The sequence below is a fragment of the Penicillium verhagenii genome (genome assembly GCF_028828195.1).
Source record: "Penicillium verhagenii strain IBT 33310 chromosome Unknown utg000003l_segment0_segment0, whole genome shotgun sequence".
Lineage (NCBI taxonomy): Eukaryota > Fungi > Ascomycota > Eurotiomycetes > Eurotiales > Aspergillaceae > Penicillium > Penicillium verhagenii.
The window spans coordinates 2904817-3990085 of NW_026643167.1; the positions used below are offsets into that span (position 1 = coordinate 2904817).

General features: G+C 47.9%; 374 protein-coding genes across 374 annotated transcripts; 189 read left to right on the forward strand and 185 right to left on the reverse strand.

Annotated features, from left to right (window-relative positions):
• Positions 1-1630: 1630 nt before the first annotated feature.
• N7466_002472 (uncharacterized protein) lies at positions 1631-3320 on the reverse strand (the record flags this gene model as incomplete). The annotated part of the gene is made up of 3 exons (XM_057161870.1): positions 1631-2788; positions 2875-3188; positions 3245-3320. The coding sequence occupies 3 exons, from the start codon at positions 3318-3320 to the stop codon at positions 1631-1633; spliced, it is 1548 nt and encodes a 515-aa protein (XP_057025155.1).
• Positions 3321-4412: 1092 nt separating this feature from the next.
• Positions 4413-7355, forward strand: N7466_002473 (MCM DNA helicase complex subunit MCM6; the record flags this gene model as incomplete). The annotated part of the gene is made up of 2 exons (XM_057161871.1): positions 4413-7166; positions 7227-7355. The coding sequence occupies 2 exons, from the start codon at positions 4413-4415 to the stop codon at positions 7353-7355; spliced, it is 2883 nt and encodes a 960-aa protein (XP_057025156.1).
• A 1627-nt stretch (positions 7356-8982) lies between these two features.
• N7466_002474 (NAD(P)-dependent alcohol dehydrogenase) lies at positions 8983-10277 on the reverse strand (the record flags this gene model as incomplete). Its single annotated transcript, XM_057161872.1, has 3 exons — positions 8983-9045; positions 9126-9506; positions 9636-10277. The coding sequence occupies 3 exons, from the start codon at positions 10275-10277 to the stop codon at positions 8983-8985; spliced, it is 1086 nt and encodes a 361-aa protein (XP_057025157.1).
• A 2506-nt stretch (positions 10278-12783) lies between these two features.
• On the reverse strand, positions 12784-18220 carry N7466_002475 (uncharacterized protein; the record flags this gene model as incomplete). Its single annotated transcript, XM_057161873.1, has 3 exons — positions 12784-17516; positions 17587-17910; positions 18064-18220. The coding sequence occupies 3 exons, from the start codon at positions 18218-18220 to the stop codon at positions 12784-12786; spliced, it is 5214 nt and encodes a 1737-aa protein (XP_057025158.1).
• Positions 18221-20856: 2636 nt separating this feature from the next.
• Positions 20857-22000, reverse strand: N7466_002476 (CRAL/TRIO domain protein; the record flags this gene model as incomplete). The annotated part of the gene is made up of 2 exons (XM_057161874.1): positions 20857-21173; positions 21229-22000. 2 exons carry the CDS (start codon positions 21998-22000, stop codon positions 20857-20859), a joined length of 1089 nt encoding a protein of 362 aa, XP_057025159.1.
• Positions 22001-22261: 261 nt separating this feature from the next.
• Positions 22262-24420, forward strand: N7466_002477 (DNA-directed DNA polymerase alpha subunit POL12; the record flags this gene model as incomplete). The annotated part of the gene is made up of 4 exons (XM_057161875.1): positions 22262-22584; positions 22655-22831; positions 22889-24179; positions 24247-24420. The coding sequence occupies 4 exons, from the start codon at positions 22262-22264 to the stop codon at positions 24418-24420; spliced, it is 1965 nt and encodes a 654-aa protein (XP_057025160.1).
• A 327-nt stretch (positions 24421-24747) lies between these two features.
• On the reverse strand, positions 24748-25363 carry N7466_002478 (uncharacterized protein; the record flags this gene model as incomplete). Its single annotated transcript, XM_057161876.1, has 2 exons — positions 24748-25296; positions 25361-25363. The coding sequence occupies 2 exons, from the start codon at positions 25361-25363 to the stop codon at positions 24748-24750; spliced, it is 552 nt and encodes a 183-aa protein (XP_057025161.1).
• A 1097-nt stretch (positions 25364-26460) lies between these two features.
• Positions 26461-28457, forward strand: N7466_002479 (uncharacterized protein; the record flags this gene model as incomplete). Its single annotated transcript, XM_057161877.1, has 4 exons — positions 26461-26902; positions 27248-27615; positions 27666-28200; positions 28273-28457. The coding sequence occupies 4 exons, from the start codon at positions 26461-26463 to the stop codon at positions 28455-28457; spliced, it is 1530 nt and encodes a 509-aa protein (XP_057025162.1).
• Positions 28458-29504: 1047 nt separating this feature from the next.
• Positions 29505-31249, reverse strand: N7466_002480 (translation initiation factor eIF2B subunit delta; the record flags this gene model as incomplete). Its single annotated transcript, XM_057161878.1, has 2 exons — positions 29505-30509; positions 30599-31249. 2 exons carry the CDS (start codon positions 31247-31249, stop codon positions 29505-29507), a joined length of 1656 nt encoding a protein of 551 aa, XP_057025163.1.
• Positions 31250-31846: 597 nt separating this feature from the next.
• On the reverse strand, positions 31847-33879 carry N7466_002481 (kinesin-3 family protein uncB; the record flags this gene model as incomplete). The annotated part of the gene is made up of 2 exons (XM_057161879.1): positions 31847-33534; positions 33597-33879. 2 exons carry the CDS (start codon positions 33877-33879, stop codon positions 31847-31849), a joined length of 1971 nt encoding a protein of 656 aa, XP_057025164.1.
• Positions 33880-34493: 614 nt separating this feature from the next.
• N7466_002482 (uncharacterized protein) lies at positions 34494-34766 on the reverse strand (the record flags this gene model as incomplete). Its single annotated transcript, XM_057161880.1, has 1 exon — positions 34494-34766. One exon carries the CDS (start codon positions 34764-34766, stop codon positions 34494-34496), a length of 273 nt encoding a protein of 90 aa, XP_057025165.1.
• Positions 34767-36241: 1475 nt separating this feature from the next.
• Positions 36242-36964, reverse strand: N7466_002483 (uncharacterized protein; the record flags this gene model as incomplete). Its single annotated transcript, XM_057161881.1, has 1 exon — positions 36242-36964. The coding sequence occupies one exon, from the start codon at positions 36962-36964 to the stop codon at positions 36242-36244; it is 723 nt and encodes a 240-aa protein (XP_057025166.1).
• A 360-nt stretch (positions 36965-37324) lies between these two features.
• On the reverse strand, positions 37325-39626 carry N7466_002484 (uncharacterized protein; the record flags this gene model as incomplete). Its single annotated transcript, XM_057161882.1, has 3 exons — positions 37325-39046; positions 39115-39253; positions 39334-39626. The coding sequence occupies 3 exons, from the start codon at positions 39624-39626 to the stop codon at positions 37325-37327; spliced, it is 2154 nt and encodes a 717-aa protein (XP_057025167.1).
• A 2325-nt stretch (positions 39627-41951) lies between these two features.
• Positions 41952-43193, reverse strand: N7466_002485 (uncharacterized protein; the record flags this gene model as incomplete). The annotated part of the gene is made up of 1 exon (XM_057161883.1): positions 41952-43193. One exon carries the CDS (start codon positions 43191-43193, stop codon positions 41952-41954), a length of 1242 nt encoding a protein of 413 aa, XP_057025168.1.
• A 5706-nt stretch (positions 43194-48899) lies between these two features.
• Positions 48900-49979, reverse strand: N7466_002486 (uncharacterized protein; the record flags this gene model as incomplete). The annotated part of the gene is made up of 1 exon (XM_057161884.1): positions 48900-49979. The coding sequence occupies one exon, from the start codon at positions 49977-49979 to the stop codon at positions 48900-48902; it is 1080 nt and encodes a 359-aa protein (XP_057025169.1).
• Positions 49980-50630: 651 nt separating this feature from the next.
• Positions 50631-53078, reverse strand: N7466_002487 (Zn(II)2Cys6 transcription factor; the record flags this gene model as incomplete). Its single annotated transcript, XM_057161885.1, has 1 exon — positions 50631-53078. The coding sequence occupies one exon, from the start codon at positions 53076-53078 to the stop codon at positions 50631-50633; it is 2448 nt and encodes an 815-aa protein (XP_057025170.1).
• Positions 53079-54147: 1069 nt separating this feature from the next.
• On the forward strand, positions 54148-55638 carry N7466_002488 (alpha-mannosyltransferase; the record flags this gene model as incomplete). Its single annotated transcript, XM_057161886.1, has 1 exon — positions 54148-55638. The coding sequence occupies one exon, from the start codon at positions 54148-54150 to the stop codon at positions 55636-55638; it is 1491 nt and encodes a 496-aa protein (XP_057025171.1).
• A 560-nt stretch (positions 55639-56198) lies between these two features.
• Positions 56199-56622, reverse strand: N7466_002489 (uncharacterized protein; the record flags this gene model as incomplete). The annotated part of the gene is made up of 2 exons (XM_057161887.1): positions 56199-56300; positions 56365-56622. 2 exons carry the CDS (start codon positions 56620-56622, stop codon positions 56199-56201), a joined length of 360 nt encoding a protein of 119 aa, XP_057025172.1.
• A 977-nt stretch (positions 56623-57599) lies between these two features.
• N7466_002490 (uncharacterized protein) lies at positions 57600-58340 on the forward strand (the record flags this gene model as incomplete). Its single annotated transcript, XM_057161888.1, has 1 exon — positions 57600-58340. The coding sequence occupies one exon, from the start codon at positions 57600-57602 to the stop codon at positions 58338-58340; it is 741 nt and encodes a 246-aa protein (XP_057025173.1).
• Positions 58341-58632: 292 nt separating this feature from the next.
• On the forward strand, positions 58633-59608 carry N7466_002491 (protein-transporting protein BCP1; the record flags this gene model as incomplete). Its single annotated transcript, XM_057161889.1, has 3 exons — positions 58633-58704; positions 58763-58999; positions 59063-59608. 3 exons carry the CDS (start codon positions 58633-58635, stop codon positions 59606-59608), a joined length of 855 nt encoding a protein of 284 aa, XP_057025174.1.
• Positions 59609-59790: 182 nt separating this feature from the next.
• On the reverse strand, positions 59791-60881 carry N7466_002492 (chorismate mutase ARO7; the record flags this gene model as incomplete). Its single annotated transcript, XM_057161890.1, has 3 exons — positions 59791-59868; positions 59936-60587; positions 60811-60881. The coding sequence occupies 3 exons, from the start codon at positions 60879-60881 to the stop codon at positions 59791-59793; spliced, it is 801 nt and encodes a 266-aa protein (XP_057025175.1).
• A 625-nt stretch (positions 60882-61506) lies between these two features.
• On the forward strand, positions 61507-63610 carry mdv1 (uncharacterized protein; the record flags this gene model as incomplete). The annotated part of the gene is made up of 3 exons (XM_057161891.1): positions 61507-61590; positions 61664-63277; positions 63335-63610. 3 exons carry the CDS (start codon positions 61507-61509, stop codon positions 63608-63610), a joined length of 1974 nt encoding a protein of 657 aa, XP_057025176.1.
• Positions 63611-64962: 1352 nt separating this feature from the next.
• On the forward strand, positions 64963-67077 carry N7466_002494 (uncharacterized protein; the record flags this gene model as incomplete). Its single annotated transcript, XM_057161892.1, has 1 exon — positions 64963-67077. The coding sequence occupies one exon, from the start codon at positions 64963-64965 to the stop codon at positions 67075-67077; it is 2115 nt and encodes a 704-aa protein (XP_057025177.1).
• Positions 67078-67542: 465 nt separating this feature from the next.
• N7466_002495 (uncharacterized protein) lies at positions 67543-68781 on the forward strand (the record flags this gene model as incomplete). The annotated part of the gene is made up of 3 exons (XM_057161893.1): positions 67543-67835; positions 67906-68562; positions 68646-68781. The coding sequence occupies 3 exons, from the start codon at positions 67543-67545 to the stop codon at positions 68779-68781; spliced, it is 1086 nt and encodes a 361-aa protein (XP_057025178.1).
• Positions 68782-69272: 491 nt separating this feature from the next.
• On the forward strand, positions 69273-70897 carry snf4 (AMP-activated serine/threonine-protein kinase regulatory subunit SNF4; the record flags this gene model as incomplete). The annotated part of the gene is made up of 6 exons (XM_057161894.1): positions 69273-69416; positions 69659-69786; positions 69877-70031; positions 70112-70468; positions 70555-70664; positions 70715-70897. The coding sequence occupies 6 exons, from the start codon at positions 69273-69275 to the stop codon at positions 70895-70897; spliced, it is 1077 nt and encodes a 358-aa protein (XP_057025179.1).
• Positions 70898-71389: 492 nt separating this feature from the next.
• N7466_002497 (uncharacterized protein) lies at positions 71390-73468 on the forward strand (the record flags this gene model as incomplete). Its single annotated transcript, XM_057161895.1, has 3 exons — positions 71390-72398; positions 72457-72759; positions 72846-73468. 3 exons carry the CDS (start codon positions 71390-71392, stop codon positions 73466-73468), a joined length of 1935 nt encoding a protein of 644 aa, XP_057025180.1.
• An 840-nt stretch (positions 73469-74308) lies between these two features.
• On the forward strand, positions 74309-75334 carry atfB (bZIP transcription factor atfB; the record flags this gene model as incomplete). Its single annotated transcript, XM_057161896.1, has 1 exon — positions 74309-75334. The coding sequence occupies one exon, from the start codon at positions 74309-74311 to the stop codon at positions 75332-75334; it is 1026 nt and encodes a 341-aa protein (XP_057025181.1).
• Positions 75335-76961: 1627 nt separating this feature from the next.
• ptcG (type 2C protein phosphatase PTC1) lies at positions 76962-78703 on the reverse strand (the record flags this gene model as incomplete). The annotated part of the gene is made up of 2 exons (XM_057161897.1): positions 76962-77348; positions 77420-78703. 2 exons carry the CDS (start codon positions 78701-78703, stop codon positions 76962-76964), a joined length of 1671 nt encoding a protein of 556 aa, XP_057025182.1.
• Positions 78704-80134: 1431 nt separating this feature from the next.
• N7466_002500 (uncharacterized protein) lies at positions 80135-82000 on the reverse strand (the record flags this gene model as incomplete). The annotated part of the gene is made up of 3 exons (XM_057161898.1): positions 80135-81820; positions 81909-81925; positions 81991-82000. 3 exons carry the CDS (start codon positions 81998-82000, stop codon positions 80135-80137), a joined length of 1713 nt encoding a protein of 570 aa, XP_057025183.1.
• A 378-nt stretch (positions 82001-82378) lies between these two features.
• Positions 82379-84680, forward strand: N7466_002501 (DEAD/DEAH box helicase; the record flags this gene model as incomplete). The annotated part of the gene is made up of 3 exons (XM_057161899.1): positions 82379-83332; positions 83387-83802; positions 83855-84680. 3 exons carry the CDS (start codon positions 82379-82381, stop codon positions 84678-84680), a joined length of 2196 nt encoding a protein of 731 aa, XP_057025184.1.
• Positions 84681-85338: 658 nt separating this feature from the next.
• N7466_002502 (mRNA decapping enhancer EDC3) lies at positions 85339-87510 on the forward strand (the record flags this gene model as incomplete). The annotated part of the gene is made up of 3 exons (XM_057161900.1): positions 85339-85453; positions 85514-87202; positions 87263-87510. 3 exons carry the CDS (start codon positions 85339-85341, stop codon positions 87508-87510), a joined length of 2052 nt encoding a protein of 683 aa, XP_057025185.1.
• Positions 87511-87968: 458 nt separating this feature from the next.
• Positions 87969-88914, reverse strand: N7466_002503 (ESCRT-III subunit protein DID4; the record flags this gene model as incomplete). Its single annotated transcript, XM_057161901.1, has 5 exons — positions 87969-88097; positions 88161-88421; positions 88501-88573; positions 88638-88852; positions 88909-88914. The coding sequence occupies 5 exons, from the start codon at positions 88912-88914 to the stop codon at positions 87969-87971; spliced, it is 684 nt and encodes a 227-aa protein (XP_057025186.1).
• Positions 88915-89194: 280 nt separating this feature from the next.
• On the forward strand, positions 89195-92118 carry N7466_002504 (mitofusin; the record flags this gene model as incomplete). The annotated part of the gene is made up of 3 exons (XM_057161902.1): positions 89195-89507; positions 89579-89627; positions 89694-92118. The coding sequence occupies 3 exons, from the start codon at positions 89195-89197 to the stop codon at positions 92116-92118; spliced, it is 2787 nt and encodes a 928-aa protein (XP_057025187.1).
• A 702-nt stretch (positions 92119-92820) lies between these two features.
• Positions 92821-95733, reverse strand: N7466_002505 (uncharacterized protein; the record flags this gene model as incomplete). The annotated part of the gene is made up of 5 exons (XM_057161903.1): positions 92821-94037; positions 94087-94363; positions 94426-95374; positions 95435-95460; positions 95518-95733. The coding sequence occupies 5 exons, from the start codon at positions 95731-95733 to the stop codon at positions 92821-92823; spliced, it is 2685 nt and encodes an 894-aa protein (XP_057025188.1).
• Positions 95734-96157: 424 nt separating this feature from the next.
• Positions 96158-99532, forward strand: N7466_002506 (putative mRNA splicing factor RNA helicase (Cdc28); the record flags this gene model as incomplete). The annotated part of the gene is made up of 1 exon (XM_057161904.1): positions 96158-99532. The coding sequence occupies one exon, from the start codon at positions 96158-96160 to the stop codon at positions 99530-99532; it is 3375 nt and encodes a 1124-aa protein (XP_057025189.1).
• A 329-nt stretch (positions 99533-99861) lies between these two features.
• N7466_002507 (cytochrome b5-like heme/steroid binding domain-containing protein) lies at positions 99862-100377 on the forward strand (the record flags this gene model as incomplete). Its single annotated transcript, XM_057161905.1, has 1 exon — positions 99862-100377. One exon carries the CDS (start codon positions 99862-99864, stop codon positions 100375-100377), a length of 516 nt encoding a protein of 171 aa, XP_057025190.1.
• A 1008-nt stretch (positions 100378-101385) lies between these two features.
• On the reverse strand, positions 101386-105438 carry N7466_002508 (putative nuclear migration protein; the record flags this gene model as incomplete). The annotated part of the gene is made up of 2 exons (XM_057161906.1): positions 101386-102287; positions 102348-105438. The coding sequence occupies 2 exons, from the start codon at positions 105436-105438 to the stop codon at positions 101386-101388; spliced, it is 3993 nt and encodes a 1330-aa protein (XP_057025191.1).
• Positions 105439-108498: 3060 nt separating this feature from the next.
• Positions 108499-109293, forward strand: N7466_002509 (haloacid dehalogenase, type II; the record flags this gene model as incomplete). The annotated part of the gene is made up of 1 exon (XM_057161907.1): positions 108499-109293. The coding sequence occupies one exon, from the start codon at positions 108499-108501 to the stop codon at positions 109291-109293; it is 795 nt and encodes a 264-aa protein (XP_057025192.1).
• A 327-nt stretch (positions 109294-109620) lies between these two features.
• Positions 109621-110736, forward strand: N7466_002510 (uncharacterized protein; the record flags this gene model as incomplete). Its single annotated transcript, XM_057161908.1, has 3 exons — positions 109621-109632; positions 109689-110567; positions 110635-110736. 3 exons carry the CDS (start codon positions 109621-109623, stop codon positions 110734-110736), a joined length of 993 nt encoding a protein of 330 aa, XP_057025193.1.
• A 183-nt stretch (positions 110737-110919) lies between these two features.
• Positions 110920-112885, reverse strand: N7466_002511 (siderophore iron transporter mirB; the record flags this gene model as incomplete). The annotated part of the gene is made up of 4 exons (XM_057161909.1): positions 110920-111851; positions 111916-112255; positions 112318-112635; positions 112745-112885. The coding sequence occupies 4 exons, from the start codon at positions 112883-112885 to the stop codon at positions 110920-110922; spliced, it is 1731 nt and encodes a 576-aa protein (XP_057025194.1).
• Positions 112886-114376: 1491 nt separating this feature from the next.
• N7466_002512 (enoyl-CoA hydratase/isomerase family protein) lies at positions 114377-115249 on the reverse strand (the record flags this gene model as incomplete). The annotated part of the gene is made up of 1 exon (XM_057161910.1): positions 114377-115249. One exon carries the CDS (start codon positions 115247-115249, stop codon positions 114377-114379), a length of 873 nt encoding a protein of 290 aa, XP_057025195.1.
• A 1016-nt stretch (positions 115250-116265) lies between these two features.
• Positions 116266-117540, reverse strand: N7466_002513 (GNAT family N-acetyltransferase; the record flags this gene model as incomplete). The annotated part of the gene is made up of 1 exon (XM_057161911.1): positions 116266-117540. One exon carries the CDS (start codon positions 117538-117540, stop codon positions 116266-116268), a length of 1275 nt encoding a protein of 424 aa, XP_057025196.1.
• Positions 117541-119324: 1784 nt separating this feature from the next.
• Positions 119325-120551, forward strand: N7466_002514 (uncharacterized protein; the record flags this gene model as incomplete). The annotated part of the gene is made up of 1 exon (XM_057161912.1): positions 119325-120551. One exon carries the CDS (start codon positions 119325-119327, stop codon positions 120549-120551), a length of 1227 nt encoding a protein of 408 aa, XP_057025197.1.
• A 504-nt stretch (positions 120552-121055) lies between these two features.
• N7466_002515 (uncharacterized protein) lies at positions 121056-121876 on the reverse strand (the record flags this gene model as incomplete). Its single annotated transcript, XM_057161913.1, has 2 exons — positions 121056-121571; positions 121703-121876. The coding sequence occupies 2 exons, from the start codon at positions 121874-121876 to the stop codon at positions 121056-121058; spliced, it is 690 nt and encodes a 229-aa protein (XP_057025198.1).
• Positions 121877-122621: 745 nt separating this feature from the next.
• N7466_002516 (uncharacterized protein) lies at positions 122622-122980 on the reverse strand (the record flags this gene model as incomplete). The annotated part of the gene is given in 2 exon segments (XM_057161914.1): positions 122622-122688; positions 122703-122980. 2 exon segments carry the CDS (start codon positions 122978-122980, stop codon positions 122622-122624), a joined length of 345 nt encoding a protein of 114 aa, XP_057025199.1.
• Positions 122981-127775: 4795 nt separating this feature from the next.
• Positions 127776-128582, forward strand: rasB (Ras small monomeric GTPase RasB; the record flags this gene model as incomplete). The annotated part of the gene is made up of 2 exons (XM_057161915.1): positions 127776-127853; positions 127941-128582. The coding sequence occupies 2 exons, from the start codon at positions 127776-127778 to the stop codon at positions 128580-128582; spliced, it is 720 nt and encodes a 239-aa protein (XP_057025200.1).
• A 1264-nt stretch (positions 128583-129846) lies between these two features.
• On the forward strand, positions 129847-132081 carry N7466_002518 (putative acyl-CoA synthetase; the record flags this gene model as incomplete). The annotated part of the gene is made up of 2 exons (XM_057161916.1): positions 129847-130225; positions 130319-132081. 2 exons carry the CDS (start codon positions 129847-129849, stop codon positions 132079-132081), a joined length of 2142 nt encoding a protein of 713 aa, XP_057025201.1.
• A 585-nt stretch (positions 132082-132666) lies between these two features.
• Positions 132667-133460, reverse strand: N7466_002519 (putative GPI anchored protein; the record flags this gene model as incomplete). Its single annotated transcript, XM_057161917.1, has 3 exons — positions 132667-132940; positions 133077-133159; positions 133314-133460. 3 exons carry the CDS (start codon positions 133458-133460, stop codon positions 132667-132669), a joined length of 504 nt encoding a protein of 167 aa, XP_057025202.1.
• A 2735-nt stretch (positions 133461-136195) lies between these two features.
• Positions 136196-138019, forward strand: N7466_002520 (serine hydroxymethyltransferase; the record flags this gene model as incomplete). The annotated part of the gene is made up of 5 exons (XM_057161918.1): positions 136196-136339; positions 136404-136460; positions 136522-136615; positions 136673-136810; positions 136875-138019. 5 exons carry the CDS (start codon positions 136196-136198, stop codon positions 138017-138019), a joined length of 1578 nt encoding a protein of 525 aa, XP_057025203.1.
• Positions 138020-138356: 337 nt separating this feature from the next.
• Positions 138357-139652, forward strand: N7466_002521 (MOSC domain protein; the record flags this gene model as incomplete). The annotated part of the gene is made up of 2 exons (XM_057161919.1): positions 138357-138371; positions 138423-139652. The coding sequence occupies 2 exons, from the start codon at positions 138357-138359 to the stop codon at positions 139650-139652; spliced, it is 1245 nt and encodes a 414-aa protein (XP_057025204.1).
• Positions 139653-140544: 892 nt separating this feature from the next.
• N7466_002522 (putative Patatin-like serine hydrolase) lies at positions 140545-142548 on the forward strand (the record flags this gene model as incomplete). The annotated part of the gene is made up of 3 exons (XM_057161920.1): positions 140545-140611; positions 140686-141262; positions 141321-142548. 3 exons carry the CDS (start codon positions 140545-140547, stop codon positions 142546-142548), a joined length of 1872 nt encoding a protein of 623 aa, XP_057025205.1.
• Positions 142549-143839: 1291 nt separating this feature from the next.
• N7466_002523 (DUF803 domain membrane protein) lies at positions 143840-146289 on the forward strand (the record flags this gene model as incomplete). The annotated part of the gene is made up of 2 exons (XM_057161921.1): positions 143840-144595; positions 144661-146289. The coding sequence occupies 2 exons, from the start codon at positions 143840-143842 to the stop codon at positions 146287-146289; spliced, it is 2385 nt and encodes a 794-aa protein (XP_057025206.1).
• A 523-nt stretch (positions 146290-146812) lies between these two features.
• Positions 146813-147943, reverse strand: N7466_002524 (uncharacterized protein; the record flags this gene model as incomplete). The annotated part of the gene is made up of 2 exons (XM_057161922.1): positions 146813-146924; positions 147081-147943. 2 exons carry the CDS (start codon positions 147941-147943, stop codon positions 146813-146815), a joined length of 975 nt encoding a protein of 324 aa, XP_057025207.1.
• A 6015-nt stretch (positions 147944-153958) lies between these two features.
• N7466_002525 (KilA-N domain-containing protein) lies at positions 153959-157782 on the forward strand (the record flags this gene model as incomplete). Its single annotated transcript, XM_057161923.1, has 5 exons — positions 153959-153993; positions 155191-155879; positions 155993-156184; positions 156256-156388; positions 156459-157782. The coding sequence occupies 5 exons, from the start codon at positions 153959-153961 to the stop codon at positions 157780-157782; spliced, it is 2373 nt and encodes a 790-aa protein (XP_057025208.1).
• Positions 157783-159257: 1475 nt separating this feature from the next.
• On the reverse strand, positions 159258-164115 carry N7466_002526 (putative ATP dependent RNA helicase; the record flags this gene model as incomplete). Its single annotated transcript, XM_057161924.1, has 8 exons — positions 159258-159470; positions 159562-159892; positions 159985-160198; positions 160275-160659; positions 160721-160862; positions 160921-161691; positions 161758-163303; positions 163356-164115. 8 exons carry the CDS (start codon positions 164113-164115, stop codon positions 159258-159260), a joined length of 4362 nt encoding a protein of 1453 aa, XP_057025209.1.
• A 308-nt stretch (positions 164116-164423) lies between these two features.
• N7466_002527 (putative translational activator) lies at positions 164424-174888 on the forward strand (the record flags this gene model as incomplete). Its single annotated transcript, XM_057161925.1, has 10 exons — positions 164424-164544; positions 164610-166681; positions 166742-167621; positions 167676-171500; positions 171559-171750; positions 171813-172714; positions 173449-173546; positions 173713-173982; positions 174093-174243; positions 174387-174888. The coding sequence occupies 10 exons, from the start codon at positions 164424-164426 to the stop codon at positions 174528-174530; spliced, it is 8655 nt and encodes a 2884-aa protein (XP_057025210.1). The 3' UTR covers positions 174531-174888.
• An 828-nt stretch (positions 174889-175716) lies between these two features.
• Positions 175717-176256, reverse strand: N7466_002528 (acyl-CoA N-acyltransferase; the record flags this gene model as incomplete). The annotated part of the gene is made up of 1 exon (XM_057161926.1): positions 175717-176256. The coding sequence occupies one exon, from the start codon at positions 176254-176256 to the stop codon at positions 175717-175719; it is 540 nt and encodes a 179-aa protein (XP_057025211.1).
• A 660-nt stretch (positions 176257-176916) lies between these two features.
• On the reverse strand, positions 176917-177369 carry N7466_002529 (uncharacterized protein; the record flags this gene model as incomplete). The annotated part of the gene is made up of 1 exon (XM_057161927.1): positions 176917-177369. The coding sequence occupies one exon, from the start codon at positions 177367-177369 to the stop codon at positions 176917-176919; it is 453 nt and encodes a 150-aa protein (XP_057025212.1).
• A 637-nt stretch (positions 177370-178006) lies between these two features.
• On the forward strand, positions 178007-182592 carry N7466_002530 (uncharacterized protein; the record flags this gene model as incomplete). Its single annotated transcript, XM_057161928.1, has 3 exons — positions 178007-178037; positions 178091-178811; positions 178860-182592. 3 exons carry the CDS (start codon positions 178007-178009, stop codon positions 182590-182592), a joined length of 4485 nt encoding a protein of 1494 aa, XP_057025213.1.
• A 206-nt stretch (positions 182593-182798) lies between these two features.
• N7466_002531 (uncharacterized protein) lies at positions 182799-183683 on the reverse strand (the record flags this gene model as incomplete). Its single annotated transcript, XM_057161929.1, has 1 exon — positions 182799-183683. One exon carries the CDS (start codon positions 183681-183683, stop codon positions 182799-182801), a length of 885 nt encoding a protein of 294 aa, XP_057025214.1.
• Positions 183684-183957: 274 nt separating this feature from the next.
• Positions 183958-186174, reverse strand: N7466_002532 (uncharacterized protein; the record flags this gene model as incomplete). Its single annotated transcript, XM_057161930.1, has 1 exon — positions 183958-186174. The coding sequence occupies one exon, from the start codon at positions 186172-186174 to the stop codon at positions 183958-183960; it is 2217 nt and encodes a 738-aa protein (XP_057025215.1).
• A 556-nt stretch (positions 186175-186730) lies between these two features.
• N7466_002533 (glycoside hydrolase family 15 protein) lies at positions 186731-188272 on the reverse strand (the record flags this gene model as incomplete). Its single annotated transcript, XM_057161931.1, has 2 exons — positions 186731-187992; positions 188050-188272. The coding sequence occupies 2 exons, from the start codon at positions 188270-188272 to the stop codon at positions 186731-186733; spliced, it is 1485 nt and encodes a 494-aa protein (XP_057025216.1).
• A 780-nt stretch (positions 188273-189052) lies between these two features.
• N7466_002534 (fungal specific transcription factor domain-containing protein) lies at positions 189053-190039 on the reverse strand (the record flags this gene model as incomplete). The annotated part of the gene is made up of 1 exon (XM_057161932.1): positions 189053-190039. The coding sequence occupies one exon, from the start codon at positions 190037-190039 to the stop codon at positions 189053-189055; it is 987 nt and encodes a 328-aa protein (XP_057025217.1).
• A 2890-nt stretch (positions 190040-192929) lies between these two features.
• N7466_002535 (aldo/keto reductase family protein) lies at positions 192930-194012 on the reverse strand (the record flags this gene model as incomplete). Its single annotated transcript, XM_057161933.1, has 2 exons — positions 192930-193879; positions 193940-194012. 2 exons carry the CDS (start codon positions 194010-194012, stop codon positions 192930-192932), a joined length of 1023 nt encoding a protein of 340 aa, XP_057025218.1.
• Positions 194013-194526: 514 nt separating this feature from the next.
• Positions 194527-195644, forward strand: N7466_002536 (SDR family oxidoreductase; the record flags this gene model as incomplete). Its single annotated transcript, XM_057161934.1, has 3 exons — positions 194527-194545; positions 194601-194635; positions 194700-195644. 3 exons carry the CDS (start codon positions 194527-194529, stop codon positions 195642-195644), a joined length of 999 nt encoding a protein of 332 aa, XP_057025219.1.
• A 1410-nt stretch (positions 195645-197054) lies between these two features.
• On the reverse strand, positions 197055-202949 carry N7466_002537 (putative pectin methylesterase; the record flags this gene model as incomplete). The annotated part of the gene is made up of 5 exons (XM_057161935.1): positions 197055-198877; positions 198935-199031; positions 199090-200066; positions 200125-202707; positions 202775-202949. 5 exons carry the CDS (start codon positions 202947-202949, stop codon positions 197055-197057), a joined length of 5655 nt encoding a protein of 1884 aa, XP_057025220.1.
• A 1904-nt stretch (positions 202950-204853) lies between these two features.
• Positions 204854-206498, reverse strand: N7466_002538 (uncharacterized protein; the record flags this gene model as incomplete). The annotated part of the gene is made up of 3 exons (XM_057161936.1): positions 204854-205879; positions 205943-206251; positions 206319-206498. 3 exons carry the CDS (start codon positions 206496-206498, stop codon positions 204854-204856), a joined length of 1515 nt encoding a protein of 504 aa, XP_057025221.1.
• Positions 206499-206942: 444 nt separating this feature from the next.
• On the forward strand, positions 206943-208034 carry N7466_002539 (adenosine deaminase family protein; the record flags this gene model as incomplete). The annotated part of the gene is made up of 1 exon (XM_057161937.1): positions 206943-208034. One exon carries the CDS (start codon positions 206943-206945, stop codon positions 208032-208034), a length of 1092 nt encoding a protein of 363 aa, XP_057025222.1.
• A 590-nt stretch (positions 208035-208624) lies between these two features.
• N7466_002540 (uncharacterized protein) lies at positions 208625-209772 on the forward strand (the record flags this gene model as incomplete). The annotated part of the gene is made up of 4 exons (XM_057161938.1): positions 208625-208707; positions 208778-209237; positions 209304-209498; positions 209575-209772. 4 exons carry the CDS (start codon positions 208625-208627, stop codon positions 209770-209772), a joined length of 936 nt encoding a protein of 311 aa, XP_057025223.1.
• An 864-nt stretch (positions 209773-210636) lies between these two features.
• Positions 210637-212130, reverse strand: N7466_002541 (mannitol dehydrogenase family protein; the record flags this gene model as incomplete). Its single annotated transcript, XM_057161939.1, has 1 exon — positions 210637-212130. One exon carries the CDS (start codon positions 212128-212130, stop codon positions 210637-210639), a length of 1494 nt encoding a protein of 497 aa, XP_057025224.1.
• Positions 212131-214522: 2392 nt separating this feature from the next.
• N7466_002542 (D-mandelate dehydrogenase-like dehydrogenase) lies at positions 214523-215636 on the forward strand (the record flags this gene model as incomplete). Its single annotated transcript, XM_057161940.1, has 2 exons — positions 214523-214671; positions 214724-215636. The coding sequence occupies 2 exons, from the start codon at positions 214523-214525 to the stop codon at positions 215634-215636; spliced, it is 1062 nt and encodes a 353-aa protein (XP_057025225.1).
• Positions 215637-218146: 2510 nt separating this feature from the next.
• On the forward strand, positions 218147-219642 carry N7466_002543 (putative transcription factor TFIIE complex alpha subunit; the record flags this gene model as incomplete). The annotated part of the gene is made up of 3 exons (XM_057161941.1): positions 218147-218241; positions 218306-218401; positions 218469-219642. The coding sequence occupies 3 exons, from the start codon at positions 218147-218149 to the stop codon at positions 219640-219642; spliced, it is 1365 nt and encodes a 454-aa protein (XP_057025226.1).
• Positions 219643-220270: 628 nt separating this feature from the next.
• On the reverse strand, positions 220271-227924 carry N7466_002544 (uncharacterized protein; the record flags this gene model as incomplete). The annotated part of the gene is made up of 2 exons (XM_057161942.1): positions 220271-227018; positions 227392-227924. 2 exons carry the CDS (start codon positions 227922-227924, stop codon positions 220271-220273), a joined length of 7281 nt encoding a protein of 2426 aa, XP_057025227.1.
• A 938-nt stretch (positions 227925-228862) lies between these two features.
• Positions 228863-231122, reverse strand: pex8 (putative peroxisomal membrane protein Pex17; the record flags this gene model as incomplete). The annotated part of the gene is made up of 4 exons (XM_057161943.1): positions 228863-229423; positions 229481-229926; positions 229986-230983; positions 231049-231122. 4 exons carry the CDS (start codon positions 231120-231122, stop codon positions 228863-228865), a joined length of 2079 nt encoding a protein of 692 aa, XP_057025228.1.
• Positions 231123-231446: 324 nt separating this feature from the next.
• On the forward strand, positions 231447-231909 carry N7466_002546 (uncharacterized protein; the record flags this gene model as incomplete). Its single annotated transcript, XM_057161944.1, has 2 exons — positions 231447-231736; positions 231789-231909. 2 exons carry the CDS (start codon positions 231447-231449, stop codon positions 231907-231909), a joined length of 411 nt encoding a protein of 136 aa, XP_057025229.1.
• Positions 231910-232115: 206 nt separating this feature from the next.
• On the reverse strand, positions 232116-234139 carry N7466_002547 (WD40 repeat domain-containing protein; the record flags this gene model as incomplete). The annotated part of the gene is made up of 4 exons (XM_057161945.1): positions 232116-233507; positions 233566-233766; positions 233856-233971; positions 234052-234139. The coding sequence occupies 4 exons, from the start codon at positions 234137-234139 to the stop codon at positions 232116-232118; spliced, it is 1797 nt and encodes a 598-aa protein (XP_057025230.1).
• Positions 234140-234690: 551 nt separating this feature from the next.
• On the forward strand, positions 234691-236353 carry N7466_002548 (putative diacylglycerol O-acyltransferase (DgaT); the record flags this gene model as incomplete). Its single annotated transcript, XM_057161946.1, has 4 exons — positions 234691-234925; positions 234983-235023; positions 235099-236095; positions 236148-236353. The coding sequence occupies 4 exons, from the start codon at positions 234691-234693 to the stop codon at positions 236351-236353; spliced, it is 1479 nt and encodes a 492-aa protein (XP_057025231.1).
• Positions 236354-237077: 724 nt separating this feature from the next.
• N7466_002549 (MAPEG family protein) lies at positions 237078-237658 on the forward strand (the record flags this gene model as incomplete). The annotated part of the gene is made up of 3 exons (XM_057161947.1): positions 237078-237109; positions 237167-237302; positions 237377-237658. 3 exons carry the CDS (start codon positions 237078-237080, stop codon positions 237656-237658), a joined length of 450 nt encoding a protein of 149 aa, XP_057025232.1.
• A 365-nt stretch (positions 237659-238023) lies between these two features.
• Positions 238024-238933, forward strand: pyrG (orotidine-5'-phosphate decarboxylase pyrG; the record flags this gene model as incomplete). Its single annotated transcript, XM_057161948.1, has 2 exons — positions 238024-238180; positions 238254-238933. The coding sequence occupies 2 exons, from the start codon at positions 238024-238026 to the stop codon at positions 238931-238933; spliced, it is 837 nt and encodes a 278-aa protein (XP_057025233.1).
• A 937-nt stretch (positions 238934-239870) lies between these two features.
• N7466_002551 (allantoate permease family MFS transporter) lies at positions 239871-241827 on the forward strand (the record flags this gene model as incomplete). The annotated part of the gene is made up of 5 exons (XM_057161949.1): positions 239871-240303; positions 240371-240576; positions 240649-241068; positions 241130-241478; positions 241595-241827. The coding sequence occupies 5 exons, from the start codon at positions 239871-239873 to the stop codon at positions 241825-241827; spliced, it is 1641 nt and encodes a 546-aa protein (XP_057025234.1).
• Positions 241828-243382: 1555 nt separating this feature from the next.
• N7466_002552 (uncharacterized protein) lies at positions 243383-244516 on the forward strand (the record flags this gene model as incomplete). The annotated part of the gene is made up of 1 exon (XM_057161950.1): positions 243383-244516. One exon carries the CDS (start codon positions 243383-243385, stop codon positions 244514-244516), a length of 1134 nt encoding a protein of 377 aa, XP_057025235.1.
• A 2934-nt stretch (positions 244517-247450) lies between these two features.
• N7466_002553 (GMC family oxidoreductase) lies at positions 247451-249566 on the forward strand (the record flags this gene model as incomplete). The annotated part of the gene is made up of 5 exons (XM_057161951.1): positions 247451-247815; positions 247884-247913; positions 247986-248865; positions 248964-249465; positions 249520-249566. The coding sequence occupies 5 exons, from the start codon at positions 247451-247453 to the stop codon at positions 249564-249566; spliced, it is 1824 nt and encodes a 607-aa protein (XP_057025236.1).
• Positions 249567-249956: 390 nt separating this feature from the next.
• Positions 249957-251316, forward strand: N7466_002554 (uncharacterized protein; the record flags this gene model as incomplete). Its single annotated transcript, XM_057161952.1, has 2 exons — positions 249957-250134; positions 250193-251316. The coding sequence occupies 2 exons, from the start codon at positions 249957-249959 to the stop codon at positions 251314-251316; spliced, it is 1302 nt and encodes a 433-aa protein (XP_057025237.1).
• Positions 251317-251550: 234 nt separating this feature from the next.
• On the reverse strand, positions 251551-252267 carry N7466_002555 (snoRNA-binding rRNA-processing protein IMP3; the record flags this gene model as incomplete). The annotated part of the gene is made up of 3 exons (XM_057161953.1): positions 251551-251724; positions 251801-252161; positions 252236-252267. The coding sequence occupies 3 exons, from the start codon at positions 252265-252267 to the stop codon at positions 251551-251553; spliced, it is 567 nt and encodes a 188-aa protein (XP_057025238.1).
• A 392-nt stretch (positions 252268-252659) lies between these two features.
• Positions 252660-260846, reverse strand: N7466_002556 (type I polyketide synthase; the record flags this gene model as incomplete). Its single annotated transcript, XM_057161954.1, has 6 exons — positions 252660-253508; positions 253565-257446; positions 257502-258652; positions 258707-260054; positions 260115-260528; positions 260625-260846. The coding sequence occupies 6 exons, from the start codon at positions 260844-260846 to the stop codon at positions 252660-252662; spliced, it is 7866 nt and encodes a 2621-aa protein (XP_057025239.1).
• A 3672-nt stretch (positions 260847-264518) lies between these two features.
• Positions 264519-264761, reverse strand: N7466_002557 (uncharacterized protein; the record flags this gene model as incomplete). The annotated part of the gene is made up of 1 exon (XM_057161955.1): positions 264519-264761. The coding sequence occupies one exon, from the start codon at positions 264759-264761 to the stop codon at positions 264519-264521; it is 243 nt and encodes an 80-aa protein (XP_057025240.1).
• Positions 264762-265907: 1146 nt separating this feature from the next.
• On the reverse strand, positions 265908-268715 carry N7466_002558 (putative transmembrane glycoprotein; the record flags this gene model as incomplete). The annotated part of the gene is made up of 1 exon (XM_057161956.1): positions 265908-268715. One exon carries the CDS (start codon positions 268713-268715, stop codon positions 265908-265910), a length of 2808 nt encoding a protein of 935 aa, XP_057025241.1.
• A 544-nt stretch (positions 268716-269259) lies between these two features.
• Positions 269260-269754, reverse strand: N7466_002559 (GNAT family N-acetyltransferase; the record flags this gene model as incomplete). Its single annotated transcript, XM_057161957.1, has 1 exon — positions 269260-269754. One exon carries the CDS (start codon positions 269752-269754, stop codon positions 269260-269262), a length of 495 nt encoding a protein of 164 aa, XP_057025242.1.
• A 739-nt stretch (positions 269755-270493) lies between these two features.
• On the forward strand, positions 270494-270857 carry N7466_002560 (mitotic-spindle organizing protein 1; the record flags this gene model as incomplete). The annotated part of the gene is made up of 3 exons (XM_057161958.1): positions 270494-270571; positions 270635-270712; positions 270804-270857. The coding sequence occupies 3 exons, from the start codon at positions 270494-270496 to the stop codon at positions 270855-270857; spliced, it is 210 nt and encodes a 69-aa protein (XP_057025243.1).
• A 392-nt stretch (positions 270858-271249) lies between these two features.
• N7466_002561 (uncharacterized protein) lies at positions 271250-272699 on the reverse strand (the record flags this gene model as incomplete). The annotated part of the gene is made up of 5 exons (XM_057161959.1): positions 271250-271614; positions 271677-271946; positions 272011-272256; positions 272307-272622; positions 272679-272699. 5 exons carry the CDS (start codon positions 272697-272699, stop codon positions 271250-271252), a joined length of 1218 nt encoding a protein of 405 aa, XP_057025244.1.
• A 368-nt stretch (positions 272700-273067) lies between these two features.
• On the forward strand, positions 273068-275199 carry N7466_002562 (putative ATP dependent RNA helicase; the record flags this gene model as incomplete). The annotated part of the gene is made up of 3 exons (XM_057161960.1): positions 273068-273292; positions 273348-275006; positions 275068-275199. 3 exons carry the CDS (start codon positions 273068-273070, stop codon positions 275197-275199), a joined length of 2016 nt encoding a protein of 671 aa, XP_057025245.1.
• Positions 275200-275531: 332 nt separating this feature from the next.
• On the forward strand, positions 275532-276431 carry N7466_002563 (PITH domain-containing protein; the record flags this gene model as incomplete). The annotated part of the gene is made up of 3 exons (XM_057161961.1): positions 275532-275670; positions 275735-275846; positions 276011-276431. The coding sequence occupies 3 exons, from the start codon at positions 275532-275534 to the stop codon at positions 276429-276431; spliced, it is 672 nt and encodes a 223-aa protein (XP_057025246.1).
• Positions 276432-276652: 221 nt separating this feature from the next.
• On the reverse strand, positions 276653-277479 carry N7466_002564 (ESCRT-III subunit protein VPS20; the record flags this gene model as incomplete). Its single annotated transcript, XM_057161962.1, has 3 exons — positions 276653-276868; positions 276930-277347; positions 277436-277479. 3 exons carry the CDS (start codon positions 277477-277479, stop codon positions 276653-276655), a joined length of 678 nt encoding a protein of 225 aa, XP_057025247.1.
• Positions 277480-277646: 167 nt separating this feature from the next.
• N7466_002565 (putative AAA family ATPase/60S ribosome export protein Rix7) lies at positions 277647-279940 on the forward strand (the record flags this gene model as incomplete). Its single annotated transcript, XM_057161963.1, has 3 exons — positions 277647-277700; positions 277761-278003; positions 278069-279940. 3 exons carry the CDS (start codon positions 277647-277649, stop codon positions 279938-279940), a joined length of 2169 nt encoding a protein of 722 aa, XP_057025248.1.
• Positions 279941-280620: 680 nt separating this feature from the next.
• On the forward strand, positions 280621-281766 carry N7466_002566 (NAD(P)/FAD-dependent oxidoreductase; the record flags this gene model as incomplete). The annotated part of the gene is made up of 1 exon (XM_057161964.1): positions 280621-281766. The coding sequence occupies one exon, from the start codon at positions 280621-280623 to the stop codon at positions 281764-281766; it is 1146 nt and encodes a 381-aa protein (XP_057025249.1).
• A 1183-nt stretch (positions 281767-282949) lies between these two features.
• On the reverse strand, positions 282950-283559 carry N7466_002567 (uncharacterized protein; the record flags this gene model as incomplete). Its single annotated transcript, XM_057161965.1, has 2 exons — positions 282950-283419; positions 283511-283559. 2 exons carry the CDS (start codon positions 283557-283559, stop codon positions 282950-282952), a joined length of 519 nt encoding a protein of 172 aa, XP_057025250.1.
• Positions 283560-284308: 749 nt separating this feature from the next.
• erb1 (ribosome biogenesis protein ERB1) lies at positions 284309-286630 on the reverse strand (the record flags this gene model as incomplete). Its single annotated transcript, XM_057161966.1, has 1 exon — positions 284309-286630. The coding sequence occupies one exon, from the start codon at positions 286628-286630 to the stop codon at positions 284309-284311; it is 2322 nt and encodes a 773-aa protein (XP_057025251.1).
• A 200-nt stretch (positions 286631-286830) lies between these two features.
• N7466_002569 (Zn(II)2Cys6 transcription factor rglT) lies at positions 286831-288197 on the forward strand (the record flags this gene model as incomplete). The annotated part of the gene is made up of 2 exons (XM_057161967.1): positions 286831-286915; positions 286981-288197. 2 exons carry the CDS (start codon positions 286831-286833, stop codon positions 288195-288197), a joined length of 1302 nt encoding a protein of 433 aa, XP_057025252.1.
• Positions 288198-288747: 550 nt separating this feature from the next.
• On the reverse strand, positions 288748-290213 carry N7466_002570 (Paf1-complex subunit LEO1; the record flags this gene model as incomplete). Its single annotated transcript, XM_057161968.1, has 3 exons — positions 288748-289728; positions 289784-289961; positions 290020-290213. 3 exons carry the CDS (start codon positions 290211-290213, stop codon positions 288748-288750), a joined length of 1353 nt encoding a protein of 450 aa, XP_057025253.1.
• Positions 290214-290538: 325 nt separating this feature from the next.
• Positions 290539-291937, forward strand: N7466_002571 (Mob1/phocein family protein; the record flags this gene model as incomplete). The annotated part of the gene is made up of 4 exons (XM_057161969.1): positions 290539-290561; positions 290880-291148; positions 291216-291330; positions 291400-291937. 4 exons carry the CDS (start codon positions 290539-290541, stop codon positions 291935-291937), a joined length of 945 nt encoding a protein of 314 aa, XP_057025254.1.
• A 575-nt stretch (positions 291938-292512) lies between these two features.
• On the reverse strand, positions 292513-292944 carry N7466_002572 (uncharacterized protein; the record flags this gene model as incomplete). The annotated part of the gene is made up of 1 exon (XM_057161970.1): positions 292513-292944. One exon carries the CDS (start codon positions 292942-292944, stop codon positions 292513-292515), a length of 432 nt encoding a protein of 143 aa, XP_057025255.1.
• A 1018-nt stretch (positions 292945-293962) lies between these two features.
• On the forward strand, positions 293963-294995 carry N7466_002573 (uncharacterized protein; the record flags this gene model as incomplete). The annotated part of the gene is made up of 2 exons (XM_057161971.1): positions 293963-294528; positions 294605-294995. The coding sequence occupies 2 exons, from the start codon at positions 293963-293965 to the stop codon at positions 294993-294995; spliced, it is 957 nt and encodes a 318-aa protein (XP_057025256.1).
• A 973-nt stretch (positions 294996-295968) lies between these two features.
• On the forward strand, positions 295969-298297 carry N7466_002574 (uncharacterized protein; the record flags this gene model as incomplete). The annotated part of the gene is made up of 3 exons (XM_057161972.1): positions 295969-295999; positions 296093-298096; positions 298167-298297. 3 exons carry the CDS (start codon positions 295969-295971, stop codon positions 298295-298297), a joined length of 2166 nt encoding a protein of 721 aa, XP_057025257.1.
• Positions 298298-299258: 961 nt separating this feature from the next.
• On the forward strand, positions 299259-300885 carry N7466_002575 (putative amino acid permease; the record flags this gene model as incomplete). The annotated part of the gene is made up of 2 exons (XM_057161973.1): positions 299259-300774; positions 300845-300885. The coding sequence occupies 2 exons, from the start codon at positions 299259-299261 to the stop codon at positions 300883-300885; spliced, it is 1557 nt and encodes a 518-aa protein (XP_057025258.1).
• Positions 300886-301302: 417 nt separating this feature from the next.
• Positions 301303-303304, reverse strand: N7466_002576 (triacylglycerol lipase family protein; the record flags this gene model as incomplete). The annotated part of the gene is made up of 4 exons (XM_057161974.1): positions 301303-302034; positions 302100-302901; positions 302976-303106; positions 303221-303304. The coding sequence occupies 4 exons, from the start codon at positions 303302-303304 to the stop codon at positions 301303-301305; spliced, it is 1749 nt and encodes a 582-aa protein (XP_057025259.1).
• A 490-nt stretch (positions 303305-303794) lies between these two features.
• Positions 303795-304841, reverse strand: N7466_002577 (60S ribosomal protein uL6; the record flags this gene model as incomplete). Its single annotated transcript, XM_057161975.1, has 4 exons — positions 303795-303845; positions 303905-304082; positions 304183-304486; positions 304796-304841. 4 exons carry the CDS (start codon positions 304839-304841, stop codon positions 303795-303797), a joined length of 579 nt encoding a protein of 192 aa, XP_057025260.1.
• Positions 304842-305728: 887 nt separating this feature from the next.
• Positions 305729-306735, reverse strand: N7466_002578 (glutaredoxin; the record flags this gene model as incomplete). The annotated part of the gene is made up of 3 exons (XM_057161976.1): positions 305729-306045; positions 306155-306545; positions 306661-306735. The coding sequence occupies 3 exons, from the start codon at positions 306733-306735 to the stop codon at positions 305729-305731; spliced, it is 783 nt and encodes a 260-aa protein (XP_057025261.1).
• An 815-nt stretch (positions 306736-307550) lies between these two features.
• N7466_002579 (alpha/beta fold hydrolase) lies at positions 307551-310321 on the reverse strand (the record flags this gene model as incomplete). Its single annotated transcript, XM_057161977.1, has 2 exons — positions 307551-308467; positions 308521-310321. 2 exons carry the CDS (start codon positions 310319-310321, stop codon positions 307551-307553), a joined length of 2718 nt encoding a protein of 905 aa, XP_057025262.1.
• A 1505-nt stretch (positions 310322-311826) lies between these two features.
• N7466_002580 (uncharacterized protein) lies at positions 311827-311982 on the forward strand (the record flags this gene model as incomplete). Its single annotated transcript, XM_057161978.1, has 1 exon — positions 311827-311982. One exon carries the CDS (start codon positions 311827-311829, stop codon positions 311980-311982), a length of 156 nt encoding a protein of 51 aa, XP_057025263.1.
• Positions 311983-312155: 173 nt separating this feature from the next.
• N7466_002581 (uncharacterized protein) lies at positions 312156-315767 on the forward strand (the record flags this gene model as incomplete). The annotated part of the gene is made up of 3 exons (XM_057161979.1): positions 312156-313782; positions 313833-313946; positions 314008-315767. 3 exons carry the CDS (start codon positions 312156-312158, stop codon positions 315765-315767), a joined length of 3501 nt encoding a protein of 1166 aa, XP_057025264.1.
• Positions 315768-315938: 171 nt separating this feature from the next.
• N7466_002582 (sterol desaturase family protein) lies at positions 315939-316985 on the reverse strand (the record flags this gene model as incomplete). The annotated part of the gene is made up of 1 exon (XM_057161980.1): positions 315939-316985. One exon carries the CDS (start codon positions 316983-316985, stop codon positions 315939-315941), a length of 1047 nt encoding a protein of 348 aa, XP_057025265.1.
• A 1696-nt stretch (positions 316986-318681) lies between these two features.
• N7466_002583 (mitochondrial 54S ribosomal protein bL17m) lies at positions 318682-319408 on the reverse strand (the record flags this gene model as incomplete). Its single annotated transcript, XM_057161981.1, has 2 exons — positions 318682-319113; positions 319193-319408. The coding sequence occupies 2 exons, from the start codon at positions 319406-319408 to the stop codon at positions 318682-318684; spliced, it is 648 nt and encodes a 215-aa protein (XP_057025266.1).
• A 368-nt stretch (positions 319409-319776) lies between these two features.
• On the forward strand, positions 319777-320217 carry N7466_002584 (MICOS complex subunit Mic12 family protein; the record flags this gene model as incomplete). Its single annotated transcript, XM_057161982.1, has 2 exons — positions 319777-319797; positions 319864-320217. The coding sequence occupies 2 exons, from the start codon at positions 319777-319779 to the stop codon at positions 320215-320217; spliced, it is 375 nt and encodes a 124-aa protein (XP_057025267.1).
• Positions 320218-320492: 275 nt separating this feature from the next.
• Positions 320493-321269, reverse strand: N7466_002585 (DUF5315 domain-containing protein; the record flags this gene model as incomplete). Its single annotated transcript, XM_057161983.1, has 1 exon — positions 320493-321269. The coding sequence occupies one exon, from the start codon at positions 321267-321269 to the stop codon at positions 320493-320495; it is 777 nt and encodes a 258-aa protein (XP_057025268.1).
• A 547-nt stretch (positions 321270-321816) lies between these two features.
• On the forward strand, positions 321817-322444 carry rps23 (40S ribosomal protein uS12). Its single transcript, XM_057161984.1, has 2 exons — positions 321817-322103; positions 322240-322444. Exons 1-2 carry the CDS (start codon positions 321845-321847, stop codon positions 322416-322418), a joined length of 438 nt encoding a protein of 145 aa, XP_057025269.1. The 5' UTR covers positions 321817-321844; the 3' UTR covers positions 322419-322444.
• Positions 322445-323939: 1495 nt separating this feature from the next.
• On the reverse strand, positions 323940-325523 carry N7466_002587 (translation initiation factor eIF2B subunit beta; the record flags this gene model as incomplete). The annotated part of the gene is made up of 4 exons (XM_057161985.1): positions 323940-324012; positions 324094-324937; positions 325010-325305; positions 325372-325523. 4 exons carry the CDS (start codon positions 325521-325523, stop codon positions 323940-323942), a joined length of 1365 nt encoding a protein of 454 aa, XP_057025270.1.
• Positions 325524-326120: 597 nt separating this feature from the next.
• nemA (Nem1-Spo7 phosphatase catalytic subunit NEM1) lies at positions 326121-327713 on the forward strand (the record flags this gene model as incomplete). The annotated part of the gene is made up of 2 exons (XM_057161986.1): positions 326121-327510; positions 327571-327713. The coding sequence occupies 2 exons, from the start codon at positions 326121-326123 to the stop codon at positions 327711-327713; spliced, it is 1533 nt and encodes a 510-aa protein (XP_057025271.1).
• A 712-nt stretch (positions 327714-328425) lies between these two features.
• N7466_002589 (N-terminal protein methyltransferase) lies at positions 328426-329175 on the reverse strand (the record flags this gene model as incomplete). Its single annotated transcript, XM_057161987.1, has 1 exon — positions 328426-329175. One exon carries the CDS (start codon positions 329173-329175, stop codon positions 328426-328428), a length of 750 nt encoding a protein of 249 aa, XP_057025272.1.
• Positions 329176-329964: 789 nt separating this feature from the next.
• Positions 329965-330592, forward strand: N7466_002590 (uncharacterized protein; the record flags this gene model as incomplete). Its single annotated transcript, XM_057161988.1, has 3 exons — positions 329965-330000; positions 330059-330355; positions 330419-330592. The coding sequence occupies 3 exons, from the start codon at positions 329965-329967 to the stop codon at positions 330590-330592; spliced, it is 507 nt and encodes a 168-aa protein (XP_057025273.1).
• Positions 330593-330932: 340 nt separating this feature from the next.
• On the reverse strand, positions 330933-332252 carry N7466_002591 (ankyrin repeat domain-containing protein; the record flags this gene model as incomplete). Its single annotated transcript, XM_057161989.1, has 1 exon — positions 330933-332252. One exon carries the CDS (start codon positions 332250-332252, stop codon positions 330933-330935), a length of 1320 nt encoding a protein of 439 aa, XP_057025274.1.
• Positions 332253-333646: 1394 nt separating this feature from the next.
• N7466_002592 (Hydantoinaseoxoprolinase N-terminal) lies at positions 333647-337513 on the reverse strand (the record flags this gene model as incomplete). Its single annotated transcript, XM_057161990.1, has 2 exons — positions 333647-337425; positions 337483-337513. The coding sequence occupies 2 exons, from the start codon at positions 337511-337513 to the stop codon at positions 333647-333649; spliced, it is 3810 nt and encodes a 1269-aa protein (XP_057025275.1).
• A 466-nt stretch (positions 337514-337979) lies between these two features.
• N7466_002593 (alpha/beta fold hydrolase) lies at positions 337980-338999 on the reverse strand (the record flags this gene model as incomplete). Its single annotated transcript, XM_057161991.1, has 4 exons — positions 337980-338218; positions 338273-338488; positions 338552-338833; positions 338897-338999. The coding sequence occupies 4 exons, from the start codon at positions 338997-338999 to the stop codon at positions 337980-337982; spliced, it is 840 nt and encodes a 279-aa protein (XP_057025276.1).
• Positions 339000-339407: 408 nt separating this feature from the next.
• Positions 339408-340928, forward strand: N7466_002594 (Major facilitator superfamily domain general substrate transporter; the record flags this gene model as incomplete). The annotated part of the gene is made up of 1 exon (XM_057161992.1): positions 339408-340928. The coding sequence occupies one exon, from the start codon at positions 339408-339410 to the stop codon at positions 340926-340928; it is 1521 nt and encodes a 506-aa protein (XP_057025277.1).
• Positions 340929-341194: 266 nt separating this feature from the next.
• Positions 341195-342287, forward strand: N7466_002595 (class I SAM-dependent methyltransferase; the record flags this gene model as incomplete). The annotated part of the gene is made up of 3 exons (XM_057161993.1): positions 341195-341587; positions 341667-341766; positions 341830-342287. The coding sequence occupies 3 exons, from the start codon at positions 341195-341197 to the stop codon at positions 342285-342287; spliced, it is 951 nt and encodes a 316-aa protein (XP_057025278.1).
• A 116-nt stretch (positions 342288-342403) lies between these two features.
• N7466_002596 (proline iminopeptidase) lies at positions 342404-343489 on the reverse strand (the record flags this gene model as incomplete). The annotated part of the gene is made up of 3 exons (XM_057161994.1): positions 342404-342466; positions 342518-343317; positions 343369-343489. The coding sequence occupies 3 exons, from the start codon at positions 343487-343489 to the stop codon at positions 342404-342406; spliced, it is 984 nt and encodes a 327-aa protein (XP_057025279.1).
• Positions 343490-343785: 296 nt separating this feature from the next.
• On the reverse strand, positions 343786-345000 carry N7466_002597 (uncharacterized protein; the record flags this gene model as incomplete). Its single annotated transcript, XM_057161995.1, has 1 exon — positions 343786-345000. The coding sequence occupies one exon, from the start codon at positions 344998-345000 to the stop codon at positions 343786-343788; it is 1215 nt and encodes a 404-aa protein (XP_057025280.1).
• A 1717-nt stretch (positions 345001-346717) lies between these two features.
• On the forward strand, positions 346718-348802 carry N7466_002598 (uncharacterized protein; the record flags this gene model as incomplete). Its single annotated transcript, XM_057161996.1, has 1 exon — positions 346718-348802. The coding sequence occupies one exon, from the start codon at positions 346718-346720 to the stop codon at positions 348800-348802; it is 2085 nt and encodes a 694-aa protein (XP_057025281.1).
• An 809-nt stretch (positions 348803-349611) lies between these two features.
• Positions 349612-351075, forward strand: N7466_002599 (uncharacterized protein; the record flags this gene model as incomplete). Its single annotated transcript, XM_057161997.1, has 2 exons — positions 349612-350183; positions 350328-351075. The coding sequence occupies 2 exons, from the start codon at positions 349612-349614 to the stop codon at positions 351073-351075; spliced, it is 1320 nt and encodes a 439-aa protein (XP_057025282.1).
• A 153-nt stretch (positions 351076-351228) lies between these two features.
• Positions 351229-352697, reverse strand: N7466_002600 (alanine--glyoxylate transaminase; the record flags this gene model as incomplete). Its single annotated transcript, XM_057161998.1, has 2 exons — positions 351229-352300; positions 352393-352697. Coding segments are annotated over 2 exons (1377 nt in total), but the record flags the coding sequence as incomplete, so codon positions are not given.
• Positions 352698-354937: 2240 nt separating this feature from the next.
• On the forward strand, positions 354938-355735 carry N7466_002601 (vacuolar protein sorting-associated protein 29; the record flags this gene model as incomplete). Its single annotated transcript, XM_057161999.1, has 4 exons — positions 354938-354994; positions 355060-355074; positions 355128-355541; positions 355607-355735. The coding sequence occupies 4 exons, from the start codon at positions 354938-354940 to the stop codon at positions 355733-355735; spliced, it is 615 nt and encodes a 204-aa protein (XP_057025284.1).
• Positions 355736-356517: 782 nt separating this feature from the next.
• On the forward strand, positions 356518-357322 carry N7466_002602 (polyadenylate-binding protein; the record flags this gene model as incomplete). The annotated part of the gene is made up of 4 exons (XM_057162000.1): positions 356518-356592; positions 356689-356945; positions 357027-357114; positions 357185-357322. 4 exons carry the CDS (start codon positions 356518-356520, stop codon positions 357320-357322), a joined length of 558 nt encoding a protein of 185 aa, XP_057025285.1.
• Positions 357323-358331: 1009 nt separating this feature from the next.
• On the forward strand, positions 358332-361457 carry N7466_002603 (NEDD4 family E3 ubiquitin-protein ligase; the record flags this gene model as incomplete). Its single annotated transcript, XM_057162001.1, has 10 exons — positions 358332-358351; positions 358471-358493; positions 358584-358622; positions 358689-358794; positions 358866-358999; positions 359065-360301; positions 360358-360651; positions 360706-360843; positions 360908-361303; positions 361358-361457. The coding sequence occupies 10 exons, from the start codon at positions 358332-358334 to the stop codon at positions 361455-361457; spliced, it is 2487 nt and encodes an 828-aa protein (XP_057025286.1).
• A 1354-nt stretch (positions 361458-362811) lies between these two features.
• N7466_002604 (uncharacterized protein) lies at positions 362812-364744 on the reverse strand (the record flags this gene model as incomplete). Its single annotated transcript, XM_057162002.1, has 3 exons — positions 362812-363024; positions 363071-363108; positions 363172-364744. Coding segments are annotated over 3 exons (1824 nt in total), but the record flags the coding sequence as incomplete, so codon positions are not given.
• A 1483-nt stretch (positions 364745-366227) lies between these two features.
• On the reverse strand, positions 366228-370185 carry N7466_002605 (hybrid sensor histidine kinase/response regulator; the record flags this gene model as incomplete). Its single annotated transcript, XM_057162003.1, has 7 exons — positions 366228-366439; positions 366511-366625; positions 366689-366971; positions 367031-368074; positions 368130-368843; positions 368895-370037; positions 370109-370185. 7 exons carry the CDS (start codon positions 370183-370185, stop codon positions 366228-366230), a joined length of 3588 nt encoding a protein of 1195 aa, XP_057025288.1.
• A 1044-nt stretch (positions 370186-371229) lies between these two features.
• N7466_002606 (fungal specific transcription factor domain-containing protein) lies at positions 371230-373192 on the forward strand (the record flags this gene model as incomplete). Its single annotated transcript, XM_057162004.1, has 2 exons — positions 371230-372617; positions 372682-373192. 2 exons carry the CDS (start codon positions 371230-371232, stop codon positions 373190-373192), a joined length of 1899 nt encoding a protein of 632 aa, XP_057025289.1.
• Positions 373193-373491: 299 nt separating this feature from the next.
• Positions 373492-374823, reverse strand: N7466_002607 (TauD/TfdA dioxygenase family protein; the record flags this gene model as incomplete). The annotated part of the gene is made up of 5 exons (XM_057162005.1): positions 373492-373667; positions 373726-373857; positions 373931-373979; positions 374066-374583; positions 374652-374823. The coding sequence occupies 5 exons, from the start codon at positions 374821-374823 to the stop codon at positions 373492-373494; spliced, it is 1047 nt and encodes a 348-aa protein (XP_057025290.1).
• Positions 374824-375547: 724 nt separating this feature from the next.
• On the forward strand, positions 375548-379321 carry N7466_002608 (MFS general substrate transporter; the record flags this gene model as incomplete). The annotated part of the gene is made up of 9 exons (XM_057162006.1): positions 375548-375808; positions 375857-375982; positions 376046-376258; positions 376330-376827; positions 376914-377006; positions 377066-377219; positions 377769-378364; positions 378425-378499; positions 378551-379321. 9 exons carry the CDS (start codon positions 375548-375550, stop codon positions 379319-379321), a joined length of 2787 nt encoding a protein of 928 aa, XP_057025291.1.
• A 233-nt stretch (positions 379322-379554) lies between these two features.
• Positions 379555-380535, reverse strand: N7466_002609 (uncharacterized protein; the record flags this gene model as incomplete). Its single annotated transcript, XM_057162007.1, has 1 exon — positions 379555-380535. One exon carries the CDS (start codon positions 380533-380535, stop codon positions 379555-379557), a length of 981 nt encoding a protein of 326 aa, XP_057025292.1.
• Positions 380536-380960: 425 nt separating this feature from the next.
• N7466_002610 (uncharacterized protein) lies at positions 380961-381423 on the reverse strand (the record flags this gene model as incomplete). The annotated part of the gene is made up of 2 exons (XM_057162008.1): positions 380961-381277; positions 381336-381423. 2 exons carry the CDS (start codon positions 381421-381423, stop codon positions 380961-380963), a joined length of 405 nt encoding a protein of 134 aa, XP_057025293.1.
• A 290-nt stretch (positions 381424-381713) lies between these two features.
• On the reverse strand, positions 381714-382637 carry N7466_002611 (uncharacterized protein; the record flags this gene model as incomplete). The annotated part of the gene is made up of 1 exon (XM_057162009.1): positions 381714-382637. The coding sequence occupies one exon, from the start codon at positions 382635-382637 to the stop codon at positions 381714-381716; it is 924 nt and encodes a 307-aa protein (XP_057025294.1).
• Positions 382638-385311: 2674 nt separating this feature from the next.
• On the forward strand, positions 385312-386400 carry N7466_002612 (uncharacterized protein; the record flags this gene model as incomplete). Its single annotated transcript, XM_057162010.1, has 1 exon — positions 385312-386400. The coding sequence occupies one exon, from the start codon at positions 385312-385314 to the stop codon at positions 386398-386400; it is 1089 nt and encodes a 362-aa protein (XP_057025295.1).
• A 1297-nt stretch (positions 386401-387697) lies between these two features.
• N7466_002613 (dynein light chain Tctex-type family protein) lies at positions 387698-388431 on the forward strand (the record flags this gene model as incomplete). The annotated part of the gene is made up of 4 exons (XM_057162011.1): positions 387698-387727; positions 387853-387891; positions 388006-388080; positions 388147-388431. 4 exons carry the CDS (start codon positions 387698-387700, stop codon positions 388429-388431), a joined length of 429 nt encoding a protein of 142 aa, XP_057025296.1.
• A 549-nt stretch (positions 388432-388980) lies between these two features.
• Positions 388981-390579, reverse strand: N7466_002614 (WD40 repeat domain-containing protein; the record flags this gene model as incomplete). The annotated part of the gene is made up of 4 exons (XM_057162012.1): positions 388981-389640; positions 389700-390195; positions 390306-390327; positions 390399-390579. 4 exons carry the CDS (start codon positions 390577-390579, stop codon positions 388981-388983), a joined length of 1359 nt encoding a protein of 452 aa, XP_057025297.1.
• A 783-nt stretch (positions 390580-391362) lies between these two features.
• N7466_002615 (uncharacterized protein) lies at positions 391363-392676 on the forward strand (the record flags this gene model as incomplete). Its single annotated transcript, XM_057162013.1, has 1 exon — positions 391363-392676. One exon carries the CDS (start codon positions 391363-391365, stop codon positions 392674-392676), a length of 1314 nt encoding a protein of 437 aa, XP_057025298.1.
• A 635-nt stretch (positions 392677-393311) lies between these two features.
• On the reverse strand, positions 393312-394571 carry N7466_002616 (M20 family metallopeptidase; the record flags this gene model as incomplete). Its single annotated transcript, XM_057162014.1, has 1 exon — positions 393312-394571. The coding sequence occupies one exon, from the start codon at positions 394569-394571 to the stop codon at positions 393312-393314; it is 1260 nt and encodes a 419-aa protein (XP_057025299.1).
• Positions 394572-395633: 1062 nt separating this feature from the next.
• Positions 395634-397257, forward strand: N7466_002617 (cytochrome P450; the record flags this gene model as incomplete). Its single annotated transcript, XM_057162015.1, has 2 exons — positions 395634-395939; positions 396028-397257. The coding sequence occupies 2 exons, from the start codon at positions 395634-395636 to the stop codon at positions 397255-397257; spliced, it is 1536 nt and encodes a 511-aa protein (XP_057025300.1).
• A 1302-nt stretch (positions 397258-398559) lies between these two features.
• On the forward strand, positions 398560-399243 carry N7466_002618 (bZIP transcription factor; the record flags this gene model as incomplete). Its single annotated transcript, XM_057162016.1, has 1 exon — positions 398560-399243. One exon carries the CDS (start codon positions 398560-398562, stop codon positions 399241-399243), a length of 684 nt encoding a protein of 227 aa, XP_057025301.1.
• Positions 399244-401662: 2419 nt separating this feature from the next.
• Positions 401663-403198, reverse strand: N7466_002619 (PI-PLC domain-containing protein; the record flags this gene model as incomplete). Its single annotated transcript, XM_057162017.1, has 3 exons — positions 401663-401886; positions 401949-402548; positions 402631-403198. The coding sequence occupies 3 exons, from the start codon at positions 403196-403198 to the stop codon at positions 401663-401665; spliced, it is 1392 nt and encodes a 463-aa protein (XP_057025302.1).
• Positions 403199-404173: 975 nt separating this feature from the next.
• Positions 404174-405436, forward strand: N7466_002620 (SUR7/PalI family protein; the record flags this gene model as incomplete). Its single annotated transcript, XM_057162018.1, has 2 exons — positions 404174-404618; positions 404787-405436. The coding sequence occupies 2 exons, from the start codon at positions 404174-404176 to the stop codon at positions 405434-405436; spliced, it is 1095 nt and encodes a 364-aa protein (XP_057025303.1).
• A 743-nt stretch (positions 405437-406179) lies between these two features.
• Positions 406180-406876, forward strand: N7466_002621 (LURP-one-related/scramblase family protein; the record flags this gene model as incomplete). Its single annotated transcript, XM_057162019.1, has 2 exons — positions 406180-406510; positions 406599-406876. 2 exons carry the CDS (start codon positions 406180-406182, stop codon positions 406874-406876), a joined length of 609 nt encoding a protein of 202 aa, XP_057025304.1.
• Positions 406877-409544: 2668 nt separating this feature from the next.
• On the forward strand, positions 409545-410442 carry N7466_002622 (peptide alpha-N-acetyltransferase complex A subunit ARD1; the record flags this gene model as incomplete). The annotated part of the gene is made up of 2 exons (XM_057162020.1): positions 409545-409908; positions 410060-410442. 2 exons carry the CDS (start codon positions 409545-409547, stop codon positions 410440-410442), a joined length of 747 nt encoding a protein of 248 aa, XP_057025305.1.
• A 358-nt stretch (positions 410443-410800) lies between these two features.
• N7466_002623 (uncharacterized protein) lies at positions 410801-413245 on the reverse strand (the record flags this gene model as incomplete). The annotated part of the gene is made up of 1 exon (XM_057162021.1): positions 410801-413245. One exon carries the CDS (start codon positions 413243-413245, stop codon positions 410801-410803), a length of 2445 nt encoding a protein of 814 aa, XP_057025306.1.
• Positions 413246-413973: 728 nt separating this feature from the next.
• On the reverse strand, positions 413974-416739 carry N7466_002624 (COPI-interacting protein CEX1; the record flags this gene model as incomplete). The annotated part of the gene is made up of 8 exons (XM_057162022.1): positions 413974-414924; positions 414971-415174; positions 415223-415517; positions 415573-415946; positions 416000-416146; positions 416216-416326; positions 416403-416540; positions 416617-416739. The coding sequence occupies 8 exons, from the start codon at positions 416737-416739 to the stop codon at positions 413974-413976; spliced, it is 2343 nt and encodes a 780-aa protein (XP_057025307.1).
• Positions 416740-418161: 1422 nt separating this feature from the next.
• On the reverse strand, positions 418162-418683 carry N7466_002625 (uncharacterized protein; the record flags this gene model as incomplete). The annotated part of the gene is made up of 1 exon (XM_057162023.1): positions 418162-418683. The coding sequence occupies one exon, from the start codon at positions 418681-418683 to the stop codon at positions 418162-418164; it is 522 nt and encodes a 173-aa protein (XP_057025308.1).
• Positions 418684-419269: 586 nt separating this feature from the next.
• N7466_002626 (MFS transporter) lies at positions 419270-421077 on the reverse strand (the record flags this gene model as incomplete). The annotated part of the gene is made up of 2 exons (XM_057162024.1): positions 419270-419612; positions 419690-421077. The coding sequence occupies 2 exons, from the start codon at positions 421075-421077 to the stop codon at positions 419270-419272; spliced, it is 1731 nt and encodes a 576-aa protein (XP_057025309.1).
• A 1859-nt stretch (positions 421078-422936) lies between these two features.
• Positions 422937-426617, reverse strand: N7466_002627 (putative PAB1 binding protein (Pbp1); the record flags this gene model as incomplete). Its single annotated transcript, XM_057162025.1, has 5 exons — positions 422937-423142; positions 423200-425548; positions 425604-425874; positions 425942-426125; positions 426463-426617. The coding sequence occupies 5 exons, from the start codon at positions 426615-426617 to the stop codon at positions 422937-422939; spliced, it is 3165 nt and encodes a 1054-aa protein (XP_057025310.1).
• Positions 426618-428376: 1759 nt separating this feature from the next.
• Positions 428377-431463, forward strand: N7466_002628 (formin-mediated actin nucleation enhancer; the record flags this gene model as incomplete). Its single annotated transcript, XM_057162026.1, has 2 exons — positions 428377-428439; positions 428515-431463. 2 exons carry the CDS (start codon positions 428377-428379, stop codon positions 431461-431463), a joined length of 3012 nt encoding a protein of 1003 aa, XP_057025311.1.
• A 944-nt stretch (positions 431464-432407) lies between these two features.
• Positions 432408-435412, forward strand: N7466_002629 (uncharacterized protein; the record flags this gene model as incomplete). Its single annotated transcript, XM_057162027.1, has 6 exons — positions 432408-433038; positions 433170-433758; positions 434096-434179; positions 434431-434460; positions 434529-434615; positions 434701-435412. The coding sequence occupies 6 exons, from the start codon at positions 432408-432410 to the stop codon at positions 435410-435412; spliced, it is 2133 nt and encodes a 710-aa protein (XP_057025312.1).
• Positions 435413-435872: 460 nt separating this feature from the next.
• On the reverse strand, positions 435873-436524 carry N7466_002630 (uncharacterized protein; the record flags this gene model as incomplete). The annotated part of the gene is made up of 2 exons (XM_057162028.1): positions 435873-436268; positions 436426-436524. 2 exons carry the CDS (start codon positions 436522-436524, stop codon positions 435873-435875), a joined length of 495 nt encoding a protein of 164 aa, XP_057025313.1.
• Positions 436525-436989: 465 nt separating this feature from the next.
• Positions 436990-439512, reverse strand: N7466_002631 (beta-glucosidase; the record flags this gene model as incomplete). Its single annotated transcript, XM_057162029.1, has 2 exons — positions 436990-439271; positions 439335-439512. 2 exons carry the CDS (start codon positions 439510-439512, stop codon positions 436990-436992), a joined length of 2460 nt encoding a protein of 819 aa, XP_057025314.1.
• Positions 439513-441186: 1674 nt separating this feature from the next.
• On the reverse strand, positions 441187-441635 carry N7466_002632 (uncharacterized protein; the record flags this gene model as incomplete). The annotated part of the gene is made up of 3 exons (XM_057162030.1): positions 441187-441200; positions 441258-441434; positions 441488-441635. 3 exons carry the CDS (start codon positions 441633-441635, stop codon positions 441187-441189), a joined length of 339 nt encoding a protein of 112 aa, XP_057025315.1.
• A 1304-nt stretch (positions 441636-442939) lies between these two features.
• Positions 442940-444448, reverse strand: N7466_002633 (uncharacterized protein; the record flags this gene model as incomplete). Its single annotated transcript, XM_057162031.1, has 4 exons — positions 442940-443919; positions 443985-444151; positions 444215-444320; positions 444391-444448. The coding sequence occupies 4 exons, from the start codon at positions 444446-444448 to the stop codon at positions 442940-442942; spliced, it is 1311 nt and encodes a 436-aa protein (XP_057025316.1).
• A 1809-nt stretch (positions 444449-446257) lies between these two features.
• Positions 446258-448209, forward strand: N7466_002634 (fungal specific transcription factor domain-containing protein; the record flags this gene model as incomplete). Its single annotated transcript, XM_057162032.1, has 2 exons — positions 446258-446791; positions 446926-448209. 2 exons carry the CDS (start codon positions 446258-446260, stop codon positions 448207-448209), a joined length of 1818 nt encoding a protein of 605 aa, XP_057025317.1.
• Positions 448210-449025: 816 nt separating this feature from the next.
• Positions 449026-450561, reverse strand: N7466_002635 (basic helix-loop-helix domain-containing protein; the record flags this gene model as incomplete). Its single annotated transcript, XM_057162033.1, has 1 exon — positions 449026-450561. One exon carries the CDS (start codon positions 450559-450561, stop codon positions 449026-449028), a length of 1536 nt encoding a protein of 511 aa, XP_057025318.1.
• Positions 450562-456157: 5596 nt separating this feature from the next.
• On the forward strand, positions 456158-457833 carry N7466_002636 (putative Golgi traffic protein SFT2; the record flags this gene model as incomplete). Its single annotated transcript, XM_057162034.1, has 5 exons — positions 456158-456389; positions 456653-456773; positions 456813-456937; positions 457112-457221; positions 457681-457833. 5 exons carry the CDS (start codon positions 456158-456160, stop codon positions 457831-457833), a joined length of 741 nt encoding a protein of 246 aa, XP_057025319.1.
• Positions 457834-458292: 459 nt separating this feature from the next.
• On the reverse strand, positions 458293-458610 carry N7466_002637 (uncharacterized protein; the record flags this gene model as incomplete). The annotated part of the gene is made up of 1 exon (XM_057162035.1): positions 458293-458610. The coding sequence occupies one exon, from the start codon at positions 458608-458610 to the stop codon at positions 458293-458295; it is 318 nt and encodes a 105-aa protein (XP_057025320.1).
• A 390-nt stretch (positions 458611-459000) lies between these two features.
• N7466_002638 (flavin-containing monooxygenase) lies at positions 459001-460458 on the reverse strand (the record flags this gene model as incomplete). Its single annotated transcript, XM_057162036.1, has 1 exon — positions 459001-460458. The coding sequence occupies one exon, from the start codon at positions 460456-460458 to the stop codon at positions 459001-459003; it is 1458 nt and encodes a 485-aa protein (XP_057025321.1).
• A 1887-nt stretch (positions 460459-462345) lies between these two features.
• Positions 462346-463446, forward strand: N7466_002639 (zinc-binding alcohol dehydrogenase family protein; the record flags this gene model as incomplete). The annotated part of the gene is made up of 1 exon (XM_057162037.1): positions 462346-463446. One exon carries the CDS (start codon positions 462346-462348, stop codon positions 463444-463446), a length of 1101 nt encoding a protein of 366 aa, XP_057025322.1.
• Positions 463447-463684: 238 nt separating this feature from the next.
• N7466_002640 (tRNA ligase) lies at positions 463685-466183 on the reverse strand (the record flags this gene model as incomplete). The annotated part of the gene is made up of 1 exon (XM_057162038.1): positions 463685-466183. One exon carries the CDS (start codon positions 466181-466183, stop codon positions 463685-463687), a length of 2499 nt encoding a protein of 832 aa, XP_057025323.1.
• A 455-nt stretch (positions 466184-466638) lies between these two features.
• On the forward strand, positions 466639-467298 carry N7466_002641 (ankyrin repeat protein; the record flags this gene model as incomplete). Its single annotated transcript, XM_057162039.1, has 1 exon — positions 466639-467298. The coding sequence occupies one exon, from the start codon at positions 466639-466641 to the stop codon at positions 467296-467298; it is 660 nt and encodes a 219-aa protein (XP_057025324.1).
• Positions 467299-467919: 621 nt separating this feature from the next.
• Positions 467920-468763, forward strand: N7466_002642 (vacuolar protein sorting family 37 protein; the record flags this gene model as incomplete). Its single annotated transcript, XM_057162040.1, has 2 exons — positions 467920-468227; positions 468277-468763. 2 exons carry the CDS (start codon positions 467920-467922, stop codon positions 468761-468763), a joined length of 795 nt encoding a protein of 264 aa, XP_057025325.1.
• Positions 468764-468973: 210 nt separating this feature from the next.
• Positions 468974-470024, reverse strand: N7466_002643 (putative plasma membrane ammonium transporter (Ato3); the record flags this gene model as incomplete). Its single annotated transcript, XM_057162041.1, has 4 exons — positions 468974-469138; positions 469209-469384; positions 469455-469675; positions 469753-470024. 4 exons carry the CDS (start codon positions 470022-470024, stop codon positions 468974-468976), a joined length of 834 nt encoding a protein of 277 aa, XP_057025326.1.
• A 1731-nt stretch (positions 470025-471755) lies between these two features.
• On the forward strand, positions 471756-473792 carry N7466_002644 (flavin monoamine oxidase family protein; the record flags this gene model as incomplete). The annotated part of the gene is made up of 1 exon (XM_057162042.1): positions 471756-473792. One exon carries the CDS (start codon positions 471756-471758, stop codon positions 473790-473792), a length of 2037 nt encoding a protein of 678 aa, XP_057025327.1.
• A 323-nt stretch (positions 473793-474115) lies between these two features.
• On the reverse strand, positions 474116-475018 carry N7466_002645 (uncharacterized protein; the record flags this gene model as incomplete). Its single annotated transcript, XM_057162043.1, has 2 exons — positions 474116-474735; positions 474805-475018. 2 exons carry the CDS (start codon positions 475016-475018, stop codon positions 474116-474118), a joined length of 834 nt encoding a protein of 277 aa, XP_057025328.1.
• Positions 475019-475590: 572 nt separating this feature from the next.
• N7466_002646 (aldo/keto reductase) lies at positions 475591-476760 on the reverse strand (the record flags this gene model as incomplete). The annotated part of the gene is made up of 4 exons (XM_057162044.1): positions 475591-475793; positions 475852-476171; positions 476360-476512; positions 476570-476760. The coding sequence occupies 4 exons, from the start codon at positions 476758-476760 to the stop codon at positions 475591-475593; spliced, it is 867 nt and encodes a 288-aa protein (XP_057025329.1).
• Positions 476761-477695: 935 nt separating this feature from the next.
• Positions 477696-478441, reverse strand: N7466_002647 (flavin-containing amine oxidase; the record flags this gene model as incomplete). The annotated part of the gene is made up of 2 exons (XM_057162045.1): positions 477696-478028; positions 478085-478441. The coding sequence occupies 2 exons, from the start codon at positions 478439-478441 to the stop codon at positions 477696-477698; spliced, it is 690 nt and encodes a 229-aa protein (XP_057025330.1).
• A 2168-nt stretch (positions 478442-480609) lies between these two features.
• N7466_002648 (GFA family protein) lies at positions 480610-481345 on the reverse strand (the record flags this gene model as incomplete). The annotated part of the gene is made up of 3 exons (XM_057162046.1): positions 480610-480916; positions 481053-481232; positions 481338-481345. 3 exons carry the CDS (start codon positions 481343-481345, stop codon positions 480610-480612), a joined length of 495 nt encoding a protein of 164 aa, XP_057025331.1.
• A 495-nt stretch (positions 481346-481840) lies between these two features.
• Positions 481841-482495, forward strand: N7466_002649 (coiled-coil-helix-coiled-coil-helix domain-containing protein; the record flags this gene model as incomplete). Its single annotated transcript, XM_057162047.1, has 4 exons — positions 481841-481890; positions 482016-482050; positions 482131-482245; positions 482369-482495. 4 exons carry the CDS (start codon positions 481841-481843, stop codon positions 482493-482495), a joined length of 327 nt encoding a protein of 108 aa, XP_057025332.1.
• Positions 482496-483035: 540 nt separating this feature from the next.
• N7466_002650 (nitrogen permease regulator 3 family protein) lies at positions 483036-485582 on the forward strand (the record flags this gene model as incomplete). The annotated part of the gene is made up of 2 exons (XM_057162048.1): positions 483036-484149; positions 484210-485582. The coding sequence occupies 2 exons, from the start codon at positions 483036-483038 to the stop codon at positions 485580-485582; spliced, it is 2487 nt and encodes an 828-aa protein (XP_057025333.1).
• Positions 485583-489609: 4027 nt separating this feature from the next.
• N7466_002651 (La domain family) lies at positions 489610-492694 on the forward strand (the record flags this gene model as incomplete). Its single annotated transcript, XM_057162049.1, has 2 exons — positions 489610-492035; positions 492106-492694. 2 exons carry the CDS (start codon positions 489610-489612, stop codon positions 492692-492694), a joined length of 3015 nt encoding a protein of 1004 aa, XP_057025334.1.
• A 1323-nt stretch (positions 492695-494017) lies between these two features.
• N7466_002652 (uncharacterized protein) lies at positions 494018-495562 on the forward strand (the record flags this gene model as incomplete). Its single annotated transcript, XM_057162050.1, has 1 exon — positions 494018-495562. One exon carries the CDS (start codon positions 494018-494020, stop codon positions 495560-495562), a length of 1545 nt encoding a protein of 514 aa, XP_057025335.1.
• A 446-nt stretch (positions 495563-496008) lies between these two features.
• On the forward strand, positions 496009-500109 carry N7466_002653 (ankyrin repeat domain-containing protein; the record flags this gene model as incomplete). Its single annotated transcript, XM_057162051.1, has 1 exon — positions 496009-500109. The coding sequence occupies one exon, from the start codon at positions 496009-496011 to the stop codon at positions 500107-500109; it is 4101 nt and encodes a 1366-aa protein (XP_057025336.1).
• A 725-nt stretch (positions 500110-500834) lies between these two features.
• On the forward strand, positions 500835-502225 carry N7466_002654 (SPFH domain-containing protein; the record flags this gene model as incomplete). The annotated part of the gene is made up of 2 exons (XM_057162052.1): positions 500835-501331; positions 501406-502225. 2 exons carry the CDS (start codon positions 500835-500837, stop codon positions 502223-502225), a joined length of 1317 nt encoding a protein of 438 aa, XP_057025337.1.
• An 860-nt stretch (positions 502226-503085) lies between these two features.
• On the forward strand, positions 503086-506661 carry hir1 (putative histone transcription regulator Hir1; the record flags this gene model as incomplete). The annotated part of the gene is made up of 5 exons (XM_057162053.1): positions 503086-503122; positions 503263-503337; positions 503454-503675; positions 503747-506497; positions 506567-506661. 5 exons carry the CDS (start codon positions 503086-503088, stop codon positions 506659-506661), a joined length of 3180 nt encoding a protein of 1059 aa, XP_057025338.1.
• Positions 506662-507354: 693 nt separating this feature from the next.
• On the forward strand, positions 507355-509020 carry N7466_002656 (YchF/Obg family ATPase; the record flags this gene model as incomplete). Its single annotated transcript, XM_057162054.1, has 3 exons — positions 507355-507429; positions 507662-508219; positions 508469-509020. 3 exons carry the CDS (start codon positions 507355-507357, stop codon positions 509018-509020), a joined length of 1185 nt encoding a protein of 394 aa, XP_057025339.1.
• A 276-nt stretch (positions 509021-509296) lies between these two features.
• Positions 509297-510228, forward strand: N7466_002657 (translation machinery-associated protein 20; the record flags this gene model as incomplete). Its single annotated transcript, XM_057162055.1, has 3 exons — positions 509297-509310; positions 509605-509745; positions 509838-510228. 3 exons carry the CDS (start codon positions 509297-509299, stop codon positions 510226-510228), a joined length of 546 nt encoding a protein of 181 aa, XP_057025340.1.
• Positions 510229-510791: 563 nt separating this feature from the next.
• N7466_002658 (RIC1 family protein) lies at positions 510792-514246 on the reverse strand (the record flags this gene model as incomplete). The annotated part of the gene is made up of 5 exons (XM_057162056.1): positions 510792-511580; positions 511633-512108; positions 512164-512431; positions 512483-513880; positions 513935-514246. The coding sequence occupies 5 exons, from the start codon at positions 514244-514246 to the stop codon at positions 510792-510794; spliced, it is 3243 nt and encodes a 1080-aa protein (XP_057025341.1).
• Positions 514247-514537: 291 nt separating this feature from the next.
• On the forward strand, positions 514538-515712 carry N7466_002659 (uncharacterized protein; the record flags this gene model as incomplete). The annotated part of the gene is made up of 3 exons (XM_057162057.1): positions 514538-514540; positions 514610-515598; positions 515661-515712. 3 exons carry the CDS (start codon positions 514538-514540, stop codon positions 515710-515712), a joined length of 1044 nt encoding a protein of 347 aa, XP_057025342.1.
• A 1229-nt stretch (positions 515713-516941) lies between these two features.
• On the reverse strand, positions 516942-518510 carry tim44 (protein translocase subunit TIM44; the record flags this gene model as incomplete). Its single annotated transcript, XM_057162058.1, has 2 exons — positions 516942-517617; positions 517675-518510. The coding sequence occupies 2 exons, from the start codon at positions 518508-518510 to the stop codon at positions 516942-516944; spliced, it is 1512 nt and encodes a 503-aa protein (XP_057025343.1).
• A 402-nt stretch (positions 518511-518912) lies between these two features.
• On the forward strand, positions 518913-519617 carry N7466_002661 (mitochondrial 37S ribosomal protein uS11m; the record flags this gene model as incomplete). The annotated part of the gene is made up of 1 exon (XM_057162059.1): positions 518913-519617. One exon carries the CDS (start codon positions 518913-518915, stop codon positions 519615-519617), a length of 705 nt encoding a protein of 234 aa, XP_057025344.1.
• Positions 519618-520289: 672 nt separating this feature from the next.
• N7466_002662 (putative VPS9 domain protein) lies at positions 520290-524357 on the forward strand (the record flags this gene model as incomplete). Its single annotated transcript, XM_057162060.1, has 3 exons — positions 520290-520367; positions 520439-520688; positions 520750-524357. 3 exons carry the CDS (start codon positions 520290-520292, stop codon positions 524355-524357), a joined length of 3936 nt encoding a protein of 1311 aa, XP_057025345.1.
• Positions 524358-524962: 605 nt separating this feature from the next.
• On the reverse strand, positions 524963-526087 carry N7466_002663 (uncharacterized protein; the record flags this gene model as incomplete). Its single annotated transcript, XM_057162061.1, has 1 exon — positions 524963-526087. The coding sequence occupies one exon, from the start codon at positions 526085-526087 to the stop codon at positions 524963-524965; it is 1125 nt and encodes a 374-aa protein (XP_057025346.1).
• A 760-nt stretch (positions 526088-526847) lies between these two features.
• N7466_002664 (uncharacterized protein) lies at positions 526848-527519 on the forward strand (the record flags this gene model as incomplete). Its single annotated transcript, XM_057162062.1, has 1 exon — positions 526848-527519. The coding sequence occupies one exon, from the start codon at positions 526848-526850 to the stop codon at positions 527517-527519; it is 672 nt and encodes a 223-aa protein (XP_057025347.1).
• A 117-nt stretch (positions 527520-527636) lies between these two features.
• Positions 527637-529150, reverse strand: N7466_002665 (uncharacterized protein; the record flags this gene model as incomplete). The annotated part of the gene is made up of 7 exons (XM_057162063.1): positions 527637-527949; positions 528026-528056; positions 528130-528197; positions 528267-528409; positions 528475-528699; positions 528774-528878; positions 528971-529150. 7 exons carry the CDS (start codon positions 529148-529150, stop codon positions 527637-527639), a joined length of 1065 nt encoding a protein of 354 aa, XP_057025348.1.
• A 1521-nt stretch (positions 529151-530671) lies between these two features.
• On the forward strand, positions 530672-532544 carry N7466_002666 (putative amino acid permease; the record flags this gene model as incomplete). The annotated part of the gene is made up of 5 exons (XM_057162064.1): positions 530672-530809; positions 530903-530973; positions 531026-531603; positions 531667-532016; positions 532086-532544. The coding sequence occupies 5 exons, from the start codon at positions 530672-530674 to the stop codon at positions 532542-532544; spliced, it is 1596 nt and encodes a 531-aa protein (XP_057025349.1).
• A 631-nt stretch (positions 532545-533175) lies between these two features.
• Positions 533176-533497, forward strand: N7466_002667 (uncharacterized protein; the record flags this gene model as incomplete). Its single annotated transcript, XM_057162065.1, has 2 exons — positions 533176-533280; positions 533354-533497. The coding sequence occupies 2 exons, from the start codon at positions 533176-533178 to the stop codon at positions 533495-533497; spliced, it is 249 nt and encodes an 82-aa protein (XP_057025350.1).
• Positions 533498-533796: 299 nt separating this feature from the next.
• N7466_002668 (alpha-N-arabinofuranosidase) lies at positions 533797-535715 on the reverse strand (the record flags this gene model as incomplete). The annotated part of the gene is made up of 6 exons (XM_057162066.1): positions 533797-534695; positions 534796-534895; positions 534948-535036; positions 535092-535219; positions 535279-535473; positions 535603-535715. The coding sequence occupies 6 exons, from the start codon at positions 535713-535715 to the stop codon at positions 533797-533799; spliced, it is 1524 nt and encodes a 507-aa protein (XP_057025351.1).
• Positions 535716-536688: 973 nt separating this feature from the next.
• Positions 536689-538580, forward strand: N7466_002669 (sugar porter family MFS transporter; the record flags this gene model as incomplete). Its single annotated transcript, XM_057162067.1, has 7 exons — positions 536689-536715; positions 536789-536834; positions 536903-536978; positions 537047-537238; positions 537304-537547; positions 537600-537856; positions 537923-538580. 7 exons carry the CDS (start codon positions 536689-536691, stop codon positions 538578-538580), a joined length of 1500 nt encoding a protein of 499 aa, XP_057025352.1.
• A 191-nt stretch (positions 538581-538771) lies between these two features.
• On the reverse strand, positions 538772-539622 carry N7466_002670 (PSME3-interacting protein; the record flags this gene model as incomplete). The annotated part of the gene is made up of 2 exons (XM_057162068.1): positions 538772-539331; positions 539457-539622. The coding sequence occupies 2 exons, from the start codon at positions 539620-539622 to the stop codon at positions 538772-538774; spliced, it is 726 nt and encodes a 241-aa protein (XP_057025353.1).
• Positions 539623-540378: 756 nt separating this feature from the next.
• On the forward strand, positions 540379-541419 carry gcy1 (putative glycerol dehydrogenase Gcy1; the record flags this gene model as incomplete). Its single annotated transcript, XM_057162069.1, has 3 exons — positions 540379-540398; positions 540466-540843; positions 540924-541419. 3 exons carry the CDS (start codon positions 540379-540381, stop codon positions 541417-541419), a joined length of 894 nt encoding a protein of 297 aa, XP_057025354.1.
• Positions 541420-548496: 7077 nt separating this feature from the next.
• N7466_002672 (Retrotransposon polyprotein) lies at positions 548497-548931 on the forward strand (the record flags this gene model as incomplete). Its single annotated transcript, XM_057162070.1, has 2 exons — positions 548497-548562; positions 548803-548931. The coding sequence occupies 2 exons, from the start codon at positions 548497-548499 to the stop codon at positions 548929-548931; spliced, it is 195 nt and encodes a 64-aa protein (XP_057025355.1).
• Positions 548932-574495: 25564 nt separating this feature from the next.
• Positions 574496-575337, reverse strand: N7466_002673 (glutathione S-transferase family protein; the record flags this gene model as incomplete). The annotated part of the gene is made up of 3 exons (XM_057162071.1): positions 574496-574620; positions 574660-575018; positions 575063-575337. The coding sequence occupies 3 exons, from the start codon at positions 575335-575337 to the stop codon at positions 574496-574498; spliced, it is 759 nt and encodes a 252-aa protein (XP_057025356.1).
• A 645-nt stretch (positions 575338-575982) lies between these two features.
• N7466_002674 (putative toxin biosynthesis protein) lies at positions 575983-577390 on the reverse strand (the record flags this gene model as incomplete). The annotated part of the gene is made up of 3 exons (XM_057162072.1): positions 575983-576802; positions 576865-576973; positions 577051-577390. The coding sequence occupies 3 exons, from the start codon at positions 577388-577390 to the stop codon at positions 575983-575985; spliced, it is 1269 nt and encodes a 422-aa protein (XP_057025357.1).
• Positions 577391-577956: 566 nt separating this feature from the next.
• Positions 577957-579368, forward strand: N7466_002675 (uncharacterized protein; the record flags this gene model as incomplete). Its single annotated transcript, XM_057162073.1, has 2 exons — positions 577957-578009; positions 578066-579368. 2 exons carry the CDS (start codon positions 577957-577959, stop codon positions 579366-579368), a joined length of 1356 nt encoding a protein of 451 aa, XP_057025358.1.
• A 497-nt stretch (positions 579369-579865) lies between these two features.
• N7466_002676 (uncharacterized protein) lies at positions 579866-580534 on the forward strand (the record flags this gene model as incomplete). The annotated part of the gene is made up of 1 exon (XM_057162074.1): positions 579866-580534. One exon carries the CDS (start codon positions 579866-579868, stop codon positions 580532-580534), a length of 669 nt encoding a protein of 222 aa, XP_057025359.1.
• Positions 580535-582937: 2403 nt separating this feature from the next.
• Positions 582938-583437, forward strand: N7466_002677 (uncharacterized protein; the record flags this gene model as incomplete). The annotated part of the gene is made up of 2 exons (XM_057162075.1): positions 582938-583076; positions 583208-583437. The coding sequence occupies 2 exons, from the start codon at positions 582938-582940 to the stop codon at positions 583435-583437; spliced, it is 369 nt and encodes a 122-aa protein (XP_057025360.1).
• Positions 583438-584309: 872 nt separating this feature from the next.
• On the forward strand, positions 584310-585975 carry N7466_002678 (T6SS phospholipase effector Tle1-like catalytic domain-containing protein; the record flags this gene model as incomplete). Its single annotated transcript, XM_057162076.1, has 5 exons — positions 584310-584532; positions 584588-584919; positions 584997-585090; positions 585160-585347; positions 585418-585975. The coding sequence occupies 5 exons, from the start codon at positions 584310-584312 to the stop codon at positions 585973-585975; spliced, it is 1395 nt and encodes a 464-aa protein (XP_057025361.1).
• A 265-nt stretch (positions 585976-586240) lies between these two features.
• On the reverse strand, positions 586241-586771 carry N7466_002679 (uncharacterized protein; the record flags this gene model as incomplete). Its single annotated transcript, XM_057162077.1, has 2 exons — positions 586241-586561; positions 586619-586771. The coding sequence occupies 2 exons, from the start codon at positions 586769-586771 to the stop codon at positions 586241-586243; spliced, it is 474 nt and encodes a 157-aa protein (XP_057025362.1).
• Positions 586772-589097: 2326 nt separating this feature from the next.
• Positions 589098-590879, reverse strand: N7466_002680 (glycoside hydrolase family 3 protein; the record flags this gene model as incomplete). The annotated part of the gene is made up of 1 exon (XM_057162078.1): positions 589098-590879. The coding sequence occupies one exon, from the start codon at positions 590877-590879 to the stop codon at positions 589098-589100; it is 1782 nt and encodes a 593-aa protein (XP_057025363.1).
• Positions 590880-592355: 1476 nt separating this feature from the next.
• N7466_002681 (uncharacterized protein) lies at positions 592356-594171 on the forward strand (the record flags this gene model as incomplete). The annotated part of the gene is made up of 5 exons (XM_057162079.1): positions 592356-592576; positions 592643-593009; positions 593071-593142; positions 593218-593756; positions 593811-594171. 5 exons carry the CDS (start codon positions 592356-592358, stop codon positions 594169-594171), a joined length of 1560 nt encoding a protein of 519 aa, XP_057025364.1.
• Positions 594172-595154: 983 nt separating this feature from the next.
• N7466_002682 (uncharacterized protein) lies at positions 595155-597446 on the forward strand (the record flags this gene model as incomplete). The annotated part of the gene is made up of 4 exons (XM_057162080.1): positions 595155-595949; positions 596003-596273; positions 596366-596509; positions 596569-597446. 4 exons carry the CDS (start codon positions 595155-595157, stop codon positions 597444-597446), a joined length of 2088 nt encoding a protein of 695 aa, XP_057025365.1.
• Positions 597447-598371: 925 nt separating this feature from the next.
• Positions 598372-601494, reverse strand: N7466_002683 (Transcription factor; the record flags this gene model as incomplete). Its single annotated transcript, XM_057162081.1, has 4 exons — positions 598372-599133; positions 599384-600550; positions 600634-601377; positions 601465-601494. The coding sequence occupies 4 exons, from the start codon at positions 601492-601494 to the stop codon at positions 598372-598374; spliced, it is 2703 nt and encodes a 900-aa protein (XP_057025366.1).
• A 701-nt stretch (positions 601495-602195) lies between these two features.
• Positions 602196-603259, reverse strand: N7466_002684 (uncharacterized protein; the record flags this gene model as incomplete). Its single annotated transcript, XM_057162082.1, has 2 exons — positions 602196-602307; positions 602379-603259. The coding sequence occupies 2 exons, from the start codon at positions 603257-603259 to the stop codon at positions 602196-602198; spliced, it is 993 nt and encodes a 330-aa protein (XP_057025367.1).
• Positions 603260-607418: 4159 nt separating this feature from the next.
• N7466_002685 (C2H2-type zinc finger protein) lies at positions 607419-609389 on the reverse strand (the record flags this gene model as incomplete). Its single annotated transcript, XM_057162083.1, has 5 exons — positions 607419-607522; positions 607583-607645; positions 607700-607804; positions 607859-607999; positions 608066-609389. 5 exons carry the CDS (start codon positions 609387-609389, stop codon positions 607419-607421), a joined length of 1737 nt encoding a protein of 578 aa, XP_057025368.1.
• A 1308-nt stretch (positions 609390-610697) lies between these two features.
• N7466_002686 (uncharacterized protein) lies at positions 610698-611161 on the forward strand (the record flags this gene model as incomplete). The annotated part of the gene is made up of 2 exons (XM_057162084.1): positions 610698-610925; positions 611000-611161. The coding sequence occupies 2 exons, from the start codon at positions 610698-610700 to the stop codon at positions 611159-611161; spliced, it is 390 nt and encodes a 129-aa protein (XP_057025369.1).
• Positions 611162-611634: 473 nt separating this feature from the next.
• Positions 611635-615330, reverse strand: N7466_002687 (uncharacterized protein; the record flags this gene model as incomplete). Its single annotated transcript, XM_057162085.1, has 3 exons — positions 611635-611909; positions 611970-615120; positions 615187-615330. 3 exons carry the CDS (start codon positions 615328-615330, stop codon positions 611635-611637), a joined length of 3570 nt encoding a protein of 1189 aa, XP_057025370.1.
• A 425-nt stretch (positions 615331-615755) lies between these two features.
• N7466_002688 (uncharacterized protein) lies at positions 615756-616798 on the forward strand (the record flags this gene model as incomplete). Its single annotated transcript, XM_057162086.1, has 3 exons — positions 615756-616286; positions 616346-616648; positions 616703-616798. 3 exons carry the CDS (start codon positions 615756-615758, stop codon positions 616796-616798), a joined length of 930 nt encoding a protein of 309 aa, XP_057025371.1.
• A 2004-nt stretch (positions 616799-618802) lies between these two features.
• Positions 618803-624373, forward strand: N7466_002689 (uncharacterized protein; the record flags this gene model as incomplete). Its single annotated transcript, XM_057162087.1, has 5 exons — positions 618803-619385; positions 619460-619629; positions 619688-622796; positions 622855-622979; positions 623039-624373. The coding sequence occupies 5 exons, from the start codon at positions 618803-618805 to the stop codon at positions 624371-624373; spliced, it is 5322 nt and encodes a 1773-aa protein (XP_057025372.1).
• Positions 624374-624846: 473 nt separating this feature from the next.
• Positions 624847-625816, reverse strand: N7466_002690 (isoflavone reductase family protein; the record flags this gene model as incomplete). The annotated part of the gene is made up of 2 exons (XM_057162088.1): positions 624847-625701; positions 625796-625816. The coding sequence occupies 2 exons, from the start codon at positions 625814-625816 to the stop codon at positions 624847-624849; spliced, it is 876 nt and encodes a 291-aa protein (XP_057025373.1).
• Positions 625817-626052: 236 nt separating this feature from the next.
• Positions 626053-627799, reverse strand: N7466_002691 (putative mitochondrial carrier protein; the record flags this gene model as incomplete). The annotated part of the gene is made up of 3 exons (XM_057162089.1): positions 626053-626984; positions 627145-627334; positions 627770-627799. The coding sequence occupies 3 exons, from the start codon at positions 627797-627799 to the stop codon at positions 626053-626055; spliced, it is 1152 nt and encodes a 383-aa protein (XP_057025374.1).
• Positions 627800-628263: 464 nt separating this feature from the next.
• On the reverse strand, positions 628264-629570 carry N7466_002692 (putative eukaryotic translation initiation factor 3 subunit EifCh; the record flags this gene model as incomplete). The annotated part of the gene is made up of 3 exons (XM_057162090.1): positions 628264-629394; positions 629470-629509; positions 629563-629570. 3 exons carry the CDS (start codon positions 629568-629570, stop codon positions 628264-628266), a joined length of 1179 nt encoding a protein of 392 aa, XP_057025375.1.
• Positions 629571-630070: 500 nt separating this feature from the next.
• Positions 630071-631203, forward strand: N7466_002693 (arylformamidase; the record flags this gene model as incomplete). Its single annotated transcript, XM_057162091.1, has 2 exons — positions 630071-630186; positions 630291-631203. The coding sequence occupies 2 exons, from the start codon at positions 630071-630073 to the stop codon at positions 631201-631203; spliced, it is 1029 nt and encodes a 342-aa protein (XP_057025376.1).
• A 240-nt stretch (positions 631204-631443) lies between these two features.
• On the reverse strand, positions 631444-632575 carry N7466_002694 (casein kinase II subunit beta family protein; the record flags this gene model as incomplete). Its single annotated transcript, XM_057162092.1, has 3 exons — positions 631444-631935; positions 631999-632244; positions 632516-632575. The coding sequence occupies 3 exons, from the start codon at positions 632573-632575 to the stop codon at positions 631444-631446; spliced, it is 798 nt and encodes a 265-aa protein (XP_057025377.1).
• Positions 632576-633125: 550 nt separating this feature from the next.
• Positions 633126-634986, reverse strand: N7466_002695 (MDR family MFS transporter; the record flags this gene model as incomplete). The annotated part of the gene is made up of 5 exons (XM_057162093.1): positions 633126-633764; positions 633814-634336; positions 634400-634600; positions 634658-634743; positions 634801-634986. The coding sequence occupies 5 exons, from the start codon at positions 634984-634986 to the stop codon at positions 633126-633128; spliced, it is 1635 nt and encodes a 544-aa protein (XP_057025378.1).
• Positions 634987-637909: 2923 nt separating this feature from the next.
• Positions 637910-639598, forward strand: N7466_002696 (uncharacterized protein; the record flags this gene model as incomplete). Its single annotated transcript, XM_057162094.1, has 1 exon — positions 637910-639598. One exon carries the CDS (start codon positions 637910-637912, stop codon positions 639596-639598), a length of 1689 nt encoding a protein of 562 aa, XP_057025379.1.
• Positions 639599-639912: 314 nt separating this feature from the next.
• On the reverse strand, positions 639913-641172 carry N7466_002697 (glycoside hydrolase family 7 protein; the record flags this gene model as incomplete). The annotated part of the gene is made up of 1 exon (XM_057162095.1): positions 639913-641172. The coding sequence occupies one exon, from the start codon at positions 641170-641172 to the stop codon at positions 639913-639915; it is 1260 nt and encodes a 419-aa protein (XP_057025380.1).
• A 1100-nt stretch (positions 641173-642272) lies between these two features.
• N7466_002698 (uncharacterized protein) lies at positions 642273-643884 on the reverse strand (the record flags this gene model as incomplete). The annotated part of the gene is made up of 5 exons (XM_057162096.1): positions 642273-642329; positions 642380-642466; positions 642520-642948; positions 642998-643776; positions 643842-643884. The coding sequence occupies 5 exons, from the start codon at positions 643882-643884 to the stop codon at positions 642273-642275; spliced, it is 1395 nt and encodes a 464-aa protein (XP_057025381.1).
• A 706-nt stretch (positions 643885-644590) lies between these two features.
• Positions 644591-645238, reverse strand: N7466_002699 (GNAT family N-acetyltransferase; the record flags this gene model as incomplete). Its single annotated transcript, XM_057162097.1, has 1 exon — positions 644591-645238. The coding sequence occupies one exon, from the start codon at positions 645236-645238 to the stop codon at positions 644591-644593; it is 648 nt and encodes a 215-aa protein (XP_057025382.1).
• A 570-nt stretch (positions 645239-645808) lies between these two features.
• On the reverse strand, positions 645809-647478 carry N7466_002700 (uncharacterized protein; the record flags this gene model as incomplete). Its single annotated transcript, XM_057162098.1, has 3 exons — positions 645809-646664; positions 646774-646997; positions 647056-647478. The coding sequence occupies 3 exons, from the start codon at positions 647476-647478 to the stop codon at positions 645809-645811; spliced, it is 1503 nt and encodes a 500-aa protein (XP_057025383.1).
• A 282-nt stretch (positions 647479-647760) lies between these two features.
• Positions 647761-649644, reverse strand: N7466_002701 (Zn(II)2Cys6 transcription factor; the record flags this gene model as incomplete). The annotated part of the gene is made up of 1 exon (XM_057162099.1): positions 647761-649644. One exon carries the CDS (start codon positions 649642-649644, stop codon positions 647761-647763), a length of 1884 nt encoding a protein of 627 aa, XP_057025384.1.
• A 598-nt stretch (positions 649645-650242) lies between these two features.
• Positions 650243-651662, forward strand: N7466_002702 (M20 family metallopeptidase; the record flags this gene model as incomplete). Its single annotated transcript, XM_057162100.1, has 4 exons — positions 650243-650335; positions 650389-651197; positions 651256-651395; positions 651448-651662. The coding sequence occupies 4 exons, from the start codon at positions 650243-650245 to the stop codon at positions 651660-651662; spliced, it is 1257 nt and encodes a 418-aa protein (XP_057025385.1).
• Positions 651663-652208: 546 nt separating this feature from the next.
• Positions 652209-654182, forward strand: N7466_002703 (allantoate permease family MFS transporter; the record flags this gene model as incomplete). The annotated part of the gene is made up of 9 exons (XM_057162101.1): positions 652209-652342; positions 652411-652569; positions 652632-652691; positions 652749-653007; positions 653064-653327; positions 653400-653500; positions 653553-653618; positions 653678-653912; positions 653970-654182. The coding sequence occupies 9 exons, from the start codon at positions 652209-652211 to the stop codon at positions 654180-654182; spliced, it is 1491 nt and encodes a 496-aa protein (XP_057025386.1).
• A 120-nt stretch (positions 654183-654302) lies between these two features.
• Positions 654303-655652, reverse strand: N7466_002704 (Tm-1-like ATP-binding domain-containing protein; the record flags this gene model as incomplete). The annotated part of the gene is made up of 1 exon (XM_057162102.1): positions 654303-655652. One exon carries the CDS (start codon positions 655650-655652, stop codon positions 654303-654305), a length of 1350 nt encoding a protein of 449 aa, XP_057025387.1.
• A 756-nt stretch (positions 655653-656408) lies between these two features.
• N7466_002705 (uncharacterized protein) lies at positions 656409-656591 on the forward strand (the record flags this gene model as incomplete). The annotated part of the gene is made up of 1 exon (XM_057162103.1): positions 656409-656591. The coding sequence occupies one exon, from the start codon at positions 656409-656411 to the stop codon at positions 656589-656591; it is 183 nt and encodes a 60-aa protein (XP_057025388.1).
• Positions 656592-657111: 520 nt separating this feature from the next.
• On the forward strand, positions 657112-658458 carry N7466_002706 (uncharacterized protein; the record flags this gene model as incomplete). Its single annotated transcript, XM_057162104.1, has 1 exon — positions 657112-658458. One exon carries the CDS (start codon positions 657112-657114, stop codon positions 658456-658458), a length of 1347 nt encoding a protein of 448 aa, XP_057025389.1.
• Positions 658459-659025: 567 nt separating this feature from the next.
• Positions 659026-660523, reverse strand: N7466_002707 (adenosylhomocysteinase; the record flags this gene model as incomplete). The annotated part of the gene is made up of 3 exons (XM_057162105.1): positions 659026-660200; positions 660272-660404; positions 660485-660523. The coding sequence occupies 3 exons, from the start codon at positions 660521-660523 to the stop codon at positions 659026-659028; spliced, it is 1347 nt and encodes a 448-aa protein (XP_057025390.1).
• Positions 660524-661406: 883 nt separating this feature from the next.
• N7466_002708 (uncharacterized protein) lies at positions 661407-663422 on the reverse strand (the record flags this gene model as incomplete). The annotated part of the gene is made up of 2 exons (XM_057162106.1): positions 661407-662992; positions 663098-663422. The coding sequence occupies 2 exons, from the start codon at positions 663420-663422 to the stop codon at positions 661407-661409; spliced, it is 1911 nt and encodes a 636-aa protein (XP_057025391.1).
• A 1677-nt stretch (positions 663423-665099) lies between these two features.
• N7466_002709 (C2H2-type zinc finger protein) lies at positions 665100-665912 on the reverse strand (the record flags this gene model as incomplete). Its single annotated transcript, XM_057162107.1, has 1 exon — positions 665100-665912. One exon carries the CDS (start codon positions 665910-665912, stop codon positions 665100-665102), a length of 813 nt encoding a protein of 270 aa, XP_057025392.1.
• A 5330-nt stretch (positions 665913-671242) lies between these two features.
• On the reverse strand, positions 671243-671647 carry N7466_002710 (uncharacterized protein; the record flags this gene model as incomplete). Its single annotated transcript, XM_057162108.1, has 3 exons — positions 671243-671344; positions 671387-671434; positions 671558-671647. The coding sequence occupies 3 exons, from the start codon at positions 671645-671647 to the stop codon at positions 671243-671245; spliced, it is 240 nt and encodes a 79-aa protein (XP_057025393.1).
• Positions 671648-675888: 4241 nt separating this feature from the next.
• Positions 675889-676919, forward strand: N7466_002711 (TIM-barrel enzyme family protein; the record flags this gene model as incomplete). Its single annotated transcript, XM_057162109.1, has 3 exons — positions 675889-675976; positions 676053-676198; positions 676311-676919. The coding sequence occupies 3 exons, from the start codon at positions 675889-675891 to the stop codon at positions 676917-676919; spliced, it is 843 nt and encodes a 280-aa protein (XP_057025394.1).
• A 268-nt stretch (positions 676920-677187) lies between these two features.
• N7466_002712 (SDR family NAD(P)-dependent oxidoreductase) lies at positions 677188-678155 on the forward strand (the record flags this gene model as incomplete). The annotated part of the gene is made up of 2 exons (XM_057162110.1): positions 677188-677248; positions 677320-678155. The coding sequence occupies 2 exons, from the start codon at positions 677188-677190 to the stop codon at positions 678153-678155; spliced, it is 897 nt and encodes a 298-aa protein (XP_057025395.1).
• A 727-nt stretch (positions 678156-678882) lies between these two features.
• On the forward strand, positions 678883-680666 carry N7466_002713 (glycosyl hydrolase family 79 C-terminal domain-containing protein; the record flags this gene model as incomplete). The annotated part of the gene is made up of 5 exons (XM_057162111.1): positions 678883-679145; positions 679214-679708; positions 679768-679820; positions 679876-680072; positions 680148-680666. The coding sequence occupies 5 exons, from the start codon at positions 678883-678885 to the stop codon at positions 680664-680666; spliced, it is 1527 nt and encodes a 508-aa protein (XP_057025396.1).
• A 972-nt stretch (positions 680667-681638) lies between these two features.
• On the forward strand, positions 681639-684238 carry N7466_002714 (uncharacterized protein; the record flags this gene model as incomplete). The annotated part of the gene is made up of 2 exons (XM_057162112.1): positions 681639-682464; positions 682530-684238. 2 exons carry the CDS (start codon positions 681639-681641, stop codon positions 684236-684238), a joined length of 2535 nt encoding a protein of 844 aa, XP_057025397.1.
• Positions 684239-684560: 322 nt separating this feature from the next.
• Positions 684561-686760, reverse strand: N7466_002715 (glycoside hydrolase family 154 protein; the record flags this gene model as incomplete). Its single annotated transcript, XM_057162113.1, has 3 exons — positions 684561-685765; positions 685887-686185; positions 686279-686760. The coding sequence occupies 3 exons, from the start codon at positions 686758-686760 to the stop codon at positions 684561-684563; spliced, it is 1986 nt and encodes a 661-aa protein (XP_057025398.1).
• A 1580-nt stretch (positions 686761-688340) lies between these two features.
• N7466_002716 (uncharacterized protein) lies at positions 688341-690482 on the reverse strand (the record flags this gene model as incomplete). Its single annotated transcript, XM_057162114.1, has 1 exon — positions 688341-690482. The coding sequence occupies one exon, from the start codon at positions 690480-690482 to the stop codon at positions 688341-688343; it is 2142 nt and encodes a 713-aa protein (XP_057025399.1).
• Positions 690483-692271: 1789 nt separating this feature from the next.
• clf1 (putative cell cycle control protein (Cwf4)) lies at positions 692272-694360 on the reverse strand (the record flags this gene model as incomplete). The annotated part of the gene is made up of 2 exons (XM_057162115.1): positions 692272-692502; positions 692576-694360. The coding sequence occupies 2 exons, from the start codon at positions 694358-694360 to the stop codon at positions 692272-692274; spliced, it is 2016 nt and encodes a 671-aa protein (XP_057025400.1).
• Positions 694361-694796: 436 nt separating this feature from the next.
• Positions 694797-696353, forward strand: N7466_002718 (U4/U6-U5 snRNP complex subunit PRP31; the record flags this gene model as incomplete). The annotated part of the gene is made up of 1 exon (XM_057162116.1): positions 694797-696353. One exon carries the CDS (start codon positions 694797-694799, stop codon positions 696351-696353), a length of 1557 nt encoding a protein of 518 aa, XP_057025401.1.
• Positions 696354-697839: 1486 nt separating this feature from the next.
• On the forward strand, positions 697840-698680 carry N7466_002719 (uncharacterized protein; the record flags this gene model as incomplete). Its single annotated transcript, XM_057162117.1, has 2 exons — positions 697840-698440; positions 698505-698680. The coding sequence occupies 2 exons, from the start codon at positions 697840-697842 to the stop codon at positions 698678-698680; spliced, it is 777 nt and encodes a 258-aa protein (XP_057025402.1).
• An 875-nt stretch (positions 698681-699555) lies between these two features.
• Positions 699556-700711, forward strand: N7466_002720 (uncharacterized protein; the record flags this gene model as incomplete). The annotated part of the gene is made up of 4 exons (XM_057162118.1): positions 699556-700183; positions 700246-700460; positions 700513-700605; positions 700673-700711. The coding sequence occupies 4 exons, from the start codon at positions 699556-699558 to the stop codon at positions 700709-700711; spliced, it is 975 nt and encodes a 324-aa protein (XP_057025403.1).
• Positions 700712-701533: 822 nt separating this feature from the next.
• Positions 701534-702164, forward strand: N7466_002721 (uncharacterized protein; the record flags this gene model as incomplete). Its single annotated transcript, XM_057162119.1, has 2 exons — positions 701534-701674; positions 701733-702164. The coding sequence occupies 2 exons, from the start codon at positions 701534-701536 to the stop codon at positions 702162-702164; spliced, it is 573 nt and encodes a 190-aa protein (XP_057025404.1).
• Positions 702165-702607: 443 nt separating this feature from the next.
• On the reverse strand, positions 702608-703630 carry N7466_002722 (uncharacterized protein; the record flags this gene model as incomplete). Its single annotated transcript, XM_057162120.1, has 1 exon — positions 702608-703630. One exon carries the CDS (start codon positions 703628-703630, stop codon positions 702608-702610), a length of 1023 nt encoding a protein of 340 aa, XP_057025405.1.
• An 867-nt stretch (positions 703631-704497) lies between these two features.
• On the reverse strand, positions 704498-705574 carry N7466_002723 (uncharacterized protein; the record flags this gene model as incomplete). The annotated part of the gene is made up of 1 exon (XM_057162121.1): positions 704498-705574. The coding sequence occupies one exon, from the start codon at positions 705572-705574 to the stop codon at positions 704498-704500; it is 1077 nt and encodes a 358-aa protein (XP_057025406.1).
• A 926-nt stretch (positions 705575-706500) lies between these two features.
• On the forward strand, positions 706501-713828 carry N7466_002724 (uncharacterized protein; the record flags this gene model as incomplete). The annotated part of the gene is made up of 7 exons (XM_057162122.1): positions 706501-707971; positions 708030-708740; positions 708861-709463; positions 709521-709857; positions 709918-711608; positions 711663-712433; positions 712504-713828. 7 exons carry the CDS (start codon positions 706501-706503, stop codon positions 713826-713828), a joined length of 6909 nt encoding a protein of 2302 aa, XP_057025407.1.
• Positions 713829-716103: 2275 nt separating this feature from the next.
• N7466_002725 (uncharacterized protein) lies at positions 716104-716413 on the forward strand (the record flags this gene model as incomplete). Its single annotated transcript, XM_057162123.1, has 2 exons — positions 716104-716183; positions 716260-716413. The coding sequence occupies 2 exons, from the start codon at positions 716104-716106 to the stop codon at positions 716411-716413; spliced, it is 234 nt and encodes a 77-aa protein (XP_057025408.1).
• Positions 716414-717429: 1016 nt separating this feature from the next.
• On the reverse strand, positions 717430-718907 carry N7466_002726 (WD40 repeat domain-containing protein; the record flags this gene model as incomplete). The annotated part of the gene is made up of 3 exons (XM_057162124.1): positions 717430-718593; positions 718637-718799; positions 718867-718907. 3 exons carry the CDS (start codon positions 718905-718907, stop codon positions 717430-717432), a joined length of 1368 nt encoding a protein of 455 aa, XP_057025409.1.
• Positions 718908-719677: 770 nt separating this feature from the next.
• N7466_002727 (uncharacterized protein) lies at positions 719678-719922 on the reverse strand (the record flags this gene model as incomplete). The annotated part of the gene is made up of 2 exons (XM_057162125.1): positions 719678-719817; positions 719838-719922. The coding sequence occupies 2 exons, from the start codon at positions 719920-719922 to the stop codon at positions 719678-719680; spliced, it is 225 nt and encodes a 74-aa protein (XP_057025410.1).
• A 14-nt stretch (positions 719923-719936) lies between these two features.
• Positions 719937-722132, reverse strand: N7466_002728 (ATP-binding cassette domain-containing protein; the record flags this gene model as incomplete). The annotated part of the gene is made up of 6 exons (XM_057162126.1): positions 719937-721032; positions 721086-721182; positions 721240-721401; positions 721462-721864; positions 722014-722038; positions 722113-722132. The coding sequence occupies 6 exons, from the start codon at positions 722130-722132 to the stop codon at positions 719937-719939; spliced, it is 1803 nt and encodes a 600-aa protein (XP_057025411.1).
• Positions 722133-723238: 1106 nt separating this feature from the next.
• N7466_002729 (chromatin-remodeling ATPase CHD1) lies at positions 723239-727756 on the forward strand (the record flags this gene model as incomplete). Its single annotated transcript, XM_057162127.1, has 2 exons — positions 723239-727578; positions 727639-727756. The coding sequence occupies 2 exons, from the start codon at positions 723239-723241 to the stop codon at positions 727754-727756; spliced, it is 4458 nt and encodes a 1485-aa protein (XP_057025412.1).
• Positions 727757-728876: 1120 nt separating this feature from the next.
• On the reverse strand, positions 728877-730264 carry N7466_002730 (C2H2-type zinc finger protein; the record flags this gene model as incomplete). Its single annotated transcript, XM_057162128.1, has 2 exons — positions 728877-729568; positions 729715-730264. 2 exons carry the CDS (start codon positions 730262-730264, stop codon positions 728877-728879), a joined length of 1242 nt encoding a protein of 413 aa, XP_057025413.1.
• Positions 730265-730803: 539 nt separating this feature from the next.
• N7466_002731 (aldo/keto reductase family protein) lies at positions 730804-731900 on the reverse strand (the record flags this gene model as incomplete). Its single annotated transcript, XM_057162129.1, has 3 exons — positions 730804-731284; positions 731347-731779; positions 731849-731900. The coding sequence occupies 3 exons, from the start codon at positions 731898-731900 to the stop codon at positions 730804-730806; spliced, it is 966 nt and encodes a 321-aa protein (XP_057025414.1).
• Positions 731901-732822: 922 nt separating this feature from the next.
• Positions 732823-735327, reverse strand: N7466_002732 (snoRNA-splicing protein PRP40; the record flags this gene model as incomplete). The annotated part of the gene is made up of 4 exons (XM_057162130.1): positions 732823-733776; positions 733829-734912; positions 734962-735116; positions 735187-735327. 4 exons carry the CDS (start codon positions 735325-735327, stop codon positions 732823-732825), a joined length of 2334 nt encoding a protein of 777 aa, XP_057025415.1.
• Positions 735328-735521: 194 nt separating this feature from the next.
• On the forward strand, positions 735522-737421 carry N7466_002733 (TRAPP trafficking subunit Trs65 domain-containing protein; the record flags this gene model as incomplete). The annotated part of the gene is made up of 4 exons (XM_057162131.1): positions 735522-735696; positions 735757-736032; positions 736084-737194; positions 737256-737421. The coding sequence occupies 4 exons, from the start codon at positions 735522-735524 to the stop codon at positions 737419-737421; spliced, it is 1728 nt and encodes a 575-aa protein (XP_057025416.1).
• Positions 737422-737852: 431 nt separating this feature from the next.
• Positions 737853-739025, forward strand: N7466_002734 (Mpv17/PMP22 family protein; the record flags this gene model as incomplete). The annotated part of the gene is made up of 6 exons (XM_057162132.1): positions 737853-737918; positions 738053-738143; positions 738221-738246; positions 738323-738665; positions 738728-738894; positions 738954-739025. 6 exons carry the CDS (start codon positions 737853-737855, stop codon positions 739023-739025), a joined length of 765 nt encoding a protein of 254 aa, XP_057025417.1.
• Positions 739026-739895: 870 nt separating this feature from the next.
• On the forward strand, positions 739896-741297 carry pgkA (phosphoglycerate kinase pgkA; the record flags this gene model as incomplete). The annotated part of the gene is made up of 3 exons (XM_057162133.1): positions 739896-739961; positions 740051-740471; positions 740525-741297. The coding sequence occupies 3 exons, from the start codon at positions 739896-739898 to the stop codon at positions 741295-741297; spliced, it is 1260 nt and encodes a 419-aa protein (XP_057025418.1).
• A 1316-nt stretch (positions 741298-742613) lies between these two features.
• N7466_002736 (proteasome regulatory particle lid subunit SEM1) lies at positions 742614-743130 on the reverse strand (the record flags this gene model as incomplete). Its single annotated transcript, XM_057162134.1, has 3 exons — positions 742614-742647; positions 742826-742937; positions 743019-743130. The coding sequence occupies 3 exons, from the start codon at positions 743128-743130 to the stop codon at positions 742614-742616; spliced, it is 258 nt and encodes an 85-aa protein (XP_057025419.1).
• Positions 743131-743809: 679 nt separating this feature from the next.
• N7466_002737 (TTC39/IML2 family protein) lies at positions 743810-746832 on the forward strand (the record flags this gene model as incomplete). The annotated part of the gene is made up of 6 exons (XM_057162135.1): positions 743810-743891; positions 744086-744162; positions 744267-744333; positions 744394-745439; positions 745504-746345; positions 746583-746832. The coding sequence occupies 6 exons, from the start codon at positions 743810-743812 to the stop codon at positions 746830-746832; spliced, it is 2364 nt and encodes a 787-aa protein (XP_057025420.1).
• A 512-nt stretch (positions 746833-747344) lies between these two features.
• N7466_002738 (MFS transporter) lies at positions 747345-749057 on the forward strand (the record flags this gene model as incomplete). Its single annotated transcript, XM_057162136.1, has 2 exons — positions 747345-748151; positions 748212-749057. The coding sequence occupies 2 exons, from the start codon at positions 747345-747347 to the stop codon at positions 749055-749057; spliced, it is 1653 nt and encodes a 550-aa protein (XP_057025421.1).
• An 857-nt stretch (positions 749058-749914) lies between these two features.
• Positions 749915-768516, reverse strand: nrps1 (uncharacterized protein; the record flags this gene model as incomplete). Its single annotated transcript, XM_057162137.1, has 8 exons — positions 749915-752623; positions 752678-754293; positions 754345-755005; positions 755057-755439; positions 755502-767103; positions 767167-767469; positions 767541-767957; positions 768022-768516. 8 exons carry the CDS (start codon positions 768514-768516, stop codon positions 749915-749917), a joined length of 18186 nt encoding a protein of 6061 aa, XP_057025422.1.
• Positions 768517-773740: 5224 nt separating this feature from the next.
• Positions 773741-778708, forward strand: abcB (uncharacterized protein; the record flags this gene model as incomplete). The annotated part of the gene is made up of 5 exons (XM_057162138.1): positions 773741-773968; positions 774111-777607; positions 777665-777745; positions 777813-778187; positions 778474-778708. The coding sequence occupies 5 exons, from the start codon at positions 773741-773743 to the stop codon at positions 778706-778708; spliced, it is 4416 nt and encodes a 1471-aa protein (XP_057025423.1).
• A 2027-nt stretch (positions 778709-780735) lies between these two features.
• Positions 780736-784846, reverse strand: N7466_002741 (nucleoporin Nup120/160; the record flags this gene model as incomplete). Its single annotated transcript, XM_057162139.1, has 3 exons — positions 780736-781931; positions 781983-784127; positions 784207-784846. 3 exons carry the CDS (start codon positions 784844-784846, stop codon positions 780736-780738), a joined length of 3981 nt encoding a protein of 1326 aa, XP_057025424.1.
• A 441-nt stretch (positions 784847-785287) lies between these two features.
• Positions 785288-788386, reverse strand: N7466_002742 (recombinase RAD51; the record flags this gene model as incomplete). The annotated part of the gene is made up of 7 exons (XM_057162140.1): positions 785288-786099; positions 786187-786247; positions 786352-786420; positions 786494-786573; positions 787292-787453; positions 787515-788196; positions 788342-788386. 7 exons carry the CDS (start codon positions 788384-788386, stop codon positions 785288-785290), a joined length of 1911 nt encoding a protein of 636 aa, XP_057025425.1.
• Positions 788387-790984: 2598 nt separating this feature from the next.
• On the forward strand, positions 790985-792813 carry N7466_002743 (uncharacterized protein; the record flags this gene model as incomplete). Its single annotated transcript, XM_057162141.1, has 4 exons — positions 790985-791439; positions 791495-792105; positions 792162-792408; positions 792462-792813. 4 exons carry the CDS (start codon positions 790985-790987, stop codon positions 792811-792813), a joined length of 1665 nt encoding a protein of 554 aa, XP_057025426.1.
• A 776-nt stretch (positions 792814-793589) lies between these two features.
• On the reverse strand, positions 793590-794768 carry N7466_002744 (uncharacterized protein; the record flags this gene model as incomplete). The annotated part of the gene is made up of 1 exon (XM_057162142.1): positions 793590-794768. The coding sequence occupies one exon, from the start codon at positions 794766-794768 to the stop codon at positions 793590-793592; it is 1179 nt and encodes a 392-aa protein (XP_057025427.1).
• Positions 794769-797383: 2615 nt separating this feature from the next.
• N7466_002745 (uncharacterized protein) lies at positions 797384-799052 on the forward strand (the record flags this gene model as incomplete). Its single annotated transcript, XM_057162143.1, has 4 exons — positions 797384-797558; positions 797723-798036; positions 798090-798377; positions 798438-799052. 4 exons carry the CDS (start codon positions 797384-797386, stop codon positions 799050-799052), a joined length of 1392 nt encoding a protein of 463 aa, XP_057025428.1.
• A 327-nt stretch (positions 799053-799379) lies between these two features.
• On the reverse strand, positions 799380-800373 carry N7466_002746 (bZIP transcription factor; the record flags this gene model as incomplete). Its single annotated transcript, XM_057162144.1, has 3 exons — positions 799380-799876; positions 799937-800215; positions 800274-800373. The coding sequence occupies 3 exons, from the start codon at positions 800371-800373 to the stop codon at positions 799380-799382; spliced, it is 876 nt and encodes a 291-aa protein (XP_057025429.1).
• A 478-nt stretch (positions 800374-800851) lies between these two features.
• Positions 800852-801838, forward strand: N7466_002747 (uncharacterized protein; the record flags this gene model as incomplete). The annotated part of the gene is made up of 1 exon (XM_057162145.1): positions 800852-801838. One exon carries the CDS (start codon positions 800852-800854, stop codon positions 801836-801838), a length of 987 nt encoding a protein of 328 aa, XP_057025430.1.
• Positions 801839-802156: 318 nt separating this feature from the next.
• Positions 802157-802936, forward strand: N7466_002748 (VOC family protein; the record flags this gene model as incomplete). The annotated part of the gene is made up of 1 exon (XM_057162146.1): positions 802157-802936. One exon carries the CDS (start codon positions 802157-802159, stop codon positions 802934-802936), a length of 780 nt encoding a protein of 259 aa, XP_057025431.1.
• Positions 802937-803333: 397 nt separating this feature from the next.
• On the reverse strand, positions 803334-803948 carry N7466_002749 (regulator of G-protein signaling domain-containing protein; the record flags this gene model as incomplete). Its single annotated transcript, XM_057162147.1, has 1 exon — positions 803334-803948. One exon carries the CDS (start codon positions 803946-803948, stop codon positions 803334-803336), a length of 615 nt encoding a protein of 204 aa, XP_057025432.1.
• Positions 803949-809201: 5253 nt separating this feature from the next.
• Positions 809202-811571, forward strand: N7466_002750 (uncharacterized protein; the record flags this gene model as incomplete). Its single annotated transcript, XM_057162148.1, is given in 4 exon segments — positions 809202-809554; positions 809608-809772; positions 809787-810425; positions 810494-811571. The coding sequence occupies 4 exon segments, from the start codon at positions 809202-809204 to the stop codon at positions 811569-811571; spliced, it is 2235 nt and encodes a 744-aa protein (XP_057025433.1).
• Positions 811572-813083: 1512 nt separating this feature from the next.
• Positions 813084-814259, reverse strand: N7466_002751 (L-allo-threonine aldolase; the record flags this gene model as incomplete). Its single annotated transcript, XM_057162149.1, has 1 exon — positions 813084-814259. One exon carries the CDS (start codon positions 814257-814259, stop codon positions 813084-813086), a length of 1176 nt encoding a protein of 391 aa, XP_057025434.1.
• A 1160-nt stretch (positions 814260-815419) lies between these two features.
• Positions 815420-817001, forward strand: N7466_002752 (purine-cytosine permease family protein; the record flags this gene model as incomplete). Its single annotated transcript, XM_057162150.1, has 2 exons — positions 815420-815812; positions 815877-817001. 2 exons carry the CDS (start codon positions 815420-815422, stop codon positions 816999-817001), a joined length of 1518 nt encoding a protein of 505 aa, XP_057025435.1.
• A 714-nt stretch (positions 817002-817715) lies between these two features.
• N7466_002753 (uncharacterized protein) lies at positions 817716-819080 on the forward strand (the record flags this gene model as incomplete). The annotated part of the gene is made up of 1 exon (XM_057162151.1): positions 817716-819080. The coding sequence occupies one exon, from the start codon at positions 817716-817718 to the stop codon at positions 819078-819080; it is 1365 nt and encodes a 454-aa protein (XP_057025436.1).
• A 1051-nt stretch (positions 819081-820131) lies between these two features.
• Positions 820132-823179, forward strand: N7466_002754 (Tetrapeptide transporter OPT1/isp4; the record flags this gene model as incomplete). Its single annotated transcript, XM_057162152.1, has 13 exons — positions 820132-820336; positions 820400-820456; positions 820535-820611; positions 820675-820833; positions 820886-821016; positions 821077-821359; positions 821419-821594; positions 821646-822252; positions 822302-822374; positions 822427-822608; positions 822664-822781; positions 822837-822923; positions 822986-823179. 13 exons carry the CDS (start codon positions 820132-820134, stop codon positions 823177-823179), a joined length of 2349 nt encoding a protein of 782 aa, XP_057025437.1.
• A 119-nt stretch (positions 823180-823298) lies between these two features.
• N7466_002755 (uncharacterized protein) lies at positions 823299-824910 on the reverse strand (the record flags this gene model as incomplete). The annotated part of the gene is made up of 5 exons (XM_057162153.1): positions 823299-823795; positions 823872-823894; positions 823959-824022; positions 824090-824380; positions 824439-824910. 5 exons carry the CDS (start codon positions 824908-824910, stop codon positions 823299-823301), a joined length of 1347 nt encoding a protein of 448 aa, XP_057025438.1.
• A 1629-nt stretch (positions 824911-826539) lies between these two features.
• Positions 826540-828201, reverse strand: N7466_002756 (cytochrome P450; the record flags this gene model as incomplete). Its single annotated transcript, XM_057162154.1, has 3 exons — positions 826540-826981; positions 827042-827854; positions 827909-828201. 3 exons carry the CDS (start codon positions 828199-828201, stop codon positions 826540-826542), a joined length of 1548 nt encoding a protein of 515 aa, XP_057025439.1.
• Positions 828202-829715: 1514 nt separating this feature from the next.
• N7466_002757 (uncharacterized protein) lies at positions 829716-830946 on the forward strand (the record flags this gene model as incomplete). Its single annotated transcript, XM_057162155.1, has 3 exons — positions 829716-829932; positions 830017-830473; positions 830541-830946. The coding sequence occupies 3 exons, from the start codon at positions 829716-829718 to the stop codon at positions 830944-830946; spliced, it is 1080 nt and encodes a 359-aa protein (XP_057025440.1).
• Positions 830947-835491: 4545 nt separating this feature from the next.
• N7466_002758 (uncharacterized protein) lies at positions 835492-836843 on the forward strand (the record flags this gene model as incomplete). The annotated part of the gene is made up of 4 exons (XM_057162156.1): positions 835492-835539; positions 835615-836074; positions 836135-836221; positions 836302-836843. The coding sequence occupies 4 exons, from the start codon at positions 835492-835494 to the stop codon at positions 836841-836843; spliced, it is 1137 nt and encodes a 378-aa protein (XP_057025441.1).
• Positions 836844-837342: 499 nt separating this feature from the next.
• N7466_002759 (carboxylesterase/lipase family protein) lies at positions 837343-839073 on the reverse strand (the record flags this gene model as incomplete). The annotated part of the gene is made up of 1 exon (XM_057162157.1): positions 837343-839073. The coding sequence occupies one exon, from the start codon at positions 839071-839073 to the stop codon at positions 837343-837345; it is 1731 nt and encodes a 576-aa protein (XP_057025442.1).
• Positions 839074-841880: 2807 nt separating this feature from the next.
• Positions 841881-842537, reverse strand: N7466_002760 (uncharacterized protein; the record flags this gene model as incomplete). Its single annotated transcript, XM_057162158.1, has 1 exon — positions 841881-842537. One exon carries the CDS (start codon positions 842535-842537, stop codon positions 841881-841883), a length of 657 nt encoding a protein of 218 aa, XP_057025443.1.
• A 510-nt stretch (positions 842538-843047) lies between these two features.
• N7466_002761 (uncharacterized protein) lies at positions 843048-844597 on the reverse strand (the record flags this gene model as incomplete). The annotated part of the gene is made up of 3 exons (XM_057162159.1): positions 843048-843225; positions 843285-844032; positions 844102-844597. 3 exons carry the CDS (start codon positions 844595-844597, stop codon positions 843048-843050), a joined length of 1422 nt encoding a protein of 473 aa, XP_057025444.1.
• Positions 844598-846582: 1985 nt separating this feature from the next.
• N7466_002762 (glycoside hydrolase family 95 protein) lies at positions 846583-848919 on the forward strand (the record flags this gene model as incomplete). Its single annotated transcript, XM_057162160.1, has 1 exon — positions 846583-848919. One exon carries the CDS (start codon positions 846583-846585, stop codon positions 848917-848919), a length of 2337 nt encoding a protein of 778 aa, XP_057025445.1.
• Positions 848920-849095: 176 nt separating this feature from the next.
• On the reverse strand, positions 849096-850526 carry N7466_002763 (NAD(P)/FAD-dependent oxidoreductase; the record flags this gene model as incomplete). The annotated part of the gene is made up of 3 exons (XM_057162161.1): positions 849096-849360; positions 849423-849666; positions 849719-850526. 3 exons carry the CDS (start codon positions 850524-850526, stop codon positions 849096-849098), a joined length of 1317 nt encoding a protein of 438 aa, XP_057025446.1.
• Positions 850527-851147: 621 nt separating this feature from the next.
• Positions 851148-853842, reverse strand: N7466_002764 (fungal specific transcription factor domain-containing protein; the record flags this gene model as incomplete). The annotated part of the gene is made up of 5 exons (XM_057162162.1): positions 851148-851291; positions 851350-852467; positions 852523-852925; positions 853027-853415; positions 853572-853842. 5 exons carry the CDS (start codon positions 853840-853842, stop codon positions 851148-851150), a joined length of 2325 nt encoding a protein of 774 aa, XP_057025447.1.
• A 326-nt stretch (positions 853843-854168) lies between these two features.
• On the reverse strand, positions 854169-855293 carry N7466_002765 (uncharacterized protein; the record flags this gene model as incomplete). Its single annotated transcript, XM_057162163.1, has 1 exon — positions 854169-855293. One exon carries the CDS (start codon positions 855291-855293, stop codon positions 854169-854171), a length of 1125 nt encoding a protein of 374 aa, XP_057025448.1.
• Positions 855294-856138: 845 nt separating this feature from the next.
• N7466_002766 (sugar porter family MFS transporter) lies at positions 856139-858364 on the forward strand (the record flags this gene model as incomplete). The annotated part of the gene is made up of 12 exons (XM_057162164.1): positions 856139-856153; positions 856200-856253; positions 856302-856317; positions 856368-856645; positions 856709-856743; positions 856799-857192; positions 857248-857279; positions 857348-857565; positions 857623-857834; positions 857905-857951; positions 858012-858081; positions 858137-858364. The coding sequence occupies 12 exons, from the start codon at positions 856139-856141 to the stop codon at positions 858362-858364; spliced, it is 1599 nt and encodes a 532-aa protein (XP_057025449.1).
• Positions 858365-860387: 2023 nt separating this feature from the next.
• N7466_002767 (uncharacterized protein) lies at positions 860388-861593 on the forward strand (the record flags this gene model as incomplete). Its single annotated transcript, XM_057162165.1, has 1 exon — positions 860388-861593. The coding sequence occupies one exon, from the start codon at positions 860388-860390 to the stop codon at positions 861591-861593; it is 1206 nt and encodes a 401-aa protein (XP_057025450.1).
• A 285-nt stretch (positions 861594-861878) lies between these two features.
• Positions 861879-865896, reverse strand: N7466_002768 (uncharacterized protein; the record flags this gene model as incomplete). The annotated part of the gene is made up of 3 exons (XM_057162166.1): positions 861879-862670; positions 862731-864862; positions 864921-865896. 3 exons carry the CDS (start codon positions 865894-865896, stop codon positions 861879-861881), a joined length of 3900 nt encoding a protein of 1299 aa, XP_057025451.1.
• Positions 865897-866518: 622 nt separating this feature from the next.
• N7466_002769 (ankyrin repeat-containing domain protein) lies at positions 866519-867509 on the forward strand (the record flags this gene model as incomplete). The annotated part of the gene is made up of 2 exons (XM_057162167.1): positions 866519-866600; positions 866671-867509. 2 exons carry the CDS (start codon positions 866519-866521, stop codon positions 867507-867509), a joined length of 921 nt encoding a protein of 306 aa, XP_057025452.1.
• Positions 867510-867672: 163 nt separating this feature from the next.
• N7466_002770 (uncharacterized protein) lies at positions 867673-868634 on the reverse strand (the record flags this gene model as incomplete). Its single annotated transcript, XM_057162168.1, has 3 exons — positions 867673-867844; positions 867905-868021; positions 868222-868634. The coding sequence occupies 3 exons, from the start codon at positions 868632-868634 to the stop codon at positions 867673-867675; spliced, it is 702 nt and encodes a 233-aa protein (XP_057025453.1).
• Positions 868635-869174: 540 nt separating this feature from the next.
• On the reverse strand, positions 869175-871281 carry N7466_002771 (allantoate permease; the record flags this gene model as incomplete). Its single annotated transcript, XM_057162169.1, has 10 exons — positions 869175-869359; positions 869414-869498; positions 869555-869671; positions 869725-869811; positions 869868-869983; positions 870047-870172; positions 870228-870628; positions 870700-870794; positions 870863-871057; positions 871126-871281. 10 exons carry the CDS (start codon positions 871279-871281, stop codon positions 869175-869177), a joined length of 1563 nt encoding a protein of 520 aa, XP_057025454.1.
• A 1892-nt stretch (positions 871282-873173) lies between these two features.
• On the reverse strand, positions 873174-874755 carry N7466_002772 (sugar porter family MFS transporter; the record flags this gene model as incomplete). Its single annotated transcript, XM_057162170.1, has 2 exons — positions 873174-874501; positions 874554-874755. The coding sequence occupies 2 exons, from the start codon at positions 874753-874755 to the stop codon at positions 873174-873176; spliced, it is 1530 nt and encodes a 509-aa protein (XP_057025455.1).
• Positions 874756-875602: 847 nt separating this feature from the next.
• N7466_002773 (uncharacterized protein) lies at positions 875603-876918 on the forward strand (the record flags this gene model as incomplete). The annotated part of the gene is made up of 2 exons (XM_057162171.1): positions 875603-875767; positions 875830-876918. The coding sequence occupies 2 exons, from the start codon at positions 875603-875605 to the stop codon at positions 876916-876918; spliced, it is 1254 nt and encodes a 417-aa protein (XP_057025456.1).
• A 90-nt stretch (positions 876919-877008) lies between these two features.
• Positions 877009-878113, reverse strand: N7466_002774 (uncharacterized protein; the record flags this gene model as incomplete). Its single annotated transcript, XM_057162172.1, has 3 exons — positions 877009-877664; positions 877829-877930; positions 877999-878113. The coding sequence occupies 3 exons, from the start codon at positions 878111-878113 to the stop codon at positions 877009-877011; spliced, it is 873 nt and encodes a 290-aa protein (XP_057025457.1).
• Positions 878114-878671: 558 nt separating this feature from the next.
• N7466_002775 (SGNH/GDSL hydrolase family protein) lies at positions 878672-879472 on the forward strand (the record flags this gene model as incomplete). The annotated part of the gene is made up of 1 exon (XM_057162173.1): positions 878672-879472. One exon carries the CDS (start codon positions 878672-878674, stop codon positions 879470-879472), a length of 801 nt encoding a protein of 266 aa, XP_057025458.1.
• An 858-nt stretch (positions 879473-880330) lies between these two features.
• Positions 880331-881314, forward strand: N7466_002776 (Frag1/DRAM/Sfk1 family protein; the record flags this gene model as incomplete). The annotated part of the gene is made up of 5 exons (XM_057162174.1): positions 880331-880385; positions 880443-880524; positions 880601-880843; positions 880911-881116; positions 881178-881314. The coding sequence occupies 5 exons, from the start codon at positions 880331-880333 to the stop codon at positions 881312-881314; spliced, it is 723 nt and encodes a 240-aa protein (XP_057025459.1).
• Positions 881315-882369: 1055 nt separating this feature from the next.
• Positions 882370-883288, forward strand: N7466_002777 (uncharacterized protein; the record flags this gene model as incomplete). Its single annotated transcript, XM_057162175.1, has 4 exons — positions 882370-882544; positions 882641-882669; positions 882731-882868; positions 882923-883288. 4 exons carry the CDS (start codon positions 882370-882372, stop codon positions 883286-883288), a joined length of 708 nt encoding a protein of 235 aa, XP_057025460.1.
• Positions 883289-883880: 592 nt separating this feature from the next.
• Positions 883881-886024, forward strand: N7466_002778 (uncharacterized protein; the record flags this gene model as incomplete). Its single annotated transcript, XM_057162176.1, has 2 exons — positions 883881-884244; positions 884319-886024. The coding sequence occupies 2 exons, from the start codon at positions 883881-883883 to the stop codon at positions 886022-886024; spliced, it is 2070 nt and encodes a 689-aa protein (XP_057025461.1).
• A 945-nt stretch (positions 886025-886969) lies between these two features.
• Positions 886970-889616, forward strand: N7466_002779 (uncharacterized protein; the record flags this gene model as incomplete). Its single annotated transcript, XM_057162177.1, has 2 exons — positions 886970-887644; positions 887721-889616. The coding sequence occupies 2 exons, from the start codon at positions 886970-886972 to the stop codon at positions 889614-889616; spliced, it is 2571 nt and encodes an 856-aa protein (XP_057025462.1).
• Positions 889617-890586: 970 nt separating this feature from the next.
• On the forward strand, positions 890587-891104 carry N7466_002780 (uncharacterized protein; the record flags this gene model as incomplete). The annotated part of the gene is made up of 2 exons (XM_057162178.1): positions 890587-890801; positions 890972-891104. The coding sequence occupies 2 exons, from the start codon at positions 890587-890589 to the stop codon at positions 891102-891104; spliced, it is 348 nt and encodes a 115-aa protein (XP_057025463.1).
• A 2452-nt stretch (positions 891105-893556) lies between these two features.
• Positions 893557-893935, forward strand: N7466_002781 (paraoxonase; the record flags this gene model as incomplete). Its single annotated transcript, XM_057162179.1, is given in 2 exon segments — positions 893557-893878; positions 893898-893935. The coding sequence occupies 2 exon segments, from the start codon at positions 893557-893559 to the stop codon at positions 893933-893935; spliced, it is 360 nt and encodes a 119-aa protein (XP_057025464.1).
• A 1051-nt stretch (positions 893936-894986) lies between these two features.
• N7466_002782 (uncharacterized protein) lies at positions 894987-897454 on the reverse strand (the record flags this gene model as incomplete). Its single annotated transcript, XM_057162180.1, has 6 exons — positions 894987-895090; positions 895184-895763; positions 895816-896180; positions 896233-896344; positions 896409-896908; positions 896965-897454. The coding sequence occupies 6 exons, from the start codon at positions 897452-897454 to the stop codon at positions 894987-894989; spliced, it is 2151 nt and encodes a 716-aa protein (XP_057025465.1).
• Positions 897455-898284: 830 nt separating this feature from the next.
• Positions 898285-900609, reverse strand: N7466_002783 (DNA-directed DNA polymerase IV; the record flags this gene model as incomplete). The annotated part of the gene is made up of 4 exons (XM_057162181.1): positions 898285-899454; positions 899508-899891; positions 899946-900118; positions 900171-900609. The coding sequence occupies 4 exons, from the start codon at positions 900607-900609 to the stop codon at positions 898285-898287; spliced, it is 2166 nt and encodes a 721-aa protein (XP_057025466.1).
• A 721-nt stretch (positions 900610-901330) lies between these two features.
• N7466_002784 (mitochondrial ATPase complex subunit ATP10) lies at positions 901331-902524 on the forward strand (the record flags this gene model as incomplete). The annotated part of the gene is made up of 2 exons (XM_057162182.1): positions 901331-901764; positions 901876-902524. 2 exons carry the CDS (start codon positions 901331-901333, stop codon positions 902522-902524), a joined length of 1083 nt encoding a protein of 360 aa, XP_057025467.1.
• Positions 902525-902850: 326 nt separating this feature from the next.
• On the reverse strand, positions 902851-903688 carry N7466_002785 (putative vesicle transport v-SNARE protein Gos1; the record flags this gene model as incomplete). The annotated part of the gene is made up of 3 exons (XM_057162183.1): positions 902851-903354; positions 903427-903570; positions 903626-903688. The coding sequence occupies 3 exons, from the start codon at positions 903686-903688 to the stop codon at positions 902851-902853; spliced, it is 711 nt and encodes a 236-aa protein (XP_057025468.1).
• A 324-nt stretch (positions 903689-904012) lies between these two features.
• On the forward strand, positions 904013-904736 carry N7466_002786 (60S ribosomal protein uL29; the record flags this gene model as incomplete). Its single annotated transcript, XM_057162184.1, has 3 exons — positions 904013-904015; positions 904077-904216; positions 904502-904736. 3 exons carry the CDS (start codon positions 904013-904015, stop codon positions 904734-904736), a joined length of 378 nt encoding a protein of 125 aa, XP_057025469.1.
• An 823-nt stretch (positions 904737-905559) lies between these two features.
• On the reverse strand, positions 905560-908892 carry N7466_002787 (mediator of RNA polymerase II transcription subunit 16; the record flags this gene model as incomplete). The annotated part of the gene is made up of 10 exons (XM_057162185.1): positions 905560-906293; positions 906360-906491; positions 906545-906811; positions 906869-906979; positions 907036-907155; positions 907206-907425; positions 907486-907949; positions 908004-908250; positions 908310-908655; positions 908747-908892. The coding sequence occupies 10 exons, from the start codon at positions 908890-908892 to the stop codon at positions 905560-905562; spliced, it is 2787 nt and encodes a 928-aa protein (XP_057025470.1).
• Positions 908893-910197: 1305 nt separating this feature from the next.
• Positions 910198-911871, forward strand: N7466_002788 (putative SIR2 family histone deacetylase (Hst4); the record flags this gene model as incomplete). The annotated part of the gene is made up of 2 exons (XM_057162186.1): positions 910198-910516; positions 910577-911871. 2 exons carry the CDS (start codon positions 910198-910200, stop codon positions 911869-911871), a joined length of 1614 nt encoding a protein of 537 aa, XP_057025471.1.
• Positions 911872-912681: 810 nt separating this feature from the next.
• cbfA (uncharacterized protein) lies at positions 912682-913807 on the reverse strand (the record flags this gene model as incomplete). Its single annotated transcript, XM_057162187.1, has 3 exons — positions 912682-913225; positions 913358-913491; positions 913655-913807. The coding sequence occupies 3 exons, from the start codon at positions 913805-913807 to the stop codon at positions 912682-912684; spliced, it is 831 nt and encodes a 276-aa protein (XP_057025472.1).
• A 583-nt stretch (positions 913808-914390) lies between these two features.
• On the reverse strand, positions 914391-916141 carry N7466_002790 (GNL3/Grn1 family GTP-binding protein; the record flags this gene model as incomplete). Its single annotated transcript, XM_057162188.1, has 3 exons — positions 914391-915890; positions 915964-916058; positions 916123-916141. The coding sequence occupies 3 exons, from the start codon at positions 916139-916141 to the stop codon at positions 914391-914393; spliced, it is 1614 nt and encodes a 537-aa protein (XP_057025473.1).
• Positions 916142-916552: 411 nt separating this feature from the next.
• On the forward strand, positions 916553-917499 carry N7466_002791 (HAD family hydrolase; the record flags this gene model as incomplete). Its single annotated transcript, XM_057162189.1, has 4 exons — positions 916553-916652; positions 916718-916739; positions 916828-916937; positions 917018-917499. 4 exons carry the CDS (start codon positions 916553-916555, stop codon positions 917497-917499), a joined length of 714 nt encoding a protein of 237 aa, XP_057025474.1.
• Positions 917500-925022: 7523 nt separating this feature from the next.
• N7466_002792 (homeobox domain-containing protein) lies at positions 925023-927160 on the forward strand (the record flags this gene model as incomplete). Its single annotated transcript, XM_057162190.1, has 2 exons — positions 925023-925352; positions 925421-927160. The coding sequence occupies 2 exons, from the start codon at positions 925023-925025 to the stop codon at positions 927158-927160; spliced, it is 2070 nt and encodes a 689-aa protein (XP_057025475.1).
• A 1013-nt stretch (positions 927161-928173) lies between these two features.
• Positions 928174-929440, forward strand: N7466_002793 (phosphoglycerate mutase family protein; the record flags this gene model as incomplete). The annotated part of the gene is made up of 3 exons (XM_057162191.1): positions 928174-928302; positions 928375-928593; positions 928712-929440. 3 exons carry the CDS (start codon positions 928174-928176, stop codon positions 929438-929440), a joined length of 1077 nt encoding a protein of 358 aa, XP_057025476.1.
• A 484-nt stretch (positions 929441-929924) lies between these two features.
• Positions 929925-930527, forward strand: N7466_002794 (uncharacterized protein; the record flags this gene model as incomplete). Its single annotated transcript, XM_057162192.1, has 3 exons — positions 929925-929961; positions 930013-930083; positions 930393-930527. 3 exons carry the CDS (start codon positions 929925-929927, stop codon positions 930525-930527), a joined length of 243 nt encoding a protein of 80 aa, XP_057025477.1.
• A 2357-nt stretch (positions 930528-932884) lies between these two features.
• N7466_002795 (putative nuclear localization protein) lies at positions 932885-935476 on the reverse strand (the record flags this gene model as incomplete). Its single annotated transcript, XM_057162193.1, has 3 exons — positions 932885-934833; positions 935059-935169; positions 935377-935476. The coding sequence occupies 3 exons, from the start codon at positions 935474-935476 to the stop codon at positions 932885-932887; spliced, it is 2160 nt and encodes a 719-aa protein (XP_057025478.1).
• Positions 935477-943608: 8132 nt separating this feature from the next.
• Positions 943609-944127, forward strand: N7466_002796 (uncharacterized protein; the record flags this gene model as incomplete). Its single annotated transcript, XM_057162194.1, has 1 exon — positions 943609-944127. The coding sequence occupies one exon, from the start codon at positions 943609-943611 to the stop codon at positions 944125-944127; it is 519 nt and encodes a 172-aa protein (XP_057025479.1).
• Positions 944128-946448: 2321 nt separating this feature from the next.
• On the forward strand, positions 946449-948096 carry N7466_002797 (MFS transporter; the record flags this gene model as incomplete). Its single annotated transcript, XM_057162195.1, has 3 exons — positions 946449-946568; positions 946630-947016; positions 947095-948096. 3 exons carry the CDS (start codon positions 946449-946451, stop codon positions 948094-948096), a joined length of 1509 nt encoding a protein of 502 aa, XP_057025480.1.
• Positions 948097-949601: 1505 nt separating this feature from the next.
• On the reverse strand, positions 949602-950736 carry N7466_002798 (aldo/keto reductase; the record flags this gene model as incomplete). The annotated part of the gene is made up of 2 exons (XM_057162196.1): positions 949602-950269; positions 950328-950736. The coding sequence occupies 2 exons, from the start codon at positions 950734-950736 to the stop codon at positions 949602-949604; spliced, it is 1077 nt and encodes a 358-aa protein (XP_057025481.1).
• A 1670-nt stretch (positions 950737-952406) lies between these two features.
• On the forward strand, positions 952407-956547 carry N7466_002799 (uncharacterized protein; the record flags this gene model as incomplete). Its single annotated transcript, XM_057162197.1, has 4 exons — positions 952407-952515; positions 952585-952812; positions 952904-954330; positions 954385-956547. The coding sequence occupies 4 exons, from the start codon at positions 952407-952409 to the stop codon at positions 956545-956547; spliced, it is 3927 nt and encodes a 1308-aa protein (XP_057025482.1).
• Positions 956548-957751: 1204 nt separating this feature from the next.
• Positions 957752-960552, reverse strand: N7466_002800 (uncharacterized protein; the record flags this gene model as incomplete). The annotated part of the gene is made up of 3 exons (XM_057162198.1): positions 957752-957839; positions 957943-959477; positions 959566-960552. 3 exons carry the CDS (start codon positions 960550-960552, stop codon positions 957752-957754), a joined length of 2610 nt encoding a protein of 869 aa, XP_057025483.1.
• A 3872-nt stretch (positions 960553-964424) lies between these two features.
• N7466_002801 (Zn(II)2Cys6 transcription factor) lies at positions 964425-966067 on the reverse strand (the record flags this gene model as incomplete). Its single annotated transcript, XM_057162199.1, has 3 exons — positions 964425-964456; positions 964512-965798; positions 965872-966067. 3 exons carry the CDS (start codon positions 966065-966067, stop codon positions 964425-964427), a joined length of 1515 nt encoding a protein of 504 aa, XP_057025484.1.
• Positions 966068-966571: 504 nt separating this feature from the next.
• On the reverse strand, positions 966572-968125 carry N7466_002802 (H(+)-transporting V1 sector ATPase subunit H; the record flags this gene model as incomplete). Its single annotated transcript, XM_057162200.1, has 3 exons — positions 966572-967181; positions 967248-967761; positions 967831-968125. The coding sequence occupies 3 exons, from the start codon at positions 968123-968125 to the stop codon at positions 966572-966574; spliced, it is 1419 nt and encodes a 472-aa protein (XP_057025485.1).
• A 554-nt stretch (positions 968126-968679) lies between these two features.
• On the forward strand, positions 968680-971367 carry N7466_002803 (M protein repeat protein; the record flags this gene model as incomplete). Its single annotated transcript, XM_057162201.1, has 3 exons — positions 968680-968878; positions 968933-970380; positions 970429-971367. 3 exons carry the CDS (start codon positions 968680-968682, stop codon positions 971365-971367), a joined length of 2586 nt encoding a protein of 861 aa, XP_057025486.1.
• A 4256-nt stretch (positions 971368-975623) lies between these two features.
• On the forward strand, positions 975624-976247 carry N7466_002804 (Apq12 family protein; the record flags this gene model as incomplete). Its single annotated transcript, XM_057162202.1, has 2 exons — positions 975624-975639; positions 975766-976247. The coding sequence occupies 2 exons, from the start codon at positions 975624-975626 to the stop codon at positions 976245-976247; spliced, it is 498 nt and encodes a 165-aa protein (XP_057025487.1).
• A 550-nt stretch (positions 976248-976797) lies between these two features.
• N7466_002805 (putative signal sequence-binding GTPase GPN3) lies at positions 976798-977667 on the reverse strand (the record flags this gene model as incomplete). The annotated part of the gene is made up of 1 exon (XM_057162203.1): positions 976798-977667. One exon carries the CDS (start codon positions 977665-977667, stop codon positions 976798-976800), a length of 870 nt encoding a protein of 289 aa, XP_057025488.1.
• Positions 977668-978128: 461 nt separating this feature from the next.
• On the forward strand, positions 978129-979468 carry N7466_002806 (S-adenosylmethionine synthetase; the record flags this gene model as incomplete). Its single annotated transcript, XM_057162204.1, has 3 exons — positions 978129-978208; positions 978301-978386; positions 978468-979468. The coding sequence occupies 3 exons, from the start codon at positions 978129-978131 to the stop codon at positions 979466-979468; spliced, it is 1167 nt and encodes a 388-aa protein (XP_057025489.1).
• Positions 979469-980257: 789 nt separating this feature from the next.
• N7466_002807 (uncharacterized protein) lies at positions 980258-983357 on the forward strand (the record flags this gene model as incomplete). Its single annotated transcript, XM_057162205.1, has 3 exons — positions 980258-980410; positions 980492-981241; positions 981294-983357. The coding sequence occupies 3 exons, from the start codon at positions 980258-980260 to the stop codon at positions 983355-983357; spliced, it is 2967 nt and encodes a 988-aa protein (XP_057025490.1).
• Positions 983358-984227: 870 nt separating this feature from the next.
• N7466_002808 (uncharacterized protein) lies at positions 984228-985973 on the forward strand (the record flags this gene model as incomplete). Its single annotated transcript, XM_057162206.1, has 2 exons — positions 984228-984418; positions 984479-985973. 2 exons carry the CDS (start codon positions 984228-984230, stop codon positions 985971-985973), a joined length of 1686 nt encoding a protein of 561 aa, XP_057025491.1.
• A 1206-nt stretch (positions 985974-987179) lies between these two features.
• On the forward strand, positions 987180-988558 carry N7466_002809 (uncharacterized protein; the record flags this gene model as incomplete). The annotated part of the gene is made up of 3 exons (XM_057162207.1): positions 987180-987741; positions 987796-987861; positions 987912-988558. The coding sequence occupies 3 exons, from the start codon at positions 987180-987182 to the stop codon at positions 988556-988558; spliced, it is 1275 nt and encodes a 424-aa protein (XP_057025492.1).
• A 417-nt stretch (positions 988559-988975) lies between these two features.
• On the reverse strand, positions 988976-990105 carry N7466_002810 (major facilitator superfamily domain-containing protein; the record flags this gene model as incomplete). Its single annotated transcript, XM_057162208.1, has 2 exons — positions 988976-989839; positions 989902-990105. The coding sequence occupies 2 exons, from the start codon at positions 990103-990105 to the stop codon at positions 988976-988978; spliced, it is 1068 nt and encodes a 355-aa protein (XP_057025493.1).
• An 83-nt stretch (positions 990106-990188) lies between these two features.
• On the reverse strand, positions 990189-990914 carry N7466_002811 (major facilitator superfamily domain-containing protein; the record flags this gene model as incomplete). The annotated part of the gene is made up of 2 exons (XM_057162209.1): positions 990322-990914; positions 990189-990299 (listed from the first exon to the last, which is right to left on the reverse strand). Exons 1-2 carry the CDS (start codon positions 990874-990876, stop codon positions 990189-990191), a joined length of 666 nt encoding a protein of 221 aa, XP_057025494.1. The 5' UTR covers positions 990877-990914.
• A 1206-nt stretch (positions 990915-992120) lies between these two features.
• Positions 992121-993827, forward strand: N7466_002812 (uncharacterized protein; the record flags this gene model as incomplete). Its single annotated transcript, XM_057162210.1, has 1 exon — positions 992121-993827. The coding sequence occupies one exon, from the start codon at positions 992121-992123 to the stop codon at positions 993825-993827; it is 1707 nt and encodes a 568-aa protein (XP_057025495.1).
• A 3412-nt stretch (positions 993828-997239) lies between these two features.
• Positions 997240-997932, reverse strand: N7466_002813 (class I SAM-dependent methyltransferase; the record flags this gene model as incomplete). Its single annotated transcript, XM_057162211.1, has 1 exon — positions 997240-997932. One exon carries the CDS (start codon positions 997930-997932, stop codon positions 997240-997242), a length of 693 nt encoding a protein of 230 aa, XP_057025496.1.
• An 851-nt stretch (positions 997933-998783) lies between these two features.
• N7466_002814 (uncharacterized protein) lies at positions 998784-999166 on the forward strand (the record flags this gene model as incomplete). Its single annotated transcript, XM_057162212.1, is given in 2 exon segments — positions 998784-999134; positions 999146-999166. 2 exon segments carry the CDS (start codon positions 998784-998786, stop codon positions 999164-999166), a joined length of 372 nt encoding a protein of 123 aa, XP_057025497.1.
• Positions 999167-1001265: 2099 nt separating this feature from the next.
• Positions 1001266-1002456, reverse strand: N7466_002815 (uncharacterized protein; the record flags this gene model as incomplete). Its single annotated transcript, XM_057162213.1, has 3 exons — positions 1001266-1001929; positions 1002004-1002143; positions 1002208-1002456. 3 exons carry the CDS (start codon positions 1002454-1002456, stop codon positions 1001266-1001268), a joined length of 1053 nt encoding a protein of 350 aa, XP_057025498.1.
• Positions 1002457-1002568: 112 nt separating this feature from the next.
• N7466_002816 (cytochrome P450) lies at positions 1002569-1003231 on the reverse strand (the record flags this gene model as incomplete). Its single annotated transcript, XM_057162214.1, has 1 exon — positions 1002569-1003231. The coding sequence occupies one exon, from the start codon at positions 1003229-1003231 to the stop codon at positions 1002569-1002571; it is 663 nt and encodes a 220-aa protein (XP_057025499.1).
• A 1650-nt stretch (positions 1003232-1004881) lies between these two features.
• N7466_002817 (uncharacterized protein) lies at positions 1004882-1007192 on the forward strand (the record flags this gene model as incomplete). The annotated part of the gene is made up of 2 exons (XM_057162215.1): positions 1004882-1005982; positions 1006038-1007192. 2 exons carry the CDS (start codon positions 1004882-1004884, stop codon positions 1007190-1007192), a joined length of 2256 nt encoding a protein of 751 aa, XP_057025500.1.
• A 492-nt stretch (positions 1007193-1007684) lies between these two features.
• N7466_002818 (alpha/beta hydrolase) lies at positions 1007685-1009433 on the forward strand (the record flags this gene model as incomplete). The annotated part of the gene is made up of 1 exon (XM_057162216.1): positions 1007685-1009433. The coding sequence occupies one exon, from the start codon at positions 1007685-1007687 to the stop codon at positions 1009431-1009433; it is 1749 nt and encodes a 582-aa protein (XP_057025501.1).
• A 141-nt stretch (positions 1009434-1009574) lies between these two features.
• N7466_002819 (uncharacterized protein) lies at positions 1009575-1010130 on the reverse strand (the record flags this gene model as incomplete). Its single annotated transcript, XM_057162217.1, has 2 exons — positions 1009575-1010069; positions 1010128-1010130. The coding sequence occupies 2 exons, from the start codon at positions 1010128-1010130 to the stop codon at positions 1009575-1009577; spliced, it is 498 nt and encodes a 165-aa protein (XP_057025502.1).
• Positions 1010131-1010575: 445 nt separating this feature from the next.
• Positions 1010576-1014128, reverse strand: N7466_002820 (uncharacterized protein; the record flags this gene model as incomplete). Its single annotated transcript, XM_057162218.1, has 10 exons — positions 1010576-1011039; positions 1011117-1011755; positions 1011826-1012144; positions 1012214-1012293; positions 1012370-1012508; positions 1013150-1013479; positions 1013541-1013663; positions 1013748-1013876; positions 1013993-1014018; positions 1014071-1014128. 10 exons carry the CDS (start codon positions 1014126-1014128, stop codon positions 1010576-1010578), a joined length of 2307 nt encoding a protein of 768 aa, XP_057025503.1.
• Positions 1014129-1014517: 389 nt separating this feature from the next.
• Positions 1014518-1015882, forward strand: N7466_002821 (WD40 repeat domain-containing protein; the record flags this gene model as incomplete). Its single annotated transcript, XM_057162219.1, has 1 exon — positions 1014518-1015882. The coding sequence occupies one exon, from the start codon at positions 1014518-1014520 to the stop codon at positions 1015880-1015882; it is 1365 nt and encodes a 454-aa protein (XP_057025504.1).
• A 751-nt stretch (positions 1015883-1016633) lies between these two features.
• Positions 1016634-1019084, reverse strand: N7466_002822 (origin recognition complex subunit 1; the record flags this gene model as incomplete). The annotated part of the gene is made up of 2 exons (XM_057162220.1): positions 1016634-1018232; positions 1018293-1019084. The coding sequence occupies 2 exons, from the start codon at positions 1019082-1019084 to the stop codon at positions 1016634-1016636; spliced, it is 2391 nt and encodes a 796-aa protein (XP_057025505.1).
• Positions 1019085-1019797: 713 nt separating this feature from the next.
• N7466_002823 (uncharacterized protein) lies at positions 1019798-1022542 on the forward strand (the record flags this gene model as incomplete). Its single annotated transcript, XM_057162221.1, has 9 exons — positions 1019798-1019823; positions 1019876-1019898; positions 1019996-1020298; positions 1020349-1020391; positions 1020450-1020579; positions 1020631-1020855; positions 1020932-1021533; positions 1021610-1021888; positions 1021951-1022542. The coding sequence occupies 9 exons, from the start codon at positions 1019798-1019800 to the stop codon at positions 1022540-1022542; spliced, it is 2223 nt and encodes a 740-aa protein (XP_057025506.1).
• A 306-nt stretch (positions 1022543-1022848) lies between these two features.
• N7466_002824 (prefoldin subunit 5) lies at positions 1022849-1023658 on the reverse strand (the record flags this gene model as incomplete). The annotated part of the gene is made up of 3 exons (XM_057162222.1): positions 1022849-1022901; positions 1022968-1023441; positions 1023607-1023658. The coding sequence occupies 3 exons, from the start codon at positions 1023656-1023658 to the stop codon at positions 1022849-1022851; spliced, it is 579 nt and encodes a 192-aa protein (XP_057025507.1).
• A 312-nt stretch (positions 1023659-1023970) lies between these two features.
• N7466_002825 (putative proline--tRNA ligase AIM10) lies at positions 1023971-1026180 on the reverse strand (the record flags this gene model as incomplete). The annotated part of the gene is made up of 7 exons (XM_057162223.1): positions 1023971-1025346; positions 1025398-1025530; positions 1025585-1025664; positions 1025721-1025811; positions 1025867-1025910; positions 1025965-1026043; positions 1026100-1026180. The coding sequence occupies 7 exons, from the start codon at positions 1026178-1026180 to the stop codon at positions 1023971-1023973; spliced, it is 1884 nt and encodes a 627-aa protein (XP_057025508.1).
• Positions 1026181-1026399: 219 nt separating this feature from the next.
• N7466_002826 (RNA-binding ribosome biosynthesis protein MAK21) lies at positions 1026400-1029915 on the forward strand (the record flags this gene model as incomplete). Its single annotated transcript, XM_057162224.1, has 3 exons — positions 1026400-1027134; positions 1027201-1028336; positions 1028397-1029915. 3 exons carry the CDS (start codon positions 1026400-1026402, stop codon positions 1029913-1029915), a joined length of 3390 nt encoding a protein of 1129 aa, XP_057025509.1.
• A 2289-nt stretch (positions 1029916-1032204) lies between these two features.
• N7466_002827 (putative neutral amino acid permease) lies at positions 1032205-1033947 on the forward strand (the record flags this gene model as incomplete). The annotated part of the gene is made up of 4 exons (XM_057162225.1): positions 1032205-1032447; positions 1032538-1032680; positions 1032759-1033812; positions 1033867-1033947. The coding sequence occupies 4 exons, from the start codon at positions 1032205-1032207 to the stop codon at positions 1033945-1033947; spliced, it is 1521 nt and encodes a 506-aa protein (XP_057025510.1).
• Positions 1033948-1034663: 716 nt separating this feature from the next.
• Positions 1034664-1036170, forward strand: N7466_002828 (glycine decarboxylase subunit T; the record flags this gene model as incomplete). Its single annotated transcript, XM_057162226.1, has 2 exons — positions 1034664-1035043; positions 1035108-1036170. The coding sequence occupies 2 exons, from the start codon at positions 1034664-1034666 to the stop codon at positions 1036168-1036170; spliced, it is 1443 nt and encodes a 480-aa protein (XP_057025511.1).
• A 545-nt stretch (positions 1036171-1036715) lies between these two features.
• N7466_002829 (uncharacterized protein) lies at positions 1036716-1038026 on the forward strand (the record flags this gene model as incomplete). The annotated part of the gene is made up of 1 exon (XM_057162227.1): positions 1036716-1038026. One exon carries the CDS (start codon positions 1036716-1036718, stop codon positions 1038024-1038026), a length of 1311 nt encoding a protein of 436 aa, XP_057025512.1.
• A 240-nt stretch (positions 1038027-1038266) lies between these two features.
• On the reverse strand, positions 1038267-1040990 carry N7466_002830 (uncharacterized protein; the record flags this gene model as incomplete). The annotated part of the gene is made up of 1 exon (XM_057162228.1): positions 1038267-1040990. The coding sequence occupies one exon, from the start codon at positions 1040988-1040990 to the stop codon at positions 1038267-1038269; it is 2724 nt and encodes a 907-aa protein (XP_057025513.1).
• A 1902-nt stretch (positions 1040991-1042892) lies between these two features.
• On the forward strand, positions 1042893-1044233 carry N7466_002831 (uncharacterized protein; the record flags this gene model as incomplete). Its single annotated transcript, XM_057162229.1, has 1 exon — positions 1042893-1044233. The coding sequence occupies one exon, from the start codon at positions 1042893-1042895 to the stop codon at positions 1044231-1044233; it is 1341 nt and encodes a 446-aa protein (XP_057025514.1).
• Positions 1044234-1044455: 222 nt separating this feature from the next.
• On the reverse strand, positions 1044456-1047247 carry N7466_002832 (glycoside hydrolase family 92 protein; the record flags this gene model as incomplete). The annotated part of the gene is made up of 6 exons (XM_057162230.1): positions 1044456-1045152; positions 1045200-1045749; positions 1045806-1045945; positions 1045994-1046316; positions 1046382-1047019; positions 1047109-1047247. The coding sequence occupies 6 exons, from the start codon at positions 1047245-1047247 to the stop codon at positions 1044456-1044458; spliced, it is 2487 nt and encodes an 828-aa protein (XP_057025515.1).
• Positions 1047248-1048811: 1564 nt separating this feature from the next.
• On the forward strand, positions 1048812-1049952 carry N7466_002833 (PaaI family thioesterase; the record flags this gene model as incomplete). The annotated part of the gene is made up of 3 exons (XM_057162231.1): positions 1048812-1048956; positions 1049032-1049765; positions 1049929-1049952. The coding sequence occupies 3 exons, from the start codon at positions 1048812-1048814 to the stop codon at positions 1049950-1049952; spliced, it is 903 nt and encodes a 300-aa protein (XP_057025516.1).
• Positions 1049953-1050368: 416 nt separating this feature from the next.
• N7466_002834 (adenylyl-sulfate kinase) lies at positions 1050369-1051125 on the forward strand (the record flags this gene model as incomplete). The annotated part of the gene is made up of 2 exons (XM_057162232.1): positions 1050369-1050376; positions 1050498-1051125. The coding sequence occupies 2 exons, from the start codon at positions 1050369-1050371 to the stop codon at positions 1051123-1051125; spliced, it is 636 nt and encodes a 211-aa protein (XP_057025517.1).
• Positions 1051126-1051505: 380 nt separating this feature from the next.
• N7466_002835 (H(+)-transporting V1 sector ATPase subunit C) lies at positions 1051506-1053001 on the reverse strand (the record flags this gene model as incomplete). Its single annotated transcript, XM_057162233.1, has 5 exons — positions 1051506-1051694; positions 1051778-1052270; positions 1052344-1052435; positions 1052517-1052611; positions 1052701-1053001. 5 exons carry the CDS (start codon positions 1052999-1053001, stop codon positions 1051506-1051508), a joined length of 1170 nt encoding a protein of 389 aa, XP_057025518.1.
• Positions 1053002-1053915: 914 nt separating this feature from the next.
• Positions 1053916-1057394, reverse strand: N7466_002836 (uncharacterized protein; the record flags this gene model as incomplete). The annotated part of the gene is made up of 5 exons (XM_057162234.1): positions 1053916-1054415; positions 1054479-1056557; positions 1056621-1057133; positions 1057202-1057232; positions 1057305-1057394. 5 exons carry the CDS (start codon positions 1057392-1057394, stop codon positions 1053916-1053918), a joined length of 3213 nt encoding a protein of 1070 aa, XP_057025519.1.
• Positions 1057395-1060435: 3041 nt separating this feature from the next.
• Positions 1060436-1063223, reverse strand: N7466_002837 (putative quinate pathway repressor protein QutR; the record flags this gene model as incomplete). The annotated part of the gene is made up of 2 exons (XM_057162235.1): positions 1060436-1060690; positions 1060755-1063223. 2 exons carry the CDS (start codon positions 1063221-1063223, stop codon positions 1060436-1060438), a joined length of 2724 nt encoding a protein of 907 aa, XP_057025520.1.
• A 987-nt stretch (positions 1063224-1064210) lies between these two features.
• N7466_002838 (putative C6 transcription factor QutA) lies at positions 1064211-1067075 on the forward strand (the record flags this gene model as incomplete). Its single annotated transcript, XM_057162236.1, has 2 exons — positions 1064211-1066813; positions 1066880-1067075. 2 exons carry the CDS (start codon positions 1064211-1064213, stop codon positions 1067073-1067075), a joined length of 2799 nt encoding a protein of 932 aa, XP_057025521.1.
• Positions 1067076-1067655: 580 nt separating this feature from the next.
• N7466_002839 (type II 3-dehydroquinate dehydratase) lies at positions 1067656-1068123 on the reverse strand (the record flags this gene model as incomplete). Its single annotated transcript, XM_057162237.1, has 1 exon — positions 1067656-1068123. One exon carries the CDS (start codon positions 1068121-1068123, stop codon positions 1067656-1067658), a length of 468 nt encoding a protein of 155 aa, XP_057025522.1.
• An 879-nt stretch (positions 1068124-1069002) lies between these two features.
• On the reverse strand, positions 1069003-1070267 carry N7466_002840 (putative NAD binding Rossmann fold oxidoreductase; the record flags this gene model as incomplete). The annotated part of the gene is made up of 4 exons (XM_057162238.1): positions 1069003-1069512; positions 1069568-1069629; positions 1069702-1069803; positions 1069868-1070267. 4 exons carry the CDS (start codon positions 1070265-1070267, stop codon positions 1069003-1069005), a joined length of 1074 nt encoding a protein of 357 aa, XP_057025523.1.
• A 639-nt stretch (positions 1070268-1070906) lies between these two features.
• N7466_002841 (flavin-containing monooxygenase) lies at positions 1070907-1072932 on the forward strand (the record flags this gene model as incomplete). The annotated part of the gene is made up of 3 exons (XM_057162239.1): positions 1070907-1071186; positions 1071247-1071655; positions 1071711-1072932. The coding sequence occupies 3 exons, from the start codon at positions 1070907-1070909 to the stop codon at positions 1072930-1072932; spliced, it is 1911 nt and encodes a 636-aa protein (XP_057025524.1).
• Positions 1072933-1073865: 933 nt separating this feature from the next.
• Positions 1073866-1075166, reverse strand: N7466_002842 (putative glycerol dehydrogenase (GCY1); the record flags this gene model as incomplete). Its single annotated transcript, XM_057162240.1, has 5 exons — positions 1073866-1074143; positions 1074218-1074504; positions 1074573-1074626; positions 1074962-1075046; positions 1075106-1075166. 5 exons carry the CDS (start codon positions 1075164-1075166, stop codon positions 1073866-1073868), a joined length of 765 nt encoding a protein of 254 aa, XP_057025525.1.
• Positions 1075167-1076301: 1135 nt separating this feature from the next.
• On the forward strand, positions 1076302-1076688 carry N7466_002843 (uncharacterized protein; the record flags this gene model as incomplete). The annotated part of the gene is made up of 1 exon (XM_057162241.1): positions 1076302-1076688. The coding sequence occupies one exon, from the start codon at positions 1076302-1076304 to the stop codon at positions 1076686-1076688; it is 387 nt and encodes a 128-aa protein (XP_057025526.1).
• Positions 1076689-1079897: 3209 nt separating this feature from the next.
• On the forward strand, positions 1079898-1081094 carry N7466_002844 (uncharacterized protein; the record flags this gene model as incomplete). Its single annotated transcript, XM_057162242.1, has 1 exon — positions 1079898-1081094. One exon carries the CDS (start codon positions 1079898-1079900, stop codon positions 1081092-1081094), a length of 1197 nt encoding a protein of 398 aa, XP_057025527.1.
• A 2403-nt stretch (positions 1081095-1083497) lies between these two features.
• N7466_002845 (uncharacterized protein) lies at positions 1083498-1084083 on the forward strand (the record flags this gene model as incomplete). Its single annotated transcript, XM_057162243.1, has 3 exons — positions 1083498-1083594; positions 1083734-1083795; positions 1083973-1084083. 3 exons carry the CDS (start codon positions 1083498-1083500, stop codon positions 1084081-1084083), a joined length of 270 nt encoding a protein of 89 aa, XP_057025528.1.
• Between the last annotated feature and the right edge of the window lie 1186 nt (positions 1084084-1085269).

A 1085269-nucleotide genomic window follows, 5' to 3' on the forward strand; every position in this document is an offset into this window, starting at 1 on the left:
ATCCAGACTTGGCCTGGTGCTGGAACCCCGATTGCAATCCCTGAGCCATCGGCCTTGGACACCGCATGGAGAATCGATGACACGATGAGGACATGTCGCACAGCTCGTACTACATATCGGTTTAGACATGCACCTACCCTTTTCACCTATCTATAGCTCTCTATTTAGCTTTTTAATGCGTTGTTTATCGGAGAAGCCCGAGTGGCCTGCGCCACGTTCTCCCAGCCACAGCAAAAACCAGCACTAACATTTGAACGTGAAATCATCAGAATCCACCCAGAGAGACAACAGGCCACTTTTTTTTCGAGCCCCGCAAGGGATGCATATCACACTTACAAACTCAGATATTTGACCCGAATCTGACTGTAAAAAGACTCCGGCTCTCTTCTATGGCTTTCAACCCTCGTATGTCCACGGTTATTTGACCTCAAGAATCCAGGGGGCGCGAAGCTCACAGGTGACTATCATCCAGTAGTTTGCTCTAGTTGGTATTAATCTCTTTCAGCCCAAGTTTCAATCTTTAGATGCGCTTTCATGTGCCATTAGGCAAACTCACATGGAAAAAAAGAAAGAAAAAAAAAAGGAAAAAAAAAAAAAAAACAACAATCAACAATCAACAAAGATCGCCGACCAGGGCCCATGGATTCGATGATGAGCCGGGTCAAATATGGTTGGAGCATCGGAGAGGCGCTAAGCATCACTAGTGGGATGCACTATTGACCACGCAGAGACTTCATGATTCATATCCTTGTCACCCAATTCAGCCCTAACGAAAGGTAATTCAGTCCTTGGGAGTATATTGGGAAAAAAAATTCACTTGCAACATTTCAGAGTGGACCCCCTTTCATACCATCTGTAAATGTGAACTCAAGATCAAACAAACCCCAGACATCAAGTCCCCCTGTGGAAAAAAGGGGGTTCGAGTGTAAGGCGGAATGATGCGATGATATCGTCATGATAACCATGGATTCGATAGGGGATCGTCGATCCCTGGGATTTCGAGGGGTTTTTAGACGTAGCTTTTTCCTTTTTTTTCCCTGTACCTCTCAGGTACATTTGCCATGTTTTCTCACGTAGATTAGGTTAGGAAGGTACTTTCGGAGAACTTTGCTTTCGGGGGTCCGCTCTTGTTCGACTCCACTTGTATTTGTGTTGTCCACCGCATTTCTGCGCTAGCAAAGTACTTTGTACATAGAGTCGTGGATCGCTTTTTTGCTCGCTTTTTTTGCTCGCTTTTCTTTGGTTCTCGCTTCCAGTTTTTCCAATTCGGTTTTTTCTGATATCCAATCCCAATACTCCGTACATCAGATACCACATACCGCTCATTTTTGCTGGTTAGCTCCACACCCGCGCACGGCCATGGTTCGGCTTTCAGCTCTATGACGATTACACTTGTCCTGGTTGTCGGGTCCCGCCAAGCCCACGTTCGACCCATGTTTAAGTGGCCTATAGCTATAGCAAAATCTTGCAATCGGTTTTAGACTACATGGGGCCACGCAAGCAAAAACCCAAAATCCTTGTACGGTATGTGATCGATCTCTGATCGATCTTGTGCGGAGCGATTGCATTGAACTTGTTTTAATTTTTTTGGTCTTTTCTCTTTTTTTTTGGCTTTGACTTGCTTTCTCTTTCATTGTACATGGCTACTTGTATTTAACTGGACGTCCCCTTGGAACATGTCCACGCCGCGGATCGGAGGGCGTAGTGTCAAAAAGCTCATCAAGATCTCGTTAAAATGAAACTGAAGATCCGGTCGGAGCTGTCGATGGGATCTTACCATCTCACCCACTGACCATGCACGCTCAGGGTTTCGTAGGTCGGGCTCGCAACCTTGTTCGAGCAATAGCCACAGTAGAGTTTCGCAGGCCGGGTGTCGGTCCAATTGATGTTGTGCGACTAGGGCATTGAGATAGATCAAAAACCTCACAGTCTTATCGGCCGAGTCTTTGAATTCCCACAGAGCGGCAGTGATATAGATAAGAGCAGCCGTCCGACTGACTTCCTGAGTTTGAGGGTCACGGACCACGTACATGCGCGACGCGTGTGGCACTTGTGAGGGCCGTGGTCCACTCGAAAGTAAGGAGAAGAGTGGACACTCCATTTGAAATACGTCGCGTCTATGCGGTGCATGTGTAAGAAACTCTGGGGTGCTGTGTTGTCGCATAATATCTTCGGCGGCGCGTAGAAACGCCACTGACCATGGCGGGGCCCTCGAAGCAACCTCTGTAAGTGCCGGTGGTGGCACAATGAGCCGAACATAATGGACGAATGCTTCCACCGGAAGATTAATGCCAGCGCGCGGACGCATGATTCGTACGGCATGATCCAGGTAGCCTTGAGCTACTGGGTTATGTCCGAATCGATCCTCCCCGAGAGCCATGCCCGCTAGGGCCATAGCTAGGTAATCTTCGTTGACCGGTAATGCCCCCGTAGTCGCATCCTGAATATTCTTTAACGCCTGGGAAACATATCGCTGAACTTCCTTGCTGTCCGGGGTTTCATGAATCTGACCCTTCCACCGGGCACAGTAAGTCAGGATGACCGCCTGGAAAGCAACTGGGTGCCCCATGGCGGTTCTAAACATCTGGTCTTTTATGTAGGTGTTCTGACCCGACCAGTATTGTAACTTGCTCGTCCAATACTCGGCAAGTTCCGCATCTTCGGGGCTCTGTGTAAATGGGACACTTGAGAGTGGATCCCTTCGAGATATATCGATCGTCCTCGGCGCGATGAGTTCCAAAGGTGCTGATTGCGCGTATGGCTTGACTGGCGAAAATCGGATGGGAAGCTGGATATTGTGAGCTGGATGAGCACTTATAATTGCCCTAGGGCAACGGGAAATCTTCCCCCGCAGACCAAGTAGGTGGTTCATACCGAAGAGTCCTGCTCGATCGATGCTCCTGCGTGGGCCGATGTGACATCCTGCTTATTATCTGTACTATACGCCGGGTCCTCCCTGGCCTGCCAGGAGTTCAATTCTTGGATCTGCTCCGGGGGTATCGTGCCGTGAGACATCTTGCGTTGCTTTCGTTTCTCTTGGACGTGGTGTCGCATAACGTGGGCGCGTTTTTCCTTTGAGGACGAGCTCGAGTCGACAAAGTAGAACATCTGATTCTTCGCCGGGTTTTCCGAGTTGGCCGGCCGTCGGCGTCTTCTTGCTTTGGCTCCATTGGCATCGTTCGCAGGCCCTATATAATGATGAGTTTTCATGGTGTTGGACAACTTTGCGCCAGGGCTAGCCTACCCGGAACATCCGGCGCAATGACCGGTGAGGCCTCTGAATTGGCCTCTGAATCGACCTGGCGGTCACTGCTTGACATTTCGTGATGGTTGAGAGTTGAGTTAAGTTAAGCGCAGCCACTACAGCATGCCGAACCCACGGATCACCAAAGTTCCTCCAGCCTTAGAACCTGAGATTTAGGAATCATCGCAGGCTCTGAATCAAGAAATGGATCGTTCAAGGGTGCAGTAGTGCACACCCGGCAGGGTTGAAGTGGCGGATAACGCTAGACTAGGCAGGCGATTATATTGACGGCAATGCAAGGCGATGCGGATGATGCAGAGATAGTGCTTCCGACGGAAGATTCGGCGGGGGGCAAACACGCTTCCTTTCGGCCGTGTGAAGGCAATGCCAATCGAAAAACAAGAAAGAAAGGGGGGGGAAGAAGGGGGGGGAGGGGTGTTCAATACGAGATAGATGAAAAGTTTAAGAAAGGAGAGAGTCGCAAGTTTAGTAACATTATAATAATCAGCACCTAATCAAGTCTCGAAAGTCCCGAGTTAACTCCCCGAAGACCCAGCGGAGGGGGGAATGCTATCTGGGTTTAACCTAACGGAGGCTCAGCAACGCCTGTTCCAAGTGGATCCTTCCATTTTGGCAACCGAAAGAAGAAGTTGATCCTTGTTTTTCAAAGGGGTGGAAGGTTGAAGAAGCGATCTGGTTGGCTGGCAATCTCAACCTTCCGAAGTGACCGGGCTTCGTTCGGCTTAGGGTGGAACTTTGAGAAGTTTGCTCCTATTACTGGTTTGGGGAAGGTGCCACTGCCACGTGGCCACGGTCACATGATCCACGGCCCGTGACGTGATTGGAAACCTTGAAGCCTTAAAGTTAGGAGCCTTGCAGCCTTGCAGCCTTTAAATCCTGATGACCTAAGAAAGAAAACCACTTAACGCGTAGAAAAGGAAGGGACGCGACGTGGACGCGTTCCCGAAAAACGAGTTGGCCCCTGTCAATGTGCTTGTGTTTCTATTGATGAGATCTTTCTCTCCCTCTTCCTCTTGTATCCCACTTCCTCCCCCCACCCCCCTCCTCCTCTCTCCCCTCTCTTCTGTTTTATATCCCGGCATTTTTGAGAGCTTAATTTTTTTTTTAATTCTGGCCTCAATTGTAGGCCCTTTACGCTCTCTCAATCATGTCTACCCTATTTGAAGCCGTTCTTCAATCCGAGCAAGGGCCCGGGTCGAGCGCCCGTGAACATTATCGATCCGATAACCTTCCCAGCTCTCGCCGCTCAGAAAGCAATGGTCCCCATAGTGATATGAACAATTTCCCAGATGATCAAGTTGTCGGAGCAGGCACCTCAACAGCCAGCCGGCTACGGAATCCCTACACCGCAGGCCCCCCGCCCGTGATTGATGAGGCTGGAGAGAAGGTTCAGCAAGCATTCCAAAAACTGCTCGAGACATTCATGGAGGAGCCTTCATCATCTGCTCCACCATCATCGGGCGGGATTCTGAGCGACAAGTACTATGTCGCCCAAATCAAGGGCATGAAAAAATTCGAACTCTCCACCCTGTACGTGGATTTCAACCACCTGAGTGCTTGGGAGAACCCCATTCTGGCCACCGCCATTTCCGAGCAATACTACCGTTTCCTCCCTTATCTTACCAAGGCGCTTCACAATCTGGTCGCCAAATATGAACCGGAATACTTTGTGTCGCATCGCATGGCCTCGACCGCCTCCACCAACGCCAGTGTCTCGGTGGCCTCCGCCTACGCCGGTGTCACAGAAAACCGCGAATTGGATAGCCAAATTCGTGGAAAGACTCGCCATCAACAAACCGACAAGTTGTTCGCCTTGGCTTTTTACAACTTGCCATTGATCTCCCGACTCCGACAACTTCGTACCAAACAGATCGGAGCTTTGCTGTCGGTCTCCGGAACCGTCACCAGAACCTCTGAGATCAGACCCGAGCTGTCACTCGGTACCTTCATCTGTGAGGCTTGCAAGACTGTTGTGCCCAACGTGGAGCAAATCTTCAAATACACCGAGCCCCCAGAGTGTCCAAACTCAGTCTGTGGTAACCGTAATGGTTGGCGCTTAGACATCGGCAAGAGTACCTTTGTCGATTGGCAGAAAGTTAAGCTTCAAGAGTCGTCCCACGAAATCCCGACCGGAAGTATGCCTCGCACGATGGATGTCATCCTCAGAGGTGAGATGGTTGACCGCTCCAAGGCCGGTGAGCGATGCATCTTCACTGGTACCTTGATTGTTGTCCCCGACGTGAGCCAACTTGGATTGCCCGGTGTGCGTCCTGAGGCGGTTCGTGATAATGCCTCTTTCCGCGGCAGCGAGGTGGGAGGCGGTGGTGTCTCTGGTTTGAAAGCTCTCGGTGTCCGCGATCTGACTTACCGACTGGCTTTCCTTGCAACCATGGTCACCCCTGATACTTCCACCCCTGGTCAGAAGCCCGAACAGCAACTCAATGGCCAATCAAACAACATTCTAGCCTCTTTGAACCAAAACACCGACCCCGACATGAACGAAGACAAGGCTCAAGAGGCCTTCCTCCAAAGTCTTACTCCGATGGAGGTTCAGGACTTGAAGACCCTGGTCCACTCAGAGTATATTTATTCACGATTGGTTGACTCGATTGCCCCCATGATTTGGGGCCATCGTCAGATTAAGAAGGGTCTATTGCTGCAACTAATTGGTGGTGTCAGCAAGAAGACCTCCGCCGAGAGCCTTCAGCTGCGTGGTGACATCAACGTTTGTATTGTCGGTGACCCATCCACCAGTAAGAGTCAGTTCTTGAAATACATTTGCTCCCTGCATCCCCGTGCGGTCTACACCAGTGGTAAAGCCTCTTCGGCTGCTGGTTTGACAGCTTCGGTTGTGAAGGATGCTGAGACTGGCGAGTTCACCATTGAAGCCGGTGCGCTGATGCTGGCCAACGGAGGTGGTATCTGTGCCATTGATGAATTTGACAAAATGGACATTGCCGACCAGGTTGCCATTCACGAAGCCATGGAACAGCAGACCATTTCTATTGCCAAGGCCGGTATTCACACCACTTTGAATGCCCGTGCCTCCATTCTCGCCGCCGCCAACCCTATTGGCGGTCGTTACGACCCGAAGCAAACCTTGCGCCAGAACTTAAACTTCAGCGCACCCATCATGAGTCGATTCGATGTGTTCTTCGTCGTCCGCGATGAGCCCAAGGAGCATGTGGACCGCAACCTAGCCGAGCATATCGTCAACGTGCACATGAATCGTGACGAGGCAGTTGAGCCCGAGCTGAGCACTGAGCAGCTGCAGCGCTACATCCAGTTCGCGCGTACTTTCCGCCCCGTTTTCACCGACGAGGCCAAGAGTCTCCTCGTCGAGAAGTACAAGGAGCTCCGCGCCAACGACGCACAGGGTGGTATGGGTCGCTCATCCTACCGCATTACTGTCCGTCAGCTCGAGTCCCTGATTCGTCTTTCCGAGGCCGTTGCAAAGGCCAACTGTGTGGAAGAGGTTATTCCCAAGTTCGTTATTGAGGCCTACGATCTCCTTCGCCAGAGTATCGTTACTGTCGAGAAAGACGACGTGGAGATGGATGACGATGCACCTGCTGCTGCCGCCGCTGATGATGACGAGGATCAAGAGATGGCAGACCGTGATCGCGATGGTGACAGCCCCATGCGTGGAGAGGAGGAAGAGGCCCCCGCCCAGCCTAAGCCGGAGCGCACGAAGACCAAGATCACATACGACAAGTACGCGAAGATCCTGAACCTCATTGTGCGCCGAGTCCGTGAGGATGAGGTCAACCAAGGAGAAGGTGTTGAGCAAGAGGACCTGATTCTATGGTACCTGGAGCAAATCGAAGGCGAGATGGATACTCAGGAGGATTATGTTCGTGAACGAGAGCTGGTCACCAAGGTGATGAAGCGTATGGTCAAGGTATGTTGTCTCTTTGTTCCTACACTTTTAAAGCTAATCACTAATCACCACTTAATTTAGGAACGCGTTCTGCTCCGCATCGCATCTGACTTGATGGAAGGAGAGGGCAGAGACGTGCACCCCAGTCAAGCCGACTCGGAGAAGATCCTCTATGTGCTGCATCCTAACTGCGCCTTCGAGGAGATGTGAAGTGCTGCGTCAGCGCCACATGTCTAAGCAAACCTATTCTTGTTGTTTATTTCCTGGGATCGGTCATTTTTTAGCATTTTCAGGTTGGATTACAAAGGAGCTAAGGGGTCATGAGTGATGATATCCGTTTTGTTTTGTTTGTCTTTTTTTGGCGGCTTTATAGTGATTGATAGAGCAAAAATCTTTAATTCAGAGCCAGATATCTTGAATTGAAGCAACTTTAAAACAAAACCAGTGCGCATCGTACTAGGTAGCAAGTACTCCAGGGCTATACGCCAAAAGCTCCCTTTGAACATTGAGCATCCGACCAAACCTTGAAACTATCTATCTATGTAATATATAGCCATCCTTTTGGTCCCAAAGCCTTATGTCTCCCATTGGGCATCTCCCATTGGGCACATATGTCGCAGAATGAGAATGAGCCACACGGCTATTACTTTCGTTCTTGACCCTCTCAACCCACTGTGGAGTCATCGCATCATGGTACTTCTCCCACAACAGAGGCAAAAAACACACGTCCTGCACACAGTATTTCATGATTTCATCCGCAAGCGGACGCTTATTGAAGACCTCATACGACCCACCATGTTCTGGTGCAAACAGCTTAAGCCCAGCATTCTTGTTAGACTTCCAATCTCTTCTTTCCCGGTCGCTCATCGGCCCATCGTGCTCTATGCACCTCGCTAGTCCATTTACCAATCTTCTTTGGCAACCCTTGCGAGCCGCGAGCTCCATCAGTTGCAGATCCTGGACACCGCCCAGTCTAACTTGATAGTGCGCGAACAGGGCGTCCGAGTCGTTGCGCACATCGTGGAAGACTTTTGGGATGGAATGCGATTCAAGAACGGACTGCAGGGTTAGTTTTGAACCTGGTGGTCCTGGGGTGGAGAACGCTCTTTCCTTTAGCGTGTGGATGTCCACTACGTATGTTCGGCCGAGTGGAAGGATGAATATTTGAATTAGGGATATCGTGCCGTGTCGGCAGAGGTTTATACCTTCCAGGTCCAGATATAAAGATGGAGGATCAACGGGCAGGTTTTTCAGGGCTTGTAATAGCTCCTCTATGCCGGTGGGAGTGTCAACGAATACGACCGTGGGGGTTTCTTCAATTTTCAACTGTTTGGAAAAGGAAGATATAAGTTCTGCCGGTTCTATCTGCGTGTTGGCAGATACGCCAAGTGGTGGTTGAGGCGGCGCTTGAGCGTCGCCCGTTATTTCCACCACGCTGGCTGCTACAGTTTTATCGCTTTTGTTGATCGAAGCTTTGTGTATGTATTAAATTCTGTCTGCTGCATTTTTTGAGGCATTTTGTACTTACTAGACATGTTGCGATGAAAGGCACTTCGGATGTGGATTTGGCAAGTTGATTGAGCTTAATTATTTGGATGATATGGCTACAATTTACTAGTATCATGTGAGCTGTACACGTCAGTTTGATCCGTACTAGTAGAAATTCGTAATCAACTTCCAAGGTTATTAACGTTAGCGAAACTTAAGCCATGATTGGATGAATTTACTGTCCCAAAAAGGTAAAAAATCTTGAAAACTTGTCCCGGTGTAATTATGTACAGTGTACTAGGATCGGGTAGTGACCTTGCAAGTAAATAGTGGAAATACTTAGAAAATCCTACTTATTAATCTTGACAATTACCTTGCCTTTTGCTCGCTGGGAATGAAGCCTTTCGTATGCCTGGATAATTTCTTAGTACTCGCATAAAATGAATTCACCTTTGTGGTGAGCTCCCGACTAATAATAAAAATTTTGCATACCTTCATTGCATCTGCCATCTCCCACGTCGAGTCAATAACAGGCGTCAAAACTCCATCTTGGACCAACTTCTTCAGCCGAATCATGACCTCCACCCCAGGCGTCCCACTGATCATCGTATAGGACCGAGGCGTACCGCCCAACCAAGCCGGCCAAAGCAAATTCAAAAACATCGCCCAGGCAAAGCTCAGCAAACTCCCAGTAGCCGACTGAACCTGCATAGCACCGATATTAACAAACCGGCCTCCCTCGCGCAGGTAGCGAGGAGAACTGGTATAAAGCTCTTGAATACCTATCGTGTCTATGATAGCATCGAAACGAGTCTCGGAATGCTCGCTGGATAGGTATTCATGCAGCGGATCATGTCGCCGGTAGTCAATAACCTAGAAGAGAAGAAGTACATATACTCGTCAGCAACAAAGACGTGGAAAAGGTAACCCACACCTTCTTGGCCTAATATGCACATATCCCGGAAAACCATGTACTGTATTCAGCCACGACATAGTACATACCTCATCAGCCCCTAGCGATTTAACCAAGTCAACGTTCGCCTCTGAACAACTCGAAACAACAACCCCGTTCTCCCCAACTCTCTCCCTCGCAACCTGGACAATCATTGATCCCGTGCCCCCACTCCCCCCATTAACGAAGACCTTCTGCCCCTTCTTAAGCATGGCAGCATCAACAACCTGCACAGCCGTGACTCCATTCCCGCCCAGCGCCGCCGCATGTTCCAGGTCCATGCCGGCGGGCACAACGCTCAGCCGCTCCGCCGGACAAGGGCAATACTCAGCCAACGTACCGAGACCACGCCTTAACATGACGGGGATGGACGTGACTCCGAAAACGGGAGTACCGAGCTGGAGCTCTGGTCGAGACGCAAGCACCTTACTTCCCAGCGCGGCGATTGTGCCGGAGAATTCCAGCTCGGGGATGGCGGTGCCGTCTTTGTAGATCCATGTTGGGAGCATGGGGATCATTGCGCTGGCGCTGGGGGTGAGGCCGCTGTAGGCTACTTTGATTAGGACTTCATTTGGGGGGAGCGTTGAGGGGTTTGGTGTGGGGAAGTTGTCTGTGTGGTGTAGGACGGTGGATATGGGGCCCCGGGTTTGGTAGGACCAGGCTCGCATTTTTGGGAGGATTTCGGAGGTCATTTTTATGGATTGGCGCAAAGGCTTCAAATGTTGTGAACCGTGATCTTATGTTTTTAGGTGTTGTCCGTGGTTCAAATGTTAAGCGGGGGTGATGCTTTTAAGCTGAGAACAGACCAGGTTTGGTTGGAACAAATTTCCTGGAAATAGAAAGAAAGGAGAAGATTGAAAAGGCGCCTGTTAACTCAAAGTCCAGTATGCTGTCACCATGTGGCGTTAACTTCCGGAGACTCGGAGTGTTTTCCATCTATCCCGTCGGCCGAAGTTCGTCCGCGTTCGAAGGATCGGGAATTCGGGATTATTGGGGGATAAGCACCAAGGCGGGAAATTTGTAAAGTGTGCACATGTGGAGAAAGAGTCAAGACTAAGCGCTTGAGTGAGGCTCATGATTACCACAATTGCCCATCTGATAAGAGTTTGTTAGGCAGCGCGCATGGATTTTTTTTTCAAATCCACCATAGTTAAGCCAAACGCTTTTTATATACTTTTTTAATAAAAACCCATTTGAAAATCATCCCATACATTACTTTAATATGAAGATCTGAATTTATATGTTTTTTATTTCAACGTCATTTTGATATACATTCTGACTTGGAGTTGAGGCTGAACCTTGGGCCTGGTGGATCAGATGCCTAGTACTATACCCCTGCTGTGACTTTCAAGGTCACACACGACACCTTCTCTCCTATTCTCCAGCATAAAAAGTATTGAAAAAAAATAAAAATCTGACAGTATCGTCTCTAGACTACTAGAATATATGGTAATCGGTTAAAGAGAGAAAAATGAATATTGGTGGGATAAACTGACGAGGTATTTAGTTCTGAAGCTGTGGATGTATAGACCTCTAGGAAATGTTCCGCAGCTATAACCGAACTGTCTTTTTGAATTCGTTTCCCCACCACCATCACTGATTCAAACTAGCTAATACTTGAGGAAACTAATCATTGAGCCAATCAGAGCTTGTATGAATTTTCTGAAGCGAAATTGATAAAAGGTGGGGGATTTATTGAAAGGAGAAGATTTCGACTATCAACTGGAATATGAGGCAATGCACAAAAAAAAGCGATATCCAGTTTCAGTTATCCCATTTTGCGCCATTTTGCATAAATTACTCCACCACCACCCCCAAAACAATTCCGAAAAGCTCAAATTCTCACAGGATTCTCTCAAGACAGGCAGAATATATTCAGTGCAGTTTTATCAAGATCAAGTAATTATTGGTGGGAAAAGTGACTATAAAGGTCTCAAGTTGCCTTTCAAGGGATCCATAACTTTGAATGTTACAACTTACGACCCACGACCAAGCAGAGATTGTGGCAATTACAGACCAGTGGGAAGCCAAGTGGTCATTGAAGATTCTCTGGAATCCCTTGCACAATTCTGGAAGTGAAGCCATACCTGCTACGATCACAGACCAGTGGGAAGCCAAGTGGCCATTGAAAGTTCCCTGGAATTCCTTCCGCAATTCTAGAAGTGAAGCCATACCTGCTACAATCCTCAATTTTGATCCTTTATGAGGCAAATTGGGGTGGAAAAGTGAACATGGACTTGGGAGTGCCAGATGGCTCAAAGGCCGCAGTTGCGGTATGTATATTCAACATCACTCACAAGGGGAATATTGAAGTATTGGAAATGCTAATTTTTCAGATACATTCCAATTTGCATTCAAATGAAATATCCTTGCGGAACCATCGGATAAAGCTACGTTTGAGATCGATGTCGATACACCGGTGCCAGGTCCGTGATCTTATTTGCTCATTCGGACAAGGCCAGATCACCTGATTACCAACATTCGCCTGGAAGAGCAGCAAAACACTTATATCATAACGTCTGCCAACCAATGATTTCCAATATTTCGGTATTCCATGATCAAGGTTCTATGTACTTGCTTTGATCAATTGATGTGTCAACTCATGGTGGATTATGGCTGTAGCAATATAGGACAACATTGATAGATGAAAACGAATCAATCTCATAGACTTCAATACTAGAAACTAGAAACAAATTGCAAAGCCACCGACCCCTCTCCCATAAAAGTTTGCACCAGTCAGTCTAGATATATCCGACAGAAGCAAGAAAAAAAATGTACAATGGAGAATTCTACCTTGACAAGGGGAATTCTACCTCATAAAATAGTTGTTGTCGAACCAGGCTGTGAAAACAACAAGAAGAAGATGATGGAAATAAAGGCGCACATGTGCACAAGAAGGGTGAGTAGCTATAGCACAAAGAAAGGCAGAAGAGGTATCGATGAATCGACGAAGAAAAGAAGGCTGCGTGTCATAATACAGGGATTTGTTGGTGGTAATAAGTGCAGAGACATAGATCAAAGGGGGGTATGAAACAGAAAAGTAAAACGTGAAAAAAGGGAGAAGGGTAGCACATCAAACGATCAACAGATGGGGACAAAGAGGGGGTGGGCATAAACAGATACACGCTTTTTGAAGGGCGAGTCTTTTTTTCGGGGTTGGGTGGAAGTGAGAGAGACCAAGAGAGGAGAGAATATCACTTAGAAGCAGTTGAGAGTGCTCTTCTTCTTTTTCTTGTTGAGGGCATTCATGCGCTCTTCAAGCTGGGCACGGGCGGCTTCGGCTTCCTTGCGAGCGCTGCGCTCTTCCTCGACAGCTTGTAAGGAGAGGCGAGCAGAGTTGCGCTCCTTGCGGAGGGTGGAGAGCTCGTCGTCTAGACCCCAGGCCTTCTTCTTCCAGGCCTCACAGTCAGTCTTGACCTTGCTGCTCTGGGCCTCAAGGTCACCGAGTGCCTCTTCAAGAGTGGCTGTCAATTGCTTCTCGGCGTATAGATGCTTCTCGATGGTACGGATACGAGCTTCCTGCTCTTCGACAAGCTGGGCGTTCACCAGCTCCTTGCTAGCATGGCGAGAGCTGGGAGGGGATGCACTGCCATTTGACCCAGCCGCAATGGTAGGGAGAGGTGGAAGTGGAATGGCGGGCGGAGGCGAGGGCAGAGAGGCTGCGGATGAGCTCTTGCGGAGGTTGGAAGTCATAGAGCTGCTGCGGTCATGTTGGTAACTATCCTGACCGCCGTTCTTGATTTGTAGCTCAAGCTGCTCGATCCGGACTTGGTAAGTTTCAATCTCCTTCTCGAGCACGACAACGCGAGCCTTCGTCTCCTCGAGAGCGCTGTCACGCTCAGCTTGGATAACAGACAGACGGTTGTGGTGCTGGTCAAAGCTACTCGTAATCTGCTCCTCGAGCTCCTCGACCAGGCGGACACTCTTCTGCTTCTCAACGGAAATCTCCTCGATCAGAGCATCCTTCTTCTTAACCTGCTCCTCCTTTTGAAGAAGAGTATCCTCCAGTGTAGCAACCAAGAGAGCCAGCTCATTGACCTTGGCGTCCTGGGTGGTGCTCTTCTTAATAAGCTCATCATGCTCAGCGCTGTTAGAGCTGCTGGCATCGAGTTGCTTGCGAAGGTCCTCGTTGGTATCCATCAGCTCAACATACTTCTCAGAGAAGTGCTGCTTCTGCGCGAGGACATCTTGGATCTGATCAGTCAATGTCTCAGCGGTGACATCTGAGCTAAGCAGACCCGAAACAGCCTTGAGAAGGCTCAATAACTCATCGCGAGACTCTGCAATGTCCTTCTGCAAAGCTGCCATCGACTGGTCATACTTGACATCCCTCTCGGAGAGCTGAGACTCGTGCTCGGCTTGAGCGGCAGCCTTGGCCCGGTCCTCGAGCTCGGCCAGCTCCCGCTTGTGGGTGTCTTGCATCGATTGCAAGTCAGTCTGCTGTGAGTCGATGGCAGACCGGTGAGAAGCGATGAGCTGCTCGAGCTCAGCAATCTTGGAGACATCGGGTGCCCCGGTGGAAAGGACCTCGTCGGTCTGTTGTGCGAGCAACTGCTCCTGAGCAGTGGCGTGTGACTTCTCCAGACCAGAGATCGTCTCAAGCTGAGCGGCAATAGTAGCCTTGTGCTCATCAATGACCTTGGTCAACCCATTCACATGCTCCTCTTGCTTGACACGCTCGCTCTCAAGTTCCTTGGCATTGGCTTCCTTGTCAGAGTTACCGTCGCCAGAAGAAGCAGCAGCAGCACGCATGGACTCAATAGCAGCCAAGGCAGTCTCGAGTTCTGCAAGGGTGGAGGTGAGTTGGTTCTCCGATGACTGCAGCGACTCATGGGCATTTTGGTGCTTGCTCTTCCACTCGGTGAGCTCGTCTTGCAAGACATCGATTCTCTTATCCTGCTCATCAGCTCCCGCATCCATAGCCTTCGTAGCCATCTCTTGGCTCTTGAGAAGTGCGTTGAGAGTTTCGATCTCAGCCATCAAGCCCTTCTCACGGGCCTCGTGGGCATCACGAAGCTCGTTGATCTGGATCTCTTGGCTGACAATCTGGTCACGGAGCTGGTTCACAAGAGCCATGTCGACGGAAGAGGCACCCGACAAGCTGGATCGCTCACGGGTGAGACCGGAAATGATGGTGGCCTTCATCTCCATCTCTCTCTTCACACCCTGGTTCTCGGCCTCCAGTGACTGGAGACGTTCCATGCGAGTGGCCAACTCGTGCATGGTAGCATCCAAGTGGGTCTCGAAGCTTTGGAAAGTATCAGGCTTGTCGGCGAACTCCTCGTTGGCAAGGATCCTGAGGGCCGTGAGAGAACGGTGGGCACGATCAACCCCGGAAAGAAGATTCTGGCTGGTCATGCGGCGGATCATCTTGAAACCGGGTGTCGTAGGAGAGCTGTTCTTGGTGCGCTGAGCCTCGGCTTCAGCCTTCAGCCTCTCGACAATTCCGAGAATTTCCTCGTGCTCAGCCTGGAGCTCGGTATACTTCTGAGCCATGAGATCAGCACCAACCTTGTGCTCGGCAATCATGTTGCGCATCAGCTCGACCTCCTCGTTCTCCTGCTGGACGGTAGTAGCAGCAGGCGTGATAGGAGTAACAGGGGCAGAATCAGTCTCCAGCTTGGAGAGCTCAGGAGATTCGAGCAATGTGGCCGATCCACCGACCGAGGATAATTCCGAGGAGAGCGATTGCGAGAATAAATGTTGTGCTCCAGGCTTCGAGACCTGGATGTCTCCGTTGCCTAAAAAAGACACCGGCCGGGAGGCCTCGTTCTGAGCAACAGGGGCGGGGTGGCGAGCTTCATCAGCCTTGTCTTGACGAAGCGCAATAAGATCCTTTAAGACCTCTTCGTACTTGGCCTCGAGCATATCGTATTCACTCAAGGCTGTCTCATGGTGGAGACGGAGGTCAAAGAGCTCCTGGGTAACAGTTTCAAGCTTGTCTGCAACAAACTTAGATTGCGCAGGGCTGTGGAGGGGCTCTTCGCGGAGGGCTTCAGTCCGACGGGCCTCGAGCTTGCTGGTCATGTTCTCGAGGACCTCCAGGTCATCGCTAGAGGATTTAGAGTCAAGTTCAGGAGTAGTTTCCCTCTCCTCCTCCTCCGGGATAGGCTCAACAAGGTCTTCATCGGATTCGGGAATAGCGGTTTCCGCGGCTTCATTCAAGACATCCAACGAGGGAGTATGTCTGTGGGAAAACTTCGCAGCGGGGGTGTAGGATTGATCAACACCATCAGGGCCATCTAATCCCTCGGGAAGGTTATGACGGTTATCCAGGTCATGGAGTAAGTTATCCAACGTACCGAGACCGCGCTGGCGATGAATGACGTGCTCCAATCGAATCACCTCCCGTTGCATCAACTCCATATCTTGGTCAGACTCGGCAAGGCGGTCCTCTAGCGTAGAGATGTATTCCTCGCAGCTTCCCTCATTTTCACGAGCGCGACTAAGCTCTTTGCGCAACTCGGCCACGATTGCGGCATGCTTCTCTTCGCCAGTGGAAGCACCATCAAGCTTGGATTCCAGCTCGTGCAAGTATGTCTCGTTGCTAGTCTCTCGGTCCAAAAGCTTCTGTACGCGTGACTGGAGCTGTGAGTTAACTGTCTCGACATAAGTACACTTGGTCTCCCGCTCCAAGAGAGCGCTCTCGGAACAAGACAAGGAGGAGCGAGTATCAGAAAGCGATGCCTCCAAGCTCTGAATGGTCTTCTCGTACTCGAGGACAACCTGTTCGACTGATGCGGCGAATGATCGCGAACGCTGCATACGCTCAATCGAGTCTTTGCCAAGGTCAACACTCGCATCGTCGACCTCGGTGGCTTCCGAATCACTTGTTAATGTCGAGATCAGCTTGGTGTGGCGCTGGCTTAAGGCATTGTAGCTCTCCTGAACGTCAAGAAGCTGATTCTGGAGTTGGATCTCTAGCTCGTTCTTTCGTTCGTTGCGTTCCGTACTGATATTTTCGCGACGATCTGATGCCTCGGCATTGCGAATCTGCTGGCGGAGGAAGGCAACCTCAGCCTTGAGACGTTCTATCACAACTTGCTTGTCGGAATCGTCTGCAATATGCTGGATCCGGGGTTTACTTTGAATGGCGCGAGCACGCTGGGCATATTGAACGGTGTTAAGAGTCTCGCTCAAGTGGAACTCGGCCGGGGTCACACAGGCAATCATGTAGGTGATAGCATTACCACCCAGCGAGTCTTGCAACAGACGAGTCAGTTTGGAGTCACGATATGAAACGTGGGATCCAGACTGGCGAGAGGAGAGCTGGGAAATGACCTTGCCGAGAGCAGCGAGACCAGCATTAATGGAAATACCTTCCTTAGCGCGTTCGCCGGAGGCTCCGGTGTTCTTCAGCCGTTCACTACCGGCCAAATCGACAAAGTGAAGCTTGCTGTCTACCGTGATGGACTCGCCGCTAGACATGGAATCCACCGGCATAGACATGCGCTTTTCTTTAGGCGAGCTAGGCTGGCCAGCATTCTTGCGCTGCACCAGGTTCAAGCTGAAGACTGCGTGCGATCGAGATGACTTTGCGTTGATAGCGGTGGAATCGGTCTGACGGATAGCGGAACCGAAGTTCAAAGCGCCAATTAGGTCATCGAAGGAGTTGATGTTCACTTGGTGCAGGCCTGTCAGAAGAATGCGTCCTTTGGCGTCCTCACGGATCGTGACATTGCTGCGATCGACGGTGGCTGTTGATTCTGGCAGGAGCAGATCCCGGAGATGTTCATTGTAGATTTCGACATAGGTAGCCTTCAGCTGCCAGGTTTTCTCCAGGTTCAACTTTCCGAAGCTCGCTGCAGAGCTCATTGAGTATCGCTGTGGGGTTCGAAGTCCAGTGCCGGTTGAACTGGAGCCGTTCCGGGTGTGTTTAGCTGGGCCATCCAATGTATCAAACAAAAGCTGTGCAGCGCGGGGAATAACACCTAGAGGGAAAAAATAACTGCGATTAGCGATTATTCTGGTTCTCACTCTTCTGGCTTCCTTTGTACTCACCCATGGAGTCCTCATGACCTGCCTCGCCAGGGCCTGATGTGCCCATAGTATATGATTTTCCTGCACCGGATTGACCGTACGCCAGGATAGAAACATTGTATCCCTGGAGGAAGGAGTTGACGCTATCGCTCAGGTACTCCCAGACTCCATCCTGGTTGACGGTCTCTGGGAAGACGCGATCGAAAACAAAAAGCTTACGACCTTGTGGCACGTCCACGGCCAAGTTGGTGGAAGCTGTAACGTGAACCATGGAGCGCTGGAATCGCTGGGGAATCAACTCGTATCCAGGGTCGGTTGGTTTCAATGGAGGTCGCACACGGACGGCTATTAGGAATTAGTTCACACCCGGGGGGAAGAGAAAGAAATAGACCATTTATCACGATTTGCTCCGGGGAGGGAAATTATAGTCATGCATTGTCGTGTGTACGAACTATGCGCGACAACCAGACCAGATCCATTTCAAAGGGGCCCACGTACCAACATTGACGGCGGTCTTGCCATCCTCATCTGAGGCTCGACTTCCACCTTGTCTGCTGCTCATACTCATGCGACTATTGCTGCGTGGCGTGCGCATCACCGCGCTGATGGGTCGCGGGGCAGGGCCCGTTGGCGACGCTGGCGGTGAGACCGTCATCTCTCCCCTGGAATAAACCACACCAGGTGGAAGCGTGAAGGGAAGGTATAGGGGGAAATTCAGTGATCAAAGTATTGTATTAAAAAGTAGCAGTCATGAGGCGTAACAAATGTCGGGAATGTCTAGAATGCGGAGGAAGATGTCAGTCGGTAGCCCCTTAATCGGAAAAAAATGTAAAAAATACAAAGGGTACCAAAACTTGGATGGTATGGGGAAACACGAAACATGGAACGCGGACAACTAAGAAAAGAAACACGTACCTGGAGAGATTGTAACTACTCCCCCGACTTTGGAATTCAGAAAAGAAAAAGAATCCCTCTCAGGGTAAAGGGGAGAATAAAGCAACGAAAAAAAGCGTTAACGTCTGGAGTCGAGACCGTGCACGACTAAGACTGGACGTGGTTTAGCTTCGATTAAGATGAAGGAGGATTTGGTGTTGGTTTTTAAGTGGAGTCGCCGGTACAAACCCAAGCGAGGGGGGAATAGGAATAGGGAAGAGAGAGTGGGTTCAGGGGGGATTAAAGAAACATAGATGATAGAACTCGAATTGTGATGTACTATTACAACTATTACAACTAATCAGATGCCATCGCGTACTTGGCTATCCGCATTGTACCGTGGTTCTACTTTGCTCACACATTCCGGAATGTTTGCTTTCAATGCCACGTTTTTTTTAAAGCTGTCAATGACTTTCAATGACTTTCAACTTCTTCTCTCCCTTTTGTAGTTTAGACTTAAAAAACCGTTCGTTTCAGATGTTGCTTTAGGTTATCAACGGTGTGGCTGGGGAACTCCTCACTGTAAGATTATCCTAATGGTTCCTCTGGTTTGCTTTACTTTATCCTTATTTTTTCGAACATTTGAAGGTTTCTATAAAGCATGATCTTGCATCAATATTTAAATCTTCCGTGCAGAGGGTATTTCTGGCCTTGTGAGATCCATGCAAACCACAGGGTGAATATGTCGATCCCTGCTATAAAAGGGGGAAAGGACGGGCCACCAAATCTGCTTATTTCTCCTATCCCGGATGTCCGCCCTAAACCCCGGAGAAGATGGATTTGGGAATTTGGGAATTTGGGAAATTCCAGAATTATATTCCCTAAAAACATGTAATCATGACCCTCATGGAGTTCTGCCATTCAAGGGACATTGAAAGATACAATTATTATACATCCGTCCTTCCTTCCACCAGTCTAAAATAACAAGACCCTTACTCTTATCACGCCGTTCTTCACATCAAGAACGTGCTCCCTATATTTGGGATATGCAGGGGATAAATCTCGCATCCCATCTGCATCGACTCATGCCAAGGCTTTTTCAGATATAAAGGCGTCCATCGGCTCGTAGTTCGCGCAAAAAGATCGACGTCTCTCATGTCACACGCGCTCCTATTACCCATGATACGAAAACGAGATATTAAAATATTTCCATCTTGTGAACACGGGAAGAACTTTTAAAGCTAACTTGGAATAAAATTATCATCGGCTATTTTAGTGCCGATGGGCCTCCAGCTAGAATCAAGTCTCGTGCTTGTCCGGATATGAAGGATTGAATCGATCATCGTTCATGCCGGATCCACTTCCAGCTCTGCCATGAACAACACATCAGCCTTTGAAAGACTTCTCCGTGCATGCCCACCGGGGTCTTTCGGTGATTTTCAAGGCCTCGAAGCGGTGTAGATTAGGTACTATAGACTCTGTAGTACAGTGTAGAGTTCAGATTGATCATCCTGGAGCTTACATGGTTACTAGGTTATACAGGCGTACATGCAATGCAATCATTATCCTAACTTCACCGTCCTCGTGTTTTCTATCCTCGGCCATCATGCACATCCTTGGACCGTGAACGTACCAGACCACACCCTCCAGTTCCTGATTCCACAACTGGGCCCTGCTCCACTCCCCTGGATCTGGCGCCGTTGGGCTGGTCCCATACTGTTCCCCCATCAGCTCGGACTCAAGCCGGTTCTGTGTCGAGACCGTGCTTTTACCAGCCCCAATGGTCAAAGGTCCACTGTGTGTTTCATGTCTGCTATTTATGCTCCACATCCACCACTTGGTGTTCGGAAGCTCCAATGAGCAGTTCGGCTTTCAGGTGCCGAACGTTGGCTAGCTGTGCCTATCGAGGCAAGAGCTACCTGCTTTGTTTACCAAGACCCACTTTGACGTGGTATGCTGGGATTATGTTCCTTCCAAAATAGCGGTGGTTATGACATGGGTAGGCTGCATGTGTGTATGGCGGAAAGGACGGTTTTCCTGTCGCCTTATATCAACACGTCAAGCCTCGGCTGCCTCGCTTATTGAAGACAGTAGCTAGTAAGTAGTACCAACATTTGAAGAAAAATTTAAATAGAGGCCTCAGAAAAACCACAAACTAACACATGTGCAAGAATTCGCTATTAATTAAATTGTATCTCTATCTGTATCTGCAGTCTAATGAAGCCAGCTATCAACAAGTGAGACGATATATACTCTCACAAATACAAAGCAGATGCCATGAATCCGACATGAAATGCAAAAGGGGGAATGATGCCAGGCCGAAGAAAGAACATAGAAAGCAGTGGCCATCAAATCAAATCGATAAAAAAGACAAGATGGAGAACATAGGCGGAATTGACTTTTTTTTTGGATCCGCTTCTAGTTCTCCGTGCTGGTAGCCTGCGACGCGCTGGGAATGTTCTCGCCCTTGAGATAGTTCTCAAACTCGCCAACGACCTTGCCACCTTGGATCCAGCGCTCACGCTTGGCCTCACGGTGCTGCTCGGACAGCTTGCTCAGAGCGGGCCAGTAGATGGAGTGGTCATACTCAAACTCCACATCACCACCAACGGACTTCAAGAGCTGCTGGGCAGGCACATGCTTACGCAGGTCCTCGTTGTACTTGATCTTCTCACGGGTTTGCGGGTCGATGAAAGGTGTGATAAGCTTGAAGAAAGGCCAAACGTAGAACGGAGCTGTTGATTTATTAGTCAAAGTATAGAATAATCATGCGATGCACTAGTTACTCACAGTTGATGATCAAAGCACGTCCCAATCGTTCCGGGTAGTGGTTCTGCAAAATGTAAAGGGTCTCCCTCGCCTGGCCAATAGAAGCATTTTGTCCGGACTTGGATTCACCAAAGTTGATCACAAGCGCCAGTGTCTCCTGGTCGGGGCACATGATGTCGATGACTCGCTCAAGCATGTAGACCAGGTGGTGGATTTGACGCTCGCTCTTCTCGGTGTTTTGCTTCGAAGGACGGAGGTAGAGACACGGGCGACCGTTGTTATCATATCCCATGATGACCTGCTTGCCAGTCTCGTTTTCGATGGAGATGTAGTCGGGGGTCAATTTCTCCATGCCATACTCCCGGCGCCAGATCAAAGTGAGCTTGAGACGGTTCTCGGCCTCTGTCACATTCCATTTGGTCGCACGGAGGTATCGAAGGAGACACTCGCGGGTCAACCACATGCGCTCATCATCGGTGATAGGAGCTGTTGGTGCATTCTTCTCGGCTGTGTTTGGCACGGTGGTCCACTCGGAGACGGTCTTCAGGACGGAGTCATATTTGGCTTGTTGATCCGCAGTCAATTCGGCGGGCTTTGCGGGCTTGGAGATCTCGAGGGGGTGGGCGAATGGCTTCTTGATCAGACCGTCCGCCGCGGAATTGGGGAAATCCTCTACTGTCTTGGGGGTCTCGATCTGGTTCTCGGCGACAGGAGCTTCAATATCCGGCTTCACAGCGCCATTGACGGCTTCGGGAACAGGCACTGCCACATCGGTGGACTCGTTGGCTGACATTATGAAAAATAAGTTGAAATGAAGATATTGAATCCAGGTAAGGGGAACGGAATTGCAGCCGGGGGGAATAGCTATCAACAATCCCGAGATCGTCCCCACTATTAGATTCCCGATTCGGTTTAATTTCACCCAATCCTCACCTGATTATGTCAGCCACACGTTCACGCGTTCTCGCGTCGCTGAGTTGAAACTCTCGATTATTGAGATACAGTGACCGGCTTGGAAGGCTGAACACAACCCTCGATACAACATCCGCCCACCATGGACACTGCGACTGAGCTGAATCAGCTTTTTGCTGGAACTTTTCCCAACGGCCTTCCCAAAGATGTTCTCGCCGAACTCCAGTCCATCATGAGGATATACTCCATCGCCGCGGAGGAGGTTTTCTACAAATGGGAATCCTACAGCATGAAGATGGGAGATGAGGTGACACTGAATATTACTTCCGTCCGCGCATTGAAGCAGGACATCCAGGAAGCTTTGGAACGTGAGAGTCGAGGCAAATCAGACCACCGACGACACGAGAAGAGGTCCGCTGTCACAGCAACCCCGCGTGCGTCGGCGGGTGGTGATATGTTTGGCATGTATGTAAACAGCCACTCCAAGGTTTCTCAAACAAGCGCAAACGACTGACACTGTATTGCTACTTCATAGGCTAGGTGACTTAACCCCAAATGCGTCAAATGCTCGACCGGTAAACGGCTCGGCCGCGAAGCGCAAGGTCGAGTTCTCGTCCCCTGCAACACCCAAGATGGGAAGATTGGACAATATAGGCACACCTAATGGCATAAATACTCCTACTGCCTCAAAGCTTGGCAATGTGATTGTGCCGTAAGTTTATGCCCATACATCAATCTTGGTGATTGGCACCACTGACATACTTGACAGCACCGTTTCATTTGCCGACAGATCCAACGCCGGTCAAATCGTGGAGACACTTAATGAACACCTGTCTCTGCCAGAGACTCCAATGGCTCCGTACTCCGAAGCACGCATCCGGCCCACTGCCAATACAGACCTCAAGAAGTTCGGATACAAGCCAATGGGGATGAAACTGTCGGAATCCTCTGAGATTCTTGATGACCGCATCGACGAATTCACGACTATTTTCCAAAATCACTACGACTCGGAGGAACTCGTTTTTGGAAGCGCGGCTTCCCAGAGCACAAGTGAGATCATTGCCGTCGGCCGTATCGCCTCTGATGCTATGGAGGGCAAACTCAATGTAGCTTCTCTGGTCCTTGAGACCTCGCGCAGAACTGGCGCAGGAAGGAGAGTTCCTTTGAAGGTCGATTCGGTCCCAGGCTTAAGTTTCTTCCCCGGTCAGATCGTTGCTCTCAGAGGCATTAACCCATCGGGCGATTACTTCACAGTCAAGGAGATTCTTCCTATTCCTCTTTTGCCCCCTGCAGCCTCCCCTGCAGTGACACTCGATAATATCAACCAGCGCCTAGAGGGCTCAGGTAACTTGCCACTTAATATTATGGTAGCAGCGGGTCCGTATACGGCAGACGATAACTTGGATTATGAGCCTCTCCACGAATTGTGCAGAAAGGCTGCAGAGAGCTACGCCGACAGTCTCGTGCTGCTTGGTCCATTTTTAGACAAGGAACATCCGCTACTCGCAAGTGGAGATTTCGATCTTCCCGATATCAAGGGCCTGAACCCAGATACAGCGACCCTGAACACGGTCTTCAGACACCTTATCTCAGCCCCTTTGGCCCGACTGGTAGCAGCTGTCCCCAGTATCACAGTTATCTGCGTACCATCTGTTCGTGACGCATTGAGTCGCCATGTCTCGTGGCCACAAGAGCAGCTGCTTAAGAAAGAGCTTGGCTTGCCAAAACAAGTCCGCATGGTCTCTAACCCTGTGACCCTGTCCTTCAACGAGACTGTTGTTGGTATGTGCTCACACGATGTGCTTTCGGAACTGCGCCAAGAGGAAGTGTCAAAAGGCGACCTTAGTGAGAAACTGCTCACTCGGTTACCGAAGTACCTGGTTGAACAGCGACACTTCTTCCCTCTATTCCCTTCTGTTGCACGAGCAAACCTTCCTAAGACTGCGCGTGGTCTAGGTACGGGTGCAATGCTAGATGTACCTTACATGAAGCTGGGTGAATGGTGGAACGTTCGACCAGACATCCTTATCGTCCCCAGCATGCTCCCGCCCTTTGCCAAGGTATGCTATCCCATGTTACCCTAACCTTACCATTTTTACCATTTCTAACCCCCTCTTTCATTTACAGGTTGTCGATAGTGTGCTTATGATCAACCCGGGCACATTGTCTAAGCGCCGTGGTCCAGGCACATATGCCCAGATGGCCGTGCATCCTCGAACAATCCCAGAAGAGGAGCGCGAACAAAAGCAACTCGACCACAAGTTATACGAACGTGCTCGAGTGGACATTACCCGGGTCTAGTGGGGGCACCATGTTGTACAATCATCTCGCATTATCTTATGCTCGGCGTTGAAAGGCGTAATTATCCCGAACAGTCCAAAAGCCTTCTCCAGGACATTTGAATTTAATCATGCTAGTCCAAAGGGACAATACCAATGCAATGAATCAACGAAACCAGCTTGACACAGTCCGCAATTCAGTAAACACTCACTTCCTTCGTATGCAATAAAACCCAATAAACCCACCATAACTCCAGATAAACCCCAATCCACGCTCCAATCAAATGATCCACCAGCGATGCGATCTATACGCCCCCAATGCAAACAAAACACTTCCAATCCCCACCCATCATCGCAAACAAATAACCCTCCGTCCACCCATTCTCCGCCCAGAATCCCTAACCCTAATAGCCGCCGACGCCGCCGACGCCGCACCCCCACCCGTCCCCCTCAGCGTAGCCCCAGGCCCAGAACCCCCCGCAGCCCCCGTACCCCCAGCTCCCCCAACAATAGCAGTCAAAGCCTGCCCGCCATGCCCCTGCCCATTCACCAGCGCCTCAAGCCCAAGGTCCCGCCACACAGGGTCCCGTCTCCGGTCCATTGCGCGCGTGATTCCAAACGCGGCGTGCTGGTCCGGCACGACGTCGTCTTCGTCTTCGGGGTTCGGTGGCTGGTACTGCGGCTGGACGTAGATGTCTTCAATTGGCAGGAACGAGGGGATCGTGGAAGCGGATGAGAAGCCGTATGTTGAGGCTGCGTTGTTGGCTTGGGCTGCGTTGGGGTTGTATTGTTGGTTTGCGGATGCGGCTGTTGAGGTGTGGGGGCGGGTGAATTCTTCAAAAAAATCCGCTAGGCGGGGGTGGTGCATGTGTAGATATGTTGAGGAGGAGTCTTTGCTCTGGGGTTCGTTAGTGATAGAGCTCGGGCGCCAGAGATACTATTGGTAGTCGATGGGTTGGTACCATTTTGGCGAGCTCGGTCTTGGAACCTTGTGGCTCAATTGAGGCGGTGAGGTTTAATTTTCTGAATTTTGAATGGAGCTCCCAAGCTCGTAATTTTAAGGTTGTTATTTGTAGTAGTTGGATGTTGATTGATCCAAGATGACGATGTCAATATTTAGATGTGACGGATTTAACTCACCGCCTTGCAATGCTTGGCGTTTTATCTTGTCAACAATGCATGTGGATACCGAATGGTTGTTCCTAAGCTTAACTATTATGCAAATATGTATGCAGGATATGAAAGTTCATTTCACATAATCTTTACATGAAGGCTAGATCCCTAGGTGGTTTAGCCGATTTTCCCGCTCAGGCCAATTCCTGCATCGTGCTGCGTGCATGCACTACCAGTCTACCACTATGGATTAAGAAGCTCCCGAGGCCTATTTTTACACACGGATAAGGATATGTTTGTATCTCCCAAGGTCGCTTGTTGGAATGCATGTCCATTGAGTCCTCGAACGCAATATTTGAAAATCTCTTTGGATTTCGAATACTCCAAGCCCAAAGTTGATGTCCAAATGTTTAGAAGTGGCCTGCTTCCCTATTTCTATCAGTGAACCGGATGTTTGAACAGACAACAGGCAACATTGGTCAATCCACGTAAATTCCAAGGTGTCAGGTTGTACAGACTTATTCACATGAGACCCTTCGTCAATTGACAGTTGGTCCACAATGGTAGCTTTGGCCCCGGCGGGCGTACTCCGGGCCGTGTCCGCAGTGGGGAAACGAGGGCCATCAACCATTCACAATGTATCAAATGCAAAGACTAGTTGACGAGTCTATGCATGATGAAGTTTACCTGAGGGGTAAATGGCATTGTATTCGAAAATCCTTCTGATAGGGCCATGAGTGAGCCCAGTCGCCAATCATTTTAGCCTTCTTATGGCTTGGGTTACTTCCCAAGTGCCTAGTCTCATGCAGCATGATTCATGAAACTGTTCTTATGCATTACCGAGCGGGGAAGATGAAAGGACGGGAGGCAGTCTGCACAGTAGACCCACACGCCTTATTTGTTATTCAAATGCCCACTTCGCAGAAGGGAAGCTTTTGCAAAATCAGCCATGGCTTCATTACTTTCGGTGAAGGCGTTTGCCCAAGCTTTGACTGCCGACATTCAAAGCCTCGGACTATCAGCTGTGATTTTTGGAGTTTTATCTCATGTTTTTATCTTCCGAACTTTACCTGTAGAAGAATATCTGAAAAGTTTGATTCTTCTATACGCTGCTACGGCTGTCGCGATCGGGGCCACCTATCTTTCTATCTCAGATGTATCATTTTTACAAGCACTTGTCCGCGTGGCTATAATCACATCTTCCTTCAATACAGGCCTTGCAGCTAGTATTGGTGTTTATCGGTACTTTTTCCACCGACTGCACCGTTTCCCGGGTCCTAAGCTATCCAAGCTCTCCCGTTTCCATGATGCTTATTTGGCGGCGCGGAACGTCCAATATAATGTGGAAGTTGAGCGGATGCACGAGAAGTACGGCGACTTTATCAGAACCGGTACGTTCAAGGCCAATTTCAAAAGTTAATGAGAATATTGAGAGTCATCACTGTAACTAATGATTAAATCTAGGACCCCGAGAGATATGCATCGTTCGCAAATCGGCTGTATCGCTCCTCTACTCTGCACAGACTACGTGTGGAAAATTAACTTGGTATGCTCAAGTACATACAGAGTCGAAGCACTGTTCCGTTCAGCAGACACGCGATGCGGATGACCACCGGAGACGCCGAAAGGCCTGGGATCGTGGTTTCAGCATTAAGGGTGAGAGAAAACCTTGGAAAGAGTCCCACCCGATTCATCTAAATATGCACCAAGCAAATATACTGATCAGCTAAACTCAGCTCTGGCATCCTATGAGCCCAGGATCAGACTCAAGGCAGATCAGCTAGTCTCTCACATGGAAAAGAATCTCGGCCAAGGTATCGATATCACTACCTGGGCAATGTTCTTCAGTTTTGACATCATGGGAGATGTTGGATTCGGAAAGGAATTCAACAATCTAAGTACTGGAGTTGAGCACCCAGGCATCAAAGCTGTCCATGACCATATGGCCATTTTAGGGATTGGAATGCACGTCCCATGGGTCCTGTTTCTTGCTACCCGTATCCCAGGAGCGTCAGCCTCATTAGCTGCTTTCTTCCAATGGTGCGAAGACGAGGTCGTACAAAAGCAAAAGGTCTACTACACCCCTCCTATCATTTTCTACTTCGTTAAATTCCCTTTGGACATGGCTTACTGATTTCCTGGTCCCTGTTCTAGACCTGGGATGCAAAAGAATACCCCAACGATGTGGTCTCATGGCTACTCAAAGCCTACGTTGAGAAAGACATCTCGGCACCACCCACTGCAACTGCACTCCACGAGGACTCGCGCGCTGTCTTAGTTGCCGGCAGCGATACCACGGCCAGCATGCTAGCCTCGACAATTTACTTCCTAGCGAAATACCCTGCCGTCCAAGCCAAACTGCAGCAGAAGCTGGACGAGGCCATTCCCGGCGGGTCTGCCGAGTGGTCTTACGAGCAGACTAAGAGCGTTGCTTACCTGGAGGATGTCATTACCGAGACACTTAGATTGCGGCCATCAGTTATGGTGGGCGCAAGCCGTGTTACGCCTACAGAAGGACTCCAAGTCGATGAGGTCCATATACCAGGAGATGTGAATGTTTTTGTGCCGATCCAGTTGCTCCAGACGGATGAACGGTACTACGAGCAGGCTAAGGCGTTCATTCCGGAGCGATGGCACGAGAAGAAAGAGATGGTTTGTGAGGACGCGCCATTTTTCCCCTTTATAATGGGTATGTTGATTGCCTGCAGTATAGTAGCTTTGTGATAAGAATTGCAGATGGTTGGAACTGACCTTCTGCTAGGACCGTACATATGCCCTGGAAAAAATTTGGCACTGATGAGCCTTCGTATTGCGGTTTCAAAGCTGGTACAGCGATATGATATCAAGTTTGCGCCAGGCGAGACGGGTATTGGATATGAGACAGAGACATTGGATACGTTTACGGCTGCACTGCCGCCGTTGCAAATACAGTTCCAGCGGCGTTGAGCTCGAGTTGAAATGATTCACATGATGGATTCGAATTTTGTTAGATATATGGACCGAATTGCCAAATTCACACCTCTGCTGTATAATGTTCCTTATACAGTTATACTGTAGCGAGTGAAAACCTAGAGATTTGAATTTTGCAGAACCGTGGAACGCAGAAGGTATGGGGATCCGAATAGCCTTAAATGAATACTGTTGCTAGTCCTAAAGAGGATACTAACGAAATTCAAAAATCCAGGGTCAAAAGGAACAATTCAGGTGTTCTTTCATCAACCGGCATCCGTGTGGTCGAGTTGGCAAAGCCCTCCCACATGTGCTTATTACCCCCCAAGAGGTTAGCCGTCTGGACCTTGGGGGAAGGTGTCGGTTACACAGGGAAACATCCCCCAGAGCAGATCTCCCCCCAGCGGCGTGCACCCGCCAGAGGGTGGGGTCCCTCTGGGCTTGATGTTTGCCATTTTTATATAATTAACCATGCTGAATTTGAATTTCCGCTTTATTTGAGCTCAATCCGACAATCCATCGTTGAGTAAAATAAGAAAATGGTGGAGTATTGATTTCTCGACTGATGCAAATGAGGCTATTCAGAAGGTACGTCAGAAGTGCGTAAGGAAACCAATCTAACCTGGGTTCGAATCCAGCTTTTGTCATGTCTTTTTTTCTTTTCTGTTTTCTCTGATATCTGTAGGGAAGAATGAATTTGTTGCATTTGATACTTCTGTTTAATTAATATATATATGGGTCTGTTTTATATAACGAACATACACATGCCTACTTCAAACAAAGGGCAGTATTAAATACATACTTGGATGCTAACGAGAAAAACAATCAAACAGCTGGGCCGTACGATATACATGTATAGACATCTAAAGAAAACATTTGAACATTCTCAAGTGCTTGACGCTTGCTAGATGTTTAGTGATGACATCTACCTAAGTAGATGATAAACTAGCCTACGATAGAAGACACAAGAGAAATAAATCCAAAGCCGTTTCCGATTTTTAAGTTATGCTTCTAAGAAATAAGGGGAAATAACGTAATCATATCTCACATATTCGTGCTCATACGGTGCACAATGGGGACAGCACTCGGGGGCAAGCTGCCCATCTCAGTGACGACCATGTCCACATACTCCGCGGGGGTAACATCATACATCAGGTTCAAAAGTTGCAAGTGAGAAGTATCCTTCCAACTAGCAAGGGGCGAAGGAGACGGAACTCGGTCAGAGCCAGCGGGGTCAGTTGGCGCATTAGAGGCAGGTTTTCCACCCTTGCCCTTCTTGGGGTCAACAGGGGGAACAGTGAATGCTGCAGGATCTGGGAGACCAGTAACCTGCTGTGCGGGGTTGGCAGAGACCAGCTCAGCGGCATCGGCGATTTCATTGACGACAATACTGTCGAGAGCAACACGGTCGGTGAACTTGACTGTCTCGCAGCATACAATGACGGGCACTTCGACACCACCGGCTCGTTCCTTGGCGGACATGGCTACCAAAGCGGTTCCGACACGGGAGTAAAGGCGACCGTTGCTGGTCATGGCGTGGGCGCCTAGGAAAACCTTTGTAGCATCCTTAATAGCATGGCTGATGCCATGTACGAGTGAGTATTGAACTTCCAAACCGGCATTGGCGAGTGCGCGGGCGAGGTTCTTGCCCTCGAACAGGGGGCGTGAATCGATGATCGAAACCCGAAATTGTTTTCCTTGCTTGTGTGCCGCCAGTAGAGTCTGCTTGACAAGGGAACTGCCTGCAAATGTCACAATCACATCGCCGTTTTGGATCTTCTGGGCTGCACTGGCAGCAATAACCTGATCGGCGACTGTGATCTTTTCGCGGATAAAGCTGTCAATAAAGTCGCACAATGTTGCCTTGGCAGCCGACTCGGGTGTGGAGGGATCGATGTCGGCAATGGCAAGTTTGAGCGCACGAATAGCATTACCCTGACTGATTGAGAGCGCTCGGCATGTGGAGAGGTAGGTGATTTGGTGGGAGAGGTGGGTTGTCATGTGGCGGGGGAGCGAGGTACCGATAGGTGTGGTGTACGACTCGACGACCTTGAAAAATCGCAAGTCAGTAAAATGTTCTCTTGGCTTTCGTTCCAGGATCCTCATCATTAATATCGGGGTTATCGGAAGAAACTCACTCGCTTGAAAGCAAGCATGGTAGCCACGCATCGCGCACTGCTTCCGCATACCACATAATCCCTCAACTGCAGGCCCAATGCTAGCACTGCGGGATGCACCTCCTTACCAGCACCGGCAATGGTAGTCCTTCGCTGCTGACCGTAGAGATGGCCAAAGACAGCAACACTTTTATCATCCTTCTTTTTCTTCTGCTCCACAGCAGCGCCAGCGCCAACCAGAGAACCACGTCGCGGGGGGAGTGCCTTCGCGCCCTTTTGTGCCGCACCTCCACCAGCAGCATCTTTCCTTGGGGTAGCGGGAGGACGAGGCTGGCCAGGTCCAGGAGCTGAACCGCCCGCGGCACCAGCTCCGCCGTCTCGTTCAAGTTTTTCCTTAACGCGCCGGGCAGCTTTCTCTGCCTTGGCCTTCTTTTTCAACTCCGCGGGACTCAAGGGCTTATCACCACCAGCTGCAGCCTCAGTCTCAGTACCAGCTGCATCTTTGCCCTTTGTAGGTTGTTTGTCTGATTGTGCGGGGTCCTTGTCCTTTGCGCTCTTTGCTTCGCGGATCGGGAGGGTCTGCTGTGAAGTGCTTCCGGTCGCAGGTTGGGCAGAGGGGGAAGGCGCATTAGCCGGTGAGGAAGTCGGCACCGAGTCAACGGGGTCTGACATTTTGAATGACTCAATCTCGAGTTCTGGGGGGCGTCTAGTGGAACCTTGAACCGCTTGGTGGGGAGAGAGGGTTGAGTCACGGAAAAAATGATGCCATAAGCAGCTCAAGGCCTGCCGCAGCCCTAGTCTCCGCGCGCTCATTATAGAAACCACTCGTTACTACTAGTGTCGTGAATTGTAATAGCAAATGGAAGGAATAGCAAACGACAGAGAAAATGAAATAGGAATTCAAATATTGAATGGGATAAAAGAACTATTGAATAGTAAAGCAGCTCACGGTAAATATAATCTTATAGTATAACGCACCCTACGCTGGTACACTGTACATAAATGGGAGTAGGTTGCTACCCTACAAAACATGGAAGGCACGTTTGAAACATGCCTCGTGTCAGGTCTCGTCATTCATCTCAGGGGGTCTCTCGCTAGAATAAAATAGAAACAGAAAAATAATAATAAGAACAAAGAAATCAAGGGAAGCAAGGCCATATGCCTGAAAACATAAAACTGGTCTGCCCAAAGCGTGGCTCCAGTAAGAACAAAGAACACTGTACCGCCAAACCATTAAACTGTATGCGCCAATTAAAATCCACTCAAAATCTAGCGATTATTTGGTGCAATAGAACTCAAGGCACGCCGTTTGGGCGTATTAGTAGGCTTTGACTGTTCATGGCGTTGCCAACGCTCATGATCTGATGCCAGCTTGCGTTTAAACATGCTGAGATCACCAAGGAGATCTTCCATACGCGACTGCATCTGGTGTGCTTCCCCATCCTCATCTTCCCAGGTTATTGTATCATCGTCATCCTCCTCATCTTCCCAGACGTCAGGTTCAGAATCAGAAGGAATAACAGGGGATCCTTCACGCGACACAGGCTCTTCGTGGGGCGGCTGGTTCTCTTCCGCTAATGAAATTAGACTAGTTCGTCGCTGAGCCAGAGTGATGGGCGGGATCGGGTTCTTGAGGCTCTCAAGGGCCAGCTTCAGGTGCATGCGCAAGGCCTCGTTCTCGGTTTGGAGCTGGCGGATCTTGCAGTCACTGACCATCTTGGTCTCTTCCATTAGGCGTTGCATCTTCTCCACTTTTTGTTGGTACTCGTCAAGTTTCTCATCCTGCATTTGGCTGGCACGCTGGTGCTCTGTAGCCTGGCTCACACTCAGCTGCAAGTTCCGAATTGTTTCGGCCATCTCGGCGATTTGCGCATCACGTTCTGCTGCAGAGACGTGGTCTTGGTTCACCCGAGCGCGAGTGCGAATGTGCTTAGCTTGGTCGGCATATCGTAATGTGGAAAGTGTTTCTTCATAGTCGGCTGGCGCAATACACGCAATCATGGCTGTTTTTGAGTTTCCACCCAGACTGTCCTTTAATAGCCAGGTAAGAATGGAATCACGATAAGGAACAAGCTCCTTGCCCTTTCTTCCGCGGGGTTTCTTCGTCTCCGCTAGAGCGGCGATAACACGACCGAGTGTTGTGAGCGATTTATTAATATTAGAGCCTTCGCGGAGTCTTGCACCTGTTGCTTCAGTCGCTTTCGCACGCTCGGACCCGGCAAGATCGACCAGTCGAATGCGCGCAGTGCGCTCAGTTGTCTCGTCCGTTGAAAGGTCATGGTGAATCTGTTTGAGTGTAATGGTGAAAACAGCATGCGATCGAGAAGAAGTATCGTTCATTTTGGTGCTCGCCGTAGTACGGGACATGTCGCCTTTGCGCATAAACTTCATTAATTCGGTGTAATTTCTTGCCGTAACTTCTGTCAAGTCTTTAACGTATGGGCCTTCGGATGGTGATTCTCGAATGCGGAGGTAATGCGGAGGGTCTGTTCGGGGGACCAATAGATCTCGTACGTGCTCATTGTAGACCTCGAAATATGATACTCGGACATTGTAGCTGATATCGGGTGAAGGCGAGTCTTCGATGCGCTGGAACAAATCTTCGCAGGTACGGGGAATCAATCCTGGTTGCTCGGGTGTCCCCATCATCGTGTAACTTTTGCCGGATCCAGTCTGCCCATATGCAAAGATACACGTATGGTATCCCTCAAAATTGTGATCCAGAAACTCCTCTCCCAGACAGTTGTATACATCCTCTTGTTGAGCAAAATGTTCGTCTTCTTCGTCATGCGACCAGAACGAATTATCGAATGTGAAAGACTTGTCTTCGAGAATTTTGCCTCGCGCTTGTGATTTCGGCTTTCCGAGATCGTCTGCACTGGGTTTCGGTGCTGCTAAACGAGTCATTTGCGTGTGAGGGTCCATAGAAATTAGGCATTCTGCCTGGCGTTGAATCTCTGTAACCATTGATTAGAACACCCCCTTCCTTAAGTTTCCTGCCCCATGCCTGCACACGTACCTCTTGGGAGGAACTTGCGCACGCGCACTACGACGCGCACATTTCCTCCTCCAGGCGTCGGACTGGACATGGCATCCTGACGACCCGCCAGAGATACACCTTCTCGGGCGCGAAGGGAGGGACTGGATGCGGTGGATCGTAGAGTGGCGGCGGAGGCGGAGGTGGATATCACACTTGGCGACGTGATGCCGGTGAGGGCGGAGGAATCGGATGAAGTGGCGGATGAGATCGAACCAGGCCCGGCCAAGCCAATGTGGTGGTAAAAACGTGGATCCAGCGCCATTTCCCTGCTATAATCCCTCAACAACTGTACACAATCGCTGACGGCTTCGCGTCGTCGTTGAACAAAGTAATGGTACATGCAATGAATTTGTGGAAATAAAAAAGGAAAGAAAAGGGGTAGAGATCGGATACAAGAGTAAAATGAAGGTGGAAAAAGAGCGAAAGTAAAAGAGAGAGGGGGTTGGTACTGTTGCGCGTTGCTTCCTTGAGAAGTTCAATAGATCATGTCCTCGGGGGTTTGCGGGGAAGTTGGTTTCGGGTTGTAAACAAAATGTCGGAGATCAGAAAACGTGCATGCTGCGGAATGCAACCAACGAAAGGATTGGATTGGAAGAATTGGCAATTGAAAAAAGAAGACAATAACGAAAGTATTCAAAAGGCAGAGGGAGTTGGATTAGACAAAACCTAAGAGCTTTGGCCAGATACAAGACGGTGAACAGAGTAGAGATGGTTGCCATAGCAATGGCCACGTAACTACAAGTACTAGTAGAGATCAATCTAAACCACTTTCCACCTGAGATCGTCATCAAATCATCAACCACTAGTTATAAATTCAATTTTTTTTCAAGACAATTATATTAACACTGCACAATCTGGACCTGAACCACCCCACCTCTAATCAAAGTCCTTGGTCATAGCTTCATAAAAATCAACGTCATCTTTGCCCTGCTTTCCGGTCGGCGTGTCAGGAACAGGATTGCCAGCCGCGTTCATGTGTTCCGCTAAAAGCTGGGTTGGTCCCAGATCCTCCTGCTTCTGTTGACTGGCTTTCGACTTGGCCTGTAGACGAGAGGCCGAGTCTTGATTTTGTGTGGCGCTAGCCAAATTGCGCTTCTGCTCCATACCAGAGTTTCCGCCGAAGCGAGCGTTGTCTTGTTTCGAGGACATTATGTAGGTTTGAGGAAGCCTCTGTCGAATGATGGTAATCAGTATATGATCTTTGTCATACTGTCCAAGCCCGTCAACACGACCAACACCCTCATTCCTCCAACGATCTCCGGCTTGAACAGGACCAGCGACGCCAAAGGACGATGATGCTTACCAGTATCTTATATTTGATTTGAATCGGTTATTGTTATTGAAATGATGTTAATCATGTCTGATGCAGAGAGCCAGAAAAAAACACGAGATCACTCGATATTTATTAAATCTGGTATGGTGGCGGCATGATATTATTATGACGACGACATTTACCACCACCGTGTTCGCTTCTCCACAATCGCCATTCGTGTTCTTTCCTGATCTTTTTTTTTATTGTGCCACTGATTCTTTTTCTTTCTCGAAGGTAGTTGAGGTTAGCTTAGCCAGTGACTGTGGAGATGGCAATGTGGCTCTCTTGGCGGGTTCCATGGATCCTGGACCTTGACACATCATGGGATCAATTGTTGCCACAAACCTCTTCTCGTATGTAGCCTGTTATTCGGTGATAATCACGCAACTTGAAAGTGACACAAGCCGCTTGAAGGCGAAAGAACATTGGTAATTGTTTGGTTTGGTTGAGGGAGCTTCCGTCCAATTGTGCCTCCGAACTACTACCATCATGACAACAGTGAGCCCGTAATCTGGTAGAATCTGGGGGAAGCTCATAGCACTCGACATTTTCCCAAGGTAGGAGCCCAGATGCCCTGGTGCCACCTCCGGTGGTTCCATTCAGGGCACTTACCCTATTGAACCTAGGTAGGTGAATAAATACGAACGCATTTGAAATGAGCGAAAAATGTATGTGGCGGCCATCAGGGAGGACAAACGGTTTTTATGTTCAAGGAAAGAAATGTAGCTTCGAGTGCTTCTGTATCTTAATTTCCCTCTGGTAAAACCATTCCAAGGTTCTCACATGCTCGTAAATGAGTACATACTACATAAATGCAATGCTCGGGGTAGATTTCGCAGGATGATCTAAACAAAAGAACAAGGCCGCCTCTTGAGAGCGCCTTTTCGTCTAAATTCTCGCCTCTAATTATAAGTAATTCCAATTGATCGCTGATCTTTTCTGAGTGATCTCCGCAGAAGCAAACTTTTATCAATCCTTGATAGACGACAGATGAAAAACAATGATTGAACGGGGCGGACCGACATTGGAATGTGGCGTCCCCCGAGCGCCAACCTCAAGTGAACTAGGTGCAAATATTTGTAGTACATACGGGTGCATAGTACCTAATCACCGGCAAGTGCTAGATTTATCAAGCACAAAGCCAGTAATTGTGTATCCCTTGATATATCTATATGGAAGACGTCCCGAAGTTATTTCTATTGTTCAAAGATCCGGACCAAAGACGCAAGCAACATTGCAGGCTCCAGATGTCCATACCATATACATGGATGACCCCAAACCTCAACTTCGACAAGACAGAGAAGTAGAAACCTCAATTATCCTTCCAAGTCTCATTAATCTCATTCGCAATCCTCTCAATACGGCCCCACTGCAATGCACTCCACTCCCCCGGATTCTCAACAGCCTCCACAAACTGCTTAAACGCCAAAACCGTCTGCGCCGCCCACCGCTCCTTACTCACCTTCCCAACACCAACCGCCAGCGGCGTCATAAGCAGCCTCTCAATCCTCGCCGACCCAGTACCGTGACGCCTCTCACTAACTTTCCGATTATGTCCCTCAACCTGACATAGCAAACTCCACGTACACTCGAACACAACCTCGCGGTCCCAATTCACATCGTCCGGTTCCCGCATAGTCGGGCAAAGAGCTACCCAGGAACAGCCGCGCGGGTTCTGTTTGAGTGGTGCGGGGAATTCGACAAGAGTGCAGGAGCCTGGTGGGGCGAAGCCTCGGTATTTGTCGTAGAGGACTAGCTGGGCTGCGCGGGTTAGGGCGTGGTAGTCGTGGTGGGGGCTGAAGGTCATTGAGATTGCGTGGTCGAAGGCGCCGTCTAGGCGGCCGTAGGAATTTGCGGGGGAGACGATTAGGTCGAAGGTTGTTGAGGCCGGGATGCTGTTTAGGCGCTCGTTTACGGTTTTGATTTTTATCTTGTCCACATGGTTTGGCCAGATGTTGGTCATGGCGGAATTGAAGGCGGCAATGAAGTCGGAGTCCATACATAGAAGGAGGATTTCGGGGATGTTGGATGTCATTTTGGCGTTTTGTAGACAAATTGGCGAGTTGAGGGAGTTGAGTTTGGGGGTAGAGCTTAATTTTATAGTCGAGTTGCGCGTGAGAAAAGCGGGCATGAGGCCGAGTCCTGACGAATCAACCTTGGAATTCCAAATTTATCCATGTGCGGCTCTGATCTACCCGACTCAGCCACCTGCTGGCAGCCTTGCGAGTTCAGAAAACCAGACTGGAGGTTTATTCTGTATATAGTAGCTAAGTACTAGTATACATACTATGCATCAAAATAAATGTACATCCTTAGATGAAGTAAATCTAAACGATAGCAAACAAATATCTGAAAAAGACTTCGCTAAATGGGCTGTGAGTTTTGAATCGCTTCACTATGGCTCCTCGATGCCTAGATCTTTCTCCTTTTTCAAGGTCGCCGCTTCGGCAATCTCATCGGTATGGCCTCTTTCTCTAGCACGGGCTTGCTCTTGAGTCGACACATATCGCACCAGACTCTCACAGAGTCGGTCTAAAACCCACTCTGGTTCAGTTTGGTGCGCCAACATGGGACTGTTCTCGCCGATCCAGTCCCAGTTTAAAACACCATACTCATCTTCATCGAGAATGACCGCATCTTCTCTATCCAATTTCTGGCTTGATGATCCCTCTGCTGAAGAAGGTCTAGTCCGAGGGTTGGTAAACTGGATGAGACGAGTGTGCTCCACCCACTCTTCGTAGGTATACCGTTTACGCTTTCCTTGCCGCACTTCTTGGGTAGTATGGCGAATGGCAAATGCAAGTTGTTGGGCAAGCTCATAAGGCGACGGGGTATCACGTGCAAGTTCTTCAAGAGTCCGCGTAGGGTGATTCGTGCTGGTCCGAGGGGTTCGAGATGGGGTCAGGGACGAGGTTCGTTTGTTCGAGGTCTCGGGCTGCCCATTCTCTGGATCGGTCGTGTCTTCTAGAGGATCTGCACCAACTTGGAAACCACGTTCCAGACGCTTTTTCTCCCGGCGTTTCTCTAGGAATCTCCGGATAGGCGGGAAACGAGCGAAGAAAGACTGGTATGATCCACTCTCGGGCATGATGGAATATTCAGCAAACTTCACTGTGCCATGTTTGTAGCCAGCAACAACCGTGTCACTCATCTGGGAGATGAGCATGGTCATGGTCGGAATGGCTATGAGGGACCACACCACAAAGAAGGGTCGACCAGCATTTGACTTGGGGGTGAAATCACCATATCCAATGGTGATCAGCGAACAAAAGCAAAAGTACAGCGCCTCAAAATAAGTCCAGCCTTCCAGCGACCAGAACACAGCAGCTCCGCAACTCCAGACGATCCCATAAGCAATGATGCTGATAAACAAATCGTTCCAACGACGAAAGCGCATTGTTTCGTGTTGAATCCCGCGCATAGCGTCGAATCGGTCCTTTTCCTCTCTCATGATCAGGAGTTTGGGCCGTCGCTCTGCGGAAAGTGCGTGAATGGTGTTTCGGATCGGTTGATGTTTCTTATACCGGTAATTGACACTGGTCTTTTGGGAATCGAGTGCCGGAGGAAGTGTCTTCTCGGGGTTTGTGGAGCTGAGCTTGTCAAAAGTGATAGAGCGATCGAAAGTGTGCTGCCGCTTATTTTCAATGTGCTTTCGAACAACATTGTCATAGTGGACCTCCCGAGCGAATTGATGGATACTCCCAACAACGAGACCAAGCATAATGATTCCGATCACAGCATACGGCCAAACAAGGCCCCTTCCGAGGTCTGTTTGAGCTACTACGTCACCAAAGCCTAAAGTCAAGACTGTGATATCGCAGAAATACAGGGCATCTGCAAATGAGATCTCGAGTACTTTCTGGAAGAAAGCTGCACCAATAAGCAACCAAGCCACAAACACAGTCATTTGCAAAATGAGAGTACGCTGGTCGTCAGTGAGCGAGAAATGCTGTGGGTATCTTCCAAGGAAATAGCCAAGCATGTTAATCATGAGAAGAACACTCAAAATGAAATAGAGGATTGCAGCGATTACAGCACTCCAGTAGGCTTCAGAGTAAGTATCGTTTGGAGGGATGGGAGGATCGTATATTGAAAGAGCCGAGGTCAGTCCAGCCAGCTGTGGTAGTGGTAGTGGTAGAGTTAGCTTAACATATCAAAAGACGGCAGAGGTGTGTCGCATCATACAAGCCCAGTAGCCAAGAACCACAAAATAATTGTCACTGGCAAAGCAACAATGTATCGCACAGTTTGGGTAAAATTCAGGAGCAAAAAAGCATTGCCAACAATACCACATGCAAGCGAAACTGCGTTCAACCCCGTAACCCTAGTATAAAGTATGTCGTTAGTAACAACAATCTGCCAGTAGGCCCTACTAACTGCCTTCAGACCAAATCCAGTACATACCAATGAGGGTCAGAATAAAACGTCTGGGGATCATTTCCAGCGTCCCCTTCTACTGTAGAGAGAATGATGCTCCTCCACGGCATGACAAGCGCAACAATCGACATCAGGTTAGCTAGCGGTCCAGCCGCAGCGGCCACTAACGGGATAGCCGTGGATGCGATCCACCACGACTGAGGCTCGTCATCCTCCGGCGGTCTCATATGAAATTGACTCGTAAAGCGATCCCATAGCGACAATTGGTCATTGTTCTGATCGGCCGTGGGGGTCTCGTGTGGAGGGGGGCCATTCTGCATCGTTCATCGAGGCCTGCATACGCGGGGGTCGAACAGAACGAGAAAGGTACTGATTTTCCGATCTGCCCTCGGAGCGCTCCGATGGGGATAAGAGATGAAACACCCGGGGGATCCGGGGCTTATTATCTGACTTTGAGCTTGGCGGAGTTGGTTGTAAGTGCCGGGTGCCAAGGCCTTATCGCGTTATATCCGATGCCTCTTCCTGCGCGGATTTGGGGTCAACTTGAAGCTGCAGTGATGAGATGATGCAGACTTGATGATGAAAGAGGGTTGGGCAGGCTTTGGGGAATCAATGGGCACGGATGAATGGTATTGTTCTGTTAGTGATGTCAACCGACATGACAGCAAAACCTTCACCTTTGATCTGCAGTCCCGTGACCTGTCCCCCACATTCATCCATGGATTGCGGATATAATTTGTTTGGTCCAACGAAAGGGAAGTATAGAAGGAAAAACAAAGTACAATTAAAGCTGGCAATGATATTAGAGTCTTGTTACGGAGTAAAGAAGATAGTGGAGTGAAGTTGCCCAAAGCCAAGCCTGCTAACCACTGGGCCCAAAGTTTAATGTACACGGCCCGGTGAGTGTGTGAGACATTTCACTTTGTCAGCTTCAACCTGAATTTCTTTTCAAATCCTCCAATCATCTTTTGTGTCTTGTGTCTTTTTCTTCAGCCATCACTACATACTAGTAGACCTTTCAGATCACAGTGGGTTCTATGCCTTCACAAAGAAATCATTCGTCCAAACAAATCCCTCGCTCGACTCCAGGCTCCCGCCATTTGTCCCTATCAAGCCACGCCCCTCTATGGCCAGACTGCCAGTGGGCCGTGGCTTTCCCAAAATCGTATCCAAAGATCCAGTCCTTAACGGCGTACGGAGTATACCAGAACAATAAAAATCAACCCCCAAAGCTACACAGGACTTAGAATTAGCCTCAATACGCATCACACAACCGAACCAACCACCCAACCACCCTCCAGAACGTGTTACACCGAATGATCAAACCCCCACCACAGAGATAAACCCATCACCCAATAAGAGAAAGCAACCCGAAGGATTTAAAAGTAAGAAAATCAGCACGGAGTAAGCGCTCAACCATGTGCTCAAAAAACCTTATCTCATGCAATGCACGACTCATCCTGCCGTTCCTATAATAAACCTGTACGGACCCCCGCACTCGGGACATTGGGAAAAACGCTGCTCCGTCATAGGCTCGCCACGCAATCTGTTGTGAAAAGGGCCCCCCCTCGACCCCGCGCCACTTGGGGGCCGAGGGACCAGTGGCGGGAGTTATCACCTGCAGGATGTATGCAGGCGCTGGCCCGCACTGTTGGGTGTTGGTGGGGTGACATCAGCTATCGTCATTGGGACTAGGTACCTGCTTCCCGGGCGCACAGGGCGAAGTATATTCCATTCTAGAAGAGGAGATGCAGGTGCAGGTGCGGGAGTTAGTACTTCCAAGTAGTGTGCATACCTAGCTGCCCAGGTGTGGTATGGAATGGGTGTAGGTCTAAGCGCGGGTGAATCGTTGCCTTTTTGGGGTGTTGGTTGGTTAGAAGCGGGGATTCCAGGTTTGGTCTTGGTTTCCCAGTGTAGTTAGTTGATGCAGGTTCTCGTGGAAATAACGGGTATGTGGATCAGGAGATGGAGAATTACAGGTTAGCTACTCAGTAAACTACAGTGGAAGGTTTGGGGCGAATGATCGATGTTGAGGGTTCGTGGTTCTGGTTCTATATACAACCCGATTTTTTCCTCCTCGACTCAACATCAACAAATCAATAAGACATCAACAAAGGGAATGACCAAGGAAAATAAAAAATAAAAGACTAAACAAGATTCGCAGATAAAAATCGCGAGATGGTATCATCAAAGCAGAATGACACAGGCATCGACAAACAGAACACCGCATGACGCAACAATGAATAGCATCAACGCGGACGCCAAATCAGGAATCAAAGAATTGGAAAGACGCCACCCCAAGAAACAACAGAAACAACAGAAACAACAGACAGAACAAGAGGCGCCGAAACATAACAGGATTCTTTTGGTGGTTCGCCCCAGCAAGGGGCGGGAAGAGCAGACAATGCAGATAACAAAACAGCAGAAATTCGAAGTAAAAAGCCGAATCCAAATTTAACGCACTGCACATGCAATTAAACAACACTGTCAAATGCTCCGGGTGTATAACAAAGGAAATAAGCGAGAAAACAAGGGAAACAGGATATAACTTCTTCTCTGTCGGATTTGCTCCTCTTTCGGTGTATCGAGGTATCGGAGGTATAAGATAATAATAAGAAATGAGAGAAACGAATGAAAAAGACCGTCTAGATAGCAGACGGTCGGCGTAGAATTTCTTCGCAGTTGGCGTCGAATCGCATGTTCCACAGCCGGATGCTGTTCATCAATTTCTCGGTGTTTTCGAGTTCGCGGTCGCGGCCGAAGATTGATTCGACGAATTCACAGCCTGCATTGCGCCCCATAGAGACGGGAGCACCTTTGCCACCACTTTCCCTTTTAGCGGCCTTCCACATGAAAAGCTCACAGCCTTTGAGCAACTTCTTGAATCGGCTCCAGAGTCGGTCGCCACTTTCGAGGAAGTCCTCGACGACTTCCTGCGACTCGATACATTTGATGCGCGGAAGACATTCGTCCGCTCGCTTAACCTTGCCCGCAAGTTTGATCAGCAGCAGCCACAGGTCACCTGCCACGTCGGCCATGGGAGTTGATGCGCCGTGATGGAAGACCGTCCAATCGTAGATCCATTTACCGAGTGAGCTGGCATCGAAGACACTACCGAGGAGAATAATAGGTGCCTCGGTAGGGTCCCAGTTTTTGATCGAGTACCCAGGTGGAATTCCGGCGCGCTCAGCGTCTTCCTCGGTGGCGGTGGGTGGCGGTTTAGTGGCGGGGGCTGGCTTGGGCTTGCTAGGTGTGCGAGTTGATGTGGACTGACGACGGGCACGGGATGAACGACGAGCTGCCTCGACATCGTCGTAGTTAGGAACCTGGTTGAAGTAAAAATGAGAATCAGCGGCTGGGTTTGGTTTGCGATGAGCAGTTGACGCGTTGCGACGATGGTGGCCAGTGCCAGGGCCATCTTGTTTGTGGGTCGTTGCTGCCGGGGGACGGCCAGGGCGTGGTTTCGGCCCGTAAAAGGCGTAGCGAACATCGAATGCATCGTCAACCACATCTACAAAGATGGGTCGTTGCTGCGATTGCGAGTTGGGTCCGAGGCCATCCCCCGCAGGATGACCGGCCGTATGGTTGCGACGGTGTTTGGGCGGGCCCGCGTTAGAAGCACTTACATGATCGTGCTTGCGCGGCAGCGGCGGAATGCCCTGGTCTTGCGTCGTCTCATAGTAGGATTGCGGTGGGTAGCCATAGTACGACGGTTCTTTGGTGGCCGTGTAGCTGGCCTTGCGGGTATGCCGTCGCGAAGTGCCCCGTGGTGATGTGTAGGCGTTGGCATATTGTGAGGCGTATTGAGCGTAGTATGGCGAGGTGGGTGGCGACTGAGAGTAGTCGTAGGTAGACCACCCTTGTGGTGGACTGGAATAATGATACATTATCGATAGAGCATGAGCAACCGGTACTCAAGTTCAGATGCAAAGCGCTGGTGGAAGTAATAGATCCTTTCTTTCTTTCTTTTTTTTTTCTCCCGGCTTGAACGAGGATATAAATCAAGCAAGGGTGGCGAAGTAGCAAATGCACCCACACAACCGTAGTTCAAGAGAGAAGTAGGAAGAAAAAAAAACAATGCAGTCAACGCACAACCTGAAAAAAAGACCCGAATATATTATACAACAGGGTATCGTATGCACCAGAGTAGAGAAGACGCCGATAAAGAGAAGTGCAAATAGAAAAAAGGGTTTGAGTTTAGGACCGTCACCGTGGTACGGTTTCCGATCGGAGAGAGGAGGGTGGACAGTAGATGTGCTGAGCGTGCATTTGAACGTTATTCAAGTTGAGCCGAGAAGGGGGCTGGAAGAGACCCGTTGTTGACTGGATCTCGCGCTTGAATTTTTTGGATTGAGAACCAAAAGGTCAAGACTTCCGAGGAGAGTCTGTATATAGGAGAGTGGAAAAAAAGTGCGAGATCCACGAGATTAGAGCCGAAGCAGGCGAGAAGAGTGGAGATGGGAAAAATTCAACCCAATATGAAAGGGAAAAAGGAAGAAGAAATGGAGCCTTTAATTGTCAGCGCGACGATTACTGGGGGCGGCCAATCAGGCTCCACCTGGTAGGGGCCGCCGTGGGTTTTGGCGTTCTTGGATGTGGAAATAAGTCTCAAATAACCCCCATTTGGGACCAAAAGGACGATAAATACCGTTTTTCTCTTTCCAGTTTACGCGTATTGTCATTCCACAACTGACAACTGTTCACTGGCCATTTTACGGGCTTATACTTCTAGGGCTATTTTATCACTTGAATCGCATTCTGACTTGAGAAATACGTTTATACGCCAGAGAGGTTCAGGTAGCAAAAATAAAAGTCGCCTTCACCAGTCATCCTATGACTCTTAATTTATCATTAATTTATAATCCATATTTGTTTGACTCATTATGAGGCAACAAGGGAGTGAATCAAGTCTTGATCTAATATTGCTCCTTTAATTCAGTCCGGAATTCATCATTACTCTTACCCTACCCCTCAGACTAGTCCAGATGGAGACACTCGCTTTCGACGCTACTATGCAACTACACTCATGATTCGGGCAGCGGCCAACTGCATCCTGTGCGTTTTGATTTTTTGGTTGGTTTCGGAGAGAGAGAGAGAGAGAGAGAGAGTACTAGAGAAACAAGGCTAAACAGACTAAGTAATACGACTGGCTGATGGGTTGTTTGATTTCCATTTTATCTTATTTGCTGTTCTTACATGGAATTTCATGACTCGGCAAAATGGTGTAAGATGGTGTGTGAAAGCGCATGTACAGTACATGACTACATGAGAGGGGAAGGGAGGGGAAAAAGAGCCACCAACTCAGAATCCCGAGTCTCTGAATGGCTCTATGAAGCGGATAGTGAATCATAGATATTTAGCGATCGTTAGTTTGCATCGCGTGTCAAACCTCTGTTGGATGGCACAGGCCGCCATGTGCCAGACTTCCAGAATCGGGCCAACTTTGATTTCTTGTACAGTTCTGTCTGCATGAACCCATTAGCTGCGTATCAGAAATCGATGCCAGAGCGACCCGAATGGATGACCCCCCCTAAGATTTTGATCTGGACCTGCCCAAACGACATACTTTTACTACCAGGTATGGATACAACCAGAAATCCTCCGAAAGCTTTGGATCCATGGTTGGCTACGCGGCTCTATCGCATCTCCCGGGTTATTCTACGGCTGATCCCGTTTCGTTCCAATGGTTCTGGTGACTCCACTGACTCCATATCGTTCTTTGAAACCATCCGAAACCCACTATGTTGCCATGGCAAAATCCATATACTTCCCAACTTGCTCCCTACGGAAGAGCTATCTCAACATCCGGGATTTTTATTTTATTTTTTGAAAAAGAAAGCGCCATCAGGGTCTACTTTGACACACAGAAACCTTCACCGTTGGGCAACATCACGGACCACACGCCCTTTACCGCCGGTCGCTGGGCAGCAACCACTGTCCCTTTGGGCCAAAATGGATCAAAGACAGTGGAAAAAAATTGTTTTATTAATTAAAAAATTGTTTTCAAAGAGGAGCCTTGCAGACCGCAACTTGCATATCCACTTGGCTGTGGAAGTACTCCGTAGAGAAGAGAGAGAGAAAAGTCTATCAACAGGGCTCACAAAGAATCCGCAAGGTTTGCAAAAATAGATCGAAGAAGCTCCAAGGTTGAAATGTTGGGCTGTGTAAGAACCAAACCGAGGAACGAGACCTGAAACTCTTTCAAAACCAAATATTCTTTGAATCTCGGGAGTTGAAAAAAATGCATCAAAGAGATATAGATATCTCGGCAGTGAGTATCAAACAATAATATTCAATATTATAAGTATAAGGTCAGATACAAAGTGCGTATCTCGAGCCAAACCCTAAGCAATCTCGCCTCCATCGAGATTGGTTCCCACACGCATCCACTTTGCTCGAACTATGACGTCCAATCCTGTCAACACAGCTGCTCTTCAACGAGACTCAATAAGTTACAGGTTCGCATTCAGGGAAATAACAGTTTTGAAAAACGATAATTCAAATAAAAAAAACCCAATATTTTATGACCACTTTACCATACCCAACCCACCTATGGGTACTTTTTTTTATGTTCACGCACCAAAGGGATGGAATAAACAAACCTTGGAAAAACACGTTCAATCCTTACAGGCCTCACCAAGGAATTCCAGGTGCATCCTTGACCAGTCAAGGGTTACCATAATTCTTGTTTTGCTTTTTTGCTTTTATTTTTTAATCTCGATTCTAGATGAGTCAACCACCCTTCGAGAAATGTGCCACCCCTTTACTGGAGAGAAAATCTTGCGCCACCAGTAGGCAGCGCCGATCCTGCAAAGTTGCACATGGCGGACGTACTTTTGTTCATTCAGGTTATGTTGGTCTTGCTAGCCCCGTTAGCCCTGTTAGCCTGGGTAGGCTTCTCCGTATTCCATCGCCTAATGCACATGTTAATTCTAGCCAAAAGAAACAATGTAAAATAAATTAAAAAATAAAAATACAAAAGACGCCTCAAAATCCTCTACCCAATATCATCAATGCAATATAATGTATCTGCATATGTATCGTTCTGCACCTGCCTAATAAAGATACAAGAGAGGCTCTTCAAACCATTTGCACGCACCAGCTGACGAGATCCATGGATCTTATTTGCCTTTCAACCCCTCCAACCAGATATCAACATTCCCAGCTGAGGCGGCCAGTCCAGCTTGACTGTTGTGTAATGTAAAAGGGGGGGAGAGGATCATTCGTAGTGCAGAGATGGGGGGAGGGCAGTTCAACCCGAATCCCATATCCGTATACTCCGTACTCCGTTTCGAACTTCATCCCAGCTGCGTATGTTTCTAGAACAGGGTTTTTTTTTTTAGGTCGGAGAAAGCTAAAGCCCCCCTAGTGGGCGCGGCCCGGTTAGAGTCCCAGAGACTAGAGGGTTTTTTACGCTTTTACGAGTGGGGCGTTGGGGGCGCGTCAACGGCCCAGATAAGCCGGGATGCAGTATATCAGCGGGCTTCTGCTACTGTACGGAGTACATGTTACAGGCACATAGCCTTGCACGCACGGGCGCTCTCGTGCAGAAGTGAGAACTTCTATTTATTGATGGAGGGTTGCCTTTGTGTGACGAGGTTGGGGCCAGTAAGCTCACTTTCTTTGCGAATGCTTACTTTAAATGTTCTATTGTCCATGGGATATTCAAAGATTGTTGTAGATGGTACCTGTTTTATCTTTCCTTTTCTTCGCCTTTCGCTCTTATTCTTTTTGCTTATTTTCCTTTTCGTTGGGGTTCCGCCGTGTCAGAAGGTCAGGGGGGATGCGTGTACATAGTAGAGACCAGGTTTATGTTGGAAAAAGCACGGGCATATCTGTATTTTTGAGACATTATTAATTTCGCTTCCAAGGTTCTTTATTGGTATCATCTGAAATATTGGATAACGAATGAAAACAAACAGGATAAAATTAAAAAGCGAAAAGCGAAAAGCGAAATCCCCGTCGATCCAATAATCTGCCTTGTGTGCTAGATCTGATGAATCATGTACCCCCTTGCACGATCTGAGTTGAGATCAAAACAAGTCCACCTTCAACTGGTACCAGCTGCACGGAATGCCTCACATGTTCTTGATCTCTTACTCTTTTTCCTTTTCTTTTTTTCTCAACAAGGTCCGCAGATATCGGTATTTTTCATTCTTGCAATCAAGGGGTTTCACATGGAATATTTCAATTTGTGTGCGCGCACTGATCACATAGAGTTCAAAGAATGCCCTTACCCTGAGCCCTATGGTCAATGCTTTTTACGCGGAAACTCCAATCAGGGGGAACTCAGTTCCCGTGTCTGGCGGTGTCCAGCGTTCAGCCAGGGGTTTGGATCCTTGAACTGGCATTATTGAGTGCTGTGGCTGTTCCTGGTCGATCTCAGTGGTGCATTGTGAATATCTTCTCCACAGGGGCCAATGACGGGATGGTTCCCGTGGCGGACTGGAAGGTTGGTATTAATATGCACGTTGGAGGTAAATTGGTTCCACTTCTTTAATGGCAGTGTATGTAGGTCTAGGCCTTTATCTACTACTCCGTACATCAACAATATACGTACTCGGTAGAACCTCGTTGATAACCCAGATTTTATGGCACTCAAAGTTCTCAACTGGGCCCAGGGGAGTGTGTGACCATGCGCATCATTGGCAGTCACGATTTAAATTGTCAGTCTAGCGGTCTGGCCATCCTTTAACTTGGTTCAAGCTTTGCTTTAACTCCCCAGTGTGGACATTAGGATGTTTCTGTGCTGCTGCCCTTGGCACTCACTTCCACACTTGTTTGGCAAATCCGCTAAGCCACGCGACCAACAATGCCTCGGCAGAGCTTGGGCCTCTTGAATTCTGACTGTTGGCTGATTATGATCCCGAGGTCGAGCGCCGAGCGTGAGATATATACCTCTGTCGTATGTGGAGGTATCTTTGGAATAGCCTCATTCAAACATTGGAATGCATCAGCCAAGATATTGATCAATACGATGTCCGCGATTCTCTTGCTTTAACCCACCCATATGACCCAATTGAGCTCCAATCGATTGATGAAGCGGGAATTTGAAATCAGCTTGGTTAATTACTAAAAATGCTTAGGGAGGGCTATACCACTCGACCATGCGGGTGCCGGTTGTTGAAAGGACACTTGAATTATTCCTTTTGACCCTCGGTACTGATGATTTATTACGCGCTATTTAGTCATCCCGATGTCTTTTGGGGTTTCTCATTAATCAATCTTCCTCCTGATTGATAATGGCAAACAACATTGAATTTGCTGACTAGTACTATGTAGGTATATAAAGCCAATCTTACATCCACATACATCATTCAGCTCATGTGTTGTACAGTCATTTATCTTACCCTTATAATTTTATAGCGGTGCCTACGACAGCACCCACTGCGCCTGAACTCGATAACTGATCCATGTCAACTTTCAAATGATATAGTCAACCATACTATATTTGCTCATTTCTTTCAAAGTTGGGGGCGTAGGTATGATGTTTACAACATTTGAATATAACTAGCACCAGTCCCCGATATCCTGAACTTTCTATATGTACACTCTCAAATGAATGTATAGCAACCACATGTAGCTATCACTCCTCACCCCGTCTGAGCTCTTCGAAACTCTTCCGCCCAAGGGAAATTCTCAGACCTAGATCCATCCGACCGAACCTGGACCGTCGAAGGTGCAAAAACCCCGTTAAGCATCCACGGATCACCATTCGCAGGAAGAGGCAATTTCCTCAACCTCATAGGACAAAACGAATAAGTAGCAACTTCAAGCCTCTCAGTAGCACGATAGAGACTCATGGCATCGGTAATAAAAGAACGGCACTGCATGTACCAAGGTTCCTGCATCAAAAAGTCCTCCCATTGAATATATGGCCACGGATTCTGCATAGCAGCACTAATAACCTGATAAACTTTGATCCCCACAGGAAACCCATATCTAGCACAGAAAGCCCCAGATACCCGATCAGACAGATGTCTCTTCCAATGCCATACCAGCGAGAATTCGGTCGCCAGGAAGCGTTGATCAGGCCGGATACGCGAGAGGACGTACTCGAGCATGACTCTGTGGCCTTCCAGAGTCGGCATGTGAGGGTGTAAATCCACGCCCTCGAGCTCTGGTCTTGACGAAATGAAGCGCAGCATCCGCTCGACGGCCGGGGTCCTTTTCGCCGGGAGATCTAGTCTGTTTAGGGCGCCCATGTATAATCTTGTTAAGTTGCCGCCGTGTGTGTTGCGGAAACGGATCACAGTATCGGCTAGCATCTCGTAGAAAATGTTTAAACGCGTATCTGCGTGGCCTTGTTGAACTTCAATGAAGGGCTCGTTTCCGATTACTATGATGTCGACTTTGTCCATTACCACGGGGAGTACGCGGTTCAGACGCTCGAGCTCGGTGGCGATTGCGGCACTGTTCACGTTTGGGAAATCGAGGTTGGTGTAGTTCCACTTGAAGCTTAGAATGGTTTGGTATCCGGCATCTATGGCTTTGAAGAGAGCTTGCAAGTTGGGATCCTGAGCAGCATTCAGTGTGTCTATCTGGTGCATGTCGATGAAGCCGCGGATCCAATGGGCGTTGACGCGGTCTAGCTCGCCATGATTGATCCATGTGAGCTTTTCATTGAAGTTTGCGCCCAGAGCGCCCAGGGCCGCTCCTATGGGTTGGGTCATTTTGGAATTTTTTGAAGATTCACTTCTTTCTTAGAAGCAAGCTGTACGTTCGGTGGGTAGACTTCATCGTGGAGACTTGCCGTGGACACGTAAGCTACCGCCTTCAACTTGCCGGAATGAGAACATTGGATGTTGATCTTAAGTACGAGAATGACTTTGCCCAGTTCAAATGTTGTTGAAGACGGCCAGCTTAATAGTGTTTCTGTTGATAATGCTGCACTACGTGTCAGGGCGTCCGTGAAACCCTTGGGAAACCTTTCCAGGGAATGACAATTCCAAGGTCCGACCAAGACCTCGGGTTTCGTTCCTCAAATGACGTCAAGAGATTTGTACATAAGATATAGGTATTCGCGTAGAAAAATTGAAGCTCTATATTCAAAGTTGGAAGGTGATGTGAATAGAGGCTGTATGTACATAGTAAATACCTCATTCCAACCGGTATGTCGCCGCAATGCGGATTAAAAAGGCAAGCCTTGGAAAACCAAGGCATATAGTATCAAAGAATGGTATCACAATCGTAAAATGTCCAAAGCTCCATAAGACGCTCATAAATAAACACCTGTCCAGTCCCAATAAAAGGCAAGCTAAGATTAGAGCAACAAGGATTGCCATGATTATATGCTGAAGTGAGCACTGATTAGCTGGAGAGAATTATGCTACCATATATTCCCCATCGCCCCGCTTGGCCTGCATGACACGGGACCAGCGGAATGTCTGAGATGTGAGAGAACCCGAGCTTCCATCCAGTGGAGGCGGAGGACCAAATCCAGAAGGATAAATTGGGTATGAGGAATCTTCAGAATGCTCTGACCAGATTTTCTCCAGTAACTCCAAACAGGAAAGATTATTCACAAATCCGGAATCTTTCGAGATATCCTTGCAACGATCGCGGATTGCTGCACGGTGATCCTCTTGAACACATTCTGAGCCGACAATAAATAGTGGCCAGAGAAGATAGACATCGGATTGCACGGCACGAAGACAATGCATGGCAAGGTGTACAAGGTGCTGAATGCGCGGGTGTTGCGATGGCAAGCTTGGCTCTGCCAGGCGCTCGCAATAGAGGAGGGCGGCATGACGGAAACATTCAGATATTTGGTAGACATCCTGGAGGTTCTCAGTGGCAACATGATATGTGACTGAGGGAGAAGGATCCGGGATGAAGTTTGGAGAATTCCAAGTTGGCATTGAAGTTGTGGCGGTCGGAGGCGGAGAGGGCATTGAAGTTGTGGCAGGGGGATCGAATCGCCAGGATTCGAGACGTTGACGCAGTGAAAACCATTCCGTCCAAAAGGCCGGGGAAGATGGCTTTCTCGCCTGGTCGCTACTTTGAGGCGGAGTGGGCATAGAGAATCCGTACTCAGGGCCAGTAGAAAACCCTGGCCCGGTGGCTCCTGTGACAGAATCCCAGCCCGGGTACAACATAGCCGGAGGCAGTGAGGTGGTGGGGACAGATACATCAGCTGGTCTAGTTGATTCGGTAGGCTGTTGATCCTGGCTGAGGATATTCAAACGCCCTAACTGGGAAATGAGCTTGAATAGACGGCCATCACAGCCAGTTAAATTCTCAAGGCCCCATTCCCCGTCAGATATGGAGCTGATATCTAAGCATCTTCCACGAAGCTGTACATCACGATCGTTCGTGGTAGCAGTCAATGTATCAAACCAGGAGAACATGCGAATGAACCATTTGAGGTCGTCAGTCAAGACACGAGAGTGGCGCATTCGAATTGCGAGGAGTCTCGTGACACCGGCAAACTGAGACCTAAACTCGGCCACACCTGTGTCGCATCCATGAAACAAGCATAGAACCAACAGAGTTGCTAGCACCGAGTCTGATAATCTACGGTGAGGGTCCGCCAAATCGGCGTTCAGAGCCTTGACTGCCATCGCTCGATGATGGTTTTCTTCGCGAGCGTAGCCCTCGGGGACTGAGATACCATATCGATCCTGGAATGCCTCGTCGGTCAGAGCACGATGAGCCATCGATGACATGCGCGCTGGTAGTGTTCTTTCTGTGGAAAGATGGTTTCGATCCCGCCGCTGGCGCAAGTTACTGGTTGACAACGTAGCAATAGCCTCTTGTAAAGATTCACTTTCTTGTGCCAATCGCAGAACATGTGTCTTGAATGGATTTGTTGGGCTGTCAAAGGCCACGATCATTGGTGAGATGACCTCGGTGAAATAGCTGATGAGATAACGGAGACGAGGGGTGCGGCCTATGGATCGCGCCAGGAGTAATTGAGAGTATGAAGGTGAGTGACCAGCATCCCACCGTATTGAGTGCTCGGGATTTGTCCTTTCATACTCCTCATCGACATCCGAGTTTGGAGTTGTGACATGTGGGACTATCCAGTTGCTGGTAGCAGGCCATATTGGAGTGGCGAAAGTAGCCTCTGGGCTAAACCCAGGATACGGCATTGACGCCTCTGAGCCCACACTTACTACGCTTGCCATACTTGGACTCAATCGATTAGAAGGCACCAGCCGACTGGGCAATGGGAGTCCTGATATTTGAGGCGGAACAGCGGGTGCATTGGACCATGTATGTGGGTCTGGCATGTCCATTGTCCAAGCCATACCCACGGGATCCGACATATTCGACAATGCGGATGGGCGTCGGAGGTCGAAGTCCTCTGTTTTTAATATTCCGGTGTCCATATGCTCGAAACTCATATTAACCGGAAGAGCTGATGTTGAAACCGGAGCTGGCGGGTTTGAGCTTTCAGATTTGATACGGTTTTGCGGAGGGGATATCTGCCCGGGCTGTTTTGTCTGTGTCGGCTTCCGTGTGGTCTCTGGTGCTGATTCCATCACCGGAAGCTTCTGGCCCCGGAGCTTGCCTCGACTTGCCACTCCCAATCCCCATGTCAACGTTGTCTTGTATCCGGAACATTCGCGGCCTAATTCGAGGCACTGGGAGCAATAAGGGCGGCGTCGATCACACCGCGCTCCTCTTTTTGAGCACGCGAAGCAATCATCGGGGGCACCGCTTACAACGGTTCGCTTGCGACGTTTCCGCACCGGGGCGTTCGGATCAGTTTTGCGGGCTTTTCCTTTGGTAGGCTCCCTCGATTGGGTCGCTGCGCTCTCAGACATAATGGGCGAGTAGTGCAGGAAGCACCCTCAGGGGTTCCATGGGGTATTTGCCAAGGGTCTGGCGTTGTCGGCCGTGCGAAACTTTCTCCAAGATGTGTTCGATGGGAGTTTGGAGAAGTTCAACGGGGTTCCGTAAAGTGGGTCCTTTTGCCAACCCGGTCACGCTGTATATAGAGAAAGTATGACGAATATGAGGATTGAAAGGTTGCGGAAGCTATTAAGGACCTAAAGTGACTTTGAGAAAAAGAGGGAAAGGGAGAATAAATAGGGACGATCCAAATCCGGGAGAAATGGAGAAGAGAGTTGGGTGGTGGGTAAAGAGGATCTGCCTCGGTGGAGGATGATCCGCGCTCTAGGCAAATCAGCCAAATTTCGAGGAAAACCCCGTTCGGGCTCTCGCTTGCCAATTTATCCCTCAAACTAACTCCACCTATTGATCTACTTAGAACACTAGAACACAATCGAAGACGCCTTTGAAAGTCTCTTACAATCCTAAGCCCGTTTGGGATTTAAGTCGTGGTGGGTTTATTTCCCCGTTTATTAAGTTTAGTACCCCAATACATCTGTATGGAGTACAATGAGATGGAACTAGTGATATCGTAGAATTATTTATTGATTTAACGGTGACACCATAGAAACGGTTTTACTCCAACCTTTTGATGTGAGTAACTTCTGTTCTATGTATATTTTAACAATGCCATTGTTTGGAAGGAAGCGATATCCTGATGATCTTTATCTGCATTTGCCAAGCATCGCGGTTGGCCCGCCGCTTTTCATTTCTCCCAAATCACTCCCTTTCCTTGTATAAGATCGGAAATCAAAACCTCTCCAATCGCTCGCTTTCCCCCGCTCTTATCTCGAGGCCCAGGCAACTGCAGGTCCCTTGTGATTGCCTGATACTTCCGTTGGGAATCGTCGATCGGCGCGCCCGTGCGCCGCTCGCCCCGAACCCCCTGTGACGAAGGTGTGGCCACCGCGACACGCGCCTGACAATCAATTCAATTCAATATTTCGCAAAAAAAAACAGGCAACCCTTAAGCCCCGGCTCCGCCCGCCAATATCATCCAATATGGGCATGTTCAGGCCAGGTCGGGCAAGGTCCCTGCTCCTTGCCATGATGGCCATGATTTTGGTATGCACGGTCTACCTCTACTGGTCCCCGATCACCGCGTCATCCACCGTCTCCGTTGTTCCGAGCACGGCGTTCGAAGTACCTCTATCAGAACGACAGAAGGATTTCTGGAAAGCCTTCCACCCCTTATTGGAGCGTCATAATCCCAATTGCCCATCTCCGCAGAAATTGGATGATGCGGGGGCCGGCCATTTCGACCCCACGAAAGAAAGCCTGCGGCAGGACATTACAACTTTGGCGGAGCAGGACCAAAAGGCAATGGAGGCGGCCCATGCTGGCTTCGTTGAAGATATAAAGGCGGCCGGAAAGGCCTTGGAACCTGTTCATACCACTGGAAAGCGAGGTTTAGTCTCGACGGCGGGCTCAACGTATCTACCTGTGTTTGTCTCATCATTACGGATGCTCCGTCGGACTGGATCCACATTACCAGTGGAAGTATACATGAAGGATGCAGGTGAATACGAAAAGCGCATATGTAATGACGTGCTGCCTGCTCTGAATGCACGGTGTTTGGTCCTGGGTGATGTAGTAGGAAAGGATATCATTGAGCATTATCAGCTCAAGATCTTTGCAGTACTCTTTTCTTCCTTCGAAGAAATTGTCTGGATGGATGCGGACTGCTTTCCTCTGGGAAAACCTGAAGATTTACTGGACTCGGAGCCATTTATCTCGTCTGGATTGGTAACCTGGCCAGATTTCTGGAAGTCCTCCGCATCGCCTCTGTACTACAAGATCTCCCGCCAAGAGGCACCGCCCATCACAGCCCGTCAATCTTCGGAGACGGGTGTGTTCTTGGTGTCGAAGAAGACTCACTTCCTGCCCCTTCTCCTTGCGGCCTACTATAATTATTATGGCCCGTCCCACTACTTCAGGCTGTTGTCTCAGGGCGGACCGGGTGAAGGTGATAAAGAGACATTTCTCCAAGCGGCTACGGCAATGGGGGCACCATTCTATGCCGTGAGTGAGCGAGTACAGGCCATTGGTCACCAACTTGGTGAAAAGCTAGCAGGCTCAGCCATGGCCCAATCAGACCCTCGAGAAGACTATGCACTCACCTCGCAAGACAAATGGCGAACCAAGGATCCCAATGTTGCACCACCGCCACATGTGTTCTTTATCCATGCAAATTATCCCAAGTTCAACCCAGGCGACAATGTCTTTGGCACAGGCTGGGAAACAACTCCCACCTTGAAGGAGGATGGCTCAGATGGCCGTGCCTGGACAGCTCCTCTCGACACAATCCAGCGATTTGGGTATGATATTGAGAAGACTTATTGGGAAGAGATCAAGTTTGTTACATGTCGTTATGAAAATCTCTTTAAATCGTGGGAACATAAAGCCGGTCTTTGTCAGAAGGTGGAAGACTACTGGACTCACGTCTTCGCTGAGCCACATGATGACGACCCAAAGTTCAGCCTAGATGGTTGATCTATCTCCCGCTTTGTTCAGTTTGCTTCAGCACTCACTTCGGGCAGCTTAATAGGCCCATGCATGAACCGAAGGCCCGGCGCCTCGACATCACTTTGGTACCTGCAACCCAAGGTCATCTTTCATGAATGGATGAAAGAGATATCCCACCACGACATTGCCAGTCTTCACATTCCCGTGGATCTTCCCGGCAGTTAAAACTCCTCCAAGGAGCGACTTCCAAAATTGGGCTCCATAGACTTGTCATGCTTGTTATTGAGCGTTACGATCCATGTACTATAATAGACATTTCCCTTGAATTTTGGGTCTATTGCCCAGTGCAGGTGCACATAATATCTAATATATCCCAATCAAACAACACATGTCTCCACTGATATACATTTACAGTAGGCACAGATCAGATTGGTAACTTGGATATTTTATTTCCGTTCAGTGCTCTCAACAGAACACAGAATTTAAGAATTCGTCATATCATATAAAATACATCCCAGCCCCATGATAACCAAAAGAAAAAACATTCACATCGGGGGTGTGGGTATCATAACATCATGGCAAACTTTTTATTTCTTGATGCCCTTTTCGCGAAGGCGCTGCTCATCCTCAGCCTGGAGCTCAGCATCGATCTGAGCGCCCTTTGAGGGCTTGTTTCCGTGGAGCTTGGCCTATAGAATAAAAGTATTAGAATCGAATTGGCTTTCAGAAATTTTCTTATTATGAATGACTCACAGGCTTAGTAGGGTCCTGCTTGCTCAACTCAGCCTCCTCGTTGAACTCATTGTTGTGGTGATGCGATGGATCGGCCTTGCCACTTTGGGCGGCAAGCTTGTTGCCAATGGAGCGTTGGTCCTTGGAATCCAAGTTCTTGTGGCTACCGTGCTGACCCTCCTTGTAGCGCTCGGCTTCGCGGATCTCAGACTGAGGAGCATTGCGCTGGTCACCAGCCTCATAGATGGCACGGTTACCGACACTAGATTGACCAGACATGTTGGGAAATTGGGTATTTCGGTGGGAAGATATAAGAGTTTGGTGGAATGGTATAGTAGAGGAGAAGAGGATGATTGAGATGATAATGCTTTTGAGAATGATAGAGAAAAGATGTTGGTTGAACGAAATTGTTCTGTCTTATACTTGGCTGATCCTGCCACCAGGTATGGGCAGTGATGTCATGTTGGAGTCACTGAGATCATACTTGTGGGTCGAGGTCCAGACTGCTTGGAAAAGATTCTTCAAGCTGGATGCTTGATCGCGTGCGTCTGAGACCCTTTCTTGATAAGCATTTACATCAGAATATGCTGCAATCAAGGAAGCTTTGGGGGATGTGACATCGTTGATGAACCCTGTGCACAAAGGAAAGCTCCACTTGTATACTCCACTATTACGTTCCCATCAAGTTGACGATTTTCTTTAAGCTTGTTAACAAATTGTCAATTTTTTTATGAGAGAAAAATAACGAATATTCATGCAGATTCTAAACTTTTCTTTGCATACATCTCAAACCTTAGTAGTACCATTCAGGTATTAGGGTACCGCAACTTACTACTCTATTGTTAGTTTCATTGGTTCTGGCTTGTCACCATATTCGACCCGAAGCTGCAACCTGAGCTTTAAATTCCCAATGTCATTTTGAGATCATCTATTTCTTACCAAAGATGAGATTACTGGTCATTGTCAAAGGCGATATTGAAGAGAATTAACTAAGTGGTTGAAAATGATCATTCCTTCTCATACCCACTGGCAAGCATACTAAGCATGCCTCTGAATGGGACTTCGGCGCCACGACCCACTCCGGCAATCGGAGTTAATCACAGCTAGTTAATCATGTACCCCGACACCACCGATTAATGATGCGACCGCATCTATCTACCTTGTTCAGGGCATTAGAGCACAGTCGGATACCCCTCCAAAGCTCAAGTCGATTTCACAGCCAAATTTATTACCGAAACATTCACTCCGCCGCCGCAATGGCCCCTGCACCAACTGCACCACCAGCACCGGAAGTGCAACCCCGCTTCCAACAGCTCTTCACCGAGCTAGAATCCCGCTTCAAAGCAACTAGCCTTGGCAATGACAAGTGGTACATTCTTGCGACGTCCACCCTAGCTGCATGCCCTGATCCCGAGCGTGCCGACCAGCTCTACCTGCACCTCATCTCTCAGCCAGAGTATGCTACGTCGCCAGCTCGACAGGCCTTAGTGCGCCGCCTGCGCGAAGCTCTCATCAAGTCCGTCCCTATTGTCGGTGTCTGCAAGCCCATTGAGGCAATCTTGTCCATCAGCAAAATTGAGCGCGACGAGGACAAGGATTACACCTTCACTCGCGAGAACTGGCAATGTGATGAGGCGAACCATCAAAGGGGCGCGGACTGGATGCAGAAGCTATATTCTCGCAACACAGGCGGGACTTTGAATTTGTTTGCCGCGCATCAGGACTTTAAGTGGTTATCTGAGGAGATTACCTATGGGTTGTACCTCTCGGATCGCCAGATTCTGGACGATGTGGATACACAGCTGGTTGTGTTGCCTGGGATTATGAGCCAGAACTTGCCCCTTGAGACACATTGGCATATTCGGGGCACGAGACGGCTGGGTTTGCCCAAGGAGGAGGTTCAAGTCATTTGGGACTGTGTTCAGCTTGTGGCTAAGTTCTTTGACGTCAAACTGCATAAGGTGCCTACTGTCGAGTCAGTGGAGTATGATGTTTAGATATAGCCTGATTTTCAGTACCCGGATCAATACTTTTTAGATGTCAATGACTTGAATTTAGAAGTTTACTAAATCAAAGTTTTTCTATGCTACTAGCTTATTGGATATTGAAGTACCAGTAACTACGGAGTATCCGAGCGCAACTACACGTAGCTGTTCAATGACATAGTACTAGTGAATCCCCCGATAAGCGATAAGAGGGAAAAAAGTTCGAAAGCGGCCGCGGGGTGGAACAATTTGCCCAAAACACCTCCAATACTCCATTGATTAACACCACACCGATATAATCAAGATGGGAAAACGCAAGCAGGATCTTGGTGATGTCGCCATGGGCGGCACTAAGGACGACGAGTCATCCGACGATGTGAGATCACTCCACGTATAACCTCATTCCGCGCAGCTCACAAGCTAACCCCGTGCAGGACACTGACATGATCAATGTCGACTTTGAATGGTTTGACCCGCAACCTGCGATCGATTTCCACGGCCTCAAGAACCTGATCCGCCAATTATTCGACAATGATGCTCAGATCTTCGATTTGTCTGCCCTTGCCGATTTGATCCTGTCGCAACCGACGCTCGGATCCACTGTGAAGACTGACGGCAATGAGTCCGACCCGTACGCTTTCTTGTCTGTTTTGAACCTGCAGGAGCACAAGGTAAATTCATCCCATATTCTGGAATTGTGGCGCTCCTGCAGAAACTAACTACTCTCACTGTAGGACAAACCGGTCGTACAGGAATTGATCAAATATATTACTTCCAAAGCCGCCGGTAACCCCTCTCTGTCTGCCCTCCACGAGCTCGTCTCCCAGGACCCCATCGCGCCCATTGGCCTGATTCTGACCGAGCGAGTCATCAACATGCCGTCTCAAGTCATCCCGCCCATGTATAACATGCTCTTGGAGGAGATTGCTTGGGCAATTCAGGACAAGGAGCCTTATAACTTCTCGCACTACCTCATTATTTCCAAGGGCTACGAGGAGATTGAATCGAAGCTGGATCTTGAAGAGTCCCGGCCACAGAAGAAGACCAAGAAGGGTGGTGCTGCTGCCCAGCGGTTCTTCTTCCACCCCGAGGACGAGGTTCTGCAACGCCATGCTTTGTGCTCTGGCTCATACGAGTTCACTCACAAGCAGGATGACGGCCACTCGGACTCCAAGCGTGCATTCCAGGAGCTTGGTATTATCACCAGCGGAAGCATGATGTTGATTGAGGGAGCCAAGTTCGAGTCTACTGTTAAGGCTGTGCAGGAGTACCTGCAGTAATCGATGTGAAGATAAAACTTTATGTCATTTCATTTCATGTCCCATTTATGAGAAAAATATACTTTCCCGTGTCTTTAAATTTATGCCTTGCTTCTCCTCTTTGCTTTCCCCGGCGGCGGTATGATTTTATAGACTTTACAACCACAACAAAAAGTTCATAGCGTCATGACGAAAACCATCGTCTACTCCCATTGAGTTCCCTTAAGGCGTTGCATGAGGTACTCAACTTCAACAACCTTGGTGAGTGGGATGACACACTCCTGTCAACAAGTTAGTGCTGTACACTTTGAACTGTAGTAACAATGAAGCAATCTCTCCAAGTCTTACCTTGTACATAGCAACCACGGCATCAATATTGATCTTCTGACCCTTCTCCTCAGGGAAAGCGGGATCGGTTCCGTAGGTCTTCGCCTTAAGTCCCAGCCGCTCAAGCACTTTCTGCTCAACCTTGGCATCAGTGATTGCAACGTCAATACCCTCGCGATCTTCCGCCTTGATCAAGCGCACAAAGGTCTCTGGATCCTTCTGGAACTTCGACTCTGCAACGAACATTCCAAAATGGATTCGTCGCGACAGCGCCTGCAAACACGCAACATCACAGGTTGCAGCAGATCCATAATTCTCCTGTGCCTCGCCTCGGTCTTCACGACCGAGATGCGGGCAAACTGCCGGCAAAATCTCGTTGATGTACCGGGCCTTGATTGTATCGTTGACGTTCACGTCATTCTTGTGCAGAATGTGCGGGTACTGCAAGGGCGCGAGAACAGGCTTCTCGAGCACATCGGGGAAGAAGGGGTACTCGTCGGGCGATTCATAGCGGCGCACGCGCGATTGGAGGCGCTCCTGCTCGCGGAGGAGGTAGTCCGATAGGCTCAGATCGCAGTTGGGAATCTTGACGCCACCGGGGGTATATATCGTCTTGTTGAGGGGGAATTGGACTCGTTCGATCAAATGAAAGGTGATTGTGTCCTCCAAACGGCTGTCGATCTGGTATGTCAGTGAACCACTCTGACTTGTCGATTGAAGGCAACTCTGCAAGAAAGAAATGATGCCGATCGAAGCTTGTTCAGGTAGTCATTTGACTGGTTTTTGAATCTTGGAGCACTTGGCGATCAAGCTAGATTTATAGCGGGGTGCGCGGGGAAAAAAACCGTTGAGGATTTTTTTGTAGAAAAAGAAGTCAGAAAAGAGTAAGAACTCACATGAGCTGGAAGCGGATGTTAGCAAGGTCCAATGCCTTGGAGGCATCGGAAAGATTAATGGCAGTGTCCATAGTTGTAGTGGTGGTGAGCTTGAAGAAAGAGAGAAATCTATGGGGTTCAGCGAAATCGGAGATGGTTACAAGCTCCGGAGCGTATTTGAGACCTCGGGACCAGGCTCCCCATTTATATAGGACAGAATGGGACAATTCAAGTCTTGATTAGAGTTTTCAACATGTAAATACCGATCAGACAGCTCTATTTATTTGATATGAAAAGAGCACGGAAAATTTTGACAATCCCCCACTATTCAGTGTTGGGGCTGACTAGGTACACATTCGGTACTTGGTCAGTACCGAGCTCAGCTGTATGGGACCTCCGTAGGAACCGACAGACCCGAGTGTACCAAAGTACTTTCGAAGTACCAATACAAAGGGCCTTCCAGGAGCACCTTGCAGCAGTCTCACTAGTCTGGATCGGCTTGCAGGAACTAATTACCTGACCCATTCATCACACCAGAATTGGATATAATCAGGACCTGGTTTTGCCAAGGTAAAAGTACCATACGGCCCTGTACGAAATACCCGGGGAACGCGGTAAATCATCGCGTGGACACATGACGATTATCTCTCCAACCTTCTCCGAATCTCTCATCAACAACGCATGGGTTAAGGTTAAGCCCTTAAGACGCCTCCTAACATGGAGAATAACCGCCGCGACGATTCACCGTCCGGTCTATCAGATATTGTCGAGGGCGATGGCTTGCTCGGCACCGGCTTGACGGTAAGTTTTTTTTTTGAAGCCTTGCACCCCTCTTCCATGCTGCGGGCTAGGCTTATTTGAATTTGGATGATAGACCCGTCACATTGAAGCCTTCGGGCGAAAGGTCACAACAACCGCGGGACACTTGATGGGACCGGGCGACCAGAACCCAAATGCTCATTATCAAAATGCCATGACCGACATCCACCGAGAACTGCGCCGGCCAGCGTCGCAACGCAAGGTCTTTTCTCTAACCCAGACCACACCAACTGATCTCGTGCGCTCGAGGCTATCCACCACTGAGATCAAGTCGCGTGCCATCTCCTCCCTCCCAGATGAACTCCTCGCCAACATCCCCGATGATACCAGCTCCTACTCCCTATTCCAGGGCTTCCAGGCTTCCGTCCCTGAAGAAGACCACACACAAAAACGCCACCGCAGGCGGAGTTCGAAGAAGGCTTTGAAGGATAGCGAGAAGGGCGGCGCCCTGACCGCTGGTCCGGTTGGGCTGAAGGAACAACGGAAAACGCTGAGTCGCCGACTGGATCAAATGGGTATCCGAAAGAACATGTGCAGCGCCGAGATTCACGAAATAGACAACAAGGTTGCCAATTTACACAAGATGCGCCAGATTGTGCTCGACCGATTAGCTGGCTTGGAAATGGACGAGGCAGCGTTGGAACATGAATTGACGGAGCTCGATATTAAGCTAGAAGACTTCCCAGAAGAGACACCCGAAACGTCCGCCACCGGCGAAACACCCCAGACCTCCGATGCCAATGACGACTCTGCTGTGTCTTCCAGTGACCCGGCCATGGATGCCTCTTTCATGTCGGAGTCCATATATGAGAAACTTCCCACCTCGTCACCTAAGAGCTTGCGCCATCGATCTATAAGAAAACGCTCAATGCCAATTCTCCACGAACACTTTGCTCCGGGGTCTTTAATCAAGGAGATCCAAGCACACACCGATATGGTTACCGCGATTGATTTCGACTATCCATTCGGTACGATGGTTAGCGCTGCTTTGGACGATACTGTACGTGTTTGGGACATGAACGTTGGCCGATGCTCAGGATTTTTAGAGGGACATCACGCCTCTGTTCGAGCCTTACAGGTGGAGGATAATATTGTGGCGACTGGATCTATGGATGCATCTGTTCGACTGTGGGATCTGAGCCGTGCTCGCCCTGCTACTCGTGACAATGGTCGTTTGAATAAACATGAGCGGGATGCCGAGGAATTATTCGAGCATCCTTCGCCGGTTCCACCATCATCGAACTTGGAAGACTGCCACGTCTTTACACTGGATGCCCATGTTGATGAAGTTACTGCGCTCCACTTTAAGGGTAACACGCTTATTTCTGGCTCCTCCGATAAGACATTGCGTCAATGGGATCTTGTCAAAGGCCGATGTGTTCAGACTTTGGATATATTGTGGGCAGCTACTCAAGCTTCCACCACTACCTCAACGGATGGAAGTTGGCGACCATCTGGTCGCCTTCCAGATGCGTCTGCCGATTTCGTTGGAGCTATACAGTGCTTCGATGCTGCTCTGGCCTGTGGAACAGCTGATGGCATGGTCCGTCTCTGGGATCTGCGTAGTGGTCAGGTTCATCGAAGCCTCGTGGGCCACACTGGCCCCGTGACTTGTCTACAGTTTGATGATATGCACCTGGTGACGGGTAGTCTGGATCGAAGTATTCGGGTAAGCATCTATGTATATTTCCTTTTTGCACAGGGAACTCAAACTAATGTCGACCAGATCTGGGATTTAAGAATGGGCTCGATCTCTGACGCATACGCTTACGAGAAGCCGATTACCAGCATGATGTTTGATTCCAAGCGCATTGTGGCTGCTACCGGTGAGACTGTGGTGAAAGTATACGACAAGGCCGATGGTAACCATTGGGATTGCGGCCCTGGTGTTGGTATCGACGAAGATGGGCCATCCCCATCTACGATCGAGCGTGTGCGACTTAAGGATGGATATCTCGTCGAAGGTCGCAAAGACGGCACAATGGCAGCATGGACATGTTAGAGTGTTCTTGGGATATCCTTCAATTCCTCTGCCCTTCTCCATCACATCCGCATCCTTGCTTGGGGCTCTCCATTCCCCCCTCACCTACTACCTTCCACGCCTTTTGTATAGTATTCCAACCCCCTGCCTAGAGAGCTGGATGGCGCAGATTGGCGCATTTGAAAGAAACACGATATTGGCTGCTGTGTACTTAGTATGTACCATCGTACCATCTGAACATCAATCCGATTTACTTTGTTGGATTTCTGAGACCCAGTCAACCCTCGTCTCTTTTATTTTGAAAATAATATAGATAAGAATTTAAATTGAGTAGAAAGTAAAACGCGGTCTTTGAAAACATCTCTCAGTTGTTAAAAATAGTCATTGGAGATCAAACATGGGAGTGTTGAAACCACGCGACAAAGACCCAGGACAAAGGCTGAAGACATGGATGGCACACTTTTCGAGTCGAGGCTGATTTCCCTCACGGATTCCCCCCTTTAGACTTCCTTTACTTATTGCCTCGCCTCCTTTACAAGAATCTCAGTTTCCCCGAATTTCCCCCATATTTTATCCAACTGCGACTGAAACTAGCTGATTCTGACCCTTATCGCGGATCATCAATAGTATTGCTGATCTCATTCTCGAGGATCCACATTTGCAACCCGCAAGTCACGTTCCGTCGCGCGTCTGCGCGTCTTGACTATTATCAAAGTCTGGGGTCGCAATCTACGAAGCCTAGCCTTCGCGATTATCTGTTATTCAACCGAACTCTGCTAGCTTATTGATTCCGAGTAAGTACCTGAATAATTTTTTCGATGGGGCGATTGCCGAACCTGGACACTGAGCTTCCACCGACAGGGGAGCGCGACATCCCCAGGACCCCAGCTACCTTGCCCAAACCTCCCCTCTTTGGTTCTTTGATTTGCCTTTGTTTGAATCTGGATGGATCTGGAGCTAACTTTGTCAGGCTTGTTGTTTTCTTTGATCTGATATCTCCTGCCAGGAGACTTTGGCTGGTCTCTCGGCACAGTCTGTTTCAGACCGGATACATCCATTCAGCTAAAGTGTAAGTGTTTACGGCTTATTGGCTATTGATGCCAGAGTGATTTGGATCCCAACAAGCACACTTTATTGTTCTCATGCCTCCCGGGGCTCCGTCCTTGATTCCTGGATCGTCTTAAAGGCATTGTCCCCACTTCTTTGTAATTAATTACACTTGGGTTATGTCGTGTTTAGGAGTAACTTTCCTCCTCAATATCACTTGAACATCCCAGCTAAATTAGCTGAAGCCCACTGCGCCGAAAAGCAGATCTCAAGACTTGCTTTTTCATGCCTGGTTATTTTGCTGGAACACGCTAACAATTGCACAGATGCCTCCAAGAAAGCTTCCCAAAGGGTACGTCGAAGTTGAGGAGAGTCCATTCCCATCATTAGTCCCACACAACCCGTATTTGCCGCCCATCCCGATCAAAGCCTCATTTGGCTATGGCTCGCAATTCGGGACAGTCATGCCTCGGCGCTTACCTCCACCGCCGTTTCAAAAGATCACCAACCTCAGACAAGTTGCCGAATCCGTTAACCATGCCCTGGAAAACAGTCAATTGAGAGCTGCCGCTGAAAGGACCGCACAAAATAAATCCCAGAAGATGCCACAAGAAAAGGCAAAGCCAACACCGAAAAAGCGACAGCCTGCTGAGCCTGCTCGTCGAAGAACGAAACGAGAGCCGACTCCAGATGAAACTCAGCTGCACCGGACGTTGCGCGACGCGACTTTGTCACCTACCAAAGAGTACAATAACCAATCTGACTCAACACCTTCACCTCCGGTACAACGGACTGTCTCCACCGACTCAAGTCCTGGTGCTGAGCCTCCTCTTCCGCGCCGTTTATCAGTCATGTCTAGCTCTCCCCTTTACCCATCACCTCTTCAACGCGGTGGACACGATACACATGAAACAAACAGTCCAGGTCGATGGAGTCGCCAAAGCTCAGTGGATAACGCGTCCATGGTATCCTGGAATTTAGAGCGTGATATTCATGAAGATAACCTCCAAAGGACAAGACCAAGCACGCACGGCCGCAACATCACAGCCCCGCCTCGACGCCCTTCCGGGCTATCTAGTATTCTTCCCAGTATGATCGAAGAAGAGGAAGAGGAAAGTCAAGAAATGGATGGAGATATTGCTGAGTCAGTCTCAGACCATCCAAATGAGCGTGATTCCAACTTTGGTGCTGAGCCGATGGGTGAACAACCATCTCCTATAGTTGGTTGGACCACCTCGGTGCGAACGATCATTCCTCAAATTTTTCGCTCTGAATCAAGTCCCGAGCCTCGTGGGTCAGCACCCCCCGAGACTCTACCTCGTGAATGGCACTCTCCAGTCCGACCTGCAATCCGTGGCGTAGGAACCCATCCCGAGGGGTTGAAGAGAACGAACTGGGGCCGCATAGCGGCCTTGCTACTATTGCCCTTGGTTCTCGCTCTAATCTTCCAAATGGGTCTTTGGGAGAAACTTCAAATTCCAGACTTCTCTGCCCCCAACCTATTACCCCCCAATACGACCGATTCTGCCGCCATGTACAAGCTCAAACATCAGGTCTCTCAAATGAACGAGCAGGTGTCCTCCCTATCTCGTGACCTTGTGGCTGTTCGATCACAGCATGCTCAAGACTCAAACCCTACCGAGTATGCAGGCCAACCAAACGGATTTGAAAACCCAATTCACAAAATCAATTTCTTCTCCCCGGCACTGGGCGCTATCGTTGACCCGCATCAAACTACGCCTACAACAAGTCGGTCATACCCGTTCTATCAGCGTCTTGCACTCACCATGTTTGGGCTACGATCGACTATGAGCTCTTCGTTGCCCCCTGTCGCCGCTCTTCTTCCTTGGGAGGAAGTAGGAGATTGCTGGTGCACCGCTCCACGCAACGGGGTGTCCCAAATATCAGTGCTCCTGGGTCGTGACATCGTGCCAGAGGAGGTTGTTGTCGAGCATGTGCCTTCTGGATCCACGTTGGACCCAGGGGCGGCGCCTCGAGAAATCGAGGTATGGGCTCGATACCGTATCAATCCTCTACCTTCCCAAGGCTCTTCATCATTCCTATCTCGATTGGCGCCTTGGAAATCTTCGACTCCTCCCCGGCCAGTTGAGCCCATCTCATCGAGAAAAGAAGGTCTCGGAGGATACACCATCCCCGGCGAGGATTCTCTTCACGAAGTCCTCATGAACTCGTTGGGCGCGACAAATCTTTATGATAAGGAGAGCGCTTACTCGGACGACCCACTTCTTGGTCCAAACTTCTACCGCGTTGGGAAGATGGTATATGATATCAACAAATGGAATCATGTCCAGCGCTTCCATCTTAACACCATTATTGACGTCCCGACGATTCGGGTAGACAAGGTGGCATTCCGGGTGAAATCGAACTGGGGCTCGAATAACACGTGCATCTATCGGTTCAAATTACACGGCCACGTCTGATTTACTATATCATAGCGCCGTCTTCTATGGCTGCTATTTATGATTCTCTGGGTTTTATTTACATTATTCTTTATCTCTCATGGAGACTAGCGAGGTGGATACGAATTTGTTGGCCTGCATGTTCTGCAGCGTGATGATACCATGCATTTAGCGTACGACGGCGTTGGGGCTCATTCGCCAATAGTTTTAATAGCGAAATTGAGTTTCCCTCTGAATCTTTTAGGCCGAAAATTGACTATTTAGTTCCTGCACTTGCACCCAAGGCAGACTGCGCAGAACCTATAAGAACGCTTTGACCTTTATGAAACTTGGAGCGCCTGATGCGCTGTTCGGGGATTTGTGCAATAGGCGCTCACTCCATCCTTAAAGCGCGTAACCGACTAGAGTAAAATAACTCCCTTCCAATTATTTCGCATTCATTCATTTCTGCATCTTCCAAACATTTTCTCCCACAGTTCATACACAATGTGCTGGACTTACTATTACTGTCATCAACGTTGGTCCGATGGACCTCCTGCCGATACACCCAAAACTGAAGAAGAAGCCCTCGCCCGCATTGATGAACTTTACAATGCTGGCGTGCCATGGTTCAGCAAAGACACCCTTCGCTCAGTTCTAGAGCAGATCCAACGCAAACCGACTCACGGGGACCAGATCTTTGTCAAGGCTATAGATGGCGCAGTGGTTGAGTATGATATGAAGATCGGCGATGTCAAGCTCATGCGCGAAGACGACGGCCTCGACACCGAATGGGTACTGTAAGCTCTAACTAAATAAAGCATTCGTCTCCCTTACTCTCCTACGTCCAGCTGGCTAACTTCCTTCAAGCCAGGAACCTGCCATCTCATACAATTGCCGAGCAAGTATGCGGCACCATATTTTCTGGCGCGGCTTCGACGAAGAGGTTCCCAATCTCAGTAGCATACAGATTACACATTCGTGCTTTGTGCGAAGAAAAGATAACCATGAGAAAATTGAGCCGGTCAAGCGGTTACCGTTGGAGGTGGTCGCCCCAGAGTTTGAAAAGTACCGGCAAGCCTGGAACGAGACAGAGATGTGCAAGAAGCTCATTGGCTTCTTGGATTCCTCTGCCACACACCTGGAAATCAGCAAAGTTGTGGCCGTGTCTCTGGGGTGTCTTTCATATCTACGGAATCAGGACAGGCCGGGCCGTTCAGCATATCAACATGCCATGGTCCTCACGTTACGTGACTGGCTAAAGAAAAGAAACGGTGTGGATAAAGTCCCCTGCTACATGCAAGATCCGGAGTACACGGATGTAGATCGGGATATTTTTGGGAAGCATGGTGTTGAGGTGATTGAGGATCCAGTGGCATGGTTGGAGATGGACGATTTCTCGATTGTGGTTTCTATTGCATCGAATGTACCGAGCAAAGAGATTATCACGGATATTGCGAGCCCGGCTATTGTGATTTGGAATAAGGTGGGGGACAATGACTACGATAAGAAAGGCGAAGGGTCTTTGTAAGTGATTTGGCTTGATATATAAACCCCAGGGCTTGGAAGTCCAGCATCCAAATGTGTTTACTTACTGACTTGGGGCATAGAACGGATCCGTGTTCTTCTCGGGTACGGGCGTTGATGGAAGGGTATGATTGTTTTGACTGGGGAGCTAGTGATGAAGAATTCGGAGATGTCATGATGTATGTTCGGCGACCCAAAACCATGTGCAGGGCGAAGTAGATGTTCCAACCAATGGTCAACGAATACATGCGGATTTATGTGGTTAGCCTGGGTAATGGAAATTCGGTTTGAATTTCAGGGATCACTACATAGGTAGACGGGACAATTTGAACTGATAATCTCGACTTTACTAGTATATACTAGGACTACAACTCTTCAAATGTTGTACTTGTTAGTACTCAAGTGCCACCAGTTGACTAGTACTAGTAGTAGGTATTGATTTGGCTGTTCTGCCTGAGGCATCCAGGCATGGGCCCTCTGTGGCAGATTAAAACAAGCGGGGGGAAAACATCTGGAGGTTAAAAATGTTGAGGCTATAAATTTCATCCTTTTAAACTATCGTATATATACTCTGTAATGTGGCCTTGCAAGTATTTTTTATTTTCCTTTCCTTGTATTCTGGGGAATCTGTAGATACAATAAACCCCAGATGTTTCCCCACTAAGTTCCCTTCCATTCTTTTTTTCCCATCTCGCACCCCACTTTGGGCCATGACGAAGGCGGAAGACACTCGGCCTCAACTCACCGGGCCCTTCAACTCCCTCGGTCACGCGCCTTTCGTGCAGCCATCCTCGTACCTTCGCCCTCCAATGGCCTCTGAGAGACCAATCGATCGGGAAGAGCGTCAAGGCCTGGTGAGTTTCGTTAAGGATTGACTTCCCGCGCTTCATTGCTATTTCCTCTTGTTCCTCCCCCCCCGCACTCGGATCAGCCCACTTCAGATATCCTCATGACAGCTGGGCTTCCAAGGTTTCTTTTAAAGATCTTACGGGAACACGAAAAGGGAGGGGCCAGCGAGACCGGAATTGCAAAACCCTCCTAGCTCGTGACGGGTGACCCGCAACATCCAGATCTTGACTAACGCAGCGTCAAACAGCGTGCCATTCGCAATTTCCTGAAGGTCCGCACCAGCTACGATGTCCTCCCGTTGAGTTTCCGACTCATCATTTTCGACACCTCCCTTTCTGTCAAGGAGAGCTTGAATATTCTCATCCAAAATGGCATGTTTTAACCCTCTCCAGGTTTTGACCCCAAAAGTGAGGAAACCAAGGCGCGGAGAACACCCCCGGCTGACTGCAAGAGTAAATCGGGAAGTACAGGCATCGTCTCAGCCCCGTTGTGGGACTCGAAGGCTTCGAAATTCGCAGGTCTTCTGACCACTTCCGACTACATCAATGTCATTCAGTACTATTTCCAAAACCCCGCCGCCCTCGACCAGATCGACCAATTCCGGCTAGATAGCTTGCGAGGTATGTCCAGTCCCCACCCTCTTGAGTCCTCTATATATTTTCTCTTATATATCCACATACTAAACACAGCTCTATAATAGAAGTCGAAAAGGCATTGGGTGTCGCGCCACCCGAGACAATTTCCATTGATCCCGAGCGTCCCCTTTACGAAGCATGCCGCCGAATGCTCGAGTCGCGCGCCCGTCGTATCCCCCTCGTTACCAATGATAGCCAGACAGACCGATCGCATGTCCTCAGCGTCATTACTCAGTACCGTATCTTGAAGTTCGTGGCCGTCAATGTTCCCGACACTCAAATGTTGCGCCGTCCACTAGGAGAGCTTAAAGTGGGCACATATAACAATATTGCGACAGCGTCGATGGACACGCCTGTCATTGATGTGATTCATATTCTGGTCGAGCGCAGTATTTCCAGTATGCCGATCTTGAATTCTGATGGTATGTTGATGTCTTTCCACGGGTTTCAAAAACAAAACAAAACAAAAAACCATACGTAAAGAAGAATTGCTAATGATCCGCCACAGGCGTTGTCTACAATGTGTTCGAGTCGGTAGATGTGATTGCTCTTATTCGGGGTGGTGTTTACGACGATTTAAGTCTTACCGTGGGAGAGGTGCTGAAGAAACGATCGCCGGTATGTAGTCGATCCGCGTTTGATGCGCAGTCAACTAATTTCATGTTCAGGAATTCCCGGGTATCTACACCTGCTCACTCAACGATGGGCTCGACACTATTTTCGATACTATCCGCAAATCTCGGGTCCATCGTTTAGTTGTGGTAGATGAGCATTTCAAGCTTAAGGGTGTTCTCACCCTCAGTGATATTCTTCAGTACATCCTGCTCGAGGGCGAGACTGACGAAGTATGATTGAGATCGGCTGGAAACCCCCTACCGCTCTTATACATAGGCCCTTCTCTTGCATGGTACCGGCGTTTTATTTTTTGTTCTTCGTGTCACCGAGGACACAGCGTTGGGGCTTGAGCCCAGGTTTCTTTTCTTTTCGGTTTGACTTTTGGGATTCTCATGAATGTACAAAGGTAATACCAAGGTCTACACTGTGCACTTAGGTTCGTTATTCGATACGGAAGTCTAGCTTCGGCGCTGGATTGGACAGAAATAGATTTCCTTCTGGATGTTCGAAGTTCAATGTTCGATGATCTAATCAAAAGGCTGCAATTAGTATGTACTACATATTCTTCATACATTTGGTTATTGTTGTATTTGACTATCAAATTGGGAAGGCACGACTGTATGATAAGTTCACGCCTGACTTTCGTGTGAAACCTGTTTGTTTTTCTTCTCGTGTTCTACAACTTGACTTGATTCGTGACCTTTTATACTTGCATGTGAATGACAAAGATGCCTTTCTTTCGGCCTTTTTTTCAAACAAAGCATCGGGCTGCATCCACTCCTCCTGCCACTCGTCATACTTGGCATGGGCTACGTCGCTCAAAGTCCGCTACTCTTCCCTCGCCAGAACCAACCGTCACCAGCGGAGGGACACGAGCACAGTTGGGAGAAGATGGCACCAACGATGCGGCTGGCTACGAAACAGATGAACAGCTAGGGGATTCCATTCATCCGCCGCTGGAGAGGCAGACACTCAGCATAATAGCACGCCATAATGACGATAGCACGGATCGTTCGCGATCTGGCAGACTGAAGCACATTATGAACTGGCTGCACCTGACCAGATCCCCAGAAAGCTCGTCCTCCGAGTCGGCTCGGCATACGACACCAGAAGATACTGCCGGTGACCCCACGACAACTGGTCCAGCCAAGAAAGACATCCCTCCGGTACATGCAACTACCGTTGAAGTTGAGCTTGAGATCACGGAGCCTGCCCAAGCACAGCGAGTTATTAGCTCTCAGACGGTACTTTCTCAAGACTCGATTCAATCCACTACCACCGTCAACCGGCGCCCATCCCAGCACATTCCCGTGCCTATCAGCAAACCGCAAGAAGACGAGTATTGGACAGGCTTTTTGGACGACAACAAAGGCAAAAGCCATGTTCCCGAACCCTCGGATCCCTTCTCTGACGGGAAGAACGTCGAATCCCGGCATCAGGCTGAGGGATCGGCCCGGCAGAGTGTAGATCGCAGCAAGAGACAATCCATGGCGTCTGTCCATTCACCCGTCGAAGGCGAAAGACAGCCCTCTTCAAAACGCGACAGCATTCAACCTGCTCCTCTTCCCAATGCCAGCAGAATTAGCTCTGTTAGCAGTTATGCGAGTCGAGGCAGCAGTAGACTGGGCCGTGTTGACCAATCCAAGGCGGCGGTGGAATTCGATAGGCTTGCTGCTCAGCTGCAATTGCCCATTACCATCCAGGGCGATGAAGGTGATACTGCTGTTACTACTGAAAGTAAGCTGTCCTTATTTTTACCCGCATGCGTTTTGTATCTGACCGTGCTTTCTCCTAGCGGACCAGAGACCTACCGAGGAAACTCAACGTCGGATTCGATTCGGTCGTATGCGCCAGACTAAATCCAATCTGACCTTGGCAGAAGCACCTCAATTGACTTCCAAGAAGCTGCGACGGACCAAAACCTTTGCAGGTCTTGGTCGTCGACCGAGTCCGATGAGCTCTTTACGAGGCAAGACTGTTGAATTTATCGCGCGGGTTGGAGGACACAGCTATCTGATTCTGCCATTGGACTTGGCACCTGCACCCTTACAGCTTCCGGCATGCATTGTGGCGATGGTGATATACTTGCAGCGATCTGGTTTGTGATCCTTCCTACGTCATGGTATGCCCAACTAACCCGGGTGCCTGCAGCTCCCCATTCAACCGAACTTTTCGTCGAACCAGGCGACATGAAAGCCGCGACAAGCCTGTACAATCACTTTGCGAATCAAGTATTATTTGCCGAACGAGATGCTCACAAGATCGCGATGACAACGCGGGTAGTCACAATCCCACACACCCAGAGTGACCCCAATACGATCGTGCTCAGCGTTGGGTGGGTATTCAAAGAGATCCTGGCGGGGCTACCCACTGGCATTCTGGGATCTGTTCGCCTTTTTCAAGTCCTGTATTCCATCTACCTAGCTAGCCGTGCGCATCCAGAGTGTATGCGACTGATCACCTTGGCGATCATGGCATTGACGGGCGAGATGCAATGTGCGCTGATCTGCGCCGTGTTTGGGCTATTCACCAGCCTGCTGCCGAAGACGGATCATGTGGAGGAAGAACCAAGTGATCCTCATCCCGGGACTTGGGTCCGGCCGGTGGCAAGACAGAACCGAGTCGATGGACTGGCGCGGGTGTTTGGACCGATGCTAATCGGCAAGGCGGATCGTGATCGTGCAGCGCATGGCTTGGTGGAACAAGAAGTTCAGGAGCAACGGGTTGTGGGGCTGTTACTGGATCATTGGCGCAATATTAGTCGCCAACTGCGGGAGTTTACAAAGGAATCACGGAAGCGAGAGTAGGAGAGATGGTCAAGGGGAAAGGGGAAAATGGGGGAAAATGGGGGAAACTATGGTTATTGTTATGTTTTTGTGAGAGCTGTATATGCTCTAGAGTTCTAGACTCCCAAGCTCATAAGCTTCATAAGCTAGTAAAATTCCACGACCAACATTGAATGTATACTTAGCTGTTAGATACTCAATCAACTCCACTTGGAACCACAAACCCAAAATCCCTTGGATTATGATTGGTTGGCTTGTAATCCCGCTGCTTTTCTCTTTTGTTTACTTGAGAATGGCTTCAAATCACAGCATTTGTTTCTTATTTTTTTATTGATCTATATCGTTTATTTGTGTTTTGTGTTTTGTGTTTTGTTATTGAATTCCCCATTCTTAAGGAAAGACCAGCAAAGACACAAGCTTGTTAACCGGCAAGGACCATGGGCGTTTGTCTACAATTTCCGTACCACTCAACCCAACTTAACTTTCTCCATCCTTGGCTTTGTCACACATCACAGAAATCTGGTAGCTTTGCTCACCATACCCTTATTCGCCCGGATCTGCTGGACCGTAGGAATTCATGTCCGTGGCAACCGAACCAGCCCATACACTTCTTCAGGCACCGGCCTGAATCTAATCCGTGGTTCTTCCTCTTTCCTACCTTTGACTGATCACCTCAGCATTCGACCCAACTTGACGTTCGAGACTTGGGAAGCTACTGCTTTTGGAAAACCTGAATCTTTCCTGATACACAAGAACAAACCATCTCACACCTCCCCACCCCACTTTCTCTTGTTCTGTTCTTTTACTTTCCCCTCCTGGGTGTTACAGTCAGCTTGAACCCGCCAATTTGAATCTCTTGATATGTCGACGGGAAACGTGAACCCACTGCCGACTGGGTTACCAATTTCAGACCCTCTTAACCCCCTCGGCGCGTCACCGTTCACTGCGACCAACGCATTCGCGGGTGAGTTCTTAGGCCTTCCCATGCCCGACGAGGAACATCTGTGGGGTATCAGTCCCATGTCCCCAACCATGGCCAACAGCGGCTGGGACCCCAAAGCCGATGCCATAGCCTTTGCCAATTCCGCACTGGAGCGGGATCTCAAAAACTCCCAAGTCCGCAATGGTCAACCTACCCCGCCACCATACGAGGACCAGTACACCCGCGAATCCTCCAGACTAGATGTGAGCAGCGCAAGCAAGCGCCGCCGTGCACGGGAGTACCAAACCGCCACGGATAGTCTGAGCCCGGACCTGGATCCGGACGAGGCATTGCCGTATCAAGAGCGTGCGAAGCGGGCCAAGTTCCTGGAGCGAAACCGGCTGGCTGCGAGTAAGTGTCGACAGAAGAAAAAGGAGCACACGCAAGTGCTGGAGGTTCGATACAAGGACGAATCCGAGAAGAGGGAGCGATTGGTTGGCGAGATTGCGCGGTTGCGCTCGGAGATTTTGTGCTTGAAGAATGAGGTCTTGAAGCATGCGCAGTGTGGCGATGAGCCTATCAAGTTGCATCTTGCGCATATGGTGAAGAAGATTACGGATATTGATGGTCCGGCTCCGGCTGCTTCGGTCGTCACGGTGGCTGCGAGTTCGCATTTGGATATGATGGATAATATGACTTCGCCTATTGCTCCTACCCCGACACCGACGTCTGGTCGGTCTCCGACTCAATCTCAGTCTCAGACTCAGACTCAGCCACCGGTGTCGTCTGTCTCGTCGGCATTGTCGTTTGGATTCGATGATCCGCTACAGCTGGAACCGGCGGCTGCGGCTGCAGCTGAAGCATTCGAGCAACAGCTTCGGAGGGACTCCGAGACTTCTTTGGTGACTGAATCGTCATATGGGTTTCCCGCTGACGATAATTTTGACGAATTGATCAACGTTTGATGAACATGACTGGTTTACCCCCTTCTCTTTTCTTATGTTATGACGGAAGGCGCAATGGGCAATTGCTCAACTGCCCGAGCGATGGGGCTCTGTTAGCAACGGCGTTATACGGGTTTCAAAAGAATTTGGGATCTTTTCTGTCTTTTTTTGGTATTCTTTTTCACTTTTTACCCCTCATTTGGATGTCTTATTTGATGACAATCCGGTCTTGACTGGAAAAAAGACCGGAGGGCGTCTGGCGTTGGTTTTAGCATGGATCGGCACTGGCACATCCATGCGCTTGGGCTTGAATCGCCACTTTGATTTTCATTCACCTCTCACTTTCCTAGCTGTTATTGGCTGTCACGGTCTCTTCCATGTTCTTACACTTTTTTATTTTTATTTTGCTTTCCATACTGCTACTCAGGACTATTGGGAAAGGCCGGACTTGGCTTTGCTGGATCGGATGCTTTTTTCCCCTCTCGTCTGTTTACCTCGAGTGTTGAAATATAATGTGCTGCGCAATATAGCCTGTTGCCATGCTCATTCGTCACATGAATTCGATCAATTGAGGACTTCCCCGCCTTCCAAGGTTTCAAGTACTGTAGTACGTGAAAGGCTGGAAAAATTATACTGTTTTAGATGTGTATTTCCACAGATTGAACCTGTTAGTGCGTACACAGGGTGACACTTGTGGCCCGGCATGTGCAGCAGATGCTAATATGGATGCGCTTGAGCTCAGCTTCCGTAGAAAATTTAGAAGCCTAATGTTGCCCAGGTGGGAGTGGGATTCTGCGGGTGGGTGCCTACTAGTAGGTACATATTGATGTGTCCATGCACATGTGCACTGGGGTCTTACTACCAGGGGATCTATTTGGTTCTCGTCAACATTACTACTAGTAGTAATAGATGAATGCCTGGACATTGTCTAATTGATCGATCGATAGGGTCCACGGGTTTCTCTACGTAGCCTGGAGAGCCAAGGTCGTTGTGGCGGGGTGTAGAACAATGTCTGGACTCTGGAGTGCATAGAACTTTGGAAATAGATTTACTACTACTACTACTACTACTACTACTATACTACTACTACTACCAGTATAGATGGATCTTGGCTTTAGAAAGCTGTTCGACTAATTGAATCGGCACGGTACAATATGCATTTGAATACTCTTACTGATATTGAAAAGAACCTTGGAAGGCGTACATACCGTACTGTTGCAAAACCTTGAAGAAATAATAGCGCCAAAAACAATGGTCTTAGAATCTTAATTTCATGAGTCCGGGTTTGGTTGAAACTGAAGAGTTCCAAATACATACATAGCAAAGGGGGTAAATGACATCAGGATGATTGTGACGACCAGGCCCGAACTCCCAGTTGGCGGCAAAATATCCGGTGGGTTGAAACTCATAACTGACGCCCACATGTAATGTAAATCAGACAGGGAAAGAAGAAGAAAGAAGAAGAAAACGTGGTAGATAATATGTCAAGAACTCCAGGTTCCGTCCCGGCCGGCCAACTTTGCATCTTGTAGAAGCATTGAAGGGAATTCACGGAGGCAAGAAGATAAAATAAATGTGCACGATCTAATCGTTTGAAGAACCAAAGTCCATGGTATCGCCAGTGGGCATCTCAATCAAACTCGGATGTCTACTGAAATGATGAAGGCAAGCTACCAGGGGCCGTCTCTGACCCAGGGGTTTGATCTTGTCCTGACTTCTGGGGAATAGCTTGACCGGCTTGCTCTGCAAGCTCATGACTCGCCAAGTTTTTCTGCGCGTCCTCCACAATCTTATCGGCTTCGCTCATACCACGTGAAACATGGGTGGCTGGATCGCCATCCACGCCAATGGGCTCCGACTTATTGTTCACAATATCCTTAACTCGGTTGCTATCGAGGCGAATCACCATGCAAGACAGATTGTCAGTACTGAAGCGAGCAAGTGCGTGATCCACCAAGATCTTCGAAGCACGCTGTGCGTCCTGTATGTTTCGGATCAGATCAACTGCTTCCTGGTCGCTGCAGACATCCCATAACTAGTAAAAAAAAAAAAGTGTTAGTTGACATGAATATTTATTTCAAAAGGGGGAGGTTCCAAAAAGCTTACCCCATCACAGGCGAGGATGATAAACTCATCCGCATCGGGTTGAATGACAGTCTCAGTGGTGTAAGGATGTCCAGTCACCAATTCTTTAAGATAAATATCACCCAAAGCTCTGGTAACTGCTAGCACACCATTCACGCGGTTGTTAAGAATCAAGCCACCAGCGTTGGTTATACGTCTGCCTTCGTTCTCATCGCTTCCTTTATGATCGTATGACAAGCGCAGCGCTTTTCCATTGCGGCACAATACAATTCGGGCGTCGCCCACGTTGGCTGTGTACAGAACGCGCTGCCGAACGGCATTCTCATGTAACTTAGGGAGAGCACCAGATCCTCCCATATGTGTGTCCTGGGTTGGAGTCTCAGCAGCCTCGGAGTTATCGTTCTTATTGGCCGCTGCAACGGCCGGCGCAAGAGCCGCAGAACCGGTGGCCGAATGTGAGCTTGGCACACGATCCTCCCAGCGGAGCACGGCGGCCACAGCAGTGCATCCACTGTTCTTCACCGGTAGCTTTTCCAGTTGCTGATCAACACTTGTAAAAGTTTGATCGAGGAGTTCGGGCACGGGTACGTTGGGGCTCTTCCGCATGATCTCCTCAAGGATCAAATGCAGCTTCTTTCCACACCACTCCGCCGCAAAAGTACCAGCATGCCCGTCAAAGATAGCAAAGTAGCCATTATCGGTTTCTACCACGCTTGACAGCTCTCCAGACTGAGAGTCATTTGACGGGGAGCTGCGATTTAGGTCGAGTAATGCATTTGGTGCCGGGGTTCCCAGGAAATTGTACAAGTATGCATGTGTATCTTCCATAGTCCGACGGCATTTTCTATTGCGGTCTTCAGTGACACCGACTCGGAAGGACGATTTTGCGGTAGGTCCTGATTCACCGGCAGAGTTATTGAACGACCCTTGTGGGACACTCAGGGCCGGGTCCATCTTTCCAAGCCTTTGCAGTGGGCTGTCAGAGCTCTGTGGGCTGCTGCTGATTCCTGAATACTCCCTCGCGTTGGAGCTACCTCCGTTGAGACTCAAGGAATTCCGCGCGTTGCTGAAGAAGCTGGCAGCCTTGTTGACAGTGCTACTGCGACGCTTCTTATCCTTATCGGCGGCGGGGGCCTGGTCTTCACTCTGTCGGCGAGTAAAGAATCCGGATCCAGGCGGAGAGAACCTCTTATCACGAGGGCTGGCGTTTTCGGGCTGGAGGCTCGCGCTTGTGTCGATATCAGATCGTGGAATCGGCGTTGGATCTGTCTTGTCTTTAGGTGGGCTCGAGGCGCCACTGAACATTCTGTTCAGCAACCCACCCTGAGAAGAAAAGCTGCGTCGCTTATTTCCTGCCAGCTTGGATATATCCTTGGTTGAAACAAGGATTGCAGAAAACCGTCGGGGTCAAAGATGGTTTGGGGGGGAGGGGGGTGGATAACGGGGGGTTTGGTGACGTGACGTAGTGTGTCCACTTGAGTAGCAACGAACGAGCTGGATGTCCAGAAGCATGTTAGTTTGAATCTTGACAGCCTCAATAATACATAAATCGAATTCCAAAGACTCAAGGCAGCAATGGAGAGGAAGGCAGCAATGGATTGGGTGTTTCATGGGGTTGATCATGATCAATGGGGGCCGCCAGAGAAGGCAGAAGGCGAGGTGCTCTCGTCATTTCTATGGGGGCGATAGGGTGAATAGCGCAAGGGGCTCATTGCATAAACAAGTGTATAGGATAAAAAGAGGTTGCCGTGATAACGAAACTGGTCGAACACAACGCGCTTTTGTCCATCATTTAGGAATTCCAATTGCGTTCGATCGATCTCTCGGATTGCGGTGGCCCAACCCCACTCGACGGAACGTCCGGGGGTGACAATGTAAAGGAAAAAAGAGAGGTCCAGGGCCACTTACTGTATTATGAGCGATGAGGCTGAAGGTTTGAGTAACAAAGAAAAGCGATGTAAAGGATGAGATGGGGAGAAGAATGAGTGAAGAAAGTAAGTTCTGGTTGATGCGATCCGCATCGGATCCGCATTGAGATGGTCCCCTAACTCCGCCCCAGAAGAAGCAAAATCCCATACAATACAATCTCGTCATCGGTGAGAAATATCACTTTGCTTTTGCTTCTCTTTTCTCTTTGTTCTTGCAACATGATTCATCTAATCCCACTTGAACATTTGACTCCAGCTTTACTCGATATACTCTAACCAAAGCTACTACTTGTCAATAATGCCCGCAACACCTGTTCTCCCCGGTGGATCTCTTGGCTTCCATCATCATCATCGTTCACTGTGATATAACCCCCAACTTAATGTTGATCTTTCTCATTGTTGAAAGAGAGGAATAAATTAGTATGACTATCTTTTGGAGTACTTATTATAGTGAGCTCTACACCTATCCATCACCTGCCCGGGTGGGCATGTCCCAATTGCCGATAAATAACATTTATTTGAACCCCTGGGATACAACGGGGAGAAGGTAACCCAGACATTGATTGTATATACCAGGAGTAATAGAGTAAAGTAGATGAAGGAAGCCAGCAAGAGTTCCGCAGCAACAGAACCAGATGCATTTTTTTCTTTTTATGTAAAAAAAATTAAAAATTGGACTAACAGAAACGCCATGCTGCGACTCGATTGAGGGCGTGCAGTGCACTACTACTATACATATACAAGGTCGGATTTTCCACGGAATTCCCTGTGCGCTAAATAGAAAAGAGGACAAGACATAGATCGATTCTCACCACGAACTAAAATCGCCAAATCCACCCGTACCTTTCATCTTCTTCCGCGCAGGTTCCGGGACAGGCTCTTCGTCGACATATTCCACAATCTCGTCCTCTTCTCCACGGTCGGCCAGGGCAGCCTGGAGGTACTTCCCTACCCCGATAGGAGCGTCTTCGTTTGATTGTGCGCCAGGGCCACGCACGCGCTTTCCTGTCCAAGTCGTATGTTCATCCTCAACGCGACGAGTACCCTCGTCCTCTTCTTGGGCAGCACCGGAGCCACCTTTGGCTTCATCGGCACGCTTTTGATTCAGGAAATCCTCGAATGGATCCACAAAAACAGTGACTTCCTTGATCCGGATTTCGGGCGTGGGGCGGTTGGTGTTTGCTTCCACTGGGTGGATTTCGAGAGCGTTAAGCGTAGTAGACGATGGTGTGGGATCATCAATGAGCCGGCCAAAGACAGTATGTTTGCGATCGAGGTGAGGTAGAGCTCGATATGCGAAAAAGAATTGACTGCTGTTGGTGTTCTTCCCCTTGTTGGCCATGCTCAGCGTGCCTCGCCCGTCGTGCTTCAAGGGCCCATCAAACTCGTCAGAGAAGTATTTGCCCCAGACGCTCTCGCCACCTCGGCCTGTGCCAGTAGGGTCACCTCCTTGCAGCATAAAACCCTTAATATTGCGATGGAAAGTGACATCCTTATAATAACCTTTCTTGGCGAGCTGGATGAAGTTCCACACAGCCTTCGGGGCGTGTTCGGGGTATAGCTCCAAATTCAGATGACCCGCAGTAGTCACAATACGGGCATAACCCTTGGCCTTTACCCTTCCCCGTTTCAGCATGTACTCCTCCTCAGATAGAAGTGCCAGCTCCGCTGATGTGTGAGGTGTCAGTCCAGTGCTGGTAAAAGAGGCTGCAGCTTTTCCGGTGGTAAATCGCGCGGCATTGTAGGGCGTAGCCTTTCCAGTTTGAGAGACACCGGGCTTGGCGGCTGAAGCCACAGTGCCAGTCTTGGAAATCGCTTTGGAAGCAGCAGAGTTGGCCTGCTGTTGTGCTCGGTCCGCGCGCGCTTTTGCGACAGCTTCCTTGGCTTTCAGAATCTTTGCCGAGCTTCCCAGAGCACTGGTGTTGACACTGGCCGACGCCTGTTGCTCCTCCAGAAACTCTGTTTGACCTTCCTTCAGATACGTGAACGAACTGAGGTCGCGAGACTCGATGTTTTGTGGGTCCTGTAAAGTAATGATATCCTTGCGACTGAACTCTTCGTCGGTAACGAGGTCGCGCCATAGCTTCCCCTTAATATTGAGGCGTTCTACAGTATCCCAAGAGAACACGTTTCCTGTATTCCGCAGCGCAACGATGTGGGTATTGTCCGTCAAGACCTTGTATGTCACCGGATCGACATACTCGCCTTCTTCGTTCTTCGCAATCGTAAGCTTGATTAGATCAGAGCTCTTCAAAGGCGACGCATCCACTGGATTGGTCCCATGTTTTTTGATCCACGGAATAATGTTGGTCAGGTCAAAGATGATTCCTGTATGCGTGCAGACTGGGTGGGCAAAGGGCTGGAGTGACAGGGAACAGAAATTGAACGGGAGGCGCTTGAATGCTGCATGAGGACCACCACGTCTAGCCTTGCCAACTCCAGCGCCCGCGCTGGCCGAGAAGGCATCCTCTGACGCCCATTCAGAGTGTGTGATCTATGATCATAACAGAATTAGCAGTCATTCGAGAATGCGATGGCGGGGATTTTTTTTTTGGAAATCAAGATTTCGCATGAGGGCGTACGTAGAGCTTATCCGTTCCTAAAAACGGGTGATATTAGAAATTGTCCGTATGTTCTTCTCTCCTGGAATATACTCAAGCTTACCTTTTCCCATGATGTGCGAAATTCAACGTTGTCTTGCGTTGATTGCCAGTCAAAAGATCGCGAGAATGACGCAGGATGTAAAGCTAACTATTTTGGGACTAGTGACCCGATTGTCATTAAGATTGACACCTTAGAATCATGGTGTTGGCGTATCTGTCGCGTCTCTTCCCCTCCCCACGCGTTGCCAAAAAAAGATAATGAATTGACACACGCAACTTCTCCGCGTCCATTACACCCCCCTCTTCCCTCGGGGCTCCTGTTAATGCATGCTGTCAGAATAAGAGTCCGGCCAACAGAAATAATTCGAACTTCTTCCACCAAATTAAATTGGCCTTTGAAGGCCTTCGCGTATTCATCAGCATCACGACCCGTGGCGGACGAAAGCGCCATGTTCAAGAAAGCTGTCAATGATCACCCGGGAGAGGCGACCTCCAAACCTCTTCAATCCAATCTGCTCCACATGAACGCATCTCTATCATCAAGAAACCCCCCTGCTCCTCTCCAATCAGCCGGTGTTAAACGAAAAATCGAGATGAACCATGGCGGAGGCTCGACGCTCGGCTCCCTCCACAGCACGGTGTATTTCGATGAAAATGACTTTGACGATGACTTGGATCTCGACGACCTTGACGAACCACTCCCCTTCACTGCGCCGACAAAAACCTTTGCGAAGCCAGATCCGGTCACTTATCCCAACATCGAATCAACTACCACAGACGGCAAACCACTCATTGATATTACCTACCCCGATCTGCCACCTGCATCTCAAGAAAACGCCCCACCCTCGAGCAGTTTCCAAATTCCATGGTCATCCTCACCCCCGTCTCATTTCCAAGCACCTCCCAAACCGCGCACTTTACCGTGGTTACAGCCGGGCAGGAATGAGCCAGGCACAGATACCAAGAATAGTCTCATCACTCCCAAACGTACGAAACCTTCGAAGCCTACAGATATTTGGAACAAGAGTGCCAGTGCTATCAAGGAAGAGCAAAAGGAGTTGAGACGAGAATACAAGAAAACTTCCAAAGATGCCACGCAAGAGATGGCATTTCCGACTTTGAAACCTGGGAGTATATGCCTAAGTGAGGAACAAAAGGGCGTTCTAGAGGCTGTCGTCGAGCGTGGGAAGAGCATTTTCTTTACCGGTTCGGCAGGTACTGGAAAATCGGTTCTTATGAGAGAGATCATCAAGCAGTTACGTCTCAAATATAAAAGGGAACCAGATCGCGTTGCCGTGACAGCATCAACTGGACTCGCTGCCTGCAACATCGAAGGTGTCACACTTCACAGTTTTGCTGGTATTGGGTTAGGCAAAGAGGCAGTTCCAGAATTGGTCAAAAAGGTAAGTCCCTGACTTTTCTGCCAACATGGGGATATTGATGTTGACAATTCGAAGATCAAGAAAAACCAGAAAGCACGGAATCGCTGGCTGCGCACAAAGGTTCTTGTCGTTGATGAAGTATCAATGGTTGATGGTGACCTGTTCGATAAACTCGAGGAAATCGCTCGGCGCATCAGAAACAATGGTCGTCCGTTTGGAGGGATCCAATTGGTTGTCACCGGTGATTTCTTCCAACTGCCCCCCGTCCCAGAGAGAGGCCAGGATGCAAAGTTTTCCTTCGCAGCGGCAACCTGGAACACTACCATCCAGCACACTATTCTACTGACTCATGTCTTCCGTCAACGTGACCCCGAGTTTGCGGCGATGTTGAACGAGTTGCGACTGGGAAACATCAGCCCTGCGACAGAGTCAGCTTTCCGAAAACTCGCACGGCCTCTCGGATTCCATGATGAGCTTGATGCGACTGAACTGTATGTCCCATTCCCCTAGGATAATCCCGTGCTTGTACTCACATTTTAATAGATTTCCCACTCGACAGGAGGTCGATAATGCCAATTCCGCCCGCATGGCAAGGTTGTCTGGTGACATGCAAACATTTAACGCTGTTGATTCCGGAACTATCCAAAACGAGGCACAACGCGAAAAGATGCTGTCAAATTGCATGGCTCCGATAACGATCAGACTCAAAAAGGGTGCCCAAGTCATGCTGATCAAGAACTTGGAAGATAACTTGGTCAATGGATCTATTGGCCGAGTAGTAGCCTTCATGGATGAGGCAAACTTCGACTACTACAAAACCAATGAAGACGAGTTTCACCCCGATAAAGACCCCAACCTCGACGATGAAGATGATGGTGCCGCTCGTGCACGGAAAAAACTCAAGCCTTTGACCAACAAGGACGGCCCAGCTGTGATTACACGAAAATGGCCCCTGGTTTGTTTCACTCTACCCGATGGCACAGAAAGGCATCTTTTGTGCCAGCCGGAGGCATGGAAAATTGAGCTTCCTAACGGTGAAGTGCAAGCTCAACGTCTCCAAGTACCCTTGATCTTGGCATGGGCCCTTTCCATCCACAAGGCTCAGGGTCAAACATTGCAACGAGTCAAGGTCGATTTGGGACGGGTCTTTGAAAAGGGACAGGCATATGTGGCTTTAAGTCGAGCAACTTCGCAAGAAGGCTTACAGGTCACTCGTTTTGAGCCTAGGAAGGTAATGGTGCACCCGAAGGTGACCGAATTCTACAAAGAACTTGTGTCAATTTCTTCGGTGGTGACGGGTCCAAAGTCCAGGAAGAAGGTCAAAGCTTCAACCCCAGACGATGAGGAGGGCTGGCTTGATGATTTATAACTTCACTCCACAGGCTATGCTTCTTAGGAAATCTTTATGTACATGTATTGAACTACTACTAGTATCTACTAGTACCAGAGTGATATCCACAGTTCATTGTACGAATCATTTGATTAGCCACCTACCTACCTGGTTTTTTCAACCGCCACTTTTGTACTTTTATCTACAGAATTTCTTTCAAGACCAATTGATACCCAGGTGGCTTGCAAACTCTGAAAAAAGGCGATTCCATTGCTAATGCCGAAACGCTGAAATTGATCGTGAATGACATTCACTGATACGTACTATAGTAGTATCGTACTGCGTGCATGTAGATAGAGTTTAGATATAATTTAAATTTACCAGCTGTTCGAATATTAGTTATGCACCATATAATGCATTGCATGCACTAGGATGTACATTATCAGTCTTCATCCATGCTATCGTTCAAATGGATAGCCTCGATTTTAGAATGGATCTAGAGCTGCATCCCCCCACAATCCTTATCGATAATCAATCGCACGTGATCTCCGATTGTCCTTGAAGCTGCCTGAGCTTTCTTCTCCTACCGAAACCCCTCGCTCCCCTCACCAGACGATAAGACTGGACTCCCCGCCAGACTTGATGATTCAATTGTAACTGCATCCCTCAGTATTCCGTCAGCAGCAGTTCAGAGATCATGGCTTCTGAGTTCATCGGCTATTCGGTTATCGTGAGCTTGAGAGCACCACCCGGCGGGAAGCTTCAGGGCCAGGTTGCTGATGTCGTTGGGCAAACTTTGCTTCTCCAAAATGGTGCGAGGCTGATTGATCATGATCTTGCGTGAGTAGTTTGGCTGACAGTTTTTCTTGCAGTAACTCTTTTATGGAATGATCAACGTCTCCCCAGCTATTCTGTGGATGCCTCTGGAATTACCGACCTCTCTTTGCAAGAAACCAAAGCACCTCTTACACGCCCCCAAAATGTGTCGCAAGAAATTCCCAGGGCTCAATCTGCTCGATCTCAACCCCCCGCAGTTCAATCTGAAACCCCTGCACAGCAAAACTTCGTCGACCCAGCTATTTTAAGCTACTCCAAACCCCCTAACAAACCCGCCAACCCTCCTACCCAGTCTCACCTAGTCCGCCATGGTACTAGCCAGGTACCTGCGCCAGTCGCGGCATCTCTCTCTGAGCCATTCAGTAACCTCGAGTTGAATGTCAAGACTGGTACTGGGAATGGCGCACTGCGAGGACCCTCTCAAGAGACGGAATATCAAGCTTCGCAGAACCTTACTCCTACCAAGCAAACCTCAAAGCGCAACAGACCTGGCAATGAAGGCTTTATGGGCAAGCGTGGTGGTGCCGCAAGCACCAATCCAAAGAGCAAAGGCTGGCGTCAAACTGCGTTTGTGGAGCCTGCGGGTCCGGCTGCCCAAGCATCACCCGAACATATCATGCGGCAACCTGCGAAGCTTCGCAAGAAGAAGGCGCGCCGCCCGTACGCCGAGGATAATAGTGGCTGGGCTACTGAAGATGCGACCGATATTCAGGAGCTGGGCGACTTTGATTTTGAAAGCAACCTTTCAAAATTCGATAAAACGCGGGTGTTTGAGGAGATTCGAAATGATGATACTACTGCAGATGAGGCCCGTCTAGTGAGCTTCAATCGATTGCCAAAGCCCGGCACCAACGACGGCAAGAATCTTCACTGGTCAGAGAATGTCCTTGATAGCCCACCAAACAGTGATACTGGCGATGATGCCGCGGGCATTAGCGATGCCAGACATAGCAGCGAAAATATCTCCGGGCGTGACCGATCCCGCGCAACTGGACGGATCCAACCAACTCGCAAGAGTAGTGCTATAATGGGCCAGCCTTTGATGCCGCAGATCAACGTTTTGGCTCGCAGCCAGTTGAATACTTCTCGCACCTCTAGCCCGCACCCGGGTCGGTCATCTGTATCCCCCTTAGTCAGCTCCAATACATCAGTACCAACCCTCAGATTGACCACCACCAATCGCAGCTGCCCAACTGTGAGCCCTCTCCAAACACTTGAAGTTGAGCAGATTGCGGTAGCTGAGTTTGGACTGAGTGAGGATATTATCACGGAGAATGCCGGCCGCGGAATCGCAGAAGCAGCGGTTGCTCTCTTATCTAGCGATGCTGCTGCGCCGACGATACTGATTGTCACCGGGAATCATCGCACTGGGGCCAGGGCTATCTCTGCTGCACGTCACCTGCGCAACCGTGGTCATCGTGTCACTGTTTGCCTTCTAGGCCTTGACTATGAGAGTGAGTTGCTGGAAAATTGCCGCAAGCAACTGGATATCTTCAGAAAGATCGGAGGCCGTGTGTCAAAGTGGGAGGATCTGTCAACTCGCCTCTCAACTTCTGATCTGAGCCCCGACTTGGTTATTGATGCCTTGTTCGGCATGCACCTTGCCTTTGATGACCTCCGAACCGATGATCAGGGTGTCGCTTTTGAGATAATCTCCTGGGTCAACCGAAGCAACCTAGAGGTGCTTTCGGTGGACATTCCGTCTGGCATGTCGGCCTCAAATGGTAAGTTTCCATCCTTATCAATCCATACCTTCCTCCTACTCAACTAACAAATGCATACAGGTGATATTACTATGGTTGATGGTGGTCAGCTCTGTGTTAATGGCTCGTCGGTTGTGTGTCTTGGAGCACCAAAGACCGGTGTTCTCAATGCTCTACTTTCTGGCGATGGACACTCGTGGAACCTCAGTGTTGCTGACATCGGCATTCCTCAGATCGTCTGGCGAAAGTACGGCACCCGTCGTCGACATGGTATCGACTTTGGCAACCGCTGGGTTGTAACACTGCGATATCAGCCCGCCATTGCCTAATTGAATGCCCGGCGGGCTTTATTCATTATGAACAAAATCATTCCAGGCGTTTGCATTACGAAACAAAACTAAGAACGGCAGGATCTGTATATTATCATTAGCGAGAGCATACCAGCTTAATTTTCTGAATACGAATATTGAAAATCAATCTGAGAAAACGAAATTTGAGAGGATCCAGCAACATTACTGGTGATTTTCACGCTGGCTAGATGGTATCCAGCATCTGCGCCGAGGTGAATCGCCAAGATTTAAGAATACCAATGTACCTTAGCATGCAGTACTAGTAAGTAAATGGTAATAATGGTCAAGAAAATTTCATGATACGCTGAGAATGCCTAGGCAATTATAAGAGACAACGCACAGGCCGAAGCCAAGCTCATGCGTCGGTGTAAACCCCGTAACAAAGGGCTCATGGTACGAAAAGCAAGATATCAAGAGATGCGGAGAAAGGATCGTCATCATCGTCGAAGGCTGTCTAGCCTTGCTTGAAGGTCGTCGTCGTCGGTGTGGCCTCCACCACCAATAGCTTGCGCAACGCGGGTTTCCCCTACTGATTCCTTTTGTATGCCGGATGGAGTTTCGCCAAGCTGTTTATTAGGGTTGTCAGTACATTGAAGCTCATCTGGTCGTCTGCGAGAAGGAACACATACCGATTGTCCCAGGTCAACACCAATTTCGTCCAGAACCTCCTTAACAATATCCTCGCCCTCATCTTCTTCACCTTCCATGCCAGTTGCCTCGTCGATCGCATCGTCCATCATCTCTTGTCGCTCATCCATAACCTCGTTCTCTCTCTCAAACTCCATCGCAATACGCTGCAGTGCTGGGAGGTTCATCTGTCGGTTCATGCTACCGAGAAGCATCGTAGCTCCCTTCATTGATTGCATCATTTGCTCATTGCTCCGAACGGTCTATCGAGGGTACGTGCGTAAGTATTATGGGGAGACACATCACATGGAGGGGGGCGGGGTTATGTAGATCTGGCCGTACCTGAATGCGCAAAGAGATTGCCTGTAATTGTGTGCGCATCTGATAAAATTTCTGGATGTACCTGTTGTTTTCTCTGTAATCAGTATTCTGCAAGACCAATGGTTTTCCAAGAAGAAGGGATTCGCAAAACCGCGCACCGTCGTGTCCGGACCAGATCCTTGGCTTGGATCTTGCATGCGTTGATTTGACCATTCTTGGCACTTTTCTTGATATCTTGCACCAGTTTCTTCTCTTGGTTCTCGAGCTTAGTTCGCTCACGATCCAGCTCGCGCTGTGTTCGGTCCAAGGCACGCTGGTGTTTGCGCAGACGCTCTGCGGGCGTCATGCGCTTACCAAAGGCCCATTCGACAATCTAGTAGACACTAGGTGAGTAGATTGTGAGAGAGGAAGAAAGCCAAGATCACATACATTCATGATGAGATCTGGGTAAGGGATTCCAGAGGTGGTGTTTGGAAGGCAAGAAGACCGAGGTGTGTATTCAGGTCCTCTAGGCACTACTTAATCGGTGACATCAATCATGTAAGATACCGTTCGCCGATAGAGTCGTAAGTTACAGGGTCACATGCACGCCCTAAACCCTTTTAGGCATAAACGTCACCTTAACCTTGGAATTTGATTATTCATTGTTAATTTTCTTGCTTCTTAAAACAAACAAATACCCTCGGATGGCTTTTCAACACACCCCTTTTTCGTCATGAGTCAAGATTACTACCCAGGCGCAGGCTCCTCCAGGTCCGCCTCGTCTCGTTTTGCTGGCGAGGATGAGGAACGAAGTCCTTTTTCTCCTCAAGCCCCGCCGGCCTATATGACCGTGGGCAATGGTTCAACTTCGGAAAGTGCAACGGCTTTGATGTCCTCTCTGGCCCATGATTCGGGATATGGAGGCAGCATCGCAGGTGAGAGTGCTGCAGAGGGTGACTCGAGCGCGGCTTGGCGTGCAGGCTTGATGGAAGACCGACCAACTCCGGTGCATACCCCCACGCGTCCTGGCGAGTATAACCCGGCTGGTGAGTGACATGCAACGAAGTGATCCTTTTTTCTTGAAGATTTAGTTGGCTGAGTAGTTTTTGTCGAACAGCCGAGCATGAAAAGCAGGTCGTCGCAAACCATGTCCACCAGCTTCTCTAGTATGTCGACCATTTCTAGTATATCTACTCTACAAATGGACAGCACACTTATAATATTCGTCACAGCAACTCCAACCGGACCAAGCTTGCTCGCTCAATCTCTCGGACAATCGAAACATTGAAGCAACTCCAGGATATGAACCGCCAGTGGCCCGCCCACTATCCTTCCGTTCAAAATGCCCAAAGCGCTCCCTCGTCCCCTACCACGCGTCCGGAACTCCACCATACCCAGTCAGACTTTAGAACAGATGATTTGAGGCCGACAACCCCCCCTCGGCCCGAGCTGAAACGCGCCACGACTACGATGAACGGAGAGGACATCGGTGAATCTAGTGCCGCTGCCGAACGCCGGGCGCCGCCAGAGCCTCGGTTGATGACTCCGCAGATTGCTCAGGAGTTCTCAATTTTGAAGCTTGATCTGAAGCTTGGGGCTTTGTCGCAGGCAGAGCTGGTGCATTCGTTGGAAAAGGCTTCAATCGCTTCGTTGTTGGATGGGAGGATCAGCCAGAGCGTCAAACACCTTCTTTCTTTGCGAGATCGCATTGAGGATACCTCGAGCAAGGTTTTGATCACAGGAGATCTTAATGCCGGCAAATCAACATTTTGCAACGCTTTACTCCGACGGAAGGTTTTACCCGAGGACCAACAACCTTGTACCAGCATCTTCTGCGAGGTACTCGATGCTCGTGAGAATGCCGGAATGGAGGAAGTACACGCAGTGCACAAAGACGTCCATTACAATCGTAATGACGAGAGCACTTATGATGTTTACGCCATGAGTGAGCTTGAGAATATTGTAGTCGACAACACCAAGTACATGCAGTGCAAGGTCTATGTCAAGGACGTCCGTTCTATTGATGAGTCTTTGCTCAATAACGGTGTCGTCGATATTGCCTTGATTGATGCCCCAGGCTTGAACTCCGACTCTTTGAAGACTACAGCTGTTTTTGCGCGCCAGGAGGAAATCGATGTGGTTGTTTTTGTTGTGTCTGCAGCCAATCATTTCACCCTTTCGGCCAAGGAGTTCATCCTCAATGCCGCTCACGAAAAGGCCTACATTTTCATGGTGGTGAACGGCTTCGATCAAATTCGCGATAAGAAGCGCTGCGAACGCATGATACTTGACCAAGTGGGCAAACTTAGCCCACGCACATTCAAGGAGTCTGATGAGCTCGTACACTTTGTTTCAAGCAATGCCATTCCCGTTGCTCCAGCTGGGGCTATCTCACAATCTGGCTCTGGTGGGGGTTCGGATCCCCATGATGATGACGATGATGACGATAGTAGCAAGGATAAGGGCAAAGGCAAGCAAAAGGAGAAGGAAAAGATCCAGGATTTCGAAAATCTAGAAGGGGCATTGCGACGCTTCGTTCTCGAGAAAAGATCCCGCTCTAAGCTTGCCCCTGCTCGAACTTATCTCTTGAATCTTCTCGCCGACCTCAACGCGCTTGCTACAGTCAATCGTGACGTTGCCCAGTCTGAGCTTACACGAGTCACAGAGGAGCTAGCCGAGATTGAACCCGCCTATGAGAATGGCAAGAAAAAGAAGGGTGAATTGATAGAAGGTGTGGATAGAGCCATCGACGAATCATGCGATGATACATACAACCATACTCGTGCCACCCTGACCGACACCATTGCACGGGTCTCTGAGCAAGACCTAGGCGTTGAGTATCCCGGTCTCTTCTCGGCCTTCCAATATGCCGAGGATCTGAAGCTGGCGATGCTGGATCAGATCTCTGCAGCTCTTGCAGGTTGTGAAGACTATGCCAGAGACAAGACCGTCCAGGGAGTTGGCTTCATTCAAAACATTGGCCTACTGCATGTTGGCGAGGACAAGTTCAGTCCACTCAACTTCCGTGCGGACTTGATGTTCCGCCGGGGTCGTCGTCACGCCTTTGGCCGGCAGGTCGATGCAGAAGTCGAATTTTTGGACTTCTTCGATGTTGCTGGTCTATGGGAGCGCCAAGAGAAGATGGCAGGAACCGGTGTCGCAATGACTGCACTTACTGTGGTAGGCGGCAGAGTCTTTGGTGGCTTCAGCTGGGTGGATAGTGCACTCAGCGCGGTGAAAATGCTCGGACCGAATAACGTGCGCCGAATGTTCATCCCCGGTGTTCTTGCTGCTGTCGCCTTGACTGCGGCCTACATGTTGTCCTCAATCCCGTCAACATTACCCCCCCGTATCTCCCGAAAGATTGCAGCGGCTCTTACAGAAATGGACTATGTTCATTCAAATGCTAACCGCATTTCTACTGAGGTGCGGCGCATTCTTCGTCTACCCGCCAAGAATCTGCAAACCAGCTTGGCTCAGGACATTGAGGATCTCGCCCGGCGCAAGCAAGAAGTAAGCAAAGTCAAGCAGGAGAGCGAGGTTGCCACCAAGTACTTTTCAAACTTGTTCCGCGATAGCAGTGAGAACCGCCGCTCCGTCGAGGGTCTTGATCTCGATGGCCCGCTTCCTGGTGCCATGGGTGCCTTGGACCAATGAACAAAGCCAAAAATGTACCAACAGTCCACATTCTCTCATCTTCCTTCTCGTTGATTACTTTGAAGGATGTATAATTTCTTGATGTCGTTTCTTTTCCTCTCGTCCACGAATATCCCTTTTCTTTATGTGCTCCTTTCTCCTTCTCCCTCTCTATTTGTGATTCTTCAGTTGTGTTCCAAAAGATACACTGAAGCACTACAGCTCTTTACTGCCTTTTTATTACATGGCGTGTTGGTGTGCATCGGAAGTCATTACAAGTTTAGCCCAAGATTCCCATCTGAATTGACATACAAAATTTTTCATAAAAACGGCTTCTATGATCACCTACTAGGTACATAGGCGATCCAGATGTTTCTTTGGGCTGTATGAAGTACTAATAATGTCCAACTGGACGCTTCAGCTGATTGAACTTTGGTTCGATGCTCATGGATCTGTCATGGCAGAAATCAAGAAGTGCATGTGGCAAGCATATCGAAGATCTGACAGCAATTCCAAGGTTTGATTGAACAGATAGCTTAAATGAAAACGCCATGCATTGATATAGTAGTAGTACCCAAAATGCGCCATGCAATACAATGCTATGATTCATAGATAAAATGTGTTTTAGAGCTCCATACCCATGAAAATCGCGCAATACGCTCCGAACTTCCCAAACACCAAATGAGAGATGTGAAAAAAAAAAAGGTAAATCCATTTGCATAATCATTCACCATCACCTCTCAGATGTTTTCTTGTCCTCCGCCTAGAGGCCCATCCAACATCCTCCAATTCTTTGAGCTCCCCTAATAACACGCCTGGGTCAGCCTGGGTAGGCTTCCGAGGTATCTTGCCTGCATCACGCAGGAATTCAGCTCTCATAGCTGCTGCGTCGGCATCTTCATAGTCTAGTTGTGTCATCTGAGGCTCGGTGTTTTCTTCGTCTTCCTCGTTCCCGTTGGCAGGGAGCTGCTTATCAGCCAGGAAATCGAATTTTCCACCGGCACCGCTGAACATTGATGATAGACTTTCATCTTTATTGACGTGACTAGTCGTGCGGGACAGCGAGTTGGCCCGGGTCGGATCTGCGCTCTCAAGTGGTGCGCCGATACCGTCGTCATTGAGAGTGTCAATTGAGCTAGCTCTGGATGGTGCAGCAGCGGTTTCGACTTTAGAGGAGGAGTGTGACGGGGCACGACCTAATAGAGGTTTGCGCTTTCGTCGGAGGGGAAAGTTGCCATCTTCAATGTTGGTTGGGCTTTCATTCGACTGGCGGGATTTAGCAGCTTGGGCTTTCTGAAGGAGGCCCTTGAGCGCGGTGTCCAGCGCGGAGGGTGCAGTGGGTTCTGTGTGGTTTGGATTGGGTTGGTCGGAGGTAGAGCCACTAGTTGTTGGCCTGTCGTCTGTTCTGCTCGGGGATGGAGGCTGAGATTCCGGTATGGACGGCTTGGGCACATCATCCTCGCCTTCATTCGAGAATCCATCGTCGATGACAGACGACATCCGCCTTTGATAGCTTTTGGCGTGTTTCGGATCTTCACTTCTCGGTTCACTTGGTGACTTTGCTGGAGCTTTAGCTCGTCTGTCGCGGACTGTATCCACTTTCTGATGCATATCTTCGCTCTCAAAAGCAGCACCTGGTTTTTCTACGCCGCCTTGAGGTTGGGATATTTGTTTTTGGACCATATATGGCTCAAATGGCTTCTTTTGGCCAGTCTGAATGGAGGCCCACAGCCAACTAGCTGAAACGGCTGGGACACCCCATTCTCTGGTATGGCGCAACTTGTTTTGGCTTGCAGTTTGAGGGTCGAAGCAAACCAGGACAGAGGCTTGTGGCGTGAGAACTTCGTCATAGGAGGCACCCATCAGGTTAGCCAGCTTGGACACGTGAAGAAGATCAATGCCGCCAAATCCAGTAGAGCATATTCGCATTCCTGAAAATTCTGGTATTTAGTTAGTAACGCTCAGAGATAAGTTTTCATAAATCCTCACCTGGAATTGGGAAATCAGGGAAAGGTCTGCAAACAGCGTGGGATTCTGGCGGAACCAGGACTCTTGCATGCAGACATTTCTCTAACCACATGTCTGTTACGACCTCGCATTCAAACGCCAGATCGTCTGTTGATGGAGCCGCCGACCTGAGGGTTTGGTATGGCACCATGATGTATAAGCCACGGCCTGTTTTCGGGATGCTCGGTCGAGAAAATTCTCTCAGAGATGTCACACATTGAGCACCATTGAACCCAAGGTGGCGATGTAATACTCCCATCTAGAGAGAGAAATATATGTATAAGTCACTAACCGGATCAAGGAACGAGTGACAGTGCTTACCTGCTTAGATGAGAACCCTTCTAGATAGAAATATGATCCCCCGAGAAAGCCTTCTGGGGCTTTGGGTGGTTCTTCACGTGCCATGGCTTGACTGAAGACTGACTCACTCGCGAAGGATTTAGCAGCTTGAAGAATAGGTTTTGAAGGTGGTGAGTCGCGTTCTTCATCCTCTTTGTTGGGCGAATCGGTCGTATCGGGATTCGTGAAACCAGCACCAATGATATCACCCCAGATGTTCTCATTTTGGCCAATGAGCTTGGTACTTGCAGTCCTGCGTAGCTTTTTCCGCGGCCTAGCATCCCCCGAACCATTGCTAGAATCACCTCTGTCTTTTCTAGACTCGCTCTGTGATATGGGTAAGGGTCGATACCATGCTCCAACACCTTGTTCTTCCAGTGGGATCAGTGGGTGGTATTTTTCTTCGTCCAGGATCATCCCGCGCTCAATACAGTCGTTAAACCATTTCTCGCTGACAGCTCGTATACCCCATTGTGTCGCAAACTTGTACTTCTCGCCGTCTGCAGTGCGCGAAATAAGATGGGTGACGCTCTTGGTCAAGTCTTTCCGAAACTCGGCCCCATTTTCCACAGAACGGTCGTTCATCTGTGTGCGAAAGCCCATATCCGAGAATCCAGTAATGCATATTGTGAGCCCGACAAAGGTGGGTATCTTGTGCTGTACCTCCAGGGCGCGAATGTCGATATCTTCTCCCAGCATCCACAATTGGCGCATCGCTTCAATCCATTCTGGTCGAACCACAACGACGTCATTCCGTTCGCGCGCGACGAATCGGTATTTTGCGGAGTCTGCAGATCCGACGAGAAGGTGGGTTACTTCGGAGGTGAGGTCGGGTCGTTCAACTGCTCCCATTTCTTTCGCGGCATTTAATAGTTGGGTCTGGGTTCCACGCGCGTCAGTCTCGTTTCTTAAGTCTGGTGTAATTATTGTGCTGAAGAATCAATGCATAACGTACTCTATACTCCAATGTGACCGCAGTGAAGCAAATTACCGCGCCTGCGAGCGGATGCTCCTTGTCTATAGGTTGGCTAGTTAGCAATCCGCGTGTGGACTTCGCTGCAGACTTCGACTTACCCGATTGTCCTGCGCCTGCCATCCTTCATGACTGACAAACACCTCCCACTGCTTAACAACACTCTTCTGGTCCCATTGAAGGTGAAGATAGCAATTGGAGAGAACAAGTTCTTGTCCGATCCCGCGTCGCGAATCGCGATAATTGATGATCACGTGGGCACGCGCCCCTTGGGCCTTGGTCAGCGATCTACAATACTTTAATGCTCTTACTTTCATCTTATAGGCCTTAATATGAGTGCTGAGCTTTATTCTATATCATGACTATACCTTGACATGTCTCGGCATTTAGATCGCTAGTTAGTAAGTAGTAAACTAATAATTAACATCTCTTAATTGAAGGTGAAGACTGGAGGGCAAAGATGTATACATCCAAATATCGTGCGGTTATTGCCACCGCGGGCGGTCTTGGCACTCAGTCCCCGAAGCTCCGCAACTTTCGTCTGCAATTGCAGCTTCATATTGAACCACACCTTTTCCCAAGTTTAATTCCAAGGGATTTTCCTCTCTGCTATCAACAACTTCCACGGTCCTGCGCACGATGCGCTGTGTCATTTGAAACTTCACCGACAACTACTCTCCCCGAGAACTAACCAGGAAGACTCCCATCTATTGAACGTTGATCGTCTCATTCGCGTACACCATGGATAACAAAACCTTCGTATCGGATTCTCTGATCCGCTTGACAGGCGCATCCGACCCTATATCCGTGGACTTCGTGCTTGCCGAAGCCAGCTCCTCCAAGTCTGCATCCTCCCTCCAAGACAAACTGCTTTCCTTCCTTGATGGCAGTCCAGATGAGATTGGCGCATTCTGTAGCCAGCTTTTTTCGCGCGCGGGGAAAGCACCACCTCCCAATGCCTCGTCTAGCCAAAGCACAGCAAGCAAGGCATCTACGAAAAAAAAATACAGCATGGTGGATATGGGCGAAGAGCTTGATCAGGAGCCGGGCTTAGGCCCTGTCAATGTCGAGGCCGAGCGCGACCGACGAAGGCGCCGGGATAAGGAGCGAGAAAGTGATAGAGACCGAGGCAGGACTAAGAAAGATGCCGAGTCAAATAGTCGTTGGGAGACAGACGACAACCGAAAACGAGACCGCAGCCGCGACGCCGAGAGTCGCGACCGTCCACGATCAAAGAAGGTGCGGAAGAAGGATTCAGACTTCGACAATCGGTGGGGCGACGAGGAGATGCCAGAGGATGAAATATACTCCGACACAGCCCAAGACGAATTTGCAGAGTCGGCCTCAAAACGCACGAGGCTTGAAGATGGATCAGCTTCCCCACGCTCCCCATCGCCAGCCGACGATATTGATCCACAAACCAAACAGGAGATTGATCGCCAACGTGATCTCCGCGAGAGAGATGAATTCGCGAAGCGATTGGCCAAGAAGGACGATAAGAAATCCAAAAAGATTGTAGAGGACATGACCCGGGATGGAGAAGCTGCACGTCGTCGCGCTCTGGCTGATGACGCCGATGCCAGGGCGGCAGTGATGCCCGATTTGCGACTTCGTTCCCGCCAAGAATATTTAAAGAAACGTGAAACAGAGCGACTGGCATTGTTGCGACGTCAGGTTGCCGAAGAGGCTATTGAATTGCGCGAAAACCCTAGTCTGACTCGTCGCGAGAAGGAAGAGTTTGCGCGCAACAGAGAGGTTCTACGCATTGCTGAGGAGCGGCTACGTATCGATGACCACCGCGATGGCTACATGATGCCAGATGACTACATCACGGAAAAGGGAAAGATTGATCGCAAAAAGAAAGAAGATGCACTCTATAAGCGATACGTGGAGCGCGACGAATCAGGCCAGGAGAAATTCGTGACAGAGCACGAAGAATGGGAGCTAGAGCAATCAGCCAAGGCCAAGGCGCAAATCAACAAGGCAGAGTTCGTTGATGAAGGAGACTATGAGTATGTCTTTGATGATTCACAACAGATCAACTTCGTCATGGATTCCAAGCTCGAGGGCACAGAAAAGCTTTTGACCCAGGAACAACGACGATTCAAGGAGGAAATGGATGCAGCGGAGAAGAAGGCTTTATCGATGGAGGAGACGCGGAAGAGTTTGCCTATTTATCAGTTCCGTGACCAGATCATTCAAGCAGTTGCTGAGCACCAAGTCTTGATTATTGTCGGTGAAACTGGTTCCGGAAAGACGACACAAATCCCACAATATCTTCACGAGGCCGGCTACACCAAAGATGGCCTGAAGATCGGTTGCACACAGCCACGTCGAGTGGCCGCCATGAGTGTTGCAGCCCGTGTAGCAGAGGAAATGGGGTCAAAGATTGGAAATGAGGTTGGCTATGCCATTCGCTTTGAAGATAACACCAGCGACAAGACCATTCTCAAGTACATGACCGATGGAATGCTTTTGCGAGAACTGTTGACAGAGCCCGACCTGAGTCAGTATTCAGCACTGATGATTGATGAAGCTCACGAGCGGACGGTGCCAACGGATATTGCCTGTGGTCTTCTCAAGGACATTGCTAAAGCGCGACCTGACCTAAAGCTCCTCATCTCGTCTGCGACAATGGATGCACAGAAATTCCAAAAGTACTTTGATGATGCTCCTATTTTCAACATTCCTGGCCGGCGATACCCCGTTGATGTGCACTACACCTCGCAGCCCGAGGCTAACTACCTGGCAGCCGCCATCACCACAGTATTCCAAATCCACGTCACACAAGGTCAAGGTGATATCTTGGTATTCTTGACCGGTCAAGAGGAAATTGAGGCTGCCGAGCAGAGTCTCCAGGAAACAGCTCGAAAATTGGGCAGTAAAATCCCAGAAATGATTATTTGTCCTATCTACGCCAATCTGCCGTCCGAACTGCAGAGTAAGATTTTCGAACCCACGCCGCCGAAGGCGCGTAAGGTGGTCTTGGCAACAAACATTGCTGAGACTAGTTTGACCATTGATGGCATTGTCTACGTGATTGACCCTGGTTTTGTCAAGGAAAATGTGTTCAATCCGCGTACCGGTATGGAGAGTCTGGTGGTGACCCCTTGCTCTCGGGCCTCGGCGAACCAGCGGGCTGGTCGTGCTGGGCGAGTCGGTCCTGGTAAATGCTTCCGACTTTATACCAAATGGGCATACTATAATGAGTTGGAAGAGAACACCACACCAGAGATCCAGCGGACCAACCTCAACGGAGTGATTTTGATGCTGAAATCCTTGGGTATTGACCAGCTTCTTGACTTTGACTTTATGGACCCTCCGCCCGCAGAGACTATTATCCGAGCTTTGGAGCAGTTATACGCGCTTGGAGCTCTTAACGACCGCGGAGACCTGACAAAGGTTGGCCGACAGATGGCCGAGTTCCCGACGGACCCGATGCTGGCAAAGGCGATCCTCGCATCAGGGCAATATGGTTGCGTGGAGGAAGTGCTCTCGATTGTGTCGATGCTGAGCGAGGCCAGTGCTCTGTTCTTCCGTCCCAAGGACAAGAAAATCCATGCCGATAGTGCACGCAACCGTTTCACTATCAAGGATGGTGGCGATCACCTGACCCTGCTCAATATTTGGAATCAATGGGTAGACTCTGACTTTAGTGTTGTATGGGCCAAGGAGAACTTCCTCCAGCAGCGCAGTCTGACCCGGGCACGCGACGTTCGTGATCAGCTCGCCAAGCTCTGTGACCGTGTGGAAGTGACTGTCAGCTCCTGTGGTGCTACGAACATTATACCCATCCAAAAGGCCATTACATCCGGCTTCTTCCCCAATGCAGCCCGTCTGCAGCGTGGAGGTGACAGTTACCGCACGATCAAGAACGGACAGTCCGTGTATTTACATCCGTCCAGCACGCTGTTTGAGGTCAACCCACGATGGGTGATTTACTTTGAGCTGGTCCTCACCAGCAAAGAGTACATGCGCAGTAATATGCCCCTGCAAGCGGAGTGGTTGGTAGAAGTTGCACCACATTACTACAAAAAGAAGGATCTAGAGTCACTAGGATTGGATCGCAAAGTGCCCAAGGGGACAGGGGCCACTGGAGAGAAGAGTCGGACATGATCATTTTTTCGTTCTCCCTGTCATTCTACATCAGGCAAAATATTCAAGAAATATTTAAACATTGTGCAAAGCAAAAACGAAAAACAAGAAAAGAATTTACATAGAATTTCCACAACATAGACTAGTAGTCATATGATTAATTCAGTGATGTTCACACATGATTTCCCCTACCAATGAGATTGTTGATAATCGTGATTTCCCGACCGCGGCAAAATCCATTTACCTCGGCCCCGCTTTACTCCAGACTTTCCCCCATTTAATAACGTCACCTGTCTTTCTCCCTTCAACCCCAAACTTGAACACTACCCACTATACACATCTCTCCCATCATGTCTGAATCATTCACCCCGGCCGATGTTGCCGCTCACAACAACGCCGACAAGGGCTTGTACATCATTGTCGATAACAGTGTGTACGACGTAACCAAATTTGTCGACGAACACCCTGGAGGCGCAAAGATCTTGAAGCGTGTCGCTGGAAAGGATGCATCCAAGCAATTTTGGAAGGTAAACATACTCATCTGGAACATCTTCATGTTCTACGCGCCATCAAACCAATACAGTGAGGGCGAGTCAAGGCTAATTCCATTCTCCTTCATAGTACCACAACGAGTCCGTATTGAAGAAGTACTCGCCCAAGCTGAAGATTGGAGAAGTCAAGGAGGCCGCCAAGTTGTAATTCGAATCTACTTCGCCACTACCACCGTGAACAAACATTACGCCTTGAAAGGAAATCTCCGTCTTTTCCTTCTGTATCCGTGTGATCGGGACATCTCCGAAGATCAGCCAACAACGCGGAGAACGCCGATCGTTGGGGCCCTTCCTCCCGCGCTCTACATACATTGAATGGATTATTTGCTTGCGCTAGCGCTATATCGAGGAGTTTATACCCGCACTTTATTGATGATATTATCATATTAGATTAACATTTATACATGCACAAATGAGTTCAATGTTAAAAACAGACTTCTCAACAATTTTCGTATCTGAATTACAACGGAGGAGCTTGACCGGTTTCTTCTCATGCCTATAAAAACCGCCATTCTGCTCCACTTCCTCCATGAGAAAGACCCACCTGGGCAATGCTGTAGTTTCTCAGCACTTGAGGATATCTGATATCCCATCGTAGATCTTTCCACTCATTTTCCGATATCCAGTTAGCGCGGTGGACGATATTCATGGTTACAGATGCAGCAAAAACCAATACAGCATCAAAGACATAAGACACCCATTCATATTCGGCCAGCGGGCCACTGGAGACTGGTCGACAGACTCTGCAAATCGAAAGATCGACCTGACAAAAACAAGTAGACCACATGCAGTGACAGACATCGCGAAGACCTGCCTTTCAAATGTTTCCAGGGTAAAAAGTTCTAGGACTTGGACCCATTTTTGACAACAGGCTTCCAATGTTCAAACATTGAATGTTATGTATCCACCTGGCGCTGGTTAAAAACAAAATGTTTGAAGGGTTCCAAGGTCAATCATGTATGAGAAGAGTCTTTGCACGTATACTTTAACATTTGAATATTCGATTTGAACGCCCCATTTTCCCACCGCTGCTTCAAACTTGGTGTCTTTTCGTACATCTGGTATCGACATGATCCAACCAACACAATATTTCAGATAAAACAAACAATAAAGATATATAATGAAAAGGATGTAAAGGATGCAAAGGATCAAGGTCAGAACAAAGAATGATCATATATACAGTTATACATGTGAAAAATGAAAGAGGATATATCGAGAAGAATGGAGAATGGGTAATCCGGACCAACGCTCAAAGAATGAAGAAAGTATGAAGAATGAATGGAAAAAGTGAAGGGGGATAGAAATAAAAGAATTAAGGAGGGATTAAAACCCACGGAAAGGGTCATCGGGTCGATAAGAGAGTTCACTGTCGTTAACAGAGGGCGCGTCGTAGTCATAGCGACCTTGACTCCACTGACTGGAGGGTTTGCGTACGTGCTGTGCACGAGGCGGCTGCACACCACGCGGGCGATTAATCTGCTCCGCATGGTGGTCAATGAAAGCCTCCATACGCACAGTGCCCATATCAAACATATTGCTCGCAGTTGTATGAGTGGTACGACCACTAGCCTCAGACGTACGACGACTCGTGATACTGTGGCCACTTCCAATGCCGGGAGGGAGACCCGGTGGCGGGACAGGCGAGAAGTAAGGCTCTGCGGAACCGACCGTGGTGCCGCTGTGGGACGAGGGCATGGTACCCTGGCTGGAAAAGCTGCGGATAGCGTGGAGGGCAGGAGGGCGGGGAGCAGTGTTACTGCGCTTGCGATTATGGTGATTATGATTAGAGAAGCGTGGGACATGCGGTGCATCGGCAGCCATAGAATTAAGGCTTTCGAGGTCCCCGGTAGGTATTTCTGGCACCGGCTCTGCGGTGCCCGGGAAGGAGCGTTTGCCCTTGGGCATGGGACGCGGGCGACCCTTGGCCACTCGGATCGAGTCGCGGATGGGGTTGCGACGCAAGGTGGCTTGGGAAGGGATGGAGGATCCCGGTTCCTCTTGTGGTGCCGGGGGGAGTGATGCTAGATCTTGTAGGCCCATTGAAGAGTGGCTGAGGAATGATAGGGCGGTTAGCCAGACGTAGTGGCGTTCGACGGTAAGTGCGGTGAATTTGAGAGCACGCTGTGGCGTGAGGACTAGAATCGAGCGGTTGAATGTACTGGTATTTTCAGTGCCCTTGGGCAATGGGTTGTCATCCTTAACATCCAATACGGATTGGATAGTGACTAGAATATAGGGTGTCAGCGAATGATAAAAAAAAAGCAAGAATAGGGAATCCCGCTTACACTTTCGACCAGTCTTGCCCAGCAAGGCAGGCCCGCTTGTCGGTTGTTTGCTGCTCCACATGATGGAGCCCTCGTAGGGTGCAAGCCAGACCCATCGCTTATGACGCACTCCACCATTGGTAATGTTGGCTGATACCTCATCGGGGTTTCGGCCCTCCCAGGTATCTTTAGATTCTCCCATGCCGAACGATTTGCGGCGGCGAACGTACTTGAACATCCACTCGCCCACCATGGTCTGAGCAATTGCGTCAACAACACTTGTCGGCTGCACGCCCCCGGTTGAGTCCCGTCGTTCCTGCTCCCAGTTCATAGAAGGCACCGCGGGGCGATGAGAGGCCCGTTTCGCAGGGTCCCGACGCTGACGAGGAGCTGTGATATCATCAACTGGGAGAGGCGGTGGTGGGCGGTAGGGAGGACTATCAAGTGTGTAGGGAGACTCAGAGCGAGTCGGAGACGAAAGAGTTTCCGGGCGCTCCGCCAAGCTGCTCTGGGATGTAGCGGCCGCTGAGCGTACTCTGCGCAATGTGGGCTGACGTGCAATTGTTGTGCGCGCACCACGGTCAGAGAATTGCCGACCTGAGGAGCGAGTCGGGCTTGGGGGTCCATCACTGCCCGTCAAAGGAACGTTACGTGAGCTGAGACGGATTGGAACCGGGAATGGAGGCGCAATGCTTGACCCTGCACTACCGCTTTCCAGACTGGGCTCGCTGGGGCTGCGGGGGCGGGATTTTTGATATGCTGCTGCGCCGCTAGATATCATGGCGATTTTGCGCATGCCACTGGCAGGTTGTCGGCCACTGGAGGTTGTCGTGCCAGACCGGTGAGTTGCGCGAGAGGGAGAGGAGGCACGCCCAACATCGACGGAAGGTCGGGATTCGGGGTCAGATAGGTGTTCATCGATTTCGGGTAGATGCATTTCATCCAAGCTCGTTCTTGATTTCGCACTGACCAACTTGCCGCGCCGGATGGTGTAAGAAGCAAACGGCCGGTTAAGAAGCTCGTCATCAGTAAAAACGTCCCTCTCCTCCGCATAGGGACCTTCATCATCGCTCAGCTGTTCGAAGCCCGCGAAAAGGCTGCTAGACCGGAACGGCCGTCTTAATCCAGATGCAAGTTCGCTCGATAGAGGTCCATTATCATTATTGCCAGGGTATGCCTGGTAAGCCTGCAGTGGCTCCGAAGCCTGTGCGCGAGGGGGTTTCACCGGGCGCTCATGTGGCAAAGGTCGTTGGACTCTCTTGGCCGAACGAGGAGGAGGAACAGGCGCGCGGTAAGATTCGGCATTAGACTCTTGAAGTTCGGAGGTGGTTGGTAGATCAGGAATAGCAGAGGGCAATAAACTGGCTGGAAGTTTGACAGGCCGTTGATCGATTCGGATTTCTTCCGTCTGCATGGCAATAGATCGGCTCTCAACGACCGACCTGAAATTGGCCTGAACAGATACATTCTTAGTCTGCGGAGGGAGAACAACACTGTTCCGGGGTGACGGTGGTTCCGACCCAGGCGGGTGAATAGCTATCATTGGGACATCAATTTGCGCTGGGATATCTTTTGGAGACAAGGTTGCCTTCTCGCTCTCCACAGGCTCTGGAAGAGGAGGCAAATCGGTCTGGGTAGATACCGATGCCATCTGGACTGGCTCCGAGGCCGCTTCAATGGATTGAACTGGTGGCTCCGAGATCTTTGGCGTCCATGGAGGGCTAGGAAGTTCACTGACGGTTTGACAAGAAGAGGAAATCATCTCAGTTGCAAGTGTGAGTGTAGCAGAATCCTTCATCTCGGGGGCAACTTGGTTCTCATCAAATTCATGGCCGGCATTAGATTCTTTGTCCACCAGAGAGAGGTCATTGTGAGATACTATTGAGGCTGGAATTTCGGGCGATGGCGGAGGTGAGTATTGAGTACCCATGTCACAGTAGTCCCCAGAAGACTGGTGCTCGGACAACTTAGTAGGACTAAGCGGATCCAGAGCACGGTAGTCGGCGGCCGTGATTGACCCGGTACTTTGCATGGAAAGACCCAAAATCTTTCGGGCCTTTGATGCTATCGAATGAGACGCCTGCGAATTGACGGACATCGGCCGTTCCTCTGGAAGCGCTTCGGGGGAGTCGGGGGCCTCATCTTCGGACGCAGCAAAGTCATCTTCCTCATCGAATTCCAATTCTTGAGCCAGGTTCAAGCCTGAATCCCCCTTACCAGGAGCCATACTGAGGACCGAGTATCGAACATTGTGAAAAGCGGCTTCATTTCCGCCCTCATCGGATGTCACACTGGTCATGCTCCTACGTCGGCGACCCTGGCTACTTGAAGCCACACTGGTCGTGTCGCTTTCCTTGACCTTGGACTTAGTCGATAGATCATTTTCGCTATGTTGGGAACGGAGTGCTCCCGCCTCGTGGGCAGCTGCAACCTCATTAAGCACCGTCTTCAAGCGGCCTTCCACAACATGAATCTTGCGCTCCATATTTCGTCGTTCATTTTCCCATGTCTCTCTATCACGATCCCAAAGCATCTGTGTCCGTTCAACCTCCTCTTCTCGATGACGGGCCTTCTTTTGTGCATGATCGAGTTTCTTACGAACATCGTTAATGTTCTCGACCGCATCATCCCGCTCACGAGCCAGTTCCGTTATCGCAGATGACGATCCGCCCTCCAAAAGCTGAATTTGATGTTGCAAAGATCGTGTCTCAGCGTTCGATTTAGACAAGTTCTCGCTGAGTGTCTCGCATTCTGTTCGTGATTCATCCAAGCTATCTTCCAGCGAATCGATCGCTTTGGTCTTATGTTCGATATCCCGTCGTAGGGAAAGAATTTCGGATACGAGGGATGCGTGGAGGGTGGGTGTAATTCTGCGGGCATCGAATGGTGAAAGTGTGGACTCTTCGATGACATCGTCGATATCGCTTTGACCATCTGGTGAGAATGCTGGTGTTGGTAGGCCTGGTGGGGAAGAGGATGGTGGTGGGGAAGAGTCTCGCCGGCGCCGTGCTGGTCGAGATCTCGATCTCGACTTTGACTGAGCTCGGGATGAAGTCGATGGAGCGGGGGATGGTTGGGCCATGGAGGCCGATAAAATTAAATCCGTGGTCATTTCGCTGCGTATATAATGGGGGAATACACCCTTTTAAAGCATTCCCTGGGGTTCTTCGTTTCTCTGTGCTGGCCAGAGCACGACACGCCCAGGTCCCATCAAACGTCTACCGTAATTGAATCATTCGCGTGGCAGGGTGTCGATGTTAACTTATATCAATTTTTTTTTCGTTCAATATTCACGTTGATCGGCGTTGTGAGAGGGAAAGGAATAGCGTATAATAATTGGTTCAATGAAGGACACTGTGCAACGACCGGTCAGTTATGAGGTACAACGCGGAGGCGGGGGACATACACGCCTGAGCGCGAGGGGAGCCAATGTGGCCGGGTTTAATATGCACGGAGGCCCCGAAGGTCTCTACTTACCAGTGATGCAGGTGTCAGGTATCAGAATTGAACTAGGGAAGAGCGAGGAGATAGATCATATGTCATCCCCCTAGAGCCAAACTTTGACAAAGAGGGTCGATCGCGATCGCTCGAGGACCCGTACTTTGCGAGAAGGTGGGCACAAGTTGGGTCTTCGGACTGGGACACGATCTTCCCGCTGGGGGGATTTTTTTTCTCTCTTTTCTTTACAAACGAGGCAACGATCTGAGACGGCCAAGTCAAGGTGTTTACGTAGATGGGAGATTATCTTAAGACTTTTAGATCAGCCTTGTCAGCGTCGGAACCGTGCCGGATGTGAGGAGCATAACGGGGTCATGGCCATCAGGGAGGGAAAAAAACATAAAAAAAAAACATGTAGCAGGGGTGTTCGTTAGGGGGCATGGGGAAGCTAGAAACCTACCCGATTAGCCAGGACGCAGGTTGCTCCACCAGAAAGCTGCCACCCAAGACACTAAAGAAGCATGGCTGAACACGGTTAGATCAATGTCCGAAACATCAAATCGATTTGATGGCTTCGTACCCTTCAACCAGTACTTCTGCATATGTATATACAAGTTTCACTGGTTGCTTGTCATTGAAGACAAGGACCTTGCAACAAGGGGGTTGCTGGGATTGAAACAGTCTTAGTAAACAGCAAACTTGTCAAGGTGAAAAAAAGCGAAAAAAGGAGTAAAAGAAGCTTTCGATCCCACGAGCAATTGAAGCTTCTGGAAAGGATTCCAGTAAAAGAAAAAAGAGAGAAAAAAAGCAACGAAAAAAACCCCCCAAAGTTAAAGTGATTAACAAACCCACAATTGCGATGAAGCACTATCAGGAGGGCCCAATATTTCAGAATACAGCGCCCGGAGAAGGCCTCGAGGACTGTGATCGCCAGAGTCCACACCAGCTTGAAGGTGTTCGTCGGGGATGGAAGCCGGATCAAGGGTTCCACCGCGCGTATGAATGGGTCCAAACAACGCGTTCGGCTTCATGGCTGTGCACAAACAAAGAAACCATCAAATTCCTGTTTTGTGGTGATTGAAGCATCCTCAGTGGATCAGCTATACGGAGCAAAAATGACATAAAATAAAATAAATAAATAAAAAGGTACCAGTAGGTTTTCCCATTGTGTTGAGAAACATTTATCATCAAGGCCAATCAAAATAATGCCGGCGCACTAAAAGTCGAATTAATTGGACTAGAAGCTGGATCAGGATTAGAAGGGTTGGTTAGCGTGTTTGGGAATGAATGTTCCCCTTTTCTGGCGTTGGTCCCCACTCTAGCGTGAGGTTGGGCTCACGATGATCGTCGAAGGTAATTTCGTGAGAGCTCGGGGTGGGTGTTTCAGGATGTCCAAGCTGCATCTGATCTTGTGGTTCGGAAGTAACTGGACTTTCGTATTTGGACGTGGCAATGCATCTAACCTTGGGCTTTGTTTGCTGAGTTTCGTCTTTTTTCGTTTGGAATTACCTGGAAGATAACTCCGCAGGCAAGTTCCGATAGTGCATGAGTGAAAAAAAAGGGGGAAACGGAGTGTCCGTTTCCGCAAGATCCATCCGAGGTCTCCACTGAGCTTCAAGGATCTTTGTTTGCATTTTTCGATTTTTGTGGACCACAAATAGTAAAGTGGTACGCGATGCGGAGGTCATCCATATCCAATAGATATCCAGGCTAGGGGAATCCTTCCATCTGGCTGGCTCTAGATATGATTGTGCATATGCAATACCACTTAGTATTGCGTCTTGCTGGTTATCTCTCTCGATTCAATTGCCGAACGTTAGTTGCGGCTAAATGAAAAAAGTCAACATTAGCCAATCAGCCACGACCGGCACACTGGGGGCCATAATTAATTGGCAATAATTTGTCGAGGCGTCTGGACCAGACTATCTTGCTGCATGACACGAGGCGATATCACGCTTAGTCCCATTGACAAGTGGACTAGAACTGACGCTAAAGCTTCTTAAAGGAGCAACAATCTCCGTGAACCATCATGATGGATCCACCTTGGGGGAGGGGAACATAAGACACGGGGCCGTTGACAGGTCTATTTGTGTCGCGAGTTGCGCGACTCGTCATTCGACCAATGCAGGGTCAAACTTGTCAGCTTTCAATTTTTTTAGTTGACAGAATACGACCGGATGGTCGAGGCGGGCAAAGACGGAGATTAAGCGAATGAAGATTGAAAAGAGAAGATTGAAGATTGAAGAAAGAAGTTCGAGAGAGGGAGGGAGAGGGGGAGGGAGAAAAAGCAATTGAAAGTAAAGAGAGAATCTACAAATGCGTGGACGAATAAGGGAAAGAATGTGCAAACATTCCACTATGGAGTACAATGTCCATTCTCCTCATTCATTCTACGCCCCAACGTACCAGTTGACGTTATATGACAAGGCTTTGTCTCGGTCTCTTTCTCCGCATGTGTTATTCGATCTAAGTCATTGAATAAACTTGATCTTCGATACTTTTTTTCGGGAAGAATAATCAGCCTAATCCAATCGCCATGAGTACCACGGTTCTTCTATTAACCTCGGTCCATGACTCAGCCGTAGTGATCGCCTTGAATTATCAAGCTAATAAATACTACAGCAACATAAGATACATCATTTACTGAAGAAAAGAAGAACAGAAGAACAGAAGAAGCAAAAAGTGAGATCTAAAACCATCTTTAGTTTCACATACCACTCTGCAGATCCTCATCATGTTGGACAACCCTCCCCGCGTCTTATTCTTCGACACGTTCGGCACTGTGGTCGAGTGGCGGTCATGTGTCACAAAGGCGCTGAGCGATGCAGCTCATCATGCACTCCAAGATCCAGACAGGGATCTCCCAGCAGATGTACGCCAGCGTGCAGCTACGCTGAGCCAGTCAGATTGGCTTGCTTTCGCCGAGGAGTGGCGTTTATCTTACAAGCTCTTTACACACGGCTTTGATTCTTCTAAGGATTTTGTGTCGGTAGATCAACACCATTACCGCGCACTCCAGGACCTTCTGGAGCAACGAGGAATCCGAAAGTTGTTTAAAGACAGCGAGCTATGGGAACTCACTTTGTGCTGGCACCGGCTCACTCCTTGGCCTGATAGTGTTGCCGGACTGGACCTGCTGAACACAAAATTCATCACGTCGACACTGTCAAATGGAAATGAATCCTTACTCCAGGACTTGAAGCAGCATGGAAACCTGCCTTTTACCCGAATTGTTGGCGCGGAGAACTTCGGAGCTTACAAGCCGTCACCAAGTGTCTATCACGGCGCAGCGAAACTTCTCGACCGCGATTCAACCCAGTGCACCATGGTGGCGGCACATCTCGGTGACCTGGAAGCAGCTAGAGACTGTGGCTTCCAAACTATCTACGTTGAGCGTGAATTGGAGGAGTCTTGGTCTGCTGACCGCATTGCGCAAGCCAAAGAAGAGGGCTGGGTCGACATTTGGGTAGGGTTGGAGGACAGTGGATTTATGGAAGTTGCTCGAAAACTGGGCGTTGAGGGTAAATAGTCTGGTTTTCGTCTGAATATCGTCTGTCATGTAAATTTTCCTATCTATCATTTGTCATTCTACTTAAGTTTTGATGATTACGAGATGACGTGATACAATAAAGCCGATGGCTTTATAAGCCCCGCGACTTTACGCGGGGCTTCGACAGATATCCTAGTTTTAAAATAAAATTTTCTATTCCTTTGAAGGTTATGATTTTAGTTTAACGTGAAGCAATAGGAATCGTATTCTATAAGTCATCCAACTCCAGTACAACGTACTAGACATACTAGTATACGTTCCAAAACCTACTTTACCATCTGGTTCCATCCAGAACACTTTCTGACCATGGCCGACAAAGTGAGTTTCAGGATACAATAAAGAGATATGAGATTAACAACTAACATCGAGAAAAGTCCAAGATCTACCAGCATGCAGACTCAGATGGTCATTTCCGGCGGAAAGATGCGGCGTTTCGATCATGGGTGTCTCGGGACCCCTCGGCTGAATTCCCCGCCGAAGAAGACCGCTACGTGCTTTACATCAACTATGGCTGTCCCTGGGCCCATCGCGCCAATTTGGTCTGGACCTTGAAAGGATTACAGAAAGTCATTCAGAAGGTAGTTCTGGACCCCGAACTTGGTCCGGATGGCTGGTTCTTCTCAGGTCGATGGGGATCGGCGGAGAAAGATCCTTTATATGGGTTCAAGTTTCTCAAGGAACTGTATTTCAAAGCAGATCCGCAATATGAAGGACGCTACACTGTGCCAACCTTGTGGGACAAGAAGAAAGAGACAATCGTCAGCAACGAAAGCAGTGAGATAATCCGCATGTTCTATACCGAATTTGACGACTTTCTACCCAAGGCCTTGCGTGACATCAATCGCCCAGGTGGAGGATTCTATCCTGAGCACCTGAGAGGTGATATCGATGCTATGAATGCGTGGGTATACCCTCAGGTTAATAACGGAGTCTACAAAACCGGGTTTGCAACCAGTCAGGAATCGTATCTCGAGAATATTTACCCGCTCTTCGAGGCCTTGGATCGTCTTGAGGCACATTTGGGCCAGCCGGGGCATCAGCCATTCCTCTTCGGCGATCACATAACCGATGCTGACATCCGCTTATACACAACTATTGCACGGTTCGATGTGGCCTACTATCTGATCTTCAAATGCAACCTGAAGATGATCCGACACGATTACCCACTTCTGGACCGCTGGTATCGAAGGCTTTATTATGATGAGTCTGAGTTAACTAAAGGAGCATTCAAAGAAACAACCTTTTTTGACATTGTAAGTGGACTGCAACTTGCAAAACACACAAAATACACTTAAAGTGCTCTATGCTAACTGCCTACAGTACAAGTTTGGGTACCTTGTTTCCGTTGGAAAGAAGACTGGCAATGTTCAGTTGGTGATTCCTGCTGGACCTGTCCCGGATATCTTACCTCCCACAGAGTAAAGTGCGTTAAAAATTGTCAATCTGCTAGTGATCGGTACATGTCTTCGATGTCTTCGACTATTGGCCCCATTTTTCGTTTGTACTTACTAGTATCTAGTATACAACCCCAAGAAAAATGACAGAAAATATCCCACAACCCTGGTTCTCGTTTTTTGATGAAATAAATACTATTCCCATGACACCTTAGAATATCGTGCCCTTGGTCTGCTTGATATTCTTGATATTGATGTCCTTGATGATCATCATGAAGAAAAGGGCCAAGGTCATGATAGCAGTGCCAGCAATTAACATGCGTTTCTGTGTAGCAGCATACGCATACATGATGGCAGTCCGCGTCTCAGAACCCATAGGATAGCTCAGTTGCAGGGGAAGACTATCATAAATCTCCTGCCACTGATCAACGCTGTCGTCAGGAAGCATAGATTGAAGCATGCCGGGCAAGGTATTTGTCCAAATAGCACCAGAGATACTGCCCCCAACAGATCCCCCAATATATCCAAAAAGTCCCAACAAAGCCAAAAGAGCAGCAACATCGTTGTGGTCAGAAGCCGCCAGCAGAGCGATCTGTTGACCAATGATCATCACACCACCACCGAGGGCAATGAAGATCTGGCACATGATAATATAACCCAAGCTGTGGCCCGGACTGCGGAAATAGATCATCAACCCAACCCCGAGCATATACAGTGGCACCCCCCACATCAGCACCCATTTGAAGCGACCGGTATAGCTGATGAGGGCTCCCACAATAAACAGTTCAATGCCAGAGGTAATGTCGAAGATACTGGAAATATAACCAGAAGTGGCCACAGAGGTGTTGTAGACAACCTGCAGATAAGAGGTAAAGTAATAGTTCCAACAGTAGTAAGCGACCTGGTAGGTAAAATCCAGCAGACAAGCGCCCACAACGGTTCGATTCTTCAGCAGATGCCAAGGAACAAAAGGCTGGCGGGCACCAAATCTCTCCCAAACTCCAAAGATTATTAGGAGAACGAAACCAACGACAAGCATCGCAATGATATAGTCGGTTGCCCAAGCCTGTGTAGATGAGGAAGCGATAGTGAACGGCAATAGGAAGAGGACGAAGCCTGCACATAAAAGTACGACGCCGACGACTAATAACACTTATTATTTCAAAATGTCCACAAAAAAAAAGACTGAAAAGATGATGATGCTTACTGTCAAACTCAACTAGGTAGTGCCAAGTACTTTGGCTCCAGGTACGGCCACTTGACTGTCTCAACACAAGTCCGTTCTTCTTTGCTTGCCGTTTGCCCAGTTGCATCATGACCACCATCGGAATAGCCACAAAGGGAAGAATGATAGCCCATGCACCATATCCCCATCGCCAGTTCTTATCATGGATAGTGTCAGCAGCAGCAGGGCCACCAAATGCCGTGATAATATAGGGAGAAGAGGTAAAAGCGAAGGCGAGACCACGATTTCGTAACGAGGAAGTATCAGAGGTGACCACATCTATGCAGAAAATCATGCCAGTGAACCCGACGGAGTAGAAGATCTGAACTCAAATTTTGTCAGTTGCCGTGTATTCAACCCGAGAAAAGGGCGGGTAACACTTACATTGGCTGCAACGTATAGCTCAAAGCTGTTACAAGCTGCCATGAGAACCATTCCCAATGTTGCAATCATGAGCATAAGCACGAAACCAACGGTTCGATCCCACAGATTGAGAATCTTTGCAACAGGAAGGTAGGTTGCACCGGCCATGACACTCGATACAACGCTGATGACCGGTAACAAAGAGTGATCTTTGAAAGCACTGGAAACATAAGGATCCAGATTTGCCGACAACGAAGACTCAAATGCATTGCTAAAGTATAGAAACCACATACTGTATGTATAGCACTGCCAATCAGTATCATGTTCGTGTACGGTTTCCTAGACAGAAACACTAGAGCAAACATTTGAAGGTTGGAACTTGCCTGATATAGACCACGATCAATGAAGACTTTGACCATGACAAAGTCATGGCTTCAGCAATTCTCACTCCATCCTGCGCATTTGGATCTGGTACATCTTCGGGAGTTTCAAAGTCTTGCGACTGCTTTTCGATCTCGGGTCCCTCGACCTTTATACTGGTCTCATTTTTGGAGACATTCGTCTCTTCGGCAGTGGGCGAAAGCACCATGTCAACCACAAATTTAGAATTGAAAAAATAGTAATTTTTGTATACAAGCGTGAGGATCTTCAAAGCCCTCAAGAGAATGCAACCACAGAGGTGCACTAAGTATAGTCTTGGAAGAAAACCCAAAGTTCTTATAAGAAATTTCCCCAGCAGCAATATTGAGAGATCCATTGCCAAGGGTTGGCAAAGGCCTCAGAGCTGCATTTGGGATTCCCGAAGTTCCCACCGAGGACAGGAAAACATTGCAGATACACTCTGTGTTCAAAAGAATCGTGAGCGAAAAAAAAAATGCCGAAATTTTTTTTTACCAAAAAAAAAGAAACCTTGGCTGGGGTCCATCATCTAATCTGATCCGGATCATTCGCGTCTTAGCAAACATTGCCTCCCATCAACTCGTATTGGCAATCTCTGGGCGCGACCCATGTCTTAGATAGATGCCACCAAATCCGAAGTGCAAAAAAAATTGCCAAGGGAGACCGAAGCGCGAGGAGAGGTATAAAATGTAACCCCAGGGTCCAGATGCCGTGCTAGTGTGGCCCAAGATCTGGGCGCCTAGATAAAATTCCCCGTGGAAAGCATGGCGCCAAGCGGAGACTCAGGTCCCTGAATTTTCCGATCCCATGACGGATGATCAGATAAGTTCGACCCTGAACGTGCGGTCCACTTTGTTGCATCGCCCCCGAGTCGAGGCCGAGAGTAATGGGTACGAGCTTGAAGGTTTCGGGGGAAGTCCCTGGTTGAGCGTATGCTTCCCACCCCACCATGCCAAGAAACTCTTCGAGGAAAGTCGAATGCGTGGAATGTGGATAAGAAGTGCGGATTGTCGTGCAGATCGCCGGAGCTTAGAATTGGAGTTGGTGTAAGCTTGTACACTAGCGCGTTTTGGTTTTGCATAATACCCGGTACTAACATTGAACTGATCAGCTGTAAGGTACTGGTAATATTTCATCATGGTTTTCGGCGAAATTGGATCGTCACATCCTTGGAATGCCATAGCGAAAGATGGTTGAAATCTTTGTACTTTCATACCTTGCCCCGAGTATGGCATTTCCTAAACTATCATCTCAAACATTCAATGTTGATTTCAACCTGGATCTGGCGTTATTCAAGCCATCCGTGATCCATGATTCACATAGATAGATGCCCAGCATTTGAGTGGAGAAAGATTGGCAATCCTGTCCGGCATTTGTTTTTGTTTTTTGAAGCGTCTCTCGGCGCTGGTTATCGTCTCGGGCGTCACCGGTGTCGGCATTGAGGAAATGAACAAAGGACGATCATCATACAAGTTCGTAAAGCAGATATTCTGGGTTTATGCAGACCATAAAAAACGTCAACCCACTAGATTCACTGAAAGCCAAGAAAAAATGAAAGCAAATGTACATTATTATGGTCAAATTCCTATTACACAAGGAATCTCGAATCAAAATTTACATATTACTAGTATGGTCAAGTTGTTGATCATGGATATAAGTTTGTAGATTAGCATGATAAGAGTTATAATTTACTATCCACCCATCGTGGTGCTCTTTTCTCAGCAAAGGCTCTTACCCCTTCATGAAGATTCTTGCCCTCGTTCAACGACATTTCCCAATTCTCACTCAACAATCGACTAGCATTCTCCGCACTCCCGTCCTCCCAGCCCGCCACAATCCCCGCGCGACTGATTATCACACTATCCGGACTATTCTCGACAATACTAGTCGCATAGTCCAACGCGGCCTTCACAACCGGCCGATCTAGCACCTCGCAATCAGCCGGCCCATCCTCCGTGACTGCATTGATCAGACCCCACTCCTTCGCTTCTTCCGCAGTTATACTCTTGCCCGTCAGCGCCAGCTCCATTGCCCTTGGTCTGCCGATCGTCCGCGCCAGTCGTGGTAGCGAGCCCGCCATAGCAACGACACCCCTCTTTGCTTCGGGGAGCGCGAAGCGCGCACCCTTGGCTGCGACCACAAGGTCCAGGTTAGCAACCATTTCCATCCCTCCTCCAAATGCCAGCCCGTTCACCGCAGCAATAACGGGCTTTTTGCCATGGCGTCGGGAAAGGGCTGCAAAGCCGGAGCGTGGCATTGGCGGTTGACCCGAGTGGTCCCCGTCGGCGCGGCGAGCATTCGTTTGGTCCCATTCTTTCAAGTCCATCCCAGCACAAAAGGCCCGTCCGGCGCCTGTCACTATAGCACATCGAAGTGACGGCTCACTGTCATACCAGGCGAATAGTGATTCGAGATCGTATTGTGATGCACTGGTCATGGCGTTGAGCGCTTTGGGTCGGTTGAAGACGACTAGCATCACATGGGGAGCTGGAAAAGAGACAACCCCATGCTTTTGAGGTGGTGGTTGCCGTTTGAGGTTGACTTGGGAGCTCATGATAACTTCACAGATTGGGATTGCTGCTGGGGCTTTTCGTAATGATAAATAACCAAAATGATCGAGGAAATATGCGATGTAGATGAAGCTCCTCGCCTCGCCTGGGTATTAATATCTTTAATACCTACTAGTACTTCACATGTCTGGCCAATACCCCGACTACTCCATGTGCATTGATACTTGACTTCTTTGATACGTGGACACGGTATTACAAGCATCCATGAGTGGAAGTTATCCCGGTAAGCTCGATACAAGTGTGTGGTACCGGGAACATTTGAATACGAGAACCCTAGATGATCTGATTAAAATTATCTTTTCAAACTGAGTTTGATGACTCTTTCCCGAGACTTGCTATTCAAGCCACCCGTGGACCCAGTAGTAACTTGCTATACTTAACTGTAGGCGCAGCCGATACCTAAACATTTGAAATCTTGCATATAGCAGACTTCACTTTTTGAGCACACAATTATTACAACAAATAGGTGATCCTTTCTCCAACCATAAGAAACAATTTTCCGCCGGAGTCACTACTTTAATTGCGTTCAGATCGTCGGGTATGACGTGGAGCACACCACGTAGCTGAGTGGGACTACGCCGATCGTTTCTGTATGGATACCGGTACATCCATGAATCTGGCCCAAGAATGAGACATACAGAACTGTAACAGATGGATTCAATTATGTATTACACATCTGGGCAGTTGCCAAGCCTTCAGGGCCCTCTGCCAAGCTGGCATGTGGCTTTAGACCTGGCTATGATTATCTGCACTGCCGCTATTGGATGCGTCATTTTGGCCCTGGGAAAATATTGCCAATCCACTTTTCTTGTAGCGCGGCATTATCTGCGACTTTCCCTGGCGACATGTTTCCGAAAATATGTAATTTCTGAACTTTAACTTGGTGTCATACTTGGCAGATGGATACCAGAGCCGATTACACATGTGCGTTTTACTATGTTCCTTAGTGGCGTATAAACATTGTCATTTTCATACAAAATCAAGTCTCGCATTGCTTCTTCTACAGGCGAGGCTTGAAAGCCAGGCCAGTACCTGCAATGTGAGGGCTTCCCTGGTTGAAAGGACAAATCTGGAAGAATCGTTCACGGGTACACTTCACAAGGCTAGCCCGCTTGTGAGGCAAATCAATGATCTGATCCTGGTGCAAACCAAATGTGTAGTCATAGGTCAAGACCTTGTCATTATTAGAGAGTGGCTCCCCAATCACGTTCTCAGTACGGTGATCATCGAGGAAAACGTAATGGATCATGCTTGGCCACCACGCCATCACACGATGAGGGCCCCGGAACGCATCATTCCCTACAAGGGTATGACGGCCGCGATCGAAGTCTTGAGACGCGTAGTGTGCACCGATATTATCCTCCTTTGCCCAGAAAATCTCGTAGTAGGAGAACGGGGTGTCGTTAAAGCGCCCGAGAACGGTGAGGGTATGCGGATCTTCGTGCTGTCGGCGCAAGTAGTCGCGGTGCTGGTCCAAAGTGCCAGTCTCTTTCCAGCCCTTCGCGACACGAGGGTCATTCTGCCAAGTATGAAAGAGACCCAGGTGCTCGGGACTCTGGTAGTCCAACGCGACCAGCGAGAAATGTTCATCAAGGAAGGGGATGTAGCGACTGTAGACAACGGAGCCGGGAGTGGGCTTGGGGTGGCGGCGAGGATGGCGACGGTGCGTGGTTTCCGTAGAGGTCATGGTGAAGTCAAGGTGAGGAACTGATTTGGCAGAGTTCCAGGTTGGGAGCCAGATGGGCTGAGAGCCCAGAGGAGACGCACATCCTTGCCAAAAGGCGTTGCGCAAGACGAGGAGCTCATTTGGAGTAGACTGCCACTTTTGAACGGCATTGTTGACGGGAAGTGGATGAGCAATGGCCACCATTGAGAGTTGGAGTGATTGTGCTAAATCCGTTGCATTGTGGCCTTGCAGTTGTAGACGGAAAGTCTCTATCTCTTCGTGCACTGTAAATACGGCATAAAGGAACAGCCAGACTTGGCCGACCGTTGGCGCAGAGCTGCCCTCCCAGCTCAAGAGAGACAATGGACTGCGCTGCGCTCGCGCCCAGGCAGTGTTATCTGAGGATGAGACAGCATCATCTGGGTTGATATTGCGCGGTGTCTCAAAGTAAAGCTTGTTGTTGTCTAAAGCTTGAGGGAATGGGTGAGATTCTTCTTCTTTGGCCTTGTGCAACTGAAGAAGTGGTTTCCCACCGCGAAGCTTGTTGGATGGCTTCAGATAGTAGGTAGTCAAGTATGGATGAGGCAGTCGGATCTTGATAGGCTCCATTTTGTGCGAATGCTGATGTAAATTCAAGGTACTCAAGCAAATCAAAAAGCTAAGTCAATGGCAGACAAGGAGCAGTAGAAAAGGCAAGATTGATCTTGCAGGGACATGAAGAGGACGATCATAAGTGCACAGCCCCAGTCAAGCATTGCTACTCCGTCGAAAGTACTGTCCTAACTTGAATTTGCATCAACTTCCCGAGAGCTACGTGGGGCAACTCGATCCGATTTCGCAGGCTTGTGTGCTGCAGACTCATTCTCTTGGCCCTGTGTCCTATTTGACAGTATCCAGGTACGCCTCGTTTGGTACATCATTCTGTTTTCTACTTATTGACTGATACAATCTACAAGTACAGCACGAAGTCAAAAATACCTCGGATACAATGCCTACTTGGGTAGATTGTGTGGAGCCTCGTGGGAAGACGGCTTGTATCAGATCAAAATACTCCGTAATGTGGTTCCCACGAGGAAGATTATTCAGCGGAAAATTGAGGGTCCCTGGTAGAATGCCAAGCCTGTTTTCCCATACTAGTGCCCGCCGATCATTGTCGTGATGCTATCGTGCATGTTTGCAAACCTTGCCTGCTGGCCTAGATGGCCTAGATACTTTACGCCAAACGAAAGGAGACAAATCTAATAAGTAGAAATTATTCTGTACTCATTACTCCTACTAGATATAGTTGCTTTAAGATTTCATGTCGTACAGCACCTAGATGATTCTTTCTAGAAAACAGGGTGGAGCCTCTGCGCCTAAGCCACGGCACATGAAATAAGCCTTGGTACCCGCTCGAGCGGCGCGGGTATTGAGGTATTATATTTAAAATACCGGTATTTAAATGAATACGTGAATTGATGGGTGCCGTGTTTCATTACAATGCAAGTTGAAAGAATATTTCCACAATAAGATTTGTATTATTAAACATGGAAATATCAAATGCACGGATCTTTCAACTCTCCGGCGCCCGCTATCGGCGGGTTTATCTGATTTGTTTCCTACTGGTAAAGTTATCTGATCCGTTCGGGGCTATCTCGGTATTACTATCTCGGATCTCTGTGAATTTGGCCTGCCGCATATTTTCGAAACACGATTTTCTCCGCCAGTGAATCCACTGGGTTTGTTCATAGCAGGAGGCGCTTAAATTGAAAGTTGGAAAATAGGTGCATCCATGGATGAGGACAATAATTGTGTTTGTTGCATTCCCCGAATGCCTCTGATCCCTCGAGACATGGTCAACCTCTTAACTCTCCCTCACGAGATCTGGAAATATGACGAGGTAGAAAACCGGAAAATGTAGCAGATTCGGTATAGGACAGTGGACCGAGAGAACATTGAAGCCTGTTTCCAAATGCCGGCGCCGGTGGTAGCTAAGGTAAAAGATCGCCGAGATCAACGTGTTTATATCCACTACGTAATGTACATATTGGTATGGTATCTTTATGTAGTACTCTATACATATCGATACTTACATACGCTCTTCTCTCCGCCGTGGGATACGTGGGATACGAGCAGCGGAAGAAACGGTGGTTCTCGATTTTGTTTTCGGGCAGGGTGAGCAGTACACGCATACACCCTGTAGGGTAGTAGGGTCGCGATCAACAAGGACTAGGAGATCAACACACGAAAATCAGGTAGTGATCAGTGATGAGCCGATCTTTCCTCCGGTTTCAGCTCTGATCCGGACAGGAAGTTTCCGCGCGCATGGCACATAAAGCCAGGCCAAGCCCTCGCACGCCAACTTCCAGTCCTAGGAGAATTACCGATTTGAGTTTTATTACGGGTTGATCAACATGGTGTCTCAAATCTGGTCTGCAAACACTAAGATTCGTCTTCCCCATCCGTTTTTGACATCATTTCATCTTGTCCCGTTGAATGATGCCCATTACAATGAATCATTCCAGCTGAGCAGGGAAGAAGGATTTGCGAGCGAAGCTCCTCTCCCTGTGGAACTCCATGATGACACTATCTCATTCACAAGGCCAAGAGCTCCAACCTCGATTGGGCTTCCTGCTATCCCATTACGTCAACAGAGATCCCGAGAAGACCCAATGAGTATCTGTACATGGGATAGTACAGGAGTGGTCACCATAAATCATATTTGGCTGATTCTCTACACGATATTCACCATCGAGCCCAACCTAGAGACCGTCCGACTACAACTCAAGGGGCCTGACAGCGAGACTATTAGTGAGAACTTACGTCTATCTATGGTGGCCCTCAATTCCGATGGTTGCTCCGTCGTATTTCGCAACAGTTTCTGGCAGGGATGTGCCTCGCCGCTGGGACCTCGTTCAATCTGGACATCCTCTGCAAACAATGCCATGCCACATTTAAACTACGTCACCACATCTACAGCAACAATACGTCGCACTCACCCACTCCGCCCTCCAAAGTCTTCACCAGGATCGATTGTGTACAGCCGATACATTCCAAGTCTGGATAAAGTCTTTTCCTTGGCTGTCATTGACTACCAGGAACCTACTCATGTGGAATTCTTCCACCAGTCAAGAAGAACAACCTCCCCAGCCACCCACTTGGGAATTCAAGGAGACTCCTTGGAAGAAGATTATGAGTATCTTCGCCGACAAAGTGAGGATGCACATACGATTGGCCTGCTTGGTCGGTTTGACGGGACATTATTTGGATACTTTGAGGTTTTCTGGGCCAAGGAGGATGTCTTGGGTGTGGCTAGTGATGGTGGCGATTTTGACCGTGGATTGAACGCCTCAATCGGATACTCGTCCTTCAAATCTCGGCGTTGGCTGCAAGCCTGCTGGTCGAGCCTACTCCATTACATGTTTCTTGATGAACACCGGACAGAAAGTATCATTGGCGATGGAGTATGCGGTCATGAGCTACTCGGTGATGCCTCGTTTGAGTTGTTGGAGGATCGTACGGTGGAAATGCCGCACCAGCAGGTACATCTTACAAGATATTCGCGTGAATTGTTCTTCTTGCTCTGTCCGTTTGATGGGGCACTTGAAGATGTCAATTTGCAGCTCCCTTCTCGTTTATAGAGTTGATTGACAGCTGGACTGTAAATAGTATGCCTGAAGCTCATCCACACATTTTGCATGTTATGAAAGTGCGTGTCCTACGTATACTTGATCATCTAATCATCAATGCCTCATATTGATTGATACTATATGCTCCTAGGGGCACATACCTACTAGTTCTATTATTAGCTTTGTTACGTACTTGGGAACAATGCTGTCATTACTAAGATACTTGAAGAAAAGACACATCCACATATGCATGTACCATGCATACAATAGATTCACGACGAAAGTACATTCTGGTCTAGTCGTGCATTTACCTCCTCGACATCACTATTCTTTCCCTTCTAAATTGCCTTGATTCTGCTCAGAAAAGATTATATCGGACGATTCTGAAAAAAGCCAAATCACGGTATCCTATACTGCTTAGCTCGTGAATACAAGATGGGAGGTCGAAGAAACTCACTCCATAGGTTATATCAACCACCGTTGGATCGGGTAAATGAGTGAAAGCCTCACTGGATTTCAGTGGGCGTATCTCCACTCGTTGAAGGTAAGAATCCCCATTTTCGTGAGATAAAAAAACCGCAAGCCTTCGCCGTAAACGAAGTCCAGCCTATGGATTACGGCATTATATGACGGGTTGTCTTCGTGCCATTGACCCAGCACGTTTTGATGGCCATTGAAATTGGTCAGAATCATACCCGTGCATCGGACACCAACAGAACAAGTCTCTAGGCAAGAGATATTCTCAAGCACGGCTTGAGAACTGAAACTTCCCCATGGTGAGCCCCACAGCTGATGAAGCATACGATGATAGGGCGGAAGTGATAGAATGGACTTGGGCTGCTTTTCTGTGGCCCCAGGGGTGCAAAAAACTCCGAAGCTACTAATACGGGCAGGCTTGCCCGGTGAGTCGTCATAGTATATACCAAGAATGACTCCATGGTGTTTATCCGCTAGTAGGCCTGGGTGGACACTAATCTGTGATGTCGGCATCCTCGGAGCTAATATAACAGAATAGCCCTCACTTGTTTGAATCTGATTATCATAATCAGTAGAAATAATGGGAATGCTTCTCTGTTATAACATCTCTCAGCAAGTCATGTAGGATCACTTACGGCTAAATAGGGGTAATCAAATAAACCTCTCTTATAAGACAGTACACATACTGCTGTGATACGCTCGGTGTACTTGAGCCGAGTGTGGAGGAGAACACAGCCTCCGCTTCGACCTTGCCAAATCGAGCGTGTAGATTGCACGCCAGTTCCTGAGCATCGACGAAAGTGCACTCCAAATCCAATAATTCCCCCAGCAGGAGAGCAAGAGACCGTCAAACCGTACATTGTAAAGTTGTTTTCCGTGAATGAGACACACCGCATAAACAGCCTCTCTGTGTCCCTTGTGTAATCCGCTTGGCGTGGATGTAAAAAAAATGAGGCTTCATTTTTGGCGCATAAAAGAGCTACCGGCCAGCGATTTTCCCAAGTAAAGAAGTCCCCAAACAACGACGTTTTGGTCTGTGGCCGACTGATTGTACGGAGCTTGAGACACTGGTAATTGATAAGCCTTGAACGATAATATGGGGTCGCAAATTCTCTTACATCACCATTTACCCTCAAAAAAAGTGGATCTACAGCGTTCGATGATGCAATGTTCATACATCTCGAATATTCCTTGCTGCGGATCGGGGATCCAACGTAGCCTTAATTACCATCCTTCATGAGATATCGGATTCCCTTCAAACCAAAAAGGCCGATGATCGAAGATACAGCAACCACAGGTACGTTGATCTGAATCCGTTCATAGTCGTGGCTGCTATATCCGTACAGTTGGTAAGCATTATGAAGCCCACATATATAGTTTTCCCCATGAAGCGAGCGGAAGAACACGGTCAACCTGGATCCATGCATAAGGAATAAACCGCTCCATTGGCGTGTTGGGCAAATTCTCTGTACCAACTCCACGGAAGTCTGCAGCGAAAATAAGCACCTGATCACCGTCAGAGGCAGATGTTCCCAAATAAGAAGAAGGATTTCTTCCGGGAGATCTCTCCACAGATCGAAAGTCCTTGACAAGCTGGAATTCCGGTCATAGTATTCGTCCTCCTCGGTTTTCTGAGCCCTGCAAGTGTTCCTCTCGAGGAGCTGCAGTGCCTCTGAAGGAAAATACCTATTGGAAAACGCAAAGATATTTCCTTCCAGTTCCACATCCAGGGAGGGTATCATGGCCAAGGAAAAGCAGAAAAGCGACTCCAAGCTTATCTGATTTCCTAAAGCATTCGAGCATACACTATGCAGAGAGGGAACAACTGGGTAATCGCCATCATCGTGGAACTTGTATCTCTCCTCCAACAGACCCGTTCGATTGGAGCCCGTCTCAAGTTTGGCCGACTTGACTGAGACTATCTTTTGTTGGGACTGGTCCCAGACAACTGTGGACACGTCCATTAGTAAATGAAAGTAAAGAAGATCCAGGGAACCAAACGAGCAATGAAGGGCAAATCGCAATAAAATCGCTCGCCACAGAGTACGCAGTGTCGAGATCGCAGGAATCGCTTAGGGGTATCGAAAAACAGGCTCATCTTCTGTGCAGAGTGACCAAACAAATATTGTAACGTATCATAAGCAAGCATTTAGAGTATGCCGGTCGAATATGTCGGATCGTTTCGAGGGTTCACGGTATCTTAACAGGGACGAGCCGGACGGGAGTTATGTTCATCCGTAATGTCAAAATAATATGACAAGTCAATAAAGCCTGCATGTCAGATCAAACAAATGAAGGTCTATCATATTACGTGAGCTGTGCAGCTATTCTTCCGGCGCTGATTTCAAATGTTGAGTTCCTTAATGAAAGTGGTTTTCTCTAATGATTCAGAATACCATATAGTACAAGGCATGTGACAACTTTGCAGTTGCGGAACTCACTCCTAGTTCGATCAACCTTGTGTCATTTTTAATTACTGTAGAGAGAAATTCGTCTAACCACTCCTCCCCTTCCCTTCTCCTTCGTATCTGGATGGCTTTCCTTTTACTCGGACTACCCCACTGGATACCCTGCCGGGAACCTTGCTGGATTGGTCTTTCTTCTGCAACAAAACATATATTATATAAACAAACCCTTAATAGAACTTTCTTTTTTGTTCCTAAGAAGTTAATTATGAATTCAATGTTATGAATCAATAATAGCGAAGAAAATAATAAAGATATAAGTTTGTTTATCTATAAAAGATCTCATCAAAGATTAGACCGACTTTCCTTAACCTTATCCAGTCGACGTGCTTTTGCCTCGATCTATCGACGTCCCACAGCAAAGATCGGAGTAAAATAGTCTATTTTTCACTATCGCCATGGTAATTATCATAGCAACAGTACCTAGTAGGTAATAAGCACTTGAGCACTGGGCGGGACAGAAGCTAAAGTCTTCCGCATATTTGATACTGTGTATAGTCTGTTAACAACGGCCCCCTCTATCGCACCTGGCTATTCCTGGAATTCTCGAGATTTTGCCGTTTGCCATTCCGTTGAGTGATATTTCTACACGGGCCACATGCATGCTGACGCCACAATGGCTACATGCGACGATATGATTGGAAACATTTCAATGATAGCCACAATCTTATTTTATGCGGCCTTAATTTAAGCTCGCTGGTTGCAATGGCGGTCACTAGCGACACTGGTTGACAATCGAGAATTGGAAACAACCTTGGAATAGGGGAAATGGATCGTCGTTCGAATGCAATGTTTCCATTCTCCATTCCAATCCTCTGTACGGGGCGGAGCAGGGATTAGCCAGAACAGGAAGGGATGAGCTCAACAGGCTAAAGAAGCCAGGACCAGGGTGGAATCTCAATGCGAGACCAGACCAGAGCGGACCGTTGAATGCCATATGGCGACTCCATCTAACGGCGGAGAAGGACGGGAGGATCCGTCTTCAACCCTAGTTCCTTCGGAAATAGGAAGGCAGGTTTTGAAGAGGATGAGATTAATGGATCCTTCCCATCCTTCGGCCCCCTTTTTCTCACTTTTTGCCTATTTTCGTTCTCTTGCTACTTCTTTTATTCTCCCGGATTGGGGTTTTGCCATCTACATCTGATCGACCAGTCTTGGCCATGACGGGAGAACCAAACCATTGGAATATGCGACGGTGACATGAAGAAAAGGGGGCGAGAAATCAATTGATAATCATGAGATAGAGATGTATGTAAATCGCTACGATATTAGGGTCTAGGAAGACTTGGTTATTCGGTCTAGACGTACTCCTATATAGTAGTTGGAATCCGCAACATTTCATATCCATATCTAGTGGATTGACGTAACAGCTCATTAGCACGCCTAAATCCAAAGCGGCTGAGTTTTGATTGTCACATACTCTATACATGAGTTTATAATTGCTATACCCAAAAGGGAGTATGGGAGCAAGCAAATGGAAGGAAATTAGCAAGGCTCCACCACCATGCCCTAAGAAAAGAAGGAAGGGGGAGGGAAAACATTGGCAAGGAACAGGAACAGGAAAATGGAGATACAATTCCGAGATTTTTGTGTTTGTAAAAAGTGCAACGATGGGTCACATCGTCATCAAGCGGGTCCTCACTTGGCGGACCAAGGCCGAAGGTCCAGAGCTTGACGAAAAGGATTTCCCGATTACTCCGTTGGCAAGCCCGGTTCCCCATTGTGGGCGCGATAGCGCATCCCAGTCCTGTAGCGGCGGGATACGGAAGCAGCATGCCGGACGCTAATAAAGGCCGAGAAATTGGCCCTATTGGAAGACCAAGCGGCTTGGGCTTGAAGGGGAAATTGGAATGGACAGCCACTTCAAACACCAGTTGAGGGACTCCACCGTGCACCCATCCCAGGCAGGCCTGAGAGACGATCTATCAAGCGGGAATCCGCGCGCCGTTCCGCGGGTGGATGCCTTCAAATGTTTCCTTTCCGACGCTGTTGCGCTGCTTTGGCGGAATTTTTTTTGTGTTTTCTCAAATTTTCGCATAGGGTTTATACTTGTATGGTTCCTCGATGAGAAAGGTACTTGGAATATGGGGGGGGGGGGGGGGGATTCATCGAGAATATGTTATAAGTAAACTAAGTAAAGGGGGCTAAAGAAGAGGAGAAAGAGAAAGAGATTGGAATCTGGCAAAAAGACTCCGTAATGAACCTAAGGAAATCCTCAGGGACAAGAGAACGGTGGATCTAATCCAGTTCAAGCTTGGCTTGAACCTTTCGGTGTGATATCACCCCACCTAGAGTGAAGAGATTCTAGTCTCTTGCATGGAATTTTCTGCAATTTCTAGGTTTGATGCGCAAGGGCCCCCTGAATATTATACTATTATACTCTCGTAGAGGTTTAATATGAAACGCAGTGGATTTGTGGATCCATCAAAGAAGAGTGGGAGTATACGGAGTAATTTAGGATTCTTTAACTAAGGAATCTGCTTAGTGTTAGGGCCCCCGGCACTTTGCTTCTTCCACGTGCTATAAGCCATATTTTAGTGGATTTTGGGGGGATTTGGGATTTTATCTGTTCTCATTTTTATTCACAATTTTTTTGATACTTTTGCTTCTCAATTTAATTTAATTTAATTTTTTTTCCCTCTTAATTAATAGAGATCCTTGTTCCCCCGGACCAAAACGAATCCCCCAAGTCAATTTTGCTCAAAAAGATTCCAATTATCTCATGAAATAATAGAATAACATGCTAGCATAATCTGGTGCAAAGGCACGGACTCGCTTAGCTGGAAGCTCCCGAGGCTCCACTAAGCAGCTTCCTGTCATGGTTTGGTGAGGGTTTGGCCTAATCTCCTCTTTTTTCTGGGCCGTTAGCTTCTGGACCCGGAATGTTGTTACCCACTTGACTTGCCCTGTGCGAGCTGTTTTTTGCTCTTTGCATTCTTCTAAGTATCCCCCCTTTTTTCCCTGCAAACTGGCTATGTATTTCCCCGGTGGGGATAGAACGAAAACGAATGCGAGAGGGAACCTATAATCTATCGTAGAACTATCTTCAGGCCTATATTTTCTTTTTTTTTTTCTTTGCTTTTTTTTGTGCGAATCATATTGCTTTTGATGAATCCTGAAGATTCGACAACTCATTTTAGCACGTGAATGAAGCATTTGGATGTTTAAAACAGACAGATTTGGAGATTGGTGATAGTGGGGAAACTCGGGAAGTCCAGCCTAAGGAAATATCCTGTCGCAGATTTAATACCCTAGGATTATTCTATGATTCTAGTCGTTGATTCTAGATCGGAACTTTTTTTTTTATTTTCATTTAGGGATAAAGGTCCATTCAAACATGAATCAAAATTTGGCAAAAATAATGGCGCATCTACATCCTACACCAATCATTATAGAGCAAAGGCCCGTTTTTGCAGGGATATTTTACCCGTACGTTCGTTCGCCCCTTGAAAGAACCCAATCGAATAGAATGATCTCATGAGACTGTCATTCAAGCAGTTTGATTTCTCAGGTAATAGATGTATCTATATTTTTCTATTTTTTTTCTATGTTTTTCCTATGTTTTTCTATATATATTTTTCTTGATTCCTGGAATTTGACCAGGGTCATCTTTACCCAGCGAACTGGGAATCCCGGCCGACTGGGTATACATAATTCTATTATTTTAGTGATCTTTTAGTGATCTTTTACTCTTTTGCTCTTTTGATTTATTTTCTGGTTTTTTTTTCTATCTTTTTTTCTATCTTTTTTATTTAATCGATTTGGATCTTGACTTTTTTCCTTACGGGGTTTCTATTATTTCCTAGCCTTGGGCTAATCTGATTTCCAAATTGAATTTAGTTTCTTTGAGACTTTTTTTATTATTTTTGAATTTGAAAAAATTGGATTTAATGTAATTCCCCCCCCCCCAATTTTCCTCTATTTTCCTTAGAGAGAAAAGTGCAAAGCGATGCTTTAAACAATTAGGTTCCAAGGTTGTTAACCCCTCCCAAAGCCAGTTCCCTCTCTCTCTCTTCTTCCTCCACTTAGTTCCAGCCACTTTCTGCCAGGACCAGACTTCGCACAACTGGGCCCCCTCTTTTTCCTTTCTACTCTTCCCTTCACACAACTTCTCTTTATTTGCGTCATTTGAGAAAATATATCCAATTGGGGGCTTTGTGTATTCCTTTTTGCTTTTGACACCTTTCCCCGCCCGCCTACCACCCCTCTTGGGAATCTTCATACCCCTCTTAACCCTTTCCGAACACCTGCTCGAACCTCTTCCCCTCCCCAAAAAAAGGACCACTTGCCCACCATGTCGGGGAAAATGACATTGTATAAGTTGGTGGTGCTAGGCGACGGAGGTGTTGGAAAAACTGCCTTGACCATTCAGGTTTGTCCTCCAAAAAAACAGCTCCGACCGTGATCTAGGAACGAATTCCCAAGGGGAATCCGCCCCCGAAAACTAACATCGAGATAGCTATGTCTCAACCACTTTGTCGAAACCTACGATCCTACCATCGAAGATTCCTATCGCAAACAAGTCGTCATTGATCAACAGTCGTGTATGCTCGAGGTGCTGGACACGGCGGGCCAGGAGGAATACACCGCGCTGCGGGATCAGTGGATTCGAGATGGAGAGGGCTTCGTATTGGTCTACAGCATCACATCGCGCGCCTCCTTTTCGCGCATCACCAAGTTTTATAATCAGATCAAGATGGTCAAGGAGTCCTCCAGTTCCGGATCACCTTCCGGTCCCAGTTACCTGGGTTCCCCCATCCAAGCGTCCGGGGGTCCCGCGCGACCAGTACCCGTCATGCTAGTCGGCAACAAGAGTGACAAGGCCGTGGAACGTGCGGTTTCAGCACAAGAGGGACAAGCACTCGCCAAGGAGCTCGGCTGTGAATTCGTCGAGGCCTCCGCCAAGAACTGCATCAATGTTGAAAAGGCCTTTTACGATGTTGTTCGCATGCTGCGCCAGCAACGGCTACAGCAGCCGGGTCGGAATCAAGACCGCCGCCAACCAGGAGGCCGGGACCGCGACGCGGGTCCCGAATACCCCAAGTCTTTCCGTCCGGATCGAACTAGACATCGCAGTCGGCTTCAGTGCAGTATCCTGTGATCGGCCGGGCCCGTCCGGGGAAAGGGGAGCATTGCATATCCTCTGATAACGATATCGATGCTCTCGTTTGCTACTTTTCTTTGCTACTTTTCTTTTTTCTTTTCTCTATTGGTCTTGGGTGCATCTGGAAAGGGTGGTTCTGTCTTTTGGTTATGACCTTGTTCGGCGTCAGGCCTGTTCTCTCTCGCTTCTCCTCACATATACACAAACTCTCACAACCCCATTCTTCGTCCCGCTCTCGCTTTGCCCACCAACACGGAGCTCCTACGGGTGGGGGACCGAAGCCTCTTTCAGCTCTCACATGAGTTTTTGCTGATCCCTCTTGATTCGGGCCATTGAGGGGGGAGGGGAGCACCCGCCACACTGGCGGGATCCACCGCAATACGCTGGTTTGCACACCTTCGCCAGCTTCCCCCCTCCCCTACCCCACCAATTTGTGGGAGGCAATCACTCAAGAAAGTCCACAAAACGAAGGATAATCGGGGTCTGTCTTGCATTCCATTGGAGCACCCGACGCCACAAACAACCCTCCTAAAAAAAAATTCCTTTGGCTACGAAGCCAGAAGATCGCAGTCGCGCATTAGCAGGCATTTCGATATGATACCCTACGACTGAGCTTGTTTATCTCTTTTCAATTTTTGTCGGCCATTTAAGCAAGTATATAGACAAATACAGATCTTTCTATTTTTAATGGTCAATTTTACCAATCATTGGGAAGTTGGGAACGTTTTTCGGGCCGATCATATTTGGCATTTCACCGGGGGAGAGAAGTAGTACATAGTAGGTGATAGCTCCTCGCACTAGCTAATGGCTGTCCAAAAAGTAAGATCATGTTTCAGCCTCTCAATTGCCTCAGTGAAGCTATCGGGTCCCCACTTTCATGTCTCGTGAGTGAGATTTTCTTGGACGGGAATACAAAGCGGGTACTTAGTCCCACAGCATTGCTTGCTCGACCACACATGTATCGCTCGGGTACCAGGGTGCGGGGAAAGCACGGACAAGGCTAGGGCCCTCGGGCCAACTCTCCCCCCCCGCATTCTCGGCCTTCGCTACAATTGTCCCTTCTAGCCTGTTAATAATAATAAGAGAGAGAGAGGAGGGGCGAAAAACGGAAAATGAAAATCGTATGTTGCATCTCCCTCGAACGGATCCAATCGCACCGAAGCTTGCGCCCTGAACCTGGAGAAGTGCATACGGGCTTGTACGTGCGATAACAGCCCCGGTCCAATCAATCACCTGAACTACAATTTGATCCATCCCAAACATGACGCCACATCCACAACAGGCAGCGTTGGAACTCTCGCTTCGTGATCCGGAGAGATTTTGGTCTGGTCCCGCAGAGCGGCTCCACTGGCACCGAAAGCCATCCAAAGCTCTGACACTCCAATCCAAGACCCTCCCTAGCGGGGTCCAGCATGAACATTGGTCCTGGTTTGCCGACGGCGAGATCTCCACGACTTTTAACTGTGTAGATCGTCATGTGCACAATGGTCTCGGGGACCAGGTCGCCATCATTTGGGAGTCACCTGTCACGCAGACAACGGAGAAGTTCACCTATAACCAGTTACTGGATGAGGTCGAGGTCCTTGCGGGGGTCTTACGCGAGGAGGGGGTCCGCAAAGGCGACGTGGTGATCATTTACAGTACGTAGCCCAAGCTCCACCTACTAGCTTCCCCAATTCCCAATTGGGTGTACGCTTTTTTGCCCTTTTCTAATCTACAAACTCCCCATGCAGTGCCGATGATACCCGCGGCGCTCATCGCCGCGCTTGCGATTACTCGGCTGGGCGCCATCCATGCAGCTGTGTTTGGCGGCTTCGCCGCCCACTCGCTAGCGCAACGCATCGAGGCTGCACGTCCCCGCGCCATCATGACCGCCTCGTGTGGGGTCGAGGGCTCCAAGGGCCCCATTCCCTACCGGCCTCTAGTGGAAGGCGCGGTGGCGGCGAGCAAGTTCAAGCCGAGCAAGGTGATTGTTTGGCAGCGAGACCAGCTGCGCTGGAATCAGCCCGATAAGCTGGGTGGCCAGCGAAACTGGCAGAGACTGGTCAAAAGCGCCCGCATGCGTGGAATACGGGCCGGTCCGGTACCTGTCAAGAGCACGGACGGACTTTATATCATCTACACGAGTGGCACCACCGGACTACCTAAGGGGGTACTCCGGGAGGCTGGCGGGCATGCCGTTGGGCTTGAACTTTCGATTCGGTCTTTATTCGGGATTAAAGGGCCGGGTGATGTGATGTTCTGTGCGTCGGATATTGGTTGGGTGGTTGGACATTCGTACATTTTATATGCGCCGCTGCTTGTCGGCGCAACTACTGTTCTCTTTGAGGGTAAGCCTGTTGGGACGCCTGATGCGGGCACTCTGTGGCGCATTATTGAGAAACATGCGGTCAATACTCTGTTTACGGCGCCTACGGCAATGCGGGCCATCCGTAAAGATGACCCGAATGACAAGCTCTTTAAGGAAGTTGCACGGCGCGGCGGGCTGAAGTCTCTTCGAGCGCTGTTTCTTGCGGGAGAGCGAAGTGAGCCGAGTATTGTGCAGTCGTATCAGGATCTTCTGACTCGGTTCGCGGCGCCGGGTGCTCTCGTCGTTGATAATTGGTGGTCTTCTGAGTCTGGATCCCCCATCACTGGACTGGCACTGAACAGCAGCGCGGCCGTTCCCAACAGCGTAAACGCAGGAGCCGTCCGCCCCCTTGCTATCCGACCCGGCTCAGCAGGCCTGCCGATGCCAGGATTCGACGTACATATCGTCGATGACGATGGTAATGAGGTCCCTCGCGGGACAATGGGTAACATCGTCATGGCTCTACCGTTGGCACCAACAGCATTCACAAGCCTATTCCAGGATGAGGAGAGATTTTATAACGGATATTTAAAACGATTCAATGGCCGCTGGGTAGATACAGGTGATGCAGGACTAATTGACGAAGATGGATACGTTCACATTATGTCTCGATCAGACGATATCATCAATGTGGCCGCTCATCGCTTCAGTACAGGTAAAGTCTATCTCCCTGATCACAGCATAACTCACAGTAAAACTCAACTAACCCTTTTGAAAGGCTCAATTGAACAAGCAATTCTATCTCACCCCTCCATCAGCGAAGCCAGCGTTGTGGGTATCCCAGACTCACTTAAGGGTCACCTCCCTTTCGCATTCATCCAACCCCGGGCTGGCACTGATTATCCAGACCCATTGTCCGCGACACCAAGCACACAGCTTTTTAAAGAAGTCAATGCACTGGTGCGTGATCAAATCGGTGCTATCGCCTCATTGGGTGGTATCATTCAGGGTCGGGGTATGATACCCAAGACTCGAAGTGGGAAGACGTTGCGTCGAGTGCTACGACAGCTAGTAGAACATGGCGCGGAAGGAAGATATGATGCGCCGGTTAGTGTGCCGCCGACCGTCGAGGATGCAGAGGTGGTCGAAGTTGCGAGAGGGAAGGTGAAGGAGTACTTTGAGAAGAGAATCAAGGCGAAGCTTTAGATTAATATTCAATGCGATGGGGCTTAGGGCTATGTTGGCGCGAGGGAACACTCAAGTGCACAGCCATTAAACAAGGGCTCAACCTTGGAATCCGCTCAGGGCCAGGCCCAGCAAACATTGAATAAAGTATACGGATAAAAGCTACATGTACTTGAACACCCAAAGTACAGACTTGCGGATATCAGGCGGCCTGTTAAGTAATTTACTAGGTAAGAAGAACATTGGAACAATTAATCGTTCAAAAGATTATAATCAAGAAAAGACATTATATCCAGAAGTATTGCTAAGAGAGAAAGAAAAAAAGCGCGGCATCGGCAAACATAAGATAAACCCGAAGGCCCATTATGTATTATCTGAATAAGACAAAACATATATATCCAAGAAATTAAAAAAAGGAATCCCATACCCAGGCCAAAGAACGCCTGGCATCCAAACCAGCGCACGATCACACGACCCCAATCCCCACCGCCAACAATCCCACACTCAGCAGATGCGCAGATCAAGCGAGCGAGGAACAGACACAGCGACCGCAGCACCAGCAAACATCGGTACCGGAAATCCGCTTCCTAAACTATAAGCTTACGCTTACAGGAGGAGAGCGACGGCACCGAAGACGGCAGCGAGACCGACACCAGCGCCGGCAACGTTGGCGGAACCGGCGTTGTAGGCGGGCTGGGAGGTGCTAGCGGCGGAGGCACCGCTGGCGGAGGAGCCAGCGGAGCCAGCGCCAGTGCCGGCAGAGGTACCGGGGACACCGGTAGCGGCGGCACCGCTGGGGACGTAGGGGGTGGAGGTCAGGACGGCGGAGGAGCTGGGGGAGACGGAGACGGCGGAGCTGGAGGGCAGAGGGGTAGAAGAGCTAAGAAGGGGGTGATTACGTTAGTATAAGCACTAATATAGTATATGCTTCGAATAGATTTGAAGTATCTTGGCGGGGCCGATCGGTGTTCGGTGGGTGTTCCAGATAGATGAAAGTGGGTATGGGTTGCGCTTACCACTTCTTGCACTCGGTCACGGTGGAGGTGATCAGAGGACGAGTGACAGTGTAGGAACCGCCGGACATGGTGAGGTGGCCAGGCTAGGAAGAAATAGAGATGTCAGATATTGTTTATTGTATATGATATGATAGTGGGGATGGGGTTGGTATGCGGGCGCGGATAGCGATATAGATGGTGGATATGGGTGGCTTGCGGGCGCAAACTCGGCAGAATGCTGATAGGGATGCGACTTACGGTGGAGATGCTGTAGGTGGTACCGCTGTGGACAATGGAGGTAGCCTCAGGGCAGTAAGTGGTGTACTTGGTGACAGTCTCGGTGACGGCCTCAGTAGCGATGGCACCGGCAGCCAGGGCCAGAACAGCAGTGATGGAGAAACGCATGTTGATTGATTTAAAGGTAATTCGAGGAATGTTCCTTGAAGAAGTATAGCACTTTTCTTGAATGAAAGAATGTGGGGAGTTTGAAAAGAATGTAATCGGCCAAGAAGGTCCGGGAGTGAGTCAAGAGAGTGTGAATACTTGCAGAAGAGGAGACGGGGGGGGGGGAAGGAATGATTTAATATAAGTCCATGGTCGACTCAGGTACCCGTGCACTAGCGTCTAAAATTCCAGAAATTCGGACCCAAAAAACTCACTTTTCTCCCGTTCAATAACCAAAAACGAACAAGAAAATGACAAAAAGGGGCTATGGAAAAGGCGTGGCAATTAGGGAAATTAAGACCCAGACGCAATTTACCTATACCGTTGGTCCCGGCCATGGTCCTGATGGAGTCCCTGCAGGGGATAGAAACGAATCAGGGGGGGTCGTGCTCCGAACACACTCTCCCCCCACTCATAATCCAGTGACCAGCAACCGACCCTCCAAACCTGATAGAGGACTAGCGGAGTTGAGGATCATTGCTGTTTTAGTAGGTGAAGGCTTGGAAAGTTGATCCCACTCGTGAAAAAAAAAGAAGTCTAGGCCAATGATTGACGGTTTATTGGAGACCAGAATAGAATAGAATAAATAGACCCCCCTGGCACCTACACTATAAGAATGAAGTTATAGAACCTTCTGCCACAGAGTATGTAAGTCATATAAATCAACCAGGGGTAAAGGACTATAGATGGATATCGCCCCGATAAAAAAGACGCCTTTGGCGTCATTGGGCCCTTTTGGTCCTTTTTTTTTGGTCCCGTCTGTGCCGAATTTACTCTCTGGGTAGAAATCGTCTTACGCACTCTTGGCCCTTTAAGTGGGGCTAAGATCGTTATTCTTCCCCCCAAATTACCCATTTGGAGTTGATTTTTTAATTGGTTCCGGACTTGAGTCGATAATGAACCATTAAAAATAACATCGGGAATCAAGAAAACCCGTTCACGAGGTATATGCGGGGGGGGTTGACATGTAACACATGCTAGGCAAGGGCCGAAACATTTGACATCATACATCTCAACAGCATAGACATAGCTTCTCAAGTACATAATTGCCATGGATACAAGAATAATTTTTTGAAAAGAAGCAGCCCCTAAAATCACAGAGATTGACTTTCTCTGCGGAGTAATTTTCTTATCCCTTTGTTTTTTTTTTCAACAAGACAAATTCTGAAGATCCACTATCGTCCAAGCTTACGAGGCAAATCGGCCTTCCTTAACAAGAAAGTGCCGCACAGCACGTGCTTTTTATCAACAAGGCATCAGATATGGATCTGGACTGTAAACTCATTCTAGATTAATATACTAGTAAAATATCTATATAGATGCAATTGTATAATCTCAAAAAATTGTGCCCATCTCGAGTCAACAATGAAATGATACCGAGGGCTGCCCAACACATGCGCATACTAAATCCACCCTTCATCTCACCGCTATATGGCTTGCCGAGGACATTCGGAAATTAATTTCAGGGAGCACAATGATGTGAGGTCGTTGGAATTGAATTCATTTCATTATTCAATGTTAGTCTCAGCATTTGAAACATTCTTAATTTTGAGGTTGTTTTTAGTTCGTTTTCCCGCACCTGGGGCCAGTGGTTTCAGGTCTACATGTGTACGTGCATATACATATGTATACTGGAGACCTAGTAATCTCTAGGGAGTAGTACACGGTTGATTGTATGTCTAAGCATGTCTGCTCCAGATTCCAGCGAGCAACCGCCCTGATGGACCGTGAGTCCTCATGAGTTCCCGAGGTTTATCGATGCATGCCTATTCATTTACCTAGTACGGAGTACATACTAGGCACCGAGCGTAACCCCTTGTCAACTGGTGGTACCTGAGCCTTTGAGTCCATCCGTTGATGTCGGGATAAACGCCGGAGATACCTGCACACAACCTTGGAAGGATAGCGTACGTACACTGTGGCTTTACATATTATCTCCTTCAAATGTCAAGACCTCAGAAAATAAAACTGGTTTTACATATTAGAATTCACGTGTCTAGGTGGAAATATGGGTGTGAAGCTTTGCACGTGCACTATCTCCAAGGCTGTCGTCCTGTCAACTGGTTGTCCGCTGGCCAGGAACCGATGACGAGGGGTGCCGACCGTAAAGGCTTATCCGGGGTAGAACCAAGCACTGGGTGATCCACATCAACATTGAAAGTACACAACAGAGGGGATCAGTCAACCACTTCCAGATGTCGATATGAGTTTACTCGCTATTTGTATAGCATCCTTGCCTAACTCAGGTTCATTGCTAGACTAATGTACATGTAAAGCACTCAAGGTCCTCCCTGGTCTTTCTTGGGAGACAGCTTCCCATCTACACAACAAGTCCAATCAGATAGAATATAGATCCCTCAATGGATGGTGACGGGGCGCGGGATCTCTCAGCAGCGCCCGTCCAAGGCCAGCCCAGAAGGCCAACCCCGACGAGTGCTGATACAGATAGAACGCCATCTCTTCATTTTGGATTTAGTTGTGTGAAGAGAGGAAGAGGCAGGGAGATGATTCTGCCAAATAAAAGGGGAGCAACAGTGCACGGACCAAGGGCCAGGCGGTGACCCAGAACGGGTCTAGTGTGGTTTTCCGCTTTCCGCGGGCAACGGGGAAGGTGCGACCGGCACTCCGCAGTATTAAAAGCTGCGGCTTCCCTATCGACATAGCAATTGTGTCCCTCAATTCCTCTCATAGTCACCATGTCTTTTGCTCGCTGTGCGCGCCTTGCTCGCCTCTCCCTCGGGAGTGTTCGCTCTGCCACAATCTCTCCTCGCGCATTCGTCCCTAGATCCACCCCTCTCGTGCGGGGAGTAGCGTCATTCAACCGAGATGCTCAGCAAAAGGTATGATTCATGTCCAATGTGAACATTTCTACGATTCGAGTGGCTATTCTAATACTTCGTACAGCTTCTATCATCCTCCCTGAAGGATTCGGATCCCGCGGTTTATAACATTTTGGAATCGGTTCGTCGTTTGTTTCCAACTTTATATGGAGCAGAGCATTCGCTGATATCGGAGAATATAGGAAAAAACTCGCCAGAAGAACTTCATCAACCTGATTCCCTCTGAAAACTTCACCTCACAAGCTGTCCTTGATGCCCTTGGCAGTGTGATGCAGAGTATGTACACTCCCGCGTCAATCTTCGCTCAATGACTTATCTCTAATCGTATATCAGACAAGTACTCTGAGGGATACCCCGGTGCCCGGTATTATGGTGGAAACGAACACATTGATGCTTCCGAGCGTCTGTGCCAGCAGCGTGCACTGGAGACTTTCCGTCTCAACCCGGAGGAGTGGGGTGTGAACGTGCAGCGTATGGTGCCACCTTGATCCGTCAACACGAGGAATTTGACTGCAGAGCGCTAACATGATAACAGCTTTGTCCGGCTCACCCGCTAACCTATACGCCTACTCGGCTTTGTTGAACACCCACGACCGCCTCATGGGCCTGGATCTGCCCCACGGTGGTCACTTGTCCCACGGTTATCAGACCCCAACCAAGAAGATCTCTGCCATTTCCAAATACTTCGAGACCCTGCCCTACCGCCTAGACGAGTCCACCGGCTTGATTGATTACGACGCATTGGAGAAGCAGGCTTTGCTATACCGTCCCAAGCTGATTGTTGCCGGTGCCTCTGCGTACAGCCGTCTCGTCGATTACCCTCGCATGCGCGCGATCGCTGACTCGGTGGGCGCATACTTGTTGACTGACATGGCCCATATCTCCGGTCTTGTTGCTGCCGACGTGATGCCCTCTCCATTCCCCCACTCCGACGTTGTTACCACCACCACTCACAAGTCTCTGCGCGGTCCTCGTGGTGCTATGATCTTCTACCGCAAGGGTCTGCGTCGCACCGATAAGAAGGGAAACAAGGAGATGTACGACTTGGAGAACCCTATCAATGCCTCGGTTTTCCCCGGCCACCAGGGTGGTCCTCACAACCACACTATCACCGCGCTGGCCGTGGCACTCAAGCAGGCTCAGTCCGCCGATTTCCAGGGTTACCAGCAGGCCGTACTAGCCAACGCACAGGCGCTGGCAGAGCGACTTGGTGAGTCTACCAGCAATGGTGGTCTTGGATACAACATTGTCTCCGGTGGTACCGATAACCACCTAATTTTGGTTGACCTGAAGAACCGTGGTGTTGACGGTGCCCGTGTCGAGCGTGTTCTGGAGTTGTGCGGCGTAGCCAGCAACAAGAACACCGTGCCCGGCGATAAGTCGGCCCTCAAGCCCGGTGGTCTTCGCATTGGTACCCCAGCTATGACATCTCGTGGCTTCCAGCCCGAGGACTTCCGCCGGGTTGCCGACATTGTGGACCGCGCTGTTACTTTGACCCAGAAGCTGGACAAGGCTGCCCGTGAGCAAGCGCAGTCTCGCGGAGTCAAGAACCCCGGTACTCTCAAGGCATTCTTTGAGTACCTGGGTGAAGGCGAGGAGGTTTCAGAGATTGTCATGCTGCGACAGGAGGTCGAGGACTGGGTGGGCACATTCAGCCTGCCTTGGGTCAAGGACCAGTAGAGTAGATTTCTTTTGATCCCCCATATTTTTTTTTCTTTTTCTTCATTACATGTACATTTCCCCCTACGATTCAACACGAATATGACTGATAAGAACATTCAAATATTTTTCTTTTTTTTTTACTAATCTAGAAATTGTAACTAAACATCAATCCACTAAACCACAGTAAGCCGGCAAACTCAATCGCTGACGTAGTTGGGGAAAGATAAGCGATAAGTGCGGACCTTCTCCGACAAGGTTGCGGAGAGATTACGGGCATTTCGGCTTTGCTTGAAGTTGTTACTTCCCCTCCATCACGGCATTGGATTGAAGTCAGAGAAATTGAAAAATCAGGATCATGAAGGTCAGCCAAGTACGTTTACGTATGGAACTACCTTGAGCAGACTTCTGGCTAACTTTCCAGCTCTATCTATACCCGATCAAATCCCTCCGGCCAACTCCTCTTGACACGGCCGTCCTAACTTCCGTGGGGCTACAATTCGATCGTCGATATATGCTCCTGAAGGTTGAGCCAAGTGAAGATGGCTCCAAATCTACGCTTAAAAACATGCACATTCCCCATTATCCCGAAATGGGACTTTTCCAGACTGCAGTAGAATTCCCCAAAACCAAAGATGACAGCGGAAAAGTCACGGTGACATACAATCCTCCTACTCCGCAAGATACATCAGACCCAAAGCCACGCGAGGCCAAGTACTTAGAGATCCCACTGTGCTCAATGTCAGTGAAACACAAAAGAAAAGTTCAAGTCATGATGCACAAGAGCCCAACAACTGGATATGATATGGGTGCCGAATACAACAACTGGTTCAGCGAATGCTTTGGGTTTCCAGTTATCCTAGCCTACCTAGGAAATAATTCGAGACAAGTACTCGGTACAATGGCCCCAGAAAAGCGAAATAAGACACCTTGGTGGACGATTTGGTACGAAGCATTAGCGCATATCTCGAACAAGACGATTATATTGCTACTTTTTTGGCTCTACTTCCTCGTCAGAGCTGTCAGTATTCCCATCAACATGATGATAGACAAAAATCTGGCTCCTCAAACTGCGTTCCCGGTCGCCACTCTCGTTTTCGCTAGCTGGGTATGGGCCACACATTGCCTATTCGTTAGACTTCGCCGAACGCGTATCAGTTTTGCCGACTGTGCCCCATTTCTCGTGATCTCACAGGCCTCAATCGACAATGTCTCTGCCCGGCTTCCGGAGGGGGAGGAAATGGACCATACTAAGTTCCGGCCCAATATTGTCGTATCGGGCGCCGATTCAGCCTTTGAGGAGGATTTTTGGACCGAGCTTATCGTGGGACCAACGAAGGCTCGTTTATTACTGACGGGGAACTGTGTGAGATGTCAAAGCTTAAATGTTGATTATCAAACTGGGAGCATGGCCGAGGGCGAAACAGGAACGGTGCTGAAGAAGTTGATGAAAGATCGGCGGGTGGACCGAGGGGCTAAGTTCAGCCCTGTTTTTGGGCGGTATTCGTTCCTGCATTGGACAGGACATGGGGATATAATTCGGGTAGGCGATGAGGTTGGGGTAGTGGCGCGTAGTAAAGAAAGGACCATTACAGGTATGAAAGCCCAGGATTTCTTTTACTGTTCTACTTTCAAGTCTGGGTTGAACCACTGACATCTGTTTATAGATTGGCCTGGTCTGACCAATTAGCCTGACATTAGTAGATATACTTCACAGGACCATGGGAACTTGGAGGTAATTACATGTTGAAACCCCAAAATTCTACTAAAAATACTATGTGACTACTGTACTAGAAATCTCCCACGTAGTAGACATCTGGACACAACCCATCCTCTTTAAGAGAATTCTATAAATCACTGTCTGCATTCATTTACTTAATCTATTTCCTACACGTGGGAAATTGTACACAGAACTTCGTCACAGGTTGAAGTTCCCACTTGTTCTCCATAAAAAGAACCTCAGGTACCAATGATAAGCGCTTATCGGTATTCCCGGACGATACACAGCCACAACTACGTCAGGGCAAAATTGCTCAAGTGCTTGTCTTAAACACCGCCACATTGACACCTGATTTCCAATGGCGACTTTGAGCCATGGATTCAATTGTGGATTCTATTTCCAATAATAACTCATTGTCTTTTATTCTCGATTTTTGATTCATCCTCCTATCATACATCTGCTGTGGTCTAACAACTCCTAGAAAGGCTAAAAACGAACTTCGCTCATCCCGCTCGAATTTGTGGCTTGACTAGACTAAGCGGCCCCCCATCAATCGAACGCCGCTGCCTGCTCGGAACCCGCTGGATCAGCTTCCCTCACCTTGTCACACCTGAACTGAAAGCTGGATTCGATTATTTGGGGTATCACCCGTATCACACTTTTACTCCCACGCTCTGCACCCGACCGGTCAGGTGCCAGCTGTCCCGCAACTTCGGTGCATAAGGCGCCAGCCACTAAACCCCGCCGGGGGTAAGTTGCCGCTGCAGGCCTAACAAAAAATTCCCAAGCGATCCTCATCGCTCCAACAACAACCGTCGCAGTCGCCATGGACTCAGTCAATCTGCGTCGCAAAGACACCACGAAGGGTCCGCCGCTGCGGATCCTTTCTCTCGGTAAGTGTGACGAAACTACCTGTGATAAGACTACCCCACGTACACAACAAGCCTGAGGCTGACTGGAATAACAGATGGAGGTGGTGTTCGCGGCTACTCCATGCTCATAATACTACAGGAACTCATGTATCGTACCTACGTTGAATGTGAAGGGAAACCTCCTCGTCGCGACCAAATACCTAAGCCTTGCGAACATTTTGATTTGATCGTGGGAACCGGCACCGGCGGTTTGATTGCGCTTATGCTGGGACGTCTCCGCCTTGACCTCGAGACCTGCAAAGAAGTTTATGTTCGCATGACTCGCAAAGTGTTTGAAACAGACAAGACTATTGCTGGTATTCCTTATCGATCAACATTGTTCAAGGCGTCCAAACTGGAGGAGGCTATCCGAGAATGTGTGCGGGAACATACTGTTTTTGAAACCGAGGGCAATGACCTGCCCAACAATTCCAATGCTCGATCATCCATCGGAAGTCTTCCCTACAGCCCGAACTCAGTGCCCCAGCGCTCTGTCAGCCGAGGGAGTTTTAGCACCTCTGCTGCCTCACATCCTCAAGCCCAAAGCCAAAGAGGGTCGACATTTCTTAACGGGATGCGCTGGGGTAACCCGGAAGCAACACTCTACGACAACCGGGAGCACCGGACCAAGACGTAAGCCTCTCTGTCATACTATACTAAACTTAAAGCTTAAAGCTAACATCGTTTGCAGTGCTGTTACTGCGCTTTTCAAGGGCACCCCACGTAACGGACCAGTAGTGTTTTTACGCTCTTACGATTCTCGTCGAGAACCCCCGCCCGAGTTTGACTGCACTATTTGGCAAGCCGGTCGTGCCACCGCAGCTACTGGACTTGCCTTTAAACCTATTCAGATTGGCCAACACGTTTTCATTGATGAAGGCCCCGGAACCTACAACCCTGCCCCGCAGGTACTCGACGAGGCGATTGTGAACGAGTGGCCTGGCCGGGATGTTGGGGTTTTTGTCAGCGTGGGAACGGGGCGTCGACCATCGGGCACCAATAGCCGTCAGCATGAGTGGTGGGAGGATTTCTTTGGCGACGCACTGGGCACATTCGCCGAGGCGCGGAGACGGCTGATGACCAAGATTGAGGGCTGTGAGGATATCCACCAAGAAATGCTGCGGGACACCCTTGCCAAGCGTAATGTCAACAAGGACAATTATTACCGGCTTAACGTGGAGGTTGGAGTAGGCGAATTCGGCATGAACGAGTGGAACCGCCTTGCAGATATCAGCACCAACACACGACGATATTTGGCAAAACCTGAGGTCAAGAAAATGATTCTGGACGCAGGTGTGAAGTTTGCCAAGATTGACCGCATGAATAAACGCTTGGCAGACCACGCGGCAGCTGGTGGTGATCGCGATGATATGTCATTTGACTTGGAGCGGGAAGAGATCTCTATCTCACAACAAGCACCGGTTTTCTCGGCGCCCCCACCTCCAAAAGCATTTGCTGTGGAGCTACCCGCTGAGCCCGTGGAGATGTATCGGCCTCAGGGATCACCGCCCATCCCTGCCAGTGTGACGGTGACTGCACCACCGGAGGACGACTCACTTCCAACTCACCCTACTCCTCAAGACGGATATACCTCTCCTATCCGGCATTCAAGCGCCGAAATACCCAATTTCTACCAGAATCAACCACATGACATGTACGGGCGACCAGTCTCGCAACCTTCTCTCCATCATAGTGGTGATCAAGTCTTCCATAACGGCATGCCACCACCACCAGTGCCCCCAAAGACACCTATCCCATATCCGTCACAGGATGATTCAGGAGGCGTGTCGATGCCGGCTCCATTGTTCACTCATACTGAAATTCCGATGCCCAGTGGCACGACACGGCCGCCTTACCCAGTGGACGAACCGCCCCCGGTCGTGAACCGGCAACGCAAGCCAAGTTATCATGTGCGGTGATTCTCCTTTCTTTTTGGAAAGTCTAATTTCGGCTCTCGGTTTTCGGTTTTCGTCCGTTTTGTTTTTGTGTGATTCTTTCGATTGTTTTTCTTATCTTTTCTTTTATTCATTTATCTACTGGGATACCCTTCATTTGAGACGGAGAATCGCATGGGTTTGAGAATAGGCCAGAAACACGGTGTCTCGGCGCAAGAACCGACAGGAGATATCTATTTTTCTTTATCAGGGGCAGATCCATCCCCGGTCTTTTTTTTTTTTCTAGGCGGGGACAATGATGAATGATGACACTTATGATCAGAAAAAGGTCTTCTAGTTATGGTGTACAGTACATAATAGATACCGAGGTAGTAATGAAGCGAACGACGGCTAAGTTGACGTTGATTGCCTAGGAGCTAGAGTACTGCATTTACTATTGGACTAGTGAGTTATAGTTGTGTTTTAAACAAGGTTATCTAAGTAGACCAACTAGTTAATGATCGACTACTTTTAATATTCTTGTTATTTGACGCACAGATTAATAACGTCTTAATTATATCATACTCGTCAGTGGCACAATCTGTCCAATAGATGTTGGGGGTATTACTTTTTCTATAAATATCAAAATCGAAGGTAACTTTGAATTCACCAAGATTGGTACATGTAGTACCATGTGTTTTGAACTGGTACCTGGCAGGTACCGCTGATCCTACGGCAGCCCGCCCCACTTGCTTGTACTGTGCAGGTTCCGCTTAGATTACGATTCCTTCCCCCACAGCCCCCCAGCCATCTGTTTTACTATTTCCCCTATTCTCTATTTTCTTAGATTTTCCCTCGTGCCTGTCTTTTTTCAAGTCTCCGGCGCCTTTTCTGCATTTCTTTTAATCTCACTTTGCAAAGCTATCTTTCTCCAAATCAACTTTACTTTTACCGAACTCCTTGAATAAACCTCATTTTGCCCTGCGTCCCCAACGCCGATCGGCCCCCGCCCTGATTTTGGACTCCGTTCCAGAAACATTCCACCATTGTCTTTCCGCATCCAGACCTCAATCCTAAATTCCGCCCAAAACGTGCCGGTTTCGACTATTTGTTGACTTTTGTTTTCAGTCATTCTGACAAAAAGGATTGGTTAAGAATCAACAAAGATAAACAAAAATTCAGGCGTGACGCCGACTGCGCAAAGTGGCCTAAATTGGTGTCTCAGTAGTCGCCGAGTTACGTCTTCGGACGACTCCGTACCTGCGACTTCCATCCCACTGCTGGCCAGTGTGGTCTCTTTTTTACTCTCACCCTCATCACACACACTCCCGCCGCCATGGATGCTAATACATTATCGCACGCATCCACCCTCTTCGCTCGAGCCGACTCTAGCTCTCGCCCATCCTATTACAAGGCGATCGGTGTTTCTCTCGCGGTCGCATCGGGTGTCTTTATCGGTGTTTCGTTTGTTTTGAAGAAGATTGGTCTTCTCAGGGCAAATGTCAAATATAATGAGGAAGCTGGAGAGGGATATGGCTATCTGAAAAATGTTCTCTGGTGGTCTGGCATGACTCTGATGATCATTGGCGAAATCTGCAACTTTGTTGCCTACGCTTTCGTCGACGCTATCCTAGTCACCCCCCTGGGTGCTTTGTCTGTGGTCATCACCACGATCTTATCAGCGATCTTCCTCAAGGAACGACTTAGTTTTGTGGGCAAGGTTGGCTGTTTCTCGTGTATCATTGGATCAGTGGTTATTGCGATGAATGCGCCCCAGCAATCTTCCGTCAGCAACATTCAAGAGATGCAGCACTATGTTATTGCGCCTGGATTCTTGACATACGCCGGTGTCATCATCGTCGGCTCTATATTCACTGCATTTTGGGCAGGTCCCCGATATGGCAAGCAGAGCATGTTCGTGTACATCAGCATTTGCAGTATGGTTGGTGGTTTAAGTGTGGTTGCAACTCAAGGTCTGGGATCGGCGATCATAGCCTGGATCGGGGGTGAGCCGCAGTATAAAGAGTGGTTTCTCTGGGTTTTATTTGCCTTTGTTATTTGCACCCTGCTGACGGAGATCATCTTCCTCAATGTAAGTTGTCTTTATTGCCAAATCTGATTTGATGGGTTGGGGATTTTGTACTGACACATCCACAGAAAGCGTTGAATCTCTTTAATGCGGCCCTCGTTACACCGACCTACTATGTCATGTTCACCAGTGCCACGATTGTGACTTCCGCTATCCTGTTCCAAGGCTTCAAGGGTACTGCCACGGAGATCTCAACGGTGATTATGGGATTCCTGCAGATTTGCACTGGTGTCGTCCTTCTCCAGATTTCTAAATCTGCGAAAGATGTGCCCGACGCCGCTGTCTTCAAAGGTGACTTGGACCAAATCCGTGAGGTCGTCACCCAGGAGGAGCCAGAATCAGAGCCCAGGGCAGACTCGATCCGTGGTGCAGCCTCTATTATTCGCCGCATCTCGACTGCTCGTCGTACCATGGAGTCTGATGAGGCCCGACGCTTCTTCCATGATAAGCATGAAGATACCCTCAAGCCCCCTGGTCAAAATGAAATCATTGAATGGGATGGAATCCGCCGGCGGAAAACTATCCTCGGGGAAGGACCCACAATGTCTCGTGCATCCACTCCTAGAACACCCTCAGTCAGGAGACAACTTCCACCGCTCGGAATGTCACACTTTCCAGATCCAGAGGACGAGGATGATCACCGACCGTCAACCAAGCAAAGTGGACATTCGTTCTTATCTGATATTCGGTCAAGGACTTCAAGTTTGCGCCACCCTCAGCAGTGGATTCCGTTGAAGGAACAGGATGAAAAGCCTACAGGTGCAGAGGATGCCGCAGCGACTCAAGATGGTGACATAGTCGACACGGAGTATCATGGTGCTTCGGCTCGTCAAATGATAGGCCGTGAGAGAAGCGATACTCCTCGATCTATCGCTTGGGCCGATGAAAAAGCCGACGAAAATAACCTGGAGCCACCAAGAAATACCGCGCGCCGTCAGTTCTCCTTCAACAGCATGCTAGGTCGCATGAGAGTCAGCCGTGAGCCATCTCCCAAGCGCCCTACCAGTCCTCCACGTGGAATTCTTCGTCGGCCCACGAACCAAGGAACAGAAGAAGAACGACTTGGACTTGTGAAGGGTGATTCCCGAACAGCACAGCCAGAGGAGAGTCTCAATGAGAAGTTAGACCGGTGGTCAAGCGGCGAGTCGGAGCATAAAGTTGAACCCCAACCCTTGCGCACTCACAGAGACTCTGTGTCATCCATGTCGACCGCAGCCTTCCCACCATATGAAGACCACCATCATGCAATGTATAGCAACCCGGGTGCTTCCGCGTCGAACCCCTACTATCTGCCACCGATACGACAAGCTGAGTCGCCAGAACAAGCGGAAGAGTACGAGGGCTGGCAACTACCGCCATCCAGTGCTCGTGGCCACAATCGCACACGAACAAATTCATCATCCCATGCCCGCGCTCCACCACCCTCCCAGTCCTCCTTCTCTACCCATCGCCACCCCAACCCGCTCCCTCCTTTGCCCGATGACACTGCGGTCGGAGTGCGATCCATCTCGTCCGGCTCGTCCGACATGGGCGTGGCTTCCATGCACTCGTCTACCGAGGGCCAAGACCCTGAGAACACCCGTCCTTCCCAGATGTCTCGCCAAAGCAGTGGTTGGCGTAGGCACATGTCTGAGCTGAGCAGTCACAACGGCGAAGAGGAGCACAGAGGAAGTGGGCATGGTGGTGCATTTGTCTAATCCTCGATTAAGGGCTGAACGCCACTTAACTCGATTCATAGTACTGCATTTGTTTTTGTTTTTTTCTCAAGGCGTTTGAACTGGGTTTATAAACTTTTTGGTATCAATCGATACGAGGGCTAGTCCCCAACAACATCATGTATGAATATGGATATGGATGTCATGATATATGACGATAATGCATTATGATTGAGCACTGTGAAGTTCCTTTGTCTTTGCCTGTCCAACTGCCTACTTCCCCGTCTACTCTAGTTTTGTAGATTAGTTATTTATTTATTTCGTCAAAACATTAAAGAATCAGAGGATCTAGATTTGTAGTAGCTTGGTCTATATGAATGAAAGGGGGTATCTTTGAAGCTTATCCAACCAACGCCATCGGCACACTGCAGAAAGCCACCCAACGTTATGCTATGCAATGTCATATGCAACGCCATGCCGAATGCAATGCATGAAAATAAAACAAAAGTCAAAAAAGTATCGGGCAAACGAAACACAAGAACGTGTTACATTAGTCTGATGCCGCTTACCGACGCCCGAACATCCCAGCAACACTCTGTTGGCCCTTCGGTGCAACGTTCAAAACGCCAAACCGGGACTCAGAAAGCCGTTTCCCAACCTTGATACTCTCCAGAACCCTAGATAGTCGATCGGGTCAGTATTGACATCATCACAGTGGTCCAGCCCAGAGTATTCTAGTCCAGCTGATCCAGATGCAGATGCAGCTGCACAGATCAAATATATAGAGAAAAGTGGACTGGAAACAGAAAATTCACATGGAGGCTTGTACGTACCATTCCACGCCAACAATCCTCACACCCTTCCATCCACCCCTACTAATCTCCTGCTGAAGTTTCCTAGCCGAAAGCCCCCCACCCGCACCGAGCGCAGTCGCATTAGATACCGCGTTCGGCTGTCCAACAATCACATGCGAGACCGTTTTCCGCGCCATGTGAATGGAGATCTGAGCGCCGTGATCGACAAGCAGACGTTTCAGTCTATGATCCGAAATTAACGGGAGGGTCGAGCCGTTGATAAACACCGTCGTGCCGAGGAATATATTGGAACTTTTCAATGTGGCGGCGGTAGGCCCGGACACGGATAGCGCACCAGGTCCAGATGACAGTCGTAGCGACTCCGAGTCCCTGCGCGCAGCGGCCGCGCCTTCCACCTCCTTCTTCCCGTCACCTGTACTCGTAGCTCGTACCGCCGCATTCGCATCGTCGCCTTTCATTTTTTTCGCCGCTAGCCGCGCCTCATAATCCGAATCCAACTTCCGTTTCCCAGAGCTCCCCATGAAGCTGCGGATATCCCGCACGCCCAGCTGCGAGCGTTTCGCTTCCATATCGCTAACCCACCTCCACTCCCCGGCGCCGTTGAGCGTATCCTTCTTCTCGCCATCCTCTTGGTCACTTCCGTAGGTCCCGTCGAATGCGCGCGACCGCGACGAGGGCACATGGTCTTCCGGGCGGAGACAGTCGCCGGTTCCGAGCTGTCGCTCTAGTTTCAGCGAGCGTGTGTCGCGCCATGTGGCTGTTCCTGCGTAGGCGGCTTTGTGTTTTTGGTGGCCTGTTGAGGCGGAGTTCCATGCGTCGAAAAGTTTGTGGTTTTGCGGGGAAGGGGCACGTTTGCGGGGGGGGTTGGGCGGGTTGGTCATGGTTCAGAATATTGTGAGGTCGCACGAGGGGTCATTGGAACTTGGGGTTTTCGGGTTCCTGTGAGGATTTGGGTCGAGGTGGGTGTAGGCTGGAGTTGATGTTGTTGATTTAGTGACATTGTCGTTGAGTGAAGTTCGAATCTTCAATGTTGGCTCGGGCGGAACTGATTCCATGGTTCCTGCTGTGTTTTGGTTTTGCTACTTTGGGATAGGGTATTTGGTGTCACGTGGAACGTCAACTGGTCAACTGGTGGCTTGGGGCTACAAACATTGAATGTTACGATGCTTTGCAGCCATGTTTTCCGTATTGATTTGGCTATTAAAGAATTTTAATTCGAATATTCAATGTTCAAATGATCCACGTTCTGCACGAGGAAAGAAGGATTTCAATATTATTCGAATGTTGCTGCACACATGTGTATCTAGTGAGTCTTGCATCGAGGATATATATGCATACACATCAAGCACTTGAGTACATTGATCAATAGTATATCCATCCAGATGTCCAGATGTCCATGGGACCTGCGCAGTTTCAAGTACCCAAATATCGTGATGTCCATTAACTGACACAAATATTGGTATAAAACCTTGGAATATAATAGTGACATGGACCTGAAGAAATAACACGTGCAGAGCCAGATCGATTCCGTGGTACTAAGAATGTTAGGTCACATGCCCCTGAGGTACAACATAAGGTTAAGGCACAACCCATGGATAGCTTTGTATCCAAGAAAGAAAAAAAAAGCAATGTAAGATTAGATTTCTCACGGCCACATGGCTGCTACATCCATGAATCGCAAAAAAGTCATGTTTCTTTGAGCGACGTATGCATTCCATACCTATCCAATCTAGGCAAATTTAGGGCAACTGCAGCCTTTTGACAGATTTGGCGTACGCCAACGCTTAATTCTATTTGTATATGCTACGACACGAGGATGGATGATTTTCCGAGGTTCAGGCTGCTGGTCCCCCTCTTCCCGAGGCACTCATCTTCCAGAAGGCTGCTGCGATCCGTGACTTGCCCACTGCATTCTGTGTTTATTTCTGTACTCTGTACTTTGTACCTGACTGGTCCCCTGCGGCACTGGCACCTACCCGCTGTGCGTGGGCAAAATGCAATACCTTGACAAAAGCAAAATTAAAAAGCTTTAATGGATGAGAAGTCAAGTACGGAAGGGAAGATAAAAAGAAGAAAAGAAATTCAAGCTCGAAAGCTTGGTGAATCTGGGGGATGACCGAAGTACCCAGTCTACTCGAGCTTATCGCAAGTCCCACCAGGGCAGTTGAAGCGTACTCAGCATATCCCAGCAAATTCCAACCTTGGAAGTTTCGGATTTTCTTTTGTCTTGAGGGACTTTTTTTATTATTGTTATTATTTTTCTTTTCCATGAAATTCCTTTCGGCTTAACTTCTATCTCTACAGGGGAGCCTAAAAGAAAAGAAAAAGAACGGTCTAAAATCTACAGAACACCAGAGCAGCAGGGCCAGACACCTGGGCACCTGGGCACACGTACATGAAACTCAATGCAACTGACGTGCCCGGATCAAGTGCTCTCAAGGGATAGGAGGGGATGGCGGGGGAACCCAAAACAAAAAGCAAAAAGCAAAAAAAAAAGCAAAACCGCCAGCCCAAAGCCGAAACCAGCGAAACCAGCACGACCGCCAGTTCATCCAAGCCACATCTATCCCTTGATTGAGGTTGGCCCGTAGAGATAGCGAGACACTCACCAGTTGAAAGGCTGGACCCAAGCAGCGGTGAGCAACATCCCCAGCATCCCCCAGATGTCTCTAGACCTGACCTGCAGGATGGCATGCTTCGAGAATGCGGGCGATCTCCTCCAAAAAGGAAAGCGGGCTGCAAGAGAGGGGAACCATGAGAGACATGCACATTCTTCTGGAGGACCAAGTGCGAGAGACAAGAGACGGTGTGATGAAAGTTGTACTTTGAGAGAAATAGAAAATTTTTGGTAAATAGAGAGAAGTTGATACGATACGCTAATACGGATTATCCGGGGAAAGATTGCCCAGGTGAGAGTTGAGTGAGCTCGTTTTCCCTGATCTTACTTGATCGCAGATGTAGCCGTACTTCGTACATGCCAGATACATGTGCGTGGACTCCGTCCAAGTACATTAGTTAATTTATTTTTATATTTTGATTCGTGTTTCGGTCTTTCTCTTGCAGGAAATCGAATGTCGTACATAGTATAGACAATCTTATCGCGCTGACGTCGTGCCGATCATTTCTGCAGTAGGGAAGCATCTCCAGATTGACGCAACTCCGGGGCCATCATCATCATCAGAACTTACGGAGATACGACAAGAGAAAAAAGAAAAACGAAAAAGGAGACAGAAGGAGAAAAAGAAAAAAATATCATCCTTGAATTTTGCAGAGTGAAACACCAAGAGTGTGGAAATAATTGACATTCAACCCAGAATCAATGGTTAACTCCACAACCTAGAGTAAGCAAAACGCCAAAACAACTTGCCCCTTCCACACAGCTACTGTACTAAGGGAAAAAAGAGAAAAGACATGGGGAAAAGGAGAAAAAAAAACAAGTATGAATAAAGCTGTGCCACGTCTGCACGCAAGGGAGGGGGAAAAGCAACTGGCGGTGAAATCCACCATGATCTAGCCCGCTACGTGGTGAGGCCGACGACCAGTCATTATCCGGTCGGATCGTCGATCGGCGGGCGGTTGCAGCAATAAGAGGGGCTAATAGCCAATCAACGGGGCAAGTGGAGAAAGCTCTGTCTTTTAGTGTCGTTACACCTTTTGGCCCGGGCCATCCTGGTCTGAGATTTTTTTTTCATTTTTATTACGGCGTAAAGAAAAAAGAGAAGGGAAAAGAGAGAGATATTCGGAGGAATGGCCCAACATGGGTTGGTCCACGATTGTAATGAACGTGCAGTCGATCTCACGGGACGAATGCAATGCGAGGTTAAATCAGGTTGCACGGGCTAAATAGGACGTGGTGGATTATCATTGGTTTTCCAAGGCTGAGAAATGTTTAGGATTTTTGTTTTTGTTTTTTTTTTTTCTTCTTTTCTTCTTTTCTGTGGCGATATTGGCGATATTGGCGATTTTCCATGTCCTCATTCACAACTTGAAATGAGTTGAACTTTTATTCTGCAAATCAGGAAGAAAATCAGGACAATTGACCGATGACTCGATACGGGGAGTAGTTTCTGTGGGTTGTTTCCAGGTTGTGATTTGTGTTTAGTATTTTAGTCTCCTTCGTAGCGTGACTCGTGTGGATATGAATTGATTTCCCGCAACGAATCATGGCTCTTCTGTTACTCCGTACAACGAGGCCAACGCCCAGGGAACATCCCTGTTGATGATTCCAAAGTTCCCATTTTCACTTTTCCTTGTCCCACTTGGTTTGGTTGAGAGAAACCCAAGTCCGATCCCGGAGCTTTTTTTTGGGGGGTACTTATCATGACAAGGATATAAATTGATATGGGGAAAGTTATAGTGAATATAGTCAAATAATCCATTTTCCACCCCCTGGTGAAACCTGTCATAGTCGACTATACAAAGTTTTTTTTTTGCACGGACTGGGCTGCAGGGTAACTGGTCGCTGCAAGGTACGGGACGAACCCGTCGATCGATAAAATCCATATAGAATGGTGGAATCATAGGGGAATTATACTGTGGTTTACAATAGGAATATAATATGAACAAAAAGGAAACTAAGTGGAGGTGCGCCCCGAGCCGGGAATGGTTGAGATTTGATCCCGTGTTATCATTACCCGATGGTTCCACGGATTTCACTTGATCGTCATTCGTCTCCCTTGCCTGCCCCTTCCTAACGGTGATTCGGAAAAGCTGATACATCACACCTTCATTTGAAAAGTGGGGGTTGGGAGTGGAGAAAGAAGAGAATAATAATTGATGGTCATAGCTTTTGCCAAAGTGGTTTTGATTTGATTTTGCTTTTGCTCCTTTTCCCTTTTCTGTTTAATTCCGAGTGCCCCGATCAGCTCTGAAGACTAGCGTCGAACAAGAACAAGGCGGCAAAAGGATAAAAGAGAGAAATGGAGAGAAAAAAAAAAGCAAAAGAAAGAGAGGCGTGATTGGATTTGATGAGCTCCACTTCATTGCCCCCTTAATGATTATATTGAAATTGAAATTGTAATTGATTGTACTCAATTCATATGGAAGAATTATGAGTGAGTTACATTTGCTCTGTGTGTTATGGAGTCATGGCTGATGTACAAATGATTAACTCTGGCGGATCCTCTACTGTACGCTGCGCAGCGGGTATCGGCCCGTCGATAGTGAGCAGCGGTGCAGGGATCTGGGCCCTTTTTTTATGGATTCTGGGAAGTTTTTTTATGGAGTTCAGAGAACAAGTGGTACCTGCTTTTTCCGACTTCCTCCACTTTTTTCCCTTTACCTTGACCTGGTGTAAGTAACCTAGTAACTAGTTACTATGTCACTTTTTTTTTTTTGTTGTTGTCATCATATCCGAGCCCCGTTTCTTCCCGATTCCCCTCTCCCCGTTCCCCGTCCTCCCCGGGCGCCACTAAGAGAGGCCGCTAATGAAGGTAACCCAGTTCCAGGTGAATGATTACAGTCAGCTAGTTGTCAATAATGAAAGTGTAAAAAACAAAAAAACAAAAACAAAATAAAAAACAGGAATAAAGTGAAAAAGGAGAATAAACGATAAACGAGATACGCTGGCGCTTTCCAGTTTCAGGGATAAATGACTATTGCTATCTGGTATAAGCTCGGACAAGGACTACGGGGAACTGGCACCCGGGGTTGACATCTGTCAACCCAAAGAAATCGGATCCGGCTCTTCAAGATCTACTATGCAAGGGATGAACACGACAGATGGCGGTGTAAGAGAAAAGTCACGATTCCCCTTACTGGGATCTAGAATGTCTGGAAAACGGGTTAGTAAAGTCAATGTTACTGATATCGTCACGGGAGCAATTACAATCCGGACGTGGGACTGAGCAGGGATACATTGAGTACATGGAGGAGTAGATGAGAGAACAGACCCTTGATCGACTTCAAGCCACCCGTGTTTCGTGGTGCGTTCTGAGCCACTGGATTTTGCCCCCCTCTTTTATCCTCCTTTTTCACTTATTTTCTTATTTTCCTTTTTATTCCTTTTCTTCCCTCGGTGTGTGACGCGCCCACTCCACCGTTACTCACGGGCCGCCTCTATATCGCTCCAGAGTGGTCTTTTTTTTTTTTTTTTTTTTTTTTTTTCTTTTCTGTTTTTTGAAGAAATAAAAAAAAATATCAATCAAATAAACATAATCAGAGTAATGATGTACCTCCGTTCTCCGTAATCATGTTCATTTCTACACGATCGACGGGCCGCGCTTTCTCAGAGATCCATAGACGGGAGTCCGTGTGTCCTGCTGCTCGATTTGACTGATCGGACCGTTTCTCAATTTCTTAGTTGTTTCTTCCTCTCACATGGACCTTGCATAAAAGAAGAAAGAAAATATGAAATAAAATAAAACCACAACAAAACGGCAGCTCTACATTCGGGATATCAAGTTTCATCTTAACCGACTTCCATCTGAAGAAATTGGCAAAATTACAGTGACGTGGATTATACGGAGTATTAAGAGTATTAAGCGCTGGGGTTTTCTGAAACTCGGGTAATCGACCGTGCAGTTGGTCTGCAGCCGCAAAATGTCTTGCACGGGGAAAAGAGGGGAAAAAACCACACGTCGATCAGAGGTCGAGACTCTCCATCCTCATTGTTTTTTGATCTGGAATTAAATCCAATTAAATCCAATTAATCACAATAAATCCCAATAAATCCCAATTAAATGTCATTTCAAAATGATCTTTGGTATCTTTGTAACTTTTGTAACGGAGGGACCTACTCCGATCTCTTTTCTCTTTCTCATTTCCATGGGTTTTTTTCTCTCTATGGGTTTCGGGTTCAGTGGGGACTCCGGCAGGAGTCAACCATGGTTATACTACTATCTGTATATAGTATGTGGTATTCTTGTTTTTCCCGAACTATTGACCATAGCATTCAAATGTTGCAGATTGTTCCAAATGTGATCTGTTCCCGGTGCGTGGCAGTATTTGAACTAGTGGCGGGGAGAGAGAGACGATCAGCGTTTTTGTCACACAGACCAGGATCCTCCAGCTGAGTGGATCTGGTTTTTCCCTCTTTCTGGGTTTTTTTTTTCTGGTTTTTGTATTTTTTTTTCTATCTTTTCTATCTTTTCGATTTTCATGATTTTCTTTTTTCTTTTCATGTGGTTTTGACCTAGTATCTTGTATTGTTGTTCTCTCTGTCCCTGCATGTTTCTTCTCTTCCGGTTTGTTTAGGGAGACTTTCATCTAGGTACTTACTAGTATTAGAGGGGAAAAGCGATTCAATAGGAGGCTTTTGTTTGGTAATTTGTAATTTCCATGATTTACTCTTTTTGTATTTATTATGATATCCATTATTCGTTTTTTTATTCGTTTTTTTATTCGTTTTTTTATTCGTTTTATTCTTTTATTCTTTTATTCTTTTATTCCTTTTTTCCTTTTCCTATTTTCCACTAGTTACCGTCCTTGCTTGGTGGCGGTTGACTCGATCGCAGTACACCTCCACTTCTCTGGTCCCACACGATGATTCGATGCTATTTCTGTTGAGGGAAGTGGGAAAACAGAGACCCTCAAAAAGGTGGAAAAGGTGGCCGGGATTTCTGCACACATTCCTCTTGTTCTCTTCTTCTCCCAGCCCTTTTGTTTAGTCATCTCTGCGGCTCAGCGTGTTTCTGCCCCTTCCAAACGCTGGAGGTGATGCGTTTGCCTGCCACTTGCTACCCCCTCCCTTTCTAAGGTGCATCCCGCATCCCCAAACACTACTTCTTGCATGCGACCTGCACTGCTAGACTGTTTTTCTTCCCACTCTATGCTTTTTTTTATTTCTTCACGACCTTTGATGAGATCTTGACTTTTTGATGACATTTGCACTCTATTCATTTGCTTGCGCTTCATAATCCGTCTTTGCATCTACTATTCGAGTCAACTCGATAGTTTTCCCCATTGAACGGCCCCCCCCATTGCGACCCTGCTTGAATTCCACCCAAAAAACAGCGATTCATTTCAAAAGGACAAGGAAGTTACATCTACCCTTTTTTAACTCTTCCCCTCTCCACGGACGTCGTGCAACCTACAAAAAGCCCGGCTCTTTGAAAGGATAAAGGAAAGGAAGAAAAAAAAAACAACTTGCTTCCCCCTCTCCCCCAAAAACAAGACGTTGTTTTTCTAGACAAGCTCCGCCGGGAACTATCGATACATTCCTCAGCCCCGAACGTCTCTCCTCCCCCACCCCCTGCCTCTACTCTTCTTCTCCAGTGTTCCCCCGTGAAACCGAAAAGCTGGAGCTGCCGTCGATCTCGCAGGTCCACACCCGCGGCCCTGCTGAACCCCCCTGGTACAACCAGCACGCGGCCGAACGACCGCTACTGTCGGGCGATAAGCTCCCCGCCCTCAGCTTGCCCACGGCCCAAGTTTCCTCTCGTGGTTATCAAGACGCCAGCGTTAGCGGCAGTGCTCGCACCAGCCTGTCCGGCGCCTCGGCCGTACACGAACCCCGGAGTCCACCACACACCGACTTACATCGGCTTTCCCTGGATTCGGAGTATTCTATCGTGCCCAACGAGGCCTATTACCCCAGCCCGACCTCGCTCGGCAGTATGAATCAGGCCCCGCCCTATATGGACGTCCATTCCCATATGTCTTCCGCCCAACCATACGCTTCCCAGGGTGCAACCGCTGGTGCCATGTCGCATTATCCCTATCATCAACAACCGCCTGTATTGCAGCCAGTATCCAGCTATGGTCCATCATATCAGTATGGGTACCCCAATGGAGTCACCTCACCGCCAACTGGACATCCTCCACCACCCGGCACTATGGGTGGACAGATGGCACCTCAGATTTTACCGCTTCCAGGTGGTTAGTGTTTTCCCTTTTGTCTTTTGATCATTTGCCGGTCTTGTCCATGCCCCAGATGACTTTGACGTGAAACTGCTATTGTACCAGAAACGAGTATACTAACAATGTCTTAGTAAGCAACCACCAAGGTCCCGGAGGCTACGGGAACAGTACCGGGTCGCCTTTACAAGGATATGTGTATGATTCAACGGGCCAAGTTGCTCCCCCAGGAGCCAAGCCACGTGTCACTGCAACTTTGTGGGAAGATGAGGGGAGCCTCTGTTATCAGGTGGAGGCTAAGGGCGTCTGTGTTGCGCGACGAGAGGGTGAGTGAACAACGCGATTGGCTTAGATGGAAATACATTCCAGACCCAAAATTCCTAACGAGATGAAACAGACAACCACATGATCAACGGCACAAAGTTATTGAATGTCGCTGGAATGACCCGCGGTCGCCGAGACGGAATATTGAAAAGTGAAAAGTTGCGCCATGTGGTGAAAATTGGCCCCATGCATTTGAAGGGTGTCTGGTATGCTAAACAGCCCCAAAATAACACCCCCAAGCATTAACCTTGCCCCACAAGCTAACTGTAAAATTAGGATTCCATTTGAGCGGGCGTTGGAATTCTCCAACAAGGAGAAGATCACAGACCTTTTGTACCCATTGTTCGTGCACAACATCGGTGGCCTGCTGTACCACCCAGCCAACCAGAACCGGACAAACATGGTAGTGCAAGAATCCCAGCGACGAAGCATGGAAGGTCCTCCCGCTGGCCCTCAACGGACCCCGACCGCGCCCCAGTCCTCGACCTTGCATCATCACCAGGGGTTGCAGACTCCCATGTCCGCTCAGATGTCACAACCACCTTCTATGAGTGGCCAACGTCCTGGAATGGACCGACCCTTTCCCACTCCTCCCGCCAGTGCATCCAGTCTCATGGGTGTTACCAACCAGGGAAGCTCATATGAATGGACAGGCCAATCAATGAATTCGGGAGTCCCCCACACCCAGCCACTGTCAATCGACACCACATTGAACCATCAGCAGCAACAGCGTTCAATGCCCACAACACCGGCCACCACTCCCCCGGGTAGCAACATGCAAGCCATGCCTCCCTATCAGGCACAGTCCGGCTATGATAGTTCTAAACCCTACTACTCTGGTCCCCCTCAGTCTCACTCCCAGTACGCCCCCAACACACCAATGACTCAGTCTGGTATGCCTCAGTACGCCCAGCAACTCCCTGCGGTCAATTATCTCAAGAGTGAAATGGCCCCTCCGACCGGTCGCCCTCCGGGTCCTCCCGAGGGGGAAACCCCTGAGTTGAAGTCCGAGCGTTACTCCCAAAGCAATGGTCCAGAGGAGTCAGTTCCATCGCAGGAACCCGAGTATCTTCAGGACCAGGGATCGACGTACGGTGCCAACCGTGGATCCTACACTTACTCTACTAACCCGTCGGTCGGCTCCATGACTGGCGAACACTCGCAATTGACTCCTGAGATGACCGGATCGCCGCAGCAGAACGGTTCGGGCCGCATGACCCCACGTACTAGCGTGAGCGGACCTCCGCCGCACTGGACTTCCGGCTACAATACCCCTCCCCGCCCATCTGCAGCAACCACCCTATACAATGCCGTTAGTGACACCCGTGGTACACCGGCCAATGGTGTTTCTGATCCCTATTCTATGGCTTCATCTTCCACACCAGTGTACCCAACCACCGTCAACGGGTCTTTGGGTGGATCAGGTGGTAAGCGCAGACGTGATGATGAGGAGGTGATCCGTCCCGAGAGTGGTGATGGCTATGAAAGCAAGCGTCGTAAGACCATCACTGAGACCACCCTTGGTGGCCCTGTTGGCGGTGCTCCTCTCCTGCAGCCCATGAAGACGAGTGGTGCTGTTATGGCCGGCCGCCGTCGCTAAAACAATCCAAAAAAAACGAACGTCAACGTCAACATCAACCACCTCACCACGCCTCGACTTGACTAATTGTGTCATGTGTCTTAAAAACGACATCTTCTCTTCTCTGGCTGGAGTTTGTGAAATTTTTACTCTTTATTTTTTCGGACTTGCTGATAGACTGTGGTGCTTCATTGGATTACCGCAGACCCGGTATGTCTCTTACGATTTGATTTCTTCCGGCTCAGCACACCCAACACGTGCAATGTGCATTCATTCTCCACCATTGTCCTCCAGACCAGGAGCAACAGTCTGAAAACTGTTCTCTTCATGATTCCTTGTTTTCTGAGGCATGCATTTTTGGTTTTATTTTTCTGGGTTATTTTTCACTCGCACACTTCGCCCCGGGTTTATCAATCTCGGGTTTGACGAATTCCATTTCCAGCATGCTTTGATATGTGGAAAAACATCTTTTATCGTTCTGCAAAGTGATGACACGGGAAACGGGGAATGACGCTTTGCTTTGCATGGGCCTACTACAAACCCACCTTGATGACTATGATGACACGAATCTACTGTAACGAATCTTCTATGTGCGATCTTTCCTATATCGCTATGGTTTTCTTTTGATTTATTTTTTTCTCTTTCTTTGCTCGTTTTTAGTGCGTCATTGGTTCTTACTGCTTGGCCTTTCATTTTCTTTAAGCCTTTGCTTCTTCTTTTTACTTCTCTCTGGGCTGAAAAGGGTCTTCTTTGCTGGCATCCGTGGCTTTTCTTACCCTCCATGGTTATGTTTTAGAGAGACGATATGATGGTAATGAATGATCATGAACTGAACTGATTTTATTTTATTTGCCTCTTCGAGGTCGGCGATACATTGTTTCTGGTTAAATCTTGATTAATCGAGCCTAATGAATGATATACGGCTTGAATGACCCTAGTACTTGGCATACTGTAGTGCAAACTCCAATGTGATTTTGACTAGCAGAGTTGCAGTAGTAACGTTGACCCTAGATACTCCCAAGGTACTCACTACTAGTGATATCTGTCGAGATCACATGTGCATAATCCTCCGCATCGCAAAGGAGCATGTCGAGACATTGGGACGTCCAATAAACTCTTTTCACGCCGATTATGACAAGCCACGCAATTCCCATCTATCCCATCTATAGAAGCATCCATCCCGAGCCCTCATATTTACCATACCCAAACCTTTGACATCGTTACACATCAATGACCATGCAAAAATCGACATGAAACAAAGGCAAGGAGCCATAACAAATAATCACATACTGTATCTCATACCAAAACAAACTTCCATGCCGACCCCCATTTCCCTCCCATCCATCCATCCATCCCCGAAGAACCCAGAACAAACATGCAAAACCACTCGGAATCATAATATGTACGATGACAATCGTAATTATAGCAAAACCAAGCCACTAGCATAAATAATAAATGAGATGAAAACAAAACAATGAGACGAAAACAAGCGGAGTTCAGCGCTTGCTACCCTGCGCTGCGAAGATCTGCTGCCAGATCTCTAGCCACTGCTGCTGCTTGTACGAGAGCGGACGATGCGGGTTCTTAAAGGTCGTGGCGAGCAGGTCGCGGAGGCGCGCGTTGAGGAATTTAAGCGCGAGCATGGACTTCCAGTCGCGCAGGGCGAAGCGAATGCGGTTTGCGTCGATGGAGATGACGCCTGAGTGTAGCTGGTGAGGAGGCGAGAGAGTCAGTATGTGTTCAGTAGAATAGGTGGAAAGGGTGAAAGTCCAGGCCTGATGTGATGCAATGCCTGCTTACCTTGAACTCGGCCTCGCCACATAGCAGGGCAATCGCGAAATCATCCACAGCGGTAGTCTCGTGCGCGTTCAAGTTGCGGTTACGAGCTTGCATGATGTGGTAATACGAGAGCCACTTGATAGCGTGATCGGCGCGTTTATTTACAGAGGTGGGGTGTAAGGTGACGGACTGGTTGTTCAGAACGTTGCGCCAGCCCTTTCCTTCGCGGGTGAGGAGCTTGGGGTAAAAGCTCCAGGCGATGACGGAGTTTATAACGACATCGTTCGTGCTGTTGATGTCGTGTTCTTCGGGGATTATGAAGAATTGACGGTTTCGGTTGCTTGAGCGGGCTCTGTGAGAGGGTATTAGTATTGAGTATATGGATTTTTGACAAAAAGTCGGGATGAAAAGCAAGGTAGCGGGCTATCTATTAGCACTACTTACCTGTTTAGCGCAGACTTCTGTGAAGGGTCCAGGCTTAGGAGCCCGGCGTCAGCAATGGATACGATGAGCTGCATTTTAACGTCCTCGATACCCATGAGTGTTTGTGGATTGAGGAAGTTCTTCCGACAGAATGTGAACTCATTTGTGCCGGGTGTGCTTCGTGAGCGTCTCCAGCCGCAGTAGGCATTGTAGACTGTCAATAGATCTGAGTCGCCTAGAAAAGGGAAAGAAGAAAGGTTAGAAGCTGGCCGGGAACTGCGTAGCGTAAAAAAAATGAGAATGCAATTTACCTCTCTGGAAAGAGTTTCGTGCGGCGTCACGTTGCGAATTCGATCCCATGGTGTTGACGAAAGGCGATTTGGAGGAAAGAATGGCAGCAATGCTGACAGCAGCATCAAGACACTTGAAGAATGCTCCGTGGATGATCAGTTTTCCGAGGAATACATCCAGCGGCAGCTTTGCTAATTGACTTCCCAAGGGCGTAAGACTTTCATTGCTGGTGAGAGCTTTCACTTCCTTGAGAGAATCAATAGCACGTCTAATGTTCTTAGAAGATGGTGGGTCCAGAGCTTCTAGAAGGGTTTGTTCAACCTCGCCTAATTTGCAGATTTTAACTCGTAGAACAAGGTCTTGGAGGGATAGTCGGAGCATTTCCGGCGTTTGTTGCCCAGCCAGCTATGCAGTATTGGGTTAGTTGATTTTCAATTGTGAATTTTGAAATTTTGCAATGGCTTACCAGCTTGTCGTGTCGCTGTTTAGTGAAGAGATGGAAGCAGATGCCCTCCTGGACACGGCCTGCTCGACCACGTCTTTGCTTCGCATTGGCACGGGAAATAAATGACTCCACCAGGCGAGAAAGCTGTCTCCTTTCGTCGAATCTGGAGGAGATGTTAGTAGGAATAATTCAAATGTATAAGCATTTTGTGGGTCACAAACCGCATCATCTTCTCCTTTCCTGTGTCAACAACTGCAGTAATGTCTGGAATGGTAATACCAGTCTCAGCAATGTTAGTGGCAATAACGATCTTTCTTGTGCCTGGAGGCGGCACGTTGAATGCCCTTTCTTGATCTTCACTGGCAATTGAGGAGTGGAGAGCATGAACAATCCATCCCTTTTGGAAGGTAGGCTCGGCGAGAAGTTCGTCATTAAGACGACGGATCTCAGCCAGACCAGGCATAAAGACCAAGATTGCCTTGCTGTAACGGTCCATCTCCGGAGCAGTGGCTATCTTGAGAAGCAGTCGCTTGATCAGCTGGAAATCCATACGATACTCGTCAAATCTGACCACGGTTTCCCGTGTCTGCTTGGAATATCCTTCAAGACTGGCTTGTAAGCCTCCAGTGTCGCTATTGGAATCTTCAGCCTCATCAGGGTCATCGTCTGGAACTATCTTTGCATCATCTTCAGATAACCGATAGTTGGTCAACTCAACTGCATCCTCAAGATACTTCATTTCCACAGGGAAAGTTCGTCCAGGGATGTTGAGAACCGGTACACCACCAAGGTAGGTAGAGAAACGTTGAGCTTCAAGAGTAGCAGACATCAGAATGAGTTTAAGATCGAGCCGTTTCTGCATCAACCGGCGAAGAACAACCAGCAAAAAGTCACTATCAATTGTTCGCTCGTGGACTTCGTCCAGAACAACGTGGGTGATATCCTGGAAGTCATCTGGCCGCTCCAGCATGCGCACAACAACACCGGTGGTTCTAGTCAAGTTAGTTCGCACTCAAGAACACAGATAAATTGGACCAAAACAATAGAAAAAGACTTACGCATATACAAGTCGAGTGGAAGATGTGATCTTGCTCTCCAGTCTAACCGCGAAACCGACAAGAGATCGGAACGTCCCCACATCATTCTTACTCTCTCCCAGTTCTTCACTGACTCGACGAGCAAGTGAGATGGCCGAAATTCGACGCGGTTCCGTCACATACACTTTACAAGGGCGGCCTTGAAGCATTTCATGCTCAAGGATAAAAGATGGGATCTGAGTACTCTTTCCACTTCCGGTCTCACTGCAGATGATGATTACTCGATGAGTCTCCAAAGTCTCCAGAATCTCATCTTTGAAATTCCAAATAGGAAGGGTCATTCGGCCCTGCATCATTTTGTGGAAAGATGGGGCGGATGCCTTTGCGTGCCATGCCTCCCTTAATCGATCATCTCCCCCAATAAAGTTGTTGTCCCTGGAGTTACCTTTCATGGGAGTGGCCGGCTTCACACCATTTCCATTTCTCTTCCGGAAGTTGTCCAATAGTACAACATCATCCTCAAAAGTACCTTGATTTTCCTGTACGAGAAGTTTTAGGTTCTTGACTGTAGTTTTGTCCACTTCATCCTCCTGCGTCTTCTTCAGTTCAGAAAACTCGGTCCAAAGATCTCTCCAGACTGCAGGTATCCGTAGATAGGCCTTGCCTTCTTTGGAGCTTTGAGGGAAAAGAATGAACAACGCAAGAGTCGATACGTATCCCTCTGCTTGTTGAGAGTCAGGTGTTGCAAGAGTATCCATTGAAACGAATGTTGCATTTCCATTCGACTTATGCGTGACCGACTCCACCTTCAATAGGAAGGGAGGCTCTTGCGGCTTGGACCAGCGGACCTCGATGGCCTTTCTGTTGTGATGCCCCGAGGACGAAAAGTCTTGATAGACAACCTTGCATGCTGAATCTCTAGCCTTGCAGGTCTCCTCCAAGACTCGGCGTGGACTCAGGCCTGTTGACCTGCCAAAGTCCCGAAGCGTAATTTTGGCTCCATTCTCGGGAGGTGCAAGGCCTAGCACCGAGCCCGACTTTTCAGCCTCGTTCTCGAACATACCACCCAGTAGACCATCCGCCTCATCCATCTCTTCAAGTGATGGAACGGTCAAATTGGGATCTTCGGGCTCCTGTTCCTGGCTGACCACCTCAACTTCTTTCTTTTTCTCAGCTGGACGCCGGAGGAAGGCCGTGTCCTTTCTGAGATCTTCGAGCCTGAGTTGCCAAATGTACTCGGCCTCTCGGCGCTCAAACAGAACATCACGTTCTATTTTGGCAATCTTGCGTTGCAATTTAGCCACTTCAGGGTCCTCGGACGGACTGGGCGCAGATCCGCGGCCCTTTTTGCCCTTACCTGGACGATCGAACAATTCTGGTTGAAGGCCATAGAGCTTGGTCTGAAAATCCAACCATTCTGGAACCATGGAATCGGGGTCAACCGAGCTATCCGAGTCGTAAGAAACAGGAGGCGCAACTTTTGCAGCCTTCCATTCTGCTTTAGGCTTTTCTTGCTTGTTTCCATTCGAAGTCTTATTGGGAGTAGAAGCCCTCGATGGGTCCGATCCTGATGAAGGTTAGTACTTTTTTTTTCAGATCGAATCAGACTCTCAATTTACCAATCATCCATGATGTGACCTCTGCATCTTTTTGAGGTCGTGAACTAGTCTGTGTGTATGAGGGGAGATCTTGCTTGGGACTGTTCTTCGCCAACCATTCCAAGGCCTCATCTAGATTCCACACAGCATCTCGGCTAGCACTCATGGGTGTTTCCCTGAAATACAAGATGATGTGCTTGAGTGCTCCTTCCACTCCATTGTTAGTAAACCCAAGTTTGAAAAGTGTTTCCTGCAATGTCCAGAGCTTCACAAGGAGCTCCTCCTCAGAGCCCTCCTGCTTTCCGCTGACATTCCGTCCATTGGAGATAAGATAATCATGGTCTTCTGAGCCAGCTAGCTCCAGAATTCTATCTTGCACATCTGCCGGAAGCCATTCGAGAAGACCCAAGGTCACCGACTGCTGTCTGAAGACACGACGTTCATTTTCCATTTTGGTAGCTTGGCGCACCGCATCGCTCCTGCATTTGGCCGCATTTTTTTCGATCAAAATTTGTAGCTCTGCTTCCTCCAAGTGCTTCTCAAGTTCCTCGGGTGTGTAGTCTTGTAATGAGGGGCCGCTCTGTGGTGCGCCCGCATCGACCGGACGGTCTTCTTGGCTTGTAGGTAGGGTTTCGTTTTGCGGAGTAGGCTTTGATTCTGTAGCTGTTGAGGTAGGTGTTTCGATAGCCTCTGGCTTCGGTTTGGAAGGTATTGAGACCGTTGCGAAGCCCCGCGCGGGATTTGAGGCGGGCTTTTTCTTTTTCTTATTGTTTGGTGGCATTGTATAATGACACTGAGAGGACGGAGCCCTGAAAAATTGAAATTAGAGCCGGAAAGGTACCAACTGAACAAAATCTTCACTGAAATTACTCACAGATAAACGAGAGGAGGAGGGGCGGAGGTGTTGTAAAGCGTGGAATTAGGATAGTTGAGTTGGAGCGGCGGAGAGGAGCGGCGCGGAGAGGTTCCTCCCCACACAAAACTCTTATGACAGCATTCGGTCGATTCCAGCCCACTTTGAACACACACCACCTCACCTCACCTCACCTCAACCCCTCCCCCCGCTCCCCTGTTTGACCTACCCCAATCATGGATGGAGTTCCATGGGACCAGGTCAAGGCTGGGGATCTGGATGCCTTGCGGGTCGCTCTCTTCTCGAGTTCGACTTTGCGAAGGCTCCGGGCCCTGCAAGAACTTCGCGACAAGAGCGGTAACCACGAACCCGCTTAACCACTCTTCAAAAAGGCCATTGGAAGACTAATTTTGTTTCTGTAGGATCTGACATCCCCTCGGAATCGCATCTTGATATCTTAGCGCTTCTTTTCCAGACCTACCCTCTTTACGTCGATCGAGCCTCACGCCAGGCCGTTCAACAATGCCTCCGCGCCTTTCTCCGAACCCCAAACGCTGCGGACCACCTTACATATTTATCCGAGAACCTAAAGGCCGAAGCATCGAAGTCCGGTCTGGCCTCAGGATCTGCATTCGTATTGTTGGAGTGGTGTTGCAATATTCTGCAGCAGATTAGCGAGAACGAGGACACACCCTTGGCTGTTGTGCTAGATTTGATCGCCGTGGATGCCAAGGCCCTGGAAAACTGTCTTGCTCACACCCCAAAGCCTTCGGTAAGGCAATCAGCTATCACGGTGACTAGACGTGCGTTGCGCGCAACATTTTCGAACAAAAAATGGGGCGAGGACGCCGTGCGTCAGTCAGTCAGCCGACTGGCTACAGATTCGTCAGCAGGCTACAAGAATGCGCCGTTCCTAGGTGTAATCTCGGGCGTATGTGCTCGACTACCGGACAGAAAAGCAGCTCTTGAGGAGTCTAAGAGGCCCATCTTGGCTTATTATGTTAAGGAAATTGTAGGCTCAAAATCTGTCGTGCCTTCTCACATCGCCGAAGGACTGTCAGATTTCGTTACTTCGTTTGTTACATACGAGGATGTGACCGCTGAACTGGTACCTCCAATGGAAAAATCCATGTTGAGAGCACCGGAGGTGATCTTGACTGGCGTGATCCCACCGTTCAGTGCCGCTCTGCCTAAAGAAATTGATCTTTCCGAAGTGGTCCAGACTCGCCTGTCTAAGCATTTATTATCTAGCATGAAGTCGAACAATCCTTTGATTCGTCAGGGAGCTTCTGACTCGTTCAAAGCTCTCCTCTCTCGATGCCAGACCGAATCTGTGATTTTGAAGATCACGAGTGAAATCGTCGGTCCTTTGAAAACCTCCAAGATCACAGCTCCAGAACACAGAGTTGCCTACGCGCAAGCTATCTCTGCAATTCCATCCTCGATAGACGCCTCGAAAGAGATTGTCCAGAGTTTTGGCCCCGTGTTCTCGCGGGAGTCTAACGAACCCGCCCTGGAAGAGGAGCTCAAAGCATTCGGCAAGCATCTTGCTTTCCTTGTTCAGTCTTCTGTCAAGGTCGTGGATGACGTTATTAATACTGTTGTTAAGGGTATCTCCGACAAGCGAATTCCGTTCCGAAGGATCTGGCAGCTTCATGTCGGAGAAATGCTTTGGAACTCCGATAACACAGCCCTCAAGAGCGCCGAGGTTCAGCCTCTTGTCACTAAATTCCTTGGCAAGATGAAGGACATGTTTGGAGAGGTCGCCTCTAACCCTCTCCCCTCAGCTCAAAGCGGCGCATTGTCATCCGCATATATTTTCTTGGCCTTGTTCGAGCGCGTTTCGGACATTGATGGCGCAGAGAAGTCTACCTGGGAAGAGAAAGTATCGCAATCTTTGACTATGGGTGCCAAGCCTTCTTTCCTGCTCAACTCCAAGGCCTACTCGAAGATTGGTTCCAAGGAAGAGATGCAGTGGTTGGTTAGGGCTCTGGCGGCCGTCACTTCTGGATCTAAGTTTACTGGTTCCGAAGTTTCAGCCAAGGATGCGTGGGCCCAGGCATTTATTTACGCCATCACTGGCCCTATTATGCCCACCAGCTTCCGTGACAATGCCGTGAAAGCACTATCTGGTGTCCACATGAAAGACATGGCATCCATCGGAGGCATCGTCATAAATGCTCTCTGGGCATGGATCAATGCTTTCCGTACTGCGGAGAAGGAGTCTGCTGCTGTCTCTGCTGGTCCCGCAAGCGAGCGTCTACTGCATCTTGTCTTGAAGGCCATTTGCCCCCTAGCTGCTACCAAAAATGGAGTCGAAGGTGCCTCTTCCAACCTTGAGACACAGCTTATCAAAATCCTGGTTCTCAGCAGGCCAGAGTTGATTCCAGGGGCCTCTTGGATCGATCTGTGCTTGAGAACTGGCACAGATCCCGGGAACCTAGTTCGCGCCCACCCCGTTGAGTGCATTGAACAACTGACTGGTGTTAATGCCGTAAGTGATATATTTATTCGAAGATGAATTATTCATTGTGAATACTAATCAAGTTGACAGGACCCCGTTCAATCGAGTGTGCCACAAGTCAACTCCGCCGTTTGGAGTGCCGCAGGTGACCTGGCCTTTGTGGCCCCTGAAGTCATGATCCCGCGCCTCGTTGATCAAATTCGAGCGGATTTGGATGGCTCCCGTCTTTCTAAATTTACTGCTACGGATGCAGCCATTGCCCGCACCCCCGAAGGCACTGCGTTCATCGACGTTCTCAGCAGCAAATCGAAGCAGCCTGCTTTTGACAAGAACACCAAAGACTATGACACTTTGAAGTGGGAGGAGGAGCTTCGGAAACAGCTGGCCGAGAAGAAGGGCGCGAAACCAAAAAAGCTCACAGCCGAAGAGCAATCTAAGGTCAAGGCTCAGCTTGCTAAGGAAGCAAAGATCCGTGAGGATGTTCTTCAGGAAGTCAAGCGGATTGAGCGCGGTGCTGGCATCATCCGTGGCCTTGCCACTGGACCCGCTAATGACGTCGAGGGATGGATTAACACAGCTGTCAGCTGCCTACTTTCCCTTGCTCGGGCTGGCGCTGGATTGTTTGTCGGTGACGTGGTATCTCAGGCATTCGTTGTCTGCTCTAATGAGCTTTCTTCGCGTTTGGGCACCCTTCGGCCGTTCGTGGGAATTTCCACTCTTCGCGCCATTGGCAACACCAACCTTCCCGCAGAGCGGCAATTGGAGCACCTCGGAGAGCTCGTGACAAGAATTCTTTACCGTTTGCGGTTTGCATCTGAACAGCGGCCACTTGATACCGCATCTCTAGCCTATGTTCTTCCAATGCTGCTCCTGATCTTGAGTCAGAATGGTATCGAAGAAGTAAAGGGTGATCAAGAAGGCGAGCAAGTTCTGCTTGCCATTGAACTGCTCTCCTTCCACTCCAACTCTTGTAAGTAGCATGGTGGCTTTACCGGTGGATATGATGCTAATAAACATATTTTAGTCTCCGATGTGCGATTGCCACGCAATGAAGTCCTCCAGCATCTTCTTGGCGCCATGCAAAAATACACGCAGCACTACAAGCTGATCAAGGATACGTTGTTCAATTTCTGCCGTTGCATCTCCCCCAGCATCACCAAACAGGAGCTCCAGACTCTTTTGGAGGGTAGTATTGTATCTGAAGCCTCTGTCCGGACATCTGTGCTTCAGGTCATTGAGGCTGAGATTGATCTGACTGATCTCGACTTCTCTGAGCATATTTGGTTAGAATGCCATGATAGCGTCGAAGAAAACGTCGAGATCGCGCAGACAATTTGGGAGGACAATGCCCTTGAAGTGGATGATGAGGCTTTCCCTCAGATTATCAAGTATTTGGACTCCAAGGACAGCCAACTGCGCGGTGCTGCCGCCCGTGCACTTTCTCAAGCGATTGAATCTGACATGGGTAAATTCCCCGGCATATTTTCTGAACTCCAGGCCAAGTATGCCGAAGATGTCAAGCCCAAGGCCCCTGAGAAGGATGCCTACGGAATGCCCAAGAAGATGGACAACCCGGATAACTGGGAGAGCCGTAGTGGTGTGGCCTTGGCTTTCAATGCCATGACCAATTTGTTTGACGGCGAGCAGGTTATCGATTTCCTGCGGTTCCTGATTGAACGTGGACCCTTGGTTGACAAGAACTCTGCCGTCCGCAGTCAAATGCAGGAGAGTGGAAAGTCCGTGATTGCTCAACGAGGCCAGCAGAAGGTTGAAGAGTTGATGAAGCTGCTTGAGACCGTATTGGAAACTTCAGACAAAGCAACACAAACCTCCGATCTGCTGAACGAAGCAGTTGTGGTTCTCTATGGATCCTTGGCAAGACACTTGAAGGCCGATGACCCTCGTCTACAAACTGTTTTGAAGAAGCTCCTTGCGACCCTGCCGACTCCCTCTGAAACTGTTCAGTCTGCTGTCTCGGAGTGTCTGCCACCACTGATCAGACTGTGTGGCCCCAAGGCCTCCGACTATGTCCAAGAGATGCTTGATCAACTTCTGAACACCAAGAACTACGCCACTCAGCGTGGTGCCGCGTATGGTCTTGGAGGTATTGTCGGTGGTAAGGGTATTTCCACTTTGCGAGAGTTCCGGGTCATGAGCTTGCTCAAAGAAGCTACCGAGAACAAGAGAGAGCCTCACCAGCGACAGGGTACTTTCCTGGCCTATGAGCTCTTGGCGATCATTCTTGGGCGCACCTTTGAGCCCTATGTCATTCACCTCGTTCCCCAGCTACTTGGAGGATTCGGAGACCCCAGCATTGATGTCCGCGATGCTTGTCTGGATGCTTCTAAGGCTTGCTTCCAGAACCTCAGCTCTTATGGTGTGAAGAAGATTCTTCCTACTTTGCTTGACGGTTTGGATGATACGCAGTGGCGCAGTCAAAAGGGAGCCTGTGAACTTCTTGGAGCCATGGCCTACCTGGACCCGCAGCAGCTTGCCGCCAGCTTGCCCGTTATCATTCCGCCTCTTACTATTGTTCTCAACGATACCCACAAAGAGGTCCGCAACGCTGCGAACCGCAGTCTTCAACGTTTCGGAGAAGTTATCAGTAACCCTGAAGTCAAGAGCTTGGTTGGTGTGCTTCTCAAGGCTCTGAGTGACCCTACCAAGTACACGGACGAGGCATTGGACTCTTTGATCAAGGTTTCCTTCGTGCACTACTTGGACGCGCCTTCGCTTGCTCTTGTTGTCCGTATCTTGGAGCGTGGCCTTAGCGATCGATCCAACACCAAGCGCAAGGCTGCCCAAATCATTGGCAGTTTGGCCCATCTTACTGAGCGCAAGGATCTTATTTCACACCTGCCAATCATTGTCGCTGGCCTCAACCTGGCCATTGTCGACCCCGTTCCTACCACTCGTGCCACCGCTTCGAAGGCTCTGGGTTCTCTTATCGAGAAGCTTGGAGAAGATGCTCTACCCGACCTCATCCCCAACCTCATGAATACACTCAAGTCAGACACCGGTGCGGGAGACAGACTGGGTTCTGCACAGGCACTCGCAGAGGTTCTCGCGGGTCTGGGTACCACGAGACTGGAGGAGACGCTGCCTACCATTCTCCAGAACGTGTCCAGCTCCAAGGCTGCTGTGCGCGAGGGCTTCATGACTCTCTTCATCTTCTTGCCCGCTTGCTTTGGTAACAGCTTCGCCAACTACCTTAGCAAAATCATTCCTCCCATTCTTGCTGGTTTGGCTGACGATATTGAGTCCATCCGTGAGACCTCTCTCCGGGCTGGTCGCCTGTTGGTCAAGAACTTCTCCACCAAGGCCATCGATCTTCTGCTTCCCGAGTTGGAGCGTGGTCTGGCGGACGATAGCTACCGCATTCGTCTCAGCTCCGTTGAGTTGGTTGGAGATCTTCTCTTCAGTCTTACCGGTATTACCGGAAAGGCCGAGGCTGATGAAGAGGAAGAAGAGGCCACTCAAGCTGGCCAGTCCCTTCTGGAGGTTCTTGGAGAAGAGCGCAGAGATAAGGTTCTTTCTGCCCTGTTCATCTGTCGCTGTGATACTTCAGGCTTGGTCAAGAGTGCTGCTATGGGTGTTTGGAAGGCCCTGGTTGCCTCTCCCAAGATCCTCAAGGAGATGGTGCCTACTCTTGCTCAGCTCATCATTCGCCGCCTCGGATCGTCGAACATGGAGCAGAAGGTCATTGCCAGCAACGCACTTGGTGATCTCATCAAGAAGGCTGGAGAATCAGTCCTGTCCACATTGCTACCACTGCTTGAGGAGGGTCTCCAGGCCTCGCCCGATGTCGATGTTAAGCAGGGTATCTGCATTGCTCTGCGCGAGCTTATCACCTCCGCCACCCCTGAGGGCCTGGAGGACTTTGAGAAGGTTCTTATCTCCACTGTTCGTGTCGCTCTCGTCGATAACGATGAAGACGTGCGTGAAGCAGCTGCCGAGGCATTTGACGCTTTGCAAGATATCATGGGCAAGAGAGCAGTCGACCAGGTTCTGCCATACCTTCTTCACTTGCTGAGAAACGACGAGGATGCCGAGCAGGCCCTGTCCGCGCTGTTGACCCTGCTCACCGAGCAAACCCGCGCGAACATCATCCTTCCCAACCTCATTCCCACCCTTCTTACTCCTCCAATCACCGCATTCAACGCCAGAGCCCTTGCATCTTTGGCCGAGGTTGCTGGTGGAGCCATGACAAGAAGACTACCCAACATCATCAACGGCCTCATGGATGGTATCATCCAGACCAAGGACGAAGACCTTCAATCAGAACTCCGCACTGCCCTCGATACAGTGTTGGTATCCGTGGATGAGTATGACGGCCTGAACGTAGCCATGAACGTGATGTTATCTCTTGTCAAGCATGACGATCAACATCGTCGGGCTGAGGCTGCTCTTCACCTTACCAGCTTCTTTGCTGAGGCTGATGTCGACTTCTCGAGATATTACCAAGATATCATTCGTGTCCTGTTGATCTCCTTTGATGATTCGGACAAGGACGTTGTCAAGGCGGCATGGACCGCTCTCAGTGGCCTCATGTCTCACATGCGCAAGGAGGAGATGGAAGTGTTGGCCATTCCTGCTCGTCAAATTCTGCGACAGGTCGGTGTGCCAGGTGCAGATCTTCCTGGATTCAGTCTGCCGAAGGGAATCATGGCTATTCTGCCGATCTTCTTGCAGGGTCTGCTCAACGGCAGCACCGATCAGCGTACTCAATCAGCGCTGGCTATTTCCGATATTATCGACCGTACCAATCCCAACTCTCTCAAGCCTTTCGTTACTCAAATCACTGGTCCTTTGATTCGTGTTGTATCGGAACGATCGACGGAAATTAAGTGTAAGTTTTTGATTGTCTGCCCTGCTAAATTGATAACATACTAACTTCCATTATCTAGGCGCCATTTTCTTCACTCTTAACAGGTTGCTCGAGAAGATTCCGCTTGCTGTCAAGCCTTTCCTGCCTCAGCTGCAGCGAACCTTTGCCCGTGGTTTGGCGGATACTTCTAGCGAGACCCTACGTGACCGTGCTGCCAAGGGTCTTGGTATTTTGATTACTTTGACCCCCAGGGTTGATCCGCTCATTGCTGGTATGTTATTCTATCTTTTGAACTCGCTAAATTGTATTCATACTTACTAACACACTCTCCAGAGCTCATCGCTGGATCCAAGACGTCTGATGAAGGTGTAAAGAACGCCATGATGAAGGCTCTCCAAGAGGTTGTCGGCAAGGCCGGTGCCAACATGAGCGACGCGTCCCGGTCATCTATTATTGCCCTCATTGATGACGAATCCAGTGATCAGACTGACAAGGTTGCCATTACCAATGCTAAGTTGCTGGGTGTCCTTGTCAAGGTTCTTCCGGAGGCTAGTGCGGTTACTATGATCAAGAACCGAATCCTCAACGGCCAGCTTTCACACTCGTCTGTTCTTGGCTTGAACTCCCTCCTGGTAGAGGCTCCTTCAATTCTGTTGGAACACTTCTCCCTGGAGACTCCTTCGGCCATTTGCCAGGGTATTGCGAGCAAAGATACATTTGTCTCTGATAACAGTGTCCTCGCCGCGGGTAAATTCCTGATGGCTGATGATGGCAACCACACCTTTGAGACACATAAGACCATCTTTGATGCTCTTACGCCCGTCATTGTTCCAGGTGGCCCATCGGATACCCGCCGCCTGGCGTTGGTGGTTATTCGAACCATCAGCCGCCTCCACCCCGAGATGACCCGTGCTCATCTGGCTCTACTGGCTCCGCCCGTTTTTGCCGGAGTTCGTGACATGGTCATCCCGGTGAAGCTGGCCGCTGAAGCTGCTTTCCTCTCCATCTTCTCCGTGGTGGATAGTGATACCGAAGTCTTTGACAAGTACATGGCTGGACCCGGCGCCTCTCTCCCGCCTGGACCCAAGCGCAGCATGTCTGACTACTTCAAGCGTGTTGCCATGCGTCTTGCCCTTCAAGCACGCGAGCGTCGCTTGGCCGAAGGAGGTGTCGGTGGACTGGGCCTGTCTAATGACGAGGTGGATGATGAGAAGGAAATGTGGAGTATTGGAAAGGTGGACCTGGGGCAGGATGCATTTGCTGATGACTAAATGTCAACTTTGCGGCTAGGGATTGAGTCCAGCATCCCAAGGATATGATCTATGCACATATGTATAGATATGGCCTTGGGCTCTTTTATTGTTTATCTATTTATGTTTGTTTGTTTCATGAGTACAAAAGCTGTTTTGACGATTTAATACCTGCCGAATTCCAATAAGAGCCTAGTAGACTTGTAAGAGATAAGATACACATAGGTTTTTCATCTGCAATATGGATTTGAATGGAGATCGCCAAGACTTGAAATGCAGGGATATTATGTTCAATGTTCATATTTGACTGCGGCTATCTATAGTTCACACCTGTGTATACTATCTTTGTAGATAGTGGGGCTGATCACTGACATCATGTGATTCTATCTCCACTTGTTAGGTCACGTGCTCTTATCTCAAGGCAAATCATTGACAGTCAGATCAAGTTCAAACAGTGAGAGTGAACTAGATGAACAGCAAGTTACCGAAATCTCTCACATATGCAAACAAAAATTAAATCTCCTCCGTTTGAAATAAATCATTTGACAGTGTCAACATTTTCCCCCGTCCAATCAAGGCTTCTCTCCCCACATTAACCTTGAAAGAATTGATTTTCTTTTTTCTGATTTTCGAGATCCGGATTACCTGATCGGGAATAGGGCTAAGGGTGCAGCCCTAATACCCTAGTGTGGCCGAAGCACTCGCTTACCAGAAATTAGCTAATCGGCCCGCCCAACTTCTCACTGCCTGGATTTCCCTGTCGAGTGCCCTACGAACATCATCCGCCAAACGACCGTCGATACGCCGACATCAAGATGTGAGTGCCATCAAATACACTTCCAACACGAGAACCCATGCCCTATTATTTGATTCCTCGGAACTCGCTGTGTCTCGCCCACTCGAGCATGGAAAAATGGATCGATACCGAATGAATGTGATTGTGTGGCAGAGGCTGACCTCGACTTTTTTTTCTCTCTCAATAGGGTCAACCTTCGCACCCAGAAGCGCCTCGCCGCCTCCGTGGTCGGCTGCGGTAAGCGCAAGATTTGGCTCGACCCCAATGAGATGAACGAGATCTCCAACGCCAACTCCCGCCAGACCATCCGCAAGCTCGTCAGCGATGGCCTCATCATCCGCAAGCCCGTCACCATGCACTCGCGCTCCCGCGCCCGTGAGCTCAACGAGGCCCGCCGCATCGGTCGTCACCGCGGTCTGGGTAAGCGCAAGGGTACCAAGGACGCCCGTATGCCCAGGTATGCAGGAACAACTCTTCCCATACAATTTTGAACCCCTCAGACGGAGGGGAGATAGATTGTATCCTAGGCAACAGCCATGCTGATCTTGTCTTTTTCTCTCTCTACAGCCAGGTCCTCTGGATGCGCCGCATGCGTGTTCTCCGTCGTCTCCTCGTCCGTTACCGTGCCGCCGGCAAGATCGACAAGCACCTTTACCACGAGCTGTACCACTTGAGCAAGGGTAACACCTTCAAGCACAAGCGCGCTCTTGTTGAGCACGTAAGTACCACCGGATGAACTTCCCACCTCTTGCCCTTTCCCCTCTGCACAATTTGGCAATCGACCTACGAAAACATGATATCCCACCCTCTTGCAAACATCTAGGAATATCCCAAACTGACCCATTATTTTCCTACCTATAGATCCAGAAGGCTAAGGCTGAGCGCCAACGCGAGCGTGTCCTCAAGGAGGAGATGGACGCCAAGCGTGCCAAGAACAAGGCTCTCCGCGAGCGTCGCGCAGAGCGCACCGAGGCCAAGCGCACCGCCCTCGAGGCCCAGGAGTAAATCCTCTAAAAATCCCATTCCGTTGTGTGACGTTTTTCTCTCTTTCGGCGATGGTGCGGAGGTTGAAAGCGGTTCCCTTGTGGGTTTGTTCCGGGATTCGGCCCCTGCAAAGTTATTTGTCCCCCCTCGAATTCTAGGTCGGCCCTACTTTTCGACTCTTCCTATGGTCGGACTCTTTTTTCAGTTGACACGCGGGGCTTTCTGGAAAGGGAATGTGGGGGCAATAGGAAGATGCGATGATGATGTGATACTCAAGCTTCTTGTTAATAACGAACGAGAAAGCAAAAGGAAACTACTTTTTCAAAACAAAAAAAAACTAAAAACTTCCCCCGTCGCGCTTGTTATGAAATGTGATCGTTTCCTTTACCCGTCGGTCCATCTTTTGATTGTAGATTCTACTATATTGCAGTTGCTGCTTACATGCTATACTCCTGATGTACTAGGTAAGCCTTGAGGTATGGACGAGGCCTCTTCATTGAGCCTCACTTGATATCTAATGGATTCGATGTCTTGACAGATCACATTTGCATACAAACTTCCAAGGTTCGTTTATCCAGGTACTAGTATATAGAAAATGCGGAGATTGCCTGGGCAGGTGGGTCTTGGATTCTTCTCTGCACATGTGTGCCTTTTTGACACTCCAGTGCTCAAGTGCTGACAGCTGGAACCAGATCCCGAGGTCCAGATGTGTGCTTGAGCATTCAATGTTGAAAATAAAATCCGGAGACGGATTCCACATGGGGGCAAGGATCTCAACATTGAATGGTCAACTGGTCTTCAATGTTGAGCCCTTAAGTTGGGAACCTTGGAAGTGCTGGAGCCTACATACATAGGTGTGCATCAATAGTCAATATTCAATGTTGAGGTTAAACATTGAAGGCAAGTTCAAATGCACGTGGATTTCTATATCAACTGGTAGATATCAATGCATGTGTAATCAATTGATACCTCATAGCCCTACATAAACTAAGGTATGTGCATAAAGCATTGATATATAAACATTTGTGGCCCGGATCTTCAATATTCAAGGGTATGCTTGTATCCATGAATCTGTGGACCAATGATTTGGACATGCCCACATGTGCAGATGGATATTCGGGTGTTATATAGTTTGTGGTAGGTGTGCATCAGTGTATATGTATCCGTGGATGGATATATATGTGGAGGCCCTAAACACAGGATATATTCAAGCCAGCTGCTTCTCCATCTCCACAAAACACATATCCTCCGGCAAATCCAAATGAGGAAATTTCTCCGTGGGAAAAGGCGACTCCTCACCAGTCTTTCGGTACCCTTGACGCAAGTACCAAGCAATCAGCTCTTGTCGCGTTGAAAGCGCATTCAACCCCAACGTAGTCACGCCCCACGTCTGTTGTGAGTATTCTTCCGCGTAAGCAAGAGCACGCCGACCAACCCCTGCCTGCTGGTAATTCTGGTTCACAGCAACCATCGAAAAGCGCGCACTATTATTCGGGCGCTTGACAGTATCCATCGAAGCCACGAGGATTTCTTGATCATTATCTTTGGTGAAAGCAAGGAGAATGACACTGTCGGGGTTGGTGATGACTGTTTTCACCTCCTCGACGGAGACTGTGAAGCTTTTTCCCAGCTCCATATCTGCGGTCCAATCTTTTCGGGAATCCTCTGCACGGAATGCAGATTGCACGAGTTGTTGAATGGATGGTGCATCGTTTAGTGTTGCGATGCGAAAGTGGAGATCGGCCATTGTGGGGTGAGGAAAGATGAATGATCACTGTGGGTTTTAGGATGTAGTGTTTGCTTTGGGCTTTCTTGACTGTAAGAAATCAATCGAGAAGAACCTTTCCGTCTTTTATAATCACTACTATACAGTCTTGCACTGGTTGATTGTTATAGAAAATGTAACCCAAGTCAGATGTAGTTGAAAGGGCGCGTCGGGCTGAAGAATAAGCGGGAATCGTACTATCTAAGCCGCAATCAAGGAAAATCGCGCAAAATGGCGTTTCCAACCCAACAGTGTACAATCAATGAACATGAGCGAACGTACTAGTAAATTATCAGATGCCTTAAATAAATTATGAGTGATTTAATGAAAATTCATCAGTCGTGATCATTCCCCTCATACAATTTCCACCCTTTAAGTCTGCTTTCTGATTGGCAAACCCTGCTCAATAATTGAAATATTCAACCTGGGATTGTTTTCAGTGGCAGGCAAACAAAAACTGTCTGAGAATCTTATGCTTACGAGTCACGAGTCCATCCACACCCAAGATTGCAAAACCAACTCAGCACCCGCTAGCTCTTATGCATCCTGAGGAGATTCTTTCTAACCTTGGACACCATCAGCAACCTCGGTCTCAGTAACATCCTTCGCCAGGGAACGAAACGTGGAAACCAGATACCAGAATCACGGCGAGGATGACGACAGATCACGGATCATGAAGTAGATAAAAATCTCATACGGGTAATCCTTCGGCGGCACTGGAAGAAATCCACAGTGAGCCTTGATACCCTTCTCCAGAATCTCAGCAAAGTTTTCACTGGTGAGGTCCTCCTCGTCAAATTGTGTAAAATTATGGAAGCAGCTCTCTTCACCAGGCATCCTGGGGGACCAGGTGATTTTGTGCCGATTGGGATCGAACCCTGGACACCGGGCCAGCTCCTCCAAAAGCAGATCGAAATCGAGAGTTTCAGCCTGAAGCCATTCATCCTCGCGGATGTCTTCAATCTGGCAGTTGTAAGTCATTATTTGGAAGGCTAGTTTAGGAACCCCCGGCCAGTAAAAAATCATGATGGACTCTTGGAGCCACTTGATCTTGTCGCGATCCCTGAGCTGGGGGGGGATTTGATGGAGACGCATCCTGATGCGTGATGCGGGATGGGTGGAGATGAAGGTCTGGGTTTTCTTGCTAGTTTTTCTTCAGTGATGTGAGGAAAAGAGGACCTGACGCGTTGAGAGTATCGAAGTGGTTTTCGTTTTGTTACCGGTTTTTTTTTTCGTGGCAGGTGCGTGATGAAAAGAAGGGAAATCTGCGGTTTAAAAAAACGCGTAGGAAGATTTGAGTCGTAGACAAGGTGAGTGAAATTGAACGAAAATTAAAGCTGAATATCACAGTATAAGCTATAGTATCTAGTCTAGTACTACCTACTAGGTAGGCACTAGGTACCCAAGTTTCTCTCTCCTCTTCTCTCTTTCCTTTTTAGTATATGTGTTTGCTTATTACTAGAACTTCTTTTATATCATTTTTCATACTCAAACTGTCATTCTATTATGTTTTCTCTCTTTTTCTCTCTTTTTCTCTCTTTTTATACCTTTTTATATCTGATTATCATTCACAACACAGAGTTTCTGCCAAGACAGAGCTTTGACCGGGATATGCAGCTGACCACGTCCAATCACAAGGATTAGGCTTACAGCCCCTCAGAAAACCGGACCACAGGATCGACGACATTTGGAACTGATCTCACCTACTAGTGAATTCTACCAAAAGGCCATCATGTCGCTCATGGACGATGATTGGGTTCAGTGTCTGTTAAATCCGCAAGTCAGCATGCCTCAATATGGGCTGACAATATCACAGGCCAGTCGGCAAATGCTTTGGCAAATGAAGTTCAAACATGGAGTACCTCTATGTCCAGGTCTCGAGTATCTACTGGGGATGGACTCGGTTTTAGTGAAAATGTGGACGCCGAGGCGATGACCAGCCTTGAAGTTCTACTCCGCACGGTACAGCAGCTGAAGCTCAAGAGATTTCGCGTCGAAGAATTTGGAGAAACTCAGTACATTGCGGCTGGGGAGACTTTCGTGGTCTCTAAATGCAACTATCAAGGATCTGTAATCGCCATAAAGCGCATTCGAATCGACGGAGAAAAGTCGAAGCGTCAACATTTTCTTCGCCGCTTACAATCCGTTTTACGGGAAGTTTTGATTATGTGTCATCCACCACTTTTACATCATCCAAATATTGTCAGCTTGTTGGGATATGGATGGTCTACGGTGGAGATGCAACTATCGCCCTTTCTTTCCCTGGAGTTTGCCACTGGTGGCTCATTGAGAGAGCATCTGAAAGGGCGTCCGCAGTCAATCAGGAGCAAATTAATACTCATGGGAGACTTAGCATCGGGACTCATGGCCCTGCACAGATGTGGAATTGTACACGGTGACCTGAAAGCTGACAACGTTGTGATATTTTCTTCATTGGATCGTCCCTCTCTGTCTCTGGCCAAACTGTCGGATTTCGGGCACTCCATCCTCGTGGGCTCAACACCGGAAAAGAAAGCACACTATCTTGGAACCGCACTGTGAGTTATCTTCTGTGTGGCTGGGAAGCCAGATTGCTAATTTTGCAGGTATAATGCGCCCGAGGTGGCTGTCCAGAAAGACCGGTCCATTCCGATCGAGCAACTTCATAAATGCGACATTTGGGCATTTGGCCTTTGTGTATGGGAGATACTCGCCGATGGGAATTCATACTTCCAACCTGATTGGCGAAATGACGTTGCATTTGAAAAGCCTCCCTCATACAACATCGCATCAATCTCTACAAGTTCGAAGCCTCATGAAGTCTCGGTCGGCGAAGACAATCAAAAATCTTTCGGTAATTTTGATTTTTCTAATTTGAAGAGGCTGTCAGTGCAGTTTTTGGAATCCTTGAAGATCCCAGGTATTGGTTTTGAAAAGGCGTTTCTAAGACCACTATTGAACGGTTCACTCGAGGTAGATCCCGCCAAACGAATATCGGATTTGAGTCGACTGCCAATTATTGGGTTTTGGAATAAAACCCCAGGGGAACATTCGCTCCAGTCAAAGCTTGCTACTTACACCTTATCTGGGGACATCCGATACTCCATCTTCAACAGAGATGGGGGCCCGTACATAATTTGGGAACAACAGCAGCAACTCTTGCAGGGTTTCGAAACCTTGGCGGAAAAGAAAGAGCCCATGAAGGATAACGGCTCAGCAGCATTCCAGACCATGCTGTGCTACGTGAATGCATTTGGAACATCCACGAACCTAGGAAAGGCTACGCGGTTTCTACACAAGACTCAAGAGTCAGGTCATTTGGTGGCTCGTATCCTAGGTTCTCGACTACTATCTGCATTCACCGAAGCGCCTTCTCTGTTATCGGGGGAATATGGAGACTGCCTGGCTTCAGGTTTTCGTCTTATTTCAAGCCAAAAGTCTCCTACAATTTGCCTGCACATCGGCAAAACCTCCACCGAATTCACGGATTACATTGCTCTGCGGACTGCTTTCATCGATGAAGAAGGTTTTGTCGAATTTGACCAAGATGACATTGCGACTGCCAATTTGGAACGAAACAATTCATCCGAGCGTCAAAATATTTTGGAGATTGCTATTCAGGAGGGTGACATTGATCTCGTTGATCTGTTATTGCGAAAACATGGCTTGAAGCTCAACGAAATGAAGACAAGGGAGTGCCTATTAGTACAGGCAGCCCGGAATGGCCACGGTCCCATCGTGAATCGGTTATTACAGGAAGATATTTCTATCTTTCGTGATGACTCAAGTTCGTGTCTCCTCCATTGGCTTTTTTGTTTGAACGACCCTAGTTTGCATCAATTGCAACAACAGCTTCAGAGCCCGAGTCGGAAGGATGATCTCAAGCGGGCACTAGACCATGCTATCACCCAGAAAGTTCCTATCCACCCGCAGTGGCCATTCCAGGTATATGGAACCCCACTTGCTACTGCGATAGCCTCGGGGAACATTTCTGTAGTGAAAGTATTATTGGCACTAAAGGCGGACCCAACAGCTTCTGCATTTTTGAGTATTGAGGGCGACGTGACTCTACCAGCATTGACACCTATCCATCTTGCTATATCCTACCATCTCCCAGAAGTCGTCAAGATTTTATGGTATGCTGCATTTGGAGAGAATGTCATCACTGCAAGCCAATTATCCCGCACCCACGCCTTGAGCCAATTCCCAATTGCATGTGCTTTGAGCTTCAGAAGCAATGCTGAACGATTTGCCATGCACATGAACAACCATAGACTGCGCATACGAGATATTATCCAACTGCTACCAATCGAAGCATTAATTCAGTCCTCCCCCGAGGGCAAAAATGCACTCACCCAAGCAATCGATCTGGAAGACGTTGACACGGTGAATCTAATTTTGGAATGTCATCCCGAGCTTGCTGCCAGAAAAATTACCCAGCCAGGGGCCAACAACATGTTCACGTATCCACTTCACTTTGCCGTGCAAATAGGTTCACTTCGTGAAACCGATGAGTCGATTCAGATATTGGAGTCCATCATCAAGCTCGATCCAACTGCTGTCAATAGGCTAGATAGCTCATCAGCCAAACCAATCCATGCAGCGGCCATGGGTACATCCACTCGAATTCTAAACCTACTTCTTGAGAATGGCAGCACATGTCACGACCTTGATGGTAGAGGGCGAACCCCCCTGTTCTTCTGTCGAAAGGCGACTATGACCAACAGTCTACTGCAAATTGGCGCCGATATCAACCATCGAGACCAGCAGGGGTTTACTCCTGCCCATGCAGCCCCAAGCGAGGGGACTGAAGAAGTCTTGGGTGCACTTATAGAATCTGGTGCCGATTTAAGTTTGACAAATAATAGCATTGGAACGCCCCTGCATTGCGCCGTCCGTGAAAAGTCTCTGTCAATGGTAGGAATGCTGTTAAAAGCAGGCGTCGACGTCAACGCGAAAAACACCTATGGTCGCACCGCACTCCTCGTCGCTACTAGTATGGACACGCGTCGCTCCGACTTGGTTTCCTTGTTGTTTGAAAACGGCGCGGATCCCTTCATAGAGGACAACAACGGCTTGTCGCCTTTCCATATGGCTCTTGCCTGGCCAAATACCAGTATTCTGAGCAAGTTCCAAACCTTGAGCTCGTTCAACACTCTGCAGTGGGAGAGGAAAATTGTCGCCTTGCATTTTGCTGCCGAACGTGCAGAGCCTGCGGCCCTAACCCTTTTTCTGCATAAAGCCTTTGGATCAGGACTCAGTACTGACAATCCTGTCTTCCTATATCATAAAGACGTTAGCATCGCCCTCCACAAGGCGATACTGGCTTGTCGTGCAGATCTGGTTGAAGCAATGCTGTCGTATGGTTTCCAAGTCAACAGCCTGGATTCCAATGGCAACACACCTCTCCTCATAGCTTGCCAACTTGGTCGGGACGGCTCTCCTTCCACCAATACATACGCTCGCACGCCGATTTGTGAAATGCTTCTTGCCCACGGTGCCAAAATCTACAAGACGGAAGGTCGAGATATGACGCCTTTTTTCATCGCACATGCCCACAAAGACTACCCGTTAATGACACTTCTACTTGAACATGCCCTCGAGCTAGGCAACCTTGACTCAGTCAAATTAAGAGCCCGCATGCTAGAGTCAATCAAAGACCTCGAAAAATCATCTCAGTATCCCGACGAGTCTCGAGCCCTGATTGGCGATGAAGTAATTGACCCTCAAGTCGTCCTGCAAGCAACAACAGAGGGAGAATGGGAATTCATCATGACATGCATCGGGGGACAATTTATCAGCAAGGAGGAGCTACGCCAGGTCTTTCGTCGAAGGAGATGGTCTTTCGGCGTGGATAGTCTGGACATGTTACGCTTCCATTCCGCCAGACGGGATCGGGAAATGGTACGCTATCTTCATGAGATGGCAGTTACTGGCAGACTCACCCTGCAAAGAACTTCAGAGATTGGACAACGAAATCTGCAGCTTGAGTTTGGGGGTTGGAGAGTAAGTTTAAATGAGACGCTGTGGCCAAAGAAGATAGATAAGCTGTATGGCGGAGAGAAAGAGGGCTCTCCGAAGCAGAGGGAGCGGAGCAAAAGGTTTATTCTGATGTTGAGAAATTATGGAGCAAGAGAATCAGAGAATTGGGACAAGGAGATGAAATGCGGCTGGAGTTCTGACGAGCTCTCTGATGACTCGGTATCCTCTGATGATGAGTCGGGCTCGGAGGAACCAGGGGATGGCTCAGGAATGCAAGAATCCGGCGGTGGTGTGGGTCAAGATGATGATGAACCGGCCGGCTACGATGTCAAGTTACCAGTGTCAAGCTCATGCTAAATTGGAAGGCTCGCTACTACAAACATTTGAAGCCGTAGAGTTGATGGCTGGTAAGATTCCGGTGCGTCGAATGAGACATAAGCGTATTGATGCATCAATATTAGCTAAGTACTAGCTTTGACAATCCACAGGCCATCCTGTGCTGAGCAAGACGAAGGGATACATGTAGTAAGTTTTCCAATGAGCAACGAGCCACTTGGGCAGCTCTAAGTGAATCTTTCCTTCTCCTGATACCAATCTTCGGCGACTTCTTTTAGTGTGCTACTCTCAAAGACCACATCTCTCTCGGTCGGTGGTACAGGATTACGCCCCATGAGGTAATGAAAATCCAAGAGTAGAGAATTGATCTCTTCGGTAGCTCGAGTATGGGGATCATATCGAACTCCAGAAATTCGAAAGTCGTTGGCGCAATCAACCACAAGTGTTTGTTCATTAAAAGCATAATGCACTTGTCGGTCGTCCACAATCGACGGCTGACGACTGGGATCACGCTTGAAGACATGAAAATTTATCTTCAGAGCGGGCTTATTGACATCAATCATGAGGACAATCCTATCTGGCGAACCGGGAGCTTCGATCCAGGTACGCGCAGAGCGTTCCAACCATGCCGTTGGATCCATTATACCGACTTCGAAGATGACGGTTCGTCTGAAATATCCCGGGGGGGTCCTACGCACAAAGGCCGCGTCTGGTTGCTTTTCCATGGGTCCAAAGTTCTCGGCGGAAATTCCCAAGCATAACGGCCGCTCGTTCCTTTCTAACAGTCTGTCTGACTGGTAGGTTACGTAGATGAGGCTCCAGATATTAAAAACTTGTATGATCGCGATTCTCACAATCAAGGACTCGGAATGACGGTAGTAATTGAGTCGGTAAGATTTGAGATAGCGTTCGTCGTCGGAGAGCTTCTGGAATTCAGCCTCGCTCACACCACAAAACTGGATGAATTGAGACAGGGGTGGCGAGTTGGTGGCTAGTTCCTGACTAAAGCGTGCACGTTGTTTCTCTAATGTTTTCCGGAGTGATCTGAATCCTGTATATGGAACTGGTTCAATGCTTGACAGGACCGGGTTATCAGATTCAAATGCAGACATGTTCAATAGTGTGGACATAGAGATTTGGCAGTTCAAACTTGGCAGGAAGTCGAAGTATTCGAATATTGGAATGTAATGACAGGTGATGACACAAGTCACTTTGACCGCAGCCAAATGTGGATGTGGATGTTCCCCGGTTAATTTCCAGGTTTCCAAGGCAAACATTGAAAGTGGAAACATCAATTGATTGGATTTTCTGCTTGTAAATGTACATGTAGATCGAATTAAATCCACGTAAATTCAAATATAATTATATGATTATAAAACAACAACCTCATTGAACATTCTTCAACTCGGCCATATCATAAACAGCCGCAGGAAGTTCAACTCCCGCCGGAGCTGTCAGAATTCCAAACTCACAAGTATATCCACAATCAGCCCGACTTTGTCCATAGAACCCTACAATCACCTCGCCATCACTCGGCTCCAGTGTGTGAACGGTTTCGTCGTTCTCACTTGCATCTTCACCGTCTTCCCCATTCTCATAGCCAAGGTTCAAGTACCCCCATTTGGCCCCATCACTCAAAGTCATACGAATACCCGACAAACTACCATTCCAGTCGTTGCCCTGATTCCGGACCTGAACTTTCGTGATAATTTCCCCAACAGGAAGCTCATGGCTTTCTGCCGCGTGTCCACCGAAGTTGTGCACTTGGCCGTAACGATTACGGACAGGTCCGCAGTTCTCGTGCCGCCCATCGGCATAGTAAACAACTGCGCCATCCATAGTACAGCCCACGCGCAGGTCGACGGACGTGGCGCGGTACAACTTGCCGTCAACTCCGCGGTGCTGGAGGAGCATGCCCCATTTGATGTATTCGCCTTCCTCGTTTCCTTCGGGGATGGTATGGCATCGCACGGATTGTTTTCGGATAACCAAGTCGCTGCCGGGAATCAGGATGTATGGCCTTTCTTTCAGCAATTTCCATGCGTCGGCAACTATTCGCTCCTTGCCGTTGCTTCCAAGGGCAGTGATCAATAATGGTTGGGCCCGGTCCAGGTTCTTGGCTGCGGTATTGATGTGAAGTGTTGTGCGCAGAGGCGTCGAGTCGGTATGCGCGAGAAGAACCTTGGGCTTCTTGCCATTCTCCATTTTGACTTGGGCGAGGCCAGCCGCACAAGAGATCTTGATCACGTCGCCATCTTTGGCTTCACTTTCTTTCTCAAGGTCAATGTCAATGTGCACGAGGGCTGTCTTGAAAGCGGTTGTCACGGGCACATCTCCCGGGAGGGCGAAGTGGGGAAGAAGCTTGAACCGGAGGACATCGCGTAGATCCCACTTTGCGTCGTTGACCATCTTACTGTTTGTCCTGTGCTCGATGAAATCCATAGCCCACGATTTGCTGTACCCTCTTGCCATGATGCCTGAGGTATGATCGGCACCAAATGCGTGGCCGACTTCATGGAGGAATGCGCCCTGGCCGACAAAGCAGGCACCGCGCATGGTGTCACATTCACCATTATCGTTACCAACAGTATCGCCCGTGAGCGTCATATCAGTCAAACAAGCAGGAACCTCCTCCAGGAAACGGGGCCAAGAGTAAGTCAAGTGACTACCAAAGACTCCTAGTGAAATACCCTCAGACTTATGGCAGCCCAGCGCAGCATGGCCCACAATCATAGATTTTTCCATGGAGTAGTGGGCATCTAAAATCATTCCCGCCACGACGGGACGACGGCTCGACTCGAAGGGGCCACCCGACTTGACCAAAGCTTCCTCAAAGTATGCATGCAGGGCATCCCGGTTCCGACCACGAGAATTCTGCTGCGCAACCTGGGCATCTCTGATCTCCGCGACCGACTTATCCGACCGGATGATATGAACCTTTGCGACGGTACCCAGAGAGCCCTGAGCTCCGGGTGTCGTTTGATGACCGGTCAGGAAAGATGTGTTGGAAAGCCACTCCTCTTCCAGACGGAAAGACCGCCTACCCATTCCCTTTTGGCGGAAGTCCTCGGCCGTAAGAGCCTGCCACATGTAAGCCGACATGCGGAACTTGGCAATCGCGGCATCGAGACCGCTGTGTGCAGTGGAAATGCCACCGTATTTGGCAGGTGGGCAATCGATAAGTAGAGGGGAGTCATTGGCGACGAGGATTGCCAGATGAAGCGGTGGAAGTTGCAGTAGAGGGATGTAGTTCACTGTGATTTCCAGAGAGTCTGAGATTCCTCCGGCATGGTGCAACTTGAAAGTAATCTTATTGCTTCCTGGCGCTAGCATGACCAATGCCTTCCATTTTCCCTTGTTCAGGGGCCAGTGGTGAGTTGGCTGTGTCTGGCTGAGTGCATCGCATGATGAAACGGAGACGAAGTTGGTTTCTTCGGCGTAGTCAAAGGCATGGCATGTACCATCCACCACGACGCAAGTTTGGTGTACGACTTCGCCTTCCTTCAGATTGACGATCTGAAAATGTCTCTTCTCGACGGGAACCGGTTGGACCCTACGTTTTGGTGGGGTCGTGCTAGATTCTTCGAGTGTTCGTTTCGCCATGATCAAAATTGATTGTTTTTCAAGATATTTCAAAGGAGTTGATAATTATTGATTTTAATAGGAAATTTCATAGCTTATATAGCTACAAAGCGATGAAGAGAAGCAGAACATTCTAAGTTAATTTTGATGTGAGATTCTAGGCAACGACAAGCATTTTCAGGCAGGGGTTTTGGTGGCGTCTCTCGGCTGCCGTAAATAGCTTAGTTGAGGTCGCTTCTGCCTATACAAAGCTTTTTCCGCCACTGCTTATTTACCCCTAAACGACCCCTAATTCGCCCCGTAATTTCCAAATTTTCTCAAAATGTGGGGCGACCGTCCAATGCGAATGATTGGAAACGAAGATTGCCATTTTTTTGGTCTTTTTGGCCGACGCGAACAGCCAATAGAGAATGGGAGATCTGACAGGAGCAAGATGTCATTGTTCAAGGGTCTAGAAGCAGATCCACATGGCGCGGTAGGTCAACTTCCAAGAGATCCTAAGCCTAAAATACATTTATGCATGCAAAATCCATGGATGGATGAGGTATGTCCCTATCACCAATCAGGATCTCCTCTTTTACCATGTACCAACGGAAGGTGTCGTGTAACTTCCAGTCACGGAGCTTCCTTGGCATTGCGAAGGAACCTGATTCGCACTAGAGGCGCCCCAGGAACTCGGCACAGTGCCAGCGCGACGATCTTCAGCAGTTAGGAACGCAGCATAGGACCAAGTCAGATCTCCAGCAGAGGTCGGGGTGCCATTGTCTCGGGTGAACTGTTCAGCCAAAGATCCATTGCTAGGCGTGTACTCCTGTACGATGGAGAAAAATCCATCTGCGTATGTCTGTACAGCCCCCGTGAGGGAAGAGTAAGTAGACGAAGAGCTGGAATAATTTCCAGTGGCAGCAGAAGAGACGAGAGCCTGGAAGAAGGGCAGGCTGGTCTGGGTGACAACCAAGGATCCTTGCTTGTTCCACTGGTAGAGAGCATCATATAGTTGCTCAGCTGCGGCCAGAGTGGCTAAATACCAAGGATTGCCGCCCTGGTAAGTGTCCTCCGGGTAGCGTCCAACGGCGACCGCACTTCCGGCAGATTTACCGCTGTTGATGGTATAGATTGATCGGAAAGAGTCAACGACCAATTTATGGTTTGACAAGGCGCGCGCGGAACAAGGCTGGAAAGTCGTGTCGTCGCATGCGGCTTCAGGGTCGAACGCTTGAATAGAACTGATTACCGAGTTCGCATCCAGACCCGAACGTCCGTCGTTTGCCAGGTTCGCGATCACCGAGGTGCCGTTCCAGAAATCTTGCAGGTGGCAGAGAACCTGAGGGGCTTGGGAGTCACATCCGGTGCATGATTGACCCAGAGACTGGGCAAATGCACTGCCTTCCACCAATGCGCGGTGCTGGGCAGCGACCGTGAAGAAGGAAGAGCCTTCGATTTCCTCCCAAAGATCAAATCCGGTTTGATTCCAGTACTGTGCGACGTAATTCAGATCGTTCTGCACGATGGGCCAGATGTTCGACGTGACGACGGACTCTTTCCCAGCCGAGATGAGGTGGTTACCATACGCAATAAGAGCAGTCGCTCGCAGAGCTGGTCCATCGCGCTGGGGGCGACCCCAGTTCCCAGTGAATGCCGTAATGTTGACTTCAAACTTAGGTTCGCCAAGTCCTGCACCATCGGACAGATCACCCGATGGATTGGAGACAGTCTGCAATTGGGCTTGAGCCGAGATGTACTGCTGGATGGTAGATTCCAAAGAGCTGTCTCCTGCGATAAACCTGTCGATGAGGACCTTCAAGGTCAGTGCTGCATCCCGGGTCCAGGTGTAAAAGTCTAGCTATCATTAGCTCTCCGTAGAGTCTTTTGTTTGCTTTCTTTGGGGTAACTCACAATTCGGGTTCACTTTGGAAGGCGATGCCACCACAATCCCCGATGAGGCGCCCGCAACCTTCGACCCGTTGGCACCAATGTTGCTAAGAACACCTTGCTGGGCGATAGACCCTTCAGATTGGATGTAGCTACTCAAGTCAGATTGGCGGCGTACATGGGGCAGTGCTGATGAGATGGCGCCTGGCGCCAACAGTGCAAGCGCCAAGAAATTGTATGTCAACATGATGAGTATCTTAAGGCATACAAAAAAACATTGAATAGGTCGATTTGGTGGGTCCAATACTCCCTTATATGCCTTCAAATATCCAGAATCGGGACTATTATGTCCTTGCAGCCCACGGCGTGCGCCACAGGGGAGAGTGTCGATCCAAAGTTTTGATTGGTCCGTGTCCTGACGATCATTCTAAGTTGTGATGTAACCAGAAAATTGCTTCACCACTTAAATCCCCAGAAAGCGGACAATGGGGAAATTGAGGGGAAATTGAAGGGAGCTTAATTATCCAATGTGAGTTTCTGAAGCACAATTAGCGAATAAGAAGGACGGTTCTTGCCAGGAAATGTCTCAGCGAATACGCTGTTACATTCGGGGAATCCTCAGGATCGGCATGGTCGATCCCGGACCGAGAAGTCCTAGTCCGATAAATGGCCGATGCTTCGGCTTGCATGTGCGTGCAGCAATAACAAGGATGCACATGTGTTTGAACTTGGGCGTTATTTCTGGGAAACATCTCACTGTGGAGAAGATCACTCAGTATGTATTCTTCTTGGTTTTCCATCGACTTTGAAACTTTATTAAATTACATACCCACTCAGTATTTGTTATGGGTAGTGCCACTGAAATTAGGAATGAAATGTTCTTGAGCACGACTCAAATCTGATAGCAAATTGGCTGGTTTAGAGCTAGCGGATATGGAATGCCACTTTCCTTCCTGAGAGATTTCACTTGCTGCATCTTGGGTCAAGTCTCTTTTGGCCAGAATGAACCTTGTTAGAGCTATGAACTTCATTCCAAATTATTCATTTGGCTCATATGTTTCACCCATGACTCTATATCAAAGTTTGAGACTGTGATATCTTCAAACATCACAGTACTATCAAGCTGGCTTGTGTCGATGATAGGCATAGTGCCTGACTCAGGGAGATTGGCAAAATCCCATGAGAAAAGGTCAGATGGGTTTTCAATCTGGGTCTGGGCGGTATTGATGCTGTTCGCTAATGGGTTGGGTTGATGAGCGGTGTTTTGTAGAGCGTATATCTGGGGGTGTGATAGAGATTGCATCTTAAGGTGGCAGTGTTTCAATATCTGCAAGCCCGCCCTGGCCAATGAAATTCTTTCTTGGGCCGACTCGAGACGACGTGTGGCTTTCTCAACTGCATGGTGAATGCGATGCAATATACCAGGATCCGAGGGAGGATGTTCAAGGATGGTGACGGATAGGAAGATCGCTGCATCAACGGTGTAGACAGACAGCGCGTAGATACTATAATATCGTGTAGACATCAGGTCAAAGAGGCGTTCTTGGGCATCCAATGTCGAGATTGCTGCCTCGATTGCAGCACTGAGGCTTGCCACGTGTGTTTTCGCATGTGGCCTGTGAAGGGCCATGAGGAAGGAGTTTGCGGCAGTGGATATTTGCTGGCGTTGTTTTGGAATGTGGGGATGGCTTAAATCCCAGAATGTATCCGGGTTCACCAGTCTGTGCACCGGTGGCAAGTTGCTCAATAAATATAGGACACGATCGTGAAGAGTCTTGACTAAGCTGTAGTCTTCAAGATAGCGCTTGTGGATACCTAGCGACATGGCTTCGTGTATCTGCTGGCAAATGGCGTACTGAAAGAGATGAGGTGTGAAAGAGGACGGAGGCTCGTGTGGAAACAGAGCCGTTGGTACCGTTTTTGCCGGATCTACCGGTATGTCCCGATCCAACGGTGTTGTGATTGTACAGTCGCTGGTATTGATTGCTCGGGGTCGACCTAGGCTGAATGCCATGTGACTGTCTTAATTAGCACCAGATGCACATTTCTGTGAAAAACGCAACATGGCTAGGAGAGCCTAACCTGTCCCAGGAGAATAATTTGATCCATAGCCTTCGCTTATACTCATCATACCAGAGCTGACTGAGTGTTTCTTCCAGGGCATCTGGTGATTTTTGGAAAACTTTCGACTGTTGATGTAGTCCTAAATCTTGGGCCATCCTAATCAAAATTTGTTAGATAATCATATCTGAACCTCGAAAAAAAAGAACCCTACCTTATTGCACTACCTAAGGCGTGCCAAGCTTCTCTTCCCCGACTCGAGTTTTTCAGCCATAGTGCCCTCATCAATTCAGTTTGCACAGTGGATATCGTTGGGCTATCACGACTCACGATGCCTATAATTTGCATACCCACTGTAGACAAATCACTGGAGAGACGGTCGCGTCTGGCAAACCCATCTACCCCTAAATCATGAGCGTGTGGCATATCTGGTGAAGTGAACTGCAAAGCAACGGCAAGAACTTGAAACAGAAGCGCTGGAAAGTGGAGGTTGTCGTGTGACAATTTATCAAATCGTCCATTTGTCATGGGATCGTCATTGAAAGCACACCAAGAAATGTACAGTCTGTCAAAATAGTACTGCTCCAGAAGACCAAAGTACCAGTTGACCTCCCTAAAGTAAAAGTCAATGAGTTCTCGCATGACCGGTCGTGGTGGGAACTTTGCGCAAAGGTCAGAGAATTGTGAGAATGTGGATGCAGACAGAGATGGCGCGCATGTCGAGTTTAAAGCCTGTATCATTATATCATCTCCAATCGTCTAGTTTGGTCCCCGTCAGCTGCGAAATCAAATCAAAAGAAGAGCTCAAGTGCTGCACACTAACTCCATACAGCGCTGACAATGTATTCCCCTCACTAGTACGAGAATATCCGATTTGGTCTTGAAATGGTCGGTCCAACGGTGGCGTTTGGCCTAGACCGTCATCTGTTGTTAATGGTGGGCTTTGCAACGATCGCGGCTCAACTTCGGGTGTCGACCCTTCATCAGAGCTACTACATCTCGTACAACAATGTTAGTACTATTCGGGCGATATGTAACCTTGAAAGAGAAACGCGTGAAACATTTGAATGCTTCCAAGGTTAGTGAGAACTCCTTACATTCCCGAATGATCATAAATGCATCTTCCTGGAACCTTTCTAGCAACACACATATTGCATGGCTTATCGCGATCGCACTGTTAATGAGTTAGCAATCTGAATTATCAATCGATATTTTCTCGAGTATCCAATTCAAGTATTGCGGCGGGGGGCACCTTTTGCTTCCTGCGGCGACATTCTGTGCACGCCGTCACAGGGCGTTTCCGACCGATGATAGATCGAGACTGCATATCTATAAGCAGATATAATACACAGCTCTTTTCCACGGAAAGAACAGAGAGTTTTAAGAGATAATGGATGCCAATGGATTTTTGGAAGTTGGCGAAGTCAACTTTGATTAGTCATTCGCTAAGCTTCCTGCGAAACCAACGGAAAACGAAGGCCGCTGCAGCTCTACATTATCATGTAATGGAGGTTTACCGAAACATTTGAATAATACGTTTTATTTGCCCTGATATAATATACTAATATGTAAATATCGCTTGCAAATACGGCCATCGACATGACTGATAGCAACATTTTCCAAGTTTGGAAGCTATGAAGACATGCAAAGCTCCAGATGTCATGAGCGAGACGGACAATCATTCATCTTGTCTGAAATGCGGATTTGACAATGAAGAGCATACAGCAAATAAATGCTGAAAAAAACATAAACTCCCAGTGAGACCAAATCTCCACCGATTGATTTTCCACCGGTACAGAAAATTCCATCCCGTAGATAATATCCGAACAGCATCGCTCTGCCACTTGATCGAGGTACGAAGGTTCAAATTGGTCACTTTTCCTCCAAGGTATCTCTTTACCCGCATCAGAGCAAAGAGTGAGAATGACATTTTCAAATTCAGAGGCATAGCCATCGAATATCGTATTGTAATCATGTTCCTTCAAATTGATCAGATCGAGGGGGCAGCTCGATAGTGAAGAGTCTGAAGACATGGCTGAACACAGCAAATGGTTGGTACGGATCGTTCTTTGCAGCAATAAAATGTATCTGCCTGGGAAATTGTATATTCTGGGGCTTTTTAACAGATACCGCCCTCAAGTGTAGCAGGTCCTGCAAATGGTTCGGCGAGGTAGAGGAGACTTAAAAGCCCGGTGGGGCAAACGGTAGGTGATACTGGACGTTCTTGTCTATTTCCCACAATGGTTGAGTCAATATTGAGATAAGGTAGACTAGCATTATTGAATATGTTGTGACTTGATGATTATTTAAGTGGCAAGTGTTTGAAGACTATGGCAGCCAAGAACGGGCCAAGAACTGGCCAAGGAATTGCGTCGGCCGATGAGAATTGTACAAGGCATACCTACTCAGTATACAGGAATTTAAACCAAGACTGGGGCTTAGTCGTGGGGTCATCTCGACTGCATCGGCCGAAATTCGATTATTCATGTCTGGGCAGAATAATGATGCCCGAAGAATAGGCAGCAATCTATCTGCTGGGCCATTTTACTTGAGAATTGAGGGTCATCATTCAGGAGCTAATCCCTTTGAAGGTCAGGTTATCACTGGGCAAGAGATTCTCTACTAGTTTTCTAGTTATTGGTGAGAGAAATTTAGAAGATTCAAGGTCAGTGTGGACTTCGGATATCATCTGAAAGATGAGGAGCGTTCTGATTTTCATTCTATAGAAAAACAGTCTTTATTTACTACTAGACACACCAATCCACTTGGAGCCCACATCTAAAACAACAAGATCCGCATGCCTCATCGAGGTATCGATAAAATTGAGCAGTACTGCAAGTAGCTCAGTGCCAATAAATGAGCTCTTTGCCCCGAACAACTCTCCAGCCCTCATTGATTGCTTCAACAACCTCTTCGGGGAGTGGACCATCCTTGAGAGCCTCCAGATTCTGCTCCAGGTGCTTTAGGTTGCTAGCGCCAATGATGATACCATCGCCAATCTCGCCCTTCAACACAGAATGGTGAGAAAGCCAGCGAAGGGCACACTCTGTCTCGCTAAGGCCATGCTTGGCTACAATGGGTCGAAGAATCTCCAAAGCATCAAAGAACCCCTTATTAAAGTAACGACCTTGACTCAGTTGACCCTGCATACGCTTGGGATCAAAGCGGGAACCCTCTTCGAACTCGGTCATATCGCGCGTATAACGGCTCGTCAGAAGTCCACCAGCAAGTGGGTTGAAGCAATAGAAAGAGATACCATAGTGGCGCAGGCATGGGAACAGCTCGTTCTCCACCACACGGTGTAGCGCATTGTACAACCCCTGGTAGATTGAGGGTTTGACCCATCCGTTTTGTGTGCAGAGCTCACAGATCCGTGCCACTTCCCATGACTGGTAGTTGCTGATTCCGTATCGCTCAAATAGACCCTCTTTGTGGAGCTTGTTCACTTCGCGGAGGGTGTCTTCAAAGGGGACTGTTCGATCGGGGCCGTGGAGATACCAAGTCGTGAGCTTGTTGGTGTTCAGCGCCTTCAGGCTGCGGAGTAGACCCTTTCGAAGATCTTCAGGGGAGTGGTGGTAGTGCTCAGCAGACAACGCAGGCCGGATAGCGGTTGGGTAGAGCTTTGTATCAAGTTTGATCCCGCGGCTTGGGCAGTCCAGAGCCCCGAGGTACTCCTCCGATGAACCTTCGCCGTAAACACGAGCTGTGTCGATGGTGTCGTGCCCGTACTTTTGGAATGTGTCGAGCATAGTCTTTGTCTCTTCTAGGGTATGAACGCGAGTCATTTCCACACCTGTAACCCGCATTTAGTATGCATGTCAAAAGAAGTCTGAGTTGTTGTCATATAGCGCACCTGGTTTTCCGATGGTCATGGCTCCCAGGATCACCTTAACACCGACATCACTATTCTTGGTGATTTCAGCCATGATTGTGGTGGGTTTCGTTTTGATTGTGGAAATTGACAGGTAATAGGACAGGGATGTCTATTGTGGCAATAGGAGAAGAGAAATAGCGCGGGAGAGGATTGTTAATGTATGGGGGAGGTTCTTTGTAACTCCTCTCCGAATCGGAGTTTACATGGCTTTAAATCTAAGCTCCGCAGAATTTCGGCCGATCGGACTCTGAAGATCATTGAATCCTCAAACCTTTGAATGACATTCGAATCTTTGCTCTGCGGAGAATCAAGATCAGCGAGTATGAGTAGCCAATAGGCGTCGTTCGGCCGAAGATCCACAGTGTTGTGGGTCCCGAAGCCTAAAATCATCGGGATTTCGGATGATCGGATTGAATATTCGCTACATAATGCGTATAATTGGAAAATAAAGATATGCTAGAGTAGATCCCCTCTTGTACATAAATACGATATCATTTCACGTTTTCAAAAGCAGAGATATCAAAGTTTTATTTTTCAAAGACAAATTCAGTTATATCAGCATAAACATGAAGGTTCTTGTGACTGGTAAGAACTTCCAATTACGCTTTCTTCACACAAAGTTGGCTAATCGATTAACAAGGTGGTTCCGGCTTCATTGCCGCTCATTGCTTGGAGGTAACTTACCCAAATTTCCCGAATATGGAAGCGATTTCTGGGGGAAAGACTAACATAATCGCAGGCTCTACTGGCCAAAAACCATACCGTGACGACAACAGTGCGGAGTGCAGAGAAGGGAGAAAAAATCCTCGCAGCTTGCTCCAAGTTTCCCAAAGCCCAGCTTTCCTATGTGATCGTTCCCGAAATCGCGCAGGAGGGTGCATTCGACCAAGTCGTCATTTCCGAACCTCCATTCGATGCCGTCATCCACACGGCAAGCCCTTTCCACTTCGGCTTCCAGGACCCGAAGGAGCTGCTCGACCCTGCCATTCAAGGAACGCGGGGCATCTTGGATGCAATTCACCGCAACGCGCCGACCGTGAAACGGGTGGTCATCACCTCTTCCTTTGCTGCCATCGTTCAGACCGACGGGCACCCCGCCGTGTACGATGAGAGCCAGTGGAACCTGGTGACCTATGAGGAAGGAGTCGCGGATCGCGCTAAGACCTACCGCGCGAGCAAAACTCTCGCTGAGCGAGCTGCGTGGTCCTTTATGGAGGAGAAGAAGCCCGGGTTCTCTCTCTCCACCATCTGTCCGCCATGGGTGTTTGGGCCGATGATCCACTATCCTGACTCGCCGGCGTCGATCAACACATCCAATGGTTACTTCATGTCCTTGACGCTTGGAGGATGGAAGGAGAAATTACCTCCGACCGGTACTTGGCTCTGGGTTGATGTGCGCGACGTGGCTCTCGCACATGTTAAGGCTATGGAGGTTCCTGAGGCTGGTGGCAAACGCTTCCTCACGACTGCGGGCCACTTTGACATGAAGGATGTTGCGGAAATTGTCAGGGACAACTTCCCCGCGTACGCCGATAAACTCCCAGCCGAGTTGAAGTCAGACAGACCGGATATCCTTTATGGGTATGACAACAGTCTATCCAAGACAGTGCTTCAGCTGGATTATTTGCCACTCAAGACGACAATCACAGACGTGTTCAATGTCTTGGCAGCAAATAGTGCTTGATCCAGGCAAACCAAGATTGTCTGGATGTCATATACAAACATAAGCGAATTGAAGAATATATACAAGATTAAATAAACACTTTACACCCACACTTTCAATGGAATGCTGGTGGTTTCTTTCCCTTGAGCACTTGAGTTTATCATCTCCTTGAGTCTTGACCACTTCTTGACCACGAAGCAGATCATTCGCCTGGTCGCAAACGCGCTCCACATGCCGCAACTCCGCTTTGCAAGTCCCTGGAACAGTAGATTTGGAAACTAAAAAGACAAAAAAAAAATCTCTCCCTCGGGGAATCGAACCCCGGTCTCCCGCGCTTATCGGTGTTAATGACAAGCGGAAATCATGACCACTAGACCAAGGAAGATGTGATAGCTGAGTTTCCGCTCGGCCACTTGGATGGTTGATGATTGTTTTTCTATCTTTGGTTATATAACTTGTTGCAAAACTGATAATACATGCATCATCAAGGAAAACCGCTTAGGGTGATGCCAGGCTTGATTTTAATACACAAAAGAAAAGTGTGGTTTCATTCATACAAGAATGTTATCAAGCTTGCGAAAGAAAAACGGTTTCTACCTATTATCAATCATGTGTCAACACATGTCAACTCACTGGAAGAAAACTTTGAACAACATGGAAGCTACTATGTACTATATAATATATATTCAAAATGTGTGCATTTCCATCCACGGACATCCAGATGTCTGAACCCACCTCCCCCTGGAGGCACATACACATTGATTGATGTCATAGTTGGAATAATCGGCGCTTCAAATTGATCAATTGATGTTTGTTTGGACAAGCTTAAAGTTTGTTTACATTCTTCCCCATCAATATACCTACGGTACTGGGTACCGACAACTTGGAACCTGAGGTTACATGCATTGGCCCCTGAACATTTACTGGCTGCGCATGGCGAATTTGCGACCCGCGCTTCCAGATGTCTGGATCAAATGTGCAGGGGAGCGCTGTTGCCACCTGTCAGGTCGATCGTGGGCGCAGGATGGATAGCTGCTGGGGAGAAACGGGCGCTCTTCGACCAAGAGGCAGCTTGCTGTGGTACTCCGGGTGGGGAGAAAGAACTGCATGTGCTCCTCCAGACCGTTGCGCGAATTCAATGTTTGACCCGGTCTACGTGCTAGTACTACCAGTTGACCTGATGTCCAGACCTCCATTTATGATGCTCTACCCAGGAAGTAACATTCAAATGCACATTTGAATTCATAAATTCAAAATCAGAATATTGTTTATTAAATTTGTGGAAATTATAAATAGCTATACATATCAAACATTGAACATGGGTCAAATCAGAATAAAGAGGTGATAGGAAGGTTTTCCAAAAATACAAGGGATGATCCCGGACAGGAAAACAAGCAATCTTGGAAGAACCCCCTAGTCGAAGAATGTCGATTAGGAGCACTTGGCGGTCTTTGTCGCGGTCACAGTGCTGGTCGAGGTGGTGCTCACAACCTTGGTGGAAGTAGAAGTAGCACGCTCTGTGATAGTGACCGAGGGAGTGTTTGTCACAGTGGATGTCTTGATCACAGTGCTTGTAGACGCAGGGAGAGTGGTGGTGCTCTTGACAGTGGTCGTCTTTGTCACAGTTGTGGTGGAGGCAGGGATAGACAGGGTGCTCTTGACGGTGGTTGTCTTGAGACTGGTAGTTGTAACAGTTGCTCCAGGAGCAGTCACTGTTGACGCCTTCTCCACTACGGATGTGATGGTGCTAGTGACTGTGGAGGCCTTCAAGGTGGTGGTCTTACCGACCGAGGTTGTCTCCATAGTAGTGATTATGGAGGTAACAGCCGGAATGGTAGTGCTCTTCACCTTGGTAGCAATGGAAGTAACAGTCTCTGTAACAGTAGAGGCATCAAGTGATGTGGTCTTCGTGGCGACTGAAGTAACGTAGTCTGTTGCCGCGGCCAGTGTTGTGGTCAATGTCTTGGTCACGACATCGACATCCGTGGTGTAAGCAGTCACAATAACATCGCGAGGCAGGATATCACGCTTCATCTTCTTTGTGGCAGCATCGCAGCTGACTGTTGTGGTCACTGTCTTGGTGGTAGTCTTAGTCGACGTCGAAGTGACAGTGGAAGTTGTTGCCTTGGTGCTGATGGTCGTTGTGCCTCCACTGCCGACAGTCAAATAGGTAGTCGATGTTGTCGTTCCAGCCTTGGAGCTTGTTGTCTTCACACTGGTAATTGTTGCAGTATCAGTGATGGTCGAAGTGGATGCCTTAGCAGTGATAGTTGATGTCGCGGTCACGGTGCTCTTTACAGTTGTCGTGGTGGCCTTCGCAGTGACAGTAACAGTATCCGTAGTTGTAGACTTGGCAGTGGTAGTGACTGTCTTTGCGTCGGGTGTAACTGTCGACTCAACATCGACTGTCATAATTGAGGTCTTGGTTGATGTTGTCGTCGGCTCGGTCACAACCTCCGTAGTGGTGATAGTTGACTTGGCAGTTGTGGTCTTGGAAACAACAGCAGGAGTAATTGTCTCAGTAACGGTGGACTTGACAGTCGATGTCTTGTCAGTCGGTGTGACCGTAGCCACAATATCCGAAGTAGCCGTAGTCAAAACATCAACAATGGTAGTGAGAGTCTCTGTAGAAACAGAGCTGGAGACCAAAGAAGAAGAGGTGGATGTAGCAACAGCGGATGTTGTGGTGGATGTGGTAGCGGTATCCGGAACAAATGGTGTGCCATCAACGTGAGTAAAATCAATCCAGGAGGTTGTGGCAAAGAAGTTGTCCAGCTCGAATTGAGCGACACCGGTATCATTGAGCTGTGTGGCGAATGAAGCACGACCCGAGGTGCTTGAACCAGGGCCGATATTTCCATATTCAGCAAAAGTGACATCGGCCGTCTGTGGGCTGGACGACGACCATTCTTGCCAACCAGCAGACTCCACACACGAGTCAAGATAAGAGTCAATGTAAGCGACGCGAGCGTAGGTGTTCCAGGGTCTTCCGAGCGAGATCTTTGACATTGTTCCCGCACCAGTCGAAGGAATAATGGTACATTGATCAAAGACGAAACCTCCGGCGGTAGTGTCAGTTGCACGCTTGTCTGCAGTCAGGTTGATATCATCCTCATTGGGCGAGATTGTTGTGTTGAGGAAGTATGCGGCTCCGCTTCCCCAGATCATGTCGATATTTCCCTCAACATATCCGTTTGACATCCACAGATATCCATTAATCAACAGAGCATCCTGGTTACCGGTAACTTGGCAGCCTATTCCTCTGAGTTAGTCCTGCCCAGCACGAGAAACAGATAGATTGTATATCTCACCATAAAGGCTAGCATATTTGCTTGACTTGACGGCAAAGCCCAAGGTTGCAATGTCTTTCTCTGTACCATTATTGTTGACAAAGTTGATGTTGATAGCCTAATGATATTATTAGCACACTTTCTGTCATAGAAGGGGGTGTTCAGGCATCACAAACCTCGAAGTAGTTGCCAGTGGCATAAACAGTTGCACTGTCCGAGTTAGACTCATCTTCTTGGGTATCCACACCTCTGTTGTATTGGATGGTGACCTGGTTGCTGGAATAATCATATGTAGATTCAGAGTAGCCAACCAAAATGATGGTTCCAGACTTGCTGATAGTAAGCTGTTCCTCGTATGTTCCAGGGTAAATGAAAATGGTAGGAGTAACCTTCGATGAAGTGGGAACAGCATCAAGGGCGCTTTGAATGGTATCATATGTGGTCGTGTTACCAATGCTGGTCTTTGAGACAATGTAAGCTCCACTTGGTGGGGTTGTTCCATCGTATGCCGCAGTGGCCGTTGCAGTAGCAGAAGATGTAGCAGTGGCCGTGGCAGTAGCAGTTGTAGATGATCCCGCAACTGAGCTGGGGGTGTCAATTGAGTCCCACCAGGTGGTATCAATCCAATCGGTAGAATCCATCACACTTTCCAGAGAGTAATTGTCCTCGGTGAGAAGGGTGGCATAGCCGAAGGCTTCACGAGCAGCCTCGTTATTTTCCCAGTTACCAGGACCCGAGTTGTTGAATTCAGCAAATGTGATATAGTCAGTACGGGGGTCCGTAGTCGACCAAACCTTCCACCCGGAGGGATTGATCACATCAGTCATGTAGGAGTTCTTGATCACGACAAGGGCATACTCGGAGTAAGGGCGGCCAAGATACACAGTCTCGGTGAGATCAACGGTAGCATCGGAAGCAGCAGTGAAAAGAGTCTGGTCGAAAATATAACCCCCAATTGCACTGGATGAAGCTCTGCTCTGCGCTGTCATAGCCGACTTGGCTCTCTTGGCTCCGATTGTGCAGCCCTTGAAGTAGGCCTTGGAATAACCCCAAATGAAGTCAATGGCACCTTCAATGTACGAAGACTCGTAGTACTGATATCCAGTGGTACTTCCAGTGAGGAGGGTGTCTTGCCAGCCTTGGAAGTAGACAGCTTTCAAATGTGTCAGTATAACTAAAGCCTTGGAGAAGAGAAGTTTTAAAAAACTTACCATAGAATGCGATATGATTGCCGTAAATTGAGGCAGCCAGGGTCACGTAGGATGATTCAGAGCCGTCAAGGTTATCAGAGTTGATAATGTTCACATTGTAGAATGCGATCTTGGTCGATGCCGTAGAGACAGTCGCAGTTTCGGCATCAGAGTGACCGGTTGGCAGCGGGGAAACAGAAAGACCACGAGAGAATGTGATGGTAACCTCATTGTCCGCATAGCTCTGACCAGGGTTTCCAGTGGTGTAGCCAATGATCATAACAGGTCCATCTCGATCAATAGAGGGAACCTGCTCGTCGTAGGTTCCCGCGTACATGAAAATCACCTGGGTGGTGGTATCATCAGGCAAAGATGCGAGAGCATCAGTCAAGTTGCTATAGGAGCCGTCGACAGACCCGGAGACACTGACCAGAACGGCACCAGTGGGAGGAGTAGTACCACTTGTGGGGTGAGTCCAGGTAGCGACGGCTGTAGAGGTGGAAGACGATGTGGTGGTAGATGCCGTGGCAGTGGTCGTAGTGCTGGTTGTTGTTGTGCTAGCGCCTGAGGTCAGATCATAAGAAGGAGTGTAGTCAAAAGCATCCATGTCAAGCCAGGAGGTATCTCCAATCCAGCTAGCCAATGTGTAAGCCTCAGCCTCGGTCTCCGTCAAGTTGGTGGCAAAGGATGCACGGCTGCTGGACCAGCTGCTTGGACCGGTGTTGTTGAACTCTCCAAATGTGACATAGTCAGTTTGAGGAGCACTCGTTGACCAAATGTGCCAACCAGCTGGGTTGATGTGCTTGTCCAAGTATGAGTTCATGTAAACAACGCGACTGTATTCGGAATAAGGTCTGCCGAGCCAGGTGTCTTCGTAGGTGCTACCGTAGGTTGAAGTATAAGTAACCACGCAGCTGTCAAACACGTAACCACCGGTCGCAGTGGCCGAAGAACGGCTCATGGCGGCAACACATGCACCCGCAGTGTTAGTCGCGATCACCGACTGGTAAAAGTACGCGGTTGAAAATCCCCAGATATAATCGATAGAGCCTTCAATATAACAGTTTGAGAACACCTGGGTGCCCTTGTTTGCAAGAAGAGTATCCTGGTATCCAATGAAAGAGCATCCATATGCTTGGACGGTTCCGTAGAAGTCCGCAGCGAGGGCAGCGGTGTTGGAGGTCTGAGGGTAGGTGTTCTGGAAATTGATGTTGTATATAGCCAATCCCTTGCCATCGGAGTTCTTCGCGTTGACAACGGGAGTAGACTCATCTTCGCCAGCGCTAGTCAATTCACCATTCGAGTAGGAGATAGTGACAGTGTTCTGAGTATAATCATTCTCAAATGTTGTCTCACCGCGGAGAATGGTCTTTCCAGTGCGAGTAATGGAAATCTGTTCATTGTATGTGCCGGCCTTGACGTAGATAGTGTACTCCTTCCCGTCGCTGGGAAGGGCCGCAATAGCAGCAGTGACATTCTTATAAGGACCCGAGGTAGCATCCACAACATATGTCGATGTAGCGGTAGCGGAAGAAGTCGTAGTGGTGGCGGAAGATGTGGCAGTCGTAGAAGCCGAGACCGTGGTGGCAACAGAAGCTGCGGCAGAGGAAGAAACCGAAGTTGTGACAGAGGTAGAGGTAGAAGCAACTGAAGTAGTTGTGATCACATCTGCACTCTCGATCGCGGCCAAGACAGAAGAGTCAACCCAGGTGGTGTCCGAGGAAGCATAGGTCGGGTAGGCTGCAGCAAAAATAGCAGCAAGGCTGTATTCCGACAACTCAGATGAATCCAAGAGAGAAAAGTACTTCGATCGGGTGGCTTCATTGCTTGAGTAAGCCCCTGCGCCAGTGTTGGAATACTCCGCAAAGAAGTTTTCGCCGTCTTCTGTTGTGGTGTCAATATGAGCGCCAGAGGCAGCAAGCAAACTACCCAGTGCCGAGTCTCGGTACACAACAACAGTTCCAGCACCATTGGCAGCAGCCAGGAAAACGTTGGAGATGGAAGCTCCCGATTTCTCAGTCACTGTAACATGATCGAAGACAATGGTGGAGTTGTAAAGAATCGACGAAGTGGAGGTAGTGCCCTTCATAAAAGTCAAGAGGGCGGAACTATCAACTGGCACGATCTCAGTGTTGTACACATAGAGACTAGCAGTACCGTAGAGGATCTTGTCGAGAGCCTCGATGTAGGAGTTGGCAATAACACCGAGACCAACACTAGCAGTGATTCCCAAGCTTCCGGTTGAAACAATCTCGCAATCATAGAAAGCATATTTGTTTCCTTTCAAAACCATCGCCCCATATGCCGAGCCGGTGTTCAGGAAGTTGACGTTCTTGAAAGTCACCTGCTTTACGTTATTGTTCACAGTGAGAACGGTGCCGGCGTTGGTGATGGTAACCTCGTTTTGAGAGTAGTCGGATTCATCGCTACTTTGGCCGATGACGGTAACAGTAGGGGTTGCCGAGATAGTGACTGCCTGGGTATAGGTTCCCGCAGATACAGTGACGGTAGGAACGCCATTGCTCTGAGCGTACAAGATTGCATCACCAATGGCCGTAAACTGAGCACTACCATCTGTTGCGACGGTGACGGCGGTTGTGGAAGCTGCAATAATGTTAGATTATTATCCACGTAGAGGGCATGATGACGAATCTTGAGTCTTGGAACTCACTGGAAGCAGCCGAAGTGGAAGTAGAACTAGACGTGGAGGTGGAAGTAGCCGTGGAAGTAGACGAGGTAGAAGTGGAAGTGGAAGTGGAAGTGGTCGAGGTTGTTGCAATAGTCGATACGGGTGTCGCGGCAGCAGCAGCTAGACCGGCGAGGCCCAAGATGGAAAGAAGACGCATCCTGACAAGCCTCTGAAGGCGAACAGAACCCCAGAAAGGCGTCAGTCCTAGACAAACTATCTTACGACGATAGTGTCAACAGCCACCTGCACTGCAAAGACTTCCAGGGGGAATTACTTAAAGAAAATTACCGTCGCATCAATGACACTAGGACGTGTACTATATGTACAAGCCCATGTGCTCCACTAAAGAAGTAATCGAAAAAAAAAAAAATCAATCGGAATAATATAATGTGGTGGCGCATCCAGAATTTCTGCTACTTCCACCAGTGACTATAAACTTGTCTCAGGAGTAAATAACCGAAGATTTCATGGAAAGATCAGGAACAATAGAGTTAATGCAGGTACCACAAACCCTTTGTGGTTCCTGGACGGTTCCAGATCCACGACATCGGTAATTATAGACCAGAATAGCTTGTTTGAGCTTGTTTCGTGGGTGAAGATACCTCTTCGTGATCCTCATGGGATCGGTCTTGTCCGATTCGAATCCACAGCTGGACCGGTCTTCTGTCTTCTCGGTTTCTTCTGTCTTCTCGGTTTACCGGGTTTCGCAGGCCCCACATAGCCAATTCTAGAATGCCCCGAGCCTCAATAGTTCAGCTGGACAATCCGTCAAGTCTCCATTGTTTGGGGTCCAAACTTGTCACATGTGGTACCGGTGGCTTGCCAAACCTGCAAGGCCCAATCAATGCCCTTTCGTTTAGCTCGTTTGGACGGGAAAACTTAGGTTCAAATGTTAAATAGCGCTAGAGTTTTGCCGACCAAGCCGCACTTTTGGCGGACTTGAATTCCCATGTGGCACGCAGAGACAGCACGGACTACTCCGTGCGATTGCGAAGGCAGCTTCAGCCTCCTCACCTTTCATGTATCATGATTTTCTCCCAGTCCCTGTGAACCACGGCCCCTTCGAAAGGGAATTCCCTGATCAAACTCAACACGAAGACAAAGTCGGAAATGTGACCGCATGTGCATTAGATCCAACCATAAACGGTGTAAGTTGTGGCGCAGCTTCAGAGATAAGATGATCGTGCAAACGCTAGGGAAAATTCTGTCCGGGCTCTCACACTGTTTAGCGGTCTTGGCATTTTTGGCGCTATGCCAAGCCACGGTGGATTGGATTTTCCACCAAGAGATTTTTTACGGAACTCACGGAGTCCGGAGGACCGGCAAATTCATATCGGAGATCGATCGGGTCTATGATCCGACGTTAAATGAATTGTTGCAACAGCTCCCTAAGGGCAAAATACCCGATCGGCCGTGGGCAAGAACGTGGGAAACGTGTACGAAGACGCGTCTATGCTACTGACTGTATACACCAGCCATGAACCGATCAATCACTCGAATACCCACTTTGCTGCTAAATATTTACACCCACAGAACCAATCACATTAGAAAAATCCTTGGAAATGAAAAAAATTGCTGTTGTACGGAGTGAATTCCAGCCAATTGGTGACAGGACCAAACTGGTCTTTTACAGCAAGCTTGGGAAGGGCCATTGATGATCCGGCATGGGTTCCTGTGCCCTAAAACTACTAATGAACCTAATCATGTGGAGAAATAACTGACAGGGGGGTGAGGATAGGACTCCATACACTACGGCTTCTGGGGGCTTCTATTAGCTAATCTCAGAATTTCAGGAGTTTGCATTCATATCAGTAAAAAGGAGTGAAGTTGCAAATGCTGCATCTTGGAATTCTTTTCTCAATCGTTTTTCAACCATGGTATCCGCAGATCAAGAAAAAGGAGAAAAAATCGCCGAGATAATCGCGAGATCGGATCCTATCCTATCATCATATTGTCTCGGGAGGTGTCCGTGGGGTTTTTTTTCCTATGTAGATTTGCAGAATCTTGAACGCCACCTGATTCAGATGAACTCGCTATCTCTCTACGGAGTACACAGTTCCTCTAATATCGGTATCTGAAGCCTGGAGTCTTCCAGTCCGTGACATCCTCATAATCATCAGATACCAGTCGTACCCGATTCACCATATCGACCACATCGTTCGAAGCATTGTCTCCATCCAACGTCTTGCCACCCCCCACGGCACCCGCATTTCCAGCGCTTCCTTGAAATCCTTCCTGGCACACACGTTTGGCATTGGTCCGTTGCAGATAAAACCGCAGGCATAGCGCCAATACGATAGCGAGAGCGTAGCAAATCATGATAGTCCGAAAGGCAGTTCCATAAGTAGGTGCCTCACTGCTCAAGAAGAACTGGGGACCTGAAATATTTCCCGCACAATATGCCAAAAACAGAAGGGCCGTCATTGTCATCTTCTTCGTGACTCCACGATAATTGGCCTGCACGAGCGACATGGCAAGTGGCATTGCTGCAGATCCAGTAGATAACAAGAAATATCCAAACAGCTGGACGCCCAGAACAACATGAGCGCGGGAGTAGATGATGGCACTACCGATCACACATGGCAGGACGACAGCTACGATTAGCAGACAATTGGCCTGGCGAAAGCGACCGGCAAGCCATCCCGTGCCAGCGATAGTAGCCACGGTAATCAGCGAATATGGAATGTTGATCAGTGTGGACTGAAGGCTTGTGAATCCGAAAGAGACGATGACAAGGTTCGCAAAGTTCTGAGTGCCTCCATTTGGTATCTGAGTCAAGAGTTCCAGGCCAAATATAAGCCATGTTTTAGGGTCCAAGAGGCATTCGACAACTTGGTCCCACTTCCAGATGGTCTTTTCCGTGGTACCTGTTCCCGCGACAAGTACCCTATTCTTTGCAAACTGGCGTTCCTCTTCGGAAAGGAAATTCGCTTTGGAAATTGAATCGGGGAGCAAGTAGCACACCATGAAGCCCCACAGAAAAGTTAAGAGGCCGAGAACAATAAACATCCATCTCCATGGGCCTACACTTCCCTTAATGTGACCCAATCCGTATGCGAGAAGACTCGAAACTATACCACCCATGCTCTGAATACGAGGACGCGTCAGTATATAGACCTCAGTCCTCAATGTATTCAAATAGACACATACGTTACCCGCAAACCATATACCCGTTCTAGTCGGAATCTCGTCACGCGTATACCACGTCGAGGTAATAAACATAAAGGCGGGTGTAATTGTCGCTTCAGCGACGCCCAGCAAGAACCGGACCGTAATGAGTCCCCCGAAATTGGTGCATGCAGCAGTGAGAGCCACCACCGTGCCCCAAATAAGCGTGTTGGCTGTCACATATCTCCCAATAGGTAGACGTGCAATCAAAAAAGTTGTCGGATATGACCATCCTAAATACCCAAAGTAGAAAACGGAAGAAACCCAACTATATTGCTGACCAACCAATCCCTAATTAAAAGTGTGCATATCAGCATCATGACTCTTTCCGACCGTATTGATCCTCAGGAAGACATACAGTATCATCCTTCAATCCAAAAACAGCAGCGCTGGACAGAATTGTCTTATCCATAAAATTTAGCATGTATGTGATAAACATGAGGGGGACCAATCTTCTGTCGATCTTGCGCAGAACGCGTTTTGCAGTGCTGTTGTCCATCGCCTGCTCTACAGCAGGACTTGTGATTGATTCAGCCATGCCTTGCAGGTAGTAATTGGCTATTCAACCCTGGAATAAACGTTGAATCAACGCAAGACAGAGACATCCCTTGCTTCTTATTGACGTGTGGACCTTCCTATTCTTATCTCCCATCGCACTGCCATTGGCTCTAGCCCCGCATCTTCTGTGTTATCGGCTGGATTGGGCAAATCCCCATGTCGATCATTGGATAGGAAAATGACCGAGGACAAAGTCCGCTGCATTAAAGCTTCAAATTCACCAAGCTAACCTCAGGTAAGAAAGAGTTTCCGGTGTCGGGTGCTTCCGACTCGTGTATCTTGACCAACAATCATTTACCAAAATCAACAAAATGTTATTTGTCATCTCTTAAGCTACAATTGCACTTTCTCAGAGATGCACCTGCAACTTGTCTTATACAGATAATCTTTCAATGAGCCCAGTACACCAGCACGCTCCATAATCATGGATGGTCTCTCCATCAGTCCCTTTATAGCCAGCCTTCCCAAGGTTGAGCTTCACATTCACATCGAAGGAACTCTCACACCCTCCCTCCGCTGGGACCTTGCACACCGCAATGGAATTGATCTCCCCTACGCCACACTCGACGATCTCAAGGCTTCGTACGCCGTGACATTGAATCACCGCCCCGAGCTCAATGGACGCCAACCCGGCATCCCAACCTTCCTAGAAGCCTATTTTGCCGGCTGTGAAGTTCTGCGCACCGAAAACGACTTTTACGATCTGGCCATGGCATATCTTACCCGCTGTGCCGCGATGAACGTGCTCTACACCGAGCCCTTCTTCGATATCCAGGCGCACACACGTCGCGGAGTCCCTGCAACCGCAGTCCTTAACGGCTACCTACAGGCACAGCATGATGCGGCGGCGAGCCTCGGCGTGCATTCTCAATGGATCCTGTGCTTTCTCCGCGACGAGCCTGTGGAACAGGGTCTAAAGGCCTATGCGGAGGCGAGACCGTGGGCAGCGGGAAATGTTAAAGATGGGAAAGGATTATTCCATGCCGTTGGACTAGCCAGTAACGCGTATGAGAGGCCGCCGATGCTTTTCGAAGAAGGCTTTGCTCTTGCTCGTGCGGACGGTCTGCATGTTACTATGCACTGTGATTTCGGGCAAAAGGACACGCATTCGCACATGGAAGAGGCGATATACCAGGTGTGTGGTGGCAAAGGGGCAGAGCGAATCGACCACGGGCTTGATGCCGAGGATAAAGAAGAACTTTGGAGAGGGCTTGTGGATCGAAATATTGGTCTTACTCTGTGCCCGCATGCCTACCATCGCAGGACTGCAACCGAGGTTTTGTTTCCGAAAATCCGAAGGCTTTGGGAAAAGCGGGTAAAGTTTTGCATCAATAGCGACGATCCTACGCTCATGCACGACGTTTGGATTGATGGTAATATGCAAAAGGTTTATACGTACGGCGGGTTTAGTAAGGGCGAAATGATAATATTGGTGAGGAATGCTGTGGATATGTGTTGGGCTGATGATCATATCAAGCAAGCCCTTTATGAGAAGCTGGATAGCATCGAAATGTAAGTGTATATCAGAAGTTCTGTCCTCCAAGTGGGCGACATTTTGTTCCAAGCCTACCGCATCAGATATCCAAGCAAACAAAAACCCACAGAAAAAAGAAGGAAACGCAGTTTGTAAGCAGCTTTGGATAACTATTCCCTGACTCGTGTCGAGGATAACATTTCTGCAAGAGAGCCCCTAGTATCAACGTAGTCTAGCGCCTTTTGTATTAGGAGACCCTGGAAATTTAGGGTTGAAAACCGGGCCAATCTTAGGTCAATTTCGAAAAAATCGGATCTCTCGGCACTACCTCGGGAGTTCCGGCCATTTAGGAGAGCCGAGCCAAAGAACTATCTTTAAATGTTTCACACTTGGACCCTGATGCAATAATAGTAGCTCCATAGTTTCTGGTTATTGGCCAATAATTACCTGTGTTCAATGACCCAAAAATCATTTATCCTAATTAATTCGACCTTGCCTTGCTGGGTCGGGAATCGATGCCATCACGTGGAGGGAGAAAAAAAAAAGTGACAAAACGAATAGTAGCAAGATCAAAAAGATATCGTTATTCTTGTTTTCTATAGTGTTGGCGGGGAAACGAATGACCTCGTGTAATGTATAGACCGACGACAAAATTTGAATGGTGGCTGTGTGGTGCATTGCTCACGCAATGTGTGTTTACCGTCGCGCTTGAAATGTACCCAAGCTCAGCTCTCCCCTATCCACGATTCTGAGACACACCTGCACCCTGCTAACCAGAAATCCAGCTACATACTCGTTGAATGGCAATCATGGGTCACTCCCACCATCACTCAAGTGACAGTCTCCTATATGATTCCCATCAATCTTGGCATCCTGGTATTCGCCTCTGTCTACGAATTCATTCTTGCCTTGGATGCAATTCATCACAAGAATAATATCCTTTTATTTGCGATATGCATCTGCAATGCCTGTGGCTTTGTATACTCGGTCATGCAATATCAATTGATGCAAGAAAATACCGCAAGACTATATAGGGATCGCTATTTGTTTCCGACTTTGGTTGATACAACCCGGAACGTCTGGCCCCGAATCCAACCGGCAGAGATTCTGGTCGCAATCTTTACAGGATTGTGCACTGTGGTTTTGTGCCCATGTGTATACATCTTGCATAAAGATTATTCATGGGCAATCTACAAGTCTGTTCATGGCAGCTTGAAAACTCGAATGCGTTATCTGGTCTACGAGGTGATATCTACCAGCTCCAACAGCTTCACCCCGAGTACTGATGCTAACAAAATATGAGCTTACTAGGTATTTTTGGTGCTGATAAAGCTCCTATTCTACTTCATGATCGGTTTCATTGTCCAGTACAATCTGGTCTATGTTCACTTTGTCGAGCCGGAGTATACTCTAACGATGCTTCTCATCCCAGCCACATTTGTCACTGTGGTACTTGGAATTTGGTTTGTACAAAAAGAGAAAACCATTGGCGTGATTGCCGTCATTGTAAGCTCGGCGTTCCTTTCTTTCCCTTAATTTTCGAACCTCTTCGGATTCTGAATGAATGCTGATATCTTAAAAGGTATGCTATCTCGGTTTACTCGCATATCTCATCAGCCGAATCATCTTTCTTCATGGAGCCAACACCGCTGGAAAGGACATGATGTTTTTCTTTGCTTCGGTGTCTGTGGTATTGACTGTTGGGACAATTATCTGCGCCGTTATTTGCATCACAAACTTCGACCGTGGCTTTAAAGCAATAAATGAGTCCAAGCACTGAGCAGCCATGCACGCGACTCATGTTTCTTGCATGTCGTGGATCCTCCAATGGTCACTCACCATGAATCTTCGCGCCCTCCCTCTCGCCTCACACTTGAATAAAATCATGTCCCAAATCGACAGTTACGACCCAATTTATACACTCTGCTGCCATTGTGAAAATCAGCTTGAGCCTACTAGCTATAAGTTGATGAGGATATACCCAGGTGCGCATCACTTATCATTTAATTGGTAATCTCCATCGTCTATCTCTATCGATTGTCTCGATTGCTTAACGTTGAATGTGCCTCGCTTTATAAGCTTCAATGTTGTTAGGATATGTGCATTATTTACAGGAATCGATTGAGAATCGATTAAGAATCGATTGATATTGTTAATGGTCAATAATGCGCATATCCTAACAAAAATACTGTAGGAATAAGGATTTGTGTTTTCGGATTAAATGCTAGCTCCGTGTGTCTGAAGGCTGTCATGGTACATAAGAAGGTTACTAGTATCTATCACTCCCGAGGTCAGCATGGCTGTTTGTACGTAACAGTCAGTAGATAGTAAGGCTATGCGCGAAATTCAACCGTTTGCTCCGTTTGCTCCGTTTGCTCCGTTTGCTGAACCCAAAGCTTCAAGATTTCAAATATTTGTAAGAAGATAGATCTATACCTAAATTGAGACATTAGACATCTGGAAACAACCTTGGTGTGGAAAATCAGGACCATCCATTATTAGATTAGATATCTCATCATCTATCTCTATGCCGTGCTTCGTATCATAAAAAGAGCGTACAAAGAAATTAGGTACATATCGCTGCCAAACACAGACGTAACTTTTTTTCACCGAGCACAGTAGGCGATAACCAAGTGCACTCCAATCAATCAATATACTTGGGGAGCGTCTTCATGATGCCATCCCGAGAAATCAGCTCTATAGCAGTGGAAACTTCCGAAAGGAATCTTTTATCGGTCCGCAAGTCATTTCCAAAAAGACTGTCGATTTGAAGCACGTCGATGGGGTTGGCGCCACATGCACGCGCCTGCAGCTCCACACGCATGGGATCATCAACTTCGAACTTTTCGCCGCTGTCGTCCACTCCATTGATATAACGGAACCAAGCGGCGACGATAAAGCAGAGGTGGCGGAAGGGTCCGGCCACCCAAATGGCTTCAGCAATGGAGGGCATAATAAACTGTGGGATCTTTCCCGAGGCATTCAAGCACAGACGAGGGAGCTGATCCATAATTGCGGGGTTGGAGAAGCGCTCAATCAAGGTTGTACAGTATGCATCGATATCAACTCCTGGGATGGCAGGGAGGAGAGGTTTGACCTCCTGCATCGTCTGCCACACGAATCGACGGTATACTGGGTTCTCCATAACTTCGTGAACATATTTGAAGCCAGCTAGCTGGCCTGCGTAGCCAATTGCCGAGTGACTACCATTGAGGAGGCGGAGCTTGTGCTTTTCGAATTGTTCAACCTCGTGAACACCTTTAACAAGTTGAATTCCGACCTTCACTTGCTCGAATGGCGGGCGGCCATCTGAGAACTGGTCTTCGATAACCCATTGTGTAAATGGCTCGGTTACAACAGGCCATGCGTCTTCGACTCCAAAGTTATCTGCGAGGTTTGCTTTATCGGATGCATTGGTCTGGGGGGTGATGCGATCGACCATTGCATTAGGGAAAGCACCTTGCTCGGCAATCCACTTAGCGACCTCTGAATCGCCACGCAGGCGTGCAAAAGATTCAACCATGTTGCGCGTGATGGATCCATTTTTCTGCATGTTATCGCATGACATGACAGTAAATGGCTTAAGCCCTTGCTTGTGGCGCCGCGCCAGGGCGGCATAGAGATAACCAAAAGTAGTACGCGGAGGATTGGCCGGGTTGAGGTCGAAGATAATATCTGGGTGATCGCTTTGTAGCTCATGGGTATTTTCGTTATAATAATAACCGCTCTCGGTGATTGTGAGAGAGACAATATGAGTATCTGGGTGAGCCATCTTGGCAATGACAGCCTCGGAGTTATCGGGCGCAAAGAGGTACGAGTTAATACTGCCCACGACGTGAGCAGCACTGCCCTTTGCTGAACGTTCGATAACTGTGTAAAGATAATCCTGAGATTCTAACACGTCTCGCATGGCGGCATCGAAAGGTTGCAGACCGACTCCGCAAATCGCGTAATCTGTCAGCCCATTCTGCATCAATTGATCGACATAGACCGCCAGGTGAGCCCGGTGGAAGCCACCGACCCCGACATGAACAATTCCTTCTTTCACGGCCGTGCCACGTTTGTAGCTTGGTACTTTGACCTCACCTGTAGCGGCAATCTGGGGCAGGTTTTTGTTGTTAAGCTTGAGGGGTGCCATTGAATATCAGACGGATGGAATTGAGTTGAACTGAAGATGATTGCATGGAATCCAGGGCGAGCTTGCGTCGTTTATGAACATTTGAAGAATACCCCCTAGGAGTCACCGCCCCCTTTTTTTGGGGCAGGTGATGAACAGAGATTTTTCCGGGTCCAGCATTGCATCACAAGGTCTTAGAATACTAGTTGATTTGGTGGAGTTCTGAACGGGCCTCGCCTTTTCTGCCCAGTACGGAGCAGTGATCTAGATGCGGGTCAGTTACCAACAGCATATTTTTCAGTGTACAGGTATGTTGACAAGATGAAAAAAAGAAATAAGGGATCACGAGTACACATCCGTACATCCTAGAGCTTGGAGGTTATTTTAGCGTGCGCGGGCTCCACTTTCCTCTCCTTTTATGACCCTTGCGGTACATTTGTGTATTGTGGAGGGAAATGTGGAGGTAAATGTGGAGAACAAATCCGGTGTTGACAGAAAGGAAAGTCGGCATTTTGAGAGGGAATCCGGTCATGTTACCTGAGTAAGCAGGGAATCCCGGTGTTATTTCCATGTAATCTATGGGAATTCTACGGTATCACCCCTGTAACAATACACGGGGCCCACCTTCCCTCGCGACGGGATTCAACAAAAAAACTATACAGAGCATAAGCTATGAATGAATCTAGTCGAAAAAAATAAATCAAAAACAATGTGAAAGGAATGAAATCTGAAAGCAGCTGGAAGATCATACCACGATTGAATTCGCCTTTTCCAATTGACCTGACCACTTTCAGTTGAGCTCCAATTGGAACATTCGAAAGCATCTGTTTGCATCTTTCGATTTCAAAACCGGCGAATGCTTAATATTATCCAATATTGCCAAGACGCTTGCGTAGTCGAAACCGATTCTAAGGGATATTCGAAGATCGATCTAGAATTAAATGTTAATAAGCGCCTCTAGCGTCCTTATAAAACATAAAAAAAGTAAATATAAGATATAAAAAGAAAAGAAAAGCACGTCACGAGGATTTGAGCATAAGCCGGGGCTGATTATTATCAATTTAATATCAAACGATACGGACCACATGACGCAATTGATTCATCCTGCAAAGAAAAAAATATTACATTCAAAATTAAGTAAAGATATTCAGAGATTAGAAAATAGAAAAAAAAAGAAAAGCAAAGACAAGGGAAAACTCGGCAAATAGAAAACTTTTTGAGTTGCAGTGAAAAAAAAACACACTGAAAACACGGTTCGATTTCGGCTTACTAAGCTCATGGACTGTCCAGTTGACTTGCATCCTGCATTTGTTGTTCTTCCACCTTTCGGATTTTCTTGCCCGCTTCCCCTCCAGGCAAAGGCAAGGACACGATGTGTCACATTCTCAAAAAATTTTCCTGTGGGGTTTCAAATTAATTATGATTTTGTCTCCAATACTACATATTGTTCTCAGAACATATAGGAGACCTGTCTCAAATGACGAAATGAGAGTGCAGGCTAGAGGCTTCCGGATTATGAGCTCACCACTCTTCCCCAGAACACCTTAGATTATAAGAGCTTCCAGAACCTGACTTCTAGTACTTTTCGTACTAGTCAACTGGCAACCTTGGAACAAATCAGACTGAGCCAAAGCCAAAATCTTTAATTGGATATCTTCAATAGTTATCTAGAAAACCGATTACATAAACCTGTCATTGTGTACATAGCGCCAAACATAATTCGTTGCCAATCATTGTCATCGTAAAAGAATATGCAACCTTGGTGCATCATCGTCAATTCGAATACTAATTGCTGAGAGAAACTTCACCATCGATATTACCGATGATATTAAGATATTCCTCAGTAGGTGCTCGTCTCGTAGGTAGTCAGGCATGTGAAGTCTTGAAACCGCACTTCTCTCCGGGTTGCAAGTGCGTTCACAGGCAAATAATTCCAGGACTACCCAGCTTCAAATTTTGTAATGTAGCATAATATTCGGAATGGAGAATGCCTACTAGTAAGTATGAATTTCTGCGATCTGTTATTGCTTCTACGATTCCAAGGTTGTTTCTCAATAGTTTCACCACCTACAGTAAAGTAAACCCCGGCAATCCGCTGTCTTCAGCAAAGACTGTTTATCTTCCAAGGTTTTCTATGTAAGTTGTTGTATAGTGAAGTCAAATTAAGGCCATTCCCCTCAAGCTGGGCATCAATCGAGTGGATCCTGAGCAACATCGAATAGTCGGGTTTCTCTCCGGACATTCTCCGACACGGATAAAGCGCGGAAATCCAATCTCAATAGAACCTCTTCCAAGATTCAGATCTTTGAAATGTTTTTATAAGATCCAATCTTCCACCAAAATCACAGAAGTGACCTCCAAGGCTCTGTCACACCTCTTAAGTCCAAGAAGAACATTTGAACCCGGGGCCAAAATGACTGCCAAACCCATCGTCCTTCACATTGGCGACGCTATCAAATACAATCACGATTTCTTCAACAACGAATTTACTTCACGCTTCAATGTCATCCAAGCCACAGAAACAGACCGTGATACATTTATACAGGCTTTGAAATCCAAAAAGTAATGTCAATCCAACAATTAATTTCCTTAAACACCTGCTAACGTTCACCAGATACGGCGATTTCTCAGCCATCTTTCGCCCTCACTTCCAAACGGGTGGTTTCATGGGCCAATGGGATACCGAACTCATTTCTTTACTACCACCCAGTGTGCGTATTTTCGCATCCGCGGGAGCAGGCTTTAACTGGGCAGATGTCGATATCCTAGGCCAGAAGAAGATCTGGTACGCCAACGGCGCCGGGGCATCGGATGAAGCCGTCTCCGACACAGCGCTGTATATGATTCTAAGTGTATTCCGGAACTTCACTCGCTCACAGCTAGCTGCACGTACAGCCCAACCAGAGAAGTTTACAGCGACACATAAACTTATTGCGACTATCTCACATAACCCACGTGGCCACGTACTGGGCATTGTGGGATTTGGAAACATTAGCAAGAAGCTCGCTTTTAAAGCGCACGTGGCCTTGGGGATGAAGATCCATTACTTTGATGTCGTGCGTGCAGATTCGCGGGAGGAGGAAGAACTGGACGCCACTTATCATGCCTCTTTGGATGATCTTCTGAAGGTAGCGGACTGCGTGACACTACATACGCCATTGAATAAGCATACGCTAGATTTGATTGACGTCAAGGCTTTGTCTTTGATGAAGCCTGGAAGTCGACTTGTGAATACTGCCCGGGGTCAGATTGTCAATGAGGATGCTTTGATCCAGGCTCTGGAAAGTGGACATCTTTCCGCTGCTGCATTGGATGTGCATTACCATGAGCCGCAGGTGTCGTCAAAGCTGGCTAGTATGGAGAATGTTACCTTGACTACGCATATCGGTGGTGGTGCGCTAGACACGAGAATAAATTTTGAGCTGAATGCCATGAAAAACATCATGCAGGTGGTTGGACAGAATGGCGAGTTTTTGGGGGAACCGATTACACCCGTGAACAGAGCAGCGTTCAATGCGGCGAATTAAAGTTCTCGCACAGTATAGGCTTATATAGAAGCGAAATGGAGTCATTCAGATGAAATTTGGGAGCAAGTGGACGGTCAGACACGAAGCCAGAGCTTGCTGGTCACTCTTGAGGCCGCAAGGAATATGCACGTCACGAACATTGATTAAGGGAAGCTAAACAACACCGATTCATCAGTCAGCATGAACATTTGAAACGATCACGAATCACTTACAATCCGCAAAAGGATTCCGAGGATTACAGTTCCGAGGGAATTACAAGGAAATGATTTCAGTGTTGAAGAACAGTTACGACATCAAATCACCTCAGATTCAATTATAAATAGTTTAACTATGACTTTCTTTCCTGGCCTTCTTTTTTGTGGAAGAGTCGATTTTATCAAGTTCCAATAGTGCACTGCAACTACAACCTGCACTTCGGACGGAAATTCACCGGCATGTTCAACATTTTTGTGGAAAAGTCGATTTTATCAAGTTCCAATAGTGAACTGCAACTTCTACCATTCCTTCACGGTTTTCCGGTAACTGTTGTACATGCCGATGAATTTCCGTCCGGAGTATAGGTTGGAGTTTTGAGAGGAAGCTTAGTGCCCGATTCTCTTCCGTTTCTCTTGGGAGATAGGTTTCCCGAGAATTTAGGTAAGTGTGGAATGATCTTGGGTCCTCGTCATTCCTCTGTTTTGCGGATTCGATTTCATCCCGCATGTCGAATTTCAAAGTGGTGGAATTCTGAATGGTAAGGGTCCAGTCAACTGGTTTTCAAACAGGTCCCATGATTTTTGATATTTTTAATAGGTTCCACCCTCTTCCGGGCCCTTTTCAGAAATAAACTCCACCTTATTCCTGCAATCAGAGTCCATATAGTTGATTGCTCCCATAACCTTTCTTTCCTCTGTACGGTACTTGAAAGGTGCGCCCTTGAAACATATTCCTAAGTTATTTAACCATTCTGCTCTCTTTTGAATTGAGAATTTCATGGTGAACATAGGGACATTTTCAATTTTGATGTCATTATGACGATCAGGGCTTTGGGATTCACTTTCCGGCGTTTCTGTGGCGGATTGCGACCTTAATGGTCTCTTTATTTTCTGAGTTTCAATCTGATCTGATTGAATCTCTTGATCCTGTTTACCAACAGATACTGCTCCCGGATCCTCGTTCTCAACCATCGAATTCGAATCAAGCGTTCCCCCAGGACTATTCGGATGTGTCTCAATTCCATAAGAATCATCCTTGTCCTCACGAATTGTTGGTTGATGATCATTTTTATAATTTTCGAGTGATGCAGCCACTTGTGCACCTTCTTCTCTTTCAAGTCTTCGAACCCTTTCCAACATGTACTGGTATCGTTCCGCTGGTGTTTCGAGACGGTTTGCGTCTCTTTGTACCTCCAACTGAGTAATACGATGCACACGAGTTGTTGATATGGGTCTTCAAAGGGAGGTGGTAGATCCTCTGTCCTAATCGGAGAAACCACCGGAGGATTCTCATCCTTATTTGTCTCGGTTTCCTGATTCTCATCAACAACAGAAGTTGTTATCTGATTCTGAGTTGTCTCATTGATTCTGATCTGTCTCATTTGGAGGAATATCCGGATCCTCGTGAATCAATGGATGTCTATGATTTTCTTTGTATTGCTCCAGTGACGCAGCCAATTGTGCACCTTCTATCAATCAATGGATTCACCTATTAGGCCGGAGGATTTACCTCCTCCCTTTGAGGATCCATACCAGCAACTTATTCATCGTATTACTCAACTGGAGGTACAAAGAGAAGCAGGAAATCTCGATACACCAGAGAAGCGATACGAACATATGTTGGTAAGGGTACGAAAATTGGAAAAAGGAGTATTTGCATCAGAGTTTAAAACTTGGATGTGTCGTGATAAAGGAAGAATATCCTCCTCCGGTGCTGATTTACTTATGCTCTTCCTACTAATTAGTACTAGGTAGGTACCCATCTCGAGGACTGAGTAAATACCCATCCCAAGTACTAAGTACGTACTATGTACATTTCCAGGGGAATATATAAAATTTGAAGAATGGGCACTAGCCTATGATCCGATTCAAGTCTTTTGGCAGAGGAATTCAATAAAACTAGAAATCAGAATGGAGTTAACTACTAGTGTAGACTCGGAGTCTGTAGACATTCCGATCTATGGTAGATGGCACTAACCCACTTTAGGACAGCAGAATTCTCAGGCAGAAACAGCTCTTTCATGTGACTTTTGAGGCTCCTTTCTCTAATCACCCCAAGTGACTTTCTTCTTGTCGCATTCACCAGGCTAGGCGCTGCCCTACGCTACATTCACTCTTTCATCATCCCCATCATAGAGAGTTTTCTTCCTCTGCCAAGTCAAACGAGGTCTTTGAGCGATGACCCACTTTGTCCGTCCTTAAGCCTGCGACCAGAAGCTTTGTCTTCAGATTCGACTTCGACACCCTCTACACCACTTCACTCGCCGAAAAACAGCTCCCTACGAGTGCGCACGCGTCCGAAAAACTTCCGCAGAAATGGATCTTGCTAACACGCTCATTCGGAGCGTTGTCCGCGCCTTCTATGAGACCCGACACATCTTAGTAGTCGATGCGCTTTTCCTTCACTCGGTGTATGATGCCATCCCCCGTGAAATTGAATAAGCGAATAGGAACAGCTTGGCTGATTTATCACAGTCTCCACGCGGAAGACCTTGCCTTCGTGATGGGGATGCAGCAGAAGGATCTTCGCAAACTATGCGCTCGATTGCGAGAGGACCGTCTGATCGGAGTGTAAGCTTCGGACCAACATTTGACTACTGTTATGAGCCAACCTGGTCTAATTTCATCTGAACTACAGAAGCACGCGTGCCGAAATCCGCGATGGGTCCACTCGTCCAGTCAACCGTGAATACTACTATATCCCACTCCACCCAGTCGTCGATGCGATCAAGTACAAAGTCTCGAAATTGACCTCCACAATCAAAGCCCAATACACACCGAGCGAGGAGCGGAAAGAATACATATGTCTCCGCTGTGGAGCTGAGTGGACTGAACTGGATGTGCTGAGCCTTGTCTCCGATGAAGGTTTCGAGTGCCAGAACTGCGGGGCGGTCCTCGAGCGAACAGAGGATGTCAAGGGCGTGGAGGGCATCGATCGAACAGGACACGAGAAGAACAGCAAGCTGATGGCTCAGTTGGACAACATGCTCAAGTTACTCAAGCAGATCGATTCCGTCGAGATCCCCCCCAACGACTTCGAGACAGCCTGGGATCACAAAGTCGAGATCGCCCGGAACCAGAATACACACCCCGTTCGCGCTGCGGTCGCCGTGGCGCCCAGGCAGCAAGACGTCACACGTACCAATCTCAGAACGGACGCCGCCGCCCTGGAGATCTCACTTACATCATCCGAAGAGAAGAGTGCCGCTGAACAGGCTGCCGAGGCTGCCCGAAAGGCAGCTCTGGAGAAGCAGAACCAACTGCCTGTTTGGCATACAGAGTCTACTGTCAAGCGTGAAGCAGCTGCCGACGGCCAGATCAAGAACGAGGCTGGCGTATTTGTGAAACCGGACCTGGGAGACGAAGACCAGAAGCCCAGCCTGGATGCACTGGACGACAAGGTCGCCGCCTACTACGAAGAAATGGCACGCGAAAAGGCCCTGCAAGCCGAGGCAGATGCTAGCAGTGGCGAAGAAGACTCTGACGACTTCGATGAATTCGAAGACGTCGGCATCTCAGGCCCAAGTGGTCCAGCCACCCCTGCAACAGCGGCTGGTCCAACCAGTGTTCCCACGCCCTCTTCTGCCTTGGTTGGCATCAAGCGTGATCTTGATACTGCCTCAAGTGGCGTCCCGTCTTCTGCTGGAACACCGTCTACCCTAGCCGATGATGAGCCTGCCCCTAAGAAGGTCAAGACTGAACCTGGTGTCACCACTGCACCCAGAATTAAGCCAGATCCTGCTGTGAAGGCCGAGCCAAGTGTCAAAGAAGAGGAATCGGATGAGGACGAAGATGAGTTTGAGGATGTTTGAAACGATTGATGATTTGAAATCATGCAATTTGCATCTCAAGAAAACCACAAAAAACCCCGATAATAAGAGACTTTCACTCTGACATTGGCGCTGGCGTCATTGTTGACTGTATTAACACGAAGCAACCTAAATGAAACCGACTTAGAAGAATGTTCTCCCCCCAAAAAATGAACCTTAGGATGACCTTATGCCCGATTCACATTGTTACTTGGAAGAGAAGCATATGATATCTGATGAAATCCGTATTGACATTAGAACACCATGGCCAGTGACCTACTGCAAGACAAGCAAAAAGCGACACCAGGCCCGAAAAAAGATAAAAGGTGCAAATTTCCCATGTCATAAAATCGTAGTTGAATCTTGTCATCACAACTCCATGTCACGCTCGCTCAAGCCATGTAATATCTTCTTCATAAGCAAAGGAAAAAAAAAAAGAAAAGAAAAGAAAAGAAAAACACATAAACAGATTTTCGCCGAGCCGAGGGCATCAAGGTCCATTCCATCTAAGGAGATCCCACCAGTCCCATCTCGGAGTCACTAGCTATGGCAGAAGTGGCATCCCATTCTTCGGGAGATGGTATTTCGGATTCTGTGTGGTACGTTAGAAATGGTGGTGAGGACTTGAGCGTTAGACCGTACCTGAGACAAAATCGTCGGGAATGTCAATTGTAATTTGATCCAGCAGCGCGAGGGTATCTGAAAGGAAAATAAATGTTAGTGGTGATATAAGACTCGTGCAGAGAAAGTGATAATAGACAATACCATTTGCTTGTTTAATGAAGAGTTCATCATCTTCGTTGGTGCGATCGAAATAGTTCTCCAAACAATGAGTAACTGTCGCAGAAATGTTGTAGACTAGCCTAGACTCAACGCTGGTAATTCGTCCAGTGAGGAATGGATCAGTGATTCTTGACAAGCAGGCTTTGGTTAGCTGCCTGCCAATTTCAATATGCGGAGCGCGAGGTTCTTCGGTCATGTTATCGTCCGTATCCAAGGAGAAAAGAAGCTTGTTGCTAAGCTCCAGTGTTTGTTGGCGGACCATGCGTTCGGTATCTACAAGCAAAGTCGGAACGAAGTCCGGAAGCTTTTGCTGAACGATGGCCGCGAACCACAAAGGTTCGAGCGAAAGCCTCTGATTGACCATGCCTGGGTTGCAAAGCTGCGCGAAAAAGTCAAGGTGTTCAATACTACCACTATTGTTGATGGTAGCCACTCCTTTGGCCACAAAGTCGATCATGCAAGTAACGTCTCCTGAACTGGGTGCGTGTTTGCAGAACACCGTGGCTGCACAAAGATAAGGAGCACATGCGTCAGCTGGCGAAAGCCGGAGACCAATCTCCAACAATTTGACAATGCGGGATAGGAAGTTCGCTTCGGGTTCTGCCGCCATAAAACTGGCAAAGATATTCAATGAAGCATCTTGAAGCCCTACATGATCATGGGGAAGCAGTTGCTTCAAAAACGCGGCGCTACCATCGTCGTCGACATGGCGGATGTATCTTCTTTCGCTGAAGCTGAGCGCGAACTTTCCATTTGGTAACTGTGTGCGAAATTGACTGTCGGGCAATGCAGGAACTGTTAAGTCAATGTTCCTGAAGAAGACAGCGCAGAGAGTCATCATGTTTTCATAATTGAAACGACGTCCCTTCTCTAACATTCTGCAGTAACTTGGGTAGGAGTGTCTTAGTCTCATCAAGTCGTCTTGATCGAGCCAAATGATTTCGAGACATCGAGTAAAAATGTGATTGTGCAGCAAGATGGCAACAACTTGTGGTCCACAATCGGCAAGCTGAAGGAAACAGTCGAAATAATCACTCCAGGCGCGTGGAAGACTCTGTATTGCAGGCCATAGGCTTTGCAGCATATCCACAATACATTCAATCAGCGGCTGGGCTTGGCTTTCCAGATGAACACGCTCCTTGTCGTCGATGTCTGAATCTTTCAGGTACACACCAAGTCGTTGAAGAGATCCCACCAGGAGAACAATTCCCTTCTGTCGAATATCCTGATTGGAAGTTCGCAAAATGATGTTACGGAGTGAGGTGTTTCTGTCGCAAACCCATTTCATTGCCCGCAAAATGGCGTATGGGTTTCGAGTGAGCAATTTGTTAAGCTCGTTGAAAACACCTTCCGACCCCGAGCCTTCCTTCGTTCGAGCAATCAACTGTTCGAAAGTATCTAGCCCAACATCCATGGCAAGCATTTCGAGTTCCGACCTGGGTGTATACTCAGGGCTCGCCTCTCGCAATCCTTCAAGAAGACGGGTAACAAACAGGGCATAGGCAGGATCCAGGAGGCAGTAGGTTCGAATGATCAACTCGTTGTCCATGGCAATGAGGTTGGCACAGTCAATTGGTACAGGAACCCGCACCGGGAAATTTGGCTTCAGTGGCTGGTAAGACTCTTTCGACTCATCCATTGTTGATACACGCTGATAGAAAAGCATGTATGCGTTCCATACTTTGTTCATCTGAGTCCCTCCCATAGAATGCATCGATTCGCCACCAAAGCATTGATCTCTGATGGTAGAAGGATCAAATCGGCTAACATCAGAGTCGTTAAATTCAACCCACGAAGGCTCAGAGCCTGCAGAAGGTCGCTCGCGAGTATATGAGTAATAATGTCCAGATTCAGCTGTGCCAGTGTGAACCAGAACACCGACCAACTCAAAAACATCGGGCTCAGCAATCATTTCTGGGTCAGATAGATACTCAACATTGTATGGTGTCATATCAATTCGCTCTGGGAACTGAAACTCATCATTGATCTTGCTTCTTGTCATAGAAACCATATCGAAATCAAATCTTTTCAAGTGGAAGATGACATTATCAGGGACATCTTTCAGGCAGGCTCGTTTGACAGCGTCGACATGGCGGCCACATGCAGTGCAAGAGTATTTGTTGTCGCCTTGCATGATCTCGCCCTCAACATAGGCCTTTAAGCTCTCTTCAAGACTAGCCTTGCCCTTGATGTCACACTGAATGGCGGAAAATGGCTCCAATCTCTCCGAAATGTGTGAGCACTCTTTGGATTTTATCTGCTGGACCAACTGACCACCGTAGAAAGAACGGAACTTTTTCTTATCCCTTGAGTCGACAACTTGTGCTTCCCAGCGGTCGAAAAGAAGATTGTAGAACTCGTCAACATCCATTTGAACGGTAACATCAATGGCTTCATTGTCATATGTGCGAATACTCTCAACAAACGACTGCGGGTCAAGACTTTTTGTCCAGGTATTCTGCATCCATGCAAAGAGCTTTTGGGTTTCGTCTAGCAATCTCTGAGATACATCGCCATCAACAACCTGCAGTCTGAGCATGAAATCGCGGAATTCCACGTTCATGAAAAGCTGCGTCATCAGCGAGTTCAGGTAGCATGTGTTGGACAGATTCTTCAACCCAGCATAACCTTCTGGAGCTCGAATCATCTTTGATCTATCCAGACTGGAGCTTGGGCTGTAAGAAACATCCCGAGGGACAATATCTTCCAGCTGTCGCATCGTATGGTGAAGAATGACGTCGTTTCGCTTGCACAGCAAATTGACGATTTTGTATAGCTTCTGGCGAGTCAACTGATGCATAATGGGAATTCGCGGGACGACTGGGCCATCATCGGTTTCCGACAAATCTGGAAAAAGATAAATGCTCAAGATTTTCTCTGGAAGATCAAATGAATCAAGTTCAATATCGGCACGATCAGCCAGTTCAAGGCAGTTCTCCAGCAGAAGAGCAAATCCCAGAACGAACTCGTCAACTATCTCACGTCCAACAAAATCCTCGGTCTCGTGACGAAACATGACTTGGGTCCATTCTCGGAGATAGCGACTGAGTATAACATCATGAGGCGACCTTTCGGCAACAGAGCGGAAAACCCATAGAACAACTTTGAAAAACTCGGCAGATTGGCCAGCAAACTCTGGCGTGTGTGGGATAGTCCGAGCCAACGTATCCCAAATGGTTGCAAGCATGTCAACTCGGTTAGGGCTTTCTGCAGAAACTTGAGCCTGCAAACCATCTCCAGTATTTTTCACCGATTGCTTCATTGATTTTGAAGGAGTGCAGATCATTTTAATTCGTTCTGCAACATCTTTCCTGATGGACGATACGGATTCTTCGAGAAGCAACTCCCGAATCAGCTGATCGAACTGAGTTTGTTGTTTGACTGTTTCCCAAAACTTGTAGTCACGCACCGAGCCTTCGATAAGGATTGCAAATGAGTTGCATATCAATTTCTGAATGCCTGGAGCAAGAATGCGGGTTGCGTTAAGGGAGCGCCCATTCTCAATAAAATGGAGCAGGCGCTGAGCAAATGGAGCAGGGTCAAAAATCAAAGTCGAGCTGTTGTTCTCCTGATGATAAACAGCAAGGGCAGATAAAAGACACTCGGTAGATTTCGTGGTGAGAGCGAGTCGATTCTGATCGACTGTGAAAGACTCCAGTAGTTCATCGGACATTAAAAACGCCACCAGGATCGCAATGCTGTGCGAGACAAAGCTTTGTTTGGGTGTTTTCCTGAGCTCCTCTTCCCGAAGACAGCTCAACAGCGCGCTCAAAGAGTAAAACGTTAGGAAGGGTTTCTGAAGTGGGAAAAGGGATTTTTCGTCATTGGTATCTGAGCTGACAAGGTCCAAAATTCGTTCTTGTGGTGGGAAAACAACGAGGAAGTCGAATATCTCTCTGGCCAAGTCATCTTTGAGGGAAAGAAGTTCATATATTTCATCGAAATGTTTGAGTACTTCAGAGTCGACTGTTGTGAGGGATTGCTGTCGACTATCACGGGAGACTTCTTGAGCATCCGGTACCTTGTGAAGTAAGAGTAGACCAGTGTGAAGTGACATGTCCTTCACGAGAGCTTCCGGGTCTTTGAGCAAATCAATACGCTTGCCTCCCCAGATGATAGAGATTTTGGAAAACCCAGCAAGCTGGGTCAACCTTTCCGAAAGCTCTGTTGCGGTGGAAAGATCACCGATTCGTAAAGTAGAGACGGGCGAAGTGCCATTGCCGAAAGATTGCCAGAAGATATCGACGGGTTTGCCTTTCAAAGGACGCTCTGGAAGACAGGGAGGCGTCCCTCTTGGTGGGCTGTAGTGTGGACGGGTTCTCAAGCCGTACAAGAATTGCCGAAGGAAAAGAAGAGAGCGCCTGAACTTGAGTTCATTGGGCCCTACTAGTACGTCCCCATTTAGTGTCACGCTTTCCATCGAAGAATCGGCATTGGCTTCTGTGCTTTCAGCAACCTTCAAGGTTTCCGCGGTAGATTTCAGTTGATCAATACAACGATTGACGATCGCAATGTGGGTAGCTTCAACCGCGGATCGAGGGGAGTTGCGAATGATCACATGATCCAGGTAAATCTCGATTGCAAATGCTGTAGCCTCGGCCTCAATCGTACCGGGGAGAGCTGTCAGAATGAATTTCCAAATCCGTTCCATCCCAGGAATGGTGATAACTTCGTTCTCTCCAGCCAAGAGCGGAGGTTTGAATCGGATGTCATAATTGATCGAATGTTTTGCAAATGAAAGAAGTTCAGGGGTGTAATCGCTCGGAGACAACCCAGAAAGATAATCGTGGATGCAGCGCTCAAGAAACGGGTTAGATTGGGAGCTTCTAGCCAAAGCGTTCACCATCATATCCCAAACCGCCTTATGTCCGTCTTGTCCCAACCTGTGCGATAGGAGAATTTCGTTCCAGAAAGAGCTCGCAAGTTCTGGAGTGATTGTATCCGGTGCGATGTCGATCAAGCGGAACAAAATCGCAACACGAGAAATAAGGCCATGGTGTGAGAATCCATCGGCAAAATCGACATGATCGTCATTCACGGTATGAAGAAGATCATGGATCACAAGTCGAGTTAAGTCGAATTCATCAGCCAACTTTCGCATCTCTTGTGAGTCGTGCGTTGGGATAAGGGCACTGAGCACTTGGATACTTCCCGCCGTGAATTGGTTCTTATCGGCAATATCCTGAATACAGAGTTCATATATCTTCATCCTGTCATCCGCACTGATACCGAACTTGATAAAGCGCTCTAAGTTCTTAGTGCCGACAGTTTGCAGGGACTTTTTGCGGTCAACAGACATGTCCTCTGCTGCAGTGCTTTCTCGAATCAATCGCACGCATAGTCTCAACGCAATCGGGTCGATATAGCTAACAGAGGCTGAATCGGTAAGATCGGCCATCCGATTGAGTAGGCCGCCACAGATTTCGATAAAGCCTGCATCAAGACGATCCATGGGTAGCTCCAAGATTTTGTCGCAAATGTATATCAAAGCCGGGGCTTCCCTACGATGCATCCAAAAGGTTCGGACAAGCATGGCTGAAACCTCTGAGACAATGCGACTGTCCTGGCTGTGTATCAAGGTTTCCCAGATGATATCTGTTTCAGAATTGGTATAGTTCGATGTCACAATCAAAAAGCCAACGATATTGCTGCAGCGGGAGATCAACTGGGGATGGGAATCGACGCCGACAAGATAATTGACTATCTTGTTATCCAAGATGAAGTGGACCAGATGTTGGACGAAGGGCAGCGCGACTGATGACGGATTTGGCTTGAGATAATCATTCCAAATGGTGATCAATTCCCCTTGCATTGATTCCACACCCTGGGCTCGAAGTTCCATACGACCCTCCATCGTGTATTTCTTCAAGATTCGGAACTTCCAACCCCAGGTAACGACAGAAAGCTGATTTTGGGAATCGGCATCTTCTGGAATATTAATTGAGAGGTCCTTGGACAGTTTCTTGATAAAATCGCTATCACGGACACAGAGCAAGGTAAAGGAGCGTTGGATGTTACGCAAGAACTGGTCGGCCTGGTCACTCGTGAGCCACGGGGATTTCTTGGCAATCCATTCTTGGAACTTCTCATCAAGTAGGCGTATGGTTTCATAGAGAAGCTTTAAATGAGGGGTGTCGGATGGCGAATCAAGAGGTAATCCTTCAGATAGGGTCTGTCGCCGTTCCAAGGTGCTGTCCACCAGGCTGGTCGTGACGAAGAGGAATGGAACCAAAGCAGCGATCCAGCTCGGGCACTTCGCAGTATTATGCATAATCATAGAGGCGTAGTCTGTCAGCTCCTGAACAACACCGAGGGCGATTGTCTTTGCCCTGACACGAGCCAAAACATCGATCAGCTCGACACCGTAGATGGTTTCCATGGCACGAAATAATGGGATTGAGGAATATTGTAAAATCCAGGCGAGAGGCTTCAAGTAGACAGAAGCCAGGCTATCCGGCATTTCAGTCTCGTCGGTCGCATGGCGTAAGATTTTGCAGTCCATGCGGAGTAAATGAAGAGTGATGTGTACATAATCAACAAGGAGCTCTTCCAGAGTGATGAGAGTGCTCTTTCCTTCACTGATGGGCAGTTCGTGACTGTGATATTAACATTAGCTCATGGATAGCAGGCAAGCATCAAAGGCTGGGTCATACTTTCGACAAAGCACAAGCTCTATCAACTTGGGAACAAGGTCCCAAAACTCAAGTTCCTCAGTACGACAAGGGGTACAGGGAATCCAGTTGCTCGCACAGCCATCCATCCAGGATTTTACCTGTGTAAGTACCCTGGAATCGCGATCATCGCCTGTTCTCGTGATCAGTTATGAATATTAAAAGTCATTCAATCAAACAACCTATGATAGACGGGGGGATCTTACTCTTTTCGATCATGATAATTGCTTTTCTTAAATTATCACGAGGTCCAAGTTCTTCATAAAATCTGGGGAAGGAATCAATCGGTGCCACGGACTCAAGGACCTCAACAACATCTGGGGAGGCATGGTCGCGCAATGGGCCCCCCAAAGATCTCCAGCTAGATTCTTTGGGATCTTGGTCCATATCCTCTAGCTCGGCGACCTCGATTTCAGGACTTTGGGCGGGGGAGGAAGCTATCGAGATCACGTTTGTTGAGTTCGCGTCGGAGTTGTCGGCGGTCGAGGAGTGCGGGGTGGCGGTAGGAGAGTGAGGTAGTTGGGGTTGTGAGGGAGTGTGATTAACGGAATCGGAAATCATGTCGAGATTAGGAGACTTCACGTTGATTGTAACTTTGCTGGGGCGAGTGGAATCGGGAGTGACATCCATATCCGAGGCAGGTGCGGCCGGAGGTGTCGCGCAGGCGTCAATGGACAACAACTCTCCCACAGGATTTCCGCTATCTAGACGCGGACGTTTCCGGGTCGCTTGGGGATCTGTATCTTCCATGAAGTCGCCGTGGGATCGAGAAGAATCGATCAAGGGCGCGCCAGGTGGGGGATGAGAGCTCTCTGGCGGGGGTTCTGCCATGACATTTTCCGCCAACCGCCAAACAATCAGGAAAAGGAAGGCGATGACAAATGGGGGCGGCTTGAGATAAGGAGCAACCCAAGATTGTAGAAGCCTTCCTGTGTTCCAGAAAGGGGAGAAAGTGAAGAAAAAGAGAGAGGTGGTTGGGAGAAGTTGAAGAGAAACAATACAGCTTTTTTTCGCGGGCGGGAAACGCGACGAGAAAATCGGTGACGTTGTACTGTGGAGTCAATCTTAAACACTACACTTAAGAGTCTAAGAACTGGATCAGCGTTGGAGATTGGATTTTAATTCAACTTCCTCCACGATCATCTCTACTTCACCTGCGGTGTTTTAACTGAAAGTAACAGAGTACTCTCTGTTTGCTATTGACCTTGGCTTTCTTTTCTTTATGATCTCTTAGAGAAATTTAAGTGACGGCTTAATACTCCGATTACAGCTTCAAGTACAAACATGGCCTACTAGTACTTTACATCCACAAGTCCAAAGTCAGACAAACCAACACCTTAACTTGCGAAAAACATCAAACAAAAACATTTAAAGATAAATACGGTAGAGTGGATAGCTTCCCCAGAGTGGAGTTTGACCTCTCCACATCATTGTCTGGGCCATTCGTGCAGGTTGATGTAACCTAGAGACTTACTTCCATTCTTCTATATCCATGGTTACTTGCCTACTTTACTGTAGTACCAAACAGGCAGCCCTGAGATCTGGGATACTCATCATCTGGGCACATGTCTAGAAGGGTGCACATAATCTCTCACTGGGATTAGGATCTCACGATCAGATCTTCTGAGTTGGGTGCTTCTTTAAGAGTAAGGATTATATAATGGATGGAAATATCCCTGGAGTGGTATTCCTGGTATAAGGTACTAGGTAGTGGTATATGACATGCTCATTCATTCAATGCAACAATTACTTTCAAAGGGGAACTGATATTATAGCTTACTCTCCGGTGCCACCCCACCAACAGCACCACTCATAAATGGTCCAGTCTCCTCGGCTTTAGTTTCAGCACCCGGAGTAGGCTCGGCACCAAACAGGACCAGCTCACGGCCTCCTTGAGTACTCCACCAATTGACACAGCAGTGGGCTCGGTCAACATCCATCTCACCCATGCTTAATGCTTCCCAAAAGCGATCAACACAAGCATGGCGCATGGTTCGGTCTGTAATGGTATTTATCAGCTCTGCAGTGAGAGGAAGCCAATCCTCCAGGTCATCTACTCGGAGGAAAGATAGCGAGTCAATCAGAGCCAGAGTAAGAACTGCTTGTGCTGAAAGAGGGGGGCCATTTTCCATATCAGACGAGGAGGAATTGCCGGCTGTCGGGGTTATAAGGGTCGTGGAGGCGTTAAGCGCACGATCCCGCACCACCTCAAGTAGAACTGAGGGGAGCACAGGTTGGCTGTTGGCTAATGGCGATGGTGGTGCTGTCACTTGGATGACGGTCTTAAATGCAAGACGGAACTGTCGAGCAGACAGGTTGTCAGGGAATACCTAGGATGAATGAAAATCAGAAAATGAGTACAAAAAATGCATGAAAACCGAACCCACCGCAAATAGGTTCTCAATATAGAAGGGAAGATGTTTGGCAGCCAATTCCGAATTGCGAGGAATGGCGAAGACCACAAGCACCACACTGTGTGCCGCCTCAAAAATCTCCAACAGAAGACTATTGGCCCCAGCTGCAAGATACGGGAATGCAGCAGATAAAAGTAGCTCTTCATTAGCCTGGGGCGTCAAGACCAGAGGGAAGTGTTCGGCAACATTCAAGAAGAAAAGGTCTAGGCATCTTTCAACTGGATGGTCAGGAATTTGACCAAGATCACTGGGCTTGATACTGCGTAGGAAATTCTCGGCCAAATCGGGGTACTGAGATAGGATATCGATAGCGGCCAAGAAGACAAAGCTTTGCTGAGACGACCCGTTCTGGCCGGTGCGAGAGGAAATAAAGTAAAGGTTTCGAAGAATGTGAAGAGATTGCATAGAAAGGTACGGTGCTCCTAGTGAAAGTGTTTCGTTAGCTCCAATTGTAATGGCCACTTTCCAACCGACTTACTGCTGTGGACTGCGAGAGCGGGGTCGTTAATTGTTCGGCCAAGAACTGCACGGAGGACAATGACCACTGAGTACAAGCAATTCCGAAGAACTTTCCAGAGCGCGGGAATAGTCGTTTGTAATGACTCTTCATCTAAAAAGTCCTTCTCTTCCGCGACATCGACTTCAGACAATTTGTTTTGACGCCACTGCACCATAAGAGTCCGAACAAAATCAGCTATGTAATCAACCGTTTGCGCGACTAGTTGTGGATTTTGGGCATTTTCAACGGCATGAGAAATCAGCCGAGACAACGGTCCCAATGCCGACACCAGCGGACGAGAAGAGATGGTCGAGAAATAACCAAATGTCATAGAATCGGCCTTCCATCGGAACTTCTTCCCAGGAGCTTCAACCACATCTTCATCAATTGCTCCCAAAAAGAATCCACCTTCGAGACCTTCCGAAGATAGAAAAGTCGACCGCACCATCACAGGTAATAAGCGATCGTAGTTGATTTTCTGTCGTTGCTGATCTGATAAGAGCTCGAATGTGTAGTTCAACACCATGGTGACGCAATGACCATCGATGCCCGCTTCAGAATCTAGCTCCTCCAGCGCCAATTGGGAGGCTGTCGCCAGTGCCGACTCGAGTTTAGTTCGAATATGCCACGGGAGGCCCTGTCGATTCTGTCCCTCAAATCCCAGCAGTATACCGCCAAGCAATATTATATGTCGCCAACGCGGAGATTTATCATCTGCGCCCTGGACCACCGCCTTAACCCATGCTTCACGTTCTATGCTCCGATTCCGCCCGTGGGGCATGCGGGGTTCTTCGGTGGTATCATTCTGCAGGACCGCGATAGCGGCGGTGTTGAAGACGCTCAGGAGTTTGCGACAAGCGTGTAAATCGACTGGGTGGTTCCAGAGAGCAGGAGCGGAGAGGAGTTGCGATGCAAGAAGTGTCAAGTTCAAAGGGTTCCCGAGAACAGATAAGAAGCTCGTTGCTGTTGGAAGAAGACTATGGAGATACGAAGTGTTAGTTGTCGGCGTTGGCCGAGCATGTATGAATCGATCGCCACTTACCCAGCCGCATCTTCAAAGCTGGAGGTCGACTGCAGCGACCGCAGTAGGCGGGCAAGTGAGCGTTCAGTTGCCATGAATAATGAACCACAATTGGGACAGTAGTGCCCATAAGGTATTCTACATGGCCTAGGGGAGAGAAGAAGATGGGGAGCGCCAAACCGCGGAGAACCCCAGGCCCAGCCGAGGTCCCGGAGTGGAGCCGCAAACAATGCAAACAAGCAGCAAGCGTCATGTGGGCCCAAACGTCTTGAAGATTAATACAAACTCCAACGCGGCTTCTCCTGCAGCACCAGTTCATACCCATCCTGAGTTCTTTATCCAGCAGCACCACTCTCTGAAAATGAAATAATTCTTGCTATTATTCTGCGGTAGCTAAAGCACTGCATCGTCCCGCATACATGGCTAGCAACAGAGTCCCAATCAACTATAACACGCCTTCGTTTCCCTCGTTGTACAACCCGCTTCCTAACGAATACAAAGAAGCTTACTACCTCTACTATACGTCCGATATTTGGCGTTTTACACTTTTCTGGACTTTCATTTTCTATGGAGTTACTCATCTCACTGTTGCCGCATGCGCTATCCTGACGCATTTTCGCAATTGGGGTGTCATATGGCTGGTACCAGTACTGTATGCCGTGATTGCAGGCTTGGAAGCACTTTTATCTGGGAGTTTAGTTGGCTTGGTGTAAGTGGCTAAATTTTGGATGCAGCTCCAAACATTTGCTAATGATAATCAGACTTGGCTCAATATATGAATCGGGCAATTTTAGGATGTCGACTTGGGTGCCTATGGTCTGGGGTGGAGTCAACGTGATGGTCCTCATCTTGACCAGCTTCCCTATGCAAGGTGGACTCTGAAACTACTACATACGAGAAACACATCTTTGATCCCTTCTTTGCGATTTGAAGACACCCGTTTTTCATTTCTATCATACACGCCTCGAGACCCAAGAATATGCCACAATGAGCGCCACCCACCCGATCCACGGTTGCCATCACAATGCTTGATACATACATATATGCCCTGTACGCCCGCCGAAATACACAAAGGAGCTTTCATGACACTATCGACGTGCACCATCTGGCATCCCACCTTGCAGACCGGGTAGACCACCCATTGCAGCAGCCATGTTTTGAAGGTTCAGGTTCGGGGGAATCTGTATTCCCTGAGCCATCATTTGCTTTTGGAACTGTGCCATATCCATATTCATAGGCGGAGCGCCACCCATTCCGGGAAGCATTGGGAACCCAGGCATTCCACCACCGTTCGGAGGGCCTGATTGAGGTGGGGGTGGAGGAGGATGCGAAGACATAATTGCAGCTAGGCGACCAGGGTCCATTCCAGCCATGGCACCCGGTATTCCTGAAGGTGGAGGCTGTGCCGCACCAATACCAGGTAGCAGTCCTGGAACATCAAGCTGCTGGCCAGGGCCACCCTGAATTCCAGGTAGAGAAGGCCCACCAGGTCGTCGCTGGTCGACCAGACTGTCGGCTTCGTCTTGCATTTCTTGTTCCTCCTCATCTCGCATTTGTTTGCGACCAAAGCCCCGATTCCATGTTCCTTGGGCCTCTGCGGCCTCTTCGCCAATATGGAACCGATCTTTCATGTAGCTAGTCTCGCCAGGCCGAGCCCGCGACCAGAATCGAGTGAAGTTGTCCTTGGAGCCAGATGCAAGAATATGGCCTAATGGATGCCAATCTAGTGACCAGATTGTAGCACCGTGGGCATATTGAACGCGATGAGCTGGGTAGATCACTTGCGGAGGGGTATTGGCAGGGTCTGGACTGTCGTATGGCGCCACTGTAGGAACAACACCAGCCGCCAAGTTTGGTTCATCGAGTAGGTAGTGATGCATAGAACCATCTTCGGCACCAGTCGAAATTAAATTGCTGTGGATCGGATGCCATGTCAGAGAAGAAACCGGCTTCTCATGACCGCGTAGAATGCAAATATCCCGCATCATTCGCAAATCAAAAACTCGCGCTGTCTGGTCCCGCGACGACGTAGCAAGAAGGTTGTTGTTGACCCGTGAAAATCGAGTCGCGGTGACTGTATTTTTGTGATTGTGAAGCGTTGTCAAGCACCGGGCGGTCCTGGGGTCCCAGAACTTGACCTGGTGATCCTTAGAGCCGGAAACCAGCAGACCCTTCGTAGGGTGCCAGTCGCATGATTTGACATCCCAGTTGTGTCCCGTGAGGACGGTGTCGCAGGTTCGGGTGGTGAAATCGAAGATCTTAAGTGTCGTATCGTCCGATGCGGAAAGGAATTTTGTATCACTCGGGGCCCAGGACAGATCTCGCACGGCGTCATGGTGAGCATCATCTATCGTTTCAACGTTATTGAAATTTGGTCGCCAGTACTTCACGTCTCCTCGTTGTCCGCCCGAAATCAGCCAATCTTGGCTATGCGCCCATGCTAGCGACGTCACACCTGCTTGAATTTGATCGTAGTGTGCCTAAAGATTGAATATTAGTGACATGGGGTCCGTTTAAGATTGGGAGAAAACGACGTACATCCATGACCGTTTCAAAGTTAAAAGCTGTGCCGTTCCAGAGCATGAACTCGCCGGTGTGGCCGCCGGTCAACAGCCGCCTGCCCTCGGGGGTCCATCGCACTACCACGATGGGTTTCTTAGATTTTCCGATCGATTGATGAAGGTGTCGTACGGGGATTGTGTCAGCAGGCGAATGGGTTCGCGCAACGGGTGGAAGCATCTTTATGGATCAAGTTCAGGTCAGTTTTCTTTTTTTCTTTCTTTGCTCGGCGACGAACTAAACTCAAGGAACAATTTGCGCAAACTCACGTCGACTGTGAAGCTGGGACTGGGTCTTTCGACCTCCATTCGATGTTCACCTTGGTATCGGGGTCGACGGGTGCGCATCCATTGTACCATTGAAGAGCCATAGTCGGTGACCAGTCCTGTGAGAGGGTTTGTTAGTCTGTTCACTTTGCTTGATTTGTTTTCAAGTCCCCCATGGACGAAAGATCATGGTACATACTTGGCCGACGGGGTCCGACGGGGCCTTCAAAGTTCTTGTTAAATCTCCCAAATTGGGCGTCGCCTCCATGCTCGTCGTAAAAAGCCATTGTGACTAAACCCAGAAAGGCTCGTTGGTAATTGTCGCGGGTTCGAAATCAAAGAATCATGGCAAGGGGAATAGTTGTGTTAATAATTTTCTTCAGAAAAAAAGATCGAGGCAGGGATCGTCCCTGGTGGTCTCAGAGATTCAAGTCGCGTAGTGAATTGCGTTGGGAAGAAAGTCGCGGAGCTTTGCAGGGTCGGGACTCCTTGGAAGCTCGACCGCCCCCGCTGATTGGTTACATGGATTATCTCGCAGGTGCTTTGGTGCTTTGCGCTATGATGCCTTGTTCTTCCCCCCCCCCCCCCGCCAAGTTCAACGGTCTCTATTTTGTATTTTTATTTTCCCCTCATCTTACTATGCCAGGAAGTCATAGATTCTCTCTTCCCTGAGGATCCGTTGTCTTTCTGGTTTTGTAACCATTCCGGCTTATCCATTACTTGTTCCTCCGCTTCTCGCCCTTCCGGGTGCCCGCATTGACCCTGTTTAAGTGCAATTGCGTAATTAACCACTGGACAAAAAGACCGAAGGTCAGATTTTCCTCGTATCTCTTTGAAAATGGTGTCCCGGACTCAAGCTGTGACGAGGGCGCATGAGCACCGAAGCTCTTCTATTTCGACCAATGGAGCTACAAAGAAAGCCGAGGTGCAAATGCAGTCAAGTGGGCCAAAACGCAGCAAGTATCGTCATATTGCTGCATACCATTCGAAGTTGCAGCATTCAAGTCTGAGTAGAGACTCAGATGTGACACCAAGCTTTCTGGGCTTTCGAAACTTGATGGTGCTGGTTCTTGGTAAGAATTGAAGCTTCTGAGTAATATCATGTGAAAAAGTAAGCTGACCGTGAAAAGTGGCCATGAATCTACGGTTGATTATTGAGAATTTCATGAAAGTACGTGTCTGCCAACGATTTCTTCTTCAATAATATGCAATCAGCCAAGAAAGCTAACTTACCATGCTTGTTTAGTATGGAGTGTTGATTTGTATCAAATGTCACGACTATCGCAAGCAGGACATAGTTCTTGGCTCCATCCTCTTTGCTTTGGTTCCATGTCATTTGTTTTTGGCATATGTCATCGAACTTACTGCAGCATCCTCTGCAAAGCAAGCAGTGGGTCAACAAAAGAAAACCGTCGAAGAGAAGGAGCGCGACCAGCAGGCTTTCCGTTCCACCTGGCCCTACACAGCCTTCCTTCATACCGTGAACGCCACCTTGTGTCTTGCAGTGACCAGCTTTGTGGTGTATTTCTATATCCACCATCCGGGAATTGGCACGTTGTGTCAGCTTCATGCGATCATTGTATGGCTGAAGAATTGCTCGTATGCCTTCACCAACCGAGATCTGCGTCTCGCATATCTGAACCCATCAGCCGACCCTGGTCTTCCGGAAATCTACGCGACATGTCCCTACCCAAGAAATGTCACCATCAATAACCTCACTTATTTCTGGCTTGCTCCCACCTTGGTCTATCAGCCTGTCTATCCTCGCAGCGCATCGATTCGTTGGTCATTCGTCGCCAAGCGACTTGCTGAATTTGTCGGCTTGTCAGTGTTCATCTGGCTTCTCTCCGCACAATATGCCGCGCCTGTCTTGCGGAACTCTATTGATAAGATTGCTGTCATGGACATCGCGTCTATTTTGGAACGTGTGATGAAGTTATCCACCATCTCCTTGATCATTTGGCTTGCTGGGTTCTTTGCTCTTTTCCAAGCCTTGCTGAATGCATTGGCAGAAGTAATGCGCTTCGGAGACCGAGAGTTTTACACCGATTGGTGGAACAGCTCCAGTTTAGGAGGCTACTGGCGGTCTTGGAATCGACCGGTGTATTCATTCATGAAAAGACATGTCTTCTCACCCCTGGTGGGTCGTGGATGGAGCCCTCTAGCCGCGAGTGGTATGGTCTTTGCGCTATCCGCTATTCTGCACGAGATGCTAGTGGGGATTCCCACTCACAACTTTATTGGTATGGTGTGTTAACTTCCTTCTTGAGAACAAGCAAACTAATTCACTTTCAGGTGTTGCATTCTTTGGCATGATGTTCCAGTTACCATTGATTGCGCTCACAGCGCCGCTTGAGAAGATGCGCGACCCGCTGGGTAAGACTCTCGGGAACTGCATCTTCTGGGTGAGCTTTTGTCTGGTTGGGCAGCCATTGGGAGCCCTACTGTACTTCTTTGCCTGGCAAGCTAAGTATGGCAGTGTTAGTAAAATGCGTGTCTGATTATGTCTTGACTGCTCCGTGTGTTTTGTTGACGAGATCGCGCGGCTGTAAGTACACAATGTCCGGGGGTATGATTGTATGCAGCTTTGGTATATCTTCGATTTTTTTTCAACCTGCTTTTCTTCTTCTTCTTCTTCTTCTTCTATCTTGCGTACAGTTGTTGCATTGAGGTTCTATCTGCCTCCATTCAAGTATGATTTCCAAACTGTCGTTCGCGGTGAAATTGCGTTGCAGGTGAGTAGTATTATATACCAGACTATGTCAGCTTGACGATTGTGTTATTCAAATTTGTCACCTTGAAATCATTACTTAGCACTTGAGGTATTAATATCTGTTGGTTATCAGCGTCCGTCTCTCTTGTTGCAACTTGAAGTTAGCGAGTGGAAGGTGGATTCCGAATCCCGGTGCCCGAATCTCGGACGAATGAAAAGGACAGCTCTGCACATCCACCCCTGGAATGTGCATTGAGTTTTCCGACCAATTACGAAGGAGATTTTATTCGGCTTCGAAAAGCTCCTGGTGGATCGTCAACCACTTGATCGAATCAAATGGCAAATCATCGAAATCCGTGCGCGGAACGGATGGATTGATTGCGCCGGCGGGTGCCAATTAAACCAAACTCCGTAGACACGCCCCCGCAAAGCTATAAAGGAGCCCCATTCTTTCAACCCAAGCTACATCGCAATTATCTATATCGAAACAATACTAGTATACATCATACAAAATGGTCTCCATCATTATCCCCGATAACTACGGGTAAGTCTCCCGCAATGGAATATCTCTCCGGGGTTTCAGTCTCTCATGCATCTCTAGCGCCGTCGTCGCCGTCGCCCTTGGCGCAATCCCTGTCCTGGGCTTTATTCACGGTAGCGTCACTGGCTCATTCCGCAAGCAAGCCAAGGTGCCTTACCCGCACACTTACGCCACTGTTGAGCAGTGCAAGCAAAATGTATCTTATCTCCGAGTTTTCCGATCCTCTCCATTTTGTGCCACTCCAGTCTCTAACCATGATTTTCCTCACAGGCAAAGGCTGAACAGTTCAACTGCGCCCAGCGCGCCCACGCCAACTTCTTGGAGAACTCATCGCAGACGATGCTTTTCACCCTCGTTGCTGGCCTGAAGTACCCGGAGCTCGCCGCTGGCATTAGTGCTTTGTGGGTGTTCTTCCGTGTCCTGTTCATGTACGGATACGTGTACTCGGGCAAGGCCGAGGGTAAGGGTCGCATGATTGGTGCTTTCTTCTGGCTGGCACAGGGTGCTCTTTGGGGCCTGAGTGTGTTCGGTTTCGGCCGGGATCTGCTCTAAATATAAGTCGTCAATTGAGACGAAACACTGTATAATTAATAATTTTATCCCGAATCAAAAGATACGAGAATGTCGAACTTCAATTTCCTTTGATTCCTTGGAACTTAGCCACAAGTCAGACCGGGGATGTGTGGCTGACAGCTCCACTGTGGCGCACAGAGAAAAAAGTTCCCGTAAATGGCAACGATGTAACGAGTTTGACTTGTATGATAAACTCTTTGCTTCTGCTTATATCGGGTTGAAAGAGGTGGTTTGCTCTTTCACGATAAAAACGAACTCTATAATAGGTGACTTTGATTGCACCTCTTCTCCGCATCCTCACCCTACACCCACCACTCTACATATACCCCGCCAACCCCTCCATCATGTCCTCCAAGTCGCAATTGCCGTTTGGCACTCGTGCCTCCAGCCACCCTAACCCACTGGCTCGCAAGCTCTTCCAGGTCGCCGAGGCGAAGAAGAGCAACGTGACAGTGTCCGCCGATGTCACCACCACCAAGGAACTCCTTGACTTGGCCGACCGTTAGTGAAAACGAAATGAGAATTCCCATCACCTTGGAACCCTCCCACTAATCTCGACGATTGAATCTCTCAGGTCTCGGACCCTACATCGCCGTGATCAAAACCCACATTGACATCCTGTCCGACTTCGGTCCCGAGACCATCAATGGCCTGAACGCACTGGCCGAGAAGCACAACTTCCTCATCTTCGAGGACCGCAAGTTCATCGATATCGGCAACACCGTCCAGAAGCAGTACCACGGCGGTGCCCTCAAGATCTCCGAGTGGGCCCACATTATCAACTGCGCCGTCCTGCCCGGTGAGGGAATCGTCCAGGCTCTGGCTGAAACCACCAAGGCTGCCGATTTCCCCCACGGCTCTGATCGCGGTCTCTTGATCCTGGCCGAGATGACCTCCAAGGGCTCCCTGGCTACTGGAGAGTACACCTCTGCCTCCGTCGATTACGCGCGGAAGTACCCCGAGTTCGTCCTCGGATTCGTCTCGACCCGTGCGCTGACCGAGGTCCCCTCGACCGTCACCGCTGCCGACAACGAGGACTTTGTCGTCTTCACCACCGGTGTCAACCTCTCCTCCAAGGGCGACAAGCTGGGACAGCAGTACCAGACCCCGCAGTCGGCTATTGGCCGCGGCGCGGACTTTATCATCGCGGGACGCGGAATCTACGCTGTTCCAGACCCCGTCGAGGCTGCCAAGCAATACCAACAGCAGGGATGGGAAGCCTATCTGGCTCGTGTTGGCGGTGCCAGCCAATAAAAAAGGATCAATCCAGTGCAAGAATAGAATATACCTCCCAAAATCTGACACATGCATGCAATAGCGCTTGTAACTTCCGTCGATACCGCTGTTCGGAGGAGTTCCGCACTGAAAGCGATTCAAGCCAGGTGTTTAATATCGATCGTCAGCATCTTGTCGAACTCCACTGAATTACATGTGTCAGCGATAAGATAGAATACTTTAGTAGTTTCGAGTATCAGATAAGACGAAAAGGCGAACACGTACATGTATTGGCGATAAGACAGGAATCAAGACAACGGCAAAGATCAGATCATCAGATTAAAGCCCCTGTAAATCTCGTGAACGGAATAGATCCCGGAGCTACATCTGTACGCCGAGACAGCCAATCTGTGAAACAATCAAATGAACTTGTTTTTTCTCCTCACATGCTCCTGTGCTCTATCTCGTAACTGTAACTGAGCTCGGCAATCCATCCACTCATCCCCAATGACTTTATTCCACCCAAACCCAAAAGCCTAAGCAGCAGCGAATCGTTCGGCGTTCATTTCCTTTGTGGCACTCGTTGCCGATCCCCTCTCCTCACGCCCCCTCTCGAGATAACCAATGGGTAGCTTGGCAGCTGTTTAACCCCAGATAATCGGGTGCTTATCGCGGGGAGACCCACCAAGAGCCACACCTTGATAGGGAGAGAAAGGTTAACAATGAGAGAGGGAAAGAGCGATAACACTAACAGGAGAATGTAGGTACTATGTCATATTTCGCTGGAAGATGCGGGGATGTGACCTTATTTACATTCCTTTTTCCCATCTCTGTGAGGGGGGCAAAAACGTGGAATCTTTCCAACATTTATTTCCTACATAATTATCTGGATCCCTTTTTCATCCCTTCGCTCAAGTGATATCTACATAGTAGCCCTCTCAAATACCCACAAGCAATCCTTTCCAAAGATTGAACCATGGCAGATGAAGAGAAGGCCATCGGCGCCTCTTCAGCCGTGGACGTGGAGAAAAGTGCAGAGATGAAGGGGAAACATGCCGACCCGACACTGGAAAAGCATGCCCATGATGCCGACGAGGCGATGAAGGCTCTAGAAGAGTTTCATGGTGAAACACTCGAGCTAGACGAATTCACCAACCGTCGACTCCTTAGAATAATTGACTGGCACATGATGCCGATTATGTGCTGTATCTACGGCATGAATTATCTGGACAGTATGTGCTCCGTGTGCTACACGTACATTTTTCGCATCTCCTACGTCACCCTGCAGCCGCTAACTCATGAAAACCCTTCAGAAACAACATTATCTTACGCAAGTATTATGGGCATTAAGACAGATCTGCATCTGGTTGGAGACGATTATCAATGGTTATCAAGTCTATTTTACTTTGGTAAAGAAAAAGCCATTCCCGTCCCTTCCGGACAATGAATACCTATGGCTCAACTAACCGCGCTAAGGCTATCTTGCATGGGAGTATCCGACCAACCGCCTACTGCAGCGATTACCCCTCGGAAAGTATTCCGCAGCTTGCATTCTGATATGGGGACTTATTCTGTGCTGCTTTGCTGCAGTGAATAACTTCTCGGGCGCGATCGCCATTCGCTTTTTCCTGGGCATTTTCGAAGCCGCCGTGACACCCGGCTTTGCATTGCTCACATCTCAGGTAAGTGGATGGTATCTTTTATAGCATCAATGGCTGGTGAGATACAATATAAAACTAACATTCCTTGCTCAGTGGTACACCAAACAAGAACAAGGTAGCCGGGTGAACATCTGGTTCAGCTTCAACGGCGTAGGCCAGATCCTCGGAGGGTTTGTTGCATACGGAGTCGCGGTCGGAACTGCAAAGCATGGATCGGCGATTGAGCCATGGAAGATCATTTTCCTCGTTACCGGACTCTTGACCGTTTCGCTGGGATTGGTCTTCCTCTGGATTGTTCCCGATAGCCAACTGAATGCGCGCTGGTTGAAGAAAGAGGATCGGATCTTGGCGGTCGCTCGAGTGGCGTCGAACCAGCAGGGAATTGGAAATAAGCATTTCAAGATGTATCAGGTTAAAGAGGCGCTTCTGGACCCGATGACATGGGCGTTCTTTTTCTATGCGCTTATTGCCGATATCCCGAACGGTGGTATCACGAACTTCTTTAGTCAATTGGTATGTGGATGTTTGTTTCTACGCTGTAAATGTGAAGACTTCGCTGACAAGATTTGCATAGATTACTAGCTTCGGATACTCCAGCCAGGAGAGTCTGATCCTCGGTGTCCCTGGTGGCGCGGTCGAAGTCATCGCACTGTTGGCTAATGGATACATGGGGTACAAGACCGGTAATCGCATCTTATGCAGTTTGGGTGGTCTCCTTTGCGCGCTTGTGGGAATGATTCTCATCGTGGCTCTTCCCGAGACCAACAATGTCGGTCGCTTGATCGGATACTATATGACTCAAGCTAGTCCGACGGCGTTTGTGGCCCTCCTGGCGATGATCTCGTCCAACGTGGCTGGATACACGAAGAAGACCACCGTCGCAGCACTGTACCTGATTGGGTACTGTACTGGTAATATTATCGGTAAGTGGTTTCCAAAGTTATTGTAAATAAAGGCTTGTTTGCCCAGTGGCAGAAATATTGACCAAAAAAAATGATTTCTCCATTTACTGATTTGAACATTTTCACTACTACTTCAGGCCCCCAAACCTTCCGCCCTGAGGATGCGCCTCGCTATATCCCTGCGGAAATCACCATTATTGTCTGTCTTGGCGTGTCGACTTGCATTATGCTTTTCGTTTACTGGTGGTATGTCAAGGAGAACAAGCGGAAGGCAGAGATTGTGTCGCGACCGGATTATGTGAGGTTGCAGAACCAGGCCTTTTTGGATTTGACGGATCGGGAGAATATGGATTTCGTATATGCCCTTTGAAGGGACTGTCTCAACATTTGGAACCTTGGAAAGTTTCTGCACTGGCTGGCCATGTATGCAGATCTTCAGGGACCGCCATTTATAAGTATATAGCCTTGTCTCGATTTGGAAGGCATGGGATAATGACGACATTTATCTTTATTTGACATCACTGGTACGGTGTAGCTTGAAATGACGTCTGACTGTCACATAGACCCTAGCCCTGACCTGATGATTTCGTCCAAATAACGTTCTAGAGATGGTCGGGGATTTTCAAAACCACCTGCAGGACTCATGTTATACGGCGAAAAAAGGCATGAAAGTTCTGATATATGCATGTTGGGAACGAGCACTTGAGTATATGGGTGGGTCCAGGGACCACGAGTTCCAAGGTTCCAACGGACTTTTCCATGTGGGAATTTTGTTGAGAGAAAATGCACAGACCTTCCAATCATCTCCAACGTGCGAACCACGATGTCAATTAAATTAATAATAAACTTAGGATTATAGCCAACGACTAGTTGGACTCAAGTATGGACTAATGCAGGACGCCACACAAAGAGAGAACAAAAAGACCAAAAATAAAAATAAAAATAAAAATAAAAAAGCACTGTGCGCATTCCTCTAGGGCTTTTCATCTGTGTGACTCCAACCCATGATCATAATTCCCGACCATCATGTTCTTAACAAGTAATTCGCCAAAACTCTGTAGAGATACGGTAAGAGGATCAGCTGTAGTAACCCCACTCTACCAACACACAAGTGACAATGCCATGGTACTTGGAGTAAAGAATGTCATTTCTTCCCCCTCCCTCTTTTCCCTCTTTTCGGTGGGGCGCAATCCAGGGCGGGGGCAAAAGTCTGGCTAAGCCAACTATATACGGAGTACGGCATGTAACTAACCAAGTCTAATCCAGTCTAATCCAGTCTAATCCCGTCTAACCCCGTCTAGCTCGGTCTAGATGCATATCAGTTAAGGGGTTTGAGAGACTTTGTTTTGCCTACGCAGCAAGGGTCTTACTGCAGCGCTTGCTGTAACATCCCGTTGCCCATGAGAACTACAACCTTAGAAATAGAACAGTCCAATAAGCGCCCAGTTTCATCATCAAACCCGATAGGAGAGTTGATTGACCACTTACAATGTAGCCCAGACCCAAAGTTTGTGGAAGTGGGGAGAGAAGGCCAAGTCTTGGCTCTTACTACCTTAATGAGGAGAGAATGAGAGAAATGAGGGAAAAAACCCCACTCTGTGTACTCCACGCTAAGAAAAAACCCAAGAAAATAATATAAGGAGCGGTGTGCACAGTAGACTATTAAAATAACTCGACAGGCGCCATTTTGCTCTTTGTGTATATACGTTTCATCGCTTTCATTTGCGTATACCTTTTTCTTTCTTTTTCTTTCTTTTTTTAGTATTTCTTTTTTTTTTATATGTTTTGACCTTCTAAGCTTCTATACCCCCACCTTGACAGTGTTGATACATTTAAAATCTCACCTGCAAAAGTGGCATGACAGTATGAGATCGGTCTATTCTGGCATCTGAGCCTTAATCTTATCGTGAGATCAAGTGGAAAAGATGGCGTCAGTCACATGTGCTATTCAAAACGTTCACATGGGAGGTCCGCCGGTAAAAACGGCAGTACTGAATTTGGATTTCATCTCAAAACACCCCTCTGAGCTGGCCATCACGGAGATTACTGGAAAATGCTCGGTGGACCTGTCCGAGCCATCCTCCCCGGAGATGGATACACCAAGAGTGAGAAGGATCGACCCACCTCGTTACAGGGCATCTAAGAGCCCCGATTCACCAACATCTATAAGCCGACCTCGAGCTATATCGGTGTCTCGCCCTCCCTCGGCCGCAAACTCAAGTCAACACTCTCGTTCAGCTTCTCGCAGCACAGGTCGTTCCCGACCACCAAGCCGCCATAGCTCCTTCCACTCACCGCGCCGACCAGTCACCAACGCAGGCATCGTTTCGGTCCCAGCTCGTACCCCACAACAAGAAAAACGAGAGTCCCTCCTAGCACTACACCGCGAGTCATGCCGTCTCTTCCAGGACCCACCACCACTCTCAACTTGGACTCCAGAGGAGCTACGAAGAACCTCCTCAAGTGCCTATCAACCATCTCGACGTGAGCGCCGCACTTCCTCAGAGGCAGGCACCGTCTCAGGACCTCCCTCTCCCATCGCATCATCCTCATCCAGCCGCCGGCTCGAGTATGATCACCGCGCCTCAATAAGCTCAAACACATCCCCTCACTTTCTCCAAACAAGAGACCGGGCCAATACCCTCCCCAGCCCACCCAGCCACGCCCACACCAATGCCCACCACGCCCACAGTCCATCCGAGTCCTCCATCCACGTCCCGGCGACAGTAATGGAGTGGACATCAGACACGACCCGACGAGCAGAATACGAACAGATCGACCGCGCCAGCCGCGGCGTCCGGGGCCTCTGGCGCCGCATCGCGCCCCGCTGGTGCCAAACCCGGGACTCACGAACACCCTTCTTTGAAGAGGGGAAGTCAAGTCGAGAGGGCAGCGTGCGTCGGTTCCGGATGGATCTCCCTGACGAAGAAACAGAACCCGATACGAATACAGGCAAGCCGCAGGTGCAGATCCTCGATTTTCTCAACAAGATTCCTCCTTCTCAAGATGGCAGTCGACGCCTCTGGACAGGTCTTCGCTCCAAGACATCTCCTACCTGAGCTCTTTCTATAATCTCTCTTATTATTATTACTCTTTGGCCCAGTATGCCCGCACCGGTGCGGCGCTTTCTTCAACACCACCCATGCCTATGATACTATGATTATCGATTCTCGATTACCGATTGCGGTCCACACTGGTGGCCGGATTGGAATCCCCATTGCATTTTGCTTTGCTTTGCATTGCGTGGCTCCGAATACCCAATACCCTTCTTGCTGGCTTAGTTAATTTTTCTCGAGTCTTTACAAGTCTCAGCCACTTTCCCTAGCCTTTGTTGCATTTCGCGTGCATTGCTCATTGTTATCCTTATCAATGGTCTATTGCTTACCCCGAGAAAGAGATACCCATCTGTTAGTTGCGCTGTATATAGGCACTATGCACTGGTGTTGCCAGTGGAGAATGAAAGAAACTACTATACATATCATATATGACCGGAATTTGAGTATCAATGGATCTCATACTACATATTAGTACCTTAGTACGTATATTATGTATATATGGGATTCCCATCAGACATCGCTTGATAACCACATATGCAGGTGCTTACCTTAGCTTTTGATACCGTGATATGTCGGCTTGAGTCAGGAAGTACTGCTAGTTCAATGTTTAAGTGAATTCTTAGTGCTGGTACTTATCCTCAATTTCTCATGCCTAGAGACATTAGCACATAAATGAAATCTGACTTCAGAAATATGGAGATTGTACTTCTATAGAGTCTCAAGCTATGGACTACGATGGCAGGATATAGAAGTTATACACCTGGAGCATGAGTTCCTTCCAGATGTCTTCATGGGGCCTTTGCGGGCAACGTCATGCCGGCGGTGGGGCTAGGGCCTGCCGCCCCCACGGGCGGGCCCTAACTGCCCTCGAAGACTCGAACCGATCTTTTTGTATGTGTAGTAGTCTGGACTCTGGACTCTGGTATTAGTGGTACGCGGCAGAAACCACATATTTACTTTCTCTTCGACGCGCTTGTTATAATACCACGCGGGCGGTCAGGGTTGTCGCAAAAGTTTGTAAGGATATGAACAAAAAAGGAGGGGCCCTGGTTGGTCCGTGCTAATAAGCCCTTGATTTTACGTGGTATTAATCCATCCACCACTAAACAATCTACTAGAAATATTTTTTCTTGCACACCTCTAGCTTGAATTTTGTTACAATAATATCAATGTAAATTACCCACTACGGATCTTTTTGTCAAGACCAATTTACAATTAAAGTGAAGCATTGGATCTTGTGTTTTCAATGATACTCGTGAGTCCGCACACATTAACAACATGCATTTCAATATTGAAAGTGGAAGTATCAGGTCTCTCTCTCTCTCTCTCCTTCTTCCACTTCATCTATCTACGAAATTCATACCAACACTTTTCCCTTTAAGTAATGTAGCTGCTCGGGAACTTTACCAAAGTCCACCCAGCTCTCTTACATATATTTGTCTGTACATACACCTATGTGAAGTCTAAAATGCCAAGCTATGTTTAACCAACAAATTATGCAAATATAGGAGCGGCATAGATATAGCTGTGAATAGATGCACTTGTAGTGCCTTTGTCCTACTTCGATTGTGTATATATCCATTTTCATCCAAACATTTTGAATGTTTAATCAAATAAACTCCCATCCAGATGTCCATACACCACCATAGGCGATCTTAATTGATTAGCTGGTATTCTCATACATAGGCTCATTATTACTCTCTTTGAAGCTTGTATTAAATTTCCGAAACAAAAATAGTCAAAAGCAGCGATATAATACTAGTAGAGCTTAAGGTAAAATTAGCCTGAGAGGTGTTTGCTGAACTAAAGAATTCTTTGAAGGCGGCGCGCAGTTTTGGCTTAATCCCAACTTTTGCTATTTTATTAGAAATTCTAAGGTAGTGCGCAGTTTTAGCTTAATCCTAACTTTTACCATCCTAACTTTTGCTATTTTATAGAAAATTCCAAGGCAGCGCGCGGTTTTAGCTTAATCCCAACTTTTACTATCCTAACTTTTGCTATTTTATAGAAAGTTCTGAGGCAGTGCGCGGTTTTGGTTTAATCCCAACTTTTATATACATACAAAAATGCTAAGTCATGAGTTTTGAGGTGAATTATTTTACGCGGACGAATTTAAAGTGAATCGGTTTATGCGGACGAATTACATTCCCTTCTGGAGTATCATACTACTTATCGCTTCAAAAGTCGACAATTGATCTACTGAGATCATTTCGGTATTTATAAGTAGCCCGCTAGGCACCCACCGTTCATCGGATCGTCAGCAAAGCACCAAAACAAACAGGTTTTCAACATTTGAGGGGTGAACTGTGGATCGATCGGGATCTAGTACCCACATAGACTTGCAGAGATTTGAAGACATGACGAATTATATCCGGAAATACAAATATCCACGCTTCAGCGATGATTATTCTCACAATCCCTATACTTCAGTAAAATGGTAGTAAACAACAATCGAACAAGCTGAACAATTAATCATTTTGATTTTGGTGCCGAGGTAGAAAAAGCAAGCTTAGAAGGCCCTAAATTTGAGACATCGGAGCAAACATTCGCTCCTGACGCAAAATCAAGCCCCCAACGAACCGTCGTTTCAAGTATTCCATCTCATGTACTCCGTAGCCTGCCAGAGCCGATTCAAACCCCGATTATTTAGTTTTGTCGATCAACGGGGTCGACAGCCAAGCTGCTCTCGTGGCATTCCAAGACCCCTTGCAGAGAAAAGTGCTACAAAACAAGATTATCGAGGGAGAAAAAAAAAAGAACAAACTAAAAAAAGAGGCCAAACGCGAAGTCAAACACTCCCAAGTTCCAATAAACGGGGCTACTCCGGATCCTCGGACTGTTAACGCCAACGGGGGTTACAGCACTATAAGACGCACTATATTATGTCCCTCTTTTCCTCCGATAGTAACTAGATTTCTCCCGAGACAAGAAAAGAAGATGTTATTCGGTACGTCTCTGGTGTGTCTGGCTCTTCACGCTGGGTACGCGCGAGCCGAACCTGTTACGCGACGGGGTGCCCCCTTACTGGATGCTTCATTTGATTATGTGGTTGTTGGGGGTGGTACCGGTGGTAGCGTTGTGGCGACGCGTCTGGCGCAGCAGTCATTCAGTGTCGCGCTGGTGGAAGCCGGTGGTTACTATGAGGTTGAATCTTTGGCTGAAGTTCCAGCTGCTGACGTACTTCCGATTGGATCGGATCCTTCTACCTCGTCTGCCGAGGATTGGGGCTTCGTAACGAGTGGACAGCCTGGAGCGAATGGTCGGTCGATTCATTATGCGCGGGGGAAGTGCTTGGGAGGATCGTGAGTATTGTCACCCTGGGGAGAATTGAAAAAGAAAGATTGCTTACTGACCTGTTTTGATACTGTAGATCGGCTTTGAATTTCATGATCTATCAACGGTAGGAAACGAGACTATGCTGTTCCCTGTTTTGAGTGATGATAGAACTAACTTTAAATGCTTCGATTAAAAGTCCGACTATTGAGTCAATGGAGCAATGGGCGAGTGTCGTCAATGACAGCAGCTACAAGTTCGATGCAGTCCTGCCGTACTATAAGAAAAGCGCCACATTCACCGCACCGAATATGAATGAGCGCGCAAAGAACGCAACGCCAGAGTATAGCACTGCAGGTTTCGATACCAATGGAGGACCCCTGCAGGTATCCTACCCCAACTACGCGCAGCCCTTCTCCTCATGGATGGACCTCGGAATGAACGCCATTGGTATCAACAACACCCAAGATTTCAACCTGGGCTCCTTAATGGGAGCACAATACTGCTCATCAACCATCGATCCAAGCACCGAACTCCGCAGTAGTTCCGAGTCATCTTTTCTCTCCACTATCCATCCATCAACCTTGACAACTTATACCAACACCCTTGCCAAGAAGGTGGTTTTTGACAATGACCTAACCGCCACTGGAGTTGAAGTGAAAGGGGCCCTTGGAAATACCATCACCCTTTCAGCATCAAAGGAAGTGATTATCTCCGCGGGTGCCTTCCAATCCCCGCAACTCCTTATGGTCTCTGGCATCGGACCCTCGGATATCCTGCAGGAACACGGAATTACAGTCATAGCGGATCGGCCCGGTGTCGGTCAGAACATGTGGGATCATCCGTTCATGGCGCCTGCATACCGTGTGCAGGTCTCGACATTAACTCAATTCGTGACAAACCTAATCTACGCCGCGGGACAACTTATTGACGGAGTGATTGGCAAGAATGGGCAACTGACGAACCCCATTGCGGACTTTTTGGCCTGGGAAAAAATCCCCCAGAATCTGCGCTCGGGTTGGTCTCAGAGTACAAATGAATCATTGGCTAAATTCCCGAGTGATTGGCCAGAAGCTGAAGTAAGAAATCATCCTGAACATCCAAAGTCGTGCTCAAAGGGGGGGGAAAAAGAAAAAGAATCATTGCTGACAGAACCTTTTCTCTCTCTCTCTTATAGTATATTTCTGGCGCAGGTTATATTGGCAATGTCTCCAATCTTTATACAAATCAGCCGAAAGATGGGTATGAGTATGCATCCATGCTGGGCGTGTTGATTTCGCCTACATCTAGAGGAAACGTTACTCTCAAATCCGCCGATACTTCTGACCTACCGATTATCAATCCCAATTGGCTAGGCGAAACCGCCGATCAGGACGTTGCGATCGCCATGTTCAAGAGAATGCGACAGGCCTTCCAAAGCGAGGCTATGGCGCCGGTTATTATTGGAGACGAGTATTACCCTGGTACTCAGGTGCAATCTGACTCGGAAATTCTGGAGTTCATCAAGAACAATGTCATGACTTTGTGGCATGCAGCTTCTACCTGTAAAATGGGTACCTCTGATGATGATATGGCGGTTGTTGATTCCCAAGCTCGAGTGTTTGGGGTGGATGGCCTTCGTGTCGTGGATGCTAGTGCCTTTCCATTCCTTCCACCAGGTCATCCCCAGTCTACTGTTTGTGAGTACTTTGTCGATCCCTTGAATGAGTTTGATATGCTAATTTCTTTGTTAGATATGCTTGCAGAGAAGATCTCGGAGGATATTATCCAAGGACAATAGGCCTGTGACGTCTGTCTGTATCTGAAGTGATTTTTGCTTTCATCTTTGCAGAAGTCAAGGTTGATTACCGGATTATATTTTTGGATATGTCTGATACATAAATTTGATACATGTAAATACACATAGAATTTGCAACAATTCAAGAGCAAATATGGAGAGGAAACCTTTAAATGTTCCCCGCGGTCGTATAATGTCCGGCTGGAGCCGGCAAGAAAGCCGACATGAGTCAATGACCCACCATACGCCCTATTCATGACAACCCGGGGGCCGTACCCGCAAAAGGTCCAAGACCCCAATGACTCCAATCCGTTGCCTGATGCAAAACTAGAAATTGTGAGAGCTAGGTGCTCGTCCAACTTAAAAAAAAATACATCAACCTCAAACTCAAAGATGCGGCGGACTAGACAACAAACAGAGCATGAGCTCGATGATCTCAACACCTCTAGTCCCGAAATTGAACACGATGCAAGTGTCAGTCTCGCATTCCCAGATGGTGGACGTGAAGCATGGACTTCCCTGCTAGGCTCAAGCCTAATAATGTTTCCTTCATTCGGATTCCAAACAGCCAGTACGAACCAATCCCCAATCCCGCCAATAAAGAAACGCAAGATCTAAAAAATCTCAAGTCGGAACAATCCAAGACTACATCAGCACCCACCAGCTATCAGCATACAGCGTCGCCGACGTCGGCTGGATAACCGCAATCCTATGCTTCCTAACCCTATTCCTAGGAGTCCAAGTTGGCCCGCTATTCGACCGCCACGGTCCACGGATGCTACTCATAAGCGGCTCTCTCGCCAGCGTAACATCATACCTCCTCCTCGCCCAATGCACCCAATACTGGCATTTCATGCTCTGCCTCAGCATCATGGGCGGGATATCCTCCGCCGTCGTAACAACAGTCGCGATCTCCGTGCTTAGCCACTGGTTCTACCGGCGGCGCGCACTCGCATCAGGACTATGCATGTCCGGCTCCTCAGCCGGCGGCGCAATTCTCCCTCTCCTCCTGCGCAGCCTATTCCAGAAATACGGATGGACATGGTCCATCCGGATTATTGCATTTATCGCGCTCGGGTGCTATGCGTTGGGGATCGCGCTGGTGAAGGGTAGATTGGCGCCGGCCGGGAACGCCAGTCGGGCGACGATTGACTTTCGTGCGTTCAAGGCGCCGAGGTTGTGCTTTTTGGCTGTTGCGGTGTTTGCGTTTGAGTTTATTATCTTTGGTTGTGCGGCGCTGCTGCCGACGTATGTGCGGTATACGGGGTTGGATCTTGATGTGCAGTTTTATTCGTTGACGGTGCTGAATTCGATGAGTCTGCTGGGCAGAGTTTTGCCGGGTGTTGCTGCGGATCAGGTTGGTCGGTTCAATATTCTGCTTTCGATGGCTGTTGTTACGATGCTGGTTATGGCTGCTGTGTGGATTCCGTTCGGATCTCGCGATGAGGCGACGCTGTATGCTGTGGTCGCGATTTTCGGCTTTGGATCTGGAGGCTGGGTCTCTCTTGCTCCGGTGTGTGCGGGTCAATTGTGTCGCACGGAGGATTATGGCCGGTTCTATGGGACCATTTATTGTGTTGCGGCTTTTGGAGTACTCTTGACTGTGCCGATCGGAGGACAACTCCTGCAGTCAACAACCCCTCAGGCCCTAGTGGGCTTTTATACTGCAGTTTTGTTCATTGGGTTGGTGAGTGTTGCTATGTCGCGATGGGCTTTATTAGATTGGAAGTGGAAGTGGAAGGTTAAGGTGTGAAAATCTTCCAAGAATTGTATATACCAGACTGCAGGCGAGTCCATAAAAAAAAGTATTGGCACTACATGTATTAATGTAATGCAATTCGTCCAAATTTTCAACATTCAAAAAATCATAATTCCTCGGGACGCCAGGCCGATAAGCAACAATGCAAAAAAAGCGCCGGGTATATCAAAACAGGACCCCAAAATGCTTTTCCAGTTAAGTCCTTTCTTCACTTTCCTCTCAAGCCGTTTAGAGAAGATCAAAGTCATCGAGCTTCTCGCGGTAACGCATGATGTTACGCTTGATCTTGCTGGAGTCGACCCAGGTCACAAAGTCCTCGAGGTTGCGAGTAACCATGAAAGCGGGATCATTGACGACTTCAGTACCAACACGGACCTGTCCTTGTTCGATGAAAGTGGCAGCCTGCGAGAAAGAGAAATAAGTCAGAATAAAAGACCCTACCGTAATATCCATGTACATCTCGCAGTTCAACACTTACAGCCTTAATAGTCTCAACCATTCCGGATCGAACCATCAAAACCGCCAATCGCCGCCGACAGAATGCCGAAACGGTAACCTCCCGCTCAACACGGGACAAACTCGCACCCTGCTCACGGGACTGCTTCAAGATTCCCATGCGCCATAACTTCTCGATCAATTCTGACTCCAGCTGCTTGCGCACAGGGTCGGTTTCCGGGTCGAGCTGGGAGAGCTTGTGGGCGAGGCCTCGCAAAGATCCGCAAAGGCTGTTGTATTTCTTGTAGTCCATAGGATCTTGGAGGAGGTAACGCTGGCGGATCATGTGCTCACGGTGATTGCCATCGGATTTGTAGGTGTGGAAGTCGACCTTCCGGAGCAACCTGTTTGGCTTCGTTAGATGCTGTCATGAGGGTACAAGATGAGGCCAATGATCGTATGTGGAGAATGGACTCACTTTTTCTCGTGGTGCTTGAGTTGACGAACCATCTTAGCAGTTTAGTGGCTCGTGTAATGTAGGGAATTGAGACTGCACAAGAGCTTGCGGCCGTCAAAGAAAATCCGCGATAACGAAAAATTGTTATCTAGGCGGTGGGGTTCTGCCACCAATGCCTGTCACGTGTATGGATCCTCTTTAGAGGTAAATATAACACACCTACTATTTAATGGCATGTATAATGAACCCAGGTACAAAGACCGACAAGTACATTAATGAGCCGAGGGAGAAATGAAAATATTCAAAGTAATTCATAAAAATAAAATATAATCTGGATGCCGTAAAGTAAGTAATCGCAAGTCAAACTCAAAACAAAACTCATAATAATGACGAATATAAAGATACTGAAAAAGATAAGTAAAGAAAATAAATAGCACTAAATCCATCACTGAGCAAAGTTCGTAAGTCGGGATGACAGCTCAATCTTCTCGCTCAAGGCGCGAATGTTTCGCGCCCCCATAATGTCTAGCAAGGACACCTCTGCCTTTAGATTCTTGACGATCCAAGAAACAAATTCCATGGAAGCAAGTGAATCAATACCAGAGAAGCTGAACCGCTGGACATCAATTTCAGATGCTGGGATTGCAAGTAGAGAGGAAAGCCTCTCAACGACACCATCTAAAATGACAGCCACAGCTTCACCTGCGTCGGATGCTGCAGAAAGACAAGTGGCAATGCTGACAGTCTTCTGGTCATTTCCTTCTACGCTCTTAGCCACATTGGCCGAGCGAAGATGAGTGAACAGAGGAAAATCTAGATACGATGGTATCGGGATATTGTTCTTGGCACACATTTCTGCGGTCGGAAGCCCAAGAACCAACTGAGAGGGTGCGAAGCTGTTGAATCCCATGTCCTTTTTGTATCGATGGTCGATGAGGAATTCAACTGCCCGGTGCACCTCACCCTCTTGTAAGAACTCGAACAGTGTGTCTGTGTGGGTTCGCATTGAGCCTCGATTTTCTGCTACCCAACCCACGCTAGATACACTGCCGAGATTGATGCTTGATGCATTCATTCCGCGCTCGGTACGGTAGGCAGCCAATGCGTCCTGGAAAGTGTTTCCAGCGGCATAATTTGATTGGCCACGGTTACCAAAGATGCCTGCGACGGATGAAAGCATGACGAAAAAGTCTAGGTCCACTGGTAGATTCTCATGCAAGTTCCAAGAGCCTTGAACTTTCGGACGAATTGCTGTCTGCCAATCGTTAAACGACATGCCTGCGAAGGCGCCATCCTGTTTTGTATCAGCATATAAGCGTGCTAAAGATTCCAGGAATTATCAAGACTTACTCGCAGAACCATAGATCCCTGAATACACCCCTTAATTGGTGGAAGTGATGAAGAGCACTCCTCAACGACGCACTTCAGGCGCTCGGCATCGGCAACATCACAGGTAAAGATGCGGGACTCACATCCCATATCTTTGAGCTTAGCAATCATCTCTTTAACTGATTCTGTAATTGTTCCCGACCTCGACAAAAAGATAAGATGCTTTGCACCGCGTGAAGCCATCCACAGAGCCAAGCTCCTTCCAAGACCTCCAAGTCCACCCGCAAGAAGATAAGAAGCCTGACCATCAAACTTATACGGTGGAACGATATCGGGGATTACCGGGATTTTGTTCGAGGATTCAGGAACGAACACAGTTTTTCCTTTCCTAGAATGTTCTTGGAGGGCTTGTCCGCCATCTGTGATCTTTGCGAGACTTTCAACGGCGAAAGGTCGGACCTGACTGATCTTGGATTCTGCAAAGAGATTCAACGTATCATGAATGAAATGATTCATAAGGTCCGGACGATGTTCCATCAATAGCTCAATGTCAAGCATTGTCACCGTCACGCATTTTTGAATAATGGCTCGGTCAAGAGTGACATCAACCGGACTGGTTTTGCTCGGGACATGAATGAAATGGCCCAAGGGAGCAGTGCAAGCGATTGATTCTTGCAAAGCATCGCCTGTCAAAGTGTTGAAAACGACATCAACACCAACTTGATTGGTACATCGCAGTACAGCTTTGACGAAGCTAAGGTCTGCGTTGGAAAATATGTTTTCTGTTGGAACGCCATACTCCGATACAAGAAGTTTTCGATCCTCGATTGTCGGCACTGTAATGTAAACAGAGGCGCCGATAAGACGTGCATACTGGAGAACAGCTTGACCAAGAGCCGTGGCACCGTCGTTAATGAGGATAGTTTGATTCTGATGCAGGCAGGCTACCATGAAGCCGTACATTGCAGTTGCATAGATTGTTGGCAGCCCTGCCGCAACATCAAGCGCAACATTATCGGGTATCTTGACCACCCTCGATTGATCAACGCGTGCCACAGTTCGAAAACAGTGTGATTTCTCGCCGAAAGTTGTGAGAACAACACGATCGCCGAGGCTTATGTCAATCACTTCTGAACCGATGTTCCTCACGAGTCCGGAAGCTTCATTTGATCCCAGGGCGGCGCTGGAGTTAGAATTCAGACCAATGGAACAAACTTCCACTTCTACTTCAGATGGCCCGAGATCTTGGTCATGCTGATGGTCCGTAACCCAGAATAGTTGGCGCGATTGCGACTTGGACTCTGGGAAAGACAGTTCCAACGGCCGACTCACGTCACCCATCTGAAGTAGCTCGGGACTTGGACCACAAGAAGGGAGAGCGAGGAATTGATCCGCGCTATTCCACTCACGAAGACGACCAACATGGAGAGTTTCGTTTTGTAAGAAGTATTCCGCATGTCGTTCACGGGAATTTCTTTCCACAAACTGATGGCTAGCAATCTGATGAATGCGTTTTGCCAAAATCTCCAAATTGTCACCCGAGACCGATAGAGTCACAATATTGGAACCATCTGAATTTCGTTCCCAGCGCACTGTGCGGAGAAGGCCCAAGCTCATATTGGATAATGGCTTATCACGGGGGTCAGGGGTGACCCAGAAGATATTCTCACATTCCGTGAGCAACCTCCTCACAGCTATATATTCAATCTCAGTAACCTGCGAGAGGAACGGTGCTTGGAGGTCAACCAGAGAAATGCAAAGAGTGTTCGAGCTAGGCACGGAATCCAGTTGTGATGGCTGTACCAAAGTCACCTTGGGGAAGGTGGTTTTCAACATATCCTGTAGACGACAAATAGCAGGATTTGCTTCCGCGACCTCCAAAGTAAGAATGAAAACATTTGGTCCAGGATGGTTCTCAATCAACTGGGCTGTAGAGATCATACTGCTTTGCCAAGTCAAGTCCTTGTCGGTAGAACTTGGATATTCGATATCAATACCGGAGAAACCAGATTCAGCGAGAAGGGTATTCCACGAGGATGCAGGTATATATGGACACCACTTTCGAATAGACTCGTCGCCAAGCCACCACCCGGGAAGTTGACCGAATACAAGAGGATACCACAGGAAGTCCTGTCGAATTCCCTCTTGCATGATAAGCTGACCACCAGGTCGGAGCAAAGATCTAAGATTCCGCAGTGCAGTATGCAGGTTCTTTGTTGCATGGATGACATTTCCAGCGAAAATCAGATCGTAAGAGCCCTCTTCAAAGCCTTGCTCAAGTGGTCCCTTTTCGATGTTGAATTGCTGGAACGACATGATGTCGCTCCAGGACTGGAAACGGCGCTTTGCCTTCTCAAAGAAACCAGGTGAGATATCGGTAAAGGTGTAAGTTGAAATGTTTGCTCTCGTGGCATCATTCTCTGGTGCAAGCACGTTAAGCACCTCCGCCGTGACGCTGCCAGTGCCACCGCCAATCTCCAGAATATTCAGCCCCGAGTGCTGATGGCGAAGAAGAGACAGATGGCTCTTCAAATGTTGGGGGAGGTCGTATAAATGGAGCCCTTCTTTGTACACACCTTCCATAACGTTGTCTTGGCCAAACATCAAATTCAATGGGTCAACCTCTTTCCGAACGACAGCAGCAATGTTGCGGCCCATGCGGGCAGTGATGGCGCCCTCGGCACTATGACTTTCGATCTCATCATAAACAGACTGCTTCAGAGTAGAATCCAGAGAAATCTTTTGAAACTCGGCATAAGGAAGGTGGATGATTGAATCATCCGAAAGCATCTTTTGCCAGTGAATCATCCACTCGTGGAATCTTATCATGTGAGGATCAAGATTCGTAACCTCAAGACCTTGAAGTTCGACCATTGCATCGTTAACATAGAGCATAGTCGCCATTTGAAGTTGCTTTACCCAGTAACGATCCGATTCATGATCGACCACGGAAATTGAGCTGAGCCCATTGGCTGTATCAGAGTCAAGAAAGTGAACGTCTGGCTTCCATTCGATAGCGGTGCATAACCTTCTCTCGGCATCCTCAACCAATGTAGACTCGAGAGGCGTAAGCTCGGTACCATCCATTCGAATACAAGGCTGACCCTCAGCCCCCATGATTCGAATTCGACCTTGCAACTTCTCATTCACACCGTTGCAAAGTGATGCATGTCCCACAAATTCATAAAATGGGACAGAATTCAAGTCTGATGAAACCCACATGTCATGGACATATGTGGGAAGCAGGATATGATCCAAAGCCGGTTTGCCACTTAAGTCAACACCTGCAGCAATCATCATGTGTATCATGCTATCCATGGTGGCCGGGTGGATCAAATGTGAGTGCATGTACCGCTTGGGCATGGATTCAGCAATTTCGGGAACTGTTACCACGCCAGTCATCAACCCAAGTCGACATCCACTGTCTTGCACGTCATGGAGGTTTCGGAACAAAGGACCGAAGTCAAGTCCAATGTCTTGAAGATTGTCATATGTCTTCGCGAAGTTGATAGATTTCGTGCACAGATTTCGAACTTTTTTCATTTCCTCTTTCCAAGCTCGAGCTTCTGCGATTTCTTCATATCCATTGTCCACCGGATCAACGGATGCTTTGTATTCAACTGCAACCTGACCATTGCAATGTTCTGTCCATTCATCGCTTGACTCATTGAATGAGCTGATTTGGAAACGACGCCAAGTCCTCGAATTTGACGGTCCATCAGCGGTTGTCATTGTTAGGCTAATCTCGATGCCTTCCTTGGTGTCTGGAACTACCAAGGCTCTGTTGATGGACACCCGTCGAAGCTGAAATCCAGCGGTTTTCTTTTCTCCCGCCAATTGCAGCGAAGCCTCAATGGCCATGACGAGAAAACCTACTCCGGGGTAAATAACATTTCCAGCAACCTGAAATTGGTTAGTTAAATTGGCAATCATAGGACGAAAGGATGAAATAACATACCACATGATCTCTCAGCCAAGGGTTCTCATTCAGACGAATAAAATGTCTCCATCTAGGGGCATTTGAGTCCCAATCGGAAACAGGGGCGCCGAAAAGGTTGTGGCGTGGGAAATTTCTGTTGCGGAGATTTCTGCTAAGTCGACTCTCATACAAATTCCTCTCCGTATGTTTGAAGCTGTACGGTGGTAGATTGATGAGCAACTTTGCGGGCCTGTCTACATGGATACGAGCTGCAAGATTGACTTGATGCAAGTCCAATTGGTAGCCGCTCGCAGCCAAAAGCCCGACTGTGCTAATCACAGGGTTCATAGTTGGATCATCTCGTTTGAGAACCGAGAAATATTTGTGGTTAGTATGGGCGGCATGGGAGGTCAGTGTCTCCTTTATGGCACTTTGCAAGGTTGAATGAGGTCCAATCTCCACAAAGACAGGAAGCCACCCAGGAATATCCAACTCGGAGGATTTTTGCACCGCTCGAGAGCGCATTGCTTGTAGTCCGCTCGTAAAGCGCACTGGAGAGATCATATTGTCCACCCAATACTGAGCAGTGAGGTTCTCTGACACAACCTCCTCTCCAGTTACTGTGGAGAACATGCGAACAAGGTGCGGTGCAACAAATCTTTTTCCAGAAGATAAGTCGCCCATCAAATGATAGTAATCTTCAGAAATGGCCCGCATGTGGGCGGAATGGTAGGCATTTTTCACGTTAAGCTTGCGTGCAAAAATACCGTCAGCGTCCAGCCGCTCCTTGAGAGAATCGATCAAGTTTTCATCTCCAGAGACGGTGTTATTTTTCGGACTGTTAAAGCAGGCAATGACTAGCTCGCCATGATGATCTTCATGAACCTTTTTCATATAGAATTCAAGTTTCGAGACGTCAAGGCCCACGGCGAGCATTGCACCATTGGGTCCCACTTGATTTGATGAGGCATAGCCACGATAGTATGCGGCTTTCCAAGCCCCTTGCCTGGACAATTTTCCAGCGCAGTAAGCAGCGGCTATCTCGCCCGATGAGTGGCCTGTCACGCCAGTTGGAAATATATCCCAGCTTGCTAAAAGATCCACAAGAGCCACCTGCAGTGCACTGCACAGTGGATGCGCAATTTCGGGAAGGCCCACGGAGGAGGATTTCTTTTCCACTAGAAGCTCATCTATAACATATGTCAGTAAAAAGTATTTGGCGATAAAACAGGGAGTGATAGTACCGATAAGTGACCAGGAACTTCCTAGTCGGTGAATATATTCTTGTGCCTCTTCGAGGGAGTTTCGGAACACAGGGTACACCAGCAGCGCTTCCCCCATATTTGCATACTGTGCACCTTGCCCGGTAAAAACAAAATGGAGTTCAGGTACATTGAGTGACCGAACTGGCTTTGAGAAATTGTGCTCGGCGAGATTCCATGAAAGCTCCTTGACCGTGGAACCTGATACAAAGCTCCTCCATGGAAATACTGAGCGTCGCTTTGTGAGCGTGAAAGAAAGATCTTCTAGGAGATGCTCAGTGTCGCTGGGCTGGTCATACTTTTGGCGCAAGTAGGTGGAATATGCACGCGCAGTCCGCGTAACACCGCCTTCATCGAAGGCCGACAGCAAGTATATCTTGGGTACGTTTTCGTAAGTAGGGCATGGGATCGTTGAGCCAATTTCCAGAGAGGCACGAGAATCTTCAGTTTCTGATGGTTCGGGTGTGCCAGTGGAAGCATTGCCACCAACTTTCTCATCTGTCAAATCGGTATTGCTATCAAGATCGGCACTCGTGGCTCTGGGAATGAATAGAATTTGGTCCTTGACTTGACAAGTCTTTGGTACTGTAGCATTGGTTCTGTGTGCAGCTTGAAGGCGGCGACTGTGAAGATAATGGTAGGCGTCGTCCAGGACACAATGGGCATTGGCTCCTCCAATTCCGAAAGAGTTCACAGATACTCTGCGGAGTCCTTCTGATGGCCATGGAGTAATTTCCTTGGGAAATGCAATGCCCCATTCCGCCGCCCGAACTTTTGCATTCACCTCCTGGATATCGAAATTGGGTGGAATGATACCCGACTCGAGGATAAGGATAGACTTAATGAGACTGGCCACGCCGGAACCTCCTTCCAGATGTCCAATCGTAGACTTGATGGTTCCAACGTACAGGGGCGTCTCTCGTCGACACTTGAATGCCCTTGCCAACGCCCCCGCCTCAATCGGATCGCCTATGCTGGTTCCAGTCCCATGGGCCTCGACGAATCTAGTCTGTTCCATATCCAACCCGGCTCTCCAGTACACCTGCCGGATAAGTCTTTCCTGGGCCTCCGCACTGGGGACAGTAAGTCCCGAAGTACGGCCATCCTGGTTGACACCAGTTTCACGGATGACGGCACGGATTGTATCACCGTCTCGAATAGCGATGCTCAAGGGTTTTAAAACCACTGTGCCCACACCTTCCCCACGGGCATAGCCCTCCGCACGGGAGTCAAAGCTAAAACACCGGCCTTGAGTTCCGAGAAGACCATGGTGGCTCATGCCGACCGTCTCCACAGGATTCTCCAGGATACTCACCCCACTAACCAGAGCCTTGGAACGCAGAGTGAATTAGCTACCCATCCCCAGTCACGTCATCAGAGAACGACATACCATATTTGTCTCTCGAGACCGGAGGCTCTGTACAGCCAGATGCAGTGCTACCAAGCTACTAGAACAGGCCGTGTCAATGGTCATACTTGGACCCTTGAAGTCAAAGAACCAGCTGACTCTGTTTGACAAAATCGCATTTACAACACCGGTGGGCTTGTACTTGAGTGCAGTCTCTGGATCGGAATTCAGGATTCCCAGGTAATCATGATTGAATCCGCTGACAAACACCGATGTATTGGAGCCAGCAGCGGTAGCCATTGGAATACCGGAGTTTTCCAATGCATGGTAAACGTTTTCCAGGACCAGCCGCTGCTGGGGGTCAAGTGTCATAAGTTCGTTTTTGGTAATGTTGAAAAAGGAGCCATCGAAATAGGCAGGATCGCCGGAAAGGAAGTGGCCTCCTTGGACGTGAAACTAGTGAATCCCGAATGTGTCCTTGTTAGTATAGTGAAATTATACATATGTAGCGAAATCAGATGTAATGATAGAGCAAATGGAAATATGACCTACTGTTCCTCCATGCTCTGGATCTGGATGGTAAAACGCATCGGCGTTGAATCTTTCTTTTGGTATCGTGGACCAGGTCGAGCGAGCTTGTAGCAATAATTCCCACAGGCCTTCAGTGGTAATAGCTTCTTGGGAGAACCGAGTAGCAAGACCAATCACGGCAATTGGCTCTACCACATCAGAAGACACATTCACATCTTGGGGAACAGCCCTCGGTGGCCGCATGTTGTAGATATAGATAGATTGAGAATGTAGAAGATTTAGAGCTGATTCGAATTCTTTGTGCAAGAAATGAATATATGTGAAAGAAGATGAGAGCTCAGATTGATGAAGGAAAGAGAAAGGTGAGGAGGAAAATCCGAATATATAGAGAAAATCTATTTGAAAGGATCATAGAGACAGATCTGGGTACAGTTGTTGGAACTTTCCAATACTGGTATGAGTAAGTGAATCGCCGTAAAGCCAAATACCAACATTTGAACGTCACTACCGAGGCCCTGGACGGCGTCCCATAGCCTTATGGTCCCCGGGTTGCCTGATTAGTCTACTTGATTGAGAGTTTTAGTAAATGCGTTTTTCGGAACGATTCTGATCGAGAAATTGCCCCTCGCAAAGCCTTTACAAAGCCTTTAATTGGTCCAAATGATGAGATCAAGCCAATCGAAAGGGATCTGGTAATAATATCCGGTTCCCATGTCTGTGGAGTGTTGTCAATGTACTTGATACTATGTCCTTTTGTTGGCCCCACTGTGGCTTCTAACTTTCAATCCCCAAGTAGTTTGAACTTTCAGTCAGAGCCTTGTTTTAATTGAGTCTTACCACTATCGCTAATTGGTTAAATGGTCTGTCAGATCTTTGGATCTATGGCTCTGATCCGCCAACACAACTTTCTTATATCCCTTAATAGAACGGTCACAATCACGATCAAACCCATATTAGATAGGGAGGTTCAATTCAATCATCCGCAATATTGAATCCTATGTAATGAAATCATAGACTACACATTGTTCTGTGTAGTATTGATAGGGAATTTAGTGGCATTGTGGATAACAAAGAAATCGACACCGCCATTTAAGCCCAGGCAAAGAATCAACAACACAAACCCTTGTGATACTACAGGGATAAGTTTGAAAATGATGAATTACTATACTGAAACTCGGAATAACTCCCCAATTACCACATCATGTCCAGTCAATGGCAAATTTTCAACTTGATTTTGTGTCTAGGCTTTACTCTCTTGGGAAATACTTGCGATATAGATTAGCAATGGCTAGGATTCATGAGATTCTCATTTTCGGTGTCAAAAAAAGCCGAGCCGTGTTCATCGTCTAATTATGTACAACCCCCAATGTGGATATGGACTAAGGACAGTTCTTTGTTTTGATAATGGAGTCTAGTCTCGTATAGCGCCGAGTGGAGGCGATCTCAACGATCATATGAACGAGGTCGCGTACAGCATGGGATCGATCTGCGCGGTTAAACTTTACCGGCTGCTATTCCGCAGCCGCCACAGAGCATACGTGTCCAAGATTGGCTAATTGTATTTGTTGGAAGCAGACCGTTGAGCAGCGGCATGAAAGAAACGAACGAGTGGGTCCTGTTAGGTGGCACCGTGGAGCCGGGGAATATCCGGCTGTATGCACCTACGCCTTTCGATCTTCTTACAGGTAGCCCCTACGTCTATGGGGTCTTCTTTTTTGGATAATGCTGGTGATTTTCTTACAAAAATGCCGGTACTTTGATAGCTTCGATTGACTCAAAATTTGGGATTTCTAGTGGCGTTGACTACATACATTCTAGCGTGTATCGGGCGAACTGCGCCCAACATCGACCAGAACCACGCTAGTAGTTGATCTGGGTGGAAAATACACCCAACAAGAAAAAACAATAAATTGATTGGACAGAAATCAAAGGAAGGCATAGATACTAGTACTATCAGTTGATCTATACCCGCTACTGGACGGATTACCCATCCTCTCTTGTAAGCGAATAAACAATTCTAGTTCCATTCGACCGCCCGGGTTTGGGCTGTCACCAATCTCTTTCGCCATATTAGATCCCTGGGGAAATCATACAGCACCCTTCATATTGGCAAGCACAGACTGGCGAAAATGCCAACAATACAGTTTATCTGGCATACGGTCGGGATTGTTTGGATCCCGGCAGACAATGTCCAGGACACGACCATCGACCCCCAGGAATTGCCACCGAAATCTATTATCTTGTACCCATCCCAAATGAACACTAGTAAGTGGTCTATCGATCTTCAAAGGCAGAGTAACTTAGCGAACATCGGGACTGAATTAAGCAAACTTAGTTCCTAATTTAATTGCTATTTTCTCTTCCAAAAAAGAAAGAACTTACTTCGGGGACAGTGAATTTCATAGTCATCTTCTCTTAGAATATCGGTGTTCATGGGCATCATTTCACCTGTGGGTCTTTGACAGATTGAAATAATGACCTCGACACAAAAAAAGGTATCCATCAACATATGAAAGAGATTGGCGTTCGTTATTCATTTGTCATACTCCTGAGATGGTCACCTATGATACCGTCGTAAAAGGTTAGCGTTTCTATCAGCTGAGCGGGACATTTTATGGTAGAAAATACTTGGAAAGAGCGAAAGGGAGAAGGAGCAGGAAACGTGTGGCAATTGAACAGGATTAAGAGAGAGAAAGAGCTTACTGAGTGGAGAAGAGAACGCAAGCAGCATTCGCACACAAGCACCCTCGCTTCCCCAAAAAATCAAGCCTTTCGTCGTAGGATACACCCATAGGATTCCTGCGGTTATCAGATTTTTGATCACAAAAAGGTTCCCACTAATAAATGTCCAGAATGGCGCTTCAAGCTCATGAACGTTTCCAGCCAGTGACCATGAGGAATTCTCCTTAGAGAACAGTTGAGGAAGGAGAAGAAGAAGTGTGTTATTTCAAACCTAGACGTCGCATAAAATTTCTGCTGGCACATAATAATTAAAGATGACATAGGTTTCCCGCTATATTAGTTAGACTTTGTACTTGGTAAGAATTGATATACTATACTCAGGCTTTGAATTAGGAAAATCATTGGCACCATAATGAGCACTATCCCTCCTTCTATCCCGCCCTCTTCCCGCCCTCTACTACTTGGGAACCTGTGTTTTTTTGCAGCACCTGATTGGCTGAGAGGTCTAAAATGGGTCCAAACACTCTTTGAGTCTTTGTCTCTAGATGGCCCTAGAGTCAGTCTTAGTCAGGTGATTCCAATGATACCAGTTGACCATCTCCCTTGAAGGTTTCATAAACCCTAACGCGGCGCGGTACCAAGTCTTGTACCTACTAACAGGGTAGATAGTGAATACTTGAAAAAGGTACATACGCGATACTCACTAGTGCAGGGTGGGTGCATACCTAGTACTCGAGTCTGGAGGATTATCAACCCAGAACTTACCCAGTAACAGCACAAAATTAGTATTTAAGAAATTTTTAATTGATTGTTCTCTATTCTCTTCCTGATCAGTGCCTACGAATTGTTTCCTACTTTTCAACAGCCAACTGGAGGTGATCATGCAATCAATTGATGGGATTTTGCGCAAGTACCGGAGTAGCAAAGGGCGAAAGATAACATTGAATGTACCTAATGAACCGCCGTAGACTAAACCCATTCAGAGTTTACTATACAGTATGAGCGACATGGAAAAAATACATTTAACTTTCGATTCGAGCTTCTGGAGCCAGAAATTTCGATGGTTGTATTCTTTAAGCTCGATGTCATCGTAAAGTAAATACACGTAGATCAGAGACACCAAATAAAGATTCCAATGTAATTCAAAGGAAAGTACTCCTTATGTTGTGGGCGTCAAAAGAGTGAGATGACACCACCCACACAGAGAAGAACTGGCTAGAACCAATAAAACACTTAAGCCTGGCCCTTGCAGGCAGCGTTGTCGGCGGCACAGGTGGCCATGTTGGCATCGGCACCAACGCGGCAGGTATCGTAAACGTCGGCACAGCAGCTGGCGTGATCGCCTGCACATGAGGCCATGTTGGCTTCAGGGGCAGTGCGGCAGGAGTTGAAAGAATCCTGGCAATCGCTGTTGGTCTTGGCCAAGGCACCGGTGGCCAGAGCGAGGGCAGCGAAGAAGATGTTGAGGCGGACCATTTTGATGGGTATGTGGTTTGTTGGAGGACTGGATTGGAAGGTAGAGGTAGAGGTAGAGATAGAGATTGGAATTATAATTGTGATTGAGGTTTGAATGATGTCTCTTTGGTAGTCAATCGGAGCCCTTTTATACCCCAAAGATCTACAAATGTCCTCAAAAATAGGAATTATCCTTTAGGCTCCCGACAATCGGAGATTTCTGTCGGTCAATGGCCATTCAGCTTGTTGGGGCAGATCGTCTGAAACAAAGCCTTTTTCCAGGAGATGTCTTGGATCTTCGATGAGAAAAGGTCTGAGGGACGACCCCGGAATTATCTGAATGTGGTGGTTAGCTTTGCGGATCTCGGGTGGGTTGAAGTGAGACATGTCTAAAAGGAGGGAGGTCCACATGGGACACTGCGCTAGCAACCATAATTAGACCGGAGCAGCGTGGATAAGGTGGGATCCATAGAGTGGGATAAAGTGGGCTTGTACTGATTTCATGAGAAAAAGACGGTGTAGAAAAAGTGGTAAATTCTCTTGGAGAGATCTAAAAAATTTGGGAACATGGTGTTGCTACGAGAAAGAAACCGTCTCCCAGGGCAATAATTGGCATTACCCATGGATGTAGGGAATTGAGTGAAGGCAAAGTAGGTAGAATTTTACTACGAAGTAGTAGCTAAGAGCTGCTGTTTTCCCAATATCTATCAATGATCAACAGCTCAAAAAGTGGACGGGGCTATGCATTTTAGCATTCAATGTTCTTCAGGATCCTCAATAGCCTCCTTTGTCGGTTAGATCCACTTTAAGTACTTTAAAATAGCTAGTGAACAGCCCAAATAGAACGTGAGATACCATTTACAAACCCTCATAGTATTGTAATGAATTCTAGAGAGGTCCCAGTAAACAACAGTCGCGGCTCCTAAAAGATTAAAATTTTGTGAAGACTTGATCGTCGATATGGAACACATCTATCATCGCCAGGAAACAGATCAGGGGAAAGAGTAGTATATTCACTAACTAATAGTAAGCTCAGTTATCACAAACCAATTGGATATCATGTTTGTTCGCCATGCCCAAAACTCCAAGATATGGTAAAAAGGCCGAAAACAGAAAGACAGACAGAGAAATTGCCAGTGCTCGAAACAAAAACAAGGAATTATAAATTTAAACAAATGCTAGTTCACCACTGCTGGCAACAGGAAGCCCCCGACTGCTGAGGTCGCGAATCGGTGGCGGTGGGTCCAAGTGTGTGTTTAAGAAAGGGTTGTTGGAGGTCTTTTGTGGGCTTGCCTTCCGAGACAAGTGCTCATCAAGATCGGATGCTATAGATGAACTGGGTGGCATAACCAACTGTCCCTCCGCATGAGCCATAGCCTTGGAGTGATTGCCAGATTCTCGACGGCGATTGCTGCTCAAACTAGTCTCACTCCAGAATCGAGGGAGCGGTGAGATAACACCCCGATAGTCCTGCGCCAAACTCAACTGGCTTTGACTCTTGCCACCTCCTTCAGCCAACGGGAACAAAGTTTGTGGAGGCTGGAGAGTGTGGTACTGCGACATGCGGTTCTCATCACCATATTCGGAGACCGATAATGCGGTCGAGTGTGGGCGTTCTTGGATCGATTTTCGGAACTCATCGGTAAAGGTTGATACAGACACTGTGTCTGCACGACTGCGAATGCTTCGAGCTCGCTCTAGGGCGCGCAGACCGGATGATGTACGGTGGCTGATCTGGGCAGAGAAGAGTGGGTTGGTGGAGTTACGGTGCTTTGCTCGGCTGTGGACGAATGCTTCTAAAGAATCCGCTTCCGAGATAGTGGACTCATCAGGCTCCACAGCGCGCAGAGTAAACCGTTTATAGTTTTCGGGAATACTTGATGCCATGCTGTGTCTCATTCGAGCGGCCGCAGGAGGTCGGGGGAATAGGGGTGCCATGTTCATCATGCTGCTCTCGTCGCTCATCAGAGAGGCTTTGGTACTCTGCCATGACATATGCACAAGCCCGTGCCCAGGAGGGCCGAATCCTCCGGCACCATGGCCAGCGCCGCTAAACCGCACTGGCAATCCGGAGGCAACAGAGGAAATTCCACTTGATCTTTTGGAGTATCGCTTGGAGCGAGATGACTGCATAGACTCGCGTTTCATGGCGCGGGGCTGAATTGACTTTAGGGGCTCACGTCGCGAGCGATTTGTAGATCGGCGACGACGCACAGGGGGGCTGCTCGTGAATGAGAGGCGTTGGTTTTGTTTTCTAGTGGGAGACTGAGAAAATGGCTTGTCTTCTTCGATGATCGAATCTCGTAAAGGGACAAAAGCACTTCGCTTAGGCGAGCGCGGTGGCGGATTAGGGGTAGGAATGGGACCCATAGAGTCTTCTGGTTTTTCAAAGGATGTGACGTTCCACGCGGGGCCAAGCTCTAGCTTGGGAAGATCAGAGGGAGTGATCGGACTCATCCAACCATCTGAGTCTTGAGAAGCCCTTTCGGGCCCAGGCTGGCAGTTCGGCATATCAGGTCTGACAGGTCGTGGTGGAGGTGACTTGGTTGTAAATTGATCTTCTTCCTCCACCACCTTGGGTTTTTTGCTTCGGCGACGCCAACAGCAGAAGAGTATAATTAGGCTCATGATCACCACAACAGGAATCACAACCGAGATGGCAATTACTCCGGCCTTCTTGTGAGAAGGGGTGGCCTGGTCTGAAAATGGATCCCCGGAGCTTGAATGAGTATCTGATGGCTCAAGGACATAAAGTTCAAAGTCTTGGGCGTCTTCGGTATCTCCTTGATGGGCCGTTAAAGCCATGGTGAACTTCTCCGGCTTGGCATCTGATGGGACATGGCCATAGAGCGTTTTGTTATCAGGAAAATAAGTAAGCCATGATGATAATTCTTCGGGGAGGTCAACATTTAGTTGAACAGAATCGTCGGTGACGGTAGACTGGTTGAACACAAACGTGAAGTCCTCGCCAATGGTCGCTTCACAGCCTTCGATAGTCTCTAAGAAAAGCTTCAAGAAGTCTAAACGCACCATGAGCGACGCCTGGTCTGAGTATGTATCCGTAACCGTAATTGTGATGTTTTGATTGACAGCATCCTTTGGAGGTGTGCCGCTCAGAGAAATCGAATTGTTGTCCATTGACAACCACTCTGGAAGTTCTGCGTCGACATTTGTCAGGTCCTTGCTAGAGATTGGCGAGCCATCCACAGTAAGAAGATCTTGGAAATCGGGCGTGGTGAATTTATCGCCTCTAGTGAGGTTGAATGTCTGTGCAGTTTCGTTGAAAGCGAGTATGTGGGGACCGATGGCGAGCTGGAAGGTCATGTTCGCAGCGCTGAAGCCAGCCACGTCGGAGGCAATAAGCTGGAAAGTGAAGGTTTCTGGCTCAGCTCCTGGAAAAGCCGGAGTGTTACCGACAAATTTGAGGGTCGAAGCATCAAAGCTAATCCATGATGGTAGCGGAGCGTTGTTAGGCGATGTTCCATAGTATATCGTGGAAGGGTGAGTATTTTGAAAGGTGGACGGATCAAACTCGATTGCGAATGGGCGACCAGGGTGGATGAAAAGTGTCGATGGGTATGAAACAGGACCGACAGTCTCCAGTTGCTGAAGAAGAGGCGTGCCTTTGGTTGGTCCTTGATCTGCAGTTACAATAAAAGTAACGTCCATGCTGTCGGACTCTGCGCCATTTGAGGCAACGAGCTTGAAGTTCTTAGAGCCCGCATCGTCTGATCCTGGTGTTCCAGATAGTACACGACTCCCATCTTCTACCGATAACCATGATGGCGCATCCGAGAGCGAGTATTTGGTGTCTGAATCTGAGTTGGCGAAAGTGCTGGCCGCGAACACCCATCGAAATGGCTGTGAAACTCGCGCGACCGGAGGCAGCTGTGAATTAATGGGATAATTAGCAGCAAGCGCTGCGGCATTTACTGCAACCACAAAGGCCAGAACGATGACGAGGAAAGGTGCCATGGCCAGTCGAGATGCTCGAGGTGAGCTGGCGGACAATGATTAGATTTGAAGGCACACAGAGAGCACGACCATCAACAACAATCATAATCTACGCACCAAAAAGAAGCCCTCGGGTGGCGTTTGGGGAATACTGGAGAGATAGAAGGAGATAGAAGCCGAAGATGAAAGAAAACGCCTCCATGATCTCTTGGAAGGATACCAACGCCCTCTCGTGCCAAAGGGACCGATAGGGAGCCATCAAGGCGTGCCCTTTCACGAAAGCCATGCCTGGATATGCTGAGCGTCACTGAAGTATGCAGCAGAGTGCAGAGTGACAGCCGAGAATGGGGGGAAGCGCGTCGGGACTCGGGCTCACGTTTCAAGCAGCAAGGGGTGGCTCCTTCAATCCACCAAGGAGCGCAGGGCCCAACCACCCCCCATGACTTCCGGCCCTTCGTCACATTTCCAAAGGATCGAAAAGGCAAGGAATAGAATATGCACCCAGGAAGAAAGAAGATTAGACCCCGCACGAAGTAGTGTGCTTCGGATAGCTGCAGGTGGCTTTTCATCCATCCAGTTCTAAATCCAGGACCAGTCGAATACCTGTCCGTCCAGGGGCATAATAGTCAGGGATCTCCTCTTGCTCCTTGAATCCACATCTCCCATACAGTGCCCGGGCAGGTTCCCTGGCCTTATCTACCCACAGTTGAATGTACTGGCAGCCCTCCTTCCGTAGGCGCTCCTGAATGTAGGACATAAGTTGCTGCCCGACACCCTGCCGGCGACAGGCCTCTATCACACAGACCTTGTGTAGGAGAGCAATGCCCTTTTGGCGCACATACACTGCATAAGCAATGAGCTCCTTTTTGGTGCCTTCGCCGGTTTGCGTCGCGTATAGTACTCGCGTGTTGGGCTTTTTTCTCCACAACTCCTCTCCGAAAGGGAAAGCCTCATTGGTTGGAAATGTCTTCTTTTCGATCCGTGTTATTTGGGCAAGGATCTCCAGTGCTTCGTTCCTCTTTAAGGAATGAATATCCGAGACGGTTATTGTGGGCGGCATTCTTGATCGCACCGTTAAGATCTGACTTCATTCCAAAATCCAATGTATCACAGCTTTTGATTGGAGCGGTGTCAGACGCGCTGCAGGCAAAAATCTCACGCGACGGTGCAACTTGAGTCTATTCAAAGAACAAATTCTCGGGCTTGGTGGAGGCGTAGTAGTCACTGACTCACTGATAGTGCTCAGATCGATTTCTCACAGGATTGGATTTGGTTTTCGCGCGTCAGGGTTTGTTTGGTCCACAACTCCTGCCTCAGGCACATGTGCAGTACTACCAGTTCCTGAATTGAATCATTGAATCATGTGTGTCAAAGATAGAGAGATGCCTGCATGGTAAGCCGATGCCTTATGATATTATCCAAGCCACAGTTAAATTCGTGCGAAACCCGATTTGCTCAGATCGATACGGAGTATTGTTGCCAGAAACCCGGTCGCACCTCGGGGCTTGGTTGACGAGCCTACTTGGCTAGCTAACGGAAAATATCCTGAAGAGTTTCTTTATTTATTACTATTTAAGGAAACCCCAGCTATCTAAAACACATTTAAAAAGTGCCATTTGTGACCTTTATGAGGAAAGGTAGTTGCTTCATTGGGTCCCTAAGCCAGTTGATGCGCAGTTGCACGAGTATCCGCCTAAACTCCCCACACCAAACAACCTTGGAAACCTACAAACCACGTCCTTCCGACATCACATCAGCGCCCTCGCGTCCCAGGAACGCGAAAGCGCGATTATAGCGACATGCCCACAGATGCTGATAATAAACGCCAGGCTGCGCGCGACGTCATCGATATTCTCGAGGACATCTCCAAGATTTTGGTATGTAGCCTTCTCATCCACTCGGGGAATCACTTGCGACGGATACTAAGCAATGAACCCTAGAACACAAACCTAACCCGGACGGAGCTATCTTTATGTGTCTCCTTAATTGAGAATGGTGTCAACCCCGATGCTCTTGCTGTACGAGATCCCGCCTTGACGATGTGTCACCATCTCGTCTGCCGATCAATGCTCACACTGTGATTTTAACTGACCGAATTTCTTGATTTAGGCTGTGGTTAAGGACTTGCGCAAAGAGTCGGTGAATGTCAATCGCAGCCAGTGATCCAGCATGAGATTTGTACGACTGGTATCACTGTTTCCAGCTTTTGGTGTCTTGAGCAAGAATGCCCGATGGAGTACTTGTTTGACTTTGGTTTATGGCGTTGAATAGTCTACTTGACCTATCCTGAAAGATACCCTTTTGTTCCATACTGTTCAGGTAATGAAAATCGAAACTCAGATTTGATTAAAGGCCCGCTGGGCTACTTTATCCTATCATAAAAATAGAAATTGTAATCTCTTCAGAGGTTTAGGTAGTACCTCAAGGTCTGTCGGATGGGAGGGGCATAGACGGAAATGAATGTCAAAGATGGCTCAGGAACTCGCAAGTCATGAAGATAAAAATCAGGGCTAGCATGGACATTATTCAAAGCAATAATAGAAGGTCCCGGACAACTACTTCGAGGAATCCTCGGTCTTGTTGTCCTTATCCTTGGAGACCGTGTCTTCGGGCACCGCCTCCACTGTCGCGTGCTTGGTCTGTTCACTCTCCAGCGCGCTGGTCTGTTCCTTGGCCTTACTAGGTTCCTTCTCGTCGTCGCTATCTCCAAGGCTGAACGGATCATTCTCCGCTACCGGGGACGGCTCAACATTTGCCAAAGGCTGCCACTTGCTGGACTTGCCACCAGTTGAGCTGCGTCCGGTATCAATCTCAGTCGCTGGTCCATCCTGGAAGGACACCTTACGCCGATCAGGGGATGGCGACGATGTTTTCTTGAGGTTCGTGGCGCCCAGAGGGCGGGGCGGACGGGGCGGGGGAGCTGACACGAGCTCGTTAGTCAAACATCATCTCACCTCCAGACTACTAAAAGGGAGTACAAACCTTCAGAATCCCTCAACTCCAGAGCCGAGAAATCATCTCCGAACACCTGCGGGTCTGCATCATAGCGCTCCCGATCCCCACTGCGACGGGCCATGTCACCACTCCGTCGTGGACGCCCAAATGAGGCAGGCGGCTCACGATTTTGATTGGGTTCCTCATCCAAATCATCTCCGTCGAGCCTTTTCTTGAAGCTTGTGACCCATGAATTAACCTTGGACTGTGTCTCCAAGAAACCCTTGCGCAGGTTGTCACGGATCACCGGCAAATCATCTGTGAACCGTCGTCCCTCGGTCAGCTCTAGTATATTTTCTGGAAGCGAAGCAGGAAAAATTACCATCGAAGAAGCTGTATTCTTTCTCGTCCGAGTCCTCACTTCCTCGTGGTTGGTGATACCGAGGGTCATTCTGCCATCCTGGGGCCTGTCCGCGGCGTCCGGAAGAGTTATAATGTTCGGCCAGTTGGCGCGCATACTGTTCGTCGGACTCCAGTTGGCTTCTAGCAGTAGAGGTGGCAGATTGGGTAGGACGAGGCGGTTTCGGAGGAGGCGCCATATCCTCCTGGGCAGTAGGGTCCGTCATGCCTAAGGAGTTCAGTCTCGTGTCATTCTGTAGAAAGATAGATCCTACGAACCGAGGAGCGCGTTGAATGCTCGTTCGACATTCCAATTGCTTGCAGTCAAAACGGCCTTGACCACACCGGCATCGATTGTCGGGAAAGCTTCCTTGAGCGTATTCTCCGCATGTTGTTTCGGGCTCATGGGTCGGGGCGGCTTCGGCGGGGCAGCGGGGGGAGATTCAGTAGCGGTCGGCTGGGAAGGGATGTTGTTTGCGGCGGTAACACCAGACTCCTGGGGCTCATCGTCAAAGTCAAGGGGTCGCGCAGTGGTAGGCGACTCAGCCCGGGGGCTGTTGAGCGCAGGTACGGCCGCAGGTTTGCTGGGAGTGGACTGCAGATTGAAAGTGAGCCTCCGTATTAACGCTGCAGGTAAGAAGTGTCACATACGGTCTTTTCTTCCTCGGACATTTTGGGTGGTGTCTTTATGTCCAAACTAAAGCAAAGATGGGAGATAACAGACGGAAGCAAAAAAAAAAGGGTTGCCTGCGAAAACAAGAAAAGTCTAGGACGCAGGCAGCACATAAATTGGGGAAGCTCTAAACAAGTGACGTGGTGCACGTGATAGGTCGCGACGGGAGGCTGTCAGGAGCATTTGGAGTCGCAATGGCATCTTTACTGGCACATCACCGCCAGATCTCAAATATCACCTCCATAGAGCTCACAATATGCTGCGCTCTCTTGACTACATGGATTCTACTTGATTCGAAAACCGGAGCGACTTGAAGAATCACGCATACTCTGAATCTAAAGTTTGCATCAAAAAGGGAAAAACGAAAATGGCTTCAGATCAGGATTTCACGACTTCCTTCATTCCGGCATTGTATAAGCCCGCAGCACTTCTACCCATTGCGCGACACAAAGCAAGCCTCTTGTATCTGGTCGAGACATACCCGGTCACCATCGTGGTTGGTCAAACCGGAAGCGGGAAAACAACTCAACTTCCCCAATATCTCGATCAAGCAGGTTGGTGTGAGGATGGAAAGGTCATTGCCGTTACCCAGGTATGTTCTAATCTCTGAAGCTTACGGTAATTCACTGCTGACTTTTTCTTATCAGCCCCGACGTGTGGCTGCCACTACGGTTGCTACGCGAGTTGCAGAAGAGATGCGCTGCAAAGTCGGAGAAGAAGTAGGCTACTCAATCCGATTTGAGGATTTGACCTCTGCTGCAACCAGGGTAAAGTTTCTTACCGATGGAATGCTGCTTCGTGAAGCTTTAGTCGATCCTCTCTTGTCCCGTTACTCGGTTATTATGGTTGACGAGGCTCATGAGAGATCGCTGAGTACCGATGTACTCCTTGGGATATTAAAAAAAATCCTTAGGAAACGTCCAGAGCTTCGTGTCATTATTAGCAGTGCAACATTGCAAGCGGAGGATTTTCTGAAATTCTTTGCTGGGGATGAGTATAAACCTGACGCAGAACCCTCTGACCTTGGCGGTGCAGTGGGCAGAATTATCAGCATAGAAGGCAGGATGTATCCCGTGGATACATTATTCCTGGATTCTCCAGCGGAGGACTATGTTGAGAGGGCTGTCAAAACAGTATTTGATATTCACACACAGGAGGCAGAAGGCGACGTTCTTGTTTTCTTGACGGGCAGAGAAGAGATTGATCGAGCAATTCAATTGATATCCGAGCGAGCTGCATCTCTGCATCCAAAATCCCCTACTTTGCTCCCGCTGCCGCTGTATGCCGGTCTTACTACAGATCAGCAAATGTACGTCTTCGAGCCGACTCCGGAGAACACACGGAAAGTTATTGTGTCAACCAACATTGCGGAAGCCTCGGTCACAATTGATGGAATCGTGTATGTCATCGACTGTGGGTTCGCTAAGCTCCGGGCTTACAACCCTAGTACTGGGATCGAGACCTTGACAGGAGTTCCGATTTCAAAGGCCTCAGCTACTCAACGAGCTGGACGTGCAGGAAGAACAAGACCTGGAAAATGTTTTCGCCTTTATACACAACAAACATACGAGCAACTCCCTGAAGCGACCATCCCAGAAATTCAGCGAGCAAATCTTGCTCCTATCGTCATGCAACTTAAAGCATTGGGTATCGATAACATCGTTCGATTCGACTTTCTGACACCACCACCTGCGGAATTGGTCATTCGAGCCTTGGAACTTTTGTTTTCTCTTGATGCAGTCGATGACTATGCCAAACTCACTAAACCACTGGGTATGCGGATGGCAGAGCTTGCAGTAGACCCTATGATGGCCAAGGTTTTACTTGCTGCCCCTGCATTCAAATGCTTGAGTGAGATTCTTTCCATTGCAGCCATGGTCAGTCTTCAGGGGACTGTATGGGTACAACACAACGACAACAAAAAAGCTGCAGAGAGTCACCGACGTAAATTTGCTGTCGAAGAAGGTGATCATCTCACTTACTTGAACGTGTATCAGGCATTTGTCACAAAAGGCAAAAAGGATTCAAAATGGTGTCGTGACAACCTGTTGAACTACCGGGCATTACAACGAGCAGTGAGTGTTCGTGGCCAGTTGAAACGGTATCTTGAACGCTTCGGTATTCAAGTCGATGAGACTTTATCGTCTCACCAGCATACTGTCGATCCAAGCAAACAGCCGGAACAGATACAGCGTTGTCTCTCAACTGGTTACTTTGCTCATGCTGCCAAAATGCAGCCAGACGGAACTTTCAAGACCGTTAGTGGGGGACTCACCCTTCATGCTCACCCTAGTTCCTTGATGTTTGTGAGTACTGTTCTTTTCTCGATGATATTTATTGTGGCTCTGTTACTGACTTGTTGTGTAGAACCGAAAAGCAGATTGGGTGATTTTTCATGAAATTATGCAAACCGGCGACAAGACCTACATCCGCGACATCACTAAGATTGAAAAAAGCTATCTCTTGGAATATGCACCGGAATATTATAGGGTGACCTAGTAGATCACTCCGTTAGAAGGGAACAAAACAGCAGTGAAAAGATACCCAGGCGTTGGATTTCATGCATACATAATACCAATTTATGACAAAAACCGCCAAATCATACACAATGCTAATCTTAAATATGATATGTAGTAGCAAGTATCAATTTGATCCTTGTTGATCTTTCACTTGTAGTTTTCTTACATTGTTTATCCCCATTAAGCTCATTGTTGATCGACGTCACGGGATGCGATGCGGAGAAGCTCCGCTCTTGAGCATCAACTTGGAGATTTTGCACCTCTTCTCTCCCCTATTCCCATATCTCCTCGCAACGCATTTAACCACACACCATGTCAGGACATGATGGCCACGATCATGGCCACGGTGGGCACTGTCATGGAGAACACGATCACTCAAATGATATCACTCCGGCTATTCAGTCTCTTCTGTATTCCCAAATTGACTTTGATTCGATCAGCACTTTGAATGGTTAGTTCTTACATCAAATCGCATTCCAATTTGCTATACCAACATTTGACTAACTTTTTATCAGAGGCAGCACCGAAGGCCGGGGCTGCAATCGTCAAGAAAACTTGGGCGGAACGACTAAATGACGAGCCTGAGCTTGAGAGCGATGCTGATGAGCAACTCCTCATGTATATTCCGTAAGAGCTCTTTCCCTCTTCGATCCACATTATGCTCTCCTTTATTGTGCGCTTCTTGTTGGGCTTTACGGATTTTAAGAACCCCACTATGCGCCCCTCATTATGGCCGAGGCGCATACTCAGCAGGAAAAAAAAAGCTAAAGCTAATCGAAGATCACAACTAGATTCACTGGTCAAGTAAAAGTGCACTCTCTCCTCCTCTACACTGCCCCCACTTCCTCTGCTCCGAAGACCGTCAAGCTATTCAAAAATCGTGACGATCTTGACTTCTCTATGGCGTCCGAGCTTTCTCCAACGCAAACAATTGAAGTCCCACAGCCCCAGGCTGGAGCCGATGTATTCGAACTCCCTTTGAATCGTGCCCACTGGAATACCACCACATCTATCACCCTTTTTTTTGAGGATAACTGGAGTGACGGGGAAGAGGATGTCACTAAAGTGGGATATGTCGGGTTCAAAGGCCAATTCATGGCACTGAACCGCGAACCCGTAAGCTTCCTGTATGAAGCTGCGGCCAACCCTAATGACCATGTTGCTATCCCCGGTGTCAGTGGCGTCGGGGGCCGGGTCATGCCTGGTCAGTGAGCCAAAAGGGCAAAAACGCAAAGTTGGAGACAAAAATGACCGAATTTCCTTGGATTGGAAAACAATATCCAGTTGGATATGTTTAACGACGTCTACATGCCAAATATGATGAATGATGAACAAAACACTTGTGATATATTCAAGTACCTAAAACCACCAACGCCGTGCAATGATCTGATTAAGGCCATGCAAAAGATTAACCCAAGCTAAATAATCAAATGTTATGCGGCCAGCACAGGTTCCCTCGTCTTCGTTCTGGACTTGGTCGGCTCGTCTACCTCTGCCTCTACTTCTTCTGGTGTGGACAAGACGTTGTTCGGGGCGTTGGGCAGTTCGGGCGCGACGTTGATCTGTGTCTCGCGCCGCAAGGCCTCCAATTCTTCCTCGACATCGTCTTCGTCCTGGTTTGTAAGATTTCCCTCGAGCATTTGGCTTATCTCCTAAAGTTGAACATTCGTTAGATAATTCTATGCATAGAGAGAAAGATATTCTTCTTACCTCTTGATAGGCGCGCGCCTCTTCTGTTTCTCCCATAAGTCTTTCCACGCCTTCGATCCCACCCATCTCCTTGTTGATCGCCTGTAAGACCTCGGTACCCTGCTGCAAGCCAAATAGTACATCCTTCTGCACGAGCGAGAACTCCACCTGGCTAGCTAGTTGCTCTAGCTGTGCGAGCTGTCCATCAGTCTTATCCAATAATGACTCTTGATATTTCTTGCGCCTTAGCGCAAGCAGCGCTCGTCGCCGATCATTCTGTGCCAGGCATTCTTTGGCGATTTCAGTTTCGCGATCGGTGAGGACGGTGATACGTTTGCGATATTGCTTGAGCTTATCGCGCTGGTTCTTGAGATCAAGGATCGCCCTGAGAATACCCTGCGAGTCAGTTACAACTGCCTTGGAGCTGTTTAGGAGGGGTCTCGTGAGGGGTTGGTTCTATCTCTCCGTCGGGATCTGCGCATCCCGAGTGGGATCATCAAGGGGGAATTAAAGACATAAAAACTCACCGATCCTGAGACGAGATCTTCTGGGAACTGCTTGTATTTCCCATTTCGCATTGTATTGTTGTGTTGTAGAGATCATTGGAGTTGGGGATGACGTTTGGGTGTCCACCGCCAATGAGCCGCCGCTAATCCCCGAATCGTCCGATTAATCTTTCCCGCTTTTTTTCCCCAAATCTTTTTTTTCCTTGTTATCGCACGCAAAAAGTACACAATTATGCCTCGGCCTCGTGCGGGAAGACCGACCCTCAGTCAAGGCCTGGACCGTGAGGTATGATCATGTTCAGTATTTTAAAATTGGATTTGTTCGTCTTACTTACGCTCCGTGCAGGTCTACCAGGTCGTGCGCAAAATTATTGATGATCAGCCCGAGACCAGTCGCATTCGTCTTTCTGTCCCGTCCGTTTTTGAACAGATCAAAAAATCGAATTCGAGTTTAAACCGCAGGCCGAAAAGGCTTTTGGAAGACAGCCTGGAGCGCGTACTGGAGGTTGTCAAGGCTGATTTGGTTGGGGACGACGAAGAAGACTCGGTGGACGGTGATTTTGAAGGCTTGGAAGAGCCACCCGTGGTGGTAAGCAATACTCCTGCTTAGGGCTTGCTGGAAATCAAAGGACTGGTATTGATATATCATTATAGGACACCAACGGCGTCAATCAGAGCATCATCGGCATGTGGAATACCCCGAAGGCTTCAGCCAAGAAATCCGAGTCGTCAGGCACATCTTCGAAGCGAAAGAAGGAAGGCGGGGAGTCAGCCTCTAAGAGACGCAAAGCCGAGCCTATCGACCGATCCCCTCCTACACATGTCAGTTTGGCGGATTTGGGTGGCTTAGACGATGTGGTGCAGGAATTGGGTGATATGGTGATCTTGCCCATGACTCGGCCGCAGGTGTATATCTCTTCAAACGTACAGCCGCCGCGTGGAGTGCTACTACACGGTCCTCCAGGTTGTGGTAAGACCATGATCGCAAACGCCTTTGCTGCAGAGCTTGGTGTGCCCTTCATCTCTATTTCTGCCCCATCAATTGTGTCCGGCATGTCAGGTGAATCTGAGAAAGCTCTTCGCGAGCACTTCGATGAAGCTAAGCGCATTGCTCCTTGTCTCATCTTCATTGATGAGATTGACGCTATCACACCAAAGCGAGAGAGCGCTCAAAGGGAGATGGAGAAGAGAATTGTTGCCCAACTTCTGACTTGTATGGATGATATTTCTCTTGAGAAGACGGACGGAAAGCCCGTTATTGTCTTGGCGGCTACCAACCGTCCAGACAGTTTGGATGCAGCATTGCGTCGTGGTGGTCGATTTGACAAAGAAATTAACATGACTGTTCCCTCAGAGCCAGTCAGAGAGCAGATTCTCCGGGCATTGACCCGAAAGCTGCAGCTGGCTGATGATCTTGACTTGAAGGCTTTGGCCAAGAAGACTCCTGGATTCGTTGGTGCCGATCTTAACGACCTTGTCTCCACCGCAGGCGCCCACGCCATCAAGCGTTATCTGGAAATCCTCAAGTCCAACAGTGGAGAGGAGATGGAAATCGAGGGAGAAGACGAGCTTAGCCCCAAGGTCCGCGAACTACGCCGCCTAATCACACACGCCAGAGAGAACCCCATTGGCGACGAGATAGAAACTGTTCTCGTCTCCAATGCTGACTTCTTTACCGCACTCCCTAAAATCCAACCCTCATCCAAACGTGAAGGCTTCGCCACTATTCCCGATACTACTTGGGCCGATATTGGTGCCCTTGGTGGCGTCCGTGACGAACTTTCCACTGCCATTGTTGAACCGATCAGGACGCCCGACATCTACGAAAAGGTGGGTATCACTGCCCCCACGGGTGTTCTCCTCTGGGGTCCCCCTGGTTGTGGTAAGACACTGCTGGCCAAGGCCGTCGCCAACGAGTCGCGCGCCAACTTCATCAGTGTCAAGGGTCCTGAGCTACTGAACAAGTTTGTTGGTGAATCCGAACGCGCTGTTCGCCAGGTCTTTGTTCGCGCCCGCTCCTCTGTCCCTTGCGTCATCTTCTTCGATGAATTAGATGCCCTTGTGCCTCGCCGTGACGATACACTGTCCGAAGCCTCGGCCCGTGTTGTCAACACCCTTCTTACTGAGCTTGACGGTTTGGGTACCAGACAAGGTATCTATGTCATCGCAGCCACCAACCGTCCTGACATTATTGACCCTGCCATGCTGCGTCCCGGCCGTCTCGAGACCCTGCTCTTCGTTAACCTCCCCACGGCACTTGAGCGTGTCGAGATTCTCCAGACTCTCATCCGGAAATTGCCCATCGAATTCAACGACGATCTACGCAGACTTGCTGAGGAGTGTGAGGGCTTCAGCGGTGCTGATTTGGGCAGTCTGTTGCGTCGTGCTGGTTACATGGCTATCAAGCGTCGTGACAGCATTAGATTCGAGGACTTTGCTGCCGCGAAGACCTTCGTTCGGCCCAGTGTTACGGATATGAAGAAGTATGAAAAGTTACGTAGAGACTGGAGCGGCGGCGTGGTCTGAGACCTACTGCATACCTCCATATGTTCAAATGTTCGCTCGTGCAAGTTATATCGAGCTGGTTTTGGTTATCTTCTGGGTACACCTTTTTGTTAGACATAGATACCCTGTGAATTTGCAGTACAGATTTACCTACAGTAAATAAAGCAGGTTCCTCCACCTAAACATGGACTATTTTCCGAGTGTACAATTTAAGTTTTGATAATATCCTACTAATACTACTAGTATGCACAAATTATCCAAGTGGCGTTCCCCTTATATTACTGCTCATGCAGAGCTCCCGCTGAGTTAAATCCCACATCCCACATCCCACATAGTGACATCCCACATCCCACATTGCGGACCCACTGCTGCCAAACCCTTACAGGAAAATAGCTTCATTCAGCAATTGCCAATGACAAATCCATGGCTTATGGATCATAAGGGGGAAAATTCGGAAAATTCAAATTTTCGGTTTAATGCTCAACTTATGCATACACCTCGGAGCCCATTGGTAATCGTGATTCGTCAGACCTTTTTGCGTGGAGCAATTCAGTTGACCCCATGGATCTAATATTCCAAGGTTGAACTATTTAATAGAAGGCTTAGTCCGCAATTCTGTTGATTGAAAATATCTGATTCATCAACTTCTCAGGAACCACTCCAACATACACTTCACAACCAATTGAACGCTCCCATTCACGATGAGTAGAACTACTGTCGTCATCATTGGCGCTTCACACTCGGGACTCGGAGTTGCAAATGGGCTTTTGAAAACCGACTCCGACAAGGTCAAGGTCATCTTGATTAACCCATCAGATAAGGTCTATTTCAACATCGCGGCTCCTCGCATCCTCGCCAAGCCCCAATTCTTCAAGCCCAACCAATATCTCCTCGCTATCGAGCAGTCTTTCTCAAAGTACCCGAAGGAGTCTTTCGAATTCATCAAAGGAACCGCAGCCAGTATCAACACTGCGTCAAAATCAGTCGAGTTGGCCTCGCAGCAATCCCCTATCTCATATGACTATCTTGTCATCGCATCCGGCAGCACCACTTCATCCTCCATAGAAGGAGAGCTGGCTCCTTTCAAGCCCATGAACGAACATGATCTCGAAACCTCCATCTCCTCAATCCAAAAGGCCATCTCCAGCGCGAACAGCGTCATTATCGGTGGAGCGGGCCCAGTCGGTGTTGAATTCGCCGGAGAGCTTGCGGAAGCCTTCAAAGACAAGAAGGATGCATCTATCACTCTCGTTTCCGCCTCGAAACGTGTCCTGCCCATGCTCAAAGAGAAGGCCAGCCTGTCAGCGGAGACGACACTTGTGGGAAAGGGTGTCAAGATAGTCAATTCAACCAAGGTGAAGAGCGCTGTGCGCAGCGCGTCTGGTAATCAAACCGGATGGGCTGTCAATCTGGACAACGGTGAACAGCTGCAAGCGGATTTGTACATCTCTACGACTGGCACGCTTCCCAACAACCAGTTTATTCCAGCGGAGTTCCTCTCGACTGATGGTTGGGTGGCGGTTGATGAAAACCTTCGCGTTGCAAAGGGCTCAACAGATGGCCGCATCTTCGCACTCGGTGATATCACCACTCAGCCACTGCGCACTGCTATCAAAGTCGCAGATCAGGTCCCAGTTGTTGTTTCCAATCTCAAGGTTGCAATTCTTGGCAAGGGAAAGGTTGCTACCTACGATCCTAATGGGTCTTTGATGATGATTGTGCCAATTGGAGAAAGTACCGGAACTGGTCAGATGTTTGGATGGAAACCTTGGGGAATGATGGTTTCGATGGTCAAGGGCAAAGACTTCTTTGTTTCAAAGGCCGCTGGGATGCTTGGATTGAGCTAGTGTTGATTTACTCGTCGTCTCACCTTCCTTCTCTCGCGTTTCGCTACGGCTTGCAATGGTTTTGTTCTGCAAAGGTTCAAACCTCATCTGCATTTGCATCGGTTCCACGGGTTGTTTTATTCCAGTTTATACATGTCTGGTGCTTTGTCTATATCTATTTTTCATAGTGACTTAATATTAAATTTAATCCCATGTCAATAAGTTACCAATCCACGTCTAATGTAACATTTAGAGTACATAAAAACTGGGGGTTCGCCCCGAGGCGTAATTCTTCATTGGAAATAAGGTGGATACAAAATTGAAAACCGACCTCCGAATGCTAGATCAAGTGATGTGTAGAGTATGTACCCACCCTTCCTGGGAATTATTGAGGGATTAGATACTTCTCAAAATTGAAGAGTGTAGTGTAGATTTGGCGTTTTGTATTCTATGGATCCAAAGGAATTGCTTCAAATTCCAGAATTGGTTAGTCCTGTATCAATAATAATTGCGTCCTTTAAATGAGAGAACAAATAAGGATTTATCCTCTGCAATAAAGCATTATAGGTTTCCTCAGCACAGCTTGTCAAACAACAACCTAGAACCATTCCTAACGTGAAGTCCCATGCAACAACGGACGATAGCTCATTCCATCTACCCGATTCCGGAGTACTGTCGAAAAGGCTTCCCACCAGAGTGCGAACATCATGATCCGACCAACCGATAGCGCTGCTGTTCCAAATGTGACTTGGGGCTGGGGCTCGGATTTGCAAAACTCGAGGGTTGAAAAATTCCAAGGGTTTGAATTTAGGGTGATGCTTAATCATGAGACAATTGAGATGGACGTGCGCTTTGAAATGAACAAGGGCAAGTCTATTCGAATGCTTAGCCCAACCTCATGCGGTCCGGGTGGCTCAGGTAAATGGAGGGGTTACATACCTTTGATACATTTCTCGATGTATTGGGTTGGTAATTGCGGTGTCGATTTGTTGCTGGTCATACACACCACATGGATTAAAGACCTCATAGAGTTCTTTATTGCCGATTACTCCCCAAGGAAAGCAGTCTGCTTCCCTATAAGTTCCAATGATAATAATAATAAGGAGTGCCTGGAACTCAGGAAGAAGCTCAGGCGCTGGAGCTCTTGGGGTAAATCCTTTGACTGAAGTTTCAAACTAGAAGTTCGAGGTTGGTTAACGGCCACTCATAACGATATACGGATAGAGAACGCATGAGGGAGAGGAGCCTTTACGAGTTTCCGATCGAGTCCATTCAGAATGGTGTCATGATAAAGCTTTGCCTCGTCTCTTGCCCGGGGGTCTCCTACCATCCATAGTCCAGCCAATAAGACCGCTATTGATAGGGTAGGTATTTGCGCTGAGTTCTGGAATGTTTGGTGGTGCAAAATAGGCCAATGTGGATGGAATTTGCTGAAGTAAAGCTCTTCTAGCTGGCTTCGATTGGCAGCTTGGAGTAGTTTGACAGCGGGGGTTGAAGGCAGATCCAACTTCCATGTTTCGCTTTGTGGAGCAGCTGGCATCGGAACGTCTCTGATAGTAGATTCACCAGCCTGTACTGTGCTGTGGTCATCGCTAGATTTGCTGCGGTTGGCCGCGGGAGAGCCCTCGAACTGAAGCGTGTCAGCCAGGCGCTGAGAATTACTGTGATTTAGTGCTATATGGCGGTTGAGCAAGTCCCTGTGACGGAATTTTTCACGTTACTTCAGCAGGCGTAAAGCAAAATCCATTTGTCAGCTTTAACTAACCTGCGGTTGAACTTTGAGGGACAAGCCTGGCAAGTGAAGGGCCGGGCATTGGTATGATCTCGTTCGTGCCGTTGCAGATGTTCCTTTCTTAGATATGAACGGTTACAGCCAGGTCGCTGGCACCGGTAAGAGGCTTCCATAAGACAATGCTCAATGTTAAGGCTTTGCAGTATTTGAAATGCTGTTTTCTGTCTGGTTTAGGGGCGAGAATATTAGTGATAGCGTCCGACTGTTGGAACCTGGTAGATAAAGCGCTAAACTTCGGCCTCGTATTAGAGAAAAGCTCGAGAGCCGGCATGGCCCATAGGTAATATAGCGGAGCTAGGCAGTGGGGACCAGCAATGTTTAATAGAGGGCTCGAATTCTGCCGGATTTTATTTGTAAGGAGAATTCCTTTATTTAGGATATGTACACTTTTAAATTCGCGCAATTTTCCATTGGCTCTCGTGGCGGGCGGTCAGCTTAGCGTAGTCCAAATAAGGAAGGCGGTCTTGAAGTTTTGGAGCATCATTATAGTTCAAGTTAGTAGTACTGAGGACATACATCAGTGTCATTCTTATTCACAGCTCGCCCTGCAGTCTGTGTTTGCCATATGTGCTGCCTCTTATATGTGAAAATAAACGAGATCAAAATTGCATCAATAATTCATATCTTTAGCCTCTAGATATTTTTCAAAGGTACTTTTAGAACAGTATGGGCTATACAAAAGAACTATGCACACATACAACAGACAACGCCATGGATAACATGATAAAGAAAAGAGAAAAGTATATCATCTGGATGAGCCTCCAAGCAAAATTACATCCACAACCGACATGTACCATCGGCACCAGCACTGACACACCAGGCTTCACGCGGGTGCCAGTCAATGTCCAGGACACCCAATTCACCAGTGACCTTGTGGCCCTTGAGAACCTTGAGTGGAACAATGGTGGCATTGCTAAGCATGTCTCCTGTAACGCTGCCGTGGAAGATCTGAATAGAACCATCGTCACTAGCATCGGCGAACAAGGGGTAGCGGCCACCGGGGTGGAACTTGACGGCACGAATAGCCTTGCGGTGGTAGCGAAGGGTCTTGTAAGGGCGGGGGGACAGATCCAGATCGTGCCAGAGCAGACGACGATCATAAGATCCAATGATGATGTTGTCGCCGCCGGAGGCAGTGGAGGAGGTAGGGTGGATATCGAAGGAAGAGATCCAGCGCGCACCAGGCTGCAAGATCTTGACCAGCAGTTGTCGTGAAAGGTCGTACGCGCGAATGGAACGCTGGTTTGCGACAAAGAGAATCGGTTTCGAAGGATGGAAGTGAGCTGTCTGAGGGGGACCACCACCCTTGAGGCGGCGTCGGAAGGGGAATTGGGTGAGGTGCTTGGAGATGGTGTGGATGGAGATGGCCACGGACGCGGGGGTCGAGGCGCCGGAGCAGACGGTGACGAAGTAGTCACCACGACGGTGCCAGGAAATAGACTTGGGCACGTAACGGAGAGGAATGACAACAGAAACACCGGCTTCGGCCAGGGCAGATGAGGGGCGAATCCACGAAACAGGCTTGTTGGCCTTCTTGGCCTCAACGATGTTAAGGGCAGGGGCAGATGCTGCATAACCCCAACCTCCGTCGAGGAGCTCCAGACTAGCCTTCTCGATCTCGGGATCGGCAATCGGGGGAACTGAAAGGTAGATGTCGTCTCCACAGGCGGCAGCAAGGACGATAGCATCCTTACCAGGACGCCAGCTGACAACATTGACGGCATCCTCATCGCTCATCTTGGCGCTCCAGAGCTGGCGACCAGTCAGGAGTTCCCAGACACGAACTGTACCATCGTCACCACCAGTTGCAAGCCAGATTCCAGTCGGGTCCACAGCAAGCGAGCGAACACGGCCCTTGTGTCCGCGGAACACTGTCGCGCATGACGTGGGGAAAGGCTTGAGTTCTTCGGGGCTGGGAAGCTTGGGGAGAAGACTTTCGGGGTCAATGTTCAGCTTGCTGCGACGAACTCTGGGTGCCAGGTAAAGATCCAAGCAACGCTCGAACTTCTCCTTAATAAAGTTCTCAAAGCCAGGAACCCGACGAAGAGAACCGAAGTCATTGGGCAGGAATTCCTTCTCCCGATCCTCGGGGTCAGTCTGCTCCCACTCCTTGCGCTCCTTCTTATCGGGAAGGTACTCTGGGGGCGGGTGATAACTCTCCTCGTAGCCAGGTGGCGGCAGTTTGGGTGCCGGGATGTGCATGATGTGATCCTTGCGCTCGACCTCGTCGGCCCAGAGATCGAAGTTGACGACGTTCTCATCCTCATCCTCACGCTCCTCCGGTGCTCTATAAGGTTGAATGCGGCCCTCGCGGATGGCCTTCACAATCTTCATCACACGCTTGGCCTCGTGCTTGGATGGCACAAATCTGCGCTTGGGCTCTGGGGCAGCGCTGAGGGGCATGATCTCCTGGTGGCTAGAAAAGTATTCCACCAAGGGCTCATATTGATCGTAGCCATCACTGGTGATCTCGTTCATCTGCACCTTCTTCAACAGCATCAATTCATCTTGAGTCAAGTTCAAAGGCTTGCCAGTGGATGGATCAGTAAGACCGGTCCAGCCCTTGGGGATCTCAATGCTGTCCAACAAAGCATCCAGCGCTTCACCCTTGGCCGGACGCATGATCTTCTTTCCATTGATGTTGTAACCGATGTGAGGGTACTGGTCGTAGAATGTCAGAGGGATATCACCAATGGTGTTGGCGTTTTCCTCAGCCTCGGAGTAGTCTGAATTGTCGTCGGGGATGATTTCGTCGTATAGGTAGCGGTCGTTTCCGTTGGCGTCCTTCACGATGCGAACGTTGGGGTCGTCGGCATTGGAGCGGACAGTCTTCTTCTGCTTCTCCTCATCCTCCCCATCGGAGGGGATCTCATCACTGTCCAATTCCTCCTCATCGTCTTCCTCTTCATCGCTGAAGTCATCAATCAGCTCGATTTCGGAATCGCTTTCGTCTTCGCTCTCCGAAAGTTCGTTGTCATTGTCGGAGAGATTGAGGTTTTCTGCGCTCAATTCATCACCAGAGAAAACTCCAGCTTCCTCCTCCACATCGCGAGTAACCGCCTTGCGCTTCTTTGTGGCGTCTCTGGCGACCATGATTGCCGTATGGACTGGGATACTTTGTTCCGCGATTTTTTTTTCTTTTCTTTTCTGTCGACTCCGCTCACACCGCCCACATGACTCTCCGCCCCCCAATCTTATCGCGTATCAAAAGATCGACTGTATCTGATTCAATCGATTATTTTCATTGTCTGTCTTTGTTCTGGTGCTGGGGTGCGTTAACTTGAACCGCAGTCATGGCAGACGTGGGAATATCCGCTCCTAATGGCGATTCAGCAACAAACGTAGAACCAAAGCGACATGCAGCTTGCGATGAGTGCAGTAAGTCCAGGAAACTATCTTGTATTTGCTATCGGATTAACGCTAATCAAAGACTATTTGAATAGGGAAACGAAAGCTGAAGTGCTCTGGAGATCTTAGTGGCTGCTCCCGCTGCTTGAAGCAGTCTATTCCATGTCATTACTCCATACAGAAGCCTATGGGCCGTCCACCCAAGAAAAGGGCTCGCGCCGATGACGATGCACCTGATCTCTCTACCCAATCCAATAATACTACATTCTGGCCCACTCCAGGCGATACACCATCAAACTCCTTTCCTATAGCTCCAGACACTATCTCTGCAGACGACGCACATCACCTATGTCCACAACTATTCTGGCAAACTCTTAGTCGCTCGTCTTCATCACAGCCCACGCCACCCGATCTTCTACTGGCAGGAGATGAAGACCACATCCAAGCCCTGCAGCCAGATAGGCTGAAGAATCCCAACCTTCCTGTTCCTGCATTCTCAAGTCCTTGGCCAGACTTTTCCACTGTGTCTCAATCATCAGCTATGCCCTTCGCCGCGCCAACAAGCTTCTCCGATATACCCTCCCTCCCACTTACCCCACCATCTATATGCTCGGATCCCGCTGCGCCCCAATGTACATGTCTATCCTATCTCTACCTCTGTCTCAGCCATATATCGTCCATCGCCTCTTTCCCTGTCAACAATCATACCCTTTGCTCCCTCTATATCGCGGCCCGAACAGCGCAGGACGTCATTCGCTGCGAAGCTTGTCCGAAAAACTTTTCCACTGGTGTCCAGAACGTAATGTTCACCGGCACATTGTTGACAGTTGTCGCAGATGCCTGGCTGCGCGTGTCGAATAGTGATCCTGTCGAGCTAGGGATGCAGTCCGCCCCGCCAGATTATGCCTCCCGCGTTCTGCAAAGCGCTGATCCAGCACAGATGTGGAATGACTGGCTGCGACAGATAGTGCGTCGAGCCGTCATTGGTGGCCCATATGATCCTAATGGTTTGAATGCCCACCCCCAGTGCACTGGCCAGCCACCTCTCATCGATCTTATCAATGAAGTTGAGGATCGGCAGCGCCGATGGCATAAGCATGGTGAACATCCGCTCAAGCACAATAATCCTTTTCAGAGTGAGAATTTCGAGCCCCAGTCTGGTGATGAAAAAGAGCTTCTTTGCATGCGTGTTGTTGGTAGTGCTCGCGCAGTTCTTTCGAAGTTCAATTTCGAACCCCATGAATTTCCTGAAGGCCTTACTCCGGAGACATTGAATACAAGGGAGCAGGGAGTCATTCCAGCATCCAATTAATTTTCCTTGGAATCCTAGAAGCATGAAGCATACGAAAATATATTTATCGTAATTTTTGTATACATGGTACATTTTCTGACTTCAGTAACTTTTCCAGTGCATAGTACTATTCAAGTTAATGTTAGTATAGATACAAGTACTACGGAGTACTTACTACCTACTGGTATTATGATTACTACCACGCCTGATTCACAATCCACAATCTACATACTCAAAGCCAGCACTTGAGCACTTGAGCACTTCTTGAATGTTGCTGGAGCAGTCAATGACTGCAGGGCTGCGCATAGTACGACCTTCAAATACTCAACAACCTGAAACATTCAATGTTGAGTCTCGAAATCCCTCTCGTACACTAACAAACCAGTGGAACCAGCTATCATTTCATTACATATAATATTTTTGGTATCGAAAATGACAAATACGTAAGAATCTAGCTATGCCCGGATGGATTCGATGTCGGTATCCCCACCCCGTAAACGTGACGCCAAGGCCTTAATGACCAGATGAAGAGAGAAGAAGAAAAAAACTGGAAAAGGTAGCTATGGTAAGACTACTCCTCATCGTCGGAATCCACGACATAACGATTCTTCTTTCGGGCCGGAGGTGTTCCCGAACGAGGTGCCTCCGGCTTGCGGGCAGCCTTTGCCGGGGCAACCTCATCATCTACCTCGCCCTCCGCATCCATATCTTCATCTTCCAATTCTTCCTCCTCCTCATCATCGACCTCCTCAATTTCTTCATCGCTTCCGACAAGGAAGCCGTCGTCTTCATCGTACTCATCCTCGCGGGAGCGGGCACCACGGCCATAATCATCGTCGTCATCAGAGTAGATCTCACCACGGCGGTTAGGGCGGCGGGGCTTAGCACGAGCTCGTGTAGCCAGGCCATCATCTTCGAGGCCACCAACGCTGAGGCCGCTCGGCCCAGAGCGAGGAGCGGGTGCACGGCGTCCACGGTCTGCTTCGCGATCCGCAAGCTGCTGGCGACGACGTTCGGCCCGCAAGGCCTCCCTCTCCAGATGCTCCGCCTTTCGTTGAGCAAGTTCAGGATCCTCAATTGTATCAATGACGGGCGCTGATCCATCGGCGGTCTTCTTGTTACCACGAGTGGCCGCAGCCAACGAGGCTTGAAGTTTCAGGACGGCATCGTCTGTCTCCATTGTTGTTGGTAAAACGGTGAGTCCATGTGTGACGTGAGAAGTCAATCGGAAGAGCGAAGCAGTTTCTATTGCGGCGCCAAGATAAACATGTGAGTCCAGCTTTGTATCGTACTCGCCGGACTTGGTGAGGGGACAAAGAGGTTTGGATGCAATGCGGTATTGTTCAAGAGGGGCGCACGCAAGCTGAAGAGTCATGGAGCCATCTTCCCATCGGATGAAACGCGCATTTGACTGCAAAAGAGATCCATCTTTGGGATCTTTGCGCCAACAGAGTGATGTGGCAGCTGTGGCATATGGAGGCGCAACGTAGGTTGCTGGGTTGAACTCCTCCGACTCGATCGAGAGAAAGTCCGGAATTCGCATGGTGTATACCTGTCAACAGAAATTAGAACACGCAACGTATAATTCATTTACTGAATCCATGTACCTGTCCATCATTGGTCGCTGGCACTGGCGCCCGCGCGAGGCCCACGTCCATAATGTTAACTGTCTCGGCGAAATCATCCTGATCGGGTGCCTCATCCATGCGGTCTTCGCGACGATCGTATCGGTTCTCGTCATCACCCGAATCCAGCTGTTCGTCTTCTAGGGTACGGTGAGGCTTGCTAAAGTGAGGGTTAGTTTCATTGCGCAATGGTGTTGATATGAGGGAGTAATCCGTACTCATTTTCTCCTTCGTTATCGTCTCCATCCGAGCCGAAGAGATCGGCGTCATCGTCCTCCTCCATATTATCATTTCCTGCTCCGTAGGGGCTCTTGTTCTCATCGCCGGAGTCATGGCCATCATTTTGGGAAGGACTTTGCACGCCATTGCTGCGGCCGGGACGGCGGACAGCCTCCTCGTCAGAAGAGGACATGGTGGGGTGGGTTGTCTGGGTCAATTGACAGGTGCAATAGGATTTCAAACGCAATTGATCAAAGTACTGTACAAGTAGAGAAAGGTGATTGAGGAGGGGGGAAACAAGTGATTGGGAGCTCCGTCCATTCGACTTCAATTCAATCACTGTATCTCGGACGCAGGACGGATCAATATATAATCCGGAGCCGGGCCCGAAGTGGTTAAGTGGGACCCAGTGGGAATCACTCGGGCATCTTTCACCGTTCTTGACCTTCAATCGTGTCTCAGTGTGCAATTGATTGGATATTGAATATATAAAGACACGACAAAAAAAGTCTGGAAATATGGCGACTTTCTTCCAAAGCGTGTAAGTTCTATGGTTTAGAAGATTCGTGTACAGAAAGCATGGGTTTTCCCCTTGAAATCGAATCTCATCCTTATGTTCCCCCCTCATATACACTGGCTCTACTGCTTAATGTTTAAACCACGGCGCCACATAACCCAGCGAGCACATTCCAATTCCCCTCCAAAGTCTATTATTGACTATTTGATCCATTTCCTGATGTTTTCTTTCCCCTCCAACCTCCCCCTTTCTTAATTTTGTCTTATCGACCCCTCCATTTACCCCCTGTCAAACCAGCTGATCCAGCCCGGACCCATTGCTAATGTATCCTCCTTTTCGCAGTCGCCAAGGGTTTGGCAGGGGAGGAAACAACAAGAATCAACCACCCAAGAGCCCCGCGCAAGCTCCGCAAGACCCTCGATCTGGCACCATGTCCAACTCGCCCTCATTGTCGAACAGCTTAACTATTGATAATCTTGCCGCAAATGACCCCGACGCCCCAAAGTACTTTTTTCAGGAGAAGTACGCCCCCCTAAACGTCAGGGGTAACTTCTTGACCCTATGTGCTTGCCCTAAGAACGTCGAGCTGGGTGAATGGCTGGCTCACCAGAGTAAGCATTTCCTCTACAACCTGGAAATAAATATGGTGGATCGATGCTGATATGATGGTTTCACTAGTTGTTGAACAATATCGCTTGCTTCATGGTATGCTACAGGTTATCCAAGAAGTAAATGCCGTGAACGGAATGCCCATTTGCAATGAAGGCACCTGCCCAACAATGTCTGCTGGACGGTATGTAGAACGCTGCGGGGTAATGGAGAAATCCGGGGTTGACAACGAACTGACGCATGCGCTCTGTAGGTTGACTTACACCTGGCTCGTCGATGGCCGTGCAGCTAAGATCTCGGCCCCGAAGTTCATCAACCGAGTTGAGAAGTGGATTGTTAGCAAAATCCACGACCCGGTCATGTTCCCCACCGAGAAAGTCAACGGTATCCCCGAAACCGCCTCTATCAGGGATGCAGCGACCCCTTCGACCACTCCCGCCCCAGAAGGTGCCAATCCCGGAACAAATGGAAACGGCACCGACGAATGGATTGGCAAGTCAAGCGGTTTCCCCCAGACCTTCTATAAGGACTGCCAGGGCATCATGAAGCAGATGTTCCGTTGCTACGCGCATCTGTACCACGCCCACTGGTTGAACCCGTTCTGGCATATCAACAAGCACGACATCTTGAACATGTGCTTTGTCCACTTTGTGACGGTGGCCAAGTACTACCAACTGGTGACAGACAAGGAGATGGAGCCTATGCAGCCCCTGATCGACCTCTTCATCAAACAGCAGCGAGTGCCTCCGGAGGCGCTCAACGGCGGCCACTGGGCTCAAGCCTCGACCTAGATGAGTTGAGGCTCCATATTTCCCCGTCTTTTTTCTTTCTCTACACATGACGACCATAACATGTTCTTCAACCAGGCGTTGGACCACATTGTTCTTTTTTAGTGTTCTTGTTTGTTTGCGATATAAGGGCAAATTGGAATGAATCTGCCGACGATACGACCCAGACCTAGGGCTTTGAGCATTTAGCATGCGTGAAAAATTTATGATGATCTTGCATATCTCCAGTTCCTGCATAAGCTAGCCCAACTGGAATGTTTTTGTCTAGAGGCTTGCAGATAGATGCAGGTCAGCCAAGACCGCTATTCTGGGGCTATGCAGCATCATTGGCAGGGGAGCGACTTGAAATAGGAGATTCAGTAGGACATATAAGTTTCCTGCAACCCAATATCTTCATCCATTGTAGAGTGCGGGCCGCTGTTTCGAAAGCGCGTCGCCTTGTTTTCATGGTTTGAAGAAGCGCTTCAGGCGGTGTGTGCCTTTAGATCCCTGGTCCTCTTTTAAGATCTAGCATGGTTGTATCCCAACATTCCTGTCGCCCGGTGGTCATAGCTGTTGTCATCGAAACGTGTAGTTGATCAAAGATAAACCCCATCCTCCTGCCCCGCATTCGCATTCGCATTCGAGCTCTGATCTCCAAGCCCAGCAGTCCCATTCGACACCGGCGCAGAGGTCTCTTCGGAGGATGCTTGAGCCTCGTCGGTTGAATCCTTCTTCTCTTCAATCCATGTCTGCCCCCGCCTCTCCACCTCAACTTTAAGCAACGAAAGTCGCTCATTCATCGATGTGACCACCCCCTCATTCTCCAAGACATACCCCTCTAGCTCTTTCTTGTCTTCTTCGGTTTCCTGTGATTCCGCAAGAAAGAAACGCATCTCCTCGTTGGAGCGGTGCAGGTGCGCGATTGAGTTGCGGAGCTCGGAGACTTTGCTGTAGACTGCGCTGAGGGGGAGTTCGGCGATCGCTTCGGCGAAGTCGGTGGGGTTTATGGAGGTTGTTTGAGCGGCCATTTTGGTGGTTTGTGTGGTTGGATGGAAAGTTCGCGTCGAGAATGTATGCGTGTTGACTCTGTTGGGAGGTGTTGAGAGGATAGCTTAGGATTGCCTAGAAGCTGTATGTGAGAAGTAACGCGGGCTGCCCTTCGGTGGGGCGCTTTAGCTACCGCCGCTTTTACACTTGAGTCTGGACTCGGTTCTGTTCTACAAGATCCATTCCTACTATTTCCGATCAAAATGTCATTAAGTTAACCTTTATAAATGCGATTTAAAGAGAATAACAGAAGACTCAAGTCTACAAGTCTTACGATATTGAGTCTCTTAGTGGTGGTCTATCTTATTTAGAGCTCCTATCCAATCATATGCAAGGACTTGCAGTTTACCGATGGCCCATGCAAAAGTAGACATTCCAGGTATTCGAAAGCCCAGAATGGCATTTTCTACCAAAGAACCCATTGTAAAGCACAGTATTGAGCTAAGAATAGTCGACATGAGCATTGTATGAACTAAAAATTATCCTGCAGAGGTATGAAACCGGACTCACTCTCTTTATGTCCATGTTCTTTTGTGCTATTCTTACCGCTTCTAAATACATTTCTCTTTTTATCTTTGTTATGGGCCTCTTTTCTTTCTCAGCATAAATACCAGCACAAAGACTCGACCTCGAAACTTTTCAAAGACGTCTTTGTTCTTTTGTCCTCGAACAATGTCCTCGGTTCTCCTTATGCACCGACTATCCTTGGTTCCTCGACCTTGATAAAGAGATCCACCAGCCCTTCTTTGTCCTGGAACAATGCCTCTTCTTCTTTACTATACTGGCTTTCATCGCGACTTTGGACGAGGCATTGTGCGAATCCATTCTTTGCTGAACAAGCCCATTGGCCTATAAAGCCGGCGATTTCCTGCAAAGTTGTATATTCAATTCAATCCATCAATCCAACAATCCAACAATCCACGAAACAGAGCTTCTAGTTCCTATCAACAACTTCATATCATTCAAATTTTATATCAACATCCATTAACCTCAACTAAAATGGCTTGTCCTACTCAACCTCACATCAATTGGGATAACAAGGTTCAGCCGCTGGTTCGGTCTCCCCTTCCTACACCTTCCGTTCCTGTCCTTAACAAGAGCCTAGCTGCTATAGTTCAAGATGCTTCTCGTCACCCTTGGGGCCTAGTTGATCACCACCTATATCTCGCAGCCATTGAACGTGGTAGAGATTGCTCAACCCGACTTGGTAGCTGCATGCTTCAGGAGGGCGAGCGATTCCGTGAAGTTTGCCTCGATGAACTCCTTGATATTAATACTTCCTCAGCTGGATTTTCGACAGATCACCACCTGATTACTTTTATGAATATGCCTATTCTGCCTTTATCTACTTTGGCCCCATTGACTGAGGAGAAACTTGTCCTGGGATTTGATGTCGAGCGACAACATCTCCTGGGTTATTTCTTCAAATCTGCCCCCGACGATCTTACTGACCTATGCTATGTATGGCACGAAGGCGAGCTAATTATTGACATCCACATTGACCGTTTCTTGGAAATGTACCAGTATACCGTGAAGAACCATCTGGAGATCTGCGGAGTCGGCATGTTCCGCTATTTCCGAGAGAGCCAGCGCGAGCTGCCCACCGGTTTGGACCTGGTTGTAACGATCCAATTTGCGCAGTTCCTCCACGACTTTGTTGATCTACTGCGGGGGGGGCATCAAGGATAAAATCCGAAAGGAATACGGTGATTCGGAAGAATATCTCCGCACTCTGCTATCCAAGGCCTCATATGAATCCTGGTTTGCTGTGCGTGACGGACTAACACTTCAACAGTACCGACAACAGAAGATGGACAAGGTGAGCCAGCTGGCCTCGTGTGATTTGCTATTTGACCGGGCCTCTCCTGTGCCAAGCAACTCGTCCACTCCGCCACTTCAGTCGAGCTCGACTCCTCCTAGCCCTGTGATTCCGCAGGGAAATGCCAAATCGGAGCAACTTAGGGAGCTACAGACACAGATGTGCCAGGTTTTCTTTGCATTGGTGTACTTCTATGCGCTGGTCGCCAATTAAGGATTCATTTGAATATAGCCCGAGTTGAAACCGCGGTGGATCACAGCCAAGCCAATAGAGCGGGTGGGGGCTGTAATATTTATCATAAGTATTGATCAAATTTACCACATTTACCACATTTTATCGTACTTCTCGATGTCCAAAGTATTTTTTTTTGAAACAACGAGTATTATTAATCGAGCTGAAGCTGTTACAGCCCTAATATGAACGCATTGAGTAGATCCGACACGTAGCTATGCAGGACACTTCGTATGCAGTAAGCCCTAGAGATCGGCCAACCAAAGCAAGGTGTCCATGCATTCCATGGATCGAAGCTCCATTGAAGGGAGAGAAAAAGTCAAAGAGTCTTGGATCTTTGCACCGCCACTGCCTTAACACCAATCAGGATCTCGATGAAACCGGTTTCTGTGGCGCGACGTGGCTGATGCAGATGTCATTGGTTCGCATTCGTCGTGACTGTCCACTCTGCTGCGGGGAGGTACGCGATGAGGCTTGGCAGCGTCATGAAAATGCAAGTTGCTAATCCCCGTTAATTGGATGGTCGATTATCAAGTGGAGGTTTATAGGATCTTTTGAGCTCCAGGTATGGTATAGTGGGTACTTGATCATTTAGTGACAAACCCCTGCTAATCTCTACGAGGGCCCAAGTACCAAGTACGGATCTGCATCCCCAATCTCGCTTCTTTTTGGATTTTGGATTTTATCTACTTTTAGTTTCATCCTGTCTCGCTTTTTTTTTCTTGGTTGCGATTTTGGTACTTTTCAGCCCTGCAGCCCTACAGTTGGCCAAGCCCGAGAACTTTCTCGGCTTAACCTGACATTCCTCGGTTCTCCTTTCCCTTCAATCGCAACCTGGAAAAAAAGGGTCCCTCCTTTCCCACCGGTCCGCGATTAATTTCCTCTCCTTCACACCCCCTTTAGCTCTGGACAGTTCTGGTGCCTATCTTTGCGAACTCGCCTTTTATTATCAGCAATGGCAGACGCAAATATCCTCCCCGTCAACGGTAGGTTCGGATCAGAAACAATTCCCCGCGCCAGCGCGCCCAGCGAATAGGGAGCTGCGCAAAGCGCACACGGTACTGACAGAACTCTCATAGGGACCAACAATGGCGAGACAGCTCCAATTACACGCAGCGACAATGACCGTTTCGAATTGATCTCCGGCCCGTTGATCAACCTGAAGAATATGCACTATGAGTCCACCCCGATGTGGCATGGAAGTGTGTTGATTGTCACCAAGCCGGGTCAGGACCAACCGCAGCTTCACTTGCGCCAGTTGGGTCCTATCTCCGAAGAACAACTCGAATCCTCCACGAACCAGACCATTGAGGGTCTCAAGCTCTACCAAGATCTCAACAAGGCATTTTGGCGATTCTCATTGGATGTGCCTGTCGAATCATACGAGGCGCGATGGCAATATGAGATTCCGGGTCTATACAATGAGTCCGGGGAGCAGGTCAACAGCCCCTGGAATTTTGTCGTTCCCGCAGAGGACCAATCTATGCGCATGATGTTCCACTCGTGCAATGGATTCTCTGTCGGCACCGACATGGACGCTTGGTTGGGACCAAACCTGTGGAACGATGTCCTGCGTGTCCACGGGGAGAAGCCATTCCACGTCATGATTGGCGGCGGTGACCAAATATACAATGATGGGATTCGTGTGGATGGTCCTCTAAAGCCGTGGACAGCCATTGGCAATCCACACAAGCGCCGAACCCATGACTTCAATGAAAAGATGCGCGCCGAGTGCGATGAATACTACTATGCAAACTACGTTCGCTGGTACAACACTGAGCCTTTCCGAGCTGCCAATGGTCGCATTCCTCAGGTTAACATCTGGGATGACCACGACATCATTGATGGGTTTGGTTCGTACACTGATCATTTCATGAAGTGTGCTGTGTTCCGTGGAATTGGTGGAGTTGCTTTCAAGTATTACTGCTTGTTCCAGCATCACGTTGCTCCACCAAGGTCCACATTCACCACCGATGCGCCCCAGACCATGCACGCGGTCAACGGCACAGCCGGTGCGGACCCTCGCCAATTGGAGAATACCTATGTACTTGAGAACCAGACTGAGGATGATAGCTGGATTGTGGGCAAGCGACCTGGTCCTTATGTGGAGGAGTGTAGTCGCAGTCTGTACATGCGTTTCGGAAAGCGTATTGCTTTTGTCGGTGTGGATGCGCGGACCGAGCGCACCCGTCACCAGGTGAACTACAACGATACTTATGACCTCATTTTCCAGCGATTACAGCAGGAAATTGCTGCTGCCAATGGTGATATTAAGCACCTGGTAGTTCTGCTGGGTGTCCCTATTGCATACCCCCGTTTGGCGTGGCTGGAGAACATCCTTACTTCTCCTATCATTGCGCCGATTCGCCTGCTGAACAAACGTTTCGGAGTGGCTGGTGGTCTCTTCAATGAGTTTGATGGACAGGTTGACCTGTTGGATGATCTTGATGACCACTACACTGCTCGCCAACATAAGCGTGAACGAAAGATGCTCATTGAGCGCCTGCAGGAGCTTGCCCGTGCCAATTCAGTGCGAGTAACCATTCTTGGCGGTGATGTCCACTTGGCTGCGATTGGTCGCTTCTATTCTCATCCCAAGTTGAACTTGGCTGGTGAGAATGATCACCGATATATTGTCAATGTCATTAGCAGTGCTATCACCAACAAGCCACCCCCCAAGGCAGTGGCCAACTTGTTAGCTCGCCGCAACAAAATCCACCACCTGGGCCGTACCTGTGACGAGACTTTGATGCCTATGTTCGATAAGCAGCCCGGTGGTCGGGAGAAGAGTGCTAGCTGGAACAAGGTGACCATGCCATCGCGTAACTTTGCCTGTCTGACCGAGGTTGTCGCCCCTGCTGCCAACGGCACACCCGTGCAGGTCGAGAGCGCCAAGCTTGCACATCTCCCCAAGGATGGTCATTCGCCTCTTCATAAGGGTGAGGTTGCAGCTGGAGCAACTCACGCAGCTGCCGATGGTTTTAGCTGTAATAGCACTATGTACGGAGGCCTGGATGTGGCTATTCGTGTTGAGATTGATCCTCAGGATGTCAAGGGAGCCACAGAAGGCTATGGTTTTAGCAGTGAGTTTTCCTGTTCAATGTTTCCTGCCCGTCGTCAAACTGTTTCATATAACCTAACATCCGATATTAGTTCCTCCTCTGTTGGCCACTGCGGAGCCTCCCTCATCTCGCCAAAGTCTCCGCTCTCGTATCTCGCGTCATGACGTGCGCGGTGATGCTCTTCAACAAGAGGCAGCTGGGCGTCCGTCAACCGCCCAATAATTCGAGCGGATCTATAATAATTACTTAATCTTTCTTCTCTTCTCTTTTTCTGATGGACTTTTGTGTTTTATTTTGTGATACCTCTTCATGTCATGGTTTACGGTTCCGCCGCATCGATTTCCCCCACATTCTACTATACTTTAAACCTTCTCTTCTGCCAATACAAATGCAACTGCAAGAAGCATGTAGATCCGAGAAAGCATCCCGCGTGAAACTGCCTGATATGGTCTAGCAACCTGGTTTCTTGAATAATATCCGCTTTCCAGTTGTTTTCGTATTTTGTTACTCTTTGCGGGTTAGGACGTCTTTCTTATCTCCCCATGATCAGCAACAGATACACATCGTCTCCTAGATCAGACTTGGCTTTGTTTACTTGCTTCAAATGTTGACGAGCGGATCCAATCGACTCAACCTGACTGGCCCAGCCACATCACATTACCAACAAAGAAGAATGATAAGAGCTTCAGGGATTTTCCCTGAGAAAATAAAGCTTGCGCCAATCACTAAGCCACTGAAACCCCCTCTCCCGCTAACTTTCCCAATTTGTACACAGGATCCTACTGCGGAGAGCTTTTTGAGCTCACGAGCTTATCATTTAATGCAAAATATGGAAGCGGAGCCTATAGGCTCGACCTCCGCAATGTTAGCATTCCAGTGGCGCTGCCTGTGCGACCAGTCGAAGTGGCCAATTTGCTTTCTCCGCATGCAAGACAAGATGCAATATTCATATTAATGCAGGGATCTCCTCGCTGCAAATAATTATGCAGGGCCTCCAAATCCTCCAAGATTTGAATAGGTTTTGCTTCTTCCCCCTCGATCTCAATATACCTACTCATCAAATTGGACAAGTTACCTCGTGTTTGTGAACTATGTCACGACTGTCTCTGCGATAAATCTCACCAAACACCATATTTCTGCTCCATATATTTTTGCTCTGCGTCGCTGAGCTACAAGCTTGATGATGGAAGAGATCGGCGAGAAAACCATTCTACCGTCCGATTCTCATGGTGCTGACCATGAGGCTGGCGAGATTGCCAGTGTACATGAACAGGCGGAGCTTGATCGTCTGGGATACAAGCAGGAGATGCGCCGCAATCGATCGGTTGTCACCCTTCTCTTCCAGACGCTTGCTATCGCAGCAATTCCCTACGGCGAGGGCAGTCCTCTAATCAGCGCCATCTATGGTGGTGGGCCACTATCCATCTTTGTAGGATGGATTGTAGTCTGCGTCCTGGACCAATGCATCGCAATGTCACTAGCAGAGCTGGCTTCGCGTTACCCTACCTCCGCAGGCCCATACTACTGGTCCTTCCAAATCGCACAGTCCTCCAAGACCACCATATCATTCATCAATGCCTGGATCTGGGTCATCGGTAACTGGACCATCACTCTATCAGTCAATTTCGGCTTCGCCTCCATGCTCTCCGCAACAATATCCATGTACCATCCCGACTGGAGCGCCAACAGCTGGCAGCTCCTATTAATCTTCTACGCCATCTGCATAGGCTCACTCCTAATCTGCACATTCGCCAACCGCTACCTCCCCCAAGTCGACATAGCCTGCGCCACCTGGACCGCCCTCACAATCCTCGTCATCCTCATCGCCGTCTCCGTCAAAGCCGACGTAGGCCGCCACAGCGCCTCATGGGCCCTATCCCACTACGACAAAAGCTTCGCAGGCTGGGGCAACTTCACCTTCTTCATCGGCCTCCTCCCACCAGCCTACACCTTCTCCGCCATCGGCATGATCTCCTCCATGGCCGAAGAATGCGCCCACCCCGCCATCAAAGTGCCCCGCGCCATCTCCCTCAGCGTCCCCGTCGGCGGCATCGCAGGCCTCTTCTTCATCATCCCCCTCTGCGTCACCCTCCCCCCGCTAGAAGACATCATCAATTCCCCAGGCGCCCAGGCACTCCCCTACATCCTGCACCGCGTCATGGGCTCCCCGGGCGGCGGTCTAGCCCTCGTCTTCCTCGTCCTAGTAATAACCCTCTTTTGCTCAATAAGTATTACCGTTGCGGCATCCCGCTGCACCTGGGCCGTCGCCCGCGACAACGCCCTCCCGCTTTCGCGGATCTGGGCCCATGTCGATCCGCACCTGGGTGTGCCGGTCTGGTCTCTTGTTCTCCTAACCGTAATCCAGATGCTGCTCGGCCTCATCAACCTTGGTAGCTCCAGTGCGTTTACGGCGTTTGTTTCGGTGGGCGTTATCGCTTTGGCGGCTGCGTATGCGATACCTATCTTCCTGAGCTTGTTGAATGGTCGGGAGGAGGTTAATAATGCGCCCTGGACCTGTGGCATGGTTGCTGGGTCATTTTTTAATGTTGTTGCGCTGGCTTGGATTGGGTTTGAGCTGGTTTTGTTTAGTATGCCGACGGCTTTGCCTGTTACGCCTGTGTCGATGAATTATGCTTCTGTGGTGTTTGTGGGGTTCATGGCTATTTCTGCTGTGTGGTATGTGGTTTATGCAAGGAAACGTAAGTTCTCGTCATTTCTTTTTCTTTTTGGATTGTTTGGGTTTGCTCAATACTAATGATGGCTGTGTAGATTACAAGGGTCCGCCTGCATCCGATGCCTTGGATGATTAAGATGGTCTGCCATGGTATCTTTTACTTCGCTAAATATGTCAAGATTCTATACTACTATGTATGTAGTATACGATCTAGTAGCAATCATATCGTTAACAGCCTGTTCTTACCACGTTCCCCCTTTACAACTTTGGAACTTGGATACTTGTGCCCAATGCTGTCCACCTAGGCAAGGGCAGTGATTCATCTACACTTAGACGGTATTTAACATTTTTTTATACATCTCGAACCGTAATCAATTGATCCATTGTACCGCTTATGCGCGCGGGTCCGCAGCTTGTATAATGTATCTAGTATGTATGTCGGTCACAATTCTATAAACCTGAGTCAAAGACCTCATCGTGCAAATCATGATAGCAAGCTAGACTCAATTCCACTTGGAATCTCCATGGCTGCTGGGTTCCAATCAAACAATATTTATGATTCTTCACCAAATGGGCTGCTCTCTTCATTCTCACCCTCTACACGTCGTCGAAGCGGAACCTTTTCATTAGAAGATGGACGCACCGGCGCAGGAAGAGACTGATCACTTGGTCTCCTCCTCCTGACAATCTGATACCCCCTATCGAGTTCAATTTCAATAGCTTCGCGGACCTTCAAAGCACTAACAGCGGGCCAAACGCCTCGCTCGCCTTTAAGCGTCCAATCTGCGACCTGGGCCCGGGTAGGCTGTTGAAATAGTCGACCCAGATCCGAAAATGATAGATCCGGAACAAGGGTGAGATTTGGGCCAGGGATGGTTTCGTCGATTAGGAGGCGGCTGACGGAGCCAGGGAGGAGCCCAAGATAATCTAGTTGGCGCAGACGGTGGCGGAGCTCGACTAAAATTAGTCGCATTAGGGATCGAGATAGGTTGTGCCAGCCGGTTTGGCGGCGGTCGAGGAGGTTGAGTTCGGATCGTAGGAATGGGATTAGGTATGGACGGGCTTGAGAGACGACGAAGTGGTTTACGTTGAAAAGCTCGGCGATGCGGGCTAGAGGGGATTCGCCTTCGTTGTAATGGACGTGTCGCCATGGTCGGAAGACTGCGTCTTGTGCGTGTGGCCAAGGCATGATTGATCCTGTTTCGTCTTTGCAGTAGATCGTTACGGGCGAGGAACGGCGAGAGAAAGATGAGGCGTTGGAGGCAGCAGCCGCCGACCAGATCAACTAATTGCATACCATGTCAGTTGGGCAAGTCCAAATTCAAAGAAGGCCAAAGGTATATGACTGACCACATTCGGCGCCGTTAGGTAATTGAGCAGGTTTGGCGTGCCTGTCTTACCTGCCGTGGCTACCGTGATGTTCAAGATACGCTTCGATCGAGCATACGCCTCTTCAAAGGTCAAATCACCGACATTGGCTCGTACACATTCCTCCAGTAATTCCATATCGAATAAGTGACCCGTTTTCAGGAATCGCTTCATCCGCCGGAAGAACGTCCAGAGCCAACCTTCAGCCTTGTTAGCAGCAGATCCATTCGTATGGCCTTTCCAGCGCCGATCAAAAGCAGATAGATCGATCGTATCTCCCTCCAACAACCCAAGCAGCTCGCTCTCCGGGTGGATGCCCACCAGAGCCGCAATCATGGCACCCGTAGCAGTACCAGTGATGATTCTCGGCAAAAGGCCTTGTAAATGCAATGCCTTCACGACGCCCAAATGACACAATCCAAACGCCGACCCGCCTTGCAAGAGCAGAGTCGTACGCCCAAAGGCTTGGCGCGTATCATGCAGCAGCTCCAGCTTCGCCTGCGACGTGAACCCACTCGCATGCCCAGGCACCGGCTGAAGAGAGGTAATATACTGAATCGACAGTGCGACTTGCGTGGTATAATCGTCAATCAAAAGCTTCGTGCCGGCGTATGCATGCGTGAAGAGTTTCGTAGAAGTGATATTGCCCAGATTGCGCACGAGTCCGGATCGAAGGAGATTAGCTAGCGTCTGTATATTCTCGCTTTCTCGCGCGAGCATGAGCGCCTCCAGTCGGCCGAGGATTAATCGATGATCATAATGTCTACTGATATTGTTTTGGCGCCTGCAAGCGGGATGTTAGCTTGGAATGGACCTGGATGTACAAGTACTAGTAGATGTTGAATGCGCCCATCATACCACAAGTCCTTGTTTAGAATCTCGTCCAGCTCAAACGCAGCGGCTTCCCACTGCTCATAACTCTGCGCTGTTTCGAGGGTGTGGAATAGTTGGGATCGAGGGGATCTGGAGTTCCACCATGATAGGAGCTTCTGGGGATCTTTGTCAGTTTCTTCAGACTCCCAGGGGCCAGGCCTGTTCCGGCCGGAGCTCGGGAGGCCAGCCAACTTCTTCCCCGCGCCAATATTGAGGAGTTAAGTGCTCACTTCTTTCCAGAACTGCGCAACATCCAGCATCATGCCGAATATTGCTGTAAAAATCTTCCACATGTTGAGCCACCAGGACCCCATATCGTGTGGTGGGGAAGTTCGGACTTATGGGGGGGCAGTCGGGGGAACTGGGGCTTTCACATGCTATGGCGTCACGCGCATTTAGAAATTAGGACTAATGGAGAAGACAAAGCAATAAAGGCCGATTCAATCCATTTGGTGTCAAAATAAGCGTAGGTCAGTCCAGGTGCAAGGACTGGACTGGGAAAGTTGGATGGTGGAGGTTAGAACTTCCAAAGAGGAAGGGTTCCCCAAGGCTCGGAAAGCCTAGATCCTAATGGTGGAAATCATGGGCTTCAGTCCACACCCCCAAAATTACTCCCACTTAATCCTAAACTTGAAAAAGTACAAGTACATTAGGAATTTACTATGATTCAATAACATGGAAAATCATGAATTTGTTTGCAAGTCGTTTGATTTTTGTCATTCCGCTTTTTGCTTCCTATATGCAACAGGGCGAAATTGAAAAAAGAAGCTCTCCCGGACACCAGAACCCATCAAGCGTCATTCTTTATTCCTCAATGATGTTGCCCTTCTCGGAAACGTACAGACCGTCCAAGAACTATATTATTATTAGTATATGGAGATTCCAAAGAGGTTGATAATTGAGTTATCACATACCTTACGGATATCCTTGTTGCGAACACGGCAGATCTGCTGAATGTCGGCAGCAGACTGGGAGACACCCTCGAGGGAGTTTCCGGAAAGCTGGAGCTCGTCCTTGACGTTGGTGGAGGGGATGATGTCGACACCGGGCTGGGCAGTCACGCGGCGAACGTACTTCTCACCGAGGAAGTTACTGAAAGAACCAAGTTAGTATTATTGTTCTTGTCTGTTTGTGGGCGGTTCATATCGAGGTCTGTCGTGTAGACAAGACGCATAATCAAGGTAGAACGTACCGGATCTCAATGTCGTTGCAGCCAGTCTCGGCGTTCTTCTCGATGTTCACGTTGATGGGGAAATGGGCATAAACGTAACGCATCTTGTAGAGGAAACCGCGGGTAACACCGATGATCAAGTTGTTGATGAGGGTGCGGACGGTGCGGAGAGTAGCAACTCCCTTGCGGACACCGTGGTGCAGCTCGATCGAGATCACGTTGGGCTCGGGGCGACCGAAGGTGACGGCGATGTGGGAGAGGTCCTTGACGAGCTTGCCACGGGGACCCTCAACGGTCACAATGCGCGAACGAATGTGAACCTTCACTGTAGGAGAAAATATGCATCAGCCAGACCGTTCAATTTTTCCCTTGATGTGCGCAATTCCATCCAAGTATGGGATTTCGTCCCGGTGCGTGTTGAAGCCCCGAAACGAAAAAAATGCCAGTCCCAATTTTTTTCCCGTCCAGTGTCGTTGTTCGTAGTTGCTGGGTGTCTTCCACATATGGAAGATCATCGTCGAGCAATCCTCCTACTCATTTGAATATGAATAGGTATCGCACCCGCCTCCCACATTTTCCTCCACACCAAAATCCTCCCTGGAATCTCGAAAAAGAAAAAAAGTCGCATGCTCACCATTGTCCGGAATGGGCAGCCGTTCCTCGGAGTGAATGTACCGCATCTTGACTGCGTGGGTGGTGTTGGCCGAGGGGGTGAATTGTCGATGTCGGGAGGATCAAATTTCGGGTTGGAGTTGTTGGTGGAGCGAAATTGTATGTCACGGGGTTGTGCGTCGCTTAAACACAAATTGGGTTTAGCGTAGGGTTGCTTATCTACTTAGTCAGCTCAGATAGGCTTATCGTCACTTGACTTGGATCTATCGCCTTATCTTATCTGTTCCTTTATACCAACTTGAAGTGACGAACATCTTTCTTTCATTTTTTTTTTCTTAAATTTTCTGAAATCGCTGTGTTGCTTGATGGCCCAAGAGCTTGTGATTATCTTGACGATATCGGGATAATGGTAAGGTCAATCATTACAGTAGAGCTAAGTTCAGAGCGTTTCAAAGCATTAAATGGGATTATTTCACGCCTCTTCTGGTCAACAATCCGTTAGCTTAGCTTCTGCTGTCCTTTACCAAAAGAAACCCCCATAGTCTGGAACTGGCAGTGATTTGAAAATCTTAGCAAAATGGCCATTACTTTCGCTCCAAAAGTAGCTGCTTGGCCTGAAACAACATCAGCATTCTCGACTACGACAACCACCTCTCATGTATGTACGTCACTGCTCGAATATTATATCACGATTCATCATTCAATCTGATTAATGCCTTTCGAAATATCCTTCCTTCACTTTCAAATGGTCAATTGAAGTACGTATGATCAACCAAACATAAGATTCACCAAAACCTAGGTACAATTTAGGTATCACTATACTTGAAATGTCAAAATTCCACGAGTTGTCAAACCCGATCACCAATTCAACATCAATTATTTACAAGTACAAGTGCAAAACAACGCCGACCCATGATCAAGTGCTACACGCAGGGGAATAAATGTAATCAACCTCTCAAATATGCTCCTTCGCTGGGCCTCGCGACACATCCGCAACCCACTTGCCGCCATAATCCCGCAGCTTCGTTGCCAGGTCATCGCTCTGGTCCAGTGCAGCAATATCATCGCCTCCACCGATGCTCTTACCATTGACAAGAATATTGGGCACAGTGCGACGGCCTGTGCTCTCCGCCAAGAGAGCCTGAAGCTCCTTTCCGATGGGGTGCTGGTCGAGCTCCACGACAAACGGCGCCGGCGTGATGGTATATCCGTCCAATAGGATGTGCTTGGCTTTCATGCTGTAGGGGCAGTAGGATTTTGAGAAAATGATTACTGGTAAAGAACGAGGTAAGTTAGCTTGTGTTTCCTGAATAATGATAGTTGGTGGAACCGAGCCGCAAAAGCATCAAGGCTACGGAACTCGGATTTGGTGGAAACATACTAGGTGCCCGCTTGAGGATAGCATTCAGCTCAGTCTTCGCATCCAACTTGGGTTCTTCCTCTTCTTCGTCCGCCTTCTTGGTGTCGGCTTCAGAGTTCGACGCAGATCCCGAGCCCGAGCCCTGCTCAGACAACAATGCGTCCTGGGGGCCCTTCTTGGGCACAGTCATCTTTGTCCGGCCGGCAATAGAAATCTCCTCCATTTCAACATCGCCATTCACATTCGCGACGGGGATGGCAGGCTTCTCTGCGCTGGCAGCACCTCCCGCCGGCTCGATAACGGGCTTAGCCACAGAATCCTGGATCTTCTCGTGTTTCGCATCCTCTTTCGCGCGCATCGCCTCAAGCGTAGATTTGTAAAACTTTTGATTTTGAATACTGCTCCTTTCGCCCTGAAATTTTGCAAGAATTAACCGTTAGTATCCATGCGGCCGGCTCAGGGTCATTGTCAATCCGAAGTAGGAAAGGCGATCGATCTCCGGGGCCCGGGGGTGTCAATCAACATACCGAGTAATAGAACGTCAGGATAATGATTGCGATCACGGCGATCGCAAGAAGCCTTGTCCGCCGTTGAGAAGGCATTTTGGGCGTATCGATACTAGTATCAATATGGACTTTGAAGAGGACTTGAATTAGACCAAAAACAGGTTGCAGGCGCGATGGAAGACCCGGATAACGTGACGGGGTTCTCGCGCGCCAAGAGCCAGGAAATGCGCCGATCAGGGAGGGTTCCGCACCAGTGTCAGTCTTTGCCCCTCTTTTGGATTTGGAAGAACTCAGACCTAATATAGATTGGGTTCCAGGAAAGGTATGATGTCGTGTGAAATGTATCAAAAATTGGACTCGGAGGAGTGGGGTTGTTTTTCTTATAAAGGGGTGATTTATGGTCATCCCTGAATAGCGGGAGATTTGGTGGACTTGGTCTAAGCCCAATGCTTGGCAGGAGTGAAGTACTTCTACGGTGTACGGAGTACACGGCTCCACGAGGTCAGGGGTTGAGTTATAATTGATGGAGATTAAATTAACAAAAAAATGCTAGCTAACGTGGGTATTATGCAAAATCACAGGGTTTTTTGGGTCTGGAGAACATCTCCACATGTGAAGTCAATAGACGGGGCGTACATCAGCCACTATTAGGTTTAGGGATGGGGTATGTGTATGTGTATGTGTAGGGTGGGGGAACAGTAATGGGAAAGAAGGCACATCAAAGAGCAAATCCACAGAACCAGCTGGGCTTATCAAAGTGAAGGGGGTTAAAAATGGGCGGATGGTCCACCAGGACCTCGTTGCATAGAGCGTAAAGCAAATGCAAATGCAAAAAAAATGATAGAAAAAATGATGAGTCGAGACCAGCGGAGGGGAAACATTATATGAAACTTGAACCGGTTCATGAATAATCAGGTATGGAGGGAAAGCCCGGGTCGGGGAGCATGAGCGGTTGCTCGACGCTTGCCCTGGACAATAGTCGTCCAGTCTTCCCACTCTTTGGCAATCTCCGTCAGGACACTGCCCATCACGCCGGCTGAGGCCATAAGACCGTGACCCTCGCCTTCAAGAATTCGTACTTCACAGCGACGCATGGTCTTGCCCAACCAGTTGACATTCTCCACGGGTACACGGGTATCCTTGCTGCCGTGATGGATCACCACCGATCTGGTGATATCAACGTAACGGAAGCCGATGGTTTGGCGGCGCTCTAGACAAATCAAAAGATCAACAGCCGGATTGGCGTTGGCAGTGGCAAGTTCCCAGATCTTGTGCGTGAGGCGAGTATCGTAGTCTTGCTGCCGCTCGCGCTCCTCCTCGGGGGACTTCGCACGAGATCCAAGAGTTGCGTCACTCTTTCTGTATGAGGCATGAGAAACATTAGAGGGCTTCACACCACTCAATTGCGCAGAGTTCTCTTTTTGAGACTGGGCCTCAGCTATATCTTGCGCAAGAGAAGCGGTATCGGCTATGGGTGCTTCTTTAGCAGCCTTGCGTTTGGCGCGCTTGGGGGATTTGGGAAGACTGGTCGTGACGCTTGCACTAGTAGCACTCATGAATTTGGTGTTGGCCACTTTGAGAAGAGATGTTGGCAGAGCGCGGAGGATGCGTTGCGAGTAAGGGACTGCATTAGTAGGGGCCGGTTCCTTTTGGGAGCCGAGGGTGGAGAGTTGAGATGGAGGAATCCAGGGGGCCAGGAGATGGATGCGTCCACGAATATGCTGTGGGATTCGAAGTGCGGTGGCCAGGGCATAAATTGCTCCGGCGGAGTGAGCCAGAATGGAGAATTTAGTCACGCGTAAAAAGTTACAAACAATAGCAACATCATCTATATCTTTTGTTAACAAAGATTAATTGTGGGCGAGAGTCTAAATGACTTACCAGGCCAGCTGAGAGGGTTGCTCGGTTCATCAAGTTGGTGTGGTCCACTCTCACCAACACCAGGGCGGTCTAGAGTGACCAGTCTCAGGTTGAGAGTTCGAGCCAATTCATCGTAAAATGCCGGAAGATAGCGGGTGAGACCCATTCCGAGACAACATAGAACAACATGACCCTTGGGGTCGCCTACCTCTGAGAATGCGATAGTACGACCCGAGGTAGGATGGATTACTTTTTGGGTCAGTTTAGGAGAAAACGTGTAATCTTCGACCGCCAGATCAATTGAGTCGGCACTGGATGGTCGTTCGTGGGTGGAGGTGCGGCCAGTAATGCTTGGACCCGACGGAGTTCGACGGTGGCCCGGAGTTGGTGAGACGGGCTCTAGAGATGTCCTGTATCGTGATTTTTCATATTCGAGTCTATCAGACGATGATTTAGACATCTGAGGAGCAAAGTTGGTAGGCTTCGATGCCAGAGGAACTCCAGTTTTTCCTGTTCGACTTTTGCCAGTCATGATAGAAGGGGAAGGAGCGCTGTCATTCAAAACAGACTGTTCAACCTTCGGTGACCCATTCGCAGCCCGGTGTTGATCCACTTGACTCGTGCTGCGTGTGGGTTTAGATGTCTTCGCCGGAGTGGTTTTTGAGGATTTCCCCGGGGTGTCATCTACTTCCAGCTCTGTCTTGATCCTCTGTTGCTGGTCTTTCAACTCCTGAATCCTCCTTGTCACTTGTTCGGCATCATTACTGGTGCCTGGTAGTCCATTATCTGCCGTTGATTCTTTGCTGGCGGTAGAGGGGTATCGACTATGACGAGCAGATCTTCGTTTTCCTGATGATTGGCTCTGACTATGTCGGTGTCGAAGGGAAGAGTCACGTGTGGGGATAATTCTACCGCTTCCTATCCCCCCAGGGTTGTTATTGTCCGGTGTGTTCTGGACCGACTGGTTCTCTTGGGCGGGGGGTGTGCTCGCTAAAAAGCCATCATTGGGGTCCTTAGGCCCGGCCTCCTCGGCCACATCTGCCATGGAATGCATGGAGCGCAGACTGGCGCGACTGCGGGGCATGTGTCGCAAACTGTCGTTGAGACTGCTCGTCTTTCGCAAACGTTCAAGCGGGGTGTCCTTGTCGCCAGATAAATCCCGCGATGATGATTTCCTAAGCAAACCAAAGGTACCCTTCAAACTCTTGGTCCGACCCGCCGAGCTATTAGAGGCGACGCTAACCGCGGTTGAGAGGCGGGGACCGGGCTCGGTACTAATTGTGCCAAACACCGGGCCTTCTTCCGGGACTCTCACCGATGACCAGGAGTCCCTCGAAGCGGGTCGGGTAGATGAATCGGATTGTTTACTGAAAGGCTTGAATCGAGGCGATTTGGGGGATTTGGGCGAGGGCGGCGCTCTGGCCATGCGAATGACGGGTGACAGCGCGGCATCATCCGGATGCAAGAATGGGTTATGAGGGGGTTCTGGTTCCTCAAGATGGGTGCCAAAGCTCATTCCAAATCCACCACCATTCTGCTGGGAAGGGGGGATTGTGAAACACGGCGCCGTATGTGGCACCTCGGGCAAGCCAGGATCGGAGGAGTCTTTGGAGTCAATTCGGGGTACGCTGTCGAAATGAGAGTTCAGGGGTACGGAAATGGTGGAAAGAGACGAGATCAGTGACGAGATAACTTCTGGGGAGGTTGGATCGGCCGAGGTGCCTCCTCCCTGGCCCCGTGAAGGGAGAGACTTGCGACGGCGCCGGCGGCTTAACAGGGCCGACTCAGCGGGTTTGAGCGTCGCGCTATCGTTAAGCTGCATGGCGGTTTTCAATAGTTTAAGGGGGACTTATTGAGGATTCCCCGGGGATCAACGAGATATGCAGGGTATCGATAACGAGCCGCGCGCATGATCTACTGCAAGCCAGCTTTGGAATTATATGTTTTGCGCGAGCACCGCGGGCCCTTGCAAAATCAAAAAAAAAAAATCAAAAAAAATCAAAAAATCACCCCTTACTGTCAATAGACGTGGGGCGGGATAAACTGATAAGACCAAATTTTGGAGGTAAGGATTGGAGGGAAAAGGTCAGGGGGAGGACAGTCAAATGTGACCAATAGAAAGAAAGGAGTGTGGTTTTAGTGGGAAAAGAGAGTTGAAAAAAAAAATTAAAGAAAGAAAATGTAAAGAAAGTGACGGAGAAATGGAGGAGTCTAAATCATCCCATACGAAAGGATATTTGAATATGGAGAAGTTTTTCTTTAGCGTTTTACAGCCCTTTCCAGCTCCACCGTGTAAAAATGGATCCTAATTTCCCACTCGTTTGTGCGGGTATGGACGATCGTGATATTTGAAATTCCCCAACATTCAAATGTTGGCATAGCACATAAAGGACGTGTGATTGATATAGTTATGCTACTATGTATACTGAACATTCGCATAGTCAACCTTGGTGGAATTCCACGTGGCATACATTATCTAGTATTCCAGAACATTTTACATGAACCTTGACCTTAACAGATTTTTTATATACAGACCCCTTTTAAAATGCCAAGCCATTTGCGCGATCTCGGAGATTACCATCCCAGTTCTTCAATACGAGATAACCTTATACTGAGGCTCTAAGTTGATTCATGTTAAATATAAAAAAAAAAAACATAAATAGGTCCATATCATTCCCCTGTATTACATTTGATGATTTAGTAAAAATAATAATTCAAGCCCCATTGAGATAAAATGCCTCCAAACATTTGAAGCTAGACCCTTCATGTACTTAAGGTAAACAAGTGGAGCATAAGTATCTAAAACATTCGATGTTCTAGGAATGCGGATATATATCCTCGGATGTACCTAGAGCCTATGTATGTGCATACTGTACATATGGATCTCATCAGTTGATGGGTTGGTGAATGTTTAGTTACATGTGCGGAATAGATTTATTTCAACCTGAAAATTCAGTCTCATATACACATGCAACTTTTGAACATTGAAAATACCTTCAAACGTTAGATTCTTCCAGATGTCAATTTTGTTAAGCTTCGTAACAAAACAATGGAACCTTGGAAAGCAGTCTTGACCGCCCGCGGGGAACACGGCAATACACTCACGGGAGCCCGAGCTTTGGGTGGTTATATTGTCGCATTTGTTTCCTAACAAAGTTAACACCTTCTGGACTCTGGAGCATAGGATCCTTACCCAATCCTAATCTTGGAAAGATCGCCAATTTATCTTTGTCAGTGGCATTGACAGCCCTCCAAGGTACCCTGAACCAAGCTTCTGGCTGAACTAGAAATGCGGTGACCGAGCTCTCGCATTCATACCTGTCCGCAATGGACGCATACCCCGAAGACTACGTAAACCACAACCTCCCTCTAGTCCTGTTGTCAGGACTTGAGGCAGGCGTGGAAGATGAGAGTGGCCCATCTATCGATTACCCTCTTCTTGCTGAGACGGGACCTAAGATCTTCTCTGATTTCCCCCGCTGAGCGGGGCCGTTGCGGAGGAACTGCGGAGTGTACTCTTGGAAGAAGATGGTTCCCTGAAACCCTGGAGGTCGACTGCCACCCCAAACGGAACTGCCCCTCCGATAAGGTACAAGATCAAGAGTATTGGCCGCGTAGGTTCCCTTGCATCATGGAGAGTTTGAAGTTTCCTGCTCATGTATCATCAGTCTTATCAACTACCTCCGCGGAAAGCAACCCCTCCACACGCCTCACCACCTGCAAGTCCCACCAGCGACCCGGATACCAACCCTCCAGTCACCAATATACATTACATACTCCATTCTCCAATTTCACCCTTGTCGCCGGGCTCTCCCACCTTCCCTGATGGTCTCCTCACGCCGCTATGGGTGACCAAACACCAAGATCTCGTTCCGGCCGTGGTGCTCAACTTCTTTCCCTTCTCCCTCGATCCGAACATGAACTCGCTCCGAGATAACCAATTGAAAATTGAGATCAATAGTCTGAAAAAAGAGTGGTCATCGTCAGGGGTCAAGACACAATTTGTGGTGGTTTTGATTTCCGAAGAAGGTGACGGAGGCCTTACGGGGGAGATCGATGACCGCGTGGCGGCAATCCGACGATCAACAAATCTCGATCAAAAGTCTATCTTTATAATCCCGCCGGATGCCACACCTTCGGAGCTGAAGGAGTTTGTGACATCTTTATTCTCGCTGTTGCAGCCTTCGGTGGTGGAATACTATCGAGACTTGTCAAAGCATGCTCGGCGCAAGCGAAATCGGGGTAACATACCTCCCCCAACCGCACCACCGACGAGTGGCACATCCCAGACACTATCGTTTCAGGGCTGGAACGTACGATATGAATTCAAACTTGGCATATTTGCTGAGTTTCGTCAAGAGATGGATGCCGCGTGTCGAAATTATGAGAGCGCTTATGATACATTATTCGGACAAGAGGTCTTTGAAAATATTGCGGGCTGGGATGCTCGCTTCAATGACGCGCGTTTACTGGGTGACGCTCTCGCCATCCGTATTATACGCTGTCTACTGTGGTCAAATCAGACCACTGCAGCAACTCGTTTTTGGGTTGACCATAGACTTCGTACCCAAGACATTGTCAATCGAAGGGGTAAAGGAAGTAAAAACTATGGATGGGAGGCCTGGGAAGCACGATGGTCCATGATCATGGCCCACCTAATACGACGCGCAGAAACATCACTATCGTCGGAGAGCTCTAACCAGGAAGCATGGGAGATCCCTTCGATCTACAGTGCCCCCGAGAAAGCCATCCCTACCGGGGAACGAGTGAGCCCGTGGGAGCATCTGCACCATGAGGGATATTGGTTATATCGCTCGGCAAAGCATACTATGCGTCGACGAGCCTTAGCGGAGCGAATTCCCGATGAGGACCGTATAAGTCCTGGTCAATCTCCTGCCTCTCAAGTTGCGAGCAAATCATATTTGTACGATACCTATCTCTCTCCGCAGCCACATCTTGAATCCATCAAGCCAGGACAAACAGGTTTCGATCATTCCTCTCTGATTCTGAGCACCCTACAAGATGCTCTTGATGAGTTTTCAAAGCGGGGCCAGATCCGAAAGGTGGAACATCTTAGCCTGGAGATTGCTCAAGAATATATGCGAAATGGCTCTTGGTCTGAAGCATATGGTGTGTTGCAGCCTCTCTGGCCAAACCTGACTTGGCGTCAGTCAGGATGGTGGTACTTGATGGAAAGCTTTGGGTGGGCATTGAGAGAGTCTGCCCTCAAGTTACAGGAGTGTGAGACCGTTCTTCGAGTGGATTGGGAGCTTCTCAACAAAGGTGAGTTGACAATCTTGCTTTCTGTGAACATTCTTCTAAAAAATCTATAGTATTCCCATCAAGATCTGCTGCGCACTACGACATCCACAAGAGTCTTGAGGGTGTTTCGATCGAGAAGCCCAAACCATCTGTCGTTCTCCGAGCAGAAGATGTGATCACTAGCCGTGAGTTGATTGCTGCAACTCGTTCTAATATTTGGAAATTGACTTTTGATTTTCTATCCAGTAACCGCATCTCTTGTGTTTGAAAAGTCCGAGGGCAACGTTGGTGAACCTCTTCAAGCTCAACTTCTCATCACATCCTGTGCCCAAAAATCTTCATCTCCCATCAAACTTTCAGAAGTGAAACTGGGATTCGAGGGTTGCCTTCGCCCCATCAAACTCCAATCCGACCAAAATAAGAAACCCGACATCACTACATTATCTTGCATCTCGCAAATAGCTCTGCGGGAACCCAGCATTCAAGACGACTCATCTCTGCAATCACCGACCGGCGGCTTGACCACTCTCGTTGGTGTTGCTGATTTGACCATCGGGCCTGGTCAAACTAAGGTGTTCAATCTAACATGCATTCCTCGCGAAGCTGGAGAGGCCCAAGTCGCCTCGATAGCAATGCTAGTGGAGGAAGAAAAATTCGATCTCACCTACGTTATAACAGAACACAGTACGCACGAATCCTACTTGTGGAAGCAAACCCAGAAGGGACCAACCCGCAGAAGGATCGGAAAAGACCGTGATGTTGGGAAATGCAAGATTATGCCCAAACCGCCCAAGATTCGGATCTCTACTCCTAACCTCAAAAGCACCTACTATACTAATGAACGGGTGGCGCTGCGCATCAGCATCCATAACGAAGAGGATGAGGCTGCTGATGTTTCAGCCGAAATCAGACTGTTTGGGCCTCCGGATTCCACCACAAAGCTCAAATGGCTTGATGAAGATGATATTCCCGAGCCTGAAGAATCAAGGGCGAGCTCCCCGACGGAGGGTGCATCTCATTTTATCAAGAGGGCCGTTGGAGCCATGGAGCGTGCTTCGGATAAAGATCTTGTTGTTGTTTTGGCCGACAGCCAGGAGGCCGCGAAACACACCCTTGAAATCTCCGCGGTTTACCATCTTGTCTCTGACGTTCAAACACCCATCTTGAAAACTATAACAGTGGACCTGTCATTTATTCGTCCCTTTGAAGCCAACTACGATTTCTTACCTCGCGTTCACTCCCAACCTTGGCCGAACTTCTTCTCGGTCGATGACGATCTGGTTGGAGACGATGCCAGCGCAACAGCAGGCGGCTTGTTGCAGAGGTGGTGCCTCAATTCCAAATTGGTTTCGTTTGCTCTGGAGCCTCTCGTGATCGATCAGATGTCTTTGAAGCTTCTTACTGTGAGTGGTGGGGCTATTTGTAGCCTCGAGCCTGAGACCCTAGTCAGTCCAGAAACACCACAAATTGCAGCGGAGGAGCTGCGCGAGTCGAATTTCTTCCTTGACATACAAAAACTCACGCTTGGAGACCGGCGACCATCCGCGCTCAACTTTGCATTGGAGATTGTCTGGCACCGTGCATCCAGTGACCCAGATAATGAAGGTGATACTACTGTGACTATTCTGGAAGTCCCTCGCTTTGTGGTTCCTATGGGTGAACCCCGGGTGCTTGCCTCTTCGACTCCTTCAAGTGCTCTATCCGGCCTTATCCACCTGGAGTATACCATCGAGAATCCATCCACCCATTTCCTCACATTCAATTTGATCATGGAAGCCAGTGAACACTTTGCTTTCAGTGGTCCCAAGACAATGGTGATTCAACTGGTTCCGCTCAGTCGTCACACAGTTCGCTACAATCTTCTGGCCGCCAAACGTGGCCTCTGGATTCAACCCCAGCTGGTGATTGTGGATACTTATTTCAACAAGACCCTGCGGGTTCTTCCTACTGGTGAGATGCGTCCAGACAAGAAGGGGCCATTGGTGTGGGTCGATGCAGAGGACTAGAATTCTATTCTAGTGGCTTATTGTTGTTATTGTCGTTCTACCTGTGAAATATTTTGAATATGATGAGAAATGCATTTAGATTATTTTTTTTATCTTGAAGTATCCTGCAATCCTTAGTTCATTCCAAATCGTTAAGTCATTATCTCATTATTCCACCCTTATTTCCAAACTTCACAGAAGAGGCATGGTAACCCGATTCGTATAATCCACATTCCCCTTCACACTCTCAATCCGCTCATGACAAGTCCCAAAAATCCTATCCCACAACCGAGTCTGCTTCCCATAATTATGGCTCTTCCTCCACCCATACCGATGATGAAGATCATGATCCTCAATAACCAACTCTGCATCAAACACCTCCAACAGCCAATTAACCGTCGACGGAGCACCCCCATGGATCCGCAACCCACTGTGCCCAATAAACTCCGAAAAAGCAATATACTGGAAACAAACCCACCACTCATAAAATCCCATCGGCAACCCAACAAGCTTCATCGTCGTATACGCCAGAAGCGGAATTCCCGTGATGTCCATAAACTCCTGCTCATGATCCGCATACGCCGACAGCAACGGATTCGGATGCTTGGTGAGATGGTGTCGGCGGTGATACTTCCACAACGGCCCGGACGAGTGCATCAGCCGGTGATACCAGTAGAACCAGAAATCAACAGTAACGCTGTACAGGCCAATCTCCAGCGGGAGCCACTTCCACTGCATTGTGCTTGGCGTCTGGTCAGGTTGGTAGGTTAGGAAGATGGCCATGACCATCCGGAATGCCGAGGTGGAGATGAGTTCGCGGAGGACCTTGCCCACGCCGATATCTGGGATGTCGTCTCGGGGGTGCTTGTCGCCGTCTAGGAAGCCGTGGACTTGGCCTAGTCGGCGCATGATGTGCATTTCATGGATCCCGTTTAGCTTGAATGCGGTGGAGTATAGTGCGAAGGTGGCGAGGAGGTTCAGGTTGTGGCCTGTATAGACTGTATAGATGTGGTGCAGGGCGAGTGGGATGGCGGCGTGCAGTAGGATCCAGAGATGGAGAGTCCACTCCCGCATAGCGGGGATTTTGTCTTTCTTGGAGAAGATGGGGACCTCTTTGTTGAGATCGATGAGGTGCAGACCCAGGATTTCGATCATCCAGTGCCAGAATGTCCACTGGGATTGATCCTGGCGCCAGGTAGACGCCATGGAGTCTTCGGGGTTGACCTTTCGGCTCGACATGGTCGTAGGACTGTATATTCAAGGACTTTGCTCACACTTGGCGGTGTTTGCACATATTACTACTATTCAGAGGCCGAGTCATGGATTTCTTATATACCTGACCCAGACCGACAGTGTGCGGCATGTGAAGTCATGATCACCTCCTATGACACATCGAGGAGGTTTTGAGAAGAACTTTAATGCCTTGAACGAATCAGCATAGAAACGGACATACGCAGGGACTCGTCTAAAGATTGTTGGGGTAACTAAACTTCCCTAGCGTGAGAGATCAACAGAACTTGTGATTGAGGCGCTGCCTCGGTTCCCGGATATTGTCAATAGCCTATAGAATATAGGCGGGGAAGCTCCACTGGTTCTCTGGAGACCCCAGAAATGGTCTTGAATGGGAATAGCGCTTGTTAGATGTTGTGATTAGGCCCGTTATGGTATGTGTTGCGAACCTTGGTCAGTTTCGACTTCTGCTGGCTGTCTAAGCGAGGCATGTCGCATGTGTGGTTCGAGATGCTCGATAGAGACAACAGGGTGGATGTCCCAATTGGGAGGTAGAGCAAGTCATGCGGCGTTCGGGTAGCACTTGAGCACTCAAGTGAGGTTTCGATAACTCGAAAAACTCCTTGCTATACCGGTTGGATCAGCATTCTGGGCAGGATGTTGGCTCGCAGATCTCGAGTGCCTCCAAAAATTAACCCAAAAGTCCGACTATGTCAGGGATCTTACGACCTTAGCAGCACACAAACAATCGGTACGATCGTGTGAGTCCTCTATATTGTGATTGGTTGTGGAAATTAACTAAACTATGACTTTTTATTCTTCAATGTTACCCAGGGCTTAGAAGAACCCATGAACCAGCTACCAAGACTGGGACTCCTGTGGGGAGTGATGCCTCTGAAGAGAATCAAAGAAGTTTATTACACACATGCACTTCAGAGGGAATATTATACATACATATTTACATAAGAAGATATCTGTAGCGAAGAAGGGGCAGATTCTTAACTAAGGCATGCTAACTGAACTACTATGTACCCCATATAATGCATATGCTCATCGCATTTAACAATCTCCGGACCGAGGACATTATTGTCCTCGATAGACCCGAGATAAAAACAAGTAAAGCAATTGCAAAACCAGAGTCGCATAAAAACCGTACTCAAACTTTGAAGACCTGGTGATAATCCATACTTGTGTAACTTCCGAACTTGTATCAAATTGTCTTCGAACATCTCATATCATTGAAGTCACTCCATGGATTCTATGACATTTGTCTATTCTTCCAAGCCATCGTGAATCGACTACTCTTCGGGGTTGTCACCATTGAGCAGGCAGGCGCTAGTGTTCCTCGTAACGTCTGTCTTGATTTGATCACACGCTGAAGGCAACTGGCTCCAGTGGTGGTCGACAATCACATTTTGAGTTATTTGACGACCCCATATACTACCTCAGGCAGTTAATTGCTCCAGATAATATAGAGGGACCGTCCGAATGAATGATCTTCCAACATTATAGCACAGTATGGGCAATAAATCCAACTCGATGTTGTAGAAAATGAAAAGGTATTGAAATATTTTATACTATACACAGGCTATGTCACATGGGATGAAACGAAGACAAGATGCCAAAAATAAACAAACTCCTAGGAGATCAAACCAGAAAACACAACAGGCGGAAACCAGAATACAATGGCTCGGCTTCAGAACACCTACCTTGAGGTAGTCTCCTCAGCCGGGGTCACGGCCGAAGTAGCCTCCTTCTCCTTCTTATTCGCAATCTTCAAGTTCGAGATAGCACTCTCCAATGCCTCGATACCCTCCTTCCGGAACCGAGTCACCTTCCGCACGTTCAGCGCAGTAAGCTGATTCAAGTTCTCGATACCACGCTCGCGCTGACGCAGCACGGTACGAGCCGTCATGGCAAAGCGCATATCTTTGGGTCCGTCAACGAGCTCCAAAATAGCGCTGGGGGCTTGGTCATGCGGCTTGCGTACGGGCTCTTCTCTGCTGCCCTTGGGACGGTTGTAGTATTCGTATTTCTGCTTGGGCTCGACACGGAGCACGCGGGTGTAGCCACCGGGGCGTTCGGCGTAACGTTCACGAAGAGGACCGAAAAGTTTGGGGAGAATTTCATGGGGTTTCTGTTGAAATTATCAGTAAATTGTTTCTTGTAGCCAATCAAGGAAAAAGATTCCAGGAAAGAAGATGATGGTCACGTACATAGAAAATCTCCAGAGCCCGTCTCCGGCTAGCCTCAGAGTTCTTCTTGCCCAGGGTGATCAACTTGTCCGCCAAACGTTGAGCCTCCTTGGCTTTGGCCCATGTTGTTGTAATTGACTCGTTCTCGAAGAGTGAGGTGACCAGGTTGCGCAGCAAAGCCTGTCGATGCGAGGACTTGCGACCCAGGTGTCGGTATTTTCCTCCACCACCGGCCATGGTTGCGAGAGTTCGGGAGAGGTGTAGATGGAGAGAGGAGAAAGCGAAAACCCGATTGAGAGGGAGGACTCAAATTAGGGACCTCGCGTTCAAACTGGTTGGGGGAACTTCTCTTGAAGTGTTTGTAGGGGAGGTTTCGGGACAAAAGATTCGAGTTCGGTCGGCCAATCGGAGAGCTGCCACCGCCTTGGCCGACAGCAACTTTTCTCGCGTTAGTTGCGATAACACAGCTGGATTCGCAAACCAATTCTCAGTTCTTACAGAATCAACCTATCGCTGTCTCCAGTAGCAGGCTCTACGTTTTAGACCTGGCGGTTCAACTCCTCCTGGAAACCAATTGCAACCCTGATAATACTGCCTACATCGCAATGGGGTTCTTCGCCGGCTTCGTACGTCCGATGAACCTCCGCATTACCCCACGAAAATAAGATACTAATATTCTTATGTCTGTTTAGTGCAGCGGATTTGCCCTGACCAGCTCCGTCCTATTCATTACCGTCCAAGTCCACCGCACAAACCGTCTGGAACAGCGTCGGGCGATCCGTGAACAAGTCGATCAGATTAACTGGCTCGCCTCCTCCGCCGGCGCATATGACCGTCGCTTTGCTCCACAAGATATTCCCCGACGATTGGAGGATCGCTTGCATAAGCGGGATGAACAAGTTACCATGAAAGAGGTTTTGAAGCATCGGTGGAACCAAGAGGTGGAAAAAGTGGCCAAGAAAGCACACGAGACTCGATGGGAGGACGTACGAGACACAGCAGTCAATGGATGGAGGTCCGCCACAAGCCTTTTCAAGAAAGAGTGATCTATTTATGTTGGATAATTGGTTAAAATGGGCGCTTTTATGCGCTTTTATGCCCTTGATTGACGATGTGTTATCATTTGGACTTGCATGACTAGTACTGGCGTTTGGATACCCCTTCTCATTATATTGAAATATAATTCTTTGACGCAGTGTTTTGCGAAAATAGTACATGAATTAATATGGCCATACGAGCGTCCTGCGCTGGTTCGTAATGGAATTATGCACCCACCATGATTGGCGAGGGAGCTTCAGCTTGCTTGCTTGACGGCCGAGGCTTATGAAGTTGCATTAGTAGGGGAAGCTTCGTCTGTTGTAAGGCTGTCCGTGTCGCTCCAAATATCCTTGCTTTCCCTCTCCACGGCACGCATGGCTCGAGAGACCTCTTCAAGTTTGGCAACAACGTCCAACACTCCTTGGTTAACACGGTCAAAGTAGCGGTCATTTGCCTCTCGCCGCTTACGCGCAAGATTAATATCCTTCTCTGTCTCTTCATCCAGTGTATGGTGCAAAAAACGGTCTCCAGTAGAGCGCTGGTCATTCGGCAGAGCATCTTTAGCGTCGGTCGATGCAGGATGTCGCGCAGTGTTATCTCCATCTGTAGTGTTGCGGCTGGAATCAACGAGTTCATCGTCTGCTTCACTGCGAGCCCAGGCCTGAGCCAGTTTTAATTGTTTCATGCGCAGATCTTCTAATGCCTCAGCGTGTTTTTCGCCAAAAACGTGTTCGCTTGTCACAGCGCTCAATTCGACTTCAGATAGAGCACTTTGCATCTCTTGCCAGATGGCGTCTGACCCATCGACATCGTTTTTTGAGGGGCGCTTAGAGATAAAGGGGGAAAGAAGACCACGGTTTTCCGCATTGGCACGAGTGCTGCTGTGGGACTGATTCCGATCGAGGGGCGGAGGTTGACTGCCCGTTGATGTTGCCAATGTTGGGGCCGGTGGTACGGAAAGGGAAATGTTGGAAGCATTATGGGAAGGAGGCCCCTGAAATAAAGCTGGAGGGGGAAGTCGCTGCAGAGCCGATGGTGAGGCTTTCCTTAAAGGATCCATAGTGGTGGCTTTCTATGGACACTCGGGTATAAACCACTTCAAAGGCTGGAATCAATGTAATTGAAGATTGGAGAAGCTCCATAACAAGCGGATCTAGACGATAACGGGGCTTATCGGGGCTTATCTTCGAATGATGACATAACGGACCGAGATCGATGGGTGGGGGTTAATTTTATCAGGTGACTCGCTTAGGGCAAGCGCACAAAGTCACGAGGGAAAGTGTCCCAAGCAAGCGAGTCGCTGGCGTTCAAGGCAATTCCGAAACCTTCGACTTTTCGACACCCCACGACCCAACACCCATCCCCAGTCGGTACGTTGATACCCCCCTCGCACATAAGAGAAAAGTCTCTGGAAGTTGTTTCTGTGTGCGAAAGGCGACATCTCTTCAACCACCTCGTCCTGCGCACACAGAAATCGACCAGACCCTGAACCCTCATTCAACATTCACAACCAAATTTATCGCCTCCCAACCACCAACCACCTCCCGAATACATTCGAAGACAACAGATATAAAAGAATCGATTTACTAACACCGCTCTCCTCGACTTAGTTGACCGTCAAGAAAATCCGACAATATGGGTAAAGGAAAGCCCCGTGGTCTCAACGCCGCCCGCAAGCTCGAGGCTCACCGCAAGGATCAGCGCTGGGCTGATCTCGGCTTCAAGAAGCGTCTCCTCGGAACCGCCTACAAGTCCTCCCCCTTCGGTGGTGCTTCCCACGCCAAGGGAATTGTCCTTGAGAAGGTCGGTGTTGAGGCCAAGCAGCCCAACTCCGCTATTCGCAAGTGTGTCAAGGTCCAGTTGATCAAGAACGGCAAGAAGGTCGCTGCTTTCGGTGGGTTATATCTACCCCGTGCTCGCTACTTGGTGATGGGACAAATGCAATCCGAAACACGGCGCGGGTTGCATCTACCAACCAACTACAACAACAATAGCCTTAAGCCAGGCGCTAACATATTTTTCTTCGATAGTCCCCAATGACGGTTGCTTGAACTTCATCGACGAGAACGACGAGGTTCTCCTTGCTGGATTCGGTCGCAAGGGTAAGGCTAAGGGTGATATTCCCGGTGTCCGCTTCAAGGTCGTTAAGGTCTCCGGTGTCGGTCTCATGGCTCTCTGGAAGGAGAAGAAGGAGAAGCCCCGCTCTTAAACGAGTCAAAAAGCAATATGCAGGGGTCGGGGAGTAGGATCGGTATCGGACAGAAAGCCCGTCTCATCAGCGCCTGGATTTCATGAGAATTTTTTTTTTGGGAAATACTACCCGGTCGGGCTTTTGTCTGGGATTATGTGTGCGAATTACCAACCACGATTTGATACAATTCCAAAAAACAATGGCGCTATGATCTTCATCTTGTCGGGGCCCTCCAGACCCTTCTCCATCTTGATACCTTCTAGACCTGCTCGTAGGAAAGTAAACCCCGGGGTGGGTCATGCGTTTTCAACATAGCCTTCGTGCTTTTAGGCAATCTCGGGAGATACTAGCTGGAGGAGATCCGACATTGCCACTGCAGCACTCCACAAGGGGCTGAATCCATACTCATGTACTATAAATTCTCCTAAGCAATGTCTACTGAAGTCTGGATCTATTCCAAGATTTGCATATGTGCTAAGTCCTAGACATCGAGTAACTGTACCCACCAGTTGACTAGTATAGGTACCTGGGGGGATACCTACACCAAGACTCAGATACCTACTAGTATACATACTAGCACTTAGTACTACTACATGTATGCATACTACTCATGCAGGGCTGTCAACTGGTATATAGAAATGTATTCATGGGTACGTTCCTCTAGTACCTAACATTCATATTCCACACCTGATACCTACTAGTACTCTATGTAGTTCTCCCATTTTTTATGGATAAGTATATATACACTAGTAGTACAAACTAGTAGTATATGCCCATGTAGCACTTGAGTACTTGGTTAGTATGTATACTACAGCGGCCTGAATAATCTGAAAGGCCTACTTATCCTGGTCCTTCGCGTCTGTTGAATGCTGGTGGCATAGTGAGGCTGCGGTAACGCTTCTCTGAAGCCAGATCTGGCGCCAGATAATGACCGAACGACTGGCGAGTCTAGCCCACCGATGCAAAGGAACAAGTTCGACGACGCTATATTCCATGCTAAATAGGGCCAACTTCCTAAGGATATCCGTATACCGAGGGGCCCAGAGTGCATACACACCCCCGGCCGGAACATAGCGCCGACCACCCCCCAAGGAGAGGTCGTCCACAGAGTAAGACGAGACCTCAAGCTAAAGGGAGAACTAGGTAAATTGAGCGGGCGATTGGAACTGGCATATTGGAAAACGGTCTATGTGGTGTCCCAGGCCGCAGAATAGCCACTCCCTGACACGGGCTGCTGGAGGCAACAAGGACACCGACAACTTCATGAATGGGGGAGCAGTTAGGCGAGGGTTCGATTCCACGTTTACGGTGCCTGGTGGCAACGACACCTTTCCCTTTGGGAACAACCGGGCGGCGGTCATGGGGGGCCCTGAGGTCCTCTTTTTTTACGTTACAGACTAGCCTACTAGTATGGATACTACCAATATCAAAAACAATTTTCGCTGTAAATCCTCGGGTATCATTTTCAGCAGTATGCACTTTTGTATGCATGTGAACCATTCCATTCCATGTCTTGTTTTTTCTTTTTTGCTTTTTTTTTTAGAAGCTGATGTCCTCTTTACGGTAGTGATCAGACACGATACGGTAGAGGTATGAAGGAGCATGGCCACCCCTGTAATGAAAAGGAGACCAAAGGTTAGTACATATTTTCCAGTAAAAAAACCAAGTTTGAAAAAAAGTGAAAAAAACTTACAGGTTGGTGATGTACAGATCAACCAGCTCTGCCGGGACATAGTCGTAAATGGGATTCTGGACATCAATGTTTTCGACAAGGTCTGCATCCTCGAAAGGTAAAACCTTGCTGGCATCGCCATACTCAATGAGTGAGTCAAAGTCGAATGGGTAGACAGGGCTCAGTTTATAGACACCACTGACAACAACGACAGGGGTCTGGTGAACCTTGGCAGCTCGGGCAATAACTCGGGTACCGGCAGCAGCAACAAGGCCACCGTTAGCAAGGACAGAATGAGTACCCAAGATGACCTTGTTGACACGAGACATGAGGGCAAAGACGGCTGAGTCAGGTATAAGAATCACAGTAATGCCGAGAGCGACCAGTGGCTTTTGGAAGGAATCAAAAGTGAGATTCTCGTCATCTCCGGGATTATTTCCGCTAACAGTAGCATGTGTGGCATCGTGGTTATTGGGGAATGATTCAGCGTGAATGACTGTGAACTTGCGCTTAATCGCAGCTTTGAGCAGGAACTTCTGCACCGTTGTGGAGGAGGTGTGTGTGAGGATGACCTCGTTAGAATGAATGTGTTCCAGCGCATAAGCGGCAATCTGGTCATCTACTTGACCCAGCTCATCAATGATCTCGTTGATACCTTCCAGGACTTCAGCCCGTACGTCCTTGCTGACGCTGTGGCCGGCGACACGTCCACTTGGAGATTGAGTGCCGGGAGTGCTGGGGAGAGATGTTTCAGGCTCAGGGTGGGAAAGAAGGCTGAACATTGATGTTAGAGGAGGGCGCGAGGTGCGATCAGAGCTCTCCTGTCGGAGACCGAGCATATCACGATCCAAAGGCAGTGACGGATCTATTGAGGGTTGATGAGTCATGGTTTCTTCAAGGGCGCAGCAAAATTATAAGAAAAGAGATTGAAACTGACCATCATAGGCACGAGGAGTTTGACACTGACTCTCAGAGCCAGCTTCACTAAGAGAAAATTCGGCATCGCGATCATCTTCCGCTTCGTCACGAATGAGGCCGAGGACTCGTCGCACAATGTTGCCCACTACCATCTCCCGTGGCTGCGCAGCCATGAGGCTTCTGCCCACACTCTGCACGCGCTCAATGAGCTTTGCAGATTCGGATGTTCGGCATGCTGACACCACGCGGAGAAGAAGGTAGGCAGTTGCGGTTGCGCATGATCGAGAATGGCGAATTTGACGACGCTTGAGCAGCCTAACAAGAAAGAAGACCAGTAGTTAGTATAAGGGTCGTTAATTCAGCGGAATAGAGCTAGCGCACGAGACCAGGTTCTCAATAGAAGTGTCTATCGGGTTTGTCTTGAGAGACTTCAAGAAGGACGACAGGCCTGGCGTCAAGGCCAAAGCCGTTGACGGCATTTCTTCAGCAGGTGGGATGTCTGAGTCGGGTTCGGTATCGGTATCTGCAGACATAGTGGCGGTTAGGATTGTGGTTAAAGGAAGAATAGATTGAGGAGTCGGAGTTGACATACGAAGAGAGTCTTTCAAATACTTTTGAAATGTCACGAATTATTTTAGAACGTAACGTCACGTCGGCGCTTAGTCGTCTTGTTGGAGTGTGAATCACGAAAGCAAAGTGGGCAAAGGAACCCGATTTTCTGCCGTTGCGTCCTTTGTCCGCTTCCCCACACTTGGACTGTCCCTTCCTCTCTCCTTTTCATCGCATCGTGTCTTCTTAGCTGGGTTGTCATTGATCTAGATCTTTTTCACTATTCTTTTGAGCTTTGGCTGCCCTACGAATCGTCCCACTTGCATTTTTTGCTCCAATATCTGTCTGGAGTCCGCGCGGAATTACATCCGAGGCAAACGGGTGACTGGCGCATCGAGGTCCGTAGAACTTACAAGCTGCCCGGTTTACACCTCCTTGCGATGCCTTTCTTTTTACCCTGAGACATCCTCGACCCTACGATACTCTTCATGGTCTATAAGACTCCGTTTGACCTATTTGCTCATACTTTTGGTCTTTAGATTCCACGCGCCCGTGTCTCCCGTGGGCTTCGCTAGTGGAAGATGAACTCGCTGAACATCTTATCCTCGCGAGTCATTGGCCAGTCTTCCAGCTCGACGCGCCCACGATCGCACTCACAGAGCGAGAAACGCCGTGAAGCTCCGCCCACTGACCTCGCCAAATTTCGATCCTATAGCGAAAATAATTTTCGAACTAGCCTTGTCTCCGAAAAGGGTTATGACGGTAGCGCATCATTAGCGGACGGCGACGGAGAAGACACGCCACATTCATTTGACGAGACAACATCCTTATTACAAGGCTCCCAACACGATGGCGCTATCGTGACTAAAAGCACCTGGCGACTAGTCACCAGGCGGATCTTCGATGCGATCACCGAAACTATCCGGTTCATTCTTTCCACGATCGCGGCACCTGGTGTATATATCGCTCAATGCTTCCAAAACGACGATGGTTATTATTCGCTTCTCGCTCCAGTGAGGAAAATCTGGAGAACGTCTGCCGAATCCAGGATCCGGCCGGTTAAAGGGACCTCTCGGGTAGAAAATCGGCGACGGAGTGGCTCCACCCGCAAGTTGAAACCGCAGGCATCTCGAGACTCTATACTATCCACAACATCCGAATCAGATGCAGATCGAAGAAATGCCAGAGACTCCACGAGCTCAAAGACTCGACCGCATAAAACCGACCACAAACAAGATCAGGACTCGAATGAAAGCACACCGCGGCGGTCTATACGGATCAAACTCAATAACGAGGAAACACTCAATAATAGACAACGACAACGACGAACGCAAAGTGCAGACTTGGGTGGACCGATGCCAGAGGGTGTGAGCCGGGTTCAAGCGACTGTCAACCCGGACAATCTGAAGTCTCCCATGTCCCCATCTGTTCATCGCATTACGAAATACCCTCACTCTCCGAATCCGCCGCGACCTCTTCTCCCCCAACGATTGCCTTCATATACAGCCGCTCCTCGCAATGCCAGGCTCCCTCAAAAGACTCTGGTGCTAGATCTCGACGAGACGCTGATTCATTCGCTTGCTAAGGGTGGGCGTATGTCCAGTGGCCACATGGTCGAGGTCAAGCTTTACATGCCTACTACTGCCTTGGCCCCTGGGGGGCCACAGACAACTTTGGGTCCTCAGCATCCCATCTTATACTATGTGCATAAGCGGCCACACTGTGATGATTTTCTGCGCAAAATCTGCAAGTGGTACAAGCTCGTCATCTTCACAGCCAGTGTCCAAGAGTATGCCGACCCCGTCATTGACTGGCTCGAGTCAGAACGCAAGTACTTCCAAGCCCGATACTACCGACAGCACTGCACACTCCGTAATGGTGCCTACATCAAAGATCTTAGCTCCGTGGAACCGGACCTGAGTAAAGTGATGATCTTGGATAACAGCCCAATGAGCTATATCTTCCACGAGGGTGGGTTGGGATTTCATTGGCTTTAATTCTTGAGCCCTCTTACTGACTTTGACTATTTAGATAACGCGATTCCTATTGAGGGCTGGATCAACGATCCAACGGATAACGGTCTGCTGCATCTGATACCTATGTTGGAGGCATTGCAATATGTCACTGATGTTCGGGCGTTACTGGCTCTTCGCCGTGGTGAAATCGAAGCGTAGCCGTTCTTCGCACATGTAACTATGGGATGCGGTTGTAGGTGTAAAGCGAGTTTTGGCTGTTTGTTAGAAGCGAAGTGACAAGGTCATTCAACGAGACGAAAAAAAAAAAAGCAAAGCAAAAAAACATTGGCTCCACGGAGGACTTAAGGACGATGAATGAAGCTATACCATTGCAGCACATTTATAATAGCATCGAGTATATTGTTTAATGGTGAATGGATCAACGTACATACCCCACTCTGAAAATTTTCATTTCTTGCGCGTGTTCAACAATATGGTAAACTGTTTTTTCGGTATTTACATTCGTCGCCCAGCAATTTCATAGGTCATTGACTTTGTTGTTATACACTGGGCAGAAGCCGATGTCATAACGTGATGACATCAGGCTTTTGATAGACCCCGTCCCAATTTTTGCCCCCATGACCTTGGTATTCGAAATTTTGCCATTTTAAAGACGATCTTGTGGTGTCCTTGCTGAATGGCAGTCTGAGACTGGAGGATATCAGAGGTCATAAAAAAGGCCACTCATTCATCAGAGCGACCTGCTCTCATAGTTGGCAGATCTATGCCCTCCACGAGAGTCCAAGATTCCGATGCCATTGGAACATTCATTGGCAAACTTGGACTAGAGCAGGGGAGAATGCGGCATGTGCATCCATCTGGTGAGGCGATGCGCAAGAAGAACCTGGCTAGCATTGAAGCATTGGCACTCTCAAACCTTTGGTCGAAGGGCATAAGACTTGACGGGAAGAAGCTTAAACTGCTTGGGGAATCCGGTCTGAATTTCGGACTTGATAACTTTCATCCCAGCAGCAGCAAACAACTGCTTGAACTTTTCATCTGTCCTCGTCACACTGCTATCCAAGTCGTCGTACATATCCTGATTCTGTGAATCGGTGGACAAATTCTCCTTCACAACCATGATACCGTTCGGCGTCAAAGAGTCTCGACATCTCTCGAGGAACTCCGTCAATTGAGAGTCAGTGCAATGTCCAACGCACCACTGAACCCAGATCAAATCGTATTTCTTCTGCGGATACCAGTCCTCCAGACCGACGGTGTAAATATCACCCACAACGCCGTCTTGCTTGAGCTTGCTGTCCGCCATGACCTTTGTGAATTTCTCCACGGGCTCGACGGCATCCACAACTTCACAGACGTGGCTTAGGAAGCCTTCTGTTACGCGTCCAACACCAGCACCGCAGTCCACACCTTGGCTAAACTTTCCACTGGTGGGAAGAGAGGGTATCAATCGTCGAACCTTGGTTAAGAAGTTCTTGGATCCTTGTAGCTCGATACGTGTATACCAGGGATAAGTTCCAAGCATGCCTAGCATTTCGGCCGAGGTGCTGGGAACACTGTTCCAGTAGTTGATTGAAGCGGCATGGTTGATTTTTGAGTCCGCAGACTGAGAAGTGGGAGCTACACCCTTTGAGCTCTCATTGGCCTCATTTGAAGACATGATGGAATTGCTTCAGGGTTGAGAATATTGCCTTTAAAAAACAGCGTAGAAAGTGGGGTGAAGCTCCAAATAATTTTTATGCTCACAAATGAGATGACATAATGGAATAAAGTGCAGTAAACTAGCCCCCACTCGTGCACGTGACGATGATGTATATTCAGTCATGACAACATTGAAACTTCAACTTGAGTTCACTCAGCTAACTTGGAGAGAAATCTCATCATTTCCAACTGAGAAACATGAGAAATGAAAAGACTTAGGAAGTGGTCATTGAAAAATATCTGGCCATTCAGACTGTTCAAACGATCGAAATCCAATTCCCATGACGGGTCAACGAACGCCAGGCCAACCCCTAGGCATGTGATGGACACTGCAGAAGATGGGATAAAAACGATATACGATGGTGCTTCACCGAAAGTCGAGTATGTCTAGTTGTTATTGTTATACGGAGAAAAAAAAAGCTAATCGATTCTAGTATTATTGCCGTCCATGGACTTGGAGGCCACAGAGAAAAATCATGGACGGCAGAAGATGGAACGAACTGGCTTCAAAGCCTACTGCCGGGAGACTTGCCCAATTGCAGGATTCTCACTTGGGGCTACAATGCATCACCCAGTCCTAATCATGAACAACAGCCTCTCCAAACTCTATCCGGAAAACTGGTGTTGGATTTGTATAAAATGAGAGAACTGACTAGAGTATGTGCACTTGTCCACTTATGTGTATCTTTCTAGAAATTGATCTGAGCTTATGAATCAATTGCAGACTCGAACCCGACCTATCGTATTCATGGCGCATAGCCTAGGCGGCAGCCTGGTCAAGGGTGTAGGCACATTCGCTTCTGATACGATTTCTTTCTGGAAAAGACTAACCACAACTATAGGCCTTGGTTTTTTCAGATCTGGAGCAGGAGAAGTCCTCCAGTCCACTTCACATCATCAGTGCTGCAACACGCGGAGTATTCTTCATGGACACAACGGAGCTAGGCATAAACACTAATGGAATGCAACAAGTGTTGCGCAGCATTGAAGGCTCAAGCCAAGAGAACAGCGACAGTTGCAAAGAGGCAAAATGGTTGCTAGCTATTTTAAACCAATACGTGTCACACAGTGCCAAGTATCGCAACGTTTATGTCTCGCCTCGACAGGGACAAGAGGCAATTCAAAAATCAGAGACAGAGGTAAGGAATCAGACCTATCGCTAGTAGTTTTCTGGTTACTAGCTAATGATAATTTTAATCTAGGACGTATCGTCGTCGCAGTTCAATTCTTCATATATTGTGATTGATGCTGACCATAGCAACATCATCAAGTTCAACTCGCCCGAGGATGCGGGCTACTTGAAGATCAAGGACGAACTTCTTGACATACTTCAAGTATCAAGTTCGAGTGCTAGACACATATCCTGGGCTAAATAACGATTGATAATTCCACTGCGCATTGCAATTCCGTACCTACTACTTCCAAGGGTTGGATACGCTGGCTTCCATTGGAAGCGGGTCTGGTTTCCTCACGCCAGATTCGAATGGAGATATAATCTACTAAATTCTGCATTCACTAGCCAAATGGGTCTACTCTTTCTCTAAAATATTGGTACATTTGAATGTTAAACCAGCTAGAATAATTAAAATCACATGCTTATGTAGACAATAGGTGAAATTTTCAGAACCTCGGAAAGGCTCCAGGGGCTCCATTGGGCTTTATTTTGTGCTGTGGAAATAATTGTACATAATAGTATACACCCCTCCCATCTAGATTTCATGTGTATAAATCCACAGCACACTTTCCCCCACTATCGACAAGTATCTGCTGTACCTCCTGGCTGTATGACTTTGCCAAATTCAGTGGTGTGCGCCCCTGTGCATCTAGGACATTGATGTTGGCTCCTCCACGAATCAGACAGCGAACGATTTCCTCTGGAGCGCATGTCTTCAAATCGAATTTCTTAATTTTACACCTAGTAGCTCGAATTGGCTGCGGATCACGTATCACATCACGAATCAGCTCATTTTCCATCGGGTCTGTATCGCCATTATTCCCTGACCTGCGATACAATCGAGTTGGAGCTGGATTTTCTGGGCATTGTTGAACAGCCTCGTGAAGAATGGTCCACCCCTCCGAACCTTTCATATTCAAATCCGTGGAGTTGTCAATCAAGAGCTGCAGGAGGTCCCCACGCTTATTTTTCACCACCGTCTTCAGTGTGAGATAATTGGGCCTGCAGCCGTGGTCGAGTAACAGACGTGCTGTCTCAAGATGGCAGTTGAGAACCGATTTCTCGAGGGTTTCTGGAGGAATCTTCGCACCATATTCCAATAGCAGACGCAATTTATCAGTCGTGCTCCCTTGGATTGCTCGTACTAAGATATTTGACCTGTAATCACAATCCATCAAATCCTTGCTTGCTCCATTATCCAGCAAAAATCGCACCATCTCTGTCGAGCAGGCCCCAGATTCTACAGCTGCCTGCAAGGGGAAAATGCCTTCAGGACTTTGGATGTTTAGGTCGAATCCAAATTCAACTAGCAGCTTGAGAAAAGACAGCCGCCCCTTCATTAACGCATAATCAAATAGTCCCAATGAATGTGAACCGAAAGGAGATCCGTTAATTAACAAAAGGCGGACCGTGCTCTCATGACCCGATAAGAGGGCATCGATTACCGGAGGGTTGGCTGTGAGCCATGAAGTGATGCCTTTTTTGGTAGTCGGTTTGACAGAAGCCCCATGGCTCAGCAGCAGGGCTACCAAACTGTCATTTCCTGCATTTGCAGCTACGCAAAGGGGCGTCTGTAGTGGAAACCACGGCTTAATAGGTGTGTTTTTCAAATTGGGTTCACGGATGGCCGCATTGACATCTGCCCCGTAATATAGAAAATGATCAACAGCTGCTTTGTTACCGAGAGCGATGGCTCGGAAGAAGCCGTGTTGACGGGTATTGTTTTCTACATGGCGTTGGTAGAGATGTGGGAGAAGGCCTTGAAAGCGATGATTCACTCTTATCAGGCTGGCGAAATCGGCATCAGAGAGGGAGAGTACGATGAACAGGATCAATTCCATGGGGAGGTCTGACAGTGTCATTTTGCACCAAATGGAGGTTGAACCTGCCCTTCAGCTTTGGTTGAAGAATTGGAAGATAAAACCCAGGGGAATGATGGGAGCACTGAGAAAGGGAAAGAACATTCAAATGAAACGAACTGTCTGGAGGATAGATCGTGCGGGATCGGCTTGTTCCGGGCTGGCAGCACATGGGGCTAACTTAAGGTGGTTAGTGCACATGTGAGCCCAGGGCACCTGTGCTAACTGGAAATTACTCAAAAATAGTAAATAACATGAGTCAAACTGTACTTGAGCCTGGATGTAGTATTCAAAGGAACACCTGGGCAGAAGCCTCAAGCTTGGAGGCTCTAATTGAAGTTACACATGTGAGGATATATACATATAAGCGGCGTGTGGGGTGCAAGGCGGATCGTTTACTACATATGTAGTAAGTGCTACGCGGCCTCCTGAGATCGGGAAGAGACCAGTTGACCGGCCATGACGGCCAACCACATACACTCTAGGCTATTCGATACCTATTCTAAACATTCCGAAAATCTTTCAAGTCAACTGTGCATCAGGTGGTTGTAATGTTCAATGTTGATGTCATTTCAATGGATCCCTTGATGGATGTTCAAGCCTTGGACATCTGGAAGTGGAGGTTCACCACCATCGCGTCCAGGTACATTAGTATGTACTCAAGGAGCAACATTTGGAGCACATGCGCTGTCATATATATTCGTATAGTAGGTAGAGAATTGCCTATGTATGCACATTCAATTGATGTTTATCCATGGATAATTGACTGGTGCATATGAGTAATTATGTAATTACGTTTTTATACCACCTAGGCACGCTATTCTCTCCGAGTCTCCTATGATGTGCTGCAAAATGGCATTCAATAACAATAGATTTTGGAAAATTGCCCTGCTCGATGCCCTGGGTTAATCGGGCGGCAAGTGGAGGTTGAAAAAAAACTTTGTAAGTTGTTCCGAGGTTCAAATATGTATCTTGGTTCATGGACGCAAAAATTCAAGTCCCGACATCAAGAACAGCCCGGGTGGTCTAGTGGTATGATTCGCGCTTAGGGCAGCAACTCCTAAGCACTCCTGCGCGAGGTCCCGTGTTCGATCCACGGCTCGGGCCTGTTATCTTTTTGTTTTTGTGCCATTACGTTTGAGAATTGGACTGTCACTTTTTTTGTGTGAAAAGTTGAAGGTTCTCTCCACTTTGCACACAGCTTAACCTTGATCAGACCAATAAGAGCGGGGCTGATCATTTCTTGAAGTGGAGCCTATTGGTGGTGGATTGCGATTGGCTCGTTTATTTCAAGATACTTGGAGGAGAGTATGAACTGAGTACTAGTACTTGAGATACGCATTTTAACCACTACTCAGTGCCTACCGAGTCACGTGACTATTAAAAGGGAAGAGGGATCATTCCAAAGAGCCCCAACCTCCGCCACCAGGACTGTTGACCTGCATTATCTCCCCAGCTTCCAGCGATAGTGCAGCCTTGCCACCAAGTGACATCTTCTCAAGTCCTGTCCGGCCCTCATTCCACTTGAATGCATAATTCTTTCCAACCTGGCCAGACTGGCCACCATTCATGCCGTACGGGGCAAATACACGCCGATCGCTGAGAATGCTGAATTTAAGCGGCACCCGAGCTTCAACTTCACGCACGGCGCCATTTCCGCCTCTGTATTGGCCATTACCACCCGTGCCAGGGTTGATAGCATGTTTGCGAATAATGACCGGTGTTCGCTTTTCCACGACCTCAGCATCGGTGATCTTTGTGTTAGTTGAGTGTGCCTGGATAGCATGCTCTCCATGCCAACCGGGGCCAGCACCACACCCTCCTCCAACCGTTTCGCCATAGCTCCACCCGGGCTCAATGGCGCCGGTGTGAGAATTCTTGCCACCCAGTCCCCAGCCGAAACTGTTTGCGCAACCGGAAAACGCAGCACAGCATTCAAATGCCTTCAAAATTGTGTCGATAACTCGCTGGCTCGCTAGGGTACTACCGCAGATTGCAACGGAGGCACTGGGTCGTAGGATGGAGCCATGGGGGATCTGAATATCTATTGGTGCCAGACATCCGTCATTGAGAGGTATATCTGTGTCTACCAGACAGCGGATGCTGTATATCACGGCTGAGTGAGTGATGGAGATCGGGCAGTTATAGTTACCCCACATCTGGGGGCCGGTGCCCGCAAAATCGAATATTGCGCCACCTTTTTCGTCGATTGAGATAGACACTTTGATGACAGTACCGTCGTCGAAATTATCACTGGCCGTCAAAGGTAAGGGTCTCGACCGAGCAATCTTTTTGAGATACTCTCTGACTGCTATCTCGGAGTTCAGTTGAATGGCGTTCATGTAACGCGATACAAAATCAAAGCCGAACTCAGAGCACAAGTTGCGCAATAGCAAAATCCCCCTTTGATTTGCTGATATCTGAGCCTTAATGTCTGATATGTTGTCATCCAATCGACGAGTGGGACTGCAACCGGGGAAGTCCCCAGCAGCCAAAAATGCTTTCCGTACGTCGTCTTCAAGGAAGTTTCCACTATCCACGATTTTCATTGAGCGAACATTGAATCCCTCCTCCCATAGCTCTTTTGAGCCTGGCATCATGGATGTGATCCCAAGACCTCCAATATCAGTATGATGACCCCGAGCCGCAACATAGAAAGCTACTCTAGGCTCCCCATCCACAAAAACCGGTGTAATGACTGTCAAGTCTGGAAGATGGGTTCCGCCGCACTCAGGATGATTACTCAAAAGAACATCGCCTGGTTTGAGCTTGCCCTCCCATAGGCGGTGTTGATATTGGATTGCGTATTGCATGCTTCCTAGATGAATGGGGATATGGGGAGCATTGGCTACCAGCTTTCCATCTCGAGAGAAGACAGCACAGGAGAAGTCTAGGCGCTCTTTAATACTTGTCGATATTGACGTACGTTGTAGCGTATGTCCCATCTGCTCAGCGATTGACATAAACCGGTGGGATAGAATGGAAAGTTGGATCGAATCAATGTTTTCGGACATTGAGAGAGTGCCGCCTTGCGAATTTGTAGATGACTTTTCAAGTACTAGATGGTCCGGAAGAAGATAGGCATCGAATCCGGGTTCAACGAAGATGGTCTGAGTTGCATCGATGAGCAAGGCTGGGCCTTGTAACTGACTGGGCCTGTTGACAGAATCCAGCTTAAAGATATGGATATCTTGCCACAGACCATCGATAAAGGTCGGTTGCCTTTCTTTCTCTTGGAGAAATTCCAGATTACGACTCTTCGCATCTTTCAGCAATGGGAATGGAGATTTGCTTTCTGCAGGAATACCACTTTGACCCACGCCGCGCACTTTGACAGAGTCAACATAAATCTTTCGATCGAGTTGGAAAGCGAATTCCCTCAAATGAATACTCTCAAAGGATCTACCGTAATCCTCGTCCTCGGGCTTTAGGACGGCAATGTTGGTGTCAGTGCCCGCGTATCTCATGCTCAAAGACTCTTCAAAGACAATAGAAGACACGTCTGCTCCCTGAGAGCGAAGCTCTTCTTGAACCTGGAGTTTGAGTGCCTCTATTTGTAATCTTATTTTTTCAAGCTCACCGAGATTGAAAAAGCCTGTGAATGGTGCAGTCTTTTCAACTTGCAGGTCGGCTTGAGATATTCCGACAGCGGATAGAAGCGAAGAATGTTTGTGAATGAGAATTCTGGATATTCCGAGCTTATTCGCAATCGCACATGCATGCTGACCCCCCGCTCCGCCAAAACTAACCAGACTGTGACTGCTTGGTGCAAATCCACGAACTTCAGTAGCGTTACGCATTGGGCGAGTCATCGTTTCATTAGCAACATCAAGGAAGCCCGAGGCAACCTCTTCCGGTGTCAGACTCTGACCAGTCTGTTCATTTATCTCGTGAGTTATTTCATCAAATCGTTGTTTTGTGATCTCATAATCCAGACCTTGGTTTGCTTCTGGGCCGAAAATGGCCGGAAATGAAGAAACCACTAGTCTTCCCAGAAACAAATTGGCATCCGTGACTGTGAGTGGGCCTCCTTTTCGATAGCATGCCGGTCCAGGATGAGCTCCAGCACTCTCTGGCCCAACCACAAAGAGGCCATGACGAGCAAATAGCATTGAACCTCCTCCAGCTGCAACAGTTGCAATATTGAGCATTGGCACCGTTATTTTTCGACCCCCTACCGTGGTATCTGTCAAATAGTCGTACTTGCCATCATATCGACAGACATCCGTGCTGGTTCCTCCCATATCAAACCCCAAAATAGGTGTTCCCTCAGAGGGGTCATAGCATGTTCGTGCAATGCCCACAACGCCTCCGGCAGGTCCACTGAGTAAAGCCTCGTTGCCTCGAAACTTGGCAGCTTGTCTGAGACCTCCATCTGAGCCCATGAACTCCACCGAGCGTGGCAGATGGCTGAAACCGGATTGGAACGCCGTAACATAGTCTTTCACTATGGGATAAAGGTATGCTTCGGAGCAAGCAGAGCTACTACGCTGCAAGTACTTGATGACAGGGCTCACCTCAGATGCCTTGGTGATATGTTCGAATCCCATCTCCTTTGCAATCTCGGCAACTTGATCTTCATGATCTGTGTAGAGGTACGAGTGCAAAAACGAAATAGCTAGGGAGTTATATCCCGCCAATCGAAGCTCACCTAGCATATCGCGTACATTCTGAGGATCGAGTGCCTTCAAAATACGGATGATCTCGCCGCTCGGAGTTTTAATAAGGGCCGGATCTGTGATCTCTGCAGACTTATCCAGTGGGAATGGATTGAGATCGTAGTCCTCGATAGTGATGCGCTCATCTACTTCTAGAGAAGTGCCATGCAAGGCAGGCGGCTTTCTGACGTTCAAGTCAAATAGCCTTGGCCTTGTCTGGTCATCGATGAGACAGACATCTTTGAAGCCTTGGGTAGTAACGAGTGCGAATTCTCGGCCTTTGCCCTCAAGTAGAGCGTTTGTTGCTATGGTTGTACCTATGCGACATGAGGCTATTCTGGATCCATCGAGCTTCTCTCCAATTGGGATTTGGCGATCTTCAATGGTTTCCAGTGCCCTTCGAATGGCCTCTGTTGGTGCGTCGCGATAGTTCTGCGGATCCTCGGAGAGTAGCTTGAAAACCAAGTCGTCGCGGCCAGAGGCTTGGACCAGAACATCGCAGAACGTTCCTCCACGATCTAGATAGCTTGTTAGTTTGTCTTATATAGACAGGTGCCTAGTTGTAAGTTACGCACCAATTGAGATGTTGATATAAGGGGCGGTCATGATTTCTCGATGATGATGATGATGGTGGTGGGCCTGGTGGCAGGTTGAGGGTTTAAAACCAGCCAGGAGGGAAATCAGCAACTTGCAAATAGAGCATATGACTTTATTCAATTTTTACATACACGAAAGACACGATGTTTATCTCAAGTGTATGGATCTAGTGTACGCTATCTGGACCAGATTGTTCGTAAGCGGGAATTTGTATCGGGGATGCACCGATGACCCCGCCGATCGGAAAGACCCCGCGCAAGTGTAAAGAGGACTTGTTTTGTAGATGAGATAAACTAACCATAAGCTGGATTCATTGCTCGGATCTTGTAGAATTCCATGCAAATAGCGTCTTTCGCCAATTGTTGTATGGTACCTTAATAGGCGCAAATGGTGTGATCGTTAAGCGTGGTCCGTGTGGATACGGTGAATTCGAAAGCTTCACTTTCAGGGTATATCACGTATCCAAGACAATAATCTATGACAGATGTTGGCGAATCAACTCAATAACTTCCGCATTCTTTTCCAAATGGACGCTATGATTCGCCCCTGCAATAATTTCCAGCCTTGAAGAGGGAATTTGGGAAGCAATCTCCTTAGACAGTCCCGGTGGGCAGATCCAATCCTGCTCACCGACCACTATGAGGGTATTGGCAACAATATATTGAAGACGATCCGTATAATCGAAGAATTTCTCGCCATCAGAATAAAGGTCATCTTCGTGGTTGTGAGCGTCATCCTATAACATGCATCCGGATGGGAAACACTCACTGTGAGACTTGGCATAGAACACCGTTTCGAGGTTGCTTTTGAGTGCAGCCTCAGCGTCAAACTTTTCACTGTACAAAGGGGCAGCTGCATACATGACGAGTCGAAATTCGAGATCGCTGTCGAATCTTCCGAAGACTTTGTCGCGCAGGAAGTTGATAGAGAAACCGGGAGCTCTGGATGCTCTCTGTTCCAGCGTTCGGATGGCTGCCTCTTCATCTACACCCGGTGTTAGAACACGTTGGCCACTACAATAACTTGCACGAGGCTTAGACGACTCACGGTGAAACGAAGCAGCAGTGCCTCTTAGGATCAAATGAGAAACATTTGATGGGTATGTGATTGCATACTGCTGGGCCAAAAACCCACCGAAGCTGCCACCGCAAACAATACATGGGGCGTCTCCAACAAAATATTGTCTTATACTTTCAATATCATTGACAAGTTGATCAAATGTAAACGGTTCCGTTTGTGAGCTTTGACCATGGCCTCGGAAGTCAAAGGAGAGTAATCGATAGGTTTTGGATAGAGGCAAATATGCCTTGAAATCTGACCGATGATCACCTTCCAGCTTGCAATACAGTTAATTAGCCATAGCTGAGTGACCAAGGTATAAGAATGCCTCACCAAATCCCCGGCCACCATGTAGAGTGATTATTAGAGGTGCATTCTCTGGGCCGGCCAATCTATAAGCCAGTTGGGCTCCATTGATGGACGCGTACTCGACCATCATGCCAATTTTAAGATGTGACTCAATACTTAGATAGAGGGAGTAGAGGTTTTGGTATCTCCAAGTCAAATATTTGGAAGTAAGAATAAGCACAAGACGTCAAGGAAGACTAGAAAGTATACGATCAAAGATTCCAAGTGTTTATCTTCCGTCGGCCCCGCCCCGCGCGCTGTCGCTGGATTAGGAAAAGATCTCAAAGCTTCCCCTCAATCTCCAAAACATTTCTTCTTCGTCAATCTCGATCCAGATGTCGTGATAAGCGTGCATTTTTATATTCTAATCGACTGATTTTTTAAGGTCTAGGCACCGGCCTAATGCAGGCCACTGCGACGCCCGAACAACCTTAATAATGTCGTGCCCCCTTGCAAAGTTCAGTCCTTCGAGTTGTTTACGAGAAAAGTCGCCAGCATGGCAAATCCATTGAAAGACGCCGGAATTGACGGCCAACCCATATCAGACAGGAAAAACAACAGCCCTACAGAATCCATCCACAGTCGAAGCGATTCAGGCATAGCATTTGGCAACACCCAGTCAGAAGCGAAGAAAAGATGGTTCCACTGGCACGAGCCCGGCACATCAAACGCCGACAAGAAACTCATCTTCAAGCTCGACTGGTTTCTTCTCAGCTATAGCTGCTTGTGTTTCTTTATCAAATACCTCGACCAAACCAATGTCAGCAATGCATATGTGTCGGGCATGGAGGAGGAACTCGGCTTTGGTGCCGGTAACCAATTGACCTGGATGAACACATACTTTAGCATTGGTGTTATACTCGGAGGCCCAATCAGCAACATTGTTCTGACAGTCGTGCGACCCCGGATCTGGCTACCCAGCTGCCTACTCGTCTGGTCGCTTTTTGTCTTATTCCTATTCAAATGTGAAACTGCATCACAATTTTACGGCTTGCGATTCTGTGTTGGATTGATGGAGTCTGCTGCATGGCCAGGCATCCAATATGTGCTTGGATGCTGGTACAAGAAATCCGAGCTGGCGTCTCGAAGTGGACTCTTCGTCATGTCCGGTGTGCTTGGTCAGATGTTCTCAGGATACCTTCAGTCTGCTCTGTTTGAAGGTATGGAAGGCAAAGGGGGCTTGTCAGCTTGGAGATGGCTGTTTATCTTCGACTTTATCCTTGCTGTTCCAGTCGTGCTTTACGGCTACGTGTTCTACCCAGACACACCCCAAAACACCAAAGCGTTCTACCTGACCGATTGGGAAAAGAATCGCGCTCGAGAAAGAATCGAAGAGGATGGCCGAACTCCGGTTGGAAAAATGGATATGACGGTGTTGAAACGTATTCTGCAGTCTTGGCAGCTATACGCTTTCTCCATCGCTTATGCCCTCTGGTCTCTGACCTGTGGCTCATATGTGATGCAGTACTTTGAGCTTTGGCTCAAGGCTCTAAAGACATATTCTGTGCCGCAGATCAACAACATCCCCACATCTATCGGGGCTGTCAATTTCGCTTTTATGGTGACAACGGGTATTGTTGCTGACAGAATCGGTCGTCGAGGGCCAGTTTTCTTCGCTGTTGGATGTCTTTTGACGTTTTGCTATGCTGTGTTTACAGCATGGCCTGAGTCGAAGGGACTAAAGATGGCCGCTTTTATTCTCACTGGCTGCTACGGGTGCTTTACGCCGCTTCTTGCCACATCTGTGAATATTTCATGCGGGAATGACCAACAGTTGCGAGCATTCGTGATGGCATTCATGGTGAGTCTTGGCTCGGCTGTTGTTATTCCATTTCAACAACTACAGTTCCCCAGCAGTGAAGCGCCGACATTTACAAAAACGCATGGGTGGGTTAGTGGCCTCGTTTTTGTAATAGCCTTGACTTTATGGACTGGGTTTGGTATAGATTTCGTTGAAAAGATTATGACTCGCTCGAAGAAGAAGCAGAGCTTGACTGAGAAGGACAACGGGGTTTAGCTTACAGATTTTACACCTGAGCAATCCCATAGAAAGATATTTGACTATCAAATTCGCTTTGATGATTTAACTAGCTAAACATCATGAGTTTTTCTCACTAAATTTATTTGCTGGACTCTGCGATAAGATAAGAAGCTTCCAGGGATTTTGACTCATTATTGCTCATTGTGACTACTGCCTTGATGCATCAATACTACTAGTGTGTATCTGATCGCGAATTTCTCTTCCACATACAACTTATCGCTCTTTCATAACCATATTTGAAGATGTCTACCTTCACGGACCCCACTTTCACGAAATATACCAACGACCAAGCACAGAATTATGCCAAGCTTCGTGGCACTTATGCAGACCCGCTATTCAACATTATCATCGATCACCATGCGAAAACCGGAGGCAACTTCCAAATACTAGCAGATGTGGGCTGCGGCCCGGGCAACGCAACCAAGCCTTTTGCCCACTCATTTGATCATGCCATCGGACTTGATCCAGCAATCGAGATGATAAATACTGCCCAAAAACTAGGAGGTAAAACCGCAATTGGGGAACCAATTACTTACTGCGTCTCTGGCGCCGAGTCTATTGCGTATTACATTCAAGAGAATATGCCATTTATCGAAGAAAATGGCGGAGTAGATATGATCACTGCTGCTATGGCTGTATGTGTATTCCCCCTGCCAACTAATTACGGGCTAAGTAAGTATCATATGCCTAACCGTCTGGACGAATGATACCCAGGCCCATTGGTTCAATATGCCAAAATTCTGGTCAGAGGCTACTCAAATAGTCAAGTCAGGCGGCTCGGTAGCTCTCTGGACCCATTCATCCCTGTTTTGCCGTAAGCACTGGGGAAAAAGTCGACACTCCGACCTTAATATCAGAATCAACTAACATCCACTAGATCCATCAACGCCAAATGCCGAGCAAGTCCAGAACGCGCTTTTCTATCTCGAACGAGAAATTCTAGCCCCCTACGAGCTCCCAGAAAATAGACTTTCCCGTGACTACTACGATAACCTTGCTCTTCCATGGACAATAACCAACAAGGATGTGGAAAGGGCTTTCCCCAAATCAGGCTTCGTGCGTATGATATGGGATCGAGATGGAGTTCTTACCGATGGCGAGAATTTCTTCAGTGGCTCTGATGAAACGACCGCCAGCAAGCTCGCTGACAGTCTACAGACTGCCAGTATGGTCACTCGTTGGAGAAAAGCTCATCCGGATCTGGTAGATACGGACCAGGACTGCGTGGCATTAGCGATGGCGGAACTGAGAAAGGCTCTAGGGGTAAGCGAAGATGAGGATCCAATGCTGAAAGTTGGAAGTGCGACAGTATTGTTACTTTTTAAGCGAGAATAGTCCACCCAGTATTGCAAAATGTAGTTAAGTTCCAAGGTTTCGGCTCTTCTCAAAATGAGACTATTTGTGTTTATATGACACCAGTACATGACCGTCACCCGAGGAATCAATCTCGGTTAAATAGGAAAGCTTGCAATCTCATCACAAATCTCCACAAGCTTATTCTGTGTACCAGGCTCCTGTATTCACCATCAGTAAGCAAAATCCAGCAAAATCAAACGGAATCTTACAGTGGCTGAGTGTCCGGCATCAGGAACGATGAAAATCTTGCTATTAGGCAACAGCTTATGCAGCCTCCACGCCGCAATTGGCGGACAGATCAAGTCATACCTCCCGTTAACGATGTAGCACGGGACTTCTTTGATATTTTCCAGCTTCTCAGGCTCCAGGTACCGCAGTTCCTTCAGCCATAGATTGTACGCATGATAATGCCACTCGATCCGAATGGACGCAACCATACGCTTCTCCTCCTCCTCTGTCATTGTGACCTCACCGTCATCCTCATTAGGAACAAGCTTAGTGCTCCCCCCAGCCCATCTATCATACATTTTCATTGCCGCAAGCTCAACTGCATGATCACCGCACGAGAACCGCTTAGCATAGCTACCAGCAACATCCTCGCGTTCTTCCTGGGTCAGAGGCTCAACGAGCTCGTCATATAGCTCTGGACGGAAGAGCTTTGTGCGCTGGAAAGCAGCGTTGAAGTTTATCTTTTCCTCGGCCTCAAAGAAGGAGACGCCTCGTAGAGTCAGACTCACTACGGCCTCTGGATATGTTTGCGCGTAGATGAGAGATAGAGTAGTTCCCCACGAGGCGCCAAAAACGTGCCATCGCTGAATCCCAAAGTACTTGCGGAGAAGCTCCATGTCTGAAGCCGAGTGCTGTGGGCTGTTTTCTCGAATCTCGCCTAGGGGAGTGGATCGCCCACATCCTCGTTGGTCAAAGAGGATTACACGGTAGACAGATGGATTGAAAAAGATGGTGTTCTTTGAGGAAGAAGAGCCACCGGGACCGCCATGTACAAACACAACTGTCAAAGTCAGCTCCAGTCTGGCATAGCGAAATGTTCCCGGTCACTTACTTGGTTTGCCATCTTTGTTGCCATATTGCTCGTAATGGATGTTGTGGATCGAATCCACACGGAAAAAGCCAGAATCAAAGGGCGCAGAATGCTTGTAGCTCTTTCTATTAATCTGTGCCATGATGAGATATTCAATCACTTGAGGGTGTGTTGCAGATGAGGAGCATTGAGATGCCTGGAGCTTAACAATATCGGAATTCAAGATGTCGGACTCTCAATCGGGACTAGTGCCCCTCACGTATCAAATCAACAATTAAAGAGCGTATTAGACACGCAGTTAAAGCTCCAGGTATAATAACAATTGAAAGGAGGAAAATTGAATACTATAATGGTCTATGCCCGGTATTCTGGAGCCCAATAACCTTGGTGACATCTCATCTATCATCTATTGTCTTTCTCTATCTTCTAGTCATTGATTCAAGAACAGTAGTTTGGCTGCTGCACATTGCCCTTCAAGAATCCATTTTGGATGAATCCTTCATAATTCCAATAATCCCCCTTATCGCCCTGTCCCTCAATAGTCGCATTGCTCAAGAACTTCGCGGTCCAGTAAGAGCTACCATGGGTGAACTGTCCAAAAGCAGAGATTCCAGCTTTGAGGTTCCGCTCCCTCAGAGCCAACTTGTTGCTTCCACCAGCCTCCATAGCCCACTCACCCACAAAGGTGGGGAACTTCCCGTCCCCAGCACTCACTTTCGCATCAGCACAAATGAAAGTCGGCAAATTCTCCGAAGTCGCATTAGTATACTGATAGTAGTAGTGATGCAAATCGAACACGATATTCTCCGTCTCATTGAAGTGCGGCGACCAGAACGTCTCAGGCTTGAAACTGCCCTGGATCATAACAGGGATCAACGGGTTAACTTCCTTCACACGATCCACGACCTCATTGAAATATTTCAACAACCAGACAGCGCCACGATCTGTCAACGCAGCTGCGGTTCCAAAATCCGAAAAGTTGTGATTATCAGCCGGCTCGTTGATGGGCTCAATACTGTATGCCTCGGGATGACCCGAATTTTGCACAAAGTCAATAACCGCGTCAACGGCCTTCATCGACCATTCGAGCGCTGTCTGATTGTGCCACCAGCCCCAGTGACCCACCGCCTCACCGATATCAAGGCCGTTGGTGCCGCCAGGTAGAGAGTGGATATCGACAACAACGTGCATATTATGTTTTTCGATAGCGTGCGTCGCGATGCGGTGGAGGTGTTTTTGTTGCTTTCCGTGGTAGAACTGGGAGCCGGGTAGGTTGATCCAAGCGGCGTATGTGGTTGGGATGCGGAGGAGTGTTACGCCGGCATCGGCGAGCTTATCGATATCGGCCGTTGTGATGTATGTTTCGTAGCGGTGCTCTAAGACTCGTGGGCACTCGGATCCCAGGTGCTCGCAGAGACCCCATTCGCCTAGATCACAGAGGTCTGTAGCACCGGCGCATTCCTTGGCCCACCAATACGTGTCAATTGTAGACTCCTGTTCGAGCCAGCCGCCCAAATTGACGCCGTTGGCATGGAAATTGCGCCAATTGACATAATCAGTCTTATTGTGGGAGGAGGATCGTTCGGTAGGGTGAGCTGCTACTTGGGCGGTTGAGTAGAGGCCCAACAAGCTAAGGGAGGCGAGGATCTGCATGATAATATATCCAATTGCAATTTTCTTCAAGCTGGGAATCACTGGAAAGGCGCTGGTCAATTGCCTTTTATAAGCTTATTATCGAGCCGTTATGTTTTTCCCATCCCGCCCGGCCCCCATACAAGACGGGATTTATGACCCCATAGTATTCCCCGCAATTGTGGAGACCTGCTGGATCTTAGGTCGGATAACCCTGAAGAATGATCTAAACTCCGGCTAAGCGAAGGGATTGTCAGTGACAAGCGCACCAAAATGGGAAGCTGATCTTCTGGTGGATTGGGTATGGGGAGGGCAATTCGTTCGGACATTCCAGGACGGGATCTGATCGTCCAGGAGCTGTCCTGTTTGGTGTGCCAAGGTGGCCGGGAAGTCCGAGTAGAAGACCCTTATTTGACCATCATATCCTCAAAGAGCAAGTGCCTTGGCCTCTTTCTTTCCAAGAAACTTGGTAGCTCCTGTGAGTAGGCATTGCCTTGGAAAAGCTGGTACAAATAATTGATACTTGTATATAGAAGGTTTGCCTAAGGCCAAAGCTTGAGTCATGCACGACGGGCCGTTCCACTCGTGATTCGTTTTCAGTTTATCTCCGAGTGTGACTAAGCACAGAGTTCCGTTCGAAAAGTTGATAGATAACATTGAGTAAAGGTGGTCCGAGAGCCGAGCCAGGGTTTGGGTTGGATTCTATGGATTTCCATGTGATTCTGCAGTGTTTGCTTAGCTTTCCTTAGCTTTCCTTAGCCTTTTCCCTGTTCCAGATTTACCCGACAAGGCTCCCGTTACCCTTTTCCAACAGAAGCCACCAACAGCCAAGCGCCTTTCGATACGGGTAACTAATGTGATTTGCCTGTGGCGGGTGAGACCTGACCCAATTAGGCCAAGCGGTCTATCCCCCAATCATAGATCGTAATCGGGCCCAGACCACACCTTATCCTTGGCAAAGACACTATTGCTTCTGGATTAGGGAGAGCCGCAAGCATCCGATCAGGAAAAGGATCGGGAATTATTGATGTGAGGGCGAAAAGGCAGGAACAAAGAGAGATGCGAGGGGAATATGAAATAAAATAACTAGAAAGAACGAGCGAATTCCACCCTAACGAGAATTACCTCTTAAGCATACATAAGAACATTTCACTTTAGAGATGTTTGAAACCGATGCATGACGTGTCGCAAAGGGTTTCCACGTCAGTACAAAATCACCCATCACAAATCACACCATGTTTTCTGTTGTTTCCCCCCCTTTTTCCCTTTCTCTTTCCCCCTTCCCTCTCCAAGGTTTGATTTCCCACCCTTTCTCATTTTCTCATTTTCTTTTTTCTTTTTTCTTTTTCACGTTTTCTTTTTCTATTTTCTCTCTCCCCTTTTTTTTTTTCTCCAAAAAAAAAATCCCACAATTTAATATTAGATTCGCCACTCCGTAATTCGTGTTTGGGCTACACACTATTTACGGGGCCCAACTTGACACGGTCGCGCAAGCTTTGTCGACGTCCATTCCTTCTTTCCCCCTTTCTACCAAAAACTGCCACCCTTTCACCGCCATCTACACTTTCCACGACTCCCCAAAAAAACAATACCTTTAATTACTAAATAAAAAGAAAAAAAAAATCCCCACACCCATTCTTCATATCAACCTACCTGATACGAATGATCACATCTTGCCGACTGATTTAACCCGGAAACCCTATTTATGGTCGGACTTGATTGCCATCCTTCGCATGGCATGTTTCGCCTGCTGCCCTGGCCCTCTGCGATCGGAGGGGACAAGATGATGTCGGATGATGGAAAGATGTTGACCTCGAGTTGTGTGAATGTCAACGCCAGTGCCTTGGTCCCTCAACTAAAGCGCAAGCGCATCGATGATTCTTTGACAGGAGCGCCTGCTTCCACCAAGATCAGGACAGACGATTCAGTCGCATCAACACCCGCCTCCGATATTGCCACATCGCTACCGGTCGCTTCGTCAAATCCAGTCGCTTCTACCAATGTGCCATCATCTATTGCCACACCCACGCGTTCACCAGCGCAGGTCGCTGGTCGCACCGTGGACGTGGATCGTCTTCGCGAAACCATCACCGCCCAGTTGAGCTTGGAGGTGCTGCTGAAGCATAACGAACTACGCCTTATCGACCAGGAAATCGCCAAATGTCAAGTCTCACTCGAACAGTTACGACGCTGCGCTGAGATCCCGTACCCGGGCTCCTGTGTATCCGGTGTCTCTGCTGGCGTGAGTTTAGGCACGGGCGCATCGGTGCTGCCTGGAAATGGCCCCGCACCGATATCGCCTGCGCCCTGGGGTGTCACAGAAGGCCCGTATTCGCGTCACTATGCGCGATGGTTGTTGCCTGACCCCCGGTTTGACGGTGGTGTTGACTCAACAGCTTCGGCTTATCCCGTCGAAGGCCGGTCTACTCGGGGGAACCCAGTAGATTTCAGTGTTTTGGCTGGGAAAACGCGTCCATCGCGAACCTCAGGAGGCCCCAAGTTGCAGTCTTTACCAAGTGGATATCCGGTCGTTAAGGAAAAGTCGGGCCCCATGGTCATGCGACGCAAGTCGGATGGTGTCTTGGTCAAGCTTACCTGCCTGGACTGTCAGCGTGTTGACTTCTCCAGCACGCAAGGTTTTATCAACCATTGTCGTATCGCGCACAACCGAAACTTCGCTAGTCACGATGCGGCTGCTATGGCGTCGGGCGAGCCTGTCGATGTTGATGAGTCTGGTGCCATCATCGGTGGCCGTACTGAGTCCGCGGCTCCCCCTGCCGTCTCGGGATACGTCCACCCATTGATTCGTTCCTCTGAACTGCTTACCCCTACCAAGGAGACGGTAACTCCCAAGAAACTGTCCGAGGTGCGCAGCTCGTCAGTTCAAGTTGCAACCCCTCCAGCAACCATTCAACGGAACGTGGATCCGCGTCGCCAGTCTCAGCCTGTCAAGGCTGAAAATCCTTCATTCCTGCCCTCGCCTGCCACTCCTCATCTCTCTGCTTTGATGAAAGCCCGTGGCCTAGGTCTGAATATGGGCAAGTTGGTGGAGGATGCCAAGACTCCTATTGATCTAGATGCCTTCTTCGACGAGTCAGATGTGGACGAGCGACCTTCGTCTTATGCGAGAACCCCTCAGGATTCTCACCAGGACTCCCCCGCTCCCCAAGCGGCGCGTCACCCTATGCGAATGCCTACCGCTCAAGACGCCTCTGATCAATCTGGTCAAAAGGCTTTGCAGATTCCCGACATGACTCCTCCTCGGACTCATTCCTATGCGCCGCGTCTCTCGGATCTTGCCTCGTTGTCTGCTTCAGCCGCACAGTCTTCAATGGATACGCCTCGTGATTCCATGGATCACCCGGCTCATCTCAGTCCTAATACCATCGAATCTAACCAAGCTCCCAGCTTGGTCAGCGATTATGAGGATGACTATGCCATGGCCTCTGATTCCGAAGGCCCCAGCTCGTCGGAGGCGGAGGATGACGAAGAAGAGTTCCGACACATCGAAGTGCAAGACGACGAGCGCACCGGTGCTCCCTCTGCCCCTGCGGAGCCTAAGCCCGGTCCCTCGCTGGCGAACCCCATGTCTCAACCCGCTCCTCCTCTCCCCAAAACCATGAAGCAGAGCCGCCCCGCGCTCCCTTCATTCGGTGACCGCAACCAAGACATGCAGTTCAACCCCATGCGCGATCTCTCCAACTCAGTGAATTTCGCTCGACCTGACTTCCACGCTCCCAGTGAGGACCCCTCCAAGCCGAAGTCGAAGTCCAAGCCGAGCCGGGACAGCGCTCGCAACCCTTCTCCCCCTTTCAATAGATAAAAATATGGTCAGCCCTTTCATCAAGGACTTGATTCTTTTTATCCATGCCCTCTGTATCGCTCTTACTCCTCTCTTCTTTTCTCTACGCCGGGTATGTGTTCATCAAAAAAAATTGGCACACTACCCAGCTGTTCCTGTACACCGTCCCTGTGACGGTGTTATCTTTTATCTCTTCTGTCTGTTTTAATGTTGCGTCCACTGGATGCATTCGCGTTTCAGCCCACGGGCCATCTTGATGATGGCGGATGGTGAGACGGGTGATGACTTTCTTCATGATGTTGTACTTGATATTTTTTTAATGAAAACTTTTCACGGTCGTGGTTTTGTACATAGGGAAAATTGACCAAAAACGCGATTTAGCGTAGAGATAGAAAATGGTCCCTCTGGCTTACACTCCACTTTCTTAACTCGAGCTATGAACTACTACCTGGCTGCTCCGTATATTACTAGGACTCTGTAGTAGTATTAATAGTATTCTAGTGGGACTTACCCCAGAATACCCCATGTAGCCCAGTCCAGCCCAGCCCACTTGAATCAGTGTCAACTGGTCCCACTCGCGCCACTGAAACAAAAATTTACATGATTTGAAGCAATTCATCAACACATTTGCTCATCGCATGAGACAACACAAATGCTTAGCATTGCCCTCCCATACTATCTACCAGTATGGCACTAGATGCCCCAGCACTGGCGTGTTGCCTGGCTGTATACTATACCACGATACGTGACCAGGAAATATTCAAAGAAGAAGAAGAGACCGAAAGAGCCAAGAGCCCGCCGTATAGAGCCATACAAGTCCCCGCGACGCCATGCCCTCGCCCTCCACCCAATCAAAACCCACTCCCGACAACATCAACATCAACATCACCATTGCCATCTGCTCAACGCACCGCGTACAACCCCACTACAATCCCCTTGCTCCAATCATGACCTCCTCTCTCCCAAAACCAAAACAAGAGCCCGACTCCAAAAGTCCCATCTCCGCGCTGCAAGACCCGCAATCGCAATCTTTCCACCCAGATCAAATATCTCTGCCCACCTTCCGCGCCCTACTAAGCTTCTACCCGCAGACCGTAGAACGGGTGCACAGACGAAAGCTCACGCTGAAGAGCAAGGGCAAGTCGACGAAAGGCGCGAAGGGTTCAAAAGCGAACGCAGGCGCAACGCGCCCCCGAAATGCAGATGCTAGCGTCGAACTCGAACTCGAACCCGAACTCGAGCCTGACCAGGCCGCGCAGGTCGAGGCCAGTATGGAAAAGTTTGTCAGCCTTGATTCCTGGCGGTATGAGGGTATGCCTGCTGTGATTGCGGGGCGGAGGTCTGCTGGTGCGGGCGCGGCATTGAGTAAGGAAGAGCTTGTTGATGTTATGGAGTGGAAGACGTGAGTCACATCGTTTTTCTCTTTTCTTTTCAATTTTCAATTTTCAATTTCATCTTTTCTCCTTTTTCTTTTGGTTCCTGAAATGCAGAATGCAAGCAAGGAACTTATCTCTACATAACTACTAGTATACTAATCTTCTCGCAGTACACACGGCACCTTCAGACCAATGCTGATGGGCATGATAAAATCAAACCCCAGCAGCTTCGTAATCGACTGCACGTCGGCCGCCATCTCATCCCTCCCGACAGAGTCAGCGGTCGAGTCGGACAAGGCGTTCCCCCAAGCCAGCATGGATGCCCTCCAACGGCTCCGCGGCGTCGGCGCAGCCACCGCCTCCCTCATTCTGTCCATGGCGACGGCGAAAAGCGACGTGCTGGACCAGCACCCATTCTACAGTGACGAGATGTTCCTGTGGCTGGTTGTGAAGGAGTACCCGGATGCGAGCCCGAGCTCGGATCCGTTGCCGAAGCTGAAGCCGAAGCCGAAGCCGAAGGCAGATTCGAAATTCAAGCGCAAAGCGAATGGGGACTTGGTTCTTGGGTATACGTTGGCTGAGTACAAGGACTTGTGGCGTGCGGCTTTGTGTTTAAGAAAGAGGCTTAGTGAGGGTGTGGAGGGGGGTCTGAAGATTTCGCAGAATGATGTTGAGAAGGTTGCTTATGTTTTGAGGAATATTGGTGTTTCGGGGGTTTATGCGTGGGGTTGCGGTGAGGTTGGTGTTGATGCTGCTGTTGGTGTGGAGAGTGAGGTTAAGGAAGAGATTAAAGAAGAGGCGAAGGGAGAGAAAGGGGCTACTTTTGGGGAAGAGGTGGCTACGAAGCGGAAGAGGGAAGAGGCTCCCGATGTGGGAGTTGTGACGAGGGCGTCTAGGAGTCGGAAGAAGACTGCTTGAGATGGTGAGAGGGTGATTTCTTTTTTCAAAAGTGGGTACCCCTGTTATAAATGGTGACAATATATGTATATGAGTATGTTCAAATTGTTCATTCAATAGGTTCTATCTGGACACATTTTAACGTGATATATTTAATCCATGCGAATATGTTCTTTACAGACCCTTGGCCTGCTTAGCCTCAGCAAGAGCCTCCTTCAGCGCCGCCAGGGCGTTGTCAATGTCACCACGGTTGGCATCAGTAACACTGACACCCATGTGACCGAAGCGAATATACCGGGTAGCAATCTCCTTGTGCAGACCAGCTGCGAAGATAACACCACGCTTCAGCAGACCGGGAAGCACATCGGGGGGAGTCAGACCGTCGGGCAAGTACATGGCAGTCATACCGTGAGCCTGAGCATCAGGGTTAGGAGCCAGCTGCTTCAAGCCCAGCTGTGCGACAGCAGCCTTAACACTGTCCGACACCTGGGTGTGGATAGCAAAGCGCTCAGCCATGGGGCGGGCAGTGATCTGGCTGAGGGTAGTGTGCAAAGCGTGAATAAGCTGGGTAGGCGGGGTAGCAAAGTACGAGGGCTTGTTGTTCTCGTAGTTGCGCATAATGGGCAGCCAGTTGGCAATGGAGGCGTAGTAGGAACCGGGAGGGGTCTGGCGGGTAGTGGCGCGGTTGATGGCGCGGCCGGAGGTCATGACGATGCTCAGACCGGGAGGGCAGCCGATGGCCTTCTGGCTAGCGGTGACGACGGCATCGAGGTCCCACTCGTCGAAGGCGATCTCCTCCGATCCAACACTGCACACGCCGTCCACGATGACCAGGGTCTCGGGGCTCACGCGGCGGACGAGCTGGGCGATGGCCTTGACGTCATTGAGGACACCGGTGGAGGTGTCGACGTGGGTGAGGGTGATGAGCTTGTAGGGCTTCTCCTTGAGGGCCTGCTCGATCTGCTCCTGCGAGGGGCGCTCGCCGATGGGGGCACGGAGCTGGGTAACCTCGGCACCGTAGGTCTTCAGGCATTGTTCGAAGGAGTCACCGAAGTAACCGGTGTTCAGGACGAGAGCGTTGTCACCGCGCTCGATCAGGTTGGCGGAGACAAGATCCCAGCCCAAGGTACCACTTCCTGAGATGATGAAGGGCTGTGCGGAGGGGTCGGTGGACTGGAACAGCTTGCGGGTCAGAGTCAGGGTCTCACCGAAGACCTTGACGAAGCCGGGAGCGACGTGGCTCTCACTATGGAACAAAAAGAACAATGTTAGTTCCAACAGGTACTGGTTGATGTGTAGGAGCCAATGGCAATGGGCTTTGGATGTAACAAGACTCACGCATAGTGGGACATGGACTGCAGGACAGCATCGTCGAATTCAATGGGGCCCGGGATGAGCAGAGTGTTGTGGGGGGCTTGAGAAGACATGGTGGGCTTTGAGGGAGAAGGGGAGTCTGGGATGGTGCGATCGAGGGGTTTATATTCGGTGTCGTCCGGGGGTAGGGAGCTTCTTTCGGTCGAGAAAGGAGTGTTGAGGTTCGGCAACGGTAGGCGCTGATCCAGGTGTCTGGCTATCAGGCTTAAACGTTGCTGCGTAGAGGGAGCCAGCTTTTCCGATTGCGGCGGGGCAGCCGCGGGGTACGTATCTTGTTTTTTGGTTGGTAAGTGGTTGAAAGCTTGTGAATTCCCGAGGGAAATGCAAGTTCGGGATTCGCCGCCGGTGGTTTGGGAGGTTGGGATTGGCTGAGGGAACTACTGAGTTTATTGGAATTCCACTATATTTTCAAAGTAGATCTTCGAATTGTTCTCAATTGAATGATTTCCAAGGGTTATAGAATATAAATAAAGAGATCCGGGGAGGGGTTATTTATAAAGGTGTTCCTTTAATGTTCAAACTCAACCCGATTTCTATGTTGTTGCGGTCGGAGGTGAGCGGCCGGACCCTACCGACTCTGTATATGCTAGAGCCTTCGAATGCCCTAGTATACGCTGTAGTCTCTATTCTATACAAGCGAGATTGTATGGAATAAGCTGATGGAGATTTTGTTGTTCAGAAATTGAATTCATGTATTATAGATACAGTATATACTACTCAGTACTAGTCCTACATATAGTCTTGTACATACTTAAAAAGCAGGTTCTATGCCAGACATACTTAATACATACTACTAGTAGTATACAAAATGTAACAAACAAGCCCTGGTGCATACTTCAAATCTTCAATAATCAGACACTATCATTTCATCCAAGACCTAGCATTGCCTTTCAAAGTTCTCGTATTGGCAACTGCAGTCTCTTATTTGCGCAGTACACAGTCTACTGTCGTCGCGATCCCCCGCTCCCCCGCATAACGGGATAATGTCCGTCAAATTTTGGCTTGGATACTTTCCTTTCGTTTCAGTGCTCTTCTCTTGCCGCTTTTCACTGAACGAGTAAATTTGAGCACGCCCGAATTGCAATCAGGGCGCAATGACTGCATGTGGAGTCGACTCCAGGTACTCCACGCACCATATTGGTGACGCCATATCATATTAAGCGCTGCTTAATACTCGACATACAATGATGATGCTTAGTATGGTTGAAGAGTTTGTTAGGATATGCGCAATATTGTCAAGACTGACTAAGCGCTTAATGATATCTAAGCCCTATCTTTCATGTCTAAGTACTTACAGAAACAAATCTAAACTATACTCAAACTTGGGATATCCACGCAGATCCATATACCTACCTATACTAGTCTATCAGTCTAGTAGACAAGGGGTTGATCAATCGACTGGGGCTAGTCTCAAAACTGTTTCCCATTCATGACCCACAACCACTTGGTTCAATATTGCTTGGTCGGATTCGCTCAACTCGGAAACATTCATTCTCACACCCCTATCGGCAAGGAAGGTGGCCAAAGAAAAGTCATGAATCTGCAGTGCTTCATGTATGTAAGGCCCGACCCCCTCCGGCCTGTTTCATTCGTACTCAAAAAGCGGATGAATGATTTCCATGCGTTGGTCGACATATTACTTAGAAAGAACCCTGGCCTTGCATCTGGGGGATTCTCTGTGTGATAGACATCTATCCCTGCTGCAAGCAACAGCCTCGTTATCTCTTCATTGTTCCCAGCACGCCACAAAGATGTATAAGAATGCCTCTATTCAGCAATTGGGCGCCCCCAGCGTTGAAGATCAATTCTTGTCAGAGGGGGCCAAAAGGAACCACGAGGAAAAATTGTTTAGTCTTATAAATCAAGGTCTCTTAACTAATTAGTAGATAGACTAGTAGTAAACACTTCCTGTCAAGCACTACTTCTACACTATAGTATTAGGTAGGTAGGTATTCTTTTCTTGACGGTAGTCAAAGAGTCCAGATATCTGGACTTTACAAACAATTTGACCAGTCAACAGGAGTGAGTGGGTAGTAAGTATTAGACTTGGGCTGAGTCCCGCTGTGCTGATGTTTACTTAGTGATCCTGACCCTTATAAAAGCGGCGGTAGGTAGTAGTAGTTCAGACAGGGCAGTCCGAACTTGCCTACATCACTGATTCACGGCGACCTCCGCTGCAAAAACAGTGAAGGAATTCGGCGTGTCTATATCATTTCTAATTGAATAGACAAGCCGACATGATTTGGGAGGTTCGGCAGAATGAGCCAATGTCGATTAAGAAGGAAACAAACCTTTGAATCTTTTATCGGGACTCGGGTGGACATCCGACATCCACTTGATAAATCCGATAACGCGATAAGGCCTTACCGCATTCAGGCCAACGGTAGGGTATAGGGCCTGACGTGGCTTCCCCGCGAAGCTCCAGACCCGTCTGCCTGATACGCGCATCTTGTCCCTGCGCAATTGGAGACGCTTTGAAGCTTTCTTTCTCTTGCCCCACCATTTCAGGATGACCGCCCGCCTGGTCCTGATCATCGGTGACTTATTCATCCCCGACCGAGCCCCTGTGAGTGTACCTCATGAGCTCCAGCGTCCCCCAATGGTCCGCATAGCTAACATCCTCTTCTTTAGGATCTCCCGGCTAAGGTACATCCTGTCGCATCGAGCAAACTCCCCTTCACCACTAACACTGTCAACAGTTCCGGAAACTTCTCACCCCGGGGAAGATTGGCCAGATCCTGTGCCTGGGAAACCTGACCGACCGCGACACATATGAGTTCCTCCGCCAGGTAGCTCCGGACCTGCAGATGGTCAAGGGAGACTATGATGTGGACTCCCCCAACCTCCCGCTTTCGAAAATTGTCAATCATGGAAGCCTGCGCATAGGCTTCACTCACGGTCACACCGTCATTCCCCCAGGCGATGCCGATGCCTTGTTGATTGCGGCTCGACAGATGGATGTCGACGTTCTACTTTGGGGTGGTACACATCGGTTTGAAGCATTCGAGATGGAAGGTCGCTTCTTCATCAACCCCGGCAGTGCGACTGGCGCAATGAGCTCAGGCTACTGGGCCGACGGCGAAGAGCCCACGCCGAGCTTCTGCTTGATGGACGTAAGTGATCACCTGCCATGGCTAACCGATCAGAAAAGTATGATATGCTAAATAAGATGGAACAGATCCAAGGCGATGTTCTGGTTTTGTATGTCTACCAACTAAAGACGGATGCGAATGGCGTCGAGAACGTGTCGGTCGAGAAGGTTTCTTATCGCAAGAACCACGCCCCAGCCCCAACCCCAGCCTCGTAATTGGCTTTCCGTTTCTCTCTCTCATCCTGCATCCTTTCAACCCGTGTAAATAACCTCCATACCACTTTCCGATCCTCCTGTTTGTCGTTCAGCTTGGATTCCATGCTTTCTCAAACCTGACTATTTTGATACCTTGAGCTAGTACAATTGACTCAATCCACACATAAATGATGCCCTTGTTAATATGACTACTCGAATCTTCTACGAAAATCATGTCTCTGTAGTTTTTTTTCTTTTTTTTTTTCGCCCTGATATCAATATGCGAAGCTTTATATGCGCCTGTTAAGCTAGTGGGGGTTGTTATGCCGGTTTGCATGCTGCTGGAATTGCCCTCATTTCAATGGAGATCAAAGAAACCTACAATCATTGTGGAAATTTACCTCTAAAATGCGCTTTTTTGCTCTGAAAGTCGTGAATTCTTTGAAATTTAGACTCAGATCATGTACTCTTGATGGTGCAGTTGATAGAAAACAAAGCCAATACTCGTTCAACCACGCTAGTCCCAAAACAGCAAGCCTCATGAATTCCTAATGAATAATGCCATCACGCCTCTCCGCCCCGCAAAGATCCTTAGTGACTGGATCTTGCTCAACACATCCATTAATTTCATTGAAGCTCGATAAGTCTTCCTCCGCGCACCACATATTCAGCCTTTCCGGATCATTCCCCCGGATTTTCTCTGCGCCGTTCGCCGTTCGTTCACTCGGGACCCAACAGCTCCTGCTACTTAAACTTCGCTCTTCACCAAGCTTTTCAAGCTACCACCCAAATTTCCCTACACAATGGCTACCGAGGCGCCCGAAGCAACTCAGATCATGGAGGAGCAGATCCCCCACGAAGAGGGCGGCGAAGAGGAGGTACGTCTTGATTGCGATACCCCGGACTCACGTGCGATGAGCTTGTTTCACCATGACCGGTCCAAACATGGCTGACGTAGTATTGGTTGGATATAGGAAGAAATTGCTGCCATGAAGAGGCGCGTTGCCGAGATGGAGTCAGAGGCCTCTAAGTTGCGTGAGATGCAGGCTACATTGGATCAGCAGTCCTCAGACTTGGCAGAGAACAAAGAGGACATCGATGCACGGAGTATTTTTGTCGGCAACGTGGACTACGGTGCCTCTCCTGAGGAGGTGCAGGCACACTTCCAGACCTGTGGCTCTATCAACCGGGTGACCATCTTGCTAGACAAATTCTCCGGCTCGCCCAAGGGGTGCGTTTGAACTTCTTCCTCATCCTTCGCCAAAAAATTCAAAAAAAGTCACCAGAGAACCCGACTGACAATTGATTATAGCTACGCTTACGTGGAGTTCTCCGAGCCTAGTCTCGTGGCGCAGGCTTTGGTTCTGAACGAGAGTGTCTTCCGTGGCCGTAACCTCAAGGTAAGCCTTCGTACCCCGGTTCTCTTGGATCCCCCTCTACTACACTGTGCTTACTTCGATATCAAAACAGGTCACCCCCAAGCGAACTAACTTGCCGGGCATGACTCGTGGTCGTGGTCGTGGACGTGGTGGCCCGCGAGGCCGTGGACCCTTCCGAGGCTACCGTGGTGCCTACCGGGGCCGGGGACGTGGCTTCGCGCCATACTAAGCGCGTGGCTTTCAGCTCATAGTTTATTTTCACTTGAAAAGCCCACACTTTTCTGCCACCCGGCAGAGATAGGCCGGGACTACCCCCACCCCGAATGTTCCGGCGCGACTATGTCCGAACCTGAAAGATATCAAATTGGCTTTCTGTCAGGATCAAGGAGTGGGATTGGAGTTGGGGCATTCTTTTTTTTTTTTTGCAGTATTTACATGGATTTGTACAATAACCGGGCAGTCAAACCAAGGGAATGAAGCTGAGAGGCTCTCGGCGAATTGTGTAATCAAATATTTCAAAGATTAGAGCTCACAGCCTTACTGTACAAGAAGGGTTAAGTAAGAGCTATATAATCTTGGCTTAGCATGGAATAAAGTCGCTGCCTAGTTCGCCCTGAATCTCACGCTAAGAGAAAAGCACGCCCGGTTTTTCTAATGACTTCCAAGTTACATGGACAAAAGGTACCAAGTCATAGCTAATCATAATCCATCTCTTATTGCCACCCGCAAACCCGCTTTGAAAACCAAAGATTACGTACGCGGGATACAAATCTCTTAACCTTCTAACAATTGTGGCTTAGCCATACAACTAAGAGACTAAGATACAAATAAATCAGAATATGAGAAAAAGAAAATCTCATATAAAAAATACCATAGAAATATTAACAGGTCCAGCCTAGTCTAAAGGCGATCTCCCGTGCTCAGCCCCAACAAGTACCGGCAAGGTATCTGGCTCGTAGTTAATACGTAGCGGGAGTACTTACGCCATACAATTCCGCGAATGAATTACGCCCAACCCTTCCCTCCTCTTCCCATTCTCCTCCTCCAAAACCTCCATTCCACACACCCCTCTCCACAACCCACCTTCTGTCACCTCGCCCGTGATATTGAATTTGGTGGATTGGCCGACTACGCCGCGATTCCGCCCCCCCTCCCTGGATGCGCGCGCCATATTCATTTAAGGCTTGATTGATCGGCCTCTTCGAACCGGTGTGCTGCGAAAAGCAACCAGGGCCAATATGACATCCAATCTGCCACCGTACGTTTCCCCGATCCCCCTCTTTCTCGCCCATCTGGTGCTCTCAAATATGAAAGAATCTTTTGAAATTTCAAATCCTGTTATTTGACTTTTTCAATGCTAACCTGCCAACGTTACAGCCAGCCAAATCTCCGAGTCACGAGTAAGATTGCCTTGTTGCTTCCCTGCGAAGGCGGGACACTGCGGGGCCCGGCCCTGAACTCGAAAACTAACATTTCCTGATCTTTTGCAGTTATCGCGGCAGACGGTCTTTACAAACGCGATGTTTTCCGTATGTCTTCCCCCCCTTCAGATGGTTGATTCGGCCCCAAGCGGGGTCGACTGACGTCTTGTCTAGGATTCCCCGATCCATTCGCCGTAGCTACGGTTGGGGGCGAACAGACCCATACGACTTCGGTGATTAAGAAGACCTTGAATCCTTACTGGAATGAACCTTTCGACTTGTACGTGATGGTGCCCCACTTCATCGGGCGATCGAAGAGACGTTTATTAACGGGTCGATTGTGGATATTAGGAGAGTCAACGAGGATAGTATCCTGGCGATCCAGATTTTCGACCAAAAGAAATTCAAGAAGAAGGACCAAGGCTTCCTCGGTGTGATCAACGTTCGGATCGGAGATGTTATTGATCTTTCGATGGGTGGTGATGGTACGTTGTGTGGTGGGAAGTGGGATCAAGCTGCGATCGGGAACTAACCCTCATCTTCCCGACAGAGATGCTCACCCGCGACCTCAAAAAATCCAACGATAACCTCATTGTCCATGGAAAATTGATTATTAACCTTTCAACCAATCTTACCGCTACACAACAGTCCCAGCAGAATGGCGGAGCTCAGCGCCCCCAAAACGCCCAGTCCTCCACCTCCAGTGGCCTTGTTCCGCAAGTTGCATCACCGGTACCCCCACCACCGGGTGGTCCCAGTGCAGCGGACGGATTGCCCGCTGCCATGTCTAATGTTTCGCTCAACAACCGCACTCCCTCAACTAGTGGGCCTGGAGCCTCTCCTGCTCCCCCCAACGGCGCTCCCCCAAGTGCCAATGCCCCGTCTCGCACCAATCTGAGCTCATTTGAGGACAGCCAGGGCCGCCTGCCAGCGGGTTGGGAACGAAGAGAAGATGGATTAGGGCGGACCTACTACGTCGATCACAATACCCGAACTACTACATGGTCGCGCCCGTCTGCTAACTACACCGAATCTGCTCACCGCACCCAGCGCGAAGCCAACATGCAGTTGGAACGCCGAGCCCATCAGAGTCGAATGCTGCCCGAAGATCGCACTGGTACAAGCTCTCCGAACTTGCCAGATCCTCAGCAGCCACAAACCCCGCCACCCCCGGTAGGAGCTCCATCGGCCGCTCCTCCTGGAGCCCAGGCAAATGCCGTTTCGATGATGGCAACGGGAGCCACCACTGCAGGCACTGGCGAGCTTCCACCCGGATGGGAACAGCGACACACCCCTGAGGGGCGATCGTATTTTGTTGACCACAATACTCGCACCACAACTTGGGTTGATCCTCGTCGCCAACAGTACATTCGCATGTATGGTCAGAATCAAACCCAGGGCGGAAATAATACCACTATTCAACAGCAGCCCGTCTCACAACTGGGCCCTCTTCCCAGTGGATGGGAAATGCGACTCACGAATACCGCTCGTGTGTACTTTGTGGACCACAACACCAAAACCACTACTTGGGATGATCCTCGTCTACCTTCATCTTTGGACCAGGGCGTGCCACAGTACAAGCGTGACTTCCGTCGCAAGCTGATCTACTTCCGTTCGCAACCCGCTCTGCGGATCATGTCGGGTCAATGCCACGTGAAGGTCCGTCGTAATAATATCTTCGAGGACTCTTACGCAGAGATCATGCGACAGAGCGCAGCCGATCTGAAGAAGCGCCTGATGATTAAGTTTGATGGTGAAGACGGTCTTGATTACGGTGGTCTTTCTCGGTATGTTCCGCTATTTGTTAAGCCCGGGAGAGGTCCACAATACTAACAGTTGACAGTGAATTCTTCTTCCTTCTTTCGCACGAAATGTTCAATCCCTTCTACTGTCTCTTCGAATACTCCGCCCACGATAATTATACCCTGCAGATTAATCCCCACTCGGGCGTCAATCCCGAGCATCTCAATTACTTCAAGTTCATCGGCCGAGTGGTTGGCTTGGCCATTTTCCATCGCCGCTTCCTGGATTCCTTCTTCATCGGAGCATTCTACAAGATGATGCTTCGGAAGAAGGTTACGCTTCAAGATATGGAGGGTGTCGACGAAGATTTACATCGCAACTTAGCGTGGACTTTGTAAGCATTTTGATCATTAACTTACGTATACTCTTCCGCTAACAAATCTGCTAGGGATAATGACATTGAAGGGATCGTGGAGCTCACATTCTCGGTTGATGACGAGAAGTTTGGCGAGCGTCGCACTATTGATTTGATACCCGGTGGCCGGGATATCCCCGTCACCAACGAGAACAAGCCCCAGTATATTGAGTAAGTTTTTATTTAATTTCTGATCCAACTGTGTATATTTTATGCCAGGTACTGACTTCTATAGGTTGGTTACGGAGTGGAAGATTGTCAAGCGAGTGGAAGAGCAGTTCAATGCTTTCATGTCCGGCTTTAACGAGCTTATCCCAGCGGATTTAGTCAATGTCTTTGATGAGCGTGAACTAGAGTTGCTTATTGGTGGTATCGCCGATATTGACGTGGAGGACTGGAAGAAGCACACAGATTACCGCGGTTACCAGGAGCAGGATGAGGTTATTCAGAACTTCTGGAAGATCGTCCGCACCTGGGATGCAGAGCAGAAGTCGCGTCTCCTCCAGTTTACTACTGGAACTTCGCGTATTCCTGTTAACGGTTTCAAGGATCTGCAAGGTTCCGATGGACCCAGACGATTCACCATTGAGAAGTCTGGTGATCCTGTTGCTCTTCCCAAGTCCCACACCTGGTATGTCCCTTACAAGCTCTCTTCAACTATGTGCTTCTACTAACCGCTTTTCAGCTTTAACCGTCTGGATCTCCCGCCTTACAAGACCCATGAAGCTCTTGAGCACAAGATGACTATTGCAGTGGAGGAAACCCTTGGATTCGGACAGGAATAGATGCCCGGCCATCCTCTGCGCCATGCAATGCAGAGTATACCATGGAACTCCTTGCTCTCACCTAAGCTCTAGTAACCTACTACTCCCAACTAAACACATCCCATGTTACTTTCTCATCACACCCACTCCTGTCTCGTTTCATACATACCTCAACTGTCTATGTCTACTGTAGCAGTGGTACTATCCACCCCAGAACTCATCTTGTTCTATTCAATCGTTGCTTCCCTGCTTCCGGATTCCCCCACCGGCCCTGATCATGCAGACCAAACCCGTTTGTCATTTTTTGGTCTATTACTTCAAACGTTTTTTCTTGTTTTTGTCCTGAAGTGGCGCTTCTACTAGCTTGTACATAGGTATCTGTATCATCGTGTGATCACGTCGAGCTGAATTTAATCTCGTTTTTGACGGGACTTTTGTTTTTTCGTTCCAACATGCTGAATTGACCAACACCATGTATATGTGGTTTCATCCCCAGCCCATATCTAGTATCAGTGGACACCTTCCTTGGCAGCGCCTAACTAAATGCACTACCCATGCAACGATGGGGATCATCATACCTCGAGCAGGGATATGGTTCGCCAGAACTACTCTGCCCCGCACGGAATATACGTCAATGGCGTATTTAGATTGTTAGGTCGTCGCGCCGGCACACCGTACCGTTTTCGGGTCTATTTTTAGTAACCGGGCTGAATTTTTTGGAGATATGCTTGAGCTCAAGCCGATGATTGGAGGTTTGTCATCTGGTATGCTGGTATCTGTTGAAAGGAGCTGTTGGTGGATACAATGTAGGTACATGTACGGAGAAAGGAGGTACCTGGCCCGGCTTTTTCGGGATGTATGTACTACATTCATTAGCTTGCTTGGGTGCCGAGTGCCGAGTGGTACAAGTGGAGCTGGCGTGGTATATCCGCGTATGTCACGGATGTATGTATACTCGGTGATAACGGCAAATACAGAGAATGATATGTAGAATGCTTGCCGTCCTCTTTTGCTCGTATAAGTGGCCCGGGAAGATGTTCTCCGGTCGTGGAATAAGTAAGGCCCGGATGTGGGTATAGCCGGTGTAGTTCCGACGAACAAAATGTCAAGGCGAAGCCCGGTGGAGGATTTTTATGAAGTAAATATTCAAGATGGATATATCGCTTCCGTGTTTCCATGACAGGAGGAATGTGGAGCTTGGTAGATAGCTCGCTAGTGCCCTGTATTATTTCCTCTTGCGCCGTTGCCTCTTTGAGCTAACGATTAGACGTCTCTGAGCGAGCAAGACCGCGTATCTTTTGATTTTATCTCGCCTGAAAGGGAGAGTGTCAGCACTGTTTTATATACCAGAGATATCAGGATAATAGACTTACATTATAAAGAGGGTCGTGACAAACACGAATGGAATTGCGATCTTCCAAAAGTATCTGGGAATGAGATTAGTATCTCCCCCTGCTTGGTAAATTTTGAATAGAGGAACACATACGAATCGCTGTGGTGAATACCAGGAAATTCTTGACTCGTGAAATTCATTCCAAAGTAAGCCTGGAGTAGTGTCAGCGGCTGCAATGCGATACGCGGAGAAGTGCTGTACATGCCGTTAAAAACCCCAAAGGGAGACACAGACAACTGACAATAGCAAGCTGCTTCATATTCTCATTCTGGTGTGCACCTAGAAGAATACCCATTTAGCAATTTTGCTCCCACCAAGGGGAAAACAGACCAAACCACTAACCAATCGTGTTGAAAATAAGATCAATCATATTGTCCGCAGCCTGTCGCATTTGATCATAAGCTTCCACAATAGTAATACAATGATCCAAGACGTCTCCCAAATAGGTATGGCACAGGGCACTAATCGTGACGCCCTGATCCCCCAGACCGGAAGTACCGATGGGTTGGGACCTGTGGTCCCGAAGCGCATTGATCAAAGCCACCATCGGCTGAATAGAATTGCGAAGCACAGCAATCTCCGACGTCAATATATAAAGGCTTTTTGACTGGTAGGTCTTTGGATCTGTCAGGACTTCCAGCTCGAGATCATTTATCGTATCTTGATATGCAATGGTAACAGGGATAGCAAGATCAATCACGCCGTCTATGATTGCTTGCAGAAGCATGCTTGCATCGCACGATTGTCGGAGAATGGTTTCGGAGGAATTCAAACGCCGCACTATGGGTTCTTCTATATCCTCAGCACTCGTTTCGAAGAACGACGTGACGGTGTTGTCGGCGTGCAGGAAGACGGAAACCTGCTCCAGCGTGACAGAGAGGCCCTTGGATGCGAGCGCCGCGTGGCGTTCCATGAACTCGATTCTGTCTTCGTTCACTGCGCTGCGGTAGCGCTGGAGAGAGCGGGCCGTAGCTTGAGCTGCAGTCGCGGTAGCGATGTCTCTGAGTGGAGGCTTGTGTTGAAAGGAAGATGTGTCGGATTTGGGATGAACGTTAAAGCCAGGTATGACTTTCTTGTGTTCATTTCTGTTTGACAGTTTCTTGAATCCAAGAGTATCCTTGAGAGCTTCTCCAATGATCTGCCATTTAGCAGGCCGCTTTGTATTCACCGTGCTCTGATAGCTCGCAGTTGATTTTTTCCTTTGATATCTCCGTTTGGAGTCCTTTATACCTTTAACATCATCTTCATCTTCATCTTCGGAACCACTGTTTCCCTGATGAAGTTTCACCAGCTTCTGCAGCGTCAAGACAACAAACGTATGATCCAAATACCAATCCGCCTTCACGCGAGTCGTAGGATGAATAATATCCTCAATCGCCAGACGATGTAACCCCTTGTGATTCCCAAGAGCTTTAATCACATCCCAGCTTAATCCATTGACATTAATCCAACGACATCGCGCCCAAGGCTCGCGGTCGCGCAGTAAAAACTCTTCCAGGGAATCATTATCAAGCTCATATTTTCGCATCCGATCTTGCGAGAAGTCAACCACCGTGATGGTACAATATCGTTGTAGGTCTCCAGGTACGTTGGACGCCCATTCGGCGCTGAATGGAGGTAGCGGTTTTGTCGGGTCAATACCGGGCTCTGTACCCGGTTGCCATGCAGAGCTTTGATCAAGTCCTTCGTGCTGATAATGGCGGGCAGTGTTGGAACGTTTTCTGCGCCGCTTATTGGAATCGGTAGAATTGGCTCTTGCCGCGGTGGTGAAGGCGTCCGACGCGGACAAAAGCTCTGGCTGTGTTGAGAGTATGGCAGAGCGGGGCGACAGAGCTGTCAGCTCGAATTCAGTGTTGATACTCGAGTCGGTTTGGAATGTGTTGGGCTGCACATGGTCATTTGAGTGGATGTTCATTGTGGTTGCCGATTTACGGGCCTCAGAGGCCGAGTTGTGATGGTGGATGGGTATGTAAGACCATTAAGGTATGTATATAGCGAAGCTCGCGCCAGGACAGACTCAGTGGATCTAAGGAAGGCCAGGACAGTGATAAAAAAAGCCGAGTTAATGATACTGGTGATGCCGAGGAAGCGAACTGGACAGGTTTCCATGGCCAAGCTTCTGACAGAATGTTCAGGGGCGATCTTATCTTCCCCACTGGGGGTGAAAGCTGGGATAGCTGGTTTGTTTACTGCCCCACTTCCCCCACTCCGGTTTCGTAAACCGTAAGCCTATCATCTACGCTTGAAGTAATACAGTATTTACTGTATGTCTTTGCTAAGCGAACCCGCGGACTACTGCGAGCTCCGGTTGGCTCAAGTTATCATCTTTGTACGTATGGGCCAAAGCATACAAATCATGACAAAATTTGATGTCATCCGGTAATTCCAAACTACGTGACTATTGACATGACAGATGAATCCCATGAAAAGGCGCAACACAATTGGAAGAGACTTGCTGTATAACTTAGAAATGTAGGTCTTTTTTTAATTTTCCAGTTGCTGCTAAATTGAGTTGCAGTAATCGCTTGTTAAGCGATTGAGGAGTTTATTAGGATATGCGCATAATTTAGGACCATTTAGCAAATCAGGTCTTCAGGTCATCAGGTGATCAGGTGAGTTTTTGAGGGGTTTGTTAGGATATGCACATAATTTGGGAAGTGAGTTGATCAGGTCAAAAAGTGACCTGATGACCTGATGGGCACAGACCAGTTGTTACCAGTTATTACTAGTACTTGTAGAAAAGATAGGTAAAAAGTTACTAGATTAATAAAGGACTCTTATTTCTTATAGACCTAATAGGATCCCTTATTTTATCTCTATATGATCTCCTATCTATTCTATAGTAAGTACCAGTAATAACTGGTAACAACTGGTATTTGCTACCTAGCCCATCAGGTCATCAGGTCATCAGGTCACTTTTTGACCTGATCACCTGATTCCTAAATTATGTACATATCCTAACAAACTCCTCAAAAACTGACCTGATCACCTGATGACCTGATTCGCTTCACAAAACTATGCGCAAATCCTAACAGTCTCCAATACTAGCATCGAGCCAACATTGACTACCTCCAGGGCCAGTGGACTTCGACCTTAGAAGCGTCACTGTTGTTAATCTAGTCTTTTCCCGAGATCATGGATGGATGCGGTTTCTAGATCGACCTCAAAGGGCTGAATCTGCTTGCACAAATGACCTGCCCATGCACATGTGCAGTCATATATATTCCCGGATCAATCATTTTCATAACTCATTTTCAATTATTTGAACACCATATGTAATACTGTAATAAGTCCTGCTGCCACTGTTCGTATGCATAAAACAACCCAACGCTAAACATAATGTAAAACGAACGCCATAATAAAAAACCTCGCTAAATCAAATGCAATGGGTATCAGTATCACGCAATCCCCATAATACTCTTAAGGTTCTGAAGTGACAGTGGTTTGATTAGATAATCGTTAATCCCTGCTGCCAGGGCCTGCTGATGCATGGCGTCGGAAGCGACACCGGTCACAGCCATGATGCAGGAAGGAATAAGGCCGGTTTCTTTTTCAAATTGGCGGATCTTCTTAGTTGAAAGGATGCCGTCCATGACCGGCATGGAGATGTCTACGATATGTTAGTAAAGAGGTTAAAAAAGAAGACTCGGAATTTCACACGAGCTGTAGTAAGAGACATACCCATCAATACAAAGTCATATGGCTTGGTGGATGCCATGTATTTTTCCAGTGCAATCAGTCCGTTGGAGGCAGTCTCGTAGGTACATCCGATTTTATGCAAAAAGGTTGCCATGATCTGTTCGCCAAGATTAGCATTCTGAAGATTGATTAGGATTCTTAGGGTTTTGTATTGTCATACCTTGACGTTAATGTCATTATCGTCTACAACGAGAACATGTACCACCTTTGGCCCAGTTGACGGAGGATTGGGGTCGACCTGAGGGAAAGGTGCAACCACTGCTTCTGTAGTTGCCTTGGGTGTTGTTTCTCCCTCGTCTCCGTCGCTTGCGATCACAGACGTTGGAGTTTGTTCTAAGTCTGGGTTGACAGTAGACAGTAACAGTTCATCTGGCTGTTGCAGCTGAGCCTTTTGTGCCTCCAACATTGTCTGTACTGCATCGAAGATTTTGCGCGGCCCAAATCTACTTGAATGTTAGCCTATGAATAGATCAGTGAGGGGCTGTGGAGCTGTATAACATACGGCTGAGACACCCGGACGAAGTTAGTTCCGGCTGTATTGTGCAATGCAGAGTCCCGCTTGCCGAGGATGATAAAGAACTTTATCCCGTAGGCCGAAGCTACTTTCTCCAATGATTGAGCGCGGTCTGTTGTTTCTGCTTGTAGTGTGGCTTCTTCAATGACAGCAATATCCCCATGCACCTTATCAAGAGACTCCGCCAAGGAAACACCCCACCCGAACCGGGACAAGAAAACGTCTGCCAGATTACTCTGGATAGAAAGCTTGCGTTTGGCTTCAGCGGTTAAAAGTCCCGTTGGTGCTTCGGTCAAATCAGGATATCCGTTAAAAGCGACTAAACAAGGGTGAAGATGCGGTATAGACGATTGCAGGGCGGCAATTGAACTGAAAGAATCAAGCGTGCTGCTAGTTCCTTGAATGACACTTTGGACAGGTATGAACACGTCGACTTGTGTTCCGATACCAAGTTCACTTTTAACTGTGATTTTGCCCCCAAGTGAGGTTACAAGGAGACGAACGATGCTGAGCCCAAGTCCAACACCATCAGTCAGGGGATCTTCCTGAGTAAATGTCGAGAACAATTTATGGCGTAAAAATTCAGGCGCAATTCCGCTACCTGTGTCGATGACTGAGAGATGTGCAAGTGCAGACTGCGAGTCTGGCTTGGTTCTGGATTGGGAGAGGGAGACTTCGACAAAGCCTTTCTTGGTCCACTTCATTGAATTTCCGAGGAGATTCATTATTATTCTTCGCCAAGCACCAGCTTGGGATCGAACTTGCCAAGGCAGAGATTGTTCAATGCGCACTATGACTGACATTTCGTTCGAATCATTGCCCGAAATAGTGTCCATAGGAATGGGTGTCTTCGCAGTGGATGTTGAAGAAGAAGCTGACGCCCTTTGACCGTTGTAGAGAATGTTAGTAACCTCTTCAACCAGATCCCCGAGATCAAAGTCCGAGACCAATTTGGAGATTTCGGATGGGATTTCCTGTTCTTTTCGGCGTTGTTTGATCTTTGATGAATTATTTATCTTGCAAAATGCCAAGCTAGATAATTTTGTCAGTAAATATCAGATATGTGGGAGTGGGCTCCGCAACTTACAGTTGATCGGTGGTGTCTAGAAGAGTGTTTCCGGAGGATTCAATCATTCTGATCATCTCACCCTGTACAGGTTCCAAGGACGTGGTATGCAACAGCTCGGCACTTGCCAAAATTCCATGTAACGGCGAGCGGAGCTCATGACTGACGGACGAGATAAAATCAAACTTGGACTTTTCGGTAGTACTCCAGTGGATACGAGCAATCTCCGAAACGATGGCATCACTAAAGACCTTGAAGTAGTGCAACTCATCTGTCTCCAAAGGCTGGCGGCTATTTCGAGTCCATACCAGAGTCCCCGCCATCCATCGGGACTTATGATAATCCCATAGTGGACAGAACAGGACCGATGTAGCGCCAGGAAGAATATGCGCTAGATGCCGAGTAATCATTTCGAAGTTCTGGGGTGGTAGTGAAGCGTCGAAGTGGCACTGGGATTGACCATCTGCGCTGTCTTCTAAACATGGGATGTCGAAGATTTGGCCTTGAGGGAAATGTGTAACCAGAACGTTAAGTAACTTTTCTGGTACGGAAATAGTAGAACCTAGAGACAGACCCTGAGGTTGAGTCTTTAGTGAAGATCCAAGAATTTCACACATCGCGTCAACTTCAACCGTTGGCGCATTTAATGGATCCAATGAGCCTGGCATTGTGGTGGAATAGGAGGCAGCACGTTTTGGAAGTGGTTCCCAGTTTCCTTGATCCTCAGTAGGGTGGCTATAGAAATGTCAGAGTTATCTCCACTGAATCATCAAAAAGATTACTCACAATGAGGGATTACAATGTGCGGCATCAAGAAAGGCCACACCATCCAGACTGATAGATTCCTTCAGAATAACACTTGCGCGGGCAAATATTGTAGATATTTGTTCGGAGATGGACACGACGGGGGATGCATTAGAGCCCAATCTTAGACTAGGACTAGGGTTGAAAGATTCAATAAGGGATTTCTCCTCGCTGGGACTTGGAAATGGACGGTCTGATGTGTTGGACATCAAAGAAGTAAGTTCCGTAGTTCCCGAAGTGGATCCCTGGAAAAAAAGCGAAGATGGCTCCTCGGAAGGTGTTGTTAGAGCTGATTGTATGCTCGGGCGCTCTCCATCCTTGGTTCTGTCGGGTAAGGAAATAGTCATCGGTCGCTGGCTACCGGGGCCATCGACTAAATCCGGGATGAAATTTTGATCCATGGACTGCAGACGGTGATCACTCGAGACCTCGCGCGGATCGAAATCGGAATAATCTTTGACGAAGCTAGTCAATCCTTTGACCAATTGCTCTGCGCGACGATGATAATGCACGGAGCGCGTGTTTTCAAGATGAATTGCGATGGCATCCGACACCTCCTGTAAGAGGGCGATTTCGGCATCTCCAAATTCCTCGCGGGGGCTATCATCGACGACACAATACGATCCAAGCACATATCCCGATGGACTAAATAAGGGAACCTCTGCGTAGAATCGCATATGCGGCCATTCTCGAACATAGGGGCGGTCCCTAAAACAATCTTCCTTGGTGAAGTCGCGGATGATATAACGAGATCGGTTGGCGGTCACGTTGGGCGTATCGATAACGGAGGCTCCTCGGCCGGTGAAGAGGCTAATCGTGTGAGGACACACTCCCCACTCCAAATCAAGTCTCCGAGCTCCCAGATAAATTCCATCGTCGGGTAGATGCTGATCGGTGATACGAAGAGAGACAGACTTGGTGGCTTCGGCGATAATGTATTGGCTATCGCGGTCGATGATGGAGACAAAAGATCGATTGCACCCGAGGCGGAATACTCCGAGTTGGGCTAAGGCGTTAAGGGTGATATCGGAGGATAAGGAGGCAGCGCTTGGCTGTTCATCTCCTGTCGGGGCTTCATCCTCAAATGTTGCGTTGGCAACGGGTCTGTCAACGGTGCAATAGTATCTGTATGCGATTGATTATCGCGATTAGCGGATGCGATGCGGGGGCGATAAGTAAACACTAGAATGATCTACCTCGATAATTCCGCAATTCTCTCGCCCTCGGAGTCGCCAGGAGGTGGGTGAAAGGAGAGAGAGCCGGATGAATTCATTTCTATGAAGACAGCATTTCCCGGTGGAGAGGTGGAAAGGATGTTGAAAAAGATACAAATTTCTTAATCACTCCGAACTTGTCCCCAGAAAAATCCAACGAATCGCCTTCGCGTAAAACTTGATTTTGCTTAGCTCAGGACTAATCTTCCCCCCCCCCACTTGATGCTTATCATTGGATGAGTGGATGAGTTGCCCCCAAAACGGTCCTCGGCACTACGAGCGTGACAGCCTCGACTGCTGGTCTAGACTCGACGTTTGACTACGGATTACAGTCTTCAATTTGCAATTTTCTCTTCAATCTTCCCTTGGTGTCCACTTTACTCTCTCGGCATCTCCGCTTTATACCCGATTCCACTCCTTTCCCTTCATTCATCGGCTCTAGACTCCGCCCTCTCACTAGGAGAAGATTGACCCGATCCCTCGGGTCGTTCCTAGTGCTCCGTTAGTATTTCACTATCGAAAGTGGCGACTGCTCTACTCCGTAAACGCCTGAGGCTAGTCTTAGAACTTATACCGCACATGACCAAGACATAAATCACATGACTATCTTATGAACGGTCTTTTATGCCTTTCATCACACACTCTACGCTGTCTTTCTTATTCCTCGTGCTACTTTACATCTTCTCCACCAGTTAGATATTCAATGTTCCCATAATCTCAACTTGAATATTCCACCGTTCATATCCGTACTTCGCTTCCGATGGCGTGCTTAGACCCCCCAATGACTCCACTGCTGATGCACGACAGATAAAAGCTAAGTTCAGCTTTTCCATCTTCTAGAATGCGGGGAAAGCTTCCAATTTATCTAAGTACCCATAGTCCCTCTTGCAAGGGGAAAAAAGAGAAAAAAAGCACTTGAGGGAAAAAACCCCCCTTAATCAAGGATGAACCCCGATTCAAGGGTCCGGAAGCGCATTCCCAAATCCTGCCGAAGATGTCACCGTCGGAAACAGAAATGCGTGGGCAATCCAATCTGCTCCAATTGTGAATCTGCCAACCAGCCTTGCGCTCGGAGTGAAAGCTCTCTATCGTGGCACCATGCCATGTCCAAGGGCGCCCTGGCTCAACAGATTGAAATCCTCGAAGCTCAACTCGCAGCTGCCCTAGCAGAGAACGCTTCTACCGGTCGGGATGGATCTGATCAATCAGACGCGACGAGCCGCCCGTCACGTCCGCGAAAATCTCATCAAGATAGTCATCTCCATGGGGTGATTCGGTTTTTGACGCTGGGCAATGACCCGAATGGAGAACAGGCCTACCTGGGCCCATCATCGGGAGTCTCGATGGTGGAAAATGTTAGTCGATTGGTTCATGATGCAGCTGGTGCGAAATTGCTGCCCATAGAGCCCGGTAGCCAGCAACCAGAAGGCCCGATGGAAAGTAACGACGAACCGAAAGCGGCTCCACCTGACGATCGGACGGGATCCAAGGTCTTGGACGCATATTTCAATAATATGCATCGACGCCTTCCATTTCTAGATCGTTGTGAGATCCTCAAGTTACATGCCCGTAGAAAGCAGGTCGCGGGGAACATGCCAGAGGAACAATTTGGTCAGTTCAAATTGTTCATGGTCTATGCCATCGGCGCAGTTATCCTGCAGGTAACCGAATCGTATGAATCGACACCCCCAAACGCCTTTCTCGCCACTGCACTCCGGTTTGATCCGACGTTGAGAGAATCAATCTCAATTGCCAGTATAGAGGCAATGTTGTTACTGGTTTTATACAACCTTCGAACAACCTCCAACTCCAGCGTTTGGTATATGATCGGCCTAGCGATGAGAACGTGTGTCGACTTCGGCTTACACAGAGAAGCGCGGTATCGCAAACTGCGACCGCACGAGGCCCAGTTACAGCGCCGACTGTTTTGGAGTGTTTATGTGACTGAGCGTTACACTGCATGGTCGCTTGGTCGACCATTTAGTATTCCAGAAGAAGAGATTGATGCCCAGCCTCCGGTTAACATGGATGACTCGATTAATAACGACGAATTGATTGATCGGATAGTAAACAACCACACAAGCACCCATGGCCAGCAAGGGCAAACTTCACTCGGCAAGTTCATCGCGTCAATCAGACTGCAAAGAATTGTTTCTCAAATACATACACGTGTTTACCGAGTTGACAAGCACATTTCGGCTCTCCTTCCAGAAATTAGTCCGCTTATGTCGGCGCTGCAGGAGTTTAAAGCGACGTTGTCCTCTCTCGACCTTGCCGATGGTGACTTCGTTCACATGCACTGGAATAATGCTATCCGTATGCTATTACAACCGTTTCTCAGCACCTTGAATCCACAAGATGAATTGATCGGCACCTGTCTACACGCGTCTGGACAAATGTGTCAGTTTTTCAAAATATTACGCCAAGGAGATTCCTCCGGTCACTCATACTTGCTAGTGAACTCGGTTTTCATGGCAGGTTTAACAATGTGGTAGGTAGAATTATATTTAGACCATCATTCACTGACTGAGTACTTACTTTTGGTTTCATTGCAGCTTTTGCCTCTTTCGATGTCCCAGCCTCTGGACTCCCGCAGTTTCAAACGACATCCGCGCCTGCTCTTCAACGCTCTGCGTCATGGCAGAACGGAATCCCAGATTGAAAAAGTACCGTGATGGTCTTGAGATCATCATTAACCGGGCAATGGAGTACGTCGAAGATGCATACCAGGCAAACCGGGATGAAGATGGCATATGTTCCTCTATGGCTACTGGTAACGAGCAGCCTATGCATTTGCCCACTCCTGATCCGATATCGAGTTCCAATCATCAAAACAACACGCAGTCGTTGCAATATATTGCGCCGCAAAGTCTCGGGGCTGAGATATACGACTGGCAAAATACGGATCTCTTCTCGGACCTGCCGGGCCTTCCGCCGAATCTGCAGAGTCTATTTACTGGTGAGCATGCAGATGTTCTAGACTCTTCCTTCCACGGTGCTTTTGCGGAGGGCTTTTGGGCTACTGATCCATTTCATATACCCTTTTCAGAGGAAGAAGCACAGTAGCGGCATGAATACTATTGTTATATACACATTGATACCCAAATATAGAACCTTGGAAGTGAGAATAAAAATTAAATCCATTCATCTACAACTGGTACTTGTGTGCTGGCCAGGCATGTGGTGTGGTATTTTCAGACGAGGAGAAACATTTGAACACTCTCCCAAGCACCCTGTGCTAGAACGAACCCCCATTTTCATGTTCCTCCATGAATCGATCATCAGATCTATGGATCCAAAATTTGTATAATCTAAATCCATTCATCATAATACTCATATTGGTAATTCCAGATGTCCACTCTCCTTTATAAATGGCAAGGAGCTAGGTCGTCCACGATTCCCAAGTTCTCACGCCGGGACTTGCTAGATGGGTCGAAGAAGGGTATCTCGCCAACACCAACAGCACGGTTACCACTCCGGGGTCCAAATCCTTCATGATCTCCAGTAGCGGTATGGAAAACGCTCCGGTTATCCCAAATAGCTAGGAATGCAGTTAAGCTTGTGTGACGCAAAAAAAAGAGAAGAAGATGCAGTCTTACCGATATCATTTGGATCATTCCACTTGAAGCGAACCTGTAGGTCATGACCATAGGTAATAAGGTCATGGAATTGCTGCAGCATATTGGCACTTTCTTTGCGGGTGAGGCCATTAATCTCCAGGGGGAAAGATCCTACAGAGATGGTCAGTGCCGGATCATTCCGCTTTGACACACGCAAGCGAAGAAAAGAATTCTTGCAACATACCAGCAGCAAATATGGACTTCCAGCCAGTAATCGGGTTAGTCCGAACCACCTAAAGACGTCAGCACAAAAAACCTCCAAAGGCTCCCGGGTAATAAAATAGAAATAGAAAAAGGAAGAAAGACATAGCCCACTTACAGGATGCTCCGCACAAAGCTCTCCGCCAACATTAACCGGCGCCCCTCTCTCCTTCTCATAAAGCTCAAACTTCCCCGACTGCGCCATCCGTCTAAATCCCACCCCGTCATGATTCGCCGTCAAGGTCTCCAAGAACCCCCGGTAAGGCTTACTCATGCGATCATACATCTCATACCCAGATGCCCAGAGCGTATCGCCGCCCGTCTTGGGCAGCTGTATCAAGCGCAGAGACGAGAAATCCGCGGGGGCTTTCTCGAACCCTATATCGCTGTGCCAGACGGCTGCCATGCGCGTGTAGTCAGACCCCTTGTAGAGCTTCTTGCGGCCTTCCGAGTTGATGGTACTGATGGCTGGATCCGAGTCACCGAACTCGCGTGCGTCGTTGGTGACGGGGTGGATGTGGAGGCCGTGGTCTTTTGGGCGGCCGGTTAGTTCGCCCAGGCGGAGGATGAGTTGTTTTTGGAGGTCGTTTGTTAGGTTGTTTTGGGCTCGGAAGAAGACGACGCCGCGCTCGGCGACTAGGGCGTAGAAAAGAAGGTTAGCGGGATATTGGCTCAGGGGGAGGGTGATGGCGTGACGGTCGTACTCATGATCGCGAGATCGCGAATGCGCTTGTCGGCATCCGGGGCATTCAGGATGTCGTCCACGATGTTGCATGTGTTCTTGGGGAACTCGTTTCCGATCACTGGGGTCACCATGACAGGTTCGAAGTGATCGAGAGAGCCCGATGAGTGTTGGCGTGCGTGGTAGTTCTGCATTGTGGCGAGTTTGGCTTCAATTTTTGACTTGGGGATTTGAGATGGTTGAACGGTATGTGAAATTGGAAGATTGAATGCTCTGTATCTCACTCAAAGCAGAGCAGATGAAGTAGTTCCAATGTTCTTTCTGCCTCCGACACACGACTGCTAGCAGTATTTGTATGTATACTGACTGGATGTCTGGCCACGAGCTGTTAAAAGGAAGCATATCGGCTTTCGGCGTTAACATTTGAAATTGAATGATATTCCAAACCCTCAAAGCCAATAGCACTGACAATTAGTATTGATTAACAAGACAGATCCCTCTGCAGTCACTCTCCATGTATCTTTCTATGGGGCAAACGGACCATCGGCGATAGGAAGTGCTGCCAAAGACTCAACCCCATATGCTTAACGCCGATACGCCGACGCGCTCGATATTCCTGCGGAGACAAGGTTTCAAGCTTGTCCAATTAGAATTGAGATAAAAACAGCAACACCTCTTGATCCATACATGCCTCATGCATTACCCCATAGAATCAACACCAAATCTCCTCATCAAGTCCTCTTGGCGACTCGCATCCGTGTATGACAACATACCAGGCGCATCTTTCACCACAATGGCCATTCACAATACGGAGGAGTTTCTTATATTTGTTGACACCAGCTCGAAAAATCATGTCGAGGTTTCATTGTCCATCAAAATCAAAACTATCGATCCAATTTTCTTCATCCACATCCAGAAATGACAACCGTAAATGAGGGAAAGCTGGGCTCGGAGCACCGTGTGGAGCCGCTCGAGTCTCAAAAACCCATGGTGGAGAATATCGATGATGACCCCGTCTACTCGTATGCGGAGCAGAGGAAGATCATCCGTCGGGTGGATATTCGTCTCGTGCTGATGCTGGGGTTTCTTCATTGCGTTTGCTTGATCGACCGTGGGAATATTGGATCGGCTAAGGTTGCAGGAATGTCCAAAGAGCTAAAGTTGATCGGCAATCGTTACGTGAGTGAAAATGCAATTATTTGTCCGGTCAAGACTAACATTCATCAGAGCGACATTGCCGTATCCTTCTTTCCACCTTATATTTGTTTACAAGCTTTGGGTCCTATACTGATTCGCAAGATCGGGCCTGTCAACTACCTATCGGGCGTCTGCTTTATCTGGGGTGCTGTCATGGTATGGTTCTACGACAGCAAACATCACTCATATTTAATTAACAAGCTAACGTTTCTACTGTAGTTGTCTGCCGGATTCGTGAAGAAATGGGAACAGATGATTGGAATCCGCATTATCATTGGCGCCCTTGAGGCGGGGTTCTTTCCAGCTTCGGTCTATTTGATCTCTACCTGGTATACTCGATATGATATTCATAAACGATACGCTTTATTTTATCTACTGGGATGTGTGGCATCTGCCTTTACCGGTATCCTGTCCTACGGAATAACATTCATGGTATGTGTATTTTCCAAGTTGTTGCGAGTGAGATGGTTGCTATGTTGTCAGTACATACTCACATAAAATAGAATGGACTAGGCGGCCTGACGGCCTGGCGATGGATCTTCATAATTCAAGGGCTTCTTACCTGTATCGTCGCAGCGATTGGCTGGTTTGTTCTCATCGACTTCCCGGATCGAATGAAGACCAGCTCTCGCAAATTCCTGTCCGATAACGAATACGAATTTATCATGCGGCGTATTGAAAAGGACCGAGCCGATGTCGTCCTTGAGCCTTTCAACTTGAAGAAGTACTTTGCAGCAGGTCTGGATATCAATATTTGGGTCTTTGGATTTATCTATTTTTCATCAACCACGACAGCATACGCTATCTCATACTTCCTGCCAACCATCTACCAAGAGGGGATGGGATTTTCTCAAGGTGCTTCTTTGTGTCTTTTTGCGCCTCCTTATGCAGCCGCTGGCATCCTCATGTACGCGACTTCGTGGGTTGGGGACCGGTATCATATTCGAGGTCCCATTTTGATTTTCAATGCGCTCATAACCATTATTGGGCTTCCACTATTGGTACGTATTTCGTATTTCGTATTTCGGGGTTTGATTCTCTTTGGCTGGGTACGCAACACCGGAGTTTCAACACTGACTTTGAGTAGGGTCTCACAAAAGGAAATGCATCTCGTATGGTGGGGGCCTTTCTCACTACCATGGGCTGCAATGGGAATATTCCAGCGGCGATGGCGTACCAGGTAAATTGGGGTCCTCTTCTATTTGCCGGGGTTTTTCTGGTACTGACTTTTGATTCAAGGCGAACAATATTCGTGGTCAATGGAAGCGAGCTTTTGCCAGTGCTATTTTTGTTGGGCTTGGTGCTTCTGGGGGAATGACTGGATCCCTGGTCTTCCGATCCCAAGATGCACCCGGATACCATCCTGGAATTCTCACTTGCCTTGGATTATCATGTTTGATTATTGTGTTGGTTATTCTTCTCTCCATTCGCTTTTACCGAGCGAACAGAAAGGTGGACAAGGGAGAGTTGATAATTGGGAACTTGCCTGGCTTTAAATATACGTTTTAGCCTATTAGGTAGGGTGGAATTTATGTATGGGAGAATCGAGATTCTTCGTTGCGTTGAAAACAAGTTTCACTCTTTTTTTGATTGAACATATCATAAAACATGTAGACGGCAATGGGTAGATCATTGATTCATGCATCATGTGATTCATGTCAGGTGAAATATTGAGGTTCGGCCTGAATGCGGGCCTTATCGCCGACATTTCAACCATGTCCGCGTACCTAGTTCTGATTGGTGCACACGCCCCACAATGCCATCACGAATCACCAATTCCCCAGGTCTCCCGCGGGGAATCACTTCTCACATCCGTAATCTAAGAGACATGGTGGGCGTCGCAGGCCGAAGCAAAGGCTGCAAGACATGCCGAAAACGAAGAGTAAAATGCGGTGCGAGAATATGCCATCCAACGAGCACAGTGCCCACTAACAGCATCCAGATGAAGCAAAGCCAACATGTGATCGCTGCCTCAAGGCGGGCAAAGAGTGTGAGGGTTATGTACAGTACATTGAGTTCCATGATGAAGCCTCTCGAATGGCCAAAAAGCGATCTTCCAAGCAAAATGCGCCCGTTCAACTACCTAGTCCGGCATCAACCGTCAGCCTTTCGCGGTCGGACCAATCAGTCACAGATGTCCCATTTATGCCTTTGATGCTGAATCCGGTGTGGGATGAGCATAGCTTTTTTACGATATATTTGATCGATAACCTTTTTACGTGGACTGAGGATACTTCCTCGGCCGGTTGGGTGTCGATGCTCATGCGCCCGCCGGATAGTAAGGGCGCCCTATCATCGTCCTCGATCTATGCATTGGCGGTATCATATTTTGCCAAGGTGAATGGTCATTCGACTTTGCTGCAGAAGGGTGCGCGACTATATTCGCGTGCCCTCGCAGCGTTGCAAAATGAGTTAAATTCAAAGCGTGTTGTGGAGGACGATGTGTTGCTTGCTATTATTTTCATGTCGGTGTATGAGCTGGTCACTGTGACAGATCCATTCGCTTGGATCAATCATTGCAAAGGACTAGCTCACCTCGTGAGTTTAATTGCTTTTCCCTTTTCCGAGGTCATTTTCACCTTCTTACGATTCGTTCAGACTGCTATAAGGGGGCCATATCGCCACCAGTCAGGGGTGGGCCAAGAATTACTTCGCTCATTAAGATCATTTATTGTATGCAATTTACCTTCCATCTTTCCCAGCACTTTACTGACAATATGACAGGCAATCGCATATATCATCGATCGGAAACGATGTTTTTTTGAAACGCCCGAATGGAAAACCATTCCCTGGGCTCTACAGGGTTTAAATTCCAAGACCCCGACAGAAAAGCTACACGATTTCCTGGTTGATGTCCCTGGTATTCTTGAAGACATGGAGCGCCTTTTATCATGGAAATCAGATGTACCTGGACGGGAAGAATTCGCCCAAAGTCACTGCCAACGCACATTCATGACACTCCAAGGGCTTTATGCATGGCGCTGGGAGTGGCAACGTGAATTTCCCAATGCTACATACCCCATACGACCGGCTGATCTCCACCCCGAGGACTTTTCTCTCCTACCTTCAAGTCCCTTCGAAACAGTCATTTGGTTCACTGAACCCTCTCGCGCTACAGAGCTCATCGGGTATAATGCAGTCTGGTTGATCGTAACAATGGCGCTTGAAAAGGCAGGTGTTGATATAGAGGTTTCTCAGTCATTGTCTGAGGTTAGTGATCCTCTCCTGCCTATGCAGGGGAACCGACATGATGTCGCAGTTGAAATCTGTCGGATGTCGAGCTTCCATTTGCAAAGTTTCCACCAGAGCTCAGGAGCTATAACGCTTCTTTTTCCTCTGAATGTGGCCCTTTTTCATCTAGATGGTGATAAAGGCGGAGTTAAGCCATGGCTTCAGAATGTTCTGGCGATTATTGCCGATAGGCATGGATTTGAAGTTGGGCGACGAGATTTCAAGTCAATGGTCAGGAAGCGCCAACAAAGTCTAAGTAGATAAAAGGTCAAATTCCAGGGCGCTCTATCAACATCTATTGAACGCTAGAAGATCTATAAACAAAAACCAGAGTCCCAATTTTCATCACCAGTATAGCCTCCAACATCAGGCAAGATCACAATCCACGATATCGTGTTCGAATTCAGCGTTCGTTCACTCCGACTTATTCATCTTTTCATTAGCTACTTCATATAAGGCTTGAGACAAGCTGAACCAGAGTGAAAAACATACTAAGCTCAGACATCCATTCTATACTTCTTATCTAGCTCTGTGTATAAAGCGGATCGGTGGTACACAAATCCACCTTGCAGTTTCTTTTGCATAACATATCCAACCGCTCCTTCTTCATCCTCTCTTGCCTTGTACTTCTCCCATTCGATTTCATTTGGATAATCTTGACGGAAGTCGCATAACGCGAAATCGATCATGAAGACCTGGAATTGGTTTTCTGGGCATTTCTGCACAACGAAGCTCCTTGTCTTAACATCCTCGTTGAGTATTCCTCTATCGCCAACAAGATTGACAATTCGAATAGTATCTTCGCAGATGCTTTGCCAGCTATCTCTTGGGGCGCATGTAGCGATATCAGTCAAGGGGAACCCTTCAACGTATTGCAAGAGGATTCCAGGGATATCAATGTATTCGCTAAGCGGATTGTTTTGCACTGGGGTAGAGAGAGGCATTGTCACACACGAAAAGAGTTGGGGTATGTGGCTCCCTTGTAAATCTGCTAGGGTATTGTATACTTGAGTTTCTGTTTCGTAGAGACCTTGCATAAAGTCATGCAAATAGGTTTCTTCTTGAGAAGAATTCCAGACATCAAAATCTCGAGCTGGTAAACCTCTATCGGCGGTAAGCTCAGTAACAAGCTTCGCTGCATCACCATTCAGAATGAACTGATGATAATTCTGTTCGATATCCAGGGACCAAGGACTGATTTCTTCGCTCTTTCTAAACCCCATTGCAAAACGTCGGTCGAAGAGTTTCAGTACCATATCACCTCCCCAAGCGGTAGTAGGGCAGACTGGTCGAACAACCATCGCACAGGACCAGGTAAACGGTTCAAAGATCTTGATGATTCTGGCGCCTATCATTTGTCCATCAGATGATGTCTTCAGCCGCAGCTCTATGACATTTCCGACCATGTAGGGACATCTAAGATGTTCAGTGCCATCAAACAGAATAGATGGTGGGTTGATTTGTTCATGGTCCGTCATGATTGGCTAGTTGTTTTTCAATGCTGGTGGCTTGCGAAAAGGTGCTATCCGAAGCCGGTTGAGCAATCGTAGATCGAGAGAAATCCTGCGAGGTGCCTGGTCTCTCCTTGATGATGGATTATCGGTAAGTGTTGCAAGGTTAAAGAGTTGTGAAGTAAAATAGGTAGCGGAGTAGGATGTTGTGGAGTTAGTTAACTAAAACTTTAAGTTAGTGGGGCGGATTACATATAGATAACGTAATTCAGCTACTTGAAAATTACGGGTAATGTAATCAAATTTTGGAACGTCCAAGGCTTGAAAGTCCACGGCGGAGTATTAAATTCAGTGTAATTTAAGGAGTTTGCTATTCGGACCCCCCCCTTGGCTATTCGGACCCCCCCTCCCCCCTAAACACCTGATCTTTCAGGCATCAATCATGTGACCCCTTACTTTTCCGGCATCAACTCCTTACCGCCTAGTTCTTCCGGTAGTATAGTCTCAATTATGGTACTAACATTATGTTGGCCGGTGCTTTTAGACTTGTATGAGCGTCCGCGGGAATATCCTAGTTTTATTGTCTTAAGAACACCCTTCTTGGTCTTCTTTGACCTTCGAATAACAGTTGCAAAGCCATGCTGCTTAGCAAATCGGTCAATCTCATCGCGAGCGGCCTCCAAAGACTCCCAGATAGTGTCATTGAACGGTGGGGTAGGGATTGTAGCGTTTGATTGGTCGGTGGGACGGGGACGGGGAACCGGTGTGTCTGTAGTGTGCATTGAATCCATTAGTAATCGATGCCAAGCCGGGCTAACTCCACTTACCCATGTCGAGGTCAAGATCGACGTCAATCTCATCAATCTCATCAAGATTAATATTAGTTGATGGTTGTGCTTGGTGTGGGCTATCCATTATGATAAAGAACGTGTTCAAATGTGATAGAAACAGCAGGGGGAACAGTGGTATGGGGGGTGGTCAATTGTACAGATTTACTATGTGAACCAGAATGATTAAGCGAGTTTTCGACACCTGAAAGATTAGGTGTCACTTTAAGGCGGTGAGAGTATACTGCCGGAAGAACTAGGCGGTAAGGAGTTGATGCCGGAAAAGTAAGGGGTCATATGATTGATGCCTGAAAGATCAGGTGTTTAGGGGGGAGGGGGGGTCCGAATAGCCAAGGGGGGGGTCCGATTAGCAAACTCCTAATTTAACAGCCTCCCAATTTGGACTAATATGTGCCTCCCATTAATCTGTACACGGAGGTCCTTTGGCTTGAAGATTGTTGCATTTGCCATTCTCATGTAGCTCTTTGTACGGGCGATGGACCCGTCTGTTGTCGCAAGCGCTCCTAAGGGGACGAATGCCTCATTCAGGCCGTCGATAAACGCTAAGAGCTCGGGTGGGGATATGGCGGTCTGGCATTCGAGCTCTGGAACGTGGGCGCGAACGAAGGGGCTCGTGTAGGATCCGCCGAGTACGTTTGTTCTCTCGGTTCTTGGGTAGTGGGGGTTAGTGCTGAATTGGGGCACGTGTATGTGCATGCTGGGAACAGTGCTCTTACGGGGAATAACACATGGGTTCAGACCCTGCATCGGTGGAGCTTGGAGAGGTGGCTGTGGTGGAGGATAATACTGGCTTTGCTGTGGGATATGCTGTTGATATGGGTAATTTTGGTATTTCTGTTGGTGTCGCTGGTACTGCCCATTCTGATATTGGTCCTGGTACTTTTGGTATTTCCCACTCTCGTATTGATCTTGGTACTTCTGGTACTGGCCGTTCTGGTATTGATCTTCATACTTCTGGTATTTTCCACTGTGGTACTGATTTTCATACTTATCCCGGTATCGGTTTGCAATATTTTGGTATTTAGTTTGGTAGTTGGTAGGTGAGGTATATTGCGCGTTCCCCTGCTGAGGTGGGCATGGAGCCTGATTCTGATATTGCACAGGCTGTGTATAATTCTGGTACATGTATTCCGCCTGCGGGGGCATTGAATGGGCTGAATCTTGTTGCGAGGGCTGGTCAACCGAGTTCGTTGCCAATGGCGTATAGGCTGGAGGAGGCGGAGCCGGCTCGGCCTCCACTTGGCCGGCGAAACCTTTCAAGGTCTTAGAAATAATACCCATTGCTTGTTAGTGAATTGATGACGAATGAAAGAGAATAGAGAGCACCTGAAAAATGAGGAAGTTATATGCCTGAAGAATGAAATTGATTTTGGGGGCGAAACCCTTTAAAGTATTATTTTGTGTCCACTCTACATCACCTGAGCGACGATTGCCTATCTGGGATGATTTTGCGATTTGCGACCCCACTTCTTCTTCTGATATTGTGCTACCATCTTATATGATCGATCGTACGCTAGTATTATCCACTCGTCGCAGAATGTGCCGAATGGGGTTAGCCATATATTTAAATGCTTGTGATCACAACGGATCTAGACAATTAGGCGGAGAATCTTTGCTCCATTCCATCTTCGGGTTGTCTATGATTTCCTGATTGAACAGAATCACCATTAAGGTAATTTAAGTACTCTCTCATTCGTGAGAACCCCCAAGTGCAGCATGGGTCATGTCAATTTGCTGACGTCAGTCTACCAGTACTCACAACCTTGGAGACTAGGATTAGCCCCCATTATCACTTTGAGGTCCAGTCAACTTTTTCTTTCCTTAGAAGGTCCAAATCTATTCACCTATCTGGTTTCTAATATTGTTACTTAACAATGAGATCTAAACAAAGTCCTGTTTTATCAGACATGTCTTCAAATGTAAGTAGGTGCCAAAAAGGAAATCGTACGTTTAAGGGCCTGGATGATACGATCTCATTCTCAGTCGTGACGGTTGAGGCTGAGTGAGTACAAAGTGGGAACTTTCTCTCGGTACTTATATGAATGACTGGAGCCGCGATCTTGGGAGTAACCAATGCATGCGCCTGGGTGGACATCTGGAGTATTTGTCATGAGCGTCGTTCAACATGTGGGGTCCAGAAGCCAGAAGCTGGTCAGAAGCACGCTCCAAATCACCCAAATGGGCCTTAGGATCAGCCATAGAGCCACAGTTTCTTAGAGTTTCACGCCACCCGTGACCTACTCAGCACTGTATCTTCAACATGTTTTCAATCCATATATCCATGGATGGAGTTCCAACATTGAAGGTTGGTGGCCTAAACATGGATCAGAACAGGTTCAACGAAAAAAAACAGTTTTTATCTCGGCCACTTCCTTTTCATAGCCGGACATGGAGTTTTATGGCGACTAGAGATGCTGGGATTACAATCCTTCTTTTCGGCCCGTTGAAATTTACCTAGTGTGTGCCAGTGATTCAAATCTGCCGTGCATCTTGGCTCGTGCGGTTCTGCCAGTCGAGACGCATGAACGACTAACTCAATTCGGGAATCTTGACTTTGCGTCCAGCCAACCCAGTCAACATTTGAAGCCAACATTGAAGGGTTTGGTTGGCATGTTATCATAATTTTATCAGGCTTTCATAAGGCCATCCTTGATTGTAGCCTGCGATGTCAATCCTGCAAACTGTATTTTTAGAAGCCTTGAGTGTTGAGGATCTACTCAATGTTCTTGTTGACAAGTGCATTTCATTTAGTTAAAGAAGCTAGGGCCGGGGCGGGAGTGGACCGGCGGGACTTGCCGTGGAGGCTGGCCCGTGGCGCCGTAGGCACCTGTGGACACGCCTGACGTATGGGCTGAGATTGAGTGCGTAGTGTGGATAGGCTCGTGCGCCAAAGACTTGGGTTCTATCGGTTCTCATTGTGTGATTGACTACTATTGCGGCGGCCGATAGAGGCCACCCCTAGGTCAAATCCCAATTTCAACTTTCCGACCGGCAGAAAGTAAATTACGAGTAATTCCAAATTCATATTGGTTTTTGAACTCCATTATGTTCAGGCAGTTCAGCGCTGCATTATTGTACATTAAATCCTTTAACTCTATTATACATTAGTAATGCTATATTATATTAACTACTTCTCTTTCTCTAGGTAAATTATCAAAGCGACTGGCAAGAAAGAGAGGCTGAGGTCCTAGTCATATAATCCGTATTAAGTCCCTTCTCAAGACTACTCTCAAGTCTATCCTCAAGTCTATCCTCAAGTCTATCCTCAAGTCTATCCTCAAGTCTATCCTCAAGTCTATTCTCAAGTCTATTCTCAAGTCTATTCTCAAGTCTATTCTAAAAGTGACTCGTATTTAGATCAAATCCCTTAAGATATTCCTATATATGATAAATACAATACGGAAACAGGGCGGTGAAGTTAGAAACTGAAATTGGGATATGACCTAGGGGTGGCCTCTATCGGCCGCCATACTACTATGCACTTGTTTTTTTTTGTTTTTGTTTTTTTTTGAACTAATGGGGGCCTGAAAGAACAACCATGATTCGAATGTTTCCTCCTTTGCATCAAAATTTCCTGATTAATCCACTTCAAATATTCTATTATGCAGGTGCGATGGTGAATGAGCTTACTCTTTCTGCAATTTATGCCCGTCAAGTGGAGCTGCTGTCCTTTTTGTGAGCCTTGACACCCCCGGGGCCATATATCAAAATGCACGGATACCAAAATGAAACGCCATATATTTATAGTTATTAGGTCAGTGTGAGATCCTTCGCAGCTAGGTAAATCTGGGGCCGAATATACTAGCTTCAAATGTTCACGAGCTCAGGAACAAACTTTGTGGATATAAAGATGTTCATCTATTCGCTTTACTTCAAAATATTTTATTCCATTCCAAGGCTATACAGCGTTAAATTCTAAACTATCGATCAAAATCTACAACTCCTAACACCCACCATGCGTTTCCCCAGGACCATCGTCGCCGCCATGGCAATCATTCTTCCAGCCTTGGCCTCCAAGGAAGCCACACAACAGGCTCTCCTCAAAACCGCAGAAAACGCCGTTCCTGGTGAATCTGCCTTGTTCACTACTTACACGGGCAAGCAAACGCCACTCGCATCCAACTATACCCAAGTCATCAATGCGACAGGAACTGGAGAGCCCGGTGCAGACGATCTTCTTTTCCAGAACCTGCTCTCTGCCGAATGGGTGATCTACAGCTTCTACCAGCAAGCCGTCGAGATATTCAACGCCTCATCCTTCACCAGACTCGGATTCCCCAACACCACCTACGAACGTATCCGAGAAATCCGAAACAATGAAGCCGGTCACGCCCGCATCTTCCAAGACAACATTTCCCAGAACTCCCTCAAGCCCGGCCCCTGCACATACTCCTTCGGTTTCGGAAACGATGCAATGAAATTCCTCGCTCTCCAGGTCTACATCGAAGTCGCCAGCCAGGCCTTCCTCACAGGCCTCCAGCTCCAAGCTACTCTGAACGTCTCCCGCTCTACGTTGGCAGCTCTTGGACAAGTCGAGGCCCGCCACAACACATGGGCTCTGATCGAGAACTGGAAAGTCAGCCCGTTCTCCGGCCCCTCTGATACGGCGTACCCCTACGCAAACCAGATCCTGGACATGACAAACTCATTCATCTCTTCTTGCCCGTCCGCGAACCCCGAGTACCCGTCTCCCCGCCAGAACCTGCCGCAGATGGTGTTCTGGGCGAACGGAACCACTGCTGCTCCTGGTTCGCAGATTCAGCCCTACTTCTATCAAGCTAGCAATAAGCCTAAGTTTGAAACTGGAAAGGACTATTATGCTGTTTTTTATCATGGCGTCAATACTATTAGTGTGCCGTATGACTGGAAGAAGGGGTTTGTGACGATCCCTAAGCAGATTGATGTTGCTTCGGGTATCATTATCGTCAATATCGCTGATGAGAAGGACGCTCCGACTGAGGCTAGTGTTGTGGCTGGACCTATGGTTATTTTGGAACAACCTACTGCTTTGGCAACGGAGGAGCCTGATGCTATCAGTGAATAAGCTCTCCCTGATCAAATAGGGCGCTACAATATTGGGTCCTCAAAAGTTCACATGTCCCTCTCCTTCACTCTTCTCCCTCGCTATAAGTGAGGACAGAGAGTTTTCTATGCCGATATTGTTCTTGCGATTCCATCATGAGGGTACTATATATGTGACAGGCCTCCTTTAGGCTTCCCCTTCTTCTTTTTCCACTGCCTCATTTTTGGATCCTATTTTGTTCTTCTGTTCTCTTTTTTCCTTTTTCTTTTTCTTTTTTTCTTTTCCTATTTCCTTTTTCTGCCAATGCTGACTATGGTTATATTCTTGGTGGAGCATGGTTGATTGCTTATAACCGTGGCTGGACCACTGCTTCCAAGGTTCAATTTGTGACGAGACAATCATCTGGGTATCTGTTATGATAGTTGTTTTCTTCTTGTGTTTTTCTGTTATTTAAATGTTTCCAATATTGGTTTCAACTTTTCGTTCATAGAGTATCGTAGAGGAGTATATTTTCCAAGTCTATCCGTAAAAACTCCCCACTGTTGATCCATGGATCCGATTGGGGCTTGTTCTTAGTAGTACCATATCTCAAGTTAGGTCTATATTCACACTTAGCACTTAAGTGCTGTTCTCAACTACCCCTAGCATATATTTGTCGATGAATAATTGTCTTGGGCATTGAATTTGAAGACTAGGACTGGACTTTGGACTTATTCCAAGGGTAGTGAAGTCCACTTACTACTAGCACTTCTTGTATAACAACTGGGCACCAATTGATACACCCAAGGAACAGTCTAAGTCTCCAACAAGTTTGAATTCAAATGGCTCCCTAGCAGCAAAAAAAAAACCACACAGACACCAACCTGCAATCTTTTCCCTAACAATCATTCTCTCAAGACTTTCTCGTATTGATTTTCACGATTTGCGAATCACCAACATCAAAAGGCTTATCTAAGCCCCCCGCTGAATCCGACGGACCAACCACAAGCCGCAGCGCCCACGCGGTGATGCCACTCATCCAAAACAATCAGTCTTCCCCGGCCTACTCATATTCTCAAACTTGGCAATTCAGTGTGCTCCATCCCACCTGTGAGTCCCTCCGAGCTCAATCCGAGATTCAAACCCTCTGCCCCGTGAACTAGCAATTGTACATCTCCTCGCATCGCCGACCAACGCGCCACTTCAGCACACCATCAATCGTGAAGTCGCGCGCAATGGCAGCCAAAATACATTTGACTACAAGACGAGAGAACCCATGACTGACATCTGACCTGAACTAGTTGTATTCAATAACCCAGATCCGCACACTACCTCCATAATGGCTGTTGAAGGCTCCGCTCCTGCGTCGGTATGTGGAACCACTCCCCATTGCGACATGCTTAGTCCACGAGCATTGAGTCACAAGCCCAATGGCCTTTCTCGAAACATGCCACTGCACAGTCCGCAATTGCTAATGCTTCTTCTGGTTACCAGCCCATCCCAATCCCCGAGTTGACCCAGATCACCTCCGAGGTACGTTATCCGTTCGCATTATAAATCCGATCTCAGAGGACGGACAAACCCAAGCCCAAGCCCCAGGGGTCATAGCAAAGCCGAGTGATCGACTGCTCACATCTTAATTCTTAGGCCTGTGATGTCGCGTTGAAGAACACCACCGAATACGAGCACGCCAACGTTGGAGAATGGAACTCCCAAATCATTGTGAGCAAGCACAGCTGCCAATATAATTTGTCCCCGCATACCTCTAACCTACTACAATGACAACAGAACGTCGTCCTCAAGGCTCTCATTGCCGCCACCGCCCCCTCTGATTCCTCCAAGCCGGCCCCCTACCGCTTCACCGTCAACAGCACCATCGTGCAACAGGGCGTGATTGACAAGTCCGCTGCCGCCGAGGGCACACAGAACAACGCTGGCAAGCGTGGGATGCACTCCGCTTCTGGAGCTTTCTGGGATGTCAACCGTGATGGCATGTGGACATTCAAGTACCCTGGTGCTGAGGAACGGGGACTCGATGTCGTTGTTAGCGTTACTTGGTTCGCGGTGGTTTAAGTGAATAAAGTTCTTGGGGCTCTGGTTGTGTCTGAAGATGGATCAATCAAGGGATCACATACCATATCCATGTTTTACCCTGTCTTTTTTTTCTGGTTATTCAGTTTATACAAGCTTTTTTTTTGGTTTGCGAATAATTTACAGTGCATCTTCTATTTAGGTTGAGCGACGGCGGGTTACCAGTGTTAATATCAGTACTTACCATGTATCCAGACTGCTGGGGCCAAGTAAAGAAAAACTTTATGTACTGGTAGCTTCTACTCTGTGTTTGAGATCGAATATACTGCACATACTCGGGCACGTGAATTACATTTATAAATCATACTAATTGATTGGAATTGAATAAAAGTTATACAGAAAGGAATACACCAGGAGCACTCGTCCTCTGGTAAATGGTATCTCAGTAGATAAAAGAAGAAAAAACGAAACCAAAGGAAAGATCGACCCCAACTGTCCACTCCTACTTGCGCCATGCTATGAATATTTGGTAAAAAGAAAAAGCAAAAGTGGCCTCATCTCGAAAGAGACTTTGGAGGAACGCGCGGGGTCTTAACGAGGCTCAGAATAGTCGTTCAGGGCAACGCACACGGAACCGCGGTGGTGGCCACTGTACTGGCGAATGATGGTGCCGGAGCTCAGCTCCCACAGGCGGGCGTAGTGATCGCTTGAAACAGTAACGAGGTACGCGGAGTCGGCGGAGAAGGCACAGTCCCAAACCCAGCGCTGATGGTTGGCGAGGGTTGTTTCCAAGAAAAGCGTGCCATTTGCTGGGTCCATGGGTGGCCCATCAGGCTGTGGCGTGAAGGTCTGTTGAGGAGTCTCTGTGCGAGGAGCATTGTCTGAAATGCGAAGCAGCTCTCGGTCTGGCATGGGGGTATCGAAGATACGCAGAAGATCGCGGGCTTGGTTCATCAACTCGGCACCTTGCTGTGCCTGAACTGCCTCTGCAGTGGGTTCGGTCTGTTCTTCATTGGTGGCTCTTTGGGCTTGCTTCTGGTTCCATTCCTGAATAGCAACCTTGGCAGGTGCGTACTCTGGATCTAAATTCCATACCTTGGCAGTGTGATCGGCAGAGCATGTTGCCAGGTGCTTGACATCGGGGGACAAAAGAACTCGGCTGAGGTAGTCCTTATGGGCCTGGAAGGTGCAAATGGGGATGATTCTAGTCGACTCCTCTGTCTGAACCATGCGCCAAATGTAGACATTACCCTATGAGCGAATTATACATTAGCGCACCTCGAGAGATAGGATAGGGAGAATGGTAATACCTTCTTATTTCCAGCACAGAGCAGTGAGCCATCGCTAGCAACGCTCACGCTGAGAACAGCAGTGTCATCCTCCGGAATTAACTGGTGTGTACAGACACTTTCGCCTAGATCCCAGACTCGGACCATACCAGCACGATCACCGCTGATGAGCTCCCCCTGATTAGGATGGATCACAACGTCGTTGACAGCAGCTCGGTGGACGTAATTTCGTTGTAAACTGCCCGTACGAGTATCCCATACCTTCACAGTACCATCCTCAGAGCTTGTGACCATCCATTTCCCTTCGCAGTGGAACGCGACTCCCGTGATATTGCCTGTGTGACCTTCGAAGGTCATCACTGGGTTTGGATTGGTGGACTTGATGTCAAAGAGCTTGACATTATTGTGCCCAGCAGCTGCAAGAAATCGCTTGTCGGGGGTGATACACAGTCGATTGACTTGAGAGTCTGGGTGCTGAATGGTTCGTGAGCAAATCCCGGATAGGGCTTCCCAGAACCTGGTCAAAATGAACGCGGTTAGCTCTTCATATGCTTGCAAGTCTAGCCATTGACGTATGACTTAGATGGCCGGAAATTGGGAGAATGGTAGAGACAGCTTTGAGCTTACCGGATGGTATGGTCATACCCCGCTGCAATGCATCAGCACTGTTAGCCTAGACTCCGAATGCGGGGGGGAGAAGGAGAGGGAATGATTGCTTACCTGTGCAGAGGATGACACTCATATTGCTGTGGAGTCGTTTAAATCTTCTAAGACGATATGCAGAATCGCGAGGGACCACTGGTAGGGGTGGGCGACTGGAGTATGTGACCGTAGGGAGAATGTGGTTTCCAGAATCGTTTGCGACAGGTCCAGCCTGTCGAGGTGATGGAGCCCGCTCCATCGATGTCAAATCACCAAGGCGGTGACCTTATCAGTCACGTGGAGTAGAATCACGTGCGATAAGTAATATAGGGATCGAATAAAATTAAATCGTACGATAAGAAGGCGGTCTGAACTATGAAGTGAAGAAAGGAATCAAAGCATGAATGGAAATAGCCTCCATAGTACAGAGGGAAGTTTGCAAAATTTGGGTGGAAATAGAAAACAGGTACTGTTATTTCAGTTCACGAAAAAGCATATGGAACAATGCAGTCACGTAATTGGTTCGTGGTCCCTGGCTCCCTAGACTGTGAGTCCCGGCCCTTGCCCCGTCTCTAGTTAAGAGAATTATATTGGCAAAATCGATGATTCTAGTGCTGTTAATTACACATAATGTATGTTTATTAGTATTTTAGAATTCAATGTAGGCTGGATTTGTCCAGGTAAGTCTCTACAAGAGTCCGGTTAACGTATTCAATACAATAATGTTATTCACGTAGGATTTAGCTTGATGGGGGTATACTTCACTCAAGGCTCTGTGGTACACAGGTACATCCCAAATAGGAATTCCTCTTGAATGGAGGATACAGTCTTATGCAAGCGGAATGCAGCATTTAATCGGGCCTATCTACGGCCCCCTAGGCACATGATAGTTGTATTGAATTCACCATATCTATCATCTCCCTCCCCTCTAGACTAACCATTTCTCTCCTTCATTTCTCCCAACCCCATTCTCCTACCTTTTCTTTCTTCACGTCCCCAAAGTCTGTTTTCAACCTTTTTATTTCTTCACGCGTTCACAATCATGGATTACTTTTCTCCCTTTGAGCCATCTGTGGAGCACCTAGATCCCACAACTGCCATCCTAGAATACTTCGGTCTAAGCTGTGAAGCTGCCGTCCCTGTATCCGATCAAATCCAATCCTCTGATCAAATCCAATCTTTTGATCAAATCCCATCCTCTGATCAAATCCCATCTTTCGACCAAATCCAATCGTTTGATCAAATTCCACCTCACAACCAAATCCAATTGCTTGACCAAATCCCATCTTTCAACCAGATCCCAGCCCTTGACCAGACGTTTAAGAGCCCAACGCCTCTGGCAAGCCCATATACCCCGGAGGGGGTGTACTGGGTAGCAAGCAACAATTTCGATAACTTGGGCAACTTCAATCACATTTCTAGTAATCAGCATGATATAGAGATTGTGGATTTGGAAGCTGATTTCACGCCACAAATTAATGACTCTTCTAAAGACGACCCAGCCCAATGTTCTCTCAGGGACTTCCATAACAATACCGAGATCTCAGGCAACTTCAATTACGTCTCTGGTGATCAGCTTGCCAAAGAGGTCGTGGATTTGACAAGTGACGATATCGAGGTCTCGAACAACTTCGTCGTCCCTGGTGATAAAAATTCCATGGAGATCGTGTATTTGGAAGCCGATATCACTCCAAACGCTAAAGACTCTTCCGAAGCCGCATCAGAGAAAACAACCCTTGCCGAAAATGCCCTCAAGGACTTCTATCGGACGATTAAGACGAAGAAGATGTGCTGGCTCAACAACTCTGAGACTGCCACCTCCGAGGCCAATCGCACTTACAAGGAGATGAACAAGGACAATAAAAAAGTCCTTGCTAAAGTCTCGTATGCCGCTTGCGTTGGTATTGTGGGAACAAATGACCGCGTTCGACGCGCCTTGGGAGGGACATTCAATAAAGCGGTGACGGCAATCGGCTCCTTCTCAGAAGAAGAAGCGATTCCCTTTTTCATAAGGGACAGGAACGGGAAGGAAATCTGCCAAGGGAGCGGAGTAAAGAAGGTGAAGACAGCGAAGAAAGTGAAGAAAGGGAAGAAAGGGAAGAAAGGGAAGAAAGGGAAGAAAGGGAAGAAAGGGAAGAAAGGGAAGAAAGGGAAGAGGGTCACCAAAAAAATCACCAAAACCGGCGAAGTCAAGAAAGCCCCAGCTCAGAAACCCTACAATCCAAGCATTGACGAGCTTGCTAGGATGTTGGAAGAAGAGTTGGAGAGGGCCATCGAGCCATCGGCCGACGTATATAACCCGACGGACCTTGAGCTGGCGAGGATGATGGAAGAAGAGCTGGCCAGACAGTCGTGAACATACTAGCAGGTACTAGTATTTGTCTTTTCTTTCTTTTCTTTTCTTCTGTTCTTTTTCTTTTCTCTTGTTTCTGTTTCTTATTAATCTGTAAACATCAGACAATTGGTAAACAGGCTTAGTGAGCATGGTGTGTCCTCGGTCTCAATAGACCCGACAAGGATAGTCATGAGAACTGGAGAGAGCCTATTCTCAGTGGCCAAGGATATACTGACCCAGCACATACTAATATACTTAGTACTTCTAGTTGGTTGGATATAAGTACTCGAAAGTCTTACATACTCAGTACTTGGGATAGTATATACTTAGTACTTAGGAGAGTACATACTCGGTACTTGGGATAGTACGTACCTAGTACTTGAGAGAGTATGTACTCAGCACTTGAGAGAGTACGTACCCAGTACTTGAGAGAGTACGTACCCCGTACTTGAGAGGGTACGCACTCGGTACTTGGGAGGGTACGTACTAAGTACTCAGAATGTAGTATATTCTGATTTCAGTACAGGGACCAATTTGATAGTGTGGGTAATTAGAAACCTGAGATAGATTTTGGAATTAGTATAGCATTGATACTACTAGTAGGTACTAATATGTACCAGACTATCAAAAGTACCCAACTAGTAAAGAAGGGGGCTCTATCTCAAGAATGTCAAAGTTGCAAGACAAAGCGCATCCACACCCGATCTCATCGTCGGTTGGATAGCAGGAGCGAAGAGAGCCGAGTGATTGCCTGCAATCTCATCCGTTGGATTCTCCTGACCATGTACTCTATCCCAAAGATCGGCATCGATACCTCCAACAAACCAAAACCCACAAGGAATCCCCCTGCACGTCCCGAGCGTCGAAAAGTCCTCACTAACATTCGTCCTCGGGGTATCAGCATCAAAATCTCCAAAATGGCCCCCAAAAGCCACGGCCAATCGCTGCGCTACCTCCTGATCATTATCCGTCGGCGGGAATCTGCGCGTCGGCACAAAGACCGGCGGCTTGGGCGACCCACTGGCCAAGCACTCGGCCTCAACAATCCTCTTGACTGCCGCAATAATCTTACTCCTCGTCTCCAATTTCACAGTCCTAAAATCCAGCCCGATCTCCGCACGATCCGCAATGATGTTCTCCGTCTGCCCCGCCTGCAAACTCCCAACCGTAACCACCCCCAAGTCACTCGGATCGACTTCGCGACTCACGATGCCCTGCAACCGAACCACGATATGCGCCGCTAACACAACTGGGTCGACGGTATGATGCGGCAACGATCCATGCCCTCCACGCCCGAACACGGTGATCTTCATACTATCTGCCGCGGCCATGATAGTGCCGGGTCTTGATCCCACGCTTCCAGCCCGCAGGCGCATAACGTGCTGCCCAAAACAGTAGTCGGGTATTGGGACTATGCCGTGGTCGTAAAGTCCGTCATCGACCATTGCCTGTGCACCTCCGCCGCGCTCTTCGTTCGGCTGGAAAAGTACCACTACTGTCCCGCTCCACTCATTCCGTGTATTTGCCAGCGTCTCCGCCGCGGCGAGAAGACATGTGATGTGCATATCGTGGCCACAGGCATGCATGACGGGCTTATCGATGCCGTCTGCATCGCGCATTGTTACACTGCTTGCGTAGGGGAGGCCGGTGAGTTCTTTCACGGGGAGAGCATCCATGTCTGCACGGAGCAAGATGGTTTTCCCAGGGCCGTTCTTCAGCACGCCGACGAGGCCGTGGCCGCCGATTTTGGTGTGGATTTCATAGCAGTTGAGGGATGACAGATGAGAGGCGATCTTTTCAGCAGTTGCTTCTTCTTGGAGAGAAAGTTCGGGGTTCGCGTGGAAATATTTGTAGAGGTCTTCGTAGGGAGTTAAGTCGAGGGCGTGGTTCTTGAGGATTGATGATGGAGTTGCCATTTTTGTTGATTGTGAATCTGGAATTGGTCAATTGGACAACCCGAAGGATAAGATGAGATTTGAAAAGAGAAAGTATTATCGCATAATAAGATTGAATGGTTTGGTCTCTCCGACTCTCGACTCTCCGCATGAGTCAATGCACTGTGGGGGTACGGGTTGATCTCCAATTTATCTCCAATCTACCCCAACCACAGTCAACTGGCGAGTGGCATGCGTCACGTGACTCATATATCGTATTTATTATTTCTTTACTGCCAAATTAACCCTTAAACCATCTTATTCGTGACATCTTTGCTTTCGTCGATATGGATGGGACTCATAAGAACGGCTATAAAATCACAATGTTGATAAATATAGTTGGTTCTTCTTTACCGCCGTCCAAATGGCAACCTTTAGTCTTCGTTACACCCCAGTTTGCTTGGCTCATCGCGTGATGCGGCGCATCAGAGAGCCCCAATATGGCTGTGGCTGGATTGATTTCGAGGTACTTGAAGTATTTGCAACCAATCGCGAGCCTTCCGAACATATTTTGTTTTCGATAAAATTCATTTCCGAGGTCGCCATGATCCATCACAGCACCTCAGCAAATATGTACTAACTAGTACTTAACCAGCCCCGCATTTCCTTCAGGAATCAGTAGTACGGTCTGGACTCTGTCCCTGTCGAAACCCGCATATCCACACTTCCCCACCACTCTTTCTCAGTTTTGAACTTTTGTGCTGGCTATATGCACCATTGAGTCATCGCGAGCAATCCGGCCAATAACAAGTACAGCATTTGACTGCAATGTCTTGTCACATTTTGCATTCTACCAATGTCAACTATCCATTTACCCGAGAATCCAGCCTGATGCCGATCTGTATGCATTGGGATGAAAAGCCAGCATGATGAGTGCTTATGTTTCTCGGAGCCTTGCAGTTTCCCCTCCTTTGAAGGTCGGCATTTTTAAGGGCAGGTGAATTCGAAGAATCTTTGCCTCGTTCTGCGTCCCTTTCGAATAATTCAGTACTTCATGAATCACCAGAGAAAAAAAACATAAACCGACCTTTTGAGAAATTAAAAATGGCAGACATCGTTTTGCACTATCCGTCGACGATATACGCTGCTTGCGTACTATTGGTAGCGTTTGCTCTCCGTCTTCTGTCGAATCGGTATAAATCTGGTCTGAGCGATATTCCCGGCCCTACATTGGCAAAATATAGTCGCCTGTGGAAACTTCACAGTGTATGGAAAGGCGATCATCAACATACCGCTATCGACCTGCATCGAGAACATGGAGCATTGGTTCGCATCGGTCCCAATCATGTGTCCGTTGCCGACCCTAGTGCCATTTCAGTGATCTACGGACTCAATAAGGGCTTTACCAAAGTATGTACATACCTGATGTGCTCCAAAATTCCCAAGCTTTCAAAGAGCATAGGGGCCAAATGCTATCGAGTTGATCTAATGGCTGCAGACGGCCTTTTACCCTATCCAATCTATATCATGGAACAAGAAACCTCAAATGAATCTGTTTTCCACTCGCGATGAACAATTCCACCGGGACCAAAAGCGAATGGTGGCCAACGCCTACAGCATGAGTTCACTTTTGGAAATGGAGCCTGCGATCGACTCATGCACTCGAGTTTTCACTTCCCAGTTGGATAAATTTTCTGATCGGAAACAACCCGTTGACTTGGGAGCCTGGTTGCAATATTATGCATTTGACGCCGTGGGCGAAGTGACGTTTGCGAAAAAGTTGGGTTTCCTAGAAGAAGGACGCGATATTGATGGGATGATGGAGGCCATCCGAGGTATACTGGTATATGCCAGTCTATGTGGTCAGATTCCTGAGATGCACACTCTGTTACTAGGAAACCCAATTTTCCCAATCTTGATACCATCAATGGAGTCATGGAATCAGGTTGTCAACTTCACACTCAAGATGGTCAATTCTCGAACATCCCTCCAGCGCGATGGTGAGCTCCATGAGAAACAGACAGAGACCGGAAAGGACATGCTATCTCGGTGGATGACGATCCATCACTCAGACCCCAAGAGGCTCTCCACCAGAGACGTTATAGTCCATCTTTCAGCAAACGTGTTCGCAGGATCAGACACAACAGCCATTGCTCTCAGAGCTGTCTTCTATTTTCTCATGCGTAATCCGCTCGTCATGAAGAAAGTCCGAGACGAGATTGACAATGCAACCCATGACGAGAAGCTCAGCAGTCCCATATCATACCGGGAATCTGTTACCCATCTGCCTTACGTCGGCGCAGTACTGAAGGAAGCCATGAGGCTTCACCCATCCGTGGGATTGATTGTAGAACGCGAAGTTCCTCGAGGAGGGGCCGTCATTTGCGGAAAGCATATCCCAGGCGGGACAATCGTCGGCATCAATGCGTGGGTCTTACATCGCAATGCCCAAATTTTCCCTGATCCAGAGGCGTTTATACCCGAACGTTGGCTTGAAAGCTCCACCGAAAAATTGAAGGAGATGGAACAAAGTTTTTTCTCTTTCGGTTCGGGACCTCGCACTTGTATTGGGAAGAATATTTCGCTCATGGAGATGCACAAAATAGTACCGCAGTTGCTGCGGGAGTTTGAGATCCGCCTGCATAGCCCTGAAAATGAGTGGAGGACAATGAATGCGTGGTTTGTTCAACAAGAAGGCTTGATTTGCGATGTTGTGCGTCGGGGTTAATTGCCATGTTTTGGTGGTTGAGGTTCTGAACCTGATGTCATAGTCCCCTTGGTCCTTGCTCTGGTTCCAAGGGGTGAGAATGGGTGGCTTGAAGCTTCCAAGGTTGTGTTGCGGTAGGAGCCTTGTGCATTTCAGAAACCAGCTCGAAGCTCTATCAGTGGACATCCTCTGTTGCTTATCCATGGATCGATTGTCCAAGTAGAGTTCTTGTGGTTTCCATGTTTGCGATTTCACCGCACCGAATCATAATGCAAAATAAATACAGGACTAATACCATCCTCGCTCCCTCTCATTTTTTCTATTCGCATTCTTCAACTCCAGCTTATTGGTTGAGCTTCAGCAAATGACTCGCAAAGAAATAAATGCAGATGATGCTGTACGTCAATATAGAAGTTTTGCCTTTTAAAAATACTTGAAAGTAGTAAGTACTACACAGTACGGAGTACAAGTACTAGTAAGGGTTGTCATATGGTTGAACATGTAATGTGGCCAGGTATCATGTCATCTTCTGACAGGCTTTATTCTAACGGTAAGTGTAAGAATACGAGATAGAATACGATGTGATCTAGCAGCCTCGTCTCCAACGTTGGGGCCCCCTCACTCTGACATACCGCTTTCGGGGAAGTTACCTGGACATCCGGTGCTTTGTTGACTTGGCATTGCGTTTTCTCAAAAGAATGGGGTCGAGAAAGGATCCACTTGTATGCAAACTTGTTTAATAAGGTTCTAGACCATGTGTGCCAATGCATGTCTAACCTCGATCTACGGGGTAACAGTCGGGTTTACCGATATACATACAGTACATGTATTTGGGAACATTGTAAACGGGCCTTGCTAGTCTTCTCCACTCAGTCGGAATCCTCTTGGATTTGAACGAATCTTTGCAAAATAACTTTGGCAAATACGTTATCCAACTATAAGGAGGGTCGCCTTAAAATATAGATGGATGATTATAATTCGAATAAACAATATTGCAACGAAGAGACTTATGATACGTGGAAAATTAGTAAGAGAATATAGCTAATGTTTGACTAACTGCTAGTACTAACTATCAACTGTTAAATAACCAATGTAACAAGGAGGTTATAACGCATGACGTACACACTGCGGGATAGCGGCATCAAATCGCCATTTTGAGAAGGGGGGTATGGTTAAGGGGGGTGAGGGAGGGTGGGATTTATAGGGCCCCCAACCTATATAAGGATTCCACTCCGGCCTCGTAGATATTCATCAATCATCATTATTCTTCTTTAGCTCATGGCCCTGTGGACCGCACATCGACTTATTCCATGATCTGCAACCATGGCCGGCCCAGCAATCAGCATCAACGCCCCGCAATCCATTATCAACCCAGCTTCCTTCAATTACACTCTCAATCCTATCTGGCCTATCCCACCAAATAGCCTAAATAGCACACTTGAACTTGAACCACAACTCAACCCTCCTCCTATTCAACATGAAAACTACAACTACAACTACAACTACGCGAATACAAACACATACTCAAATATAAACACATCCCCAGATCCAAACCCAAGCGCCCATCGCCCCCAAGTCTCCTCAGGAAGAGAACGACACCTAGAGCGAAACCGCATCGCGGCGAACAAATGTCGCGAAAAGAGAAAACGCGAGCACGCTCGCATGCAAACGGCCCTGGACATCGAAGCCGCACGACACAAGAACCTCCAAGCAGAAGTGGGCGTCCTGCGCGAAGAAATCTGGTATCTTAAAAACGAACTATTCGTGCATGCCAAATGCGACGATCGGTTCATCAATTCCCAGCTGGACGAGATGGCGAGCCGGTTTGCCCACGGAGCAGGCGATCTGCTTCGATGTCCGTCGCCTTCTTTCTCAGTGAGTACGCGGTCGGACCAGTCGGTAGTGGATCATGGGACGGCCCCCAAGACGGCAAGGGATACGGAGAGGGCACGTCAATTCTACGGGGGTGGATTGTTTGATAGTTTTGTCGATGTACCGAATATATGAAGTGGATAAGGGATATGTGATAGTGGCTGGTTCCAATCGACATATCGAAACCTACTTGATGTCATCCAATATGCAACGTGCCTGTATAGGGAAGTGACTACCCGACAACGAAGTGATCTTGTTCGCTGTCCGGTACACTAGTGGTTTCTCACAGCCTCTGGAAAAAGCGCCGACCAGTCAAATGTAACGTGGGGTTTATCAATCGTTGTCCTTGGATCTTTCAAATCCCGAATCGAGATCGGCAGGGCAATCATAAGTACGTATTGCAGGTGGATGACTTAGCCGAGTTTTTGTCAAAAGTTCCAAGGAAGTTGGGCCGTTTCTCATGTACTCCGCACAAAGATTCAAATGTTTGATTCAGCTCCGTGTCCTCCAAGGTCGATGATTTGTCGTGATTTGTCGTGATCTTCGCATCCTGGCCCACCCGGCAGAAACAGCCGCCCACTTATCAACAGGTAAAACGACGATCTTTAATGGAGATCTTACGCGAGCCTGTTTATTCTACAAGAACGGGGAACTTTTCGTTACATGTTAGGTGCTTTAATATACCAAGATCAAAGAAGATTGGTATTGGACAACAGCCGCTGATGTCACCCTCGCACGCGACCATGTAATAATAGCTGGAGGAATATCTACCCCATAAACATTTGAACCCAGCAATATCTGGACTTTTTTTTTTCCCTGGAAATTGCTTAGATGTTACCCAGCCAATCATATCATTGATACATGTGGTGAAAGACGAATTTCAATCCCAGTGTATCGGACTAAAGACCAGGATTCGGTTGTTTATACTTTCCATTAAGCCTAAACTCTGACCAACGCTGACTCGGGGATGAGCTCGGACTCATCAGGGTAGTCCAATCTTAACCCGGGGGAGGCCCATGGCGTAATCAGTTGGGGAAATTACTGGGAATTAAACCGGACGTAGCATGATTCAAACATTGAATGAATAAACTTCACAAGTTGCCTGGGTAATTCCGAAATCTTGATATTCAATGTTGTAAACTTCCAAGGTCAAAGTTCAAATGCTGGGTGCCTTGTAAAGTACTATCTACTACTTTCTATATCCTTGCATACGTGACTTTTCAACAGCAATATCTGGAGTTCATTTCAATCTAAAATGTTGAAAAGACAAAGATAAGACATGTGGGTCCATGCGGTGATGGCGTCCACTCCTATTTAAGGTTGCTTAAATTTGCTTTATAGTTATCTCGTGACGGATGGCTTACACATGACTGTAATAACAACCAATCCCACTTTAATTCCAATGTCGCAATAGGGTACATTCAAGCTATAAGCCTTTGATAGATTGGATTATAGGTAGAATGGGGGCAGGTATTTCGATGCAATGTCTGGGAAGAAGACGTGCTCAGATTTCTTCATTGATCACCAGCGAGTCCGAGGGTCGGGTGAAGGATCAGCAGATGATGACCATCTGTAATTCAAAGGTAAGAACGGCCAGCAGGAGGTTGGGCTATGTATGGAGCCGTATTACTGAAGGCGAAGCCACAAATCGTGCGGCAATTCCTGCTCCATCAATGACGACGTGTCACATAGTTCAGTTGAACCACATGTCGAGTTTTGAGCCGACAGGCACCAAAAACAGGTATGTAATATCCACAACAGCAGACTTGCTCAGAACAGCGATAGGGCCAATAAAGATTGAATCTTGGTTGACGTGGCCACATAATACATGGCCTTTGCATTAATATCTGGGAATATTGCTGGTTCCAACTTCGGAAGGTGCCCGGGTTTCGAGGCAGTGAACAGATGTTTCTACCGCCTAGATATTCAATAATTGTTTAGCTGCACAGTTGTTGAATAGACCACTAGGCTGGCATCCTGAGAAACTGAGGATGTTCCTGAAGTGCCTCCGGCGCCATCGATTCTGCTTCCAGACCTAACATGAAAGTGTTAGCGCTGTACGGGACCCTCAAGAAGAATCTATTGGTTACCCTGATTCTTGAAGTGTAATACTGCATGTGTACGTCCTGCGACCTCGGGATTCACGTTTAACATGCACATTTACAATTACTTGCGAAAGGTTGAAGCCAACATGGTCTATTGACTATCCAATCTAAAATCTAGCATATGCTGCTCAAAAAATAGTACATGAGTAGGTAGATGTATGTACAAAACAAAAACAAACGGAGGTGTGGTGCTGGAAAGATGTGTTTTCCCTCGCATAACAGTAACGGGATGCCAAAATTAGGGTTCATGAGGAATGTTCAATGCCACAGAGCCGGAAAGTTGATCTATGTAGGTGGGTATATAAAGGCCGTTGGTTGTATGAGAGCCAATGCCTTGCCACAACGTGCCTCCTAATGATAGCAGTGGAGTGGATAGGCGTGGGATGATCGAATTTCAAACAAACGTTGCAAATCGTAATGCTGCTGTGCAAGCATATTATGTGAAAAGATTAAAACGCCGACAAGAAGAACTGCACACCAGCTGCCACTAGGACAACGGTCGAGAAGCTGACAGCGGACATGCCGGGCACGGCGGCAGATGCAGTTCCACAGCAGGACTGGTTGTTGTAGGTGACATTGTTCATCTCGGCGGCGACTTCAAAGACAGATCCATTGAAGTTACCATCGTTGTAGTAATCGACCAGGAGGAAGTTAGGGGGGCGTTCCCATTTAGCTATAAAGAAACCATTAGAACACGAACGGGTTATGAAAATCGAAAAAGGGAGAATAACATACCAGAGCAGTTTCTTGCCATCTTACCCAAGCTACCATAGCCACTGACCGCATTGGTCTCGTTGAGCACGGCAGAGTTGGGAATCAGCAGATCAATGGAACCAAGACTCAACTCGATGTTCAAGTTGTGGTTAGCCATGTACATGCGGTTCTTGGCCTGGGCCTCGGTGATACCCGGAGGACGCTGCTCAGTGCAAGGGAAATCGCGACTCGTGGGGGAGAAGGGAGTCTCCCAGAGCTGGGAAAACTCGTCCATCAACCATGGGTACGCGGTTTGATTAGCCTGGTAGTCCATGAAAACCACGACACGCTTGCCGGTGATGATCATCTCGGAGAGAGTGGGCCAGTCGTCCAGGGCCATCGGGACCACCGATGGAGTGTAGACGTAATCGTACAGGCCGGATGACTTGATGGGATCCACGAAGTGGCTTGGTGAGACATAGTCGTAGTTACCCATGAGCAGGGTTACAACATCATAGGGGTTATTGCGGATCCACTCGGTCACAGTGACCAGGTAGGCCTCTAGGGTGCCGACGTCGAGCATGGAACAAGATGTGTGACAGAGTTCCATCGTTCCATTTTGGTTGTGGGCCTGGAATTGCACTAATATGAAGGTTAGTTGAGATTTTCTTCTTTCTCATCCTTTTTCGATCAACAAAAAAAAGGGTATATGGGGTTGTCTTACGCATGCGAACTCCATCGTCCAGTTGGTACTTCACAGTATAATCTTGGTTGGCGGCAGCATTGCCCTTGCGCACGAATGGGCTGTTGTGTGCAGCAACCATGGTGATGTTGGAGTATTTGCGCTCGCAGTACTCAGTATAGCTGTTACATGGGCGAGTGTTGGTAGCCACGGCGGTGGATGTGCTGGAAGTTGTCGCGGTCGCATTCATGCTGGAATTGCCAAGAGTGGTGGTTCCGGCACCTCCGACCAAGAGTGTGACGGAGTTTGAAGTAGTTGTGACAACGGTGCCATTGCCGGAGGTTGTCGCGGAAGAGTTCTGGGTGATGGTGGAGGTGAGATGATCTCCATCGGCCAGGGTAATTGTAGTACCGTAGACCTCGTAGCTACCGGTTGGTACGGCAGCAGTAGCATCGGTTATAGTTGTGGCACCGGACAGGGCTATGGAGGTGTCTGTGGATGTGGAATCGGAGGAGGATGAGGATTCGGATGAAGATGAGGACGTAGTGGATGTAGTATCCTCGGCCCAGGCCACTCCCGCAAGGAGGGCGAGCGCTAGAGACCAGCGCATGATGTAGGTTGACGATTGACAGATATGTACAGCCAAAAGTTCAAAATTTCCGGGAGAGGAGTAGGGTAGATATTAAACCCCCGAAAGCCCGAAGACCGAAACCCTTTCCTAAAGCTGTGCCAAGAAGTAGACCAGGGTTTTAGTGGATCTAGTGGCTTGGGGTGGATCTGGTGGAGCTTTTTCAGGACTGCACTTAGATGACGTCCTGCGCCACCGTTGCTAGGTCGATTGGCCAATAATAGATTTCTCACGTTCACCACAACGTGTTGGTCCATTGAAATAGAATATCAATTACTACATACAAACGGTGGATGATATTTTTTCCACGTTGATCATTGATAAGCACAGGATGTTGGAGCCGTACGAATACGAACCCGATACTGATCTCATACGTGCACGTATAGGCTTAGACCCAATGTCGAATAACTCCCTTTAAAAAATGCTTAGAAAATTGCGAAAAAAAAAACCAGAGAGACAAAACAACATTAGGCTTCTACATGAAGATCTTCTATCTCCCTGCGGACATTATTGAAAGCAAAGGCCCCCCTTGATGCCGTGCCGACGATGATCGGCACGGCTAAAGGTCTAGAGGCCAAGCTAGTGCACACTCCACTGACGATCACACGGGAGGCGTGGATTGGTGTTTAAACGGGGGATCGGATCGAAGAGTCTCAGCCATAAAAAGTTAATTAGCCAAGAAATACAAGAAATAGAGAAGAAAATTAAGAAAAAATCACATTCAATCAAAAAATTCGGCAAAGAAAGTCGGAAAATACCCCAAAATCACCCAAAGTTCCCCCTGTGCCAACTATGGAGTAGGGAAACGTCATCCTTGAAGCTTCTCAAATCTGATCTGGAAAAAAAGAGAAAAAAGGGAAAAAAAAGAAAAAAGGAACAAAAAAAAAGACAGTTCCCTTTACTTCACCTTCTCTCCACCACATATTTCATATCCCCTTAATCATTCTCTCCACGGCCATGAATGGGACAGAAGCTCCCGTCAATGCCAGGCGAAGACTGCCGTTCTTCCGCAGTTCTCGGGCCCAACCCAGCCAGCCCATCGCTCAACGCCGCAAATCCACCGTCCATTGGCATCGCGGCCTCCGCTCTTTATTCTATCTACTCGCCTTTATATTCCTAATTTTGGTCGAGATCGGAAATCTTTCCAACAAACCCGTCTTGCGCAACACCTACTTTCTCTACCTGGATCTCTCCAACATTATCCCAGTCTCCGTCCCAGATGCCGTCCTAATCAACTCCATTGCCCGATCCATTGGTCTGCACGACTTCTACCAGGTCGGCCTATGGAATTTCTGTGAGGGATATGACGATGAGGGCATCACTCACTGCTCCAAACCGGAGACCCTGTACGCCTTCAACCCGGTTAAAATCTTAGTCGGTGAACTCCTATCGGGCGCCAGTAGTACGTCTCTTTTCTTTTCCCTTTTCCCTTTTCCCTTTTCCCTTTTTCTCCCTACAAAGCTTGGAAGCTCCAAACAACTTTTATTTTTGGTCTTTTGGGCACCATTTTCCCCTTGCAGATAATGCGACAATGAGACATTCCAGCTAATCCGATTACCTTGCTGCCTAGTTGCACTGCCCTCCGACATCACCAGCCCACTCGAGCTCGCCCGGCTCGCGTCCCGATGGATGTTCGGCATTTTCCTCGCGGCGACCGTTCTGAATTTCCTGATGATTTTCATCAGCCCGTTCGCCGTCTCCTCCCGCCCGCCACAAGCCATTAAATACCTGGTTGACAAGGATCATTCCAATGGCGCCAATGGCGACTCCACATCCGTCCGCATGCCCCACCGTCGCGGCCGCTTTATCTTCTTCCGCTCCCTCCCCTTTTTATTCCTTACTTTCTTCACGGCGCTGCTGACCATCGTCGGCTCCGTCGTGGGAACAGTCATGTTTGTGATTTTCGCCAATGTCTTCTCGACGGCTGATCCCAGCTTGAATATCAAGGCTCATGTCGGCAAGCAGATGTTTGCCTTTATGTGGATCGCGTCGGCATTTAGCTTAATTGGGTTCATTATTCAATTTGGTGATTGCTGCGCGGCTTGCTGTGGTGGTCGCAAGGCTCGCAAGAAGTTGAAGCAGGATGGAAATGGAATGGCCTTGCGGGAGAAGGAGAAGTCTCCCATCCAGAATGAACTTGGAAATGGAAATGGAAATGGACATGGAGGGTATGCTGCAGCTGATGCGCAGTATGAACCCCATGCCGTCACTTCCGACTAATTGGGCACCTCGTCATTGGAAATAATTTTGGACGATTGCTTTTTTTTCGGCTTACTTACTGTTGGTTTGTGGATATTCTATCTTTTCTTTTTCGGCCTACGATGTGGACGATTGGTTACCTTTGGTCAGGTTCATCTTTTTCTTTTTCTTTTTCTTTTGTCACTTTTGTGAATTTGGTTCACAATCCAGGCGGGCATGGTTCATATAGATTCAATCATATACATATTTACCATTTAGAGTCATTCAATATATGAGATCTGTTCCCAATCAGGATCAGGTACGATTTCAACAACTGCCTAATTGGGAGGATAGATAAGGGAGATAAGGAATTTTCGCGCGTAGCCTTCTAAGTTACAACTTACCGCTATCTGCTACTTGATTCATGCATTTAGATCTTGCCTGATTAGGATAGGCAAGTTCGCAAGTTCTTTTCTCATACATCCTTACAAACTGGGCAGCCCTATATTTCCATGGTTATACCTACTACTAGTACACCACAGTACAAATTCACTTCATACATATGTCAAGTCCATTTCATGCACATCCCAATTGGTCCACTTTCTACACGAAGATACGAACAAAACAACCGAATATGTATACAATGACGTCACGACGGCCGCAGTACATATCACGTGCAGCTATCTGCACACCGAAGATCGAGAGACCCCGCGTTCTCCTGATCGTATAATATTGAATATCTGACCTTCGAAAAGAAAAGCCGTGAATAAAATACACCTTTCATCATGGGCTTCCTGCACCATCACAATCTCGAGCCTGTCGCCGAGCACATCGCGCTATTCGACCAATTTGTCTCAGCGGAGCCGCAGACACTAGTGCTGAGAGAAAAGGTGCTTTCAGTCTCTGGCGACAGCTTCGACGTCAAATTGGCAAATGGGGATACTGTCATCAAAGTCCACGGAGCCTGGGTTTCACTCTCTGGCCGCAAGAAGGTTGAGGACGCCCATGGAAAGCACCTGTTTGATATTGTCAAAGAACACCTGCACCTTCATTCTACCTTTGCCCTTGAGGACACCCATCGCAAGAAGGTCTGCGAGGTCAAGAGTGGTCTTACGTGTAAGTTGTTGATATTCAAGTGTTTTGGCAATGAAGATTTGCCGTCTTCATCACTAAATAGTACATTACTTGATGCTAACTGCACTAGTGATCGGCTCCAAAGCCACGGCCACTTTTACTGATGCCAACGGCAAGGCCGTCGTTTTCAACATGAATGGAGGCTGGTTTGATCATAGTGCTGATATTGTTGATCACCGAAATGGTCAGACTGTGGCTCGTATTGATCGGAAACTACTTACCGGTCGTGACCTTTTGTTTGGTGATCAGACCTATGCCGTTGTTGTGGCACCGGGTGTGGACGCTGCATTGATCGCGGCCTTGTGTATATGTTTTGATGAGAAGAACAACGAGGAGCGTGGAGTATAGTCAGTATTAGGTACTGCTCTTTCTTGAAATGATCCAGAGCAGGCTGTTCGGGGTCTCGAGGCCATTGAAGCAGCAACCCATCAGATTCTGCTGGTTTTATTTCACTAATGTCATTTTTTCTTCTACTAATGTATATGGACTGGTTGAGATCTGACTTTTGAACCACGAGCAATTTCAAGGTTGGTTGGCCTGCTTGAGAAGCTCAAATTGACTCTTGCATATGCATACAGTATGTATGACGAGATCGCTTCCTAAGTTCGCTTCCAGAATTAGGTAAAAGTCTTAGTCCATTTAAAAATAAGGAACTTGAAGAGCATTCAAATGTTTGAACCACCTTGGAATGCATGCCGTTATAAAAACACTTCTATGGATACCAACTACTAGGTATAAATCATGGAAAGTCGGTAACAAATAAAAGTAAATGGCAACATTAGAGAATCAAACTTGTTCTAGGACTGTGCTGTATGGTTTTTTTTTATTCAACAGGTTGAAACAATACCAACACAACATTGAATAATTGCATTCATAGAGTCTACATACATCACATGTGTTAACAAAAATAACAATCAGTAGACTTGAGAAGATCAGATAAACCAGATTCAATTGAACTGCATGTGAGATGTCCCGCCTACCATCGAACCAAGACTCGCAACGAAAGCAAAGTAGAAACGCAAGGGAATCCAAGGCTTTCAGCATTTCAATCACCCCTCGAGTCTTTCAAATACTCCTATGATCTCTTTGAAGTTCTCATGATGGGTCATGGATGAATGCCAAACTTTCAACGTGCAGGGCGATGTCCAGGGAAAGTTTGCTCACGGTTGAATGGAAGGCCACGTTCAGGTAAAACCCGCATGAATTGCTCAACTCGCCTCATTGCATATCTCCGTCTCATCTGATAACCTTGATCCTGGTCGACATAATCGCATTCGAAACAGAATGTAAACGGCATGCGTATCATGATACTGGACCAGGAAACATATCCTACCTCAATACGTCGGTGGATGGCCCATAAAAGGCCTATGTCGGGCAGTGAAGCTTCATGTGGATAAAGCGGAACATTGATGTATTCCAAGTAAATTTTGGACCTTGGGAGGGCTGGTATTCTTGAACCTCGAGTGCTTGAAAACCCGAAGAGTAATGAAGGACTCGGAGATACGAGTGGTGGCTTTGGAGCAGAGATTTTGAAGCAAAGATAAACGCTTTACTTTGACCGCACTTGGCTTCAAGGATGAAGAGAGTATTCAAATATTAGTGCCTTCCAAGCTTGTATGTTCTTAGTAGGTAAGAAGGGACTTTTTTCAACGGTAGATCGAAGTGTTGAAATACGCGTTTTTAAATATTAGGGTAAGGAAATAAGGCCTGGTTAGCAAATATTCACTGAACAATAACATGCACTTTGGGGAAAATGACCAAAATGCAACGATACATAGTGAATTGAAGAGGCTCAGATGACTCGAGAAACATTAAATCTAGATATTCAATGTTAACTACGACTATCAACTACCTTCGATACTTAGCCAATTGCGATGGTTGATCACATGTATCAAGAAACATTTGAAGAGATATTGAATGTCCATCAATCAGTATTCTCTTCGATAAACATTGAAGAACATTCAAATGTTTGAAGACAGTGCTCCTTCCAACATTGAAGATTGAAGGTTATGTACCCATTGATAGTGCATACCTACCAGTATACATGTATCCATCGACAAACATCCATACATAGCGAACATTTGAATATAGATGTCACTAGCACTTCAAATGTTGAGTGGTGTCAAGGCGATACTCCTAAACTCTAGTACTGGTACAATGGTAGATATTTATTATTACATATAGTACCGGTCTACATACATATATATCACCTGAGTGCTATAGATGTCCTCAAATCCATCAAGCAGATCTTGGAATCCTTCGGCAAATTCTCAAGCAAATCCTTAGGTAATATAACTGGAGAATTCAATGTTAAGCACCATTCTTATGTTGAGGGCCGTACCGCATACTAGTACTCTTACTACACGTTAATTCCTTCGACGTAGGAGTGGGCAGGAGAAAAGCTGAAGCGACGCACTATTCATCGCCTTCGCGCCCCCTGGCTAAGGCTACGAGGGGAGGAATGAACACAATGGAATATAATGAATAAGATGAGACTCAATACTTACTAAGATAGGTATTGTAAAGCCTTGGAATGTACTCAGGGGTAAGTAATATGACGAAAAAAGCCGCAGGAGCCCTAGTAGAGGGGGTAGAAAATGCGGTAAGTCCATTTGAACCTCGTCCACGTTCTTCCAAACGTCCCATACTAGACTAGCTTAACCCAGAGAATGCACCTCAAATGATCACTCTCTATGGTGCCCAAGGGTTTGGTGGGAGATTATTCAACCATGGTCACTCAACCATAGCTAATAAAGTGTATTGCAAGCTGGAAGGTTACCATCAGTCCGATTTCAAGGCATATTTGCAAGTACTATACTTCGAGTGGAGCCTCAAGCCTCAGGCCACAATCACATGACCCCGCAATCATCACCAAATCCCAAATCCCAAATCCCACTGCCAATCACCGCAATTGAACCACAACCACCTCAATTGCTCCTCTCATCCCGCAAAAAGCACCAGCCTAACACCCGAGCACCACGCGAGGTCTTTCACCCCTCGCCAAAAACCGCCCAAAATGGTCGACATCGTGCCTCTGAGCTCTTACCCCTCCTACATCGACCTCCTCCCCTCAATCCAAACCTGCAACATCACCAACCTCCCCGAGAACTACTTCTTGAAATACTACCTCTACCACGCCTTGACATGGCCCCAGCTTAGCTTTGTGGCGGTCCTCCGGCCGAACAGCGGATACAAGACCGGATCCGGAAAAGGTGCTGCAGGCGATATCTCGGGACAGTACCCTAAGGTTGTGGGCTACGTGCTTGCTAAGATGGAGGAGGAGCCCAAGGATGGGAAGCAGCATGGACACATTACTAGTTTGAGTGTTATGCGGACGCACCGCAGGTTGGGAATTGCGGAGCGATTGATGCGCATGAGCCGTAAGTTTCTTTCCTCCCCTGCGTTTTCTGTGGTTGTTTTTCGGGCTTGTTGTTATTCATGTTGAGGGACTGCTGTGCCAGTTTTATGGGGGAAAAAGCCATTTCTTTGCTATCTGGTTTTCAAGATCGCTAACACTATTGGTTCTTGTAGAAAAAGCTATGGCCGAGTCCCACCGCGCAAACTATGTCTCGCTGCACGTTCGTGTCTCCAACACAGCTGCGCTCCGTCTATACCGTGATACTTTGCGCTTTGAGGTTGAGAAGATTGAGGACAGCTACTATGCCGATGGCGAGAACGCGTATGCTATGCACTTGGACCTGAGCAGCCAGTGGTTGGATTGGAAGGCCATTGAGGCGCGGGATCGTGAGAACGAGAAGAACGATGACGATGACGTGCAGGATGAGGGCGAGGCTGTTGGTGATCTTGGCAAGAAGGACGATTCTAAGGATCAGGAGAGATTGGTCAAGGTCAAGGTCGGACGTGGGTTGGGAGTTGGTGACTTGGTGGAGAAGAACGAATCGCAACAGTCATAATCTGGACCCCGCTATACTTTTTTTGCAGAGTAATGAGCCTTTTACAAGCTGTCTATGGTCTTTCATGTGCCAAGACCTATGGATGTCTTGAATGGAGACGGGGAGTGAGAAGATTTCAGGATGAACGAGAGAATATATCCGGATTTGTGCTCTCATCAATATTTGTACTTCGAATGGAAGGGATGTACATATAACTAGTATGCTCAAAATGCTCAAAATACAATGTGGAATCCAGTCAATGACCCAAATGCAAGGGAATCGTAACGTCATAGAGCTAGCTTGAGTAGCTGCCTTTTTCAAATCCTGCTCGCCAATATTCGCTGCTGAAACAAAAAGAGAAAGGGAAACAAACAGAGTCTCAATCCTTTGGCTTCTTTGAAGATGACTTCTTATCAGACTCGTGTCGGGATTCTGATGCAGAGTCACTTTTCTGCAGCTTTTTAGCAATGCGCGGCTTCAACTTATCCCTTAGTCTGGTAGGGGGCGCCAATTTCGATTTGCGGTCAGGAGCGGGAGGCTCGGTCGGAAGCGCATGCATGCTAGCCTGGGAAGAAGAAGGTCTATTCGAACTAGAGGTACTGATTCCGGAGCTAGTATGAGTGTGCAAGGGCACAGTCGTCGAAAAAGAATAAGACTCATGAACAGCAGGTGCTGTTTGAGCACGTGGCAGGGGAGCCTGCTGCGACTCATTGAGAGCAAGTCTCCCCATAGCTCCAGTCAGAACACCCTTATCCTTATTTTTGCCGTCGCCCATGGAAAACTGCTGTCTTCCATGACCATAGTTTTGATGTTTCAAGTTCTTACGAGCTTGTTTTCGACTGTGCTGCTCATTACGCGCTCGGCGAACCACATCTCGGAAAGCCTGCTTGGTGAAACGAAGTTCCTCTTTCAAAGCCCGCTGATCATTAACCTGGCGCTGTTGCTGCTCAGGTGAGTCCCATCGACCCCAGTCACTATTGCCGGGTCTTTGAGGCTGATGAGGCTGGCTCTTCGCTCCAGGGCGCCAATTTGACCGCCCGGAAAACCGGGCTTCGCGGCGAGATGCTTGTAGAACGTTGAGTTGTTGGCGCAGATCGGCTGCAGCGTCATATAGTGTGCGGTCATGTTGGTTGTGCAAAGATTGAAGCTGAATGCGGACTGTGGCTAGGTCGGAGGCATCGAGATCAGATGTGGTAGATAGTGAGTCGAAGGAGCTGAGAGAGGATTCGGATGATGCGGAGCTGACGGATAGGCGACGCGGTTGCTCGAAGAGGGGTTTGTCACCGGGAGTTTCTCTAGGAGCGCCTCTAATGACATCCCTAGCAGTATCTCTAGGGCTATCTTTGGGAAGACTTCTTGGAGCATCTCTGAGATCATCTTTAGACTCATCTTTGTGGTCAAATTTGCGATCATTTTGGTTGCCGGTCTGGCTTTGAGCTTCTTGGGCATGAATTTGAGGTGAGATTTGGCTTTGGCTTTGGCTTTGGGCTGGGCTTTGAGTGCTGGTGGCGGCCGTGACCGTGGGTTGCACGGGAAGGTCAAGTGGTGGAGGTGAAACGGGAAGTTCAGTTGACGAGGGTTGACTTGGGGGAGTTGGCGCATTATATAGAGTCCCATTCGCCTGGCTACCGGGCCAAGTAGGCTGAGCATATCCAATCGGAGGATATGCACCAGGCTTTCGCCCAAACCTGGCCTGTTCTTCGACCCATCGACCATGTGCCAAAGCCTGTTCCTCCACCTGTCGCCCATAATGCATAGCCTGTGAGCTTATTTGATCCCCATAACGTTGCGCCTGTTCGGCGAAGCGGTCTCCATACTTCTGTGCCTGTGCTGTAATATTCGAAAACCAGCCAAATGCACCCTTGGATGTACCAGTGTTTTCATTCTGAGGCTGAGAATAGGCCCAATTGTTAGTCCATTGCCAAGGCGCAACACCTGGAGGCGGGTGCTGCGGGGGGTATGGCCCGGGTAGTTGGTTATTGACACCATGGACTGGAAATGGGGGAACACCATATGGCGTGCCGTATGGCATGCTGCCGGGCGGAAGTCCATATGGAGCAGCCGGGGCATAAGGCCAAGCTGTTGGCGGTGGGGTATATTGCCCTGGCACAGGTGACGGCGTGTTCGAGCTCCATGGAGACTGCCCATCTGTAGATGCCGGGGCTCCAGTGCCTTGTGTCGCCTTAGTTGCTGCAGGATAACAAAAGGGGCACAGTGCCGACGAAGGGGCTGCATCCGGCTCGCCGATATAGACAAAACTGATGCTGGTAGCGCGAGGTTCGAAAAAACATTGATTCCATTCATCAACCACAGCCGCAATGCGAGCTTGTCGCTGTTCATCGGTTTCCTGCGGTCTGTCTTTCCGGTCTCGTTGGATTTCCGCCCGCAACTGGCGGGGCAAATGCTGTGAGGCAGCAGCCAAACCTAATTGGGGCGGAAAGAGGTACCGCAGAAAGGTGTCCCAATCCTGTTGGGGTATTTCATTTCGACGGGATGCCCAGCAGCGGGGCCGCCGAGGAAAGTCTTTTGCTTGACTGCGGGGGTATATGGTCAGGTGGTGGTGTAGAATGCTGCGGCTGTCATCCGATACGAGTGGTGGTCTCTCCTCGAAGTAAGCCGCGGCAGAGGTGAAGTGGATTGGCGTGATGGTAGGTGATGTTGATGGAGGCAGATCCGCAATCCGCGAAGTCCCGGCTGCTGAAGACTGTCTAACATTCTCACGTAGGGTTTCGGAAGTCCGCTGGACAGTGTTGTTCGTGTTAATCGTCGGCGTAACTAGTGGATCGACCGCAGCGTATGGCGGTGGGGCCTCCTCCTGGTCCATTTTGAGACCTATTTTCGCAATTGCTGCGTAACAAAAGACGGGTATGCTGTAAGAGGAGGACGCTAGTGGTCTTCAGAGGATCACGAGGTATCTGGGAGCCCGTCACAGCTTGCTAGACATGTTGCGATAGGGTAATTAGGTTACCAGCGCGAAGGCAGCAGTATTATCGGACCTGGGAAATTTGTGAGCGGATAAAGTTTGGCAAGCGAGCTGATCTGCTGCGATCTTCTTACACTGCATCGGATCATCCACCAAGGCCGTTGTGAGAGGCCTTGAGCTCTGTGAGGAAAGATGTCAAACTTGAGATGGTTGGAGAAGTGTTGGAAAGGCGGAGTACGATAAGATAATCACGGGTCCCGCGGATTGCGAGAGAAATTGGCCGAAACTATATGAACCGTGGAATCAGATTGGAGGAAATACGCCCTGGACTGATTCAAAAACAGAATGTTTATTATTCTCATCACTGGTTGAAAACATCACAATCATGGCCTTTGGTTCTAACTTCTGAATAGCGGGGTAGTGCAGATACGTGTATAATTACCCATAGGGCTGAGAGAGTCCACCCGATCGACAAGCCTTTAATGACGATACACATTAATTATTCGCTAGGAAGTCTAGAAGACCCGCCCAACCCACTATTTTCGCTGTTGCCAACCCTGTAATTTGCACACGATTCGTATGTACATCCCTGAGGGTTTCGCCAAGAAGTGAAAAAAAAGAAACGTAGTCTAATCCCACGCATCTCCCCATCCATCATCCTCATCCACTTCCTTCGGTTTCGTATCAATCTTCTTGGCAGGTGCAGCCACGACGCGCGGCTTGGGAGAGACTTTAATGGTACTGGAAGTAGAAGAGCCCGCTTTGCCGAGACCCTTAGGTAGAGGTTTCTTGGCTTTGACTTGGTTCTTGGCAGCCAGCCATCCTGCAAAGTCAGGCTCACCACCGTCGTCATAGGGTACAGCAGGAGATTTGTTCGCCGAGGGATCAGGCGACGATGGGCTTGGAGAGGCCACGGCAGCTGTGAAGGTATCTACGTCGTTTTCATCATCGTCCATTGCGCCCCATGCATCAAAAACATCATCTCCTTCCTCTTCCTCCGGAGGTTCATAGACGACGGGAGGAGGTCGGTCGGACATGGACCGACCTAGCGGCTGGGCAGTGGGGCGTAATGTTTGTTTGGGCAAGTCAAGTTGCGTGGAAGGGGATGATTTGGCGGGGCGAGGGACAGATGCAGATCGGCCAGTGTCGGGTTCGGCAGTGGTAACAACGCTGGCGGTCGGTTCAATCTCACCATCGGCGGTTGCGATCTTATTGGTGAATGATGAAATTGCCCATCCAGCCCAAGACTTGTCATTTGAGTTGGCGGCTCGTGGATCGGGCTTGCTAGGTTCGGCTTCAGTGGGGGCAGCAGGTGGCAGGACTGTGTCTGCCATCGTGCTGCCGAATTTCCGGACTCGTTGGAGGTAAAGATCGAGTGTCTTGTTTGCTTGGTCTCGGATGAGCTTCTCCTTATCTATCAACGCCGGGCAAATGGCTGGTAGAATTTTCCCAGCGCAATCTTCTTCGGTGAATACATCTATGGTGGCACCCAAGGCAAGCAAACCAGCAACGCGGGCATGGGCGAAGGGATCGCGGATGGCCCTTGTAAAGGCAGCAATAAGGACCTTGGACCGTGTCTTCTACGATGTCAGCATCGAATAATCAAGCCGAGTATGTATAACGTACACTTTGTCCCAAATTTTTCGCAATCCGTCCAAGGCAGATAGTAGTATTTGTTCGAATTCCAGGCTGCTCGTCATTAGCAGTACGAGCCAAAAATTTGAGTAGTTCTCCATTAACCACTCGATCGCTGAGCTTGTTGATGACTGAGAGGACAGCTTTGACAGTCTGCTCTCGCACGATTGGCGCAACGTCGGTGAAACCAGAAGTCTAAAAATCCTTTAGAAGTTGTTTTATAAAAAGAATTGGCTGGCTTACCATCTGAGGGAAGATCTTGTCATTGACAACCTTCTGGGGAAGGTTGTCAATCATCAAAGGCAAATTGTCCAACAAGCACACACGGAGAGCTCGATCGGGGTTACCAAATAGGCGCACAACGACAGGGGTCAACTTAGCATTGAACTCGTCTGCCGAAAGCTTGGAACCGATCTTCAACGTAGCACTTAGAACCTTTGGTCCACCACCGCCAAATTCAACAGATTTGAGTAACTCTGGGAGAACCTTCATTTTGAAAAAGTCTTCGGGAAAATCATCAGACAGATTATCAAGTTCACTGCATACAATTAGTATTCATACTCATCAGCTCAAGCTGGAAATAAAAGGCTTACTTAATAAATTCTTCCCTTTCGGCATCACTCTTCAAACCTAGGCTCTCCATGTCCTCTGTCAATCGGATTAAAGAAGTTTGGAAGAACCCGCCATGCTTTTTACCCTGTTCAACAAAGTGACCCGGGCTCAGTCTAAGCTTGGGATTGGCAGTGCAAAGACGTTTGTAGCTTTGATGCATACTTGGGGGAATGTTTGTGGTCTTGCCAATTTGATCTCCACCTGAAAATTGACCATTGAAGACTTCAAAGATCAGAACTCCCAAGCCATAAGCATCCACCGCTGCTAATGGATTGCGCTTAATAACCTCCCATCCTCCCTTGACCACTTCTGGGGGTGTGAATCGAGCTGCATCAGGCACGATGCTTCCATACGTCTATTTCAGGTTAGTACAACAAGCTTTTCTGGCAGTAAATTTTGCAGACCGACATATATAATAGCATCATCCTCCTTCATCGAGCTCAGGATGTCGAATCCACCCAGCTTCCACTCTCCGCTTTCACTGGTATAGACCGACGACGAACGCACAGCGCCATGGACGGAGGAGGCATCTTCATTGATAAACTTTAGTGTAGACTAGTGATTGGTCGTAAGTCAGTATAGGCTTCTCCTTCTCAATAATTCCAAAGCAAAAAAAGTCCTCACCGAGACAGTGTATAAACCCCATTTCGCGGTTTCCTCGCTCAAACTCCGACGCTTGACTTGCCATGGAAGCGGGACGACTCGTTCGGTAACGATATAAAGATTTGACTCGGTCTAACCAGACAGTTAGCGCCCATAACCCAGTATCTAGCCCTTCCAACGCAGAAGGGCTAACAAAAGGCCAATATACCTCGATCGTATCTAGAACCTTGATCACGCCAGGATGGCGCAAGGTCCTCGACTTCCGCACTGCATTCTTCGCCAACGGAAGACGTGACTTATTGGCAGCGATATCGAATGTGAAAACACTGCACGCGGAGCTGTCATCCTATTTATTCCCAAAAAGAAGCCGTCAGCCTTGTTGTTTGAGGTCAAGTTTCACGGGGAACAGAGAACCACCCTACCCGTTTCGTACCGTTGTGCAAAGTCCAGATCGAATCGCCAATGTCCACTCTGTCGCCTAGAGAGAAAGGTTGCGAGCTGCCTTTTGCTATCGCGGAGGCGACGGCGGATTTAAGGAAATCCATGGCCGTGCGGATGCGAGTTGCTGGCCACTCGGAGGTTGCGGTGTTCTTTGGGAGGCCCCGGGGGCTTTTGCGGCTCAATGGCCGGGCACTGTGGTTCGGGGATAGAGGTAGGAGGACGCGAGGAATGAATTCGAATTACAGCGAAGGTGTTTATGTGGTAGGTAATGCGACCAGGGGATTATGTGGTTGAACTGGAAAGTTGGATGCGGGCCCCGCCTTATCGGCCTGAGCTGGCCTTGTGTTAATTTCGCAGGGTCCACCTTGGATTTGTTCTCCAAGCTTTCTCTCCAGCTCTTCATCCACCACCAATCGCTTCCACCTTAACAATGTTCACCTTGCCTCATATCAACCAACTCCTCACCCAACAACTAAGCATATAACAGCGCTCGACAACAACTACCAAAAACTTGGTAAGTTAACCCCCAAATCTCTACCCCAACACCAAAACAAGCGACCCCGTCGCGTCTCCAATGATGACCACCTGGTAAAAGGTCAGACTTTACAAAGAACCGGCGAACCATAACATCCCACCTGATCCGAAGGTACTCTTTTCGATTTCAAACTACTCTAGAATCGTCGGCTTCTCCGCAACGCATCGGCTTGGTTGAGCTCATCCCGCTTGGACTCGACTCACACGCGATGCCCCACTACCTGCTTTACTCTTGCAACTGACCGCTGTGGCGTGATAATTCCAAGCTTCGGTTTGGTTCACAAGCTCGAACCTTCTACCTCAACTGTCAACTCTTTGGTGAACGCAAATACATGGCCGAAAGGCAGAAGATCGAACCAAAAGTCTATGGTTTCCTCACTGAGGCACTGTTTTTTTTTCTCATCTTTATATCCGTTTCTTTGAGATGGAGAAGGGGAGAGAGAATTGCGGTGGGTCTTGGGAGTATCTATGTATACACTTAAACGTCTCCCGTGTTTACATGAGAGTATGTTGGGCCGTTTTCTGGGGTTCCTTAGTCTGCTTTGCTCCCATGAAGACTGATAGGAACCAATGGCTACGGTCTATAAGTGGGATGCGGAGATTGCGCAAAGAGTTGGGGGCTTTGGTGTGAGGAACAGGTCAGGCACTGTTGGAAGTAGGAGATGAGTTGTCAAGTGGTCGGTTATTGCGAGTCGCGTTCCTTGCTAGGGTACAGTGGGCTTGCTCCTTGTTGGTGTGGGGAGGTTGAGCTTTTTGTTGTAATTGAATTCAAGCAGAGCACCGCGGTGGATGGGGTGGGTCTTGCCTGGGGCTTGAATGATGACTCTAAGAAACTGAAAAGACCTGAGGAGACGAGTTTTTGATCCGAGATTCTGCTCAAATTAACATGAAATGTGGCTAACTCTTGTGACAGAAAGCCACGTTTTCCCTCAAATGGCTTGTTCGCCTTCTCGCCAGTGGCTAGTGCGCGGATAAACCTGACCATGTGCCCGTCACTGGCGTGATGCCAGACAACTACGGGTCATCCCAGTCTGTAAGGTCTTCACGACGTGTCGTTCGAGCACCTCTAGGTGCAGCAATGGCATGCCGACGCCATCCGCGACCAAGGTAAGCAGACGGCCCGTGTCCTCGATCATGCGGGCTTTTTGCGCACGCGAGGTAGAATCTCTCTGCAAAAGGGCCTGTAGCCAGCACGAGGCGTTGACAACGTGCATGAGGATGAAGTCGACACGAAACTCGTGCGGTGGCAGCATAGAGGAGCAGGTGACACAAGTGCTTGTGTTGATAACCTCGGCGGCGGCACGCTTCAGGGCCTCACTGGGATCAACCCTCCAGCGGCCGGAGATGGCGGCCAAATTCTTGCCGGCACAGCCCCAGGCGCGGTGTCTCTGAGGCTCTTCAGTAGGGGGGCGGAAATTATCGTCGGCCATGATGGCCTTCCAGCTCTCCTCGGGGGCCTCGAGCGGGACGGTGAGGTCCCAGTCCATGCAGTTGCTTATAACGGGGTCCTTCATGTAGGCACTGTGGGCCCCAAGCAGCGACACGCGGTATTAGGTAGTAATCGACACCACCACGGTCCTGCGCCACTCGAAAAACTCCGTGTACCGCGGGTCGTTATGCACAACGTTCTCGGTCAGACCTTCAGCGAGAATTCACAGCTGTTTGAACTGAAGACCCAACCCCGTGTGCATGATAGCATGCATGTAGGTAGGCATGGCACAGGCGTGGGTATTTGGATTGGGCAAGCTCGAGGTAATCGTGCGGCTTCGTGCCATGTTTGGTCTACGCCGAGGCACACAATCTCATGCTCAAAGAAGACAATGAGATCCTGGTAGCACGAGACTACACCTCGTTCGCAAGGGCGTGTCCGGCTGATCTCGCCTCGAGTTCTTATCTAACATAATTACGGTATCGTATTCTTGTTGAGAACTTTGGTTTTCATCAATATATTCATTGTTTTCTTGCTCTTTAGCGAGCGGGTTCTTCGGAACCTTGACTGGAACGAACGAAAGGAGCTCCTTTCAAATTCTAATAAGCTTGAAGTCTATCCCAGCAATATCACTATCTTAATTTCGAAAATGAGTAGGGCCATAGATGGACTCAATTTGAGCCGGAGTCTGAACGGTCAACGGCGGTGATTTCAGATTTTGTGGGGATCGTACTGGCGACCCTCTCGGGCTCGACAGCTGCCTCTGTGTCAGAGGAAATCGTATTATCACCAACATGTTTCGCTTTGAATAGTTTCTCCACATTCTGTCGTACTTCCTGTAGCTTTGCCAGTTGTTGCTTGGCCTCGTTGGCAAACTTAGAATTGGCGCGGAGCTTTGAGCCGACCCGAAGGAAAATAAAGGGCAGAGGCATGAATGCCAAAGACAAGAAAGCGGGAATTGATGAGGCCCACTGTGAGCCAAGATTCTTATACATGTAGGTTGTGAAAAGGGGGCTGTTTCAAGATTGATGGCTTGTTAGCTGCGTAATCTATCAAGATCAAAATGGGTAACAGAGGTTAGCAAAACGTACAATGCGAAGCCAAAGAGGGCGCGAGCCATAGCGTTGGTAGCCGCTGCTGTGGCAGCAAACAGGCTATATGTATCGATGAGATAGTTTGTCATGGAGATGAAAACAAGAACATTGCCTAGCCCAAAGAAAAGAGTGCCAACAAGGCCGACGGCCCAGTGAATACTAGTATACGATGTCCACGCGAACCAAAACAGGCTAACAGGGAGCATCACAGCACCATATAGAGCTGGCTCAAGACGCATCTCAGGGGTCGCCAGAACACCAGGGCGGGCGATTATTTTGCGGTATTTGACCTCAAGAACAATATAGAAGGGCACAGCAAGAATCTGACCGATCATGATGCCAATATAGGACAAGCCGGATACACCTTGGCTCCAGTGGCGATCATCGATGAAAATAATAGGGAAGGCGGCAAAAATAAGGTAGAGAATTCCATAGATGATGGCAGCATACACAGCCATGGCTGTCGATATTGGTTCCCATATCGCCATGATGATAGGCCTCGTGATGGCCGTGCTCAATGTCGCAGTGAGAGTCTTTGGCGGCAGACCGACATCGAGTTTGCTGACATAGATTTTACCAGTCTTCTTGCTCATTATCATGGCGCGACGTCGTAGGATATAGGGCGCATAGGTCTCAGGCATAAAGACCAGACCGAGAACAAACATCAAAGCGAAGAAGACAGTGCACAGTACATTAACCCATCGCCACCCAGCAGCAGCAGCGAGGAAGTTGCCGCAGATGGGGCCCAGGGTTGGGCCAAGGAAAGGGAACATGGAGTAAACCATGACGGCGAGTCCACGCTCCGCCGGTGCGAAGATGTCGGCAACCACACCAGGCGAGTTAGAGATGGCGGCGGAGCTGAAGGAGCCCACTAAAAAACGAAGTATAATTAAGGCAGCGACCTCATTTGACTTGCTGGCAGTCGCCGCGCCCTCAAACAAAACCGACGCGCCCATGGTAACAAGGTAGATGGATTGGCGGCCGTAAAGCTCAGAGAGCGGGCCCCAAAGAACGGGGCCAAGGGCGAAACCCAGTACATATAGACAGACACTGAGAATGGCTATCTCCTCCTTTACATGGAAGAAGTCCTCAATCTGAATGATTGCACCAGCGAATATTGTCGAAGACAAAGAGCAGGCTAGCGTGCTGAAGGCACAGATCAAGACAATGGTCCACTTGATAGCTGGTGGCAAGTTGAAGCCATTCTTTGGGTCGTTGGGAAGCCAGTCCACCAGGTATGGATCTTTAGTCGTCCCGCTGCCGGGGTAGTCGTAGTCTCGGACTTGACTGGTAATCAAGGTTTGGTCTAAAACTAGCTTGAGATAGCTGGGGCGGCTGGGGAGATGTGCTGCCTCTCTTGCAACATTACTCGATGAATCTGACATTGCTATATTTGATTAAGACTTAGATGAATTCTGACGATGGGAGAGTATAGTTTGAGCCTGATCGGAGGAGAGAGAGAGAGAGAGACCAAAGGGAATGCGAAGAGAGAAAGAAAGAACCTTGGAAAAGAAGACGAACATGAGAGAGAGGCACATCTAAATATACAAGACAAGCACATCCAGAAGAGATTCCCTAGTACACTCAACACGGCCACCAACTCAAGATGGCAGTACTAGTCGTGAGCAAAGGCGAGACGAAAGCTCTGCGGAGATAGCGGCGGTAAGGATCTGAAGCTGGCCCGGAGATAATTCTCTTAATTCCCTCGACAAGAAGGCCCTACAGGCTACAACAAAGAACTAGACACTGACGAGAAGCATCTTCTATTCTTTAATTTAATGTTTCTTGCTTTGGTAACATGGTTGGGTGGACAGGTCGGTTTGTCCTCTTGCATGTCAGGGAGTGAACGAACGAAAGGTGAACGAAAAGAGAGCAAAGTAATGATTGGAACCCCCTATTTTGACTACATATTATAAACTAGTATCTATCTACAATTTCTGAACATAAAGAGACTGCCATTCGAGAGAAGAGCTCTTACCGACTCCCTTGAAAACAGTAGACAGTTTACATCTTATGTGGAGTAAAGCAAGCGGCCCGGCCCGTGAAATTAAGGACTACTTAGCTTCGTGGTATCTCCGGCCTGGTAACTCCGGGTGTGAAGCGTTGGAAAGTAATCGCCGGCGGTTTTCTTTGGGCTTTTATATGAATTGAATTGATGATTGTGGAGTGCAAGGGACTGACCCAGGAAAGCGCTGGTGCTGCTGGGCATGCACTGGAGTCGGACCGGGTCAACCACATCTTTCAAATGTTATTACTAGGTATGACCTCGCCGTAGGCACTGAGTCTGAACCCGGGGTCACGTTTACTCGGTCAGCCCGAGTCTGCACATGTGACTCTGCTCCATGATCGCCTTGTCCTGTCTCTAGTATATGTGTACAATATTAGAAAGAGCAAGGATACTTAGACGTAGGTGAATCATTTCATTGGTATCCCGTGGGAACACTAGCGACCACTTGAGACTATCCGGCCTCCACCCATGCTACTTGCTACTTGCTACTTGCTACTAGTAGTTCAACGTTTGCAAGCAGCTAGGAACTACCACCACCACCACCACCACCACCCGATCCGTTGATGAAACACAGCCCATAAAACATCTCCTTTCGCTCTCACACCTGCAATGCTGATCCCACTCCAAGCTTAAGAAATATCAACAACCGGAAAATAGAAACAAAAGAGACCGAGGTAAAATATAAAAAGTAACATGAGAGCGAGAACATAAAATATAAACCTAAAAATATTGAAAATCTTCAGAAGCACATGCCCCCGACTCAACTGCTCCTTGATATGCCAATGGCTGCGAGATAACAGCTGACAACGAGGCAGCTTCGTGATGGTTCAGTGGTAATCAATAGCAGCGGCTGTATTTGCGCAATACAGTAAGAATTCACCGGCGTGTGAATCACCGAAAATTGGGAGTCGGGGTAGATAGGCAAGATAGATGAACACTCATTGAATCTATAGACGTACATTAGCGAAACTTCATCGATGTAAAGGAGAGCTTGGTAAGAATCACCTGATATGTCACATTGATACTTGCATCAACGCTGCGGACAGTTCTGAGTATCACAGCTCACGGAAAGGATGAAAGCCAAGATACATGAGGCCGGGATTATTTGAGATCCGAAGATTGACAACGGTGCAAATGATCATCGCTCCAAATAATTGGAGCTGACGGCTACGAATATTTGGACTTGGAAGGGAGCGGGAAAGATGAGTGGAAGGCGCCGAAAGTTCATCGCGTGGTTCATTTTCCTTCGTCGGTAGGCTCGGCAGAGTGTGTTGCAGGTCCAGAGGTGGCAGGGTTGTTGGGAGCCATCGTTGGGGTTTGCTGGGAAGTTTGGTTGAAGTTATTGTTAGGAGCGCGATGCTGAGGTGGGGGAAAATGGTGAGCTTGGTGAGGGCTGGAGGAAAAGTGTGGTTGCTGAGGGTAGCCGCCGCGACCGGGAGGAGCTGGAACAGAATAATCAGACAAGGCATTGTAACATAAGATGCGAGATAGATACTAACCGTGTCCCGGCTGTTGGCCTCCATATCCAGGTTGGCCAGGAGACATGAACATCATCTGTTGAGGAGGTTGGCCGGATTGCGAGTTCTGGTGCATCATCATCGGCGCGCCACGGCTTGGGCTGGGAAACCCGCTAGGAGGTGCGTGTTGTGGGTAGGCGTGGCCTGGGGATGGAGAGTACATCTGCATCTGAGGGGTAAAGGGTGACATTCCCTGGGGAACACCCATGTACGGTCCGTTGGACGGCTGCTGTGCCATCATGGGAGCTCCCATCTGGGGGGCCACAAATTGCGGCCCATGGCTACCTTGGTAATGTCTCATGTGGGCAGGTTGGGGACCTCCATAAAATGGCGGCATGGACTGCCCAAACGCTAGCTGTGCAGGAGGAGCCATAGGGGAGGGGTATCCCATGTGGCTTTGTTGCATCCGAGGTGAAGGGAAAACTTGCGACGATGATGCAGAAAGCTGCATACGATGATGATCATCCACGTGAGGGGGGTGAGGGTGATGAGCGTGTGGCCCATTTGGAGGTCCAGAAGCAGATCCCATGCCAGACTGCTGGAACTGGAACGACATCTGGTGCTGAGGCAGATGAGGGTTGTTGGAAGCAGACCGACCCTGGGGAGAAGCGGACGGTACTCCAGGTGGTTTGAGAATTTGGTCATAAGTCTTTTTCTCATTGCCCTCGGGGTCATCCCATGTTGGCAAAGTCTTGTAGGGCGGTGGGATACCGCCGTTAAAGATTACCACCCTTTCAGTCGACTCCGCACTCTCCTTCTTCATGCGTTTAATGGGGTTGAATTGATCTTCAAGAGAGGGTCTGTCAGAGATAGGCAGAGGCTTTCGCACTCCAAAGAATGTGGATGGAGTTATTGCCCGGGACATGGAGCGAGTTCTCGAGAAATCGCGTGGGCTAGCAGCGGGACCTCCCGAGGAAGCAGCCCCACCAGGAGTGAAGGTGTTTGCGGCAGGGTTGGGCTTAAATTCCATGGCTCGCACGTTGAACTTGGCCGCTGCAGAAGTCGTGGTCTGAGCCTGAGTCTTTCCAGGACTCAGGACTCTAGGCTGCTCACTTGATGGACCAGTGGGGGGAGCAGTGGGGGGACCGCGGGCATCCTGTACTGGCACTGGCGCGGGGACAGAACCCATGACAGCAGCCCCCTTCCGTTGCTGCATGTTATCGGCCAGGCGATGGCTGAGCATACCCGTGCCGGGACGGCCAGGCTGCACGGCCTGTTGAGAGAATCGACCGACAGCCCCAGCAAGAGGGCCAGTGGGGAGATATCCTTGACGGCCCCGGGCAAAATTCTGACGGTCGGAAGGCGCGACCGGGGGAGCAGGACCAGTGGGCGCAATGGGACGACTGGCCGGCTTTTGCTCTGGAATCTGTGCAATGGCCTTGGTTGGCGATTTGGTGTTTGCCGGAGTTTGAACTCGGTTGATGATGGCTTCTTGCCTATGCGGATCCTTGGCGAGGATTGGCACCAAGTCCTTGGGCACAGGGGTCGACAGCTTAAAGTTCTTTGAGAACTTCATCAGTTCGTTCAGTTTGATCGTCCGATCATGGGATGCTTGGTTACGCCGACGCTCTTGCATCCGTAGTTTCTCAGTGTTGGCGAACTGACGGAAATGGTCTAGCACCTCGGTTTCCACATTCGCGGTGGCATTCTCGGGAACTGGACGCTTCACAGTATTGGGGATGTGGGCAGGCGTAGCTGCAGGGATGTTGATGCCAGCCAGTTTCTGCTCAATTTCGGTTAAGGGCTTAGCAGTCACCGGAGTCGGCTGTTTTTCCGCCGGTGCAGGTTGAGCAGGTGGTCCAGGCTCCTCAATAATGGGCTTGGATACCGCAGGAGTGGTGGTGGGCACTGTCTGCTTGGCTGGTGGGGCTGGAACCCCAGATTGTCTGCGGCCCGGGGGTGTGTATCTGTTCGGCTGTCCTGAGACAAGAGGTTGGAAGGTCTTGTTGTCACGGTGCACACCACTGTATTTAGCCTCTTCGTCCTCGTCATCACCTGTCGCTGGGGCCACCAAGCCTCTCTCCTCGCGCATGTGGGCATTGTCAGTGTCCGCGCCTTCGATTTCGCGCGCAATACGAGCCGCCTCTACTTGCTTCTGGCGGAAGGCAGGATCCGAGCGATCGATAACGGTAGTGTATATATTTTCGTCGTAGCTGGTCTTGGCGCCGAAAAGTCGTTCGTTCGTTTCGAACTGGTCCCAACCAGAGGAATCGCCGATCGTCTCCAATGACATATCAACATCCATCTCAGCTGGTTCCCAGCGCTTCAATGTACGCTCCCGCATGGCGAGATTTCCAGAGATATCGCTGTCGGTCCTGAAGCCACTTGCTCCTATAAACACTATGTTAGCATCATGACATGAGATAGGGAGTCTTTGTTTCCTTACCATTTGACTCCTTGACGGACACTTCCGCGGGCACAACATTGGGCACTGAGATATCTGCAACATCTCTTATATCAAATGACATCGCATGGTCAATGCCAGTCCCGAGATAAGAACCGGCCACGTCGCTGGCGCCGTTCGTCCTAGACTGATTCTCGTCTGCACGCTGAACCATCTTAAGGGAAAAGGACGAATCGCTGGACTCCAGGGTGGAGGATGAGAAAATACCGGTAAATTTGTCTCCGTTCTTTGTTGTAATTGTGGTGCGTAGACCCTATAGCAACAGCAGGGTTAGTGTCAGTACTGGCTGTGCAATCCTTACAGCCGAGGAACCGTCTTACAATAAAGCTTGCGAATAAAAAGATGAGGCGATCATGGGCATGACTGTCAGGAGTATTAGACTCCTTCTGGTTGGGACGAGGGGAGCCCGACTGTCGAGCCATATTTCCGTTAGAGGAGACGTGGGAGGAGCGTTGCGTGATGGGGTTTGTTCCTTGAGTCCAAGCCTTGTGGGAGTTTGTGCGCCTATGGATAGAACATAGGTCGGTCAGCAGGTGAACCTAACAATCGTAGAATAAAAACAGCGTCGGCGCCTCTGGTGTGAATGATGCCCTCGATCCCAGGGCCCGCAATTGGCTCTTGATGGCACACAATACCTGGCCTGTACCTCAGCTCACAGCGGGAGGGCACGTGCATAGACGCAGTGACCGAGGGAAGGGAGCGAACAAGATGAAAACAAAGGCCTTGGTTTCATGTGCCGAATCTCAAGCCAGCGAGTGGAAGTAGGGAAATCGGGGTTTTTGTCGTAGTGGAGCGAAGGGATGTGGGGGTGGATGGGAGTACTGGAGAGAGGAACACATACCGCTGACCACTGTCCCCAGGGCTGCCAGATGGTCGGCGACCGTCCCCCTTGGTACTGGCGCTTGGCCTCAGTGAGGTCCGGCCAGGGTTCTGTGCATTGACTGCATTACCAGATGAGCTGTTGGCAGCTGGCACAGAGTTGAGAGTGGAAGCCATTGATTGACTCGGGTGGTCAAGTCAGGGCAAGCTTGCGGTCGTGGAACTTCACACGGAAGGTCCGCGAGGATGAGGCACGGAGCCACTCTCACACCGCCTGCACAAACAGGACGTGTTTAGAAAGAGGGGAAAGAGCACGGGAATATAACCACAGCTCAACAGGAACACAAATAATGGGAATTCAATGCCTATGGCAAATTTTCGGAATTGAGGAAGGGGGGAGGATGGATGTTCAAAAATAGGGATTGGTTTGGGGAAAGCAGGTCAGGTGCGAGAACTTGGTAATATACGGTACCGGTGCGACCCTGATTGACAGCGGGATCGAATTGTATGGGGTTGACAAGAAATGGATCTTTATTATGGAGATGCCATGATGTAATTAATACTCTTCAAATACTTTTTTTTTTTGGAGTTTCTTTAAAACATCCTTAACTAGACTCAGCAGAGTAATGATTACCATCTATTCGAATATTACTAGTATAAGGTTAATTTCCAACATTGAAAGGTTTTTTTGCCTTGCCCGGGTGGCTATCGATCTCCGTACATACTACTAGTAGTAAGTACGTACTAGAGTAGTGTGCATTGTCATTCCCCCTTTCAAATGGATGAAATATTGTTTTTCTCCCTTTTGAATACCCATATATTTTTCCAATGGATGGGCTCAAGTGCTCGGTCCAATTACCAACCACGGTACCATACATACTAGTATTAACAATACAGACATGTGCTGGTATTATACAGCTGTAACATCTTCATACTCCGGATATTGTATGTAACAGCCCATAGTCATCGCTGGCAAGGGATAATAGTTCTGTACCTACATTTAGGTAGTAATGAATCATCTCAATTAATATGGTCTAAATAAATACTACACACAGCTCCATATTTAATATTTGAAATAATTGTAACTGCTACCTAGCAGTCAACAGTGAATGTTTGAAGGGTGTAACTAGGAGTGTAAAGAAAGCCAATAAAGGGATCTGCAGGGAACACAACTTTTTTTCTGATGCATATTGGACATTGTAGATTTTCTTTTCTGTGTGAGCCAAGCGACTCGCTTACTTTAATAGGCCAAATATTATCTCATACTCTCAATTTGACATGGATAGTCAATCCAACAATAATTAATGTTGGGAGTAGGCGAGGCGCCTAGCGGGATGACGGTGATGCCCAATGGGTTGCCTAGACGAGGACGGACATCTGGAAAGGTTGTCACATCATTGTAAAGGGGGAAAGGGGAACAATCTATATGATTGACATCAGGGAAAAGATAGAAAATCCAAATGATTTCCAAATATTTCCCACAAAGATGCAAGTCACCGAGTGGATAAAGTGCGGGAGTTGCCGAGTGTAAGCCGTGGTGATACAGATCCAATAGATCCCATGCAATGCAAGATGAGTTAGTACATGTGGTTGATAGTAAAAGAAAGTACTATGTAGTACTTGGTTTAGCGTAGTTAAAACAGTCCGTGCCCTTTGTCTTGGAAATCACATGTGGAATCTTGAAGGTATTATTACACGGTGTTTACAGGTAACTTTGCCATCAGTGAGGGACTGGCCCTGGTAGATCGCCCCGGTGACTGTTTGTACGCGGTATTTGGCGGGAGGCTGGGTCTGGTGCCTTGTTTGCTTGGCATCCCAACTTTGTCTCTCTTTCGCCCCCCCATCATCGCTTATCAATGTCAACACACCCTCGGGCTCTCTGGAGACCCTGCTGAGTATCACCTTTCCTCAACCTTCTCTGGAATAGGTCGACCTCATGGCCTCAACCTCTGGTCGCAGCTCATCGGCCTCTGGCCGTTCCCAATCCGCAAAGGGTGTGGTAGGTATTCGGACTCGTGTGCGCTCGTTCCAATAATCCACAAAGCTAACAATCTTATTTTTATTTTCGCGATAGCCCGATAAACAAATCTCTCAGATCGAAAAGAGTGTGACACATCTGCTTGTAGCAACCAAGCAGCTACTTGAAACCCTGACTCAGTGGTCTCGCAAACAAGCTTCTGAAACGGATGTCTCCGATGTATATGTGCGCCTGGGCTATGAGTTCAATCTAGCCTGCCGTGCTTTCAATGCTATCGGCGTTGAAACTTCCGATCTAGGCCCGGTTCCGGACGTTTTGCGCACCATTTTAGAGGATACATTAAGCCAAGATGCCTCTTCGCAAAGCCTCGACCGATACCTACCCCAAATTCGCGACATCATTATCAACCTTCTCCATGGCTTGAAGAAAAAGCAGGCGCGTCTTCGATCACGACATCAGCGGGAGGATGGGCGAGGACTTCCGGGGAGACAGGCTAGCGCGGGAAGCATTTCCAGCAGCGCCTCCGCAATAGGCCAGCTCTACGATGAAACAGCGGCATCTACCATGCCCCAGTCGAATGTACCATCCCCGAAACGGCCAGCTCGTCGATATGGTAGCAATGGGTCTTTGGAAGAGGTTCAGGCCACCCGTCATGCATCACCACCGGTACCAGGAGATCCACGGAGTTTTTCGGAACGGGACGCGTCAAGACGTGAGGCCCAACAGATGCTCAGCCAGCCACCCCAGGGGGGTGAATTGATTTCTCAAAGTACCTCGCCTTCAGCCCCTCCAGATTTCCCGGCCCCGCCGCCACCTCCAAAGGAAGATGACGCGCTAGGTGCTTTACAGCGAAGTGGGGAACTAGAACGACGAGCCTCCCGGCGGTTCTCTGCCTACCAAATCCAAAAGCATCTAGGGACATCCTCGAATGGGGTACCAGTTCTGCCCACTCAAAACTCCCCAATTCCTAACCGGGGACGGGACGTCCGCGAATCTCTCAATGCGGTCCGTCTGCGTGGATCGTACACCCACTCCCGGCAGCGGTCTTCAAATAGATTACAAGAGACTGCCAAAGCTCCGCAGCCAGGGGCTGGCGTTCCCCAGGTGGTGGAGGAGGAAGAGCGCAGTGAGCCATCTACTCAAGTGGCCGAAGAACCTGAAAACGACGAAACCCCTCGGCCTTTGGATCAAAAGCCCGAACCGCCCGCAAAGGATGATGTCGAAGTTCCAAAAGAACAAGCCGCAACCCCCAGCTTCCCGCGACCACCCAAGGGACCGTCACTTGATGAGGCTTTTGATCCAGAGAAGATCCCTTCTCCTATTACAGAGAAACGCCCGGAAACACCAAAGGTAGCCCGGCTACTTCCAGCTGACATTGCCACGCCTCCTTCGGTCGCCCAATACGCAACAGAACAGCCTTCTCCAGGCAAAGAATTGACTCTCTTCCTGCAGTACAAAAGCAAAATTAAAAAGTTTGTGTTGCCAGACGGCATTGCAGATCTTACTATTGGACGTCTGCAGTTGGCATTTATTGAGAAGTTTGCCTGGAATACTCATAACAATGGCGCGGATCTACCTGAAATCTACATTCAGGATCCAATTTCTGGAATCCGACATGAATTGGAAGATTTGGTCGACGTCAAGGACCGCTCAGTTCTTGTTCTGAATATGGATAGCCTCGACGAGGTCAAGAAACATTTTGATGAGAGCCTTGGAGGCGTTCGGACCTTGGTTGAAAGTGTGAAGGAGGCTCTCGCTGGCCAAGGAACCGTCATCCAATTAGTTCAGGCTCGCCAGCTTGAGGCGGCCAAGGAAATGGCCCGTTTGGCAGCTGCTCCGCCAGCATCTGCGCCCGCTCCTGCCAGCGGTGCTTCTAAGGGGCTGATATCTGCAAGCGGAAGCCAACTCGCAGAACTACAAAGCTTGCGTCGCGATCTCGCCGTCCTGCGTCAAACGTACTCGAACTTTACATCTGATGTCACCAGCTCAATGAGCGCAGTTCGTACCAAAGCAAGCCAGGTTAAGACCGCTGCCGAGGATGTTACCATCCCAACCTACGCGGGAGATGCCGGCCGTGCACGAGTTCAGACTGGCAAGAAGGAGCTTGGGGATGAATCGGAACGTCTTGTTGCACGAGTGGATGACCTCCAAGACCTAGTCGAGGATCTGCGGAAGGATGTTGTTACACGGGGTGTTCGACCTCTTCCCAGACAGCTGGAGGGTGTTAGTCGTGATATCAGCAACGTAATGAAGGAGATCAAGAAGATGCAAGACTTCCTTGGCCGCGAGAAGCCCATTTGGACCAAAATTTGGGAGAAAGAATTGCAGTTGGTCTGCGAAGAGCGGGATCAACTCACCATGCAAGAGGACCTTGCTGCGGATCTACAAGATGACCTTGAGAAGGCGGCCCAGACTTTCGCCTTGGTGGAACAAGCAACCAAAGAACAAGCCATGGAGAAGACCAACGGTGGCGGCGTTGTTGGCGCAGTTTCTTTGCGAGCTCCTTCGCGTACGCTTGGGATCGATCCCACAGTCGATCCGATGAAGGCCAAGGATGGCGTTTTAGGCGAGGTTCGCGCGCTACAGCCCAACCACGAAAGTCGTCTTGAAGCTATCGAGCGATCTGAGAAGGCCCGTGCAAAGGAACTTGAGACTCGGCGCATCGGTCTGTTCCAAAAGGAACTCGGTAACTTTGTGCAAGAGGGCAAGTTGAAGAAGAGCGGTGGTGTAGAGGAGGCGGAACGACTTCGCACCGCCAAGGATGATCGGATTCGAAAGGAAGTCTGGGACAGGCAGCAGGCTCGCAACGCTGAGATGGAGAAGGCAGAGGCCGAAGCCGCTGCAGCAGCGGCGGCGGCCACCATCCCGGACGAAGAAACCCCCAGCGCAGAGACGGACTCTAGTGAGCAAGCGCCAGAGGAAGATACTAAAGATGAGTCCCTCCCGAGTGACAATGATACCCCAGGAAGTGAGGAGGTGAACCCCGATGAGTCCACAGAGCCTGAGCACGCACCTGAACACGCACCCGAGCCCGATTCTATCTAAGCAGGCTGTTTGGACTTGAATCTCTTTATTTCCCTTTGTACGCTTGTTCTCGCCATACATTTAGTCATGAAGGGTTTGATGTTTTTGCCATTTTTTTGTTTTCCGATTATACCTGTGGCGTGTTTTCTATACCATGTGTTCTTGCATTGCCTGTCATTTACTGACGATACCCTGCCGCGTCCTGTGGTCCGTTTCCCTTGTTCATTCACGAAGCATGGAGTTGGTGCCCAGGTAGTTTATTTCAATTGTGGAGCATATGAGTGTATCTTTAAGTAATTCATGTCTCAAATTCTTACATGCACCTACCTTTTTCCCACTAGCTTTGAAGGCCCCCAAACAACTATTCGAACCCAACCATCACCCACGCTGGGGGGGGGAGAAGTGAGTCTCCCTCCCAAATATAATGTCAGTAGTGCGACATTACTACTAGAAATCAAAGATGAATATGGCATAAGCCGATTGTTTCACTACGCATGTAACTTGAAAGTACTAGATACTAGAGACACGAACAGTCAAACAGTCAAACAGGAAGACTGTGCCTATACCAATGGCAAGTGAAGCCAATCTCCTCGGGCTCGCCTAAAGGAATGGGTTTGTAAAGGTCTCCAGGTGTCAAGTGTACCGTGTGCACTCGTACGATTGAGTAGATTGCCTATAACGATTGGAGAATCCAAGAGCAGTCTCTGGTGTCTTCTGGAGCGGTGATTTGGCGGATATTGCTGACAACTTACATCTCCCACAGGCCCAATCAAAGGCGCGGGTGCCTAAGCCATCCTTGTACGACGCCATGCATTTGTCTTATCATGAGAATCCAATCGTGAAGTGCTCACGACAAGCTTAACTTTTTAGCTTTTGATACTCGACACTGACCGTCTCGCGTCCCTCTTGTCGCCAAGAACTACCTATTCTGCTTATCCTTCCATCTTGGCCCCAGTTTAGCCTCAATGCAGCTCATACCGACATTTGCGTTGTTGCTGTTACACGCAGGATCTACCTTCTCAGCAACAGCAACCAACTACGCAAACTCCTCATTGGAAGCAACCCATGTCAGCCCAGCCTCACCATATTTTGAAGATGATATTCTGCGCCGCAACAACGAAATCGAGTCGCGACTCGCCAACGCACCTATACACGGGCTGAGGAAAATGAGTCCCGACGAAGGGGAGAAGTTCTTTCTGGATTACTGGAGTTTCGGCCCGGAGTCGCAGATTCAACACAGTGATACTTCGAATGTTGAGGACGATCTTCCGTTGGATCTATTTAGACCCAGATCATATCCCTTCCGACCCTCGTTTTCATTTGAAGCGAATTATGGGGGTCTTCTTGGCTCTAGGGACTTCAAGTGTCCCACTGGAACGCTCGCGTGTACATCCATTGAACGATCCGATCGGTGTTGCAGTACTGGGGACAGATGCGAAAAGGTCAAAGATACCGGATCGGGGGACGTGGGGTGTTGTCCCAACGGGATGACATGTACGAATTTAATAGGAGCGTGCCCGGGCAATCAGACACTTTGTTCTGAGGCTCTTGGGGGAGGGTGTTGTATTCCGGGATATGAATGTGTTGTGGGTGGCTGTAAGTATACAAAGTTGTTATTGTTTTCCGTCTTAACTGTATATATTTATATTCTGTCTTAACCAACATTGGAAGGCCAAAGTTAAGGTTGAACATTATACTGTGGTTTTACTAACAATTTTCTCACACAGGCGCATTTGTCTCGGTTGTTACAGTAACCATCCACTCGACAGTCACATTGTCTACAAAGACATATTCAACGGTCCCTCAGAGCAGCCTTTCCTCGTCGTCATCAACCAGCAATACAGCAACTACTAGCACCGATAATCTTGTGCCTCCAGCGCGACCAACGGGTATCTCAACTTCTACCCAAAAAACCACAAGTCGTGTTAGTGTCTGCCCGACGGGCTTCTACGCATGCTCGGCTGTTTACCAAGGGGGTTGCTGCCAAACAGGACGTGATTGCGATACGACATCGTGCCCTACCACGCAATCAACTACGTTCACATCAGATGGCGTGACAATTGTTGAGCCTGTGACAACCGGAAACTCCAACAGCGGGAACACGGGGAAATGTGCGACGGGTTGGTTTAGTTGCGCTGATACCGTTGGCGGCGGGTGTTGTCCATCAGGGTACACTTGTGGATCGAGTTGCACGGCTGCGGCGTCGAAGACAACGGTTGCCAAGGAACAAGCAACTGCCTCCAGCGGTGGGGTTTGCAAATTGAAAGTTCCATTTGGATGTTTATTGGGATTGCTAGGGATCAGCATGCTGGAGTGGTTGCATTAAGAGAAGGACTAAAAAGAAAAAGATATTGTACGAATGACGAAGTTGATAATGGAAATGATGATAATGACCAGTGGAAAATCGAAAACCCCACGGGGACCTGTTAGTAATACCCGGCAGTTCGTTCCTGCGGTGAAAGCTCTCCGAATTCATCACCGAATCTCGCCGACACCGGTTAACCTTCTCCGCTCGTACCTCTCTCTTTTGCTCTTTTTCTTTCCCTTGAAGATTTGTGTCCATTCGCTTGGTAAGTTTCCATTGACGTTCTATTGGAACAATTATATTCATCGATATTTCTCTTTGAATCGCCATTCTGACTGACCCTCGCAGGTTATATCTGCCCATCATGTCCGACAAGCCCCAGAAGCCCCTCCCCTTCGTCTACCAGTTCGCCGCCGGTGCGGTGGCTGGTGTGTCTGAGGTATGATTTCCCTTTAGAACCCGGGGTATACACAATTCAATTCCACTCGTAGGGTTGGATTGGATTTCCTCTCCGTGAGATCCTCGGTTGCTAATGTTGTCTCCCCGCACGAACAGATCTTGATTATGTACGATGCCCCGATCGGCCCCATCTCACGGGCGCGCAGCCACTCCCCCAACAAGGGATATATGTATTGCGCTTTCATTTACAAAGGGACTCCGAATTAACATTACGCGACTCTTAGGTACCCATTGGACGTTGTCAAGACTCGAGTGTAAGGATGCCTTTCCGATCGGAATCAGTCACCGAATGCAGCACACGACACTAACATACCCGCTTCAGTCAGCTCCAGTCCGGTACCCCCGTCGCTGGTGTCGATAACTACAATGGCATGCTTGACTGCTTCCGCAAGATCATCAAGAATGAGGGGTGAGTCTTTTTTTTTTTTTTATGATATTCAATCACAATGCTATTGTCTGTTGAGATCAAACCTAACCCGGAACGACAACTCCAGCGCCAAGACACTGTACCGTGGTATCTCCGCTCCCATCCTGATGGAGGCCCCCAAGCGTGCGACCAAGTTTGCCGCCAACGACAGCTGGGGTGCCTTCTACCGTGATCTGTTCAAGGTGGATAAGCAGACCCAGAGTCTGGCTGTTCTGACCGGTGCGACCGCTGGTGCCACCGAGTCCTTCGTCGTTGTTCCCTTCGAGCTGGTGAAGATTCGTCTGCAGGATAAGGCCTCTGCCGGCAAGTACAACGGTATGCTGGATGTCGTGAAGAAGATCGTGAAGACCGAGGGTCCTTTGGCCATGTACAACGGTCTCGAGTCAACCCTGTGGCGTCACATCCTCTGGAACGCCGGTTACTTCGGCTGTATCTTCCAGGTTCGCGCGCAGTTGCCTACCCCCGAGCCTGGCAACAAGAGCCAGCAGACCCGTAACGACCTGATCGCCGGTTCTATCGGTGGTATTGCCGGTACTATTCTCAACACCCCCATGGATGTCGTCAAGTCTCGCATCCAGAACACCACCAAGGTTGCCGGTCAGATTCCCAAGTACAACTGGGCCTGGCCTGCTCTTGGAACGGTCATGAAGGAGGAGGGTTTCAGTGCTCTGTACAAGGGCTTCACTCCTAAGGTGCTGCGTCTCGGACCCGGTGGTGGTATCTTGCTCGTCGTCTTCACCAACGTGATGGACTTCTTCCGCAAGATCCACGAGGAGTAAACACACACCGTGTCAATCTTATGAAAAAAAAAGCATACGCCTTGTTTCATTCCCGCTTGTCTATTCGCCTCCCCAGTGAAAGTTTGATCTATACACGGTCAAAATTGAACCGGTAAGAGGCATTTTGACCGACCCTGCCGCTACCATGGTTCCCATATACCCTGCTTTGCAAATTGCTCAATCTACCAGATCTATATGAACTTGGTAGACCATGTCGAGCTTGAACTATGTTGATTTTCTTGTTTGTTTACTGTACCACAAAGCAGAATAGAGCATATGACTGCCTGATGGATATAGAGAAAACCGCGATTTCGAATCAAGCACCTTTTACCTTACTTCAATGGTAGTTAACATGCATAAACAAATAAACACCCCATAGGCGATCGTCGTAAACAACAGCGCCATCACCTAGTTGAACTATGCACAATCCAATCCCTACTAGGTACCTCGCACACCCCATCTAGGCCCCCAAGATATGAATCTCCCCAGGAAAGTCTCGTGAATTCTTGCCATTCCCCTTCTTATGAAGTTCCGCGACCATCCGAAACACAAAAACACTAAGCAAGAAGGTGATAATGATAAATGTCGCCGACACCATCATGCAACAGTTCTGATTACTCTTCCTCCGCTCGCGACGCTCTTGTCGGCGATCACATTCCTCGCAGTGGAAGTGCACTGGCGCCCCGCTATTAGTGGTAAGGTGAAGTGCAGTTGCATTGACGCTGGCCGGGTTATGTTCGTGTCCCTGGTGCTCGTGCCCTTGACCATCTTGTTCGTGATGGTGATGTCCGTGATGATGGTGATGTCCCTGATGCTCGATATCGTATGGTTCCTCCGCGGTGGGGATGTGGGAGTACTACATAACATTTCATCAGTCAGAGGCTTATGAAATAAATGTATACATAGAATGTATCTGTGCATATAGATTTTCACTATGGCGCGCGCCGACTTGCGCAGTACATGACTCAAACGAGGGCGTCTTATTGAAGTTTCCGGATATCTTTATTACTTACCCCAGTAGCTTGATTTGAAGGGGGCTGCTCGTACAGATCTTCGTAAGCCGGAGCCGCCTCCTGCGCATGCGAGTCCGCGTGTGGGGTTGTATGGCCCATTATGAAAAGTGTTGGCGGAAGGAAGGAGATGGACTTAAAGATTGGAGATTAGATGGATATTCAAGTTGTGGTGGAGATGAGCGATCGCCGCTACTTGATGTACGGCGGAGTAAGATAGAATAAACTGGAAATAAAAACACAGAATGATTCTTGGGAACTTACGAGGGTCAGGATGTGGCTGAGCCAGTGATCGATTCGATGTTGCCGTTTCAGGCAACCATAATGAGTTGTTATTTCTGATTGGGTGGGGGCTCAGACCCTGTAAGTCAGACATTGGGGGCAAATCCTTGCGTCGGATCGTATAGAAAAAGGATAAAAGACCACATGTGCAAGTAAAATCATGAAGAAAAAAATAAAATAAAGTATGTTATGTACTCGTAGTTTTTAGAGTATGTACAGGCATATAACCACACATCGTATAAGAGAAACTCTCGTAATCATCTGTATCATGTATATCCGTAGTATCTATGCAGAAATAAGAGTCGCGTTCACATTCGAACGGAAATCACGACTACTAAATCCAGCTTTGAAAGTGAATTTTCCAGCAGGAATGCGCCAGTCCTGTGCCACAACGTCCCAATAACTAAGATCTCTACGCATCAACTCAAAAGTCACAGTCTTCTTCTGACCAGCCCTCAGCCAAACCTTATCAAATCCACGCAGCTGGCTCGGTGGAGTCCCAGCCGGCGTCGAGGAGGGATACTCAACATACAGCTGCGGCACGGTATATCCGCCCACATCACCGGTGTTGGAAACCTCAGCTTGAAGCGTGTACACAGTATCCCAGAGAGCCGGGTTTCCGCCGGGCTGGACAGGGCGCTGCTCAGGGAGGGCAGTGAGATTGCGCATCGCCTTGCTCTTGGCCTTGAGATTTTGCAGCTCGAACGTGGTGTAGCTGAGGCCGAAGCCGAACTCGTAGCGCACGGGGATATCGTGCGCGTCAAAGAAGCGGTAGCCCACCTCGAGTTCCTCGTTGAACCAGCTCTGCCAGTCGTATGTGCCGTTAGTCTTGACTCCCGTGGTCAGGGGGGCGTTGTAGTCGGACTCGTTGTAGGCGATTACGTAGGGCAGTTTGGCGGAGGGGTTCACGTCGCCGTAGAGGACGTCTGCGATTGCGTTTCCGGTCTCCTCGCCGGCGTAGTGCTGGGCGAGAATGGCGGTGACGTTCTCGTTGTCGGCGAATGGCATCGTGTTGATGCCGCCCGAGTTGGTGATGACGATGGTGTTGTTGCAGAACTTGGCGACGGCCTCGACGACTGCGTTTGCGTTCCAGTCCAGCTCTAGATAGCTGCGGTCTTCGCCCTCTGCGGAGTATGACTTTAGGAAGACGAGGCAGGCATCGGGGTGCTGGGGGATGGCCAGGGATGAGAGGCCGGTGTCGACGATCTGGGTGTTGTTCAGGTAAGACTGGACCAAGGTACCGTCTTTGCGGGCGCGGGCTGAAATGGCTTCGAGTGGGTTGGAGAGGTAGCTGAAGCGGCAGGCGCCGGAGCTTCCTGAGTTGGCGAGGACTCCGAATTCGAAGTCTCCGAGGGTGTCTTGGCCTTGGGTCAGGGGGCCGGCGTCATTGCCTGCCACAATGAGGTTGCGAGGCTTGCGTAGGGGTAATGCGTTCTTCTCGTTTTTCAGGAGAACGGTCGAGGCAGCGCCGTGAGCACGGATCAGGGCACTGTGGTTGCCGCGCACGTCACGGTTGCTTTGTCCCGTGAATTTCCAGTCATAAAGCCAGGTGTCTGGGGCAGAATCCACGTTCAGCGGACCGACGGAGGCGTCCACACTTGGATAGTTTCGGTCTTGGTTAAGCCAGAAGTAGGGTGTCATGATGCGGACGATCATGTCATCCATGCGATCCATAGAAACAGTGCCGTTGGTCAGCGCCTCGGTGAGGTTCTTTCCAAAGTATGATCCCTCAGTCCACATCTCACCGTAGAGAGTGAAACCACCGGGCATAGTCATATCCATACCACTTTCAATAGACGCGACTCCGCTGTGCGTAGCACCCCAGTCAGACATGACATAACCCTGGAACCCAAGCTCGGTCTTCAAGAGATGGTTGAGAACATAAGAGTTTTGGCAAGAATGAGAGCCGTTAACACGATTGTAAGAGCACATGGCGCTAGCAACACGAGCACGCACGGCATTGGCGAACGGCCACATGTAGATCTCATGCATAGTTCTATCATCAAGGTTCGAAGAAACCGAGTCCTGGATGTAGGTCGTGGCATTGGCGTCGGGGGCGTATGTTGGGTTTCGTTGAGTCTCCTGCTCATAGGCAATGAAGTGCTTTGCGTTGGCTTGGACACCGGCATCTTGCATGCCATTGATGGTCTCTTCCATGCAAACACCGGTGAGGTAAGGGTCTGCGGCAAAGCCCTCCCAAGTACGACCATTGTAGGGACTGCGGCCCAATGGTCCACCGATGGGACCCAGAATGACGTGGGAACCCTTGCCCTTGTGCTCTTCCGCTAGAGCGTTACCTCTCTCATATAGTAGCTTCCGATCCCAGCTTGCAGCTGCGGAGACACCACTCACGAAGACACTGGAGTAACTGCCTTCTTCGACGCACTGAGGTCCGTTCTGTAGGCAGAGACCACTGAAGTTCAGGCGGGGAATGGGAAGGACGTTGCCAACGCAGGGACCAGGTTGGCCGGTTGCCATCCATGCCTTTTCTTCGCTGGTGAGTTTCTTGACGAAGTTTCGCGCCTTGTGCAAAGCTGCTTCCCAGCCACCGGTGCCATTGATCTTTGCTGTATCATGTTAGCCATAAATTTGATAATTGACCACTGTTTTTGAAGTGTAGTATCACGTACGCGAAGGGAAGACAGGGGCAGAGTGGCCATCGACGCCCAGAATAGTGGTGTTCAATGGCTGAACATAGCTGAATGCGGTGCCGGGGTGGTTAATAGGAGAAGCCTGGCAGGACTCAGATCCTAAAGCTGGTATTGATAGCAGAAGCCAAGACCCAAGAAGGGTCTGTGGAGATATCATGGTGAAAAGTCGAACTCCACGGCTTTGTCTTAATAAAGCATAGCAGAATATCTGGACCAAAACCTGGGCATCATCTTACTCTTAAATACATCGGTTTGACCCTGCCCAGGTTTCTACACTCCCACCCCGGATGGCTCATTGTTCCACTTGTGGGGGTAAAGGACCCACCGCGATCCGGAGAAAGAAAAACACCTCGTGTCGAGAGACGGTTTAACTACAGTATAACCATAGATGGGTCACTTCATTTCCGGAAAGAGATCGACAGGCCAAGCCCCTGCCTTGTTTTCACTGATTTCAAACGAGCAATCGTGGGTATGCCACAGAAACCTTCATCTGCAACCCTGTGAACTCGGCATCCCGAAGCCAAGAAAACCAGGACGAAGGTTTTATTTTGATTTTCGGCAAACCGTGATGTTCTGTTCATACTGGCACTGGTACCGTGTAGCCTTCAGAACTCCCCAGACTCCGGATAATTCCAGCAAGATAAACACACGCTAATTCTGCAACTGCAGGTGGGCCGAGCCAACGATACGAGTTGTGACGATGGGGTGTTCAATGACGTTGTATAATTCCATGTTCCTGAAGTGCAAATATTCCGGCCTAACTTCGGCTAATTCCCCGATCCGTCTTCATCCTCGCGGCCCGCTAATGTACTCCGAACCTTGGAATCTCCGGTGCATGTACAACACATAGTACACACCAGCTTTTTGAGATTAGATGATCTTAAATCTTTATTTATTGACTAATGAGCATACTATGCTACTGCATGATCTTTATTCGACCTGTAGATATGAGGGGTTTTCCGGACTGCTGACAGTTCGGAAAGATGCCGAAGTTTAACCCGCAAAGGCCCTTTTCCTTTTCCCCACAACCCCACGGAGACCGGCTTTTGCTTTTTGGGCCCCGGGGTTCGGCAAACATTGAAAGGTTCCAAGCTTTGATCCCGTAATGCAACCGGTTATGCTCCGATGCTCAAACACCGCATTGGCCACATTACAAGGCCGCAAGATATGTAGCAACTTGAAAGTGCACAATTAGACACAAGTCACACAACTGACCTTGGGACAATTGCCTAGCACTTGAGTAGGCACCTAGTAGAAGATAGGTACCACCTGGGCAGATGGATACTAGTAGTCTAGATGTCGGCCGTCCAACATGTAGCCGATAATTCTCCGTGCGTACCTCAAGTGCTAAACTAATTGCTTACTCAAGTATCATACGGCGTGCTAAGTTCAATTCGGAATCTAGCGGAGTAGCGGACCGGGTAAGCGACTCCTTTTTTGACGAGGGCTACATAAACGCAAAACCTTTTTGTGGCAATGATCAACATAACGTGGGGGTGGGATGATGTATGTGGTAGATTTTCTCCGTGGTACAAAGACTTGCTTGAATTGTTTTCCCACATGTGCGCATGCACTCTACCTAAACACATTTGCATGTGTAGGGGTAAAGGGAACAACAGCGATTGATTGGTTCCAGAAGATGTCATGTGGAGAGACGAAGATAAGTTGATCAATTAGGTCTAGATATTCCCAATGTATTTTCAAGCACAAACAGCTCAAAGATGCATCGAGCACCCAGGCCTTCACAGTCGATATCAGCCACTAGATCCATTCAACCCGTAGCAGGTTATGAGCTGCACTGAATTATATGATGGCAGTCAGGGCTCAAGCCTCAGACACCTATTTCTATTATTATAGTTAGTATCTTATTAAAGTATATCAGAAGGGAATAAGTAGACTTACCATGTGCCTGCTTCTTACACATATCGAGGACTACTGCCTCGATTCCTCGGGTATGAATATGTCTCCATTCAACAGCATGGCCAGTGACCGCCTCATTTCTTCTGAACAATGCCTGGAAGGCCAGGATGTACATCTCAGCTGAATCTGCATTGACAAAGGCTCGTGCCAGAATAAAGGCTAAAATATAGTGATTAGTATATCAGTTTCAGTAGATACTAGAGAATACTCACCTTGATCCAGGCCCCTACCTCCTTTCAATGTTGTTGCGAGCACAACTTCCTCAAACTCTCCATGGACAAGTTCGAAGGTCATATCCACTTCAAAGGAATTAAGTATAGCCCATTTTGCTGCCCGTTTAGGAGTGAAGCAGTTGCACATGTGAGTCGGCGATTTGTGCCATCATTGAAGACCTCTTGGATGTATTCAATATTGAGTCTCTGGATTGGCACACTGCACAGGTGGAGGTAATCAACCTACACACGTGCATAGACCCATAGTAGCACTTGAGGTTGATGAGCCTTCATATCAAAAGCAAGGCAAAAGCACTGAATGGCGATTGATTGCAGGGTTTACCTAAAAGGTATCCATATCAACATTGAATTATGTAATCACATGTGCAAGTGATAACCTCCTTTGATTATATCAATATAGACTTACCAGTTGACCCAGTCTAGGTGCTCGGAATCACGATCGCAGTAACAGCACTGGGGGTGGAAGCCATGGAGGGTCCATACATATATCTCTGTATATGTATAAGGATCACGCCCCAAGACCAGAAGCAGTCCAAATATCGATATCCAGTAGTCGATCATAGAACAGAGTAGGGTGGTGGTTGTCAGCGGTGGAATACAGCCGCTGCTCAGAGAAAAGAAAGAACGGAGAGAGAAAAGCAATTGGATTGGCTATGGACAATCTCTCTCGGGGGGATAAGGAGAAGAAGGGAGAAGGAAGGAAGCAAGCACTATATATACCCAGAGGGGGTCACCTGACCCCTCTCTGACAGTAGTTTGGGTAGTCATGCATGTGGCACGGAAGGCGAATCCTGGGGGGGAAAGCAGGTTAGGGTCGAACCTGAAGAGAGACACGGAGTCTGCTACTGAGGCAGGAAGAAGAAGAAGAGAAGAAGAGAACAAGCTATCTACAGGAGATGGAGTGAGAGTACGGATCACAGGACAAGTGATCAAACAGAACCAGTATAGCTAAGGGCCACTACCGGGTATAAATGTGTTGTAGATATCCATTTGAAGATATCCCAGAGTACATACTTGATAAATTCAAGATAAAGTGGACATCAAAGAAGGGATCTGGCTGAGGGATGAGTTTATATGAATATATTTCAAGGGACAGAGGAAGAAGGAATTGATGTTAAAGAGTTTAATTTTATATAATAATGATACACTTTTAGGGATGATACTAATTTGACTAAATTATACGGATCTTGTTGATACAGGAAATATTTAGTATCTTTATCAAATATTTTAAGAAATAGTAGCTTTACTGTATCATTATGTATCATGAAACCCCAAATTTCCATCATTGTTTGAAAGAGGGTGCATAGAAAAAACTTCTGGAAGCACAAGCTGTATCAATCGTTCAAGTAACAGATAAATCCATATTTATAGGCATGTGTATACTTGGCTAGTACTGAGGCTAGTCGTTGCTTGATTCTCACCTGTACACCTTCAGACTTCCAAGGGTAGTTTTTCCTTTGGCTCCTCGTGGTCGTATTCCTGAGCCTCATTCCCATGCATATGAAAAAGATACCTTGGGAAAAGTTTACTCCAATACTGCCACAGAAGAGCCGTTGCAATGGTCGTCGGGACGGCGAACACCCAATATATCCAGAGCTTGTCTGAGACAGCCCAGCCAGTGTCCCTGTCGTAGTTGAAAAACGACATACTGAATAAGGCACAAATGAATGTGGGAGGAAGGAAAGTGAGAGTCACAAATGCCAGTGTCTTCATGGTCGCGCTGTCCGAGCGCGCAGCACGACTAATCTCCACAGTAAGCCCAGCATCGTACTGAGCAACTTCGTTGAACTTGAGTTGAATCTCGTTCTGCAATCTCTTATGATTCGATATGGATCGATGCCGGATACTCTCAATATGGCTCTGGAAGAATGACAGTCGACTGGAAATGTCTTCAAAGGAGACGTCTTGAGGGGTATTCGGTGCGTACTGTTCTCTGCGTGTATGCATATACATCTCGTGTTGCCGGATGATATGGTCCACGTTTTGTACAGCCACGTCTAGTGTTTCGGTAACATGGATTGCATGGCGAGCAATGTCGTGTAGTCGCCGATAATCAGGCTTTGGTCTTTTACCCAAAGAATTCGGATTTTTTCGTTTCTCTTCCTCTCGCGCTTTCGCTTCTTTTTCGGCCTCCTTTTCAATATTCCGGACGTGATGGCGAATCTCCCACACGGCTATTTCTTGGAGGCGAGCAACTTCTTGCAAAACACCAGTGTAAATCCAGAAAGGGTCATTGAGTTGTCGTTGATCTGGATGTAGCAGGGGGTCCAACACCTTATCGGTTGGGTCAAACAGGAAAATTCCCATCTGATTTGTTGATGATAACCATCGCGTGGAAATGTTGATCTTAGACCAATAATATTCTGTCCGATCCTCGGGCACATGCTTTACCTCGAAGAATGACCAAGTATCTGGGTTGTGTTAGTATTGATTCGGTTAAACACTCAATGTTAAATTGATGATCAAAGTAACTCACTGAAACCAGTGACAGAGCCTTCATTTCGAGTAGCCTCACAGCCAAAATAACCGTTTGCATTTTTGAGATGGTCTAAGCACCATAACTTGGACATGAAAAATGTATCCACAAACTCCTCGCGATACTTCTGTTGCTCATTTTCACGATCTTTGGGTGTATGTGCAATTCTGCCAGCAATAAAATTAGTTAAATTTCTTCAGGAAGCGTTCACGAATCTAACCCCCACATACACCATAAACACCTGTGTACTCGGGGCGATGATCTTGGGTGCCTCGGTCGGGTTTTCTGTATGTAGATCCTTGATGCTGACCTCGTCTGCGGGCAGCCATTTATCGACTATAATAGATACTGTTATTTCCAAGGCACACTAGAATAGAAACCAAAGACTGGAAGAGGGCCGCTTTACCATTGTTCCACTGGACAACAGATATATTGGCATGTGTCGCACTGCTATTTCCATTCATAGTGGATACTGACCAGGGAGTTGAATATTGGAAACGGAACAAAAATTTCCAAACACTGCCTTGTGGTACTCTTCCACTGGAGCGCTTATGGCCAGAGAGTCAGCACTGGACCCAAGGTCATAAGTGTGCCTTGTCCAAGCATGGCGCTAAGGTCAGTCCTGAGCCCTGGCTCCTTGGCAGACCGACTTTTGTGTGATTGGAATCTAGATTACCCCTCAATTCTGCCATTTTCATTTGTTGGGTATTTTGACACGTCAGAGTGCGCCGGGTGTGAATGGGCATGCGGGATGCCGCATACATACGAGACGAAGCAGCGAATCAGAAGTTTCAAAAGCAGCCGCAGCTTTGGAGCGCGCGGGCATCGATTGACTTGGACGCCTCCTTGGCCCTTTGGTGGGCACCTCGGGTGCTTGTCACAGCCCCCCACCCGGGCGCCAATTGACCCGGGCGCCATGCATGCTCACTCTGGTGACAAAAGAAGATACAAAACACGAGAAAATAAAGGAAAACAAAAAGAAGAACAGGAAAAAGGGACTCCGAGTCTAAATTGGAAATTGGACGGCGGTATTTCCAATGCGTGGTTTGAAATGTTTCAAGAAGTTGAGCTCCTGAGGCCGAGACTCAGAAGGCTGCTTTACCGTTTACCTAATCTGTCACCCATTCGGACTTGAATGTGGAACAATAAAAGTTCGATCAAGTTCAAACTTCATGTGCACTGGAATCGCGTGTGATCACGCCAGCTCTTGGCTGGAGAACACTTCAATGCATTTCCCTCTTGCGAGGACAGTTGACCTCTTTTGGATTTTGCCTCTTTAGATGCAGGTCTTGGGCAGGTCAATGGTGGCCGATATGTCGCCATCCCCTTTGGACATTACAGATAAAAAAGAGGAAGACATGAAAAGTCAGGAGACTGCGCAGGGCGACGGGATAGAGTAAGTCGCAAGTCGCAAGTCGCAATCCGGCAAGACAATCCAGACGGTCAAACAATAATGAGAGCAGATGTTCTGACGAACAAAGTCGTACATGTGTCACCAAGTCAAGTATAATCAAGATAAGCTTATTTCAACGAGACCCGAGCATTAACGGTACTCATAAATAGACTCATATGACCTGCCTTTTCAGTACCGTATGAGGAGGCTAAGGAAAATACGTTGACCTCCAGAACGGTGACAGAACCGCAAAATGGAATGTTGAAGGAAGTCATGGCAACCCGCCCGGCCAATATGTATTAGCGTCCTTATTGGATCTCACAGTATCATGGGATCCAGCATGATAGAATTGCCAGTGCCTGTACATGTCGGATAGGCAGCAGTCGACACGAGCCGACATTGGAAAGTTTTGAATTCTGGTGCTTCGAAATGCTTGAGTTTTCAGACTCAGTTTCCTGGAGTGAAAAATGGAAGTTCTAAATTTTGGTGCTTTGAAGTCTTTGACTCTCTGGGGTCGGTTTCCTGGTGTAAAAGAGAGAAGAGTCGAGGGCCCAAATGCTGGTTCTTTTAAATGGTTGGGTTTCCACACTCACTTTCCTGGCATAAAAAAAGGACTACTATGATTGACTTGACGGAAGAGCATGCCATGCCCCAGACTGGCGTGATCTTTTTTGAATTATTGAATGGAGTTCCACCATAGAATCTCATCACAACAGTACTTTCAGGAGTTATTGAACAATAAAATGTCACTTAATCCCCGCACTTTCGGAGCTTGCCGAGAGGGACCGAGCTCCACATTACCACCAAGGAAGCTCACCCCAGAAAAAACGACCCCAGATCCTTCACACAACCAAAAAAAAATAGCCCACATGCACGCAAAATGTCCGAACGGGCCCTAAAACGCAGGAAACCCATGCCAGGGATGGCCCAGAATCCCGCCGTTCTCACCACCGTCCCGCTCGACAATCTATTAACCGAGATCCACCGTCTCCTTGGTCCAACATGGGCTTTACCCCCCTACGACAATCTATTACCAGACTATATAAAGCCCCCATCATCACATCTGCAGATAGAAGATCTGAATTTCCTGATCAGGAAAGGCGCCTTTGACGTTCCACAAGCAGAACTTGGACAGGAGATTTTGAAATCGTACATTCGTCATGTGCATCCGCACATGCCGTTTTTGGACCTGGACCTATTTTCAAATGCCATCTTCAATGGAAATATAAATTCTATCGCCGCATCTACAGCCTTTCAAGATGGTATCGAGGACGATGGGCAAGAAGCAATCAGTCTCCTCCTCTTCCAGGCCGTCATGTTCGCAGGTGCTTTCTTCGTGGACCTGAAATATCTCTACGCAGCCGGCTTTCTCTCCAGGCGGAGTGCACTGGAGACCTTATTCCAACGCGCCCGGGTAAGTTAAGAGTTAAGACACATGCATAAGACAAACACAAAAACACACTAAGACACAAACACAATGTTTGTGTACGGGGCGTGTATCAATCAATCAATACCCTGCGCTAACACGAACATGGGCATGGTTTCTAGGCCCTCCACGATTTCGACTGCGAAGAAGACGACCTCGCCATCATGCAAAGCCTTCTCCTCATGACATACTGGTACGAGAATCCAGATCGAAACAAAGACGGCAGACACTGGATCAATGTCTGCGTCTCCCTCGCCTACAAAGTGGGCTTATACCCGGATGCGTCGGATGAGACTGCCGAGGGGCGATTCAAAAATCTCCTTTGGTGGAGTATGTTTACTCGCGACAGATTAATCGCCCTGCCTCTGCAAGAGGCACCACTTATCAAAAACGAAGTATACCTCTCCATGCCGGTCCCCACGGCCGCAGACCTGGGCATATTCCCCCCGCGGCCTCGAAGCAGGAACTCCAGATCCAAATCCAAATCCAAATCCAAACCCAAATCTACCGGATCGGGCGACGACAGCGATTCAGATCTTGACTACGACTACGCGAGTGCCTGTTACCAGGATAACGAGAATAGCCTTGCGCTTATCTTTATCGAGAAGATCAAGCTTTGTCGCTGTATAAGGGACGACATGTTCTCGTGGGATCTGCAAAGGCTGTCCTCGTCAAACCCAAGCACAGATAAATTCAAATCACGCAGAAGAACAAGTCTGGCTTTATCAAAGCTGGACTTGGACGACTGGCTCGCGGGCCTACCACCCAAAATTGCATTCCGACCAAAACCCTTCCTCGCACCCACCGACGCGGACGTGATATTCCACGTCCACTGCGCCTGGCTACAAATGGTGTATTGCGAGATTCACAGCACGCTCCATCGACAATTGGAGTTCTTCGCTGAGCACGATGAGACGCCACGTTCTCCACAACAGCAAAAACAGCAGCAACTCTCCTCAAGTCCTGTCCTCCTCGGCGCGGCAGAAATGACAACCGTCATCCAAGATCTATGCCAAAAACATCTCATCTGCTATCTGCCCACCAGCGTCGTGCCCATGGTTCTGCGCGCGGGTATAATTCATATCCAGCAGATGTGTACGGGGGATGCGCAGGTGGAGAGTAAGGGATCGCAGGGATTGTTGCAGTGTATTCGGGCGCTGCAGCAGCTCAGCCAGGTGTATGGGTCTGCGCTTTTTCTGTCGTCGATACTCGGGGGCCAGGCGAAGGGGTCTTTGGGGTCTTCTTCTGCGATGGAGATTCTGAAGGGGTTTGATATGGATACGCTGGACCGGCTTACGTCGGGATATTCGGAATCTATAGCGTCGGCTATGGTTCGGATTACGGAGCCGTATGATGTGGATGTTATTTCTCGGATAAGGAGTAGGCGGGAGAGTATTTGTTATTGAGTGGGCATTGCATAGGGCGGCATATAAGTGGAACCTTAGAAGAGGGGAGAAGGTGAAATAAATTGAACAACGCCTTAGATGGAAGTACGGCATGATAGATGAATCAAGACTCTGATAGAGGACATAGCTATAGTCGCTATCCAGATTACCGAAACTACCAAACCCAATGCAAATATCAGAGTGGGGCAGAAGCCATGATGGGAATAAGGGGGAATATTAGGGCCAGAATAGAAGGCGGAGGAATAGTCAAGACAAACATAGCGATATCTGTAGAGAAATAGGAAAGAATCCAAATTGAAATATGGAAACTCGAACAACAGTTCAAATGTCACAGAAAATTCACGATGTAAGACTAAATAAGAAATGCAATCGGCATATGAAGAGAACATATTCAAAGGAAATCGGGGGTATCGATGGGATGATAAAAAAGAATAATAAGAAAAAAGACCAAAAAGGAATCCGCAGATCAGTCTGGAAAAAAAAAGATAAAAACCCAAAAAAGCCAAATTCAGAATCATGAAGACATGAGGGATCGAGGCTCCAGCAGTAGGTTATGAAAAGAACCCATGGCGAACATTCTCTAACCTGCGATCGTGTATGTGGCCATCATTACCCGATCCGCTAACGAATAGAAAAAGGGAATCTCAAACGCGAACACACAATAGAAATGAACCGTAAAACCGTAGCCACAGAAAATGCGTTCAAATCCCATAAACTCTCTCACTCCTTAGTACGCCGACTAATCGGGACCTCCGTTAGACGCCGTGTATGCAACATGTCAACACAATATGATCGAAATGAGGTGAATCTGCAATCTCAGTTCATCTCCATTCCATACTCGTCCTCCTCCTTGAAGCTCATTCCAGCATGACCAGAAGTACTCCAGTACTGAGCTTGACCTCCGTTGGTGCTGCTGGCACCGCTGTGGTAGGAGGGGCTCAGGTTAGGCGGGGTGAGTCCGTCACCACCCACCATAGCATCACCAGCGAGGTTGGTGTGCTTGGGAACCCGCAGACCGCTACCGGGACCTCGGGTGTAGCTAAAGGAAGTGGGGTCGTTGATCTCCAAGGCATCAAGGATCTCACTGCGCATGCGCTTCTCTTCCTCAGTGGGTTCAAATGGCCAAGTGCCACCAAGACTACTGATCATCTCGGCAAGTTCAGCCTCTTGTTGGTACTTCACGTGCAAGGCCCACATAAGATCGCGCATCCAGCTGACAGCTCCGTTCAAAATATCACCCTTGTTGGGCCCCTTCTCTTTCTCTTCAATGGGAAGACCCATGGTGATATTACCAGGGGTGGCGCGTCGTCCATTGCCCCCGGCCAGAAGAGAGGTGGCAGCATTACCACCTGCGCCAGCCATGGAAAGGGCACTGTTGTTCACGAGCTGTTTCCGGACCTTGTCATCTTCCAATCGGTGCTGTGGCACCAAGTGCGAGAGGTCCTGAATACGTTCGTTAATGTTGTCGCGACGGCGGCGTTCAACCAAATTGTGCGAGGCGCGCCGGCGTCGGCGCTTGGCTTCCTGTGATTCAAGATCTTGGGCACTGCCGGGCATATGGTTATCAACCTTGGCAGGGAGGGAGGCGTGCTTTCCGGACTTGAGAATTTCCGAAATACCAGCATGATGGTGTTGAGAAGGCGATGAGATCGGTGAGTCAATGTATGAGTGTGCGCTGGTCGGAGTTCCATCCCATTGGTTGGACATTGTCTTCTGGTGACGAGGCTGTAGGCCACCTGTCCGAATGGGCTGGCCGGGGAAGCTGCCAGACTCTGGAGTACCCAAGTTCAAGGATCCAAGGGCAGGGGTCTTTGGGGTCATGGGGCTCCGGCCATCCGAGGGAACACGTTCCATATTCTGCAAGCCCGGGCGGTTCTTAGCATAGTTCTGGTCAAAGGAACCGGCGTGCTGCATGTTAGGGTTTTGCTGATTCATCCGGAATTGTTCGTAGTTGAAGCTGTTCTGGACGAAAGGACTGGCCATTGGCGCGTTGTCCGGGGTATTAGAGTAGAGATGCGACATCTGACTTTGGTGGCTCATGGCGATGGCTCCTGTGGATTGATCCTGCATGTAATTCATGTCATTACGCTGGTGGCCATTTGGCGCGCTAATTTCCAAGTCCAAAAGTTCGTCGGTATCAATCCCGGAGTTTCCAAAGTTGAAGCTGGAGGACATGTTCTGCTGAGACCCGTATGAATAAGGCATAAATCCGCCTTGCTGCATGGACAGGTCCGAGGGATCCACGGCCTCGTTGGGGTTCCCAAAGTTCATGGAGTAACCGGAGTGAGACATCATGAAAGGATTGCTGTGACCGTCAGATTCGTGTTTGATGAAAAGACTTGCTTCTGCCATTTTTCCTGGATACCAAGGGTTGTGTATGAGGATTGTGGGGCAGCGCGGGGTCGGCGAAAAGTGGGAGAGAAAGTCGTCGCGCTGGTTTACTGACCCTCTCTAAATGGATGAAATTCAGACTGCACAAAAAAGGCGACTGTCACCACGATCAAATGGTGGGGATCAAAAAATCTGGAAAAAGATCGAAAATCTATTTATAAGATAAGTTAGCTTCGGATGGTTTCACCCGCAGAAAGGGGAGGGGGGGGGGGAAGGTCGGCAAATGGAGAATGCGCTTGCCTGCGTCGGCAAGGCGCGCGAACGAGGCAACTCTTTTTTGGCCACCAGACTAACAAAATTGAAATCGCGAAACCTTACCTTTTTTCAACCAGATGTTTGATGTGTAGATTGATCCGTGGAATCTTGCGGTGTCGAGGATTCCAATCCCTAAAATTGATGTGGGATGGGATGAGTCGACGGGTTCGGGGAACAAATTGTCCGGGGGGTTTGCAGATCGGAGGGTCCCCAGGCCAGATAGACCGGGGATAAAAGAGATGAAGACGGGGGGGAAGGATCAAAGGAAGATCGCAAACTATACCAGAGAGTATATCAATGAGCAAAGTTCAGAACCAAGGGAAGGGAATAATGGGCAAGGTGTTATAAGGGGAGAGATGGAACAAAGGGTAAGAGAAAAAAAGGGCGGGAAGGGGAAGTAAGTAGATAAGCGCGGGCAAAATTTTAAGAAATTAACAACAGTAAAGAAAAAGAAGGGAAAAAAGAAAAAAATAAGGCTAGACCAGAAAACGAGCAAGAGTGACAAGAGACCAAGTAATGCACTTTTCTGAGCGAATCAAAGCCTTTTTTTCTCTTCAATCTTCAATTCACAAGTAAAAAAAGCATTCGAAACAAGTAAAAAGCGGAGAGCGGGGGAACGTCAGAACAAGCGGTGGAGAGAGCGGTGTGGCAGTGGCAAGAGCACTCAACTTTGAACTTCCAGTATGTACAAGTCAAGCTGAAAACGCTCGGATTGCACCAAATACGAAGCACACGTCATCTCACTCGTTTGGAATGGGGAATGAAATGGGAAAGAAATGGAAAAAGAAAATCCACTAGAAAGCACATGTCCTTACCAGATCAACCAGAAACTCTGGGGAGATGAAGTATCTCAAGTTGATGATATCGATGTCGATGCCTGCGGGTAAAAGAGGTTAGTATACAGGTATAAGGGAAAGAGTCATATATAAAGCAGACAAAGATCAAGGGATGAAAGAGAAAGAGACAGAGAAAGAGAAAAGACAGAGCCTCCATGTCGATAACCGCCTACACGTGGCTGGATCCATGGCCCACTGGGCAAGGTACACCCCATAGGCTGGAACCAGGTGAGGTACTAAGGCACCCAAGGGGGCAGGCAACAATGCAGGAACGATTGGGGGAACACCAAGACATATCCAAAGAGATCACCCCTCCTAAACCCAACAAGTAAAAGGTAGAAGGCAACGTACCTGCGTTGAGACAACGGAAATAGCTCTTGATCCACTTGTAGGGCTTTGCGAATCATGAGGCGCTTGAAATGGGTCGTAGAATACGAGAAGCCAGTGATGGAGTGACAACGCAGCAGCCGTAGATGCAGAAAGGAAAAGCACTTGCAGAAAGATCGAGGAAATGGACACTTTAAGAACTCGAGCCCCTCGACTTCTCATTTGATATCATTACAACATCGGTCATGCAGCCCGTCGATCGGTGGGAATCGATGAGGCTTGCCGGCGTCGGCTTCGGACATACAGTACCCTGCTTTTTTACTTCTTTTTTTTTTTTAACTCTTTGGTGTTTTGCGTCTATTGAGTATTTTTTTTCTGTTTTCTGTTTTCTTTTTTCTTTTTCTTTTTTATAAAATCATATTTATCCATTTTAGATTTCAGAATTACTGTTTCTGTACAAAAAGGTGTGGGAGGTAAAATAAAATAAAAAGGTGGAGGGGGTGTGCATGAAGGGTGGCAACAAGTAAACCCCCGAGCCTCTTGTTTTTTATCGTGGTATTTGGGTATTTTAGGGTGGATGAATATGATGGTAGATCTAATCTAGGGCATCTTCGTGAATAAAAGGGAAAAAAAAAGAAGGAAACTGGGACGAAGGGGGGAAGGGTGATACAGCCGGATGGAGTCAACGGCGTCTATCCCATGATGCCGTAGGTGTTTGTCACCTGTATTGGCGTCATGACTCAGAAAAACAAAAATCAAATCAAATAACATAAACATTTGAAAATAAAAACAAAAATTATAAATAACGTTAGACCTTGATTGCACGGGGAAAGAATGTATCAGATGAACATGGGTTACAGAAAAGACTGTAAGTTTGGGACGAAACACCTGAGCCAGTGAGGTCTGAAGGAAAGCCTAATCTATCAAAGATGTGCATTAGTGTCCCCGAAGTATAGAAGACGAAGGGAGGGGGTAACAGGTGGGGGAGTAGAGATCCCCCAATGAGACCATGTGGGTATGGTAAGAGGACGATCTCCATGCAGAAAAGTGTTGCTAAAACCATATCAAACCAAAAGAATAAATTCCATTTTTGGCATCCCTCAAGGAAGGAGTGCCGGAGATCAACAAAGTTTGAACAAGAGATGTACCGGAGAATATAAACCGTAGACCAGAATCTAGGTCAAATGGCACAAAAGCGCAAAAGCGCAAAAAACAACAGCATAAAAAACACAAGTCAAAAGGTGTCCAGAGCGTCGGATCTCACCTTCGTCATTTCAAGTAAGCCCCGTCAACTCTATCCGATGAGTGTGTGCAGGATAAGATGTCGTGCAGACCAGTGACGATCATATTGGGGCGATGATCGGAGCATGGACCGTGCTCTTTCTCTCCGCGAAGCCCCGAGCCTTGAATGCTTTTTCTTTCAGTAGCTTTTTTTCTTTTTCTTTTTGGTTTTTTCCTTTTTTTTAGTGAGCGGTCCGTGTGTCCAGGCTCCAGCGCAAGCCGATAACAGTTCTGTGGCCTGCCGGTGTGGTATTGGCGTACGCGCACTTCGTCGAGGCACGATCTCCAGAATGTGGCGGCAGCAAACGATTGGAGGGGTTGGAATGTGTCTGAGTTGGCCGACCAATGATTGGAAGTAAAGGGCCACCCTCATGGGTCGAACCTGTTTTAGTCCCCTCTTTTGGGAGACTGAGCCACATCGCGAAACTTTTCCATGCGCATCATAGGAATGTGTCTAAGCCACCCCGGGGAGAAGAAAGAAAAAAGAGGGAAAAAGAAAAAGAAATGAGAAATCGAAACTACACGATCATCGCTTAAGTCTTGTATCGTTAGCACGGGTCGATCTCCGCGGTGATGCACGGATGGGAAGGGAAATCAAAATGGGGTCGTGGATCTTCCTACTACGTCCCGTCCCGTCAAGGTTCGGAGGGTATCGCCGAGTATCCACGGTTGATGCAAGGAGACAACTACTTCTTACTTGAGAGATGAGGTTTACGGAGCTGAAATCGGATATACCTCGCACTTGATTCGAATGTGCTATCTTTTGTCTATCTCGCATAATTATCTTCTCCTACATTAGGATGTATACAGGGCACAGGGCCCTGACATGACGTCGCTAACGGCCCATGCCGCACCGATTCATGCATGAATGCATTCATACCATTCATGCACGTCGGGCATAATACGGAGGAATTATGATGAAACTTGGATCGAGCATGCAGAGGAGTCAAAGGAGAAACAAGCACAGAGATAAAGAGAAAAATAGAATAGGAAAGACTTGGAAATTCCACAGAAGCAAAGAGGACAAAACGGAAAGGAATGTTAGAAGCTAGTGGACGCCAATGTTACCCAAGGCCGTCCAGGATTCTAGGGCAATATTTCCATTCGGCTCTCGGATAATTCCATCTTGTCGTACATACGGATAGCGACGTTGATTATAAAAAAAAATAAAAATAAAAAAAAAGGGTATGCAACCTCATATTACCCATTGGAAAGGGAGCGCTTCCGATACGACTACACAAGTGCGGGATGGAGCCGCTCTATAAAGCGCACTAAGCTATACCTAGATAGATGGATTTCTGCAGACTAAATACTAATATAGTGCTCAGTACCCCATGGCCTACGAAATCACTGCGATCGCCTACAGGGTGTGCACCAACCAGAGAAGGATCGACAAAGATGATAGTCTGGGAGACATTATGGGAAGTTTAATATAGCAACTGGGTCATTAAAAATGAAATACTAAATACGTACTAAATATTATAGAATAATACTAAATACCAAATAAAAGGACTGTACTGTATGTATTCAATGTCTAATGCTACCGTATGAAATATGGACTATGTTATCTCTCCACATGTATGCGCATGCTTTTATTGTTCTACTCGATGTTATTCGATGATCACATTAACATTTTGAACGGAAATCCGGTTATGGCATACCGGATCACCTCAAATATTTTTCTTTTTTTTTCTTTTTTTTTCGAGAATATTGAGCTTGTTTTGGATAATGTAGATACAGAAACACTAGTCCTATTCAAAGTTTTCTTTACTCTTTTTTTTTTGCTTTTTTATAATAATTTTTTTATAATTTTGTATTTTCTATATACAAAGTAGTCCAAAATAAGTGGAAATCAATAACAAGTGGAGAGGAACTTGCGGAGTCCATGGCCCGTGCCCTGGGGGTCAGTGACCTCGGATCTTTCCAACTTTCCTTTCCCCCCCCCCCTTCCACACCCCCATTATCTTCCCCAAGGTATGTACCATCTATACGCACTAATGAACCCTAGCTCCGAAACATGTCCATCATCTGACAGCTTCTTCCTCAGCGCCGATCTGGGCTGGTCGCATCGGTAGCTCTACGCCATAACGTCATTCGGCTTGATCGACCTTCGACTCTCTCCCCTCTCTCGAATACAAGCGCTTCCTGAACCAATCATCACTCGGCTCCCTCGTCTTCATTGACTTCCCCCTCAGAATCGATTCGTATTCCGGAAAGGTCCAACGTCTCTCCGCTTGGCGAATCCGCCTTGACGTTACTCTTCAAATCCCGCCTGTGCCGCCTGGGATTAACTCCACTCGCATCTTTTTACCCCTCGTTTGTCCCTCACTAAAAAAGGGCAGCGATAGTGTGGAACAGCTAGCGGTCTGGTCCGTATCAAAAGTCTCAAGGCAAGAATCCACTATTTGGAAGCGTGTGTGTGGATCACCCGTAAGGTTTTTGATCGCCTTGCCTCCATTCTCGAGCGGTGTCCCACACCTCCAATCGGTGACCGTTGTCGTCATCCTGTAGGGCTCGATTGAACTCTTCATCACAGTCACAGCCGTGCTTGATACAAGTCGGGACCGTAGTCAAGTTGGGAAGCCGAATCCGCGTTCGGCGTGGGCGTCATCTGCTCCCTCCGTTGGCTTGCTCTAGTCTCCACACTCCAGCCAATCCTTTGCGATCAGCTCATCATCCGGCGCAGATCATCTGCACTCCATCTTGCATAGTCCCTGCAGACGTTTTTCTACTGTGAATTCTTTGGGCCACGGGCCTTGTCTGCAGACGCGGCCGTGCACGGTTCGTATTTTGCCTTTCAATTGGGACGTCTTTCCCTCTCTTCCATTCCAGCTAGATACTACTAGCCGGTACTCGTCATGGCGACCAACACCTTCCGCGACTCTGTCAACTCGTTAGGCTGGTCGCGCAGAGACCCGGATTTCCCCGTCCGCACTAATGCCTCCTCTGAGACCCCGTTTCTTTCGCGCCTGCAATCTATGAACCCGTTCGGTCAGGGTGGCTATGTTCAACTACCCACTCACAATGAGGCCCCAGGCGCGCCTTTGCCAGCACCCAATCGCCGTGAAGAGGAAGAGGGTTTCTTCGCATGTAAGTTGCTTTGCTTTTTTCAAAAAATGCATTTTCCTCTTTTTCCTCGCCCTTTTTCCTATTTCGTTTTCTTTTTGTTTTCTCATGATTCTGCTCTATCCCGTGATCCATATCTACGATCATCCTGTTTTTGGTTGCTGCCTTGATCCAGGTGACGAAAATGCAGTTCCTGCGCCGGGAAGACTTATCATGGCTATGCTTGTCTATGTGGTTGTGATCCGAGGGGACTTTCTGAAAATACGCTAACGAACGGTATCTGCTAGTGAGCCGATGGGATCGGATGCTCATATTTGGCGCTTGTAATTTGGGCGCCGCCGTTTGCTTCATGATCTGCTTCTTCCTGTTTCCAGTTTTGACGCTCAAGCCCCGCAAATTCGCTGTTTTGTAAGTTGCTTCACCTACCACTGCTATTCCCTTCTGCAGCTTGCGTTCTCAGCCCCACCCACCCTTCCACATGCTGTTCAGCTCGTCTACGGGTTTTGATCCAGCCACCCAAACCCCGAACTACCATGATCCTGGTCATGAGCGGGCTGGGGGGCTCGGACCATGTACCAAAATTATGGCCGGACAAGCCTTGTTTTATTCGTTGACTTCCCCAAAGTCCTGCGCCTCATGCCAAGAATTTAGAAAGCAAGACTGCCCTGGAATATCTCCATGCTAACAAGATGCCTTTCTCTATAGATGGTCTGTCGGTTCAGTTCTGTTTCTGCTATCATGGGCAGTCCTCATGGGACCCTGGTCTTACGCTAGACATTTGGTCTCGGGACCACGGCTGCCATTCACAGCGGCCTATTTTGGATCGATCGGATTAACACTGTACTTTGCTATCGGGGTAAGTCTTTTTTTTTCTCGTTCTGGTATCATTCTTTGTCAATCATTAAATCCACACCCACACCTGCACATCTATTACGTCGCACATCAACCTGGTTGCACAATACCGGGGAAAAGGGGAATCTTGCATTCCTATGGTATATCGCAGTACTACATGACATACACAGTCACGCCGGCACGCATTTTTGCGTAGAGGGCGCAAGGCTACTGTCAACAACACCCCATATCATCGGTTTTTTGTGCAACCAGGCCACTGCGACAACAAAACCTTGCGCCACTTGAGTCTGCGCCAGACACTCAGAATACACGTCTCACTGTCCCTGGCACCGGAGTCCTGGAAATCTTGCAAGATTTCCGAACTCCCTTCCATCCCCCCAGCCCCTATTGCCCCTGTCTTTTACTTTTTGCACCTACTGTTCTTGTTACAATATCTTGAATCTGGCTGACCTTTATCTCATAGCTCCAAAACTTCTTCCTTACTCTCATCTCCTCCATCTTTCAGCTCACCGCCCTGGTTTGGTATCTGGTCAGCTACTTCCCCATGGGCACCACCGGCTTGCAGTTCATGGGTCGCTTCGGTGCGTCTCGCGTGTCTGCTTGGGTGAGCGGTTAAGATACAGTGGTCTTTATACCCCGGAGCGATCGATGGAACACTCAGCGAGGGCAAAGCCGTTGTGAACTGTTTTGCATGGACCTGCAAGCATTATCGCTCCTCCCCCTCCTTTCCTTGTATATGTAATGAAGCCAGCACTCCATGTTGCAGATAGAGATCTTGCTACTTGTCTTCACTCGCGTTCCTGTCAAATAGCTTAGGGGCATGGATAGTATACCCAGTTTATGAAAGAATTCACATTTGAATGTTTACTAGTAACATATTGATTGTACAACTCGAGCGCCATCATGCCTCCCATGCGTACTCTCCTCCAGGGCTTCCTTCGTGCGTACAGATAGACAGTCTCTTTCACCAACTTCAACTCTCGGGCGCACCGTTAACCTCTAACCCTCGCCACATGCATCTTGCCTGCTCCTCACGCCCAAAACTCATTGCAAAACCCGAAATGCGAATAATAACTCAACCCCACGCCCACAGCGACCTCCTCACAACAACCCGCTTAGGGAAATCCACCACCCCATCCATCCCAGTATATGATTCCAGCATCTCCCCTTCTGTCCCCTCCTCGAGCATATCTTCATGGCGATCATAGCCCCCTAGTTCAAAGTCCACGTACCTGGGCGTGAACTCCTCGTTCTCTCTTCGCCGCCGTTGCAAGTGGTTGTAGCACTTTGCGATCAGGTAGTGTATGATGATGCCGCAGAATAGGCCGATGGCCCATCCTTGGGAGGATTCTCGTAGGCACCTTGACATAGGGGCTTGGGGCAGGGCGGACATTGCGATGGGATCGGGGTTTGCTATCTGAGATGGTAGGTTCAATTGCTCTGTAGATGTAAACCGTCTGCTAGCGATGGGACGTTGGAATAATCAAATGCGTCCAAGGTGTTGTAGAACTGATCCTGGAGGAATGTTTTCCAAGGTCTCCATTTCAATGTTGGTGGCCGCTATGATCTAATGGGTTCAACCTTGGGATATTCAAGAGTAATGTTCATATCTGGACTCGGTGGATTAACCTTCATCCATAAGTAGATTTAAGTTCGGAGTATATAAGAGCCCTAAGAAACCAAACCAAGGTTGGAACCAACGAGGCCCGACCCATCTCCAAGCACGCAGCAACAATAGATCAAGTACTATATAGAGTATGTACATACCCACTCTATCAATCAATCAATCCTTCACATCCAAAAACTCCAATCCCTCCAAACTTCCCTTCTTCGCAAACTTCATCCCGGCAAAATAATCACTCGCCGGGCTCCAAATCTCCCGATCGCTCGCCAAAGGCAAATCCGCCAAAGCACGATTTATATAAGTGGAGTTCAACTTCATAAACCTCTCGGGCACCAACTGCCCGGCCTCCTCCTCGCTCAACCTCGGCACAACACCCAAGGCATGCCTCTGCTCAAGAACCCTCCAAAGCCGACAAATAAAGACGGAAGTAGCGTCCGCCCCCAGCGTCCACGACGCATTAGCATACCCAAACAAAAACGCCGCATTAGGCAGATCCTGAAACATCATCCCGCGCCACGTATACTTCCCATTCAACTGATACGGCACCCCATCCAGCGACAGCGCAACCCGGCCCCCAAACTCGACCTTCAACCCCGTCGCCGTAACGATCAGGTCCGCGTCTAGCTTCGAGCCGGAATCCAGCTCAATCCCACTAGCCGTGACCTGTCGTATCGTGTCGGTTTGGACGTCCGCGCGGCCCGTGTGCAGGCTCTTGAAGAAGTCGCCGTCTGGCGCGGCGCAGAGCCGCTGGGCCCACGGGTTATAGCTGGGCGTGAAGTGCGGGCTGAGCGGGATGTGGGCGGGTAGTTGGCGGGCGACGCCGCGGGTGAGGAGACGTTTTGCGGCGTTCGGGAACGACTGGCTGAAGAGGTAGAAGAGGCGGCCTAGGTGGAGGGATCTGAGGCGGGCGAGTCTGTGCTGGAGGGAGGTTGGGAGGAGCGAGGTGAGCCAGGAGCCTGTTCTATTGCGGACGGAGATGATGTAGGAGGGGCTGCGTTGGAGCATGGTGACTTTTGCTGCTTTTTGGGCGAGCGTGGGGAGGAGCGTGATGGCTGTTGCGCCGCTGCCGATTATGACGATCTTCTTGTCGGTGTAGTCGAGGTCTTGGGGCCAGAATTGGGGGTGGATGACTTGGCCGGAGAAATTGGTTAGGCCTGGGATCTGGGTTTGGAGCGGGGTTTCGAAGCTGTAGTATCCTGTTCCGAAGATGAGGAATTGTGTGGAGAGGGATGTTGGGGTGGGTTGGCCGTTCTTGGTTATGGTGAGGGACCAGGTCTTTTCGGTTGATGACCAGTCTGCGCTGAGGACCTTGTGCTGGAAACGCATGTTGTCTTTGATGCCGTGTTTTGTGGCGGCATCTTCTAGGTATTTGATGATGTCCGGGCCGCTGGCGATGGGGTTGTTTTGATACCATGGGTACCAGTCGAAACCGAAGGTGAAGAGATCTGAATCCGATCGGATTCCTGGATATTTGAAGAGATCCCAAGTGCCGCCTAGATTTTCGCGGTTGTCCAAGATGACATAGCGTAGAGATGGAAACTGCGACTGCAGTCGATATGCGACGTTGATGCCCGAGATACCGGCGCCGATGATAACCACATCATAATCAGTTTCCATGATGACTGATTCTGGAAGTTCAATGTTGTAAAACTCTGGCTAAAACAATGCAAATAGTAGTATATATCTAAATATTAGGACCGGGGGGGGCGGGGCTCGGTATTTAGCTGTCTCTAAGATATGGAGTCAAAGACTATATACCGCGGAGCGTGGCACAGGGCAAACCATTTACACCATAGGACTCGGCTGCCGGCATATAAGTTCCAAAGTTGGGATAGATCTCAATATGGCAAGGTTGATGTAAAGTATAAAAAGGAAGTAGATTCGGTGTGAGATCTTACGTGGATTTTGTTCTGTATCAACTCTGAGACTCCTCCAGATTCCTATTTTAGGCTTTTGGGGGCTGCACTGCATCAACTAATTCAGGTGTCTGTTGCGAGGAAATCCACCTCTCTGGTCCAATTAGAAACACGTCTGCTCCACTTTGGTCCTTTTCCGGTTACTCCGAAACCCGTTCGTCTCTATTTAATCTAAAAACGTACGAATTTCCTCATTTGGTACTTTGCTGACTTGACGTTATTGGACTCGTTAGTATACCCGGTGAGTTGGAAACACTTGCCAGTTGAACATTGCCAGTTGGTTGAACTTCTCTGATGACATAGCTGTGCTGCCTGTGCATGCGGCATATTCCAACTCGGGAAATTGCGATGTTGGAATAGTACATATTCGAGTAGCAGAAATCAAGGTTAGTACCTACATAATTGATCTCGGGCCGAAATGTGAAAAAAAGCCAACGAACACCTGCAGTGTCAATAAATGAGGTCATGAAGCGAAGGCTAGAGGCTTGGGGGATCATATCCATGGATACTACATTTAGTATGCATGGGCGCTTACGCGCCCACTGGTACTTTCTTTGTTCAAATGTTCTCCGATGTCTCCAGATGTCTTGTTCTTCTTTCTTTCTCTCCCTAGTCTTAGTTGTCTCATTAAATGGACTCCTTCGTCGTGGATCGACTTGCCATCTTAGCAATTTCCTTACCACCACTTTCAGTGCTTCCCATTCTCCCCTCGTAAACTCAGTCGATAATAACTTTATGTGAAAACATTTCACCAAGAGATTCCGTTCTTTTTGTGTATTTATTTTGAAATTTTGTAAATCTATTTAGCAAGATATCCAGGATAGCAAAACTAGGTTTGTCTATCTTAAGCTTGGGAAATTGAAGAAGGGCCAGACGTGCTTTGACCCAGGAAGCCATCAAACCTCGGGCAGTCGGGCTAGTGTCGAGTCCTTTCCAGCACAAAAATGGAAGTTCTTGGAGTGCGTCCCACATATTATGTACAACACTTTTATCAACTTGTTTAGAGAAAGACAATCAAGACACTGGGGGGATTTTTTTAAGTCTCTTATCAAGTATGGAGGGCCTAGGCTAGTAGGCTAGTAAGCTTGTGGCTAGAGATCGGCCCGGGCCCCGGATGAACTCCATCTATAGCAAATTCTCCGACTCTACGACCGAGGGAACGAACACTTGACAAAACCTTATTGCGAGCACGAATCCATGAATTTGATTACCGATTGACTCCGACATTTCGCACGTGGCTCAGGTTCATAGCTAAGATCTAAATTTGCCTCTTTCTCTCCTGGAGGGAAACGGGGAAATTGAAGAGCCGTCGGGACGGGAAGAAAAAGTCACCTCATCCCGATATTTCACAAGCCGAGGTCGGGATCAACGTGATTGTCGGCATGAATATGGTGATGATAAGCAACTATAAACCAACACTAAACTACTCTAAGCTTGACATGCAACACATTCACATGCGATTCTAGTGATCGTCTCTTATTTATTCAAGTTCAAGCTCACATGTTTTGAGCCGCGTCCCCTATTTCTCCCCTCACATTCCAACTCACAACATTTGACCACTCATCACCAACTTCCATTGATCCCAAAAATGGGTCTTGAAATCCCCGGGTCGATGAAAGCCCTGGTGGGCAACCGCTCAATCATCACTCGCATGTCAAACTATGCATGTGGAAGCTCATACGGCGACGGCGTGAAGATCGCCACCGTCCCCGTCCCCAAGATAGCAGAGGACGAAATCCTCGTCCAAGTGCGAAGTGTCGCTCTCAATCCCACCGACTTCAAGCACGTCGATATCCTGGCACCCCGCGGCGCGATCATCGGCTGCGACTACGCCGGCACCGTCGCCAAGGTCGGAGCCAAGATGACCGAGTCCTGGGCGGTCGGTGACAGGGTCGCCGGATCAACGCACGGAGGCCTGTATACCGACCGTGGCTCTTTCGCAGAGTACTTCAAGATCCCGGGCCATTTGGCCTGGAAAGTCCCATCGTCCCTGAGCGACGAAGAGGCAGCTACATTCGGCGTGTCGGCCGTCACCGCCATGTTAGCCTTGAACACTCGGCTCGGCGTGCCCTGGGCAGACGGAGGCGAGGACAAGGGTCGGTCAAGGACGCCGATCCTGATCTATTCCGGCGCAACCTCCGCTGGTCTTTATGCTATTCAATTGGCCAAGCTGGCAGGATTGAAAGTGGTGGCTACTGCTTCTCCGAAATCGCATGACCTGGTGAAGGAGTATGGGGCCGATGATGTCTTTGATTATCGGTCACCGACGGCCGTTGAAGAAATCATTCGTGCCTATCCTACCATTGACCGCGCAATGGACTGTTTTTCCGAGGGCGAGTCCACCGCGTTTTGTGCAGATGTCGTGCGCAAAAATAGGGGGTGGGTGGTTACGCTTTTGGACTCGGGGAGAACGGATTGGGATGGTGTCAAGATCGACTTTTTGCTTGCTTACACGGCTTTCGGTGCGGAGTTCCAGTGGCTTGCTCCTTTTGGGCCTAAATTTGGCAAGGTTCCCGCGGATATGGAAGCGTTGCGCAGGTTTTATGCATCGTTGCAGGGGATTTCTAAGATTCTCAGGCCGCCACCTCTTCAAACTGTTCATGGGGGTTTGGAGGGATTGTGTTCAGGGCTTGACTTGTTGCGGCAAAGGAAGGTTTCAGGTACTAAATTGGTTGCGCGTTTGGTTTGAATGGGCGGTTTCATTTCTGGGGATTTGGAGGATCTGGGATTTCCGGAAACCAGTGCCGATTATGTTATTTAATAGAAGATTAATGATGAAATATGATAATTCTTGATGTTTAGATTTTTTTGGAGTTTTGGTGCTTTTGACAAAAGTCCTCAGGGTGTTATAATAAAAGCAACACAGTTGAGTAATGGTATCAAGGGGGGGAAAGATATAAAGATTCATCTCAGCCAAATTCATTAGTTCACCGGCCACGCATCATAACCAATCCAACAGTTCCATCGATAACCTCAACCCCCTTAACCTCGGCCTCATAGATACCAGTATTACCACCGGAGCCTTCCTTCAACCAACGCTGAAGAAGGTCATTGCTCTCCTTCGGCTTGATATCAGGCGAAGCAGTGCCAATAGTGATGTGAGGAATGGCATTTGCGCATGGGAGATCAGGTGTTTCCTTCTCGTCCGAGCTTTGCACATCTGCTGTCAGGATACGGACCACAAATGCCATGACACGATTATCCCAAACAAGACGCTCGAGGCGAACGCGTGCAGCACCGAGAGTCGGGGGTTTCTGGATAGGGTTGGGTACTGGATAGGCAGTTAAAGTGTCAACGTATTGCGTCGAGTAGTGGGACCAAATATCGGAGCGGGCCTCGCTCAAAGCACGGTGGATGAGAGTGACATGGCAGGTAGGCTGGATGCGGCGCTGGTTCACAAGCTGGTGGTACATCCGGGAAGCATCCGCAGGCACATCAGCGGCGAAGAGGGAGTGGAAAACAGAAAAGACATCTTTGGGGTTAACGGAGATTTGGAAGAATTCGATTTTGCGAGCTAGAATCGCGGGAGCAATTTCAGCTGGTGGCTCATGGTGCGATTCCTTGGCATGGTGCGATTCCTTGGCTTTCTTGGTATTGTCTTTCTTGTTTTGATCTTTGTAAGACCAACTCAGGTCCTTCTGGACCTTGTATTCAGTCATGGCAGCGTCAATGGCAGCGTCTAAATCGTGCTGGGTGGGCAAGGTGGGCATAATTTTGGGGTATGCAACATGTAGGGCAGCCACGACCGTCTCGAGGTTATCTCTCGAAGAGGCACACACGTCCAAGTCAATTACAAGATTGAAATGCTCGTCTGGGGCTCTGGTAGCGTCAACACCCTGGAATCGGTGTAAGAATCCATCCATAATCCCGATGGTCTCATCCTGGTTCTTCGTGCCGGCCCGAATGGTCTGGTGGTTGTCACCACGTTCCAATACCCGCTTTCGGGTAACTTCTTTGATGGCGGGTAGAAGTTCATTTTTCGGCTCGTGAACATAATGGAGTGCGACGAATTGGGCGGTAGGGATGACAGGGAAAATATCCTCAAACAACTGCTGCCGCTCGCGCGCCTGGTGGTTGTTGCGGTCAGCGATCACCACTGGCGCCGTTGCCATCGCTTTTGTGAGTTCGAATGCGAACTTCTTGGGCTTGTTCTTTTGCTTGGGAATGTCATCGTTTTGGATGTGACCCCAACCAAAGAGATGAACTAGAGCCAGTGCCACGGTGGTTTTACCACATCCAAGAGAAGCAATGGGAGCGATGACAACGTCACGCTCAATTTCTTCGTCCTGGTCCTTCGCCTGAGATTCCATGGCGATGATCTCAGAGCCTTTCAGACCACTCTCCCGTAGAAACTGTTCTCGTAATTCGATGATGCCGTGATTGTGGTTGAAGGCCTCTGCCCTTTTTGGATCCCTGATGAGTTCTCTTCGTGCGAAGTGGAGATACTCCTCGGTGATTTTGTGATGTTTCTTGATATTTGGAAGTTTACCTGAGATGACAGCCTTGGTGCATTCGCGCCACTGGCGGTACATGAGATAAGGCTCCTCGAACTTGTATTTGAAGAACCAGTCCTGGTAGGGACCCCGACCATTCTGGTTCTTCTTACAGCGAACGACAAAACCTTCAGTCTCCCGACCGTCCCATGTTCCGGTCTCTGCAGCTTCCTCCAGGAACCTCTTCACCTCGTCAAGCTCATCGAACTTCACGAAATTCGCCTTCTTGAACCCCCACTTGTCGGCAAATTGATGGACTTCCTCGCTGGACTTTGTGGAAAATTCAGGGAGGTTATAGTTGAGACCATGCAAGTAAAAACCAGCAGCGTCCTCATCATACGCTAGAACATGCTCTTCGAATGCATCATCACACAGCTCTCCGACAGCTGTAAGATTGTTCTCGCGCAGCTCTCGTGCGAGATCCTGTGTGGTTTTATTCACTGTCGCGACGTGTCGCTCCACCCATGCCTCACCAGCCATAGCATGGCTGATCTCAGCGTCGGGGCGATATCCAGTGGAATGCTTGCTGCACACCAACAATTTCCCATCCTCCATTCCAGATATGAAAATAATACATCCATTTTCTTTCACACTCAACTCATATGGGCCCCGGGTGTTGTCCTCGATATTGTTCCAGCGCGTATCGGGGGTTTCGCCAACGTTGTGAAACTTGTCGTATCCACGTACAGAAATTTCGGGAACACCGTTGCTGCGTCGGTGGGTAAAAAGACCACGGGCATATGTAGGGAGGTCGGTTCGCTTGTAGTCCCAATCCATAAACTTCCAAGAGTCGACCGTCACGTTCTCGGTTCCACGGACTGAGAAAGTTGTCTTTTTGCAATTGTACTTTCGCTTCTTCTCTGCCATGCCCATCTTTCGAGCATCCTCTAAGCTTTTCACAAGCTGAGCGACGACATGAGGATCTTGCGCCATGGCTGCGGTGTCGGAAAAAAACCTCCTGATGTGATTCGGTAGCTGCGGTGTGAATGGGAATACTAGGCTATGGAGGGGCACTCGAGGAGTCGAGGTGGGGTGGAGGCGCGGAGGTGTGGAAGCGAATGCAAGAACAGAAGGATCGGGCACAAAGGAATGTATTTATGACAATTCTGCCAGGTGCTGCCTATTTGGTTGTCGGCTCTATTCGCTCAATTAGACAATGAATACGCGCGAGGCCAACTTTTAAGAGTCATAAGGCTGTGCGTCACTCTTGCGGGGAACCAAATAGGAAAAGGCGGACAAATCTTATCGGGATTTTTTTTTTTTTTTTGCCCGCGAAATTCCCCCCCCAACTTTAACATCATTGAGACCTAAACAAAGTCTTTCCTTGGCTTTGATTGACAAATACCTTGGAATATTTAATCCAATCTTGACTCATTCTCCCCACAATCATGGCCCAGCCAAATCCCTACCTCCTTGCTTGCGACAACCCCGCGGCACTATTGGACCTGTTGCGATCCAATCCCGCAATCGCATCCTGCCAGGATGAGTCCGGATACTCGCTTCTCCACGCAGCCGCTTCCTACGGTCACACCGATCTCCTTCGTGCGCTTGTGAAAGAGTTCAACGTCAATGTCAACCTAGTCGATGAAGATGGTGAAACATGCCTGTTCGTAACAGAGCAGCCCAAGGTTGCCCGATGCCTAATTGAGGAACTTGGCGTGGACTATAACAAGACAAACGACGAAGGCATGAAGGCATATGAGAAGATGGAATCCGAAGAAGAGAACCCTGGCGTGTCTGCCTACCTTCGCGAAGTCAGTGGTGTTCCTGCTGCCCCTGTGGCCGACTCACCTGCAGGCCCATTAAATGCCCCACAGCCCATTCCCGGCAACATGCAGGTCAATGTTGGCACTATGTCAGAGCAGGAACTCAATGATGGAGAAGCCCAGGTGGATCCTGAATTTAAGAGAAGGATTGATGAGTTGGCTGCTCGCGATGACTTCCACAGCGAGGCCACCCAAAATGAGCTACGTGAGCTAGTGATGGATGCTATTGCAAGCTCAAGCATTGAGACCAATGAGCGCGAATCCCGCCAAAGGATCGAATAGAGGGAACATGTCCTTTGAATATATCCGGCATACCTTGATTGCCCTATGATTGAGGCTACTATATCCCACGACTATACGAAATGTACTTGTCTCCAACATGAGATTTTTTGAGAGTCATCCTGATACACCTTTAATGAATACAACATTGACCAGAGTGCCAATTGCTTTTGATAGACTCCAAGTATTCGTGATGTAGTATACTGTATGTCCAATTATATAATACGAGGAGAGTAAGAAACAGAGCATGCATACTACTGGTACAATGGATGTACTCTACACAGTTATGAAGAAGGTCTTGTTGGTGACATTTTGAAATGTCCCCCTTCACACAGAAGGCGAAGAGTACATTTTTCTATGGAACAATGGGCCTGATTGTAGTACGAGGCAGTCCCAAGTTCCAACTACTACTAGAGTCTAGTACTAATTTCACGATGTCCTCACGTGACCTGTTTAGAAAGCGCCAGTCCTAAAGGAGTAAATACGACGGCCTATCCCGCCATACGATTTTATTACTCAATGTGTCCTAGTATATACAGCTTGAGCCTTAAGCTGCCCGCTCTCCAATTCCGACCTCCGAAACCCCACATCAACGTTAACAGTCTCGGACACTCACTATACATCATGTCTCAAACACCGTCACCCTTTCCTACACAACCATCTTATTACTCAGCCCCAACAATGACGAATCCCATAAATGCCGACACACCTCCTCCGCCGCCCCCAAAACCCAGCAGTCACGAAGCAAGCCGAGGAGGCACCCCTCAAAACATGTCTTCCCTACCAACGCCTCAACAACCAAGATCCTATGGCTATTCTCCAGATACTCAGGTCACAGGATCCCAACAACCGACATATCTTCAAACCACCCCTCTCCCTGCTCCACCAACGATTGAAGAGGGTTGGCTCCCAGAATTAGTCAAAGCGAAATCGTAAGCTACCTCAGCTCCTCGAACCACAACCACAGGCTAACAAACACAGAACCCTGGATCTCCAAACTATTCTCAAGGACCCAAACCTCATATCTGCGCTCTCAAGCCACCACCCCTCCCACACAGCGCGCCAACAGAACCTCGAATTCCTCCTACAAGTAAATCAGGAGCTTGCAAACCGCGTGCTTGAAACCCAAAAACATGTCGCCGAGCTTCGCGCCTCCACCGAAACCATGCTCCTTCAGCACCAGTCGCTTGAAGTCTCCTGGCGCAAAAAGCAAACGGAAATGGATGCCGCTCTAGCGCCGTGGTCGCCTAAAGCATTGTATCAGCGATTAAGTGCGGCCATCGCGGAGCAGGAGGCTGTTTGTCAAGCCGTGGAGGAGAGTTTCTTGGACGAGGATCACCACGGCCGTGCCACGGAGAAGGAGATTGCAGATTGGGTGCGACGAGTGAGAGTGGAAGCATCCAAGTTGGCATCGAGAAAAGAGGCCAAGGCGCGATGGGATGAGGGGAGAGTTGGAGGCTGGCGTTAATGTGGAGAAAGCTCCCCTTTCAATGATTTATCTTGGATAGACCTACAACTCGGCTATTCATTGCATTTATGATACCATGACGTCTACGAATCTATGAACGTGATCTCTGAAGAGTCTGAATTTGAGCCTTCGGGCTCGTACTATATACACCTTTTTCTCTCGTATAACAAGCGCATAACGTCCAGCGTGCAAGCCAAAACATTCTGATTTTTAAGTCTGCGTTTCCCGTTGCCGAGCTCGCTGGCTCCTCCCCAGGATTACGGTGCTCAAATCACCCACTGGGAGTGCAAAGGGGAAATCAACGGCCTCCAGGATCTGTGCAATGAAGATATGCCAGATAGGGATACAAAGCGCAAAATTGAAGGCACCCGCAGTCTAAACAGAAAGAGATTGTGAGTATGGCATTTATAATCAGGAGACTCACTCCATTGAGTCATTGACATACCATTTGTAACTTTGCCGCAGCAGCCGCATTTCCCAAGGCCATTTGGAAGTATGTGGCTGCGGTCAAGGAAAACGTGATGACGAGAAGGAACAAGGCGAGAAAGAGGCACACATTTGTGCGAATCGAACAGATCAAGTAAACGAATGTGAGGAGGCTCAGAATGACATAGTATAGACCTGAAATCATGATCATATTCAGTTAGTAATGTTTCCCTGCAAATGAATTGTGCCAAGCATTGTAACGTACCGACAGTAGCTACAAACTCCGGCGTTTTAGAACCCTCAAGTGTGTTACCGGTAGTCGAGTAGTTGGTGCCTACCCCGAAGAAGGGCATCAGAGTTGTGCCTTGGACAATCCAGAAGGTACCGTATGTGAAGAAGAGAGCGCAAGAGAACGTGTTTCCAATAATCCACTCTCCAATTCCACCGAAAATCTGGACCATTCCACCAAAGAAAATAAAAACGGGCCTATTGAAGGGTCAATCCTTGTCAGCACCTTATTTCTCTTGCTGCACGTGTTCCAACTTAACCCAATGGAAACTCACAATATAGCACCACCGGAGCCACCAGAGCCTCGCCAGCCCATTGTCTCCATCGCAGCTGGAGTCGCAGCGAGCAAGAATCCCATCAAAGAGATTGGCGTCGGGTTACCAAATGTCCGACGCAAGTTTCCTGCGGCAGGCAACTTTGGACTGAGATACAATTTCTCAAAGGCGTCGCGCGGAATAGGAAGCAAAACACTATCCGCGGTCTGATAACGACGCAGCATCTCCACCGTGGAGATATCATTCTTGTCGCTGACATTCTCGTCGGACATACTGGACTAATTGAAAGGTGGTGGCCGCAGAAAAGATTGCTAATGGAATTTTTACAAAAGCCCAACAGATAATGGGCGATCTCTCAATCATATTTATACGATGCCCACAACGACCCAGACTCCAACCCCCACCAAGGTATGATCCATATTCTCCACATCCCCAGATTCCATAAATCCATATATCCATTGGCCATGTGTCTTACCCCAGAATGACAGCGTGGACCCCGGAGTTACTCCACGAGACCCTGCGCCCAGAAGGTCAAAATCTCAAGTACATCCAGACCGGAATCTTACGTGCCTTGCAGAGACACCATCTTGATTTCTTATTCGCGGGAGTAACTGAACCAAGACCTCCTTTTCCAAGGCAAGCGGGTCCGAAGGAGGTCATAGTGTGGGGAATGAACGCGGGGGATAGTCATTCGAGACCCCGGAATTGGCAGTTTCCCCGCAAATCTGGCGAAAAGCAAGGAGAGACCGAGGATTTTTCGACGATCCCGAGTCGGCTACATGTTTTGTTCGTCGCCTTTATGGGCAGGTTGCTGGTGCAACTTATAAGAAGGTTGTATGGCGCGCCATGGGCTTGGCTAGATGTTTTGTCTTATGCTTAGCTCCAAGGTGGCGCTCAGGAAAGTTTTACTTCGATTCGTTATTCGACTGGGCATGAGTCGTGCATTGGTGATATTCTTACTAGACGGCGCTCGTGTTTGACATCGCATTGTGACCAAGGCTTGAGTGGCGTTTGTTATTTGGGCTGTGTTTGGTGTCTTGGGAAACGGGAACGAACGAGATGGTGATCGGATTTAGACGAGGCTTTATGTCCGTTCTTTTTGGCTGACTTATGCATCTGCATAGACTGTTTGTGCCCTTCAACATCTTATGCGGAGTAACTCCGATCAAGGTACTCGATAGATGCCTGCAGACTCCAGATCAATTAACTTTTGATGCTCGGATAGCAAACTTTCCGAAGTTCGAACCAACACCCCCGCAACCGCGGCACTTGGCACTTCTATACATCCGAGATAAGCACCATGCCAAGGATACATACCCGACCCGTGTCGCATTGAGCAATGAGGTCTGCAATTGATAAGACCTTGGAAGACGGTCGATCTTGATCCAATTAGGAAGGTGTCTATAGCCATGCGGTCAGGGCATTCCATCAATGCCTGACGTATATACCCCCGGCTACCTCATCCGGGTACCTACTGGAACACATTCCGATGAAAAGGTTGGTCACCATCTTGATCCCCCTCTTTTAAACGATAAGATAGATCTATAAGTATACCTGATAAGAGCTATATCGGCCGCTTGGACGAATCCCAGTACATGCTGAGCTGTTTGATCTCGGCCGTGGACTACATTTCTAATCGCTACACGCCCTTTGCGAACATGTCAACGTAATTGCCAAGAGATTTTTTGATGCTAAAATATGACTAGATGCTTGAAAACCCATCGCTTGGAGATGTTATCTCCTATTCAGGTCAAATAAACCCTCACTGGCAGCGATAAGGACAAACTAATGCAGTCTCGATCTGAATTGCCAGCCCTGGAAGCGAGAAGCGGCCGGCATTATCAAAGATACTGAGGTAGCATTTTAACAGCCATTTTCGAAGGCCGTCGGCTCTCATTGTTGGAAATATCATGTATAAATACCTCGATGAAATGGATATGATCTTCATCACTATAGTTCAATACGCATTATATCTTTAAAGTGTCTATTCAATTAGAATAGCCATGAGAGGCTCTATTCAGAACTATCTTCTTCTCGGGCTAAGTACCTCAAGCTTAGCGCTTGCTGGGGTTGTGCAAAGAGATGCTATCAACTTCCGCGGGCCCCTGGATGTGACTGCTGGGTCATTGCATAACATTCATGTGGAATTCAGTGACGAATTCGAAGGTCCCTTGCAGCTTGTTTACGGGGACTGCAGCACTCAACATCCGACACAGGGACACCACGAAGTTGTCAATGTCTTCATCACACGCGATGCCCAACCAAGTCGATTTGTCTGGGTAACGCCTTCGGATGCACCACACGAGCATTGCCTTCATGCATTCTCCGGAAAATCCTTGCTTGGTCGTTCTTCTCCCATCACAGTGAATTCACCAATAAGAAAACGTGAAAGCATCGCTGATGTGGCCGATATGGAGGGTCCTTGGTTTGACGGTGTTGCATATATGAAGTCAAAGAAGAATAGCGATGCCTTCATCACCAAGGCGAAGAGCACATCGGTTGCCATTCTCGGTGGTGGTATGTCTGGATTAATGACGAGTCATCTCCTTGAATCTGTTGGCATACACGACTGGCACATCTATGAATCATCAGAGCGAGTCGGTGGACGAATTCGCACCAAGTATTTGAACAACACACGTCCAGATCAATATCAATACCAGGAGATGGGTCCGATGCGTTTCCCCGTTAGCATCACCTACGCCGATACAAACGAGACACTTGAAATCCAAGATCATCGCATGGTCTTCCAGCTCGCGGGTGTCCTCAACGAAATGAATGCCGGAAATCCTGAGCTTCAAGTCAACTTCATCCCATGGATTCAGAACGGGCCCAATCTCCCAACAGACTCGGGAGGTAATCGCCTGCCAGACGGTCTCATTCCCACCGTCGCCGACATGGCAGCAAACGCATCGCTAGTCTACACGGCTCCCTCCTCCAATGCGACAGCTGTGTCAGATGCCGAAGCCGCTTACGACAGTTATACCACACTTGATGACCGTGCCACAATCCGCAACATTGCTACAAATATGTACAAGGCCCATAAAAAGGCTGTTGAGGATGGTATGTTCCACTGGTCTGAAGCTGGGTATCTCCGATATGCCCTGGGATACAATTCGAACATCACGGATTATGTCGGCGGAACAACGGACTATCCCATTTGGGGCGACTTCTACGACGACGTCTACTTTGCCGCTACAAAGTGGCGCACTATCGATAAAGGACTCGAATCGCTTCCTCGCGCTTTCTTCCCTCATGTCGCGGAGAAGACGACCCTGAACCGTACCGTGGCAGGATTACAGTACAACGAGAAATCAGGTAAAATTGCCGTGACGTGGCGCGATGATCCTCTTCAGATGAAGCCAAATGTCACCAGAGAATACGATTACGCAGTAGTCGCTGCCCCGTTCAGCAAAGTTAGACTATGGGAGCTTCCACGTTATTCATCCCTACTCAGCCGAGCAATCGCCTCCCTCAACTACGACCCAGCGTGCAAAATGGCACTTCTGTACGAAACTCGGTTCTGGGAGCACTTGGAGGAGCCCATTTTTGGTGGCTGTGGATCTGTTGACGTTGCCGGCGTCGGGAACGTCTGCTATCCTTCTTATAATATGAACGGAACAGGGCCGGGTGTCATTCTGGCATCTTATATCTCTGGTACTGAGGCACGGTCTGCTGCTGCTCTCAGTGTTGAGGAGCATGTTTCGCTCATTCAGCGCACTATGGTTGAGGTCCATGGTGAGATTGCGGCTGAGCAATTCACCGGTATCTATGATCGACAGTGTTGGGAGTTTGATCAACATCAAGCGGGTGCTTGGTGTGATCCGTTGGTGGGTCAACAAGAGCTGTATCTACCGGCATACTACCAGACAGAGTTCAAGACCATCTTCATTGGTGAGCATACTAGTTATACGCATGCTTGGATTTTCTCGGCGTTGGACTCAGCCGTTCGTGGCACGACGCAGCTTTTGCTGGACCTTGGGCTGGTGGATGAGGCTAAAACTGTGGTGGATACTTGGATGGGCCGTTGGATTAAATTATAAGTTTGTATATTTGTCCAAATATCAGGCTTCAGGCGAAGTAATTCAATGTTAGTATCCTCAGGTTCAAATGTTTTCTCTTAAGAAATCATTCCAACATGCAATTCACTAGTTCCCATTTTACAGCCATTATTTACTATTGATCTTAATTCCACACATGAGACCAAAAGCATTGAGATTTTGGGATGTAAAATTGCAAATACCTAACATTGAAGTGTATGATTATCGTGTTGCTTTTAGACGCCGACAAAGAAAGGTGAAGGGAATATTCCTCGTAATGAAATATGCATCAGAGACTTGAGGACTCAAGTTCCAATTTAAGGTCCTCATGGTAAAATCTCTTTACCCTTCCAATCCCAACATCGGCCTCGTCCATCTTCATTTCCAGGAGGCAATTGGGTTAGAAAACGCAACAGTAGATCCGCAGATTCCAAAGGTTCCAGCATCTCACGACCAGTCCAAAATTCTTTCGTGAACTCCGTGTATACGGTACCAGGATGCAAAGCCACAGCCAAAGCTCTGTCCTTGCACTTCCCACGGAGATACAAATCAAATGTTTTCGCAATCTGGAATACAGCAGCCTTGCTCGCCCGGTAGGAGTACCAACCACCGGAATTATTATCAGAGACAGAGCCCACGCGGGCTGCCATCATAGCGTAGATCGCATGAGATGGCAGCTGCAGTGCCTTTTCAGGGTCTTCATCAGCATCTTCAAATGTTGGGAAAGGATCAGATGACCTGGTCGGAAGAAATGGAGCGAGATGCTTCATCAATAATAGCGGGCCAACGGCATTGACTTGGAAGCTGTGTAATGCGCTCTCGGCATCGATTTGTGTTGGGGATTTCTCCACATGCAGAATCCCGGGTATGGTCAATGCTATTCTCAGTGGTGTTGCGGGATACTCTTGTCGGATTGTATCTGCCATTGATGCGATCGTCGTTTCGTCTGTTTTTTGGTCAATCAGTTGATTATATGCACCTCCACAGAAACAAACGTCTGCTGCATGCCACATACCTGTTACATCGAGCTTGAGTACTCGAAGCCTTTTTTCGGCATCTTGAGACAGCCCCTTGCTGGATAGCAATTGGTCTCGAACCTCGGTGCAATCTTTGCGCGCTGTTGCCACGACAGGGAGATTGGTCTTTGCTAGAAGCTGCTGAGCGAATGCAAAGCCTAACCCCCGTGATGCAGGGGTAACAAGAGCAAATCCATGCTTTGCTGAAATCATACTAATCAAGATGTTTGATTTTGGTTTAATACATGAAGACACTTGAAGGTTGTGAATGGACATCAGATTAAGAGGCATGTGGTCTCCCTAGTTTGTTGGAACATGACGTCATTATTCACGGAGTTATCGAATACGAAAAAGTGATATTAGCAGTGCAGATACCATTTCAAAATGCATGTTTATTCATTGGATATTTCGAATCAGATTTTAGTCTTGTGTTGTGGCTCAAGTGTGAGGTCATGTGTGAGAAAGAATAAGAATCTTTTCTCATAGAGGCTTCCATGCTGCCTTCTCGGGGTGGCTCTGGGCCTGCCTGCGCCCACCGGCGGAGTCACCCTCCCCGGCGGTCGGGGCTGCGAGCCCCCAGCGCCCCCGGAATTGATTATAAAGGCTATGCGCGGGGAAGAAACAAACAGACAAAACATACAGCCACGAGTAGAAATAGTTGCATGTGGGTTTCCAACACACATTCTGGTATATACAACCTGACATAGTTTTAGATTTCTCACGCAGCTCTGATGATGAGTATGCATCTAATTATTAACATGTAATAGTTTCTTAGTTCGACAAGTCTACCCGGTCTTGTCCTCTAAGTCTTCAAAAAAGTCTCGCCCAAACTCTCCGCTGCTATCATTGAAGCGAAGTCCTCTATTGAGGGCAGAGATCTTCTCCATATCATGAGGACTCAGTTTGAAATCCCCCTCCAGGTTTGATATAATTCGCGACGGGGTCTTCGACTTTGGGACTACCGAGTGACCCAACGACACTGCCCAGGCTGAAAGAAAATCAGCAAGGTTAGCATTGCTTAATCTATATCAAAAACACGAACTCACCGAGAACAACCTGAGCGGGGCGTTTGCCATACGGCTCTCCAATCTCTGCCAGCACATGTTCCTCAATCAACTTTCCAAATCCAGCTTTCATACCATAAAAGGCATTCTGATTCCCAAATGGTGAGTAGTGCGTAATGTGAATACCCATTTCTATATGCCACTCCGAGAAATCACGCTGCTGCAACCATGGATGACATTCCATTTGGTGCACAGCGGGCACAACTGATGTTTCTGCAAGCAATTTTTCCAGGTCGGCCTTGGAGAAGTTTGAGACACCTATTGCTTTGGCCTTTCCTGTTTCCAATAGCTTCTCCATTGCTCTGTATGTCTGGAGTCGAAATCGAATCCCACCGTTCATATTAGCATATTTCCATCAAAGATACGGGATGTAGGCCATACATCTACTATATCAACGTCCTCCATAGCAGGCATACCATGGAGCTTTGGAAATAAACTGTCTCCGCGTTTCCATGCGACAGGCCAATGCATGAGGAAGAGATCCACGTACTCCAGACCCAGTTCATCGAGGGATTGCTGTAGAGCTTCTTCTACATCATCTGGGTGATGTTTGTTATTCCATAGCTTGGTTGTGATGAAGAGGTCTTCTCGTGGTGAACCACTTGCCCTGATAGCCTGGCCGACTGCCATTTCGGTGCCGTAGCTGTAATCGATTTTCACTTTTCATTCCTTTCATTTTGATGATTGCATGCTGACTTACACTGTAGCGGTGTCAATGTGTCGATAGCCGGCTTTGATTGCCTCCAGTACGGCCTCTTCTTGTGCATCCTCATCTTGCCAGGTACCGAAGCCGAGGGCTGGAATCTCAGCGCCGGTATTTAATTTGAACTTGGTTCCCATCTCAATTCTCTTAGGCTTCAGCAGTCGGCATATGAAGAAGACTATTCTCATTTGCGAAAATGGTTATTCAGCTTCAGCTCCGGCATAATGACGTCTGTATGAGAGAATATTTCATGCATACTAGTAGTATACTACTATTTACATATGTCCAAAATATCATGGATATTTGACATTTGACTCACAGTCACAAGTTTCTTCTAACCTACTACCTAGTAGGTATTAAGGCTTTCGCCACCTCCCCACCTCCTCGCTTGCCCGATCGCACAGCACCTTCCATATATCCTCGCCACACATGAGATGTCTCGGTTCCCACAAAATGAACATTTTTGAAGGGTGTAGCTAAATCAGTACCCACTGTCGTCAATGTGCCTGGAGTCATGACTGGACAAGGAGCGCCGAGGAAGAAAGCCTGTTTCGCCCACTCCATCTCCAAAATGTTCACTGGTTGGGGAACTTTGTCAACAAATTGACCAAATGCCTGACTAAATTGCTTCCACACTCGCTCACGGCGCGCTGCCTTTGAAAGCTTTGACCACTGTCTTCCACGTTCCCCAACTATAAAGCAGGTGATAGACCACTGTCCATCTATTGGCACGCTGGTATCTCGTGTAAAGGTGACAGGACCTGCTTCACAGTCCATAACGCCTGAAGATCCAGCATTTTGCCACCACGGTTCTTTGAAAACAAAGATCATTTTGCTATAGTATCCCATCACTGCATTGTCGCTCAAGATTGCTTTGTTCTTTGGGAGTGGAGGGTTGAAGGCAATCGAGCTGTATAAGCTTGTCGGAACTGAAACGATGACTTTACGACTGCGGAATACATTTCCGGGCTCCGTCGTTACCAGGCACACGTCTCCACTTTGGTAAATTGAAACGACAGGCATGCGTAAAAATATGGTCTCCGTTCCCAGGTCTTGGGCAAGTCTCTTGGAGATTGTTTGGTTTCCTATGGATCATTGCATTAGCATGCTGGCCAACACCATATCAAGGGAGATGGTACGAACCTTGTCTGTTTCGGATATATTGCCCTCCGTCTTTCTGGTCCGATATGAGGTTGTCAATACCACAGCCACTTTTAATGTAATGAAGCATGTACAATGCACTGAGCTCCTCACTCTGCACACCAAGAAGGGCGGTGGTCAAGAAGTCCGCGATACCAGCTGCATCCTCCGATCCTGATCTTTCGATGCAGAATTCTTTGAATGTCTGCGCATCGATATTCTTGGCCCCTGGTGATCTTCCAGGGTTGTCTAAATCTACAAGAGATGACTCTTCGCGAAACACTTCCAGAAGTCGTTGAAAGACACGCTGGTCTCCCTGGCAGCGAAAAAACTAGTCAGCACATACCACGGCCATCTAACTTCTTTACTCACCAATGGTTGTCCATATGGTTTCTTTACGGCCGAACCATCTTCCAACAGTGCGACATCCTCTCCACATGCCCTTTGGATCAATCCATCGATGTTGTATCGTTGGAAGAGCGCAAACATTTCACTTTGGTTCGTATCGTTGATCCAGGCCGCACCCAAATCATTGAATCCTCTCTCGCTAGAATGCACAGAGAATGTCTTTCCGCCGACCCGATTTGTTGCTTCCACAACGCATACCTTGAGGCCTGCGGCGCGGACGGTATGTGCAGCTTGAAGGCCACTTAGACCAGCTCCAATCACCACGACGTCATACACTGAATTCGCGCCCGCTGGGACCGTAACTTGGACTGGGTAACGCATACTTAATTATTGATAAATTCCAGAAGGTTTGAGGATGGCGGGGTTAGGATTCGATGATCATTGAGGACTCAACGAGTGGGTAGCTTAGGTGGAGGTGAGCTGGTGCTTTGGACGTTCGGGGCCGCCAATGCCGAGCCAGACCCCACCCTGGAATCGATATATGGTTGAACAGGCAATATCCCCATACTGTACTGATGATCTCCGAACAGAAATGAGGTACACGATTGAGGTATTCTACCTGGGAAGCCTTAAAATACTAATCATGGTCTATAGTATGGACCGTGTGTAGCTTGATCAATGTATAGGGGTAAGAACTTCCAGACTGACTGGTTGCTTTCTTTCTGGGGGATACATTCAATAATCGAACAGGGTGTCCAGAGCATTTCAAGCCCCTAAAATTTATCTTTGCATGTACATAACTATGTATGTACTAATTTCATACCGCTTTGCCTTTGGTATCACTGGATGTGAGAAGAAAGGTTCACCGATCTCAGAGAGCTCGAGCATGTTCGAATAAAAAGTGACTTGTCTCTCCACGCTGAGCAAATTGCAAGTCCCATAAGAACCACCAAATCACACCGATCGGTCGATCTGGAGGTACAAACATGACGCGAATCGTATTTTATTGCATTTGACACAGATTTTCCTCACGCTGAATATTCTGTTGAATGTTCCAGAAGCAGAGTAAAAGTGAAGTGGATATGGAGTGGATAGAAACAGTGGGGACTCAGTGCAATGTTTGACGCGCAGACAAACTGCGGTTGTAGCTTCTGCGCCCGGCCGCACTCTTCGGTTCCATTTATATTTCGCGATCCACCCATAAAATTTCTTCTCTTCCTTGCACATCTCACACTGGGAGCTTCCCAGCTTCCAGCTCTTTTTCTTTTCTTTTCTTGGTTTATTTTATGGCAGAGATCATAAGCAGCAATGTCTGTCTCTTGTTCATCTGCCATCCTTGTTACTGAGGCCTAAACATTAATGTGTGTTGTCGGCCTCGGACCATGGATTTTTTTCTTCTTAAAAGGTAAGAAGACAGAACTTTTTTTTCTCACATCCCTCCCCCTTCGAATGATGACCCTATGACATGCAAAGGCATTCCTCAAGCTTAAGTTATCGTGTGGAATCTTGTCAATATTAAGTTTCAGCCTTGTCTGACTTCGAAACACTCATCTTGATACTTTTTACCAATAATTCTTTGGCGTATCTTTTGCTAACTCAATTTTGGTTAGGTAAATTCAAATCCTCTTCAATCTCTTCCCTCTACTGGCATGTGCCTTGCATGAAGAAAATTTGAACGAACGGGCGGACATAACGTATCCACTTCTCTTCATCCTCAAACCCAGAGCGTACAAACTCTGTGGGTGTCTGAGGAGTGGAATACTTGTTGAGAATTCGTCACCTGATCATTTTGCCCATTGTCACATTTTTTCATATTGAAAATATGTCTTGAATATCCGTCTGACTGTGTGACTTTAGGTATTCTACACTTCTGTTTTCTTCTCCTGCATGCGTGCTTCTTGAACATGGTCATATCTATTATGATGAAACTTGATATTCACACTGTTTGATTCGAATTTATTCGGAAATGAACATTAAACAAAAATTCTGATTTAATGAGGTTCGTCGGATTCCGCCATTCAACTCGAAAGAAACTTATGCTGACCTCTGGGCTTCTAGCCTGACATAGTTACCATGATTTAAACTTGCCGTTTAAGCTTGCATTTTTTTCGAATGCGATTGCTGACTCGATGATGAATCATCTAGGATCTTGTTCTTTGAATATAGATAACGTGGCGTTGATTTTATGGTGAGTTTGAACTATTCCAATGCATCAACCCTCTTTTGCCTGATGAACAAAAATTTTCGCTGTGTTCTTTCAGAATTACATTGACGATACCAAATTTTATTCACTTTGGAGATCTGACCCGCTTCTCTAATCCACACAATGTTCACTCATGATAATATTGTGTTCGCTTGCTAATACGCATTGCAGATTTTGATACCCATGAATAGTTCTTGAAAATATTTGATTCTGATATCCTTCTTTTCCATTCTCTCCTTAGCCCGTAGTCAACTCTCACGTAGTACTTGTTCCATCCTAGCTATGGTCCAAATATCTCATTGGTTCCAGCATCAATTGATATTGAGGAGACTGGTTTTCTCAAGAATTATTCCACAAATAAATCGTGCTCCTTGTGCCAGCCCTCGATACTGGTCTCGCCATTGTAAGCTTCCCGCACGCGTATCTTTCCTTCAGGCCAACGCGCCCACGCAGGTTTCGAGTCAGCCATGACACAAACCATTTCGTCCGGCACAGGCAACTCAGTATCGATAGCCGACGCAAAAGGATGAATCAACTCTGGCCAGTGGTGGTCCCAAAGCCAAAGCATGGAGCTGCAATTGGAACAGAAGTTCCGCTCAGAGGAGCAGAGTTCCTCATTTGGGGTTCCGCGATCTTTGATGCCGCGGTACTTTCTACATATATTGGATTCGTTGTCAGTGTCTGCATTTCCAAACTTTCTTTAATCAATTGATGCTTTCGCATAATCGAACAGACGAGTCTTGAGATTTCTGCATGCTTTGGGTTTTCTTGTTTTGGGTATATTCTTACTTGATTAAATCCTGGCCTTTAAGCACTTTCAGGCTGTCGGCGATACCGCCGAGATTCACAGCGCCCATGTACCCGCCTACTTTGCGACAAATGCTGCAGGCGCAAAGTTGATAAGGTACTGGGGTTTGAGACTGGAGTGTGAATTCGATGCCGCCACATTGGCAACTTCCATCAAGTTTCCTGTTGCAATTTTGTTAGTGCACGCGAATAAGGTATGGAGTAGATGCGGGGGGGTTGACGAGTCCCGAGATCTCCGGGCTCCAGGAAATACATGTATGTACGTACATTGGCATATTTGGAAATCTGGCACGATGCCTTTGTAATACAGAAGGTAGGGTATTAGTACTATTCAAATGTGTATTTGCATTTGATGTTGAAATGCTTTGAATTGAGATTGTTGAACTTGGACACTGGGGAAACATCAATCTTATATATACTGGACCGCTTGAGCGGAGAACCAAATCCTCCAAACACAACAGACAAGTCAAACATACAACTGGAGCTATCCGATTGGATCATCATGCAATGCAAAATATTCTCCCTCCGCTCATTCGTCCGTAAAGGCAGCTCTGGCCCTTTTCCAAGCTGGTCCCGTCGGGAAATACATCATCGGTGGTATCCTGCGATGCTGGTTGGCTGATCGGGTGTTTGTCTCGTTTGTTCTATTTGTCTCGCGGCTTGAGCTTTCGAGGCGAAGAAGTCTCGACTGCATCATCGCCCTCGCTGCACCGCTGACACGAGCTATCCTTCTCCCGGTCAATACATAATTCCACAGAAAATACCGAAAAATGAGTTTTGGAGCCCCCGGAGGTGGCTCGGTGAACTACAAGCCCTCGCCGTGAGTCGTTCTAGCCCGGGATATTTGCGCGCCCATTACCCTCGCATCACAAGGACCGATAAATCCGCCAAAATGTTCTTACTTGGTTACGAACCTTCCGACTAATATTGATTTCGAATCGACAGACCCGAGCGCGGCAGCTTTCCCCTCGATCACGAAGGTAGGCTTACTACAATTCTCCCTCCACCCTCCGCAATCTATACCTCAAGAGCGCCGCTAACCGATTGTCTTGTTTCATAGGAGAATGCAAACATGTTATCGCTGGCTACCTGAAGTGCATCAAGATGAACCGCGGTACCAATGATGAGGCATGTCGCAAGCTGGCGAAGGAATATCTTGCCTGCCGCATGGATAAGTATGTCACCTGCTATGGTACCTATGATATGAAACAACTTCCCGCTTACCCATGGGAATCACGGCACTTGAAATAGTGAGATTGAGTGACTGGGATCGCTGACGTTCGATACTTCCGTGATAGAAACCTTATGGCGCCCGACGAGTTCAAGAACCTTGGACTCATATTCAAAGACGATAAAGAGAAAAACGCAGCGCCAGCAGCTGCCAATGGGCCAGACGCATCACAAGAAGCTTCCAAAGGGAATTGAAAAGGGCATGGGAAATAATTGGATGATTTGTACGATACCGAAGAAGCCAGGCTGTAAGAGTCTGGGCCCCACAAGCGTTCATAACAAAATTGTATATAGACATTGTAAAATTTGAATACACCCCAAAAACAAAGACTGTTAACTTTTGCCTTGCAACTGAACGTCGAGCAGCTCTCTGAAATTATTCTTCTTGAGCTGGAACAGTCCCGCTTTCCTTTGCCTACTATCTGTACTTACTAGTAAAGAGAGCATGTGCTTAGTAGTCAATGGTAGATACTAGTAAGATGAGCAGACTTTGTATGAAGCATCATAATTAAAGTACACAAAGCCAAAGTAATCGCTTTCTCCGATTGAGTATTCTAAATTATACACTGTAACATTGGGTACTTGAATGGGGACTTCATTATAGAGTCATCTGACAGTCAACTTCGATTGGCTCGAGCTTGTTGCATGCGGGGCGGGCGGGTTCCGCCTACAGCGCAAGCCAAACCAAGCTCACCCAGCTTCAGCATTGTCCCAGCCGATCGCCACCCCCACTAAATGTCGTCAATCGCGCGGCCACCAGACCCATGTCTAGTGGCCATCATTCTCATCGTACGATCACGCACCGGCCCCCGTCTCGTCTTCCACTACCCTCCCAACCCACTCAGCGAGAATCGAGCCAAGACAACTACAAAGGGCGGGCGGCGCAGCTCCCGCTCGCGAAATCGACATGGCGCCAAGAATACGGACTCAAGCTCCAGTGACGATAGCGGACTAAGCTCAGACGAAGATGAAGAAGAACGGGAGCGCGAAAACCAGAACCCCACCGCTCAGGCAGTTCCGGGCCAGGTACAAAGCGGCAGCAGCCACCCGACAACGCCGAGCCTGTTGCTAGCACGCCGCGCGAGCAACTTTGGCATCGTTGATGACAATGCGTCTATTGCCTTGTCGCCTGGGACTGGGCCAACGGAACCGACTCGCCCGGGGTCTTTGGGCTCCGGCCGGGGCTCGTCGCTGAGGAAGCGGGGTGGTGCTGGGTCTGATCCGGAGGATGATGGGGCGTCGGATCGGGATGGTGCAGGTGGATCATCGCGGGCGCCATTTGTGTCGCTTTTGGGATTACCGGGGAGCGTATGGGAGAAATTGTTGAGTCCGTCTCGATCATGGCACAAACGGCGGTTTGAAGTGGGGATTAATGATCTCGCCCTTATCGGGTGGCCTGTGTTCGTACGAGAAGATGGAACCTGGCGCAAGCAGCGGCGAAAGAAAAAGAAGAAGAATCGGTCCGAATGGGATGGTGGAGAATTGGGTCATAATGATCTCGAGGGCGCTGGAGATGAGGATGGGGTTGCTTCTCCTGATATGGGGGCTAGTATTGCGACCATTTCGGAGATGACGCTTTCTCCGACTGAGACTAAGCGCCACTCTACGGCTAGTGTGAAGCTTGGGAAGCAGCCGGATGATCCCGAAGACAAAGATCATATGACGATGTTCAATGTGGTATTCGTGATGGATCCTCCTTTACTTGAGTACTCTGGGCGTGTCAAAGAGATCTATGAGAATGCCATCAAGAAGTTTGCCAAAGCTTTGAAGTGGGAGCAGGCTCGAACGGGTTACGTGTGGAACGAGTCGCAGCATATCTTGTCTGTACGGCGAAATGCTAGAGAGTCAAGTATCTTCTCCCCTGACCACTGTATCAATCGGACTTGAGCTAACAACGACATCTCTTTAGAAACCTCGACCCACAAACTTTACACTGACCTGATAAATCAGTCCTCTCTGGCCCGGGCAATCTACACCGTATACACCAGTATATCGGCATCCAAGATTGCCTCTGTTTCATTGAGTCCCCATGTTTCCATCTCGCTGCAGATCCCACCGTTGACCTCGACACCATACCTCGCTGGCCCTGCGGACAAGTCTTATCCAGGTCTCTGGTTGACAACCGCAGATAGCGCAACCCCAGTAGACGAACCCGGTATTGACGAGATCAATTCGCCCCATCAGGTCCTTGCGAAGCACTTTGCACTACTTTTACTGGATAGTGAGGCATCTATTATTAAGGACGTTGAAGCTTCGGGAGGCACCCTTTCCGCAGCATTGGGTCACTATATCCGCTGTTCAAAGCCAACTAAGTCGTTCGCCCAAATTTCACTAACCTCAGGAATTCCACTCTCAACGATCCAGATGCTAGCCAGTCATTTAGTCTACTGGCGCCGTGCCCGAGCCATTCCCCCCATCCATCAGCGAGACACATACATTGTTTCCCCCAACTGTGATCTGAGCAAACTTGAAGTAGCGACGATTGCATACCAGACGGCATTTCCGACAATGCCTAGTCTTCCAAAGATGCTCTCCTCGCTCAGCGGCACGCCCCGTCCGTATGGAAGCTTCATCCCAAGCAAAGACCACAAAGAAACATACTTTTCAATTCTCGCATGGCTTCTCCGCGGCGGCTGGGTCACCCAGCTACGCACCTTTGCCCGCATCAAAGTGACTCCCGAGATCAAATTAGCGGTGGAAATGGCACTGCGAAAAGAAGAAGTTGACCGCTACCTCGCCAAAGGTAATTCCAGCTCCCTAGCAGACCTGGACACAGACAGTTCAGACGAAGATGACGCCAACTCTTCGTCCTCATCTTCACTCGCAAGTCATGGTAGCGGAGACGACACACCGATGCCGGGTCGAGTTGACCCGCATGCACAGCTCCGCACTTCGCATAAGTTACTGGACAGGTCCACCGCTTTGCGGCAGTCATCCTTGATCTTATCTCCGCACCGTGCATCCCCACTTGAATCCCGATGGTTAGATGAAATCGTCGCCCGATTTCCCGACAATCCTGGGGACGAGCAATTGCTCGAAGGTGTCAGTCCGGAGATAGCGCCGAAAGACCTTCAAAAGCTCCAAAGTCTACTGAAGATATACTGGCCCTCGTTTATAAAATATTTCAACGGACATGATGCATTGGAGAAGATTTCCGTGCGGGAGAATCTGAAGCGCAAATTAGTGTGGCGGGTCCTTACCCGCCTGGGCTTCATAGGGCCGACGGGATCAGTTGATCTAGACGCGCGGGAACAGGTGCTTATTAGTGTTCGGCATTGGTAGGATGCGGTTTTTTTTTCTTGTTTTTTTGTTTTGGAAAGCCTGGAGTTTATCGCGTGTAACGGACTTGATACCATTTTGTTTACATTCCCCATGTTCTGTCCTTTGATCTTGTCCGGTTGAATCCTGCACATTTAGTCCTTACCTATGTGTCCTATTTTCCCTTCTCCCCTTCCTCTAGATCGGTCCAGCGGAGTGTATCCGCCGCACAGAGTAATACAGATACCACATCCTACGTTCCAAGGTCCCCTTGTTTCCACCGATGTATTCTGATTACATACTCCACCCAACCCGACGGCTTCCGCGTGCCCTCAGCCCTAATTGTGCGCTGCCGAACGTGTTTCTCGGCGTGTTTCGGGGGCTGGCGGCTGTGATACGGGGTAAGAGTAATGAATTGTTGAAAATGAGTGGGAAACAAATCTCTGCATAAAAGCCACGATCGTCATATGCAGTATGGGTTGGTGTGTATACTACTAGGTCAACAACTCCTTGTGACCTTGGGAGTCTAACGTATCACGTGCCGACAGGGCGGCCAATACATCACATTCTTCGGTGTCGCACAGGACCGCCACAGAGCGATGAGTCATTAATGACTTAAGCAGAGCCTTGTGATGATGCCTGGGAAAGAAGAGTGAATGCGACGAAAAAATAATGAGAAAGACAACCCAAGTACTCAGGTGATTATAATTACTAGTATCTATACAAAAGTACAGTATAGGTCAAGGGTAAGGAGGGGAAGCAACTTAAGGTACGGGTGGGCTAGGGATCCTGCACTGATCGTTTCGGGATCTGTATTACGTATACCAACCATCCTCATTACGGGCCAAGTCAGGTACCCGAGGATTTTTCACGTTATATCCGCTCCACGGCTGAATCGGATCAATTAGAAATTTTCCCCAAGTCGTGCAGAAAGATTGTCTTGACATGGAGATTTTTTTCTGATGTTTTATCTTTGTTTGTGATTTTTAATAGAATTTCCCATTCAGGTACGACTAAGCTCATCGTAAGAAGTAATCCTCGAGAGAGCGAATAATATCATCGAAAAAAGACTAAAAAATTCAATTGACTTCCCGTTGCACCGCGTCAGAGAATTTGAGACGGATATTTGGTCCAAGGGCCAACCGTCGGCCTGGAACGGAGGGGCTCCGGTGGACCCCGCAAAAGGATAAACGCTTTGAATTCTGAAGTTGAATAAGAGTTGTAGAGTTGGAGATTTGAAGATTTAGTTTTGAATGCCAATCACCTGATTAGGCACTAGGTATCAATCATGTGATAATTCTAAGCCGATCTCTGTATGTATTTGAAAACGTCTATACAAAACGTGAGTAGAGGTTGCTTGGGGAGCTGGAGCTGAAGCTGTATTGTCTGACGATTACGTAGTAGTTCCAGGGCTGTTCTTCAAGGAAATTGCCGGAACGGCTTGTTAAGGCGAGAGGTACTGAATACGTACTTCTAGTACACCTGGTACTAGCAGGTATGGATACTGTGACGGTATGCAATGGTTTCCTTCAATGCTCCTAGTACGTAGGCTCTGCCCATTGGCTAGATGTTGGGCCCCCATTCCAGGTCTTCCAGCCTGGAAGGACCCTGCCCAGGCGAGAGTTGGCAAATGGCGATGCCGGAAAATCCATCCCTGCACACTACGATTGGATCGTTCATTCTTTGAGGCTCCGATTCCATATTTCTTCCAAGTTTGGGCACTTGTTATACTAATACATCTTGATCAAGTAGCTTTGGGCAACATGAAAAAAGAGAAATCTGATGTATTGATTCCGTTACCTAGTACCTTCAAGATCATGCCTTGCAAGCAAAAAGCGAAGAGCGCCACGCACCTAAAGTTCCAGGTATGCCAGGTATCTCTAGATCCCTGTTAGGTGCCCTGGATGTATCTAATCTTGAAGTTTATGTACTACTGCGTACTGGCTTAATACCTGGAATGGGTAGTATATACTGAGTACTCAAGATGAGCACCTAGTTACTTGGTACTCAAGACAAGTACCTGCTTAGTACTTAAGATGCGTGCCTACTCAGGACTTGTAATGGGTGTATACTCCTTGAGATGTCAGTACTCAAGATAAGTAGCTGCTCAGTACTTGGGATATGTATTGTACAATGTACCTACGGGGAAATCATATGACGAAAAGTAACGCACCTAAGTAGTAAAGGGGGAGATACTGACTGCCATAGTACTGATTGCGTTTGTACTGGGGCTAAATATAGGAAATCGATGTATTCAATGTTAAGTAAGCGATCGAAAATTGAGCAACATTGCGCGAATTACTTAATATTTTCGCAAAACAAGCAAACTTGGTGAATGATCGAAATTTGTGCATATTGCGCAAATAGGCGCAAATTACCTCTGACTCGCGCAGCGCCCTAACATTTCAACATAGCAAGTTGCAACTGTTAGTTAATGCCAACTGGGGGATATCTCTGTTAGTAAATCCTCGTAGTCACGTGACGACCAATACAGGGTACGCAAGGGCACTTTAGGCCCGAACCAGGGTATCCAACTCGAATGTATGTAGAGACTTGGATTGTATACTGTATTGTAATTTACTGGTCATGAATGGTTATGAACGGTAAAAATCCAGTTCAACTCAGGAGCTAGTCCAAAAAGGGCAAGACAATTTCCAATTCATATTGAATATTGATAATTATTAGAATAATATTATGATTTGAATGTGATTGTCCTGTTGAAGCATCCAGGGTGACTTCTTGTGTAGCAAGGTTTAATGCCAACATTGAAAAGTGCGCTTGTAGTACAAAATGGATCAATGGAAATTCCCCCGGATATCAGATACTTGTTCTAAGGCCGTTCATAGGAAGTTGGTCAATGGGGTCAATTTGTGCGTCCGGCACCGAGGGATTAATCCGCTGGGCTCCATCCACTATACTAAAGAGTTTTTTTTTCTTCTTCTCTCTCTTATGCGAAATTCCACAATAAGACCTACTTGGGGTACACAGAAAAGCATCCTAAAAATTGTTTCTCTAACAATTTCCCTTGGGTCCTAAATTCCAATATCTTGTGTAAGGTAAGAGAAAAAAAAAAGCCCCCGCTACTATTTTGTTCTCTATTACCCAAATGGTTTTTGTCTTCTTTGCTCTTACCCTTCACCATCTCCCCTCTCACCTCCACCCCTCCCCTCTTCTTCCCCCTCTCGCGTGTTTGTTCCTCACCTACCATTCCTCCCTTGTTTTTATTTTCCCAGAGTTGTTCCTTGAATAGCTCTCGGGATTTCGCTCTTCTTTCGTGTTTGTGTTCTTGTAACAAAACCCGAAATCTCGCACTTGTTCCGGCGTCTTCCCCGGAATATCCTCCCTCTCGCGATTTCTGCTCAATCACCACATTTCTTCCCGATTCTCACTGTGCGTGCCTAGTGAATTCCAAAATCCGTCACTCGCGCATCACTCGCCGTTCGTTCCCGTCCTGACGAATCCCACCAGGCTCCCAATTCTGATCCGGAAGTCGAGCTGAATCGTCCTTTCGCGTCCCTGCGTCCCTGTGCATTTGCCTGATCTCACAAAACCTGAGGCTCGCATTGAATCCAGCTATTGCGAACTCTCTGAGACCAAACCGAATCGGACTCTTGCAACGCATCCGAAAAAAAAAAAGTCACTGTGACTTTCCTTCCCTACGAGCCGAAAATCCCACCGATGCGATCTGCGGTCTAGACGGTCCATACCTACAGACAAACAAATCGCATTCCTTTCAACAATTGTCTTCTAGCTCTGCCCGAAGATCATCTTTCCAGCTACACCTCAAGAGTACGACCGATTCCTACAAAAACCCACATACCGTCCTTAAGTGGGGTCACAAAAAGGTGGAATCCATCTTTGTTCCTTTTCCTGTCTTAAACGGTGCCGGAGTCATCTCACGCGTGGGCGTTGATTTGGTTCTCTAGGTTCCCCGCAGGAAATCCCTGTTCTACAGCAGAATCCCCTGTTTACAGAACGGACTCATTTTCACATTTCTAAACTCCGCGAGTTTATGTCTGATCAAGCTACTCAAAGCTTCACATCCAACAAAATGCCTACTTTCAGTTACGCGCAAGCCGCAAAGGGAGTGTCTGACTCACCAGCACCCGCCACGCCGGTATCTACAGAGCCCGAGAAGATCGAGTCCAAGCACGAAGAAACCAACGAGGTCCCCACAGAGCCCGTAACCACAACCTCGGAAACCGAAACACCACAGGAGGCTGAAGTGACGACTTCGAATGTTGACGAGGATGCTGAATTCACCACCGTGACCAACAAGCATGCCTCTAGATCCAAGGCTGTCCACTCCAGGACGTCATCCCCAAGCGTCCGGTCCGCCGCAACTCAGTCCAAGGAAGTTGAATCCTCAAATACTTCCAATGGAACTCAAGAGGTTTCATCTGAGAAGCAGGCTCAGTCTGATGCTAAGACTGAGAAGGCTGAGAATGACGCTGAAGAATCCAAGGATAAGTCTGGAAAGACTGAGAAGTCTGACAAGACTGACAAGGCCGAGAAAAGCACCTCACCAAAGGAGTTGAAGGCAGCCCCTCTCCCTTCAGTGAACATCTGGCTGCAACGCAAGGAAGCACAAGATGCCAAGGTCAAGACCTCTCCACCTCCTACTGCCGGCAAGGCTAGCCTCGCAAAGGCTACTGAAGAGAGCCAACAGGACTCGCCCAAGACAAACTCTAAGAAGAAGGGATCCGAATCCCCGCAAGAAGGCACCAAGGGAGGCAAGAAGTCTGATGCTGCAAAGGGCCGGGATGGTGCCTTGCCCTCAGTCGAAGATGCCACATCATGGCCTACACCGCAGGTTGCTACTGGTGAAGATAAGAAGAAGTCCGAGAAGTCCGAGAAGTCCGAGAAGAGCCCGGTCCAGCGTTCTCATGGCAAGGAGAAGTGGATGCCTGTCAACTACGTCCCAACTGCTGTTTTCAACACCCCTCTACCTTCCGCTGGCCGTGGAGGTCGCAAAGCTACTCGTGGTGGACGGGATGGCGGTCGTGGTGCATCTCACGCAAACGGTGCTGCCACTGGTGAGAAGGCCACCCAGGGCCAGTCTGCCCCCAATTCTGGCGGCAAGCAGGTATCTGCAGAGCGTGGCCGCAATGAAGCTGGCACTGGCCGTGCTGCTTCTGTTCCTGCACAGAACAGACGCTCTGCCAATTCCGATGTGACCACCCCCGAGGGTCACAAGACTCAAGCCGCTGAGCGCAACAACAACAACAATCACCGCCACCAGCGTGCTGCTGAAGATGCTGCTGTCCCAAATGGAAAGCAAGTCAACGGGGGTGGTGATGTTGCCCGTCCCCAGCGTGACGGCAAGCAATTCAACCGCAACAATAACAACAACGAGGCTCGTAATGCCAAGGGTGGTCAACTCGCTGTTGACTCCCAAGCTGCCGCTCGTGCTAACGAACGTCGATTTGACTCTGGCTCCAAGTCAGCTGATGTGAATCGCGAGGTTGGTGCAGGTGCTTTCCAGGATTTCCACCGTGACTCTCGTGCTGATCGAGGAGGTCGTGGCTCTAACCGTGGACGTGGTGGTGCTTACTCTGGGTTCAATGGTCACAATGGCCATTTTAACCCCGGAAACAACTTTGTTCCCAAGAGTTTCGGTTACAATGACCGTCAACGGTCCCAGCATGGTCTTGCCAACGGCGCACAGCAGGGCAACCGAATGCCTTTGAGGTCGCCTTCTATGACTGCCAATGCGAACCCATATGGTGTCTACCCGTACCAGTCTGACGTTAACAACATGTACCCATATCAGCAGGTCAACCCTGGCCCCATGAACGCCATGCCTTACCAGCCATACCCGGAAACCCCCTCGCTTGTGACCATGCTCTCTCTTCAGTTGGAGTACTACTTCTCTGTTGATAACATGTGCAAGGACATGTTCCTTCGTAAACAGATGGATTCTGAAGGCTTTGTTCCTCTCAATGTTATTGCCAATTTCAAGCGTGTGCAGTCCTTGACTGAAGACTTTGATCTCCTTCGTCAAGTTTCCCGTCAACTCCGTACCGTCCAGCACCAGATTGGTGAAGATGGTGTCGACCGCTTGCGCCCTCGCGAGAAATGGGCCCAGTGGGTGCTGTCCGATGCTCCCCCAGCACTCCCCGCAAAGAACGACGAGAACACTCCTTTCAATAGCCACTTCGATAGCCCATCCAATGGTTTTATTAACCCGGGATCACAACAATTCGTTCCCAACGGCACAGCTTCCTACAACCCCGGCACAGCTCTTTCCTCTACGGCCCCAGAGTTCCAGCCTTCGGGACAGAATGAAGTTGCTACTGTAGGACCTCCCCAGGATTTCTTTTGTTTCCCCCCCCTTGATGGCCTCGAAATGGATCCCTTTTCTCATATGGCAACCCAACTGGACAAAACATTTATTGACCAACCTAAATCAGCGCGCGGATTAGATCCAAAGACCGAACCTTATTACCCCTCGGAACTGGCCACACAGCGAGCTGGGTATGCATGCCCTCTAACGCCAGATACATTCGACTTTTCCGTTACTGACATGAGCCTTGCCTTCATTTAGTGACCAGGGTGGCTCGTATGAATCATATCATTCCCACAATATTTTAGGTACCGAAATTGACCAGTCGCCAGAGGTTCAAAACTCCAAGTCATTTGAGTGGAAGAGAAGACACAACTATTCGGAAAGAAGCCGCCATAGACTTGCCAGGTCATACAACGAGTTCCAAAACCAGGATTTTGAAAGCTCGGAACACCGGCCCTTCAATCGAAATCTTGCCTCCCCTGCCGGTTATCAGTACATGCTTGATCGTTTGGAGAAGGTGTTTGATGAAAAAATGTACAATGAATTTAGGCGTCATGCCCTTGATGATCTCCTAACTCGACAAAACAGATATGGTTTCAATTGCCTTCTTGAGTTCTTTCGCCTTTCTCTTACTCCGGACTTTCCTCTGCATCATATTGTCCTTTCAGATCTGATTGGCCTGTGCCACGATGAATCTTTCAAACCTCGTGATGTCATCTTTGGTTTCGCTCGAGATGCCGTCCATCATGATGATACTCCACACCAAAAATCACGCAGGATTCATACAACGTTTACCCGAGAATTTGGCAGGCAGTGGTTAAGACCGTGGAAAGCACCCTTTAATTGATTGAATCGCCTTGTATGCCGCATGTGGATCCATTTTCCGGGAGGCTGTTTCCTTCTTTGCTTTTCTCTTCATCTTGATTCCTGCCAAACCATGGTCAGCATTTTCATATCAAAAGGGGGTTTGTTTTTCGCATACATCATCCAACTGTTCTTTCTATTTTAGTGTTGAATGACCTGTGTTCATCACAACATCACAGCCTTGTTATCATCGTCTATTATTGTGAAGCCTCGGAGTTCTTCATCGGGTTTTACCTTTCATATCCGTTTTCCACTTTCAAATATTTTTGCGTGTTTTCCCCCTCTGTTGGCTTCCTCCCCCAAAAACGTTCTGGAGTCCGGACATGCATGATTTTATGGGCAATATTACCCCCTCGATGCCTGTTACCTTTTCTTTTTTTTTTTTCTTTTTTCAGGTCCAAAAATGTTCGTTTGCCCCCCTTTTCTCCCGATCATAGATATTCTTTTTATGCCTTTTTATTTTTGTGAAGTTATTCAACTTCTTTTTTTTATGTCATCCCATGTTTGTTATCCTGGCTTTGACGCCCACATTTCGACGAGTTCTGAGATCACCAGCACAATTGGTGCAGTGGTTGAGAACAAAGCAACGGTTGAAGCCAGCAATGAAAAAAAAAGTATTCTTTGATGTCATTTACCTTCCTGCCCACTACGACGTGGGTAACGTTTCAACCTCGCATCCATCTACTATTCATGGCGTCTCTTTCTCCATCGGGCTCATATTGAGCTGTACCATTCTGAGTTGCAGGCAAAGTACTGCCAAGTTAGCATTGTCGAAAATGGCGGCGTTTTTTTTTTAAGGGATACAGGTGTTGCTACTTGCATGAGGGCACCATGTTCATAAATTTGGTTTGAGAGGATATATCCTTTGTTGTTTTATCTTTCAATTTTATTCTCAGTTCTTTATTTTTTATCTCTTTCCAAGGTTCAAAGTTATTGGACTAGTAGATATCTGAACTAGTAGTATCCATGGATCATGATCTTACAGTAGGGAAGAGCGGTCACCGAAGAGCGGTGTATACACCCGACTAAGCGAACATCGAACATTTGAATGTGATGTATAGTTAAATATAAGTGCGTTAGCACAGAGAGAAACAATCAGACCATCTTTCCTTCCACAAGCCACCCCTAGGTCTTCCTTCCTTGTCTTCCACTACTCCCACTGACGAACGGCGAGCAGGTTCGCAGACTGTTTCCCTCTTCATTATATAGCCTATGCCCCTTTTTGTCTTTTCAATCACAGCCAACCCACTCATTACATCGGAAAATCACCAAGGAACTCTGCAATTCTCCAATTGTCTTCCCCAAAATGAAGTCCTACGATGAATATGCCTGGGCAATTACTACTCAAATTGGGGATGACTGGCCACGACTTCTGTGGACCGATGAAGATATCTATAATGACATGAAAACGATTCTTTCGGACAAGTTTAGCCACTTGAAATGTGCCTCCTTCGAACACCTCCGAACAGGCGGTTTCAATGTCTGCTTCAAGATGGTGTTCACCAATCAATTCGGCGCTATTATACGGCTCCCTCTGCCCGGCTCAATCATGTTCCCTGAAGAAAAAGTCCGAAATGAGGTCTCTATCATGCGATTCCTCATGGAAAAGTCTTCAGATAAGATCCCAATACCCGTGCCCTCTGTCTTTCGCTGCGAAGAAACAAAAAGAAGTCCACCGGGATTGGGTCCATTCATCATCATGGACTATATCCGTCACGTGGGAAGTTTGGAGGATCTTCTTGAAATGCCGGGCCGCCAAAAAGGAGAACGTCCAGTACTTAATCCGGACCTCATCCTCAACTCGTCCAGGCTAGAAGCTCTGTTTGGGAAAGTAGCCTATATACTCCTTTCTCTGTCTACACTTTGTTTGAGCCGGATAGGATCCGTCCATAAGAATGAAGACTCTACCTGGGTAGTATTACATCGGCCGCTGTCCTATTCTATGAACGAAATTGTGCAATTAGGGACATTACCACAATCGAGTTTACCGACCATAACATATGATACAACATCGTCTTACATTAAAGATTTGGCGGAACTCCACATATTACACCTGAAAAGCCAAAGAAATGAGGCAACTATTGACTTGGATTCTATTGACTTGGATGCCGACCTAAACATGTTAGCGGACGAATACCGTCGCAAATTCGTGGCCAGGTTCCTCTTTCGAAAACTTGCTGAAGACGAAGAGCAGAGAAGAAAATGGATTTGCAATGATAATGGTCCATTTCCAGTTTGGTGCGATGATCTTCGACCAGAAAATGTTTTAGTTGAAGAAGCCGAAAACATCGTTGGAATGGTAGATTGGGAGTTTAGTTATTCCGCCCCAGTTGAGTTCTCTAATGCGCCGCCTTGTTGGCTTGTTCTCCAGAAGCCGGAAGATTGGCCCGAAGGGCTTGATGACTGGTGCAAGAAGTATGAGAAAGCGCTACAGATCTTCTTGAGGGCAATGCAGAAAAGCGAAGACGAAGCGATCCGGAACAAACAGCTAGTAGAAAGCCAGCGGCTTTCTAGTCGGATGCGGCTCAGCTGGGAAAGCGGGAGTTTTTGGATCATGTACGCTGCAAGAAACAATTTCGCCTTCGACAAGATATATTGGGAAAAAATCGATCAAAGATTTTATGGGTCGACCACACATCAGACCGACAACATTTGTGATAATTGGAGGATGAGACTTCATCTGTTGGAGCCTGGAGAGTGGGAAGTCATCGAAGGATATGTAAGATCGAAGCTCGAAGAAAAGCAGGAGGAGAAGCAGGAACAAAAACTCACCTGGAACGCCGGTCAGTACACCGAGCAATGGATAACGCAAATGAGAAAAAAGAAGTTGGAGAGGGAGAAGGGGAATTAGATTCTTGCTCAATTGCTGGCTTTTTTGAGAGAATAGACTTATCACGACGGAGAGGATTATAGGAGAAGCTTGTAGCGTGGGCCTGTAGAGCCTCTTCAGGGGTACATCCTCGGGTACTAGTGCTGATGCTGGCCCCCGGTTAATTCCAAGCCTCAGTTTGGGGGCCTTGCCAACAATAATGCTTGGCCTGTTCCACATTTTGCTACTCCCCTGCAGATTGGGGGCGGAGACGTCTACTCAGGAGCACTTGACAATGAGTGGGGGCTGAGCACCCAAAAAGGACTGTGCCGCCTTCTCGTTGAATATGACGGCTGCTTTGTCGGCTCTTCACCCCGCATAAGTGCAAGTGTTCGCTTCCGCTGCATTTTCCTCTCCGTTGCTCTCAAGTGCTGCTAGAACCCGAAAAAAACCAAGCAGTGTACTCAAACTTCCAAATCCAACGTCAAATGGACCAATCATTGGGCCCAGGAGACGACGAGGTCCTGGATGTTTTCGAACGAGCGCGACAACTGAGGATATGCCCCAATCGAATCTGGGCAGTTGCTGGAGAGAAGCTCCCACGAATGATACCGGATCTGAATTTGCTTCTTGCCGCAGAAAATGGACTCGGCACAGCTCAGCATACGGAATGCACGCCAGACTTTTGCGAACAGGCCCAACGAGACTTTACGGGTATTAAGCAACGCCACGAATGTTCCGACAAGGCTCGATCACGGTGCACCACATCTATGGCGGTCTCTTTCCCACGCTATGCGTTGAATAAAGCGGCCATCGAGGAGAAGCCGACAGCCTGGGCGTTAAATGGAGAGGCGATTCTCCCGCCTCATCTGCCGTACATGGCGATTTCGCACGTCTGGTCGGATGGCACGGGAGCAGGGGCTTGGAAGGACGGGTTGGTCAATGAATGTCTGTATAAGTTTTTCGAAGGTCTCGCAATAAAGTTCGACTGCAAGGGTATCTGGTGGGATACCATCTCGATTCCGCGAGAAAAGGCAGCCAGGGCCCAAGCAATCAAGAAGATGCATGATAACTACGGACAGGCTCGGATCACTCTCATCCACGACTGTTTCCTACGGAACTGGCTGTGGGACCCGCGCACTGCGTGCTTTGGAATCATCATGTCGCCTTGGTTCAGTCGTGGCTGGACTGCGTTGGAATTGATGAAGTCACGTAAAGTCAAAATCATCTTTAAAGGACGATGGGGCCCAGTTATCAAGGATCTGGATGAAGAGATTCTCGCCAAACCAGATGAGCCGGATTGCTCGCTCAGAGAAGCCTCGTTGGTGATTCGGAATCTTCGACAGAATATCACCAAATTAAACGACCTATTAACCGTGCTGCGCTCTCGCTATACATCTTGGCCTAAAGACGTGGCGGTCATCTCAGCCTTATTAGTGGGTGTTCCAGTACAAGAGCACCAGCAAGATATCTTTAAAAGCATTGTGCGAAAGTTCGGACGGATCACTCCGGGGCATCTCTTTCATAATGCAACCACCATGTCAACTGCGTTTACCTGGTGCCCGGCCAAGTTGTTTGATCTCCCGTTAGATACCTCGGAACCGTCGTTGGATATTTCCGAGGAAGGTCATGTCCGAGGATCCTGGCGGGTAATAGCCGTTCAGCCTGCAGTTGAAAAGCACATATGGTGGGATATTACGCACGCGCTGATACGGCGACAGCTCCAACATGCCCTCTTAGACAGCCAGAATTGCCTTTTCTTGGCCGAGTTGGGGCCCAACCCCATCAGAAGAGCCTTGCTTGTTCGAAAAACACAAGAGGCCGGGCACTATCGATACATTGGGGCCGTGCATTTCCATTCAGAATGGAGTGAAGAGTACCACGAGGTGGAAGATATTGTCACAATCTCGAGTTTTCAGGATGAAACGGAGTCGCAGAAAGACGAATATGGGAGCCATGATATCGACCCGGTGGCTCATGACTCTAATGCTTCGCTCAGCGTAGCTGATAAATCCGAAATTTTCCGACAAGCAATCTGGACGGCCGATTATCAGACATTCCTTAACTACATGGAAAGGGATATTCTTGAGTTACCAGATAAACTTGGTCGACGACCACTACATCTTGCCGCAGAGCGAGGAGACATCAAAGTTGTCGATAACCTACTCTTACTTGGAGTTGACCACAACGCTCAGTGCGATCAAGGACAGACAGCCTTACATTACGCTGCATGGGGAGGTTCGGTGGCGGTGGTCAGGCTGTTGAAAGACCGGATAGAGCGAGCCACCAAGAATAAAGAGGGCAATACAGCGTTGCATATTGCAGCACAGATGGGATTTGCACCTGTTGTCGAAGTACTTGGGAATAAACATCTGGTAAACATGGAAGGCAGTAACGGTCTGACACCTCTGCATTATGCGGCCATTAACGGACACACCAGTGTTGTGGAAACATTGACTGGGGGGGATATAGAACTTGAAGCTCGGGATAAACTTATTGGCTGGACACCCCTGCACTGTGCCATTGACAATGGCAATCAAGATATCGTGGAAAGACTAGTCCGTCATGGTGCGAATGTCGATGCCACGGATATCAAAGCCGGATGGACCCCCCTCCATCTCGCGGCCATCCACGGAAACTTAGCACTGATCCAGATGCTACAGGCTGCGGGTGCTAACATGAGAGTGAAAGATAATTTCAACTGGACGCCATTCACTTTTGCACAAATCAACGAGCATGCCCAGGCGGCAGAGCTCCTTCCGGATAGAGGGAGTCCCAGGATCACCGAGAAGGCAAAATTCTGGTCACCCCTGCACTGCCACGCCATCAATCGAGAACAAGGCTTGTCAAACCTCTTGATTGGAAAAAATGGCCACGACCTTCTGTATGTATCAGGCAAAAATTGGATGCCGTTAAAGTTTGCGGTGGAGCACGATCTGGAAACCACCGCTCGGTGGCTCTTGAATACGAGGTCCAGTTGGCCGATTGAGTACGACAACGATACTCCTCGACGCTGGCACAAGAAATACGGAAGCTTTAGTAAACCTGACCCAGATTTGGATGAGAATGCGAGTAACAAAAACCCTAAGAGCGACCACAACGATGTTTTGGCTCATCTCCGCACAAGCGGCGCTCGGCCCAATGGACCCTGGACCCCCATGCACTGGGGTGCCCAAAACAGCTACGCTGTTGTGTTGCGCATTCTAGTCGAGAGGAAAGAAGACGTTAACGCCGATGGACCGGATTCTTGGACACCTCTGCACTTTGCTGCTTATTCCGGACACGTAATGGCCACCCGGCTGTTACTCGCAGCTAGGGCTCGCAAGGATCTGAAAGTCAAGTCCGGGGCGACCCCTTTGACTATGGCGGCCGCAGAAGGGCATATAGAGGTGGTGCGAATACTGCTAGAAGTCGGCGCGCGTTACGACGAGAAGGCCGACTGTGGTAAAACGCCACTTGCATTCGCTGCTGAGAACGGGCACGCAGGGGTGGCGAGACTTCTACTCCTAGCTGGAGCTGCTATCGATACGACAGACGTTGCAGGGCAAACTCCGCTTCTACATGCCTGCAAAAAAGGATTTGTGTTCACCGTCCTATTCCTGATTAAAGCAGGAGCTGGTATGGAGTTTGCAGACAGGGAAGGGTTGCCTCCTATTTGTGTCGCTGCTCGCTACGGGTTCAAGGAGATTGTCCAGCTGATGATTGATCATGGTGCTAATGTCGACACGCGCGACATGAACTGGCGTACACCGCTCATGCATGCTGCCACGTATGGACGAGTGGAAATTATGCAGCTCCTCCTTGATGCTGGCGCAAAGTTGGACCTTCAAGACAGCCAAGGCCGCAGAGCAATACATTGGACTGCTGCGACTTTCACTATCGGCTTTTATGACGACAAATATCATGAGCGTGATGAACATTTGATGGACCGCAACTTTCGCAATTACTATGGCAAATCCAAATATGACTCCGAAGAACCCACCGAAGAACAGTCTGGTGAAAATTCCGGTGCAGAGTCCGATGAAGAGCTCGATAAAACTGAGATGATCTCCGCTCTCCCCGAAAACGCAAAGAAAGGATATCCTCCAGCCTTGTGGGAGTCCCTCGTGCCAGCTGTGCGACTCCTTCTTGATGCCGGCGAGGCGGTTGACAGCAAGGGCCAAAAGGAGTCGACCCCCTTATACCTGGCTTGCATGATCGGTCACAAAGAAATGGTGCAACTTCTTATCGACCGCGGTGCCGATGTTAATTCCAGGGACAGGCACTCTGGAACCCCGCTGATGGTGGCTGGTATGTGGGAGCACCATGAAATCTGGCAAATTTTACTTGATAATGGTGCCCGCGAAAATCTCAAGAGTATTACTGGATTTACGGCGCGTGATGTGTATGGCGCGGGACCGAAAGAAAGAGAGTCAGATTTCAGTACCGAGGACAACCTCTTCATAGAGCAGCTACGAAAGAAACAGGCTAGGACAAATACGAACGGAGAGCGTTCCGAGCCGTGGCACAAGCGCAGGGCACTGGATGTGCAAATCGCGGCTGAAAAAATCAAATATCCTCTTCGTTTCGGGTATGTTTCACCGTTATAGCCCTTTATAATGTCCTCGAGCCAGGCTGACCGCTAACTCCCAACCAGTTTCTTGAGTTTGAAAACCTCAGCTGCTGCAGTAAGTTCAAATATTTTGTCCCTAGCCCTCAACTTCCCGTGATCAAGTTCCACATCCAGCGGTATCACTCACGCATATGCATGCAGCATGAGCGGTTCCTTCAAGTGGAGACATAAATCTGACGTCTGTATCCAACGCATAGGCTCCCGGGGGGGTGAAAAGATATTTGCAATTGTTCCGTGAGGCATCTGCCATTGAAAAACGAGGCGACGAGAGAGATACCTTCAGTTGAGACAGCATTGAGTGGAGTCGTTCATTCCAAGGCTCAAGTTTGGTTTGCATTGAGTTATTTTGCCGATTCAGGAGGTGCAAAAAGGACGATTGTTGGCGTCTGCCCAGGTGCGGGATATTCGAATCTCACTGGAAATAGTTGATTCGGTCTTCAAATGTTGAGAACGTTTCTGCAGTGGGGCTATTTTAGATCTCTAAATGTTTTAAAAGTCTTAGTTTTCTTGGGATCGATCTCTCCGACTTTCAATTATGTATAGTAGCTCTAGCGTCTACCTATCAGAATCAGGTCAATGCGGAGAACGTGTTGCCTGAGGCAGAACAGCGCCTTGTCAACCTTTGTCCCGAGCTCTCGACCAGCTTACTCCTCCACTTTCCCTCCACAACCCATATACATAGCATTCACCCAGTCTCTCAAAATGGAGGGTGCCTCCCGCCAGACATCAAAACTATTACGGTCCCGTGGTAGCCTGCTTCCGCAGCATCACCGTCTTCCCCGACCAGTCACCCGAGCAGGCCTATCCACGACACAATGCCGCGCACTCTCCAATTCGAACCGTTCCCTTGCCCCAGAGTCTCTCTTTGGCCAATTTGGAGGTAGCCCTGCTGGGTCGCACAATTCATCGGGTAGCCCCGCTACCTACTTCACTAGCCGAACCACTCTCCCCGCAAACACGGTCGTACGATTCGTCCCGCAGCAGACAGCATGGATTGTGGAGCGGATGGGAAAGTTCCACCGGATTCTTGAGCCTGGACTAGCCATTCTGTTTCCGTTCTTGGATCGCATTTCCTACGTCAAGAGCTTGAAAGAGTCTGCTCTGGAAATACCCAGCCAGAATGCTATTACGGCGGATAATGTTACATTGGAACTGGATGGCGTGTTGTACACTCGAGTGTTTGATGCATACAAGGCCAGGTAGGTCCAAAGGCTTCCAAGATGTCGCATGATTGAAGTAAGAATGAGCACCCCCTAACATAGTGGGATCTTAGCTACGGTGTTGAAGATGCGGAGTACGCCATCTCCCAGCTTGCGCAGACGACTATGCGATCCGAGATCGGTCAGTTGACCCTGGACCATGTCCTGAAGGAGCGCGCCACGCTCAACACCAACATTACACAAGCAATCAACGAAGCCGCTCAGGACTGGGGTGTCGTGTGCCTGCGATACGAGATCAGGGATATCCACGCCCCAGATGGCGTCGTGGCAGCTATGCACCGCCAGGTTACCGCCGAACGATCTAAGCGGGCGGAGATCTTAGAATCCGAGGGTCAGCGACAGAGTGCGATCAATATTGCCGAAGGACGCAAGCAGTCTGTTATCCTGGCGTCTGAGGCTATGCGTGCCGAGCAGGTCAATATGGCAGCTGGTGAAGCCGAGGCTATTCAGTTGAAGGCTGATGCCACTGCTCGCGGAATCGAAGCTGTTGCGAAGGCCATGCAGGACGGCAAGGAGCATGCCCAAGGTGCTGTTAGCTTGAGGGTTGCCGAGAAGTATGTTGAGGCATTCTCCAACTTGGCCAAGGAGGGCACCTCCGTTGTTGTTCCCGGTAATGTGGGTGATCTGGGCGGTATGATTGCCAATGCCATGGCTGTTTACGGCAAGGTCAGTCAGAGCCAGGCCAGGAGCGTTACTTCCAAGACCATTGATGCTCAGCAATCGGAGGTCAACACTGCCCCGAAGAACGAGCATTCTGATATCGCAGAGAATGATTTTGAGGTTGAGGGTTTGAGCGAGGCGGACCCGGCCAGCGACGTCACACGGAGTGTCTTGGAGTCATTTGCCGAGACAAGCCAGAAGGCTAAGCGTTGATAGTATTGATGAGCCGCGCTTGCAGTGTATTAAATAAGTTTCCTTGGAGACCTTTTCCATCTTCATTCGACCGAGTTGGGAACCAAATCTCGCCGGTCTACATCTGTGTACTACCGTTCCCCTCCGCTCTTATTACTATTTCCCTCCTCTCCCCTTTTTTTCTTTTCTTATCTCTTATGTTTGCTCTGTCCTAGCTTGGATCTACATCATTTCTTTAGGAGTCAAAAAGGGCATCAGCTATTCTCCCATGTGAGCATTGAACGGACCCCGTATCTTTGCACTGTCAGGTACCGCGGGGTATTGAGACCAAGAAAAAGAAAATGAGCAGGAGAAAAAGAATCAAAGATAAATATGTAAGATAGTATGTAGTAGTGACTATCCGAGCCAGTATACTTTGAAGCGAACTTCGAATTTTGTATTGAATTTGATAGAGTCCGTTCTAGGGCTAGAACTTGATTGATATAGATGCTTAACGCGAAAAGGGGAGCTCGGGCCACCGAATCTGGAGATCGCGACTTTTCGGTTTCGCGCCCTGATCAGCAACCTCCCTTTGTATCCCGCAACGCCCACCTTCCCTTTCCCTCCATCATCTACCTTCGATTTCTTAGTGGAATCGCTGTCAAAGTCTCCGCGAAGCTATACGGGGAACCTGCAAGGGGTTGTGTCTGCGATGTCACCTACGATAAACACCTGAGCCTCCATCCATCCGTTAACGACCTCAAGCTCGCCGTTTCTCTTGTCGACCCTCGCTCTAAAGGCTTCACACCGACACGAAATACACCGGATCCGAGCTCAGAAATTTCGAAAATTTTTATATTTGCTTCGTATCGAGGAGTGGCGCACTCCGCCCCGGTTGCGCAATGCACATCATCAAGCCAGTCTGGCTTACACATGGAGGTACGAGCATCTGCGATGGAGTTATTACCGGGGATTTGCTGCCTGGGAATTGAGAACTTGATATACATTGTGGACTACCAGCGGAACTGATTAGATACCCAATCTGGATTCCAGTGCTAATTGCTTCTTTATTCGCATAGGTGAAAGGAAAGATTTCGAGGTTTACAGTTGTGATGTCTCGCCGGATGGGAAGAGATTGGTCACTGCGGCAGGAGGTGAGATTTGATACAATGAAAACATAGTGGGACCTTTGCTGGAAGCACATAGCAGTGCCTGCGCAGCTGGGATGGCCGAAGGATCGATCGCTAATACCCAAGTTTTTGTGCTGCAGATGGATACGTGCGGATCTGGTCCACAGAGGCCATTTATAACACCGGTAATCCGGAATTTGCGAATAAACCAAAACAGCTTGCCTCAATGAGCAACCACTCCGGCACGATTCATACCGTTCGATTCTCTCCAAATGGTCGATACCTTGCGTCAGGGGCGGATGATAAGATTGTTTGCGTTTACACGCTGGATACCAATCCTCTAACACACGGCTCAACATTCGGTAGGTCTTTCTACGGGTGGATAATACGGTGGGAATTGAATACCAGCTAACACCATTTCAACCCCGCGCAGGCTCCGACGAAGCACCACCTGTGGAGAACTGGCGTACGATTCGGCGATTGATCGGACACGACAACGATGTGCAGGATCTGGGGTGGTCGTATGACTCGTCGATCCTGGTCTCTGTTGGACTTGATTCTAAGGTGGTAGTGTGGTCTGGGCATACATTTGAGAAACTGAAGACTCTTTCTGTGCACCAGAGTCATGTCAAAGGCATCACATTTGACCCCGCAAACAAGTACTTTGCTACCGCCAGTGATGACCGTACTGTTCGCGTTTTCCGCTTTACGTCGCCCGCCCCCAACTCGACATCTCATGATCAAATGAACAATTTTGTCTTGGAACAAACTATCTCCGCCCCCTTCGCCAATTCTCCTTTGACCGCATATTTCCGACGTTGCTCTTGGTCTCCTGATGGTATGCATATTGCTGCTGCGAACGCAGTCAATGGGCCAGTTAGTTCAGTGGCTATTGTCAACCGTGGCTCGTGGGATGGAGATATCAACCTCATCGGTCACGAAGCACCGGTCGAGGTGTGCTCATTTTCCCCGCGTCTGTATTCCCGGGAGCCTATCCAAAAGCAAACGGGTGATAACCACGCGGCGCAGCATCATATAACCGTTATTGCTTGCGCCGGTGCAGACAAGTCCCTCAGTGTCTGGATTACTAGCAATGCTCGCCCTATCGTGGTAGCTCAAGAAATGGCCGCCAAGTCTATTTCAGACCTAGCCTGGAGTCCTGACGGCAAGTGTCTTTACGCTACAGCTCTTGATGGCACCATTGTAGCAGTCCGGTTCGAGGAAGGCGAGCTAGGATATGCAGTTGAAATGGAAGAGAACGAGAAGTCTCTGACCAAGTTCGGAACAAACCGTAAGGGTGCCGGTATTACAGAGACCACGGATGCCTTGCTACTTGAAGAGAAGAGCAAAGCAGGCGAAATCAAGGGCGTTGAAGGTCGTATGGGTGCACTCATGGGTGATGGCGCAGAGCCTGCTGTCAATGGAGGATCTACAACGCAACCTGCGAATGGTTCGACACCGGCACGAGCTTCGTCACCAAACCCAGAACCTGCGAAAGCGCAAACAAACGGAACACCGTCAACTCCCGCGGCTAATGAAGCGGACAAACCCGATCCGTACCTTGCTAAGCTGGAAAGACTCAAGTCACGTCCGACCTATACGAAAGAAGGAAAGAAGCGAATCGCCCCTCTACTTGTTTCTGGAGCCGGTGCTGGTGAATCTTCTCTACCACAGGCTCGTTTGATGGCTTCGGTAAGTAGCCAAGCCAAGTCAGATGCCCCGGCATCAATTGTGGATCTTTCAAAACCGTTCGATGGGCTGCCCAAGGGTGGCTTAACTGCCTTGCTTCTTGGCAACAAGCGGAAACTGGGTCAATTAGAGGGCGACGAGGAGGGGCAAACCGAAAAACGTGTGGCCCTGTCAAGTCAAAATGGTGCCACGCCAATCATGGCGAACACACCTGATGGACTTCTCCCAGCTCAAACACAGCCGGCAGTAGCAGGCCAACAGCCTACTCCAGAATTTCTTCGACCTGCAGTCACAAATCCTTGCATGTCCGTCAGCCAACTGCGCCTTGCGGTTCCCAAGATTCGCAGTCACATCCTTCGTGCACTAGATGCAACCGGCAAACCTACTGAGCCTCCAGCTACTGGAGGCGATTCGAGCACCAAGTCCAACGTAGACGTTGTCTTTGAGGCTCGAAACCCCTCGCCAGCCAGTTTGACAGGTCGGGCTGTAGATAGGGAACCTGTGCGCCTTACCCTTTTCCGCGGTGAACAACCACTTTGGCAGGATTTCCTCCCCAAGTCTGTGCTACTAGTCACCGGAAATCAAAGCATGTGGGCGGCTGCCTGTGAGGATGGCTCAGTTTACATCTGGACTCCGGCTGGTCGCCGCCTGGTAAGCGCTTTGGTCTTGGAAGCGCAACCCGTCATTCTGGAGTGTAACGGCCCATGGATTTTGTGCATATCATCCGTGGGTATGTGTTATGTCTGGAATGTGAAACACCTCTCTTCTCCACACCCACCTGTCTCTCTACAACCCGTTCTTGATGCTGCTATCTATGTCATGGGTGCCACACCCACTGTTGCTCCCGCTGTCACAGATGCACGGGTCAATTCAGAAGGCCGGATTGTCGTGTCCTTGACCAATGGTGAAGGATATTCTTACTCACCGTCCATGTACACATGGCAGCGTGTCTCAGAAGCCTGGTGGGCTGTTGGCAGCCAGTACTGGAACTCGACAGAAGCACCCGTGGGCAACCTGCAAGCAAGAGACGCACATCAAGATACGAAGGATGCCAAGGCTGCAGTGTCGGCTGGTATAATTCCATTCTTAGAGCGCAACACGACCAATGAGACTCTACTCCGGGGTCGTGCATACTTCCTGCAACGACTCATTAAGGTTCTTCTTTCGCGTGAAGGCTACGAGACCCTTGAGTCCAGCGTCTCCATCGCTCATCTTGAGAACCGCATGGCTGCTGCTCTCTCTCTGGGTGCGAAGGAGGAATTCCGCCTTTACTTGAACATGTATGCCAAGCGTATCGGAGCCGAGGGCATGAAATTGAAGGTCGAGGAGCTTCTCAAGGGATTGATTGGGGGCTTATTCGATGAAGACGAAGGCTCCGATGCCGTGTCAAGACTACAGGCCAATGAGCGCGAGGGCCGCAATTGGTGCGAGGGTTCGGATGATCTTTGTGGTTGGCCACGGGAGACTTTGCTGAAGGAGGTGATTCTTGCTCTTGGTATGTATTTTGCAATCCTCCAATTTGATTCTAACTTCATTCGATCCTATGCTAACTGTTCTTCTCTAGGCAAATACCGGGAACTTCAGCGCGTCACTGTTCCATACGCTAAGCTACTGGATCTGGTGGACACTACCACAGATGGTGATGCGATGGATCTATGATGAACCTGGCTGGTGGCCTTGTTTGTCACTTTGTTTATGGCGTTAAATAAATGTTCCTTGGGACGGTGCACGGAGGGGTTTTCTGTTGCTGCTTTTCTTATTATCTTAAGCTTTTTATATTCCGATACTCCGATATCCCGGCGTGACTCAGATGATGCAATTGGGGGGTTGTATTTATATTATGGTCTATGCATGAAGCTCACAAAAAGCATTTTGTATTCTCCCATTGGGTTAACCTGTTCTTTCCTTCTTGAAATGTAGCTCTTGTAAAGGATTTTGCACTAGCATGTACCTCAAGGGTTCAAATGTTCAAGTAGTGACGTCAAGGGCGCAGGGCTTCACGTGGGCGGTAAGTAATGCAGGCAGAAAACTTTGATGACATGTTTCTCCCCTTGCTATTCCAGTTGCAAAGCTATCGAGATTCGGAACTACAGCTCACTTACCCTCCTTTACTCTGTCCTTTCTCGGCTTCTAATCAATTCCAATTGATTCCTTACCCGCTGTTTGGTGGGTGCCGCCATAACGTCTCTTCTCAATTCCTCCGTTCTTTTCTTTGGCATCGTCGACCGATCCGCAGCTGGTCCTGCTTTCACCGCGCGCTACTATTCCTGCCGCTTCCGCCTTCGTCCATCCCCCCACCTTCAACCTCCCAAGGTCTCTTGTCGCTTTTACTCCAAGAAGAAATCCAATAAAATGCCTCCCAAGAAGGCCCAAGTTCAAGAGAAGGTCCTCCTGGGCCGACCTGGAAACAACTTGAAGAGCGGTATCGTATGTGAGCAATGACCCCACTTCTGCTGGTTTTTTCCGCGTTTTTTTTCACACAGCACAGTCCACTTTTTAATTCCACACAAAAACTATTTAAGCCTCCCCTTTTCCCCCTTCCTTCCTTCTTCTGCATTTATTTTTTTCTTCTCTTCCACTTCAACAACTCAAAATGATCCTATTGAATACATGATTCAATGGACCTTTGGTTCACAGATACTTACTCATTATGATATAGGTCGGTCTTGCGAACGTCGGCAAGTCCACGCTCTTCCAGTCCATCACCAAGTCCTCCCTTGGTAACCCTGCCAACTTCCCTTATGCTACCATCGACCCCGAGGAGGCCCGTGTCATCGTTCCCGATGAGCGCTTCGACTGGTTGTGCCAGCAGTACAAGCCCAAGTCCGTTGTGCCCGCCAACTTGACCGTGTACGATATTGCCGGTCTTACCCGCGGTGCCTCCACTGGTGCTGGTCTCGGTAACTCTTTCTTGTCTCACATTCGTGCCGTCGATGCCATCTTCCAGGTTGTGCGTTGCTTCGACGATGCTGAGATTATTCACGTCGAGGGCGATGTCAACCCCGTCCGCGATTTGACCATTATCAGCGAGGAGCTGCGCATTAAGGATATCGAGTTCGTCGAGAAGGCTCTCGATGCCCTTGGCAAGCAGACTCGCCGTGGTGGCCAGTCGTTGGAGATGAAGAAGCTCAAGGAAGAGGAGGCTACTGTTGGCCGCGTTCTGCAGTGGCTTAAGGATGGCAAGGACATCCGCCAGGGTGACTGGAGCCCTAAGGAGGTACGTTTTTACATTTTTTCTTTATTCTTCTGCCAACCCTCTCCCTTTCCCAATTGGATTCCATAACAGGATGAATAAGAGCATAGCTCGAATATAACCCAGCTCTTCGAATTCCGCCCCAACACTTATAATCCGTTGCGGGCTGTTGAGAAAAAAACCCTTATCTGAAACGTTTTGGAGTCCTTTTGTCTTATTCACAAATTACTCTCAATCATTTGAAATCAAATATACTGACTCAATTGATTATAGGTTGAGGCTATTAACCCTCTGTTCCTCCTGACCGCTAAGCCCGTTGTCTACCTCGTCAACCTGAGCGAGAAGGACTACATCCGCAAGAAGAACAAGTACCTCCCCCCTCTGTTCGAGTGGATCAAGACCAACTCCGAGGGTGCTCCCATCCTGCCCATCTCCGCTTGCTTCGAGGAGCGTCTTGCCCAGATGGGTGACGATGCGGCTGCCGAGGAGGAGTGCAAGAAGCTCGGCACTACTTCCGGTCTCCCTAAGGTCATCACCACCATGCGCCAGGCTCTTAACCTAGGCAGCTTCTTCACTACTGGTACTGATGAGGTCCGTCAATGGACTATCCGTAAGGGCACCAAGGCTCCTGCCGCCGCTGGTGTTATCCACGGTGACTTCGAGAAGACCTTCATCCAGGCTATCGTGTACAACTACGCTATGCTGAAGGAGCTTGGTGACGAAGGTGCCGTCAAGGCTGCCGGTAAGATCATGACCAAGGGTAAGGACTACGTTGTTGAGGATGGTGATATCCTTCTCATCAAGGCCGGTGCTGCCAAGAGCTAGATATATTTCAAGTAGATTACCCACAAATGACAAAACTTGAACATGACCTAGAACATTCTTCCATCTTATTATCTGTTTATTTTATCTTGAATATCTGAACAAGTCAAAACTCGACGTAATTCTGCCTTCCCACAGAGTAGGTCAATGCTATTTCTTTTCTAGCCTTAGGCCGATCGCCCCTCCATGCTATGTATCATCACGTGATATCCCCGCGGATCCCACTTCCCATTGATAGGAATCCGATACACAGCAACCCTCTCCAAGAAAAGCGTCAACATGTTCAAAAAAGAGTGAGTACATACATTCAGTGCCCTCGCTGTTCTTAGGGCTGCACGTCAAGAAGCCCAAGGAGAACCCCGGCCCCCAGAACCTAGAACAATGGGCCAAATCTCAGCACGCAAAATCAAAAGCTCCACCAGCTATCTCAGCAAGCAGTAATGAAACAAATGCTGCAGAAAGAGACAAGCTTGGGATAAGCCAGTTTCTCATTATATACCACACAGACCTCAGTGCCATATATCGGACCGAGCTTGATCCAAAGTCCGGTTTCCAGAACACATCCCAGCTAACAACCACTCTTACAGTATCCCATCGAGCAACCGCTCCAAGGTCAAGTCCTCAGTGCAGCGTGGCCTGCGCCAAAAGCTGCTGGAGACCTACCCCGGCTTCGAGCCCTACATTGAAGAGATCCTCCCCAAGAAGGCATCCCTAGAGGCCGTGAAGCTGTACGTCACACGAACCAACAACCTCAATTCAATCCAATTGCAAAGCTCTTCGCCATTCCCCATGAACTCGAACTAACAATATCCCCCCATAGTCCCGACCGTGTCACCCTCTACACAATAGACTCAACCCCCCTCTTCTTCCAACCCTTCGACGGCCCCCCAATCCCCCACCTCAAGCTCGTCCACCAGTTCCCCTCCGCGCTCCCAACCATCCAGATCGACCGCGGCGCCATCCGCTTCGTCCTGTCTGGTGCTGCGCTCATGGCGCCGGGCCTGACATCGCCTGGTGGCCGGTTGCCGGATGCCGCAGACGCACTGGAGGCGGGTCGCATTGTCGGTGTGAAGGCTGAGGGCAAGGAGGAGATTTGTCTTGTTGGAGCGCTGAAGATGGGCACCGAGGAGATGAAGAGTAAGGGTAAGGGTGTCGTTATGGATGAAGGTCATTACTTGGGTGATGGGCTTTGGAAGATGCATTTGGATTAGAGGGGCTTATTCAAATGGTTGTATATGGCTGAGCTCACCTGCAGGAGAGCCGGTGGAATTCAAAGTGCATGGTGGAATGAATGAGTGCGGATGGATGCTATTGATGATGGTTTATGACTGGATTTTTGGTTTTGATTTGGGGTGGTTGCATATACCTATGATTTACTTGTTTACAAGTTTTTATGATGATCTCTAGGGTCGGTAACAAAATAAATTATGAAGTTTCTTATGGATTTTTGCTCGTACATCCATCCATAGACAGCCCTGTCAACGAGTGTTTATATTCTTGGCCTTGGAATGTCTATGTGATGTCCCAAAACATTTGAAGGTTCTAACCTTGCATGTGGAAGGTTGACGAGCCGGAGCACTGATATGCACGTGCATGACCAAATAAGATATTTCCAGATTAGATTTTGGATAGGTACCTAAAATTCAAAGGACCAAGTATGTACAAACAAGGTGGGAATAGAACAATAACCTTGAAGAAGATTCAAATGTTCGAAACGGCAGCAGTCCACAGGTGGACCGACATAAAAGCAAGAGGGAGATTGTGAGTTGAAAGCTCAAAGATCATCCCGACTATCGAAAGAATGGGAATATTCATCCGAGACATCTCCCTGATTCGGCGAGAGTGACGACGTTGGCGAAAGAGAGGACCACGACGGGGTCCTTATTGGGAGACTCAGACCAAGCCCCTTGACACCAGCCGCGGAAGCAGACCTCGATCCCAACCCGGGATGAGTGCCATTCCGCGCGGGCCAGGACCGTAGTCCCACACGACCAATAGCACGCTGTAGCATTTCACCCGATGCATCAAGGGCAATCAGGAACCGGGCAAGTTCAGCACAAAGTTCCCAGTCACCCTTTTGCGAGGCGAGACCGATGAGTCGGACAACGTATTCCTCGATCCGGCCATCATGGCTCTGTTCCTCGTCTTCAAATGCTTGAAGAACAAGAAGGTACCCGACGGCAGTCTTGAGGGAATCGAGCTTGAGGGCCTGCTCGAAAAGGTCTTTTGGTGGAGGCAGGTAGTTGAAGAGAGTGCGCCAGGATCTGAGCTCGGTTTTGCGGGTGCACTGCACCACGATGTCGAGATACTCCCGGGTGGGAAGAGAGGCCTGGAGGAAGGCGATAACAATGGGGAGGAGGGGGCCTTCTCGGAGAGTTGGTTCGTCAGATTTGTTGGCGCGGCTCTCGTTGTCTACCTCCTCGTCGAGAACATGATGGAGGAGAATTTCTAGACCGTGTGCAAAGTAAGATAGATGCGAGAAGTGTCGGCATAGAGAGAGTGCTGCTGGTGTTCCATAATTGACCAGACCGTATTGAAGAAAGTATGGTAGGAAGAGGTGTGTCTAAGAAGGATTGTTAGGAACATGTATTCCCCACAGGAAGAAATCAACATACCCGAATGGCGAATTTGAGGGTAGTAAATGTGACGTCTCGCCGCTGCATCAATTCGGATTCAACTCCTAGTACAATGCCCTTGTTCAACAGGACGGAGAGGGGGTAGAAGTCGAGGGGTATATTGAGCGGTGCCGGCACCGTCTCTTGTTGAAGCACGTCGTGTACGTCATTCCATGCGAGCAGGTCCTGACCGCGGAACATCCAGAGAGAGTCACTTAGAGATAGACTGCTATGGGATGAACCAAGAGCCATTTCGGCAGAGGGACTGGCTGGGAGAGACTCGTCTATGGGAGGTGCAAAGTTAAAGGAGAGTTGATCTCGCATCAAAATGTAATATTCGACATCATGAGAAATGACACGCATATCGTATTTGAGATCTCCAGACTCAGTCACTGTTGGTTGCAACAGAACAAGATTGCCGTCGACCAAGAGAATCACAGATGCAACCTTGACATCTTGAGAAGGATCCCCATTGTCTGCAAAAGCATGTTAGTAATTAAATCAATGGCCTTCAGGTATTGGGGACTTAACGCATTTGGTCTTCGGGCAAGACCCAACTAATTGCCCGTACTCGGCTAGGAGCTCTGACAATCCCATTGAACGCGATCTGTCCCACAGGAACAAGGGTTATTTGGGGACGTGAGGAGTTGATGATATAATGGTACAGGATATTATCGTATGTGTACACCAAGAGCGAGTCTTCTCCAGAGGGACCAATGAACACAACAGGGGCTGGAAGATACTCGATGAACATGATCGAGTTGTTGTTTAGCGCGGCCTCTCGCGAGTAAAGACGTATCTGATAGGTTCAGTCAGCTTGGCACTAACACGCCATGTAGATGCAACATACCTCGTACGATGACCCATCACCTTCAACAGCTGCAATCAAAATATGCCCATACCAGCACATTCCTCCTCGAACGGCAAATGAGTTCTCCACCTTGGAATCTTCAAATACCTTCCACCGACCGCTATTCACACTATAGTGTGCCAATCCCCTTCGTCCGGCAATAGCCACGTATCGTCCATCTTGAGATACGACAGTTGACCGAATGGGCCACTGTGAGTGCAGATATGCCGGGGGATACTGAGCATGATGCCATAGCGAGTCTTTGCCCGAAATAGTCATAAGTTCCGGCAAATCATGACCGCGGTAAAGTATCAATTCTGTTCCGGTCTGCAGTAAGCCCCGAGCAAGGTTGGCAGCAGAAAAGCAGCCCGTCAAGGCACTACGAGCTGTCTCCAGAATCCAGAGACGCCGATCATTTTGTCCTGACAGAATGATATCGGATCCACCACCTATCCAGCAGCCAGTGGAAACGCCTATTAGCCAGCCTTCTTCGTTGGACTTGGCTTGAGAAGAATCAACAGTGAAGCTGTTACCGCCAGGTTTTCCAAACACACTCCATGTTGTCCAACCATTTTCGTAGCCAGCAAAAAGACAATATCCGTCCGGCGAATAGCTCATGAAAGTCAATGCACCAGTGGTATTGGGCGTTGCTGGAAGCTGTAGCTTCTGGGAAAGCGGTACATTTCCCGTGTAGTCTTTGGCTGTGTATACCAAAATCTCGCCATTCGCACAGCTGACCGTCAGAAGGGAGAAACGCGCATTGACTGCCACTTTGACCGCCTTTGCCCCATCATCTTTGGGGTCATGGAAGCAGTGTCCATGAAACAATTTTTTATGTCCTTCGGAATCCTGTTGACCCTCAGCCACTCGTTGCACGGCATATGCTTGGCCAGTGCTCGTGAGCCAAATTAAGACGTTCATGGCACGGTCATAAACCATATCCGCAATAGACACACTCTTCGGAATACTCAGAATGCGGCTTAACATCTCCGAAGTAGTCTGTGTTCCACCTGCCTCCGGAGTCCACCGGATACATTGTATGGCTGGCGGTTTGACAGTGGCAACAATGAGCTCCTGATCCAGGGCCAATGCCTTGACAATCCCAGACTCGATCTTGATGGCCATTCGAAACCGAATACTGATATCCCCGACCACATTGGATTCCTCAACAGCCGAAAAGTGCGTTAGTTGTTGGCGCCGCGGATGTGTCGAGTGGTCGAATCGTTGCCTGTAGACTTGCGTCGCTAGGTCCGAGGCTACTGCATATGTGAGCAGGTATCCATGGAGAGTTTGGACAACTAGGATTGTCGAGTCTGGGTGCATCAGAACTGAGGCATTAGATCCGTATGTTTCTAGGGAATGCGAGGACCGCGCTATAGCTGCAACGACTGCCGTTGGCTGTAGTATGTATCAGCAACCACATTCGGAACCAAGACTAAGACATGGACAAACCTTAGTTTGCCACAGCGAGATCGAAGACTCTGTTATGGTTGCAAACATATGACCTGACCGAGACACACATAAGCCATTGATAGCTTCATTCTCCCATTTTGGGGTATCCTTTTCGGCTACCGATTCGGGGATTGGCTCCTGGCCCTCACTGATGGGGGGTTTGGGGCCTTCTGTCTCGTCATTGCTGTCGGCTATTGAGCTGCGAGGAGCCGGTGTTGCAGGAAGTTGTTGGCGATCCTCGTCGTGTGAAATATCGGCGATGTCAGGGCCATTGACGGCATAGACCCTGGGGACTCCATTCGGCCAATACATGGCTCCAGGTCGGAAAGGGGGCGTTTATGACTTGCGATGAAGCTCACATGGAGTCATCTCGTCCCGGAAAGTAACACGATTGGAGGTTAATTCCGTTGTAAGATGGAGAAAAAAGAAGATATTCGAATGCTCTAGATGAAGTTGCAAGTCCAAACAATCAATCCAACGGGGACGATAAGCGGCATCACGTGCGTGAAGCTCCCCGCATTGTTCTTGACACTTTTTTCTTCTCTCCTGAACTCAGTCAACGAATCCTAAATCCTTGTGAGTTATTTACTAAAATAAGCTAAGATGGTGAGCCTGAACTCTTGATTTGACCTTTGATTGTGAAGTTGGGTTTATGCTGACAATGCGAATGTATAGGCTCCCACTGAAAGCAACAAGCGTCTGGCTCTGGCCATCGTCGACTTCCTCGGATCTAGCCTTAAGGACGGCACCCTGACCGCTGATGATGCCGAATCCATCGAGATTGCCCAGTCCTGCATTGCCGATACATTTAAGGTTGACCCGACCGATGAGGCTGCCGTGAAGGAGGCCGTCGGCGGACAATCTCTTGCCAACATTTACAGCGTCTATGAGAAGCTGCGCAACAAGTCCACTCCCCAGGCCTCCAGCGCCGGCGCCCAGCAGTCCCAGGATGACAAGCCCAAGGCCGGCGCACCCACTCCCGAGTCCGACAAGTTGAAGTCCGAGGGTAATGCCCTCATGTCCCGCAAGGACTACACCGGTGCCATTGAGCAATACACCAAGGCCCTGGAGATTGCCCCAGCCAACCCTATCTACTTGTCCAACCGCGCTGCTGCATACTCTGCCTCTTCCCAGCACGAAAAGGCTGCTGAGGATGCTGAGCTGGCTGTTGCCGCTGACCCCACGTACTCCAAAGCCTGGAGCCGTCTGGGTCTCGCCCGCTACGAGATTGGTGATTTCCACGCTGCAAAGGAGGCTTACGAGAAGGGTATCGAGGCTGAGGGCAACGGTGGCAGTGAAGCCATGAAGCGCGGCCTGGAAACCTCCCAGCGCAAGATCGATGAGGCTAGCCGCGGTACTGAGCCCCCTTCTGAGGAACTGGATACTGCCCCTGGTGCCTCCCGTGGTGGTGGCGGTATGCCCGATCTGTCATCTCTCGCCGGCATGTTCGGTGGCGGTGGTGGCGGTATGCCGGACATGAGCTCTTTGATGAGCAACCCCATGTTCGCTAGCATGGCCCAGAACCTCATGAGCAACCCTGATATGCTCGGTAACTTGATGAGCAACCCGCGCCTCCGTCAAATGGCCGAGGGTCTTGGACAAGGTGGTGGTGGCGGTATGCCCGATATGTCCAGCCTTATGAGCGACCCCAGCATTGCCGAAATGTAAGTTTTTTTTTCTAATGCTCATTGTTTTAAATCTACAAATACTGACAGCTTGTTGCTAGGGCCCGTAACATGATGGGTGGAGCTGGACGCGGTGCCGGTGGCCAGCAGTAAATCATGATTCGATGACCTTCTTTTTCGGTTAATGCATGACTAGAGACACGATCTGATGGTATTGTGGCGAGCGTTTCTGTTAAACGAACTATTCCTACTCTGATATCCATTTCGGTTAGTATTCTTATACTCATAGAACGTACCTTAATACCCCTGTATATGACAGGGACGGCAAATTGTTTAACATTTGAATATATGCTTGTTGAAAATGCGCTTGTACCACCCGTTATGCTACATCCATGGATGTATTACCTAGCCCCGGGCCTGTAGGATACATACCCTGCAAACGTGGGCACGGTTCAATGTTCCTTAGTATGTAACGTCAACTGCACATGTCAACTTGAAGCACTCAAGTGCTTGAGATTATGTATGTTGGAGCATTGCCAAAATGTTTATGTTGAAATTTTGCGTGCCTACTTCCAAATGTTCCGTTCAAATGTTCCTTTGAAAAATCAATCAATTGGTTCCAGACATCTGGACAGACTTTGGAAGCTTGAGGGCATTCATGACCAATCAATGTCCATGGACGGTCCTCTATCAATTGATGTATAAAGAACTTGAAGGTTACATATGTAAATGGATTCAATGTTAAATAAATTAACATTTGAAGAGGGATATATTCATTTTGAAGATTCAAACCAGATACATTCTCCGTTGATATATTTACACAGCTTAATGCAACAGTGGTTCTCTCTGCACCCGTGGGATGAGACCCCAGAGGAATGCAAAACAAGTAACCAGAAACTCAATGACCGATATGAACGGCCCAAATGCAGATCAGACAGTGTCGAGGGGAGAGTGAAAAATGCAAAGCACAGGACGCCGTGAAACACCTCAAGCCCAAATGCCATCGAACCAGCTCAAATTCAACGCGCAGCTGCAGTCCGAGTCTATGGAGAGGGAGGGAGTTTTTTGCTTTTCAGCCAGACTCGAGTAGGCTTGGAAAGAAACAATGAACAACCCAGAGTTAACAGAAAGACAAGTGAGAAAAGTGAGAATAGAAAAAAAAGTGAACATTAATACATGAAAGGGGAACGACCTGTCAAGTAGATCGGCCATTACCGTAAACAAGCGCCAGCTCCGCCTGGCCTGATATCAAAGTCATATTGTACAGTCGAGAGGAGGAGCAAAGATGAAAGAGGAAAAGATGATCAAGTGGGGGGGTTTTAAAAAATACAGTTTGAGATGTGGCGGCTGTATGATGAAGGGAGAGAAACCAGTCTGTCTCCTTAAATGTAGTCGCGAGCAGCCTTCTGGAGCTCAATCAATCTCCAGCCACGGGTCTCAGGGTTGTTGACTTCCTCGGGAATGCGAGTCAAACCAATAGCGTAGGTCACCAACTGGACCTTGTCCTCCATACCAGCAGCGAGTTTGCCAGTCTTCACGTTGCGGTACACGTGGACTTCCTGGGCGCGGCAGGTAACGACAAAAACGGGGATGTCACCAGGGTCCAACAGACGAGCGTTGGAAACATCAACACCACGGACGTCCAGCACACGACCATCCGAGCGGAGGCCGGCTGTAGTGTATTGCTTGGCAAGAGCGGCATAGACGGAGAACTGAGCATCGGACAGCCACAGCTTCAAGGTCTCAATGTCACCCTTGACGTAAGCATCGAGAACCTCTGGCAACATATATTCACGGAGTTCACGCAGGAACTCTTCCATCTGGAAGTTCGGGTCAATCTCACGGAACTTCTTGATGACGCGAGCAGTCTCATTCTCGGCAAAGAATCCACCGATACGATCAGTAATGCTACGCGCAGTAGAGATGAGAGGGTTCTCAGACTCCTCGTAAACATTTCGGGCGTCGAAGAGCTTTTGCATCATGGGGTTGGAGTCACGGAAAGTGCGCCAAGATTCCTTCCAAGCAGCATCCTTGTGGAGAGTAACGTTGGTGCCGGCACTGATACATGAGTTAGCTATTATTTCAATCTTATGAAAACAAGCAAGAAAAGCTTACTTGGGATCCTCAGTCATCGACTCGATCTTATCCGACTTTCCATACTTGGCCTCCAACTCCTCGCGGCGCTTGCGGCGCTCTTCCTTCTCAACCCATCCACCGTAGCGAGAACTGCTACCATCGTCAATGGCGTCCTTCACGCTCTTGTAAGCCTCGGTCTGACGGACGGGTCGGGTGGCCTTCTCAAGACCCGCACCAGTGGCGTTAACACCCAGACGCACACCTTTCACGACTGGAGTGTTCCATGTCCAAGCCGCACTCTTTCCAATCACTTGACCAGTGGACTTCAACGCGGCACCAGTGCGGGTAGTGGCAGCTCCAGATGCAGCCTTGTAGGCCTCACGAGCGCGCTTGATGTTCTCACTCTCACTGAACTCATGCGCCGAGGAAGCCAAAGCCTTGGTAGACTCATTCCATTCCTTAGAAGCCTTGAACTCGGTCTGGAGAGTGTCACGGAACACCTGCCATGGAGACTTGTCTCCATGGGGTGGTGGCGGCGGAGCATCTTCCTTCTTTTCCTTCTTCTCTCCCTCCTCCTTAGACTCCTGGCCTTCGGATTCGGACTTGTTCTCCTCGCCCTTCTTTTCCTCCTTCTGCTGCTGTTGCTGTTGTTGGAAAAGGGAGTTGGCGACGTGGAAAGAACGGGTCAAGGGAAGAGCGGCAAACGGCGACACGATCTGGGAGACGGGAAGACGACTGTGCTGGAGAGTACTCCTGGAAGACAACTTCAAGGTCTGAGCCGGCAGGGCCGAGTATGAAACGGCCCGAGAGCCATGCGCGGCTCTGAGAATCGGAGCATGAGACCGAATCGTGGCCGCGCGTGCGGTGGTGGACATCTTTGCGGAAATCATGCTCTGGGATTATAAGGGGGCAGAATAGATAAGAAAAAGAAAAGGAAAGAGGATTCAAGGAAGTGAGAAAAGTATCCAGCCCAGCCCGGATGTTCGGGGTAAAGTATTGAGGTGTAAGGATTGGGACCGGGGAAGAAGGTGAGTAAGGGAAAAAGTCGAGATGCCAAGACTTCGAAAAACTTCCAATGTTTCCCTTTCCGCCTCTTGTCTCCGATCACGGCTGCGACTCCATCCCGGTCTGTCACGATCACCGAGGGCAATTGCACGTTCTCAACGCCATATCTATTTGAACTTAGCTGAAGGCTGTCATATTCTGCGACTTTCCATTCCCGTATACCTTTGCCGCGTGCCCTACATTCGCCGACGCACCGGCATCTTGTCGCCGCGATGAATTCTTTCTCGATGAACACACTCGCCAAAGCTCTGCCATCAGTATGCCGGCAATCTCAATCTCAGGTCGCGAGCTTGCGAACTGTTCGACCTTTGTCTACCTCTTCGAGTGTCTTCGCGAACTTCCGGGACCGTACCCGATCGATGGAGAGCCAAATTCTCAACCGTGACACAGAGAGCCCGAGTGATTCGTCACCACTATCTGCCATCACCCAAATGATGCAGGGAAGCAGTGACTCTGGCTCTGCCGCCCGGGTTCGCTCCGACTACTCCAGATTGGCCGAAAGCCTCGAAGCCGATATGATGAAGAACCCCTACGCCGACCGTGCCCCTCCTCACCACCTCCACGTCTTCTGCCATAAACACAACACAATGATTACTTTGACACGGCCAAATGGAAACCCCCTCATGTCCATGGGCTGTGGTCAGATTGGATTCCGTAAAGCTGGTCGTTCCGGCTTTGACCCTGCCTACCAGCTGTCGTCACACGTGATGTCACAGATCCAGGAACGAGGATACCTGATGGATATCAAGCGACTTGAGGTCGTTTACCGTGGCTTCGGAAAGGGCCGAGAGGCGTTCACTAAGGTATTGCTTGGAAACGAGGGACGTAACGTCCGTGGACTTGTGAGCCGAGTGACCGACTCGACTCGCGTCAAGTTCGGTGGTACTCGTAGCCGGAAGGTTCGCAGACTTGGTTAAGAAAAGCAACTGGGATATATCCATTTCATTTGCAGGTCACCTATCAGGAGGACCCGGAGTTTCTTCTTTTGTCCTTGTTTTCATCTCCGTGTGGGAGATATTGTATTGAAGATGGACTTGGTCTTGGGAGACCATATTTTCTGGGCATAGCTGTTTGCCATGTGATTCTATATTGTACAATATCAAATCGATTTATTTCTATTACCCCGAGTACACCTGTTATCTCAAGTAATAATGAGCGTAATTGTTGAATCGTTTTGCTGTCATTTTCACCTTTTTTTGCATTCAAGATTCACTAAACAATGGAAATCCGGATGTCCCTGACTTACCAAACACGGTATAGCGTGTAATCAGCTCCCGCAGCGATCACGTTCTCGAACTTCTCTACTTCCAAGTCTTCAGCTTTGATGATTTTCATGCGCATTTGACTAATTCTTTCTATCGTGTCATTTTATCCTGAATTGACTTTCATTCTTCTGTCTTGTTCTTGGCGGACGCATCCCCGACCGGCCCTCGGCCTTTTGCAACCCCGGACTGTTGCCTGTCTTCGAATGCGCCGGAGCTTCCCCGCGAAACGATCAACGCACAATCTTCTCCCCACAGTCAGCGACCTGATATCTACGGCTTGATGATTGCTGGAGACTGTTTGCTGGGCCGTCCAATACCGTTTGGATGCACCCTCTAAACCCTTTTCTCCGCGCCTTCTTCCGAAGCACTGTTCCGGGGCAGTGTATACCCGTTGAGAATCATGTAAGTGTAGCTGATGCGAGACCCTTCGGATCGACTCGGACTGGCTGACTTGTGTCAATTTGACTTGATAGGTCCTTCTTGTCCCTACGACAGAATGTCTGGTCGGCTCGCGGGATCGGGAGTCCAATCTGTACTACTCGGATCTTGTCGCGTCGGAGGAGTTTCTAGGGAGTCATGTATTACGAATTCCAATCAACGCAGCCTCAAAGGATGGAAAGGAGGATTCAAATGTGCGGGATAATAGGGGCAAAGCAAAGCAAGTCACGACTTTCAATGGGAGAACAGTTATTATCAAGGAGAACTCAGTCTACAGCAACAAAGGTGGGGAACAACGAGCAACAAGCTGGGGGTTTTCTTCTAATACTGACTTCCATCTTTCCAGGCTTCAAATCCCTTACTCAAGCTCAGTTGTTGTCTGACGCCTTATATTACACACCATCAAGCGAGTCGAGACCATGGCTTATATACTACATCTCTCGCCCGTTGATAGGAACGTTTGATCCGGCCAGGATAGTTCCCGCTGCAGTGCCAGGGAGTAACGCGAAGAAGATCGAGTCACCACCAACAAGTAAGAAAGCAACGAATAGACACACCATCGGGACACCACCAAAGCAGGAGATTAAAACTTTCGGCGAGCTGTTGGCCAACTTTCCAATGATTGCGAGGCAGATGCAGCCTGGCCTAGAAAGGCTATTTCGGGAGTTTGGCAAAGAGCTTGGAAAGCCACTCCCACCACCACCCTCCAGGTCGCCATCTGCTTCTGGAAGCGAAAATGAACATAAACTATCCCGAGCCGAGACATTAATAGATGAGAATTCATCTATCCGCAGTTGGTCATCCCGCCGTGGACGGCTTCCCTTCAATTCCGAAGAATATTTTGAAGACGACGAAGATCTTATGCGAAGGAGCTTGGAGACTGCTGTGACAGCCGCCATTGATCTCTTCCGGTTGGTCGACAAGCAGCAACTATCTCTCCTTGGTGCCACAACCGATCTTACTGGCCCACTGGTAGAGCGACTTATCGAGCGATATGTCGCTGAGCAAGTCCATCAGCCATTATTATTTCCTCGTCTTTGTGCTTTCCGGCAGCCCGAGGATACAGAACTAGACTCTAGGATCCGTCATATGGAAAGTATTGACGTGACCCAAGTTGGGATCAGTGTGGAAGGAGGGCATGAAGGAAAAAGAGAACTAATTCGCCGACTGGGGCGAGCTGTGGATGAATTCCGAAAGATGGGGGAGGCCAGAAGTCCCCATGAAATGCTCAATACCCTGTTGGAGACGGTCAAAGTGATATCATATCCGGGGAGCTATAACCAATTAGATGGTTTGGGATCTGAGAAAGGACGATCCCCAATTACCATCAATGCTGACGTCTTGGTGTCCTTGCTACTGGTTGTTGTGATCAGATCCCAAGTAAGGCATCTGCAAGCTCGTTTACTTTACATGCAACACTTCATCTACATTGACGACGTGGATAGCGGTGAGATGGGCTACGCCCTGAGCACGTTTGAAGCAGTTTTGATGTACCTGGTCACTGATTCAGCTGGTCTTCGTCGCGCAAGCGTGAGAAATCGACGATTATGGCAAGCTACCAAGGCCGGACGGGTTTCGGACATGAAGAGCATTCTCGAGCCCAATGGTGATCACGATTCTATAGATGAAACTATTCCTCGCGAGCCAGAGCGCAAATCAGTCTTTTTTCAAACAGACAGTGTTGAGGATCTCGAAGAGTCCCCATTCGATACATCGTCGATGTACAGCAACTCGGTGTGCACGAATGGCGAGCCATTCCCGTCGCTTGATGTTTCTTCTTCAGAAGCACCGCCCTTGTCTCACGTCTTCCCGTTTCAGACTTGGGATGGGCCTTCAACCCCAAGAGACCCTAATAGGCCAGTGAAAAAAGTTTCCATGGATGTTCGCAGCTTATCAGAGTCGTCCGCTGTCTCGTTCCTCTCCCGAACGACTACTATTGGGTCTATGACGAGCGGCATCGAGGGCGACAGCTCTATTGAAACCATGACCAGGACTCAGGACCCTGCTGGTGATTCGATTCCTATGATGGCCGTTGGAAGACGCCAAGCTGAGGCATTAAAGTATTTGCTGAGCCTAGAGGAATATTATCCCTTGGAAGATATCCTCGAAGACACCAACGCCGATGGGACAACACTACTCAATGCGGCTGTGCAACTTGCACACGGCGAGATAGTTGAGATTCTCTTGGACTTCCTGTTTAGCAAAACCGATAATAGTGTGGTTGCAATGTACCTGACCAAATCAGATGTACATGGTCGAACCGTGGGTCATTATCTCTTCAGTACACCTTCTCTTCTAGCCCGCCTAGGTGGTCTTCTTCCCTGGCGGCAGAGGGATAAACATGGGCAAACCCCGCTCTTTGCCCTTTGTCGGTCGTATGATCACCCCGAGTACAGGCTCATGGTTCAGTCTGCTTTGACAGCAGCACAAAGGGCACAGGGTAATGGAAAGCCCCTTCAACTGGATGACCATGTTGATGCCAAGGGCAACACACTACTACATATTGTGGGAGATCCGGAAATTACTACCCGCATTCTTCAGGAGAGTGACTGCGACCCTAATGCTACCAACGACAAGCGGTTCACACCTCTGATGATGGCCAGCAAATACGGGCGCGTGGATCAAGTTCGAATCCTTTTCTTGGACCCAAGAGTCGATGTGCATGTCAAGGAAGCTCGGGGACTGACGGCTGTCGAGCTCGCCAAAGATGATGAAGTACGAAACAGAATCGATGATCTGATTCTGTTATCACACCCACCATCAACACTAGGTGACCCTTCAGGCCGTGTCACTACAGTGGTACGTTCTTTCTTCGTTGAAGATGCAACGGTACGGTTCATTCTCAAGTCTGGCGCACCACACGCACAAACCCCAGATTCTGTAGTATCATCCCGACCAGGCTCAACAACCTATACCGTTACCACATGCCGTCGAAGCTTTCAAGACTTTGAAAACCTTGCCAAATGGCTGTCAGTCGAGCATCCTGCTTCTTATGTGCCATCTCTTTCCGACTTTAGGAATCCTTTCCAAATCCACTCCAAACCGTCTCGATCTGTGCTTCATGATTTGCAGGAAAAGCTTGATCGCTTCCTGAAAACTCTTTTGACACATCCCACCTTTGCAACTCATGAGATGCTCTGGGAGTTCTTCCTCGTGCCAGAATTGCAACCGGAGATGATGGCAGATAGATCTCGAAGCAAGGCAGCTGTGCTGACTGAAACCATCGCCGATGACTTCTCCCCGATCTCCCTGGAGGGTATGCGTGATACTGAGCAGTTTGTATCCCATGCACAAGATATGGTGCGCGGTGTACACGTCAATACACGCAGTCTGATACGCCGTGGTCATGCGCTTCAAAACTCCTCAGCAGATATTGCAGACGCCGTGTCTCTTTGCTCATCTATGCTTTCCACCCTCCAAGAACCTACAAACGCCCTTCCACAATCCCACATCGACGCCTTCACCCGCTACGGCACCTGCCTCTCCACTTCCAGCTCCGACTCCTCCCCACTCCTGCATTATCTTGCCACACTCACATCAATTGACAACACCACCGCCGCCATCCTCACATCTCTCTCTCGCCCTCTCTCTCTCATGTCAGATCTCACCTCCACAAATCGTAGCGTCGCCCGCTCACGCTCGTCTCTCATCTCCTCATCCCTGCCTCGCAAATTCAACATCAATCTTCCCGGCTTCGAAGAATCACGACAGAAATCTGTCCGTGACCTGGAGCAGAAGATCGGCGAAGGCGAAGCCGAGTCAGCTCGTCTCGCGAGGGAAGTCTCGTGGAACAAAGATGTCGTCGTCGGTGAATTAGCCGGATGGACGACATGGCGCGAGAAAGTCGGTCGCGAGGCCATCCGCGCATTTGTCAAGAATACCCTGGTCCGAGAAAAAGAGCGCGGCAAACGTATGGAGCGCTGCCTGCGCAGTGTGCGAGATATGAAACAATGATTTTCAATGTTCGATGAGCGTTACTTGTTGAATATAAATTTTCATAGATTTGATTTCAACGGAGATCTCGAGCATCTGGCTGTGCGTGTTTTTGAAATTTTGCACATTTCATGACGGACATGAGTTCGGGGTTTTCGTTTGTTCTTTTATCTTTTGTCCTTCTCTCATCTCTCATCTCTCATATTTGCTTTCATCTTTTGTTTTTTCCCTTGGGACGTCGGATTTTTTTTTTTTTTTTTACAATTGCTTTGATCGTACTTGAAGCTTGGGTGCTGGCGTGGATGGATTTTACACTTTATGTCATATCTTTACTTACGCCTATCTGTAGCTTTATAGCCTAGCTGATATATCACGATCACGACCATGAAACTCCAGAGGAAATTTGTATTGAATAACGTATAAAGTTTGCAGTGCATACCACATCTGCACCTCCAGATATCTAAGGCTATACTGTGCTGTACCTAAGCATTTCAAAGTTGAGCTCATCACCATCAATCATACAGGTGAGTTTATCCAAATCCCCCCAAATCCTGTCTTTCTCATCTTAGCAAATTAGAGGCATACAAAAACCCCAAAACCAAAGATCAACCGACTGGCCACTTGAATCACCCTTCTGAAAACCGAAACAAAGGCGACTGATTCGACGAGGTCGACATAATCGACGGCAACTCGGAGGACCTCCCAGACGCACTCCAAGCAGAATCAACAGGCGACTCAATCGTCGATGTACTCTCACGATTAGACTTGGCCCGTACCCTCCGCGAACCCTCCGACTGCTGAATAGCACGCGGGGCAGAGTACCTGTGACTAGCAACCGAAATCCGACTCGAAGCCCGCGACGCATTAGACGGATGAGCCCGTATAATCGAAGACGCCGGGCTCAGCGAATTACGAATCTCGCGACGCGACATGGACCGAACACGCACATTTCTCTCACCCGGCAAACCATGCAAACCATAAGCCGAGTCTCGCGGTGTAATATCCGTCCCGGTCGAGGCCATTATCGTCGACGCACTGGTAGTAGTCCACGTTGAAGACCGCACCGTCGGAGCGATAATTGATGCGCTGGAAAGACGCGAGGGTAACGGCATGGCCAGGACTTGCGTCGAGCTAGAGCCACACGATATCGCTCGCGTGAGATCTGGGAGAGAGAGCACCGTGCTGGCTTTAGATTCTTCTGTTGAGACCCTGGTCAATTTGCCGAGCGTATCCGACGATGCTTCGTAGCTGGTTCGATAGAGTCTTGAGGACGGGCTTCTTTGTCTGTCGTTTTCGTCGACGATAAAGGAAAGCGAGGGCGAGCGGCTGCGACTAAACATCAGGGATGTGCGCTCGGGCTCGATGTCTTTCCTGAGAAAGTCGTCGAGTGACTGGTTTACGACTTCGTTCAGGGTGAGGCTGGACTGGTTAAAAGTATCTTGGAGTTGGTTTTCCATGTCTTGGAGTTGGAGGTCGAGTCGCTTTCGTTGTCTCCTTCGTCTGATATACCATACTATCAGGAAAACGATGGCGAAGAAAGTGATTGCACCGATTATGGAGGCTGCGGCGATTGAGGGTTTCTTCGCGTAGTTCCAGTTGGACTCGGAGGATTTGTGGGCTTGGCCTTTCGCATTGGGGAAACGGTTTTTGGGGGCTTTGAAGCTCGTCTGTCGTCGGGTACTATAAGTGACCAGTTGTTTGATGAGCGTGTTGCCGGGTATCGTTTGTGGCATGTCTTCTTGGAGACCCATTTCCTGAGTCTTGTTCCAGAGTGGAGAATGTAGTATTTTGTATATTCAAATGTTCGTAGTGTGATTAGTACAAGTAGGTTTCAGTCAAACTGACATGTGTGGTTAATGTTTGAATTTCCAGTTATCGCATTGCTAGTGATGGGTCAATCTTTCGCTATATTCAAGGCAAGAGCTGGGCTTGGAAGTGCCTAAACATGCAGTATTATCAGTATATACTAGACATGTTTGCACCTGCCATTCGTAGGTGCCATGCATCGAGGTCTCCTTAGCCTCTGGAATCAGAAGCTCGTTGCTTCCAGATTATTCCAAGGTTACATTAGGTCATTGACCCTGTAGACAATCGATGTTCCCTCGTATTCCAAGGTTATTGATCAGTTACACATACCCACATATGCAGTGGATCAGCTTGGCATCAGCTTGGCAACAAAGCTTAACCTTGGAACGAAAATGTTCTGAAATGCATTTTGGTTGTGGACCCTGGAAATGCAAGCCCCAAAGCTGTAAAAGCTCAAGTGGATAAACTGTAGGGGATAATTCATTATCCCCATGTGACATGTCCTTAGGCTTAGATAATCGCGCTAATGCTTAGATTCTGTATAGCGCTAAATTCCAATAGTCCAATTTCACGACTCAGCCTCAAAAGCCACCAAAATTTCTGCATAATCAATGCACTTTAAAATAACCTTGCAACAGTACATATACTTCAAAGAATCACCGAGTCATTCCAGCTATCCTTTGAGCAACATATCTATAATTGAAAATGGACGATGCACCACCTCCCTATGAAGCTCACCCGTCGGCGCCCACTCCCGCTGCGATATCGGCACCTTCATCAAGCCACCCGGTCATTTTCCAAATCAATTGTCCGCAGAACCGCGACTACTACATCCACGCGAGCTCCGACAAAAAGTCATGGCTAAGAGCACAAATTAATTGGGGCGTCAAGTCCGACCTAGCCCTCTACAGCAGCGATGCGCCAAACCGCGAACTAATGTCCTGCATCTTCAAGGAAACAACCTGCTCGCTCGACATGGGCACATTCAAGAACCAAATGACCGGTGAAAAAGAAAAAATATGGTGGTCAGCCGGACTGGACCCCAGCATCCGATTCCTCAACGCTGTCGAATACCGCTTCAAGGCCAAAGTGCAGAATGCAGCAAACCCGTTCGCCATCATGACCGGAGCCCACAGCGCGACTGCGCGACCTTTCATCTGGAAGAGTCAGGAATCAGACTGGAGGTTGGTGGATGAGTCGACGGGCAATGTGGCTGCTGTTGTACGCGACGTGGATCTTCCCGCGACTAAGTACGGCTCGATTGAGATCTTGATGAGCTACGGCGATATGTTCAGTGTGATTGTCTTCTCGACTTATCTGACGATCTGCGAGAAGGTGAAACGAGAGATGAAGAGCGCCAGGCATTGGATCCGGTAGATTGATGATTCGATATTCGTTTCAACGTTCAAATTTTTTGTATAATATGTACATAGTAAATATATATTTTCCCTTGTCTGGTTGGAATTCATCCATGCATGTGAGTAAGGCTTGGGTTTAATGGACCTCGAAATGTATCGTTTGTTGGATTACGTTGGGTGGGTTGACTAGTCCCTCCATGCTTTCGGCGTCGTCTTGGAAGGATTCCCGCCATCCGCTGGTGACCTGCACCGAAGTTCCGGGACTGAGTGGGGGATCGCCACGGGCGCCGTATGACTTTCGCATAGTTGATATATTGTATTTGTCGGATTTGTGGGCGTCGGCGGGATCGTCGTGAATAGTGAATGCGTAGATATCGGGTTGGAGTTCGACGACTAGTCGTCCGAGAGATGGGAGGGCGGTTGTGATTATGCTCAAGTTCATCATGACTCTGTAATACCATTGCGTTAGTCTTGCGCACGGAGTGGGGTGAGTTAATCAAAACGAGCTATGAGGTATGTACTCACTGGTCCCAGACTGTAGAGTTGGTGCTTGCCCCTGCAATTTGTATTCCCACGGTTAGATATTGCGCCATTTGACTGTTCAATGCTTCTTTAGACAGTGGTCTTACACATAAGGTCGGGTGATGCGAGTAAGTTAAGAACGTAGTGGATCTCAACTCCCGTCGCCGCACATACTCTACAGAAAGTTAGTGTCAGAATGGAGCTTTTTCCCCTCTTCTTCCATTTCGTGGTGTCCTTGACTTACATCAGTTTGCTGGCGATCAATATCATGATTCTAAACCTTTTCCATCGGGACAGCTGCACGTCGCGGAGCAAGATGCATGGGAAAACCACGAGGGCGACATCAGTAATAATATTAAATGATGCGCTGGCTTTGAAAAGAGCGGACTATAGAAGAATGGTGAGATTTCAAAGCTCGTGATAAAAGTGGACACGGGATGAGTGTGACTTACCTGGTTGATGCATTGGTCCGGTACCCATTCCCAGGGAGTTGGTAGAGCGCATCGGAAGGCCATAGCTAGAATGGATGCAATAGACCATGCGGTTATGACCCCAATCAACGCCCAATTTCCCCATGTAAATGTTCGCGACGTAAGTGTACTCTTGAAGAGTAGAGCGGACGAAACTTTGGCCAGTGCTATAGTCACGACAAGGAGAATTTGTGCGACATATTCGTACTAGAGAGAAAAAATTGATGAGCCCTTGAGTGTGGAATGCCAAAGCGAAAAAAAAAATTGTATTTTCGTCTTACCTTTAGAAACTCTTTAAAGTGAATATTGTCGACGGTGGGGTGTTTGCGACCCAGTCCACTGGAGATTGCTAGATGGACAATGATACTTTGCAATAATCCAGATAACTATTGGTAGAGGACAATTTTAGCATTTTGAAATAAATGTTTCAATGTTTGTAAGAAGCATTTGTGTAGGCAGGATAGAATGGAGAACTCACTGTGGCTGCTGCTAGCAAAATATCATCGGCATGGAGAACTCGCCCGATATACCACCTGCTGAACAAGCGGGTGAGAACAACACAGATGGTCAATGACAATAAGGTGTAGACAGTGACGGCAACATATCCACCATGATCCTCGTCGGAAATCTCGAAGAAGGGAGGCAGAGTACCCGCCATGCCAAAGTGACAAAGTCCAGAACTGGACTTCGTTCACAAGTAAACGAACAAATAAAAGAAAAGAGAGAATGAGAATGAGAGATGGAAAAGCCGATCGCAGATCGGCGGACCGCGTGTAGTATTTGACAGGTTCGTACCAAAGCTCTCTGGGCATCTAGACCATACTTGGTAGGTACAGACTTGGGATCGCACTAAGTTGAACCTACACCTGCACCTGCACCCATATTAGGATACTTTCCCTTGAAATTCGCATGTGCTGTTTAGAACCCCTAGAGTCCCTGATTGCCATCTAGACTAGCCATGAAAAAAAGAATGAAAAAAAAAAAAATAGTAAAGAAGGATTCAAATGTTTCAGTAAATGGAATCCTTTATCGCACTTCTCTCGGATCTAAAAGGTCGGAGTCCGGCCGGAGGTGGCGTACTGTAGGAACAGGGGTGAGGGGTCTGTGTTTAGAACAAACTCAATGTTATTATGTTCATATCAACTATCTTCCCCCCGGCTTTTGACAAAGGGTACATTTAGTTTACATGTAGTGATGTTTATTAGAAAAGAAATTAGACATTAATGACTCTTAATATGTGTATCGCTTTAGATTACCCTGTTCTAAAGAGCCTGGACCGGGCTAAGTATTGCCCCTCAAAAGGAGGCAAAAAAAAAAGGGCCAGGGAATTATAGCCTACGCCATGTTTCAAAATGGGGATTTAATTGGCGCAACAAGCTTAGGAAATAAGTTAAAATGGAATTGCTTATCTGTAACTAAGATGACGGTGCCGGCATGAGGCCCGAAAAGAACATACATTGAGTAGAAGACACTAGAAAAGTTAACGAAAAAGACAGAAAAGACAGGAAAGACAAGGAAAAAAAGGTTTTACTCCGGAGATACTTTACAAAAGTTCAGTCTAGTGGACCCAAACGTTTTAGATCGGGATTTCCATCTGTCAAATCGCCTTCACTTGATAAAAGTCATTTGAAAGTCTTAACCCGTGTTTAACTATGGTAAACTGTGGTACACGGGGAATGGTCTCCACTAAAACCTCGCATTTCCACTTTTCCCACTTTTTCCCACTTTTTCCCCCCAACCAAAGAGAAGAGAGAGCCTTTCCCCCCGGGACTCGCCGTGGCCAAAATAGTCAACTGCTCGTGCGCGCGTGGTCCAATGTGGACCGAAATCGGCACTTTCCCCGGTCCCTTCGAAGGTTTCGTTCGCTAGTACCTGCTAGTACCTGCGTTTATGGCTGCTGACTGGGCTAACGCCTCATTCATTACCCTTTGATTGTCATTGATTTGGATTATCACATGGAGATGCTTGTCGATCCGGCTCCGGTGTGAACATACGGGTGAACTTACCTGTGATTCGTCAATATACATGAGAAGGGTATCTGGCCTTGAAAACGGAGACGGAACTGATTGAGTTTGTTTCGATCCCCCCCCCCCCCACATCACTCTCTTTCTTTCTCTCTGGGCTTTTGTGAGGAGCTCCAGCAACATCGCCAGCTGTCTTCCCAGCTCTACTCGCCACTATGGCGAACGACGGGATTGAGATGGGCAATTTGCCTGTCAAGTCGGTTCAGATGAGTGTGTCGCACGCTCGCTCAGGTTCTGATGGGGGGTTTCATGGTGGACTATCGACCTCTAGGTCAAGTAGGAAAAAGATGGAGGTAAGTTGAGACTTGGTGCCGACAATCGTTGACGATAATCTCGTTTTTCTTTTTCTTTTTTGGAAAGATTTGACATTGACATGTCATTTACAGAGGAGTTTTGGTTCACTCTCCATCCTTTCATTATCACTCACCTTGCTATCATCGTGGGAATCCGTCGCAAAGTAAGTCCTCGAAAATTACCACTAAAGACTTGCGGATCTAACCCCCCTCTAGCAGCTTCGAGTCTGGCCTAGTCAATGGCGGCCCAGCTGGTCTGGTCTGGGGCATGGTGTTGTCAATAATTGGCACCATGGCTATGGCATTATCGCTAGCTGAACTGGCGTCTATGTGTCCAAGAGCCGGAGCACAGTACCACTGGACCGCAATGCTAGCACCGCCATCAACTCGTGCATTCATTACCTGGATGCAGGGCTGGATCACGGTCTTTGGATGGCAAGCTGCTGTCGCCAGTATCTGCTACCTGCTAGCGACACAGATCCAGGGAATGGTGATGCTCAGCAATCCAGATTATATCAGCAAACAGTGGCACGGAACGCTGATCATGTGGGCCATCATTGCTGTGGTGGGGCTTGTCAACATTTATGGAATCAAGATCCTACCCGCTTTGCAGATGCTTGGTGGAATCATGCACATCGTCTTCTTCATCGCCATTGTCGTCCCACTCGTGCTTCTGTCGCGTCGCAGTACCTCTGAGTTTGTATTTACCGAGTTGATGACGACGGAGGAAGGATGGCAGTCCAAGGGCGTGGCTTGGTGTCTCGGCATGTTGACGGTGACATATTGCTTTCTTGGTAAGTGGAACAACAATTCATGACGAAGCGAGAGAAAACTCTGACCAAATTTACTCCTCGCAGGATTCGACGGTGCCATTCATATGAGTGAGGAAGTGCGAAATCCCGCAACGGTCATCCCCCGTATTCTAGTGCAGACGATCGCCATAAATGGCTTCATGGCCTTTGTCTTTCTTCTCGTCATCCTATTCTGCATCGGCAGCGTCTCGGAAGCATTGAACCCGCCCTATATTTATCCAATGATCGGAATCTTCAAACAGTCCACCCAGTCTGCTGGGGCAGCTACCGCCATGCAGACCGCCATCGCCCTCATAGGCATGGTGTCGAATACCGGCGTGGTCGCATCTGTATCACGACTGACATGGGCGTTTGCCCGCGACGGAGGACTGCCGTTCTCCAACTTCTTCTCCCACGTAAGATCCCCATCCTCCACTATGTAGTGGCCGGCCGCCATTTAAATTTACTGACATTCATACCACCAGGTTGACCGCAACCAACGTGTGCCGAAACGAGCCATCTACCTTGTTTGCGCCGCAGTCTTAATTCTCTCGGTAATCAACGCCGCCTCGGAGACGGCCCTGAGCGCCATTCTTGCTCTTTCTACCAGCTCACTTTACGTATCTTATCTCATTCCGATCGTCCTGATGATCATCCGCCGTGTGGATACTAGCCGTGGGCCGATCTCATTTGGACCCTGGACCCTGGGCCGCTACGGTATGGCGATCAACATTTTTGCGTTGGTCTTCGGTATCTTCGTTTGCATTTTTGTTCCATTCCCTACGATGATCCCGGTTACAGCTGCAAATATGAACTGGTCAGGGCCTGTGTTCATTGGGGTTGTCATATTGTTGGTTATAGATTGGACATTCCGGGCTAGGAAGAAGTATATTGGGCCCATGAAGGATCTTTTAGAGACGGAAGCCAAGACTAATATTGCTTAATATTATTAAGCTCTTATTAATTAGATATTTTATAATTTATATTGATGTTTTTTATGAAATCCGTTTTATTCATACCTTAGGTTGTGTAAAGCTTGCTTGGAACATGGAATCAGTTGATATATTGGAAGCCGGAATTCACGAGGCCTCAACATCGTAAATCCATTGCGTCAAACATTCAAAAACCACCGCCAAACTTGACTCAGAAACTTTCTAAAATATCTGCACGTCATATGTGTCAACTCCATGTGCCAATCATTAATTAAATCTCCGACTCTGATTCCTGCTCACTGATCCGGTCCTGACTAATCCTCTTATCGGCACTACGTCATCGAAGCGTGTATACATAAGAGGTGCCTGGAGCCTGGCGCATCTTCTCACCTTCCTAACTTCCCTTGCTACCTTTATATTTGAATACATAACTAGGTATGTGTTGATCTTTCCAAACTTTCAACTTGTGAGACTTTTACTTACGAAAGCTCAGTTTTAGAAGCGACTCTTGGCACTTCTCACCTCTTGAAGCTCTTCATATCGACGTTCCCACTTGTGAAAGCTTCTTTCTTCTTCAAAGCTGAAATTTGTTTCTCCGAAAACTCATTCTTGAGAAGTAAATATCAAGTTCATACTAAGCACAATGCCTCTCGTCGTTCCTGGCATCAACTCCTCCCTGGGAGATAAGTCTGAGTGGGTTAACAAGTTGATGGGCAAGAAGATCAGCGATACAGGCAGTAACGAGATAGTGAGTTGACTTGATTTGAGACGAGCCTCTCGAGCTATGGAAGAGACTTGCTAATCACTTTCTACTTGTATAGTCGTTTGCCAAGAAAGACCTCCCTGAGTCTCATCGTGTACTGAAGCCTGGTGATATGAAGTCGATGGATCACAATCCTGAACGGTATGAAATGGAAACCAAACGAATTACTAGAGAATATGGAGCTGACTTGAATGATGACTGACTAGGCTGAACATTCATCTTGGCGAGGATGACACTGTTCGTGATGTGACTTACGGGTAGGATTGATAAGATCGGGACTTGCATCCCTTGGACCTAGTCTACGAGTAATGTCCACCAGGAAAACACATGTGCATGCATGTGTGGCTATTGATTCCAAGATTCAAATGTTGTTTTGGTTCTTCCAAACATAATAGTAGTTCAGTGAGGGAATATTTCCAAGTATGAAAGCAATATGATCATCTATCTTTATGAACATTCTCTATACAAGTTCGTCACCGTCTAAACTAGCCAATCCAAGATCTACTCAACCTTCCACCGCAACAAAGTAAGAGAGTGCTTAGGGAAAACATATTTCCCCGACCCATTCCAAACAGACTCTTCAACTCTCACCTCCTCCTTCTCCTTCATATTCGTAACCATCACATCCCCACCGGTAACAGTAAACACCTGTGCCTCCCCAACAACCCCCTCAACAACAGTCTCAAACGCCTTCTCCTCATGAATATTCACAACCGCGAGATTCGCATACCCATCCTCACCAACACTCGCACTAACATCCAACCAAGGCGTGTCAACAGCACCCCGCAACCACTTCGGCTGCGTCTCCCCCTCATAAACCCCGCAAGAAACATGCGCCGCAACCGTCCACCCACGCATGAACTTCGAGAACAAGTACAACGGCCACCAGGTCGTCTGCTTAATGATCTTCTCCTTGGTCGTCATCAGCGGCGAGATGACATTCACGCTCTGCGCAATGCAAGCCATGCCCAGATCGCGACTCTTGCGGATGAAGACGTTCAGCCAGACGGCGACGGCGAGCGCGTCAGAGAGCGTGTAGCTCTCTTCTGCGCCTTGGCTGCCTTCGGCGCGAATGGGGTCCCAGACGTTCCATTCGTCGAAGCAGATTGTGGGACGGGGCTGGGAGGGCGGGACGTTGTTCTCGATGCGGGCGAGATCGATGAGGGAGGAGGTTATTTCGATGGCGCGCTCGGCTGCTAGGGGGGCTGTGGCGTTGGGGAGGTGGGTGGATGAGCAGGTGTAGAGGTGGATGCTGTGCATGTCGATAAGAGGCACTGCGCTTGTGGAGAGTGCGGAGTGCGCGGGGAGGAGGCAGTGCTTTAGGGTGTAGTAGTCCCATGTTGCGGTGCCGTCTTGACCGCAGAGGATAAGGATGATGCTTGGGTCAAGGAGCTTGAGGGCTGGGTTATTGAAGAGGATCCATTAGTCTTTGTCATGCACTGTAGAATGGCTGGGATGAAGGGTAGATGAAGTGAAGGGAGAGGAAAACTTAGTACTAACCTTTGGCCCATTGGAGGGCTTTGTGTGCGTATGCTTCCTTGGTCATCTGCTCCACTTGCCATGGTCCCCATGTCTCGTTTCCGAGAGCCCAGTATTTGACCTGGAGATGTGAGCTGATGAAACCCATAAGTTGGAGACAAGGGAGTGCTTACATTGTATGGCTCCTCGTGACCATTCTTCCGTCGCATATTGGCATAGTATGTGTTTCCAGTTCCGTTACAGTACTCCAGCCATCCCAAAGCTGAAGAAGCTGTTAGCATCCAAAACATCAGCTTCAACATATGCAGAAGCCATACCTTCATCAAGAGTGCCTGTTCCAAAGTTGAAGCACAGATAAGGCTCGGTGTCAAGCACCTCGCACCACTTCATGAACTCATCAGTTCCAAACTGGTTTGTCTCTGTTCCAAGCCAAGCTAGCTCAGGTCTAACAGCATATCAGTATTGAATGAACATGGCCAAATTTCTTGCATATTGTCAGCTTACCGAGCTGGTCGCTGATCCTTTGGACCGACGCCATCAATCCAGTGATAGGTCGCGCAAAAGTTTCCGCCGGGATACCGAACAACAGGGATGTTGAGATCCTTCAGCGCCCCGAGGACATCCTTGCGAAATCCGTTTTCGTCTGACAAAGGGTTGCCAGGGTCATAGATGCCTCCGTAGATACACCGACCCATGTGCCTATTGAAAGCAGGTTAGCACCCCCCAACAAAAAAAAGAAAAAACGAAAAGCAAAAAAAAGCAAAAACAGTCTACGCCGATTCAAGTATCAAGCGAGCTGAGCTGCACACGCATTAGACACCAACATACTCCGTGAATCCAGCATAGATATTGGGATTAATCTTCGAGATGCGTCGCGAAGGGTGAACAGAGATGACAGGAGCATCCTGCTCCTGCGCATTCAACTTAGTAAAAGAAGTCATAGCAGCGAAATGAATGAACAGCGCAATTCAAATTCTCGATTGGATTGAATTCCTTTGGTCTAAAGCTTCGCACCGAATTCGTCCCGGTGGCTTGAAAATTATAAGTACTCTCTGACCCGATGATCGGTTAACAATGTTCAGACCAAAAAAAAGACCGATCAAACCATTTAAAAGAGCACCAGACCAAAAACGACCCCAACAACGCGTCCCCGAAGCGAATTTATCTCATACCCCTCCACCCGACAGCCTAAAAGCGGCAAATCTCCTGCGGGGCACGAAAGCCTGCCCGCCATGGCGTTGGGGACGCGTGGGGACACGATCTGAGAAACCCAATGGCATACGGCCGTAGAGTCAGCGCTTAAAGACTGACTCATGCAGCTTCCAGCTGGATGTTCACCAATGAATGCCTTTTCTGGTGCAGTTTTCCGGTTTGGATAGGGTCTTCGCCGAGGTCTGGAGATGTTCCATCAATCACAGTGCGGGGAGGTTGGAAGGTACTTGGCACTAGTTTTCGGGTCCCCGCAGTTGTGCTCTGGCTTTGTACTCCGTAAATCTCGTGGCTTTTATGCTTGTGGATCCCGCCAATCGGCAGGGTCCTATAGGGTCCAGTATTGCCCTATATGCCGAAATGTTTAAAATTCTTTGTTTTTTTTCAAGCTAAGTTCAGAATCGCTATAGGTTAGATGAGCTCGGTTAAATCGTAAGATTCTTCCCCTTCCTACCTTTCTTCGTCGTTAAGAAGGTTTACACAAAGTCTTGGCTTCGTGGAGATTGCTCCGGGTTGGAATAGTTCATTTTCATGTGGTCCTTGTGGAATAGTGGTGGTCTGGAGCTGGAGAGTATATAGTATTTAGCTGCTGCCCCGCAAAATGTCAAGTTTTCCCTGTGGAGTTCCCCGGATCTTCTTCTCCATTATTTTATCCCTGGTCGTGGATCCATTTGAGAAGTTCCACTGTTGACAAAGTTGCCCACCATGGCTCTCTCTCCAGCATGGTATCAGGTTAGAATCACCTTGTTTGGCGTTGAAGTATCATATCTCAAGTATATCTGGAAACTAATCATGCTTGAATTAGTTCCTGGTCGGCGTGTTCGCCTCCCTTGGTTCATTCCTTTACGGATGTAGGTCGATACATCCATGCTACCTGCTATACCTGCGAAGCTTCAAATCATGTACTAACATAGCCAAGATGATTTGGGTGTTATTGCCGAGGTCATCGCATGCGATTCTTTCATTGCCAAGTTTGCTGCAAACTCTACACAAAGGTAAGTCGCGAAGAAATCATATAAACTACTACTATATATCATGGAGCTCATATGCTAATGCATGGTAGTGGTTTGGTCGTGTCCATGTTCACAACCGGTGCCTTTTTTGGCGCTGGTTTTGCTGGTCCCAGTGGTGATTACCTTGGTCGCCGAAAGACAATCTCCCTGGGCTGTCTGCTGTTCTGCTTGGGAGGTGGTCTTCAGACCGGTGCTCGGAACCTCCAGTTCTTATACACTGGTCGATTCTTTGCTGGCTTTGGGTGAGTCCATTCTATTCATATGCGCTATAATGGAGCTTGAGGGAAAATATACTCATCTCTTCCAGTGTTGGTTTCCTTACCATGATCATCCCACTGTACCAAGCCGAGATCTGTCACCCTAGTATTCGTGGTCGAGTGACAGCCCTGCAGCAATTTATGCTTGGCGTGGGAGCTCTTTGCGCCTCGTGGATCTCCTATGGCACATTTATTGGATTTTCTTCCACCCAGGATGCCCAATGGCAACTACCACTGGGGCTTCAGATGCTCCCTGCTGTATGCCTTGGTCTGTTGATCATGTTCTTCCCCGAGGTAAATATTTACTTGTCTTTTCCCAGTCTCTTATCATTCTAATTTGCTTTAGTCCCCTCGTTGGCTCATGGACCATGGTCAAGCCGAAGAAGGCCTCAAGACCTTGGCCAAACTCCATGCCAATGGTAATGAAAACGACACCTGGGTACAGGCAGAGTACTCCCAGATCCAGGAGAGCATTACCTTCGAGCACGAGCACGAAGCCAAGTCATACAGCGAACTGTTCACCAACCGGTCTTCCTTCCGCCGTCTGTTCCTTTGCTGTGCCCTTCAAGCTTCGGTTCAGATGACAGGTGTCTCAGCCATCCAGTAAGAAGACCTCCATCGGAATTCTAACACAAAAACTGGGAACCATGATATTAATTTTTCGACCAGGTACTACTCCGTCACAATTTATGAGCAGATCGGTATCTCCGGCGAAGCCACCCTCCGCTACCAGGCTATCAACTCGATCATCGCCCTTGTCGCCCAATTCCTCTGCATCCTGTTCATCGATCGCTTCGGTCGTCGCTGGACCCTCATCGGAGGAAATCTCGGCAACATGGTCACCTTCATCGCCGCAACAGTCCTGCTCGCCAAATACCCTCCTACCACCAACAGCCCAGGCGCTCACTGGGGCTTTATCATCATGACCTGGCTTTACAACTTCTCGTTCAGCGCGACTTGTGGTCCGTTGTCTTGGATCATCCCAGCCGAAGTGTTCGATACACGAACTCGTGCAAAGGGTGTCTCGATCGCGACTATGACCTCGTTCGCGTTCAACACCATGATCGGCCAGGTTACCCCCATTGCTATGGATACCATCCATTACAAATTCTACTTCCTGTTCGTGATCTGCAATTTCACCAATGCGGTGTTCTTCTATGCGCTCCTGCCGGAGACTAAGAAGGTGCCGCTCGAGGAGATGAACTACATGTTCTCACATGCGCCGTGGATTGTGCCCGGTAGCAAGAAGGAGGACTACTTGCCGCATGATCTGGAGCGCAAGGTTGAGGAGCAGGAGGTTAAGCAGAGTGCGATGCATTATGAGTAAGGGGAAAGCTGGAAAAGATAACTCGTTGTGGAGATCCATTCTTCAAACGTTCTGATCTTACCCAGGCGTAGGAGTGGTAGTTGGTGTGGTATATAAGTAGTAGTACATGCTGTCTCCCAGAGCTGGATTTTATTGGCCAGACATAAGAAGACAGTCTTTTTTTTGGGATTGTTGACCGAGGAAATATTAATTTATTCAGAATCCGAATCAGATCCATATCCGACCAACCCAAGGGATGGCGCTGGCTTAGCTGGCTGAGCTGGCTGAGCCTTTAATGTAGTTGACTTGTCCGGACCAGCAGACACGGCCTTGGCAACACTAGGTGCTTTGGGGATCTGTACATCTGGTGATGAAGCCCCTTGTTGAGCTTTCGTAGCCAGCCCAGTACTTTGGACGGGCTTCTTTGTCTCCGGCTCCTTTGTAGTATTGATGCCCTCCATAGAGGCCTTCCGCTTCTTGCCCGGGAGCAACAGATCCTTCTTCTCGCGTCGCCTCTTGCGCGCCGGAATTGTCCACTCCTCCTCCTCCGCAGGGGTAACTTCCGACGACGTGGGTCCTAAAGCAGTCTTTTCAGCTTCTTCCCGTTGCTTGCGAAAGGCCTCCAGCTGGTCGGCCGTGTCCTTCTTGACAGCAGCCTCCTGCGCGCGCGTCGACTCGAGTACCGAATCCAAAAATTCCACTTCATCTTCGTCCAGCGATCTGAATTGGTTCTTTAACCGTGATTTCTCTTCGAACTCTTCTTGCTTGGCCACTAAAAGCCGAACAAACGATCACCCTAACATGTCAGCCACCGATGCCCTTCCATCACTTCTTGCCCGAACGCAACAGCACAGTATAGCAAGGGTCCCCCCGCAACGGAGGGGGAAAAGATCTCACTTTTGTTCTGCTGGAGAACCTCGAAGAGACTCTTCCCGTCATTTTGTTTGCCAGCCTCGGCCTTCTGCCGCCGCTCCTCCTCCAGCTCTTTTTGCACTCTGAGCCATTCGTCGTCCCGCTCGATCGGCTGGTCGGCGGTTCCTGCGGAGACAAATCCTGAAGACATGACGACAGCGGGGGTGGCCTCGGGAAAATTTGGGGTAAGGTGAGGAAGAAGGAAGCGCGTCTCGGGTATAATGGGCGGCGAAGGTGGAGCGTACAATTATCCGGGATGGCGGGCCAGTGAGAAGCACGGGATTTTGGGGGAATTGGTGGAGTCCGGAGTGAGGAATGGACCGAGGAAACCGGGACGGATAATGGTGACAACTCGGCGAAGTTTCTGGAAATATTAATGGGTACGGAGTGCACTTTTTCGGTTTAAACTGGAACTGGGATTAGTAACTCTAAACAAAGAGAGAAGCAGGCCCTGCGTGTTGGAGATACAGAAGTGGGTTTCACATTGGATTGTGATTGGATCAATGTTGGGATAAGCCAATCATTGCCGACCAATGGAAAAAGGCCGTATTTAGCCGGAATCCAAACACATCGTGGCAATAAAAAGTACTGAAAAGCTGGTTTTATTACATCTTCTTAGTTATCCCATTGGTTAATAGGAAGTATTTTCCATTCATAAGGTAATGATATACATTGAGCCTTTCAGAAATTCACCGAGAAAGCCATTATTCACATTAATCATATCCACAGATAACTAATCACAACGTAGCATTGATTCCCCACATTATTCAAAGGAGGGGCACGACATCATAGCTTGGACCTGCCCACTTTATGTCGCCATGGCCCACTGCTCTGATATAAAGACCACCAAGCCCCCCTGTATTTCTTGTCCCTCTATTCACCCCAATCCCAATCCAAATATTACAAAATGTCGAACCAGCACACTCAGTATGGCACTCTTCCTTCCAGACACCTGTGTACAGCTCCAATTCCTAACAATTTTCTTCCTCTGCAGAAAGACCTACACCCTCAACACCGGTGACAAGATCCCCGCCATCGGTCTGGGTACTTGGCAATCCAAGCCCAATGAGGTTCGCGTCGCTGTCAAGGATGCCTTGCTGAAGGGTTACCGCCACATTGACACTGCTCTCGCCTACGGCAACGAAGCCGAGGTTGGTGCCGGTATCAAGGACTCCGGCGTTCCCCGCAAGGACATCTGGATCACCACCAAGCTCGATAACACCTGGCACCACTGCGTGGAGAAGGGCATTGCCTCCTCTCTCAAGGACCTCGATGTCGAGTACATCGACCTGTACCTGGTGCACTGGCCCAGCTCCACCGACCCCGAGGACAAGTCCAAGCACCTCCCCGACTGGAACTTCATTAAGACCTGGTAAGAACTCCAGCCGAATATTCCACTTCCAGGCGCTTTTCTCCCGTCCCACGTGCGGCACAATCGCTAACTCCCAACAGGCAAGAAATGCAGAAGCTCCCTGCCACCGGCAAGGTCCGCAACATCGGTGTCTCCAACTTCGGCATCCAGAACCTCGAGAAGCTCCTTAACGACCCCAGCACTAAGATCGTCCCTGCCGTTAACCAGATCGAGCTGCACCCCAACAACCCATCCCCCAAGCTGGTTGCCTACAACACCTCCAAGGGCATCCACTCTACCGGTTACTCTTGCCTCGGCTCTACCAACTCCCCTCTCTACAAGGATGCTACCTTGTTGAAGATTGCTGAGGACAAGGGCAAGACTCCTCAGCAGGTTTTGCTCGTCTGGGGTATCCAGAAGGGCTGGAGTGTTATTCCCAAGTCTGTTAGCAAGTCTCGCATCGAGGGCAACTACGACATTGATGGATGGACTCTCACTGATGAGGAGATTCACCAGCTGGATAACCTTAAGGATCGCTTCAAGGTCTGCGGCGATGCTTGGTTGCCTGTCAAGGTCTTCTTTGGTGATGACGAATAAAAAGTTGGCATGAGTAGATACACTTGGCGAGACTCGTCATCCTTATGATTAAATGTGTTTTAGATACCAAGAAAATGGAGATTTTTTTTAGATGATCATTATCCACCATCCTTAGCATTATGTAAATATAAACTTCTCAAGTAGTGGAGAAAGATCGGCGCTCTCAACAGCCAAATAAAGTCCTGCTAGCGGGACTTCGACCGGTTGTGGTTTACTACCACCGCCTTTAGCTATCAACAGGCCTGATAGCACTCCTACATGCTAGTACATGCAGTAGGCCCCGCGAAAAGCAAGGCTTGTGCGTCCATGTTAGGCACGTGACTGCAGACCGACATTATATCTTTCCCTTCCTTTGCAAATCGATATTCATTTTCCATGTCACCCAGCAGAAACAAAATGGGATTTTCAACTGACAAAGAGTGGCTGGAAAAATGCCGACCTGAAAATCTTCCTGTTCCACCATTTGATCGATATATCTTTATGCTCGAGAGCCATGTTGTGAAAAAAAGGCTCGAGCCTGGTGAGCTTGGCTTCAATGGTTATGAGCCTGACCTATTGACAACTGCGCAACGGGATGAAAATGAATTACGTACTATGGAGATTGTTCGTCAGTACACAAATATTCCAATACCGAAGCTTGTACACAAGGGAAACGGGTAAGCAGATCAATATTTATGTATGATTAGGAAGTGTAACTAATCAGAATAGATTCAATGTTTTCGAGCGAATCCCAGGTGTAACAATTTTTGAAGGTCCAGTTTGGGATAAAATCTCCTCTCGCCAACAAGAAGGAATTAAACTCCAAGTTCAAGGTTATATCAAGGAACTTGCAAAGGTGCCTAATTACACCGGCGGCGTTCGATCTTTGAGTGATTCCGGAAAATTATTCACAACCAGCTTCCTCACTGTGGACCATTCATATCCACGAGGGACTTTATTCATTCGTATGAAAATGAAGATACACCTCTGATTCATCAAATCAATCCATCTAGCCTACCTGTACTGTCACATATGGATTGGGATCTCTCAAACATTGTGTTGCATCCAAATATGGATGCCGTTGCGGGGGTGATTGATTGGGAAAGAGCAGCTTTCTTCCCAGAAGCCGGAAGAAGTATTCATAAGATGTGCCATCAATGGCATGGATGGGAGGCCTTGTTTGACGGTCTTCAATTTCCACTAGAGAACTGAGCCTAACATTGACCAAAGTCCTTGATTAAAATGGCAGTGTTGCTAGTAGGCATATACATGTACATTTACTACTATTTAAAGTAGAATCACTTGAGGACAGGTGTTGGAGCATGTAGGTTCCCAAGGTGCGAGGTATTTTACCCCGCGGGTCACAGGACATGCCTGAGTTTTCAGCGTGCGACTAGTCCGGATTTGGTAGTTAGATAGATAGTCAGGAAGTCAGGTCTGGAGGTATGAGTGAGAGTTTCTCTCCCCCTTTCCTTCTCTCCTTCCTTTCCTCTCTATCCCGCTTTATATAGAGAATATTATCACTGTCTTCTCTGTGCCTTTTCCTTGATCTATATTATCTAGGGTAGATATTTTAGTATAGCTTGAATAGGTTATGAGTCCTAGTTTGCTCTAAATTAAGTATTCTTTTTCTTTTTATTACTTATTTTCTTACTTATAAATTAATAATCTTATATAACTAGATTATTATTAATAAGATAAACTTATTCTGTGGTGAAGGCTATTAAGGCTACTAAACTTAATATAGAATAATAATCTAAGGGAACTAATATATAGGATCTTTAATAGAATAATAAAGAAGCTGTTTAGTAATAGGAAGATAAGGAAGTCTTCTATAATACTAGAGATAATAAAGAAGTTATTTATAATAATAATCTTAAAGATAATAAAGAAGTAGTTAATAAGACTCTAATTAATATTAATAAGGAAGATATATAATAATATTTAGTATTACTATTACTACTAATATTACTATTATTATTAGTATTATTATTATTATTATTAGTATTATTATTATTATTATTAGTATTAATTAATAATATAGAAGATTTATTTAATATAGAAGAAGATAAGTAGTACTAGAATATCTTATTAATATAAGTTAAAGATAGAAATTAGGCTATAAATCTACCTAAGTTTAATAAAGTAATACTTTTTTAGTTTAAGGATATTCTCTTAAAAGAAGAGGAATATAATAGATTTAAGGCTTAAGTTAAGATAATCTTTTAATCTATAGGATTATTAAATCTAATTAATTATATAAAGAATAAGCCTAATGTTACGGACCTATAGGGGTCGCGCTCCCGCGGGGCAACGAGACCCAACCGAATTGTCTGACGTACAGGTCACGTGGAAGGCATGGTTCCAGGAACCATGGCCATTCCGTTGTACCCAGACAATACAGAATAATGCAGGGTCGCGATGGAAAGACCATGACTTGGGAAAGCAACGCAAGAAAGGTCCCATCGCAGGATAAACGGTATCGTAGGGATCGGGGATCCCTAGGATAAAAGAATATCCTACGACAACACACGGGTCACGGTTTCGCGCGACAATAGCTATCACACGAACAGGAGTATCCTAGGACACACCACGATTAAAGGATTCCGTAGGACACCAGTTGTCCTAAGAATACCGGTATCCTACAATAGGTAGCAGCCACTGGTATTGTACGAACAGCAGGATCCTGGGAGCATCAGGATCCCACGGACGAGGATCACGTGACGACTCATCAGGTGATGAGACCCGCTCATTAACTGATGAGCCCGGAGAATATCAAGTAATGAGTCCCGGACTCATTAAGCGATAGGAAGGATTAGATATATAAGACAGTCATTACCTATATATATTTAGTTCTTCACGATCAATCCATATATTGTTACTTGGAACCTAATAGTTCATTCACCTATCAGTTTCGTACAAGATAAACCCTACTAGAAAGAGGTATCCTTGGTCTCTAGTCTCTCGACTTAGAAACCAAGTATAGCTTAACTAGGTAATACCCTCTTAGACACAGCCCTTATTAAGTTTATTCTATAGACCTAAGCCTATATAAGGCCTAATATTAACTAGTAATAATATAGTTATAAATCAATAACTTAAGGATTAAGTATCTACTTAGTAAGTAGAAGCCTTAATAAATAATACTTACTATGATTATAGAGTATTATATAATATATTAATTATCCTATCTTTGCGGAATATTACATAAAAATAGTACCTACTATATTAACTAGTAGGAGATAACCTATTATAGGAAATAATAAGGACTAGTAAGACTAAATAAATAATCAGCTTACTTAATTAAAGAGAACCTTAGAAGCCTTTATAGAAAGTATTTAAGATAATAGATAGAATTAAACCTCAGTTATTAATAAGATAAGGGACCACTTATAGTAGCTAGATACTCAAGTAATCGCCTCTGCTCCGATTACTAATATCTAAGTAGTTAAGCTACCTAAAGCAGAAAGCTTCAACAGCACTAGGTCGAAACTATAAGGATTCCTTACATAGATACGGATACACCTCGATGTGAACCAATAATGGTTAAATAGCGAAGAAAGCAAGATCATCTTCGTGTCCACCCATCTGAAAGGCTAAGCATAGGACTGGTTCGAAGTACACATCAAAGAATACTACGAAAAGCCTAGATCAGAATAGAGCACGACCACAACCAATATATTCACGAGCTATACCAAGTTCCTAGACTACATAAACAAAATATTCGGAGAAATTAACGCGACCGTCAACACTGAACGAAAGCTAGCGTCGCTACAATAAGTCAACTCCACCAGTGTATACGCCATATAATTTATACAAGTTGCTGCCACTTTAGGCTAGGACGACTATATACTTATTCCACGATACGTACAAGGACTAAAGTCCCATATTAAAGATGAGTTGGTACATATCGACCGACTAGATACTATAAACTAACTTATTGATCTTACTGTTAAAATGGATAACCGGTACTATGACTGATAAATGGAAAAGAAAGAAGTTGAATATTGGAAAAAGAACCTAGGGCAAGGAGGCCACCAATTCGATAATAGATAATCACAACTAAGGGCTCAGGACAGTAACCCCTACAGACCACAACCTATAGAGCTTGATGTAGTAAGACTCCCCGACAAAGAACAGAAGTATTAGAAGGAATAGCACCTATATTTCTCTTATGGGAAACTAGGGTATATGTTATGGGATTACTGGAGTAAGAGTAATTGCCTATAATAGATTAGAGCTACCTAAGATAGAGGAGCCTATGATATTATTAGCCTTAAAAATAAAGAGAAGGTTTAATAACTTTGTGTGATATAGGAGATAGCAGAAAGATATAATAGTAATAAATTCGTAGAAATTGAGTAGACTAATAATATATAGGGAAATATAACTATAAAAGAACTATAACCTAAGACCTAAGGCTGTGTAGGATATATATCTATAGATATATAAGTATTAGTAGCCATAAGTTAATAAATAGACTAACTAGGACCTATAGTAATAAACAGAGCTATAGTATCCTGAAGTAATACTTTTAAAGCCTGGAAGGCCGTATAGATACCTATAGAATCTCCTAAGATTAATAATAATACCATAATGAATAGTGAAGAGAGAGTTAGATAACTTTACTAGGAACTAAGAGAAATATCAAGCTAAGCAAAAGTCAAATAGGATAAGCTTGAGCGCCGGCTTCGGGAACAACCAAGACTAGTTAATACGGAAGGATTATACCTATGCAGAGACGAGCTATGTGCTTGTATAGGGTTTAAGCAACACCTATAACATCGATATATGATAACCAATTATTACTATGAAAAGAATTGTGAAGAGTATAATTAGAAACAAGCGGCATTAACTTACGCAGAGCTAGTACTAAAATAGAAGAAACTACCTAAGTAGAAGCTGGTGTTCTAGTAACTTGTAGCTACTAAATAGGGGGCACACCTCAAAATTGAAGTAAACATCCTTCTATAACTAGTTAAAGTGCTAATTGATTTAGGAGTATATAGAAACTTTATGGATCTATGCTGTATATATCGACTGTAGGTGTAGCTACACTAGAAAATAAGAGTAATACTAATCATAAGACTTAATAGAGAAAGCCTAGGACTAGGGATAACCCATAAATCTGGGCTATTACCTATAATCATCGGAAACTATCTAGAAATAATAGAGTTTAATATTATAAATCTAGGAGGATATGATATAGTACTAGGAATATTATAGCTTAAACGCCATAATCTAGTAATCTATTAGGGTACTCAACAGATTAATTTTGTTAACTATAAATGTAAGACAGTGAACTGATAATAGAGTAGTCAACCACTAATAAACTGAGGTATTAGATTAGGAGTAAGAGCCTATAGAAGACCACAGGATAAGAAGCCTAATATAATCTTTCGACCTAAGGGCAGGGTCTATAAGACTAATAACACGAGTATTATTAAGGAGTTAGAGTAACGACCTAATATAAGTAATAATGAACTTAAAGAATATATCATAGTACACCACAAGAAATCCTTTTATGTAACAGAGGAAGGAGTACTAGAACTGCCTTAGGAATACTAAGAGTTCTAGGATATGTTCATAACACTACTAATTAGCCAGCTACCAGAGTATAGGCCACACAACTATTAGATTCTAATTTAGAAGGGAAAAGAACTAAGATATATACTAATTTATCAATTATCTGAGAAGGAATCTTAGATACTAAGGGAATATATTAATAAGAACCTAGTAAAGGGTTATATTCAATACTCTATATTACTAGCAGGATATCCAATCCTATTTATACTAAAGAAGGGTAATAAGCTATACCTTTATATGGATTATAGATAACTGAACAAGATTACTATTAAAGACCAACACCTATTACTGTTGATCTAAGAGATTCAAGATAGAATTCATAGAGTAAAGTAGTTTACCAAATTTGATATTACTAATATATATAATCACTTATATATTAAAGAAGGAGATGAGTAGAAAACGGCATTTAGAACGAAATTCGGACATTACAAATATATAGTCATACTATTCGGATTAACCAACATACCGGCATCTTTCTAATGATTTATCTTTAGTGTTTTAGAAGAATACCTTAACACATTTATTATTATATACTTAGATAACATCCTGGTCTTCTCTAAAACAGAAGAAGAATATATAAGATATATACAAAAAGTACTAGAAAAGCTCAGAGAAGCTAAAGTGACTCTTAAGCTTAAGAAGTATGAATTCTATATATAAGAAACTAGGTTTCTTAGGTATATCATCAGTAATAACAGTTTTAGTATAGAGGAGGAAAAGATTAGGAGTATCTTAGAATAGCCTTAACTTAAAACTATCAAAGAAGTATAATAATTCTTAGGATTATGTAACTATTACCAAAGAAGTATAGACGGCTTTAGTAAGATTATAGTAGGACTTAACCGGTTAATAAAGAAAGATCAAGTTTGGGAATGGGATAAAGTAGCAAACAAATCATTTAAGGGACTAAAAGAATTATTCCAAGCAAGACCAATCATTTATACCTTCAATCCGGAATTACCTATTATAGTCAAAACAGATATATTAGACTACACAATCAGGGCACAACTCATATAAGAAATTATTACTAATAGGATTGGAGGACCTAAACCAATCACCTTTTGGTTATAAAAGATAATACTAGCAGAACTTAATTATAATATTTATAATAAAGAACTACTAGCTATAGTATTAGTATTTAAAGTATAGAGACTATACCTAGAGGGAGCAAAATACTAGGTATTGGTTAAATCAGACCATATAAACCTAACATTCTTTACCACAACAAAAACACTCATATAATGATAGGTATATTAGGCCAAGATATTTTTATAATACAATTATAGGATTAAATATTACAAAGGAAGAATGAATAGCTAAGCAGATATATTAAGTAGGAGACCTAACTACTAGATTAGAGTTAAGGATATAGTATTAGTAATACTAAAGATAGATAAAAAAGGAAACCTTATCTATAATCATTAGATACTTATAGCAACTAGCAAGTTAGAAAATACTATATAGCTCAAATAAATCTAAGAGGCCACTAGAGATAACTAGTATCTATAGGATATGGTTAATAAGAGAAATAATAGAAAGGTAATCCTAGATAAAGGAATCCTACTTATTTATAGATTAGTATATATCCCATAAAGAATACAAGAAGAGATCATTTAGTAGTATTACAATACACCAAGTAGAGGATACCTAGGGGTAGAAAAAACAATCAAGCTAATCATAAGGAACTTTTATATACCCAATATACACCGAAAAGTCAGGAACTACATTCAGCAATATAATACTTATCAACAAGACAAGCCCTCACAACACTAACCCTACAGAGGAATACAAAACTTAGAAGTACTAACAAAACTATAGGAATGGATCATAATAGACTTCATCACCAAACTACCAATTTTAGACAGATATAACATAATCATGGTTATTATTAATAGGCTAACTAAATACGCCTATATGATTCCGACAACAGAAACTATTGATGTATAATAAATGGCGAACATCCTAATCAGGAACGTCTTTATAAACCATAGATCACCAAGAAAGATCACATCCGACCAAGATAAGTTATTCATATTAAATATATGGCGTTCATTTATAGACCAGATCGGAATAGAGCATAGACTCTCAACCACCTACCACCCACAAACCAACAGCCAAACCGAGCAAACAAACCAGACACTAGAATAATACCTAAGGTACTACATAAATTACTAGTAAAATAACTAGGCAGGATTATTACCAATCACACAATTTACATATAATAACACAATATATATAATAACTAAGGAATCACCATTCTTCACAAATTATAGGTATAATCCTATAATTATCAGAGAACTAATTAGTGATCATACTATAGTAGAATTATTATAAGTTCTAGCTATAAATATCAAGTAATTATATAATTAGATAGTATAAGATATTGACTTCTTTAATCTATAGATAAAAAGTCACTATAATAAAAGCCATAAAGAAGGGCCTATGCTTAAAAAAGGGGAGAGAGTATACCTCCTATAAAGAAACATTAAAACCAAATAACCTAGTAAGAAACTTGACTACCAAAAATTAGGACCTTTCACAATCAAAGAAAGGATAAGACTAGTTAACTACCAATTATGGTTACCAAAAAGTATAAAATAAATATATCTAGTTTTTTATATTTCACTACTAGAAAAAGCACTAGAGAATACACCAATTACTACCAATATTAAAATTAAGGATACTAGTAAATAAGAATATAAAGTAGAAGAAATCCTAGTAGACTAATAGAAAAATAGTTAGTAATAACTCCTAGTAAAATAGTAAGGGTACCCTACCAAAGAAAATATATAGGAACTAATTAAGAATTTAAGGGGCTACTACCAGCTAGTTTAATAATATTACTAGAAGGTAAAGAGGACCCCTAAGGGATAGTAGTAAAGAAAGAATCAAAATCAATACCACTCTAGTCTATAGATATAATCATCTATATTAGAGTAGGATTCTCTAATATAACCGTAAGAAGTTAAGCATCCTCAATACTAATAAGACCAGAATACTCTCTAATAGCCAGAGTAGTCTTAGCTTTACATTTATTTTCAGAATAATCAGTATTAATATATTCCTTCTTAAACTGATCTAGTTTATCCTTTTCACAATACTCAAGTTCTTCTAATTTAGCAATATCTTTAAAATCATAGGTAATAAAGTCACCAGTATATTTCTTAAGTAACACTTCCTAATACTCAAGGCGTATTACAGTGGCTATAACATCCTAGCTAGCCTAAAGAACAGCCCAACACTTATTAGTAATCTCCCCTTAAATTTTAACTAAATAATACTATTCAGCATTAGAATAGGTAGGATAGGATATAATATACTTCACACCACCACCACCTTTCACACAACCACTATAACAATCTAAACAGTCAGACTAAATACATACTTACTTAAGATAAATATAATAATTATAAGGGATAATAGATTAATAACCCTTATCTATAATATATTAGGATAAAGCATTCTTATAGATAGAAGCCTTAGAAGACATAGTCAGAAAAATATAAGAAAAATTAGAAATAGCTAACATTTATCTATAGGGGGATAGACAGTTATAAGAAAATCTTTAAGGATAAAGATCTAGGAAAGGAGGGGGTGATATTACGGACCTACAGGGATCACACTCCTATAGGGTAATAAGACCTAACCAAATTATCTGATATATAGGTCACGTAGAAGATATAGTTCCAGGAACCATAGCCATTCCGTTATACCTAGACAATATAGAATAATGCAGGGTTATAATAGAAAGACTATAACTTAAGAAAGTAATATAAGAAAGATCCTATTATAGGATAAACAGTATTATAGGGATCAGGGATCCCTAGGATAAAAGAATATCCTACAATAACACACAGGTCACAGTTTCGCATGATAATAGCTATCACATAAATAGGAGTATCCTAGGATACACTATAATTAAAGGATTCCGCAGGATACCAATTATCCTAAGAATACCGGTATCCTACAATAGGTAGTAGCCACTAGTATTATATAAATAGTAGGATCCTAGGAGCATCAGGATCCCACAGACAAGGATCACATAACAACTCATCAGGCGATAAGACCTACTCATTAACTAATAAGCCCGGAGAATATCAAGTAATAAGTCCCGGACTCATCAAGCAATAGGAAGGATTAGATATATAAGACAGTCATTACCCACATATATTTAGTTCTTCACGATCAATCCATACATTATTACTTGGAACCTAACAGTTCATTCACCTATCAGTTTCGTATAAGATAAACCCTACTAGAAAGAGGTATCCTTGGTCTCTAGTCTCTCGACTCAGAAACCAAGTATAGCTTAACTAGGCGACACCCTCTTAGACATAGCCCCTGTTGAGTCTATTCTATAGACCCGAGCCTGTATAAGGCCTAACGTTAACTGGCAACGGTACGGTTGCGAATCGACGACTTAAGGATTGAGTGTCTACTTGGTAAGTAGAAGCCCTAACGAACGATACTCACTGTGACCACAGAGCATTACGTAACACCTAAATAAACTAACTCTCTTATAATAAATTAGTTTAAACTATTAAAGATAGTAGTCTTATAATTATATATTAATATAACTTAAGTAATCTTCTAGAAGTATAGATTAATAGGATATTATATATTCTTTATATATAAAATATAGTTAATACTAGAGTAAGTTATAGTATTAATAGGATTATTAGTTATATTAAGCCTTATTTATAAGTTTAATAAGATATTTTTAAAAGATTATCTTATACTAAGCTTCTATATAATTATTATATTAGAAGAATATAGGAAGATATATATAAGATAGGGTATCTTCTATACTCTATATTTTATTTTAGTTAATATATTAATATAGATTAATAATATATAAGTTATTAATCTTATCTTATTAGTATTTATAGTAAATAAGAATATCTATAATAAATATATAAAGAATAATCTTATATAAGATATTAATAATTTAGTTATTAAGTTGTGGAATATTAAAGGATTATTAATTTTATTTATAAGTATAAATATAGTTATATCTAAGTCTGAATCTAAGATAATAATAAGATTATTAGATAGGAAGGACTAGGAGAAAGTATTATTAGTAAAAGAGTAAAAGAATAGATCTTCTTAAGATATATCTATTAATACTTATATAACTAAATAAATAAAAAAGAAAACTAATAATAATTATTATATATATTATAATAGTAAAATATATTAAGTAGTATTATATTTCTACTTAAATATAGATTTATATCTAGAAGATTAGAAAGGACTAAGAAATATATAGTAATATAAATATAGTAAGAAAAAGGCTATTATAAATACTATAAATACTTCTAATATTACTAATACTATATTTTTAGTTACTAAATTATTAGTAAAATAGGATACTAAGTTTATATATTTTATAAAGAAGAAGATATAGTTAGCTTAAGTAACTTATTATAATATATTTTATAATAATAAGTATTATAGAATAATAGTTATTAATATCTATAATCTAGATAATAAAATAAATTAATTATATAGGAATTTTAATCTTAAGTTTATTAATTAATAGGTTAATTTTAAAGATATTTATTATATTAGGTAATCTTAGATTAATAATAATATTTTAATTTAATAGATAATAATATCTAAGGTAACTAACTCTATATTTAATATAATTATTAATAAACTTATATAGGATCTTATAGATTAGATAACTAAGTAGGTTATAAAATATTATTTATAGGATTCTTTTAGTAATTCTAGTAATAATTCTTCTAAAGATATTAATAATATATAGAATACTAAAGATTTTAATCTAGAGTGGTTATTTTTATTTAATATTAATATCTATATTATACTTTTAGTAGTTTAAACTAAAGATAAGATTATTATTCTAAGATATATAGAGTCTATATAATAGCTTTTAGATATAGGATATAGTTAATATATCTATATAAATATATTAATAATTTATGATTATAAGCTATTTAAAGATAGTAAGAAGTATATCTAGAATATAGTATTAAGGGTATTAGGAAGTATAATAGGATAAGGAAAAATAAGACTCTCTCTTATTATATTAAATAGTAGCTTATATAATATTATCTTTCTTATTATATATATTTTAGGATTAAAGTTTAACTTATTCTTAGTATATAAAGGCTACTAAGAGAATAGTATTATATATAATAATCTTAATATAATAATTTATAATAAGGATAAGGAAGAACTTATTAGTTTAGTATTCTTTATATATAGTATATTATTTATTAAGTATATATATTATAGATTAAGTAATATAATAATAGTAGTAATATTATTAATAATAGTATATAGATAATTTATATATATTAGATAATCTAAACTTCTTATAAATTAAGATTAATTAGATATTAATAATAAAAAGAAGTTCTAATATAAAGTATACTTATTAAGTAAATCTAAGAAGATTATCTCTAAGATATTAGCTATATATTTAAGTATCCTAGGCTAGTATCTATATATTAATTTATAATTAATTAAACCTATTAGAATTAGGGGGGTAAACTATATAATTATTATTATTAATAATATAATTAGATATAGATTTATTATATTTATAAAGTATAAGAATACTATATTTATAATAAATAAATTATATCTATTTATTAAGCTTATATATAATTATATAGGAAGCTATCTTTATAAGTAATATATTAATAATAGAATAGAGTTTAATTTCTTTATAGATTAGGCTTAAGAGAATAATTAGAGAATTAAATTATTAGTATTATATATATATAAGTAGAATAAGTTAAGTAAGGTAAGTAGTTATTATTTAGTTTAAATTATAAGAATAATAATTATTAATATAGGTATACCTGAATGATTATAGTCTAAGGTTATTAAGATAGCTATATATATTACTAATTAATTAAAGCTTCTAAATAAGGATAAATCTTTATTAGAAGAATGGAAGAAAGGTATAAATGATTATATTATATTAATTATATTTAAGTATTTATAAATATAGTTTTATAATATCTTTATTAATATCCTATCTAAAAAGTATATTTAAGTATATAAAATAAAGATATAAGCTTAGATTAGTAATTTAGTAGGATATAAAGGTAAAAATAGTTATTTATATTATATTTAGAATCTAGATAAATAAAAAGTCTAAGTTATATAGGATATATAGTTCTAAGAAGGCTAATTAATTAGTTAATTAATTAGGTTTTAACCTAAAAATAATAATTCTAATAATAATCCTAATTTTAATAATATAGAGGAAGTAGATATAAGAGTAAGATTTATATTAGAACTAGAGATTTAGTATTTATCTAGAGTTAATAAGGGAATATATTCTAAGAGATTTAATAAAGAAAACTTCTATATTTATAGAATAATACCTGATTTTAAAGAAGTTAATAATAATTCTAGAATAGTTATAATAGTTAGTATATTAAAATAATTATTTATAGTAAGTAAATTATTATAAATAGTAGTACTTATTAATATTATTATATAATAAGATAATAGAATACTTTTATTAGTAAGGGAAGTTAATATTATTAATAATTATATTAAAATATAGATAATTATTAAGCTATAAATATTTAAATAAGCTATAATAACTAAATAAATAGTATAGTAGAAGAATACTATAGAAGAATAATTATAGAAGCTTTATAATATAGATATCTAGATAGAGATATCTAAGATATAAGCTTATAATATAAAGGTTCTTCTTAGATATTAAGTATTTAATTTAAAATCTAATAATAAGGGTTATATTACTTAATTTAGAGTAAGATAGGTTATATATAGTAATTAATAAGTACTAGGAGTTGATTTTAATAATAGTTATATGTTTATTATAAGTAATCTAAGTATTAAGATATTATATATATATATAGTATAAAAGAACTAGAATATATATTAATTTAATATTATTATAGTATATCTAAATACTAAACTTAATAATAGAGAAGTCTATATATATATATTAATTAGATTTACTAAAGGAATAGATATTTATCTACTTAAAAGAGTATTTTATAGATTATATTAAGTAATATTCTTATAGTTTAAGGAATTTAAGTTATTATTAGAAAAGCTTAGATTTAAGAGTTATATTAATAATTAATATATTTTTATATATAGAATAGGAGAATAAGTTTATATTATTATTATCTATATTAATAATATTTTTATAGTAAATATTAATTAGAATAATAAACTTATATAAGATATATAATCTATAATTAAGATTAAGGATTTAGGAGATCTAAGTAAGTTCCTTAGCTTATATATTACTAAGATTAACTAAGGAATTAAGCTTGATTAAATATAATATATAAGAGATATACTCTTAGTTAAGTATATAGAAGATATAAAACTAACTAAAATATTAGTTATATATAGAATAATATTATTAAATAATATTAATATAGATAATAATTAGTAACTAAATAATAATAAGATTAAATAATTATAATCTTATATTAATAAATTAGGATGGTTAACTATTAAGACTTATCCTAATTTAGTATATATTATTAGTATATTATAATAAGTAGTAATCTTCCCTTTTAAAGATATAATAAAGCTATCTAAATAAGTATTTTAATATATTAAAGGAATATTAATATTAGGACTTAAGTTTAAGAGAGACTTAATCTTAGGAGATATTAATCTTAAAGGAAATAAACTTAATATATTAGGATTAATTAGTTATATTAATATCTTATATATTAATAATATACTATTAAGGAAGTTAATTAAGGGATTTATATTCTTCTTTAATAGAATAGTAATATTATAGTTATTAAAATAATAAGATCTAATTACTCTATTATTAATATATATAGAGTATATTACTCTTAATAGAGTAGTAAAAGAAGTATTTTTTATTACTAATTTATTAATAGAAATAAATATCTAGAATAAGTAGAATATAGTAGAATTATATATTAATAGTAATAATATAGTATTCTTAATAAATATAGCTATAATTATATATAAATTATTAATTAAGTTCTTAGATATATAATTCTAGTTTATATAAGATAAGGTTAGGAAGGGTATAATCTCTATTATAGTAATTATAAGTACTAAGAATCTTATTAATAATCTTATAAAAGTATTAGATTTAGTTAAGTTTAATTATTTTAAGGTCTTAATAAGGTTTTAGAAGTGAATTATAATAGATTTAAGAGGTTTTTAGAGGAGTTTTTCTGATTTTTTAACTATATTCTAAGTATTTAGAGCTAGATTTATATACTAAAGAGATATATTAGAGTATATAGGTTCCTAAGATATAAGATATTTTATCCTATAGGTTATAGGATATACCTAAGTTTTTAATATATAACTAGTCTAGATTTAGTAGTTAGATAGATAGTTAGGAAGTTAGGTCTAGAGGTATAAATAAGAGTTTCTCTTCCCCTTTTCTTCTCTTCTTCCTTTCCTCTCTATCTTATTTTATATAAAGAATATTATTATTATCTTCTCTATACCTTTTTCTTAATCTATATTATCTAAGGTAGATATTTTAGTATAGCTTAAATAAGTTATAAATCCTAGTTTACTCTAAATTAAGTATTCTTTTTCTTTTTATTACTTATTTTCTTACTTATAAATTAATAATCTTATATAACTAAATCATTATTAATAAGATAAACTTATTCTATAATAAAGGCTACTAAGGCTACTAAACTTAATATAGAATAATAATCTAGGGGAATTAATATATAGGATCTTTAATAAAATAATAAAAAAGCTATTTAATAATAGAAAAATAAGGAAGTCTTTTATAATACTAAAGATAATAAAGAAGTTATTTATAATAATAATCTTAAAGATAATAAAGAAGTAGTTAATAAGACTCTAATTAATACTAATAAGGAAGATATATAATAATATTTAATATTACTATTATTACTAATATTATTATTACTATTAATATTACTACTATTATTACTAATATTACTATTATTATTATTATTAATATTTACTAATAATATAGAAGATTTATTTAATATAGAAGAAGATAAATAATACTAAAATATCCTATTAATATAAGTTAAAGATAGAAATTAAGCTATAAATCTACCTAAGTTTAATAAAGTAATACTTCTTTAGTTTAAGAATATTCTCTTAAAAGAAGAGGAATATAATAGATTTAAGACTTAAATTAAGATAACCCTTTAATCTATAAGATTATTAAATCTAATTAATTATATAAAGAATAAGCCTAAATAAACTAACCCTCTTATAATAAACTAGTTTAAACTATTAAAGATAATAATCTTATAGTTATATATTAATATAACTTAAGTAATCTTCTAGAAGTATAGATTAATAAGATATTATATACTCTTTATATATAAAATATAGTTAATACTAGAGTAAGTTATAATATTAATAGGATTACTAGCTATATTAAGCCTTATTTATAAGTTTAATAAGATATTCTTAGAAGATTATCCTATACTAAGCTTTTATATAACTACTATATTAAAAGAATATAGGAAGATATATATAAGATAGGGTATCTTCTATACTCTATATTTTATTCTAGTTAATATATTAGTATAGATTAATAATATATAAGTTATTAATCTTATCTTATTAGTACTTATAATAAATAAGAATATCTATAATAAATATATAAAGGATAATCTTATATAAGATATTAATAATTTAGTTATTAAGTTATAGAATATTAAAGAACTATTAACTTTATTTATAAGTATAAATATAGTTATACCTAAGTCTGAATCTAAGATAATAATAAGATTATTAAATAAGAAGGACTAGGAGAAAATACTATTAGTAAAGGAGTAAAAGAATAAACCTTCTTAAGGTATATCTACTAATATCTATATAACTAAATAAATAAAAAAGAAAACTAATAATAATTACTATATATATTATAATAATAAAATATATTAAGTAATATTATATTTCTACTTAAATATAGATTTATATCTAGAAGGTTAGAAAGGACTAAGAAATATATAATAATATAAATATAATAAGAAAAAGGTTATTATAAATACTATAAATACTTCTAATATTATTAATATTATATCTTTAGCTACTAAATTACTAATAAAATAGAATACTAAGTTTATATATTTTATAAAAAAGGAGATATAATTAGCTTAAGTAACTTATTATAATATATTTTATAATAATAAGTATTATAGAATAGTAGTTATTAATATCTATAATCTAAATAATAAAATAAATTAATTATATAAGAATTTTAATCTTAAGTCTACTAATTAATAAGTTAATTTTAAAGATATTTATTATATTAGGTAATCTTAGATTAATAATAATATTTTAATTTAATAGATAGTAATATCTAAGATAATTAACTCTATATTTAATATAGTTATTAATAAACTTATATAGGATCTTATAGACTAGATAACTAAGTAGGTTATAAAATATTATTTATAGGATTCTTTTAGTAATTCTAGTAATAATTCTTCTAAAGATACTAATAATATATAGAATACTAAAGATTTTAATCTAGAGTAGTTATTTCTATCTAATATTAATATCTATATTATATTTTTAGTAGTTTAAACTAAAGATAAGATTATTATTCTAAGATATATAGAGTTTATATAATAGCTTCTAGATATAGGATATAGTTAATATATTTATATAAATATATTAATAATTTATAATTATAAGTTATTTAAAGATAGTAAGAAGTATATCTAGAATATAGTATTAGGGGTATTAGGAAGTATAATAGGATAAGGAAAAGTAAGACTCTCTCTTATTATATTAAATAGTAGCTTATATAATATTATCTTTCTTATTATATATATTCTAGGATTAAAGTTTAACTTATTCTTAGTATATAAAGATTACTAAGAGAATAGTATTATATATAATAATCTTAATATAATAATTTATAATAAGGATAAGGAAGAACCTATTAGTTTAGTATTCTTTATATATAATATATTATTTATTAAGTATATATATTATAGATTAAGTAATATAATAATAATAATAATATTATTAATAATAGTATATAGATAATTTATATATATTAGATAATCTAAACTTCTTATAAATTAAGACTAATTAGATATTAATAATAAAAAGAAGTTCTAATATAAAGTATACTTATTAGGTAAATCTAAGAAGATTATCTCTAAGATATTAGCTATATATTTAAGTATCCTAGGTTAGTATTTATATATTAACTTATAACTAATTAAACTTATTAGAATTAAGGGGATAAACTATATAATTATTATTATTAATAATATAACTAGATATAGATTTATTATACTTATAAAATATAAGGATATTATATCTATAATAAATAAATTATATCTATTTATTAAGCTTATATATAATTATATAAGAAGCTATCTTTATAAGTAGTATATTAATAGTAGAATAGAGTTTAATTTCTTTATAGATTAGGCCTAAGAGAATAGCTAAAGAATTAAATTATTAGTATTATATATATATAAGTAGAATAGGTTAAATAAGATAAGTAGTTATTATCTAGTTTAAATTATAAGAATAATAATTATTAATATAGATATACCTAAATAATTATAGCCTAAGGTTATTAAGATAGCTATATATATTATTAATTAATTAAAGCTTCTAAATAAGGATAAATCTTTATTAAAAGAATAGAAGAAAGATATAAATAATTATATTATATTAATTATACTTAAGTATTTATAAATATGGTTTTATGATATCTTTATTAATATTCTACCTAAAAAGTATATTTAAGTATATAAAATAAAGATATAAGTCTAGATTAGTAATTTAGTAGGATATAAAGATAAAAATAGTTATTTATACTATATTTAGAATCTAGATAAATAAAAAGTCTAAGTTATATAGGATATATAGTTCTAAGAAGGTTAATTAATTAGTTAACTAACTAGGTTTTAACCTAAAAATAATAATTTTAATAATAATCCTAATTTTAATAATATAGAGAAAGTAGATATAAGAGTAAGATTTATATTAGAACTAGAGATTTAGTATTTATCTAGAGTTAATAAGGGAATATATTCTAAGAGATTTAATAAAGAAAACTTTTATACTTATAGAATAATACTTAATTTTAAAGAAGTTAATAATAATTCTAGAATAGTTATAATAGCTAGTATATTAAAATAATTATTTATAGTAAGTAAATTATTATAAATAGTAGTATTTATTAATATTATTATATAATAAGATAATAGGATATTTTTATTAATAAGGGAAGTTAATATTATTAATAATTATATTAAAGTATAAATAATTATTAAGCTATAAATATTTAAATAAGCTATAGTAACTAAATATATAATATAATAGAAGAATATTATAGAAGAATAATTATAGAAGCTTTATAATATAAATACCTAAATAAAGATATCTAAGATATAAGCTTATAATATAAAGATTCTTCCTAGATATTAGGTATTTAACTTAAAGTCTAATAATAAGGGTTATATTACTTAATTTAGAGTAAGATAGATTATATATAGTAATTAATAAGTACTAAGAGTTAACTTTAATAATAGTTATATATCTATTATAAGTAATCTAAGTATTAAGATATTATATATATATATAGTATAAAAGAACTAGAATATATACTAATTTAATATTATTATAGTATATCTAAATACTAAACTTAATAATAAAGAAGTCTATATATATATACTAACTAGATTTACTAAAGGAATAGATATTTATCTACTTAAAAGAGTACTCTATAAACTATATTAAGTAATATTCCTATAGTTTAAGGAATTTAAGTTATTATTAAAAAAGCTTAGATTTAAGAGTTATATTAATAATTAATATATTTTTATATATAGAATAAGAGAATAAGCTTATATTATTATTATCTATATTAATAATATCTTTATAATAAGTATTAATTAAAATAATAAACTTATATAAGATATATAATCTATAATTAAGATTAAGGATTTAGGAGATCTAAGTAAGTTCCTTAGCTTATATATCACCAAGACTAACTAAGGAATCAAGCTTAATCAAGTATAATATATAAGAGATATACTCTTAATTAAGTATATAGAAGATATAAAACTAGCTAAAATACTAACTATATATAGAATAATACTACTAAATAATATTAATATAAATAATAATTAGTAACTAAATAATAATAAGATTAAATAACTATAATCTTATATTAGTAAATTAGGATAGTTAACTATTAAGACTTATCCTAATTTAGTATATATTATTAATATACTATAATAAATAATAACCTTCCCCTCTAAAGATATAATAAAGCTATTTAAATAAATACTCTAATATATTAAAGGAATACTAATATTAGGACTTAAGTTTAAGAAAGACTTAACCTTAGGGGGTATTAATCTTAAAAGAAATAAACTTAATATATTAGGATTAGTTAGTTATATTAACACCTTATATACTAATAATATACTATTAAGGAAGTTAATTAAGGGATTTATATTCTTCTTTAATAGAATAATAATATTATAATTATTAAAATAATAAGATCTAATTACTCTATTATTAATATATATAGAGTATATTACTCTTAATAGAGTAATAAAAGAAGTACTTTTTATTACTAATTTATTAGCAGAAATAGGTATCCAAAATAAGTAGAATATAATAGAACTATATATTAATACTAATAATATAATATTCTTAATAAATATAGCTATAATTATATATAAATTATTAACTAAGTTCCTAGATATATAATTCTAGTTTATATAAGATAAGATTAAGAAGGGTATAATCTCTATTATAATAATTATAAGTACTAAGAATCTTACTAATAATCTTATAAAAGTATTAGATTTAGTCAAGTTTAACTATTTTAAGGCCCTAATAAGGCTTTAGAAGTAAATTATAATAGATTTAGGAGGTTTTTAGAGGAGTTTTTCTGATTTTTTAACTATATTCTAAGTATTCAGAGCTAGATTTATATACTAAGAGGGTATATTAGAGTATATAGGTTCCTAAGATATAAGGTATTTTACCCTATAGGTCACAGGATATACCTAAGTTTTTAGCATGTGACTAGTCCGGATTTGGTAGTTAGATAGATAGTCAGGAAGTTAGGTCTAGAGGTATGAGTAAGAGTTTCTCTCCCCCTTTCCTTCTCTCCTTCCTTTCCTCTCCATCCCGCTTTATACAGAGAATATCATCACTATCTTCTCTATGCCTTTTCCTCGATCCATATTATCCAGGTGTTACAGACCTATAGGGGTCGCACTCCTGCGGGGTAATGAGACCCAACCGAATTGTCTGACGTACAGGTCACGTGGAAGGCATGGTTCCAGGAACTATGGTTATTCTGTTGTACCCAGATAATACAGAATAATATAGGGTTACAATAGAAAGACCATGACTTGGGAAAGTAACGCAGGAAAGGGCCCATCATAGGATAAATGGTATTATAGGGATCAGGGATCCCTAGGATAAAAGAATATCCTACAACAATACATAAGTCACAGTTTCGCGTGATAATAGCTATCACACGAACAAGAGTATCCTAGGATATACTATAATTAAGAGATTCTGTAGGATATTAGTTATCCTAAGAATACCGGTATCCTACAATAGGTAGTAGTTACTAATATCATATAAATAGTAGGATCCTAGGAGCATCAGGATCCTATAGATAAGGATCACATAACAACTCATCAGGTAATAAGACCTACTTATTAACTAATAAGCCCGGAGGATATTAAGTAATAAGTTCTAGACTCATTAAACAATAGGAAGGATTAGATATATAAAATAGTTATTACCTATATATATTTAGTTCTTCACAATCAATCCATATATTATTACTTAGAACCTAATAGTTTATTCACCTATTAGTTTTATATAAGATAAACCCCTACTAGGAGAGGTATCCTTAGTCTCTAGTCCCTTAACTTAGTATCTAAGTATAGCTTAACTAGGTAATACCCTCTTAGATATAGAACCCCCTATTAAATCTATTCTATAGACCTAAGCCTATATAAGGCCTAATATTAACTAGTAATAGTATAGTTATAAATCAATGATTTAAGGATTAAGTATCTACTTAGTAGGTAGAAGCCCTAATAAATAATACTTACTATAACCACAGAGCATTATATAACATATTAATCATCCTATCTTTGTAGAACATACATAAAATCAGTAACTAGTATAGCACTAAACAAAGCAACCAACAACCAAGGAGGACAGCAGACTACAGCATCTATTACACCACCTATAATAGCAACACCTACTAATAAGCAACTCATAGCAATAGTAAGCTAGCTCTAGAAGTAGCTTATCACCCTAAATAACCACTTAGCACTAGTAGTTAAACCACTAAAGCCTATATTCTTTAAAAAAGCTTAAACTTAGCTTCAAAGCTTCCTAACTTAAATAGAAATATAACTTTACATCATTCACTACTCCAAGGAAGTAGATAAAGTTATTTATATATCCACCTACTTAAGAGGATAGGTATTTAACTAGTTCAAACCCTATATCCGGGAGTTTAATAAGAAACTAATAAAAAAATAGAGTAATATAATAAAGGATATCTTTAGGTCTTATAATAAATTTAAGCAAAAACTCAAACAAACCTTTAGAGATATTAATATAGTATATATAGCAGAAAGAAAGCTTAATTAACTATAATAAACTAGCTTAGCTAATAGCTATATAACAGAATTCTAATAAATTATCTTATACCTAGATATAGATAATAATACCTATATTTAGCTATTTAAGTATAGATTAAAGGAAGAAGTTAAAGACAAACTTATATAAATTAATAGACCTAATAAACTAAGTAAACTTATTAAGGTAGCAATCAAATTTAATAACTAACTCTATAAGAGAGTATAGTAATAATAAGAGAGTAAATAGTAGAAAAGTAATTCCAGCTAACTGTACTATCTATAATCAAGAGCCTATTAATAGTAGCCTAGAGAGTTATATAGTAACCCCTATAGACTATAACCTATAAAGCTTAACATAGTAAGACTACCTAATAAAGAATAGAAGTATTAGAAGGAATAATACTTATATTTCTTATATAGGAAACTAGGATATATATTATAGGATTACTAAAGTAAGAGTAATTACCTATAATAGATTAGAGCTACCTAAGACTGAGAAGCCTATAATATCACTAGCCTTAAAAATAAAGGGAAGGCTTAATAACTCTATATAATATAGGAAATAGCAGAAAGATATAATAGCAACAAATTCACAGAAATTAAGTGGACTGATGATATATATAGAGACATAGCCATAAAAGAACCATAACCTAAGACCTAAGGCTATATAGGATATATATCTATAGATATATAGGCACTAGTAGCTGTAAGTTAATAGATAGACTAACTAGGACCTATAGTAATAGATAGAGCTATAGTACCCTAAAGTAATATTTTTAAAGCTTGGAAGGCTGTATAAATACCTATAGAATCTCCTAAGATTAATAATAATACCATAATAAATAGCAAAAAGAGAGTTAGATAACTCTACTAGGAACTATAAGAGATCTTAAGCTAAGCAAAAGTTAAATAGGATAAGCTTAAGCACCGGCTTTAGAAATAGCTGAGATTAGTTAATATAGAAGGATTATACCTATATAGAGATAAGCTATGTGCTTATATAGGGTTTAAAAAATACCCATAATATTGATATGTGATAACCAACTATTACTATAAGAAGGATTGTGAAGAGTATAATTAGAAATAGGTAGCATTAGCCTATACTAAGCTAGTACTAAAATAGAAGAAACTACCAAACTAGAAACTAGCTTTTTAGCAACTTATAACAACTAAGTAGGGAGTATACCTCAAAATCAAAGTAAATATTCTTTTATAACTAGCTAAAGTGCTAATTAATTTAGGAGTATATAGAAACTTTATAGATCTATACTATATATATTAACTATAGGTATAGCTATACTAGAAAATAAGAGTAATACTAATTATAGGGCTTAATAGAGAAAGCCTAAGACTAGGAATAACCCATAAATCTAGGCTATTACCTATAATTATTAGAAACTATCTAGAGTTAATAGAGTTTAATATTACTAATCTAGGAGGATATAATATAATACTAGGAATACTATAGCTTAAATACCATAACCTAGTAATCTATTAGGGTACCTAATAGATCAATTTTATTAACTATAAATATAAGATAGTAAACTAATAATAGAGTAGTTGATTATTACTAAATCAAGGTACTAGATCAAGAGTGGGAGCCTATAAAAGATTATAGGATAAGAAGCCTAATATAATCTTTTAACCTAAGAGTAGGGTCTATAAGACTAATAATATAAGTATTATTAGGGAGTTAGAGTAATAATTAGATATAAGTAATAATAAACTTAAAGAATATATTATAGTATACCACAAGAAGTCCCTTTATATAATAAAGGAAGGAATACCGGAGCTATCTTAAGAATACTAGGAGTTCTAAGATATATTTATAGTACTACTAATCAGCTAGCTACTAGAGTATAGATTATATAACTATTAGATTCTAATTTAGAAGAGAAAGGAACCAAAACATATACTAATTTATTAGTTATTAGAGAAAGAGTCTTAGGTATTAAGGGAATATATTAATAAGAACCTTATAAAAGGTTATATTTAGCACTCTATATTACTAGTAGGATACCTAATCCTATTTATACTAAAGAAGGGTAATAAACTATATCTTTATATAGATTATAGGTAATTAAATAAGATTACTATTAAAGACTAATACCTATTACTATTAATCTAAGAGATTTAAGATCAAATTTATAGAGTAAAGTGGTTTACCAAATTTAATATCACTAATATATATAATCACTTATATATTAAAGATAGAGATAAGTAGAAAATAGTATTTAGAATAAAGTTCAGATATTACAAATATATAATTATACTATTTAGATTAACTAATATATTAGTATCCTTCTAACAATTTATCTTTAGCATTTTAGAAGAATACCTTAATATATTTATTATTATATACTTAGATAATATCCTAGTCTTCTCTAAAATAAAAGAAGAATATATAGGATATATATAGAAAGTACTAGAAAAGCTTAGAAAAGCTAAAGTAACTCTTAAGCTTAAGAAGTACAAATTCTATATATAAGAAACCAGGTTTCTTAGGTACATCATCAGTAATAACAGTTTTAGCATAGAGAAGGAAAAGATTAGGAGTATCTTAGAATAGCCTTAACTTAAAACTATTAAAGAGGTATAATAATTCTTAGGACTATATAACTATTACTAAAGAAGCATAGATAGTTTTAGTAAGATCACAATAGGACTTAACCAATTAACAAAGAAAGATTAAGTTTAGGAATAGGACAAAGCAGTAGATAAATCATTCAAGGGACTAAAAGAGTTATTCTAAGTAAGACCAATCATTCATACCTTCAATCCAGAACTACCTATCACAATCAAAACAGATATATTAGATTATATAATTAGGACATAACTCACACAAGAAATCATTACTAATAGGATTAGAGGATCTAAACCAATCACCTTTTAGTCATAAAAGATAATACTAATAGAACTTAATTATAATATTTATAACAAAGAACTACTAGCTATAGTATTAGTATTTAAAGTATAGAGACTATATCTAGAAGGAGTAAAATACTAGGTATTAGTCAAATCAGACTATATAAACCTAATATTCTTCACCACAATAAAAACACTTACATAACAACAGATACACTAGGCCAAGATACTTTTATAATACAATTACAAGATTAAATATTATAAAGGAAGAATAAATAGCTAAGTAGATATATTAAGCAGGAGACCTAACTACTAGATTAGAGTTAAGGATACAATACTAATAATACTAAAGATAGATAAAAAAGGAAACCTTATCTACAATCATTAGATACTTACAGTAATAAGTAAGTTAGAAAATACTACATAGCTTAAATAAATCCGAGAGGCTACTAAAGATAACCAATATCTATAGGATATAGTTAACAAGGGAAATAATAGAAAGACAATCCTAGATAAAAGAATCCTACTCATCCATAGATTAGTATATATCCTATAGAGAATATAAGAAGAGATTATTTAGTAATATTATAATACACCAAGCAGAGGATACCTAAGGATAGAAAAAATAGTCAAGCTAATCATAAGGAACTTTTATATACCTAATATATACTAAAAAGTCAGGAACTACATTCAGCAATACAATACTTATTAATAGGATAAGCCCTTATAATACTAACCCTATAGAGGAATATAAAACTTAGAAGTATTAATAAAACCATAGGAATAGATTATAATAGACTTTATTACTAAACTACTAATTTCAGACAGACACAACATAATCATAGTTATTATTAATAGGCTAACTAAGTATACCTACATAATTCCAATAATAGAAACTATTAATATATAATAAATAGTAAATATCTTAATTAGGAATATCTTCACAAACTATAGATCGCTAAGAAAGATCATATCCGACCGAGATAAGTTATTTATGTTAAATATATAATATTTATTTACAGACTAGATCGGAATAGAGCACAGACTCTTAACTACCTACTACCCATAAACTAATAGCTAAACCAAGTGAATAAACTAGATATTAGAATAATACCTAAGATACTACATAAATTACTAATAAGATAACTAGGTAGGATTATTACTAATTATATAATTTATATATAATAATATAATATATATAACAACTAAGGAATTACCATTCTTCATGAATTATAGGTATAATCCTATAATTATCAGAGAACTAATTAGTGATCATACTATAATAGAATTATTACAAATTCTAGCTATAAACATTAAGTAATTATATAGTTAGATAGTATAAGATATTAACTTCTTTAATCTATAGATAAAAAGTCACTATAACAAAAGCTATAAAAAAAGGCCTATACTTAAAAAGGAGGAGAGAGTATACCTCCTACAAAGAAATATTAAAACTAAATAACCTAATAAGAAACTCAACCACTAAAAATTAGGACCTTTCACAATCAAAGAAAGGACAAGACCAATTAACTACCAATTACAGCTACCAGAAAGCATAAAATAAATATACCCAGTTTTTCATATTTTACTACTAGAAAAAGTACTAGAGAACACACTAATCACTACTAATATTAAAATCAAGGATACTAACAAATAAGAATATAAAGTAGAAGAAATCCTAGTAGACTAATAGAAAAATAATTAATAATAACTCTTAGTAAAATAGTAAGGGTACCCTACTAAAGAAAATATATAGGAACCAATCAAGAATTTAAGGGGCTACTACTAGCTAGTTTAATAATATTACCAAAAGGCGAAGAGGACCCCCAAGGGATAGTAGTAAAGAAAGAATTAAAATCAACACCACTCCAGTTTATAGATACAATTATTTATATTAGAGTAGGATCCTCTAATATAGCCACAAGAAGTTAAGCATTCTTAATACCAGCAAGACCAAAATACTCTCCAACAGCCAGAGCAGTCTTAGCTTTACATTTATTTTTAGAACAATCAGCATTAACACATTCCTTCTTAAGCCAATCCAGTTTATCCTTTTCACAATACTTAAGTTCTTCTAACTCAGCAATATCTTTAAAATCATAGGCAATAAAATCACCAGTATATTTCTTAAGTAACACTTCCTAATACTCAAGGCACATCACAGCAGCTATAGTATCCTAGCTAGCCTAAAGAGTAGCCTAATACTTATCAGCAATCTCCCCTTAAATTTTAACCAAACAACACTATTCAGCATCAGAATAGGTAGGACAGGATATAGTACACTTCACACCACTATTGCCTTTCACATAACCACTATAACAATCTAAATAGTCAGACTGAATATATACTTACTTAAGACGAATATAACAATCATAAGGAATAACAGATTAATAACCCTTATCTATAATATATTAGGATAAAGTATTCTTATAGATAGAAGCCTTAGAAGATATAATCAGAAAAATATAAGAAAAACAGAAATGGTTAATACTTACCTATAGGGGGATAGGTAGTTATAAGAAAATCTTTAAGGGTAAAGATCTAGGAAAGGAGGGGGTGATATTACGGACCTATAGGGGTCGCGCTCCTATAGGGTAACAAGACCTAACCGAATTATCTAATATATAGGTCACGTGGAAGGTATAGTTCTAGGAACTATGGCTATTTTGTTGTACCTAGATAATACAGAATAATGTAGGGTTGTGATGGAAAGACTATAACTTAGGAAAGTAATATAGGAAAGGGCCTATTATAGGATAAACGGTATTATAGGGATTAGGGATCCCTAGGATAAAAGAATATCCTATAATAATACATAAATCACAGTTTTGCGTAACAACAGCTATTACACAAACAGGAGTATCCTAGGATATACTATAATTAAGGGATTCTATAGGATACTAGTTATCCTAAGAATACCAGTATCCTACAATAGGTAGCAGCTACTAGTATTATATAAACAGCAGGATCCTAGGAGCATCAGGATCCCATGGACAAGGATCATATGACGACTCATCAGGCGATAAGACCCACTCATCAACTGATGAGCCCGGAGGATATCAAGTGATAAGTCCCGGACTCATCAAACGATAGGAAGGATTAGATATATAAGACAGTCATTACCCACATGTATTTAGTTCTTCACGATCAATCTATACATTGTTACTTGGAACCCAACAGTTCATTCACCTATCAGTTTCGTACAAGACAAACCCCTACTAGGAGAGGTATCCTTGGTCTCTAGTCCCTCGACTCAGCACCCAAGTATAGCTTGACTAGGCGATACCCTCTTGGACGCAGAACCCCCCGTTGAGTCTATTCTATAGACCCGAGCCCGTATAAGGCCTAACGTCAACTGGCAACGGTACGGTTGCGAATCGACGACTCAAGGATTGAGTGTCTACTTGGTAGGTAGAAGCCCTAACGAACGATACTCACTGTGACCACAGAGCGTTGCGTAACACCAGGGTAGACATTTTAGTATGGCTCGAACAACAGGGTTAAGGGTTTGCTCAGCATATGTAGCTCCCAGCACCAGATTGTGGATATAGATAGTAGTGAAAATAATTGTTTCAGAAACTGTTCTAGCTGGGTTGATGTTATCTAATAATCAAGAACAACCGATGAAATTGGCGTAGTCTAAGCCTTGAAGAACAACATCGACTTTCTGTCCCGGGTGTCTTAATAGAAGCTAGTAAGAGTGACTACGAAATACTGTCATCTAGTGTAATTCAAAGGCTGCTCCAAACACCCCCAGAATCGGAAGGTGTACAAGCAGAGCAAAGAGCCAGAAATAGGTTGATTGTGTCACAAACATTACAAGTACTTGAACTGGACTCGGGAAACCTGACATCGGGCTCAGGCTTCTTAATTCAATTGAACTCGACAATTTGTCACCTGATATAGACCTTTATAACTATATAGGATTTACTAAGGATATGGGCGATTTTATAAATCTTTCATGTATATCTGATGTACTAATAACCCAATGTTTTCAACTATAAAGGATTTAGGTTTCCTAAGGATACACACAGTAGTAATATACATTCAGATACATACAGCCCATGGTTTTGATAAAGAATGTACTATGGACATGCACATGCGTAGTTCTATAAGTCTCTGATGTATATCTGATGTGCTAATAACCCAATGTTTTTAACTATAAAGGATTTAGTTTTACTATGTAAGGATACGCGCAGCATTATTCAAGGGCTTTAATGTAAACACGGGTTACTATCATGCTAACACGGGTCATATGACGCGCTAAGCATAATCGGGATGCATTGATGTCTTGATCTGCCTCAAATGCCTTCTCAAGTCTATTCTCAAGTCTATTCTCAAGTCTATTATCAAGTCTATTCTAGTGGTTTATATACTAAAACCTATGATTTATATAGACTTTTTTCTTCAAATATTAAAGGATACTATGCACATGTGTAACTTATGTAGTTACTACTAACTAGTATATATATACATTCAAAAATCACATCACCTCTTTTTAGTGCTGCTAGAGGGGCTGACCCGTGTTAGCATGAGAGTAACCCGTGTTTACATCATAGTCCTTATTCAAATGTTATACATTCATATACATACAGCTGTAACAGCCCTTGGTTTTCATATAAGATTTACTAAGGATATGCGCAGCATTAATATACATTAATATACATCTATCCCTTAGTTTTAATAGAGGATTTATTAAGGACATGCGCGATTTTATAAGTCTCTGATTTGTATCTTATGTACCACTACCGATAAACCAATCAATTTTTTCGGCTATAAAGCACTTAAGGATTTACTAAGGATATGCGCAGCATTAATATAAATTCAGATACATATAGCCCTTGGTTTTGATAAAGGATTTATTAAGGACATGCGCGATTTTATAAGTCTCTGATATGTATCTTATGGATAAACCAATCAATATTTTCAACTATAAAGGATACTAACATTGGATACGTGCAGCTGCCAGCATTAATATACATTCGTATAGATACAGCCCTCAGTTTATCATCGAAAGCCCCCGCCCAATTGATCGCTTGGCGCACGATCGGGTGGAGGTCACTCAGGTATGATCCTCCCAAGGTGATCGCTCCGAAGCCAAACTCACTGGTTGCGGTTACTTGAGCGTTGACTTTCTTGTTGATCAGGTATCCGATTGAGGTCGAGGTTCCCTCCGGAACGAAACAATAGTACTGCTTGTAGATGATCACAAATGTGAGGCAGTGCGCGGTGATTACTGGGATCGGTCCGAAAGGAGGGTAAGAGGGGCGTATGGTTCCGTTTGCTGCGAAATTGGCGGCGTACAGATGGCCGCGTACCTTGGCCGGGAGACGCTTGATCGCCTCATAGGCTAATGAACTCCCCAAGACCACAGCCGGCGGTGGGGGCCATGAGCAGGGACTTCCGCGGGTAACACCATCGAATACAGGCCATGAGGAAGTATCCGGTTCACCGGTTCCTGGTACCGCTGGGTCGAATCCGACCGAGCACTTGGAGTAACCGGGCTCATAACCCGGAGGACCCTGGATCGAAACCAGGACATGCTACCAACTATTACGTTGTAAGCGTAAGTCGGTACATGGATGCATTATCATCGGGCGATCGCCCGCTAAACTACATGCTATCATGTGATATGGGGCGGTGACGCCCGGCAACAATAGGGGGTGACCGGGTAACACAGTTTCAATACATGTAAAGGATTATTAAGGATATGCGCGATTTTATGAGTCTCTGGTGTATATCTGATGTACTGATAACCTAATGTTTCAAAAAGAATTCACTAAGGATACGCGCAGCATTAATATACATTCTACTGCATATACCCCTTAGTATTAATAAAGGGTTTATTAAGGACATGCGCGATTTTCTAAGTCACTTAGTGTATATCTTATATACTGATAAACCAATCAATGCTTCTAAATATAAAGAATTTACCAAGGATACACGCAACATTAATATACATCTAGATACATATAACCCTTGGTTTCTATATAGATTTTACTAAGGATATGCGCGATATCATGTATTCAGAATGTATATCCTGTGTACCGATAAAACAATCAATATTGTCAACTATAAAGGATTTACTAAGGATACGCGCAGCATTGATATACATCCAGATACATATAACCCTTAGTATTTATAAAGGATTTATTAAGGATATGCGCGATTTTATAAGTCACTTAATGTATATCTTATGTACTGATAAACCAATCAATGTTTTCAAATATAAAGAATTTACTAAGGATACGCGCAGTATTAATATATATTCATATACATATAACCCTTGGGGTCTATATAGAATTTACTGAGGATATGCGCGATATCATGTATTTAGAATGTGTATCCTATGTAAAGACAAACCTTTCAATAAATAAAGTATTTAGCAAGGATACACGTAATATTATTGAATGCCGAAGCTTCTATGATTGCGATAGAGAAGCTAGCGAAAAAGAGGTGTATTGTAACAACCCAGGTTCACCATGATATAAAGTAGAAGATATCAGCAGTGGAGTGTGCCAACAGTTAGGGTCTTTGGAGAATTAGACATCGAAAGACTAGGCGTGCTTTATACCCGTGTTGTAGAAGGACACAATCAATGCTAAGAACACAGGGTAGATGAGATTATCAAGCATTCGGTGTCAAAAAAAGTGAACCCCTGAGTTGATTTCCAATCAAGAGCAAGGCTGTAACTTGGAATACTACTAGTTAATTCGACCGATGGAGAATTATCTACCCAAAGTTACGTCGGAGATAGGCCTGACCCACTAAGTAAGATCGGATATAGTTAACTAACTAGCATCATGCCAAGAACTGGTTTCCAACTTCCAGTGGAAGGCTTCACAGAGCCAGCAACTACGGAAATGCCGGATGCATGGAACTTTCTGAATGAGAAAACATTTGATTTTTGTTAGGGCAAGGATCTCCCAGTGGACCTTCTTTCTCGGCTTCCTCAGAAACAAGAGCTGGAATTCTTGTTCGATTTGACCGATGAGTCCTTTGATGAACAGTTGAAGTCTTGATTCTTACTATATTGAGTGTGTGCATATTGAATTGTGAATTTTAGTCCCTGTCCAATTTTCGCGTGGCGACCCAATCATTCAAAAAATTCCGAAATGTTGATGCATTTATTATAATCCAAATCAATATAAACCAATCAAAGTGCCATATAAGTGAATACCCGGACTATTCAATCAAATCAGGACAATGCGTTCTTCTATGCCCCTGGATATTGCATTCTGAGCACCTTGGTGACGCTCTCGTTCGTGGTTGTGAACGTGGTGAGGGCCGTCTCACTGGACATGAATTTGCGGCTACTGGAGCTGAAGTTGAGCTTTCAATTAGGCTCTGGGCTTCCAAAACCGTTAGGTCTTTATCACATTCTAGTTGCCTTGTAGACCGCGCTTCTTTTTGTTTCTCCTTCTCATTTTCAGCTTTTAAATCACTAATTTCTTTTTCAAGAATAGCGACTGATTGCATAGTCATTTGACAAAATTTTGAAAGCTGATCAATTGCAGAGTCGAGTGCATCTTGTGAGCTCTTTGAGCGTTGTTTTAACAAGGCATCAATCAAGGAAACTTGTTTTTGTAGTTGAATATTGTTTGAAGAGGGGTTTGGATCTTCATTATTCACACGCTCATCAACATTGCCTCTTGACAATAGAGCAGAGATCTCAGGCGATCGTTTCACGAAATTATAGGCCCAATTTTCGCCAACTGTTGGAGGGGGAGTTGATCCACGGGCAGCGGGTAAAGTATTCGCCATATCTCGTATAGTAGAAGGCCGAAGAGTAGCTTCACGTGAAAAGAAAGAAATAGCCCATTTTTGAAGGGACTCTTCTTCAATTTGGGTTAATTTATGGGAATTCGCGCGTAAACCAACGCGCGTTTCTCGTCCGGATAGCCGGCTTCGAAGTGTGGTTCGGGGTACTCCATATGTGAGTGCTGCTTTGTGTATAGAGAGCTTGTCTTGGCCTTTTATAGCTTGTATAGCTAGTAGGATCCTACCCTCTTGTTCCACTAAATGTTGAGAGGATTTGGCGCGTTTTGGTGGCATGGTGGGTGGTTGAAGAGGAAACGGGAAAGGGAACTACGCGTTTTTGTTTGGGTTGCCATCTTGCTTCCTACGTTGCCGACCCGCTTAACTACCGGTCACGTTAGTTATTAGTTCAGCCATTTCTTACCACTGTTACCAGCAGTAGCAGCTCTAATTTTGAGAGGCTTGGGAACGTCCAAGCCCTTTGCCACGGCATGCCTGGCGTTGAGCATCCGCTCCCATCTTACAATAGCTGGGAACTCAGTCATGTCAACACCAGCAAACCCAGACCAGATGACCCAGCCGACCGTGGTGATATCAGCAAGTGAGATATGATCACCGACAAGGAAGCCAGACTTGGACTGTTGAAGGCGCTTTTCGATCACAGAGTATAGCCGTCTCACCTCAGTCACGTAGCGGTCAATCGCATATTGAATCTTCTGAGGCGCAAGGCGGAAGGCGGACAAAGTGGTTGACTTGGCCTTGCATGGGTCCAAAACCAGCATTCTGGAAGAACAACCAACTAATCATCTCGTAGTGTTCAGCAGAACCGACTGGGAAGCTGATCTTGTGGTATTTTTTCGTATTGTTCGGCGAGATAGATGAGGATGCTACCAGACTCGAAGATGCCATCTGCGAGGGTATCGGTGATTGCGGGAATTCGGCCATCTAGATTGATCTCAAGGAACCAAGGTTCCTCTTGTCGGCTGGTTGAGATGTCCAGATGCTCAAGTTTGTGAGGTATTCCGAGCTCTTCCAGAGCAATGGACACCTTCACACCGCTGGGAGTGGAGCTGGTGTAGAACTTGACATTCGATTCCTTCATGTTTGCACATGTGGCATTTTCAAATTTTAGGATATGGTTTGAAATGATTGTCTCTATCTGAATGATCGGAAGGGCTATAACCTGCGATTTATAATATTTACCCAAGATGGGCAAGACAGTCACCTGTGCTGCTAGTAGATTTCGTTGAGGGCGCAGAAGATGGCGGCCATGGCCAGCGGTTGCTGGAGAGCCTACGACCCTAAATTGACAAACCTAACGCCCGTGGTCATGCCTCCATTCAGATCACGCGAAAAAAGGTGATCATTTCTTCAAAGGAGAAGTCATTTATAACAACCATCAAGGGCAGTGTGGCGAGATTGCACATGCAGAGTTTGAACTTGAGATCAATTGGTTGCTGCACTGTTCGCTTAGAAGGACTGATAAAGCAAATTGTGTGCATCCTTTGACGCTTACTAGTAAATCTAAGGGCTCTGCATAATGAGCCCATTAGAATTTTTTTCAGTTGCGTTCCAAGGTTTTCAGGCCTTTATGGTAAAGTTATATAACCTTCTGTAAGTCGTCAAGAACGTGAGATCCAAATCTGGAGATCATATCTATTCTTATCTTATTTACCAGGGTATGCTTAACGTCGCAAAACAGAAGCTTTCAACCCTGAAACAGTCCTGGGGCTGAGGATTTCACAATTTACAACTTGCCCTTGGGAGGAAAGTCACGTCTGTTCGTCCCACTTTGCATCTTCATGACCATCTTGCCTTCTTCTGAGATTCTCAGCATATCATCATCCGAGTTCCGGCTGCGATATCCTGCCCAGAATTTCTCATCCGCCAGCCAACCCTTGTACCATCTCTCAACCCACTCACCCGCAACACTCGCGCACCATCCGATCTGCTCAAAGCAGAGGAAATGCTCACCCTCTGGTAGGAGTGACTTTTCTACTGCCCCAACACGAGCTCCGCCACTTCCGCCCACCCCAGTGCCGGTATCTCGCATTTTCGAGTCCTGCGAACTCGGCGACGAAAGATAGCTCTTACCACCAAAGATCCACTTCACACTTGGTCTGAGGTATGGTAAATTCCTCATGGCCGCCCAGCACTCTGGCCGGGAAAACAAGTACTGTCTTTCCTGTTCACTGTGCCAATCAGGTAAAAGAAGCCGATCCAAAGATTCCGGCTCCAAGTTTGGCGTGGTGAAGCTCCATGATTCTTGATGTTTGGTTGTGGTCAATGTTACCGCTTGCGGGCCCACTTCTGGATCTGCGGGATCATAAATAGCAGTCGGGACGCTACGGAGGCCGTACGTGATGTATTTTTCTCGCGCACGAGGATCCCATCTCCGAAGAGATTTTGTGAGAGACTCTTTGGCCTTTTCGGGGGTGGGCCAAAGATCCCTGCGGCGACTGGAGATAATGGCTGGGTTTGGGACCCCCAAAGCAGCCTCCACGATGACGGGCTCGATGAGAATAAGTGTGGAAAGAAGACGCGGATGCATAATCGAAAGGTTTACCCTGTGTTTTCGATTAGATATCTTCCGATTGTTTCAAGGTTGATAAGAAAAAAAGAGCCATACAGGATGGCACAGCCCATACTATGTGCGACACCAATGATCGGGCGAGGAATCTGGTCGCGAAAATGGTTTATCATATGGAGCAGGTCACGCGAATGGTCGTTCCAGCCCGCTTTATATTATTGTGCATATTAGCTTGATGTGTTCGAGTTTAGGTATCGTTGGGAGGAGGGAAGGGAGGGACGGTACTTTGATCACCCTGGATATGTTCATTTAGAACTCCACTTGCTCCTTGATTTGACATGTCCGCTACCCAGATCCCGCGTATTGGTATTTCTTTTTGCTTCAGTTCGGCATAAAGATCTTCCCAGACAGGCTCATACAATTCTTTTTGCGTGCCATTACCAGGAGCTCCTATGATGGTGATTGCATTTTCGGGGATCGGCGTGGGAAGATCCAAGGGGACGTATTGTTTGATAACGAGGTGAAGAGATGTTTCTTGTTTCACGCTCTTCCTGGTACTGTGGGGGTATTCTCGGATGTGTTGACCGGGGATTGTATGTTCAATTATGTGAAAGGGGAAAGGCATGATAGACGGAAAATCAAGATTTAACGCAGGCCGACTGATGGTGTTTGCAGTACTATTGTGGTGAGTACTAAGTAAAGTAGTACCTGTGCAGAAATTTAAGTGATAAGGGGTTGAGAGACTTGTGAGTTCAAAGTGACTCGTGGGCGGGGAAACTTTGGGGGCGAAGGGGGCCGATTATTCACTAATGTTGCGACTCTTACAAGGCTCATGATAGCAATAGTGCTTTCTGGCAGCGCCAAATATCATTGCCATGATCTACGCTCGTTACCCTATCCCTGCTGTGAGGTAGTACTCATAGAGCTTGCCGCCGCAAATAATCTCGACGCATTTAATTTTCGCTCGATACGGCTGGATACGGCTGCTCTTAATTCGAAGTTCCAGTCAATGTCAATCTGTAATAACTAGATCGCCGATCACCCGGTGACTAAGCCACTTTGGGTTACTAAGCCTTTGTGGCGGTGCATCATCGCCACCGGGGTAGGCTGCCTTAGGACGTAACGTCTTCTTCTCCCCACGCTTCCATCACCAAGTACAAGCGTACTCTTGTTATCACTCAAATCATCAGCATGGCGCCTGCAAATGGGCACCTGCTGCTCCCCAAGATATGGAGAGCAGCAAGGTATGTCAACTACTCTCATCGAGCATCTGACTCATCGACTAATCGCAATTCCCCAGGTTTGCCTATGAGAAGGCCTCTAGGGCCATCCGAGCCAAGTTGCCAGAACCCGCTCCCAACTCCTCTCTACAGTATCAGCCAGTCTATGCACGAATCAACAGACAGCCCATTAATCGTGCCGCTGCTATCCGCCAGGCACGCAGTCGTCACTTCTCGACTCGCGCAGCCGGTGCTTTTGCCTCGGCTGTTCGGGGTATCCAAGCTGATGTCGGCACCTACAAGGCTACCCGCGTCGCTTCCAACATTGGCCGACTCACTGTGCGCGCTCCGTTCGCATCGACACTCCGCCCCAACCTTACTGGTGGTACATTGGGCCGCACAGCGGGAGGATATGCTATTGGCGCCGGTCGTTTTGGCGGGGCTCGATACTTCTCCCATGGAGCCGCAGCCCCCGCCCAGGTCATCCAGAATGTGTCCCAGGGTGTCCGTGCGTTCTTCTTATCCGGCCAGAAGATTCGATTCGATGGAATTGATCCCCGCACCGGCGAGAAACGCTACAAGGCTGTCAGCGCTATCCAGGACCAAGCTGGTCGAAACATGAGTGCCATTCCCCGCGCTGCTCCCGGCTCATACATCGACTTCCAGCTTTCCCCGACCATCACTGCGTTTGGCGTTATGGCCGCTCTCAACAAGAAAGCCGGTTTCGCCACTGAGACCCTGCAGTCAGAGGGTCTGATGGATGTCCTCTCTGGCGACTTTGCACGTGCCTTGAAGGAATTCGCCATTGTCTTGAATGATCTTAAACGTCTGTCAACTTTGGGCGATATGCCGATCACTCTCCATGATCAATCTACTATTCGTGTTCGGTTCCCTGGCTGCGACGCCGAGACGGTCGAGAGCCTTTGTGACGAGATCGGCGTGCAACGCGGCCGCATCGTCCAGGACGACGACTTTGATCTTCGCACCGGTGCCGATCTGGCACTATTGTTCCCATTCGCACCCAGCATGGCCCCATCATCCGATACTGAAGACTTCTTTGAAAGGCCCTCTCAATCAATCCAGCCTTCTACTGACAATCTCGACTGGCACGCCATGCTCACACCTGAGGGCAGCCCATTCACTTACAACTCGCGAGACTCTGGCAATGCCGTCAGTTTCGACGACAGCGAGTTGTTTGGTGAGAACCCGTGGACCTCTAGATCAGCATACTCCAGTGTCAATATCAGTGAGCTCGGAGACCGTGCCTTTTTCCCAGAGATATCTAGTTCCTGTGCTAGTCTCTCCGACAGTGAATCTGTGTGTGGTGACGCAGAGGGAATCCACAGATTTCTTGCCGATTGTGACTTAGCACGGCGCCGATAGGGCTTGGAGCTCTTGATTTAATATGTATAGTTTTTCATCTTTCATCTTTTGTTTTTGTTTTCCTTTGATTGATGGACCTTTCTTTTGGCTATCCTGGTAGATGCCAGATCCATGATGACAGCGCTGATACCACTCCACTCACTTCATCTTTCCTTTTTTGTCTTTGCTTTCTGAAATCCCGGCGATAGTGCAGAATTCAATGAATATCTTGAAACCATGAAACCATGAAACCATGAAACAGATTCTCGTTTCCTTTCACAACGGGTAGTAATATACTAGTAGTAGTGGTTGATTTATTTGCTCAATGACAACACAATCTTATCGACGAGCAGATAGCTTCCTTATCGCCACGTGATACCCTACGTCATCGCTCCCAGGTCCCGTTAAGCTGATTGACTCTTGGGTCTTGACATTCTTCCAAATCCTGATACCACAAGAGAATCAACCTCAATCTTTTTATCTCCCCAATCCAAACTCAATTGTTGAGAGTTGTCAAAATGACCTTCATTAAACTCCGTGCGAGAGCGCCGCTGCGTCTCAGCAGCCTCCGATCCCCACGCCTAAGCTCCTCCACACTTCTCCGGAGCTTATCTACCCGAACAACAGGGACCATTCAACAAAAAAACCCCCGAGTCACAGCTGTACTCCCTCAATCAATCTGCAAACTGCCATCAACACCATCGCTGCGTGTAAACTGCCTCAGCACGCCCCTCTCGCGTCAGTACAGCACCGAGACAACAAAGCCAACCGCAGACACCTTAATCGAGGAGCTCCAAGATCTCTACGAAATAGCCAAAGACGAGTTCGAAATCGCAACCGAAAGCACCGACGGCGGCACAATTTACGCGGCCTCAGACCGCGACTCCGCCCGTGACGCTTTAAACGAATTCTGCGCGACCTACTTCCTGTATACCTGCCGTCCGGGAGAGGAAGATACAGGTGTGGTTTTACGATCTGGGGAGGCTGTGAGTGGCAGTCGGTTGCTGGAGGCAGAGGTAGTGACGCTTGGCGAGGAGGAAGGCGAGGGCCCTGTTGTTGATACTAAGTTTGACCCTGCAAGCGTGGAAGTGAGTGTCAGGGATGAGGTTAGAAGACGGATTGGGCAGCGGGTCAGAGAGTTGAGGAATGCTGTTGAGCTTTTGGAGGAAAGAGCTCATTCGGAGTGATTTCCTTTGGATCGGCCCTACTGTTCAACTCGACAGACTGTGAGCTATGGACTATGTATCCTTTAGTCATTATTCATGATGAACAAATATCCATGGGTACAGACATTCACATCATACATGCAACCTTGAAAGGTTGGGGTATCATCCATGGATATACATCAGGTGAGAGCTGTGTGCATCCATATTTGTATCAACATTAAATTGAATTGATCTTTCAATAATTTACTTAAAAACCTGTCTTTTTGAAAGACTGACAATAATTCAAAGCACTTTACATAGATGTATTTTCTCCTACGTACTCCCATTCAGACATGCACTCCAGGCATTATCAACAAGGTGGACAAGGCCTAGGACGAACTTAGCCATCCCACTCCTCAGCAACATTGCATCCTTATACAACAGACCTCCCCCGCCGCCTATCCCAACCTCCAGCAAACCAGCTTACATGTATTAAGGGCAGCTCACGCTGTGAACCCCAGATCAACTCAAGTGCTGGCAGCCCAATCTACACCCTCAAGCACCAGTATCCGCCGACTTCCACCATGAACAGGGCCAAAATGGACGGGGCAACAATGAGTCACAGAATTATGTCGACAGCCCGCAAGACTCACTTCACTCAAACCAGGGCGATGCGGTGATCGTGCGCGCCCTGATCAACCACGGGCACCCCGACCTCGCCTAAAAGTTCACCAGCGCCAGACTGTCAAGCCACCAGACCCTCAGCCGACCACAAGGTTGTCGGCCCCGAATCACGGCGCCGATGGCTTAGGGTATTTGCACATGTGGCCTGCCTTTTGGCTGATGCCTAAAGATTTGTTTAAGTGACCTAATGATAGCGAAATCGATATCATGGAAGCATGAAACAGCGATGCTGTTAACCATACCTGTCTGTATTGGGGCCACTTGAACGGCCAGGACTGGAACAAGCACCGTGTTCTCGAAACTCCCATCCCTGATATCAGGGGGCGTTTGGTCTGGTTGATTGAGGGCAGGCCCATCATGAGAGCTGAGAAGCCGTCTGGTATGAGGAAGATGAGCGACTTCAGGACTCTGCAGATGTCCTCAACATTGCTGTTGGAGGCAATATTTGCCAGGGAAATATGCACAGTGATCGACACTAGATACGGTGTTTCATGAGTTGGCTACATGTATGTGGGACGCGCCGTCTGGGGATTGGAATGAGTTTCAAGAGATGTCTTGGAGGGACACTTGGGATGGTAGTAATATATGATGAAAGAACATTGCTAGGGAGTTGGATAATGCTCACACACATGTATATACTCTGTATCCTAAAATGTAAAGTTTTCAATCTACAATGCCGTCTTGTCTTGGATAATCCCAAGTCCAACCTATAATTCCAAATATCGTAATTGTCAATCTAGTTATCATCCTGTTAGGAGATTGAGATCAATAGTCAAGAGTAGGTGACCATGTGTCTTTCATTCGGTAATATAGGCGGAAGAGGAGATTTAAGCGAAGTTTATACGAGACAGAAAAACATCGAAGAAGATGGATAAGAAGTTGGATTGGGTCCGGACATAGCGCTACTAAGCTAGATACAGCCCATAGTAGAATTCTACTGTATAGTTCAGCATTTGGTTTGGGATTTAATCTAAACCCGGGTTACTCTCATGCTAACGCGGGTCATATAACATTGAATGTATTATGTGTCAAGCCTAATCGGGACGTATTTCTCTGCCCAGGGGCTGGCGAAAAAATAAGTTATGTGATTTTTTCATGTATAAATAGCTAGGATATATCATTTTTAAAGAAAAAGTATGTTTAAATTATAGGTTTTAGTGTATATGTAGTAAACTAGAATAGACTTGAGGATAGACTTGAGAAGAGACTTGAGAAGAGACTTGGGAGGGGACTTGGGAGGGGACTTAGGAGCGGACTCAACATTTGAAGAAGGGATTATATGACTAGGACATATGCCCCAGGCGATTTCTTTCAAATGTTTGCTAATGATTACTACATATATACATGCATGTGTGTACATAAACGGGGCAGAATCTCAATAGAAATATAAATCCCGGGTAGTAATTCATGCCTAGTAGAAACTTCACGAAAAGCATCAATACTTATTCATATATGCACATTTGTCAGAGAGAGGGGTTATGTGAGTCGTGGGTCCCCCTATATTTAATGCTGGCCTTTCTCCCTTTTCCCTTCTTCTTCTCTCCATCTTCCGCCGAGAGAGATTGTCGATAGCAGATCCAGCTGCTTTTCTCTCTCCGTTCAAATGTTCTTTCTATCCCCTGAACAGTGGCTTGGTATTTCGCTCCTAGCAACATTTGAATATATCTTTACCAAGATACCGGCATTTAATCGATAATCTCTCGACTTTTTTCATTCGACGAAATCAAAAGTTTGACGGGGATCGCAACAAACATCACGCTGATGGCGGCGTCGGTTGTCACCATCCTGAAGTACGCCGAGGAGAGGCAAACAACCTCACCACCAGCGATTCCGAAGGGGGAGCAGCCAACCCAGCCACCGTCGCAAGACGCCGTAGCCACTCCCCCGGAGGAGCCCTCGAGTGCGGCTGCACCGAAGCGTTGACCGCTGAATTTGCTCGCCGGAGAGCCAAACAGCACATACACCCAGGATATCCAAAAACATCGTTCCCACATCAATATCTATACATAGATATAAGAACTTCATCTATAGAGATGCCGCGGTTTTTTTCATTCGACAAAATCAAAAGTTTGACGGGGATCGGAACCGACATAGGGGCAATGGCAGTGTCCGCTATCGCCATCTTGGAGTACCGGGAGAGGAGAAAAGCGACATCTACACCAGCCATTCCAAAGGTGGAGCCGCCAAATCGGCCACCGTCGCAAGACGCCGTGGCCACTCCCTCGGCGGAGCCCTCGAGTGCGGCTGCACCGAAGCGTTGACCTCGGTCACGCTGAATTTGCTTGCTCGCCGGAGAGTCAAACAACACATACATCCGGGATTGCTAGTTTTCCGGTGGATACTTCCCCGACTCCACCGAACCACCGGATTGCTCAACGGTCTTGAGTCTGTATGCTGTGTTTATGCTCTTTGTTGTTTGAAGGCAAGTGCAAGAGCCATAGGGGCCTGTACTCCGGTGGATACAACTCGCTCGTCAGACCGTGGGCGGTTGCAAGACTCTATGAGTAAATACTGAGCGCTTAGGGCGAGTTAGCATGTATAAAGCAGTGTAAAATAATTATATGGACCTAGAACTGTGTTACACATATGCGCTTATCAAAATTGGGGGATTTTGAGGGGTACGGGGAAGCTAGACGGTAGGTATACCTGAAATCGTCGTGCGCACTATAACGACTCTCAATCTACAAATCGACAACATCCAAAAATCATATGAGCCCAGTGTTGACGATTCTATAACCATTCAGGTTATGTAAATTGGATTCCGGGAGTAATACTAGGCCCCATGCTCAGCATGTCCTCGTATCCGCCCATGTTGTGGAGCGCCCACTAAGGCGTGGTTCATTGTCATCTGCCAAATCTAAACTCTATTCCGTCAGCCCCGACCGACCCCACTGCTGTGGAAAGCGCCTCTGAAGAATCATCTCGTATTGATTACTATGGCCAACATTGAATTTCATCTCGTGGTTGATTCTAAACGAGAATTTCTTTATGAAGAAGACTATTTCCGTCGCATCGATGGTCTCGTTGCCAAAAAACAACATCTTTGGAAGGCGCAACTCTTGCCTCTTTACATTATTTCTCCACAAACAGAAAAATCTCCTCGACTAAAAAAGAGCTCTTGACATCCTTCGTCATGTCGCATGAGACTGCAAGCTATAAGCGAATCATCCTCTGTGTTGACGGCACTTGGCTAGCATCCGATGAGGGTGGCAGCGAGGAGTCATCCAATGTCACGAAGATAGCTCGCGGTCTTGCAAACAATGGCCTAGATACCGATGGCAAGATTGTTCCTCAGATTGTTTTCTACCACTCTGGACTGGGAGCTGGAGATTTACCGTTTCAAAAGGCGATTTCAGGTACTGCTGTCTCAGAATCTTTAGTACGTGGTCGCTAACACTTCTTGTGATGTAGGAGGTATCGGTTGGGGCTTGGACCAGGATGTATGTCGAATTTATGAGTTCGTGTCCGATAATTACGATCCCGGTGATGAGTTGTTTCTTTTTGGTTTTTCTCGCGGAGCCTTCACCGTCCGCTCTGTGGCGGGCCTGATTTCTGACATAGGCGTGCTATCGTCTGAGAATATGTCGCATTTTGCGGATATGTGGAAAGCTTACCGAGAGAATACGGACGGGAAACCTTTCTGTGATTCTGCTTGGTATCGGAAAAACCAGACCATGCTGAGCCTGCGGGATGATAGTATCCGAATCAAGGTGGTGGGCGTCTGGGACACTGTTGGAGCTTTGGTATACCACTCCGAGTTACCCCTGGAATGGAGAAGGAGTAATTCGCATTTGATGACGCTAACAAGATTCTTGATTAGGGGATCCCAGAGTGGCCGTGGGTGGAAATGGCATCAAAAGTCGGCATTCCGCTGAACAAGCAGTATCAATTCCATAACACAGAAGTGTCCAAAAGTATGAAACCTGGCTTTCCGCTGTTATTCCATATAACTCAATTCAATGTGAGCTAATCAATAAGTGAAGATGTTGATTACGCCTTTCAAGCTCTTGCAATTGATGAGAGACGGCTTACATTTCCACCTACCCTGTGGCACAAGACAACCGACGCACCAGCTAAAGATTTGATACAATGCTGGTTTCCCGGAGTCCACGGCAATATTGGAGGCGGAGCCAAGGATCCCGAAATCGCGGACATTTCATTGGCCTGGATGGTAAGCATCGACGCCAAATCGAATCTTCACGCTTACAAGTTTATGTTTTATCTTCTGACTCGAACCTTAGGTGGACAACCTATCTGGCATGTTGGCTTTCAAGAAAGTCGTAATGGATGGAATCATCCAGCAGCACCGAGATGCTCGGGCTGAACGCATTTCTCCTGGACGCAAAGGCGATGACAGCTGGGGTTGCGATCCCATCGTTTCGAACTTTGCCGGTATTGAAGGAGCATTTTACAGAACTCTGGGTGTCAAGGACCGCACGCCTGGTGGATATTCCCAAGGGTCAGGCAAGAATGGAAATGCCTCCGACACCAGTGAATACTTCCATCCCATCGCTCGGATAAGAAGGACCTATCTTGGCTCTCAATATGACCCGGCCGCTTTAACTGGCTTTACCTTTCAGCAGCACGATGGTGATGAAAATGCCCATGCCGATTGGTACTGGGTCAAGACAGGACTGAAATCAGCAATACCAGAATTTGTTTTACGTCCCGAGAAGAAGTTGTTGGTGGAAGATGGTTTTAGTTATACCTATCAGGAGAGCCTATCCAGAAGCATGTGTCCAGAACATTTGTTGGCGAAACTCGACCGAGATGATGGGGTGACAATTCCTGTTGACTAGGGAAAGGAAAGGACTGCCCTGAAGGATATGAAGTGTTTCAATTCAACTGGTTTTAGGATGAAGCTTGACCTCCAGCTGTTCGAATTTGAGATTCAAACTACATAGAGGCTTATGCGTAGGGTGCATTCTTCATTTTCCTAGTTGAATGTCCTCGACAGGACAGGGTAAACATAAATCAAAAAAAACTTTTCAATGGCTAAATTGCTGGAAGGCAACAGGGTCAAGGAAGATAAAGCTCCAGACAGAAAAGAAATGCGAAAATGGTTCACTCATGGTAGTTGGCAGCAGAGGGCCATTGAAGCTGTAGCACCTGATCGCTTTGGATTTGCCTTGTATCCCACATCCAATCCCAAGGAACCAACTCCTTAGCATGGCATATTTTCAGCTTCAGCTTGACGAGACTGTTCACACAGACGGGATTTCCGTGGACCCATTCTCCGCACCGAATGACTTCCTCGGTGCCATCTGGAAGTGAAACCGCGAAAAGAAGATCCGGGTGGTTGATGTTGTAGGGGTTGTACATGATTCCCTTGAAGCGATTGAACTCAAGAATTTCATCAAGAAGGACAATGTCCAACACTTTCATCTAATGCATCTCAGCTGGATGCATGATTGGAGGAATTGTTGGCGAAGAGTGACTTACAGGAGTTCCTGGTTTACGCGTCCTGGTAGGGTGAACGACGTCGGGATCGGCTTGGCGCGACTGAGGAGGACCGGTAGCCCACTGTTTCAGTAGGCGAATGAAATCCATTGTGGTTGTTTGGGAGGTGAGGATGAGATTGAAGGGTGAAGACATGATGATTTGAATATTAAGTGCAGAGTCGATGTAGTTGTGGAGGGTGTTGAAAGAATCAAGAAGCGAAGTAAAGAGCACGCGTGCACAAGAGTTCGGTTGCAACATTGAATGAGTGGTTCCGCGACTTTCTAAAAAATGATTGATTGATCCTTCCTTCATTCACTAAAATCAAGTGTTAATGCCTGTCAATAGAAGTCTCCTAAATCCACATCCTCATGTTTATCCGGTCATGTTTTCCGCGAGCAAGATCGTCATATATTTCATAGCCGCTCCCGATGATCGAACTGACCATCTGTTTCTGGTAAATAAGAATACAGTCCCCTCGCCATGGAGGACTATGAGAAAGGTGTTCAGGAGCTCAAGCCGCCATGAGTCTAGAACCCGAGTGTTAATGTTGAGACGGAGTTTGTCATTGTTCATTGGAGAGTGTTCATCTCTTTTGCAGCTCCATCTTCCCCTATTTGATTCAAGATTGATTATCAGAATCAATAGTCTTCCCGGTCTATAGATAATCTATGGCGTAGCTCATTAGAAACTTACAGCAATGAAAGAATCATGACCCCACCTGGGAAGTAGATGTCCTGGTGACCAGAGGCTCTCATCGATAAGCATCAGAACTTGCTTCCTTTATCGCGTCATACCTGTAGGCTCTTACTTGCTCTTCAATGAAAAGTTGGCGTGGCACGCTCAATTAATTTCAGTAATCATTGAGCCTGGATATTACAATCACCCCAGCAATGCAATCCACCCGAACAATGCGACTATTCCTGTCTCAATGATATGATATAGGACTCCGAAGACCCGCTTTGGAGTTTGTGGGGACAGCTCCACTGGCCAAACTTCGAAGTGGATAGCGAGATGGCGCTAGCGGCTAGATTCTTGGAATCCAGGGTCTAAACCCGCTAGAAAATACAACACGATGTGCGGCGGCCGATAGAGGCCACCCCTGGTCAAATCCCAATTTCAACTTTCCGAGTAATTCCAAATTCATATTAGTTCAATGTTTTTGAACTCCATTATGTTCAGGCATCCCACTTTTTCTTTCCTTTCAATCTTCTCTTCTTCCAACTCCCTCCTTCTTCCTCACCCCCTCCAACCTTATTGATTCCTACGTGTTTCTCCTTCCTCGACCGTGTGACCGTTCTGGTCACACCGTTCGAGAGTTCTCAATCTTGCTGAGCTTTTCAGGTTCTTCCTTCTTTGACTACTCTAGTCAACACATTTTCTCAGACCGTTATTCAGTACCACCTTGCTTCCGGTCGCCGATCACCATTATTTTACCTGCCTCATTTGACTCGGCATATCTACACTTCATCGATTACCTTCGAGTCCTCCAACCTCCCTTCGCCCATTTTCATCCTACGAGAAGTTCCCGAATATGGTTCAAATTGCAGTTTTCCCTTGGGCAGAGTCCAAGGACAGTATCCTGGTGACAGTTCAGCGCTGCATTATACATTAAATCCTTGAACTCTATTATATATTATTAATACTCTATTGTATTAACTACTTCTCTTTCTCAGGTAAATTATCACAACAACTGGCAAGAAAGAGAGGCTGAGATCCTAGTCATATAATCCATTCTTAAGTCCCTTCATAAGTCTACTCTCTCAAGTCTACTCTCAAGTCTATTCTCAAGTCTATTCTCAAGTCTATTCTCAAGTCTAAATGTTCTAAAAGTGACCCGTATTTAGATCAAATCCCTTAATATATTCCTATATATGATAAATACAATACAGGCGGGAAACAGGGCGGTAAAGTTGGAAACTGAAATTGGGATATGACCTAGGGGTGGCCTCTATCGGCCGCCATACACGATGACTTTTCAATTTCAGTATTATTTTCCAGAGCAAATCATGTTATTCCTGACTCCTGAGTCCTGGCCAGGGGGTTGCGGCTGCGGAATAACATGCATCCGCGAGACCTGCATGAGGCTGCATCTTTTCAGGCGGTCAAGGACTCAAGGACGCGAACTATCTCATTCCGCGGGGTCGGCGGTTCATCATCATTACTGAATACGGACAGATTTCAGGGCGAACATTGGTATTTCTCAGCGTTGGACAGTCTAAATGGACTCTACAATCTATCTCAACAACATCATCACCCTATCTTTGCATCCACGCATGATATTAGCATCGGTCTCTCGCGTGTGATGACACGTTATTGGTTGCCAGAAGTGGAAGAAGTGATAGCTACGAAGCTGAAGCAGAAGGAAGAGTACGAGACGAACATGTGTAAGTACCAAGCAATTTACAATCAATCACTCCAGATGTCTAATTCTATACAAACATCTATCAACGGAATATAATAGTAAAACGTCTTAGTATCATCAATCATAGCTTAATCCATGCCCGAACCGGAAGAGCGGATCTTTGGTGTCATATGGCATATCCGATCTGGACTGCTCCACAGCTTCAGTTGATGAAGGAAGATCAAACGGAAGCTTGCCCTGCGGCTTATAGACTCCGAAAACAACATCCAAAAATGCGTCTGCAGTGGCACCGTAGTTGAAAAAGATGGCAGATGCACCTTGCACAATCTCCGGGATAACGGCGGGTCGATCAACGTACATATCCACAATCACAGTGGGCACAACTTCAAAGATCTTAGCCTGGCGGGCTTTTTCTTCTTCGGTATATTCCAAAGATCCAGCATGGAATAGAGACTCAAAAGCACCGGGTCGTGGCGTAAATGGCGCCTTCAAACGCACAAGAGCAATATCTGCGTCTTCTATATCCGAAACAAGATTCAAGCCGCGCGCTTGAGCAACTTCGGGGGAGATTCCGTCGAGATAGAACTTTTTACCCGCGTCGGCAGTCAGAGGGAGGACGCTCCGGTGATTTGTGAGAAGTGTATAGCTGCGCCTTTGCGTCTCATTGGCCAGCTTAACGAACTCGGCATTACCAACAATCTGCTCTGCGGCATCCTCGTCAACAAATGGAGAGTCGAATAGTCCCAGTATAAACTTCTCGCGGAGTAGTCGACGGACGGATTCATCGATTCGCTCCACAGAGACTCTTCCATCAGCGACAAGGCCACTCAGAAGTTCGGGGCAAGATTCGCCTCCCATTTGATCACACCCAGCATCCAAAACCTTCACCAGGCGTTCCTCAGGCGACAGATGCTCGACTCCCCAAGCACGCGCAGGCATGGGCTCCCCAAAGAAGCTCTTATCAGTCAAGACCGCCCAATCTGTGCAGATGATTCCTTGGAAGCCGAGTTCTTCACGAAGAAGACCAGTCATGATCTCCTTGTTGAATGCAAAGCCCACCTCCTCGTACTTGGTGCCGACTGGCATTCCGTAGGAGGGCATAATTTGTCCAGTACCTGCCTTAATAGCGGCACGGAAGGGTTGAAGATGTCCCTCCCAGTTATCCCCAGGATACACCTGCTCGCGGCCGTAGTGGAAGTGAGGATCCTCCCCGTCCTTCTGGGCACCACCGCCAGGGAAGTGCTTGGTCATCGTCGATACCGACTGCGAGCCAAGAGCGGCACCTTGGAATCCACGGATGTACGCCGTGAGCAGCTCCGAGGTAAGGCTTGAGTCCTCGCCGAATGTGGCTCCAATGCGAGACCAGCGCGGCTCTGTCGCCAGATCAACCTGGGGGTGCAAGGCGAGACGTAGACCGATAGCTAGGTACTCCTGGCGGGCAATGTCGGCGAATTTTTCCACGAGATCTGCAGAGCGAGTTGCGGCGAACCCTAAGCTCTCGGGCCATTGGGAGAAGATCCCGGCTTTGAAGCCCGTGCCCACGTTGTCGGTGAAATGGTTGCGCGGATCTGTGGATAGGGTGACGGGAATTCCTAGTCGTGTGCTTCGTGCGACTCGTTGGAGATTGTTGTGCCACTTCGCAGCTGCTCGTGCATTGGTGACAGGACCCAAGAGATTGAAGTATGACATCTTTCGTTGGTGCACTATGTCTTCATTGCTGATCATGTGGAGATGGGGTTGTGCTGGGGCAAGAGCGCCGTCTTCTCCCATGACAATCATGTCCTGGAACATCAATCCGCATTTTTCCTCAATTGTCATGCGTTGGATCAAATCCTCTACACGTTCATCAACAAGTAGCGTCTGGTCCCAGTACGGGAAGTTATCTCTTTCTTCGCTCATCGTGCCTCTGGTGCCGTGTAAAGTATATAACGACCTTATTCAGGGCTGAGGTGCGAAGATAAGAGGAAATTGAAAATATCGTCTTGTGAGAAGATAATAGTTCAGGGGAGAAAAAAACGAATATTCGAAAAAAGCTTCTGGCAGGCAACAAGCCGAGTGATCTTCGGATTGAAATCCAAGGGTCTTTGCGATCAACCGAATTGTGGGGCAAGTAAAAGCTGGGGTGCCGGGGATTCGGAACTCCACTCGAGGCCGTGTCGGTGTGACTCGACCCGAGCAACGTGGTTCAGCTCGCAATGGCCCTGTCTATTCCGAGATTGGCCCACCGTCGGGCCATTCAACCGCGAGCACAATCCCAAGTATGGCTACCGAATAAGATAATAGAATTCGGGAAATATAGGTATGTTTTCGGCTCTCCGTATACGACCCGGTATTTCAAGTTTCAACAGAGCCGAAAAACGAACGCCACTGGAGCCCCAAACTTTCCTGTCCTGGCGAGAGTAACTGGCTCTCACCTCCAATGCTTACATAGTACATGTGCCCAGGCCCCAGGTGGATCATGTTGGGGCTGGGTCGATGAATGTAGGTACCGGGTGATTCTCGGCCTTTTCGCGATTTTAATTTCCCCATGGGCTATGGTCGCTTCTCATGGCCCTCTTAACATCTAGAGTTTGCAATATACGAACCTGAATTCGATTAGTCGCCCCGCAATCCCCGCTTTCTTCCAGGGTGACCCTGAAGTGGTGTCTAATTGTATGGCAGCGTATCCGTATCTGTGGACTCAAGTTCAACGGTAGCAGAGTGTGTGATTGGTTCAAAATGCCCAGGTAGATGGCTAATGCTTCTAGGTGACCCACTGGAAGCTTGGGCCACATCTATGGATATCTCTACATTCTTGGCAGGGCTTAGAGCCATGTTCTGGCACATTGAAACATATCCCTGGTAATTCATTAGCACGTGTAGCAGATGGGCAGGTAGAGAGAAACATAGAATAAATTCGCATTTGAAGCCATTAATTCATGGAGTAACCGTTTCACGCGTCCAGATGCCTGTCGCTATCAAACTGTAAACAGCTATTTGATCAGGATTCAGGTGAATCCACTTCGATATTTGCGGGGCGTAGAACGTCAAATGGAGATGCGGCGGGGATCCGATGGGGAGCCGACGCAGCGTACCCCAGCCTTAAGTCGGATTCTACCAACTTGGCGGAAATTTTCAACTCGTGTTCCTGTGGGGTACCGGCGCTTGTGACTATGAGGGCTGATTGACAGTTTACCAAATACGGCTGCTTCTCGAAATATTGACAAGGCATATGCGCACTTTTGGTTTACATGGAATATTGAACGCTACCTTGCAAGAGTATATAATCCTGCCATTGATCTGCCTGCCATAACTGATGGCATATTGTGTCCACCAAATTTCATAACATATCAGTGGACTTTTAATCTTTGAACATTTGAATGTCCCTTTGAAGCCATGGAGATGGAAGAGAAGGCCACCGATGCCCACGTGGAATGGACTGTCAAGTCCGGGGCAGAGGTCATTACCGATGATGAGGATCCAAACGAAAGTATCTTGCAAGCCATAAAGAAGAATACCTGGGCAATCATCTACTGCTGCTTCATGACTGTCAGCCCCTTACTCTACGGATACGACGTGATCACTGCCGGTGTAGTGACGGCAATGCCGGGATTTCAGTATGGATGCACCTTTCAGTCGATAACCGGCACAATTTGTATCTTTGCTTACCAGTAATTTCACAGGGAGTCGTTCGGAACCTACCAGGGAGATTATTCGTGGCTATTACCGGCAATGTGGATCTCACTGTGGACTACCATGATGCCTGTTGGTGTCATGTTCGGCTCCTTAACCTGCAGTTACATAACGGATCGGTTTGGAACAAGGGTGTCTAGCATTGGTGGAGGATTCATTGCAATTGCCGGTGCCTTGCTCAGCTTTTTCTCGGATCTCCTTCTTGAACTGAATGCTCGACGGGGTCTTTTCACTGGTTCCAAGGCGATCCTGGGTTACGGCTTAGGCTTGATGCTTCCTGCATCACAGACCTATGTCTCAGAGGTAGCTCCAGTTCGCCTGCGCGGTGCTCTTTTATCTCTGTTTACTATTTCTATGGTAAGTCCAACTTGACTTTCTGGGTAGTTGTCTGTGACAGACATTAATAACGTTCTTCCAGCTCATCGGGCAAATCATTTCAATCGCAGGAATTGATGTTCGGCTCATGAATTTCACCCCTGACTCCTACCGTGTAAGTATCAGGCAATGGGCTCGTGACTTCAACGACTATGAAATTGAAACTGACTAATCCTGTATTCTTAAACAGATTTTATTTGCCGCGGAAATTGTCCCTACCGGTGTCGCAATGATTCTAGCCTTCTTCTGTCCCGAAAGCCCGAGCATTTACGCCAAGCTAGGCAAGCGCGCCCAGGCAATCAAAGCATACTCCAGACTTTTCCCTACAAAAGATGCAGAAGAGGCGGTTGCAAAGATTGAAAGTTCCTTGGAGCACGAGAGACAGATCCAGGCTAGCGAAGAGAAACCAGGCTATATGGAATGCTTCCAGGGAACAAACTGGCGACGTACAAGAATAGTTCTATATGCCAACATGGTGCAGAACTTTGCTGGAATTGCTATGATAGCACAGTCCACTTATTTCATGGAACTGGGTGGAATGTCCTATACCATTTCGCTGAATGTGACCACCGCGCTCCTTTGCGTGGCGATCCCTGGCTATATTTCCGCTTGGTACACCATGAACGTCTACGGCCGCCGAAACACTATGCTTTGGGCCTGTATCGGGATTGCGATACTTTGGTTAATCATCGGTATAATTGGATGTTTCAAGGCCGAGCGTGCCTTCTGGTGAGTTCTCAATCCCCTATTAACTGAGTGAAGTTTGAATCTAATATCTTGCAGGGCGGTTGGATGTCTTATCGTGGTGGTCAACTTCATTTATGCCATGGGCGTGGGTAGCGTTTACCCCGTCATTGCATCAGAAACTTCGACTCTAAGGCTCCGAGCCAAGACCCAATCAGTGGGTTTCTTTGTTCAATTCCTCACAACTTGGGCATTTGGATTCTCTGTGCCTTACATGTACGAGACCAATGAAGGTGATATGGGTGGGAAGATTGGTTTTATTTTTGCATTCCTCTCGGTCGTCGCTTGGGTGGTATTTTACCTGGAGGTGCCGGAAATGATGAATCGCACAATCGCAGAGATCGACGAGCTGTTTGAGCGAAAGACGCCAACGAAGGAGTTCAAGAAGACTGTCTTATAAGGCCTCTCGTCCGAATCTTTCAAAGCTTCCATCTGCAACTTCCAAAGTTTGTTCCTGAAGCAAAGTAGATACGATGGAAGATTTATTGATATTGAAGATTATTTCATGTTAACAATTTTAAAACATCAATACCATATATTTTTTTTCTCCGAGCCCTGAGCCGCTACCCCTGTGTTGTGTTTGTACCCAACATTACAGTATTGTATTTTAATTTCGCCTGATTCCCGCAGAACGGAAAATTTCGTAGTGATTTTTGCTTATTGGCATTACACGCCCCAGTCTCGCTTCACTTGTGAGAGATCAGAGGTAGTCATATCGTGTATATGGGGCCCCGCACTTTCCAAGGTGAGGGGGAAAGGGTAAACATTTGTTGCCCCAGGCCCCCAGCTTTCTACGCGGGTCACGACTCGCCTGCCGAGTGGACCGCCGGCAATACCCTCACGGGCCTCACCGCCGGATTTTGCAACTCCTCCACCTCCCGTAGCCCAAGGCGAGGTGGAAAGAAAAGAAGTGTTTCTACAAACATGGAATGTCACTTTTGTAAAGAGAAGTTCAGTCGCCGTGAGCACCTCGAACGTCACCTTCGCCGCCACTCCGGTGTTCGACCTTACGCTTGCCCGTTATGTTCGCGGTCATTCTCACGCCAGTCAGTATCTAGTTTCTCTCCTCTTTTGGGAAATAATAGACAAAATTTTATATTAACGCGTTATTCTTACAGGGACACTATGGCTAGGCATGTCATGACACATGGCACAGAGGCTGAAGGACTAGTCGTCCGCACAAGAGGCAGCAGCGCTTGCCAGGGCTGCTCTCAAGACAAGGTGAAATGTAGCGGCGGGAGTCCCTGTGTTCGATGTATAAACAAAGGCAGAAGTTGTCTCCAGCGGAGTCGTAACCGGGGCTCTGGTAGCCGGCTATCTTGTGTGGAGAGTCGTGTGAGCCAAACTCGAGATTCGGACTCCGATGTGCCAATAGATGTGCCAATGATCACCGATGAGGCCGTTCAAATGCCAGCTTCCCCAATCACACCGTTGCCATCTGGCTCGGAAAACTTTCATTTGAGCATGAATAACATGCTCAACTCACAAGATGACCATGTCATATTCAGGGCCATTGACCGCGTGTCACCGACTGGCTTAACCATGGGCGCTGAGTTCCCCTGGACACTGGAATATTCACACTTTTTCCCTGAGGGTGATCTAGTACTTGATCACCACCGGAATGAACCAAATCCTTTGCTAGGGTATTCTCCTTACCCGTTTACCCCAGGCGCGGGAATTCCTCAACATGGCGCTCTTGATACCCCAATCCCCCATACTCCCACAGATATGCAGCCCCCGAACATGGGCCGAGAGCCTTGTATGCCCGGTCAACAGCAGACGCCACGCTTATCAGGGAGTTCAACGCCTGTCTATAATCCCGCTATGCAAGCCACGGATGATGACATCACAGTGGCAGAGAACTTCTGTCACGTCAGGACGCAACTAGCTGACGCCTATCAAGCCATCCTTGCCTTCTATGCCCAACAAACCGACCCTCGTTTTAAAAATACCCCATTCCCTTCATTCTCGGTTTTCAATTCCTTCATTCAACTTTACTTTGAGTATTTTGATACCCAGCTGCCATTCATTCACCGATCATTGTTAGAGAAGAAGGATACACCCTGGATGCTCGCGTTGGCTGTGGCATCAATTGGGTGCCAGTACACTCGCCTCTCCAAACGGTGCCACTATTCCTCAATTCTACCAGATCTTTTGCGACTGGCCATTCCTAACGATGTATGTTATCCCTGGTCTCTTTCCTTCTATCAGATTCACTAACCCGCCTGCAGTTCTTGAGATCTCGGGGATATGATACAATGACATTAGCACAGTGCTCTTTGCTCGTTGTTGTCGGCCTCATGTTCATTGGTTTCAAAGATAGCCTGGTCAATTTGCAGGTCCAAAGAGCCTGGCTAGCTTCACTAATCCGTCGATTTGTCATATCATCAAATGATAAGGACACCCTTTTATCCACTGAGATGAACAGTGTTGAATCTCACGGTCAATGGCAATCTTGGATTCGTCGCGAGTCAGAAAGGAGGCTTGCATACTGCTTTTCTGGTAAGTTCCAATATATTCCTACTTTAAACGCGCCTTATCTTCAAGACAGCCGTTGTATTCATTCTTGGATGAACTGACGAGATTTCTTCCAGTGGTGGATTGTTATTACTTCATTTTTCTCGGGGCAGAAACTTGCTTCTCCGCCAAGGAATTTGAGCAGATACTCCCATCGTCAGATAATCTGTGGGTTCCCCGCGATGAAAATGAATGGAGGAGCCGGTCAGGGTTGAATAATGGTCAGTAAATTTTCACATCTCACAGCATTCATCAGCTAACGTCCCTGAACTTCATACAGTGCAACAAAATAGCTTAAATCAGCTTTTATCCATGGACTGGACGTCGAATGATGCCCTGCAACACTCATCAGAATTATGCAAGCTGGTTTTGCACCTGACTTTGTTTGTGGAAGAACGTCGTGCTATTAATGCCTCCCAATCTTGTGTACTGTTTGACCTGGGTCCCGAAGACGGAGGACCCGTCCCAAATGCGCGCCTATCAACTTCGTACAGGAAGCTAGACTGGAAGTACGAAATTCTGACCCCAGCGACATACTCACCATCTGAATCCGTCGGCATCTCCGAATCTAGGAAGATATTTTTCCATTTACTTGGAATTCTCAGACATGTTCCATTGAAGCAGCTTTACGCATATAGCGGATGGTACGCTTCAAAGCAGGATATGCTAGCAGCAGAAGCTTACCTCTCCTACTGGATGAGTGAGAATCCAATACCCTCAAGACAATGTGTTGCACATGCAGGGGCTTTGATTGGTGAAATACGATCAACCCCTATCAATGCTTGCTACCATTCCTTCTCTCTGCTTATAGCTACTTTGTATCTGTGGGTCTATGCCCAATTGCAGCCTGAGAGGTCCGAAACATCCGGAGAATCTATTCCTCTCCACCCCCCTGCCAGTTTACTCAAGATTGACCAGCATCATGAACCGGGGGTGCGAGAACGTTGGATTGAAACTGGATCGGGTATATTTGTTCATCTCACAGGCGTTGGGATGCTATCAACCCCAGGCAGTTCACATCGTTTATTGAAGGAATTCCTGCGGGTCCTCTCTGCTAGAACAGGGTGGCCTACTCTCCAGAAAGGCTTAACAATGTGCATGAGCGAGCTTCTGAATGACTTCACATCTCCTATGAAGGCTCTGAAACATCGAAGCTGAAAAATGTATTACTATTTGATGAATTATGAAATGGTCGCCGTGGATGCATCTTTCACCTGCTCTTGTAAATGAACACAACCATAATAATGTGCATTCTGGCATGACCAGCAGCGAGAACCTCACACCCATGGCTGGGATATTATGGTTTGCCTTTCATGCCACGTCTATATCTAATTTCCATGCAGATTGATCAGATTAATTCTCAAAGCCGGCCGGTGTGATCGGTAGAATATGTTATCCGACACACGTGGATCTCATCAATTCTCCGCGGGTATGCCATTGGTCCTCAATCCTCACCAACCAAAACCCTATGTGCATATATTGCCCTTGATAATTATCGAGTCTATACCGCCGATCTGCTGCAGTAGGGCCTCCTGTACTGTAAGGCAGTCATGGAAAGACTTCCTCGGTTGTTCTTCTTAAGGAGCTCGAATAGATGGCCTGCCACAGCTTCCATCCCCTTGAGGTTTGGTGAAATACGGGACCGCGCTTGAATAGCAATTGCAAGCTGAACCCTTCCACCCAAGGGTCCGCGGAGCCAAGAGCATGACACTGGCTAACCTCGTGCATCGGCAATCTTGTGCACCATTGCGGTCGGCTAGAAGACACTTTCTCGTAAACAGATTGCAGCCTGGAAGCAAGATTGCGATTGTAATCAATTCTTTCCTGACCGAACCCGACATCTCGTCCGGGCTTGGTGTCACCGTGTCGGCACCCAACACAGCCAAATATTCAACCAAGATGACACAGGCGTCGGGGAACTTTTGGTGTATCTCATCAACAACGGAACCCATTCGCTCTGCCAGTACGTCCGGTGATAAAGGCGGCTCTGGTTCAGCCTTGGAGGATCTGAGCTTGCTGGCAGGGTTTATGAAGACGTTCACTATTTTGCCTAACGGGGAGTTGTCCCGGGTGCATAATCGCACTAGGCTGAGAAAGTAAGACCTCCAGATAGAGCAGACTTGTCGTAAGTCGGCTTGGGCATGCCCAATCCTGGCGTGATTGGGTGATCATTCATCGGGTTATCAGGATTGGCCAGGATATCGTCGGATTCCAGGATAATCATCGACGACCAGGCTTCGAGATCCAAGATAGTCGGAAGGAAGTTCATATCTGGAACAAATTCACTTTCAGTTTCAAAGATGCTATTCGGCAGCCCTGGTTTGCTGCCCCTAGCCACTACTGGTGGGGATCCTGTAACAGTGGCTGGAGTTTCGCAATTGTGGTTGGTGCGGTTGGCGGAGGAGGATGTCTCAGCAGAGGTCTGATTGGGTGTAACGCGCAAGTGGGAGGTGGCCTTTGTGGCAAGATGAGATGCGGCAAAGCGATACGAAGACTCGATTGTATCTGGCTGCGACAGGGGTCGTTCCTGCGGTCCACGAGAAGAGTCCAGGCGATTGTGAAGTTCCACCAAAGCCTGTATGGCCAAAGGCATCCGCATTTTGCCTCCATTGGACTCGGATTCTTCAGAGTTGTTCCTCGTTGATGAAGTTGACCAGGGGTCAGAAATTTTGTCATGAGTCGCGCGGTGATGTATAAACTCGTCGACGAGATGTCGGGCCAGGAAGATCTCCCCCGGGCCCGGGAATGAATGGAGGTAGATTAGCGTGATGAACACACATTGAGAAGGCCCATAATGGCTGCAGCAGAACCATGCATACGGAGCAAACGCAGGTGTTTGGTGGAGCTGTAGGTATATACGCAAATAGTTCACGCAGAGCTGTACGATGCTATATATTCGATCACTTGTAAGTAGGCTTGTTGCCACAACGAGGTGAAAGTGGACAGTGATCAAGATATAACCGGGTCCATCTCTGGCTGCAGAGCACACATATACTAGCAATACATATGAGGGGGGAGCAGTGATGAACTCGAAAGAAAAAGAAGTACCTAGTCCATGATTTGCGTGATTGCGGATTCTCATTGTCAGGAGGTACCAAAAATGGTTTCCGTAGTAGTATCGCGAGTTCAAACTTCATCAATGTCAACATAATGCGCGTCCATGCTGCAAAGACAGTCGGCTGGCTGGCATCGTCCTTGTACATCGACGGATGGGTGAATGGAGACACATTGGCTAGTCGGGATGAGATGTAACCCCTTTCCGGGACTGCTTGCGTCGAAAGAAGAGCAATAAGCGAGTTCATCTTCTGCAGAAGCTGCTTTGCATCTGTGACAAGCTTTCCAATTCCCTTTTCTGTCGGACCCTGGGGACTTTGCAGGTGCGCGACGATCCATGCTTGTAAACGAGCCATCTGAAAGCGCCCGATGGCGTATATGATCGCGACTGACTGTCTACCAGCCATAAAGTCGTTAGATGGATAAATTTCACTAGGGAGGTCGCTAGTTTCTTCATCGATCGAGTCCACCATTCTCACGGTCTCGAGGGTCTCGGTGCCACAGCAGAGGTCCAGCCCGGTGGAGATACTCGACTGCACATCGAGCCAGACAATGTGCCACCAAACCCGACGTCGAATTTCGCGGTCCACGGGATTTAGCATAGACCACGCCCTTTCCCGATGTAATCCCATCATTTTGGCGATACGGACCGTGGTGCTTACATGAAGCAAGTTACGCATCGGTTCCAGAGGGCGGTCCAGAAGTGGTTCAGTCAGCAAACTTGAAATCAGAGTATTTAAAGTCGGATGTTCCTGATGCTGACACAAAGAAAGGCTCGTCATATATGCCAGCTGGAGGTGGCTTACGATTGTCTCCTTTTGTAGACCCTGGAGGTTGGAATGTGTCCAGCTGGCCGCTGGCGCGGCGGATGCGCCGCAATAGAGGACTGCAAAAAGAAGACAGATCAAGGTCGGGTCATCAAGGAGCTTTTCCGAGGGTAAGGCGTTATCGCTATTTCGACACCAGTCCCAGAACTGGTCGTAATCTGCCTGGAGGATAGGCGGGTGCAGAAGGGACGACAGTGGCCATACGGCAACGAAGAACGACTCGAGCAGGGCATCACTGACAGGCTTCGTGGGTAAGGAACGGAGGAGATTGAACATGCCCACGGAGGAGATATGAGGCAAAGGTAGGCCGGGGGGTGTATGATGATTTTCGTCAAAGAAATCATCGCTCAGACTCTCCTGTAAGACATCCGGCGAGGTCAGCTATTGTCATTGTTTTCGATATAAAATCCGCATGAAGAATGAAAGATGGCACGGAACCGCTCTTCTTGCAGGGCGCAGCTCACTTTTCCAGCAACGAAGCCCCAGAACGTTGGACCGATGTATCGCACATGGCCGCCACGGCGTAGACTGAGATAATCGCCATAAAGGGGAGTTGGTCTGGGATAATTGGGATCCTTGGAGTTTTTAAAGGGGTATGCGGCTGGCTCTGGGGACTCAAAAGGACCCCGGGACGTTGCTGTGCTACCGTGCTCGCAGGAAGGGTACGCATCAGGGTCATTGGGTAACTGGGTGGCCTCTTCCCACGAGGGCACGGCCGGGTCGGACGGGCCCACGGACTGTTGATGCGGATGGGGATGTGGATGCGAATGTAGGATGTGGGGTCTGGGATCGGATAGGTGATTCGAGCGTGAGGCCGGTCTCGAAGGAGAGGGCTGACCAGGCCGGATTTTGGAATGGGGATGAGGATCTGATCCACCGTAATGACAGTTCTGCGGCGACGGGGATAATGGTCGTACACGGCCGGTGGACTCATCCCGAGTCATGGCCTGGTAGACGCAATTTTCCTTCATCCGCACACAGTTGGCACATTCTGGCTGTTCGCGGCCGCAGCCAACCTTGCGTCGGCGACAGACAATACAACTCAGGGAGATTCGGGGTTTTTTGATCGGGCGGGACTGGGGTGCTGGCATCTTCCGACCTGTGACCTGAACCTGAGAGCTGGAGCTGGCATCTGAGAGGAGGACCCAGGACTGCCGGAGGAGTTTCACCGGCTCTTTGTTGGGACTCAGATCAGTACTTTTGTATATCTCGCCGAAATAAATGCCATCGGACGCACCTTGGGTGGGGGGGGGGGGGAGGCGAGGCGGAGGGGCGGGGAATTAACGCAACCTCACCCTCTTGCGAATTTTTGTTTCCGAACGCATCACGCGTGGGGGCGGAGCAGGGATGCGTGGTGTGAATGTTATAGAGTGTCTAGACTACTGCTGCCACTGTCGTTAGATTGCAGCGATATCCAAGTGGGTCGACCGAGACGGCAGATCGATATCGATCCAGTCAGAACAGGCGGACGAACACAGATAACAAATGTAATAGATTAGCCCGTCAGCGCTTCCTGTGGGCCACCTGATTGCCCGTCAGCCCCCGAGTCCTTAGACCCGGCTTTATGGAGTGTTCAAATGAGGTGTAATATACTTCCCCAGCGAGTTTAGTGTGCCTCATATTACCCCCCGGTAACGTATTGCATATTAGGAATGTATTCTAAATATGATCACGCGCCAATAGCTACTAGTTCAAATGTTATAAATCGATATATTAAGTCAGTGTGCAGTGTGCCTGTCAGAGCTAGATCACTCCAGGCAGTCGTCACAATCATTGCATCTACCGATCGGCCGTGGCGGTGCCAGAAAAGTTTGTTGCGACAGCATGGGAGGTTCTTAAATGAGTGTCAGGGGCATTCCGAGGTTGCTGTGAGCAGTGTAGAAGGAGAGAGTAGATGGGACATGTACTGAATGAACGGCAACCGAATCAATCGGCTTGTATTAGACAACGTGGCCCTGATGCTGTCAACTTAGGTATAGATCTGAGCTGAAGAATATAAAGGCTCAAGAGCAGGCAATCCAAAAGTCTATTTAAACTCCGCAGGGAGGGTGGTCAACTGATTCATCTCGGCAACCGTCTCTTCCCAAAGTTTCTTCTGGATCTCCTGTCCCTTCGCCGACTGGATGAATGCCGATTTGCTACAGTGAACGATCCGTCAGTAATTGAAAACACACAAGAATGTCTCGGAAAAGGGGTTAGAAGGACTTACCCGGCGATGGTCTTGTCCACCAAGAACTTTCCATGAGACTCCGGACCTGCCACCAGTGCGCTGTTCAAGATTATCCAGCCACCGGCCTCAACGGGCCTAGCGCGAATCGCCTTGACGACATTCACAATCATGCGCAGATGCAGCGGAAGAACGTCGCTCATGTTTGTCTTCACCATACCCGGGCACATCATGTTGAAAATAACTTTCTTAGGATCAAGCCGCGGCGCCAGACTATACATGAACAGAGCGCAGAGAAGCTTAGAGTCCCCGTAGCGCTGAAACGGCACAAATGCTTCATCCTTGTCCATGTGCTCTATCACAGCTTCGCCGGATTCGATGGGGGATTTCTTCTCGAAGCTCGTAGCTTCATGCGCACGGCTGCCAACCCAGCTAATGCGCGCGGGAAAGCCCATTCTCTCTGCACCGGCCTCGAGATACGGCAGAAGCTCCGTGATCAGCAGAACATTAGACTGGTAATTGACTTGTGTGGTTCGATCATGGCCGCTTGGGGTACGCTCGAGCTTCAGCAGGCCAATACCTGCGTTGAGGATGAGGATGTGGACAATGGGGATCTCGTCGCGCAGCCTTTTCGCGAATTGCCGTACGCTATCGTAGCGGTCCATGTCGAGCTCCATGACCTTCACGGTAGCCTCGGGGTTGTGGTCCTTGATGCGAGGGTCATGACGGAGGGAAGTGGCACAAGACTCGCCTTTGGCGACATTGCGGACAGCGAGGACCACAGTCGAGGCGCGAAGTCGAAGTAGCTGTCGGGTCACTTCTAGGCCCATGCCTGAGCTAGCGCCAGTGATGACGACGGTTTTGCCCGTCAGATCAATGCCCGTTGGCAGGGGGTCGACCTTTGGCTGGATAAAGTTGACCATGATGGAAATTGGAGGGCTGGAGGTTGAGGAAGAGAGAACCAGGGTCAACGAGAACAGTAACCTCACTGAGCTCTGAGAGGAGAAGAAGCCTTGGTTGACATGATCGCTTACTTTGCTTTGCTTTTTGTTTCATCGTGCTCTGCTGTAGTTTTTTGTTTGCTGGCTGACAAATGGCGCCGGTCACCTCTCATGGTTGATGGTGTTGACTCTTGAGTAAGCATTCGGCCGAAGCTGCGAGTAAATACTGTACTGTAATGTAATTTGGAAGCACCGAGGTGGACATGGGCGAATCGGCGGCCCCAAGTTCCCGTATTAATTACGGCCGTATTAATTACGGGGACCGATACCGCGCTCTCATTCGGACGAGGTGTCGCTGAGTTCGGACTTGGAGTTCTAATGTTTAGCTTAGTTGGAAGTTGGGCGGAGAGCCGAGGTTCATGTTCGGTTCCCCACAACGGCTGCAAAGCTTAATTTCGGGGATTTGTTCGGGGCCGAAGTATAACGTTAACCTTATATGAAACAGTATCAACTTTTTGTTTTTGATTTACTCCAGTAGTATACACAGTAGATTGAAAGCTATTGTTATGATTCGTAGAGTTTCTGATGAACAGGTAGGTCAGGATACTAATGATTTGGATGGTCATATTCAAGTCATTGTGATTTGTGATCCTGCGTGCCAACTAGTACTGGTCGATTCTACTACGTCAGCCATCCTACCAGTCTTTGTGTTGATCTAGCGTGTGTATGGGAGATGATCCTGCAACTGTATAGTACGTTGATTTCTACGCGTTCTTAGGCGAGTGTGATCCTGATCCTTGGGGTTGATTGGTCGATGAGGGTGGTGAAGGTGGTTGTGATCCTGCGATCCTATAGGTCCCTAAGCGATCTCAAACGCGTCTGATCTTGATCTTCGCGTGCCTGATCTGATCTAGCATTGGGGTTGTTTGATCCTGACGCGCCATTGGTCGATCCTAAGCGAGGTGATTGATCTGGGGGACGCGTCCAGGGTCTTTCCTGGGGTATAAATACCCCGTTCCCCCCCCCCCCCCCCACCTCCTCTCCCTCTTTCCTTTTTTCCCCTTCCCCAAGTTTCATCACTCTTCACTCTTTTCTTCATCTTTTCATCAAACTTCTATGTCATTCTTCCTTCTTCCATCAACCAACATACCTTCCTTGACATCCATCATGTCTACACTTGCCTTCTTCCAACATAACATTCATCTTGTATGTTTGTGTTGTCTTTCCTTTCCTTCTTTCTTTGTTCTTTCTCTCTCTCTTTCCTGTTTTTCCAATGCTTGCTGACTTTATCGAAGACATCAACCTGTTGAGGCACATCCACACCTTGGTCACCTTGATCATATCTCATCCACTCTTACCTTCTAACATGTTCATCATGTCTCTTTATGTTTGCCAGCATTCTCTTTCTTTCCCTTTTCTTGCCTCTTGCCTACTGACTATTATCTTGCAGGCTTCAAAACTCTTGTCATCATTGACATCTTGCTCTCATTGGCAGCAGCTCAGATCATTCTGATCAACGTCGACAATAACGTTGACAATGTCAACAAAGAAGAAAGAAAACGCCCAATGCAACATCTGCCTTACAAGGTTGAAAGGTATCATGCAGTCATTGCCTTTCAAGTCTGTTTTCTGACATCTCACCTTTGCAAGGTCCGAGTCCTTCTGTCTCCAATGACAATTCCACAATCTGCCTCTGTGCCGGTTCAGTTTACTTTCAAAGCAAAATACAAAAGAAAAAAAATTCGACTTCATCGGCTTCATGAACTTCAACCTCAACTCCTCCTGAAGGCTTTAAGCCTCTGGTCAGTTCTTTCACTCAATTATTCGAACTCGCCATTCAAGTTTTCTCAAACTGTCTGTTTCTTCTATGGTTTTCTGGCTTTGTGATTCGCAGTTGGAACTGCGTTTGGGGACTCGGAAAATATTGATATCTTGGTTTCTACTGTGCATTTACCTTGCGCTTGCTTGTTGGCCTGTTTTCTGTGTTGCCTCTTAGCATCCCCTGGCTGATAGTTCCTTTTTCGGTTGGTTCTGGCGAATTTTGCTGGCTTTGGTTGACACGCCCTTACTTTCTGTTGGTGACTTCTATTGGCTTGGTCTCTTCTGGTTGTCTGCTCGTCGATGACTCAATCTTGTACTGGCTATCTGTCCCGTTCTCTTTCCTTGAACACGCTGACTCGATCTCTTCTGGTCTACCCTCCCCAGTACTCTCTGGAGATAGGGGGTTTTCTGGATCTGCTCGTCAAGGCTGCAATCCCTCCCCGACCTGATGTTCCGGACTTCCCTCCCCATTACTATGGAGATAGGGGGAAGGAAGATGGTTCTGCCTGTCTCGGTTGGAAAGCACTCCCCACTAGAACACATGCTGATCCCTTGACCCGATGTTCCATGAGCGCCCAGAATGGGAGTCGCGTTTGACGGTTCTGCTTGTCTTGTGGCTCTCAGCTTTGTGCACCTTTTGGGGGGAGCCTAGTGATCGGATTGTGCAACCCAGGTGCCAACACTTCCATGTATACTAGTATAGTTTCAGGGATGATCTTGCACACAGGATGGCCTAGTTAGATTTTTGACTGCTGCTTCTTGTTGGCTTGGCTGGCCTTTCGTTGCCTGCGTGTTGTCTGTTGTCTACCAGACTCTAGCCTTGCCAACTCACTTCCTTACTTCGCAAGACAATACAAATGCGTGGTAAAGTCAATGTGCGGATTCTATCCTTGAGTATTTGTAGTACATTCTAGTAGTACTTAACCAACCAATTTCCCACTTCCATCAGTACTAGTATTATGTACTTTCAAGCGCTGGGCATGATTTGGGACATGAGGAACTTTCCCTCAAGTGCTGGCGCGCGGATTCAGTAATTCAGTACTAGTCTTGAAAGTGAATGCAAATGTGGACTTTGGGGTTCGAACAGTCAAGCTCACATGCAGGTACAAACCTTGAAATTTAGAAACCCGTACACGAGGTAGACATATGGATACTAGCAGTATGTATCAGCATCAGTTTGTTGCATATGTACCTATGCACGTAGCCCTGTCGTTTCAAATCAATTTTCTGACCTTACAATTTTGGGCCGAGGATTTCAGACATCGGGACATCTGGTTTCGACCTGGCACGTGCGGAAGCATTTGAATCAATTGATGCATACATACCCACACGTTCACACCAGTTGACATGTGCATGGGAATTCCAGGTACTGGTGCTGGGCAGCACTTAGTGAGCGCCGACGCCTCCAGTCAAAGTCGTGTCTAGAGCTACATGCACATATTATTTATGGTGGCATGTTCAAATCGATTGATATTCAGAAGCTGCGCGGCCCCAATCAATGTCTTCAATAAACAAGGTACCTCAATTTGGCTGGCAGAAATATATCAATATCTACGTGAAATACTATTCAAAGGTCCTGACATTGAATAGCACTCCCTCAAGGGATTGATGTATTCAACCTTGAACTTTGGAAGTGTACATCTACTACACATGTGCATAGTACATGATTAATATTCGATGTTTCAAATGGAATGGGCATATACTAAGTACTCACATGCACATGTGTATAAGATGAGTACCTAGTACTGAGTAGTGGAAATGGGGCACCTGGGAGGTAGGTACATATGTATAACAACATTGAAAATATCGATGTTCAAACGAACATTCAATGTTGGCTCTACCTTCCTTTGAACTGGTATCTCCAGACGGCATTGCAGGTGTATGGAGGGACATCAGGTGCGATATCATACTACTGATATATGCTTGGAATTAATCAATCTACAGAACTATTCAAAAAATCAGACCACGTGAATGGACGTGAAGTTTCAATCAAAACGTGGAATAGCATGGCACTTCCAATTCTTATTTTCAACATCGAAATTTCCAGCCTGCTGCAAACCACTTTCGTGGCGAGAGGGGAGGTAGATTATGAACGAGGAGACCTTTTTTCTCTCCTGGTTATCATTAAACACAAAGGATGAAACAAAATTCCAGAATAACCATTTCAATAAGCCGAGATACGCCCGAACACATATCGCGCCATTCCATATTGGGATCATAGGATCGACCAGGTAATGTAACAGACATAGAAATCGTAATAATCAAATCGGTAAGTTGGGGGATGAAAGGTACAAGAAAAGACAATCATGATTCGAGTTCGTTAGACCATGGTGAAAGAGGTAAGTGTGAAGGGGTCGGGGCTAGGAGAAGGGAAAGCGGAGCTGGGATCTTTGTGTGTCGTGCGTTGATGGCGCTTTAATTGGTCTGAAGTGGTAGAAAATTAGTGATTGGAAGGGAGAGTTGATATTCAGCTGGGGGACATACCGGGTCGAGTAAAGCTCTTCGTGCAACCGGGGTATGCACATTTGTGTTTGCGTTCACCGTGGGCTGATGTGCGTTAGTACGAAATTTTGACATGGTCTAGGTGTTGTAAATACATACTCAATCTGTGGCTCGACATGTTTGATGAATCCCCAGTCTCAAAATCGCATCCAGGGTATGTACACTTGAATGGCTTTTCGCCCGTATGGGTTCGCGAATGCGTTTCTATGAAAATTAGCCACGTCCCTGGTGAATGAAATTCAGTGAAAAATCACTTACTCAGCTCGCTACTATCAGTAAACATTTTTCCACAATCCTTGCACTTATATGGCTTGTCGCCTCGATGGCTGCGCTCATGGCGGTCAAGGGTCGCCTGGCGAGCAAAAGTCTTGCGACAGACAGAACACCTGAAATTCTTGTCTGGTGAAACGAACGATCGAAATTAGCAGGTGATGGAAAACGTGACATGGATGACTCGATACGTACAGTTGCTGTGTGTGAGAAAATGGCCTTGCAGCTTCGACTTCTGCGAAAACGGTTCATCTGGACGATGACATCCGTCCCAGCAACAGTAATAACCGTTGCCCTTGGCTCCATCAACCGTGTTCATGTGATTCGATACAAGATGGTCTTGTAAAGCACCAGCATCGGTAAAAGTGGCCCCGCATGGAGTTTTCACCCCGTGTATATTTGTCTTCCATTTGCACATATGGATATCGTTTTCCTCCGAAAAATCAGGCGTGGTCAAAACTGATGAGATGCCTCCGTCCAGCGGGGGCGGGGTTTCGCCGGGACTTGAAATGAAGTGGGAGCTGATGCTGGACCGGGATTGGCGGGAATAAGGAGAGTAAGGGTGTATATGAGAGTGTTGGTGTCCCCGACATCGATGGTGATTACGATGGGGTCCTCCGGTGATATTGAGGTTTAAGTCATTAGGGTTTTTGAAGTGGCCATGAACATGGCTGTGCTCGCCGTGTACATGATGGTGTTCGGGATGTGGATGGAAGAAGTTTAGAGGGTCGGAAGTGTTGCTTTTAAGGGTTGGAAGAGCGCCTGAAATTGTGTGATCATGAGTAAACTGATCATTGGGCACAGTGAAATCGGGGCATGTTCCCAACAGATGAAAGACATCGGCTGGGTTAACATCGGTCTGTGTCGGCAATTGCTGCATGGGGAAAATTCCTTGCAAGTCCTTCTGGAAGTCATGGCACTCAAAATGATTCGGGACACTTTGGTCGCAATGAGTGGCATGTGCCTGATACGACGACAAGAAGTCTTGGTGATAGCAAGGATCAATCACACCGGGCAGGATATGTTCAGGAATCTTCCCAGCTTCGCCAACAATATCTTGGCTCATGGTAGCAGAAGGCAAAGTCCCCGAAGTATCCAATGATAAAGGTGTAGTGAGACCGAAAAAAGAGTCGAACTCGCAATTTTGCTCCTCGAGACCATCACAGCAGTGATCTTCATAACACGCAGGATCCGTGCTTTCGCAGTGGTTCCCATCACAATGAGTATCGTCACAATGGGCAACAGAGCAGACGGTGGAAGCATCGCAGTCCACAAACCCGTCGCATACTGACCCACAGTCTAGTTGGCATTCTTCCTCGCAGTCATCCTCGCAGTCCTCCACGTCACAGCAAGCCTCGTCAACCTCACATGGCGCAAGACCCGTGTGGTGCTCCTGGTCTAAGCAATCCCACTGCGACCGAGTCTGATCGCGTGGGACAGTCTCATCTTTAACGTCAATATGGAAGTCCTCCCAGCGACACTCCAGACAAAAGTCTCGATTTGGCGGTTGAGAAGCCATGTTGTGCACGGTTCAGGGACGGTAAAGGTACGGGAGGGAAGAAGAAGGCTAGCACAGGGGGAAAGCCAGGGCCAGTTTATCGTCACAATCAGGCACAGGGGAGAAAAATGGGGAAGAGGCGATAGGATAATCAAGAGGGGGGTGTGCGACCGCAAAGTGGGAGATGGTTTTCGCCAGGTACATTAGTCTCCCTAACAGAAATCACGTCACTGGCCAGAAAAATCCCAAAGCCGCCACGATGAAATTCCACTATGGGGTTATTAGAGCCCCAGAAAAGCTGAAGATCGTGTTTCTACTGTCCAATGCCCACAGATGGTTTGGAAGTGGTGTCATGCGCTAGGACCGCGGAAGCACTTTGCAGAGTTCGGAGAGGATCAACGACGCAATCGGAGAATTGGCGAGCAATCGTGCAGGAAGCGAGGGCAGTAGAGCGAGGACCTTGGGAGGTTGAAAATTAACCGAATTCTACTTGAAAAGGGGATCCAGCCTATGCGCATCGACTCTCAGAACTGTCGTGGGGACCTTTGGGGACGGCGGAGAGAAGGTGAGGACCTTGGGGGTTAGGCGTCATAGTTTTCGAACGAATTGCAACTCGGCAGTTGGTGAGCGGTCAACCAAGGCGTTTATCTTGGTTGTAACATGGTCGCGAATGAAGAGAAACTGATAATTGTAATGTTTCCAGCATCTGCGCGGAGTAACCCTGAGAGAAAAGAAAGGATTGAATCTCTGGGGGAATTTTTTTTTGGGGTTTATTCAGTCCCCTTGTCCGATGACTAACCGGAGATCTCTCGCGCCCCGCTGGGATCTTTAAACTTTCAATACTTTCTAAGGGCATTGGCGCATACATTACATTTGAACGACCGACCTCGTTATCGTGCATGATTCTGGTCGCATGAACTCTGCGATCCAACTCCAACAACCAGAATCCTCCATTCTATATCAGCCACGAAGTATATAGATCAAAAGTTGCATTCCTGAGATGCTGACATAACCCCACGTGCCCCGGATCGCCGGCGATAGCGTATCTTATCGCGCTTATCGTTATTATCGCTCACCCACTGCACTGACCACCTCAAGTCCAGAAGGCCAGAACTTAAAAGCCTCGATCTATGAGTCCGGAGTTTCTCGCTGACTTACAATTCCTCACCCAATCACAGCAAACACCCTTGAACCACCAATATCTCAGGTCCTAGCTTGGTACCTAGCTCATTGCCGGCGTCAATAAATCTCTTGGATCAAAGCACCCCAGCGTCGCGCTGACTCGCGCAACCCCTTGGAAGCATCTCCGACCCCCGCACCAGTATCAACATGGGCAATCTATGTTCTCGATCCTCCAACAACGACCCTGAAGCCTTCACAGGACCAGGGCGCGTGGTCGGAACATCCGGTCAACAAAACCCGGCCCCCCGCGCAGCGCCTCCATCAAATACAAACTGGAAGGCATCACCGGGTCGGACGCTCGGCGACACCTCCTCACCCGGCGGGGCGCAAGGGGCTGGTGACGAGGCTCGATCCAATGCCGCAATTGCAGCACAGGTGAGTGCCATGTTTGAGCTTGTCTTTTATAGAAAAAAAAATGGTCTAATGTCTCCATTTTTTTTGGTTTGTAGAAACGCGCCGACTCCGTTACAACGGCGAGCAAGGGAAAGCTCGGTTCCAAGCTAGCGGCGCAAAAAGCGAAGACGCAAACTCAGACTTTAGGTGAAGTTAGTCGCGATGAGAGGGCGGCGCGGGATGTAGATCAGGTGGAGCAGGCGAGGCAATGGTCTTGACCTGTGAAATCTTCTTTGTTTCCGTCCGGGCGTTTGGGATGTTCATTTCTTCCCGTTACGTTATACATATTCTTTACGGCTGCGTTTGATAGCGTTGTTGTTTATTTTTCCTACTCCGCTGCTGTATGTGGATTACATTGAGCGGACCAACCTCGAGTATTCATTTACAGGGCTTGCAGTACCTGAATGGATTGTCGCAAGGTTTGATACATTTCCCCGTGGCCCTGGAGGCTTCCAAGGTTGGAATTACGAATTTTTTGGTCTATCGTTGTTTGGAGAAGACACATACTACTTGCAAACTTGCCGTGCATGCATCAGAACTAGTCCTTATCCATCCAAATGTCCATGGTAATTCTTTATCTTAATTATCGTACAGCCACACAAATGCCATGCAGTAAATGTCGAAAACATCAAAGGTCATCAAAAAGGGGCCAGAAACCACTCGGGAAGGTGCAGAGGATTTTTATTCAAGCTCAAACAACGCTATAACGACCACTGGCGGGTGCGCGGGCATCGCTGTCGGCGGCTGCAATGGTACCCTCCTTCAGTAAGCGCATAAGCTCACGCATGGCAGTGGTGACGGTGATCTCTGTTTCACCCTCAACCAGGATGTATAGCTTAGGCGCTTCCTCGGATGCAGGTTCTTTGCCAGCTGCATAGAAATTTCCCTTGGTGGTGATGGATGTACCGGTTGATTCGAGGATCTTGGCGACATTTGTGCGGTTGGTAACAGCCCAACGAGCTTTCTCTGTATCAAAATGTTAGAAGATGTATCTGATGGTTGGATGGAATAAAGGGGAACACTTACGGGGGAAGTCATTGATCTCAAGGGTGGCGTGGAAGGCACCGGCATCTGGTCCACGGTTGTCAATGGGAACACCGGATCTCATGACGCCGGCTCGGCTCAAACGAGCGTGGATATCGGCTACAGCGGAGCCAACCTTGTCGAGTGCGTTCTTTGCGCCACCCGCCGGGTCCTTCTCGGTTCTGTGCACAGTAATCTTGCCATCCAGATCAATACCCTTGGGTACGCCAACAAGCTGAGGTGTGGGAGCGGCAGCGGCAGCAGTAGCAGCAGCAGCAGATTGTACGGATGAAAGAGCCTTGTTGAAGCGGTCTTCATCCTTGGCATTCTTCTCTTCCTTCTCCTTCTCATCATCCTCATCGCCCTCTTCACCGGTTTTGTAGGTGCGACGCTCGCGATTCCGTGCCGTTTCGCGCTCCTGGTCAAGTCGCTCAAGGCCCTTACCGCCGAATCCGGAGCCACTCGCCTTTTCTTTACCGGCCTTGACTTTCTCTAGGAAACCATCAACCAGCTTTTGAACGGGCTCGGGGATCTCTTGGCCACTCTGCTTGAGCGCCTTGGCAATGTCCACAGAGTACCGTTCTTGCTCGTCTGTAAGGAAAGTGACAGCGGTTCCGGTGTTTCCAGCACGACCAGTTCGACCAGCACGGTGGACATAGTCCTCCAAATGGTTAGGTGCATCGTAATTGACGACGAGTTTGAGTTGTTTCACATCAAGACCACGGGCTGCAACAGAAGTGGCAACCAAGACTGGAAAGATACCTGCTTTGAAATCTTCAATGGTAGAATCACGATCGATCTGGTCTTTTCCACCGTGAATGGACATGCATGGATAACCCTTGCGCATGAGCTCCTTCAGTAGGTTATCGGCAGATTCTTGACGATCAACGAAGATTAACGCCCGCGCATCCTCATTTGCATCATCTTCATACAGGTTGCCGAGTAACTCCAAGAGACGGAAGAACTTCTGGTCTTCATTTCGGACCTCGACAATCTGCGTAATCTCGGGCGCGACAACACTCTTACCACCAACGACAATCTCAACCGGTTTCTTCAAAGTCTTTCGGGCCAAAGCCTCCATATTTCTAGGGAAGGTGGCAGAGAAGAGAACTGTTTGACGATCGGGTCTCACGTTGGCCATGATTTTCATAACTTGGGGTTCAAAGCCCATATCGAACATACGATCGGCTTCATCAAGAACAACGTAGGTTACTCGTCGTAAATTAATCACTCGGCCAGCGTTTGCCGCAAGCAAATCGATCATCCGACCAGGGGTACATACAACGATCTCTGCTCCACGCTTCAAGTCAGCAATTTGGTCCTTGATAGGAGCACCGCCATAGGCGCAGACCGCGCGAAGGCCTAAAGCCTTTAAAAACGGCTTGCAGTCCTTGTGAATCTGAGTCGCTAGTTCACGGGTTGGTGTCATGATCAAAGTGATCGGACCTTCCATATTTTCAAGGGGCCGTTGATCTTTAATGTGTCGGAACATGGGGATGAGGAATGCCATGGTCTTTCCAGAGCCAGTCTTTGCGACACCAATGACATCACGGCCAGCCATCACGGAAGGAATAGCCTGGGCCTGAATTGAAGTAAGGGACTCGTAACCAAGTCGCTCGACGACATCGAGAGTTTGGACACCTAACCCGACTTCAGCCCATTTCTGTACGGGTTTCGGAATGTCAAGACCACGGACTTTGATGCCGTCCAATTCAAGACGAAGGTTTGCAGTCTCCTCCTCGGTCATCTCCGCAAGGTGTGCTGGCTCGTGGTAAAACGTCTTCCGGAAGGGTTCATAGTCGGCTTTGGCGTGATCCACAGCAGGGATTTCCTTCTTCTTTTTCTTGTTGGCAATAGCAAGAACATCCTCGGCGGCATCTTCTCCTATGGCGGTGATGGCTACATCTTCTTCATCGCCGAACATGGCCTGAGGTTGCTGAGCTGCCCTCTTCTTGGAGAATGTTGCCCCAAAGGTCTTCTTAGGCGGGGCGGTCTCCGCTAGTCCTGACATGAATGCATCCAAAGGATCAATGTCCTCATCCACTTCCATTTCAACCTCAGGTTCATGCGGGTGTGTAACATCGGTCATCTGAACGTCCTCCTTCGATTCTGGCTCGGGTTGTACGTCATTTTCAGGCTCCATAACATTCTGTAGTCGCTCCTCTCGGCGCTCCGCTGCCGCGCGCGCAGTGGCTTCGGCGTCCTCCTCAGCTGCATCTTCCTGCATATCCACGTCGTCGTCACCAGCATCGTCCCCGGCATCATCAGCTGCATTATCTTTGCCATCATCAAGGGGAGGAGTTGGAAGCCTTTCGAGCTTCTTACGTGTAGATTCCTCTTCACCAAACCCAAGTGTTCGACTGGCTGCAGATTTCTCTTTATCAGAGCTTGTCTTTGTGCCTCCCAGTCCAAAGCCACCAACGTTGCCGATGGGCTTAACCGAAGCGGAGGGTGATGTTGATGGAATCGTAGGTTTCGCTGAGGCCTTTGTAATTTGGGGGACGGCAACATCGTTGCCAAGAATACCGGGAGATCCAGCAGAGGTTGCGACATTCTTTGCTATAGCTTTCGGGTCGAACTTTCCAGCGTAGGGAGTGGACGTGGCTGAGTCGATAGGGGTTGCGGGTGTTTGCGGTGAGACGCCTGCAGGGGAAGCACCGGATTTTCGATCAATTGCGTCTAGAAAGTTGCGTGGGCCAGCCGCAGCTAGTTCTTGTTCTTTGCGTTCGCGCTCCGCCGCTTGTTTTGCTTTCCATGCTGCCAGCTTTGCAAGTCTCTCAGCTTTCTTCTGCTCGTCGGTCTGAGCGGCGGGTGCGGGTGCAGGTGTGGATGGTTTCGATGGCTCGCGGGTTCGAGAACTCGACTGCCGATTCGACCCACGGTCTCGGCTATCCTCCCGTCTAGACTTCGATTTCAGGTCAGCAGAATCATCCGTGCGCCTTCGATCGCGGTCGCGTGAATCATCTCGCCTGGGTCGGTAATCTCTATCGCGACTTCGCCGACGAAAGTCGTCTCGCTCTCTAGACCGTCGGCGGTCTCGGGATCTTTCTCGGCGATTAGGTCGGTATGTGTCTTCATCGCGGCGGTCTAGGGAGCGGTCGCGTCTTCGGTAGCCGGTTCTGTCACGACCATTGTCGCGACCACGGAATCGTCGCTGCGAAAGGTGAATTCTATTAGATGGAGTTCTGGCTATGCTCGAGGAAGGCTGTTTGCCACGTACCTCTGGACTGCGGGATCGGCGGTAACTGCGTCCTTCATCCCGTCGGTTTCGATCATAGCGATCATCGTCTCTGCGACTCCGCTTGGATGAGGATTGTGTGCTGCCTACAGGAGATGGTGAGCGAGTATCCCCGTGGCGAGCCATTGTTGCAGGCCAACGATGAGTGAGTATTACTGAAACTCAAGAGCACTGAGATTTGAGCACCAAGTGACAATATCACCAGAATCCCATATATTGCCCACTTATCAGATCAGTCAGTTAATTCCGAAGAGAGTCAAGAGTAGACCCAAATACGTAGAAACCTGTTGTTGATGCTAGTATTTTCCATGACCAGGATGGAGAGATCTACGTCACGTGACATTGCACGTGAGATAGCAATCCAAAAGCGGAAGCATCCAAACGGAAGCTCGGACGCGACCCTAACAACCAGCCACCGCTTGCGTCAGATACCCCTTCACACTCCTTCACTTTTTAATGTCATTCAGTTGTCCCCGACGCGTAATTAACTACCGGGGTATCAGCCCACTAACAATCCGCTACCTGTCAAAATAAGACCTTTTTGCAGACCCATGTCTTTGCAGTTGGCCACACGCGCAGCTGTGCTCAGGCACCTGCGCCTCGGCGAAGCCATTATTCGCCCTGGTCGTGTGACTGGATTGCAGAACCAATTCCGCAGTCTTACTATTTCCAGCGAACCTCGATTGACTCCGCGGGTCGGAGGTCTTTCTGCGATTGCCAATCAGCAGTCTCATACATATGCGACTGATGCGTCTGCTCCCAAGAAATCTACCAAGACCGCTGATGGGGAGCCCAAGAAACCCAAGAAGCAGATCAAGAAGAAGACAGCATCGCCGAAGCCGCGCAAGAAGCCTGAGCCGACGGAACGGCAGAAGGAATTAAAAGCAAAGGAGAAACAACGGGATCTTATCAAGAAGCTCAAGGAAACTGCGCTTGAACCCCCAGCGAAACTGAAATCGCAACCACACCACATTGCTTTCAAGTCCAAGTTTGCCGAGATCAAGTCCCAGTACTCCACAGTCCCAGAGGCATTTTCAGCTACGGTCGCGGCTATTAAGACAATCCCCGCGAACGAATTTGAGGTATGTTTACAGTTTCGTGTCGATTCCGCTTCGGGTGTGTGTTGACATTTCCATATCAGCGATACCAAAATCAAGCCGAAGAGAACCGTGCTGCCAACGAGGCCTCCTTCACTGAATGGCTTCAATCGTACACGCCCCTGCAGATCAAGGAAGCCAACCACGCCCGCCGAACTTTGACCAGACTTACCGGCAAACGCTTCCGCTCGATCGAAGATGACCGTCTGGTGAAGCGTCCCATTTCCGCCTTCTTGTGGTACATTAATGAGCGGAAATCATCCGGAGATCTCAAGTATATGGAGCCCCACGATCTGGCGCGGCGCGTTGCGGAAGAGTGGAAGTCATTGACTGAATCGGACAAGGAGGTAGGTTGCTCTCTTTCCAATGGCTTTCAAATATTGACGCTGACGCCCACTTAGCCATACCGAAAGATCCAAATTGATGACACACAGCGATACGTCCGTGAATACAAGGATGCGTATGGTGTGGAGCCGAAGCTCAAGAAGCGCGATTAAGCGTCAGAATTCTCAATTCTTTTGTACTATCCGGCGGCTGTGCGTTATAACGGTGTTCTCCGCGAAGGACTTTCCGAGAGTCAAGGAAAAGGGTTTGATTTTTTTTTTTGGAATCTGGTGGTCGCGTTGTCCCACCTCTTCCCTCGAATCGGTAGATTCCCTTTTTCTTTTGTCGTTGCATTGTAGTCTCGTTATTTGTGTATTTGTCTAATATCACACATCTGTACTCTTTGCCCCCTCTTTGTTGGAATAGCTATCTCTCCTTGACCTGTCATATTCGGAATGAATCCATTCTTTTCACGATCTGTTGTCTGATCCCACCGGGGTATTAGTTGCAGGAGTCCCGGAATCCTGCATCGCATTTGAATCCAAGCCGTCCTCCACTAGCGGAGAGCCCCCCGCACCGGTGGAGTTTCGAGTCGAGTCGCAAAGTGGCGGTGAGTAAAACCGCGTTGTCTGGCGTGCAGAGCAGCCCAAGCCGGGTCCTCTTTTCTTGCAGAGAGATTTTGACTGTGGCGAATTGTAGCAAATATTTTCTCCCTTTCAGATTCCCAAAATTCTTCCTGCGTGTTACAACCTAAGGGGGTGGAAAGAAGGGGGGTTGAATGGTGTGTGAGGCAAACATGAGTTTCCATATCAAAAGCTTTTCTCCGCAGCCCCTCGTCCCTGCGTCTGCTGGGATCCAACCATAGCCATTCTATACTAGTCTACAGTATTCCAAGTACATACTAGTATAGACAAAGGTATGGTATTGTTTGCAGACGGGCGTACCCGCAATCTAGTCGGGCATCCACGGTCGAAGCTAGTCCGATCCACGGATGAGGGGTTCATGGGAATTCCAACCTTCCAAGGTTGCGGTGAACCAGTATCAGATGAAAACAAAGTATATACATGTTGGGAATCAGAAGACCTATAAGAAAAATCCAAAATACATAAGAAGATCATGACGATATCCCCTGCTTCTGGTTGGGGCAAGGACCTCCCCTTCTTGTTTCATTTTGGCTGATGGAGGGGGACGCTCGTTATCGATAGGCGGGCCACTGGTAGCCACTGGCTGCATCATGTACGTTGCGCATATCATGTCTGTGCGACGCCCTCGAGCATTGCATTGTACATTGGGGAAATGTAGGAGGCTGTTGAAGAGTTTTCCTTTTGCATATCTACTCCGTAGCAAATATCATTATACAAACTGCCAGTCACCATCCCACTTCATCCCAGCCTTCGCGTTTCCTTTTTTTTGGCTCTTTTTCTCACTTTAGCCTATTTGGGCTGGAGGATTTAGCTCAGGTCCCCGAGCAGGCGTTCGTCTTGAAGCAATTCAATTTGAATTGGTGATTTAAAGAAAACAGGGCACTCGCGTGTGGCGGAGACGGAATTTTTCCTAAAGACGAAGCAGAAATCAAAGGTGATTGTATAAGATAGTTCCAAGGGTACCGAAAAAAAGCGACGATTTGTATGTGATGATCATCCACCGCCCCAACTCTACTTTATCCCTGCCTCCTGATCCGTTTTTCCCTCGAAACTTTTATCTGATTCACTCTTCTCCCTCGAAAGAATACCTGCTTTTCCTCTATTTCCGAAGAATCTTACTTCAGGCGCAATCTCCCGCTTGATCGAACCTCGAACCATCTCGTTATCGTCTTTCGGTCCCACGCTATCCGAATCTAGCATCGAGCACCGAAATCGCGCCGGTCGTGCAGGGTGGCTATTGTGTCCTTTTGTTTCGCCTTTCCACGAGTTCAGACGCCCCTTAAAACCTCCTCAAATCCTCACGCCATACCCTGCGACACGACCCGCCAGAGAGTCTACTCTATCGGCCCAACACTGACTCACCGCACCTGTCTCTCTCCCGCGCGGGGATAGCCACCAATAATTCAAATACCCACCCCATGTGTTCTCACCCAGCGGCCAAGAAGGGCTGGAGACACTAAGTGTCCCGGTATTGCGGAATATATAAATATATTTTTTACAAAAAACCGAAAAATAATCGCATGCGACTACACCATGGCGACTGTCGCGAGCGCACGCTATAATGAATGCGCCTACTTGGGAGGACTACAGCCGAAATGCTGGAAACTGGCGGTGAGCACATTGGTTGATGACGTGTGGGCGGCACTTGTCGCTGGAGATTGGTATCAGGGTAAAGACGACAAAAGGTCCCGTCGGCCAGATTTTGGTACGGAACTGAGTTTCACATCTCCCGCACCGCCCTCGTACACCCAACCGCCACCGTCTTACGAAGATGCCGTCAGCGATTTGCCGCCGGGATATGATACTCTGGATGCGCTTGCACAGCGGCAGACTGGTATGCTGCCAGTCGCGCTGCCGTTGCTGGTTGAGAAGTCGAAGCCCAAGCCAATGGATTTCGATTTGCCCTCCGCATTGAAAGATCGGAAGACAGATGCTCATATTGACTTCGAAAGTTTGGTGGGCATCCGGGAACATAAGAAGAAGTCTGGTGGAGCGAAGAAGAAGGGAGTGCCTATGTCGTTGACTCCGGCGGCAAACTCAGGTGGCTCGGATGGGGCAGAGAATGACCCACCCAATGACGGAGGCAGTGGTGATGCTGGTGGAGGTGGAGATTCTGGTGCGGGAGGAGGTGATGGGGGGATGGAGGAGGTGGAGGTGATGAAGGTTGGGGAAATGACTGGTCTACATCAGGGTCTAAGAAGAAAACCAAGAAGGAAGAGGAGGAAGAGGCAGAACGACTTGCCAAAGAAGAGGAAGAGCGCAAGGCCGCCGAAGCATCTGCCGATAACAATCTCAGCTGGGCTGATGGCGGTGATGGCGGTGATGACTGGGCTGGGATTGGAAAGAAGAAGAAAGGCAAAGTAAGATATTGACTACGGTCTACTTCAAAATGTTGCATTTTGTTGATACAATCTACAGAACGATGCACCGATGGACAACTTTCAGGATATCGGTTTGGACGACGGTGCACCACAGCTCGACTTGAATTTCGACACAGGCGCTAAAACTAGCGGGACTGGTTTTGGCTTTGGCGGATGGGGCAAATCCTGGAATACTGGGAGTTCCGGCGACAATATGGGACTTGGGGCCATTGGTGAGTCCGCCTCCAAAGAGGGATCGAAAGATACAAACCCCTGGGGAATCGGCAAGAGTCAATCAAAGACCCCTGGCGGGTTTGACTTCGGTGATCTGGGATCTCCTCCGGCCAAGGACTGGGAGTCTTGGGATAATCCAAAGGACAGTAAAAATTTGCTTGATCCGGAGCCCGAACCTGAGCCCATTGCAGAGCCCGAACCTGTGTCTGAATCTGAGCCTGAGCCTGAGCCCATTCCGGACATCACAAAGGAAGCGTCATACCTTGCTCTTAACAGCAAAGACAAACGCAAGGCGAAGAAGGAATATGAAAAGAAGGTCAAGGATGCTAAGGCGGAGGCCGATGCTAGGGCGGAGGCAAGAGCGGAACGCAAGGCAGCCAAAGCAGCCAAGCAGGAGGAAGAGCGCCTAGCAAAGGAAGCGGAAGCCATGAAAGCTCAAGAGGAAGCAGAACTAAAAGCCAAGGAGGAGGAAGAAGCTAAGAAAGCCCAGGAAGAATCCAATGACTGGGGCTGGGGAATGACAGCTAAGAAAGACAAGAAAAAGAAAATCGATCTTCTGGCTGATCCTTTGCCCGCGCCAGATCCCCCCTCCAATAGCGGATGGATGGGTGACTGGGGAACCACTGGGAAGTCGAAGAAGTCCAAGGACCCAGAGCCACTTCCCGAACCCTCCAAGGAAGATGAATGGTCTGCATGGGGCACTGCTACAACCAAGGAAAAGAAGAAGGGTAAGGGGAAAATCGACATTGAACCCGAACCCGAGCCTCAGCCTGAGCCGGAACCCGAACCTGAGCCGGAACCAGAACCAGAGCCGGAACCAGAACCCGAACCTGAACCTGAACGAGAGCCACTCGACCCTCTTTATGATGATTGGACTACTATAAGTTCAAAGGAAAGAAAGAAGCGAGAGAAGCAATTGGTCCGTAAAGGACTTCCTATCCCTGGCAAGGATGGCTTTGAGCTTCCATCTGATAAAGGATCTGAGCCTGAGCCTGAGCCAGAGCCAGAGCTTGTACCTGAGCCGGAGCCAGAACCAGTGCCGGAACCTGAACCTGAACCGGAGCCAGAGCCAGAGCCAGAGCCAGAGCCCGAACCGGTGAAGCCAGTTGAAGAAGATACTTGGGGTGGATCTTGGGGTGTTACTAAGACGACCAAGAAGAAAAAGAAGGGCAAGGATATTGAAGAACCACCACCTCGTGCACCCACTCCTCCTCCTCAAAGTCTAACTCCGGAGCCAGAGACATTTAATGATGGGGCTGACGATATCTGGGCAGAACTTGCCCCAAAAACCTCCAAGAGCAAGAAGACAAAGAGTATCGAGCCACCGAAAGAAGAGAAACCCGCAGCTAAGGGCTTTTGGGCTACGATTACTGGAGGATCAGCACCTAAAAAGTCGACGAAGAAAGACGAAGCGCCACCAGAAGAGGACCTTTTGATTGACGTTGAAGACGATCCCCTTCCGGAGCCAGAACCCGAACCCGTACCTGAACCGGAGCCGGAGCCAGAACCTGAGCCAGACCCAGAGCCAGAGCCAGAACCTGAACCAGAGCCAGAACCGGAGCCAGAGAAGCCCAAAGCCAAGAGCAAAGCCAAACTATCTGTTGCCGAGCGTATCAAGGCCTTGGAGCAAACCAAAAAAGACAAGAAGGAGGGTTCTAAGTCAAAGTCCAAGGAGAAAAAGCCTGAACCCGAACCGGAGCCAGAACCTGTCATCGAAGAACCAGTGAAGAGTTCCAAGTCTAAAAGACATGAACAGGAAGCCAATGATGAAAGAGAGAAATCAAGAGACTCTGTCCCTGGTAGCTTCCCTGACGAGCCTCCTGCTGAGCCTGAACCAGCACCTGAACCAGAACCAGAGCCCGAGCCCGAACTTGAACCGGATCCAGTGCCAGAGCCAGTGCCAGAGCCAGTGCCGGAATCTGAACCTTCAGGTCCTGATCTGTCTAAGATGACTAAGAAAGAGCTGAAGAAATACAAGAAGGCCCAAGCGGCAGCCGAAGCCGCCAAGGAGTTTGCTCCGCCCCCACCCCCAGAAGCGCCGGAACCCCCGGCGCCGGAGCCCGAGCTTGAGGCTGAGGCTGAGGCCCATCCAGCTGAAGACGTTGATGACGGAGCTCCCCCGACACCACCCCCTGAGGAACCTGAGGAACCTGAAGAGCCTGAAGAAAAGCCTTCTAAATCTTCTAAAAAAGATCGCCCACGCGCTGAACGTAATAACACGTCTTCTGGTTGGGGATTTTGGGGTGCGTCGCCAGCACCAAAGAAATCCAGTAAAAAGGAATCAAAGCCTCCAAAGGATCCAGAACCGGAAATAGAGCCAGAGCCAGAACCTGTCGCTGAACCTGAACTTGAACCTGAGCCAGAAGCCGAACCTGAGCCTGAGCCAGTGCAGGATCCGGAACCAGAGCAGGCGGAAGTACCAGCCCCTGAACAGGAGGCGCCCAAGGAAGTTCGGTCCTCCAAAGAGAAAAAGAAGTCTTCCAGGGACAAAGAGTCGCCTTCCAAGGAAAAAGAATCCAAAAGGAAAGATAAAAGTCGACCGGAACAGTCTTCCACTCCTGTCCGTTCGAAGTCGACAAAATCTCGACCACAGGAGCCAGAGCAAGACATAGAAAAATCCTCAACATCAGACCGAGAGAAGCGGCGAGAGCGCGAGGCACGTGCCTCGAAGCAGCAGCGTGCCACAACCTTGTCCAACTTCATTCTTGGCGCTCCTCCATCTGCGCGAACTAAATCGACTCGTAAGCCGGCCACATCAAAATCCGCATCCAGGCCAGTTTCACGGCGACCATCAGTTGATATGGATGGCGAGGGTTCCATGCCATCTCCACCGCCGGACGATATGCCTTTGCCCGACAAGGCAGCTAAGTTGATGGGCATGAGTGGTTCAAAATCAAAGCGTGAACGCCCAAAGACAGAGAGACGAAAATCAGGTGAGTAAAGATTATCAGTTCTCTAACGGTGGCCTAGCCTAATCTACTTCTATTCAAGCGCGAGATCCGTATGCGATCGAAGATGACGACATGGTCATGGTTGATCGTGAAGATGCCGATGGTCAATCGCCTAAGGAGGGTTCCAAAGGATCTGCACCGTCAAGGCGGAAGTCCAGGAGAGAGGTAAATAAACACATTCCATTCACTTTGTCTTAGAAATTTGCTAAATCCCCTCATTATAGTCGCGCCCAAGGCCGGACGATGAGGATCCTGTCATGGTTGATGCAGATGGGCCAGACGACGCTGTGCTTGTCGATGCCCCAAGAGACCCTAGAGAGAGACGCTTAAAGCGTGCTAACACAGCTCCACCAAAGAAGCAGGATTCCGGCGGTTTGATGGGCATGTTTAATTCCTTCCGAAAGAATACTCGTCCAGAACGCCCGGAACGTCCGGAAATGCCTGACCGACGAAAGTCCCGCTCATATCGCGACGATGAAGCAAGGAATATGACTGAGCCAGAGCGCGACGATCCTCGACGACCGCGACGTGATGACCGTCGTCGTCGTTCAGTTCGACCGGACACAGATGTAGAAGGATTCACCACTGATGCTGCCGGTGCGGCGGTAGGTGACACAGAAGCTGAAGATGCTGAAGCTCGTAGGGCAGCTCGGCGAGCGAAGCGTACATCTCGACAGGCCCCCTCTGACACCCGCGAGGTGGAAGCACGGGAAGCCGAAGAACGGCGTGCCAGGCGTAAGGAAAAAGAGAGAGCACGTGAGCAGCAAGCTAAAGAAGAGGAAGAAGAGCGCCGTCGTATCCGCCGTGCAGCACGAGAAGAGCGACGTGCCCGCGAAGAACAAGAAGCCCGCGAAGCCGAAGCCCGTGCAGCCGAAGCCGCAGCTGCAGTCGAAGCCGCCGCCGAGGCAAAGGCAGCTGAACGCCGCGAACGCCGACGTATGCGCGAAGAAGAAGAACTGGCCGCCAAGGCCAAACGCCGACGCTCACGCGCCGAAGACCCTCCTCCGCAACAAAACTTTTACCCTCCCGAAGAGCGCCGACGTGGATCCCGCACTGCTGATGACTCGAAGTCCCGTCGCAGACCCAGGCCCATCATTCCAGATACCCCGGAGGAGCCTGAGCCTGTTATGGCGGGCGGTCTGAACCACGGCAAGCCGAAGAAGGATAAGACATCCTCGTGGGTGTACTCCCAAGCTGATGAACCGCCAGAGCCCCCGCAAATCGTCCCAACTTTCATCGATATGCCTCCGGCCGCGGCTGCAGCTGCAGACAACCTCAATGCACACTCTCTGTCGTCGGATGAAGAAGCTCGCCGTGCTGTTCGTCGCCGAGCCCGCCGTCGTGCCAAATATGGTGACATGGCTGATGAGGAGATCGATGAGAACCGTTCCCGTCGGCAGCCATCGCGTCGTGATCCCAAGAGCAGCTCTGGCAGTGGCGACTACGAGCGTGATCGAGGTATGAGATCGCATGGAAGTCGACAGGGTAACCCTGTTCCTACAACCCCAACCTCTGGAGCGAAGAAGTCAAGCTGGTTGCGCAAACTTGCCAATTTCTAAATCCTTAGGTTTATCTTTCTCTGTTCATCTTTTCTGGTCTTGTTTTTCTCTTTTTTGTTTCACTATGGATGGAGGCTTGTATTTATGTATCTCTTTTTGTTTGATTATTCCCCCCTCCCTCTAGCCTTCAATGTTGGCAATCTGCTCTACTCCGGTACAGGCACCCCTCTCATGATATATACGAAATGATTCTTATGATGTGATATGTACTCAAAATGATTTATTGATTTATTGATTTCTCATGACCCTTTTTCTACATGATCTCTCTACTATCTCTCGTTTTGAAAAATTTGACATACCCATGTGCAGGAAGCGTAGAGCACTTGAAACCTGGGATGGGATAGCCGGCTATTGAGATGTTTCAGGCTCTTACGATCAACAATATACTAGTACTTACTACAGTTGGCATCTGAGTACATAACCGCGCCAACACGGCGACGATACATATAGACGGTCTGCCTTCGGCCTTTCAATCAAGAGGCTTGCTGCTTAAGAATTCGGACAACAACTTCAGCCAAGTTTTCCTCCCGCGACCCAAGCAACCCACCCTTCGCAAAGTCCACCCCTCTATCCACATCATCCGCATAAAGCAGCATCAAAATAAGCAACTTCGGCCCATCAGTCGTATCAGGCATCATCATCTTCTTCGACGCATCCGCCGATGACATTCTCCTCACCTCCCACTTCTCCCCAGCCGCCTTCTCCAGCTCCTCAAGAACCTGCCCCTGAGACACCGTAAACGAAGCCACAAATACTGGCTTATCCTCCGTCTGCTTAGGCTTCAGCAGCACTTTAACCACCGCCACACCGGCCGTCCCAAGTATCGAAGTCGACCACGCCTTATCACCCGATTCGTAGATACTAACTTTCCTCTCCTTCAGGTGGTAATCAAGCCACCCAGCCTCGAGCCCCCAGTCGAAGAACTGTCCTGTGCTTAAAGCCATCCAGATCAAACCTACGTCTTTGTGCTTTTTGAGGTCCGCGATGGTCTTGGCATTTTCGGCGTACAGCGTACCGAGCTCAGCCGCTGCCACGCAGTTATTGTTGCCGTATTCTGTTGGTATGAAGCGCTGTACGCCGGCTTGGATTGCGGCGTCGATCATGCGCAGGTGCACTGTGTAGGGTCTGCCGGAGAGGATGGAGACGAGGGCATCTTGGCCTTTGAAGGCTGTTGTCAGTTGGTCGATTGGGTAGTCGTCGTCTATTTCGTGGACTTTGATGTCTGGGGGGAATTTCGAGGAGCAGGACTCGCAAGAGAGAATTGAGAGGTTGAAGGTGCCTTCTTTTTGGAGTGCAGAGAGGACTTGGGTGCCGAAGAGGCCTTCGGCCTATGTCAGGTTTGGGTTTCAGTCAGTGCTTGGGTTGCGTGTATCAAGTGGTGTTTGGGGGGTAAAAAGATAAACTTGCACCCATTAGCATGACATTTTTGAAGCTTTTGGCCATCGTCTCTAGCTGATTCAGGGTTGTTGTCTCTACGAGTTCACATGCTGACAATCTTCAGGGTCTTTGTAGATCATTTCGACCCCGCACTTGGGGCTGTGGGGGCTCCACTAGTAAATACGCCAGTGCTGATATGTATGGAATTCCACTTGACTAGTAAGAACCCTACTACACATCTGCATTGTGTAAATGCTCAGACATAGCAAGTATTATGTTGGCATTAATACTCTTTTCTATCTTTAAATTACCATATCTCCATCTTCGTCTCCTCTTCCAGCTCCAACACCCTCCATCTCGCGACGACGGTTCTCCAAAAACATTCTTCCCCCCTCATATAAACTCAGATATAAGCTCATCGAGACAGCAGTCCACACAGACCGTATTGCGCCACCTTTAAACAGCCCTCTAACCCCTTCCTTACGGAACGTCTCCTTCCCAACAACCCAAGTCCCCTTCTTTGAACCTTGACGTTGAACTCGACTTGTATCCCCCTCCGTCCTCGCTATATCATCAGCAGCCGAAAGCATTACCCTCGTCTTCACAACATCAATCGGCGTCGTCACAAAAGACGAAATGGTACCCGCCACACCCGCCGAAAAGGCCGTAACCCCTGCCCGCTCAATGAGTGCTTCTCTCTGTGCAGATGACGACAATGATGATGGATGAAGAGCGGAACTATCCCTCCCTAGAGAAGACCGTCCCTCTCCTTTCCGTGATTGTCTCCAATCAGTAACGCGCGTGCGGATAAACTCAAACATAGGAAACTGCAGTCCAGTGAAAGGAAGATTGCGTCCCACAAGAGCAGTATATCCGCTCCAAAGGCGCCAAGGGTGGGACTTGAACCGTGAAAGAACTTGTCGCATCGCCGATGTATTGGTTTTATAATGCTTGTTGGTGGATGCATCTTTTGGTGTAGATCCCGATTGTTTTTGGGGACTGTTGATCATCTGCGCGTTTTGCTTTAGGACTTCTGCTGGTGTAAGCAGGAGACATGAGACCATCTCGGCGGATGAAGATGCTATGGCGTGGATGATTGGCGTAGGGAGGGAGTGGTCGAATGGGAGACGGAGTTTGGAGCGCGAGCGTTGATGTTCAGATTCTTGTCTTGCGTTGGTGGATGAATTGTAGAATGCATATTTGACTGCTTCGTATGTTGTAAAAAATGCTCCAGCTGACAAATTAGGATGGGCATTAGTAGGTACTATATGAATAGTGTATTGCCCCGAGCTTGTAGGTGGAGATGAAAACCTCGGTGTCCATTCCAAGGTTGGAGGAAACTCGGGTACGAAACGAAGATTTGGCTTTGAAACTTGAAAGCGTTTGAAACTTACATGAGGGAATCGTGGAGAATACGACACTCCAAACGCCCTGGTATAATCCCCGAAAAAGCACATTTCGTTTCACGGCACCTGTACGTGCATCTTTGAACACGCGCTCATAATTCGGGGATTGAATGCGGGTTTTCAAGGTGTCGACAGGGTAGACAATGAAATCGACGACGACGGCAGCGAATGCGCCGGCCTATGTAGAAACATGTATGCATTAGCTCGAATTTCCACCATCTATATCTGTGGAAAGTGTAGGTATGTTGAAGCTAGACATTGGATATGCGATAGCTCTGTGGTGAGGACGCGAGTAGGTACCGAGTTACTCTGCCAGTTCAAATTTCAACCTTGGAACCTTGGAACACGGTTATGAATTCATTCCCCGCATATTGAGGCCATTGGGATCAGCCTTGGAATTGGTCGTTCATAGAACCATTCCAAGGTTGATGTATGGGTGTAGGTAAACATTGAACTGGAATCAACCAGGTGCTCGTGCTTCAAAACTTTCATCTGGAACATTCATGTGCTGGAACTTCGAAGGCTTGGAATTTGACTGTCGGGATTTTCAAAGACGGGGTTGCTTCAATGCATGTATATTGTAGATCTCCGGTGCAGATGTGGATACACTTACTATCCAAATATCTGTATGGCTATTGTACATTATCAGAAGAGCCACCAACCGAGAAGTCAGAGACGGAATAGCGCGGTATTATGCGCGCGAGGAACATTTAAACTATATTGCTTCCAAGAAATCAAGCCAACGGTTCCTCGACATGATGTATGACGATGAAGTCATACAAGTCACGTGACACGATATACCCTAGATAGATTAGGGCTGGATATTTTACTGATAGATAAAAGATAAAGTAGTATAGCTGCCCCGGTGGGAGTTAAACATGTAAAAGCAAAAACGTGCAAATAGATATTCATGTCTAGTTAAAAAGTCATTGTTTTCTATGAACGGATGAGTCCATATGTGCCAAAAAATTAGACAAGAAAGACTCAACGTCGTCATGGACACTAAAAAAAGAAAAGAGGAAGTCGTACAAACATCCCAGAGAACATTTTCCCTCCCTACGCCGTAATAAGGTCATGCAATCCCAGAAGCCTCAGGTCCACACATATTTAGTTCGCAGTCTCAGGCAGCAAGTTGCCCTTGGCAGCGAACATCTTGCCGGTAGTCGAAGAAACAAAGCTGTCGACCTGGCGAGAGAACTGCTCCACCTGGCGGGTGTTGAGCATGCTCTCCAACCGGCTGGGCTCGGCGGGGAGCTTGAACAGACGCTGCCACTCGTCCTCGGGGAGCAGGGGTTGCTTGAGGGTGGCGCGGGTGGCGTTCTCCTGGGCGCGCTTCTGCTTCCAGTTGTTGATCTTGGTCTGCTCGCGACCGAGCACACGCTGGTAGTACTGGTAGTTGTTGACCTCGGTGTTGTGGGCCTCGATGCTGTCCAGCAGGAGATCGCAGTTCTTCTCCAGGAACGGGTCAATGCTGAGAGACAGGTTGTCGAAGTTGGGGGTGAGGGTGTTGGATTTGTTGAAGGGGCCGGCCTCAAGAGCAGCGAGCGAGGGGGGAGGTCGGTCGAGCTTGAGGGGGCGGGGTTCTGCAGCTGGTGGATGAAGGAGGTGATCAGGTGCGAGTTGTGGATCTCCACGGGGAGCTCCTCGAAGATGTCTTGGTAACGGATGTTGGACTTTTGCAACCTGTAGTGAGACAGTCAGTACATAAATTCTGTAACCTCTGGAAACACAGAGAGACACAGAGAGAAGAAGAAAGAATGGCACATACTCCTCGGAGTTGAACTTGTTCTCCTTGAAAGCTTCCATGAATTTAGCGGAAAGGCGGAAGGCGCGTAGGCTGAGAGCACCCTGGGCGCTGCGGCTGACGTCGTGAACCAGCGCAACTGTCCGCTCGTTCAGCTCCTTCTGATAGTAAAATTGGTTCTCAATCACGTTCATGTTGACAAAGTTGCCCATGTTGGCGCTAGTGTACCATCCGACGTTGTTGGCGTCAATGTTGACCTCACGGATCATGCGAATCATCTCAGCCTGGTAAGCGGCGTTGCCCTTAGCACGGGGAGCGGCGGCGGCCGGGTTCGGGGAGGCGTTGTCGAAGTGCGACTCGGTGGGCATCTCAACAACGGGGAAAGGGAAAGAGTTGGTGATCTCGAGGTTGCTGTCAAAGTCCATTCCGACGAGGGAACCGGTCGCGGTAGTCGGGAAAGTCTGGTTGCAGTGCTTGATGATTTTCATCACCACCTAGAGAGCATCGGACATGAGTATTTCTTGCTGGCGAGGGTAGGACAGATTTTCAAGATTTGGAGGGGATCGTACCAGGGCCTCAACCTTGACGGCCGCGAGGGGGGTTTGTGTTCTAGACGATATATTAGTGGGAGAATAACAAGAAGGACCTCAAATTGAACGTACTCGGCCATATTGACGGGTGGATGAACCGGGTATGGGAGTGGGTTGAGACTCTTTGATGATGGGGAAGAGGCGGTTTGTGTGAGAACAATTCAGACGGGTGGTCCAGATCGGGCCTAGCGTGATACGAAAAAGATGTTTCGTATTACCAATAGTTGCTCTCCACAACACGACCAATGAGGGGTATTACCGTATGATAACAACCAGAGTTCCTCGCTGCAACTCCACATTGTGCCTGACAGACTCTAGTTGTGTTTGAAACCGTCTATTAAATGTCGAAAGGATCATTTAGACTCATACTATACGACTTTACCTATGCTGGATTTCTCAACTAAAAACAAAACCTCTCATCTTTTGTACTTAGTTACTACATCAGATGGAAAGGACCCTTAGTCATTCCAAAGCGGAGATGTTCCCACTTCCGCTACCGTTACCTATCGATACCATTTATCACGCACGTATAACTTGAGCTTCTTTCCATATCCTGCTGGTTCCTGCAGATTTCTGCACCATGAGCCCTGAGCTAGCCAATCCGGTGACAAGAACTGTCACCTATGGGAGATCTCATGTTTTGCAAACTATAAATGTCACATCACTTAACACAAACCAAGATGGTTACTGGGTGATGTACGACTCCAAAGCAACCCCACCAACCATAGATCTGACCAAGACGAGAGATCAGTCCCAAGCATGATGGAGCATACTTACTAAAATCCTAACCTCAAAAATAGCTATATCCATGGCGGCGCATGGCGAGACCCAACGATAACTGCATCCTCCTTCGACAATACTGCAGCCATCCTCCGCAAATCCCCCGCTCTTCCGATCTCAGGCATCGCTTCAATCTCCTACCGATTGAGCGCACATGCAGAGTTTCCTCAAGATCCCGCGACCACCCCCTCCAATGAATACCGCAATGCGAAACATCCGGATCATATTCGAGACGTTGAGGCTGCACTTGCCTTTTTGCAGAATACTTACGCATTTGGGCCCCGCTACATCCTTGTTGGACATAGTTGCGGCGCTACGCTAGCGTTCCAAGCGGTTATGGGGGCCGTGGCGAACCACCGCGAACAAGCCTTCAACGGGGGCGCGGACGACGACGGGGTAGGCGCCGAGCGAGTCTCAATGTCCCCCGGTCCGCTACCGCCGAAGCTGTCGGCGCACCCTCTGGCGATAGTGGGTGTCGCGGGAATATACGATTTGCGGAGGTTACAAGATACACATCGAGATATTAGCGCATATAGAGAGTTCATCGAGGGTGCATTCGGAAACGATGTCATGCTTTGGGATGGGGTGTCGCCGGCGCAAATGGTTGGGTCGCGCGGCGTGGAGGGTGGCTGGAAGACTGGACGGTTGGTTGTGCTGGCACATTCAAAGGATGATGAGCTTGTGGACGAGGGCCAGGTGGAGGAAATGCGGGAGGCATTGAAAGGCTGGGAGGCAGGTAAAGCTCAGATACCTGTGCGAGAGTTGTCGAATCGCGATAGACGGGTCCAAGAACTGTCAATCGAAGGTTCACACGATGAAGCGTGGATCAATGGCGATGGACTGGCGCGAGCGATCAAATTTGCGTTTGTTGAGCTACAGAAGATGGGGCTGGCACCTGAGCCCGAGATATTGGGCGGGACTAGCGGTATATAACTACTATGAATGATCATTGAGCCACGTATATAGAATTACACACGATTTATATGAGACAGCACAAGATTCTTTCATTCGGTCCTGTTGGAGATGGGGAAGATTGATGTAGATACAGTCGAAGATGGGCCCAGGCGGGCCAGAGAACGCCATTATTCGTTAACGCATGTCACAGAAGATCAAATCCTAGGAAATCCCTCGGTACGCCGAATTTGCCCGTAAGAGATCCAGTGTGGGGTGCAATTAGTTGCCAAGATCCATGCGACCGGAGGCCGCATCTCCGGCGACTTTTTCGGTCTTTGCTTTCGATGCCTCCTCGCCGTACTCGAAAGCTTCATCTTCACTCTCACTCTCTTCGACGAACTTGTGGACCATATCAAATTCGCTTAGACGCCAGTGGAGGTCCTCCCGGTGGCCGTCTTGCCAGCGCGCGAGAGCGGCAGCTGCGTGTACCTTGAAGCCATAGATACGGGGCTCATAACGGCGGAGGCTCTTCTCAGGGTTCAAGGCGGGGTATACCTGGAAGAGAATAGAGTGGAACGAGGTACCGAAGTAAGCACCGTCGATTGAGGCATGACGGGAGGATTTGGGGTTGTAGATATCCTCGCATTTAGGGCAGTAGAGTTTGACGGTGGTTGAGTTGGCGAGATCGGCCTGACCCATAGGCAAAAGTGGGTGTCCATCACATAAGACACGTGGGCATTTCCCAAAGTCGCACTTCTTGTATTTATCGAGCTGAATATGAACATTAGCTTTCATGCGTCAAGTGAGTGGCTCTAAAGGATCACAGAAACGTACCATTTTTGCCAACCCGCGAGTGGTCACGATATAACGAGCATGAACCAATCCATAAAGATGGCGAGCGGACTTCTCGATCTGCTCTCGGAGATCATCATCGGCATCAAGGTCGAATACATCGGTTACAAGGTCCAGCGCATATTGATAGTATGGAACTTCGGTATTCAGGCCCGTCAGGTTGAACCGGTCGGTCAAGTAATCTTCATCAATTTCGCAGAAGTACTCATTTCCCCGCGAGGAGACGAACTAGAATTCGGGTAACCGGATCAGCGCAATTCATCCACACAAACCAAAAGGCCGTATTTGGCAACAGGCAAGGGTGAGGCAGTCAGACAATACACGACACCCGTAGTGGATGCGTTAGAAGTCTACCACCAGACCGCTCGTTCAACTTCCAGCTCGTGCCTGTCACACATAGAATTGCCTTGAGGGGCATCACATGCTAGACCCTTGGCCACAAAACGCGCCTGCGGGGGCACATGGGTTCCCATAGCAGCTCTCAAGAAAAATCACCTACCCAGTCTCTCCAGTAGCTAGTGTAGTCACTGTCTGTCTCACTGTTGAAGTCCTCCATCATGGTGGTGGCCAGCTGATCTCTTTCAGGTTCGGTTTCGGTTGCTTCCGCGGAGTCGAGGGGTAGGTGGGTGAGGGTGACAGCCAGAGATTGGGTGGATCAACCCCGGGGTGCCGTAAACCCCCGCGACTTTTCAGCCTGCAAAATGAAAGCTCAGGGTATGTTGGAAATTGAAAATTCACGGTCGGAGTGTCCGAGAAGGCAAGTAAGCGTAACTGTCGATGGCTGGTGGTGGTGGTCGTCGTTGATGGAAATGATTAAAGTGCGACTTGGGCGGTGATGATTCTGATGATACTGCCGGATGATCCACTGCCGATCTTTGGCCATGAACTTGGAACAGCACCATTCAATGTTTTCACTACGGAGTACAGAGTATCTACTTGCAAATCATCTTGCTGGTTTTTTTTTTTTCTTGCATCAATCTTACCATGTCAATTATTCTTCCAAGTCTTCAATGCCACATGCACGAAAGGCGCGCAGGATAAGTTATCTTTACCGAGTGGATAAAAATAGTTATATGTATATGTGGAGCATCAGCCGCTAATGACAACCTTCATTTGGTTTTATCAGCCTGTTTTACTGATCTCCATCCGGATCCCAAGGCGCCAAATGTGGTCACGCAGGCGATTGCCACACCAGTATAAAACACCTTCACAAGGGCATCATTGTACACGGACAAGGCCTCGGTGAGATACTTTGAGGGAATGACCTTTCTAAGACTCAGCACACCTGAGTTCAGAACGAGGTTAGCATCAAGTCCGGGGACTTTGGTTGCCAGACCAGAAATCAGTTCCGCAGCAAATATATTCTGTGAGATGGCGAGCATGACCACGCCGCCCAGAAGCTGCCCAAAGGTCAGCACCACGATCGCCGACGGCACATCGGCTGCAGGCGTGGCAGTCTGGACCGCGATATAAGGTTGCTGCCACGCGAGTCCACACCCAAGACCGAAGATGGCTTGATATACAATAATGTGGGAAATGGATGTGGTAGTGTTGAAGGTGGTTGTAAGGCCAGCACCGATTGACATCATCACTCCCCCGAGTATCATGTACGGCATATAGTATCCCGTCACGCTTGTCATTGCGCCGGCAAAAATTATGGCAATGACAAGACCTATTATACGGGAGAGATCTCTAACACCGGACTGCATTGTTGAAACATCACGAATTGCCTGGTAATAAATGGGTAACTAGGAAGATTAGTTTCTCACACGTAATGATCAAGGTCTTCCAACTCACATAATATGTGAAGATATAGAGTGCACCTGAACAGGCAAAGCTGACTGCAATGCTGAAAAGCATAATTCGAGACTTAAGCAGTCTAGCAGGCAGTGTTGCATGCTCTTGCATGTATGCCTGTTGCACTGTAAAAGCCACCAGAAAGGCTCCAGTCAAAGCCAGCGGTACAATGACCTGCTTGCTACTCCACGGGTATGCTGTTCCGCCAGTTTGAAGTGCCAATGTAAAGCAAATGACCAAGGGGACAAACAGGGCCATTCCTACTGGATCAAGTTGCCTCAGTTTGGTAGTGGGTGAAGATTCCGCTTGTTTATCTGTCTTCGGCAGTCGTAGGAAGAAGAGTACCGAGGTGATTGGAATGATTCCCAGAGGAACACTAATCCAGAAACACACTCGCCAGGAAGTGACATCAGCGATGGCACCAGCAAGCAAAGGTGCAGTTGCCAGTGCAATACACTCCATACTTCCGATAAAGCTCTGATAGAAAGGCCTCCACCTCAGAGGAATGATTCTGGTGGCAATACTGGCGACAGGTCAGCATAGATCTGATATAAGATGCGCGGTGACAACGCGAAAATCATCGTACATATTGCAGCCGGAGAAGATCCCAGCGTTTCCCAGGCCGGCCACTGCCCTTCCCACAATAAAAGCGATAGATGACTGTGCCGTGGCACAGATGATGGAGCCGATGACAAAGACAAACAGGGCAGACACGAATACAATTCCTGTTGAGTAGAAGGAATAAAACTTGCCAAAGCTGAGAATTGTCGCACAGGACGCGAGCGAGCTGGAAGTCCAGTCAGAGATTATAGTTGGAGATCTTCGTGCTGGGGAAGTGACTTACTATGCGATTCCATACCAACTCACGTCATTGAGAGAGTTGAACTCGTCACTGATAGTTGGGGCAAGTGTGGCAACACACGTGGAATCCTGGTTGATATCAGTTAGGTCAAGACTCTATGCCAACTTTCGAAATAATTGACTGACATAACCTGCTAAGAAACATGCTGAGCATAAAGAGATTAAAATAGTAGAGAACTTCCAAGTTGAGAGTTTCACAATTTCGCTGTCGGGTGCTTTTGCTACAGCGGGAGCGTTGTGTTGCTCACTGCTTAGAGTGGAAGAGGCATGTTCGTTATTTGACGGAGCAACTTGTTCCAACTCCATTTCCATTTTGGTGAGTACAGTACTAGTTTGTAGGTCAAGTATGAATGTGAAAGCCTTGAGTACCTGAAAGATAGGTAGTGAGATAACACATGTGATGATATGTGGAAGCCTGATGCGAGATATCGGCCAATCCAATCAATGTACTCATCCATTGAGATTAAATGGCGGATGTAACGTGGTGATAACATCTGTCTGTCCGGAGATAACTGAGTTGAGTCTAGCGCTGGCATCCTTGTGCTTTAGGCCACTTGTAAAACCTTAGAATTCAGGCCTGGGTGTGAATCAGGCAATCATCACAGTAGTTAGTAGTGATCGTAGATTAAAAAGACAAAATGAATCATTGAATCATATAACATCGCTTACTACTCATAACTAGTACAGAGTCTTTGTTGATAGAACCGCCATTTACTCCGTATGGGCTATAAGTCACTTATCTCACTTTAGATAGCTCTTCTTTCTCTTTCTTTCTTCGCAGCTTCCGAGGGCCGAGTCCTAATACACACATCAATTGCACTTGCCCTCCTTTTGCAGTAGAATCTAAATACTGAACTTTATAATAGAATTCTACTGTATGGCTGCATCTAGCTTAGTAGTGCTACATCCGGTCCCAATCTAGGCAACCGACTGTATGTAAATAATATACTAGTACATTTTCGATTTTTCTACGTCATAACTAACGCCGCTACTCCTATTTCAAAGACAAAAATGAAAATCTCATTAAAGAAAATTAGTATCTTAACATCCATTCAAGTTACCTCTGATCTACGACCAAAATGCCACCCCGAACCTTTTTTTGGTGGAAATGGAGGCCATCTTCAAAAATAGGACCATTTCTCCCAAGATCAGCAAGAATTTTTCTTTCCATATGTGTGGTACTTGCGGATCAAGCTAAGTTACGTGAGAGAAAACGTGAGAGCCAACGAGAAGCTGAACGAAAAGATACCGAGCTTCAGCCGCCGATGGCAGCGCCTAACTCACTTCAACGCAGGGAAGATGAAGAAATCTATCCCCTTGGGTAGAATACCTGAGTTTATATTCTTGAGGCTATGCTGTGTCTGTGTCTGATCTATTTCTGGCTACTATTCTCTTTGCTGACAGCCTGAGATCATATTCTTGTATCGATATTAAGAGATGCTCTGAATTTTGGGCTTAATGATTTTAGACCCTGAAGCACTGTCTATGTATTTATGTTGCTTAAGCAGATGGGCTGACGAAAACGATCCCTAAGCTATTTACTCTAGTATGGCTTAACTATCTTCTTGCCTACTATCTTCCTTGATATTTTATGTCTCCTAAAATAAATAGTGCTGGCCTAAGGCTGCCATCAGGGGGCTGAACTGGTAATTTTTCATATATGCGGTGCATGTACATAGCATGGTACCACCTGGTGTCATATGATGAACAAAGTCACTTCAAATTTGATAATGGCTATTTTGTACATTTCTTTCTGTGAATTTTTTTTGATACCCAGTATGGGTCAAATGCCCGAATCCCTTAGAGAGCCTCACCTCGTTCAGCTATAAAATTCACTCAAATCTCCTCTTCCCCTTAAATCCCTTGAATTGTTAAGGGGATTTGAGTATATCCTTAAATTGTACCAATTTGACGACCTTTAAGTCCGGTAGGCCTAAAGATTGATCTTCAAATATCTTGATTATCCGGTAAAGATTGCTAGTATTTCTTGCCATAATCTTCCTCTTGATCATTTTGGGATACGTAACCGTTGTTGGTATTGTTGATATTATCCGGTTGCCCTGTGTCAGTTTCCACTTTCCAGTGTGTTGTTGATGTTCGATATCAGCCATAGTTGTATTGTGATGACACGTTTTCCTCTTTTGCCAGTAAGCGCTCTTGTGAATCGCGGAAGTCTCCTTGATCAAGCAATATGTCTCTGAAAATACTGGATACTTGCTTGACAACATTGAACGACCAAACGGATTTTCCGATCAATGATCAATAGTGCGTGAAAGTTTATGCAAAGTCATACTTGAGATGAGCTGATCGATCATTCTCAAATAGCGATCAACCTCATCGCCATTTTTTTGTTCATTGGCAGACCGCCAGTCCAGTGTCGTGTCCCACATTCAATGTTGGCAGCGACTAAACCTTGCCATTGTCCCTCACTCAAAGTTTTACTATTCATAGTAGCTTTGCTGAGTGCAAAGACCCCCTGCATGTCTTACAACACGTTTTCTGGTCTCATGGGTGCCCGGTTCATGGGCGACTGATTTGAAGACCTATCCCTAGGTGGGCAACTTGGAGCCATGGATTGATATGACAGCAGTATAGCGCCAATGGACGTGATGGCGTAAGCAACTTCTTGTCAAAAGCCCCTTGGATCTGCACGCCCAAACCCCGGATGATCAACAGGAATGCGATTTAGCCCCTTCCGGAGCGATCGACACCACCAGCACGCTCTTACTGTAGATCAAGATGCGAGGATCACCACGGGGAGTCAAAGCGTTGTATAGTAAGACATCCAATGCGAGGGCACTTTTATATGGCTCATAACAACAATTGCCCGGCATTGAATTGCGCAAAAAAAAATCACCATGCATGTTTTCAATCACGAAACACACTCTTTTCCCCGCAAGGTAGAATCGTACTCTCCTACCTACACGTTGGGACCGGTCCCTTGCAGCCACGCTCTGATCCCCAGCCAAACTCCATGACGCGACCTATTGACTGAGCTCAGACATCGCAATCGAAGCTAGAGAAAGCTATCCAGAGCTCCAATTCCGCTACGTAATGGAAAGCTTGGAGGTGTGGTCTACTCAAATATAAATACAGCTCTATTCGACCGTCTTTGAGTCTCCAGTTCATCAAGCAAAAGAGACTCACAAGATCCTCCAGATCCAAGAGTCACAGAAAACAAGCATATTCTCAAACTCTCCATTCCTATTTCCCCTATACGATAGCCCAGTCTACCATGCGCTACTCTTTGATCAATGGGTTTCTGCTTTTGGCAGTTTCGCCAATGACCTCCTTGGCCTTGCCAGTGGACCCCAATGACCAATCTGGAGTCTGGGACCCCAGTGGACAGTACCGCAAGGGCCATTACGAGAACGGCCAGTTTGTTCCTAACGCCGGCTCAAACTACAACAATGGCCAATACAACAACGGTCAATACAATAACGGTCAGTACAACAACGGCCAGTACAACAATGGTCAGAACACGAATGGCCAGTACAACAATGGCCAATACAACAACGGCCAGTATAACAACGGCCAAGACGACAATGATGAGTACACCAATGGCGAGAACAACCGCTACCAGCGCCGTGGCAGAATTGGTCGCCCATTCGGCAACGATCGCAACCGTGTTGGTGTTCCTGATGTCGGTGTCCCCGGCGTCGGTCTTCCCGGTATTGGCCTGAAGGCTCGCAACTGGCCTTCTGATAACACCAACAACAACCAGAATGGTTGGACCGATGCGAACGGCCAATGGCACTCCACCACCAACTCCAACAACCAGAACGGCTGGACTGATGCGAACGGCCAGTGGCACTCGAACAACAACCAAGATGGCTGGACTGATGCCAATGGTCAATGGCACTCTGACAACAACCAGAATGGTTGGACTGATGCGAATGGCCAGTGGCACGCAAATGCCAAGCGTGGTCTCCCTGCTGTTGGTGCAGCTGGTCTTCCCAGCGCTGGTGTCCCTGGTGTCCGAGGCACTCCCTCTATCCCCGGTATCCCCGCGAGCGGTGCTGGAGTGGGCGCCCTTGGTGCCGAAACTGGAGCTACCAACCATGGCGCTGTGAACGGCGCTGCTCAACTCAATGAGCCCAACAACCGCCACCCTGCTCAATCTGGTGCCTCTGGCTCTGGTCTCTATGTCCGCTGGAACCGTCCTGAGAACAACAACGACGACTACAATGACAACTATGACAACCGGAACGAAGACTACTACGGCAACGGTAATAACCGCGAGAGCGAGCGTGAGCACGAGCAGGACCGTGAAGAGGACCGCCAGGACGCCGCTGCTATCACTTCCGGTGTTCTCTCCAACCTGAAGGCCCGCCACTATCCCGAAAATGATTACAATGACTACAATGGCAACTACAACAACGAAAACCACCGCGAGAGCGAGCGTGAGCGCGAAGAAGACCGCGAGGATGCCTCTGATGCCGCTGATGCCGCCACCTCCGTTCTGACAGGCTTGAAGGCCCGTCACTTCCCTGGCCAAGAGTTCCACGACAGCGAGCGTCTGGATCGTGCTGCTGCTGAGTCCCTGACCCACGCTCCTGTCTTCGGTAAGCGCTGGTGGCCCTTCGGTGGCTGGAACCGCAACCACAACGACAACTACGATAACAACGACAACTACAATGACTACGAGGACAACGACAAGTGCAAGAAGGGTGACTACAACGACCAGTCTGGCTGGGACTGCCACCACGATTGGGATGCCAACCGCTACGCTACTCCCACTCCCCGTGTCTTGGCTCGTGGCCAGCAGACCGAGAAGGCCCAGTCTCCCTACCCCCAGGTTACTGGTACCACCGCGCAGGTGAATGGTATCCAGCAGGGTGGTGAGCGCAACGGCGAACACCACGGCGAGGACAAGAACCAGGAGGACAAGATCCTTAAGCCCACTGGTACCATGGCTCAGTAAATGAGTAATGAGGATTCGAGTTGGAATGGTGGATTTTTCCAAGATCCATCCTGGTACGTTGTTCACACTTTCTCTTACCTTAGATAAACATCACTAACATCCACTTCAGAAGAGGGTAGCACGATCGCAGGAGTTTTTGAATGATTTTCATGCAGTTGATGATTGTTTAATGATAGTAACGAACTATATACACTCTTTTATGTCATCAGCATTAGATTTCGGGAATGATTTTGATTATTTACGAGGGGCGGAAGTGGTAGCTAGAGTAGCTAGATGAAATGAAATGAAATGCTTATTATCAATTGATTTGAAACTCATCGTGTTTTACCAAAAGTCGTTCCAATATCCCCCCATCGGATGTTTGAAAATGTGACCGAAGTACCAGGATGTTCTGCCTGAATAAGAGCAGGATTCCCCTCAGTGCTATTGCAAGGACCAGCACTCCCGCTGTCCAACCAATCCATATAAGCACCGGAATCATTCCATATACTGAAGATCAGAGCCATTCCCCGTCCCAGAGCCTTCCCAATCTGCTTCAGACCCCCCATGTCCGTGAAGTACTCCGCCGTCTCAGAGCAATACTCGTTCGTCAAAGAATCGGTCTCCGTTCCCGTCACATTGACCACGGCATTCTGAATGACCTTGTCACCCTGAACATACAATCGTCGGATCTCAACTAGGGACCCCTTCGCAGTCTCATCGTCCGTAACAAACTGCGTCACAACCGTAAACACTTTCGACGTATCGACCACCTCTTTATACCCATAGTAGTCCGTATCCCCAAGCGCATAGGGATTAAACCCACAACCAGACTTATCACACACACCATCACTCCCACAGAGATCCCCCTCACAGGAATAGACACCACTGATATTGCACGCGTGCGGCGTATACGCCGTCGCCAACGCATTCGCCTCCCAAAGATCCATCTCATTACAACAAGCCCCACTCCCATCAACATTAGCAACCCCATTAATCCACGGATCAACAGAGCACTGCGCATCGCAATACCCAGTCCCATAAGCCGCGCCCGCAGGATTCAAAGCACCCCGTCCCCCCGACGCCTCCAGCTCAGCCAAATAAAGCGCCCCGTTCATCCCGCACACTAGCGTCGAAACATCAACGTCAAAACTGATCTCCTGATTCAGCATCCGCAGCATATCATAGTTCTCCCCGCTCTCATCAAGCAGATATACACGCGGCGAAACGGCCGTGACTGTCCCATCGCTGCTGAGATACTGGTGCAGAATAAGGCTATCGCCGCTCGTCTTCACGCCATGCGCCGCGTAGTCCGTCCCTTCAAGGACGCAGTTCTTCGCGCAGGACTCCTCCGTTGCGCAGAGCGTCGGGTTTAGCCCCGTGTCCCAGTTTCCGCAGGACACGCTGCTGTTGCCTACTTCGTGTAGGGGGTGCGAAAGCGCGTCTAGGACGACGGAGGTGGATTGCTGCACGCAGCCTGTGCGTGTATTGCATTTCCAGGTTTGGAGCTTGGGGTGGACCTCTGGGATCTTGCCAATCTGCTGTGCTGTGGCCAGCTGCAGGAACAGACATGCTGTCGCGAAGAGACGCGTCATTTTGGTCTTAATTTATGAATTATGCCCCTGGAAGAGTACCGGCGACTTGTTGGGCGCCGAGACCTCGAGTCGATGATTTTTTTTTTTCTTTTTGGGAGAACATTCTCAAGAGGTATTTATTCATTGCTCTTTCTTCAATAGTGCTCAGGGGTCCAATATGTTCCGAATGAATTTAGCTAAAGCCTAAATGGGGTTCTACCCCTGACCCTGTGCATGAGAGGAATCCGTTCCCAATAAAATACGGAGGGTCGATTGAGGGAAAGCGTGATGAATGCTCATATAGAAAAAGTAAAGAGTGTCGCGCATACGCGTGACGCGCAGCTAAAGTTCCAGGCATACTAGCAGGCTCTGTAGAAGCCCTGGATGTATCCAACCTTGAAGTTTACATACTTCTAAATTCTACGTACTTACTCAATACTTAGAATGGGTATACATACTCAGTAGTCAAGAATCAAGATGAATAGGTACTCAGTACTTGAGATACTAGGTATTGTACTCACGGGGAAATAACATGACGAAAAAAAAAACGCAGGGGAGAATAACTTAGACGCCCCTTCTTCAGGGGTCACGACTCACGGTCCACTAGTTAGTAGTGGCCCGTGGGAGCCTAACAAATGACCTCGGCGGAATGTCAGTGGAGCATTTGTTTACTCCCGCAGTTTTACGCGCCTGGTGAGTTTATCCGGTGACCATTCCACCAGTGATAAAAGTCATCGGTAATAACCAGTTGAATTCATTTCGAATATTAGCCTATTGGTTCTATTTCTTTTGATTGTGGTTACATCGAGGGGTAGTTCGAACAGTAACAAAACTAACCGTCTCACTTCCACTTCCTACGAAAGACTTGCCGAGATTAAAGATGCAAGAAATGACAAGGTATGAAACTGGAAGAAATGAATCACATTGCATAAATGAATGTATTGGGGTAAGATAGCAATCGTGAATGGGATGTTTCAGACTTGTCTCCTATTTGGAGTAACCGATCATGTTGAATGATAAGATTCACAATCTGGGGCAGGCATGTTGGATGACTGGAAGTAATATGAACACTGAGGCAAATAGGCTTTCCACACGTGTATTACAACGTCGGCTATTCTTACTTAGTAGTCATCTCCACGACTGATGACTTCTTTGCCGGATTCACCTAGCAAGATGGTCTAGAAAGCAGTTAGCGACATGGATCTTCAGAAGGCTAAAGGCAGCATACGTGTTCAAATTGAGCGGAGTACGACCCCTCAATGTCCATGAGAGGTGGATAAGACTCGACGATTCCCTGGGAGACAAGACTGTTCATCTATTCAATGTAAGTATGTCGGAGCCTGCAAGTGGAAGGGACAAGACACTTACGCCGGCCAGGTAACGATCGACACCAAGGCGTTCGAGATATCGGCGACAAAAGACAATTGTACCAAAGTTGTCGTTGATCGTCTTATACAGAGATTTCGCCGAGGCAAGAGGAGAGATAATCCTCTTTGGGGCATGCAGGTCTTTGCCATAACCATAGACACCAGGTCCGTCCCTGGTTTTTCCGAGGCCCGTAGACCCGAACGTCTCGATTGCAAAGACCTCCCCCTCTTCCATCTTAGTCTGATCCTTGGTCTTCACAAAGGGAATTGACTTTCCACCGTGGATCTGATATTGCCTGATATTGTGGCCGCTCAGATCTCTTACCGGCTTCACTGGGTATATCTTGCCTCTGATCTCCACTTCGTAGCTTTCCATGGTCTCCTGGATAGCAGCGCTAACGTCGCTGATTCGGACATCGGCACCGGCATTCTGCTCGAGTCAGTTGGGTAAATAAAATATGGAATGCGTGATATCCTACCCTGATACCAGTGTTGGTTGCATCCTTGACTGCCGCAAGTAAGTTGTCATACGTTGGATCGAATGACATGGTGAACGCACTGTCTACGATCCAACCGTTGATGTGGACACCAAAGTCCACTTTCAGCACATCAGTTGCTTGGAGGACAATGTCCTTTTGGCCTGGATTGGGCGTATAATGCGCAACGCAATTGTTGAGCGCAAGTCCCGTTGGAAATCCCATTCCGGAAACCAGGCAACTTCCAGTTTCAAGACCGGGGTTATCGAGCAGCGCTCTCACGCCATCGTCGATACCGTCAGCAATCTCCGAGAGAGTGCAACCAGGTCGCACGTTGTCTTGTGTCCAGCGTCGAACCTGGCGATGAACTTCGGCCGCTTGGCGATAGTTGGTCAGCCAGGCTTTGTCCTGAGTGAGACGGCGGGATTCATATCGGGCTTCCTCAGCCGTGGTTCGAGCCGTATTCTCAATCCCATAGCCCTGCATCTCTCCGGAAGGATACTGATCATTTTGATAGATCTTGTTTATCGGAATTCGAGGAGGAGACGACTGCTTGACTTGAGTCGTCTTCTTCTTCTTGGACTTCTTTCTTTTCTTCTTCTTCGAAGCGTCTGCCGGGGTGTTTTGCAATGTTAGCGACTCGGTAACAGCCCCGGGCTGATTGTCGCCATCATCGTCGTCGCTGTCTCCATCACCCAAACTTCCATCTCCATCTCGGGCCAGATGAGCACCACGTGGTTCTCCGCCAGTGGTGTTGGGCTGGGCCGAGCCTGACGACTCATCTGTTCAAAGGGTTAGCAAGACGAAGCACATTTGTTTTTTTGTATTTTTTTATGAGGATCCTTACTGCCGCCATTTTGGCCCTCATTCTCATTTGTCTTGGAGCCCATTGTGACATAAAGTAGAATTTTATGTTACGAAATGGATTATGGGAGCGTGGAAAAGATCGCAGTCTTGCCGCCTCTTGCGCAGATCATGCGTGCAGCGTGGGGCTGTCCAAGGGCGGTGTCGGGTCTGGCCATCACTTTACAAGTAGAGTACGGAGGCCGATAACCGCCACCCTACTGCCATAACCCAATTTCAATTTCTAACTTCACATGTGTGCACAGCCCTGGTTCCCGGCTGTATTGTATTTATCATGTATAGGAATATCTTAAGGGGGTCACTTTTAGAATAGACTTGAGAAGAGACTTGAGAATAGACTTGAGAATAGATTTGAGAATAGACTTGAGAATAGACTTGAGAAGGGATTTGAGGCACATTCAGGCAGATCAAGAGTCAAGACATCAATACGTCCCGATTATGCTTAGCGCATCATACGACCCGTGTTAGCATGAGAGTAACCCGTGTTTATATTAAAGCCCACGAAGAAATCGAGAATTGCGGTTTGTTGTCAAAGAGCTTTCTTTGCTTCACTGCACTCAGTGCATCCTTCATGAGTGGTACATTATTTGGGACACCTTCGGCAACGGTGACTACCTTATCAGACGCCAAGTGTGTAGTCAGTACCTAAGACCAAATGAAACGGCTTCTCCAATGATACTTATGTTTCCACAAGCTTATTGCCTTGACGTTATTCAAATGTTCGGCAGCAGCTCATTGAAGTTTCTCCGTCAGATCGTAAACACTTAGATCCTCGCTCATCCCAGGCAAAGCATAAACTGCACTTTCCGCACCCCCAAACGCCTCTAAAGCTGCAATTCCTCTCAAGCGCAACCCAACCTTCTCCAGAACTCTCCGACTATGAAAATTTGTAGAATCACAAAACCCAAATACATCTGAAATGCCGAGACTCGCTCTCGCCCACGCCAGTAACGCCTTAGCCGCTTCGGTCGCATATCCCCTGCCATTCATCTCTGGTAAGATCGCATACCCGACATCAGGGGCCAAGTAATGTCGGTTCGGCGGTGCGCCTTTCATAAGCGACACGGTGCCGATGGGTATTGGTGGGAACATGAATGGGTCTGTTCCTTGGTCTTGCAGCAATATGAGAAAAATGCCATGTTTGTGGCGTATGTAGTCTGCGACGATGCGATTACGGATGTACTCTGATGCGCTTGCGGTGTCGATGACTGGGGTGCGACCGCATGCATTTATGAAAAGATCTGTGTTGTAAAGGTAGACCAGGAATGTGCAGTGGCTTTGGTTGTTTGGGTCAAATGGGATGATGCGAAGTCGTGAGGTTGTGATGCTGAAGTCACTGGGGAATGGTGATTGTTGTTGTGGTTGTGGCGGGGAGGCCATTGTGGATTTGATTGTTTAGAAAAATAGAATTAATGATTTTTATTCCGATAATTGGCTTTCGAAGGTTCACGGAGATTTCTTTCTCGGATTTCGAGTTATTTCTGGCTTTTGTCGTTATCTAGGGATGACTCGAGTTGACTCAACATGGACCTCGGCCGAACTTCGGAGCTCGGAGTTCAACTTGCGACCTATCGCATCGAATAAATCACTCGTTTCAAATGTTGTCTCGCAGTTTGAATAGATGACCTCATCTTGTGCAAATTTCTTGATTGTTGGATGTTCCTGTTCGGAGTTCGTATATCGAAGGTTGATTCATGTGATTTTGAATCCATGGTTTGGTCTCCCGAGTTCGTTCCAAGATTTTTGATGTGATATATAGCAGGTGTCGAGCACATGATCTGCCCTGAACAATTGATTGTGTAGTTTGAAGGATGATTGAACCAGATGGCGCCTGGGATGTATGATTGACGTATCAAATGTCTTGGACAGGTATGTTCAATTTCAATATGTAGTAGTTATATAATGTTCCAATCAGACCGTGAGAGTCCAGCACTTGCGGGTTATCATCCATCACCGATTGAACTTCTTCAGCTCCAACCAGCGCATAGGCGGAAACACCAACATCGCCCACGAAACACCGACCCAGATCCCCAGATCCGCTCCATATTCTCCAACCATAATCGCAATAGGACCAACATACCAAATCTGGTACATAGAAACAATAGCTCCGGCCCAACCGATAAGGAACGCCGCCAAAGCCGCAATTCCGATCGGCAGCCGGGACGGATCAGCCCACGCATCCCAGTTGAACCCCCTTGTGCGACGGAAAATAAGATGCTCCTCAACCGCGATCATGAGGTAGATGGTAACCCAATACCCCATAAGTGACAAGAAGTTAGAGAAAATATCATACAAATTATTCCGACCGCCAAGTGCACAAGCAGTGTAAATGACAACACCAACACACGAGTAGAACCACCGCGGAAGGCGGGCCAACTGACGACCCATAATCTGGAATCCCAGGGAGGCGGAATAAGTGCCAGGAATATTATTGGCAACGAGGCCCAGAGCAACTAGCACACTCATGAACTTCCCGAATCCGCCGAGTCCCTCGTAGCCTGCTAGAATGAGAGCTCCGGATGAAGTATCGTAGGCCGTGTTCCAGCTTTCGTGAGTGAAGGTACCAGATCCCAGGCCGACACCCATGACGTTGGCAAATGTCAAAGCTAATCCTACTCCCAGGAAAGTCATGAGGAAAGTCTTCCATTTTGAGGTGGTCGGTGGGAAGTAGACGAAGAAATCAGCGCCCGCAGGAGCCCAGGCGACGGAAGCCGATAAGCAAAGAGAGAAGAACGAGAGACGATTACCGGCAATCGTCTCAGATGAGCCGGTTGAACTGATTGTGGTGTCGAACTTGGGGCCTGCACTTCCAACAAGAACGAAGATGGCGATGAATTGGGGGAGCCAGGCCCATCTGCATGATGGTAAGTTTTTTGATCGACAAGCATATTTCAATATCCCAAGGTGAGGCTTACCTCTCATAAATGTGGAATATCGTCATACCGAACAGAACCACCACCCAGGTCATGATGGCGATAATGATAATACCGACGATGACGGTCATCCGACCTCCAGAAACAGCGGACAAAACTTGCCCGCCAACAAGACAGTCAATCATACCATATCCCAGCATGATAACGATATTGAGCAGGCAAGCAATTTTACTAGGGTAATAACCCATAAAGTATCTTGCGACAACCTAATGAAGGCATTTAGCTCAACAGTCTCGCAAATTTTGGAAAATTTCGTGTAATTACCATAGTACGATTACCACTCGCTGGACCAAAAGTCCCCATATAAGCGACACCAGCGGCTCCCAGCAAAGCGCCGAAAGTAGCACAGAGAGCGGAATCGACAAAACCGAGATCATAGCTTAGTGGGCCCAGCATACCCACAGCCATGTTGTTAGCAGTAATATTAGTGCTGAACCACAAGAGGGTCATCTGCATATAATCGGCAGCCTTAATATCATGGCGCTCCTCAATGGGGACGCGTTCAATGCCGCGGGATTCGAATATTTTCATCGAAGTAAGCCGGGCGTTGAATCGGCTGAAAGCTCCACCGACCGGCGATGGAGAACCAGCCCCGACCGGCGCATCTTTGGTCGCATCTTCAGGTGAGGCTTCGACAATTGGAGGGGATTGAATACCCTTTTCCTCGTCTAGCACAGATTGCGCCATGATATCTCTGCCTTGTGGTGGACCTCGGGACTTGAGATGTCAAGGGGAAAAATCAAATCTTCAGCCGAGAATTCTCCGCGACATCTACCCGCAAAGCTTATCTTCTGAGTGGCGAGAGATCCCGCTCATCTTATCTTTGGACCCTTTATGATTAATAATGTGAAAAGAATTGATTTGTTTACTTCTTTCCATTTTCATATTGACAATTATTTTATTCTTCAGTGCGATATTCATAATTGGTTGGGTAGAGTAGCCCTTTTTTTTATACAATTAAGATCATTATCAACAAGTCAGGAAATGCCCCTGTCGTTCATATACATAAGGATGGCCTCCTTGGATGATCTCGTCATATCGCCGGCTGATGCGATCATAGTTCTGGCCATACCGACCAAGTTCTCGTAGGCGAATCGATACCCAGTCTTGATAGATCTGATCGGAAGTTGCAATGCCGGCAATAAACAACGGCCAGGTAATGCGAAGCACAAGATGGGGTCGGCTTCGATGAAGCTTCAGACTCAGCTCCAAGACATGAGACACGGCAGCACTAAGTGACATGAAATTGATATTGATCCGGGTTCCTGGTGCCTTATTCAGAATATCCTGGAAGCACAGGTGGAAGTATATCATTGTGCTGTAGAATGTGATGGAGGCCCAGTAGACGGTCTCCATGACACGACGGTCATTTCCGACCGACTCGCACGATTGGGTGGCCTTGGCGGAACCCAGCAAACTATCATATTCCTTCAAGGTGTTAGTAAAGGGCAACAAAGATAAAAGATGGTGTCTCCGGTATCTCACAATAGACAGCGTGTTGATCTCCTGGATAAGGTCTTGGTAGGGAGATATGGCTCCTTCCGTTTCCTTAAACTGGGGGCCCCGCTTGAACAGCTCGGTGATCTTAAATTGAATAACATGACTTCGGTGGTACAAAGTGAGACCGGGAAGATTTTCCATGTCATCAAGCTGGGCAGAGATGGGATAAGTCTCCCCCCAGAAGCGAGAAGGAGACTGTCGACTAATTCTATAGAGTTCCGGCAGAGTCAGAGGACCAGTGGTGGGAGATTCAGCACCCAGGAAAAATTGGAAAATATCAGTATCGAGTCGAGCGGTTCCAGGTCCAAAGAAAAGCGCGGCCGGGGTGAAGAAATATAAGGTCCAAAGAAGGAAAAGTGGGACAGAAGTACAGCGCAGTGTATCTAGGGAGTGATGTGTTGCATAGGGCTCCGGTGAGGTGGCATGCGTGCTTGGTGACTCAGTGGATAACTGTGTCTCGGGCGAGGATTGTTGAGAAGGCGTCTCATATTCAGTGGTGGTCGCTGGTAGTGAAGACGGCTTAGATTGGTCTGTGTCGTCTGATACTCGATCTTGAAGCAAAGGCACAATGTGGTTGTGGAGCAAAGTTTCAATTCCTCCAATGTGGATGTTAATCGCTGGTGCGCCACTTCCAAACCGGTTCTCATAGTCAATCATAAGCCATAGAGTGATGAAAATAGCTTCTATTTTCTGAGGAGATTTCACATCCTTTTTCAAAGCGTGACGTAAACTGGATAGAGCTCGACCATAATGCATTTGTCCACTCAGTTGACAGGACTCATTGCTAGCTGAGATACTAGGCAAGGCTTCTTGATCATAAAGTCTAGATCGATGAACCTCCCTTGCAGTAGTGGCTAGTATCATGCTCATGACCATCGGCTCCTTCACCGAGATCTTTTGGTATGCATAAGATACGATAGACCATGGCCATCGTTTCCCAAGAAGAACAACAAGTGTTGAGTTTTGGAGATAGTTCAAACAATCCCTGTCAAAGCCCGATAGTGTCAACGAGTTCGCTGCGATCACATGTTGCTCGCCATTACCACCATTAAATCGCTGCAAGGGAAGTAATATCAAGGGCGCTTTTTGAGAACCGGATTGTGAATTAGAATTCCGGGGCGTCGATCGCTTTCTAACGACAACTTGACTAGACTCGCCAGCCGTTTCAGTCTCTGGTGCCGGCGTTTCTCGGCCTTTCCTCCCCAGAGTGGGTGGTGAGTTTGCCGAAGCTTTCCGCGGAATAGGTCCGCCCTTCCATTCGCATAGAATGCGTGCAGACACGCATCGCCTGCATTGCGGCTCGTCAAGACCTGGCACTTGACGCTTCTCCTCATCGCATTTCACCTTGCGCATGCGACATGACCGACAGCCTGGAAAGCCGGGGTTAGTTTGAATTCCGAATCCCACCAAACGGAAAAAGGAGATGTGGATCCTTACCTGTCTTGGAACGTGTCTTACCCGACTGATGCATTTTATGTGAGTTGCCGAGCTCTCCCGTCACGCCTACATCTGATCTGTAGAGGATCTGGACCCGCTCGTTTAGCGATGCTGGGAGGCTTCTAAACCTGGGGTATTTAGCTTAAGCGACGATAATCAACGCTATGTGGGCGGGGAGTGGCAATTGACAAAAAATTATTGAGCTGAGGGGAAAGTGGAGGCCGGGGAAGTTTGCGAGTTCGCCTTATCTGCCGGGGAATAAAGCCAGTGATAACGCCAAGCCCTTTGCCGATTGGCTGCATCGCCAAATCTCTAGATCCCAACGATGCATTGCCGAGCAGACACATTTCAACGTCGCTATCTTTTTCAAGGTTTCTCGTATCTGCACCAGCCGAGATAGCCGGCATGATGGCAGGCTTGGCTTGGACTGGTCTTAAATTGGACTCAATATCTCCTCCTGTGGCGCGTCTACGCTATATTCATCTTTGATCCTAGAAACCAATCAAATCTAACCATGCACGTTGCCGAGTCGCAGAGAGCATTCCTGGATATCGTCCAAGAGGCACTTGCCCGATATGATACACAGCTAAGGGATATTAACCAAAAAGTATGTGAGCGCTTCCTATATCAATTCAACTCCACATAACTAATTTGGTGTAGATTTGGTCCAACCCGGAACTTGCATATGAGGAATACAAAGCCCATGATAACATTTGTGCACTCTTTGAAAGCCTTCAATCGAGTGGATATGAGGTCAGCCGAAAGGTATATGATGTTGAAACTGCTCTCGAAGTCAAGTACACCTTTGGAAAGGGAGGACGAACAGTCGCCTTTAACGCCGAATATGATGCCCTGCCAGGAATTGGCCATGCCTGCGGCCACAATTTAATCGCGACGAGCTCTATCGCCGCATTTATCGCCACTTGCGAGTCAATGAAAGCTCAGGCTCAGTATCTCTCTCTGCCAGGATTTACTGTTCGGTTACTAGGCACCCCGGCAGAGGAATCCGGCGGCGGCAAAGTGAAGCTGATCGACGGCGGAGCCTACAAAGATGTAGATGCCTGCCTTATGGTTCACCCCGTACCAATGGCCCCTGGGAATCCAGCTCTTTGCGGTATGGCGACTGTTGTAGAGGGTGGTTTCCTTGCCAATGATAAAGTCCAAGTGACTTTTACCGGCAAGCCTGCTCATGCTGCTGCCGCCCCCTGGGAAGGCATCAATGCCCTTGATGCAGTGGTCTCGGCATATGTCAGCATTTCGATGCTCCGACAGCAGATCTTACCAACTCAGAAAATTCACGGAGTCATCGTGGAAGGGGGTACCCGCCCTAACATCATTCCTATGTCTGCCACAGTGGATTATTATATCAGATCTCCTACCAAAAAGACATTGAAGCCATTGACTGAGAAGGTCATCAAGTGCTTCGAGGCTGCTGCACTCGCTACAGGCTGTAAAGTCTCATTTGAATGGTGTGTTCATCAATTCAATTCCCTATACTGTCAGTCCGAGCTAATCATCTGTTTTAAGGGGACCATCATATGACGACATGAAGAGCAATATGCCAATTTGTGAAAGTTATGTCTCGGCAATGAGGGCAATGGGACACCACACACTACTCGATAACTCACAACAAAAGGGCGCACTTGCAGGTGCATCCACTGATATGGGTAAGTCCGCAACACTGAAAATTGAAACCAATTTTTATTAACACTATGATAGGAAATGTATCTTATGTCGTACCTGGATTCCATGGTATCTTCTGCATCCCAGTTGATGGAGTCAACCACACACCACAGTTTACCAAAGGAGCTGGATCATCCGAGGCATACGAAAGGGCTATTGCGTGTGCTGCTGGTATGGCTGTAGTGGCTTGTCAGATCTTAGTTGATGATGAGTTTGCCGAGTCGGTCAAGAATGACTTTGAGCGAGAATGATAAGAAAACTCATATCTGATTGTGAATATGCATGTGCAATGAGAATTTTATTCAGATCTAGCTCACGGGTTTCCCCGATCCGTTATCGTATACATAGTAGTATGTATCCATGGTTCTTGAAAGCTGCGGTTGATACGCTTGAATTCCAACTGCATCTCCTATCTGGACAAGCTAGTTTCACTTTTACATCTAGGCATGCATCTAATCAATTTCAGTCCGAATTTCGCAGACGAAGTAAGGATATAGAGTTTTGTCGCTAAACTTGTCATGACCCTAACTCGCCAAGGATAACTAGTTGTGCCGACATGGCCAATCGCGAAGCTGCCGAGGTTGACCTACAGAACTCTCTTATCAAAAAGTAAACATCAATTGCGGGGTTGATCAGTGCGTCTAAAAAGGTCCAACGATAGTAGAGGTGGCTTCAGCTATATCAAAGCCTGCATATAAGTAGCACTGTATTCTGGGGTCTGCTTTTTGGGACATGCAGCCCTTATTCCAGCAATACTAACCTCTTTGTTAATTTTTCCAATCTGCCTTATAACTGTCATGGAGAAGACAAAAGACGAAACAATTCAAGATGTTGAGAGCGAAAACAACCATGTGGCTGTTGGGCAATTTGAGACCCGTTTCCAGTTCTCTCCAGAGGCAGAGAGGAGACTTGTTCGTAAGATTGATTTAACGTCAGTCAATGCCAAGGGGTTGTTGAAAAGATTTAATACAGAAGATACTGACTCCAAACGCTATCTAGGATCCTCCCCATCATGGCCTTCGCATACATGATGGCCTTTTTGGATAAGCAAACTCTCAATTATAGCGCGTTGATGGGTCTCCAAGAAGATCTTCACTTGGTTGGAACGCAATATAGCTGGACCTCAAGTATTTTCTACTTTGGATATTTGATTTTTTGGTACGCGCCTCATATGCCAACTATACCTAATGAGGTCCCTGTGCTGATCCACAAATACACAGCTACCCAGCATCTCTTCTAATGGTCAAGTTTCCCCTCGGAAAATATCTGGCTGTGAACTTGTAAGTAAACAATAAGAGGGGCATTCTTGTTTCGACTTTCCATTAATACGTGACCAGCATGCTCTGGGCAATCATCCTTGCTTGCCATGCCGCAACGAAGAACTTCGCCACTTTTATGGTTACTCGATTCTTCTTGGGATGCGCCGAAGCCAGCCTATCACCTGGATTTACTCTTCTCACATCGCTTTGGTACCGCACATCCGAGCAGCCATTGCGCGCGGGCATATGGTTCTGCGGAAACTCGCTCTCGCTCGTCTTTGGCAGTCTTATCGCTGCTGGGATTATACATATCCAAGACAAGCTTGCTTCGTGGCAGGTGAGAAAGTTTTAGCTAATTCACCGGAGATAGGCTGACGTGCTGTTTTATCACAGTGGTTGTTTATTATCTTCGGCCTCGTCACGTTTCTCTTTGGGATAGTCATGCTTCTGCGCTTGCCGGACTCGCCCACCGATGCGAAATTTTTGACGGAAGAAGAGAGAATGATTGCAGTGGAGAGACTGAAGGAAAACCAAGCGGGATATAAAAATAAAGAAATTGATCGTGGCCAGATTTTGGAAGCATTCAAGGATATGCAAACGTGGCTTCTGGCCTTGATGATGTTTGCAGTCAATATTGCCAATGGAGGTTTCACGACGGTTTGTGCATCCCTAGTGGTTGTCCGAGGAGATTCAAATATTCGCAAAGTATGAGGCACTGACTTGCATTAGTTCAATGGTCTAGTTCTGGAAGGCTTCGGGTTCAACCTATTCCACACCCTGCTTTTGGGCATCCCAGGAGGTGTGATTGTGTGCATTTTTGTTTTCATATCGTAAGTCCTTCGCCAACGAATGAGAATGGGCGACACTAATAAGCATCTTCAGTGGCTTTACATCATCAAGAGTGGATCATAGCCGATGTATCGTCATGACTGTCATGTTTCTAATCAGGTATTATGAGCCAAATCTGGGACTTTTTCTGATTACGCTAATACCATCTCATGTTCCAGTATCCTGGGAAGCTCTCTCGTCTACGCGGGAAAGAACATCGCTTCGCGCTACGGTGGACTGCTTCTTATGGGAATATACTCTGCTGCCATGCCAGTGTCAATGGCAATGATCAGCTCAAATGTCGGTGGCTTCACCAAGAGAGCCACAGTCAGTGCAATCTATTTTATCATGTACTGTGCAGGAAATATTGTTGGACCTCAGCTCTTCTTCGCTCGACAAGCGCCAAAATATGAGGTAAGAAGTGAAAAATATCTGAAGGGAAGCTCAACTAATCAATTGATCAATCGATAGAGTGGGTTCTTGGCAATCATTATCTGTCTTGTTGTTTGTGTCGTGATCAGCTTGACACTGCTTTTCTATCTCAAATGGGAGAATTCTCGACGGGATACACAGCAAGCGAGTGCCGACGGCGCTGCTGTGGAAAAGGACCCTGGAGCAATCACACAGGTTGGACTGTTTGATATTACTGATCGGAAAAATCCACTTTTCAGGTACTCCTATTAAAGGCTGCTGACAGTCTTACAGTATTGATAGCTAGAGGTCAATTCTATGGTACCTAAGTTCCGATAATTGCACTTGCATTAAGAAAAAGCCCTCGAGGTGTGTATGTATATTTCATCTCAATCACAATCCTAGCATACCGCTTTCCTCGATCAAACCGTGTAGCATCTCAGCCACCGTAATTGCAAATCCCGGGTCATTGATATCGCGCCTATCCCGAGTCACCTCAATACCGCTTCCCTTTAACTCATCCTCCAGCGTGGAAAAAAGAGCCTCGTCCGCCTCGGGGTCCCAAAACGGTTGGTCTGGAACATCGAGTAGACTGAGTCCACCAACCGGAAAGACGACCTTCGTCCTTGCAGAACCATGATGGCCACCCTTGCTTCCATTGCTAGCATCACCAAGGAGATTCTTCGCAATCAACTTCGCAATCCTCTCACATTCCGCCTTCGTAGTTCTCATCAGCGTAACAGTAGGATTATGCGAATGCAAAACGCGCCCAACCCCCGAATCCCCACCCCTAAAGCAAGCCGGAACACTCTCAGCCGTCCCAAAATTGACCATATCGCACGCCCCAGTACTCAGAACCCGCGGTATATTCCTTGCCGTCGCCGCGCGAATTCTTCCAGGCCCAGCACTCAAAACCCCGCCAACAACCTCATCCGCGATCTCAGTAGTCGTCAAATCAAGCACAGCATCCAGCTGGCCCTCAGCGATAAGCCTCTCCATCGCCCGTCCACCAGACCCAGTCGCGTGGAACGTATATATCTCGCAGGTCCCAGGAAACAAAAGTTCCAGGTGCTCCTTCGCCATCGTAGCAGCCGGCGTCGTAACCCCAAACATCGTAATGCCAATACGCACCTTGCCCGCACTCCCCTCTGCGGCCTTGCATCGAGTGAGGTACCCCCACCCCATGCCCACGATAGCAGCCGCCGCGTTTCCCAGGACTTTGTCCAAAACCCGGTTTCGCCCTGCAATGTCAACGACAGAGTACATCATCGCAATGTCCGTTTCCCCGATGTATGGCGCTACATCCCCGGATGCCATTGTGGATACGAGTAGCTTGGGGAAGCCGATTGGTACTGCGTCGCGCATGACTGCTGCTGCGAGCGCCGTGCCGCATGAGCCGCCTATGCCCAGCACTCCGTGTAAAGATGGTGTGAGGGTAGTTACCATGCGCACGGCATGTGGGGTGAGTGTTTTGATGTATGATTCTCGGGAGAGAGAGCTGATTTCGCTGGCATCGGGTATGTTTATGTTTACAGAATTTGGTGAGGATTTTCGAGCGAGTTCTGGATTCAAGATGTCGTGTTGTGTGATATCTATTTCTGGGTGTGAGGTTGGGGTATGGCCGACGTCCATGAGGAGGACATGGCTTTTCTGTGACTCGAGTTGCGATTTTGTGTACAGGAGCTCGGAGAGCTTGGTGTCGCATGTGCCAAGGAGGAGGATTGTGGGTTTAGAGGATGGCATTTTGTAAGGCTGAAGTGAGCTGGAATTGATTTAAGGGGGTTAGAATTAGTGAACACTGAGTGTAGAGAAGTAATTTATGAAGGGGGGTTTGTTGTGGAATATTAAAATGTGTCTGGGATGTACGTGGTGCAGGTGAGGGGCAGTTTTGTATTGTAACACATATCCATGTCCACTTTTCTGCTGTAACTAATGCATGTCGAGCAGGATCCCCTCATCAACTCCACAACACTAGTCTTCTTGAGGGGAGTAATACATAAGGTCTTCTGATTTCCCAGCCAGAAAGACTTTTGAGCAAACTCTTTCATACTATACGGTGTAGTTATATATCTCAACGTCAAAGAAGTTGTTTGTGCAAATTAGTCAGATCCATCTATGCATACATCAAAGACCAAAAACTCTTAGAATTGAACACTTTGCAGACATCTGGAAGGAAGACCTCCAGGTGTCGGGAACCTTGCACAGTTAAGCTGGTAGGTAGTAAGTGATTCAATTCATAGATCATGTTCCAAGGTTGAATCTTGATGTACAACTAATAACATTCAATGTTTGAACTAGAGTGGTATAAATTTGAAGGAATAATTGCATTGGCTTTCTGTGCATCTTCTTCTACACGTATTGATCCCTTCAATCTTCGATCTTCATTCTATTAATCTATCAATTCATAGGTCTATCCAGGTCCATACCTGCCATCCATACCCACATACCAGTTGACTAGTATCCAACGTTGGACTTGCACTGCCTTCCAATCATTTGAATATGTATGGAGCTCTAATATTCAGTAAGGCACATCTGCAATCCATGCATGTGCAGGTCGAGGACCTCAGCAATATCTACGATGTCAGTAATATCCATGACCTTAAGGAGGCTCCAGCACTTCAGAACATTCCTAATATCCGGGCGCTGACGATGTTGCCGATTATGTATGTTGCCAACATTTGAACGATTTCGTCGCCCCCTCAACATGAGTGTAGTATTGAACGTTTTTCTCGCGGGTCCCTGACTGCGTTGATTATGGCGTTGATGGTGTCGTTCGTGCCCTTTAAAACCTGCATCATTGGGCAGAGCACGTTGTCTCGCGGGTCCCTAGCCGCCTCGATGATGTCGTTCGTGCCCTTCGACACCAGCATCATTGGGTAGAGCACGTTGTCTCGCTGTCTCGCGGGTCACTAACCGCCTCGATATGTCGCCGATGATGTCGCCGCCCCGTGTGGGGAACAGGCATAATTAGATTGAAAAGTCCCCCTCTTAGTCCCTGATCACCTTGATCCTCTTCCTTTCTTCTCCCCTGCCACTCTGCCCGATCCCCTTTGCCCAAAAACGTGATCCGCTCAATCGGAAATCTTTCGACAAACCCAGGTATTTGAAACTTCCCGTTTCGTCTAAACAATACTGCCGGCGCATGGACTAATCTTGACATCTGATATCAGTGTTGACTGGCAAGCACGCAGGCGCATCAAGGATGTCAGTGACGTTTATGCCCCGGAACGACAAGAGGCCGACCCTCATCGGCCTCTATGGACTCCCCGGGTCTGGCAAATCGTTTCTGCTAGACAAACTCCGAGGATTCAACGGCGATGACGCCAAAGACTTCATCATCTTTGACGAAAAACAAGTCATTGAGACCGTTCTCCCCTCGGCCAGAATTGCAGACTTCGACAACTGGGCGGATGTTCCAAGAGCTAATCACCGTAAGCGTGGTCTTGAACAGATTCAGACCGACAGCTATGAGAACGGAAAAGGTGCCGTGATTGCTGGCAATGGCAAGTTATGGGATGGGGATGATCACTACCGTACGATGATCAGCACTCACGACTTCAAAGCATTCACCCACATCGTGTACCTGGAAGTTCCAGCTGCTGCTACCCACGCTCAGCGGCTCGCGGATCGAAAAGTCCGACCACTGGCATCGGTAAACCATTTGCAGAAATGGCAGGAGGCAGATATTGTTTATGTTGCCGATCAATGTAAGCGCCACTCGATCATCTTCACCAAGATTTCCGCACACACATCCATCCACAAATTGTTCTGGATGTTTCACGATTTCCGCCGCCACACACAGGAGTACAACGCCCAGCTGGCCGAGCAACGAATGGAGCGTGCTCTGAGTGCCCGTCCATCCAGGAAGTTAGATCCAGTCTTGGTGCTCGACGGGGACAGAATACTCGCTCCAATCAACACCCGCGACATGTTCATGAAGCGCATCCATCGTGGGCGTGGCCCAGGAAAAGAAAATTACTCATATGAAGCAAAGCGGCAAGAAACCATCCTGTGCGAAGAGTTAGTACCGGACACCGGCTACAGAGCAATCTGCGAGGAAATAGCCAAGGAGATCAGAATACGGGGTGACTTTGCGCGTCTTCTGCATAACGTGAAGGTGTATCAGCGCCACGTCCGTGTGCTCGTGCTCACGTGCGGTCTGCGAGAAGTGTGGAAGCTGGTTTTTGAGAAAGCAGGCTTCGGGGACACTGTCGATATCATTGGCGGAGGGCGCTTATCGGATGGCCTTGTCATGACGCCAGAGCTGAAGGAAAGACTTGTTAAGTACTTGCGGGTTCAGATGGAGCGGTTTGTGTGGGCCTTCGGGAGTAAGACGCAGGACTTGGGGATGATGATTGCTTCCAACCAGCCCATTGTGGTGTGCTGCAAGGAATTCAGCAATACCGACCTGGCGACTTACGTGTCGCAGCGTGTCGAAACCCATAGGTTTCGGCCATGGCAGGTTGTTCTGCCAGGGGCCTCGCCTCTTAGTGGCTCTCAAATTCCAGTGTTGAGTTTGGAGAAGCTGGTGGCCCTTGAATTCATTTAGGAGCCACCGGAAGTCTCCTGGCAATCTCACCCGGATTGTCAGCTTTGACATTGTGACCGCAGCATCGAGAGCCCGATATGGGTTGATTTGTTACTAGAAATCGAGGATTTCTTCAAAAAATTCCAACAAATTTGTAGAGATTATCGTGACAGATTACGACTACTAAGATCAAGAGTAAAATGAAAAGCAATAGTTTTGCTCTCAGCATTATTATGTTTCATTTAAAAATGAAGTGTGCCAGCTACATCAGCTCAGGCAGCACAAATTCAGGTATCAAGAAAAAAACCCATCCGGTACGCAGTGTTGAATGCAAGACCATCCCGGTCAAACCCACGCCAGTAAAATAGAAAACAAGCACACACAGGTTTGTGGAGAACCACTTTTTATGCCGTTGAAGGACAACCACTTGTGGGATTCTAAGTTGATAAAGAATCCCGAATGCCAATCGTTACATCGTCGAATCATGTTGAAAGTCTATATCTCAAGAAAATGGAATATCGGACGCAATTGGAATCCAAGCTTTTTTTTTGCTTTTTAAGAAAAAAAAAGTGCGGTTGCGTTTATCGCTTAGTAGCGGTAGATCTCGGGCTTGAAGGGACCAGCGACCTCGAGGCCGAGGTACTCAGCCTGGACAGGGGTAAGCTCGGTCAGCTTGACGTTGACGTGAGCCAAGTGGCAGCGAGCGACCTGCTCGTCGAGCTGCTTGGGCAGAACGAAGACACCAACGGGCTTCTTGCCGGAGGAGCCGAACTCAATGTACTTCTGGGAGAAAGCAGCATCCTCAGCCTTGAACAGAGCGATCTGGGCAAGGACCTGGTTGGAGAAAGAGCAGGACATGACGAAGGAAGAGTGACCAGTGGCACAGCCCAGGTTGACAAGACGACCCTCAGCGAGAAGGATGATGTGCTTGCCGTTGAGGAGGTAACGGTCGACCTGGGGCTTGATGTTCTGGACGGACTGAGCGTTGGCCTTCAACCAGGCAACGTCAATCTCAATGTCGAAGTGACCAATGTTGCAAACGATGGCATCGTTGCGCATAGCCTCGAAGTGACGGCCGACAAGGATGTCACGGCAACCAGTGGTGGTAACGAAGATCTGACCGATGGAAGCAGCCTCCTCCATGGTGACAACCTCGAAACCCTGGACAGCAGCCTGGAGGGCGTTGATGGGGTCGACCTCAGTGACGAGGACACGAGCACCCATGGAGTGGAGGGCCTGGGCGCAACCCTTACCGACATCACCGTATCCGGCGACGACACCAATCTTACCAGCGATCATGACATCGGTGGCACGCTTAATTCCGTCAATGAGGGACTCACGGCAGCCGTAAAGGTTGTCGAACTTGGACTTGGTGACACAGTCGTTGACGTTGATGGCAGGGACCTTAAGGGTACCCTCCTTCAACATGCGGTACAGGTGGTGGACACCGGTGGTGGTCTCCTCGGAGACACCGAAGCAACCCTCGAGCTGCTCGGGGAACTCCTTGTGGACGAGGGAGGTGAGGTCACCACCGTCATCGAGGATGAGGTTGAGCTTCTTGCCATCCTTGAAGGCGCTGAGCTGCTGGCGCAAGCACCACTCGTACTCCTCCTCGGTCTCACCCTTCCAGGCGAAGACGGGGACACCGGCAGCGGCAATGGCAGCAGCGGCGTGATCCTGGGTGGAGAAGATGTTGCAAGAGGTCCAGGTGACCTCAGCACCGAGGTGGGTGAGGGTCTCGATGAGGACAGCGGTCTGGATGGCTAGAGAGGAAAGTCAGTTCGAGTTCTCCTTTTGTGTACAGGCTTCTTGGGAGAGGGAGGAAAAAACATACTCATGTGGAGACAACCAGCAATACGGGCACCAGCCAGGGGCTGATCAGCACCGTACTTCTCACGGATGGCCATGAGACCGGGCATCTCAACCTCGGAGAGCTCGATCTCCCGGCGACCGAAGGCAGCCAGGGACTAGAATGAAGCAAGTCAGTCATTGAACTGTGATGATTGATTCACATTGACCTCCGGTGAGGACAGATAGAGACACTTACGATGTCAGCGACCTTGAACTGGTGAGCAGGGGCAGCCATTTTGTGTGAATGAAATTAAAAAAACTAATTGGAAAGGATTAGCAACAATTCCAGAGAAGAGAAGTCTTTATTGATGGAGCAAGACGAACCGAGAAAAGGGAGAAGGTGGATGGAGGACAGAAGAAAAAAAGAGGGAAGAGAAGAGAAGAAAAGGGAGGGGACTGCAGATCCAAGAGGAGGGGGGAAAAACTTCGGGGACCCATGAGTTTGTTTAGGTACATGATCCTACATGTATTATTGTATGGCAATACAAGTACCGGTACCTGCCGGGTCAGCCCACTTAAGCTAATGGTGGGGTCAAAGCTTAGTCATTGACATCGGCATCCGACACAGACAGAACCTGCCGAATAATAGGTCGAGTGAGCTGCACGACGGACCATTTGAGTTGAAAGGACCTTGGAAGGACATGATTCGGAGCTCGGAGGTCTTCGGGGGGCCATTTTTCTATTCCTAAAGGGACTCAAAGTGAGGGCTTCGGAGTATGGGCACAATCAATTATTGCCATACCCCATTTTCCCCATTTGACATGCCAGGACAAGACCCTGTTGGTCTTAGCAGCCTTGGTGGCCTTGGAGACGGTGAAGCAGTAGCTACGTCTAGTAAGCCCAGTCAAATCTGGAGTGCACTATGCAAGCCCCACTTGCCCCATTCTGCGATCTTCACTCGGGGAGGAAAAAACACATATTCAAACGTTCAGAACCACCAGGCGCATAAGAAATGGGGTTTTCATAAAATTCGCTTGTTCAAAAATAAGAAAATAAAACATATCGGCATCACCTGATTCAAAAACCAAACCTCGTCGCATCATCAGTCATAATCTCATACCCTAGCCCGAGGCCTTTCCATTAAAAAAAAGTGGGGGACACGCGAGGTTTAAAAAGCACTAATAAGATATCTGTGCAGGCTCACTAGATCCCTGATGCGCAAGGGACCCAGTCCTAGAAGGCGGGTACTCAATCTCATCAGGCCACCGATTCCGCTTAGGCGGGGCATGACTGTGCGAGCGTTGCCTCAAGTGTCTCTTCTTCGCCCGTTCCTCACACTCTGACTGGAAATGCTTATGTTCCTTGCGCTTCTCGTTGACTTCCTCCCATTCTGAATATGCTCCCTTGATACCCAGTGCCGCTAAACCCACACTAAAAGCATCGATCGTATTGGCCTTAATCTTGCGTTTCCGTGCCTCTTCGGGCGAGATCTTTCCCTCCTCGAGTTCCTTCATTCGCTTCTTCCGCTTCTCAATACCTCCATACACACTGTGCGCTGCATGGATCGTCGCCACAGTGGCCAAACCACCCGTCAACATCATGTCCCGCCTCATCTTCTTGCGTTGCTTCTTCTCATCATCACTGTTACCTAGGTCAGAATCGCTCTCGGAACTGGAATGACTACCGGTGCCTGCTTTAGTAGCTGCTTGCCCGTCGCAACCCTTCTCTCCGCGAGGCGCGCTACTGGGCACCGATCGTCTATCGTTATAGGGGTAGGGGGGTTGGGATTGTCTTCCATCCACGGAACGGTAACGACCTACATCTCTCGAGCCTCTGCTTCGTCTCGGATCCCTGCTGCTGCTGCCTCGGTGGTAATCGTCGTCGCTGTCGCCGTCGGAATCGGAATAAGAGTCGGAGCGATCGCCACGACGCGACTCGCGGTATCGGCGCCGATCCCCTCGCTCGCGTGAATCGCGTGAATCGCTTGAATGCTTGTTTGCTTCTTCGCCCAAGCCCAGGGCTGCCATGCCCTTAGTAAGGTATTCTGAGACGCTCTTGCTGCGCTTCTTCGTGCCGCGACGATCATCCTCGCTATCTGAAGATGCGTCTCGTCCGCGAGGACGAGACCGGGAGCGAGAAATACGATCGTAGATTTCTTTGCCGGCTGCCGCTAACGCACCAGTGGCTGCAAGGTCTTTGATTCCGCCACCGGAGGACCGACCGCGTCTATCGCGGGATCTGCTTCCCCCCCGTGACTGAGACCGGCCTCCATTTACGAAGTGGTTGGCGGCAAGACCTGCCAGAGTTGACTCGATCATGTGGCGCTTGCTGTGCTTTTTGGGATCTTTGTCGACGAGACCATCGGTTGCAGCAGCGGTTACCGCAGCGGTAAGAATTCGCTTTCCCTTGGCACCGGTCCATTCGCCAGGCTCCTTGCGAGCCCGGAAGGCTTCCACGGCACCGGCTGTCAGGGCGGTACGGGCAGCTTGAGAAATGCGGCCCTCGCTGCGCTCACGGCGCCTGCGTTCGCGGTCGCGGTCGCCACCGCCACGGCTACGTGATCGGGAGTCTGAAGAGTAGCGGCGATAACGGGATGAGTCGCGGCCACGACCATCACGGTCACGGCCACGATCACCAGCATATCGGGCAGCAGCGCCGCCTAGACCGATGGCACCTAGTGCTTGTTCACTGAATGACTTGCGGCGTCTATGGCGGGGCGGAGATGGGCTTGGCGATGGAGAAGAGTATTTTGAGCGGCGCGTTTCTGAGAAAGCCAGTCAGATGAATGCGCCAAAAGGACAAACATGAACAAAACAAGGCCAAAGCGAGATGGCCTTGTAAACACCAAGCAAGGCAGGATGAAACTTACGACGATCATCATATCCTCGAGACGGTCGTGCGCGCGAACGATATTCATCATAATAGGCGCCTTGGCCATTGGCTGAAGAAGCACGGCGCACATTCTCATAAACCGGGCGCCTGGATCGCCGTGAGTCAAAGCCACGCTCATAGACATACCCCTCACCGGGAGGATAATCACGCTGGATCTCCTCAACGGACTCATTAGGGTAGACGTCTCGCTCGTATCGTGAATAGCGAGGGGTGTCTTGATAGTAGTCCGCGGCGTAGCTCACTGGGCGGGCGCGATCGCGATCGCGCGGGGCAGTGTACCGGCGTTCTTCATAGTATGCCATGGTTCCCACGTGGGGCCTTTTTCCGAGAAAAAGGGGGCGGCGGGGAATGTAGGAAGATGGATCAAATCAAAGCAAAAAAAAAAATTGTCGTAGAATATGGAACTTGTCACCGTTTACAGAGACAAGAGAAAAAAAAAGTAAAGGTTGTCGAGAAGAGACGATCGCAATAAATCCAAAGTGAGAAAAAGGCGGCGGGGCAGGTGGCGTGACGTCGTAAGGCAGAGAGCAGAGAGCAGAGAGCAGCGGATCAAGTGAGGCTGGGGAGACTGTGGCTGTGGCTGAGAGAGGCTGTAGGTCCTGTGATGTTATGTTCCAAGTTAGGAGAAACGATGGATTACCTTCCCATGCTGTTTTTCTTGTGTATCTTCAAGAAATTGGCAGGAAATTTCGATAAATTTCGGTAAAATTGGGTCAAGAGGGGAAAACAGGAGAGGAAAGTAACTTTTTTTTTCTAAGTGAACAAGGGAGAATTCCACTCAGTCCTATATGTATATTCAAGATCACACAGCTGGTGTCACCGATATGACGTCGTCCCACCGTCGATACTCAAACTGTAGCTTCAAGGAAAAATGCTGTAAGGAAGAGATAGCCATCGAATAAGCGACGACTCGGATGATGCCGTGGATCCTCTATTGGCCTGTCATGGGCTAAGACATGTCGAATGGGTCGGAGCGTCCGACGTCATGCTGCATTTAATCTCCTAGTTGGTCGCTAAGCCTTGCCGCTGGGGGGGCTGGACCGTCGCTTCTGGAACAAAATCCACAGGTTAAGAATTCGCCAACGTCAAGGATATCAAGCGTTAATTTTTGACCGCCGTTTGGACATGGTATCCTGGAGTCAACTGGTGATAACATAAAATTTGGTTAGTCAGAAAGTACCAAGTACTAAGTAGTTGTACTTGGGCGCTAATGTACAAACCAAATGTCATATACTGACCAGCTTCAACCGGTTAACCTCAAGTGCTTAATAATAAGCAAACTCCCGTCAACATTCGTTCCACGGAACACACTTCGGCTAATCCCGTTTAATCCAGGAAATAGATTCGTGGAAATCACTTGCAACGGTTACTCTATTAATCAAAAAGAAGCATATATGTTGCTCGGTGCGGCCAGAACTGGTCGCACACATGGTCATTCCATTCATGGTGATCCTTGCTAAGTACTATACAAAAGTACATCACAGCACTTCAGTTTGCCCCCTCAGAAATGGAGGGGGCTTCACGTTCCAACCATTCAGGTTTTTCATAACATAATATAGAAGCAGATGCAATGATACATGGGATATAAAACAGGCAGGCAAAAAAAAAAAAGACAACAAGAAGCAAAAACTATCACACAAGTGAAAATGTGACGAAAGTCAACAAATCACAGGGCCCAGACCCTTGTGGGAGGTCCCTCTTGGTCCCTAGATCGCTCTCAGTCAAGTGAGTGACCAAATCAGGCAAGGTATGCATGTAGGTTTTGGCAATTAAAACAAAATAAACTCCGGGGCAGAAAATGCGCTTCAGAGACAGGACAGGATAAGGAGATGGAGCACTGCACAGCAGTGAGTCGGAGGATGTGAGGTTTTTCGTCAGGAGGTTTAAGAAAAGGGGGAATCAGTATGCAAACGATGGTGATGTGAAGGATAGCAATCCAGTCGGGGAGTAGGACGTGGATTGACACTATGCACGAGTCATTATGGGAGGCGTGGTCCACTGCTGGGAGGAGGCATGGAAGCATCGGTATTTTGGCTGACCGTGCGATGATGGGCGGCGGTGGAATAACCGGAATCTGGTCTTGACAAACCCCATCGTGACTCGCCGTCGGGTTCAGAGGTGGTAGAGCGCATATCGTCGGAGTGTGTGCGGTGGGTGCGAATGTGTTGCTTCATGTTATCCTTGCGCGTGAAAGCCTTATTGCAAATGGGACAATGCACACTTTTCTCGCCCGTGTGCTTCTTGCCATGGCGAGCGGCATGGCCCGAGGTGGTGAAGGTGGCCGAGCATCCATGGCTGGAAGCATACGGGCACGGATATTTGTTCTTTCGCCCCGTGCCCCGAAGACCAGCACCTTGGGATGATTTACCCTCTGATGGGGGAGCGGAGTGAATCTCGGGAGGTGTTCGTGGCGGGGCAGGACCGCGAGAAGGATAGCGGTATGGGTCCCGTCGCAGGTCCTGCCGGGCGTACGGGTGGTAACCGACTGAGGTCGGTTGGCTTAGTAGATAGTCGTATGCGGAGCCATTGGAGGAGCCTGGTGAGACTGGTTGGATGGCCTCGTTGACGGGGTCTAATGGATGGCGATATCCTCGTGGGGAGACTGTGGGGGACTCGGACGATGCTAGTGGCCGCGAGAAGTGTAGGTCGCTGACTGGCGGCAGGCGCTGGTGCTGCTGTGGCTCAGATTGCGAGTTCAGGGACCCGATCCTGGGGTGGGATCGGACTGCAAACGACGGGTTGTCGTCATTGTTAAGGATCGATACAATATTCGCCCTGCTGCTGACTGACATTTCCTCAGTGACCCGATGTACGGTCACCGGGGCTGGAAAATTATACTAAACAAGTTGGAGACGTATATTAGTATTTTCGTCTTCACTATGCCCGCTCGGCCGGGCCTAGGTACTCGAGATTGCTCTGACAAAGATTGAAGTTGCAACGGGGGAGGGCTGGGAAGACAACAGGAGGGAGATGAGAGGGGCTCCCGTGTGCCTCCCGTTGCAACCATCAAGTGGGATTGCAAACGTACCAGTGGTTCTCGGAAGATGTTTGTCTTTTGTGTTGTATAACACGTTGACAACATTAGGTCTTATGATAGGCACTGTTGGCCTACAGACCTAGCAAGCGCAAAAAGACTCGAAGCTGTAATCCTTGTCTTTGTGTTTGTGTTCACAGATGAGTGGCGAAATCTAGAGAGCGCAATGAACGCGATCTCACGAAAATACCAATGACGGTGCCGATCCTCAACTAAAAATGACCGGGGGTTGGATTGGTAGTGAAAGCTCGTGCTGGCGGATGTTGGTTTGAAGATAAGAATACTAGTTGAAGTCCGTTTTTGTTTTGTCCCCTGCGGCGTCGATGGCTGGAATTTCCCTTTCGAGGCTCTGGTCCCTTTTTCTCGCTTTTTCTTTTTGTGATTTTATTTTCCGGATTTTTCTCAAATTCGACGTGGGGGAACACAATCCTCAACGGCAGTTGCAAACCGGGCTGGAGGGAGATCCAATACACCAAATTTCCTAGGTCGTCTAAAACGGTTTGAAGTGAACACGATCTTCCAGCGAAGGTGTTCAGGGTACACGAGAGAAATCGAAGATGTTAGAGTAGCGTCTTTTATATGACGGATGCTGTGTTGCCAGGGAAAATAAAGTTGGTCCTTGGTTTCATATGATGGAAAGGTTGATAAGTGGCAAGGAGGGGAAAGGGCGAGATTCGTGATAGATAGGCGACTTTCTAAAGATAAACCGCCAGAAGAAATGGAGGGATCCAAAAGCTGAGATGCAAAAGGAATGGAAGGATGCAGCAAAAGTAGAAACGGAGAAAAGAAGAAAGTGACTAAATTTCCAAAGTCATGTTCCATTTCAGGTACTAAACATACTAAATAATGGCGCCAGGTAAAGCCAAGCTTCCAGGGTCTGTTCGGCGAGGCTCTCCCCAGAAGCTCCGTAATTTTTTGCATACGTTATTACCGAGCGTGGTAGTGGAGCTTGTCCACTTTGGAATCATACCAGGGGAGAACAGCATACGTGTGTAATTTTTGAAAAGGAAAAAAAAAAGGAAAAAGATTAAACGACAGGACCCCTAATCCACTAGAACTACTCTGCGCAGACCCGTTTCTGGGCTCCGTTTCTTCCGGCCCGCCCCTCGACCCTGGCGGGGACGGACTCGTCAGCTTAAGATCTACTAAGGTAATTTGCAATTTGTTCTTTTCAATTCCTTTTCTGATACTTTTGTTTCTTCGTTTTGTTGTATGTACTTCTTACCATCTCGGAGCTTGTCCACCGGGATTCCCGACTCCACCTTGAATTCCCAATACGACTAGGGCTTCGGCTGGGCCAAGCGAAATGTGTACCTCTCTACCAGAAACCGTGCATATCGGGTGAACTACGGCAAAAAAGACAGGAATACGAATGTAAAGATTTTTTAAAAAAAATTAAAGAAAATTAAGACGGCCCAGAAAGCTATTTTTCCCCTTTGTTCCATGGACCCTGGAAACGATAATCGGCGCAGGGACTTTTCCATTCCTTGGTTAGTTCGGGCAATTCTTTACCCATGCTTTTTTTTCCATTCGCCTCATAACCTACACAGACGGCACAAGACCGTATTATTGTCAATAACTAATACCAAAGCCTATCAAGAAAAGTCAACATATATTGATTTTAATTTTGAACATTTTTTAATATTTTTTTTAGAGGTAAAGCGCTGGGGTCCAGGGACATACGTAAGTGATGATGTTGCGCTCGTCACTTATCTTCAATAGGAACTCACCTCCGGGTCCGAGGTTTAGGCGGTGGGGATTCACCTTGAAAGACTGGATTACTTGCGAAGCCCTATCTTCCCGATTTATTTCTCCTTCCGTTCTGGTCCTGCAGGGCCCTGGGGGATTTCAATACGGAAAAAAAATTTGAAGAAAAAAACCTGGTATTGTACATACTGAAAAAGAAATAGCCCACTTGATCGACCGGACTATTAACTCGGAAATTCCAAGCTCTCAGAAGTCTAAATGCATATATCAACATTGAAATGTTGTGAAGAAGAGAAAAACGTGGTGTCCTTGACGTTGCCCGATCGACATGGATATTTGCTGAAAATAGAACTCTACACCGAGTGTTAAGTTCTAACTGCCGAAGCCCAGGAAGAGATTTTCACTTTCATTGAAATAGACGAAACATTTTCATATCAACGACCACGTAAGCAGATAAGGCCAGAAACAAGGCCTGTGATCGCTTCTCTTCTGCGTACATCCCTTAAAAAAAAAAAAAAAAAAAAAAACAGTGAAAGAAACGAATAAAAAACGGATTGGAAAGTCAAAAACCGCTATTTCGGGTCCAGGGGCCACTTGCAAGATTTCAAGATTTCAATTTTCGTACTCGTACGCGTCTGCCGCCCCGCCCCGTGAACCCATGCCTGCGCGGGGGCTCTCCGCCCAGCATACGTAAGTCAGCAACGTACATTAGGGTACACTCCTGTGTATTCAAGTATGTGTCAATAAGAAAGAATAGAAAAAAAAACTTGGGAAATAATTGACGGGGATCCATAACAGATGGCTTTCTTAACATGCCGTCAAATAATAAAAACTCGCTTGATTCCACCTTCACTATGCAGCTGGGTTACGCCTCCTAGCCCCTCAATGGCACAAATTAGCCAAATATGGTGTGCCGATCAGCCAAGCTTCTGCATCGATCTTGACCCTGGAGACACAAGGGTGTGTTCGTGCTGAATGGAGCAAAGAAAAGGGACAGCCCAAAAAAATAAATGAGGGGAGAGAGATCACAGGCCATACGGAGTACAAAAAAAGCAAATTCAAAACACCTAAAAAAAAAATTGAATTGCCAAAGAAATGAAACGAATTTGATCTGGTACACACTTTGAACCGTTGGGTGTATCAAGCCGAGCGATGATTTGCTCGGCGACGACGCTTGACGGGGTATACGTATGCAGTCTACGTATATCCACCCCCCACTGGGCTGAACTAGCCCCGATCCAGCAGTTATGCTTCCGTGCTTATCCTGACTAGTCCAACTAGTGCTCGCATCACGACCATGATTCGTACGTCGACCAGGCTTGGGAGATTACGCCACACGTTTTTTTGGACTTGTCAGGGACCCTTTTTAGTGTGGTTCCCTGGCGTTTCTGACTTTTCCCAAGCGGACCCTTTTTTTTAATTTACACCTAGTCTTGTGTATTGTCAGAATACACAGTATCATACCCTTTTTTTCTTAACCCTGAATGCAGGGACTCGTGGCCAGTCCCCTCCCTTATACCACCTTCAGCCTAGCTTGACGCCAATGGAGACCCGGCTATTCCAAGCCCATCCCTCATCTCTACTAGTGCTATGGAGCTGCTAATATTAAATTATGCCACTGCTGCACCTACTGACGCCTGCCCACGCGGCCTTTTGCTGCACTATCTTTCTATACGATATGCCGCAGGATCTGGGCTTGTCTTTTCTAGGGTTTGAGATTTTACTGTTCAAAGAAGCGTATAGTAGGATAACAAAGAGAGGGCAGATTTTGGACCCCAAGTTTTTAATTTGTGTACCAAAGAATACTTTGTAAGATTGAATAGATTTGATATCGGAAGATTTTGTAAAAAATGATCATCGTAATCGATCGATCGCAAAGGAACCAATGAATTAAAATTGAAGAAAAAAAAAAGAGGAAAAAAGTAACGAATAGAAATTGAGAAATCCGTCGTATTCCAAGCTTCCTTGGAAAGTAAATGGAAACACGTGGAAACCAAAGTTTCCCAATCTTCCGTTCTCCATACTAGTACTCAATGAATCTGTCAACTTCCCAGGCCACCACATTTAAACCTGCTTCACACAGCCACAGGGCCCCGTTTTCTTTGTTCCATTTATGTCTTCGAAGATACTGTCTTCCAGAACGTTTGTACCAATTGACGTTCATTCGCTCGGTACTCACGGGCGACTCCATAGTCGATCCGGCACCCGTTCTCCCGGCGTTTTTCTTTTTCCCGTTGATTTTAGCGATCGCAAATAATGCGTGCAACTTATGCCGCTGCCTACAGCTCCTTGAACTATGTCAACGCTCCACCTCAATCCCTTTGTGGCGCATGTCAACACATCTTGATCCGAGAGGAAAAAAGAAAACAAACAGCTAGATCCATGGATCTATTTCTGATGTGTTTGATGACACCCTACATACGGTCCCTTAGCTATAGCTGTAGCAGCTAGCTACAACTGCTGATTACGACAGATATTTCGTATACCTTCCAGACCCGCAAACCACCTCAGGATACCGACATCAATAACCCTCGAGGTTACTGTGTATTTACACTTCCACAGAGTACTTCCAGCTCGATGATAAGAAAATTGCCGGCAATCAATTCAAGCGTGGAATCATTACCCGGGCGCAATCTTCACGTGGAGTCGAGTGCGTATGTACTACGGAGAATAATGTCCATGCTTCCTGATAAATTTAGAAATCACTAGTACGTTACCCTGTCTCACTTTCAAGCTTCTTACGTATCAGATGCCGCCTTGGCTGTCGCGTCAACTGGTATCAGATAATACTTACAGATAGGGATGTTGCGTACTCCAGATCTGCGGCCAGATAATCAGGATCAACAAAGCTTCGACAACAAACAGCTCGCTTAGGCATTTACGACGAAAATCATTGCCCTGATCCTCGCTTGGAACGTGATCCACAGGCCCCATTCACTGCGCACGAGGAACAAAGTAGGGACGCGAGTAGCTTATGTACACGTATCGTATTCGTCGTGTCAAAAAAAAAAAAGGGAAGAAAAAGCAAATTTCAATATTTTTCAAGGTCATAAAACATCCCATTTCACTGTTTTTTAGCATTTAAAGAATACTGGTACTTTACATTGAAACTTGAGTCAGGCTGTCCATGCACACCCAAGCTAAACATGTCCTACAGATAAGTATCTGCAGGGGGCCTGACTGCAACTCAGCTTCCCCATAAATTCAATGCGAAGCCACACACACACGCCGCAAAGAAAGTGGATCACAGAAATCAAAAGTCATTTCGGCGCGCGAACGTGTTTCGCTCCAAATGTGTCCTTTGCTCTCAGGAATTCAGCAAACAAAGAAATGGAAACTCAGTCCCCCTGGGTACCTATTAATAATAGCTCCATAGATCATCTACTCTGTATCGCCGTATATCCGATCACCAAGATCAACAGCTCCCCATACCAGACCGGACTTCAAATCCATGTCAATCGTAACTTGACTACCCCTCAAACCCTATACAATCTAAAAGCGCATGCTACTATGCACAGTACTTACCCTAACGGGATCTCCGTCAAACACTCCGAACGGGCAACCCTCAGACCCCTGTATCACAACCCATATTAAGTAACCCGGACTGGACAGCTTGTTTGGAAGTAGTACCTTTGAAAACAATATACAGGACCCCTCCACTAAACCAAACCCGCCAACTACCTCACCTCACCTCACCTCACCAGATACTACCCTTTCCTCCTGAATCAACCCAACCCACATCCAGCCCTCCCATTCGATCGGCGCACCCAGGGTCCGGCCGAACATAACACAAGTGGAGACCCAAAGGAGCGGGGAACGAAAATCCCTGAATCGCGTCCGTGGTACTCCGTGCTTAGACGAAAGGAGGTGACGAGGCCAGCATTCGTACTCTACCCTGGATCCAGATCCAGATCCAGATCTCCTCCGAGCCGAGTACGAAGCAGACGTCAAGTATCTGACGAAGCTTTTGACCCGTGCCCACACGCCTCGGCAAGAAAACCATTGCGGCGATGAATATCCGGAAATCCACCTCGTCCAAAATTCCGCCGCTCCGTGGCGGTGGATAGAAAGAAAGTGGATGTGGCTAAGCATGTGGGCTGGGAATGAGGGTCGTGTGTTTTGTTTGCTTTTGCCTGCTGCTGCTTCGTGTGGATACAGACGACACGCCAGAATCCAGGCCGATGCAGTATGTAGTATGTATGGCACCGCACCGCACTTGGCCGAAGATGGATGGATACAGGATACAAGATACAAAGTGCACAGTACAACTACGTACTGTACGACGGTAGTCCCACGTCAAGACGGCCAGCATCCAGTCTCCATTGGACAAGTCGGATGATGGCAGGAAAGAAAAACGCGGAATTACTCCGTACTGTACGATATTCGGGTCCCGGGCCACGGTAACTGTAAAACAAAACCAGATGCAGGGTGGAAGCTAGTACTAGTTATTAGCACACCCGGGGCTGCGTAAGCAGAAACGTCATGTCGGTGGATGGGTTCCAGCAAGCCCGATAGAATCTTAGCGATTGTGCCCTTTGTTTCGCTTCTGGGAGATTAATGTGTCTGTTTGCGCTCTTGATAGGTTGGCCCCTGCATATTGGGTGGACATGCGATATCGCGGCTATGAACTGGTTACGTGGTGAAGGGCTTGATTCGGATGGGCCCTGCATCGTGGGTGTCTCTGAAGCTGGGGTCTTGGTGGCATGGGAAGGACTATGTAGGGTGTATATGGAACTTTGGAGGGCTTTATTGGGTTTGCGTGTCCGAGTGTGTTTGCGTGTCCGAGTGGTGATTTCTGAAGATTTCCTTTGCTAGAAATCTGGAAGTAATGCCTTTTCTGTGGTGCGGACTGGTGAACTGGCGCCCGTGGGTCTGAGCTATACATAGTACTTTGTTGTTGGTCACTATATAGTATGCATCAACCGATCGTACCATGTGCCGCGCAGAGTTGATCTGAAAGCTCCGCCTGGCATTCTGAGACTAGTGGCATTGTCGACGATTACTTATCTAACAGGCACCCATGGACTGGTGCTGCATTTTGCAGCATTGGGGTCTGATAGGGCGAAATGCCTAACAAGAATTTTATGAGGCTTATACTACACCCGCATTGGAAGTTGAGCTTCCTCAAGTAGGCCTAGGTATGCAGTTAATTCCTTTGATATCGACAGCCTGACATCAATTGATGGTGATTATTTTCCTTAATACCTATTAAGCCCATACACTCGTCCCAGGCTGACCCATTACTTGAATCGCCACAGCAAAGATATTACACCAACCCTGACTTTCTCCAGTCCAATCTTCGAATTTGTTACAATCCTTTTTGAAGACATTATCTCCTTCAGGTTCTGACCCTCTAGCACACAAGGAATCTCTAGCACACAAGGAATCAACCTTCATAATCGTTATTCGAATGACACAACGAAACAAGAAGAATAGGAGGATTTGATCGTTCACACCTAGGAACAGATCGTCAATATGGGCATCACTAGTCTGATCCTCGGTGTGCCTTGATTCATCAAGAGATTGACAATCACCCTTTCCTCCAGTGAGAACAATCTGACTCTTACTCGATTATGGCTCAGAGATCAATCGATGTATCATATATGGTGTACATCAGGGAAGTCGAAGTTCCGAGGCCCACGTTGCTTGCCGGGAGCGTTGCCTGCAATTCAAATTCATCTCTTCAAAAGGTTGTGATAGAGATAGAACAGTGGTAAAAACCCGAGTCACAACGCCAGGTGATCAATTAACATCGTATCTGATCGAAACAGCTTTCAATGTTTCTGAGGTAGCAACTATAAACGTGGGAGAGGTTTCATGCGTGGGTAGAAAATGGTGGCTTAGTTTTCAAGTTTACTAGTGCATACTAGTAGCACTTTAGTTTTGAGGGCAGCTCCCAAGTGGACTGGAAAGTTATTTGATCATGGAATAAGGTTGCGGGTGAGAATTAAGTCAGTATTTGAGAGTATAAAGCTATTTAAATAGTACAGGTTATAACAGCACTTTATTGAACCTCCCTCAAGTGCAGAAAGTCAGCCAGTCCTGACGAGGGGGTGCAAAGAGGTTGACCAAAAACCAAATTTCTCATAATCATAAAGGATTGATGCGTTTGAACTGGGAGAGAAGCCTGGGGTTGCTTACCGGGCTTCATGTATGAAAAAAGAGGATAGTACACATGTGATATATGTTTAGTATCTACCATTACCATGTAGTAGGCAGGAGAGGCTCTGGACTTGCCAAGAGTTCAAATGTAATGTTGTTGATACATATAACTGCATGTAGCACTTTCAAATGCTAGTGAATAAATAAGCACTGCACAGGTTACAGATCACCTCACTGTTTTTTTTCCTGGGGATTTTATCGATTCTTCTAACTTTACTTCTACCCCTTCCACCTCCGCCTTCGAGATAGCACACTCAGCACTGCCAGGTAATATTCAAGTGCTAATTCAAACTTCTTGATCCTCTAATATCTCCGCCTTTACTAGATAGTGCCTGTAGGCTGTGAGGTCTTTCGTCATATGAGTCCCCCAGTTGGTAGTTGGAAAGTAAGATGAAAGTAGGCACTGAACAGTGAGTCCAATACGGTCAATAACTATCTCAAGTATTGAGTAGGTACTCATCTCGAGTACTAAGTATAAGCCCATTCCAAGTATTCAAAAAGTACATCAATTGATAGTACTACTAGTAGTATTATTTCATGATGCAAAAAAATGGGGTCGGTGAGTCTATGAAGATCCTCCTCGATCAATGTGAGGCATTCATAGAGACCCTCAAAGCGGAGAGACTTATTTTGTTCTCCGCTATGGAGCGAGTACTTCGAAACCTTTTACCTGATCAACTTATGACTATTGATCTCGACTACTGGGAAGAGCTACGTGCAGCAAGGGACCCAATGCACTGGACCGCAATCCCAATGAAGAGAAGCCTAGCCGAATGAGAAGAAAAGAGCGAAGAGCGAAGAGTGGATGAGCTTCGGAATCGTGGGTTTAGCAAATATACTCACCCAGCCAACAATTCAAAGTCCAGGAATCTTAGTGAAGCTTTCAGAGACATGGAAGTACTTCAGCTAAGCGGCGAGACTCCTGTCCAGGCAGTCAAAAGAAACCCCAATAGCAGAGAAATTTACACACATTCTGTACCGAAGACAACAACCACTGATGTTTCACGGAACGGAATGCTCTGGTCGGTTAAAGAAGCTATGCTTCCGCATCTTCGAGATGTAAGTGAGACTTGACGGGAAATGGTAGATCTTGCTATAAAAGCCATCCTATGAATGGTGAAGCGCCTTACATCTAAGCCAGAAAGATGCCGATGATGCACTCTGCTTTTCTCAATCAATCTTTTAATTCCAGTGTCACCTTCAAGACGGGGAAAGAAGACTTTCATGCGCATCCGATTGAAAATCCCGACGATAGGTACATGATTCTCACCTCCCTCCAGCCGAGAGGCTCAGGCTGTCAAGTCCATACCAAATTCGGAAGCACAAACACGTCTCCATTAACCTCAGAACGGGTTTGATGCGGACCCTCACTCTGGGGGTATTTGGCAACCCAACAAGACCAAAATGTTCTTTTCCTGGGGGCTAAATTCCACATCTTGCCGGCCACTTAGCAAGGAGAAGTTATGGGCATCACAGGATTTCGACTTATAGACCGTGTAGAAGCATCGGGCTTTTCTGATCGTTGGTTTGTGATGTACAATCTGGCTCTACCGAACTTCCAAACAGAAGACTGGCTTGACTGTCCTAAGGACTGGGTATGGTGAAAATTATGAATGGAATACTTGTTTTCAATATGTCCTGTGCCCCTCATGCTACTTAGTAATCTCATAAAAGCGGCGGCAGTTCAGAGTCAAGATAGGAAGGCCCCACCAGATAATCACCTACAGTATCAGCATTGATACATATGAGAGATAGAATACTACACTGCACTTCCCCTCTTGAACACTTAGTCCGTCTCAGCCTTGGAACTGCTTGTTCAATCAACCCATTTGTACTCTCAATTCCAGTAGTGGTTCTTTGTTGACATGCCTCGTCCGACCAATCGAGAAGAAGTCCTCGCGCGACTTCGCAAAACAGTTGCCGATGGCTCCATCATCGTTGGAGCTGGAGCTGGTATGAGTTTTCCCATCTGATCAAACAATTAGTCTACTAAGAAATGAACACCCTACTAAGTACGCGATGACACCAGGAATTGGCCTATCTGCCAAGTCAGTCGAAGCAGGCGGCGCTGATCTCATCTTGGTCTATAATTCAGGCCGATTCCGCATGGCCGGCCATGGATCTCTGGCAGGATTGATGCCCTACTCCGATGCCAACAAAGTGGTTGTGGAAATGGTGTGTTTACGTGGTCTTCCAAGATCCATCTGCGACCGTCCCACCGTCCACGCAAAACCGATGCACCCACCATTCTATAAGCCATGACTAACACACACCTAAAACAAACCAGGCTTCGGAGATTCTCCCTATCGTGAAGAATGCCCCTGTCCTAGCGGGAGTCTGTGGCACCGATCCCCTCCGCGAGATGCCCGCATTCCTCGCCGAACTCAAGCGCATTGGTTTCGTCGGTGTGCAAAATTTCCCTACGGTCGGGTTGATTGACGGGCAATTCCGACAGAACCTCGAAGAAACGGGCATGGGATTTGACCGTGAAGTTGAAATGATCGCAGAGGCACACAGACAAGGGCTCGTGACGACTCCTTACGTCTTTAATGAGGAGGAATCGACCAAGATGGCGAAGGCTGGAGCGGATGTCATCGTCGCGCATGCGGGCCTCACGACCTCTGGCTCGATCGGAGCCTTGAGCGGTAAGTCGCTCGAGGATTGTGTGGGATTTGTACAGGGGATTCGAGACGCAGCTGCGCGAGTTAATCCCGATGTCCTGGTACTATGCTACGGAGGGCCAATTGCGCAGCCGTCGGACGCGGAGTATGTGCTCTCGAGGACGGTGGGGGTGCATGGCTTCTTCGGGGCGAGTAGTATGGAGCGGCTGCCGGTGGAGAGAGCGATCGAGGAGAATGCGAAGCAATTTAAGCGATTGAGGATTCGTTTGGAGTGATTGCGGATGAGAATTCCCGGCTAGTCTTCTGGACCTCCTTAACTATGTCGGGGAGAGAAAATGGATATTAGCCGGGATTCCCACTTGAGTCTCCAAACGGGCAATTTCTCCCCGCGTCAAGTGGATCTGCGGGGACAAGCAATTGTTATCGTCGGTTAAATTGGCGGGGTACAAAGTAACCAGTCTGGCAACTTCCAAATCAACTTTCTTTTTCAAGTTCTTCCTCTGCTATAACAATTCAAACATACTCAATATCAATCAATCCAAAATGGCAAACACAAACCGCGTTTTGGAGAGCAAGCTTGCTCTCGTCACTGGTGGCTCCAGGGGTGCGTCCAGTCCAGAGTTCCAGACCCTGTAAACAAAGAAGAATCCAATGCGCTAATGAGATGGTAAACAGGAATTGGTGAAGCGATCGCACGCAACCTAGCCGCAAAGGGTGCCTCACTCTTGCTAAACTTCACCTCCGAGTCCTCGCGTGCCGCCACAAATGAGCTCTGCGCCTCACTGGCCGCGGCCCACGGCGTCCAATGCGAAAGTGTCCAGGCCGATCTATCCAAGCCCGAAGAGGCCGTCAAAACCATCATTGCGGCCGCACAAGAAAAGTTCGGATCCTCCAAAAAGCTTCAGATTGACATTCTCGTGAACAATGCCGGTGTCTCAGCAGACCGCGACCTGAACGACGCAGTCAAGGGCCCCATCGACGCTGACCTTTTCAACTGGCACTACACCATCAACGTACTCGCTCCCCTCCTCCTCACCCAAGGAATCACCGAGTACCTCCCCACAGACCGCAGTGGTCGCATCGTCAACATTTCTAGCGTGTCTTCCGCAATGGGCTTCGTGGGCCAGTCAATTTATGGCGGCACCAAGTCAGCCCTCGAGGCTATGACACGTACCTGGGCGCGCGAGTTGGCCGATCGCGCCACTGTCAACGCGGTCAACCCCGGCCCGGTCATTGGTGACATGTACTTCAAGGCAGGCGAGGGCTTTTGGAACGATATTCAGGGCTTCCAGGATAATACCCCTGGTAGCAAGTTGGACGTTAATGACCCGGATACCATGTCACGGATTACAGAGGAACAGGCGGGTCTTATCAAGGAGAAGATGGGTGGGCGGAGACCGGCGTTCACGAGTGAGGTTGCAGGTGTCGTTGGAATGTTGTGCACACCGGATGGTCAATGGACTACGGGTAGTGTGGTCTGTGCCAATGGTGGAATGAGGATGACAGTTTAAATGATCCCGAATGGGTATTCCCTTCAATTGAAAGCCATTTGATTTTACATAATTCTCAACCTTTTCTATTGCCGTTGCTGCCAACCAGGCAATATCAAACCCCGGATTCATGACCTCGGCGGATGCATCGGGAGAAAGGCTGGTGGGGTGCATAAAAATCTGTGGGGTGTACAGCCAGCTTCTAGTGGATTGCTAGCTTCCAGGTTGCGATTGTGACTGTTCGGTAAGTGGAGGTGAGAAAGTCGGCAATTCGCACTCATCAGTCTCGCGCTAGGAAAGTTTATATGGTGCTCCCGGACTTTATGCCCTGGTGTTTACATCATATCATCATACGTCGGCAACTAGCTTGTACGGAGACCCCGGGAAACCCGGGGTAAATGCGGGGGTTATGGTCAATCAGGAAATGCCTGCCGATGATCTTATGCCATATGGAGGCGGCATTTGATATTCGGTTTTTGGTTATACCAAGGCACCCTGGAATGGAGACATACATTGGCTCATGTACCTTGCTAGGTACTTTTCCAAGCTTATGCATGATATGCATCTACATGACAATATATGTACAAGGTTCAATTCAAAGCCCGATTGCTTTTGATAGCCGTGCGAGGTGGGTATAAATATCGGACATCTGGACATACTAATGGATGTAGTGTCCACAACCTTGGAAAGCATTCCAAGCCTGGAGGCCATAGACAACTGACAGGAGAGGCATACCAGTTCTATCAGAATGCTATCTTATTTTTCTCTGCTGAGCCTTGCTGCTTTTGCTAGTCATAGCTATGCGTACCACAGTCCTATAGCCATTCCAGGGCCAGGAAAGAACAGCGAACCAGTGGAAAGAGATTTACAGTCACTATCCATCGAATTTGCATTCTTCCCCGACTATGCAGGCAACCATTCGCACCCGAACAAGTTTTCACGGAATTTGTTGGACAACTTGAGGAGAGCCACAGGTGTATCGCCGAAAGTGAGAGTTGGAGGAACTTCCCAGTAAGAGTCCAAAATTTCCCTCCACCTCAACTTAGAAGTCTTTTTGACCTAGGAACTCTTCAATCTAGAGATCATTCCAATTATTACCCCGATCAAGAAGAGGGAGTTCAGCTCATCTTTGCTCACCCTACCGATGACCAACCAATCGAAATAAAATATGGGCCCGCTTTCTTCGAGTCATATCACACCTTGGGCGATATCAAGTTCTCGCATGGTCTGAACATGGCCCAGAATAAGTCACTTGACCAGCTTGAAATGGCTGCTGTGGAAGCCTGCACCTCCATCGGCCCTCAGCTGGAGCTTTACGAATTAGGAAATGAGTGGGACCTTTCTGTGGGGGACTATCGTCCTGCAAATTATTCATTGTTAGATTACGTGCACGAATGGAACCGAAAGTCTGCTGTGATTAGATCTACAGTGGAGAAGGCTTGTCCTGGTCATTTCCCTGGGTTCATGGCACCGAGCTTTGTCTTTGTTGAGGGCATGACTACCTGGACAGCGGAAGAATTATACAATCTTGACTATGACCCGCATAACCTTACAAGACTCATTTCCTTCCACAAGTGAGATGCACGCTTTCTTTTCCATTATGAGTGTTCGAACGCTGACTTTTCATTTCAAGTTACATGGGTGTCTTTGAGCCGCCACTAGCTCCAGTATCTTACGATCTTCAAAGTAAGTTACGATCTATGTTCTAATAAAGTGTAAGAATTAATACTGACATGTAAAGAAACACTGATGAACCACACCAACATTGTCGACAACCTGGAATTGCAAATTCAGCGAATGAAGAACATTGCGCACATTGGTCATCCATATACTTTGGGCGAAACGAATTCCATTGCGAATCAAGGACGTAATGGTGAGACGAATGTCTTCGGTGACGCCTTGTGGGTAGTTGACTTTTCCCTCTGGGCTGCCGCAAATGTATGAATCACATATCCTGAGTACTCACTAGAAACCGTTAATGACGGGTCATTGACTAATAATCCTCAAATGCAGAACATCAAGCGCCTCAATTTCCATCAAGGCCTCAATTACCGATATGCCTCCTGGCAGCCTATTTCCAGCGAGGGACAGCCACCCACCACGCGCCCCCCATATTATGGTCATATTATGGTCGCCACCGCCATTGGACACTCAGACAACAGTCGAATTGTCAACATACCATTGCAAAACGATACGGAGGCTGCTTATGGTATTTACGAGGGCGATCAGCTCTCAAAGCTTGTTGTTGTGAATCTTAACGCATTTAACCAGTCTACAACTGCAGACCGCCCGAGCAGGGATTACGAGTTCAAGATTCCCAGTCACCATCAGCAGGCCACGTTGAAGAGGCTGATTGCTCCAGGCAGTGACGCTTTGACCAATATTACGTTTGGGGGTGTTTCTTACGACTATGATCTCAAGCAGGGGAGACCAGTCACCATGGATTCCCACGAGGAGATAGTGAAGATCCATGATTCAGTGCTTCGGATTGCCGTTCCCGATGCGTCTGCCATTCTGTTGTCTCTTGATTGAAGCATGTCCGTCTCAATGTCTTGATTCTTGATTCGCGGCTTCCATTTCTACTCTTTTGAAGTTCAATGCAATTACCCGACGACAGTTTCATATCCACCACCCCCTTTACTGAGTAGCAAGTACAACACCTAGTATCTCAAGAAGGGAGTACTGAGCAGGTACTCATCCTGAGCACTGAATGTATACCCATTCCAAGTATTAAATACGTGTTATGTACACTTCAAAGTTGGAGACCCTACCTAGACAAATGACTGGAATTGAACTGCGCATCGCGCGGATACACGGTGCTCTTTACTTGTATTGATTACCCGCAGAGTCCCTACCAAGTTGAAGCTTCTCTTCCTGCAAAAGCGTAGGGTCCAGCCTTAAATGGATAAAATTAGACGAACGAAAAAGATCTAAAAGCAAACAAAAAAGCAAAGTGCTTTCATTGGTTGGATTCCAGACTAATTACTTAGGCGGATCACAAGTGCCTCTTTCCCGCCCCCAAAACGCACTCATTTCCCGATTGAACGTGGACTTGGACCCCTGAGCCCTGGATCCGAGGCCCCAAAGGTACCAAGTCGAGATTGAGAGGAATAGGATTCTTACTCCGTAGAGTGAAAAACTTGTGAAAAATTGGGGATTATGTCTGGGCAGCAGTAATCTGTTTGACTTTTATAGATACCAAGGCGGCTCTGGATTTAACCTCAAAATCCGAAACCCCAACTTTTCCCCTTCTCCCAAGGGTCCAGCTTTGTGCATCCGAGACCCCAGAAAAAGAAAAGAAAAAGGGAAAAGGGAGAAAAGAAAAAAAAGCAAGATCCGCTTGAACGCCAAGCCTGAACAAGGGTCTGCTGCAATCAGCACACCAAAAAACCTGCTAATCAGACTATTTTTAAAACAGCTAGGTACTCCCAGATAATAAAAGCGAATGCATTTCAGCTTCTGCGTCTATGTCTACGTTGTGACTTCTCCTCTCTCATGCCCAGCATGGCTGAATCGAGCGAGTCACAGCGCTCCCTCCTACAAGAAGAAGATCTAGTCACAATGCGACCGTCCAACTCTTGGAACCCACTGGGCCGATCATCTCCAGAACCCGACTATGCCTTCGCACTCAATCACTACCCATCGCGCGATAGCTTCGCCGACGAAGTCTTCCGCGAGGTAGGGCTGGGACTGCGACTCTCGGACGAATCTAACGAAACCCTCACCGCGCGGGCGAACAGCCGCAAACATAGGGAAAGCCGAGACTCGTTCCTCTCAAATAAGGAATCTCCACCCACCGACAGCCAACCGACCACTCCGGGCTTCTTGAAAACGCCACAGGAGACACCGATCATTTCGACCCCGCAGCAACAAGTTCTGAACTGCCCCAGCCGATCGCCCGTGCTACAGCGGCGATTTGGTTGGGTTCCCATTTCAATTTTTGTTTTGGCCTTATACGCGACGATTTTTTCGGGCATATATCTCATTATCGCTTTTTGGAAGCCGCGATGGAAGAATGTGGGGAGCGGGAAGCCACTTTCAGCCGCAACTGCCAATCTGCTTTCTGCTTTCTTCGCCAAGACCATTGAATTGGCTTATGTTACTATCTGTGTGGCGTTTTTGGGTCAAGTGCTTAGCCGCCGGGCATTGACGACAAATTCGCGTGGCATCAGTATTGCTGATATGGGGATGCGGACATGGATTATGCAGCCGGGATCCATGCTCGTGCATTGGGAGACGATGCGATACTCGGCGCTGACATTTTTGGGGGCCATTGCCTTGACTTCGACATTTGTCGCTATGCTCTACACTACCGCCGCCGAGGCGTTGGGTAAGTCCTCGCCCTTGACGTATCCTGCGCATATATCACAAAGTAAGACTAATGATCGTGTTCAGTGTCACCAAAACTGAATCCCGGGCCACGTGAAAATACAGTCATCTGGGGGAAAGTGTCTGCTGCTTTTGCCAATGACGTATACCTTGAGGATACCTGTAAGACGCCGATCACAATATCGATGGATAAGGACTATAGGAACTCGACCTGTCTCGAACTCTTACATGTAGGAACTGCCTACCACAATTATCAACAATGGATTTCTTCTTGGAGCGAGCTAAGTCCTAGCAACATGTCAGACAAGCTTTCATCACGTCCTCCACCTACTGGTTCGATCTGGGACAACACAACTGTCACTGGTAGCTGGATCGAAATTCAAAACATAACTGAGTTATCGAAAAAGCATAACCGAATGATGAATAACGTTACAATGGCATTTCCGCACGGAAATGTCCCTGCAGCTGCAATGGACCCAAGAAACGACATTCGGCAACCACAAGAAGCAACCGGTGAAGGCACATACTCCATCGAGGCATCGGTGCCCTCGCCCGCAGTCAACGTGCTTTGTGTGGGCATGAATGCTACAGAGCTGAAGCCAATAATTTACAGCGAGTGGCCATATCAACATTTCAATGCCGTCACATGGATGCAGGACATATACTCCGACACGTATATTCCGAAATTGCCTCTGTATCTCAACAGTACAGTTGTCGACTCGATCTTTGGCTTTGGCCCGGAATACGAGCAAAGACCACCCACTTTCGGCACGTACCCCGCAGAATATAACACCATCCTGTACTCGACAGGCGTTTGGCCGACAGCCGCAATCTATCTTCTCGGGAAACCCTCTGCCTCCTCCCCTGACTACGTGATGTGCTCTATGAAAGCAAAACTAACCGGCGTCTGCTCAACGCTCTACGATGCCGATTCAAGTGGAGCTTCGCTCTACACCAACTGCGAGAACTCCTCCAACACCCTTCAATATAATCGCCATGTCGACAATTTCAAGGAAGGTGTCTGGTCTCCTGACTGGAAAAATGTCGCCGATACATGGGCTACCGCGGTGAACCTGGGCTCTGGCATCACGGTTGCCGATGCTAGTAACGAGCGCTTGATCATGCAAATGATGCCAGCACATGATAACAAAACGAACACCTGGAGCCTGGATCCAGCTCTTCCTTCAATTGCTGAGGCACTTGCCGTCATGGCAGGTAGTACGCTCATTCTCAGCACGCAAAACACTCCGTTCGTGCAAGGATGGAGCTACAATTTGGCTGAAAGCCTTGAAACCCCTGCATATGAGAATTTCACCGCCACAATAAAAGCAGTCAGCTACTTCTCAGGCGGTACAGATAAATGGCAGGGCGTGTTCTATGTTATTCTGGTTTGCGCTTTCCTCACCAGTGCCGTGTGCTTGGTGTTCATGATCATCGAAGCTCGCGGACACCAAATTACCGACTTCACAGAGCCGCAGAATCTCTTTGCCCTCGCGATGAATAGCCCACAGAGCGCCGTTCTTCGAGGCGCTTGTGGCTGCGGTCCTGTTGGACACCAGATGAAAGAGCGCTGGTCGATCGGCATGCAGGAGAACGACGAGCACTACTATATTCGTGCAAGGGCAGATGGTGCTAGTCCGGAAGCGCAATCAACCGGGTACTCAAGGGTTGATCAGATGGAAGTTGACGATTCAGAAGTGAAGCCTTTCAGTCCTGCTGTTAATGAATTTAGGAGAATTTCGAACCGAAATTCGTGGTTGGGGAAGTTTTATTAATTTTCTAGCGATATCTTTGGGCTCTTCTTGCATATGGAGTTTTATCTTGTCTCGCGTTTCATGCCCATGATGTGAATATCTTACTATATTATACCATACCCTTCTCCTTTGAATGACTCTTACCTGTTGTCAGAACAATTTGAGCTTAATGATTGCAATTTCTACTCATCAATATAATTTCCATGTGCTATGTATGATCTTTCAAATGTTCACGATTTTGCTGATCCAAATGTTTCTCTGAAATCAAGACTCTAAAGTCACCGAAACTCTCCAATTCCACAAATGCCAAAAAATAAGATGTACAGCACGTACAACAGTATATCTACTCCTTCTTCTCCATTCTTTGAATCAACCAATCCGGAATCTGAGGCTTCTGCTCCCACATGGCCTTCCAGTCCGTGGACCTGGTAGGCAACGCATAAACAGCAGTCACAAACCAACTCTCCTGCCCAGCCGCCAAATCAACAGCCAAAGATGGCAACAAAGTGCGCCCATGAATCAAATTCGAATTAGGGTCCGCAGCAACAATCCGCCCCGAACGTCCAATCCCCGAATTATAAAGCTCAGTAATACCCACCGCACCAGCAGCAGAAACCACCAACGCACTCTCACCATCCATCACAGTTCCCTCCTCAGCCTCCACCTTCTTCCCCCCATCACCAGCACCAACCTGCAAAGCCCCCAACGTCCGTCCATTATCACTCCGAATCCCATAAATCGCAAAAGCCCCCTCAGACGTCTTCAACGCCCGCCCCGTCCTAACCCGATGCGCCCGCAGATGCCAATTCGGCGCCTGCCCAGACGGCGGCACAAGAATACTCTCAACATCCACATCCGCCCACGGCTTCCACCCCGAAACAATCACCGGCGTCCCCGTCGCCGATCCCGATCCCGATCCCGATTCCGGATACTCAATCCGCGCATCAACAGCCACCCGTCTCGTCTTCCACACCTCGCCACCATCATCACACAGCGCAAGCATGCTATCAGGCGCATACTGCTCAAGCTCATACGCGCCCGTCGGCACAGAGTACCCGAACGACGCACTGTACGCGAACTTCCCGTACTTCGCCTGCGTCCCGCGCATAGCGTAGTGGCACGCCTGGCCCGACGAAAGCAGGAACGAGTGGCCCCCGCGCCGCACGAGGATGTGCTTCGGGTAGCTCAGCGCTTTTATCTCGGGCAGGGCCGCGCTCGGGTAGTCTTCTTCGGGGCTGGTCCAGAACGCGTGCTCGTCTGGGAGCGCGAGGGCCAGGAACGAGAGACAGCACCAGTAGGGCGAGCCGGAGGAGTTGTAGTTCTCGGTTAGGTAGGGGTTTGAGTAGCAGAAGCCCAGGTTGAGGGTGCCGTCGTTGGAGAAGATGTCCTTTTGCTTCGACCACCAGCGGAAGTTGCGGAGGAGAAGTCCCTTCACCATGCCCCAGGTTAGTTGGGGTGGGAGGTCGACGTCGGCGTAGGCGAGGGCGCCCCAGAAGCCGGACATGGCGAAGCGGTAGGTCATTGAGCGGCCGAAGGGGATTGCGCTGCCTGGAGGGGAAAGCGAGGTCAGTATTTAGCACGGGAGTGGTTATTTGTCTAATATTGATGGTCTGGGGCATGGATTGATTGATTGTTGGGCCGTAGGAGTACATGCAGAACTTGGACTTACCGTCCGGAGCAAAATAGTGCACAAAGTCCATGGCGTATTGCTTCGAGCGCTGCTTGTATCTCTCCGCGCGCTCTGGATCAAAATCACCAGCCAACTTCGCATATAAAAGCTGCAAGAACTGAATAGCGAAAGAACCAGAGTAATAATCCATCTGGTGATGGCTCTTCGGCCCATCATTACTCCAGCCATCCCCGATATGAAACGTATCCAGGTGATCCATATCAGCCTCGATCCTGGCATGCGAGTACTCCGCGCCATTCTTCTTCAAGCCCAGGTTAGCGAAAACTCGGAACCAGAGCCTGATGCCAGTGTCGGGTTAGCCAACAACCATCCAAACAAACAATCGATGCCATCAATTCAGGGAACATCCAGTTAGTATGTGCATCTCTTACCAATTCGTATTCGGCATCTCCAACCCATTAATACTCCTCAACCAACCGCCCACATCGCCCCTCTCCTTCTCGCTAAGCGGGTCCCAGAACACATGCGGCGCAACAGCCAGCGCAAAGCCAAGTGGACACATTTCCACCATGCGCTGATCCGAGTCTTCCAGATCGCCCCAGTACTCCGGGCTGGCGGGGTCGCAGCCATTGATGATACCTGTTCGCCAGCGCGCGGCATCGGCGTAGTCGTAGTTACCTGCGAGAAGGGATGCGAGGCCCCATAGTGGGCGGGCGAAGCCTTCGAATTGGGCGCCGCCTTCGTCGAAGCGGGTGGGTGTTGAGCCGATTTTGACGCGGGTCTGGAGCGGGGTGAAGAGGGGGAGGAGAGGGTTTAGGATGGCGGTGCAGGCGGATTGGAAGTCGGCTTTTGTTTTGAAGGGGTTTATGCTGAAGGGTTGGGGTGGTGTTGTGCCGTTGGCGTGGATGGACATTTTGGGTGGTTTGAGTATACTCTAGTAGGTACTCTAGGCGTAGCTCTGGTGTTGGAATTGGTTATAACAGCTCTAAGGGTTGTCAACTGTATCAGACCTTGGGAGGCTTTTAGGGGTGGCGGGGTTATATAGGATTTATTATATGCTAGAAGCGCTGAATACTTTACTGTACATTGGGTTCATAGTCGGGAGTTTAGCCGATATCATTTTTGCCGGAACGTGGGGATTTTACCCCATAGAGTGTGGGGGAGAACATCGGCGATTAAGCCGATGTTAGGCCTTCTGTGCGAGAATAGCTGGAATAAATCCCACCTATTATGTTGAATGATGGGATGTGTCTAGCAGATACTTAACTCTAGTATAGCTTTGTCTCTGCCGCTTATTTTCTAGTGTAAGCAAAAAAGGATCTTGCTTTACCCGGCTCGTGAGTGGTACTAGAGGCACGTTCGGGATTCGGATATCAACCCCGAGACCCTCTCCATAATTGAGCAGCAGCCCAACCGTGAATGCCTTTGAGTCTTGTCGGTTCTAGTAAGCCGACGGGGATTGTACTGCTCATATATGGACAGATAAACGTCACAGTTCTCGATGTTGTTCAATTCTCTCCGAGTCTCCTGTGAAACAAAAACCCTCGTGTGCATGGAACGCGCCATAGAAAAAAAATCAATGTACTTTGACGAGACTGGTTTCCAAGTCTGCCGGTAAGCTGTCTAAAATTAGTAAAAGGCACTCAAATGGCGAATCACGAAGTACTGATGATGGTTCCGGGAAATTGTGACAACTATTGCGTGCGTACAGGGCCATCCCAACACTGCAAGGCCAGGGGTTAGCAGAAAATATGATTTCCATACTAGCTTTCCATGACCCAGAGCATCGATGCATTATCGCGCAGTCGAGTCGAAACTTCTGTCACTGCAGAAAATCCCAAGGTTTCGCGCCCCTTGTAGACTCTCTGAGTCTCGTATAAGCAACATGCACCTCGAGGGGGAAGGGATACAGCGGATGGCGTGGATCCAGCATTGAACAGGGGGAAACGAACTCCCGAACTACCCTTGGGAGCGAATGAAAGGAAAACATTCAACCCTCCAGGATTCAAAGACGAGTTCAGTAATAAAGGGTACCCAGGTACCATGAATTGAATCCAAATATGAATATGTACAGAACAAGAACCAATCAACCAAGGCTCATCAGCACGAGAGCAACAATAGTCAACCAGAACACGCGAGTATGGACACTGACATACAATAGTGTTGTAATGGGAACACATAGTAGAAACTGGAAACTGAGAGAAAAAGAAAAAAAGAAAAAAAGAGAAAAAAATCTGCGAGGTACCGCTGCAAAACGGGATAGGTATGCATGCAAGGGAGATGCAACAAGGGAATGCGACCGTCAAGGAAACTTTTACAAAACACCAACACAACCAAGAGACGCCATGCAAGGAACGAGCAAGGACAAGAATAAAGATGAGATCAGGGAGAGTGAGATGGTAGATGTGGCAGAGATGATGGAGAGAGTGATAAGTGTGGATGAGATAGATAGATGGGAAATATGATAGTGCGTATGCAGTGCCAGAAAAGTACTCAACGTTCGGCGTGGAGGTTGAGCCAGCTCATATCTGAATTGTAGGTGCCAGAGGGCCCATGCTCGTCAATATTATCTGGAATGATAACACTGGACCGGCGGTTAGATTGACGAGCATATGATTTTGAGTTTGTTGCAGGAAGATTCGTGTTGCTTCCGCCGTAATAACTATTGCTGTAGTTACTGCTGGTCGGACGGCCTAGCCAGCTGCTGTGGCCTGCTCCAGTCCAATTTGTGTCGTGCGGGTCATCGTCGGACATGACGCTAACCGAATCAACGCTTGAAATTCGCGCGGACTGGCTTTCAGGGATGACAAGGCGGCGAGTGTGGCCACCAGCTTCTGTTGTGGGGCTGCCGCTGTTAACCTGTCCAAGTGGTTTGGGTTGATCGAGGAATCCGAAATCCAAGGGCGCGAGATTGGACATGGGCCAGGCGGTGCTGCCACGGTAGTCGGATTTGGTGTAGGAGGAGCTCATGGTGGAACGGTCTGAAGACTGCATTCCAGCAAGATGTGTCGCGCGGTTGTCGTCAAAGTACTTGCCCCATCCTTCGTCAGTGGTTCGGTCTCCAGGCTTGTTTCCAGGACTGGAAATAGCCTCGACGGCGGCAGCAACGGCGGCAGATCGATCTGAATCATCAGAGTACATGCTTGATGGGGCCAATCCACTGGAAGGAATGGGCGATAGACCTTGCTTGCCCAATCCGTATCCGTATCCATAGCCCTGACCGGGGGCCTTCAAGGCCTTCTCTCCAGCATATTTGCCAGACATTATAGCGAGGGAGTCGTCTGACACGGTCGCGACGGGAACAGGACTCTTTGCCATGGGGTAGGCTCCTTCGGTCAAGGGTTCTATACCTTGGTCCTGGAAGCTTAGACGGTCCTTTCCATCTCCACCTTTTCCTTGACCCTCTGGGTCTCTCTTCTCCTTTGCGCGGCGGAGGAAAAACAAGATGGCAACTAGAATAACGATGGCACCACAAATACTGCCAAGCGTAGCACCGATGATGATACCGGTCTCACCGGAGTTGTCAGAAGCAGCAGCAGCAGCAGCAGTCGATGACGGGGTTGCAGTTACAGAGGGAGTCGAAGAGGCTGTTGCAGTCGGGGTGCTAGATGTGGTAGTGGTTCCATGTAAGACACTCTGCGTACCACTACCATAGAATAGTTCTGTTGTATTGACCCAACCGTTGGCTGTTTGGTTGAAGATAGACACAGTGTTGTTGCCGCTGCCGCCGGAGATGACAACCAGATTGTCGCTGCTTTGAGCAATTGCGTAATCAGAGCGTAGCGTGGTTCCGGCATTTGAGCTGTTGTACGAGGGATAGTCGGCTAAGCTGCGTTTGGAAGATGCGGATCCAGTGACATTAGCCGAGATGGCCTTTCCGTCTTTGATGATCTCGTAGCTGGTGATAGTATTCGGCGAGACGTCCATATTAAAGTCCTCCAAGATCTTGTTCCCGTCATCATCGCTCACAATGGCGAAACGACCCGTCAATGAGGTGATGTCACTTGGAAGTGTCGCTCCAGAAGCCACCCAGCCTATGTCGTTATTAGTTCCATAGATGTACACCTCCGTTGTGGAGGTATAACCACCAACCAAGGCGACGGTTGACGAATTCCACTTCAATAACATTGGCGAGTCTGCCGAGGGAACACCATTGGGGTCGCTTGAGCCGAGTGTATATGGATATGTAGTCTGGAGCACGTAGGTGGATTGAGAAGCGGTATCGGAACCCACAGTGCCTCCATACATCAAAATAGTAGCGTTACTCTCCAGGTAACCCACCGCATGCCCGAGACGACCTGCCATAATTGACCAGTCAGTCGAATTCAGGGTCTGCCATGCCTGGTCCTGGTAGACATAGCGTTGCAAGCCAGAATAGGTGGTTGAATCGCCGGACCCGCCGACTACGTAGAATGCCAAATTGTCCACGTCGCCCTCCACGGCGGCGGTGACACATGCAGCGCCAGTGACGTTTACACCCGGTGATAGGGTGTTCCAAGCGACTGTGGTGTTGGAAGTTGAATTTCGTTCTAGGGGCAAAGACGCGAATCCGTCTGGGGAATAGACGTAAAGAGTATTGTCATGGACTGTAGAGCAATGGCCCTCCAAGCTCATCGGGGGCTCAGGCACAGTCATGTTGAAGAAAAAGGTGATACCAGACCAGAAAAAGAAAATAAAAGAATGCGGGAGGCCAGCCGGCAGCGGACAGTGAGGTCGGGCCGAATAGTTAGAGAATGAACGGTGACTACCAGAGTACTATCTCATTTCGGCCGGGACGAGCGTTCAGGAGCAATGTGCCAGCATCCAGGAGAGCCGGGAGATATTCTTCAAGAATGTGATATGTTCCGGGGGGTGGAAGGAGCGAAAAAGAACGAGGTGTGGAGTTGGTATGCGGGAGAAGCGGGAGAATAGACGACGCGGGTAGCTAGTGTGCTGGATAGAAGGATTGTTGGTCGCGAATCTTCTCGAGATGATCGGAATGTACGGAAGGACGAAGCTCAAGGCTTTGTTGACAACGCGAAAAAGGAGAGCGAAGGTGATTCAAGCGACAGGTCGCGAACGAATGAAGCTGAAGACGGTAAGTACACATACATGCATCACAACAAACAAAGCACTCACCGAAGGGACGGAGTGCGCAGCACAGGGAGAAGAAAAAAGGATGAGGCAGGAGTGAGACAAGCACCCCCTAGAGCCCCGAGTTAGCGTGGAAAAAAGGGAAAGGACGCGATCCCCTTAACGGGCCAAGCTTATGACGAAATGGCCTAGGGGTTTTTTTTTTCCTCTTAAAAAAGATTTAAATAAGCAAAATAATTGAGATAATCAATTGATAGGTTCTTAATTTTGAGTAAGCTTTGAATGTTCTTCAGATGGTTGTTTCCTCGTGCATAGGGGAAAAACCTGCATCTAATGACAAGAGTATGGAGTATTCTCGGCTACAATGAGTGTCTCCACCAACTTGCATTGCAATAAGTTATACGAGTATGTACAGATTTGCTCTGTAAGTGCTATAATAAATGTTCTATAGCCGATGTAAGGATGCAAAACCAACAACTGCTTTGTGTAATGTCATAGGTTCCAGTTTACCTCCGTACCAGCCACCAAACGCCAAACGCCCAAACATCAGAACCGAACCCCCTTTTTTTTTCGAAGTGGATCAAACACAACCCGTGGATTTATCCCCGTGCGCGTGTAACCAAGAGAGAGAAAAAACAGGTATAGCACCAATCAATATACTCCATAATATGTGTTGTACATAGTAGTAGACAATCATCTTTCTTACCCATGGGATTCTTTTTTTTTTTTTGCTTTCTCTTTTTCTTTTCTTGTTCTCTCTGGTTTCATGTAAATAACAAGGATCAGATCTCCAATGAAAAATCGTGGAAATCTCATCAAGCCATATCTAAACCCCCGCTTGCCAGGAACTAGCGTGGGATTAAAATGAAATCGCCCCTCAAACTAGGCGCCTCTGGGACTCCTCTTATTCCTCTAATTCCTCCACTTGGGCTCGTGGGTACAACGGTCGTGTTGAATAGATGATGTATGACCTGGCCCGTGCTGTGCTCACGAGTCACACGTTCCTGCTTTTCTTACTTGCCGTGTACTCCGTTCGAAAGAGAAAAACAGAAAAAAAAAACAGAAAAAGAAAAGGAGAAGTTTCAAACTTGGAAAAAACCAAAGAAAAGAGATTCTGACTGGATGGAGGACAAGCAAAACCTTGGATCGCACAGTCCCCACACGGGCTGACTTGACCTTGGGGTATTGACATCCATGGATTGGACCAACTCTTACCGAGTACAGGCAATATACAAATCAGCCTGCAAATACTGGGGGTTTGTCCGAGTACGCATTTTGAATACACTGGGGAGGTTCATGCAAACATAGCCAATAGTTAACTTGGAGGATATTAATAACACAGGGCCCCGCTCTACTGCCCGCTCTTTTTCCACTGGTGCGCCTTTTGGAGCAATCTCGATAGATTCGCGGCCGCTTGATCGTCTGCCGGGAATACGTAGTCCATGTATTCCTCGTAACGATCGTCCTCCAACTTGCGGCGTTTCTTGACCCGGCGCGGCATCTGTTTCTCGATCTTGTCAATGTCCTCTGCCGAACCGTAGGTGTTCTCGAACGATCGCCAAGCATTCAGTAACTCCACGCGCTAAAAAAGAAAAGAGAAAAAAATTAGTATGAGTATGAACCACACAAAATATATACCACAAAAAATCACATACCTCTTCCTTCATATCCTTGTCCTTGAGGACCTTGTGTGCCCGATTGAATACGGCACGAGCACGTCGCTTGGCTTCCTCGCTGACCGGTCGCTCCTCTGCCTCCTCTTCCTCTTCCTCTTCCTCCTCGGGTATATTGACTTCGAATCGGGCGTAGTTGATCCACACCTTCACGTGGTCGGTCTTGGCCAGGAGACGCTCGTACAGCGCCCGTACGCGATCGTACTCTTCTTCTTCCTCTTCAAATTCAATGTAGGACTTCCAAACCAGCTCCGGCATATCGAGCGTCGGTTGATCAATGCCCAACTCGTACAGGCCCCGCGCCCGGTCTTGGTCATCCAATCCACGTTCAAGCTCGGCATATTGAATCCAAGATTGACTGTTGGACGGATTCCATTCGATTTGCTTTTCGTACAGGGTTCGGCATCGAACGAACTCAAAGAGCTGTCGCTCCAGGTCAATGTAGCCACGGAAAAGCTTGTCTTTGGGGCAAGCACCGATCGCCATACCCAGGGTCTTCCGCGCGGTTTGCAACTCCATTTGACGGATCTCGAATTGCGCTTTCATCAGCCAGACCTTGGCAAATGTGAACTTCTTGTGTGGCACCAGCTTTATGCATTCCTGGTAGATCTGACGTGCACGCTCGGTATCCTTGGCCTCCATTTCTTCCCATATGGCGTAGAAGATCCAGAGGTAGATATAGCGCCGCCAGTGTCGCTTTTCTTGTGATGGGGGAATCTGGGCAATCGCACGTTCGTAGATGTCTCTCACGCGCTCCGGATCACCTGCTGTTTCCTCAAGTCGTGCAAAGTCAATCCAGATATCGTAATTCCGCGAATTCTCCTTGAGCTGGTCTTCATATTGGACTCGGCGTTTGGAAAGAATAACATCCTCGACACCTTCCCGATCACCAAACTGCTTTTCGAAAGTTGTGTAGGCCTTGTGTAGGACCATCGACTTGGACCGCGGTAGGCGATCAAGGGCATACTTGTAAATCGCTCGAGCGCGCGCAAATTCCTTCAGCTTAGCCTCAAACTTGGCATAAGCCGAAAAGAGCTTCTCATCCATAAAGTCCTCGCCCAATGTCTCAATTGCAAGACCGTACACCTCACGAACCAAATCGCTGGTTCCATACTCTTCTTCGAAACGAGCCCATTTGATCCAATTCTTTGGCTCGGGATGCACAATTGTGAAGCGCTGGAAGATAGCGCGGGCTCTGTCAAACTCATTATACCGTTTCTCCAACTTGATATAGCATCCCCATGCTCCCTCTTCGGGCTCCCAGGACATCCAACGTTCAAAGACTTGTCGGGTACCAGGGATATTTCCAAGAGTCTCCTCCATGTAGACATATTTGTACCAGAGTTTATCGATACGGGGAAGGATCGTCACGGCGCGGTCAAGGAGATTGCGAGCATGGTTGATGTTTCGGGTTTTCATCTCGGCCTCGATATACCGGATCCATAGGACGACAGAGGTCGCATCAACATCCAGGGCGCGCTCGAAGATTGATCGCGCACGTCGGAATTCTTTCTGCTCTAGTTCCCATGCTGCATAGCGCATCCAGTTGTTCATATTAATGCGGTTTCGGCGAACATAATCCTCGAATTCCTTGCGCTTGCGGCCTTGGTACTCGTGAAGCTCTTCCAAGTCGGCGAAACGCTGTGTCGGGGCTTGCAAGCCAGGCTCTTGCCGGTCCACGGCCTCACGGAGCAGCTGCTCCGCAGAAATCTGGATCGGCGCAGCGGCCTTGTTCTTGACCCGGGGAGGGCCTCGTGATGCCTCCATGGTGACGGATTGAGGGTATCGGGGTTGGCGGAGAAGTTGAATTGATTAGTTAAGAGGATGGACAGTTATGATGGCAATTGAGTGGATTTGTAGGGAGGGAGCAGCGTAGCTGCGAAAATGAAAAGGAAAGTGGAAGAGAATCAGTACGAGTTTCTGATTCTATCTTCTTTCATAAAGGCCCAAACTGGCCAAGTAAAGATGTTGCAACTCTTACGATACCTCAATCAAATCGCGGATTGAAATCATTGAACCTGCACTTCTGTCCGATTTCGCCACCCGCATTAGCTCTCGTGACTAAGCCAAGCTTCACTTCCGCAAATACAGATTCCACCGAAACTTGACATCTCCAAAGGCCGCCGGTGGCACCTAGAAATCCCTTTTCTTTTTCGACGAGACACCTTACCCTTCATCCAAACTCCCCGCAATCTAAGCCACCATGTCGACCGCGGAGGAACTCATGCGCGATTTCGAGGACGATGATGAAGATTTCCAACAAGATGAGGATCTCGAATTAGAGCAGGAAGATGAGCAAGAGGCTCCCAAAGAAGGCGGCGAGGTCACCAACGAGTTCGACCGCTCAATTACAACCGGTGATGAACTCACCCGACTACACAAAGTGCTGCGCGATCACTACTCTATCCGATTCCCTGAACTCGAAACTCTTGTCACAAGCCCTATCAAATACGCGAAAACCGTCGCTATCCTCAAAAATGGCCCGCTTGACGACATCAAGGCCATCTCTAACTCTACGGACAACTTGGTGGGGGAGTCTCTCAAGGGTGTGCTGGATGGCCCCTCTCTCATGGTTGTCGCGGTCGAGGGAACGGGCACCCGTGGTCGTGAGATGACCGATTCGGAATTGAAGATGGTGATGGATACATGCGAGAAGATTATTACACTTGATCGGGAACGTACAGCGCTCACAGAGAGTATCCGATCTCGTGTGCACCAGATTGCCCCCAATCTAGCGACACTCATTGGAGCTCAAACTGCCGCCCAGTTCCTCAACCAGACCGGTGGATTACTAGACCTAGCGAAAATCCCGGCTTGCAACCTGGGTGCACAGGGTTCTAGGAGACAAGATGGATTGGGTTTCGCTACGAACCATGGCGTGCGGTCACAAGGCTTCCTGTACGACTCGCCACTTATTCAGGAAGTTCCCAATGACCTGAAAAAGCAAGCCATCCGAATCGTATCCGCCAAGATGGTTCTCGCAACCCGCGCCGATGTATCAAAATATGCCAAGGATGGCTCGCTCGGCGAGGAACTGAAAGAGCAATGCTTCAAGCGACTGGAGAAACTGACTGAGCCTGCCCCTAACGCTTCAACCAAGGCCCTTCCAGCCCCAGATGATAAGCCATCCCGGAAGCGTGGTGGTCGACGTGCACGAAAGGCCAAGGAGGCTATCGCTATGACTGAGATGCGCAAGGCCCAGAACCGGGTTGCCTTCGGCAAGGAGGAGTCAGAGGTCGGATACGGTACAGGCGAAGGCACTGTCGGTCTGGGTATGCTGGGCCAAAAGGAAGATGGCCGCATTCGTGCTACACAGATCGACCAGCGCACCCGAGCCAAACTCAGCAAGAACAACAAGGGCTGGGGTGGCTCCACCCCGGCCGGTGGTACCGCCTCCTCTTTGCGTGGCTTTGGTCAGGGCGGCATGAGTGGCACTGCCAGTGTTCTTCAATCCAAGGGCCTCCGCAGCTCGGGTGTTGGAACTTCCTTGGGTGGCGGCTCAGCTGGTACCGCTAGTACCATTGCATTCACACCTGTGCAGGGTCTCGAGCTCGTTGATCCTAAGGTGCAAGCCGAACTCAGTCGCAAGCGCAAGGCTGAAGAAGACCGTTGGTTCAACTCTGGCACATTCACGCAGGTTGGCGGCAGCCAGAGCAGCACCCAACCCAAGGAAAAGGATGGGTTCAAGGTTCCAGCTCTGCCGCTCAAGAAAAAAGTGGATACTGGAGAGGGCAAGATGGGCCCACCTGCTAGGCCATAATGACATCCGCTTGTCTATGTATTTGTTTATTGCGGATCTGCATCTGGGTGGCGTTCAAGAACTATCAATGACCAGAGGTGGCTGGCTTTCATATTTTAACCTCGTGATACCAAATTTTGTACAGTAAATTGACCGATCTGGTCATAGCCAATCACACCAAAATTCCAAACATGGAAAACTTTGAAGGATTTCAAATTCCCGTTCAGCCTCATCTGGGCAGGATTTCTTCGAATTGATTGAGTACACCTGGTACCCAGTAGAATTTCGTACATACTGAACATTCATTCTACCAGCATATGGCTCTCCGCCACACCTTCTGAGGCGGCGCGCAACTATGCACAGATATCAGGTCATTCATTTGAATATTACGATGCGATTTTCTTAGCAAAAAATCTAGGTAGCTCCTGGATTTTGCTTGCAGTACGTTCAGGTTACCAATTGGTGACTTTGAGGTCTGGCAGCCCTGGACTTTTTCATGGCCAAACCGAACGTTGATTTGAAAAATGGCTCCAGGTGGCGAAATTCGCGGGTGAGATCAAATATTGGCTTAGCTCCCTAAGGGCTATGTAGTTTGTACCTTCTACACTTAAACTCGTGCCTCTAGAGCCTATCAAATTGGAGGCTTTGAAATGTAATATATTTCTGTATCCCCTGAATTAACTTTGAAGGGTTTATTCTTATTTCTAAAAATCCCATGGTTCAAATGTTTCTGCCCTGATACATATTCATGCATTGCAGATCAGGGGATTTACCGTCCGCGGGTACTCCGTATACATATTCCTTAAACGTCAACGCTGCCGAACCATGGTTAAAGACAGAAAACCCTGTTCTAGAATTTATTCAGCGAACCAAAGAAGAAATTAACAATGGAAAAAGGAAAAGGGAAAGCCGGTACACCTAATGAAAATTTAATGAAAATTTAACCTTTGCCCCAAAACACGTGGAGGCTTTAGCCGTCAAATATTTGAATACATTGGGGCACAGTGAAGTCAGGACATGGCAATCCCAAGCAGCAATTGATTAGACACATGTGCACGATCTCACTGAGGCAAGTGGCTTTTCAGGACTAAAGAAATTGAACTATCAAATGTAGATTGCGTGACAACTTTAAAGATCCGACCCAAACTTTGACTGTGGCACATTCAATGGCGTGCTTATGCCGAGTTCTGTAGCCGTTCTTTCGCAATCTGGGGGAATGTGGCACCAAATCGAGAAACATGGTAGCGGTGTGCAGAGCTTGCGTGCTCAATTTTTATCACTGTGGTTTTCTTTTAAATCCTTAGCAAAGTCCGTGTCGCCTTCTTTCATCCTCTCCCTCTCATCGTCCTCGCATTTTTCTGCCTTGCATAGACCCGCCAGTGCTCATCAAGAAAAAATTGGCTCTTGATAGACACATACTGCACCAATCCGTGTCTCGTTGACTTTGAGAATCAAGCAAAAGCAAACCTCACATATAATATCTGAAACCCGCAGCAGAATTCCAAGCATGACAGTCGAAGTAGCCGTACCGACCCTGAGCGGTGCATCAACAAAACTCGGCCTGGGCAAAGAGCCAAGCCCTCAACCCATCTTGAATCGGCTACTCCGGCACGATCTGGTAACATCGGATTTCGACGAATTGAAGTTCCAAGCTGCTGCGTCTCGCCAATTGCAACTGCCGGCAGACGGACCGCACCAAAAGTACGACGCTTCAGACATCCAAGACTCCCGTCTGATCGCCTCACCATACAATTCACCACCCCATCTCCTGGACCTCAACAGCCTAGACACGCAAAGCCGGCTCCTATCTCTGGCATTGGCATATTTCACGCCCACCAGAGACGACTATGCGACAGCAGAGTACCTGGATTCGTTCAATTGGACCGAAGTCTTCGATCTCGTGAAAGCATTCTCCGCGGCCGAGGGCCACACATGGACAGCGCAGACTTTCTATGTTGTGTCGTTCCGGTCAGTCCTGCAGCCTGGTGTTGATAATGACCATCTGCATGATCTGGATGCGTATTCGCACCAGGAAGCTACCGCCAGCGGTGGGTTGCTGAAGTATTGGTACGGAACCAAGAACGAGAAGCGACAGAATCTGGCGACTTGTGAGTTACTACTATTTCCTTGACTTGAACTCCGTGGCTGGCAATGGCTAATTATTGTGAATAGGCATTTGGCGGCATCGAAATGATGCGAGGTTGGGAGGTCGAGGCCCGTGGCATGCCAAGGCTAGGGCGGCTGGAAGGGAGCTGTATGAGGAGATCGTGTTCTCAACTATGAAGCTGGTCATTGAGGATGGGGTTTCTTCTTGGAGTATGAGCAAATGGACTGATGCGGATGAATAACGAGGGATTCTAGTGTTGTTTCAAATGTTGTTTTTTCAGCGCATGGACTGGAGTTTGAGATTATTAATTAGCATAAAATATATACATATGGGGTTCATCATTGAAGATCAAAAAACAAGGGACCGTATGAACATTGAAGGGATAGTCAAACCTGAATGATCGAAGGACTCCATGCGAGGACGAGCATGTGTAGTCAGTTCCAAGATTTCTCATTCTACTTGCGTCATAAATCTCTGGACCTATTAGTATGAACATGTTAGCAATCAAGGTAGTTGAGAAATGCATTTTCGCGGGGTTCATATGGGATTGCACCAGATGACCAGGTGAGGGGCATCAGCGCGTTGTGACATCGGATAAACTCCACTATATATTTCAATTGTCAAATTAGAGTCGAGGAATAAAAATATGACATGACGGTGCAACCTATCAAGGTGATAAAAAGAAGACTTCCAGTGACTTTCCCCGCGACAAGAGAAAAGAGTAAAATTTCCCGCAGTGGAGTACTAGTATTGAAGGGTTCCACTTCTTCATCGAGTACACTTCCCCGCTGTGAGAGCGGGGATAATTACCCTTCTTTCTTCCATCTCGGCCTCGCGCAGCCCAAAGATCTCTCCATGAAGTCACAAACTCCATAAAATCGCCGAAATGTTGCTAAGCGTGGTTAGCGATTACAACTGTGGCTGTTTGGTTGGACGTGGCCCTTGATTATTTGATTTGATTATCCCCACAATCGCGGCAAACCGTCCTACAGCAGGGCAGCCATGAGGCATATAAACCTCAACATGTTCCACGGGGTGTCATTGTTTTTTATTTCCTGATAGGCCCAAGGTCCAAATTCTTCAAGGTTCAATACTCTCGCCTTCCCATTATACAAAATGGTTGCCATCCTAGCGGACCGCCTCGCAGTCAGCGACGGGCCCTTGAACTCAGAGAACGCGGCTCTCCTCCGTCCCTCTGATGCCACTCTACCACTCGAGGAGCTACGAAAGAGATTTGAAGAGGATGGATATCTCTTTTTGAAGCAAGTGCTTCCACGAAACGATGTTTTGGAAGCCCGCAGCGCATACTTCTCATCGCTCAAGTCCACCGGCATTCTAAAGCCTGGCAGCGAGCCCGTCGAGGGTATCTTTGACCCGGCAAAAAGCCACGAAAAATATCCTGGAATCGGCGCTGGACATGCCGACGGGAATGGCAGACCGGGTGGTGAACAGGCCGCGGCATTCGTGGACCTAGCCCTCGACGCTCATTACCAAGACTGGTATGCAGAGAAATTCTGCAACCACCCGGCTCTATATGATTTTATTGCTCGATTCTCCGGCTGGAACGAGAACACGCTCAGTCTGCGTCGTACGCTACTGAGAAACAACCTTCCCGGCTCGAAGCCCATTGGTGTGCATTATGACCAAATCTTTCTGAGACATGGCGACCCGACCAGTATCACGGCCTGGGTCCCGATGGGTGACATCAAATTGAATGGCGGGGGCTTGATCTATCTGGAAGATGGTATGTTGAGGCGTCGCTTCCCATTGCCTAAGCACTTGGTGACATGCTAACCTGGATTGTAGGCGACGGTATTGGGGTGGAGCTGGAGCAAGCCTTTTTCAAAAAGGCAAAAGAAGCCGGTATGAGCGATGAAGAGGCTAAAAATGGCTTTAATGCCAATATGATGGCCACGGGCTTGCTCTCGGAATTCCCGGCGGAGTTTGCCCGGGATCATGGGCGGCGGTGGTTGGTCTCGGCCTACGAGGCTGGGGATGTTGTCTTACACAAGCCTCATATGGTATGTTCTCGATTTTTTGATAGATGAACTGCCTCTGACTATGGAGTTCTAGATTCATGCATCAACCATTAACCATGATCCCGATAACGTGATTCGCCTTGCGACGGATCTTCGATTCTGTGACTCGTCAAAGCCATTTGATAAGGTATGTCTTGCTGAGGAATACCCTCAAGTTGAACACCAACGTGCTAATGATTTTGCTCTTATTCTAGCGATGGATGAATCACTACACTTTCAATGACGGGGTTTAGATATGACGTTGGCTGTCAGATTCTAATTTTCATGTATATCCTGTCCTTAACGAACTCAATAGTGTCTTTCGTATAAATATTGAGATTCTAAAACATAAGTCAAGAACTTGATCCGGGATCACTGTAGAAACAAAAATACAACTCGTCCATTGGCTCAGAAGTTAGTATTGGTTGATGCCGGCGCGCTTGCAAAGATCAGCTCCGGGAATCAGAAAACACAATCAAACACAATCACCCCGTCATTCTTCTCTTGGCAGGGGCGTATCATCCCAGGAACACTTCCTTATCCTTCTCTTAATACTGTCATTATGATCTAGTTGGGCAGTACCTAATTGGTCTTCCCCAGCCTCTGGAATGCCTGCTCCAGGGATCAACATCGCGCACAGATACCCCTAGCTTCACTGGCGTCTCCCGAGAAACCAGGGTAGCCACCAGATAAACCAATATTCCAAATATTGAAGGCTGGAAGATACGCCCTGAGACAAGCGTGGCAGCCAAAAGCTAATTGAACAGAAAAACTGATTGCTAAATATGAGGTGGGAGGTGGGTTTGGTAAAATATGCGATAGATGGAATTTGTATGCCAGGTCGGTATACCGTTTCCTCAACCTTCATTCCACAGGGTCACAACAATCGCAAAACCCCCCTCTCATATAACAGAATATATGAATCATAGGTACCCAGGTGGGTCGCTGATCGACCAAGCGTGTGGAAATCCCCTTGTGCATATACCCACCCTTTGGCACCGCTGCGGTCTTTCTGCTGTCTCAAACCACCACCCTCACATTCGTTTTGGCGCAGAAGACCCAAGACACTATTCAAAATGTTATTCCCATCCAGCTCCTCCTGGGGAATTGCCACGGTAACAGCGCTTTTTGCTGTGACCGCGTACGGAGTCCCGCTTCGCGAGTCGCCTAGCGAGACTGAAAGCCAACGAGGAGCGATGATCCAGCCTCGCGACCCAGTAAATGACCCAACAGGCGAAGAAAGATAAAAGAAACTTTCAACTAATAAACTAACAGAGAATTATTCCTGATACCGAGAACTATATCCACAGCGTCTTCGACATGCTGGGCCTTCCGGCCCTAGATAGCGTGCTATCAGTGGCATCATCCAGTAGTTCATCGGCCGCCTCAGAAACCCCTGCTTCTTCTAGTCATGCGATTGACGTGAAGGTTACACCTACGCCGACTCCAACCCCAACGCCGACTACCTTCGAGAAGAAGCCGACGCCTTCCCCGACCACCACTGCAGATGAGGTTACATTCTCAACGACAATCAAGAATGGGAATGACAGGCCAGTTGAAAATATTCAGATTGGACAGGGCTGGAAGGGCTCGAACCGTATCCAAGCTTCGGATGTGCCTTTTATCATGGGTGCTGTTGAGTCGGCGCTTGCGGATAGATTCAACGACATGATTGATAGCTCCGATGAGCTCGGATTGAAGAAGTGAGGAGTTGTGTTCCGATTGTGGTATTTCGATATCAGATGCTTGCGACCTCGGGAAGCGTGCTGATACCCGGTATCAAAAAGAAAGAGTTGATGTACTAATGGATGGATCAATGTGATTCGCTCGGTAATGATTTTTTATAGCTCTACGAATGTATAACTAGTTTGCTTTCTGTGCTACCTGTCCATCCACTGATATCTCCCAAATTCTGTTCACTCAGTTGGGCCCAATCGACCAGCACTGAAGATACCAATAATAATGTCGTCAATTTTGTGAGCTTTAACAGAGAAATAACTCGGCTAACACAAATTAGCTATGACAGGAAGATCAGGGTAGTAGTCAAACTGCACTATCTGAGTTTGCAATAGCAAAACTCTACAAGTGGGGCAACTTTTGCCTCAAATATAACCAAGCCTTTCAAAATCCCATCTTGCGCACAAGAGAAATTACAGCCATGTTGAAGTCATGTTCGGGCCGCTCAGGTAGACATTGATTTGCATGGCCTGGAGCTTCCCGTTGTAATACTGGAGAACTTCCATAGTGTCACCAGTGGCAGGGAACGGATACACCAACGGAATTTCACCTGTGGCTTCCATCTCCTTCATCCAAACCACCTGCGCTTCCTGTGGGGCAGTCATCTTATCGGGAATGAAAGCAGAGACATTCGAGTAAGGGTAAACGATGCCTGGAATATTGCCGCTAGTCACAACGAAACCCAACTCCTCGTCGACAACAAGAGCAGTTCGCGGGTTATCATCAACAGGATGACTATCCGGCCAGGTGCAACCAAGCGGGGTAGTAGAACCATTTCCGTTCGTCCCAGCATCAACGACCTTCCATCCCAGCTCGGTAAACTGGCAATCATCGCCAACAGTGACCGAAAAGTTGCTGGTCGATGAAAACAGCGCCACACTCAGATCATACAGCGTCTGCCTTGACGCCTTGGTCCGGTTAGCCGGCGGGCTCATTAGCACTTCATAGTTTGCAGGAAGCTCGGCTGCCGAGTAGGAGAAGCCGTGGTCGCCACGGTTGCGGTTGAGGAACAGCTCCAGCTCGGTGATTTCACGATCGACCACCTTGATTCGACCGCGGAGAACAGTTTCCTTCTTGTCGTTGCCTTCACTGACGTCCAGGGCAAAGTAGGCTGTGCCGTTTGTGGTGTCGATTGCCAGCAGGCTGGGCTCACCGGCCGCAGTGATAGTGCGCCATGCCGTCATCATGGTGACTGCTGCCGGATGCGAGTTTTCGGTTGCGCGGTAGACCTTGGCTAGCGGTAGCATGAAGGGGTTGTGCACCAGCATGGAATCAATGACTCCCTGGACGATGTTGGTCATACACTGGCGGGAGCAGTCGCTGCTCAAAGTACCCCTGCGGCCCAGCGCGTTTGAAGATGCTTCGCCCATTGTGGACATCGCTGCTGCGATGCCCATTGACAAGCGGAGCAGCTTGAGTGGACTTGGAAGGTGCATTGTGAGTTGATGACTGGTGCTTTAGGAACTCTGCTGGTACCAGGCAATGCTTTGCACTATTCAGATGAGGATGCTGATAGTGGAATTACAAGAAGGTAAAGCCCGGTCTTTATACCCCAGTTCCCCAGAATCAACCCCGCATCTTGCTCATTCTTTAGTGCATTTACTATAGCAATATGTAGGTCTATGACAAGGCGTATGAGTGCGTCAAGGAGAATTCAAGCAATAATGCACCGTATTCTCATCGCCGAGCTTTTAGTTTAGTTTATTCAAACTCCGGGGTCGGGTCCATAATCGGCTCCACTCTCTCACTGCCAGTGAATGATTGGCTCAAGAGTATACGATGAACTTACTGGGCTAGTCTAATCGTCTTTTGTATGAATGATGACAGAGCCTTCGCCTCCAAGGACCATGGAAAAAGGCATGATAGTAAGACTTCTTCAGTCTACAAATCGGGCCCTCCTCAAAATACGGTTTAGCGTGAGAAAAGAGGCGTTCTGATTATGTCAATATCGACAACTCAATTCGGGCCCTCCTCAAAATGCGGTTTAGTGCGAATAAAGAGGCGTTCAAAATAAGCTAATGTCGACAAGTCGGGCCCTCCTCAAAATGCGGTTTAGCGTAGATTTGATGCGGGGACCAGCGGGGTCTGGGGTCTGGGGTATTTCTCTCTCCCGATTTCTTTGGTCAACAACTAACAATTGCTGGTTTACTCGATTCCTAAATTTGAGGTGTAGATACTAGTAGATAAGATGAAGTAACTCTGTAAATTTACATGATGGAATAACAATAAGAACTTGACTGGGTACGTGGAACATTCATGACCAGATACTTTACAAGCACAAAATACAAACCTATAACTCTACATTAGACCGACCCACTATTCGCATTCCAATGGCCTGCCAAGTCTTCCGGCAACACACTACCAATAGTTCCGCCGGGGGTTCGAAGATTCAGAACATTCTCATCCTCCTCATGCTCGACTTCCAGCTTCCCATCTTCCGCGCTACGAGCAAAAGAGATAATCATCTGCAGCAAAGTTGCAAACCTCTGCAAGCCCGGCTGTTCAGATTCCTCCCATTTCTTGATATCCTCACTTACATCCTTGACTCGAATATCCTCGAACTTCCCGAACTTATGATATGCGAGCACGAAGTTGGGAATTTGGCGGAGCCACAGCCGGCTTATCTCTTCCGACAGGGTATCGATGTCGGCTTTATAGACAGCACGTGTCTTCAGGTCAAATATCGCACATTGTGGAATATAGCGACCACCTTTGGAGATTATAAGAGTACTTGACTCTTTTTCAGTGGAGTCCGAGTGAGCGGCAGATATTTTAGCACCCTCAATAGAAGACAGGAGGTCATCGGGCTCCACGTCGCTTTTTTTATGATCGGGATTCTTCTTGGCCTTCAAATCTTCGGGGATTAGGTCAGGAAGATAACCATCTGCTTCAAACCTCACTAAGCAGTTCATGTTGGCAATTTCAAAGGTTATAAGACGTTGATGAGACTCTGACTTTGGAACATGCTTGCTCCATGTTGTGTACGCCTCTGGGAAGGTGTGTCCGAATCCTTTAATGTTCTGGATGGTTTCTTTGGGAGAATTCTCCCTTCTGCTGAAGAATACCGTGTTCCCGATGACTTCGATCAACATTCTGAATGAAGGGCTTTTACCGCGGGCAAATCTTAACAGATTTCCCAGGGTGCTGCCACAAGCCACAATATCCACGTCCTCAAGACAAAAACCCGGTTTATCCTGTAGAATTGCTTGGATCATGGGCTTTAGCGGATATTTGGGATGCCGTGCCGCATTCAAGTCACGAAAGTAGACACCAGAGTCCGCTCGCAGCTTCGTGGGCTGTGAAAGTGGCGTCCATGCTGGGGGCTCGCCTAAAGCAACAAATTTGTTAGTAATGGTATTGGTACCTATTTTGGGTTGCATGGTTGGAACTTGGAAGGTGTCCTTGTGTACCTGGAACGATAATTTTGTGTTCTCCACCACTGACCCAGTTGTAGGAAGTCAAGTATTGTGTATTGGTGATTTGAACAGGATTATGAGATTCGGTTGTGCCATCTTCAAGATCATGGGGTTCGATGGTAGCAAGAATCTCACCCAGTGGTGGAGGTAGAGTTGGCGGTGGAGTTGGCGGTAGTGATGATCTCCCACGCCAGTCACCCCTACCGTTTCCCCAACCACCTCTTCCTCTTCCTCTTCCATGATTGCCTCTTCCTCGGGAACTCATGTCGATGGGTCGAAAAGAAATTGTTTTGGTGTTAAGAATATGGGCGACCGAGTGGACAAAGCAGAATCACCTCAAATGATCACAGGAGATCGCTGAGAGAAAAAAATATCAAAATACAGTGGTGATGTTTTCTTTGAAAACTTATTTTCCTCTTTTTCTAATTATACTTGGTGACTCTTGGCATCCAACAAGTTGCTTTATCTGTTTAACGTGATATTGAGATATACCGGTCGCCACGTCACGTTGACATGTTCTACTATGGATTGGCTCCCGCTCAGCCTGGCGTTTGCCTCGCTTTATCGCGCGGCGTAGCCCTGGAGGTGGCGCAGGTAGCCATTGCAGCATGATAACCAATCGAATTGATCCACAGATATGATTCAAAACAAGCGTTAGAGAGATTGTTGGTTTTACCCCTCAGTTTGGGCACTTGGTCACACCTTGTACACCTTGCTGTGCTTTCAAGGCTGAACAAGGCGAAATCCAACAACGGCAACCTGCAGCTTGCTATTCCCTTACTAGAGGTCTTTTCCACTTCTTTATACCGTTTTTTCAACCTCCGCTCTTCTTTTTTATCAACTGTCTCCTTAAAATGTCTATCAAAATATCCATAACTTGCGACGTGACCATGTCCACGAATAATCGATCGGATCGACTGGCCAAATACTTTGCAGCTGTTATCCACGGAAAGCAAGAGGTCGGGGATCTCAACGGCTTTAAGAAACTCATCGAAGCCATTCTAGAAGCCAAAGATTCCTGTGTGGCTATTGAGAGACTGGTCAGCAGTCAGAATGCCCTGGATGCTCTTCGAAATGGTCTGAGATTCAATCTGACACCGGATTTCATCAACAAGCATACATCGAAGCTCATCAATGTTTTGAGCAGACCGGAGATCAAGCTTTTATGCAACGGCCTATTCCTTGAACAACTTCTTATTATTATTTTGGAGCCCCGAACACTCTGGAATACACTTTTGAATGCCTTTGGTACCCGTAAACTGGATGAAGACGCTATTCACACCTTCTGTTGGTTGACCACGGAGCTTCTGTCACTACCGGCTTCATCTGCGGTAAACATCATAGCGGATGCTCAGACTATCTTGAGTGATGGGTACCTTCTTTCGTCATCTTCAGTATCGCTGCGCAATCTGGGACACAAGATCAAGTATCTGCTAGATATGAAGTCTTCCGCCTCCACTGTCCTGGCATCCGAGAACACAGCAGGTGGTCGTCATGATAACGATTTTGCCGATTTCCGCCTCACGGCTATACTTCCCACAACAGATGAGATGGGTTGTACCGAGAAACCTTTCTATCGACGTGTGGATGAGATCACACAGCTCTCTGGTAGCCAACGCATCGCGGCACATGCCGACAACCAATTCCGGCTTTTGCGTGAAGATATGCTGTCCGCACTGCGAGATGACATTCAGGTCGCAACAGGCGCAAAAAAGGGTAGAAGATCTGCTTTACGCCTCGGAGGATTGTCTTTGGCTCGCATCTCTTGTCTATCACCGGACTTGAGAAACATCCGCCCGTGCACCATTGGCGTCAATGCTAAGTCAGGCTTGAGCAAGCTGAAAACCCTTTCCGAAGAGAAGGCCAAAGAATATCTCAAAAGCACCCCTCAGTTTGTCAAACACCGGGCCTTTGGGTGTTTTGTGCGGAACAAGGAGATTGTGGCATTTGCTACAATTGAAAGAAACGTTGAAGATCTGATATCCAAACCTCCAGTGATCATGCTACGAGTTGTAGGAGAGGAGGCGATGAAAAAGTCTATCCTCTTTCTTAAACTCTATGACGACGTCGAGTTTTTGGTAGTTGATACAGCAACTTTTGCTTATGAACCAATTCTGAAATGTCTGCAAGAGAGGGTTGAGTATCCTCTTACCGAAGAATTGTTTCTGTACGAAAAAGACGAACCAGTGAAGAACTCCGCCTTGGCACCTTTAGACGTGATCAATGAGTTGCATGAAAATTACAAACCTAATATTCAAACAATCTTGAAAACGTCAAAGCCAGTTAGATTGGACCCATCCCAACAGGAATCTCTGTTGGCAGGATTGAGTCAAAGGGTCAGTCTGATCCAGGGACCTCCAGGTATGAAGACTTCAGGATAGCTGCTTTAAGGTACCGGAGCTGACAAGATGATTTCCAGGTACCGGCAAATCATTCATAGGGGCAATTTTGGCCAAAATTCTACATGATCACACCAAAGACAAGATACTGGTGATGTGCTACACGAATCATGCATTGGATCAATTCTTAGAAGATTTACTTGACATTGGCATTGACTCTGCCGGAATTGTTAGATTGGGATCCAAGTCAACACCTAGGACCCAGCCACTAAGTCTCAAAGAGCAAAGCACCACTAGAGTTAGGCCTGGTTCAAACTGGAACACCATCAACGCACTCAAGGCACAATGTCTGGAGCAGCGAACTGCCATTAACAGCTCATTTTCAGCATATCAGAAGTCAGCAAATTCGTCAGCAGTCTTAGACTACCTGGAATTTGAAGATCCTGAGTACTTTGAAGCCTTCGCCTTACCCGAGGATGAAAATGGAATGAAGTTGGTAGGCTCGGATGGAACAGCAATCAAGAAGGACTATCTTTACAACCATTGGATCAAAGGGGAATCTCCAAACCCGATTTTCACTAAGCATTTGTCAACTAAGAGCTGCGGTATATGGGCTGTGGACCAGAAATTTCGAGATGAGAAGCTTCAATCGTGGAAACGTGCTTTGCTTGATGAACAAGCTGCATCTCTCGCGGTGCACATGGACCTGTTTGACAAATGTGAAGAGAAGCTCTCTGCGACATTAAAGGAGAAAACACGCGAGATCCTGAAAAACAAAAAGATTATAGGATGTACGACAACTGCTGCAGCAATGCATGCCGAAGATCTTAAGCATGCATCACCAGGCATCGTGTTATTGGAGGAAGCTGGCGAGATTCTCTAATCTCACGTTCTGACTGCAATATCCTCAGACACAAAACATTTGATCCTGATCGGAGATCATCTACAACTCCGGCCAAAGATCAATAGCTACGCCCTCGCCACGGAAAAGGGGGATGGATATGACCTAAACGTGTCTCTTTTCGAAAGACTAGTCCATAGCGGGTATCCACATACGACCTTGCAGAAGCAACATCGGATGTGCCCTGAGATCTCAGATCTCGTGCGCACTCTCACCTACCCACAATTGGAAGATGATGAGAAGACGAAGACTCGTCCTGAGCCACGAGGCTTATCCGACCGCGTAATTTTCTTCGATCATCGAAACTTTGAAGAGCAGTTTTCAGACGTCACCGATCGACGGGATGAAGGAACAAAGCAGTCTAAGCAGAATATTTTTGAGGCAGAGATTGTCTTGAAGATCGTTAAGTATCTTGGGCAGCAAGGGTACGGAACAGACAAACTCGTCGTTCTCACGCCGTATCTCGGTCAACTTTCACTTCTGCGCCAGACGTTGAGCAAGCAGAATGATCCGGTGCTCAATGATCTTGATTCTCATGAGCTTTTACAAGCAGGGCTGTTGTCGCATGCCAGTGCCAAGCACAACAAACAGCCGATCAAGCTTTCCACAGTCGGTACGTAGCAAGAATGACAGAGTACTTTTTGACAAGCAAACTGACCATCGAGACCAGACAACTACCAAGGAGAGGAAAGCGAGATTGTGATAGCCTCACTCACACGAAGCAACAAAACTGGCGACATAGGATTCATGGCAGCGCCAGAGAGATTGAACGTACTTCTTTCTCGTGCCCGGAACGTACTTATCATGGTAGGAAATTCGGAGACATTTGTCTCTAGCCGTAAAGGGCAAAAGTGCTGGAGGCCGCTCGTTGATCAGCTCAAAGCCAATGGTCATCTATACGACGGACTACCTGTGAAATGTGAACAGCACCCTGATAAGACAGCTGTACTTCGGACCAAGGAAGACTTCGACAGAGAGACTCCAGACGGTGGATGTTCGGCACCTTGGTAAGCTTATTCTCTTTTCATCACAGTACATTTTGTTTCTAACACTGGTTTTTGCGATAGTGGTGTTAAACTAAATTGTGGAGCACACGAGTGCCCATCCAAATGTCATCAACTCAAGGATCATTCCAAGATGAGGTGCACCAAGATTGTCAAATGGAACTGTCCTCGGGGCCATACTCTGTCTTCGCCATGTTCGTTGGCCAAGGGGTCATGTCGCTTCTGCACCCAGGAAGACAGGTTAAAAAAAGAAAAGCATGAACGTGATGTGAGGCTCGAGGCGGAGCGACAAAGAAATCAATCTTTATACGCGATGCAAATTGCCGAGCTTCAGGACGAAGCTGCTCATTTGAGACTTCTGAATGCCGATAAACTCATAAACGCGGAGAGAGCAAGAATTCTTGCGCAGCACCATGAAGAAATCAAACAGCTGCGAGTCCCCCAAAGCCCAATCACAAACCCGATCACCGAGCCGGTCAGCACGCAAAGCGCAAAGGAACAGATAGCGAAAGAGGTTGAGTCGCGACCAACATCTCCTATGCTTCAAAAGTCCGAGAATAGTGCAAGTCAGCCTATTTCTTCCAGTAATGAGCCCAGGGTGAAGCCCCCGACTCGGCAGGTAATGCCTAAGAATCCAGTTTCGAAAGCAAAGACCGATTGGGACTACCAAAAATCTTACTTCAACTCCCGGAGCCCAGAGATTGACATTTTGATGAATATGGTTGGACTTGAGTCAGTGAAGTCTAAATTCTTGACGATCAAAGCCAAAGTCGATACTGCCGTTAGGCAGAATGTCGATTTGAGCCGAGAGAGATTTGGAACTGTGCTTCTTGGCAATCCTGGAACTGGCAAGACGACAGTCGCACGACTGTACGCAAATTTCTTGGCCGCAGTGGGCGTTATTCCAGGTCGCAAGTTCATCGAGACAACAGGGTCAAGAATATCAAACGAAGGCGTCTCGCAATGTCAGAAGATGATTGAGCAGCTACTCAAAGATGGCGGAGGAGTTGTCTTCATTGACGAAGCCTATCAAATGGTCCAGGGCAGCAACTTTGGTGGTGGTCAGGTGCTTGATTTTCTTTTAGCTGAGATTGAGAATCTCACCGGGAAGATTGTATTCGTTCTTGCTGGATATCAACGCCCGATGGAGAAGTTTTTTTCTCACAACCCTGGACTCCCGAGTCGTTTCCCACATGAGCTAGTATTCGAGGACTTTAACGACACAGAACTCATGATGATTGTTGAAACTTGGATTGAAAGGACATGGAAAAAGCAGATGAAAGTTGACGATGGGTTAGGTGGACTTTACTGTCGCATTCTGGCCCGACGAATTGGGCGGGGACGTGGCCGAGACGGGTTTGCGAACGCAAGAGCTGTTGAAAATGCCATGTCAAAGGTCACCGAGCGACAAACGGAGAGACTGATGCAACAAAGGCGGCAGAGCTCTGCACCGGTTGATGACTTCTTCCTTGATGCGGAAGACATGATTGGCCCAGATCCTTCTCAAAGCCTCAAGTCATCGGAAGCTTGGCAAAAGCTGCAACGCATGATTGGGTTGACGGACGTTAAAAAGACTGTCCAAAGCCTGATAGACACGATTCAATACAACTATCGTCGTGAAATAGATGAGCAGCCTCCGGTTGGTTACAGTCTCAACAAAGTCTTTCTTGGAAACCCTGGAACGGGGAAAACGTCCGTTGCAAAGATATATGGCCAAATTCTCGTGGATATCGGGCTCCTGTCAAACGGTGAAGGTATGTATACAGGAAAAGTATTACGAATATCTAATATACTAACAAAACACACAGTGATTGTCAAGAATCCCTCGGATTTCGTGGGCAGTGTGATAGGAGAGTCTGAGAAGAACACAAAGGGCATTCTCGCAGCTACACTGGGAAAGGTTCTTGTCATCGACGAAGCCTACAGTCTCTTTTCCGGAGGAACATCCGATGGCACGGGGGCCAAGTCTGACCCATACAGAAGTGCTGTCATAGATACCATCGTAGCTGATGTTCAGAGCAGGCCTGGCGATGATCAATGTGTTCTACTTCTGGGTTACAAGGACCAGATGGAGCAAATGTTTCAAAATGTCAATCCAGGTCTCAGCCGACGTTTTCCGATCGACCAGGCATTCACTTTTGAAGACTTTACTGAAAATGAGTTGGATCTTATTCTTGACCTCAAACTTACAGAACAAGGATACGGAGTCACCGATCGAGCCCGCCAGGTTGTTTTGGAGATGCTTGAACGAGCTCGTAATCGACCACACTTTGGCAATGCTGGTGAAATTGATATTCTGCTCAACGCAGCGAAGATGCATCATCAGATACGCATTTCTTCAAATAAGTCGAAGTCCCAGGCTCTTGATACTGTTTTGGAGGCCGTCGACTTTGATGAGAACTTTGATCGCGCAGAGAAAAGTGAAACCAGTGTTTCGAAGATGTTTGAAGGAGTGATAGGCTGTGAAAACATCGTTTCCAAATTGGAAGGATATCAACAGCTGGTCAAGAGCCTCAAGAAGTTGAATATGGACCCTCGTGAGCAAGTTCCATTTAACTTTGTCTTCCGAGGACCCCCAGGTGAGTGAAAATTTTCATTGATGGCTTTTACTTGATGCATATTTAAAGTTTACTGACTAGATCTGGGTAGGAACTGGAAAGACAAGCACAGCCAGAAAGATGGGGCAAGTATACTACGACATGGGACTCTTGGCTTCAAACGAGGTCATCGAAGCGTCTGCTACGGAGCTAGTAGGTCAATATGTCGGACAGACAGGCCCCAAAACCCAGAAAATGCTGGAGCGTGGTCTTGGAAAGGTCCTGTTCATCGACGAGGCATATCGTCTTGCTGAGGGTCACTTTGCCAAAGAGGCTATGGATGAGCTTGTGGATTGCATCACAAAGCTCAAGTTCGCCCGGAAGCTGATCATCATTCTGACTGGCTATGATGCAGACATAAACCGGCTCATGTCCATCAACCCCGGTCTTACCAGTCGTTTCCCAGAATCTATCCAGTTCGAGTCTTTATCTCCGAGAGATTGCATTCAGTTACTGAATGAGCTTCTCGAAAGAAATAAAGAAGGCGTGCTCAGCAAGTCAAGAGTGAACTTCGACATCTCCTGTCTGTATCGCTCAGATTCCGATCTCAACCAAAGATTGATGTATGGATTTGATATCTTGTCCAAAACTGCAAGCTGGGCCAACGCCCGAGACGTTGAGACACTGGTGAAGGCGATATTCGGGAAGACCATAAAGAGCCTAGGTTCTACCACTGGATCGAAACTGGTATTGAGCAGGGATACTGTGGTTGATGAGCTTCAGGACATGATCGATGAGCGCCAAAGTCGGGAAAATACCCAGCCAACACGTTCCACAATGGGCCTCAACCCGGGAGAGATACTACCATTGCGTACCCAGTCTTTGAATCCACCAGCGAGGAACACGACAAATCAAAGTCAGAACCAGAAATCCGATGACAAGGTCAATGCACCACCAGTGCAGGATAATAGCGCCAAACAAAGTTCTGTCACGGGCCGCGACGCAGGTGTCACGGACGAGGAATGGAATCAGCTACAGAAAGACAAAGCAGATGCTGAGCAAAGGGAGAGAGATTACAGGCGGATTGTTGAGGAGGAAGAGGAAAAACAAAAAGAGTTGCTGAGACTGAAAGAAGAGGAGGAGAAGGCAGCACGGGCAGCAGAAGAGGCAAGACAGAAGCAGGATGAGGAATTGAGGAAGCGCCTTGAACAAGAACGATTGCGACTTGAATTGGAACGCAAGAGGCAGGAGGACATCGCAAGAAAACTCGAAATCCAGCGAAAAGCCTTAGAAGAAGCTCGCGGCAAAGAGCAGGCCATTCAGACGAAGCTTCGGAGCATGGGAGTTTGTGTTCAAGGTTTTCAGTGGATCAAAAGATCCGGTGGATATCAATGTGCAGGAGGCTCTCATTGGGTATCAGATGCTCAGCTTCAATGAGATCATGGGATTTTGTCCACTGAGGTGCGGCGGCCGATAAGAGGCCACCCCTAGGTCAAATCCCAATTTCAACTTTCCGACCGGCAGAAAGTAAATTACGAGTAATTCCAAATTCATATTAGTTTTTGAACTCCATTATGTTCAGGCAGTTCAGCGCTGCATATCACAACAACTGGCAAGAAAGAGAGGCTGAGATCCTAGTCATATAATCCATTCTTAAGTCCCTTCTCAAGACTATTCTCAAGTCTATTCTCAAGTCTATTCTCAAGTCTATTCTCAAGTCTATTCTCAAGTCTATTCTCAAGTCTATTCTCAAGTCTATTCTCAAGTCTATTCTCAAGTCTATTCTCAAGTCTATTCTCAAGTCTATTTTCAAGTCTATTCTCAAGTCTATTCTCAAGTCTATTCTCAAGTCTATTCTAAAAGTGACCCGTATTTAGATCAAATCCCTTAAGATATTCCTGTACGTGATAAATACAATACGGGAAGCAGGGCGGTGAAGTTAGAATGGGATATGACCTAGGGGTGGCCTCTATCGGCCGCCATACACTGAGCAGTGAGGGGTGTATAGGCGATGCCAGACCATTGTACTAGCTAATTGGAGTATCGCACTTGCATAGCGCAAAAAGAAAACTTTCGAATGAATGCAGTGATCACGGTAGAGCACATGGAATACATCTAAAAATGCGAGTCAGCCATGCGCCACCTGCACCTCGCGCAGCTCATCGTCATCACAACAATCATTGTCTAGTTTAGCATCCCACATTTCTAGAGTCAAGAATCAAAAATGCCCAACATTGAATTCGTGGAGGGTCCTGATTGGGACTAGTGCGCTACTCGGTATTTAGTTTGTCTTCCAGACTCTTCCAGGCTCCAGCTGCACTTTAGCCTCTCTTTCCCTCTCCACATCCCAGTCCCCATGCGTTCGCTTCGGGATCCATGAATTTCCAGCTTGATTGGTCACTAGGAAGTGCCAGCGCAACAACTGACATGAAATTTGGAATAAAAAACCTTGGCTTGATGGCGCATTCTTCGGATGCCAACAACGCGCCGTCATGATTGGTTTCCAGAAGCCAAAAGGACCCAGCAGATCAATTGTCAAAGATGTCAAATATTCCAAAAGTTCTGATCTTTACTGGGCTATCATTGGCGAGGCAGCATTTACAAATCAATGAAAAGTGGGCCTCAGCCACAGTCCCACTTTACACATGGCGCAGAAGTTACATGTAGAAAGCGCCAAAGAAAGAAGAGTAAGACGGAAGAAAAAAAAAAGACTCCATTTTGTACAGTGGTACATAGGGGAAAAGGCGGAAATATGGATCCGAGAGAAGGATGCGGTGACATATGACCTCTTCGACAAAGATTACTAGTATGTATGTGTGGGTTGATTTTCTGATACATAGAACACAAGTGGAATGCAGCATTGAAAGAAACAGCAGAACCAATCAGCATTCCTACTTTCTCGGTGATGATCTGCTGCACATCAACTCCACTGGCTACAGTATGTACTGCTCAGACACATACATAACATGACTCTTGATTTTCAGCATAAAACACGTGCCTCTCACGTGCCCACACCGACACTTGAGCGACACTTGAGGATCACGTGGGGCATGTATTTGGCATACATCGAGATCGGAGCCGATCATTCGTCCAACCCGCTTTCCCACTTCTCCACTTTGCGGGAATCATTCCAAATAACATCATGTTTTGATTTTCCTCGGATGAGGGGCGCCCTTTGAGGGGCCCTTTGGGGGCTTATCGTATCCCACATACACAAACACTTGTGCTAATTCAAATTCTCATGCCGCCACAAGCCGATTGACAAATCTTTGTTCTCTATGCGTCAGGTTTGCAACGCTGGCAGGAAAGCCATGCCGACACATCTGGACCTCAGGACATCGGATCTCTCTGCCTACGCTTTCCTCCTCGCGTCTTTAGTCTGGATTTTCCGGTTTCGAAATCACATTTTCTTATGTAGGCTTTGCGACTAACCTTATGAGCCTTTATGAACTATCATGAGGTCGGACGGGAGACGCACTAAGTGGATCAAAAGATGACTTCCCCATCGGATTATTTGTCGGCAAATCAACGATGATTTGGAATTTGGAATTCGGAAGCTTTTTTTCCCCCATCGAGGCTCATGTCAGCATTGCATGGAAGGATGGAAGCCCACCTGGGGAAATAAAAAGAGTCCTACTGCCTCCTCATCTGAACCGATATTACTTTACGTCGATTATTCCCCAATATAAATAAACTCCCAATTTCAACTACCATGGATACCGATCAGTGCGGAGTTCTCCACCCCAACGAGAAGGTTGCTCATTGGATCAACAATAGCATTGGGTCAAACAGGTACGCTTTGAATCCTGGCTACTTTTTTGTTTTGTTTTTTTTTTTCTTTGTAGTAATATACTTATACATTTCACAGCAGGAGGACCTTGGACGCTCAACAACATGCGAGACAAGCCCAGAGCTACAGAGATCTAATGGAAGAGCTTTTCAAATCCAATGAATTACATTCTCGTGGATCAATGTTTGGCTTGGATAGTCAGGTTCGACCTGATCAGAAGAGATCCAAATAACACGTCCGGTTAGTGACAGCTTCTAGCCTTGATGACATCACGAGTTGAGCTAACCAACCTCATTTTCAATTTAGACGCAAGGGTGTGTGACATTCCATCTCTTCCCACGATAAGCATGAATTACGAAATGAGCAATGTGTTTCATGTGATCTTGAATTGGCGTCTTGTGTTAAGCGATTTTTTGGGGGTTCTATTTTATGAGTCAAGATTTTATAATTATTTCAGAGCAGAATATCTGAACCGAGCTACCTCCGGGGCTATACTACCTCGTCCACGTTCAAATATCTGTGCATACTACTTTTGATAGGTAGATCTACTAGTGACCTACTGCCCAGGTGTGCATAGGTGCATACATTATGTAGTCCGTAGGTACTATCTACCTAGGCAGACTTCCCTTGAAGGAAAGAGTAGCGTGAACTTTCAAGTTGCACATGTGTTATATATTAGTAACATAGTATATCCGTACAGGACATCCAAAATTGGCCAAGTATGAGTCTTGAGATAATCCATAATTATTCAATAATAAGCAAGTCATTACGAAGTATACAGTTTCCAGGTGACTCTGCTGCTTGACAACCCGTATAAGAATGGCTGTATTCCCGAATTGACGCATCTCAGACCTGACGCGTCAAAGGGTCGAGTGGGTCCTAATTTGCGAGGCCTTGAACGGGACGTGATCGTCGCCCGAACCACCCCGGATTTTCAGGCTTGTCAAACTTCTCGGAGTCAGAAATAGGGGGGAAAACACCAAGAAAAAAATAAAACCAAAAAAACAAAAAAAAAAAAGTTCAGAATAAGGTTGCGAGGAACCTTTTCAACGCAATTTAGACGTTGTGGAACTTCAAGTGGGTCTACATTGCGCGCAAGTTGCAAATGGCCAGCATGTGCTATGCACTCCGTACTACAGTCCTTGGGTATCCCGATCAGTCGATAGAATTATTCAATGTTTGCAGTAATATTGAAGGCTCTGTACCGGTCAGAGCTCTGGAGTACCTGCCAAGAAGCTACTAGTATATTTACATAAAGATGCGCACTTTAAAATCTGAGCTACCAGTAGCTAAAACACATTGCACACCACCACACTCCCTAACTTCCTTCCCTGTCCCTCCAATACCACCTGAGCTCCCCACCGACGAGTTTGTGCGTGGAGGATCACTTAGCATCTCACAAGGTGCCCAGCGGATACAGCTAACGAAACCCCCATGGATATCCTCGATGGTCTTCCACAGCCTCCCCTCTTGAGCAAGGTCCCAACACCGAATAGTTCGATCATCACCCACGCTAAGCAGAAACCTACCACCAGGATGAAACACCAGGTCTCTAACCCAGTTATCATGACCCACTAGAGTCTTGATCAACAACCCATTGAAATCCCAAATCTTAATCTTCTTATCCCTCCCAGCCGTAGCAACAAACCCAGCCCCCGAAGGCGGGATCTTCCCTGCCGCCAACGCCACAATATGAGAATAACTGGTCGGAGGAGCGAACGCGCAGCATTCAATACGATTCCCATGCCCTCGCAATATAGCTTGCACATCACCCGAAGCCACATTCCAGATCGTCGCAGCATGATCATCACCACCAGATACCAGCCACTTGCCATCGAAAGAGGGGCTCACGTCGCGGATCCAATCGCCCGATGTACAAATGGTTTTCAAACAGAATCCCGTCAAGACATCCCAGATTCGGATCGACGCGTCGCGGCTAGCCGAAACAAGAGTCTTATCGCCGGGCCGCAAGAAGCGCACGCACGAGATGGAATGTTCGTGGCCGACTAAGGTTCGGATGTTGGAATAGTTGGTGCTGGGGTCCCATATTTTGATGGTGAGGTCGCTGGAGCACGACGCGAGCACTATGTGGTCCTTCGGGCCGCCGAAATCAAGGCCCGTCACGGCCCTCGTGTGTCCCTTGAATGTCTTTTCGTGTTCGCCTAGCTCCCAGTCCCAGATCTTGATGGTGCAGTCTTCTGAGCTGGAGGCTAGGGTGTGGAATGTGGGGTGGAAGGCGACGGATGTGATGGCTGCTTTGTGGGATTTTAGAGTGTGGACTGGTTGGTTTGGGAGCCAATTTTCTGGATCTTTATGACGGGGGGCCTTGGGATTTGATTTCAGCTCTTGGGTTAATCTTTCTACCTCGGTTTCCAAGTTCATGATCTGATTGTCGTCAATGATGGTTCCCGCCTTCAAGTTTGAAGATATGCAAGACCCCGCTCTGATTCCCTACCTTTCTTTGGAGCAGTGTGTTTGTCGTCCATTTCTTCTCTAATATTTTTGCAAGTTTAGTGGCGTGGTCTGGGGGGATAAGGTCCAGCCCAAGCTCGTCATGAAAAGAAGCGACAGTTTTGGAAGCATTGAGTGTTGAGAGGTATCCAATTATCGCTTTATGTCTGTCATGTATTAGCATGATATTGTAGTAGATTATTCATAGTAAATGACGGGCAAAAAAGACCATACAGCTCCTTAGATTGAGATTGCGTCAAAATACTCCCACCCATGATAGCTGGATGCGTGTGAAAAAAAAATAGTAAGTAACTATTATTATTCCAGTTTTGTCCTAATTGTTCATGTCAGATAAAACCAACCATTTATTAAAGAGTTTCAAGCAGAAGGTGATCAAGGAACATTAAAAGGAGGCAAGCGGTCAGCCTCCTCACCTTCCGACATTACACATGTGGTCTCATTGTGCCTTTCTTTGAAGGCAAGGGGTTTCAGATAATGTGTTATACACTTACATCCCAACCCTGGAGGTTAGTAGTTACCCAGCGACGCCGATGATTCAGAACGTACAATATTGAACTTAACGCCTTAGAAACCAGGTATGGCCGAGAGTCCTTACTAGGGCGTCTTAGAAGCAGTATGAGTAGTAGACGCAAAAATAAAGAATAATAAATAGCAAGATGCCTGTACTATGTGCATATCGATGTACAAGATCGGTTACTATTGAACAATGACTTTTTCCGCTGTCGTCAATTCCTCCTTCCATCCCTCAGAAAAGATCCCCCTCTATTTCAATCATAAAGTCATGGAAGAGCTTTTCGGGAATCGTGAAAAAAAGAAACTCCGATCAAAATAAGAAATTCATGCCAATCAAAAAAAGAGATTCCCTAATCGTAAGATATAAGGGTATTTTCCGCCTGGAAATTCCGGATATGCATTTCAACAAAAAACCGGTGAGCCTGGCGATAGGGTTAATGACGAGGCAAGATGATCGTGAGGTCCAGGGAATGGAAGGAGATATTTGACCAGCGGCTAGTATAGCCTCTGTTCAGCCGAATTCTCCAATACCAGGATCACCACCACCATCATCATCGTCCTCACCATCATCCGGGTTCATCTCTCCGTCACCAGGGGAGACCCTGACAAGGAAGGGATTCCTACCCTTGGCTACCGAGACTCTACAAACGCCTGGAAACGCCATTACCCACCTGAACCCTCTTTTGCCGCGACGCCGATTGCGCCGCCGCTCAAACTCGCGGCCATCACGGTGGTGATGGCGGCGATGATGCTCATTGAAGATGCCCTTTTCAGTTCTCTTCCTCCAGGAAGTAGTAGTTGCCAGCCAACTTCTGCTCCTGGTCCATTTGACTCTGGTACTTGTTGATACGAGGACGGTAGCTGTTGGGGTCACGACGGAAAGTGACATCAAGGCTCTTCAAGAACTTGTTGCAACCGGTGACCAGAGATTCGGGGGTGTTGGCGTGAGCATCAACGGACGGCTGACCGTCGAAGACGATGACACGGTCAGCCAGGTAAGTGGCCATGATGAAATCGTGCTCGACGATGAAAGCGGTCTTCTTGCTGTGCATGATGAAGCGCTTGATCACACGGGCAGCGATAATACGCTGTTCAGAGTCCAGGTAGGCAGAAGGCTCATCAATCAGGTAGAGATCGGCGGGCATACCCAGAGCAAGGACGATGGCAACACGCTGCAACTCACCACCAGACAGGTTCTGAACCTCCTGGTCAATGAAATCATCAAGCTTCAGGGGCTTGTAAACATCAGTCTGGAACTGGGGCGACAAGAAGGCAGTCTTGATACGCTTGAAGAACAGCTGGCGCACGGTACCCTGGAATTTGGGAGTGATCTTCTGAGGCTTCATGGAAATGTTCATCTTGGGGACGGAGATGGTACCGTCGGGCTTCAGCGCACCAGCCAGCATCTTACAGAAGGTAGTCTTTCCGGTTCCGTTCTCACCCATCATGACGAGAATCTCGGAGTCGGTGAAACGACCAGAGTCAACCTTGAGGTGGAAGTCTCCCATTGTGATCTCCATGTTGGGGTAGCTGAAAGCACGGTTCTTGTCGATGATCATATCATCACCGGCCTCAGTCAGACGGAAGCTCAGGGACTCCTCACGGAAACGCAAGTTCTCAGTGGGGATGTGACCATCCAAGAAGATGTTGATACCTTCACGAACCGAAGAGGGCAAAGTCACGACACCGTAAACGGCGGGACGGCCGTAAAGCACACAAATGAAGTCGGAAAGGTAGTCCAGAACTGACAAATCGTGCTCGACAACAATGACGTAGTCGTTGGGGCGCAAGAGGCTTCGGATAGTACGAGCAGCAGCAAGACGCTGCTTGACATCAAGGTAGGACGAAGGCTCATCGAACATGTACCTATTAATCAAGTCAGATACAGTAGCAATCGGATAGAAGGCACATTGACTTACACATCAGCCTGTTGCACGCAAACCAGACCAATAGCAAAACGTTGCAGCTCACCACCAGAAAGGTGGTCAATATCACGGTCCGCAACCTGTCTCAGTTCTGCAATCGGTTAGATCGGAGTATTTTGAGAGTATTTTTCTTTTGGACAGGACCTACCGAGCACATCCATGATCTCATCCATGTTTTCGAGTTGGGCACGGCTCTTGATAAGACCCGCGACCTGCTTAACAGGACCCTTGACGGCACGAGGAATCTGATCGACATACTGGGGCTTGACAACAGCCTTCAGGTTATCCTCCAAGATTTTGGTGAAGTAGTCTATTTCGAGTTAGTAAATGAGGTCTTTCTGTTCCCCAATAAATATGCTTGGACACTAACTCTGCAGCTCGGAACCGCGGAAGTACTTCAGAATCTCCTCCCAATCGGGTGGGTTATCGTAGCGGCCGAGGTTGGGCTTGAGCTTTCCACTAAGGATCTTCAGCGCAGTACTCTTGCCGATACCGTTTGTTCCAACAAGACCGAGAACCTGTCCAGGGCGGGGGGTAGGAAGACGGTGGAGCTTGAAGCTGTTGGCGGAATAACGGTGGGTGACCTGGCTTTCCAGGTTGGTGGGCAAGTTGATAATGTGAATGGCGCCGAAAGGACATTTCTTAGGACAGATACCGCAACCGATACACAGGCGCTCGGAGATGAATGCGATTTTCGACTCGTTGGTGACCTCAATGCAGAGTTTACCGGACCGGACGACGGGGCACGCCTTCTTGCACTCTTGACGACATTTCTGTACCAATCAGCATCAAAACTCGGTTAAAAGACCTGTCCAGATTCCATACCTTCGGTTTGCACTAATTATCCGGAACATTTCGCGTAAGCGGGCTGAAAACGAGGTTTTTTTTTTCTTTCGCATTAGCGGGGTATTCGGGGACGAACCTTGTCCGAGTTGATAATGGCAATACTTTAAAAGAGACGCACGTTAGTAAGGCGCATCTTGAAGAGCATGGTTCAACTTGAAAGCCGAAAGGAACATACCGGGTGAGCTTGTCAGACATTGTGGCGGTTTGGGTTCAGAGAACCAGCGTCAGGTATAAAAAGCGGGTAATGGGAATGCGTGTAGCGTCTTCGAGGGAGATCGTTGAGTCGAGCGGAAGGGACTGCTGCAGCGTGAGACGTGGAAATAGGGTGCAATGGAGCACCAAGTGTCTGCGCAGACTCGAGCTGACGGAGATGAAAGGCGACAACAATGACAACGTCTTGAAGGGGGGCGGAATAGAAACTAAGCAGTCTCTTTCTTATTGTGGGCTGTGGTGCCTGAGGCAACGATCAAAGAGACCGCCTGAAAAAGTGCCCGCATTATTTAGATTAAATTTGATTGGTCGAGGGATGTGGACGGAGTATCTATTGATCCGGACAACAATGACACATCACATGACTGCCAGTTGTTCACGCGCGAAGCGAGTACGCTAGGCCCAATCGGGAATGAATGGAAATCGACTGCCTGACCCTTCAGGCCAGCAGGCCGATCCTTGCCTGCAAACCAAACCAAACTGAATCAATCCTCCCCAACTCATCTCTCCCTCACTCGTCTCATCTTCATCGCCATATCATCTTCGGCTTCCCCACCCACCATTACTTTTTTACAACATTGATAACCTAGCCTCCCCTCTTCTGGGGTCACCACGCTATGGAGTGTAAGTACTTTGTTTTTTAAACTTGATCTTCCCCCAGACGTGTCGCCAGAACGCTTTGTCCGGGTACTTCTCCGCGTCCTTCGACCCACTGCCATAAATCCCCATATCATATGATTTACTTGAGGTGGACGTGACATTTGAACCGGACCCCCCATAACCTGATGTTCTCGTTCTTCCTGGACGGGTCATTGTGGTCAATCTCCCCAGGGCGCCTGCTTCTGTGCTGCCCGCCTCCATCCCACTCGGCATCAAGAACTATCAATCCACATCGGTCTTGATATCATACCCCAATCTACCATCTACAAGCTTGATTTTGCTGCAATTTGAGTCGCGTATCATTGTTCTACCGACCCCCATTCATCTAGGGTGCCCGCCTGCCTGAATTGAGCTTCAATGCTGACTGCCCCTCGGTCATAGCATCTAGCATGGTGATCCCGTCGGGTCAAGAGACCCATCCTACTTCCGCAATGTCAAATGGCTATTCGCATTCGATAGCTACCGACAATTTCGGGGCTGACGTCGATGAGACAACGAAGAGCGAAAACAGCCCATCCGAACCCATCGAGTCCCAGCCTGTCTCCGAGTCCTCCCCCGAGCCCGATGCCGCAGACGATCTATACGATGCAGACTCTCCAGCTTCGGACGGGGAAGATGAAGATGTTGTTATGGAAAATAGTGATGATGACATGGACCAGTCGAGCCGTGAAAACTCTTCATCACCACACGCCGACCGAAGTCTGAAGCGCAAATCGCCGCCGCCGGATGAACGCGACTATATCAACCAAAATGCCGATCTGTTTGGACTTCGTCGCAGTGGTCGCGCACGACCGACACGTCATATCGTCGAGTCTTCAGACTCGGAATCCGATTCTGTAGCTCCGCGCTCCAAGCGCCGGCGCAAGGAGCCATCCCAGCAGCCCTCAAAAACCTCGCGATCGGCCACTGCCTCATCGCTGTCAGAGACAGATAGTGATGAGTACGGTGGAAAAAGTGCCCGTGCCAGCAAAGCCCGGCGTCGCCGCCTCAACCAAGCGGCAGGCGTAGAACCTTCCTTCAATGAAGTTCGCTTCTCTACCAGAAACGCGTCGAAAGTGTCAAACTACAATGAGGACGAAGATGACGGAATATTTGAAGAGGAGCCAGGCGAACATGCAGATGGGTACTGGGCTCAAACTTATGAAGAAGACACTCGACAGGCTGTCGATGTCGTCCTCAATCACCGTCTAAAAGATGACGTCGACCCCAACAGTCCAAACAAGGACCGCCAAGACTTTGATTTCTACATCAAATGGCAAGATCAGTCATACTATCATTCAAGTTGGGTGCCGAATGAAGATCTTGTGAACTACCGTAGCACCCGTCGCGTGGACAACTATGTTCGCAAAGTGCTGAATGAAGACCTCCGGCTTCAAGAAGACCCAGATGCCCCTCCTGAAGACCGAGAAAAGTGGAACCTCGATCGCGAGAGGGATGTCGAGGCGATTGAAGATTTCAAACAAGTTGAACGAGTGATTGGCGTTCGAGAAGACAATGGCATAACAGAATATCTTGTCAAATGGAAGCGACTCTTTTACGACTCGTGTACATGGGAGCCAGAAGATCTCATCAGCGAGATCGCTCAGCGCGAGATCGACCGTTTCATTGATCGCTCTGCTCGCCATCCTGTTTCTGACAAACTGGAGTCAAACCCGGCTACTCGCAAGCCTTTTGAGCCAATCAAAGCATCCCCTAGCTTTTTGCAAAATGGTGAGCTGAAGGATTTCCAGGTCAAAGGCCTGAACTTCCTTGCTTTCAATTGGGTCAGAAACCATAATGTGGTGCTGGCTGATGAGATGGGCTTGGGTAAGACTGTGCAAACAGTGTCATTCATCAACTGGATGCGACATGTTCGTCGACAACAAGGTCCCTTCATCGTCATTGTTCCTTTGTCAACAATGCCGGCATGGGCTGATACCTTTGATCATTGGACCCCTGACTTGAATTATGTGGTCTACAATGGTAGTGAAAAGGCGCGTGATGTTCTTCGTGATTACGAGTTGATGGTAGATGGCAACCCCAAACGACCGAAGTTCCATGTTTTGTTAACAACGTATGAGTACGCTATGAATGATTCTCCCTTCCTAGGGCAGTTCAAGTGGCAGTTCATGGCTGTTGATGAGGCTCATCGTCTCAAGAACCGAGACTCACAACTCTACATGAAATTGGTTGAATGGAAATGCCAGGCTCGTCTTCTCATCACCGGTACACCAATTCAAAACAATCTTGCGGAGTTGGCATCCCTCATGGACTTCCTGAATCCTGGTATCATCAAAGTTGATGTTGATATGGATCTTAACTCTGACGCTGCCTCCCAGAAGTTGGCAGAGCTGACAGATGCCATTCAACCTTACATGTTGCGACGTACCAAGTCTAAGGTGGAGACTGACCTTCCCCCGAAAACTGAGAAGATCATTCGAGTTGAGCTCTCGGATGTTCAGCTCGAGTATTACAAGAACATCCTCACCAAAAACTACGCTGCTTTGAACGACGGTGCCAAAGGCATGAAGCAATCACTCCTGAATATCATGATGGAATTGAAAAAGGCAAGCAACCATCCGTTCATGTTCCCCAATGCCGAGGCGAGAATTTTAGAAGGAAGTTCAAGACGAGAGGATATTCTGCGTGCTATGATCACTAGCAGTGGAAAGATGATGCTGCTAGATCAACTGCTCAGCAAGTTGAAAAGAGATGGCCACAGAGTCCTGATTTTCTGTCAAATGGTCGGGATGCTCAACATCCTTAGCGAGTACATGGAGTACCGTAACTACAAATACCAGCGACTGGATGGAACTATTCCTTCTGCAGCTCGTCGCCTGGCTATTGAGCATTACAACACTCCCGGAAGTACCGACTTTGCCTTTCTCCTTTCTACTCGTGCAGGTGGTCTTGGAATCAACCTGATGACTGCAGATACCGTTGTTCTATTCGATTCGGATTGGAACCCGCAAGCGGATCTGCAGGCCATGGCTCGAGCTCATAGAATTGGCCAGACCAGGCCCGTCAGTGTTTACCGCCTTGTTTCAAAGGACACGATTGAGGAAGAGGTCATTGAGAGGGCTCGCAACAAGCTTCTGCTCGAGTTCATTACCATTCAACGGGGTGTCACAGATAAGGAAGCCTCGGAGATGCAAACAAAGATGTCTCGTGTCATTGGAGAACCTAATTCGACCGAGGATATCTCCCGAATTCTCAAGCGCCGTGGTCAGAAAATGTTTGAGCAGACCGACAACCAAAAGAAGCTTGAATCCCTCGATATTGACTCTGTTCTTGCCAATGCTGAATTGCACCAGACCGAAGAATCGGAGCAAATACAGGCAGATGGTGGTGAGGAATTCTTGAAGGCCTTTGATTTTGTTGATATCAAGGTCGACGATTTGAGTTGGGATGAGATCATTCCGAAGGATCATCTCGACAGTATCAAAGCCGAAGAGAAGAGGAAAGCAGATGAGAAGTATCTTGCAGAAGTCATTGAAGAAAATCAGCCTCGCAAACGTCAAGCTGCCACACAGTCACGCGATTCGCGGGAAGAACGCAAGGCCAAGCGACAAGCACGAGCTCAGGTTGCCGTTGATGATGACGATGAGGAAGAGAATGCCTCATTGGATCCAAAGCGCCCACTCGGTGAAAAGGAATACCGGGCCCTTTCTCGTGCCTTCCTGCGATACGGTGACATGGCCGATTGCGAAGATCTTATCCTCGAGGATGCTCGACTGCAGACTCGAGACCGGGAGACTGTACGGGCTGCTCTCCGTGAGATGACCGATAAGGCCAACTCGCTTGTTGATGAAAACTTAGCGCAAATGGACGCCCTCAAGCAAAGTGGCAAGAATCCCACCAAAAAAGAACAAAAGGCTGTTTTATTTGATCATCATGGCGTCAAGCGCTTGAATGCCTGGACCATTGTCGATAGACCTCCTGATATGCGGCTTGTTCGAAAAATGACCACTTTGGGTCCGGACTTCAAGACCTTCCGTCTCGCAGAGGCCACTAAGTTGGCTGACTACACCTGCGAGTGGGGCGCTCGCGAGGACGGAATGCTTTTGGTAGGTATCGGCCGTCATGGATTTGGCGCTTGGACACAGATTCGTGATGATACAGACTTAGGTCTCGGAGACAAGTTTTTCTTGGAGGAACATCGCGTGGAAAGAAAAACGCAACGTCTCCAGGGTGAGGAAAAGTCCACCAAGTCCCCCGGTGCTGTTCACCTTGTCCGCCGAGCGGAATATTTGCTTTCTGTTTTGAGAAACAAATACAGCAGTGGCAACAATGCCCTCGCAAGACGTGCGGTAGATAATCACCACCGGAATAACAAGCGTAATTCCCGCCTTGGCAGTGGCAGCGTCTCGGCGTCCCCTGCTCCCTCGTCCCGCAAAGGACACCGGGAAGTCGATCGTGTTCGCCAGCGATCCCACACGCATGGCAGCCGAGATAGTGACCGTCATCACACACCAGGTCATGATCGCCCGAAGTCCGGGCATGATGCTAATCGTCCACGACACCGCATGTCCGATGTTGGTAATGACGATAATCGCCGTCGCAAGTCCCAAGAAAACGGCGGCCCTAGCAAGGAGAAAGAAGATATGGCTTTCATGGTCTTCAAACCCATTGTGGGAATTTTGGACAACGTATCCAAGATCACGGCTAAGAACTATCCGGACAAATCCAAGCGAGCGCATGAGCTCCGAACTACTATCATGAAGATCGGTGATTTCATTCGCGAAACCTTGGGACGTGATAAATCGATGGCCTCCCTCGAAAAGCGACTGTGGTAAGTCTGCACTCGGCCTTTATTCTCAATTTAGCGTTTCATATACTAACCTTCCACCAGGGATTACGTATCTGTCAACTACTGGCCCAACCAGGAGGTGACTGGTTCCAAGCTTCAAGCGATGTTCCAGAAGGTACAAGAAGCTAAAAATGCTTCCAAAGCCTCCAATGGCACTTAGCATGCGGCTTGCGCCACCCCTAGATCAACCTTTCTAGCGGGTGTTTATTAATATCCTACAATTTCTCTCTCTTCGGCTCCGGATGACCAGGGCTTCCCGTTCGCCCCAGCGCCCTGCCCCCATCTTGCATTTCTTCTCTCTTAGAGTCGCTTCTCTTTCTTCTCATTTTTCTCTTCCTCTCCGACATTCACAAAAAAAAGTCAATGATTCTCTTTTCATTGAAGTACATATGGATGCAGCGAGTTGCATGGCATTGCGAAAGGCGTCGAATGATTTGCGCAACCCAAAAGAAGCACAGAAAGGAGCACCGATTTGACTTGAATATGATTCGAATGTCATACGATATTTGCATGGCGTGTTAGGGGTTTCCTTTTTTTTCCTGTGGAGTTTCTTCCTCCTGTTTTCATCTTGATCTGATCTTTCAGCACTGCCTCTCCACCTTACCTCTCAGCAGATCGCAAATCTTGACCTCTATGCTCCATTGAGGGCGACGGTCTGGGCTAGCTGGGTCTGCCCACGTTTAATTCTTGTTCCTCTGTGAATGTGCTTGGATACAGCTTTTATGTTGTTCCAACAAGCTACGGCTTTTCTTCCTATCTTTGTTTTTCTCTCCACCATTTATTTAGTCTCATTTCTTGTTGTCATTTTGCTCCCCAGCATATTGTATCCTATGGAGTGGCTACCACGGCGTTGACTGATTTTTCTGTTTCTGCACAAGATCATTCAGCTATGTAGTTCGGAGCACTTTTTTGTGATGTCCCTATCTTTTTCACTAGAGCCAAATGAAGTGATCGTGCTCTGAACCTCTTCTTTATCATTGCTATCGAGTTGTGTTTGTAGGTCGTAGAAGAAAAAGAGAAGTTGAATCATTAGTATTGACAAGGCCGTCGTAAATGAGCATAGATGAGCTCAAGGGAAATACAGATAAAAAGAAACTGTCACTCGGAAGGAAAGAGAAGCTATTCGTACAAAAATTTTCCAACCCATTCTCCTTTCCTCCAGCCCATGAAAAGTGCGATTCCCAGAAAACTCCGCTTGCGCCGGTATGAAATCAAAGACACCGTGAGAAAGACCGAAAATATAACAAGATGCAAGAAGCATAGTATAAAGGTGTAGAAGATCAAGCAGCAACACTAGCCTCTTCCGCCTCCGCCTCTGCCTCTCCTTCAACCTCCATCTCCATGTCGGCTTCCAATTCCGCCGACTTGGCCCTCATCTGCTCCTGCTGTTGCGCAAAGTGCTGCTGCTGCACCTGGAGCTTCTCAAGGCTAGTCGACGGGTTAGGTCCCGGTGCAATCGGAACCACGGCCTCGGAAGCACCAACAATGGCACTGAAAAGCCTCAATTCCGCATCAATAAGGTCATCAAGAATAGCCTCTTTCTCGAGCCAGGCGCGTTCACGCAGTGGTCGGATCTCATCCCACTGCTTGCGCAACTGCGTGCCCTCGTTCTCGGCCCAGTAGATCTGCCGGCGCAACAATCTGTACAGGTCGTGGGGCGGCATGTCGAGCTCCGAGTCATCGAAGCCGAGTTCGGGTACGAATTCGGGTAACATCATATCTTCTGCGTCGGTGTCTGTTGGGGGCGCAGCGTTCATGGAAATTATGTGGTCGTGGGGCTGTTCGCCTTCGGCGCCGGGGTCCTTGGGTGGGTGGGAGAGCTTGAGTCTGATGCGCTGCAGCTTGGAGGCGGGTGTGCTGGGGGCACCGCCGGCGTTTGATTTTGATTCTACTTGGCGGAGGGAGTCGATTTCGTGGACGGAGCGCATGTGTTTTGTAAGGGCGTCGGAGCGGGTGAAGTTGCGGTCACATTCTAGGTAGATCGTTAGTTTGCTGCCTTGGTAATTGTGTTCCATTCGGGATAGGCGGGGTCTCTTCCCATCCTCTCCATTTATCGTGGGATCAATGGGGGAAGGCGTAGGTATGTATGGGGATGGGGTTCGTTGGGGTTGGGCATACCAGGTAGAGTGCAGTAGAATGGCTTTTCTCGAGTATGGCTTCTCATATGGGCGCGAAGTGCATAAGCACTGGCGTGCGTTTGGCCCTTGCGAGTGCAGTCGGTCCACTCGCACGAGTATCGCTTCTGTCGGCTCCCGATGTGCTCTTGGTGGAGATGCTGCACCAAGCCATCCATGTTGCCGAGGTCACCAACCACACATCCCTCCCATCGGCATATGGTAACTTGATCGCCGCTTTGTCCGCTATAATCATCATCCTGGTTGTGACCAAGGAGGCCCATGAGACTAGGAGAGTTCGGTATGTCGCCGGAGCTATCGGAGGAGATAGAAGCTGTAGGCGAGGGTGGAGGGGGCGCATCATCTTGAATGGAAGAAAGAGGTGTGTTCCTGTCCCATGAGGCTACTCCCCCTGTTCGGCGCCGTTTCGAGGGAGGCATATTAGATGCTGATGGTGATTGAGCGCGGCTTTCCTGCTTGACGGACTCGTGATCCGAGTCATCTGCAGTACCGACAGAGGAAAGAGGGGAACCAGGTGAATCGCGGGAAGCCATGGTGAATGAGGGCTGTCAGCGACAAAGAAAATCTTGTCAGATGTTCCCCGGGACAAAGCAATAGGATTGGTATTACTGTTGATTACAGGGAGGGAAGGCCAATGAAGCTGTTAGCGCCTCCCCATGGTAATCACGTGAGGCCGCACAAGCTTAGCCCTCCCACTTCTGTTTTTCATCCTTTCCCTTTTTCTTCTCTTCCACACATCCTATGTGAACTTTTTCACAATAGAAAATGAGAGAATGAACTCACAATACCAGGTCCCAGAGCTAATAGGTTCCAATTGGATGTAACAGTGACAAGGTAAGCTTCTTTTTAGTCTATTCTTTCTCTTTCCCTACACCTTCCTACATGATGACCACCAAGAAGAATTCTGCAATTCCGACAATCCCCGTCATTGATCTCTCGGGTTCGATCTCGTGGGATTGGATGTTGACTCTTCTACACTTGATCTGATTTTATTCATCAAAACTGTCTTGTTATTCAATGCTTTCAGGCTTTGGTCAGATGCTAACGACAAGAAAAGCAGATTACTAAATCCTTAGTATCGCGTTCCAGCAACAATGTTCTCCTTCAGGATCGCATCAACCTCGGCCAACTCCTCATCTGAGAAGAGCTTAACTCCCACCAGATTCTGAGTCACTTTGTCGACGGTTGTGCCACCGGGGATGGGGATAATAGTGGGCATTCCAGGCTTGTCACTCAAGCTCCGAATCCAACCCAATGCGACTTGAGCTGGGGCAACACCCTTCCGAGTTGCCAGGCTCTTGACCTCATTGATTAGCTTCATGTTTTGCGCATAGTTCTCATCCTGGAATCGTGGCAAGAACCGACGGAAGTCACCTTCCGGGATGTCGGCCAAACCGGTCAGGGCACCAGTTAGGGCGCCACGTCCTAGTGGTGAGTAGGCAATGACTGGGATGTTCAGTTCGGCACAGGTCTTGGCAATGCCGTTCTCCAAGATGTCGGTTGTCCACAGAGACAGCTCGATCTCAACGGCAGCGATAGGGTGTACTTTGGCACTGTCGAGTAGTTAGCAATTGTTAATATAAAATGAAACATTGAATGTATATCTTGCACATACGCTCTTCTGATAGTCTCCGCATCCACTTCACTTAGTCCAATTCCTCCAATCTTGCCCTCTTTCACACATTGCGCGAGGACCTCGATGGTGTGCTCAATGGGGAACTTTGCGTCCTGGCGAGCACACTCGAAGATATCGATTGTCTTCTTTCCATCCAAGACCCTCAGGCACTCGTCCACACTGCGACGGATGTTCTCTTCTGATCCATCTGGGATCAACTGGCCGGCCTTGAGACCGCCCTTGATGCTAAGAACGACCTTCTCGGCATTCTCGGGGTACTTGGTGAAGTACTTGTTCAACAGGTGCAGGGAGTTGTAGTCGGGGGTACCGTAGAGCTCGCCGCCGTTCCAGAAGTTGGCGCCTAGCTCCAGAGTCTTGTTGAGGGTCTCAAAGGCGACGTCCTGTGGAGTTGGCTGGGGGTTCCAGGTCATTCCTGAGAGACATTAGCTCGGTTCAAAGTTGACATTGGTTATCAAGCAAGCCTTCTCTGCGCTCAACTTACTCATGGTGCCATAGCCAGTAGGGCCAATTTCTTTTCCAACGAGGGAAGGCATTTTGAGTATATTAACAATTGTTTTTCTAGGCGGGTTAAAAACTGAAGTATGGAGAATTGGTGTGTAAGGGGAGATTTGGAAGACTGTTCAAAGATATCGAGGTTATCCGGGCATGGAGGGGTCATTTATATGCCACACACCGAAGGCCCACTACAAATATTCAATGTCAACTACATATGTGATCATACAAAGCGCTCCATAGGCAAATAACCCTTTGATTCCACTAGAGATGCTTAGTAGTCCCGATCGATGGGGGCTATGGGACGGTGCCGTTCTCAAAGATTATTGGACCGTGTTTCTTTAGCAAGTTCTTCAGCAAGTTTGCGACCGGTCTCCGCGACGTTGTCGGGGATAAACCGCGGGTGGATCACGGAGTTAAGAAAACAGCCGCAACTGTTCAACAACATTGGTCCTTGAAATCTCAAAATCTTACCATAATGAAAAGCCAAAGCTGAAAGACAGACTAAGCACTTGATTCAATTGTAGTATTCTAGATAGGTGGAGGATATAAGCTTACGGTGGCTTCATTAAAGAACCAATTAGTGTGTGTTGTCGATTGATAGTGGTCAGAGCGCACATGCATGGTATGCCTAATAATCAATTTTCTAATAAAGCACTTGAGAATACATTAGTACTTATAGTAATCCGACCCTCAGCTGTGCTTTTGTAACCTGGGGCACTAGTGGTTATTCTGCGGGGAAATTGTCTAGTATAGCTTCTTTGAATGTTACGATACGGATACGCCTTCTAGCGTTCCCCTACTATGCACTACTAGTAGTCATCACATGTGCAGGTAGACCTTACGTTCTTCGAATGAGAGGAGGCTTAATGAAACATTACAACCTTGGAATTGATAGATGTTATTATGTGATCCTATCAAAGTGAAACTAAATATCGAGCTAGATTGTTAACTAGATCAAATTTAATCCTCTTCAATCTCGCCTTCCTCACTACCAGAATGAATAGCCTTCTCGTCGACTTTGGTTTCTTCTTCGGGAATAGCAGAACGCTCCCGGGGACGGTCTCGCCTTGGTCCCTTGCTGCGTTCCCGTTCACGGCTATCCCGGCGGTATCGCTTCGCGGATCGACTGGCTACGCTCTCAGTATCACTCTCCCGTCTGCGTCGGCGGTCTCCACTGGCCACGCTACGGGTGTCTCCATAGTCAAGTTCGTCACGATTACCACGAGGGTCACCACGAGTACGGTAAAGACGCTCACGTTCATCTTCCCGACGGTCAAGATCTCTACCGGGTCGACGAGTGGCATCTCGGTCTCGGGGGTCCCGGTAGCGATCTGAACGATCCCTTTCTCTGTCATGATCACGATCATCGCGGGTGCGGTATGATCGTTCGCGATCGGCTTGGGCTTTGCGTCGGTCTGCCTCGTAAGCGTCGGGCTCTGGGCTGCGGCTGGCGCGGCTGCCACCTCGCCTGTCTCCCCGGCTGCGATAATCACGATCGTGATCCCGACGGCTTCGGTCGCGCTCGCGTAGTTCGCGCTCCTTCTCAAGGTCTTCTTCCTTTTCTTTTAGGCGTCGAATCACTTTCTCGAAAGCAGACTCTCGGAGCTCGTCAGACTCGACGGATTTGTATTCTTCATACTTTTCTAAACGGGGCTGCACTTGATCCCAAGTATCTGTAACACGCACCGGGGGTTCAAGACGCTTGATGCGAGAACGCAGAGCATCAACAGCACGGCGCTGGTGGCGGTCAGCTGCGTGCTTTTCCTCTTCGTCACGACGGATTGCTTTGTCTTGAATACGCTGGAAGAGGAGCTGGAGAATTTCCGAGTCGATTTTAGAGGTACGTCGATCAGCCTGAACGACTGAGTTGAACTCTTCGAAAGTAGTCTTAGCAGTAACTTCGTACCGTTTATCCTGCATAATATGTTAGCTTGGTCAAAATGAGTTAGGATACGGGTTCACTCACATCCAAAACATCCAGAACGTCGTTGCGAGGAGCGCGGAGCGAGCGCTCTTCCTCCTCCACCATGTCCCAGAACAAATCAAGGGGGGTTGATCCAGGCTGCCCCAGTATAGCCTGATATTTGGGATCATTTTGAACCAGCGGGCAGATGTCCATCCACTTACTGCCAGCCTTGATCTTCTCCTGAGATTTCAAATCCTTCAGCAGTCCGAGGAACTGCTCTCGGTTGCGGCGCTCCTTGCGGGCTCGGATCGCCTTTTGCTGTTGGCGGGCATCATTGAATGTGCGCTCCAAAGATTTTATATGGTTCTCAAATGCAGTCAGGATATCAGACTTGCTCAGGCTCTTGAACTTATCGTCACTCTGCACCTTGTCATTAGACTCAATAACTGCCTGAGCTTCGGACCAGCGTGTATACGGCTCGAGATCGAGACTATTGAGAATGTTGACCAACTCGTCCATGGCGGCTCGTCGTTTCGATGCCTCTTGCTCGACATGCGACTTTCTGAGCTCAACGACATACTCTTCGAAGAGCTGGCGTCTCTCACTCTCATCACTGGTAGCCCGGAAAGTAGTCTCACCTTCAATGATGGGACGGATAGTCTTCCAGCGACTATAGTGTTTGATCTCAGGATGGCGTTGCAGCATAGTATTGAAATCTGATCGGAGCTTAGCGAATCTTTCTTTCGCCCGATCCTTTTCCTGCATGCGAACCTCGACCGCGTATTTCTCGAAAGCAGCCTGACGGTCTCGCGGATCCTTAAGCGAGCGGTATTGGGGGTCTTTGATAGTTGCGCGCATGGTCTGTTCCCAAGTCCAATCGGGCTGTACATTGTGCCGGGTGAGCATTTTCATGAAGGCACCCTCGGCTTCTTCAATGGAGCCATACTCGGGCTCGGCCGGGTTGAAAGCCGGTGCGGCTACCATTCCGTTCGTGTCAAAGTTTCCATATCCTCGTCGATCATTGTAGCCTCTATCGCGATCAGCACGGTCAGCCCGGTCACCCCGATCGGCTCGGTCGTAATCATCGCGTTCACGCTGGGAGTGTGAGTAGGAGCTGGAGCCGCCTGCAACAAAAGAGGGCGCTCTGTAAGATATTAGTCATTGTTTGGAGAAGCAGATGGGGAATAACATACGCAACTGGTGCCGCTGGAGCTGGAGGAGCCTGTGCGAGCGCATTCTTGTAAACCTCGGGGATCTCCCACGTGCTTTGCTTGCTTTCCGTATTGTACCAGTACTTGCGCCCACCATCCGCTGTGTACTCCTTCCAAGGTTGATCCGCTAGGGCACGCTAGAAGAGTCAAAAGCATATGGTTAGCGCAATGTTCATTCAAAGGATTGGGTTCCATTAAGATACACACCTCAACCGGAGTCATCAGCTCAACGGGTTTGGTCCATTGTGTTGCTTTTGTCTGCACATTATAGTAGTAAACTCGACCTTCTGCATTACGCGCCTCCTGCCACAAGGCTGAGGCACCACCAGGGCCATTCATTGGATTCATGGTCGCAGAAGTGTGAAGGTTGACGAGTTGAAGGAGACGAAAAAGCGAAAAGCGAAGCGCAGGTGAAGCTACGTGTTTGCATAGTTTGCACTCCCGCCTTATCACCCCGTTTATCTCCTTATTATTGCGCCCACTTGTTGTCATTTACCCCAGAAGCTTTCTCAGGTCAATTGAATGCGGCATTTCTAGTCGCAATGCCTGGGTTAGAAATTCCTGGTGAATTCTTGCGGCATGCAGTACTGGAAACAGTTGTGCCTCATGCCCCGAAACTCGATCTAGAGGGGGCCCTAACCTCTGCGTTGGAAGATGGCGCAGATGATCTACCCTCAGTTCTAGCTTCAATTCCCCAGCGTTCTATTCTTTTCTTTGGTATGTCATACACTTGGAACTCTAGCTGGAAATATTCATTCACTTACCAAAGTCTCCTAGATGAAACTCTTCCCGTCCGCATTGTCCTCCGACTCTCCGATTGCACAGAAGCTATCCTGAAGCACTACCTGCCTCGTCTGGAAGTTAGACTTGATGTCTATGCCGTGGACCCAGCAGAATCTGTTGCAGAAAACCCGACACCTACTCGGGAGGCGATATTTTCAGGGGTTGTAGATTTAGAGGAGGAGCCACTGGTGATCTTCAACGAGTTTGAAGGCGAGGATGGCACAGCTGGAAATCATGTTTACCTCATATGGAGCATTGACAGCTTCCTCAGTGAGTCGCAATGCCATTTTTGTGTAACTGAACTTCGCTAACTGCTTGAAGAGCGTCCTCGAAACCGAATTCAGCACCCGTCGCTTTTGTTCATCGGTTCGGCCACCTTGAATCCTTCGGAGGGATGCCGAGCAGAAGACCCCGAAGATGACTACCTTCCTCCTCTCATTCCCGCATCAACGAACATGTTTCAACCTCTAGCGGGCGATAAGTCGCTTGCTCACAAAGATCCATTTCTTCCTGCGTCCAGACTGCTCCGCGTGGTGCCCACAGCCTACAGCGAAGACCCCGTTTATAATATTCAACAGCAACATGGCCACCCGTTTCGTGTAGTCCCTGCAGCTAGTGCGAGGATCCGATATTCACGGCTCAGCTCCTACACTGGTGTTCCAACCACGGTTGCTAGTCTCGATTTCGAGGTGACTCCATTCCTGAACTGTGAAGTTTCATTCGATAAAGCAATTTTAAACTTATCCGAGGGGGCCATTGAATCCATGTCAGACATTCCTGGTCTTAATCTTCCTTTGAAGTGCCGCCCCAGGGACGATGTCACATTGGTTTACAAACTCACCCCAGAGTATGGCCCGGAGACGAACCCGTCCTCCACCGCCGTGGTTAGCGTGCTGGAGATTTCCCTTGGTGCAACCATTCTTCTTTCTGATGATTGCCATCCACGGATTACTATGGAATGGAAGACAAATGTGGATTTCTCCTTGGCTCTCAACCCTACCTTTGGTGGACCTAGTACGGCATTGCAAAGAACTAATCGCCCCACGAGTTTATCTGTCTCCGGACAAGCACCAACGGTAACCGCCAGCCGCAGCTCTTTAAGAGAGCGCGCCTACTCTGTTACCGATGTGGGCGTCACTATTTCCTTTACCGGGCCAGTCCGAGTGCAGGTTGGCTCACCATTCTCGTGGAGCGTTTTCATAGTGAACCGGTCTAATGTGCCTCGAAAATTTGCACTGATCGTCATTCCGCGTCGCAAGCGCGTCGATCCACGGGGTCATGTTGCGCGTCCTTCCTCTGCGTCTATTTCTAGTAGAAAGGAAAACCAGGTGGCCGAGGCTGTGACAGACGATAATATTGTGCATGCCATGCAAAAAAGTGTTGTGGGTCAAGAAGCCGAATTGATCAGCTTAAGTACCGATATCCGAGTGGGGTGAGTTGAGTATTCTCTGGTTCTTGATCTGATCTAATCTAACCGCTGATCATTTTTATAGTCCCCTTCTGCCAGGAACTTGTCACTCTACTGAAATCAAACTACTCCCACTTGCAACTGGTCCTCTACATCTGGAGGCTGTGCGACTGGTGGATGTGAATACGAACGAAACGACCGACATTCGAGATTTACCAGATATCCTGGCTGATGACCAACCTCGGACATAAGGGGGATTAGGAAACCCACTGTACAATTGATAGTGAAAACATAGAGTAACCAAGACATGAAATATTGATGGCTATAAATAAGTAATGAAAGTTAAGAGTTCACGATAAAAAAAGAAAAATCGGTTTCTAGGGGGCACAAGGCTGAGATCAGTGACGTCGAGTTACATCCAACGTGACTTTTTTTTAGTCATAGCGGAGTCGCATCCTCCACTTTGGCTTTCAATCTGGGGTAGGGGCGTTTATCTCTTCCTCATCTCCCATCTTTTCCATCTTTAAATCCCCAGGGAAATTCATCCGGTTCCTTCCCTAAGCTCCTAAGCTGGTTACTTGATATTTGCGTCATACTGGCGCGCAACATCCGTCCTCCGGAATCTTACCATCAATCGAACCTCTCCCTCCATAAATCCGGCCCACGGCTACCTTCATACACCATGATTGCCGCCGCGAAGCGGAAATTCCTAGATGGAATGAACCGCCGGTACATTTACGGGCGTGTGGTACGTATCTCTTTTTTTATTCTATGGTACCCCTCGGAACAGCAGAAAGGCAAACGATTTCACCGGTGGCTCCGGATCTCTTCCCGACTCCTTAGAACGCCACGGCTGATTTGGACGTTTATTATGGGTTATAGCCTCTCCTACACACGATTATTTTCCTCATCGAGATGGCCGTAGCTACTCGCATTGCTGCCAAGTTCAACACCTATTATGCTGAAAGACCAGGTATGTTTGATGACAGGCTTCCCGCCAAATCCCGGGATTGCGGCGTGCGACGTTGCTGACTGGGGCTTGCAATATAGTACTCACGACCATGGTCACCAACGCGGTAAGTCGAAATTCTTGGTTGAAATACCTAGTTGCTATGCGCTAGATATGAAGTTGTTTGTTGACGGTGGATATAGGTGCTTGGTGGGGTGGCCGATACGGTGGCGCAATTGATCACGGCATTCAGGCACCGAACGCAGCAACGATCACTGGAGAACAACGACTTCATTGCGATAGAGATTGAAGATTTGAATAGACAGAAGCCACCTGCTGTCGGGGAGTTTGGATTTGTCAAAGCCTCAGCGCCGCCGTTCGACTTTGAGCGCCTGACCCGGTTCATGGCGTATGGTTTCTTCATGGCCCCCATACAATTCCAGTGGTTTGGCTTTTTGTCCCGGGCATTCCCCCTCACCAAAGCAAACCCGACAACTCCTGTTTTCAAGCGTGTCGCCTTTGATCAATTTATCTTCGCGCCATTCGGTATGTGTCGCTTGTTATATCCGAAAGTTTGTATGGACATTCACTTACCCGTGGTAACATAGGTCTGGCTTGCTTTTTCTCCTATATGACGATTGCCGAAGGTGGTGGAAAGAGAGCTTTGACACAGAAGTTCCGTGATGTATACCTTCCGACTCTCAAAGCCAACTTTGTATTGTGGCCGGCAGTGCAAATTCTGAATTTCCGGGTCATTCCCATCCAATTCCAGATTGTATGTTTTTCAACCGTCTGCGAACTTGAGCATGAGATTTGCATACTGACTAAACATAGCCTTTTGTCTCGTGCATTGGTATCGCGTGGACCGCATACCTCTCGCTTACCAACTCCTCCGAGGAGTCCTAAAACCGTCCACTCATACCACGACAATTTATGATCACGATGTGCCCCTGATGATATTCTTCTTTCGTTTTCGGTCCATTCTTACAGGCGTTTCGGTTGGTTCATGGTTGTGGGTTTCATGTGTAAGGGATATACATTTTTGAGGGGAAACAACAGGTTGCATTTCAAAAGATCTTCGGGGTTTTGTTGCGTGGGATCAATTCGGGTACACTTTTTTTCATGCACTTAATTATGTGTTGTCAACATATCTGCTGGGTTGCTATTGGTGGTTATTAGGGATGAAGGCATCGTGCTTTTGTGGTTGCAATGGCAGTGTTTTGGCGCCACGAAAACATCCCACCATAGTAGCGGCTATGTACAATTCCAGCCTGGCCAATCGAATACTCTCAGCCGGCGACTTCCCCAGAATTCCCCGACTCCGAGGCTATCGATGACCCCAGGAAGTCCGGCATGTTCCGCAATAAACGGAAAGCTGTGACATCAGTCCCGCATCAGCCCGATCATAGTCCCCGAGGACCTTGAAGGACTTGACTGAGAGGTACTATTGGCTCTACAAAGACCTTCGTTCTGGTACGATAATTCATAATGGACCAAAGTACTCCACTCGGGAAAGGTACATGAAATAAAAGTACCGATTGCAACATCAGCTGGATGCGGGCGTGTTGCTCTCACCGGGCCCCACCATCAGTGACTTGCCCCTCCAATCTTTACTTGTCGCGACTCACCGTGGCCCTGATTGAGTTTCTTTTATTACCAGTAGAATTCCCCTCCTGGCTTCATTGATTCTTCGCATATTTCGTACCCTGAGGTATGTATTCACCTTCACCTTAATTATTCATCTCTAACCATTACCCCACCAGGCTTTCACACACAATGTCTCTCTCCAACAAGCTTAACATCACCGACGTCGACCTCAAGGACAAGCGTGTCTTGATCCGGGTATGTAATAATTCGCTCTTCAAAGCCACCAATCCCCTCTCAAACAACCATTTAAAAGAAATCGAATTGCTAACCACCTCAATCTACAGGTCGACTTCAACGTTCCCCTCGATGGCGAGTTCAACGTCACCAACCCTCAGCGCATCGTCGGTGCTCTGCCCACCATTAAATATGCCATCGACAACGGCGCCAAGGCTGTTGTCCTGATGTCCCACCTGGGTCGTCCTGATGGCAAGGTCAACCCCAAGTACAGCCTGAAGCCCGTTGTCTCCGTGTTGGAGGAGAAGCTCGGAAAGAGCGTCATCTTCACCGATGACTGCGTCGGCCCCAAGGTTGAGGAGACTGTCAACAACGCCTCCGGCGGCCAGGTCATCCTGTTGGAGAACCTGCGTTTCCACGCCGAGGAGGAGGGCAGCTCCAAGGATGCCGAGGGCAAGAAGGTCAAGGCCGACAGCGCCAAGGTTGCTGAGTTCCGCAAGGGCCTGACTTCCCTTGGTGATATTTACATTAGTGCGTCAATACCAGTCATTCCCTTCTTAATTCTCCAAGCTAACAATTCTCAGACGACGCCTTCGGTACCGCCCACCGTGGTCACAGCTCCATGGTCGGTGTCGACCTCCCCCAGAAGGCCGCCGGTTTCCTTGTCAAGAAGGAGCTGGAGTACTTCGCTAAGGCTCTCGAGAACCCCGCCCGCCCCTTCCTCGCCATCCTGGGTGGTGCTAAGGTTTCCGACAAAATCCAGCTGATCGACAACCTGCTCCCCAAGGTTAACAGCCTGATCATCACCGGTGCCATGGCCTTCACTTTCAAGAAGACCCTCGAGAACGTCAAGATTGGTAACTCTCTGTTCGACGAGGCCGGTAGCAAGATCGTCGGCGACATCGTCGAGAAGGCCAAGAAGTACGGCGTCGAGATTGTCCTGCCCGTTGACTACGTCACCGCCGACAAGTTCTCCGCTGACGCTACCGTTGGCGCCGCCACTGATGCCACTGGTATCGCCGATGGCCTCATGGGTCTCGATGTCGGCCCCGAATCCGTCAAGCTGTACCAGAAGACCATTGCCGAGGCCAAGACCATCCTCTGGAACGGTCCCCCCGGCGTGTTCGAGATCAAGCCTTTCGCCAATGCCACTGAGAAGACCCTTGATGCCGCCGTTGCTGCTGCGCAGTCTGGTGCTATCGTCATCATTGGTGGTGGTGACACCGCTACCGTTGCTGCCAAGTACGGAGTTGAGGACAAGCTTTCGCACGTTTCCACTGGTGGTGGTGCTTCGCTTGAGCTGCTCGAGGGCAAGGACCTGCCCGGTGTCGCTGCTCTGTCCAGTAAGTCTTCTTAAATTCGCTCTACCTAGAGAGCTTTATATCAATTTTCACGAATCTGTAATGTACACAGCCAATACATTTCCAAAATGAATGTTCAAATTTCAAAATACATACATCTTTCTTGCATAGAAGCTAAATGGCTGGGTTGGTAGGTTCGAGACCCTACAAGGCAGGGTTGTAAATGTTTCAAAGAAACCAGGTGCCGGCACTGCCAGTTGTTCCAGAAAGATGTTACAATTTGGAGTCTCTGGATGGAGGTGGTTCGTGTAGTTAGTACTAGTAGAAGGCAACTTATAATGCCTACTACCATAGAACTCGCAATATCTGCTTGATATAACGGGTAAGTAACATCGTGGTTTAGGAGGCATGTATCATGGTTTCAAAGCCAGGTAGTAGATATACACACACATATGGCAAGTGAATAATGGAGATTTAGTTGACTTCAATGTTGACTCGAAGAAAAAAAAATAGAAGTAAAAAATCAAAAGCCAAAAAAGAAATTGGAGTAGGCCCCCTCGCGGAATTGAACCACGGACCTTTGCATTACGAGTGCAACGCTCTACCCCTGAGCTAAGAGGGCAAACTGATAAACATTTACCCCGTCCAATGCAATCTGAAGGAATAATGACTTGGCATCGAAATTGATTCGCGCAATTCACGACTTCGAAAGACAAATGCACTCATCTCTTAAGTAGGATGCAAGGTTTCTCTGTGTCGCTTACCCAGAATTTCTACCCGAGCACCTACAGAAACATTCTACATGGTTATATGTATAGGAGCATTTACCGCAAGAGCAACTCTGGAGCGCGACGAGACAATGGTATGTATGGCGCACATGTGATAAAGTATGTCTACAGTAACCGCTGAGACGCAGGGGAAAATTCTTTCTAAGGTTGCATTCAAACCTCCAGATGTTCTGTCGAGAAGGTCACCTGGAATCGAATGCAAATTCCATATAGCTCCAATGAGGACTGCGAAAGCTCGTACAGTCCGTCCCAGGGACAAAGACCAAGTTCCGGATCAAGATCCCCTTGCCTTAATTTCGCCCGGAATCCGAAACCACAGCGTTCTTTTGTCCAAGTTACAAGGCCAGCAAAATTGTCATCCGATGCCATGGGTCCCAAAGAAGATAGATTGAGGGGTATAGTGTATGATAGTAATGTAGGGTAGGCGTGTAAGCTCGGCAGAGGTCTCAAACAGAGTCAACAGAAGTCCCATTTCATCTATTGCGTTCCCTGTATTCCTCAAGCCAGCGCGTTAGCTCTTGCTTTCCAATTTGTGGCATTTGCGTGTGGCCGTCGTAGTCTCTTTTGAATGTCGTTGTTTTATCTTAGGCGGCGGCTTCGACCTTCTTGAGTTCCTCCCTGCAGATTTCAAAAGACGATTAGTGGCGATCAATTTGATGAGGTTAAGAGAGGGCTGGGATGTAACATGGGGGCGAGTTCGATGAGAGTGGTAGCATCCCCTCCCAACAACCTCAACCTCAAAAGGAGAGCTTGTCACGTCTTCAAGGGTTTTATCCATCGGTAAGATTCAACTCACTTCAGCTGCTTGGAGAAGTCCTCAGCGGCATCGTCGTCATCCCAGCTTTCTTCCCAGAGGTGCTCATTGCCTTCGTTGGCGGTGGATTGTTCGGCTTCTTCCTGGCTCCAATCTAGATTCCCATTTGTGAGCATGTCGTGTCCAAGATATAAAACGGTTGCTCATTGCATAGGAGTAGTGCGGTGGGACCTACCTTCAACAGGGAAATCTTCGAACTCATCATCCTCTTCCAGCACCTGGGGCTTCGGTTGTTGCTGAGGTTGTTCAGAGGCGGTCGCCTTATCTTGGGTTGTAGAATTCGACATTGTGATTAAGATAGTATTTGTGAGAGAAGTTCCTTGGAGGATGGGAAGATCTCAGGTTGGAAAAGGCGGGGTTGATGGGAAGGGATGTGCGGGTGTGGAAATGGAGCTTTGGTTGAGGTCGGAGCTGGAGGTCAGTGACCGTTGACTTAGTCACCAGATCGGCGATCACCATGATGTATGAAACACCATATGATACAGAAACAATAACAATGCCAGATAATGGACACGTAAGAAATGTTTGATCGATAATTGTAATAATTTCTGTTTTATTTTAAAAAGAGAATTCAATATGATTATTCCCAATCTCCTCCTTGTCTCCTCTCCGGTGATTAGGCAGAAAATGCATAAAACGTGGATATCTCTCGGATTCGGATTCGTACGGCAACTCGATCCCATGGGAAACGAGATCTCGTCTCAGCCACTTTGATTACTTTCCCCCTCCTTGATCCTGCTAGATTTCTTTCCTTAACAGATCTTAACCTTTTCCACTTCCCATTTCTATCGCATCTTCTCTCTCAGTTTGCTCTCGGAACCCCGGCATATCACATGGAGTCCCGCTGAAATTCTTCCCGATCCGTCGCTTTGAATTCGGCCTCGGCCATGAACACAATCTCGGCTTGATTATCATACATATTCTGATCCTCTGCCCTCTCGTTACTTACTTACCTTTGTGCCCAACATGCTTCGCGTTGGGTCATGGCTGTATGGCAAAAAGCCGGCCGCAGCCCAGTCGGTAGATTCTTTGGCCGAGTTGAGAGACTGTATGTATCCTCTCTCTCTATGTTTACAGGGGCAGCTTTGTCCTAAATGGATGATATGGAAGAAATCGTTGCTGACCGTGGAATTTCGTGAGCGGGGATAAGTGGCCGAAGCGATGAAAGGTTGGTGTTATCTCCGCGAGTCCGCATGGATTACCCATTGTTATTCACTAAATCGGACTAACAACAACAAACAGCGGCGACCTTTATCCTGAATGACGATGTCGATAGTGCTGAAAATGGCCTCGCCAAGGGAGAATCGACCTTTCACAATGTGGGTTCAGATTGTCCTTTTCCCAGAATTGTGCATTCCAGCTGCGGTTGATGACGTAGCGGGGAAACTGGGCTGTGTTGGCTGACATTGGGGGCTGCAATTAGTTGGGCAAAGGCATGGTAGCGTTTGTCCGCGCAACACTAGGCTTTGAGCAGGATATTATGAGACAAGGTCCGCTTGAAAACTAGCTCCTCTATTTCCGTTGATCCCAGGACTGACGCTTCCGAGCAGCATCGGAACGGTTAAGCGAAGCCGAAACGAGTGCCTCGAACGAACAGTACCGCGCCCAGCAAAATTCCAATGCACCCAATGCCTTCCACTCGGAGATTTACGGACCCGGCACAGAGTATGCTCTGTGCCAGGCCATTGCGCAGCTATTGAGCGCTGTGGTCGGGGTGTTGAACGAGAGTTTGACCGAAAGTGTCAAGGCTTTCTACCGGCTGCGCAAGGCGTACATTGCATTGGATGCCATTTTGAAGATGGAAGAGAAGTTTATGGAAGCGCACAAGCTAAAGCCCGTCCTCTCGGCCCGATCCAGTGATCTTTCCAAGCTGAGTGTCAACTCTGATTCAAAATTAGAAACCTCTAGCATGGCCTCGTCCATGAAAGGACCGTCAAATGTGGACGCGGATCTCTCAAAAAGCGTTGCCGCGTTGAAAATCTCCAGAGATGCCCCTTCTGAGCCAGCATCAGGCACTTGCACTCCCGGCGGCTCCAATATTAACCATGACCCCGACTCTGACATCTTCAAAAATGAAATTGACATCTTCATCCACTCGGGCGCCAATTTCTGTTTTGGAATTCTCCTGATTATCATCTCAATGATTCCACCATCTTTCAGCAAACTTCTGTCTATCATCGGGTTTCACGGAGACAAGCAGCGTGGACTCAGAATGGTGTGGCAAGCTAGTAAATTCCACAACTTGATCGGAGCCTTTGCTGCTTTGGCTGTTTTGGGATACTACAATGGGTTTGTGCGGTATTGCGACATCATGCCAGATCCGACACCAGGCGAGGATGATGTCGAAGGATACCCGGAAAAGAGATTGGTGGCATTGTTGGCAGAGATGCGCACGCGTTTCCCGGACAGCCGCCTTTGGTTGCTGGAGGAATCGCGCATGGAGGGGGCGAATAAGAACTTACAAGGTGCAATGGATCTTCTTGTCAAGAGCAAAAAGAGCCCTCTGAAGCAGGTCGAGGCACTTTGTGTGTTCGAGAAGAGTTTGAATGCTCTTTTCCTGCACAATTATAGCGCATGCACAGATGCATTTATCGAGGTGATTTAAGCCCGGAACTCTTACTCCTTGGCCCTTCATTTACTAATTTGATTTTCTTCCCAAGTGCTCTGATCTCAACTCTTGGTCTCGATCATTATACTACTATATCGCCGGATCATGTCAAGTTCTCCTCTACCGCCAGTGCCTCAAAGATGACCCCAAAAAGGCCAAGGAATACGCCGAGAAGGCAATCGAGTACATTCGCATGGCACCATCCTATGCAGGCAAGAAGAAATTTATGGCCCGCCAGCTACCGTTCGACGTTTTTGTCACCCGTAAGATTGCCAAATGGGAGGCACGGTCAAAGGAATGGGGTGTTTCCTTGGTCGATGCGATTGGCATAGATCCCGTTGAGGAGATGATCTTCTTCTGGAACGGACATAGTCGCATGACTGATACTCAGCTTGAACGGTCTCTGGAACGACTGGCATGGTGCGAGAGCGAGGCAAACCCGACCTGGTCTCGTGAAGGAGCCGAGGGCCAAGCTATCTTGGATCTTCTACGCGCTGCCGTGTACCGGTCTCTGCGTAAGAACGAGGAAGCCAAGGTCATTTTGAAGACCAAAGTTCTTAACCATGAAAAGGCTACTTTCAAGGCTCATTTGCATGACAATTGGGTTCTTCCAGCTGCTCACTTCGAGATGGCGGCCAATTTATGGATGGCGCGTCCTACTTACAAAGCTTTACATGGTTCTTCGGGCGTTACACGGACATCTCAGGATGCCGATGAGCCCGATCGGTTATCTGCCGAATCACACAACGCCGGTACCTCTGGTGACACGGGGGCCGAGAGAAAGCTTGTCAGGGACTGCAAACTACATTTGGAAACTGCAGCCAAGTGGGAAAGCTATGAGATGGAGGCCCGTGTTGGCTTGAAAGTAACGGCTGGTATTGAGGCCGTGCAGAAGTGGGAGTCCATGCACTCAACTTGATTTTTTTCTACCATCTCCCCTTTTAAACTGTTCATATCATTTGCAAGTCATGTACAGTACATATCATTGTTTAGACCTTTTCATTTTCTCCATTTTTAATTTCTTGTTATTTAGACCCAAGAACGCCTTTAGATTTAGGCCATCGGACACTCGGGAATGAAATCATGTGACTTAAGGACTCCTGCAGGGGCTTCGTGACTTGAACATCACAGCCTCTTCCTCCGTTTACCCAGCTCGTTTACCCAACTCGGTACGGAGTACGAAGTGCAACATCTTGATCAACCCCACACGGTTGGCGCAATGCTTCGCATTTTATCCATCAAGCCTGATTGGTGGGAAGGGACCCATCATGAAAATGTGTCCACTCGTGCCCCTCTCGGTCCGATAACTGTCAATCGCCGACGGATCACGGTTATGATGAACATGGTCGCCTCGGAATTGCTCAAGGAGATGACCCTTTAAAGTTGTTAAAAGAGCAACCAGCCCATGGGCCATGGTCATATAACCGCACTTCTCGGCCCGTTTACTCTAAGACCGAGACCGAGATCGGATCGGACCTCCAATTCCCCACCTCTCCATCCCAAGCTCCACGCTTTTCCGGATAAAGCGGCTTCTCCGTCTCGGACCTCCGATAGAAGCAATAAGGCTTACAATAAAAGACCCCAAGTCCGCCATTCCGAAGGACCGAAGGATGAGAATACTAACATTCCACATACTACAAATACTATACAAAGCCTTCTTGGGACATCTGAAGATCTGAAGTCTCTGATTAGTTCCCGAGGCGATTTTTGTCGGAATATGACGTTTTGAAGAGGGTCCACAGTTTCCATTGTATCCAATTCCCGTGCGGGGGCAATTTCTTTTTCCAGAATTCCTCCATCTTGCCAAAAAAAAAAATTCAGATCCTACAACTTAATTCTGCTCCTACTTCGCTGTTGAAAACCCTGCGACTGCCATAGTCGCGCATCGACATAATGGGCGACCGAACAGAGCACGACTCCAATTACCGCTCGAGTAGCGAGGAAGCCGAGTCGCATGACAATCAAGAGATTATCGACAATGCTGATAACGCCGAGCAAATCTCACCACTCGACAAACAGAGCACCTCAGCATCAGGAAGATCGGTATTTGAAGAGCGCACGCAATCGATAGTCTCACGTATCCGCAGTCGAGACCCAGCACAAATCGCAAAGTTCACGCATGCCCTCTCACATACGAAAACGAGCCCCGATGTGATTGTCGATTTCGACGGTCCCGATGACCCATATCGGCCCTTGAATTGGGGTTTCAGAAAGAAGGCTGTGACAACAATCCTATATGGGTTGACCACTATGGGCACGACGTGGGCTAGTTCAATCTATTCCACGGGCACGGACGAGATCGCAACCGAGTTTGGGATTTCCAGCGAGGTTGCGACGCTGGGAACTTCGCTCCTCCTGTTCGGTCTAGGCTTGGGTCCGTTGATTTGGGCTCCATTGTCTGAGGTATATGGGCGGAAGACGGCAGTCTTGGTGCCATATTTCATTGCCGCGATCATGTGCTTTGGAACTGCTGTTGCGAAGGACGTCCAGACGATTATGTTGACTCGATTCTTTGCCGGATTCTTTGGGTCTGCACCGGTTACCAATACTGGTGGTGTTCTTGGTGATATTTGGAGTCCGGAGCAGCGTGGTGCCGCTATTGTGGGGTATGCGATGGCGGTGGTGGGTGGGCCTGTCCTCGGTCCTATTGCTGGTGGCGCCATCTGCCAAAGTTACCTTGGCTGGCGATGGACTGAATACGTATGTTTTCTTTTCTTTTACTGTTTTGATTTCGATTTGTTACTAACAATATCCCACCAGCTTACTGGTATTATGATGATGTTCTTCCTTGTGATGGATATGCTCTTTATCGACGAGAGCTACCCACCCGTGCTTCTAGTGAATAAGGCGCGCCGCCTACGTTTCCAAACCGGCAACTGGGCCCTACACGCTCGCCACGAAGAATGGGATGTGACATTCAAAGAGCTAGGAAACAAATACTTAATTCGCCCGTTCGCTCTTCTCGCAACTCCAATCTGCTTCCTTGTCGCCCTCTACGCATCCTTCGTGTACGGCATCCTATACCTCAGTCTCGCAGCCTTCCCAATCGTCTTCCAAGAAGTCCGCGGCTGGAACCAAGTCGTCGGAGCCCTCCCTTTCCTCGCCTACTTGGTCGGCATCATCATCGGTGCCTTCATCAACCTGGCCAACCAACGCTTCTACATCAAGCGTTTCAGAGCGAACAACAACCGCGCTGTGCCCGAGGCTCGTCTTCCACCTATGATGGTCGGCTCGGTCTTTTTCGCCGCCGGCATGTTTGTCTTTGGCTGGACAAGTCCGGCGCATATCCACTGGATCGCCCCTATCATCGGAGCCGTAATGATGGGCTTCGGATTCTTTACTATCTTCCAGGCTGCGCTGAACTATCTGGTCGACACCTTCCAGACAACCGCGGCTAGTGCTATCGCGGCGAACACTTTCCTGCGCTCTATGTTCGCTGGTGCGTTCCCGCTTTTCACGAACAAAATGTTCCATAGCCTTGGTGTTCCCTGGGCCGCCAGTGTGCTAGGATTCATTGCCGTTGCACTGATCCCCATTCCATACCTGTTCTATACATTTGGAAAGCGGATCCGGGCGCGTGGCAAATGGTCCGCCGCGTCTGTATAAAGATGAAGATTCATTTCCCTGTCCATATGCGTGAAGATCTCTTTCATTTCATCGTACTTTTTGAAAGATCTTCGCTTATCGTTTTGATCGTTCCGTTCCAAGGTTGGATTTGCTATTTTAGACGGGACTGCTCTGCATTACAGATACCTGATAGATACCCCCCTTTACATTGCCATTTTTGGGATTGATTTATCCTATATGATGCACATAATAGCATAATACAAAAGTTTAATTTGATGAAGTTGAGCCAAGCAGTAAACTAAGTCCTACATAGACCACCCACCGCCGGCCCGAGTCGACAGAGAATGACTGACTTATGTACTTACTAGACTGGTAGTCGACATCATATTTGAATGCTTGCACCTTCAGAATTTATGCGGGACTTATCATTGAGAGCCTTGGAAGGCTTCTACGGGGTTTGTAAGGGGAGGTTTTTTGGTAGAGACCAGTTTCCATTATACTATAGGAGGACATGCGATGGACATGAGAGGTAAATACGAGAGATGAAGGCGAGAAACGCGACAAGAACAGGAGTAAAGGAGACGCAGGCAAGAAAGGAACGAAACGCTGACATGAGATCCGTGTTATCCTGAGCCCATATCCCGTAATGCATGACATAGGAAATATAGCGAACCTTGTCCTGATTGCGAGGACAAGAGACGAATAGACAAGGAGAGTGTGAAATCGCCAAAGACAAAAATATGAACGCCAGATTTTGAACCGAATCCCATGAGGTTTTTTTTTTTTGGTATTTCTCTTCTGCCTTGGCAGTTGGTCGTTTGATTTGCAATTTAGATTGTTTTTTTTTTTTTTTTTTTTTTATAATATCTTCTCTGATGTGTCGATCAAAATCAGGATCAGGCACGAGTCGGGGTAGATGCACGACTAGAGACCATGCTGGTGTTGCGACGTGTCAATTTTCTCGCAAGAGTCATAGCCTTCTCCCAGGTCTTCTTCTTCTCAACACGAGTCCTCACAGACGGATCGGGCGAGACAGCACCAGAGGCAAAGTCAGCCGGGATATCCTCCTGGTGCTTAGCATTGTGGAGCGCTAGAACAGCCATTTGACCCAAGAAAGAAGGATGCTCAAGTAGATCCTCGAGACGGACCTTGAGGCCCTCTTGCTCTAACAACCAGGTCAACTGTGCCATGTTGAAGATATCACCGCCCAGATCGAAGAATGAAGAATCGAGCTGGAATGCAGCTTGGTTCGCGGGCTTGTCATCTGCTTCTGGGTCGACGGTGTTGGTTGAGGCACGGGGAGGTAAGACCTGGTGCCATGAGCGGGAAAGAATGTCCGAGTGGACGAGGAGCTCCGCGATGGAGCGCGACTTCAGGTGCGCGCTGAGGAAGTGCTCGTCTGTTGTGCGAGGGAGGTCATCAATGGCCTGGGGTGGCAGGGAGCGCAGCGTGTTGGGCGACGGGAGAGCCGTCGATGGGTTGGCGATGAGAGACTGGGCAGTCTCGCAGACCATATCGAGGACCTTTTCAGCGAAGTCGGGGAGGATGGGCCCCTTCTCGGAGTAGCCGAGGGTGACGTTGAGGTTGCGCTCGTCTGCAGGTCGAGAGACCATTGTCAGGTCGGCGAAGTTGTCGTTGACACCTGCACCACCCATGCGGTACTTTCTGTTATCCAGCTCAAGAGTTCCTTCGTATTCAAGGTTTTGGTGGAAGACCGAGGTAGTGAAGTAAGTCCAGGCTGGCCAGTCGGTGCACTGCTTGATGATTTCACGGAAGCCAAGTGACTCGTACGGCATGTTGGACACTTGCTGATCTTGGAGATAACGGAAGAGCTCCAGACCGGTCCAATTGTCGTTGAAGTTGACACGAACTGGAATCACGTTGACGCAAGGGCCGACAGTTGTCTCGATGCCAGGAACAGTCGCGTTGCGACCACTGATTGTGAGACCGAAGACAACATCGGATTGAGAAGATAGCTTGGCGAGAGTCAAGGCCCAGGAAGCTTGCATCAGCGTGGCGACAGTAACGTTTCCAAGGGCCGTCGGGGGGATCTCAATGGTTTTACGAATCTCAGTGAAAGCTCCGACATTTTGGAACATGCTAGTTCCCTTGCGGTTGACAACCTGGGTCATTTGCGATCCTTTCAGGAGGGTGGACCAATGGTTGTAGTGATCAGGGCCCACAGTTCCGGGCAATTGACGAAGGTAGCTGGCGTATGGAGTAACTGGGGGAAGAGGACTGCCTTCATAGCCGTACTTGATTGCAGCCATGATCTTCGATAGACACACTCCGTCATACTGGGTGTGAGACAGGCGGATCATGATGCGATGTTGGTCGGTCCCCTTCTTCTTGACAACATAGAACTGAACATATTGTTCGCCCTCGCGTGGGCCATACTCTCTGTCACGTTGCTGCAAGGTCTGTGTGAACTCGTCCAGACCACGATCAGTGTCGTAGACAAAGATGCTGGGACGAATTTTGCGAAGCACAACCTGGAAAAACTGGTCATGGAAGCAAACAAATACAGTTCGTAAGATATCAAACGCGTCGACCACCTTAAGACAGCTCTCACGGAGACGTCGGAGGTCCAAAGGACCATTGCCTTCCAAGAAGAAGTAGTTTAACATCCACCTAGACTTGAAGAGAGTCGCAGTCAAAGACATAGCCTGGAAATCAGTGACAGGGAGAACATCGGCGATGCCGCCCTTGAAGACACCAATCTTGGGACAAATGCCACGCTGAAGAGAATCATCATCCATGGCCTTTGTGGGGCGCAGGACAGTGAGGCTCTCTGACGATGGGGTCTGCGCCAGTGTGCCCAGTTTGCTGTCTGTGAACGAGTCGACCTCCTTGTGAGCAGACTGGAGGTCCGCATTGAGAATTTGCTGCGTCAAGTTGGCAGCGCGAACAGTAGTGAGCATGTCCTCGAAAACAGGATTGTTGAAAACATCCGCGACAGTTAGAACCAATCCATCCTCACGAGCAGCACTAACCATCTTCATGGCAATGATACTATCTCCTCCAAGCTTGAAGAAGCTGTCCTGATGCCTCACCACATTTGGTGAGAGACCCAAAGCATTGCTCCAAAGATTCCAAAGTCTCCTTTCCACATCAGCCATCACCCCCTCCTCGCTACATCTCGAGGTTGCCGAACAAACACCCGAATCATCCGCTCCTTGCATCCGCTCCAATGGGTAAGGCGACTCAATTCCATCATCAGTAGCCCCATAGGTTGAAAGCCCAGAAGTCTGAATCTGTGGAACCATCAACTTGCCTTCCCTCAACATCTGACTAATAATCTCATGAACACGGTCATCAATAATCTTCTGAATAGCAGTGCCGTCCAAGGAGTCCGTCACAGGCTTCATCTTTGAGTGCGCAGTCGACTGCGAGTAGTTTGACTCCGAGGCCACTTCGTCGGCAACGTTGCTGGTGAAGTTGGACGAAGCGATGCTGGCCATAGGTGACTCAATGAATCCCGTGAAGACCTTGGCAATAGTATCCACCAAAGACTGGGCTTGATCATCGGAGATGACATCGTTCCAGTATCGAAGCATGATACCTTCGCTACCACGGGAAATGTCGACATTGACAGTGACAGCGTACTGTTGGGAGTCAGATCAAATTACGCAAAAAGGGGATATTGGGAATAAACTTACCTCACTAGGATCGTGAGCATGCTGTAGGTCAAAGGACAGGCCCTTTTCCTTGGTACCGCCAGCAACGGTGTGATTCTGAATGGATAAGGTGGTGTTGAACAAGGACTGGCTCTGCCATCCAAGTTCATGTTGAATGCTAGCCAGCGAACAGCTTTGATGGGGAATGCTGCTAATATAGTCACTGTTGACCCGCTTCGAAATCTCGCTGAGAGAATGCGAGGGGGAGAATCGAACACGGCAGCAAAGCATGTTGATAAATATGCCAACCATGTCTTGGATACCGTTGACGGGGGCATCGCGACCAGCGGAGAGGTAGCCGAAGCAAACATCATCCGAGCCGGTGAACTGCTTCAGGACGATAGCCCAGGCGGAAAGAGTCAAGTTGGCCAATGTGACAGAAGCTCGCTCGCAGAAGCCCAGAAGTTCTGGGTATCGCTGGAAATTCATCAGAATGCCCTTGAGCTCACGGCTGGCACGGTAGCCAGGGCTCGAAGTAAGGTGACAAGGGTTGACACCACTAAGATATTTCTTCCAGTGGTCAAGAGCTTGGCCTCGGCTCTGAGTTCTGATGAATTTGATGTATTCACTGAAGGAGGGACCGGGGCCTTCAGACAATCGGCGGTCATAGGCCATGGTCAAGTCGCGCAACAAAACATCCACACCACCGCCATCAATGACAGCATGATTAATTTCAAGCTTCACAAAGACTCGCCCAGTAGGAGTCTTGCAGACAGTGAACTGGTTGGAAATCTTCGCGGGGCGCATGGCGTTGATATTGTGTAGGGATATGGCACTCAACTTCTCTTGCACTTGGGAGTCTGGGCATTCCACTCGGAGGACATGATCGGGAATGTGCTTGAAAACAAGCTGATCAAACGAGCCGCCACTGTAGTTGCTGTCGATGAAGACTGTTCGAAGGACTGGGTGTCGCTCAACAAGCATCTGCCATGATTGGGCAAGTCTCTCCGCATCAACCTTACCAGTACGCGCGTCTTTGATTTCAAAGATGGTGTGGAACATATAAGCACTGGGATCACGAAGTTGGCTGAGTAGCAACCCCTCTTGCATGGGAGAGCAGGGGTAGATGTCTTCCACCTCGCTCTTGCTGCGAATACTGAGCTTGCGGAAAGTGTGGTTGGTGAGAGTTTGCAGGCCGTTGTACGTGATGGGCAGCAAAGGATAGTCGCTCAGAGTGGGCTCGGGAGTCGCAGTCTTGAGCGTCGAAATGTCCTTCTCCAACGTCTGCTTGCACTGTAGCATCCAGCGACGAATTTGTGGCTCATTTTGCATCTTCCGGTTGTATGTGAATGCGACATTCAAGCGCTCTTTCACTATGATAGCAGAGACTTCGAAGAGTGCAAAGCGGATGGTCTCAGGCCCCATGTCGCCTGCGACCGCAAAATCGGAGCTGTCAAAGACATTGCCTTGGTGACGGAACAGAGAGTCTGCACGCTCAAGCTGTTGCATCTTGCCAAGGTAGTTGAACAAGATTTCCATTGGAACCTGGAAATCATCGCCACCCGCTTGGAGGAGGCTCTTTGCAAAGTACGGTCGCCCATTGTCGACGAGCTTTCGGCGAGTGTCTTTGACACGCTTGATCATGTCCACGACCCCTCCTGTAGAACTAGTCAGTATAGAATGAATAGTGGATCCTGGGCGAGACGTACCTTGTGGTCCATCGACAAGCAAAGGCGACATTGTCGTAAACCATCCAACAGTTCGAGATAAATCTACGCTTGAGTCCCAGGATTCACGGCCATGGCCCTCATTGTAGATAGTCGGCACCTTACGGTCCTTGAAAATGTGGCTGAAAGAGTGAATGATCGAAGCGAGTAGGATGTCCACGGTTTCAGTTCCAAAAACTTCATGACAGCCGTCAAGAATGAACCTGGTGGCCTCTTCGCCCAAGCTGAAGGATTCCATCTTGATGTCACCATAGACGTTGGGAGTGTCTTGCATTCCCCAGTAGGACAGGTTTGATGCTTCAGGAGTGAAAGGCAGCATAAGGTCGGTATCATGCGTCTTGGATCTGTCGAGTTGCATAGCGCACCAGCTCTGGAACGAGAGGGCCTTTTCATCTGAGAGAGAGCCAGAGATGATCAACTCCTCCAAGTCAGACAGAACAATGCGCCAGGAAACCATGTCAACACAGAGATGGTGGGCGACTAAGAAAAGTACCTGGCCACCTGTGCGAAGGTTGAACAGATCAGCTGCGAAGATAGGTCCATTCATGGGATCGAGGCAAGATTGGCTCTCGGCAATCTTGGGAACCATCGCACGCGTGTCACTCACGGAGTGCACGTTGAAGCGGAAGGATTGATCAACCTGCTGATAAGTCTTGTCAGTTTTGTTCCACGGGTGGCTAAGGATCATACATACCGCTACTCCCTTTTGCTGCCACTTCCCATCAACACCCTTACTGAATCGGGCGCGGAACATGGCGTGTTGGCTGGTGACGGCCTTGATGGACCGTCGCAACACCTCTGCCTCAACCCTGCGAGAGATCCGAACAGTCATGCTCTGGTTAAATCGGGCTGCGCCCTGGAATGAGGTTGAAGATTGCATGTAAAGCTTCTGAACAGGAGAGAGAGCAAAGCCCTCCCCAGCCTTCTCCTCGCGGATGGCAGTCACAGGAGCGTTAGACTTGGAGACTTGCGCCAGTTCTTTGAGAGATTGACTTTGGAGTATGTTGTTCAGTGTCAAGACAAGACCCTGCTTACGCGCCCGGGAAATGACTGCCATGCCAGTGATGCTGTCGCCGCCTAGTCGATTTTGTTAGCATTATGACATTTCAAATCGCGACCGAGTTTCATTGAAAACTCACCTAAGCTGACGAAAGAACGGTCAACATTGACTTTGGACAAAGAGATGTTCAGTACCTGCGAGAAAATTTCGCGGAGAACCTTAAGCGGGCCATCTTGCTGCTGCTGTTCCTGTGGTTTCTCGCTGGGACCACGTTTCATAGAGTCATAATCTTGCATGATGCGCTCGTAAGAAGCATCATCGATGTTCTCCAACCACGCAGTAATTTTCTTGCGATCAAGCTTGCCAGAAACAAGCATGGGCAGCTTCTTGATCAAAGCCCAGCTTGCCGGAACCATATAGATCGGAAGCTGAGTCTCAAGGCTCTTTTGAACCTCGACTAGGTCAGCAAGTCCGCATTTGTTGAAATCATCCTCGTCGATGAGCTCGCAAGGCTTGTCGGAAATGATGTTGTCGGCAGGAATCTTGTTTAGTGACATTACAGTAACAAGTCGTTTCTGGAAGGGCCCGGCCTTGGGCAAGATGACAACGGCATGACGGACAATAGTAGTATTCGCTTCAATGCGGCACTCAATTTCACCAAGCTCCATTCGTTGACCGTTCACCTTGACCTGGTGGTCTTTGCGACTGACGTACTGCACGGAACCATCGGAGTTGTAGTAGCAAAGGTCACCAGTCTTGTAGATTCTTTGGGGTGATTGGAGGTGGGATTGGAACTCTTTCCCCCAGGCTGGGTTTTCAATGAAGCATTCGGCATTTTTCTCCGGGTTCTTCATGTATTCTCTAGCCAAAGCCATTCCCTCGAGAGCGAGTTCTCCGACCGCGCCCAGGGGCGCGAGTTTGTCGTGGTTTTCGGGATCCACAATCCAGGTCAAAGTGCTCGGAATGCCGTGTCCAATTCGAGCGGGATCACGGTGGGATTCGACATCGGAGTCAATTGTTGCGAATACAACAGTCTCTGTTGGTCCATAGACATTGATGAACTTCACGGAGTTGACCCATTTGGTCACAACTTCTTGGGGAACCCTCTCTCCTCCAACTGTCATGTGCTTAAGAGACGGAACGGAGGACGGTTCGATGATGCTTGCGATCGAAGGAGTGAAGAAAACCCAGTTCACGTTCATACGTCTGATAGAGCCAGCAAGGTCGTTGATTCTCTCGTCCTCGCTGGGAACACAGATGCAGCCACCGATCATCAAAATTCCAAGAGTCTCCACGATAGCAGCATCGAACGTCAATGACGCGAATTGAAACACTCTGGATGTGGACGTCAGGAAGGTAATTGGAGCAAAGGCCATGATACTGCTGACACAGTTGCGGTGCTCCACGATGATACCCTTGGCACGACCCGTGCTGCCAGAAGTGAATAGGGCATATGCCATATTCGAAGGAGTGGCCTGCTTGCGGCTCTGGAAACTGGAGTTGATAGATCCATAGGCCTTGAGAGTCTCTTTGCTGATTGGAATAACGGTCTTCACAACTCTGCTGTACTTGTTGGTGTAGTTTGGAGTACACAGAATCATGTTTGCTCCAACATCAGCCAAAATTTCCTCGTGTCGGGATGTGGGATGGTGTGGATCAAGAGGCACATAGGCACCACCAGCAATCATAATACTGATCAATGTGACCATGGCCCAAGCTGACTTGTCAAGACAGACAGGAACAAGAACTTCAGGACCAACTCCACGTGAAACAAGGTAATTGGCGAAGGACGAAGCAAGATTCCAGAGTTCTCGGTAAGTAAGCTGACCATCCCAGGCGCAAACGGCCGGAGCATCGGGTGTCTCAACAGACTTTTCACGAATCAAGTCATGAACGCACTTCTCAACGGTAAGTGGTACACGCTTGTTCCAATCAGCAATGATAGCCTTGTCCTGGGGACAGGCGATTTCTAGCTCGGACACCTTTCCTTTGCTAGTCTTGGGAATTGACATCAGCTGCTGCAGGACATGACCAAACTGTTCAATCAGACGCTTGGTCTGCCAGCCACTGACCACAAGCTCATCGTGGTGAGCAGTGAAAGAAATGGCGGTCTTTGAAATACCGCACTCCAAGACCAGCGGGTGGGTGAAGAAGTCTTCGCTGGTCTCGCGCTTCTCGTCAATCCAGATGCTATCGTTGAGCTGACCCTCTGTAGGCTGAATGACCAGCAAGTTTTGGAAATTGCAACCCGATGCAGTGTCAGAGCTGATTTGACGGATGCGCTGGAGGCCTGCGTGGAGATGGGGAATCATATCGGTGGTTGACTTGTGAATATTTTCCAGGTACTGAACAACGGAAACGTCATTGACAACATGAATGCGAGTTGGGATAGTAGTCAAAACAGGACCAGCGATGTCGCCAACTCCAGGGAGGTCAATGTTGCGACCGGAGAGAGTCTCGCCAAAGCACACATCAGGGGACGCGGTGTGTGAAGCAAGGACGATGGCCCAAGCTGCGCGTAGAAGAACAGGAATTGTGAAGTCAACACTGTTCGCCGGTCGGGAAATATCAATCTTGTGGTGTTGGGTATTTCCGGCGCGAATGGCATCTGGAACGGCGTTCTTGCTTTGCGGGAAAGCATTGCTTGAAATGTCTGCGAGGTAAGACTTCCAGAAGGCGTCGGATTCAGCCATGTCTTTCTTGCTCAGGTGCTCAATGAAGAGACCGTAGGAGGCGGCAGGCTCTTTGTTCAACGATGCCTTGTAGTTCTCTTCAAATCGGCGGTAAATCAAAGGAATGCTCCAGCCATCGTAGAGGGCGTGATGGACGGACCAAACAAAGTATCGAGCAGATGAGCCGCGGGGCTGGACAATAGCATAGCCAGTCAAACGACCACCGTTGTACTTGGGCAGTTCGATTGCATCGCTTGGGAGCTGTTCAAAGGACTCGGCGTGGACCCAAGAGATAGGGTCTTCCTTGATAATAGCCTGGGCAAAGTTCATGGCTTCAGTGTGGATGATACGAGTGCGGAGGATATCAAGGTCAGCGACAGTCTGCTCCCAGGCAGCCTTGAAGCGATCGAGATCTGCGCCGTCAGCGAGGCGGAAGGCTGGCTGCGCAACGTATGCACCATGGTGTTTGACCGACATAGTCAAGAGACCTTCTTGCACAGCACTGCAAGGATAGACATCGGTGACGGAATCCTTGGACACGACGCATCCTTCGCTGACTTCGTCAAGAAGCCCCTCTAGGTCAACACCAGAAGGCAAGAGTGAGAATGGATTGAGGTTCGTGTGCTTAACGGGTGGTGCATCGGTGGAGCTTGAGCAAATCTTCGCCATGTCAATCAAAACGGGGTTCTTGAAAATGGTAGCAACATTGAGCAAGATTCCTTCAGCTTGGGCAGCTCCGACGAGGTTCATGGCTGAGAACGAATCACCACCAAGGGCGAAGAAGCTGTCTTCATTCGTAACAGATCCGGCTTCAAGGTCGAGGGTCGTTTCCCAGAGCGTGCGAAGCTGGGCTTCAATGCCATCATCGGAGGTCTCTTCAGATTTAACTCCAGTGTTGAATGTGATGTAAGATTTCAAAGTTTCTTTGGGAAGGGTTTGAACCATGGCACGAAGACGTCGACGGTCGATCTTTGCAGACGATGTGAATGGAAGGTTCCGCAAGGGGAAGAAAAGGCGAGGCATCATGCTCTGGGGAAGATAGTCTGGTAATGAAGACTTCAGCTTCTGCACAGCGTCCATGTTGCTGACGGAGATAGGCAAAAGCAGTGGGTCTGCTCCAGGGATGGTGGGAGCGAACTGATCATTAGTGCCACCCTGCTCTGAGTCTCCGTCATGGACAGTAAAGAAGGCAGCCAGGCCTTTGGCAACGGTCTTTTCTTGAGGGACAACGACATCAACGGCGACTTGGGAGCCCGCGGGAAGGCATCGAGTGCATTGGTGCTCGATCTCCTCAAGCTCAATGCGCTGGCCATTGAACTTGATCTGGGTATCCTTGCGGGCGAGGAAGGCGAGGGTGCCATCGCTGTTGTATCGGACAAGATCACCGGTGCGGTACATGCGATCGCTGCGCTTGAAGATCCCATGCAGGCCAGAGTGATGGCTCCAAACAGGATCTTCGACAAAGGCAGCCTTAGTCTTCTCGGGGTTGCCGAGGTACTCGCGGGCAATGTTGCTTCCCTCGAGTAGCATCTCACCGACAGCGCCGACAGGGAGAAGGCGGTTGTAGTTGTTCGGGTCGACAATCCAGACTCTGCAATTTGCCGCGAGACCAATGGATGAAGGATCATCGTTGACACGGTTTCCATCCCAGTCGACCTTGACGCCGACAGTAGCAACGACGGTCGCTTCAGAAGGACCATAGGCGTTGATGACATATCGATCGTGCCAACGGTCGATGTGGTTGGCAGGCATCTTCTCACCTCCAGTGATAATGGTCTTCAAGGTGGGAACAGACTTGGGCTCAAGGGTGTTCACAATGGCGGGAGGGGAAGACATGTAGTTGGCTTCCATGCGGCGAATAGCACCTCCAAGGTTGTTCATGCGCTCTTCTTCACTGGGCACGCAGACACATCCGCCGTTCATCAAGGTCATCATAATTTCAAGAACACTGACGTCGAAAGTATAGTTAGAGAATTGCAATGCACGAGTTCCGGAGTTCATGTGAAGCGCATCCATCATGGCAACAGCGGTGGTGCTCAGAGCCATGTGTTCCACAACCGTCGCTTTTGGCTTTCCAGTAGTTCCCGAGGTGAAGATAGCGTAGGCTGCATTCGAAGGGGTCGGGCGAGTACCAGGCAGGGCCAGAGGGGACTCGGGAAGTTGAGAAATGCCGGTATGAGATACAGCGAGAGCCTTCTTGCAAAGCTTGGACATCTTGGACTGCAAGGTAGCTGAGCAGAGGACCAGATCGGCGCCAATCTCTTCAATAAGCATCTGGAGGCGAGAATCGGGGTGAGAGGGGTCAATAGAGACAAAGGCGCCACCGGCCTTCAGAACTGCCAACTGCGCAACAATCGCCCAGGCGGACTTCTCGAAGCACAGTACAACGAAGACTTCGGGTTTGATGCCGCAACTAGTCAAGTAGCGCGCAAGTCGGCTTGCAACGATCTCTAACTGGCCATAGGTGAAATCTTTGTCCCATGAGCAAATGGCCTCGGCGCGAGGGTGGAGAAGTGCTTGTTGTTGGATCAATTCATCTGCGCACTTCTCAACACGCGGGGGCATGGTAGCATTCCAGTCACGAATTTGTCGGCAAGATCGCTGAGAGAGAAGATCAAGATTTCCGATCGATCGCTTGCGAGGGTCGGCAGAGATAATGTCGTTCAAAATTTGGTCGAAAGTGTCAATGACATGGGTGACTTGGACCGAGGTCAAGGTTTCCGTGGAATAGCTGAAGTGGATTTCGGCGACAGAGGCAGATACTTGGGCTGTAACAGCAACATTGTAGGCCTTTGTCGTGACAGAATCACGAGGACGGCGTGGTGGAAGAGACTCAGCAGCACGGTAGGTGAGAAGAGTGTTGAAAACGTTGGCGTCGTCCAAACCGAGCTGGTGCTTGACGACAGTAAGCTCTTCAAAATTTTCTTTACTTTTTTCGAAGTCGGTCTTGGTCTTGAGCAATGTTTCAATCAAGTTGGCTTCGTTGTTCAACATTAAACGTGCAACAGCAATAGACGCCGGGTCGTCAGTCTGCGAAGCCCAGTAGCCAAAACAGACATCGTCATTGCCTGTGTAGCATCGGAGGACAAGGCCCCAGGCGATCTGGAAGAGGATTTCGACAGAAACCCCAGCCATTCGACTGAAGGCTTGCAACTGGTTGGTTTGCTTGTTCAGGGTACGGGTGGAGCGACCCTTCTTGCCGGTTTCTTGGGAAATTGCCGGGAAGTTGCATGGCTCAATGTCGGCGAGGTATTCCCTCCAGAAGTTGACATTGGAATTGGAGAAAGATTGACGAGAGATCCTGCTTCCAGGCTTCGTCCCGGTCCACTTCTTGACATCAAAAGATCCAAGAATAGTAGACGACAAATTCAGGATCTCGGCGTTCAAGTTCTGATAGTTAGTCTTACCAAGAGGGGTGAGGGGAATGGAGGAAATGGGGATGTAGAGACTCGGGACCTTGCTGGAGGAAATTTTGGTTGACAAATGAGTATGCAATGCTGAGATTGAGGCCTTCAACTCGGGCGCCGAATTCTGGATAACTTGTTCACCACAACTGGCTGTGGAGACCTCCGAGGCGCAAAGGAACGCGACAACGCGGTCTTCCCCACCAACGGACAAGGTATCCACAACGGAGCGGCGCTTGGACCCGAAAAACAGATCGATGTTCTGTTCAACATCCACGCGATCGGAGCACGCGACAAAGTGGCGATCAAGCTTCTTCCGCCCGATAAAGACAAAAGATCCATCGGAATTGTAGCGGACGAGATCACCAGTTTTGAAGAACTTGCGAGGCTGAGAAAACGTCACTTCGTCCTGCTCCTCAAGTGTGGACAGCCAAGATGGAGATTCGAAGAAATTGGTCGATTCTTCTTCGCAAAGGTAGCGGCTTGCAAGGCCAGGCCCTTCAATAACTAGCTCACCGATGGCACCAATAGGAACGAGAGTGTTGTGGTTTGAAGGATCGACAACCCAAGGGAGGCTAGATACGGCCGATCCGATCATGGCAGTCGCATGCCCGGGAAGGATGGCTGTATGGAAAGAGCAAGAAGACATTTCAACAGTTCCAAAGAACTGGTGCACTTGCAGGTCCTCTGCTTGCCAGCTCTGCAGCTTTCTTTCGGTCGGCACCTCGCCAAACATGGCGACGACCTTGAGACCGGGGACATCCTTGGCACTGATGAAACCAGCAACGCTGGGTGTAATGCACGCAGTATCAATGTGGAGGGTGCTGATGGAATTCGCCAGACTAGATGGGTGTACATCTGCGGGAATACCGAGACAACCGCCGTGAATGAATGCACCAATGGCCTCGAGGAGGTATAGATCGCTGGTGTGAGGAGCGAATTGAAGGACTCTGGATGTATCCGTGATCTTCAAGGAGGAAGCAAAGGCCTCGGCTCTGGTCATAATGGCTGAATGATCAAGAATGACAGGTCGAGCTACCTGCGAAGTTCCAGCAGAGAAAGCGACGAAAGCGGCATCGCTTGGGCATGCAGCGGACAAGAAAGGCTCATCATTGAGGTATTCAAGCATCGACTCCGTTACGGGAATCACGTAGGGGATGGTCTCTTCAAGAACTTGTGCCTTATCGGGGGATGCGAGAGCAACTTGAACAGCGTTCTCAACCACCCATCCTTCAATGAGGCTCATTGTCTTTGCGGAATCAACCGGAATACATCCGCCACCAGCTTTCATAATGGCAAGAACAGAAACAAGGTGCCACACGGATTTGTCAAAGGAGGTGGGGATCAGAGTTCCAGGACCAACACCAAAGGTAACCAAGTAGCTAGCAAGACGAGATGAGTACTGGTCCAGCTTCGAGTAAGTGAGACTTCCATCCCAGGATGTGACGGCCAGCGCCTCTGGCTTCTTGGTAGCCATGTCCTGAACAACATGGTGAGCACACTTCTCAATTGGCTGAGGCATCTTGTTGTTCCAAGCGAGGAGATCTGCCTTGTTAGCCTGAGTCATGACATTGAGCGACCGAAGTTGACTGTCAATCTGGGTCATGATGCTCTCCAGACACTGCACGTAAGTGTTGGCGACATTGAGAGCCTGAGCATCAGAGAGGCTGGTGGTCCAGTAGTTGATATCGATTCTGGCCTTGGTGTCCATAGCCTCAATGTTGATGAAAACTGGGAACTCAGCTGGATCATGGATGGATCCAACCTCGACACACTGAATGTCACTGCTCACAGCATCCTTCGCGCCAGGAAGGCGGCGGTATGATACACCAGAGTTGAACAGGTTGGCATCGGATAGCTTGAGGGCATGTTGAATGTCAATCAGAGAACTGTGTCGGAATGGTAAGCTCTCCATGTAGTCATCTTGAATCTGCTGCAAGACGTCGCTGAGGAGAGAATCGCTCGACATCTTCATCCGGCAAATCATGAGGTTGATCACTGGACCCACGACAGATTGGACACCATCGGCGGAAACGTCACGCAGAGAAGCCATGTAGCTGAAGCTAACATCATCTGATCCACAGAAAAGACGCAATGTAAGGCCCCATGCGGCGTTGAAGACATTGGATAGGGTGATGCCCTTCTTCTCACAGACGCTTTGAAGCTGGGACACAGACGCAAAGTTCACAGGCATAGACCGGAGGCTCTTCTGCGTCACGACCTTGCCATCCGTGAGAGTCGGGAAAAGACATGGCTTTGCGTCTGACAAATAAGAACGCCAGTATTCGATGCTGGCCTTCTGCGGCGCGTCCTGAAGGAAGCTGATGTAATCCTTGAACAGGGGCCGACGGGTCTCCTCCAGTCTGCCGACATATGCAAGCTGCAAATCACGCAGAATAATAGAGATCGAGTTACCATCCATAGCTGCGTGACTCAGCTCAATGCGACAGAAGATCCTGTTCGTTGAGGTCTGGCAGATGCTGAAGCGATAAGCTGGGGTCAGATCACTGTAGTCCTTCGGGTCTTGAGCGTCGAAAGTGGCCAAGACGTCGCTGTCCCCGGCGGATTGCAGGGACACAGGAGTGGAATGGTACTCTTTGAGCACGACCTGACAAAATGGATCATGGGGTGTGAGATTCTCAACGAAGATGGTACGGAACATGGCGTGGTGAGAAACGACCTGCTTCCATGCCTCGACCAAGCGGTCAACATTGGGCGCAGTCGAGCCTGTGGCCTGGATCTCAAATGTGTCGTGGACAGCATAGTAAGAACTGTCGCGGGTACGGCCAAGCAGAATGCCTTGTTGCATACGCGAGCAGGGGTAGATATCCTCAACAAGGTCAGGCGATGTGATGCCCAAAGCAGGGAGCTTCTGAGTCAGCATTTTGTCGAGGGTATCGTACTTCAATGTAAGCATGGGGAATGAGCTCAGAGTCAACCGAGGAGACAAGGTGGAAAGTCGTTCCGAAAGGTTAAGAAGCTGCTTCTGACACTGTGAGACCCAAGAGTGGATACGGTCCTGGTGCTGCATGTACTTGTTGAACGAGAATGTGAAGCGAATTTTGCCTGCAACGACCATAGCGGAAATTTCGAACAAACCAAATCGTGGGGTATTGCGGCCAAAGTCAGCGGCATCACTACCCTGGCCTGTCTCACCAGCCATCTGGTCCACAAGGTTGAAAAGACCATCCTCTCGTTGCAGATCACGATGTTGACCGACGTAGTTGAAGGACATCTCGAAAGGGTGGGGGTGCGCACCACTCTGAGGACCTCCGGTCTTCAGAACTCGGCTTGCAAAATCGGCGCGACCATTGTCGCTGACGCGGCGACGAAGGTCTTTCACTTGAATGAGAGTGTCGATGGGATCGTCGGACTTGTACCCGTTTACAAATATTGGGTGGAGAATGGTGAACCAACCGACCGTGTGGGAAATATCAATGGAAGGGTCCCAGACTTCTCGTCCGTGTCCCTCATTGTAGATGACGGGCAATGAGCGGTCTTGGAAAGACTGACCGAAAGAGTGTAGCATTGATGCAAGGAACAAGTCGATGGGCTCTGTATTGAGGGCTTTGTGGCAATCGAAGATGATGGAGTTTGTGTGTGCCTCGTCGATTTCGAATACTGCGCAGTCGACATCGCCGTAGGTCGTTTTGTTATCTTTCAACCCCCAATAACCAAATTCAATGCTGGGCAAGGGGTCACTCGGAACTCGGCCTTCTAGTACCAGACTCTTGGAGTGTTCTTCCTGGAGACGGCACCAGGTTTGGAACGGCAGCGAACCATCAGCAGAGGCAGACTTCTCAGGGTTCAGTACAAGATCTTCCAAGTCTCCAAGGATGATCTTCCAAGACACGATATCGACAACGAGGTGATGGGCAGTCATGGACAAGATGTGAGGCTGGCTCGCATCTTGCATGCGGAAATAGTCCACGGCTAAAAGGGGACCAGAGAAGCAGTTGATGCCAGTCTGACTCTCTCCAATGAAAGGCTTGATGGCATCCATGTTAGCGACGGTATGGATTCGCCACCTGTATGAACTCTTGACATCCCGTGTGATCCGTTGAGCCGATGCTGTCGCATCGCCAGTTTGGTCAAACTTGGCTCTGAGCATGGAATGGCGAGTGACCAGAGTCTCGATTGCTTTGCGCAAGGTCTTCTCTTCAAGAGGCTTGCTCAAGCGTGTGAGAATACCCTGGTTGAAGTGACCCTCGCCCTCCTTACGCACGCCGAAGTGAAGGAGTTGAATAGGCGACAAATTGAAGGGCTCCTCAACAGCTTCATGGTAAGTTGTGCCGTGATCGATCGCTTTGGCGCGAGTGGCGAGGTCACGAATGGACTTACTGCGGAGGACGTCCTGCACAGAAAGGCCGATACCAAGCTTCTTGCAAAGGCCGATGCATGTCATGGCAGCAATGGAGTCACCTCCCAAGGCCAGGAAACTCTCGTTCAGGTTGACCATGGCCTGTGGGATGTTGAGAACACGACTGTAGACAGCAGCCAAGCCCTCCTCTGTTGAATTCGCAGGCTGAGAAATCTCCACTCCGAGCGAGGGACTAGAAATTGTCCTTCCAACATCAGGGTCACTTTCCATGCTGGTAACCCAACCAGCGATTCCTTTCCGATCCAGTTTTCCAGAAGGAAGAAGAGGAAGCGCCTCCACGCACAACCAAACAGCGGGGACCATGTAAGTAGGGAGTCGTGCTGAAAGCCTCTCACGGATACCCGGAATAAGCTCCGACTTCATTTCGCTGGGAATCAAAGCCAAAGACTCCAGGTCGGTCTTGGACTGCTCTGTCAATAGACCGGCAAATGAAATGACAGCGGCCAGTCTGCCATTTGAGAATCCAGTTTTGGGGAAAAGAACTGAACAGTGGGTGACCTTCGAGTCCTTGGACAATTGGTTCTCGATTTCGCCCAGTTCAATTCGCTGGCCGTGGACTTTTACTTGCGTGTCCTTGCGACCGATATAATTCAACGAGCCCGTATCTGAATTATACCTGACCAAGTCTCCAGTCTTGTAAAATCTGCGGTTGGTGCCACTCGATGTATCCATCGTCGTCCAAGCAGGGTCATAAATGAATGAATCTTTGGTTTTCTCGGGGTTGTTGACATAGCATCTAGCCAAAGTTGGACCTTCTAGCAGGAGTTCTCCTGGGCAGCCCACGGGGACTAATTCATCGGTGTTTTCAGGATCCACCAACCATACTCTCACACCAACTGGGAGACCAATGTCCTTGCAGTCGGTCTCGGGTGTTACGCCAGTGTTCAGCACGGACGCGACACTGGCCTCGGTAGGCCCGTATCCATTGACCAATTTAATTTTTGACCAAGTCGTCAGCTGAGACTGTGACATTGCCTCGCCAGCCAGCACAAGAACCTTTAATCCAGGCACACTTTCAATTTCAATGAAGCCGATGAATGACGGGGTAAAGCATGCATGGTCGACCCGCATTTCATTTATCACGCCCACGATATCATTTAACCGGGCCTCCCCGCTGGGAATGCATACACAGGCACCATGAATCAGCGGAGTCAAAGACTCGGACAAACTGGCATCGAAAGTGTGGGCGGCAAATTGGAGACAGCGTGAGTCACGAGAGATAAGAAGGCCAGGACCGTGGGCCATTGCACTGGACAAGAAGGCTCGGTGCTCCAAAAGGGTTCCCTGTCAAGATGTTAGACACGTGAAGGACGATTTGCTTGGGGAGTATTCGGATTCAAAACATACCTTTGGTTCTCCCGTTGATCCGGAAGTGAAGAGCACATACGCGGCATTCTGACTGGTGACACCAGATGCAAGGTCAACGCCATCGGCGGGGTCCGCCAAACGATCCATGGTCTCGGTGCTGAGAGGAATTAAGGTCTGTACGACGGCCCGGAGGGCCTCTGCCCGATTGATCGAACACAGTGCAACTGGGGCCTTAACGGATTCAATCAGACGCTGAAGGCGGGAAGTTGGGTGTGTCGGGTCCAATGGGACGAAGGCGCCACCGGCTTTCATGACGCCGAGCATGGCAATAATGTTCCATTTCTGTGATTGGTTAGTATCATTCATAGGAGGAGGATTGGAGCACAAAAATCTGGTGAGGCTCAATCACTTACCGATTTATCGAAAAGCAAAGCTACGCGGATTTCAGGGCCAACACCCTGCAAGCGCAGGTGGCATGCCAGCTTTGAAGAGAGGTGGTCAATCTCTGCAAAAGTAAAACTTCCATCCCAGGCACAAACAGCCTCTCTGTCTGGGCCATTGACAGCCTGATCATGAATTGCCTCGTGGATGCAGCGATCATATAGCTTTGGCGTGTGAGAATTCCACTTCTGAATACGTTGCCAGTCATTCTCCGAAAACAAATTAAGCTTGCTAACAGCGGTGTTTTCGGATGAAAGAACTGTTGCGAGTACTGGCTGGAAGATGTTGGCGACGCTCTTCATTTGCTCGCCAGACATATCGCCATTGCGCCACTCGAGGAAGATGTTGATGTCCCGACGCAAAACCTTCACATGGAGACGAACTTGGCACTGCTTCAACGTAAGCTTCATATTCGCAAACCACTTTCAGGAACTCGAGAGTAAGAACACTAACCTGGTCGGGCAGAGCAGTTGCAAGCATTGGTTTGGTAGAAGCCGTATCCGACTTTTTGTATGTGCGGAGCATCAAGATTGTGTTGAACGGCAGGTATCCGTCGGAACCGGCCTCCGCATTTCCACCGATCTTGGAGGAAGACCCCTGGTGCTTCCACACTTTATCTACAATTTGCTGAACTGAATCGTTTTCGTCGATTGCAAGTCGGATCGGTGAAAGATTGTCAACGTTGGACCGCTGTACATGGTTTCGAGAGCAGATGGCGTCGCCATCGATGTGTTGGTAGCCGAAGCAAATGTCTTCGGTTCGGAGGTAGTAATGCAAAACAATGGCCCAAGTGGCTTGCAATACCGAGTTGAGGCGACCTTCGTGCCATGCGGTTAATAACTGCGCATTTTGAGAAGGAGTCAGTCTCGTTTTCATGGAAACCGGGCGCTTGGGTCCGTCAACGGCGGTCGCGAAGCGAGGAAGATAGCATTGCGATGATTGAGCCATTGTTGTCGGAGGGTCGTTGAACGTTTCAATTTCCTGGATTCTCTTTCCAAGGTTTGTATGTCCAATAGAAATATTGTCTATGTCGATTTGGATGCAATATTTCTGCGGGATGTCACAAGAAAAAAAATCAAGTGAGTGTGAGAAAGATGTCTTCGAATTAGGTTGGATATGAGTATGTAAATTAGATCCAGAGGAAGACTATCTTTCCACACAAGAGGCCCGCGGGGAGGAATGTCTCAGTGATTTTAAAAGAACAAGTTCAATTTTTTTTATTAGCCATGTTTTATTTTATTTTATTATTTTCTCAGTAATCAGCATAAGTTACGCCATCGGTCATCGGTCCTCGGGGACTAGATGCATAGCCATGCTCATCCATAATACAATACGGGCTTCCGGGGTCAATAGTACAGCGACTGGCAATTTCATAGTCCCCCATGTATCTTCCTTGCATAGGTTCGGATCTAGATGGATGAAGGGTTGGGACACGCCACAGCTGGAGCCAGTGCGGTTCTAGGGGGTGGAGTACGTTCCCTTTTCGCCCTTGTGGAACCGAGTCAGACATCAGACTAACTTACATAGCACTAGGATAAGTTTGCATGGGGCGAGACCGAATGATACTCTGTATTTGGAGGAAAGAGTAAAAAAAAAAAAAAGTGGGCAATTGAGGTTCATAGCCGCAGTACGGTAGTTGGAAATCGAAATCGAAAATCACATCAATTGATCAAAATAAAATACATAAAAGCGCAAAGGCGTAAAAAAATAAAAACATTTGAAGGCTGGGGAAAAAAATGAATTTCGTCCTAAACGGGCAAGATGCAGGGGTACCTTCGCATGACAGTATACACATGTAATTTTGGACTGTTCATTAGCTGTCCATCTTGATCGTTTAGCCAGATCCACTTGCAATTTTAAGAAAACCCCCCTGGCTCACGGTCTCGAACGTGGTTGCGCAAGGATGTCAAAAGCCGTGAGTCTTTCAATAGGGACTGAGCCACAGTCATGGTATACCAGCGCTATTTGATTATGAGATCTTTTTTGGGCATTACATTTTCTCACATTCCTCAATAAATCTCTCAGGTCTGCTGATCCGATCAAAAGATGACGATGATAAGTTTCTGGAAGATGCATTGGGTTTAAAACCTGGAGAACAGGTACATGATTACGGATGCGCCATCCCCTCTCTCCCATGCTCCAGACTACAGAGTACATGAGAGAAATATGTAGGGTCCAGCTTGAATGCAGTAGCCATTGGTCCATTTGGAAGCTCTCAGCAGATCGCATGAGAATTTTGTTAATTTTGTTACACCGACTGGATCTTGAAGCTGCACACATGGCAACAGGGCTTTCGCGGAAGAAAACATTGCGGCTGTTGAGGTCTGTGCCCTGGGACGACACCCTACCATTATCAAAGTTCAATAACATATTGGAACGGGGAGATGGATCATTGACCGGAGGTTGACCTCGCAACCGAAGCTGGAAGTGGAGAGTGAGACGTTCACCTTAATCGGGGAAATTCGGATGACTCCATCTTGTCTCATTCTGTGTTTATGACTGCTTGGTTCTAACATTAACTCCGAGTGGGGGAATAATGGAGCTGAAAGATAAAAATAAAAGTAAAAATCCATTGCAAGGCATTAGTGCCCAATTCTTGAATAGTCGGTGGGAAGAGGATACTCATAGTTGTAGTGACAGACGGCAGAGCAGAATAAAAAAGTAAAAAAAAAAGTAGAATGGATCTCTCTCCTTTACTCCGCCCATCAACCACACGTTACTTTTGATATTGTTTTGCCATTTCCCCCTCAAATCGGAAGGAATTGTTCGGAGAAGCTAACTAGGGATCCTACAGAAAAGCGAATTATCCATTGCGGTAAAGGATGCGATTGGCCTGAGTGTTGGGCATGGACATTGAAACGAGGACATGCCAACTGTTCCCATACCTTTGGGGTCCAACGGGTACTTTAGAACCTTCAATGTTGGCGTCTTTGGGGGCGCCTTGTGGGGTCGATGGCGCACGCCCCCTCCAACAAGGAACTCCTCTTTCACACGCTAGTAGGATGGTCGCTCTGCAAGGGCTGGGGGACTATCGCGGGTCGATCCGCCGTGATCGACCTATCGTCCCAAGGCAAGACTTTATCCGTAGTCGGTAATGGCTTCCCCTTTCCCAATAGATAGGTCAGAATCATATTTCTGTTTGATCCATTTTTTTGTAAAAAAAAAAAAAAATCAATAGCATAGAAAATAAGGTGATTCTATGATAGATAAAGCCCAATCATTTCTGAAAGTTCGACGGACTTGACGGAAATTTAAAATGGGCCAGAAAGCAAGGAACAAAGGAGACAAAGGAAAACAGGGAATGGGAAGCCACATGGACGGAGAATTGTACTTTCTCCATGTTTGCTCTCGGTTAATTCTTGTATGGAGCACCACTTACGCAATGCTCGTTGCTGGGGACTTTTGGCGTGATCAAACAAAAAAAGTTGAAGCAGAGGAGGTCGTGGGGCCAGGTCATATTTTTGCGCTGCAAAAGGACGTCAGATTTTTTTTTCACTGTCGAGCCTTTAACCTCATCCACCCGCAAGGTGTGGCGCTAGACTAGGACTTGTTTACATTAGCGCCACACCGGGTGACGATGCCACCCGTGAAAGACTTAGTCTCGATGCACTAAGACCGCCATTGTTGTACAAATCCCAGATGTTTGGTCAGCGTCTGGGCCCTGCTAAGTGACTAGTGTTGGAAATCGAATCCACTTGCTTGGAAGGGAATGGGGAGAGTTGCGGGAGAAAGACCAGGGGCCGATGGCTAGTGGTCAATCCTGTGGAGGCGTGAACCATTCAGGCGTCCAGAAGAGAGATTGAGTGGATGGAGTACTTTCAAGCTTCCAATGGGAATCTGCCAAGCTCCCGTACTTCGTATGGGGGCCAAACATTCCTCAGGTAAAGCGAACTAGTTCCCGCAACGGTTAATCCATGTCATAAACATCTGAACCCCGTCACACTAGTCATAATGCCCAGAAATATATACATGAAATCAAGTATTTGCCTGGAAACCTTGGAATTACCCTTAAGGATTAATTAAGATCGTCCACTAAATGTCCGCACTGTAGACAGATCGAATCCAGATCTTGATAGAATATATTTCCGATCTGAGTGGGATTAACCTAAACATTTGAATGTGGACATCAGGACTGGTTTATGTAATGTTCTTGCCTCAAGTGCTTGGAGGGTGATTTGGTAGGTATATATATGTTTCTATTTTATCAAGTAATTGAAATGCTAGATATGTGCGCCCGCGAGCTTGCATGAATTTCGAAATATTTTCTATTGATTTAAATTGATGGATTTGAACGCCCCATACATAATCAATAAGCACCTGAGTGGATTTGATTTGGAATTTGTGCACATGTACGCATGATGTGGGCTCCGGGGAAAAAGTACAAGTTGTATGCATCTTCGCCACCCATCAACCACCTGGCTCCCGCAGCTCTGGACATCTGGAAGAGCCCTTGCGAAAAAATTGCAATGACAATAAAAAAAAAACACAACAAAAACAGGTTCACCCCAGTCAAGCTGCATAGAGCTCGCTTATGCACTTTCTTCCTTGGTCTAACTAGCTGTAAGTACACATATTGCAGAATATCAAAGGCCGATCCCGAGCTCTACGACTGCCACATCGCGCTGCAAGCCTTGGAATGTCTTGCCGTTCCAGTCGCAATTGCAATCGACCAGCCTATATCTACCCGACGACCGACTGATCAGCGCTTACTCGACAAATTACGCCGGGTCCGATCCACAAATAAGGACGGGAAGGTCAGGATGTATTTTACGAAAATAGAAATAGAAATCGGGTTACTGATTTGCTAACCTTGGAACTAGTGGATTGTGAAAAGCAAATCCCGCAAGTGACAGGTGGACCTACCGAGTGGAGCGGAACGGAGGTTATCCGGGGGGTCTTTTTCATGAGATTTTATGCCTGTAAACACATTACATGTAAAGAAAAAGAAGAAAGAGAAAAGAAGGGGAAAAAAAGCCAATTGGAATAATATATGGTTTTTTTTGTCCCACCAAAAAAGCAAATAGACGATAAAGTAAACTCGGGTATACGGAGAACACGAGTTTGTGGACGGCGCCACGCAATAAGATGGCTTAATAGCGTTCGTGAGCTGAAGTTAATCTGGACGCAAAAGCTACTAGCCACGCCTGATACATAGAATTATCATCCTCACCGTCTCGCCGGTATGAGAACGACTCGAGTTGGGCATCATCATGTCTGACTTCAGATTTTGGTGCCATGCGGCCAAGGTTTACGTGATGACTTCTCAGCTGCGTTGTTTCAAGTCGTATCCTGTGCATTGAGTCATTAGGGATCTACCAAGTGATCTCCCCTTAGACATCATAAAACTAAAATGAGAAAAAGGAACGCCCTCGCATGAAAGTAGGGGCTTAACCTAAATAGGAGCTCCAGATTTTCACCGTCTCGAGATCTCACAATCGCATTGGTTCATGATTACACTTCGCCTGCAAGGTCGCTTTCATTTCCCTCGTGTTCACTCTGCGGGAAGCTGATCGTGAGGCTTTTACAATCAACTTGGCTATTTGTTTACTCCAGGGGGCTCGGGCTCTATTGTCGCCGAGGCGTCCCCCACATCCCCAAGGGGGATATTCAAAAGGAATCAGAGGGGAAACAGGCACACTTGCATCATCAAACAAGGACCAGATCTTGCTATACTCCGTACAGTAGCAAGAATAAACCTTGGAAATTTCCGCGGGTCCATTACCGTAAAAAAACAGGAACTAGAAAAATAACTAAAAATCAAAAACTAGAAACCTCCACGCCATAAATGACGCTAACAGGGAATTATCCTGCAGTCCTAGTAGAGTACGGAGTATTGTCAATGTGGGAAAAAATCAAATAAATCAAATAATAAATCCAAATCTGTCCATTGTAGTAAAGAGGGTTGCATTGGATGTCCACTCGGTTGCAGGGACCTCGTAGGCCCTCTTTACCATAAGGGAGCGCCTTGAGATGCAGTGTAGTAAGCTCCTGCAGAGGGATGGACCTACTACACCTTTTTTGGATCAATCTGATCTAGAACCCTAGGACCCGAGCGTCTACCCCCTTATGTTATTGACTACTTCTTGAACACTCTTAATTCCGCAACTCGTGGACCTTTCTTCCTCCTCAACCACCTTTCACACACCAATTGGATGGTTCTTGGAGAGCAAAAATGGCTTCCTCGAACTCATCACCGGCTCTATGCCGTCAGGTTGACAACACAATGGGCGTCTGGGCTGGTTCATGTCGTGGAGGATTTGACTTTACATTATTATTCGAAGAGACTATTCTCCAGATCCTCCCCATCGCCCTGATCTTAATCTTGGTCCCATTACGCATATACCAACTATCACAAGAAAGACGCAAAGTCGTTGATTCACCGTTGCTGTTCGTGAAGCTAGTAAGTGTTTTTATTTTTATTTTTTTTGTTCTCTTTCCTTTCCTTTTTCACCTGAGGTCCTCCAGAACGATAAGGCTGGACGCAGTGGAACACTGTAATTGGAAAAACATTGTTGTGCTAACCAGATCGATTGTATCACCAGGCCGCTTGGGTATCTTTCCTTGGACTTCAAGTCACTCAAACTGCTCTCTGGGCTTTCCCCTCTGCCGATTCAACAAAAGCTTCACTGGGCACAAATGTACTTTTGACCATTGGCGTTCTGGCACTGATGACACTCGCTTATTCGGAACACACACGATCTGTCCGGCCATCCTTGATCCTAAACGCATACCTCTTCTGCAGTCTGCTTTTTGATATTGCCCACACTCGAACTCTGTGGCTCCGGTCTGCAGACTCATTCAATGACACCATTGCAACTGTCACTTCCGTTGCAGTTGCCGCCAAATTGCTCCTTGTTATCTTAGAGGCTGTTGAGAAACGAAGCATCCTGAAGCCCGAATACCAAGGTTATCCTCCCGAGGCCACAGCTGGATTCCACAGCCGAGCTGCTTTTTACTGGTTGAACCCGTTGTTCAAGGTCGGCTTTTCTCGAAACATCACTGTTGAGGACCTCTTCGTTTTGGACAAGGAGTTGAGCTCAGAGCGATTACTAGCAATTTTCGAGGCGCAATGGAGCAAAGTGAAAACGAAGACCCCCAACTCTTTGCAGTGGGAGTGCTTCAAAGCCGCAAAATGGCCCCTTCTTACAGCTGTTCCTGCAAGAGCTTGTGTGGTGGCTTTCAATTTCTGTCAGCCCTTGCTGTTGACGAGGTCTTTGTCTTACTTTAATGAGCCGGTCAACAGCGATACAAACAACACAGGCTACGGAATGATTGGAGCCTATGCTTTGGTCTACATTGGTTTGGGTGTTGCAATGGGTCAGTACCAGCACAACACTTACCGCGGCATTACCATGGCTCGTGGAATTTTGGTCACAATGCTCTACAAGAAAGCCAGCACCACCACTCTGAGCAATGCCGATCCTGCCAACTCACTCACCCTTATGAGCGCCGATGTTGAGAGAATCACAAACGGATGGCAGACTATGCATGAGATCTGGGCAAACTCAGTGGAGATTGGACTTGCAATCTACCTCCTGAAACGACAACTTGGAATCTCTTGTGTCGTACCTGTCTGTGTGGCTCTCCTTGCTCTTTTCGGTTCTCTCGTTGGCATGTCTTTTGTGGTAGCCCATCAGGCAAAGTGGCTGGAAGCTATCGAGAAGAGAATCTCCTCCACCTCTGGCATGTTGGGTTCAATCAAAGGTGTCAAGATGCTGGGCCTGCAAAACTCCTTCATGAAATTTGTCCATGGCCTGCGGGTTGATGAGTTATCCATCTCCAAGAAATTCCGCACTCTTCTGGTCTGGAACATGGGATTTGCCTGGCTCACTCGTATTTTCGCTCCTATCTTCACCTTCGGAGTCTACGAAGGCATTTCGAACAACTCCCTCACTGTTTCTCGGGTGTACACCTCCCTAGCCCTCTTTTCACTTCTTTCGGACCCGCTCCTAACCCTCGTTATGGCACTCATGTCTTACGCTGGATCTGTTGGATCTTTCGTGCGCATCCAGGAGTTCCTTGAGAAGGAAGACCACAACGATCACCGCCGCCCTTCTCCTTTGCTTCCTTCATTCCAGGACCTCGGTGAGGCGAAGCTTCTTTCCAAGTCGGGTGATTTGGACATTGCATCCAGCAGCTCGGAATCTGTAGAGTCTTTCAAGCGTGGATCCACCTCTTCCTCGACCAACTCTGCAATGATCCAACAAGGCACATTCAGCTGGGGACCTGATGAGGAACCCGTCTTGAAGGACATCAGCTTCACGGTCCCTCGCGGAAGCTTCACTATGATTATCGGACCCTCTGGTTGTGGCAAGTCCTCTCTGCTGAAGGCTCTTCTGGGTGAGATTCCTTGCGCAGAAGGCAAGATTGAGGTATCTTCTTCGAGTGTGGCGTTCTGTGATCAGACACCTTGGCACATGAACGGCACCATCAAGGACAGTATCGTCGCAATGTCGGACTATGATCCTACATGGTATACAACTGTTCTCCGGGCTTGTGCTCTCGAGGAGGATCTTTCCCACTTCCCTCGCGGTGATCGCAGTATTATTGGCAGCAAAGGTGTCGCCCTCAGCGGAGGTCAAAGTCAACGCATTGCCCTCGCCCGTGCTGTCTACGCCCGTCGCAAGATTATCATTTTGGATGACGCTTTGAGTGGCCTTGATGCCACAACCGAGAACCACATTTTCCACAGCTTGTTCGGGCAATTGGGACTTCTGAGAGAAAACGGAACCTCGATGATTGTTGCTTCGTCATCTGTCAAGCGTCTCCCTTATACTGATCACATTGTGGTTTTGGACACCGACGGCGGCATCATGGAGCAAGGAACATTCAGCGCTCTTTGCAAGACTGGTGGGTATGTATCCAGCTTCGCTCTCATCGCCCCCGACTGGGACTATAAGCCAAAGCGATTCTCTGAGTCGCTCAGCTACAGTACCATTGACTCGATCGAGAAGGAGAAGGAAGTTATTCCTGAAGAGCCTGTCAAGCGTGACAACGGTGGTGACCTTGGAATCTATACTTACTACCTTAACGCCATCGGGTACCTTCCTGCCTTGGTGTTTGTTGTCGCAATGGCTGGCTTTGTCTTCTGCATTTCCTTCCCCAGCATCTGGGTGCAATGGTGGGCTGAGTCCGACACAGCTCATCCCAGAGCTCAGCTGGCTTACTACCTTGGTATCTACGTGATGCTTGGATGTTTGGCCATGATCTGTCTTCTTCTTGGCTCATGGCAAATGATCATTACCATGGTCCCCAAATCTGGCGAGTTCTTCCACCGCAAGCTCTTGACTACTGTTCTCAGTGCTCCCATGCTGTTTTTCTCCACCACAGACAGCGGCTCTATCCTCAACAGATTCAGCCAGGATTTGCAACTCATTGATATGGATCTGCCAATCGCTGCAATTAACACTATTGCTACCTTGTTCCTCTGTATGGCTCAGATGGCTCTTATTGGGGCTGGATCAAAGTACGCTGCCATCTGCTTCCCATTCGTGCTTGGCATGTTGTTCCTCATCCAGAAGCTTTACTTGCGCACTTCCCGTCAACTCCGTTTCTTGGATCTTGAGACCAAGGCTCCTCTGTTCTCTCACTTTACAGATTGTCTTCAGGGTCTTGTGACTTTGAGAGCCTTTGGCTGGCAACATGGCATGGAGAAGAAGAACATTGAGCTCCTCGATATCTCGCAACGCCCTTTCTACTACATGTTTGCTATTCAGCGCTGGCTTACTCTTTCCCTCGACTTTGTTGTCGCGGGTATTGCCATTCTGCTGATTGTTCTCGTCGTGGTCCTTCGTGGAACATCTCTCAACGCTGGATCTGTTGGTGTTGCCCTCCTTAACGTCATCCAGTTCAGTCAGACTATCAAGCTTGCTGTCACCTTCTGGACAAACTTGGAGACCCACATTGGCTCCATTCAGCGTATCAAGGACTTCACCAAGACTGTTGAGACCGAGGATCGCCCTGGAGAAGATAAGGAGATCCCTCCCAGCTGGCCTTCAAAGGGCGCAATCAGCTTCCACTCAGTTTCTGCGGCCTACAGGTACTATCTCTACAACTGCCACTTTTCTTACGCGCATACTAACATTTTTTACAATAGACCTTCGGAGCCGGTTCTCAACGATGTGTCTCTTACCATTCAAGGAGGTGAGAAGATTGGTATCTGCGGACGAACAGGAAGGTAAGCAATATCAGCAGCCCCGTTTTGAATTCTTCAGTGGACGAGTCTGACAAATAAACTACTTTAGCGGTAAAACTTCAATGATTATGAGCATCTTCCGCATGATCGAGATGACCAGTGGTCTCATCACAGTCGACGGCGAAGACATCTCCCGCCTACCAAGACGGGAAATCCGTGCCCGAATCAATGGAGTCTCACAGGACTCTCTTCTCTTCAAGGGTAGTGTCCGATTGAACGCCGATCCAACAGGTGCATCCTCCGACAAAGACATCACTTCCGCCCTCAAGACCGTCCAGCTCCTCTCCGCCATCCAAGAAAAGGGTGACCTGGACACCGATATCGATGAGATCCACCTGTCACATGGCCAAAAGCAGCTCTTCTGTCTTGCGCGGGCAATTCTCCGCCCGGGCAACATCCTCATCCTTGACGAGGCAACCAGCAAGTAAGTAAACCTCTCAATTATTGTCTCACCCCCTGACGTGTTCCCTCGCATTGAGAGATTACACCTCTCCACTTTCATGAATTTTTTTTCATTCATTTTTCCTTTTCTTTTTTCCCCTTTTCCCGATCTCATCTCACTTGTTCCTGTCACATCCCCTGCATATATGTGGCTGAATGATCCGAGCGCCTCCGCGCCCTGATCTTCGTGATCCATGCGTCTCGCAAGCCCCCACTTTTCCCCCTTGCAGAACCATCAAGCAGGACAATTGCTAATCTTCACCCATCAGCATCGATACCAAAACAGATGAGATTATGCAACGCGTCATCCGTGAGAAATTCTGTAATCACACCATCATCTCCGTGGCTCATAAGCTAGACACTATTCTCGATTATGACCGCATCGTGGTGCTGGACGCTGGTCGGATCGTCGAGACCGGCGAGCCTTTCGCCTTGCTGAGTGAGCCCAAGTCTCACTTCAGCAGGCTATATGCCAGCGCTGTGGAGTCAGAGGATTCCGATTAAACTTCTTCTGATTCAGATGATTCTTTCGGTTCGAGTTGACCTCTTACCATTCCCCTCCTTTTTTTTGCATCATGGCACTTGCACAGATTGAGCCTTTTGCGTCCTTTTTTCACCTCTCTTTTGTCTTGGCTCGCTAGTCCACTTTCTTTTATGGTACATATCGAAGTCAACATACACAGAGATCCGGATCAGTTGCCAGGTGTTTTGTATTTTTTTTGACCACTTGATTGTTTTTACATTTTGGCTGTGTTTCTTCTTGACTCTCGTTGATCTGGGCTATTGGCCATTTTTCGTTTATCTTCTCTTCGCACTCTCGTTGATCTTATATTTGGGATTATTGGTTACTGCTGGCAACTTGACTGGGGTGGATTGTCTATAATATGGTGTACTTACGCCCACCAAGCTGCTTTTGTTCCTAATGTGAACCAACACAATAACTTTGGTTTCAAATTCAATGACTTTTTACTTTCATTTTCGCGTCCAACCTTGAAACGAAGTTATTTGTAATTTTTTAAAGTCTTATGTAGAATCTCTAACTAGCTGTACCTCGGAGGCAGCACTGTGGACTGCACGTGGTTAGTAGGACGAGTATTCAAAGAATGTGCCCACATGTGCAAGTGAGGCACAGTCTTCAAACATTCAATCATAGCACTTGAGGAACATGTGCAACATTGAAGTCTCGATTCATCAACATTGAATCATTTGATTCAATCCCGATCTCCATCTTCCGGGGACCCGTCGATAGACATCTGGATGTTATGTATGTATGGCAACTACATAGGTTGCCAATATTGAATGTTGGAAACCAACAACTATATGTACATAACATCAATTGATATGTATTGAAGGTGTAGACCTCACATTTTTCTCTTTATGTATGCCCTACATGGATCTTAGCCATTCCAAAAGCTAGCCGCACAAATCAATGTGCAGTTCATATATAGTACTAGTAGGTGTCAGTTGATTACCATGTAGATGCCCAAGTGCATCAAGGGACACATTAAGCCATCCATGTGCATGTGGATCCAAGGTAAATCTTCGAATTCAACTTTGGAATAACCTTCTATTGATTTCTCTGACATCTGGAACATTGGAGGTTAGAATTTGGTTATCCTTATATAGGTAGGACGTATTAGTATGTATATGGATGCCCATCTGAGCAGATCAATATAAATGTTCCAACATTGAACCAATTGATTGATTCCAAAGCAGGCGGGTCGATGGATGTATATTTCTGAGCCTTGCACAGGAGTCCCGCACCAATGAGGTCGAATGTGCCCAGGTGTTCCCACCTTCAAATGGCAAGAGTGTCAAATAACTAGTCCTTGTAAGATTATGTAGATGGATTTTTGGTTGCCAAAGAAAATGGATATTCCATGCCAGTGTTGAATTGAGTCCATGGCCGAGGTGTGGGGTATTCCAATGTTGGAAGGTTGGAACCTGCCAATGGACTTTGGGAACTATGTACTAGTAGACAAGCAGCAGGTTCAAAGGCAAGAATTTCGACTTCGTCTCAAATTTACTAACATAACTGGTAGTGAGGGAATGCGCGATAAATTTTGCGCGCAATGCACTACCCAAGTTCCAACCCTCTTTCAAAGGCCCCGAATATTGTTCACGTGAGCAAACACTTGTTTTGATCTACAAAGGCAGAATTAGACCTGGGGTTTTCCAAAGTGGAATTTCGAGCGCTCTTGCATAAGACGCAGTTTTTAATGAGGATTGGGACTTTCAAAGGATGCAGAACATTTGAAAGAAATATACATCATAAAAATCGAATTTTGATTTTTTTTCACGAACAATTCGAATACCCTATGAAGATAAGAAAAGAGACTAATTGTGACATGTTGCTTAGAACTCCACCGATGTAAACTTCCAGCTGCAAAAATTTGGGATAAAAGCTAAAAAATAAAAAGGATTTGTGAATTTAGATTCAAAGTGCACGCCATCCGTCCACGGGTGGCCCCTCGAATTCTCAATCACTGATAATCTCATAGAGACAGCGTGGATTTAAGTCTTCCAGCCATCTACATAAGAATCATTGTTTCATCGTTATCGGTTTCTTCCTCATATTCGTCAAGACCAAACTCCCAGTCGCCACGCTCAATCCGGCTGACCCGATCCAGTTCAGACTGGTATTCGCGACGCAAATGTTCAAGGGTCACGATGATGCGTTCTAGGGGTCGTTCGGCGGCAGATTTGAACGAAACGCCATTGCGTCCACCGCTGATGGAGGAGCGGCTCAACCTGCGGCCCGACACAAAGGAGGCAGCGCTGGTAGAGCGACTTCTGCTCTTGAAGATGCTTGGTGATCCCGTGTTGTCCGCATCTTCCATGAAGACGTTGCCGTCGCTGTCGGCCTGATGGCCTTGGTGACGGGCGTGTGAGGAGTCTGTGATTGGACCAGAGGATGGCAACGGTCCGATCTCGACGAGAATGTAAGCTTCACTCTTGTCAACTGAGGCCAAGAGGTTGATCAATGACAGAAGCTCATGACGAATCTCCTTGCTCTCTTGATCGTCCTCGGGGACCACGGCTTCCTCAACTTCTCTCTTGCCCTTGTGGACAACAGCGGATGAGGGAGCCTCTCTGGCTTGGCGGAGACGTTGCACATTGCGGTATGCAATCTCAGCTGCACCGCGATAGTCACTGCGGGAGATGCGGTACGCTTGCAAGATACGGTGATAGTCGGGCGAGCTTTCAGCATCATTGCTGTCGGTATCCAGCCATGAGTGAAAGGAGTGTTGTTTGTGGGCGAGCGAGACAAGTATTTCGTCGATGTAGGAGGCAATGTTAGGGATGAGTGAATTAGGGAAGCGGAGGATTTGTTTGAGACCTGAAGGTCCAGGTCCGGAGACGATGAGAATGTTGGAAACTAGTGAGCTGAGGGCGGATTTCTGCAGAGCAAGATCCTGGTATCGGGCCAAAGCAGAGTAGGCCTGGTCAAACTGGCAGGTCTTGAGAGATGCGTGGAACAGACGGGAAAGCAGGTCTGTTCGCATACTTGAGTAATCAGGGTCCTTTTCAGCCAATGCTCCAGCGTCAAGGGCCTGCAGCGCCAGACTGGCGAAGTCGGCAACATGTGAGAAGGAGCGCACTCGTTCAAACACAGAAAGAATATGCTGGTAGTATTTGGGAATGCCGTTATGGAAGCAGTCCACAGAAACCAGGTCTAGGAGCGTCGAGGACATTTCGTGGAGGTTACCCAAGGGCTTGCCACAAGCTGGTATTGACAGTTAGTAGATGATAAGAAACTCCAATCAAAAGAACTTACAAAGCAGATATGCTGCCTTCCGGAAGTAAATGGCAGCAGTGTCAAATTCTGACATCGCCACATACAAACGCCCCTTAACATAAGTCGCCCAAGATGTGCTTGCTTGGAAGCGGAGGAAATCCCAAGCGAGATCAATGTTGTTCTTGGCAATAAGATCGCACTGAATGTATGCCAGAGCATTCGCATAAGTGACCTCTCCTGGCCGGGTAACCCAAGCCAAGACATCCCGAATTCCCGAAGTTAGTGTATAGCTCTGAGGCTGTCCAACTGCTTGACGTGGCTTGATATCTGTGACAAATAGGTCCTCGAGGATAGTCACCGTCCTTTGGTTTTTGGGTTTAGATTTGTTATCCTTCAGAGAGAACACCGGTGTCGATGTATCTGCACGAGTGTCGGTAGGCTGGTCGACACGCTTTCGGATATTTGAGCTCAGCCAGTACATCATTTCATACTCGCGGAGAATATCAATAAGAGCAGAGAACAGGCCAGCACCATCAAAGGTGGAACGCCCGCCCTGTTCAATCTCACCATCCACAAATGAAACCAAGATCAACAGATCGAAGAGCATCTGACGATTCAGAACAATAGTCTCAAGAGAACCACTCACAAGCAAACGCGTACCAAAGGTGGTTGAGAGAAGTTCCGAGTCTTTGCCGTTGAAACCAAGAGGAACAGTTTCAATGATGGCATAGAAAGCATCCGCAGGCAAGTTCTCGGCATCTAAACTCTCATTCAAAGCTGCGACTAAACCGTCGAAGGTCTTGTTGGAAATTTGTTCCGCGAATTCACAGCGCTCGCGGAATGAATCCATGCGGTCGGTGATAGATGAGGATGGCTCGTTGTAGATCTCAACATCAAGCGCAGCCCGGCAAGCGGCAACAAGCTCCGCAGAGAATTGCTTCCGGAAGTTTGAGGAGACCTTGACCAGCGACGATGCTTGATCATAAAAGGTTCCAAGCTCCGCACCCAGGTTCCGGTGTCTCCAACGATCTGCGATTTTAGATTTTTCCTCGGCCAGTTCAGAGCCTGAGTTGTGAACGAGTAATTCGGTGGTATTGCATTCCCGAACCACAGCACAGGCATCTGAAAGAAGAAGCCATGGCATCTCAAAGTATGAATCGTAGGCCAAAGACACCGGTTCAAACCTTCGCTTGTTGAGATCGTCCGCAACTTGCCAGAACTGGCGCCACTTTGCATCTGTGTCTGTTCGATACCGACTGTAGTCCATCTCATCCTCGGCGTATTTACGCAAAGAGACGGTGGATGTGATTGTAGAACACAGCTTTTCTGCCAGTGACATATCCTTCTTCAAAACCCCAACTGATGCAGATGACAAGGGCTTAAGGGCTTCTTGGTAAATTGCCAGGGCAGTCTGGAGGACTTCTGGCAAGTATCGATTGGGGTGTAGAAGGTATTCGAGCCACCGCTCTGTTGGATCCACCACATCGTCCAGTGTTGGAGGAGGCAGTTGTAGTTGTCGATGTGCCTCAAATGTGGTTGAGACCCAATTGCTTTCCCAGTCAGTCACCAAAGTCTGAAGATCGAAGTGAATAGAGTATAGTTGATAGAGACCGTGGTTTCTCCAGAGCACCCACAACTCCATGCCCTTTCCTTCATCCATGGACTTTACTTGGAAATCAGCAATGTTCCAAAACATGTTGCCTGTGACATCGGGATCCTTTGGCCGGAAAATCGCATCTGCATAGAGGTCTTCGATAACCAAATCCGAAGTGAGGCCTCCCTTCACAGCCCAAAACTTGAAACGCCCATCCTCAAAGGGAGAGTAAGTTACCACATAAAAGCGATGGCTTCCGTCCATGGCTCTCTCTGCGTTAAATACCCGGATGAAAGAAGTCTCGGCGGGGTTCAAGGTGTATGGTGGGACATCAGGATCGGTTGGGCGACCCAAGAGGTCTTTTGTCGCGACCAATCTGTTCGTGGCTAGGTTCCAGATCTTCAATGTGTGATTCAAACATATCGCAAAAACGTAAGTCTCGTCGGAGGTTGTAGTAATGGCATTGGCGACATTCAAATCAAGGCTTCGTCCATCGTGTCGCAGCGAAGAGGGTATATTCCATTTCACTAGGCCGCGGATCGAGGCCCCCCAAGTTCGTTCGTCAAAGGTCAACGGGGTGAAGTGTGAGCCTGACAGAAATTTCATGTTAGTATATCTTTCTTTGATTTGCGTCATTAGAAATCGCATCGTAAAGTCAACAAAGCTTACCATCATCCCCAGCCCTCCGAGTGAGTCGCAGCAGGGCACCATTGTCAAGTGAGATGAACAGCTCAAGCGGGCTACTGGCATGCAGTCGGTGGGGGTGAGAGAAAGAAAGAGGTGCAGGAACACATGTTTTGCACCAGTCCGACACTTTCTCGTCAATTGATTCAGTTCTTCTGAAGAACTCCGGGCGGATCGAAAATGTGTGGAGTTGTTTCGAGGCCGTAATCACAAACAGACTGAGAATCTCGTGATCCTCATGGTCTGCCAGTGCAACACACGACGGAAGAATCGGATCAGGGAAATTCAATCGAAGGGTCACATTGTATTCGAATTGCTCTGAGCCGGCCTTGGTGAGATCCGCGCATTGGATCTCCAAGACCTTGTTGTCATTGACGACCCTCCACACGAAGGTTCTCGGGTACGTCTTGCGCTTCCGGAAGTAGACCGTGCCTTGTGTTGCGAGATAGCGCCTGGCGAATTCGTCCTCGTCTTTCGCGATGGGTTCGTGATCGGGTGTGGTTGTGGATGAGATCGAAAAGCGTGCTCGTCGGACCGCGCTCTCGGGAGAAACGTGGATGTTGGCAACTGTTGTGGGCGAGAATGGACGGAGATCGACCCTTGTGTCTTTATAAATCTTCGCCATGGTGAGCAGCTTTGGGAACTGCACGTAATTCAGTGTCGCAGACTTCCCATGCCTTGAAGCGGGAGAGAGTTGCAGGGCGGAAAGCTGGAGCTCTCAAAAAACAAAGTCTTGGCGCGTGAACTTTACCCACCACATCAACAACAGTGCTTTTCTTTTTACCTCTAAATATTTTCAAGAACTACTACTTGACAACCGTCTTTCGAATTATTCAAATTCAAGCTGATTAAAACTGGGACCTGAAGTCATTCTTTATTGAGGAGGAAGAAAGAAAAACAAATAAAGTACAAGTCAAGTAAAGAAAAAATGTTTTCTGCCAATGCTTTCTGCAATCACGTCGTCTAATGGTAGATACAAAGGGATATTGGATAGTAGGTTCATCAGGTCACTAATTTCGTGTCAACGGGAATCAAGGGTAATTGAAATAGCAAGCACCTCAATCGTTTAATCGTTCTCGCCCTCCTTCTCAATGGGATCACCGATGCCATCCTCATTGATAGCAAAGAGACAATCACTTTCTGGAAGACACGGGCTGTCATAAATCTTGCACACTCGAGTCTCGCCACGACCCTTCTTCAAGCTGAGTCGGGTAGTACTGGCATGGGCAATAATGTTACCTCCAATGGGTTTCTTCGGGTCGGGGTTGAACATGGAGCTGGGACCACCGTCAACTTGCGCCACAACTTGATTCGTGATCACAACTGCAATTCCGAACTCATCGGCCAAGCGTTGCAGTGTACGCATGAATTTGGCGAGATGAGTTTGTCGGGATGACAGCTCTCCACGGCCATTAAAATCTGTCCGGTACAATGCTGTCGCTGAATCGACCACAAGAAGCGAAAATCGGGTCTCACACATCATCTGAGACGCCTGGTTAAGCAGCTGCAACTGATGATCTGAGTTATAGGCACGGGCATATGCCACATTATCGAGTACTTCCTCTCCCACAAGACCAAATCTCTGCGCCACAGCCAAAAGCCGGACAGGTCGGAAGGTTCCCTCTGTGTCAATGTATAAACACTTTCCCTCGCCTCCACCCATGTCGAAGGGCAACTGACAGGTGACCGCAAGTGTATGACAGATTTGACTTTTTCCCGTTCGGAATTCACCGAATATCTCGGTAATTGATCCAGTTTCGACACCACCGCCAAGCAGGGTGTCGAGCCGCTTGGATCCTGTTGTTATGGAAATGAGCTCACTTCGTCGGGCATGCATCTCGGTCGCGGTCGTAAATCCCATGGGCACTAGTTTCGCAGCTATTCAGAAGAAAATGTCAGTTTCTGGTATAATTCAAGAGGTGAAGTGTGGGGGTTTCTGTGGCTTCCTGTGTGATGATCACTTACCCTCGACTAAGATCTTAGTGGCCTTCTGCTCCGATATTCCCTTGATTTGCTCCAGCAATCTCTTTGGTCTAATGGTCCCGCATACAGTCAGTTCAGATTCCTGGCACAATATGCAAGCTAGTGGCAACCTCAAAGGTTGTATCGGAGACCGTACGTGTAGGCCACTGCTTCGACTGTATGGTACCCGGCGTCCACAAACAGCTTGATATCCCTCCCACTCAGTCCCGCAAGGCCCTGTTGGAATCTATCAGTTTCAAATTCCGACAGCGCATCACAGATGCTGTTTCACTGCCTCGAATACACTAACCTCAAGCGCGGAGAGCGGGGTTGGCGCACCAGGGCCCGGCAGTTGGCTTTCATCCATCTCACCCTGTGTTTCATGTTCGGCTGACATGTTTTCAACGGTTGAAATTGAGAATTGAAAGTCTAGTAGTTGCAATCGGCTGGTTGGTAATCGACTCTTGCCCCTCTAGACGAGCACGCGTCGGGCTTGATGTACACGGTAGTTGCGGCACACAATCTGGAATGGATTGCGATAAAACTTTCTGGAAGAGGCAGAATGAGTCACCAGGCAACAGTGGCCCACAAGAATAATCCGATCGTGGCAAAATTGAGGATTTTCTTGACGAGTCTAAATGTTTCCTTCCAATGGACGCGTTCCAGTTGTCGCGCAGTCACGTGGTTCCGTTGGCTACAGGCAACAACAACACTACTAGTACTGTATCGCCATTTCAGGCACGTGTAATCCACTACAGGCACTCTACCAAGCCACATTCAGCTTGGCTGAAAAATTATCTCAAGATTATCTGCGCAGTTCCAAATGCTTCCAATCGATTATAATCAACGAGTTTCTAAAAATACAGATTTTTTCCACCCAGAACCGCTTAATGCTGTCCCAAGTCCTCTGGCAGTCATAACGCATCAAGAGAGAAAAAAGTCTAGAGATTGACCCCAATAATTCCCCGATACTCCACCTTGATTTGGCTCGATCTTGACCTGCAATGTACTCAGCCCGGGATCTTCTTTCCTGAATAGAGGCCGTCCTAGCCCTCATGTTTCATTCCATTCCCGCATAGCAACAACATCGTGAATTATGCTTCTGAACGAAAATGCGACAGAATAGACGATCGAAATTTCCGTCTCCCGTTCTGTTGTAAGCTGGGGTCGAACTGGAGCCTCTCTTCAGGTATGTTCATATGGATCCTGTCGTTGAAGATTTGACTCATCTTGCGTCTAAACTCCTCGGACGATCGTCTGCGAAGGAGTCCTTGAGATTATGAGTTAGCTTCTGTGTCCCATACCGCAGTCATACCACGGTCTCGACTTACTGTGGATCCGTGAAGGGTGGTGCTGCTCAGCCTGGAGACTAGAATCATGTTCATGTCCGAGTGAACCCAGATCTAACTCCTCTTGCTCACTGGTTCCTGACCGGCTCCGTTTTTGATCAAAGATCTGGCTCATCCGCATGACTCGCTTGTGGAAACTAGCCCGCTTGTCATGGCTTTCAAACGCGTCGCTTCGACGGTTGAATGTTCTCGGGGGAACTTGAGCACTGGATGTCACTGTGGGCGCGTAAATCGCGCCGGGCCTGTAGTGCTCATATCGGAAGTTGTTGGCAGTAATAAGGTTGCTTTGGGTGTTGATAACAGGGGAGTGAGCGTATAAGGGCACAGTGGGTAGGGGCGCCGGATCATCGTGTGGCACCGGGACTGGGCGGTTTGCAGGTTGGACAAGAACGGGGGAAGGTCGTGGTGCTGGAGTGGGCGATTCACTTCTGATTATAGGAGTCTGAGGGCGGCCAGGGCTTGGGGTTTCGGGGCTGGAAATCCAAATGCCCGAGACCCTAACGCCTCTCTCCAAAGCTCGGGCACCAAAAGGAATGTCGTCTTTCTTCAGCATTGGGTATAACTCGGCTTCCTCCTCTTTCTGTCGTGCCTCGATCGCTGCATATCTGCGTATCCTCCATCTATTGTATGCAAGGACGCAGAAGCCGAAAATGACCACGAGGGCCTATATTGACAGTCAGTAGTCTGTTGTTCATACCAGAAGTGGAGGAATATCGCACAATGAGAAAGACTAGTGCCTGTATGCGAGTAGAATGTCAGCGGCTTTGACAATGGTTCCAATGATGATCAAGGCTGGGAGAAAATCATACAACACTCAACTTCTCCCATAAATCCCAGCCAACCCAGAAGCCCATGATCTTTCGCTTTTTTGTGGATCGGGCATGTGCCAGAAGATCTCTGTTGATTTTGTGCCCAACAGTGAGAGAAAATGATCATAGGTGGAAGGATACTTCTAGGTAGGAATTGGAGTGTATACGCTTGGAATCATTGTGTTGTGGTTTCCATTGGACGTGCCTGCCTGTTCTTCTATGAAAGAAAATACTCATTTAGGAATACCATCTGTGGCAATGTTTGCGGATTTTGCAAAACATGAATATTTTCGAAGGGTCTGGTAATTTCGATGGGATCTGGTCAAATTGAGTGGAAATAAAAAAAAAAAAGAAATTTATTGGCTTTTTCAGAGCTATAGATCAAAATTATCTTGAATGATTATAAAAATAAAAGGCAAAAAAGAAATCTCTCCCTCGGGGAATCGAACCCCGGTCTCCCGCGCTTATCGGTGTTAATGACAAGCGGAAATCATGACCACTAGACCAAGGAAGATGAGATAGCTGAGTTTCCGCTCGGCCACTTGGAATGGTTGATGTCTAATTGGCCTTTTTTGGTTATATGACATTGATGTTGCCTCAAAAGTCAAATCGCACCACAACAAACTACTTCCCTTTATTTGAATGCATGTTGATATCATTTTTGATTTGGTCACTTCAAACAAGTGACCATAGTAAGATTCTTCTGGCCACTTGTTTCTAGAATCCCTGGTCCTTACATACTAGATACATCATACCTGAGTAAAGTTCCAACTTTGAAGGTTGCACTTGTTTGCGGTAAGTTACGGGGGCTCATGGGTTGATATATATGTCCACATCCAACATTTGAAACTTGACATTTGGCACCTGGGAGCTTCCAACTTCCCAAAAAAGGTTCTACATGTAGATAAGTACATAGGCAAGGCTCCCAAACTTACCTCTAAAAAGCAGTATGATTGAATATACGCACGTACATACATTGCCTTTTTTTCTTCTTCAAACATTTGAAAATCATGCCCCAGATTTCTACGTCCATGGATACATAATCTTCAAAGAGTAGTCTAGTAGCTACTATACCCATTTCAAAGTTTGAGTCCTTAACGCCTGAGGCAGACATCTACATGTAGAAAGAGGCTTATTTACCAGGTCAGATTATGCATATTTATACTCCAAACAACCCGCCGGGCAAACCTTGAAAGAGTCCGAGGGCCTGTGCCGCGACCGGAGACTTCCAAAGTCCCTTAGTGGAAACTCTCATTGTTGGCCAAGTACTAAAGCCAAAAATAAACCGAGAAGCCAAATCAGTAGCAAACACGAATTGCTGCGAAATCATGAGGCCAACGCCACATTCCTCTCTCCTACGGCCAAATTCCGCGTCATCAGACCTACCATGAGCCCAGCAGGACTTGACTGTGATCAAATATAATCCTGATATCTTGTCTTCATGCATCATAATTGAGATTTGATTTTGGGAACCTAGGTATGGGGGTCGGGTTATGCCCTTACACACGGCAAGCCGATAAAGGGGTTCTCCTTCCCCCGAGAACTTGGAGGACGCGCAACTCATAACTTCACATGTGCGGACTTGCAAGGATATGACGCAGAGGATTCCTGGGTGAAACGATCGACACACAGCCGCCCTGAGGAAAAGGCTATCCCTGCCAGTGAAAGTGCGTCAGAAGGAGCCCACCATGCACATACCGAACTATTTTCTTACGCAAGCTCCAGAAATGCCGGCCCCAGAGCCATTCCATGTGTCAAGTCGGCTTTTGCTCACAAGCATTGGGATCAGCAAGCGCCAGAGACATGTGTTGTGTGAATGCTTGTTCCTCCAGAGAAAAATTGTGTTTTCCCAACAATTTTTTCCCACCCAAATTATCACTATGAGTTGACGATCCATGGAATATTGTATCGGTACATAAAAAAATCTAGATACAAACCAATGCATATGGAGCTCTCATCTATGCACATAGTACAGTTTGAGAGCTAAGCCCCTTGTAGATCCATGGATCCCCACCGAGCAAATCAGATCTGTATGATCGACAACCCCTTCATCAGATGATCTTCAGAAGGATTGCAATGATTTAACACTCCAATTTCGACTACCACTATCATTTGAAATGATTGGGCCCCTTCTTCCACCAAAACTTACTTTGGGCAGGTCAGCCGCTCGGAACATTTATCAACCGTTGGATGATAAGCCAAGCAATGGGACATAGAATGATGGCATTTCCTATTCCAGGAAGAAATGTACGGCTTCCGGTTCGAAAAATTGAAAAATGAAAATAAAGCCAGCCAACCAAATATGATTCTGATACTGCATTGAAATTTAGGGGTCTTTTCGGATTGGCGTATAAGCTTTAGTGGAGACATTGCTTAGAGACACGAACGCCTAATCCACATGCCCTTGCTATCTGTCACCACTGAGGGATATGGATCATATTGATTGCGTGCGATAGTGGTCCACACGGATGCTTCACGGAGGGGCAGAGGGGCGATACCCACTTTAAATCAGCGGACATAGTTGATACCTTGTTTTTATTTCTTAAATTTTTATTTTCTATAATTTGTATAAATGATAGTGGGGGTCTTGCCCTTTTGTTGTTTGAAAACGAAGTAAGAAAAAATCAAAGCTCGACAACCGAAATGACGATTTTCAACTTCTTTCGCCGAAGTGGACAGCATGTTGGCCACAGAGCCACACTGACCGACCATGAAGTCGACTCAAGAGACTTCTCCAGGTGCACCTTATCTATCCCCACGGGAACCTCGGATGCTCGTCGGGTCCCGTCCTTGGACAGTCCCACAAGCTCCATGTCATCCAGCTCAATACAGAAACAGGAAATTGACTTGGACTTGGAAATGGTATCAATGGAACCAGAGATCACAGGTCGGCTTTGGTCATGGAGAGGGGCCCTGATCTTGCTGGTGACTTCAGGCTCACAATTTCTCGATAATGTCTTCATGACAAGCTCCAACGTGGCTTTGGCTTCTATTCAAGAAGAATTCAACGTATCCAACACCAATCTACAATGGATGATCTCCGCATATACGTTGGCCTTTGGTGGCTTTTTATTACTCGCTGGCTCTCTGTCGGATCGGTAAGAAAAAAAAACCTTGCAATCAATATTTCGGAACTCTTGCTGACCTCTTCAGATATGGACGAAAGATGATTCTCTGTACTGGCCTCTTCTGGCTGACGATCTGGACGCTGGCTATCGGATTTGGCCAGTCATTTATTCAACTTACAGTTTTCCGTGGAGTTCAAGGTATTGGAGCCTCATTGACGGTCCCTTCCGCCATAGGAATCATCAGTTCCTATTTCACTGGTGTTGACCGAACTCGTGGACTTTCAATCTATGCTGCCTCCGGAACACTCGGCTTCTGTGCTGGTCTCATTTTTGGTGGCTTCCTCACCTCGTCTCTGGGCTGGAGATATCTTTTTTATCTGATCCCCATCATCCCCGGCTGCCTGGGTCTTTTGGGAATGATCGTGCTTCCCAAAGATCGCGAGGCCTTCAAAGCCAGAGAAAAGATGGACTACCTTGGTGCCGTTTTGTCCACCGTTGGGTTGATTCTTCTCCAATTTGTCCTTTCGAGCGGTGGTACCTATGGCTGGGGAAACCCATTCATCATTGTGATTCTGATTTTGGCCGTGGGAATTCTTGTTGGATTTGTCGTCTATGAGAAGTACATCACAAACCCATTGATGCCACTTTCACTTTGGACCATTCCGAACTTTGCTGGTCTATGGATTGCTGGATTCAGTAAGTTACCTGACTATTCATATAAACCATACGAGCCATTTGCTAACCTTTCCCAGCCTGCTATGGAAGCTACCAGAACATCATCTATTATATTGTCTTGATAGCCCAGAAGGTAGACGGCCTATCTGCTGGTGACACTGCCATCCGCTTCTTGCCAATGGGTGCGATAGGATTCGTCGTGTCACTGGGAACTGGAAAGCTCCTCGAGTACATGAACGCGAAATACTGCCTTATCGCTGGTCTGGTTTTGTCTGTTCTGGCTGCAGTACCCAGTGCTTTGACAGCCACTCACACTGAGAACTTGTATGAGCCCTCTTCAACGATTGATACGATGAAAATTTACTAACTTATTCAAGCTGGATCAACACACTTGGCACCTCGCTCATCAGCATCTCCGCCGTATCGTTCATTTTTGTCACGACCAGCACCACTATTCTTACCAGTGTCCCCGTCGAAGTGAAAAGTCTATGCGGCGGAATGCTCAACACTGCCTTCCAAATAGGCTCCGGTGTCGCCCTTGCAATCTCCGCGGCAACCACCTCAGCCGTGGATATCAAGACAGGACACGGTCTCGCCCAACAATACTCCACCGGACTCTGGTGCTCAACCGGATTCGCTGGACTTGGCCTCATTATTGGAATTTTTGCCGTGAGCCGAAAAGGAGCATCCCCCAAGGATCGACTAGGCGCCGGCCCCGTGGCTGTATAATTTCGCGGTATACCACACCCTTTATTTTCATAGACAGTAGATAGGTTTTGCGTGATCTGGATGTTATTTTTCTTTTCTGGATTGGTTTATAATGACCCTAATGATGGATAGACAAGCGACTCGGGCGATATTAGATTGCATCTAGTACCTTATTTATTTATTTTTCCAATACATTTTTCAGATTTCCTGATTTCGCCAAGTGTCCGTAGTGGATCCAGATTCCAAAGTCAAATGCAGACCCACACACTTCTGATTTATCCACTCGAATTTGATCAGCCAATTTGGATTATGACGCTACGCTCAATAGTAAATGTTTTGGAAGGGAGGGTGGGGGGGGGATGAGGGTGGAATGGAAATAGTCGAAAAGGGCTTGAAAGTTACCAGCAGAAAGTAGAAGGTTAAAATGATTCATGGCCCATAGCCAATGCTTGATAGATCAATAAAACTTGGAATAAAACTTGAATTCGATGTTGTTCCTAAGTTCGTACCCTGATAAACTGCTAATGTGTCGGAAAGGAATAGGTCTAAGCCCCACTACATACTGAGTTCAAACATTATCCTAAAATATTGGGCTCCAGGCTAACTCGATCATTTCACACCATAAAAAAATGAAAACCACAAGAGTGAGCCTCGTAGTAATACCCAAGAATAAGAATGAACGAAAAGGGAGCGGGGGTAGGGGGGAGAGGGGGGGTAACAGATCATGACAGTAACAGAAACATCAAATCCATCAAGAATTCGCACATCCGAAAAATTCTCCCGCAAAAATATCAGATTCAAGGCTTCTCAAATTCTTCAAGATCACGGTACCACGAAGTCCCAGATTCAGGTATATCGCCATCGGAGAAATAGTCGGGTGACTCAAATGAGTTGGCGATTGCCGGAATGGGGTCGTGGTAGAGAATCACATCGTCGCAGTCTTCGGGCGCTTCGTCGTCGTCGTAATAGTTTCCTCCGGATGTCAGAAAGCCATCTTTATCGGCAAACAGGTCGTGCTGCTCCCAGCGGTAGTGCGTAATATCAAATCCGCTAGCCCTAACTCGAGAGCTCTCATACTGTCTGTAGAAATCCTCCCTCACTTCATGTGCTCTGACCATCTGACACATCCAGGGGTACACAATCCACATGTGTTTGATCGTAGGCATTCGGAGGACAGCCATTATGGCCTTGACTTCGATAGACTGCGAGACGTGGTTGCATATCATTGTATGGGTACCGCCACAGCCACATCTTATGGGCTCAGTGCCACAGATACAACTGTTCACTCCAGCCCCAAGTCCATTGCCGGTCCCCACCAGGCTGAGAATAAATTGCCGGAGTTTGACTTTGCGTATGTCTTGGACGGGCATACCAACCCATCCAAAGAGTTCAAGACAGACCCACTGGAGCTTCAGGGACACATAACGAAGCTTGGGAATAAGAGTCGAGAGTGTTCGGCAGAAGCCCTTGCCGGGGTTGATACGGCTTCCCAGAGTGTCAATTTCGAGTCTTTGGAGCGACGAGGTCACGATCGCGTTAATGAATTTGGGCTGGGACCAGGCAAGCAGGTTGTCGCACATATCGCACGGCAGCATCTTCCCCCCGAGACGAATAGAGAGGAATTTCAGTTTCTTGCATCCAGCGAGAAGAGTGCTGAGCTGGTTGAGGCAGTGAGCTAGGCCTGGTATCGTGGACCCATCGACCTCATTGTGGCTGTCTGCTATTTTATCCCCTGTGACCTCCGCTTCGATCCCGAGCCATTTGGTATGTTGCTGTACTCTCTTGACGGCGCTGTCTGGCATTTTGAGTAGTGCCGATGGAGAAATCAGAATCTTCTCGTAAAAGACTTCCTCTGCCAGGTAGCACCAGTCCTTGCAGACAAGAAATCCGCCGGTGCCCAGGGTACGGAGCCCTTTCACACCAAGATGGTGGATGACGATCGCCATGAGCTCGACAGGGAGGGTTCGATCCGGCATTTTGGCGGCGACGGTGAGATGCGCACAGGAAGATTGCAATAGATTTGACGAAATGAAAGTGGTAGAGTGCAAGATATTAGAAATTGGATAACTGTTGAGATTCAGTGTTCGAAGAGCTAAGTTGACGCGTGGTGGTTCAACGCGACTTGTTCAACGTCGAGAGGTTTTTTGCAAATGGCGACGCGTCTTTCCAAGATTTAGTAAATGTCGCGTTGAGATTCTTCCTCCCACTTCAAAAATCAATGTTTACACACTACTAAGTACAAGTTCTTGATTGAAAAAGGATGGCCTTGCAATATCAAAGAAAGTTTTTCTTTATACTTGCTCCCCCGGGTTCAACCACCACCTACTTAGTATCTTCACCTGCATTTTATGGAATTCTCTTTTCTAGTCATATCTTAGAAGAGGGTAATCTTTGGAGCGGTTCTACCACCTGAATATTCATTTACATATTTACTAATTCAAGTAGAGCAAGAGCACTTTTTTATACTTCATAGTCAAATACAGCGGTTAGTCAGCTGTGGATATCAAATTGATATGTAAAAGCCTAAATAGCCTAAAATAGCCCAAGTGGATCTGAAATACGAATCCGAATACGCAGGAGTATCAACAACCCGAGTCAACCTTTGGGCGTAGCAAATCCAAAAAAAAAGAGAATTAAAAGAAAAAAGACGTACCAGTAGTAGTTCTCAATGTCAGTATGCTGTGGGTTTTGAAGGCTTTTCTTTTGGTGATGCCTGGGATGAGACAACGCTAAGTCACAGTTGGGTCGTATATGACACCTGTTCAGTAGATTAGTGGGTCAGTCTCCACCTGGTTAGTCTGATGAAGGAGAATCAATTTGGAAGCTTGTTATATTTTTCAAACACAGCAAAGCGACAAAGGGGGCATGTGGGACTGGGACTTTCCGAGAACCATGACTGGATACTACGATGCTCAAACCAATGCCCGCAGGGGAGGAGCACAATTTCCGAATCGAGATTCAGAGTCTCATAGGATATAGCACAGATATGGCTGTCATCTTCGCAGCCAGAAGCTTGGATCCAATCACGTAGTAATATACGAGGCAGTGTGAAGGCGGGATTCAATCGTGAAACATGGAAAGTCTGCATGTCAATTATTATATCAAACGGGGTGAGCTGGCTGTCTGAAATGCGGCCAATGGAAGTCAAGGGAAGAGGTCTATGGGGGCTCTGTAGAACAGTTAACTCACCGTTTTGAGCTACAATAATTCGTGCATAAGGGAAGGCTCCATTCTCATAGGCTTCTATGACTTGAATAGCGTTATAGAGATCACATGTCTGCCCTAACGAGGGCGTTGGGTCTGAGTCCGTCGACCGATTCATATCGTTAGAAATACCCGGCATTGTATGAAGGAAATGAATAAATTAGTAGATGATTTGTCAATGTGTCAAGTCGATTTGGAAGATTTCAAGGGCGATGACTCGGCTTTTGTACTATTGAACAGGCAAAGAGAGCGAAGAATTGAATTGTTCATTGTCTTTGATGTTTCTTTGCATCACCAAATATCCATGGTATGCTCTTTGAAGGGGTCTTTGTCCGCTTTTTATAGTCTATTCTGAATGGCAATGGTTTCACACTGATAAAGACATTGTTCAAGTTCTCATATGGACTTTGAAAGGAGTATCCGTGTATCAGTACTCACAAAGAGATAACACAGGATATAACTATCGGGTGGTCTATAATTGGATTCGTTGTCGAGCTGATAACCTATTCAATTACTCCATATGTGCTGCCATGAAAACTGTATGATGCTCACATTACCCGCCATATCGAGACTCCGATAAAAAAAAAAGAATCACTCAGCAAAGGAAATCATTGGAGATTCAGATCAAGTATCGTTTCTCGCTGGGAATTTTGGTGTTTCCAATGGATATTCGAAGGACCAGCTGAGTTTGGAGAAGCTAAAAAGAGTACAGTATTAATCCCAAGTCCCCCATGCTTGAAGTATCAAAGATACACGTTCGGGAGGGGGATTTTTTCTTTCATGATTTAAGATGGGGCAGGGCATTGCTATCCATGGGACATAGCAAGGGGCTTGCTCGGGTAGAAGCGAAAATGATTTTATGCATGCCGCAGAGGCTTCACGAAAGAAAAACAACAGCAAATGTTGCTTACAATCCACTTGCTCAGTAGGAACCTCTCGATAAAAGGTCATATAGAGCGAGACCAGTAGCAAGAGCATCAAGATTCCTATCATCAAGTTGAAAAAGGAGAGAAAAAAGATCACTCCCAACACAATTCCAGTCCCAACGTGGAGGATAGGCGCCTGAGGAATCCATATCAACGCAGGCATTGATCGACAAGCACAAAACACGGCCCGAGATCGGAAAATTCAAAAAAGATTGTACGAAGAATTGTTACCCTGAGCACGCCAATAACGAGGGTGCTAAAAGTGAGCTAAAATAGCGTGAAATAATTTTGGTTACTAAATCCCAAGTCCTGTTCAACCTTCGAATCCTTGGCGGTGAAACCCATTTTGGTGACTTCTTTCCGAGTTTCACTTTCCACCTTCACGTTCACCCGCGTTGGAAACTTCCAACCTCAATTGCCCCTGAACCTCCTAGGTCCAGGTCGCATTCAGCTATCTCGTCATGAGTGTTCCCGGCTCTGTTGTTCCAGGGCGCCACCCCGCAATGCCAGTTTCTACCCCCGGCAAGCTGAGGCCGAACCCTCCAACATTTTGCAAGGAGAAGAACACCCACACCGCGCGCAAGTCGCAAGGTATTTTCGATTCTGCAACCCACTGGTTGCTCCACAATCAAATTTGTACGTGGTGTCATGTCCTTGACCATGACCCTTGTCTACACTCGCTCAGTTAGGGGTCGTGTTGTCAAGTCAACAAAGAACGGTCTCCTATTTTGTGTGACAGATCGGTTCTGTTTATTCGAATTGTGAAAACTCCAATGCTAATGATATTACTTCTCTAATAGATATCCCATTAAACCTCATCGCCCTTCTATTCTGCACACATTCCTTCCTCCCTCAGGCTCAGCCATACACATCCAAGCTTTTCACAATCTCCCACTACAACCAAAGGACAGGCGAATACGGTGTCGGTAACGATGACTTCCTATTTCTTGCATTCTGTGTCGTGCTCTTCACTTTCCTTCGGGCAAGCTGCATGGAGTACGTGCTTCAGCCGGTCGCTAGATACTGCGGCGCGTCGACAAAGAAGGACGTGATCAGATTCTCTGAGCAGGCATGGTTGCTGTGCTATTACTCGGTCTTTTGGGTCCTTGGTGTGGTCAGTAAATAATGTACCCTGCAATTTAAGGTACTAAGCTGACTTGTTTCCAGTACATTTATGTCACCTCGGACTATTTCCTCAACCCCAAGGAAATGTTTACCAATTGGCCCACGCGGGAACTCCCTGGACTCGTGAAGTTTTACATACTAAGCCAATGGGCTTTCTGGATCCAGCAACTCCTGGTAATCAACATCGAAGAGCGCCGCAAGGACCACTGGCAAATGTTGACCCACCACATTCTCACAATTGGTCTGCTCTATACTTCGTATACTCTCCACTTGACTCGGGTCGCCAATCTGGTCCTAATCTTGATGGACGTGGTCGATATTTTCTTCCCCGTGAGTACATTTATTTTTGATTAAATCCTTTATTTCACAACTTGCTAACTCCCTAGCCAGCTTGCCAAATGCTTCAAGTACCTTGGCCTTTCCACGCTGCGGGACATCATGTTCGGCGTTTTTATGGTGTCTTGGTTCCTAGCCCGTCATGTTTGGTACATCACAAACATGTACCACATCTGGGTTTACATGCCGGACAACGTGAAGATCGGCTGCTACCACACATCAGAGGACAAATTGGTGACTGGTCCAACCCCCCTACCCGAAGAAGGCTGGTCACACATGTTTGAAGCGTTCACAAACCCATCGGGCACAATTTGCTACAATGATAGCATCCAATGGGGTTTCCTTGCCTCTTTGGGCCTTCTTCAGGTTATCACTATAATCTGGTTTTTCATGATCATCAAGGTAGCCATCCGTGTTGTGCAAGGCAATGGCGCGGATGATATCAGGAGTGATGACGAAGATGAAGACGTTGAGGAGGAAGTGGAAGAGAAGGGCAGAGAGCAAAAGGCCCGCAAAGTACTAGAGGGAGGCGTGGATACCGACTCCAAAGCACTGAAGCGTATCCCCGAAGTTGAAGGGGCAGCATTTTCGACCGGAGCCGGTCGTTCGGGACGTTGGGAACGCAAGGGATTGCTGGGTCGTGTTGGATGTGAAAGGCATGTCGATTAATTGCCCAATGCACATCTTTTTTTCATCGTATATTAGACATTCACATATATTTTTTTCAATGCATCCAGACACGATGACAAGAATTGTTCCAAATCTTTCTAAGATTGTGGTCATGGTAGCACTTGAGATGGATAAAAAACCATGTACTTGGTACATGGTACATAATACTCTTATATGTGGTATCAATAGAGAGGTAGACAATTTTCTTCGTGTTTGCACTCACTGGCAGGAAACCAATCCATCCAAGTATCCCACAACAGTTGCTATTTCAACAATTTAATCAAGCTTGACACAATGGCCGGTTCAACTATCCGATCGCAGCATATATTATTCACAAACGGGCAGACCCCACTTCCTTCCAAACCAGGGCTTCATATCCCAATTTTTTCGATCCCATGGTGAAGTGTCACCATCCACCTTGAGCTCAATACCATGCTGAACATAGATGTCCAATTTCAAGTCCCAAAGATCAAAGACTTCAGGCATGGAAAAAGATAGCATGATGGCCCTGTCTCGTAGCAGCGGCAGGGGAATCAAATCCAGAGCCGCATGATGTGGAACGAGAATCTGGGCCATGGTTGGCTGGAGATGGATCGGTATTGAGGGGTTGAACTTATTAGCGACAAGGGATTGGGGATTATCTGTTGGAGTGATTGGGCTATAGAAAGGTGATAAACTTCTTCTATCACAGTTCATTATGTTGCTGATATCGAAGCCCAGGCAATTTGCATTCTGCAGAAGCGCCAAGAGCGTTCGGGTGTAGTTGGTCTGAAGTGTGTTCAATTTGAGATCGGTCTCGAGGAAAGACGTACTCGGGTCTTTGGCTGAAATAGTTCACTGGTGTCAACAAACATTGAATCATGGAAGAAAGTAGGGCAATTTACCTTGCTCCGAGACTAACGTCTCACTGGCCTTGAGCGGCGTTGAATCAAGACTGATGGAGCTAGACCCCAGTCCTGTGTATTCTGAGCCTTCGGAGCCTGTCTCAGAGGCTGGTGCTTGGGTAGGAGGTTTTATTGAGTTCTCCGGCCCAGATCGTTGCGCAACGGTTAAATCCACTAGAGGGAGAGATACTCTTGATGCCCGGCTCGAAGGTTTAAGCGTAGACTCGTGGCTTGCATTGTGAATGGCCGGAGCAGCATAATTCAGTCTTTGTCGTTGTCCTTCGGTGAGAAGTTAGCCTGGGCTGTTCGTCAAGAGGCGAAATCGATTTGTACTTACTCCATGCGCGTTGTGCAGCCCGGTTCTGCTCTCTACGTGCAGTAGTGACAACTCGTTTCTTCGGCTTGACACTCTGACTTGTATCCCCTGCGATCGTCATTATGGGGTTCGAGTTGAATATCCACTGGCTTATGGCTTATGGCTTATGGCTTATGTTCGGCATACGCGAGAACAAAGTGGCGGGGGCCCCACGTATTTACTTTCTCTTCCACGCGACTTTAATTAATACCACGCTGGCGGTCAGAATTGCCCCAAAAGTTTGTAAGGATATGCGCAAATTTTCAACAAAAAAGGGGGGCCCGAGGTTTTACCGTGCCAATAAGCCCTTGATTTGACGTGGTATTAATTCACCACCCTCATTAACTCCGCTTAAAAGCCGAACCAATAGGAGTTTTAGAAGCACCATGACTAATCTCAATCATAAGCCATGGGCCGATGGCTTACGCTTGGCCAATCACAAGGCCCAATTTCATAACCATACTATCTATGCCTGCTGGCACGTATATATTCAGACGAGCAGAACGGCCACAAGGATTTTTTTGTTTGAGTCAAGTACGCTTTTATTTTATAGAGCCAGCATGTCTTCCAATCAAAAAATCATCGCTGTCGTCGGGGCCACTGGTACCCAAGGCTCATCAGTAGCCCGAACCTTTCTCGCCCTCCCCAACTGGCACGTCCGCTGTTTGACTAGGTCACCCTCCTCAGACAAAGCCCAATCGCTCGCCAAAAAAGGTGCCGAAATCATTCAGGCGGATCTTAATGACCCAGAGTCACTGCGTCGCGCTTTCGCTGGCGTCCATGCCATCTTCCTCAACACCGACTTCTGGGAGCCATACCGCCGCGCCCTGGCCTCTGGCACAGATGCCAAAACCAGTGCCCAAATTGGCTACGACGCCGAAGTCAAGTTTGGAAAGAACGTCATTGATGCTGCGCGGGAAGTCCCAACCCTGGAGCGATTCATTTACTCCGCTTTGGGCCCTATGAATGCTGCCTCCGGAGGCAAATACCCACACTCCTACCACTGGGAAACTAAAGCGTACTTGGTGGATTATATTCGGGGCACCGAGCTCACGAAGTTGACCTCTTTCATCTATATCGGTGGATATCTCACCAACCAGTTCCTCTACCCGAAGCTCCACAAGCAAACTGGGGGTTACGCTCTTGTGCTCCCAGCAAGCAAGCAGACACGACTTCCGGTCATCGATACTGCTCGCTCGACCGGTCCATTTGTGAGGGCTTTGATTGAGGACGAGGAAGCTGGAACTAAGTTGTTGGCCTATGATGAGTATTTGACATTCGAGGAGATTATCGAGACTTGGTCCAAGGTTACAGGCAAGCAGACCATGTTCCTTCAGATGGATATGCAGGATATGCATGAGAAGTTCGGTGTCCCGATTGAGGTTCTTGGAGGCCCTGCATTCCTGAATGAGTTTGACTATTGTGCTGGAGTCTCAGGTGTTATTGAACCTTCCCAGTTGAAAGCTCCGGTTGATGTAAAGAGTTTTGAGGATTCGCTGAGAGGCATGGATGTTGATTTTCTGCTGGGAACAAAGGAGTCATATTAGAGGCCTGGGGTTCTTGGATTAGGAGAGTAATAGAAATATACTCTACTTTTAAAGCTTCTTTTCCACTCAATTCTCAATCGAGAAACTTCTTCGACAATAAAACTTATGTCGTTAGAAATGACATAGTATGGCGTGACTAGTCACGAAAAAGGCGACGCCATCAATTGATGGGTCGATGGTCGTTCCCAAACTGCAAACCAGTGCGGGGAACCCTGATGCGGGGAAGGTTCCTCCCTTAATTATTCCAAGGTTCTCTCCCTCATATCCTAATCATCCCCGACACCATTGTCATTGACTTTATTACCAGATTAAAGCACAATGCCTAGCCACATCACACCTATCCTCGACCACTTCGTCATCCTCGTGTCCCACAAAACCCTCGTTGAAATCTCCGAATACACCGATGGCCATTTTACCCTAGCGCCGGGCGGAACTCACGCCGACGGGCTCACAACAAACAAGCTCATCCTCTTCCCAGACGGAGTTTACCTAGAGCTCATCGCCTTCTTCGACGATATCGACCCCGAAGCACGACGCAAACATCGCTGGGGTAACGAAAAAGAAGGCACGATCATTGACTGGGCATTCACATTACCTTCCGAAAACGACTTCGACGCAATTAAACAGCGGTTTCAAGACTCTGCTACTGGCTTCTCCTATACAAATCCCACCCCCGGTGGCCGCACAAAACCGGACGGGACCGTCTTGAAATGGGCAATCTGTGCAGCTCGAGATGACCAAGGTAACGCGGTGGCTCCGGGATCCTTGCCGTTCTGGTGTCTTGACAGGACGCCTAGAGCAAATCGCGTTCCTTATGAGATAGAGGTGCAGTTCACTCGACACCCCAATGGAGTCCAAGGTGTTTCTTCTGTGTTGGTTCAGGTTCCTGGTGGAGGGGACGTGGAGCTTAAGGGCGCATACGATGCGGTATTTGGGGGTGCCTGGAGATATGCGGTGCCCTTAGGTTCGACCACCGACAGACATACGGTTACTCTTTCTGGGGGCGAGGCTGCCATTCATTTGGTGTTTCATGGGTCAAAGAGTGGAAAGGTAGAGCTTTTGCCTGGGCTTTTCTTCGATATTGAAGTATCAGCATAGAGATTGGTCTGGAAGTACATATTTGATATGCATCATAGAGAAAATAATTCATTACTTGGAAGTACATGTCAGGTTTAGTGAGAAGAAAATATATTATTTTAGTCACTTCAATATGCATGGATATTTCGCTTTCAAAGATCACCTTTGTTGAGTATCGGCTGGCTACTATGATCGAAATAACTTGCGTACTTTTGTAATAGATGCCCTCCACCACTTTTGAAAGCTCCTAGTTTCAGGTGTGCGTCCTTCATCTTGCAATTTTGACTTGTCTCGTGATTTTGACTCATTGGCATCAGCCTGAACGTTGGGGCTTCGATCAGTGGTATTAATGATTTCACTTTGTTTTGTCACTTGTTAGTGTTGTCCGCTCGAATTTACAGTGCGAAATTAGATAGACTCACCGTGCATCTCGAGGCGTTGAAGTATCCGTCTCGGAAGCGACTTGCAAATGCAATAGAGGATGGTATCTGTCAATGGACAAAGACCGTGAACGTATTTCCAGCGGAATACTATTCATGAAGGGTATTATGACACCGTCCGCTAACAGCTCGCGGGCGTGCTGGATGGTGGGATTCAACAAGGTCGGGTTCGGCGGATGGATAAGAACATCGTGATTGTTAAGCAGCTCTTTCCGCATACCATCCGGAATGTTAAGCTCATTTGGAGATCCGGGGGATATGTAAGTGCTCATAATAGTCTTCCACTGCTTGCCCAGGCGTCGTGTCTCGGGTGTCATGCGCTCTTCAAAAGCGGAGGCCCCCGAGTTATAATAAGAGTCACTGTAGGCATTTGCTTCGGATAAAAAGTCCAATATCTCGATGCAATGGTTTCGAGATAGGAAGTCGACAAATGATTCAAAGTCGTATGGTGCGCGTGCATGGCCCGAGATAATATTGTTGGCGTTGGGACGCAAGACATTGGAGACGGGCCCGGTATATTTGGTAGTGTCAGGAGAATCATCTGACGACCCTATAGTCGTCGTATTTTCTTTTCCCTTTCCTCCATATGCCATCGGCCATATAGGTGCAAGTTTGGTGTGAACCTTGGGAGGGCTGGGAGAAATTTCTTGTGATAGTGGTGTAGTTGATACAGATGTGGTAGTAAATATCACCTCTCTGAGTTTCACGGAATGTACTGGAAGGAATTATCTTCCTTATAAACAGTGACCATGAAGCACACATATGCCACTGAATAACCATTTGCCACGAAAAGCTCAAGGTCTTGATTAATGTACTTGCTTTGATTGGCCGGAACGCTCTCGTCCAATCAAAGAAAGCCGGCATTTATGGTTAACTCCAATATGAGCCATGGTCGAAGAGCATCTCCAGTCAAGATCGGATCAAACGACTTCTAATTTGGCAGGTGCCTCGTTGATTTATTGAATCAACATGTCTTTTCGCCTCGGCCACCCTGATTCACATCGGGCCAGCGTGATCGTTGCCACCCATATTTAGGCAGATATGTCAATCCGGGCCGCAACCGAAGTTAAATCCATCGGTTTTCCCCAGGATTTTATCACTTGTTCCCGAGGGCTTAGTCTGGGCAAATCTAGGCTCTATCGCTATATCGCACATTTCAGCCATGTCACGGTCTAGACTGAGGCGAACATACATCGATCAAGCCCAGAAAGAAAATTTGACAACGATCTGGAGAAATATGTAGATAACGGAATCTTCCAACCATTGAATTATGAAATGCATATCTGTCACCAAACATTGAATAAGGTATTAACTCGGCGCCGGCAATTGATGCTTTCACGAGCCCCATACCGGACCTTCAAGTATTGTTCGACGCCCATTTGTTTTCTGGGAGGTTAAGGTTGCACTCAAGGTGCGACACGTCTTCTTGAGAGCACTTGAGCAGTCCAGCGTATTCTCACAGAGAATTGTTTGGATGCGCTGCTCGAGGTTCAAATTAAGACCAAGCCGACCTCTGCAGAAATCTCATGTGGCGTCCAGCTTCAGCACGTCCACATGACTCAACAAAAGCATTTTTGCTAAATGTTTAGTTTGCTGTTCACAGATGCAAATTTTAAAATTAAAATGGACAACGTCATGTGATAATGTCAGCCGGTCCTGGTGCCTGAGGCTAACGGGTCAAGAAACAACTTAGCTCATTGGCTGTAGACACCATTGGTACGCAGTTATTTTGCCCAATGCTTTCGATAACCGCTACCAATTATGGCGCCTTGAAATATTATGCATTTGCAGATGATCAACCGCGTAAATGGAAATGGTCGAAATAGAGGTCGCCTTCGAAGAAAGGCGCAAATAAACCATGGATCGCGAACATCAGGATACTGGACGTACCTGGAGGAAAGACGGTCAGCTATTGCCTTGCCTCACTTTGAGAGGGTGATATATAACATACCAATTGGTACATGTTATGATAAGGAGGATTTTCATAACGACACGCTAGAGTTGGCTCTATTGCCCCCGGGCGCTGTTGTGGGGGGTTTTGCGTCCATGCGTCTGCCAACAGTCCCAGAGACTGATCAAGTTTGCAAATTAGAATGATGGAGCCAGAAGGCCGATGGAGCCAGAAGGCCCATGGAGCTTAAGTCTAAAGATCCAGTTGTCGAAATATGGCTGGTGCCGTTGCAAATAATCACCAGAAGGTGGTGACTGGACTTCAACTTCCCGGGGGGTTGGGGACATATGGTTTTGAATCTTGATGACCCGACATGCTCAGCCTAAGAAGTATCCGGAAGATTTATCCGCATTTTCGCACTCCCTTCCATGGACCTCCGCCCCCGGTTTTCATTTTCCAACACCCAGAGTCAGATTCGCCATTTTCCAATGATATCCATCGGGCGCGTTAACCTGACTGGGCTCAAAATGAGATGAGCCATGAACCAAGCACCAGCTGACAATCCCCCCCGAACGATGGCCACTGTGGAAATCCTCAACCCCCCGAGCGAGTCCTTTGAAATAAAAGGGCCGATATTTCTCTTCAAAGTCAAAGAAACCACAACGAACTCCCCACCTCACCTTGCCACATACTAACTGCCAGCGCAAAATTGTGCGACCCTGACGGAGAAAGTGGTGGAACGAAACGGAGCTGCAAGATTGAGAGAATGAGTGAGGGTGGACATGGGATGTAGCCAAAAAGGTCCTGTCATTTGTGGGAGTTCCAGCGCTCCCACAAAACGCTGATATCAATGCACTTTCTGCTGCTTGATGCGAACCCCCCTCGACAATTTCTTGTGAAGTGCACCCCACGGAAGCCTGCACGACATGGATACTCTCAATGACAATGAATATGTAATATGGGGTACAGTTTTATCATATCCACACACCTGCTCTTGTACCATGCACGTAAATCGTGATGATTATCGGCTTTCTCCCGGTCGGGTTAAGAATCCACCCTCCAGCTCGTTGACCTGTTTGACGTTGAGGCTGAAAGAGTAATGAGTGATCAAGATGACTTTCTCATGAAAGTACTATCGAACTCCCCATCCACCTATCTATCCACCTATCTGCCGCAAACCATGCTCTTTGGAGTGGGTAAACCGTCCAGTTATCAACCTTCTTGCCATGCAGTAAATTGAATCCTCAACCCACCGGCTGCAGGCAATGGCGTATCATCGGCTCACTTGGAGAGCCGAGCACTTGATTTCATCAAAGCCTGGCCTCTCGAAGACACATATTTCCCGATGAAAAGAACCGAAACCCCGCCTTTTCAGGATAAAACACCGGGGGATCATGAAAACCCTTCTTTTTGGGACTACTCCCAAAAAATGCTGTTTAAAGCGTGTAAGCAGTCCGAGTATGTATGTTTTGACACGAAAGAGCGGTGCCCTGCGCAGATACAGGACTAGAGTAGGCATTTTGGTGTGGCGAAGCCACGTCAGAGATGACGGCTTTTTGAGGAGAATGATCAAAACCGGAGGATTCACCCAGGCTCGTTTTTCCAACCGCCGGATGTACATCCGATCAGTATTCTATGGCCTTCTTGGCCGTAAATGACCCTTATGTTATTGTTGATAATCGACAGAGCCATCGTTTTCTCCAGAGTGAGAGCACATTCAGCTCTGGGCTTTTCGCATTGATATTTCTTCGCGCATATTGGCTCTTTCAACACGAAAATGGAGAGGAAGGATCAATCGCCAGGGTGCATGGCACTGTTAACACTTTGAGATAACCGGAGCAACATGGATGACCGCCGTCATCAAAGCCAGTTGCCTTGCCAGAAGGGAAAATGAGGGGAAAAAACATCAGCCGCTGACTTTAACATGGCCGATCCCGATTTAGCCTATAAATCGGAGCTCAGATTCCCGCCAACCAGAGATATGTCTGCACCAACATGACCAGTCACCAATGGCCCACTGAATTGTATACTTCGCTTCGGAGTCAAGAATGGGCAGCAGTAACCATCAAAGCAATGTCATTTTGCATGAAGGGTGCCCATTACTTGGTCCTGGATGCACAAGTGGTCCCGATTCATGCCCAAGTTCCCACCACCAACAACCAGAACAATCTGTTTCCAACCGTCGTTTGTGGGATACGTGGAGATGTTTCCTTAAACTCGGTGCATATCATATTTGTAAGTTCGACTTGGGCAGACCTGAACAGCGTCGGCCATCGCTGGTCTGTGCTGTATGTGCTGTACCGGGGCTTTAGGTCTGACGGCTTGGTATAGACGACGGCTATCTTCAGTGCAAAATAGCTCTTGATGTGTGTGTGGTGGAGCGGGTTCATATGTGTATATATGCGCAAGGGCTCGGTCGGTATCGTGTCGCTGGTAGGTCATCGATCGGGTTGATGTCAGTGTGCGCGGTCTCAAGGGTCCATGGCGAGTGAGGATCCAGACAGTTGCAAGAGTGTGATGTTTTGAATCCCACAAACCAACGAGCCAACATTATCGAGGCAACATCTTATTTTGTGGGAGTTGACTGGTTCCGTGTGCTATGTCCACAGGAGAAAGGGCCGACGTGGTGGCTGTGAACTCGTGGTGTGCTCCTGATGAAACCTCTCAATAGAGTGATTCCTATCCAAGGCCAGCCGGGTAGCCTTTTTCTTTGCATCAGTATCAAATCAACTTTATTCTGTGTTCAAAGGTCTGTCGCGGCCTCCTCGCCCCTCAAATACTGACCATCGCGTTGGGCTGCAGATTGCTTTCATCTGCAAAAAGGGTAATTTGATCACTCTATGGTTAAATCGTCTCACATGACTGTTCTGCAGAGCCAATGCAACTAGGAAGATCATACGTTGCATCGTCGTGGGAATGAAGAAAGACTGATGTGATGTGGGTGGAGAGTGGGCCAAGATGATGAAAAGAAGAACATCACGGGAATAGTACCGAGTGCTGCCCACACGCCGGCGTCAGCGACCACCAAGACTACCGAGCCACTTGCGACATACTTCCATCATTACAATTCCGCTTTGACCTTAGAAAAATTGGGTCAGGCCATTCTTTTTTTTTTAATTCATCTATCATTAATGGTCATTTCAGGTCTCATCAAAGTGATAGCCATCAGGCAAGAAGGTCTGTGTCGGGCTTGACATCTGCCAGTTCCAGCCATGCACAACTCGCGAGGAAGATTTTGGTGCAAGGATACCAAGCCAGATACGGAGTACAAACTTACTATACAATGTGCACTGAAGTCTACGTGCCTCAACAACAAAAACGACTCGATAAGGTTCTATGTACTGCGTACCATGCCTCGATGATCCTGCACAATTCCCGGCTCCTTGCCGACTCCGCAGCCAGTCAAGGTCCTTCAATTATGAGACAGTCGACATATCAGTGGTCTCGGGATTTGAAACGCCAATTATCCTAGACTCGGACTTTTTGCTGGGCAAGAATGAGCTACGTGGCCATCAAGTATACAAAACCGATAGTCTGTGTCTTCCCGGGTGCTTGCTTGCAGTACATCAACTGTACATGCGCAAAAGGAGACAGTGGATCCATAGTCTTAAGTGACTCAGGGAACTTCTGACAAGTTATGATCAAAGCTACCAACTTGTAATACCCTTCATACGAATCATACGAAGCATACGAAGATCATCCATTGATTTGACCCGGGAACCAACTGTCAGAAAGTGGCAAACGAGCGCGGCTCTCGTATCCGACATACCACAGCGCATTATTCCCAAACCAAAGAACCCACTAACCCACACCGCCCGAAATACCTGAAATACCTGCTAGGTAGGGTTTATCAGGATTGGCATTCAATATGGCAAGTAGAGCTTTTATATCGGGAATTTTTCGAATTTATTAGCTTGCTTTCTTTGTCTATGCTTGATCCCTCAGACTTGGCGCAATGAATCCCGAACACCCATCGGATCACCCGGGAAACGAGTCTGCTCTTTTCAACTACGATTTAATTACTCCCCCCTCCACTCATTCTTCGGTGTTTGAGTTCCCCACTGACCCCGTTCCTGCTCCCCTCCCCGGGCGTGATGGTTTGGTTAGCGACCGGCCAAACCCCAAGGTCGCGATCCCCCGAATCGTCAACCCCAGTATTTGGACCAGCAGCAGTCGGGTTACTCGGGCCTGTGAGAATTGCCGTGAGCAAAAGGCCAAATGCAGTGGTGATCGCCCCGTTTGTCAGCGCTGCAAGGATGCCGATGTCCCGTGTTCTTATGGGGATCGGAAGAGAGAAAAGATGCTCAAGTAGGTGAATTTGGATCAAAAAGCCAGCAGTTCACTCTAACAACGTTATCTAGACAGCTCAGCGATCTAACCGCACAGGTAGAAGCCTACCAGGGTCTTTTGCAAGACATATATCCCAGACTGGACACGCCATCGGCCCGCCATGTGGACCAGACCTTAAGAGAGGTCCGTTCCATCAACCCTTGTCCCTTTTTTGAAATTTTCACACATCTCATTCTGTTCAGCTTTCAAGTTCTTTGCCCCACGCCATCCCCGAGGGGACGAGTTTCGCCCTCAGGGTCGTCGACTATACCGAAGAAGACTTCAACAGCGATGGAAAACTACAGGCCATGGGGTATGTCGGCGAGCACTCGGAAATGGCCTGGTTGTACAGACTCAAACGGGATGGGGGGCAAGACGCCGACGCGCTGACGACCGACAATCTCGAACCCCCTTCTATCTCATCCGTCAATTATTTCCAAGACGACTCCGATGTATCCGTGCTTGACGACGTGGACCTTTCGACTCGCCCTCCACAACACATTGCTGCCCAGCTTTTTGAAAGCTACGTGAATGCGGTCCACCCTACTTTCCCCATCATTGGCATGACGACATTTATCGGACAATACAATTCCTTCTACTCGAACCCGAACGTGCGACCCGGAAAACGGTGGTTGGCGATATTAAATTTGATCTTCGCTATCGCAACGAGGCATTCTTTGTTGATGGGCCTCCCGCCACACTCCGAGGCGGAGAGCCACTTGGTATACTTTACACGAGCGTGGCGACTTGGAATCGACAACGTGGCGTTACTTTCACATCCGAACTTGCAACAAGTCCAGGTCGAGGGGTTGGCAGCGTTCTATCTTTTGTGTGTGGGTCAAGTTAACAGGTATCGAATTTTGCGCGTATTCTCATTTGCCGAATTCGAGGTCTAACTGTAAGGTGTTCTCTCTCTAGGTCATGGATAATCCTTGGTGTTGCCATCCGATCCGCCGTAACGATGGGACTTAATCTCCGTAGCGAGAGCAACATGATTGGTCATCTCTCGAAGGAGATAAGATACCGGGTGTGGTGGGCGCTCTTCATGCTGGATACCGTGCTATGCGTTATGACCGGCAGACCACCCAGTACCAGCGAGACTTTTTGCTCTACACCTCTTCCGTTACCCTTCACAGAGGAGGAATTCAGTGACGAGCGTATCATGCGACTTATTACTGATCATCAAGCCCGAAATACCTTCATGAATTCCCTTCATTCCACGAACCCCGCATTTGCGACCGGTGAGAACTTCGCCAATCGCATGCGCCACGGACCATCGGGGAGCAAGGGAAAGCAGGCGGAGAGGATTGCTCAGAGCCTTGTTCCTAATGCTTCACTATACTTTTTATATGCTGTGGACTTGGCGTTCCTTACCCGCGAGGCGGTCGATACTCTGTACGCGCCTCGAGCGGCACGACGACCATGGCGCGAAATTGAAGTCCAGATATTTTCGCTGAATAGTAATGCGGACAGGTGGCTCTCTCGTCTCCCAACAGAATTCCACTTTGTTGAATTCCACTCATCTCAACATTTCGCCCGGGAACGTGCCAGCCTAGCCTTTCGCTTTTACACCACAAAATTGATCATTACGCAGCACTGTCTCCGCCGCCTTGCTGATCTGCCAGGGGTTGATTCGCCCGGTGACGTGTGTGAGACTATGGCTGCTATGTGTGTCCAAGTTGCAGGACAGATCCTGGATCTCCTTCCTGACGAGGTAGACACGGCGTGGTTATACAGGGTTTCACCTTGGTGGTGTATTCTTCACCATATCATGCAATCTAGTACGATTCTGTTGATCGCACTTTCCACCCAATTCCACCCCGCTATCGTCGAAGCCACTGATATTGCAGTGAAGGTGAAGAAAGCCACTCGGTGGTTGGATAAGATGGCTGACAAAGATCCCTGCTCGCAGCGAGCTTTGGCCATTTACATGGAGCTGCTCTCGCGCCATGCCTCTCAGCTTGGATTGAACATTGAACCCGGGTTAGAAGCATAGTGTTTGACTTACGCTTGATATACCTACCTCGGGCTTATTTTTTGATCCAATAACTCTAAGAGGAGAGCCCAGTGCAATCGGTATTTTAATGAGATTGGAAAAGGGCCTCAGACGAAGCATGATAAGACTGGTTTGACATATCTGCTGCGCTTGTGCTTCTGGGCGGAAGTCGATCTGAATTTCCCCCACGGTCAATTTCGCAATAGTTGCAGATCGAGGATTTGATGGCTGTTCACCTTTCTTCGGTTTAGTCAGATCAACAGGTAGGTCGTATGTCTGTACCATTGGTTACTGACATCTCATTTTGACTGGTGGTCTTGTCTTTTAAGGTCCACAGGCTTATGTATCAGATCGATCAAAGGCATCAGATTTAGCTGGACTGAGAATAGAACAAGCCGACTCGTCAGTTTTTGTGTACTCAAGTGCTAAGGCTGGGCTTGGTACGGAATATGCATATCTGAAATGAGGTGTATGTAGGCATTTCCAACCTTGGGACGCGTCAGCTTCCATCGGTTGAAACTTGCTTGTTTAGGTCGTCATGCCATATGCATGCTTCTAGAACGCTGGTCGTGATAAAGCAACTGATCCCGAGATAGTTATTCTGTGGGCCACTAACTAATGCGCGTGCCCCACCTCTGTCGATAAACCGACTGGATTCGGCAACTGACTACTCCGCATTCAGTCCCAGACAAGCGGCAGCGAAAGCGAGAGCGATAGCGAAAGCGACAACGACACTGCAGAGAATATTTCAAATGTGAGCCCTTCGAAGACTACTAGTATCAAGATATAATTGCATATTTATTTACCTGCGGAGTATGCAGACCGTCTTTGTTGATAAACTTTCACAAGGCCTAGTAAATATCACATGTGGTGGAGGCCCCAATCATCATGAATCTATCACATTCGGATTCTGGTGGGATTCTGGGCCCGACCCATTCGTGCAGTATCGTGCATGGATATCCTCAGAATCAGTGTTTCTCTCGGACGCTCCCTTGGTGTTTGGACATCATTTAACCTTTTAACAACGCCGTGTATGTTTATTCTGGCATTGAAGATTACACTAGCACCTGGAGAAACAATATTCGCTGGCCAAGCTTATTCCACACCGGAGATTAAAACGTGCCTTGTTTATCTCAAGTGGTGCCAATCCTTCATCGTATAACACTCGTATATGTAGTGCCCGGGCGTTTGGCGACATTCTGGGCTTGGTCCCGAAATCGCAATGCATATTAATTATCATTAAAACTCGTGTGCGTTCTTGTATTTATAAATGCCTTGTAGGGAGCAATAGTAGTGAAATATTGGGGGCATAGTGTCAGCGGCTACATATTGTGCCGCTGCTCAATGGAAAACGGTGAGAGAAGTGTGTGTGTGTGTTGACCATCAACTCTATCGGGGGGATGGAGAGAGGAAGAAGGAAAAAAAAGGAGGAAGCAAGCACTGCATATCTAGAGGGGATCACCTGACCCATCTCTGAAACATAGCTTGAGTGTAGCACTTTCTCACTAGGGCCTACCTGTATACTGTTTCTACCTCGTCAAGTATCATATTCGTGCTCTGCCGGTGAGCCATCAAACGATCGAAAACCTTCTCTATCCGATCCATGGCCTCGACGGTGATCTGATGGTGAACCACAATTCTTGCACCCATCAATTTTACTCCCTCTTCTTTACCAACACGGATTGCTTCATCTGCCGTGATCCTGCTGGAAGAAAGGTCCAATACTACCATATTTGTCTCAACAGGCCGGCTGACTGTACCACCGCGATCGAGCCACATTTTCTCGATTATCTTAGCTTTCTTGTGGGTTTCTCGAAGTCGACCACCTTCCCCGTTAGGCCCTTTGCCAAAGTTGTCCTCAACTGCCACCCGCGCGGCAGCCGATATGATTCCAGCTTGTCGGATACCTCCTCCAATGCTCTTTCGCACCCATCTGCAGTGCTCTAGAGTGGCCTTCGGACCCACGATAATACTTCCAATGGGCGCACCTAGCCCTTTTGAGAAGCACATCTGCGCAGTGTCAAAGCACTCCAAATAGTCGGTCAATGGACCGGCACCTGCGGCCACGGCCTCCCAGATTCTCGCGCCGTCCAAGTGCATTTTGATACTGTTGGAGTGAGCAAACAGGGATATCTTTCGGACCTCGTCAAGGGGAGTGATGACTCCGGCTAGGGTAATTTCTAGTGAAATGACCCTGGTTGGAGCGACATGAATGTTGTTGCTAATGACGGCCGTTCGTTTGATGTCCTCTAAGGTCAGGTACTGACCGTTGGCCGGGACGCAGGATTGCATGTGTGCCTGAGAAAGAGATGAACAACCTCCGGCCTCAGAGTTCAGGATGTGAGAGCGTTCGTGACAGAGAATGGCGTGCGGCGGCTGTGTCAAGAGTGAGCGGAGGGCGATCTGATTTCCCATTGTTCCCGACATGACCAGGAGGCTGGCCTCTTTGCCAGTCAAGTCTGCCATGAACTTCTCGAATTGGGTTGTTGTTTGATCCTCATGATAGACGTCGTCCATGAGCGAGCATTGCGCGATGGTTTGCAGCATGGACAGCGACGGTGTCGTTATGGTGTCGGTGCGGAAGTCGTAAGCCGCGGGTCCAGGACCACACCAAGAGCTTGACACATCTATTTGTTGAATTGGCTGGCTAGTGCCAGGCTTGGGAGCGGAAACTTCTGTGCTGGCCATGGCGACAAAGCAAGAGGGGATTTGCAATTGGTGGTCCTGTTCTCTTGGTTGAGGTGAATCGGAGAGAATGCCGAACGATGACAGGAATCGAATCCAACAGAACTTATACTTTGGTCTTGAATATCTTGATCCGCGGACTCGGACCTCGAATGCTAACTAAGCGTCCCGAGTTCCGTGTCCCGACGAATCAAAGCCACTGCATATTTCGGGATTCCTCCGTTCTCTTATCAGATGTCCAGAATGGGCTAATCATAATCCTGGTCGGAGTGGAACCCGCGGGCCGCAAGTTGCAACAATGAAAAGTTGGAGCTATCATCGATTATTATCGAATTTGCAAAGAGCAACAACATGGACAAAAACATCACTTTCAAAGTTTTGTTTTCCCGCAGCTTTCACTGTTCAGGGTTGTCATGCTCCAACTCCATGCAGTAGACATGTCTAAATGACCACCTGAGCAGTTGTTTCAGGGTGGATGGCCAACCCATCCTTCATTTTTAGGCCGTTCATCACTAACTGCCAGTTTTAGTTAAGCGGCGGTTCCTTTCTAATGAGAGGGATATCATTTGTTGAAATCAAGAGATTTTCTTGAGTCACCAATCTACCTCGAGGCGGTATTTAAAGTAGCGGTGGTCATTAATGAATCTTCTTCACCCCTGCATACTACATAGCATGGCGCAGATCATTTCCGAAGTTGGTAAATGCCGCTATCCCTTTGCGTAGCAATGAGACAAATATGAAAAACACGGTGGTATTTCAAACCTATAATAAAGGCAAGTATAGAACGTGAGGGGAAAGAGTGGAAGAGAGCGGGTGTTGCTTTCTCTATCGTGATATTTGTGATTAGAGTTGAAACATCAAGGGTTCAATGTTGGGATATCGGCAATCATTTACCTAGAATAATCCATTTGATTCGGCAAGGGGCAAGCTCGGCAGATAAGCATTTAAGAATCAAGCTTCCTTTATCTCCCGGTGGAAATCAAAGAGTGGGGGTGGGGAATGCCTAGTGCCTCGATTTCCCCAGGTCGATTACTTATACCCCGTGGCAAATCTCCCCAACCAACATCGGAAGAAATTTGGGCTCAGTGACACTGAGCATGCGGGTCGATTAGCGGAACATGTTGCCATCCTCATTTGATCCTATCGATCAATATCCGAAAAATATGATGGACGTGGAGAAATCTCCCGCTCAGCACGATGAGCCCGCTATGGTCGAAGCCGGTATGATGGATGAGATCTCCAAGTCCCAGAACTCCTTACAAAGATGGGCAGCTCGTTTGGAACAGAAGTTCGGCGTGGAAGCACGAGGCATCGATCGTGTCCCGGAAGAACTGCGTGGCACTAAGACTTCGTTGATGGACTACTGCCAAATGGGTTTAGTCTGGTTTTCAGCAAATTGCACCGTTTTATCCATCGCGATAGGTCTGTTAGGGCCAACGGTCTTTGGAGTCGGCCTGAACGATGGTTTAGTACTGTCAGCTTTTGCCACTATGCTGGCCGCTCTAGTCGTTGGTTACATCTCCACGTTTGGACCAGCCAGTGGAAATCGAACAATGGTAAACATGCCAAAGTTATTGATAACCCGACTTCCTGATCTTTCACTAAAACAAATAAACATAGGTCATCATTCGATACACAATGGGTTGGTGGCCCTCACGTATCTGTGTTTTCCTCAACCTTGTTATTATGCTTGGGTGGGGCTTGATCAACGTGCTTGTCGCTGGACAGATTTTGACCGCAATAAATGGAGGTGGCATGACGGTGATAGTCGGAGTGATTGTGGCTTCGATAATTTCACTGTTGGTTGTTGTCTTCGGCATCAAGGCCTTTCACGCGTTTGAACGTTACGCATGGGTGCCGCAGCTCATGGTGATGTTCATCTTGATTGGTCTAGTTGGTCCATCATTCGAGACAGATATGGTAACAACGGGCTCAAGTCAAGTGAAGAATGCAGACCGAATGAGCTTCTTCTTTCTGGTCATCTCTGGATCGCTGTCTTGGGCTCCCGCGGGTGCCGACTTCTACGTCTACTTCTCACCAAACGCCGTTCGGTGGAAGGTATGTCTATCGGCCACACTTGGCCTCGGACTCGCAACTGCATTCACCACCATGCTAGGCGTTGGCGTTGGGACTGCCATTCCAACAAATTCGCACTGGAAAGACGCATATGACGAGGATATCGGAACCCTCCTAGTCGAGCTATTCCGTCCACTTAATCATTTCGGCAATTTATGCAGCGTGATCCTAGCTATAGGTCTGATTGCAAATAATGTGGCCGGAACCTATTCGGCCGCTCTGAGTTTCCAGCTCCTGGGACGATGGTTTGCACAGGTCCCTCGCCTCATCTGGACTGTAATCGGCGTCATAATCTACACAGTGCTGGCCTGTGTCGGTCGTAACAGCTTCTATGCTGTATTCGAGGATTTCTTGGCATTGATGGGATACTGGGTCGCCATCTGGGTCACGATAACGCTTGAGGAAGAGTTCATATTCCGTCGAAAAAGCGGATACGACTGGACGGCATGGAATAATCCCAACCTATTACCAATTGGTCTCGCAGCTCTTGCTGCATTTCTTGTCGGATGGGTTGGGTCGATTATGGGGATGTACCAGACCTATTTCACTGGGCCTATCGGTAAGCTTGTTGGGTATGGAATTGATCTCGGCATTCCATTAGGTGTGAGCTGGAGCGGCTTGGTTTACCCGTTCTTGAGATGGTTGGAGCTGAAATATATTGGTCGTTAGCACCAGTCCTATAACATCATTTCTCATGGATTTCCTCGGATTCTGAACTGCCCTGTGCCGTGTTTTTTTTTTTTTTTTTTTTTTTCTCTTGGGGGACCTTAGGAGATATGAGAAATTCCTGAAAAGGGGAAACGAATCCCTGACAGTCCGTTATCTCAAGCTTTGTAAACGAATCACGCGTCAAAGTCAAAGTCAGTGGCGGGACTCTGGGGTCTTTTTTTTTTGCTGATCAGGACTCTCAGAGTGGGCAGCCATTGGTACCAGTTGAAGTGCAATCTGAGGGTACTAGGTGCACTAGTAACTAGTAGTGCTCAGGTGCGATCGGCACTGACACCTCAGGCAAAAGCTTAGTAAGCTCAACAATTCCCAAATCCTCACGTATTGCGCCTCCTGAGTGCGTAGCAGATCTAGCAGCCATAGACTTCCGAAAATACATTCCGACGTTGTACCTAGGTAATCATATTGTGATACAGGTATCTTTCAAATAATTGGATACATGATCATGGTAGGTGGAAATTTCACAGCTACACTGGCTATTCAAGGCGGGGTGCCAGGTGGGGTCACTCATCACAAGAACCACAAGAACCTTGGAATTGATCCATGGATGGGACGCCTAATTGTTGCTTACGGCGGGGCAAGTAGGCAGAAATTCATGATAAATGTGATCCCACAAATGACTTTGTGACTTTGAACAGATATTGTCTAGAACACAAAATGTCATGGACTCAAGCAGATGACCACTGGACCCGTCCTTTCAACTGCGATGACCGACTGCTACACGCCATCGGTGCCCTGGGGGCTCCATTTGGGCGCGATAATATGTTAATGATGATCAGCGCCCAATTGGAGTCTCTAACAGGGGTTGATGCCGAGGGCAGATTGCGGGAGGCCTGGAAGGCAATGCGATTCAATCACCCAGACATTGCTCTGCAAATCCACGCCACTGAGAACTTGAAGAGATACTACCCTGTTCGTGATGAGAAGGATCTTGAGGCATGGTGCAATGAATCATTCCGCATCGAGAAAACAGCGAGATCGAGCGACGAGTTCTTCAGTCGTCATCACCCTCTTCCAGGACGCTATGCCAGCCTTTATTGGTTTCCCACCAGCAACCAAGTCGCTCTCACTGCAGAGCATGTACGTTGGGACGGTCGCGGCTCAGTGTTGCTGCTCCATGAATTGTTGTCTGAGCTCGAAAACCCAACCCCGCTCCCGACGGTGTTCGACGGCACCGAAGCCCAAAATCTGGTACCTGCGCTGGACGTGGTGGTTGGCATGCCAGAAAAGTACGAGGAAAAATGGGTGCAACGTGCCGATGAGCTTCGTTTCAAACTTCTCGATGGGCAACCGTCTATCGGTCTTCAGCCTCCGGGCAACCAAAGCGCACTACCCGGAGATACCATAAGGACGGAATTGGTTGTCCCAGCAAAGGAAGCCATTGCGCTACGTGCAGCAGCTCGGGCTCAAGGCATTAGTATGACGGCGGCACTCCATACTTCAGCCGTCATCGAGACAGCGCGCGCGAACCCGGACTCTCCCGCTAAACGATTTGTTTCCTTGGCCCCATACGACGTACGCAAGTATTGTCCTGAGCCTTTCAATGGCCCTCGACACGCAGCATCAGTCCGCGTGACGGCTCTCCCATTGAATGTCGACGCCCGGGCTTCCTGGCCTGATCTTGCACCGGTCATATTCAAAATCTACCGCGAGACGTGGGATATGGACAAGAGTGATATGATGTTTGTTCGCGTGCCCTATATCGAGAAGGGTAGAGCCTTGTTCGAGCCAATGCCACCAGGAACACCACGTCCACCACCTGCCACCGAGCCGAACGTTAACAGCCTAGGTGTCCTTGATGACTACGTCAGGCATCAATATTCCGATTTCGTCGTTAAGAACATTTTCTTCACGTTTTACATGCTCTCGCAGCAATTGTATATTCACTGTTGGTCTTGGAGGGGAGACTTGCATATTAGCGCCAGCTACAACGAGTCATACTACACACCAGAATACGTGGCAAAGTACTTGAAGGCACTGAAAGACAACATGGTCGAGAATTTGATCGATAACACCACTTGATATAGTGGGCGGCGTCGGATTAGCCATAAGCATACATAGAAGTAGATTAATACCCCACTCCTCACCTGGCTTATTAGTACAATAAACAACAATCTGGAAATTCCGAGGTTATTTCAAGAGTGGAAAAGCCCATCCGCAGACCGATAAGCTAATCATGTTCCTTCATCACGCTATCAGACATTTTAGGCACTTTGGCCGACGTCACTCCGAAGTTATGCCTTTTAGTGCATCTCTAGCATGCTTGGCATAAGAACTTGCAATATACTTAGCTGGCCATTGGGCTTATGAAACCATATACTCCACATTGGATTCGGAGAAGGCATCTTCTTGCGATAGAAAGTCCAATCGGACACACGCAGGTTTGGATTACAGTGCTTATCAAGCACAGACCAAGTTATACAATGCTTTAAATAAATAGAAAATGCCCCGTTCAAGATAATCCTCCATCCGCCCCACTTCTACGGTTGGGGTAAGCAATGGAGTCTGGACAGACCAAGATATTCGTTTATCTAGAGGCAAATGGCGTTTGATAACGACCCATCCGACTTTTTTTAGGCCCAGAATAGCAATGGAACTAAATCAGAAGAGTTGAATCAACGAAATTTAGTCCAGTAAAAGGCCAAGTAGAAGGCAACACAAAGTATTTCTCAAATGGTTCTCATTTCAAGATTATATCTCGGTGCCGCAAGCCGCTGCCCGCATCAATGTATACTATGTACTACGTAGTCTGGTGGTATGCACTAGTTCTGTGTTTCCTATGTATCAGGCCATCCTAGCTTGCATTATCAGCCCTGGAGGGCTCCGTACTAGGTTCGGTCCGAGATACTAATTAGTATTAGACTCAGCGATTCTAGACTTTTTAAACATTCCGATATAATTGCTTTATTCCGAGATGTCCATTTTTTCAAGCCGGTGGGTCTATCGTGATAAAGTGTAAATATTGCAATCAAGCTCAGCTGACGTGGTCGACTACAAAACACCGCCCGTACCTTCCACTATATCTTGTCTTGAGAAAAGTTCCAACTCTTCTGTTTTTTGGCCACAAACCACCATGTCGACTGATAAGTCAGATGTGGCGACAGCCAAAGATCCTGTTAAACAGGCAGACGTATCAGAAGCGCTGGGCACAGACTTAGAATTAGAAGACACCAACCAAGACCGCGAAAGTTGGAGATATCGATCGGACAGAGCGGAGCTCACTGAGCTGACGCCGGTCGAAGCCTTCAAGTGGAACGTTGAGGGGGACCAGTCTCCTTGTACGTTTGCCCCTAAAGTATTGGATCGAATACCCTTGTAATCTTGATGTTAACAAATTCCAGTCCCCGAAGTCGCCGCTTGTGTATCGAATAAAGATGACCCTACCATTCCTTGCAACAGTAAGATATCCCCAACGGATGCTAATAACAGTAGGAGTTTTTGGAAATATGCATCGACTAAACGATGATCATCTACAGCCGTGCGGGCCTGGATCTTAATGACAATTTTTGTCATTCTTTTTTCCGGGGTGAACCAGTTCTTCGGCTTGCGATACGTAAGTTCCGATTACCCTTGGACTGAAACATTATATTATCGTGCGTTTACTAATTCCCATCAGCCTTCCTTGACCATCGGTTATGTTGTTGCACAAATATTGGTGTTTCCTATTGGCCGAGCATGGGAGAAACTTCCTAGGTGGAGGGTCCCGTTGGGAAAACTTACTTTTGACATCAACCCCGGCAAATTCACTATCAAGGAGCACGCGTTCATTGTCATTGTGAGTAGTGTACTATCAGCATGCAAAGACACCAACTAACAATCAAGCGTAGTGTGTTAATATTAGCGCTACCACAGCCTATGCTCAAGGTTCCTTGGTCGCTATCGTCAGTCCAGTATACTGGAATCGAGACTTCGGAGCCGGATTCTCTTTCCTGTATCTTTTGACGACACAGATGATAGGGTAAGATATTTTATTGGAATTTTCCCACACATCCACTGACATCCGCTGATATCCCTTTAGTTTTGGACTGACAGGTCTCTCTCGCCGATGGATTGTTTACCCGGCCGCCTTGGTTTGGCCTACCTCGCTTTCCTCAACTGTCCTTTTCCGCGCGCTGCATGAGCCTGAAAGCACCAAAGCAGTAAATGGCTGGACTATTAGCCGGTATCGATTCTTCGCCTATGTAACAGCCTTCGGGTTTGTTATTTATTGGTTCCCAGACTATATATGGACCAGTGTCAGCACATTTGCTTTTATCACGTGGATTTTCCCCCACAACCAGAAAGTGAACACATTGTTCGGGGTTAGTTTCTCTTTCCATCATTCACAATTAGATTCAATGTTTGCTAATTAGCTTGCCAGATGAATTCCGGTTTGGGTATCCTTCCAATCAGTCTCGACTGGACGCAGATCAACTATGCTGGATACCCACTCATGACACCATTTTACATCACCTGCAACGCTTTTGCAGTTGTTGTGTTTTTCTACTTCTTCTTGTCTCCCATCTTATACTATACTAATGTGTGGAACAGCGCTTAGTAAGTTACGAACCTGATTCAAAATAGAAAATCCATATGCTGACCAGCCAGTCTTCCTCTCCTGTCATCGAGCACATTCGACAACACGGGCAGCTCTTACAACGTCTCGCGCGTGGTGGACTCCAGCCTGAATTTCCTCGAGAGCGGCTACAAGGAATACTCTCCAATGTATATCTCCATGGCGTACTCCCTGACCTACGGTCTCTCATTTGCCGCAGTGACCGCCGTTGTGGTACACACCTACCTCTACAACGGTACTGAAATCTGGGCCCGATTCAAAGATTCACGACATGGTGGTGAGGATGTGCATCGACGACTGATGCGCGCCTACAAGGAGGTTCCAGACTGGTGGTATGGTCTTCTTACCGTGATCGTTCTCGGTCTTGGCATCTTGACCATTAAAAAGTGGGACACTGAACTGCCAGTCTGGGGCTTCATTGTGGTATGCTTTGGTATGGCGGTTCTTCTCATTGTACCTGAAGGAATTCTCCAAGGGACTACTAACCAACGCGTTTTCCTCAACATTATTACGGAGTTGATTGCTGGGTATGCCTGGCCAGGAAAGGCAATCGCCAACATGATGGTCAAATGCTACGGCTATAACTCGGTCAAACATGGCATGGATTTTGCGCAGGACCTGAAGCTTGGACAATACATGGTACGCCACTTTAGTCTGATATCTGGTCGACCTGTACTTACATTTCCAGAAAATCCCGCCCCGCGTTTTATTCTTTGGCCAGATTTATGCTAGTATTCTGGCAACTGCGACTCAGACTGGAGGTACGTTTTAAACCTTGAAACTCAAAGATTGAAGCTGATTTTATGGTTTTAGTTCTGCGATGGATGCTCGGACATATCGACGACCTGTGCAAATCAACCAATAAACAGAAGTTCACATGCAATGGAGCTAAAGTCATGTACAATGCTTCATTGATTTGGGGTACAATTGGACCGCAGCGAATGTTCCAGTCTGGTCAAGTCTACAATGGCCTGGTCTACTTCTTTTTAATTGGAGTGAGTTCACCAAGCCAAATTATTATGCGTCTCCTTACTGACTGACCACATTCAGCCCGTTGTTACCGTATTTGTTTACTTCCTTTACCGTCGCTACCCCAACAGTTGGATCCGCTACATCAATGTTCCAATTTTCTTCAACGCGGCTGGAAATATTCCTCCTGCAAACACCAGTAAGTCTTTGACGATCACAGAGAAATTTTCCTCAAAGCTGATGATTTAAATTAGCACAATACTCTCTATGGTTCATTGTTGGTTTCTTTTTCAACTACCTCATTCGAAAGCGTGCTTTCGACTGGTGGAAGCGTTACAACTGCAAGTCCAACCCAACACTAACCTCAATCTTCGAATAAAGTTCTAACACATGGGCCTTATAGACTTGCTCCAAGCTGCGATGGATACTGGCACAGCTATCGCGACCATCATCATATTTTTCGCGCTCGGCTACCACGCTGTCACTTTTAGTTGGTGGGGAAATAACGTGGGATCCAACACGGACGATGCAAACTCTGTCCCTTGGTTGACTGTTCCAACTGGCGGCTACTTTGGTAAAGGACCCGGCCAATTTTAATTGGGTATATTGTTTACATCCACATATATGAAGAGTTTTTTTTAAAAAAAAAGATAGGGAGACTAAGACAAATGCATTGCTAATTACAACGGCTTACTGATAATACATAGCCTTGTAAATTAGTTACCATACACTCTTGCCGTAGCGGGAGTAGCACCAGGGAAGAATGTGTTGGGAACCGTGGGAATTGGAATAGAAGTGGACAGCCCGAATCCTGCGGTGAGCTGGTTAGGCATTGTTGTTGCCGAGTAGCCAGCTGGTGCAGATGTCACGGTTGAAGTGACCGTGCCATATGAGGTGTGGGCAGACCCAGCCTTCAAGCAGTATCCTGATCCCCAAGCATCGGCACACTTGTAGTACTCCGTGCTTCCAGATTCGGTCCACATGTCGAAATCCTCGATTATGATGTTGGTGCAAGGCTGGGTGGACGGGCAAATGGCGTACAGTGGGCCTCGTGTGGCACCATCCTCGCACGTTCCTGTCCAGTTGCTGACAGTGATTGAGTTGTAAAGAACACCATCACCTGCAGCCAGGGTCTCTTCTGTCCAGTAAGCATCGATGTAGAAGGAATAAGCATTCTCGTGTCCGATAAAGTTTTGAAGGGTGACGTCCGTCACTATTGATACCATGAAATTAGTCAAGGGGTTCAGATACGTTTGGTCAATGGGATCAATTTTAGGGGATTGAATTACCTGTGCCGTTGCCTCCGTTACTCCTGTTGAGAAATTAGCTTGGTTCTTTGTACTGTAAGGTTATCTTCAAAGGAGAGCATGACATACTTGAACATGAACATCTGGTTGGAATTGACAGTATAGATGTTTTGGTACACGACTTTGCTGATATCTATCCCGTACCTTGTCAGTATTTTCTACCTTGAATTGTGGGTGGGGGTTTCGGCTTCCCAACGTACCTGTGTCAACACCCAAAGAGCCCATGGCGCAGCCACCAGACCAGTTGCAGTAGATATCTTCGACAAGAATGTGATTCGCCGGACTCTTGACGGTAACACACTCGTCCTTGTTTGTGACCTCAACGTCGTGAATCCAAATGTCGAATCCCCATACATCGATACCATCAAGGCCTCCCTCGTTTCCACCTCGGATGATCATGTTGTAAACCTCACCCTGGTTGCAAGTGTCAAGGGTCAGGTGGAATGCTGGAGAGTCAACCAGGGCAATATCGTGAATGGCAAAGTTCGTCACTTTGAAATTGTTAGCATTAGATGGCAAGACAAGACGGAAGGGAAATAAATAGCTTACCCTCATAAAGGCGCAGAAGACGAGGGCCATACTCCCCTTCCGCATGGAAGACATAGCCGTATCCTTGAATAGCACCCTCACCACGCGAAGAGTAGATCTCAAAGTCAGTGCTATGTTCAATGTAGATCATGTTACCACCGGCAGTACCCGTGCGAACAATGATACCCTCCAAGTTGATGGCCCACGCAGTTCCACCACTCAAGGTGACCCAAGTGGCCAAGGCAAATGTTCCCAAAGGAATATTCACCACACCACCATCGATACAGGCCTCAAAGGCAGCCAGAATAGCCGCACCAGAATCGGTCTCTCCGTCCGCAACAGCACCATAGTCCGTGATGTCGCAAACCTTCACAGCCCATTTCTCAGCGGTGGTAGTCAACGGACCAAGTGGGTAGTCGGTTGTATCAGCCAGCTGAGCCAACGCGACAGAAACCCAGCCGAGACCAAGAAGGAGCAGACCCTTGATTTGCATGATGCCGGTAGTTGTCAGCTGCAAGAACCGTGCTGCAGAAAACAGCGTCCCCAGCCTGGCTATTTAACAACAACAACGAACCTGCCTGCCCTCCCCCTCTCTCCTCCCCTGAACTCCTTTCGGCATATTTGCGTCTCACACTGATGGCCCCGGAAGAACTCCGGGCTATCACATCTGGACCTTGAAATTATTCAGCAGGATTAATGTCAGTGCGTGCACCTGGGGGGCTAATTTCCCTATAATCAAAATCATCACCGGGTGGTCTCGGTGGGTCTTCAGCCGAAGAAGGTAAACCCACCTGGATTTTATTTATGGGAAATTCCCCGGAGCTGTTTCACGTGGCGCCATCAATATCAGATCTTTGCCATAACTGACACGGAAAGGCTCGGGCCCTTCGTCTGAGCACCTGCCAAGAGTCAGAATCTGGGGCACTGGTAAATGCACCAATCGCGTTTATACGCGGTCAGACTCTGAAGAATGTTCAGTCCACGCGTTCGATGGATTGTCTCCCGAGATTTTCGTCAGGTTTTTGTTAGAACGTTTGTTTATTTGATATGTAGCTAAATCAGGGGACCAGGGTCGCGAACACCCTGCGGATACTATTTCTTGGCCAATCAGGGTGCAGCACGCCGGTGTTTCAACAACAGCCCTGTTTTTCAGTTGACCCACCTGGTGGCTTTTTGAAAGTGCCCTTAAACTTCTTCAACTTGTGTTCCGGTGAATCGCATCATCAGCCGCATGCAATCACGAGCGATGTTGGAATAAGTATTATTCGTTTTCCTGATGTGTGGGCCGAATGTCTACGCTGGAAGCTTATACGTGATAAGCTTGGATTGAGTTCCAAGGGTTTAGAGATCTACTGACAATCTTACCTCCCTAGGGTAATGCTTTCATAGATCTTTCAAAGTTTGTCGGGCGGCCTTGGCTTTTCATGTACTACTAAGGTTGAAGGGGGGAAAGTTAACAAGAGGAGGAAACAAGTCTCCCATATGGCGACCCACTATGCTACATGTGGCTTATCTGCGACTAGTGTCTAGTACAAGCCCAAGTGGAAGTGGCTGATAGAATCGCCCAAGGCAATCGCGACTAATAAAACAAATTTTCTGGTGAGAAATACCCATTCCAAGGTTATCAAATCTTGGAATTTGATCGCGCTGCAAGTGTTGCCAAGACCCTTTCGGCTCGGTCTCACTTTGCTACACGGGATATCTTCGGTATGGAATATATGAGAATTGATCCATCGCGTTTCAGATTACTGTGGCCAACCAGGCTAGACCTTCCGTACACGGGGTTTTTCCCCTTCCGCTCCTGATTCATTGGAACTCCGGTAGTGAGAAAACTTTGTTAAAAATGATTGCTTTGCACGGGAATATGTACTATGTACTATCGGATACTTGTTCCTACCGAAATTTCTGGACTTTCCCCCAAAGCCCTGGGGGATCAATGCAATTTGTAGCCCACCAAGGGAGACACGGGTTCACATGGTTGGCCAGTATCGAGTACTTTTCATAAATTTGCCTTTTCTCTTCCCCCTTTATCTCTGTTTTGTTCGTCCCGCCTTTGCTGTTTTGTGATTTTGTACAAATGAATTCTGTTCACCATTGAGAACTTCGGCGCATCACGTCATCTTCAAGACAAATCGCGGACTCGGCGATGCAATCCAACCTGTAAGCCAAGGGGCTTGCGCAGGAAGCCCTCGCGGGTCTGCATCTCCTCCTCTTGCTCAAGCTGGAACTCGAACATGCCGAAAACTGTGGCGACAATGCAAAGCAGCTCCATCTCAGCGACGTTGCGACCGACGCAGGCACGTGGGCCGTGGCTGAAAGGGATAAATGCGGCTTTTTGGCGGGCAGTTAAGTTCTCCCAGCGTTCAGGGACGAACTCCTCAGCATCTTTACCCCAGATTTCTGTGGAGCGGTGTACAGTGTAGCTTGGCACGGACAGGACGTCGCCAGGGTAGAATGTGTGGCCAGAGATAACAACGGGCTTACTGCCCTCGGGGACTTGACGCGCAAGGCCCATGGCAGATGTGCTGTGAATACGCATAGTTTCCGAGATGACCCATTGGAGACTTATGAGAGTGAGTAAATAAACTGGAAAACAAAGAGACAAGACGAGGAATAGAGCTTACTAGGGGATATCCTTGACCATGGCGTGCGTGGGGACATCGACATCCTTGGGGATTGCTTCGTCCAGAACCTTTTGCAGTTTTTCAACAACTCCGGGGGTGCGAAGGCACCAGTATAAGATAGCACAAGAAGTGTTTGAGGTTGTATCCGAACCGGCAATCAGCTGGGTCAAAGCCTCGGCGGTGAGTTCCTCGAGGCCTAATTTCTCACCAGTCTCGTCCTTACCCTCCATCAAATGAGCCAAAAGGTCAACTCGGGTATTATTCGCAACTACTTCAGGCTTTACGCGCTCGTTGACCCGTGCAATAGCAATACCGGCGAGATTCTCCACGGCGGCAAGACCTTCAGTGAAGAAACGATCAGGGATCCATTTAGCCCAGGGCTTTAGGGATGGCAAACAACCCAGAGTTGCGGATACCTCGCCGCGGCGGTTCAACACCTCAACAGCAGCAACATACTTAGGAGGCTCATCCGGACTCTTGCGCATCTCAGCAATATCCTTTCCGTTCTCAAGCATGCCAAAGGGAGCACCGAAGGCCAGGTCGCCAATAATATCGAAGGCAAGGTAGTTGAACCAGTTCAACGCATCTATGCTGGCGTAGCCAGTCTTGGGATTGGCCTCCAGGTCGGAGAGCTTGTTCCACTGCTTAACAAAGATTTCTAGGTTGGTGTGAATGTACTGCTCGAACTGGCCAATGGATTTGGCACTGAAAGTGTGAGACACAATCTTCCGCTTACGGGTATGTTCAGCACGGTTGCGAGTATTGAACAAACCCCGGCGAATTGAGACAAAGGCGTCATAAAAGTCGCTAAGTCTATGATATCAGCATATGTGAAAGATTAAACGAGCTTTCATAATTAAGACTTACGCCTTCAGGAATCCATTTCCGTGTCCATAAATAGCCTGAATAGCAGCATCGTCGGCGACAGAGACGTGGTTTGGTGCAATGCGGATCACCTTTCCATATTTCTTATGAGCTTCGTCAACGGACAAGTAACGCTTACCCTGGCGTGCCTGCAAAAGCAGCCAAAGGTTGCTGAAGCCCGCAAAGCTCGGACTGGGGATCCCCCTCAAACGCCCATTTTGTACATACGGTAGCAAAAAGTAGGCAGCGAGGAGGCCGAGGGCGATGAACGGAGCATTTTCAAGTGAGAAAAGCATTATGAGCCGAAGAAATGCGGCTCGAAAATGCTAGATCAATCAGAATCAACTCAACTTGTACAAGGACAAGGTTGTGAAAGAGAGTCAAGCTTGTGATTAAGAATCAAGGTGGATTTAAAGTGTCGGGGAGGGGAATGGAGCTACCCACTCGCTTCGAGCGCACGGGGAACTCGGGGCATATGCGATAAGTATCCTTGAACGGCAAGGATGATGCATAAGATCCGAGTAATTGCCGCCGTTCATGGGCCACGTGACGAAATTGGGGGCGAGAGGCGCCGAAAACGTTAGCCAAACATAAGCTACGCTCTGGTTGGTTAAGAATGTTAAGATATTGTGGGGGGTTCAAGTCATTTATTCGGGTTGACTGGGTCCGATTGGGTCTCTTGTCATAAGAATAAGCCTATGGCTTGGGCCAAGAGATAGCATAAGCCTCCACATTCGAGGCTATAGGAATGTTTTGAAAATGAGGTTACTAAAGTCGATATTAATAGCAGTCAATTGGCTTATTGACCGTTATTTCAAATGGTGTGGGCTCGGCAAACATTGCATCCGCCCTAGTCCTAGTGGGGGATCCGAGACGTTACTGTACACGCTGTTCTTTGGGGCCGCTCGCAGCCGCTCCCGTTCCGTACGGGCAACCCCAATTTCTCCCTGATCACTTCCAATATCCTAGGTCTCAGTACCTTCAGCTTTTCTTACCCAGGATTCCAGTGAACATTTCCGCAGCTCATATTGATAGCCACAATCAAACTTCCCGTATTTAGGCGTCCAGCTGCGGTCGGAGTCTGCTTGTTCCACGGATCTGACTGGACGCGGTACTCCGCACAGAGCTGCACTTCACTCCAAGACTAGAAATTGGTCTTTCCAACGTGATATAGTGAGCCCATTACGATAATTTTGAATTATGCTTTATTTGGAATGAATTGGACCGAAGGAATGAATGGTCTATTGGCTTCTACTCCGCACGCCCGCTAGGATCATCCTTGAGCCCGCTAAGCACCCAGAAAGTGGAGAAAGAGCGGGAGGGGAAGGCATCCAATCAAGCCACATTCTTTGATTGCGATCTACTCTCACTACAGTGCGGAGTACTGCATCGCTCAATCTCCGCTATCCTCAAATAGCATGGGGAGCTAACCCGATATCCCGATACACTATTGAAAAAAATCAAAGCTCATAGACCATTTGTATTGATGAAAAGCTTTGTTCCAAAGTTAAAGCTTGGTGTGAACGGACTCCATTATTCCAGGCTAGCGAATGTATACTCCGTATTCATGCAGCGAAACGCGTTAGTCCTTCAATCCTGGTCTCTAGAGCCCACAACATCCCCTATTTTCTGAACTTGCTTTTCCAAAGGAATGCAAAATTTGAAGTGATCTACATCTCCATCAATACTCGAACGTTCAAAACATGTTGAACACCCAGCCTTGTTCTTTGGCAGCTTCCTGTCCACCACTACCTACGCATAACGGCACAGCGACAAGGCGACGTGTCGATTTTTCCCCATCAAATTCATCATGGATCCAAGATCGGAGGTTTACTCTGAAGAGTATTTAAATGCATATATTGGCTACCGTCCGCTTGGAGTGGCGACAGCAATGCTTCCCATTGTCATTATCTTCTTAGCCCTGCGTTTCTACTCACGCCATCTTACAAGAACACCATGGGGTCTCGATGATTCCTTGGCTGCCATGTCTGGAGTCGTATCGGTCGGATTATCAGCTCTTGCAATCTGTGAGTTTCCCTCAAATATTAGAACGTTAGAACTGCAAATGCTCCCCATCCCCGACTTCAATGATTACTAACAAATCATGGCAGGTTTTGTAAAATATGGCGGTGTCGGTCGCCACCTTGCTGCGCTTGAGAGAGAAACCCCAAACATGGCCCCGCAATACTTCAAATACCTCTTGGTTATCTCAACCTACTACTATACCACGGTCGCAATCCCCAAGCTAGCCGTTCTAGCTCTATACGGCCGCCTTTGGACAGTCAACCCATACCGCACCATAATCTTGATATTGGCCGCAGTCATCACCTTGACAGCAGTTGTTTCAGGCGTGATGTGCCTGAACATGTGCCAGCCATTCAGACTGAATTGGGATACTTCGGTCCCTGGCCACTGTCTCAACAAGCAGGCATTATACTTGTGGGCATCACTACCGAATATCCTCACCGACCTGGTCATGCTCGCAATGCCCATACCTATCGTTTACCACCTTAACGTCCCCATGAAGGTCAAGCTGGGTCTCATCTTGACGTTCGCAACTGGCCTCCTGTAAGCAAAAATCAGAAAACACACCTAGCATTTTTACCTGCCCCAGTACACTAACAAGCCAATCTAGTGGTCTGGTAACTTCAATCATGCGCTTCGTCATCTTCTCGGAAGGAAGCGCTGTTAAAGACGGTTCTTGGGGATCAACGGATCTTATGGCTTGGAGTGTCGCCGAGCCGGACATTTACCTCATCAGCGCCTGTCTCCCCACTTTCCGTCCGATCTTGAACAAAATGTTCGGTCGGGCTGTCACGACACAATCCTCATCACGATATGCTGAGAGATACAAAAATAGCGGGGGATCTACAGCTAATTCCAAGGCACACGCCACCGTTTTGGAATCTGCTCTATATGGAGACGAAGTTCAATTGGTGTCTGTGATCGGCAAGGAGAGAGATTCAAATCCCGAAGATGGACTAGGCTTGGGAGGCATTTATGTACAACGAGAACTCAACGTGGAAGTCAGCAAACACTGAAGAGAGTTAAACCACTGAATACCTGTCGGCTCTTCTCACCGACCTCTAAGAAAAAAATTGATTCATTTTGACCGGCTCTCTACATACATGTCAACTGGTAGATAATCATCAATCGTCTGCTATAATTCTAGCGGCTTTGTCTCCATATATATTCCCCACCCGGATCTACGCTTCAACACTTGAGGAGAACATTTCACGGTGCCCGACCCTCAAGTGCTTCAATGTTTCAAGATCCCAATGTTCCAAGGCTCAATGTGCCTCCTGAGCCTTAGTAGGCCAGTATCTGCAATTTAGCGCACGAATAATCCGCGTAAGTTTTAATGTTGAACAATGAAAAGTATTCAAGACTGATTTACTGACTTTATATGGGCAAAATTTGCCTTGTTTTTCATCGGTTCCATAGCTCAGTTGGTTAGAGCGTCGTGCTAATAACGCGAATGTCGAGGGTTCGACCCCCTCTGGGACCATTCTTTTTGTCCTGCCCCGAAATGAAATTTTTTTTTCCAAGTTGCTTGTGATGTTGCCTCGGTAGCTCCTGCCTCAATGTAAAGAAAAATCTCATTCATCTACGCGTAGACGGGATGATGAATTTTTAAACAGAAGCCTTCAAATGTTCTTTCAAGATTCTATTTTTAGGTGTGAAGTGAAATATTCCAGGGGAAGTCCTGGAAACCAGCAGTTAGTCTCATGAATATACCACAGATAACTCTACCCTTCAATGTTATTCTCACGCATCACTGTGCATTATCTTAGAATCTAGGACGTCCCATGCCGTCTCTGACCCATCCTAGAGGAATCCTAGCCCTCTGTTACCGGACTCTTCTGTCTCAGCACTTTGAACTCAACCAACCTCAGGCCTCCGGCATCTATCCCAGAGCCAAGCCTCACAGCTGCTCCATATGTTTTTGTAATTTTTTTTTTTAGGGGTTATCACGTATCTTTTGCATAGGGAAGGTCCGGCGTTCGATTCGCCGCTGCTCCAGGACTTTACTTTCCTGGCATTTTGGTTTTTTTACCCAATAATTAATTGGACATTAAACCCCAGTTCAGTGTTCTATGCTACGGTGGCCCATTATGGCCATCTATGCAGTTCTACCGAGATATTACTAATACATGCGGGAAGTTGCGGGAAGTTGCGGGAAGCTTCCGTAACAGCACCGGCATGCAAAATTGGAAATATATTTCACCTAAAAATAGAAAAAAATTGCAAAAAATATATGGAGCAGCGGCGATTTGAACGCCGGACCTTATCTATGCAAAAGATACGTGATAACCCCTACACTACAGCCCCAGTTGATGTATATTCTATCCAAAATATACCTATGGCAGTGCCCAACATAATATTGCATAGCTGCTACACCACAGCCCCGTTAAGTCACAGGACATAACCAAGTTTTAACACCGCCTCAATTACATAATATTCTGCCAGTCGAAAATCACCTGGGGTTTTTCTATCCACCACTAGATTTTGAATAGGGCTTACAAAAACTTTCAATCATAGTATTATATAATTTATCTTGCTCAGTGTGCCATATGCATGTGTATTAAAAACCCATACATCAAGGTTGGAACACCTACTTTCAAATGTTGGATATTTACTAAAAGCGGTGGAAAAGGCGGACTTCTTTAGGGGGTGTTAAAATTTATGTCCTGTCACTGTATGTGCCATAAACACATGTGTTACATGCATTGAGAGACTCAAAATAGAGCACCTAAAACCTCAAGAATTATTTACCTAAACATAAGGAAACATTGAAGTGCAGAGGGCAAGAATATGTAGGAGAATATTTCCAGAGTGATCCGTATAGTTATAAATATTTCCTTCCGAATAGATGGAGTAGCCAAGCATCTGAAAGTGAGGCTGTAAGTGAGTCTTCGAAATATCAATAGTGGGCAATGGCTATTGATGTATGGCTTGAAAAAGGAGACATCTGGAGGTGATGCGGGCGGGCCGGGGACGAATGGGAGACATGCAGTACAGAGCAAGATAATACGGGTCACTCATAGCTTCCAAAATTCCTAGTCGATAAGGGGTAGGCTGTGGGTCGTGATGGATTAGCGTTAACATAGTGGGTGAGACAACGAGGTTTGGCCCCCAAATCCGAGATGTGCGGCAGGGATTTGGAATCATACTAGCTTCTACAGGGGTATACGCTCCAAGGGCCAAGGAGGCCGAAAAGTTCATATCGTTTGATTATATGTTTATTGATATCCACTGCATCTAGTCTGCGGAGAAGAGTATGGATGAGGTATATGTCGCCTTCAGAAACCCCAGGTAGGATTTGTGAAACTGCCCAGTCAAGACGCGTATAGGAGAAGCCGAGCCCCAGCCTTTCTAGCCGAATTGGTATATTTATCCGCATGCTGATGCACTGTGCCATCAACTTCATGGCCACGGAAACGAGCATTCAAGTCGCAGGGCGATAATTTTGATAGTCCTTCTACCGTAGCGTCTGTACTGTGGAAAGAGCGCGTAGGCGGATGTAGGGTCTGACGTCATAATGCCTGCGTTGACATTGTGGGGCCGTAGAACCCCGCAAGAACAGGCAGCTCAATCATCCAGCTCTTCTTCGGTTGTTCGTGCAGGTATATTTTGTCACAGTAGGAGATCGCAGCCACTGGTTGATGATAAATGGGCCCATCTTCAGGAAGTCGCTTCGCGAATGAGTGTCATACGCAGGAACTTGAAGGCCTCGACCTTTCGCAGTAGTCTCAGGTCTAAATTGCTTCCACACCCAAGCCTTTGTTTTTGATTTTTGGAGCTTTCCAGATATAACTTAGGACCGACCGGATCGTTCGTAGTACATAGTTGGCATAGTTCTGCCAGCTTCTTTCTGGGAGACTTATTTCACGATAATGCAGACGGCGAGTGGGCGGGTCGAGGCCAGGAATGGTAGCTGGAATGCACGTGTTTTCTCGAATCGGATCGATTGGTCAAATTGTTGATACCCCATTCTATGTAGTAGGTGATGAAGAACGGCAAAGATACCAAGAAGCAGAAGACTGCGACTTGAGATGTTATTGTGGTGGTCATTTCGATGTTTTTTTTCGTAACACGTTGAATATGTGTGAAGGTTAAGTTTGAACTTGGGGTAAACCTTGAACAATAAAGGAAACCAGAGCCGCCATGATTTTTGCTAGGGCTGACTTGTCATGTTCCCCCTCCTTCTGTCGATTAACTCACCGCTAACCGCCACAATCTGCAGCAAGGCAGTTGAGGAAGTCTTTTGAGCCGATCTGTTCAGTGGGGGCTATTTGAATGATGTTGGCCGTCGATCACCAAAACAGAAGGTTGGTCTCTGTTTGAGTCATATATGAACCTCCAACAGGTGATACTGAAAAAAATAGTAGGCACCGGTAGTAAAGAAAATATTAACAGAGGAACAATTTTAGCAAGAAGAAAAAAAATATGGCAATTCTTATTGAAGACATTCACATACCCCATAATATTATTGCGTTCCCCGCTGTTAAGCTTCGCTTCCCCTTACGTTCCATGTCCGAATTTGCTATTTAATATCGAAATCTCGTTTGATGCACTTTGAATCCTTATGCCGGCCAGAGCGAGTGCATGAAACAATGCATGAACGGTTCTAGATGTGTTGATCAACCGCGTTTTCGAAAATTCCCGACCCCACAGAAACCACAGAAACCACAGAAACCACAGAGACCACAGTAAGCACTTGAGCCTCGCTTACCGACATGAATGATAAATGCCGCTTCAATGAGTCTGACATTAAGCTTTCAAAAAACTCCGACACGTGGCATGAGCGGGGGCAGTTTCCCGCTATGGGGACTTTGAATAGCGTCGAGGCTTGAATTAGACACGAGAAAGGTTGGATCTTTAGTCTAGTCAATAACGTTGGTTGCGCTGCATGGATACCTGCAGGATCCATTGTAGAAAGTCTCGCAGAGTTTAAAAGGTCATCACTAAATAATGTCATATTATTGAACTTACTGGGATAATACTAGTATTTTCATAGAATTGGCATTGCATCAAATTTAATTACATTGATCATGTAATCGGGTGTGTTGTTAACGATCAACAGTAATCATTTCGGTACAATGAAGATAATTGAAGAGAGCGGGGGGTATGAGAGAAGCAAAATGAATAAGTGAATATGAGAATTGTCATCTAAAGTCCAAGAATAATGATCCAATGGGGTTACAAGACGGGGTTATCATTTACTATGGGAGCCGATACAATAGCTGATGAAGAGTTATCCTCTGAAGCTCCTAGCCTTATCTGGTTAGAAAGTTCTATTGTTCTGGCACCTGGAGGGGCTAATACCTGCAAATAGCATTTCCTTGGGAGGTTAGAACACCCATTTGGGGCCGAACACGGCAAGTTCACGAGCTCTCCTTCAATCCTCGCCCACATGTAGGATTCTGGCCCCCATGATTCTCAAAAAGCCCATGATGGCCTGCATATTGATGCAAAATCCCAGATAATAAAAAATTCTGGATCTTCCGATCTTCCCCAGGAAACAATTTGAGCAAGGAAGTCCATATCACTCTTTACACTACGGTGCAGTCAATTAGACAGCCATGACAACACAATATTCTGTGGGCCGGATCAGCAAAGAAGCCTTCCTGGTATGTTTCTCACCACCATTAGCATCCTGCGTCTACAAGGCGTTTGTTTCGTCACTTGCTAACATAGCGCCTTAGGTCTCAGTCGGCTTATTTTTAGGACTTGCTATCATCGGCGTGATAGGGCGTTTTGTAGTCCGATTTGGTATCCAGAGGCATCGCGTCCAGATCGACGACGGACTTCTTACATTGGCCTTTGTCTTCGTCCTGACAAGCCAAGTTATCATCTACAGTAAAGTGGTCAACCCGATGTTCTTGATGGCTGCAGTGGAGAACATGGTTCCGGGCGTCCAGCCGCCTGTGGATGCGATCGAGATATCAGAAAATTACCACAGATGGACGGTGGCCTCTCTGATGATTAGCTGGTGCTCAATATCCGCCGTCAAGTTTTTCTTTCTCATGTTCTTCAAAAGGTTGATCGACCGTCTGCGCCCTTGGCAGATATATTGGTGGATCGTCTTCACTGTGAACCTGATTCTCTTGTCCTTCGGAATCACGGTTTACTACATCAGCTGTCCCTACTGGGGCGAACAAGCACGTATGTGATACTCTACCACCCCTTTTTCTATGACGTATCCACTAACAACGAAGTCTTCAGTACAATGCGCTACCGGGAAATACATGTCCAACCTCGTCCGATACTCCGCCGCTCAAATTTCTCTCGATATCGTGGGTGACCTTCTCAGTATGTCCAACCCTCCCGATCAGCTAATTTTACTGCCCAAAACCTCGTTATCGGCTAACAATCGTGTCTGAAAACTACAGTCTTGGTGATTCCCGTTGGCCTTATCTTGAAAATCAGGGTAGACTGGACTCAAAAACTTGCCTTGGGCAGCTCGCTTTGTCTGACCTTCGTCCTGGTCGCCCTATCCATCACCCGAGTCGCCGGCCTGAAGTACCACAAGCAAGTCGATCTTATTTGGGAAACATACTGGCAGTCCATGAGCGCCGAGCTAGGAGTCCTTCTAGCGGCAGCGAGTGCATTCCGAGCGTTCTTCGTTTCACAAAAGCAAAACAAGGCATACGTCCCGGCCTACGGCCAAAAGTTGAGAATATCTACAAATAAGGCATCTGTGGAGTCGGAGAAGAAGCCTGTGGAATTCTCTGATACATGGTGTACAGAGCCGACTCCTACTACTGCTGACGGCTTCGAGCATCTGCCCTTAGACGGAAGAAATTCCGGTCAACAGGGGGACCTTGAGTGGCATGATTTGATATCGCCGAGCTTTCTACATGATCCAAGCCCCGTGGACGATTTTGATTATGTTGAAAGGCCCAAGCCTGCACATCTTCCCGATGCTGTCTGAAAATCGTATTCTATGTTTTCTTTCCAAATGAGCTGTGGTCTTATACTTGCGTTAAGCACATATCTTTATTCTATCTGCATATTTTACATTGTTCCAGTCTAGTTGTTACTGTTTCTTTCTTTTCTTTTTATTTTCTCTTTGATACCAACATCGCGATCTCAGCATTGAAAGCTTCAACGGATTTTTGAATCAATACGATAATGACGTGCGTACGTAGTACATTATAATATTTCCATGAAAGAACCTGATATTGAAATCCACCCGTGCCTTAATCAAACCTCGGAATAATAAGGAATTACTCTCTGCAACTTCAAAAACTGTATTAATTTCTGTAATCATTGATAGTAAATTTAGAAATTGTGTACAGAACTGGCGAGGTCCGGATGGAATCACTATTCCGAGTCCGCATGTCCGCTGTGGGTGGAGCGATGAGAGGTATATAGAAAGAAGAAAATTGTTCAAGAAAATTGGCAAGTCCACATGATATGTACATATTCAACTAGTAAACAGGCCACTTCGCAAACCAGCGACGCAGGAAGGCAATCTTCTCTTCACTGGCGACGCTAACCGACTTCCAAGCATCACCAACCTGCATGATCTCAGCACTCTTAGCACTAGCCTCAGGCCAGTGAGGCAGACCATGCCCATTGGGATTTCCAGTGCTGATAAAGTTGACCCAGTAGTCGGACAACTTGTCGGCAATTTCATAATCCTCACTCGTCCAGGGCGAGTCCACAGCGTACAGGTTGTTAAGCGCGTAGTTCAGCTCACTACCATGGTAGGCACCCTTGTCCTGTCCAGGGGGCGCATGTGTCCACTGGTAGCTGTAGGTCTGGTAGGTCCCGTTACCAGATGTGTTGCGTGCAGAGCCAGCCAGGTACTCGCTTGCCCAAAGCCAAAGAGAGACCTTGTTCTGCTCCCGGTAGAATGTGTTGATCGCAGCGTCGGCGCTTTCATTCGTGCTGCCAGCAGGGTAGAGCTTGAAGTATTCCTCTGCGAGTCCGACACTGCCGAACTCGTATTGGCTCTGTGCCTTGTAGCTTGCGACGGTAAATCCGGGGCTGGGGGTTGCGCCGGCTTCGTCGAGGTTACCTCCAGTGAGGACGGGGGCGGTGGTGTGGTTTCCGCGGATAAGCATCTCCTCGTAGGTTGCAGGGAGAACGTATCCGTCCAGGACGGGTCGGAAGAGCGGAGGCTCGATGTAGGCCGAGTTGTTGGCAAAAACGGTGTTCTGGAAGGTGACGTCGTTCAGGTTGGCGCTGTTCAGGAACAATTCAACTGAAGCGTTGCGGGCCTGTGAGATGTTTTGGAGGCCGAGGCTGGAAAGGTAGGATACACCTTGCTTCTCTGCTTCGCCCAATTGACGGTAGCTCTGGGCAAGGCTGCCAATCATGGGGTTGGAAGGGTAAACGGCACCACTCTCGGCAATGACCTGCTCGAATAGATCGTCGGCCAGCTCACTGTTGAGATGATCGAGCACGGAGGCAGCGCCTGTGGACTGTCCACCGATAGTAATTCGTTTGTAATCACCTCCGAAAGAGGCGATGTTCTCATTTGTCCAATGCAAAGCGGCTTGTTGATCAACCAGACCGTAGTTACCAGAGCTTCCACTTCCAGAGGTGGCGCTCAGCTCCGGGTGCGACAAGAAGCCCAATGCGCCGAGACGGTAGTTGACAGTCACGACAACGACACCCTTGGCAGCAAGTCCAGCGCCGTCAAAAGTGGGCTGGATTGCAGAGCCAGTACCGAACCGTCCACCGTGGAAGAAGACATACACGGGCATAGCCTCGGATGAGTTAGCCGGAATATAACCAATGCCGGTTTCAGTATTGTTCTTCACATTGGTGAAGTTGACGGTATCAGGAGTCCAGATATTAAGGAAAAGACAATCTTCACTGTAGTTGTCAATGCCGGGCTGAGGGCATTCCGGGCCGAAGTATGTTGCATCACGAATTCCGGTCCAGCTAGAAACGTGCGCCGGGTGTTTCCAGCGCAAGTCGCCCGTTGGAGCCGAGGCGAATGGAACCCGCTTGAAGTTGTAGACGGAGTTGATGTACTCCGATCTGTTGCCTTGGATAGTACTTGAGAGTGTGTCGATGTACACGGTCGGCGACTCGGCAGAGGATACGGCGGAGCTTGATCGGCTTCCGAGGCTGGTCTTGGTGCCGGCCACTCGGCCTTGCACAGCACCAGCGACAGCCAGGCCGAGGAAGAGGATTCTCATTGCCATTGGTGCGAGGCTATGTAAAAAAAATGTCACTTCTGATCAGTCAAATGCATGTTTCCGCCTTCCCTTTTATAATTGCCGATCTTCAAACCCTCGGGGATAATTCCTGCAAGGGTATACCAATGGTGACAACATTCATTGGTGACGCGGACTTTGTATACCCCGCACGATGTTTCCACATTGAGCTGCAGATCAGAGCTGGAACCCCTGGGACATCGATGCAGGGCCCACTCAACCAAAACAATTCCTTGCCTTCGTCATTGCTTGATTACGAACACAACGAAACGACGGCTCTTCAAGGTGTCATACCTTTGACTGTAGAGCGGAAGGCTGGTGAGAGTTTTTGAGCCTGAAAAACTCCATCTTTGGCTATAGTTCCTCTGGATCGGGCATATCGTACTAGTTTGACTGTACTGAAATGCGCCGTTTTGCGTTTTGCGCTTTGCGTTTTGCGGCTTAATTACCAGGTTTAGCCCATGTAATGGTTACTAGTATTCATTTCAAATGTTTGTCTAGCGGTTTTCGTTTTGCCTTTTGTTTCGGAATATCGCGCGGAGCCTATATGTTCACGAACAATATTTAATTCGCGTTTAACGCAAACATTGAATACGAAAAACATTGATACGCCATAAATACACCCATTTTAAGGCGCAACAGTTTGAGTAGCTCAGTTCAATTCCAGACTTGAAGACCTCCCGCAACATTCCAGAATAATGCTCATTTTGCTTGTTCTTTTGGTTGCGGACGGACCCGACGAATCGCACTAGTTGATGCAAATCCTTGAAGTCTGCAGTACCTTGCATCGTATCTCCGGACGTCCGGTAACCTGCGTCTGGTCAACGTGAGCTATTCCAATCGGGATGACTTGCCATTGATTGGTCGAACCTTCATGCAGGAAATATTGTACAGTATGTACCCTCGGAGGATATATCTTTTCCGACGCCAAGAATATCTTTCGTATACGCGATCGGCGGAGTAAGATGAGCTTGTTACGTCCAAAGGATGGGCCTTCTCCGGCGCCAAGACTTGCTAAGTCTACGGGATCGTCCACCGTGAAATGAAGGCGCGAATCTTCCCAAACAAGTATTCGGGGCCGGGAAAAAAACTGGACCGTTAACCGTGCCCATATTGACAATCGATGTTTCGAGTGGGTGAATTCGTGGACCTTGCAAAGCTTGACTTGCAGCTTATGGTTACCTCCACAAAAAAAAACATTTGAAAGGATCCTCGTTCATTGGCCAATTGCTAAACTTCAATATCCTTTCAATCAATTCTTCAGCACCCACTTCGCCCTTCACGGAGAAGTGTCGAATATAGATTAGTGCCACAGCGTTCCCTTGGTTTTTTTTTTTTTTTTGTTCTTGCAGGGTTCAGTCTCGGGAATAACTAGTCCATTGCTAGTTAGTTTCCATAAGCCACTTCCAATCTGCTCAGGAATTTTAATATCGAGGAGTGGCATGTGGCGCTTCGACCCCTCTCCCGAGGTGCTCCCGATGTGGGGGTTGGGGCGTGTATAGAAATCACTCACGTCTTTGGTTTCGTTAACGGGCAAATCTTTTCCCGATTGTTGCAATCATGAATCCTGAAATTCTGCAAGTCAGAAAGCCACAGACGGAGACGGACGGAGTCATCCAAAGCAGCGTCATTTCTGAAGATCACATCTTCCAAGGTTTTGTAGTGCCCTACACATCATGTGTCCCCACTTTTGGTGGGCTTCCAGTGGGACCGTTGCGAACCCCGTCCCCTTTCTGCAACTTAATCCTTCATGAGATGCAATTCTCTTGGGTTCGGAAGATATGCAGACGACTTGCAACACGGTCGCATTATTTGGATTATAGGGAATGCGCTCAATTCTGTTATACGCCGATTCCCCTTGTCCTGGCCATCCTCTTCTGTAGCTCTAGGTAAATTGCCACGAAACCATCCTGGAGATATTGCTGCCGTTGGAGACGGAGATCTGTCTAGAATCATGGGGCAAGGTCCACTTCAAACAAGGTCTCCAACTCTTTCGGGTCAAAACGGTGGCGCCGTGGATGAGAGGGGCGGTGGATCTGAGAATTTCTAATGCCCGAAGCACGGATGGCAGCGTTTGAAAACGTCAAATTCGAGACCAAAACGGCTTCGTGTGCAAGCTTGAAGATCTCGATAGGTGAGTTGCGCGTCAGCAAGCTGTGGTCATGTCAACGCCACGATATTCCAGGAAAAATGGGAAAAAGTGCGATCGCGATCGTGAAGTCAGGCTCGAGGTGCCTAGGTCCATTACTGCTCTCCTCAACAACTGAATTAGTACAGTTGCAAATTGATTGTCATTCAGCTTCGGTGTTTTGGGGATCGGCATTCTTGAAACATGTCTTTGGACGTTGTATCGATGGAGCAAAATAGTAATTTCATCAGATGAAGGCGATCATGAACACACTGGACACAGATTTTGGCCAAAAAGGGCACTGGGGACAGTGAACAGGGGAGAAAGGTAGTCAATCGTTGAAACATTTGAAGGAAAGAAGAGCGCGGAAGGGAAGACGTCGGGACGGGGAGAAATAAATGCAGCATCAGATCATAGTATGGCATGATGCCTGACGCAAATATCCCCTTCCCCCACCTCGATCACCTCTAATTGCATGACTTGTCAATGGGAAGTTTTGCTCAAAATGGACTTGGCAACCTTGGAAACGATGTTTCGGCGCTGACGGCTCTAGGGGTACACAAGGATAAAGTAATGGCTTGAATGCATTTGCACTGTATTTACAAAGGTTGAAGTCAACGGCATTCAAGTCATGAGATGCCTCCTGTGGAGACACGGAGGAAAACAATCAAGCCATTTTGGCCTCCAACTCCTTTACCGATCTCTTTTCTTTCTCAACTCCCTGTCTTCGCTGTGCAACATCGCATAAATCGATATTCCCACACTCACACTCACCCTCCCTAACCCACCGATAAGTAATACTCCAACGATCCTCCCGCGGCCTAACCGTCCCATCCAACAGGGTATCATTCTTGCGCTTCTTAATTCCATGAGTCCAATGCAATCTTGAATCCCCGGTCATCTGCATCATACTCCGCGGCTTCAAGTCAACATCAACGCGGTGCTCGCCTTTGCGAAATTGCATGATTGCCGGCGCACCAAGAGACAGGGCATAGAGTTGGTCATATGCCATGTGCGCATCGGTATGGGGCGGAATACCAGCACCCGGGGGATAGTATTGGAGACAGACCTGCTCTGGCGGGCGGGATTCTGTAGTCGGGATGAGTGGTTGGAGCCATTCTGGGAATTCTTTATATGGGATGTCGGGGTCAATCCCGAATGTTTTATAGTCGAATGTGTAGCCGTAGTGGAGTGATATGCGGCCTGGCCGATCGGGCCATTTTAATTCGTTGCGGAAGATTGTGACGAGGCGTTGCTCGTGCTCCGCGTTGATAAAGTCATCCTGCCACAGGATCCCACTGGGTTCGATGGGCAATTCTTCCATCTTGGTACTTGCTTGCTCCTCTTTCTTGGAACTTGGCAGAAGCTTTGGACAATAGGCTTTCAAAAGTGAAAGCCGGGGAAGATACGCGATGGCCCGTGATGAGCGGGACTTTGGGGTTCTTCTTCTTTCGCAGATTTCGCAGATTTGGCCAAATTCGCGAAAATTCGTTGATCTTGGCGATTTGCGAGTTTTGCCTTATCGCCTTCCCGCCTTTATTTTCTCGGTAACTGGATTGGCCAGTTGGCTACCTTTGGCTGCAGATTTCAAATGTTCCTCATAGATCACTTAAAAATCAATTGATGTAATAGGTGATAGTTTTATCAATACATTCCCTAACATTTGAAGAGATAGATTCTGTCCAGGATTGTTTGAAGTGAAATAAATTAAGAGTTCAAAAAATCATACTTTTTGGGGAGTTTTTTTAGAATTGTTGAAATTAATTATATTGGTTGTTTATATAGTACGTTCATCATGCATGGTGAATGCTGTTGAATATTCACCTGTTAAGCTTTAAGCTTGGGTATCATCATCATGTACTTTAGTCGGTACATCATCGACAGTAACTACCACTTCATGGCTGTGGTCAAGTTCAGAAAGAACCATCCAGGTAGGCACAATGCACAGCATCGTGATACCGAAATTAAGACCGATGCTAACGAAGTGATTGGCATTTCCCTCGGATTGCATACTGTAATTTGGTTAGATCATTTCTTTGAAACATTCAAAAGCTGAACGGGGAAGACTTACGCCCAGGCAACTGTCTGTCCCAGAGCTTCGAATCCACGCAGAATTCCGCAGTGGTACGATAAGGACGAGATATCAGTGCTGTATTGGCCCACGAGCCAGTAAAGATATTGCTGGAAGGCCTGGCCTCCGAAAGTCCAGAAAAAGACAAGAGCGTACGACTTTCCAAACCCTCCAGTGAACCAATCGAAGACAGGTGTTGTCGGCGCGTTATAGAACTGGTTCTGCAGAATGCAAGCCCAAATCCAAGTGCCGGCCAGGATAATCACAATAGCCAAGAAGCCAGCCTTGGCACGAGTCTTGATGTTGATGGATTGACGGTCGAGCAGAGTCGCAATCAAGAAGGAAGAAGCAATACCGGCAAAGTTGGTGAAGAAGGACGAGAAAGCGCGGGATCGGACGGTGAAGTAGTCGGTCAACCAGGTGCTCAGGAACGCGTTGTAAAAGTAGCTGATGAAGAATGCTGGAAGAAGCAGAAGGACACGGCGTGTGGCAATCAACTTCAGGGCTGCCTTGAATTCGGCGCCCCAGGTAGCTTGCTTGTGCACCAAGACCAAAGTGCGGTCCTTGCGCTGCACTTTCTCAGCGGGGCTCAGACAGAGCGCGATGGGAAGTCCAAGACACATAATCACGACAAACACGATATAAGTTCCTGAGCTGATCGTTCCCTGCGACGAGTTCTTGGCGTTGAGGCCAAGACTGATCGCACCACCAATGATTGGGCCAGCGGCCTTGGCAGTTTGCCAGATAGCTATTTAAGAGATGTTAGATGATCGTAGTCCCCCATTGATTTGTGATTTCCAAATACCCAGTCACGTACCAAGGTAGAAAGCACGATCTTTAGGGCTTGGGTATCCAATGATAATAGCAGCCTCAGCAGCCCAGAAGAAACCCGCCGAGATACCACAGAGTGCGCTACCGAATAGCATAAACCACGTTGTCGGAGAAACATTGTTGGTGTAGAGACCAGCGCCGTAGATGGGGTAACCAATAGCTCCAATAACCAAACCGAATCGAAGACCGATACGGTTGTTGATAGCTCCGGCCAAGACACAGACGATAGCGAACAAGCCGTAGACCAAAGCGTTGGCAGCCGAAACAGCGTAAGGCTCTGCAGCACCACCAGCTCCAAGGTTGTTCATGGCATCCCACATACCAGGGGCCGTGAAAGAGACACCACTAGCGATGGCGATCTGGAAGGGGATCGACCGATAGATAGATCGAGCAGACCAGGACCGAGCGGTATTATCCGCGTGCTCCACGACATGCTGCTCACTTTGAGAAGCGACCTCGGTGTTCGAGGAGATGGACGCCATTATGGTAGTGGAATCGAACCACGTCTGCAGTTCTCTCAACACCAGGGACGATAATCTGTAAGAGGTTACAAACTGGAAAAACAAACGAAGCTCTCTTCATGAGCAAGAGAATTTTACATAAGATTCTCAGTGGAGAATTGCGTGAAATTGCGTGATTGGTCTTGGAAAAATCGCACATGGTTGACGGAACGCCAAGGCGCTTGGAGAGGGCTAGATGTGCTTGGGGGTGTTTCTGTTTGCTAATTGCAACGGGAATCTTTTCCAAATTTGCTTAGAAATCCCACTCCCCCAAGACTTTTTCCTCAAGCGCTGTGGGTTTCTCCAGTGGATTCGAAATAGCTATAGCCCATGGTGCATATATTCGGCAGCTGTATAAGTTTTAATCATAGTCAAATAACACATTCTCGTGAGTCTTCAGCAGACACAAGAGGCAAATAAGCTCAAAACCTGTAGCCGAGAATGGTAAAGCGTGGGTGGTGGGGCATAAAAATTTCTGATGGATTTTTACGACCAACCAGGGTTCCCAATTGCCACGCGACAACTTTCCTAATCTTCAAACCACCTTCTATTCCAGGATGCCAAAATCTGACTGGTAAATGGCCATGAAAAATTAAGTTCAGAATCAAGCTCGGAGCGTGCAGACCTGACCATCTACTCCAATGGTTTTGCGGCTGTTGGATAATGAAAGGGCTGATGGCATTCGACAAGAGCGAACACGACTGGCCATGACTTTGCTTCCAATCTCGTACCTGCCGGGATGCCGTTGGGCTAGAACTTTCTGAAGTCTCGGGAAGCCGGGCCCGTTATCATTGGCCATTAAAGCGGGCATACCCAAGTCTAAACTCCAGACTTTCAACCTAAGTAATCCAGCCACTCATAGCCATATTCTTTGTCGCCGACCGTACAAAATACCGCGTATTCTTAGGTCTAGTAAATGATCAGAGATGTGAGTCAAATGCAAATTTTCTTGTCGACAAGATATGCCTGAAATTCATTTCAAAGAATAACGTTTATGGTTAAAAGCAAATATGAACAAGGATCGAAACCATCGTCAAATGACCGGTATCAGATTAAGAAGTGGGAATCTGTGTAGGGAACAATCTTCGCTTCCCCAATAAGTCCCGTATCAACATTCGGTGGGAGAGTGGTCAGATCACTCCGTTTCTTTCAGAGGTCATAGGCAGCGGTGATAGAATAGATAGATCATGGGCCTAACCAAAACTTCTCCGCTACCACAATAAAGGCACTCCGTACTCAGTACAGAGTATTAGCCCCAATTTAGAAAGGAGTATGGAGTTGTGCTCCACATGCGTTAGAGCTTATTAAGAAGGTGGAAATTCGACAATGGAACCCCTTGAATACCTTCAGCATCAAGAACCGTGGACCCTGTGATGTCACGTGTAGTTTGATGCATGTCAACACGCGTCGCGTCTGCCGATCACTTTTAGCGTCATAATGTGTCTCAAAATGCACCTTCAGCAAAATAACCGATCCGCTAACAAGAGGCAAAGTGGAAGTTTCTCTGATCAGTATGCTGCCAGTTGCACGTCACGGGGAGTCGCAAAAGCAAGCCCCGATGGTTTGAAATCTTCGAGAACAAGAAACATGCGATCGGCTAATTAATATCAGAGGTTACATTCAACGTGCATGATGCGGATAAATGTGTCCCGCAATATGAATGGCGCTCTTTGAGGGGTTCTGGAACATGGTGAAGTCAAGGTGAATCGTTCCAAGTTATCCGGGGTTGCAGTCTCCTCATGGGATATGCACATGTGCATAACCTATGCTCCCCGGAGGTTCCAAGGATCTTCTGATGATTGCGGGGAAATACATGGATGGCTTCTTTCTTGCCCACTGCGTTCGGATAATGTGAAATGGAATTTTCCGCCATCAGGGTCCTTGTATAAATCCAAGATTCTTTTGGCTTTCCAGCTCCCCAGTCCCCCTCCATGGATTTGGCCACCAACCCAAGATATTAACAAAAAATGTATGTCAGAACAGCGATACTGGTCACTGCGATATGTGATTCAGCAACAGCAAAATGGCTTTGGTCAAGCTCCCCAGCTGCCACTTCCGATGTGATTCAGCAAGCTTATCCACTGGGAAACGGACGATTGGGATTGATGCCCGCCGGAGAACCCGGATCGGAATCAATAAACATCAACCTAGACAGTCTTTGGGCTGGCGGGCCGTTTGAGAACGCGACTTATTCCGGGGGCAATCCAGCGAGCGACAGATCCCACTTCTTGCCTGCCATACGCGAGGAGATATTTCGAAATGGCACGGGAAACGTTGATCAGCTTCTTGGTGAAATTTATTCATATGGCTCCTACACCCCGCTCGCGAACTTCACGGTCGAAATCGATGGCCTAGAGAGTTATTCTTCATATTTCCGGGGACTGGATCTCCAAACTGGTGTTCATTCAGTACGCTTTTCAAACAGTGCTCAGAGATTCAATACCTCGATATTTTGCTCCCAGCCAGACGATGTTTGTGTTTACCATATTGCTTCCGAATCGCCTCTCCCTGCAATCAAATTTGGTCTAAGGAATAATTACCTGAACTCCACATTGATTGACACGACATGTATCGGCGATCAGCTTCAATTGACTGGTCATTTGGCTCAGCCAGGCATGCAATTCATTGGAATATCTCAAGCACTACAGAGCACCACCGTGAAGTGCAACAATGGGTCACTTATACTTCCAGAAGGTTCAGGCAGCACAGAAGTCACGATTGTCTTTGGAGCTGGATCAAACTACGATCAGACTCATGGAAACAAGGCATCTGGTTTCTCTTTTCAAGGAGTAGACCCGACTTCCACTGTACAAAAAACTGTCTCGACTGCGGCCTCGATCTCATTTGAAGATATCCTTGCACGTCATGTTCAAGACCACCAAAATCTTTTCAGCTCGTTCTACCTTGATCTACCGGATACATCAAACTCCAGCGAAATTGAAACCGCACAGGTTATCGCGCGCTATAACCTCACCACCGGGGACCCCTGGTTGGAGTCCTTGCTTGTTGATTATGGACGATATATGCTTATCGCATCATCGCGCGAAAATTCACTCCCCGCGAACCTCCAAGGGAGATGGGCGGCAGACCAAGATCCTGCGTGGAGTGCAGACTACCATGCCGATATCAACATACAAATGAATTACTGGGCAGCACCACAGGTTGGACTGGGGTCCCTCCAACAATGTCTCTGGGACTTTATAGAACAAACTTGGGTCCCTTACGGCGAAGAAACTGCAAATCTGCTTTACGGAGCACCCGACGGGTCCTGGGTAATTCATGACGAGATCAACACCTTTGGCTATACGGCAATGAAAAACGAAGCTGTCTGGGCCGATTTTCCCCTTGCAGCCACCTGGATGGCGCTCCATATTCCGAATTGGCTTGACTACTCCAATGATGCGACCTGGTATCGCACCCAAGGTTATCCCTTGCTCAAAGGAACTGCCTTGTTCTGGTTATCACAATTGCAAAAGGACCTCTATTTTAACGACGACACGTTGGTGGTGAACCCATGCAACTCACCAGAACATGGGCCCACGACCTTCGGATGCTCGATGTACCAGCAGCAAATATGGGAGCTTTTTGATCGCATTCTAGCGACATGGTCTGACAGCGGTGATGATGACCATGAGTTCTACCAGAGTGTCGTGCAGGCCATGGCTCACTTGGACCGAGGAATCCACATCGGATCTTGGGGCCAGCTACAGGAATGGAAAATGGATATCGACGTCGAGAACGACACTCATCGCCATTTAAGTGGTCTCGTCGGTTGGTATCCCGGGTATAGTGTCGCGATCGAGGAAAGCAATAAGACTGTAGCAGACGCTGTTGAGACAATGCTGTGGTCTCGAGGAGATGGAGATACGGACGAGACAAATGCCGGATGGTCAAAGGTGTGGAGATCGGCGTGCTGGGCTCGGCTCAATAACACAGAGGAAGCAAATTTTGAGCTGCGTTTCGCCATTGAGCAGAACATAGCAGCGAATGGCCTCTCGATGTATTCTGGCCATGATACTCCTTTCCAGATTGATGCGAATTTCGGTCTCGTGGCCGCTGTTGTCGAGATACTGATTCAAGATTTGCCACAAGCTCATGGGGACCAGAGTATTCATACTGTGGTTTTAGGCCCAGCGATACCTTCTTCTTGGGGAGGGGGCTCTGTATCTGGGTTGCAGCTACGTGGTGGAGGGCGAGTGGACTTTTCTTGGGACGCCGATGGAATTGTGCAAAAAGCCATTGCAATTGGTCGCGAAAAGGCGCTCAAACTGGTGAACGTGCGGGGGGCTGAGATAGGGAGTTGAGATCTGGTCAATTCGTGAAGCTCTATATGTAGCTTACATCAATACTATAACATGTCACGCGTGTAGTTTCAGCAGGGCCCCGAGCGCAATAATGTATTGTAACTCGGAAAAATCAATTAAATTCGTTATTTATGTTCAAAGTGGTTGTGGGAGCCCGGCGAATCCAAGGTTTCACATTATAGCTTCGCTGCCGGCTGCAACAGATGTCTCATCTCGGAGTTCGGGTATTCCACATTCTCAGATGAATCAGGTCGCTGTCGATCCCAAGCCCACTTTTCTACCAATTCAGGCTCCAACTCATTCTCAAGCATCTGTGTAACATACTTCCCAAGCACGGGGAAGAACTTATACCCGTGGAAAGAACCACATGTCGCAACGTAAAGTCCCCGGGAGGCGGAATGAGGGGAAATGATAAAGTCAGATGTGGTGGTGAAAGCGTCCCTGTGAATCGTCAGATTATCTCTCTTGACTACGGCTCAGTCTTGTCAACGAGAATAACTCACCAGCAGATTCGGTGCTTCGTCATCTTCCAATCGGCACTCTGAGGTCCATACCACAGATTCCTGGCCTCAATGATGTCCTGCTTGAGGGGTCCTGGAACCTTCCACTGGTTGTAGTCGAATGTGGGCGGAGGAGAAGAGATGGAACGGCCAGGTAGTACTTCGCGAGTATTTGTGAAAATCTTGGATCCCCACCACTTGAGCTCTTTATCCGGGGTAGGAGGAAGAGTACCAATAAACGGCTTGCCTGTTCATAATTAGCGACATGCGTGCAAATCCAGAGTAGAAAAAATACGTACCCTCTTCTGGTGTGTAGCCTTGAAAGCCAACAGGCATGTCCTTGTACTTCTCATACTGCTCATCGTTCAGCTGTGCCATTCCGGTGGTAATACCAGCGGCCAAAATGCGTTCACCAGCCCGCAGGCCAGGATTGCCACTTGTAGCAGCACTCCACTCCAGCAATGTAGGCGTGAAAGCTCCCGCAGCAACGACCGTATGAGTAGCCGATAGCACCTCTCCAGATTTTGTCTTCAGTCCGGTACAAGAGCCGCGGCCATCAAACTCCAGATTGGCAACTTCAGCCGTCACATACTTCACGCCCAGTTCCAGACACCGTTTTGTGACGGCGCGAAGCGCATCGCCGGCAGCGGCCCAGCCACTAGCCCTGTTGATAAGAACCTCCTTAACCCCGGTGTAGTCTGCATTGTCGAAAATGCCGCCGTAAAGCTTTCGGGCCTCGGCGACGGGCAACGCAATGATATCGTCGGTACGACCAAGCTCTTTGTGGTTGGTGATGACATTTTGTGCGTAGTCGCTGCGGCAATTCCAGTAAACGCCTGTTTGGTGGAAGTGCGGTTGCCACAGAGGATCGGATTTAAAAATATCTTGAGCTTCAAGCGCTAGTTTGCAGTAGACTTTGTCATCGTAGTCGGCGCGAACCACTTTGTTCCAATCCCATGATGCTGCGACGCGAGAGTCGGCGTCGTATGCATCACGGTCCACCAAAGTGACGGACGTATTAGGGTATTTCTGGATGAGATGGAAAGCGGTCGATACGCCAAATACACCGGCGCCGATGATGAGGTACGAAGGGTTGGTTGAGGCCATGTTTGTAAGGACCTGGATTTTTTTTCTCTTTGCGTGAGCAAATGAGTCTCCACAGGTGTCAATTGGAAGCCGGCCCCTTTTGACTTGGCAACAGTGAGAGTAGATAAATAGGTCTATGCGAACAGCTCCCCACGTTGTATTTACAATTGCTTGGAGCGGAGTGGCGCCTTATCTGTAGGCTGTGAGTCTCAAGTCTCGCGTTTATCTTTATCGGAGTCGGCTCCGGTCTCGGGTGGGGTTTCCCGCGGAGCCGATCACGTGGGGCTATAAAAAGATCAAGACTGTACTACTCTGTGCACAGTATACTCCAAAGAGTCCAATTGGGTCTTTTCATAGATTATTTCGCTCTGTGAAAGCGAACTCACTCCTGTTCCTGCCAGAATGATTAAATACTTTAGGCAAAAGCCGAGATCGACATCCTGCAACGCCTTTACATATCGGGTTAACTCCGGGAGAGAAGCCCGTGCCTGCCGTGCGGGGTAGCAATGCCGAAGGCGGCAGCGCTTCCGGCGTGCGTGCGGGGAGAAACCAGTGCCAATTCACCACACCAAATAGAAATGGATCAACATTCAGAAAGATCTCGGGAAAACACATTAAGGTATTTTTAGATTGGGCAATTTCCTAGTACGCAAGCCCGTGAGCTAGTGGTGTCCAGCGGTACAAAGACAGTAGCTCTCTGCGTCGAGCTTTGTGTTCATCCCACAAATGAGGACCAGCCTGCTGAGCGTCGTACAGCATTGATCTAAAAACCTTTCGGAAGTTTTTCTGTGATATAATTAGTCCGAGGCCTTGTATCATGATCTGCGAAAGGGGGCCGCCATACCTGAAATGTTGTGTCCAAGGTAACTACGCTCACTTCATGGGCGCGAATAATGGTTTCACAGACTTCCTCAACCGATCGATTGGGACCAAGCTCCGGCATACGATCAACGAAGAGAAGTAATATGAAGCTTCCCTGGAGGAGATATATGCCGAACAGATAAGGCATGAAGAGTAATTCCGGATCCAGAGTCAAGATCTGCGAGACCACACCGGTTGCACTTAATGCATGAGAGGCACACGTCAAAAAACTTTCGGAGGTGATCCAGTCATCTTTGTCTTCAATCATTGAGATTGGATCCCATTTGCCGTGGAGCAGAATATGGAATACATGTAAGAGATAGGTGCTGTAGATCCGGACCAACTGTAATTTGGTTCTCATTGGATTGGTAACATGGGGAGAAGTTTCAGTAAATGACTCATTGGTTTGGTTCTCAAGTACACTCAAGTCTTGCTCTTGAGAAGATATCATGGATTCGATATGGTGAAAAGCCCCCGGTGGGATATGGCTTCCCATGGTCGGGTGGCTGCGATAATGATGCAAGTCGATGATATGCCCTAGGACCGTTGCCAACGGTAAAAAGTACTCGAAGAATCCGCAACCTGAGATATGAACCGGTGGACCGAGCGGACATGTTGGAATATAGCTCAAATCAGCGGTGTCAAGAGATTGCCACACTTTCTCTGGCAATGGCGTTCTGACACAAAAAGTACCTTCGGGAAGGCTCAGTCGCGTATTGAAGGATAATGCCAAGTGTCGATCTAAAGAGTAGATCAACCAGAAAAGCCGTCGGCGTTCTTCTTTTGAGATAAGCCATCGCCTGAATGTGGCATCTCCGTTGTAGAGCCCGCAAAACACAGGACCAAGGTCAATATCCTGATCCTCCATACTCAGGCCACTTGCACGAACAAGCCTGAAAAGCTTGTCTTTCCATTTCAATGAATCTGCCTTGTAGTGACCTCCTGAGATTGTCAATGTCAATATAGTGACAGCCAGGATGATATCTGTCGATCCTAGTTGTTTTGGCAGTAATGCCTTCCCGGGCACCTGGCGATTCGGAGTCGAATTTATATTGGTGAGTGAGCTACTATTAGTGGAATGGGAATGAAATTGCCATCCATCTGAGTAGTTAGAACATCGTTCAAATTGACGCGGTAAATTTCGAAATGAACTTACCGGAAGTGCGAAAATAATTGTCTTGATCTTCCGATTGAAGCAAATCCAATGAAAGGCGATAGAGATCTATGCTTGTACGCTCTCGAGCACCCGGTGTGTCGAATATATTCATATCTGCCGTTTGTGAGACACAAAAAAGGATCACCACAAGAAGAGCAGGGGACATCGGACGTGCATCATGCTCTTTTAGGACAGTTGATGGATGAAGTATATGCGCCAGCATGTATGGCGATGTTGATTTGTAAACCGGGCTAGAGCTTTCACTAAAGTAGATCTCTAGCATCTCTGATGCTTCCTCTGCAGAAAGCACCCCCTGCAAAGATGGCAATACTGCATCTAAACAAGAGTAGGATCTTTTCGTTGGAAAATCATTAGGAATGCCAGGGACTTCGTCATATTTGGGCTGTTGGAAGGCTTTTTGAGGGCTGCTGGGACTCATGGACATCTTCAAAACATGTTAGAAAGTCTCTCGTTGACCAAACATTTGAAGAAGAGATTTGTTACTTGACTGGGTGAGATCTCGTTTCCATCCGAGTCCAGCGCAGTGCTGCTTGACGATCCCTGAAATAATTCATGGAGAATCTCCCGCTGTGGTGAGAATGACGAGCTGGTAACATTGACACCTGTAGGGCTCTTGAGAACTTCAGCTATGATACTTGTAGACTCTTCAATTGTGTATTTTCGTCGATCGGGAGGAGCCATGCAGACTGAAGTGTCGGGAAGTGATGCGCTACTTGAAGTTACCGTCTCCAGGGGGCTTCGGTTCATGTCATCATGTGGATCATGCTCAAGTGAGTTACGTGTTTCAGTGCGCAAAGAACGGATCGAATCCGACCGAGGTGGACGCCCACGTTTCCGGAGTTCCTTGGTGTAGTGGCAGGATTCAACGCGCTCTAGATTTCTGTTTAGAACGCCGGTAATTCTCATCCAAACTTTCCAAATTTCATGCTGTACCTGAACATCTTCGGCTTTTAAGCGACGCGATTAGACTCAGCACGGGCCTCTTGCTCCTTGCAGGGAGTCAGGACTCAGGAGTTAGGGACACTCACCATGGTCGCTGACCATCGCAACGCTGTTTTGAATGCGTACATGAATCACAGGCTCGTAAAACTCGCGTTTGACGTCGGTGCGACATATCGAATTAAGGCTTCTGAATTTTATGTCAGACCATGATACTGCGGGGAAACCTTGGAAGGGGAAAATAAGAATCGCGTGGTTGCGGAGACGGACGTTGTGGGGAAGCGGAGACCAAAGCTCAATTTCCGGGTGCCGCAAATGACTGGACGAACTCTCTCGGTTAGTATCTCCGACTTGGTACATATGGATGCAGTATTTCAACATTTGAATCTTTATATTGCAGTCTCTGATCTTAGCTTATGGAACATTGAATAAATACATTGCAAATGTCAACTGACAATGCTCGACACCTATGTATATTCAATGTTTGTATCCAACATGTACATAGTCTATTTATCGACACCCAGCCTCAGACCTGGGAAACCCATGGACGTATTCCAGTATCCCGGCCTTGAACATCCATCTGGGGCTTCAAGCCTTGGAAGTCATTTGCTCAAGGTCAACTCGATACCAAAAAAAAAAAAAAAAACTCCAAGCTGGTCTAGTATTGCCAGGAGTTAACCTTGGAATCAGAGCTTATGTTTCACAGGACGCTTGTTGGCCACATCCCAGTCATCACCTGGGCTGGGGAAACTATAGTTGTGCCACGGCCCCAAAATTTTCTGCACCATGACACACATGTTATTGCATTCATTTATCCCTTCCGCTTCAGGTCTTCCAGTGGGCGTTGGTTGAATCGCCCAGAGCCATCTTGAAGCATCTTGTTCTGACTTCCGGAGAACCTTTTCCGCTGACGCAAGATTTTCTTCCAGTTCTGCAACAGAAGTTATTCCCATGATAGTCGTGACTCGTAACGACTTTGACGATTCCACCTGCGCTCGGCGGATAGCATATTGCAGCGCCAATGCTGCGAGCGACTCTCCTCGAGTGTTAACATACTCAGATGCCGCCTGGGCAGCTTTGCGTAAGCCCGGTGGCGCAGGGTGGAAATCACCCAAGTCCCCAACAGGGACTCCGTTGTCCCGGAGAAGACCAATCGCCAATGGACTCGAGCTACACACACATGAGACGCCCGCCTCTTTGAAGGCGGCAAGTCCTTCATGGGCTAGTCGGTCATTTTGAAGTGTCAACTGCGCCCAGTTTTGTATGATATCCAAAGGGCGACCGTATTGAGCTTGAATGCGATGGGCGAGGCGAGCGAGAATGTCGATTCTGTATCCCGAGATGCCGATGTATCGGATGTGGCCTTCGTGGACCATGTCGATCAAGACCCCCACGGCCTGGAGGACTTCATCCTCGGGAACAAATTCAACATCATGGCAGAATACAACGTCCAGATAACTTGTCTGAAGGCGCTTCAAGGATCGGAGTACCGAGGATCGTATCCAGGCGGGCGAATAATCGAACTGATTGGCGCTGATACGTCCAGCCTTGGTCATCAAGAAGTATTGATCGCGCGAGTAGTGGCTCGTGATTTCTGGGTGAGCTAACGCTGCACCAAGGAGTATTTCTGAAGGGTGGTAATATGCGGATGTGTCGATTGCTCGCAATCCAAGTTGAAATGCGCGTTTGAGAACATCCAGCGCTTGGGTTGGATTTGGATTGTGTATTAGTTGGTGACTAAACCCTGCACCGCCCAGCACAAGCGGTGGAAGTATCTGTGATAGCGGCGTCAATGGCTTAGGAGCGCTCATTTTGAGTTAAACAACACGATGTCCAAGATGGAGGAACGCTGGAATCGTTTTTTTTCAATTTTCCTTCTCCATCTCTTCACCCCACCGATAACCAGCAAAGCCCAAATCGACACACATTAGGATTATCCTTGGCCAACGAAACCGGGCCCTGAGCTTACACAGAAATCCCCGAGATAATTACCCGACGGGGAAAATATGATTGGCTCCCGCAGTGGCTGCCGATCATCTCCAATTATGCACGTTGAGCAACTTGAGATGTTGAGAATATGTAACCTAAATCATTGAAAGAGATTCGCAACGTGAAAACGCTCGAAAATACTGCAAAATTCGACCTCGGTGGTCGCATCAATTTTCTCTGACGTCCAATACCGCGATACTTAGCCTATAAGTATCGAGGGCTCCACTGTACCCGTGGACGTGAACAACATTGCAATGGGAGTCGCCAGATGGGCTAGGCTCGTCTCAGGTTGAATATGTATTTGTTTGTATGATGACACTTCTTGTGTCTGTTCAAGTGGTTGACTTACACGGCTTGAAAGGGCGTAAATCTATGAATATAAGGCAGATTCAGTCAAGAAGTCACCTATGGTGTGAACAAGACAGCTAGACCTCAAGAATGTCACCGTGCGGCCAGAGACCCTGAGTGACGCGTGGGGGCACCAATGAGCAGTTGTCCGGGGCCCCGGATCCACATAAGCGCAGGCCAAAGTTTGAAGAATGAGGGGGAAATTACCCGTGGAGATCACTCTGCGAGCGTAATAAATGCACGCCGACTCGCAAGAATGATTAAGGTATTATTTGCACCAGAGCCCCAAAACTTGGAGAATCCACTCTAATTAGCCATCATGGATGGCTCGTGGGTAAGCCACCAGACCCTTTCAACCTTTAAACTGCTGACCATGTTAGAAAATGTACCTGTATGGCATTGCGCCATGCACGGGAGGTGTAGCCTTTGGATACGTGAGTAAATACGCATACTAGATATTTTCATGCACTAACTTCAAACAGGATACGGGATCGATGAGTGAGTCGATTTTGTTTCAGGGTTGTATATCATGGTTTTGACTTGACTAGGTGGAATTCTGACAATGCCGCAATTCCTCTCCTACATGAACTATCCTGGCAACTTTTTACAGGGAGGTATCACTGCATCCATTCAAGCCGGCTCGTTCGCAGGATCGCTATTGACGGGCGCATTACTTGCTGATCGTCTGGGTCGCCGGAAGACCATCCTCTTGGGCTCACTGATTTTCACCATCGGTGTAGCTATCTCAACTGCCTCCAATGGAGTAACGGCTCTTATTGCAGGCCGTGTTGTAAATGGCTTGGGAAATGGTTGTTTGGCAATGATGGTGAGAATGCGGCAACTGAAACTTTCAACTCATCAGCCGCTAACACATAATCACTGAGTACAGGTACCTCTCTATCAGAGCGAAATTGCGCCTCCTAAGTACTCAATCCCTGTTTGATCGTTTTAATTCGATTTGGAGTCTAATCGGAAGCAGAATTCGCGGTCGAATTGTCTCAATGCAACAATGCTGTATCAATTTTGGTATTCTTATCGCGTTTTGGATTCAATATGGAAGCAGCTTTCTGTCTGGGAATGCATCATGGAGACTAGCTTTAGGCTTGCAAATGATTCCAACAACAACTCTTCACTTGACCATGTACTTCATGCCTGAATCGCCTCGATGGCTTGCACAGCGAGACGAACACGACAAGGCATTACATTCTCTTGCAAGGTTGCACTCGAATGGCAACATTAATGATCCATTCGTGCATGCAGAGCTAGCTGAGATCGAGGCCAAAATACAGTGGGAAAGACAAAATCCGCCTCCATCTTATATTCAGATGCTGGTTGGACGTGATCGTCGTCGCACCTGGCTGGCAATCGGCGTGGTCAGTCCGATCCGATCATCGATCCTTCAAAAAATATCTGCTAACTTTTATCTAGCAATTCTTCCAACAAGTGACTGGTGTTAACGTGTAAGTCCTATCTGAGTTCAATCTCTGATTGAAATGACACCCTCAGCTAACCCCAACCCATACTAAAGAATCATGTATTATGCGGTATTCTTGTTTGAACAAGCTGGTATCAGCTCCACTCGTGGATCCCTACTAGCAAATGGTGTCCAGGGAGCTGTTCTCAACATTTTTACTTGGCCAAATATGTACTGGATGGACACGTGGGGTCGTCGAACCCCTATGGTCATTGGAGGATTTGGTATGGCTATTTCTATGATGCTTATCGGAACGATCATGAAAACCAAAGGTGAGCGGCGAGCCTTGACAGCATATTTCGAAGAACTTTTATAATGACAAGAACCAGGAAACCCGGTCTACAATTCTCTCACAAAGAAGACGAATTTTGATTTCACCAGCCAAACTGCATCAAACGCCACCATCGCATTTGTTTACGTTTACGTTGCAGTTTTCGGGCTGACATGGGCCTGTGTCGCCTGGGTCTACCCACCTGAACTGTTTACGACGGGCTCCCGCGGGCGAGGAACTTCAATGACCTCCGCGACAAACTGGTTTGTGGTATGTTATTTCAGAATTATTACATTTCTTAAACCGATAGAACTGTACAGCTGACAATTTTTCGTTTAAGAATTTTTGGTTCGCACTTTATATTCCAACGGCGATGGAAAAGATCTCGTAAGGAAACTTGTTCAGTATACGGAAAGACTTTATCGTTGCTGACATAAAATCCTCCAGATGGAAACTCTACATGGTGTTTATGACCCTGTGTGTCGTTATGGCTATTGTTGTTTTCTTTTTCTATCCAGTAAGCACCATGCCACCCAGTGTCAAGAAGCGACAGATTACTAACGGCATATCAGGAAACCGCCGGCAAATCTCTAGAAGAAGTCGACTTTCTCTTCTCTAAAGACCGCACAATTTGGGTCTTCCGAGATCGACAGGCCCGCAAGGTGGGTGCAATTTTCGAACGTGATATGGCGCACGGAGAAGCCCTCACCGACTTTGATGGAAAGACTGCTGGAACCTCTCATGTCGACAATGTGGAGTATGAGGCACGGCTGGCTTCCACAAATCCGGAATCAGTGTGATTCTAGATTCTAGATTTCAAATGGATCTTCGGGGCTTGGGGACTTTTCTTGTTCGATTTCTACGCCACATGTATAGGGTATACTTATATCACGATTACGCAAATGAGATAACAAACTAACTTCAAAAATGGGGTGATTATTTGATCAAAAAATTATCTAGGGAAGTATCCACCTGTAATATCAGGTTTTTGGGCTGAAGAGGCAAGTCCAGCATATTTGAGCTCGGGATTGGAAGGGATTTGATGGATCGAATTCTTTCCGACGTTGCAAAAACTTTAGGTAACGTTTTACAAGCCACTCTTTCAGCAAGAGCAGGGGTTTGCAGAGGACTACGTACGTGTACTAGACGGCATTCAGGAGACATGAGACATGTGTTGAGGAACAGTCCAAAGGAAACGAGCCCAGCCTTTGGTTGGTTTATCGGGCGGCGGCCCCGCACGGAGCTGCCACGTGTACACCAATAACAAGTCTATATCGGCTTGAGAGGCCCCATCACCCACAAGATCCTCACGGGTGGATCCTCGCTGCGGATTTAGCTCAAGGCCAAAGTACCTCTAAATTATGCCAAAGTTGGCCAAAGTTGGAAAAAATGCCTACGGTCTATCGTGTGGACTCGTGTGAACTCCGAGTTTTTTCCATAAACTAGTTTTCAATAGCCAGCCACCTGTAACCAGGTCCTCGTATTCTATACGCATGGACTGTCGTTTTCAAACCCTAACAATTCGACGTCAATGCGCATCACTATTTTCAAGTCGTGTTTTTGGTGGAGCTGATTGATGCTTGAAATGATTGTGCTGAGTGTGCAGGGTAGGGTTCATTGGAAGATAAACTCCAGCACATGCACATGCACATGCGGGCACCACCTGCAACGAGAAACCATACTGTATGTACGCAATCAGTTCAAATGACGTAGCGATGGCAAACCTTCCAAACTTGGAAGTGGGACTTCGGCCGATCGGCGCCTATGTCCGGAAGTTCTGCGTTTCTTCAACTATTCAACCATTTTCTGGCTTCGGACGGTAATGGTATCTACTAGTAGTACTAGTGAACATACACTAGTGCAAACACCATAGCCTAGAACCTTGAGCTTAATCAAAAAGCCGAGCTTCGGATTTCCCCGTTGTAACCGGTTCGTGTTTGCGTTAATTTTAGTTAGATTTCTTCATTGTAGCAGAACATGCAGCTCTCCATATTAAAAGGTTTGGAATACCCACTCGCGCGTGAAAATTCAAATGCTCGAAGATCTCCCAAATTCCCCACTGGTCCACCTAAATACACACATGTGTTATGTAACTTCAATGTTGATTCTCCAGAAGACAATCTTGAATCCATTGGCAGTCCTGCTCATAGGTAGGATTTCCCCCCTCCATGACCTTGAAAGGTAACACAAAAACCCGCTGAGCCTTCATTTATCTTCCGTAGTAGTTATTGAGTAATTCCCATCTTCAGCTATTGTGGATACTTCAAATAGCTGCTTGTGATGGGTCAGAGATAGATCAACACGGCACTCGTATTTCCCAATCAGTTATGCACGTAGCGATCGGCCAGACATTATCTTTCTCGACAGTTACGCAAAACTGGTAAGCTTGTTCCAAAATGTTTAATTTTTATGACGCAGGTCTGTTCAAGAATTTTTGGATTGTTTCGTTACCTACTATTGCAGCTGGAAAAAATAGGCGAAACCCAGCCGCGCCTCAGCCCCGCCCTCCAAATCCTCTAGGCTACTCGCATCGGATATCTACTTGTATTAATTTCAGCTGTGGCGGATCTGCATATTGTTCAAAAATTGGAAATAAGTGGTCCCTGTGCAAACCACCAGGTGGTGGATTTACGTTTTCAGCTGCATATTCAGGCGGCGAAGTCCGCTATGTAATCTGCATATCTCATACATAGTACATACGGCTTCTACCTGCTAGTACTAGCATGTAAAATCCATGGCTTTCTATAAATTCGCGACCATTTCTTGCAAAATAATTCTTTGCCTCTCTGTATAACACACTCCATTTCAACACATACTATCAAAATGTCTACAGAACTCTCCCTGCCACCTTATACTGACAAGGCCGGCGAAGTGAAAGACGGGGCAGTAAATCAAGCTCTGAGCTTTCCCACTCAAACATTAAAACGACAAGCCACTGTTCCCCCATATGTCGATAACGACAATTTCTTTTTCAAACATGACCAAGCCGAGCTATGCCTAATGTTCACTAGTGACTGGAGGAAAGCTCAAGCGTGTATGGAGACCCGCAATGATTTGTGGGCCATGTATTTCCCAGCTTCCATGAATCTCGAATACGATGGTGAACTGGAAGCTCGACTCGTTCAAGACCTGAGCGACTGGTCTTTCCTTCCGTCCATCGATGCCCCTCTTGCTCGGTTGGGGCTTCAAGCTGCTCGTCTCTGTTCAGTCAAATCATCAGTATCCTATGAGCGAAGAGTTTTGCTTCACCGCCATATAACATGGATATTCTATATGGACCAAGTCAGCGAGAAGCTTGCCACCTACGACTTGCATTCAACAGCGGGCACGGCCTATCTTGAGAATCTCAAAAGTGTCCTCAAAGGAGGTCCAGTTACGGATATGACGAAGTTCAGGGGGTCATGCCCAGACGCTCTCATCGACAACGCAATCAACGCCCAGCGCATCTTATCCGAAGACTTAATGCCGCTCAAGCGGAAGCTTCTTTCGCCACAGCACCTCTCCGTGTGTGTAGATGCTCTTGACCTCTTTTTTGATACCCAGAAGGAAGAAGGTCAAAGTTTCTGTGTTGAACCGACATTGCAAGATATTTATAAGACGAGGGCCTTCACAGTCGGAACCATGGTTCCTTTTATTCTTTTCCTTTCATCCGAGCAGGCTGAGCTCTTCACACCTGAAGATCCGTGTCTTATTCAACTCTCGGTCATGGCAGCTCTTTGGAACGACATGCTGGGAATTTTCAAGGATCTAAAATCCCTCGCCAAGAAAGATGATGGTTCTGTCTACTTAAACTTCGTTCGAGCGAGTATGAGAGATCAGAACCTGACTGTCAGAGATGCTTTACATCGCTGTGGTCAGCGATTGAACAATTTTATTTATGACTTTGAATTTTTTTCAAACTCATACCGGCCACTTCGACGTCAGTTTTACCACGCCAACATGGAATTTACCTTTATGTACTTTGACTTTCATTTGATGGGATTACAAGAAAGGGCCAATGAGCGCTATGGTTGGAAAATCATGAGATGAGATCTCGATACTCAGTTCATATTATGGATTACAGGTAGCAGAGTCAGAAGATAGAAGTCAGATCTAGATAACTGTTTGTTTTTGTCCCAATTGAGATTAGCGTTCAATGTTATCCGCGTATCTACATCTGCATAGTAAACTCCGAATCTCCGAATCTCCGAAGCTCCGATCCTCTCTTCTTTCAGAATTCCCCTTCTGCACAAAAATTAATGATCATTGCACATGCTTTCGCTCTTGCTCCTCTTTGGAGCTTCAATAAAATCATTGGGGTCTGAGTCCGTCCCCTCAATGTGACCGAAGTAAAGAAGAGCTTGGTACAAACTTTTCGTGGATCTTGAAAACATCCGTAAACACCTCTTCTCTCTTTTGTGGGTCTCTCCCATACCCGCCACCACCAGGTGTGTGAACAATGATATGATCACCAGCATTCATATGCGTCGTCGCTTTCCCACCGAGACTAATAAGCCGACTTGTACCATCAGGATACTTCCTCAGCCACAAATTCACCCCACGTCCACCGTCATCGCCACCGGCCATGCCATAGGGGGGGATCACGCGTCTCTCAGAGAGAATAGAAACCTGCATTGGCAATCGAAATTCAATGTCACGGGTACACCCATCTCCACCACGGTGGCGTCCGGCTCCACCGCTGCCTTCTCGGATTGAGAACTCGTGAAGGATGACAGGGTAACGCCTTTCAAAAATTTCGGGATCGGAGATGCGAGTGTTGGTTATGTGGGTATGCACTCCACTTTCACCGTCCCAGTCGGCACCGGCTCCGGATCCGCCAGCGATGGTTTCATAGTACCCAAATCCCTTGATCACTTCACCTGTTTCTGGGTCTCGGCCACCGTACCCGAAGGTCAGGTTGTTGCAGGTCCCCTGTGACGCAGCGGCCGCACGGAAAGCCTTGAAAATCAGGTCGACGATGCGTTGAGAGGTCTCGACGTTTGACCCGACCGTTGCGGCTTTGAGAGACGGTGACAGTAGGGTGTTAGGGGGACAAATGAGTCTAATGGGCTGCAGGCAGCCCTGGTTCAAAGGGATATCGGAGGATATCATCGATCGGAGACAATACTGTGACCTGGTCAGAGACACTTCATACTTTGAAGTGTATGTTTCCAGGTTTCAACTCACCATGATGCCCGAATACATGATTGCGGGTGGACAATTCAAGTTTCCAAAATGTTCTGGCCCGGTGCCTGTAAAATCGAATTCTGCATCACCGCTCTTTTGGTCGATGGTGATTTTAAGCGCCAAGGGGGTTCCATCATCGATATAATCCACAGCCTGAAGCGGCTGACCTTCGAACTTTTGGGCAATCACCTTGAGTAGTTCACGAGTTGACTGACTGGCATTGTCCTGGATGGATTTCATGTAGAATTCCACCACAGGCCAAGTGTATTCCTGGATTAAAGATCGGATCAATTGAATCCCCTTATTATTGGAGGCAATTGCAGCCTTCAAGTCCGCGATATTGTCTCTCAGTGTCCGTGTACCACTTGACCCAGGATAAGATGCTGGAATGTCCACCAGAACCTCAATCAGCCCCGATTCGTCAAACTCCCCTTCTTTGACGATCTTGAATGATTCTACAGCTGCACCTTCTTGCCATAACTCCGTCGAGTTTGGAGGCATGGAACCAGGCTGGATCCCGCCAATGTCTGCATGATGGCCTCGATTGGCCACGAAAAACAATATCTTTGTTGGATTTTCATCGCTGTCAAACACGGGTGTTGTTATCGTTAGATCGGGAAGGTGGGTACCTCCTGAGCATGGGTGATTGCTCAAAAGCACGTCACCGGGCTTCAATTCACCAGGTTTGTATAGACGTGCCTGGTATGCGATCGCATAACTCATTGAGCCCAAGTGGCCTGGAATATGAGGGGCATTGGCAACCAAGCTACCATCTCCAGAGAAAACAGCACAGGAATAGTCAAGCCGCTCTTTGATATTCACGGAAATGGACGTCTTTTGCATAGTGTGACCCATTTGCTCGGCCACGCTCATGAAACGATGTCCAAACACACTGAGCTGTACTGGATCAACAACACTCGTTGTAATCTCGGGCTTGGCTGTTCCTGTGATTTCTATCACGACGTGCTCTGGCAAAATCATTGCTGCGCTTGCAGGATCTACAATAATTGTCTGTGTTTTGTCAATTACCATGGCGGGCCCATCGATGCGGGTGCCGGTCCTGAGGTCCTTGAGAGAATAGAGTCCAATCTCCAGCCAGCTAGCCTGCTCAAAATAAACTTTGATATTTTTCTCTGGGCTTGTCGATGTTGCTGGGGGCGAGTTAGAGAGTTTCTTCAGCTCGGCCACTGGGCTAGAAAGAGAAACTTCCATTCCCTTGCCAGTGCTTCTAACACGGACATCGTCAATCAAAATTTCTCTTGGTTGAGTAAAGCCGAATTGCTGTTGATGACGCGCAGAAAATGCATCACCGAAGGCTGAGAAAGTTCCAGGATCGGGAATCATCAAAGCTGTATCGCTGCCCTGATACCGCATGTTCAAAAACAATTCATGTGCGATCTGAGACTCCGAAAATCCCTGAGAAATAAGCCCAGCAACACCCGCAGATTTCAATCTTTCAAAACGCGCTTCCAACCTGGGGAGGTTTTCGATGGCATAGGATGTTGCCTCCGGCTCTTGGTTCTCGACAACCACATCTGCGAGCGCCATACCATAAGCAGACAAAATGCTAGAATATCGCGGGATCAAAGCTCTCTGTATTCCCAGATCCCTTGCAATAGCGACAGCATGTTGTCCACCGGCACCGCCAAAGCAGCAAAGGTTGTGTGCTGCCGTTTCGAAGCCCCGACCTTCACTCAATGTTCGAATAGGTCGAGTCATGGTTGCGTTCGCGATAGAAATAAATCCGACAGCAACTTCTTCCGGGGTGAGCTGGGATGACCCATCCTTTTCAGAATTGATTACTGCTGTTAAAGCAATCATTTTCTGTTTTACCACCTCAAGGTCCAATGGGCGGGGGAAATAGTCTGGAATGATCCTGCCCAGAAACAGATTGGCATCGGTCACCGTTAGTGGACCACCTCGCCCATAGCATGCTGGACCTGGGTGGGCTCCTGCGCTGTGGGGGCCAACTTTAAACAGACCATTCTCCCAAAACAGCATGGAGCCACCACCAGCAGCCACGGTGTTGATGTCAAGCTGTGGTGTCTGAATCGTAACCTGTGCGATAGTGCTCTCGAATATATGCTCTAAAGCACCTGCATATCGGGCAACATCCGTACTTGTACCACCCACTAAATTATTTTCGGTCAATATTATTTCAAGTCTTCTGGATAGGGAGGATCAACTTACTATCGAATGCCAGAACTGGCGTTCCATCATCGGCATCGTAACATGTCCTTGACATGCCGACAACTCCACCAGCAGGCCCACTCAGGACTCCGCGAAGGCCAGAGAAATTTGCAATTGAAGTCAAACCACCATCAGATTGGTTTACAAAGACTTTCTTCGCATGTTCGTCTCTTAGCTCACCTTCAAATCCCTTTCTAAACCCTTCTAAATACTTCTCCGTCACAGGAGACAAATAGGCATCCGCAACAGCCGACTGACTTCGAGGAACTAGCTTTGCCATAGTCTGAAGCTCATACGACACGGCAACTTTGAAGCCAAGCTCCCTTGCAACCTCTGCAACCGCAACTTCGTGTTTTTGGTAGGTATATGAGTGCATGAGCGCAATAGCGACAGAGCGGAATCCTTGGTCCCAAAGAACCAACAAGTCTTTTCGAACTGTATCCAAATTTGGAGTGCGCAGCACACGAACGATTTCCCCGGTCAATCCCAAACACAAGTTCTCATCGGCATCAACATCGATTGCCTTTGGATTAGGATCTTCTGAAAACCCTTCAATAGTGACACGTTCGTCAACTTCGACGACCTTTTCGTATAATTGGCGAAGTCTTTGAACCGATAAATCAAAAATATTAGGTCGCGCTTGGTTTCCGATTTTGAGCAGGTCGCGGAATCCCTTGGTGGTCAGCAATGCGATGCGATCGCCTTTGCGTTCGAGAAGTGCATTCGTGGCAACGGTAGTGCCCATTCGAATGGACTCCACGGGAGTCAAATCTAGGAGAGTTCCTCGAGGTATAGGTGACCCACTTGCTGTCTCCAAAATCTGGCGGATACATTCTGTCGGGGCATCTTCATATTCACTTGGGGACTCAGAGAGAACTTTGAAGATCAAGTCTGATGAATGACCTGGAATTTGAGCCCAGGCGTCGGTGAAAGTGCCGCCTCTGTCGATGGCAATGCGAATTCCAGCTTCAGCCATATTGAATATAACAGAGGTAGGAAAAGAATTTTGGATCGTTATCTTCTTTTGTGGTGCTGGGATCTTGGAATAAGAAAGGTAGAGCTCCATTTTATACCTGACTATGGTATGTATCGAGATGAGGGGAAGTCGGTCACACTCCGGATTTGCCGCTCTGCAGATCTTGGTTTCGCTTTTGTCTATTCACTCTCACCTTCATCAGTTGGTAATGGTACCCGATAGTGCTTTGCGGAGCTCCTCTTGACTGTGTTGATCAGCTGTCGAGCTGATAGGGCACAGATAAACCATCGGGAACCAAAGCCGACTCCCCGCACGGAGGGTCGTAGCCGATGAAAATGATAAGTATGCATGTTTCTGTGAGTCTGTGTGAAGGCATCTGGCTCATGGTTTCTAATCAGTGTTAAAGATTTTACCAGCCCTGAAGATAGCTCAGAACTTGTGGAACATGATGCTTTTCGTTGCAGGGTAGTAAAGGGTTCAAATGTCGGATTAATCCTACCACATAGGCCAAGTCACATGTACCCCGCAGTCTAAATGGCATCATTAAAAATGCAGCTTACATACTCGAAGTCAGCAGCCTTACCCCCTTCTTACTTCCAAACTCACCTAACGTACATATATTATGGATGTCAGTCCTGAGCACTTGGTGGACTTTGTTGAACGTCGTCGGCTTCAGAACCGTGTCGCTCAAAGCAAATTCCGCGGTGAGTGGCTGACGTTTAAACCCACTCCACATTGCATTTTCGGTTTGCTCATCGCGTATCTGTGACGCAGAGAAGAAGCAACGCGAAGCTAAAAATGCCGCTCGTCAAGCGGCCAGGCTCGCGACTCAAGTGCTGCCCCCTGTCTCCTCGGGCAGTTCCAAAAGCTCGCAGGTGGAAATATTGAAATATCCGACATCTTCATTTACCAATACGCCTGGTATGCTGGCAACAGAGCTGCCAGTGGTGAATTTTGAACAAATCCCAGTGGAGACAGACCTTGGTCTCGACCTCATCGGTCCCAGCTTCTGTGAATCAAACAATGAATCATTCCTCGTACCCACCGTCGACTTTCAATCTGAGTTCGTGAACTACGATGCTGGCCTTAGGCCAACGACGTCTCACAATAATAACTCAATACCAGGCTTGATAATGACGATCAACAAGGACGGCTGGATTGGCTCTCTCCATATCGCAGCTCAGCGGGGCCATGAGCAGATTGTGCGGGTTCTCCTGGAGCAAAGCAGCGTGGACATAAACAAAGCAGACAGCGACGGTCGCACGCCGCTGATACACGCTATCGTTGAGAACCACAAGGCCGTCGTGCGTCTTCTTCTTGAAAATGGTGCGACTATGGCTACCTCTGACTGCGATGGTCGCTCGGCATTTCATTGGGCTGTTCTATATCGCCGTATTGACATATTACAACTGCTTCTCAAGTACCGTGAAGAGTCCAAAATGAGCCTCAACCTCGATACACATGACAACACCGGTTGGACGCCGCTACATATGGCTATTATTAGAGACTTTGAGCCCGGAGTCTTGATTCTGATTCAGGCTGGTGCGGACATGAATGCTCTGGCAAAAAAATGCCCGTATGCTGAGAATTTCATGTCACTATTGGAAAGGTAGCAATGATTGCTTTTTTCTCTACATAGTGGACACAAGCAGATTTTCAAAGTAGCCATCATCCATGGAAAAAAGTTGTTGCGCATTGCTTCTATCTGACTATGACTCCGACCTTGAAACTTCATGTGTAGTAGGTGCCAGTTCTTCAATCCTCAGTGCAAGCCGCCTACCACGGCTCCTCCTGTCCATCATATTTGAACAGCTTTCCACTGTGCGTCTCCTTTCTAGCGACATCCACGACCTTCACCACACCTCCGGCACTCTCCTCCACTGTGAGAGTCGGCTTGTCAGTTCCAAAGCTATCAGCTCCACGGTTACCGATATCTGTCTGAACCCAACTGTTGACGCGAAAACTATTAGCAAGACTATATTCATCGCCGGTGATAAGACCCACTTACCCCGGATCGATTGGAAAAGCGTTCAGCCATTCGTCCTCGACAGAGATGGCCTTGGTATACCAGTGCTGCACCAGCTTGGTAGGGGCATAAGCCGCATTTCGCATGGGGAGGAAGTTGCTATCAAGCATTGGGAGTTAGTATTCGGCCTTCGGATCGCTTGCGCATCAACATGAACTGCAGCAAGAAAATTCAAAAGAGCTCCTCGTTGCGACTCACTATATTCCATGTTACTTAGTAGAGTTTCTTCGTGGTTTCAGAGTAGCAGACTCGTAGTACTCACCGTGAGAAATCCGGCACTCGATCCGATGGTCACCCACTTAGGGTCCCTGGACTCTTTGAGAAGGCCCCGAAATGCCTGGTAGAGGTGAATAAAGCCATAGATGTTAACATCGACGTGCTGCTTGATATCTTCGACCTTGACGTCTGACACTCGTGGCCACAGTAGGCAGATCCCCGCGTTGGCAATCAAGATGTCGACGCAAGTGATTCCTTTGGTAGCAAGCTCCTGCGCTGCATCTTGGGGATCAGTTGAAGATGTCGCGTCTATCTTTATAACATGCAGTCTAGTGCCTTCAGCTGTGGGAAGATGCGCCAGAGACTGGGAAGTCGGGTGGCCGGGATCGCGGGTCGCAGCGATGACAGTATGGTTTGGCTTCTTGAGATAAATTTCTAGTATGCCTCTTCCGATTCCGCGGTTGGCGCCCGTAACAAGCACGATTGTGGAAGCCATTCCTGAGAGTTATAGTGAGATATGATAATTCACGAAGGACTGGGGGTTTGAAAATGGGTTTAATCGCCAAGTAAGGAATTGGTCGTGATAGCCAAGAGAAAAGGAATTATCGAAAGATGTTCTTTGCTTTTTATTATCTTGATTATTTTGGCTGTCTATCTTGTGCTTTATAGTGAGCTCGTCGCAGTAATCTTACTGGTCATCTTACTACCAGCACTAGTAATCTTAGCGTCGGGCACCTCACATGAGCAGTCGGCAGCCTTGTCTCCGTTTTAAGTCTGATGACTAGCAGAGCAGTACCACCACAGAATCCTGCGGGAAAATGCCTCATTTGAATCCGATGCCATTATCTCAGGCCCATCTAGATCCATCTAGTGGCAGAACATTTGAATAAAGGGTCCCTTACAGGGTTTAGAACAGGCTTTTAATATTTCTTTTTTTGTTCCAATTACTCGTTAAACTTATTTTGCAATTATGGACTATCAAAATTTATTCAAATTGTTAGAATGTCATAGATAAATCTCGCATATAGTATTCACTTCAAATTATCTGCTCTGGCCTGACAGGCGTGACTTCAACAGCACCAGCACCCTTGTTGCCATCAATAGAGGAGCCGTCAGTAGAAGACTGCCCCGATGATTCCGGGATGAATCCTTCAATTTCCAGGTTCGCCTCTTTCTTTTTGTCCCACCAAAGTAGGTATTGAATGGCAGCGGTCACAATAACTTCATTTGGTTAGTAACGTGGATTTTTCAATGGGCTCAAGGGAGGAGACTTACTCAACAAGATCTGCAAAATGATTGTCCAAAGATATCCTTTCTTCGCGGCAGGGAAATCTGTAGTCTTCCATACAAAGTTGGGCGCCTGAGGTGCTTATAGTCAGTGGAGGTTTGTCGCTATTTTAGTGCAGGAGAACATACCACTGCCTGTACAACATATGCAAGATCGTTGGCCATAGCGAGAACCAAAGCTCTCTTTTCAGTGTCGGCAGAGCAAATTTCGTTGATCCAACTGAGAATAAGTGGACCGGCACCATTCTGAGTTATTTGTCAGCGATTTATCTTTGTTTCAATGGTTAATTTAGACCTACTCCGATGTAACTGAGCCAGTAAACAGCAGTACGGCCTGGTATGTTGGTATATAGAGGCATCTGGCGCAAAAGCGCAGCAAACACGATCTAAATTCAGAAGGTTAGTGGATGTGATATCGGGCAAATAGGCTTGTAGTTTTTACCGTGATAATAGCTCCAATGTAAATAAAGGGCCAGCGGAGTCCCTTACAGGGCCCATCAGACAGAAAGCCCTCAATCAAGGCTGTGACGATGAAAATAGCCGTTGTGACCAAAGGCACTGTTTATAATCGTCAATACTATCTCAGTGCAAGGCAATGTAGTAACCCATTCCAAAACTCACAGTTGTCAATCTGAGAGACTGTGTAAGATGTGCCTGGGACTGGAGCAGGTTTCGCATTGAAACTCTTAAGCCAATATCCCATGCCGAGCTGTGGGTATCCGTTGTTCCAGATAATATAACACAAGGCTATCCAAGCTGTTAGCTTCTTCGGGTTAGCAAATAATGGGTGAGGGCCACATACGAAGAAGATATGTGTGCCAGCTGCTGAAAATTCTCTTTGCCTTCGCCATGGTCCAAGGCTGCTTGCCAGCACGACCGATCGCCTCCATACGTCTCATCGAAAGGTCTTGTTCTTCCTTGGTGATCCACCATGTCTTTTTACCACTCTGGGGGAGGTTGGGGAAAAACAAGAAGCCAGCGAGCGCGAGGGGCAACGTGATGATTCCGTCAATGATGAAAAGCCATCTCCATCCTGCGCGACCCTCCACGCCGTCCAAGTTCGTGTAGGCAGCAGATTGAAGGAAACCGCTGAAAATTGTGCCGACTGACCCCGCGAGCCAGAAAATCATTGCTCGCTTTCCGATCTCTCGGGGTGTGTACCATGATCCGAGCATGTAGTGGATGCCGGGGTAGAAGCCGGATCTATAAAGCGCGATTTTTTGTTAGCTTCTGTTGCGACATGAGACATCATCAAAGACCGGCAAATTTCTCACTCGAAAAGTCCAACCAGGAATCGAAGGCCGTAAAGAGCTTTGTAGCTCTTGACGCTTGACATGCACATTGTGGCAATTCCCCAACCGACTTCAAGCTGCAAATTATTAGTATTTCGCATTGAAGAAAAAGAGAGTGAAAAATCCGAGCATGTGCTTTACTCACCGAAGGAATAACCCATCGCGGGGATACTCTTGTGAGTAGCAAATTGCAAGGAATCTGGCCGATGACATAGCCGACTGTGAAGATTGAAGTACTTGTCACCAGCTGGTTGCCGTACATCTCCAAATCCTCTTCCATGCCACTAAGGTATGCGTTCGTGACATTTTGGAGATCCAGATATTTGAGAAAGTAGCCAATCTACGTCTTGTTAGCCTATCTCTGGTTTTTTTCTTCTTTTTTTCTATCGTTCAATGAAAGTAACTCACAGAAGCAAAGGTGAGTACGAATGCATCAAGCTTGAACAATAGCCATCGCTCCTCTTGCGGTAAATCCCAGGTATCCCAGAGGTAGCCCTTCCAGGATTTTGTGGGCTTGGCTATACTCTGCTCTAGGGGCGAGTTGGCCTCTGTGTCGGTCGCCATGATTCAAGTTTGCTCTGGCTATCAAAAACCTGCGACAGACTTGATTTAAATAAGAATATGACAGACATGACCCCATTGCTGATCTTGATCACGTCACTGGTCCTAGCAGGTTTAGCTTTTCTAATTGTATACATAATAAGCTTAAAAGATAAGATGGTAAATAGTCTTTTTTCCCCAAAGGATTTGAGAATTTGGTCTCCCAGTAAACTATTTCTCTAGAACATAACGAAACGAAACGAATATTATTTCCAAGTTTGAACCTACTAGTACATTTGGACCTGTACAATGTACAGAACCCGACTTCTTTTTCAAATCCCAGCTACAAGGATGTACTTTAAAGGTCTTTTTACAGGGGTGAGGGGGTGGTGTTATGGCGCAATCGTCTCCATCTATTATATCTTCCGCGAGACTTACGACGGGTGAATTCCGGCATTGGCAATGCATGGGGTTTGAACATCGAAGGTCTGGTAAGCTAGATGTTTTACTGGTCAATTCTAACATTGGCTATCGGGACCATTCGCCTCTTCCTCGTGGTCTGGATCCTTGCTGAGTTTGTCACTTTATGCTCGTCTCGAGGCCTGATGTTCACTCACATTCCATGTTCTACATTTGCTTTCATACATTGTCAAGCGCAATCATTCCGGTAAAAGACCGACATATTTTTATTTTCGATCGATTCTTAAATTTCACATGTATTAATCGGTTTCACAGATGAGTTGCAAAAATGATTTAGTTGATATCATTTAGTACTATGGTGGTGATGGAGAAAAAGGATCGTGTCCAGATTAGGCTAAAGGATTGCGAGATTTCGACCGAATGTGCTGTCATTGCATCCTCTTCTTAGTCAAATTTTTAAACCATACATTTATTTCAATTGCTCCAATAACACTCGTAAGTAGAGAAAAAAAGATAAATGACATCCATGTGCTCTCGGTATGTAGACTTCCGCTGCATTAATATGATCGAGCCGGGGGGAGATCTACCGATCCATGGATGTTATTGCATAGTACAACTGTACAAGCAAACATGTGAAGCCTCATATGTGGTCATAAGATCCATACTTCGTATTTTGCCTTTCTCAAAAGCCCTGGAGCTTATCGCCTCAGCTAATTCTTGGCGACAGAAAAAAAGCAAATATCTGTTCAAGCTGCAGAAATTGTGTTGATTTCAAATTACTAGGAAGAGAACTCTTTATTGTTCCTCGATCCATCTCGGGGAGGAAGAAAGAGATAATCCGAAACGGATAATCCGGAGTCCACCTAATATTCGGCGGTTCGGCAGAATTGTTTATCCGATCCCAATCAGCTCTAGCGTAGACTCACTTTTTTCAATGGTATAAATACTGGCCGCCGCCCCGGCCCAAGGAAGGATTTCTTTTTCTCCTCACATCATCAGTAGAGGTTTTACATACTATGTAAAATTTTCAACCAGGGCTCCGTACGCGGCTTGCTGAGGGTTGTCCTTAAGTGATTATACACTTCATGGGCTTTCTTCCGTTCCCGGCTCTGCAGAGAAAATGAGTCTCCCTTTATCCCAAAAAATTATGGCTTTGCTAGGGTTCCCTTACGGGAGCCTCATGCGCTCATGCTGTGGAGGGGGCACGACAATTCAATTTTAAAACCCAATGTTTATTGTCAAGATTTTGCTTAGAAATAAATTGTAGAATCTTGACGTGAATACGGTCATAATTAAAGAGCTTCGGCTGTCGGGCGATCTTGTCAGACAGGTTTAGACGAAAATCTTGTTTTCCTGGTTCGTCTTGAGTGACCTCCGGGGCCTCATGCCGGTTTATCGCATTGACCTGGCTTAGAACGGACAGATCGTATCGTTGTGATCCGTATAACCTTCCACTGGAGCTATCACTTTTTGGTGGAGGAAACTCTGCCCGGATCTTAAGCCTCGACATGGGACACCTCCGCCTTTTCTTCTCTCATAAACTCCGCGAGAGGTCGCCTTGGCAATTTCTGGGCAACAGAAACGGCGTCAAGAATACTCGTTGAGGCTTCAAAGATCTCGTCAATTTCTTCAAGCGAACGTTTTGCTGTTTCGGGGAAGAAGAAATAGATGACTGGAACAAACGATGCGTTGAGACAGCAGTACACAAGAAAGTACTTCCAACCAATGTCATCAAAGGCAGAAGGGGTGACTTCTGCAACCAAGAAGTTGAAGAGCCAGGATATTGCAGTTGACAGCCCGCATGTCGCTGCACGAAGATGAGTTGGCGCAATTTCACTGGCGTATAGGAATGGAATCCCGAGGAATCCAAGAACATAGACAAAGAAGTTTAGATAAAGAAAAACTACAGCAGCTTTCAAAGCTGCCGCATTCTCGGGATGCGATGTTAGGCCAGCAATCAAGGCAAAGCATATGGCCATACTAGAGGCGCTAAACATCATGAGTTTCCGGCGTCCAAAGCGATCGACTGTCCAGGCACAGCAGAATGCGCCTATCACACAGACTATCTGTGACGATGCGGCCAAAACGCGCGAATCCGTCTGATCAAAGTGAAGTTGCTGCTGGTAAATAGTTGGTGCATAATAAGTGATCGAGTTGATTCCAGTCATTTGCAAGAAGATCTGGGCAGTCGCGGCAATGACCACCCGATGAAACACTCTTTGAGGGCCCATCTTGAACATCGCTCCCAGGCTCCCTTTACTTGCTCGATCCAATGAAAGTCGGATGTCCTCGATCTCCTTGTTCACTGTCTCGTCATGTGGATCTTTGTCGTATAGTATTCCCAGGGTATCCCGTGCTTCTTCCCACATATTCCGTTTGCATAACCATCGAGGGCTCTCAGGTAGTGAAAATATGGATATGCAAACAAGAAATGAAAGAAAAATGGTGAATGCCAGGGTGAAGCGCCATGATACAGAACTCGGTTGTGTATAGGACATGCCAAACGAAAGCCAGAGTGCCAAAGCGATGCCGGACCCACAGAAAATTCCAAAGGCAGAGACATGCTCACCACGGTTCTCTGCTTTTGAAACTTCCGATTGCCAGACTGAAACTGTTGCAATGATGCCTCCGGTGCCCAGGCCAAGCACAATCCGCCCGACGATAAACTGGGAGAAGGCAAACGATGAAGATTGAAGGATGGCACCAATTGCTTGAACCGCACTGGCCAGAAAAATGGTTTTTCGACGACCCCAGATATCTCCAAGGAAGGTGCAACCCAGTGCTCCGAAGACTCCAAACAGTGTATATAGTGCGACGACCGTTCCTAATCACAATGAGCTGTGGCTTGAATACTTTTTCTCTGCTGGCTCACCTACCTTGAATCCTGGAGTTCTCCTTCTGCAAAGACCCTGTTGTTGATAGTGTGTTCATTCTCGGGAATTGAAGGTTGAAAGTCGAATCCGAAAGGACACCTCCGGCACTTGATTGGTTGTAGCCAAAGATCATGACACAGAAGCAAGCTTCTATCCAGATAGCCAAATGTAGCCTTGAGCCCCTTAGGCCCCAAAACGGCGCCATTCTGACAATCTAGCTTCGGTGATGAAGTTTGATAGCAAAACCATCGCTTCGTTGGAGGGAAAGCGAACAGACGCTCTTATAATCAGTGAGAATGCAGGGTCAAAGACTTTCAGACGGACTATTCCAGTCCGCATCATAGCGCATTACCCCGACTTCGAAGTACGTACATGAGCTTGACAGTGGTAATATGTGGGGTTTTAGCCGACTCTATTAGCCCAGATGGGCAACCAAACGGAAGTTCGTTGTCCGTGCCAACCGGATGGGAACTGATTGGGGATTTGTGGGGTCACAGCCGATGAAGATGGAAAATGCGGGGAAAGCACAACCTTTTCTCATTATATTTCTCAATTCTTATCCAAAACAACACAAGCTTCCTGCCAGCGACATCTGGACATCTGGATGTTACAAAGCTCAACGTGGCCATCATGCAAAACCTTGGAAGCGGCTCGTCAGTGACTCCAATGGTAGATTAGACAAACTTGAAGGCTAATGGATAGTAGATGATACTGTGGTCAGCCTCAAGTCGCCTTTCTTTTGCTTTGCGTTCTTCCGACTAAGAAATTTGTTCATATTTGGCTTTGGTAAAGAATAAAAATTGTTTCAGAAGTGAACAAATCTCCTCTCAAATATCCTCTCGGTGAGTGCTAATGTTGGAATACGGTAACGTGGAGATGCTGCCGAGACGGTTTTCGGCAACAAGGCCTCTTCCCGAAGCTACGAGTAACCATCAACTCTATTAGTACCTTCCTGAGTTAGATAAGTTTGAAAAGCAACTTTGCCTGAATTTTGATTTTCTCTCTTCTTTCCATTCACCTTCCCTGTTCCTTCTTCCTAGCACAACTACAAGATGTCACCTAACCGCTTAGACGACCTGGACGTTGCACCATTGTCTGAATCATTTGAAGTAACCAGGACCTACAACGCTGACCAATTCCCAAACAAAGTCAATCTTGGTCAAGGTGTCTATCGTGATGATAACGCCCAGCCATGGGTTCTGCCAAGTGTTCAAGCCGTGAGTTTTCCATGCCCAGTTCTGTTCGTCTAACCTTGGTAACTGACAACAATAACCACTAGGCGGAAGAGACTCTTCACAATGAACATGGCAATCACGAGTATCTCCCCATCTCTGGCCATGACCAATTTAACAAAAGGGCCAGGGCGCTTCTGTTTGGTAGCGAAATTCATGACAGCTACAACATCTGCACCGTACAGACAGTAGCAGGAACAGGAGCAAACCACCTCGCTGCTCTATTCTGTGCGCAGATTCTTCATTCAAAGAACGTATTCATCTCCGATCCGACCTGGGATAACCACCATGCGATTTGGAAGACGGCCGCCCCTGGCACCACGCAGAAGCTTTACCCTTGTCATAATATCTCAACGTGCACTTTCGATTTCAAGAGAATGATAGCTGAGCTCGAGAACTCGGCAGTGGAGAATGATGTTGTGGTTCTGCACGCTTGTGCTCATAACCCAACAGGATGTGACCCTACTCACGACCAATGGGACAAGATTGCCGATGTCGTGGGGAGGAAACGTCTCTTTGTCGTCTTCGATAGTGCCTACCAGGGCTTCGCGTCTGGTGATCCCGATGCAGATGCATGGGCCATTCGACACTTCTACTCGAAACTCTTCGGTTCCAACAGCGGTATTGAAAATCCTCCGCTTGGAATGCTCGTCTGTCAGTCCTTTTCCAAGAATTTTGGACTCTACGGGGAGCGAATTGGGGCACTTCATCTCGTCACTCCTCCGGGCGTTTCTCCTAGCGGTGCTTACACACAGTTGATCGCATTGATTCGCTCCATAGTCTCGTGCCCTTCCTTGTTTGGGGCTAGAGTTGTAAATACCATTCTCTCTGATGCTGAGCTGTATGCACAGTGGAAGGAAGATGTGGTAACCATGTCATCGCGCATCCGAGATATACGACTGGCCCTGAGGCTCGAGTTGGAGAAGATCAATACTGAGGGTGATTGGTCTCACATTACTCGACAGATTGGCATGTTCAGCTATACCGGGCTCTCGGAGGCGCAAGTTCAAAGATTGCGAGAGGTGCATCATGTCTACATGCTGAAAAATGGGCGGATGAGTCTGAGTGGCTTGAATGCGAAGAATGTCGGGTATGTGGCTTGTGCAATCAAAGAGGTAGTTGAGCAAGAACTGTAGTGGAATTGCACTTTACTCTACGCCGGACTTATTCACGACGAAAATCAATTCATTTCAAGTCCACATGGCTAGCCCCTTTATATCTAAGTTCTAGTACTCTCCTGCCTTGATCAACCGATATATACGCTTGTGTTGTTCTAGCATGACCAATGTAGCGATTGTCTGAGGACCCAATCGAACAAAACTCGGGGTCCAGCCCCGGAATAGCCACCGAAAGCCCTCGTCGTGCAAAAGCTGCCTCACAATGTTGAAGACCGATCTCTTCTGTGAGGAACTCATCAACTGGGTTCTTATCACATCCATGGGACTCGAGATGGATGTCGCAACGAAACTAGCCAGCACTGACGCAGCAAAGTGAATTGAAGGCCTCTCTTCTTCTGTCTTGCTGAACCTTTGCAGCAATCTTTTGAAAGCATCGTAGGAAGCCAGCTGGCTTGCTGTCATAATCCCGGAACGGAAACAGTTCGGCCAAAGTCCTTGAGCGAAGGACCTCCAACCTTCATGGCGCTTCATCTGGATCCATGCGTCGAATACATTTTTGTAATTTCGACGGTTTTGAACCGCTAGTGAGCGATCGTTTTGCATCCTCACGTTGGCGATATCTGACGGCGTGCCGAAGATAGCCCCGGTGAATCCTGAGGCTGCGGCCATTATAGCTAACGTTGGAACTGTGAGAGGCTGGTCTGCTTTTTTTGCGGCCGTTTTCATCTCTTCATAGAGAGCAATTCGAGACGTTCCATATGTTACTGCATGCCGTTAGTCTTGGGGCTCTGATTTGAAGTTGTGCATGTGGCTGGTTACTAACTTGATCGCATTAAACCAGCAGAGAGCTTAGGGATTTGTACGTCAGTTCACCTGGCAGGTATTTTTGAGAATTAGGCTTTGCTGATTATGCGTTCATTACTCACACCATGGTATAGGCCTCTAGTTCCCTCTCGTTGGATAATGTGGAGTCCAGTCTGAATGAAGCCCTCTTTGGCACCATTTGATACCGTCTGCATGCGAACTTTGACTGGAGAGAACAATTTTTGATCGGAATAAGACACGATTCTTAAATGACCACAGGCTCTGGAAACTCACTAAGATCGAAAGGATGTGAAAGTACCACCGCGAAGCATGAAGCAGAGCCGCCGAACCATCTGGGATAAGTCAGATCCGCCGGGTTTGCTTCTCTGTGAGAGGCACGAAAAGACATGAATAATACTAGGCTTCTGGTGATTTATTTGACATTTAATTGAATGAGTACTTGCCAAGTCAAAAAACAAACATTTTGAACATCGCATATGTTTTATTTCAAAACACTGTATCTTACCCCGAGCCTCGGGGTGCACATCTGGTAACCGAGCAAGACGGCTATATGTAAGCCGGGCGGGCAGCTTATACTAGCCAACTCCCAATATGTACATGTAACATGGCAAAATGTATGTATACTTTGCAATGTTTTGAACATAGTAGGCTCAGAAAATGATGTTCAAATCATCCTCGAGCGATCCATGATATTATAAGCCTGTCAAGGTTGGAGGTTGTCGAGTAAATCCAAATACACAAACACGCGAATCATGAGTCACGCCCCGCGACCGCTGCCGAGCCAAATGGTGGCATCGGCATCAACTTCTACCTCCGAAATTGACCTCAAAGAACTCCGAAGCCACAGAGAAAGGAGACCACAAAGAAAAAAAAATTACGATCTGCAAGATCAAAACACCGGTGTTCCTGGCGTTTTGAAAATCTCTCTTCTGAAGCTTTGTTCACGATGGCGTCCGAGAAGAAAAAACTCCGCATCGCGAGCGTGGGGAGCTCCTTCGCCGCGGGCCCTGGCATTCCCCCGCAAATAAAGCCATTTGCTGCGGGGCGCTCAGGACAGAACTATCCCCATCTTCTAGCCAAAGAGTTAAACGCGGATCTCACCGACCTTTCGGTCTCTGGCGCAACCTTGCTGAACATCACAGCCGAGCCACAAGTCACAGCTTATTCGGATGCCGTGTTCCCGCCTCAGATTCTGTCTATTCCCGAGGATGCAGATATCATCACCATCACGGCCGGTGGGAATGACATCGGCTACATAGGCAACATGATTCAAGACGCTGCAGACGCGACTTATTCCCAAGCAAGCCTAGCAACGACTACCCCCCTCTTCGACGAGGAGTTTTCATTACCCAAGAGACTGGGCGACACCCTTGATAGGATACATGAAAAGGCTCCCAAGGCGCGCATCTATGTGGTCGAATACCTCGCTATTCTGGGTCCTTGCACAAAGCCTAAGGTTGACATCCCCTTCAATCAAGAGAGGATTGACCACCATTCACGGGTGGCGTCGAGACTGCAGAATGCTTATGCGATGGCAGTAGCGACGAGATCGGACTGGTGCGAAAGGGTACCTATCCACCAGCTCAGCTTAGATCACGCCCTTGGTAGCCAGGAGCCCTGGGTTAGCGGCTTTGATTTGAACTGGATGTCTCAGGGGGGAGTTGTCCTTCACCCTAACCTCGGTGGAATGCAGGCAGTTGCTGGCATTTTACTTGAAACAATTCGGAAGGAGACACCACGCCTATAATTGAGTGAAGGAGAATTTCCGATTTTGGACCCACGTCGATTGGTAATAGAGATCGAATTCAATAAATTGCCCCTTCTAGAGTCATCCTGATAATTCTACGCTATTTTTTCAATTTCTGAGCTGTTTTGCAATTAATTGCATGGGTTTCACATCACGTTCAGTGTGGGGTATTGGAATAAAAGGTTCTCACACATGCAGGAACACCCGGGTAGAGAGGTAAAATGCGTAAGGTACGCGCTTAATCAAGGGGAAAGATTTTTAACATGCGAAACAGATCGTCACTCCAATTGCTTAGCTAGAAGAAAAGGGGGCTCATTCTGGAGGTTCTGTCGTCAGTGACCCACATATTTCGCCCTTGAATCAGGAGAAACGTGCGATCCCCATATTTGCAAACACAGGTTGTATTGATTGCACAACGCTTCCAGATGTCCAATATCCGCCGACGGTTTCACGCCATGCAAATTTCACGTCCTCGCAAGTCCTTTTTCATTTCTGAGATTGCAATTTCCATTGACAGTAATTTCTTCTTCGCCGTGTCCATTTAAGAATATAAACTCTGCGCCGGCGATCAGACGGGCGATCGATTAAACTATAAGCTGGAACAGGAAATGTAGCACCCTCTCAAATCAGGATCGGCATTTTGTGGTTCCCATATCAACGCAAGGAGGTCCAGAACGTCATCTTGATCATTTGGAGGGGGGAATTCGGAGTCGGATCCAATCTGCAGGTTCGCCCAAGTGACCTTGTCCATAACATACTTGCACCTGGACTTGGCCCTCCTCCGCATCGCACCATAATTATACTCACGTCAACAACGTGCTGAGGTCGGCAGCGCCTGAGCTGCCCGATCACCACATGATGTTGATCGAATTTTTCTGGGTCTTTCCTGTGATCTCTGCATCGACATGGCTAAGTAAGTACTATGATTACTCCCCGGTAGTCACAGCTTCATCCTAACCAAAAACTGCAGCGATGCTTTCTGCAATGTTGACCCATTGGGTTGCCCTTGGCGAGCCAAGATTTGGTAGAATGAAACCTGGACAGACTATACCGTTAGTACTACTCAGTACCTCCCAAGGCCGTGCATCTTCTATTATTTAGTCGGGACTAATGTCATCTCACATGTAGGTTTATCTCTGACATTGGCGCGCGAGAGCTGAAACCATTGTTCATGGCTGGAAGCATCATCACGATGCTATTCATGAACATCTCATTCTACCAATTTTTACACCACAAGGAACATGTCAACAAGATATGCATGTACCTTTCATTCCTTTTTGCTATCTTTGGGAGCTTCGGACTCGTAATGCTGTCTGTCTTTGACAACCTCGATCATTTGATATTACACGACAGTTTTGTCGCTGTCTTCATGTAAGTCTTGTCTTCAAAGGACCCAGTGATCAAGCAGGATCGGTTACTTACTAGTACCTATCTGCAGGACGGGCTACATGATCAGTGCAGCTGTGATATGCATCGACTATTTTTATTTGGGCAAATCCAATCGCGTGAATAAACGTATGCTCATGGCGAGTTTTATGATCAAGGTTTCTTTTGTCATCGTGGAGCTGGCCTTCATTCTGGCATTTCGCATTACTGCTGGGCAAGGCACTATTGCGAAGAACACGGCAGCTATTCTCGAATGGGGTATGTGCGCTCCTTCCTGTTTGAGACGATTCTAACAATGAACTAACCTTTGCTCTGCCAGTTATTGCGTTTACCTTCACTGGCTATATACTTTCCTTTATCATCGATTTGCTACCGTCAGGACAAAAAGAGTCGAGCTCGAAACACGAATATCAACAGCTGGAGATGGATATGAGGAACTCGAGGCTGATGATTTGATTGAGAGATAAATTCTCTGTATATTAATTGCTGTAAAAATATATTTGCTCTATTCGCTATCACATGAGGAACACATGGAAAAAGAAACAAAAGTGAGGTAATAAGTAAGTACACACAGTATGTGGTGTGGGTTGGTTGGTGGTGATGGGTGCAGAAAATAAGAACAAAAAGAAAAAAAAGAAGAACATGTGGTTGTCTCACCAAGTAGCCCAATTTCTTGTAACAGGACGGTGTATTCTGGCGACGCCATCCCAGGGTGGAAATGTCTCTGCAGAATTGCTTCCCTCAAGGGTCATTTCCATTGCTTAGCGCCCGACAGCATCGCGGATTACTCGCGCGAGTGAAATGACGACCCCAGGATTCGTACCAGGCACCTGTACCTGCTGGCCAATTGACCGAAGCAAGGGCGCGGACTTGGCGGTGAGCCTTCCACTAGGTTATCCATGACAGATTACCAAATTTACACCGGTTTACTTTATATGACCCTCTTCAATTATACAAAAGTCAGATATTTCTTTTTCTTTCGAGTTCAAATTACCAGACTATACCCGTGAGCTTGATTCACTCATTCTACACTTCCTTTTCTCTCTTTCTCCCATAACCTGAAGACTGAAATTTTCTTTTTGCCATTTCCAAGGTACAAGGACGCCAAATCCGGTCCGGATCCAAAGTATATCAGGAACCATGGCCAACCACGAACCTCAAAATCGACAAATGGAATCGACAGAGAAAAAAAGTAAAAGAAAAAAAGAACAGACTTCAATTGGCATGAACCCGCGCTAGATTCAGTAGTGTCCTCATTTCAAGGATTATGACTTGGCAAAAATGTGCTTAACTACAATTTGCATAGCCTCGAGGCAAAAAAGGGACTTACATGACGTAGATTTCCCGGCGCCCTGGCGCCCGCTGCTCGGGAGTGGACGATCGGTTCATTATCCCCATACACCTCCACCCAACCATGGCCTGATCATGTGAAGTTGTGGAGATACTTTGCCATCCGCTTTCCTTTTGTCACTTTTTCCAATCCCCCATCGTGACCCTACCCCATTGTCAAGATGGCCCCATTCCGCAACTTCCTTGGCCGGAAATCCCAACCCAATGGCGGGGAACCGGACGGCTTCAACGAGAATAACGAGAACAACCCGCCCAGCCAACCCCAACGTCCTGGTCCCACACCGATCGAGGTACGGGGAAGTCAAGATGGCAATATCCCCGAGTACAAATTGAGTGGTAAGACTTGATCCCTAGTCGTCTTGCTCTGAGACGGTCATCATGGTCGTTACTAGTAATTTCCAATAAGAAAGGTTGTGCTAATCGTTAAAACAGTCGTGAATGACAGCGGCGTCTATCTTCCAGTATGACAACCTTGGTTGTTCTTTTTCTGCGATTGAATCTTAGTAACTAAACGATCTCTAGCCCTCACCACCAGAGAAGCAGAGCTTTTGGTCCCGCTATCCCGGATCAACGCGGTCGTCTCATCATCGCGACCTAGTGGATGAGAACGAACCATTCTCAATATCGCGCGAATCCTTCGACTCTTACCGTCGGTCTTTTGTATGGCACGCCCAGTCCTTCTGTTCCGGGACGCAAAATCACTAACAACAGCAGGACATTTCCGCCCGCGCCCCAGTAACCTACCCTGATGCCGTCCCATCCCGCACCTCCCTCGACTCCCGATTTTGCCGAGTCACATCACCCGCCATGCGAACCACAACCTTCCAAAAGCCCGACGCTATGAAAGAGGAAATATTTGAAGACGTGGGCCTGAATGATGAAGCCAAGCCTAAGAAAAAGGGTATTTTCGCACGATTTGGCGACTCTTCGGGCGATGCGCCATCATCCGGTAAATCTACACCCTTTGGGTTCCACATGCCCGGCAGGAAGCGTGGACAGAGTGGTGGAGGATCGGAAATGTGCTCTATGCCGACACCAGAGCCTGTGGCCGCATCTACCCCAGAGATTAATGCCGAATGAGCTTGAATGATTGATGAAACTTGCCGATAAGGCTCTGATTTATGGGAGGCGTTTTGGGTTACTTGGGGGAGGGACTCGCTCTATGCCGATATCCTGGAGCCACAAGGCTCCTGACTGATATGGGGATAAGAAGCCGCAAGAGTCAAACCAGCTTAAATTTTAATTTCGTTTGCGGACTCGCATTTTGTATATTTCTTTCTTATGCGGAGTGATGATAATCGCTGCAAGATCATGTCCCTCGGACAGCACATCTTTATTCATAGATGGATAACGTACACTGGCAAATGAGAACACGAAAGCATTTTCAAGAGTCATTTAAGCATAGAATAAAACCAGATATTTTACACCAACGTCGATTAGAATTTACTGTACACTTGTTGATAAACTACGCAGCACTAGTAGATATGAAACCGCCTTATCACTGCAAACCGTGCAAACAACCATGGAACGGCAAAAAAACTTCCTCCGCCCGCAAATCAAAAAAATTATCCTCGAACACGCCGAGCATCACCAGCTCGGATATTCACCCACGTTTTTTTTTAATAAACCGGTTCTAGAGACGTAGCCAAAGTCGCTACCTCACATCCACACAATGGCCGGTACCAAGCGCCCCGTCGATGCCAACGAAGACCGCAATGGAAAGCGGAGCAAGACCAAGCAGGGCTCCGCACCCGCGAAGAAATCCAAGGTCGCTGAGCCAGTGAAGAAGTCCAAGTCAAAGGACAGCAAGTCTGGAAAGAGCGACAAGAAGGCTTCCAAGAAGGTCCAGAAGGAGGAGTCATCCGAGGACGAGGACGAGTTCGATATTGACAACATCTCGGATTCCGACGATGATCTCGATGCGGTTGATGAGATTTCCGAGGAGGATGTTGATATGGAGGATGTGAGCGAAGAGAAGGAGCCCATCGAAAAGGATGAGGAAGAGGAGAAAGACGATGAGAAGCCACCCAACAGAAGTACGTTTTTAACAATAATCATGGTGGAATATTCGGACGAGAAACTAACATATGCCTGCTTTTTTTTTCTCCAGACCCCAATGCGAATGCCTCTCGCGAGTCCCACATCAAGCAAAAGGCTCTCCAACAGGAGCGCAAAAACGCAAAGCCCAATGCCGATATGATTGCCCGTTCCAAGAAACTCTGGGAGCAGCTGCGCCGCAAGTCCCACGTCCCACTTGAGCAGAGAAAGAAGCTCATCAAGGAGCTGTTCGAGATCATTACTGGCCGTGTCCGTGACTTTGTTTTCAAACACGACTCTGTGCGCATCATTCAAACCGCTTTGAAATACGGAAACCTGGATCAGCGCAAGGGAATCGCCCAGGAATTGAAGGGAAGCTACAAGGAGTTGGCTCAGAGCCGCTACGCCAAGTTCTTGGTTGGAAAATTAATTGTCCACGGTGATTCAGAGACTCGTGATCTGATCATTCCTGAGTTCTACGGATATGTCAAGCGCCTCATTCGTCACCCGGAGGGTTCTTGGATTCTCGATGATATTTACCGCACAGTCGCCACAAAGGAGCAGCGCACAAGAATCTTGCGTGAGTGGTATGGTCCCGAGTTCATTCATTTCCAGGATGACAAGGAGAAGTCCTCTGATCTTCGCAAGATTCTGGAGGCCCACCCGGAGAAGCGGGCTCCCATTATGAACTTCCTGCGCGAGTTGATCAACCAGCTTGTTCAGAAGAAGTCCACCGGATTCACTCTTTTGCACGATGCTATGTTGGAATACTTCCTTGCCACCAAGCCTGGTAGCACTGAGGCGAATGAGTTCATTGAGATGCTGAAGGGCGACGAGGAAGGTGATTTGGCGAAGAACATGGCTTTCACTAAGTCCGGTTCCCGCCTGATGAGCTTGACCCTGGCCTATGCCAATGCCAAGGACCGCAAGCTGCTTTTGCGTTTCTACCGCGATACCATCAAGGCCATGGCTGGTGATATGAACGGTCACATGGTCTTGCTTGCCGCCTACGAGGTTATCGATGACACAAAGTTGAGCTCCAAGGCCATCTTCCCCGAGCTTCTGAACCAGAACGAGCCCACGGAAACCCGTCTCGAGGAATTGCTCTACCAGATCAACGACCTGACTGCCCGTGTTCCCATCCTGTTCCCCTTCGCTGGTGACCGCGTTAAGTGGCTTCTGCCCGAGCAGGACCACGAGGTCCTCAAGGAGGTCCGTGAGGTCCGTAAAGAGACTTCCAAGAAGGATGCCTCCATCCGTCGCGAGGAGTTGGTTAAGGCCGCATCTGCGACTATGCTTGAGCTTATCGCTGCCCGCGCCGAGACTTTGTTGGAGACCACCTTCGGTTGTCAAGTCATCGGTGAGGTTCTATTCGAGGCCGACGGTGACAAGAGTGCCGCTCTTGCGGCCGTGGCCCAGGCTGCCAAGGCCAAGGCTGACACCCCAGACTCCTCCGTCGGTCGTCTGCTCAAGTCACTTGTGCAAGGCGGTCGCTTCAACCCTGCCGAGAAGACCATCGAGAAGGTGGAACCCGCACTTAACTTCCACGGACTGCTCTACGAGCAAATCCGTGATGAGATTGTGGAGTGGGCCACCGGAGCCAACGTTTTCGTGATTGTTGCTATGGCTGAATCCGATGACTTTGAGAAGAAGAGCGAGCTGCTTAAGACTCTCAAGAAGAACAAGAAGGCGCTGGAGCAGGCCTCGGCGTCGGGCGCAGAGGGCAAGAAGGCCGGCCCGACCAGCAGCGGTGCCAAGTTGTTGTTGCAGAAGCTATAAGCATCTAGCGAGTATGATTTTTTCTTTTTCTTTTGATGTAATATGTGTTACTTAAGGTATAAAAGGAGTTTGCGACCAAAAAGCATACAATTATTTTTTTCTTATTTTTTTCCTTTTATTTTCCTTTATTTTCCTCTATTTTTTTTTCATTTCTTTTTAGCCTGTATATCAAAGGTATTTTTCCCTTGCAAAGTAACACGGGAGCACTTGAGCACAGATGTACCTGGAAATTAAATTCCCCACCAAGTGGAGCTTTCCATGGATTAAAACCGCGGCTCTCAGGGGTTCGTTCCATGCAATGCTCAGCACTTGTTCGAATCATTTTCTATTGCAACGCATTTACGAGTCAAGCTGAGACATGCCTTACTTTGTGGGGCTCATCGTGCATTTGGTGCGAACATTGATCCCTGTCGTTGAAGCTGCAACCGAGTGCAATTGAAGAATTGATTGAATGTTACCTCGAGTAGGAGAGACGCTAAGACAGTTCCACTAAAATCAAACTTGCCGGTAATTAAACCTAAGAGCTAAAAAACAATGGGGATTGTCAACATGTGTATACATTGGAAGATTCAAGGGGAAAATGGACAATATGTGTATGGCTCTATAGAAGTAGGTCTAGAAGAAATATGGCATTGGTCCAAGTGGATTCAATTGGCTTTAGAAATGTACGATGGATATGAAAAAAATTGTAAACAAAAACAAACAGCACAAGAAAATAAGACAATAAGAAAAAAAAAAGAGGTCAAGTTTACTCCGTTCATCTTCAAAGTCCCAAGTCTTGCCCAATCAGGCAATGATCATTTCCCACGCTAAGCCGTATCCAACCCACACGTTAGGGGCAGCTTTTTCCAGGGTAAAACCAGACCGAGTTCCAGCGATTCCAAATTTCCTCCTCCAAATAATCCCCAAGGTTGCGTCGGCCCAGGGCCCCAACCTTTCCCCCGCATGCCCTCCCTCACTCTGACCGACCCGGACATGATCCTGCCGTATGACGGTAGCGAACGCGAATCCTCTACTCCCTCTCCGCCCTCCCAGCTCGTCTACCTCTCCAATCTGAACGCCCGCTACAACTCCTCAGACCATGCCGGCTCCAGCGTAGGCGCCTCAGGCAACCGGGCCAAGAAGAATTTTTCGCGAAATGCCTGGTCCCACGAGGACGTCACGCCCAACCCGAGACGATTGTCTGATATCGGGGAGGAACTGTCGCCTGCGCGTTTGGACGGGTTTGATGAGGAAGACTCGGACCAATATCAGGGGCACGTGGAGGCGCACGTTGCCATTCCTGACGCGAAGGAAAATGCAACGTGGAGTAGCTCCAACTCCACTGTTAGCGCGGGAAGTGCACGCCCAAGAGAAGTCGTCTCGCCGGCCACTGTTCGTGGGGTGTCGCCGGCTCAGGATGAAATTAGAAATGCAAATGCGAATGCGAATCACATGCTGAGTCGCGATAATGAAGAGGTTAGGAAGGTCTTGTCGCCCGATACCGCTGTCAATTTGTCGGGCAGTAGTCCCATTGTTACGGCTGCTGCTACGGGCAAGGGTCCCGGAGAGGATTACTCGTCGGCGATATTGAGTAGCGAGGCGGAGAGGATTCTGGAGAATGCAAAGAAACGATTAACGGTATGTGGGGGATCGGCGCATTGTGAAATCAAATCTCCGAGGAATGCTGGCTGACTCTTTATTCTTTTTCTTACAGCTCATGGAAGGCAATTTGAATCGCGCTCGTTCCACTACGCGCCTCACACCTTCGCCTTCGCCCTCTGCGCCTGGGAATATTCAGCCGCTCGGCGCGCACCAGCCGGCTGGTGGCCTCTATCGATCGATTTCGCGAGCTGATCGCAGGGCATCCACACTTCGGCGACAGTCGTTTGTAAGTTCGCAGGACGCTTCGAACAACAAGCATTCGCGGGTGCACAGCGACACAAATTTCCCTCCCGAGTCGAGTTTGTCGAAGGATCCGAAGCGCGCCTCTCGCTCGGTCAGTGCTATGGGTGCCAGCACTTCGTCATTTCACCATGATGATCGATCGTTCCAATATGAACCGACGCGCGCGTATTTGACGCACCGGTCGTCGATATCGTCTGTCAGGCCACCTTATTCGGAATCCCCACAGCCGGCGGATTCACCCCAGCTTATTGAATCCCCCGTTCCAGAGGAGAGTAGCTCTTCTGACTCGCCAACTGGACTGGGCATCTCGGCAGATGACGAGTCAAGCTCTAATCCGGGAGATTCAAGTCCGGTGTACGGCTCTTCTGGCCCTCCTAGTCGTGCCCAGTCTCAGTTGCAGGTGCGTGACTTGCAATACCAAATGAAGGGACTTCATATCAAGATCTCCTCTCTCAAAGTCCGGAGCCAAGAGGATAATATGCGTCGTCGAAGCCTACAAAGTCTGCGCACCCCTAGTCCATTAACTCAGGCCGATGCTTGGTATGCCAATGCCCTGGAGCTGAGAGAAGGTCAAAGCAGCCGTGGGTCTAATGGTCGACGCGATGTCAGCTCAGAGCATGCTCGCGAGGCCCATTCTTCTAATGAACGACTGAATGCGGTCAAGCGATCAGAGCGAACAGAGGAAAGTCCCGTGGACCGCAATCGCGCGAGTCTTTCCCAGGCCCCAGAAGCCTGGCAGAGGCCAGATAGCGAGAGGCAAGATGACGGACGCCAGTCTGTTGCTGAGAGTCTATACGAAGACGCCGAGGAAGGGGACTTTGACGATGGCGATATTGACCGTGAGGCGTTGGATGAGATCCTGCGAGAACCACTAGATGAGGATCTCGAAAGCCTGGATGAATTCCATGAGTTCCCTAGTGTAGACACGCGGCCGCACGAAGAGCGCGAAGACGCCTTCGACTACGAGCATTTTATTCTCCACAGCGCCCTTGGCAACTACTCCCGTCAGATTCGCCGTCCAAGTCAAAGCTCCCGTGGCTCGGTCGAGACGACGCGACCAAACCGGTCGGTGCGACACTCGCGTACCAACAGCGCCATGTCCGTCTCCACAGTGGCTACGTTCGCCACAGCCATGGAGGGTGATGTGCCAGAAATGCCAGAAGAGGAGGATGATTTGTTATACTGGGACCGCAAGTTCAACCACGGTATGTTTGTTTCCCCCTCGCTTCCTGATATTACTCCAACTGACACTATGACAGAACTCCGCCATCGCCATTCACAAATCCGCCAAGCACACCCCATGGAGACTGACCGCTCCGAGACGCCCCGTGGGACTCGGGCAGACCAAGATGGCTCTGCAAATGTGGAGGATCCGCAGCTGACTCCACGTCGCGTGGACATGACCGGTCGCTCCTCATCCGCTACCACCGGCTCAGCAACTCCAACATCGCTTGTCTCGTCGCTCGTTTCTACTGTGCGCGCGGCTTCGAGCCCGCACCCAGGCTCTGTGACCCCAACCTCGGCGGGTGGTATCAACGACGACGATACCCAGATGCTAGAGCAGCTGTTCTCGAGCCTGGGTAACGTCTGCATGGATCTGCAGGCCATCACGACCTCTCCTGATCCCGATCTCAAGGCTGCTCGGATCCTTCGACGACGACTGGATGCGGCGCGAAGAGTGCTGGATGGAGAACTCGATACTTGATCTGTTCTCCTTCTCGTTCTCGTCACCACTGGGCATCTACCATCTTCCTTTCTCATTTTCAACCCTTCCACGGCTTCGTTGCTGTGTGTATCATGCTTCTGTACATGTCTTTCGCTTCCGATCTGGCCTTTTCATCTTTTACTTCACTATGATACCCAATGATCTTTTTTTTCATTTCCTTCTCATATTCCTTGTCTTATTTCCGTTATGTACGATTGGCCCATAGTGGCATGATTCCCCAAGCCTTTACTTTGTTTTAAATTTTCAACTACGAATACTTTCAATAGATTGTTCAGAAAGAGAAGAAGAAAAGAAGAAGAGGAAAAGGACATCCATACTACATACACATTTCTAGTTTTCCCCTTACTACACTGATGAGTAACTGGACTCACCCCCCACTTCGGACGCGCACAGCAAATAAAAGCAGCACGACGATCCACCAAGGACTACACAATGTAAGCGCGAAGCAGATACACATACACGATCTACAACTTCCCTAATCCGACCCTGATATAAATTCAACCAAACCCAGCATTTCGCAAAAACATCCATCAAGCGCAAGTGTTGTTGTCCCCCCCCTTTTCTGCCCCGCGATTCCCTATCCGGGCAATCAATCGCCGATCAAGACGCGATAAGCAGCCTCTGTCGCGCAGAACGTGGTAAGCATCGCAAAGAAAAAGCAAAACGCCAAAAGCAAAACAGTAAGATAAAAACCATCCCATTCGCAAGCAATACAAAGTAATGAATAAACAGCACAAGCTTACTCCTAGATCCCAACTTAGACCAGGGCGCAAGCGCTCCCAAGCGCAGAAACCCCCACCAAAGCAGCGCAAAAAAGTCCTTCGGCTTTCGCGATATCAAAGATCGGCTCGATATTCGCGCTCAAGCATCCAAGGCTTTAAGAGTCTTGCCTTTCAGGCTTCCAAAATCCCGGAACAAAAGAAGTTAAAATAAAAATAAAAAATTCACAATGAGCAGGCCACCTCATCAACCCTCGCGCCGTCTCCTCATCTTCCAGGAGACGCGCAACCCGCAAAACACAGCGGAGATCGTCTACCTCCCCGTCAACAAACTTGGTTTGCCGGTCTGTGGCGATGGGCCGGAACTGCCCTCTATCTTGGAACTGCCGTTGCGGAGCTTGAGGTTTTTTACTGAGCTTTTTAATCAGCCTAAGTACAAGGGATGGTATGTGTTGTGTTTTACCTGCTTTTATGTTTTTTTATGTGTTTTTATGTTCCTTGTTCATCTTGGTAACCTGGTTCGCTTCTTTTGAATTCGCACCAGTGTTCCAATAGATATGAGCTAAGAAAACTACCAAAGCTGGGCTATGGGCTAATTTGATCCTCGCCTTACAGGGCCGTCCACTCGGCTGGTCCTTACCATGATACCTCCGAAGAAGGCAAATTCTACGCCGTGGTGCTGGAACAGAACCAGGTGCATACAGTGCAGACGGAAGGGGCTATGGGGTCATCGATGGGATCGGCTTGATTTGATTTGTACATTGTGTTTGTCTCTCTTGCTTTGTTGTTGTTGATGATGATGATGTGTTAGTACTTTGCTTCTATTCCCGGTCCTGCTACGCCTTTTAGATGGCTTGCTTTGGGACTCCAAGTTTTTTTCTTATTTGTTTAAATATCCTGTGGAATACGTGATATGCTTTGAGAAAAGCCATTGGGGGAAACCCTGACCACTGTCTGCCTTTTGGTACACATGTATGTACACCTGCTGACTCGTACTTATACATTTTTGGGCTGGTGGATGTCTTCGATGGGTCTCAAGGTGTGAATGCTGTGTTTGTATACATATGTATTGATAGATATCACGCACGACCAACGACATAGAGAACAACTGGTACTTGAGTTGTTTACCAACGATCTAAATACTCACAGCGATCAGTTAGCTCCGCTTAACGAACATTATGTAGACCCAACCTATTAAATTGCTACTAGTAGGAAGGGAACTTCTTTCCCTTTTCCTCCCTACAACCCCAAAATTGATACAGTTTCTATCGTTCCCGTTTCAAATTCTCGTCCTTTTGATTAACCCGGTCAAGTGGATTTGTTCTCCCTGTTTGTTTGTTTGTCCAGTAGCCGAGCGTGCAAATGGGACGTGTGATGGTGTGAAAAGTGATGGTGGGAGACATCAGTAGTAGTTACTAAGATCTTGATACTTGGGATTATGGTGGGCAGTAGTAAATTACTAGGTGCACGCAAATTTCGTTAGGGAGAGGGGCAATCGGCCAATCGTGAGCGGTCTTGGCGTTCGGGAGCGCGCGTTGCCTTTCTAACCATGTAAAAAGGCGGTGTCATTATCGGCAAATTGCGTGGCAATAGCCGAGGTCAAACTTTGGATTAATGAAAGCGTGAAAAGCGTGACAAGCGTGAAAAGCATAAAAAGAACTGTCGGCCATTCAAACTATCTGAGCCTGGACTCTAGAGAATGCATTAGCTATACCACTCTGCAATTGAAGCTGGGGTATACGCTGCGGATTGGGTGCGGATCGGGTTTCTATTCATGCACAATATTCTTACTCACATTCCATTGCCAACCTTCTGAACATTTGAATATTGATATCCGGTTGCACAATTCGAAGCCATCATCCAATAGATTTGTTCTCCCTGTTTGTTTGTCTCTCAGTAGCCGAGCGCGTTGCTATTGAGAAACAGTGGAGAATCAAGGTTTGCTTCGGTCGAACGAACTACATATCTACTAACTTACAGTGAGATAAGTGAGAGTACAGGCCCCACAAGGAAGAAATGTTGGGAAACCACTTTAGGTTCCACTATTTTTGACCCCTCTCCACTGTATTTAGAGGCAGCTTGAGATAATGTATATCGGGGGACTTTGATGGGCAACTGGAGATCATTTTCGATGTCGGTGTTTCGTAAGCATGCATTAGTCTCAAGAAGTCACTGGCAGGTCACAACGCGAGAAGCAAGGGATATACGTGGGAATCATGAGTGGGAATCATGAGCGTAAACGGAGTGAACATTTCACTTCCCAGGGCGGTAAAGTGAGCCCATAAAAGGGTACAAATGTCACCTGGGTACTCAAGTAGCAGCGTTGGCACGACCTACAAGAAAAAAAAATTGACAGACATGGCCTCGCTTCTTGGCACGTACTTTGATCGTTTCAAGTTGGTTAAAGCTCTCATGGTAAGATATGCTGCAACTCAGTATACGCAGGCTTCTTCACTATTTGATTAAGACCACGTGCTAAAAAGAGACCGATGAAGGTAGTAATTCTTATGGCAACCACGTATGACTATGTCTCGGGTCGCTTATGGGCTCTCTCTGTTATTAGATCAAATGATCTTCAAAGCCTCACAGAGGCCAAGGAATTCTCTATCTACGACATCAAGTTTCGGGATGTCTTGAGGAACTGCGAAGACGCCGTTATTATTGAGGGGCAGGGCGCAGCAATATTGAGCTGCGATCCGGGAAGAGATCAATGGAACACTGTCATGGGAACAGCCTCGAAGAATACTTCGGCAATTCCAGCTGGAGGGCTCTTTCTGTATCGCTATGACGAGTCAAAGCATCCAAGTAATCACGGAATCTTTCGGATTGAGCTTCAACATTATGCTGATGAGAATGAATTTCATCCTCTTGGCATTGAGTATCATCAGTCCAGCTATACTCTTCTAATATCCAACCACCATTTTGAAGGTTCACGGATCGAAATATTCAAACTCGATATCATCTCTCACAAACCGGTGGCCAAACATATCAGCACAATCATGCACCCCCTTATCAGGACACCAAATTCGATCAGTGCTCTGAGCGAGCACGAGTTTTTTTTTAGTAATGATCATTACTTTCGAGTTTTGGAGAACCCGATGTTGGCTAAAACCGAAACTTACGGCGCCATTCCATTGGGAAGCATCGTCTATGTGAATATGCATAGTGAATCGATCTTTTCGCTCAAGTCGATCGTCAACATGCCATACCCCAATGGCATCACTCTTCTCAACGCGTCTATGCTTGCAGTGGCATCAACCAGTTCCTGTGAATTCAGATTGTATAAGATCGGGTATGACAAAGAATTGGAGTTGAGCTCGACGGTCAGAGTGCCGTTTATGCCCGACAACCTATCAATCGACCAGAAGGGAAAACTGCTAATCAGCGGTCATCCCCATCCGCCGAGTTTGGAGAAGATGGTAAAGCAACGAGCAAAGTGCTTGGAAAGTATTTCTGCTGATCGAAGCAAGTGTCATATTATGGGTGTTCCGAGCTGGGTGATTGAATGGACAGAAGAACAAGGTATAAAAACTTTGTATAGAACCGCGGGCGAATTTGGATCTAGTGCTACAACTGTAAGAGATTATGATTATGGGTTAGGCTTGATAACAGGTCTTTATGAGAGCGGAATCTTGGTCTGGAGGGATTGAATAAATAAAGAGTCTTTCGTCAGAATTAAATACTACGCGCTTAGTATTATTGCACGTGGTCATCATCTGGTCTTGATGTGAATCCCAGCTCTACTATACTAGCGTCAAATCACTGTTATCTAGAAAATTGACCTCTGAACAACCTGCGTCTTCTTGCCCCGCCTCATGAGATTTACTTGCCCTTTAGTGTCTTGTATAAGTCAAGTATGGAACAAATGTATGAGGGGCAATTGGGAAACAGAGGCCGTCACCAGAAAAACACTATAGGGGCGCCGAGAAACCAAGCCACCAATCGGGCATTGACTTCTATAGTGCTTAACAATTGTCTATACGAGAATAAACCATCCTGCCCAGACAGAGACGAGGCAATCGCCTATATCAACCAATACTATTCCGTGAAATTCGTCCACATGGACAAGACATCTGATCCTCATGCTTGGTACTGTGAGACGTGCGACGATGCTTTCGTTGTCTAGTATGATACCGATGCTATTTGGGAGCACCTCTCGCGTTACCACAGTGAAGCTCTTATCAATTCTACCGACTTGTCGTGAGGGAATGAGGTTACATACTACTATTCATATAATTCACTTGCGTGGTTTGTCTCCAGAGGGACCAACTTGAGTACATACGTCAATAAGTAGGTACCATATGTAGTAGGTATTCCGGCCGTCTTTAACTTAAAAATGCTGAATCATTCAAGTTCATGCTAAATGTCGGATATTTCATCGCGTCCCGAGGTCACTAACTACCACGGTCATTGGATAACAATATGTAACATCCATAGGCTGAGTAAAAACTATTCAAATCTTAAAACGCAAGGGTTACCAGATATCCAGTCGACAATCGCACACCGAAACCCCTCAACACCACGTATCCTCCAGCAAGGTCATCAACCCTCGGCTAAAGATACTTACATAAAAATAGAGAACATCGAAAAGCTAAAACTGATTCAAATCGGACGAGAAGACGCTGGAATTTCAAGAGTTGGCAGGGAGCAGCAACCGGGCGCTGTGGTGAAGATCGAGGGAACGGGAATCAGATGGATCGAAGAGTGCATTGGCACGTTCCTCAAGGTAGTAGGCTATAAGAAGAAACGAGTCAGTATCTGTATCAGAGAGGGAAGGGGAGAGGAGGGGGAGGAATCCTAAAAAACAAGTCAAGCAATTGGACATACGGGAAATTTGAATCATGTCGAACCAGCGCACGGCATTTTCGTCACTGCCTTCAGCAGCCTTCAAGTAGCCACTTTCGGGGCGGACGGTTGTCTTGGGTGGGAGACTGCGCATCCGCAGGAGCATGTGCAAGATGTCTGCAAACTGCTCGGATTGGGCGTAGTAGTAAGGGGGACGCTTGTCCAAGGGCCAGCGCTGAGAAAAGCTCTCATTGTCCCAGGAGCGGAAGAGCCAGCATGTACGCTCAACGCAGTTGAGCAGAACCATAGCCACAAGGAATGTTTCGAACCAGCCGGTCTTCTGGCGTTGCAGCAAGCGACGCTCCAGATCATTGATGACGGATTTGCTCAGCTGCATCGCACGCTTCTCCATGGCAGCACGAAGTTGGCTGCAAAGCAAGGCGTATGACTCGGGTTCTGAGGCCTCCTCGATTGGCAGGCGGCCCTCATCATTGGGCTGAGAAAGCGAGTGCATCGAGGTTGGGGGAAGAGTAGGGTTGCAGTATGTCTTCCATCCAAGTTCGGTATCCACAAGGATATGGGTGGCAACCCAGAGCTCAACTGCACGTTCCAGCAATGTGTCCTATGCATGTTAGTAAGTAGATGAATGGTCACATTCTTGTGAGAGTACTAACCTTCTTAGACTGTCCCAGTTCAGCAGCCAAGAGTAGTGTAGGCTTCATGAAAGTCGAGGTTTCACGCTCAAAGAAGAATGGAGCAGTCTTCTTGATGTACATCTCCAGTTTGCTGGGAATGTCATCTGCGTCACTGTCCAGCAGGTAAACCTCATGCGAAGGACCAGTGAACTGGTCATCACCCAGGCCTGAGAGCGCAGGGTCGAGAGCTGAAACAGAATTGTGGTGGCCTTGGAGACCACTGATTGTAACGAATACTCCACTTTCTTCCAGGTGGGTCACTTCGATGCGACCAATGTAGTGTTCGAACTTGACCTGGTTCTTGATAGCATTTGTATCATGGTAGGCAAGGGTAGCATGCAAGTCTGCAATATGTTAGTGTGGAAGCCAAGGCGGTCAAAATCCAGGAATACATACTGGCATTGTAAAGCTCGAACTCTTCGGAGAGACGAGTCCGAATGCAAGGATGCTTCCACAGTCGAGCACTTTCGACGCTGGCGCAAGTTGTACAGGGAGTGTCTCCAGAGCACTAATAATCTCGTTAGTATAAGATGATTTTTTTCTTTTCGTTGAAGAGGCAATTTTTTTCTTACAGGTTTCTTCAGCATGCGGCAACGAATGCAAGCACCTCGCTTTCGCACTTCCTGAACCTCACGACGTCGCTCGGCAGTGAAGCGGCCCCGTACCTTAGGCTTTGTTGGCTTAGTCGAGTTGCCAAATTCATTCACAAATCCCTTGGCTTGTGTATTGGGGTTCATGGCAATGGGGCGCGGGTATGAAGCAGCACGTTGGGTGGCAGCGGTCAAGGACGGATCGTGTTCTTGCAAACTATCGAAAAGCAGCTGTTCTTGGGTTGACAACTGCTGGTTCCACTGACTCATTTTCAAACCCTCACCAAGATGATCACCATCCATCAAAACTCCCTGCGGGACCATTTCATTAGCCGAAGCTGCGATCATCGAGAGCGACTGGCGCGCATTAGAAGCGGAATCGGGTGTCATGGAGGTGTCATGGAGAGGTGGAGACATAGAAGCATGATCTCCTGAGGTGTGACTGGGAAGGGCCGGGATTGTGGGAGGGTTGGACTGAGAGCCTGCGCGTCCATTGTTAGTATCCATGACGTCCAGAAAAATCAGGCAATAGACATACCTTGGCCGTTGTCATCTCCCTTATCATCACCCTGACTTTGACCCTGGAAGCCCTCGGCCTCAAGCGCCGGATCGACAATGACTGTCTTGCCACCGGCCGTCACGGACTGGGTGTATGCGGGGCCACGCTTGGTGGTGTCAGATGCACCTACCTGGCGAGAAGCCTCTGCCAGCACGTTCAACCCGTCGAAATTCGGACGATTCGGGTTTGGGAACCCATCCTTATTTTTACCTTGTGGCGCGTTAGGGTCTTTGTTTGCGTCCTCGGTCAGGTCGGGGAGTTCGTGGAGTCGTAAGAGTACGCGCTGGCGGTCACGGAGGGGGATAGCCTGGCACTTTTTGACCAGGTGATTGGTGAGACTATCGATACGGCCCTTGGGAAACCGTTCACCACAAGCTTTGCAAGTATGTTGGTATCGGTTGCTTGAATCTTCGAGTTTTGGTCCTCGGTTGAAGAACTCAAGAATGAGTTGGTTGGGTTTGCGTCCCATTTTTGCGCGGGATCAAAAGAGGAGACTTGGCTTTGAAGGAACTTTCTTGACTAGTGTCAATCTACCTCTTACTTTAGAGAGCAGACGTTGTTGGTTCTGTCCAATCGCAGTGTGATGTTTCCTCGAAAGATGGATTGCGCAGACGCGACCAGGCCCACCACAACAAGACGCGGGTTTGGGGTGAAGTTGATGAGGCGAATCGTTCGGAGGGGGTCGACGTGGCACAGGATGCCCACGCCCAGGATCCAAAGAGGACAGGACCACAGAAGACCAGGCTTAGCCTGAGCTCGACTTTCGAGAAATAATATCTCAACACGATGTGCGGCAAAACTGGGCAGTAGAGGGCGGTCTGGGAATCACAAGGGGGGAAATGACAACGCGACGGCTTCACCGCACGCAAGGCGGTGATGCGATCAAAAGGCGGTGATGGGGAAGCTCAAGGCGGTGATGAAATCGATTGTGATGTCAAAGACGAAATGGAGATGGAAGACAACTTTGGGATAAGTTGCTGGGGTGGGGAAACGAGATGGGGAAAAAGGGAAAGAGAATGACGAGAGGGAAGGTCACACCTGAAGGGACTGAGAGCAGTAGAGGGAAAATTCGTTTATGTTAGACACTTTTTTGATTCTACATTGACTTTCAACCCACACATTATATCTGCGGGCTATTTTTCGACTTGTATTTTTCTTATAAACCCCCTCGTTCTATTTAGAGAACCTTTGTGGTTTCGATAAATTAAATGTCTTTTTTTTTGGTTATTTAATTTTTCGAAATGGAAAAAGAAAAATCTTGCAATAACAGTAAAGAACTCGAGAGAACAATAGAGCTTATTAACAAATCCGCTGTTCAGCAGGTCGCCACGGCACTTTCAGCAATGCAAAAATTCGACGCTCATCTCGACTCTCGAGCAATTGGCCCGGATTGATCTTAACCCGCTGCGCGTCGCGTAGCACATTGGCAAAGAGCCCGCGCTGATTTAAACATAGCCCTTTCTTTCGAGCCAAGAGTCGCATGCTACGATTGAAAATGTCATTGCCAGTGAAGTAGATCAAGGCCGCCCCAAATTCTGCCCCAGGCACAAAGAGTAGATCAATGCGCCGCCAGATTGAGCTACCAGGGAGGCTCGACGCCCCATGCCATTTGGATCCATCATGATCATGTTTTTTAGAGGTGGCAAGTCCAGCTTGCAAAAACCCATCCTTGAATAATTGAGGTATCACTGTGTCTGTCATAAGACATCGTATCTGCTCTAACGTGGCAGTGGGCTTGGTGATGAGAACGTCGACATCTCCCGAATTCAGTGCCCCGCGGCGGTAAGAGCCTGCAATGATCACCTGCATGTCGCAATCCACTGACTGTACGGCCTTTCGGACGATCGCCCCGTGGGCTTCAACCTCCTTGCGTGGGATTCGCTGCATAAAGTCATTGTAGTGTTCCACCCCAATACGTTGGTTTGTGGACAGAGGCGCTCTCTCAAGGAGATCGTTAAGGGTCCGGTATCCCTGAGCCAGCCATTTGGACGCCTGGGAGAGACCGGCACCATAGACCCCGAGAAATTCTTGAAGAATACGGTCTTCGGCGGTGTAACTTGTGTTGTCATATTGCCGAAGTCGGTTGGTCAGCACGATTTCCTCGATCTTGTCGGCCAATCGCTCTCCGATGCCAGGAATAGCCCGGGCCTGCTTTCGTGTAACTATCTTCTCGGTCTGTCTGCGCAGGGCATTGATGCCCTTGCGGTAAGCGAGGTTGCGCCAATTATCCCCCGTCCGCTCATAGTAATCGCACATTTGCTGCAGGATCTCGATGGTTTTGTTGTTGGCGCTTTCGTTTTGGGTGCCAGGGTCGAATTTCTGCATACACGCCATGCTCTTTGCCCAAGACTCTGTTCTCTCTATTCTGGGAGCTTTGGGCGTCTTCCGAGCCCTGTCAGACTCCGAAGCAGTAGAGTCATTATCGGAGCCATCCGTGTCTTCATCAGGGGAGTCGAAAGAATCGAGGGGCTGGTGACCTTGGTGAGCTTTAAATCTTAACAATGGTGGACTTTGGTGGTTACCAAATGGCTCGTCGCTTTGGACTCATCTATTATGTCGTCCAAGGCATCTCTTTCCCGAGGTTCTGGGTTGCGAGCGATATTCGGTGCGGACTCTTGTACAGGTTCACTAGGTGGTGATGTCAATACAGGACCAACATTGCGCGGAACGTCTTCTTGAGAGTCTTGAGTTGGTGTCTGTTCCTTCTTTTCCTCTCTCTTGGATTTCTTCACAGGTAAAGAGTCTGCGGACTCAGACTCGGCTTCTGCGGGTGAAGCTTCTGGTATCTTTTTTGCGGTGACCACCGGGGTTCCCTCGACACAAAATCGACCATAATGTGGACTTAATACCGTGCGAAATTTGATACAGTCCGATGGGTACACCTCATTGACTATAATGACGTTTTTCTGCGATCATGTCAGCAAGAAATAAAATGAGTCGCTAACCAAGTATGCACTAACAGGGAAAGTCTCCAGTTTCAGGTGGGTTAGAAGATCCTGATATGACAGGGATTTGTCTACAATAACATGGGTCACTTTGTCTGATCCTTCCCGGGCCCATTGGGCACCATATTCCTGCGCTCGCTGAATTCGAAGCCGACGAGGGGGCGAGGTATCACTGTTAGGGAAGAAAACTAGATTCATCAGCAAAATCCCAGAAACCAGAATTAATTTTGAGCTACTCACAAAATACCAAGTCTCTGAAGATTTGCTGATCTTCAGGAACCACCTTGGTGTTTTTGTTTGGCTTTCTTTTCTTCGAAACAGGACCTCCGCTCTTTGTGTCCGGCATACTTCCAGTAGTCGAGACCCGTTCAAGAGCTCTCACTCCGAGGCTGTTTGATTGCTCAACCCTGTGTGGGTTTTTGATTCCTGTCTCCTCTTTAGACTTTTCGGGATTATTTGCGGATGATGGCTTTGGATCCGTGTTTGCTCGGACAAGAACTGGAGGCTCTGGGGAAAGTGAAACGGTGGCAGCAGCAGCAGTTGGAATTGGGATTTTTGAAGGTTTCCGAGCAGCAAAACGCTCGAAAGAATCTTCCTCTTCGTCATCAGTGTCTTCCAGATGGTCTAGTCTTTCGAGGGCAGCGAAAAAGCTGCTCTTGCTAAGTTGCGCTCGTTCCATGGTGAGATCCAAGATTAGTCCGGTTTCCAATTACAAGAGTCACGTCTCATCCATAGATTATTCATTGCAGTTTCCGAGATGAGTTAAGAAAGACTGGTTCACTTTAGGCAGCTCCGGCGCTGCAGTTGGCTGGTCGACGGCGTTCCACGCGGTCCACGACGCGCGAAAGTGTCACCAAGTCACATGGAAAAGTCTATTTGTCCGAATTCATTTGGCATTTGGTCGTTTCTGTTCAACTAAAATGTACTGTTTAATCAGTTTTAAATATCTGGAGTATAGTATACACCTCACAATACGTACATACGTACTACTATATAGTATATAATTTTGGGATTTTTGCCTGCATTTATCCTTGGGGCTTCAATTAAGTGTTCCGACTCCAGGACTCCGCGACCGATATACATTTTTGTCAGATATGCACGTATATGTACCTATGTAGTAGTAGGTACCTTTCGAATCAATACCTGGACAAAGCCTGTCAGCTCAACTTCGATACCTTCGAAAATCAAAATCAAATTCCCAAGTAAGTATTCAATGTTATCATTTTTCTAGAACAGAACGTTTGAAAGCATAGATCAACGTGACCAAAATGGGGCTCTCGAATCCGATCAGGTGACCTGCTCTTTCCCGTTCGGGAATTTTTGGATGCCGCAGCTGTCACCATCGCGACTTCCGAATTTGCCCATTAAGCCTTCCTCAATAACTGTCAAAGTACTTCAATATGTGGAAGTCATCAATGCCCACATACCAAATCCTGGAATCGGCACTCTTCCAAACCAACCGATGCCTGAACTGCCAAGCCCGCAGCGCCAGAACCCTTTCGCACCTCCGCTCTATACGCCATTACGCCACCACTAACAACACGAAAACACCGAGTGATGCTAGCAATGCTGATTTCAAGATTTCTCCTCGCCCACAAAGAGAGATACAACCCCTTCGCCGATCTGTTGCATTTCAACAGAATCCAGCCCCTACCCCAAAACCAACTTCCAAGCCTGGAGATCCGGACTTTGTACCTCCAGTCTTGAGTCGTCCGATCGGAACACCAGCTCCCCCAGAAGTGGGAGAGAATACAGGTGTTGATTCTCGTACAATTAAGGAACGCCGCGATGATTTTGTCGACTATGATAAGCACATCGCGCGACGAAAGGAACTGTATGTGTTGAATAACCTTAAGCATACCCTCAGACCTGTTTTGCCAGACCAGTATAAGGATATAGTGCAGTCATTTAGGCATTAAAGCTAATGGGAAACACCCTGCCACAGAACACGACAAGTCGCAAAACCTTACTTCCGCGAATGGTCCAACCTGCAATTCCACAAGGGTAAAACCTTCATCTCGAATCCCCGCATTTTCCGCGCCGACAAGGCTCTCTACTTCCCCAACATGCGCGGTATAACGCTCGCCTCCCCTAAAGATCCACAGGATACCACGGCTATCCTCCGTGGCAAAGTCAGCGTCGTGAGCCTGTTCTGTAGTCTATGGGGCGAGGAGCAAACAGCCACTTTCGCGGGCAATTTTGCTGGCGAAGACAGGAACCCGGCGTTGAAGGAGTTGCTGGCCAAGCACTCCAAGTTTGCGCAAAGAATCGATCTCAACCTCGAGGAAAACCGCATGAAGGCATGGCTGGTGAAGCGGTTTTTGGGTGGCGTGCGCAAGAAGTTCCCCGTCGAGCAACACTCGCGCTACTTTTTGATTGAGAAAGGATTTGATGAGCCATTGAAGGAGGCAGTTGGAATGGTGAACAAGTATGTGGGATATGTTTATCTTGTTGATGCAGATTGCCGAATTCGGTGGGCGGGCAGTGGACCGGCTCATCCCGATGAGTTGGAGACCATGCATGCTGCATTGGAGAAATTGATTGCGGAGCAGAAGGCTGCTGTTGAGTTGCAGGAATCAACTCGTCGCTACTAAATGAGGAAACGGACAGAGCTTCGGCATGTGCGGTTTCGGTGTAAGATTTTGTGGGTATACTGCGATTCCCCTCTCCATTGGATTTGTACAAAGTAATAGAGAATGTGTATAACAGAAGAAAAGAATAGATATCAGACGCCATCGCAAAGCCAAGTGCAATATTATCATCACCCCTGTTGAACAGGGATTTTCCACAGGAAAATGCCCAACCCGGACGCCTCAATGAAAATAATCAGAGAAATAGAGATAACCTTGATAGTCGCTAGACGGGCATAATGAGAGAAGCAAAAAGACCGTAGAAAAATAAAAGGGCGAGCCCAGCACCCTTACCGGAAGTACAGCAGCATCAGGAAACAGAACCCAATGAAACATCCGAGGATGATACCATCCCTCCGTTTCTTGGTCCCGATTTTACTCATGAGATAGTTCATACCGGGAACCTGACTGGCAGCACCGACAATGCGTCGATTTATACTGGCGAGAGTTTCACGTTGCACGCCAAAGTTCTCATTGATTGCATATGCCTGGCTCAGCACACCATCCATCATATTGTGGCTGTTCTCGACTCGACCGCGCTCCTCCAGCATATATTCCGCCTCAGCGGCACTGGGGTTTGATGCGCGGTATGCATCAATGTCGGAGCGCACATTGGAGAGAAGATTGGCGCGGTCTCGTGCCTCAGCAATGGCGGAGTTCAACCGTTGGAGCTCGCGGCGGTGATCTTGAAGGACTTCGCGGTGGCGGGAGAGATTGCTTTGTTTCAGAGCGGAGGATGTGAGGGTGGCTTCGGAGTCGAGGAGACGAGATAGTTGACCAATAAGGGCATCACGCTATGAGAAATAAGTGAACGTCAGGTAGCTGTCACATTTGTCAATGGATTTGAATGGCGGGGATGCACCTACTCGTTCAAGGAGATCTTTCAGCTGGGATTCAATCCGAAGCTCCTCCTCTGTTGGTTCTGGTGGAGGCTTTGTAAGAGATGCAAATTGGGCATAGTTATGGAAGAGGTTTTCGGTCTTTGTACGGCTCCTAATCAGCTTTTTGTCCTATCTAGTTGCCTCGGCCAGCTTGACCGGGCAGATATATGGGGTGGGTAGGTACCTGGGTCTCGAGGGAACGTGCTTGCTGGCGAAGCTGCGCCCAGCCGGTACCAGTAGAAGTCATGAGAGGCAAGATATTGGAAAAATATCCGCAATAATTTCTTTGCTCGCCGTAACCTGGTCAGTTCTGTCCCTACTGTTCTCACCCCGGACGACGACGTAAGTGCAACCGCCTGCACTAACCCGATACGGAAGGCCCCTTTATGCCTTGTTGCCTGATAAAGTGACACCCGATTCCCCAGGCCACAAAGTTACAAACTTTGGTGTTCGTCACGTGCAGCACTTTTAGTGCGGCCAACTCGCTTAGCCCTAGTCCCACAACCACAATTTGATCGACTCGGACATCTTCAATTCTCAACGCCGACAACCCGCACACACATCAGTCACCATGGTATGTCGTAACGCCATCGCAACACCGGAATGTCGCAACTGATCGTTTCCTTTTTTTCTAGTCGTCCAAGGTCAAGACTGCGCAGCTGTGGGGCAAGAACAAGGAGGAGCTCTCCCAGCAGCTCGAGGAGTTGAAGACCGAGCTTAACCAGCTCCGTGTCCAGAAGATCACCAACGGTGCTTCTTCCAAGACTCTGCGGATGTGCGTATTCGACCGACATCCCTAATCCAACGATTTCGACTTGCAAGGGAGGAAACAGACGGGGTTGTGCGATCGGGCGGCAAAACATCGAAAAAAATTAAAATCTTGTCAAGAGGAGGCAAATATCCAGGGTTCACCACACAAGATACAAGACTATTCATCCAACAACACACCGGCCGCCCGCACAATCCCCGATGGAACCGACTCGCATGGAGAATTTCTGCGGAAAATATGAAATCTTGAAATTTCGGAAATACTGACTTGGGGTTTCTTCCGCTCTTACAGCCACGACGTTCGCAAGTCGATCGCCCGTATCCTCACCGTCATCAACGCCAACCAGCGCGCTCAGCTGCGTCTGTTCTACAAGAACAAGAAGTACATGCCGCTCGACCTCCGCCCCAAGCTCACCCGCGAGCTGCGCCGCAAGCTCACCAAGCACGAGGCTACCCGCACCACCGAGCGCCAGCGCAAGCGCGAGATCCACTTCCCCCAGCGGAAGTTCGCCGTTAAGGTACGATAATTCTCTATACATGCATGCCAATTTTGAGGATGGAGGATTTGGCGTTGTGTGTGTGAATTTGTTGATGGACTCAATATCCTGAACCATTCTTCCACACTGCACTCGTCTGCATTTACCGCACCCTCCCTCCCCTGGCATTTGATATTCTATCCTCAAAAAGCAACCACTGACTTTTTATGACAGGCTTAAGTAAAAACTTGAAGGATCTGGAGTTTGTGGGAAGACGTTGCTTGCCCTTGGACACATAAAACAGGACGTCTGAACGTGGACCTGAAACCTTGCGGCAGGGTCGATTTTCTCTTTTTTTATCCAAAAAAATGGAATTTGATTATGTATCTTAGGTGGATGCAAATTGACTCTTGACATGACATGACTTAGACTTTTCCAATTTTCAGAACTCCCGGGGTTGTGGATGTAGATTTGAGCCGTATTCAACCATGTCCCTGGGGCTCTGGATTTGGATATGATCTAGAACCACGCTAGAACCAACGTACTACGCAAGAGTGAGGGGGCCCGGGGTTATCCGTGGACATAATGCAGGGCTCTTTTGAAGTTCTCCGTACCTACTAGGCATTTTCCAGGTTGGACGTGTGCTAGGACAACTTCATTACCCCTCGATCCCTCGTAACCCTTGATGCATTATTTTGTACTGTTGCCCACATGCATACGTGATATACATGTATACGTACGAAGGTAAATGGTCAGTTGATACTATCCAAGCCCAAAACAATTTATTCAACAAGACAATGGGAATCTAAAAGCAAACCAAAATACTGCCACTAATGCAGCCACAACGGCGGACATCCAAAGCGCAGAAATAACACTAGCCATGCGATAAGTGGTCCCCACCCCTCTCACCCCCAGGCTCATCCGACTCCAGCATCCACATTCCCCCACACGGACAAGACCGCAACAAAAGCAACTTAGAAACCATTCTATAATACAGTATAGACTTCGGAGACCCCGCATCACCCGTAACCTCACCACATCGTACACATCTCTTCCTCTTCTGCGCCTGAACAACTCGCCCATTCCGCCCCACAGCAAGCGGCGGCCGCATCGGAATCTTCTTCAGGATATCAACATCCCGATGCCGTCGGTACATGGCTGTGCGGGCATCGGCCCCGAAACCAAGCCAACTATAGTCGCCCAGGAGGATATCTTTGCGGTTGATTTCTGATTTCATCGAGGGGACTGTTTGTTTCAGCAGGGTTGCGACGGCTGTGACGAGGACGGGCGGGATGCGCGCGTTGACCAGGACCTCCCGTTCGGGACCTGGTCGTTCTGCGTCGCCGAAGCCGGAGCCTTGGTAGGCGTGTTTGACGGCGGAGTCGACGCCTGCTAGGAACTTTTCGTAGATGTCGATGCGGACGGGGGAGGATTCGAGCATTTGGCAGATTTCCATGTGGTAGGCTCTTGAGGCGTTGGGGAGTGTTGCTGGGTTGGTTTGGGCGAAGGAGGTGTGGAGGCCTCGGAGGCCGCGGCAGATGAAGCGGAGGAAGGCGCGGGACATGCTGGAGAGGAGGACGATGAGGGGGGCGGAGTTTGCGGTTTTCACTGGAGGGAAGGTTAGTTGGTTAAGCTTGTTTTGGTGTTATGGATGGGGAACGGCGGGTTATGTACGTTTTTGAGTGAAGGCGTCTAGGTCGGTGAAGAGGCTTTCGAAGTCGTCGGCGAGATCGAATACCTCGCTCAAGACGAAATGTGTGAAGTCTAGGACCCATTTTATATTGCCCATAAGTACCCGTAGGATTTCTTTTGGTTTCGTTAACTTTGGATCACTTGATTGTTGTGGCATGAGATCTTACCTGGATCATTAGGATCGCCTTGCCCTGATTTACCGTGTTGGAAATAGTATACAATTAGCACGGCGGCATGGCGGAGCTGGAGAATTGCCCATGGAACGGCAAATGGCAGGGCCCGGCGCTTGAGTCTTCCTTTGAATCCCAAAGCAGTCTGCAAGCTTAAACATCGAGGAATGTATGGATGTGTCATGAGCTTTTCGGTTTCAACGGTGAAATTACAATTCACTGGCAAGCCACGATACACTTCGCCGATGAATGCTGATTGAGCGTCTGTTTTTTACATGCTGTTAGCTTTTCCCAGAGGAGCTTTCAACTGGGGGGACTAACCAGGCGTGAGCTGCTTCAGGGCAACCATAAGAATATCATCTGTGTTCATCTCGGCGCCAGATCCACGACTGAAGGCTAGCGTGAGGGCCGCAATTGCAGCTGAAAATTTGCCTGGAGGTTTCGGATTAGGGATTTGTATTCATTTTTCCCCAAAGGATAGTACTTACTATCATCGAAAAGGCCATCGCTAGCTCCAAAGGGATGTTCCATTGACTTTATATGTGTTTGCCCTTCTGAGTCCAGCACCATGGCAGCGCAAGTATTAGGAGAAAAGGCAATAGAAATGCCTATCTGCGTTAGCAAGGATTCTGATTCAATATAGGAATTTGCAGCTTACCCGGCGTGTCCATGGGGAACTGGAATCCTGCTTGAGCCAGACAGGTCACTGTGCTGGCATCGTCCAATCCATTGAAAACAGCCATTGTGCGTGTATCGTAGAATCTAACTGAACTGTCATCAAGCGTGACAGCCAGAGCAGTTCCATGCTCTACCACATCCACGGATAGAATGAATTTCTCGCAGTGAATGTCGTCTAGCCGACGCAGCTCCATCTTGGACTTGATTTATGTCAGGTGATTTGTTCCCTTTACCAGATCAAATTATAAAGTGTCACATACCTTTGCTTGAATATTCATCTTTTTCGGCGCGACCTCGTCGAATTTTGGATGGAACATTTGAGGGGCACTTTCCAACTGCCATCGGACAATAACACTGGGAGGCCCCTGGTGATCTGGATATTCGGGCGTGGAATGAAGTGGCTTGGAAAAGACAGCCAGAATCCAAGGACTAGCCGTTGATCCCGTTGGGCTATCAATTTGACCAGGCATTATCTCCAGCCACGTCAATGAATACACGGAGTTGTGGAACGGTAATGGATGATCCGCATGCTCTTCAGATCCCTGATTGATATCCAGGATACTGCTCGGCATATCAATCTTGCAGTGCAAGAAGGCGAAGGATGGAATGGGAAATTGGCCTTGCTTCCCTGGAGCGTTTTCCCACTGTGGTGGGTTCCATGAGATCTGTACTCTATAAAGGCAAATTTTTTGGCATGCCGAGTAAGTTGCAATCAAGATACCAGCTATTCAACTTGTTAGCTGGCGTGGGCTTTATAAAGGCTAAGGGTAGATCTTACCTTGGGTTGCAACGATAGAGGCATGGGTCAACAGCCTATCCGAGTATCCAGTGGTTTTCAGCTCTGCGGGCAACTCAGCCCATTTCCCGTCTGGATTCTGATAGTGGAGACGAATCTGGCCTGATCGTGTCACACAGATTAAAGCGCTTTTATTGACAGTCGGGTTAAAGGGGCCAATTGGGCGGCGACGAAATGGTGAGTAAGTCCATCGACCATTGACCTTGGTAGCTTGATGAAAAGATTGGATCTGGCGATTGGGTTAGGGAAACCCCGTATTAAAAAAGGGGGGGCAGATAATAAGCCTACCATTCGTTGAGTGTTGAGCCACATCATGCCGACTATTTGGTTGCTATCATCCCCGTTGTCAAAATGAGCTTGCCGTATTCCCGTGACACTATTCAAGGCTACTGGGGTTTGATAGATGGAGATTCGGCCCAGGCAGTCCACGACGACCAGATCGGAGCCGGTCTCGTTCCAGGACAGGTGTACGAGCGGACTACCGCCATGGGCCTCTGTTATAGCAGTGAGGGGAGTTTCATCACTGATGGTCCATTTGCCATTTGAGGGACTGCATTTCAAATGGCGGACCTTGACTCGTAATGCATCTGCCGAGATATATGCGATGCATCCCAGTCGGGACCAGGCAATCTTCCTAGAAAAGGATGTCAATATATTGAAGGGTACCAACCAACCTGGAAGAAAAAAGAAAAAGACATTGAGACAACAGCATAGAAGCGACTCACTGGCGACACCCTAAGAGGCGCATTTCATCCTGGCATTGTGGTAAGCCTTTGGTCGGGAGTGGACCCGCAGGCAAGCCCAGCTCGAGGGAGCCGGGCTCTCCAAAGAGATCGTCAACATTGAGACCCTGTTCCATGATCAATGGCATTCTGGGGATTTTAGATAGCTCAAGGGTACATTTAAGCAGCGGGTGAATGGAGTTTCAGCCCCCGCATAACTTGAATGATTGTCGATCTAGACTGGCCCTGATAGAGGATGACCGGGAGCGGCTCCGTTGTGGGAGGGGGGGGGGGGGGGATCGATCAAGGAACCCAAGGATCACGGTCGCACCAGTTGACTTATTTGACAGGGCGAGATCCTTGGAAGCGATATTTTCTTTCCCCTTGATTATAATTAATCCCTAGGAAGCCAGTAGATAGATGTATATAAAATCCTTATATGTATTTGTTTTTTCTCTTCCTAATCAACTTGCAATTCTCCAAGGCGATCTCGACTTGGCTTAGTCACCCATGGACATCAGGTGACAGGTAGCCCTGCCAACGGATGTGAACCAATCATATCTCAGCATGTCTCCCCACATCCAATCCCACCAATCAACGCGCTCGCAGCAATATCCAAATCGCGAGGGAAAAAGCACAATGCAAAAGCCCCAAAACACCAAACAATGTCCAGATAGGCGGGGATATATGGGTAATGTTGATGTCAGAGATACTGCCTTAGAAATACGATATAGGGATACTAGTATTACTTGTATTCAATGATCCTATATAGTATAATACAACACGTAGAAAAGGAACCGCTCTTTGCCCGGGACGCAACGTTCTTTCCATTCAAGTTCTTTCCATTCCTTCTTTTCCTTCCTTTCCATCGTTTCCCTTCCCGATGTTACTTCGACACAACGCGCATCATCGAATCTTTGTCCCGCACTTCTCATTCGCCCAACATACCGGGGGTTTTTTGGCTCAGCGTTGTTCGTCACAACCACATTCCTCTACTCTTTTCGTCAAAATCCAAATCCTCCGCTACTCGAGCGCCGTGGGTCAAAACAAAAGCTTTTTCCAACAACGGCCCGTTTTCTACTTGGTTTTCCTCTTTGTGGATTTTTTTTTTCTTCCCCCAATTTGTGCTCTAATATCAATCCCCCCCCCCCGACAGCTGACCCGATCCCATCTCCTCTCCCCTTTCTACCCTTTTACCTCCTTCCATCCTCCCTATCCCCATTTCTGTCCTTTCCCAACACTCATGTTCCTATTGTTTCGTATTGTTCCTATTGTCCATTGAGCTGTGATATTCGCTATCACTTCCTTTCCGGATCGGTTATCCGCAATTCTGGTGGATTGTGAATAAAAACCCCCTCCCGTCACCATCTGACCTGGGCCCTCCGATCCTGCTCTACCTCCAAGGGGGCATAGGCGCTTAATCAACCCGCATCTCCACACGGATATCCACCACCATGGAAGCTATCCCGGATTATGAACTTTCAGACTGCTCAGAGCTGAGCTCTGTACCCTCGTCTTCCTCTACGCCTGAGCCAGAGACCCGGTACCCGACCCCGTCCTCCCAGGAGGGTGAGGATTCTATGCGCCAAGACTGCCCTCCCGCCAAAAAGAGGAGACGAAACCCTCTACCCAAAGAACGTACCACCCAATATCTTAATTTGGCGCAATCATCCCACAGCCAACAGCCTCAGGCTAGATTACTTGTTGAAACTCTCCGTCACCAAAAAGATATCGTCGCCATCGCTGGAGCTGGCATTTCCACTTCCGCGGGTAGTAAGTTTTCTCCTGCCGCATTTTGCCTTTTTCGACGCCACAGCTAACCCGCGCATAAAGTTCCGGACTTTCGTTCCTCGGGCGGTCTGTTCAAATCTTTACAAGAGAAGCACAATTTGAAGACCTCTGGTAAACTTCTATTCGATGCTGCTGTCTACCAGGATGACGCCTTGACGGCGCCCTTCCACGAATTAGTCCGGTCGCTTAACGTGGAGTGCAAAGACATTACACCAACCCCATTCCACCAAATGCTTGCTCGCATGGGCAAGGAGAACCGCCTCAAACGTCTTTACACCCAGAACATTGACGGAATCGAAACGTCCATGGAGCCACTACAAACAGAAATCCCACTCAACATCAAAGGCCAATGGCCCGTCACCATTCAGCTCCATGGCAGCATCCACGTGATGGTTTGCCAGAAATGCCGCTCCACTACCCCCCTCGACCCCGGATTGTTCCAGGAAACCGATCCTCCAGAGTGCCACCAATGCATGATAACCGATCAAGACCGCCGCAAGCAAGAGCGACGCAGCCATGGCATAGGACGTTTGCGCCCACGCATCGTCCTTTACAACGAGCACAACCCCGACGAGGAGGCAATCACATCCGTCATGAACGCAGATGTCAAATCTCGCCCCCGTGTCTTGATTGTCGCTGGTACTAGTCTGAAGATTCCTGGGGTTCGACGTCTCGTGAAGAGCCTGTGCGCGGTTATTCGAACTAGAAAGGACGGAGTCACCATGTTTGTCAACAACGAGCCTCCCGTCGGCAAGGAATTTGAGAATTGTTTCGATCTGATTGTACAAGGGTCCACCGACCAGGTTGCCGAACTTGTGGGACTGAAGCACTACGAGGACTCCTCTACTTGCGAACCCCTGTTCCCAGAGCCGGTCTTTGGAATCAAGGAGAGCCGCGATTCGGAAGCCTCCGAGTCAGAGTCCGGCGCCGTCTCGGTCGTCATTAGCACCCCGAAGAAGCGGCAACTCTCTGAGACCGGCCTACTCACACCCTCAGGTAGTAATGATGAGAAGGCCGAACTCCCAGGCAAGCGCCTGGATCTTAAGGGTCCAAAGCTCATTGATGTCCTCAAAGGTGCCAAGTCCGCGCCTCGAAAGAAGGCCACTCCTACCGGAGGTAAGAAGGCAAAGAAGCCTCGCGCAAAACCTGCGCCGGCCCAGCTCAAGTCTATTAACTCCACTTTTACCGTTGGCAAACCTTCGGTTAAGCCAGCGACAACGAAGGCCAAGGCTTTGTCGACTACCAACGGCAACCTTACCCCCAAATCGGATGATATGGCTGCCAAGGCTTCACCAATTTTGGTAGTTGCTCCTCCCCCTCAGGATTGTCGCAATTGAGCGCTGTCTTGCGTTTCCATAACGCCTTGTCTCAGTACCAACATTGATCATGCATTTTGGCGATGGCGTTTCGACATGTTTTCTCCCCTTTTTCTTCTCCCTTTTTCCCCCTCTTCTTTCCCCTTCTCAGGGGCCCTTTTTTATTCCCTGCTTCTTTCCAAATGTCGGTTGAAAGAGCTCGGCTGTCTTTTTTCCCCCTCCGTTCTTCCCGAAAGATACCAATGATAGATCACGGTTTCATGCATGAGGTGGCGCTGGCGTTTGTGGGTTTGATGTGTGTTTCAATCTTTGCTACTGGTGCTGCTGCAAGCGCACTAGATCTGGAAGCAAGTTCGGTGTATGATCTCGAGAGGATACCACGCTATGTTTACAGCCTACATCTTTGTTTTCGCAATGTGGTTCGGGTGCATGGTTAGCGAGCTCGTTCAGGATATGTTCCCAAGTCAGGGTTTGTTCGAATATGGTACCCATTCCGAGGTTTTCGGTCAAATATCATTTCATCCTGGCAAGCCTTGGATAGTTGACATATTTTGCTTCAATGTTCCTAGTAATATCACTCCAACATTGGAACTTGAATTCCCAATATCATCTACTCCGAGGTCTCTACTCTCACTTGAGTAAACATTTTGCAAAGAGCGCATGAAAACATTCATCATTATTTATATGTATTACACAACGGCCCCAGTCATGAACTGTTGCTATCTGGTAGCTATCCCCTACCAGGCCAATCTCCGCAACAAGCACTGGTTGAGCACCCCTGGGACCCCGTGAATCTACCACTTGTAACATTCAACTTTATTTGAAGCCACATTAGCCAAGTCCCAAATCATCACGCAGCTGGCTAGCCGGTCCATCATCGTCGTCATCCGTCTCCTCCGCATCCGGATCAGTAGGTCTAACCGTCCCATCCAAATCCTCCACCCGATCAATATCCTCATCGATCCTCTTCTGCGTCTCCTCCTCCCCATCCTCCTCCTCGTCTTCCTCCTCATCCTCCTCATGCTGACCCTCCTCCTCTTCCTCCACCTCCGGCTCCTCATCCTGCGTCTCATCCCCATCCCCACCCTCCTGCACACCCGCAGCCTCCCCATCGCGCTTCACCCTCTTCGCAGGCTTATCCACCATCTCGACATCCTCGTCCGCACCAGCAGCAGCCGCCGCGACCGCAGCAGCAGTCTCCCCAGCCGCGCCGTTCACATCCGACTTCTTGGGCTTCCGCTTCCCGGCCTTGATCTCCGTGTATGCGTCCAGCTCCTGCTCCAGACGGCCGCGGAAGGAGTCGAATTCTAGTTCCGAGAGCGCGGCGAAGACGTCTGCGGGCGCGAGCGTTCGTTTGAGGGTTGCGTCGTTGGCACTGGTTTTGCGTGTTAGTTGTGTGTTTACTAAGTGAAGTGAGGGGAAGTGAAGGAAGGGTTCGGTAGGGTGAATAGTATATTCTCAAGATAAGATGTGATCATATGGCTGGGGTTGGGACGGAGTCACATACTGTGAGGATAGGTACGAGACGAAGACCGTAGCCGCCTTCTGGATGGCCAGGACAGCGTCCTTCTGGATTGTGGTATTGGGTGGGAGAACGGATTTCGCAAGGCGGATGGTTAGCGAGCGAGGGAGAAGGTAGTCCTGGATATACAGTTAGAACCATGCGTGCGGTCCAGTCGTTGCTTATCCCTCCATCTAGCTCCAGGTACATGAAGCGAAGCTCATTCTCGAGATCGTGCTTTGAGCATGAAGAGAAGAGCAGAAGATAGGAGAGGGGAGTGTGTGTATGTAGATGTATGCTTACCTCGACACTGACACCCAGCTCAGCCCGTGCCTTGAGTTGCTGCTCCGTGGCGGTAATTGGCTTGTCGGAGGCGCTCGGGGCCGCGGGGGACAATAGCGAAGCCTCGTCTGGATCTGCGGGCGTCACTGACGCCGTGGAATTGCGTGGCGGCATGTTCGGTGTGGTCTGTGGAAGCTTGCTCTTTTTTTTACCCTCTCTCTGTGTTTGAGCACCGCTCGGGTGGGTGTTGGGGGTAGTCTTGGGTTGAGACCAGATTGTGGTATATAATATCGCACGTATGACCCGCCCCTGGGTTGGATTGGAGTTTTTGTGGGAGGTCTTTGTTTCGCTAGAGTTGTGTGGTTGGAGTGGCGAGAGGATGGGAACGCGAAATCCGCGTCGCGCTGGCGGTTGGCGGTTGGGATTGGCGATTGGCGCGGTGTGGAGACGAGACTGGTACAGGGGTTTCGTGCCGAGACAACTTACATTCATGATACATTTTTTTTCTCTTGTCTTGAACCTTGGAAAGTCATTAGATGAATGGTAGTATATAGAACAATGCTTAGTGTGTTTTTTTAAAAAGATTCTAGGGACTACTCTTTCTTTATGCGCTCGTCTAGAGTAATTGACAAAATGCTTCGATTGAGAAAACTAGAACATCCATATATGAAGAAAACGCCTACTTTTTGGTATCCAATGAAATCGAAAACGAGAACGGCTGGTATCGTTATGTGATAGCACATGAGATTAAAGCCATTTATTCGGCCATCTCCTCGTCAGCACCCTCGCCGTTGCCCCAGAGGCCCTCGATCTTGAATTCCTTGGCCCACTCAGTAACGACCTGGGTGGTGTCCGCAGCAGGTCCAGCATCGGCAGTTGTACCAATATCAGCAACGGTGTTAACGGACAGAACCGGAGCGTTGGCCCAGCCTTGAATACGTCCGTCTCTCCAGTCGTTGATCACGGTCATGGCGGCACTCTCAATGTTGGGCACACCGTGCTTTCCAAGACGACCGCGCTTGCGAGCCACCTGGATCAGGAAATCGGTTGTCTTATCGCCATTTGTCGCAGGGAAGAGAGTGGTGATACCATAAACCTCAAGCATCTTGGCGATCAGGTTTTCCGATGCGGAAAGACGCTTGACCAGCAGGTTAACCGCAGGGATGGGGTCCTCAATCTGCTTGGGTGGGATAGCGTTCAGCAGAACCAGGCGGGCCTGCTCGTTCTCCTTGGACTTCTTGGAGGTCTTGCCGTTGGCACTGGGGAAGACAATACCGGGCGAGTCGATCAGCTTGAGCTTGTTGTCAAGCTTGACTGAGCGGAGGCTGGTGGTGACACCGGCCTCGGCACCAGTAGGGCAGGCGTTGCTTGAGCCCTTGTTAAGACGAGCGGTAAGAGCGTTGATAACGGACGACTTGCCGACGTTGGGGTAACCAATGACACCGACGGAGATAGAACGCTTCAACTGCTTGCTGTGGGCGTAGGACTTAAGGGCACGGAAGAGGGTATCCGAGGTACCCTTGACGGTCAGCTGCTTGTGGTCGAAAGAGTGGGAGTTGCCGGCGCCGTTGGATGCCTTCAGCGGGAGGGTGGGGAAGTAACGGCGCAGGTGAATCAACCAGGCCTTGAGCACAGGTGGTGGGACAAGATCGATCTTGTTCAGGATAAGGATCAAACGCTTGTTGCCACCGTCGGCAGCCATGATCTCGCGCTCAACTTCCTTTGAGCGAGTACCCTCGGGGTCGCGGGCGTCAAGCACATAGAGCACGACATCGGCAGAATCGGTAACGGACTTGAAGACCTTGTCGAATTGGCGCCGTGAGCTTTCCTTGGTAGGGTTGTGTGCGTCGACCAGATCGGGAACGGCAGAGTCGAAAACCACGCCGCCCTCCTCATCGTCCTCGTCCATCTCGTCCTCGTCGTCCTCCTCCATATCGTCATCCTCTTCCTCGTCGTCGTACTCTGCAGCACGGGCACGCGCTGAGGCAAGCAGGGCTGCCATAGGGTTGGACTCGTCGCCCTCGACATCCATATTTTCATCCAGATCGTTCTCGTCGATTTCCACGCCAGGCTGGCCGCTAGTCTTGGCTGCCTGCTTAGCCTCGATCTTGCGGGCGCGAGCCTCCTCCCGGATACGCTCCTGCTCTTCGCCCTTCAAGCGCTTCTTCTCCTCGATATCGTGGAGCATCTTGTCCTTGAACGGGAAGAGACTGGGAATACCAGGATCCTTCTTAAGCTTAGACCGCCATTCCGGGTTCTGTAAAATAGAGACGTTAGAAAACAAATCGAAATTGGCGCAAAGGAATATAGAGTGTTCTATGATAACGCACGGTCTTTGCGAGCTTTCTCGCCTTCTTCTGCTTAGCAACAGCAGCCTTTTCAATCTTGTGTCTTAAGCGGACGGGCACCCGCTTAGAGGACTTGCCTAAAAAAAAAATGTTAGAACTGGGCGGGGGACATTTGTAGAGACAGGATCAGTCTTTTCTTACCAAAGTTGTTCTTAACCATTTTTCCTATACGCCCAACTGGAGTGAAAACAGTAGGGTGAACTGGGAATTACACTGATGCTTCAACAGTCGGCTTCGAAAAAGTTGAGTGCCAAGACTATTCGATATTTCGATAAGCGGAAAATCAGTTGTGCCGATCGCCGGTCAAACAGTGCAAACATGCGGAACGCCTAACGGATCCAGAAGGCGATCCGCTTCGTCGTATACGACATTATCCAAGATTAACTCGTTTCTCACTCTTTTCATTCCTAGTTTTGTATTTAATCTCCGTAGAGGATTTGACAATAAAATATCTTCTCGCAACATTTGAAACTGCTGGTTTCATTTTATCTCTCTTCTCAATTGTCGACTAAACATTGAACCTTCACCTTGAAATATATCCTCACATCAACCCCTCACCCCTCACCCCACCATGTCATCTGAGACAGGCTCTTTCTCTGCGCCACCGCAGGTTCACACCTTTGACGGTGTTTTGTCTGATTTTGATGGCACAATTGTGGATTCTACAGATGGTGTGTACCCCCGGGAACCCTTTTGGAAGCTTGAAATGACATCAAGGGCTAACAACAACTGTCAGCTATCGTGAAGCACTGGCATGAGTCAGTAACCCCCCAAGATTACACAGAGAACACCGATAAGGAAATAGGTCCATGGACGGCGCCAAGGTTAACACATTTTGTACTACAGAATCGGTAAAGAGCTGGGTGTGGACCCCAAGACTATTCTGGCTACCTCCCATGGCCGGAGAAGCATTGACGTGATGCAACTTTACGACCAGAGCAAGGCCAACTGGGAGTGTATGTTCTGCGCCTTGGTCCAATTGATGACCGCTAAATACTCTAAAAGAGACTCTAGCTAATCTCAACGCATATCACAGATGTCAACTTCGTCGAAGGCCGAATCCCCCAGCTGTACGGCTCTGACGCCGTCGAGATCCCAGGTGGCCGTGACCTCCTTGACAAACTCGAAAGCTCCGGGGCCAAATGGGGTGTCGTGACTTCGGGCACATCCGCCTTGATTGATGGCTGGCTCGGCGTTATGAAGCTCGCCAAGCCAAAGATTCTTGTCGTCGCGCAGGACGTGGAGCTCGGCAAGCCGGACCCCCGATGCTACCTTCTCGGTCGCCAGAAGCTGGGACTCGAACACTCGACATCCATTGTGGTTTTGGAAGACGCACCGTCAGGAATCAAGGCGGGCAAGGCAGCGGGTTTCAAGGTGATTGCGTTGAAAACAACTCACTCGCTTGAGAAGCTCCAGGCAGCTGGCGCGGATTGGATTGTGGAGGACTTGCGCAGTGTTTCGGTGAAAAGTGTTGTTGATGGGCGGGTCGAACTTGAGATCTCAAACGCTTTCCAATAGGACCCTCGATGCAGGGGTCAGGGATTCGTGGTTGCATCTAGCCTGCTGCAGGTGCAGCTTGCAGTTTACCACAGGGCGTCAAGTTTCGAGTTGCACAACATACAACCTAGAGTATAGAAGCGGGGCAGAGCTCCATGAGACATTCCATATGAGCAGTACTGTGTAGATAAATGTGCGTCATAGGTGGTTACCTTTTGCGATTTGTTGAAATGCCACGCTCAGTTCTTTACCATTGTACTTTTGCTCCGGCTGCTGAGCCGTGTTGCATACTATGTATCCTTTACATGATTCAGATACTCGGCCTTGACCAGACCGGTATCCTTTTCCGTCGTTACCTACTAGTACGTAAGATGATCGCTCCAGGGGGGAGATGTCCAGGTGGCGTTTGACACAACAAAAACCACCTACTGATTAGGCAATAGATAACCAGTTGCATTTCCGAGTCGCTTCCGGAGGCCTTGTCTGTCTTTCTCATAGGTAATGTAGCAAAGATAGCCAATCTCTTTTGGTGACCTGATCAACCACTCAAATCTCTCGAATGATAGCCTTGCAATCCCAACTGGTGACGACAATGTTGCACGGTGTTTGGCATCTCATTTGCGCCCTTTACAAATCGGGAATAGCTCAGTCCATCCACTAATATCACAGTTGTATTCCAAATAACTATAGACATCTACACAATCCAGACATGCAAGATGCGATTGAGGGTCCACGGGTATGAGAAAGATGTTGCGTGGTGAGAAAGATGCTCCGAGTCGATACCATGTAACCCAAACCTGACGCCCAGACCTACATTAGTACGCCCTGCTGCATAGAATCCGGATGTGATGACAGCAAGCCCTTGTTTCCAGACCCATTACAGGGATGATAGCCAGCGAATCCGATCTAATCGGGCAGTAGGGCGTCTCGGGCTTAGCCCGAACTTGCTCGGGATTCCAAGTACACCGTATATTACATCCAACTTTCACGCCTTGTATACTCAGGTATTGCATGTGTAGTCTAGACTCTTACATGGCGTGGGTGGCGGACATGAAACGCCTGCAATGCAATCCTTGCAGAACCTGCTCTAGGTACGCCCCGGTAAGATGACACGGTACGTGCATTCCCTACCCGCGACCTCGGGAACCATAGACAAAGAGCGAGAGGGGTTTCAAAAGAAGATAAAAAGTTACTTATCTACGATCCAAGTCATTCTGACCAACTAAACCCCCTGTCGAAGATGCTGCGAACAGCTGTTCATGCAAGCTCGACCACGCTTAACGCAGCTCCAGTCCTGCTGCCAATTTGACCGCATTCCAACCCCCGAATTCCGATCCGGCCGAAAAAAAAAGGTGGAAGTTTGACCTTGCGCGGCTGACGGAGTACATGTACATATACATATACATATACAACTGCGAGGCGCTGGCGCTGGCGCTGGAGCTGGAGCTGGCTCCGGACTTCGCTGCGAGCCGGCTGGGTGGTAAAGTCTGCCTCGACGAGGGCTGCAGCTTGCTGCAGCTCTTATGTACAGGCCCGCATTCACGAGGGGTCCGCAACAAAGCGTATTGTCCTGTTACAATTGGACAGAGATGAAATGTTACAGGTACTGCCGACGGCGGAGCCCGGGAGAGAAGGGGGAAGCGGGAAGAGAGCTCTTCGAGCTTCCCTAATGGTCGTAAGTTGCAGCACGTCCCGGTGAGAAAGGAAGAGCATGCAAGGGATGGAAGTTAGAAGTCACGCACGGGTCCGGGAGGAAAGTCTGGCTCGGCGTGCTCGAGTACTGGATATCACAATACCGGGAGTTGTTGAGGGAAATAGTTATAACCCAGTTGTGACGGTAGCAGGTTAGCCCCCAAAGTACCTGGAAGAAAGAAAAGAAAAAAAAAGGTAGATAAGATTTCGAATTGCAGGTAGTAGAGAAGGGACTTGGAGATCATTTTCCAACGGGAGTAGATCATTAACTCGGGTGGTCGATCCTCTGTTTCTTTCTTTTTTCTTTGTTATCTTTTGCTGTCCGTTTCTCATTCGACCGTCTTGTCCCCAACGGTATGCGTGGTGGCGAATGTGGCGGGCGACATGCTCATCACATACAGGAGCAGGTTTTGGCGCCTGTCTCTTTTTTGGTTTTTTTTTGGATTCCGATCTGGACCACAGTATCGGGATGATGACAGAGTACATCGAACGGGGCCTGCGAACGAGCGGACCCTACGGACAGTCCCGAGTTCATTTCTCTTTGTCTCTTTCCTTGTTCATCCGCCTGCATGCATTAAACTTGCTGGACTAGCTCATTGGCGTCTAGCCTTTTTGTTTTTGTTTTTGTTTTCTCTTTTCTTTGACAAATACAGAACCCAGTGAGCATTGGGCTTGTTCTTGTTCTGCTGTGGACCCGTCACGCACCGCCACACTTTCAGGTGAGCCACACCAAGGGAGGATGAGGTGGATCTGTCACATTGTGGTTGATCATGGGATCAACTTTCAAGGGCCATAAAGACAAAGTAAATAGCCAAGAGCCAATGGAACCAACTATCAGCTTCAGCCACGACGAAACACACTATTGTTCACCGAAAACCCCCGAGTCCACTTAGGACAGGTCATGGTCATTCCCCGAACTTGGTGGTACATGACACAATTATCCCAGGGGTTTTTAGTGGGGGATCGGAGAAGAAATCATCAGCTCCGAAAGTCGATCTTGAGGATCCCCCAACTTTTTCCGCCAAGGATCAACTAGGATTTACAGTAACTTGAAAAAAAAGATGTGAAATTGTTGCTGTTACACTTGACCCTTTCGTATTTCTTTAATCTATTTTATTTTTCTATTTTATTTTGTCATTCTCTCGCTGATCATGTGCGGACTTACGGACTCCTCTCTCTATACACGGAAAGGTCGGGGAATATTCTAGTAGCTCTTCTTACCATCTATTGAACTTTTTTTTCCTTCTTCATCTTGTTTTTGTAACGAACTGAGCACGCTATTTCTTTTTGCCGACCCTGCTGCCCCCCCCATCAACCACGCTTCACTCTCATTTCTCTCGATATTTGAGATTTTCGTTCCACCGTAACGGTTCACTCCAGATCCAATCAATAGTCGGATGGGGCCAAGGGATCCGTGCGGGCGCGCGTTGCAGATCAAATCCAGGGGCACGTCAAGAGCAGATCCTGCCCCTATGCCTAAAGCGAATGTCCTAATATCCCCAATGACGGAGATGACGGGGATCCGTGGCATGGACCATGATTTTCGCCATGCACGCCATACTCCTTTTCCTAGTGGCTCCTCACTTTTTTTTCCCCCGAGCACCGCGGGGCATTCGGGGATTGTCGATTTGGCCGGGGTCATAGCACACAAACCCGAACTATTCCTATCCCCGCGGGCCTTATCTACGTACTTACGGGCCTTGTTGTCACGGCGCCAGGTGGGGAGCGAGAGCGAGAGAGAAATGACAGAAAGAGGAAGAGGGAGGGGGGGAAACGGCGCCAGCGCACACAATCCCTGCCGCAAATCCGCAAATCCGCAAATTCATCCACAAACCTCCCCTAATCTGTGGATGCCAGAGGGCTAGGATTTGAATTTGAATTTTTCTTACTCGTCTTGAAGGTGTGATTTGCAACGCTGATAGGCGCCCTCATGCACGTGGAGCTTTCACCAAGACGTCGTATGTACTCGGCCGGATCGTCACGAAAGGGAAAAAAGGTAGATCATCGGGACTCCGTACTTGTCGTTCTCACGATTTGCTTGCCGAAAGTACGAACTGGAACACAAAGTTTGGTGGCAGCAGTAGCACCAGATGGCCACGTTGTTGCTGCTCCATACCAAGCGTGGGGCCCTTTGGGTCTTGAACCTTCATAGCCTCTTTTCTCTACCCAAGGAGGAAACGGATGGGAATATTTTTACTCCGTAGCCCCCCCCTCCCTGGAGGTGTGATAGTCGTGATAGTCGTGATTCTCGATCCTCCCCACTCTGACCTGACGCCACTTGACTGGTTCATCGAAACGATCTGTCTCGGATTGGAGCGTTGCACGCCTCATCAAGTGAGATCCTGACTCCAGACTTGGCAGGAATAGGAGGTGATCATTCTCACATCAATGAGGGGCGAGATAGTGGACCTAGCTTTAGGTAGAAGTATTCCGTTAGGCCGGTGTGCCCCTCATTCCTAGTGATTATCTATACCGAATTTACGAAGTGAATAGGGTTAGATGAGGGGGAGGGGGCTCAGGATGAGATTTGCAGCTACTCGGTCCCAAGATTCTTCCCCATTGTCTCCGTACGGGGGTATCAATGTAGTAGGATTGGGCTTCTTCGGAACTAGGCCGACCCATACATTAGACTTTGAACACCTTGGTTACCTTGTGAAACGTTTTCCTGTCAGGTATAGATGAGCATGGTAAAAAAGTAAAATAAAATAAAAAAGATATGAAATTGCCGGGAAAGGGAAATTCCCTTACTCCAGGACCGTTGGAACAAAGAGAGATCGAACGAACCTGCAAAGTGGAGCGTTTGGCTCAAACTGCAGCTTTTACCACAGCTTGCAGGTTACATACCGACTGGGATCCAAGCTCCCTAGATCATAATGCCGGCAGATATAGCTGTGAGCTTTTTTGTGGCTTGGAAATGGCAGAGAAGGCGGGAAAGGGTAAAAAAATAAATTAGATTAAATTAAAAAGAAAGAAAGAAAGAAAGAAAAGCCAGCATCATCATTCTCCATACTCTGTGCTCCGTAGCTCTCCCCCCATCCCACATCAGAGGGGCAGGTTATCATCACAGCACATCATCAGGCCTCGTGACTTGAGTGCATGGAGCCTCTCGATTCAAGCCGTTTAGCGCCGTCGACGGGGGCTATCCACACTGTCGGGAACCAAAGAACTCCAGGGCGGCGAGATTGTACCACTTCCGATCAAACAATGAGACTCGGAAGAACACCCGGGTGAATAGGGAAATTTTGGTGGCTGTGATATCCTGCTCTACCCCATCACTAAGTTGGGGGGAAGGGAGAAACAAAGCTCGGCAGATCCTGAAGTGATCGACGGGATCTGTCGACTATTGATGTTTAGCTGGGCTTGGCGTACTGCCATGCGCGCCCAAAACAGTCTAGCGGGGGTTATAGGACCTCTTGAGTCTTGACTTCCCAGAACTTGACTTCCCAGACACGATCTAGCTGACAGATAGCTGATGGACAGGGCTTGCTTCAGGCCTCAATAGTGCGAGGAAAGACATCATCGACCCCATCGACGATCATCACCATATCGACGATACTATACTCTGTGTACAGCCTAAGAGATAGGACACATCTTGCAGTGCTGAATGACCGGGGAACAAGTCCCGATCGTCCCAGAGCCCCGGTGACGGGTATGAGGAAACATCTCGAAGAAGCCTTAGCAAGAGAGTCGATTTCCAAGGGTAGTGTATATTGTATAAACTCCGTACTCTGGTACTTTGTGGAATGATCATCCAGTTAGAAAGGATTTACACTTTTTTTTTTTTTTAATTCTTGGGGGGTTTTTTTTATTTCCTGTCTTTTGCTCACTGAGATTTACCATGCAGGTTGGATCACCCGTGACAGATTACAGGGATGGGTCGAAATTGGCGCGTTCAGTTCATGACCCACCAAGAGTGTCATGATTCCAAAACTTCTTCACGCCTATACTGTTCGGGGCAAATTACCCTCCAGACTAAGTATAGAGTGTGGGCGGTGGCTGTTGTACTAAGAGGATTTCCTTTGCATCAGCCCCCTCTTTTTTTTTTTTCTCCTATTTCGACTCCACCAATCTTGAAATAGCTTTAGTTTGTATGCTCTATCATTCACAATTCAAATTAGAATGAATTCGGATTGAAATATTACTTTTAAAAAAAACTGGTACGGTATTAACTAGATTATTTTTTTCTCTTGAGCTCAGACATGACGCTAATGCAGGAACTGGTCAAGGGCAGAAAAAAAGGGAAAAAAAAGGGTGTGTTCGGAATAGCTATGGTAAGGGCTCGGAGATGTAGTTTCTGCAGCCCCTGATAGGATACCCATAATTACGGGAGCTGTCCATGGTTGTCATGGTTTTCCATGTGTTTTTTTCCCTGCGAATCGCTCCCTAATCTGTCCTTCCACAGCCGTTCTCCGCAACGTGTAACCATGGAACGTATTGTTTACACTTTCTAGTAAAGGGGGAACACAGAGAGCACAGAGAACACAACGAACACAACGAACACAAAAGTTGCGTATGGCGTACGCACTAAGATTTCGTACCTGAGAGAAAAAACATCATTGTGGAGACTTTCTCAAACAGCGGTTGATCGGGGCCACTACGGTGATTGGTCAGAACGATCACTTTTTGGAGAGATCCAATTTGTCTAGGGCTGTGCCTGGTAAAGAAAGGAAAAAAAAAAAAAAAAAAAAAACTGGGTTTTGAGATTCTAAGCTAGAGGTAAAAAAACAACAGTCGTTCATCAGTCCCTTTTTTGGGATTTCTCTAGAGGGGGATTCCCGACTACCTTGAAATGTATAGATCCTAGGATATGAAAGACCCCTATATGAGAACATGTTATACAAAGATTCTGGGATCTTCTATATGTAACCTTCCAAGGTTGAGTAGCATCATGTACATCTAGTCCCAGACAGGATCGGAATTACATTCTGGCCCCGATCGCGCGAGTGTGTGACCTGATGCAGTCCGAGAGCCCAGGCCGCCACCCCCTAGAAGAACCGCGCGGGCGGTAGCGCGACCTCTACCGGATGAAAAGGGAAATAAGAAATAAGAAATTTGGAAAATAAAATAAAATATAATATAATGAAAAAGAAGAAAAAAATACCAAATTCTAACAGTGGGGATCAAGTCACTTGAGCTAGCATGAATCTGGTATTTTATACTGATTTTATTATTTGATTTCCCACCCGCTTTTGTCTCTTCTAGGGAATGGTAGACGATCAGATCTCGTAGGAAAATATCCCGGAATATTGGGATTTCTTGGGTTTTTTGGGGGGTTTTTTCCCTTAGTTTCATTTTGATCTGGGTCCTGCACTGACGAAAAAAATTAAAAAATTAAAAAAAAAATATAATATAATATTTCTAGGTAAAAAAGAATGACAGTGATAGAAGTGGACATCCAGTACATGTACCTGAGCCCCCAGACCAATCATCGCGGGCCGTCCCCAAGACCGCCCTTTCCACCCCCATCATTTCCTCTCTCTCTCTCCTCTTCCTCCTTCACATCTCTATCTTTTTGTGGCTCTATTAACGTTCCTTTTTTTTTTTCTTTTCTTTTTTCAAGTCGCTCCTTTTTGGTTGGCCCACCCACTCTCCTTTGAACGCCCGCGTTGTTTATAGCTACAATACTTTCTTTTTCTGTTATTACTTTCCCTATTTCTCTTCCCCTCTCACTTTCATTGCCACGGGCTCGATACACTCTCCGATATTTTGAAACCCATGATATAGCTATTACTCTAAGCTATCTGCCCTGTCTCGTGCAGCGCTTCACTTTCCTTTAATTCCCTCTACGCCCCCCGCCATCTCCCACTATTCTCCATCCGTCACATCCATCACATCCATCACATCATTCCACCATGAGTTACATTCATCCCTCATGGAACTACCCTGGCCATTCGGGTCTCCCAATGGACCACACTCTCGCCTACGACCCAAGCATGGTTCCCCCTCCTATGATGCATCCCATGGACGGTTACTGCTACCCTCACCCACCCATGGAGATGATTGATTACTACCACCAACCCATCATGGACTACGACGAATACACAGAGAACCTGTCCAGGCCGCGCTTGACAAAGGAGCAAGTCGAGACTCTGGAGAACCAGTTCCAGGCTCACCCCAAACCCAGCAGCAATGTCAAGCGTCAATTGGCGGCCCAAACTAACCTGAGCTTGCCTCGCGTGGCTGTACGTTCCCATGTTTACTTTTTCCCGCCGGCGTATTCCAAGAAGCTGACATATCTCTTCCCATGCAGAATTGGTTCCAAAACCGACGCGCCAAGGCAAAGCAACAAAAACGCCAAGAAGAATTTGAGAAGATGCAAAAGGCCAAGGCTGAGGCCGAGGAGGCGGCCCGTCGCAAGTCAGACGCTTCGGATCACCCATCGGGGTCACAGACTTCTGCCCCCAAGGAAGAACCCGAGCGATCCGAGACCCCGAAACAACAAACAGCAGTGAAGTCTGAGGACGGTGTGAAGACAGATGAGATTAAGAAGCATCAAAAAACGAAGAGTGAGTCTGCCCGAGACGCAACTTTCGCCTCATTGCAGCGAGCACTGAACGCTGCAGTTGCTGCAAGGGACCGCTTCACACGACGGGACTCGCGCTCCAAGCACGACTCCCCTATTGAGGAAGAGCCTATCTCTCCCACATCGATGGCCCCGCCCAAGGTGGCTGCTAGCGCACAGGAACACAAGGGCCATCCCGCCTACCAATATCAGGACTGGCCCGATGTCAAAGAGCCGGCTCAGTGGGCATCCCCCCACGGTCACTCCGAAGTGCCAGGCTCATCGCACTCCGTTTCTCAGAATGTAGACGCATACACAGGGGCACAGTTCCCTCGACACGAAGAGTGGGTTGAGGCTCCCAAAGATCAACACATGCATGCCGTTGGATCCGATGCTGGTCTTGGTTACACAAACATGCAATACCCCTTGTCCATGCAGACTCCCGACATCTCCGTTACCCGCCGTGAGTCATCAAGTGCTCTCACAGCTTCTTTGGAGGCTATCGGCATCTGCGCGACTGGATCTCCGGATACTGCAAGCCAGGCTGGATCATGGAAGGGATCGGGTCAGGAGCTTGACCTTGCCGCTCGGCGAAAGCGCCCCCGTCCTGCCGCCATTGGCACTTCCAACACTCACTCACTGGCTGCTTCAACCTCCATGTCTTCTCTTTCTCCAACTAGCCGCATGCCTAGTTCGGGTGCTGGTAACTCGATGAGGCATTCCAAGTCGGCTCAGTGCCTAAACAACAGATACGCTGGTGTTCGCAAGGCTTCCGCTGCCCAGCGATCCCCCCTCAACTTCACATTTGCTGAGTCCGGCTCCATGAAGGCTAGCAAGGCTGAGATGTTGCGGCCATCGGTCTCGTCAACAACTTTGGCTCCTCCAACCCCGTTGACCCCCCAAGACTTCCAACACTTCATGCCTGCCTCGCCGACCGATAGCTACTGCCTGTCAGCGCACTCTAATACTCAATTCTTCCCCTCATCTCAGCCCATGCAAGTAAACATTGCATCCCCTCCTACTACTCCCTTGGACATCTACTCTCCTTTCACCTACCAGAATGCACCCCCGCCAATGTCGGCCCCAGCTCAAGTCAGCAATTTTCCCGAGTATGTTAGCTGTGACCCAGTTCCTATGACTGCTCGGAGCTGGCAAGACACTTCTGCTCTTTCCTCACCGGAATACCCGGCTGGTCTTCAAGTGCCACACTCTAGCACTGTTTCACCAATTGGCTATGAAGCTTCTGTTGACCACCGCGGGCATGGCTTTATGGAATCTGTTGCTGGCTCCCCATCCTTGATCTACTCGATCGAGGATGCCGACATGCCAATTTCAGCAGATGGGGAAAGGAAAGCTTCGGAGTTTTCGATGCATGAGTACCACGAGCAGCAGGAGGCTCATCGTTTCGCTGCTCATCAGATGGGGTCTGTTCACAAGCCAAAGGCATACACATTTGCGAACAATTCCACGCCGAGCCACTACCCCTGATGCAGGGTCTCGATGGATGAATGAGAAATGTGCCGCGATAAATATGGTTTTGTTGGTCTTGGACGAACTGCTATGCAACGTCTCGTCCCCTGCGATTTGTTTATTGTTTTGTTTTTTTTTTTTTCTTTTAAAAAAAAAACTTCCCCCTTCCGCCTACCCTTGGGTGGCTTGTCTATTTCAACACCCCACTCCGTGTACGGAGAAATACTGTCACCTTACTCTCACTTTTTTTGCCCTACATACCTCAGCTTTCCTTTTCTCTTCTCTTGTCTCTTTATTTTGGTGTTGTTCCTCCGGGGATTTTTTTGTTTACATACTGGGAGCAAATTTTGCATTGTGTTTATTGGCCTGCGATCTATATTGGTGTGATACGAACTTTTAATTCTTGCGAGCCCAAGGGCTCGAACTACTTCTTACCTTCTTTTGATATTTTTTTTTGGAACCGGTTCGGCTTTGGATTGGGACTTGGACTTGCATATTTGGCAGCATTTGACTATTTTTTGATATATACTACTGTCACATACTATATCGTTTTTTCACTCTGTGATGGTTTTCGTCAGTTTTCGTACACGAGAAAAAAAAAGGATTGACATTTTTCAGAAACCGATTTCGGCCCGTTTTATCTTCGGGACCAGTAACCATCTCGCCAACAGCCGACGTAGACCCGCCATCCATTGGGCAATCGGTCGCAAAAGCTTTCATCACGGCTAATTTTTTGCAAGGTCAGGTCCTTGGCGGCTAACTTCCGTTAGTGCGCTAAACGCCAAAATTCTAAGCGGACAGAGCCGTTGCCAAAGTATGCCACACGTGTGCCATACCATAGGTTGTCAGTTTCTCCGCGTTCTCCACTGCGGGGAGAGAATGCTCAGCACATGGTCAAGTTGCCAAGAATGTCTATCTATCTGTGACATTCTTCAACTGGGCAGGTATAAAGGAGCTGGAAGATGCCGATCTTTTCGTGTTCAAACACAGATTTCCGCCCCTTTGTCTATATTGTCTTATCGCTTTATTCAATGAAGCTCATCGCCTCCACCCTATTGGGTCTCGCTGCTTCAGCGCAGGCTTCAACTATCACCTATACCACTGTGACTGGCTATTTCTTGCAGGATGAGACTGCAACTGATGCCTCAACATTCGATTACGTACATATCCCCGTTTTCGTACCTTATTCCATCGTGGCTAGGATCTAATTAACCTTATTTTCCAATATATAGACTGCCGTGAACTTTGGTCTCCTGAACCGTACTTATCTTGCCGATCAGGAGCTTAAGAACGCCAAGTCTCTCACACAGTGGGAGCGCTTCTACAACCAGGTGGAGAAGCTGAACGATGAATCTCACAGTGATGTGGAGTACAAGGTTCTGTTCCTCGGTCGCCACGGCGAGGGTTGGCACAACGCTGCCCAGACTTACTACGGTACTCCAGCATGGAATGTAAGATCCCACCATCTCCACCATCGATGCACAGGACAGACAAACTTTCAATGTCTATCCCATCTACTGGTATCCCATCTACTAGTACATTCTAGATCTAACAAATATTCCTCTATAGTGCTACTGGGCCGAATTGGACGGCAACGACACCGCAACCTGGTTCGACGCCGAGCTCACCGACAACGGCGTCTCCCAAGCCCTAGTCGCCCACAACTTCTGGCAAAAGGAGATTGACGAGCAGCGCATCCACACTCCAGACAACTACTTCGTCAGCCCCCTGACCCGCACCCTCCAGACAGCAAACTACACCTTCACCGACCTCAACCTACCCAAGGGTAGCGCCAAATTCAGCCCTCTCATCAAAGAGCTCTTCCGCGAAGGAATCAGCATCCACACCTGCGACCACCGCCACGACCGCTCCTACATCCACAGCCTCTTCCCCGATTGGTCCATCGAGAAGGGCTTCAGCGAGGAAGACAAGCTCTGGAACGGCGTCACAGCCGAGACCGACGATGCCCAGGACGTGCGCAGCACCGCCGCACTGGACGAGGTCTTCTTCACCTCCGCCTCCAGCAAGAAGGAGTCCTTTGTCTCGGTCACTTCGCACTCCGGTGAGATTAGCTCCATCCTCCGTGTCGTGGGTCACCGCACTTTCAGCCTGAACACCGGTGCCGTTATTCCCGTGCTTGTGCGTGCTGAGCGCGATGCGAAGGCTAAGGCTACTACTACCTCTTACACTTGGACTGCAGACCCCCATTGCACCGTGCCCCCCGTTACGTCGGTCACTGCTTGCGTTTGCCCGTCCAGTGCTGCGCCGGTTACCACCGCTTTGGCTACTAGCACTTGAGTGCTGTAAAAGTTTGTTTTGTTTTGTTTACGTATATAGAGGCCGGGTGGACTCTGCGAATCTTAGATGGATTTTGTATGTAGTATGTTATGTATACAGCCTGGTTTAATTTTGTTTGTTGGAAGCGTTCGAAGTTTTATATTCGCTTAATGTCTCGCGTTCAATACAATTGGAAGTTCGATTGCTTTTCATGCAGCTCCTCATGTCTACTGGTAGCGATGAATGTTGGTTGGTAGGTAAATGTACCCGTTCCAAAAAAAAAAAAAAAAAAAAACGTGAATGGGACAATACTTATGGGTACTAGTGAGTAGTGTGCAGTGTACTAGTAGAACTTCAGATCCTCTTTCAATTCCAGACCAATAGATCTATTCACCTGCAAGATATTTTGGATGTTCTGCATTCCATGATAATTTGATGTTCTTCACTAGCCCAGAGAACCAAGAACTAAAAAAAAGAACAAGCACATTGGTAGGCGGACTGGACCATGTGGGACCGAAGTACAACCAAAAAAAGACAAAAAAGTAAGCGTCCCCGGGAAGGCTCGAACTTCCAACCTCCTGATTAACAGTCAGACGCGCTAGCCAATTGCGCCACGGAGACTTGCTTGATGATGGAAGGCAAAAGTTGCGCTACATATTTTAATGTTGTTTTAATGGGAGCATCTTGCAAGAAGTATGGAGATTTCATATATGGTACAATAACCTGCTGTATTGTATAGGTGTGAACTGAAAGAGGAATGGTTAGGAGAGGCTGAGTGGAATTCACTTACTGGGAAAAGAACATTGGGCAAAATCATTAATCCCTAGTACAAACTTGAATGTTCTTTGATACACCTTCCCTACTTTAAAATAATTTCAGGCCATCAGGCTTAGTACTAATATTTCGAGTTACCATTTTTGGCAAAAAGCAGTCTAGCCTCAGATAGCAGAGGAAATCGCCTTCCTCCAATAAGAAGTCTCCGTGGCGCAATTGGCTAGCGCGTCTGACTGTTAATCAGGAGGTTGGAAGTTCAAGCCTTCCCGGGGACGTCTTCTTTTTTGTCTTTTTGCAATTTTCGTACCCACAAATACTAGTAGGGTTCGATTGACGTCTACGTCTCCACTAAGGGTGCGGCTTGGATGTGTAAACCCTAAAAACCCATACTCATATGTTTCATTGTGCTACAATTTGAAGTATGAACTTCATGGTTTTGGCTGAATCACGGGTTTGAATGGTTAATACGCAGGTATCAGTTTGTCACAAATAAATTTTGGATAACTTATTGTGTAGCGTGGTATTCAAAAAGCTGGAGTTTGCTGGTTTTCATGTAGGCCGTGATAACGGAAAGCGTTCTACCGAGACCCACCGCTGTCGGGAACTAATAACCACATGAAAAAAACATCAAAAAAGAGAAAATCCAGGGTCCTCCGGGTTATGAGCCCGGCGTCCTTCCCCCGAGCTAACATGCTTGTTGGGTAACGTGACTTGCCATCAACGATATACATTGAGTCAATCATTCACTTCAAGTTAGTATACATAGTTAAACGATTTTCCCGAGTGCTTGAGAACATCATGTGATGCCCCATCAATATTGACTGGTACTTTCTATCCCAGGGTCGGGCTTTGTGAGATTAATAGGTAGCTGGGCTACACAATTACTTTTTCCTTACATTTAGTACTAGGTTTCAAGGATCGATATGCCACGTGCACATTTGCTTGAGACTATATGCACCTGTAATAGGTAGATCGATGTACTTGGAAGTAGACAGAATCATCAAGCCTACTAGGCTTTACAAGGTGACATCAGGTGCTATATTTAAACCCTTCATTCAAATCAAGGGTTCATATAGTTTCTAAAATATACTGCTAATGGGTAGTGGGAATACATAAGGCTCTACTTGTATTCACAGATTCATCTGATGTTTGCAGCACTGCACGTGGAGTTAGGTTGGTGTGAAATACTCACGTGTGTAACATGCACGACTTCGATACATAGTAGTATATATTGGTAGTAGACATGTCTGGATGCACCTAACTTCAATGTTGGAATGCCCATCCACAAGGCACCTATGTATCCATACCTAATTTACTCCATTGCACACTATCAAAATATTCAAAATTGGTTATACTACCGGAAGAGGTATTTAAATTATGAAAAATCGATATGGTCAACTGTTTGATTCAAATGTTATGTGATTGGAAGTTATGGGCCGACCCGTGGACGCGGTCTTCCAAACTTGGAAGTCTTCTAGACGGCAACCTTGAAATAATTCAAGCTTAAAGTTTATATTGCTAAAAAGTTCAGCCACTTTCATCAAATACGTCTCCGTGGCGCAATTGGCTAGCGCGTCTGACTGTTAATCAGGAGGTTGGAAGTTCGAGCCTTCCCGGGGACGTTTCTTTTTGTCTTTTTCCGGATTTCTCTACCTACGTAGCTGTTGCATTGTCGACAGACCTTTTTTTTTATATGCTGGTGGAAGAAAAGCCCGGGGCTTAATGTAGAGGTGGGAGGAAAAAGCAAGAAATGATACTCAAACACGCAGAATTGTCATCTTGCATTCGGTAGATGGTAAGTAGTACATGTAGTCCTGGAGGTACTAGGTATCCTTTGCTAAGGATACGGCGAACTGCCTTGAAACCCACACGTAGGAAGGTATTATTGTCAATTTGAGCTGATCTGAGCGAGCGAAAAGAAAGAGTACATAGAAAATGACAAATCGGGAAAGTAGTATAGACAGCAGAAAAAGAAAGACTGGGGGTGCTGATCTTATCAGATGTTGATGATCCCCGGATCTGGGTGAGTGAGTAGAATAGGCAATGTGGAAGATCAAGTATAATACCACGCAGCCCGTGGTCAAGAAGAATGGATCATACACGCAGTGGCACGAAAGAAGTAAAACACAAACCATGGAGAAAATGCAGGAGACCATGGTCGAGAGGATAAGTAGATCAATATGTCTCGGCAGCATGAAAACAGATCGCCGATTCCGCGGCGAAAGACACCTGGGCAGAACCCCCTCTATCGACCATGTATGGAAAACAAATGGAGACAAAAAGTAGAAAAAATACATTCTCATATTCTTGTAGCAATAACAATAGACTGAATGCCTGACAACGTGAGAACGATAACTCCGGGAACATTCTCAAAGATAACGTAAGATAAACACAAAGGCAAGGTAGTTGATTGAGAGCCAAGCCTCATCAGGACATAAAAAAAAAAGGGTATAATAAGGTAAATGGCCAAGATTAACACTACCGAGCCACGTCCCAAGGGAGTGTCACACATGTGCAATGCAAGGGCAGTAAAAAAGGAGAAGAAAAAAGCAGAGAGCAGTCAAAAAAGCAAGAACCCACAAGAAGATACAGATAGAAAACCCCCAAATCACCGGCGTGTCTGATGCAGAAGAAAAAAAGAGTAATCCCACAAAACGCCCTCTCTACTAGTAGATAACGCCGAATCGAAATCTAGTAGCCTGACCATCCACCCAATGGGCTTCCTGACTGACCTGGCTGGGGTTGACCAGGTTGCATCGGCTGACCAGGGCCAGTAGGCCACCCTGGCATACCACCTGCACCCATATTCATCGCCATACTGGCCTGCTGAGGACTGGCAGCCATGTAGGCCTGACCGCCTGGCCCCCCTTGAGCCTGAGGATACATTGCCCGTGCCATACCTTGGTAAGCAGCAGGGTTCCCTCCTGGGAAACCCATGCCTCCCATAGCCTGCTGTTGGGCCTGTGGATGCTGCTGCATTTGGTGGTACTGCTGGGGCATCTGGGGCACGTTGCGGGGAGATTGCTGTGGCTGCTGAGCATGATGAAGGGGTGACGGTGCCTGCTGCGGAGCCGCGGCCATTTGCTGAGCATACTGGGCCATATTGACGCCTTGCTGACCCGAGGACATAGGCGACTGCTGAGGTTGTGGTGGTGGCCGGCCCCACATTTGCTGTTGCTGTGCCTGCTGTTGCTGCTGCTGCTGTTGTTGCACTTGCTGTGCCTGCTGCTGTGCCTGCTGCTGCTGCTGCTGCTGCTGCTGTTGCTGTTGCTGATATGCGTAGGGGGCTTGCTGACCAACACCAGCAGACATGGATGGGTTTGGTCTTTGATGCATCAGGTCGGGTCGCATGCCTGCGGGGATTCCCCTGACTGGCGATTGACCGATTGATTGTTGATGTGGTGGCTGAGAGAAGGTCTGCTGACCTCCTTGCATCATCACCGACTGATGAGGCATGACGTGTTGAGTATGAGTTGGGTTGGCCATTCCTGGAGGAGGGATCTGAGCAGGTTGAATGGGCTGGGATACGGAGAGACCTGATTCAAGGGCAGTGGTAGCCTGTGCCTCTGTCTCAGGGACCTCGCGAGGCTTCGCATAAAACTCGTCCAACCCTTTCCGTCGATAGCTTCGCTGTGTCGACAAAATTTTGTTGAACTCAGCTGCGTGTTGGGCCTGGTTGATGATCTCTGAACCCGAACTGGGCTGACTCCGATCGTGGTAAATCTGACCATTCAGCTCTTGGCGAGCACGAGGAATACCGTTGTAGTCTCGCAAGCGGAGGTCATCTGTTGTGGCCAGGTGTATCATAGGGAGTTGGGTTAGCGAGGGAGAGCCATCTGATACGTCCAAGGAGAGACCAGGAGGCAGCGGCTCCACTGTATTGCTGAAGATCACATCATTGTGAGGAAGGGCCGGTAGCAGACTAGAAGTTGTGGTATCTACTGTAGATCCATCTCGGACCTTGGCAGCGCCCGGACGCTTCTCGCCCGCTAGATCCTCTTCAGTGAAACCTTGTTTCCTGGCTTTGCTTTCCCAGTAATCATCTCGAACCCGCCGGCCATTCACAATGACACGGCTTCCAAACTGGCGAAACATAGATCGAGCAGACACAATCGCGATCTGACGGGACCGATAGGAATACGGAAGAATATCTTGGTTGATGAGATCATCCTTTTCGACTTGGGATGCGATTATCTTGTGCAGAGACCGGTTTTTGTTGAACAGTAGATAAGAATCACGGTAGTTCAAAACCCTTGCGCACTCCGTTGCCAACATAAACAGCTTGGTGTTTCTGTGGGGTACACGGAAGGTCCGACATTTGTATTCGCGATCACCTTGCAGGTAACCCATGGCATCTACCTTGGCCTCTCCCGCATCATCAAACTCCTTCGGAATATATTCGTCGCCTTCGTCATTCAGCTGATCCGATGTGTGGTCCCGGACTGTTGGAAGAGCCTTGACCAGTGACTTTGTCGGGGTAGTCCTATCTGGGGGAGAAGCGAGATTTGGGGATCCAGCATGTTGGGGAAGCGAGCGTGCTTGCATCTGTGGGGTTTGAATTGGCGTGCCGGCCGGATGATCGTTCGAGGTTGCCCGCGGAATCTTCGGGGGACGGCCTCGCTTGCGGCGACCCTGGTCTTCTGGAATGGATACGTTTGGTCAGCATACTCTGCCGTCGAATATAAAAGCTCAATGCGACTGATAGGTCCAAAAAAGAAAAGAGAAAAGAGAAAAGAGAAAAGAGAAAAGAGAAAAGAGAAAAGAGAAAAGAGAAAAGAGAAAAGAGAAAACATTAGGTGAAGCGATGATAAGACGTGACGAAAGAATTATAACAGGCAACATGGCGCTCCCAATTGCGCACGTACCATCATCCTGATCTCCTTCTGTATGGCCATTCCCACTGCGATCTGGAGTGCGAGTACGCTTGATACCACGGGGATTTGCTTCTGCATGGGATGGCACTGGCAGAACAGAGACTAGGATGGGCATCAGTCTGGAAGGTGACGGGGATTACAGTCAAGGGAAAATAGACATCATCTCGCCCATCGGTAATCCCAAAAACCGACGACGCGCGATAAGCCGCGACAGGCAAGCCAAAAACATGGCCAGGTAGAAAAGATGGGACACGAAGCAATATTAAACAAGAACATGGAATGAGCTTTATAAAAAAAAAAGTTGCATACCTGAGTTACTCAGGTTTGCCGGGTCGATGGTACCCGAGCCATCAATAGACTCTCCTCCAATGCCGTTCATTGTTGAGAGAGAGTGAGGCGTGCCATACATAATGGAGAATCAGATGGCCCAAGAGGCCCGCGTGTCGGGAAAAGAGACAAAAGGACGCGCCCGAACAAAAATCAGGTCGCGATGGGGGGTGGCGCGAAGAGAGGGCGGGTAGACTAGGCTTGCATGCAGGATGGGTAATGGTCGGTCAAAACGGGAAAAGGTGAACAACGCAGCTCTATGCTCCCGGGGGTTTGGGAAGATTGCAACTTTGAGAGGGGCGAGGCGGTGAGTGGGTGAAGTTGGATGATAACTGGTGCCTGATGGATGCCTTGGTTGGTGCCTGAAGTTTCTTCCCTTTTTCGGGTTTGGTGGCCTGAGGAATTCAACTTCACGTGAAGGAAGTATAAACCTGAGAGAGAAAAAAAATTGGTGTCAAACTTGATATTCTTCAGGACTTTTTTTTGTGGGAAAGGGGGAAAGAAGGAGGGGTAATCTCCAGTCAGATCACACAAAAGAACAACACGCGGAGACCACGCACTTTTAAGGGAATATTCAAAGGGGAAAAAAGCCCCAAAAAGTAAAATAGGTTGCAAGGGGGTAGAGTGGAATGCGTCGCGTGATTGGTCACGGGAATGGGGGAAGTTGGAGTAAAATCAAGTCAATCAAGACCGAATCAGAGGAAGAAAAGAGAAATAAAAAGAGAAAATATATCATGGAAGGATTCCTAGAGGATCAACGGCAAATCAGATCAGCAAGAGATAAGTCCGGAATATAGACAAGATTGCTGATAAAGAGCTGCCATACAAACGTAAAAAGGACTCCGAAAAAGAAAGAAAACAACCAAAAGAACCTTGGAATAAGAAAAAGTAGATAACTAACGACCAAAACCCAAAGAAGAGAAGGGTAGAAACGACGCAGAAACAGGTTCTGGAGCGGATCAAAGCCCGGGGAGGATTCGGGATCAGCCGCGGGGCCGAAGGAACGAAGGAAAGCAAAAATCAACGTTGTAAGACCCCAGTCATTAGGAAGTGATCGGATATTGTCCACGATTCCACAAAGGATTAGATCTGGAGGGGACGGGGTGTTCTTTTTGTTCTGGGAGGGGCGCGGGTATGGCGCGGGGCCAAGGGTTCAAGGCTTTGTAAGACAAATAAGAGCCTGCGTAGTGGAACCAGTGAAGTTGGCTCGAGCGGAGGGAGATTTTCCCGAGGTGGGACAACGATCGAAATACCGATGGGGTTGGTAGAGATGATGGGGCCTGGAAGGAAGAGTAGTAATGAGGAAGGGATGAAAGACCCAAAAGGGAAGAAAGAGAGAGAGAAAAAGAAAATACCAAAAAAAAGGGAAAAAGGATTGAAGGATTTAAAGAGTAACCGTCGTACGAATGAAATAAATTTGAACTCGGTAGTACCTGCAAGAAAGAATCCAATCATGAGATTCTAGAAAAACCAACGTTGGAACGTTGAAAAGGTTCAAGCAAGACGTCCTGAGATTCTTAACTATATACTCCTAAAAACTCTAGACTATAAAAATACCTGGGAGAAATGCCCCTCCCGTCTCAGACGTTTTACCCTTCACGCCGTCATTCTCATCACACACCCAGGGAAGCTATTCATTGTGATAGGGTTTCCCGCCTTTGGATCGCGCCCAGTCTGATATTGTGTAACTTGATGTGTCTTAAAACTACCATGGGAATCATGATCCGAGGGATAGAAGAGGAACTCAAGGAAATCAAATCTACATAATTGGATTTCCAACGTTCGCAGTTTATTTCTTAGAAAATTTCGCAGAGGGTTGTGGCCTTATTCTATACTGATTATGCAGAAGCTAAAATGGGGCATGGGACCCATTTCTGCAGTACGGGATACCAAGAGTCGGATTATATCGGAACTAGAATGAGAGCCTACGATACTCATGGCTGAGCATATTAAAGAAGCAAGAGAGAGGTATTTGATTATCTATTTTGCACCAATCCTCCATCGGGCGATAATCCACCGGGAGAAAGCAAGAAAAAAAAGAAAAAAGAAAAAAGAAAGAAAAAAGAAAAAAAAAAAGAAAAAAAAGAATAGATATTAGGGCAAAGAGGGGCCCTGACATTAAGATCCGTCAACTAAAAAAGGCCGAAAGACTAGAGTTCCATAAATTTTGAGCTCAGGCCCCATCTTGTCAGCCGGAGACAAACTAACGAATCTGAACTAGTAAAGAAAATCACGGAGATGAAGAGTGCTCGTGCGCCTGGAACAAAACGGTGGAGATTTCTGGATACTCCGAAGACCGGTCAAGACGAATCATGGTCTATCACACTTTCTATCTATGGTCATTCTATACACTTGTAACGGTTCGCTCACCAGGGCAGGACTGGTCTAATTCCCAATAATCTGCACGGGAGCCCCACCAGGCCTAGCGCGTACCTCGAAATCAAGCAGATGACCCAGAAGAGACGGTCACTTGAGAAGATCAACGGTCCATGCGTGCAATAGGAAGGGCAGATTCCAAATACGCAAATACTCTAGACGCGCGATCTCCGCTACATAGACTCTGATAGACCGAGGGAAAGTATCCACTGTACAAGGTCGGTCAAGAACAGACACACAGCGTTACACAATAGACGACGTTCCAACTACCCAAGGCATCGCAATGTACACCGTCCAAAACAGAAATAGTAACCAGCCTTGCCTTCAATGTTCCATGGGGTCTTCCGGGTCTCACAGCAGCCGATTTTGCAGCGCTGCCGTTTACACACTCGGCTTCGGCAGATGGCCGCCCCGTCACACAGAGGGAACGCAGCTCTGGGATTTGGAAAGAAGACAAGAGGTGACTCTGCAGGTCCCGATTGGGGAAATGACTGGTTTCCCTCGTGCTAGGTGCTCGCATAGATGCAGGGCCAGTCCCTAACCCAATCTGGACCTTTTGGATGTAACGTGCAGCCTCAACTTTGGAAAGGAGATGTACGCCCAAGTAATGAACTTGATGTGAACTATCATGTGTACTAGTATGCACGAGCTTGATTATCAACATTTGAATTTTAGCTACTAGCAGATCCATCCAGATGTTCAAGCTACATACTTTGTACTCTATAAATGCACATAATATGCACTGAACACAGAATATTTGAATCTTGTTAACATGCCAGATGGTTATCTGTATGTATGGCCAGATCGGTAAAGATCATACATTCCTTTGACATCTGAACCAACCATCCGGGATATTAGGTATTGATTACTATTCAAATATTCGATATGCAGAAAGCTTCCAGCCATACATGGCCCTTCAATCTTGACATACAGGTGGGGGCTTTCTCCAATGGCCAGAAAAGGGATAGCCACACTCGTCAGCCAAATGTGATGGACCATGATTATGACAAGTTGACAGATGCCATCACAGCATTCTTTGACGTTGGGGGCTGATTCCCAAGGCTCACGTAAGGGACCCAGGTGCCTCTTTCTCAAAATGCAACGGCAGCACCAGGCACCAAAGGCCAGTGGCAAAATTGGGAAAAGTGCCTCATCACAACAAAATACCAGAAAAGAAAAAAAAAATAAACCTTAAAAGAAAGACGAAGCTTTCTAGGTGGTAGCTTACAATCCATACCTATCACCTAGCTAGGAACTGAGCAATGAACATCATGGTAGTGTTGCTGCACTTCAAACGCAGATCTTAACTTGTCCCAACGCCATGGTATAGCCCAAAACGGTAATTCACAAGGCAAACGTTTGAAACCAAGTCTTATTCGACAGGAAAACATAAACAGGGAAATCCGTGGCATGTGGACATTGTAATCACGCGCAGTCACAGAGAGCCCTGGAAATAACTGAGGGGTTTCATTTTCCATATTGCGGCTTTTTTTTTCTTTCCTCCTTTTTTTTTTTTTTTTTTTTTCAAAAAGCATTTTTATATTTTTACGTTATGCAATATTCCCAGTTCCTGCAAGTCTTCTTGTGTACTAGTATTCTTTCCTTGGCCCTGTTTCCTATCCACGGAATTTGACTATAATAGGCCTAAGCTTGATATTGGAACGTAGCGTTGCGTGTTCGGAGGTGAGTAAGCCACGCGTTTCACGGAATAGCATATTGACTTGACTCGAATAGGGTATCCAAGAAGAGAAAAGGAAACAAACAAATAGACTGTGACTACGATACTGACGCTGATGATACTTTGAAGCCTTACATGAGCAACTTGGAAAATAGCCTCAACCCATGAGCCCAAAACTCTGTCCGCATATCTCTTGAGTAAAAAAATCAAATAATCGAATTGAATCAAAAGATTTTTAACTGAGACAAGAACAACTCGCCGTTCCTACCATCCATTACTGTATCAGTCGAGATTTACTGTAGATCATGGTGTTGCAAAGGGAAAAAGGGAAAAAGGGAAGTCAGATCTAGCCAGTAACATGCATGGATTATTATTTCTATTCCCCTCTTTTCCAATCCCTTGGATGTAACAATGTGCATCATGCCCCGAGTCTCTGGGTTAAGTTCTTACACCCGAGAATGGAGCGGAGGATTTCAAGATAGCTTGTGTACCGGGAAAGATGGACTTGGCTTGAACTCTTACTTCTACTGAGATCCAAGTTAGCTCATATTGCATACAGAATATTATAACACAATTTTTAAAGCTTCAGTGTCAACCAAGAATATCCTTTTATTTTTTATTTTTATTTAACTCGGGCTACAAAGCCAGATTCGTATCCTTTAAACCGAGAGAATACGGCAACTGGAGTCCATGGCCACCCGTGAATTTAGCGAGGCGGGAACTAGGCAGTTATCGGTCGCATCATGCATTAGTGGGGGTTAGGAATGTTTCAGGCTTCAGGAGGAGAGCCGGGAGGCGACGTGCATTGGGGGCTAATCAGGACCGGGCATAGATCAAGATTTGCATCTCTAGAAAGTCACCCGCTGCCAAAATCAATCCATGGACGTATCATGCACATGTGTAGTCGCCATATTGTATACAACACTACTAGTAGACATCAGGCCTAGCTTCTAGGTAGGATGTTGGTTCCAAGGAGGGCGTCAGTGGAGAATAAATCAACGTGGTTATTTTTGCGGGGTAGAGAATAAGTAGTAGTGATGAGATAACCCTGCCGTAGGTAGGCATAGTTAGATCCTGACTGATCTATCCCGACGCGCTGCTAGGCCCTGACTATTGTCAATATACATGGATGCATTGACTATTGGGGGTCCCAAGGACCTCGGAGTATTCCCAGTAAGGAATAACCCATCGCTTATTGCCCAGGTGGGAATAACCCCGTCGGAGCTTCCAAGGTTTTACCAGATACTAGTAGCTAATGCACCTGAATCCAACGGTTGGCTACTACGGGGCTGCTATCAACTCATAGGATGTTACCATGGAGCTTACTTGGCTTGATTTGTATCTTCTTCGAGGAGCACAAGTGCGATCTCAAGTGAAATCAGCAAAAAGCATGACATGCTATTTACAGTGTTCGCAATCTTTGACTGTCTGGTTGGGACGACATACGATTGATTAATGGGATTGAGATTCCTTGGAGACACAAGAAACGCTATTTGACAGCTGAGGAAGTCTAATAAAGTCCCAGAGAAAGATTGCATACTCCCCGATCCATGTGCGGCAGAGTCTCGACCCGCCAAACTGTCATGTAGACCCAAGAGCGTGGTATCCCACAGAGACAGTTCCATTCTTCCAAGGATATGATATGGGGATTTACTACTAGGCATCTTCAGATCAGCGCCATTACAAATCATTACAAAGAACGATACAAAGTGTCACGAGTGGAAAGTTGCTGGTCGAAGGGGGTATACTTTTGGATTTATTGTCGTGCAGTAGCTATAATGTGTGATTTGGAAACTGAAAGAGAGGAGCACATGTCTATGCACAGGCAAGTTGTGATACTCCATCTTATCAAGTATCTTATCAAGTATCTTGACGTTGCCAAATATCTCATCAATCACCGTCGCCGTGTTCGATGCAGAGCAATTTAGGAAGATGGCGACAAGAAACACGCGATAACCTCTCACAGCGAGGATATGCGAAGAAGAGCACTGTTGTTCGTGGTGTAAGTGAGTCCCAGTATTCAGAGAAAAGAAGGAATCAGATAGTTCTGTTGATAATCAGCGATCTGTATACGTGGTAGTGTTGTGAGGAGTCGAGGCTTGATAGGGACATCGTGGTCTCAGACCCACGAGTCGATGAATAATCGGGGCGTTATGCGAGGATAAGTTTCGATGCTCGCTCTCAGACGTGAGATAGAAGTCTCACCCCGAATACGAATGGCTTGCACAGCAACCATATTGGTAAAGGTCATGGCGCCTGCCATTCACCAAGCCGTGTCTCCATATTGTTGAAGCCACTTCAACCTGCAAGTCATCTTTCTGTCAAAATAGCTTTCAATATCAGCGCCTTCGACGGCACATTGCTGCCGAGGACGGTTATATTGGGGTAAGCACGGAGAAGGCGTTGACAAGAAGGTCCGCGCGGGAATCGGTAGTCCACGTGTTTCCCCTGGAGAGATGGCGGGGAAAATCGAGTGATTCTTCATGCGCAACAATTTGCTAGTAGAGTTCAAGGCTAGTGAGTGCATTAGACAACGAATGAGTTTTCTTTTCTTTTTTGTTCGTTTTTGTTTTTCTTTTTACTTCGGCCGATGTATGGAGTACAGGTATCCACGGGGCTGTTATGAATAGTTCTTCGCTTTTGTCGATGATCCGCGACGGCGAATCTTGGAAGGAAATATTTTCGAATTGGCAAAAGATCTTCTTTGCTACTGCTACGTACAACCAACGTAGTTCTTTCTCAAATTTGATGGTAGACGAAGACGGTGTAAAAGCGATGATCAATAACATTAGTAACGTTGCGATTTTCGGATCCGCAGACCCCCGTTTGCGGACAACGCAGCGAGGGGGTGGAGTCGAGGCCGTCTCGGCCAATATTATGACCAAGCGGTGAAAGAAGATCATCTGAGCAATATGGAAGCTCTTGGGGCCAGAACAATTCACAGCGACCGAGGGTTTGGAGGCGGCGATCGGCCATCGAGCGGGGGACACGTTTCCAATCTCGTGAGCAGGTGAGGCGTTCAGGGATTTTTCTACTGCAAGTAGAAACACGATCGTGCCATGGGGGAATTGTGTGCGGAGAAGAAGGCAATGTGAATAATATGTACGGAGTAACTTAGCCTGTGTGGAACTTCAGTGGAGTTGGGGTGGAACTTGGTTACTGCCACGGATGGATTTGATAGAGTGGAAGTTCGCCAAGACCTGCTGAGTCACACAGCACGCCATTCCCACTTCAGGGGCATTTCTCTTATGTCTTACGATGATCTGGACTCTGTCTGTTGAGTCAACGGGATTGAAGGGAACCGTGGGCCTATTACCAACGCTATTCCCAAGAAACAAAAAAAGAGACCCAAGACGAAGAGCCTGAGAAAAAAAAAAGTGGAATTCAAGAGGTAGGATCTCGACTTGTTCACAGACGAAAGCGAGTCGGTCGTTGACGCACGGGTACCGCATGCGAAAGTTTCACGATGTTGAGGGGGTTCGGCCTTCCAGACTCGGTAATCCGCGGAGATCGTGAGTGTTCATAGCAGGTTGGCCGAGTGGCGTTTCTATTCTCGAAGTAAAGAAGAAGATAAGCTACGAGAGGGTCTCCACTGGGAAAATTTTTCGTGGCATCGTCTGATCAATTAAACCGGGTCAAATCCACCAAAAGACCCACAGTTGGAAGGGCATCGAATGATGGATTTTCGCCTCTGAACTGTGACTCCAAGATCCCTTTTCCATTTCCTGGGAGGAAAGAGTATCTGCACGGGAGAAAAAAAAGCACACAGATGGGAAAGCCTTTTCGATCGAGGTCCCCTCTAGCGGGGTCAAATAATAACAAAGAACAGGTTTTGTGAATGGGGATTTGTTAGCGTGGAAGCCACAGACAAGCGCTGGACCATGGTCTAGAACGGGTACCCGGATGTGTAGAAGTGGGGAGGTCGAGTCCTGCTGACCCGCTTGTGAAAGGGAAAAAAAAATACTTGGGTTCCACAACTCATAGCTTGCAGATCTCGTCCCGTATAAAACTCCGTTTCTTCCTACTCTTCGGGTTTTTTTCTCTCCTCCCCTTTCGAGTCCAACCCAATTCAAATCATCATACCATACAGAAATCAGAGAAACCAATTTTCTCTCCCGTCAAAACAATCACAAACTACATATACAATCCACCACACCAGAATGACCGTTGCCATGGGCATCGACACATCCACCGCACCACCGAAACGACCTTCCTTGGTTGATTTCCAAAGGAACACCAGGAACAAGCGCTGGCCCCCTATGGCAAACCGCAATGCACTCCCATACAAGCTCACAGTCATCTCCAAGGAGAAATTGGCCCGTGAAGCCACCGCTCCCGACCCAGACCTCCGCCGGTGCGTGGCACACTTCCGCCTACACTGCGGTTCCGTCCTCTGGACCGAGAACGACATGAAGTCCCGCATCAGTTCCTTTGAATTCGAGGAATCCGAGTCCGAATCCGAAGATGACTCCGAGCACAAGAGAATGAACGAGCTCAAGCTCCGACAAAAATCACTACAAAAGTCGCAAAAGTCTTCACAAAATACGATCGTCACTGTGCAAATTAGCCCCGAAGAAAAGAAGCCTCTCGTCACTTCATCTGCGATTCTTCCGGAGAGCAACTACATGGACCGCAACCTATGTGCTGTTGCCGTTGCCCCCCAACCCATTGCCGCTTAAGCCGGGAATTTTCGCATAAACATCCTCCTCCCCTCTTGACATCACGATCTGGATCTGGGTCTCTTACCTTACCACCTCTACTCTCTACCACCGATCCTTCCGACATCTTCCACCCGACTTTTACACTTTTACGACTTTAATGATGTGACGACGAATTGTTTCTTACCCGATGATAGAACAAAAATTGGATCCTGTATATAGCTATATCCACTTAATTCCCAAATACGATTTTTTTTGCTGGCCAAAACATGTATTCTCCATTTCTTCAGATCTCTCATTAACTTAGTACTATAAATTTCAAATCTGGTTTTATTTCTTCAATTTTTTTTTTTTAAAAAACCAACGTCACTTTCTCCAGGTTGTCTCCAGACTAATTCCCCAGATTTGTCGCATTTTGTCACCTTACTCCCTATAGTAAGTATACATGTGCATCCTGATTCTCCGAGATCATCACCTTTCCTGTGCGAAAGAGTGGGGATACCATCAATTGCCGCTTCTGGTAATACCTATTCGAGTACCCAACACGACGATCCCCATCGCCATTCGCAAAGTAACAACCAAAAACTCCCTAATTATATTTAGCTTCAAGTCCCTTACGGGAAATGCATGCAGGTTGTACATAATCTAACGCTGGCTTAACTCTCTGGTCCTTTTGCCACACCTTGTACTTTTGACGCGCCAAATAATTGGACGCAAGAGAAGACTGTTGAACTGCGCGGTTGCCACTTGTCTCCACTTTCGTGCACCCTTGAGCTTCGCTTCCCATGATTGGTGGATCAATTTTCTACAAATGCTCTTCCAGTATGGAGTAGGATTTGTAAATACAAGTATACGAAAATAGCTGGGTGTTGCATGGAATACAGTTTTGCAAGTCAAATTTTCAAATGTTCAAAATATTGCGGGGAGGGAGAAATTCTTCAAGTGCGTTAATTGTTTATGGGTTTTTTTCGTCAGAAACCAGTGCTTGGAAGTAGCTAGCCCGGGGCCTTGAATGAATCTAAACCTTCCTAATCTTCAGTCAATTTACCCGAAGGATTAGTCCAATCAGTGTACGTACTAATAGAAGCAGCATGATTTGAGTCCACGGGTAAATTGTGTGTCTTTGCGCTATGATTGGGTTATGCTATAGATGATCCCTGTGGTGTAGCGGGAGTCCGATCGGACCTCGGGAGCTTTGATGGCCTGTACCTTGTACCACGGCGATCAACCACATGCAAAAGTAGTAGTTTGACAGCTGTGAGCTCTCTGGTCAATGAGATAAATCGCTGGTATAAGCCCTGGAAACCGCCTAAACGGAGCTAACAAAATTGGTGTGGTCTCTATGGAAAAACACCAGGCCGGTACGATTCAGGTCGCTGGCCACCCATTCATTCATGTACGATTATGTGATGTTGGAGCTAAAAGGGCAATGGGAGCTAAGCGATCAAATTTGGTGTTAAGTCTGGTGTGAAGATAGACGCACTTTTGCAAGTCCTAGTTAGTACATAGCTTCCAAAGTCGGAGGCCGGCGGTTTTGGTTTTGTCAATGCCACGCCGCCTGGTAAGAATACCACGACCTTTTCTTAGCAATACGCGCGTTAGCAAAATTAATAATACTAATCTAAAATTAGATCCAGTCGTCTTTTAGTGTTTCATTGTGCGTGGCATGAAAGTCGTCAACTAATTGGTGGTACGTACACACACGTAAGTAACCAATCATATTTTTGAGGTGGCGACGCGGTGTTTTACTGAGCATGAATATAGATTCTCTGAAGATTCAAGTTGTTATTCCTGCCGGAATTAGGTAAGCTCGGAATCTATGACTTATCCTCGCTCTACTCCGCAATCTGAGGCACAGAGCTGAGATATCAACGGCGAAAATCAGTGGCTCTATCTTTGTTGAAGTATAATTATAACCAAGGTTGTGATTATATGCCTTTCTAACTAGTTACCCAGCTGTTAAAATTGAAGATTCCTCGATGCCCAGGTCCAGACACCAGGATAGGAGCCATAGGACTCCAGCGGGAGGTTAGGTAAACCGCCTCGACGGGCGTGATACGAGAAAGTCCGAAGAGAGATAACTGGACCCACTGGGACACATATCTATACGGGATATCTGACGCCTATTGCACAGTAAATGTTAAACTCTGTGAGAACCGAGATTGATCAATTGATCCGTGAATAGTGATAACGTTGAAATCGGCTTTGGCTCGGGATCTCGGAGCTCGGCTTTAGACATGTTTACTAGTACCATAAGAAGCACTCGTGGACAATAGATTCGTCAGAAAGAACAACGTATACGACCTCCAAAGCCATTGATAGTATAATTTTGTACCGGAGCAATGACGACAACCGCCGATATGGAAAAGTCCTCTGTGCTAGAGACCACAGAGCCCAAAGAAGAGGAGCTGGAGCACCAAAAACAACAAGACCGGCTGAACGCCCTCCTCAAAGAACACGAAGTAAGTTAGACGGAATTTTCAGGCTGCTTTCAACAAGTTGGGATAATACTCATGGAACCAGTGTACTTGGGACGGTCCTTGCGATCCTCAAGATCCGTATAATTGGTCTTCTACTTGGAAAATCACTGTCGCCATCATCGTCTCTCTTGGCCAACTCGTCGCAATCATGACCACAAGTATAGTCGCTCCATCTTTATCAACAATCGCCGAAGATTTGCACATGAAGTCATCGGAAATGCAGGTGACGTTTTCCATCTTCGTTCTCGGACTTGCATTTGCACCCTTTCTTATCGCCGCGTTGTCGGAAATGTACGGTCGGAAAAGTATATGGGTTACTTGCAACTTGTGGTACATTCTTTGGAACTCTTTATGCCCTGTTGGTCACTCAAGTGTGATGATGATCGTTGGACGTTTCATGGCAGGCTCTGGCGCTAGTGTTGGAACTACGGTATGATCTCATTGAAGACTGAATCAACCAAAACAAGCTAAAGAAAACTCATGCTAATAAATCTGTCGTCACCCACAGCTCACCTCATCTGTGCTTACGGATATGTATCGTGCAGAGCATCGAGGAAAATCTCTAGCCATAGCCACCTTCATTCCTTACCTGGGTCCAGCGATAGGACCGATCCTGGGTGGAGTAATTTCCCAAAACCTGCGGTGGGAGTGGTCATTTTGGATTCTTTCTCTCTTCGAAGCTGTAATCACTCTCTTGGGATTGATTTTTTTTACCGAGACATATACGCCAACCTTACTTCGTCGCAAAGCCGCAGCCCAGCGTAACGACGCGTCCTCATCACCATCGCCATCCAGAACCGTGCAGGCTCAGGAATTCTACCACGACTTGACCAGACGCTTGAAACCTAGCATCCTGCGCCCAATGCTGATGCTGACACAGAGACCCGTTGTTCAGGTGGTGTCCTTCATCAACGCCCTGGCATTCGGCATCTATTGCTTAATGCTTTCGACGTACGCCAGCCTGTGGACAGAAAGATACAATGAGAACGAGACGATCAGCAGCCTGAACTACATTGCCATCGCAATCGGAACAACAATAGCAACCCAAATTGGAGGTCACACAATGGATTGGATTTATCGAAATCTGAAGAAGAGAAACAAGGGCCAAGCACGTCCCGAATACCGAGCTCCATTTTTAGTACCTGGTGTTGTGCTGGTTCCTATTGGTCTTTTCTGGTATGGATGGTCTGCTGATCAGGCCATTTCTTGGGTGATGGTTGATGCTGGCGCTGCTATCTTTACATGCGGGAGCTTCATCGTTACGCAGGGCATGTTGGCGTATCTTTTGGATGAGATGGAATATGCCGCATCTGCTAATGCCGCCTCGCGAATGCTTTCAAATATTTGTGGGTTTGCTTTTCCAATATTTGCGCCACAGCTATATAGTAGGCTTCACTATGGATGGGGGAATAGCGTGTTAGCCTTTGTCTTCATTGCTCTGGGGGTGCCGACTCCATTGTTGCTATGGCTTTGGGGGTTTGAGCTGAGAGCTCTGGGCAAAAAGTTGTGAAAAAGCTTTTCTGGTTGCACATGTGCTGAATAAAGAGAACATTTGGATGCCGAAGTTTTTGTTTTCCAGGAATCTTGGAACTGAATATCAGGGCCGATTTATACTTACTTAGGTGTTGGTATTGGAACCTTTTTTCCAAGGAAGGTTGGCATTGAATGTACCTAGCACGGAAATTGAATTGATGTACATGCTGTTCAGCTGATCGAATTACGTTGATTAAATGAACATTGGACAAAGCCCACGCATAGCCTCATAAAGTCTTAAAATACTATATGGTAGGATGACGTCCGAACAATAAAAAGAGACAAGTTACTAATGCACATGCATATAGCCTAGCGAAGTCTTTATATTGGTTGGATGACGTCGGACAAAGATAAATAAACAAACTACTAATGCGCATAGCCTAACATTTGAAGACTTTATATTAGTTAGGTGATGTTTATCCGACTTATGCTGGTTGGATGACGTCGGACAAAGATAAATAAACAAACTACTAATGCGCATAGCCTAATAAATTCTTTATATTGGTTGGATGCCGTCCGAACAAAAAAAAAGAGATAAAATATGCGCATAGCCTTATAAATTCTTTATATTGGTTAGATGCCGTCCGACTTATACTGGTTGGATGCCGTCTGAACAAAAAAAAGAGATAAAAGATGCGCATAGCCTTATAAATTCTCTATATTGGTTAGATGCCATCCGACTTATACTGGTTGGATGCCGTCTGAACAAAAAAAAAGAGAGACAAAATATGCGCATAGCCTAATAAATTCTTTATATTGGTTGGATGCCGTCTGAACAAAAAAAAAAGAGATAAAATATGCGCATAGCCTTATAAATTCTTTATATTGGTTAGATGCCGTCCAACTGATACTGGTTGGATGCCGTCCGAACAAAAAAAAAGAGATAAAATATACGCATAGCCTTATAAATTCTTTATATTGGTTAGATGCCGTCCGACTTATACTGTTTGGATGCCGTCCGAACGAAACAAATAAGATAAGCTATGCGCATAGCCTAACAAAGTCTTATATAAGTCAATCGGATGACGTCTGACCGAAAGAGATAACTACTAGTAGTATGTACTTGTATTTTTAAATTGTGAATACCTGACTTGAGACACCCGGAAGATGACCGGGTATAAATGTTCATAGATGTAGGCGAGTAAACTTATTGCTAAACACATGTGCATGTGCAACTAGCCCTCCGCATAGCCCTGCTGCGTCAAAATTCTTTCCAGTCATTTGTATTGGTTCAAACGTTTGAAGGAAGTCCTTCGTCCATTGGAGTCTTGACATCCGATTCATGATTTCCTATTATTTATGTCAATCAGACCTGTCTCTTTCATTGTATTTTTAAACATGATATATCAGGGACTTAGAAAATTAGCTGAAGGTGAAAGCAGAAATGTTCAATCAATTTCAAGAGCGCCTAAGAATACATGAAATCAAATCTGAGCGGTTGTCTATGTGCAAACTAACAAGGAAAGTAGATGCCACGACATCTTAGAAATGACCAGCTACTGGCCTTGCCTCATAAAGCCCCTCCAGATATTTCACCTCTTCATCTGTCAGAGTTTTTCCTTTCAACTCACACACATCGTCGATCTTTTCAATAGAAGTACAGCCCACAATCGGGATAGTACCTTTGCTCCTGAGCCAGGTCAAAGCAACATGGCTCATATTCCAGTTCCTCTTCTCAGCCACCTCCTGAACACGTTTGATGATCGATTTGTCGGCATCAGTCAAGCCAGGATGGTGGTACGAGGGCCGCTTAGATCGCAACGAGCTCTCATCCCCAACCGGACGAGCGAGTCTTCCCGCGAATAAGGGCGACCAAGGGATAAGTCCAACTCCAGTCTCATTGCAGTATCGATTCATCTCGCGCTCTTCCTCGCGGTACAAGAGGTTGTAGTAATTCTGCATACTGATGAATTTGGTCCACCCGTTTCTCTCGGCGAGGAACTGCAGCTGGGCGAATTGCGTGGCCCACATGGAACTTGCACCAAGGTAGCGGACCTTGCCTGACTGCACGAGGTCATGCAGTGCTTTCATTGTTTCTTCGGGTGGAGTGAGGGGGTCATAGCGTTGGATTTGAAGCAGGTCGATGTATGTTGTTCCCAGACGGGCCAAGGAGGCATCGACAGCTTGGAAGATGGCGCTCCGAGTCAAGCCTATACGCACATATGAGAACCATGTTGCTAGATCTTCTTAGAACAGGACTTGGCTTACCTCCTTGATTGGCATAGTCTTTGCTCTGGTTCATTTCATCCGCAAAGGCGGCGCCGATGACATCAATTTCCTCGCCAACGTGGAAGGCACATTTGGTCATGATCACTACCTTCTCCCGAAGAATTGTGAATTTCTGAATTGCTTTCCCAAGGATCTCTTCACTTGCTCCATTTGAGTACACGTTTGAAGTATCCCAAGTGTTGATGCCGCGATCATAGGCGGCTTTCAAGATGTCGAGCGAGGCCTCTTCATCCAGAAGCCATGGTGCCGCAGGCTGCGGGGGTCCGAAAGACAACGCACCCAGTATCGGGTAGGAGACTCGCAAGCCAGACTTTCCCAGTTGATGATACTCAACTTTGGTGTCCTCCAAGGACTTTTTGAGAGATGGTGGAAGAGGAATTCCGTACATGGTGGATGAGAAGAGCTGTGGTTGTTCAATTGAGTGTAGAAAAAAAGTGTTGTTTTGTGTGATGGAATATGAAAAGTGCGAGGCCCTTCCCACCCTTTTATATGCGCCACTTTCACAAAATCCTTCCTGTCCTCGCGGGATTTACGGGAAACAATCGGTGTTAAAGGATCCAAAACCCGTAGATAGTCCTGCCTCGCGGGGTTTTCTGAAAGCGGCTAGCGCCATGAGCTTAAATTGGAGTTCGCGCGTTTATCTCAATCGGGACTAGCGTGGATAGACATGAACCAATCATGATCCGCCATCAGCCCAGTACTTCTGGACTTTTGTTTCTTATTCTGTGATCTGCGAAATTTTGCCTGGTTTTCGGCAGATGTAAGATCTTGGCAAAATGACTAGCTCCTGTCAGAGCTGACCTGGCTGGCAAGGCTCTACGAAGTAAGCGAAGCAACTTTTGAAGTGGGTAACCACGGGAAAGTACATACGTCATGTTCCGAGCCTGATAGAACATCAGCCTTCGACCTCGGGAAGTTTGAACCTTTGAAGTTTTAGCGAATTCAATGCCCGAAAGTCATCTTTTATAAATGTTCCACGGTCACCCGATGGATGTGGAATGGAAAGATGATTACTCAGTCCCAGCAAAATCCATCGACGGGATTACTGATCTGTGATTGAGATAGTGTCCCATTTCAGTGACACCTTGAGCTCTAAGTACCGCCTGAGCAGAGACTTGCATTTAAATTAGTCCTGAAATCATATTCTTCAGACGGTTTTATGCTTGACAAAAAATATGAAAAATTTAAAACGACAAGAAGTGCGGCGGTGCAGACGAGTGACTGGGGAATATAGAGGAAGACAATCTCTTCCGTGGGCATTAATGTTTATTACACTTGTCAACCAACCACTTCAACGTCCTCACTCCAAATGTCATACAATGAGTCTGTCAAGTTGCGGAAATTATGGGACCACATCTAAAGAGACTTGCATCGAACCAAACGACCTACGCCAGTCAGTCATCTGAGCGGTGCTGGTCCTGGTCCAGGGAAGACATGAACGAAAAACTTGAAGAGTCAACACGATGAAAATGTGGTGAAAATGATTTGTAAATGGTCACGGCCAAGCTCAGCTACTCGGGATAAAAACGCGACTTACTTTATCTGGTTTAGCGTGTCTCTTGCCCGATCGTCAAACGAGGCGAGCGCCAACTCATCTGGCTTTCCACACCATGATCCTGAAACGCATAGAGACACGACAAGAAGTGCGAAATAAAAAAACTCGGCTTGGGATGTTGGTCAATATCATGAATATTCACTTGATAGCTATGATCAAGTGGGAAGACTCGGAAAGGGTGTTCGCCAGGTGTGGACGACAACGAAGATCAGAACCGCAAACAAACCAGCCCCGTCGGTTTAGCCTGTGGGGCCATTTCGGCATCCCCGCTGCGGTCGGGCAGAGAGGAATTTCCTTCTTATGATTTTGCTCTTGGATCTTCATTTTCGGAGAATTTCTTTCATCTTTCAGAAGAAGAAAAAAGGCTTTACATCCTGGCTCTCGATAAAGTCTGGCTGTCTCAAAGGTTCGCGGGAGTATACAGCGGCCCCACACTCTTTGTTTTCCTGTCAGTTGGTCCGATCCCAGGTATACGGCCTTGGCGGGTCCTGAACAGTGTCAATATGAGTGGAACTCATGAAAAAGGTTCTTTTCGCAAGAGATTGAAGTTTTGGAGAAGAGAATCCAAAGAACATACAATCTTTGCGCCATCTATTGTTAGCCCTTCTATAGGTAAGTTCTGGTTTTCAACTGGGCTTAAACCCACATCATTCGTGAAAACTAACTCACGTTATGGCCAAGACCAATCTTCTGCCATATCTAGCTCCCGGTTTTCTATGGGAACAACGATTCAGGGAGATCCGCCATCATTCGCAGAAGCAGATGCAGTTATCACACGAACGGAGAGCATTGCAAAAGATGAAGAACCTGCAATTTCTCTCTGGGACAAAGCATACGATGCACTGAAGACAGAACAACCTCAGCTGATTTCGAACTACGAGGATCTTCTATCTCGGGTACTGATCCAAGGTAAGAGCAACCGAATAAAGCTTGTCGGTCTCATATTTGGTCCTTTGGATCGTCTTGTCCGTAATAGCATTGTTAATACATGAGCATATAGACGAGTCGCAAGCTTCCTCCCCTGATCGCGAAGACGATGAAAAACAAGTCGAGAACAAAATACCCCAAAACAACATAGCTGAACGTCGTGAAAAGCTACTTCGAGTCGCAGAACTCGGCCTAAAACATGCAAAAGACACGAAAACCAGCACAACCATTCTGGGACACGAGATTTTTACAAAAGAACTCGTACCAAATACAGCCAAAGCCGTTAACTGGGCCTCGACGATCGTCAATGACGCCGTACAAGATGTCCCATACGGACCGGCCGTCATGGCCGGTATCTCGCTCATTCTACCACTTCTAAGGAACCCTGCAGCTGTGGAAGGTGCCAATAACGAAGGGCTTGCCTACATCACCTCGCAAATACACTTCTACAACGCCATGGAAACCACCTTACCTGGCTTACATCCCGCCCTAAGATTCGATTTGGCAAAGCGCGTTGAGCATCTGTATCAACTCGTTACCGAGTTTGAGCTGGAAAGCGTGCTCAGATTCTATCGCACCCGCACGAGAAACTATTTCACTGCAGTAGTCGACTACTACCAGTGGGAGACAAAGCGCATTCGGATTGAAAAATATGAGACTGATTTGCACTTGGAGCTGAGTGACGCTCTGTCGGCTGAAAGCGCGGGATACCTTAAGAAACTCTGCAAAGAGGCGGAGCAGTCCCGTCAGGAATTGGCTGATATTGCCCAGAGCATTTTTGATGTGACACGGCAGATGGATCGTCATTTATCTGCTGCTGAGAACCGAGAATGCTTTTCGGCATTGCAGGCTGGAGATATCTCGGCCACGTTTCCAGATGGTCTCGACGAGCTTTATGCGCGGGTGATGACAAGAATACGGACCGAAGGAAATGCGCGTCTGTGTTATCAGGTTCTTGCCGTTGTCTCGCTTGCGCTTCGGCCTCTTACTTTGGCGGAGCTGGTGAATCTATTGGAGCTTCCGTCTAGGGCGTGCGATGAGAATGCTATCAAAGGTATTGTTAGTGATTGTGGTTCGTTCTTGACTCAAAACGAAGGGAGCACGGTCCAATTTGTTCATCAATCTGCAAAGGAGTTTTTGGTCAAGAATTTCCGTGAGGAAATTTATTCTTCAGATGATAGCACTGCTCATCAGCAAATCTTTTCTCGGTCGATGCAAGCATTGGCGAAGACTTTACGGCGAGATATTTACAATCTGCAAGATCCTGGCTATTCAATCAATGAAGTGGAATGCTCTCGTGCTGGCTTGCTGGACTCGGTTAAGTACTCTTGTATCTATTGGGTAGATCATCTAGTTGTAAGCGGTCCTGGAGAGCAGGAGCTCAAGTTGATTGACATGTTTTTGCAACGGGACTATCTTCATTGGATCGAAGCTATGAGTCTTCTTCGGTGCATGTCTGTTGGAGTATCATCGATGATGAGACTTGAAAGATTCCTCATGGTGAGTTCAGGAGAATGAACATTAAAGGCTTGTTGACTACTAACAATTGGCCAGGCACAAAAAGTCCCAGACTCCCTGATGGAACGAGCTCGCGATGCTTGTCGGTTCATAAAGCATCACAAGTCAACCATTGAGCAAAGTCCACTTCAAGTCTATGCCTCTGCCCTGATATTCAGTCCAATCAAAAGCACCACCAGACGCCAATTTGCAACAGAAGCACCAGACTGGATTAGCACAAGCCCGCTCATGGATGATATCTGGGGCGACTGTCTCTTGACTCTTGAAGGTCACAGCGGATCTGTTCAATGCGTAGCATGGGGCCCAAACGAGAGGGTTGCTTCGACATCTTACGATGGTACGACGAGGATATGGGACATTTCGACAGGTCTATGCGAGACCACACTCAAAAGCGATAGTGGTATACCCGTTTCCTCAGTGACCTGGCTACATGACAACAAGCTTGCAACAGTGTCAGCCGAGGGAACGGTCGAAATATGGGACACTTGTCCGGCTGAACGTACACTGACACGCAAGAGTGAAAGCATATTGCCAACCAAGGCCCAACGCATCATCACCCCCGAAGGCCCGCGCATCCTGAAAACCAAGAGCCACGCATTCAATTTCAAAGACTCCCTCGAGTCCTTCGCCACAGCTGCTTGGTCACCCGGGGGCAGACTTGCGCTGGCTACCACGGATGGCACGATCCATACATGGGATCCAGCGAGCGATAGATGCTCGCCGCCACTCGAAGGCCATGGAACAAAGGCATTTTCCATGGCATGGTCCAGTGATGGCGCCAGGCTCGCATCAGCCTACGAAGACGGATCCCTCAAGCTCTGGGACATGAGCAACAGCAGATGTCTGCAAACAATTCATTCTGCCCACGATAACGTGATATACTGCGTTGCGTGGTCAAAAGACAGCTCGAGGCTGGCATCAGTCTCCACGGATAAAACCATCAAGATCTGGAACACAGATACAGGCCAGCGCGTCTCGCTGGTCCACGGCCAAACCAAATGGATCCGCTCTCTGGCCTGGTCACCAGACAGCAGACTCGCCGGTGCCGACGACGACACAATCAGGATATGGGAACCCGTCACGGGCTGCTGTCTATCCAAGCTCGAAGGCCACAGCCACCAAGTCTGGTCCCTATCCTGGACGGCAGATGGTACGCAGCTTGCATCAGGCTCGCGCGACGGCTCAGTCAAGATCTGGGACGTGCCCACGACCAAGCGCGAAAATACACACACACCCCACAGCCACAACCACAGCCACCCAGCCAACGCAGTAGCCTGGTCCCCAGACCTGACGCGCCTCGCATCCGCATCAGACGACCAGTCCATCAAAATCTGGAACACAAGCGGCAAATGCCTCTCAAGCTTGACCGGCCACGCTCACGCCGTAGTGTGCATCGCCTGGTCGAACGACGGGTCTAAACTTGCTTCTGGCTCGGCGGATGCCGGCGTCAAGATCTTGGACACGGCGGCAGGACACTGCGTCGCGTCGCTTGAGGGCCACGTCGGCGTTGTGCGCGCGGTGGCGTGGTGCGCGGATGACTCCAGACTTGCGTCGGCTGCGGATGACCATGCCGTCCGTATCTGGGATGCTGGTGCTAATGGCGGCGAGCCGCTGCTGACGTTGCGGGGCCATACGGCCTGTGTTGGGACGATTGCCTGGGCTGAAGATGGGGCGCGGCTTGCGTCGGCTTCCCGGGATGGATCTGTTAGGATCTGGGATGTTGTCAAGGGAGAGTGTTTGTCGGATATTAGAAGCGAGAATTTCTTCGCTAGGCCTTTGGCTTGGTCGAGGGATGGTAGGGTGCTGGTTTACCCGTCTGATGTCTATAGAGGCCTTCGGGTTTGGGATGTGGATAGTGGGAAATCCGTGTCGTCGATACTGGAGTTTCATCGAGAGATCTTTTGGGCTGGGTTTGATCGGTTGCGGACACGTATTCTGCACACGGATATTGGGTCTTTCGATTTGGATGCTGGTCTGGTTGCGAGATCCTTGGAGTCGGGTGTCTCGGTTGATTCGAGGCCCGTTTTGCCTATCGGGTATGGTATTGATGAGACTGGGTCGTGGATTACGTGTCGTGGTGAGAAGCGGCTCAGGTTGCCTTCGGAATATAAGATTGCATGCTCTGCTATTCTTCCTGGTAGAATTGGGATTGGATGTGATTCGGGGCGAGTGTTAATATTTGGGGTCTCTGAGGCTTAGTTGTTTTGATGTCAGATGCCAATTCATCTCCACATGCGCAGGGTGCGGCGGCCGATAGAGGCCACCCCTAGGTCAAATCCCAATTTCAACTTTCCGACCGGCAGAAAGTAAATTACGAGTAATTCCAAATTCATATTAGTTTTTGAACTCCATTATGTTCAGGCAGTTCAGCGCTGTATTATACATTAAATCCTTGAACCCTATTATATATTAGTAACATTTGAATGCTATATTATATTGTTAACTACTTCTCTTTCTCTAGGTAAATTATCACAATAACTGGCAAGAAAGAGAGGCTGAGATCCTACATATGTAGTCATATAATCCATTCTTAAGTCCCTTCTCAAGCCTATTCTCAAGACTACTCTCAAGTCCCTTCTCAAGACTACTCTCAAGACTACTCTCAAGTCTATTCTCAAGTCTATTCTCAAGTCTATTCTCAAGTCTATTCTAAAAGTGACCCGTATATAGATCAAATCCCTTAAGATATTCCTATATATGATAAATACAATACGGGAAACAGGGTGGTGAAGTTAGAAACTGAAATTGAGATATGACCTAGGGGTGGCCTCTATCGGCCGCCATATGCAGGGAGTAGATTGATTCCCATTGAGTACAATCAAGTTTGTTTATAACTCTTCTTCTAAGGTTCTCTCCACCTTCCTCTATGCTACGAAGTCCAAAGAAGAAAAAGCAAGTCAAATGAGAAAGAGTGAATCTCGACAGAGTCGAGTACTGTACAAATAGATTATTTATGTACTTCCAATAATAACCAAAGCCGGGTGTGGTGAGGTCCATATATACAAGTGAGACCTTTGAAAGCAGCAACCGGATCCACCAGTCTGCCCAAATAAAACATTGCGCGATGCCACGCGAAGTATAACACCCACCCCCAAAAGAAAGTTCAAGTTGTGAAAGAAGAAGGAAAAGAAAAGAAAAGAAAAGAAAAGAAAAGAAAGAAAAAGTATAGGAACGCCAAGATCAGGATCAACGCCAAAAAGACTAACTGAGCTCCCATTATATATGAGCCAGTCGGGTCCGAATGCAGATGCAAATAAGTGTAGATAGAAGCAGATGTGATGTGGTGGTGGTATATGGGAACTGGGAACGAAACGAAAGAAATCCAGATCCAGATCCAGATCAGATGCCGCAAAAAGAAAGATAGGGCGGCGGATTTTGTGCGTTGTTTCTTAAATCACTTAAATCATGCGTGGTCCATTAATGTTTGGAATGTTTCACGCTCGGCTTGAATGTCTGCCTGTAGGCGGCGGGTCTGGCGGAGGGCCTCATCTCTGTGAGTGGATTGGTTAGTTCTCGGTTATTTCGAAACGCGACCTATCAAATTGATAGGGCTCGGAGAAAAAGGATTTTTTTTTCATCTTAAAAAAAACATACCTGTCAGATTGGAGCTGGGCCACATCCACCTGTGCGCGGTTCATTCGTCCTACTACTTCTTCCATCTCCATGTCTGCGTCGCGGAGAAGTCTCTCGAGATTCTTGACGTGCTTCTCGAGAACCTCCACTTGAACGACTTCGACAAGTGGAATGCCGTCGCCGCTGGTGGTCTTGTCTAAACGGGGAGAACGAGTGCTGAAGGGGGCGTTCATGGGTCGGGGTGAGAGTGCTGCGACCGTGCGACCGCCAGTCTTCATTCGCATCAACTGGGCATTCTGGCTTTCCTTCAATAGGCGGATCTCTTCCTCGTGTTTGGCCATTTCTTCTTCGGAGTGGTGCTGGGCGAACAGGAGGGAATCTTCGTAATCTTTCATACGGTTTTGAAGGAAGTTGATGCGCTCGACAGAGAGACGTTGGTCTCTCTCACCCTTTTCAATGGCAGTTGTTAGGCGGCCGCGCAAGGAAAGATTGACCTGCAACTGCTGCTGCACATCGGCTGCCAGTTGATCTGCTGCCGCCAATTCATCAGGTCCAGCGCTAGCTTCGACCTCTTGCCTGTCGGCCAGCAACTGCTCGTACGCAGACTCCAGAGATGCCGAAGTTGCCAGTACTTCAGAGAAACTGTCGTGGTCTGCGTCCAGCGCATCCGAGGCACCTGTGTCAAGCTCCTGGAGCAGCACTCTCAAAGAGCTGGTCTCTTGCTCGGCACGGTCCATATCCATCTTCAGACCCGCCAGGTTCTTTTCACACTGCCACTTAGCCTCCAGGGCATCCTCGGCCCGATTGCGAAGGTGGTTCACCTCGTCCCGCAGGTTTTGTACGTCCCTCTCATACCCGGGCTTGCGGGGAGGGCCAGCCTGCTCGGCGCGCTCAAGCTCCACCTCCATGATATGGGCGCGTTTCTCAAATTCACGCGCTTGCTGAGCATGGCGATCAAGGAGACTTCTTAATGTCCGATGAAGGGCGTCGCGCTGAGCTTCAATATCCTTCACCTTATCAACCAGCGATCCCTCACCTCCGCTCTCCCGCTCCTTTGGTGTATTGACCGAGTTGGATCGTGAAAGGGAACCGGATCGAGCTAAACCAGCAGGTTTATTGGCAGGCTTACGAGCCAGGGAGTTGGATCGTGATAGACCGAAAGCCGAGTTTCGCCTGCTCGCTCCGCCCTCTTCTTCCGCAATCGAGGCAAACCGTCCACCATGAAGCTGTGCGAGGGATGCATTTTCGACTTTGAGGGCTTCGATCTCCTCGACTAAACGCTGTGTTTCCTGTGTATCCTGCTTCTCAAAGACAGGAGCCGGAGCAAGAACTGGGGCGGGAACAGGAGCAGGGGGAGGAGCTGCTCTGTCTGCTCGAAGCATATCCCGTTCATTCCTTAATTGCTCCAGCTCCACTCGCATGGCCGTGAGCAAATCCTCAAAGTTATCTTTTGATTGCCGCTCTTCGAGCAGCTTTCTGCGAGTGTCTTCAAGGGCGGTCTCGAGTTCTCGGGTCTTGGACGAAAGATCAGATAGGTCGACTCGTTCGCGGCGGAGCTAAACAAAGTACCCAGGTCGTCAGTCAAAAAGAAAAATCCCCATGCGAATTCACCAAAAGTCTCTCTCTCTCTCTCTCTCATCTTACCTGTTGGACCTGGTTCTCCAAAATCTGAACGTGCGACTCTGATGAAGTGCGCTTCAGGCGCTCTTCCTGCAGCTTCTGTGATAGGTGCACCTTCAACTGCGCACGTTCCTGCTCCGCAGCTCGACGAATCTTACCCATATCCTCTTCCATACGACCGGCGTCGGAGGCGATTCGGATGGAGCTGGTACCCGAGTCGGAGAAATAATCGCTTGTCCGACGGTTGGTCTCTGGTCCCTCGGTTTGGAAACGCTCGATCAGATCCTCCAGCTCCATCTCTCGGCGGATGGAGCCCGCCAATTCCGAACTGATTTCTCGTAATTCATTTTCTAGATCTGCAAACTTGGACGCATATATAACCTCCTGGGCACTCATGCCGCTAACCGATGGTGTTCTAGCCGGTAGGCCATAGTGGGAATGTTTGGTATCATAAGGGGAAGGTGGTTTAATGGGGACGTTGGCCAGGGGAGGCATTGGCGAAGGCATAGGGGATCGACCACCACCATCCGAGATCTCGGTGCTGGATGATTCGCCGCCGGGAGAGCTAGCAGTATTCCCCTTCCACCCGAAAAAGGAGCTGATCTTGTTGCCAGGGGTCTTGGGTTGCGAACCCATGGACATTGACCGATTGTCTATATCAATATGTAAAGGTGGCCGATTGCTGGCAGGGTGTAAGGCCATACTCGAGACGCGCCGTTGGGTGGTCGGAGGAGGGGAGGCCAGGATTGGTATAAAAGGCTCGCTCACTAGACGACTGTGGAGGGAGGAAGGCGTTCCATTCGAGAATTGGTGGGCGTAGACTTCGTCAAAATAGTCTTCGCCTTCTTCGGAATCGTCGTCGTCCTCAACCACGGACCTCAGGTATGAGGCAGAGGCAGAGGTAGACGTGTCTATGCGGAGAGGTTCCGTCGGGTGTCGGCCGCGGGAGAATCTGGGGAAGTGCGAGGCAGGTAAGTAATGAGGTCGGACTCTGGGGAAGTATCGCAGCATGTAGAGGCCATGTCCCGTTATAGCATAGAGTTATTTGTTTTTTTTTTCGATAGTTGCTTTGCTAAGGTTCTTTGTGTTTCTCCATAGAAAGAGAAAGGGCAAATAAAGAAAAAAAGGGGAAGAGATGAAAGCGCAATCGCGTTTCAGGGCCTGGGACTGGGTCAAGGGAAAAAGGATGTGGGCTCCACGCATACCTGTTTGAATTCCTTGGCGATATAAAGGAGCCTTCTAGCGATGACAGGGAAGGTGGTCTGGCAGGAGTGGGAATGATAGTGGGTATATCCTCGATAGACAGGGAGTTTAATGGGATGGCATGCTGAGGAAGCGGTTTCCTTCGCACGGGCTGAGACGATGGAGGGGAATATGAAGAACCGTCGGAAGAAACAGAAGGAGCGGGAGACCCGCGAGTGAGAGACGCCATGAAACCCTCGTATCTTAAAAAATAGCCATCGATCGACGGTCGCTCATGCCGATTAGCACGGGTAGAGAAGAGGCGCCAATGAAGACCAAAGCGGAAAGGATGTTATTAGGGGGGAAACAATGGTGAGGAGACAAAAAAGAGTGATAATCGTAAAAATGCCAATAGAAGAAAATCTTAAAAAAAAAAGGAGTTAAATAAAAGTCTACGACGACTTTTTTTTTTTTTTTTAATTCTTTTTTAATCCGAAGTCATAGAGAAGGATAGGGAAGAGTGGAGTTTTGTTCGCTGGAGTTGAAGGGGGTTAAGCGCTGGAGTGTGGAATGCTTGTAATTGGCCACTTGCTAACAATTGTCACTGATAGCGCTGCCAAGGAGCGCTCTGGCCGTGATCGACATTGGAAAACGTGTAACTCATTTGCTTTTCTTAATGCTTTTGGCTGCTTCTGTTTTGTTTCTTCTCTGTATACTTGGACCTCATCTACATTTGTAAAGTAACAATTTTTATTTTATTATATGGTTAATTTTTATATTTATTTTATTTTTAATTTATTTTCTTTTTCTTTCATGATCTCTATACAACATAAAAATAGAAACAGAGAATCAATAGTCGTACCAATGGAGAACCCCCCTTGAGTCCAAAGGTTCAAAGGTCCAACTGGGTCAGGACCCACGCTAGTTGCTTTTTGGCGCAATTCAGGGGTAACGGGATGTTGCCTTTTTAGTATGGGTTCCTTTCCCTTAGTACTCCCTTAGTACTCCCTTAGTACCTTTTAGTACCAACACCTGCAGCTGCCATATTAGTACACCTTCTTTTAATATACTGTATGGGTACTTCCAAGGTACCTGTGCTCAAGGTGTCAAGGTTCGAAGGTTCCTCATATTTGCCCTTGAACCATGATATCTACGTACTCCATCTCTCTACGAACTTACTCAGTCCTAAGCAACTCTGGTACAAACTATGTATGAGCACAATAATTTGTGGGTAACGAACTCAATCCATTCCAACTCACAGCTGCTATATAGATTAAGGGGGTTCTACATAGTACGTTTCCAACTTTCTACGTCAACCTCCGATCGTAGCGTCTTCCCGTGGATCCTCATAATGGTGGAGTTTCCCAGCTTTCAAAACTTCCCCCCCCCCCCTTTTCCCCCCGATCAACTGATGTTTCTCTTTCGGCCCGTGCATGAATGACCAGAACTTTCAAGGTTCCAACTTTCCCTCCAAGAACGTGTAGCGTTCCTGCATCCTCAGTGCCTCATTGTACACTGTGCCGTGTCGTGTTCCACCACCAATCACGGGCCCGGGTTACCCAAGCTCTGGCGTGTCGCCGGCACCACTCGGACCAACGCGTGGCTCTGTTCCTGTAACGGGCATGGTCGCATTTTATCTAACCCAATCCTATCAAATCATTCAATTCCCATCTGGCTTCCTGCGCCTGTCACCTCAAGCGCTAACCTTGCTAACCAATGTGGTTGCGCAATCCTGCCTCGGGCATTTTATACATTTACGCTTTGCACAACCATCGCATTAAATTGCCCATTCTTCTATTCATCATACCTTGTACTAAGCATGTACTTACTCCGTAGGCTAAGCTGAGGTGATTGTAACCCCGGGTGGTCGTGCATTTCCACATCGGGACTATGCTGATCCAATCGATCACGAACTCGGACTTTTTGCTTCCAATGATTTTCTTTTTCTCTTTCTTTTTTTCTCTACAAGTGCAGTGCTTAGCTCCAGCCCCTCAGCCCTTTTTTGGGACCCTGTGAGACATGGGGTACATTTCATGCAAAAAATGTCTCGGCAACTCCTGAAACCCATGCAGAACAGATTTGCTGTGGAGTTCGTTCCCGACCGCGTCACAGTTCGAGACCGCCTCTGGAGCTACTTGACACTAGACTTGCTTACGCTGTACTTTTTTCTTTTCTTTTTTTTTGGCGTCTTAGCGAAATGGGTCCGATCCAGGTATCCACTTTGGTGAAAGTGAAAGACCGGACATATTACGGAGTAGTCTTCAGTATCTACTCCGTAAATATGATCTAGCAACCTCAGGTAAACAAATCCACGATCCATCTTGGTTACAGGTTACACGGTCCCGCCCGATTATTTTTTGATAGTTGGAGTTGAACGTGTGGTGGCTGCACCTATCGTTACACCCGCCGGAACAGGGGGTGGTGGTGGCGCTGGCCAGGGTCTGTCTACGTAGGGCTGTTTTTAAGGGTCCCACCCTTGTCTTCCCCTATAATACGCCTGCTACAAACTCCGTCTCGAGGTACTCCGTAGCAGATATCGATCCGGCTGGGCCTCAGCTGCCAAGACGTCTTGATAGACGCTATACATTCTTCATGTTACTATCCGTGGATTTACCCAAACATGACATCCAAAACTACGCAAAAGTACATTTAACGCAGGGTCTAGGCGAGTACATAAGACAATTAGACGTATCAGGCCAGCCCACCCCGGGCCTCGATCCTGAAATAGCTATACCGGGACCAGCAACGGAGGACAAAGGTACCCTTCGTCCCCAGTGGAACATTGAACATTGAATATTGAAACATTGAAGACCCTGGAGCAAACACGCATCTGCACCTGCCCACACATTGCTGCAGTAGATGCGAATAGTAACCTCCTTGCCGCCCAGTATGTACTGTAGATGTCCACATTCAAAGGAGAACATGAGACTTGGTAAACCAACACGTCATCCACTTGTTTCTTTGTTTGCGCGTATTTCATTATATTCTCAATATACGCGAAACTATTCAAATTTGACCGCCCTCCGCCTCGACGGCTTTGTTGTTGTCAAAATATGCGATATGGGTGGGTCTCAGGTCTATTAATACTCCAAACGCCCACTTTCGAGCAAACATTATAAAGACCTAATGCCTAATATCGAAAGCCCCTTTTTGGTGCCCACCTGTGGATGAGGTCTAGAACAATTTACAAGAATTCTGGAACGGTTTTTAACGGACCAGTCAACAGGTTTATGGATGTCTGTATGGAGCGCGTCTAGAATATCCATGTCCAGACAACGCCAGTGCTAGTGGTTCGACCTAGAGATTAGGTGCCTAGCCCTGCCCAGGTGGAGCCCTAGAGACTGGGTATATCGATACATGGGTGTAGGTATGTAGGTCCCAGGAGGCCAATCTAGCAAGTTCCTTGAGAGGTTCTATCCACGAGCGATTCTCTGAATCCATATAAACTGCATTGCTAAAACGAAATATAAAACAACCACCTGGGCATGATGCCACAATTTAAAACGCCCTGCACGATAGGTAATAATGGATGGCATACCTAGGTATCCGCAAAAAATCCTGTAACTTAATGACAACAAGAAGACAAGACTTAGTACGTAGAAAAAAAGCAAAAATAAGGAAAACCTCAAACCCCAGCACCCCTTTAAGAGAAACATTGCTCGTTGCACATGACATAACACATATCCGGGGAACATCCCTCGCTAATAGGGAATGAAATCGAAGTTCATACGATCTGCGAGAGAAGTTAGAAAGATAAATACGCCCATTTATTCTGGAAGGCAACATACCAAGAAAATGACTCCAATCCTCATCCTCGCTGAGCTGATTTGCCCAGTACTGCTCGAGGAACTTCAAAGACTGCAGCACATTCGGAATGCGCACGGTATCATGCAAAGATGTCAATAACCGCCGTACCGTATCGCGATCTTCACCTCGAGCTTCACAGCCCGCAATAAATATAGGAGTCGTGAGCATCACCCACGGACTAAGACCAGAAGACGGACCAATCTGAGCCGTGCACTCCAAAATCCGCTGAACAGACTGCTGTACATAGGCCGAAGTGGTTGGTGTTTTGCGAAGCCGTCGATGGATCTGGATAAGAGCACTATGCTGGAATGCTTCGTTACAGAGCGCAAGTTGCTGTATACTCTCCGCCGTCAAGCCCTCCGCCACATCAGGATAAAGCGAAGGTGGTGAGGTAGCGCCCCGGTCCATGAGCTGTCGGACCGACATCTCGAGCAATTCAGCGTCGTCCTCGACATTGCTGTCGATCTCCCCTTCAACGAAACCCTGCGCTCGCTTCTCCGCTTCTAGATTGCGCCAGGCGGCTGCGCCGATCTGGCGGAAGACTGCTGCTAGATCGACCGTGAATCCCCAGTAGTCGTCTAGATAGTCTGGGGATTCATGTTGCCTGGACATGTCAAAGGGGGCAAAGTCTGAATTGTCGCCAATGGGCGGGCCATTGCCCGTCAACGCTGTCAGTGATACAATCGACCAATACCAGCGATCCAAGTACCGGCGGAACCCGTGCGCTGATGCAAGTGAGTTCTCTCCCCCGCTTCGATCTGTGGTCTTCATCAAGGCTCTTGCGCCTTCAACGTGCGCTCTCCATGAGTTTGGGTTGATTGCGCCAGAGTGAATCTCTGCTAGGCAGAGTGTCCGGGCAGTCGCCACCAGCGCCTCCGAACCCTTGGCCGAGGGATCTTGTAATTCCTGGCGGAAATGTTCCAAGCTCAGTGCCATGTACCGGGCTATATCGGGTGCGGTTTTCACGTTCTCGGACTGATTATGTAGAGCTTGTAGATGGATCGCTGAAAGTGCAGTGGTGGCGTGGAGTAAAGATGGAGTTTGTAATGCCATGGGCACGAGCATGCGGCAGATATCCTGCTGCATACCGGAGTGGCATGCCGTAATTTGGGACGCATCATTGATAAAATGGTGGAGCAGCGCTCTCTGATCAGGCGATAGGGACGAGAAGGGATCGACGGGTGGTGTTAAAGCGAGATCTGATGATGGGGCCTGGGCCGATTTGGACTTGGATTTTGTGGTGTAGATAAATTCTCCAGGTGAGTATTCTGGGTGGGTTCTAGAGTCAGCGCACAATTCTCCCTGTCTGATCGGTGACTGGCTTCTCTATCTAAAACGTACCCAGTCTTTGCATGCCGCCGGTGCCCACGCAGGCACCGAATCGCGATCGTGAAAAAGCCCGCCCTCCCCACTGCAGCTGCATTGCATATTTGCACTGCACGCCTGCGGTCGAGCAGCGGCCGCATGTCGGTCTCTGCTCGTCACATTTTTGGCGCCGTGCTTTACATCTTGTGCAGCCGTTGAATGATCTCGACATTGGGTGCTGGGTGGAGTGGGGTGTGGTGTGGTTCCTAGAGAATAATTTCTGCGGGGAAGTGAGAGATCTCCGAGACCCGCGCCGTGGCAAATTTGAACGGGTTCCAGGGAACAGTTCCTCAAGAGTAAAAGAGGGATATGGTGGTAGATAGTCCCATAAATTTGAATATCCTGTTCACATGAAAATTCTTGAGATCTTATGGAATTTGCCTTTTCGGATCGCGCAAGAGATATGTTGAGTAGCGGGCCATTTCCTCGTGGGGGATCCACAGATCAGCGGGTTTTAATCAATCCAGAAACTTGCCAATCAGACATCAAGATAAGAATATTTTGTAGACGAAATGAGTTTTGTCCTGAAACAGGAAAATAATATGCGCTATGGCAGGAATACAGTACATGCCAAAAAAGAAACAAAAAAGTGTATATGTTCATCCCACACATGGAGAGAGAAAGAGCTTGAAATCCCTAGAAAAAAAGACACAAAGCAAAAGTCCTCGACAGTCCTCTACTCGAAGGTATATCGCAACCACTCACCGACGGCGCGCAAACTCTCCCAGCGCACCGACTCATCTTGGTCTGCCATCAACTCCATCACCCGGGCCTTCAAGCCAAGGCGTTCCAGTTGGGTACGCTTTTCAGGAAGCTCCTTGACCAGGTGACCCACGTCGTTACAGGCAATGGCCAAGACCTGCTTGTCATTCTCCCAAGGTTGAGACATGATCTCAGCGAGCTTCTTAGGCAGCGCTGCGTTGGACTCCTCCAAGATACGACGGGCATTCTCCTTCCAGAAAGTAGGGTTCTTATGCGGGGGTGACCAGCGCAAATGACCGGACTGAACTTCAAGAGCATATTCATCGAATGTAGTTTGAGTTTTGGTGTACTCGTCTAGCATAGAAGACAGGGCTTGGAGGTCTTCGATAAGATCTTCGTCGGTCAAATGACGTCCGGAAAGTTTGGTGAGTTGAACAGGTAGGCGGACAAAGACGGCAGCGGGGAGCAAGGTGTTCCGGTTAGTGGAAAGAAGGTTGAGTAGGGTTGCAAGAAGCAGGCGGATGGTCTTCTCCTTCTGGGAGATAACCAGGAGTTGGGTGTAGAGCTGAATGATTTCATAGTTTCTAAGGAAAGGGTTAGCAATTGTCATCTTCAGTTAACCCCGAAGGAAGTTGGATACTAGTACTCACTCTTGCAATTCCTCGCCAACCAACTCACTCTCGAATGTGAGCTGCCATACTACGAGGAGTACCCGATAAAGCAGTTGAAGGCTAACCCCTCCCGCCAAACCAGAATCAGTGCCACGTGTACTGGTTCCTGCACCGGCCGTCTCCTTAATTCCTGCAGCGGCACGCAGAGTATCAATGAGAGGCTCTAAAGTTTCTTTCCGGTGGCTCCAAAAGATCTCGCGAGAACGCTTCTTCCTGAGCAGCTCCGAAAATCCCTGAACACCAATGTCCTGCAGCCCGCTGTCTTGGTTCTTGGTCAGAGTAGAGAGGTAAAGGTATAGCTGCGGAAGAGCTTCATCATCACGCGAGGCAGGTTTAGACGAGCTGACAAGACTGTGCGACACGAGAGCCGTGAGGAAAGTGGAGGTGAGCAGCGGAATAGGATCCTGGTCATTTGAGGATTGGTGCAAGAACTGTAGGAATGGCTTGTACGGTTCGGGGTGAGAAACGAGCGCATCGGCCAGCGAGGGAACGTCTTTATATATGATTTAATATATCAGCAATCTAGTCCAAGCTTGTCGCATTCCTTGAATCAGCCACATACCCTGAATCAGATCCGAGGCCAGCACGAGGACGTATTGCACGATATCTGCCCTGCGGGAAGCCGAGTCCAATACACTCTTGCCTTGTGAACCACCAGCAAGCAAGCTTGTATAACCCGAAAGATCTGCCTCTATTGTCTGAATACGCTGCTCCTTGCGCACCTTGTCCACAGCCTTGATCTTCTTCAGGTGGTCATCGGTGATGTTGCCCGCTCGGACAGCACCCTCCCAAGGAATTGGCCGGGCCCGAATGTTGTTTTGAAGGGAGCTGAGGTAAGTGGGCGGATCTAACGACATGGTGAAGTGTCCCCAGAGAAAAAGGGTTGGAAACCGGGGTCGATATTGGAGGAGGAGGGGGGTTAATTAAGGTCGGAGGAGGGAGAAGCTTGGGGAGATGACGGAAGCTTCTGCCAAGACCGACATCCATCCCAACGGATCGGATCGTTTCATCTTCATGAGCCTCTCTCCTCTCCCTACCCCCCATCTTCTACGCTTCTTGCCTTTCTACTATTCAATAGCGGTTATACGATTGATGTTAGATTGATCTCTACCGCTCTATCTGACCCGCGCATCTTGTGCGACATCCATTAGGCAACGTGGTTGTTGCCTTGTACTTCTAGCGTTTGGCTTCGAATCCAACTCCACGTCCTTCATTTCCCAGCTTCAAGCTTGTCGCCTACCTCTATTCCGACCGAAACAAATCCATCCGCGATCGATTTAATACTTAATTTCCCGAATCGAATGTAACGAACCGTTGTCCAAGCGCACCCCCCACCGAACCCATGCAAATTGAACAGAAGGCATTTACCGCCCAGTAATTTGAGTCGCATCGCTTTGGTGTGTCTGATACAATGGCCCAGGACTCTCAAAATCCATCCAAGCCCAAATGGGGAGTGGGGTCCTTCTTTCAACAGGCCGTTGCAGGTGTCGAATCTCGGTTAGATCATATTCTGTTGGACGAAGAAGAGAGACAGAAAAATGCAGCCGCGAATCCAAAGCCTCAGGAGATTGAGACCAAGAGCACACCATTGACAAGGTCTCCAGCCGGCTGTAGGGAACTTCGGAGTACTATTGGGCGCAACTCTGGCTAACTAAAGATTATAGCGATATCTCGAAGCGCTTCAACTGCGCGAAGGAATGATCGACTCCAAGAACGGCTGGCGCGTGCCATGGTAAAATCAAATAACACGATTCGCAACACCCAGTCTTCACCGACCCGATCGTCGCCAGCTGCTAGTCCACGACCGAGTAACGATGTGCGACGGAGCATGGATATCGACTCCACTTTAGCATCCTCTGCGGAGATCACCGAAGATCTTAAAAATACACCGCATGCCGAAGAGGGGACTAATGTTGAAGAAGATTTGCCGAGACCCAGTTGTGATTCCGAGACATCAATCCAACGTTCCACTGAATTGGGTGGTATAGACACGTTGCCGCGAGCCTCGGGCGACATGGAAGAGCGTCCAGCAAGCTTGGATAGTAACCGCGAGGAACCGATAGAGTCCCAGTCAACATTGGAAGACGTGATTCGTCCTTCTGTGGACAGCGCACGGATGAGCATGGACACGCCAGCGAATGATGGCCCGGCTGAAGAGAAAGCAGCCGAATCTGAGAGACAGGAGGAGATACACGGATACATTGAACGTATCGACGCATTACAATCAAAGCTCAAATATCTTGCAAAAGAAGCTGCGGACTCGGCGAAGATTGCAGCTGCCAATGCTTCCCCTGGAAGTGTCAAGAAACAACTACTAGAAAAGGACGAAAAGATTGCATTGCTCCTCGAAGAAGGACAGAAACTATCAAAGTCCGAGATGGACCATCGAACTGCCATCAAGAAGATCCGCCAACAGCTTAGCGATATCACCAAGAATCAGACGGAGCTGAAGAAAAAGAACGAGAAATTGGAACGGGATTTTGCCAACTCGGAAGCCAAGGCAAAGCGAGCTGAGGCTGCAGAAAAGAGAGCCACTGAGTCATTATCATCGCAGACCAAAACTACCAAAGACTATGATGCTGTGTCGAATGAGCGAAATGCTCTGAACCAGACTGTCTCTGAAATGAAGGCACAGCTGAGTCGAGCGCTTGCGCGCGCTGAAGCTGCCGAGGCCAAGGCCCACTCTGACGCGTTAGATCACGAGAAGCATAAAGCTGATGAAATGGAAGAAGAGCTGGCGAATATAAAGATTGACCGTGATATCAGCGATCAGAAGAGCAAGAGGGAGATCGCTGAACTGCAGGAGAAGCTTGATCAAGAGAAAGACCGCGCCCGTATGCTTGAGGAAGAATTGAAGGGCGAACAGTCGGTCCTGGAAAGTAAGATGGAGAGTCTTCGGACTCGGGCCGAAGAAGCTTCATCCGGTGCAACCGGGGAGACCCAGGCCAAGCTTTTGCGACAGATCGAGACATTACAGACTCAATATTCAGTTGCCAGCGAGAATTGGCATACCTTAGAAGGCTCTTTGCTCTCTCGATTGGCCAATGTTGAGAAAGAACGAGATGACACTAGCCGAAGAGAAGGGGAGCTGCGAAAAAAGATCCGGGAGCTGGTAGGTCATACTTCTTTCTTGTTGTTTTCTGCGCTAACAATCTGCTAGAATCTCAAAGCCAAGAAGCTGGAAGAGGATGTTGAAACTGCCAAAGAGTCCGAGCTAGAGGTGGAAAACGAACTTGAAAAGCGCATGGAAGAGTTGCAGAAATTGCAACAAAAGCTTGACAAGGCAGTGGAAGACCTTTCTACCACCCAGAAAGACTTTGTGGAGCAAAAGAAGGTGTGCGATGCGTCGTGGACACAGAAACTGGAAGAAGAACGAACTAAGTGGCGGGAGCAAATGAACAACTTGCAACAACCTCGTGGTATATCTCCCGTTCAATCAATACGACGTTCAAGCAATCTCGACGCCATTCCAGCCGGTCCATATGACTATCGTCCTTCTAGCCGTCGTTCGTCCACCATGCCATTTGCCTCGCCGGATATCGGCACGCCGCCACGCCAGAACTCATACCCGGCCTCAATTAATCAAGGAACATTGTCTCCTCCCCCGATCAACACCAACATTATCATGGAGACTCCGTCAATCACATTTGAGCCTGATGAGTTTTTTGGTTCTGCCACACCGGCTACTCCATCTATGTACGGTGGTACACAAGCTATGCCATCGCGCGGCATCAACGATATTATTTCCGAGTCAACCGTTGGCGCAGGCCCATCAGTGCAGCTAGTCGAGCGCATGAGTGCTACCGTCCGACGTTTGGAAAGTGAACGTGCCGGTTCCAAAGACGAGTTGGTGCGGGTCACTGCTCAGCGTGATGAATCCAGACAGCAAGTTGTGGATCTCATGCGTGAACTAGAGGAGAAGAAGACTGCAGATTCTCGCGTGCAGGAACTGAATGATCAGCTTACAGAGATTGATCAGCGGTACCAGACCACCCTCGAGATGCTGGGCGAAAAGAGTGAACAAGTCGAAGAACTTGAAGCTGATATTGCTGACTTGAAGAAGATCTATCGCGAGTTGGTCGATAGTACCATGAAATGAAGGCGTTAAGATGGTCCCATTTTATATAGACATCTCATAGATTCCACCCTGTCTCTTGAGCCTTAATGAGCATGATCTGCAGTTTATGATTGAGAATACCTGCACATGTGTACTATATACTAGATTCGCTTTTGCGGAAAGAACATAAAAACTATGATTTGCTGTTTATATCGTGTCTAGGTAGACAGACGCCGGGGTTAAACTGCCTACATAAATCCGCACTAGTATGGCGGCCAATAAGGGCCACCCTCACGACATGCAAACCCCAATTTGAAACATTATGTAGACTGGTAGCTTCTTATAAGTTTCCATCTCTCGGGTTCCACCACTATTGTTAGGAGAAGTGAACCATATGACCCATTCTGGTCACATGGTCCGCTCCTGAGCATGCTCCAGCGCGTGTGGGTTTTCTGTCGTTTTCATGATAGGGTTAGGGTTAGTAGTTAGTCCAGGAAGTGAGAGCTTCTCTCCTTTCCTTCCTTCCTTCCTTTTCCCTCCATCCCGCTCAGTAGAAGAATACCATTGCTACTAGTAGTCATTCTTCTCCATCTCTTTCTCTTCTCATTTCCATTCGTTTCTCCCAGACCCCTGTGGATCTGACAACTATTTCATTACTACTTCTACCTACACTAGTAGCTACTGTCTACTCTAGTAGTTACCACCTACTCTGGTAGCTACTGCCCACTTGACTGCCTACTACTCTATATGTATAGATATATTCTAGTATGTGTAAATAAACATTTGAATAGAAATCAATAGATATTTATTATTTATTATTAAATAGTATAGTATTTCAAGACCTATGTATATCTCAACCAAACTTAATATCATATACCACCTCAAACTTATTGATGGAATAACTAGATTTTATAATCAATGGTAGAATACTCTTGAGGTCTAGGTACGGCAGAGATAGGTAGCACTTAAGTGAAAATAGAGGGATAGAAACTTCAAATGTTATAAGTTACTATGTATGTGAACATTGAAGTCACTGTATTTTGTTTACAACTTGGTACAGTTTGTCGATATTAAACATTGAAGCCAACATTTAAATGTTTAAGCGAGATTTAAGCAAGTATCCTTACAAACATCGCCCTAATTGTCTCGTACGCCGTAATAAAAGCATTCAAACAAATGTTTAATACTATTTATAAATGAAGCTCGAGGGGTTTGGGATGTGTCGTGAGGCCCTTATCGGCCGCCGCAGCACTAGCACATGTACGGCGGCCGATACCCGCCACCCTACTGCCATAACCCAATTTCAACTTTCCGACCGGCAGAAAGTAAATTACGAGTAATTCCAAATTCATATTAGTTTTTGAACTCTATATACAGCGCTGCATTATATACGGAATCTGCTGTGATATCTTGGAATTGGGGGATGAATTCCTAACAATTCTAAGCTAAGGGCGGGGTTCTGTCCCGTCTACAACATCACGTGCCTCGAAGTGGCACTAACAGAGGGTCACACAACAGAATCCTTCAACTCCATTAGTTATACGTTGAATCCCTGTACTTCCTTCTATTTTGAATCCTTGAACTCTATAATCAATCCATTCTCAAGTCCCTTCTCAAGTCTATTCTCAAGTCTATTCTCAAGTCTATTCTCAAGTCTATTCTCAAGTCTATTCTCAAGTCTATTCTAAAAGTGACCCGTATTTAGATCAAATCCCTTAAGAGGTTCCTGCATGAGATAAATACAATACGGGCGGGAAACAGGGCGGTGAAGTTAGAAAGTAAAATTGGGTTATGGCAGTAGGGTGGCGGTTATCGGCCCCCGTAAGCACATGCATGATGCATCAATCAATCAATTACAATTTACGCCCCCAAATCCCACTTCTCGCGCCTCCCAAGGTTAAATTTCTTCACGGCTCATGCATTCACAGAGACTGCATTTTAAAATATGGTCTTTCCAAGTAACGCCTGCAACACATGCAAAAATCGGCGAATAAAGGTACATGGGCAATTTCCCAGTTCTCGAGCCTACAAAGCTTACGGATACATTTTTCTGACATACAGTGCGATTCCTCTCGACCAAATTGCGGCCGATGTCGCAAAGCAAGTCGAAGTTGTACCTGGGACTCAGATAAATCAGAATCATGGCCATTTAAGAATGAAAATGACTTTGCAAAAGGCAAACCACGTCGCCCTCGCGCCAACCATGATACCCCGCTTCCGCAAAACACACTGCATGTGGTAACCCAGCCGCCCCCACTGGGTATTTCTCTGTCTTTGCCCATTGAAGTCTATGCTTTGAACTACTGGGTCACACACTTCACGTCATGGCCTAATGGTCTACAAGAAATTGAGAGCGAGTATGGAGCTTGTGCACTCCGATTTTGGGAACATTGCGATTCGCGGTCGACGCTGCGTCTAGCCGTTTTTGCTTTTGCATTGGCAAAGTTTGGCAAAGCAGTGCGCTCAAACAGTGCGATTAAAAATGCAGAGCTTGTATACTGGAGCTGTATTAAGCGGATGCAGGCGGAGGTAGCTAGCGTATCCAATGAGACGATCGATCAGCTGCTTGTTGCTACTGTGCTTATGGCTTTATATGATGTTAGTATGCAGATGGGAGGAAGGGGGCACCTAACGTCCACGAATCATTGCTAATCTGTATTAGAATATCATGCATCAAGGTAAAGAAAGTCGGAATATTGGAGATTTTCCCGCTATCGAGAGATCGGTTCATGATTCCCATCCCTTGCCTCATACAGGTCATTGTCGAGGGACTACGGGTTTATTGCAAATCCGACGGCGACAGGGATGGGGGTCGATCCCGTATCTTGATCGAGCTGTTCGAGGGCCAATTGTGAGTATAAACCTATGGGCTTATTTAAAGTGGTACCGATTGACATATCTTCCCAGGTGCGGTCTTGTCTAGTCCAAGGGGTACCTACTCCGGACTGGCTTCAAGAACCAACAATGGATAGTATAGATCCCGCCGCCATGCTTGATGATCTTTCTACTCGGCTTACTATTCTCCGCTCAAAATGCTTGCGTGTTATCCATCAAAGCGACAACAACATCGGGTTCAAAATCGAACATTTACAAAGCCTAATTACCAATGCTCAAGGGCTAGATCGTGCATACGAAGCCTGGGAATGCCATGTATCTGACGAGTGGGGATTTTTGATGTCTCATTCAGAAGATACGGACATGTCAAAATCCGACTTTTATGAAGGCTCCGCTCACGTCTACTTGACACTTGGCCAAGCAACTATCTGGAACCGATACCGTGTCAGCCGTTTAATTATAAGCAGCACTCTCTTGCGGCTAGTTCTCACATTGGTCAAATTTCTACCTCGAAATTGTGACTTGGAATCGCAGATTCAAAGATGCAAGTCTAATATTGACTACCTAGCTACTGAGATCTGTTGCAGTACTGCTTTTTTCTTCAAATCGACAAAATGTATGTCGACAAGAGGAACAGACGATTTTAAGCGTGGCCTCGATGAGATATCCCCGATGGCAGCTACTTTGTTAGCTTGGCCACTGACAATTGCCATAAGTATAGAATTTGTTCCCAGCAAACAAAAGATTTGGCTGCGCAAAAAGCTAAATTACATATCGGTGGCTTTAGGCACTGACTTGCTTAGCGTTGTCGCAGATAATGGGTTTACTATTTAGTAGGTATAGTATTGTTGTACATGCTAGCAATGTGCTACTTACCTAATAATATATTCAAACTGGCTGAGCTAAAACGATGAGAAAAATCTACAGATAGAGCGATTAACTACCTATAAGGTACTATCAAAGGCGACAGGGTAAAAGAATTCTAAATGGAGTAATCGTACAGTATTTGCATTCTCTTTCAGTGTTTCAAGTGACATAACTACGTATAGTGTGTTCAGACCAATCAACAACAAAGAGAAAAGTGGGGCACATGCCGTTTGTTTGGTTTGCATCGATTTTATCGCGGTTGCTGTGTGCAACAGCTGCCACTTTGCGATGCCTTGCATGAATGAATCGCATAAAGACCTAAGTTTTCTCGTTTGAAGCTCTTGAGAACCGCATTTCTTACGTCCGCTCAATACAAGCGCTGTGCTACCGCATACCCGAACAGTGCCAACAGCCAACAGCCAAGCCCGGACCGCCACCCAAACAAAGCCGCTTTCAAAGACTGGGATTTGGGTCGGAACAGATTCCCAAAGAGAGGACTGGAAGCACAAAGTCCTTCTCCTTCTCTGCTCCAACTTCAACTGAGCACATCTTGCCCTAAAACCAACCTCCCACTCGCTAAATACCGGCACCAAGCCATGGATTTCTTCCCAGGTACGTGCGACTTGTTATCTCAGCCCGCCCAGAGAGCAGCAGTAAACAGCTCTTCTCCTTGTGTCTGTGAAACGACTGGGACTGTTCAACTAATATCACCTGCTAACCTTTACTTTCGCTTTACAGAAAACGTTCAGACGTTTCTCCAAAACCCTACAGTCGCCTTCCTTCGTACCACAACCCAAAGCCAAGTAACGGCGCAACTTGCCAACTTGCGCTCCGCTTATGTCCAGCCCTACGTCGTTGAACCGCTCTCAAGCTTACTCACCTATACAAACTCCGCACAAATGCCTGACCTCGTGTCTGTATTTATGCTAGTCGTTATCTTGTTTATCTCATTCAAGGTTCTCGACTATGCGCGCCGCCTTGTCATGTTTTGGGTCATGTTGGCCTTCAGACTACTCTTCTGGGGCTCCCTAGTCGGCCTAGGCGTGTATGTGTACCAGGTGGGAGTGGAAAATGCCGGGAGGGATCTTGGTTGGCTGTGGGGGGCGACGATGGGTTTCGTGGAAGATTTCCAAACTAAAAATGGGAACCCCAGTGGTGGCTGGATGCCCGGATCCGGGTCGGGATCGGGGAAACGGGGGTCTCGTGGGGGCTATTGGTGATAGAAGGAGGTCGGCATAATCTGGATGAAGGATCGGGTGAATCCCTTTGGCTACAGTAGTACTTTTGCAGGGAATATATTGTCACCGCTGGGCTACGGAGTCTGTGCTTTGTTTGTTCTGGGGAGTTGTCGTTACTCATGGGCTTTCTTTTATTGAATTTTTAGCGTACATATTATTATGCGTGATCATGTCGATATTTGCTTCTGTTCCTGTAAAAATGAGGTGATCTCCGAACAACGGAATTTCGATGTGGCGCTTCATGTGGTGCTGGATGTGGTGCTGGTGGGGTCGGTTTGTATATTCCTCCACACGCCCCGCGCCCGCCATCAGTACATCGATTTCCTGCCATCCAAACGGATGTTCTGTTGTCGCCGCTCGAGAAATTGACCGTAATCAAATTCGCCGGACATTTGTAGTTCGGGTCATCCTAGTGTAAGGGTAACAAATAAGCCGATGGCGCTCGGAGGATATTGGACTGATTCGGATCTCGGGATTACTGGTGTCCGTGAAACACCGAAGCGGAAAAGGAAACCAAAAAAGAACCAATGGTTTATTCGTCTGCGAAGTTGGCCTCTTGTTCGTCCTTGGGCTCCCGGGGTTCCTGAGCTTCGTGGTATTGGATAGCATCATCGATGTGGCTCAAAACACCCGCAACGCTGTCTTCATCCTGGACCTCCAATTGTAGAAAAGAGACCATGCTGAAGTCATCGATTAATTGTGCCACGGCTCGGTTGAGTTGACTGAAGGAATCGCCACTCATCAGGGCATCCTTGGCCATTGGGTTGGCGCTCACAGCTGGATCGTTCTCCTCAGTCGATAGCAATTGCATATCCACATTGGTGAAACGCCTCAGTTCCCGGCGGCTGACCATATCCCGAACCTGATCCATTTTGGTGAGAATGTTCACATGAGGAATTTCCATCATAAGCATTGCGGACATGGCACTCAAGGTGCCAGCAAAGAATTTGGCCTTGTCGACAACGAAGGTGCTTTCGAGTAGGTATGCGGCGCAGAGGTTGATGTTCAAGGGGCCCTGGCGAGACAGGTACTGGATGAGGGAGGGTAGGAGAGGGATGTGGGTGTAGAGCTCGATTTGGCCGGGCATATCGAATATGATGAGGTATTCTTCGCTCAATGGCTCCAGGGCCTCGGAGAGGAATTCTAGGTTCTGAAGGAGGAATTCGAAGCAGTAAATGAGACCACCGTTCGGGCCAAGCTGTAGCTCTTCCATCACATCTTCTAAAGTGATCAGGTCTCGGATGTCGAGATCAGGTTCGTATGTGAAGTTTTCTGCGGCGGGGTCCAGGTTGACATAAAAACAGCTCCGGCGAGTGCTCTGGAGGTGTTGGATCACGGCATTACAGAATGTGGTTTTACCCGCACCAGCAGGGCCCATGACCAGCACGCCGAATTTGGACATGGTGAATTAGATAAATTGGGAAAACAATGAACGCGTCGTGAATGATATCAAAAGCTATGAAGATTATCAGTGGAACTGCTTATCGGTAACTGAGAATTTTCCACTGCCGGTGGGGCGGGGCTAGGCGGTGAAGTAGTGGACCCCTTGACTGGACTAATTTTGCATGATTTGCAGGGCGCTGGGGCTGGGGTGAAGGCGGTAAACGGTGAGCCGGGGCCAGATATGCATCTATGGCGTTATCGAGTGGTGGGTGGTCGTAGAGCGGCCGTAGACTGGTCGGAACCCGAAGTCTGAATGTCCCAGCTTCTACGGTTCCGGGTCCCATTTTTTTTCTGCCCCGCTCTCTCTCTCATATACCGACCCCTCTCCCTCTTTTTCTTCGCTTTCTTTTTTTTCTCTTCCTCCATCCATCTTTCTTTCTTCCCTCTCTCTTTTATTTTAATTATACACCATCCTTCACAATGGGTTCCGTTGCTCAGAAGACCGGCACTTTCCTCTTCACCTCCGAGTCCGTTGGTGAGGGTCACCCCGATAAGATTGCGTGAGTTTTTCCTCCTGTTTTTCTTTCCCCCTGAGGCCATTACTCGGGGACTTTTTATGTATCAATTCTAACCACTGTGTCCCCTTTTACAGTGACCAGGTCTCCGATGCTATCCTCGATGCCTGCTTGAGAGAGGATCCCCTCTCCAAGGTTGCTTGCGAGACTGCCACCAAGACTGGTAAGTGACAAATATTAATTGGCCCCCAATTGCCATTCTGACTGATTCAATTCTGACTTCTCTCTTTTTTTTTTTCTACAGGTATGGTCATGGTCTTCGGTGAGATTACCACCAAGGCTCTCCTTGACTACCAGAAGGTCATCCGTGGTGCCATCAAGGACATCGGTTACGATGCCTCCGAGAAGGGTTTCGACTACAAGACCTGCAACGTTTTGGTTGCCATTGAGCAGCAATCCCCCGATATCGCTCAGGGTCTTCACTACGATGAGGCCCTTGAGAAGCTCGGTGCTGGTGACCAGGGTATCATGTTCGGTTATGCCACCGACGAGACCCCTGAGCTCCTCCCCCTTACCGTTCTCCTCTCTCACAAGCTCAACGCTGCCATGAAGGCTGGCCGTCTCGATGGCTCCGTCCCTTGGGTCCTCCCCGACACCAAGACTCAGGTCACTATTGAGTACGCCCACGACAACGGTGCTGTGAAGCCCCTGCGTGTCGACACCGTTGTTATCTCTGCCCAGCACACTGACGATATCTCCACTGAGGAGATCCGTGCCCAACTTAAGGAGAAGATTGTCAAGAAGGTCATCCCCGCTGAGCTTTTGGACGACCGTACCGTCTACCACTTGCAGCCCTCTGGCCGTTTCGTCATCGGTGGTCCCCAGGGTGACGCCGGTCTCACTGGCCGTAAGATCATCGTCGACACCTACGGTGGTTGGGGTGCTCACGGTGGTGGTGCTTTCTCCGGAAAGGATTACTCCAAGGTTGACCGTTCCGCTGCTTACGTTGCTCGCTGGATCGCCAAGTCCCTGGTTAACGCCAAGCTTGCCCGTCGTGCCCTCGTTCAGCTGTCCTACGCCATTGGTGTCGCTGAGCCCCTTTCAATCTTCGTTGAGACCTACGGTACTTCCACCAAGACCTCCGACGAGCTTGTGGAGATCATCCGCAACAACTTTGATCTCCGCCCTGGTGTCATTGTCAAGGACCTGGACCTGGCCAAGCCTATCTACTTCCAGACTGCCAAGAACGGTCACTTCACCAACCAGAGCTTCACCTGGGAGCAGCCTAAGGCTCTGAAGTTCTAAATGGATCCCTCCATCCATTAACTTTGGAGAGGCTTTGACGAATGTGATGAGATTGCTTTGTTTTCAACAACTCAAAGCACATGCATAGAGCATAATAAAAATTAAAACGACAAAAATCTTTCAAAAGTTTGATTTCCCTTTTGGGATTCAAATCTTTCTTGTTTCATTATCTGCATGCTTGTCCTGCAAATTACGGCGAAGATAAAATTCAACATGATACCACTTTCATCAACTGGGACGGGATGTTCAGGCGTTTTTTTCGGGAGCGAAGTCTTCAACAACCATATGACCTTACTTTTTTCTTACCTTGCTCAGTATCTTGTCAATGCATGATGCGTACTGTGTACCATTGTTCTTGACTTGATGTTGTTGTTTGCCGGTGACGAAGACAGTCGGTTTTTTATACCATAAGGCCCATTTGTGGCTCCAAGGTCGCTAATCTAAACATTAGCATTACTATAATAACAATCTCAACGATTTTAAACAATATTCATAATGCTCCAGTTCCCTTGTGCCAATTCTTGTAGTTCAATTAAGATGTGAGGCTTTGATCGCGAGGATCAGTGCCTGTAGAACGAATGAAATTCTTTCATTTGGGCGGGGGGCGAACCTTAGTGCCTGGGCCTCGACGCGTGACGCCAAACTCCACTTGACAATTTAACTCGCGATCTTCCACTTTAAGCCCACCAACTTTGCATATCATCAGCGCGTCCACATTTTAGTTATTTGACATATTGTTTCACGAAGACCTGATAATTGCATGATGACCACCATTGCCTGAACGCGACCATGACCGCGCGCGTGATTCCAACCATTCTAGATCCCCTCAATGCCTCCGTCCTGAACAAGCTCCCGGAAGTGGCCCAACCGCTGTCCAAGAAACGCAAGATCGGACATGAAGCTACTGCTGGACAGATAGCTAGCTCATCTATAGTGATCAGAGTACGTGATTATTGGTTCTCAAAGCAACACCTCAATCTATGTAACATCCCTAGCTCACAGTCATTCTTTAATCTCCACTAGGCACACGCCGCGTCACTCTCCGATGAACCACTCGTCCTAGATCGCATTACCTTAATTCCTCGTTCCAAATTATCACTATCGTGGCTTGAAGATGCGTCGTGGTCACACTCTGACGCGCAGCCAGGCGGTTTGTTTGTTGCCGATATCCCCGCCCTCGAAAACGAACTATGCGCCTGTGCGGAGCCTTCCGTACTCGCCGTGCGGCTATTCGCCGATGGTGGACTCTATGTGGTTGAGAGAGTGAAGCGAGGTATCTACTCGCTCACTAAGCTTGCGCGTTGGGTGCATGAGGGCGATCTTGTTGTCGCTGTGAAAGGATGGCAAGGATCTTCTCGAGCGGTGGATATGGATGTCGAAGCTGAAGAGAAGGTTTTCCCTGTTCCGGACGCTCTTAATTGGTGGCAGACTGCGCAAATAGCAGAGCCACTCTCGGACCTTGGGCTGGGAGATGATTTCGCCGCACTCCAAGTCGATGTTGTGTTTGAAGAGAATGAGCCGGAGGCTGAGATTGCCGTGCCCTCTTTTGTTGACGTACTAGAGTTTCGGGGAAACTCCCTTGCTCCTGTCCCCAAAGTTGAAAATGTTGACAGGGAGGCTTCTGTTGCACCTTCGACGTCCCCCGGTATGGGTCTTACGGATGCTATGGATGTCGACGACACAGACAACCATATCATTGGATTGAAGCAGTCATCTGAGGAGATGCTGGATGAGATGAGAGATCATTACTTGCAAGCTCTTTATACCTCAAAGGTTAGTGTGCTTCTCTGCTTATTCTGGGTCTTGATATCTAACAATTTCTCAGACATCTCTGGCCTACTTTGCCAAAGGTCCCATGGCTCGCTGCCGTACCGCTTTCCAATCATGTAGCTCTGAAGTCCCGCCTGAAGTCCCGCAAAAGCTAAGTGGACTTATCGAGTTCTACCGCGAGGCTATCTTGGCAGCTAAGAAGATGGACCTCAAATACCGAGAAGCCTTGCCAGCAGCCGTTAGTGATGCAATGCTTATGGTATCTGATGAAGAAGGTGGTACCAAAAAACGAAAGAGTAAAAAGAAGAAGATGGGTAAAAATGGATTGTATCCCACAGAAGATACCTTCATCCACAAGTGGTGGAAGAGCCGGAGTGTGGCAGAAAGTTCTGCACAGGAAAATTCACGAGAAGCGGAAAACAGGAAACACATCTCCGATCTGAGATTGCGTGAAACTCAGCTGCAGATTCTCTTGATTTTGGAAGTGACAGCTTTGGAATCGACGCCTGCCGATGAGAAAATTACGCAACCTCAAAAAGAGACTGACGGGACAGAGCCAGCCAAGAAACCCAAGCCCAAGAAGCTTCAGGATTTAGACGTGCTTCTTGAACTGCACCTCGACCGGTTGTGCATCTGGCATGCTGTTGGTCTTGAGGAAAGTTCAACGGCCGACACCGCAAAGGCATCGGCTTTCAACGAGGGCCATATGTCTGGAAAGAAAGTTGAGAGCGATGCCGTCCGTGATTTTTGCACCGAGGTCATCGTTCCGTTCTATGCAGCACGTTTGCCTAAGAAATGCAAGTTGATTACCCGGAAGTTTGGTGTTTCTGGTGGTATCTCACCAGCTTCCAAGAAATCGTCAAATAAGAGACAGCGTCCGGAGCCAGGGGCCGAAGTAAAACGACAGGCGCCTCCTCAGAACACCCGACGCTCATTGCACCGTGTTTTGACAGACGAAAAAGCAGCGGCATCCTTTCAAAATCGACATCCATCCCTGCGCCGGTCCAATACAGTTCCCAGCAAACAAGACCATAATCGGGATTCCATGGATCCTTTGCTTCCCACAGTCCTATCGGGGACCGTCCGAAGTGGAAACCACGTCAAGCGCATGGAAAGCCGGGAGGTTGATCTCAACGCAGCTGCTCGTCAGCATGAGAGTAAAATGCGAAAAAATCAAATGTTGGCTGATCAAAAGAGAGAACTTGATGCTGCCATTCATGCCCTGCGCAAACCAAACAGGGAGATGGTCGCCAAGGACATTGCCGAGGATGCCACCAAGCGTGTTTCAAGCGGAGGAGGTAGTTCAAGGAAGCCAAAGAATCCTGTTCGCAACCCATACGGCCAGGGTGTCCAGGTCATGGCAACGCCCCGTGGCAATCGCAAGAAGGATGCGGTCGTTGGAATGCCTCCTCTACCTCGAACTCTCAAACCTTCCAAATCATTTGCCGGCGAAATGGAAATTCATTCCCTAGCCGAATCACCGCAAATGATCCCATCTTCCAGTAGACGGGCGATTTCATTCTCAGGACCGGACTCAAACCCATTCAAGTCTCGTCAACCGGTAGATACAAGCGACAGTGGGCGACGTCAAACCCAACCAGCAGAGCGTGGGGCTATCCAAGAGACGCCCACCCGTCAGCCCAACAGGCTTTTGTTTGATACCACTAAAACTACCAGCACGAATCCTCGCCGGTTATCCTCGTCTGCAAGCCAGGGGGCGGGCCTTTTCCAAGTGCCCAAGGTCCCAGAGTCCCGTACCAACCCCACCGAGCCGATGGTGCCTTCAACCCCAGTCTCACGGCGCAAAAACATCATCCCAACTTTCACACCTGAATCATCAATGCCCCCCAGCAAGGTTTTCGAAAGCCGCTCGTCGATGATTGTGGAGACACCACCAAAGCAACGTGGCCCAGGAACCATGCCTGTGTCTCGGCCTATACCCGCACCGCCCAATTTTCCGACCATGAACACGCTCAATCCTCGTGTGCCATCTTCTCCAGTTGTCCTTGGCACCCCCATCAAAAGTGCAGCTGTTATTCCTGTGACACCGGACAAGTCACAAACCAAATCAGTCTATGACCAGCTGGGCTGGGATGATGACGATATGGATCTTTTGTAGCTTGCAAGATCCTCAAGTTCAATTTTGCATCATTGGCGTCGTTTGTTTTCTATTTTGTGATGCAACATTTTTACATGTTCTAGGGCAAGGCCATTGATACACCACATTTCGCCTTTCATTGTTACAGGAGTTCAATGATCCCAAGGTTACCATATTTCCATATTGGCTGTGTTTTGATTTGACGATTCTTGGATTTGCATGCAGCGCACGAGGCTTAACCTCGACACTGAAAATACAATCTCATGATTTCTATCAATTGACAGTAAGAATTCACACAGGCATAATCTTACTGCCTCAGATGCGATAAAAATGTTGGATAGCTCAATCTTTTGTGCCAATTTAGTCACAGTGTACCTACCCGGGTACTTGCGCCTCCTTTCGCCTCCACTTTGAGTCAATTGATTGTAGGATCGCTTCTGTTGAACGAAACTGCACCTGGACTCACTGTTTTACTGCAGATCACTAGGTTGGTTACTCAAGGGTTTCCGCGGAATACTTGAATATCTGTGAAACAGAGATCAAATATGGGGGTTTTTTAAGATCAAGAGAATTCGAAACGTATTAAGTCATATCCCATGGATATTGCCCGTTGTTGCATCTCGGAGGTTACTATGTTTCCAATTTCTCTTGACTATTCCCGCATAGTATCGACTGATTGTGATCATCCACAAACCAAAATTGGTATTTGGACCTCCCACGATTCGGGACTCGAGAATTGTGTTTGAAGGTGTGTTCGTTAAGTTTGGACGCTAACAAAGGAATGAGTTTGCTGAATCAATTGGGAAACAACGAATCACAGCTAAATTACGTATCAAGATTTTCGCCTCACTTTATTCCAAGTTCTCAGAAAACTTCACCTAGAATTCAAAAATGACTTTCCAAATTCCCCAAAACAAGTGCTCATTGAATGTCCAAGGCCTTGGTACAATTGATGGCTGGCACTATGCAGACGGGGTGGAACAGTACTGTGGCATTCCATACGCCGACCTCCGAAAACGCTGGACCCGTTCTGAATTGAAGACGTCCTGGCCAGGCAGATACCATGATGGAACTCAATTGGGGTATGTTCTTTATTCCAGGACGAAATCTTGATAAGAATGACTGAACTAATTTTTTTGAAGCAACAACTGCCCCCGGCCCCAGGTCTCGGGTAGTGATTCCAGCCCAATAAATCCGTTTATCCCAGTTCCCCCAAACCCAACGTTCACAAGAACTCCCATCAGCGACGAAAAGACGGCCCTCATCCTCAACATCGTCACAGCTCAACGGCCATCAGTCAAGTCGACACACCAAAAGCTCCCCGTCTTCGTATGGATACATGGTGGATCGTTGTTATTCGGAAGCGCGAACTACGGCATATACGACACCGTGAACCTTGTGTCGCATAGCATAGCCGCTAGACTACCTATAGTCACCGTGAGCATCAACTACAGGCTGGGACTCGGTGGGTTCCTAGCTGGCGCGAAGATCGGAGAAGAGCTCAGGCGCGACGGTTTCGCTGGGAACGGAAACTTTGGTTTCACGGACCAGAAAGTTGCTCTCGACTGGGTACAAGAATATATCGAGGATTTTGGTGGAGACCCTGGGAATGTAACGGTTGTTGGACAGTCCGCTGGAGGCGTCAGCATTGGCCACCACATGGCGTCGAATCATCCGATGAAGTTTCACCGTGCAGTCTGTATGTCTGGCCTTGGGCCAACTTTGCGTGCAATGTCGCTTGAGAACCATGAAGAAATTTTCCATAGTGCCTGTCACTATTTCTCCATTGATCCACACACCCAAGACGCATTGGATCAATTGCGTCGAGTTGATCAGCAAGCCCTGGCTGACGCAGATATTATTATCCAGGGTGGGACCGCCGATACTGGAAATCCATGCTTGGATGGGTGGTTCTACGCACATGAGCCTCAAGACCTCACGGAAGCACCGAGCTGGGTGAAGAGCTTCATGTTTGGTGATGTTCACGACGAGGGGGTCATCTTTGTCCAGAAGCTACTAAAGGACACTTACGACATCATTCGAGACACGCTCATGAAAGATGTACAAGATGAGGCTTTTCTCGACGCAGTATTCCGGGAATATGGCATCGCTGCCGACCTGGCGCCGGAACTGCTCCTCGCTAGGGCATGCTTAATGGCTGCCGAAGCTGTCTTCCAAATCCAGAATTACCAAACCGGAATCGTGAATGAGCGTCTGCGAGGCGAGGGCGAACTCTTCAAATATCATTTTGACCAGTGCTCTCACATTCCCAACATTCTCAATGGGAAGTCTTACCATGGATTTGATGTGATATATCTGTTTCGCAATCTTGACACCCAACTCAGTGAAGTGGAACGCGAGATGGCAAGTGACCTTCAAACCGCCTGGCTTCGATTTGCACATGGCCTGGCACCATGGCAGAGAGAAATCCACACTAGCATCTGGAAAATTTGGGGCCCTGATTCTCGCGAGAATGTTGAAACAGAAGAACCAGATGAGGCTGCTCGACACTATTCTCGATTCAAGCGGATTCTGTCACTGGGTTCTGGTGGATTATGGGAAAGATATCTGAAAGGGCTAGACTCTTTGATTATGAAACGAGGAGATATTGGACACTTCGACGAGGATGGAGTCTGAATGGACGCATGAAAGAGAAACAGGAATTATTATCTTCTTATGTAACCTTATCTTGAGGTTCTCCATGAATCTCAATTACAACGACCTTGGAGTTTTCTACCTATTCTTCAATGTTGGAAATTCCAACATGCCAACTTAAAGGGCATAGAAAAGCGAAGCATCAATTTGTCCTGAATTCCATTGGAAGCGTCAAATAGAATGGATGGACTGATTCTTATGGTGTCCTCTTCTGCTTGAATCCATACGGTTGATGCCACCTCTGCATGCATTCCTGACATTAGTAGAACCACTAGTAGTCACTAGTTAGCTATCAAACTGTTACGCCCCAAAATGGACAGGTTGTGTCAATGAGAAAAAGTGACTGCATCCAAATCCAAGGATGACAATTGCTCCGAAAGAGCCATTATTTTGTACCAAAAGGCACTCCCGTCAAAAAGATGATTAGGGTGCAGCTGTAGATGTTGAAGTTTATTTCGTATTTGCGTCAAACACGAATAAAATATGAGTGTATGAGCTATGCGCGTTATTTGAGCCAACGCAACAGCGATACGAAAAAGAGAAGAAAAGTTACGAGACGTATCATCACGAGTACTGGTAAACTAGTTAATTACTAGTTCTTAACTGGTTATTAACTAGTTTAATTAGTGACCAAGCAAAAACACAAAACGCGACCACCAGTTGACGTATTCAGTACCCCAGAATCAGTTCAATTGACCTACAAGTTTAGTACTATGTGTATCTCCCATCTTCTCCATTTTCTCCATATTCTCTCCAGGACTTCAACTAATCCAATTATCTTAACCATCTCCCCTTTACTTCCCTCGACCCTGGAGCCAGTCCAATGTCATGCTCAATGTCCATTGTCATTTAAAAAATTGCCCAATCATACCCCCAGTTGACATTTTCCAGGAAGCCTCCTCGATTTATATACATGGACCCGACTATGTATCACAGTGTGTACCTCCAACCCCCCTCTGTGCAACATTGTTTTAATCTTGCCAAAGATTCACCCGACTGTTCTTTGCCTGTACAATTTCAAGCAGCTGCAGAAAACCCGCGGCTGCCACCCAGGGTCCACGAGTCACGACCGAATCCCCCCATTCCCAATAGCCGCATAATTAGGTTTCCCCGCAAGTGACCCAATCCCACAACCTGTCCAGGACTCCAGTGTCCATATTCCACGAGCGCAGAGCCCCTGCCACGAAAATGCCCCTCGCACATCTGACCTGGCTGAGCCTCATCTTACCATTTGTGTCCGCAGATTGGCAATACCTCTCGCGCCCTGACCTGGCTCCACCGGTACTAAACATCACCGTGCCAGCTGCTCCTGGAACAGAATCCGGGTACATCTTTGTCGCGCCTAAACAGGATACCGGGACAGACGCCGCTCTCTATGGACCTGAGCAACCAGGCCCGTATATCTTTTGCGATGACGGAGACCTGGTATGGTCTGGCGTGGGCTACTTCAGCGGCTATGTTATCGACTTTGGTGTCGTGGTCATTGATGGCGAGCCTGCCTTGCGGGCTTTTGAAGGATCATTGGATGCGCCGCACGTGCGTATGAATGGCCACCATTCTGTGCTTGATAATAGGTATCAGAACATTGCTGTTGTTGGGGCAGTGTCGCATCGCTTGGTTTCGGGTCATGAATTTAATGTGATTGGGGGCAAAACGGCTTTGGTCGAGCTTGCAGTCCCGGTTCCGACGGATCTGAGCAGTTATGGAGGGGATGGAGGACAACAGTGGATTATATCGTCCGGGTTTCAAGGTTTGGCTCTTCAAGACTTACTACACACGGGTGGCATCTAATTAATATTGACAGAGATCGATATTCATACTCGCGAATTGATATTCGAATGGTACAGTTTAGACCACGTCAATCCTAATTGTATGAGTTTTCTATTCATATTTCGGACTATATACTGACTTGGCTGCCAGATAGCATGATATCTCTGGAGTCCGAGGGTCCCTACAATGGCCGCAGCGCTGTGGATGGCTGGCACTATTTCCTAATCAACAGTGTCGACAAGGATGACGAGGGAAATTATCTGATATCGGCTCGCCACTATTCGGCTATTTTGAAGATCAACGGCACTACTGGCGAGATCATATGGCAGCTAGGTGGAAATAACGGGTCTACTTATGAAATTTCATCCGGTTTGGAATTTTCCATGCAGCACGACGCTCGATTTCGCTTCCGCTCGCCCGATGGATCGGTTGAAGGAATTTCCTTCCTCGATAATGCGAATGGCAATGGGAACTCAAGCGGTAAAGGTGGGCCAATCTCCAAAGCTCGATACATCGAGTTGAATCACACAACGAAGACGGTTTCAGAGATATGGACATACCCAGCCCGTACCCATCAAATGAAAAATCTTTATATCAGCATTCCTGGATCGACATTGAAAGCTCCGATGACGACGATGTTGATATCAATTCAGATAGCGGTCAAGAGCATGGCTGTCAATCGTTTGTCAGTCAATGGCTTAGCCGTGTGGACTCAAGTGTCTAGATCGTCAGATCAATCAACTCTTCAAAGCCGTCAGGCCCACCAGCGGGGTGAGCGTCGCATTCCGAGCAAATGACCTATTTCCCGGAAATTCCGTGGTCGCCCGTTTGGCAAATTTTCGATTGTTTCTGACAACCCGCTTCTTTGCATGTGTACCTGTTGTGTGCATCATTCCAGTAGTTGCACTTTGCATTCCTGCAGGAGCCGGCTTGACCAGAACTTGCTGTCATTGCGATAAGGGCTATCGAAGGGGTCATTATTATCAGATAATGTATGTCTCTACTTCGTACCTGTTAATTCCACTGCCGATTTTGGGCCTCCAAAGATAGAATGCGTGGTAGATATATGTATGTAATTGAATCTATCTTAACATTGATATTGGGTGCTGAATCGTATGTTATTATGTATACCAAAATCTGTGCTCAAACATTGGTACGTCGTAGCCGTGCGTGCACATGAGACTGAGTAATTTGCGCGTAGAGGGAGCATCTGCTTAGTCCATATACTGCAGCTTCCACAAAATCAACCACTGTGCCAATCCCACCATCGCCAGTCCCCACCACGGTGCACCAACCAAGTTGTATTTTAATCCCAGGCCCAACCCCCAGCCCCCAAATACTGGACCGATGGTGCTGGCGAGGCTGTTAATGCTTGATCCAACCCCGTTCACGGTGGCTCGCACACTGGGGTCCGACACGCAGCTATTCAGAATTATAGTCGAAGCCGGACCCGTGAATGTACGCGAAACGGCTTTCAGAAACATAGCTGCAACCAAGGAAATCCAAACGAATACGGTCTGGTTCGGAACAAACACCAGGAACGGGGTCAGCGTATACAGAAAGAGACCGACTGGTAAGAAGATGAGATAGCAGCGTAAGATTCCCAGTCGGTTCGAGATGCGGGGGTATACAACGAGGGAAAGCGGAAGAATAAGAAGCCCCGAGATGGACATCGCTAGCCCAACTTGCGCGGTCGTCAATCCAAGGCCGCCTCCAAAATAGGCTCCATGATGAATGAGCGGTGAAGCACGGGGGGCAGGGAGAAAAATGCGGGAGAGAGTGTTGTATGTTACGGCGTGGAAATTGAACAGGAATCGTGACAGTAAAGTCAACCACACCTTCGGCATTAGGAATATGGCGAGCCCTGTTGATGTGCCTAGACCCAAGAAGCGGGGTTTTTTGGGTGGTTCAAGAGGGCAAGGCTCAACTCCAATTTCAACAGTTTCCACACGATCAGTGATTGGGCAATCTCCTAATGGTTTGTATTGGTAGTCCTCTTGATGAGAGCCTAGCCACCGAGCGATTGCTTTTCCTGCTTGACGTCCACGATCTGTCCGATGACGAGCTGCTTCATGTGTCTTTGTATATTGTTTGATTAGTATGAACTCAACAGTGTCAAGATAATCTGTAAGATGCGTACCTCATCCAAGCCCAGAAGAACCACTGCTGCTGTGAACAAACACAGTAGAGCGCTAGCAAGACTCGGGATAGCGTAGGGCCATTTAGATACCCACCCAAGAGATCCTGGTTTAAATAATCCAGGGTAGTTGTGTACAGGATCAGCTAGAGCCCCTCCCATGATGGGCCCGAGTGCACCCCCAATATTTGCGAATAGGGGGAGCATCATGAAGGCGCGAGATTGATATCTAGAGTACGTACATCAGCCAATGATCAGGTTAGAGAAACCGGACTTTGAAGTGTCGGGTTCTAAGGTAACGGGATTTGAAGTAGCGGGGTTTGAAAATCGGGCTTTAAGAACGCGGGAATCGAAAGCCCGGGGTTTGAAAATAACACGGGGTTTGGCGCCAGGTCACCGAACTACTTACTCTTTTTCTCTTACTGTCTCCGCAACAACTGTACGAACCAACGCAGAATTACCATCCAATATTCCCCCTGCAGCTTGAAAAATTGCAGCCGATAAGAATGTTTTCGAAAACGCCAAACCGATAGAAGAAAATGCATATCCCAACAAGCCAAGGAGAAGCATGTATTTTCTTCCAATAGATGCATTGTCTGCTAAGCGCCCGACAATAATCGAACTGAATACTTGTACAACTTTTGAGCAACCTTGTATTATTCCAGCCTGGGTAGATATGGTCGAGTCAGGCAAAGAAGGATCAAACCATCTCAGCTGGTGGAACAAATATGTGCGTGCTGAGGACTGATACACAAACTCCGTGAATGCTGCAAGTGATAAAAAGATCACTTGTGGTTTGTTTGGGACAGAGGCCCAACTGGAGGTCACCCGCTTGATGGGTCGAGAACTGGAGTTTCTTTCGAGATTTGCTGTTTTGTCCTCGTCAATGGATGCCCTAACTTGTTGGTCTAAGAGCGGATCGCTGTCTGATACCAGACTTTGTCTCCTGGAGCTATCCTGGCGGAACAAGAACACCATTTCGAACGGCGGGCCTTCAAATTTATTCTGCTCAAGCACTGAAATGAAGGTTGAAGTTTGTTTTCATTCATTTTTGGGTCTTTGTTCCCTTGGATAGGGGTAAACCATATGAGTTGGGTGATCTGGTTGTGTGACGTAGAGATCTGCCTTCCCCTTGCTTCTCGAAAAAAGCAAAAGAATGCCTCTATCTTTGAATAACACGACGTGTCATCGTGACAAGCATTCCAGTAGGGTACTTATTTGGCTGATATCTGATGGGTTCCCTTGAAAGGTTAACACCGATGGAGTTGATCGCAGATGGGCCCGCTGCCCAGCCGACCTCGGGAGTGGCTGCGGGTGACATCGGTAGCCACTCAGCCATACCCCAGTTTTGGAAAGCTACTACATAGCCTACAGTGCCCCCTTGACACTGAACAGACAGGTAGTTGAAAGTGTCCGATTATAAGGTGCTTGAAGGGGTTCAGTGAACGGTGGACGTAGAGTCTACCCAGGCTCTAACCTAGTAGGTTCCACGGCTATCTCACTTTCTTCACATAGATGAAGTCTCGTGGAAGAGGTTGCAATAGCTCGCACATGTGAAATATGTCAACAGGTGGTCGCAATCTTTCGTATTGCGTTTTGCGTCCCCTGAAATATCGCGCGTAGCCTATATATTCACTTACAATATTTAACTTGATTTTAACGCAAATACGAAATCAATACATACACCATAAATACAGCCATCCATTTTATGTATGATTTGTTATGTGTTCGGAGGCCTATTGCCCCGACTAACGGAGCCTTAATGAAATATGCCAAGTGGACTTAGAAATCAACGTTAAAAGTATTATTACCGGATATGGCAAGGGCTGCCCCGCAAGGGCCCACCGGTTCATTAATGTACTTCTTTTCTTGTCACTCAAAGAGCCTCGGAGACATATGCCGCTCTGATCGGATAGATTTGTAATTCTTCACCACAGCGAGATTGTTTGGTATGTTGCATTACAACTGTAAAGAAGGCTTATTGAATGACAAAGGGCTAACATTTACTCACCCGGGGTCACTTTACCCTCAATTGTCTCCGAATGGGCACATAGTTGACGTTATAAACGACCCAACCTCAATAACATGGAAATAATCAATTAGCCCCAGCTTGCCCCTCCGACGTTTAACTTTTATTCCCCAGATATTCGAAATTTCTCCACACTGTTATTTTAACAATTTGAAATGATCACCAGGCCCGAGACCTAACCCAATCCCACAACATGTCCACTGAGCTTGAGCCAGAACCAGCCAATCAGAGACTGGAACTGCCGCTTGAAGGCCATACAATCAATCAAGATCCCGAGAAAGCATCTGACCAACCACTCACTCAAGGGCGATTTCACAATGGACCAGAGGAACCAGAAACAAAGGGCCGGGAAATCCGCGGTACTCGCTGGCTCATCATCTGTGTGTCGCTCTACATCACTTGTTTCCTCTACGGACTCGACACCACCATCGCAGCCGATGTCCAGGCCCCCATCATCTCAGCATTTGGCCATGTCGACCAATTCTCCTGGATAGGAGCCGGTTTCCCACTCGGCTCCGTATGCGTCATCCTCCTGCTCGGCACCCTCTTCAACACCTTCAACATGAAATACATCTACGTCGCGACTGTGTTGATTTTTGAAGTCGGTTCAGCGCTTTGCGGCGCGGCTCCAAACATGAACGCTCTGATCGTTGGCCGTGTTATCGCCGGTGCTGGCGGCAGCGGTATCTACCTTGGATCTTTGCAGTATTTCGCTGTCATGACCGCTGAAAAGGAGCGTGGCTTGTACATGTCTCTCATCGCCGTTTTCTGGGGCCTTGGATGTGTTTTAGGTCCTCTTATTGGTGGCGCCTTTGCCGTGTCGTCGGCAACCTGGCGCTGGGCCTTTTATATCAATCTGGTTATTGGTGGCATCTCGGCTCCAGCGTTTCTTCTATGCCTGCCACCAATCTGTCTCATGCAAGATGTAAGCGTCCGGGAGAAGCTGACCTCCATTGACTTTGTCGGCTTTATTCTTGGCGCTGGGATGTGGGTGAGCTTTCTTCTCGCGTTCACCATGGCCGGTGGCCAATGGCCATGGAATGATGGACGAACTATTGCCACATTTGTTGTCTTTGGTGTGGCTCTGGTGTTCTATGCTTTACAGCAATACTTTGCGGTCTTCACCACCCCAGCCCGGCGTGCATTCCCCGGACATTTACTACGAGATCGTACACAAGTGCTTCTTTACGCCGTGACGGCGGCGGGAACCTCGTCGGTATTCGTTGTTGTCTACTACCTTCCCATCTACTTCCAGTTCGTGAATGACGATGGGGCCCTAATGGCAGCCGTGCGTCTTTTGCCATTTGTTATTATTGCTGTCATGGTGAATCTTGTCTCGGGATCACTTCTCCACTTCATCAAGCTCTATAAAGTGATCTTTCTCATTGCCAGCGTTTTCTTGCTGGTCGGCGGTGGTCCCTTGGTGGCTTACTTAAAGCCTAGCACGACGACGGGTACGATCTATGGCTTATCCATTCTTACTGCGGTTGGCAGCGGTCTGTCCATGGTGACGGGATATACAGTTGCGACCTTGACTACGAAACCCGAAGACACGGGCGCTGGACTAAAGCTGCAAAATGTCGCCCAGATTGGTGGCCAGGTTATCGCACTCGCCATCGCGGGACAGATCTACCGTTCGCGAGCCTTGCATAATCTGCAATCTGCTCTTGCTGGTCACGGATACTCATACGCAGAAATTTGGGGCGCGGTTGCTGGGGCGCAGAGCACATTATTTGAGAATCTGGAGGGTGAACTTCGGGAATCTGCAGTCGAGGCCATTTCGCAGGCGATGCGCATGACTTTTGTCTTGGTTCCTGTTGCTGGAGCGGTTATGCTTTTTGCGGCATTGTTCATGAAATGGGAGAGGCTCTTTGGACACCATGTGGCTGTTGGTGGTTGAAGTAGGCATTTGCACAGGGTCGACCGTAGGGCACACATTCCGACCTCTCCAGGGCTGGACTAAATATATCCTTTCAGGCAAGTCAAAGAGCAGATAATGGTCTAGATATTCACTTATTGATGCTCATTTTTCAAAATCGCATGGGGGTTTTGCGCCCAGGAAGCTCGCTAGGCGATCTCTGACCCGAAACCTCACATAACCCGTGCGTACTGCTTCAACTCCGTCTAACTTAATCCTGGTCGTGTTAATTGTTCCGGACTCCCATACACATGGGAACTGCGTAATGAATTTTACTTCGTCTACGTTTTCCTCTTACCCCAAAAGCTCCGAGCATTGCGATTGCAAGCACTGCCAATGGGGCCCCGACCCCGACTCCAATGATCACATTTGACGATCCTGGGGCCACCTGGGGGCCAAACCCTCGAATGTCAACCCTCCAAAAAAGCAAATGAGTCAAACGTAACCACTCACGTGCTGGCAATTTTGCGCCCTAGAAGCTGTGTGGCGATGTACGAAGTGCTAAAAAGCTAGGCACCCGCACAGTACTTTGCTAGCTGGGGTAAGATATTGAAAATGGGCCTGGAAGCGTGTATGGTGATGAATCTGACAAAGGCGAGCAGTCCTGGCGAAATGTTAAAGGGGAGCGAGCGCCTTGGTGACTTTGGCGTCGACGAAGACGTGGAGTTCTACGACGACGACATTTCCTTGGCTGTTCTCATGCAGCGACGAAGGCAGCAACAGTGAAAAGCACGGTTTTAATGATTCTTGTATCGCCTGGGCAGCAGTTGTTGTGAAACAATGGCTGGGAATGAAGTTTCCTGGGGGCCGGATTGGGAACGATATCTCGTCGGCGCTCCTTTCCTTGCAGGTGTATAGGTGCGGAAGCTGTGGGTGTATTTCAAACACTGCATTATTCCGACGAAGAGACTTCCTTACCACCGGGTCCATACCCTTTACTTAATCCAGGATTGAATAGAGCTTCGCCATTAAAGCCCCTTCTGGTGTATCGGTCTTGTACGAATTGTATGAGCATCTCCTTCAATGTTAGTACTACCAATCAACCGTGACAAGTCCACAGAACACACAGTCAATCCAAAGCACATGCATACACACAATCCAAGCTTATAGGGGGGTCTTCCTGCAAGCTTTAACTTTTTCCGTCTCCGTGGACTGCACTTCTCCTAGGATCTTCCCGGGTTCTCGAACTGCTACCTCGGAGATTGTTGCGAGAGGTTTTTTGTCGGGACAGGCAGCACTTATATGTTCTTGCTTCTTACGGACAAATAATGCTCCTTCTTTCATCAATTTCTGTCGTTCTTCCAGATGTCAAGTGACAGTAGATCTTGCTGAACTGTTTGCGGACCGACGGAACCCCTATTGATTAATCAACACTGGATGTGAGCCATATCACAATCTTCTTTAGCCAGGTAGATAAGCTGTGATCTCCCAATGACAATATCTTTCTCTCGGGGGTAAACCGGAGGCCGGAGCCAAAATTGATCGAATTTTATGCCAAGGGAACGCCGGTAACTGAGATTCGTCCATGGTCCACCCCCCTCACTAAGATACGGTGCGTTATGTTGGCGCCCTTGTCTAAGCAGCAGTAGAAGCAGCAGTAGAAGTAGCAGTAGAAGCTAATAGAATGGGAGATTCCGCTGAGAAAATAGGCCGAGCGCAATGCTGTAGATTGAGTGTTGAAGGGAAGAAAGAAGAAGGCAAAGGATTAATATACATGTATAGGGGGCAGCTATGTGGGATTAAGGAATTCACTAAGAATATGTACACTTTTCAGTACCACTGTTTATTATAGCCAGTAAGAATCAATTGATGAAGGTACTATTTAGTATTTATTAAGGATATGTACAGTCTTTTTAGTACTGCTGTTTATTATAGCTAGTAAGCATGAACTGCTGTTTATTATAGCCAGTAAACATGGACTGCTGTTTATTGCAGCTGGTAAGCATGAAGGTACTATTTAGTATTTACTAAGGATATGTATACTTTTTAGTACTGCTGTTTATTATAGCTAGTAAGCATGAACTGCTGTTTATTACAGCTGGTAAGCATGAAGGTACTATTTAGTATTTACTAAGGATATGTACACTTTTTAGTTTTGTTTCGTATTATAGCCTAAGCGTGAAGGTACGATTTAGTATTTACTAAGGATATGCACACTTTTTAGTTTTGTTTTATATTATAGCCGAAGCGTGAAGGTACGATTTAGTATTTACTAAGGATATGTACACTTTTTAGTTTTGTTTAATATTATAGCCGAAGCGTGAAGGTACTATTTAGTACTTACTAAGGATATGTACACTTTTTAGTTTTGTTTCATATTATAGCCTAAGCGTGAAGGTACGATTTAGTATTTATCAAGGATATGTACACTTTTTAGTACCGCTTAATATTATAGCCTGAGCAGTGACTGCTGTTTCATATTATAGCCTAAGCATTAAGGTACTATTTACTATGGATATGTACACTTTTTAGTGCCGCTTAATATTATAGCCTGAACAGTGAGGTATTAGGATGGTGAGACGGCGGCGAGACAGCAGTAGATAAACGGTGAGAGGAGCGGTCTAAAAATGCTGCTGTCTGAGGCACGATAGGGCAAATTCAGGCATTAATATATCTCGATTGGGCTTAGCATATTATGTGGGGTGTGTTTAGATTCATCCTCAAGAAGAAGAGAAAGAAGAGGAACTATCTACAGTGAGATAAGTGAGAGTACGCAGCTCACATGACAAATGACCAGACAGAAGCAGCGGTAGAAGCAGTAGTAAAAGTAGTGTTCTTTTCAATATCGACTAGTGTAGTTGCGAGCGTGAACGTTGTGCCTTCCAAACAGCAGCTCAAATGGCCAAGAGGAGAAATATGAGAGGAACATCAATATAATGTGGCCACGCCCGCATATAAACATTCCAAGTTTGTGCAGTCCGCCCTCCATTATGGAGGCTTGATCTTGCGACTCGCCACCAGGGCTCCAGTTCAAAAGATCTCTTCAATACCAGATCCAAGACAAAGATTAGGCAGTTGGTTGTTGACCCTGCACGTTTTCTCGGGCCAGCGCGCTAAAGCCCCTGCATGTGGGGTATGGGCAAATTGGGTACAGTACACCCTGCAAACCAATTGCCGAAAGCCTGAAGGACCTCCTGATGCATAAGGCCCAGCCAATCTTGGAACCCAGGACATGTATAACTAGCACACATGCTTTGGGCTTACTAATTCTCGGACCTGCATGAGGCGCAAGAAAGGTATAAATCGGGATTGACACCTTCCGAACTGAATTCGGTCCCCGAATTTCATGGAAGCCCCAAGGAACTAAACATGATGCAAGTGAAGACATCAGGTAAAAGAAGGAACAAGAGGGTCACGCTGACTGACAGGCACTAAGAAGCACGATATGGCTCCATCACTTTTTTTTCCAAACATGTACGGGCCTAGCAAACCCTTCCTCGTCCCTCTCAACTTGCATTATCCTCTCAAATCCCTGCGCTTTCAGCTCATCCTCAAACGGTGGCCTGATTTGTATCGTCTTATACATTTCTCTCAACTCTTTATTCCTCTTTGAAGCTCTCGCATAATTGCTCATAGGCTGCGGCTCCACAACGAGATAACCCCCCTGATTCAATATACTGTGTATGTGCTCGAACAGCGTCAACATCGCAGAGTCCCCGTTGTTGAGATGGATCCATTTGGTCACAGAGAGCAGTAGGACAACATCAAATTTGCCCAGCGCGGTACCCATATACGCGGACGCATGCATGAAGTCAAAGTGCTCAAATGTGCATGGCCCGTCTGGGTAGGCCGCTTTCGCCTGCTCGATCAGCCAGGGGTCGATATCGACACCGACTGAGGCGGCTGCGCCGCAGTGCGCCATCACCTCGTGGGTCAGTTTGCCCGCGTTGCAGCCCAAGTCTAAAACTCGCGCATTGCGGAGCATTTCTGAGGGGAGAATTGAAAGACGCTCGTCCGGAACGGTGGGTGCTCGGAACTTGGAGTAATATTGGTGGTAGTTGCCATGGCGCGCGGCGAGGTGTGTAGCTTTGAATCGCTCAGCATTGGAGAGTTCTGTCGCAGGGGTGGGATCGCATGCTTCTACCATGTTGGGAGATGGTGCGAAAGGAAGGGCAGGGGTCGGTAATAATATTAATTATATCAAAGACAAGAGTAATGGTGTAATTGTATGGCTTTATATTATGAAATTTCATGATTAAGATTCAAGATGGATTGAATGCCGATATTTCGGCAGCTTCCGAAAGGTTTGAGCAGTTTGCATTCTCTTAGTGCCTGAGGCATGGCACTCTTCCCGCTGGCTCAGAATTTAATCCGATTTACTTGGCCCCTTAACGAGCATAAGGGTGATTTATTCTTCTTGTTATTGTTGCTGACTGACTAATACGGGTCCAAAATCGGGAAAAAATGTGAGAGTTTGAATATTGTCCATAAGATGTCGGAGTGTGTCTAGGGCACCGAATTTGGTTAAAATCAATCTTCAACATACTTTCAACCAATTCCATATATAGATAGCAATTACCCAGAATTAACGTCCGAATGTGGAGTTGCACTAAAGTCTTCATCTAAGTGGTGCTACCGATAAAGCTCTAGCCTTGGAATGTTAGCGGCGTACCTGGGCTAGACCATACATAGCTCTGGAATTCCACCCATATCCAGAAGCCCCAAACAGGTGACGGCTGGGTGAATTTAAACCAAATGTTCCAACCCAGAAAGTATTTATATTTCAGTTGGCGCCGGGTTTCTTTCCCTTTCCTTGCAACTCCAACATCGTCCATCAGTACTGTGTTTCCAATTACCTGTTTCCAAGCTGATTATAGTCAGTCCATCTCGAGATCTCCCGAAGTCTCAATTTCCTTCATATTTCAGGCTCTCTGTCAAGCGGGCGATTGCCAGTAGTACCTAACATCCATCTTTGCACCATCCGAGCACAGTCTCAGAATGGCTGAACTATATATTGAACTACAGTCTGAAAAGCAAGAACCGGAGGCAATTCCCTGCTGCGACGACCGCCCTCCAGAATATGAAGCATGCCAGCCAGATCTAGTCCCCTCTGTCATCAAGAATCGGGAAAAATGCGGGACCTCATCCAGGCGTCTTGAAAAGGCGATGCTGGAATTGGAGGAATTGATACGGAGCATTGCAAGCCAGGGGCCAGTGGGTGAAGATCAGTACACTCAACTTGCGAATGAGTATCTGACCATGGGTCGGTTACTTGACGAGGGGAGCTCGGCGGCCAAAGATTTGGGAAGTGTTTTCCAGGAACGCAGCTTAAACTCCAGAATTTATCATGTATGTGCCAGGTTACATCTCACCCACAATGAGTTTCGAATGCAATATGAGGCATTCAGGCGGAATCCTGAACAGCAGCTCCAAATCTGGGACATTGCCCTTCAAGGCAAGAATGGCTCCTGCTATGCCAAACCTGGATCTGGTTGTGCAACCCTCAATTCTAAATTCTCCTTGGGAGCCAAAGACATACAAAAACCAAAGAATCCCCCGTGCGATTCTCCATGCTCTTCATCCCAGTTCCTTGAGCTCTCAGAAAAGGTGGATAGGATGAATGAAAAATTGAATCTTAACCTTGAATCTCGTCATACGGCTGACGCTTCGATCATCGCTAGGCATGGGCTCGCAAGGCCAATCAGGAGTTTTTGGGAGAGATTTTTTGGACATTGAGGCTGGCATGATAAAGTTGAATTGATGGGGGTATATCCAAGGTTGCTCGAAGACTGCTGAATCTGAGTCATGAAGATTTTGTTTTTGTTGCGTTCTAAGTTAGGCGATCCCAAAATTGATTATTATGCTTGATAAAATGTTTGTTGCGCTGGGCCTTTTCCTGAAGCTTGAACGTTTAATCCAGTTTCAAATATCATTGGTGACAAATGAACACTTTCCTTCACCACCCCAGTACTTATATTGTGCTAGCTATGGATGATTTCCTGCTACATGTGTGTAATATGTCTACAATTAGAGAGCGCCACGGCGCGTAGTTAGAGTTCCAAGTATATTAAGTATCTCTAGGCCCTAGTGGTCCTGGATATATTCAACATTGAAGTGTATATACTCCGTGCTTAATGTTTGGAATGGGCATATGTATACTCAGTATTCAAGATGAATAATTACTGAGTACTTGAGATTATAGGTACAAACCTAACACTTGAGATGTAGGATGACAGTAGATATGGAAGGATCATTTGAACGGTTGGCAGTTTGTTTATCCCCAAGTTTTGTGGCCTCTTCTATTCCTTTTCTCTCAAGCTTATCTCTATTCCCTTTCTCTCTTAACTTTCAGATACCGGTACCTTTTCGATCACCACCACCCAGTCACCAACATGTCACGAGCCGTGCTAGGAAACGTCCATTTCTACGATCGCCGCAATTCGGAATATCTTGGATGCGTTACGCAAAGTGGGTCAATTACCAGAGAAATTTCTATGACATTCTCAAGCTCGCATCTCATCACGTCCACCATGCCACGACCACGAAGCATCCTGGCCTCTTTCAACCCTTACCCCAAAGACCTACAAGCCTTGTTTTTCATCTCAATCAGCATGGAACAAGCACAATGGAATACGCGCAAGACGAATTTACCACGGTCACCAGTTCGTTGATACGCACCAAAACGAATTGTCGAAAACCCTGTCCGTGAAAATGCCATCCAAAGGTCCGCTGTTTCGACGGAGTACATACCATCCATCAACAGCATCCCTGTGCAAAGAAGCATGGCCCATCATAGAGATATTCGTCGCGCCGTTTTTTATCTTGTTTTCAGGATGCGCGTTGATTACAGTTTACGTGCTGTGGATGTGGGCAAAGAACAAGCAGTCCAAAGAGGCAATGGCCACTGAACAGTAAGTTGAGGACTATGGTTTTGATGACAGCCTTTTTCAGGCTTGATGAACAGTGGTTAATATCTTTGTACATAGGACTACGTCATTGAACAATATCATTGCAATAACAAGCTTAGATGCGGCGGCCGTTACGCCGCAAACCGCGTTGACCACAGAGTGGTTGATTGACCGTTGAAGCGGTAAGCTATGGGTTGAGAGACCAGCTAGCGGGGGGTTTAAGCATTGAGTGGAGTGGGAATGACGTTTCTCTGCTGCTTTTTGACCGTTTACTTCTCTCCGAAAACCTGAGTGAGGTGAGACGAAGGTAAAAATTGGGCGAAGATGTAACCGTGGGCTGTGTCCATGTCCGCCGTGTCCCACGTGCCCCTGCGGTTGGGTCTATCCTTGATGTGTTTCCCTTCAAAGTTGTTGATTTCCGTTTATATTTCGGTTTTATGTAATCCGAAACTTCATCGATCGCATACAAACATTGATTCTCGTATGCATATGGTAACTCGGCTTACGTGGTTGAGCTAGGACAACTAGTACTTAACATCCAAGTACATACCGGGCAGGTTACTTTGAAGGTACTATTGGAGCCTTCGCTCTGTGAATACCAGATATAAAGGTCCTATAGTGAAAGTAAATGTATCCTTAGATTCACCATCAAATGCCACCCCATCCTCTCCAGGTGCAAATGAGAGATCAAAATCATACACCAGCCGGGCGATCACGGCTCGAAGTTCCATAAGCGCGAGCTGCTTTCCGACACAACCATACCGGCCTGAAGCCCTCGTTAGCAAATGAATACAATTTGGATAACAAAGCGTATAGATATATCCACCTAGTTGGAATGGGAAGAACGCTTCCTCGTGTTTGATCAAATCGACCTTGTTCCCGAGCCACCGCTCAGGAATAAACTCGGAGCCAGACGGAAAGTAACGTTCGTCACGTTGGATGACATATTGCGGTATAACGACGATCGTTTCACCTGGGATCCAGACCTCATCGATCTGTAGACCCTCGGGCGGGGTTAGTCTAGGCTGGCCGCTGGGCACAGCGGGCTTGAGACGAAGAGTTTCGTTTATGACTGCTTCGAGGTAAGGAAGTTTTTGAAGCTTGTCATTAGTGAAATGAGAGGGCTCAGCAGAGCTTCCAAAGACCTTGTCGAGTTCTTGTTGGAGATTCTTGCATGCAGAGGGGGTCTTGGTGAGAAAATATAGCGCGTGGGCTAGGGTTGTTCCCGTGGTGTCACTTTTATTATTTTAGCTTTTTAATTTTTCAATCTTTCCTTTGCAAGCGGAGCTGTTGGAGAGTTATTGACAGACCTTCCGGCAATCATCATGAGACGGCCATCTTCATTAAGTGCCTGATCGCCTGGTGGGGCACTCGGGTCGTTCTCCTCAATAGCTTTCATCAACCACGAGATAACATCCTCCGGGACTTGGTTACTATTCGAGGTCCATTTCTGTGGTCTATTATTAGATGCTCCAAGTATGAAAGAATAAGATTGAATTGCAGGTCAAGTTTACCTGCTTCTTTTCGGCAATTTTATCCGCACAGTAAGTCATAAACTGGCCGTAGTCACCCACCAAGCCTTGGATTACACCAAGAATAGTCAGAATCCAGGGTGCGGGCTTCAAAATTCCAAGAAAAAGCATCTGCTGATGGAGTTCTTTGATAGCGGCTTGTTCAGTGCCTTCTTCTACTTGGCGAAAGTCCACAGAAAAACCAACCAGCCCCATAACGTCGAATGCAAGATACATTGTCCACTGTGCCATGTCGATTGGTTGATTCAGTCTGGAACGGATCTGAGTAGCAAGGACGTTAACTTTGTGTTCAACGCTTGACTCGTAAATTCCCAATGCTAATACAGATGTCAGCTAACACGACCTAAGTAGCACTTGTGGAGAAGATAAAGGCTTGCTGCCTACCTTTGACGCTAAATCCACGGTCCCAAGCCTTCCGTCTGCGACGATGGACAGTGGGATCGCGCGTGGAGTTCAACGAGATCTGTGCATTATCATCGGACACGTGGCTGTACCAGGGGGCTTTCGTGCAGGAAGATTGTGACCCATTTATCGCGTGCACGGCCGATGCCCGATTGATTGAGATCTCACGAGGTCCTGTGCGCACAAAGTCGCCATACTTTCGATGCATTGCCTGCAGATCCAGGTGATACTGCGCACGGTTGATCGCCCGCTTAACGGAAGACAGCCGACTCATTTTGGCTGACCATGGGCCCGGAAAATGTCCGAGACGATGGAAGAAAGCCCGGTAGACCAGGATACTGGTGGCGAGTCCGATGTTGAAGCAGAACGCGGCAAACAGCGCGCATCCAATGGCACGACATAAACCAAAGGAGTAGACATAGATATAGCTAGTGCATAGAGCCAGCCAGACTCCCAGGTATAGGACCAAAAGAGACTTGATTCGGTTATCAATCTCGGGGATGCGAATACATTGATGAAATGCGGCCCCGACTACCAAGAAAGTGGGCGCGATCTGCGAAGGAGCTGGGCTCAGCAATAACGTGACCGTCCTTGCCAGGGCCATCTTTCAAACAGCCGTTGGTTTTATGGCTTGGAAGAATCGCAGGGCGTTGAGTCAGGAGTGGGTAACAGACAGACATCCCTTCGCATTTTAAACAGCTGTCTCCACTAACTGACAGATGGAAGACGACAGCTGGACGGTGTTCTTCGCCCCATAAAAGTGCCCAATTAGCAGGTCAACATATGTCAAATAAAAGCTCGGATTGGTTTGTGGCGCTTTAGTGTCGCGGGGAAGTTGCGGAATTAGCGATCCTTCGGCGCGGATCGGGCTTAGCAATGCGCTATGTCCCGCGGCCCGCGTCACCAAAACGGGCCGCAACCGTGGGGGTGACAGGGCCTTCATAACGGATTATCAAGTTCTGGGATTTTACCTTCGAAATTAATTCAAGGAAATAGTATCAGTTGATCATATTAGTGAACTCGAGGATCTCATAATTTTGTCGGGTATAACACCGTTGGTTGGGTCTTTCAACGTTACTAGTATCCATCCCATCAGTCGTTCGTGGTGTGGTGAATCATGGCACTGAGTATTTGGTTTCGTGAGCTGCCTCGCGGCACGTGCAACCGATCGAGTGACTGGTCATGGAAAAGAGAGAAACAAGCAAAGGACTTGAATGGAATATGAGTTTTGATTGAAGAAGGAAAGAAGGAAGAAGAAGGGAGACACAGCCTGCTATCTAGACAAACAAAATGGAGCACGATCGCGTGCTTCCAAGACGCCCCAGGCCGTCGAGCGCATACCCTCGACTCCTCAAGCATCCAACTCAAACTGCAAACCCCCTTTTTTGCTAAATAAAGCATATAATAACTTGAGAATTTGAGAATTTGGCAATAAACAATGTATGCAAACCGTAAACTCGCTTAATCTTGCTTAATCTCTCTTGACATTCAACACTTTTCAAGCGCCATCAGCTTCCTACAACACACAAACCTCTCTGTTAGAAAAGGGCCTTTATGAATGCATTTACTAGATTATCTTCTATGTAATACAATAACCTCAACCAAGATCAGTCTCTTCTAATAAACATCTTACATAAAACAATACAAGCTTTTCCGACCGAGTAATATTAGATAAAAAGCTTATATTCAAGTTTATTGCAATTCCCGGTGCTCAGCATTGGCAAGGCTACGGCTACCGACACATCCACAGCCATTTGAGTGGCTCTCTGTCTCGGTGTCTCCGAGGCCTGGTTGCTACTTGGCGACGAAAGCCGGCGAAGGAACCAATCAGCAAATCGCCAAAGCTCATGGCGGGATCTGCCCCTGTTTTCATGGTAGCGCCACATCAATAGTGTAGCGCCACCTTAATAGTGTGCCGGTGCCCCATCCCCCCGCGTGGCTATTTTAAAATTGGGATCTAAGGAACTGGTTCAAAATTTGTCCAATGCGCGCTAGATATCGAGCTAGAGTCGGCTTTACGCTCCGAATTTTGATTCAACCCTATAGCAATCACTCTTGGGATCGCTTCGAAAGGCACATTGCCATTGAGTTCAAGCCACGATGCCTGATCCCTACGGGGAGTCCTACGGGGTAAAATTCGGCTCAACTGACAACATGTCTTTATGAAGCCGCAATTTCCTCTCAATCATTCTGATTACTTCAGTTTTGGACGGTGTCACAGTTAATTCGTCTCCCCTGACGAGTTGTTGAGAAGATGAAAACCTCGCTGCTGCTAGCGTTGGCATATGCGGCCACCACGTCGGCTCTTGCATTCCCTCAACCTGATCACCAAGACAAAAGAGAATCATGCCCTTTCAGATCGGTATCAAATTGGCGCAATGGCCCCCTCGCAGAAATTGTTCGCCTCGTTGAAACATGCTCTGAAGGAAAATCTTTCTGTCGCGAACTCATTGATGAGACCTGCGAGGTTGTCACCGAAACCAAGACAGTCACTCCTAAGCCGAATACTGTCACAGTCACACATACCATCACGGATCATCCCCAAAAAGTGACTAAAACGACGGAAAAGCACCTCACGTCGACAATTGTGAAGCCACAAACTAGCACCACCACCTTCTACGCAACTAAGACATTGACTGATACTGTTCCTTTGACCATTACACATGACTCTACTCTGACCACCACTGATGTTTCTACCGTCTTTTTGACGGAGTCGGATTATGAAACCGTCACAGCACTAGTGACGAGCACTATCACTAATACAGTCACGGAAGATGTTACCGATTATGCTGCTGCCACAATCACCGAGTCTTTCACAGACACTACCACCGAAACCTTTTTTAACACCATCACTGACTGGTCAACGGTTTATGCGACGGCATTCATCACCGCTCCTGCAACTGCCTATATCACCCAGCTTCATACGGAAATTGGAATCGCCTCCACCACCAATTATCATACCGAGACTGTGACTCTTTCCTTTACCGAGACCGCCTCTGCGACGGCAACTGAGACCATATCCTCCACTACCACATATGAGGTGGATGTAACCTCGACCAATACACAGACTGAGACCGATGTTCAGACCGACTTTGAAACCTCCACCAGTACCATCCCTGCTACTGTGACTGATTACGCAACTACAACATTCACTACGGTCCAGACGGATGGCGTAACGCAAACTACCAGCACTGTGGTGACTGTCGCCGCTGCTGCCAAGCGAGATGTGATCTTAGTAACTCCTTCTGCGCTAAGGGGAGTTCATTCAAGCCGACTGTCTTCAGCTTGCTCCATCTTGATCTACGAAGAATGGATCTCCACAGACTACATTACCAAGACAATTACCACACCTACAGTATGTTCATATTCTTGAATTTCCATACCCGAAGAAGTACTGATTGATCCATTAGGTCACTAAAACTCTGACCACTCATACTGTGGCACCTGTGCAAACTGTCTATGTCACAAGGTTTATCACCGAATTCGTGACCAAAATTGTACCCGTCGTGACTACTACGGTCAAAACGAACACTGTCACAACTGCTGTCATACCAACAGTCACCATTAGAGCTACTTCAACCATCACCGCTTCTTCGGCCACTACGACAACCGATATTTCCACAGTGACGGTGACAGTAGAAAGCTCTACCGTGGAAACGTATATCGTCACCGCCACAGTGATTGACGATGTTACAACTTCAACTACCCTAGACTTGACGGCCCTTGCAACTGCTTCTGTAACTGAAGAAGTCACTACCGACGTGACTATGACCGCCACAACTGATCTCACCACAACTCAAACAAATACTGAGACTGTTGATATTACGACCAGTCAGACAACCACCCAAACTTCCGATGCTACTGCTATCGAGACAACTTCTGTAACAGCTACGGAGACTTCTACAGCCACTGTCGATGTGACTGAGGTAGCCACAATTACCTCAACATCTTCGTTCACCGTCACAACCACAGTGCCAATCACAGTCCAAACCACCATTGCCAACACCATCGACGTAACCAGCACCACGTCTACCACATCCACTATCGACTTAACTATCACCCAGACAGTCTCAACCACCGCAACCACGACAATAACTTCGACAGTGACTAGCTCCCCAACCTGCGGAGTAAACGTCGTCTCAGACTACGATTTCGCCTCCGGCACCATCGCTCCATGGGTATACTCTTATACTGGGCACGGACTCATGGCCTGGGGAGCTGGCGACGGAACGACCTACTCAATTGAACTCTATTCAACGGGCTCTGGCGCCAGTACAGCTGCCATCGCACAGACAATATCCACCGTTTCCGGAGAAACATACACCTACACAATGAACTACAAAGCAACCAGTGGAAACACCGCCTCCTATTTGAGGTGCTATTTCGACAACAACTATGCAACATACTACCAGTTCAGTCTCGGGTCAGTTGCCAGTACCATTTGGCGTAGCTACGAGGGCAGCTTCTTAGCGTCATCCTCGAGTACGACGGTGACGTGCGAGCTGATCACCTCGGTTATTGCGAGTGTATATCTAGATAATATCTCTGTTGTTCTGCCATGCTGATCTCGATAATGGATTCTCTAAGCCAGGGTGAGCTATGGATCTTACTAGATGTGAAATTTCAATTCTTTTGTATCTATCAAATTAATCACTTAATCACTTAAATAATATATTTGTCAAGTACCAAGTGATCTACTTCACCCGAATCAAACCAAGGAAAGCGAAAAACGGCCCGACCCGTGAGTCGCCTCCAACCGTGGACTGATAAGAAATGTATTTTACCCTTCAAGATCGCGGGATAAATAGTGACTTGTAGTAGTTTACATATACAACCGGGGCATCAATGTGGCTTTAATCTCCGTTGACCTTATCACGTTCTTACTCCGAACCCCGAGCTCCGGAGTCCGATCTCGTCTTGTTTCGTAAGCCAGACAAGGAGAGCTCTGCTTGGATCCTTCAATTGCCCGTTTCCCCTCTCTTTAAATAATTCCCCTGCATCCACTTCGTTTATTTAGTTTGTTCCTCGACCAAGCAAACAGGTTTAGCGACTACGCCATGGATGAGAAATTTGTGGATGCGAATCTTGCCAGGAAACGGCAGACGCGAGCTCGACGCCTCAAAAGCTGGAGCCTACTGTCAGTGACGGCACTTTTAGGATTCCTGATTCTTTTCAACCGCAACGGCCGACTTCCGCAGTGGCGACCATGGCGACACTGCCGCCATCACTCTCCCGGTGAACCCGGCCACCGAGATGATCAGCTGTGGCAATCATGCGGAGATCTCCATGGCAGTCCACTCCAGTGCGGTACCATCGAAGTACCGATGGACCAATTCAACTCCACAAACTCAGGAAACAAAATCTTCACCATACCACTTATCCGTATGCGTGGCAAGGAGGGAAGTCCAAACCTTCTTCTCAACCCGGGTGGACCGGGTGGGAGTGGCTTTGATTTCTTGAGCCGCCGAGGCGATGTTATCAAGGCCCTGGTCGGTGACGGCTTTCACCTCGTCTCGTTTGATCCCCGCGGCGTCAATCGCTCGACGCCCACATCGTCTTGCTACCCCGATGCCAAAACGCGACAAGACCTATCGTACATTCGAGCCAGCGACGCCGTGCGAGATGGCGCTGAGGTATATGCGTGGTCGCAGAACTTCGGTAAAGCCTGCCCGGATACAATGGGTGAATATGGCGAATACATCAACACTCCGCAGACGGCCGCCGATATGAATAGCATCTTGGACGCGCTTGGCCAAGACGATATGTACTACTGGGGTTTCAGCTATGGTACTATCCTTGGGCAGACGTATGCAACCCTCTTCCCTGAACGTTCCAAGCGTGTTATTATCGATGGTGTAGCGAATCAATTCGATTGGTATGACGCCCATTTCGACCAGGAGTCACTGGCCGACACTGACTCTGTGCTGGACGGCTTCTTTGACGAGTGCATCAAGGCAGGTGCCAGGAACTGCACGCTGGCATCTCTCGCGGCATCCAAAGAGGAGCTCAGCAACACAGTGATCTCTTACTTGGAGACACTTCGAAATAAGCCAATTAGTGTTTACATCAACAACACCGCTTACGGCTCACTCGACTACGACAAGGTCTTGTACAACGGCATTTTCCCGGCCCTGTACAAACCTGCAACGTGGTTTACTCTAGCTGACAATTTGTACAAACTTATTCAAGGAAACGCCACGGATGCTTTCTTGGCGTACGGCTCTGATTCAAGCGATCGCGACGAGTCAAACAAGTTTGTCACGCTAAATGACGGCATCAGTGGCCCCAAACACTGGCCACAGGGTAGACAGCCACTGCTTGATAAGATCGAGCCCTGGCTCAACCAAAGCCGCTTCAGTGGTGGCACTCTCCCGGGGTATTACCTGAAACAGCATTGGAGTGTGCCAAAGACCCATTCATACGTTCCAGGCAAAGGGGTGAAGACAGTACACCCGCTGTTGATTCTCTCAACTACCTATGACCCCGTTTGTCCGCTTATTTCAGCCCGCTCTGCCAACGAGGCTTTCGTCGGCTCGCAGATTGTCGAGATCAAAGGATATGGGCACTGCTCTGTTGCAGTAACATCCGTCTGTGCCACGAAACACGTGCGAGCATTCTTGTATGAGGGCAAACTTCCCGAGACATACACGCAGTGCGAGGTGGATTCGCCATACTTCATCAGGCCAGACGATGGCGACCAGGTCACAGCCCAAATACACTTTGAGGACCCAGAGGATGAAAAGATCCATCTTGCGCAGTTGGCACTTGCGAGAGACCCGGAGTTCCCTGGGCCATTCAAGCGTTGAAAGCGCGTAGAGTGTACCAGTACATAGAAAGAGCGAGCGTACATGTACATGAATCATCGGCTGCGACCCCAAGCCGTTGAGTAATTTACCATTATTTTGAATATAAGTACAGTCTATTTCTTACATACCCACGCCCGATCCTCAAATCTGTTCATCCACCCGATTCCGGATCCGCGTGATATCATCCCTAAAAGCCAGCAGGACCAGCGAAAAAAGTAGCGTGGTAGTCAGCCCAATACCCCCGTACGCGTACGCGAAAACCGCGACTCCCCACCCGCCAATGTAACCCAATTCCTTGGAAACCAGGTTCCAGCTTGGGTCCGCTAGCATCGGAATGACAGTCAACACGACGGACCCGATCAGTCCAATCTCGGCACCCGAGGCTGCACCCTCTCGCAGACGCGCAAAGGCGACGGCGTAGACGGCGCTGAAGATGTGGCCTAGCAAGAATGCGGCGGGGGACTTTGTGCGGATGGATTCTAGGGCACCGCCGAGGAAGGAGAGGAGCGCGATGACGAGCGATGTGTTTGTGGGGAGGGATTCGAGAGATTGTTGGATTGTGCCGGTGCGCGCGTATGCGATCGCCGCTGTTGTAAGGAAGATGGTGACGGCTAGGGCGCCGGGATTGAGTCGTAACTAAAAGATTATTGTGTTAGTCATTGGTCAGATTTCATAGCTGGCAAGGTTGATTCACCATTTTGTCGTCGCTCGTGCTTGGATTCCTCTGCTTGGGATATTCCAATGTTCTTTAGCTTGGGTTGGTGGTGGGGTTTGCGCTGTTTGTTTGGCGGATGGCGGGAAGCTGCTTCGGAGTTGCGGCATCGCTAGTAAAAAGCAGACTTAGCAGAGCATATCACAGCTCAGTTACATTGATTTCCTTTCGAATGTTTACGAGAGAAGGGTGCCGTGCGTATACCCAGCGCGAATTTGAAGTTCCAGATATAGGCTAGGTCCTAGTAGCCATGGATGTATCCAACTTTGAAGCTTACACACTACGTACTCGAGTGCTTGATACCTGGAATGGGTATATCCATACTCAGTCAGTAGTAAGTACTCAAGATGACCGAGTATGTACTATGTACCAGTAGTGACATGCCTTCAAATTTAAACACTATTGATTTCAAATATTGCAACCACGAACATCAACGGGACTTCAACAACTTAGGGCGAGTGATCAAGTAACCTCCAACAGCAGCAAGTGCGCCAAAAGTGCCAACAAGAAGTGACAAGTCGGTAAACAAGGACTCCTCCCTGACTCTCCCCAGATGTGTCGGCTTTTTGTGAGCGATGAGATCTTTTGCAGATCCATTGGCAATATAATCGTCCCATTGCACCTGAGACAACTCCTCCTGGTATTCAACAACTGTTCCACACCAGTTGTTAGTGATCATGCCATCAGCCCTTTTATACCAGCTATCGCAATTCGGGTCTGCAAAGCTACTGCTCTGTAGTATTGCTTGGATACGATCATTGAATTCTTTCATCGCTTCTGGAGTTGGCTTGAGAGATAGCTTTTGCCCTTGTTTCTTAGCTCGCAACACCTCTCCAACCAGTACATTCAGGTATCTGGATTGAGCTTCAATCATGAGAATAATGGAGTTGTGGCCTGTCGAGGATGATTAGTACTTGGTTAAGAGAACATAAGAATCTCCGATGTTGAGTCTGAATCTACTATGTACTCACCAAGATTAGTATTGGGACCATAGAACATGCCAAAGTTTGGCAGGTCCTCAACAGTCACGCCTCTGTAGGCCTTTGCGCCGTCTTTCCAAATATCTTCAATGGATCTTCCATTGGCGCCAAACACTTCGATAGGGTACATAAACTCAACAGTCTTGAACCCAGTCGCCAGCAGAATAACATCGAACTCTTGTTCGCCGGAACCATCGACATCAATGCCCTTTTCCGTGATGCGGGTAATAGGTCGCGTCTCCAGGCTGACGTTCTCGCGTGCAAGAGTGGGATAGTAATCATCAGATATGATGATTCTCTTACAGCCAGGTGCATAGTTTGGAGTCAGCTGATCCCATAACTCCGGTTTGGTAGCCAGTTGAGATTTCAGAAGTGTGGAACTCAAGTCACGGACTTGCTGCGCAGATTCAGACTCGTCATTAAATATGGCCTCATGGTTGGCCTCGCGGAAGTCCATCTGGAGGGCACGTTTACGCCAACGGAGCGGAGGGATGTATTTTAACAAAGCTTGTTGCAGGGCTGATACTGGTGCGTCAAGGCGAGGGACGAGCCAATTTGGGGTACGCTGGAAGACGGTGAGATGTGATGCTTCCGGGGCAATCTCCGGGACGATTTGCACTGCCGTTGCGCCTAGCAGTTTCGAATGTCAGTTTTTTTCTTTACATATGCCAACTTGTATCAAACTAAAGATGTCGCATACCATTGCCAATAATTGCGATACGTTTGCCCTTCAGGTTGTAGCTCCAGTCCCATCGAGCAGTGTGCATCAGCTTTCCCTGGAAACCATCGATGCCCGGGATATTGGGTTGACTTGGTGCGTTAAGCTGGCCAACCGCTGAGATCAGAAAGTCGGAGTTGATAGTGTAGTCGCTGGAGAACTCGCTGTCCTTTTGCCCTGTCACTTTAATGCTGACTTGCCATTTGGATTCGGTATCGTTCCATCTTGCTTCTTCAACCGTTGAATTGAATCGGATGTGTTTATAGAGTCCATATTTCTCAGCGACGCGAACTAAATAGGCCTTCCAACCATTGCTTCATGTCAGTCTGCTATAATTCCAGTGAATAAAGGGTCAGATGTGAGTTCTCACATGAAGCTCCTCCTGACCGGGGTATTCTCTTGTCCAGTTTGGATTCTGCTCAAAGGAGTAACTGTATAAGGAGCTGAGAACTAAGTTCCGATGTCTACTTAGCCATTTGAAAAGATAGCATCATACTTGACTGGATATGTGAAATTTACAACTTACCGTCACAGCAACAACCAGGGTATTTATTGTCATTCCATGTTCCTCCAACACTACTACCCTTCTCGAGGATAACGAAGTTGCGGCATTCATTTCTTTTGATCAAGTCAATAGCCATACACATTCCTTTATACAGTGTTAGCTGAGGGGTCAAGTCAAAATCAACAAGTGAACTTTTACTTGCCAGATATTCCGGCTCCAATTATGACGACAGTCGCTTGTGTGAAATCTTTGTTCCCCACCGGGAGGCGTGTGCTACATGGAACAGACATGTTCGTAAATTTTTCAAGCGTGTGTAGAATGAGTTTGGATAGAAGTCTGGATCAACATAGCACTTGAGGGTGATCAACCTTAGAAGCAAGGGACTTTTCGACCCCCTCTTTTCTGGGCACCTTGATTGTGACCTGTTGCTCGGGGCACTACGGTTTCTAAGCTTCCAAAGTATGCATAAATCCGGTTTACCTGGATACTCGGGTCTGCACATAAAATTTCAAGCCACAAAAGGTCTAATTTTGTGCACATCCGAAGATCACATAGCGGATGTTCGGTAATACGGACCTTGAAGTGCGGGGAAGCAGATCAACCCACCGAGGTTTGTAGAGTTGTATTCATTTTGTAGGCGGTGTACTAGAAACAGTGTACAGCATGAGTGCATCATGGAAGCTCGATTCCTTCCCTCTCTGCAGTTTGCAAAATGTATTGCTTGACCTGCGGGGGGAAAAAAAGTCAGAAGCCGATAAATGACTCGATCAATAGCCTTCATAACCACAGTTGGTGACCTACCTTATCATCTGGAATCAGATCAACTGCCAGCCGACCATCATTATCTCTCTTGTCTGCCTCCGCACCAGATTTCAGGAGCAGGATTGCGGCATCACCGTGACCCTCAGAGACGGCGTGGTGTAGCGCTGTAAGTCCATCACCATCAGTTGCGTTAATAGGACTCTTTCCCTCTTCTAGAAGAGTCTTGAGAATAGGAACGGAGCCTACTGCCGCGGCTCGATGCAATGGTAGCTGTCCGCGAATGTCTTTTACTCGGGCACTACACTTGTTGGCAATCAAAGTTCGGACCGTCGAGATGTTGCCTTTGGAGGTGGCAAAGTGAAGAGCATTCTACAGAATTATCAGTATCCAAATGCCAGTAAACTGCATGGCTAGTGAAGAGGAAGCCTACCTGTCCAGAGTTGCTCTTCATGCTCACATCGGCTCCTTTGCGTAGAAGTAAATCGATGATGGCATCACCTGCAGCATCTCTGAGACTAGCCGCAATCATAAGACAAGTCCAACCAGATCCATCCTATTTTCACTTTGTAAGTTGCATCCGAGTAGGTAAGTGGTGAAGTGCAGTGCGTGGAATTTAGCAAGAGTGACATGTACATACTTCAACATCGGGGTCAAAATTCTTAACGGCTACCAGGAGCTCAACGACATTTAGGTGGTTATTAGCAACAGCCCAGTGAATAGGAAGACGGTCGTCATCGTCTTTCGTAGAAGCTGATTTGGGGTTTGCCTTTTACTATCATCAGTACAGGTTGCATGCTCATGTTTGTACATATCATCGGCATATATGGGCCGTAGCTGGTGGGTTTTGCGGGGCAGCTGTAAGCAGTCCTAGCTTTCACGTACGTTGAGAAGAGATTCAACGATTTCATCTGTCAGAACAGTCAGCAGACTCCCAAGTAAATGTTCCAAGACTAAGCTTACTTCTGCCCTCCCTAGCAGCCTCATGCAGAGGAAATTTAGCGTTCTGAGTGGGATTCATGGCGATTTGGAAGATGGAAATGATTGATAAGAGCTGCGATAAGTAAACCGGCGCGTCAAGCCGTGAACGCCTCAGGCAGCGATCTAACACCTTTCCGCCCGCAGAGATTCACGAGCTTCACTTCTCCATCTTTGAGTCTTCTCGATAATCCCAACGCGCGGGCAATCAATCTGTCTTGCCTCCCGCTAAAACCATATACCAATTCCGATGCGCTGAGATTGCCTTACATTGTACCTCGATTTCCATCCCCTAGCGCAGGGTTTTTCTCTCCGCGCACACCTTGTTAAAGGCCCCGAAGCCTTCCCAACACGGAACCTCTCCACGAATCTCCAGAACTCTTCATACGCTCTACCCCTCTCTCAATCCATTACCCCTAGGTCATATTAAAAATGGATTCTGTCGCCTTTCACACTGCCGACGAGGCTGTTCGTTCCTCCGCGAAGCGCACCGCCGATCTTTTCGGTACAGATTATTTGATGGTCACACCCACGACATTGACAGACGACTCGATCGGCATCTCCTACCGGCGGCGAGTAGAATACAATGATGTGAAAGAATTACCCCACGCACTGGCCGAAATCCAAGCCAAAGCCGCCGCAGGGCGTACGAAACGGCCCCGGATCCAGCCACAAGCACAGCAATCATCCGGCGACGGAAGCGGTGCGTCGATGTCACTTGTGAAGAGGACACCGGGCGTCGGTGCGGGCGCAGCAGGTGGTGAGGACCAACCCAAGAGCTTGATTCAGAGACCATCAGCAACGAAGCAGCAGCGGCCAGACTGGCATGCGCCATGGAAGCTCATGCGTGTGATCTCGGGCCACCTGGGCTGGGTGCGCGCTCTTGCTGTTGAGCCGAATAACCAATGGTTTGCCAGTGGTGCCGGAGATCGTACGATCAAGATCTGGGATCTGGCGACCGGTAACCTACGACTCACATTGACCGGTCACATTTCTACCGTGCGTGGTTTGGCAGTGTCCCCGCGGCATCCGTACCTTTTCTCGTGTGGTGAGGATAAGATGGTCAAGTGCTGGGATTTGGAAACCAATAAGGTCATTCGTCACTACCACGGTCATTTGAGTGGTGTGTACACGTTGGCTCTACACCCCCGTCTCGATCTGCTGGTTACTGGTGGTCGTGACGGTGTGTGCCGAGTGTGGGATATGCGTACGAGAAGCAATGTTCACGTTCTCGCTGGCCACAAGGGCACTGTTGCCGATATTAAGTGTCAAGAGGCCGATCCTCAAGTCATCTCTGGTTCGCTCGACGCTACAGTCCGCCTCTGGGATTTGGCTGCGGGTAAATCTATGGGAGTCTTGACACACCACAAGAAGGGTGTTCGTGCACTTGCCACCCACCCAACTGAGTTCACCTTTGCCAGTGCCAGTACTGGTAGCATCAAGCAGTGGAAGTGTCCCGAGGGTGCTTTCATGCAGAACTTCGAAGGACAGAATGCTGTCATCAACTCTCTTGCCGTCAACAATGAGAACGTCATGTTCTCAGGAGCTGACAATGGTTCTATGTCATTCTGGGACTGGAAGACTGGCCATCGCTTCCAATCTATGGAGACTCAGGCGCAGCCTGGTTCTTTGGAAGCCGAGGCTGGTATCATGGCCTCGACCTTCGATCGTACAGGCTTGCGTCTCATCACGGGTGAAGCTGATAAGACTATCAAGATCTGGAAGCCTGATGAGCAGGCTACACCCGAGTCTCACCCTGTTACCTGGGCCCCTAGCCTTGGCCGACAACGGTACTAGACCTTAGTTGGTTCTGTGTCATTAATACCCTTGTGCTTGATATTTTTCTGTTTACGACACTGTGTGGAGTTCAGCGTGGTTTTGTGGATCGCCTGGGGATTTCTTGGGGATCAAACGATTTATATCTTCTGGGAAGAGGTCTCCTGTCATCTAAAAGAATTCAACTTTATTGTACAAGTACTTTCGCAATGTTTATCGAACATTTAAAGCGCTACATGAATTTGTATATTTGGATTTTATATTGAAAGTCTTAGCCCTCCTGTTGGTGGTCAAACGCCATACCCATCAATGGATGTCGTATTCAGATATTCAAATGTTTGTCAATATCAATTCAAAACTTGAGTGCTCTAGACTGTAAATGTTGCATGCCCTTTCACGTCCAACATGTCATTGAATGTTTGTCTCGAGGTCTTCAACATTATGTTCAAATGTTGGGGTACTCCGCCCACCACCTACCTACTACCTACATACTAATACTAGAAACATGTATGTAGTAGGCAACTCTCGAGGTCCTGGCAGGTGGCATAGTATGCTCTTCCTTGGAATGGTCTGAGATCTACCATACTAACACTTACTTCAGACTTACTCCTACACCTGGGCAGGTTTGCACTGACATATGCACATATGGGTATTCAAGTGTATGCAATGGGTATCATATGCAATGCATGCATGTGTCTAAATCGAAGAACTAGTAGTAGATAGTAGTACAAAAAAAGCGAGACCGAAATGTCGTTCACGACCTTCATCCGCCTTACACGTCAACCCCTAATCCGAAGCCCTTGGCCTCGATATCCTCTCGGAATGCAGATCGCACATCCTCTGCCGCAACCCGCAACCGAATCTTACTCGTCCGGTCACCGCGATTTGGGATCGTAGACCCACCGAGCAAATTCTTCGATCCAGTCCCCTGTTCCAAGGCCAGGACGCCCGAGTTCATGAGCTCCATGGCTGCAAAACCTAGAGCACGCACTCTAGCAGTAGCACCTCCCCCAAGAAGGAACTCTTTCACCCCTGTACCCGCGGCACCAGCCACTGCGACTGCTGCGTCAGCAATGCGGCGTGCTTCGTCCAGGACATCACCGAATGTTGACTCGGCAATGCCGGTGCGGTGTACGCGGGCGAGAAGTGCTGCCAAGAAAAGTTTGCCCGAGAGCGGGAGAGACCGAAGAGATTGCTGGAGTGGAGTTGAGGTTGCTTCTTGAATGGCTTGCTTGATGGTAGCGATTGTGACACGGCCAGGCTTTCCCTTGCCAGGCTTTGGCTTGAGGGTAAGGGCAGTGTCTGGGGCTGCCGCAAGCGGTTTGTTGCGACGAGCAGGTGTCTTGCTGGGCGTGGGAGGTACTTCTTCTTCGTCTTCTTCTGGAATAATGGAGTCTGCGGCAGCGACCTCTTCTGCTTCTTGTTCGGCGATTTCAACGGCACGGCGGCAGATGTCCAGGGCGCGACGGGCATCACCGCTGACGGCGGCGACTTTCCGACTGGCGAATTGGACAGCGTCTGGGTCGACGATGTTACCAGGCACGTTTGCGAGTCGTGTGCCGATGATTTCCATGAGATCGGTGTGCTTGTATCCTGGGAACGTGATGCGGGTGAGGCCGAGACGGCTGGAAATCTTGTTGCTGAGTGTTCGTTCCGGAAGATCCATGGTGTTGGCCACGGCCAGAACAATGAGTCGCGAATGGCGCAGAGCAGGCCAGTTGAAGAAGTTGTACATGACAGATTGGTTTTTGGTGACCAGCTGATCCAATTCGTCCATCAGCACGACGCAGGACACTCGGCGTGGTGAGGGGTGGGAGAATTCTTGTTCGAGCAAGTCCAACGCATGAGAAGGCGATACGCGGTCTCCTTTCAGCTCCTTCCATAGCATTGAATAAGCCTGGTGTGGGTCTGTGATCTTCATGCCATTGATTTCGCAGAAGATGAAATCATCCATTTCCTCGGCTTCCACGGCTGCGTTCAACTGGGCCACTACTTCCCGAACGGTCGCTGTTTTACCAGTACCCGGTGTACCGGAGATATAGATACAGGCACCCGTGCCCTCCATAATGGCTGCACTGAGATGGTTGTATACTTCGTTGAATTCGTTCTTCCGGCAGGGCAGGGATTCCGGAACAGTGGACACATGAAGCAAAGTACGGGCTTGACGATATGGCGAGGCAAAGTGATCTTGTGATAGAACTCGCGTGCCTAGTGGAGTAAATTCAAGCGGTTTTTTGACAACAATTCTCTTATGTGTGGGCGTTGTAAGTGACTTCTTTCGCTGGGATTTGGGCGTCGCACTGGCGGCCACTCGTTGCCTTTTTCTCGGGGTTGCCGGTGCTGCTGCGCTCTCATCCTTATTCTCCACATACTGCGAAAAGAGAATCACGATGAGTGTTAAATTGTTTTAGTGGTCGAAAGTATCACTCACCTCAGAGTCAGCGGCTTTGCGCTTTCGAGCTGCTTTTAATCCTTCCCTAACCAAGCTGACGAGCTCGTGGACATTGTCCTCCTTGTACACCTCCTCCCAGTTGAACTCTTCCGTGTATCGCCCTTGGACCTGGTTGACACCCCTGCGGCAGACAATGCACTTGTTGTATTCGGCTAGCTGGTCCTTGTTTTTTGGAGGATCTCCGTTGGGGTATTTTGCGAAAAAGGCGTCCTTGGACATGACCGTAGCTTTGCCACTGATGGAGTAAAGGGGGTTTGTGTTGAAATCTTGAGTCAGGTACTGCTCGTTGGGTAGCGCGTCGGCCCTGCGCTTGTTCCTTGTGGACAGAAACTCATCTGGAGAAGCAAACCACATGATGCTGGCCGACTTGATCTTCTTGTCCTCTTCGTCTTCGTCCTCTTCCTCCACAAACTCCATGATAATTCCCACCCAATCTTTGCCAGCTTCCGGTGACTTCAACAGCACGATTTGGCCAATCCTGCATTCGAATGATCCCATGCGAGCTCCGAGGATGGCGCGCTTCCTCCTCGCCGGGCGTGATGATCGTCGTCGGTTGGATTTTTCTGGGCTGGCATTGATGGGTTCCTCCGGCTCGGCGTCATTTTCGGCATATATCCAGTCCCACGGGTGGTCTTCGTCACCCAATTCGTCGTCTGAGTCTTCACGGACCAGGCCGCCCTTGGTCATCCATTTTTGAGCACGCTGGCGGGCATTCTGGCGGGGCTGCTGCTGTGGTTCAGCCTCACTGGAGGGATTCGAGTTGGCAGCCATTGTTGGAATTGCCCAAGGGGGAAGAGAGTGCTCAACTCTGCAGTCTAAGGTTAGGCAGAGCTTCAAGTCGGGGATTTCGGGAGCGCGTTGAAGCGAGTCGAACTACGCGTTGTCCACTTTGGTCCTAATTTGGCTTAGCGTCCCGGTCTAAACCTTCTGACCAATCAGAAGCTTGAAATATACTACTAGTAAAGATTCAATGTTTTAGACTTGAGTACGATCATATCAGCCTGTGCTTTTTGTCTATCTTTCTAAATATAATAATTCGAAGTCTAGTTCTCGTTGATGGCTTATTCAATTATATCGCATGTCAATATCTGGCTAAAAGTAGCCAATAAAACCCTAAGCTCGTTTCTCTCTAACCTCTTCTCTTCTACAACTTTGCAAGTGACAGCCTAAGTGAATTCCACCTCTCTTCACTTCCACCGCAGTCAATCAAGTGAGTATTTATAGGCAGAATTTCTCTTTGCCTTTCTTACAAAGTTCTATCAACTCTTAAAGGGTTCTTTTTTTCATTCAACCTTCTATCTTACAACTCAATCTTTTCTTTCTATTCTACAACCATCATTCAATCTACAATACACTACTGACAAGGCCCAGATCAACGAACTTCTTATTTTCTCTCCAGAGCTTCTACTACACTCTTGACCCGCTCGTTTTAACACATCAACTCTGAGAATTTATTCAAAATTTTCAGAAAAAGCACGTCCGCAATGGAGACATCCCCAAATCCCATGGAGTAAGTTTGCTTGAAATTTCTAGACTGGACTTTGTTCTGACCTCTATTTTAGTTGGGAAAAGGCTGCAGCTCTAGGTAAAGCATCAGTTCTTGCTTTCACTCACAAGTAAGGATTTCCCTTTGAAGACGCACGTGTTGACTCGAAATATATATACAGACTGGTCTTTGCCAGGTTATGGGCGTGCTGGTAGCAAAAAGCCTCAAAATGCCCACGACTCGAATACTGAAGCCGAGAGTACACCACACTTCGTTTCTCAATCCAATTTCCCGGGCCCTTCGACGACCCAGAGCTCTGAAAATGTCAGTCACTCACTCCCGCTCCCTCGGGGGCCCCTTTCAGGCTGGAAGCGATCACCCACGAGTGCGAATGGGAGGCCTCGGGGTCCTTTTCGCCCTGGTCAAGCAGGGTCGCAGAGTGAGACTCCCCGGGACTCCCCAGCATACAAGCGGTATCTAATGGGCGAGAAGCCTGATGGTATGTATTATGTTCTTTAACCTTGCCTACTTTTGCTGACTTTGGATTAGGAACTGTGCGACTGCCCATTGAGACTATCAATGCAAGATACAGGTAAGAAACAACTCCCGTCAGTCCTATTTAGGACCATTTTACTTATGCACTCCATTAGTTCTCGAGACAGACTTCCACAGACTGAGCTGGTTAAATCACTGTCGGATCCCCACCAGCGGGAATATATCCTTCAGCGCTTATCCACGGAAACGGGTGCCTATATCAGGCAGCGCCGAAGCAGTGACCGAGTAAGTTTTCAAAGTGACAATTTGTTGTTATAAAAGCTAACGCGTTTGAAGTTTCTCGATATCTGGGGAGAAACTACGCAAGTGGATAGTGCAAGGGCCATCCTCTTCAAACTCATCGACAAAGTTGTCCAAGGTCGTACTGAAGGACCTCGCGGCTGGGGAAAGATCCACCCTATCAATGGCGAAGATGAGGAAGAAGCGATGCTCGAAGCGGCCATCAAGGAAGGGCTGGCATCTCTGCGGCTGAGACCCAACAGCTGGATTTCTGAGTCCGAGGTGAGTGATATGTGTACTACAATCGGGGCCTTCTGGCTTTAGAATTTGATCTTCCAGCTGACAATTTATGTTTCAGAGGGTATTTTACTGGCCTCGTGATGGACCTACGGTCCACGAAGGACTGGGCAAACGCCTGGAGAAGCTTGACCCCATCCGGGAAGAATTTCACGCGCATATCTATCTGCAAGAGGGCTCAACGGAGAAGATATGCATTTCTGGAGACCTTGACACGGACATGGAGCAGATCATTACCCAACTCGAAGGATTGCTGAATGAAGCCGTGGCCAAGGCCGACGCTGGTGTCAAAACTTACATGTTTGAGCCATTTGTGATGGACGTTGACATTGTGCCAGATAAAGTGGTTTTGGTGAAGAGTGATGGTAGGGCATTGCCATTCTCCAGTGAAGATCACCAGTCTATTTTAGACACGAAGAACAGTCTCCAGAGTGGTGATTTGAACGTGATCCAAAAGAACAACTACCAGCGCATTTTGAAGAGCTTTCGGGCAGCATTGTTGAAGGCTGACCTTTTCCCTGGCCACCTACGGATGCGCGTCCACTTTGGCTCCTTTGTGATGGATAGGTATCGAGAGCCCAAAAATGGCAAAGGACTTTACGGCTTTGGGGAATTCTGTGAGATGATTCTCCAAGACCGAGCTAGGGGAAAGCTGCTTCCGGGGTAAGTGATCATGCATTAACCATCTCCAAGCGTATATGCTGATCAAAACTTTGTCGATGACTAGACTGAAAATCAGTGGCGAAGAAATGCTCTCTCGTTGCATGGGTGCAGTCACTCTCTTCAAACCAGTGGATACTTCCTATGCACTCTCAGAGATCAAGAGGATCATCCCCACATACGCAGCTAGCTTCGAGTTCTCAGGAAGAACCTCCTCCAAATTTCGCCTAGAGGTAGATTTCCGACGACGCAGTACAGAGATCGAAAAAGGCTACCACCGATGGTTCTATACCGAAAATCGAAATAGTGAAGGTTTCCGCCGTCTGCTTCTGCAGGTCAGTGTAATGAATCTCTCACAGTAAGGCTGTCCCTGCTCCACTCCCAGCATTTGTGTACTGATATTTTTTTTTTTTTTCGCAGATCCGACTGGCAAGGCGACCTTGAATTTTTCGAGCCCCTGCACGATAGTCAGGTGAACGAAGAGCTGGCCACGTTTATGCGCTCAGTGAGATTCGATAACAATCTGCGAGTCCATGGTATGGCTACCGAATCTCGCAAAAAGGTGCTTTTCGATGAAAGCGACCTGGTGTCAAGCTTCATTGAGAAATCTGCCGTTCGTCTGATTGTCCAGGGAACAAATTATGTCTTAGAACTTGCTCGATTTGATCGATATACCAGAATTCGGACAGGCTGGACCACGACACCTGCCGTTTCATGGGGCGCGAGCTTGTTCGACCCTAGCTGGGATGTAACCCTTGGGGGCTCTTCCATCAAAGCCAATCCGACTGCTCCCGGGAATACAGCAGAGCATGTTAGATCATTCGAGTCATTTTTCCCGCCAACCAGTACAAGCACCGCTGGAGATGAAGGGTTCAAGGAGTATATGAAAATTGTCAACAAACTCTCTCGCCTTCTCGGCTTGGGCAAAGACGAATTTGGAAAACTCTCAAGGGATTCAATCAAGACAAAGATGGTTGAACTGATGGACGTTGAGCTGGGGATGTTATTTTGAACGGAGGAGTGAGTGGGAGTTGTGATGGGAGTTGGGAGTTGGGAGTTGGGAGTTGGGAGTTGGGAGTTGGGAGTTGGGAGTTGGGAGTTGGGAGTTGGGAGTTGGGAGTTGGGAGTTGGGAGTTGGGAGTTGGGAGCTGTGATGAGAGATGAGGGTTGTGCTGGGAAATAGCAGGTGTATGGATGGGAAGGGTTAGAAAGAGATCGCATAGTATATAGAACAATATCGAATAAGACACAACTCTTTTGATTCATATTTACTGGCTTGTCTAAAGCCGTCATCGACCTTCGTAAGTGGTATACAAGTTTAGGCACTCGCACCAGCCTCTGCCTCGCCGCTAAGCATCTTCTGTCTGAGCACTAGAAATAGTCAGCAAATAAATCTCAAGACCGATGATATTCTAATCACGATAAGTCGAAGCTCACCTTCCTCCACAACCCGCAGTTGAGAGTTTTTGCCTCCAACAATCTTCTCCAATTCATGCAGGTTTGCATCCAATCCCTTCACTTTGTCATCATAGAAAGCAATCGCCTTCTGGGGTGTCTGTGCCGGAAAAAAGGAGAGAAAGTCAGTTATCTGTCCGGCTGGAAACACCGACACGCAGGACCGTACCTTTTCAACATAGAATCCCGTTCCAACATCAACAAGCACTTTCTCGCGATCTGCCAACCGGCCCTTGACATACAAGGAGCTGGTAAGAGGGACAAGAATCTGGTCACAGCCGGTAGTACCCTTGGCTTCGGAGCCAGTCACACCGTCACTGATAGAGCGCACACAGTCGCGGAACTTGGCTTGTGCGGCGCGCAGCTTGGAGTGCGAAGTTGTCAAGTGCTCCAATTCGGAGGTAAGGCGGGTCTGAAGGGCGCGGAGTTGGGGAAGGGAAAGTGTGGCAAGGTTAACTAGATGAAAGTCAGAGCTCCATTCGATTGATATGGCTGTGTGCGGCTACTCCAAGTCTCGGAAAGCCAGCTTGCTTTCAAGCTAGGGTCTCCGTGTGGAAGAACTTGGCTGGTGTTGCAGCTGCTGATAACGGATCTGTTTTTGTCTGACAGTATCGGACTAACCTGTGCCTGGAGGAGCTCCGCCGGAGCTTGAGTCGGAGTTTTGAGCCGACATTGTGGGTGATTTGGGGTTGAGGTTGGAAAATTAGAGATTCGGAGCGCGTAGCAGAGTTGAGTTGATGCGGGCGGAGGTGGGGTTGATGGGCGTGGCATTAGTGTGTTTGTAGCCGTTTTTGTTCATTTCCACCTCCCCTGACTATAATCAATGTGGTATGCACACGCACGCTACCAGCTACCACGTGTATCTTGATCGTATTTCTTAGTAGAGTTGGAGAGAAAATAAATAAATTCCTATGATACAAAACAATATACATTTATGGCTTCTGATATGCTAATGGTACACATCCACCTGCAAGCGCCTTCAAGATTACAGCTGTGCGAGCAGGTTCTCAACGAATTCGGGCAGTTCGTCCAAGGACACATCTTTCTTCACGTCAAGTTGTCGACATTGCACCTCTAAAGTCTGGTGCTTCTTCCACCCATTGCCCACAACCACGATGACGGGGTAACCGATCAGGTCTGCATCCCCGAGTTTCCAGCCCATTCCCTTGTCACGGTCATCGAGGAGCGTGTCCACCGGCGTAGCCCGTGAAGTAAGGCCATCATAGATCTTCTCGGCAACAGACTCCAATCCCTTGCCAGGGACCACCACAACTTCATAGGGGGCCATAGCACGGGGCCAGTTTAGCCCCTTGGAGTCAACTAGTCGGTTAGCCACAGCAGAAACCATACGCGAAACGCCGATTCCATGGCAGCCCATTTGCATCGGTACAATTTGCTCCTTGCCCGATTTGATATCTGACGGCGACGCCCCATCAATTAGGGCAGGGTTAACGGAGACCGATGCTTGCAACACCTCACTATACCGAGTGCCAAGGTGGAATGTGTGTCCAAGCTCGACAGCTGGGTTGCTGGTCAGCAGACCATCAGGACACTGCGAGCATTTGTCTTCATTGTGCACGCGAACTAAGCTGAGTTTGTGAGATGACTCGGGGAACCGGTCCAGCATTGAGTATTCGATGTCAGCGACAGTGCATTCCGCCTTTTGAAGGAGGTCGCTCAATGGTGGACGCTGGTAGACTCGTACTTGTGAGTCGTACAGATCTAGAACGCGGGGTTTCTGACCCGCCAGAGGTGATTTGACTCGCGCAACCCATTTGTCTAATGGGTTCTCCACACTTAAATCGAGGTCCACGCCTGCAGCAGTGGCGATTGCCTTGACGGCGTGTGAGTTAACATGGCGCTCGACGGGCTCTGTAGACCCGTTCTGCATGGAGAATTTGGGGTACCAGCCGCGCAAAAGAGTGTTTCCGTCATGTGAGATAGCCATCCACATACCGGTGGAGACTGTCGGGGTGACTTCGGCTGAAGAATCTTCGGTCTGGAAGCCGGGAACGCTGTTTGACTCGGCGGATTCCTTGAAAATGTGTGTTTTCCCATCGGCAAGTTCCTCATTGTATACGTGATCACAGTGTGAGCAGCTCACAACACGGTCTTCACCCTTGGAACTGATGAAATGGAATTCATGGCTGAGACTGCCACCCATGTTTCCCGAATCGGCGGCAGCAACCAGATATGGCACTTTGAGTTCATCAAAAAGCTGGGTGTAGGCTTGCTTAACTGCATAGTAAGTTTTCAATGCTTCCTGAACATTGTAGTCAAACGTGTATAAATCCTTCATAATAAATTCACGGCCACGAAGAAGACCTTGACGCGGTCGTGCCTCATCTCGATACTTTCGGGCTTCAATAAGTCAGCAAATTGGATCTGGTCATGCGTTGTGATTCCTCTTACAAATTTGGTACACCCGCAGAGGAAGATTTTTGTAGGAGGTAGTGAGGCTCCCGACGAGTGTAGTAATTTCCTCCTCATGAGTCGGAGCAAGAATAAAGCGAGCGTCTTTTCGATCATGCAATCGAAATACCTCCTGATAAGTAGATTAGCATAGTATACTACGCCATGAAATAGGTAGAGAACATACTTCAGAGCTATCATTCAACCGCCCTGACTTTTCCCATAGCTCCTGAGAAGACAATGAAGAGAGGGAGACTTTCGATGCACCTGTTTAGCTTGTTAGTACTGATGCCTGTTTTGTGGGCAGTGTGGGAGTAGCGTGCCTAATGTGCGCATGTGCTTGTCAATGAGGCGCTCCAGCTTGTCCTGCACTCGCAGCCCAAGCGGGAGAAGATGGAAAACACCAGAGTATGCCTAAAAAATACCAGTCAGAACTGATTCCAGTAGTACTAAACATGATAAAGCTTGCCTGGCGGAGAAATCCGGCGCGAATTAATAAATCATTGGCATCTTCTAGTACATTATTAGCTTTGCGCGGATCATATTGGCAACCACCTAGCAGCGAACCTTTTTGTCCTTCCACGGGTTTTTTGGATATTCCACCAGTTGGAATCCAGAAATTTGACACTCGAGTTCGTCCATCATACTACAAAACATTAACATTCCCAATCAACCTCCTTGAGGGTTTTCCGGAACGCGTACATGTAAACCGCATTGCTGGACACGGAATATCGGCGCCCGTCGTACTCTTGACAAGCCACGGGCTTCGAGAGTAACAAACATTGCTGTAAGAAAATCTGAAAGGCAAGTCCTTAAAAGCCTTCCAACTCAATTACAACAATTCAGTCGACAAATAAGGAACTCGAGAAATCGCTGCGGTCACTCCTGGAGCGTTTCTTATCGGTTGGTCCGAGCGTCTTGATAACGGGCCCGCCGCAAAAGATTTCTCCGTTCATTTTTCTCTCCGTCCAAAAAACATACCGCAACTCCAGACATAACACAATGGTCAAAGGGAAAGGCAAGCGCTCTTCCGGCGCTAATGAGCCCATCCCTGATGGAGGTGTTTCGATTTCTCAATCCCAATCTACGCCTAATGAGCCTCAGATCGACGAGAGCGCCTTCGTCGGTTTACGCCAGAAAATTGAGCAGCGTTTAAAGGATCAGAGCTCCGCCAAGGGAAAATCTAAGAAGAACGATAAACCAAAGGCCCCCGTCGAGATCGCGCCTGCGAAGAAAGAGAAGGAGGTTGCCCCTAAGGCTACCAAGGCCCAGGATTCTTCTGCACATGGCAAGAAGCGGGATCGCAATGGGGAAGTGATTGCTCGAGAGGAAAAGAAGGAGGGAAAGAACAAGGTCACCAAATCTCCAAAGAAGGGTGGCAATGATGAGACCCTCCGACAAGAGATTCTCGCTATGGGCGGCACTGAGGAGGATCTTGATCTTCTCGCCGATGTTGACTCCGAATCTGAGGTTGAGGGTGTCAACGCCAAGAGTGGTGACAATGACCTCCGGAAGGAGCTTGCAAAGATGTTGGAAGATGCTGGTCACGTTGTGCCGCAGGATCTAGCAGAGGACGAGGTCGAGGAGGAAGCTGAGGAAGATGCCGAGGTTGAAGACATTAGCGACGTCGAGGACAGCGAGCCTGAAGATGTTTCCGATATCTCTGAAGTCGAGGAGGCTCCTAAGCCCAAAGAAAAAAAGCCCGAGATTCTTATTCCTAAGGAATATGCCACTCTGGTGAGAATGGCCGATGGTCCTTGGTTTTATTTTATAATGATTCTATTGCTGACAATGGACCACTAGGCCATCCTTCCCCGTTCCGATTGGTACGCGTCTCCTGTTCCTAAGATTGCCTGCGGCAATCCCCAGCAAATGACTGCCCTTCCCCGACACTTGATTGACCGCATCCACGAGGTCGCCAATTCGCTATTACAGGAGGAAAACGAGAAGTACGCCAAAGCCCAACAAACGTCCGCTTCATCATCCCACAAGTTCTACACCACCATCATGGCTTCTGGTACCCTGAGCGATAAGATCTCCGCATTGACTCTTGCTGCTCAAGAGTCTCCGTTGCACAACACCAAGTCCCTAGAGAACCTTGTCGCTTTGGGACGCAAGCGCAGCCGTGCGCAAGCAGTTGAAGTCCTCCGCTCGTTGAAGGATATGTTTGCTCAGGGAACCTTGTTGCCCAGTGACCGTCGTCTTAAGTCATTTGCCAACCAGCCCGAGCTTGTTGCTGCTTTCCAGGGTGCTCCTGGCCGCTGGACTGAGCGAGACCCGCTCCCGGGAGGCTTGCAGAAGAGCCACCTCATGCTTTGGGCTTTCGAGGACTTTGTCAAGGAACAATTCTTCGAGGTCATCAAGATTCTTGAGATCTGGTGTAACGACGAGATTGAGTTCTCGCGAACCCGTGCTGTCAGTTACGTCTACGAGCTCCTCAAGGAGAAGCCAGAGCAAGAAGCCAATTTACTCCGTCTGCTGGTCAATAAGCTTGGAGACCCTGGCAAGAAAATTGCATCGCGCGCCTCTTACCTTCTGCTGCAGCTTGAACAAACACATCCCTTAATGAAGTCATTGATTATCAAGTCCGTTGAAGAGTTTTTGTTCCGCCCTGGTCAAAGCCAGCACGCGAAATACTACGCCATCATCACTCTTAATCAGACTGTTTGCAGCTCAAAAGAGCAAAAGGTCGCTGCGCAGTTGCTTGACATTTACTTCTCTATGTTTGTTACTCTCCTGAAGCCAGCGCAACCCACTCAGCCTACCTACAACAAAGGCAAGCCCAACGGCAAGCACGGCCAAAAGGGATCAAAGAACAAGGCTCCTCCCAAGGCCGAAAAGGGAGAGGCCCAGACCGATGAAATGCGAGAGAAGCTCACATCAGGTGTCTTGACTGGTGTCAACCGCGCTTATCCATTCACCGACTCTGATTCCGACAGGTAAGAACACCCTGTGTACTGACAGATCCCTGAAAACCGACTAATCCACTTTCTACCCAGACTCTCAAAGCACATTGACACTCTCTTCCGCATCACACACTCCTCGAACTTCAACACAAGTATTCAGGCTCTGATGCTGATTCAGCAGCTTACCGCCTCTCACCAGGTCGGCAATGACCGCTTTTACCGCACTCTGTACGAGTCCCTGTTGGATCCTCGTGTCACTACATCCTCTAAGCAGTCTCTCTACTTGAATGTACTGTTCAAGGCCCTGAAGAACGATTTGAACGTTCGTCGGGTCAAGGCATTTGTCAAGCGTATCGTTCAAGTCCTTGGACTGCACCAGCCTGCCTTTGTTTGTGGTGTTTTCTACCTGATCCGCGAGCTGGAGAAGACCTTCACTAGTCTTTCGTCTCTGTTTGACCAGCCCCAAGCTATTGACAGTGATGATGAAGAAGTCTTCCGGGATGTTCCCGATGAGGACGATGAGCAACCCGCTCCTACCCCTGTCGTGGAGACCAAGCCCAAGACGTCAGCCAACACTTATGATCCTCGCAAGCGTGATCCTGAACACAGCAATGCTGACAAGACTTGTCTCTGGGAGTTGCTACCCTACACCTCTCACTTCCACCCGTCTGTCTCTGTCAACGCTGTGAACCTCTTGGAGCACAACCCTATGAGCGGCAAGCCAGACATGACCATCCACACCCTTACTCATTTCTTGGACCGTTTCGTGTACCGTACTCCCAAGGCCAACGCTGCTTCCCGTGGCGCATCTATCATGCAGCCTCTCGCTGGTGGCGACACTGCCGACCGATTGGTGGAGGCCGCCAAGTCTGCTCAGCAGGCTATGCCCTTCAACTCCGAGAACTTCTGGAAGAAGAAGGCTGACCAGGTTTCGGCCGAGGATGTCTTCTTCCACGAGTACTTCAACCGTGTCAACAAGGATAAGACCCGCGCCAAGAAGGGCAAAACTTCTGATGATCGTGACAGCGACGACGAGGTCGATCCTGAGGGTGTCAGCGACAACGAGGACAATGAGGATGAGATCTGGAAGGCTCTTGTCGACTCCCGACCTGAACTCGAAGACGGCGGCGAGAGCGACGACGATCTGGACATGGATGATCTCGAGTCTGCCTACGATGATGATGAGGATGATGTTGACGTTGAGGGTAGCGATGACGAGGTTATCTTCAACGATGAGTCCGATGTTCCCTCCGACGAGGAGATGGCCGACTTCAGTGGCTTCGAAGACGAGGAGGAAGAGAAGGCTGTTCCTGCGTCGAAGAAGGCCAAGAAGGCTGCCAAGGAGGAGAAGAAGCCGAAGAAGAAGGTGGAGGACGAAGACGAGGAGGACGCCTTCGACATGGATGTCTCGGACGACGAGGCATTCCTCGACAGCGACGACGACCTGCCATCGGATATGGAGCTCGGTGGTGTGGACCTGGAAGCTGCTGCCGCTGCAGAGGCTCCTTCAGCTTCGGAGTCCAAGAAGCGCCGCAAGCTCAAGCACCTGCCCACCTTTGCCTCGGCCGACGATTACGCGGCCCTGCTGGCGGACGAGGAGGATGGCATGTAATACCGAGTATTATTCTGCCTTTCTTTTTTCTCCTTTGCATATACTACGTTATTTTCCTTTATCAAAAGTGACGTCGCACCGACATTCTACCGTGCATTCTATATTGTCGACGGCGTTCTCCGGGTTCTTTTGTACGTTCACATGTCTTTTCTCAATGTATGGATATTTGGCTATAGCCAGTTCAAATTCAATACCAATCACAATTTATCCGTTCTGTATGGAGTAAACGTCGTAATTTTCCCACTCCTGGACCGCAGAAACATACTATCCAGAAGATCAATTAGATTTGACCACAACCGAGTGCATACTACATTCGCTTATATAGAGAGAGGACCATCGGTTTCACAACTCAAGCCTAACAAGGTAAAAGCTCGCCCCCAACTCTTGGATCTTGGCTCTTGATACCGTAAGCTACACAGTACATGGAAGCTACGGAAATAGGATTTTCGCTGTTTCACGGCACGTATGTACCTATGCGAAGGGCGTTGGTTTAAACATTCATTTTATCCTTTTCGGGACAATTCGAGTCGGAGATGCCGTCGTCCCCGAGTGAGTATGTGGACTCCGTATGAGACCATCGTGGGGGATGAGCACGCAAGAGTGGACCAGGGACGCCAAGTACTAACTAGGCCGAGACTTCCAAGTATCAAGAGACATTTTTTTCAAGATAGATGTATACCATGGAATCGATTATCTTTTCGGTGGCATGATGTGATGCATTATGCTATGTTAGATCTGTAATTTTGAGATTGTAAGATTCCAGCTAGTTATGAGAGATCCGAGATCAACATTTGAATGCATTTATCATTTCTACATTGCCGAATCGAGTTGTTGACTGGTGAGTCTGGAATGCTGAGTCATCCACACGTGGTTCTTTGCTCCAAGTCTCTCCAACTGCTCTCGATCACTTCAGTTTGAATATGGTTTTTCTTTTTCCCAGCTTTTCACTTTGTAGTTTGGCCATTTCCTTGATTTCTTTCTTTGCTTTTGTTTTGTTTTGTTTTGTCAGATATGATCTCTTGCTGGGAAATCCCACTGGCCCTCAGTAGCCGTCAAATGGCCCCAATGATCCAGTTTTCCACTCCGCATTCGGTTAAGCAGCACCCACCGCGATCGAATCAGCATATAGAAAAAGGTCACTACAGACACCTTCCATGTTTTCGGGCCTAACATGACTCTGCATCTGATCCCGACCGGGGATTCCTGGCCTCGACTCCCGCTCTCCATTCGACCACTGCTTGCGGGGTGGATTCCGGCCCACTTTGGCAAGTCGTTGCTTTTAACGGAACTGATGGTATGCGGGCGAACGCAATTTACTTTTTGCCCCCATCGCTTTGCCTCGTGGCCCCCCTTTTTTAGGGCAAAACAGGAATACAACGATGAAAAATGAAGAATAAAAAAAAATAAAAAACTGAATTTTCTCCAACGGCAATATTGCCATCGCCGATCGGCTATAAGCTGCTGCTGTAAGTGCAAGGCCGTTGAAAGAACCCTTAGTTAACAAGGTTACCAGGTCCCCCGCCCTGGACTCTGGAGGCGCCTCTCCCGAGTGAGTTTTGGGCTATGGCGCAACGCCATGGCTTGATCCATGGCTTGAAACCTCCCCATTTGCGGCAGATTTTGTCCATCACGTCATGCGCTTGCGCCCGGATCGACTTCGGTTTCCTCCTAGTTCATTTCCGGAAATCAATGGCTGTGGAGTATCATTCTAAAATGACAGGGGTATCCAGCATAACCATAATTACCCTACCATAAGATTTCCTTAGCACCTCATCTCGTATGCCATCTAATACCCCATACCATCTGTACAAATCTTGGTCATCGCTTTGGCTCCTCTTTTTCTTTTTCTGCTTTTTTATTCCTTTTGGGATTTTACTCTTTTCTTTTTTTTTCTTTCCTCTCTGACTTTTCCTTGTTTCTTTAAATCTGGCTCGTCGCGCTCTTTCGCGATAAATCTAGGCAATCCTACTGATTTCTTGCATTCAACCATACCACGGGTCTTGTAAATTCCGGTTTACCTTTAAACATCCCGCGCCACTATTCCCGGTCCCTGAATCTCATCCCGCTCGCGACAACCATAAGAGAACCAAAAAAAAAGGAAAGAAAAACTATCCGCATCACGAACCGCCAAATTCCCAAAAGCACTTTCCCTACCAGCCCTCCCGTGCCCGGTCCAATCTTGTACATTGAAGCCAGCAACAGTTTTATGTATTCGAAGGTCATCGGTTCCGTTTCTTTCCACTCCACCGAGTATCGCCAAAAGCGGTTCGCCCGCTCTTTAAGATTAAAATGGCTGCGCCAAAAAACAACCCAGCCTTGGACCATCTCTCCGATAGCGACCATTCCCACGATTTAAGTGACAAACTTGACCATGATCCCAAGCTAAAGGATTTCGATCTCGAAGGTCAGGGTCGTCGTCTATCGCATGCCCATGTTGCCGTGGACTCGTCCTCAACTACCGAGAGTGTCGGACGCCAGATTGAGCTGGAAGCTGAAAATGCAATCCAGTACCGTACATGCAGTTGGCAGAAGGTAGGTTTGGAAAATTTCCCTTGCGCTTTACAGATCTATTAAATGTGGCGCATTTTGGCGGTTGCTGACTCGATTGGTTGGCATCTATAGACGGCTGCACTGCTCTTCTCCGAGTACATCTGTTTGGCCATGATGTCCTTTCCCTGGTCATACTCAGTCCTTGGTCTGGTGCCGGGTCTGATTTTGACTGTTTTCATTGCAGGTGTCGTTTTGTATACTTCTTTGACAATTTGGTAAGTCACCTGATACAGCCAAATATATCCCAAGTCGTATGAGAACATTTCATTGACACGTCTTTTTTTTTCTTCCAGGAAGTTTTGTCTTCGACACCCGGAAATCCGCGATGTTTGTGATATTGGCCAGTACCTATTCTGGGACTCAAAATGGGCGTGGTGGTTTACTGCGGTCATGTTCCTTCTGAACAACACGTTCATTCAGGGCTTGCATTGTGTGGTGGGATCCGAGTACCTCAACACCATCTCTAACGGCGGTGCCTGCACAGTCGTCTTCTCGCTCGTCGTGGCGATCATCTCCTTCTTCGTTTCTTTGCCGCGTACATTTAGCGCTCTTGCTCGATTGGCGACCCTTTCCGCCTTCTTCACATTCATCTCCGTTGTTTTGGCCATGATTTTCATCGGAATCGAAGGCCACCCGGCCGGCTACCCGAGCGCCGGTGAACCAGAAGTTCTCGCCATCCCGGCCAAGGGCACAACCTTTGTCAGTGGCATGAGTGCCTTCCTGAACATCAGCTATACTTTCATTGGTCAGATCACTCTGCCCAGTTTCATCGCCGAGATGAAGGAACCGCGTGACTTCTGGAAGTCCGTGACAGCCGTGACCATTGCCGAAGTCATTCTGTTTAGTTTGGTCGGATCCATCATCTACGCATACACAGGTTCGCAGTCAGCATACATGACATCGCCCGCCTTCGGTTCAATTTCAAACGAGGTCTACAAGAAGGTTTCCTTCTCGTTTATGATTCCGACTCTCATTTTCCTCGGTGTCCTATACGCTTCTGTCTCTGCTCGTTTCATTTTCTTCAACATCTTCGAGGGCACGCGCCACAAGACTCAAAATACCGTGGTGGGCTGGGCCTCTTGGGCTGGAATCTTGGCCGTGCTTTGGATCATGGCTTGGATTATTGCCGAAGTCATTCCGTTCTTCTCGGATCTGGAGTCGATCATGAGCTCCCTGTTTGATTCTTTCTTCGGTTTCATTTTCTGGGGAGTGGCCTACCTTCGCATGCGTAGGGCCGAGTACGGACCCAATTTCTATAAAACCCGAGGTATCCGCGGCTGGTTGGGTGCTATTTTCAACGTCAGCTTGATTTTCATGGGTCTTTACTTCTTGGGACCTGGTACTTATGTAAGTTCATGGAAATCACTGGACGCATGTCCATTTGCTAATATTAATATACAGGCCTCTGTTATGTCCGTGGTTATCAGCTACAGAGAAGGCACTGTTGGTGGTGTTTTCACTTGCGCCAGCAACGCCCTTTGAAATAGTGCTGCGGGGCAGGAATTCGCGTTGCATTATGTTATGTTTTTTTTTGGACAATTACTATTCTTTCTTTCCTTGCGATTTCATCACATCTCGGATCTTCACTGAATCCATCCGGGGCATGTCGCACCTCCGGAGGATGTTTGATGGCCACCTGACTGAGAGGCAGAAGGACCGCCTGCGCACATACTTGACTGAGGGGTCAATGGCTTGGAAATGGTGTTTTTGGGAGCTTATATCTATGACATCAAGTCGTATGGATACCAAGTGATTTTTGTATAATTTTGGAACGACTTGGAGGATGTTGGGCTTTTCATGCTCCTATATATACGTCATATCGCGCCAGCAGCCATTGCACATAACGGCGACCGAAATCCAACCGGACGACTGGCATCGGGTCCATAATTTTGGGCCCGATTAATGTTTTGCCATCGTCAGAGACATTCGCAGAATTCGTATTCTTAATTTTTTCTATCCATCAACTGCAAGTTGAGCACCAACCAATCTAGAATGCAAAATGCCCGTTTTAGGAAAACAGCTTATGCTGACTCATACAGCATAGACGCCGCCGGGCAGCGGCCACCCTATCTCCACGTGACTTTTCCGCTGTGCTTCTCCGACGGCGGAGTAAGTTCTTCAGTGACCCATTTCCTCCCTCTTCTTCTTTTCTTTCTTCTTATACATTCAATTTCTCTTAAGCTTAGCATTGAAGCAAAATGGCCAGTGTTCGTACTCTGAAGAAAGGCGCAGACCTCGTCGCTGCCAGAGCGGCGGCCTTCCAAGCACCCCGCGCTTCTATCGGCTCCACACTATTGCGGCGGGAGCTATCGTCCGCCTCGGTGCGGCCAGCAGCCCGTGTGCCCTGCACCCGGGTTGCCCTTCCTAAGGCAATTGGAAAGACTCAGACTCTGCGTTTTGCCTCAAGCTCAAGCGAGCCTCTGAGCAAGACCCAGCTCTATGCGTTGCACGAGGCCCATGGCGCCAAGATGGTGCCCTTTGCTGGGTTCGCCATGCCGCTCCAGTATACCGACCTGAGCCACGTCGAAAGCCACATGTGGACTCGTGAGAAGGCCAGCTTGTTCGATGTGAGCCATATGTAAGTTAGCAAGCTCTATTGATCTCAGTGGGGCTCAATTGATTCTAATGCTTCTTATTCATAGGGTGCAACACCACCTTAGCGGCCCAGGTGCTCTCGAGCTCCTCATGAAAATCACCCCTTCGTCTCTCGACAAGCTGGCTCCTAACACCTCTACCCTTTCTTGCCTGTTGGAAGAAGGCACCGGTGGTATCATTGACGACACTGTCATCACCCGCCGCGGCGAAGACACCTTCTACTTTGTTACCAACGCCGGCCGCCGCGCCGAGGACCTTGCTTTCTTGAAGACCGAGATCGACGCATACCGGTCCAAGAACGGTGCGGACAGCATCAAGTGGGATATCCTCGAAGACCGCGCCCTGGTTGCTCTGCAAGGACCCCTCGCCGCCAGTGTCCTCCAGCCCCTCATCAACTCCGCCAACGCCTCCGCCGCCGAGACCGACCTCAGCACCCTTTACTTCGGCAACTGCCGAGAGCTCCACCTCACCCTCCCCGACGGCTCTGCTACCCCCTCCCCCCTTCTGATCTCCCGTACCGGCTATACCGGTGAAGATGGTTTCGAGATCTCTATCCCCACCTCCGCTTCCGCCTCCCTCCCGGAGCAAGTCGTGAACCTCCTGCTCCAGGACAAGGATACCACCCGCCTCGCCGGTCTCGCGGCTCGTGACTCCCTCCGCCTGGAAGCCGGCATGTGCCTCTACGGCCATGATATCTCTACCGCACAGACTCCCCCCGCTGCTGCCCTCGGCTGGGTCGTTGGCCGTGAGCGCCGCGATGCCGCGACTGCTACTTTCAACGGTGCCTCTGCCATTCTGCCCCAGCTTGCTAGCCCCGCCAAGACCCTGAAGCAGCGCCGTGTTGGTCTCACCGTTGAGAAGGGCTCCCCTGCCCGCGAGGGTGCCATTGTTGTGGATCTTTCCGACCCTGCCAACCCCGTTGAGATTGGTGTTGTTACATCTGGTGTACCAAGCCCGTCCCTTGGTGGTGCGAACATCGCTATGGCCTATGTCCAGTCGGGCTTCCACAAGAAGGGCACTGAGGTTGGTGTTAAGGTCCGCAACAAGGTTCGCAAGGCCAGTGTTGTTGGTATGCCTTGGATCGAGAGCAAGTTCCACCGTCCCTCTTAAGCATGAGCGGGTGGGCTTTCGTCCAGTTTTTGTGATGTCACTTGGGAAATTTCCCAATTTGTTATGAATTTCGAACAAAGCGTGGTTAATGCGTATGGTTGCACTTGTACATAAGTCTTTTTTGGCAACCTTGTTTTTTTCTTTTTTCTATATATTTAACATTGACCGTGTTTCCAGCCTCAAGGCATCTACTTCAACAGTCTTAGATCATCAATTGATTCACCTCAGACCCTCCAGTGATCTCGCGTATTTCGCTCATGATTATTGTCAGCCCTACCCGTGTAAGATTTACCCCAAGCCTATCACAGGTAAGAAATTGCTCTGCAAAATAATCACAATCAAATGGCGTTCGGTTTCTTAAGGCTTGACTGCGCCTCTACGGCTGAAGGCGACGGCCCAAGCGATTTGTACGAGATGTGGCACCGTGGCTGTGCACCGATGCTCAGCTGGGCAAACTGTAAAATTCCCTTAAAATATTGTTGTTGACTAAAACAAAAAAATATAAAATAATTCTTCTCAATCCAAGCTTCTTCTTCACTATACAAATGGCGCGCTCGAAATCTCTGAGGGAGGCCTGTGCCCATCCAGACTCACTGTTTACGCTCCCACAAGATGATCTTCTACACATGATCTATCAAGATTTCACTAGCGATCTTGACCGCCTCAAACGAGCATATTCCATTCGCTCCTGTCAAGAAATCCCTATCACTACCAATTCACCTTCCTACATCCTGTACCAAGCAGACTATGACGAAGTGAACAGAACACTAGTGGGGTTCCTCGCCTTGCGCTGGATCCACTTAGGACAATACGACGAATTTGTCGGCTCCCAGCCCCCAGACGTCAGATTAGACAGACAATCATTTGAATGGATACGACAGTTTTACACCCAAGCCATCACAAATCCCGACGCGCTCTATGCCTTGATCACCTCTATCGTCATTAACGACCTGGGCAAGGACCCCCAACTGGCATCAGATTACCAGGAAGTGACAGGCATCGACATTACAGATCTGAATCACGATGCGATTCTTCTCAAAGCCTGCACCGTCGGGCTGGTCCAATCCCTGGATAAACTACCAGCTCATTACAAGGATGATCTCGTCCGCGGCATCGAGCTCGGCGCAACTTTTAATTTTGGACAGCTGGCCCAGGCGGAGAACGTCCCGGTCTGTCTATCAGGGCTGCTGGCAATGAAGTATAAACCAAGTTGCTTCCAGCTTCGTTTTATGGAGCAGCTTCTGGATATCTCGGGTGCGGCGGGCCATATGGATTCTACTTGTGCGAAGAAACTCATTCAGCCTATCTTTGATTCCTACCGGAATGTCTATGATGCGTGCCAGAGTGTTATTGGTGGTTTATCGGATCTTCGGGAAGGATATGACTTGGTTCTTTCGAGACGGGCGCGCTTTTTACATGGGATGGGATTCAGGTTGTTAAGTGTTGACGATGCGAACGATCGAGCGTTGATGCGGCTGTTTTGCATGGGGAATGTTACGACTCGTGATAGGGCGGAGGTGTTTCAGGATACGTGGGACTCCCTAGAGAAGTCTGTCAGAGATACGCTGGTTTATGCACTCAATCTTGATGGTGTGAGTGGTGAGCCTGCAGTTCAGCCGACTTATATGCCTGCTTTTCTTAGCCGGATTGGAGGCAAGTTACCGTTGGATTGCGCTTTACGATACCTTGCGCGCGTCATGACTTTGCAGGAGCTTTTTGATTCTTCAGTGCTTGTCATTGAACGGAGTCTATTATCCGTTATGAAACATTATGTTGAGAATGGAGAGTTTGATAGAGATCCTACTGTTTTAGAGGGCATTGATGTACCCGAAGCAGTGGTTTCGGTCACCATATAATGCAATGTCTGTACGTCAATTCATGATTTACGTATATTAATGATGGGTTAATGGGTCACATTTAAATATCAGAGAAGTTTGGAATTTTCAAATGTTAATCATTTTGAGATATGTTGTAATTCAAATTGGCATCAATTGAGCATAAAATTATCATTACAGTCTCGAGGGGGGTATAGCAGAGGAAGAGACTAATAAAACAGAAAAGAAAAACAACAGACTAAGAAACGGCAAACAGGAGAACTAAGAGTGTGACGGCACCTCGGTAACAACCCGCTGTACAACATGATCTTTCTGAGGCGGAGTAGGAGGAGGAAGTGACACCGAAGCAACCGAAGGAACAAAGAGCGAAGCCGCCTTCTCCTGTTGAGCAAATCTCAACCGAGTCCGACTCACCTCCCCCTGACTAGCCAAACTGACCTTCAACCAGTCATTAGGCGTAGCCTGATCCTCCAACGAACTGCGCATGCGCACCACACACTCCCGATACAAACAATTCTTATCAAACCGCCAACTGCACAAAAGCGCCCGCAACATACCACCTTCACGACCAGTAATAAGCGCCACAACCGGCGGCCTCTCAGCCGCAATAACCGAAACCGTCATGTCACCCGTATCAACAATAGTAAACAGGCGATGGGTGTCCGGGATCCCGTGGAGCTCCTTCAGCCTCTTCAGCTCCAGTTCCCAGTGGTCAGGACCAAGCGGGGACTCAATGCCCATGCGCAGTCTGGGATGGCGCAGACTCTGCGAGAAGACGGTAGCCGAAGGCGCGTACGAGAGCCGATCATTGAAGTTGCCGTACATGGACTTCTCGATATCCCGGAGCGTCATCGTGCCCTCGAAGCCGACCAGGTGGGCCGAAAGTCCAGAGGATCCGCCGCTGCAGAGCTGGCGCACGGCTCTGGGGCTGAACCAGGATATTATCCAGGCGATGCCGACGTAGAGCGCGATACCGTACATATATTTTGCGATGTCGAAGGTGCTGTTCTCGTCCACGCTTGCAAAGGCCAGGGAGATCACGGTCGCGAAGAGATTGAAGCCTGCGAGCAGGAACCAGGCGCCCAGCCATACGATGCCCTGCGAGATGTTTGCGCGGATGCTGGTGAAGTTCTGCACGTATTGCACTTCCGGGAAGCTCTTCCAGCGGATGGGGATGCCGCGGCACCGGTCCAGGATGATTGTTGGTGTGAACTTGTCGTTGCCGATTCCGACGACGTCGCATGATGGCTGGATATCCCAGAGATGAACGGAGTATTGGTCTTGGTCTGCGATGTTTTTGAGAGCGTCGTTGTTGGCTACGGCGTATCTGGCTTCGATGTTTGCGCTGGATTGGCCTGGGCTAGGCCGTGAATGGTTTGGCCACAGACTGACGAGCCGCTCGAGCAATTGGTTGCTGTCGTTTACCAGGGACAGGCGCGCAATTGCCTGGAAGGTATCGTCTTCCTCGTCTGGTGTGATGCGGTAGGACAAAAGACCCATTGCGGCATAGGCCATGCTGGTGGTTGTGTAGCCTTCGACATCGCCAGTCACTAGTTTCGCCATAGCCTGCACGGCAAAGGTGAACAACTGCAAATCGCTGAGCTTGGTTCTGTTCGTATAGTGGTCGATGAGGTGGCTGATTGCATCTTCGGGCCGCTCTCTGTTGCCTTCGGTGCTCGATACCGTCGAGATAGGCTCACACGGCTCCCAGAAGCTTCGGTACATATCTGTCAATGACACCTCTCGGGGGAAGATAGGGTCAGGCTGTACATCAGTGGATGGAGAAGCGTGCCATAGTGGCGTGATATAGTATCTGATCTTTTCGGCTGCGAGGAGAACCTCAGGCAGGGTCCAGACACGTTTTCCCCATGTCTTCTTTTGCTCCGGGTCCTCATTTGGCAGCATGATATACACCCGCTTCGCGCAGCGCACAGCATCGCAAATGGAGTTGATATCCCTCGCCTCGTCGGCCTTATTTTCGTGCGAGATACAGTCCACATCCACCCACAAAGCTTCCACACGTTCCTCATCCGGGGCTTTATGCTCGTTCTCTTTTGCCAGAATTTCTTCTCCGACCTTGTGGAAGAATGGTCTTAGCACATAGTCGCCGGCGCCATAGTTTCCGCGCGAGAAACTCAGGAAGATGTACGCCGGCAACATGCCTGTTTTCTCATTGCGAAGCTCCGATGTGTCTTTCGCCACCCACTCGCCATTCTCTTTGACCACCAGGCGGCGAGGGATCATGAGTCTGGAGAGATTTGACTGCGGTCGCGGATTGTTCGGCGACTGATCCAAGGGATTGATGGCGTGTTTGGGCCAGTCCCAGTGCACGTTATCGTATCCATCATACTTATCGGACGAGTCATCTTCGCTACTCCACGGTTGAGTGATGACATCGATGGATAGCAAGACCTGAATGATCCACGACAAGGTCATCGTGAAAAATATAGACAGGATATGATGCATGATGCGAACACATATCTCCGCAACCCGCTGTACTCCAGTCAGCTTCGGTGGCGCGGGTATATCTGGATCCTCGCTCGGATCAACATAGCCGGAATCGTATCGTGGGAGGTTAAACGGGTTCAGACAAAGCTCCGATAGTCGAATGATGAAGGGTGTGCGGCCGACAATTCGCGCATGACCCCAGTGCCTCGGTCGACTATCCTTCTGTGCCTCTCTTGTGGCCTGCACAACGAGCCGACGGGGGATCTCCTTCGTCGTACTATAGTATGTATCCAAGTCGGGGAATTTCTCGTGGTCGTCATCGCCGTTGGGGTTAAGGTATCGGCGCTTCTCAATGACGGGTTCTTCGTGCTCGAGCTCAAGCATGCGCTCGTTCAGCTGTTCAGGGCTAAGCTTGGGTGGACGCTGGAAGCGGACACCGGTCGACCAATGTCTATTTCCGTCATACTGCTTCTGAAGGTGCTTCTTCCATGCTTGGTGCTCCCGGGCATCCTTGTTGGAAGATTGAGCGGCGCCCATATTGGCGACAAATGCCTTATATTTTTTTTAATATGGTTAGAAATGCATGGAAGAAAACAAAGGTAAGTGCGCGTGGGCACTGTGGGGCTATTGTAGGTTCTTATTACTCTTGCAATAGTGGGTGTATGGCCTTGATCCACTGTCTCTATCTAGGAGGCTCAGCTTTGGGGGCCTCAAATCCCGAGGCCGGAGTCCAGGGGCCTTGACGAATTATAAAAAAAAGGGCTAGAACCGCCTTAGGTCTGTTATGAAACAAATCAATACATTAATAGTCAATCTGACCAATCCAGTACTGGTAAGCAAAAGACTTGGGCCCCTGATGTCGCTCAGACCCTTTTTCGCCCTCTATAGATAGACCCTGGACTAATTTAGTCGAATTTAGTTTAGATAATTCAGATAATTCACTGGCCCCGCTGTCTTGAATCTGAGTTTAGCGTACGTGACTCTTGTCTGACAAATCCATCTTGCATGATTTAGTTAACTAGCTCGTCTTTTGCAGAAATGTGTCTACGTACGTTCATAGCCTCCTTTCCAGGGCTGGACATTATCACGAGGACTAGAACAATGCTCTTTCGAGAGTTAGATATGACTACATCTGAGATTTATGACTACTAATTATCAATCTAATAAACGCGTTTAGTTCAAATCCCATCCCCAAGATCCCTCTTATTTCGTCAGCACTAGATTTAGTTACTAGTTATGGAGTACGTACTCCACTGTACTGAATTTGCGGCTGTGGAAAACATTTCGACCATGAACCTGTCTGAGCTGATCGAATCTCCACTAGGGGCTACCTTGAATCCCTCAAGATTCATTCACAGTGGTTTCAGAATCCAATATCATCCTATATAGGTCTCAATACGATGTCAAGCTTGGCCGCGCACGCTCAGGGACACCGAAACCAGTTTTATACGAGAAAAAAACAAACCTTAAACGGTTGAAGTGGCCCCCAAGTGAGAAAATTCCCAAGCCAACTAAGTCAGTCCAACACGAAATTCTCGACGGTCACAAGGATTGTCCAAACCACATGGGAACGACAAGATCAACGGCATCTTTGCTCCTTTAGAGTTAAGCGCTGACAGGACAGGCCAACGCGGACCCAAGGTTCTCCACGGCACGGCACGTCAATTTCCACTTCCCCCCACTCCGCAGCGCGATCTTTCCAACCGGCTTTCGCGCTTCCTCGCTTGGCTTTTACTAGTCTCTTCTTAAACAGGCCAGACCTCGTATAGCCTCCCAGCATCGTGGGTTGCTTTTGTCTTTTGACAAGCTCGGGCTCTCACCGTGCTGTTTGCCCCCTAAAAATGGGCACAAAGTAAGCAGCCACCACCGCGCTAGTGGAGAAATGGCCTGGGAAAAACAACCCCCCCATCAAAAAAGCGGCACAACCCTGAATGGGCAGAGAGTTTCGACGATCGCGGTATGGGCACCGTGCTGCATATCGAGGCTGCTGGGTTGCTGCACGTCCGCGGACACTATCCGTATGTATTTGCATTTCGGGCGTCGCATATGCGGGATGAATCCATGCCAGTAAATCTACGGAGTAAGCCGCAGCTGGGAACATGTACTCCCTGCGAGCTTGTTCCTGCGCCCAATTTCCCTTCCGCCCCCAACGCCAGTCCACATGGACCCTGTCGTTATTCAAGCCTCTGCCGCGCACCCCCGTAATCGCTTGCGCCGTAAAGACTTGCCGCATCTAGATATCTGTTTCTCCTTCCGTAATCCGTGGACCGTACCTGGTTCGTAGTCAGTTCTTTGAAAGCTCTGCGACAGTTCCTCAGGCCCCCAGGATGCAGAACATGAGAATTTGATGGTGCCACAAAAGCTGAGTCTAGTCAACGGATAAAATAAGCCTTCAGCCTTGCTCATCCGCACACAAAATCTGGAGCCTCAACACATACAATGTATCCCTGGCACCACGAGCTAAAGGACTGGGCCAAAGACACCGGATTACAAATCGATGCCTTGGGCCTCGTCACCCTCCTCGGCGCGGAGGAGATGGACCGCAGCATCGGAAGACTGATGCCAAGTGTGTACTTCGACTACCTACCCCTCCTCGGCGCCTTTGTCGTGGCGGGCGACCGATTCAAAGAGCGAAAGCTCGGCTACACCCTCTACAACATCAATGCGGGGATTGTCACTACCGAGCTATCGGGGTGGTTCTCGCGATGGCTTCGTGCGCAAGAGTTCCACAAGTGCCGCAGTATAGTCACCTGGGAGGTTGTTGATCGGCCGCCACGAAGGAAACTGTTTTTAGTCGGCATGTTTCTCATCAGTTTGCCTTTGCATGGCATCATTCTAGCCCTGACGGTCCTTGCGGCGGACTGGTGGGGGTTTGCGAACGTTATCGCCATGGTGATTTCGGTGTTTGTGCGTTGCGTGCAGGTCGCGGAGAACCAGGCCGGTATTGACCAGAATATCCGGGAAGCGGAGCAAGATGCGGATGAGAGGTTGGAAAAGTATGAGCGTGCAAAGGAGCTTGCGGAAACTCGGCAGATGGGAAATGCGCCCGGTGATATCAAGATGCCAACTCGTCCCAAGGATCGAGATCTGGTGAAGTTGCTTGTGGTGACGGAAGAATCCAAGGTCGTGACTTTGCTTGCGCCGGCCTTTCTGGTTAAGCCTGCTTTTACGGCCGCGCCTCATATACCCAATCCGGGATTCTACTTGTTTTGTCGGGTCGTTGGCTGGATTGCATTTGCCGTTCATGTTATCAGTATTGGCATGGCTGGGCTGTACACGCAGATTTGTACAGTTGTGTTGATCATCGCCGCAACGGTGCTCATGGCTTATAAGGTCGGCAGCGATGACTCCCAGCTGTTCAGTGCTATTCGGCGCAAGTTATTCCATGTTGACGAAGAAGAGAAGGACTTGAGCTGCTGGGTCACGTCAAAATTGAAAGCCACAATCTCCTCATACCCAGAGGAGTATACGAAGTGGGAACCCGCCGAGAAAGAAACCAGATCTTTGAAACAACAGGAAGCTCAAGTGAAAATTCTGTCGTGGCCGTGGAGTCAAAAAACAGGAACCGACTTGGAAAATGCAGCGCCTAACAAAAAGTCAAGGATTGTCGAACGACGACAGGATCTGTTTGCTTGGTTAGACTTGACGCCACAAGAAGACGAGCGCATGGTTGCTTGGCATATGATCCCTCACGATCCGGCTTGGAAGGATGTATATTTGGAAAAGAAAGAGATTCATCGTCGGAGAACAAGAACTTCTCAGGCAGCAAGCTCCACATAACCTTGGAACGGATAATGAATATGTACTAAAACGAGCGATGCATGGTTATACCTTAACGAAACAAAATGAAACAGCACTGGAAAATTCCCAAGCCACCATGGATGCGATTGGAGCTATAAAGTATAAGACCAATTTATGCAATATACAACCAATGTTATGAGGGCCAATTAGGAGAGACGACACCTAGGCACCATATCTGTCCACCCCGGTTTCTGAGATAAATCAATGTCCACGCGGTGAGCGGAGGCGAGCGTCAAAGTTGCCAGCATACTCTCCACTACTGCCAACGTCGCTCAAATGCCGTAGTCCACGCGCTTGCACACTCGAAGAGTGCGACAAAGAAGGCGGCAAATCCTCGGCCTTTGTACCCCAGGTGCTCTCATTACGACCCAAAGTGAGAACCAAATCTTGACCCTCGGTGAAGAAGTCATGATCAACCCAACTGCGCGTAAACGGCTGTCCGTTGAGAGTTGCAGATTGAATGAAGCCCGATCCACCGGTATCGTCGATGGAGTTGTAATCAGCCCAGTTGAAAACGCGGAGTGTAGCCGTTTTGCCCGTCAACGGCGAAGTGATGCTCACGGACTCAAAGAACGGAACAGTGAGCAGATACACGCTCTGTCCGGGGTTCGGGAACAGCCCCATCATCGACATCGCGACAAACGATCCCATTGCTCCAGAATCGTCATTTCCTGGAAGACCGCTGGGGGTTGGGGAGAAGTAATCTGGGATGTATGTACGGACTCGTGCGGTGGACTTTGCAGGACGACCTGCATAGTGGTATTGGAATACTGTCAGGAAAGCAGGCTCGTTGCCGATGTATGTGATGTTTTGATCGTGTAGGAAGTCGAGACGTTTGACGAAGCTTGAGGGTCCGCCGAGTAGGGAGATAAGCGCTGCCATGTCATGGGGTACGAAACTGTGCAACGTTAGTCGAGTCATCTTCAAGAGGGAAATTGTACACACAATTGGTACTCCCATACGCTTGACTCGAAAGTCTCGGCTCCTGTATTCTGGAGAGAGCATACGCTTCCAGTGTTGTCAATATTTGAGCATTTGAGTGGATCCTGGTAGCCCCAGGTCCCATTAAGATATTTCGGCTGGAAGAATCCAACAAATCCGGTGTTGGTCCTGTTGAGGTATGAAGTCTGATCCTTTTTGAATAGGTTCTGCCATGCTCCTGAACTCTTTTCGTATTTCTCTGCATCGGCTGTTTTGTTCATTCCACGGGCCATCTGGGCGATGGCATAGTCGTTATACGAATACTCAAGGGTGCGTGAGATGCTTCGAGTCATGGTTCCGAATCCCTCGTAATCGAAATCTTCAACTGGGATATAGTTCAACGATTTCCAGCTTTGCAGTCCACCACGACCTTCATTGGACCAGTCAAAGGGTTCTTCTTCCGCATCTCTCTGGACAGCAGTATATCCTTGATCCCAGTCAATGCCATCGGTAATGCCCTTTACATAAGCATCGACAAGGATATTATCAGCGTTTGAGCCTCCTTGTGTATATCCTGTAACAAAAAGTACATTAGCCGACATAGGAGCTTGGTGTCTGATAGTTTCATACCCTTGCAAAGTGACATGCGACAGTCAGGAAGCCACCCAAGATGACGCTGAGTATCAATCAGAGAGCGAACCATCTGAGCAAGTGTACTGGGATCGGTAATTGTGAGAAATGGAAATTGGGAGCGGAAAGAGTCCCATAGACTACTAGCGGTTAGCTATGATCATAGGAAAAGGAGAGTCGATACAAACCAATAAAACGAATCAAAGTATGGCTCTGAACTGGTCCAAAGCGGATTTTCCCCAGTATAGTTCTGGGGGCTCACCATAGTTCGGTAGATGCCACTATAGAAATTGGTGAGAACCGATGATTGGACGCCGTTTCGTGAAACCCGAATGGGTTTGAGTTTCTCGGTCCATTTATCGACAGCTGCCTGACGTGTAGACTCAAAATCGAAATCACTAATCTCAGACTCGGCACTGGAGCAAGCCTGGTCTGGGCTGATGAAGCTTACTCCGACGCGGGCCTGCACTGTGCCGTCGGACGGGGAATTAAAGCGAACGAAGCCACCACCCTACATCCATAACTTCATTTAGCTCATCCCGAGGTCAGGGATTAAGTTCGGAGATTATCACTTACCGGGAGAGGATAGCCATTGATACTCCGCGATATTGTCAAGTCATGAACATCGCTGCTAGCTCGCGCATCAACAAAAATACCACTATCCCGTAACTTGGAAGAACTCTTGAAATCGGCACAGAAATGAAGCGTATAAGTTCCGCTGCCAAAGCTGGGCAAGAATTTAGCACTTCCAGTCATGCGCCCGGTGGACTCGTCAACTGATATAGTTGCATTGTCTTGCCGCGAATCCGATAGGTCGGAAAGATCCAACAAAACCAACGGACTGGTAGCACCAGTGAAATTAAATCGAAAAAGAGTTGTATGTTGAGCAGCAGTCATATCAGCATGTAATCCAGACGCCAGCGAAATGGCGAAATAACCCGGGGTTGATTCAACAGATCCTGGCACGTACGGGGTAGCTCGGGACTTCTTCGGGAAGACACAGCCATCCACAGTATCATTTGCACACCCCGCATACGCAAAGAGAGGGAAATTTCCCAGCGAAGGACTGCCTCCAGTACCGGAGTCATGCATACTGGAAAAGCCCGTGACATTACTGCCATCATATGCAAATCCGCCCTGGTTGTTTTCCGAATTTGTATCGGCGACAGCCTTGGCCATCCCGTAAGGCAGGGTGGCACCAGGAAAGACATTGCCTGTTTTCCAAAGAGAACGATCAGTACGAATCTACTCATGTAGGTGCACATCCACGCGGCCCCATTTTTTTTTTCCGTTGGACCCTTACCCCCATTTGCCGTGCCGATCAGCGGGTCAATATATTGGAGCACATCGTAATCGTCCGGGACTGCTGGAAGCGCAGCAGCGTGAACTAGTGCGCAACTGCCGGTGAGAAAGAGCGACACAAGGACGCGACGCGACGGCATAGTGAATGCGTGAAAAAAGATTTCCGCGTGGATTCATTTTGGCAGCGAGATCGCTGGTATTTAGGCTCTCCCTTTGGCCCCTGTCGCGCGTCGTTCTTTCCTGGTATGCGGGCCCCCTGTCGATCAACCCCGCGTCGCTGGGTTGCATCGAGATTGTGTTATCTGCAACTGTTCCATGCGCTCTGGTCGCGTGTTATGGGTTAGTCTTGTTGTAGGCTGGTGGGATTGGCTATACATGGGTCTTGTGGGCGAAATTTGACTCGGGTTATCTATATGTCATGTCATGAGCCGTGCGTGCATGTTTAGACTCGGTCATTCGGACATTGATGGTCTCAGAAGGGTTACCGGATAATTAATCCTTGGAATTCTCGATAGGAACTTGAAAGTAGTAGTACATACTACTGGAGTAATATTGAGTCAAATTCCGATCAAGGGCCTAAAAAGAGGTCGGTAATTACTTCCGACGTTTGACATGAGATGCGGCAACTTTCTTAGTATATCCATAAATCCATAGATGAACACCGGATGCTTCTTCCAAACTTGCGGAAAATATGCTCGAATCAGACGTCTGATTCATTGCGTTATTGAGCAAGATCTTCTCTTTTTAAGCTACTTGGAGAGTGAAAGTTCAAAGATCTGAAATAAAGAAAGTGACGTGGAAGATTAAACCAATTTTGCAATTTACCCAGGCCCGCGAACATTTATGCTCAGATGGTGACCGTGAACTCTATGGTATCTTCTAGATGGCTTTGTGTAGAGATCTGTACGAGCCTGGCTCTACTTGAAGTGTACTCAGTCCATGTGTATTTCCACTGGTAGGAGTACGCGTTGATCTTCGACTGCTGGTAGGGCCATTCGAGCCGTTAATTTGAAGCCCAAGAGCACACTGCATTTGAGCAAGGTTTGCGCATTCTTGTGAAGTTCTCTCCTGGCGATGCTCATCTTCAGGCAATCGACACAAAATTGTGGGCTGCCTCTGAGGTTTTGTGTCACCAAGCTGGGCGAGGCGTATACAACTGAAGGGGATCAAAACATGAATATGGGGCGCTTGGATTCCGTTTATCCATTAACTTGGATTTCAGATGGTCCGGACTGTGCCCAGCGTCTCAGATGAACGCTTAGATGTTGGACATCTGGAAGAAAGAGCCCCGGAGAGAAGATGCATGAAGAAACATGTAGCCCGTGTATGTTTGCAAAGTATGCGGTTTGGCGTGGTTCCAAGGTTGAGCGCTGCTGACTCATGGATATATCGAACAAGTCTGGAGCGGAAAGTTGACAACCTTCAAATGTTGGAGGTTTTATCAATATAGTGCTTACTTTGGGACTGTTGTGTACATAAAATCCCAGGTCAATTCCAATGCATGATGTGATCCATTTACAAAAACAACTTACATCTCCTCTTTCCATTTTTTTTCAATGTATACTAGTATTTTCCAACTTCGCCGTTCGGAGACACCGAGACCCACGGCCAAGATGCCGAGGTAACTTTTTGTTAGAATCCACCTCAACCTTTGCCTCCCCCAACAACCTTGGACCCAAACACGATTCTGATCCAACTTGGAAAATGCTCCGATTACCATACTCCCAATTTTCTTCCTCCATCAATACTCTCAACCCTCGATTAAAACTCTCCCCTGCTCGCCTCCTTGTTCAGAGTCGTTCAGCCTCATATCCCCTCTCCGCTTATAGCCATCGTTTCCAATCCACCGGTAAGCGCCTATCCCGACACAAGAGAAAGGAGAAATAGAGAAAAACAAGAACATAGCAACTAACAAACCCACCAGCACAAGCCTCATCCCCCTCCACCACCCCTCTCCCTCCCAAACCGCGCTCGCGAATCCGCCGCTTCGCAGGCTTCGTCTCCATCGCCCTCTTCGCCTTCACAGCAGGCCTAACCTACTCCTCCTACCGCATCGTCTCCAAAATCATGGCCGAGCCCATCCTCTCCGACGCGGAAACCCTCTCCGCCTACAACCCGGTCGACGCCATCGCGCAAGAGGTAGACCAAACGCTCAAAAACCACCCAGACGCCGTCGCGCTCCGCGCCAACCCCGAATTCAAAGAGTCGCGCCCCCACCTCAAGATCCCCGAGGGCATGCGCCCCCGCAGTCTGACGGCCGGCACTCTCTCCGGACCGAACAAGATTGTTGTCCCGCCGTACGTGTTCAGCGAGCGCGATGGCAAGAGCCTCGTCTCTTTCATGTTCTTGGGCTCGGAGATCTGCGGACATCCCGGCATTATTCACGGAGGTCTGTTGGCGACGCTTTTGGATGAGGGTCTGGCGCGGTGCTGCTTCCCGGCGCTGCCGAATAAGGTCGCTGTTACGGCGAATTTGAATATTGATTATCGGGCGCCGGCTATGGCGAACTCGTATGTGGCGTTGCGGGCGGAGACTACGAAGGTTGAGGGCCGGAAGGCGTGGGTTGAGGGCCGCATTGAGACGCTTCCTCTTGATGGTAGTGAGCCGGTTGTGTTGGTTCAGGCTAAGTCTTTGTTCATTGAGCCTAAGCAGGCTGCTGTAAGTGCTATGTTTCCTCTCCTTTCCCCCACTTTTCCACTTTTGGGCCATTTCTGGCTATTTTGGCTGTTGTGGCCTTTTGAGTCCCCGGTTTTTGCTGTTTCTACAGTATGTTGTTTTTTACTTGGAATGAGGCTGATTAAAGTTCCAGGCCCTTTCGCAGCTGTACCGTGGTGCGAACGAATAAAAATCTCTGTCTGGGTCAAAAGTGGCGAAAGCCCGTTCCTGGTTCCTGGCGTCTGGCGGAGACTTGATCGATTGCGCCATTTCATTATAGATGGGTTTTTTTTGGGAGGATTGTGATTGAATTTTTTTTTCCGGGCAAAGCATGAAGCAGTTTGGCTTCCATGAGACATAATTGTATAGCATAGATCATAAGATCAAGCATTATAATGCAAGAATCCTTTAAAAACAAGCTTAAATCCCCCCCCTAGACCATTCGTAAACTTCGTATTAGCGCCAAGACCAATAGAAAATGCCCCGCGATCTGCGCTCCGTTTCCGCTCCAGGACTTACTCTTACGCGGCCCGTTTCACCGTCTTATTGCCCCTCACAACTCCCTCCCTTTCCTCTCCTACAACTCCCCAAATCACAATAATCACAATGGCCACGTAAGTCAATTGTCTCCAATTCCAATTCCAATCCCAACCCATTCAAACCAGCAGCTGCAATTCCAAAGACTATATTATATTGGTATAATATAATACACATCCACTAACACCCACCCCGCAGCAACATCACCTTCCACGCCTCGGGCGTCACCCGCGCCGAGCGCACCACCCTCCGCAACCAGCAGGGCCTCACAATCTGGCTGACCGGCCTCAGCGCCTCCGGCAAGTCCACATTGGCCGTCGAGCTGGAGAAGCAGCTCATCCGCGACCGCGGCGTCCACGCCTACCGCCTCGATGGCGACAACATCCGCTTCGGCCTGAACAAGGACCTCGGCTTCAGCGAGTCTGACCGCAACGAGAACATCCGCCGTATCGCAGAGGTCGCCAAGCTCTTCGCTGACTCCTCCTCCGTCGCTATCACCTCCTTCATCTCCCCCTACAAGAAGGACCGTGACACTGCCCGCCAGCTGCACGAGGTCGCTACCCCCGGCGAGGAGACTGGTCTCCCCTTCGTCGAGGTCTACGTTGATGTCCCGGTTGAGGTTGCCGAGCAGCGCGATCCTAAGGGTCTGTACAAGAAGGCTCGTGAGGGTGTTATCAAGGAGTTCACGGGTATCTCGGCGCCGTATGAGGCTCCTGAGAAGCCGGAGGTTCACATTAAGAACGTCGACTTGCCTATTGTTGATGCTGTTAAGCAGATTATTGATTACTTGGACTCTAAGGGTTACTTGCCTGCTGCTAAGAACTAGGGTTCTTTTTGCTTAGCTTTTTTTTTTTTCTTGGAGGGGCTGGATCCTTGAGAGGGGAAATGTTGATTGGTTGATTGTATAGGTTTTGGCGCTGTGAATACAAAACATGTTTGGCATATAGATTGCTCTGAATGTGAAAAGAACTTTTCAATTTGAAGAATTGAATATACCTACGAGTACTAGGCATTGATCAGCAGATAGGTCTCTTGAAATGTTGGAATGTAGTGGTTTATTTAGCAATTGTAGTAGTTACACCTGAGAACGGGACGAAAAATGATGAACAGAATATTGAAGCCAATTTCCAAAATGCTAAGTACTTGGTGCTTGAATGGACCGGGGTGGTATATGTACGCAACGCAACGTCTTCTATCCGGGAATAATCACTGGAACTCGAATTCGTAGAACACATAGGGAGTGTATTCAGCACCACCCTCAGCTCCGTGCATCTCGTTAGGGTCATCCTTCTTAACCCGACCCTTCTTGTCGCGGCCAAATGCGTTACCAGCCAAGTAGGAGTACTTATCGTCGAGAAGTTGCTTGGCCTTGTCTGCTTGCTTGGATGACGGAGTCTGTAGCCACAAGTTAGCAATCAACCAGAAGACTAGGAGACAATAGAGACAAAGAAAAGAAAAGAAAAGAAAAGAAAACATACCCGAATCAAAGCGCAAACAAAGTCCAGCGGCAATCCATACCGCAGCACAGTCTCAACAAAGACCCTCAAAACGAGAATGTGAATCCAGACCATAACGGCCTCGCTCCAAGCCGTCCGGCCCAGTCGCAGCGTCTCCCCCCAAAGCTTGCGCTCATCACCCCCAACTCTCTCAACCTCCTTCTTTTCCTCCTCCTTACCACCCTCCACATACTTGAAGTCTCGAGGGATCCATTTCTGCTCACGGCACTTGTGCACAAACTCGACACTGTGCTTCTTGAAGGCCGTCACGGCATACAACGAGAACTCACTGTCAGTAGCAATCAACTGCGCGGATCGCGGGACGACCATTGCAGAGACAGTCTCGTAGGTCTTGAGGAAATCCTTGACTAGTTGCGAGGGCACGGCAATGAGGTGGGTTTCAATGTACTCGGAGTCTTGGACGACGGATTTCGGGTCGACGATGGAGGCGAGGGATTTTGTGGAGAGATTTCCTCTAAAAGTGCCGGTCAAGTTAGCTATACAGGACATTATGTAGTCGGGGATCTTGAAATCGGATCTCGACGCACGCTTGTTTCCGCTGGAGCGTGGCCAGGTTGTTCTTGACCTGGTTATATTGCGAGTACTTGGTCCGAATGTCATTGTCGATGCTGGCAGCTTCCTACAGCGGGAATCGCATATTAGTCTCGTTATTGATACTTAAAGGCATATATTTGAGCATTTATTTCAAGCTCCCACTCACCTTGGACAGCAGGTCAATAAGTTCCGCCAAGGGCTTATCAGCGCGGTACTTGACCTTATTCCACTGGAAAGAGCGGAGATACTGGTCCACGGGTTCTGCAACAACCAGTGTAAGTCAGTAAGTCAACCAGGCAAAGCTCCAAGCAGAAGCGCGCTTGGGAACCCTCATAATCGGCACAACGTACTATCATTGACAACCTTCATCCGCTCAATCTGCGCCTCGTCTCCGTCCAGGATATTCTTCAACGCATCGCCCACCTTGCCAACAACACCCTCACACTGTCCCTCCAGCTTCGCAAGCTCATCCGCCTGCTGGACCAAGCCGTCTAATGTGCCGATCTTGAACTCCGGGATAGGGAAAGACGCAGCGGAGCCATTGTCGGGGGTGACAGTCTTCGAGACGGCGTCGAGGGCATCGTCTTTGTGGTGGGAGGGGACGATGGAAGTGGGGAGGGAGAGAAGGAGGTATTTGCCGGGCTTCGACATGGTTCTGTTTTGTGGCCGGGCGGAGCGGACTTCAATTATGCAACAATGAAGGAGAGTAGGGCCCTCGCAGCGGGCATAAGGGTTTGAGGGGGTGTTTCGTGGATAGACGGGTGGTCGGAGCTGGAGCTGTGATGTCGTAGGCGGTCGGAGGTGATTGGTGCGGGATGCGGACACGGGTACTTTATTTTCTATGTGGAGTAGAATGGACTATGGATTGCGATGACAATCGCCTTGTTGACCTAAGTCTTTCCATAAATAGGATTGGTTTGTCGTACTCGAGGGTTCAAGACTCATGCTTGATTTGATTTACATACGGACAAGCAGAATAGACTATATCGAAAGTTGGGGGATTTTTTTACACTCAACAAAATCTGTGTATTCGAGCCTGCGATTGAGACGCATAACGCTAGACATGTTCCAAGGTTCGCTCAACATGAATAAAAATAGTAAGTCAAAACACCAAATGAGAGAATCATGAAATAATAAGTCACAAGGATGAAACCACCCAAAGGTATAATTTTTGATTTTCCCCAATGGTCACCAACAAGGTGCTTTTGATTAGAGACCGTGAGGACCCGAGGGGATGAATGACTAGCTTCGAACCTGCGGAATATGTAAAAAAGAGAAGAGAAATAGGGAGAAAAAGAAGAAGAAGAAGAACGAGGGGGGAAATCAGGGTATCTGTATCGAGCGTGCAGCGCTGATCGTAAACAGAGAGTGAAAACGGGGAAAGTTGCATGGGGAAATGGGCAAAACAAAAACACTTGACCAAGGAAAGACAATGGTATCTGTGAAAGGAGAAGCGCCGATAGAAAAGACATCCAGACAAGCCTCGTCACAGATCCCAATAATCCGACGGAGGGGGGCATGGGCAATAAAAAGAACACAGAAAACAGAAAAGAAATTAGAGACATCTAGTTGGACATGCCCATGAAGATTTCATTAACGTTCTCCGCCATGAATTTGAGGACGTCATTCTTCTTTTGCACGTCTGTCATTTCACGCGCTAAGCTCTCGGGTCTCATGATAGTCGGGGCAAAAACGACGGCGATATTTTGACAAGTCATCAGATTCTCATCTTGGCGTTCAATGACACGTTGCAAGTGGAACATAAGGAATTCGAGGACGTCGCGGTGTGAACGGGGAAGTTCACGCAGACCCTTCACCAGGACATCGATCCGGGTAGATGGATCAGTGATTTCTCCCGATTCAATGATAAGCTCGTAGACTTCGTATGTGATAAGAGGGTTGGGCAGCTTGCGGAAATACTGCTTCAGGGCAGAGGTGACGGCGTGGATATCGAGATCCGGGTCAGAAATGTCGTAATCGAAAGGAGAACGTTCAAAGCCCTCACGGATGGTTTGAATAGCCGAGGCAGCGCCAGACTTGCGGTAGATACCTTCCATATCCATGCCTAAGTATCAAATTAGAACAAAATTCCATGTGAAAAGGAGTTTGGGAGGGGAACAAAACAAACCTCGTAATTCAACTTCCTGAATACACCGAGTGACGACGGCAGGAATGATACTCTTCTCATGTTCCATGCGAGCCTCCAGGTCTACACCAAAGAGATTGCCCACGGCTTCAGAAAATGCCGGCACACTGTCGGCCTGCGACATTTTACCTCCTGGTCTGCCCCTTTGGTTTCCAAAGAAGCCAAAGCCTTGACGGCTAGGGTCCTGAGTCTGAGATCGGGGTAGGCCACCGGGTTCATCATTACCCATGAAGGCTCCCTTAAGACCCTTGACACCCTTGGCGACGTTCTGGCCACCCTTCTTCCAGTTGAACTTGCCCTTGCGAATGCTGACAACCTGGGGTCCAGGCACGAGGGTAGCTGTAGCGGGCTCTCCATCCTCATGCATGTGAGCAGTCGAGACCGACGTGGCAATCTCGTGGCTGCTTCTAGGCTTCAAGCCGTCAATCGAAGTAATGGATCTGTCCTTGTTGTGCGATATACCCAGGCCATTGGGACCACGATGTTCATGGTTAGTCTTGTAAAGTTCCTGGATCTGGTGTACCAATTGATTGTTGAGCTCAGCCAGTTGGGCATTCTTTGAAGACAGCTGTTCAAACTCCTGGAAGGCCTTTTCCTTCATGCGATTGATTTCAACGAGTTCCTCATTGAGGTCATTGCGCTTTTGGATAAGCTCCTCGATCTGTGGAGTGTATGAATCCTTCAGAGTATGAATAGACTCCGCAAGTTCCCGCAGAACGTGGTTTGAAAGCTTCCCAAGGTCCAATGGTGCATCGGAGCCGCCACGCTTCTCTGTTTCAATGTGATCCGTGAGCACGGTAAGCTCACGCAGAACAATCTCTCGCTGAGCATCCAGTACAACCATGGTTGATCGCTTCTCCGAGAGCTCAGTGTTGACCTGTTTAACATCCGCAGTGGCACGTAGAGCATTCTCCATTTCGGCAATACGCTGACGCTCCTTGCGCAGTTCACTGCGAAGCCAGGCCAATTCTTCAGACTGGGTAGTGCCAGCAGTGGGGCTCCCAATATCGACGCCGCTTCCACCTCCAATCGCGGGTGATCGGGCATTCTTTATATCCTTGCTGGTCCGCACACTTTTCTCACTCATGCTTCGTTGATGGCGGTTAGATGCGTTCGAGGTGGTGCGGAGGCGCAGGAAAGAGTCAGTCATGTCACCTCCAATGAATCTTGCCAGATCCTCATCCTGAGAGAAATCGCTATTACTTGTATACTGGGGTAGGGACGGCGAGCCAGCGCTGTCCAGGGGTCGCCGGATGTCAGAAAGAGATGTATTGCCGGAAGTGATGTTCTGCTTCGATTGCTCGGCACCAGTCTCAGGTAGTTGTGGCGACCCGTAAAGAGAGGAGCTGGGGGATGCCCCCATGTCCTTTCGCGGGATTTGATAGGTCTTGTTTTCCAGTTTGGGTTCGAGTGAATCGGCACGCTTGGGTGGGTATGACAATTGGCTAGAGGGAAGATGAGACCGGGAGGATTCACCTGAGCCATGTTCGTGAAGTCTGCGCAACTCTCCAGAAGGGCGCGCAGAGGCAACGCTGTCGAGAGGGGTATGCCGAGCGGCATCATCCTTGGAACGAGTGCTTACGGGACTTGTTGCACCTGAGAAAGCACTGGTTTCTCTTAGGGCCAACGGTAGATCCGATCTCGAGCTGCGAGCTGACTCGGTCTTTCCAAGCCTGTTGTAACTAGCATTCACAGGTGCCTTAGCTCCTGTGCCATTAGTGCTGTCCAAGTCACGCCGAGCTGACTCCGTCTCGGTACGCTCCCAGCCCTTCTCTTGATAAGCAATATGAGCAGATGAATTCTCCGCAGAGGTATGGGATGAAGGGTCGATGCCGTCACCGGAAGGCCTGGCCGATGGTTCGGAAGGCTGATATTGACCAAAGTAATCGCGAGGCAACTCTTGCATTGATTCCGACTGTCTTCGTGAAGATCGTTGGCTCTCGGAGGGGTCGAATGCCAAGGGAATAAGTAGTTCCCCACCTGCATCTGCTGCATCATTATCGCGCTGTGAGCTCAGGAGACGGCTGCTTCGGTAGGTGCTCGAGGGAAGAATAAGGTTGTCTATAGCCGAAATATGATCAGTTATCGATCTCCATAAGAAACGGGCATTGTTGCTGTCCCTACCTTGGGCGGTAGTTGGGCGCGAAAGAGAGGCTTCTGATTGACCATCGAAATCCCTACCAGGCATAACCTCCGCTGCAGCCTCCACATATCCCTCGCTCGGTGTCTCGTCAAGGGAACGGGTATCAAAGGTGGGTGGCAGAGACGGCAATGACTTATCCAACTTGACCCCCGGCCCCCCTGGTTTTTTGCTGGCCGCTGTGGCTTTTTTCTTTCGCCTGCGTTGCATTAGAGACTCATGACAATCCATGCAAAATATTCCTTGCGATGTTCGAGCGTAGCGTAAGTTTTCGATCTTTCTCTTGCAGTTGCGGCACCGGAAGCATTGGGCACAAAATGCTTGATCGCCAGTAAGGATAGCCAAGTCTTCAATCTTGTTGCCACAGGAATTGCAGCTGTAGGTACAACTGCTACAGATCAATGAGCCATCGCCAAGTAGTAGAAGGTGGGCGTCCGAGTCGAGAAGGGTGTTGCAAGTGCTGCATCGGAAACAATCGATATGCCATCTTTGACCAGCTTTAGAAGGTTAGCTAAAAGAACCAAAACAAAGAGACACCAGCTTCAAGCAATGAAAGACGACGTACAAAGTTCAAACGCTTTGCCTTCTTCTAGGATCTAAATTCCGAGACAGAAAAAAAGCAACGTTAGTTGACAAGCCCACCAACCGATACGCGCAATATTGCATACCTCTCCACAACCCATGCAGGGGAAGGGCATCTCATCCTGCTCCATAGGCGACTCGGGTTGTATGGACGGGGATTCCATGCTGGGATCCATGGTGAATTGTGTGGTTTCTTAGGCCACCCACGATGACCGTTGATTTCAAAGCCGAGTATGAGACCGACCACCGTTACTTAGCAACGAGGGAAATCGAGCAACACACGCATGCGCAAGCAGCCAGTGCCAGCGATCCAAGTTTTCACGGTGTCGAGAGTCGGCGATGAATGAGATCCAAAGATGGAGGGCGTTGGTACGGAGGGGGAGGAATGCGACAAGGGGCTGAAAGACAGCGAGGCTAGTGGCTGAAGCAGGCTGCTGAGGCGTTAGCCAAAAAGAGGACCCATCATCAGGTTTAAGCGTGAGACAACCGCCCCCCTTTGGGGTCCGGAAAATGATCGCTCATAAGTGAGCTCAAAAGGGTAGAGGACATGATACACGACGGAGTCTGGTTCAAAATGGGCGTCGAGCATGCCCCCCGGGCAATCTCCCCGCAGAAATTAGGGGAAGATTCAAATTGGAAGGGAACGTACCGAGATGCACACTACTGGTCCCAGTTAGTATGGTGTTTCAAGTAGAAGAAAGCGCGGATGTTGTGATAAGCGCTGCAGACGAGGGTTGTTTAAATTGGAGTGGATTGGTTTGCCCCTCGCGGGCGCTGGGATCACGATGCAATGTCGAGGACGGGATAAACTCCGGGAAGAAAGTACCGAGATGTCAAGCTTAAGAAAGAAACTCCAACATGAATAGAACGAGAGAGAGGAAAAAAAACTCGAGACTTTTTTTTTTTTTCAATTGACTTAAGGGGGGGAAAGAAGAAAGATAAAGTGGGTTTAAGTTTAGTTGAGAGAGAAGTGGTGGAGGAAATGGCAGAATCAGAGGAAAGATAGTAAATTGCATCTTTTCTCTCTCTCTTTTATTTTACTTCTCTCACCTCTTTCCCTCTCGGATTCGATTGTTCCCCTTCCCCAAAATCTATCCGATTTATTTAAATATTTGGCATGTTATCTTAAAATAAAACACAAAGGACGTGTATTCTCTTGACGACGCGGAGCCAGAACGTGCGGGCCACATCATGAGGGGCATTACGGTCCAATCAGATCATCACAGCCCCTGGATGATAATTCATTTCCACCATGAATATCCATCATCAACAAACTCATATCTGGACTGAAAATACAGGACATGGGCTCGGAAGTTTCAAAAGCTCGTTTACAATCCATGAATACGAAGATGAAGAACCATGAGAGATACAGGGAACTCAATCCCCCAAAAAAACTCCGGTTGGCCAAAATCACCTAAAGAAGGTATGAGGTCTCTTGAGTATCAGGGATCCACTCAAGTTAGGGTGGGCTATAAGAGATGGTGTTCCGTGGAAATGGGTCATCTGTCTCAAACTGCGCGGACCTTTTTTCCCCTGCTAATTATACTCTAGTGACTCTAGTTCCCGGCACAACTGGGGCAGAGCTAACGGAGTAAGTGCACAGGTACGGAGCACCTTGAACTTTGAAGTGACTGGGAACAAACTGTTTTCCTTTTCCGGGTTCCTTTTCCTATTTTTTCCTTTTTCTTTTTCGCCCTGTGAACAAAAAAAAAAGAAGAAGTCTAGTCTGACGGTCTTCTTCTCTTCTTTTAGATATTTTCATGCACGACGACGTCAGAATAGTGCTCTAGTCGGCAGAATCCCTGGGCTAAAGATCAATGGCTGCCGTTTAGCCCCTCTTCGCCCCTGACGGCAGATGGTGAAAGACTCTTGAATCCAGACTCAAGCCGCTGTTTCAGAATCAGCACTGAGCCAATATCACGTGGCAAGCTTAACGTGAAATTATGCTGTTTCAGAAGTCTGAATTTATCTCTTTGGAGAAAAAGAGAGAGACAGGCCAGAGAGAACAATAACGAGAAGAAAAATAAGCTAAAATTAGTTTAGCTTCCACGTCTCCGCTAATAGTACGGTTTTTGAAAAAAAAAAAAAAAGATCTTCTGAATATTGAGATCTCGGACTTGATGCATGATCATCGCACTAAGTACCACTAAACCCAAAGACAATGAACCATTGATGCAGGGGTGTACTTCTCAGATCGCTTCGACTATATCTGTCACACAGAGGATCTGACATGAGAATTTTCACCGAAACAGATCGTCACAGATCCTTGCAAAGACATAGCCAATCGAGATCTCTTGAAAAATTCAAGTTAAACTATCATTATCTTGTTGTTTTACATTTGTATGGACTTGAGCTGACCAAGAATTGGTGGTTGAAGAAGTCCTGGTGCCTTTACTCAAGTGCTTCCAAGTAAGACCAGATCATCATGAAAAGTGGAATTTACACTGTACTTGGGCGCTTGCACGTCAACTAGTACCTACTAGTACATAAAATAATATCTGAACATTGATGATATCAATGCTCAAGCACTAGTACGATAAAAGATCACATAACCCCCGGGGTTATACACATAGGGCCAGGGCTAGATGGTGGCAAATTGAAATAACCCGGACCAATGTCTACTTTCGGATTAAGAATGTGTATCACTAGTATGTGCATAAAAGGTATTACCAAAAGGGGTAATCTTGGAAGGTACAAACCTCCAGTTGGAAAGAACTAAGAGATGCGATTGAAAAATACAAAGACGAATTGGGAATATCCCGATAGTTCCGAATTGGATATCTGGCGTTAGTTCATATCTATGTACATGTTTTCCATTCGTAAGGCCTTCAAGCCATGTCTTCATCAAAAAAATGGCCCCCAATTGCGCGCGTCATTCCATTAGAGCACTTGGAAACCTGGGTATCATCACGCCCTGCGCAGCAAGACGAGTGATTGTAAAAAAAAAATAATTGACCGGTGATTCTTAACACTTATCATGGTCGGAAGGTGTAACAAGGCCCACGGACCATCCGCTCCCGAATATTGATTCTGATCTCTCTCCACCGACGAGGTGGATTGACTCTGCGGGGTCGAGGGGCTGGAAATCTTCTTACATCCGACCCGCGATCGGCTTGGCTGTCGATCACTGAGGATCCACAGCTGTACTGAAATTAAAGATGAGATAGGTTCAACCTTAGATGTAAGCTGATCCTGGTTGTCGGTGAAACCAACCCGCTCACGATGGTTGACCGTCTAGGTTCTGGAGTCTGTGGTGAATCGCGCTCGGGTCATCATGGCCCTCTTCGTCCACGTATTCCCGGAGAACGATCGTTCGCATCAGTCGCCGTGGTGCGCGACGACCGGTGAAGAGCTCGAACTGGGCAAATCCTTGCTCGGGGAGAACATCGAGGCCATCCAGGGCCACCCAGCCCCGGTGCGACAATGCACGGATTTGTTTCATCAAAGGAGTATTGAGGGGTTTGTAGGCCAACTAGAGGGGGTAGTATATTAGTATCAGACGAGTTGACTGGACTGAGAGATGTTTTTCTACTCACATCAACAACAACACCACCCGTAGGACTTTCAAGCCATTGAGTGGGAACGTGGAAGTTTGGTGCCGGCTGACCACCGATGCTGTGGGCTGGAATACCCGATACAATGATTGTCGGTTGCTTGAAATCTGCTGGCCATGGCTCATTCATGGAGTTGAGGGTGCTCACCCGAGGACGGCCATCACCCCGGGTTTGCTCACCGGAGTAAAGATCTTGTCGGTTGTAGTGGTGAGCCAGCTTCTCGGCATTGGCAAGAGTGCGATTGTAAACGAAGATATGCTGCACGCCCAAGTGAATCATCGAATACACGGCAGCACGTGCCATACCACCGGATCCAATGACAAGACCGGTTGTCGTAGGCCGGACAGCATTGGCAGGTGAAAGACCTCGACGAATGCAGTTGCAAATACCGATCCAGTCGGTATTGTCGCCATGTAGACCCTTTATCGGACCGGCACGACTCTTTTGCAGGTAAATGGAAGATTCTTGGGAGAGGCGAGGGTCGGAGTCGTCATCGTTCCGAATCGGTATCAATGTATTGACGGCACCAATAGCCCGCGCGTGAGGGGACATGGAGTGGAGAAGAGGAATAACTTCTGTTTTGTAAGGGAGACTGACACTAGATCCACCAAAGAATTGATTTTCAACAAGCTCATTCAAACCCCGAATAGTTGGGGATTGAAAGATCGAGTATTGGTGAGGCATCCCACATAGTTTGAAAGAAGTGTTGTGCATCGCTGGCGACATACTATACGTCACGTTGGCACCAAAGACGAAAAACTGCATGGGATCTAGCGCAAAGGAGCTATAAAGAGCCTGTTGCGCTTCGCGGGCGGTGATGCTTGATCGTACATAGGAGGGGTTATCGCGCATTAGGGAAGGATGGGTGACTGGGCTCAAGATAGGGTTGAAACAGCGCGACATACGTCCCAGGGAGCCGGTATTGTATGCGATTAGAGGAATAGCACCCGGTAGGCTTTGAATGCGATTCCGGAATCTTTCCACAGCCTGGTTATCTTCCGATGTCTCTGCCGGTTGACATATCCGTACCATGTCACATCCAAGTGCCTTTGCCCGCTCATATATCCTCACATATTCATCGCCATCCCATCCACCCGGCAGACGACGGAAGGTCTCAAAATGTCCAATGATACCGGTGCGACCCCGCGCACTAACAATCTCACGGAACAAATTATCATCACGAGACAAATCCACGGTCAGAAATGTGGGCGCAAGTCGTAGGCCATGGCGGACTAGGCCCGAATATGCTTCATCGGTGGACCGAGCAGTTTGTGGCGGTGAAAGATGACCTTTTGGTGACGTGTAACTTTCAACGTGGTAAATAATTGGTACTATGATATTTCTGCGAATCGTCGAGATCACTTGACTGATGCTGTCCGACAAGTTGGAGTCTGCACCCATCTGATCTGAAGGGCTAGTGACATCAATGGCTAGTTCGAATGCATCTGCGCCAAACTCAATCTCTTCAATGTCAAGATTGTTATCGCGTAAGGCAGAGAAGGGGACTGATACTGAGTTTGTATACTGTCGTGCTGGCACTGGTAATAGAGACAATGGGAACGATGAATGCTGGCGGTTCATTTCGGTAACATCACCCGTCACAAAGGCTATGAAACGGAGAAAGTCCCGCTGCACACGTTTCAATGTCAAGAAAGGAGTGGGTGTCTGTGATCTCTGGTCCATTTTTGGACCCGGCGACGGGTTATTACCGTCCTTGGGGGTATGGGCGGCACTATGTTCGGTGGCTCCAGATTCCGACAGGTTGAAGAATTCCAGATTCGAACACCCGCGATAAATTGGTCCTGAGAGCTCCAAGAAGTGTCGTACTTTTTGTGTGTGCCAGGCTTTGAGATAGGACTGGATGCTTTCCGGATCCCGGCTAACATGGATGACCGGATGTGTTTGGGCAAATTCCCGCAATAGCCTTTGCCCTGTGCGCTCCATCGCTCCAGCACCACACGCTATCACGCATCCTTCTTGATTGTCCGCTAGCATAGATTCAAAAATGCGGGCCTCCTGCAGTCGGTACTCGGCATGGTCATTGTCTTTCTTAAAAGTGGCGCGAGAACATCCAGTCATTTGGTGAAAGTATCGGTCGGCATCGATGAGGCGACGGCCGGACGTCGCAGCTAAAATTACAGCTAGACTGGACTTGCCTGTGCCTCGAATACCAATGAGAACGACGGAGGCGGTGGGGCTGAAGATGCGAGGGGTCTGGAGGGTACCCTTATCGAAGAGGACCGGAGACGCGCGGTTGGAATGTAACTCTCGGAGGGAGGTGGCATGAGGATGGGTATCGCTTTGGGAGTCCAGTGGCGGCTCACTAGGTCGCCTTGAACTGGCCAGTGAATTTGAACGAGTTGCCGGAGACCATGACACAGTACTATGTTTTCGAGGTCCATCGTCGACCTCGTGCATCTTGCGCTTGGGCGGGCGCACGAGTATGGACATTGTTGGCTATTATGCAACGAGGGGAGGCGAGCCCATAACCTTCGGGTGTTGGGGAGAAGAATCGGGGGTTAATAGGTGAGAAGGTTTGGGGGGAAGGAGAGGAAAAAGTACTAAAAAAGTTGAAGAATCTCGGGGAAACCTGGGCCTAAGCAAAGCCCTAGAGCAATGAACCACTTTTAGCGTTAGGTAAACGTGTGGGATTTTGCGGGGGTGAGGTTTTCCTTGTCCACTTTAGGCCTCGGTCAGGTTGCACCGTATTTACCCCAAATTACCAAAATTACAGGAAATTGACGTCGTCCTCAGTATGAGCGGGAAAAGTACTCTCCCGCCGACTGTGTTAGTTACTGAACGGGATACGAGTTTTCCCCGCCCCGTGGGGTACAGCAACCTTGGCCTGCAGCTTGCCCGGATTTGCAGCATTAATTCCCGAGTTGAATTATGACCACAAAAAAAAAGCTCTTGTCGAATTGAGGGGATAGAAAAGCACGGATTTTATAGTTTGGTATTGTTCAGAAAGCTCGGGCTCAAAGTATTAGAATGACAAGCCTATAAATCATGAATTAAACAGGGCTCAATTGAAAAATTCTTGGTTAGAAATCAATTTCCATTAGGTACTACGCTGGGCCCTTTGCCCCATTCTGACATTTTGCCCACCCGCGACTGGTTCACCGCTGGCAGCCCTTTCCCCGGAACGAGAATCCTGCCCGTCGAGCGAGTCACCTCGGTTGGACCGGTTCCTGTGCGGTCACCTTTTTCCTCCTTTTACATTCATCCGGCTCACCGTCTTACCCCAGGCCTCCGATTTCCCACCAATTTCTATCCTCGCACGGTCCATCCGAGGTCAGTGGGGGCCGTTGTGAATGGACATAGCTTGCCCGCCTCTCTGCGCAAGCCCGTCGGCAAAAGGTTCAACAACCCTCCTTGCGTACGCTCGCATCGCATGAAAATGCGACCGAAACCGGCTAGTGGATCAACGCTGCAATCACAATGAGCTCTGACCCTCGCCAAGCCACTGGCGCGAGCGGAAAATCCAAACGTCGCTGGACCGACCCTGAAGACGATGGTAAAATGAACGGCCCGGACGACCTATCATCCCAGCCCAAGCGGCAGCGTGTGTCGCGAGCCTGCGACAGCTGTAGATCAAAGAAGGACAAATGCGATGGAGTTCAACCGGTGTGTTCAACATGTGCCTCGCTATGCCGCCCATGCACCTACAAGGCCAATCCGAAGAAACGAGGTCTGCCCACTGGCTATATCCGCTCACTCGAACTACTCTGGGGGCTTGTCTTCCAGAAGATAAATGGAAGTGAAGATGTCATGCGCGCTTTGATGAGATCCGTCAACCTACCTAGTCACCTTGCCACAATGGGCAAGGAAGCCGAAGGCTCAGACACCCTGCTATCCTCCTTCAAGAACAGTACCGTTTTGAGGGACATTGAGCGAATGCTGGTCGTTTTAGAACAACCCGAGGAGGAGAGAGATCGCAGTCTGCAAGCATACGGCGAGGGGGACACTCCCTTGGATGTTGATGGCATCCTGGCCTCTTCTGACGCTCAGGAATGGCAGATCCCAGAAGGACTAGAGGCACGCGAGACACCTCTCTCGGGGGTATCTCCGGGCCGCACTTCCATGTTCAGCTCTGCTCCCCGGCCTCTCGTATACCGCACCCGAGATTCTGGAGCCCAAACATCAATCTCAGAAGAATTTCATTCACCAACCCTCGCTATTTCCCTCAACCCCGACGACCCCAGAGCGATCTCAACCAGCTCCCCACTCCAACTCCCGTACAACGCCTGGCCTCTTCTTGACATTTATTTCTCATACACTCAATGTTGGCTTCCCATACTGGAAAAGCATGACATCCTCCGCACGGCTTTTCAATACACTGAAGGCGATGTGTACATGACCCGAACAGCACCTGGTTCTGGCGACCATGCTGCCCTATGGGCCGTCCTTACCCTTGCCTCCCTTCAAGACGCATCTATCACAGCTCGGGAGGCCGATCACTCATCAGTTCGAACAAACCCTTCACAACTTTACAACACCGCGCGGGACCTGATCCCCGCGGAGACTGGTCCATACGAAGTTGGGCATGTTCAAGCCTTGCTTATCCTGTCTCTGATCAAATTTGGACAGCAGGAATGGACAGCCGCCTGGATGCTGGTCGGTCATTCAGTTAGAATTGCACAGACGCTAGGCCTTGACCAGCCCTCCTTCCCTTCAGCAGCCTCGAGGTCCCCCGAACAAGGCAAGCAATTAGGACGAGCTCGGCACGTGTTTCTGGGTTGTTTTGTGCTGGAGACCCTCATTGCAGAACAAACCTCACAGTGTCCATCATTACGAAAGGACGACTTAGCTCGAGTTGGATCAATAAATGAAGATGGGTTAGAAGAATGGCATCCCTGGGAAGATATGACTGGTCTACGACCGACACAAGCATCTCGAGCCTCCATGCAGCGGGGACCACTCAATGCGTTGAGCACATTCAATCGTCTTGTGTCTCTTGTCTCCATTTTGAATGACCTTTGCTGCTATAAGCAAGACCCAACCATTTCCCGATCACAATTGGAGTCGCTTGAGCTCACTTTACATCGCTGGGCGGCCGCTTTACCAAAGAGCCATCGGGTAGACCTGCAAAGTCGCCCACTCAAGGTGGCATCGCCGCATATTTTTTCACTCGAAATGGTCTATCAAAGCATCGTCTCGGCCTTGAGCTTACAGATCGCTACGCGGGAGAGTGATCAAAATATCCCTGAGATGCCCCACAAGGCACGTGCCATCGATAGCTCGAGTCGGTTATTAAGTTGTCTTCAAATATACCTGGAGACATACAGCCTGTCAGCGACCACACCTATCTTTGGTATGATATTGAGATACTGCCTTCCTCGATCCTTCTCGCGCGACCTCGTATCGGACGTTGAGCTTAGTCTCCGGAATAAGATACAATCATATTCATCACATCTGGTGCAGCTTTGGTCTGTGTCCGACCGGCCACTCACCGGCCAGACAACTGCTCAAAGAAGCCAGGGGACAATGGCATCACCTGCGATGTCGCAGCAGCCCGATCTTTCAGCAACTGAAGATCCAACAATGAGTCATGTTTTCCCGCCTTCAAGCACTCCTCGTCATCTTGCTGGACCTGCAGAACCACATGGTCCTGGTTCGGCACATCCGGTAGTATCGACTCCCGATCCTTTCACCTCTGCTCCGTGGCTCAGGACCACTCAGAATATGGATGATGGAGCACAGTTGCTGTCCACGCCCACCCCTTCTTTGACCACCATTGGCGGCGCCTCGGAGGTCTCAGGACAACCAGGCCATCTAGATGGGGGTCTAGGCAGTGGTCTTCGCCAGTCTACCTCCGCCCCTTCAAAACCCCACCCTGACCCTGGCCCAGGAATGCTCCCGGAACTTGCCCCGCAATTCCCCCCAGGTACACAATACCACCCACAACAATATCAAGATCCACCTCTTGGTATGAGTCCTTTCGTCGACATGGATGGTTATGGCCCACCACGCCGACAGCAGCGAATTGCTCCGGATCTCGATGCACTATTCGACGAATTGGCGTCGCTGGACGGTGCTGAAAAGTAAGTTCTTTCGATTCTTTTTTTTTTCAATCATCATGTGCTGTTTTCTAACCATGAGCTTCATAGACCCGACAATCAACCCGAATTCATGCAAAATCTGGGCTTCGTCTCTGATTCAGGGGTGCCGGAAATTTACTCGTTTTCGAGTCAAATTGAGCCGTTCCTGCTGGCCCAGACGCAACAAATACCGAGCAATGGATCAACCTCCGGAGTTCGGAGGGAGTCACAGTCCCTCAGCATGTCCGGAACGCCGAAACGATAATCATATTCTGCTTCTAGCCGCTGGTCGGCACCCACCCGACTGAAGGCCGCCACGCTTCCAGTCGGATGTCGGGCAAGTCTTCCTGTCATACGTGCAGCACGGATTGTGTATTTATACCCATACGTGTGGCTGGAACCTTGCATACGAAGCAAAATATCTGATTTGGCCATCAAGTATGAGCCAAGGGACCTCGTGAGGCGCCATGAATCATGAATATCGTCTTCACATCCGGTTCAAGGGGGGTAATAATGGGGGACTCGGCATTTGATGAGGTGCAAAAGAACCAGAAATCTCTTGTTTCTTATATAGTAAATATTACCTACATATTACCAGTTCATACATATCCTTCGATACCACCACATGTGTCGATTGGATAACATTTACTGAATTTCGACATTTTCAAGGTTGATCCCATTTCAAAATGTTGTCATCGAAACATTCCATTCCCATTGCCTTATGTACAGCTCTATATACACACTACATATCCAGACAAGGGTAAATCCATTTCACATATGTAACCCATGAAACCAACAGTCCTTTTGTTTTCCTTTTCCCTCCCAAAAAAAAAGAATCAAATCGCTTAGAGAGCAGCCTTGGTGTCCTTCTCCAACTCCTTGAAGTTAACCACCACGTGCTCAACAGCAACCTTATAACCGTAAACACCCATTCCAACAATAATAGCGGAAGCCTTATCACTGAAGTAAGAGTGATGTCTGAACGCCTCGCGCGCATGCACATTGCTCACATGGAGCTCGATAAAGGGGATAGCAACACCAAGGAGCGCATCCCGGATCGCCACGGAAGTGTGCGTGTACGCGCCCGGGTTAATAATGATACCGTCAACCTTGCCGCGGGCGGCCTGGATGCGGTCGACAATGGCGCCCTCGTGGTTGCTCTGGAAGGCCTCGAGGGATGCGCCTAGGCTGGTGGCCTGGGCCTTTGCGTTGTTCTCGACGTCGGGGAGGGTGGTTGAGCCGTAGATGTGGGGTTCGCGGGTACCCAGGAGGTTGAGGTTGGGGCCGTTGATGAGGAGGATGGACTTGCCCATTTTGAAGGGTGGTGGATGAGTTAAGGGGGTGTTTGTGTATGGATTGGAGTTTTGTTTTGGGGAGGGAGGGAGATTGATGAGTGTTAATTAGAATTGGGATTGAAATTGGGATTGAAATTCAATGGGCTTGCAATTTGTATAATGATGCTGTGATTCGCTCTGAACTTTCTCTCCGCATTGCCCCTCGGTTCGGCTGAGCGCTTTGCCGTGTGGGGGTTTTTGGGTCGGGTGGCTTTTCGAGGCGCTTTTCGTATGGGCTGGTAATCTTTCCATTCTGTTTGTCAGTTGTTTCGTTTGTATTGGAAATTGGGTCTTTGGGGAATTGGGGTATTGTGGGGACTAGTATGCACGTAGCTTGCCATTGTGGTTCTGGAAGATTTATATGCAGCAGCTATGTTTGCGGGTACAAATATATGGGGGTTTCGCGGGCATCTGTTTTTTTTTCCTTTTTTTTTTTTTTTTTTTTAGGGTTGTGGCTAAGGAGTAAAAAGTTTGGGGATATAGACTCGGACTATTGAAAAAAATATGCTCATAAAGAATAAATCGAAGCTTAAGCGAACATTTGAATGTTTTAGACAGTCGAGGGTCGAATAAGTGGGGTCGGATAAAGTTATTGCGGCCCCCTGCGGAGAACCGGATAGAGCTTGACCGATGGAGGGGTTTTGGAGCCTTTTTCTTATATAATCAATATTTTCATGTCCTTGCAGATATTGAAACTGCTTCATAAATGACTTAATTATGATGCAACCTCGCACCGAGTTGTCTTTTAAATTTCAAATGTTTGGATTTGAAAATCGAAGAAGAAAAAAAAAGCCAACTGAGATGAAGTCTATGTCCATTTCCTTTCTATCTTGTAATTATACGCAATAATTCCACAACTCAATCCATGATAGGTAGACCATTATCATCAAAGTATACAGGCACGCCCTTGCGGAACGAATACTGCAAAGCGGCACAGATCTTGCCCGCCTCAAAGGCATCCTCCGGCTGACAAGTCAAGGGCTTATCATCAAGCACCGCATCAGCGAACTCAGCAAGATCTGTCAAGAACGTCGCATCGAAAAGAGTAAACGCATCGGGTACAGACTGTGTACGAATACCGAGATTATCGCGGATCTCAACGTTCGAGTTGGCGCTGATGATTGAATGTCCCTTGGTACCGCACAACCGAGTCGTATCCTCGAAGCCGCTGGTGAGCGTGCGGCCAAGGTAAGTCTTGAAAATCTTGCCATTGGCGTATTCAACCAGGCCCCATGCGTTGTCGGCGTCACCGAACTTGGCCAAATCCCCGTAGACAGCCTGCTGTCCGAAGGCGATGACCCTGTTGACTTGTTTATTGGGGTTGGAGAGGCCCGACTTGACATCCAGCAGGTATCGTCCAGCGTCGACCTAGGGCGGTGTTAGTAGATTGGTCATTGTGAGAGAGAATCATTACGGTACTGACGGTATGAATGCCGAAATCGAGGAAGATGCCACCAGATTGCTCAGAAAAGGCGACAAAGAAGGCTATGGAAACATCAATGGTTAGTTTATTAGTTCATATAGAAAGGTCAAATTTGCGGGCAATCATGATCCTACCGTTCGGATCTGCTTGATCAATACCAGTCGTCTCGACAGCGTGAATCTCACCCAGCGTTCCATTGTCGATCAGAGCCCTAGCCTGGCGGTAAGACTTGTCATCTGGTGCTAGTCAGTCTCTGAATTCTCCAAAGCTTCCAAAGTACGTGTCTCAAGCGCTACTTACATCTGCGAGTGAAAGGAACAAGGAACTTGAGATCGGGCCTAGAAGCAGACTTCTCCACGACTTCTTTGGTAGTAGCGATATCGACCGAGACGGGCTTTTCGCACATGACGTGCAAGTTTAGATCAAGGGCCTGCAAGATCAGAGGGGCGTGTGTAGCAGTCGCGGTGCAGATGAGGACAGCCTCAGCACCGCTGTTCTTCAGACATTCTTGAGGGTCTGAATAATACTTGACAGTAGGGGGCAGATTCTCTGCCGCCCATTTGTCAGTGCCTGGCTTTGTATCACAGACGGCGACGAGTTCAATGCGAGGCTGCTGGAAGGCGAGAATACGGGCTCGAAGAACACCCAGACGGCCGAGGCCGAAAAGCGCAAACTTGACGCGGCGGTCACCAAGAGACATTGTGCAACGTCTGTGGTGAGGTAACAAGGTGTATGTATTTTTATTCACGCGGTATATGCAATGTAAATGTGGGCACAAGGGAGGGGAGAGAGGATATGGGAGTGGAATATGGATGGTCAGTGAAGCGGTAGAAATTTATGTGTTTCCAAATTGGACCGTGTGCAATGCGGGCTTTATATATGTGTGTTTGGATGTATACATCGATGGATATAAGCTACGGCCTTTGTTTTAAAGCAGACATATTCTGTCGGTCAGCCCAATTTCCCCGCATGGTGAAACCTACCAGTGTCCAATTCGGTGCGTATGGTGTTGAAGCCGATGCTCGGGGCCATCGCCGATGTGCATAGAGAATCTGAGTTACTGAAAATGGAGAGTTAACGGAGAGAGTTGCCAAAGTTGCCAAATGGGGGTTGGCGCATCGAAGTCTCCACTTTCCCCCCCGCACTAAGTATTGAGCAATGAGTACCTCTTTGGCTGAATCAGATCAGTAAACACGAGTCAAGATCAGATGTAAACATTTGAAGTGTCACGCGGGGTATGGGGTATAATACCAGCTCTAAATCCATTCATATTTTCGCATTATCAGACTCTGGAAATTTCACAGCCAACTTTCCAGTACCTTGGCGTCCATAAGAGACAATGGCACCTTCAATTGTCAAAGAATTCACCACTTCTGATCCCGTCTCTACCAAGTCGAAGAGCGCGGTGTTCAACCATAACCATGTTCAAAAGCCAGTCGCCGATGACTTCATGTACGACTTCAAATACAACCACAGTCTCCCCACTACCGATACCCTAGGCGTTCAGATTCCCACAGATTGCGACGCTCAGAAGGAGGCCGAGGGTATCGTAGCTCGTATCTCTACAGCGACATCAACAGGAGATGCGCAAGCTTTCGCTGATCTGTTCCTTAACTCTGGTGAGACCCTTCCCAAAAAGAATTTCGAAACCCCGACTTGAGCTGACCGCGGATTAATAGGCGTGTGGCGTGACAAACTCTCGTTTACTTGGGACTTCCGCACATTTAACTTCAAAGAAGCCATCTTGAAAGCCGCTACCGACCTTTTACCGCAAACAAAGGCTAGAAATTTCAACTTCCTTGAGCCTGCGCCTTCGGTGTCTCGCCCCTACCCCGACTTCTCTCAGCTGCAATTTGTTGTATCATTTGAGACTGAGATTGTCCTTGCTTCAGCCGTCATCAATGCAGTCCTCGCCCAAGATGGCTGGAAAATTTACACCATGCATACTGTTGCCGAGAGTCTCAAACAATTCCCCGAGCAGTCCGCACCAGATGGACACATGACTGGTATAACTAGCTGGGAGAGTCAAAGATCCGAAGCTATCAACACTGCCAACCCCGAGGTACTGATTATTGGTGGTGGCCAAAAGTAAGAAAAACATGCAACTGGATTCTAGGATATGATACTAATAAATTTCTACTAGTGGTCTCGCCATGGCAGCCCGCCTGAAAGTTCTCGGCATGGACAACCTGATCATCGAAAAGAACGAGGAAATCGGCGATATCTGGAAGAAGCGCTACGAATACCTTTCACTCCACTTCCCGCACTGGCCCGATGCCCTCCCATACTTCAAATATCCCCAGCACTGGCCCACATACACCCCTGCACAGAAACAAGGCCTATACATCAAGTGGTACGCCTCCGCTCTGGAGCTCAACGTCTGGACCAAATCAGAGGTTGTCAAGGCCGAGCAAGACGCCGAGGGTAGATGGACTGTCATAATCAACAAGGAGGGTAAAGAGACCCGCACACTACACCCCAAGCAGCTCATCATGGCCACATCGCTATGCGGTCTGCCCTCCACCCCGAACGTCCCCGGCATGTCCGACTTCCGCGGCGTAATCCGCCACTCTAGCGCCCACTCTAGCGCCCGTGACTTCGTTGGCAAGAAGGTCTGTGTCGTCGGCACCTCGTCCTCGGGCTTTGACACGGCATACGAATGCGCTCGTCTAGGCATCGATGTCACCCTCCTCCAGCGCTCGCCCACGTACGTCATGTCTTTAACCCACTCGGTCCCGCGTATGCTTGGAGGCTATGCGCCAGATGAGAACGGCAACCTCCCCGATACGACGGTGCAGGACCGTCTCATGTTCTCGACGCCAGTTGGGCCCGGCGAGGAACTTGCAAAGCGCATGGCCAAGGTTCTCGAGGGTCTTGATAGGCCTTTGCTTGAAGCTCTCAATGCTCGGGGTCTGCGGACTTGGCGTGGTCAGCGTGATACGGGTAACTCTACACTGGGACAGACGCGGAACGGTGGATTTTACTTTGATGCCGGTGCCTGTGGTGAGATTATCAATGGGAACATCAAGGTGGAGCCGGGCTTTATTGAGAAATTCACTGAAGATAAGGTGGTCTTGAATGGTGGCCGTGAGAAGGAGTTTGATCTTGTTGTCTTTGCGACTGGGTTCTCAAACACCATTGACTCCATTCGAGCTACACTTGGTGAAAAGATTGCTAGCCAGTGTGGGCCTGTTTGGGGCATTGATGAGGAGGGCGAGTATAAGACGGCCTATAAGGAGACTGGAGTGCCTAATATGTGGATCATGGTTGGCTTCCTTCCAATGACCCGGTATGCCTCCAAACTACTGGCTTTGCGACTGAAGGCTCTAAAGGAGGGAATTTCTCCAGCTCCTTATAAATTTTAGACGGTATAGACGAAATTTATTGAAAGATTCCGCGTTTCAAAGACTATGAAAATTCCAATATTGGAAAGAGACATCTGCACAGACAGAGATGGCCGACAATTAAATACATCCATGGATGTATTCAAATTAGGTGAACACTTGCTACGCTACAAACATTTGAATCTGAACTGACGATGTAGGATGTAAAAACTAGTATCTGACAGCACTTGCGACTGCTTGCTTTGCACTATATAAACAACTCTCAATGCTCTGCTAGTACATACGACCATAGGGTGTGGAGAACAGGGCTTCCCGTCCGCTCAGCCGTACTTAAGCCACACGCCGGTCAGTTAGTAGTATGGTGGGTGACCACATGCGAATCCTGACTGTTGTATGTTTTCTTTTTCTTTTTTTCCCCCCCCCTTGATCGTCTTCTTTTTGTTTCGTTGGGGAAGTATCCTTGCCGCCCTGCCACTTCAGCTCATTCAGCTGTTGATATTAAATAGTCTCCGGGTCATAACTTAGGGCCCCTTGGATATGTTTTCCAGCTTCAAGATCTCGAGAGTAAACATTGAAGCACGCGAAGTAAAACATAACATGACATCGGTAGTAGGTTCCATGACACGTTTAAGGAAGATGGTCAACTGGTCGCATCATTGGAATCACCTGACCTTCCCCAAGACTCCATCCAGAGACAAAGACTGTTTGGACCCACTTTGGGCCTCTCAGCCAATCAGGCGCTGCAAAAAAACACAGGTTCCCGCGTAGTAGAGGGCGGGACGGGATAGATGTCGCGTCTCCTACTTGTAGAAAATAAGTACTATATAGCTTACTCGTGACTGTTTGAACAATAGACAGATTGATTATCTTACTTAGTCTCAGCGGTATTTAAGTCTATAAATATTGAAATTTTCTATCAAAAGCTGTATAAGTCTAGATCCAAATCTAGAATCATCACTGCTTATACCAATCATCAAACCCGAGATCCCACACAAACAGAGGCGTATTGATACGCTTCGCCTTTCCTTGCGCAGCCAATCCATTCAACGCATCCATATCCGCACTGGACAAAGCGATGACTTGGCTATTGCTCACGATCCGACTTTCTTTAATAGACTTGGGCAGTACAACAACACCCCGGTTGACATGGTAGCTAACAAGGATCGTGGCAGCCGAAACATCGTTCTTCTTAGCAATCTCCTGGATTGCAGGATCGGACAAGAGCGGAGCGCCTGCAGCCATGTCAAGTCAGTAAGTAAGCGCTAACTTGCAGAATCTCCATACACCACATCAAGGAGGAGCTTACCTTCAGAGCCGAGTGGTGAATACGCCTCGAGAAGAATACCACGCTTATCGCACCACTCCTTCAATGCGTGCTGAGGAAGGAAAGGATGTAGCTCGACTTGGTTGACGGCAGGGACCACAGTCCACTTCTTCTCGAGTGCCTCGAGATAGGAGATTGACCAATTGGCTACGCCAATCGCCTTCACTTTGCCAGCTTTGTATACCTCCTCCATCTGGCGCCAGGTCTCGTTCTGGTCCCAGGATCGGTCGATAGATCGTGTGCCATCGGGGTTGGCTGGTAAAAGGGCGCTCGACTCATTCTGTGCGTGATTGTTAGTTGTGGAACTTTAGTTAATAGAGACAGTAGAATGACTTACCGGGACAAGTCGGACTGGCCAGTGAATGAGCTGGAGTTGCTTGTGTTAGCCGAGCTATTAACAGCCGTGTTGTGTCCGCATGATCAGAAAGGGAAGAGGGCCAATTTAGGTAGAGATCGAGGTAGTCCGTGCCTAAGGCATCAAGAGTCTTCTGGAGACCTTCGGCGACATTGTTCTGGTGGGTGTACCACAATTTGCTCGTGATAAAAATGTTTTCGCGAGGGACACCGCTATCCTTGATGCCCTGGCCGACTTCGTGCTCATTTCCTAGAAATCGTATTAGACTCCACAATCCTATTTGTTTTGTCTATCGCGAGAACCCACCATAGATTCTGCGATTTATTTATTAGCCAAGAGGATACGCTTCAAAGGAGAGACATAGATCTTACAATGCGGCGTCAATGTGAGTATATCCGTTCTCGAGGGCAAATGACACGGCTTGCCGCACTTGACCAGGCTCAGATCTCCAAGTGCCTGTATTTCAAATTAGCAAATTTTGCCCAAACACCTAGAGGTCACCGGATGTATCGTACCAAGTCCCACGGCAGGGATCTGGGCACCAGTGTTGAGCTTAAAGTGAGTCGCAGGAACCATGTTGAGTGTGGATGTGGATAAATGGGGTTGTAACGCAAGGTGTGTGTGGGCCTGAGGCTTTATATAGCAGCTCAGGGGTAAACCACGCAGGATAAAAAACAAAGATGTACGGCAATGGAGCTCTTTTTATCGTCGGGGAAGTCGCCAGAGCTCGTTTCAACCAAGAAACATCGCCCAGCTTTCAGTAAGTTGCCCTGCACAAGATCGGGTGAAGTCCGATCTACCCTCCCACTCAGAGGAATAACGCGTGGGTATGCACAAAGTGGAACCCGCAACATATTGGCCAGCTTCCAATTTTCTCGTTACAAAATACTCATCGTACAGAGTTAAGAAGTCGGCGAATTATTTCCTAGTCCAAAAGTTTGCAGTTTGCCACCAGTTTGAAGCAGAGCGCGGCGCGTCCTTCCAAAAACGGTAATATTGAAGATCGTCAAAAGGCGGGGTTGGATTATGTCATTGCGGAGCCGCAATCTTTTGGAGTCTTGGCTGCTAGTGCTGGTTATCTTTGAAAATTGAAAAATAATTCAAGGTCTGAACGTACCTTACTCATATGACCAAAACCCTTTGCTGGCAGGGGCTGAAGCTTGGGTCAACAGACTGACACCTGAGGGCCGAAAATTGGATTGCCTAGGCAATGTAGATATCTGTTTATCGCTCTTTACTACATTCCTCACATAAATGGCCCCAGCATGATACAGAATGCATCAATCTGACTCGAAACTCGATATTCATGTTGCATTCCATTGGAATGTCCGCTTATACCTACACTGAGGTGGCTTTTTCCTACAAATCAATGCCTCTCAATTCCTCATGCCGGATAGACACGCATACTTCACGTGGGTTTGCGGGAGAAAGAGCCGATGAGGCAGAGAGATCTGCAAGAGTATGAAATCTTCATTTATGTTACTTCGACGAACTCATCATTTGTAGGTATAAAAGACTAGATTGCTCTTATTCACGAGGAATAAAAAAGCATCATCCAAATCCAAAGAGAAAGCTTGAAACAGGTCCAAATCGTGTAAGTGCGCTCCCACGTGTCACAATTGGATGTCTAAAAGAATAGATTTTTCCAAAACTGACCTCTCTTTGAACTGATATTTCCAGCAATTTTTGCTAGACTATTCTTCCCGCTAATATGCCTCCATCTTTCACTGCCATTCTGACGGCCATTGGCGTCTCTGCCCTCTTCATGGCTAACACAGCCAATGCGAATGGCTGCTACTCCGGTGGTGAGACATTCAGCCAGGTAGCCTCCCACGACGACATTTTCAACGCAATGGATAGCGTTTGCAATGGGTTCGCGGGAACATTCACTTCAGGCGAAGAGAAAGCCGCCTGCAGCACTTTTTCGGGAAATCGTATCAATTGGGCTGTGAAGAACAATGACGGGAGCTCTCAGACACTGGCTGCATCTGATTGCATTGCTGCGATGACGATTGAGATCAATGCCTGCTCCCATGGAAGTGAGCAGGACCATGGTGACTTCCACTATATCGATGACCCGAACGCGGGTTCTTGCTAGATGATTCAGTGATATGCTATGATTCTGTATCTTGCGGGGTGGTATTTTGGCAGCCACAGGCTTGTCGTACGGGTCGATTAGATGTTGAAACTACGCGTGCATCTGTTTCAGTGTTAGTGCAAATGCCTGCCACCTGGGCATGTATCTTTGAACAATCACAAGTATCTGCCAAATTTATTTTTCCCCTGCGTTCGTTTACAAGTTTTCGTACATTGGAAAATGTTTATCAAGGATAAGATAAATGTTTGTCATTGCTTATCTTTGGCTGCTTATGAGCGCTCTTCTAGTCTCAAGAGCAATCCACTTCTCAGGCCAAAGAAACACCGTGGGAACAAAATATGAAGTCATCTCATCCCTTCCAATATTTTAATTTCTCCATTCTGCAGATCTTCATTCTGCAAGATGATTGTCCAATGAATTCCCTCGGGAATCAAGCAATGACTGTTGCAGATGTTCAAAATCAATAGAAACGAAATAAAACTAGAAAGCCCTACCCCATAGACTAAATCCTTATTCAATTTTTGCAAAATGATTGCTCTTGGCAAAGCTAGAAAGATATCAACCTTCCATACAAGTACATCCAGGGGTAGTGGTGTCTGATTGACCACATAAAATAACTGTGACCTCGAGATAGGGGAAATGTAGTTCAACGACTCACCTGTTTGCATGCGTCACTTTTTCTGCAGGCCTCGAGATTAGTCAGTATATATCCTACATATAGTCTTGGAAGGGCATACAGGCCCACTTTAATGTATCACAAGTAAAAAAATTGGGAGCACTTATGTCTGCCACCCATAGGGGAGAAATCAATTGAACTGAACTCACAGCGAGACAGACATCACACAAGAAACCATCTGTAATGTTGGTGTCCTCAACAGCGGGGGCCGCAACCGCAAGGGCCACGAAGAAGACAGAAACCATCACAGTGAAACGCATTCTGTTGGTACACAGTAGCTTTGGAAATTTTCAGATATGATCTTTTGAGAAGTAATGGTTTATCCAATGTTTGAAAACTTATGACAACAAACTGACTACTTCGATGTGGGGAATGAGGTCGATCATATAGAAGATATCGGTGTCACTATCTACTAGTCTTAAAAAAACACATCGTGGCCCCACTCAGCTACGGACTCGGAGTTAAGGCAGTTCCACCCACTTCTAGTACACTCGGAAGAGCAAGCTCCAATCTCTCCAACCTGTTTCACGTTGTGGTTTTTGTTCAAGATAATTCCAAAATCAGAGTACTACGTAACTTCTTGTCATGAAGGCACGGCGAATACTAGAGGTCCAGTGCAGTATTAGAAACCCCCGACAACAAGGGTGGATAGATATTGCTGGATAAAGTATTGTCAAATGGTGGCACAAAGATCAAAAAAAGGATCTTGGCATTAGGGGAACCCTTATGATTAGCGGAGATGCCGAGATCCGAGTTCATGGCATAGTTGCACACCGAATGAATTGATGCAGTGTTATATTTCATGGATCTGGGTTGCGTAGTCAAATGTCAAGATCCGACATCATATGCGATGTCGCGTGGTAAGTAAAGGTTCAATGTTGGAGCGTCTTTTTCGGTTTTTTCTTCTTGCTGCATGAATCCATGATCCCTGGTATGGATGGAGACTCAAAACAAAACCCAGAAGGTCTGTAGACAAACCCAGTATCTAGCTGATTGTTGCTACTTGGTTTGGCCGCATACATATTGGACACTGGAAACTCTCGTTGCTCCTTCTGCTGGAAATCTCAACGTGAGTTTGAAGTAGATTCAAGAAATTGTGAGCCTTATCCCTGCACAGATCTTCCACATGCGACCAATAAGCACCGGTTGAATTTAAGGTAAGTCTAGTCCTATCTCCTGCTCTTCATCACAAGTTGTGTTTTCACGACTCTCGAGATTGTCTTCGTTCAATTCGGTTTCATCGTTGTCACCTGAAGTGAATACCGGGCCTTTATCGCATCGATGATTCATGGATCCCAGATAAATGCCGCACAAACGATAGCCATCTACTTATTTCAATAAATGCTCCCAGACTATCCGTACTCGTTTCAGCGGGGTCGGACCAACAAGAAAAGTACCCGCAGCAATGTCCCTCACCCAGCCTCCAGGGGCCAGGATAGGAGCCTTCTTGGGTATTCAAGTCATGAATAAACTCAGCAGTTGCACATAGCTCTCCGATGATTACATAAAGTGACAGAAAAAAGTACCGTAACGGCATGATACCCCGAGGCACGTTCTGAGCAGGATGTGGTTCCACAACGATCATTTTGTGTTTTGCGATGGATTCAATTTCTTGGCGCCTGTTTCTTGAAGCGCTACCTCATGGTCATTCGGGTATTACCCGAGTTCTTGTCATTCAGCTGCACACGTGGGGGTCTGATTGCAACAATAACAAGGAATTCAAGGAAGTCAAGAAAAACATCATCGATTTGATTTACAATTTACAAACAAAACAGATCTGAGATCACATGATCCATGATTCATGTTTTGGGGAAGCTAGGCCGGACTGGGAATATCACGGATCACGATTGCTGGTTGTATTAATTAGTATGGACTCATTGAATCCGTCCAAATGTTTGTTTTATTGTATTGATTTATGATCTTGTAAATCCATAACGTCTTGCCAAGATTACGGAGTTCTCCGTAGATATTAGTCTTATTTTGACCATTTTCGATCAAGAATCAAGTTTCGGTGGTTCTGTTTGTTGCCTCACTGGGACTAGTCGGTAGTGTGGATAACTTTCAAGTATCCACCACAGCTCTAGACTTTTTCTTCTCTCGCCACTCAACGGATACTGCCTATCGATCACTGCTATGATTTTTGGTCTCTCGTGCACCTTAAGTAGCTTATACGGCTTCCAATAACCACTATTGTGGACTAATCTACACTCTCGCAGATTTGCAGCCGACGTTTTCGTTGAAGCTATCAGCCTTTACTCAAAGGCCTTGTAGCTTTCAGGGACCCACATCTGGCAAAAAAAGAGCAAACCCAGCCGAGTCAGCCACAGCTAACGGAGAAGAAAAGAAAGGACGAAATAAACGACGACGCCATGCTATCATTAGTCGATCGATTCAGGGGTAGCTGTGCGGAGTGCAAAACGTGATTTGGGGAATTCATAAAGACCCTGATTTCTTACGACGGTCGGCATCCTCTTAGCCTTTGGGTCACCCTTTATACTGTTTCTTGGACTCATTTTCCATTGATTGATTCACCATGAAAGGCCCCCGATCATGGATTTACTTCCTAGCCTTGGCTTTGCTATGCCCTGTTGACGCGTCTACTTCCTTGTCTTATCATCCCAGCTCGCCCATCAGCAGCCAGGCTCATATCCACACCGCGGTCTGCCATACTTCGATTGGGTTGACATCCGTTGCTTCTGTGCCAACAACGACTATCACCCGGCGCATACATGACCCATCTCCAGTTGTGGTCTTCTCCAGGACTCAGGAGACCGTCACTATCACTCCATCAGAGTCAACATTGACAGTGACAGATTACGAGACCACTACTGTTACTTCCACCGCAAGCACCGTCACAGATGTATTCTCAACAACCTCGACTGAGTTTGATACTGTGACTTCGACTGTGACTCCTGCTGATATTACATCAACTGCCTACTCAACTGTGTCGATTAGTGCCACTATCACTGCAACTATTGCCGCCTCTGCGACCTTTACTCCTATTGCAGATACTCTGACTACTACTACTGCTCTTGTGGCGCGATCATTCGAGCCTTCTCTGGAAAATGACTGTTCTCCTACAGTGGATGATTACCAATATCCCCAGGAGGTTATCTGCCACGAGAAGATTATCATCAGAACTACAACAACTTCTACTGTGACCGAGTCTCCTGCCACCGCAACTGCTGCCGTTCCTTCCACTACCGTGGTAGAGACCAGTACCATCACGACAAGCTCGGTTGTTGTTCCAGAGGATGTCTCTACCACACTTAGCTACAGCGCTACCTCCACCATTACCGAAATTTCCACGGCACCTGCTGTAACGGATACCGTGACCTCTATTGTCACCGTGACAACTGCCGTCACCACCACCTCTGCCTACGCTGCATGTGCTACCAACAACATCGCTGGCTCTCCTCTTTCCTCGGATTTTGGCGGCTTAGCAGGAGAATACGTTTATTCCCTGTCTTGGGGTACAGTGTCTGGCTACGGCTCCAGTGTGCATAGTGTCGACACCGCTGAAGATTGCTGTATAAGCTGCCAAGAGCAATCTAATTGCATGGGTACTTTCGGTCGAAACATTGGCGCGTATTACTACTGCTACCTGATCACGACAGACACCTGTTCATCTTCTTCTACCTATGGCCTTATTTACCTGTCGAACGCAGCGACATCTTACGATTTTGAGGCTAGTAATGGAAACTGTGGTCAGTGGAGGAAGTCCTCCTAGCGTGATTTGTTGATTCGGGAATGAATTAACTTGGCTTTAGTAGGGTGTCTTCCCTACACACTGATGTATGTAGAAAGATATTTTCTTCCAAATAGTTTGTTCCTATAGGGTCTTTTGCATAGAGTCTTCCCTACGTTAAATCCTTGTGATTGTGACACATTTGCATGAAAGAGAGTTTGATAACTGCATCCTGCTCATCTGGAGTATAGTATGAACATGTGTGACTCATGTTGGGTTTGAGATCGGACACCGATGTACTGGAATTCCACTCTTCTTTCCTGACTTTCCTCTTCCGCATTAGTGCTCTCACCCTTTGCCGCTTTTTGCTCACTGAGGAAAATTGAGCACGACCCTGAGCGCCATGATCCGATCAGCGAGCATTACATAAGCGAACTGGTCTGCCCACTGTGTATCACGTGATACTCACCTGAGCAGTCTGATTCACACACTGAGGCTTGAGCCTGATCTGAGCGCCCTGATTTGCTCACATGCACGAAGTCTGAGCTGAGCCTGGACTCTAAAGAAATAATTATAATCTGATTGGTTATGGGCTATGCATATATCCAAAAGCGGCGAAAGGTACATGTAGCACTAAGAAGAAATACGGCTGTAATCACTGGCCGTTTGAAGCTGAATCTACAGAAATCTCGAATTCAAATGTTAGATGTTCTAATTTTCAAATGTTCCGTTGCTCATTCCACAAATATTCCAGAATCATGGATGTAACCTCAAGGGCCAAGGCTGACAGTTGACTATAAGGCTAGCGCTACTGTAATCAGCAAGCCTGTGTGAAGTTTGCGGCTTCAAATGTTTACAATTCACCAGCTGACCAAAATTATCTGGCTAACTGTGGTCATCCATTGACAACTCACATATTCTGATCGAGCTTTGTCTTGGCAATCTCAGCATGTGGTTAAGCTTGGCGAATTAATTCGCAAGTCAAGCTCAGCAAGCATTGATTTGTCGGTCTTGGCGATACCCCTCGCGGGTTGGGGCATTTCTGGACATCGGCTCACGTCAGCCAGCAAACATTGAAGGAATGACTTCGGGAGTGATACCCCTCTTGTTCCTGGCTTGCATATTCTTTTTTTTAGTAGTTGACTTCTATTCATACTATGTATCTTGAATATATTGGAATTTATCTTTTCATTATCTCATACAACTTCAGGGTTCTATTCCATATAAGTTACCATTTTAAGTATAACTTGTACATGTGCAGCCCACGTCCACATGTGCATGGATGTGAACTACTAAGTCTTACTAAATATGCATGCCAGAGCAGGTCTGGGGTGCATTTCTTTCAGCCTTGAAACTCTAATGGCAGGTGTTCAAGTAAATATTTCAGTTTCCGTAAGGCTTGCCCTGCGCTAAACCTTCAAAGGAAGCCGATAGACTTTATTCATCGATGCTGTCTCCACTTCAAGGGGTCCACGGGTCATTATCCTTAATCTATACGGATCAGGGTCTTTCAAGCACTTGAGTGCTAGATCCACATGGAAATGTTGATCTTCAGCTTCCAACTAAACATTTTGAATAACCCAAGTGCCAGATAGGTTGTCATGCACGAGTGACGAGAGGCTTACTATTTACGCCCACGATGTATTTAGAACACCCAATTTAGTAAATTGAAGACCAGAATACTACTATTATGGATAAACAGTGCTAAATTACTTGACTGGTCATCCCTAGCGCCGAAATCCTCTTCAAATGTTTGACAGAATCGACACTGGCGAACCATCATGTGACCCGCAGGAGCAGCCACTGTCACTTGTCTCACTGCATGTGCCTTGGGAGTCCCTCGAAGGAATCAATGGTCGACTATGGGTTGCCTGAGTTTAAAGTGGCTTGCCGCTGCTTGCTAGCTAAGGAGGCATGGTAGAAGTATATGGGGGCGTGGAGTAATATTGATATTAATATCAATGTTCTCAAAATAGAGACGTCAGCGTTGAAGTCTGCATTGGCAGCCCCGCATGCACTCTCGCAGAAAGTAATCTGTGCATTCAATGATTGGATTGGTCTAGTATCATTAGTGCTTAGCATTTAGCGAGTTTCCAAGCTTCTTGGCGAAATATAGGGCCCTGGGGTATCTGGGCAGAATTTTGCGACATGATACTATTGGACTGGTGCTTAGCATTTAGCGAGCTTACAAGCATCTTGGCGAAGCATAGGGGGCCTAGGATACCTACAAGGTAAGATTTTGTGAGATGAAAATTTGATGAAGTTACTCCATAATGCCCAAGTCTCCAAGATAAGTATAAAAAGAAGTGATATCCTGCTCTAAAGAAGTTCAAATACCATCAAGCATTCTCTTCGCCCTTCTTTCTACATTCATCTTTCCAGCAGCTTTCGATCGAGCCTAACCAGCATAGCTCTTGAGGCACATACTTCTATCTTTTCACAAAGATGAAACTCCACGCCCCCATTGTTGCCATCTTCTACATTCTGATTCAGTCAACAATGGTTGCATCGCTGGCTACCGTGGACTACTGCATCACTCCAGGTAATTGCGAACCGGTAACTCCAGCTGATGGCGTTTGCAGTAAGATATACCCTTCCGATAACAACCCTCCCTCTCTTCTCTTTCTGAAACCTACAACCACTCGAGGAAATCGATAAGCTAACTTTAAAAAATTCACTAGTCAATCTCTCGAGCGCCTTCAATGATAAAATCACGAGTGCTACGATCTCAGGTGGCATGTGTGTATTTTGGGAGTGAGTTTGTTCTGTCCATTTAACTCTCAGGACTTTCTAGCAAGGCTCTCTCATAATGAACATTCGAACTAATAAGTTTGAACAACAACTAGGGATTACAATTGCTCCAATGATCACACTGCTGCACTCTCTACTACCGTTACTGATTTCAATGACATTTGCAAAGGTAGCAATTGGGCAAGTAGGATCTCCTCCTTCAAGTGTTGCTCCACCGCCGATTGGTGTGCCGGAAGCACTCCTAAATGCACTTGAAGTTCCGAGACGAACCGAGAACTAGGCTAGATGGTAGAGGAAATCATTTTCCATATGTGTGCCATTTTTGGAATGATTTACTCCCAGTCTCGCCATTTTTGATTGTATTGTTTTTGAAGACCAAACTTCCAAGGCTGCTGTCCTTGTAAGTTCTAGGTATTCTCTGGAATTGGGTTTCTCCTACTGGGTTTTTCCATTCCCGTGCGCGAATGCGGGAGTAACCTTATGTTTTTAGTACTTTTGTTCAGTTTTTGAATGCTATGATTCGATTACTACCTTCGCATGCCAACGTAAATAAATTACTATTAGAAACTTCATTGTAGGAGTTATAAGCACAAATACCAGAATGGAAAGCCCTGACCCTGACCCTGACACCCCTTCAAACATAAGAGCGTGCCTGCTAAAGCCAGTTGAGTGTAGTGCCTTTAACTTGTAGGGCAGAGTCCCTCGACACTAGTGTCAACGGGCCGGACCGCTTATCGGGCCCGATTTTGGACAGAGAACAAAAAGAAAAGCAAAAAGAAAAGTCTTGCATCATCCGTGAATCGAACACGGGCCTCGTCGATGGCAACGACGAATTCTACCACTAGACCAATGATGCTAGTTTACGTGAAATGTTCCCAGATACGCTCTGTTGAAGGCAGGTCATACAATTTCCTATTCTTAAGGTGGTTTAATGAAAATACGTAAACACACGCTGCAGACGGCAGAAAATTGAAACGTTGAATACACCGGCAATTTACTGGTGGTTGACGTATAGTTGATCTGTTTTGAAATTATAGGTTAATTGAGTCTAAATCTTGGCTAAACCCATGGCGAACCATTGTGCTGTGGCACTTTTCTCACCGGCCGCACGACGCTCAACGCGGCTCAAGGCCGTTTTTCAGCCACCCGACACTAACGACAGCACTTAAGCCACAAATACTAGTAGCGTTCTGTTTTTCATTTTTCGGTTGGTTTTGTTCATGAGGAGAGTTTCCATCCCTTCCCCTAAACAGCCTATGTAGGCTCCACTATTATAAATCTGAAAATTCTGCACGCCTAAGATAATTTACCGCATAAATCCCATCAATCAATATCTCCAGAGTATTTGAAATTGGCAATATGATTGTCTTACTAATTGACAACTGTGCTTGATAGAAAAAACGGTGACCGAGGTGGAGATCTGCTCTAGTCGGATCAATTATAAATAAGTAAGGGCATATCGATAC

Coding starts and splice junctions, on each gene's coding strand:
- rps23 (XM_057161984.1), top strand. CDS start 321,845: ATGGGTAAAGGAAAGCCCCGTGGTCTCAACGCCGCCCGCAAGCTCGAG. Junction 322,104..322,239: donor CAAGAAGGTCGCTGCTTTCG/GTGGGTTATATC, acceptor TTTCTTCGATAG/TCCCCAATGACGGTTGCTTG.